General features: G+C 39.6%; 4 protein-coding genes, 2 long non-coding RNA genes and 2 pseudogenes across 17 annotated transcripts; 5 read left to right on the top strand and 3 right to left on the bottom strand.

Moving 5' to 3' along the window:
• Window positions 1–748: 748 nt before the first annotated feature.
• On the bottom strand, window positions 749–19,473 carry LOC123950637. 2 transcript variants are annotated; one of them, XR_006820263.1, is made up of 4 exons: window positions 19,243–19,473; window positions 7,782–7,887; window positions 5,919–6,143; window positions 749–786 (listed from the first exon to the last, which is right to left on the bottom strand). It is a non-coding gene; the product is annotated as an uncharacterized LOC123950637 (long non-coding RNA). The 2 variants fall into 2 exon arrangements; XR_006820262.1 differs by lacking the exon at window positions 749–786 and having other exon boundaries at window positions 5,847–6,143.
• Window positions 19,474–19,501: 28 nt separating this feature from the next.
• Window positions 19,502–167,822, top strand: DNAJC6 (DnaJ heat shock protein family (Hsp40) member C6). 3 transcript variants are annotated; one of them, XM_046018737.1, is made up of 20 exons: window positions 19,560–19,681; window positions 66,266–66,534; window positions 116,714–116,864; window positions 118,708–118,757; window positions 118,867–119,015; window positions 134,499–134,621; window positions 138,863–138,996; window positions 139,534–139,728; window positions 140,847–140,964; window positions 142,474–142,553; window positions 143,383–143,576; window positions 143,685–143,765; window positions 146,254–146,688; window positions 148,835–148,969; window positions 151,436–151,504; window positions 152,737–152,856; window positions 159,817–160,080; window positions 162,279–162,421; window positions 164,219–164,395; window positions 165,447–167,822. In XM_046018737.1, exons 2-20 carry the CDS (start codon window positions 66,336–66,338, stop codon window positions 165,546–165,548), a joined length of 2,919 nt encoding a protein of 972 aa, XP_045874693.1. In that variant the 5' UTR covers window positions 19,560–19,681; window positions 66,266–66,335; the 3' UTR covers window positions 165,549–167,822. The 3 variants fall into 3 exon arrangements, with proteins under 3 accessions (XP_045874703.1, XP_045874693.1, XP_045874714.1); XM_046018747.1 differs by lacking the exon at window positions 66,266–66,534 and having other exon boundaries at window positions 19,502–19,681; XM_046018758.1 differs by lacking the exons at window positions 19,560–19,681; window positions 66,266–66,534 and adding an exon at window positions 29,089–29,286.
• Window positions 33,691–33,792, bottom strand: LOC123927689 (annotated as a pseudogene).
• Window positions 90,038–90,436, bottom strand: LOC123950633 (annotated as a pseudogene).
• A 5,374-nt stretch (window positions 167,823–173,196) lies between the features above and the next one.
• On the top strand, window positions 173,197–187,254 carry LEPROT. Of its 2 annotated transcripts, none has more exons than XM_046016204.1 (4): window positions 173,197–173,299; window positions 178,011–178,086; window positions 183,609–183,795; window positions 185,489–187,254. In XM_046016204.1, exons 2-4 carry the CDS (start codon window positions 178,058–178,060, stop codon window positions 185,603–185,605), a joined length of 333 nt encoding a protein of 110 aa, XP_045872160.1. In that variant the 5' UTR covers window positions 173,197–173,299; window positions 178,011–178,057; the 3' UTR covers window positions 185,606–187,254. The 2 variants fall into 2 exon arrangements, with proteins under 2 accessions (XP_045872160.1, XP_045872153.1); XM_046016197.1 differs by lacking the exon at window positions 173,197–173,299 and adding an exon at window positions 173,606–173,707.
• Window positions 187,255–246,855: 59,601 nt separating this feature from the next.
• On the top strand, window positions 246,856–258,052 carry LOC123948975. Its single transcript, XR_006820009.1, has 3 exons — window positions 246,856–246,974; window positions 253,742–253,798; window positions 257,574–258,052. It is a non-coding gene; the product is annotated as an uncharacterized LOC123948975 (long non-coding RNA).
• Window positions 258,053–271,746: 13,694 nt separating this feature from the next.
• Window positions 271,747–360,807, top strand: LEPR (leptin receptor). Of its 4 annotated transcripts, XM_045979971.1 has the most exons (20): window positions 271,747–271,898; window positions 272,234–272,278; window positions 290,169–290,244; window positions 300,123–300,452; window positions 302,772–302,895; window positions 318,392–318,600; window positions 322,848–322,993; window positions 324,830–324,974; window positions 330,898–331,188; window positions 331,344–331,461; window positions 333,714–333,913; window positions 336,100–336,248; window positions 337,278–337,437; window positions 337,554–337,636; window positions 338,981–339,197; window positions 341,796–341,978; window positions 343,455–343,550; window positions 345,838–345,943; window positions 347,056–347,131; window positions 359,980–360,807. In XM_045979971.1, exons 3-20 carry the CDS (start codon window positions 290,205–290,207, stop codon window positions 360,805–360,807), a joined length of 3,501 nt encoding a protein of 1,166 aa, XP_045835927.1. In that variant the 5' UTR covers window positions 271,747–271,898; window positions 272,234–272,278; window positions 290,169–290,204. The 4 variants fall into 4 exon arrangements, with proteins under 4 accessions (XP_045835927.1, XP_045835909.1, XP_045835935.1 ...); XM_045979953.1 differs by lacking the exon at window positions 272,234–272,278 and having other exon boundaries at window positions 271,749–271,898; window positions 290,185–290,244; XM_045979979.1 differs by lacking the exons at window positions 272,234–272,278; window positions 359,980–360,807 and adding an exon at window positions 356,930–359,183 and having other exon boundaries at window positions 271,752–271,898; window positions 290,185–290,244.
• A 94,949-nt stretch (window positions 360,808–455,756) lies between these two features.
• On the top strand, window positions 455,757–1,023,343 carry PDE4B (phosphodiesterase 4B). 5 transcript variants are annotated; one of them, XM_046017685.1, is made up of 17 exons: window positions 455,757–455,812; window positions 561,014–561,126; window positions 567,969–568,207; window positions 900,385–900,579; window positions 909,607–909,643; window positions 909,772–909,842; window positions 919,328–919,380; window positions 982,274–982,386; window positions 1,004,558–1,004,651; window positions 1,010,717–1,010,895; window positions 1,012,159–1,012,257; window positions 1,012,403–1,012,567; window positions 1,014,596–1,014,695; window positions 1,016,599–1,016,753; window positions 1,016,860–1,016,982; window positions 1,017,696–1,017,878; window positions 1,021,022–1,023,343. In XM_046017685.1, exons 2-17 carry the CDS (start codon window positions 561,085–561,087, stop codon window positions 1,021,385–1,021,387), a joined length of 2,214 nt encoding a protein of 737 aa, XP_045873641.1. In that variant the 5' UTR covers window positions 455,757–455,812; window positions 561,014–561,084; the 3' UTR covers window positions 1,021,388–1,023,343. The 5 variants fall into 5 exon arrangements, with proteins under 5 accessions (XP_045873641.1, XP_045873635.1, XP_045873648.1 ...); XM_046017679.1 differs by lacking the exon at window positions 455,757–455,812 and adding an exon at window positions 456,382–456,402; XM_046017692.1 differs by lacking the exons at window positions 455,757–455,812; window positions 561,014–561,126; window positions 567,969–568,207 and adding an exon at window positions 640,134–640,560.
• The last annotated feature ends 130,090 nt before the right edge of the window (window positions 1,023,344–1,153,433 follow it).

The following is a 1,153,433-nucleotide window of genomic DNA, read 5'->3' as shown; positions in this document are numbered from 1 at the left end:
AGGCAGAGAGAGAGAGAGGGGAAAGCAGGCTCCCCGCCAAGCAGTGAGCCTGACGTGGGGCTCAATCCTAGGACCCTGAGATCATGACCTGAGCTGAAGGCAGAGGCTTAACCCACTGAGCCACCCAGCGCCCCTATGTTTTGGAACTTTTGAACTTTTTGTCAAGTTTTGTGACTTTTCTATGAATACTTGAAAAGAAGGCATGTTTTCTGTTATTGCACATCTGCATTTAAGTTTGTCTGTTAGAAGTCTGTACTTCTCAAACTCCCCTAAGATGGGATATGCCAGTTAGCCAAAACTGGAAAAAAGGAAGAAAATTTCATATTTTACAATTATCCTAAAGGGTTCTTCTGTTTTATGCTTTGTTGCTTATCCCTTGGTTATATTTTTTTCTGGCACCAAAAAGAAGTTCAAAGAAAGATGTGAAGTTTTGTTTTAGTTTTTACATTTTAAAAAATTATAGAAATGATATGTGCTTAGTAAAGAAAAATGGGGTGTGGTATAAATTAATAACCATCCCATTGCCCAAGTATAGCCATTGTTGATAGTTTGGTAATGTCATTCCAATTTCTTTTCACCTGTGTATACATTTTCCTTACATATAAATTATAATAATAATTTTTTTTTAAGATTGTATTTATTTAGGGGTGCCTGGGTGGCTCAGTGGGTTAAAGCCTCTGCCTTCAGCTCAGGTCATGATCCCAGGGTCCTGGGATCAAGCCCTGCATTGGGCTCTCTGCTCCCTCTTTCTCTCTGCCTGCCTCTCTGCCTACTTGTGATCTCTGTCTGTCAAATAAATAAATAAATAAATTATTTTTTTAAAAAAAGATTTTATTTATTTGACAGAGAGAGAGAGGCAGAGAGGCAGGCAGAGACAGAGAGGGAAGCAGGCTCCCTGCCAAGCAGAGAGCCCGATGTGGGGCTCGATCCCAGGACCCTGAGATCATGACTTGAGCTGAAGACAGAGGCTTTAACCCACTGAGCCACTCAGGTGCCTTATAATAATTATTATTATGGATTTATATCCCTTTTTCTTGTTGGCATTATAGGAAAATAATTTCCATATATTAATATAATCTCTTCCTAAATACTGTTTTGAGTAGTTCACATGTGGACATTATCTATTCTTCTATAGTTGGATTTTTAACTTTTTTGCTAAGTAAAAATCTGTTCTTTTAATTTATGAACATTATAAATTGATATATAACATTCACATAGTACAGAAAAATAAAAAATAGCGCCCTTAATTCTTTCACCTAGAGGGTAGACTCGACTAGTATCTTGGTTCCCAGTTTTCTGGGTATCGCCCTACTCATCATAAATGCAACCATAGTTTACTGATCTATAACTTTTTTTTTTAACTTAGCAATGCTGTTAACAATGACAATGACAACAAAAACCCTCCAATCTTATTTTAAACCAAAAAATGACCTTGTGTAAAATGACAATTTTTTTTGTTTCAAATTTCTCTTATGAAAATCTCCAAACATATGTATTGGTAGAGAGAGAGAATGGGTCAGTGCATGCCATGTGTAGCCACCATGCATCTTCAACACTCATCAACTCTTGGGCCATCTTGTTTCATTTATATCCCCACCCATTTCCCTGCTCTCAGATTATCTGTGGTAATTCACTGAACTGGGCTCAATGATGACTCAGAACTTCGTGAAGTAGTGCACATTTTCCAAGGCCCTTTGCAATCTGGTCCTGACTGACTTTCCAGTTGCATCTCTTGCCACATCCCCAATGAGCGCAACACTCAAGCTATTTCAAAGTAAGTTAAGGCCACATCATTCTTCAAACATGCCTTGCTCTTTTGGGCCTCTGTGTCTTTGTATATGCTATTCCATTTTCCTGAAATGTTTCTTCTTCTCTTCTCTGGGTGTCAAACCTTTCTTTACCTCTCATGGTCCAGCTCACATCACCTTGTCCATGTGGGCTTCTTTAAACTCCTCCTCTGGGGTGCCTGGGTGGCTCAGTTGGTTAAGCGACTGCCTTCAGCTCAGGTCATGATCCTGGAGTCCCAGGATCAAGTCCTGCACAGGGCTCCCTGCTCAGTGGGGGGTCTGCTTCTCCCTCTGACCCTCTCCCCTCTCATGCTCTCTCTTCCTCTGAAGTAAATAAATAAAATTAAAAAAAAAAAAACACAACAAAACTCCTCCTCTGAATATTCCCGAACCACTTTGTACTACTTCTACTTTTGCCCTTATCACACTGCACATTCTGAGCAAATACTCAAGCAGGGTGGGGGCCAGCCTGCCACAGGGCCTGATAGGAGGGAAAAACTTGGTAAACAGAGTCCATTGAAAATTTTGAAAAGTATGCTTTTTAAACATTTTTAAATTTTTATTTATCTTTTAAAAAAGATTTTATTAACCCATCCGCCAGAGAGAGAGAGAGAGAGAGAGAGATAGCGCACAAGCAGGCAGAGTGGCAGGCAGAGGCAGAGAGAGAAGCAGGCTCCCTGCTGAGCGAAGAATCCAACGCAGGACTCGATTCCAGGATCCCAGGATCACGACCCATGCCAAAGGCAGGGCCCAACCAACTGAGCCATCAGGCACCCGAAAAGTATGCTTTAAATAGACATAACCATTTATTATTTTTTAAAAAGATTTTATTTATTTATTTGACAGAGATCACAAGTAGGCAGGGAGGCAGTCAGAGAAAGAGGGGAAAGCAGGCTCCCCGCCGAGCAGAGAGCCCAACTCAGGGCTCGATCCCAGGACCCTGGGATCATGACCTGAGCCGAAAGCAGAGGCTTTAACCCACTGAGCCACCCAAATATCTATCACCAAATATTAGGTGCCCCAAATATCTAGAAATATTAATCAAATTCCTTCCTTGCCATAACTCTCCAATTCAAACAGCCTGGCTCTTTTGTGCTCACTGCCATGGTGAGAGAGGTTTAAACAACTTTCATATGTTTATTTACCATTTGCATTTCTTTGGTGTATTATTTGTTCATATCTTTCAACCATTTTTCTATTGAGTTTCTCTCTTACTGATTTGTAGGAGCTCTTTATACATTAGGATATTAATATTCTATTATACATAGTGATCTCTGTCTGGTGATCTCTGTCATATAAATAAATAAAATCTTAAAAAAATTTTTTTCTAGATATTTTCTTGTGATATTTTTTACTTGTACTTAATTCATATGTGGAAATGTAGAAGAAAGGCCTGGAAAGGTATATGTTAAGTAATTAACAGTGGCCGCTTCTGGGGAAGGCCGTGGAATGTGTGGAGCTTCAACCCTGCCGTGTGCCCGGAAGGAGACAGAGCTTGACATTTGTGAACCCAATTAATGACTCTACACAACTCCAAACTAGAGGTTTGGAAAAACTGACATGTACAAAACAGATTCCTCCTGGGGTGCCTAGGTGGCTCAGTGGGTTAAGAATCCAACTCTTGATTTCAGCTCAGGTCACAACTGCACAGTCATGAGTTTAAGCCAAGAGCTAGGCTCCACTCTGGGTGTAGAGCCTACTTAAAAAAGAACAAAAAAAAACAAACCAACAAAGACTCTTCCTTTTCTTCCTTGCTTGCTGATTCTTTTTTTTTTTTTTTTAAGATTTTATTTATTTATTTGACAGAGAGAGATCACAAGTAGGCAGATTGGCAGGCAGAGAGAGACGAGGAAGCAGGCTCCCCGCTGAGCAGAGAGCCCCATACGGGGCTCGATCCCAGGACCCTGGGATCATGACCTGAGCCAAAGGCAGAGGCTTCAACCCACTGAGCCACCCAGGCGCCCCTTGCTGATTGTTTATAAAGAGAGTTTATTGTCACCTCTCTTTCATCTCCTCTAGACCAGGGCTATGACTAATAAGTGATAGATTCATCAAATGAGCTTCTGATCTTTATATATTTAAGTTTCAGTTGGATTCTTCAGTGGACCCCAAACCCTAATTTATCTCTATTGTTTCAAACTCCTCCTGTATTGAATTTTGTTTTGTCATCAAAGCTGTCAGAGAGTAGTAATGTACACTGATACATTCTCTCTGTCACCATGCCTGTCTTTTGGTTCCAGTCTGAACAGTCTAAATAGAGGGTCAGGATCCAATAGAACATGTAATTCCAGAATGAGGCTCTTGGCAAAAATCAGTGGAAGGGAAAGCAGATTCATGTATGTGGAGCAAGGTCACACTTTTTTTCATCATACACAGGCCTCTCTTCTTGGCCTTGAATGCTTCAGTGATTTAGGTAGAAGTAAAATCATATTCACATTTACAGCTGAGAGAGATCACTGTCTGGTTAAAAGAATCAAGATTTCAAAAGACTTTGAGTCTAGGTCAAAACAATAAAATGCAGTTTAATGGAAAGAATGCCAAGTCCCACACTTAAGTAAAAAAAAAAAAAATCATTTGCAGAAGTACAGAATGAGAGGAACTTGGCTTGGTCACAATTGTTATGGAAAAAAAAAGTGAGATTTTAGATGATTCTACACTAGACTATACCCTAGCCTAATGTTAAAAAATCTCCCACTCCCAAACGTTAAAAAATCTCCCAAAACAACTGAAATAATCTTAGCTCCTATAATAGAAATGTAGTATGGTGTTCAGATTAGTGGAAGTCATCATATCATTGTATCAGCATTGAAAATATTTCCAGATATAACATTAGTGAAAAATATGAATGATCTATAGATCATAATGCTATTTATGTTAAAAATGTGTGTGTATACTAGATATGAACTTAGTCCTACATTTACATCTCAAAATTTAGTTGCTGAAGTAAAACCTTCATAAGTGTTTTTTTAATGCACTCTTAAAATATTTTTAAAAATGTATTGAATCCCTTCTCATGGCCATGCATCTTTGTAGACATTGAATATGCAGTATTTGGGCAGTATCTGAAATAGTTGGGAGAATTCTGGGCTCTGCTTTTTATAAAGATGTTGTGAAAGAAGAAAATATTCAGAGAGTGAAAAGAGCACAGAAGGAGAAGGAGGGTGTGAAGGTGAAGGGCTGGGTGTGGGGAGGGGACAAGAATGGAGATTCTTCAGACGCCGAAGAGCTGTGACGAGCGGGTTCAAGGCAGAACTAAGGCATGTGATGAAATGCTATAAATGAAGAGAAATCTAAACAAGGAAGGCCTATAACAGTTACAAGTATCCCATTATGGATAGGGCCGAGTTCCCACTGTGTTCCCTGCCAACTGGGATGATGATGAGGATAATGTGAACAACAATGGTTACTATTTGTTATTTACTAAGTGTTTTTCACACATGATCTCATTTAATCTTCACAACAGTGTGATGAAGCTCAGAGAGGTTAAGGAAATTGCCTGAGGTTTTAGTGCCCGCCCTATAAAAGAAGGGATAGTCCAGTATGTCTGCTCTCATTAGTAAAATTTCTTAGCAAAATAATAGTTCAGCTTATTTGAATATCCAGTATAGAGTTTAACAACAGTAAATGTTCAGTGTACATTAGTTGAATGAGAAAGAATCAGCATAAATGGGCAAGAAAAAGAATGTAATAGGAATAGGTACTGGGAAAAAAAAAATGAGCTTCAGAATAAAATACACACAGCCTCTGCCATGGTTAGAAATCTTGAGATAAGCCTGATGGACATGAAGCATGTTTCTGGAGTAATGCTATCTAATAGAACTTTCTGCAATGATAGAAACCTTCTGTAACTCTGCTCTCCAGTATAGTAGCCAGTAGCCACATACGGCTATTGAGCACTTGAAATCTGGCTAGTTCAACAGAGGAACTGATTTTTAAGCCATTTAATTTTATTAACCGAATTTAAATAGTCACATATAGCTAGTGGATACTGTATTGGACAATGTAGAAGCTTCGATTTCCCTTACATCTCTGCCCATGCCTGCAAGAAGGGCTCAAGCCTTGTACACTGTTCGGAGGGCACACGAGGGTAACAGTTGTGCTGACAGGGCAGTCTGCTCACCCTGGGCTCACCTGGATGGAGTCCAGGCTGGTTGAGGGATCAGAGGAAGCATCAGCAAAACTAACTTCTCAGGGCAGCAGGAACTTTGATCTCATTGGTAGGATGCCCAGGTGCCCCCAAGCAGATCAGCCAGAAGGCAACTCCTCTGGGAAGAAGTCATGGCTGGAAGACTGTGTGAGCCTTTCACAGGACAGAACCGCCTCCAGTCACTCAATTGTCATGACTCCCAGAGTTCACTGTCACCAAGTTCATGTGGACAAAACAAAGACCAGGAAGGCTTATGGAATTTCAGGATACTTCATTGACCCCTTAGTGCATACCATAGTTTCCCCCAACCTGGTCCATAAAAGGAGTCCCAAATCCGTATCTTTCCCACTTCACCTTGTACCACCCTCTGCATCTTTCTCCAAGCTTTAACCATACAGGTCTTCTCTGTTCCTGCCTAGAATGCACCATGTCCCAGTAGACTACCATGATTAAGAGTACAAACTCTGTAGCCACATTGCTAAAATTCGGAGCCTTCCTTTGCCACTCACTAGCGCTCAGTTACTGCTGTTCCCCACCCACCCACGGAGTCTGGCCAAACTGCTGGTGGGGTCGTGCTCACAGGAGCAGCAGAATTTAGAAAGGTGTCCAGCTCCCTTGGGACTGCATGGAAGACAAGGGGAAATTGAGATGTGAAACGGGACGTGAACCAGGAGGACAACCTTCCAGGCTCGGACTTTACCTCCCATGCCGGCTGACCCTAACTGATGCCCCACTCTCTGCACGTGCGGGAAGCTGAGGGCAGGATAAGGTCTGTCCTTGCCTGCCCAGTCCCTCTGGCCCCTGGGGACGGTGGTGACGGGGAAACTGAGAGAGAGTACCATGGTACTCCCTTCCTCCTGTTCCTCCTGAAGCTCTCTAAGTCCAGGAAGCCAGCACCTCTGAGCCTGGTGTCCTTACAGCCCACCTCAGTGGGGCTCCAGCAGGATGCTGCTGCGTCCGGCGTCCGGGGCCATTGTACAGATGGCAGGCATGGGTTTGAGTTGTTGCGGTGGTTGGAAGGGACACTCCTGGCGTTTGGTGGACGGAGAGCAGGAAAGCTGGCTGGCTAGCGCTCTGTGCAGCGAAGCCTGTTTCAACGTCTTCCACAACTCGCAGATCTGCCCCTGACAATCACGGGGAGCTTGTTACCCAGAACCTCATCGCCGCCTGCTGACCGCACTCATCTCACTTACTGCTCAGCTCTGGTCTTTGATTTTCCTGTATGGTTAGGAATTGCTCCAGTCCTCTCTCTTCCCTGAAGTCCAAAGTAGTAATTCCCTGCCGACTTCATTACAGCCCCTCACGCAGTCCCGCCTCAGCCGTCACAACTTGAAATCGGTGCATTACAATGTTACTTTCTTCTCATTTCCCCGTTCTCTTTCAGCTGGGGCATTAAATTGCTTTTGTGTTTGTTTGTTTGTTTGGTGTTTTTAAAAACATGGTATGTACATGGGTCATTTTGGGTCATTTTGGGATAAAAATAAAGGAGCCTCAAGTGTGTTAAAAAAAAAAAGCGAAAATAATAACAGTACTTACCTCATAAGGCTGCTAGAAGGATTAAATGCACAAATATGCAAAGTGTTTCGTTCACTACCTGACACATAATAAATATTATGAAGTGTTGGTTATTCCTAGCAGTAACTGTCTTCCTATGTTAATGTTTGTCTGTGCCTTGAATATTTCCCAAGTCAACTGGTCATTCTGCAGTTTTCAAAGTTAATGTCATCTTTTTAGGAAGACTTTTCCTCTTTGTGAGTTTTAATTATCACTCCCTCCCCACCCCCAGTTAAACGTTTTAGTAGTGCTAGTATGCTGGGCTTTTCTTTCCCAGCCCACGTTCTACTCACATGAGTATCTGTTCGGATGATGTTTAATGTCTTTCTCCTCTTTTGGAGTAAAAGAACGATACTTGTCCAGTCGTTCAGAGTTGTGTCCAGGGGGCGAGTGCAGTATCTGTTCAAGGTAGTTGTTTAAAGAAAGGAAGAATTCATGGAGGCATGTCAGTATCTTAGGAGAAGGCAATCCCACATTTCAAGTTAAGCTCATAGAACAAGCTCTCTCGAATATTCATATCGTCAAGATCCTCCTCCACTCTGCAACACCTTTCGCTCTATTCGCATAGTTCAGTTCTCTCTATCATCACTAACAACCCACGGTGATAAGAAGCAGAGGTAGTTATTCATAAGAGAGGGAAACATAAACCACCGAATGTAAATCAGGGAAATTTGTTCTCAAAGGTGACATCAAATAATCTTATTTGTTTTTCTGTGGCCCCTTGGGAGGTGGTGATCTACAGCGCCAGCTAACCTTCCCTAGGAAGTGTCCATCTGGCATCATGTTGCCAGGGATACCCCTCGGAGTCCTTGGAGGCTGCGTACAGCCTCTGTCGGTGCATTACTAAGAGGATTCTAACTGCTCTAACATCTGCAGGTCTCCATGGCTGGACATGGCAAAGGTGCTTCTTGCTCACATCGCAGGTCAACGTGACTGATGGAGAAGGGAAGGGATTTGTTTCATTCACTCATTCAGGAACCCGGGCTGCCTCCATATGGCAGCTCTACCATCATTCAGGACTTCAAAGTCAGCTACTGAGCCTCTGACTCCAGCCAGCTTACGTCTGAAGGAAGAGAGCTTGAAAAGGTTTCAGAGGCCAGACCTCAAAGTGGTGGATATCATTTCTCCCCCATTCCCTTAGCCAGACTTATCACATGGCCATGATCAACTGCCAGTTAAGCTGGGAAAGTAGTTTACCTGCTTGCCCAGGGAGGAGAGAGGCATGGGCATTGGTGAACACCAGCCATCTCTGTCACAAAAGTAAATTACTATCATAAGAACAACAGAACACAGCCAATACAGTGGTGTTAAGAACTCCAATTTTAACTTTAATTTACTTCAACCAAAAAAAGGGAGCTCATACACATTTTAAGCTTTAAAAGCATGCAGGCTTTTCCTGAAGGAATCACACCAAGATCCTAACTTGCAAAGGTACTCTCCAGCAGAAGAGGTGAGGAGTGTGAGCCCAGCAGATGAGGCTGCCATCACATGAGTGGCTGCTGAGTCCCTAGTGAAGCCCACCTTATTCCCATTCACCTTTCACTACCCATTTTTAAAAATTTATTTATTTTAGGGGCACTTGGCTGGCTCTGTGGGTTAAAGCCTCTGCCTTCAGCTCAGGTCATGATCCCAGGGTCCTGGGATGGAGCCCTGCGTCGGGCTCTCTGCTCAGTGGGGAGCCTGCTACCTCCTCTCTCTCTGCCTGCCTCTCTGCCTACTTGTGATCTCTCTCTGTCAAATAAATAAATAAAATCTTTTAAAAAATTATTTATTTTAGCAAAAAAGAGCAAGTTTGTCAAGCCAGGTGAGGGGCAGAGGGGTAGGGAGAGGGACAAGCAGACCCAGCACTGTGGGTAGGATTTGGCGTGAGTCTCTGCATAGTGCTTGGTCCCACAACCCTGAGATGATGACCTGAGCAGAAGTCAAGATTTGGATGCTCAAGCCCCTGAGCCATCCAGGCACCCATATCACCACCCATTTTAAAGCTGCCCTAACAAAATCTTCTTTTGGCAATGGGCTTAACACTTGATACTATTTTTTCCTTTCTTATTATACAAGTCAGATTAATTCAAAGAAATCTTGAAAAAAATAAAAGAAATAGCAAAAGAAAAAAGTCATTAATAATCACACAACTGGGTTGTCATTTTCAAAAAGGCTCCTGACAAGGAGACTGAAGAAAGAAGAGAGGAACCCCCAAACCACCCTCCCTAAGGCCCTGTAAACCATTCCCATGGCCCTGTCCTTCTCCACCTTGAAAACTTCCCAACTACAATCTGTAGGTAACCACTCACCCCATACTTCATTTTCCATCCACTAAGGCATACATTTAAACTCTGAGCTATGGAGCAAAAATTTTCAGAAAGGTCCTTTGCCTTTGGGTAGATTTTCCAGTCTCCACACAAAGGCTCTTCTCTAACAGAGAAGAGTTGAGTACAAAAACCTTTTGTTATAGCATGTTTGTGTCACTCACAAGAGGAAGGTGAGGATTAGCATAGTCTGAAACATGCTTTATGTCAGACAAGTCCAGATGCTTTATAAAGGTAAGTTTACATTTTATCTTCAAAGTAAACCCCCGAGACAGATATTATTTTCCCAATTTTATAGAAGAGAAAACTAAGGCACAGAGAGGCTAGCAAGTCACCCAGGGTTACCTAGAAGTGAGTCATATGCTCCTTTAATCACTCTTCTTCACTGCCCCTGAGCTCCAGACATGATGGAGAAAATAGGGAAGGAGGCTTTCTGGAAAAGCTCCTTGGAAATGGGGGGTTTTCTGGACTAAGTTGGGCTACAGATTAAGTTACAGGTTAGAAAACCTTCTTAATCATCTCTGGCAGAGGATGTTTCTTGCCAAGGCATCACCTTAATTCTGGCTTCTGCCTGGTAAGCCCAGCCCCTGGATACATCTTTCTTGCCCTTCTTAGCCTCAAGAGGTAGTGACTTTGCATAGCTGCTACTCTCAGGACTACATCATCCTCATCAATCCCTTGCAGTAACATCCCTTCATTCTGATGTAAAATGAAACCAGAAGTAATATATCTTATTGAGAACGGCTTCCTTTCCAAGTCTGGTGCTCAGGGCAGAGAATCCCCTGAATAATAAGCAGGTGTCAGATGCAAAAACAGGGAGCTTAGTCTATGGAGGAAAGACAGATCTTCAAGCACATTTTTTCCAATACAAAATGGAAAAAGCCACAGAGCTATGTGCAATGTCTTGTGGGTACACAAGATCAGGGTCAATTAGCCAAGCAAGAATGATGGTTGTCATACCTACATCTTCTGTGACTTTTAGTCCATCTGTTCGCTGGAGGCCAGTGAACAATAAACCATTGTCTAGACCTTCAAGATCATTGATTGAATCCCCCCCCCTTTTTTTTTAAGAATTTACTTATTTATTTGAGAGACAGAGAGTGAGAGAGAGAGAGCCTAGAGGTGGGAGGGTCAGAGGGAGAAGCAGACTCCCCACTGAGCAGGGAGCCCAACTCGGGACCTGATCCTGGGACTCCAGGATCATGACCCGAGCTGAAGGCAGTTGCCCAAATGACTGAGCCACCCAGGCGCCCTCAATCCCTTCATTTTACAGAGAAGGATATGCAAGCCGTGATTTCCTCAATGTTTATTTTCCCTGCCCCATTTGCATCATCCATCTATGCCCCATAGAATGGATAAGAAACTGTAGGATAAGAATCCCAACTATTCATTTCCTAGTTGTAGAACTATGCGTAGTTACTTAAGCTTTCTCTACCCCAGTTTCTTCATTAGTGAACACAATAATAATCATTCCAGTCATTGGCCATTGGCTCCATTTTACTCAAGAGGGAAAGTGATAGCCTCGTAGCAACCAGACTCTACCCGATTCCCCACTCCTGCCAGCTCCCAACCTCCTCTTCTCCAACACCAGCCTTCCTTGCTCTCTCCACTCTACTTGCGCTTGTCTCTTGCTGTTGCTCAAACCCACCAGTCTCCGTCCCAATGCCAGGCCTTCACTCCTCTGTTCCTTCCGCCTGGGATGATCTTCCTTCAGGCACCTGCTTCACTGACTTCCTTCTTTTCCCTCAGGTCTTTGCTCAAACTTTCTCTCTCAACCAGGTCTACCATGTTCACCCTATTTAAAACTGCAACCTGGGGTGCCTGGGTGGCTCAGTCAGTTAAGTGTCCAACTCTGGATTTCCGCTCAGGTCTTGATCTCAGGACTGTAAGTTCAGACCCCACTTGGGGCTCCATGCTGGGTGTGGACCCTATTTAAAAAATAAATAAAACTTCCCCAAACTGTAACCTATTTATGCTCCTCCTTTCCCAAGCAATATCCCTAGTCCCCTGGCCCTGCTCTATTTTTTTCTTTTATCCATACCTTAGGTCAAACTTACTTACTTATTTTGCCTATTGCTTATTATCTGTCTCTCCCATCCCCAATAGAATGGAAGCTCCATAAAACAGAAATCATTATCTGATTCATCCTTCATGAATCCTGAAAGCCTAAAATAGTATTTGGCATCCAGTAGGTGGTTAGCTGGTGCTTATAGAGAGCTATAAGTAAATAAGTCACGTTTGTAAAGTTCTTAGTATTGTGCCCAGCATGGAGTATTATCAAAACAATAGCTCACACTTACTTATTGCCAGGTGCTGTTCTGAGTGTATATATATAATAACTCACTCAGTTCTCACAACAAACCTGGGCCCTATTATCTCCATTTACAGATGAGGAAATGAAGCACAGAGATGTTAGTGGAACTTGCTAACATCACTCTGCCAGTAAACTGTAGAGGCAGGAAAGTGTGGCACCACTCATTGCTTTTATTTTTTTTTTTTTTGAGATTTTATTTATTTATTTGACAGGGAGAGATCACAAGTAGGCAGAGAGGCAGGAAGAGAGAGAGAGGGTAGCAGGCTCCCTGCTGAGCAGAGAGCCCCGTGCGGGGCTTGATTGCAGGACCCTGAGATCATGACCTGAGCCGAAGGCAGAGGCTCAACCCACTGAGCCACCCAGGCACCCCGACTCATTGCTTTTAATAGCCAGGCCATACATACACCTTTCTCAATAGACATCATTTATATTTTTAGGTCAATTTAAAATGAATCAGCATTTTTGAGGGGCTGAATTAGTACTCTGACAAGGTGCATTATAGTAACATTCTATTGCATGAGGTAGACACACAAACTCCATTCTGGACTTTCCACTTTTTAACTTACCACCTCACCGCATCTCCGTACCCGCCATCTGCCATGACAAGTCTGCCTCTCAGGCGATGGATTCAACCCACCCTCACCCAGGCACAGATTTGGCAGAAAGTGAAGTCCAGAGGGTTTTGTTCCCTTTAAAGTTCTGAGATATTGAAAGTCAGTGCACCATTTGTTAATAGAACACTTGCAAAGTAACTTATTAGATTATTAGAGACAGAGAACTTTCACACATGATTTCATGGAATCTCTGCATTCCAGGGTAATTGGAATCACCCTGTTGTGAACAGGATGAAGCAAATATTATCCTCAATTTACAGATGATGAAAGTGAGGCTCAGGAGAATTATGTGACTTTCCCAAGAGCACTAAAATGGCAGGTAAACTAGATTCAGTCCAGGTCTTGGAGGCCAAGCCTGGTGCTCCTTTCCTATTACTCAGTGGGAGAGAAAAGCAGAAGATTTAGTTTGAGCACTGAAGGTGCTCACAAAAGGTTTCTTATGGTTTTAGTCCATGATATTATCATTTTGCCCCTCAATGATTACCCCTATCTGTGCCCATTTCCCCATTTTATGGGCCTCTTGAAGAACCCCAATTTCCTGAGGGTAAGCTGAGTGCTAATTAGGAGACCCTGGGCATTCACCTGCTGGTTGGGGCTATTCTTTGGCAGCTGGGGGCCCCAGGCTAGCTTGTCCCTAAAGATGACCTCAAATAATTCTGCGCTCCTTGTATAGGAGTGCCAGGTCCTCCCATTAAGGGGTAGAGCTTGACTTCTCTCTAGAACAGCTGAGCCTGTGACTGATTTGACTAATAGACTGTGTAGGAAGTACTTTGGGGAATATTTGTGCCAAGGCATCTGGAGACTTTTCAGCCAAGTCTTTGAGAGAAGCCCAGCAGTTTCAGTTTTCTCCTTTTTGGAACTCAGCCACTGTCTTATGAGGAAGTCCAAGCAACCATGTGGAGAAGAATGGAGGCTCTTGGCTGGGCACCCAGCTGACAGCCAGCACCATCTTGTTAGCTATGTGGGTGAGCCACCTGAGAGGCTGACCTTCAAGCCCTAAACAACCCAGATGACATCCTGTGGAGCAGAAATGAGTTGTCTGCTTTGAGCTCTGCCCAAATTGCAAAACAAATGATTATTGTTGTTCTAAGCCATTACATTTTGGGGTAGTTTGTTATGCAGCAAAAGATACTGGAAACAAATGTCTTAGAAGTCCTGAAAACATTTTACACGAGCAGTTTCTCCTCTTCTCACACAAGGCCCCACTGCTGAAAATGCCATGGTTGGGAAGATTTATGTAGGTATTGCTCTTTAAATCTTGACTCTATCATAATGCTGTACACTTGGAGAACTTCAGATTGAAAAATAAGTTTAAGTGGAGACTGCCCTTAATTGTTTCCTACGCTAATAATAGTCCTATTACCACTGCCACTAGGGTAATGAGAAAGAACACCATTAATTCTAATGGTTCCAAAGACACCTGAGATGCCTTTACGGTAGATAATTTCATTTATATTCTGGAGCTTTTGGTAACGGAGGATGGGCAACAAGACCTTTCCATTTCTCTCTCCATAGATACATACACACGTGTACACATTTATTCACTGCAAAATGTGAATTTTGCACAATGCCAAAATTGCAAAAAATGCCATTCTTTTAAAATCCATCCTTGACTCTCTAAATGGACATGGTATTATAATAAACTACCATTTATTTTGCCTGTTGGGCCCATTATGTGTAATAATAAAGCACTGCAAGCCTCTGAGGTAGGTGCTATTTACTGTCTCCATCTTACAGATGGGGAAAGTAAGCCTTAGAGGAGAGCCTAGGTTCTTTCTGCCAGCCCCTTCTCCCCTTCTCCCTCTCTCTCTGTCTCTCACTCACACACACACACACACACACACACACACACACACACACACGCAAGAGAATCTTACATCGCATTGACTTTGAGGACTGTCATTTTCATATTTCTGGACTTAGCTTTGTAAACACAATGATAGGAGTGGAATTCAAGGTTTCTTTTCTTTCTTTCTTTCTTTTTTTTGTTTTTTTTTTCCTATGCCCAGTGATCCAGATGTACAAACAAGTGGGCTTGTTTTGCACTTTTGACATTTGAAAAGAAATTCCATGTTGCTAATGCTCATGAATGTGCCTTAGGGCCCTTGGGGGTTTCTACTCAGAAGATCTTTCAGGCTGCATTCTTTCCCCATGGACCCCAGGGACTGTGGAGAAGGTTCCCTACTGGATCTGCCTAGAGCAAGCTGTGACTGTGGGAGTCAGAAGCTTTTGGACTTGTTTCAGCTCTGAGCTGGAGCAGTGCCATGAAATCACATGATGTTTGGACTAAAAGGGCAAGCAAAAGAATGTCTCTCTCATCCTGCCCTGGCCAGCGAAATCCAAGCAGTGAGCAAGTGGGCCCCTCCAAGTTGCTGCTTCAGTCCACTGGACATGCAAGGGCAATGCAAGAAAAAGACAAGTATCTAAGCCAGGCCCACTGGGCGTCTACGACTTAGCAAAATCCTAAAACCAGTTAGTGAGAGTCAGGACATACAGGGAAAGATGGTGGTGGATCCCAGAAGGAAATTTTCGATCCTCTGGTTAATTCCCCTACACTAATGGGAATGAGAGTGGTGGTGGTGATGAAAATAGTAAGCTAGGAGGAGAAGGGATATAGCCAGTATTTTAAAGGCCATTTGGGTAACCAGGACTAGATTCCAGGTGTCCTAACCCCAAGGCCAGGTGAGAAGCCCTAGGAGCAGAGGGCAACCCCAGTCTAGGGTATTAGCTGGTGGCACATGGCCACTATTTCTGAGCAGCGTTGTTAATTAGATCACTTGTTCTAGGGCCCATTTCTTCCGACTTTAGTCTGGATGCCAAGGAGAATAAGGGTTAGAGAACAAAAGTCAGCTTATTGCTGGTAGAGGATACTCTCAATTTCTACTCTCCCAGTCTTTTCCACTTTCCTTTCTATTTCATATCTTCCTATTCTTTTGGATTAGAGAAAGAATAAAATCGGGCTGTCCAATAATTACTTTTAGAGTGTCATTTATCTAGACCACTAAGGGCCTCATACCAAATAGGAGCATTAATTTAGCTTTCACTGAGTGAATTGGGTCTCTGTGCTCCCGTCACCTTTCAAAATCCTCCCCGACATCTACCAGATGATCTCTGGCATCCTATGGTGAGCCAGGGGTCATGACACAGTTGAGTGTAGCCATAAAGGCATGGATCTATGTTGAATCCTGACCCAACTTTGTCTTAGATATTGGAACGAATTATACTAAATTGTAGATATGTAAGTTTTTAAAAAAATTAAACTTCTTATTTTAAAAATGATTATAGGTTCACATGCAGTTGTAAAAAAATAAAATAAAACACTATCCCACAACCACTTTTACCCATTTTTACATAATGGGAACATTGTGTGAAACTATAATCTAATGTCAAAACCAGTATGTTGACATCAGTACAGTCAAGGTACAGAACAGTTCCATTACCACAGGATTCCTTGTGTTGCTCTTTTATAGGCACGACTTTCTCCTCATTCCTGGAGACCTGTTCTCTATTTCTATAATTTTGCCATTTCAAGAAAGTTCTATAAATGGAATCATACAGTGTGAAACCTTTTGGGATTGGCTTTTTTAAGTCAGCATAATTCCCTGGAGATTTATATAGTTTGTTGCCTAAGTCAAAAGTTTATTGTTTGTTACTTTTTATTGCTCATTAATATTTTGTGGTGTGGAGGTACCACAGTTTGTTTAATCATTTGCCCATTAAAGGACATTGGGGTTGTTTCCACTTTTGACTATTAGGAATAGAACTGTTACGAACATTTGTGTATAGGCTTTTGTGTGGATGTAAGTTTTCCTTATTTCCAGGATATGTATCCAAGAGTGCAACTGTTGGTCTTATAGTATTTGTTTGTTTAGTTTTACAAGAAACTGCTAACCTGTTTTCCAGTATATCTGTACCATTTTATATTCCTACTAGCAATGTATGACTGATCCAGTTACTCCCTCTACATCCTTTCCCACATTTGGTGTTGCCACTATATTTCATTTTAGCCTTCTGATAAGATGGATACTGATATTTCATTGTGGTTTTAATTTGTATTTTCTTAATAGTTAATGATGCCGCATGTCTTTTCAAGTGCTATTTGCCATCTGTAAATCCTCTTCAGTGAAATATTTGTGCATGTCTTTTGTACATTTTCCAATTGGATTTTTTTAATTTGAGCTTTGAGAATTTTTTATTTATTATAAATACTAGTCCTTTGTCGGATACGTGGTTTGCAAATAGTTTTGCCCAGTCTGTAGCCTGTCTTTTCATGCTCTTAACAGGCTCTTTCACAGACGAAAAAGTACTTAATTTTGATAAGGTTCAGTTTATCAATTTTTCTTCTTATGGATCATGCTTTTAGCAACATGTCCAAGAACTCTTTGCATAGCTGTCGATCCTAGAATATTGTATCCTGTTTTTTTTCTAAAACTTTTATAGTTTTACAATTAAGTTTGCAATCTGTTTGACATGAATTTTGTATAAAGTGTGAGGTTTAGGTTGAGGTTCTTTTTTTTTTTTTAAGATTTTATTTATTTATTTGAAAGACAGAAATCACAAGTAGGCAGAGAGGCAGGCAGAGATAGAGGAGGAAGCAGGCTCCCTGCTGAGCAGAGAGCCCGATGCGGGGCTCGATCCCAGGACACTGGGATCATGACCTGAGCCGAAGGCAGAGGCTTTAACCCACTGAGCCACCCAGGCACCCCGAGGTTCATTTTTTGGCCAATGGATGTCCTACTGTTCTAGCATCACTTGTTGAAAAAGTTATCGTTCTTCCATTGAATTGCTTTCACATCATTGTCAAATATCACTTGGGCACATTTGTGTGGGTCTATTTCTGGGTTCTTTATTCTGTTTCTTTTCTTTTTTTTAAAGATTTTATTTATTTATTTGACAGACAGAGATCACAAGTAGGCAGAGGCAGGCTGAGAGAGAGAGGAAGAGAAGCAGACTCCCCATCAAGTAGAGAGCCCGATGCGGGGCTCGATCCCAGGAATCTGGGATCATGACCTGAGCCGAAGGCAGAGGCTTTAACCCACTGAGCCACCCAGGCACCCCTCTTTATTCTGTTTCATTGACTTATGTATCTTATCCCTCTGTCAACACCACACTATTTTGATAACTACAGAGTGATATCAAGTAGAGTGATTCTTGCCACTTTTCTTTTCCTATGGAACTTACGTTTTTTACCATTTTACTTGGGAAGAAATCTCAAACTTAGAGAAAGTTGCAAAAATAACAATAGTACAAAATATACCCATGTACTCATTATCCATATTCACCAATTATTTAGGCTCCTTCAGATTTATTTATTTATTTAGACAGAGAGAGCATCAGTGCACAAGCAGGGGGAGTGGCAGTCAGAGGGAGAGGGAGAAACAGGCTCCCCACTGAGCAGGGAGCCACTGGAGGGCTTCCTTTGGGGGCCTGGGATGAGGGCTAGATCCCAGGATCCTGAAATCATGACCTGAGCTGAATGCAGACACTTAACTGACTGAGCCACCCAGGTGCCCCTCTTCAGCCTTCTTTAATCTAGAATATCTCCAAGCCTTTTTCATCTTTAATGGCATTGACACTTTTGAAGAATACTGAACCACCCCACCCCCACTTTTAAAGTGCAGTCCTCATTTGAGGTTTATCTTAGATTTCCTTATGATTAGATTCAGGTTGCTGTGCATATGTGGCCAAAATATGACAAAGGTGATGTGTCCTTCTTTAATGTAACACACCTGGAGGCACTCACATTTCATCTGCCTCAATTTTAATTTTAATCACTTTGTGAAGTTATTGTATGATATTTGTTTGGGCCTTAAAAATGGTAATTTCATGATCCCATCCAACATATAACCTTTATTAATTAAGGTTTTACATGTGAAACCTACCCTCCCTGATGCTGGCTTTTTTTTTTTTTTTTTCACCTGTTAAGTGTGGATTCATAATTTCTCTCCCATGAGTATCATTTGGACGGTTAAATAAGGTCATGCATGTAAAATCTGACACACAAAAAGCACCCCATGGATACACTTCTTGCAGCCAGGAAGTGTTAAGGGATCTTGGCTTGGATCTTTCTCTCAGACACTCCAGATGACAAGCAAAATCATGACAGAGACAAAGTGGTGGGGGCAGCCTCAGCTCTGCCATTTCGGGTTCCCCAAAGGGAAGACGGGAAATTGTCTCCCACCCCACCGGGTGCGGTGAGGTTTAATAGCATGTATGTAAAAGTGCCTGGACATAGACTGGGTCCTCAAAAAATCATTAGTGATGCCTAAGCTGTTGTACGAGGAGAGTAGGACTATCTGCCAGACTATATATATATATAAAATGTGGGATCATTCTGAGGCAACAGCAAGGTACGAAAAAACATGGTTAGCGCCCTGAACTTGGGAACTATCACCATTTAGCAGCTATGGGCGGATAACTCCCGCTCTCGGAGCTTCAGTTCTACCCTGTGTAATTTGGAGATAGAAATCAGCGCGCTTCCCCGGGGATTCCGGTGTTAATTAAGGATGTCCAGCAGTACCTGGCACTCCGTCGCCGTCTTCTGAATGAAGGCCGGGGACTGAAGCGTTCACCTGCACAGCTGCGGGGCGCTCCGAGGGCTTCCGGAGGGGGAGCCTCGCACCAGCGCCCACGCCTCGGGCGGCCGCACCCGGCGGGCAGGGCCCGAGCAGCCACCTCCCCCCCCCGCCCCGCCCCGCCCTTCCCGGCTGTCGCAAGCTCCTCCCCCGGCGGCCGCGTCCACCCCCGCGACCGCCCCGCACCTGCAGACGCCGGGCGGCCGGGGAAGCGCGAGGCCACCCTCAGGCGGCGGCGGCGGCAGCGGGGGAGGGGCGCGGGCGCACAGATGGGAGCAACTGAGAAGGGCGGCAAGAAGAGCCGGAGGCTGTTTTCTTCTCTGCGGCCGTGGAAGGCGACCCGGCGGCTGTGGAGAACGCGCTCGGCTCCCAAGGCGGCGCAGGGTGAGTGTGGTCGCGGCGGGGGGACCTGTTACAGCGCGCGGCTGGCTCGGACTGGACTGCAGGAGGGCCGCGGTGGCTCCCGCAGCCGGAGGCGGCATCTCGGGCCCACCTCTCGGTTCCTGGGTCCTCAGGGTGGGGGGCGGCGCGACCTGGATGTCTGGCCTGGCCCGGGCGACCCTCCACCCTGACCTTCGGCCCCTGTGACAAGCCCGATCCCCCAAGCTCTCACGGCGCTGCTCACCGAAGTGCGGGGGCCGGTCTCGGAAGGGCCCCCTTCTCCTTCTACCCCTAAGCATCTCTCGTTGGGCCAGGTGGTTGCAGTTTGTTTCCTGCAAAAGCCCCTGTCTGTAGGTTTGACTGGGGACGGGAGGATTCAGGCTGCCTCTGGGACATAGAATACTCAGGTTTGCGTCCCACCCAACACCTGGCCGGTTGCCTGCAATGCAGTAGCCATAGTGGGGGGAATGAATCTGGACCCAAGGTTACCTTCAGGGTCTTCCCCATCCAGACCCACCCCCTTTCCAACCTGTCGGTGGTGATTCCCTGTTCGCTCCTAAGCTCTAGTCCCCATAAACTACTTCCTAAACACAGTACACCCTGTCTCCACCATGGCCTTAAATCACATTTATTCAGTCACTGATTCACTCCATTCATTCCTTCCACAATTTGTATTGAGCTCTTCCTGTGTTCTGGGGCCAGGAGTGAGCAAGATAGGAAAGGCCCAGCTCATGGCACTTCTTCTAGAGGGGGAAACAGACATTACACCCGTAAGATAGGTAAACATCCCCATTACAGATAGCTGTGTGCTGGGAAGGAATCACAAAAGTGTGCTGGGAGAGAAAAAAAGGCAGAGTTGCCCCGGCTTACAGGGCAGATGGACAGGGAAGACCTCTCCGAGGCAATGTGATTTAAACCGAGACCGGAACACGGAGTAGGAGTTACTCCAGCATGGAGCCTGGGGAGAGCATTCCTGCTGGCGACAATAACAAGTGGAAAATGTTCCCAGGGTACCGGGAAAATGAGAGAGGCAGGGCCTAGATCAAGGTCTGGGTAGGGCATGATGAGAAGAGTTTGGATTTTATTTCTAAAGCGAGCTGGAAGGCTACTGATGTGTTCTCAGCAAGACTGTGACATGATCTGCTAGCTCACTGCCTTGTGTGTATTTACAGTGGCCATGCCCTCATCTCAGTCTGCCCACCCATCAGGGATGCACAAATGCCTTTTCCTCTGTGAAGCCTTTCCTGGGGTTTCTGCCACCTGTAACCTCTTTGAGTAGGGCCTCTGGCACTGTTCACTGGGCATTACAGATTCCACGTGGGTGGGTTCTCATCTATTTCATCATTGCCTCCCCTACCAGGCTATGTCCAGGCTTGGTACTTTCTAGATACCTGTTTGCTAGACTGTGTGTGTGTGTGTGTGCGCATGCGTGCACGTGTGTGTGTGTCCTGTCTTGTCCTTTCCATCTGTTTCTGTCATCTGAGGATTCTTTTTCTGAGAGACTGACATGCCTTGATTTCTAAAATGGCCGACCTGATCCAGGGCAGAAGCTATACTGCACCCTTGCCCAGTCATTGCTACAGCTCTCCGCCCCCCTCCACAGGTTTGTTTCGAAGATTAAATGAATTGATGAGTTAAATGAGTTAATAAGTGTGAAGTGCTGACACAGAGTAAACATTCTAATATGAAATTTGACCCAAAGCAAGAATTATCTTTTAAATATTTATTTATTGAGTTAGAAACAAGCTTTTCTACTGTTGGTAGTTAGACTAAGGCTTGGTATTGTTATCTTGCTGGCTTTCAAAGAATGTGTTACTACTTTTAGTCAATGCACAATTAAATTCCTTGCCCACTGCCTCTAGACCTTAGTAGGTCTGAAGGCTAACCTCCCTTTTACTTTAGCTTGCCTGAGGAGTTGAAAAGAAGGGTCACTGCAACAAGTATTCCTTGAGTGATAATTACATGCAGAATGTAATTCCAGGTATTGTGTGAATGTTTACAAAAGAGGACTACCTTGATATTTCTACTGTAGTAAAATGGGTTAGAATAAGTCTCCTAGTTCTATAGTGTTTAAAGCCAGTTCTATACTGTGTATACAGTTGTCCCCTCCTCTTTTCTCTGTTTCTGTCCTAGAGGTCACCCATGGCTTCTTGGAACCCACTGCCACACCACACCTCTTTTCTCTCTTCTTCTTCTTCCTTTTTTTTTTTTTTCTTTTTTAAGATACTATTTATTTGTCAGAGAGAGAGTGTACACACAAGCAAGGGGGAGCAGCAGAGGGAAAGGGAGAAGCAGGCTCCCCAGTGAGCAAGGAACACTATGAAAAACTTGATCCCAGGACCCTGGGATCTTGACCTGTGCCTAAGGCACTAACCAACTGAACCACCCAGGCCTCCTCACACCTCTTTTTTCTTCAGTAGAATAATGGTTGATCACTATTTCTCTACTTCTTCTCCCACACAACTTGGAGATAAGACCATCATAATGTCGTATGTTATATGGTACATTACAGTTTATAGAATAGATCAACTACAAGAACTTGTTTCAATCTTTTTTTTTTCTTCAAGACTTTATTTATTTATTTGACAGACAGAGATCACAAGGAGGCAGAGAGGCAGGCAGAGAGAGAGGAGGAAGCAGGCTCCCTGCTGAGCAGAGAGCCCTATGAGGGGCTTTTGATCCCAGGACCCTGAGATCACGACTTGAGCTGAAGGCAGAGGCCTTAACCCACTGAGCCACCCAGGTGCCCGATTTTGTCTCAATCTTGACAGCACACTGGAAGAAGGGAGGGCAGATGGTGTTTATTTCTCCCATTTTATAGATGAGGAAGGTGAAGTAAGAGACTGACTTGCAGGAGGTCATATGACTGGTGAGTGGCAAACTCAGGCCTGATTGTCCATACAGCATTCTTTCTGCCACATCTCCCTGCACAAAATAAACATGTTCCAAAATCTATACTCATGGAGAGAAGTAAAATTGATAAATATCATGCAATAAAAGAAATCCATTTCTCCATTTAATTTTTTTTTTTTAAAGGTGGCCTGAATTTCTCATAATGATGGGACCTCATCTCATAAGTGATGGACACCAATTTGGTCATCTCAAATCATGTGCTTTGGTGCCAGACTCTGATTAGAATCTGCCGTTAGTAAGTGGCACAGTAATAAGCTATGTGATCTTGGGCAAGGTGCTCAATCTTTTAAAAACTCAGTTGTATGTCATATATAAAATAGAGATGATAATTCCTATGTCACAATGTTACTGTGATGATTACATGAGTTAATGTATATAAAGTGCCTGGTACACAGTAGTGTACAGGGTGGTAGTTATTATTTTTATTAATATTAGTCCAGCTGGTGTACCATATGATCATATTCCCAACAATGGTTAATCACAGGAAAACTGGAAAGCTTAGTAACCTATGGGAATAAAATGTGGTTGGGAAACTCCTTAGGGGCAGGTGTTCCTTCTGTACTAACCAAAAGGTCTTTCACAGCATCTTTTTTGTTCCCACCTTTTTTTTCCACCAGGATGCTGCAAGTGAGAAGCTTTAGGTTTAGGGGAATCTTGGTATCTTTTCAGCCTAACACTGTGTCCTGAATATAGAAGACATTCAATAAATATGTTTGTAATGAAAAGATCCTTTAGGAGATCCTATCTATCTATCTAGACACACACACACACACACACACACACACACACACACACAGCCAAAGAGAATGCATCTGCAATTTACTACTAGTAATTGTATGTAAACTAGTAATTTACTACTAGTAATTGTATGTAAACTAGTAATTGCAGATGCATTCTTGTGACTGTAAGTAAGATAAATACTTAAAAGAATAATTACTGGGTTAAAAGTCATATGCTTTTTTAATTTGGAAAAATAGCTGACCTTCATACATTTGTGCTAATCTCGCTCCACCAGAAGTGTGTGAGATTCTTGCCAATACTGAGTACTGTCAGACTTTTTAATGTTTGCCAGTTCCATGGGTGTTAAATGGTACTGCATGGTTGTTTTGTATTGAATTTCCTTAACAAATAATGAAGTAAAGATCTTTTCATATGAATTTTGGCCATGTGTGAAAAAGGCCTATTCATGTCTTTCCCCATTTTTTGTTTTAACTTGATGGTTTGTCTTTTTCTTATCTAATAATTTGTTGGCTTACATGTCCAAACAATTTTAAAAAATATAGCTAAGCATGCAAGCTATTCCAAATGGGAATATGAACAGACTGTGCCCAAAGGAAATTAACACCCCAAATGCTTCCAAACTTTCTAGAGAATGATATTTTAGACAAATATCAAAGCTTTTAGGTTATAGAGAAGGGAGTGAACCGTCGGTGGATTGGTGAAAGTGTTTTGTAAGAAGTCGGTCTTGAAACAATGGTGGAAAACTGGCCCCAAGTTTCACCCACCTGAAATTGCTTCCCTGAAATCCTGGTGAGGCAAAGAACTCTTTCCCGAGCTGCAATATTCCATGGAAAGACAGAGACTGGAACTTGAGTCGGTCTCCATTAGCAGATGGTGCCCTCCAGGACAAGTTACTTGGAGAGGAGGATAGGTGATCTGTGGTTTAATCCTTCACTGCCATTTCTAACCATATACCCCTAAACACAAATCACATTGAGTGGAAATAATGATTACTCCTGAGGGATATTAGAAAGATCAAATGAGATCATAAATATGAAAGGCCTCTGTAAATATGGGGATATTTGCTAGGCTCTGTGAATTCAGTAACACTGTTCCAGAGTGGGAAGAACTCATTGACCTACAATCTTTAGGCCCTATTCTCTGTGATCTGTTCTGCATACAGGTGCATGATGTCGAACATTAGTTCTCCAAGTGTGCTCTCCAGACTAGCAGCACCAGCCTCTCCTGGAACTTTTTAGAAACGCAAAGTGCTGGCTCCCTCCTCGGAGCTACCAAATCAGAAACTCCAGAGGTAGGGCCCAGCAATCTGTCTTAAAAAGCCTTGTAGTAATTCTAATGTATGCCAATATCAGAATGGTTTGAGAACCACTGGCCTCGTGCAATGTGCAAAGGCTTTAAAGTCAGCAAATGTGTGTTCTAAAATGTTAACTCTCTCACTTGCCAGCTTATGGCATGAGCAAGTTACCAGGCCCCTCTTGGGCTTACAAACTCTCATCTATAAAAGGAGGATGGTATCACGTCCCTCACAATGTTGTTTTGAGAACAAAGTATCCTAGCTATGCTGCTTTTTAGCTCTGTATCCTTTGGCAAATCACTTCTCCTCCTTTCTGCCTCATTTTTCTCATCTAAAAAAGATGGAATGGCAAGAGTTATCACATACGTAGTGTTTTACTCTGTTCCAGCCACTGTCCAAAACCTGTGCATATTTTTATTTTATTTAATTCCGACAGTAAACTTTTTTTTTTTAAAAGATTTTATTTATTTATTTGACAGAGAGAGATCACAAGTAGACAGAGAGGCAGGCAGAGAGAGAGAGAGAGGGAAGCAGGCTCCCTGCTAAGCAGAGAGCCCGATGCGGGACTCGATCCCAGGATCCCGAGATTATGACCTGAGCTGAAGGCAGCGGCCTAACCCACTGAGCCACCCAGGCGCCCCCGGACAGTAAACTTCTTTTGCCATCTCTGTTTTACCATGAGAAAACTGAAGCACAGAGAGGTTAAGTAACAAAGTTACTCACCTCATAAGCTGGGATTCAGACCCAGGCAGGGTGCTGTGAATGTCTTTGCTTTCAATAATGCTTGAAAACTAAGTTATCAATAAACATCTGAAGATGATGGTGAAAAGAGTGCCTGGCACAGAGTAGGTGCTCCATGTATCAGTTCCCTTCCTTTGCCTTGTAGCCTGGCTTCATGGGAGCCTCTGCAGCTTTTCTTATAGTCCTGCTGCCCTCCTGTGTGGTGACCCTCTTTGCAAACCTTCCTCCACCCCCAGGCGGCAATTTTTCCCTATTCACCTCCTTTATGGCCACTGAACAAACCTTACAGAGGCCTGGTGGGATGGAGGAAGACAAAGTGAAGCCACCCTGCTGTCACCACCTCAGCATATTTTTAGAAGAGGGTCTAGGCCAGTCCCTGAAAGGTCATTAGGTCTACCTAATGTGGGACATAGCCTTCAAGCCTCTTTTGCTCTCAAATTTCCAAGAGAATATAAAAACTCTTTTTTCGTTCGGTTTTTTCTTCAGTGTAAAATTTACAGCTGGGAAGTTGAACCCACAAGATTAACAGCAGCATTTTTTTCTTTCATTTTTGTTTTACAAAGACAATAAAGAGCCTGATTGTTTTTCAGTTCAGGGTTTCACTCATTGTTCTTGAAAATTCTGTTTGGTTTTGCTCTCAAGATGGCCTCCCTTACCGGGCATGACTCACTGGTCTAGTGACTCAGAAGTGGCATCAAACAAGACAAGGACTGTGCAGAGCCTTTAAAGGACTTGGTGGCCAGTGGAACCTGTTTGAGCTTTCGCTAAACCCAGCTATTGACAGAGAGCATCATTTTACTTAATGGGTGTTTACAGAGATCCTTGATACCAGTTTCTTTGAAGTGAGGGGTCTGTCAGAGACACTGCTTTGTTTTGGAAAGCTCCAAGGCTTGAGCCCATTCTGGTCCCTCGACTGGTTTGAGGTTTACTGTAGGATGAGACGAGGCTTCGGAGAATTCACCTGACCCTGCTTGGAATGGCCCAGAAGCAGAGGTCAAAGGCTTTTGTAAATATTGTAGCAGGAGGGAAAGTAAAGGTGCTTTTTATTTGAAGAGGACTGCAAACCTCTTTCCACTTAATTAAAAACAACAACAACAACAACAATTAAGGATGGATAGAGATGAACAGATATGTGATAATGCAAATAGAGCAAAACTTGTCAAAGATGTTCACCATGCAATGCCTCCAACTATCCATATGTGTGAAACTTTTCAAAGTTCAATGTTGGGTAAACCGTAGGTACCTCTGGAAATGACCACGTTCTTGGAAACAATTGGCTTCCTTTTTAATTTCCTCGCTCCTCCTAGCCTTAGTCTTTTTTTCCTGGGAAGCCTACTTGATTAAAACTCACCTCCTGGAGTGAGGCTGGCAGGGGTAGCTACTCCTTTATGCCAAGGCCTATACATTCTTTCTGATGTGTAACTCTCACAGCAGCCCTACAAGCTAGTTATTATTTTCTGTAGAAGGTGCGGGGGGGGGGGGGTAAACTTGACCCAGGTCACAAGGTAGTAATATTAGTCTCACAGCATTTATGGAGCCCTCACTTTATGTGTCAGGCTTTGTGCCACGCACTTCACATGTATTAACTTGGTTGAGCCTCACCCAGCCGTAGGAGGTAGGTTCCATTATTGTCTTCGTCTTACAGATCAGGAAGTGTAGACATAGAGAAGTATAGGAGAGGGTCCCAGCTTACCTTAGGGGCCAGGACATAGCAGAGCCCATGTTTGAACCATCTCTCCTGCTTTATGGCCCCTCCCCTACTATTCAAACCCAAGCCTTGGCATTCCTCTACCTAATCAGTAAATCAGCATACCTCTTAGGAACCTCTTGCCCTGAAGCCAGAGGCTTCTTGAGGACAGAATGCTTTCTTCAGCGCTGTGTCATTCCTAGTGCTCAGAGCAGTGCCTGGCACAATGAATATTTATTGAACAAAAGTGCACAAATGGTGGCTTCTTACCACCTACTTCTTTTCTCCTCTCTACCCCCAAAGGTGCTCCTAACTGGGCACATATTGGCCATCCTGGACTTGGTCCTTGGAGATGGAGATGCCTGTTTCTTTGTGGTCTGTGCACCAACATGGCTCCTTTGGTGGCCAGCAAGGAGTTCCAGTGAAGGCAGCTTTTCCTCACTGATCTTGAGTTGGCAAAGAGAAGCATAAAGGTATTATCCACTGCCAAGGAAAGATGGGAACAAAAACCAAATACTTAAGATTTTCCAAAACTTTCAGGGAGTCTTTCAATTGTGGCAGCTAGAAATCAACTCCAGGACCCCTAGTGGCCATGGCAAGCTTTCACTCTACAGCTATATTTGACTCTTGGGCTACAGTAATGACCAGGTGCATGCTAGCAATTAGTTCTCTTAAATGTGCCCAAGTATGTTGATAATTATACCTTACATTTATATAGGGCTTAGTTTGCCAAGTACCACGTCTGTTCTCCCTTTTGATCTTCTGAAAGGCACACACAGGGCAGGTATGATTAGCCCCACTTTATAGATGAGGAAACTGGTGCCAGAGAGGTTGTCACTACTTCCACCACTCAGTTAATAGTGGTAGAGACATGTCTTCGACCCTCTTATCTCAACTCCCACTCCTGCAGATTGTCCATGTCAGTATTGCATTTAACCAAGCAGTTTCTGGGGAATGAGAGCAACAGGTAGGTTTTCTCATTGTTGCTCTTCTTACAGCTTAGTGAGGTCCTGGATTGGGTTGTTGTCTTTTTGGATATCAGTTTACCCATCTATAAAGGGAAATAACCCTCCCTCCCCATCACCTAGAGTACACCAGGAGCAGAGGAGGTGGTGAGGAGTCAGCACTTAAAAAAACATCAGAGTGAAGGTATTTGGAAGGGACTATGATGACCCTGATCCATTGTTTCATAAAATAAATTAAATGTCACTTCCTCTCACCACCTGTTTGAAATGGCATGTCTGTTACTTCATTACCGTGCTTCATTTTTCCTCATGGCATTTATTGCCATTGACTGTATGTTTACATTTGTTTGTTTATGGTCTGTCTGAATACTCTCACCAAAATGTAACAGCCACAAGAACAGGATTTGGTCTGTTTTCTGCACTCCTGAGTCCCTAACAGATGGAATTCTACCTGGCACAAACAACCATTTGTTCAGTGAAGGAATGAAGGAATGAATCTGAGCTATGTAATGATTGAAAGTAAGCTGGAATTGGATGATTGAAAGATTTGCTTGAATTTTCCTTGCCCTCTAAGAGAGGGCTCCCATGGTCTGGCTTCCTCATGCCTGTTTCTGGTTCAGTCTTGACAATCAACTTACGCCCGGATGAAATGAGTTCAGTAATCCGTGTCCATGCAGCAGACATGGGTCACTGTATGCCTCTGTATTGTAACAGCCTGTGAGCAGCTGAGGAGTAGGATTGGACCCCACTACTTAGCATGGAACCTGGGCCACAGAGAAGTAAAAGAAATAATTGTTGAACGAATGAATATGAAAAAGAAAACAAAGCACAGGTCTCTTAATTCTCTCCAAAATTAAGGTCTTCATTTGAGAATAAGCTTGACATATGGCACAGACCTTCCCCTTTGAACCAGAATCAAATCTCTACAGAGCCTAGGAGGCACTAAACATTTGGTTCCCTAATCTAAGAGAAGGCAAGGCAAGCCTAGACTCCAGATCCAGTTCCATGCCATGTTTTGGAATTTGTGTTTACGTCGGCCTTCATCCCCATCCTTTCTGCTCTAGCATAAGCAAAATTATCACCCCGCACACTGACTTGCATGCAATTATCAGAGCTCGGGTGCTCCTGCGTTGAGGGACTTCACCCCTGAGACCGCTGACTTTCTGTGAATGACAAATCAAAAGTCAGGTTTGCAGAATCAGCTGGACTTTCCTGCTCATTTGCAGCAGAGGGAGGAAAGAGAGAATGAAAGATTCTGAAAATAAAGGTAAGGGGCCAACTGCCGAGGGGAGGCCAAAAGATCTAGGGATGAAATGTCACTCAACAGATATGGTTAGTTTGTATTAATGGCCAACTTTAGATTACTGTGTATATCTATTTTTAAAATTCTGGTTATGTAATAAACATGACTCTTTTTTTTTAAAATGACTGGCTTCTGGTTTCCAAATATTGTGTCATTCAATTTTCCATATCCTTGCTACCAAATAGAACAATATTTTTGCAGTCTTCATTTAATCTTGGCTGAATAACACACATTTCCATTTTACAGATATTCTTGTAAGAGCTCCCAGGATTTTGATAATTTTATTTTTGGAGAGTTCACAATAGTTAATTAATATGTAGGTTTTCAATGCATTATTGCAATTGGAATATCTGAAATACTTCGGACTTTTACAGCTTGGGTTTATAAGAAAAATGTGACAGAGAATTCCTTAATGAATGTTAATGCTTTCAGGAGGACCCAATGGAGAGCCATCACTGACCTTCAAAACTGTTTATCTTGCAGATGTGCTCACAGTCAAACTACCCCCACCCCTCTGGCCTCCAGACTCTAGATCCCTGGTTCATTATCACCACCCCCACCCCATTACTCGAATTCGATTTGAGGCAAGGGGAAAGAGAAAAATGGATTTAAATGAAAACTCAGGAAAGGACAGGGCTAGTATTACTAAAATGAGCCAACCAGATTTTTAGTTCAATAGCAGGGATTCTGGGGTTTTAAATTCCGACGCTCCTTAAATTTTCTGCCGCAGTTGAGGGAGGAGCGATAGACCCCAAGGTCTCCGGAGGCTACACGTGTTCCCCGACCCTGTTACCGGAAGGAGCCCTTCCTGCTGCGTCGTTTCTGCTCCAGGTCGGAGTGGCTGTGGAAGGCGCAGAGGGGCCCGGCTCCGGGAAAGCCACCCCCTCCCCGCCCCCCGGAAAGCTCCAGGGCAGCCTCCGCAGCAGAAGACGCCATCTCCGCGCTGCCGTGACCAGCCTCTGCTTCCCGAGCGCTAATTTTAGGGTTTGCCCGCCCCCCTTTTCCCCTCTGGCTTTCGCGGTTCTCACACCGGAGCCGCTGCGCAGCGGTTTGCACCTCACCCTCGCCTCCCTGTGAGCTCCCGGTTAAGGAGGCCCCAGCATTTGCCCTTGGACACTGGGGCTGGGGTGCGCAGGTGGAGGCTGGCACGCAGCAGGTTACTTGCGCCCACCGAGCCTTTCCGAGACACCCTGAGTTAAGTTGTTTGGGTGACCAGGAAGACGAGACAGGCTCCAAGCCTTCTCCTCCCTTTACGCCAGGCCCCCCAGGCTTGGTCTTCCCCTGACCCGTACCCAGCTACTCTCTGGTTTGTTGTAAGATTCCCACCTTGTGATGGTCAGTGATGTTTATTCCACATTAAAAAAGGAACCCCCCCTCCCCCGACAACCAAATCAAACCAAAAAACCAAACCAAAACCAAAAACCACCAGAAAGCCAAGACACTGAAAGCAAAACCCCAAAGCCACAAACAGCCTGATGCCCATATTTTAATCTACTGAACTGTTTGTAATGAAGTCTCCCAAGCAATGCAACTTTCTGTAATTGAGGCTTTAAAAGGGGCAGGGGTAGTTGGTGTTGGTAGTATTAATATCTAATAGGCTCAGGATCATTCACATCCCTGTATTGATCTGTGGTTTTGATGTTTAAATTTTAATTAAGCAGCCTTAGGTGGGGGAAAAGAGCTATGTATACAGGGGCCTGGCAAGTGGAAAGAGGGCCTCTCCACTGCTAAGCCAGCCTCTGGTGAACAAACAAAACCAGCGCCTGTGTAATCCAAAGTATTTAAATGAACTCAGGAGTGTTATTTTTCCCTGTGTTGTTTTCAGTGGCCAGAGAAAGGGTTTGGGGGAAGAAAAAAGAAATTGCTTATATGCCATGTCATGCTAGGCCATGCTCATGTTTTAGAAAAAGTTAAGACTGTCTCAATTGGAGGCTCTGGATGGGGCTAATATTCCCTATTGTTTGCAATTTTACCGCCCAGTTTCTCAGTGTGTCAGCGTGTTTTAAGCTTCAAATCCCTAGCTGCTTTTTGAGGGGAGTTGGTATTTAGAAATTTGTTTCTCTTTGTTTTAGACAGAGCCTTTGGTTGGGAGTCAGGATAGTCACTAATTTATTAGTAACTAAGGACAAGACCCTTTATTCCTTTGGATCTTAGATTCCTTAAAATGGAGAAATGTTAGATGGGATCACTGCCCTTCAGATTGTGGATGGTAAGAAAGTACTGTAGTGGGTCTTGAACAACATTTTAGAGAGAGGACATAGAATAGAAAATGTCGCACACCAGAGCACCTGGTAAGGGTAACCATTGTTTACTTAAACTTCTGTTAGGGGTACTTAGGCTTGTTTATGCATGGCTTGATGTCAGATGTGTTTCTTACTGTGAATCCCAGTCACGGGTTTGAGAAACACTGAAATACAGCATAGCTTAAGTGATATGCATGTCCATTTTGTTTATGTATGAGAACATCAATAGTTTTTCTCAGATTTTCAAAAAGGTCTAAGATTCCCCAAAAGGTTCTGAATGATTGTTTTTCTAAGGTCTTCTAAGACCCTTTCAAGCTGATTTATTAGTGATCGAAGAATCTTTTCAGGGCCAGGAGATGCGTATGTGTTGACAGAGAGCAGTTGAGTATACAATGTGAGGGATATGTGTGTGTGTGTGTGTGTGTGTGTGTGTGTGTGTGTGTGTGTGATGCCTGTGCCCAGCAGTGAGGAGAAGGTGTGACCATGGTAAGCAGATGCGTATGTGTTGACAGAGAGCAGTTGAGTATACAATGTGAGGGATATGTGTGTGTGTGTGTGTGTGTGTGTGTGTGTGTGTGTGTGTGTGTGATGCCTGTGCCCAGCAGTGAGGAGAAGGTGTGACCATGGTAAGCAGATGCGTATGTGTTGACAGAGAGCAGTTGAGTATACAATGTGAGGGATATGTGTGTGTGTGTGTGTGTGTGTGTGTGTGTGTGTGTGTGTGTGTGATGCCTGTGCCCAGCAGTGAGGAGAAGGTGTGACCATGGTAACCAGATGCGTATGTGTTGACAGAGAGCAGTTGAGTATACAATGTGAGGGATATGTGTGTGTGTGTGTGTGTGTGTGTCTGTGTGTGTGTGTGTGTGGTGCCTGTGCCCAGCAGTGAGGAGAAGGTGTGACCATGGTAACCAGACCATGAGAGTTATTTGTAGGTTCCAAAGTACCAGTTGGTGACCTGAATATGAAACATAACTATCTAAAAATTTGATTCTTTATGCTGAAAACCACCACAGAAAAACTGTTAAAATGTTGCAGATTGTTTGGAAGTCAATTCTCCTTGCAAAGACTGAAAATGAGAATCAGATAAAATCTGAGGAAGTTGATGGGGCAAATAAATCATCAGGATATTGGTAGGCAGAAATTGAATATAAGCTACCATCACATGACTAATGTTCAGTAAATGATGAGTTGTGATTTAACAAATGCCTGTCTTTTTCCTCCTTTTGGTGCCTCCTGTCTTAAGACAGTTCAGTGAAGATTTTATTTTATTTTTTAAAGGTTTCACTTATTTGAGAGAGACAGAAAACATGAGTGGGGGGAGGGACAGAGAGAGCCCTCCCCGCCCCCCCCGCCCCCCCCCCCCACCCCGGGGCTTGACTCTGGGGCTGGGAGCTTGACTTGGGCTCCAGGGGCTCAACTTGGGGCTTGACTTGGGGCTTGATTCCAGGACCCTGAGACCATGACCTGAGCCCAAGGCCATTGCTTGACTGACTGAGCCACCCAGGTGCCCCTCAGTGATGCTTTTAAATACAAAAGCTATTGTATAACACTTACCCTGCATATCAAAATGCTTTGCAAACCAGAAAAAAAAATTATGTATAAGGCAACTAAGGAGAAAATCATTGAATGAGTTAATAAGTAGATATTGGCAAACATGACAGCTGATTATAATAACACTGACCATAACTCCTATTTCATGAACAACTAGTATGTGAAAATCCCTTTACATATTGTCACAACACTGTAGGGCAGGGCATATTGTGCATGTAAAGAAATGAATTAAAAATTTTGTATAAGTACACATGGCTAGTGAGTAGCAGAGTCAGGATTCAAACCCAGTTCATTTTACCTCCAAACCATTCACATGGTAGGCCAGGGCTTGAGAATAAGTAGCGTGGTGAAATTGAATAGTTATTAATAAAAATTTCAACATCATCTATTATTAGAAATAATTTACGTATTGTCAAAAGGGAAATGGGAAGCATAGAAATGATGGCTTTTGACTAATTTTCTGGATTGTGTTTATTTGGAAAATAGGCGTTCCAACTCAGCTTGAAAATTTCCTTTTTAGAAAGTTTCTGAGTATTTTGTGTAACAAGGTTTTAAAAGCAGCAATATGAAAGAATAGGAGTGGAGGATGTAAAAATTTGGTTGGAAAATTTTTTTCTACAGAAGTATAGGGCAAAAAGTTCTACACTTGATCTTAGCCAAAAGGCCGAGAAGCGATAGGGGGCAAAAAGTTCTTTTAAACTTTGTTATTTTCCTGTATTTTATCTCAGGAAAACAGGCATGGCATTTTTTTGAACAAATGGAAGTTATATATAGTGACTTAATGTGGTAAAACTAGGTGTGGAGCATTGTCTATGGCAGCAGATCTCAAAAGAATTTGGATTTTCACTGAAAGTTATTACAAAATTTGATTGGGAGTTTGAATATGGACAGATCCAGGCTTTTAGGTACTAAATATTTTTTTTTTTTTTAAAGATTTTATTTATTTATTTGATAGAGATAAATCACAAGAGAGGCAGGCAGAGAGAGAGGAAGGGAAGCAGGCTCTCCGCTGAGCAGAGAGCCCGATGTGGGACTCGATCCCAGGACCCTGAGATCATGACCTGAGCCGAAGGCAGCGGCTTAACCCACTGAGCCACCCAGGCGCCCTTAGGTACTAAATATTAAAAAGACTATGGTGTACATCCCCTAATCTATAATCCAAATATAGTAAGTGGAAGGAAATTAAAAGACATTGTGATTTTTTTTAACCACTATGATTATGTTGAGACTTTTAGAGAAAATTCAAATTCTTTCAAGGATTTTTGTCATTTGCTGCTTGTGACTGGGTAGGTTGGAGAAACGATATGTTGGCTGGGGTGATATGTTAATGGCTGACTGATTTCTTAGTCTTCAGGGCTAGCATGTGATAAAACTGGGTTTTCTGCCTACCTTATTCCAGTGGTTCTCAAAGGTACCGCTTGGGTGAGGGGCAAGGACACACTGGAAATATGTAAGGGGCTCTAGAAGCTTTCTCTGGGCAGAGACCAGAAATGTTGTAGACGTTCTGCAATGTTCCGGACTGTTCCATTCAGTGACAAATTATCTCGTGTCTGGGGCAACTTTCAAATGTTTTGCTGAAGAGGTAAGTGAAAGCTCTATACTTTTCTGAGCCTAGAACACACATTGGTTTTACACTGAAATATATATATACAGTGAAATTTTCAGGATGAGAAATGCTGTGTAAAATGAGGAGAGATCATACTTAATTTTGTTCAGAAATACCACTTACCGAAAGCAACACTGCTTCTATTTGAGAAACCAGTAAAACACACCTGTCTCATTCAGTCATAGAGGTACATGTACCTGACTCCTTTACCATGTTCTCTAATATAGTATTGCTTGAGCATTTGCATATTGAAATCCATATTTTTATTATGACTTTTTTTGCTTCTCTTACATTATAGTTGGTATATTGTATATATTTTTGTTTAGTTTTGTGTGAAGTAGGGTATTTTACCTTTCCATTTCATTTTGAGATACTAAACAGGGAAATACAAAACATTTTCATATTTATAGATATTTGTGTTACTCAGAGTATGCAAAATGACCTCCTTAATGATTTTAAAGAATTTGAGCCAACATTACAACTTTTGGAGATTATATACTCAATTCTGTATTCCAGGTTCATTTAAAAAATTCGAAAAATCTATAGCAATGAAATTGAGGTGAGCATAAACTGCTTTCTTTAAGGCAGAAATACTGGGATGTAGGTATTACAAATCTTCTGAAAAACGATGTCACTGGTAATTGATTTTTATTTATGCTACTGTAACTGGCATTTTAAAATTCCACTCTCTAATTGCTTGTTAGGATATAGAAATAAAGCTGGTTTTTATTTGTTGACCTTATTTCAGGGACCTTGCAAGATTCACTTATTAATTTCAATACTTTTAGATTTTTTTAGGTGGTTAGATTTCTGTGAATAATGACAGGTTTATATCTTCCTTTCCAATCCTTAGACTTTTTATCCCTTGCATTACTGTACTAGCTAGGAACTCTCTCGCAGTGTTAACTAGAAGTGATGGTGAGTGTCCTTATCTTGGTCCTCATCAGAGGAAAAGCTATCAATCTTTGGTCATTAAGTACAATATTTGATGTAGGATTTACATAGGTGCTTTAAAAATCAGATTAAGAAAGTTATGTTCTATTCTTAGTGTGCTAAGCTTTTATCATGAATTTTTTAAAGTTTATTTTTATTTATTTTTTTAAAAGATTTTATTTATTTATTCGACAGAGATCACAAGTAGGCAGAGAGACAGGCAGAGAGATGGGAAGGGAAGCAGGCTCCCGGCCAAGTAGAGAGCCTGATGCGGGGTTTGATCCCAGGAGCCTGGGACCATGACCTGAGCCGAAGGCAGAGGCTTTAACCCACTGAGCCACCCAGGCGCCCTTAAGTTTATTTTTTTAAATTTATTTATTTGAAAGCAAGGGGGGGGGGAGAGAGAGAGAGAGAGAGAACAAGCAGGGAGAAGGGGCAGAGGCAAAGGGGGAAGCAGACTCCCTAGGGAGCAAAGACCCTGATGTGGGGCTGGATCCCAGGACCCTGGAATCATGACCTGAGCCCCAACGCAGATGCTTAACCCACTCAGGTACCCAGGTAGGTGCCCCTTTAGCAAAAGATTTTTGGTATCATGACATCATGATTGTACTATTTTATTTTGTTGATATGAATTACATTGATTTTTTTTTTTTTTTGAGTGTTAACTTTGCTCAACTTAGCTGTGATACGTTATCCTTCGTATAGGTTGTTAGATTTGACTTGCTCATATTTTGTTGAGGAATGTTTTTGTTCACGAGAGAGATTTACCTTTTATTTTCTGTTGTGGGAGTCCCCTTGCCAGATTTGGACATCAAGGTTTTACTGACTTTATAAAACAAGTTTGGAGATATTTCCTCTCTATTCTGTTCTTTGGAATGAAATTGTAAGATTGGAATTATCCTTTTTAAATGTCAGGGATGAATTTACTGCTGAAATTATTTGGGCCTAGAAATTTTGTGTAGGAAGGTTTCAAGAGGTGGATTCATTTATTTTAATAGGTATAGATTTATTCAGATTTTCTATTTCTTTTTATGTTAGTAAGTTGTGTTTTTCTAGGAATTTATCCATTTTATCTGAATTTTCAAACTTATTAGTAAAAGGTTTTCTTTTTATCCTCTTAAGATCTTAATATTGGTAGGTTGTATGGTCTTGTCTCTCTCTCTCTCTTTTTTTTTTTTTTGGTACTATTGGTATCTCTTTTTTTGATGCATATTGCCAAAGCCTTATGAATTTTATTAATCTTTGCAAAGAGCTAGTATTTATGATTTGGCTGTCTTTTCTATTATAAATTTGTTTGAGATCTCATGAGTTCTTTTATCATTATTATTTACTTTTTTTTTTACACTCTTTGATTCCAGTTTTCTTTCTTTCTTTCTTTTTTTAGATTTTATTTATTTATTTGACAGAGAGAGATCACAAGTAGGCAGAGAGACAGGCAGAGGGAGAGGGGGAAGCAGGCTCCCTGCTGAGCGGAGAACCTGATGTGGAGCTGGATCCCAGGACCCTGAGATCATGACCTAAGCTGAAGGCAGAGGCTTAACCCACTGAGCCACCCAGGCGCTCCTGATTCCAGTTTTCTGAAATTTTTTCTAGTTTCTTAAAATAGAAGCTTATATCTCTGATTATTTTTTTTCCAAAAAATATTTTCATTTAAGGATATGAGTTTTCCTCTAAGCAGAGCTTTAGCTGCATCCTGTTAGTTTTGTTCTGTCATATTTTTATTGTCATTTAGTTCAAAATATTTTATAATTTCCATTGTGATTTTTTTATTTTTTGGACACACAGGGTCAGGTAGAAATGAACTACTTTTTAAAAAAAAAGTATTTATTTTAATTCCAGTTAGTTAACATACAGTGTTATATTAGTTTCAGGGGTATAAAATAGTGTTCCAGCAATTCCTTACATCACCTGGTGCTCATCACAAGTGCACTCCTTAATCTCCATCACCTATTTCAGCCATTCCCCCACCCATCTAGAAATGTACTTCTTCATTACTAAGTAGCTGGGGAGTTTCTAGTTTTTCGGGGTTTTTTCCCCCTTGCTATTTGTTTTTAGCTTACTTTTCCTGTGGTCAGAGAACATACTTTGGATGATTTTAGTTCTTTAAAATTTGTTGCAATTGCTTTGGGGCCCTGCATATTGTTAATTGTTTTATATATATATGTGTGTGTGTGTGTAACATGTATGTTACATGTGACATGTGTGACATGTAACATAAATATATATATTTATGTATGTTACATACATAAATGTGTTACCGCTCTCTCTCTATATATATACATATATATATATATATTTTTTTTTTCTTTTTTGAGGCTGATTGGACCTTTATTTTTAAAGTAGGCTCCATACCTAGTGTGGGGCTTAAACTCACAACCCTGAGATCAAGAGTTGCATGCTTTACTGACTGAGCTAGCCAGGTGCCTGCCCCTTACACGGCTGCTGGAAAAGAATGTGCATACTGAGATTATTTGGTTCCATCTTCTATATATGTCAAGTATATCACTTTTTAAGATCTTGTAGCTCAGATCTTATATATCCTTACTGTCCCATTATGACTTTGTATTTGCCTGTTTCTCTTTTTATATTGGCTAACTTTTGCTTTATTTAACTTTGAGGCTATGATTTTTCGATGCATACCACATATATTTAGAATTGCTATATCTTTTTTTTTTTTTTCTTTTTTTTTTTAAAAGATTGTATTTATTTGACAGACAGAGATCACAAGTAGGCAGAGAAACAGGCAGAGAGAGGAGGAAGCAGGCTTCCTGCTGAGCGGAGAGCCAGATGTGGGGCTCGATCCCAGGATCCTGGAATCATGACCTGAGCCGAAGGCAGAGGCCTTAACCCACTGAGCCACCCAGGCGCCCCTAGAATTGCTATATCTTTATTGTGAAATGTCTCTCATATCTAGTAATGCTTCCTATCTTAAAGTCTACCTTTCTTTTTTTTAATATTTTATTAATTTGACAGAGAGAAATCACAACTAGGCAGAGAGGCAGGCAGAGAGAGAGGAGGAAGCAGGCTCCCCGCGGAGTAGAAAGCCCCATGCAGGGTTTGATCCCAGGACTCTGGGATCATGACCTGAGCCGAAGGCAGAGGCTTTAACCCACTGAGCCACCCAGGCACCCCAAAGTCTACCTTTCTAATATTAACGGACCCATACCAGCTTTCTTGGGGCTCATACATACATGGTATATCTTTTTCCATCTTTATACTTCAGTTTAATTTTGCTTTTATGTTTAATCCATATCTTCTGTAAGTAGCATATAAAAGAACTTACAAAAAATCCAGTCTGACAGTTTAGTCTTTAGTTCAAGTGTTTAAAGTTCAAGTGTTTAACTTATTTGTGGAGCATAACAAATGACATGGAGGACATTGGGAGATGGAGAGGAGAAGGAAGTTGAGGGAAATTGGAAGGGGAGGCGAACCATGAGAGACTATGGACTCTGAAAAACAATCTGAGAGTTTTGAAGGGGTGGGGGGGTGGGAGGTTGGGGAACCAAGTGGTGGGTAATAGGGAGGGCACGTATTGCATGGAGCACTGGGTGTTGTGCAAAAACAATGAATACTGTTACGCTGAAAAAATAAATAAATTAATTTAAAAAAAAGTTCAAGTGTTTAAAGCATTTTTAGTTAATTAATTTTAAAATTAATTTTTAATTAATTAATTAATTTAAAAAAGATTTTATATATTTATTTGTGAGTGAGAGAGAGAATGAGAGGCGAGAAGGTCAGAGGGAGAAGCAGAGGGAGAAGCAGAGCTGGGAGCCTGAAGACGGACTCAATCCCAGACTCGCAGATGATGACCTGAGCTGAAGGCAGTTGCTTAACCAACTGAGCCACCCAGGCGCCAGTGCTTTTTTAATATAAAAAGCATTTTCTGTTAAGGTCTACAGGTACCATGTTACTGTTTCCTATCTGTGTCCACCTACTTTACCATTTTTTTTCTTCTTTGCTTTTTTTTTAATTAATCAAGCATTATTTTTAAGTTTCCCTTTTTCCTCTCTACTAGGATGTTACACATTTGTTTTCATTTTACTTTTTGTGTGTATGTGATTGGTCCAGTGCTGCATTTACATAATCACTTTCCAGACAAGTTAGGCTCTGAGAATACTTTAATTCTATTTACCCCGCCTTTCCTTCGCAATGCCCCCTCCCCTTCTGCCTCTTGTTGTGTTATTAGAATTCATTTAAGTTATATATTTAATTCCTCATGAGACCCTGATATTATTGTTTTTCACAATCAGTCTCCATCCACTTAGATTTACTCACATATTTACTCTAGTCATTGCTTTTCATTATTTCCATTCATTCCCCCTGGGATCTTCTGCATAAAAAAACAAAGCAAAACAAAACAACAACAAAAGAACTTCTTTTAGTATTTCTTGTAATGCCTATCTGACATGAAAGAATATTCTTAGTTTTTTGGTCTGGAAATGATTAGTTTCGCCTTTGTTTTTGAAGATAATTTCATTGGATTCATAGAATTCTGGGGAGGAAGATCCCCCCCCCCCATTACTTTAATGATGCCATTCCATTGTCACTAGCTTTCTTCCTTTCTTGGAAAGTTAGCTGTTAGTTTTATTGTTCCTGTTTGATGTTGCATCTTTTTTCTCTGGCGGTTTTTAAAGACATTTCTTGGGGTGACTGGATGGCTCAGTCAACCAACTGCTATCCATTGTTATCATGATCTCAGGGTGCTGGGATAAAGCTCCATGTCAGGTTCCCTGCTCAGTGGGGAGTCTTTTGCTTCTCCCCGCCCCCCCCAATGCTTATTTGCTTGCTCTCTTTCAAGCAAATGAATAAAATCTTTAAAAAAAAAACTTTTCTTTATATATTTGGTTTTTAGCAGTTTTTCTAGGTGTGATTTTCCTTGTGTTTATCCTGCTTGAGGCTTTCAGACCTTCTTAAATCTGTGTGGCTTAATATTTTTTTTAATTCTCATAATTCTCTGCCATTATCTTTTCAAATATTGTTTTTGCTTTGTTCTTTTCTCTCTTTTTTGGGATTCTAATTACTTATATGTTGAAACTTTTTACTCTGTTCCATACATGTCCAGTTTTATTATCTGTATTCTTAGTCTTCATTTCTCTTTTCCATTTTGATTATATTTTGCTATTGTAGGGCTCTCTAGCTCTTTGCTGTGTATTATTACACAATCTGTTAACTTAATATCATTTTGTAATTTTCAGCTTTCAAATTTTTATTAGATTATTTTAAATAATAGACTCTCAAGAAAACAAAAAAACCCCAAAAAAGACAAAAAGCCAAACCCAGGGGCCCTGGGTGGCTCAGTCAGTTGAGTGACCAGCTCTTGGTTTTGGCTCAGGTTATGATCTTAGGGTCATGTGATAGAGTCCCGTGTTCGGCTCCATGCTTTAGCACTGAGTCTGCTCTGCACTTTCTCTTTTTCTGCCTCTGTGCCTCCCCCTGTTCTCTCTCTCTCTCAAATAAATAAATCTTTTAAAGAAATAGATTTTCCATCTTACCTATTTCTTCAAATACATTAATCGCAATCATTTTAAAGACCATACTTATTAATTCCTATGTATGGGTCATTTGTGAATCTGTTTATATTTTCTGTTTTTCTTCTTGGTTCTCTTTCTTCATTTGCCTGACAGTTTTTTATTAAATGTCCAGTATTGTGTATGAAGGTGCTCTGGATGATATCTTCTCCTTTATGAGTACATTTACCCTATTCTTTGCCTACGGGAGAAAGGAGATCACCTCAGTCTAATCAGGCTTTCAGCCTAATTAAGTGTGTTTTGCAGACTTTTAAGATTTGGTCTGTTTCTGGGTTCTCCCAATCCTAGGCCCACAGGAGTACTGATTGAGAGAACCTTAGATGTTTTCCTCAGCAGGTCCTAAACTCCAATTTTTATCTTCCTAATACTGTGAGTCCACAGAATACTCTGAAAAAAATGCTTATTCTGCCTTTCATCTCCTCGCCTTCTGAGCCTCTTACCCCGTGTGGCTCAGTTAGCCATACTTCAAGGAGACGCTCATGTCAGGTTCTCTTCTTTGAGCTTCTCCAGGATGTGACTTTTCAGTCCTGAATTCCTTTTTGTCACTGCAGCCCCAGAAGGATGTCTGAAGTTCTCCAGGCTTCTCTGCCTCTTAGCTGCCCTCTGCCTGGCTGCTCAACTTCTTGCCCCATGCCAAGAACTGGCAAATACCCTACTGAGCAAAATGGGCTTTCAGAATGCTGGGCTTACCTCAGTGAGCCTCCTATCCCCCCAAGATCTGGATCCTCAAATCTCGACTGATTAGTAGCTTTCCTGTTGCTTCAAACAGGTGTTTTGGATTTTACCTGGCTTTCTGACTGCCTTCAGCAGAACTGTGGGTCTGCTGCATACCACTCTGTTATAGCTGAAAGTTGAAGCAGACCATGTTTGTTTTGTTTCATTTTAATGGAGGCTCTGTTAAAAAAAAATGAAAGCAACAGAGCAAAGAAACTTCCAAGATATCAATGACATTACAAACATCTTATACAAATAATAAAGGGTGTGTGCAGTTGACTTCTAGCTGCTGTTTCTTGCTTTTTAAAAACATGTCAGTATCTTCTTTCCCCATATGTTCTCTGAAATATGTATACATTTTTGTGTTGCCTTGTTCCAGAGAATAGGTATCTTAAAAGACTTTTTCATTTTCCTGAGTCTGTTTTTTTCCAAATGTTTAGTAGTTTTGTGACTTTATGATTTGAAATTTTCCAACTCTTACCTCCCAAGTTCCCTATGATTCTAAAATTCACAAAATAATTGGAGTGATTGTATTATCATTAAGTTTTAGAAAGCTTGATTCGAACCTTTTACTGTAGCTGAGTAGGTGTTTTTTTCAGTGTCCTTGTCAGGGTTACATGTGCTGGTCTCACCCATGAGCTTCACCTCACTGCCTGTGCCTTCGGTCTCTCAAATTCAAGATCAGTTCGCTTGTTCATCTCGTATTTTTTGAGCACTTGTGCAATAGACTCTCCTTCCTTCTCAAATACACATTTTTGCAGTTCTAGGAATTAGGTCAGAGCAATAAATAGCTCTCCTCAAATGTGGCATAAAACTGAAGGTTGACTGAGTGACTGAGTGATTGGTGCATTACCCATTTGTGTTTTTTATGTTTCTCCAAATTTCCTATTAAAATCAAACTAGCTAGGGGTGCCTAGGTAGCTCAGTTGGTTAAGTGTCTGACTCCTGATTTTGACTCAGGTCATGATCTCAGGGTTGTGAGGTTGAGCCCTGTGTTGGGCTCTGTGCTGGGTGTGGAGCCTACTTAAGAGTCTCTCTCTCCTTCTGACCTGTACCCTTCCCTCCTCAAAAAAAAAAAAAAAAAATCAAACAAGCTAGCATTCATTTTTCAGTCTTCAGATGGGTTTCCCTACTCCAGTGCTGGTAATGTTCTATTACTTGATTTGGCTCCTGTTTTTGTTTGTTTTTTTTAGGTCAATTCAGTTTGTGAAAATTCATAAAGCTGAACACATGACTGGATCACTTTTCAGTATGTCTGCTACACTACATAAAAATTTTTCATAGAACTAATGTTTTCATGTTAAATTTTTAAAAAAGTGTCAGGGGTACCTTGGTAGCTTTGTCTGTTAAGCGCCTACCTTGGGTCACGATCCCAGGGTCCTGGGATAGAACCCCACATCAGGCTCCCTGCTCAGAGGGGAGCCTCCTTCTCCCTCTGCCTGCCGCTCCCCCTGCTTGTACTCTCTTTCGCTCTCAGTCTGTCAAGTAAATACATAAAATCTTAAAAAAACAAAACGAGTGTTTAAAGTTCAAGTGTTTAACTTATTTGTGGAGCATAACAAATGACATGGAGGACATTGGGAGATGGAGAGGAGAAGGAAGTTGAGGGAAACTGGAAGGGGAGGCGAACCATGAGAGACTATGGACTCTGAAAAACAATCTGAGAGTTTTGAAGGGGTGGGGGGTGGGAGGTTGGGGAACCAGGTGGTGGGTAATAGGGAGGGCACGTACTGCATGGAGCACTGGGTGTGATGCCAAAACAATGAACACTGTTATGCTGTAAATAAACAAATAAAAATAAATAAAAACGAACAAACAAAAAAAAACAAAAAAACTTTTAATTAAAAAAAAAGTGTCAAGGACAAAAGAGCTCAAGAATCACTGATCAAGGTCAGTCTCCAATCCCTGAAATGATTAAGAATGAGGAGGCTGAAGCTTGGGAAGGAGAAATTGCTTAGGGGTGGGCAGGGACTGGGAGCTAGGCTTCTCACTCCGTCTTGCTTTTCTAACTGGTTGAGTCATTCATTCATATATATATATATATATATACACACACACACACACACACATACACACACACACATACATTTATGTGTGTATGTATATGTATATGTGTGTGTGTGTATATATATATATTTTTTTTTTAAGTAACCTCTGAGCTCAGCGTGGGGCTTGAACTCACAATCTGGATATCTAGAGTCACATGCTCTACTGACTGTGTCAGTCAGGTGCCCTTCTAACCAGTTGATTCAGGGGACGAAGAAAGATGGAGCTCACTAACCCTGGAGCTGGATGACATTTCAGAACCCCACATATATCTTACACGAGTCACCACTTAACTCCCCCACTCTGTTTCTGCCCTCTTCAACCTCTTCCCTGGTCATTAAAAAACAGACACTTTTATCTCTTGTGAACTTGGAGATGGTTATTTTATTACCTAAGAATCATTTGACTACATCTGCTTAGAAAAAAGGGTAATTTGTGCCTGTGAAATCTAACAAGAGCCCAGCACAAGGTACTTTGTTCCCCTTTTAAGCCATTTTTAGTTTGGTGCTGTGTGTTTAAATTTAGAATACTTATTCCAAACTGGGGATAGGGGCGGGGGGTGCAGAGCTCGAACCCAGATGTGACTCCTGCTGCTGTGAAATAAATGGGGAAGTCTGGGAACCAGTGTTAAAAGGAGAGGATCTCAAGAGAGGGGCCTGCAGGGGAGGGGACTTGCCTTCACTGGAGTAGGGGAGCAGGAGAAAGAAACAGAGGTTGGTATCTTCTCTTTTCCTCCTGCTCTTGCAGGATTTGGCCTACTGAGAATGTGGTGAGGGCATTTTATTCGTGCACACATAAGTAGTTGCACAGGAACACACAGAGACACATACACCCTGGAGTTGGTGCTGAGTATTATGTCTTCCTGGATTCATTTTACTTCCTCAAAGTCTAGATGTTGAGTTCCCAGCATGCTGTTCCCTCTGCATGGAATGTATTTACCCTCCTCTTTCCTGGCTGAGTTCAACTTCTCTTTCAGATAGTAGCTTCCTCTGGGAGGCTTTCTCTGACTCCAGGTCCTCTCCCCACACCCTGCCTTATAACATATTCCCAGAGCATCCTGTGTTTTCCCTTTCATGTCACTTCTCATGTGTTTCATCCTGTGTTTTCCCTTTCATGTCACTTTCAGTTACTAGATTAAGTTCTGACACACCATAGGCCCTCAATACATACTGTAAAATGGTGGGGGGTGGGTAGGAAGGAAGAGAAGGAGGGAGGGAGAGAGGAAAAAAAGAAAAGAGGAAAGAAAGTCAAGATTTGATCCCTGCTCTTAGACTAACAATGTGGACAAGTTCCTTAACTTCTAAGACTCAGTTTCTTCATTTTCAAAAGTTAAATAGTAAAACCCAACTTACAGGGTTGTTGTAAGACTAGAGATAATATGTAAAAAGCACCGAGGACTGTGCCTGGCATGTAGTCTGACAGAGGCCTGACTCAGTTAGATGTCATTAGGAAGTACCTATGTTCTAAAAAGAAAGTATATGAAAATTCAGAAAAGCACAGAGAAAAGCTGTAAAACTATCTATTAATCCATACCTTTGAGATCACTGTTAAAATTTGAATGTCTACCCTTTCTGTGTATATATTTATATTTTCATATAAAATAGAAAAATTATGAAAAATTTTCCTATATTTTCATTTATGGAACACCTTTGTGGCTCAGTTGGTTAAATGTCCGACTCTTGGTTTTGGCTCAGGTCATGATCTTAGGGTTGTGAGATTGAGCCCCACGTTGGGTTCCATGCTGAGTATGAAGCTTGCTTGGGGTTCTCTCTCCCTCTGCCCCTCCCCCATGCACACACACTCTCTCTCAAATAAATCTTAAAAAAAAAACATGCTTTACCTTGTTGAGATCATGTTTTCTTTTCTTTCCGCATGATGGCCCAAATACCTCCCACTTTTTAGTATTGCAAAATACTGCTATACTCAAAATATTGCATAATAATACTTAGTCCTTCAGTAGTTAAAAGAAGATTTAGAAACTGGTACTTTAATTGTTCAGACTCACCTTTCAACAGAACCATGTTTTGTGACTTAGGAGGATAATCCACATTGCAGGGTAAATCAATAATACAGGGGATAGGGTACAAATTGATGTTTTATTTTTGGTTTTTGTTTAGATAACCTTTCTTATTTTGGTAAGTTGGAGGATTATTTGAGATGCTTAAAGAAATTGGGAGGCCGGGGGGAATGAAAACTCCATTGGCCTGGAGGTTCAGGGGCCTGACATTTTCCTGCTTACAGTCCAGTCCCCAGCGCAGCTTGACTCTGTGACTTCACATTTGGGTCTCATTTTCCCCACCCATGTAAGTGAGATAGTGGGTTTCATTATAGAGATTTTCAAACTGGGCTTTCCCAGGTGCTAGAGTTCCATGGAGATGTTTTCTTTTTCATATTGGGTAAGATTTCCTTTGAGGAAAGAATTACATGGCTTAAAACAAACCAACAAACACCAAAAAATTTAAGTGGAACATTTCTAATAAAATTGCAGTGTGCTTCGCCCCCCGAGATAGAATTCATATACCATACAACTAGCCCTTTTAGAGTAGTATACAATAAAGAGGTTTTTAGTGTATTCACAAGATTGTGCAACCAATTGCGGCTGTCTAATTCCATAACATTCTCCCTGCCCAGAGAGAAACCTGGTACCCATTAATGCTCTCTCCTCTTCCCCTCTTTCCCTCAGACCCTAGCCACTACTAGTCCACTTTATGCCTCAATGGATTTGCCTTTTTTTGACATATCATATAAAAGGAATAATACAGGGGCGCCTGGGTGGCTCAGTGGTTTAAGCCTCTGCCTTCAGCTCAGGTCATGATCTCAGGGTCCTGGGATCGAGCCCCGCATCAGGCTCTCTGCTCAGTGAGGAGCCTGTTTCTCCCTCTCTCTCTGCCTGCCTCTCTGCCTACTTGTGACCTCTCTCTCTGATAAATAAATAAAATATTTTAAAAAAAAAAAGGAATAATACAATATGTGGTCTTTTGCATCTGGCTTATTTCACTTAACATAGTATTTTCAAGGTTTCTCCATGTGGTAGCATGGGAAAGTGCTTCATTCCTTTTGGTTCAAGCTTTTCAGGAAAAAATGTTTTTTTCCCAGGCTTGGAAAAGAAGTTGATCAGACTATTAGAGGAAGTCTTATAGTAGTAGAATGCTTCATCAGTACTTTTCATTAAGAGGTAAAACAATTTCAGTATTTCAGGCTTTTAAATAAAATACTCTATTTAGTGCATGTGAAAAACCATTTAAGCTTCCTCCCTAACCCTGCAACCCTCCTTAAAGCCAGGAGATGGATATACTGATTGGCCAGTTTTTTCTCCTTTGTGTCTGGGGGAGACTTTTCATTGCAGGGAGTATATGAAGTGTCACTTTCCAATTCAGTTGGTCAGTTAAGAGTACTCTTTTTAAAGACCCTTTTCAAAGTATGGACTCTGAAAAATAACCTGAGGGTTTTGAAGGGGCGGGGGTGGGAGGTTGGGGGAACCAGGTGGTGGGTAATAGGGAGGGCACGTATTGCATGGAGCACTGGGTGTTGTGCAAAAACAATGAATACTGTTACGCTGAAAAAAATAAATTAATTAAAAAAAAAAAGACCCTTTTCAAAGAATATATTCCCTGCAGACTTTCTTGTGTTATTACCTGAATGAAAGGTTCCATCCTTTTTTTTTTTTTTTAAAGATTTTATTTATTTATTTGACAGAGAGAAATCACAAGTAGAGAGGCAGGCAGAGAGAGAGAGAGGGAAGCAGGCTCGCTGCTGAGCAGAGAGCCCGATGCGGGACTTGATCCCAGGACCCTGAGATCATGACCCGAGCCGAAGGCAGCGGCTCAACCCACTGAGCCACCCAGGCGCCCCGAAAGGTTCCATCCTAATCACATGAAGTGCACACTATGCCAGGCACTGTTCTGAGTCACAGGGACAAGAGGTGATCAGGAGATAACCCTTGCCTCCTCCTGGTGTTCCCAACCATTTCCCTTCTTTAGATCCCCATAGTTTCCCACCTCTTCCTTTAATGCTGCCTACCTTATTCTGTGCTGTATTTTAGGTCTGGGTAGGTACTTAATCCAGGGCCCAGCACTATGCCTATCACAAAGTTGATGCTTATGATACATTCATGAAGTAATTTAATAAGTCCCCTACTCGCAGCAACTTGGGAGATCAATGGACATGTGCTGAATGAAACTGACTCTGACTGTGCGTACATTCTTCTCATACAGTCAGAGCCCAATTTTTGTTTTGTTAATTAGCACTCTGCATTAGCCATTTGAATAGCAGAATTCCAAGTGGTCATCTGTTTTTTGTTTTCTGATTACCTAGAGATCACTTTTTAGGATTGAAAAGCCATGGACAGTCTCTTTCATCTTATTTGATAAATGTAGAAAATCATAACAGCAATGATGAGAGCAATGTGTTGGTCTTGATATAACTCAGATGAGGTAATGCTTATAATTTAAAATCTGAGATATAGAGAGTAGGTTGTTAATATTCAACAAACAATAAAATTGCTGCTTACTTACCTTTTACTATGTGCTAGTATTATGCTATGTGCTGAGCATATATTATCTCTTCTAAAACTAGCAATATTAATGGTATTAATATGACCATTTTATTGATTAAGGCATGGAGGATCAGAATCATGAAATAATCTAAGAGTCGAACAACTAGTAATCAGTAGATCTAGAATTTCAACATAGATTTCTTTGACCCCCAGTTTATGTTCTCTATGCTGTTTTGTCTCTTTAGGTAACCACAGAAACTGTCCCATAGTTAGAGTTAACGCCCACCTGAAAATTATGTTCTGAAAGCTAAATTATTATTATTTATAATAATATTTATTATATTGTTATTAACAACATTGTTTCTGGCCCATATAAAAATGACTGAGTGAAAGAAAGGGTGAATGAAATATTGGGGGTGGTAGGTTGGAGATACCATATGTATTCCTTTGCTAGATAACTAGTGCACTTAAAATATTTATAAAAATATATTAAAATACTTATGATGGTAGATTTGCTGGAGAATAATCTTTTTTTTTTTTAAAGATTTTATTTATTTATTTGACAGACAGAGATCACAAGTAGGCAGAGAGGCAGGCAAAGAGAGAGAAGGAAGCAGGCTCCCCGCCGAGCAGAGAGCCCGATGTGGGGCTCGATCCCAGGACTCTGGGATCATGACCTGAGCCGAAGGCAGAGGCTTTAACCCACTGAGCCACCCAGGCACCCCGCTGGAGAATAATCTTAAAAAAAATTAAAAGTCCATTAAAAATGGCAGGCAAATGAGAGAATGCAATGTAAAAACATGGAGAGGGTGAGGAGTTTATAAGTGAATATTAAAAAGTTTATATTAGAGGTCCATGAATCAGTGGAATAATGAGATTCTGTTGTAGTTCATTTTGGCCTCCCTCTCCTGTCTCCTTTAAAGGTACTTCCTCAATGACTTTCGAGTAGTATTTATTTATTCCCGATTGCCGTGTATTTCTTTTCATTCATCTTATCTTTTTCGTCTTCAGGACAGACTCCTTCTAAAGCTTCTAAAGCTTCATAGATTGAATGAAGAATAAGCACTTCCCCATTTACGTGCCTCCTTTGGCAGTGCCGTTTAAGAGTTTGCCCCTATGCAAAAAAAAATTTAAATGCATTTGTTCATAAGTCTGCCTGATCTGTTGAAACCAGTTAAACATTAAATAAAGTTGGGACACCTGGGTGGCTTAGTTGATTAGGTGTCTGTTTTCAGCTCAGGTCATGATCTCAGTGTCCTGGGATCGGGTCGCACATTGGACTCCTTGCTCCACTGGGAGCCTGCTTTTCCCTCTGCCTGCTGCTCTCCCTGCTTGTGCTCTCTCTCTTTGAAAATCTCTAAAAACATCTTTTAAAAAATAAACATTAAATAAATAATGACTTTGCCACAAACTCCCCACCTGCATGATCTTTGGCAAGGTGAGTTAGCATTCTGAACTTATCCTCAACTATAAATGGGAATAATAATATCTACTTGAAAGTATTGTTGTGAGCATCACATCCATCTACATGTAAAGAATAATAAAAAGTCAGCTATTATAAAAGATATTTTGGAGACAACTGAGGATATTTGAATATAGACTGGATATTAGATACATTAGGGGATTATTATTAATTTTGTGGTTCTGTAGGAGAATATCCTTATTAGGAAATGCATGATGAAGAATTGAGAGGTCAAGTAATACGATGTCTCAATTCATTTGTGGTAAGTTCGGCAAAAAGAAAAAAACCCTTAAATATCTAGATAAAACAGACTGGTAAAATGTTTTCTGTTGTTAAATCTAGGTATTGGATATGTGTGTATTGTGAAATTCTTTCAACTTTGTGGCGTATATGAAATTTTTATAATAAAATGATCAGGGAAAAGTTAGCTATTAATAAAGTTATAGCAGTCTATTATTTCACGCTTTTCCAAAGCTAAAAGTATAAAAGGGTATAGTTAAGTGGATTTTGAGTAAATGAGCTTCTTACGTCTGGGAAAGAAGAAGAAAATGCTTTAAGAATAAAAAGTGAACTCAAGCTTGAGTGGGATAAAGCAGAGCGAGTTCCATAAAGTGAAGGCATTGCTGGGAATATAAGGAAGGGGGACATAAGGAAGGGATCTAGGATGTCCTGACTACCCATTAAACTATTCTGCTAGATGCTATAAATATTGTCACCTTTAATTTTAAAAGCAACTCTTTGCTGTAGGTAATATTAAAAAAGTTTAGCATGTTTTGAATAAGTTGGCTAATATAGCTGCTGGGTACTGAAGTCAGGATTTGAACCCAGATCTGTTTTGTCTGTTTTCCTTTCCTCTCTCCCTCCCTTTCTTCTGTATGATGAAGGCTGGGATTTTTTTTTTTTTGCTTTGTTTTTTAATTTTAATTTTAATTTATTTATTTTAAAACATTTTTATTTATTTATTTGACACAGAGAGAGAGTACAAACAGGAGGAGCGGCAGGCAGAGGGAGAAGGAGAAGCAGGCTCCCCACTGAGCCTGATGCAGGGCTCCATCCCAGGACCCTGGCAGATGCTTAACTGGCTGAGCCACCCAGGCGCCCCTTGTTTTGTTTTTTAAACGAGTGGTATTTTTTTTCTTTGTGGAAACTCTGGAAAACACATATTTACCAATTATGCTTGCTGCATAACAAACCACTCAAAACTCAGTGGCTTAAGAAAATATATATTTATTCAGCTCACAGTTCTTTTGGCCAGGAGTTGGGCTCAGCTGGGCAGTTCTGATCTGGGCCAAGCTTGTCAGTGAGGCTTGCTCTCATGTGCGGATGACTGGGCCAGTACCTCCTTGAGGTCTCCAACCTATGACAGATTAGCTTGGGATCATTCTCCCAGGGAAGGAGAGGAGAATCCAAGAGAGCAAGCAGGAGTCCATCAGGTCTGTTGGGGCTAGGCTTGGAGCTGGTATAATGCTATTTCCCCTCTTAGTCCGTTCCAACAGACTGAGTGGCCTAAAGAACAGATATTTATATCTTATAGTTCTAGAGGCTGTGAGGAGATAGGATTGGTGGTGAGAGCCCTCTTCCTGGCTTGAAGAAGGCCACCTTCTTGCTAGGTCCTCACATGATGGAGAGAGAACACTCTGGTCATGACTGGGGTCCCACACTCATGACTCACCTATCCCTAATTACCCCTTAAAGCCCCCACTTCCACATACCCTCACATCAGGGTTTGGGGCTACAATCCATGAATTTGTGGAGACACAAACACAACACCCTTTGTTTTTCAGATTCAAGGAGTGAGGAGGTAACCTACCTTTTGGTGAAAGGAAATGTGAAGTAATGTTGTAAAGTGGGGTGGATTGCAGCCATTTTTGCAAACTACCGTCCAGAAAATACAAAAATAAACATCCTTTAAATCATTCTTGATACTATTATCAAAAGATAATTATTGTTACTATATTGGTATATTTCCTTCCATTGTTTTGTCTATGCATATGTAGAGACAGACTTTCTTTTTTAAAAAAGAACAAGATTCATATCTAGAATCTGATTTGTGTTGTGATAATTTCCCTTAATGTTATATTATAGGTATTTCCCAGGCATTAAGTATTTCTTGACAGTGTGGTTTAATCTATGATGCATAGGAAACCAACAGTAAATTGCTGTGTTTCAGGCACTATGCTAAATACTTTCACAGTTATCTTGATTAGAAAGCAAGTTTCTTTTAATTTGCGGGATTTATAGTCTGCTGCTGCGAAGAAAAAACAATGCATTTTATGTGATGAAAAGATCTGGAGAAAATTATAATGGTTAAGATGTATCAGCAATGCCCATTTTTCTCTTGAAATCTTACCCTGTCAACTCTTAACTGTCTAGGAAAGGGCAGTCTCTCCCTTGTAAATGGTGGGACACTGACAACAGATGAGACTATTTGCTCTCCATTTCTGCCCATTGCTTCAAGAGACCATTCTGCTGGACCAGTTTAGGTGTTAAAGTTACATTGTTGGCAGTTGCAGACTGTTTCAGGGAACAATTTTATTTGTAAAGATTTTGATTTTGATTCTGTGACCAGAGTAATAGTTAGTTAGAAAAGAAGGTGTAGTGGAGGGAACTCTTCCATTTGTGATAGTAAGAGATTCAATATGTTTGTGAATCAATAGATAGAAGTTGGAATTGTTCCCATTTGAGCTCCTCTGTCCCATTGGCAGGCTCTGTGTCCTGAGGGATCAATAAATATAGCACCTGTGCCTAAAGTCCACCTGTCCAACCTTTCATTTTATAGGTGAAGCCACATCATTATTAATTTATTTGATCTGGCTGTATTTCAGGATCATGTTGAACATCCGTTCTTACTGTACAGTTAGCATAATGTGATAGCATAAATTTGGAGGCTGAAGTCCAGGGTTTAAGCCTGGGCTTTGTGTTGTCTAGCTTTTGAGTATGAACAAATTACTTAATTTTTTTTTTGAGTTCCAGTTTTCTGATCTATAATTACAAAAGCTTCATTCAGTCTTCTTAGGGTTATTGTGGAGATTTACTGAGATAATTTATATCTGCACTAATACGGCAGCTACGAGCGCTCAGTAGCCTTTGAGTGCTTGAAATGTGACTCATCTAAATTGAGATGTGTGGTAAGTGTAAAATGCACACTGGATTTTGAAGACTGATTATGAAAAAAAAAAAGTGACTTACTGATTACTTTTTTCCGTAGACTGTTGAAATGGCAATATTTTGTGCTCATTGAAGTAAATAAAATACATTAAAATTAATTGACTTGTTTCTTGTTTTTTAAAAAATGTGGCTACTAGAGATTTCAAAGTTACCTGTATGACTCATATTTGTGGTTTGTATTATGTTTCTACTGGGCAATGCTACACCACGTGGAAGTTCTCTGTAGAAGGCAGTGTAAAGAATAAATGTTAGCTGTAGCTACAGAAAGTGTAGGAGGTTTGAATGGGTAGGGATTCCAGGTGACAGTATGAAGCTTATTATTTTACTAAATTTCTAATGCAAGCTTTATTTAGGCATATTAATTTTTCCTCTTTAAGTGGAGCAGGGAAATAGAGGAGTGATAATCTAATCATGTGAGCAAACAGTAACTGCTAACTGAGTTAAAATGATGCAGGCACTGTGCTAAGCATTATCTTAGGTGGGATTCCTTTTGTGCATCTGGGCCTCCTGAATTCTTAGGCTTTAATCACTATGTTCTGTCTCTGCTTTTCTCTCCCTCTCTCAAATTTACTTCACTCTCCTTGACAACATTGTTCTTGCAGATCACTTATCTCCCTCTACATTGCAGAAAGTGTGGCTCCCACTACTGCTTGTCATCCTTGCTCTAAAGGAGGACTCTGACCTATTCCCTCTAGTTTTAAATTGAAAAGTCCTGTGGAAAGGCCATGTTGACTTAGCTTGGCTTCATATAGCCACCCCGGAGCCATGGCTCTAATTCCAACACCAGAGGAGGAAGATTTCCTAGAAAAAGGGAGTGTTACTCTGGGTTCATAAGAGAATAAGTGTTCACTGGACCTATGTTATTAATTTAATAAGTACAGCCATTCTGTGGGGGTAATAGCTCAATTTAGAAATGAGGAAACTAAGGCTCCAAGAAGTTACATATTTTGTCTAAGTTTAAAAATCCAGGCTGAGGGCGCCTGGGTGGCTCAGTGGGTTAAGCCGCTGCCTTCGGCTCGGGTCATGATCTCGGGGTCCTGGGATCGAGTCCCGCGTCGGGTTCTCTGCTCAGCGGGGAGCCTGCTTCCCTCTCTCTCTCTCTGCCTGCCTCTCTGTCTACTTGTGATCTCTCTCTGTCAAATAAATAAATAAAATCTTTAAAAAAAAAAAATCCAGGCTGAAAGCCCAGATCTGTCTGTCACCAAAGCCCATGTTCATAACCACTACACTGACAGAATTTGAGAAAATTGGGTTGTGTTGACTGAAGTTTTACTGAATTCAATGTTTGCTATTTTCTCCCCTTCCAAATTGCTTTCCACTGAAATCTGTGATAGGAATAAGGGTGAGGAAAGTAGAATAAGGATAAGGAAAAAGGAATAAGGGTAATGAAACCCACAGTAACATGTAAATCTTTCTTGAATTGAAAACCAATACTACTGTGCTCTCCAATCTTGTGTCCAAAGCTTTAAAGGTCATAAAAAGCTCTGCAATAATTATCTTTGTAGTAGTGAGTTTAAAAGATATTTACCACCACTTGGGCATTTTGCTTTTGTAATTTTTTAAAAAAAGATTTTATTTATTTATTTACTTGAGAGAGAAAGAGAGTGAGAGAGCAAGCATGAGAGAGCAGTAGAGGGAGAGGGAGAAACAGGCTCTTACTGACAGGGAGCCCAATGTGGGGCTTAATCCCAGGACCCTAGGATCATGACCTGCATGCTACCCCGGCATCCCATGCTTTCGTAATTGCTGATTATATACTTTTTTTTTGGGTAGCTATCACATAATTGGTACTCAATAAATATTAGTTACTATATTTACCATACTAACAAGTGTTAGCTATTATATTTATATTAATAAATGTTAACTGTTATGTCAATTATATTAATATATATTAGGTATTATTATTAAAATTAATCATATCCTATTAATATAATTATGATTTTTTTGGGGGAACTTTATTGAGACCTAATTTACATACTGTACAGTTCTATCCATTTAAAGTGTATCATTCTGTGGTCTTTGGTAGGTTCAGAGTTGTGCAAGCGACCATATACTTTCTTTTGAGAACTTTCCCATCTCCTTTTCACCAACACATGATTTCCTATAGTCTGTACAATGTGGGCATAGTGATTTCCGAGGCAAAGATCAAGAGCCATCTTCTGTTATTCATAAACAATATCTGGCCCAAAGGAAATATTATTTAAAAATGATGACTTGTAAATCTTTCAGTAAGATGATCTGGAGTTTGTGAATCTCTTCATCAGGTCAAAAAGTAAATTTCAAACAAAAATGATTTTTGAAATGCTGTAAATCTGCATTTTTGACGATCCGTTAGGAATCATTTAATTTACATAGGAAATTATTAGTAAGGGATAGCTTTTTTGGCTGAATTCATACTAAGCAGGGTGATGGACTGCTAAGAGCTCTGACTGGCCAGAATGCCAGCCAGTCCTTTATGTGTAGTTCTGAGGCCTGATGAATAAGAAATGCAATGACTAACCTTCATTGGGTGCTAGGCAGTATACAGAGCAACTTTCTCTTATGTCTTTCATGGACTCTTCCCCATGGCATTGGTCATTCATCTATTTAACAAGTGTCTGTCTGGTGTCTGCATTGTTTCAGGCGTGGAGTTAGACCACACATGGCCATGCCTTCACGAAGCTTATAATGTGATGTGGGAACTCACATCTTAGAGGAAATTTCAATGTAGTGTGTTAAAAGTGCTATGTTAGAAGATGTACAATGTGCTGTGGGACAACATGGAATCATATCTAACTTGGTTTTGAGAACTTTGATGGTTTCCTTGGGAAAGTGCTGTCTGTGCAGGGATCTGAAGGGTAAGCAGGAGTTGACCAGACTAGGGTTGTAAAGAACGTTTATGTCTAGACTTAGAGGATGGGGAAAGGCGAAGTGGTGAGGGCTGAGTCTCCAGAAGGAAGTAGCTCATCCTAGAATGTGAAGGGTTTGTTATGTTAAATACCTTAGACTGAGGGCAGTGGGAAGCCCTCAAATGGTTTTAAGTAGCTGAGTCACATAATTGGATTTGCATTTTAGAAAGCTCAGAAGTGAATCAATTTGCTCACTTCCCTGTCTCAATATTCTTATCTTTAAATTGAAAAGGATAGCCTACCCTGTATAGTTCCTTCCAACTTTAATAGTCCATAAATTTCTGCTATCCTGGAAAACCTTAATTCCATACCGATTTCCAGCTCTCTCAGGTAGCAAGACCTACCTAAGATTATGACCAGTACTTGAAGAGGTGGGTTTTGTGGGGATGGAGGTGAGTGAGAGTGGGGATAGGAAGCTGAATGGATATATTATTTCCACTGTGAAATAAAGGAAATAGAAAAGTTATGCAGGTTCCTGTGACAGTCTCCTGAAAGGGAACTGGTGGATGACTTTAATTTCTCAGCATACATGGAATGGTACCTTGACCCCTTCCAATATAGTGAAATCTGATGTTATGTTCCAAAAATTAAAATGCTGCATTCTGAGATGTTTGTTGATGAAATGATACAAAGTCTGGGATTTTCTAAAAAGGTATTTAGGGATTTATACCAAACATGGTTGGCCATGACTTGGTGATTGTTGATGCTGAATGATGCGTTCAAAAGGATCCATTATATAATTTTCATGTAATTTTCATAATTCGTGTATGTTTGAAATTTTCCATAATAGAAAGTAAAAAGAATAATAAAATAAAGATGTTCTGACTTATTACCCAAGTTCCTTATTACTTTAACACAAATGGAGAAAGAATCAGACTCTCACTTGGTCATGCTGAAATAAATATACTCAAAGCTACTGTGTCATAAGCACTGACATTTTGCTTCAAGTTCTTTAAAAAAATTTTTTTATTTGTTTTTATTTATTTTTTTAGAGAAAGAGAGTGATTAGAGAGAGAGTGTGTGAGCTGGGGAGGTGGGGGGTGCCAGAGCGAGAATCTTAAGGAGGCTCTACACTCAGTCCAGAGCCCGATGCAGGGTTTGGTCCCATTACCCTGAGGTCATGACCTAAGCCGAAATTAAGAGTCAGATGCTCAGCCAACTGAGCCACCCAGGGGTCCCTGCTTTGAGTTCTGTATCAATTTTAAGGGCTTAAAATGTTCCAGACTGCACTGAGATTATGTTGGCAGATCAAAGAAAGAGAATAACACTCCAAGGAAGAGGCAGTTCTTCTAGGGGTTTCACTGATGACGTAGGCAGAGCTCTGCAGTTCTGGCCTGAGTCAGCCCAAGAAGGCAGTCTCTGGATACCAGGATAAGCTGGAGAAATCACTGGCTTTGGAGTCATAATAGGTATAACAGACTAAGCTATGTGTCAGGTGAAAGATAGTGACAAGAAAAAACAAAATAGGTCACATTCATTGAATTCTCACTGTATGCCAGGTACCTGTGTAAGCTTGTTATGCATTTTATATCATTTGATTCTAATGGCTGCCCTATTAGTTAGATGCTACTGTTTTATAGATGAGGAAACTGGGGCATAAAGAACATATATAATTTGTGATCACACAGACTTTATATAATTGCCAGTAAATGTTGTGATTAATAAGTTAACAAATCCAATGGTTAGGTTTAGGTTTGGATGCACATAACAGACAAAAGTAGAATAACAGTGACTTAAAACAAAATAGTTTCTCTCTCATCTTTTTGAAGTCTGGAGATAATCTGTCCAGGGTTGCCATGATTCTCTGGAATCAGGTTCCTTCTGTTGCTTCATTTTGAAAGTCTTCCATCCTCAAGTTTACTTCATGGTCCAAGATACCTGCTAAAGCTACGTATTCCAAACAGAAGAAAGGCAAAAAGAATGGAAGACGAGAATACCACCCATCCTCCCTTCCAAGGATGCATACTAAAAATTGCACTTATCATTTATGCTTATTTTACAAAATCATTATTATCATGTCTTCTCAACTTACTGTCATGTACATACCTAGCAGATTATAGAAAACTTGCTTGTGGCAGGTCCAAGACATGAAAGATGACTAAGAAGTAGATTTGTCATGCTATATGGCCATGTGCCCAGCTAAAGAACAAGGGTTCTGTTAGCGTAGCTGATGGATAGGAATATTGAGGATCACTGACAATCACTGCTTGGTCCACACTCTGCTGCATTTAGAGCTCTGGTCTCTGTGGATATGCAATGGGTATGGTAATCCTTTTCAAAAGACATTTCAGGTTTAAATGGGTAAATAGGTTAATAGCTCCCCACCCCAAACGAACAAACAAACAAATACCCCCCTCCCAGGCTCTTAATTTAGTGTTTAGGAAATGCAAGTTCTTTCCTTTCAGCGAGATGTGGGCAAGTGGGTGAAAGTGGTCTGGCGCCATGGAGACTCAGCACCGCAAGAATTGACTCCACCTGCCCCTGAGGTCATCCTTGTCTTATTCATCACCATCTTATAGGACTGTCACATCTTCTAGGGCTTAACCTTTAGGGACAAAGGGGTTACAGAGAATAAGCACCTACATTTTAAGGATCTTGAACATAAAATCATATAATGAGCTCAGGGTGAAACATGGAAATTGAAGGAAACTTTCACTTCTGTGTCAATTTATATCCGACTTTGGGGAACTAATTACCACATGAATTTTGTCAGTTTGTTATTCCCAAGATTGAGGTCAATTGAGCACAGGTCCAGTTTATGGTAGTTTGTCAGAGTCTGTCCATTTGAGAAACTGGTTTCCTTCCTTGTACAATGACAAATGAAAGGACAGGTGCTTCCATGGGTTACTCTTGAAATGGTAATGTAGGTGTAACATTGTTGAACGATGAGCGTGTCCTTGAAGAGCCAAGATTAAGTTGAATGTTAGCAAATGACACAGCATTTTAAGTGAGCTTACTGAAGAAACCCATGGTGATTTTTTTCTGTAAGCTAAAGATGACCTCCGAAACTTTTTTTTTTCCTTCCTCATTTTCATTCAATTAGCAGATACAGAACACCTTTTACCTGGCAGGCACTGTGCTAGGCCTGGTAAATATATGATGAATGTTGTCTTTACCTACCAGAGTTGCTCAAAATACCTGAATTAAAAATAGACAAATAATATGCTCAGGTTAACAGATAGTCAGATAATAATATTTGTTTCATCAATTCCAAAACAATTTTTTAAAATATTAACATTTAGGCAGTCTTTACGTGTCTTAAAATTGAGAATAAGTCACATTACTGTGACTCAAAATGGATGATTTCTTAGATTTGATGAAATACAGCTTTTGAGGAGGGCTTTAGTGTTTATTATATGCTTTCATGGACCTTATTTCATTTGATTCTTTCTATGCAGGAGAATGAGTACCTCTTCAACTTTATGGAAAGAGAATGTGACTCTGAGTGGGAAACAAATTATAGAATACTTGCATCTGGCAGGTCCAAAACTCAAACATAGTCGCCTTTTTTCTCCAAAGCTAGTGGTTTTTCCACCACACCTTGATGTCTTTTTAATCTGCATACACACATATTTATACATGTACATGTGCACAAACACAACAAGGGCCAAGTTTATTTCAAAGCTAGGGGCTTGCTTTTAATGAATATAAAGATTATTTGTCCTAGTGATTAAAACAAGGCCGAAGAGTAGCCAAGTACTAGTTTTCAGGGGACACAACATAAGAAGTCCACTAAACCAGATAGTTACAGAACAAGATTGCCTGTTGGGAACCCACATCAATTGAAAGCTTTCAGGTCTCACTGAGCAGAACCTGCCATGTGGGGAGTAAAGCAAGGGTGACCCTGGAAGATGCCCAGACTATTTTTTGCCAGCCATGCTTAGGTCAGATCTAAGAAATAACCCAAATGTCATCCAGTGTTCACTTTGGTCTCTGGAATTGGCCTCTCAGGCTGGTGCAGTGGCCAAAGCATAGTCAGAAAGATGGGATTCTTTTAAAAAGAATTTTTTATTCATTAGAGAGAGATGTGCATGCGTGAGAGTGAGAGAGTGAGAGAGAGCATGTGTGCCCACAAACGTGAGCACGAGCAGTGAGGAGGGGCAGAGGGAGAGGGAGCAGCAGACTCCTTGCAGAGCAGGGAGCCCACCACTGCTCTCCATCCCAGGACCCTGAGATCCTGACCTGAGCGTAAAGCAGATGCTTAACCAACTGACCCACCTAGGCACCCTATAAAGATGGGATTTTGGATACTAAATGAGAGCCAGCTCTATGAGCTTGGACAAGACTTAACCTCTCCATCTGTGCCTCAAAAAAACGGTCATACGTTTGCAGGGTTGTTGGGAAAATGACTGTTAAGGCAGGAAAGGTACCTGGCAAATGGAAAATAACTAATGACGGTTGTTTTTATTACTGTTAGAAATTCAAGGAGGCACAGGTTTTAGGGTACTGAGTTACCTTAAAAAATATACCCTGCCTGGAAAGTTTGTCCTGTCTTGTAGGAGACCCAATACTCTATCAGGCGTCAGGAACAGACAAGCTCATTTCTAAGGAAATATTGTAGAAATAGTTGAGGGTTCGTCTGCTAAATATTATCAGCTCACTCAGTTTTTCCAGCATATTCTGTCTTGTCTCTTGTGTATTGCTCTATGTGCAACTCTTGACAGCTGCCACTATTTAAGCATGTGTTCTGTAGTAGAACCTTGATTAAATGGGACTTAGAACTGGAATACTTAAATAGTCATGATTTTCCCCTGTGGGCTTCCTTTGGAGAAGGAAGGAAGCAACAACCAAAGTTTTGAGAAAGATAGGAAAATTTGAGAATAGAGAGAATGCTGTGATTCAACACCTTCAATTTAACTGCTAAGAGAGAATGATTATCAAGGACACTTTGCTGATTGATAATAGAGCCAGGAGAGGATTCTAGCCCATTGCTCTTTCTTCTGGACTGTGACTTAAAGATTCAGCTTTTGGCATGTGTTTAGGTGTTGTTACTCCTCCAGTTTGGGCCACTACACTAGAGGTCTCAAATTCAAACGCATGCAAGGGCTGACTGACAAAGACTAAGTGGGGCAGGCTGCGTATTTCATATGGGGAAGTGGTGGTGAGCTTGGCACTCAAGCTGGAGTCTGTGTACCTTCCGTGGAGGCATTTAAGCTTACAGTTAAAAAAAAAAGTACAGGACTGACAAAACATTTGGGGGCCAGATATGGCTTCTTAGTCCCCCAGTTTGAGTACTTTACATTCATTGTATTTGCAGACTTTTATTCAATAAGGACATAATCTGAATTATGTACCTGAGGCATGTTGCCAAGGAAAGTTTCAGTGCTATTCATTGATTTTTATTAAAGCATAAAATCGAAGAAGTGCATTTTAGAAACCTGATCATACCTAATAATTTTTGCATTTTGCAACAGAAAGAACAGAGCAATTCTGTTCTCATTTACTGTCTGGTTAGTCAGACATTTGTTGTCCAGTTATGTATCCAAGTGAGTTCAGATGTCAGAGTGTGTAGGGCATTTGGAATTGGGAACCTCTTAGTACTTGACGTTCTGTTATATACAGACATTCAAACATTTATAACTGTCACCCATAGTGAGAAATACATTTATGTCATTATTGAGGAGAAACACATATATACTTTCACCACACAAACTCAAAATACTAGTTCAGGAAAAAATATCTTACCATATGCCAAAAACTGATGTTTTCCTAACCTATTTCGTTTTTATTAAAATAATGGTCATGAATTGCTAAGTTTATTTTTTAATCTAATAGTAGACCACAACATAATCATTTTTTTAAAATTTATTTTTTCAGCATAACAGTATTCATTGTTTTTGCACAACACCCAGTGCTCCATGCAAAACGTGCCCTCCCTATTACCCACCACCTGTTCCCCCAACCTCCCACCCCTGACCCTTCAAAACCCTCAGGTTGTTTTTCAGAGTCCATAGTCTCTTATGGTTCGCCTCCCCTTCCAATTTTTTTTTTATAAACATATAATGTATTTTTATCCCCAGGGGTACAGGTCTGTGAATCGCCAGGTTTACACACTTCACAGCACTCACGATAGCACATACCCTCCCCAATGTCCATAACCCCCTCCCCCTCTCCCAACCCCACCTCCCCCAGCAACCCCCAGTTTGTTTTGTGAGATTAAGAGTCATTTATGGTTTGTCTCCCTCCCAATCCCATCTTGTTTCATTTATTCTTCTCCTATCTCCCTAACCCCTAGACTAGGTGATACTAATACATTTATTTATTTATTTATTCAGTAGACATTTATTCAATCTTTAATGAGCGTGAGGTGTTCTTTTGGGTATCATGAAGGATACAGACATGAGCAAAACATGGATTTCTGTTCTCAAGGAGTCTAAAATCTAATAGGAAAGAGATGCATGAAAATATCTAAAATGTCATGGGAGAATAGTCACTCTACATTATGCATAATGCTTTTATATTATTATACATCATCATAATAAATTTCTTAAGTAGGTAGGGCAGATTTTAGCCTAATTTATAGATAAGCAATTACATTTTTAGAAAAATTAACATCCTTATAAAAATAGTAGAACAACAGTGTTAATAGTGATAACATATAGCACTTACTTTCTTTTTTTTAAGACTTTATTTATTTATTTGACGGAGAGAGATCACAAGTAGGCAGAGAGGTAGACAGAGGGGGAGGGGAAACAGGCTCCTTGTGGAGCAGAGAACCCAACGCGGGGCTCGATCTCAGGACCCTGAGATCATGACCTGAGCTGAAGGCAGAGGCTTTAACCCACTGAGCCACCCAGGCACCCCAGCACTTACTATATGTTATGTACTGATTTAATTCTCACTACAGGTTTATTCCAGTGGTACTATTTCTATGCTCATTTTACAAAGGACAAAAGTGAGGCAGAGAGGTTAAGTAACTTGCCTAAGGTCATAGAGCTAAAAGAGTCTGTGGAAATAGGGTTCAATCCTAGGAAATATGGTTCCAGAACCTCAGTTTTAACCAATGTGTTATAGCTCCTAGAAATTAAAAAAGCACACATCATAATCCCAGATGGGTCATGGCATATATTCATCTTCTCTGACCTGCCACCACAAAAATATTGTGACATCTGTTGTGGTGGGAGAGTATTTTGGGGGTGGAGGTGATGAGTAGGAATAGAGCCTGAACATTCCTTAGTGTGAATAACCTTCAACAAGATAATAAAAGTGACTGAAGTTAAAAAAAAAAAAAAGTGACTAAAGTCCGCAATAGAAAAGGCAAAGGGAAAGAATACTCTCCCTCAAAGAGGGCATCTAATCTTTTGGCTCTGCTCTGTTGGTGATGTAGTATTTTTGAGATAAATTATGGAGCAGTCTTGCTCTTGGAATAGCAGGAGAATTTAGTTCTAAATGTTCGTCTTGGATTTTACCAGTGCCCTTCCTTAATTAAGCACAGGTGTTCATTCAGAATCACACAGACAAATTTCCATTAGTATAGTACTGGAATAAATAATATTTATCCTTTACTGAGCATCTCCCTTGGGAAGAACTAGGACTGTTGGGCACTGAGGATAGAGTGGTGCCCAAGTCAGCCCAATAATGGTAATAATAGTGAATATTTAAGTACTTACTCTATATGTGTTAGGTACTAATGTAATTCTTTACCCGTAAAATGATGGTGTTTTTATTATGCTCTTTTATAGAATAGAAAAGTAAGATCTTCATGGATAAGTGAACTTTTTATGAATTTGATCTTTAGGATAATAAAAGCAATTTGCATGTCAATTTGCATTGGTATATGTTCCAATTTAAGCCCCAGAGCAGTTTTTAGACTGTTGTATTTTAATCTAGCTATTGCATTTTCCTGCCTTTATGTGTTCTTTATATCCTTAACTTTGTAGGGTCATTAATGGTTATTCTGATTAATTTTATTTATATTAAATTAAGTGTAAAGAAAAAAAATTAAATGGTCTCTGTAGCCCATTCATGTTTTTCTTTACATTTGCCAACTGAGGAGATAGATATCCAAAAATACAAAGGCGTATGTTTCATCTTAATTTCCTTAAGCAGTATGCCTACAACTCTGAGAACATTTGAACAAAAATAACTGAAAGTTGTCTTTTTGAAAATAATAATTTCTACTTTTGAAAAATGGTCATCTCTAAATTCTCTTAACCCAGTGATTATAAATCCAGAATTTGCCAAGGTATGTTATGGACACTAGGTATTTACTCCCTGTGCCTCAGTAATGAATTAAAAGAGAAGGATTATTTAAAATGTTATTGGAAAATATTTACTAGACTTTACAGAGTATTACTTCAGCCAAGTACATAAAATTGCTCAGTCTGACAGATTTGGAAAATTGAAAATATAAAATTTGTGTTTAAAATTTAATTGCAATTTTAATTGCTGTCACTCAAATTGTTTGATCTTGTTGTAAATGAGCATTCATTGCGATTTGTGATTTGGGTCAGACCACACCTTCTTCAGTTAATGCAGTTGGGAAAGCAACTGGTCAGGGAATTGAGGTCTTCCCAGAGGGACTGGACGGATCTACAGCATTCCTGGCCTCTACTGATTCAACCTCTTCCTATGACAATTTGTGTTTAGGTGATCCTTGAACAGGCATATGTCTCTCAATACAATTAATTTATTTTACGCAGATCTCTGCAGAACTAGGGCTTCCAGAAAACTCTTTGGGTCTCAAATGATTGGGACCCAACCTTCCTAGATGCTGTTGTTTGATTTTATGTCCTTAAGTGATCAAAATAATATCAAGAGAAAGCCACAAAAGGTGAGAAGAAGGCAAAGCTGGCTTTGTGTATGAGCTTAAGCAAATTTTACATATGTGCACTTGTTTCTTGCTGATGGGTGATAATACTCCGCCAAATGACTTGAAAATCTCCTCACTTAATCATTCCAAATCCTAATAGGGAAAAGGATCATTTCAAAACCAGAATTTCACTTGAAATGATAAAAAGAGGGATACTTCTGTAGTCTTATTATTTCAAGTGAAAACAAACATTTGGTAATTGCATTTTGAAACTTAGAGTTATGTCCAGGTTTTGCAAATGTTGAAATATATAATGTTGGGTTTCTCTTTAAGAATAAGAATGCAAAATCATGAATATGAAATTAGGTACATAGCCTTGAAAGGGGCTTCTGTAAGAAAGGGGCTCTGACCCTTCAGCTTGATTAACTTCGTGATTAATTCTCCTCTGATAATGAGCGACTGTTTTCTTTGTTTCCTCAAAATTATGAAAAAAAAAAAAGGGGGGGAGGACCTAGAGAATGGAAGGAAAATCCTTGTCTTCCTAACCATCCCCTCAAGCCAACTGAGTGGTATAGTCCTTTCTCCAGGTCCCAAGGTAAATGATGTCAGAACTGAAATTGCACCTGATTCGACCTCTTCCTCGCTCCCCCCCGCCCCCCCCCCCCCGCCCCAGTTATTCGTTCAACAAATAGTTACTGAAACAGTCACATCTACTCACTAGGTGGAATGGACCCTGTCTCCTACTAAATAGCCAGCTCTTTGATATCTCACTTAGGGATCATTCCCATTCTGGTTTGAAAGAAACTGCTGTTCCTTTCTGTCCTAGCATACATATAGCCTGACATTTAACATGTGTCCTTTTTCTGTTCAATTAAGTTAAAGTCAGTCCTCCAGGACAGTAACCTTCGGGGTGGCTTTGACTTGCCGAATCTTCCAGCAAATATAGGCTAAGTTATACAAAATGGGCGTGTCTGGATTTTACCAAGAGACCCCCTCGTCCCCAAAGCTTACCAACCAGAGACGCCCAGCCTCTTTCTTCTTTACCTCACGCGCGAAAACACCCTCTACCCGGGTCGTAGTAGTCCCCGCCCCCCCACCACGCCCCATTTACCGCCCTCAGCCCCCTTCCTTGAGAATCTCCCCATCCCTCACTCCTTCTCTTTTCTACCCTCCCCTTGGGCCAGCCGCGCTTGGAGCTGCCCTGCTGCGCGGTGGGGACGACGCGGCGACACCTATAGGATTGCTTCCGGGCACTCCCCAGCCAGAGGGTGGCTGGCCCGGGGCCCGGAGCTCCGCAGGGCCGGCGGCTCCACGGCGGCGGCACCGAGGACGCGCGCACCCGTTCGCCCTCCCGCCCGCGCCCTCTTTTTCTCCCTCCGTCGTGCGGGGCGCCCAGAGCCGCTCTCTGCCCAGGGCGGTGGCTTTGCCGCCCGTCGCGCAAAGCTCCTCTCTGGTGGCCGTTCCCTCTTTCCCTCCTCTTTGCGTCATGTCGGACACTTGATGTTTTTTTTTTTTTCTTTTCCTTTTTTCCCCTTATTTTTTTTATTCCTCCTTTAGCCCTTTCCACCTTCCACCTCCCCCTTCGTTTCCCAGGTTGATATTTTACCCCTCTTCTCTGGGCTTGCCCATGAGTCTTCTCGGGAGCTACCGGAAAAAGACCAGCAACGATGGTTATGAATCCTTGCAGCTGGTGGACAGTAACCGGGACTTAAGTGCGGGGAGCGGCGCGGGTGGCGGCAAGCAGAGAGTGAACGCCGGAGCGGCGGCAGCCGCGCGGAGTCCCGCCCAGCAGTCTCAGGACCGCGCCAGCACCATGGACAGCTCAGGTAGCGCTGGCGGCGGGGTGAGCCCAGCTGAACTCTGCAGGGTCCTCCAGACGCTGCCCACTCCACGAGCCCGAGGCTCCCACCCGACCTTGGTCTGGGAGGGGCCGGAATGGAGCGAAGGCATCTAATACCACCAGGGTGTCTCGTCTCTAATTTCTCTAGTTCAAGGAGCTAGGAAACGTTAGATCAGTCCTGAGGCCCAGCGACTGTAGGAGCGCCTCTTAATCTGGCTAGGCTGCTGAATACACCAGCCCGGGGCGGGGAGAGGAGGCGAAAGGGGAGGGAAGGGGTGGACGCGAGAAAGGAGCGGGTGGCGCGAGGAGCCACTGGGAAGGAAGGCAGGGAGAGGCAGCTGCTTTCATTACCCAGCTGGATGAGGGGGAGAGGTGAAGGAGCAAGTGCGTTGATTGCCTGCGGAGGGACGGTATTTATTCCAATTATTATTCTCTTAATGCTGATGTTATTTGCAATCCTGTAAAGCTGTGCCTCTTGTCAATCCGGCTGTCTGCTAGGGTTAATGCTGCTACCTTTCTGAAGCAATTTTTGCCTTGAGCCAATTCTTATCTAGGGCTCTTTTACACAGCTTTTATCATTTGTATGAAGAAATTTATTTCATCTGTTATTGGCTTTGATCTTGTTTATCTTTATCTTTTTGCATTGAGTGTACTAATAACTTCATAAATGTTATATGTAAGGAAAATGAAAATGCCTCTAAACTTTGTATCTGGGCTTGCAACCTTTTTTTTTTTTCTTTTTATAAAGCTCTTTTAGCGATTTCCATAGCAAAACAGTCACTTAATATTTTAATATATGTATGTTGGACCAGGGGTATTACTATAGCTGTTGCTCACCTTTTCAAGGAACTAGGATCAGAGGATTGTTTACATAAAGATAATTTACAATTGAAGTGGTCAGTGGTTTGTTCTACATTGGTAACTTTAATATACTGATCAACTGAGGACTTCAGAGGAAAGATTCATGTTGGGTTGTTTAAGAAGTAATGAAAACAACTGAATTTAATTCTTGCAATTTGCAAATAAATGCTTCTTTCTTTTAATTGTGTAATGGCTCTCCCTGGACTACCATTTTTCTATTTTCTTATCCCATAAGTGGGGTAAAATATTATTTACAGATGTTTTCAAATGTCCTCACCTGAAAACATATTTTACCCATACTAGATCTTATTGAAGTTAAGGTGTTTTTTTTTAAAGATTTTATTTATTTATTTGAGAGAGAGAGCATGAGAGGGGAGAAAGTCAGAGGGAGAAGCAGACTCTCCAAGGAGCAGGGAGCCCGATGTGGGACTCGATCCCAGGACTCTGGGATCATGACCTGAGCTGAAGGCAGTCGCTTAACCAACTGAGCCACCCAGGCGCCCTGAAGTTAAGGTTTTGGTAGAATGTTTTCTTAGGACCTTTTTAAATTAAAGCTAAAATTACCTGAAGGACTGATGATTCTAACAGCTTTGGTATTGTTGTTGTACATGGGTATTTGATTTACGATTTTCTTAAATCTGTGGTAAAGTCCAAAGCATCCTTTGACTGAACGTGATCTCCTTTAAGTCTTAAAGAAAAAGATTCATGCATTCTAAATGATGCCATTATAATCCTTTCTGGAACTTAGTGGACATGTATACAGGGAACTGAAAAGGAATGAACAATTTCCAAATGAGTGGGGAGGAGCCCCACTTTCAGGAAATGAAATTTTGTACAATTTCACTTCTCATAGGGATTCTTATTTTAAGAATTTGAATTTGTTTTTTTTTTCCATTTTATTTATTTTTTCAGCGTAACAGTATTCATTCTTTTTGCACAACACCCAGTGCTCCATGCAAAACGTGCCCTCCCCATTACCCACCACCTGTTCCCCCAACCTCCCACCCCTGACCCTTCAAAACCCTCAGGTTGTTTTTCAGAGTCCATAGTCTCTTATGGTTCGCCTCCCCTTCCAATTTTTTTTTTTTAATAAACATATAATGTATTTTTATCCCCAGGGGTACAGGTCTGTGAATCGCCAGGTTTACACACTTCACAGCACTCACGATAGCACTTACCCTCCCCAATGTCCATAGCCCCCTTTGAATTTGTTTTTAATGTTACATCCTAGGATATTTTCAACACCTATTTCCTGAGCCCCTTATATGCCAGGCACTGTGTTAAGCACCATGGGGGAATATAATAGTGAATGAGAGACACTTCTAGTCTTTAGGGGGCTGTCATTTAATAGGAGCAATAACTCGAACACACAGCAGCCTATAGTGATTCTTGGATTTTTGAGGATTGTCTTTTTTTTTTTTTTACACCAAATCAGACTTTTTCAATAGGTTTAGAGAAGAAGAATGAAGTGAATTGATAAATTGTTGTAATGGGAAAACATTTCATTAAGAATATGGTCATATCTAAAACATTATTGCTAGGAGTTGATTCTTCAACTTGATCAAACTAGCCCTGTATGAAGAGGTTGCAGGGATTCCTCCCATCCCCATTCTTCCTTCTGGTTAGGGCAATATTGTGGCTTTTTTATGGCAGCTGTGTATCTTATGACTATTTTGATGTAAATTTGCAATTGAGAACACAGTCTGGGAGGATGCTGTTTGTTTGGTCTGGATGAACAATTGCACCCTGAGAGTGGGGTTTCTTTTAGTGGGTAGCAAGTTTCATTGACTAGTGCAACTATATCTATCTTGTCTAATTATAGTTCTCTCTTCCTAGATCATCAAAGAGTGGCCTTCTGCAGTGTAAATGTATCCATTTGTTTAAGATACTTAATTAAGCTCGTGGATAATTTCTTTTTTTTTTTTTAAGATTTTATTTATTTATTTGACAGACAAAGATCACAAGTAGGCAGAGAGGCAGGCAGAGAGATAGAGGAAGTGAAGCAGGCTCTCCACTGAGCAGAGAGCCTGATGTGGGGCTCGATCCCAGGACGCTGGGATCATGACCTGAGCCGAAGGCAGAGGCTTTAACCCACTGAGCCACCCAGGTGCCCCTGGATGGATCATTTCTAAATGATTTCTAAATGGATCATTTCTAAAGCAGCACTGATCTGCCCATTTATTCAGCTCATTGTACTGTGACATGCTGGCTAGGAGAGGTGGTTCATGGGGCTTTTGGTCTAACAGAAATGTTTATGAATGGAAGAAATATGTCTAGAGGATTTAAAAATAAATCTAGAGGATTTAAAGCTTAGTTCTAACAATACCTTACACTGGTATAGCTATTTATAATAGGTGGTACAATTGGACAGTTATTTCATTTCCCCAGAAGTCTATTAGGCAGAATAAGGGGCATATCTGTGCCTAGAGACCTGATATCAAACATCTGTACTGTTACTAGCTGTAAGACCTAGAAAAAAAAAATTTTTTTTAAGATTTTTTATTTATTTATTTGACAGAGAGAGATCACAAGTAGGCAGAGAGGCAGGCAGAGAGAGAGGAGGAAGCAGGCTCCCCGCTGAGCAGAGAGCCCGATGCGGGCTGATCCCAGACCCAGGGATCATGACCTGAGCCGAAGGCAGAGGCCTAACCCACTGAACCACCCAGGCACCCCAAGACCTAGAAAAATTTTAAGGCTGTTCTCCATTTATAAAAGGAGAATCATAATAGTTGTTTTTACAATAGAGCTTTTAGGTTGAGGTTTAAGACAACTTGAGAATACATTTGTAGTTTTCCTTTATTTTGCTGTCTGCATCATTACAATTAGATGAGGAAACTTATTCTTAGAGACGGTAGGAGACTTGTTTAAGGTAAAAATAGCTACTTAGTGACAGCTAGATTCAGTTTTCTGACTCTAAGGTTTAAGTTTTTCTCTACTAAACTGAACTGTCTTTCTGTGTAGGTATAATATCAACTGATTATTGAGATAGAAACAATTCCATTTCCTTGGATTTCCCTTCTGTTTTTAGATGAAAGAGTGACAAATGTTCAGAAAAGTTTAATGACTTTCTAAGTCAACAGACTCTCAAGTGGTGGATTGCAGAGCAGCCCCAAGACAGACGTGTCTTCCAGAGCTCTCTGCCTGCCCTGGCTCATGTTCTCTTTATTTGAATTATTCTCTAGAAAAGATTGTCATTCCAAGGTCATCCTCTCATCTCCCAGATGGCACTGTAGCTATCCCAATTAGCTCAGGAACTTGTATTTGTGTTCATTTCACTTACCATGAAAAGTAGAATCCATAAACAAACTCCTAGTCTTAAGTCACTGAAGTGTTCCAACTTTAGGCTTTACTTACCAAATTCATAATGACAAGCCATAAAACAGTAGCCCAGTTAAAATCTGTTCCAGATTTTAATGGGATTTAAAAGTGTAAGGTTAATGTGAATAATGCTAATACACTTTCCTGTTTAGTATAAATTTGATTGAAAGCAAAAATTACCTTTAACAAACGCTATTCTAGGTGGTGTTTAAACACAGCATCTACATTTCGAATCAGGCTTTCTCATTATTTAATACTTATTTGGATAACTTCATACTTCATTGAATATTATAAGCATATATATGTTAATATTCCTTTCTTAGGAATACCTGCCCATTTAAGGGTTTTATAGATTGAAGACAATGTTGATTTACTAACTTAATGTGTGGCTAAAGTTTGAATGTTTCTAGATAGTCACTTAAGGATGCATCTCTGTCAAAGTTCAAATGCTTGGAGACTGCCAGGTTTCATAGACTTAGAAAGGGGGTCTTTTTTTTTTTAAAAGATTTATTTATTTTAGACAGAGAAGAGAGAGTGTGAGATTATGGGGTGGGGAGGGGCAGAGGTAGAGGGAGACAGAGTCTCAAGAAAATGCCATGCTGAGCACAGCAGGGAGCTTGTTGTGAGGCTCCATCTCCTGACCCTTGGATCAGGACCCCGAGATCACAACCCTGAGATGGCAACGGGAACCGAAACCGAGAATCCCCAGAGGCTTAACTGACTGTGCCACCCAGGGGCCCTGGAAGGGGGAACTTTTGGACCAAGTCTCAGAAAGATGACTGTGTAGCGTATGATATACCGCTTCTGCGATGGAACTGTCACTGCCTTCTGAGGCTGTACCTTTGGACTGTTCTCATCAGCACCAAGTTCCTTCTTTTTATTTAGGTCTTTCGGCTTTCTAGGTACAAGATAAATCTAATCCTTTGTTCACCCTTTGAAAATTAGAGAACGGATCCTGTTTTTCCTCTTAGCTCAGTTGTCTTCTTTTCTAGGCATATATATCATGTATGTACATGTACATATATGATATATATAAGTATATATCATATATATAATCTCATACACATAAATCATATATAAGTATATAAGTATATTTAGATATATATAACTATATTAGAGATATATATGAATAGTATATATAATGATATATAATATTTATATATATTTATTTAACAAGATTTTTAAATTAATTTTTATTATAAAATTTTTATCCTAATAGTTTTCCATGCTCTCGTTAAAAAAGAATTAAAGATTACAGAAAAGAATACAATGGAAAATATACCCTCCCCCTTCCCTGATTCTTTGTCTCAGAGATAACCCTATTGAAAGTATATATAAACTTAATATATATATAAAATAACATATGTGTGTATGCACAAGATTAAAATTATAATAAAACAGAAAGTTGTGGCCATGTATGTTTATATACATTGTTCAGGAATGCTTAAGCATAAAAATTGTTATTTTTTTTTTGTTGTAGCAATGATTACAATCCAGACCATTTTGCTAAACACTGTATGTATGGTATCCTATTTAACCCTCATAAGAATTCTTGAAGTTTGGTGGTAGTTAATTTTTTCTTATAGTTGATTAAACCAGGCACAGGGAGGTTAAGCAAGTTGTCCGAGGTTACACAGTCTCCACTTATTCTACATTGAGTAAAGTGTCATAGAGAAATGTCCATAAATTTACAAGTGAAGAATTTCCTGCTGAATGTTTCTATTTGCTGCTTTTGCTGTGGTAAGGAGAAATAAGTGTTTGGGGTAACTGAAATGAATGGTAGTTGTTTTTCATTTTGAATCTTGTAAATAAGATCTCTCTCTCTCTCTTTTAAGATTTTATTTTTTTGACAGAGAAAGAGCACAAAGTAGGCAGAGTGGCAGGTAGAGGGAAAGACAGAAGCAGACGCTCTGCAGAGCAGAGAGCCTGACATGGGGCTCGATCCTAGGACCGCAGGATCATGACCAGAGCTGAAAGCAGATACTTAACCAACTGACCCATTCACGCTCCCCAAGATGTCTCTCTTGACTTAAATATAACCTAAAGAATTTTAAAATGCTAGAAAATGGAGAAGGCAGAGAAAAAGCAGTAGTGAATAAAACTGATTAAACCCTTATATGACACTGAGAGAACAATATAATTGGTACCACTTTATAACTTTATGGAGCGATATCTTACCAATGAAAATGAGTCTCCACTGTTCTCAGGATAAAGTCTCTTTATCTTAACTGGACATCAGAAGCCCACCGTGGCTTCTGCAAGACAGCCAGTATAACTGGCAGTATAAGGCAGTATAACTCCTTACCCTGTCTCCACTGGTAGGTCCCCTTCCTCCGCCTCCATCTCTACACTTTTGCACACATTATTTTCTCAGTTTAGGCCAACCTCTCCCGTCGCCATCTAGATGTCCACTTTTTCCAGGTTATCTACTACTCCTACTCATTCTTCAGCTCCTAAACTCCTATAGACTGCATGAGATGGCCATTCTCCATGCTCCTCCCCCCGCCTGTATATCCCTGCCTTTGCTCTTACCACATTAGGTTGTGATACATTGCCTGACCTACCTCTCCCTCCAGACTCTAAGTAAAGTTCAGAGCAGGGCTGTGTGTTCCTCGCCTTTGTATTCTTATCATTGCTTGGCATTTATTAGGAGCCTGATAAATACCCACTGAATGAATAAAAGCATGTACTGATTTTGAATTTTTAAAAAGGGCATTTATAATGAAATGTACCCATCCAAACCATAAAATAAGCATTCAACTAGATTTTTAATAGAAATGAGACCAGACTTGATAGAAATGAAACTGTCGGCAGAAAGATAGACCAACTCAAAAATGAGCATTTTTCATATGCAAGGACACTAGAGGGAAGAGAAAGATAATTAATAAATAATCTCAGACTTCCAATAGTTTTCTAATGTGGAAATGTAAAGAAATAACAAGCTTACCAAAAGACTGCTTTCTTAACTGCCCCCCCCCAAGTGCAACCTATTATATGATTTACAATCAAGATAATTTTTTGAGCAGAAAAAAAACCCCACTAAATATATACAACTCTTTTTTTAACAAACTAACAATACTTTTATCTAAAGATCTGTGTTTTTCATCATTAGTATTGCAAGGCTGGAATCTTAGCTATTTTCAGGTTTAATATTAAAAACTCTTTGTATCACCTTTGGGCATCTGCAATTTATGTAAGCATTATGGTGTCTTTTTATAACCTGCACTCACCATTTTGAACTCCCTTTAGAAAGAGCCTTTAATTTCGAGGTGGATTAAAGAATCCTGGAGTTTAAATTGTACATTTCCTTATTGACAAAACTTGTAACTCAGGAGAAAGGTAAATTATAGTTATTGTCTACTTAAACAACATCTCTTAAATTTACATAGAAGCTTTTGAAAGAGCAGCTTAATGTCTGAGTACTAAGCCCTTCATGGTCTAAGGAATTAGGAAATTTTCATGACATGTGCCAAGAGATCTGGCAATTTCTAGTTCTTAAAATTGCTTTACCTGGCATGTCACAGGCCATAGCCTGGATCCAAAATATTTTTTTTCTTTCAATAATGCATCAAAGCATAATTTGAAAAGGCACTAGGGATGAAAATTAAAATTCAGCTGTGTGTGATGTTAACAGTGCAAATGACCACACCAAGGAAGAATCAAGGTCCAGTACTTGTGATGCATGTTGGGTTTGCCCCTGCAGAAGATGATTGTTGGCATGTTGAAGTGTCGTACTCTACCTGGTGACTGGTGAATTTGTTTGACATGTGTTATAAGCCTCTTCCCGATTTTAGAAATGTTGTGGTGTGAAAGAAGTGCATCTCCGAATTGGGTATATTTGGCACAGGGCAGGGGGAATGAAGGGTATAATAATAGCCACATACAGTGCCGTGGGGTGTGGAAGCAGGAGGCATAATTTCAACCAGGGGGCTGAGGGAAAGCCACAGTGGAAAGTACTGTTTGAGCAGGAAGTCAGTAGGTGGAGAAGGAAAGGAGAATTGTTTTGGACTGAGAGCTAAGGTGCAGTGGCATCCTCATACTGATATGAGGTGGGTTGAGAGATTTGCATTTAGGCCAGGAAGCCAGAGCCCATATGGGTTGGAAGTGCTGTAGTGGACGGCACTGGGAAGACAGATTGAACAGGATGAGTCTGTTGAGAAGGTTGGACTTTATTCTGTACGCAGTGGGATTGTCCTGAAGATTTGGCCGAGGCAGGGCTGACGTACCCATAGGCACAGTGCCTAGGGATCACAGCAATTTTAAGGCCGACAAAAATGTTTTAATTTTAATTTCTTTTAAAAACCAGAATAAAATAAATGAGTACAGCAGTAAGGAATTGAATTCCTCTTCATACCAATGCAGTAAAAAATGATTTTTCTAAAATGGGGGGATGAGCACACGAAGGCAAAACTACCTAGGGCCCCTAAACGTCCAACTGCAGTTCCAGAGAGAAGAATATAATGTGTGAAACCTGGAGATACTTGGCAGCTGCCTAAAAGGTGGGTCCTGGGGTGCATGGGTGGCTCAGTGGGTTAAAGCCTCTGCCTTCGGCTCAGGTCATGATCCCAGGGTCCTGGGATCGAGCCCCACATCAGGCTCTCTGCTCGGCGGGGAGCCTGCTCCCTTCTCTCTCTCTGCCTGCCTCTCTGCCTACTTGTGATCTCTCTCTGTCAAATAAATAAATAAAATCTTTAAAAAAAAAAAAAAAGGTGGGTCCCGTCTGTGGTTCCCACCTGTGTCCTGGCTGTATCAGGTTGACCTGAGACGCTGGTTGAAAACAGAGATTCATGGTTTATCGAGGGAGGGGGCGTCCTGACATGGAGAGAGCATGTGCCTGGTGGACAAGGAGAGCAAATAAACATCCATTAAATTGTCCATTACTTGAGAAGTAATGACAGCCCAAACCAGGTTAATGCTGTAAACTATGGAAGAAAGAGGAAAGCATTGCGTAAAAGAATGGACAGACTGACAGCCGACTGAATGTGGGGTGGGAGATATAAGGGATTCTAGAGGTGTCTAGGCTGGTGGCAGGAGAGGAGGTAGTATTTTCATTCTTGGCCAGAATGGAAAATGTGACCATTTGGTTTTCGATACTACAGATGCACCATGAGCATACTAGCGAAAGCGCTAAGTATGCTGTCCCATTGGCCCAAGGTGTCACCAGGCTTTCAGCTTTTTGGTCGACTGTCCGTTGGGCTGTGCAGATCTCCAGGGGAGTGCTGTGGGGGAGGTGGGAGGCAGGAACAGGGTCTGTGTTCGCCTAGGGGAGGAGTAAGGTAATCAGTGGAAATGCTAGAACTGAAATTCTGGGGCACTGGGCTGAGTCCAGGGCTGTGGCTGGAGGCCAGGATGGTGTAAAGTAGCTAGCCTGCCCTTAGGCCCATTCTCACAGGGCAAGCCCTAGGCTCTGGGTCTTTCCTTGCCTGCTGATGGGGAAACAGGAAGAAAGCTCAAACACCAGAGAAACCTGGGAGATGACAACTGAAGCAGGAATTCCTGGTCTATATGGAAACAGACAAGTGCCTGAAAAAACACCCTGACCCCAGAAATTCTCAAGAGCTGCCTCAGGCCAGCATTTGGCCACTTGAGCATCACAGCAGAAATCAGTAGGGTGACATTTCTCTTCACTGCTTGTTCTTCCTTTCCTTTCTCCAGCTCTTCCGCAGTCCTCCTTCCCAATATTCTCTTTCTTCTGCTTCCTCTTCTTCCCTCCCCTTCCTCTTCAACTTCCTTGACCCCCTCTCCTGAGATGCTCTTCTTTTCTCTTCTTCCCCTGTCCTACCTGTATCTTCCCCCTTTTTCCCTAGTTAATGAGCTTGCATGTCTGGGAGACTTGGAATCCCATGCCATAGGAAGGTGCGTGGATGACTCTAGTTTGGGGGTATGCTTGTGGGGATGTATGTGTGTGACTTAGATCCCAGGCTGCTGCGTGTGGCCCACTGGGTGTGAACACTGGTGTCACTTTCCAATTTGGGTAATTGCATCTGACCTACCTAAAATTTCACTTGCTATTTCAATTAGCCAAGTGTTCCGCACTGTGACTTGGTGATGAGAGGTTTCATAAGCCTCCATCCCAGCGGTAGCTACATTTCATTCAGATGAAATTCACTTACTAATTTGTAGCTAGGGAGGGCAAGATAATAGCATACCATTCCCCCCTCCCTGTCTGTCCTACCTCTTCCCTGCAGAAAAGCAGATCTTTCTTTTCCCTTCCCCTATTGCTAAAGCTTAGAAAAATGGCTCTATTTTCAACCCGTCCACGTCCAAATTTGTGGATGCTGTTGAGCAGTGGGGGTATTATGGAATCATGAGTCAGAAACCCCAGATGTAAGCATTGGCTTTGTCATTTACAAGCTTTGACCTTGGGCAGGTAATTCAAATGAGAAAAATCTTAGTCACCCTGCCTGTTTCATAGGCAAGGGGGAAATATGGGAATGTAGATGAAAGCACTTTGCAGTGGGTAAATTCTGCATTTATGCATTTTATGAATGTCTCCTGACTGCCTATTATGTGCTGGTATGGTTCTAGCCACGGTGATACAGTGGAGGACGAGACAGATAAGACTTGTGTGCTTATGAGTTTACATGGTAGCACACAAGATATACCATAAGCAAAGATAAAGGATTATATGGTATGCTAAATGCCATCAAGGGACTAGAGTGAGGGAGAGAATAGCTTAAGTTGGGGGTAGGGAGGAGGAAAGCCTACCTTACAGAGCACAATCAGGAAAGGCCTTTCTGAGGAGGTAACATTTTGAGCTAACACCTGAAGAAACAGAAGCAAACAGGAAAAAAAAAAAAAAAGAAAGAAAGAGAGAGAGTGCTGTGTGTAGCGCATTTCAAGGAATAGCTTCAGCAAATGCAAAGACCTGGAAGAGGGGCCAAGATCTGTGAAGGATATGTCATTGTTGCAGCCAGAGCTTAGTGAGCCAGGAGGGAAGGGGGACAAATGAAGTTTGTGCTGTATTTTTAAGAGAACTATTTTGGCTGCTTGCCTCAAGTAAGAATTTGAGGTGACTTCGTAGGTTCATAGGGATTCGAGACTATAGATAGGATTTCTGTACCAGAGATGACATTAGTAATTATACTGTTGAACATTATTAAGGGTCAGCCTTTTTTCTTTTTTTCTTTTTTTAAGTTCAAATGGTAATAGTCTCATAGCATCTTGGTTTGGGCAACGTGCTTTTCTATACCCTCTCATACTTAGTTTTTAGAATGTCCCAGTGAAATCGGTGACTCCAGATCTTCTAACATCCTGAAAAATGACACATTTGCAGAGGAGGAGAGTTGAGGTCTTGGGCACCCTGTGGCCAAGATGTATAAAGCTACTCTAGAAGGAGACAAGCTGGAGGGTTAGAACAGTAAAAACTGGGTTTTAACTGCTAAGGAAATTGGCTTATGTTGCCTTGAAATGTATAGCAGCATTTTGCTTTAATTATTGGCCTTAAAATCCAGCCACTAAATTGCCTAACATGGTAGGGAGCCTGGCTTTGTCTCTCAGTGTGCCAGGAGAGAACTGTCTCCATTATGCCTCATTGGCACATGGAGCCTTGGAGGCTTTCACACACTGTCTTGTTTTGTGAGCATTTGCCGTTGTAACAGAAGACAGTTCTATTTCATATGTTGCTTTGTTTTCAAGCCATTGTCTGAGAGCTCGGCTTCTTGTCTCTTAAAAAGCAAAACCAAACCAAAACAAGAACCCTGTTTTTGTTTGTAGCAGGATGCATATTTATGAAGAGAAAGTATAAAACAATTTTGTAAGTGACATAAAAATGAAAATAAAAGTTCATTTCCTTCCTCCCCAGATATAAATAATATTGTTTTTTTATATGTACTTCTAGAATTTTCTATGCATTTACAAGCTTCTCCACAACCACATAGACGCATGCAGATTCCTGCATATCAACACATGTATACATACACATTCATATTTAATAAATACCTGTATATCCTGGGATCATTCTATACATGCTATTACAGAACTTGATTTTTACTTAACACTATGTCTGGGATAACTTTATACATTTTTACCTAGTGATGTACCTCATTTTCTCTAGTGACTGCCTTGAATTCCACTGTCCCAATTTTTCTATTGATAAGCAGCAAATATCTTTGAGTATATATTTATGTATTGTATGTGTGATACACCCATCGGATAAATTCTTAGAAGTGAAATTGCTAGGAGAAAGAGCACACTCACATCACATTATGATAGATCTTGCCAGATCGCTGTCTAAAGAGCCTCGTTCCAACTTATATTTCTGCTAACAGTATATGTGTCTACTTGTTTTCCCAGACCCTTGTTAAAGCTGAGTGTTGTTATCAAAGTTCTTAATTTTTGGCAGCCTTATAAGTGAGAAATAGTGATAATGGTTCACTTGAAACTAGCATTACATTTTGGTACTTCCATGAGTTAATTTTGTATGTGGAAATTTTTTTTTTTTTTAAAGATTTTATTTATTTATTTGAGATAAAGAGAGAGGGAGAGAGCATGAACAGGGAGAAGGGCTAGAGGGAGAGGGAGAAGCAAACTCCTTATTGAGGAGGAGTCTGCCTTGGTGCTTGATCCCAGGATCCTGGGATCGTGACACGAGCCCAGGGCAGATGCTTAGCTGGCTGAGCCACCCAGGCACCCTGGAAATGATTTTTTTTTTTAAATTTTGTTTATTCGGGGCGCCTGGGTGGCTCAGTGGGTTAAAGCCCCTGCCTTTGGCTCAGGTCATGATCCAAGGATCCTGGGATCGAGTCCCGCATCGGGTTCTCTGCTCAGCAGGGAGCCTGCTTCCTCCTCTCTCTCTCTCTCTGCCTGCCTCTCTGCCTACTTGAAATCTCTGTCTGTCAAATAAATAAATAAAATCTTTAAAAAAATTTTTTTTTGTTTATTCACTTGACAGAGAGAGCACAAGCAGTGGGGAGCAGGAGAGGGAGAAGCAGGCTCCCTGATGAGCAGGGAGCTGGATGCAGGGCTCAATCCCAGGACCCCACGATCATGACCCTAGCCAAAGGCAGACACTTAACTCGACTGAGCCACTATGCACCCCGGAAATGAGTTTTAATTACTTTTTATTACATAAGTAATACATATTTAGGGCAAAAACAATTTAGAAAGTGCAGAAAAGTACAAAAAAAACCTGAGAAACTTTCTTTTGTATATGACTGTTGTTAACATATTGAAATATACCCCTTTGTCTCTTATCTCTGCATAAAGTATGAATGAAACAGTTGCGTTACCTTGTTTGTTCTTTGTCGATTGGGGCCACTGGTTTTCTTGTGAAATACCACAGTACAGAAGTGGGAAGTACACTAGAGTTGGAGCCAGTGGCTGTTCAGATTCGTTTTGACATCACTGTCTAACTTTGTGAACTTGGGCAAGGCATTCTACTCCTCTGAGCCCCTCTGCAAAACAGATATATCTTTCTTATCAGATTGTTAGGAAAATCAAATAGGGTAAGGTACAGAAAAGAACCTAGTGCATTCTCTGCCCTATAGTAGATACTTGATAACTGTTGGCTGTATTAAGAGGTTGACATGAAGTAAGGCCATGTTGGCAATATTTTATTATCCGGAGGTTTCTTTAAGGTGGATCATGTTTCTCTCTTCATTTTATAAGGTTCTGATCATTTTTCCATTATATTCATGCTGGGATTATTCATAAGCTTTTAAAAAATTTTTTATTAACATATAATGTATTATTTGCCCCAGGGGTACAGGCCTGTGAATCATTAGGCTTACATGTTTCACAGCACTCACCATAGCACATACCCTCCCCAATGTCCATCACCCAGCCACCCCCACCCCAGCAACCTTCACTTTGTTTCGTGAGATTAAAAGTCTCTTATGGTTTGTCTCCCTCCCAGTCCCATCTTGTTTCATTTTCTTCCTTCCCTATCCCCAACAACCCCCCGCCCTGACTCTCAAATTCCTTATATCAGAGAGATTATATGAGAATTGTCTTTCTTTGGTTGACTTATTTCACTCAGCGTAATACCCTCTAGTTCCACCTAAGCTTTAAGGCAATTTGTGGTCACCGTATAGTCCTCATATAGCCCTCATAAATAAATGTGTGGGATATCTATTATTACCACTCTTAGTTGAGGCAGTCACATAATCAGGTGCTCAGAACAGCCCAATTTAAGGAGAATTTTGAAGGTGGAGGATGAAATGAGGAACTTCCTAAGGATGAAAGGAAAATACCATTTATATTCTAAGTATAACTAGGCATTGCTTATTTTTTCCTTCCTTCCATCCTTCTTTTCTTTCTTTTTCCTTCTCCCTTCCCTTCCCTTCCCTTCCCTTTTTCATTTCTCCCTTTCCCTTTTCTTTTTTTTTTCTTTTCTCCCCAGTGTTTCCACAAAAGCTAATTCACGTGAAGCAGTGGTTCCTTACTTTCTACCCCCTACCCATGGGACATTTGACAATGTCTGGAGACAATTTTAGTTGTTGCACTCTCAAGGGTGGGTGATGGGTTGTTGTTGACATCTAGTGGGTAGAGGCCAGGGTGCTACTAAATATCCTATAATGCACAGGACAGCCCCCACAACAAAGAATTGTCTGGCTCAAAATGTCAGAAGTGCAAAGGCTGAGAAACCCTTATACAAAAGGAATGAATATATTGATTATGAGTTGAACATGGCAAACTTGTTAAAGTATGTGTCCATGGACCATGAGGTCCTGGTCAGTATTACCAATTAAACTATATCTAAAAGGGATTCTTCCTGACTGCAGGAGGGTCTTTGCTTTTCAGAGAGATTGTGTAAGCTATGAAAAAGTTTGCCTAGGGCTGAAGTCCTAGAGAATTCAAGTTCCTGTTTCCGTTTTCTCAGAATCCAAATAGACTTCCTTTTCAGTAATTTTTCATTCAGCAGACACCATTAAAAGTGACTCTTAGCCTAAGTACTGTGCTCCTAGATAAAAAGAAAAACAAGAGCTTCAGTAAGTGCCCTCAAGGAGCTTAGAAGACAGTATTATGGTTAAAGACTCAGATCTGATCTGTGTTTCCTCAGTTCCTGTCTCTGCCATTTGTGATGTATGTGATGTAGGTCCTCATTTTAGGATGTGGTTAAAAATAGTCTAGCTCATATGGTTGTTATGATTAAAATGTTGACAAGCTGAGTATTTAGAATAGTATCTAGTTCAACAAATTTTGGTTGGTTTTATTATTTTTATTTCACTACTACTACAGGAATCCTGGAGCTTATGGATTATGTAGTTTAGGATTTTCAAACTTGATTAGTACTGGATTCCTTTTCTCAATAAAGCCTTACCTAGACTCCAGTATATGAATCACATGAAAACTGAGCAGTTCTTGTTAAAGTAAGGTTGGGAGGCTGGGATATGCTTTCTCGGGACACTCACCTCTCTCTCATAACTGCCAAACATGGGACAGTGGAGAATCTTCTTTGACAATCACCAGTCTCAAACAGTTCACTCATTTTTAAGAGCAAGGAAACTGAAGCCTGGAGAGAGGAAGTGATTTAAATGGGGTATGGGGCAAGTACATGAATAATTCTAATGTACATGCATCCAGCACAGAAACAATGTTCTAAGAGGGGATTCAGAGAGGGCAGAGACCGTCTCTTTGGTTAGGTTGTATTTAGGATCAGTCTGAAGAATGGATAGGATTTTAAAATTTTAGATTAAGGGGTAAGAATATTTCAGAGGAAGAAATAGAATGAGAAAAGGATGGAAGAAAAAGCATTGGCATTCTTATCCATGTCTTAGTAAATTATCTTTGGTTGTGAGTAATGAAAGCTTATTTCAAAACATTTTAATTGAAAACCAAAGGAAGGGAGTTGCAAAATCACAGGGCAGCTTCTGGGTCCCAGGGCTAGGGAGTGGAGCTCAGCTTCATTTGGGCCTGGAAAACCAGAGCTGAGAGCCTTCTGAGCGCTTCCCTCTTTCTTGTGTTGCATGGTTCTTGTTTTATCCTCTCCTGTCCATTTGCTGTATCCTTCATTCTCTCTCTGTAGACCAGCTTTCCTGTCTTCTTTGTGTGCATGGCTTCCCCAAATGTGACAAATTTACATGTCACTCGTTCAAGCGACCAGTCTCCATGGATCATCTGTCTCTAAATCCCAAACTCTAAATTCTAAGAGGAGAACTTCCAGTTGGCTTAAGAGTGTGTACCTCTCATCCAATAGTTTTAGTCAGAGTGGAGGGAGAAACCTGTTTAGTCATGTCAACACAGTTGACACAGTTGGCGAAGCCCTCCTCAGGGATGAAATGGGAACAGAACTGACCCTCAAGTTGTTCCTTTAATGTAAGTACAGACAGACATCCATGTAGCTATCCTTAGAGTGAGGAGCAAGAAGTGAGTGAACAGATTGACAATGACTTCTCTGAAGAGGGATGCTGGTGCCAGCTCTGATGTGTAGGGAGGATGTCCTCAGGTGGAGGAGGATAAGGGAGGACATTCTAAGGAGGAGTTAAGAACAAGGAGGAGCATTGGACGTTTGAGTAGCCGTGAGCATCTGAGTACCAAATGTGCCAGCAACCGGTCACTCATTCAGACAGCAAATATTTATTGGGGCTTGCTAGGAGGAAGGTATGCTTGTGGATGAAGAGATAAAACTTAAACTGGTTAAACTGCTTCCCCGGTGTCATAGAGAATGGGAATATGAACCATGTCTGGCATATACCAAAGTCTAAAAAACCTTTTTCCTCCATAATTTTTTCATTCATGCTTTTCCTACTTGATTCTACAAGGTTAAAAATGACTTAGAGCAAGGTTAGTGGCTCATGCTTTTTTTTATTTTTAACAGCTTTTGAAATTGTACCTTGTCCGTACTTCCTAAAGTAAGAATAGGCAAATAGTTTTCATAACTATAAAATGATTTATGTGTGAGTATTTGTTTTAGGGGGATTTTTTTTGGGCAGATGATTTCTTTTTTCTTTTTTTTTTTCCTTTAAGATTTTATTTATTTATTTGACAGACAGAGATCACAAGTAGGCAGAGAGGCAGGCAGAGAGAGAGGAGGAAACAGACTCCCTGCTGAGCAGAGAGCCCCATGCGGGGCTCGATCCCCGGACCTTGGGATCATGACCTGAACTGAAGGCAGGGGCTTTAACCCACTGAGCCACCCAGGCGCCCCTGGGCAGAAGATTTCTAAAATGCTTGATAATTCTAACATTTTAGTACCTAGGAACTTTTTCTTTTTCATTTCAGTAAAGTTGGCAACCAGTTAGATTTAATTTATTGTAGAATTACTTATGATAGGAGAAATTTTATTTTATTTATTTATTTTTAAAGATCTTATTTATTTATTTGACACAGAGAGAGAGAGAGAGAACACAAGCACGGGAGCAGCAGACAGAGGGAGAGGGAGAAGCAGACCCCCAGCTGATCAGGGAGCCTGATGCAGAATTCAATCCCAGGACCCCGAGATCATGATCTGAGCCGAAGACAGCCACTTAACCCACTGAGCCACCCAGGTGCTCTAATAGGAGAAATTTTAAAGCAGCCAAAAATGTTCCAAATAAGGGAATTGGTTTCAGATAATTATGATATGCATATATGGTATTACTAAGTAGCCATCCAAAAATAAATGTTGAGGAATTTTTTACTGTAATGGCATTTGCTATAATCTTTGAAATAGAAAATTTGTGGAATAAATAAGGAATAAACTATGCTAAATTAAACTATATAAACATGGACATATTTATATATATAGAGAGAAAAATCATTGTAATAGCATATACTAGTCTAAAAATGAAAGAACTAGATCAAAATATTACAAAAGTTTTTTGGGTTAGAGGGTGCCAGTAATTCCAACATTTTATTTTTTAGATGTTTTGCTAAAGCTTCAATAATAAATTTCCTAACTACAATTTTTTATAACTATATTCTTTTTTGTTGTTACTTTTATAACTGTAATTTGTAATGGGAATAATTATAGATTCACATGCAGTTGTAAGAAGCAGTACAATGAGATCCTCGTAAATGTTGCCCCTTTCTCGCAGTGACAATATTCTCTAAAACTGTAGTGTGATATCATAGCTGAGATACTGACATGGATACATCCCACCTCATATTTCCCTGGGTCATGTATGTGTGTGTGTATGTCCTGTGCTATTTATCAGCTGTGCGGATTCATGAGTTTAATACCACAGTTCCTACAGTAGCACGGGGAGCCCTCCTGCTGCCCTTTTACAACCACTTCATGCCCACCCACCACTATTCTTTTAGAAATGTAATGAAGTCACATGGGCAGGACATTTATCTCATTTTGTTTTTTCATCTGAAGCCATAATTGTAGAACCTTAGAGTAGAACAATTAGCAGAATATGGGAATTTTAGAGGAGGAGTGGGAAAGGTTTTATGATTCTCTACCCTCCTTTGAACATATATCATCTGCTCTTTCTATTTTTTTGTCCCCAACACCTTTTCTCAGTAACGTCTGTCTTGAGTTAGCTATCATTTTCTGTGGAAACCCTTATCTGGCCCTCTAAATCTGGGTCAGATGGTTCTCCTCTGTGCCTTGATCATATTTTGTGTTTAAGTCCTTGTGACACTTTTACCATGTTATAATTGCTTGCATAACCAATAAATATTGGATGGGTGGGTGAGGTCTGGGTAAGAGTCCTTTCTCAGGTTCTGGTGAGCCTCCAACTACCAGCTTCCCTTCCTCTTCTACTCTCTGCATTGCTGTTGATCATGCTTGCGTATCACAGCATAGAGGTAGCAAGCGCTGGTGAATTTTCACCATGGAACTATGTGCCCAGGCCATAAATTCTAGCCTCTACCTACTGGTGCTTCCATCAGGATGACTAACTCCCATCTTCCCAGCTGCTCACATCTTTTTCTTTTCCTCCTCCATTTCTTTCTTTCTTTCTTTTTATTTTATTTTATTTTTTAAAAAATATTTTATTTATTTAACAGAGAGAAATCACAACTAGGCAGACAGGCAGGCAGAGAGAGAGGAGGAAGCAGGCTCCCCACGGAGCAGAGAGCCCGATGTGGGGCTCCATCCCAGGACTCTGGGATCATGACCTGAGCGGAAGGCAGAGGCTTTAACCCACTGAGCCACCCAGGCGCCCCTCTTTTTTTTTTTTTTTAAAGAGAGAAATCACAAGTAGGCAGAGAAGCAGGCAGAGAGAGGAGGAAGCAGGCTCCCTGCTGTGCAGAGAGCCCAATGCGGAGCTCAATCCCAGGACCCTGAGATCACGACCTGAACCAAAGGCAGAGGCTCAACCCACTGAGCCATCCAGGTGCCCCATTCTTCCTCCATTTCTAAAACTCATGCGATGTTAATGATGACTGCGATCAATAGCTATGGCCTAACACTGTGCCATATGCTTGCCATGCATTATCTCTTTTAATACAATATACTTTATGTCTTGCTAGACCTATTTCTAAAATGAGGAAACAGACTCAAAAAAAAGGTGAATAACTTGTCCAGGATCATGTATCCAAGTAAGTGTCAGAAATGGCTTGAAATCCAGGACTGTCTACAATAAAGCCCAGTTTGCCGACCAGTCTGTAAGAAGGGGCTGAGTCTGTTTGAACTTCATGGTCCTCCTCCAACTCAGCACTTCCTCTAGAAACCTGTCTAGTCTCAGATCGAACCCTTCTAGTCACATAATTTTGGACTTTGGATGGCAGCCATTCTAGTGCTGAACAGGAAACATTGCTAGGACGTTGTCTCTGATGTTCAGTGGAAATCTGTCCTTCACTGTCACAGTGCTATATCCAGGTGGGTTGTAGTTCTGTCCTGTGGTGCAACATAAATTCCTCTGAATCTGTAGACCCCTTGTGATATACCTAGAAGGGATTTTAATGATTTTCTGGTGTTATCTGTTACAGATGAGGAAACTATAGAGTGCAAAGAGAGGAGCCCTGTTCAACTTACTACACTTGAGTTACTTGAAATCTAATTCTGTTGCTCTGGCTTACCTTTCTCCTTCTCAATCTTACAGTCTTTCCTCCTGAGATGGGTTTTTCTGACCTTTCATTGCCCTACTCATTGTCCTGTGGACACTCTCCAGCTGACCACTGTCCTCTTGTTTCTGGAGCTGACCTCGATATTCCAAATTTCGGTTGATTGTCTAGAACTCTCAGGATTAATTCTGCAAGTTATTATGAGAACCTACTATGTGGGTTACTTTTGCGGTAAACATCTTTGCCACTGAGAAATGTTTGCAGCAAAAATGTTCAGGGCAAAGAAGTCTCTGGCAAAAATGCTTATTGTGAAAATATCATGCATGTATGTTGTTCCAGGGACATGTCGTAACCCTCCACTACATTCTGCCTTTCTTCTAACTCTACAATATTTGTGAAGCTATAGTTTGGCTGCTTGTAATAAAGGCCATCATAACTATGGCTTGAACTGATGGAAACTTATTTCTTGCTCTTGTAAAAGCCTGATCTGGAATGGGAACTCTGAAATAAGGACAGTCCCAGGCTCTTCTCTCTTGTTGCTTCATGTTCCCTAGGATTACTTTCTTACTCCTTATCCAAGATGGCAACCAACACATTTGTTTTCCAGCATACTTCTTCCCTCTAAGAAATACCCTGGAAGTTATATTCTCACTTCCACTCACCTCCTGTTGGTTGAAACTTAATCACATGGTTGCATCTTGCTGAAGTGAAGCATGGGAAATGTAGTCTTATTTGGGGAGGCCCCATGATCTGCTAAAACATATTACTAAGGAAGGAGGAGGGGGAAGTGAATATTGTTTAACAAATAGCCATGTCTGTCACAGCCTTCGTCATGTTCCAGCTCCAGGAAAACAAGCCCCAGGTTGATGCTCTATAGTTACTAGCCTCCCAGGCTTATAATGTTCCATTTCTAGGAAAGATGGCAAAGCAGGACCCCCTCCCACTCCCAGGGGAGTTAAGAGAAATTCTCAGGATTTCATGAAAGACTGAAACTCAGTCTTTGGCGAGCAAGTCACAATGGTAGAAATAGCTGTGATTATTTGAACTTAACATGCTTAACATACATTATCTTACTTGGTTCTCAAAGGTATTTTGGGAGGCATGTACTTTTATTAATCCCCAATTTATAGATCACATTTTCAGAGAGATGAAGTAACTTCCCCAAGGTCACATGGCAAATATGCAGTAAAACTGCTACCTATCATGGTGTGCTGGTGGCCCAAGGTCATTGCCCTCTCCACTTTGATGCCAGGCAAAGCAGAGTTGCTCATTAACACTTCATAAAGCCCTCTTATGTTCTTCATAATCATTAGATACTTCTAATTATAATCTGAGCAGGAAGTGTTGTTTTAAGTAGGTTATGAGCCCCAAGTTGAAGTGATGGGTCTTACATCGTGTTTGCTGAGTCTGAACTCAGAAAAGGAAAAAAAAAAAATTGGTGACCAAATTGGCAAAGGCTCTTGTTCCAGTGATCCATCTTGCTGTCAGCAGTGCTTGTTGGGATATTTTCTTCTGTGTGAGGTAACTGAGGTGCAGAGATTATAGGATTTATTACCTATGGTAGAGCTGGGATTTGACCCACGTTGGTCTGGGAGGACCAAGGAGAAGGAATCAATCATGCAGAGAGCCAGGAAGGGGCTCCTGACAAAGGAAAAGCAAAAATGAATGCCCTGGATGGGGAAAATTGGAAAAGAGGCTAGAAATAAACCAAGATCATGTTCGAGCCTTATATATTTTAGAGCTTGTTTGTTACGGAAGGGGAGATAGAAGCTCATTGTCAGGGTACCCCCGCCCCTAGTGGAGAATCAATGGCTGTTTTGGGGCAGACCTCAGTGATGTTGGGATAAATGCCATCATGCTGGTCAAATTCTACTTAGGTATCTTTGGAAGAGTGATCAACAACTTCCTTGATGAAGTGTTGTTCTCTTTTGTGTCATTAAACTCACTTTGGAAGTGGGTATGTGAGCAATGTGCCTTTCTGAATTCTTTAGAAATCTTCCAGGGCCTTTGAAGATAGAAAACAGTGATGCTTTGAAATTAGCAGTAGTGTCTAAAGATGTTTATATCTTCTTTCCTCTTAAAATCCATTTAAGCACGTAAAGGGTTGAAAACCTGATTACACCAGTGTCTCAAACCTGGAATTTATAGAGAAGTGGAGGGTACTCAAAGGGTGTTCTGTTGGTAGAGGTGCTGAGCTGCTCTGAAAACAATGGCAGATTCTTTTTATTTACAGCGACTGGAGCCTCACAGATGTGCATCTACTGGCAATAGTCCACCAATTGGTAGCAGATTTGCACATAGTCCTAGTTTGGGCACTTCATCTCTTAATCTAATGTTAATTCAGCTTTTCATAGTAAGGTTGTAAAATACCAAAAGGATCTTAAAAAAAAAAAAAAGGAAGCACAAAGATTACAAGGCCTATAATTAATTGTGGGAATTTGATAGTACATTCTGGACTTATTATTTGCCCAGGCTCAGCAGAAATCCCTTTGATGTACTTCCAATGACAATCAAAATAACAGCTTTATGAAATAAATGGACTCTTAGGTGGAGAACTGAAGTTCTGGGAAGAGCTCTATCTTCTAATCACATTGCTCTTTGGCGTTGGCCACAAGTACAAACCATCAGTGCCTTATTTTTAGTTTATGAAGGGCTTCCTTGGAAATCATTTTACTTTATTTTTACAACTGCTTTGTGAGCTGAGTATGATTATCTTCATTTTGTGGCTGAGGAGAGTGAGGCTCAAAGGGGTAAGTGTCTTGCCCAAAGTTGTAACATAGCTAACAAGTGATAGAATCAGGATTACAACCCAGATGTTGTACTCAGAGGTACAACTTCTAGTAGCTTTAAAATCTTTAAAGAAAAAAAATAAAAGAAGCAGTGCCACCTTTAGGACAATGGCTTAAGGGTTTTTTTTCTTCCTTGAATATTGTTTCAAATGTTTTAAGGAAATAGCTGCAAATTTTTCTGTACTAACCTTAATAACACTTTCTGTAATGTCCCTGAGTCCTTAATTCCTTCAGACTATCTGATTTTTCCCAAGCTTTGATCTTTTTTTTTTTTTTAATTTATTTATTTGACAGAGATCACAAGTAGATAGAGAGGCAGGCAGAGAGAGAGAGAGAGAGAGAGGGAAGCAGGCTCCCTGCTGAGCAGAGAGCCCGATGCGGGACTCGATCCCAGGACCCCGAGATCATGACCTGAGCCAAAGGCAGTGGCTTAACCCACTGAGCCACCCAGGCGTCCCCAAACTTTGATCTTTAATATTGCCTTGTATTTTATAATATCATATTAAAGGCAAGAGCCTGGAAAATCACTTATTAAGGGTTTGTCAATTGTCTGCATGACCTTTTTCATTTTGTTATTTTATTTATTTTTTTTGGTAGTTTCATGGTTTTATTAACACAAATACAATGTGCACATAAGCTGTCTGTCTATTCATTTTCTTCACTGCACAGCCTGGCATTAGGATTGGTGACTCTGATGGCCAGCTGGCTGCTCTTTCCACAATGGCTCTGTGGTTCTTGGAGGAGACATTGTGAGCGATCTCTGCACAGTGAGATTTGTTGCACATCAGCAGTACTTGAAGATCTTCGACATCGTGGACTGGGAACTTACAGATGCCACTGGGCAGCGGGTGATTTGTTATCTTGCTGCTCTGATAACCAGTGTTGGGCATCAAGATCTGGCCCTTGAATCTTCTGTGCACCCTAGTGTCGATGTGCCTGGGTTTCCCCCAGTTGTGGTTAATATCAGCCAGAATGGTGCCAGGTGAACTTCTTGCTCCTTTTTTGAATGATCTTGGGCTCCACCAGAGGTCTGAGGGAGGCCATGATGCTGAGTAGGAGATGGCTGTGAGGAAGAAAAGAAAACTGCGTGACTTTTTTAGAAGAAGCATAAATATGAATAGAACTAAACTATTTCACAAAGTAACCAAGGCTATAGCCATGTCCATATCTGATTCACTTATTGTAAGAAATCCCTTCAAAGATATATTTTGAATTTCTTGAACTAGACCATTGAGAAAAGGATGGCAATTTTGTCGTTAGGTTAATTTATCCCTGCTTTGAGAGAGAGGGCCATTCAGTGCGGAGTGGGGGTTGGGGGATGGGCGGGCCCAGTGATGGGTACTAAGGTGGGCATGTATTGCATGGCACACTGGGTGTTATACACAAACAAGGAATCATGGAACCCTACATCAAAAGTTAATGAAGTACTGTATGGTGACTAACATAACGTAATAAAAAATTAGAAAAAAATTAAAGAATTTCATTAAAAAAAACTGTATCAAAAGAAAAAGAAGACTCCCAGATGAGATTATACTTGCAGAATTTTCTAGGCAGACGTGAAGATTCTGAGCGTAAGATGTAACTGTGTTTGACAAAGAACTAGAAGAACATAGACTACAAACCCCCTAAAGCCTGACAGCCTCTGGCAAGGTGGTAAATCATGTGATGTCTCTTAGCATCCCTTTTCTTGGGATAAAACACAAAATGTAACATATGCAGAATTGTTGCTGGAGAGAAGACGGCAAAGATACTCTTCAGCAGCACAGGAAGCCTAGAAAAGCATGTACACAGTTCAGGAGGAAACCAGAGGGTGGGCTATGGCTGTTTTTTGGGGCTGGAGCAGGGAGTTGGCAAACTAGGGAGGAACACAGGAGGTAAGCTGCGCCCAGATTGTGTGAGCCTTTTAGAAGTCTCTTTACTTTTACCACGTTAGAAGTAGCCTAACAGTAGACCCTGTTAACTGGAGTCCCTGCAAGTTTCTACCAAGGGCTTGATAAGGTTAAGTGTGTATTTTAATGACATCTTTCTGGAGAGGACTGTAGGGGCTCCAGGCTGGCTGTAGGGAGACTGCTTAGTAGGACACTTAGGCTGCAGAGGGAAGCGGCCTGAACTAAGGCATTAGCTAGCTGTGGGTTTGTAGAAGTTGTGATGGATTTAGTATTTATCTAGACGAACAGGGGGAGGAGACAGGGTGCCTCTCAGATCTCTTTGTATTCACCCATTTTTGCAATAAATGTTTTGGGTTTTTGTGGTCAGTCAACAAAAGAGATATGTTGATTCTTGAACAGATCCTTTCCAAATAACCATTCCTACCCCAAGCTTCTAATGCCCCTGGTCGGGGCTTTTTTATTCAAAGAACCTTATGCATGAATGATTGCCTTATTTGTGTGTGTCCATATCTCCTTATGCAGGGACATTGTATTCTAATCCAGGAGGAAACATATGTCTTAAGTGGCTAGCCAGAAGTACAATGGTTCAGCTCTTTTAGAAGGTGATAGACCTTTAATATATATACCATATAAACACCAAAACGCATATGTTTCCTTTAAGATAATAGCAAAGGTGATAAGAATGACTATCACTAAAATTTGAAGGCCTGTTATATATAATTTGAGGCTTCCTATCACCTGCAAGACAGAATTCAAGTGTCTTAAAGGGGCATACAAACATTCCATAGTGTGTATCATATCTACCCCGCCATCCTTAGCTCAACACTCTGAAGTATTGCTGACTAGTTTATAGTTCAAAATTTAAAAACAAAATTCACAATGTTTTTGGAGCCAGACACTTTCGGAAATAACAGTGCCCAAAACAAAACTGTGTCTATCCTTTTATGCAGCTCCTTTTCTGGTAAGTGCAGACAAGAAAAAAAAAAAAAAAAGATAAAAATATACCATGAAGAAAAATAAACTAGAATAGAGAGCCTGGGGGTGCTGCTTTTTATATAGGGTGATTTGGAAAGCCTCTCCGAAAAAGGAACAATTAAGTAGAGACCTGTAGGAAGTGAGGAAGCAAGCCATGCGCATATCTGGGGGAAGAGTGGGAAGGCAAGTGCCAGGGCCCCGAGAGAGCTAGCAACATGCTGACTAGAGGCACAGTGCAGCTGCAGAAAAGACAAGGAGGGAGAGGTTGGAGAGAAAAAGCCAGAGACATATAAAGAACTTGACTCCTACAGAGCCTTGTAGACCATCTCAAGAGTTTTGGTTTTTACTCTAAGTGGGGTGGGAAACCAATGGAAGATTTTAAGCAACATGATAATTTGCCTTATTTCTTAGAACACTTTCATTGCTCTTAATGTAACAGACTGCAGGGAGGCAGGGTAAAGGCAGAGACACCAGTTAAGAGGCGGCTGCTGATAATTTAGGTGAGAAATGATGGTGACTTATATCTCTGGTTGGTGGCCAGAGGTTAGTGAGGAGAGGTGGATTTTATCTATATGTATGTGTGTATATAGAATATTGCATTATAATTATGGCATATAGTGTGTATAATACGTAAATACATAAACCTTTCTAATTTTAAATATATATGAGAGTAGGAAGGGGAAACAACACGAGTAGAAAGCAGAAACATGTGTCCCTATCGCTTAGCTTCAACAGTTTTCAACTGGGGATCAATCTCATTTCTTTTGTACCTCTACCTGCCCCTCTGGATTATTGTGATACAAATCCCAGCCGTAATATCATTTCATCTTTTAATATGTCAATAGGTCTCCAAAATACAAGGTCTTCCTTTAAAAACATTATCACCATATCCTCCTTCCATCTAGAATATTAATAGTAATTCCATAATATCATCAACTACCCATTGCGTACAAAATCTCCCAATTCTTTTAAATTAGTTTTATTTTTTCCCTTTTGCAGTCTGTTAGAACAAGGATCCGAATAATGTTCATGTGCTGAAGTTGGTTTGCATCTTAATTTTCTTTATCTTCTGAAACTTCCTGTCCATCTCTTTTTTTGTACCCTTGTAATATCTTTGTTGAAAAAATCGGGTTGTCTGCACTGTAGATTTTTCCCCACAGCTGGGTTTTGCTGGCTGGCTGCATCCCTGTGGTACACACCTTATTCCTCTGTCCTCTGTGTTCCCTGGTAGTTAGATCTAAAGTCTTGATCAGATTGAGATTCAGATTAGATCCTTGCTAGACTGTCTCATACATTCTGTATTTCCACTGGGGGTACATCATACATGGTTGTTTCTGTTTTTCTGATCACTGTCTAGTTCCATTATTTTATTAGGAGTCATGAAAGGTAAATTTTATCATTTCTCTGTTAGCTGGAATACTTCTATGAAATAAATACTCCCCCTCATCAGATATTTGGTTACCCTGAAATACAGTTCATATAGCAAAGATGGGAAAGGCTCATTTCTTTCCTTTTATTTATTTTTCAAAAATGAAGAGCTGGTTCCTTAGCCTTCTCCAAGGGTGATTAATGTGAAGTTTCTCTCCCTATTTCCCTCTTTATCTTATTGTTATGAACTCATGTTTGTAAACATATATTTGTTTCAATCTAGTGCAGTTGTTATTCTTACTCAAATGGACCCATCCTTGGCCAGAGCCCCCTCTTCCTTTGGTGTCTGAGTCTTTTTGACATATTGCAATGGTCATTGACTCTTTCTTTTCTTTCTGATATCACATATCAGGCTCATTGTGTACGTTTTCTGTTCCAGTCTCTAATCAGACATTTTTCAAAGGTCCCTAGTTCTTTTTAGAGGGAAACAATGTTTCGGGACTACGCTCACTGCTGCTGAGTTGGTCTTTGTGTCTAGCCCTGTTCAGTGGACAGAGTTAGAAACACATTAAAAGATAAATTACATTGTGGATTCATTATGATACTTCCAACTCAACTTCAGGAATGTGGGATTTTTACTTAATTCCATCAGTCTTTCACTTTGGTATCTCTTACATCTGTATCTCTTTTCTCCCATTCCAAAATTCCCAGTCCTCAATTATACCAATATAATGACTTATTTGCCTTTTGCTGTAGTACACTGTCGCAGAATAACAATACCAACACTACCACCAAACTAGTTTAAGGTTATGACATTTTTTGGTTGTTTGGTTTTTTTGTTTTGTGTTTTGGTCTGGATATATTTCACTTTAGGAGAGTTACTTTGTGTCCTAAAGTCACTTGAGGTAGTTTCTCTCTGTGTGGTTATATCATCAGTTTGAAACCTAGTGCTCTCACTTTTTAGGGGTTGCTTTTAAATGGATGTTTGAAATTATAGATTTACACAGTTCCAAATTCAAATCTATCAGACAGGTTGTATTCAAAGAACTTCAGCTCTGTCCCTGCTCCCTAGAGTGCATAAGTAGTTTTGAGTTTATCTTTTCACTTGGCAAATATGAGTGTGTGTGTGTGTGTGTGTGTGTGTGTGTGTGTGTGTGTGTGTGTGGTCATTATCTATAGATGTTTCCCCCCATGACCCTCCACTCTGTTTTAGATAAGTAAGAGTTCTACACACATTTTGGATTCTGGATAAAATTTGAAGTAGCACAGATAGTATTTTCTGAAGATGGAATGTGAAATATGAGAATAGGGCCAAGGTTAATAACCTAGAGGTATTGCTTCATTGATGAATAAAATGTAATAACCCAGCACTGAGAGACCTCCTGCCATCTCTCCAGGTGGGTCTTGTTAGCCTCACCATCCTTACAGACTCTACTCAGCTTTCCTTGCCCTCAGGTGCACTTCTCTATGTTCCACTGATATCTTATGTGTAACACTGTCCTTCCCATGTGATATATACTCCTTTTGTTTATGTTTACCTGGTCAGTAGACTGGGAGCAGCTTGAGGCGGGATCATGCTTTCTTCTGTTTTCCTACCACCTAGCACAAAGCCTTTTACCAAGTAGCAACTCAGTAAATATATGAGTAGATGAGTAGGCCAGGCACAGCACTATGTTCTTTTACAGGTATTTATCTCTGATTTTCAGAATAACTCCACAAGGTGGAGATTATCCCATTCTACAGATGAAGAAACTGAGGCACAGAAAGGTTCAAGTGCTTCTCTAAAGGAATAGCTAGTGAATTGCTGAGCTGGAGTTTGGACCTGGGTCTGTCTGATGCCAAAGGCACACAGTCACACCCGTTGTTTTGAACTGGATCAAGATGTATTCATTGAAGAAATGGTTGTGAGAGATGGCCGGCACTTTGCCTTTATTAACTGTGTGACCTCAGCGAGTAACAGAGCCCCTCTTATCTGTGTCCACATCTACAAAACGCAAGATGATAATATTAGATACCTCCTGGGGTTGTAAAGCTTTTACAATAACCCCTGACACACAGTAGGCACTCAAATATTGGCTGATGTTGTTCTTGTTTATTTTTACTAGCAGAATGCTGGAACTCGAAATACCACTGTGTCCGCGGCTCCCTGCTCTGTGCTGTGTATGCAGTCTGTCTGACCCACTGGGCGGGACCTCTAGGACCTCACACCAGTTAAGAAGGCAAGATGCAGATGTTTAAAGGTTACAAAAAAGGGCACCAAGGGAGTGGTCAGTCAGTTCGAGATTAGGGCCAAGTGCAGGGAAGAGGACAGAACGAGTTCTCAGCTGGCCAATCTGTTACATAACAGCCCCCACCAGGGCCTCCTAGGCAGAAATAGAAGACAGGAGCCACGATGGAGACCTGAATGTCTTTGTTTGACCAATGCCGCCTATGGTGGCAGTTAAACTTCAGCTCCACATCCAATTTCATAGGGTCCCACCCATCTCTCGTCCTGCGGTAAACTGCATACATGACAAGTGCACACTCCCATTAGAGCGTCTGTGAATTACAGAGTCACCAGTATTACAGGACCTGAAGGAGCAGCTAATTCCACTTCCTCATTTTACAGAGGAAGAAACTTTGCCCAGAGAGCATACGCTGTCTGCATCAGGGCACACTGGTATTTGGAACTTGAACTCCCTGGTTCTCCTCCAGAGCCAGATAATACAGATTCCCAAATGCCTGGGTTCAGGCCGGTGAGGGAGTGGCCCCCAGTGTGGACAGGCGAACGTGAGGAGGAGAGTGATGGCTCCACCCCTGTGCTGCTCTCATCATCCTTGGCCAGTTCAGGCTTCCACCCCTGGGGAGGGCCCAGTGACAGGGGCTGCTGAGGGAATAGTTGGGAAGGCCCAGGACATGACCATCTCTGCTGCCTGATCTATGCTGGGCAAGGTCGTCTGGACTCCCTTTCCGATGGACCTCACCCAAGCACTGTTGGTGATTGCGCAGAGACCTGTACTCTATGAAACAGGGGAAATAAAGAATGTGGTTGGAAAAGGACATGGGATTGAGAGCTGGGTAGACCTGAGGCATGTTCTTAGGCTGTTGTTTGTTAGATGTGTGACGTTTACCAGTTACTTAACTTTATTTTTTAAAGATTTTTAAAAATAAATTTTTAAAGATTTTATTTATTTCAGATAAAATGAATGAGAAGGAGGGAGAATGAGGGAGCGTGCATGCTTGAGTTGGGGGAAGGGCAGAGGGAGAGGCAGACTCCCTGCTGAGCAGCGAGCCTGATGCGGGGCTTGATCCCAGGACCCTGAGATCATGACCTGAGCCAAAAGCGGATGCTTAACCGACTGAGCCATCCAGGCACATCCCGCCACATTATTTAACTTGAATGGGCCTCATTTGCCTCCTCTGTGAAGTGGGTGTACTAATATCATCCCCTTCAGCAAGTTGGTGTAAGGTTTCAGGTCTGGTAGCATATGTGAAGCGCCTGGCAGATAAAAAATACTCAGTAAATGATAGCTCCCCTCCCCTCTATTTCTCCCTCCCTTCCCTCCCCGTCTCTCTCCCACCTTCCCTCCTCATCTTCTCACCCCCTCTCTTCTTGCCTCCCTACCTACCTCCCTCTCCCCCGACCTCACCTTCATTTAAAACTTCTTATCTTCAGTGAGGAAGTTTGGCACAGGGCTGTGGCTGTGTTCGTAGACTTGCTTGTGTATCAGAATATCCTGGGGGTGTTGAGAGATGCAGACTCTGGGCCCCACCCTCAGAGACTCTGATCCAGAAAAAATACGGAGATCTGTATTTCTAGCAGGCACCCCAGGCTGTTTTAGTGCAGTAGGCCTGCACCTGTGGTTTCTCAGAGTCAGACCTGACAGTTAATCCTGGGAGCACCTGTACTACAGCTTACTAGGCTTCTCAGGTTGTGTAATTTCTCAGAGCCTAATCTCAGTACCTGTAAAATAGGGCTATTTCAGCCTTTTTTGTGGGGTCCTTGTAAGGGTGAAATGAATCGGTGTGCGTGAAGCATGTGGCTTCAACCTGGCCCAGTGGGAAGCCCAGTGAAGATCAGTTCCCCCAAGGCTGCCCCATTTGCATGTACACTTATGCTATACCCAGACAGGCTTTCTCGAGGAGTTCGGTGGGGACTAACATCAGATAACAAAAAGCTGTATCAGTCACCCTTTTCCATCATGTATAATGGTTCTGTGTAAGCTGGCTGTAATCTCCTTGCCTCCTTTTCGAGAAGGGCACCAAACCTTGATAATGCATCCACTGACCCACACTTAGACAGTTCTTTGGGTTTTGTAGAGGACACATTGTTCATGATGGAAGGCCACCCGCTTTCAGCCTCTCATGCTGTCCGTCCTTCACCAAGATTCTTTTTTTGTGGTTGTCAGTGCTCCTCTTTGAAATCTCAGAGCTTGTGAACTCTGATCATATTATCTGGGATCTAAAAGGCACAGAGGGATACCAGGCATTACTAATGATTCATCATCTCTCTCAGCCATTGCCTTCTCACAGGGCTGTGACCCTGGGTTTGTTAGCACTAACGTGCTTTTCTCAAAGGGCCTTGACAAAGGGCTGGTCTGCAAGGTCTGTAGAATGGTTCTTTGGGGGAAGATGGAGAGTATGATTGCAGCGTGCTTCTTTGAGCTCTTGCTCTTTCCTGTCTTGGGTGCTCTGGGCACCATTCCTGGAATACGTGTGCGTGTGGCTGACAAACATGAGAATCAGAGTCCGAGCAGCTGCTGACCCTGAAGATTGTGTGTGAGTGCCATCAGGCAGCAAGAAGAGGCTAATTTAGGAAAGTGCATGGTTTTTTTAATTGAAATGTATTTGACATATAACATTATGTAAATTTAACATTATATAATGCATTGAATCGATACATTTATATATTGTAGCATAATTGGCATTATAGCGATTGCACCTCTGTTCTGTCACATAATTATCATTTTTTTGTGTGGTTGAAATAATCATGATCTAGTCTCTTAGCCTGTTGGATGATTATAAGACATATTGTTGTCTGTGTTTACCATACTGAGCATTAGATCTCTAGGACTTATTTACTACTTATCGCAAGTTTGTACCCTGTAAACGGCATCTCTTCAATCCCCCTCCTTCTAGGCCCTGCTAATCCCATTTTGTTTCCTGTTTTTATGAGTATGGCTTTTTTTCTTATTGATTTATTTATTTTTAAAGGTTTATTTATTTGAGAGAGAGGGAGAGCAGGGGGGAGGGTCAGAGGGAGAGAGAGTCTTAAGCAGACTCTGTGTTGAGCATGGAACCTGACTCGGGGCTTGATCTCATGATCCTGAGATCACGACTTGAGCCAAAACCAAAAGTCAGATGTTTAACCAACTGCGACACCCAGGTGCCCCTGGCTTTTTAAGATTCTACATATGAGAAAAGAACATCTTAAGCCACTGCCAACATCACAAAGCCTTATGGGGGACCATAAGCACACCTAGGCTTTGGCCTTCCTTCCCTGTCAAAGTCTCAGAAGGCAGTTTTCCTTTACTTGTGTCTCCCCAGTTCCTCATTTTTCTGAGTTTTCCCCTTCCGAATGCCTGGTCTTAAAAGATATCCTCAGATCATACCAGAGCAGGTATCAGGCCAGGATGTGGCTTCTCTGTTCTCCAGCAGTGCTTTCTGGTTTGACCATTTTCCTTTGTGTCTTAAGCTTTGAACAAATGCATAGGAGGCAGCCTTTCTTCTGTGTGCCAAGAAGAGCATGGGCTTTCGAGGAAGACAGACCTGGGGAGGAGCCTCGGCTGTGTGACCATACTTGTGTGTTGGGTCCTCAGTTTGCTCCTGTGAAAGGGGGATAGTAGAGCTTATCTGGAAATGTAACTGTGAAGATTAAATGAGATAATGGTATAAGGCTTAGAGTACCAGTTCCCAGCAGTCAGAAGGTGATTAATAAGTGAGAGCTAAAGCCATTACCTTCAGAGCAACTGTAGTAAGTTTTAGAGTGAACTGGGGCACTCTAGATTTCTTGACAGATTCAATTTGGCTTGAGTCAGTGTCCTGTTTTGCACTGTTCAGATGTTGTGCTGGGTGCATGGTACAGATAAAAATTAAGCACCATCTCTGTTCTCACTGAGCTCTTCTTGCTCATTCTCAATTTGTCTTGCTGCAACTGCGACAAAAGCATTCCCCCCACCCCTCCCAGTAATTCTAAACGACGGTCCGCGCCTTTGCAGGAGTGGTTGCTTTGACCTTCAAACCTCTGGGGACTTGCAGGTCACTCCCTTCCTAGTCTCACCTCCCACCCTCTTAACACACCCTCTCCGTCCTCCCAATGCCCTGAGAAACAGTATGTGCTGTTTCTCCACACCACAGCACACACATCCAGCACATTAGTCACCATCTCAGAGTCCACTCTTTCTCTTCTACAGAGGAGACTAATTCCCATCTCTCTGTATTGGGTGAGGATTCATGCCTGTCAGTCTTTGTCCCAAGAGCAGATGGACTCACGCAGACCAGACTGCAGGAAATAGAAGAGACATGCAAGAATCTGCGTCTGCCAAATGCCAAGCAGAGACAGACGCCACCCTGAATGCAGGAAGGCCCTGGGTGTACAGTGACTTGTCTGTGCTGTTTGTGGTGCCATTTCTGCCACCTGCAGAAGAGAAGCAACATGGCTCTTTCCTGTCCTCTTTCCCCCTCCAGGCTCCTTATTGTAGTGAATGATGGCAGAGATAGCATGATGATAACGGCACTTCTTACTGAGCATTTCTTATGTACTTATGTTTGTGTGTGTGTGTGTGTGTATTGCAGTTAAAATTCTTATCTCAAAATTGAGGTCCAGGGACGTTACATGGGACCCCTGAGCATATAGAAGACAGGGAAGGTGGTAGAAAGTACGACGGCGGCTCCACCAAAGCTGACTTCAGACTTCTGATGGTTGGGTAACTAGCATGCCAGGGACATAATCAATTATCTCTCTGTCTCCTAAGCAACAACCAATGTTTGGCTTAGTTGTCACTGGTGTATTTCAGTTATCTTCCTGTGGGTGAAGAAACAGTTCTCAGAAAATGTAATCCAGCTGCCAGTGTTATGCTCAGAATTCAATTAAGTCCATAATTTCCAATTAATGGACCTTCATGCCAAGATTGAGGTCATATCATTAATCTTGCTTTTATTTTAGGATTTCCACTGCCACGATTTACAGCAAAGCTCAGCCAGTCTTGTTGGGATTACTGGAGCATAATTAAGCCAGACAGACAGCCGGGACAGCTTTTTAATGGTTACTGTGGGAGCCAAGGAGGGACCCCCTTCCTTTGCTTGGTAAGCCTGCCTTAGGCAGCATGGGGCCACATGTAAGGATTTCCAACTGAGGACCATTTCCTGGATGTCTGATCTCTATTTAGTTCAAATTCCCATATGATAAAATCTCCAGACAAGGAAAAGATTTCCCTGTCCCGGTTGGTGATCGGTTGTGAGCAGTGTTACAGTTAATTCAGTGCTACCTCATACACCTCTGCCTAAAGTTACGATTCGCTAAGTCCTAAGTGTCCTGGACAGTAGGCTTTTGCAGATGGTGGATTTAATCTCCATGATGATTCTATGAGGAAGGTATCCGAGACTTTTCCTTTGCCTAAAGTTTATACAAGTAACAAGTAGCCTTTCCACTGAGTTGGTGGAAGAACTTGGCAATTCTAGGTGCAGACCATTCCTAAGTGCCTATTTCTCTCTCAAGGTCATTTGCCCAATAGGATCTTCTCCACTTTCCCCTAGGAGAGTGGAAGATAGGCATGCCTGGGCAGATGCTACCTATGATGGCCTTCCAGGTGGCAGATGCCTTTCTATCATTATCTCATTTAAAATAACCTCGTAAGATGTATTGAAGGAATACATTTACAGCTGAGGAAACTGAGCCTAAGAGAGATTCATTAACCTGCCCATTGTTGCCCAGGAAATAAGGAAGGTCAGTGTCATGAATCCAGATCTGCTTATTTGCAAAGCTTAGGTTCTTTCCATCACATCATTTGTACCAAATGCTTCTTCCCTTTTCCTGGTTCTCCAGGAGTGCTTATTGTTGAGTTGACATCCTCTGGGATAAGTAGCACATAGAGGGCCATTTATTTATTTATTTATTTAAAGCAGGGGATCCACAGAGAGGTTAGAAACCTACCTATTATCCACCAGTTAAGGGTGTGCCTGGGGAGTTGGCCCATGTCTGCCGTGTGCGAAGCCCAGACCCATGTTGTCTCTTAAGCCTGACCAAGTCCTGAAGCCAACCCCTGTCACAGGCTTTGGCTGAATTGGCACAGTGTTGGGTTTTCCCACATGCGAGGGTAGTGGTCAGACCTTTGTGAGAATGTCTTTCCAAGCCAACTCGATGCCAGGAGCTTTGTCCTTGAGACCAAACAGAGGAGTTGCAGATTTTCTTTGCACTTAGGTGGCAGATGTTCTTCCCAGTGCTTGCTGTGGTTTGGTCTTTTTTTTTTTTTTTTTGCTTTGTTTTGATTTGGTTTTTTGTTTGTCCCAGGTTCACCTTCAGAATATATCTGTATTCTGTGCTGAGTTAGCATTTAGCTGTGTCCTCACTCAGAGGTCACTTAGCATCGTTGAGCATCTTTATGCTTGGCACGACCTAACTCCGGAGGGTCCCCCTAACACATTTATTTGAGAATTAGGTGCCGAAGGTACCACTTTGAAATTTTCCTCTGGTGCCCCTCAGTTGAAATGCTGGCTTTTGAAATACGTCCTAAAGGACGTATGGTCCCTGGGGAATTCCAGGCAATATTAATCTGCTGTGGGAACAGCTTCTTGGCAATCTGCTGATAACCATTTTTTTATCATTTGTTATGTAAGTGTGAGGACCAGTTTCCACAAGCAGTTGTACAGAGAGCAAGTAAAAGTTCTTGCTCTTTAGCTTGACCTTCTGGTCAAGCTGGGATCTGAGGACCCCCCACATTCCCAATCTCATCTCCCTCCCCCTTTATACACCTGCCACATGCTGCCAGTTTCTCTGCAGGATCTCCTTATTCCCGAACTTGCCTCAGACACATTACTCACCATCTCACAGTGCCCCTTGTTTCCTCATCTGTTTAGTGGACCCTGGAATGCCTATGCCTTGGTGCTCTTAGCAAGGTCCCCAGGACTATCAGAACTGGTGCCCAGTTATGATTCTTTTCCTTTTTTAAAAAAAATTATTTATTTATTTGAGAGAGAGAGAGAGCATGAATGGGGAGGGGGGCGTGAGGGAGAGGAAGAGAGAACCCTCAAGCAGACCTTCCCACTGAGTGCAGAGCCTGATGCAAGCCTGGATTCCAGGATCCTGAGATCATGACCTGAGCCAAAATTCACAGTCAGCCGCTTAGCTGACTGAGCCACCCAGGTGCCTGGTCCTTTTCCTATTTATCTATGTCCCTTCAACCCATTTGCACCCAAACTGCAAATCAAATACCACCTCTTCCTTAAAGCCTTCCTCTTCCTTCCAGTAACCTATAGCCCTTTCTTCGTATTGGACACAAGCACTTCTGAACTCCTGTCCACTTTATACGTACATACGTAAATAGTATTTGTAAGTCTGAACAAGAAAAAAGTGGCTAACAATTATGGTGCAGCTCTATGAGAGATACTAGAGAAGAACACATTAATGACTTGGAAGACTATTTTTCAGTGTTAAGTGGGAAAAATGGCATGTCCCAAACTGCATATAGCGTGATCATACTTCTGTGTACATGTACACGGAACACGCAGTATGTACGGTTGCATGTACATAAAAATGCAGAACTAAAAAGGCAAGGATACACGGTTCTCCAGAATGTTAACAGCGGCTACTCTTGTTTATTTGCTTATTTTTAAAGATTATATATATATATATATATATATATATAATCTTTAAAAATAAATATACATAAACATACATACATATATATATATTTATTTATTTGACAGATAGAGAGGGAGAGAGAATGTGACTGTGAGCAGCGGGGAGTGGAGGGAGAGGGACAAGCAGACTCCAAGCTGAGCATGGAGCCAAATGTGGGGCTCCATCCCAGGACCCTGAGATCATGACCTGAAACCAAGAGTCAAATGCTTAACCGACTGAGCCACGTAGGCATTCTATTTCTTGTTTGTTTTCTTATTTTCTTCTTTATTTTAATTCTATTTTCTTTGGTTTTAGTGGACTTCAGGTGCAGAGAAGTGAGTTAATCATACCACTTTGTGGTCTTTAAACAGCATAGACCCCCTCTCTGGTTTGAGTCTGGATTTCTTTTTTTTCTCTCCTTTTTTTCCTAGTCCCATCCTCATTTCTCAGTCATTGATCTCTTTCTAATGCTCTGGATCTTTATGTACCCAAATTTTCCATATTGAATATGACTGATCTCTGTATTACATACATCTTATATTATTATGTTATTATATATATATTTTATATGTTATATGAGATACAATATAACAAAAAGTCATATATATAACATGTATGATACATATATGTTATGTTTCATATATATGAATTTTGTCTTATTTTTTCCCAAACAGTCTGGACTCTGTTCAAGTGTATGGCAATAACGATGTAAGCTTTGGAGTTAAAGGTGCGTGTGTGTGTACGCGTACACATCTGCACACGTATATGTCAATACTTATCCAGTGTTTACATTTTAAATATGTGAAGTTTATTGTGTTTAAATTTTATAAATAATAAAGCTGTGGCTCTTTTTTTTAAGTTAATCATAGCAGTGTTTGGAGGAAATCATTTTATCTTTCTGGTGCATCTATTTGAGGCATGGGAATACGTCACTAATAATCCCATTGAGTATTGAAGTGTTATGAGTTTGAGTTCTTTCCTCTCGTGGCCCCAAGCAGGACTTCCACCTCTGTGACTGTGTGTATCTGACTGTGCCTGCTGAAATGCAAAAGCATGGGTCTTGTCATCAGGTCGACATTTGTGTGTCCTAGCTAAGTTATCGGGTGTGAACGAATCTGCCTCTTGGAGGCAGTTTCCTTATCTGACAAATAAGAGCTAAAATATCTCCCCTTACTGTGTGGGATAGTATGTGTTTGGAGTGTAGGGCTCACCATGTAGGAAGGCTCCCTTGGCTCTGTGTGGCATCTGTGTGTGTTTGTGTAGTATGTAGCGTACACACATCGGCCCTGATTTTGTAAACAGCACACAATATCCCTCCACGGTGGTTGCTGCTCCTCTTGGGAGCAGTGATTGGATTTTTCTCAAGAAGTCTGCTTGCAGTAGCGGCTCCAGAGTCTCTGCCTAGGAAGAGCTAAGAGGAGACAGTCTCATGGGAAGGAAAGAAGGGGTTGAGAAGCTCCTCTTAGGGCTGCGTTTGAACAACAAACACTGTGCTTTTATGAGATTCTGTGTATATCTGGCATTTATTTGGGAGGACTGTTAGAATTCTCTTGGCCGCCCTTTGAGGCTTCTTTGGTCTTCCCTCTCCAATATAAAGAACTGAAATGTTGTAAAGAAGACTTTTGCTTGATTTTTTTTCTTTGTGGTATTTTTAAGCAGGTCCTTTGCTATCTCTGTCCTCCATCACAGACAGGGTCATATAACAGTAAGGATATTTTCTCTGTTTCAGGCAAGAAAGCTAGTCATTAAGAGAAATGTCATAGTCCATTTAATGCAATTTAAGCCCTGACCTTTTGGTTAGAGAAGGGAGAAAAAAATTGATAACCCCTTACTTCCTGGAGTTGAGAGGCCATGTGGTGGACAGAACCCTTCCTGTTTGTTCGGAGTTCTCTTGGGTGTTGATCTGATCTTCTTGCTCAGTAGATTTGATTATCGCTATTTCATAATGGTGAAGCTCTTTATTTGGCTCAAGTATTGGAGAATAAAGATCTTTTACACTAAAAAAAAAGATCTTTCACGTAGATCTGTTTTTCTGGCACACCATAATTACTCGAAATACTTGTTGAATCAAATTAAGCCATATCCATGTTTCCATTGTTTGATATGAGAGTTTACAGAATAGAATTTGGACTGAAAACTGTAGCCTAATTCCAGTGACCCATGAGGGAACAAAATATGTTACATCCATTCGGCTGGAATTTCCCTAACACCAACCCCGTGCCTTGCTTTTATTCTACACAGAGTCAGCTTTGATCTCACTGTAGTCTTCACTTGGATTGCATTTCTCATTCTTTCTCCTCTCATCATTCTTTTCTTTATATCTTGGATTTTTTCCAGGAAAGAGTAGCCAGTGCTGGTTACGCCTTTAGCTCCTCTTATCTATCTGAAGATAAAAATTTTCCTTAGCCTTTTTGTAAAGTATTAGTCTTCCATATAATAAAGCTTTTGTTGAATTTCATGAAATCTCCATCTCTCAAGCAAGCATGCTTAGTGGGCGCTAGAAGATAACAGTGCTGCAATGAGAAATTCAGAGAGGTATGGGGAGACAGTAGAAGCATCTGGTTCATTTGCTGCCTACATTTAGGCAAAGACCAAGTCTCTGCCAAGTTGATCTGCTTGCTCTCCCTCGCCATCCCTTCCTTCTTCCCCCCGTTTCCTGTATTCTACAACAGCCCAGTTTCACATACATTTATTAAGTGCTTACAGTGTAAAGATATTTTGGTAAGATTTTAGGGGGTTATGAAGAAGTTAAAAGTTGTCCCTGTTAAAAGTGCCCCAGACTCACTAGGATTGAGTGTGGTGAGTCAGACCACTTAGAATATTTTTTATATAAGTCAGACTGCTCCAAATCCTAGGATGGGAGTGCAAAGTGAGGTGGGAGAATGGGGCCGTGAGAGACAAAGTTCTTATAAAAGAAGGTAGGGTGAGAGGTGGATAAGGGCAGAGGCTTTGGATCCAGTCATCCTGGGGTCCCATCTCATTCTGCTATGACTGTTACTAAACTTCTTCAAAGCTTCCATTTCCTTAGTGGGACTCCCACCTGCTACTGTGCTTGACATGAGAGTCTCACTCGGTAGTTTATGGAAACTGCTCAGTAGAGTGCCTAGTTTATGTGTTTCATAAATAGCCTTAGAAAATTCCAGTATAGTTAACATCCAGTGTTATATTCATTTCAGGTGTCCGTTATTAGTGATTTAGTAATTCTGTACATTACTCGGTGCCCATCATGGTAAATGTACTCTGAATTTCCTTCATCTATTTTGCTCATCCCCCCGCTTACCTCCCCTCTGGTAACCATCAGCTTGCTCTCTATAGTTAAGAGTCTGTTTTTCCGTTTGTCTCTTCTGTTCTTTTTCATTTGTTTTATTTTTTAAGGTCCACACATGAGTGACGTCATATGGTATTTGTCTTTATCTGACATGTTTGCTTTAGCATTATACTCTCTAGATCCATGCATGTCATTGCAAGTGACAAGATCTAATTCTTTTTTATGGCTGAGTAAGATTCCATTGTGTGTATACACCACATCGTCTTTATCCATTTATCTACCGATGGACACTTGGGCTGCTTCCATATTTTGACTGTTCTAAATAACGCTTCAATAAACATAGGGGTACATATGTATTTTTGAATTAGTGTTTCCATATTCTTTGGGCAAATGTTAGTGGAATTACTGAATCATATAGTATTTCTGTTTTTAATTTTTTGAGGAACCTCCATACTATTTTCCATAGTTGGCTGCACCAGTTCGAATTCCCACTAACAATGCATGAGGGTTCCTTTTTCTAATAGATGGCCTTTCAAAAATAACGATAGTGGGGTGCCTGGGTGGCTCAGTCTGTTAAGCATCTGCCTTCAGTTTGGGTTATGATCCTGGGGTCCTGGAATAGAGCCCCGCTTTGGGCTCCCTGCTCAGTGGAGAGCCTGCTTCTACCTCCGTCTGCCCTTGCCCCCAGGTTTGTACATTCTCTCTTGTTCTCCCCCGCAAATAAATAAATCTTAAAACAAAATAATAATAAGAATGATAAATGAATGTCAAAGAGTTTTAGAACTGGGAGCGGGGCGGCTTAGGGAATCATCTAGTTCATTCCCTAGGATTTATATTCTCAGAGACCATAAGTCTGTGATTCACCCATAGCCACATGGCTCAAGAAGTTGCTGGGGCTGCTTGTCACATTAAAATCCTGAAGAATGGGTACAGAAATACTGAACATAGTGACTTTATGGTATGTGGAGGTATAACAAAATACTTAATATCTGGTATGATAATATAAATTAATATATAAGCATATATATCAAATGTAACGTATAGCCCCCTTTTATTCTCTAAACAAATATACCACGCACATGTAACTGCTTAGCAGATGATAATATTTATAGCATAAATTATTCTAATTTTTACTTTTCTGTTGATTTTAGACAATCTCTAGAGTGTTCTTGTCACTAGCTAAATTGTCACCATTTCTGAGCCATCGTTTGATGTGGGGAATGGCACCAAACCTTCCAGCAACTTCCCAATCAAACTGATTGTAACGCACTCTAGTACCTTGTTCCATCCAATGGAGGACTGAACGTGCTGCTGATACGTCGGGGCTGATAGCAGTGCCTCCTGCATGGTTTGGGTCCTCAAAGCCTGAACCATTGGCACCACCTGCTCTGTGGCCAGTGTTGAGCTCCTCTGGAACTGGGGGCTGCACACACCCCGGCCTCCATCCCTGTGGTCTGTTTAGCGGTGAACAGATCTGTCCATGTCTAGGAAGGCTCTGATGCAAGGGTCTGTACTTTCCCAAGTGACTGGTAGTGTTAATAGCTCACACTATGTGCCAAAGAGCACAGAAGTATTACAGTTTTTCAAAAACCAGCACCACTGAATCCATGTAAACCTGGTTATTAGCCATGCAAGTAACACATAATGGTTTCCCATACAAGGCACCAGATCACTTCAGGATGAGAAGAGGAAACCCCAGAATTAGGAAGAAGTTCACCTCTGTTCAACATTCAGGATTCTGAACTACTGAAAGGGAGGAGTTTATAGGTGCTAGAGCTGAAGCCCCCAAAAGAGGTTCTGTCCTTGTCCCATCTGGCTTCATCAGCCCTGAATCGGAGCAGCAGGACCTGTTTTTTCTGAGGCTGCATAACTTTGCTGGAGACAGCCTTTCTCCTAGCTTCATTCTTTCCATTCCCCAGAGCCCCCTGGTAGCTGTCACTTATTAAGTGCATGCAGCGTACCAGGTGTTATGCTAAGGGCTTATAGAGCATTCTTCATGATCCTCACCATAATCCCATGTGATATACTATTAAGGCTTCCATTTTACAGGTAAGGAAGTCACGACTTTGATTAGTTACTTAACTTCTGCCTGCTTGTCCAGCTGTAGCAGAAGCTGAATCCAAACCAGTTCTAGTTGCTTAAAGCCTGTATGTGACTGCAGTGGCTATGTCCTGTTCCTAGCCTCTTGTTGACGTAGGAATGTTTATATTTGTTTGTTTTGTTTTTAATGTTATTTATTTCTTCTGTGAAATTGTTATTTCTGCTTGGATTCTTGGGTATATTGTGGCAGGTAATCTGGTGACTCATTTATATGAGAGCTGAATTTCTAAGAAAAGAAACATTTCTGATTGTTTTAGAAAATCACAGTACTTAAAAATCACATTGAAGATGGGATGCCTCGGTGGCTTTGCTGGTTAAGCAACTGCCTTTGGCTCAGGTCATGATCCCAAGGCCCTGGGATCGAGTCCTGCTTTGGGCTCCTTATTCAGTGGAAAGCCTGCTTCTTCCTCTGCTTGTGTGTGCGCACGCTCTCTCTCTTTCTCTCTCTCTCTCTCTGACAAATAAATAAATTAAATATTTTTAAAAGTCACATTGGGGGTGCCTGGCTGACTCAGTTGATAGAGCACATGGCTCTTGATCTCAGAGTAATGAGTTTGAGCCCCATGGTGGGTGTAGAGATTACTTAAATAAATAAACTTAAAAAAAAAAAAATCACATTGGGAGCCTGGGTGGTTCAGTTAGTTACGCATCTGCCTTCAGCTCAGGTAATGATCTCAGGGTCTTGGGATCAAGCCCTGTATCAGGCTCCCTGCTCAGCTAGGAGTCGGCTTCCCCTTCTCTTTTTGCCCTTCCCCACCCCGATGTGTGCATGCTTGCTCTCTCTCTTTCAAATAAATAAAATAAAAAAAAAAAAAATCATGGTGACTTGCTTGGTCTCACTTGATCCTTTTGACACCATGTAGGAAAGTTTTTATTCTCAATTTGTTCCCATTTACAGAGGGAGAAGAGGTCTGGGAAGAGTACAATATCATACTGAAGGCCATAGACATTTTAGGTAGAAAAATGGCGTCTCCAGTCAAGACCTCTCTCCCCAGTGTCCTTCTTTTTTCTAAGCTGCCCTGAACTAGGGTGTATGAGGAATAAGGTATAAGCAGCCTTTGATTCTAGAAGCCAAGGCAGTGGGCTTTTTCCTGGTGGATATAGTTATTATCCCCATGTGATCCATTTCTCTAATTGCGGGAAGCCAAGAGCTGAAAAGTCTGCTATAAACAAGGAGGATGAAACTTCCTGTGGTGATGACACTGGTTCTCTGCTTCGTGCTGAGTGTTGTGGAGAAGGGATAGCATTTTCCTCCATTTTTGAAAATACAGCAGCTAAGAGCCTAGATTGTGGAGCAGCCTGTCTGGGTACAAATTCTGGCTCACTAACTTTGGGACCTGGGGTAGGTCACTGATGTGTCTTTGCTTCAATTTCCTCCTATGGAAAATGGGTATCTCCTTCACAGGGTGGTGGTGAAGATTAAATACTACATATAAAGAATTTAGATTCGTGCCTGGTACCTAGTTGGCATTCCATAAGTCTGACTTGTTATTTTTATTTTATATTTATTAAATTGTCTGAATTCTTTCTCTAAACTCAAATAATTTTCTTTTGCAAAAATGGGATTGTAATGTGTGTGTGTGTGTTTTGTATCCTGCTTATTTTCCACTTAGTTCTTTGTGCTGAGCATCTGTACTCTCCTACAAATTTGTTTCAATAGCTTATTATGTAGATTGTTAGAGGTACTAAACCAGTTCTTGTACTGTGGAAAAATACATTTATTGTCTCTTGCCATTATATACAGTACCTCGGTGAACATGTGCTTTGCTAAATCTTTGCAAACCATCCTTTTCTTCTGATGACAGTACTTTATGGGGGAGAATCCTTTTTTAGGAGTCACCAAGCAAATTTATCTGCAGCCTAGGGTGTCACGGACACATAGATTATGTGAGCAGTAGGAGCATACATGGAGAATGACTACAGTGCCTCATGGTCAGGCCTTTGTCAACATTTTCCTTCCTCTTTCATAGTGCATCTCACAGCATTTTGCTTAGGGCTGACAAATCAATAAGATGTTAATGAGAAGTAGCCACACCTACTTTTCCTATCACATTAAGGCAGGTAAGACCAGCCTTAACATTAGTGCTAGTCTTCTTAAAAACAGACGCTAGTCCAGGCTTGATGACCGAGCCACACAGGCAAAACAGATTCTATTCCAAATAACCATCAAATCACCTCCAGTCTCTTTTGGAATGAAGCATGATACAAATACAGAGCAAATAGCTAACTCACAGTCCAGTGGGAAGCGGAGAATCTCTCCCAGGAGATACAAACGTTGTATCGCTCTGCCAGCTGAGAACTAGTCAGGCTCTACCTGTGGTGAGTTCCCATGACTTGAGAAGGATACGAGGCTGTGTCTTTTCTCCTAAGTTAGGATTCCCAGCAAAACCTTGTATATTACATGCTGAGAAATGACACCGGCACAGGGTTTTCTAGTGCTTGCCTTTGGTGCATTTAGATTTTAAAATGACAAGACAGGGGCTCCTGGGCGGCTCAGTTGGTTAAGCATCTGCCTTCAGCTCAGGTCATGATCCCAGGGTCCTGGGATCGAGTCCTACAATGGCTTCCCTGCTCAGCAGGGAGTCTGCTCCTCTCTCCCTCAAGTAAATAAATAAAATCTTTAAAAAAGAAAATAAAATTACAAGACATCATAGAACAAGAATCTACCCGGAGCCTTCGAGGCAGACGTGGCTCTTTCTTTCTCTTTGGATGGCGCTCTCGTGTTCCATCAACTCTGACTTCCCCACTCCCACCTTCTAAGACCTACAAATCCCCGAAGACCCTTTGCTAAACTTGGTGTGTGTTCTTATTACTAGAGCATTTAGAAATATGTCTGAGGTGGCAAAGTTTGGATTCCTAAGAATGCTTGTCTTTTCAACCAGCTAGTGCAGGAGTTAGAAAACTTCTATAAAGGGCCAAATACAAATCCTTTAGACTCTGTGGGTCATCAGGTCTGTCACAAGTACTCAACTCTGCTGCCTTAGCATGAAAACAGCCATAGACAACGTGTAGAGGAATGAGTGTGGTTGTATTCCAGTAAAATTTTACTTACAGGCCTTGAAATTTGACCTTCAAATCATATTCACCTTATTAAACATTTTCTTCTTTTGACTTTTTTCAATCATTTAAAAATGTAGAGGCCACCCTTGTTTCATAGACTGTACAAAAATAGGCAGCAGACTGGATTTGGCCCGTGGGCTTTTGGCCCGTGACATTTGTCAGCTCCAGACCTGCAACAGCCATTATTTTTCTCCTACGTATTACTTTCTGACGGGCCCGTTTCCCTCTGTGCTGTGTCATGGTTTTGAAGCCTCCCTGCCCTTTCTCTCAGCTGAGATTGACATAGCCTTTGGAAAATCTATGCTTCTGCCCGTGGTGTAGCTCATCAGGGAAACCAGAATACATTCTACCTAAAAGAACCATTAGGGCAAATTCAGATAACATCTCTCTTCTCCTTTTTGTGTCCTGGCTAGTTTGACATGTAATATGGGTGTATGAAGAGGACAGACAGACTCTGAGAAATGGTTCTGGTTTCTTCAAGGCTCCAAGGTTCTAATGAACAGTGCATGCTGCCTTAGAGATGGCGAGAGTCTGATTTTTAGATAATCATGGATATTTATAGCCTTTTAATAGGCTGGTACCATGGAGTTCTGTTCCAGCACAAAATCGAGAGTCACAGAGAGGCCTGAATAATCAATTTGATGTCATCTCTTAGAAGAGTGGTACATAACAAGGGTATTCAGGCTAGAGTGGAAACTTGGGATAGAAATGGGGGAAGTATAAACATTTGTACCACCCTGTCCCCAATATATTTAAAATGAAAACACAGTACAGATTTTTTAAAAAGATTTTATTTATTCATTTGACAGACAGAGATCACAAGAAGGCAGAGAGGCAGGCAGAGAGAGAGAGGAAGGGAAGCAGGCTCCCTGCTGAGCAGAGAGCCCAACACAGGGCTTGATCCCAGGACCCTGAGATCATGACCTGAGCTGAAGGCAGAGGCTTTAACCCACTGAGCCACCCAGGTGCCCCCACAGTACAGATTTTTATGTGAGGCTGTGTTTAAAGGGAAGCAATATGCCCTATGTCATAGGGAAACAGAACCTGAGAGGACATTCTCAGATCCATGGTTCTAGCCCTAATTTGTGGGGCTGCCCTTCAAACTGATTCCTGGCATTTTGTGAAACAGTGGGGCGACCGGGGTTTTCTTTCTACATCATGAGGTTGATTTGGTTGGTCTGACAGATGCGTTGATTTATGGGAGTGTTTATTGTGGGAACATCTGTTGCTGAGAGCAGCCAGATGAAAGGCATACAGGTGGGAGGTGGAGGAGAGCAAGGACTAGGAGAGGGATGGTTGTGCTTAAGGCAGGTAGAGACCATCCCAAGGACAATTGTTAGAACGGAGCTGATGTGGAGCTGTAGAATAGTGGGAAATGGTAAAAGTATCCTAGGCTTTGCATTGTATAGATCTGGACTTGAATCTCCAGCTCTGCCCCTGGTTAGCCCAGGTTTTAGGTGAGCTTTTCCCTTCTTTGAGCTCCATTTCTCATCTATAGCGTGGAAATTATAATAAATACCCTCCTTCTTTCCACCTGTGTGAAACTGCTAACATAGACATCCCAGTGGAGTTCCTGGTACATAGGGGAACCCAGTCAGTGGTAGACCTTATTCATGTTTGCCCACATGTCTGTTCATTTGTTTACTCACCAGCGTGATTGTGCTTTGCAGTTTGTAATAGAGCCGTCTTTTCAAGCAGATGCCCAATGGTGACTTAGGCCTAAAGCATCTTGGGATCAGGATGAAAGTACATGGTAGTCAACACGTATTTATAGGCATGTGTGTGAGCTTCCAGATGCCACATAGGAAGTTAGTGGGAACCTGAGGTGCGAACTAAAGAACAGCTGCCTGGCCAATAAACACAATACAAGACACACAACTCACTAATCGGGGAAAGCACAAAACAAGACCAAAGTGAGATACCGCTTCACACTCACCGGATTGGTAAAAGTTTTTAAGTCTGACAATACCAGATGTTGTATTGCACTGCCAGTAGGAGTGTAGACTGATAAGACTGCTTTGGGAAACAATTTGTCAATATCTGGAAACCTGAAAAGGTGCATATCTTTCTTACTGACAGTCTACTCTTAAGTGTAACCTAGAGAGAACTTCCCCTGTATAATCAAGGCAATGTGTTCGTAGCCACATTGTTCTAGTAAATGATCTTAGTGTCCATCAGTGGGGTAATGGACCATACTTTGAGTTAAAGTTACAGGTGGCGCCATAATAGATGAATTTTCAAACCGTGGTGAGTGAAAAAAATAAAATTGCAGACAGAAAAACATTTATATACAGCTTTAAAAAATGGAAAACAATATTAATGTATAGCTTATGGATATCTGGATATAATGTATTGCTTATGTAATAAATGTTAAATTACTTCAAATGATACATATGAAAATCAGAACAGTATTACGGAAAGAAAGAGGGACATTATTGGAAGGGTTGCCTAAGGCTCAAATCCCATTTACTCACTGGCTGTGTACCCTTAGACAAGTTCCTTGAGCTCTGTGCCTCAGTTTTTTGGATCTATGAAAGAAAATAATAATTGTATCTGCTTCATAGGTATGTTTTGAGGATTAAATGAGTAAATATAGGCAAAATGCTTAGAATAATACCCAGCAGATAGTAAGTGCTATAAAAGTGGTAGTAATTATAGTTTTTATTACACACATCTTTTATATTTTGTTGATTTTTAAAAATCTTGAATATTGCAATTTTTCATTTATAAGTATTTCAGTATTTACTCCAGTAGGTGAGGACTGTTGTTGAACGTAACTACAACATCATTATTACTTCTAAAAAAGTAACAGTAAATCCTTAATATCAAATACTCAGTAAGTGCTCAAATTCTGGTTTTCCCATAAATGTGATTAATTTTTTATAGTTTGCTTGGATTAAGTTCCAAACAAGATCTACACATTCTGCTTGGTTGACTTGTCTTTTAAGACATTTTAATCTAGATTCCTCCTCCAACTTTCCTTTTTCTTGCAATATTTTTAGCTTTATTGAGGTATAATTGATATGCAAAATTACACCCATTTAATGTATACATTCTGATGACTTCAAACATATGCAGATACTTATGATGCTGTTACCACAACCTCTAAAAATCCCCTTGTTCTCTATCTCCTTAACGTAGTTTAAAGTGCGTTTAAAATATTGCAGTTTTTTAAAAAAGAAGAGATGTCATCATATCATTGAAAAGCGAACAAAGATTGAGAATATCGACATAGGAATTTCAGGATGTGGCATTATAGTAGTTAGCTACCATCTATTGACCCCTAGATATATTAGGTACTATACTAATAGTTTTGTATGTACTCATTTAACCTTTCCCTGTGAAGAAGGCAATATTTTTATCCCGATTCTACAGTCAGGAAGAAAGAGGCTTATGAAGACTGTTACTTTCCAAGGTCACACTGTTAGAAGTAGCAAGGCTGGGCCAGAACCCAGGTGAAAATGGCTCATGCTCTTGACTGCTGGGCTGGATAGACTTACCTAGCCATTGTTCACGCTAGCCTCCTCCACACAGGTTCCTACTTTCTTCCTGTATCAACCTTTATAAGCGGAGTTGTGCTGTAGGAAGGAACATTCGCACAGTGGGAATTGGGGCACTTGTAATAATAAAGGGTTATTGGTCTCTCATGTTACATATTCATCAAAGGTCAGCTGGGAGTTCTGCTACATAGCTTCTTACTCCAGGACCCAGGAGTACAGCTCTGATCTCAAACCCTGCCAGTTGCTGGGGCAAAAAAAGAGAGGGACAGAGATATACAGAGGGAATGGGAACTACGGAGAGTTTCATACTCAGAGTTAAATGCTCTATCCTGAAAGTGACACACAATACCTCCACACACATATCATCACATACCATAGACTAGAGCAGTGGTTTTCAGCCAAAGGTAATTTCGCCCCTCCCCCCAGGGAATATGTGCCAACGTCTGGAGACAGTTTTTTGCCACAGCTGGCAGCAGGGGGGTGCTCCTGGTGCTATCTAGTGGCTAGGGGCCAGGACTGCCGCTAAATACCCTACAGTGCACAGAGCAGCGTCCCACCCCCCTGCTCCCCCAGCAAAAAAGAATTTGGCCTTAAATGTCAGTACGGCCAAGATTGAGCAACTTGGCTAGAGCTAACCGCAAGGGACCAGAAAGTCCAATTTTGTGAATCTGTAAGGAAGAAAAAACTGGAATACTTGACAAATAACACTAATAATCACTGTGCATCCTAAAAACTGTTACAAAGGCCCCGAGGATGGCAGTGAAGATGAGTTGGAGGGATAGGCATGGGATGAGCCTTCTAACACAGTCAGCTCCAACCAAGGACAGAGGAGGCCCCTGGACCCACTTCTAAGATGCCCTTCCTCTGATGAGGCACTGTCTGAAAGAAATATAATGCGGGCCGTGGGTACAATTAAATTTTTTCTAGTATTCACATTAAAAAGCAAAAAGGAGCAGGTGAAATTAATTTGATAGTATCATCTATTTAACTCGGTATATCTGAAATACTGCCATTTCAACATGTTATCAATGTAAAAAGTATTAACAAGATCTTTTACGTTCTTTTTTTGGTGCCATCTTTGAAATTTATTGTGTATTTCATACAACACATCTCAACTCGGCTAGCCATATTGCAAGGGCTCAGCAGGTGCCAGAGGCTAATGGCAACAATCCTGCGAGCTTTCTGTGCCTGGGATAGCGAGGAGCTTGGCTGGAGCCCTGAGTCAGCAAGTTCTGACAGTGGGCATCACTTGCAGGAGCGTCTGCCCCGCTGGGCATATGCTTGAGGGACAAAGAGAGACTGCGTAATCTGTAGCTCACCTCTACTTCCGTCCTGCCTTCTCAGGTGCCTCATCTCCAGACATGGAGCCCAGCTACGGGGGAGGTCTCTTTGACATGGTGAAAGGAGGTGCAGGGCGACTCTTCAGTAACCTGAAGGACAACCTGAAAGACACCCTCAAGGACACATCTTCCCGAGTCATACAGTCTGTTACCAGGTACACACATTCTTTTTTTTCAAGATTTTTTTAAAAATTTATTTGACAGAGAGAGGGAGATCACAATAGGCAGAGAGGCAGGCGGGGGTGGGGGGTGGGGGGAGCAGGCTCCCCGCTGAGCAGAGAGCCCAATGCAGGGCTGTATCCCAGGACTCTGGGATCATGACCTGAGCTGAAGGCAGAGGCTTTAACCCACGGAGCCACCCAGGTGCCCCTAGGTACGTGCATTCTTGCTAGCTGAGTTAATGGATCCCCATGCCCCTCAAGGACCTGGTTACTTGCCAGCTGCTTTTCTGGCTCAAGGACTGAATGTTGTGTGATGTAATTGCATGGAACCTGATCGTCCAAGCAATGTTATTGAAGCCATCACAAGCAACGAGCACAGGTGCAGACGGCTCAGCGCATTATGTTAAAATATCGTGGTTGCCATCCCTATCTTGGGAGTCCAGCATCCTGGGTCCTCATGCATTATCTGCCTTTGTTAATTAACCATGTGACCTAGGCAACTTAATTAGCCTCTCTGAGCTTGACTTTTTTTTTTTTTAAAGATTATTTATTTATTTATTTATTTGACAGACAGAGATCACAAGTAGGCAGAGAGGCAGGCAGAGAGAGAGGAGGAAGCAGGCTCCCTGCTGAGCAGAGAACCTGATGTGGGGCTCGATCCCAGAATCCTGGGATCATGACCTGAGCCGAAGGCAGGGGCTTTAACCCACTGAGCCACCCAGGCGCCCCTGAGCTTGACTTTTATACTTTAATAGGATTCGTGTCCCTGGTTGGTTTGAGAATTAAACGAGGTAATAATGCACATGTAACCCGAAAACAATACTTATGGATTATAATTGAAACAATTGTTTTTTGTATCTTAATAGCCCTTTGAACCTTGTTTAGTGGAGGAAATTTCCTACCCTTCTACTGTATGAAAATTCTTACAAGCAGGTCATATGAATTGTTTTTTATTTGTAGGTATTAGAAAATTCTAGGGTTGCTTTAAATTACAGTATGCATTTTTTTATTATTAACATATAATGTATTATTTGCCCCAGGGGTACAGGTCTGTGAATTATCAGTCTTACACAATTCACAGCACTCACTATAGCACATACCCTCCCAAATGTCCATCACCCAGACACCCTATCCTTCCCCTGCACCCCCCCCAGCACCCCTCAGTTTGTTTCCTGAAATTAAGAGTCTCTTATGGTTTGTCTCCCTCCCATTCCCATCCTGTTTCATATTTTCCCTTCCTACCCCTCATGACCACCCCCCTCACCCTACCTCTCAAATTCTTCATATCAGAGAGGTCATATGATAATTGTGTTTCTCTGATTGACTTATTTCAGTATGCAGTTTTTAATTATAAATTCACATGTCAAGTCCAAAGTATTAATCAACATTTTAACCTTTGTTCAGAGGTAAAAATTTAATCTCTTACCTGCAATCCCCAGCTAGGGCCTGGCGGGCAGAGAAAGGATGTTCCCTGTTTCTCCATCACTTCCTTCCTTACCCTGCAGCTGCCCACACTTACAGGAGGTAGTCATACATAGGCAAAGAGGCTGGAATAATCCATGTTAATGAATAAGCAGTGTTTTCTATTCTTAGATTGATTTTGCTCATGAAGTGTCATCTACAAAGGGTACTGGGTTCATCAGTTAGAGTGTAGATTTACGCTCCTGCCGGTGTGCGTTGCTGCTCTCACGATTGTTCTTTGTTAGACAGAAGGCCTTGAGGGAGGTCTAAATGCCTACTGGATGCAAGTGTCCAAGTCAGAATGCGCAAGTGAATGAGAAAGGGGAGTCCTGGCATATTTGGATGATTTTAATGAGCACCCTTTCCTTGCTTTTAGCTACACGAAGGGAGATTTAGACTTCACTTATGTTACCTCCAGAATTATTGGTAAGTTCCTCATGTTTAATAACCGCTTGGTAGCTCAGCTTACAAGTGGCTCCCCATGGCGGTAGCAAACCTGTTTAACCTCTCTCTCTCCCTCTCTGATCCCTGCCAGTGATGTCCTTTCCTCTGGACAATGTTGACATAGGATTCAGGAATCAGGTTGACGACATCCGAAGCTTTTTGGATTCCAGACATCTTGACCACTACACGGTGTACAATCTGTCACCCAAGTCTTATCGAACTGCCAAGTTTCATAGCAGGGTAAGGAATTTAAATGCTGGGATCACATGGTTTGAAGACATAGCAAGGTATTTTTCCCTTTAAGAGCTATCCTCAAAGCTTTGGTCCTCAGACCCCCAAAGTCGATTGACTATATACTCTGGGCACTTCTAGCCACAAAGTGTTTATTAGGCTGTTATGAAATATTTTGAAGGTTTTCCTTGGGTAAGGACATTTGCAGGAAGGTTTATCTGTCAATGAGATACCATATAATTTGGGGTCTCAAATCACTTATGGCTGGTTGTTCAGTTGTTAGGGCACAATGCTATGAGGCTCAGTTGGAGATGGAATTGCTATGTAGGGCGGTTGACAACCCTCATACTGTAGCACTAATGATGCCTTTAACCACTCCTTCTTCCTACTTGGGCACCATGATGAAGCAGCAGTGCTAGACAGGTAGACACCAGCGTTCATGGAAATAGCTCTCTGACATTCAGTAAAGGTGCTTCTTTCATGGTAGAGGAAAACACACAGGCAGTCCACCCTGTAGGTGTGGTAGTACTATTACTCATATTTGGAGATTTTACACTGTCTTCTGAGGTAGACGGGGACCTGGGACACAGAGAAGTGGTGACTTGCCCAAGACCATACCAGTAGGAGGTGGTCTTAGGCTTGTGTTCTTAACTATTACTCTGGGCTGATGATATTACTGGGGAAAGCTGGCTTATCCTTCAAAGGAGCTTTTTGAATGAGGCAGAGAAATATTCCTAATTTCTGGCTGGTGAAGCCACGAGTGCTGGCTCGGGTTTGAATCTGATGCAGAGTTTGATATTTCTGGCCATGGAATTCTTTTATTTTTTTTTTTTTTTAAGATTTATTTATTTATTTATTTGACAGAGATCACAAGTAGAGAGGCAGGCAGGGAGAGAGAGACGGAAGCAGATTCCCTGCTGAGCAGAGATCCCGATGCGGGGCTCCATCCCAGGACCCTGAGATCATGACCTGAGCCGAAGGCAGAGGCTTAACCCGCTGAGCCACCCAAGCATTCTGGCCATGGAATTCTTGAGTGACTCACTAAATGAAGTCTTTTTCTCTCTCAAGAACATCTTCAAATATTTTGATTTAGCCTTAGATATGATTGGTTTTGTAAGTATGTCTGAGTCTGTTAATAAATAGAAAGGATTTTCTATACAGTGGACACTTTAAGAGGGCAAATTGATTTCAGATAAACAAAACGTTAGTTGCTTGTCCATGTGGTGTATCCAGGACCTCAGCTTTGATGCTGGAACACATTTTGCCCCAAATTTCAGTTGCCATTGATAATCTCTAGATTTCAGTTTCCAGATCTGTAAAAAACACAAGTTTTGTCTCTATGTTCTCTAAGACCTCTACCTGCATTAATGTTCAATAAGATAGGGGAGGGTTTTGCTAAGGACTTTCTTTTCTCTGAGTGTTCCTGTAATAGGCAAGAGGAAACCCAGTGGATCTCAAATTTTGTGAGCAACAAAACCACCTGGAGTGCTAGTCAAACCCAGGCCCCGTATTTCTGATTTCATCAGGGCAGGAGAGTGGTGGGAGTCTGCACTGCTAACAGCTTTCTGGGTGCTGTTCCTGCTTGCCCTGGGGACCGCTCTTCAGAAGCACTGATAAAACCATTTTGAAGCAGTTAGGTCTAAATTGCCATTCTCTAATGGAGATTTTAAATGCAGCTTTTTAAAATTCCCTATAATTAACTGCCTTTCCAACTCTTCTTCCATCTATTACCTAATTCAGAGTAAGTGAATTAACATCAAACAAAAATGTGGGTAGATATTCTGTTTCTAACTCGGATGCAAATCTTTTGATTTTTTTCTTGTTTGGAGACCTCAGTGTCATCATTTTCATAACTGAAGGACTATCATAGAAATTTTATTTGATCTTGAAAGATCTGTAATAGTCTGGGAAAATTTCGCTCTGAAAGTAAATAAAGATATACCATTATAGAAGCATTCATACGGATGAGGTTGTCTCTTTTTGTTGGATTTGTAAAAGCAATCTCTATAAAGGTATTTTTCAAAAGGCATCTATTAGTGTAATTACATATTTTGTGACCAGTCTTAATATTCTTACCACAAGACCAGGACTTACATATTGAACATCGGTCCTGGGCTGTTCTCGTTTGCCCTAGAAGAACAGGAGGTATGTTCAGCTTATTGCCACCTAGAACAGAGGCTGGTTTGGCTAACACATGGTTCTCAGAAGAATGAATGTGCCAAGAATTATTAAACACATAGATACAAAATAAATATTTGATTCTTTTTCTCAAGACACTTAAGCCTAGCTGGAAAGAGAAGCCAGGGGATGTCTGGGTGGCTCAGTCAGTTAAGTGTCTACCTTCAGCTCAGGTCATGAACCCAGGGTCCTAGGATGGAGCCCCACATTGGGCTCCCTGCTCAGGAGAGAGTCTGCTTCTCCCACTGCCTTCTGCTCCCTCTGTTTGTTCTCTTTCTCTCTGACAAATAAATAAATAAAATCTTTAAAAAATAAAAAAAAGAAAAGAAAGAGTAGCCAAAACATGCTAAAGACAAATGCAAATAGTATTTTAATCTTAGCTCTATTTAAGATTTGACTACATCTCTTTTCAAGCCCTCGGTCCTTTTTCTCCCCAGCACTAATACCACAAATTGATTTCCATCTTATTGTTGTATTAGTTAGGAAAGTTTCTTTTTGGTCCTCATCTCTCAGGGCATGAGGGCTAGAACTATTTCTTCCTCCTTCCAGGACAGTGAAGTGTTAAGTGTGAAATTAAATCTTATTTTAACAAATATAGATGGCACAGGGTGCCTGACTGGCTCAGTCAGTAGAGCATGTGACTCTTGATCTCAGGGTTGTAAATTCAAGCCCCATGCTGGGTGTAGAGATTTCTTAAAAATAAAATCTTTAAAAAGTGAAAAAAAAAAAAGTAGTGTAGATGGCAGAGTCTTCCATAAATTCCATTGTTGGAAAAGACTAAAAATGAGCCTGGTTTTATTTACAGACTCACAGAAGTCCAGTTCTGTGTATATATGAACTCAGTCACTTTACATTTAAATTATGTAATGTGTGTTTGGGGAGATGCATGGTGGTGGTAGAGCGGCTGTTTCCAGGAAGATTTCACTTTGCTGAGGGGAGTCATTTTGTATTGTGATTAGCTTTTATGCTTAGAAGTCACGTGGTTTGATAGGAATCATAGGAGATAATCAACTGGCAGGTTTCTTAGTATTTGCATGTAGAACAGAACATTAGAAAAGGACTTATGTTTGGTCTCCATGTTGACAGAGGCCCCAACTCAAAACAGTACTGGTCAGAGTGCTCCACTTTCAAAGGGGAGTGCTAGAATGCCTATTCAGAACTGCACAGGAGGTACTGAACAGCAGTTCTCTTACTCTTCATAGCCAGTTTCCACCTTGAGGAAATAAAAATGACCAGTGTTGACCCTAAAGTCCTGGAGACCAAGGAGATGCATTATCTAAACCAGGTGTTCCTAATCTGAGTTAAAGAAATGCAAGTCCCCTGTGTATCTAGACTCATGGATGGGCTTCAGAGAGTTTAACCATCTCTTCCATTCCTTTTTCCATCCCTCTCTCCCACCTTTCCTTTCCTTTCCCTCCCTCCCTCCCTCCCTCCCTTCCTTCCTTCCTCCCTTCCTCTTTTGACAGTAAACTATACATGACATAAATATATACCATTTCAACCACTGCTAGGAATACAGTTTGGTGACATTGAACACATTCACAGTGCTGTGTAACCATCACCACTGTCTAGCCCACACCTTCTCCAGCATCTCCCAAATAAATACCCATCATACTCTGTGGGTGTGTGTACACTGATTCACTTTCTGCACACATTTACAGCTCTGCTCAGAATATCAGGGACCACCGCTTTATACACTGCTGTTGGCAAGAGATGGAAAACTGGATGGATGGACACTAATTTGAGGCTGGCCCTAAAGTTCTTACATGCTCATAGCACTCCACTGCCGCTCTGAGTGTCCTCCCTCCCATGTTCAGCCAGGTGAAGGAGCCCCGTGAGGAGCATAAATCATCATCTTCCTTCTCCTCCTCCTCATCATCCCAGGTTCCTTTAGAATCTTTCTTCATTTTGACTATTTCTAGACTACATGATCTTACAGGACTCCTTTTGAGAACAAGTTGATTTTGGGGAAATATGCTACCAACTTGAACTTCCTAAAGGTCAATCTTTTGTTTGTTTCTTTTTTTTTTTTTTTTTTTTTTTTTTTTTTTTTTTTTTTTTTATTTATTTTTTTTCAGCGTAACAGTATTCATTCTTTTTGCACAACACCCAGTGCTCCATGCAAAACGTGCCCTCCCCATCACCCACCACCTGTTCCCCCAACCTCCCACCCCTGACCCTTCAAAACCCTCAGGTTGTTTTTCAGAGTCCATAGTCTCTTATGGTTCGCCTCCCCTCCCCAATGTCCATAGCCCCCTCCCCCTCTCCCAATCCCACCTCCCCCCAGCAACCCCCAGTTTGTTTTGTGAGATTAAGAGTCATTTATGGTTTGTCTCCCTCCCAATCCCATCTTGTTTCATGTATTCTTCTCCTATCCCCCTACCCCCCCATGTTGCTTCTCCATGTCCTCATATCAGGGAGATCATATGATAGTTGTCTTTCTCCGATTGACTTATTTCACTAAGCATGATACGCTCTAGTTCCATCCACGTCGTCGCAAATGGCAAGATTTCATTTCTTTTGATGGCTGCATAGTATTCCATTGTGTATATATACCACATCTTCTTGATCCATTCATCTGTTGATGGACATCTAGGTTCTTTCCATAGTCTGGCTATTGTAGACATTGCTGCTATAAACATTCGGGTACACGTGCCCCTTCGGATCACTATGTTTGTATCTTTAGGGTAAATACCCAGTAGTGCAATTGCTGGGTCATAGGGTAGTTCTATTTTCAACATTTTGAGGAACCTCCATGCTGTTTTCCAGAGTGGTTGCACCAGCTTGCATTCCCACCAACAGTGGAGGAGGGTTCCCCTTTCTCCACATCCTCGCCAGCATCTGTCATTTCCTGACTTGTTAATTTTAGCCATTCTGACTGGTGTGAGGTGATATCTCATTGTGGTTTTGATTTGTATTTCCCTGATGCCGAGTGACGTGGAGCACTTTTTCATGTGTCTGTTGGCCATCTGGATGTCTTCTTTGCAGAAATGTCTGTTCATGTCCTCTGCCCATTTCTTGATTGGATTGTTTGTTCTTTGGGTGTTGAGTTTGCTAAGTTCCTTATAGATTTTGGATACTAGCCCTTTATCTGATATGTCGTTTGCAAATATCTTCTCCCATTCTGTCAGCTGTCTTTTGGTTTTGTTAACTGTTTCCTTTGCTGTGCAAAAGCTTTTGATCTTGATGAAATCCCAATAGTTCATTTTCGCCCTTGCTTCCCTTGCCTTTGCCGTTGTTCCTAGGAAGATGTTGCTGCGGCTGAGGTCGAAGAGGTTGCTGCCTGCATTCTCCTCAAGGATTTTGATGGATTCCTTTCTCACATTGAGGTCCTTCATCCATTTGGAGTCTATTTTCGTGTGTGGTGTAAGGAAGTGGTCCAATTTCATTTTTCTGCATGTGGCTGTCCAATTTTCCCAGCACCATTTATTGAAGAGGCTGTCTTTTTTCCATTGGACATTCTTTCCTGCTTTGTCAAAGATGAGTTGACCATAGAGTTGAGGGTCGATTTCTGGGCTCTCTATTCTGTTCCACTGGTCTATGTGTCTGTTTTTGTGCCAGTACCATGCTGTCTTGATGATGACAGCTTTGTAATAGAGCTTGAAGTCCGGAATTGTGATGCCACCAACTTTGACTTTGTTCTTCAATATTCCTTTGGCTATTCGAGGTCTTTTCTGGTTCCATATAAATTTTAGGATTATTTGTTCCATTTCTTTGAAAAAAATGGATGGTATTTTGATAGGGATTGCATTAAATGTGTAGATTGCTTTAGGTAGCATAGACATTTTCACAATATTTATTCTTCCAATCCAGGAGCATGGAACATTTTTCCATTTTTTTGTGTCTTCCTCAATTTCTTTCATGAGTACTTTATAATTTTCTGTGTATAGATTCTTAGTCTCTTTGGTTAGGTTTATTCCTAGGTATCTTATAGTTTTGGGTACAATTGTAAATGGGATTGACTCCTTAATTTCTCTTTCTTCAGTCTTGTTGTTGGTGTACAGAAATGCAACTGATTTCTGTGCATTGATTTTATATCCTGACACTTTACTGAATTCCTGTACAAGTTCTAGCAGTTTTGGAGTGGAGTCTTTTGGGTTTTCCACATATAGTATCATATCATCTGCGAAGAGTGATAGTTTGACTTCTTCTTTACCAATTTGGATGCCTTTAATTTCTTTTTGTTGTCTGATTGCTGAGGCTAGGACTTCTAGTACTATGTTGAATAGCAGTGGTGATAATGGACATCCCTGCCGTGTTCCTGACCTTAACGGAAAAGCTTTCAGTTTTTCTCCATTGAGAATGATATTTGCGGTGGGTTTTTCATAGATGGCTTTGATAATATTGAGGTATGTGCCCTCTATCCCCACACTTTGAAGAGTTTTGATCAGGAAGGGATGCTGTACTTTGTCAAATGCTTTTTCAGCATCTATTGAGAGTATCATATGGTTCTTGTTCTTTCTTTTATTAATGTGTTCTATCACATTGATTGATTTGCGGATGTTGAACCAACCCTGCAGCCCTGGAATAAATCCCACTTGATCGTGGTGAATAATCCTTTTAATGTACTGTTGAATCCTATTGGCTAGTATTTTGGTGAGAATTTTTGCGTCTGTGTTCATCAAGGATATTGGTCTGTAGTTCTCTTTTTTGGTGGGATCCTTGTCTGGTTTTGGGATCAAGGTGATGCTGGCCTCATAAAATGAGTTTGGAAGTTTTCCTTCCGTTTCTATTTTTTGGAACAGTTTCAGGAGAATAGGAATGAGTTCTTCTTTAAATGTTTGGTAGAATTCCCCTGGGAAGCCGTCTGGCCCTGGGCTTTTGTTTGTTTGGAGATTTTTGATGACTGTTTCAATCTCCTTACTGGTTATGGGCCTGTTCAGGTTTTCGATTTCTTCCTGGTTCAGTTGTGGTAGTTTATATGTCTCTAGGAATGCATCCATTTCTTCCAGATTGTCCAATTTGTTGGCGTAGAGTTGCTCATAGTATGTTCTTATAATTGTCTGTATTTCTTTGGTGTTAGTTGTGATCTCTCCTCTTTCATTCATGATTTTATTGATTTGGGTCCTTTCTCTTTTCTTTTTGATGAGTCTGGCCAGGGGTTTATCAATCTTATTGATTCTTTCAAAGAACCAGCTCCTAGTTTCATTGATTTTTTCTATTGTTTTTTTGGTTTCTATTTCATTGATTTCTGCTCTGATCTTTGTGATTTCTCTTCTCCTGCTGGGTTTAGGGTTTCTTTCTTGTTCTTTCTCCAGCTCCTTTACGTGTAGGGTTAGGTTGTGTACTTGAGACCTTTCTTGTTTCTTGAGAAAGGCTTGTACCGCTATATATTTTCCTCTCAGGACTGCCTTTGCTGTGTCCCACAGATTTTGAACTGTTGTGTTTTCATTATCATTTGTTTCCATGAATTTTTTCAATTCTTCTTTAATTTCCTGGTTAACCCATTCATTCTTTAGAAGGATGCTGTTTAGTCTCCATGTATTTGGGTTCTTTCCAGCTTTCGTCTTGTGATTGAGTTCTAGCTTCAGAGCATTGTGGTCTGAAAATATGCAGGGAATAATTCTAATCTTTTGATACCGGTTGAGACCTGATTTGTGACCCAGGATGTGATCTATTCTGGAGAAGGTTCCATGTGCACTAGAGAAGAATGTGTATTCTGTTGCTTTGGGATGAAATGTTCTGAATATATCTGTGATGTCCATCTGGTCCAGTGTGTCATTTAAGGCCTTTATTTCCTTGTTGATCTTTTGCTTGGATGATCTGTCCATTTCAGTGAGGGGAGTGTTAAAGTCCCCTACTATTATTGTATTATTATTGATGTGTTTCTTTGATTTTGTTATTAATTGGTTGATATAGTTGGCTGCTCCCACGTTAGGGGCATAGATATTTAAAATTGTTAGATCTTCTTGTTGGACAGACCCTTTGAGTAGGATATAGTGTCCTTCCTCATCTCTTATTATAGTCTTTGGCTTAAAATCTAATTGATCTGATATAAGGATTGCCACCCCAGCTTTCTTCTGATGCCCATTAGCATGGTAAATTGTTTTCCACCCCCTCACTTTCAATCTGGAGGTGTCTTCGCGTCTAAAATGAGTTTCTTGTAGGCAACATACTGATGGGTTTTGTTTTTTTATCCATTCTGATACCCTGTGTCTTTTGATTGGAGCATTTAGCCCATTAACATTCAGGGTAACTATTGAGAGATATGAATTTAGTGCCATTAGTAGCCTGTAAGGTGACTGTTACTGTATATTGTCTCTGCACCTTTCTGATCTACTACTTTTAGGCTCTCTCTTCCCTTAGAGGACCCCTTTCAATATTTCCTGGAGAGCTGGTTTGGTGTTTGCAAATTCTTTCAGTTTTTGTTTGTCCTGGAAGCTTTTGATCTCTCCTTCTATTTTCAATGATAGCCTAGCTGGATAGAGTATTCTTGGCTGCATGTTTTTCTCGTTGAGTGCTCTGAATATATCATGCCAGCTCTTTCTGGCCTGCCAGGTCTCTGTGGATAAGTCTGCCGCCAATCTAATATTTTTACCATTGTATGTTACTGATTTCTTTTCTCGGGCTGCTTTCAGGATTTTCTCTTTGTCACTAAGACTTGTAAATTTTACTATTAGGTGACGGGGTGTGGACCTATTCTTGTTGACTTTGAGGGGGGTTCTCTGCATCTCCTGGATTTTAATGCTTGTTCCCTTTGCCATATTAGGGAAATTCTCTCCAATGATTCTCTCCAATAGACCCTCTGCTCCCCTCTCTGTTTCTTCTTCTTCTGGAATCCCAATTATTCTAATGTTGTTTTGTCTTATGGTGTCACTTATCTCTCGAATTCTCTCCTCATGGTCCAGTAGCTGTTTGTCCCTCTTTTGCTCGGCTTCCTTATTCTCTGTCATTTGGTCTTCTATATCACTAATTCTTTCTTCTGCCTCATTGATCCTAGCAGTGAGAGCCTCCATTTTTGATTGCACCTCATTAATAGCTTTTTTGATTTCAACTTGGTTAGATTTTAGTTCTTTAATTTCTCCAGAAAGGGCTTTAATATCTCCAGAGAGGGTTTCTCTAATATCTTCCATGCCTTTTTCGAGCCCGGCTAGAATGTTCAGAATCGTCATTCTGAACTCTTGATCTGACATAGTACCAATGTCTGTGTTGATTAGGTCCCTAGCCTTCGGTACTGTCTCTTGTTCTTTTGTTTGTGGTGATTTTTTCCGCCTTGTCATTTTGTCCAGATAAGAGGATATGAAGGATCAAATAAACTACTAAAAGGGTGGCAAAGACCCCGGAAAAATGCGCTGTAACCAAATCAGAAGAGACCCCAAATTGTGGGGGGGGGGGGGGAAGGGGATAAAAAACAGGTTCTGAAAAAAAAGAAAAAAAAAAAAAAAGAAAAGAAAAAAAATTAAAAAATAAAACAAATAAAAAAATATAAAAAAGAAAGAAAAAATATATATATTTAGATGAACTAGTCAAAAAACGTTAAAAAAGAAAAGGGTAAAAGTTTTTAAAAAAATTTAGCAGAAGAAGAAAAAAAAAAAAAGAAAAAAAAATTGAAAAAAGAAAAAAAAATAAAAAATTGAAAAAAGAAAAAAAATTGAAGTAGCCGCAAGACTAAAGAATCATGGGGAGAAAGCCATGAGTTCCGTGCTTTGCTTTCTCCTCCTCTGGAATTGCTCTGCTGTCTTAGGAATTGAATCTGCTTTCTCCTTGATAGATGAACTTCGTCCTGGCTGGATATTTTGTTGATCTTCTGGGGGAGGGGCCTGTTGTAGTGACTCTCAAGTGTCTTTGCCCGAGGCGGGATTGCACCGCCCTTACCGGCGGCCGGACTAAGTAATCGGCTCGGGTTCGCTTTTGGGAGCTTCTGTTCCCTGAACGCTTTCCGTAGAGTTCCGGAGGACGGGAATGAAAATGGCGGCCTCCCAGTCTCCGGCCCGGAGGAGCCGAGAGCCTGGGGCCCCACTCCTCAGTGCGCCCCCAGAGGACAGCACCCAATCACTCCCGTATCCCCAGCCTCTAGCCACGCTCCGAGCTCACCCAGCCCGCGACCAGTTCAAGGTAACCCCGAGCTGAGAGTTCAGCCCTTGGCTCTGTCTTTGCAGCCGGTTTCTCCGTTCTAATACCTGCGAGCTCTCCGACACTCCGACACCCCCGATCCTTCTGTGACCTTGCGGGGCCTGGGGCCACGCTGGCCCCGCGTGGGCTTCACCCCGGTTTAGCCCCTGGAGCAATGTCCCTCAGTGGAACAGACTTTTAAAAGTCCTGATTTTGTGCTCCGTTGCTCCGCCGCTTGCCGGGAGCCGGCCCCTCCCCCCGCGGTCTATCTTCCCGTCGTTTTAGATTCACTTCTCCGCCAGTCCTACCTTTCAGAAAGTGGTTGATTTTCTGTTTCTAGAGTTGCTGTTCTTCTCTTCGCTCTCCCGTTGGATTTGTAGGTGTTTGCTATGTTTAGATAAGCTATCGAGCTGATCTCCTGTTACCTGATGTAGTCTCAGGCTGCTACTTCTCCGCCATCTTGACTCCTCCTTCCTGTTTGTTTCTTTATTCGTTTCCTTCCAGAGCTCACCAAAGAGGTCACTGTAGCTCTCAGGTGTTTTGGTTTTGGTTCATGGTTGGTGAGAAGGGTTGGCCATAGAGGAGTGACTTTACAGCTTCTACTTCATCTCTCCCTCTGCCACCAGTCTTCAGTGTAAGGATAGGAAATAATGGGGTGGGATGGAAAAAAACAAAACAAAACAAAAAAAACCCAAAAAACCGGGGCCTAGAAGCTAGAGGGCCAGGGATTCCCCACGCTCTAGTTCTGTAGGCTTCAGTGAATTGAATATCTTACCTTAGAAAATACAGCCATCACTTGAAGCCATAACCACCCCACAAATGTAAGAGGGAATTGCAGTTAATAATCATTCAGCCACTGTGATAGAATAGGAAGTACATGACTCTTCTTATTTTATTAATGAGACGAAAATTATAGCATAAACACAAATTTCAAACTTTAAAAATTACCCGAGGTTCACATCGCAGCTGCTCCTTTTCCTGGTTAAATCACCATTTTCTTCTGTATAAATTAAGGATGACAAGACCAATATCTATCTTGCAAATACTTAGAAACTTTTTCTGTAGGTTTGCTTTAAGGAATAAACTTTATAGCAGTATCTGCCCTATAGTGAACATTTGGTAAGTGGCAGTTATGATTAATGTTAGTAATAATAAAATGCCACAAGAAATGATTGACTGACAGACGCCTGTTTCACCAAAATAGTGTACAGATTCTTAAAACACTGGATATGGCTCTTGAGTTCAATTCTCTATAGTACCTTTTGCTCTTGTGCCCATCAAGTGGGGTGCTTCGGCCATCTTATCTCACCCTTGGAGTGATGGAGAGATGAAAATGGAGCATCTAGCCCTGGTGCTGTTTGGCTTCTTTCCCCACTGGGTGGTATCATGGCAGCCTGTAATCCATATGGCGTTTCCTGACGCTTATGGCTCTGGGAGATGTTTAGAAAGACTGAAGATCGCATTGCAAAGTGTCACATGCCCAAGGATTGTGGTTATTGCATGAACCTGTGAACCCCAGGGAGCTACAAAAACAGCTTGTGATTGAATTCCTTAAAACATTTTTGTTTTGTTTTGCTTATGCCTTAATGTTTTTTTTTCCCCTTTTAGACAGAGTACATGCTTTAAAAAAAATCCTAATTGTATGTTTGCTTAATGGTGTATAATTATATATCAAGTAAATATATAATTATGGAGTACTTTAAATTAATATTATTTACTTGATTGATTTAATGATTGTGGAGCTTTTAGCCTATTGTGCTAAGAACAATTTAGCCAACTTTTAGCTGAGACTCATTACAGATACTGACATTTAAAGTGTTTGTATGATTGACAGACAGCTTCTAAGAGGTTTAAAAATACTTCCAGGAAAAACCGTTTTTTTTAATACTTTTACATGATTGCAACCTAAAACAACAACAAAATTGACTCACTTGTTCCTTCCCTGAGTGATTATACATGTGGACAAATCTCAACACAAGATATGATTGCCAAATGGGGTACATTCCTTTGTTTTTTCACTCATTCATTCACTCAGCAAACACCTACTGAGCACCTGCCATTCAACTGACACATGGACACGACTCTGGGGTGACAAAATGAGTAAGTTTGGTGTCTCTTCTCATGGGGCTTAGTGTCTAGAGGGGTAGACGGATGCAAACAGTTAATTTGAGTACAATTGGAAAATAAGCTGGCATTCACCATGCTTATATTGTGCTACTTAATTCTCCTAACAGTCTTGTAAACCTCATTTTCACTTTACACACGAGAGATTTTAAGCTCTGAGAGATCAGTAACTTGACTAACGTTAATCAGGTTGTAAGCGTTAAAAAGCAAAGGTGAAAACCCAGCCCATGGGTTCAACCGTGTTGTTCAACTGATAAAAGCTTTAGTAGATGAGAGTGGACAAGAACATGTGTACAAAGACCTACGTTAATGAAAATTTCTGCCTCTGGGTCTTAAAGAAACTCTCAGAGACAAAAGAGCACTTGAATTTGGGTTTTAAACAATGAATGTACACTTACAAAGGGAAGAAAAACATGGGAGACAAGAACTAGCTTATACAAATGTACACTTTGCAATTTCTCCGATGGCAAAATTTGTCTTCCCAACTATTCTTTTTCTTTTCTTTTTTTTTTAAATCCATATATCATTTCTGTTCCTTGAGAACACGTCAGTGGGGAATCCATTTGAGTTAAAAAATGGACCAAGCACAGCCCTGATTCGTATTGGGTAGAAGGGGGCAAGCTGATATAGAGTCTAAATTGACAGACGGCCAGTAGAGGGTCACCCCGGATTGTTTGGTAGCTGTGTGAAGTGTTTCATGTACAATCACTCAGCTGTGTGAAGTGTTTCAACGACTTTGTTTACTAAAATCACACCCATCATTGCCAAAAGATACGGGTAAGTGAGTCATTACCCTACAATCATCTTATAGAAAAATGTTACAAATTAAGCTAAAGAAATGCACTTTCTTGACAACGCCAGAACAGGGAACTCTAGGTGTTTGTCTTTGGATGTCACTCTAGAGAGACCACACCTCATTTCCCATTTATATTTTGACTAGTGATTATCTGGTTACCAGAAAAGGGCAACCAAATAGATGACCCCAGCCTCCCTCTCCCCACTATTAAACATTAAGAATTTGAGACATTTGGGGTTTCTTAGGCCAGCGGTGGTAGTGTTTCAGAGTATTTTCTGGTGACACCATCCTCATAAAAACCTAGTCTTTCTCCAGAATTCCTTACCTCAGTAAATGGCACCTGCCATCCTTTTATCCAGCCATTCAGGCTGGAAACCTAGGGGTCACCCTTGACTCTTTCCCCCTCATCTCTTAAGTATACCCCTCCACACTCACTGCCCCCATATGATCAGTCTCCAGGTCATACACATACAGGTATTCCACCTCGTCTACTAATTCTTGAATCCCTCAAGTCCCACTGGCACTCATCTGGCCTAAGTCGCCATCATCCCTGACTTGGACTCCTCAGCAGCCTCCTGGCTGCTCTTCCTGGCTACTCTCACGGCATCCACATCCATTCTCCACACTGGATCTTGAGACATCTTTGGGAAATGCAGATGAGAGTCACTCTCCTTAAATATTCTCCCAGCTCCTAACAGACCTTGAGTGATCTGGCCCTTTAGATAAGTAGACTTATCTACCCTGTAGATATCTACAGGGTAGGTAAGATAAGTGCACATTCTTATCACACAGGGTTTCATTCATTTTATTCAAACATATCTGACTTTATCTGAACCCAGGGCTTTGCACTGGTGGTTACCTGATACAATACTGATCCTAATAACTAACATGCCTTAATCACTTTGTGTGTGTCAGATACTGAGCTGAGCCCTTGAAATACATCCTCATGTACTAACCACATCCTGTGAGGTAGGTAAGTAGGTACCACTCACCACATTTTATGAAGGAAGAAAAGCTAAAAGAGGTCATAGAGTTTGCCCAAGTCTAAACTTCTCCTTATCTTTGTTACCTAAATTAGTAAATATCTTATCAGTTGGGGTTCATGCCTACTATTTTGAATCAGTGAAAATCTCGACCTTGTTGTCTACTCTTGTTGCCCAGTGATTGATATTCAGAAGATCTGGGTTGCAGTGCTGGTACTGACCAACAGTATGACTTTAGACAAGGCAACCTCTGAGAGTCAGTTTTCTCATCTGTAGAATGGGGATCACATTAATACCTGACTTGTATGACTATGGTACAGCTCATAACCAAACAGAATTCCAGGAACATAGTCAATGCTCTGTAATGGGTTAAAGGAACACATGTATTAGATGAATGAAAATACCGAGAATTGCCCCCATGGAGTTCTGAGTTCTCTCTTTAAGACTGAAAGAAATAAGAGCTCTGAACAAGGGTATCTTTGGCTTACTCTGCAGCTCTTTTCATGTTCTCATGAGAGCTAGGGTAAAATTAGGGATAATGTAGGATTTATAAGGTAATACTGTAATTAAGTATATAATAGGCAGGTCAAACATTTTATTTTGTTTATTTTTTTTTTTTGAAGATTTTATTTATTTGACAGAGAGAGAGAGAGCGATCACAAGTAGGCAGAGAGAGGCAGGCAGAGAGAGACGGGGAAGGAGGCTCCCTGCCAAGCAGAGAGCCCGATGTGGGGCCGTATCCCCGGACTCTGGGATCATGACCCGAGCTGAAGGCAGAGGCTTAACCCACTGAGCCACCCAGGTGCCCCCAAACATTTTATACTTAATAGAAATTAAATGCAACCTCACAGAATTTAAAAAAAAATCCAAACATATAGTTTAAATGGTCTATTTTATTTTTTTAAAGAGAGAACATACGTGCATGTGTGTGTGCATGCCCAGGTGTAGGGGAGTGGGGGGGAGAGGAGCAGAGGGCAAGAGAGGGAGAGACAGAATCTCAAGCAGATTCTGTGCAGAGTGCAGAGCCCAATGCAGGGCTTGATCTCACGACCCTGAGGTCATGACCTGAGTTGAAATCAAGAGTTTGTCTCTTCACTGACTGAGCCACCCAGGTACCCTTAAATGATATATTTTTACTTAAAATGTACTTCAAAATGTGTTTTTAATGCCTTTAGTGGATGGAATTTTTTAATTAAGGAATTGTTATATTAAACAAGTCTTCCGTGTTTGGACCCTGTTCCCATCTCTTCCTTCTATATTAAAAGAGCATGTGGTATCATATACCAGAAGTTGTTGTGATAACATCTTATGGAGAGGAGTCGCTTGGGGAATTCATTTCCTTTTGCTCTGTGCCCCTAGGTCTCAGAGTGCAGTTGGCCCATCAGGCAGGCCCCCAGTCTACACAACCTTTTTGCTGTGTGTCGGAATATGTATAATTGGCTACTACAGAATCCCAAAAACGTCTGTGTTGTCCACTGCTTGGTGAGTAATCTTCATTACTGTTGTTAATGTCATTTGTGGTAGGTAGGTTTGGTTTGGCCAAGTACAGCTGGCTCTGTACAGACTGGTGGACAGATAACATTTAAGCTGAATAAGCATTTATCGAATCCCTACTTAGGAATTAGGTAATGTGAGGGATATAAAAATGAGGGAGGAATTTATTATTCTTGCTTTAAAACTTGAGTACTCTTGAGAGAGGCAGATACATACATATAGTACAGGGCCTCTAGAATGTGCTAAGTATTATAAAAGAGGTAGACACAAGGACTGAAGAAAAGGAAGAAGTAGAAGAAGTCGACACAGGCAGAAATACCATTAAGTTCTGTGTGAATAAAATTGACAAACACATTGGAATATTTATCATTTCTTTTCGTTCTTGAGTAAAAATGAAATAAGAAGACCCCTCTGCTCTTGCACATGGTCATGTAGATTGACTGTATGTTATAGCAATTCCTAGTGGAAGTGATGACTTTCCTGACCCCTGACTTCTTAGGGTCCCTTTCCCCAACTCTCTTCTGGTGGCTTCTTATCTATTGTTTAAAACTCAACTCTGGTGAAATATTTTTGACTCGTGAGTATTTTCCCAGTATGGACATTTCCACTGTGTATCTTAATGTCTTCTATGGCATCCGCGCAATCTGGCGATCTGCTTGTTTTCACACTAGACTATAAGCATCTCACAGGCAAGAACTGTGTCTTCTTTACCTTTGCACCCGGTCTGAAAGGTTTGAATAAGTGATTGCATACATGAACAAATGGACAAACAGGTGGAACCTGAGCATAAATACTAGAACTATTCATTGCTTCTAGAAATGTCAGGGCGTATTTTTTTTTTTTTTTTTTTTTTTTGCTCTAGGATTACCTGATTTTCTCCCTCCTTAAGAGCCAGTTGGCTAAAAGAGGGAAAAAATCTAAAGAACACACTTTCTTCTTTCCATCTCATGTTCTCAGACTCTTGACAACAAAGAAAAAGCACTTGGTGTTCATAGAAGTTTAATGTGAAAGGCCAAAGGGTTTTCTTGTGGAAGCACAGCAGATTGTGCAACAGAACAGATTACTTTCAGGGACTAAGCAGCCTGTAGGCACCCTGGTGATTTTCTCTTTACTCAAGAACTTTCTAAAAAATTTGGAGAGCCAGAGTCTGACAGCTTTGTAAGAGACAATGGCTTAAGAGATACCAGAGGCTTCTGGTTCTTGTGATACAATCATGAAGAATCAAAAGGCAACAAAGAAGAAAAAGAAGCAGACAAAAGATTATGACACCATCGGCTGCTCTCTAGCTCACTGGAAAATGATGTGCATGAGTCGTACGTCTGTATCAAGTCTCGGGAAATGCAATTGAAGCTGAAAGTGGGAGCTTTTATTTTTATCATGTATATTTCTCTCTTATTAAAAATAATAAGCATATACTCATCTTTCCATAAAAAACTAGTTAAACTTTGAAAAAGACTTGTGTGGTAGGTAAAAGGAGGGGACACATATCCCAAGAGCCATGAAACAGGTAAGAGTATCAAGAAGGCTAAATCTAAAAGGAATGAAGATTAAGAAAAATGTCTTTAAAAAAAAAAACTGTCCTTGGAATAAGGACAATAACAAATGCTTAAGGCATGTGGTATAATCTTAACTCCTTTATTCTGTTTTCTCTATCAGGGAAACAGATGTCGGGCTAGGAAGGGAGTAACAATGATCATTAAGACAAGCTGATGGGTAGTGAGATATGAAAAGAGCTTCACAGTACTTAAAAATAATCCACTCTCTAGACTTAAATTCTGTGACAGAATGCCGAGAGCGCTTGGAAAAGCAATCATGGACACCTTATGTAATATGAGGAAACAGGAAATAGAGGTGCCAAGCAAACAAAGACAGGGGAGTTTTTTCAAAAGATGGAGGAGATTGATCCTGGAAAGTTACAGGCTGGTGAACCTGATGGCAATTCAAGGCAAAATTCTAATCTAAGTCTTTGCACAGATGATTTTAAACTCTTAGGAAAAAGAAGTCCTCATTGCTTCATTATGAATACAAGTATCAAAACAACTGAACTTTTTATTTTTTTTATTTTTATTTTTTTAAAGATTTTATTTATTTATTTGACACACAGAGAGAGATCACAAGTAGGCAGAGAGGCAGGCAGAGAGAGAGAGAGCGAGGAGGAAGCAGGCTTCCTGCTGAGCAGAGAGCCCGATGCGGGGTCCGATCCCAGGACCCTGAGATCATGACCTGAGCCGAAGGCAGCGGCTTAACCCACTGAGCCACCCAGGCACCCCAAAACAACTGAACTTTTGCAACAAGGCCAATAGATTAGTAGGGACAGTTTATTGGATTCCTGAAAGATATTTTCCAATTTCTTATAATTAAGATAGAGGAATCTGGGCTAGGCTGTTATACATTGAGTTGGATTTTGGCTCAGTATCTGCTTCCAAAAGTAGGTGATTAATGAATCAGTATCCTTCCAGGGTTTGGTTGCTCTTTTAATTAAAAACATTGATGATGATACGAAGATCAAGCTTACCAATTTTCTCGGAACTGGGAAGGTCATATAATGAATCTGGATTTTAAAAGCCATTGCAGGTTGGTTGTTTAACAGAAGCTAACAATGAGAAATTAAACACAGAATAAATGTAAAGTCCCTAATCTTATTGTAAAAGATGAAATATTTTTGTGTCTTAGCTTAACACATAATTTGAAAAAGAACTAGGGGTTTTAGTGGATAGGAAGATCAATAAGAGCTTGTGGTGTGACTTAGCCTGCATATAAACTGCTTTAGCCTGGGGTTATGTTAGTAAAAGCATAGTGTCCAGATTAAGGAAGATGATATTTCTTTTTTCCTCTCTAGTGTGGCTGGAGTATATCTCATATCTTGTATTTCACATCTGGATAACACATTTAAGGTTGTTGTTTTAAAATGAGTCTGTGCAGAAAAAGTTTGCCAAATGACATCTGTGAAAATGGAATATCAAATGGGGAAGAATCAAAGGAACTGTGTATTGGTTGGGATTCTTTAGAGAAACAGAGCCAACATATAATGTATTTATTATAGGAATTGGCTCATGCAGTTACAGAGGCTGAAAGGTCCCACAATTTATTTGCTCTCTGCAAGCTAAAGAACCAGAAAAGCTGGCAGTGTAATTCAGTCTGAGTCCAAGGCCTGAGAACCAGAGGCTCTGATGTCTCAGGGGAGAAGAAGGTAGACATTTCTAGTTCAAGAACATAGAAAATTTGCCCTTCTTTACTTTTTGGTTCTATTTGGGTCCTCAAGAGATTAGATGATGCCCACTCATGTTGATGAAGGTGTTTCTTTTTTTGCTCACTCTACTGAATCAAATGCTGATCTCCTTTAGAAGCACCCTCATAGACACATCCAGAAGTAATATTTTACCAGCTATCTGAGCATCCCTTAACCCGGTCAAGTTGACACACAATATTAGCCGTCATAGATTGGGTGTGTTTTTAACCTCGAAAACAGAAGAGTTGGTGGAAAGGGAGGATATTTCAGACATGTGAAAGGCTTTCCCCGGGAGAAAGAAGTAGGCTTAATTTTTTCTGACAGAAGGAAGAATCAGGATCACTGAGTGGAATAGACTTCAAGCTGAACGTATTCAGGACAAAAACTTTGTAACCTGGACTGAGCTTCTTCGAGCAGCAGCAAACTCCGTGTGATTTAAAGTATTCTAGAAGAACCTGGGTCACCATCTATCGGAAATGTTACTGCATATAGTTCTCCATTGAATGTTGTTGAATCATGTAAATCTTCTTTATTTTCTCTGATTCTAAGAACATACCTTGAGTGAAATATATACATAGCATATTCCAAAAAGCAGTATTTCCCAAATCTGTGAACTCTACCTCCGGCCTGCAACCAAGAGATCTCAACTACCAGTTCTGATCTTACAAGATCAAAGTTATTTAAGATTTGATTATTTTTCAGTAAATATATACAAATTAAACTTACATTGCTTGGTTTCTTAGGTTAGTAGAGTTAATTTTGCCCTAAGAATAATTTTGCCCTCACTGCGTTGTGATTTGAAGATGTGGGACAGAGTTTGGTTTTCAAATGCACAATTTTTAACTGAAAATCATTCTGTTAAGAGGAATTCTCCCTTTTCTCCCCTCTTTTCACTGCAAGCACAGCCCTTCTCCGTGGTGAGTGGCTGATTGGACCATGTCTGTTTATGGGCCAATGAATCACATGTATACATAAAGTGTTTATGTATCTTTCTTGGCAGGATGGAAGGGCAGCATCGTCAATTCTGGTCGGTGCTATGTTCATTTTCTGTAACCTCTACTCTACTCCTGGCCCTGCCGTACGGTTGTTATACGCAAAGCGACCCGGAATCGGGCTATCGCCGTCCCACAGGAGGTAAAGTAAGCTAGATGCAGAGTAGGCCCAGATGTTTCTAAACTGCTGTCATGCACTTAAAAAAAGGAAAACCCTTTTTAGGTAATTGACTTATTATATTCCCATTAGTCACAATTTCTTCCTTTCTCTTATTTTAATTGCTTCTCTTTACTTTTTTTGCATTGAAAGTGTTTCTGATGATAAATCCTAAAATTTTCCAGAGCCAGAGCAAGCAAGCCTTTAGCTGATAAATTGAATGTGTTCGATCAAATAAGAACAGATTTGCAAATATCGAGCTAGTATAAGGCTCCCATTAAGCTTTTTCATTAAATAAATATGCCTTTTCAGTTCTGTGGGGGAAATATAGGAATGTCACTAGATAAAAGCTTTCCTAAATTTTTGGCTACATCTTCTTTTGGCAGTTAATGTTTAAGAAATTAACACAGTAAATGGTTATTATAAGTTAGTCATTTACAAAAACAGACTTGATAGCAAAGAGTGGTTGTTTCTTTCTTCTGGTGTGCTTGGCACTGACAGAATGTCAATCTTCTGTTTCAGATACCTGGGCTACATGTGTGACCTCCTAGCAGACAAACCCTACCGCCCTCACTTCAAGCCTCTCACCATTAAGTCCATCACTGTCAGTCCAGTTCCCTTTTTTAACAAACAGAGAAATGGATGTCGTCCTTACTGTGACGTATTGATTGGAGAAACCAAAATATATACGACCTGTGCAGATTTTGAACGAATGAAGTAAGTTATGATACTTTTTTTTTTTAGAAGATTTTATTTGTTTGAGAGAGAGAGAGCAAGGGAGAGTGAGCACACGTAGGGAAGATAGGTAGAGGGAAGGGGAGACGCAGACTCCCCACTGAACAGGGAGAGCGATGTGGGGCTTGATCCCAGAACCCTGAGATCACAACCTGAGCTGAAGAGCAGACACTTAACCGACTGAGGCACTTGGGCACCCCAGTCATGATACATCTCTTTACTTCTTCCTGTGAATTGCCTTATTCTTCTGTAAGTTGGATCATATTCTTCCTGGGAGAACTACATTACTGTGACATGGCTGATGTTTAAAAAAAAATAAAAATTCTATGTAGGTTGTAATTATAGAAAAGCAAAGCTAAATCAAGGGATATTATAGCTCCCTCTCAAATGGAGATACAAACCAAGGGACTAGCATGAGCTATAATGAGGGTTAAGACAGTGATGGGAACAGAGGACCTGCACATTGAAGAAAGAGATGACCTTGATGAGATTTAGTGAGGATGAGGGAAAAATCAGGGATGAAAGAAGTTTCTGGGTAAGCAACAGGGTAGACAGTGATGTAATCAAAGCAGTTATAGAATCCACAATAAAGAGCAGGTGCCAGAGGGAGGTGGTAGGGGGTATGGAGAGAAGGTAGTGGATGGTAACATAAAATGAAGTTAGTTTGGAATAGGTTAAATTTGGGGATTGGTATCCAAGATACTCATAGAGCATAACAGTGCAGTTTCTATACTGGTCTTGGTTGGACATTTTTGTTCCCTCTGTCTCTACTTTAACTGTTAATTTAAAGTTAAGTGATAAATACAACATGGCTAGATGTATTTGAGGATCATGACATCTACAGGGTAGGGATGGGTAGTCAATTTATCTGGAAGTCCAGTTGGGATGAAGAGAGAGAGGACCTATCATTAGACCAACAGCATCCCATGGGAGAACCAGTTTGCACCCATGGCTGTTCTTCTGACTCTGCTCAAGATAGGAAACAGTTCTTGGGTGCAGACTTGGGCAACAGATCCCTTGGCCAAAACCACAAAGGACTCTACCTATGTGATAATACAAGATTAGACTCTTTCAATGTAAATTTTTGTCTCTGTTCAAAGAGAATACCGTGTCCAAGATGGAAAAATCTTCATTCCCTTGAGCATCACTGTGCAAGGAGATGTTGTTGTTTCCATGTACCACTTGAGGTCAACCATTGGGAGCCGGTTACAGGCTAAGGTATGGTTTTGGGAAGAATCATGGCATAAACTCTTCTGAGCCTTTAATAGGAATATTTTATTTTATGTTTTATTTAAAGGAATCTCTGTGCCCAGTGTGGAGCTTGAATTCATGACCCTGCGATCAAGAGTCTCATGCTCTCCCAGCTGAGCCAGCAAGGCATCCCTTAATATAAAGAGTATTTTAGAATCTTTTCTTGGCATTACTTTGGGTTTGAGTGGCTTGTAGTTTTAGAATTAGAAAGAGGTCTTAAAAATTACTTATGCCTATTTCCCTCGTTTTATAGGGAATGAGACTCAGAGAGGTTGTGATTTCCCGGTCCTTGGCTTGATGACTTTGCCAGAAGCTGACAGCCCTAGAACTTCTAGCAAACTTTGCTCTTTAGAAGCGTGTGCCCTTTTTTATAGTGTCCCATTTGGATCAGTGGGAGAGGAGATATTTCTATGAAGGGTGTGGGATTTAAGTAATTATATTTTTAAATTTTTTTATTACCATAACATTCACGTAACATAAAATTCATTCTTTTAATGTATATAGTACAATTATGTTTAGTATTTTCAAAAGGTTATGCAACACCACTATATAATTCCAGACCATATTTGTCATGCCCAAAAGAAGCTCTATACTTATTAGCGGCCACTGCCCATTCCCCTCTTCCATCTCCTAGGCAACCACCAATCTACTGTCTGTTTCTATAGACTTGCCTGTTTCAAACATTTCATATAAATGGAATCATACAATATGTGGTCCTTTGAGACTGGCTTCTTTCACTTAGCATGTTTCTGAAATTCACCCATGTTGTATCAGTACTTCATTCCCTTATATGGCCAAATGATATTCCATTATGGCTCTGTCACTTTCCATTAATCTCTTCATCAGTTGATGGACATTTGGGTCTTGCCTCTTCTTGGATATTATGAATAATGTAATAGGTACTTGTATTTTAATCAGGATTGTATTTAATCAGATATTTGCTAAGTGCGTACTCTATGCCAGTCATCACCTTAGGGGTGTAGGACAGACAAGAATAAGACTGTGTCCCTGCCCTTTGGGAGCTCAGCCTAGCAGGAGAAATTTATCACATATCTGAATATCCACTATCAGAGTAGAGGTAGGGTGGAATGCCACAATGGGAGTGGTTTGTTTTAGCCCATGGTGGCTGCAGAAAGGCTACAGGGAGGATATGACCTTGTAAGGTGGCCCTTGAAGGATTGGAGGTTGGAGCAGGGGCATCCTGGGTAGAAGGAATGGAATGAGCCAAAGTATGGCAGTGTGCAAGAACGTGAGACATTAATGGAGGGAATGATTTGCCCAAGCAGAGTTCATGGGGAGGAGAGGCTGGAAACGATGCTGGGCTGTTTCCAAATCGGAAAATCATTTAGTATTCCTAGTAAGCAAAGGCTCAGATTTTGAAACAGTTGAAGGTGCATGGCTCCCTAAAATATAGTCTTTTGATCGAATTCCCATTTCACTGGCTCACTGTAATGTGCTTCTCTCATGTATTTTTAGGTGACCAACACCCAGATATTCCAGCTTCAGTTTCATACTGGATTCATACCACTGGAAACCACAGTGTTAAAGTTCACCAAGTGAGTGCTGCTTGAACCGAACGCCCCTTTCAATATAAGCTGCTGTGAAATGCTGGAAGCCAAGAGCCCAAGGCTCACTGGCTCTATGCTGCAACACCCCTGGAACCCTGTGCTGCAGGACTGTTAGAGTGTAACTTAGCAACTCAGAGAGCCCAGTTGCATTTTACAACTTGCAATTGGATATAATTTGTCTTGACACAATAGGATCAAAGACTTGAAACAGAAGGATCTAAAACTCCTTGTGAGGGAACAAGACTGAACAAAATATAAACAAAATATCAATACTATGAACCCTTTGCATCTATGTATCCCTTTGTGTCTTTCAATAGGGCTGGCAGTTTAATCTGTGGTATGCTATGAGCGAGGACCCTTCAGACACGATGCCAAGCCATAGCACTGAAGGAGGGTATCCCTCTGTATGAACTTTAGTTGCTTTATTATTATGTGGTCTTGAGAACTCAGAGAGGTGGCTAAAGCCTGGAGGATAGGGTCAGGGTAGGAGGTAGACATTCAAGAGCTCAGGGTGGCCTCTTGGGGCTGTTTCATTATCTTAACAACTGACTTGGCCTTGCCAGGATCTATCAGCCATCCTTCTAGAAGGCCTTCACATGCCGTAGTATCCAAATTTTTTGAGTAGGCATTACTCTCCTCTTTTCTCTAGATGAGGAAAGCAAGCTCAGGACAGTAAAGTCACTTAACTGGTTAATGATTGCTTTTTCCATAGGAAGGACTCTCAGGGTCAACCTGAGTCAACCTACAATGGTTTCTGTGCTGAACATCATTCTGATGCCATTGTTTTTCACCGATCTTCTTTTAAATTCCTATGTAGACCTGAGTTGGATGCATGTGATGTACCAGAAAAATACCCTCAGCTGTTTCAGGTGACCCTGGATGTAGAACTACAGCCCCATGACAAAGTGATAGACTTAACCCCACCATGGGAACATTACTGCACAAAAGATGTCAATCCCAGCATCCTCTTCTCTTCTCACCAGGAGCATCAAGATACTCTGGTCTTGGGAGGTATGAATCCCCTGGCGGTTTTGTTTTCAGGGCAAAGCCTCTGTGTTAGTTATCCCTTTGACTTCTTTCCTGTGTTTCACTGATGCTGCATGGCCTTTTGTCTTGCAGGACAGGCTCCAATAGATATCCCTCCGGACAACCCCAGGCATTTTGGGCAAGGTGGCTTCTTTTCCTCTCTCTGTTGGCAAGGTACTTCCAAGCATTTTTCTGAGTTACTGGTTAGACACTTAAGTTACATGGTTCTTCTGTGAACATTTTTCATCCTCAAAGCAGCCTCAAAGACAGCAGCCCTTAGAAGTCATCTTTATTCCTCCTATTTCACACCCTCCCTGCTCATTCCTTTTTCTTAACCAGGCAATTTGAAATTATTTCCCTACTTTCAACTCCATGGGTACTCTTAGACTGATGTAGAAAACCATTTTTGGCCGAATTCCATCTTTTCTGTCTATGCTGTGTTTTGGATCACATCTTACATGGACTTAGGAATAAGCATGACATTCTCTAGGATTTCCCTTTACGCTGCTGACACACAAGTTAATAAAGGACTCTATCTCCTGCTCTTGAGTACATATTCTGAAAATATAAAGTCTGACATTTCTCCCAGAGGGCTCTCACCACCAACAGTGCAGATCTAAGCTTCCCCCGGTGCAGAAAAGGCAAACACCTTGCCTATATGTCTCTGCTACATGCTTTAACAACCATGGCAGAAATTGGGCTCAATCACAGTATCCTTTTCTGCCAAACCTGGAGATGTTTTCAGAATCTTTCCAACATGACACTTCACACTGCTGCCATCGGTAGACTGGCATTGGCGTCCTGTCCATATACATTTGTCTCCTTGCTGTAGAGTTTGCTGAGGTTAACTGCAAGATTCAATGCAGAATTGAATTGCAAGGACTTTCTCTAAGAAAGGGGTAAGAAAATAGCTTTGGCAATGCTCTGGATAAAATTCTCTTGATTCACCTTTCTTTGCTGTGTGAACATAATGTGGTATTCCCATTGCCTTTGGAGTTTTCCACGTTTGGTGACAAAAAGTTTACAGAATTCCTTTGAATTAAAAGCCTTACTTTCAGGGAGCCTGGGTAGCTCAGTTAGTTGAGCAACGGCCTTCAGCTCAGGTCATGCTCCTGGAGTCCTGGGATTGAGTCCCATATCCGGCTCCCTGCTTGGTGGGGAGTCTGCGTCTCCCTTTGACCCTCCTCCTTCTCATGCTCTCTCTCATTCTCTCTCAAATAAATAAATAAAATCTTAAAAAAAAAAAAAAGCCTTACTTTCAGAATTTCCTACTGAGAAATGGAACCAGTAACATTGAAAAAAAAAAGGGAAACCCAGTGAAATTTAGACAGCAGGTAGACTTCCCAGTTCCTACAGTAACAAGTCCATTGCCGTCTTAACTTCCTCACATAAGGGCTTTTCATAAAACTTCACTTTTCCCTTTCCACTGACATTGTAGTAAGTAATTTAGAAATCATTCCTGTTAGGTTCTGAAATAGGTGTTAGCACAAATGCACAATTTCTTATCTAAACCTCACAGAACCAGAAGCATTTAGGAATTGCAAAAGTTTTCGAATTTTAGAAAGGTGATATGGTACATAAATTGTATATTATTTGGTGTCCCCAGCAGTATCTCAGACAACTTGTAATGAAACATATTCATGTTTCTGCAGTGAAACATGAAAAAAAAAAAAAATTCACGCTGGGTGAGATAAATGGTTTCTAAATACTTTCACATCCGTTCTGGTCAGAACTGGTTTTCCACCAGCTGAATTTGTTCCAAACTTAGGGAAACCTTTCCCTTTTCATAGCTTTTTCCATTTCAGGATCGGAGATTAAGGATATAGATCTGTACTTGATTTGGAGTGTGGGTCTAGCTGACATTAAATAAGGAAGTTCCCCTGAAGGATCAGTTTCAAGGAGGGCCTGGAAAGTCCCTCACCAGCCTCTCCATCCCTTCCTCAGAACTGGTTCTTCCCTGTTGCCCATCTGATGCTGACAGGGTCTAAGGACCATCCTGAGCGGAGCCTCTCTGTCTTTTCACTCGTTAGGTATGTGGCTTGCTTCCATTCTAGACTGTGGGAGGAAGGACTTGCTTTTGGCCAAAGGCCTGCAAAAGAAAAGACAGAGGAATCAGCAAAAGATTAGGAAATAACAGGGTTTTGGTTTTGTTTTGTTTTTTTCCCAAAGCACCTAGCAGTAGCACCTAGAAGGTAATAATCATAATCATAATTGTAAACACTGAAGTACTACTTCATATTGGTCTGAACATCTTCTGTCTATCTTCTCATGTAATTCCTACAGCAGCCAGCTGAGTTAGGTACTCTTTGTCACCCCCCTTTTGCTGAGGAGGAAACCAAGGCACAGAGTAGAGGAGAAGGAAAGTAACTTTCTCAATGTCACAGAACCAGTAAGTAGTAGAGGTGGCATTCAGACCCAGCCTGTCCAGCTGTGAAGTTCCTGCTCTTACCCGTTGTGCCGTCCTGCCTCTCAGATGCCCAACAGAGGGTGATCGAATGTCATGGGAAATACATCCCGATGGCCATCGGTAAGGGTCTGAAAGCATTGTTTGCTCAGGCCTGCTCCTTCCTCTTTCTGGAGTTCTGGACGGACTCTCTCTCCTCAAAATCAATAATCTTGTGGCCAGTGACTAACTAACTAAGGGCATCTCGGTCTTCCGTAGATCAGAAATCAGAAAAATCGTTCTGTGAAGAGGACCACGCTGCCCTAGTGAACCCAGAAAGTGAGCAGTCGGACGATGAACTTCTGACTCTGTCCAGTCCACATGGCAAGGCCAGTAGTGACAAACCCCGTGGAGCTAAAAAGCCCAGCAGAAAGCAGCAGGAGCCGGCTGCTCCTCCACCCCCCGAGGACGTGGACCTTCTGGGCCTAGAAGGGTCTGCAGTGAGTAAGAACTTCTCTCCGCCAGTGGCGCCTCCCACCAATTCTGAACTGCTGAGTGACCTGTTTGGGGGTGGAGGGGCGGCCGGGCCTGCCCAGGCTGGCCAGTCAGGGGTAGAAGACGCGTTTCATCCAAGTGGACCTGCATCCACCCAGTCGACACCACGCCGCTCTGCCGCCTCCACGTCTGCGTCTCCAACCCTAAGAGTGGGAGAAGGTAATGTTTTCCATGTTGCGCTGTACCTCTCAGTTTTGAATGGTAACCTTGGGGCCAAGCAGGCAGGATTGAACTTTCCTAGTCAGCGAGACGTTTCTGGTCTCCCTGGTCTCCCTCTTAGAGGTCTCTATCTCCAGTTAAATGGAGAACAGAAGAGGAAATAGGAATGTTGTCCATTTTGGTAGGACGGTGTAAGAGTGAATGTTTGAGCTCTTCATCCTTTCTTTGTTGTTATTGTTTTTTTTTTTTTTTTTCCCCAAAGCTTCAATCCCTGAGCTGCTTAGTGACTTCTGCTTGGAGATGTAAAATGATGCATTGTTACTAATAATAACAGCTAATATTCATGGAGTACTTACTGTTGGCCTAACATGAAATTTAACACGAAACATAGATTCAGTTATTATAACACCTGGTAACTAGGTGCTATTATTGTCCCTCTTTTTAGAGTTAAGGAAATGGAGGCTTAGGATCAAATTAGTAGTATACATTTATATAGCTCGTTACTGGTGGGACCAGGGTCCAAAACTGGGCCATTTGACTTGAGAGCTCTCTCTTAGTTTTCCTGTAGTGTTTTCCTGGAATTGTGATTTTCTGAATGCACTTTGGGTGCCAGAGAAGTACTTGGTTACTTCAAGCTACATTCAGAGGACTTAGGCAGCAGCACTGCCGACTGTAGCCGAGCAGTTGTTTCCCAGGTGGTTCGGCTTTGCTCTGCTCATTGCTGCAGACTGAACCTACGACTGGTCCTCGGCAGTGTTTTGAAATTGGCAAGACACTGTATGTAGCTGGGTCAGCGTTTTAGCTGCCCCTTCTTACCATCGCCAGGAACCAAGATGACATCATGTTAGGAAGAGTAAAGAGAAACACCTCAGCTCTGCGCTGCCTGTGGGAACTAGCTTCCTCAAGCGAATCCTGCAGTTCCTGGGGGCTCTCAGGGTGCTGTTCATTTACAGTCGTTCAGCTGGAGGCGTTCGATATAAGAGTGAGTCTTAAAATCATAGAATGTGGGTGTTGAGGCTCCAGCTCCTACATCAGTGACTGATGGGGCCATGGTGGTATCCAGGCGCCCTGAATCTCAGGCCATTTCCTCTCTGTCTGGCTTCCCTTTATCTAGTTCTTACTCAACAAAGTGAATAAAAGATCTGTTGGGGAAAAAAAAAGTCTGCAAGATCCAAACACCATAGTACTCAGTCAGGTTCCAAGGCCACACACTTTGTGTGACTTTCAGTGATTCAGTTCATCACAGTCCCATGTAGATAGTTACATTCTAGGGTCAGAGCTATAGGGGATCTTTGCGATATGAGTTAAATCCGTGCCTCAGGTTGTAGATAATGAAACTGAGGCTAAATATATTGATTGATTTGGCCTTCTGAAACCGTTTCATATCCTGTGGGCTGAAGATGATAGTACTATCTGGCAGGGAGAGACTGAGAATCCGCTGAAGTACTTTTCTTTGAAGGGCAGTATAAGCCCTGAGAAATGATACAGTGTTGGTTTTGCTTTATTGTTGCCGGAGGCCTCAGCTGCTTGCTTTGTTCTGGTCGTCTTAGTACATTCACAGACTTTTCCTCACTTCACTAAATCTGCCCCTGGTTTCTAGCAAGTTATTGAGAGGTGGTGTTCTGAGAAAGCATTTGAGTGACATAGCAACACTCATTTTCTCCTCTTTCTAACTTTCAAGTGAGCTAGAGACCACGAAAACCACAAAACAGAAGTTAAGCAAAACCTGGTCAATGGGGTTTTCTCCTGTTCACCTTGATAGCAGAGCTCCTCTGCCTGGTCTTTGTCCACTAATACATTCAATATGAACACAGGCTGTTCACAGAGCATCTCCTTTGGTCCCAGCGTGGTTTTGTGGGTCATTTCTGGAGGGTCCACGAGGCCCTCATTGATCCATATTTATGGATCATCCAGCAGATAAATCTACGGTCCTCCTTTGTCCATGAAGACATTGGTATGCCAGTCCTATTCCTGTGCAGTCCGGAATCCTCAGGTTCCACTGTTGGCCCTGGGGGAAATTGTCAGGGTAGGATGGGCCTGTGGAGTGGCCCAGGAGGCAGGCTTCATCCCCGTGACAACTCTTCAGTATTAATTTAATGAATGAACTCACAGGACGAAGAAACACGGCTTTCCTTCCATCGTCTAGGTGCCGCCTTTGACCCATTTGGAGGACCTTCTAAACCATCAGGTCAGGATCTGCTGGGTTCTTTCCTGACCACGTCCAGTGCTTCTAGTGACCCCTTTCTTCAGCCTACAAGAAGTCCTTCACCTACAGTGCATGGTAAGAATGTATTTTAATTAATTAATTAGTTAATCTCTGAAATTATTTATTTATTTATTTATTTAGAGCGAGTGTGTATGTGAGTGGGGAGAGGGGCCAGGGGGCAGAGAGAGGTAGTGAGTCATCAAAATGGCCTGTGTGGCCCTATGTGCTCTCACACCCCAGTGCTGTGACCTCATGTCCTCTCCCTCCTGCTCGCTCCATTCTAACCTAATTTAGTCTACTGGTTAGAAGATATTTAACACCCACTCTTGGCCAGTTAGCCTCCCTTTGTTTTGTCACTATACTTCTTTTGACCTGTGTCATGACAGTGACTGGAAAGAGTTTTCCACTAACTTGCTGGAGAAACAATTATTCCACTGTTTGTGGGTCAGTTGCATCATCTTCATACAGCATAGCATATAAGTCAGACTGAGAGGTTAGATTTCCCACCTCTGACTTCTACAAGGTATCACCAATCTCTTCTGAAAATCAAGAAATGTTGCCGTTGAGTTCTGCAGATATTTATTGAACATCTATTCTGAAGACAGCAATCACTTGAGATATATTATTGGAAGAAAAAGTAGATAACCATTATGAAAGGCAGAAATAGAAATTTAAAATACTAGGTGATTACCTTTTCACCTGTATGTTCCTATATCTTCAACAGATTTTACATTTCTTGAGGCTAGACAATGTCTTTTAGTTCTCTGTTCCCTAGTGCAGTGTCTTACATATGGTGGGTGGTCATAAGGACTTGTGGGCTTGATCAGTAACAAAGCTGAAGTTCACCTTTCATGAAGATGGTGCCAAAAGCTAAGAAGGAAACCCCTGCCCCTCCCAAAGCTGAAGCCAAAGCAAAGGTTTTGAAAGACAAAAAGGCCATGCTGAAAGGTGTCCACAGTCACACACAAAAAAGAAAATCCTCACTTTGCCTACATTGTAATGACCCAAGACACCGTGTCTCTGAAGGTAGCCCAAATATTCTCAAATGAGCACCCCCAGGAGAAACAAGCTTGATCACTATGCCATCATGAAGTTCCCCCTGACTACTGAGTCAGCCATGAAGAAAACAGAAGACAACAACACACGTTCATTGTGAATGTCAAGGCCAACAATCACCAGATCAAACAGGCTGTGATGAAGCTCTATGACATTGGCATAGCCCAAGGTCAACACCTTGATCAGACCTGATGGAGAGAAGAAGGCATATGTTCGACTGGCCCCTGACTATGATGCTTTGGATATTGCCAACAAAATTGGGATTGTCTAAACTGAGTCCAGCTGGTTAAATCTAAATATAAATTTTTCCACTATTAAAAAAAAAACAAGGTTGAAGTTCTAATACCTATTTCTACATCCTAGTTGTATAGAAGACCAAGATCAGAGTTTAAAGGAAATCAGACAGCAAATGTTAGCAAAATTTCTAATTTCATGGGTTGCTATGGTACAAGAGAAATAGAAAGGAAGGAACTATTATGACTGATAAGGACATGTTCTTTTTAACCCAATGACGGGAAAGTATAAGATGTCTTAGTTGTTACTAAGTTGAAAGCAAACCTTGGTAATGGTAATTTCGGTGCTTTGATGTTTCTTTTGGTGGTGGTGGGGTATGTGTGTGTTTAATACTATTTGCCATGTAAGTTTAATGTTTGCATTTTACTCACTGATTTTATGGACAGAGCCTACCGGGGCCTTAAAAAGAAATTCTTTCTTATGGTCTCTTGTTTCTTACTTGGATTTTATAGATTCAGAAAAAGCTTACTCTACCAATGTGTATTCCTCTAATATACCTGATTCTCTGTAGCTGAACATTTCTTTTAAATTCTACATTTGGAATTTTGAGAGGAGTCAGAATGATCTCTCCCAAAACTGCAGTAAGTTAGTTTTGAGTGATAATGAACTACGACACTGCCATAGTAGGTGACGTATATAGTTAGTGCTCAATACATGCTCTGATTGACTTCTCATTCTCCGTTCAGTCACATCAGAGGGGAAACAAAATTTTAGTTCTAAGCCAATCATAGCTCTCAGACACTTATTAATACCAACTTAAGGCAAAGGAAGTGTAAGTTTCTTTTTACCTTTTCTTGTTGGCCACTGACTTTGTGTTAAATGTAGAGGTAGAACACACAAAAATGAATAAGACAGTTCTTACCTTCAAGGAACTAGCAATTTAATGGAGACCAGATATATGAGTAGTTATAACTCAAAGTGTGGATAGAAGTGAAATATAGGTAAGCCAAAGAAGGAAGAGAAACAAACAGTATATGGGTTCTACTAAACTGTCATATAAGTCACCATAGATGAAAACACAAAAATAACAGTATTGCAGAATCTGGGAGAGCTCAGAAGCGGAGCCGAGTCACTTAGGACATTGGCAGGTCACGCAGGCTTCATGCAACGGACAGTGTTTTTCTGTGTGAATTCAGGAAAGCAGGTTCTCAGCTATTTTGTTATGATTCTTTTTCTTCTCCCCATTTGCAGCTTCTAGTACACCTGCTGTGAACATTCAGCCAGATGTTTCAGGAGGTTGGGACTGGCATACCAAACCAGGTAAAAGTCAGCAGGTTATTTTTGTGCACATTTAGCCAATTGCTAAAGCAAAATTCTTTACCCGAGCTGTCATGAGTACTTGCAGAGTATTATAGCCCACCTATGTGATTTCCTAAGGCTCACCTTCTGGGGGAGCTTTTCACACGGCCTTTGGTGACATATAGTAGTATGTTTTATACATTAAACTATTCCCAGTTTCATTTGCTGAATGTGTCTTGAAAATAGAGTTAGGCAAATCTGGGTAAATAGCTAACTCAGCCACTTAGAAGCACTTGGATTTTTTATAAGCCTGAACCTCCATTTTTTAGTCTGTAAAATAGGGTTCATAATTCTTGTCCCACACAGTTTGTACAAATTCAAATGAAATACCTTATATGAAATTTTCTGGCATAGAGTAGGTACTGAATAATTTGAGTTGTTTTCTTTCTTAACAAATGACTTGTTTTAGTGTTGAATTTGTCTATGATAAATAAATTCTCTTGGGGTGCCTATGGGTTAAAGCCTCTGCCTTTGGCTGAGGTCATGATCCCAGAGTCCTGGGATCGAGCCCCACATCGGGCTCTCTGCTTAGCAGGGAGCCTGCTTCCCTTCCTCTCTCTCTCTGCCTGCTTCTCTGCCTACTTGTGATCTCTGTCTGTCAAATAAATAAATAAAAATCTTTAAAAATTAATTAATTAATTAATTAATTAATTAATTCTCTTTCTTATGGCTAGTATGGTATTTCTTGAGAGCCATTTATATGATTGTATTTCCAGTGCTGTGCAAGTTAACACACACACTCATACACATACACACACACTATATGCTTATCACAGCAACTTTTTAAAGCAGTTGCTATTTCCTTATTTAACCAAAAAGAAAATTTTGAATCTCAGAGAAGTTATACAACATGCCAAGTTACTCAGCTAGGAAGCAGCAGAGCCAGAATTCAGATCCAGGCCTGACTCCAAACCTCATACAAAAGAATGAAATCAGGTGACCTGAGAGGTAAACACTGGATAAATACTTCCCAGGGATGGCCAATAAATGACATTAGCCTCCTCTGTTCCCTGTCCCTGTTCCAAGCCGCTCTTCACTTAAGTTGGAGAAATAAGGTCCAGCAACTTCTAATATATTTGCAAACCCTGTCCTGATTTGCCCTCAGAGCAAGATGAGCCGTAGCTCTGGATTTCTGAATTGCAGAATTCAGCCTCAACAACTAACTTACTTTCAATCATTTATTTCCTTTTCAGGAAGTTTTGGAGTGGGAAGCAAGTCAGCTGCCACCAGCCCAACGGGATCCTCGCATGGCACACCCACCCATCAAAACAAACCACAGACTCTGGATCCTTTTGCTGACCTTGGGACACTAGGTATGAACTCAGCAGGTTAAGATATAAGTAGCATTTACTTTGGCTACAAAGCCTTACATCTACATCTCTGGTGTTCCAACAAGCTGGTATCGTTACCTGGGACCTGAAATAGTATGTATTCTTAATCAATACTCTAAAATCTGAGATGGGCTTTAAAAGAAAAAAACAAAAACAAAACAGGCTTCAAATACTGGTTGGAATCAACTGCTAGTAAACCATTTCTCCAGTGCCCAATTTTGGATTAGTAACATGAGTACAGTCAGAACCTTCAGGAGCTCCTGATAACAGAGTTTGGCTCAGCCCAGGTAACGAACGTGTAGGGAAATGCTGAACAATGAGGCTGATCACGTAGATTTGTGCCATATGGGGCCCACCATGCACAGGCCTTCCTGTGATGGTACCCCTGAGACCTTCACGTCGGCATCCGTCTTCTCTCCACTGCCTATGGTGCTCTCTGATCAGTTTGCAAATTTCCATACAGAAAATAGACTCTCTATAGTATTTTCAAAGTGTTTTTCATCATATGTTAAACATCGTTGCAAGATAAGTGTTCCATGAGCAAGTAATTTTGGAAGCACCAAGTTTATTGGACTTTAATTATTGCAAAAGCTTCTGAGCATAACTGTTCATGGTGATGTTCCCCAAAAGGATACAGTTTGCAGGGTTCTCAAACCATCTCACCAAGGAACTTTTTTTTAAAGGAGCAGTTCTTTGGACTAGTATGCCATAAAACCTTTTCTTTCTCTTTTTTCCTTCTTCCTCTGGGTAGTGCAGAGTTAAATAAGGATAGAGTATCCCAGACACAAAGCTTTGAATTGGCCATGCTGATAGTTTAGGTTCTCAAGAGAGCCCTTCTTGGGGCGCCTGGGTGGCTCAGTGGGTTAAGCCTCTGCCTTTGGCTCAGGTGATTATCTCAGGGTCCTGGGATCGAGCCCTGCATTAGGCTCTCTGCTCAGCAGGGAGTCTGCTTCCTCCTCTCTCTCTGCCGGCCTCTCTGCCTACTTGTGATCTCTCTCTGTGTCCAATAAATAAATAAAATCTTTAAAAACCAAAAAAAGAGAGAGAGTACTCCTGAAGCCAGAGAGCTTAATCATCTGCAGGGTTTGAGAGCATGACTCCATTTTTGCCAGTAATTGTGTCAGAACCTTGACCTTCCATCATAAACTCCTTAGATTTTTTTTTTCTTTTAAGAACTCTCAAAGTCATTTTCCTTTTCCTCTTTAATATACACTTGGAATTTTAAAATAATAACATCAGGTGAAATTCTGTGTCAAATAAAATCTTATTCACTGCTCATTTTTTATCCATTCTACAGCTATTTACTAAGTGCCCTCTGTGTGCTAACATTGTCTTAATAAAAACCAATCACACAAAGAAAACCGAAACAAAATTTCCACCTTCCTAAAACCTATATTCTAGAAAGGGAAAGAAACAGTAAATGAGTAAATATATAATATGGTATCAAATAATAAAAAATAACAATGTTATTTTAAGAGTTTTACATGTATCATTCCGTTTAATCTCCTCAGTAATCTTCTGAAGTATCGGGACTGGTATCCTCATTTTGCAGATGAGGAAACTGGGGCACAAACGATTAAGTAATACACCCAAGTCCCATGGTTTCAACCCCCTGAAGCTCTGGAGCTCACACTCATAAACCCCTTCTTAAGGCATATGGGAAAAAAAAAAAAAAAAAAAAGCAAAGAGCGTGTGAATGATGGATGGCCTGGGGTGTTATTTTCGTATCAAGTGGTTAGGAAAGGCCTCTCTGAAGAGGTGATCTTTATAGAAGATTCTTTTTAAAACTCCAGCCTCACATTCTGCATTTAGTTGTTATGTCCTTTTAGACATGAATCTGGAATGGTTGCTTTGCCCCTTTTTTTCTTTCTTTTTTTCTTTTTCTTTTCTTCTTTGCATGACATTGATCCTTGAGGGATATAGGCCAAGTGAGAAAGTCTCAATTTGGGTTTGATGTTAACTTTGATCACTTGCTTTAAGGGGTGTCTGCCAGGTTTCTTCATTACAAAGTTACCATTTTTTCCCTTTGTAATTGATGAGTAATCGAGATAATTTGAGGCTATCCTATCTGAGAATATCTTATTCTCCAACTGATTTAGCTACTGGTTTTAGCAGTCATTAGTGATTTTTGCCTGAAGCAGTTATTACTATGGTGGTTGTGAAATTGTGATTATCTGATTCTGCCCTTGTTTTTGTGTATATTAATTGGCATTCAACTGTAAAAAACAGTCTCTTTTTCTTCTCTCTCATCAGATTGGACTAATGGATTTTTTTTAAAGATTTATTTAGATTTATTTATTTATTTGACAGAGAGAGAGATCACAAGTAGGCAGAGAGGCAGGCAGAGAGAGGGGGAAGTAGGCTTCCTGCTGAACAGAGAGCCGGATGCAGGGCTGGATCCCAGGACCTTGAGATCATGACCCGAGCCAAAGACAGAGGCTTAACCCACTGAGCCACCCAGGCGCCCCAGTGGATTCTTTTTTGATTCATTACTGTCATTACTTTCTGTAATATTCACGTCTCAGATTTAGTTTGGTTTGTGAAAACTTTTTTTTTTCCTGGCTCCTATGTCCTTTTCACTTGTGTCTGTCAGTTTTTGAGAATCTTCTTTCTTTATGGCACAATAAGATGCTTGTCTTAAAATATTTGTTCCCCAGTCCTAAAATCAGTCATTCTCCAAGGAATCCTTATTCCATCTTGTGGAGAATGCATTTGGAAACCAAGGTCTGTGTTCCAAGTGTGTTCATTGGTACTGGGGTGAGTGTCATTGCTCTGCCTTTCAGAACCTAGAGAGAGGAGATGAGCAGGCGTAATTGAAATATAAAATCCCATCCAGTACCTTGCCCTATTCTGCATATGTGGCTTCCATTGCTCTGGATCTCAACAATACTAACTGTCCTACAACAAAAATAATTTCAGAATAGCTACACCCATATCACTACAACACTACAACACTACAACAACAAACCTGCTAGGAGGAGTTCTTTGTCAGTTTTTAAAGACAGTAATTCTTACAACTGCTGGGAAAACTAGTTTCCTAAATTTCTTTATTTTTCAAGTCACATAATTTAGGAAAGTTAAGTGACTTTCCTAAAGCCACAGAGTGAACAGGTCATAAACAAGGGCTACAAGCCAGAATTTTTGACACCTTGGCAATTGCTTTGAGGATTAAAATGAAACTTCCAAATTACATAGATGCAGTTCAGAAAAGGCAAAAGACAGTGTCCTTCTCCTAAAGATATTTTCACATTCAGCAATTCTGATGCGAACACCAGTGCCTTAGTTTTTCCTGTAGACATTCTGATCTGATTGGTCTGGCTATGGCCTGAGTGTAGGGAGTTTTAAAAGCTCCCTAGGTGATTATAATGCACAACCAAGGCTGATAACCACTGCTTTGGCTTTTAATGAGGATAGCAGTGGCCTCTGGGTTTAGCTGCTGCTTTACATTTTTGTCAGTTCCCTGCTTCAGTAGCATTAAAAATTAAATTTCTGAACATGGGTGGAGAATATTCTGGAAGATTAGGCATCAGAAAGTCCTACAATGTTGATGAGCCCCTTGAGAGCAGGATCAGCATTTGCCTTTTCACTACTGTGTCTGCAGCCTAGCATAGATGCTCGATAGTGTTTTGTAAATGAATGAATAAATGGTAGTGTAATGGGAATATGGAAGCTTTTTTTTTTAAGTTTTTAGGCTTTTCCATATTTATTGAATTTTAAATTATATATATGGATATATATATATTCTGAATTTATCTTTTATATATATATAACTTATATATATATATAACTTATATATATATATATATATATATATATATATTCAGAAAGATAGTAAGCATCCTTAAACTATAAAATGAAATCCCAGTGCAGAACGAATACCCAGTCTAAGATGTATGTTGATGTGCTGTTGACAGGGGCTCATGAAAGAGGCTTCAGGCTCTGAGTTACCCACTGACAGGGGGTAATGTCAAGCTTCAGAGCTTCTGTCATTACCTTTTCCTATTACCAAGTATTTATTGAGCCCTTATGATGTACTGGTGTACACTGGGCATATGAACTTGCATCATAATATAATATGTAATGCCTCCTAATTCACTTAATTCAGGGTTTGTGAAATATTTTCATATAGCCTTTGTGTCTTTATGGTATACCTGTGATATAGATGTAGTTCTGGTTTTACAAATGAGGAAACTGAGGCTCCATGAGTTGAAGTTTTTCACTGAGCTTCAGAAGAACAAGGATTCTCTGTAGATCGTATTCCCAGTGCTGCGTCCCCAGCGCTCAGCACAGGAGATGGCACATAGATGCTCTATAAATACTGATGAATGAATGGATGGATGGTGAATGACTAGATGGATGGATGAATAAATGCGTTCATGAATGGGTGATAGCGCTGAGACTCAAACTCAGATGGACTCCAAGTCATAGTGTCCATAAGGCAGCATTCCCAGTGAGGAAGGAAGAAGGAGTCCTAGATGAATAAAGGGAAAAGCCTATAGAGAGAAGAGACAGTAAGGGGTAACTTGCAGTGACAGGCTCAGAGATTTGGGGAGGAATTAGGGATCATGGGTGCAGCAAATGAGCATGACATTTGGAGGTAGGATGCCTATTGTCAAGCCCCAGCACTGTTAACTAGCTGTGTGATCATGAGAATGTCAGGAAACATCTCTGAGTTTTGGATTTTCTCGTTGTTAAAGTGGGGTCAACATGAAAAAATGCTCAACATCACTTGGCATCAGGGAGATACAAATCAAAACCACAATGAGATACGGGTCAGAATGGCTAAAGTTAACAGTTCAGGAAACAACAGATATTGTCAAGGATGTGGAGAAAGGGGAACCTTTTTACACTCTTGGTGGGAATGCAAACTGGTGCAACCACTTTGGAAGACAGTATGGAGGTTTTTCAAAAAGTGAAAGATAGAGCCACCCTATGATCTAGCAATTGTACTATTAGGTATTGATCCAAAGGATACAAACAGTGATTTGAAGGGGCACATGTACCCCAATGTTTATAGCAGCAAAATGTCCACAATAGCCAAAATATGGGAAAAGTCCAGATGTCCACTGACAGATGAAAGGATAGAGAAGATGTGGTATAGATATATGATGAAATATGACTTAGCCATCAAAAAGAATGAAATCTTGCCACTTGTAATAAAAGAGGGTATTATGCTAAGAGAAATCAGTCAGAGAAAGACAAATATTATATGAGTTCATTCATATGTGGAATTTAAGAAACAAATCAGTTGAATATAGGGGAAGGGAAGGAAAAATAAGAGACTATCAGAGAGGAAGACAAACCGTAAGAGACTCTTAACTGTAGAAAACTAACTCAAGGTTGCTGGAGGGGAGCTGGGTGGGGAATGGGGTATCTGGGTGATGGGCATTAGGAAGACACTTGATGGAATGAGCACTGGGTATTATATGCAACTGACGGATCACTGAATTCTACCTATGAAATTAATAATATACAATATGTTAATTAAATTTAATATAAAAATAAGTACTTATGGATTAAAATATAAAAACTATAAAGGGGGATCAGTAGTACTGCCTACCTCCTTAAGAGTGTTGCATAGATTGAAAGCAGTAATATACACAAGCGTATTTTGTACATAAATGTTAGTTATTTTATTATCACTGTTACTTTGGGTTTGGTGCATGAAAGATCACTACTTTCCAGTTTCTCATTTTACCTCTTTAAACACAAGCCACAGCTGGTCTTTGTATTTTGGAAACAGCCCAGCATGTACGCAGTGAGTACTTAAAAGTTAGGAGGTTGGGCGCCTGGGTGGCTCAGTGGGTTAAGCCGCTGCCTTCAGCTCAGGTCATGATCTCGGGGTCCTGGGATAGAGTCCCACATCGGGCTCTCTGCTCAGCAGGGAGCCTGCTTCCCTCTCTCTCTCTCTCTCTGCCTGCCTCTCTACTTGTGATTTCTCTCTGTCAAATAAATAAATAAAATCTTAAAAAAAAAAAAAGTTAGGAGGTTGTGGAATCAGAATTCTATTTAGATTCCTGGCACAAGCTAATAATCATTTTTTTAAGCTTGAGTAAGACCCTTTGCCTGGTTCAAAGTTGTCATAGCGTTGGCTGTGTTTACTCTCCTGCAATGAAATGCAAGAAGTGTGAAATTGAAACCTACTTGTGCAATTTCTTTTTTTTTTTTTGTTTTTTTTGTTTTTTATTTATTTGACAGAGAGAAATCACAACTAGGCAGAGAGGCAGGCAGAGAGAGAGGAGGAAGCAGGCTCCCCGCAGAGCAGAGAGCCCGATGTGGGGCTCGATCCCAGGACTCTGGGATCATGACCTGAGCTGAAGGCAGAGGCTTTAACCCACTGAGCCACCCAGGCGCCCCTACTTGTGCAATTTCAAAGCATCTTTGTTTACTCTTGGCCACTAACCACGTTTGTTCTTAACAACAAACAATGATTAATCTTGATCATTAACATGTAAGTAGTACCTTAGTGAGTGAACATATTTCGCTTTATTCTCTGTTCTTGCCATTTCGTAGTTTTTCTTCCGGTGAAGAAAACAGAATGTACTTAGAAGGTGGGAGGGAGAGAAGAGGTGGCACAGTGGGAAAAGCTGCGGCTCTTCAGGCTTGGAGTCAAGACCCGATTCCAGTATCAGTTCTGCCACTTCCTGCCTGTGTGACTTGGAAAAAATCACCTAACTGCTCTGGACTGCAGTTTGTTGATCTGAAGAAAATGATGCGGCTATTAATACATACCTAAAAATGTCACTTGTGGAGATTAAAGGAAACACATACCTGCAGTTTCTTTAACTATTAGGAAGGTTAATTGTGTTATCAGTCAAAGTAATTTCCGCTGAAGTCACTGAAAACAGTGACTGAAAACAGTAAACTGGAAACAGGAACTTGGGACGAGGCTCTTCAACATAGCATTCCTGTCTCTCTCTCTCTCTCTCTCTGTTTCCGTAGGTAGTTCTTCATTTGCCAGCAAACCCACCACACCAACTGGACTGGGTGGAGGATTTCCACCTCTCAGCTCACCGCAGAAAGCATCTCCCCAGCCCATGGGGGGAGGGTGGCAGCAGGGAGGTGGCTACGGCTGGCAGCAGACACAGGCTAAGCCACAGACCAGCATCCCCCACTCGTCTCCCCAGCACCGACCCAACTACAACGTGAGCTTCTCAGCCATGCCTGGGGGGCAGAGTGAACGTGGGAAAGGATCAGCTAATTTGGGTAAGGATGATGGTGTGTAGCCTGACCGGAGGGTAGCCTGTATTGTCATACTACCTGTGTTTATGTATGTCCGAAGGAGACAGAACACAATTCCAGTGCTTTCTGAGTGAATCTTATAGTCGTAGAGACACACCATGATCCCTACCTCCCACTGTGTGCCTGAAGCACCTGGGTTTACCATGCTCTTAACACCTACGTCATTTTGTGACTGCTAGTTCACTTGTCTGTCTCTTTCCACCTGGAGACCGGATGGAGAGCAGGGCCTGTGTTACCTATCATTAGCACCTAGCTTAGTAGGCACTAAATAATACTGAGTGGATGTGAATGGAGGGGTAGCTGGTTCTTGAAGCTGTCATTCCTTTGGAAGACGGAGTAGAAGAGAAAGTTTGGGAACCTTGCAAGCACTGTTCATATTTGCCCTTGGATCCTGATTAGAGGAGGGTGTCTGTCCTGGACATTTAGTCTTGGTTGTGCTCTGATTGGTGGATGTTTCTGAGATCATTCGGTTTTCTATGATGGTTTTTTCCCTCTCTTCTGAGAAGAAAGTTAAAAGAACACAAAGTGGACCAAGAGCTAAGGCTAGAGGATACTCTGGATAGGCCTCCTTCTTTTCTTTTTCCTTTCTTTTCTTTTTTTGAATGGGATTCTTGACAACAAAGAAAAAATGATATATTTTGCCTAGCAGGGATGGTTAAATTTGAATTTGTTAAACAGCCTGTTGTAATGTATTTTACATTTCAGTTGATCTGATCATATTCAAGAACTAATTGTGTAGGGACGTGGTGAGGAAATAGGCCTTTCTCTGGGAAAGGCTTACTGTATGTCAGGTGCTATTCCAACCAGTTTCATATATTGTTTCATATGATCTTCAAAACCAACCCCATGTCGTAGATTAAAAAAAAAAAATCTATGATGGAGATAAATAATTTAAGTCCATGTGGCTTTTAAGTGACAAGGGCAAGATTGGAACCCAGGCAATGTGCCTCCAGAACCCCTTCTCTTAACTGTCACACTCTACTGGATATGACACAAGTGCCTTCTCAAAATAATAACATGACAGGGATTTTTGTTGTTGTTGTTGGGAATATGTAACATCATGTTTGTTCTTTGGTTAGCAGTGGATATTGCTTGCACAATTCCGTAGAGCCGTGTGGCTTTCCCTCCGTTTTATATTTTGAGTAGATGTAGGACGATTGGCTTCAGTCAGCAGATAATTATGGAGCATCTTCAGTGTAGAGAACATTGGCATCATGGCAGCGAACAAGACAGACAAATACCGTCATCTCAGAGCACTTAACATTTTAGCATGTGCATGTGCAGGTGTGTGTGTCTTACAGTATAGACATGGCAAATGGGTTTCAATTCACATGCCAGCATTGATTGATGGGCATTGACAGCATGGATTTCTGTGTTTGGGTTCTGTTCTGTTTTAATTTAATAAACATTTAAATAGTCAGGCACTATTCTAAACCCTTTAAAATGTTAACTTATCAATTCTCACAACAACCCTATGAGGTAAATGGTATTGTTAACACCATCCCTGTTTTACAGATGAGGAAACTGAGGCATGCACATGATAACTGACTTGCTTTAAGATTACATTGCCAGTAAGTGGCAGAGCTATGATTAAAGTCTGGGGAGCCCAGCCCCAGAGACTTTCCTTTTTGCCACCATGCTAGGCTGCCTCCAAACATTAAGAAGGATTGTGAAGCCACAAGCAGACTTGGTGAAAAAGAGCACTGGGCAGGACTCAGACTGTCAGCTGGGTGTGGGCAGGAAAGCAGTGGCATCCGTGGACTGCAAGTACCTAAACTCAGGTGTTAGTCCCATCGCTGATACTAATTAGTTGTATGACTGGGGCAGGTGGGGGGTGTGCATCACAAGTATCCTCAGCTATGAGAAGATGATACAGTGGGAAAGGTGTTATGGAGTTGGATTTAGTCTAACAATCCAGCCTGGAGTCCTAACTTTGCCATGGATATGGTCTTTGATTCTGGGCAAATCTCTTAGGTTCTCCAGACCTGATTTTCCTCATCTGTCACATGGGCATGAGAGTCTCATACCCTCATTGGGTAAGTATAAGGAGTAAGAGGATTAAGACATGTGAAAGCACATTGGAGACCCTAAGTGTCATGAGGTGATAGGATTTTGTGTTTAAGAGTAAAATTATAATGATTTTTTAAAAAATTCTGTTGCAGAAGGGAAACAAAAAGCAGCTGACTTTGAAGACCTACTTTCTGGTCAAGGTTTCAATGCACACAAAGACAAAAAGGGGCCTCGAACAATAGCTGAGATGAGAAAGGAGGAAATGGCTAAGGAAATGGATCCTGAGAAATTGAAGGTGAGTGAGCCCCTGGCCCAGTGTGATTATTTGGTGTGACAGTCATGTGACAAGGTCAGGAGTGTGGAGCCTTTAGTGTTCCTGGTTCCTGGCTTCCTCACTGCTTCCCTCCACTTTCCACCAGAGCAGTTCTACTTTTATCTGTTTTGATTCTAGAAGTCTAGGTAGGATTAGATTTGGGGAAAAAGAATATTTCCCCATTAAAAAAAACAATTATAAACCAGGTACTCCTGGTTTAGCCTGGAAACCAAAGGGTGGTTATGTGGATAAATTGTCTGAGGTCGTAGAGAACCGGTCTGTAAAAGATCAAGAGAACTGGAATGTTCTCACAGATGGAGAGGCTGAATTCCTACCTGACAAAAAAATATGCTGACACTAGAACTAACTGGGAGATGACGCTCTAATCTGTTACCACATTAAAGGATCTCCAGAACCAGGATTAGCACAGCCAGTCCATCTTACACATTTTGAAAAAATGTAACATATTTCCAGACAGTTTGAACATTTAAGATCTATAGATCCTTGGATACTCTTTCTTTTTAAATCTTATTTATTTATTTGACAGAGAGAGAGATCACAAGTAGGCAGATAGGCAGGCAGAGAGAAAGGGCGAAGCAGGGTCCCCACTGAGCAGAGAGCCTGATGTGATGGGGGCCGATCCCAGGACCCCGAGATCACGACCCTAGCCGAGGCAGAGGCTCAACCCAATGAGCCACCCAGGCACCCCTTGGATACTCTTTTGAGGGCAATATGGGATCCTTTGTTTGCATGCTTGCCTTTTATTTCATGTAACACCACAGAACTTTCATTTTTCTTACAAAACTCTGTGCTTCATCTCAATAACTCTGTGCTTAATCTCAGTTTGTTCATTAGGCAAAGTCTGACAGTTTTCTATGAAAGAAAGTGGTTTTAAGTCTTTTAAACTATAGTTGTTTATTTAGCTGGTACAAGGTATTTAGTTGGTTGGGAGAGTAGCCATCCTTCACCTTGGCTAAGCCATTACTCATCAACAAATACCCTCTGAGCACCTATTATGTGCTAAATGCTGGTGCATTCTTACAAACCCTTCAACATAATCACCTCATTTGCTCAAACTGAGAATATTCAGATTATGAGCATTCATATAATTACTTGGATTCATTAATTTGATAATTTCTAAGCTGTATTTTGAACCAGGCCTGTTATTTGGCTCTTGAGTTCCACTGATGTATAAGAAACAGTACCTTTTCTCAAACAACTCTGTGTAATGGCAAAGAAAGACAAACAGACGGGTGATTTCGATGAAGTATCACATATATTATGATAGAAACATGCTCAAGGGATTAGCTCAGAGAAATGTGTTCTTTTTTCAAGGGGTATTTATTTGGTGTCTGTCTGCCAGACACTACACTAGACAGAGGCAGAGAGCAGAGACCAAAGTAGACATGGGTGTGCCCCCATGGGGTCCATGCTTTAGAAGTGGGATTAACTCTGGGGGTGGGGCCAAGAGGAAGGAATTCAAGTTGGCAAAGGCAAACAGTAGGAAAAGTCCTGAGCAGGCTTTAAAAGGATGATGACGAGTGCTCGCTTCGGCAGCACATATACTAAAAGGATGATGATGGGTCAGCCAGAAGGACAAGTTAGGAGATGGATGTGGAAAAGGATCCCAGGTTGAGGAAACAGCTTGGCATATGCAGAGTCCCAAGTAGTTGAGCCCCAAGTAGTTGATGTCGCTGAGGCAGGAGGGGTTTCCAGAGTCTCGATGGAGACCCTGGGGATTGAAACATTTGCATTTCCTAATTTCCTCTGCATTGACAGATTCTGGAATGGATTGAAGGCAAAGAGAGAAATATCAGAGCACTCTTGTCCACGATGCACACGGTGCTGTGGGCTGGGGAGACCAAGTGGAAACCAGTGGGCATGGCGGACCTGGTAACACCTGAGCAGGTGAAAAAGGTGTACCGGAGGGCTGTGCTGGTGGTGCACCCGGATAAAGTGAGTATACCCTGCCCTTGATGAAGCAGGAGGAATGAAACTATACAATACAACACAGCAATGGAATGAGGGGCCTTTACTAGGTGTATGATTTACCGCCGAGTAATTTTTAGGGATCGGATGTAATTGTGTCCTGGCTTATAATAGTAAGGGTGGCTAAGAGCTGGACAGAGGAAAATTTTTCTCTTGTAGAGATATGGCAGTATGTTTAGCTGCAACTCTAGGGAAAAAGCTTTAGCATGTAGTTGGCAAAATTGTAGGAATCAACAAAGTATTCAAAATGGACCTAAAATCGTCATTCTGTTGATGATGCCAGTTTATGTTTTCATGGAAGTATATACACATATAGGTGCTCTCCAATGTCAGAAACTACCGCATGGCCCCAGTTGAAATCCTCATAAGATGAAGAAACCTCTTAGACAGAAGTGAATCACCTTGCTGTCATATAGACAAACTTGGTTTTATTTATACCAGCCCTGTTACGTGAGGCTATGGTTGAAATGCCACTTGGGAACACATGCTTGAATTTCATATATTTGATTTTCATTTCTCCATACTTTTGGTGACTAGTCTGAAGAAAAGAATTAATCAGAAACAATGCATTTCAGTGAATCAAAAGAGAAAGAGGAACAGGAACCTAGGAAAATATACAAACCCTACACCTATGTTATGGGTCTCCAAGAACTTAATTTTTTTTTTTTGAAATTGGAAAATGGAGGAGTTTGGTAATACAGTCAATTATAGATAGGCTGTCCTGAGCCTTTGTCATTGGTAAGTACTTCTGGAGAATGGGTCCATCTTTCACTACTCAGTAAGTGCTCTGTATCTACTCATTCATGGACTACTGTTACCGTATGTCAGTGCCTAAGGGGAGGGAGGTCTGGGGAGGCCAATAATAATTAGGGTCACATAGATTGAGCTATAAAAAGAGAAATGGCCTAATAGAAAAACATTTCAATTACTTGGAGCCCCCCTATTAGCAGTGAAAATTGTAATACAAATAAAATTTTGGTCTGTAGTATGTAATGCGTTGTTTTGTTTTTTTCTACAGGCTACCGGGCAACCCTATGAACAATATGCAAAGATGATTTTCATGGAGCTCAATGATGCCTGGTCTGAATTTGAAAATCAAGGTCAAAAGCCCTTGTATTAATTTATGAGCTTTTCCATCTCTGCGGCAGACCTGTGCTAATGCTTAGTGTGCGTCACAGTTCTGCAGTTTTCACAGGTGAACCCAAAACTCCAGTAACATGTTTCCAGTACTAAACTGTTAAATTACTCGTGAATTAATTCCTCACTGATAAGGATTGTGGATGTTTGTTTCCCCAAGTTCCCACTATAAAAAGTCCAAAGCAGGGGAGGAACTTTTAGTCAGATGACCTTGTGGAGTTACAAGATTCCAGCCTGCGCTCTGGGGAGCTGACTCAGCATTTTGTGGGGAAATGGAAAACAGAGGCCACCAAAGGCCTAACACCCATCTCATTGTCTGAGAACAGGAATAATGAGCAAAAGCTATGCTAATTGGATTACATGATGGATTTTAACCAATGGTTTTTAGATTTTCTTGGAAAGATGTAATTTGAGCCATGGCTTTACATAGATTTTAGGAACACAACCACCGAGTATTTTATTTTTATGGAAATTTACAATGGTCTTTAGCATAATACTGTATACTTCTTTTGGTCAAGAGGACTAACTCATGTAAAAGAACTTGAACTGTGGGAAGTGATTGTATTACAATCCAGTGATTGCCAACTCTTCCTGGATAAGCTGAAACTTAATGGAAATGCTGAGTAAAGAAAACAGGGACACTGTGGAGATAGAAATCTTTGTTCCTGGTCAGAAAGTTGGGCTGCTACCTTCCTTTCCCTTTAGAAAACTGTGGTTGCTTAAAGAAAATGTCTTAATGATGTAACTTCAACTCTAAACCTGATTTGAAAGAAATTTACAATTTTTGCCATAAGGCTTCATGCTCTTCCTTTTGCTTAAGTCAGGAAAATGTTCTTAGCTGGAAATAGGTTGTGAGGCAGTTTGGCACAGTCACAGTGTATCAGGCCTGATACCCCGTAAGGAGTCCCTGTCCTCTAGGTTTGTGAGTGGTTGTGCTGAGGGCATAGAAAACCCACACTGAACATGAGTAATGAGGTAGGCGCAGTGGCGGGGGCTGATGGGGTAGGGGGAGCTGTGCTCACCTTCACACTGAGTCAGGTGGGGGCTTGTCAGGATTTGCTGGGAGGAACCATATCCTCTTCCCACCTATTGAAACTGGATCCTTGGATTCTTACAGTGGGTTTATTGTTTTCAAAGTAGCTGGGGGTCCACAGAACAGCATACACACAGGGACATCTGTGAAAGCAAAGCCAGAAGGAGATCTTTGCAGACTTCATGCTGGTTGGATTTCAGTCCAGTGTTTTGGCTGCTTCTCATTTTGAGAGCTCAGCAGTTGCTATCCCATGACTTCAGGAAGTCTCTCTGGGTGTGCACATACACAAAGTGCATAGTATATCTATGCAAAGCAGATGGGCAAAAAGATTTCCATGCTAATCTTAAAAGGTTTGTGCTCAATATTGTGAAAAGCTTTCAGAAGTTGTTTTTAAAAGACAATCATTTTTTGTTTCCATTTTAATTTTCTTGTGGCAAACTGTACCAGAAAAGCAGCATGTCAGAAATACTTCATGTTCTATATAGAACTCGTTCTTTCTTGCTTGCTCACTTACTTTCTCTTCCTTTTTTTTATGTTTGTTATTTATTTTACTCTTTATTGACAATGTGAAACTTGCAGAAAATGTTCTCTTTTTAAATATACAGCTGTAAACTGTTCAAGGTAACCATAACAAACTAGGTGTTATTTATTAACGTATAATGAAATAATGTTTGATCCAGTATGTGCTTGTCTTATTTAAAACTGGAATGTGAGACATGTTGCTGTGACCTGGTTTTTTTTTTTTCCTTTTTTTCCTTTCTCATTCACATTTGTAGATATTGTGTGAACTACAGTATATAATGATAATAATTAAAAGGATATTATGTGAATGTCACGTACATTTTGAAATGATAGAACTATATTAGCTTTGTATCATGTTTGGGTAATTCATCAATGTTCACAGTATAAAGCATCATTAAACATTATGTAATTAGCAATGAGAAAGAATCTTACCTAACTTATTAAATTTGGGACTTCCTTCATCTCTCTTCCAGATACATTATAATTCTGGACCCCTATTTATCTCCAAACTCTTAACATATGCAGACCAACAGGTTTTTGCATTCCTTTTAAATATCTGGTTGTGACAAAGCTTGTTGTTGATCAGATTCACTGTTCATTCATGTTTATTGTAATATATTTTTTGTTTTGTAAATATGTTACACACAACAAAATGTGATTGGTCTAAAATATTTGTAATGTATATTAAAAGGCTCAAAAATATTGTAGAAACCTAAGTTATTTTTGCACTTATAGGAATTTAATGACAAGTTTGAGTTATATCTTCTGATACGATTCACTTTTAAGAAAAGTTACAGGAAAAGAATATGAAAAGCATCTAATACATTTGCACCAAAATGTGATCTGAGAGGATTTCTGGATTTATACTTTAACCACCCTCATCCTGCCCTTTCCCCTTATGCATGCACACACATACACACACAGACACACTTACTTTGGATCATGCTCTGTAAATACTATGTTTCAGAAAGAATCAGCAGAGAAATCCTGGTCTCCTAGATAGAATATTAGTGGATATTCAAAGCTGTGTTTGTATGCTGAAGCAAAGGAATTAATTCTGGGAGTCTGGGACTTTATCAAAAACAGTTACAGCTGGGGCGCCTGGGCGGCTCAGTGGGTTAAAGCCTCTGCCTTCAGCTCAGGTCATGATCCCGGGGTCCTGGGATTGAGCCCCGCATTGGGCTCTCTGCTCAGTGGGGAGCCTGCTTCCTCCTCTCTCTCTGCCTGCCTCTCCGCCTACTTGTGAGCTCTCTCTGTCAAATAAATAAATAAAATCTTAAAAAAAAAAAACACAAAACAGTTACGGCTGACCCCTGAAAAGTACGGGGATTAGGGCTTCTTACCCCCCCATGCAGTAAAAAATCAATGTATAACTTTTGACTCCCCCCAAAACTTAACTACTAATAGGCTACTATCGTTGACGAGGAGCCTTACTGATAACATAAAGTTGATTGACAGATATTTTGTGTGTGTGTGTGTGTATAAAATACAGTATAATGTATAATGTTCTGTATTATAGAATACTGTATTTGTACAATAAAATAAGGTAGAGAAAAGAAAATGTTACAAAAATCACAAGGAAGAGAAAACACATTTACAGTACCAAGCTGTCTTTATTGAAAAAAAAAATCCATGTATAAGTGGGCCTAGACAGGTCAAACCTATATCATTCGAGGGTCAACTCTATTTTAGTTCTTTAAGTATAGAAGTAGCATGTTCATTTGGAAGCACATGCTGCAAATGAAAAGCATTTGAATCATCCCTGTACTGTCTCTGTCTGGAAGAATGTTCAAGTTGGATTGATGGAGTGGTATTACACTGATGAAACACCATGGTGTATGGAGTGAACACAAATGTTGAATTCCAGAAACAGTTAATCACAGCAACAAGACACTTTCCCTGCTGGAAACATCTATGAGGGAATTTAGGTCAAGTAAATAGGTTTTGGTTGTTCTAAAGATAAATCATGGTGTTTGTCATAATGGTGCAGTATTGGTTTGAGATCAGAAGACTGCATTTAAATCCTGGTTTTTCTACCTAAGGACTGTCATATTTGACAAGTTTCTTAAACTAAAGCTTGATTTTATCACCTGTACAATAGCGGTAATGGAGGAATTAGGGACCGTATATAAATTGCTATCAAGTGAGTACTCATGAAATAAGAGCTGTTGTCATTGTTACTGAGAGTCTGTAGGACAAAGTAGATCACTGCAGGTCACTATTGATGCTGGAATTACAGTGAAGCCTTGGGTTGTGGGGAGTGAATAACACAAATAGAAAAACACTTCGAAAGAAACTTGTGCCTTTGGCCCTTATTTCTATATCTTTGGAATGACAGAGATCTGCCCGTGTAAATGGCAGAAATTTGAATTGTAGGTTCTGTAAAGGGAATGGCTGTGTGGAAAGAAGTAGTGGTTGAGAATTAGGGAGGGAAACTAACGTTGCTGATTTCAGTGGTTGCATCACCCGTGGATTTAACTTAAGCACTGATTCAAGAGCCTACCCCAGAGCAGGTGGAGTCTATCTTGCATGCATGGCCCTAGGAGCTATGACACACGTTTCTCATTTCATTCTCAAAAAGTTCTGAGGGGCAGTTTTGTAAATTTCACATCATGGAGACATTTACCCAGATCTGGGGTCTGAAGCTACATCTTTTCTGTAGGATAGGGAGAGATGGTAAACTTACTAATTTTTGTTAATTCAACCAATATTTTGTGTAAACTGAATGCCAGTTGCTGATAGATACATAAGGGAAAATGAAAATGAATAAATGGGTTTGACTGCCCTGTAAAACATAGGAGGTTGCTGTTCTTCTAATTACTACAACAGATTTAGAGGGAGTAGTATGAGTGCTGACTATCTGCCTGTAGAGTTGGACGGTTTTGGGTTTTATCACAGCTTCTCTATGCACTAGTTACTATTTGAGCCTTAGTTTCCCCATCTGCAAGATGGAGATAATATAATCTAGTTCATAGTGTGAGGGGATTGAATGCCAGGAGAGAACATGACAGTTTATCTAAAGGAGTTCACTGAAGCCCTAGGCAGCATGACAGAGGACATGGATCTTCCACATCCAAGTCGTGGGGTAGGATTCAGCTTCTAAGGTTTTACTTTCTTTTTTGGTGACTCTTTTATTCTTGAGGAAACATGGAATGGTTAAGTGGAAGAACAATTTTTCAGTGTACCAGCTGGCAAAAGAAAATCAGATAGTCTCAGGGGATAGTTAAAGCCTTTAGAAAGAGGCTTTCTCTTTTAGACTGTTTAGTAAACTGGAAAGGACAGATGGTGTTGCCAGGAACCATGTTGGGAATTGCAATATTATGACTTATAAGAAGTATATATCTGATCATTTAGATGAGCAAAATATATTTCTTACATATATTTGGACTTCATCCACAGTTCCTGGCCCACAGCTCCCAAAACCCTTGGAATTTCCTGAAGTGTAGAGAGGGATAAAGATGTCTTTTGTTAATAAGGTGACTTTTGGAAAGAAAGATCTGGGCTGGTTGCCAATGTAGCCAACCACGTTTTTAAGAGGGTTGGCCCTTTTAGTCCTACCCCATGACCTCCAGGGAGATGAGAGGGGCTAGAGGATGAATCAGTTGCCTGTGGCCAACTGATTTAATTGATTATGCCTATGTAATGAAGCCTCCATAATAACCCAGAAGGTCAGGGTTCAGAGAGCTTCCGGTTGGTGAACACTTGGAGATGTGGACAGAGGGGTACACCTGAAGAGGGCATGGATGCTCAGCATCCTTTCCCCACACCTTGCCCTATCCATCTCTTCCATCTGGCTGTTCCTGAATGATTGCTTTTTATAATAACCCAGTAATCTAGGAATCAAAATGTTTGAGTTCTGTGAGCTACTGTAGCAAATTAATCAAACAGGAGGAGGTTCTGGGAACCGCTGAGTTATAGCCAGTCATCAGAAATACAGGTAACAACCTGGACTTAACAACCGGTGTCTTAAGTCCAAGGTAGGTCAGAAGCATAGGTAAGAACCTGGCTGTGACTGGCGTCAGAAGGTGAGAGGTGCAGAGTCTTGTAGGACTAAACCCTTAGCCTGTGGAATTTGATGCTATTTCCAGGTACATAGTGTCAAAATTGATCTTAATTGTAGGACACCCTTTTGGTGTCCAAGAATTGCTTGGTGTGCTCTATGGGAAGAGTTTCTATCCCACCTTCTCTACCACCCCCTTTGCCCCCCCCCCCCCCCCCCACACCTGGAAATTAGGTCCAGGAACCTAATTTAGGGACAAATACTGTCTCTGCATTTTTCTGATTCCAGACATTACCCCTGAGCAAACACCTCATCTTTTTTCTTCCCACCACTTTCAGTTTCTTACTGCTAAGCCTCAGGCACTCAAACCAAGCTGCACCTCTTAGATAATGTCACTTTTCCCCCAAAATCAGCTCCCTTCTGTGGGACTGGCCTCAGGCTGACTTGGAAGGCTCCAGCAAACCTTTATATATGGCTTTTCAGACACTTAATGGATGCCTGGGAATAGAAAGGGAAATGGGGGAGATTTGACCCCACAAAATATCCTTATCAGCTGGGGGTTGGGGTCGGTGGAATGCCTGAACTTTCTTATGAGAGCAGCTTCACACTATGGTAAAGGAGCTAAAAAAGACAGGCTTCCAGCATATGGCTGACTGATAGGCAGTTTCCCTGAATGCTTTAACAGGTATTAGAAAGAATATGATACTCAAAAGAGGGAAAAGACATTCTCAACAATCTTAAGTAGATTGCTGGCTGTAAAGCAGAGCACCGTGTAATTCTGGACCTGCAAGTGTCTGCAGAGAGCTGGGTATTAGCAACACCATGTTTTTAATAAGTGTACCTTCCATCTATGAGGAGAAATGGGAGGAGCTAGAAAAAAACAGATAAACGTGTGTTGAGACAATAACACATTCATTGTACAGTTTTGAAAAGGTAAACTGAATAGGGATCCTGAAAGGTGGTGGTAGTGAAAATTTGTACTTCTCAGGCAGCCAGGGGAACCCCTTTATCTTTCAGTCTTTGGAAATTAGGAAAGAGCAATAGAAAAGGGGCAGCTACAATGAGATGTAAATGGCCTGTAATCCAACCTCCCAAAAACTGGCAAGCCCTACCTTTTCTGAGCCTCTTTCCACAAAGGTAAAATAATGCACTGGATCAAATGGCGTTTGAGGCTTTTTCCAGATTGGCCCCACCAAGACAAAACTCTCCACTCCCGGGAGGAAAAGTAAGTACAAAATGGCCCCATGAGGTTTAAACTGGACTTGGTTACCTGCAGATTTTGAGTCCTAAGGTGTAAGAATAGTATTTATTTAAATATTCATGAAAGTTTCAGACGCAAAAGAGATTATCGGTCTTTGTCTCTCTAAACAAACCAGGGTGTAAGGGGAAAAAACTGTGCTTTAAAAGTGTTAAAGTTAGTATTAAGCAAGGCACGTTCATGCAAATGCCAAGATCTTCAGGAGGAATGTCTCCTCTGGGCCTTTTCTCTGATGCTCCCATCTCCAGCTCCGCCGCAGTCCTCGTCTGGTAAACGCAAATCCGCGCGCGCGCGCGCACACACACACACACACACACACACACACACACACACACACAGAAGCAAGTGGGGGCTCAGAGAATAATGCTGCTCTGTATATGGGTGTCCCTTTCTTCCCTACCGATTGTAATTCCCCCCTTTCCTCTCCCCACCTTCTCGTCCTCCACCCTCACGCAGAGATTACTTGTAGCCAGGAACGGCAAACGCGCGGTACCTGCACTGGGTAGGCTGCTCTGGAGTGTCTTGGCCCGCGGACCCAGAGATGCCAGAGGAGCCGAGGCCCCAGCCGACGACTGAAGGAGCGAACGTGGGGCAGGTTCGGGGATTACACCTAGGGCTCAGGATCTAGGAGGAAGACTCCGGGGGCAAGACCGGGATTACACGGTGACAGCAGATTTCCAGTGCAAGCTCAGTACCTGGATCACGGGATGGGGCGGGACTCTGCGAGCTGGAGGCGGGGTTATGGGCGAGATGGGCGGGACTCTGCTAGCTGGAGGCGGGGTTATGGGCGAGATGGGCGGGGCTCTGCGTGGCAGGCGAGAGCCGGGGACCCACAAGGATCGGGTCTGAGTGAAGGGGCAGACGCGGTCGGGACCGGCGGGGGCGGGGCTCTGAGTGGCGAAAGATCCCAGAGACTGGGCTGTAAGTGTATAGAGTGAACTTGGAAACCACAGGGGACTGGCATGGGCGGGACGGATCCTGGACGGACAGGGGCGGGGCTGTGCATGTCCGGGAGGGGAAAATCGGGAATGTTAGGGGCTCGGCGTGGCGGAGCTTGGAGAAGCAGGGGCGGGTCTCCGGGTGGCTGAGCGTGGAGGATCGGGATCGGTAAGGACGGGGCTCTTGGAGAAGCAGGGGCGGGGCTTCGGGTGGCGGGGCGGGGCGGGGCTCTGGAGTGGGTCTTTGACCGGCAGGGGCGGGGCTCCGCGTGAAGGGGCGGGCCCGGGACCCGCGGTGCCGTGCGGGGCCGGGTCTGGGCGGCAGCCGGGCGGTGGCAGGAAGCCGGAAGCAGCCGCGGCCCCAGCTCGGGAGACATGGCGGGCGTTAAAGGTACAACCGTGGCCCCCCAGCTCGCTCCCTGGTCCTGCGGTGGGGTGTCGCTTCCGTCCCGGGCTAAGCCTGGAGCTGCGTCTTCAGCGCGTGGGCGGGGAACGGCATCCCCTAGGCCCACCGCCCTCCCCGCCTCTCCGGGGGTTGGGTGAAGTTCGCCCCCTCCCTTCGCCCCGGGGGGTGCGGGTGGCATCTCGCTGGTCTTCACGCTCCCGCCCGGCTCTCCGGGGCCCTCCAGGTGAAGTCTGGAGCAGTGCCTTCCTGGGACACCCGGGTTAACCCAGAGCATCACCTCCCGGCTCCTCACCTCCTCAGCTCCTCGGAGCGGCCCCCCCACCCCCACCTCTGCCGAGTTTTAAACAGCCTGGATTTCCACTTCCTGACAAGTCCACCCTAACGCCTCTCCTCCCTCTTCCTGCAGCTCCGCAGTTTCGCGTTTCCTTCAGAGCAGCCATTGTCTCTAGTCTTCTCGGCACCGGGGCTCCTAACCCTCTCGGTACTGATGATTTTTCCAGCTGAGCAGAGTTGACTGCAGGCAACGGAAGGCCCCCAGAGATTCTGTATTTTTCGTAGTTGTGGAGAATAGATTAGTGGAATGTTATCGTTACTTTCTTTAGTGTCTCTATGGACGGACAAGAAAGTAATGTTCGCACAGTTTTTTGTTTTTTTTTTAAATGGGGCAGTTCAAAGGGGTGGCAGCGGTGGGAGAGGCTACTGGAAGGCTTCCTTTTGGTGGGAAACCATTCGGATTTTTAATGTTTGAATAGAGTAGTGTAACTTGTTTCTATATTGGAATTACTGTCCTCTTTAGAATTTGTACCCAAGGATCTTCCCAGTTAATCAGCATCTGCTATAAACATGTGTAGAGTATATTTGCTTGCATGTGTGTGCACTCTGAAATTTAAGTGGGTATGTGACCTCTTAGAGGCAGACACATGTTATCATTATTTCTGGCTGACTTTTTATCAGTTTAGTAAATATGGTTTACTTGGACGGTGTCCAGTGTGTGACATGTCGGTTTGTAGCCAATGCAGAAAACAGGTGACAAGTAGTATCTCAGTACTGCACTGTGCTATTTAGTCATACCCCCAGACTATCAAATAATAAAAATGGTTATGTGTGAATTTGTTAGAAATTGTGTTGTAGTGAAAAAGAAGATAGACCATAAAATGGAAAAGGACAAAGGGAAAGAAGGATTTTACAGACACTCACCTTTTATTGAGAGATTGCTCTATGCCTATGACTTGGGATAAAAGTAATTTTGGGGTGACAGAACTGGAAATAATTATATTACTGTTGAAGTGTCCAAGGTGTGCTTAGATAACACGAGCTAGAGATGGTGTTACGAATTGAATTGTATCCCTCAAAAGAAATGGTCAAGTTCTAACTCCCCAGTACCTGTGAATGTGACCTTATTTGGAAATAGGGTCTTGGCAGATATTATCAATTTAGGATGAAATTGGATTAGAGTGTGCCCTAATGCGATGACTGGTGTCGTTATAAAAAAGGAAATTTGCATATAGAGACATAGGGAGGTCACCACAGGGAAACAGAGGCAAAAACTGGAATGATGCAGGTAGACGCCAAGAAGCACCAAAGAGGAGTTAGGAAAAAGCAAGGAAAGATTCTTGCCTTAGAACCTTTGGAGGAAGCATGGCCCTGCCATCACCTTGATTCGAGATGTCAAGCTTCCAGAACTGTGAGAAAATAAACTTCTGTGGTTCTTTTTTTTTTTTTTTTAAGATTTTATTTATTTATTTGACAGACAGAGATCACAAGTAGACAGAGAGGCAGGCAGAGAGAGAGGAGTAAGCAAGCTCCCTCTAATGTGGGGCTCGATCCCAGAACCCTGAGATCATGACCCGAGCCTAAGGCAGAGGCTTTAACCCACTGAGCCCCCAGGTGCCCCTAAACTTCTGTGGTTCTAAAGGGTCTCCTTTGTAGTACATTGTTAATAGCAGCCCCAGGAAACTAACACAAATGGGATTACTTAACCCTGCTCCTGGGAGAAGGAGGACAGCTCTCACAAAAGAGCCAATTTTTCATTGACTCTAAAAAAGTCCGTAAGGGAAAGGCTTACTAAGGATGGAGCAAGGACAGAGTTTTTTCCAAGTGGAGAGAACATATCCCAAACAACTCGCAGGCTGTGAGAGCAGCTGTGAATGGGCAACACCATCTCTGTTTGTGAGACCGCTGTCTGCTACATGGAGGCTGGATTGGAAGAGTCACAGTCGTAGGCAGGTGTGAGATGGTGAGGGTCTGCACTGGGGCAATAGCAGAGGGTTTGGGAGAAGAGGGTGGACATCTCAGTCCTTTAGGGCTGCTCTAACAAAAATGCCAGAAAACTGGATGGCTTCAACAGCAAACATATATTTCTCAGTCCTGGATCCTGAGAAGTCCAAGATCAGGGTGCCAGCAGATTCAGGGTCTGATGAATGCCTGCTTTCTCATTTACAGGCAGCCATCTTCTCTCTGTGTCCTCACATAGCAGAGAGGGCAAGGGACCTCTGGAGTCCCATTTATGAGGGCACTAATCCCATCCATGAGGGCCCCTCCTGAATGACCTAATCACCTTCTAGAAGCTTTAAATACCATCACATTGACATTAGGGTTTAACATGAATTTGGGGAGAGGACACACTCAATTGGTTTGTAGCAGTAGGTTTGAGTGACATCTGGGAGAGTGAGTCACCTTGAATTGCTGATTGTCTCTAAGAGTGTGATGATAGTGTTGGTTGGTCTTTCAAGATAGAATTTAAAGGGGCACCTGGGTGGCTCAGTCAGTTAAGTGTCTGCCTTTGACTCAGGTCATGATCCCAGGGTCCTGGGATGCAGCCCCACATTGGGCTCCCTGCTCAGTGGGGAGCCTGCTTCTCCCTTTACCTCTGCCTGTTGCTCCCCCTGCTTGCGCTCTTTCTCTGTCAAATAAATAAAATCTTTAAAAAGGTAGAATTTAAAGGGAAGAAGTGTGTTTGAAAGGAGAGGGTGGGATGTTTCAGTTTTACACATGTGTCCTGTGCTTTGGGTTTATACCTTTAGCAAAGAGTGTTGCTAAGATGAGCAGATATCTTCGTCAGGCAACATTTATTCATGGAGCACCTCCTTTTGCCAAACACTTCATATAGATTATCTCCTTTACTTCCCATCAGCTCTGTGATAAGGTGGCACCATTATTCCCATTTCACAGGTGAGAAATCAGATTGAAAGCTTCAGTTTCTCTCCAAGGTCACACAACCAGTTGGTGGCAGTGTTAAGATTTGAACCCTTGTTGGTGACTCAGAGCTCAAGATTTTTTAACAGCCCTGATACTCTGTCTCCCGCTCAGCAGCGTGACAAAGACACATTCGTTCCTACCCCCTCAGAGATTAGTGTTGAACAGACGCAGGGAATAAATATTTTATTCAGTGGATACTAGTTGGGAATCATTTTCTATGAAGACATGAAAGCAGTCTTCAAATACTTGGAAGTACTGTGGTTGGGGGAGGCAAAATGATCAAAGGATATGTATATTACAGTGAGGCACTTTGGGATATAATTTAAAGAAAGGATTTTCAGCATTTGGATATTGTCAGAAGGAGATGATCTGCCTCTGGCGGCAGTGAGTTCCAACTGGAGTTGTGCAGACAGGCTGGCTAGCTAGCCTCTTGTGATGAATAGAAGGGATTTATATATTAGATAGGGGTTGGGAAGTGCTTGAGACCTTTTCTCACCTAATGATTTTAACATGGTGGGCATAGGCAGTTATTTGCCAGTCAAATGTGATAACAACTAATGAAATAGGTAAATCACTATCTTTGCTTAAATTGGGAACCTTGTAATTCTTTCTTTAATTGAATGTTTTTACTGAGATCTAAATCACATACCATAAAATTGGCCCTTTTAAAGTGTGAAATTGGGGGCATCTGGGTGGCTCAGTTGGTTAAGCATCTGCCTTTGGGCTTAGGCCACACCGGGCTCTCTGCTCAACTGGCAGCCTGCTTCTCCCTCTCCTTCTGCCTGTCACTCCCCCTACTTGTACTTTCTCTCTCTCTGTCAAATAAAAATTTTTTTAAAATGTGTAAAATTCTGTGGTTTTTAGTATATTCACAAGGTTGTGCAGTCATCACTACTAGTTAATTCCAGAACATTTCATCACCCGCAGAAGAAACTCCATACCCATTGTACTAGTTAATTCCAGAATATTTTATCACCCACAGAAGAAACTCCATCCCCATTAGTAGGCACTCTCTATTCCTTCTCTCCTCCCCTAAAGTCCTGGCAACCCCTGATCTGGGATCTTTAACTCTTGGTTTTATTCTTCACAGCTCTCGTGGCATTGTCCTTCAGTGGGGCCATTGGGCTGACTTTTCTCATGCTGGGTTGTGCCTTAGAGGATTATGGGTAAGTTCTCATCTCAAAAAGAACCATTCTTGTTTTTGTGCCATTGTCACCCTTAGTATGAGTGTTAGCAAGTTTGGTCAGTGTAGCACCAAGCTCTAACCAATGAGTCAGTGAAGTCCAGGTCCCTTCATGGGTCAGTTGTGTTTGTACAGAGACAGAAGCTCTTTTCAGACTTGACGTATTCATTTAGTAAGCATGGACCGAGCACCTGTTCTGGACCAGCTGGGGAAGCAAGAATGAAGAGACACAGTCCTTTCCTCACGGAGCGCACAGTTCTAGTTGTGCCTGAGAGGCAGGCAGGTGATGGTCCAGTTGATTGGTAGTGGAGCCGAGCGCAAAGGACCCTGAGCACTTTGAGAAGGCATATTTGAGTCTTCTTGGGAGAGCTGCAGAGAAGCAGTGCTCTTTAAGCCGAGATGTGGTGCCTGAATAGGAGTTTGTGGGGCTGATGAGTTAGGTGAGGGCATTCTAGGCAGAGGGAACATTCAACAAAATTTCTTCATTCAGCAGCTGTTGGTCGAGTGCTTACCATGTACCAGCCACCGTTACAGGACCGGAGGGTTAAGGAATAAGAGAACCAAGGCCCTGCTCTCTTAGAGTGTGTATTTCAGTGGGGAAGACAGACAATAAACAGACTGAAAAATGTCCATTCTATCAGTGGCAGAAATGTTATGAAAAATAAAGGCTAAAGGGCACAAATGCCCTGGGGAGAGTGGTCAGGGCAGGCCTCTCAGAGAGGGTGCCGTGTGAGCAGAAACAAAGGAAATAAGGAAGTAGGCCATGCAGATAACTGGGGAAAGAGGACTTTGGGCAGCAGGAAAGTCCTATGGCAAGGCTCACAGACATGAGAGCATATAGACTGTTGAGGAAACCACATGTGGTTCGTTATGGTAGAGCATGGAATACAGCTGGGATGGGTAGAAGAAGGGTTGGTCAAGGATGTAGAATCAGTCAGTCTGTAAGACACTGTATGAGATTTTGTACTTCAGGCAGTAGGAGCCGGAAAAATATCTTGAGAATAGGTTTAGAGGGTGAGGGGGTTTATGTTTTAAGAAGGTCAGTCTGGCCCAAATGTGACATTGGGTAGCAAGGTGCCGCAAGTGCAGTCAGGGCGAGTAGCAGGGCACTGCTCTCATCAATCAAGCCAGATATAGGGCCATGGCAGTAGCAATGGAAAGAAAGGAAAGATAGATCCAGGTTGGCAGAACTAACAGGTTTTGTTAACTGATGTCAAAGTTCAGCAAAGGGAAAGGGTTTGAGGATGCCCCCCAGGTGATTGGCCTGAGCAACTAACTGCATAGGAGGTGATGGAACTAACTTAAATCATCTGGAGCAAGTCTGCAGGACATTGATGAGTTCAAATCTCCCCCCTGCCCCCAACCCCCGGGGCGCCTAACTGGCTCAGTTGTTTGGGTGTCTGCCTTCGACTCAGGTCAGGATCCCAGGATCTTGGGATGGAGCCCCACATCGGGTTTCCTGCTCAGTGGGGGATCTGCTTCTCCCTCTCTCTGCTTCTCCCCTGACTCATGCTCTCTTGCTCACTTGCTCTCTAATAAAAAAAAAAAAACAAAACTATTCCTCCCAGTCCCGGCCAGCTATCACAGAAATTGTGTGTACATGAGAGGGAGCCAGTTGTAAGCAATAATTAACATTTGTCAAGAGTGTTTGTAACTATTACCTGAGTCTAACTTTAAGGATATAAGTTATCCTGGGGTGCCTGGGTGGCTCAGTAGGTTAAAGTCTCTGCCTTCAGCTCGGGTCATGATCCCAGGGTCCTGGGATTGAGCCCCACATCGGGCTCTCTGCTCAGCGGGGGGCCTGCTTCCCCCCGCCCCCCGCCTGCCTCTCTGCCTACTTGTGATCTCTGTCTGACTTGTGATCTCTGTCTGTGAAATAAATAAAATCTTTAAAAGAAAAAAAGGATATAAGTTATCCTCATTTCTAGCTGGGGAACCAAAGCCCAGAGTGGTTAAAGACTTAACCAAATCGCACAGCATTAAGTGACTCATGTCCTGAATCTTTTGACCATTTTTCTGTAACCAACTCTAAATCCAGGTGTTCTGATTCTCTGTGATCTCTATAAGGTAAAATAAAAAAATGAGCCGTTACTGCTACAATGAAGAAATTAGTCTTATATCTTAACGATGGTAACCCAGTATTATTGTCTATATTACAAGTCAGCAAACTGGCGCACAGGCCAAACAATGCCTGATGGCTATTTTTGTAATTAACATTTTATCGGAACTCAGTGACACTTGTTTGTGTACTATATTTGGTTACTTTTATACTACAGGGACAGAGTATTTGAGAGAGAGAGAATACAACTTGCAGAGTCTAAAATGTTTACTCTTTGGTCTTTCTGGAAAAAGTTTGCCAGTCTCTGGCCTACATGTTTTCTGAATAGTTAACATTTAATATTTATATTTTGTGTATAAACAAGATTGCTTCTATATTAACAGTTCTTGTAGTTGAATATTGATGGTTTACTGTGAACAGGAATGTGGTCTACTACGTTGTTTTACAGGAAACTCTCACTGTGTTCTAGGAAGAATTAAGAGCTCGTGGCTGTGGGCATGTCAGGTCACAGCAGGGTCCAATCCAGACCTTTTCTCCTCTCTGTATCTCCATTTCCTCACTGGTAAAACAAGGACTTTGAACTAGAGAATCTCCAAACACCCCTTCACCAATATTGTTTGATGATTCTTGAAACATACAAAAATCCCTGTAGTATGAAATTAGGACTTAGAACTCAGTGTTTACATCCTGAGTTCTATCGATAAAGGGCCCTTTCCCTTGCTTTCTGGTTACCATCCTGCACTCCTAAATCTGTGGCTGAAATAAGCTTTCATCACAGTGTAGCTTTGCCAGAACTTCTGCTTACAGGTGCTGGCTATCAGGGAGGATCTGTATTGTGCTGTTATTTCTGTGATGTGGATATATAAATGTGAGTAGAGACTGCTTTTTTTCTGTTAAGGAATGAAGTATAATAAACATCTACCTGATGGAGAAACATATTTTTGAAGTAGTTATAGAAAAAATGTAATGGAAAAGCAGATGGCAATTTTTAAATAATGTAAAACATTACATTATTATTGTTACCTCTTATAGTGAAGGCTGTCTAAAATTTTTGTGAGTAAGCATATTTATTTTTATAACTTTCATTCTTAAAATTCTTTTTGTTTATTTAGTAAGTATTAACGGAGTGCCTCATTCTAGATCATGGAGATAAATAGTGATTGATTAAGACAAATTAGAGTCTTGTTCTCATAACAAGGAAATATCAGATAGGGATAAGTGCTGTGCAAAAAGTTAAGAAGGCAGTGTGCTTAAGGATAACTTGAAATATTTAAAATGGATGGTCCATTTTATTTCATGTAGCATAATGTCCTCTGTGTCCATCCATATCATCACAAATGCAAGATCTCATTCTTTTTTATGGCTGTGTAGTATTCCAGCATGTGTGTGTGTTTGTGTGTGTGTGTGTCCGTCTGTCCCATATCTTCTTTATCCTTTCATCTACTGATGGACTTTGGGTTACCTCTGTATCCTGGCTATTGTAAATAATGCTGCAGTGAACATAGATATGCATGTATCTTCTTTAATCAGTGTTTTTTTGTTTTCTTGGAGTAAATATCCAGTAGTGGAATTACTGGATCATATGGTAACTCGTTTTTTTTTTTTTTTTTTTTTTTGAGGAACCTCCATGCTGTTTTCCACAGTGGTTTGCACCCATTTGCATTCCTATAGCAGTGAACAAGGGTTCCCTTTTCTCCACATTCTTGGCAGTTCCTGTTACATCTTGTCTTTTTGATACTAGCCATTCTGACAGGTATAAGATAATATCTCATTGTGGTTTTGATTTGCATTTTTCTGATGTTGAGTGATGTTAAGCATCTTTTCATGTGTCTGTTGGCCATCTATATTTCTTCTTTGGGAAAAATATCTGTGCAGGTCCTCTGCCCTTTTTAAATTAGATTGCTTGGGGGTTTTTTGGTGTGGAGTTGGGTAAGTTCTTTATGTGTTTAGGATATTAACATCTTACCAGATGTATCATTTGCAGATATCTTCTCCCATTCAGTAGGTTACCTTTTCATTTTATTAATGGTTTCCTTCACTGTGCAAAAAGCTTTTTATTTTAGTGTAGTCCCAGTAGCTTTTGTTTCCCTTGCCTGTGGAGACTTCCCTAAGAAAGTGTTGCTAAGGCTGATGTCAGAGATTATTGCCTATGTTTTCTTCTAGGAGTTTTATGGTTTTAGGTCTCACTTTTAGGTCTTTAATCCATTTTGAGTTTATTTTTATATATGATATAAGGAAGTGGCCCAGTTTCATTCATTTGCATTAGCTGTTCCACCATTTATTGAAGAGAACAAATTGACGGTTGGGTTGGGAGGTGGAGGGATGGGCAGAATGGGTGAAGGGCAATGGGAGATGCAGGCTTCCAGTTATGGAATGAATAAATCATGGGGTTAAAAGGCACAGCATAGGGAATATAGTCAGTGGTATCATAATAGCAATGTATGGAGACAGGTAGTAGCTACACTTGTGAACATAGCATGGTGTATAGACTTGTTGAATCACTATGTTGTACACCCGAAAACTAATGTAACATTGTGTGTCAACTATACCTCAATAAAAAAAAGTAAGAAGTTGAAATGGTCAGGGAGACCATTTGTAAATAAGTTGAAATGGTCAGGGAGAGCCACCTTTAGAAGAAGGCCTCTCCGTTTAGATTACATAAGAAGGAACCAGCCAATGAGAAGAGGGGGAGGGGAGCATTCTAAGCAGAGGACATGGCTAGTGCAGAAACCTTAATACAGGGATGAGCTCAGAGTGTTTAAGGAACAGAAAAAAGGCTAGTGTGGCTACTGAGTGAATGAAGAGAAGATGGCACAAAATGAAGGGATCATATAAAACTTTGTAGGCCAGGGCAAGGAATCAGGGTTTTATTAAGCCATTGAAGGGTTTCCAACATGCATATACTCAAAAGATCTCTATTGAATTAGCACATTGAAGGCATTGTGCTATATTCTGTAGGGAAAGCAAAGATGACTGGGTGAAGTCATCTGCACTAAGTGAAGACTCTCTTTAAGAAATTACAGCGCAGGGGGCGCCTGGGTAGCTCAGTCCTGGGATCGAGTGCTTGGGGCACAGGAGCCTGCTTCTCCCTCTGCCTGCCTCTCCCCATGCTTGTGCTCTCTGTCAAATAAATAAATAAAATCTTTTTTAAAAATTACAGTTCAGGAAGCTCAGTAATAACAGAAAACTACTAATAAAGATTCTAGGTTCCATGTTGTTTGGTTTTTTTTAACACCATGTAAACTATATGTTAAAGGACTAATAATTTTTAATCATTATATCTTATCTGTTCCTGGTATAAATCATCTCATGTACGAGTACTGACAATTAAATGAATGATTGTTTGACCCAGACATTGAAGCTAATTCTGACTTTGAAATGGCAGAGTGTCTTTAAAATGTAACCGTAACTTTTCTTTTTGCGTTTCTTCTGGGTCCACCTGACAGCGTTTACTGGCCCTTGTTTGTCCTGATATTTCACGTCATCTCTCCCATCCCCCATTTCATTGCCAAAAGAGCAACTTATGACTCCGACGCCACAAGTAGTGCCTGCCGGGAGCTGGCATATTTTTTTACTACTGGAATTGTTGTCTCTGCCTTTGGATTTCCTGTTATTCTTGCCCGTGTGTCCGTGGTAAGTTTTGTCTCCTATTGTTTTGCCTGGTTGTTGCTGAGTTTACATCAAAGGCGTGTGTCCAGAACATCAATTTCATTTCCAGGGCTGAGGCGTAAGACTCAAATTCAGCCGTGTGTTTAGTTGTGCTCTTCCATTTTAGATCTCCCTATCTATGTCTTGGCCTTGTTTTCAGAATGCTTTCTTTGTTTCTCTCACAACTTGTAGCCAGACCATGTGATTTTCTTGCCTTTTCGACTTTAAGCTATTTTCTGGAATTGTGCTTAAGTCCTTGCCACTTAGGGTGATCCACTGAGACTAGGACAGCAATGCTCTTTGGTTCCAAAGTGAACGTCATCTCAGGTTCTTCTCCAGTAAATAACGATCATGGACACAATTTTCAACCCAATACAGTTGGCATATTTTAAGGTCCACTGTGGCCTCTAGAAGATAAAGTGATAAGATGACATCTTCACATAGAATATGAAATTTTTCTTTTTGTCTCTAAAACACACACTGTGGGTATAATTTATTCACTTCTTGGACGTTCATTGCCTTTCATCCTACTTGCTTTTATTCCCGCTCGCTACATACTGTTTCAATTTCATGAAACTCTTATTTGGGGCATTGGATATCTTACTTGGGGCATTGAATCTTTGGAACATCTGCTATTTGTAAGATACCAGGAATAAGAGCCAGATACTGTCTCTGTTCCAGAAAGCACAGAAACTAGCCTGATGGGTAAGTACACAATAAATGTATTATGTATGATAATTGAAACATGATCACAAACCATAGGAGCACCAGGAAGAAATTCCAACTGGCATTTGATGTAGGCCTCTGAGAATAAATAAGGTTTTGATTAGAGTAGGGAAGGCTGTTATATGGAATGGCCCCCATGTGTGAAAAGGCAATATATGGTATAAAGAACAGTTCAGTATGATGGAGCCAAAAGGATGTGGTTGAGGTCAAGGCCACAAAGGCTGGTGAAGCCCAGTTGGGTAGGCTCTTGAATGCCATGCCAGTTTGCACTCTATCTAGATAATGGAGAAGCTTTGAAGGTTTTTGAGTGCAAAATCATCACGACTTTATTCTTTGTGTACCTTAGACCAGTGCTTCTTCTGTTTGGCTGTAAGGATTTCTGTTTTATGCATCATGTTTTATGAAGAACCCCTTTCTTTGACGTTTTCTTTCTACCGGTTAAATTAAAACAAAGAATGCCCACTAGAGGGTACTCTCATCCCCTCCTGTGCCTCCGTAGAACCATCTGCCACGCTGGAAAGCTGTTTCATTTGTATGCAGATTATTATTTAAAGCTTAAAAAAAGAAACAGACTAATCCACAACTCTCCAGTTCCTATTTTCCTGAAAGAAGGCAATGGGTATAGAACTTTTAGTACCCTGTATTATAATTGGACCGTTTGTGTTCCGGCTGCTTGTATTTTACTTAAGGTAGTCATCGTCTACTGAAGACAAGTTGAGAAATATGTCTAATGGGGAAAATGATAAGGATGATACAGACTTAATTATCAAGGCTTGCGAAGTAATTAGGCTAATTACTGAATAATTCACTGTCTCCTGCCTGTTACATTATTAAGCCTTTTAGCAGTTTTATGTGATATTTCATTGGATAATTCTAATGCAGAAAATAAGAGACTTTCAAGGAGTGCAATATGAAGAAAGTAAAGATTTAATCCTCTTTTCTTGTGTTTCAGATCAAATGGGGAGCCTGTGGCCTTGTGCTGGCAGGCAATGCAGTCATTTTCCTTACAATTCAAGGTTTTTTCCTTGTATTTGGAAGAGGAGATGATTTTAGCTGGGAACAGTGGTAGCACTTTATTCTGATAAAATGCATTTTATTTCTTAGAAGTCATATTATATGTATTTGTTGCACATCTGGCCTTTTACTATGAAATTTCATATGCTGATTTTTTTTATGCCTTTATATCATGTTCACTGTAAGAACTACAGGAGAAAAAGATTCGTTTTATTTCCAGCCAGCAGAGCTCTCCATTTACTCAAGTTGAATTAGGTTATTTGTTTGGCTGTTCATATAGTCATGGTGCTCTCAGAAAATACATGAACACAGTCTTGTAGATGGCTGCTCACTCGTGCAAGGCACCTTTTCCCCGGGGATGTACGTGGTGGGCAGAGAACACTGGAGTGTGAGTCTCCTTCTGCCCAGGACTCCCAAGATGGACTTGTGGCCCAGAGAGCCAGAGACAGAGGGGGCTCCCTCTTTGTGTTGTAGATTCTTGCTTCTCAAAGTGCCCTCGGTTGGGTCCACACAGCACCGGCCTCTCCTAGGAGCCAGTATATACAGAATCAGACGCCCCACGAGGGACCCAGTGCATTTTGGATGAGATCCCGAGTGAATTACGTGCACATGCAAGTGTGATCAGTGCCGTCACAGAGGGATAATTATCACATCTAGTGCCCTTGTCTTCCCTTTGGCTGAACCACTTAACCTCTCTGGGCGTTAGCAGCTCATTTGTAAAAACTGTCACCTGCCTTCATGTTGAGGCCTAGCCCAGAGTCTCTTGGTATTTGCGAAATGTCCAAACTGATACTGTTGTTCCTCACGTTTGCGGAATTATTCACAGCCGGGAGCAGCGGCGTCTTCACACCATCTGAAGTGCAGTGGCTGTTTGCATGGTGCTGGGGGAATAGAATTACCCCAGAGCCTCACTGGGACGCTCCGAGGGAGGTCAGGTTGGAACCAGTCCCTGCTTCAGCAGGGTGGGCAAAAGCAGATAGGTAATACTGTTGCATTTCCCTTAATAACCACACGCCTCTCCCCCGCTGCTCTGTGATGCTCTCCGCCTCCCCCTCACCAAACACACACACTCCCAGTGGTTCTGACTTGCCATGACCTCCTTCCGGCTCTGCCTCTTCCTCTCCACGGAGCCAAGTAAGCAGGCAGAGGGTGAGCTGCTTATTTTCTTCACTGTCTTTCACACCTTGTAGGTCTTTTTATTTATATAATACATACATACATAAAACACCTTATGCCACTTTTAAATGAATCATTAGGAATATGTGTCATGCTGGCTCCTCTAATCAGTTTTTCTCACTCAACTTTTTGTTCAAGGTCTATTGAGAAAGGGAAATACAGGAACTAGAAGCACTTGGTGAGAATATAATGACTTCAAAGCATTGTTAATGTGTGATAACTGACATACATTTAAAACACTGAAATTTTGAAGTTTGGAATCGGAGGAATTAATATATATTTTCAGATTGTGGAGTGATCTGGGACCAGGAAAAGAGTGTGGTGATACCTAAAAGGACAGCGTGCAGTTATAGTCTGGGCTTGTGCATGATTTTATGTTTTCCAAGTTCTGTGTACATTTAGAATTATGATGTTACTTCCAACATTTGTACTAGAAGAATGATACAGACACTTTATAATGTTAACCGGCATTTTTAATAACACTTACTTGCACTTACTTTATTATAATAAATCTCTTTTAACACAAAAGGAAGTTTAATTTCAAGTCTTTATTCTGATGTAGCCTTGCTTAAAAGATAGAAAAGTGAGAATCTCTTGGTGTTTGGAAATGGGCAGTTTGAGCAATAATCTATCTGCCATATAGTAATAGCAATAAATTTTAAGATAACATTTTGAATGTCTTGTTGGTTTGTAATAGTATTTCTTTTCCAATAGTGGAAACAGTGTTTAATTCATACTCTCCTTTTGCAAAAGCATCTTTATTACTTATACATATTTCAAATAACCAAGGTAGCCTTAATATGTAGCCTTAAAGCATTGCCTCTTGATTGTATTTCCAGATTGATGTAAAGTACCTGCGTAGAGAATGTTTGTAAGTATTCCCTAATAGTAGAATGGGCTCATTGAAGTGATAGACTGTTGAATTTGCTCTGTGTCTGAAAACGAACATTTATTCTTAGTGTTTAAGTATCAAGTAATAAATGCCGATAGGAAGTATTGCCGCGTATAAATGTACAAGTTTCCTTTTGATGACGCAAATGTGGGCATTTTTTTCCTTAGAAAAGGTTCATTTTTTTTTTCTGTACACCTTAGAAAATATTTTGGAGATTCAGAGCACATTGATGACATTCTAAAACTGAGAATACACATAAAGAATTGCTCACAAGTAAGTAATCTTGTGAAGGGATTCTCTATCATGTTCCCGAAAACTGGCTTACAGGTAGACTTTGGAACACTTGGCCACAGAAAGTGGGAGATGGGAGATTGAGTCCCTAGGCCAGGCCTTCTGAGGCAGGCTAACTCCTTGTGTTGTTGACTTCTAATGCTCAGGGTACCTGCCTGAATTTCGGGGCTCGGAAACAGGGTAGCTTGAACAGGGTGGAGAAAGGAAAGTTTCAATTTCCACCTCTTTTCCTAAGAACAAAGGTCTTTATTCCATTTTTGCAGCACTTCCCATCCCCTAATACCCTGGGGATCCAGGTACTTTCCTCTGAGTTTTCTGGCTTCCTCTCCTGATGTGGGGCCTTCCTCGCAGCCTTACCTACATGCTGGCCTCCTCCAGTGTCCAGATCACCCACCTCTCTGCTCCTACCCTGTCAGTTGTTTTCGTATGGCTGATAGTGTGCGGTGCTGGTCAGACTCCTTCCCAGAAGAAAAGGATGACTTGTGATCATCTCCCCCCTCCCCTGGAACTCTTTCCAGTCCCCGCAGTACCCCCAGCAGCCTGTGCTTTCCAAGCTGTGCTGCAGCTGCGTTTTTACAAGGGAGTGCCTTGGAACCCAGTGGCTCATTCACAGAAAATGGCAGAGTTTCAAAGTAAAGTGGAAAATGCATTCCAGCAGTTTATAGAAGGAGCATAACATTTGGGTTAGGGGCAACCCTCTCATCTCTCATCCCTTCTTCTGGGTGAGTTCTCAGCTGGTTGTCCTTTTCATGGTTGTTTCTTTTCCTCCACTTAGGGACCCACAAATTTTTCTTAGAGTCCTCAAGAAGTCTTTGCCTCTGAGGTATTCCCTTGATGAAGACCGTTCTAGAGGCTGAAACATTTCATTAAGTTAATAACATTCCTAATGCTCTCAGGGAAATGCTTAGGAGATGTCACCAAAATGTGCCCTTCTCCAAGCTGGCAAAAAATTCAGATTTTGCACCATAACTTAACCAGATTTTTATGAAAATGCTAGCATTTTCCAAGTATAGTAATTAGTTCACAACTGGGAACTGTTATTTCTGTAAATGGATATAAGTTGTGTGTTTTAAGCGTTTTTTCCCCATGCTGCCGTACGAAGTACCTTATTTGCAAAATCCCAGTGTGTAATAGCTCAAGAATTACAACCTGCTTTGTGGTGGCCGTGCTTCTGGAATAGAGCCAGTGAAACCCGAACATGATGTGAAAGATCTCCAAGACGCTTTAGAAGGAATTATATATGTATGATGAGGATGATTACTTTTTAAATAAAATGTGTCATTTATACTTTAACAAAGACTTTTATGTATGTTATTAAACTAAAACGTTCAGTTTAAGCAGATTTATTTCCCCAGTGTTTTTGTTTGGATAATCTTAATGTGACTGTGACCAGTTTTGATCCTGGACTTACTGTGGTTGAAGAGAAGCAGTCCAGGGATATGGGCAGACTGGAAGGAATCCAGTTCCTAATTAACACTCCTGTGTGTTGAGAGGGGTATCAGGCCATGGTTCATCAATGATGGCTGTATTGGAAAAGGGAGAAAACTCAACAGTTTAAAAAACTGCTGTACATACTCTAAAAAGTCTTTTTTTTTTTAATTAACATATAATGTATTTGTTTCAGAGGTCCAGGTCTGTGATTCATCAGTCTTACATAATTCACAGTGCTCAACATAGCATATACCCTCTCCAGTGTCCATCACCCAGCCACCTCCCCTCTAGCAACCCTCAATTTGTTTCCTGAGATTAAGAGTCTCTTAGGGTTTTTCTCCCTCTCTGGTTTCATTTTGTTTCATTTTTCTCCTGTCTTCCCCAATGATCCTCTGCCTTGTTTCTCAAATTTTCCATATCAGTGAGATCATATGAGAATTGTCTTTCTCCAATTGACTTATTTCACTTAGCATAATACCCTCTAGTTCCATCCACGTTGTTGCAGATGGCAAGATTTTGGGTTTTTTGATGGTTGCATAATATTCCATTGTATGTATATACCACATCTTGTTTACCCATTCATCTGTTGATGGACATCTAGGCTCTTTCCATAGTTTGGCTATTGTGGACATTGCTGCTATAAACATTGCTATATTTGTATCTTTAGGATAAATACCCAGCAGTGCGATTGCTGGGTTGTAGGGTAGCTCTGTTTGCAATAAAGAGTCTTTCTGTGCACTACAGAAGAGAACAAACTGATGTAAAATACTACTTAACGATTAATGTGCCCTCCTCATGCATGAAACATTTGGGGGCGATCTGCTGTCTTACGGGTGGATTTAGGCAGCTAGATTACAAAGAAACTGAGCTAGCTATTTCATTCTGTTTTCCAACTAAGTGTAAAGTTAAAGTTTTAGTAGAAATTTAGTAATATCAACATAACCATAAAATGCCCAAAAGAAAAAAGAGCTCCCAAGGAAACTTCTCTGGTCCAAGGGGTTATACATATGCATTTTCCTGTAGAAAGCACACTGGGTGCATTGAGATCCGCCCCCCCCCCCCGGGGCTGAGAATGGGTGTACCTGGAGAGATCATACACCTGATATTTAAACAGCATCTCCTGTTTTGAGATTTAGAACATCGATAACAACAAACTTTCCTATTTGTTTTTTGTTAGCTAAATGTGAATTAAAAAGTCTTGTCCACTCATCATAATTGGGAAGTTATTTCCTCCTTTATGCTTCCTCAAGCAGTTCTTACAAATTTCGGCTAAAGTTACCCATTTCTTGTTTTTGCAGAAAGTAGTAGTAAACAAATGTCTGAGTTTGTTGTTGTTATTGTTTGTTTTTTTAAGAACTAAACTTCGAAGAATTTAAATTTCAGGACTTTCCCTACATTTTTTTAAAAAGTCTAACTTTGTAGAAAATGACTTCCAATTCTGTTTAACTTCCCCCTAGTCACCAGGCATAGGGCAGAATTACTAGATGACCATTGTGAAACAATTATTCATGTTCAATATGGGGCATATAGACAAAGTGGTCCTAATCTTGAGATCACACATTTGGAGAAGAACAGACTTGAAGTCTGCACAGTATCTCTTTATTGTTGATGATCTTGTAATCACAACTGGATAACCATAGCTGTTTTACACACTTTCAAATTAATTAGTAGAGATTATTAAATCAAAAGTTATGCCTTTATTTTTTTTTTTATCCTCAGTATAACTCTAAACCGCCAATTCAACCTTAGCTGGATAGTTATTTTACTTAATAATTAAAAGCATAAACGCACCTATGTCTCTGCAGTTGAGAAACAACAGTTTATCACCATATTCTGTACCAGCATTTATCTCCTCATTTCCTATAGCTTAGTGGTAAGGGGAAGGTGAAGGTTGTGGGGCAGATACAGGCTGTCTGAAGATGGGACCCTAAGACACATCAGTGAGAGATGAATGCAAGGTGTCAGTCCCATAAAGCATTTTGAGGACTAATTAGTGGCATGAGAAGTTGCAGGACTAATACACTTCCCACAAATTTAATTTGAAGTTTAGTTAATAGAAAAAATATCTATGTATCATACGTTAAGGAGTAGACTTCATTTATTCAACAAAAACCTATCCTCTGTGTCTGTACTCACTGACTTGGTGATCTCATGCTGTGTTGTGGCTTTAAATACCTTTTGTAGGCAGCTGACACATGTTTTTATTAACAGCCCAGACGTCTCTAAACCCCGGAGTTGTATATCCAACTGCCAACATAATCTCTCCACTCGAATGCCTAATAGGCATCTCAAACTCAGCACGTCCCCGATCAAGCTACTGACGCTCCAGTTCCCATTTCTCAGAACAAAGGACTTGGAAGTGTTTCAGAACTTATTACTGCACACCTCCCATGCAGTCCATCAGGAAATCTTGTCACGTTTGGCCTCAAAATGTGTCCAGCATCAAAGCCTTTCTCATGCTGCTGCTGCAGGCACTGTGGTTCCAGGACACTAGCCTGTCTTGCCGGGGTTCTTGGACTCACCTCCTCACTGCTTGTTTTCCTGCCTGTTTTCTCCCACTGAGAAAATGAGATGACTCTCAGCACAGCAGTCAGGGTGAGCCTGGGAAATGTAAATCAGATCCCGTCTCTCCTCTGCCCCAGTGGCTTCCCATGTCACTTTAATAATACAAAGACACAATCCAGTTTTAAAAAGTGACCAAAGGATTTGAATAGGCATTTCTCCAAAGATAGGCCAGTGGCTAATGGATGCACGAAAAAATTGCTCCACACTATGAGACTTCAGAAATGCAAATCAAAACCACTATGAGAGAACATACCATGTCACGTTTCCCTACGATGGCTGAAATAAGAAGACACATAATAACAAGTATTGGCAAAGAGAGGGAAAAATTGGAGCCAGAATAAATTGTTGATGGGAATGTAAAACAGTAAGCACTGTAGAAGAGGTAGCAGTTCTTCAAAATGTTAAATATTGAGTTACCATATGACAGCAATTCCATTTTCCTAGGTATATAGCCAAGAGATGAAAGCATACATCACAGAAAAAGTTGTACACAAATGTTCATAGCAGCACTATTCATAATAGCCAAAAAAGTGGAAACAATTCAATGTCCATCAACTGAGGAGTGGATAAAGTGGTGTATCCATACAATGGAATATTTTTCGACCATAAAAAGAGGTGAAATACTGATACACGGATGGATGAACCTTGAAAACATTGTGTTAAGTGGAAAAAAAGGCCAATCACAAAAACGCACATACTGGATAATTCCATTTATCTGAAATGTCCAGAATTAACAAATCCATAGAAATAAAGTGTAGGTATGTGGTCACCAGTGGCCAAGGGAAGGGGAAATGAGGAATGACTGTAACGGGCACAGAGACTTTGAAGATACTTTGAAGATACTGAAAGCCGTTGGACTATAGATTTTAAAAGGATGAATTGTATAGTTTGTGAATTCCATCTCAAAAAATCATCAAAAAAACAAAGTCAAACAAACAAAAAAAATATGTAGGAACAGGGTGCCTGTGGCTGAATGGGTTAAAGCCTCTGCCTTCGGCTCAGGTCATGATCCCAGGGTCCTGGGATGGAGGATCGAGTCCCGCATCAGGCTCTCTGCTCAGCAGGGAGTCGGCTTCCTCCTCTCTCTCTGCCTGCCTCTCTGCCTACTTGTGATCTCTGTGTGTCAAATAAATAAATAAAATCTTTTAAAAAATGTAGGAATAACCTAAATGTCTCATCAGCTGATAAGTGTGGTACAAACGTGGCATGGGTGATGAAGTGGTTCTAAGTTGATTCTGGTGATGTTTGCAAAACTCTGGAACTAAAGTCCATTGAATTGTGTACCTTACATGGGTGGATTTTATGGTATGTGAATTATATCACAGTACATTTGCAAAATATAATGAATGAATGAACTCTCTGAACTACAAAAAACATATATCAGTTATTCTCTGGCTTTGTGGGGGAAATGTCTTCAGGAATCCAGCCAATACCAAAATAATTCAACTTATGAAGGGGGGGGTTAATTTAAACTTGTATTGTCATTTTTCTAGATTTTGTAGATTAAAAAAAAAGATTTTATTTTATTTATATAAGAGAGAGTAGAGAGCATGAGTGGGGGGAGGGGCAGAGGGAAAGGGAGAGAATCCCAAACAGACTCCTTACTGAGCTTGGAGCCCAATGCAGGGCTCTATCCCAGGACCCTGAGATTATGACCTGAGCAGAAATCAAGAGTCAGATGCTTAACCAACTGAGCCATCCAGGTACCCCTAGATTTTGTAGATTTGTCTTTTCAGGCTTTTTAACTTTGAAATTGAAAAATTTATTTTAAAAACACGTTTTTGAGGAGGACCCAAAATTGTATAAATCTCAGACCCCACAGATCTTTGGACTGTGCCTGGTCATAACAGTGATCAAAACAGACAAAAATTACTAGTCATCCAGAGCTTGTATTTTAGTGGAAGAAGAAAAAATAAAAAACTATATAAATAAATATATGATAAGTGCTTTTGGGGAACTTGATCAAAAAAGACATGACTGCAGTTGACCCATGAGCTGGATCCGGGTTCTCAGAGGCTCCTTACTTCCTCCCCTGTCATTGGGATGTGGGTTCCACTTGCCTTTCCTGCTCTCAGAAGCTGCTCCAAGGACAGAGCCTTGAAATGGTGATGTGATGTAGAAAACACCTGCATGGTATATGTGACTGAGCCCAATTAGGGCCTCTTTATAAGCTTTTAAGATTTGGAGGGTGGGTGCAGGGATCCATTTTTCTGCTGCCCAAGACAAGCCTGCATGTAAGTTCCCTTGGCTATTATTAAAATTGCCACCTACCAACGTGGAGTGGCCTGACCCTCTTTGGTCTCCTCCGGTCCTCTGTATAGCGGGGCTGGTTTCAGATTACACCAGGAAATCTGAGAGGGTCATGAACCTACAGGTGCCATGGTGGGGAAAATAAAGTAGGGCAGGGGGTTAAGTATGTGGGGCTTTGTGATTTTAGATAGGGTAGTATGTCTTATAGGCTTCCTCTTACAGAAGCTATTTGAGTGCAGGCTCAAACAGGTGAGAAGGAGAGCAATGTAGATTTCAGAGGACAAGTCAATCCCGTACACATCCTTATAAATAGTTCTCTCTGGTGTTTTTCCAGAAGAGCAAAGGTGGGTTGAAGATTATATGCATTTTTTTGTGAAACCAAATATCCTTAATTAACAGTTCTTGAGAATACCACCCCCCTCAACCAAAGTATGTGTTTTTATGTTTTTAAAAGTATTACTAATTCACTCAGGAAAAAAAGAAAAAAAAACAACCTCAGTGTTCTTTTAAATGGAACATGTATTTAAAAACCGGTGATATTGCACCCTTTTTTCATACTTTTTTTCCTCTCTCTTTTGTGAATTACTTACATTTCTTTTAGGGCATTTCTCTTTTTTATTGGTACATAAGAATTTTGTGCATATTAAGAATTGAAGTATTTTATATATTATGCAAATTTTTTTTTTTTAGATTTTATTTATTTATTTGACAGACAGAGATCACAAGTAGTCAGAGAGGCAGGCAGAGAGAGAGGAGGAAGCAAGCCCTCCGCTGAGCAGAGAGCCCGACGTGGGGCTGGATCCCAGGACCCTGGGATCATGACCTGAGCCAAAGGCAGAGGCCTTAACCCACTGAGCCACCCAGGCACCCCTCCAATGTATTTTAAAAATCATTTTTAAATATTAAAATCATATTTAAATATTTTAAAAATTATCTAGGAAGAGGCAGTCCTATGATTTTTAAGCTTTATGTAATTTTCCTACCTACAGAACTTTTTGAGTTTTGGGTAGCCAAATAGATTAATTTTTTTCCCTAAAAATCTGAATTTGTATGTATTCTTAGAAAGTTCTTCTTGGTTTCAAGAGAAGAGAAACATATTCACCTAAAGCGTTCATGGGTTCATTAAAAATGCATTTATCTTTAATTCACCTGGAATTTACTTTGGTGAATGATAGGATGCAATAATCTCTCTCTGGATATCTTTACCAGGCATCTTAGCTGCTTAGTAAGTTGGCTAAATAATTCATTTAATTTCAAATGTCACCTTTAACATATAGTAGAAATTTATATTCACCTATTTTATTTCTAGACTCTTCTCTCCTGTCCTCTTTTGACGTATGTGTGTTCCCAAACTGAACTGGTACCACATTTTTAAAAATGTATGGTTTTATAATATGCTTTGAAATTTGGTAGAATAACTCTGCAGTGATTTTCCTTCTTTTCCTTAAAACATAATTCCAAGTACTTCCATCATTTATAGCTTGAGAAATAAAAAATATATAAAATAGCTCTTGATCTAGGAAGTGACACTGTGTGTTATTTGACACTCTGACAAGGTCGTGGTTGTTGATAAGGAAGAGAATAAGTCAAGTGTCCCTTGTAGATGGCTGAGGAAGTAGCCTGGTACCTGGTACCTGGTACCTGAATTGCAGTGACCATTATTTTTGAAGTCTAATGAAGGCAACGTCAGGAAGACTTTTTTGTGTTCTCTCTGTTTTTCTGCTCTTAATACATTTTTTTCATTATCGGAAATTATCCTGATACAGGTTGGAAACTGCTGAAAACAGTGAATTCTTGTGGGCTTTTTTTTTTTTTTAGATTTTATTTATTTATTTGACAGAGAGAGATCACAAGTAGGCAAAGAGGCAGGCAGAGAGAGAGAGGGAAGCAGGCTCCCCGCTGAGCAGAGAGCCCCATGTGGGACTCGATCCCAGGACCCTGAGATCATGACCTGAGCCGAAGGCAGCGGCTTAATCCACTGAGCCACCCAGGCGCTCTTGTGGGCTTTTTTATTCTAAACCAAATCAGTCCGAACGAAGACAGACCCCATTGTAACCGAGATAACCCAGGTGCATCTCCAGGCGCTCAACAACTTTTAGGGACCTGCCAAGTCTCCTGTATTTCTGGGCAGCAGTAGCAATTAGAGGAGCTTAAGTTCACCTGTTTTATCAGCTGAAATTGATTTTGGTTTGGGTTTATCTGGAGTCTGAATATTTTAATCAAGATAAATACAGCTAGCACATAGTAGGAACTCTAAACATGAAGTGGCAATGTAATTGATAAAGAGTTTCTTAGAGAAGGGATAGTGTAGTAAGATTAAATAACTTTAGCTAAAAGTAGGTTTAATTTAAGAGATTAGATTATGACCTCTGTTTTAGCCTATGCTTTTTCAGTCCTTTGCAATTTAGGACTACATGATGTCTTTTTTTTTTTTTTTAAGATTTTATTTATTTATTTGACAGACAGATCACAAGTAGGCAGAGAGACCCACAGAGAGAGAGGAAGGGAAGCAGGCTCCCTGCTGAGCAAAGAGCCGGATGCAGGGCTCGATCCCAGGACCCTGGGATCATGACCTGAGCCAAAGGCAGAGGCCTTAACCCACTGAGCCACCCAGGCACCCCTCCAATGTATTTTAAAAATCATTTTTAGGGGCGCCTGGGTGGCTCAGTGGGTTGAGCCGCTGCCTTCGGCTCGGGTCATGATCTCGGGGTCCTGGGATCGAGTCCCGCATCGGGCTCTCTGCTCAGCAGGGAGCCTGCTTCCCTCTCTCTCTCTGCCTGCCTCTCTGCCTACTTGTGATCTGTGTCTGTCAAATAAATAAATAAAATCTTTAAAAAAAATCATTTTTAAATATTAAAGGTGTCTTTTGGGGGCACCTGGGTGGCTCAGTGGGTTAAAGCCTCTGCCTTAGGCTCAGGTCATGATCCAAGGGTCCTGGGATCGAGACCCACGTCAGGCTTTCTGCTGAGCAGGGACCCTGCTTCCTCTTCTCTCTCTGCCTGCCTCTCTGCCTACTTGTGATCTCTGTCTGTCAAATAAATAAATGAAATCTTAAAAAAAAAAATAAAGGTGTCTTTTGCTGATTTTCAAGTCTGTCTCTTTCAAACCAGGGGGAAATTTTCAAGTTCTTCCTTTTCAGTTTGTTTTGGTTTGACATGACCCTTAAAAACATGGGAATAGTGTCCAAGCTGATAACCAAGTTAAATTAGCTCACAGGTAGACCTAATTCACATACCACACAATTCATCCATTTGAAGTGTGCAGCGCAATAGTTTTTAGTATATATGCAGAGTTGTGCGTTGGACAATGCAATCAATTTTAGAACATTTTCATCACTCCAGATGAAATCTGTGTTCAACAGCAGTCACTCATTTCCCCCCTCCTGTCTCAGTCTCTTTTTTTTATAAAGATTTTATTTATTTAATTGACAGAGAGAGATCACAAGTAGGCAGAGAGGCAGAGAGAGAGGAAGGGAAGCAGGCTTCCTGCTGAGCAGAGAGCCCGATGCGGGACTCGATCCCAGGACCCTGAGATCATGACCTGAGCTGAAGGCAGCGGCCTAACCCACTGAGCCACCCAGGCGCCCCCCTCCTGTCTCAGCCTTAAAAAACCCACTAATCTGCCACTTTCTGTCTCTATAGATTTGCTTACTGGGGACTTCTCATATAAATGGAATCATAGGGATGCCTGCGTGGCTCAGCTGGTTAAGTAGCTGCTTTTAGCTCAGTCTTGATCCCAGTCCCACATTGGGCTTTTTGCTACTCGGGGAGCCTGCTTCTCTCTCTGCCTGCTGCTCCCCCTACTTGTGATTGCTATCTGTTTGTCTCTCTCTCTGATAAATAAATAAGTAAAATCTTAAAAAAATATAAATGGAATCATATAGGGTCTTCTGTGACTGGCTGCTTACACTTAGCATATTTTCTTTTTATTCTGTTTTATTATTAAAATATAGTTGGCATTTTTCTTTTTAAAACTATTTTTTAGGGGTGCCTGGGTGGCTCGGTGGGTTAAAGTTTCTGCCTTCCGCTCAGGTCATGATCCCAGGGTCCTGGGATTGAGCCCCGCATTGGGCTCTCTGCTCAGCAGGGAGCCTGCTTCCCCCCCCCCCCCCGCCTGCTTGTGATCTCTGTCAAATAAATAAATAAATAAATAAATAAATAAATAAATATTTTTTATTCATTTATTTTTGACAAATAATTGCCAAATATTTAAGGGGAACACACAATGTTTTGATAGACATACGCGTTGTGAAATGATTACCACATTCAAAGTAGTTAACAATCCACTACCTCCCATAGTTATAATATTTTTGTGTGTATGTGGTGAGCACACTTGGGATTTATCCCATCTGTGAATTTCAAGTATACAATACATTATTATGAACTATAGTCACCAATACATTAGGTCTCCTAACCATATTCATCTTGTAACAGAAGCCATGTACCCTTTGAGCAGCCTCTTTCCGTTTCTTTCCCCCACCCTGCCACTCCTAGCCCCTGAGAATCACCATTCTACTCTGTTACGATGAGTCTGACTTCAAAAACAATTTTTTTTTTTTTAGATTCCATATGTAAGAGATAACCATATGGTATTTGTCTTTCTCTGTCTAGCTTATTTTACTTATGTAACATCCTCCAGGTGCAGGTTCAGCCGTGTTGTTGCAAATGGCAAGATTTCTTCCTTTCTCATGGCTGTATAATATTCCATTGCGCATCTATATACTGTATCTTCTTGATCCACTCATCTACAGATGGACATTTAGGTTGTTTCCATATGTTGGGTTCTCTGAATACTGCTGCAATGAACATGGGAGTGCAGATGTCTCTTTGAGATACTGATTTTGTTTCCTTTGGGTATATACCCAAAAGTGGGATGGCCAGATCATGCGGTAGTTCTATTTTTGGTTTCTTCAAAAATTGAGACATCGTTGACATAGAACGTCATGTTAGTTTCAGGTGTACAATGTATTAGTTTGATTAACTTATGGATTGCAATATGATTACCACTGTAGTATCAGCTAGCAACTCTCTCACCTCAGATAATTATTTCTTTCTTGTGGTGAGAACAATTAAGATCTAGTCTTTTAGCAATGTTGGAGTCTAATCTACAGTATTGTTGACTATTATCATTATGTTGTGCATTAGATATCTAGAAATATTTATCCACTAGTTGCAAGGTTGTGACCTTAAACGTTTCTCCAATTCCCCCACCCCCAGTCCCAAGTAACCACTATCAACTCTCAGTTTTTATGAGCTTAGCTTTTTTAGATTCTACATATAAGTAATATCAAAACAGTATTTGTATTTCTGTATCTGACTTATCTCAGCATGATGCTTTCAAAGTCCATCCATATTATGGCAAATGGCAGAATTTCCTTCATAGCTGAATAATGGTCCATTGTATTTAAGTAGATACCGCATTTTCTTTATCCATTCATCCATTGATGAACGCTTAGGTTGCTTCCATATCTTGGCTATTCTGAACAATGCTGTGATGAATGCGGTGTGCAAATATCCCTTTGGGATACTGATTTCAATTCCTTTGGATAAATACCCAGGAGTGGGGTTGCTGGATTTTATGGCAGTTCAATTTTTAATTTTTTTGAGGAAATTCCATACTGTTTTCTGTAACGGCTGTACCATTTTACATAATCCCCAACAGTGTTATAAACGTTCTCTTTTCTACATATTCTTGCCAACATTTGTTATCTCTTGTCTTTTTGATAAATAGCCATCCTAATAGGTGTGAGGTAATAACCCCTTGTGGTTTTGATTTGTTTTATCCTGATGATGAATGATGCTGAGCATCTTTTCATGTATCTATTGGCCAATTGTGTGTCTTCTTTGGCAAAATATCTATTCAGGTCCTTTGCCCATTTTTAAATTGGATTATTTACTTTTTGCTAGTATATTATATAATTCTTGATATATTTTGGATATTAACCCCTTATCAGACATATGGTTTGCAAATATTTTCTCCCATTTTGTAGGTCGCTTTTTCAATTTATTGCTTCTTTTGCTGTGCAGAAGCTCTTTAGTTTCATGTATCCACTTTTTTATTTTAGTGTTTGTTGCCTGGGCTTTTGGTGTCTGATCGAAGAAACCATTGCCAAGGCCCATGTTAAAGATCTTTTTCTGTATGTTTTCTTCTAGGAGTTTTATAATTTTAGATCTTACATGTAAGGTTTTGATCCATTTCAAGTTATTTTTTTATGAGTGGTGTAAGGTAGGGATCTGATTTCTTATGCTGTCTTGGTGATATTTAAAAATACATGCTCCCTTACCTTCAACACTGTTTTAAAAACAGACTGCTGGGGTTCATTCCTAATGAACTGTGAAAACTTCTCCTACAATTTCTATTTTTCCCTCTCTTCTCTTCACATTAGTCTGTGGATCTGTGTCTTCCTGAACAATGAGTCAGAAAGTGATTTTAGTGTCAAAAGTATGAATCTTAGAAATTTGGGTGCAACAATTATCTCCTGTGATGGTTAAGTTTATGTATCACCTTGACTGGCTATGGGGTTCTCTGGTATTTGATTTATCTGAGTGGGTCTGTGGGGGTGTTTCTGGATGAGATTAGCATGAGAATCAGTATTCCCTCCCCAGTGTGGGTGGGCCGTATCCAATCAGGCAGAGCATGACTAGTACAAAAAAGGCTGAGTAAAAGAGCATTCATTGTCATTGATTTTCTCCTGTCTTGAAACTTGGACTTGGGCTAGAACTTATACCATTAACTCTCTTGGTTCTTGGAATTTCAATTCTCCTGCATCTCCAGTTTGTTGACCACAAATTTTGGGACTTCTCAGCCTCCATGTTCATGTGAGCCAATTCCTTGTAATAAATCACCCCTCCCTCACCCCATTCTCAGTATATGGATGGATGAATAGATGGATGGGTCAATGGATAGATAGATACATAGATCTGTTGGTTCTCTTCTCTGGAAAACCCAGATTAATCTAATTTTCATTTGTTTAAGATTTTATTGATTTGTCAGAGAGAGTGAGAAAGCACACAAGCCAGGGAAGTGGCAGGCAGAGGGAGAAGCATGCTCCCTGCTGATCAAGGAGCCCCCTGAGAAACTCATCCCAGGACTCTGGGATCATGACCTGTGCTGAAGGCAGAAGCTTAACCCACTGAGCCACTTAGGCACCCCCTGCAGGCAGATTCTTAACCAACTCAGCCATTTAGGCATCCCAATCTAATTTTCTTGCTATTTTTATATCAACTTTAATTCTTTGCCTCCCATCTCATTGGACTGATGGCAAACTCAAATCCAGTTTTTTTGAAATTGAAACTTAGGGCAACATAGAGAACCCAGATCTTAAGGCGCAGGGCAAGTTTCTACCTCTCCAGCCATTGACCCTTATCCACCATGAGTCACTGTGGAGATACTTATTGCCTCCAGTTACATGATCTTCTTTAGGACCAGGGCTTTCTGCACCTTTAGGGCCACCATTGGTGCAAGGGCATCTATAATGAGGCTTTAAACCAGAAAACTCTCCCTTTCTGGTCTTTGTTCCATCACAGAGTACTGCTAGGGATTAGGGCGTGAGTCCTGGTTGCTTAAGGGATTGACTTCACTATTGTTAAGATGTCAGTTCTCCCCAAACTGATCTATAGATTCAGTACAGTCCTAATCAAAATCCCAGCAAGATTTTTAGGAGAAATTAATATACACCCTGATTGCTAGACTTATTGTAAAGTTAGTTAGGACAATGTGATATTGGAGAAAGGGCATTCATATGGATCAATGGAATAACATCAAGGATTCAGAAATAGACCCACACATAGATGGTCAAAATGATTTTGGATTAAAAAAATTCTAAGCTGAGGAGACACAGCAGTGAATAGGACAAATTCTTTGCCCTTGTTGAGCTTACCTTCAAATGGATAAGACAAATAACTAAATGTTTAAAGTTAACAAATATTTGAATAATAACACTTAATTGTGAATACTATGAAGAAATAAGTTGGGATAAAGGCATAGAGAATGACTTGCAGGATGGGTTACTTAAATAGGCTAGATGGAGAGGATCATTGAGTGAAGGTGTAAATAAGAAGGAATAAACGTGATATGACCTATTTTTAGGGTACACAAGGGTATAATTCTGGTTTTGTTGTTCACTCATCCTTTTAATAATTTTTTGCTAAGCACCTACTATGTGCCAGATGGTCTCTGTGGTGGGGATATAGTAGTGGACAAAACAGGCAAAACCTCCGCCTCCATGCAGCTTAGTGTTTTTTGTAGGGAAGCAAAAAATAAACTGTACAAATAAGTAAAATGTATGTTAAATGCTAGAGCAAAAATATAAAGGAAGGGATCAAGGTGGTATATGTTAGTGTGCTTGTGGGTGTGGCCACAGTGATGCTCATTTAAGATACAGTGGCCAGGAAAGGCTTACTTAGAAAATAACATTTGAAGAAGACATGGCTATCGGGGTGGCAGTGGAGGAAGATGACCCAAGAAGAGGAACAAGCAGATGCAAAGGTCCTGGGGTGGAACACACTTGCCTACCAAGGAACATTCAGGGGAAGAATGGAGGATGCAGAGGGGTTAGATCCTGCAGGTCATGGTAAGGACTTTGACTTGCTTAGAGATGAAAAGCCAATTGAAGGATTTGAACAGGAGTTGCATGATATAACTTAGCTCTTGATGGGATTCCTGTGTTTCAATGAAAATTATTTTATAAAGAAGCAGAGAAGAAAAACAACAACAACCCAACTTGCTTTTATAAATTAACTGTTTGTCTTTGAAAGAAGAGGGACAGAGACCAACAAACCACAGAAAACAAATAAATTCATTTTGTTCAGGGACAGACGGCTAAAGCAATGACGGTGAATCACAGACTCATAGAATCAGTTATGTCCAAAGTACTCAGGAAATGGTTCCGTCCCTAATTAATCATTCCACATTGTTAAACTCTGGAGATAAATTTAGCTGGCAGTAGGTGGAACGAAATGAGTTCTGTTGAAAACATGTTTCCAGTGAGGTTGGCAAAGAATGCTGTGTTAAACCAAAATAATCCAAACTATGTCCTAATAGTGTTGCGCTTGGTGAGCCACACCCCCAGCAGTGACCACTTGGTTGTCTGTCCCTGAGTCATGAAGACTGAGGATGTTAACATTTCCTGTGGCCGGAGGGGCTGGTGAGGAGGGACAAGGTTGAAAAACCCTGAAACATTCCGAGGCTTCGGTGCTACCGCCCTCTTGTGGCAGTTCCAGGCTTTGACTTTGGTGTAGTTTCATCATTTGCTGTCAGGACTCAACATTTAAGTTTCAACTATTAAAAAAAGGAAAGTGACTGCCCTTGGACTGCATTCACTTAATTAAATAAATGAACAAGGGAGAAAGTTGCTATTTTATTGGCTAGCAGCACTATTCTTCTGAGGAGAAGACTGGTTTTTGTTTATTTAAACTCTCAGGAGCCAGTTGAGGTCCAGAGCTAGGACCCCAGACAGGTAAAGGGGTTGAAATGCTTTGCTCAATAAAGGAAGAGGGGTTTGGGCTTTGCGTCAGAATGAGGAAGTGTTTGTGACTTTGGGGAAGGAGGAAATACTCTGGAGGAGGAGTCCAAGGAGGAAGGACCAAGAAATCCTGGCTGCAAGGGCTAGGACCTGAAGCCCAAACAGTGCCCAGGAGATGTTCCTTTGAGAATGACATCCCAAGGACTTTCGAGAACACACTCTCAATAAAAAGCTTTCGGTTTATGGCTGGGCGGGGTTGATGCCCTCCCGGCTTCCCCTCTGCCATTCCCTGCCTGGCCCAGACTCTCTAGCCTGTCATGTACACTGTTATTGGCCCTGGGGTTCTGGTCTATAGAGGAAAGGGAAGATTTGAGAACAGGGGAAAGATTGCTTGTTGAGGCTAATGTGAGCTAAAAGAGGAGGACAGGAGGCAACTGAGTAAGTCACAGGGTAAAGATGAAGAATTCAGAAAAAAATGACAAAGAGATGAGTGGGAGAAATATAAGCCCCCCCAAATGCCTCAGAAATGTTTGTTGGGGGAAAACCTCCCGCATGTGGGTTGAGAATCAAGCCAGTTTTGTCTTGTTTTGTTTTTAGAATTATAACATGGAAAGAGAATTTCCCAAATGTTGGTTGACTTTGGGACACTGAAGTGGTGATACAGTTATATGGGTGTATTATTAGCTAGCGCTTTGCTACCTGCAAGGATTTGGGACTGTGACTTGAAAGAAATTGTTATATGAAAAACATATTAAAATGTGGTGAAATTCTCAGCACCATGATTTATAAGAGTTCAAGCCTGGAAACAATCCAAATGGCCATCAACTGTAGATAAATAAATTGTGGAATGTTTATGTGACAGAATGCTACACAGCAGTAAGAGTGAATGTTCCATAGCCACATGGGAAGCTCTGAATGAATCTCACAAACACAATGTGGAGGGAAAGAAACCAGATCCAAATGGGTACATATTGAATCATTTCATTTATAGACTGCAGAAAAATAGGCAAACTAACCCAAGCTCTTTACCCTGCGGCCTATGGTAACAGCAGGAGACTGGGGCAGGGGGAGCTCTGGGAATACTGGAATGTTCTGTTTCCTGATAAGTGTTGGATTCGGAACAGTTTTAAGTTTGTGGAAGTTTACTAAGTTGTACACTTACAACATGTACACTTTTCTACATGCATGTGTAAAGGAAACTTTGTTTCTCCTTAACTCTCACAGGACTACCACACTTTCAACACTTCCCACCCCAACCAGTTCTGTGACACCAGTTGGGTGTCCTCCGGTTTTAGTCATTTCAGACACTGTCTACCTGCGATAACATCAGATCCCATAGGTTCAGGGCTCAGTCCCGTAAGGCTGCCCCGCCCCCCTTCAGTTGTCAGTCTCAAGTCCCGGTTGTTACCTCTGCTTCTGACAGATTGCCTAAAAATCAGATGTTGCCATGACCCCTTCTTTGGGTTTAGTTGATGCGCTAGAGCAGGTTACAGAACTCAGGAAAACAGTTTACTGTCAGCTTATTGTAAGAGGATATGATAAAGGTTATAGATGAGTGTCCAGATGTAAGAGATGTGTAGGGCAAGATGTGTGGAAAGAGGCATGGAGCACCTGTGGCCTCTCTGAAGGCCACTCTCCCGGCCCCTCCATCTGCTCTCCAACCTGGAAACTCTCCAAACCCCATACTTTTGAAATTTTTATGAAGGCTTCATCACACAGCCATGGGGGATCGTTAACTCCACTCCTAGCTTCTTCCCTCTCTAGAGAATGCGGAGGTGAGACTGAAATGCCAAGGTTCTACTCATACTTATTCTTTCTGGTGACCCACCCCCACCTAGGAGCCAACCAGGAGCCCACCCAGAGTCACCTCATTAGAACAAAAGACACTGCTCTCACCCAGGAAATTCCAAGGGATTTAGGAGCTCCTGGCGGGAAGCAGTGTTAAAGACCAAATATCAGAACAAAAGATGCTCCTAGTGCTCTTACCACTTAGGAAATTGCAAGGGTTTTAGGAACTCTGTGACAGGAACCAGACCAATATAGGTATTTTTTTTCCTTTTATCTCACGGAGTGTTTACCTCAATAAAAACAAAACAAAACAAAAAGACAAATAGCAAACAAACAAACAAATGCCTTAGGAATGCAAAGATCAAGTCAGGGTGCCAGGGGAGTGCTAACATGATAGCAATAGTCCAATTCTGGTAACATGGCTCATTATGCTAACTTCTCTTCCTTGTTCAAAATTTTACTACAGATAAAAGTGCTGGAAAGACTGAAAAAGGGAAAAAAAACCACGTCATTATTTACAGACTTTTATGATGTACTTAGAAAATCTAGGAAAATCTATAGATTATTAGAAAAAATGTTTATCAAGCTTAATAGGTACAGATCAATATAAAAAGCAATTACTTTCCTATATGCCAGTAACAATTAATTAGAAATACATTTTTCTTTTTTTGTAAAGATTTATTCATTTTATTTTTATTTATTTATTTTTAAGATTTTATTTATTTATTTGACAGAGAGAGAAATCACAAGTTGGCAGAGAGGCAGGCAGAGGGAGAGGGGGAAGCAGGCTCCCTGCTCAGCAGAGAGCCCGACGCGGGCCTCGATCCCAGGACCCTGAGATCATGACCTGAGCCGAAGGCAGAAGCTTAACCCCCTGAGCCACCCACTCAGATTTATTCATTTTAGAGAGAGAGTACACGCACATGCGCAAGCACGTGAGTGGGGGAGGGGCAGAGGGAGAGAGAGAGAATCTCCAGGAGACTCCCTGGTGAGCCACAGAGCCCTATGTGGCCCCATCTCACAGCCCTCAAAGTGGGATGCCTAACTGACTGATCCAACCAGGCATCCCAGAAATACACTTTTCTAATGGATAGTGCCTAGGATAATAACTCTTACTAAGAAGTGTGCAATGCCTTCTTAGGGAAAAACTTTGAAATTTTTTTTGTTGTTGTTAAAGAGTTTTATTTATTTATTTGACACAAAGAGATCACAAGTAGGCAGAGAGGCAGGCTGAGAGGGAGAGGAAGGCAGGCTCCCTGCTGAGCAGAGAGCCTGATGCAGGACTCGATCCCAGGACCCTGAGATCATGACCCGAGCCGAAGGCAGCAGCTTAACCCACTGAGCCACCCAGGTGCCCCAAAACTTTGAAATTTTATTGCATGAATAAAAAAGATATACTGTGTTTAACTATTAAGGGATTAAATAGTAAGCAGTTAATAAATATTGATATGTGATTATGTGAAATAATGCTGGAAAGGGCCATATCTTAGTACTTTGTTTGGTATCTTTTCTTCACGTAGCACCAGAATAGTACCTGGCACTCTGTAGGGACTCAAATACTGAAAGGATGAAAACAAAGGAAGGAGGGGAGAGGAAGAAAGGATGAATAACTTTACGTGAGAGGACTGGCATTGGGTCAAAAAATTATTAAACATTCTGAATTCTTTGTATCCTATTACAATTTGTTGTTTGCTAACATCCACTTGCTTCATTGTGATAATGTGTGTTTGTACAGTCATCTCTAGCTTACAAAGCTGGTTCATTTCATGCTTTCATGTAGTCCACGTAGCACTGTGAAAAATACAGCATTTTTACTGGGAAATCTGAATGTTCTCCAAGCCTTACATCAAAAATAACCTGGCTGTTACTACGACCCAAGTTTTCTGACTTCAAGGGGAGTGACTTAGCACTCTACAAGTGCCAGCGTCAGTGGGCAATGAGTGGGTTATGGATTGCCATCATAAAGGGACGTTTTTGAGGGTGGAAGTTGGTACCACTCATTATGCTGGCGCAACAGGTGTAAATTGGGCTGGACCAGGTGCATGTGAGATACAGTGACCCTGACTGTGGATGAAAACGGAATAGAAGTTAATCCTTTTCATGGGCAGCACATATCCGAAGACCTTTACCAAGCTATGGAGACTGTACACGCTCCCCCTGGCTGTGTTTAATGAGTTTTTGATCAAAGTCAATAATCAATAACTTAGTGAAGAACGCCTAAAAATTGAAGTTTGCTTTTTGTAAGAGGAAGGTCATCTGCTTAGAGAGGTTGATTGGCTGCCTGCATGTGGGGCAAAGTGAGTGTCCTTCTTGCTTTTGTCCTCCTATCCCCAAATGGCATTTCTTGTTCATGGGTCCAACACAGTGTGAGTAAGGTAGCGTTGGGAGCTGGCTGTAATTTCATCTTCCTGCTTGAAGTCTTTTATAATGTGAAGATAATGAGTGGATCTGTGAGTAAACTCATTACTAGGAACAGTCAATACTTGTTTTCCTGAGAAGCTTTTAATGATTACATTAGCTGAATAGAGGGTTTTCTTTAATTGCAAATCTTTCAATGTATGGTATTTTTAGTATGTATAGTATGTCTTAGCAGTTTTAAGTCACTGACTTGTAAAGACATTGATCTTAGTGTTTTTTTTAAAAAACATGTTCCATTTCTGCAAATAAACAAGAAAATTTCAACTTAAAATAGAAGGTTAAGTGAGTTTCTCAATGACATGTTTTAAATTAACCTGCTAGATGTCAAACAGGTGAAAACTCTCAATACTCAAAGTGTATCAAATATGCAGATTTAATACAGAAATATTAATATTTTGTGGTTGACTCTCTTCAACATTTCTATACTTAATTTTAAATCTTTCTGAGGATAAAGTTATTTTCCAACTAAGAAAAAAAATTATGTCTTCTCAAGTCACTGGGAGAGATAGTATTTAGCCAAATGAGACGATATAATGACCAGGGACATTAGCAGAGGGGCTGACTGTATTTTTGTTGGGGGCCCCAATGAATCTTTTTACTTGGTTAAGTACTTAGAAGCAGATTTTCTGGGTTGAGTGATAAATGTACATTTAACTTTCTAATAAACTGCCATTTTGTTTTCCAAAGTGGCTATACCATTCTGTTATTCCTACCAACAATATAATGACAGTTACACTTCAGCATACTCAATAGTATAAGGAATTGTTAGTTTTTAAATTTAGTCTTTCTAATAGGTATGTAGTGATATCTCATTGTGGCTTTAATATGCATTTACCCTAATAAACAATGATGTTGAGGATATTTTTGTGCACTTACGTATCTGTGTCTTTAGGTAAGTGTCCATACAAATCTTTGGTTCATTTCTTTGTTGGGTTGTTTGACTTATGAGTATTAAATTTTGAAAATTATTTTGTCCTGGGCTTGTCTTTTCATTTCCTGAAGAGCATCTTTGGAAGAACAGAAATTTTGGGTTGCCTGGGTGGCCCAGTCCGTCACGTATCTGCCTTTGGGCTCAGGTCATGATCCCAGGGTCTGGGATCAAGAGTCCCACATCTGGCTCCTTGCTCAGTGGGGAGCCAGCTTTTCCCCACTCCCCCTCCTTGTGCACTCTCTCTCTCTCTCCCTCTCTCTCTCTGACAAATAAATAAATAAATAAAATCTTTTTTTTTAAAGGAAGAACAGAAATTTTAAATTTTGATGAAGTTTAATTAATTTTTTTGGTAGATCATGTTTTTGGTATCATCTTAGAAGTCTTTGCCTAACCTAAAGCTGTGAGATTTTTCTCCTATGTTTTCTTGAACATAGAAGTTTTATACTTTTAAGTTTTAGATTTGGGTCTGTGGTCCATGTGAATTAATTTTTTGTGTAGGAAATGAGTTATGAATTGAGATTCTTTTTTTTTTGCTCATGGATATCTAATTGTTCTAGCACCATCTGTGAAAAGGCTATCTTTCTCCTTGAATTGCCTTGTGTATATTTATAAAAAAATAAATCGACATATGTGTGAATCTTTTTCTGGACTCCACAATCTGTTCCATTGATTTTTTTTTATGACTACCATTTCTCCAATACCACACTGTCTTAACTAATGTAACTCTATGTATAATAAGCCTGAAAATAGATAGTATGTTAGGTGTCACTTAAAAAAAAGGTCATGCTGGCATTTTGATTGGAATTGCACTGAACCTGTAGATTAGTTTGGGTAGAATTGACATCTTAACAATATTGAGCCTTCTGATCTATGAACATGGTTTGTCTCTCCATTTACTTAGGTCCTCTTTGATCTCTTTCACCAGTATTTTGTTTTCAGCATATAAAACTAGTATGTACTATAGTTATCCCCAAGTATTTTGTGGGTTTTGTTTTTGTGTGCTTTTAATTTTTTAAAATTTCAGTTTCTAATTATTCATTGCTAATATATGGGAATAGGATTTTTTAAAAATCTGACTTTTATAAGTTTTGGAATGTCTCCAAGACCACACTGAGATTTAATAATTCACTAGAAGGACTCACAGAATTTAGCACTATTGTCACAGTTATGGTTTATTACAGCAAAAGGACATAGATTAATTTTAGCCGTGGAACAAAGTTCTTAGGGTAGGGATCAGGAGAGATGACATGCACAGAGCTTCAAGTTGTCCCCTCCCAGTGGAGTTGTGTGGACAGCATTAATTTTTTTCCAGCCACAGTATATTACAATCTGCAGGTTATTGCTAGTCAGGGAAGCTCACCCAAGCCTGGCATCTGGAGTTTTTACCGAGGATTGGCCAGGAAGACACCTGTGGGATTACCACTTGTAGGACTAACGTCAGTCTCCAGCCTTTCCAAAGGTGGGGCTGATTCCATGTGGCTCAAGGCCCCCATCATAAATCACATTGTTAGCCCAGACCACATGGTGTGGCAGAAGCCCCTCACCCTTGGAAGACCCCCATCTTGAATAAACATATTGTCAGCTGTATGAGATAGCTACCAGCAAAACAACGGGGCAAGGAAGTAGGTCCCCCACACCCCCCATACCCATGAAGTTCCCTCTTCCAGCCCACCCTGGCTAACCTAGATAACGAACTGTGTGAGGCTCCTGTTCAGCATCCTAATTCCTGCTCTTATGCTTTGAATTAGCCAATGAACCCATGACACACTAGACATCCTACCCTTAGACTCTAAAGGCAGAACCACGTCATGGCCAATGTGTCTGAGGGTCAACTCTACTGCTCTGGTGACCCCAGGAAGTGAGAGAGCTAAAGCAGCCTCCAGGAGCTCCCACCGAAAGACTTTCCCTCCAGTATCACCCCAGTTTATCCCTCAGTGTGAACTAAGCTCTTAAATTTTTTCATCTAAATTTGAGATTTGAGGTTTATGTGTAGTTGTCAAAACCGTTCTCAGCAGTGTGCTTGCTTAGATGAAAGAATGTTATTCATGCCACAGTTCTGATCTCATGGATCAGAGAGATCACTGTGGGGACCCATGTTTGCAGTAATTCCTGGCCCTCTGCAGGTAAGCAGCCTCACACTGTTGTCACATTTCAATTTGTTTGTCATACAAGTTTTATAGGCCCAAACTCCACAGGCATTCATATATTATAGGCTAACCCAAGGCTGCATCAATTCTAACATGTTGATGGTGATGCTCTAGGCTAGGAAGGCCTGAGGCACTCGCCTGGGCTTGTGTTACTCCCAGTGAGCCCCACAGACATTTCCTCCAATGGGCCAATGCCGTGGCTGGATCAACCCTTGTGGGTCTTATGATCACAAGACACACATCAGCAAAAACCTTCAGGGAGCTTTGAGGAACAAGATTTAATACCCGCAAGTCTTGGAGGGTACGCAGCATACCTGAAGGCCAAACAGGAAGATAAGGGTAAAGAAAGAGAGCACGGATCTGCTTTTAACTGTAGACTCCTCAAACACTTAACAATTAATTTAGTAGTTAAGTAGCCTGCTGTTGACCAGAAGCTTGCTGATAACAAAGAGAGTCAATGAACACATATTTTTAATGTTAAATGTAACATATACTGTATTCTTATAATAAGGTAATACTAGGTAACAAAAATTCAACTGTCTAAATTTTAAAGATGTAGTTAGCTTTATTAATCAATTCATGAATTGGGCGTTATCCCATCTAGCAAGTAGAGGGGGACTCCAAAGGGCTATAGAAGGAGGTTTTTAAAAGCAGAAGAGTGGAAACAAGGAATTTATTAATAACAATCCACTGTTTTGTTTTGTTTTGTTTTGTTTTGTTTTGGCAAGTTTGTCCTCCTAAGAGGAATGGAATATCAGTAAATTTCCTAGTACTAATCAGGAAATTCCCATCTTGACTGGTTAAAGGTTGAAACTGAAGTGAGGATAGGGACCAAGTTAGTCTTGGTTTACTGATTTAAAGTCTTAATTTAAGTGGCATCAACTTGGGCCTGTGGTTTGCTTTTTAGCAGTAAGCTAGAGAAAGGAAAACATTTTTAAGAAAATCATAAAGAAGAGAAAATACATTTGTAGTACTGTACTGTTTCTATCAAAAATAATCTGTGTATAAGTAGACCTGTGTAGTTCAAAACTATGTTGTTGTTCAAGGGTCAGCTGTACATTCATTATTCCTTCTTGAATGTTCTTCCTTTCTGTATGTAGATCCAAATTTCTGGCCTATACTATTGTTTTACTTCTCTCTGAAGAATGTGACATTTCTTTCAAAGCAGATCTTTTGCTGACAAAATCCCTCAGTTTTGTTGATCAGATAAAGTCTTTATGTCTCCTTCACTTTTGAAGGCTAAAAGTGTATCTGTTTTGCTTGACACAGAATTCTGTAATTTTTTTTCTTTCAACACTTTAAATATGCCACTCCACTCTTCATCTTTGTTTAATGTGGTTTTTGAAGAGAAGTCAATGTAATTCTTATCCTTGTTCTTCTAAAGGTAAAATGTTTTCCCCCTTCTATCTTCCAAGATTTTTTCCTTGTCTTTGATTTTCTGCAGTTTGGCTATGATGTGCCTATGTTTAGATTTTTGGGTATTTATCATGCTTGGTTATTCTTTGAGCTCCCTGGATCTTTGACCTCATAGCCAAGAAGAGGTTAGGAAGACATGATGACTAAATTTAACATGATATTCTGGATACTGTCTTGAGAACAGAAAAAGGGACTTAAGTAAGAAATAAGGAAATATGAATAACATGGACTTCGGTTAATTATTATGTATTAGTATTGGTTTACAGTTGTCACGAATGAGCCGTAGTAATGTAAGATGTTAATAACAGAACAATCTGTATTATCTTACCAACCTTTCTGTGAATCTTTATTCGGTTAGCCACTGTATAATACACCATTAGTTTTATTTATTTGTTTATTTATTTATTTATTTATTTATTTATTTATTTGACAGAGAGAGATCACAAGTAGACAGAGAGGCAGGCAGAGAGAGAGGGAGGGAAGCAGGCTCACTGCCGAGCAGAGAGCCCGATGCGGGACTCGATCCCAGGACCCTGAGATCATGACCTGAGCCGAAGGCAGCGGCTTAACCCACTGAGCCACCCAGGCGCCCCACACCATTAGTTTTTGATGTAGTGTTCAATGATCCTTTCTGTGAATCTAAAACTATTCTAAAATAAAAAAAACCTTACCAAAATAGTGGATGGCACAGGAGGAGTAATCATGTTGTCTTGTAACCTAGGAAAAAGGGGAGTTGGAGCAAATTCACAGAAGACTAGGTCCTACATTTCTCTCTGTTGTGGGAGGAAGGAGATGACATTTGGTTGGGCGAAGGGCTGAGCCAAACTGGGGTGTTCAGCTTGTTTCTGTTTTGCGGACTCATGGCCCCTCCTGGGAAGAGCAATAGCTCCACAGAGCCATGTGTACTAGAGGGTGAGACTTGACGATTCCTTGGTGTAGGGGGTGGTGGTATGCAGACTCAGATGCCCATGGCATTCAGTTAGCCAGAAGACCTGTGGGAGGGCTAGAACTGTAAGGAATAGGAGAGACAAGTCTTAACACGAGAGAGCATTTGCTACTACTCCCTGCTGACTGATTTTTGCTCTGCAGGAAGGTGAGCTCAGATGCCTTCTTTTCTGATATTTCAAAAGAAGCTGGAAATCCAGATTTAAAAAAAATTGTATGGAATACTCTACTTTTTGGGAGTAGTCCACTCTTTTAAACACTGGTGACTATTTTAGAAAGTTTTTATTCATACTTTCCCAAACTGTGCTGAAGGACATGAAATACTCCTGTGGATGTGGTGCTCCCATGGCCAGGTTGCAAATACTCTCTAAACCTGAGCTCTGATGAGCCAGGTTGAGCAATCCAGGGGAGCCGGAGCTTTGTCTGTGTAAAGTCTGTGACTCCCAAGGTCATTCTAGGGGAGTAAATGTCTGGTCTCCTCCTTGAAAGTTTCAGACAATGTAGAGAACAGATGTATGGCATTTCTGGCAAGTGGCATGAGCAAAAGCCAGAGTTAGAACATCACAGGGTGTGTTTAGAGGACTGGATAATTAGAGTGGAGAGGAAGAAGAGGGGAAGTTACTGGGCTTGAAAGTTGGATTGGAGCTAGATTTTGGTGGTCCCGACCATTTGGACTTTATGCTGTTGGCAACACATGACTGATCTCCAGCTTCTCTGGAAAAAGCATAAGGCAGAAATCAGGAGCTATAATGAGAAATTGCACATTAACACCTGGATTTCCCAGCCAGGAAGGGCAAGGCAGAGTAAATAAATGTACTGTGTGTAGTTAGAAAAATTGGATTCTGGTGAAGGAGACCATTAATAACAACCAGCCAAAGAGTGTTTATGCCTATGCCCTTGTGTGATACATGTATAACCTTTGTAACGGGGCTAGACTGGCCTGTCTGGGTCCATCGGAACAGCTCGCATAGGCATCCCAGCTTTATACCAACAAGGGAGATTAGATTCATCCTCATTCTCTTTCTTCTCTTAGTGTCTCTTGACCTTCCCCCACCCCCAACCCCCAGGGATGATTACACTGATCCAGAGCTGTGGAAATGGAGAAAGAAACCTATGCCTGACCTGTGCACACAGCACACAGCTGTAATATTTGATGTGAGATTAGGTTAGAGTCAGCTAGGAAGCCTTCTTAGGGTACAGCACACAGCCAACAAAATGAAAAAGGCTTATCTGGGAGGAAGTTTTTCCCTCTCTGCCTGGCTGCCCTTTCTCACCCTCCTTTTTCACTCTCCTTTGGGCATCCTTTCCCCCCTAGAAATCAAGTCCATAATTTCTGTTTGAAACTCTTCGAATTCCACTAGGCCACCAGAGGAGCACATTCCACCCTCGACAATGGCATTGTATTTCAAAGTCTTACTGCTCTAATCCTGGCATTTTAATAGCCCACAAGAGGCTGAAACAACTACCCCACCTCACCACCATCACCAAGGAGATCAAATATCATTTCTAGGATTTATTATAAGCTCCTTGTGGCGAAAGTAGGACCCAGAGGCCAAGAAGCTGGCAGTTACATATTTGAAGTCGGATATTGCTAACGTTTGACTGGTCCTTTCTAACAATGAATTAAAGTCGGTGTTTTTGTTACTTCCACTTCCATCCATTGGTTCTAGTTCTGTCCAGTGAGGTAAATCAGAAGAGCTCTAATCTCATTTCCGTTATGTGAGCATTCATTAATAACAGAAACTATGAGCAGTCTTGAAAAAGTTGTTAAATAGTGTAAGTCGCTAGTGGGGGCCTGTCCAGTCTCTGCTCTCTTGCCAAGAAAGCAAACAGAGGGAAATTTCTCTTCCTTCAAACAGAGGGAAAATTGCTATGACTTTGCCATTAAGATTTATAATGAAAACTTGTTTTAATGTTTATATGAAAAGAATGAAATTTTATGTGAAAACTTAAATAATGAATATTCTTGATATCCAAATGGGTGGGTATCCAAGCAATAGTATGGGGAAAGTCTTATCTTCTTTCAAATTTGTCCAAAATTTTTTTGTAATCATTAAGTAATTCTCAACATTTATCAAGGACTATTTGAAGTCAAGCACAGTGGATAAAGTGAATGTTTGAGCCATCTGATAATCTTTTGGGTAGTGGTAAACAAGGCACAAATAATAGTAGGGACAGCCTTCATTAATGAAGTTCAGAAATGACTTGGGAAGTTAGTTCACCCAGGAGAACTCCAAAGGTGTTCTTTTAAGTGGCAATAAAGACAACACTTATGATGACTGGTAATCAAGTAATCCTGGATTAAAGAGTTACTTATTTTATAATCAAACTTTCCTTGCTCATATAAAAGTTTCTGTTTATTGTTTTGCCTCTGTGCAAAGACTTTCATATGGAACGTAGGATCCATTCATTTGCTCAATGAAGAGCACCTTTTTTATTCCAGGCACTAAGGGTAAGATGAACAACATGGTGGGTTTGGTACCTGCTCTTATGGATCAATGGTAAGAATGGGGTTTAAGATCAGGGAATGGAAAAACAAAAAGGAAATCTTTGAGGTAAACCAATTGGAAACCACTGCTATTGGTTAAATACGCCCACATTTTGAGTTAAATTTTTACTTTTCCTCCAAAACATTATCCTGACAACATTATAGTCCTAGGAAGTATTAGGGCATGCAGTCATGAAACTGTGGTAGGTCTTGTGCCTTTATAATGTTTGCATTGCTTGTGACCTTTGTGCATGAATGCTTTTGTCCACGTGGCCAGTAAAAAATGATCTGGTCGACCTATTTTTCCAGAAGACCTTTGACCAAATGTTTGATGAACAAACAGAAAATCAGGTTTTTAGAAAGGATCTACCTATGAACAAAATTCTATAGTGGCATAATTTTAAAGTAAGAAATGTGGATCAAAGTTGAGGAAAAAAATAAAGCAGTAGTGAGGGATTGAGTTAAACTTTTAACCTTCAGAGACTTATCATAGTAACAATTTGACACCAAGGTCTTTTTCTTTGATTTGATGTCATAAAAAATTAGAATATACTCATTCATTCAATAAATACTTATTGAGCACCTACTGCATGCCAAACACTGTCCTAAATGTTGAGACACAATAGAAAACAAGAATAAAATTGGTGTCTTACGGTTTAATAGGCAACTACAAATTTTGAGGAGATTCAGAAGAGAAATGGAAGAGAACACAGAGACCTAATGCAGGGTAGCCAAGGAAGGCTATCTGAGGAAGAGATATCTTTAAGCAGAGATGTTAGATGAGTAGAAAATGATCTGGTCAAGAGTGAGGGGAAGATATTTCCAAGCAGGAGGAGCATGTGGAATTGAGTACATTGTAACTTTAATAAATTTCATATTGTGAAAATTTTCCAAGGTTCAAAATAGAAATTCAGTATCCTGTGATATTAGAAAATCTCATCACTCTGCTCTAGACTGGCCAGAAATATGTCAGGAAGAAAACTTCAAAGAGGAGGATTTCATTTTTCTGGCTTGTAAGCAGAATACCCCCAAACACTTTCCCCATGCTTGAGGTCAGCTTATAATTACTCTTTTTCATCATCCCAGATAAATTTCCAGACTTTAGTAACATAGTAAAGCTTTTTGACCTGCCTTGGTAAATAAATACACTACAGTGAAATTGGTTCAAAAGGTGACACAAAGAGCAGCTCAGGTCTTCAAAATATCATGTAAATTTGAGGGACTATGAAACCTTCACTAAAAAAAAAAAGAATAAAATCAATTCACCAATGGCATGGTAGTGTGAGGTAGTAAAAGGAAGCAACTCAGACCAGATGCTGTAATTCATTAACAGGACTGTCATTTGGGAGAAGGAGTGAAGGGTGCAGTGGCCAAAGAGGTTAACATGCAGTCGTACTTTCTTTCCTTTTCTGTTGTCTTTTGTTCAACTAACTCTGTTCTTCAGGATTGTTTAACTATGGATATAAATAAAATGTGTGTGTGTGTGTGTGTGTGTGTGTGTGTTTAACAATATGAAGAGTGTTTGCCAATCTGGGATTCCCAGTAGTCCTTCACTTTGATAGACTTTTGGAAAGAGTATGTCCTTGAGCCCCCCAGGGAATGCGGAAGGTGCTAAGGTGTCTCCATGTCCCCTCACACACTGCCGAAGGTCAAAGGTCCCATGGTGGGTTGGTCAGCACATTTTGTAGAAGGAAGAAAGCACAGAATCAGAATCTCAACCTTTAAAGGGACCTCAGAGAATATTTAATCTAAAAACTTACCTAACGTAATGCAGTATTTCCTTAAAGTACATATATAAATTAATGACGTGCCCGCAGTTCACTCTTTCCCAAGGTAGTTAGTTCTCTAACAGCGGCCATTTTAAAGTCTCTTCCTCATGTCAAGTTAAAGTCCATTTTCCTTAACTTCCATGAGGAGCAGTAGTAATACTATCTCTTGGTCACGTCTCCATAGCAGCACCGTGCCAAGGGGCTTCCCATGCCTTGTTTCTCAGACTCCCAGTACCGGTAGTGGGAAGGATCACCCTGGGCATTTTACAGATGGGGAAACTGGTCACACAGGGGAGAAGTGGATCCAGTCTGGCTAACTCCAACCTCTAGGCCCCTTCCTCAACACGATACATAATTTCTTGTTTCAACTATGTGTATTTAAAGACCTCTCCTACATTCTTCTCAGTTCCCTCATTCATTTCTCATATGCTGCTTTCCACTGCTCTCAGGACACACTGTGACTGTATCTTTATAAAAGGTGTATATAGATGAATAGGAAAGTTATACATCCCCAGAAAACTGCAGAGTTCGCCAGTTGAGACCTAAGAATTGCAGGGAGTTCCTTAAGTCTTTTATTAATGGCACTTATTTTTATTTTTTTATGATTATTTATTTATTTGACAGACAGAGATCACAAGTAGGCAGAGAGGCAGAGAGAGAGAGAGAGGAGAAAGCAGACTCCCTGCTGAGCAGAAAGCCCCATACGGGGCTCGATCCCAGGACCCTGGGATCGTGACCTGAGTCGAAGGCAGAGGCCTAACCCACTGAGCCACCCAGGCGCCCCAATGGCACTTATTTTTAAACAGTAACAGTAGCATATTAGCTAAGGCATGGATTTAGGTAGGCTTAGCCCCTGGTTTTAGCACTGACAAGTTGTTAAACTCTGGGCCTTTTACTTCTCAGGGTTTTAGTTATCTCACCTATAACAAGGGGATGATGGTAATGATGACAATGCCTACTTTTTAGAATTGTTATGAGAATTGACATAATACATGTAAAAATCTTAGCATGAAGCTCAGCACTAGAGTCAATAAACAGTAAATATTACTTCTTAATTTGCAGTAAACCAACATCCCTATGACTGTTGTCAAGCTAGGCTTCTCCTATACCACGTTTATAAATGTGAATCTCAGATAAAAATATGAAAAATTTAAAAAATCTATATTGAGGGGCACCTGGGTGGCTCAGTGGGTTAAAGCCTCTGCCTTTGGCTCAGGTCATGATCTCAGGGTCCTGGGATCGACCCTCACATTGAACTCTCTGCTCAGCGGGGAGTCTGCTTTCCCCCCGCCCCGCCTGCTTCTCTGCCTACTTGTGATCTCTCTCTTTCAAATAAATAAAATCTTTAAAAAAAATCTATATTGAATTTCATCATGGTTAAATTCTGGCCATTAGTTCCAGCTTGAATCTTGTTTCTGTCATTTGATAAATTAGCGATGCTTTCCAGTTTTGTGTTGCCTGAAAATTGGTAAACATATTTTCAGCCTCTCATCCCGGTTGTTGCTAGAAGTGATTGCGTGGTGAAGTTTATGTTCGCATTTGGTTAACTTATGCTGTTCTGTTTGCTCCCATTTACTTGCTTCCACTGTTCTCAGGATTTAGTACATGTTCAATACTGACATGGAGGATTTCCCCCGTGCTTTTATATCATACGTTTGTTATATCCCCGAGTGATCCCTTGAGTTTTAAGCTGCCTCTGACTTATGGTTCTGTAGATCTCCTGATATTGACCTAGCTGAATCTATTAACTAACTTCGAGAGTGGAAACCAGACACCTGGGGTTTGCACTAGCCTTTCCATCCATGCACTTTAAGCTTTCTGTGGCTCTGTTTTTATACTTGTAAACCTGAGCAAATATTTGCTCTTTCCTTCCTTTCAGTGCTATGGTGAAGACGAAATAAATAATTATAAAAGAACATTGCGTTCTTCAAAAAACAGCAGCATACCATTTACAGATAAATTCCCCATCCAGTCACTATCAAAATAGCTAAACAACTAAGCGTTAGCAAGAGAAGTCCCTGAGCAGCAAGGTGGTGTGGATGACACCGAGCCTATCTGTTTGTCGTCTGCATTTTACTCAGAGACCCAGAATCACTTAAGGCTTCGTGACACACCTACATCTGACAGGCTCGGCTCCTTCCTTTCCTAGTCTCTGGAGTCCTTAGACAAGTAGAAGTAGGCAAATTGAAAATTGCTAGGTGGGTAAATTGAAAGTACTAAAGCAGGTAATTGAAGGTAGCAAGAAACAGATAATCGTTTTAAAAGAAAAAAAGAGGGGCTCCTGGGTGGCTCAGTGGGTTAAAGTCTCTGCCTTCAGTTCAGGCCTTGATCCCAGGGCCCTGGGATGGAGCCTGGCATCGGGCTCCCTGCTCTGCAGGGAGTCTGCTTCTCCCTCTCCCTCTGCCCCTCCTCCCCTTGGCTTTCTCTCTCTTTCTCCCTCTGGGTCTCCCCCTCTCTCAAATAAATAAATAAAATCCTTTTTTTCCCCCCAGTAACTTTTGTATAATTTGTAATTAAATGCATATATGTGATAGCCATTTAACTTTAAAATGGATGCTATTGGTAATTTGGAAACATTGTCATAGAAAATACATGTTTTTCTTTTTTTGTTTTTACTATTCACTGATTTTTTAATTAATTTTTTAATTTTTTTATAAACATATAATGTATTTTTATCCCCAAGGGTACAGGTCTGTGAATCGCCAGGTTTACACACTTCACAGCACTCACCATAGCACATACCCTCCCCAATGTCCATAACCCCACCACCCTCTCCCGACCCACCTACCCCTAGCAACCCTCAGTTTACAGTCTCTTATGGTTTGTCTCCCTCCCGATCCCATCTTCTTTCATTTGTTCTTTTCCTACCCCCTAAACCCCCCACGTTGCATCTCCACTTCCTCATATTAGGGAGATCATATAACAGTTGTCTTTCTCCGATTGACTTATTTCGCTAAGCATAATACCCTCTAGTTCCATACACGCCATCGCAAATGGCAAGATTTCATTTCTTTTGATGGCTGTGTAGTATTCCATTGTATATATATAGCACATCTTCTTTATCCATTCATCTGTTGATGGACATCTAGGTTCTTTCCATAGTTTGGCTATTGTAGACATTGCTACTATAAACATTTGGGTGCACGCGCCCCTTCGGATCACTACGTTTGTATCTTTGGGGTAAATACCCAGTAGTGCAATTGCTAGGTCATAGGGTAGCTCTATTTTCAGCTTTTTGAGAAATCTTCATGCTGTTTTCCAGAGTGGTTGCACCAGCTTGCATTCCCACCAACAGTGTAGGAAATAAATAAAATCTTTTAAAAGATAAAAGAAAAAGAGAGATAAAAGAACTGTACAAATTAGAAAGTTGAAAAGCACAGAGATCCGAGACCATATGTGCAGGGGAAAAGCATCCTTGAATAGCTGAATAGGTTCTGAGAACCTCACTGGATTATAATCTAGTACGGTCACTGATATTCTAAATGATCACTAATTTCTGTGTGGGACCTCTTTGTTTTCATGTGTCCAGCCTCCCTTTCTTTTGGAAGCAGCACTGTGATTGTCCTTTGGATAACGACTTTTCCCAGGTTGTACTCTGTTTCAGAGGAGCCATGGCTCACGGGGCCCTCTCCTCTCCTCTCTGGACAAGGCTGAGCATCTGTCTGAGCAGATCAGTTGCTTTGGGGCAAAAATTTGGATGTCGAGCAGAGTGACTCACAGCTGTTGGGGCTGCTTCATCCTGGGATCCCGAATACATACTTAATTCTTCCCTTCCATACAGACCCTTGGAACTGCATGGTCCCTGACCTTTCAAGATTGGTTAGCAAATTTTCCTTTAATTTGGGGACTACTCTGAAACATTCCAATAAAATACTTAGCTTAGGGCATCTGGGTGACTCAGTCACTTAAGCATCTGACTCTTGATTTTGGCTCAGGTCATGATCTCAGGGTCATGAGATCGATCACTACCACTACCATTCCCTTCCTCGCCAGCCACCCTGCCCCCAAACCAGCGTATCAGGCTGCACCCTGAGTGTGGGGCCTGCTTAAGATTCTCTCTCTCCCTCTCTCCAACCCCGCTTAAGTGAGGGCACTCTCTCTCTCTTTCTCAAAAAAAACCCCAAAGCAAACCAAAACAACAAAAAAACCCACTTAGCTTAAGTTAGTCAAAGAAGCTTTTAAGCCGCTCACAGTGTGTGATCTGGAATGAGCATAGATTCATTAAAGGAAAGGCCCAATTTTGTTCATATGCAGTGTTTAAAAGGCACCAATATTTGTAATAAATATTCAAAATATTTCCATCCACCTTTGTTAAAATACATGTAGAAAACTTCAATAGTAAATGGCCATTTTCATTCTAAAGAACTTTCTAGTTTCCTAACTACACCAGATAAATGAGTTGTGATTTGTGTACAAACCTAAGAAGATTGCATTGTGGTTTTACGCTTGAGTGTGTCTTACTTAACTCTGTCTCAGCATGGCTCTGGTTAGCGCCTCATTAAAATGATGACTGATGTTCATAAAAATGGTCTGAGGTTCCATTTAAAATGGAAAACTTTCAGTTGTGGTCCAAATACTTTGAACAGTCAGCAAATATCTACAGCTATGTTCTGGGATAAAGCAGTGAGCAAGAAGGACTCAGACCCAGGGGTCTTGGTGATGATGGTCCAATAGCTCAGTGAATGTGTACAGAATGAAAGGAACAGTGGCTTTTGCTTGAGATAAGCTCATTGCTCATGACTCTGGCCGTGTATTTCTCCCACCTAGAAAATCTAACACCTGACCTTTATCCATATCCTTTACCTATCTTTTCCTATATATCCCATTCCTTTTTCAAGTTCCAGATCAAATACCTTGTTCCCCGTTAAGCCTCTAACAATAATAACAGTGATGGTAGCTAAACATTTATTGTGCTAACCTCTTCACTTGGACTACATTATGTATTTTGCACAGTGCACTGTGAAGTATTTATGTATGACTCCCTAGTAATCTAACTGATGGGATATCAGGAAGATTTATATATATATATATATATAAATATAATATATATTTATTTTTTATATATATTTATATATATTATATATATTTATATTATATATTTATATATATTATATATATTTTATTTTATATTATATATTATATATAAATATATTATATATATTATATAAATATATATTATATATATTTATAATATATTATATATTAATATATATTTATTTTAAATATATATATTATATATATTTATTATATATATTTTATATATATTTATTATATATATTTATATATTACTTATATATATAAATCTTCCTGATATCTATCTATCTATATATAACTTGAAATATTAAATTTAATATGCTCAGATTATCAGTCTCTTTTTACCATAGAATCTAGAATATAAGGTGGGAAAGAAACAATTTTATATCTGTTGTACATCAGAATTGCCTGAGATAGTTTTTTTAAAAAATAGAGATGCCTAAGTACTTCATTCTCAAAAATTCCAGTTAATTAAAAATGCACAGGTACACACGTATAGAACACAGCACAAAGAATGACTCCCAATCCTACCTTCTTTTTTTTTTTTTTAGATTTTATTTATTTATTTGACAGAGAGAGATCACAAGTAGGCAGAGAGGCAGGCAGAGAGAGTGAGAGGGAAGCAGGCTCCCTTCAGAGCAGAGAGCCTGACGTGGGACTCGATCCCAGGACCCTGAGATCATGACCTGAGCCGAAGGCAGCGGCCTAAACCACTAAGCCACTCAGGCGCCCCTCAATCCTACCTTCTTAAGATAATCATAAATACTCACTTCAATGGAATAATCACAAGTACACATTTTGTGTGTTTCCATTTGGTCTTTCTGTTTTGTAGCTCTAAAATTTTAAACATTATATGGAGTTAAACATGGCCTTATCATTGAGATTTTCCTGGACCACCTTATTTAAGACTATTACCTGCATCCATTCCCTTCCCTATTATGCTCAAGTTTTCTCTGTAGAATTTCTGACCTTCTAATTATTAATGACATTTTAATTCATTTATTTTTCTCTCCCAGAGTAACCCCTATCTTCCCTGCCTCCCACCCCCAGGAATGTCAGCTCCAAAAGGGCAGAAAGTTTTATCTGCTTTGTTCACTACAATATTTACAGCCATAGAAGAGTGCTTGGCACAGAGAGTATGTGGAAAATGGGTGAATGAAATTGGCAAAGTGCCCTTCAGAAATGCTGTACTGTTTCCAGTCCTACATAAGGAAGGCATTGTATGTGTCAGAGAAATATTTTTGATCAGTAGGACTTTGAGGCACTAGTTAAATGGTTCCTAGGACCTCTGTGGAGGACCCTGGGAGTCCAGAGCGTTGCAGGGACCTGGGTGGCTCAGTTGGTTAGGCCTCTGCCTTCAGTTCAGGTCATGATCTCAGGGTCCTGGGATTAAGTCCCACATTGAGCTCCTTGCCCAGTGGGGAGTCTGCTTCTCCCTCCCTCTGGCCCTTTCCCCTGCTCATGTTCTCTCTCTCTCAGATAAATAAAATTAAAAAAAAAAAAAGAAAAAAAAAAGCCTTGCGACACTAAAACAAAGCATGGTGCCTGGGACCACTAGGCCCACAGCAGATGTCATACACAAGGGAGATGCCATGCTGAAGATACCACCTGCCCTCAAACAGGTTCAACAGGAATATTTTTAAAAGCATGTGCAGCTGTTGATTTAGGACTTGAGCACATACCTGGTCCACATTATAAATTTTGGGGCTTGTTCAGGACCTTTGGTTCACATCTTTCTACCATCCAGATTGCCTAATTTTTGAACTTTTTATGAGCAGAGTACTGCTTTCAGTGCGATTTAGTCATTTCCCACGGCTCTCTATCCTTTAGAGTAGCTTTTAAAGTTCCTTGGGCCATTTTGAATAGAGGACATTGGATGATGATTTTTGTGCAACTAAATAAATGGAAGGCTTCTTGGTATTATTGATGTTCAAAATATGCAACCCACACTCATATTATTCAACTGGAGATTGTTTTGAAGTTATTTTTTAATTATAGAATTTCCAAATCAGAAAGTATATCTGAAAATAGAAATTTGGAACTAAATACACATAAAAGCATGAATGGCTTTTTTTTTTTTTTTAAAGATTTTATTTCTTTATTTGAGAGAGAGAGAGACAGAGAGACAGCATGGGGGGCAGGAAGGAGCAGAAGGAGAAGAAGAGGGAGAAGGAGAAGACTCCCCACTGACTCTTGGTTCTGAAACTATTTTAAGTGTCTGGTAGAGTCTGGCTGAGAGTTCTCATGATAGTTTCTGTCCAAACCTGGTAAAAAAAAAAGTACTCTGCCATCATGGTCCTGACTAAAGTAATGTAGACGATAAAGCTCATCCTGGTAGAAGGAAATTATAAGTGTGTGATTTGTAAGATTATTTTAACCTCTCTTCATTCCCAGATATCTTTCACACCTATTTAATGAGGCCTTGATTTCTGATACCAGGGGAACAAAGACTTTACATGATATAGTGAGTGAGAAAATTATGATTTAATAATGAAGCATCATATTATGCAGTGAAGAATAATGAGTCAATGAATCAAATGATGGAGGGTCCAGCTTGATTTGCAGAAGGGGAATAGCATGTTAGTAAGAGAAAAGACCTAGTGATTTGAAAGGAAGGTGTTAGGGACTGGATGTTTATGTGCCCCTCTCTAAATTTATATGTTGAAAATTTGTGCCCCCCATGTGATGGTATTGGGAGGTGGGACCTTCCAGAAGTAATGAGGATTGGATGTGGTCACCATGGTGGGAGGCTCATGAATGGGATTGTTTCCTTACAAGAGTCACAAGAGAGCCTGCTTTCTCTCTCTGCTCTCGGTTACGTGAGGACACAAGTGGGCAGTTTGTAGTCCGGAAGATGGGCCTCACCAGAACCCGAGCTGGCACCCAATCTCAAACCTCCAGCCTCTAGAACTGTAAGAAATAAATACCTGTTGTTCATGAGCCACCCAGGCTGTGGTATTTTGTTTTAGCACCTTGAGTTAAGACAGAGGGAAAGAACCCCAGAGAGAGGAAGCAAAAAAGAGGAAAAAAGAAGAATGCATTGCAAACACATATTTGGTCAGAGCCACTGAGGACATACAGAATTTTGTATTAAGGTCCTTGTCCCAAGCCCAGTTCTACTTTGTGGGATTTAAAGACCTATGTTTGTTTAATATAGACTTCTGATAAAGGACCTTTGTTCCCAGAGGATGTAGGAAGCAGCTTTGCTCTAGTTTCCACAGAATCTCAGTCTGTCAGACCAGGCAGGATTTGGAAGATTATGTATACCAATGGTACAATTTGACAAATGAGAAAATTAAGGCACAGAGAGGAAAGGAAAGCTCAAAATTCTTCAGTTAGGAGAGATGGAAATGGACCTACATCTCGTAGCTGGCAGAACAGGACACACACACTTCACAACAATTGCATTATTAAATAATAATAGCGATAACGATAATGCCTACCATTGGTGAAACATTTACTAGCCGGGCATAGTTCTTAGTACTTTATGTCAAATATACTTTTATGTCAAAATAACCCAGTGAGGTGGATTTCCTCTTTATATGGGAGGAGGCTGAAACACAGTGGACCTAATAAACTTGCCTCCAGGATTATCTCCAAGGAAGTGACAGAGACAGGACACATCATAAGTAAATTTCAAAGCAAGATCTGGCATACGCCAACTCTTGTTACAGAAACATTCAGCTGACAAAAGTGGGGCAATGCTGCCTAGCTCTCCATTCACTCAGACAAACAGAAAATGGGCTTAAAGGACACATTTCTCCATCTTTCCTGTGGGCCACCACCCAATACAACCATCATCTTCTTCGTGCCAGATAGACACTAAACTACACATCCCCCGAAATAACCGGGGAGGAAGTGGAAGACAATTAGCAGCATTTACTGCATTCCAAACCAGTGATTCCCAGGTATACAGTCCTGAAGGTTTGAGTTGAAAGGCAGAAACTTGGTCTTAGTGGGTACTCAATCAGTTCAGATGGGTAAAAAGCAACAAACAGCTCAGGTGAGTGGAATCGTGTGAGTGGACTACGTTAACCAGGTAGAGTGGAGGCAGGCCAGACAGAGGGAAGCTGATTAGGAGCTAGATTTTAGAATGAGAGCAGTGTCAGTGAATCTGCCCTCAGTTGCAAATGGGAGAGAAGTAGTCAACATCCATACCAACGGGCAACAGGCAGGCGGAGGGGAAATCCATGCACCCTACCTACTGGAACCTGGAGCTTGAATGGGTCTTGCCTCCTTCAAGAAGAAGTAAAGAAGAAAAAGTGAATTGAAGTAGTCCCTTGGGTGGAAAAAATACTGTGCAGCAAGAGAAGAAACAGTATCGAGAAGACCTGGGGAAGGGTACACATCTCTAAACGAGCAACTCTGGGATCTGGAAGAGTATTTAAGAAATAGTTTGTCATCTTCAGAAAAGCACAGGAAGATAGGGTACAAGAAGAAGGCCCTCAGTCCAGGGAGCCGGGTGGAGACAGAGGTGTTATGAAGGAACTGCAGTACAGTGAAAATATAATGGAAGTTGGACAAAAGACTACGTTTCTGGAAACAAACTAAAAAATAATATTGGGTAACAAGTTAGCCTTGTAATAAACGGTAGTTTAGAAGGAAATGACAAAATACCTCTAGGTGAATGACAAAAGCATTTTGTATCAAGATTTGCTGGAAGTAGCCAAAGCAGAGGAAATTTATCAGTTTGAGTAGATTTTCTGAACAGAAAATAGCAATACTGAAAAACAAATTAGCAAAGATTTTAACTTAACCTGGAAAAAGAAGAGTGAACTAAAAGAAGAAAAAAAGCCACCAACCAACAAAAAACAAGAAAGAATATAATGTAGAGAGAATACAGAAAACAGAAAAACAATAGAGAAAATTAATAATACCCAAATAGGATACTTTGATTAATAGCCATAACAATATTAACAAAGAGAGTTAATATTTAGCACTGACTGGCACTGCTTTAAGTGATTTATTTACGTTAGCTCATCTAATCCCCATAACAGCCCTACAGTGAGGGTATTATAATTATCTCCATTTTACAAAAGTGGAAAATGAAACTACAAGAAGTGAAGTCGCTTATCAAAGGTTCCACAACTAGTTAATGGAAAAGCCATAACCGGGGGGCCTGGTTTCCCCTTCACGAGACAGAAGAACCTCTAGGGAGGCTGATAAGAAGTGAAGAGGTGAGCAGGCAAAATACACAATAAAGAAGGAGAGAGAGAAAAAAAATTTAAACAACTAGCTTATACTACAATAAATGTGTAAATCTTTGTATTCGTTTTCTAGGGCTGCTATAACAAAATACCACAGATTGTGAGACTTAAAGGACAGAAATTAATTTCCAAATAAGCAAAGTCTAAAATCAAGGTCTTTGCCAGTTTGGTTTCTCCTGGCCTCTGTCATTGGCTTGCAGATGGCCACCTTCTCGCTGTGCCCTCACATCACGTTTTCTCTGTGTGAGAGCATGCGTTTTCTCTGTGTGCTGTCAAATTTCTCTGTGGGGCCAAACTTCTTTATAAAAGGACATCAGTCAGATCAGATTAGGGCCCCCCCAAGGCCTCGTTTTAACTTAATCACTTCTTTGAAGGCCCTTTCTCCCAAAAGAGTCCCATTCTGAGGTACTGGGTGTTAGAAAATCAACATCAGCTCATAATAGCCTGGAAAAGTGGATTTTGGTGGCACAGGGCAGAGTGGTGGTGGTGAGAACTACCAGCCTAAGGTAAAACAGAAAATTAAATACATCAATAACAGCATGGTTATCAACCTTCCTCTTTTACTCCCCAACTCGTCAATGAATTGAAGCCCTGTTGATTTTATAGGTGAACTCAAACACATTTCCAAGAAACAGAAAATCCGCAGATTCTATAGTTTTTCCAGAGAGAAAAAGATAAGAAACAGTTGACCAACTTTTTTCATTCAGAAAGTAAGTAGAATAAGTATAAAAAATGATAGGCTTCATGTTTAAAACATAGGTTCAAAAAACCCAAAAGGTATACTTAAAAAAATAAAATCCAGTAATGTAAATAGGACATTAATACATCTTGATCAAGTTCAATCTATTTCAGAATATAAACATGCTTTAACTTTGGAAAAGTCTGTTAGCAAAATTCACAGCAAAAGATTAGCAAAGAAAAAAGATTTTACCATCTCAGTGTGTGTAGGAAAAGCATTTGATAAAATTCAGTATCTATTCATAAGCTATTTTATTTTTATTTTTTAAAGTAGTATCTGTGCCCAATGTGGGGCTCCAACTCATGATCCTGAGATCAAGAGTCACATGCTCTCTAGACCAAGCCAGCCAGGGCCCCCCTCAGTGTCTGTCCATTGAGGAGAAAAACCTTATATAAAACTAGGAATGAAGGGAATTTCCATAACCTGAGCCAAGGTATCTCCCCAAACCTTACAGCAAACCATGCTTAATGGTACAACTTTAACACATGATCGTTCAGGTATTTGTTAATGCTGCAAACAAAACAAAACTAACAAGAAGAAGAATGCTGTAAAAATTACAGAGAGGAACTTAGAGTTATGAGGAATTTATATGATTATTTATGTAGGATACCTACATACATTACTAAAATTGACGAAAGAAGTTTAGATATATTGTTTATAAAATTTAATATAAAAAACCTATTGTATTTCTATGCAATAGCAACAAAAACTTAGAAAATAGTTGAAATAGGGGCCCCTGGGTGGCTCAGTCAGTTCAGTGTCTGATTCTTGGTTTTAGCAGGGGTCATGATCTTAGGGTCCTGAGTGGAGTCAGCTTGTCCCTCTCCCTCCCCCTACTCCTGCTTTCTCTTGCTCTCAAATAAATAAATAAATAAAATCTTAAAAAAAAAGGCAGTTGAAATAGAAAGGCACAATTCTATTTATAGTAGAAATTTTATGCACATACATGCACACTTACATAAACACCTGGAATAATCTAAAAAAACTTTATGAAGAAAGTTACAAAATTTGTTAGCAGGTATTACAAATACCATAATTAGTAGTAGATAATAAGTAGCCTATCTTGAATGTCAACTCAAATGGAACAACATATTCGATGGTATTAAAATAAAAATCTTAAAATGATTTATGCTGTCTTTGAAAAGCTTGACAGAAAAAAGCTTCAAAGCTGGTTTTAAAATTTATATGGATCACTGAAGGCCTGAGAATGGCCGGAATAGTCCTGAAAAAGAAGAAACAAATCTTATTATAATGGTATATTAAATAAGAAGTGGGTGATTGGTGCAAGAACTAAGGGATCGGGGCGCCTGGGTGGCTCAGGGGGTTAAGTCTCTGCCTTCGGCTCAGGTCATGGTTTCAGGGTCCTGGGATCGAGCCCCGCATCAGACTCTCTGCTCAGCAGGGAGTCTGCTTACCCCTCTCTGTCTCTGCCTGCCTCGGTGCCTACTTGTGATCTCTCTCTCTCTCTCTCTGTCAAATAAATAAATAAAATCTTCAAAAAAAAAAAAAAAAAAAGGAACTAAGGGACCAAGGGACCAATGGAAGATAACAAATATGATATATCCCAAAACTTGTGGAAAATGGAATGGTCAACAAATGGGTTGAAATTATTGGAAAAAATGTAATTGGATCTGTACTTCACAGTGAACATAATATCGATTCCATATCTAGTAAAAATGTAAATGTGGAAGGCAAAGGTGGGCAAAACCTTTAGAAGAAAGTATAAGAAAAAAATCTGTGACTTGGAGTAGGAAAACATTATTTGAACAAGATCTAAAGAGCACAAACCACAAAGACTGATGAATGTAATTGCATTAATTAAGAACTTTCGTTCATGAGGAGACACCATAGAGAGAGCAGGAAGGAAAAGACTTGGAGAAGGTTATATATATATAAATTATGTGTGTGTGTGTATCTGGCAAATAATTACATAATTAGTATTCAGAAAATACAGCATTTGTACAAATCTGTAAGAAAAAAGACAAAACCATGAAAATACACTCAGACTCAATAACAGTCTTAGAAATGCAAATTAAAAACACAATGAGACACCATTTCAGACAGAAGCCTGGTATTAAAGTTGCTGGCAGAGAGAACATACTGGAAGTAGAGCTATAGTCAATAGTTAGAAACTACTTGAGTTTATACTCTTGATTTAAAACTACTTGAGCTGAATTTCCAGCCCTGTCATGCCCTGTTTAACTTTGAACAATTTGCTTAACTCCTCTAAGTCTTCATTTTCTTATCTATTCAACACGGAGAGTAGTAAGAAAACACATGTAAAGCCAGCAGCTCATTGCCTGGCACATGAAAGGATACTCGCCGCATGTTCATTGTTCTGTAAATATTTTAGCCAGTGTATGTTGAGTGCTCACTGTGGGCCAGGCACTGCACTGGGCTAAGTCCATCATTTGGACATTGATCTCTTTTCATCATATGCATTGTGATTATACGTGTCTTACAGATAAGGAAACAAGCATAAGTACAGATGAGAGAGTTGGGGCTCAAACCCATATCTTGCGGGCCCTGAAGTCTGCATGTAAAATTCAGCTTCATTGTCTCCCACTGTAACCACAGAAAGCCTATCTTTGGCAGATACAGATAATCTTCAAGGTCACTCATGTAAATCCTTTATTGCCATCACATGTAGACACACACAGAGGCTAGTCTATTTATTTCCCTTTCTGGTTAGAAGTTGTGTCATTTTTCAGTATCATTCTAAAAACAGATTCATAACAATAGCTCCTATAGTGCTCCTATTACCAATTTGTACAATCAGCCTGTAGCATTACTTATAAAAATGTTCTTTTGGAGCCGCTGTGGGTCTCTGAACATTTCTGCAATGCCGTTTGTACAGAGAGTGCATCTGAGAAGAATGAGGGTAGAGAATAACGTAAAGAAGCCTTTTGGGAAGCCCTCTCTCCGAGCTAAGCTGGAGGTCCAGATGTGGTATTATGTTTCTGAACTCTGTTCTCTGCAGCTCCATTTTGGAGTCTTAGACGTAGAAGGGACTTTAGCCAATACCTCAGTTCCACATTTTCTCCTCTGCCAGAATCACTGGCAATATTCCTGATAGTTCTTCCACTTGCCATATTTCCGGCAGGGAGACGTAATTCCCTGGGAGTTTTTATTTCTAGACCCCACCATTGGTTAGATAGCATGTTCTATCTCCGGTTCTGTAACTTTCATTCTCTGATGAGTTCTGCATTTGGAGCAGCATAGAATAAGTGTATATTTTATACATGACAAGTTGTTAAATTTCAATGATAGCAATCAGGTTTCTTTTGTGTGGCAGGTTTCCTATGTGAGAAAATTGGGTCTCATTTTGTGCTCATTGACAACCACAGCATCTAGAACAGTGTGGGAAATAAAGTAGGTAGTCATGAAATGTCCTGATGATGCCTGAGTGACTTTTCTACACTAGCAACTTCAGAGTCTTGAACAATTCTTTGTGAGACACTGCTAACACATTTCTCGTAGACTTAGTGATCCATCCATGAACATGGTCTAGTTCCTTACTATCTTTCATAAAATGACTGCTACAAAATATTCTATTTCTTTCAATGTGAAACATGAAATGTGACCATTAACTTCTCAAATGTGAGCTCCATGTGGTCTGGGACTATATATTGTGTGTAAACAGGTAAATGAGTGGTTGAATGAATAAATATTTAAAGGGGCTCTAGGTGGTTATGATGTTACATTTGACCATGCCATGCTTGGCCACAACTGGTTGGAATAAAAGTAAATATTGGATTATAATTGGGCCAATTAGATACCTCTCCTGGGAATGTGGAAGCCTTGTCCCTAGGAAGAGGAGCTGGAAGGCACAGCATTGAGGCTGAAGGTAGAGATGTGACTAGTCACAGCTTTGTGGAGTAGAAGCAAGCGAAATAGTGCAAGTCCACAGAGGAGAGACAGTCCATGACTGCCAGTGAACCACATGGCTTCCCAGCACCCGGCTTCAGTTTCCACTAGGGTCAGCTGCCTTCATTTTGTGAGGTCTCAGAATCCTTTTGATCATCCCTGTCCCACTCTGAGAGATGGACAGACACAGACAACATGCAAACACATTGCATGGAACAGTTTATTCAGCCTAGTAGAACACTAATTCTTGACTCACGTTCTGTACTCAGATTGCTAGAATGCCCAGGTCTTTTCCCGTGAACTGCTGTGAAACTGATTGCGTAATTTAGGTTCTTGGGCAGGTTCATTCATTCACCCATTCATTCTACAGGAACACATTATGCAATGACTGCATGTGGATATACTATCGTTCCGTTATTTGCCTGTCAGTTGTCACTTTCTGCTGCCACCGAGGACTGCTGCCTCTAATAATCCTCCCTCTCTATTTACCTCTGATCAGGGGTGGAATGAAAAGCGAGCACGTTACCAAATACCAAGCTGTGAGCAGTAACAGCAGAATGGAAGTTCTTACGCTCTTAGCATGGGCATGTGCAGGGACTAAATAAAGCACGTGATGTTTACTCTGTCTGTGCTGCCTGCAAAGAGAACATTTTGCTTACTTTCTGTTTTCCTCTTAGATTCTGCATTTTGGAAGGTGTAGTAAACAAATACTGGGTAACCGGGGTGTTATGTGTGTTCATACGTAGTTCACCTAAGTTGCTGTCCAAATAGGTATACATAGCTAGGGAAAAACTGAATAAAGTTTCTACCAGAATCCAACAGTGAAGAAGATTCAATGACATTTAAATAAATGAAATTGGTTACATTTATAGACCAGCAGATGCACTAGGGACTGTTTCTCTGTAATTATGCATCCTGAATAAAACCAGAGATTAAACTTGGCCATTCAGTGTGCTCTTAATTCATCTCTTCCATTCCACTCTTACTTCAATCAAATTAACCAACCTTTAAACACCCATTTCTAAGCTGATTTTCTTCAGTTCCAATTTGTATGCCTTACACCAGCCCCCCCCCACTTGTGGGTTCAGCTTTAGGGGTGAGAAGAAACATGAGGGGGGTGCCTGGGTGGCCCGGTGGGTTAAAGCTTCTGCCTTCGGCTCAGGTCATGATCTCCCAGGGTCCTGGAATGGAGCCCCTCATCGCAGGCCGGCTTCCTCCTCTCTCTGCCTGCCTCTCTGCCTACTTGTGATCTCTGTCAAATAAATAAATAAATAAATGAATAAAATCTTTTTTTAAAAAAAAAAGGAAGGGACATGAGGAAAAAGACATTTTTTTTTTCCTGTAGTCCAAATGCCCATGCAGTAGCTAAGTTTATACTTGGTTCATCCTCCCTTTTTTCTTTTTTTTTTTTTTTAATTTTTAAAGATTTTTATTTATCTGAGAGGGAGAGTACGCACAAGGGGTCAGGAAGAGACAGAGGGAGAGGGAAAAGCAGACTCCCCCACGAACAAGGAGCTCAGTGTGGGGCTCGATCCCAGGACCCCAAGATCATGACCTGAGCTGAAGTCATACGCTTAATGGGCTGAGCCACCCAGGCACCCCTCTTCTCCATTTTTAGCAATAAAATAATTAGCAATAAAAACAGTATGGCACGAAACTAAGGGATTTGAATTCTGCCTTTGCTGACTCTCAGCCATATAAATTTTTTGCAGTTCTCTTAATTTCTTCGTACCTCAGTTTGTTTATATCTAAAACGAGGTTAATACTACCAACTCGTAGGAATCGCTGTGAGGGTTAAAGTTCTCAAATGTCTATCAAATAATTAGCAAAGTGCCTGGCACATGGTTAAGTGTTTGATAACTGGTGGCTTTTACTGTTGTCTGTGTGACTGTGAGATTCTGCTGTCCGTGGCCGCAGAGAGAGAGAGAAAACAAAGTGCAAGGCAGAGGACTGAGACAAACATTTCCTAAGAGCATAATATATTTTCTGGGAATTCAGATGTTAGCTTGAAAAATCTTAAAAATCTGTCAGTGGTAACACAACTTACTTCTGTAAATATCCCCTGTCCTGGAGATAATATGAATGTTCCTATAAGTACTATCCCAGATTTCTTTTTCTGTGAGAACAAACTCCCTTGTGCTTCTTAAATTTCTGTTTTCTTGGTGGAGAGTTTCTGTTTTCCCTAATGCACCACGGGTTTTCTCAACTTTGAATCTTAGGAATTTCAATCTGGGCTGTGGCAAGAATGGTTTCGAGGAAGGAGACATGAGAAATGGCAGTTCTTCCCAGTGAACACTGTGTTTCAAGACCCCAGAATAATTTTTCGGTGCTTCTTAGACATTTTGTGGAAAATGACCTGTCCTGTGTATGTTTAATGCTTAAATCTAAGAACAAATTCTTACTAGTCAACTGCCGTGCCTTTACCGGCCCAAGTGCTTGTATTTCGATCTCAGCCCTCTTGGATGACTTGTAGAAGAATCTTCTAACCTCCTTCCTGAGTGAGTTTCCTCAGACTTAAACTAAAGAAATAGAAAGGACTGCCAGTGGAGAGTTGATTCCAAAAGTGTAAATAATCGATCAAGTTTGCGGAATGCTGGGCCAATCTCCCAGGGGGTGCCGAGGCATCCGGTGCCTGTTGATTTTTAATAATAGGTAGAACACTATTTAGTAATAGGTAGAACACTATGCCTGTTTGTTTTTATTTTATTTTTATATTTCTATATATATATAAATATTATATATTTATTATTTAATAATAGGTAGAACACTATTAAGCAGGGGATTGGGTTAGATAGGCTAGGCGATCGCAAAGTTATGAGTCTAAGATGGAAACTATTGGCTGAGCAACTTACAGTTGTACACATGGTTGTATAACGTGCTTCCACATCCTTAGCTGAAATAAGTACTTGTTGCTGGCAGATTAGCCTGGCCTTGGAAATTTGCTGCTGCTAATCAGATGTGAAGTGGTTGATGTTTGTGATATACTTAAAACCTCTTTATGGTAAACAGTATAGGCAATTATTTTCCTAGGTATTCAGACTATGTCAGGTGAGTCAAAGAAGTCTTAAGAAGAGGCTCCGTTTCCAGCTAACAGGTTTGTGTCTAATTGTCCATTGATTGTAAAACTAAAGAAAAATCTCCAAAGCTCATGTTACTCTGAAGCAAGAAATGAAATTTCTTAGTGACTATCCCACTAAGTAACTGACTATTAAGTAACCAAACATTATCTTTACTTATGCTCTAGTTTAAAATTGCAAAAAGAAATGTGGTCAGGTTTATCAATGTGATTCACTCTCTGACATCATCTCTGAGGAGAGAACCACTTTCTCCTGGGATTGACTGCCCAGGGGAACCTCAGGATATCTCTAGTGTAAAAAGTGAACATCCTTTTTAGTGAATAGATGGATATTATGGTAGGAAGTATGTAGATCATCTTGCTTATTTTACCATCCATCTGGGCAGAGATGAAACATTGTGAGCTGGGAACATTGAGTTTCGTTTAACCTGTATCCTTGCCTTTTAGAAGATACCTGTTAGGAGTAGTTAAGGTAAATGGACTGTTTCTAAAATTGTGAGATGAGCTATAGGGCAGCATTTCTATTTATTTAGATTTTTTTCTTTTTGTGTTTTCTCTTGAGAAATACGGAGTAGGACCTAAGCTATTCATTCACTGAAGCATATAGTTTGCTTATAATCCTTTTTAGCTTAGCTAAGAATGCTGTTTATGGCTGTTTCAAAAAATATAGCTAGATAATTTGTAAACTCAGTTTCATGTCAATTGTAATCTCCTTATTGTGCTCCTTTCTGTGCTGTGTTTACCAAGGTCAACCATGGTTCATACTTCCTTTTTTTTTTTTTAAGATTTATTTATTTATTTGACAGATAGATCACAGAGAGTCAGGCAGGGAGCCCAATGCGAGGCTCTATCCCAGGATCCTGAGATCATGACCTGAGCTGAAGGCAGAGGCTTTAACCCACTGAGCCACCCAGGGGCCCCATGGTTCATAATTCTAATGAGAAAGATTTGCATTATAGTATCTTTTCTATGCACAGGTGGGAGTAGAAGACTCCTTGTCTTCTCCCTCCACTCCCAAAGCACCTAAGCTCCAAACTTCAAGATCATATATCCTTTTCCTACTTCTAATCTAATATTAAATTGTATTGATTTTATCATAATTTTTCCCCATTTTCCATTACCATTGTCATTATCTTAGCTTAGGCCCTCCGATTTCATTCCTTAAATGTTCCTTTCCTCCTTTCTTCCTTTCTTTCCTTCTTTCTTTCTCAGATTTTGTTTATATATTTTAAAGGGAGAGGGAGAGAGTACAGGCATGAGTGCAGGAGCTGCGGGAAGCGCAGAGGAAGACAGTGAGTGAGAAGGAAAGAACCCCAAGCAGACTCCGTGCTGAGTGTGGAGCCCATCTTGGGGCTGGATCCCAGGACCCTGAGATCATGACCTGAGCCCAAAGCAGGAGACAGACACTTAACCAACTTAGCCACCCAGGTGCCCCATTTAAATGTTGCTTTATTATGCATAATGTATTTATTCAGCATATGTTTACTATTCACCTACTGTGTACTAAGGATTCACTGCTGGGAATACCAGCCATAATTAAGATGAACCCTCACGCTGGGTACAATCTTCTTACCTGAGTCACTGCCAAAGCCTTAAATAGGTCTTCTATATATTCTCTCTCCCTGCATTATATTAAAAACACTATTGCTAGTTTAATTTCATTTATTGCTTCATTCTGGTTTGCAAGACCCTAATAGTGTGGGCCTGTCTTTTTTCCAAGGTTTTCTCACATTATTCTCTTAATTTCCTTCCTTCCTTCCTTCCTTCCTGTAAACTCTACCTCCAATGTGGGGCTCAAACTCACAACCCCAAGATTCAGAATCATATGCTTTACTGACAGGCAGCCAAATGCCCGCCCCTCTCTCTTAATTCTCTTAGTTCTCTACATTTTAGATACATTTATCTACTAGATATGTGACCACAATCCCTGGCTCTTCCCAGTTTCAGTGGTTTTGTTGTTCTTTTCTTATGGAAGTGCTTTTCCCCCATCATCCCATATGACAAAATCAAATCCATCTTGTAAAGCTCACTCTAATGGTCAGTTTCTCCAGGAAGCTTTTCCTGATCTCCCTCCTCCTTCCTGTTTGGCAGATCCTTGGAACTTGTTTTGTTCTCTGGCATTCATTAGCCCTTACTATCTAGCTATCTGGGCTCTGCCCTACACATTCCGAATTGCTTACCTAACAACTTAGAGAGGGAGCCAGCGATGCCCATAGCAGCCACCAGCAATTATGCCAGCCTTTTCTTTTTTTCTGGCACACTCTGGTACCTGTTCTTGGACCCTGTGAGTTCTTTTTTCTTTTGTTAAGATTTTTCTGTATTTATTTGTCAGAGAGAAAGAGAGCGCACAAGCAGGGGGAGTAGCAGGCAGAGGGAGAAGCAGGCTCCCACTGAGCAAGGAGTGTGATGCAGGAGTCCATTCCGGAACCCTGGGATCATGAACTGACTCCAAGGCAGGTTCTTTTTTTTTTTTTTTTTTAATTTATTTATTTTTTCAGCGTAACAGTATTCATTGTTTTTGCACAACACCCAGTGCTCCATGCAAAACGTGCCCTCCCTATTACCCACCACCGGTTCCCCCAACCTCCCACCCCTGACCCTTCAAAACCCTCAGGTTGTTTTTCAGAGTCCATAGTCTCTTATGGTTTGCCTCCCTCTCCAATTTTTTTTTTTTTTATAAACATATAATGTATTTTTATCCCCAGGGGTACAGGTCTGTGAATCGCCAGGTTTACACACTTCACAGCACTCACGATAGCACATACCCTCCCCAATGTCCATAACCCCCTCCCCCTCTCCCAACCCACCTCCCCCCAGCAACCCCCAGTTTGTTTGGTGAGATTAAGAGTCATTTATGGTTTGTCTCCCTCCCAATCCCATCTTGTTTCATTTATTCTTCTCCTACCCCCCTAACCCCCCATGTTGCTTCTCCATGTCCTCATATGAGGGAGATCATATGATAGTCGTCTTTCTCCGATTGACTTATTTCACTAAGCATGATACCCTCTAGTTCCATCCACGTCATCGCAAATGGCAAGATTTCATTTCTTTTGATGGCTGCATAGTATTCCATTGTGTATATATACCACCTCTTCTTTATCCATTCATCTGTTGATGGACATCTAGGTTCTTTCCATAGTTTGGCTATTGTAGACATTGCTGCTATAAACATTCGGGTACACGTGCCCCTTCGGATCACTATGTTTGTATCTTTACGGTATATACCCAGTAGTGCAATTGCTGGGTCATAGGGTAGTTCTATTTTCAACATTTTGAGGAACCTCCATGCTGTTTTCCAGAGTGGTTGCACCAGCTTGCATTCCCACCAACAGTGGAGGAGGGTTCCCCTTTCTCCGCATCCTTGCCAGCATCTGTCATTTCCTGACTTGTTAATTTGAGCCATTCTGACTGGTGTGAGGTGATATCTCATTGTGGTTTTGATTTGTATTTCCCTGATGCCGAGTGACGTGGAGCACTTTTTCATGTGTCTGTTGGCCATCTGGATGTCTTCTTTGCAGAAATGTCTGTTCATGTCCTCTGCCCATTTCTTGATTGGATTGTTTGTTCTTTGGGTGTTGAGTTTGCTAATGGAACAAATAATCCTAAAATTTATATGGAACCAGAAAAGACCTCGAATAGCCAAAGGAATATCGAAAAAGAAAGCCAAAGTTGGTGGCATCACAATTCCGGACTTCAAGCTCTATTACAAAGCTGTCATCATCAAGACAGCATGGTACTGGCACAAAAACAGACACATAGATCAATGGAACAGAATAGAGAGCCCAGAAATCGACCCTCAACTCTATGGTCAACTAATCTTCGACAAAGCAGGAAAGAATGTCCAATGGAAAAAAGACAGCCTCTTCAATAAATGGTGCTGGGAAAATTGGATGCAAAAACGAAAAATGAAATTGGACCACTTCCTTACACCACACACGAAAATAGACTCCAAATGGATGAAGGACCTCAATGTGAGAAAGAAATCCATCAAAATCCTTGAGGAGAACGCAGGCAGCAACCTCTTTGACCTCAGCCGCAGCAACATCTTCCTAGGAACAACGGCAAAGGCAAGGGAAGCAAGGGCAAAAATGAACTATTGGGATTTCATCAAGATCAAAAGCTTCTGCACAACAAAGGAAACAGTTAACAAAACCAAAAGACAACTGACAGAATGGGAGAAGATATTTGCAAACGACATATCAGATAAAGGGCTAGTATCCAAAATCTATAAGGAACTTAGCAGATTCTTTTTTTTTAAAATTTATTTATTTGACAGACAGAGATCACAAGTAGGCAGAAGAGAGGCGGGCAGAGAGAGGAGGAAGCAGGCTCCCTGCTGAGCAAAGAGTCAGAAGGGCAGATTCTTAACTGGCTGAGCCACCCAGGTGTCCCAAGGACCCTGTGGGTTCTTTGCCTATCTCTGTCCTCTCTTCTGTGCATCTCTACATCAATTCTGGCTCCTTAGTATTTCTGCTTCTTCTCTTAGTTTTTGATGATTGATTCTCTATCATGGATTTTGAACTGAATTGTGTGCCTTCCCCCGCCCCCCCAAAGTGGATTTTCTTGGGCAGAATCTGATCTTGCCTGGTGCCAAACCAGGGGGAGGTGGTCAATCAACTATCTTATTTATACTTTTTTTCTTTTTCAAATGAGAACAATTTTCAGTTGCAGAAAGACATATACATAACATAAAATTTACCATCTTAACCATTTTTTTTAAAAGATTTAATTTATTTATTTGACAGAGAGAGATCACAAGTAGACAGAGAGGCAGGCAGAGAGAGAGAGAGAGAAGCAGGCTCGCTGCTGAGCAGAGAGCCCGATGCGGGACTCGATCCCAGGACCCTGAGATCATGACCTGAGCCGAAGGCAGCAGCTTAACCCACTGAGCCACCCAGGCGCCCCACCATCTTAAACATTTTTTAAAAAAGATTTTATTCATTTATTTGACAGAGAGCAAGAGATCACAAGTAGGCAGAGAGGCAGGCGGGGGGGTGGGGTGGGAAGAAGGCTCCCCACTGAGCAGAGAGCCCAACTCAGGGCTCGATCCCAGGACCCTGGGATCATGACCTGAGCCAAAGGCAGAGGCTTTAACCTACTGAGCCACCCAGGCACCCCCCATCTTAATTAACCATTTTTAAGTATATAATTAAGTAGTGATGAATATATTCACATTGTTATGCAAGCAATCTTCAGGACTCTTTTCATCTTGAAATCTTTCTTTATATTTTTTATTTTTATTTATTTATTTGTTTTAAAGATTTTATTTATTTGACACAGAGAGAGATCACAAGTAGGTAGAGAGGCAGGCAGAGAGAGAGAGAGGAAGGTAAGCAGGCTCCCTGCTGAGTGGAGAGCCTGATGCGGGACTCGATCCCAGGACCCTGAGATCATGACCTGATCATGCCAAAGGCAGAGGCTTTAACCCACTGAGCCACCCAGGTGCCCTCTTTCTTTATATTTTTAGATAGCTATTTATTTGCTTGCTTTCTTTACCTTGCCTATTAGACTGGAAGTTTCTTGAGGACAAGGCCATGTTCCTGATTTTTGTATCCCTTATAAGACTGCCTGGTATAATCAATTTGTAATTACTTCATGAAGTTGAATTGACTGGTTTCCCCTCTCTGCTCATCTAACCTGCTTTCCGCAGGAACCCTCCTCTGCTCACAGACCTGGATCCTCCTAGCAATGTAACAGACCATTTGCAAACATTTCCACTTACATGAGCAAGGGAGGTAAGCGTCCACAGAGTCAGAAGTTGGCCTAAAAAGCTGATCTGCTTTGGAGGTTTTGCTTTAACTCCCACTCGGTACTGTTGTTTTTGTTCTGAGAGGTGGGACTATCGCGGTTTTATTTATTTTAAAAAGGCAGAAAGCCAGGAACACATAATTGAAAGGAAGTTTCTATGCTGGCATATAGTTATTCTAAGATGGTAACAAATAAATTGCGTCTTCCTTTTGTTTGAAGTGGTGGATGTGAACTGAGGTGAACATTTTACTCATGAAATTGCCAAGTGGCAAATACTTTCATGGTTCCTATTATTTAAAAAGTCCTATAAATTTACACTCTTCTAGGAATGTGTTTTGTTACATAATTGCCTCACAGAATTGTCCCATGTGCTCCTCGTGTCTTCAGAACGAGGGGAGACCCAGTGTCTCCCTATTCCTTTCATACCTCCAAAGACTCTCAGAAGGCTTATGTCTCTTAGAGTCACCTCTCCTTCTGGTTTTCTGCTTCTGGAATTCTTCTTCATTGCCTGCATTCTGTTTCTTGTGGCTGTTCTCTCTCCTCTAGCCAACATATACCCTGAAGCATCCTGTTTGCCTGGATTTTGCAAAAATACCACGTGTGTTGTCCAGAAGAAATATTTAAGTGGAAACAGGAGGTAGCACGAAGATGGGGTTACTTCCATCAGAATGGCGCAGAAAGATGTAAACGAGATAGGAGGAACACTGTTCTTAAACTTCATTGGCCATTCCTACCCCTGGAAATATTTGGGAACTGACTTCATTCTTCAGTACCTGTGGTCTCCTGCTAGGTCACTGATTTCATCCCATTTCCTTTACTGCTTGGCTCTGGGCCCCCAATCTCCTTCTGCTAGTCAATTCTTGGAATATCACAATTTGTCCAAATTTAGTTCACTGTTTATCTTGCCCAAATTTCTTTCATGCCCTGGACATGACAAACATTTTTTGTTTGTTTTTACTAAAAAGATAATTTTACTAGAAAGATAATTATCTCCACAAAAGTGATTTAGTTTTTTCTTTTACAAAAAAACCCTCAAATTTTAGAACAGTTTTAGATCTAAAGAAAAATTGCAAAAATAGTACAGAAGGTTTCCCTGTACCTTGCACCCAGTTTTCCTTATCATTAACATCTTACATCAGTGGTTCATTTGCCGCAATCTATAACCAATACTGATACATGATTATTAACTCAAGTCTGTATTTTATTTAGATTTCCTTAATATTTTCCTAATGTCTTTTTTTTTTTAAATGCCAGGATGCCATTCAGGACACCACATTATATTTGTCATGTCTCTTTAGACTCTTCATAGCTGTGACTGATTCTAAGACTGTCTTTGTTTTTGATGACCTTGACTGGTTAAGTATTTTGTAAAAATGTCCCTCAGTTGAGATTTATCTGATGTTTTTCTCATCATTAGAGTAGATTTATGTGTTTTTTATAGGTGTGATTTTTATCAAAATGACTTATCAATGTTAATGTTGACTTTGATCACTACTTATCACTAGTAAATATAGTCACAGTCTGAGGAGAACAGCATGGTAATCAGGAGCTTCTACCTTTCAAGAATGTGAATCTGGTTCACCCACCAGCTAAGCTACCCAGACTAGCAGAGATACTAGCTGAGTAAAGGGGATTAAGAATAGGAAGTAGCATTTTTCACAGAACTAGAACAAATAATCCTAAAATTTATATGGAGCCACAAAAGACCCCCAAAGCCAAAGCAATCTTGAAAAAGAAAAAAAAAAAAGAAAGAAAAAAAAGAAAGAAAGAAAAAGATAAAGAAAAAGGGAGGTATCACAAAGTTATACTACAAGTAATCAAAATAGTATGGCATTGGCACAAAAGTAGAGACATAGGTCAATGGACCAGAATAGAGAGCTCAGAAATAAATGCATGATTATATGGTCAACCAGTCTTTGACAAAGGAGGTGAGAATATGCAGTGGGAAAAAGACTGTCTCTTCACCAAATGGTGTTGGGAAAACTTGACAGCTACATGCAAAAGAATGAAACTGGGCCACCTTCTAGCACTATACAAGAAAATAAACTCAAAATGGATTAAGGACCTAATGTGAGACTTAAAACCGTAAAAATCCTAGAAGAGAGCACAGGCAGTAATTTCTCTGACATTGACCACAGGAACTTTTTTTCTAGAAAAGCTCCTGTTTCCCTAAGGCAAGGGAAACAGAAACAAAAATAGACTATTAGAACTAAATCAAAATAAAAAGCTTCTGCACAGCAAAGGAAACAACAAAACAGAAGACAACCTATTGAATGGGGGAAGATATTTGCAAATGGCATATTTGATAAAGGTTCGTATCCAAAATATATACAGAACTTACACAACTCAACACCCCCAAAATAAATAACCCAATTAAAAAATGGGCAGTAACCATGAACAGACATTTCTCAGAAGAAAACATACAGATGGCCAACAGGTGCATGAAAAGATGTAAAGATGTTCATCATCACTCAACATCAGTGAAATGCAAATCACAACCACAATGAAATATCACCTCACACCTGTCAGAATGGCTAAAATAAAAAAAAAAAACAACCCCACAAGAAACAAGTGTTGACAAGAATGTGTACTATTGGTGGGAATGCAAACTGGTGCAACCACTATGGAAAACATATGGAAGTTCCTCAAAAAGTAAAAAATACAATTACCATAGGACCTATTAATTCCACTACTGAATATTTACCCAAAGAATACAAGAACACTAATTCAAAAAGATGTATACATCCCTATGTTTATAGCAGCATTATTTACAGTAGTCAAGATATGGAAGCAACCTAAGTGTCCATCAATAGATGAATGGATAACAAAGATGTGGTGTGTATATAGATGTATAGTGGAATATTACTCAGCCATAAAAAGAATGAAATACTGCCATTTGCAACAGCATGGACCTAGAAAGTATAATGGTAAGCAAAATAAGTCAGAAAAAGACAAATACCATACCATCTCACTCATATATGGAATTTTTTTTTCATTTTTTTTATTTGTTTATTTACAGCATAACAGTGTTCATTGTTTTGGCATCACACCCAGTGCTCCATGCAGTATGTGCCCTCCCTATTACCCACCACCTGGTTCCTCAACCTCCCACCCCCCCCGCCCCTTCAAAACCCTCTGGTTGTTTTTCAGAGTCCATAGTCTCTCATGGTTCATCTCTCCTTCCAGTTTCCCTCAACTCCCTCTCCTCTCCATCTCCCCATGTCCTCCATGTTATTTGTTATGCTCCACAAATAAGTGAGACCATATGATACTTGACTCTCTCTGCTTGACTTATTTCGCTCAGCATAATCTCTTCCAGTCCTGTCCATGTTGCTACAAAAGTTGGGTATTCATCCTTTCTGATGGAGGCATAATACTCCATTGTGTATATGGACCACATCTTCCTTATCCATTCATCCGTTGAAGGGCATCTTGGTTCTTTCCACAGTTTGGCGACCGTGGCCATTGCTGCAATAAACATTGGGGTACAGATGGCCCTTCTTTTCACTACATCTGTATCTTTGGGGTAAACACCCAGCAGTGCAATTGCAGGGTCATAGGGAAGCTCTATTCTTAATTTCTTCAGGAATCTCCACACTGTTCTCCAAAGTGGCTGCACTAACTTGCATTCCCACCAACAGTGTAAGAGGGTTCCCCTTTCTCCACATCCTCTCCAACACACGTTGTTTCCTGTCTTGCTAATTTTGGCCATTCTAACTGGTGTCAGGTGGTATCTCAATGTGGTTTTAATTTGAATCTCCCTGATGGCTAGTGATGATGAACATTTTTTCATGTGTCTGATAGCCATTTGTATGTCTTCGTTGGAGAAGTGTCTGTTCATATCTTCTGCCCATTTTTTGATATGATTATCTGTTTTGTGTGTGTTGAGTTTGAGAAGTTCTTTATAGATCCTGGATATCAACCTTTTGTCTGTACTGTCATTTGCAAGTATCTTCTCCCATTCCGTGGGTTGCCTTTTTGTTTTGTTGACTGTTTCCTTTGCTGTGCAGAAGATTTTGATCTTGATGAAGTCCCAAAAGTTCATTTTCGCTTTTGTTTCCTTGACCTTTGGAGACATACCTTGAAAGAAGTTACTGTGGCTGATATCGAAGAGGTTACTGCCTATGTTCTCCTCTAGGATTCTGATAGATTCCTGTCTCACGTTGAGGTCTTTTATCCATTTCGAGTTTATCTTTGTGTATGGTGTAAGAGAATGGTCGAGTTTCATTCTTCTACATATAGCTGTCCAGTTTTCCCAGCACCATTTATTGAAGAGACTGTCTTTTTTCCATTGTATATTTTTTCCTGTTTTGTCGAAGATTATTTGACCATAGAGTTGAGGGTCCATATCTGGGCTCTCCACTCTGTTCCACTGGTCTATGTGTCTGTTTTTATGCCAGTACCACGCTGTCTTGGTGATCACAGCTTTGTAGTAAAGCTTGAAATCGGGTAACGTGATGCCGCCAGTTTTGTTTTTGTTTTTCAACATTTCCTTAGCAATTCGGGGTCTCTTCTGATTCCATACAAATTTTAGGATTATTTGCTCCAGCTCTTTGAAAAATACCGGTGGAATTTTGATCGGAATGGCATTAAAAGTGTAGATTGCTCTAGGCAGTATAGACATTTTAACAATGTTTATTCTTCCAATCCAAGAACATGGAACAGTCTTCCATCTTTTTGTGTCTTCTTCAGTTTCTTTCATGAGTGTTCTGTAGTTCCTCGAGTACAGGTCCTTTACCTCTTTGGTTAGTTTATTCCCAGGTATCTTATGGTTCTTGGTGCTATAGTAAATGGAATCGATTCTCTAATTTCCCTTTCTGTATTTTCATTGTTAGTGTATAAGAAAGCCACTGATTTCTGTACATTGACTTTGTATCCTGCCACGTTACTGAATTGCTGTATGAGTTCTAGTAGTTTGGGAGTGGAGTCTTTGGGGTTTTCCATATAAAGAATCATGTCATCTGCGAAGAGTCACTCATATATGGAATTTAAGAAACAAAACAAATGAACAAAGGAAAAAAGAGACTCACCAAAGAACAGACTTTTAACTATAGAGAATAAGCAGATGGTTACAAAAGGGGATGTGGGTGGCGGGATGAATGACATTTTTATTTGCCAGAGAGAAAGAGAGTGCAAGGGAGCACAAGCAGGGGAAGTGGCAGGCAGAGGGAGAGGCAGGCTCTCTGCTGAACAGGGAGCCTGATGTGGAATTCGATCTTAGGACCTTGGGATCATGACCTGAGCCAGAGGCAGATGCTTAACTGACTGAGCCACCCAGGTGCCCCAAGACAACACTTACCTTGATGAGCACCAAGTAATGTATAGAAATGCTGAATCACTACATTGTATACCTGAAACTAGTATAATACTATGTTAACTGCCCTGGAATTAAAATATAAATAAATACATAAATAAATAGGAAGTAGAGGAAGGTGATAAGAATCAACTATGTTTCAGGGATCAGCGGCAGTGCCAGAAGCTATAGTTTGTCCCACCACCCTTCTTCAGCTTGTAAGTTTTTCCCAGGGAAAAGACCGACTAGAATTCTGCAAGAATTCTTCCCACGTGAGGTAAATTTATTATATGAAGCGAATGTATTCCAGCAGCACGAGAGATGGATTGTAGTGGCTGCTGTGTTTTGCTCTTCAGACTGTACTTTGAGAACCAGGAGCACCGACTTCTTCCATCTGAGTCCAACATAGGACCAGCTATTGGAGAAAGAAACCAACTCACCTGACTACGCTTCCACCATGGGAGAGACCCACATCCCAGGACCAATCAATGTAGGTGACACAAAGCCCTCTCCTCTTGTCTCAGTGAGGGATGTTTCAAAAGAGTCAACCCAGCCTCAGAGTTCCTTGTGAAATTGTCTTAGGCACCTGTGGCACCTGTATTGCCTTTCTTCTCTCCAGTTGTCCTGTCCTGCTTTTTTCACTCCCTTGGAGTTGGTGTTCTGTGGAGCCCTTCCCAATAAGCCACTGGGATGCAGATCTCCATCTGGAAATCTGTTTCCTGGGGAGCCCAACCTTTGACACACAATGAAGAGACCTGAGGCTACATAAAAATACTTTAGCTTATCTCAGTCTTCTCTCTGACGGATGAGTTTAAATCAAGTGGCAGGAATGGTACATTGAAGAAAAGAAACTAGAGATAGCATAGGGAAAAGATGAGAGGATTGGAACCTGGTAGTAAGAGCAAAATACAAGTCAGAGGACATAATCCATAATGGGCCAAGTAGTACTCTGAGTCTTAGAAAGAGAGAAAGATGGAGGTCATCCAGGAAATTATTGAGGGGATTGGAAGAGAGTAACAATGAGCTGCTCTATGGACTAGTTGTGGAAGAAAGAAATTCCTAGGTTAACTTCACACTAAAACTGAATGCACAGTTGCTAATCAGCCTGCAGAGTCTCGGTGGGTTTTTATTTCCCTGTGTTTATTTGTAGTGTGAAGGATTCTGGGTTATCTTGGTGGGAGGATTTTGGGTCCATCCTACAAAGGTAGGTGTAGGGAGGAAAGGCAGCTGGTGGAGAAGTGAGTAGATGGGATTTTAGTTTCAGTTTTGTTTGTACACGTTAGGATAACTTAACCCTTGCTAATATCACACTTTCTTGGGCTCATTGTATTCAGGGTGAATTTTGAACAAATCACTTAATGTCTAAGATTTTTTGTTTCTACGTCTGTTGAAGTAGTAAGAAAAATCTCTCAGTTTACTTTCTTCATTATCTATGTTCAAGTGTTTTAATACTTAAAGGAAGCCATCACATGTAAAATTAACTCCTTTATAAATAAAGCCCTGAATCAAACGATTTAGGTTTGGAAGGGAACATCTAGGCCGCTCTCTTATGCAGTGGAGATATCCTTTTGTGGCCTGCCTGACAAATAGTTATTTGGCTTCCCCTTAAATAGTCTGAGCGCCGACAACCCAGTACGTCCTAGGCAGCCTTGTTGTCAGATGACTCTAGAGCAATGATACGTGAGCGTTAATCCTAGGACCACTGGCACCAGGCCGAACTGGGCTCTTGTTAGAAAAGAAAGGCCATCTGTACCCCAGTGTTCATAGCAGCAATGGCCACAGTTGTCAAACTGTGGAAAGAACCAAGATGCCCTTCAACGGATGAATGGATAAGGAAGATGTGGTCCATATATACAATGGAGTATTATGCCTCCATCAGAAAGGTTAAATACCCAACTTTTATATCAACATGAACAGGAATGGAGGAGATTATGCTGAGTGAAATGAATCAAGCAGAGAGAGTCAGTTATCATATGGTTTCACTTACTTGTGGAGCATAAGGAATAACACGGAGGACATGGGGAGATTGAGAAGAGAAGTGAGCTGGGGGAAATTGGAGGGGGAGACGAACCATGAGAGACTGTGGACTCTGAGAAACAAACTGAGGGTTTTGGAGGGAAGAGGGGTGGGAGGTTGGGTGAGCCTGGTGGTGGGTATCATGGAGGGCACGTATTGCATGGAGCACTGGGTGTGGTGCATAAACAATGAATTCTGGAACACTGAAAAGAAATGAAAAAAAAATTTTAAAAATTGGAAAAAAAAAAAAAAAAGAAAACTAACCCCCACCCCCCCCGCCCAAAAAAAAGAAATGAAAAATCCCAGGCCCTATACCAAGCCTGAATCAGAATCTACCCTTAACAGGCTCTCCCAGTAATTCACATGCATATTACAATTTGAGAAGTATGGCTCTATACCTTTTTTTTTAAATTATTATTAAAGTATTGATCTGAAAGCTTACTTTTATAGTAGCCACTCATTAGTCTCCATTTAGTTCTTGCAATTTTATAGAAGTCTAGGATCTTACTGCACAGGAGAACTGTTCAAATCTTTGAAGGCAGAATCCAGGTTTGTTGGCTGGACTCTTTCTGAATTGTTCAAGACTGGAAACTTTCCTGTCCTGAGCTTTCCCAGGGTCCCTTTGTTCTGTTGGATTGTTTTTTGTTTTTTATTTTTAAAGATTTATTTATTTATTTATTTGAGAGAGAGAGAGAGAGAGAGCGCATGAGTGGGAGAGGCAGAGTGAGAGGGAGAAAGAACCTGCAGCTAAGTGAAGAGAGACCTGGGCTCCATCTCACAACCCCGAGATCAAGATCCTGAACCCAACCCAAGAATTGGGCCCTTAACCTCCTGTGCCATCCAGGTGTCTCTCCATAAGATTGTTTTAATAAGAATATCAGGGTCTGCCAACTGAAGGATTTATGAAAGGGAAGGCAAGCTGCCTCGTCCTTTTGCCTGTGGAATGGAAATGAACAAGATAGAACATTTGAGCTGATTGTTTATACACTCAAGCCTTAGGGCATATAAACAGGATGCAACCACTTATCTCCCCTTTATTGATTGTTTCCTACAGATTGTGGCATTTTCCTAAATTTGCTATCTTCTCAGGGATAGTTCTTTAAACTCAGTCTTCTCTTCTCTAAACTAAAAATACCCTCTTCGTTCAACTGCCTCTTGCATGGTTGGATTGGAATGTAAACATTTTGAGAGAAGGGGATGAAGTCTTACTAGAGTATTTTGTTTTTAATGTCAGGTTAGGTCAGTGCTTAGTGCATAATATGCTTTTAATAAGTAATTTTTGAATACACAAATGATTTAATGGGGGATATGGTTGCAAGACCTTGGTTGTCATCTTTTGAAAATATATTAGTATGTCACTGTCTCTGACAAAATGTGACATCATGGATTCCACGTATCGTATGAGTATTGTAGAGCGGTGGTGGGATTAATTTCCCTAATTTAGACTTTATGCTTAGATGAACTCAGTCTGATCACGACAAAAGAGACCAACGACACCCAGCACGATGGTTGTTTGGGAGTTTTGAAAGCCAAAGTCAATTCAGTTTATCAGCAAGGTGGAATTTGCTTTAAATGACATTTTTAGAGTTTTTCCCCTTTTGGATCTGAGGGGCTTTCCAAGGTTAGGGAGGCCCTCATGGCTAAAGAATTGTGGTCTTTCCTCTTCCCTCCCATCATTCTTTGCTTCCTGATGCCTCTAGCTGCGTCTGAAGCCACTTTCCTCGCCTGAAATCACTTTTTGTCTAAGCTTCACTATGAAAAAGACTGTGGCTGGAGTATTTAATGCAGAGTAGATGGATAAACATAATGATCCAAGAAAGCTGATAGTGAAATATGACATTTTCTGGTGTTGGATATAATAATAATGGGTAGAAACAGAGGAATGAGAAAACAGGCTGGCTCCTTTGCCATGGCAACATTGAGTGCATTTATTATATAAACAGAAGGAGGAAAGGCAATTATTCGGTCCCTGTGCTTTTCTTTCCTAATTCTCCAGTTCTCCTGTTTCTGGTTCAGATTTTCAAAAGATGGCAGCCAGTTATCTTGCCATGATGTTGAGCATTTCCTTAAATGCCTGAGGTGTGCGGGAATACACTTGACTTCCCAATATTTTGTTATTAAAAGTAGATCAAAGATTTCTTTATAAGCTCATCAAAGGGTAGCTTGTGTTCTATTTCATCAAGCCTAGAAGAATGCCCTCTTTAAAAGTTTGTATGTATTTTGGTACAATAAACTTACAAATGGGACTCAAGGTACCATTTTTTTTCCAATTCAGTATCATTAGAAAATTGTCTGATTCATTCATGTGTGTCTCAAGGATAAGTGGTCGTCAGTGAGTGTCTGACAGAGAAACACTAAGTGATTCTAGTTTAAAAGGAAAATCAATGTGCACTGAGTAGCAGTGTTCAAAGGTAGCTCAAAAAGCTACTTTTCTTCCCTATGTCAAAATGCACCTGATGTCCTCAGGTACCAGGGGGAAAAGAAAAGCTATTAAATGCTTATGATAGTGAAACAGTGTGTTTTAGGGACTAGAAAAGATGGGAAAATAGATGGCAAATGAACTGCAGTCCACACAGTGGATTTCCCAGGGAGCATTGCTGTGTTTTCACAATATTCTTCCCTTTATGGAGGAGGTTGTGCAAAATTGCAAAGAGCGCGGTCTCATTTCATACATTTTCCAAATAATGTCTGGAATTTACAACATGAGCTGTAGGATAGATAAGTTGATGAGACAAGAGAGACAAGAGCCTAAAATATACCAAATTTCTGGATACAAATATCAGCCCCACCATTTATTAGCTTTGCGTGACTTTGGGTAAGATACCTAATGTCTCTGAGTCAGAGTTTCCACAGGTATACAATTAGAACCATAAGTTCTACCAGAGAGAGAAATTGTCAGAATTCATGCAATTGACCCATATAATGCAGCCACCAGAGGACCTGGTACATGACAGGGCTTCAAAAGTAGGAGCCGTATTTCCATTCTCATTGTCACTTTAGTTCAGATCCTCAGAATGTCTCCTCTGGGCATTCTAGTAGCTTCCAGTTTTCCTTGTCTATTGTCTTCCCATTTACGCACTTTGCTTACTCACTAGTATTTATATAACATTTTCCACACAACCTTCTTAACTTATACTTAATGTGCCATACCCCACTTCCTAGAGAAAAGTTCAAACTTCTTATCATAGCATTCAAGGACATCTGTGATGGGACGTCAGATAGCATCTCCTCTATAAAGACCTTGTGTTCTCTTGGCCATGTCCTCTACGTGTCCTGAATCTTTTTCTCTCCATAATTTCATTCACGTCTCCCCCTCTAACTGTGATACCTTCCATTTCTGCATATTAAAAACCCTATTTAGGCTTTAAATTCCAGCATCAATGCCATGCCCTTCATGAAATGTTCCTTAATCCTTTAGACAGAATTGATCTCTCTACTGAAACTGCTTAACAATTCCTTATAACATTAACAATAAATGCCAATGCACCTGTGTAATGCTAAACTCAGTGGATACTTACAATCTAGATATTATCTAACCTGTCTAGAGTAGTTGACAATACTAATGACTCTCCATCCATTGCCTTCCTTTCATGTCGAAAGGGTGAATTTCTTACTTCCTCTCTGACTTTGCCTTCTTAGTCTCCTCAGTGGATGTATTAGTTTCCTGGAATTGCCTGGAAAAAGTCTCCCAAACTGGATGGCTTAAAACAATTTAAATTTATTATTAAAATTAGTATTCCAGTTCTGGAAGCTAGAAGTCAAAATCAAGATGTTGGCAGGTCTGTGCTCCATCTGCGGCTTCTAGGGGAGGATCCTTTCCTGCTTCTTGCAGCTTCTGGTAGCCCCAGGCATTCCTTGGCCTGTGGCCACGTAACTCCAATGTTGGCCTCAGTCTTCACATGACCATCTTTTCTGTCTGTGATACTCTCTTCCTGGTGTCTCTGCTTTTTCTTCTTCTTTTTTTTTTTTCAAAGATTTTATTTATTTATTTGACAGAGATCACAAGTAGGCAGAGAGGCAGGCAGAGAGAGAGGGAGAAGCAGGTTCCCTGCTGAGCAGAGAGCTCGATGCGGGACTCGATCCCAGGACCCTGGGATCATGACCTGAGCCGAATGCAGAGACTTTAACCCACTGAGCCACCCAGGCGCCCTCTGCTTTCTCTTCTTAAAAGGACCCCAATCATGTTGGATTAAGCCCCATCCTAATTGAGAATGACCACATATTTATTTGATTTTATCTGCAAAGACCCTATTTTCAAATAAGGTTACAGGTATCAGGTTTTAGGAAACAGCTTTCTGGGGAAAACTATTTAATCCATAACACTGGAGCTCCCACCTTTTGCCTCTTTTTAAAATATTAGGGTTCTTTAGAGTGATTTCCCAGGCTTTCTTCTCTCAGAAGTCACTTAAATAATGTCCAAAATGAAAGAAGTTGGAAGTACCAAATATGGTGATTCACAAAACACGGATACAAGTAGAATGCTCGAGCTATAGTCTTCGGACAAATTTTCCTAGACTATAGCTACTTTCCCTTAGATTTTCCTTCTGAATCAGAGTTGAGATGTAGTCTTTAAAAAAATTCAATGGATGTTATTTTTTAAAAAGAAGAGATTTTAATAACGCAACATTAAAAATGAGGAAACTCTATGAGATAGATATGCAGTGGTCCTCATCTTTTGCTCCTTCATATATAAAACAAGAAATGATTGCCCACTGGAAGCACAATTGTTGTGGACTGAATTTGTCCCCTCCAACATTGGTATGTTGAAGACCTAACTCCCAGTACCGCAGAACGTGATTATGTTTGGATATTGCCTTCAAAGAGGTGATAAGTTAAAATGAGACCATCCAGGTGGGCCCTAATCTAATCTAACTGGTGTCCTTATAAGAAGAAATCTGTACACATACAGAGGCACCACCCAGCATGAAGTTAATACAGAGAAGATTGGAGAGATGGAGATGGGGTTGGATAAAGAGGAGAGGGAGGGGGAGAGAGAGGAGGAGACGAAGATTGGAGGAGCAGAGGGAAGAAAGACAATTTGTTGGTATCATTTGTGCCAGCTGAGACTCAACTACCCTTGCACACTTCAACTACATAAACCAGTAAATACCACCCCTCCTTTCCTGCTCCCACCCCTTTTTCCTTAAGCTGATTTGGAATTCTGTTAACTTGCAGCAAAGCATCGGACTAACCCATTCTTCTTACCCACTTTGGGTTTTTTTGTTTATATCTCCTATTTAGGTGCCATTTCAGAGAACATCTTTAACAGTATGAACATGTAGCTGACCTCTCACAAAGGTAAGTAGGGGAAATAGTGAAGTTCCAAGATTTGTCACCAGATTTATCTGTGATTTATGTATCCACAAAAATTCCCGACTGCTGTTTATATGATCAGTGTCTTGAATTATGAGTAGTCTTGAGATGGAGAACACACTGAAGTCTCTTTTTGCAGCCCTCATGATAGACATTTATCTTATCCCTAAGTGACTCTCCTCAAACCATTCAGAGTAGAGCATCAGTCCCTAAACTTTATTGTACATTGGAATCATCTGGGAAGCTCTTAAAAAAAATCCCTAAGTCATACACCTACTTTGCAAGACAGTTTGGCAGTTTCTTATAAAGCTAAATATAATCTTGTATGATCCAGAAATTCCTAGTTGATTTGAAAACTTATGTCTACCCAAAAACCTCCATGTGAAAATTTATAGCAGCTTTACTCATAATCAACAAAATCTGAAAACAACCATATGTCCTCCAATAGGTGAACGGATAAACAAATCGTGATTACGTACATAGAGTGAAATACTATTTAGCAGTAAAAAAGAATGAGGTATCAAACAAGATACAGATGAATGATAATTGATATTTCTAGGTGGAAGTAGCTAGTCTGAAAGGCTATCTCCCATATGCCTTTATAGGACATTCTTGAAAGACAAAACTATAAAGACAATAAATAAATTAGTCATTATTGAAGGTTGAGGGGCAGAAAGTTGAATAGATGAAGTACTCACGAGCATAATGGTGGTGAAAATGTCGGTATGATTCTGTAATATTGTAACAATGCATTTGTCAAAACCCGTAGAACTCTACAACACGAAGAGTGGGCCATAATTTATTCAAATTAAAAGAAATCATTTAGGAGGTCAAGGGTTCCTAGGATGGAATACAGAATATGACAAAACAATCTAACTATGTTACAAATGTATGAAAAAACCTCACTGCCAGAACTAGGGGAAAAGTTGGCTGACCTAATGAGTGGTGACTAGAAGACCAAAGGAAAAAGAGATTGTACATAAGCACTCTATTCTGTAAAGTTTCCTATGGGGGCATGGGTTAATCGTTCTGAAATAAGTATACATGTAAACCAGAATTAAATAATTGAGTAAATGGCTATTAGGAACCTACAGGAAAGCAAGTGCAGAGGCAGGAATGATCCCTGTGGTGATGGGTAAGAGAGATATTATTATGAACCCTATTATATAGATCTTTACCTGTAGAAATATTTATAGGTACAGATCTATTCAGGGATTAGCTATATGCACACTTTTTTTTTTTTTTTTTTGCTCTGGCAGCCCTAAGGGCCTAGAAAGAAGGATACACACAAACACCCATTTATTTGTTTCTAATACTGTTGTCCAATAAAAGGAATCAGGAATCCTTCAAGAAATAACTGACTATATAGGAAATATACAAGATGAGCCTGGAGCATTTTATAGTGCCAAAGAGTATGGAAGTGCCAAAAACAAACAAGTAACACTTTATAATGATGGAGCACTGTGAACAACAAAATGAAGTAGCATTGGATGATAGCCCAGAATATAAATCTCTATGAATCTCCACTGATACAAATAAATGATTGAATTAATAAATAATTGTGGGAGAAACAGACAAATTTCCCATGCAGAACTCCAAATAACTTATGTAGATCCTTTGTCTTCAAGGGGGAGGAGCACACCTCCCTTAAGTGAGGCCTGAATATGTGACTTTCTCCCAGAGTACAGAGTGGAAAGCGAAAAAAAAAAAAAAAAAAGCAACTTTACAGTGAAGAAACTTGGATAAACACTGTGTCTTCCTGGTGATCAAGGTCAACATTAACAGTGATAAATGTATTGATAGTATATACTCTTGACATGGTGTGATGAGAGTAGCACTTTCCCTCTGTGGTCCTCCTCCCCACGGAACGTAGAGCCAGAGTTTCATCATTAGAAAAATATTTGACAGATCCAAATTGAGAGATGCTGTATGAGATACCTGACCACTATTCCTCATTACCACCAAGGCCATCCAAAACAAGAAAATTCTGAGAAATTATTGCAGCCAAGAGAAGCCATGCTGACTGAAATGTAATATGGTATCCTGGGTGGGATTCGGGAATGGAAAAGGGACAGAAGGTAAAGACTAATGAAATCTGAATAAAGCATAAACTTTAGTTTAAAATTATGTATCCGTATTTCAAGATTGGTTCATTGGTGGTGACCAATGCACCATACTAAAGTAAGATGTTAATAATAAGGGAGATCCAGAAGATATATGGGAACTCTATTATCTTTATGGCTTGTCTTTAAATCTAAAACTCCTAAAATAAAAAGTTATTAAAAAATTTCTTTGCCAAGTTGCACCTCTACCAATGAAGTCAGTATTTCTGGGGAATAAGCCAGGCACATCATGGTTTTTTTCCTAGAGATCCCAGATGATATCAATATACAACAGAAGTCTGAGGACCTCTGGGGTTGGAGACGTCTCTGAGGCTGGAGGCTGTTATATTTTGGCATTAGTTCACTCAAAATGTTCTGAACTAAATAAAAATGTTGAGTGTTGCTTCCATTTTATACCTATGTGAAGTTGAATTTTTAATAATGAGTGTGATAAAAATAAAGTACTGGAACAAGTTGCCCATTGGAACACCACTTGATGTTACACTATTAGATACTGAGGCACTAAATGACCAATGTATCAAGCATATAATTACAAGCAATATCATACCTTAAAATAAATTTTCCCTTGTAATTTTCCCGCAATTGAAGTGAAAAATGACACTCACATGTACATCCTTTCCCCTCTCTCGGCCCTGGCCCCCTCACCAGAGTATGTCACTATGCTCTGCCCGACCCACAGCCCAATCCATCTTTTACCCTTTTTGACCTGTTCTGTGCCCCAAAGGTTGTCTGTGGACTGCAACGCCTGGGCCCTCTTGCCCTCTGCTTTCCTGTTGAGTTCAGGCAGAATGGAGGAGATAGATGTCCTTTTAGCTCCACTCTCTCCGTTCTTCATTATGGCGGGCGGTGGCTGCCTTTGTCCCAGATCCAGCTCCTGTTGTCTCCTGTTCTTGCTTGGCTCTGGAAACTGTTCCCTTTCCTCACCCCTTCAACCCCCAGAAAAGTAATTGCTTCCTGCTGTGGCTATTTCTGGGTAACTCATATCCCCTGTTGGAGTTTTAAAAATTTTGCCCACACCTCTGTAAATAGTCACTTCACTGAAATACTTTTGATTTAACCCTTTTGAGGGTGCCGTCTGCTTCTTGTCAGAGTTCTGACTGATAGAATCAGTGTATAGTGGTCTACCCTCTCTCTTCTTGAGAGTGATGACCTGCCACCACCCCTCCAACCGCCCCCTTTTTTTTTTTTAAACTTGACATAATGTACCGCTTACTTCCTTGGCCTTAAAAAACCTCCTTTGTTTTGTAAAATGATGCTGATGGTGGAGAGCACTATTTTCCCCAAATCCTTTCTTGGCAAAAGAAAAAGTTGGCAGACCTGTGCTGGTTCACCACACATTTTTGAAATTTCATTTTTGAAATCCAGAGTCTGGGAACCATTGATCTCAATGAGTATTTGACTTTGAAACATTAAGGGAATTCAGCTGTAATTCTTCTTACCACAAGAATCTTACAAATCTGGGGAAAGCGGCCAATGTGGATGCTGTCACGGCAGACACTCAACTTACTGGGCTTCGTTGTTTACATAACAGGGTCTCACTCCTGGTAAAGAGGGAAATAATATCAGGGGAGAATCGAAGGAACTATAAAAATGAAATGGTTATTTTCTGCATCGTTCACTATTGCATTTCCCTGCAGATCTGCTGGGGGAAGAGAGAGAGAGAGAGAGAGAGAGAGAGGAAGAGGTCAAGAACGCATCTGGAAGTTTAAGCGAAAAGTTTACAGGATTCCTCCATGAAGTTTGAGTGAGAGTGACTGAGAACTCTCATGTTCTCAGATCCGGGAACGTTTGTATTTGCACGTTTGTAATCCATGTCCCTTTTGTTATAAATAATTGCAGAAGTTCATTTATAGATGAGCTCCATCACTAAGCAACATGCGTTGGATATTTGTGTTTGTTGGTGTTTTAAATTCACCGTGTTTTATAATGTCAAGTACAGTCAATTTATAATTGAAACAAAATTTTTGAAGTACCTTGTGCTTGGGCAGGGTAGAAGAACACGGGGTACTATTTATCATAGTTTAGTCTCCTTGACTTTAAAATTCTTCTTTGTTAGGAATGTAATATCCTCCTTTGTTGTATCATATCGCATTTAATTTTGACTGCAAAGACACGAAGGCATGATTTTTTTTTAATCTGTCATCTATTAAAAATATATGCTTGTTAATGTTCTCATTATTTTCTTTTTCTGTGGTTAGCTTGAGAAAAGACACATAGCCATCTTTTAAAATTCATTCTTTCCTTTATACACTTTAAAAAGGAATTTAGAAGGGTCAAATAGCTTAGTCATAGGGAGGAACATTTTTTTACACAGTTATAATCCAAACAAAAGCTATTGTCCATATTGCATGGAAGAAGAACCTGTGAACTCAGTAATTTTCTTTCTCTTTACATTTCCACTACTGAAACAAATTAATGGAGACGTTAAACCCTGACTTATGTCTTCCTTTATCTGATGGTGGAACCCCGGAATGAAAAACCTGGGAATGGTCAGTCGCCACGTTTCCCACCATGTGGAAAGGTGTCGTAAGAAGGAATGAGACCCACTCATACCGAGAAGCAGAGATAAGAGATGGAGAAGGTTAATGGTGGTTTTAAGGTTTCTGAAGACCAGTTATATGTCTACTCCTTTCGTTATTTAGTTGCTCAAATCTTCCTGATTTCATGAAATAAAAATTCCCATTTTTTGCTTAACTATTATATCAGGTCAGCCATACATAGCTTGAATTAGCTTAAGTCAAGGGAGGGAATTAAGGAAAGATCCTGAAGCAGCTGACAGTACAAAAGGGAGAGCTGATCCACTAAGCTTCATGAAGGTATGAGCAGGCTCTTGAGGAGGGACTCGGAGTTGTGGGCCAGGAGGTGGGTACCATCAGGACTCAGTTTTCCCTCATGTGACCCCTGACCCTTCTCTGCCTGGGCATCATGCCCTTTGTGGAGGAATATTTTGATATATTACTTGCTGTGTTTCCCCCCAGTACTTTTCATTTATTTATACTCTAACAACTCTTCTCTTCGTGGGCATTTTTGTGTCCCTTGTCACAGGAGATGTGATAACAGACTGTGTTCTGAGTCTCAGATGCAGGCTCAATTCAGGCTCTGAAAACTAACAGAGGTGTCTCAAATTAGGGGAAAAGAAGAAAGCCCGGAGGGAAACAAAGAGAGCTAAGTTGAGGCACCATTGAGAAAGAGGCTCCGTCCCCTGTAGATGATTCCATCACTAAGCAACACACTGTGGCCGTCGACGTTTGCCGGTGTTTTAAACTGAATGTGTTTCATAATATCAGTTACCAACCTGTAGTTGAAAAATGTTTAGAAGTGCCTTATGAAGTTTATATCTGAGGACTGAACCGAATAGGGGAACAGCAACAGACACTCCCAATGAGACTGGAAGAAATCTAAGAGTGTAGAGGATCAGAGCAGAAAGAGCAGTTGCCCCTATCCTGGACAGAAGGTAGGGATGGAGGGATTGGAGCTCAGCAACTTGGGGTAGCCTGAGGCAGCAGGTACGAATGTCTGTGTGATGAAGGCAGTCACATCTGAAGTAGATTTGAAGAGTTCCAGCTTGACTCAGTGAGGGGTGGGAGCAGCAGCATAATTCCCAAAGGTAAAATAGATGTGGTTTTGGGTTGGAAAGCCTCATCAACATGGCCACAGCCCAGGGCAGTATTTGGAGAATACTCAGTTCACTTCCAAAAGGCACCAGGGGCAAGCCGGGAGAGTCACTGATCCTGAAATGACCCCTGGCATGGATCCCTGTTAGATCAACATCTGAAAAACCAACTGGATGAGGAGTCAGATGTGAAATTCAACAGATGACCAACGATCAGAACCAAGGATCAGCCTATCTTTCTCTGCCACTGTCTACTGCTTAGAAGTTAGAAGAGAAGTTAGGGAAAGGAAAGGGGAACCTGAATTCATTGACGTTTAGTTTCTATCTGTTGGTATAACAGGATAGCACGGAAGAAATCAAGTAGAGTTGCATACAAGAAAAATGGCCACACTTTCTGAACACCTGCTTGCGTGGCCTGGAATTCAAATTCTGGCTTCTCCTACAGGCTGTGTTCTTCCCTGTGGCAGAGAACCTGGCTGCTAGTAGCTGTAGTTCACAATCACATGGATTCATCCTCGAGGGGAAAAGGCTCTTGGCCTCTTTGACACTCACCCTTTGGTCCTCTCCTCCCAGCTTCCATTGGACAAGTCTCAGAGATCCATCCTCACTCTCCTTCTCGTCATGCTCCTACCCCACTGACCAATTACAGAGCCAGAACTGTGAGATGCTATGATGAATCCAGCTTGGGCCACGTGCAAGGTGGCCCCTGAAGCCAAGATGTTGGAATACATCCATGAGCTTGGAGTCCGCGAAGCAGTAGTTCCTCCACCAGAGGAAATACTCCGACCAGAAGAAGAGGAAAGGGGGAGCTGGCTGGTAAAATACTAAGTCTCCTCCACAGTCTGTCTGTCTCGGGTAGCTGTCCAGTGGGACCGCACTAATAAAGGTTTCCTAGTGTCACATTGATATGATGAAGCAAGGAAAATAATTAACAAGATACTGACTGTGTCTTTTATGACCCATCAGTTCAGAACTAGAAACTGGGCTCTGATAACAAAACAAAGCCCCAATGACAATAAAAACACCACCTTTTCATTGTATATGTGTAAATTCTGTTGCAGCTCAACTAGGAGATTTGGTTGATAGGTCATGAATAGGCCTGGTGCTTTTTGCTCTCAAATCTCATTATATGCCTGCAAAGAAAAAAGTGCTTTGTGCTCTGTGAAAATTAGTTTATAGTATGTGTGTACCAATCCTCAGGATTATTGGAAATACTGGCCACTCTCCTTTAAGGTTCATAGAGACTTAAATCTGAAATGCATTTCTATGAAAACTTCATTTGGCCGCATAATTCCGAAATGATTCTAGCCCACTGTTTATTCATAGCAGCCTTTTCAGGCCAGAGGTACGGAGTAATTGCTCTACATTTATTTTCTTAACTTTACTTCTTCTTATATTCTTTCAAATGCGAGGAAATAATAATTACTTTGGCTTAAGTGGAAAACCTGGAGAATTTTGTGATCTCTTTTATACTGTGATACCCATTTCTGATAAAGAGGTAAATAGATAATAGATGTAAGAATAGAGCAAGAAGAACTGACAAAATGTAGAAAAGAAATCCCTTAAAGAAAAATTCTATTTTAGTCCACGGTCTGGTACTAATTTTAACCTTGGAGTTAAAGCATACTTATCCTTGGTCCTAAATTGTAAGCAAACAATCCAATTAACTTGCCTTTCAACTCAACAGTTTTTTCATCACAGCTGATTTAGCTACTGTGAAATTCATTGTGTTATGTAGCTTTTGAGGCAGGCAGGATAATACATTTCATCCACATGCACACCCGTAGCATCCTAAGGGCAGGGAAAAGTGTTCCGGGAGATTAGGGGCCTAAATGAGTTACAAATCAGGGCAGCTGGCCAGTGAGCAACAGCCAACAGTAACTGGGCTGCCCCGGGCCTTAAGGTGTATTTCAATGGGTCTAGCTCCCAGGAGTTATTTCCAAAGAACATGTGATCTTACACAGATATTTTCAAATAGCTTTATTACATATATAATTCCTATAAACAATTCTACAGAAATTTAGAATTAAAATCTCTTTTTTTGTACGCAAATTTCAAGTAGTACTGTAGGTAAATAATCATTGTAAAGTAATTACTCATAAAATAAAATGTTTTGCTTTTGTTTTTTTTAATAATAAAGATGGAAAACTAGATGATTTGCTTTTTCTATTTTAGTCCAATGCATATTAATTGAGTAATCCAAGATATGGTGATATACTTTTAGGGACTAGAAAACCAAACATTAATAACATAACATTTGCCCTCAGGGCATTTATGTAGATATAAGCACAACTAACTATGTCATGATAAAATGGACACAACATAAATTTCTAAATGATCGTAGTCCACAGATAGCATAGCTCCAACCGGGGAGCTTACAAAGAGGAGTCCATTTAGTTGGATCTTGGCATTATTGGCTAAGATTGCAACCAGCAGATAGAGCATGGTGATGGGTGATGGTTGAGGGAGAGGTGTTGTAGAATGGAGGAAAAACATTCAGGATGGAACAGCATGTACGAAGGCAAGAAGTGGGAAAAAAAAAAAAGCAAAGATATGTTTAGGTAGCTAGGAGTTGTCCTTCATGGTGCGAAGAAACATTGGTCAATTAAATCTCAGACAGTACACTGGGAATGAATTTGAATGCCAGAGTGAGTTTAAACTTTAATCTGTAGGTAGTGGAGAACCACAGATATTTCTGAGCAGCCCATAAAATGATGAAGTCTGTACTTTAAGAATATTATGTGAGACCTAAAACCCCAACAAGGAGTGATATATGGCCATTTGTGTGTGTGGGTAGGTGTTCATGTAATTGTTTTCGAAGCATCCTTTTTAAAAAAATGTAAATTGTAGATATGCTTTTGTTTTTCTCTCCGCATCCCAAGAATACCTTTTTAGGACTTTTTTAGAAGAGCATAAGGATTTCCTACAATATTTTAATTTCTAAACTTCCTTATTAATAGTATTTTTTTATCATTTGTAAATTGACAACACAATGTTCATTTGTTTTGTATATATTTGTTCCCTTTGTCTTTCATAAGATTGCTTTATTCACTCAAAAAATATGCAGCAACTTTATTGAGAATATTATATAATGGGTATTATAGAAACTGTGTCTTTTGGGGGCACCTGGGTGGCTCAGTCAGTTAAGCATCCGCCTTCAGCTCAGGTCATGATCCCAGGGTCCTGGGATTGAGCCCCATATTGGGCTCCAGCCCTGCATGGGGCTCCTTAAAACCTGCTTCTCTCTCTCCTACTCCCCCTACTTGTATTCTTCTCTCGCTGTCTCTCTCTCTCCGTGTCAAATAAATAAATAAAATCTTAAAAAAAAAAGTGCATTGTCTCTTCCAGGGGTCAGCAAACTATGGCACATGGATGAAATCTAGCCCTCCCTTGCTTATTTTTGTAAATAAAGTTTTACTGGAACACACACACACAAAGAAAAAAGAAAGAAAAAAAAAGAAACTATGTCTTCTGGAAATTTTGGATTAAACTCTGGGCCTGGAGATAGCATTTGAATAAGAGGAATTATGACTATCACACACTTAAGGATAAACTTGCTAGCATTTATGATGGTCAGACTTCATTAGTTGATACTAGTTACCCAATTTATTAAATATTTGGAAACTCAGGTTTTATTTATTTGTTCTTCAGTTTTCTTCCTACATTTTTTTTTATTTAAAGAGGGAGACAGCGAGAGTGCATGAGTGATGGGGGGGAGGGGCAGAGGGAGAGGATCTCAAGCAGACTCCCCCCCCCCAAGGGTGGAGCCAACACAGGGATCGATCTCGCCGCCCTGAGATCACTACCTGAGCCAAAATTAAGAGTCACATATTTGACCAACTGAATCACCCAGGTGCCCCTCCTTTCTACATTTTTAAAGTGTGTTTTTTTTTCATTGCTTTTTCCTATTTCACTTAACTTTGAATTGCTAAAATCTTTTGAAAATCATATTTTAAGGGTACCATTTGTATTTAATGTAGAAAATTCAATTTAGGCTTTCATTAAATCAGCTTTTACATTATCTGCTCTAAACTTTGCATTGTTTAATATATTTCTGGTGTAGGCAGAGGTACTGGCTACCATTTACCCAAATAAGTTGGCCTACTTATTATCTGTAAATGACATGTCAAGTGACCCCCAACACGCTCATGTAAAAGGTCTTCTCTTCTAAAGTTTAATTCGGTCTCAGAAACCATTATTTAATTAAACAGTTATATTGTTTTATGACTAATGCAATTTATTATAACCAAATATTGATCGTATTGATGAATTATTTTTTCCTATAGCACCTTTTAGGTCTTCAAATACAGCTCTCTTATTGTTAGATCCAAATGCCTCTGTACCCATTTCACAAAGCCTCATCACATATTCTGAGATTCCATTTTTGTGACTTCATTAGTTTGCCTTCCAAAGCCATGAAAATCAGAGCAATTGTACCAACAGGGAAATCACAAAATAAAAAACCAAGCAAAATGGTGCTTTTTAGGACTATGCTAACCAAATCATCTCAAATTACTCTCATGAAATTTTATCATTTGAGTAATCTCCCGTAGTTCTTAGATGATCATAATAATGTCCTTTCACCTCTCAGTGTGTTCCCTACCTCTTTGGCATTACTAATGGGGTGTGGAATATAATGTCAAGAAAACTTTGCTAAATACCCCTATACCCAGAGGCACTAATGGTTCCTGCAGAGAACTGGGACCCTAGACTTAAAGGATTCATATGCAATTAATCTGAAAGTCACAGCAGAGCCTATATGGTCCAAGCTATCAAATTACCTAGTAGTTCTTTGGCTGCTTAACTGAACTAATTAAAATCAAAGCTGCATATGTATGTTCATTTATATTTATTTATTTATTTATTTATTTATTTATTTATTTTTAAAAGATTTTATTCATTTATTTGACAGAGAGAGATCACAAGTAGGCAGAGAGGCAGGCAGAGAGAGAGAGGGAAGCAGGCTCCCTGTTGAGCAGAGAGCCGGATGCGGGGCTCAATCCCAGGACCTGAGCCGAACAAAGGCAGAGGCTTTAACTCACTGAGCCACCCAGGTGCCCCTGCATATGTACGTTTAAATAAAAATCCACATCAATTAATTTTCCTGTTTCAGATTTACTGTTTCATCCCAATTGTCTTGAAAGTAAGACCCACAGACACACACGTTCTATGTACTTATTTATTACAATAGAAACTGTTGCAGGCGAAGTAACTAAAGGCAATCCTCACTTCTGGAGGGAAAAGATTGCTCATGCTCTGTGAATGGTCAGTCAGCTCTCTGTGGATGGTAGGTAACATTTCTATTACAGAACTTGTCATTTACAGCCCAAACCCTCTTCATGGAAATACTCTGAAGTTGCATCTCCAAACCGTAGATGGTTTGATACGGTGCAGCCCTAATTAGCATCGTTCTGATCTAATCTCTTTCCAACCCAGTGTCGTCCTGCAGTATTGCTGTTGGCCAGTCCTTTCGTTTCAATTTAAAAAATATCACCTGATGAAGAGCTCATTGTCTCACCTGGTAGCCCATTCCACTTCTAATGACTATGGCAGCTAGCAAGAGATTCCTTTGATTGGGTTTAAATCTGGCTGCCTGTGCTTTCCATTCACTGATGTTAGTTGGGTTTACAGGGGCTGTATAGAAAAATCTACCACATCTTCTTCTTGATTGTCTTCCCAGTGTTTGAAGTAAACTATCATTCTTGCCTTTCTCCAAAAACTAATGGTTTCTCATTTCCCTAGGCATGCCTATTAAAACACAGAGTTGCTTCCCCACTCCAGAGGCTTTTATTCATTAGGTCTACGATGGGCCCCAAGACTTTGTCTGTTTTAGAGTACAAGCTGTGTGGTTTTGTCAGCCTATTTTCTGTATGTAGAATTTGGGGGTCCAAAAGCTTTCTTTGTTCTATACTCTATCCCTTTAAATCCCAAGATGGCAGTATTTCTACTAGTATCGAGTTTTTGAGAACCCTATAAATGTTAAAACAATTTGTGTATGTTAAAAACAATTCAGTCCAGAAGAAAAGGGACTTACCCATTGATCTTCCCTAAATAATCCCATTTCTATTTGGGAGGTCTGAGGGAATTTATGAGTCAAATACTTAATTTCTTCAAAGAACCTTTGTGTGACTGAATACTCCGATTTTTAAAATCTTTCTTAAGTATTAGCAAAAGGTTGACCAGCCATATTCTTGGCTTTTTCTCAACAGTGTGCTTTCTTGGCAGTAAAGCCATTCATGTTTGTACCCTTCAGAGACTGGATGAGTCAAGAATTTCCCAATCATCAAGCCCTGATTGCTTTTTGTTTGAGAATTCTTTCTTTAATTTATTTCTTCTTCTTACATTTTACTGTCGGCAGCAGGAAGTAACCAGAATACCTCTTCAACACTTGGAAATCTCCTCAGCTCTGTGTCCAGTTTACTTGTATACAGCTTATGCTTTCTACGTGACTGCCCGGCACAATTCTGGTAAGCTTTCCTCCACTTCGTAACAAGGATCTCCGTTCCTCGAATTCCCGAAAACGTGCTCCTCACTTCCTTCCACGTCCTCGCTAGCAGAGTTGTTAACCAACATATTTCTACTAATCGTCTACTTAAGACAGGATAGGCGTTTTCCCATTGTGTTTCTCAAAATTCTTCCAGTTTCTGCCAATTGCCCATGTCTAACACCATTACCACATTTTTGGGTCTTTGTTATAGTAGCACCCTGGCTTTTGTTGCCAAAATCTTTTGGGGTCCAACTGGAGAAGGAGAACCAGTAGGAGATACGTAGTAAGATATTTATTGCAAGGCCTATGTGACTTAGGGACTGCCTAGGCATGTCTGAAATCCATAAAGCAGGGGTCCCCGGGTGGCTCAGTTGGTTGGGCATCTGCCTTTGACTCAGGCCATGGTCTCAGGGTCCTGGGATCGAGCCCCGTGTTGGGCTCCCTATCAGTAGGGAGCCTGCTTGTCCCTATTCCTCTCTGCCCATCCTCTTTCTGCTTGCTCTCTCTCTCTCTCAAATGAATAAATAAAATCTTTTAAAAAAATAAGTATTAAAATCCATAAAGCAAACTGTCAGGAGAGGCAGACTGGAGCACTTGGCCATGGGCTGAGGCTTCAGGTGGGGTTTCTCCTTCTTCAGGGAAGACTCAGCTCTGCTTTTATAGCCTTTCAACAGACTGAACCAGGCCCTCCCTGGCTATTTGGGATAATCTCTCTTACTCAAAGTCAATTGATTATGGATTTTAATCACATCTACAGAATATCTTCATAGCAACGCTTCAATTAGTGTTTTTTCGTGTAACTGGGGACGATAGCTGAGTCAAGTTGTCAACATCAGAAAGGCCATCATGGTACCCTGTATTACACTTCCTCACCACAACTCATAACTTCCTCACAGATAACCTAGTAAATTTCCTTTGGATGTTCACGCTTTAAAGGGGCTCGTTCTCAGAGATACCTGAAGAATCAAGATAAAATATTTCTATCATATTGGCTTGTTATACACAAGAGTTCTTCAATTAGTCATAACAGCTGTATGAGCTGCAAATTATTTCTCCATGGGGATTCAAAAGTTGGGTGGACACGAGATTTAAATGTCTTTTTGTTGGGAGACAGCACTGACAGTAGTTAGGTAGTCTGTTGCCTTGCTGGGGACCAGCCGCACTGCCATCACCTGGGAGCTTATTAGACATGCAGAGTCCAGGGCCCACCCCAGCACTCCGGAATCAGAACTGATGTTCTAAATAACCCGCATTCAATTTGGTTGCACATTATGGTTTGCCTACTTTCTTAACTGTTACCCCTGGCTCTGCACTCATCTCTTCACACACCCAGGATGTGCTTTCCTTCCTACAAATTTGAAAACAATTCTTTTTTTTTTTTTGAAGATTTTATTTCTTTATTTGAGAGAGAGAGAGAGCACAAGCAGGGGGAGCGGCAGAGGGAGAAGCAGACTCCTCGCTGAGCAGGGAGCCTGATGTGGGGCATGATCCTAGGACCCTGGGACCATGACCTGAGCCAAAGGCATACACCCAACCGACTGAGGCACCCAGGTGCCCCGAAGACAATTCTTGAGTCTAAAAGTTTTCAACGTTTCTTCATGCATAGAGGTGAAAGTCCAAATGGCCTTCAAAATCCACATGACCTTCAAAGTTCTTTTATTAGACTGCTATGTACTTTTCCAGGTACTCTTATCTCAATGTAACACAGGGCTCTGATACTGGCAGTCCCCAAAGCTACTATGGCTTCTCTCCTCTGTGCTTTTCCTTCCATCCTTGGTTTCCCCATATAGAGTGCCTTACACCAACGTGGTTGAACTATGGGAATCCTCACTTGACTCCTCCAGGGCATAAAGGACCCATGCTGTTTATCTTGGCAATTGTACCTGATACATAATAGACACTGACTATTTATTAAGAGAAGAATAAATGATCAGAATATAACTCCCCAAAATAGTTTCTAGAGATGCTGTGAAAGCTAACTGAGATGAATAATAAATAAATGTAATAGAGTTCTAGGTAACAAGTCCTATTACGAAGGCATAGTTATTATCTCATTACATTGCATGGCATTTCAGAGGGGTAATTATTAAAGATTCCATTTTGCAGTAAAGGATGCTGAGACAGAGGGTAGAGAAACTATTCTCATAATTAATGTGCTAAAAAGGAACAAACAAACAGACAACTAAGGCAGTCAGATTCCAGAATCCACATGCTTGCTATATAACTTTGGATGCACATAAAAACATTTTTCAGTCTTTTATAAAAATAAATTTTAAAGATTTGTGTGGTAATTAGACATGTAATCAATAGTTATAATTATCAATTCATTTCTAAAAACTTTATGGAAAACACTTAGAACACCATAGAAAGGACGAAGTGATGTTTTAATTAAAACTACATTCAGGGGGCTCCTGGGTGGCTTGGTGGGTTAAAGCCTTTGCCTTTGGCTCAGGTCGTGATCCTGGGGTTGTGGGATCGAGCCCCGCATTGGGCTTTCTGCTCTGAGGGAAGCCACTTCCCCCCCTCTCTCTCTGCCTGCCTCTCTGCCTACTTGTGATCTCTGTCTGTCAAATAAATAAATAAAATCTTAAAAAAAATACATTCAGTTAACAACAAACCTTTTTGAGCGTCTATTGCAGTGGATATCTATGCTTTTTTGCCCACTTTTTCTTAAGTAAGAGCACCCTAGTGCTATTTTGGGATCCCACTTTCCCCACTCTAAGTTATTTGGTTAGGGTGAGATCAACTCTCCTCTCAAGCATGTTTTCCAGGAGCAACCGGTGACTCATACCTGGATGGTTATCATATTCCAACTCCCTGGACACCATGACTGGTTCAGGGATGGGCCTATGACTCAAGTAAGCCCAAGAATGAAAATCACTTTGGTAGTTTTTAATATATTGGTTGATTGTCTAAACTTGTAAGAGTGGAAAAGTAAGAAGGAACGTCAAAGAGGGAAGAGGTGAACCAGGAGAAAGTAGTCATTGAAATCATTGCAAGAGTTTCAAGAAATGATGCTTCAGTATCATGAAATTACCAATTGAATAATGTTTATGCTTTTGAATGTATCAACCAAATCCTTGAACAAAATATTTTATTCACTTCAAGTAACTATAATTTCAGTCATGATTGATTATTCCCAGCGGGATCTGTATCTGTGTAAATAGGCAATTATTGATTCAAAAAAAAAAAAAAAAAGGAAGAAGAAGAAAAAGGTAGGTATCTCATTATTTTCTTTTTCAAATCAAAGTTTTCCTTTAAGGGACTTTTCCTTCACTCAAGAAAATACTGAATGAGTCAGCGTGTTAATCTGTTTTGCTCTGGTAAATCCTATCTTCTTATTACAGAGATGTTTTTCAATGGGGTAATAATTGCCTAGCTGATTGGTGGTGATTTATTTATACCCGTCTATTCATTTAACAGCTCTTTATCAGGCCTCAGATAAGCAGCAGGCATTGTGCAGAGAGAGTGAGATTCAAAGTTGTTCCCTAACCTAGAATGAAAGCTCCCTAGGAGCCCCAGACTCAGAGTCTGGTGCCTAGCAGACATTCAGTGTTGGATCACATTGTCAGAAACCCATACCTATGCATGTAGGGTATGTTTCTGTATTCGTTTATCGATGGTAGCTGCTGAAGATCCATGGTTGGCCTTCAAGTATCACCTGGGACTCAAATGTGAACCTCCAGCTTGGGGCACTGCACTTTTTTTCCTTATGGCAGTTATTCCTTATAATGCTCAGGTTTAACGATACCGGTTTTTAGTAGCTCACAATGAAATGATAACTTATACTTAGTGTCAATATGGTTTTGTATAACGGTGCTGAAGTGGTACCCTGATACCATAATAGACGATGATTTTGGTCCCTATTGGTGTACTAGCTTTAGTGGGTTGGATGGTGGCTTCCCAATAAAAATAGGTCCACATTCTAAATCCCAGAGCCTGTGAATGTGACCTTATTTGGAGAAAGGGTCTTTGCAGATACAACTAAGTAAGGATCTCGGGCTGAGGTCATCCTGGATTATTTGGGTGGTGCCTAAATCTGATGACAAGTGTCCTCGTAGGAGACAGAAGAGGAGATGACACATGGAGGAAAAGGCCATAGGAAGACACAGGCAGAGAGTGGAGCGATGCAGCCATAACCCAACAGATTCCTGGAGCCTCCAGAAGCTGCCCCAGGCAGGGGAGGATTCCCTCATAGGTCTTGAGGAAGGAGTGCGGGCCTGATGACACTTAATTTAGACTTCTGGCTTTCAGAACAGGGACAGAAAAAAAAATTTTTAAGCATTTGTTAAGGCAGCCGTAGGAAACTAATAAGCTAGTTCATACAGATTGCCTAATTAAGGATTCTGTTGTGCTGTTTTATAACAATTTTGGGAAAGTCCATGCCTCTACTCCAATTCTATCCAATGGAGACATTTGTTTTCTGAGGTTTGATGAAACTCAAAGGTTAGTGCTTCTAGCCACAGATGCCCCAGAAAGTCCATTCAGGGCACAAATATGAAATTTCTGAATGAATTGGTCTCAACAAGTGGTCTGGAGATCTAAATGCTCTTTGTGAAAGTACCATTGGTTCTGAGAGGATATGCCTATGGGTGAAAAGTTCCATTGACAAAGTTCCACAAATTGACAAAGTGGCTGGGCCAGGGAGCCAAGACATTGCTTCTGGCCCTATGCACGTCTCTGGGCTACTTTCTCTCTTTGCCTCTTCCTACGATGCACCTTCCTATGAGGGCATTAGGCAAGTTCATTTCTAGAGACCTTTGAAAATTAACCATCACCCAATCTGGAGTATGTCCACTCCCCTTTATTTTTCTTTTCCCCCTTGGTTTCCTCCATGTCACCCATCATAATTGGTAATTTTATGAGCACTTGGCTTGTCTGTCCTTACTCCAAGTTCAAGGAACATAATAATTGTACCTCACATATTGTCTGACACACAGTAGGTCCTCAATTAAAAAGTATATTAATATACAGATTAGTGAGTGAACATTTTGGGTGTCTATCAGGGGTTGGAATCTGCTCAAGGACAGATTTTGTTTGCGTGGTCCTGAAATCCAGTGGTGTTAGGACTGAAAGAGAAGTAAATGGTCTTTTAGTCTAACCCCACACAGATACATGAGTGCATCTTCAGCCTTCCTGACAAACATGACCCCACAGGCTTGGCTGAAACATCCTTGGTGACTTGGTGACAGGAAGCTCACTACCTCACTACCTCTAGTCTTTGCCAATTCGCTTTCCTTTTCCACTCCTGTCAATTCTTGCAATCTTTACAGTAGCATTTTGCGCCCGTGATGCAGCAGAGGCCTGGAGTCTGGGAGTGGGCGGAACTGAGGGAACCCCAGTGCCTAGCCCAGAGTCTAAGAACCACCCGCGGCGAGGTGGGCGCGCTGTAGCTGACAGCGGCCTGAAGCAGCGGCGCCGGGCTGGGCTCTCGGCCTTCCCTCAGGCAAGGGGTCCGTCCTCCTTCGCCAGCATTTCTCTTCTCCCGCCAGGCCCGCGGCCACACGCAGCAGCGTTCCCCGCGGACGCCCCGGTCACCTGCGCGGCCACCCTGGGCGCTGGGGTCCTCTACTGCCGCCCGGGAGCGGCCGCCGAGGGCGGGGGGCGCGCGCGTGCGGCCACGGGCTCTTCCCTCCCTTCTCCCCACCCTACGCGCTCCCCCCGGCCCCTCCTCCCCACACTGCGCCGCGCTCGGCTCTCCGGGGAGTTGCCAGCACCTCGGGCGAGGAGTTCGGAGTCGCCCCACCGCAGAGCCCACGGCCCGTAGAGCCCACGGCCGGCCACGCGCGAGCGACGCAGGTGTCGGAGCCCCCGCGCCGCCGCCATCTCTGTCTTCCTTGTGGGTTGAACCCCGGCAACGAGGTGGGACCCGCTTCTCTCTCCTCCACCCCTTACTGCCCCCTTTCCCGCTCTCGGCAGCTGGAGGAGCGGGGTGCTGGGGCGCGCGCGGCGGGAGCCGAGCCCGCGGGCCACGGGGGGACGGGGAGTCCCGGGACGACCCCGCGGCTCCACCCGAGGGGTCGGCGCTCGGGGGTGGCGGGAGGGGCGGCGGGGCCTCTCGGTCCCCCGGCCCGGGGATCGGGAGGCTCCCGGGGCGAGGAGGATAGGGGGCGCGTCTGACCGCAGCCGGCCGCACCCGGGCACGCACCTGCCTGGTGCCCCGAAGCGACGCGCCCCCCAGCCAACTTCTTTTTCAGGTCTCCTTCCTACTTTGGAAACTGAAGGGACTGCGACGTAAACCAGTAAGCCCCGGGGCTCGGGGAAACACTTGTTGGTTTGGCTGAGGAGAGAACAAACTTGCGCTGCAGGGGTGGTTTAAATCCCAGCTTCTCTTTTTCACCCTCTCCCGTTCTCCCCAAAGAAATGTGAAAAACAAAAGAACTAAACCAATCCCAACCAAAGCACTTGTTTAAAGGGATTCGTAGAGGTGAGAAAACTAGACCTAACCGAGGAGTCAGTGGAAACCCCAGGTATGGTGAAGCCGCCTAAGAAACTAGTTGTTGCCAGTGCTATTTCTAGGACTTGTGTTTGCAAACAGATGAGCTGTAGGAGTTCCTTCTATTGAGGGCCTGCCTGGAGTGCCCTCTGCTAACATGTATTTCCATGAGTATTAAAGTATATTGAAAGAAATGCTCTTTCAGAGCTTTGGATTTGCAGTCAGAATATCTGGATTTTGGCATGATGGGCTATTTATTATCCACGACAGCTGGGGTTAGCTTAACCTCTCTGCGCCTCATTTTCCTCATTTGCCGGATTAGAGGGTTGGATCCTGGGGACCTCTTAATAATATTTAAGATGCTTCCCAACTTAAAAATGTATAATTCTGTAACTCTTGAACATGTTGCAAACATTGCTATGTTCATGATTTCATGACACTTTAAAAATCTATTTTGATCTCAGCATTTTGTTTTGTATGCCTTTATGACTTGTGTCTTTAGGGTTTTCCAACCAGAAATTAAAGAGAAAAATGCTTATAAAAGAGTTCAGAAATGTATAGTTTATATGATCATCTCTTACTTTGCCTTAAGGAATTATGTTCAACTTTCAGCCAATATTTGCAACACTACAACAAAAACATATGGCTTTAGCACAGCATTTAATTCTCTCTCAGTACTGTGTATTTGGAGGAAATAAAAATTGTTTTGGAGGAAAACAGAAATTGTACGTTTCCTATCAATTACTAATCTTGACCAATATGTGTTACTTTTTAGCATAGTTGTGTGCAAAATATTAAAAAAATGGTTTCAGACCATTTCAAAGCCTCTGATATTAAGCTCAAAACCAGAGATGCCCATTTTAGTAATGCATTTTAGTTGTCTTGGAATGAAGCCCAGAAAATAGCAGAGGTGAAGCAGATAAACCAGAATAAGGAATGACCCCCACAAAAATTTGTACAAGAAGTGTGTGCCCCAAAGGGTCAGTGAACCTTTTGTTTATTTTTTTACCTTTTGTTTATTTTTGATAAAAAGCACACAACTGTTGGTTTGTTGGCAGACAGAGGATGTTAGAATGGTTTTTGTTACTTATAATTTAAAATTATTTGAGACATAGTCGTCAGTAGTTAGGATAGGTTTTAGAAGTATTTCTGGCTCTTCTTGGTGGCTTTGATATAAAATAAAATAATGGGTTCCCACCTAGCCTGTGCTGTGTGTGTAGTTTGGGAGAGTGGAGTGGATTTCAAGTACAGTGCTCTTTTGTGAACACATTCCCTCATGTCCATGGCCTTTTCTGCTTTGGGCTGCAAGTGTCCTTACTCATTGAGGCATTACCTTGCCTCATATTCTCTGGTGAAGCAGGTGATCAGCTCCTTTGAAACTGATGCTCAAGGAGTTAAGTAAATTAGTCGGTGAATCACAGAGAGTAGAAAAACTCAAATCCCCTGCCTTCGAGGGGTTTTTGGAAAACAGTAGATGAATCTGACTGCTCAGGGTCTACCCCTGATTCACTCATGGCTTGGGAGCATCACCATGACTGGCCAAAGCTCTGCTTCTCTTTTGTAATGAATTTACCAAAAGAAAAAAAAAAACCCCAAATCAAAAAACAGTCATGTCTTCATACTTAGATCACTATTATATAATCAAATGGTTTTTATTTGTGAAGTGCAATATCTGTGTGGACCTGGGAAATAAAACTTAAAATATCCAGAAAAAAAATTGTCTTGGCAGATACTGTACTGCGTTTTTCATACTGAGAACCAAGCACACGTACTAAAAAAACATATCCTGTGGAGTTAAAAATGAAAAAAAGGGCTTACAGTCTCCTCTAATTCTTGAGATTGTATGTGATTTACGAATTCCGCTTTTAATTAAAACAGAAAGGCACAAATGTTCACCTACTAGCCAGACCTAGTACATGTAGTCTTTTGGAATTTCAATTCAAATTTGGTCTGTTTATAATCTGGAATATTCCTTCTCACATACTTTTGTTAAAACTTTTTGTGATGCAATAGTGACATTATCTGCTGTCTTTTCATGAACATGATCTTCTTAATCTTTAATTTTTGTAACCCTTTGAACATATATATGTATATATATATGACATATAGAGAGAGGAGAGGTACATAAAATAAATATACTGGTTGACAAATAATAATAGCAAATGATTATAACAGACAAATATAAGGTAAATACCCTATTATTCACCACACCAGTAAGAGAACATGCCAATAACTAGAGACTGCTTGCTTATTCCTTCTTGATCACAAGTTTGGTTTTACCTTAAAAAAATGTTACTTGAACTAAGAGGCGTTCTTTCAGATTCTCTTGCATTACGTGTTTGTGAGCTGAAGCCATTTCTTCGCTCTGCTTTAAAGAAAAATCTTTTGAAGGGTTGTCTGTGTTCGCTTCTACAGTGTATCTCTTCACATTATTTTCTTGTTTGTTTTTAAGATTTTATTTATTTGAGAGAAAGCAAGAGCTTGAATGAGGTGAGGGAGAGGGGCAGATGGAGAAGCAGGCTCCACGCCGAGCAGGGAGCCCGACATGGGGCTTGATCGAGGACCCAGGGATCATGACTTGAGCCAAAGGCAGGCTCTTAACCAGCTGAGCCACCCAGGCGCCCCTACATTATCTCTTAAACCTATTTCAGTACTCTGCCAAAACTACCCTTGTCCTGGTCACCGGTGACATCACCTTTCCAATATCCAATAGTTAGTTGTCAGTGTTGATCTTACTTCACCTGTTGGTAGCATTGTCGCCGATATCTGTTTGCTCAAGGTACTCCTTCCTTACTGACCTGCAGGACACCAAGGATGCTTGGTTTCCCTCCTTCTTAGTTGGCCGCTCCTGTCGCCTTTGCCAATCAGGATCTTCTCTGAGAAGTTTTACTCTTCCAGTGCCTTAAGATGTAGTCCTCGGGAGCTCTTTTCTCTGTATACTCTGATGATTTCATACAGTCTCTTTATTTTTTCTCCTTGATCTTTACCATTGTATACTGATGACTCAGAAATGATAGAGCTCATGCCTGAACTTCTCTCCCTGACCTCAGACCTCTGTATCAGCTGCCTACTCACCATTTCCATTTGGATGTCCAGTAGACATCTCCGCTTCTACATCCCCCAACAGAATCTTCATCTTGCCCAAGTCTACTCTATCTGCTGTCTTCTTCACTTCCAGCCATCTTTCAGTTGCTCTGGCCCCAAACCTTGGCGTCATCTTAGTTTCTCCCATCCCCTCATACCTGAGGTGTGACATGTCAGGAAATCCTCTTTGTTTTCTCTTATCAATCCAGAATATAATTACTTCTCATCACCTCCATGGCTGCCACCCTGGTCTGAGCTGCCAGTTATATCCCACATGAATTATTGCAAGGACCCTGTAACTGGTCTCCCTTCCTATATCCTTTGTCTTCTATAATCTGTTCTCACAACTGCAATCTGAGCTCTCTTTTTACTGCATATGTCAAATCATGTCACCTTTCTGCTTCAAAAGCTCCAAAGGCTTTCTAGCTCATATGGACTAAAAACCAAAGTTCTTAGGATCACCTACAAGACCCTACCTGATCTTTTCTCCTATCCACTTTACCTATCTGATCTCATTGCCTACTGTTCTTCTCACTGGTCTTGCTATTCCTTGACTATATCAGAGACTACTTTTGTGTTTCATTGTCCTCTGCCTGGAATACACTTGAAATGTTCAAATACTTCTTTTTCAATGAAGCCTACTCTGATTATCACATTTAAAATTACACATGCTCTAACCTTGCAATACACTTCTTTCCCTTTCCTTTGCTTTTCTGCATAGTGCTTATCACCCATTAACACACTATATGACTTCTCATTTATTGTTTTTTTCCTCTCTTATTTCGATTAGAATATAATATGAGAATGGATTTTTTTTTTCTATTTTGCTCACTACTGTATCCCCAGTACCTGAAATAGGGCCTAGCACAAAAGAGCTGCTCAGTAATTTTTTCGCTGATTGGAGGTTGTTGCTGACCGTGGCTGTTGTTTATTTTCATTGCTGGATATATTTCACTATATTCCTATATAATATCTTATTGTTTACAGATTCTGATTATGATAATCGGGCCATTTCCATTCCTCCCTACCTTCCTCCTTCTTGTCTCTTCTTTCCTTCCTACCTACTTCTCTCCCCCTCCCTCCCTTTCTCTCTCTCTTCCTTCCTTCATTCCTTCCTCCCACCCATCCCTTCCCTTCTTTTCCCTTCCCTCCCTTTCTTAATTTCTATACCATAAATAAATCAACTATGATTCTTCTACAAGTGGCATGATGCGTACATGCAAGAGTTTCTTAAGAATATAAAACTGTTTGTCAGATTACTAGATCACAGGGATTGCAGATAGTAGCTTTGTTAGATAATGCCACATTTTTCACTACGTGCTACCAATTTACATTCCTGCTTTCACTGCTGTATATTTTTGCCAAAATTTAGTATTCTCAAAACATTTAATATTTGTCCATCTGGTGGGTACGTGTTGTTATCTCATTATTTTTTATTTCTAAAGAACTAAATTACTAGTGAGATTGAGCTTGGTATCTGTAAGTTATGCTGTAGTAACAAATGATTTGGTATCTGTAAGTTATGCTGTAGTAACAAATGATCTCCAAATCTCATTGACTTAAAATTTCTCATTCATGCAAAGTTTCCTGTGGATTAAAGTAACTTTCCAGGGCAACTGTCCTTAGTAACTCAGAGGTCTAAATTCAGGGACTGTCCATCATTCTGTAGCTGTACAATCTGCAACATAGGCCTTTCCCAGTTGGTATGGTATGGAAAGAAAAGCATGGATAATCATGAGCTAATTTTAAATACCTTTGTCTGGAAGTGACATGAATTGTTACCACTCATATTTTAGGAGCAAAAGAAGTCATTTGGTATGTTTAACTTCAAGGAGATGGGGAGGGTTAATCTTCTTTGATGCTAAAAGGAAAATAAATCTGGGAATACTGGTGGGCAGCACTTTTTTTTTTTAACCTATTGCTGTATAACAAATTACCCCACAGTTTAATGGCTTAAAACAACAAATATTTATTATTTCAAATATCAAGAGTTAATATATCATAGGTGTGTTTCTGGGCCCAGTATTTGTGCTTTTGGTCTCTTTTTTTGCCCATATCACATTGTTGTAATTACTGAAGATTTAAATTAAATTTTGCTATCTGGTAAGTGTGGTAGCAAATCCTCTCACTCTGTGCAGTTTTTTCAAGAGTGTAATAGTATATTCCTTGGCCCTTTGCCTTTCCTTATACATGTTTTTGAATCAGCGTGTCAAGTTCTATAAAATTTGTTAGGAATTTAATGGAGGTTGTGTGAGATTGTTTTGGGTCTATAAACAACTAAAAGGAAATTGATACCTTTAAATATTTGGTCCTAGAATCCATGACTATCTCCCATTATATTAGGTCTTCTCTGATATAAGAAACATAAGTGTTGTTTAATATTTTCCTTAGGAGTTCTTGGACAACTTCTTGTAAGATTTAGCACAGGAATTGCATGTTTTAACATTTATTTTAAATAGTATCTTTAGAAAAATTCATTGTCTATTGATACCATATAGAAATACACCTGACATTTGAACATATTTTTAAAATAATAGCTTTATGGATTGTAATTCACAGAACACTAATATTTTTATGGTATAAAACTCACTGGTTTTTAGCACATTAACAGATTAATGAAATTTATGCAGCCATTACCACTATGTAATTTGAGAACAGTTTTATTACTCCTCAAAGAAACTCTGTACCCATTAGCCTTCATTCCCCAGTCCTCCTCCTCCTGTGTTCAAAACCACTGATTTACTTTCTGTGTTTATGGATTTGCCTGTTCTGGATATTTCATATAAATAAAACCATGGGGCCTTTAGCAACCAAATTCTTCCACTTAGTAAGTTTTCAAGGTTAATCTGTGCTATAGCATGGATCTGTACTTCATCTTTTTGTATAGCTAAACAATATTCCATTATATGGGTATACTACTTTTTGGTTATTCATTCATCAGTTGATGGACATTTGGATAAGTTTCCACTTCTTGGCTATTATGAATAATGCTGCCACTAACATTTGTGTAGAAGTTTTTATGTGAATGTATGTTTTTTTTTTTTAAAGATTTTATTTATTTATTTAACAGAGAGAGATCACAAGTAGGCAGAGAGGCAGGCAGAGAGAGAGGAGGAAGCAGGATCCCCGCGGAGCAGAGAGCCCGATGTGGGGCTCGATCCCAGGACCCTGGGATCATGACCTGAGCCGAAGGCAGAGGCTTTAACCCACTGAGCCACCCAGGCGCCCCTGAATGTATGTTTTTATCTTTTTTTGGTATATACCTACGAGTGGAATTGCTGAGTCACATGGCAACTCTGTGTTTCACATTTAAAAATCTGTCAAACTACATTCCAGAACAGCTTTCATCATTTTACATTCCCCCCCCCAGCAATGTGACCCTTAAATCTACATTACCAACCTGCCAAGCTTAAAAAGATGTGATTAATGTGAGTATATCATTTTCAAGTAAATTTTAATAAGTATATATAGGAAATATTAGACACAGCAACGCTGGGTATGTAGTAAAAATTACTGTCCAGTTCAAGTTCTACATACTTGGGAGTTTAAAGTCTTTTTCAGAATTGTGAACACTCAATATGTTTAAGGTGGATCATGAGAAACTTTTGTGAATATTGATTCTCACTGAAGGAAAGTCAGCAAGTCACGTATTCAATAAAATTAGTAGGTTAGGCTCTTTCCACTTACACAATTTTTTGGTACCCCATAAAGTCTCCCCCAAAGTGAATATAGTTCAGTGAAGAGAGTGTTTGCCTGGCCAGTGCAGTCTTTCAAGGATCTGCTTAGCTGGGCGAGAGCTATGGCCCTGGCAAGTACAGCATGGAGACCTCCTGAGGAGAGCACAGAGCTGTAGGGAGCCACTGCCTGGGGGACGGGTGGATGATCTCCAAGAAGAGAGTCATGTATTCGAATCATGTGAAGTACTATGAACTAGCAAAAGAAAATGACTTAACTAAAGACTCTCTTAAGAGGCATTGTGATATTAATTTTAAAAGTGTTTGCCAATTAGTGGGGGGAAGTCCGGAAACAATATAACCTTACAAATGTGTATACAATATGGGTAAGATAGTGAATGAGAAAGAGAGGAAGAGAAGTTGGGGGCAGAGAGAAGGGCTTTACTCCTGGGCCAGTAGTTTCTGTAAGGTTTGTGGGAACATGTACATGTTTTATCTGTTTGTGCTAGAGTATAGCTAAAGATTTGAAACAAACAGAGATTCTCAGGAGCTTTTATAATGGTATTATAATAGGCTTTAAGAGTGTGACCTCATGTTTAAGAACAGCTGCTATCAAATATTTGTTTTGTGAAGGCATAGGACAACTTAGTTTTCCTGAGAAACAGATTTTCTCATTTTATTTTATCCAGCAGCTGTTCTCTGGGTGTCTAAACCTATGAAAACTGAGAAACAATGAACATGAGCTAATCAAACAATTAGATTTCTGTATGCACCAACAAAATTTCTGAACCAAACTGGTTGGTGTTTAGGAGCTAAAAGAGAAAATAAATTATAAACAGACATAGATGAACATACACTCTATCAACAGAGAGAGAAAACATAATGACACATGAATAAAAAACACCCAATAATTATAGCTGCTGTCATGTTATCAAGATGTTATCTCTTAGAATTATGACATACTTACCATATTAATTATGACATACTTACCCAGGAGGTAGCTGGCTATTTCTCTAGTGATCTGAGTTCTTTTGGCAACACTGCTAGTCATAGTTTTGATTTGAGGGGGAGAAGGTTTTTACACAGAATGAACAGGATGTAAAAAACGTTCTTTCTATAAAAAGCAGCCATCTGAGCAAATGGCTTCTTGGTCATTTGATTCAAAATATGCTAATCAGTTTGCACACTGGAGTTCTTACTGTCTTTTATTGATATTCTTTGGCCAATCTTTGTTTTTACTGACCATAGGTTCTGTGTGAATCTCTTTTGTAATACTGAAATATGCTTCCTATGCCTTCCCATTCTTCAGGGGGACAGTTAACTCTTTACTCTTCCATGGTATCTGTTAGGATTTCCCAAAACTAGAAGTAATCTCTCTGATTTCTCCTAATTACCGTCTTTCTAGGTAGTTGTAATTCTGTAAAACTAGATATCATGAATTTTTAAGATATACTATCATTTTTGTACCTCCAAGAAAGAAAAGGCTCTGCCTGTATTTTACAATGCTTTCTCAACCTTTAGAATTTTTGTCTTCTATCTACTGGAAGAGCTCTTTTAGAATTAGTAAATAAAGATTTTTGTTTAAATCATATCACTCTCATAAGGAAGGTATAAACCAAAGAAATTGGTTAAGGAATTCTTTTTCACATTCAGAATCTGTTTTTTTTTTTCTTTTAATTACTTTTCATCTCAGCGCTGTTGATGTCAGTATTTTCCCAGACACTAGCATATTCTGGGTTATCAAGAATACTTGTGAATCAGCACTTCATAAAAGAATGCTTCACTATTGTTTCTTAGATTTTCTGCCAGCGTGGTCCATTTTGCAAACTTTATGCTGGCTCTTTATATGTTCTTCCCATAAGATGTCAACATAAGGTTTTCAGACATTGCTCAGGGCTCCTTTTCCTTCTTCAAATGGTCTTTAAATAGTTTGCTGCCTGAAATATTGATAGGTTAAAATTGCCCAGTCTGTCATGAGGAAAGCGCCCCAGTTTGTCTGTATGCAATCAATGACAACTCGATCACAACTGCTACTGGGCTATCGGTAATTGTGAGATAACATCGATTTTAACAAAGATCTTGATGTCAGAGATGTTAACATTTTGTGAACCTTAAAATGGAAGAAATACAGCAGTACTCTTTTTTTTTATTTCTTGGAGTTCAACTAAACTATCACTTCTGTGAACCTTTCCTTGGCCCCTAGGACTTTGTTAGTAACTATTTTCTCTGAAGTCTCATAGCCCTCTATTTAGTTAAAAGGACTCAGTAATAATTTTACATGAAAATAATCCACGCACATGGTTACAAAAACCTACTGCAATCAAAAAAAATCTCACCCCCTGCCCCATACCTTCTCCATGCTGACCTTGGGAACAACTAACTTGAACCATTTCTGGTTTTGTTCCTAGACCTGTGGCTTCCTCTGAAGGGCTGGGTAATGTGCTTATACTGACTTCTTTTCATTTATCAACCATAAACAGTGTCATAGAAGAGAATTTAGCTTACTAGTTTTGCCTTCTTTCTTTCTCTATTCCTGCATATAATTATACCAATTTCCTGAGTTTTTTAATTGGTTACATTTGTAATTCCCTCCACTATTTCTGTCCCCTTCACTACAGGTAGTTCCTCTCGACTCCCTACATCATCAGGTTGGGATATTTCACCCTTTGCCTCCCCAATCTCTCTCCTTATACAATCATACCACCCAAGTTTTGAGAAGTGTATAGTGAGACTATTGTTAATATTTCACATTTAGTACTGTAATTAATTGAATCTTTAATTTTTGTCTATTGGGTGAACCAAAAAGTTGAAAAATCTGTAAGTAGCATTAATGTTATTATGACTATAAATATCATTCACTGCAGAGTCAAAAAGTGTCCCCAGATCACATTTCATTTACTATGCTCCTTAGCCACCCAAGAGGAGAATATTCCTGGAATCAAGGTTAAGGGATTTTTCCATCTTTCAAATGGAATTCCGTACTTGGTCAAAATTGTGCTATATATGTGGCGCCTGGCTGGCTCAGTCCATAGAGCATGTGACCTTTGAGTTTGGTGCCTTGACTTCAACCCCATGTTGGGTATAGAGCCTACTTAAAAAAAAGTATGCCATATTTTATTTTGGTTCATATTTAGATCAGGACTTTCGGTAAAGCTTTTTCTAATTAACTTTATTTTTTCTTGTTGGGAGAAGGTAGGTGGGCCTTCTTCATTGTATCTTTAATTTTTTAGGTTTTTATCCAATCTTCTTTATTTTGGGGGGATCCATTTCATTCTTCTTTTTGTTGACATGAACTCATATTCTTATTTGGTCTAGTGGCTTCAATTTTGAAATATGACTTCCTTTTTTCCCTTGTGCTATTCTGTGGGTTCTGTTTTTGTTTTTGTCTTTTGTTTTTGTCACATTTTCGCAGCTTTAGAATCATATTACCCATTGAGTTACCTCCATTCCTGCCTCCCTTCTGGTCATTTCCTTTGGGGGGTCATCTGCTATCTGGACTGGTCATTCTCAAGCCTGTGGAGCCATCAGCTGGGTTATAGTTCTGCTTTCCTGAATCCTGAATCCCTGAATCCCTCTTTCTTGGTTTACTTCTCATTTGGCTGGAATACCTTGTAAAATTCCTTCTGAGAAAGAGATTTATAGAATATAAATTTTCTAAGTCATTGTGTTATTGAAAACATATTTGCTTTGCTCTGATACTTGCTTGACTGGCTAATAGAATTTTCCACTGTAAATAATTTTCCATCAGTCATCACTGGATTGTCTTCTAGTATTCATTGTTTTGATATAAAACCTTTGCTTTCATTCTCTTTCTCAGTCCTTTAGAGATTTTTTTCCTTCCGGAAATGTTTCCTGTCTTCCCTTCTTTGCTCTTCTGTAATTTCTTAGTGATATGTTTAGCAGTGGATATTTTTTCTGTTCTTACTCCTTGGACTTGGTACACTTTTCTTTTTTTTTTTTCCTTCAGTTTGAAAACTTGTGTCTCTTATCACCTCTGGAAAAGTTTTTCATTTTATTTCATTGATCATTTTCTCTTTATTCTCTTTTTCTGGAACTACTGCTGTTTGGATATGGATCATTTGACCTTTTTCTTTAAGCATTTCTTTTTCTTTTTTCCTTTTGGGGAGAAATTAATTATGCAAAAGTGTTTTCTAACATTTCTATTGAAAAATGTTTTTGCAACTGTGCATATAATTTTCTAAAGCTCTTTCTTTTGATGATGATTCCTTTGTCAGAGCAATCTTTGAATTTATGGGTGCAGCATCTTCTGAAAATTGTCCTTGAAGATACTCATGAACATTTATTAAAGCTATTTTTTCTACTCTGAGTTGTCTATGTCCCCTGTGGTAGGTTTTCTTTTTTTTTTCCCTCTTTTTACAAAATTTTTTCATTATGCTGAAGTCTTCATGTCTTAGTTCATGTCTACATTCAATATGGCTGTTAAGGGGAAAAATATGAAGAATGTGAATTTGTGTGCGTATGCGTGGTGTTTGTCAACTGGTAGGCTTTATTCTAGGCACTTGAGTGGGGAGCTGCCTTTTATCAGAACATGTAAGTTCTTTACCATGTTCATGTCAAGTCTATACTGAAAGCCCAAGTTCTCCTCAAGTAACTTGTACTTTTTAATTCCTTTAATATATAGGAGTGTATGCAACAATTTTTTAAAAATTCTTTTTGGCTATTTGACATCTTTGGATATTTTACCTATGTTTGGGGATTTCCCTACCTTATAAATCCCTATTTTCCCAAGTTTCCTGGCTGCCTATATGTAGACTGTGAACTAGGCTGTATCAGTGAGAGACATTCATGCCAAATCTTAGATCAGAAGTGTAGGGTATGGAAGAACAGATGAGCTCAGAGGAACTCAGAGGTAGTAGTCTTTGAGGTTTCAGTCATAACGTGCAATGTCTTAGCATGGTAGCAGGGTTATCTTTTCTAGAGAAATTTACATGGGATTTTGGGTGAGATTCTTGACTGTGTGCTCTATTAGTCAAGTTCTCTGGCTCTCACTGAGGTTCTGTGAGGTACCCAATAATTTTACTATTTATTTTCCTATTTAAATTAGCGAGAATTGTTTCTCTTGTTGTAAATCACTCCTCTGACAGTTACAGGGAGTTAGATTTGGCTGCTGTAAATTGTTCATGAGGGGATAAAGAAAGTCAGATATTACATATACAGACCAAAACTGTCTCTCCTTTTGGCCCTACATCACTCTGCCCTTTACCATTTGTAACATCTCCAGGGTTTTGCTAAGTAAATTTGTTTCTTCATTGATGACAGCTCCTTCCCCAAATATCCTGTGTGGTCACTTCCTTCATTCTACTTCATTGATCTTTGCTGCATCTTCCAGAAATTTGTTTAAATCTCTCTTTTGCTGCTGCTCCCCACTCATTCTGTGTTCTATTGGTTGATAATGATTTACTTTACTATAATACTAAAGACATCTCAGGAGTAAGAGAAGATCAGTTTATTTGTTTAGTTTATTATCTTGAATGATAAGTCCCATAGTACTTTACTCATGTTGGTATTATGGAACTTTGATATATAAAAAAATCATAAAACAATGTTACTTATTAAAAATAACAAGTTAAAATAATGATTTATTATTAATTTTTATATTTCTAGTCCTTCATATGATAACTTATATTTCACCAAATATTTAGCTAATAATTAAATGAGTTAATTTACATACAGAGTTTTAAATCACTTTGTAGGTAAGATGCCTATTCTGACTCAACTTTGTTGAGTTTATGGTACCTAAGTCTCTGAATCACAGTGTATCCCTTTGTATTTTCAAGGAATTAATTTGCAACAAGATCACATAATTAGAGTCACATCAGGAATTAAAACACTTGAAATTAAGTTTTCAAAGTGACAAATGCTTATACCAAAATGATGAAAGAGTTTTTTAAAAATTTTAAAATAATCGAAATCTTTAACAGCTACTTGATGGGAAGGAATCGCATCACCAATTTCTGCCCTAAATGAAGAAATAAAAGTAAACCTACTTAAAATGACAAGGTTAGTAGAGATAGAACGGGTTATATTTATTTTGGCATTTGAAGAAATAGGGTTTTTCATTTATATTTAAATAAAATACTTAAATGGTGTTGCTTAAGTGAAAAATGGGCTCCTGTCTAGCAGAAAGTAAAAGCAAGAATTAGTGGCAGATGGCGCTCATTGAGTTTACTCATCAAGGCAACAGAATTGTCAGAATTGCTTTTCCTACTCAGAAACTTTTCTACAAACCTAGAGACTTTGTGAGATCATTGGAGCAAGTTATAAATAATTTCCTTTCTTCCACTCAAACACTAATTGAGACCATTCTCCTTTATATTTAAGTAGAATTTGATACATAAAGATACACAAAAAATTTTCTATGATCGAAGTTAAAGTCTGATTTTCTTCTGGAAACCCATAATATTATAATTAAGAATATAGGTTTTTATTTCTCCTTTTGTTTGAAGTTTATAATAATAACTCCAGAGTCAGTGACGTGTAATATGCTTACTCTGGTGTTTTATGAAAATTGAATTACTGACCACAGATCTAGATGTTATGGATGGATCGTTTAGATCAATCTCTGAATGAATCTTTGTATATTTTATGAAGATATCAAATAAAACACATTATTTATCTTAACTGTCAACACAGAATGACTATATTCCAGAGGGAACGTTAGGCAGTATTATCTCAAACTCCTCATGTCTATCAGTGGCTCAATTTATAGGAGCTGTACTTACAGAGGATTGCAATTTATTTATCTAAATCAGGAACTCTTAATCAGGGAGCTTTAGATGAATTTAGATGAATTTCAGAGATTGTTAACCCCCTGAAATTATAGCCCTAATTTTGGGTGTATGTGTCTCCTTCTGGCAGTTGGTACCTTGCTCTTACCAAATTCTCAACAATATCCATACTTCTTTACTTTTTAAAAAGATTTTATTTATTTGTTTGAGAGAGAGAGTGAGGGGGGAGGGGCAAAAGGAGAGGGAGAGAGAATCTCAAGCAGACTCTGCTCTGAGGCTTTATGTGGGGCTTGATCTCACAACCCTGAGATCATGATCTGAGCTGAAATCGAGTCTGATGCTTAACCGACTGAGCCACCCAGATGCCCCAACAAGATCCATATTTATTATTTATTTATTTATTTTTAAAATGAGAGTCTCTGAGGATGAGACCGGACTTTTTTTTTTTAAGATTTTATTTATTTATTTGACAGAGAGAGATATCACAAGTAGGTGGAGAGGCAGGCAGAGAGAGGAGGAAGCAGGCTCCTCGCTGAGCAGAGAGCCCAATGTGGGACTCGATCCCAGGACCCCGGGATCATGGCCTGAGCCGAAGGCAGAGGCTTTAACCCACTGAGCCACCCAGGTGCCCCCAAGATCCATATTTAAAAATGGTTAGTGTGGTGCCTTGCAACAATCAGTTTGTTCTCTGTATTTGAAAGTCTGATTCTACTTTCTGTTTGTTTATTCATTTGTTTTGTTTTGTTTTAGGTTCCACATATAAGTGAAATAACATGGTATTTATCTTTCCCAGTCTGACTTATTACACCTAGTATCTATGTTGTCCATCCATGTTGTCACAAATGGCAAGATCTCATTCTTTTTTATGGCCGTATAATATTCTTCTCTCTCTCTCTCTCTCTCTGTGTGTGTGTGTGTGTGTGTGTGTGTGTGTGTGTGTGACATCTTTGTTACCCATATAATGCATCTTTGGAAGGTTATTGTTATTTTCTTGGTATGATTCCACCAACCTATTTTGAATAATATTTCAAGAAAGAGTCATTATCATGCCATTCATTCACTCATTCATCCAGTTAATATATTGAAAGCACCTAGTAGGTGAGAGGCAATCTTCTATGGGTGAAGGATATAATGATGGAAAGGAAACAGTAAAAAACAAAAACATCCTGGGCACCTGGTTGGCTCAATTGGTCAAGCACCTGCCTTCAGCTGAGGTCATGATTCTGGAGTCGTGGGATCGAGTCCCACATCGGGCTCCCCACTTGGCAGGGAGTCTGCTTCTCCCTCTGACCTCTCCCCTCTCATGCTCTCTCTCTCTCCCAAATAAATAAATTAATTAATTAATAAAATCTTAAAAACAAAAAGAAAGATACTTAAAAAAAAAAGTCTTGGTCTAGTGGAGTCTACATTCTTGTGAGGAGAGTTAGACAATAAGCAAGAAAAACAAGAAGTCATATTCACATTAGATAGTGTGAAGAAATCAGGAGAAAATTCAGCAGAACAGCAGGTATGTCATGTTTGGGTGGGGAAGGTGTTGAACATTAGACGGGCTAGTAGGGAAGGCTCTGAGAAGGTGACTTGAACAAAGGAAGAGTAGTAGTTGACAAGATCAGAGGGGCAGTCAAGATCCAGGACCTTGTAGTTCTGTATAGGACTGAGACTTCTACTCAGAATGAAAAGGCAAGTACTATAATGTTTGGGGCAAGACAGACATGATCTAGACCACTCTGGCTGCTGCCTTGAGAATAGACTGAACTGTGGCGTAAGGGCAGCAGCAGGGAAACAAGGTAGGAGGTGCTTCTGACTGTCCGGGGAAGAGAGGATGGTGGCTTAGAATAGGGTCTCGGCAGTGGAGGGGCTGAGAAACTGTTGAATTGGGAAGTTCGCATGAAACTCTGGTACGGTTAGAATGCTCTTGAGGATGTTACCTGTTTTGAAGTTACTCAGGCAAAAATTTCTTTCTGTTCTTAGTGTTAGGATTATTTGAACATTTCCCCTCAGCTGTTGGTTTCATTTTAGTGTAAAAGTACTCTGAATATATGATTGAACAATTTGATCAGAAGAAAGCATAAAGGAAATTAATAGTTCATCTTTAAAAAGTGAATTCAACTTAATGGCATTTTGTATATTACACTTACTTTGGTCATCCTACCATTAGTTTTCGCTTTGCTTGTTTTTTTTTTTCCTCACGGCTTAAAAACTTCTGCCTTTTTTTTTTTTTCCAGTATTATTTGTGTTTCTGTAAACCTCTTTATATATTCCTTTCTGGTACAATGTAGGGTCGTATAAATATTTGTCTCATTGAGTCTATAAAGGGACCATATTTCACTCTCTTTTCAAGGTTGCATCTATGCCCTTTTCATTGTTGTGCTTGTTTCTCTGTTATGTAAGAGTGAAACCTGCCTGCAAGAATTCAGACCATAAGAATAATTTGTGTTTTGCATGGAACATTAAATAAAAGAACGTTTGTCTTATATAAGCAAGAACAACTGATCTGTTTGTTCATTTGACTCAGAAGATCAGCTGAGTTAAAAGTGAGTCAAATCAATTGTTGGCCTGAATTATTTGCCTCCAGTTGGTTCATTCAAAACTCTTAGTCTAATGATATGTTGTATCTATGACGCATCCTGATTATGAAACTTGCTCTTAGGTTTATTTTAAGAGATATTTTTTAAAAGTTTGAATTTAAATTCCAGTTAGTTAACAAACAGTGTAATAATTAGTTTCGGGTATAGAACATAGTGATATAATACTTTCATACCATACCCCGTGCTCATCACAGCAAGTGCCCTCCTTAATCCCCATCAGTTATTTCACCCATCCCCCCAGCAACCTCCCCTTAGGAGAAAATTTTGTATCACAAACAGGTATCAAAAAATTCGTATGATTAGATAATGAGGAGTCCAAAGACCGAATGGATGTTTAGAAGTCCTAAAGACACATTGTGATATCCATGTATAAGGAATCAAACTTCGGATGAAAACTGAGAGGCTGAAAAACAAATTTATCAGACAGCAAAATGTTTATGCTCATCCCTTTTCTTCCCGAGCGTCATTAAGTCATGAACTAAACAAACGTGTTTTCCTGTTTACTCATCACATGGTACCAATTTGCAGATGTGACTTATGAGACATGTTTCTCACTTCATATTTTATAATATTCTTTGTGGTAAAGCTGTGAGTTCTGTTTTAAAATAAAATCTCTCAGAATCATGGGAAACTCTGAAAGGGATTGTAGAGCTCATCCATCAGGGGGGTTTGTATACAAGGAACCTGAGGTCTAAAGTGTTGAAGTCCCAAGTCCTACAGCTGATTCGTCGGAGAGTCTAGATCAACATTCAAGACTCCTGACACCTAATTCAGAGCTTTTTACCTCAGATTAAATTTCTGTAGTGAGCTGAATCCCCAGTTTGAGGTAACAGAAAACACTGGAACAACAAAAGCGTTTAGGCTTTCATTACGAATCAAAGCCCAATATATTAAAATTATGCTGCCAATCTAATTCATGATGTCCTAGTACAAATAATCTTATTCATGATGTATTTCAAATTGAGTAGACTTCATGGGAAAGCTTATCTCTTGAATTCAGCCTATGATTTGGATATATTAAGCCATCAACCTTTCCTTAGATTACTCTGATAACTCTCCAATGTGAGTATTACTGCATCTGCAAAAAAACACTAGGGGTTTCCAAAAGTATACAGGGTAATTTCCTCCTCTTCATTGGAAATAAATATACAGTCATTACCTATGCTATAACTGTTTGGCTTTGTAGTATCACAGTGAATGTAATGGCTTTAGAAAATAAGAGAAATTTAAGAGTTGAGTATGAAAAAAATTAATGTTCGATGGTGTACGTATTGAATCAACATTATGAACACTTTTGTTTAGTTAAAAATTTGGTCTTATCCTATGATGCCTGGTTTGTCATGGCATAAAGGAACATTAAAATTTTTTTGAATATACTGTATGTGAATATGTGGCTAATAATTATATTTTAAGCATGTGCACGGGAATGAATCTATAATGTCTAGCTCTAATGTGAGACACTTCTCTGATATTGATGCACAGTATTATAGAGGATTAAAATTTAAAGACTTATTCATAATCCTTTTCCTTTTATATTTCCCCAGACAGTTTGTAGAGATCGATGTCGGGTGTTTTTGTGTGTTGTGTGTTATTTGTTTTAGGTGTACTGTTTTTCAGGTCTACTTCTCTGAAGTAAGATGACTTGTCAAAAATTCTGTGTGGCTTTGTTACATTGGGGTAAGTAATTTGCTTTTTAAATCTCCACATATAAGAGATTTTGCCGTTAGAGATGCTGTTTCTTTTTTTTGGCTAGCAGAATGTCCCCTGTCTGCGTTAGAAATTCTCATGCTTGTGATTAAAAATACAAACCAAACCAAAGTGTAAGGGTGAAAATGAAAAAATCCTTCCCAATCTCCTGGGCACCACCTGACGTGTAACTTTCCAGAACTGTAACACACAAACACACACAATTTGTATCTATGGTTGCGAAAATAGAATTAGTCTCTATCTATTGTTCTATTATTCTTTTTCTGCTTAATAGTTTTTCAATTTATCATGACAACTTTTTTTTTTTAATGAGTACTTACTGATATGCTTATTCATTTAATGGTTGCATAGCAATGAACTTATGACTATACCTTAAATTATTAACTTACTAGACCAATTCCCCATTGATAGAGATTTCTTTATCTGTTAACAAATAATGATGCATTGAAATCCATGCATATATCTTTGTATATTTGAGAGGATATTCCTGTTGATTAATTATTAAAGAGGAATTTCTATGTTAAATAGTATGCACATTTAAAAACTTGGTAGGTACTGTGAAATCTTCTCCGCAAAACCTTGTACCATTTGCAGTACCAACACAAATACATGAATCCTATTCCATGGTATTTCTGTCAAAGATGTATATTATCGTTCTTCTACCTTTTTGCCCCATCAGATAAGGAAAACATGACATCTCATTTCAGTTTTGTTTACTCTATTATTTGTGAGGTTGAGCACTGTTTATAGGCCATTTATATTTCTTATGCACGTTTCTAAATCATGTACTTCGACCATTTTGTTGCTGGATTTTATCTTCATACATTTTCAGAATTTCTAAAATATCACTGATATTCAGCACTGTATTAGTCAGTGTTCTCTAGAGAAAGAGAACCGGGAGGACTTATAGAGCGAGATAAAGAGATTTATTATAAAAACCTGGCTCACAAGATGGAGGAGCTTGGGAAGTCCCATGACCTTTGGTTGGTCGGCTGGAGAGCCAGGATAGCTGATGGGATATGTTCCAGTCTGGATTCTGGCAGGCTTGAGACCCAAGAAGAGCTGATGATCAGTTTGAGTTCAAAGGAAGGAAAAGACTGAAGTCAGCCAGGCAGCTAGATTTCCATCTACTTCAGCCTTTTTGTTTTATTCAAGTTTCCAACTGATCTATAATGCCCATCCATGTTTCCATGGTAGGGAGGGCAATCTGCTTTTCTCATTTTACTGATTCACATGTTCAGTTCATCCACCACATCCTCACAGACACACCCAAACTGTTTGACCAAATGACTGAGCACCCTGTGGCCCTAGACAAGTTGACACATTACCTTAATCATCACAAGCCCTTAACCATTTATTATGTTTTGCAGATTTTTTCTTCCTGCCCATTGTTTTGTTTGTTTTCTTTTATAATACAGAAAATTTATTTATGCACACTAACATCCTTGTACATGTATAGAAACATCAGCAGAGAGCCTGATGCGAGGCCCAATCCCAGGACCCTGGGATCACGACCTGAACTGAAGGCAGAGACTTAACCCACTGAATCACCCAGGCGCCCCAGGAGATGCCATTTTAAATGCTATTTTACATTATAACTCCAGTAGACAATGACAAGTGTAATTTTATAAGATTTTATAAGAGGATATAGTCAAGTGATGGTGTTTATGTTGAACATTTTCATCTTGAATATCACCAGGAGAAGACGTAAATGTATACTAGTCTTTCTTCTATCCACTGCAGGAGTATCCTCAAGTGAAAGCTCACAGATAATTTTTTTAAGGGTTTTTATTTATTTTTAATTTTTTTTATAAACATATAATGTATTTATATCCCCAGGGGTACAGGTCTGTGAATTGCCAGGTTTACACACTTCACAGCACTCACCATAGCACATACCCTCCCCAATGCCCATAACCCCACCCCCCTCTCCCGACTCCCCTCCCCCCAGCAACCCTCAGTTTGTTTTGTGAGATTAAGAGTCACTTATGGGGGGCACCTGGGTGGCTCAGTGGGTTAAAGCTTCTGCCTTCGGCTCAGGTCATGATCCCAGGGTCCTGGGATCCAGCCCCACATCGGGGTCTCTGCTCAGCAGGGAGCCTGCTTCCTCCTCTCTCTCTGCCTGCCTCTCTGCCTACTTGTGATCGGTCTGTCAAATAAATAAATAAATAAAATATTAAAAAAAAAAAGAGTCACTTATGGTTTGTCTCCCTCCCAATCCCATCTTGTTTCATTTATTCTTCTCCTATCCCCCCAACCCCCCATGTTGCATCTTCACGTCCTCATATCAGGAGATCATATGATAGTTGTCTTTCTCTGATTGACTTATTTCACTAAACATGATATCCTCTAGTTCCATCCACATCGTCACAAATGGCAAGATTTCATTTCTTTTGATGGCTGCATACCACCTCTTCTTTATCCATTCATCTGTTGATGGACATCTAGGTTCTTTCCATAGTTTGGCTATTGTAGACATTGCTGCTATAAACATTAGGGCGCACGTGCCCCTTCGGATCACTACGTTTGTATCTTTGGGGTAAATACCCAGTAGTGCTATTGCTGGGTCATAGGGTAGTTCTATTTTCAACTTTTTGAGGAACCTCCATGCTGTTTTCCAGAGTGGTTGCACCAGCTTGCATTCCCACCAACAGTGTAGGAGGGTTCCCCTTTTTCCACATCCTCGCCAGCATCTCTCATTTCCTGACTTGTTAATTTTAGCCATTCTGACTGGTGTGAGGTGATATCCCATTGTGGTTTTGATTTGTATTTCCCTGTTGCTGAGTGATGTGGAGCACTTTTTCATGTGTCTGTTGCCCATCTGGATGTCTTCTTTACAGAAATGTCTGTTCATGTCTTCTGCCCATTTCTTGATTGGATTATTTGTTGTTTGGGTGTTGAGTTTGCTAAGTTCTTTATAGATTTTGGACACTAGCCCTTTATCTGATATGTCATTTGCAAATATCTTCTCCCATTCTGTCAGTTGTCTTTTGGTTTTGTTAACTGTTTCCTTTGCTGTGCAGAAGCTTTTGATCTTGATGAAATCCCAATAGTTCATTTTTGCCCTTGCTTCCCTTGCCTTTGGCGATGTTCCTAGGAAGACGTTGCTGCAGCTGAGGTTGAAGAGGTTGCTGCCTGTGTTCTCCTCAAGGATTTTGATGGATTCCTTTCTCACATTGAGGTCCTTCATCCATTTTGAGTCTATTTTCGTGTGTGGTGTAAGGAAATGGTCCAATTTCATTTTTCTGCATGTGGCTGTCCAATTTTCCCAACACCATTTATTGAAGAGGCTGTCTTTTTCCCATTGGGCATTCTTTCTTGCTTTGTCAAAGATTAGTTGAGCATAGAGTTGAGGGTCTATTTCTGGGCTCTCTATTCTGTTCCATTATCTATGTGTTTGTTTTTGTGCCAGTACCATACTGTCTTGATGATGACAGCTTTGTAATAGAGCTTGAAGTCTGGAATTGTGATGCCACCACCTTTGGCTTTCTTTTTCAATATTCCTTTGGCTATTTGAGGTCTTTTCTGGTTCCATATAAATTTTAGGACTATTTGTTCCATTTCTTTGAAAAAAATGGGTGGGATTTTGATAGGGATTGCATTAAATGTGTAGATTGCTTTAGGTAGCACAGACATTTTTACAATATTTGTTCTTCCAATCCAGGAGCATGGAACATTTTTCCATTTCTTTGTGTCTCAATATATCTGTGATGTCCATCTGATCCAGTGTGTCATTTAAGGCCTTTATTTCCTTGTTGATCTTTTGCTTGGATGATCTGTCCATTTCAGTGAGGGGAGTGTTAAAGTCTCCTACTATTATTGTATTATCATTGATGTGTTTCTTTGATTTTGTTATTAATTGGTTTATATATGTGGCTGCTCCCACGTTAGGGGCATAGATATTTAAAATTGTTAGATCTTCTTGTTGGACAGACCCTTTGAGTAGGATATAGTGTCCTGCCTCATCTCTTATTATAGTCTTTGCTTAAAATCTAATTGATCTGATATAAGGATTGCCACCCAGCTTTCTTCTGATGCCCATTAGCATGGTAAATTGTTTTCCACCTCCTCACTTTAAATCCGGAGGTGTCTTCAGGTCTAAAATGAGTTTCTTGTAGGCAACATATAGATGGGTTTTGTTTTTTTATCCATTCTGATACCCTGTGTCTTTGATTGGGGCATTTAGCCCATTCACATTCAGGGTAACTATTGAGAGATATGAATTTAGTGCCATTGTATTGCCTGTAAGGTGACGGTTACTATATATTGTCTCTGTTCCTTTCTGATCTACTACTTTTAGGCTCTCTCTTTGCTTAGAGAGCCCCTTTCAATATTTCCTGTAGATCTGGTTTGGTGTTTGCAAATTCTTTCAGTTTTTGTTTGTCCTGGAAGCTTTTTATCTCTCCTTCTATTTTCAATGATAGCCTAGCTGGATAGAGTATTCTTGGCTGTATGTTTTTCTCATTTAGTGCTCTGAATATATCATGCCAGCTCTTCCTGGCCTGCCAGGTCTCTGTGGATAAGTCTGCTGCCAATCTAATATTTTTACCATTGTATGTTACAGACTTCATTTCCCGGGCTGCTTTCAGGATTTTCTCTTTGTCACTAAGACTTGTAAATTTTACTATTAGGTGATTGGGTGTGGGCCTATTCTTGTTGATTTTGAGGGGGGTTCTCTGCACCTCCTGGATTTTGATGCTTGTTCCCTTTGCCATATTAGGGAAATTCTCTCCAATAATTCTCTCCAATATACCTTCTGCTCCCCTCTCTCTTCTTCTGGAATCCCAATTATTCTAATGTTGTTTTATCTTATGGTGTCACTTATCTCTAGAATTCTCCCCTCATGGTCCAGTAGCTGTTTGTCCCTCTTTTGCTCAGCTTCTTTATTCTCTGTCATTTGGTCTTCTATATCACTAATTCTTTCTTCTACCTCATTTATCCTAGCAGTGACAGCCTCCATTTTTTATTGCACCTCATTAATAGCTTTTTTGATTTCAACTTGGTTAGATTTTAGTTCTTTTATTTCTCCAGAAAGGGCTTTTATATCTCCAGAGAGGGTTTCTCTAATATCTTCCATGCCTTTTTTGAGCCTGGCTAGAACCTTGAGAATCATCATTCTGAACTCTAGATCAGACATGTTACCAATGTCTGTATTGATTAGGTCCCTAGCCTTCAGTACTGCCTCTTGTTCTTTTTTTTGTGGTGAATTTTTCCGCCTTGTCATTTTGTCCAGATAAGAGTATATGAAGGAGCAAGTAAAATACTAAAAGGGTGGCAAAGACCCCAGGAAAATGCACTTTAACCAAATCAGAAGAGACCCCAAATCGTGGGGGGGGGAGAAAGGAGATACAAAGAGGTTCAGGAAAAAAAAAAAAGAAAAAATTAAAAAAGAAAACAAAGAAAAAATATAGCAAAGAAGAATATATATATATATATATATGTATATATATATATATTAGATAAACTAGTTAAAAAACGTTAAAAAAGAAAAGGGTAAAAGTTAAAAAATATTTTAGCAGAAGAAGAAAAAAAGAAAAAAATTGAAAAAAAAATTAAATTAACTGCCAGACTAAAAAATCATGGGAAGAAAGCCATGAGTTCCATGCTTTGCTTTCTCCTTCTCTGGAATTCCGCTGCTCTCCTTGGCATTGAACCTGCTCTCCTTGGTAGGTGAACCTGGTCCTGGCTGGATATCTTGTTGATCTTCTGGGGGAGGGGCCTGTTGTAGTCATTCTCAAGTGTGTTTGCCCGAGGCGGAATTACACCACCCTTACCAGGGGCCGGGCTAAGTAAGCCACTCGGGTTTGCTTTTGGGAGCTTTTGTTCCCTGAACGCTTTCCGTAGAGTTCCAGAGGAAGGAAATGAAAATGGCGGCCTCCTAGTCTCCGGCCCAGAGGAGCCGAGAGCTCGGGTCCCCACTCCTCAGTGTGCCCTCAGAGAATAGTGCCCAATCACTCCCGTCTCCCTGGCCTCCGGCCGCGCTCTGAGCTCACCCAGCCTGCGACCAGTTCAATGTAACCCTGAGCTGAGAGCTCACTCCTCGGCTCTGTCTCTGTAGCCAGCTTCCCCGTTCTAATACCTGCAAGCTCTGCGACACTCAGACACCCCCAATCCTTCTGTGACCCTGTGGGACCTGGGGCCACGCTGACCCCACGTGGGCTTCACCCCACTTTAGCCTCTGGAGCAATGTCCCTCAGTGGAACAGACTTTTAAAAGTCCTGATTTAGTGCTCCGTTGCTCCGCCGCTTGCCGGGAGCCGGCCCCTCCCCCCGCAGTCTATCTTCCCGTCGCTTTGGATTCACTTCTCCGCCAGTCCTTCCTTTCAGAAAGTGGTTGATTATCTGTTTCTAGAATTGCTGTTCTTCTTCTCTTCGATCTCCCGTTGGATTTGTAAGTGTTTGCAATGTTTAGATAAACTATCTAGCTGATCTGCTACCTGATGTAGTCTCAGCCTGCTACTTCTCCACCATCTTGACTCCTCCCAACCACAGATAATTTTTTAATGTCATGATTTTAACTATTATAAATCATAGTATGCTTCTGTTTGAAATTAGTCACCCATTGCCAAGGACTTTTTAAAAAAAGTTTATTTATTTATTTGAGAGAGAGAGAGAGAAAGAGCAAGAAACAATTTTATTTATTTATTTTAGAGAGAGAAAGAGGGAGAAGCAGACTCCCCGCTGAGCACCGAGCCCAAGGCCTGGGTCCATCCCAGGAGCTGGATCATGACTTGAGCAGAAAGCAGGCACTAAGCAAATGGCCCACCCAGGCACCCGCCCCACCAATGACTATTGAACATACTATTCTCTGACTTGTTTCTTACTGCATTCTAGAGATATTTTGATTAAAAAAAAAAAATCCAAAAAATTCAAATCATCTAATTTAGGCTGTTTTCCAAGTTTTTTAAAACTAAAGTCAGGATGGGGCGCCTGGGTGCCTCAGTCAGTTAAACATCTGCCTTCAGCTCAGGTCATGATCCCAGAGTCATGGGATCAAGCCCTGCATCAGACTCCTGTTGCTAAGCAAGGAAACTGCTTCTCACTTTCCATCTACTGCTCCTCCTGCTTGTACTCTTTCTTTGTCAAGTAAATAAATAAAATCTTTAAAAAAATTAAAGTCAAGCTTCTTTTTAACAAAACCCATTTTATCTGGCAACCACATTGGGAGCTTGTCCAGCTGTCCACCTGTGTGTTCTAAGCATTTCCTTTGCTAATCCAATCTGAAGGTACTCTTCTAAGCTCCTCTCCAGGTTTTCTTTTTGCATACTGTTCTTTCTTCTTGTAGCCATTTATAGATTTATAGAAAATACCCATAATAACTCCACTGTTAACAGATTTCAGAAAACCTATACTATAAGGGACTATCAAAAAGTAATAACATACTCATTCTCTCCCTAATGAGAGAATTTACTAATTTTTATTAGGCTCCATTCAATGTGTTTCACATTGGTTTTCCAAAAGTTTTGTTGTTTGATGAAGTTTTGTGAATCAGGAGAGTTCTTGGGATGTTGTTACCATGATAACATATGCCTTCAGATGCAAATTCTGGATTCCTGGCTGTTTAGGGCTCATCTGGAGGGAAAGAAATATTATTTGCAAAAGAAGCGTGTGAAATAGAACCATCTTTGAATTAAACTGATTCAATAGTTGCTATGTCTATGACATTTATTATTGCATTTTAAATTTCAAATACTTCCTTGAGGATTTTAGACTCATTTCAGTTCAGCCAACTAAATATTCCATGTGCAGCTAGAAAATGTGCTTTTAGTTAAGACCAACAAATATTCATAGTTTTGTAAAACCAAAGAAATAACCTGTTTTTATTGACATGTGCTAATTTAAGAAACATATTAGAAAGATGAAGTCCAAAGGAACACAGTTGTAATGAGGAGTCACTTTTGGTGATGTTATGATACCCAATTGTTATCAGTGTGGGCAAAATGTTAGTCATGTTGGTCATGTTCACTTTAATTTTTGCATCTGATACCTTTTATGTTAGTTCACTTTTATGGAAAAGTTTAGAAATCAAACTTAAAGAGTCATTACCTATATACTATTTAGATATTTTTACATATATTACTTTAATAATTTAAAGCTTTTTTGGTGAACTGGTTTTTAAAAAAATTGTAATTTTCTTACATTTTGACATTTACCCTAATTCTTCAAAATTCTCCTTCCATGCAAATCCATGCAAAATTCTCAGAATTCTCATTCTGCATTGGTTTGTATGTGAAGCAACACAGCCTGTTGAATTATATGAGTAACTTGTAAAAGAAAGAATTATTGAGAATTAATTATTATTTTATTTTCAAAAAATTACTGATTAAAAAAACAAGTACCACTCTTCAGAATTTTTTGGGTGTGAGATTATATAATTATTCTTAATTTTTATATGTCTAAAAAGTGAGAATTGTCTTTAATCGGCAATGGAATTTTCCTGTCTTTGTGCATTGATTCTTGGAGAGTGCATTAAAGACATGTCTTAGACAATGTCATATATCTGAGGATCATGGGTAGATTCAAGAGATCATCCAGCTGTTCTGATGCTGAAGACAAACTCTTCTAAAAACACTCATAGTGCTAACATTTTGGTAATATTTTCTTTAAGAAATATTAAAACAACACTTTAATATTTGTTTGTATAATTGCACATCCAGATATTTCCCACATACTGGAAGCTCATTAGGATATATTTTTTTAAGTGCTCAACATCACTTGGCATCAGGAAAACACAAATCAAAACCACAGGGAGATACCACCTCACACCAGCCAGGATGGCTAAAGTCAGGAAGAAACAGGTGTTGGCCAGGATGCAGAGAAAGGGGAACCCTCTTATAGTGTTAGTGGGAATGCAACCTGGTACAGCCACTCTGGAAAACAGTATGGAGGTTCCTTAAAAAGTTGAAAATAGAGCTACCCTATGACCCAGCAATTGCACTACTGAGTATTTGCCCCAAAGATACAAATGTAGTGATCCGAAGGGGTGCATGCACCCGAATGTTTATAGCAGCAATGTCCGCAGTAGCCAAACGATGGAAAGAGCCTAGATGTCCATCAGCAGATGAATGGATAAAGAAGATGTGGTATATTCATACAATGGAATATCAGCCATCAAAAACCACAAAATCTTGCCATTTTCAATGACATGGATGGAATTAGTATTATGCTAAATGAATTAAGTCAAACAGAGAAAGACAATTATCCTATGATCTCACTGATATGAGGAATTTGAGAAACAAGACAGATGATCATACGGGAAAGGAGGGAAAAATGAAACAAGATGAAACCAGAGAGGGAGACAAACCATAAGAGACTCTTCATCTCCAGAAACAAACTGAGGGTTGGTGGAGTGGAGGAGAGTGGGAGGGATGGGGTGGCTGGGGACGGTCACTGGGGAAGGTATGTGCTATGGTAAGCACTATGAATTGTGTAAGACTGATGAATCACAGTCCTGTACCCCTGAACCAAATAATACATTATATGTTAATATAAAAAAATAATTTTTTAGAAAAAGTGATTGAAATATTTAGCTATAATTTTTTTTCATTAAAATGTAAATATAGAAGGCTAGATTAATCAGGAAAATGAAGCATTTTCAGATGCCTCATTTGAAGCGTTTGAATTCAGTTTTCAAAGCAATTTTCAGATTTCCAAGAAGAGGTGCTAAAGGGTAAAGTTATCTCAGTAAATTAATGTACCTTTCCAAGTATCACACATTGTATAATGGAAGCCCAAAGCTCTGCATTAGGCACAGACTGAGCACTACATGGTTTAATCTCAGGTATTTCCTATTTATGTCTTAATCAAAATGATGAATTGTTTTTCTGTGTATCTTTAATATCCTAACAGAATTTATTTATTTGACAACTGCACTTAACTTGGCATATCCAATTACTCCCTGGAGATTTAAGCTGTCTTGCATGGCACCAAATACAACCTACGACTTCCTCTTGCCAACTGGAATCTCCAAGAACACTTCCAATCTGAATGAACATTATGAGGCAGTTGTCAAAGCTAAATTGAATTTGAGTACTACCTACTTTTCTAACTTATCTTCCAAAACAACTTTCTACTGTTGCTTTTGGAGCAAGGAAGATAAAAACTGTTCTGTACATGCAGACAACATTGACGGGAAGTCCTTTGTTTCAACAGTGAATTCTTTAGTTTTTCAACAAATAGGTAAGTATATTAATGTTCCAAGCATTACCTATTAACTGTGTCTTTTGTTTTTTGGGTTTTTTTTTAAGATTTTATTTATTTATTTGACAGAGAGAGAGCATAAGCAGGCAGAGTGGCTGGCAAAGGGAGAGGAAGAAACAGGCTCCTGGAAGAGCAGGGAGCCTGATGTGGGGCTTGATCCCAGGACCCTGGAATCATGACTGGAGCCGAAGGCAGTTGCTTAACCAAGCCACCCAGATGTTCCCCTAGTAACTGTTTTAAACAAAATGTTTTCCTTCTCTGAAACCTGTATGAAAAAATGTAATATAGATGGGATTCTTATTCATATCATCATTTTGTATTAGTAATAAAATTATGATTCATCATGTGACCAAGCTAATGAGCCCCAAATTATTTTATATTTTATAAAAATACAATGAGGGGACTCTTTTTTCCTATAAATCTATTACTTGCAATCTTCTAAATTTGCTTTAAAATAGAAAAAGCACACCTTATTTTGTTGAATAGATAAAATATTCAAAATATTAAACTGTTGGGGGCATCTGGTGGCTCAGTTGGTTAAGCGTGTACTTTCAGCTCAGGTCATGATCTCAGGATCCTGGAATTGAGCTCCGCATTGCGCTCCTTGCTTAGTGGGGAGTCTGCTTCTCCACTCCCTCTGCCTTTCCCCAACCCCTGGTTTGTGTTCTCTCTCTGTCTATCTCTAATAAATAAATAAAATCTTCTAAAAATATTCAACTGTTGAATTAGTTAAATTTAAAAACCCTTATGAATAATATTTGTTGAAGCAAGGAATCTCTCAGTAGCCAATTACATATTTTAAATCAAGGGGGTTTTGTTGTTTAAGTATAATGCATACTGAATGTAGCTAGTGTAATAATTCTGCATCTGAAAATCAAAACCACAAAGTTATTTCCAAGCTTTCTGGAAAAGCTAACAGAGCAGCATCAATTAAATCAGTATACAGAGACCTATAGTATGAAAATAGAGGCACACATAAGTATAACACTCCATAAAGGGTTAATCAGAATTTCTCTATGTCAACATTATTAACATTTTGGGCCAGACAGTTCTTGGTTATGGGGGGCTGTTCTGTGCATTGTAGGATGTTTAGTAACATCCCTGGCTTCTACCTATTAGATGCAAGTAGCTCCTTCCCCCAAACATATCTCCAAATACTGCCAGATGCCCCTGAGGGCCAAATTGTCCCTGGTTGAGTATCACTGATTAGTTGGTAGAAACACTCCAGTTCATTGAAATCAGTGCAGGAGTAAGAACAAGCATAAATATACAATAAAATCAGAGTTTTAAAACAAGTTAGTAGTAATAGCTCCTAGTGTCTCCAAATGAGTTGATGGCCATTAATTAATAGAGTTCATTTAATTTTAAATGAGGCTTTTTTTTTTAATTTGTAGGGGAACTTAGCTATTTGGCAATTATTAAATATACCAAGAGTGAACTTAATAAGGCAGGGTCTTTGTGACGAGCTTTGATCAAAAAGTGTTAGTACTTTCTTTGGTTTTCAAGAGGAATGATTATGATGCTGTGAATTTAAATTTTACACATAAAGCTTCAGTAACCAGTCGCTTCTTAGTGAGTTTAACTAAAATTGGTAGGTTAAGTGGTGGTTTCTGAGGATTTCAACAGGTGTTTCTATCAGGCATGCTGTTTGCTTCATAAGGGCTCAGCAGTGTTGTAAAATCCCGACCAGCTACAAATCCTTCAGGTTTGGGGAAATATGTTAGCATTGTCTTGGGTTAGCCATTATTTGTAGTTGTTGCTATTCTTGATTTTTAAATTACAAATCACCAATAATTTATTACCAGGTGAGTTTTCCAGTGCACAGTGAAGTATATTTGCATCAGTTGTATTTGGGGCCTATGATATTACAATAACAAGAATTCAAGACATGAATCATGGTTCATATGTGAATCACTGTGCTTTTAGTGCTAAAGCAGACTCCGAAATACTGTTCCAATTTGCTCGTCCCTTGATATTGAATATTTTTTTTCCTTTTCGAAAGTGAGCATGAACTGAGCTAGGTGAGGTCTTTTGTCCTACTTAAGCAGTTGAAGATTTGGGGGGCGGAAAACAGAGTTTGAGAATTTAACTCTCTTACTTTACCTAAAAGGAAACTGGGGACATGGGGGGCTAAGGGACTTAGGTAGATACATACCACTGGTTAGAGCCCGTTTCTTTTTCTCTCAGAATAGGTAATGGAAGTTGTATCAGAACACTGGTAAATTTAATTTAGTTCTTCTCTTTCACTGAGTTGTTCTGAATGTTTTTCAGATTTAATGTAGTTTATTTTTAATTCAGGTGCAAACTGGAACATACAGTGCTGGATGAAAGAGGACTTGAAATTATTCATCTGTTATATGGAGTCATTATTTAAGAATCCTTTCAAGACTTATGACCTTAAGGTCCATCTTTTATATGTTCTGTAAGTGCCAAATAAATTAACTTGGAAATTTCTATGATACAATTTTTTTTTTAATGCAAGAGCTTCCATATACAGAAATGAATTATGAAAACTCTCCTCTCTCTACGTTTCCTTTTGTATGTATGTCCATTTCTAGAGGGCAGTTTTATGTATTTTTCATGCAATATTAATCTCTATTAGGTTTCCTCTTTGCTCCTCCTGTTGATTAAGGTAGCAAGATACAGCAATTATGGATGGGTGTATATTCTGCAAGAAGGATGACCTCAGTTCAGGGTTCTTAGATTTTTTTTTTTTAAGATTTTTTTTTAAATTTATTTATTTGACAGAGAGAGACCACAAGTAGACAGAGAGGCAGGCAGAGGGAGAGGGAAGCAGGCTCGCCGCCGAGCAGAGAGCCCAATGTGGGACTCTATCCCAGGACCCTGAGATCATGACCTGAGCCAAAGGCAGCGGTTTAACCCACTGAGCCACCCAGGCGCCCCCAGGGTTCTTAGATTTTTGAGTGCAGGGGGAAAGCTTGTTATACATTTCTTTTTCAAGGAGATTCTTTTCTCCTCTTTGATCATTTTATTAGCTTAGAAATGTAAGTGTTCAATATTTATTTGTGCAGGGTAGGGAGTCAAGATGGTGGTTTTAAATAGCCATACAGTTATTAGCCATACACATCATTCAAGTTTCCTAAAAACTCCAGTGACAATACGTATCATTTCTAGATGAATTTTAGCTCTTAAAAAATTTTTCCTAATTTGTTCTTTTCTGTGACGCTTAAGGAGGAGACTAATTCCCTTCAGTTCAACAGTTTTGAAGGCATACCGTTGAGAGGCAATGTGCTAGAAACTGTCCATATAAACATGAGTCAGGATAGGAAGTGGAATAGTGGTTATCAGGGACTAGGGGTGGGGGTGATGGCGAGTTCCTGTTCAATGTACAGAATTTCAGTGTGGGAAGGTGAGAAGAGTTCTGAAACTGGATGGTGGTGATGATTATCAGACAATGTGAATGTACTACTGTCACTGAACTGTACACTCAGAATGGAAAATTTTATGTTATGTATATTTTAAATAAAATAATTATATTAATTATATTTAAAAATCATTTTAAATTAAAATAATTAATTTTTTAAATTTAAATTCAGTTCACCAACATGTAGTATACCCTTATAAATTAAAATAATTAAAAGAGAAATTTAAAGATGTTAACAAAACAAGAAGGGTTATGCTATCTATCTTGGAGGCATCACAGACTAGTGTTGGGGCAGATTCGCACATGGCTTCAGTTGGAGTTGTTACTCTTGTATGTTGTTTAGGAATGTACGTGAAACCATGGGAGCACAAGATTGTTGCGGAAGCCTTAGGTGGGGATGGCTAGTGCAGCTGAATTCTAGATGACTCTGGAAGCCTGCTAGTCCCTGCTTCTTTGGGTAGTTCTCATTAGGGCCCACGTTCTGAATGGGACTGCCCGATTGGTGAGAAGGTACCCCCCAGCTGCCAGTGTTTGAGCTGTACAGAATGTTAGATTTTCCAGACAAATGCTGGGCAGCCAGGAAACATAGATTCATGTTCACAACAGAAATGACTGCGCTATGGATCTTTAGAGGCCAACAAAGTAACAGGTTGTAAAGTGGGAAAGGTTGGAGTAGTAATTGCTGATGGACAGCCAAGGGTGGACATTAAAAGGACAGGAAAGAATGAGCTTGTTTCTAGTCTGTAGATTATGACCCAGCAGGGAGAGAAAGGTTGAAGATATGGTGGAAGAGAATCCATTGAAGATCTATGACAGAGAGAGAATATTTAAATAAGTAAGTTCCAGGAAGAGAGCACAGATGGAAAGTTGGTCTTAAAATGAAGGAGGCTCACTTCAACTTTGAGTAATGAGGAAAGAAAGGAAACCCTCTTTTGGTTGGAGATATATTTGAAGTTTAGAACAGAAAATTTCCTACTTTTTTGAGCAAATAGATTTTGGTTCAGAGAAAAGAATTCCTTTGCAATGTAGCACATTCCTACGATGACCTAAATATTTTGGATGGCAATCAGAAACTCTCTGGGTGCTTATTCAAGAGAATTTCAAACATTATCAGCAGGGTAGGGCAGTGTACTTGGTATTAAAGCTCTGTGACTATCTGTAAGGATTTAAATTTTATTATGTATAGATTATATTTACATCTAGAGGTCTGCATTTTCAGAAAAAGATACATCTGAATATATCAGAATATTACAAAGTTGCATTGTAACTTGGCTACAGCTAAGAATTTTCATTTCACTTCACTCAGCCAAGCAGTCACTGGTCTATTCATATAAATTGTCAGACCCAGGAAAAGAGAAAATGATGATAAATTAACTAGATTTTTAACTTGCTCATATGATGAATTTAGCAGATTGTTTTGACCTGCTATTATTATTATTATTATTATTATTATTATTATTATTATTACTATTTTTAGAGATGGAGAGAGAGAAGTTGGAGGAGGGGCAGAAGGAGAGGAAGAGAGAGGATCTTAAACAGGCTCCACACCCAGCACCAAGACTGGCTCAGGGCTCCCTCTCACAGCCCTGAGATCATGACCTGAACTGAAATCAAGAGTCAGGTGCTTAACTGCCTGAGACACGCAGGCATCCTGAACTGCTTCTATTTTGAACTCAGGCTTCTAAAAATATCAGTACAGGAAAAGTTATCATAATTGCATGCAGTTTGAGAAATATTGTGGGATTGTGGCTTTCCCCCTCCTACATTAATTGTTCTCTCCTTTATACAATTTGGTTAATATGTCCATTTTACTTATTGTTACATGCTGTTTCTGTCTCGAATTCTGTTGTGTGCATCTTTGGGCACTGTATCTCCAAATAATTTAAATAAGACTTTTTAGATTAGGAGGAAGAGATAGTCAGTATAATGAACAAGACCTCCATGGGAGGGAAATTCCGTAAGGGTGGTTTCTGTAAGAAGAGATTTTAAATAAAAATCCCCTTCTCCAGACATTAGAGAATCCTTGGAAGAAATCTTTCAAATGCTTCTATGTGTAAATAAGTATGTTTCTTAAAGGAACTAAAACCTAATATTTATAAGGGGTTTAAAGCCCTATAAATATGTCCCTTAAGGGAAAGCATTGTTTGAGCTCAGATATTAATGTTTGTAGAGAATCCAAAGGAGATATACCATAGAAATGTGCTATTTTGGAACTGCTTTAGGACATTTTATCTTTGACATGGAAGAGAAATCCTTTTCTTCCTTCATGAGATGTCTACTGTGTGCACCAGCCACTGAACTGAGTGTGGGCAACCACGCTGAACAGCTCAGACACAGCCCTTGCCCTCCTGGAGCTAACAGTGAAGATGAGGAACATACCAAAGTTTGAAAACACTGGTGAAATAAACACAGGGACTTGTGAAAACACATAGAGACAGGCACTAGAAGTATCTGCCTGGATTACGAGAGGGGCACAGGATGAACCAGGTAGAGCGAGGAGCATGGTGAGAAATGGAGGTGGATGAAAAAGGGTCATCCAAAGAGTTTGGGCTTCTGTAACTGCTAACACCTAGTTTACTCTGTCTCTTTACTATTCCCTATCAGCATTCCTGGTGATTTCCATGTCCATATGGATGACCTTCAACTTCTTGAAGGCTTTACTTTCCCTATTCCTGCTTCTTCACCCCATCTGGTTCACCCATTCTTGTGGACTTGCTCCAGACCTTGCCATTACTGGTAACCGTGCTCTGTTTGTATTTCAGTCTCAGGCACCTCACTCTCTGACCATCTCCTCCTCCTCCTTCTCACCTTAGGCTTCTTCCCTCTATTGCCTCAATGTCTGGAATTATTCTCCATGTTTCTTGGCTCTGCCTTCTGAATTTCTTTTTCTCCCGTTTCTTCTGTACATCTCTGCAGTGGAGGAATTTGTTCAGAACAATTTTGGGAATCCAGTGGCTTTGTTTAATTTTGTACCCTTTCAGTTTGAGCTAGTAGTGTTTCTGCTACCTGTTCTCTCACAGGAGCCACACAGCCTCCTGTGACTTTCACTGTGATTCACCCCATTAGGTAAAAGCCCACAGGTCTCTTAAAGATTAGCCTTCCTCTGCCTTCTCTTTGGTCTTTGCTTGGAAGGCATGTCCTAGCAGCGACATCTATGCATTCTAGAGAGACTAGGTATCTCGCAGCTCTCATCTTGGTTTCTTTTGTTTAACAGCCGTTTGTTTAATATATATCTCTCTTCTTGTAGCAAGAAGAAGCCAAGAGGCACCTTCAAACACCTCCTTGACAGTTTCCTGCAGCAGATCACCCAGTTCAGGAGGGACACGCTGTCTACAGCTTGCTTTCTGTCCCTACATAAGATTCTCTTTCCTCCAGTTTCCAGTCCATGTTCTTCACTTCCTCTTGTACCCTCACTGGCAGTGTCCTCAAACTCCACATTTCCACTCACAGTCTATTCAGGCAATTTAGGATTTCTTTAGCCTGTGTCTCCAAATTGTTCCAGCCTCTGTCTGTCACCTGGTTCTAAAGCCACTCCCACATTTTTGGGTGTTATTGTATTGCATCATCTCATTTCCATGTACCAATACCTGTCTTGGTTATCTGTGCTGTATAATAAGCTACCCCAAGTTTAGTGGCTTAACACAACAATCGTTTATCATTTCACAGGCCCTGTGGTTCAGGAATCCAGGCGCTGCTTAGCTGGGGACGCATGCCTCAAGGTCTTTCACAAGGTTGCAGTGAAGATGTCAGCTAGAAATGCAGTTACTTCAAGGCTTAAGTTCAGGAGGATCTGTTTCCTGGGCTTCCTAGTTCCTCATGGGCTATTGGACAGAGGACCGTAGTTCCCTCCAGGATGGGGCTGGAGGTCTCCTTCCGTTCCTTGTCATGTGGATTTCTCCATAGGTTATGCTACAACATGGCAGCTGGCTTCCCTGAGAGAGAGCCAGAGACACTCCCTGATGACCTTGCTTTTGATTTTCAGCAGGAAAACCAGAGTTGGGGGAGGTTCTCTTACAATTGCTTTTCTCATCAACACCTACCAGCCTGCTCAGATCAGTGCTCACACAGCATCCTTCTCTTCTCTAATCATGGATGAGTTCTCTGTGTTCCAATCTCAAGTGAACCCTTTCTCATGAGTTTTGAGTCCCATCCCCTGTAGCTTACTCAAGGACTTTGCTCTTATAGTTATCCTCTCTCTTCCTTGCATTACCAAGCTTTCTTCTCAGCTGCTAACACACTGTAATAACTCCCATTTAAGAAATAGATGACACATTCCATCAAGTCACCACCCCATTTCACTGCTTCCTTTAAAGAAAATCAAGTTTTAAAGTATTTGAATATATTATATTTTCATAAGTTCCTTCTGGCCATGAGGGAGTAATACAGTCTGGGATTACTCTTTTATCATAAACAATTAGAGAACTGGATAAAAATGTAGGAAACATCTACTTCCAGATACGGGACAAAAGCAGAACAGATTTTGTGATTTCTTTTTCTTTTTTTTCTTTTTTTTTTTTTAAAGATTTTATTTATTTATTTGAGAGAGAGAGAGAGAGAGAGGGAGAGTGAGAGAGAGCACTGAGGAAAGGGAGAATCAGGCTCTCCAATGAGCAGAGAGCCCAGTGTGGGACTCAATCCCAGGACCCTGAGATCATGACCTGAGCCAAAGGCAAACACTTAACCAACTGAGCCACCCAGGTGCCCCTGTGGTTCCTGAGAAAAGGAAACAAAGTGAATCCTGAATTATTCGGGCTCTCTGGACTAAAGGCAATTTTCAGAACTAGGCACAGGGCTGGGAAACTCAAGTGGGGCCCAGTGATTTTGCTGGATCAAGGAGACAGAAGTAGGAGTTCAGAGAGCATAAGGAAGCTTGAATTTGTGAGGTAGAGTATTTGATGCAGGGGGGTACACAGAATTAGTACTGGGGTCCCCTTGACTTTTGACCAGTCTGCCTATGATGTTTGGTAAGAAACACTGAGTTGGGTAAGAAATGCTAGGAAGAGAACAATCACCAGGAACTATAAACTAAACAATTCTCAAAAGTTATATAGGGCCAAGAATAATTGAAGTTTTCCACCAAGCAGGTTGGTGAATATCAATGACATTAGAAACCCCATAATAGCCACATTCTAAAAGTGGGGCCAAATTAGCCCTAGAGTCAAGGTTACTCTCTCCCCAAAAGAACTTGAAAGAAAAAAGGTTCAAACTGGTGTCTAAATAACTTAACTGACTGCCAGAACAAATTCCAACATTGTTTAAAGCAAAACAATACACTCCAACACTTAATGTAATATTCATAATATCTGGCATCTAGTAAAAAAATACTACACATATGAGGAACAGGAAAATGTAACCCCTAGCCAAGAGGAAAAGAAAAATCAGTCAATAGAAACAGATCTAGAAATGAAATAATAAAAGTAGCAGACAAGGATGACTATTACAATGTTCCACATGCTCAAGAATATAAAGGAAAACATGAATATAATGAGAGGAATTGGCAATATAGAAAAGAACCAACTGCAACTTTTAGAGAAGACAAATGCATTATTTATAAAATAAATAAAAGTGCTCCCTACTAACTGGGACATTTTAGGGCTAGTGTTATTCAGTCAAGAAACATTTGGTGGGCGCCTGGGTGGCTCAGTGGGTTAAAGCCTCTGCCTTCGGCTCAGGTCATGATCCCAGGGTCCTGGGATCGAGCCCCACATCGGGCTTTCTGCTCTGCAGGGAGCCTGCTTCCTCCTCTCTCTCTGCCTGCCTCTCTGCCTAGTTGTGATCGGTCTGTCAAATAAATAAAATATTAAAAAAAAAGAAAGAAAGAAACATTTGGTGTGGGGTGCCTGGGTGGCTCAGTGGGTTAAAGCCTCTGCCTTTGGCTCAGGTCATGATCCCAGGGTCTTGGGATCAAGCCCCACATTGGGCTCTCTGCTCAGCAGGGAGTCTGCTTCCCCCTCTCTCTCTGTCTGCTTCTCTGCCTACTTGTGATCTCTGTCTGTCAAATAAATAAATAAAATCTTAAAAAAAAAACAAAAGAAACATTTGGTGTGTATAAGCCACAGTGCTAGGCTCTGGGAGAAGTACACTTCCCATTCCCTTCCTTCCTTTGTTTCCTTCCCTTCTTCCTGTCAAGATGAACTCATGGATTCTTCTTCTATTTTATGGGCTATAATCAGTTACTATCATTTTTTATTTTATTGCTCAAATTGCTCCATATTTGGCCATTGGGAACTTATTCAGGTTGGTCCTTTTGATGTGTCTCATATTTTTTTTTCTTTTTTGAGGACTTCCTTCCTCTCCAGTATTACAAGACATTTCAAGTTGGTTTTATACTTTTCTTGCTTTAAAACTGAAATCAGCCATTTCTCCAAGGAGCCCAGATTCCTTTTTATTGGAGAATGGTATTTACAAAGCAGTATCTGGGAGCTAGATTCTCATGTTACTTGGGGGGCATTGTTTCTGGGCCCTCTCAGTTACAGAGCTAGTCACATGTATGTGTATCCACAATACACACACAACGTGTATATATAATAGGCACAAATTTGTTTTACTCTATCTCTGTATACACATATATTAAAAGCATGTATTCATACTAACATCGCCCATTTTTTAAAAGATTTATATATTTAGAGCGAGAGTGAACAAGTCAGGGGGTGGGCAGAAGGAGAGGGAGAGAGAGAATCTCAAGCAGACTCCTTGCTGAATATGGAGGCTAACTCAGGACCTGATCTCAGGACTTTGACATCATGATCTGAGTCAAAACCAAAAGTCTGATGCTTAACCAACTGAGCCACGCAGGCACCCATAGTATCTCCCATTTTAGTCCAAAACCGTAGGATCCATTCTAGCCTTCCTTTCCTTTCTTCCTTCCTTCCCCCACCCTCCTCTCCTTTTTCTCTCCCTCCTCTTCCCTTCCCTCCCTCTTTTCCATCTTCCCACACTTCCCTCTTTCTTCTTTCGCCAGCAATAAAAAACTGCCTTCCCTTTCCCACAATATCAAACCCATTTCCTTGTCCTAGAAAATATGTAAAGTAATTTTGGAATTGCTAACCTATACCACTGTGAAAAACAAGCATATAACTAGAGTACAATATTTGTTTCCACTCATTTTACCTTTGCTAAGGCTAAAGGTTTCATGGTCCAAATACTATGTTCCAAAGGTAATTAGGATTTCTCCCCCAATGTGGTTATACTGTTAACTTGATATGCATTAAGAGTACTTTGTGTTTTACAAAATGCTTCTTAAACTTGTCTCCTTGATGACATTTATCTAGGCCATTACTTCTTATTTGGGCCTGATTCATGAGATCTGGGGTGGAGCCAATAATTTGCATATTTTTAAAAGATTTTATTTATTTGTCAGAGAGAGAGAACAAGCAGGAGGGGAGCAGCAGGCAGAGGGGGAAGCAGGCTCCCTGCTGAGCAAGGAGCCTGATGCTGGGCTTGATCCCAGGACCCTGGAATCATGACCTGAGCCGAAGGCAGCTGCTTAACCAACTAAGCCACCCCGGCACCCCAGTAATTTGCATTTTTATCAAGTTCCTGAGGATGCTGATGCTACTGGTGTGGGAATAACTCTTTGAGAACCAATCTATGGCTCTTATTGAAAACAGATTCCTTAGCCCCAGACCTACTGAATTCTTCATGGAAGGTCTAGGCATCTATTTTTAACAAGGTTCCAGGTGATTCTGATGAGACTAGTTTGGGATACTAATTTGGGCTTTGAAATTTGGGAGGATTCGCAAAGTAGATTTTTTGGGTAACATCCATATAGATTACCAGTCTGAGATTAAAATAAGTGACTTGATTAAATGATGTACAAAACTAATACTATTTTCAACAATTCCCACTTATTCATTTGTCCACCATGGTTTGCTCTCAGTTTATGTCACAGTTAGGAATTGAGTGGTGCCCATTTGATGTTATTCCTGTAATAGCTTGGCATAGATCTTTGCTTAGAGAAGTTTGAATATATTCATAGAAAAGTAATCCTGGGAACAAACAATATGACCAAAGATCAGAGGATAGACTGTGCTCTCTCTATAAATCACTGTGTCTATCAAAAATGAAATTTCAGTACTAAATATTAATATGTCTAACTTCTGAGTAGAAAAATTGCCCAAATAGTAAAAATTTTAAGGAAGCCAAATTTAAAATTTGAGAAATGTTCTGTTTTGTGTAACTATTTTCACTTTTAAGTAAAGTTTGCACACTTACAGAGCGATTAAATAGTGGTACTGAATGTGTGTGTGTGTGTGTTGGCAAGGCATAAGATACTTGGCTGCATAAAAATTTGTGAAGGATTTCAGAAAAACTTACCTTTTCATTATTTTTATTTATTTATTTTTTAATATTTAATTTATTTGACAGAGAGAAATCACAACTAGGCAGAGAAGCAGGCAGAGAGAGGAGGAAGCAGGCTCCCTACAGAGCAGAGAGCCTGATGCAGGGCTCGATCCCAGGACTCTGGGATCATGACCTGAGTGGAAAGCAGAGGCGTTAACCCACTGAGCCACCCAGGCGCCCCCCTTTTTGTTATTTTAAACCAATGTATCTCCTTTCTTATTTTAAAAATTTGATTATCATTTTAATCTTTATACTTTAAAATGATCAAAATTTAGAGTGCTGTTTGATGTTCACAAATACTTCAGACTTCTTTTAGAAGATAAAGGAAGGACTGATCCTGACTTTGACAAGTTACAAGGTCCCTGTATTCCAGTTTCACACAAACTTTGCAAAGTTTATGCTCTCACAAATATGAGAAATATCTCTTGTTTTCCTCAAGGAATAATCCTTGAAATAATAATAATTATGTAATTATTACATAATTATATAATCCTCTAATTCTTTAAAGTTCTGATGTATGGAAATGTTAAGATGGTTCAGATTATATTTATTTTTTAGTTGTGAGCACTGGTGTATTAATCCCCTAAATAAAATAATAAAGTGGCTACAGTAACAGGGAAATTTATCTTGTGATAATAAGACATCTTGGGTGGCATGCCTGGGTGGCTCAGTCTGTTAAGCATCTGCCTTTTGCTCAGGTTATGATCCCAGGGTCCTGGGATCAAGTCCCATATCAGGCTCCTTCCTCCATGGGGAGCCTGCTTCTCCCCTCTACCTGCCACTCCCCCTTCCTGGGTTCTCTCTGTCAAACAAATGCATGAAATCTTAAAAAAAAAAAAGAAAAAAAGAAAAAGAGAGACATCTTGGATGTAATGAAATGAGCAAGGAACACTGAAGCACAAGACTTCAGACAAATTTTGGGTCCACATTGTCTCTGAGCCTGTCTTACTTATAAAGTAGGTGATATTAGTTCCCTCATAAGGTAGTTTGAAAATTAAATTAGTGATTCGCAAGGTGTTTGTGTAAATTGTAAATATGCTATACAAAGTTATGTGATGTTATATTTAATGTGGATTTTCTATTTTTGTGTCCTTTGTCCATCAAATTCCCACCAGTAGGGAGTACAAAATGTTTCTGGCCAATAGCCAGAATAGCAAATATTTCAGACTTTGCAGGCCATATAGTCTTTCTTCCAAACTTGTAGTCATAGTTAATATGTATAAATGAATAAGCATGACTATGTTTATGGACACGGAAATTTGAATTTTATGCAATTTTCATGTATCATGGGATATTCTTCCTCTTTTTCTTTCTTTTTTTTTTTAACCATTTGAAAATGTAGGAAACCATTCTTAGCTAACAGGCTGTACAAAAACAGGTGTATTTGGCCTGTGGGCTGTAGTTTCCTCACTCCTGTGTAGAACATTTGGAAATTAGTTTTAGATTGATTTTTAGAGTTTCATAATGGGATTGTGTGTTGGAGTGGTATGGGAAATTTCTGAATGGAGTTGCCTTAAAAAAATCACAACTAATGAATTACTAAAAAATATATATATATATTATATATGGTCATTATTATAAATATATAGTAATATTTTTATGTATATTGATATTATAAAGAAATTAGCAATGAAATTGATTAAATAGAACACACACACACACACACACACACAAAAATAGAACACACAACAGTGAAGTGATAGAGAAACCAGATAGTTAATCTAATTGGTAATCAGCCCAATTCTACAAATAGCAACCCTATTTAGAAAATATGGCATTGGCAAGACTATCTACAGTAAGACAGCGTAATTCTAACTTTTCTTTTTGTTTTAAAAAAGAAAAATATCACTAGAATTTTCTGTCCTTTAAAAAGCATTAGTGAAGAATATATGCCTTATTTTCTGTTTACTTCTATTTTTGCTGTAAAATTTGGGAGTTCTTCGAAGCACAATACCATGCAAACATATTTCTGACATAAAATACCACAATTTATTCAATTTGTTCCATACCCTTTTTAAAAGCTTTTATTTTAATATTTGAAAAATACCTAAAAGGCGTAGTGTGATTTTTTTTTTTTAAAAATGACATTTCACTGGCTTTGTTTAAAGGTTTAGATAAAATTGAAAGTGCTAAGTCATTCCAGTTCTTATTCAAAATGGTATTTTATGGGTGTGTAGCACTTTAAAGTTTTCAAAAATACTTTTATGTAATCATCTTTGATTATAACAACCTTGTAAAGGTAGGTGGTACAGGCATTTTCTCTGTTTTACTGATTATGGAAACTGAGCCTCATAAAGAAGAATGTACCTGTCTATAGTCTTATGGCTCAGAAGCCAATGGAAGGACTTGATTTTAGGTCTTGGTGTTAATTTAGGGTGCTTCCTACAATAATATTATCCCTGACACAGCATTCAGTAGACTGCTTTGCATGCTAAAAGGCCTGTAACTGTTGTTTCTTGATTGATTTCTTTTGGGACTAAAGTAATGCTGAAGTCTATCTCAGGAGACTCGAAAATCTATTAGAATTCACACTTACTACTGGTGGTATATGTATGAAAGATTCGGGTCCATTTTGTTCACGTTGTATTTATATGTGAATTCTCGGGGATTTGCTAGTTAGCAGAGTTTCTAGAACAGTGTATTCTCCTTAGTATATTTAGCACTTACAGTTTTTTCCCTGCAAAAGGACTGTGAGAATTCTGAAGGCAGTGATCCTATCTACATATTAATACTCTCTTCCTCTCCCTAAGTTCTTTAAAAAAACAAACAGAATGGTTTAGGTAGAAGGCAGCAGGTGTTTATGGACTAATGGGGTGGCTTAAGCAAGACAGGGAAATGTTAGTTACCGCTGTCCCACCCATAACTGCCCCCAACGCAATAAGTCTTCTTATTTGCAGCTAGGCTTAGACTCTCCAGGCAACCAGACAGATGAAAAAACACAACACTAATAAATCGGAAATAACAACTCTGTGTCTTGGTTGCATACTATTATTCTCTGTGCCTTGAGTTATGTAACTCAACCCAGCTAGTTACAGGCTGTCACCCACTTACAATGGTTTGATTTATGATTTAATGGTGTGAAAGCAATACTCATTCAGTACAGTTTTGAATTTTGATAGTTTCCCAGACTAGTGATATATGGTAGGATGGATACTCCCTCGTGATGCTGGGCAGTGACAATTCCCTGTCAGCCATGTGACCATGGGGGTGAACAGCTGATACACTTTGACCATCCTCTCTCTCTCTCTCTTTTTTAAACTCTGGGTATGATATTCAGTAAATTCCATGAGATATTCAATATTTTATTATAAAATAGGCTTTGTGTTAGATGATTTTGCCCACCTGTAGGCCAGTGTAAGTGTTCTGAGCATGTTTAAAGTAGGCTAAGCTAAGCTATGGCATTTGATAGGTTAGGCGTACTAAATACATTTCAACTTAGGCTATATCTAATTTATGATGAGTTTATCAGGAGTAACCCAATATAACTCAAGGAAAAACTACAATTACTTTTTTTTTAAAAGATTTTATTTATTTATTTGAGAGAGAGCGCGAGAGAGCCCAAGCAGGGTGGGGACATGTTGGGGGTGAGCAGAGAGGAAGAAGGAGGCCCCCCGCTGAGCTGGGAGCTGATGCAGGGCTTGATCCCAGGACCCTAAGATCATCACCTGAGTCAAAGGCAGACACTTGACAGATTGAGCCAACCAGGCGCCCCTGCAATTACTTTTTAAGGTTAGCTCATTCATTTGTAGGTTTATAGTGATAGCCAAAGTATTGCTTAAAAAGTTTTTCCTAAATTTTCTTTTTTTGGGTAAACAGCTTTATTGATATAAGGTAGACAATAAACTATACATATTTACACAGTTTATTATATATTCAAAGCATAAATTTGATAAGTTTTACCATATGAAATCGCTCATAAAATCATCACCCTAATAAAGAAAACAAATATATTGCCAATCATGAAATTGCTTCCGGACCCTTTGTAACTCCACCCGCTGCCCCTGTCTGGTTCCTACCGTCCTCATCACCCTCTACTGTCCCCATGCAATGAATGACCTGCTTTCTGTTACTGCAGGTTACTTTGTATTTTTCTAGAATTTTTAAAAATACAGTCATATAGTACTTTTATCATGCTTTCATACAGCATGATCATTTTGAGACTCATTAATGTTGTGTGCATCTACTAGAAGTTCATTCCTTTCCATTGTGAAGTAGCATTCCATTATACAGATATACCTCATTTTGTTTATCCATTCACCTGTGAAGGGACACTAGAGTTATTTACAGCTTTTAGCTATTACAAATAAAGCTGCTACAAGCCTCTCTGTTTATGTATGAGTCTCTGAGAGGATTTATACTTTCCTTTCTCTTGGATGACTACCTGGGATAGAACGTGTAAATCATATGATAGGTGTAATTTTAACAACTTAAAAATTACTAAACTGTTTCCCAAAGTTGTATCATTTTACATTCCCACCAGCAGTGGATTAAAGCTCCAGTTTCTTCACATCCTTATAATTAATTCTAAAAATTTTCACCATTCTAATATGTGGATAGTGTTATCATTGTGGTTTTAGTTTGCATTTCCTGAATAACGAATGACCTTGGGCTTCTTTTCATATGTTTATTTTCATTGATTTATCTTCTCTGGCTAAGTGCCTGGTGAAATCTTTGCCTGTTTTTAATCGTATTGTTTGTTTTATTATTATTATTTTTTTAATTTTTTTTGTTTGTTTTATTATTGTTGAGTAACATTCTTTATATCTTCTGGAGACAAGTCCTTTATCAGATAGATAATTGGGAAATAGATCCACTCCATCTGTGGCTTGTCCTCTGGTTGTTCTGTAGTGTCTTCTTTCAAAAAACAATTTTCAATCTTGATAGGAATCCAGCTTATCAATTTGTTCTTTTATGGATCAGACTTCTGGTGTTGTATCTAAGGAAATGTTACCTTACTCAAGGTAACAAATTTTTGTCCTTGTATTCTCTTCTAGAAGTTTTATAGCTTTAGGTTTTACATTCGAATTGATGATCCATTTTGAATTAATTTTTTAATCTGGTGTGAGTACGGATTGATATTTGTTTTGTTTTATTTTGCGTGTAGATATTCCATTGTTCCATGCGACTTAATGAAAAGATTGCCCTTTCTCCACAGAACTGCTTTTGTATCTCTGTCAAAAGCTGGTTGTCCATATATGTGTTGGTCTCTATTCTGTTCCATTAATCTATTTTTCTGTCTTTATGCTAGTACTCTGTTGGCTTGATTATTATGGCTCATTAGCTATAACTCTTTTATTATTTTAGTGGTTGCTTTAGGACTTATAATATAGGTTTTTAACTTACTACAATCTAACAGATGTACCTCTAACTAATATTGTACCACTTTGTGAATGGTATGAGAACATTAAAACTGCACACTTATGTCCCAGCTCTCTCCCCCAAGCTGGGAGCCAGTGCCACATTATACTTCCCCCTGTGTTATAAACCCTACACTACATGGTATTATTTTTGTTTTAAGCAGTCAGTAAATATTACCCTTTTAATGTTCTTTTCTTTTTTAAAGATTTTATTTATTTATCTGAGAGAGACACAGAGACAGAGATAGCAAGAGAGGGCACTAGTGGGGAAGAGAGGGAGAAGCATGCTCCCCGCTGAGCAGAGAGCCCAATATGGGGCTCGATCCTGGGACCCTGAGATCATGACCTGAGCCAAAGGCAGACGCTTACCCAACTGAGCCACCTAGGTGCCCCATTATTTTCATTTCTTTGTGTGGAATCGGATTTCCATCTGCTGTCATTTTCTTTTTGTCTGATGGACTTCCTTTGGCACCTTTTGTAACGCAGATCTGATGGTGACAAATTCTTTCAATTTTGGTATGCCTGAGATAAAGCTTTATTTCATGTTTATTTTGAAAGGTATTTTCTCTGGGTGTAGAGTTTTAGGATCACAATGTTTCTTTCCTTTCAGTACTTGGCTGCTTCACTCTCTTCGTGTGGCTATTATTTCTAAGGCTAACCTGCTTGAACCCTTATCTTTGTATCTCTGATATAATGTATCCTGCTTTTTCTAGATGCCATTTAAGCTGGATGTTTGGAACATTTCACCTCGGTTTGGATTTTTGTCATATATTTTAGGTAAATCCAATCCTGTCGCATCTATGCTAATATTTAGCTCTTCCTTTGGCACATAGGCCTGAAATGTTAGAAGAGTCGCCTCCGGTCCCCCAGAAAAGCAGTTTTCAGATTGTCCAGTGCAACTGCAGTGTTCGTGAGAGCTGTGAATGCCACGTGCCTGTACCAACAGCCAAACTCAACCACACTCTCCTTCTGTATCTGAAAATCACGTCTGGTGGAACAAATTTCCAGTCACCTCTAATGTCAGTTCAGCCCATAAATGTTGGTAAGTCACGCATAAAAAAAGGTTTTATATCTAAACATCAGCCACACGAATAGGTTAAACATTGCTTACAGAGGTTTTCAGTAGCTTATCTTGCTTTGACCCATGCAGGCAGGACAGCAAATGCAGAACCCAGGAGTATTAAAAGCAGCCTCTAGAATGTTTTAAGAGTAGTATACATTATCTCTGCAGTTGTGACTTGAATTCTTTCTTTTTAAAAGACTTACCCATTTATTTTAAAGAGAGAGAGAGAGAGAGAGAGAGTGAGCGAGCCGGTGCAAGCTTGAGTGGAGGGAGGGGCAGAGAGACTCTTCAAGCAGACTCCCTGCTGAGCACAGAGCCTCATGACGGTCTTGATCCCATGACCCTTGAGATCACGACCTGAGCCAAAATCAACAGTCAGATGCTTAACTGATGGAGTCACCCAGGCGCCCCTTAAATTCATTCTTAAAAACAGTTTTTCTTTCAATCCTAGATCTGTCCAATGGATATATATCGTTGGGGTGTTACTTTTTCACTTCTCATATAACAGTTTCCAAAAATAATTAGGAGCCTGTTTTTACCCTTGTTTATTTATTTATTTTATACTTTTACTTATTCCTTCAATAAATATTTCTTAGAAGTTCATGTGTGTCAGCAACTGATCTCAAAACTGGGGAAACAATGGTGAATGAGAAAAAGTTCCTCATAAACTGGAGACAAACAATAGTGAGCAGAGAGAAGCAAAATCATTTTCTATACAAATCTGATTATAAGAAAAACTCAAAAATAGGTAATACCCCATATTTTTAGTGCAAAGATTCCCAGTTTCTTTTGATCAACTTGAACATATGATTACAAATATGCATAATATAGCCATTGTTCACTTAAAATTTATTAACTCAGTTTTGTTTATGTATTTTATATATAATACATAATTTAACAGTGTTACTATTTTCCACTTATATTTCTTGAAACCATTATATACCAACTATTTACATGCATCTTGACATCATTGTTTTTGACATCACTCGAACCACTTTTCCTGGTATTTCACATACAATTTTCCAAACAACTTCACCTTCATTTCTCTCTAAGTTACCGGGGATATACCACTTTTTGAATCTGTATATGACAACATATTTCAACATTAGGACTTTCAAATAATTTGTCCTTTAGGGATATATTTATGGTCTCTACGACATAATTACAGTGACATCCAAGCAATCCTGTGATGAAGTTATAGCACAGGAAAAAACATATAAAATTTATAAAATATCATTTTGTTCTCTTTTTAAAACTAATTCTGTCAGGTGATTTTTAGAAACATTTAGAATCAGACTTAAATGAAATATTTACAAAAATAAGGTAGTTAGAAGGTGTTTATGAGAGACTTCATAAGAAACCTAAAAAGAATTTTGTCTTTTTTTCAGGGGTAATTTTTTGAGGGGAAAAAAAAAAAAACTTTCCTTATACTTGGGTATATATGATAGTCCTAAAAATGTTAAGTTCCACAAAATAAATGAGGAGAGGGTTAGGTAGGTGTAAGGACTATTATTTCAGCTGTGGAGATCAAAGAAGACCTGTTTTTGGAGATAGCATTTGAGCTGAATGAAAAAGAGATAGCCATGCAAAAATCCAGAGCAAAAGGTGCTCCAGCCAGGAAAATAGCACCCATAAAACCTCTGAGATGGAATAAACTTGGAAGTGGGAGGGCCCAAGACAAGGCTTTTGTGCTTGGAGTGAATGAGGTGGGGGAATATTTGGAGATGTGGTTGGAGGTATTGGATTCAGGTCATATGGTAGGCCAGGGTTATAGAGTTTGGGTTTTATTCTAATTACAGTGGAAGCTTTGAACCAGGAGAGTGATATGGTCATATGTGTATGTATGTATGCACATTTAAAATTTGCTCTGCATGTGGAGAAGGAAATTGATGGGGAAATGAGGAAGGATAGTTACAAGAATAGAATCAGAAGGCTCAGATAGGAGGCTATTGGAATGATCTAGTTGGTTTAGAGATGTGGCAGTGGAGAAGTAAAGAGATGATCATAGCTGGGATTCATTTTGGAGATGTGCTAACTGAAATTTCTAGTGGATTGGTTATGGAGTATGGACAGAGAAGAACCAAAGATAATAGACTTGGCCCTGAGCATGCCAGTGAATAGTGGTACCAGGTATTTGGGGAGGATCAGATGTGTGACATATTATTTTGAGATGCTTATAGATACCCAAGAGATGCTGAGCAGGCAGTTGGACATATGATCCTAGAGTTCATGTGAGATATACATGGGACTATCTGGCATATAGATGTTTATGGGATTGTCCTGATATCACCCGTTTGGAGTTCAGTGGGAGAAAGACTGAGGCAATCAGAGAAAAGAGGAGTGAAAGAGCATGGTGGCCTGGAAGTCAAGTGGAATCCAAATGAGCAGCTATGTGGAATGCCGCTGAACAGTGGAGGAAAGTGCATCAGACAACTGACATTGGATTTGGCAAAGGATGATGACCTTGATACAGTGGTTTCAGTGAGTTGGAAGAGCAGAGGAGATCAGAGTAGGTTGGTTAGGAAAATGGAATACTAAGTGGGGAGAGTGAGTAGTTCCAATTCTGCCAAGGAATAGTGCTCTGAAAGAAGAAGGTAGATGGGGTATATCTAAGACGGGGGACATGGGTGGTCCAGAGAAAGATTTATTTTTGGATTTCTAATATTAAGGCATATATGTATGCTGGCAGAAACTGTACAATAGTTTATAATTTCAGGATTTCTGTTTGGTGTTTTTGTTTTGTTTTCTTTTTGGTCATGAGAACTCAGTGAATTTCACCTACTGTTTCTAGACTTTAGTGTTTATCTGTCTCTGCTTTAAAGTAACTAAAATTTGTAATATGTCACATAAAGTAAAAGCTTTATTAACTTTGACTCAAGAAAAGGAGAAAAACTACGTCTAAATTCTTAAAACATATAGTATGTTAATTATAGTAATATGCCATTTTCGTTCCTGAAAATAAGATTCAAACCAGCAAACATTTCAATGTAATGATTATTTCATTGTGCATAATTCCTGCTAGTTAAAATCGTGAAAACATAGAGATGCACCGAGAAGAAAATTGCATCATCTGTTTTCTATCATTCTGGCTTTTTTTTCTGTTTTAATACATATTTATAAATATTCTTTTGTTAATTTCAACAAATTAAGAACTCAAGTATAGATGATTAATAAGCTTTTAAAACTAACAGTATTAGCATTTTCAATATTCTTCTCTAATATGATTTTTAATGGCTGTATAGATTTCCCTATGGGGATGAACCATTATTTATTTAATCAATCCTTTATCATAAGATGTTTGTATTGTTTCTATGAATAATTTAAAGGTTACTTGTGTTCAAAACCGCACACACACACACACAAAACCTATACACAAATGCATATTCATACATGAACACATGCATATACACATGAACTCAAATGATTTACTAAGTTAAACGCATTGTTAAGCCAAGAAACTCTATCCCCATTTCTGGTGGCAAGCTAGGGCCTGCGTGTTTTATTGCATGTGAAACATGCACACTGTGGGTTTTGAGTAGGTGTGTCTAGATTATTATATTTCAAAGTTAATAGATTTGCTGAATTTTATATGCATATTTACATGCATCTTTGCATGCAAACTCCATATGCGTTTTCAGAGTAGTGTTCAGCAAAATGCTGTTTTTCCTTGTCACCTGCTAAACCAGCAGGTGAGTGTGGTGTGGGAGGCTTCAAAGAAGTTTGGGGAGTGCTAGGTTAAATAAAGTTAGCAGACTTTTTTTACGGCAGGAATTCACATTTATCAAAACAACTTCATTACCGATTTACAGTTTTTGCCATGTGTGGAGAGAAAATGAATATATGTGGATTGCTATGGAAGGGTACAAGGAGTAGACCTAATATTTTGGTCTGTAATTAATTTTTTTTTAAAGATTTTATTCATTTATTTGACAGACAGAGATCACAAGTAGGCAGAGAGGCAGTCAGAGAGAGGAGGGAAGCAGGCTCCTTGCTGAGCAGAGAGCCCGATGCAGGGCTCGATCCCAGGACCCTGGGATCATGGCCCGAGCCGAAGGCGGAGGCTTTAACCCACTGAGACACCCAGGCGCCCCTGTAATTAACTTTTGAAGATCACCTTTGAGTAGTTGAAAGAACTACGCTAGGATACACTAAAAATTCATCTTGACTTTGTTTTGTGATTATCTTGAAAACTGTTTGACTTAAAAATGTTCTCTTTTTTCCTTAAGTGAAGCCTGATCCCCCATTAGATTTACATATGGAAATCACAGATGCTGGCCACTTGAAGATTTCTTGGTCCAGCCCAACACTGGTGCCATTTCAACTTCAATATCACGTGAAATATTCAGAGAATTCTTCAACAAACATTAGAAAAGTAAGTATATTTCAATAAATAAAATGAAAGTTGAGAAGCAACTAAAGTAAAGAGGAGACCCCTTCCATGTCCTGTAGAAAATACCCTTTGCATGCCAAACATGCATGGTCCTTCTAGACCAGAATCAGCTCTAATTTAATATTATATCACTGGCTTTCATTTAAGATCAGCACAGGAAATGATCACATGAACAACACGTCCTCATCTGCGGTAAACACTTTTAGAGAAATTGTTTGATGTTGCACAATATCTCTTATGCATGGATCCGTGTTATGTATGGAGTGTGACAAATTCCTCCCAGACTTTAGTATCAGAGAAAGTTCCAAGGTCTTCTTCCAAAAAAGAGTTTATGTTAGATTAGTAGGTTTCCCTCTCTCCCTCCCTCTCCCTCTTCCTTACACACACACACACACACACACACACACACAGCTGAATGGCAACAGGAAGACCAGTTACAGAAACTCAAATTCATAATTATAATTTTCTCACCTACAGACGTCTGATTTCTGATTTTACAGTTCCAACTGTTGTTTTATTGGTCAACATCTTTGTTTACTTGCGCCATGTGCCTTTGCTGTATAAAGTCTGTCAAATTCTTGTTGCATTCTTTCCATATTTATTGAGCACCTACTAGGGACTAGGAGCTGTTCTGTGTTCACCAGGATATCCTGAGTGGCAGAGCTAACGGGTGCTGGCGGAGCTAGTAGGTTGTAATAGTCAGTGGAGGTGGGGAGGCCTCATGGAGAAAGTGACACTTGAGCAAGGATCTGAGGAGATTGGTGAAGTAGATATCTAGGGGGATTAGTTTCCAAAGAGAGAAAACAGTAATTCAGAGGCCCTAAGCCAGGGGAGAAGCTGGAGGTTGGGGGAGGCAGTGGAGGAATCAAAGAGAAGAATGAGAGGAGAAGGAGGAAATCATAAAGAGTATGGGCCATGCATGGACTTTGGAATTTTCCCTTGTGAAACAAACTGTTATATAATTTAGAAGTAAAACCCTGTCTTTGTAGCTCTGGGCCAGTTTTTTAAAAAGACTTTATTTTCATAAAGAGCAGAAAAGGAATCCTTGATATCCTGTGTGGAAAAGCAGAGTTAAGAGTTAAGACTTCTCTGGGCTTCAGTTTTCTCATCTGTAAAATGGAGACAAGAAGATTTGAAATCTAGGTGGCCTGCTATTGTGTAATACATTCGTGGTGCTTCTCACCCTTTTGGTCTCTGGTACCCCATGGTTTAAGAGGCCAGAGGGTTCAATCGTTTTGGAGTACATCATTGGAAAACAGTGTATTTGCTAAGCAATTCTTAATAGTGGTTGTTTTACGCAGAATTAGGTCTCTTAGATATTTGCCCTATAGTTTGTAAACTGTATTTTGATTCAATACAGCTTCTCAGGATCAGGGCTCAGGTTCTTAAAATTCTTCATGCCCTCCTCTGTGACACTTTCCTCTAGGAATGTTAATAATTTTGTGTCCGCTCCTACTCATGATTTTCTACCATGTGTGTATTACAGATGTCAGCGGTGGCTTGAAACTCCCTGCTGACTCGCTGTACCTCTCAAATTTCACAAGGTCAATATTTGTTATCTTTCAGTTAAAAATATCTGCTGATCATCACTGTGTTGTTCTTCTTGGAGTCGTGGGTTATTTAAAATTTTATCGACTAAGGTGCAAACATTTGAGAAAAAATATTTTCTCACTGTTTCCTGTTTAATGCTACCATGGTCTGGCCAACTATCTGTTAAGATTTTCATTCCTTGAAATTTGCTGGGACTGCTTGTTCTCAATTTTGATGAAGGTTCCATGTCAACTTGATGCTCTGGTGTTTTCAAACAATATTTAACAGGGTGATGAGATTGTCTCAACTACATCTCTGCTGATAGACAGTGTGCTCCCTGGGTCTTCATACAAGGTTCAAGTGAGGGGCAAGAGACTGAATGGCCCAGGAATCTGGGGTGACTGGAGCACCCCTCTCATCTTTACCACACAAGGTACGTTTTGTAGTAGTAGCTCCTATTGAGAGAATATGCTTCCTGATTTTTCTTTTGGCTATTGTAAGCATCTTAAATTTTGTGGTAATAAGCCAAAAGGAGGGACACAATATTAACGTTTTATTTGAGTGTTGGCAGGTAAATTTGTGAATGAAAACTTGTAAAAAAAAAAAAAACAAAGCAAAACTTGTGTAAGAGCTCCCAAGTTTATGTGTGTCCATAGTAAGTGTCTTGCTGAATTACTCTTACCTATTCAAAAGATAGACTTAATAGAAAGGTTCCAGACTCACAAATTCAGAACATTACTGGTATCAGTGTTTCCTTAATTTACATTTAAAGTCAGATATATTTATTTGACATAAATTCCAAATATTCAAATTTCATGTATTGTATTTTACATAATATAACAATTAATAACATAATGGAATAATTCTTTTCACTTCAGATGCTGGCTTTTCAGAGTTTTCACTGTCAGTTTTCATGTTTTTAATCTTTAACATCAGAAAAACTGTGGTTTATTCAAAACTTCCTCATGAAGTTGAGGTGGTGTTTTACAAAGGGCGCAGACATCTTGGAATGGTCCAGCCCTGTCATATGCTACCTTGTGACCCGGAAGACACTCCAGGGTCTTTTGCCTAGTTGTCTGATCTGTCAAAAGAGCAAAATTATTCCTACTGAAACTCATGCAGGGTGAATATGGATATATAGAGACAGCAAGTGCCCTGTAAGTCATTAAGCAGATAGTCAACACATTTAATGAATTAAGTCCATTTATTGATTACTTCCAATTTAAAAAGCATCAGTTAGCCAAAAAGCCAGTAACATTAGTGGTTTAAGAGCACTGACTTTGGAGTCTGACAGTGTTTTATAGAAGTTCTGGCCTCACCTCTTATTTGGAAAGTTTCTTCACCCTTCTATGCCTCAATTGGCCCATCTACAAAATAGGGACATTCTTATTTGGATAGAATGAAACAGTGCACCTACACTCTCTCTCTCTATATATATATACTATATAACACTATAGTGTTTGAGCCTTAGTAAGCACCCAGTAAAGAGTAGATGCAATCAGTTTCCAAATCCACAGTCTCAATATTCAAAATCTCAACATCTAATGAAGGTTACAGGTTGACATGGTACATAGCTAATTGCATGAACAAGGTTGTCAGAAGAGCTAACAAAGTTCTAGGCAGCAGGAAGGATTGGTTCTACCCAAGAAAGCCAGGGACCTTCTGTGAACAGATTTAGAAGACATGGATTTCTCAGATAATTATTGAGCATCACAATGTGTGTGCTGAGGTCTGAACTTCTGGAATTTTTCGGAGGAAGGCCACCTTTTCTACCTTCAATTATGAGTTGTTGATAAATAGGTCTTAATCACCGGCAGTGAATTATGTAGAGGGGAATAAATTACAACACCAACTTTTAAAGAATGTCCCATGGAGGTTTTTAAGAGAGTGGGATGGGGTGCAGAGGAGGCAAGTAACCCTGACCCCCACTCTCAGAGGCCTCTGACTTGCTGCCTTCACTTACCATCTGGTGAAATAGTTCTCTTTCACAAGAAGGTGGCTTTCTTCTTTGTGATTTTACTTCTTAATTAGATCTGAAAACCCACCCCCTCCCCAAGGAAGAGGGAAATTCTAAAGGAATCATTGTTATTTTTAAAGTTTGTTAATATTCGAATTGTAGATTATACCTTTCTAGAATAATGATTTTTAGCAATTCTGTATTTAATAGGGTTAAGATGAACATTTTGATCCAGCATAATATAATAGTTATTTGTGTTACATTTCATGTAAGATTTTATTTTGGATTTTTCAGCTTAGGTTTTTAGACCTTTGGATGGACATAGTTTTAGTTCTGTTTTACTTTGTACGAAACCCTTTTAGATTACTAGAAAATAACCTTTCTTAGGGCACATCAATATCTGTAGGATTAAATTTGCTCAGGTTCCTCAATATGTTGGACCATGTTTATATGCTTTTATACATAATATAAATCAGATTTATAAATGTATATTATAAGCACATACATACGTATATATATATATGTTCTTCCCTATGCAAATATTTAGTGTTTTATGTATGTGACAGTAATAAAGATATGCTTCATTGAAAAGAAACTTTGCCAATTTACTTGCTTGTACAGTGTCTAAATATTGCAATTAACACCTGGCCTTTTACTTATTTGCCTCATATGTGTCCCTCTAGTGACGTTAGACATTCCAAACAGAAATATCTGATAGTAAGTGAGAAATAAATCCAGACAGTGAGTAAGTAAATAGTCCCCAAAGGGCAGAATTTGTTGATTTAGCAATGAGTATAAAGGTACGCTTACTATTTTAACAGGCTTGGATGGCTTAGATGCCACTGAGTGGTACCAGGTGATTATTAAGCGAAAGACAGAAACTTGCCAAATAGGAAGTAGACCAGAGAAACCAAAAGCGGAGAGAAAAAAGCCTTCACACTCCAGTAGTTCCCAAGCACATTTCTCTGTTCTAGGATCGTCTGCAGTAACGGTGTAATGATAGGTACTGAATCATAAATCAAAGGTGTACCTAGCTTCATACTTCCTACTGAATAATAATAATAAAACAACAACAATAATAAGACAGTTATGGAGTGCTTCCTGTGTTTCAAGCACTGGTCTAAGTGCTTTACATGTACTATCATTTTATCTTTTCGATCCCCTGTGAGATAGGTATTGATAGTCCCCTTTTATAGACAGAGAAATCGAGATTTAGAGAGGTTAAGGAAATCGTAAACGTTGGCCCAATCTAGACTGGCAGTGTAATTCCAGCATTCATGTTCATACACACTAATACTGTGATTAAGCGCCTAATGGATGTTTATACAAGATTTCTGGTGTCACTAAAAATTGATCCTGGGAACTAATAAGTGATAAGCTTAATTACATAGAGCACTTTCATAGAACACCTCATTTCCTTAGTGGTTCCTGATAAATGAAGCTTCAGCGTTGCTTGGGTTTTTCAGGTCTCAGGTTTTCTGAGTTTCCTTCACCGCAGTTCCCGCATGCCCCAGTACTTACGCGCTGGAGGCTTGTTCTTGAACCCTGTGCACCAGTGAAGTCTGTTTCTCCAACCTTGGGAGATTCCTGTTCTTGTGTAAAGGATTTGGATCCTTCTCCCTTAAACCTGGGTAGTTGCTATTATTAGATTATCAGTACTGTTCACTGCTAGGCGCTACAATGGCATCCACCAAACAAACATTCTGTAAGAGAGGCATTAACTTATTTACAGTGAATTAGCACACCTACTTTATCACTTCCAAACACTTTGGATTTTATTGATTTTTTTTTTTTTTTTTGAACAGAGGCTATCTGATGTATTGGTGCCAGAACAAATAGATGCTAATTATCAGTCCCTTTATAGCTACTACTTTTTGTTTGTTGATTTGTTAAAACTACCTACCAAGTGTACAGTTATTGAAGCATTGACATTTTAATCAAGGAATTCTTATAGATTTTTAAAAAATGAATTGGCTAGGTTCTTTCTTTAGCTGTTGGGAGATCTTGGACTCTTTTAGAAGAAAACCCAGGACCTTGCCAGAACTTAAGAAGTCCAAGAATATTGCAATTAAGTTATGCTACATACTAAAAATAAGTTTAGAAGTGCTGACTTCTAGTAATACCTTTCTTAACTGCACTCTTGTCCTGCTAGAGGAAAAACAGATAATTTCTACATTTCATACTCGACAGTGCTTGTAATGTATTAGAGAAAATATTTTCCCATTAGATAAAAATAGAAAATCTGCTTCGAAAATTTAAAAATTTCTTTTCTGGTCATATAATAAACATATTTTAAAATAACTTTAACTAAGGTTTTTTTTTTTAAACTAAGGTGTTTTATAATTTATGTTCATTGAAGTAATTCACTAATATTTATTTATTTTAGAAGAATTTCTTCTTTTAATGAAATTCGTTAGTATAGATTCTGCAAAAGTACTGGTACTTAGTCACGAGAAGAAAATTATTTTCTTATTTTACATATTAAATGTTGTGTATCTCACATGAGAATGAAATATATGTTATTTTGAAAACTAAGTATTTAACATTTACTTCATATCAATTTCTGTATATTCAGTGTGCATTTTATAAAATCAGGTATTTAATAACTTGTTTTTATTCTTTTTAAGCTAATATTTTAATATTTAATCATGCCAAAATACTCTGACTTTAACTGTATTTCTCAGTTTAGCCTTACTTAGTCAATTTTAAAATGAAGTGCTTTGAGGTTTTTATTATCTTTAAAAGATTCAGTTTAACTTTTGAAATCTTATTGTACTCTTTATAAAAATAAATTACTCTTAGACTTCTGAAGCAGTTCAGTAATGAGATGTGGAGCATATTGAAAGTAGGTTAAGGATCTTTCAGGTCTGTGCTGCCTACTTGTGTGTAGTAAGTAATGTTCCAATGAAGCTTGAGCGCCACCCTAGGCTAGGATTATGAATCTGACCAACTGACTTCTGTCAGTGATTTCATGCTACTAAAACTTTTCCTGTTTATGCTTGACTGTAGAAATACCAAGTAAAATGTTTTGTAAGGATTGTAAATATAAGGACAGGGGAGTTTAGCTAGCTATTACAAAAAAAGAAAAACTTAAATAATAAAAATCAATGAAGTTTTGGGGCACCTGGTGGCTCAGTCGGTTAAGCTTCTGCCTTTGGCTCAGGTCATGATCCCAGGATCCTGGGATTGAGCCCCCATCAGGCTCCTTGCACAGCAGGGAGTCTGCTTTTCCCTCTGCCTGCTGCTCCCCCTGCTTGTGCTCTTACTCTCTGTCAAGTAAATTAAAAATCTTAAAAAAAAAATCAATGAAGTTTTTTGTTTTTGTTTTGGGGGTAATCAGGATGATATGTATGAGAACAGATATTCACATTCCTTCAGCAGAAAATGGCCTACCTTATATTGCACAACTGAAATATACTGTTTTTGTAATGCATTGTGGCAGAACTAATTTCTTCCTATGTAAAGAGTCATTTATTTTTATTTTCTTTCTAATTAAAAATATAAGTAAACTATGTTTCCAACAATAAGAGACCGAAAAAATAGTATAGAATAGTGTAGAGGCCTTAAAAATAATATTTTAGAAAAATATTGGTTCCCTTTGTAACCACACCATACTGGCATTAAATAACTTGAAATATTACAGATCAGTATTTACAGTTTTTTCTGTTTTGGTGCCTTGACACATCATTGATTTTACATATCCTAACTAGTTTTCTTATTTAAAATTTACTTTTCTACTTTACCTACTTATTTGAAATTTTCATATATCCAAATGAAATAGTAGCAACCACCATTTAGTCTTCGGGATTTTGCCTTAGAGTGATTTGATTCAAGAACTCGCCCTACATTTCACTGATTCTCAAAGCGGAGTCTGATGGAAAACATGTCATTGTGGAATTAGATTATATTTCACTTGAATTAATTTTCTGCCTATCAATTAGCAAATGACAATTATGCACAAAAAAATTTTGTAGTAAGTCTCTATGTTTAGGCCACTGCCTTCGGCTCAGGTCATGATCTCAGGGTCCTGGGATCGAGTCCCGCATCGGGCTCTCTGCTCGGCGGGGAGCCTGCTTCCCTCTCACTCTCTCTGCTTGCCTCTCTGCCTACTTGTGATCTCTCTCTGTCAAATAAATAAATAAAATCTTAAAAAAAAAAAGTCTCTATGTTTAGAAAATACTGGACATTTTTGAAAGTTCAAGTCATTTGGGAATGAGAGTGCCTGAGATACTATGTAACTGTCCATAAACAGGCAGGTACAATTGCACAGTCTCTTAGTACACTCATTTATTTTTGGCAGTGTGAAACTGAATGCATTGTGAAGCCTTTCTACATAGCCTCAATTCCTCACAGGATGTTTTTGGTTTTCATCCCATATCCTCCCCTTCTATTATTGCAGATGTCGTATACTTTCCACCTAAAATTCTGACAAGTGTCGGGTCTAACGTTTCTTTTCACTGCATTTATAAAAGTGAAAACGAGATTGTTTCCTCAAAAAAGATTGTTTGGTGGCTGAATTTGGCGGAGAAAATTCCTCCAAGGCAGTATGCCGTCGTGGGTGACCGCATTAGCAAAGTCACATTTCCACATTTGAATGCAACCAAGCCTCGTGGGAAGTTCACCTACGATGCCGTGTACTGCTGCAACCAGCAGGAATGCCACCATCGCTATGCGGAACTATATGTGATCGGTAAGAATGCTGTCCTCTCCGTTTCCTTCCACCAGCAGATGTTTATTACGGACCCTGTGTTAGAGTTCCATTGATAATGTAAGGACATGTTGTTTTCAGTAAAAATTGCTTTGGTGTTGTTGCTTTGTATTAATATTTTAATGTGTTTTAAATAGATGTCAATATCAATATATCATGTGAAACTGATGGGTACTTAACTAAAATGACTTGCAGATGGTCAGCCAATGCAATCCAATCACTCATGGGAAGTACTTTGCAGTTGAGGTATCACAGGTACGTGTTGTTCTTACTGTTTTATTGTTCTGTGGATACAGTGAGATAAGACTTCTGGTAGAGATATCGTAACAGTTCTCTGGGAGACGTTCTTCCTGAAAGAGGAAAGTAGAATCTACTTGATTAGGAAATTTTTGAGGGATCAAATAAATTGGGGATCAAATAAATTTTTGAGGGATCAAATAAAAAACTCACATTGAGGTAAAAATGTATTTTGTTTTCACCTCAAATTATTTTTCTGATAATCAATTAATTTTCCATAATTGCATTTTAACTACTGAATGAAATCCAAGAAAAACTGGTTTCTGTACATTTTAATTTGACTTAGGGAATTGACCCGAGGAGAATATCAGCAATTTTAGAAGTCCTGTATTATCTGCTGAAGAGTAATATTTTGGAAAAAAATCAGAGGTAGTAGCACAAAGATTGTAAGATACAATATGAATACTTTTAGAAGTAGGAAAGATTAAGAAAGAAACACTTAATATGGAGTGAAGTGTTTTATTACTAAAGAGTAATTTGTGCTTGTTTATTTTTACCCTTCTCTGTTTTGAAAAGAATTCAAGGCTTCATCTTCCTTTAGTATCATCTGAAATAATAGCACTCTTGTTTAGGAGAAGGTAGATACATTTTTATTTTTATAATCTCTCATATTAGTTTTCAGTTCTGTGTACTGCTCTCAAGCACCCTGTGTCAATTTGTGTTTTGTATTGGGGTCTTCCAGTTTGTTTCACTTGTCCTCATTTATTCTTAAAATCTAAATTTTCTACTGAAAAACAAACCCCCCTCATGAAATACTGCAATCTGAACTCTATACCTAAGGTGACCAGTCTATTCTTATGTAGTATTAGAAAAAGAAAGAGGACAATTTCTTACATAGGAATAATAGTTGGCTTCATTTTACCTGGTAAGAGTATTTTGAAATCAATAGAGTATTCATGGCTGCCATTTTACTTTTATAATCTGTCTTCATTTTCTTTCCATGGCATTTTTTGCATTAAAAAAAGGTGTTGGTGGCTGATCATCACAAAAGCTCTGTGTCTTATTTGTCTTGCTAACATTTATGAAGAACAGCCAAAGTCCCTGAATGTAGTTGGGCTGGTTTTTTTTTTATTTTTTAACCTCTCTAAACCTCGATTTCCTTGTCTGTACACTGGAGGGAATGATAGGACTTATAAGGTTTCCATGAGATTTGATGATATATTCCATTTAATTGTAATTAAGTGATAGAATTTCTCCTAGTAAATATTCAGTAAATGGCTCTTGCTCTCATGATGACAAAGACACTAACGTCTGCATTCCAAGTGGCGTATAACTGTGCTTTGGTACATGGTCACAGTTCTTACCCACAGAGGACGCCTCATGCCTGGTTCTCATCTCTGCCCCCGCACTCTGCCAGCACTCCTTCATATACACACCCCAATGATTGTAATTTTGGAGGGGGTAAGCAGGAAAAGTCACAAAAAATAGAAAATGAGAAACAGAAAAATATAGATTTTTCATTTTTTTGTAACCTCCTAGCTCCATTTTTATGGAAATGGTAACTGCTACTTTAACCACTTAAATGCTGTATTCAGAGCAAATAGGGGCATCCGGGCTATTTCAAGGGAAAGGACCAGTGCTCTGTAAGTTCTGAGGCAGAGTGTGTGGATCAGGACACAGTTATAAAAATTACTTTCTTAAATTTCTTCTCTGAGGAAATGTGTTAAATGTGTTACCTATTTAATCATATGACTCAGGTATGAATCAAGAATTGGTATTATTATCATTCTATTGCTTTGAACTAGATAATATTAGGACATTGTCAATTACAACTATCAATTGTATCTTCAATTTATGGTGGAATTTAATCTGTTTCTAAAGCGTAAGAGATTTATCTTCCTTCCCATTTCAGGAGTGTCCCAATACCACTTGTAATCTATACTTCTAAAATGGTATCACTTATATATAACATTAGCTTGACTTTCAAGGTGTTGTAGGTTTTATCTCTAATTGGATCCTTATCTCCTTCTTAGAGCAATGCCATTTGTTTTACTTGCATTTCCACTTATTACCTAATAAAATATTTAGTATGGTTTATTGTTTACTTTTATGGAAATACATAAAATTGTGATATAGCTGGGAATTCAAAAATGTCTTTCCAATAAAAACATTTGTTTTAGATGGAACAGAAATCAAATATCTTATTGCTCAAATATCTTATTGCTTTCATCACTGTTGGATATTAACTGACTGTTCTCGTATCTTTTAAGGAGCAGCCTTTACTGTTCTGATGTTCCATCTATTCATCCCATATCTGAACCCAAAGATTGCCATTTGCAGAGAGATGGTTTTTATGAATGCATATTTCAGCCAATCTTTCTCTTATCTGGCTATACAATGTGGATTAAAATCAATCACTCTTTGGGTTCACTTGACTCTCCACCAACGTGTGTCGTTCCTGATTCCGTGGGTATGTCAAACTCTGTGGTGTGTCTTCATTTTTATTAGCAGATTTGGATTCAGATTGATTCATGGAAACTGTTGTGTTTTACCATTTCCTGATCACACTATATTTAAACAAATTTTTTTTTCACGTTTACAGTGCAATTGGGAAGACAATCAACTTTAGAAAGTTTTGCCATTTTTATCTTCTTTTAAATTACTTATAACACAATTTTTGCAATAAGAATATTTTCAGCATACAATCTGACAAGTTATATTGGTCATTGGGAATAAAATTTAGCAGTAAGAGTATTCTAAATAATGCATTGCTTTGTTTTTCTCCCAATATACTTATGAAAAATTTGGTGTTTTTAATTTAAAAATTTAACTTGGGTATTGTGATGGATTTTGGAATCTAGTAGTCATAACCCAAGGATTTAATTTGTGAGGCTGCATTGGATGCAGAAGAATTCAAAATAACTAAGTCAAAGAAGAGAAAAATAGATCAAGCATGATGATATCCATCATGAATTTTAAATACTCTTTTAAAAAGATATATTGATTTCAAAGTTAAGGGAGTTCTTGACGTATATAATATATCCCTCCAATATTAATGTGAAATCTTTGGGAAAAGACCCATTTATAATTATACAACAGAGGTAAAGGAATATCTTTTGGTGCTATATTTTGTTTTGGGAAACAAATTATGCCAAAAAACAATATTTGAATCATTACATTTCAAATAATTAGTACACATATGAATTAAAACCTATATTTTGTTAAATATAGCATAAAGTCATAATTTTTAGTTTTTTAAATCACCATAGAGTCCCAATTAATTGGCTCCCCTTGGGCCCTCCTACCCCATGCTATTTAGTTTGGTTCCATTTAAAGTGATTTTACTTTAAGCGTTACTTCTCTGGTACTAAATATCTTGGGATGGCAAAGAACTCTCCTATCACTCTCTACCCCACAGACATGCACAGATATAACCTCACACGTCCTAAAGGACAAATGCAACATGGATTTAGTTCTATATGCTGTCCAAACAACCCTCAATATTACTCTTTTCAGTGCTAAAATAGGAGTTTAAGTTGGGCTTCTATTAACTACTTAGTGCTAGGAAACAATGTGGAGATTCAATTTGAGGATCCAAATGCTAGCTCCACCTGTTATTAGCTTTGTAAACATGGGCTAGACATGTAAGTGCTCTGTGACTATTTTATCACCTATAAAATGTGGAAAGCTCCTCTTAATGCCCCAGGGTGTGTGTTGTGGATCATGCAAAACTCTTATCCATTAAGCATCCTTTCTGTAAACTAGATATTCATGGAATATATCCATATGACAGCCATATGATTCAGTCAAGGACAATCTTACGTCTCTCAAACATACGTACTTCCTTTTCTGAGGAGGAATTATCTTTTCAGGAGATGAAATGCATGTCCTCTTACTGGTTGGTAAAGAATGTCTTCTTCATATATGAAGAATTGAATAAGTATGAGAAACCGTGTAGTAGTGAAAAAGTTCAGGGGTTTGGTCATCAACAGTCTAAGGTATTGTTGAAGTCTGGACCTGCAGAGTTCGCACTAGTGTCCTGGGGGTTTGGGACATTTAGTTCCAAAATACACTGAGTTTGTGTATTATCTTTTACTTTTCATTTTTTTTTTCAAGAGTCCTTGCCATTCTGATCATCTTTGCCTCTATTTCTGCCCTTCAAAAGCCTGTTTTCCTCAGATGATAGAGAACCAGGTCTTTACTCTGTAAGACTATCTCTGACCTTGACCTAGAAATACTTCATAACAGTAGGACAGTGTGAAACTCACACATGTGGAAAAGAATGCAGTGTGTGTTTTATTTTTCCTTTTATTAAAGCTCTGCATAGAACAGATACGCTATGGATGCTTACATGCTCAGTGTGAGATCTTTTGCATGTGGAATTAATGGCTCAATTTCTAATTAGATCTTATTTCTTGCAGGTGACATGGTCAATGTATTGATTTTTTTCAATCAGACTATTTGCAAACTAGAGATAATCCCTTCCTTACACATCACATAAAATTGTAGGGGATCAAGTGAGATAATGAATGAGAAAGCTTTGAAAAGGAGATACTGTTTTATAAATATTGAGTATAAAACTTATCATAATCATGTTTTAAAACTGTTATCACTGTTTGAATTGCTGTTATAGTATACTCTTTTTAAAATTTCTAGTGAAACCACTGCCTCCATCCAGTGTGAAAGCAGAAATTACTGTAAAAATTGGGTTATTGAAAATATCTTGGGAAAAGCCAGTCTTTCCAGAGAATAATCTTAAGTTCCAGATTCGCTATGCCTTAAATGGAAAAGAAGTACAGTGGAAGGTACATTTTACCTAGAAATGTCTCCAGCTTGCCTCACTAAATGTTGTTTCTTACAGCTGTTTTAATAACTGTATTGATTAGGCTTTATTTTATTGGCATAAAAGTACCTCTTGGGTATTCTATAGCTATTTTTGTTCAATAGATTGCTATGGGTCTAACCCTTTTAAGGAATGACATTTCCTGCAAGCCATCATTTCCCAAAATGAGCGTGACAGAACATTGATCCGATAAAATATTCCTTGAAAAAAGATTGCATGGCTGAATCAACTTAAGAAGGGCTGCATCACTGTGTGTTCCTGGTGTAGAATTGCTCTCTGGTACATACTAATGGTTCAGAGAGGTCCTGCATTAAAGAAACATTTGTGGCTTTATTTGTGACCTTTATTTCATTCTATGTTTCTCAAACTTATTTTACCGAGGAACCCTTTTTTCTTTAACATCTAATAATAATCTTTAGTACCTGTATGTTCATTGGGACGTATTTTGGAAGAAGCTGCTTTTATCAAACAACCAAAATCACACCCATAGTGGTGAGTGTACCTATGATGACTGGCTATGTCAGTTTCAGATGGCGGTCTGCAAAGACCCAGAAACATGAGGAATCCTAAATAGGACATTAGATCCTAATCATTTTACCTGAAAGGAATGTGACTGTTTACCAGCTTATTGAGGAGACTGAGTAACAGAGACATGACTATGTAACCACCAGGTTAAAATTACTGAGAGTTTTTGTGGATAGGGAACTAGTGGACAGAGTTTAGGACCAGAGTGAAGAGTGACCGGGGAGCGAGATTCGAGTAGGCCAGTCCAAATCTTGTCCTGAGGAGGAAGCAACAAGATGATTAAGACAATCCTGAACTAGAGGGAGCTCAGGATCCAAGCCTCATGCAAGTATTTCTCAAGCCAGAAAACACAAAGTCAGGTCTCTCTTAATTTTGGAATCGTATTAAGGTTTTAAATGCAGTTCGGGGCCCGCCAGCTATGGAGGGGTTCGTAATGATTTTTCTACCGCTTGGCCGTATTTTACAGATGTACGAGGTGTACGAGGCAAAATCAAAGTCGGCCAGTGTCCTAGTGCCAGACCTGTGTGCGGTCTACACAGTTCAGGTGCGCTGCCGGAGGCTGGACGGGCTGGGCTACTGGAGTAACTGGAGCAGTCCCGCCTACACAGTTGTTGTGGATATAAAAGGTCTGTGGAGATTTTGTAAATGTGTCTTAAGAATGCATGCAGGCGCTTTCAAATACGACTCCAGCATGTTCCTCCTGAGAACACGTGTACAACTTGGGCTTCTTGTCATTCTGCAGTTCCTACCAGAGGACCTGAATTTTGGAGAATAATAAATGAAGACACCACTAAAAAGGAGAGGAATGTTACTTTACTCTGGAAGGTATTCCTGCTTTTTACATTAATCTTAAATTTTATTTTCACGCTCATGAAATGTTGACTTGGTTTCTGTTCTGAGATGGGATTGCAGAGAGCTATGCAGACCGGGCCTGGCATGGGGTGAGGGAGTTCACTCTGTTCTCAGCTGAACATTAATTTGGCGAAGTCACTTACACTCTTCAGCCTCAGTTTCCTGATCCGTATAAATGTAAGGCTGGACTGGTGGATGCCTGCTCAGATATTGCTCCCCACCTGCCCAGATGGTTCCACACTTTGCAGGGACATATGGATTGCATTTGTATTTTTTTTTCCATTATTTCTGACTTAGAGGAATCTCAATGACAAAAAAATACATTGAGAAGCGCTGTTCCAGTCTATTGTAGAGAGTTGTTATCAGTTAGGTTTATAAGGGATTGGTTTATGTTATTTGAAGATTATTTATTCACTTCAGAGAGAGAGAGAGAGAGCGTGAGCAGGGGGAGGGGGAGAGGCCAGTGCGTGGGGGCAGAGGGAGGGGCAGAGGGAGAAGCGGTCTCCCCACTGAGCAGGGAGCCCCACACGGGGCTGGATCCCAGGATCCCCAATTCATGACCTGAGCCAAAGGCAGATGCTTAATCAGCTGAGCCACCCAGGTGCCCCTGGCTTATCTTATTTGAAGCAGGTAGCAGTAATGGGGCAGGTGGAGTATATTGTTAACACTCTGTAAAGTGAAAGAGTAGAAGTGGACTAGACTTTATATTGGAATCATCAGCGATCTGATACGATATTTTTTTTTAAACTATGGAGCAGAAATTCTGGGGTGCCATATGCATGGTTCTGATAGCCTCTGTTACTTGAGTTAGCAACAGGTCAGAAGAAACAAATGATTAATTTTACTGGGATTAACATAAATGATAATTAACATCTTTCCAGCTTTTTTGTTGTTGTTTTACAGAACTAGAGGGTTATTATTCCTTGTCTGCTGTTTCAATAAGGAAACTCTGATTCACTGCTGGTCCCTCTTTTCTCTAAAATTACTGTGAAATTTATTGGAAGGAAGGTGTCCTAATTGTATCCATATTTAATTATATTTGAATGATTTGTTCTCCGAGTCTTAAGGAAAAAAAAATCGAAAGGAAGAAAAGAAATTTCCTACGTTCCATACCCACCCAGACACCTTCACTGTATCTGTGGTCAGAGATGGGCCCTATCTCCCCTACCTCCCTATACCTCAGCCTTGAACTAGACGGGGCTTTGCCCTGGTCTGACCCTGCCTCCAAATGGGGAATGTATAAGAAGAATTCATGGGCTTGGTTGGTATAAAAAGCACTGGAGCCCTTGAACTAATCAATTTTTGTGTTTACTACAGCCTCTGATGAAAAATGACTCATTGTGCAGTGTGAGAAAATATGTGGTAAAACATCATACTTCCCGCAATGGAACATGGTCAGAAGATGTGGGAAATCACACTAAATTCACTTTCCTGTGGACAGAACAAGCACATTCTGTTACAGTTCTGGCTGTCAACTCAATTGGTGCTTCTTTTGTGAATTTTAATTTAACCTTCTCATGGCTTATGAGCAAAGGTAAGAAAGGGTACAGAGTAGTAAACCTGTACCCCTTTTTAGCATTTAATCTTTACATACTCCTCCCATTCCAAAGGATCTTCCAAGAAGCCTGCAATACTCTGAACCTGGAGAGCTCTCTTCCTTTATATCATCTTTTCCGAAAAATAGCAAAACAGATTGCATCCTGATTATGTAATATGGCCCTTGGGTTTTCATATAATAGAACCATGTTGAAATAGTATTATGATCAATGACAATATTCTAGTAAACCTAATATTTAAATCCCTTGGATCAATGGAAGTTGTACATAAATCAGTCTCTCTCCTTGTCTGTGTATGTGTGTGTATGTAAAAATAAATACATGTATATGTGTGTTATATTTATTACACATGTAAGTACTACATACTATATGGATGCAAGTAATTGATCAGACTTGCAAATTAACTTGTACTTCATTTCATATGAGTGATGAACCTTCTTTCCTTAATTTTGATATATTTGATTAATTAGAGAATCGAGAACTACCTTTAATAGGAGTTCCTAATCTGGATTACATATTCAGAGTATAACTTTTTAATGGAAAATTTCAAATCTACCCTACCTCTACTAATCTCTTCCATGAAGTCTTTGCTTACTGCTTTAATTAGATATATCCTAAATCAGGGTGCTTTCTACCTTTCTTAAGGTTTTTTATGTCTTCCTTGTATTATGATTATTTTTGTACATATGGGGTAAGCTTCTTGTAAGTTCCATAGCATCTGCACAAGGTTTTACACTAAAAATATTTTCTTTCTTTTTTTCAAAAATTTTATTTAAAAATATTTTCAACCAGTATGTTCTAGAGATATTTACTGAATGCTGCGCATTGTTAGGTGGTGGGAATTCCAACGAGAGAGAAACTATAATGGTCTCAGCATTCAGAAACCATTCAGAAACCATGCAGACCATGAGAATGGTCTCAGCAATCACAAGAGTCCAGTAGATGACACAGACATTGATCAAATAATCCTCCAAGTTCATCAGCCTATTTGTAAGCTGAAATCAGTGTTCCCAGGAAAGGAATGTAATATTATAAAAGAAAAGAAAATAGAACCTGACTTGGCGTTGAGAGAGAAGCTTTCTTAAGAAGCAGTATAGGAATTAAACTTCCCCCAAAAGTGGGGAAAGAGCACGGGCTCCTGAGACAGGAATAGTCTGATTGAAAGTCCTCATGGCATAGGAGAGGACCTGAGGAAAGAAAACCAGGGTGACTCTGGTGCAGAAAATCCTGAAAGGCTGGGAGGCTGAATGAGGCTTGGCCCTGGGCCTCACAGACATGCTAGGCGGTTCCTCCTCACATGTGGAAATCCAGTGGAGGCTTTTAAGTGGGGCTCTGTGAGGAGGGTGTTAAGTAATCAGACTTGTCCTTTGAAAGCACAACTCTGTCAGCAGGAGAGGAATTTGTGGGGAAGCAGAGAGGATGATGAATAGGCTTGTGTCGTATCCCAGTGGAGAGCAACTTTTTTGACTCTATCCCAAAACCCCATTTTGGTTTCTCCTCAATGGCATATGTTCCCACATCTTTCTGCATATATGACTCTGTGGTACAAAAATAATTGTATTAAATCAAAACCACAATGAGATACGACCTCACACCAGTCAGAATGGCTAAAATTAACAAGTCAGGAAATGATAGATGTTGGCGAGGATGCGGAGAAAGGGGAACCCTCCTCCACTGTTGGTGGGAATGCAAGCTGGTGCAGTCACTCTGGAAAACAGCATGGAGGTTCCTCAAAAAGTTGAAAATAGAGCTACCCTACAACCTAGCAATTGCACTACTGGGTATTTACCCTAAAGATACAAATTTAGTGATCTGAAGGGGCATGTGAACCTGAATGTTTATAGCAGCAATGCCTACAATAGCCAAACTATGGAAGGAACCTAGATGTCCATCAACATATAAATGGATAAAGAAGATGTGGCGCACACACACACACACGCACGCACACGCACACAATGGAATACTATGCAGCCATCAAAAAATGAAATCTTGCCATTTGCAATGACATGAATGGAACTAGAGGGTATTATGCTGAGCGAAATAAGTCAGTCAGAGAAAGACAATTATCATATGATCTGATATGAGGAATTTGAGAGTCAGGGCGGGGGTTGTGGGGGTTAGGGAGGGAAAAAATGAAACAGGTTGGGATTGGGAGGGAGACAAACCATAAGAGACTCTTAATTTTTTATTTTTATTAACATATAATGTATTATTAGCCCCAGGGGTACAGGTCATAAGAGACTCTTAATCTCAGGAAAAAAATTGAGGGGTGCTGGGGGTTGGGGATAGGGATAGGGTAGCTGGGTTATGGACATTGGGGAGGCTATGTGCTATAGTGAGTGCTGTGAAATGTGTAAGCCTGATGATTCACAGACCTGTACCCCTGGGGCAAATAATACATTATATGTTAAAAAAATGAATAAAATAAAAAAATAATTGTATTATATTTATCTATATAAATGTGAGCCTTCTCTAACATCTCCCTTTCTCCAGTAGGTCATATGCGCCTCACACTGTTAGGGGAATTTTTTTATTAGTTTTGAATTTAAAAACAAATTTCCTTCTTTTCCCCTCAGTAAATTCCGTTCAGTCGCTCAGTGCTTATCCTTTAAACAGCAGTTGTGTGCTTCTCTCCTGGATGCTATTACCTAGTGACTACTCTCTGATGTATTTTGTTACTGAGTGGAAAATTCTTAATGAAGACAGTGAAGTTAAATGGCTTAGGATCCCTCCATCAGTTAAGAAGTATTATATCCACGGTAAGTTTGGTGTGCTTTAATAAGTTTTTCTTACAGATTAGCATAAGAGTGATTATTAATTTAAGTAAGATAGCCAGTTAATGAAAACTTCAAAAATGTAAATGATACTACCATCTTACCACATATAATCCTATCACTTTATCATAAACATTCAGTTCTGTTTCATTTGATCCTTTCTAAATACTTTACAGTCATAATCATGTCACCTATTGCTTTTCTTCTGGTTCGTTCCTTTGATATATCACAAGCACATTTCTGTTTTCTCCCCAGTCCTTTTAACTGCGATTTTTAGTGATCATATAGCATTTTATTCCCAAGTCTACTTAAATCATTTATTTATTTGAGAACATTTTTTGTTGCTTCCAGCTTTACTTTTTTCTTTTTTCCTGGAACTGTTTTTTAATGGCCTTTGATATCTGCCACCAAATTGTTTTCCCAAATCTGTGTACCAACATATAATGCTACTAGCAGTGAGTGGGAATGCCAGGCTGAAGGTCTACAAATGTAGGGCTAAGTGATGTAGGCAGTATAAACTCCCAAAGTAGACCAGTTGCCCCAGGAGGGGATTAAAGTACAAAGTAATCGTGTACAATACAGTATCTACAAGTCTGAGTAAGGTTTTAGTAGGGAAGCTAACAATTGCCATGACCCTATTATTATACAGTATCACTCCAGAGACTTGTACTTCTGTTTCATTCCAAAGACCCTAGAATTTAGCATCAGGGCAAATAGAAATGATTGATAGAGAACTAAATTCAGTTCATTACCATTATTGTCCAGATGATTATTCTCTGTGCTTTTCTTTAAACCATGTAAATATATAATCTAGGCCTCAACAAGATTTATCCCTTGTGGAATACTTGTATGTTATTAACATTTATAAAAATGATACATCACTGATAGATTCATTTTGAACTTTGCTATACAGATGGTTGTCCCCGGGACAGGGGGATCCCTGGTCCCCACCCCCACTTCTTTGCATTTCATAAGACTTTAGTCTCACACCTTCCTTGAATAGGGAAAATAAGGAAGTTAAGTGTCCATGAAAGGGAATATTGCTGGCTTTGGGGATTTGGGAGAGGAGGTAAGACATATTGTCCTGGAAAGGGAAAGTATAAGTTCATACGCCATGAGCTTGAACAAACTGGCTATCATTAGAACACGCCCTTGAAAACTGCAGCCTTGTGTCTCTGGATAATATTTTCAAAAAGTATTTGAAAATTGTCATTAGTCTACGGCCATACCACCCTGAACGCGCCCGATCTCCTCTGAAAATTGTCATTACTAGGAGAATTTGGAATGCTTAGGTGGTTTTTGAAACTCCCTTAATCATCAGTTTCAATCCATAAATAACAATTTATTTCTATGTTTGGAAAAATAAGAGAGTCACCTAAATTTTTTTTATATAGGTTTCCCTTGTTAGTGTTACTTCAGTAAGAATGACCTGAATGACCTTTAATATATTTTTCTCCTCAGATCATTTTATCCCCATTGAGAAATATCAATTTAGTCTTTACCCAGTATTTATGGAAGGAGTAGGGAAACCGAAGATAATTAATAGTTTCCCCCAAGGTAAGAATTTTCCTTCTGGTTTCTTTTTATACAACGTGTGTTTTCCTACTCAGTTAGCAGTTATGTTGCCATCTGATTATTTTCTTTCTAATGGAGTCATGGAAGAGTCTAGAATCTTACATAGATGTGTCAGGGAGTGATTGCAGGAGGGGTACATGGACCCTTGGTGGTTTAAGAAAAGTAATCAAGCATGGTATTCTTGTATTAGAAATTAACATTTTTCAGTCTCAAACTGGATAAAAAGTTAATGGAAACAAAATAAAGGAAAATATGCATTAGTGCAATAAAATATATAATCAGAAAGAATAATTAGAAAAATATTAATTTTCTATACAATCTATATAAATGCATCTACCTCAAACAATATGTTTGGGGGGTATATACTTATAAGCCTTTAAATTTTTATTTATTTAAAATTTAAAATTTAAATAAATTTATTAAAATTCATAAATAATAACAAACATTATATATTATATAATTATATATTATATTATGTATTACATAATAACATTATATAATATATAATATAATGTATTATATAATAATATTATATAACAAATACTATAAATAATAAAATTTATAAACAATAAATTTTAATAAATAAAATTTAATAAATTTTAAATTTTAAATTTATTTATTTTAAATTTTAGAGATTTTTATTTTATTTATTTGACAGAGAGAGAGAGAGAGAGAGAGCACGCGCACAGGTAGACAGAGCAGCAGACAGAGGGAGAGGGAGAAGCAGTCTCTCTACTGAGCAGAGAGTGTGATGTGGGACTCGATCCCCGGACCGTAGGATCACAACTTGAGCTGAAGGCAGACCCTTAACTAAATGAACCACCCAGGTGCCCAGGCCTTTAAAATTCAATTAATCTTTTTAAAGGAAACACTTTTCCTCTAAAAATAAAACTAGAGAAGTAGTTATAGAAATAAATTGATTGTGCCTCTTAAATTTCTAATTCATTTTACCATACTTGGAGTATCAACATTTTGATTTTGCTATTATGGCTCAAATTGTCTTCAACTCCAAGCAACCTAATAATGAAGTTTCAAGAGAGAAATATTTTTCCTGGTTTTAGCATTAAGATGATTATAAAAACCCATTCATTTATTACTTGATACATACGTGCTGGGAACAAGAACTGGGGATACAAAAATAAACATCTGTCTCCGTCCTTAAGGAGCTTAACCCTCATGCTCTAATGGAAGTGAAAGTAAACAAATCATGTATAATATAATGGCAGATAGAAATACGTGCCATGCTTGTTGTGATGAGCACTGGGTGTTGTATTTAAGTGATGAATCACTAAATTCTACTTCTGAAACTAATATTACACTATATGTTAATGAACTAGAATTTAAATAAAAACTTAAAAAAATTACTTGCACTCAAAAAAAAATCCCAAATCAATAAAACATAATGTAAGAGTGACAATTGGTAATAATTAATAAAAGGACTAATTTAATAATAATAAAAAATAGTGCCATGAAGCAAAATAAATGTAAGATGAAATGATAGAGTTAAAATGTGGTGCTTTCGTTCAGATGGTCAGAATTGGTCTTTTTAAAAATTTTTTTTTAATTTTTTTAAAGATTTTATTTATTTATTTGTCAGAGAGAGAGGAGCGAGAGCCAGCACAGGCAGACAGAGTGGCAGGCAGAGGTGAGGGAGAAGCAGGCTCCCTGCCAAGCAAGGAGCCCGATGTGGGACTTGATCCCAGGACGCTGGGATCATGACCTGAGCCGAAGGCAGCTGCTTAACCAACTGAGCCACCCAGGCATCCCCAGAATTGGTCTTTTTAGTTCAAGCCATGCAAGTACAAAAGAGAAGAGCATTTTAGACAAAGGAATAGCAAGTGCAAAGGTTCTGAAGACTGAGCATGCTTGGGGCTCAAGAAAAGCAAGGTCAATGTGTGTGGAATGAACAAAGTAGAGATTGGAAGAAATGAATGTTGAATTCTCTAGAAGCAGATACTGAGGCAGAGAGTCATCAGAACAACTTTAATTGGCACTTTGACTCATATAACCTAAACTGATCACATGGAATTGGCAGAAAATAATTTTGAAAAGGTGTTTTCTTAACTCACTGCAAGCATAATTATGCACAAAAAATATTTTTTATTAATGTGAGCATAACTATACTTTTAGCTTCTTTTTTATTTTTATATCTTTAAAGGTAGTACAGATTTATGATGAAATCAGAAAAAAGTCTGCTGTAATTTTTGGTACAGAAAGATGTTTTTACTTCCTCAACCTTCTGAATCATGTGAATTCTATTTCTTTTCAGATGATATTGAAAAACACCAGCATGATGCAGGTCTATATGTAATTGTGCCAATAATTATTTCCTCTTCAATTTTACTGCTTGGAACACTGTTAATATCACACCAAAGGTATTGTACATGGAATTACGAATCTTTATGGCCAAAGCTCTTGAGCATATTTAAGCCTTGATTTAAAACCCAAATTAGAAACACTATAGTATCCTAAATATGTTTATGTGGTATTCAGTATACAGTTAAGATGGTCTAAAAAGAAAAGGCCTGTTTTCAGGAAACCACATTTTGTTTTGCTAGTACAACACAAACATCATGGATGAGATTCATGTTTTAAATGTAAATACGTTCAGGAAATAACAAGCTTATAACAGGAAATCTGAGGCAGTACGTCCTCAGAGAGGGCAACAGTGGCTTTTAGAGCTGTATAATTTGGGTTGAGGACTTTTAGTGGTGAAGATTTACCTGGAGTGGCCAGTTCATTTATGATTAGGAAGCACTCCAGTTTTTAAAAATCAGCACTGTGTGGCTTCCCAGTCTGTCTAGTTTGCAAATGGCCTTGAATTTCTTGTGGTTCTAGGGTGCCAGATCACTGTGTGCTGAGAGGCCCAGACTATGAAATTATTTCCCACATGTCAAATCTCTACAGAAACTTTTATCTTATAGCAAAAAAGAGGGATAGGAGATTTTAGAATCTGAATGTCTCTTTCAGTCAGGTGAGCTAATGGGGCCATATCAAGTGGAATTGTTTCTGAAACTCAACTGATGGCCCTTGTTTTTCCTTTTTGAGAGGGGCAGGGAAGGGCAGGGGGAGAAGGAAAGAATCTTAAGTAGGCTCCATACCCAGCGTGGAGCTCGAAGTTTGGCTCAATTTCATGGTCCTGAGACTGTGACTTGTTCCAAAATCAGGAGTTGTATGCCTAGCTAACTGAGCCATCCAGGCACCCCGATGGCCACTTTTCATATATTGTTTCTCCAAGAAAAATCTATTCAAAGTGTTTAGCACAGTGCCTGGCAAAGAGCTTTCAGTAAGTGTTGGTTATTTTATTAACATAGTGATTATTAACTCTAATCTAGATAGAACATTGGTGGAAATCTTCATGGGATAGTGTGTGAAAATGAATCAGATTCTACTGAGAAGTAGCTGATCTGGCAGATTAATTTCTAATTTGTGCATTCATTAACTGTGAACATTTTTGATATGAATGTTTTTTGTTTCTCCTTTATAGAATGAAAAAGCTGTTTTGGGAAGATGTTCCAAACCCCAAGAACTGTTCCTGGGCACAAGGACTCAATTTTCAGAAGGTCCCTTTTTCAATTTTTTTAACCCAAAATATGTAAGATTGTGCTTTAGATGTTGTATGCCTTATATAGCATCCAACATTTTTAAGGTTTAAAATAGTTTAAGGATAAGGTTTAAATCTTATTTTATTCAATTCATTTAAATATGAGTTCTGTTTAATCCATTATGTATTTTCAAGAATAGCAGGATACAGGGATATGAAATCAGGATGAAAACAAAATTTTGTAGGTAGTTCATCATCTGAAAATTAAATACATAGGTATATATATATATGAAAAATAGATAGGTATATATTTACATATATATATCTTCTGGTTTTTAGTATATAATAAAATAAATGTTAGAATATTAAGGGTTAAATCTGATGGAGAACAGATATTTAGATACACTTTTTTGGTGTAAGTTGATTATCCTTAGGTAAAGGATGGAGTCAATACAATATTTTTAATCCCTGTAATTATATTCATAATTATTTAAATCAATTGAAAACTATATAAATAATCCTGTCCTTAAATACTGCAATCTGAAAAAAGAGCAGTTGTCCTAATAAAGCTTACATTTAAGCACATGGTTTTTTTTAAGCTAAAGTACTTTATAAATTAATCAGCTATAATAAAATAATTTGTACATATATCTTATAATAGAATTCCCCAGAAAACTGTAGAGTTTAACTAATGTTTTATTAATTCTTATAATTTTCCCTGAAGCAAGGTTGGGTTTCTACCCATAAAATTGAGAAAAGAGAGTTCAGTTTTCATGTCAAAATATCTCCACGATGTTTTAACCATAATCATATGGAGGTTTTAAGCAGTCTCAACAATTTCATCTTTATCATTAGTCACTGTTAAAAGTCTTCAGTGGTTTCCTTTTAGCTGCGAGATAAAGTACAGTCCCTTTAAACTAGTACTCAATGACCTCTCTCTGTAATCTGTTACCAACCTATGTATCCTATTTCTTCTGTCCCTGGGCCTCGATCATGCCTTTGCTCTTCCCTTTACTTCTACAGACCCCACCACATTGGTGAAGACTTCACTCTAGTCCCTTTTCTACAAATTTTCCTTTAACAAAAGTAGTTCAGAAGATTTCTTTCCCTCTAAGTTCCCTGAACATTTTACTGTTCAATGTATTGTGAAGAGCTTTCTGAGTTCCCAGGGTGTGTCTTACTCCTCACAAATATTTGTTGAACTTCTACTGCATGGGAAGTATTAAAGTCAGAATTAATTAAAGCCATGCTGGTAATTCATGATCATGTCCATTCATATATGTGCAAATCACTGAGATACATTAAGATTTTTGCTTCAGTCCTCAGTATCTCAGCTTCCTTTCCTGTAAAATGAGGTTTAATGGAACTTGCATCATAAAGTTTGTTTTAGGGATTAAAGAAGATGGTACTTGTAGTGTAGTAAAGCCTCAATAACTATTAATCATCCTTATTTTACATTTTTAGATGTTTCAATTATTATTCTTTCAATGACACTGTGAGATAATTATCATTATTTTCATTTTATAGAAGAAAAAACCTGAGGCTTATAGTGGTTAGGTATCTTGTTTTAGAACCAGGCGTGGCTTGCCAATTTGTCTGACTCTGGAGCCTGTTCGTTCCATTACTCATTCTTCTCCATAGTAGTGGCTTTCAATTTTTTTTTTATTTGACCATGATCCACAATACATTTTACCTTGTAGCCTAGTACATGCATAGATATAGATATGCAAAATGAAAGGATTTCAGTATTTGTAGTGCTCTCTATTTTCAAAATTCTATTTTCTTTTAAAAAATACTGGTTGCAACCCACTACATTGATTTCACTTACTACTGGCCTATGACTTGCAGCAAGATAAACACTGCTCTCCAGTTTATCAATGAACAAATGAGTGAATATATGATATTGTAGATATAAGAGTGCAAACGATTAAATTGTAATCTTTCAGCAGAAACGACATGGTCTTATCTTCAGATGAGACAGCACAAGGTGATCATTCTCTTTATAGAAACTTTGCTTTGTTTTGAGTCCAACCAGCCCCACACCACACACCTCTCAGCTATGGCATTAGGCGCTGTATGCCACGGAGTCTCCTTCCATTAGACAGAGCTCATGATTTTTTTCAATTAGTAAAATATTTATTCCTCTTTTCTCTCTTTCATTATGAATCCACACAGTAACATATAGCATAGCTATAATAATATTTCAGCCATATATATTTGTCTGTCATTCATTCATTCATTCAATAAGCACATGTAAGTATTTACATGTAAGTCTAGGATGTGACCAGGATCTTGGGAAACAAATTTTTCAGAGATTTTCCTTAGTATCTGGGAAATAAGACAGTAAGGTTATAGAGGAGTGGCTTGAGTGGAATAGAAAGAATTTGTCTTCTTTATCATCTCTAAAATAGGTTATTCATTTTAAAATTCATTAATTTGTTTCACTCATTCATTCACAACCTATTTATTGAATACCTGTCCTGTGCTAGTCACTGTGCTGTACCTTCAGGTTGTACTGATCAGAAAAACAAACTCCTGGAGTGGACGGTCAAGCAGGAAAATAAGCATTAATCAACGATAATGGAAATAACAATATGCATATGGCATATGTAAACAACTAATAATTATAAGCTACAAGTTGTGAAAAAAAAAATCCAGTGTGCTGAGCTTAGTGTATGGGATGGGTGGGGATGAGCGGTGAAGATAGGAAAGCAACAACTGAGCTAAGCTCTAGAAGATGATTAGTCATTAGCTAGGTTTTGTGGTGGAGTGGGGAGAACCCAGGCAAATCTGCCTTCAAACACAAAGCCCTGAGGTAGGAAGGACCACACCACATTCATAAACTGAAAATAGGAAGATTAAAAGACAGTGTAAGGAGATTTTTCTTATATATGAGGAGCTCTTTATTTTAAGATGAGTTTTTGTTTGTTTGTTTTTTTTTTTGGTCACAAAAACTAGATATCTATAACAAAAATTTTAAAGCTTCACCATCCAAGTATACATAAATGCCGGAAATAACCATCTTCTTGTCTCTTTAAGAGAAGCTAAAATACTCTCTTCAACACGTGATGCTCTTCAAATCTCCCCTCTGCACCACCATGAAAATGGTCTCTAAATGTTTACCAGGATAGGGAAATGATCAGGCCCACCTCCGCAAAGGAAGTCTGAGCCAGCACTAAATGATCTTCCTTTCTCCGGAAGATGGCGGGCTCAAAGGAACCACGTGGTGGATAGAGGTTGGATCAGTGAGCATTTGTTATAGACCGTGCTCGCCTGCTGTCTCACACGCATGCGCTGAAGATGAGCATAGTGTCATGTGCAGCAGATCATGTGACAGACGTTAAATACGAGGAGACTGAAATCTCACTCAGTTTTTCCATGTTCTAGTAAAGTGAAGAAGTGTGAAGAATTTTTAAGATCCTTGCAGTGGGTGTGGATAACCTTATCTTTATTTCTTCCCCACCCCTGCCAATATTTGACTTTGTAATCTTACAAGATAATTTTTTGAGCATAACCAGTCCTCAAGATGGCCAGTTTATTTCTAGAGCTTAACAGGTACACACGTAACATAGTCTAGATATGGGGAAGATATTCCCCAAAATCAATTTGGGGAATATAATAGGAATATTTGAAAAGTGAAGAAGAATATAAGAAGAGAAATAAGAATATAAGAATATAATTTCAAAGCTTTTTACTAATAAAAATCAAACCGTCTAAAATGCAATAACTTGAAAAGATCTCTTCTACTTTAATCTCCTAAATAGCTAAAAATATACTTTTTAAGGGAAAAATGGTGTTGTGTAATTCATGCTGTATTTCTAAACCAGGTAAGGCAAATTTACTATTGACTCTTTGCTTTTATATTCATTTATTTTCTTTAATTTTATCATAGTCTTCTATTTTCTGATGACCAAACTGAGTCTCAGAGTGGTTCAATGGCTTGTCTTGATCATCTATCCTGTCCTTGTAAAAACTTTGGTTAAACCCAGGTCCATCGGACTCAAACTGCCACCCTTGCTATCAGTCCCATCTTAGCGATATATTGCTTTATGTAACTTATGCTACTAAATCATATACTTAAAAACAGTTAAAAGACTAAATTTTGTTATGTATACTTTAACAAATTTTCACAAATGAGTAAGAAATCTGGATAGACGTTTCTGCAAGGAAGCTATATAAATGGCCAGTTAGCACTAATGAATATATGCTTAACATCATCAGCTATTAGGGAAATGCAACCCCAAAACACAAGATACCACTTTACACTGGTGAGGATGGCTATAATCAAAAAGACAGATAGATAATAAGTGTTGGTGAGAATATGGAGAAATTAGAACTCTTATGCTGCCAGTGGGAATGTAAAATGAGGCAGCCCTTTGGGAATACGGTCTTTACGGTTCTTCAGTAGTTCAATATAGAATTACCATATGACCCAGCAATTCCACTGCTTGGTATATATCCAATAGAAATGAAATCACGTATTATGTGGAGATTTATACATGAGTGTTCATAGCAGCTTTGTTCATAGTAGCCAAGATGTGGAAACAAGCCAGATTTCCATCAAATGATGAATGGGTGAGCAAAAGGTGATATAGCCAATTCTAAAACAAAAGGAAATGACGAACAAACAAAATAACCCACAGAGCATTCAAAGCAAATGGACCATGACAGCCCATCATTCCCATCATTGTTAAAAATATTTACACTGGAGGTGTTGGGTGGCTTAGTGGGTTAAGCCTCTGCCTTCAGCTCAGGTCATGATCTCAGGGTCCTGGGATCAAGCCCTGCACCGGGCTCTCTGCTCAGCAGGGAGCCTGCTTGTCTCTCTCCCTTTGCCTGCCACTCTGCTTGCTTGTACTTTCTATCGCTCTGTCAAATAAATAAATAAAATCTTTAAAATATATATTTACAGTATTTTTAAAGGAGATAATAATTTTTTACATAAAGCATTTCCCTTAATTATCCTCCAAATTCAGATTATTTCGAACTTTGGTTTTTGTGAGTAATCCTATACTTGTAATTCCTTCGGCATCCAACCTGATTTCTTAAATGGTCCCTAAAATTAATCTCTTCCACTTTTTGAGCTGTCATTCTCATTCCCTTTGGTTTATAATGAATCTAAATGCATATTTACCTCATATTTTTTAAATCAAATTACAGTTCAAGTTCGTCCTGCTTGTTCCCCGTAGTAGTTTCAGTACCTCCTTCCCTTCTGAGGGGCACCCGCTTCAAGAATATAGCGTGTATTTTTCCAGTGTGTGCTTTTATACTTCCCTACACCTGCGTATGTGCAGCTATGACCAGTGAACAAAAACACTTTGGGTTATAATGAATGTGAACCTGACTTCCATAATTATTCAAAAGTTATCTTTGTTCTCAACATTGTTTTCTGAGATCGCTCCATGTGGATACAGTTAACACAGTTTACCCATGTGGACTGGCCTGTGGTGGTCCATCCTATAAATATATCACAATTAATATGTCTATCCCCCTACTGATGGATATCTAAGCTATTTAAAAGCTTTTTTCTATTTATCGCAATGCTGCAGAAATCAGGATCGTATATATCTCTGTGTTCTCGGGAGCTATATCGGTCCCATTATTTTAAAAAGTAAGTTTTTGCATTACCAGATGACCAGTGTGCATGGTTTACTGGTGAAATAGTATGGAAGAAGATTTATTCAAAATACATTGTCCTCCTCTACCCCTAGCTACCCTTAGTCTTGCTCTCTGAATGCCATTACTTCAAACTGGTTTGCTTTTAATTTCTCTGGGAGGTCATCTTTATATTTCTAAAAATAATATGTTTATACCACTGTGAAATGTAGTCATCATATATTGATTTCTGGCAATAATGAAGATTTACACATACACTTAACTTTTCCTGCCCTTCTCCTTTCCCCACAGTCCTACCACATACTATTTTGTCACTTTCATCAATTTTTTCAGTAATTACTCTGCAACCTCAGAAAAATCTTCTTAGAGTACATTTATTTCCATCAAATAGAGACTACTTCTTGGAGCTCCCGTCCTTCCCCCTTTGTAAAAATAAAATAAAGACATTGGCGCTCTTGCCTTCCCCTCCATTTCCCCCTCCACTTCCCAATCTGTAAATATAACTCTGTGTGTTAAGTCAGGATTGGTAGCATGTTTTGTGCTATAATTGTTTAAAAAACAGAAAGTCAACAAACTGCATTTACACTGCTATGAATATGTAAATACTGTTATTTGCAGAATAAGTAATAGAGTGGTGAAACTCTTGGGAGTTCTAATGTCACAGGAGAATCTATTTTTTTTAAAGATATTAGAAATATTTCACCTGTTGGTCAAAATTGTGCCAAATTTTAGTTGGCTTCATTTTTAGTTCTTATGGGTTGTCGTTGTTGCTTTTTCTAGAGTTTCTAATTGCTTCCTTGAAAGTTTTTTGTGTTGCTATCACATAAGCTTCTTCACTGGATACCTTTTCCCAGTGTCAGAGCACTGACCCTGGAAACCTGGATGGGGCCTTTTCTAAAATTTCTATATGCCATCACTCGATTTTCCTTAACCGGTTTCTATTGACTGCTGCTTCCTAAATTCCTTTTCTTCTTCTTTCTTGATGAACTACATCCTTACATAACCTCCTCAGAAAGGTTTTTTGTGAGGTCAGAGTCTCTGCATGCCTGAAATTCTTCTTATGGTGCCTTCATTGATTGCTGGTTTGGTGGAATATCAGTTTCTGGGTTGGACAAGTCTTTCCAGTTGAACTTTGAAACGATTCCTTTCTCATCACCTAGCACACAGTTTTGCTTCCAAGAAGCCAGATGCCATTCTGATTTTTATTCCTCACTGATTGCTTACAATTTTCTTGCATTTAAAATATTCTCTCCATTTTAAAGAAGTATTTGTTTATTTGAGTGAGAGAGAGAGAGAGAGCATGAGCAGTGGGGAGGGACAGTGGGAGAAGGGAAAAGCAAACTTCCGCTGAGCAAGGAACCCAGTGTCAGACTGATCCCAGGACCCCAGGTCATGACCTGAGCTGAAGGCAGACACTTAACCAACTGAGCCACCCAGGCATCCACAAAATATTCTCTCCATTTTCAATGTTCTAAAATTTCAGTGGTGGGTCTAGGGACGTTCTTTTTCATTTAACTCAGTCACCATTTGAAGACAATTTCAATTCCATGACTGATCATATCCAAGAAATTATGTTATTTCTTTGCTGATTTCCTCTCCTCCTGTTTCTTTTGTTCTCTCTTTCTAGAATTTGTATCAGTTAGATGTTAAACCGTCAGCATGGTCTTCTGTATGTCTTATCTCTATGTTCTTTTTTGTTTTTTGTTTTATATTTGAGACTTTGCAATATGCATTTTTATTTACAAATATATTTATAAATTTGCAAGGTTTTTTTTTTTTTCAAAATAATTTGTTCTGGTGTTATGCATACAACATTTTCTTAAATCTTACTAGAAATACGAATTAAAGGATCATAGTTTTAAAAATTCTCTTTTTTCCTAGTCTCTGAATTTTCTTTGTATTAGGATTATGTTTTCTTTTTATCTTGGCTTTTCTTTTTTTTTTCTTTTATCTCCAACTTTCCCCAAATATCTAGTAATTCTTTGTTTTCCTTTAATATTTTAGAATAAACAGTAGATGAGCTGACTGGGAGCCCGGTGCATATAGGCAGGAGTTATTGCTTGGTTGTATAGACAGGGCTCTGGCTAGATGAGGAAAAATGTACTCACAGGCACTAATACTTCCTAGCTGCTTGGTAACTCCCAGGATAGGTCCTTAGTTGATTTTGAAAAACAAAACCTCAATTTGGGTGTGGAAGGTAGTTCTAATATGAAGGATTTTCTGTGTATAGCAGAGTAATGGAAGAGCCCCATTCCACGTGCATAGTTTCTGTTTTCAGTCTCGGGTCTCTTCCTGTGTTCTCACCTGCCTTTTCTTCCTTCCCTCACCATGCCTACTGTATTCAGCTGGGCAGACAGGCTTTCTCTTCAGCCACAGCCCACTCTACAAGTACTTTGGTCTGTAGCTTCCTTTGCTAATCCTCTTTGGTTTACATTCTTCCAGTCATTTTCCATCTCCTAGACATGCATTCAGAATCTTTTTTTTTTTTTTAAGATTTTATTTATTTATTTGACAGAGAGAGAGAGAGAGAGAGAGAGAGAGACAGCGAGAGCGGGAACACAAGCAGGGGGAGTGGGAGAGGGAGAAGCAGGCTTCCCGCAGAGCAGGGAGTCTGATGGGGGACTTGATCCCAGGACCCTGGGATCATGACCTGAGCCGAAGGCAGAGGCTTTAACCCACTGAGCCACCCAGGCACCCCTGTGTACTTTCCTTCTAACAGAGTCTCTTTAGAGATAAGAAAGCAACACGTTCAGCTTGCCATCTTGAACCATCTTGAACCCCTCTACACCCTTCCTCTTGATACTTTAAAACTCAGAATCGTAAAAAAATAAAAAAGAAAAGAAAAATAAATATAGAAATCAGAATCCAAAAAAAAGGGGGGGGGCTGAATTCTTGTAGGAAAATGCAGTGATGTAATAGACTTCCTTTTCTTCTAATTCAAATTTCATGGTGTTTAAAACCCTGCCACTAATTTGGTTTTTTTCTTTTTTCTTTAGCATTTTTGCCTAATCTGTTATTTTCTTCCTCTAAGTCTAAATCATCTATAATTTTTTTTGGATGATGGGGGCGTCTAACCCTGCTTCTTTGTTGTCTACGTCGATGTCCATTTTCACAAGCGCACACTCCAGTTAATAACCTACCTCAGGAGTGTGAAAGCTAAAACCAAATGGATTTTTGCCATGTGATCCAAAGACTGTCCATGATTCCACAGTCTGCTCTATGCCTCCAAAGCAGCTGAGCAACCTGCAGGTTCCCAGAACACCAATCTCACAGATCTGGGGCAGAACACCCCTGAAAAATGCTTGAATGGTCTTGCAGAAGTGGATAGAATTGGTGCAGTTTTGAGTGGGAAGTTCTCTTTAGAAGTGCATTATTTGGCTTAGAAGTGTGTATCTCACTCCCCTAAATTAGGACTTCCGTTTTGTTTATTTTTATATTCTTAATATTTATGATAAGCCCGTGGGTTCTTAAGAACCAGAAGAGAGTATTAGTCAGCTGAAATCTATCACAGCAGTACTAAAAGCAAAACCAAGAACATGTTTTCCTGCCAATTTGCATTTAGGATGTCTTTCCATCCTTCCGTGGTTTTATAGAAAGATGGTTGGGCTGGAAAAAATTAAAGAACAAGCCCGGGTGCTCACTCTGCTCTAATTAGCTCTGCAACGTTAAGCCCCACTTGCTTTGTTTTTTAAAAAAAGGAAGCACATGGACCAGATGGTTTCTTAGATTTTTTTTTCTAGATTAGAAAAATCATGATAATGATCTGTCATTGTCTTCTTCACTGTTTTAGCTCTTTTCTCTCTTAATTTTGAAATTTTTGCTTTTACTGTTCTTTTTTACTCTTTCTTGTTTCAATACTTCTCTCCAGTACTTCTGTTGCTCCCCATTTCCTCCTTTTTATTTTTCCAGCTCTTTGGGGTTTTTTCTCCTTATTCTGTTATTCTTCTACAGTTTTTCCTTGTCTGGGGTCACCAAGACTATTTCTAGAGCGTGATGTTAAGGCGTGGTTTATGAAAATAGAAGAGACAACCTCAATTCAAAAGTTTACTCTTCTCTAAAAAGATGTATTAGTCTAGTATAACAGAAGAATTCATAGTCCAGAAGCCATGCCTGACAGAAAATGTTTTTGAAATTTTCATCTTTTGCTTTGTGAGTGATTTTTTATTTTGCTTTCTTATTTTGTTTTATTTTATCTAAACAGAGAACGGACATTCTTTGAAGTCTAATCATGATCACTACAGATGAATCCAATGTACCACCTTCCCAACATTCTGTAGAGTATTAGAAGATTTTTACATTTTGAAGAAGGGGAGACAAATCTAAAAAATATTTGGTTGAACTATTGAGAACTAAAGTATGGTGGATGATGTTGATACAGAACTTTAAATAGAAGGGTAAATTTGGGGTCAAGAGATAGGTCTGAGTCCAATTCAGTTTGAATGTATGATTACTTTTTGGGTCACCTAAAGTTTAAAAAGTAATATTCCTGGTATCCAGCTTTTGATTTATCATTTGTGTGGTCATAAAACATTAAAAGCTATGACTGTTCTAACCACATATCTATTCAATATCATCAGTCAGGTAGTAGACAATGTTGTAATTAGGTGAAAACTGTAGCTTCTGACACATAACTTTGCAAACACAATGAATCTAATTACAAGATAAAGTGAAACTATCTAGTTTATATTTTTATGTCCCAAATTTTCCATTTTGTATTCTTTTATAGACACGTGAGCTTATAAATGGACCCATGTGTGTGTTCTTTCAACTGTCTTGTAGTTTTTATGTCTGTCTAATTTGGGTCAATCTGGAAATTCCCACCTTCAGTAATCTTGGAAATGACTTGGGCACTAACTTTGATTTCAGTTCAGGGAAAGCCAGAAGTTAGGGTGTGTGCTGGTCAGAGGCCAGTGGAAGTTATAGTTCATATCAGGATGACTTGACATATCCAGGTGAGACTGACCAGATGAGAAAAACACATCAGTCTCCAATTCAGCCTCTTTGTGAAATTCTTGCCTACATTCAATTTATTTGCACCGAACCACCCAAAGCTTTTGGCAGAGAGGTACACAGTGATGCAAAAGGGAGCTTTTACAAATAGTTCATGGCAAAGACAGGACTCTTCTTCCTGAAAAAATACCTTGCTGTTTCTATGATATCAGCATATTAAGTGTGTTATGTTGCTCACATTCAAAATAAACCAAACCTTCTGTTTGAAAAACCTAAATAATATTCAAATTTAGGAAATATATTGATCCCTTACATTTAGATTTCATTCATAGTTTTATCTGGCTATGAAACAACACTAAAAATATGGAAGAATATGTCCTTTCCCCCCCTTCATTGACTTTTAATTGATATCACTGGAACATAAAATCTAAGTGTGAGATTATGAAAGGATATTCTTTCATTCCTACCAGCTGAATACATATTTTTTATGTTCCCAGACCATTCTAAACTCTTGAAAAATTAGATGCATATAATGATTGAAGTGATTTTTTAATAAACATACTATTAATATAGGTTTATGACCCATTGATAAAATATGCATCAATAATATATGAGTATGTGACTTCTTATTAATTATTAGTGAAATCTTCCATCTGAATGCATTTGAAGACACGGACATTATTCAGTTACCGATTATAAAGTTTAGAGAGCATGTAGTATGCCAAAGACACCATCTGAGGAGCATATGTGAGTTTGTGTGCTATTAGCTATTGGTGTGTATATTTTCTTTTCATATTGACAGCATGTAGAGCCTTTATTTGGTGATCTTAATTTCTAGGTTCATTTGAATTTTAAGTAATTCAAGACATATATAGTAGTAAGTTTAAGAAAAAGCAAAATGAGCAAGTAAATATTTGAAGGAAATCATAAATCTAATGAGAGATTTATATCAGAAAGAGGAAAGGCATAGGAAGTTTTCATACATTATGTTCATAGAATAACAGAAGAGGTTGTATTAACATGGTGTCTGTCATTATGCAGTATTTTAATATCTATATAAGTCTATTCCATTTTTATTATATTTAGTGTTTGGTATATTTATTCTTTTATAGTTATAATCACCAATATGTTTCCTTTAAGAGTTTAAAACTATGCTAATGAATTATGCTTTTATATGGAATATATTTGCCATTATGAAGAACAGTTGGGGAAATTGTTATTTCAGGCAATAAATTTGAATTCATTCTAGTGGTTTAAAAATTGTAAAATTCAGAAGTTCAACCATATGTATATGTCCTAGGAATTGAACCATATTTTCAGTAGCTCTTCATTTAGTTGCATTAATTTTTCAGTCTGATGTGTCCATGGTATTCCTTATTTTGCATTTATTTTTTCAGTATGTTTACATTGTATGAGTTGAGCTTTTTATACACAGATTCTTTATTTGTGGCTGCGTAGCAGGACTTTTTGTTGTGATGTAACCAGCATTCTTATAAAAGATACGATGTGCATTTGTTTTGCGTCTTTGTCTTCATTCCACATGTTCCACAGTATGTGCTTTCATTTGAAACCATTTAAAAAGAATAGTGATTTAAGAGTCTGTGATCATATCTTTCACCATCACCGTTTTCAACAAATTGGTATTAGTTCTTCTTTCCTGAAAGTCTTAAACAGATTTTCAGTATGAAGTAAGGTAGAACTCTTAACAGTCACAAATAGTTTACCCTCGTACCACATCTTATGTCATGGAGTAGTTATTTTAACTGTCTTTGGACTAGTTGGTTTGCTCATTTGACTTTATTTGAATTCCTTTTTTTTTTTTTATTGGAGGTTTAAATTTTCAGTTTGTGGAAATCTAATTTGCTGTAAAATATTGGAATTCTTCAGAATACAGCCCTTTTTAATTAAAATAACCAATCTTTATTGAGAGCTAAGCACTTTCAGACACTCTGTAATTTATTCCTCACCACAATGCCAGGAAGTAAATACTGAACGTATTTTTACAGATGAAGAGACTAAAGGGTAAAGAGGTTAATGTACTTGTCCATGGTCATAGAAGGGCTCAAACCAAAGTCTGTCTCATCCCACTTTTAAACCATCTTCTGCTGACTCTCCCTTGTGATTTTTGACATATTCATTTTCAGTCCAAAAAAAAAAAAACAAAACAAAACCTAGTTAATTTGTGGTTGACTTACGTCCTTTAGTAGTAACCTTTCACACTTTCATTTCTGCAATGATGTCATAATGAAGCAAAAAAAAAATTTAATACAATTGAGCATTAAAATGTGTCTTTTCTTTTAGCCAGAAACATTTGAGCATCTTTTTATCAAGCATACAGAATCAGTGATATTTGGTCCTCTTCTTTTGGAGCCTGAAACCATTTCAGAAGATATCAGTGTTGACACATCATGGAAGAATAAAGATGAGATGGTACCAACCACTATGGTCTCTGTACTTTTGACAACTCCGGATCTTGAAAAGGGTTCTGTTTGTATCCGTGACCAGCACAGCAGTGCTAACTCCTCTGAGCTGGAGAGCACCGTGATAGCCCGTGAGGATGAAAGCAGGAGGCAGCCCTCTGTTAGATATGCCACCCTCCTCGGCAGCTCTAAATCAAGTGAAATTGATGAAGAGCAAGGGCTTATAAACAGCTCAGTCAGCAAATGCTTCTCTAGCAAAAATTCCCCACCAAAGGGTTCTTTTTCCAACAGCTCATGGGAGATAGAAACCCAAGCATTTTTTATATTATCAGATCAGCATCCCAATATAATTTCACCACACCTCCCATTCTCAGAAGGATTGGACGAACTTTTGAAACTCGAGGGAAATTTCCCTGAAGAAAATAATGGTGAAAGGTCTGTCTATTATTTAGGGGTCACCTCAATCAAAAAAAGGGAGACTGGTGTGTTTTTGACTGACGAGTCCCAGGTGTCGTGTCCATTCCCAGCCCACTGTTTATTCACGGACATCAGAATCCTCCAGGACAGTTGTTCACACCTTGTAGAAAATAACTTCAATTTAGGAACTTCTGGTCAGAAGACTTTTGTATCTTACATGCCTCAGTTTCAGATTTGTTCCACTCAGACTCAGAAAATAATGGAAAACAAAATGTGTGACCTAACTGTCTAATTTCATTCAAGAAGCATCTCAAATTTATGTTAGAATGAATCATGAGAAGTGTAATATATTTCGCTGTGGTTGTGGCTATGGGAGAGGAAAGAAAACCGTCAAAATTGGAAATGATTGTCCCCAAGTCAGTGGTATCTGTCCTCACTCAGTAAGGTTGACAAAAACTATGAGACACCCTTCAAGAGCCTGGCAATGTAGACTGACTCTTCTAATTCCATTAACCAGCTACACTGAGAAGGTTTCCAATGGCTTGTTTCTAGTTTTTTAAAAGCTTTTTAAAAGGCTAGAAACAAGCCCAACAGATATCACATTTGGGAACAGAGACCTGTGTAGAAAGAGCTAATCTTCTCAGTTACACCTAAGTTTTAAAGAAGACGTCAAATTGATAGTTGTGAGATATAACTTGCTTCAAGGGTGTCGTTGTTTTACCTTTTTACCTTGAGTTGTCTTTGCTTTCTACCGATTCGCGCACACACCCGTTTGTACCTAAGAGGCATCCTCATACATTTTTAAAGAATGTGATGTATTTGTATTTTGTGCTACTTGACTGTGTGATTTTAAGGTTTTGCAATTTAACAAACTTGTCTTGAGAACTTACTCTGTGGTAGGCATTCCATTAAATGTTGCAGATAAATAGCCGATTTAGCTCTGGCCTAGGGAATATACTTCTGAAGACTGACAAGTAAGCCAATCTTTATGTGTCAAATCTAAGATATGTACCATTGAATGAAACTATCTATTAGAATGGCAATACCCACAACCAATATTTTGATGACAACAAAAGCACTTTTGAAGACATAATGTCTGTCTCAACTCTTCTCTATAAAAGATGTCACAAATGGTCACTTTCGGATTCAGTTCGATTGCTACGTGTTATTGTATCTCACTCCAGAATCACTGCCTTCTCTGATTCCCATTTGCTTGTGTGCTATTTTTTTTCTCACTTACAGAGCACTCTCTCTCATATAATCAACCACTGTATTAAATCTTCCCATACTTTAGCTCAACTAATTATTAAAGTAATCATATGAGACACGTTCCCCTATAACACCCATTTTAAAGATTAGAAGATTAACTAATTATCCCAAAGTCACAGAGTTAGTGGGTGATGGAACCAAGATTCAGATTTAAATTCAGATCTTTTAATGCTAGTGACTGTGTTTGAAACCTAAACCTTACATTGCCATTCATTAAAAAAATGGGTTGTAATCAAGTAAAATTTATTAAGTGGAAATAGAACGTGGGATGAAAATTAAGTGAGAATTTCACAGATGTTGTTTTTGCCCTTAAAGACTTTAATATTTATTGTTGGTTTCAGTTTCTAGTATGACAACAAAACTCAAAGCATATTGAGCAACAAACTAAATTAAGAAACCTGCAGAGATCGATGTTGAATGGCAATAATTAAGAAAGTCAAGATGATCGGTATGATCAAAACAAATACTTCAGTCTTTGCAAATATGCCTATTGGTTGTTAAACATCCCCAGTTTCATACTTAGCCTGAGAGAGGATCCTGCTGATTTTACTGTTACCCAAAAGAAAATCCTGCTCTCTATCGCTATGCTAACTGAGGCCCTATGAAATGAACAGTTCTAGACAATGACAAAGATCTCAGACCCCAACCAACAGGTGTTTTTTCACACTTCATGATCATTTGCCAGTTAGAAACCAATAAAGCTGTTTCTTATCATAGGCATCATTGAGGTAGCTTGGGATCTCATACTCCGCTAATGACTCTCACCAGAGAAAGGTAGAGGGCTCCTATCAACTCACTGAATAATTAGTATGGAATGAAAGCCTTAGTTCCGTACAAAGATAAATTGAAAGAATATTTTTCTTCACTGATGTTTTAAGTGGTCCACAGACTCAGAAACAGAGGAAATTATTGCATGTATGGAAGCTCTGGTCAAATTGGCCATCATTTTGAATGCTGCTCATAGAGTATAGACATTTAATTGAGGGTACCATATAGGAGAGACAGAAAAATTACATTTTGCTCCAGTCTGCACATGGTTAGATATTAAACACTGGGCATGTTCACTGAGACACAACATTTTCTTGAGGTCTGGGACCTATAACTGTGGGGAAGAGAAACTGATAGAGGTTCCAATCAGCCCAAGATTTCACCCTGCTATATGTACGCGGTAGTGAATTCAGAAGTCCCAGGACCACTGTTGCACTGTAGGTCTGTGTGAAAAGAATTTAGTAACAGCACATTAAGTTGAGAGCATGCCAGCATCCTGGCACAGCTTGATTTCCTAAAGACAAGTGAAAACATCTCAAATATCAATATGCCAAGGGAGTTTCTTTCACGGAGAAGGCTAAAGCGGTACAGTTTGGCCTATTGGTATGTATAGATTTAGTTCTTTTCTATAGTCAATGTGTTAGTGCTCTGATTTTCACTTTTGAAAGTTTGTTTCACTCTATGTATTACTATATATTATTGGGTCTTTGTGAAAGTTATCTGTTATTAAATAGTGGGTTTTCATTAAAATTTAGAATTTTTATACTACAGAAGGTTCAGGTATTCTCCATTTCTTCCCAAAGATTCCTTTAAAAAATGTTAAAGGAGAGAAGAGCTGAAATATGGGTTTGGACTTCAACACTTGGGAAAAATCTGGAATTTTGAGTATTTCATTGAAGGCCTTGAACTGAAAGGCAAGTTACTAGTCAGTCTCTAAACCTGAACTTAATGAAAAGAAACTGAGAAGTTACTAATTTGAGCTAGGGCCGCAAGTTTCAACAGATTGCCTGAAGGTAAATCATTTGTCAGGGTTAATGAGACGATATGTCTCCTAGGTTAAACCCCCAAGAACAAACACGAAGAAATCAAATCAAGGTGAACTTATCAGTAACAGCCGAGGCCTCCTGTTGGAGACCTGGGTTCCCATCTGGAGATAAACTACATCTGGATAAGAGAAATGGGAGCAGATAGTCTTCTATTTTTTAACCTAGTCTCAAGTAGTAAGAAGACTTGGATTATATTCGCAAACCATGGGTGATCCTGGACCTACGATAAGGCTTGATGATGCAGAGCCATGAGCTGCTACCTTCTCTCATCCCTTTCTAATAAAGCCAACTCCCTCTTTCCAAACACCAAACACATGGTCACAACTTCCTCCACAGATTGATACCAGATTCCAAAGCCACTTTGGTTGGCACAGGATCCAAGCTAGGCCATGAGAGCTGTGCCCACAGGGCTCATATGGGGTTGGACAATATGCTGAATGGATCAGGCCATGCTGCAGCCATATGTCACCTAGACGTGATGAAAGAGACCCCCTTCCAAATTCTTTCCTGTAGTTTCTAAAAGACATTTGCTCCACTTTTAAGGGTCATCTCGATAGTTACGGATTTTGACAACCTATTTTTTACTGAAAAAACACGTTCTCAAATTTAAAACACAAGATGAAAATGGTCCACTCTACTATAATGAAAAGAAGCTGCATTTGAGGGTTACCCCAAAAATGTGAAGAAACATTTACGAAAGGAAACTAGAGAAGTCACTAGTTTTATTTTTTCTTGAACAACTAACTTAAACTGGTGAAGCGCTCCCACACTGTATCACAGGGGACCCGCCGAGAATACAAAGATCTGGATGAGAACTGAAATATTTTCCCATGTATTTGTATGAGCATGAAGAAATGGTTTTCATGGTCTTAAACTGAACAAATTATTTTTATACAGTCTATCAGTCAGTGTTTATTTTGGAAAGCTGCTGAAGATGTCTATTTTTCAAAATTTTACCTAAGATGTTTGGCATTGAATTCAATTTTGTGAGGATCTTTGACAGGATATTTTAAATAGTGTTCATTCAAAACCCCTAGAACTAAGAAAGAATTTGGGAAATTATCTAATTTTGTAGTGAAATACCTAGATTGCAGATACTGTACTTTTAAAACTTGTCATTAAGTGTTTGGCATTCAGTGAACATTTTCTCTTTGGTCACAATTGGTACATTAATAAATGCTACAAACACAAGTGTTGAGTGAGATATGATCACCAATTATTTTATAAAATGTAATTATTCTAATTCTCCTTTATGTCCCTAAAGTCATGAAGAAGGAAAGTAAATTATGACTGAATATTTTCATTTTTTATCATCACAGATCATGAGCAATGTCAGAATTTTGAGAAATCAAATGTCCAAATAGAGTTATATGAGTTTAAGTTATTTTAGAATTATTTTATTATTATATGATTACTTTCAGCAAAGTTTTGAAAATACAAAGAAGTAATTGTTGTAGTTCATTTAGTTAATATAAAATTTTTATACATTTATAGCCTTTATATTTTCAAAATACTTATATAATGCCTTTCCTTTGAAAGGAGTTTGAAAACATTTTAGATGCAAGTATCTCCCTTTACTGTTACTGTCTTGGGTATCTACTCAATGCATCACTTCATACCAAATTTTTCTGGCATTATAGCCACCTGTAATGAAAAATTACTCATTTTAAACATCAGGAGCTCTTTAGTTTGATTCTTTACTTCCTTAAGAAATCTTGATTTAGTGATCTGTGAACATTGGTTTTGTCATTTAGGTTTCCAGCAATTTGAGTTTTTAACCCCTTCTTGGGCTAGTATTCAGACACTTTCACTCTCTTGCTTTCTAATATTAAAATGTAAATAGAACAAATACACACAGGAAAAATTTCAAACAGTACAGAGAAATATAAGATAAAAGATCTAAATGTCTTTCCCCACCCAGCCCCCAGTTCCTATTCCCCAGAATAACCTGTTAGTATGATATCACATATCTTTTAAAAAATTTGTTATTGTTGGGATTGTATTCCACCTGCTGTCATAAAATTATCCTTTTCCCTTAATAAATCATATTTCCATATAAACCCATATATACCTATTTTTTGGTAATGGTTTCACAGTGTTCCATTGTATCAAAGTACAATGATTTATGTTAACAGTTTACAATTGGTGAACATTTAAGTTGTTTCAATCTTGTACTATAACGGGCAATACTGAAGTGAACATTCTTGTACATAATTGTCTTGGCATTCTTTTGCAAATCTACTTGTCAGGAATCTTGGTTACAAGTGTAAGAAATCAACTCAAATTGAAGTATCTTTTTGATATTCTAATTTCATCTTGATGAATGAGGTTGAACCTATTTTCATGTTTATAAGCCATTTGTTTTTCTGTGCTTTCATATTCTTTGCTGAATTCTCTTGGGTTATAATTTTAATAATTTCTGATAATTCTTTTTTTACATATGTGATCTTGGTTTTTCTTAATTGAGATGTAATTTATATGCTGTAAAAATACACAAGCCTTCAGTGTATAGCTTAATGAATTTTTACACATTTCCCCCTGAGTGTTTATCCAGGAGTAAAATTGCTGAATGCAGGCTAGATTCTAATTTAGCTTTAATAGATACTGCCAAATAATGGTTGAACTGATTTACACTGCAATCAGTAATGCAGAAGAGTTCTGCCACTTCAACACTGATATTGTCAGCCTTCTGAATTTTAGCCATTCTTAAGGTCGTGGAATAGTTTTTTGTGGTTTTGGTTTGCACCTCTGTAACATGTAATGATTTTGAGTAACATTTAATTAATTCTTCTCCTGCCATTTTTGCTGTTTTGTCATAGATCTTATTTCTAGGTATTTAATAAACATCTAAAGTGTTGTTATATTGTTGCTCTAAGCAGTAAATAGTCTTTAAAATTTGCCCTTTGTAGTGTAGTCTGTTCCTTCCTGCATCTGTGTGTGCTTCCATCTGGGATAATTTCCCTTCATCCTAAAGAAATCTCTTGTCCTGCAGATCAACTGTGACTTCCTTAATAACTATTTTTTTCTGATATTTTGTGCTGTCATTTTGGGGTTCATATTTTTAATTTATTTGGGAATTAATTTTGCTATAAACAGTGATATAATGATCTAGCTTTTATTTTTCCCAAAGGTCTAATCTGTTGTCCCAATGCAATTTGATTCTGGGAGAACAATCCTTTTTCTCAGTCACATAAAATGTCATGTTTATCATTAATTAATTCCCAAGTATATTTGTGCTTATTTCTGGGCTCTCTATTCTTTTGCATTAGTTGCTCAGTCCGTTTTCATCTAGTACTAAGTTTATTAATTACCACCATCTACCCAATATGTTTTAGTATCTGGAGGGCTGGATTCCTCAGCCCTGCTCATTATGCTTCATTGCTATTCTTTCCAGAACAATTTTAGTATCATTAAGTTTTATAAACAATAATTCTGTTGGTATTTCAATTGTAGTTAATATGAAAGTATGTAGCAAAGAGAAAAGTACTGAAAAATGTTGTCAAAACAGTATTTTGTTGCCCAATGTTGCCTATAAATTTAAAAATTGGGGGAAGGAACTGTTACTTGTGTCTTCCAAAAGGAGACAAATAATTCATGTCATATCTGCAATATTAAATTCTTCCCAGAATCCACCTTTGACACTGTGGAGTAGAAATGTGGTAGGTGCTCTAAACTTCATGCTTTCAATGTGGGGTTATGAGTATCATGATTATCCATCCCGCTGTGCCTGTCCAAATCTTTCTTTAGGTATATATAATGATCCTTTTCATTCTTATAAGTGCCCTAGTTTTGACAAACAAAATACGTGGTTATCATATAAAGGACTAGCCCTCTGACAATAATTGTTGCTTTTATCTCTTTAACGTACTAGTGGGTATCAAATTTGTTCAAGTATGGGGTGTTTGGAAATCATGGTGAACTTTAAAGACCATTTAAAGTACTGCTTTAATTCTCCCATTGTAACACCTGAAAACAGCTATCTAGTAGCAATATTTGTATATACGTGTCTCTTTCTCAAAAGTAACATAAAAGCTTTCTTTATCCAGCAATAAGGTATACTAGATGTTCTGAGAAATCTCTCTCAGTATAGCATATCTAAAAATTGGTACGTTAAAAAATCATCTTAATCTATGGCTACGGTGAAGGAAAAAGAAGGAAATTCCAAATAGCTTTGGAATCACCTGATCTCCATGACCTATAGCCTAGTTTTGAAAGGGTAATATGATGGAAGAAAAGGAGTGGGGAGACCTCACAATAGAGGACCTCAGAAGTGAACAAGAAAACCATGCCCAGCAGAGGAAGATTGCTGGGCTTATGTTCCTATCTCAGCCACTACTCTGGACTGAATTGAAAAAATAAAAGATGGGGGGCAGAAAAAGCCACTCAGATTTTTATCCTCAGATTTTCATTCACATGGATTTGGGGCCCAAATTTATACCACTTGTGTGGTCTAGAAAAACACCAACAGAATATTCACTTTCAGGAGCCCCAGATTGGCTGAGTCTTTAAGGTCCACCCCAGCAGATACAAATGGTCTCTGGGGGAATCCACTTTCTGCCTAGACCCAGGAGATCTCAGAGTTCCAAGGAACATATGGTTATTGACAAAGTCACTTACACAAGGACACAGATGCCATTAGTGAGAGTCAGCAGGAACAACAGATGACAGTATCAGAATGACAGAGACTGGAAAACCAAGCCAATATTCTGAGGAAGGTGGAGAAAGAAAATGGAAAAGTTTGGTCCTTAAAGACAATATTGAGCAGCATATCAAAATTTGTGAAACGCAGTTAAGGTACTTAGTCTGTAATATACACAATAATGTGGGTGAATCCAGCCAGACCAAAAAAAAAAAAAAAAAAAAAAGAAAAAAGAAAAAGAAAGAAAGAAAAAGAAAAAGAGTACATGCCAAATGATTTTATTTATTTAAAATTCTAGGAAATTCAAAGTAACTTGCGGTTCAAAAAAGTAGGTTGCAGCTTGCCTGGGGTCTGGAGAGGTAAAAGGAGGGATTGCTGAGGAGCACACTTAAGTCTAAGTTCTTACCCATATAACGCGGAGAAGATGTATACCACCCCTGTAGGGAGAGGATACCAATTCCTGGAGGGAGATGATACCTCCCAGGAAGGAGCCTAGCCACACCTCCTCTGTTTTCTCTTCTCCCATCTGACTAGGGGAATCCAGGATAACCAACTCCCTAAAATTTAGGAAGAAGTAAGGGCCTCGAGGATAATGGAGCACACATTAAATCCTGAACGGTCAAATGAAGTGAGTTGAGTGTGTCCCTTGAACTTTCCCCAGACTTATATGAGAAGATACACTTGTCTCCTTTAAGACATCCAATTATCATTGGCTGTTTTTGTTAGAGCTGTTCATTTTCATTATATCTGTTCAATGTTTATTTTTTTGAAATTTCAACATGTTTTCTTTTTAAAGTTATTTAAGAGAGAGTAAGAAGGAGCATGAGCACTAGCAGAGGGAGGGGGAGGGGCAGAGGGAGAAGCAGACTCCCCACTGAGCAGGGAGCCCAACAAGGGTCTTGATCCCAGGACCCTGAGATCCCACCCTTCATCATAGCCCCCTCAACATCTTTTTCTTTCTTTTTTTTTTTAAAGATTTTATTTATTTATTTGACACAGAGAGATCACAAGTAGATAGAGAGGCAGGCAGAGAGAAAGAGAAAGGGAAGCAGGCTCCCTGCTGAGCAGAGAGCCCGATGCGGGACTCAATCCCAGGACCCTGAGATCATGACCCGAGCCAAAGGCAGCGGCTTAACCCACTGAGCCACCCAGGCGCCCCTCAACATCTATTTCTAATGTAACTTTTTAGTAATCATATTATATTCTGTACCAGATAATACCAATATTTGAAGTCTCAGTTCTCCTAATTGATTATTTCTGCTAGTTCTAACTCATAATGACTTCTTTACTCTTATGTATATTTTTTAAATTATGGGTTTTTAAATTATAGAATCAGTTGGCTGGACTTCATTTTTGGAAACTTTAAAAGATCTGAGTTATGGATGCTTTCTTTAGAGTGGATTTGCATATTCTTCTCTCTAGCACCAGGGGTCCAACCAATCTTCTAGAACTTTAATTTCTCAGCTTGTAGTTTCACCCACCATATTGTAAATACAAATTTGAATCCCAGTTCCATGTTCTCATGGGGAGAGTTATTAAAGCTTCATATTTTTTTTTCCTTTACCCAGAGATGTAGGTGATATAGGACAAATTTTTACGTTAGTTTCCCTGGACAGAAAGAGGGTTGGAGCTTTGCCTGAAGCTCTCAGGTTTAGCTCCTACCATTTGTAGTGACAAAGCCCCATTTCCCACTTATGTGTAAGCATCAACTATTTGGCTCAGGGATAGGGTTGTCAGATGAAATACACACCACCTAGTTATATTCGACTTTCAGATAAACAATGAATAACTTTTTTTATTACAAATATGTCCTGGGAAATATACATTTTTCACTTGAAACTCAAGTGAATATTAGCTGGGTGTTCTATAGTTTTATTTTCTGAATTTATTATCTGAATTTTGGTTTTCATATCTTTCTGGTTTCCGTTCCTGTTCAAGATTTTTGACCTTGAATATTTCATTAACTTTTCATTGAGTGGTAGATGTTTTGCCGTTGGATGTCTGTCTTTTTGAGAATATCTAGTCTACCCACGTTATGCTTAAGGTATATAGATAGATTTGGGTTGTACTTTATTCGGTCTTCAACCCCATCTTCTACTTTAAGATGTTGCATTTTTCTGAGTGAGGTAAACTCTTCTGATTTCAGAGGATATTTATGTCAATTTAAAGAAAGAAGTGTTTATTTCCAGCAAATAACCTTATCCAGCTAGATCTTCTATGGTATGTTGCCCTATAATCTGGGAATAATGAAGTTGCAACAGTCACTTTATCAGCCTGTTTCAAATCTAATACACACCTCCCAAACTTAAGAAAGTTTTACATGCTAAAATCTCCCCTACTTACTACTTTTAGTTGGTTCCAACTGAGTGTGAAATCTTCCACCTTTGCAGAACCCACATTATTTCACAGAATGAATGACACTACTTCAGATTTATTTTCAAAAATTACCTTCTTAATTGCCTTAGGACAGCAGGGCTGGGCTCCACGTCTGGCCCTTTTCATTCGCCCGCGATGATCCATGAGCACCCACCCACCTGGCCAACTATTTCTCATCTAGGCTGGAGCCGTAACCGGAATTGGCTATCTGTCAGACCTGTGGCAGGTCCAGGGGATGACAAGTTCATGGTTTCTGTCCCAACCTCCGCCTCACCCCCCAAGCCTGCCTCTTGTGGCATCTTGAGTTCTGAATACATGTAGATTCAAGGTCTGCTCTGTATCCCCCAGTCTAGGTAACAGGAGAAGAGGGTTTATTGGTTTCCATAATTCCCAGCACAACTAATACACAGTCCTTTAAGCTTGGATGCCTGTCGCCTTCTTCACTGTTAGTCGCTATGGAAAGAATTACCTGTTGCCTCTTCCCTGGCCTATGGGGGGGTGGCGGGAACTTGAGGTGGGAGGTCATCGTGAGTGCCGTGTGCTGAAAGCTCCCTGTACCACCAGCATATCAACAACATACTGCACTGGTACATCTTGTCAATTTCACAGTGTTGTCCAAACATCGGAAGAAGAGATGATTTAGATCAAATAAGTGAGGCCATCTAAGTAAAAAAGGGCTGTAGGAAATAAAATCTTGGGGAAGTAGAGGAGAGCTACACAGGAGGTGGTTATTCCTTCTGAGCTGGGGTGTGTTTGATCTGCAGTCGAGGGCACTTGAAGGGAGAAATGTTAATTATTTTCTCCAAGGCAACTGACCCATTAGAGTCCTTGTAGCAAATTGACGGCTTCCGATTCCCTAGATTTTCCTTGCAGCAACTTCAGCAGTGTGTGCCCAGCATTGCCTGGTACAAGACTGTGTCCTGCAGACTCTCGTCATAAGAACTGGGCATAGAAACTACTCTGAGTTGAGATTTCCAGCAGTTTCAATAGCTCAGCCAGATGTGTAGGCCAAGAATGCTAGAGAATAAGGAGATTGATAGATGTGCAATGGTTGTGGGGAGTATAATATTGTAGAAGAGAGAAAAAAATTTTTTGGAGTGTGAGCCTTTTATTTATTTATTTATTAACATATAATGTATTATTTGCTTCAGGGGTACGGGTCTGTGAATCCTGTCTTACACAATTCACAGCACTCACCATAGCACATACCCACCCCAGTGTCCATAACCAAGCCACCCTATCCCTCCTCACCCTCTTCCCCCAAGCAACCCTCAGTTTGTTTCCTGAGATTAGGAGGCTCTTATGGTTTGTCTCCCTCTCTGGTTTCATTTGTCTCATTTTTTCCCTCCCTACACCCATGACCTCCCCCTCACCCACTGCCTCTCAAATTCCTCATATCAGAGAGATCATATGATAATTATCTTTCTCTGATTGACTTATTTCACTTAGCGTAATACCCTCTAGTTCCATCAACTGCAAATGGCAAGATTTTGTTTTTTTCAATGGTTGCATAGTATTCCATTGTATATATATATATACCACACCTTCTTTATCCATTTATCTGTTGATGGACATCTAGGTTCTTTCCTTAGTTTAGCTATTGTGGACATTGCTGCTATAAACATTGGGGTGCTCGTGCCCCTTCGGATCACTACATTTGTATCTTTAGGGTAAATACCCAGTAGTGCAACTGCTGGGTCACAGGGTAGTTCTAGTTTCAACTTTTTGAGGAACCTCCATGCTGTTTTCCAGAGTGGTTGCACCAGTTCGCATTCCCACCAACAGTGTAGGAGGGTTCCCCTTTCTCCACATCCTTGCCAACATTGTCATTTCCTGACTTGTTAATTTTAGCCATTCTGACTGCTGTTCGGTGGTATCTCACTGTGGATTTGATTTGTATTTCCCTGATGCCAAGTGATGTTGAGCACTTTTTCTTGTGTCTTTTGGACCTTTGGATGTCTTCTTTGCAGAAATGTTTGTTCGTGTCTTCTGCCCATTTCTTGATTAGACTATTTGATCTTTGGGTGTTGAGTTTGATAAGTTCTTTATAGATTTTGGATACTAGCCCTTTCTCTGATGTATCATTTGCAAATATCTTCTCCCATTTTGTCAGTTGTCTTTTGGTTTTGTTGACTGTTTCCTTTGCCATGCAAAAGCTTCTGATCTTGATGAAGTCCCAATAGCTCATTTTTGCCCTTGCTTCCTTTGCCTTTGGTGATGTTTCTAGGAAGAAGTTGGTGTAGCTGAGGATGAAGAGGTTTCTGCCTGTGTTCTTCTCAAGGATTTTGATGATTCCTGTCTCACATTGAGGTTTTCATCCATGTTGGATCCATCTTTGTGTGTGATGTAAGGAAATGGTCCAGTTTCATTCTTCTGCATGTGGCTATCCAATTTTCTCCACATCATTTGTTGAATAGATTGTCTTTTTTCCATTGGACATTTTTTCTTGCGTTGTTGAAGACTCGCTGACCATAGAGTTGAGGGTCCATTTCTGGGTTCTCTATTCTGTTCCACTGATCTAAGTGTCTGTTTTTGTGCCAGTAGCATATTGTCTTGATGATCAGAGCTCTGTAATGAGCTTGAAATCTGGAATTGTGATGCTGCCAACTTTGGTTTTTTTTTTCAACATTCCTCTGGCTATTCAGGGTCTTTTCTGTTTCCATATAAATTTTAGGATTATGTGTTCCACTTCTTTGAAAAAAAAGTTGATGGCATTTTAATAGGGATTGCTTTAAATGTGTAGATTGTTTTAGATAGCATAGACATTTTCACAATATTTGTTCTTCCAATCCATGAGCATGGAATGTTTTTCCATTTCTTTGTGTTTTCCTCAATTTCTTTCATGAGTACTTTATAGTTTTCTGAGTATAGATTCTTTGCCTCTTTGGATAGGTTTATTCCTAGGTATCTTACAGTTTGGGACACAATTGTAAATGGGATCAACTCCTTAATTTCTCTTTCTTCTGTCTTGCTATTGGTGTATAGAAATGCAACTCATTTCTATGCATTGATTGTATATCCTGACACTTTACTGAATTCCTATATGAGTTCTAGCAGATTTGGAGTGGAGTCTTTTGGGTTTTCCACATAAAGTATCATGTCATCTGCAGAGAGTGAGAGTTTCACTTCTTCTTTGCCAATTTGGATGCCTTTTATTTCTTTTTGTTGTTTGATTGCTGAGGCTAGGACTTCTAGTACTATGTTGAATAGTAGTGGAGATAGTGGACAGTCCTGCTGTGTTCCTGACCAACATAGAATGATATTCACTGGGGTTTTCATAGATGGCTTTTATGATATTGAGGTATGTACCCTCTATCCCTATACCATGGAGAGTTTTTATTGAGAAAGGATGCTGTACTTTGTCAAATGCCTTTTTTTTTTTTAAAGATTTATTTATTTATTTATTTGACAGACACAGATCTCAAGTTGCAGGAGAGGCGAGCAGAGAGAGAGAGAGAGAGGAGGAAGCAGGCTCCCCACTGAGCAGAGAGCCCAAAGTGGGGCTCAATCCTAGGACCCTGGGATCATGACCTGAGCCGAAGGCAGAGGCTTTAATCCACTGAGCCACCCAGGTGCCCCTGTCAAATGCTTTTTTAACATCTATTGAGAATATCATATGGTTTTTGTTCTTTCTTTTATTAATGTATTGTATCACATTGATTGATTTGTGGATGTTAAACCAAACTTGCAGCCCAGGAATAAATCTCACTTGGTTGTGGTGAATAATTCTTTTAATGTAATGTTGGATCTTATTGGCTAGTATTTTGGTGAGGATTTTTGCATCCATGTTCATCAAGGATATTGGTCTGCAATTTCCTTTTTGATGGGGTCTTTGTCTGGTTTTGGGATCAAGGTAATGCTGGCCTCGTAAAATGAGTTTGGAAGTTTTCTTTCCATTTCTACCTTTTGAAACAGTTTCAAGAGAATAGGTATTAATTCTTCTTTAAATGTTTGGTAGAATTGCCCTGGAAAGCCATCTGGCCCTTGGCTCTTGTTTGTTGGGAGATTTTTGATGACTGCTTCAGTTTCCTTACTGACATGGGTCTGTTCAGGTTTTCTATTTCTTCCTGGTTCCATTTTGGTAGTTTATATGTCTCTAGGAATGCATCCATTTCTTCCAGATTGTCAAATTTGCTGGCATATAGTTGCTCATAATATGTTCTTATAATGGTTTGTACTTCTTTGGTGTTCGTTGTGATATCTCTGTTTTCATTCATGATTTTATTTATTTGGGTCCTTTCTCTTTTCTTTTTGGTAAGTCTGGCCAGGAGTTTATCAATCTTATTAATTCTTTCAAAGAACCATCTCCTAGTTTTCTTGATGTGTTCTGCTATTCTTTTGGTTTCTATTTCATTGATTTCTGCTCTGATATTTATTATTTCTCTTCTCCTGCAGGGTTTAGACTTTCTTTGCTGTTCTTTCTCTAGCTCCTTTAGGTGTAGGGTTAGGTTGTGTACTTGAGACCTTTCTTGTTTCTTGAGAAAGGCTTGTATTGCTATATATTTTCTTCTCAGCACTGCCTTTTCTGTGTCCCACAAATTTGGAACAGTTGTGTTTTCATTATCATTTATATCCATGATTTTTTTCAATTCTTCTTTAATTTCCTGGTTGACCCATTCATTCTTTAGTAGGATACTGTTTAGCCTTTTATATTTGAGTTCTTTCCAACTTTCCTCTTGTGGTTGAGTTCTAATTTCAGACCACTGTGGTCTGAAAATATGCAGGGAAATGATCCCAGTCTTTTGGTACTGATTGAGACCTGATTTGTTACCCAGGATATAATCTATTCTGGAGAATGTTCCATGCACACTAGAGAAGAATGTGTATTCTGTTGCTTTGGGATGGAAGTTCTGAATATATCTGTGATGTCCTTCTGGTCCAGTGTGTCATTTAAAGCCTTTATTTCCTTGTTGATCTTTTGCTTTGATGATTTGTCCATTTAAGTGAGGAGGGGTGTTAAAGTCCCCTACTATTATTGTAATATTGTCAATGTGTTTCTTTGATTTTGTTATTAATTGGTTTATATAATTGGCTGCTCCCACGTTAGGGGCATAGATATTTAACATTGTTAGATCTTCTTATTGGACAGACCATTTGAGTATGATATAGTGTCCTTCCTCATCTCTTATTATAGTCTTTGGCTTAAATCTAATTTATCTGATATAAGGATTGCCACCTCAGCTTTCTTTTGATGTCCATTAGCATGGTAAATTTTTTTCCACCTCATCACTTTAAATCTGGAGGTGTCTTTGGGTTTAGCATTAGTTTCTTGCAGATAGCATATCAATGGGCCTTGTTTTTTCCATTCTGATAGCCTGTGTCTTTTGATTGGGGCATTTAGCCCATTTACATTCAGGGTAACTATTGAAAGATACAAATTTAGTGCCATTGTATTGCCTGTAAGTTGACTGTTCTTTTCTCTGTTCCTTTCTGCTCTGTTACTTTTAGGCCCTCTCTTTGCTTAGAGGACCCTTTTCAATATTTCCTGTGGGGCTGGTTTGGTGTTTGCAAATTCTTTTAGTTTTTGTTTGTCCTGGAAGCTTTCTATCTCTCCTTTTATTTTCAGTGACAGCCTAGCTGGATATAGTGTTCTTGGCTGCATATATTTCTCATTTAGTGCTCTGAATATATCATGCCAGTCCTTTCTGGCCTGCAAGGTCTCTGTGGATAGGTCTGCTGCCAATCTAATATTTCTACCATTGTGTGTTATAGACCTCTTGCCCTGAGCTGCTTTCAGGATTTTTTTCTTTGTCACTGAGACTTGTAAGTTTTACTATTAGATGATGGAGTGTTGACCTACTTTTATTGATTTTGAGGGGGGTTCTCTGTGCCTCCTGGGTTTTGGTGCTTGTTCCCTTTGCCAAATTAGGGAAATACTGTGCTATAATTCCCTCCAATATATCTTCGGTTCCCCTCTCTCTTTCTCTTCTGGGATCCCAATTATTCTAATATTGTTTCATCTTATGGTATCACTTGTCTCTCAAATTCTCCCCTCTTGGTCCAGTATTTGTCTCTCTTTTTTAAGCTTATTTATTCTCCATCATTTGGTCTTCTATATCACTAACTCACTCTAATGCCTCATTTATCCTAGCAGTAAGAGGCTCCATTTTTTACCTCATTAATAGCTTTCTTAATTTCAACTTGGTTATATTTTAGTTCTTTTATTTCTCCAGAAAGGGATTTTATTTCTCCAGAAAGGGATTCTCTAGTATCTGCCATGCTTTTTTTGAGCCCAGCCAACCCCTTGATAATTGTCATTCTGAACTCTAATTCTGACATATTACTAATGTCCATATTGATTAAGTCCCTAGCTGTCAGTACTGCTTCTTTTTTTTTTTTTTTTTTTTTTTTTTGTGGTGAGTTTTGTGGTGAGTTTTACTGAAAGGTAGCAATGACCCCAGAAAAATATACACTAACTAAATCAGAAGATACTTGAAACTGGGGGGAGAAGAAAGGTGAATAGAACAGGACCACACACTTGATTTTGGGTATATTTTGGTCTGTTAGAAGAAAGTGCCTCCCAAAATTTTAAAGAATGAAAAACTTTTATATATACAAAAATAAGAGTAAACACGATGAAGGGATGGAATGTGACTGTAAAGATGAAAATTTAAAAAGATTCTAAAAAAGGAATTGATAAGATAAGAAGTTGGTTGAAAAAAGGAAAAAAAAAAGGAAAGAATGTGATCAGGCTGGAGACTAGAACAAAGCCATGTGCTAGATTAAGGGTATATTTTGATCTATTAGAAGAAACTGTATCCCAAAATTTTAAACAAAGAAAAAAATATATATATATATGAAAAATAAGGTTAAAGACAATGAAGGGATAGAATATGACAATAACAATGAATATTTTTAAAGATTTTTTAAAAGGTGTTGATAAAATAAAATAGTTAAAAATGTTAAAATAGGAAAAAGGAAAATTTTAAAAAACAGAATAAGAAAAAAATAAAATTAAAAATATTCAACTTTGAAAGACTAAAGGATCATGGGGGAAAGCCATGAATTCTACGTGGTGGCACTTTCCCCTAGCTCTGGAGTTCCGCAATTTTCATTGATTAGTAAACTTGGTCTTGGCTGGATGCTCTTGGTGGTCTTCTGCTGGAGGTGTCTGTTGCAGTGATTCTCAAATGTTTTTGCCCGAGGAGGAATTGCACCACCCTTGCCAGGGGCCAGGCTAAGTAATCTGCTCGGGTTTGCTCTTGGGAACTTTTGTTCCCTGAACTCTATCCGTACAGCTTCAGAGGAGGAATGAAGATGGCGGCCTCCCAATCTCCAGGCCTGTAGGAGCCAAGAGCTCAGGCCCCACTCCTCAGGGCACCCTCAGAGAAAAGCAGTCAATCCCTCCCATTTCCCTGGTCTCAGGCAGCACTCTGATCTCATCCGGCCTGTGAATGAGCATTTCTATTTCTAACACACGACCCCATTTGGAGTCTCCAAACCCAGCAGATTTGTGCAGTATGCTCCTGCACTGCCCTTCCCAGAGGAGGAAGGGGGGGGTCTCTCCTGATCTGCCACTTATGTGGTCTCTGCTCGAGGAGCAGTGACCCGACTGTGGCTCGGGACACAGTTTAAGGTAACCCCGAGGTGAAAGCTCACCCTTCGGCTCTGTCTCTGAAGCCAGCTTCTCTGCTCCAATACCTGGGATCTCTGCCACACTCAGGCACCCCTGGTCTTTCTGTGACCCCAATGGTCCTGAGAGCACACTGTCTTGCGAGGGCTTCACCTTCTGCCTAGCCTCTGGAATGATGTCCCTCAGTGGAACAGACTTCTAAAAGTTCTGACTTTGTGCTCTGCTGCTCTACCGATTTCCAGGTGCCTGCCCCTCCCACCCTGGTCTCTCTTCCTGTATATTGCCTCGGATTCACTTCTCTGCACATCGTACTTTCCAGAAAGTGGTCAATTTACTCTTTCTAGAATTGCTGCTCTTCTTCTTTTCGATCTGCTGTTGAGTTTGTAGGTGTTTAGAATGGTTTGAGAACCATCTAGCTGAACTTCTGGGTCCTGATGATATTTAGGTCTCCTACTTCTCTGCCATCTTGCTCCTCTCCCTGCGCCCCAGAGAAAATTTTTAGAGAAAAATCAGGCCCAGAAGGAAGGGACTCATGCCAGAGTGTACGTGGGGGTGTAAAAGAGGCAGGTCATCTATATCACCCTTAACTTCATCAGAAGTCTATCCACCCAAAACCAGAAGAACATTATTCTAAAACAACAGTACCCATGGGACAATTCATTTTCTAAAATAAAAATCCCTTGCCAATATGTATCCCTTGCAAATATGTTCATCCTACTTAAAACAGCTAACAAATTATGATCATTACTTTTTGAAATGTTAGGCACTTAAGGGGTAGCAGCTTTTGGGAAGCATATGCCAAGGAACATACAAATTGAAAAATGTTGCCATCAGCTTTGTAGTAATGGCAAGATGTTAGCAGAGGCTGAAATTTAGCTTTGGGTGACTTGGTTTGAGTTAGGCCACGATGGGGTTTCTGTAGGTTTGTGTTGTCTGCTTTATGACAGCTGGGTTATGCATCAGCTCTCTAGACAAGCTCACCTGAACCACAGTGTGGCTTCTCCAGGAGTTGGCTAAGGCAGGGGCTCATGCATCATGCTGGGGAATGAAAAGCATGAAGTTTAAGATCCAAGAATTAATGCCATGAGAGAAATAACAGTGTACCTGGAATTTGCCATGCATGGACGTACCCTGGAGGAACCATGTGTGATATCCAGAAGAAATGGAACCCAGGGTAGAGTGAGATATAATTTGTATTCTTCAGCAGATAAATTGGTAAGCATGTGTATAAACTGACTGTATCAAACAATAACAAAAATGTCGACTTAACTCACAAGGAGAATTTTTTTTTAAGATTTTATTTATTTATTTATTTGATAGACACAGTGAGAGAGGGAACACAAGTAGGGGAGAGGGACAGGGAGAAGAAGGCTCCCCATTGAGTAGGGAGCCTGATGTGGGACTCGATCCTAGGACCCTGGGATCATGACCTGAGCTGAAAGCAGATGCTTTAATGACTGAGCCACCAAGGCACCCCAAGGAGAAATTTCTCTATTCAAGGATAACCTTGAGCATTTTTTATTGATATAGACACTACCAGTAAAGCTTAATCCTTACCGTAAATTCACCACCTCTCCCTCAAAATCAACAAATCCAAATAGTAGGACCTCTAATAATCCTCAGGGATTTCTCATGTTCCAGATTAACCCTAAGCTCATCCTCAGATCTTTAACCAAAAATATTCTTTCCTCCTCTGTGCTATCCTACCTGTTAACTTGATAGGGAATATAGAACTGCCAGGTTGTTCTAACCATGGGATTCTGTAGTGGTGGCTAATTCGTCACAGGGTCTCTACAAATAGCTGGAGAGCCTCATAAGGTGTGGCTTGACATATATAGAAGGAAAAAATGGGGGTTTGCTGAGAAGACATGAGGACGTATTGTAGAGATTCATAGCTTCTTACTGAGTTCCTAGAACTAAGTCAGTTTGCAGAACCGAAGATCCTCAACGGAGAGCAACTACAGCCATTTACCAAACTAATGGTGCACTGGGGACAGGGAAATACTGTCCTTCCATGGCTCTGAATTTGTACTGATTCCCAGAGATCACAAACACTCCCATCTTCCGACAGGTGAGAGTTTGTGGAGCTCAGTGAGAGAGGGAATCTTGGCCCGAGCCTCAGTGTTTCTTTTCCCAGTCCCAGATTTTATAGTGGGAATAGATTTTCTTTGTAACTGTCAGAATATGCCACATTTGTTTTCTGGGGGGAGGGGAGCCATTATTGTGGGAAAGGCCAAGTGGAAGCCCTTGGAACTGCTCCACCCCTAGGGACAAAAGCAGAGATAAACATCACCATCGAAGACCTGGGAGCTGCCATGGGTGCTCCTACCAGATCTCAAGCTGAGGGTTCTTATCCTCTAGAAACTGATGGTCTCCCAGAAGGGGACAGCTCCCACCCACGACCTTCCAACCAAGTAGATGACTGCATGAAATATAGACAGCTTCCCCCCAAATTCAATGAAAAAAAGACACAGATTGTCATGCTTTCATCTTCATTCTTTTGTTCTTTGTTTATAATCCAGGGTATCTGCTTTCTATTTCTAGTTCAAGGCCACTTTTAAGCACTCTGATCAACATCCTGTCTTTCCTTCCTTCCTTTGGTATTTGTGCCACTTTATCCCTGATTGTTATGTGCCAGCACCTGGCCCCTACCATGCCGGTATCCTCTTCTCCCCATCAGAGCCGGGAACCCAGTTCCATTGCATCATGCTGCACGGTCATCTCCAGCCTCGGCCTCGGAGGACAGTCACCACAGAGGTCTTCAGCGATGCAGGTGCCCCTTCATGAGGCCATTTTTTCACTGGAGAAGGGACCATCCTCTGGTCCTTTGAGGATGCTATGACAAAGATGGTTGAACAGGTTGCGTGTAATAATAGATCTGTTCCGACTTACCTGTTTCTCTAAGACTTTGGACTCTCTCTTTCTTTTTCTTTTCTTTTTTTTTTTTTTCATAAGGATGTCAGGAGAGTAACAGCCAGACTGTTACCAGTCCTAAGCCCAGAGAGATGAGTAGACTGAGCTCCCTCCAGAGAACACAGTAAAAGAAAGAACCACTTTGAGAGGAACAGTGGGCTTCAGTTGAGGGGCACTGACCGTTGTCTCCAGACAGAGAGAGAGTCAAAGGAGTAACGACCTCAACATCGCTCTCCTCACCTCCCTCCAGTTTCCTTCCAGAGGTTCAGCTTCTCAAACCCAGGCAGAGAAAGAAGGCATATGGAGGCCTATTGATAGAGTCCGTACGGGTTAGCTTTCTGAGGCCAAGTGAAGTGTGAGAAAGAGGGAAAGAGCAGACAGGGAAAGGCAGAGAGTGTATTATTTCCCCTCAGCCGGAAAGAAGTGGAGATTCCTCAGTAGGTTTAGTGTTTTTGTAGAAATAAAAATTTCTGCCATGTTGGCAGAAATGTATAGTGTAAAAATGAGTGGCACTAGGATTTTCTCGCTTATCCTAAAAACGTAAGGAATCTAAAGAAGCCCCCACACAAAAAAGGACACACCCAAATCCTTGTCCTAAGGGCAATACACTGAGCTGGATATAGACATCATAGAGTCCGACTATCAGAACAAGAGAGCCTGGTTCTCACTTCATACCAGTTAACTGCAAAGGCTATCCCCTGCCCCTCCCTCACTCCCCCAAGTTTGCCTGCCTCACTGACTCACCCCAGGCACGTCTCCCTTCAAATTGATTTCCTCACCCAGAGAGACCATCCAAAACCAAACTACTAAAAGTTGTGACTTTTTCTTCCTTAAAAAACAAACAAAACAAAAAACTATTCTCTAAATAGAATCATAAGAATATTTATTTTGCTTACTTTTTTGTTTGTATATTTCACTTTCATATTAGCTTATATGCTTTAGGAGGGCACGGCGTTGTTTTTTCAATTCTATATCCTTAATGCCCAGGACAGTGCTTGAAACAAAGCAAACCCATCATTTTTTTTCCCCAAATAAATACATACTGAATTCTCAAAAGCCTAATCTCAGAATCATAGGGCTCCTGGCCACCTCTTAAGCCGATGCATTTCAAAGCACCTTTTTCTAGGTGTCATTTCCTGTCCTCTCTGCTCTGTGTTCAAGAGCTCAGAGTGGCACAACACAATCAAAATTTGGAGACTTACATCCATTTTGCCAATTTCTTGAAAGACATAAACAACTACTAAAGCTTAGTCAGAAAGAAAGAGTTAACCTGACTAGTTCTATATCTATTAAAGAAATTCAATATGTTCTTAAAAATCTCCCCCGGCCCCACAAAACTCTAGGCCCAGATGGTTTCATTCATGAGTTCTAGAAAACTTTAGAGGAAGAGATAATACCAGTTCTGCATCATCTCTTCCAGAATTAAAAAAGAAAAAAAAAAAGGAGAAAATACTTCCTAACTCATCGTAAGAGGCTGAAAATGCCCCAATACCAAAACCAGACAAAGATATTACATGAAAGAACACTACAGACATAAATATAGACAAAGAATCTTCAAGAAAATGTTAACAAATCAAATGTTTTACTTATATTTGTACCCTACTTGTACCCCTACTATCTGTGATAGCACCTGGGTCCTCATAGGTCTTTGGTAAATTTTTACGTGACATTGAACAAAATCAATTTTTGAGGGAAATGTTTAGGACAAAGAAGCGTTGACATTGCTTGCATTGCACAGGAAAGTTAAAAATAAATTAACAAAGAAAATTCTGATTTGAGAATCATTGTCTCTTTGTCTTTCAAACTTGAAACGAGAATCATTGTCTCTTTGTCTTTCAAACTTGAAACGACACCCCTCCCTATAATGGATGATCTCTTTATTCACCTCACTTTATATTGTCTTGGATGGGGCAAGCTCACTGGCATTTACTGAGAACTTTCCATGTGGCCGATGTGCTGGCGGTTTAACTTCATCTTCTCATTTTAATCCTCAGAATGGTTCATAACCCCACCAAGAAAACGGGGGCTTAGTACATTTTCCAACAAGTCAGAACTAGTAATTGGCTGAGTAAGGAATGGCGTCGGGACTTAAGGCGTATAATCATGGAAAGCAGCTTATCAAAGAGTGTGCTTCTCATAGGAAAGCTCTGCTAACTGATGGCATGGTTGAGCACAGAAGATCCCTGGATTGCAAAACCCCCAGAGTTAGGAAACAGTCCCCGGCTGGTCGCGATTTTTACGTTGTGCTCTGCTGCCACCTGCTGGTCCTCTATGGGAAGGCTGACAGAGCTTCACACGCAGTCCTGCTAGGCCCCCTGCCGGCTCAGGCCTGCAGTGACTACAGCGCCACCTGCAGTTCTTCTGAAGGAGTTTGTTTTAGACCGTAGGCTTGGCTCTGATCTCACTGGCTAAACTCGCCATGGACTTACTCAAGAGAAAGCGCCCTCGTTTGGGGCGTTCCTGCAAGCAGCTGACCTGGTTACACCAGTGCCTCTGCTCCGTGGGCTGTCAAAGTCAGCAGGCTTCTCGGACTCAGACTTCAAATTGTTCATGCAACAGTTATGGAAATGGTGAATGGAAACCATTAACGACTTCAGAAGACGGCCCATTATTTTTCCACCCCAAATCTGGAGAATACATATATATTCACACATGTACAAAGAATATCACATTTCTGATAAAAGACCAAATACCAAACAGCATTTCTCTGGGGGTGATAAGAATATTTCTCTATAGCGAACATTTATGACTGGTGTAATTTTTTTTTTTTTTAACCTAAAAATGTTTCTTAAGCAGAGACCTGTGTTCCTGGGGCTTTTTTGCTGCCCGTAGGATGGATGTGGGTCTCCCAGGCAGAAGAGGGGAAGGTAGAAAGGAGCAGCTCTACTTCATTGTTAGTTCTCTCTCTCTCTCTTCCTTTTTTTCTGCGTCATCATTGCGGCTCATTCACATGGCAATCTGAACACAGTGGCGGAGCTCTCTGCCTCTCTGATGCCACCCTCGCTCCCCGGGCTGGGATGGCAGGCTGCTGGCTCTGGAGTCCAGAGACCTGGCCCTGTCCTCGTGTCCCTCCCTACCTGTTGTCATTCCTGCCTCACCCATCATCTCCCGCCAAGACTTCTGTCGCCAGCCCTTCTCGCTCAGCGCAGCGGTCCCACCGTCACCCCAACCTCTTTTTCCTTCGCCATGAGAAAGGATCACAAGCACCTGGCTAGAAACAGACATCACAGGTACTCCCCGCTTTTCGGAAGTCTGCGTTAGGCTGCCTCACTTTTATGAAAGACCAGTGTTAGTATCTGTTTTTAGAACCGAAGGAAATCCGAAGAGGATTTTCGTTTTTGCAATAAAATTTTTAAAATTTAAAAAATTAAATAAAAAATAAAATAGAATAAAATAAAGTGAAATAAAATAAAACAAAATGACAAAAAACGGAAGCCAGCCTAAACAGAAGCAGTGAGCCCCCTGAGCACGGAGAGTGGCGCCACCAAGTGCTTCCCCTTGGAACTACACTCAGAAATCTCAACAGCCAGCCACCAGTTTTAAACTGTGTCTGTGAGCATCGGTGCTTTATCTCCATTTATTCTAGGCATCTGTTAGCACCTTATGGGCACATCTTATTAGAACAACCTAACAGAAGTTTTTTAGGGTCTGGGAAAGCGCAAAAATGCTTTCATAGAAGTTCATGGTAATTGCTTCTTTGCTTTATGCTGTTTTCCATTTTAAAAGGTTTTCATAGGAACTCTCTACTTTCAGATAGTGGGGGAAACCTGTGTCCATTCAGTATAAAATCAAGGGAGAGGGGGAGGGGGCCACAAGGACTTTTATTATTTATTTATTTATTTATTTTATTGTTTGTTACTGGAAAGGCTCGTGGATTTCAAAATTTAAGAATTATTAACCTAGAATCTAGGCTCTCCCCATTAGCAAATGAAACACCACCTGAGTGAAATCAAACCCAACTTCTCCCACTCCCAGTGAACTCTTCTCTACCCACCCCCCCTTGCCGAAAACAGGCCATTATCCTTCTAGGAACCTAAGCATATAATCTGGGAGTTGCTTTTGATTCTTCTCCCATCTAAACAAGCGTCCCATCCCAAAGATTCTGTCTCTGGGACACTCAATCTTCGCTCCTTCCCCCTGTGACTTCCCAGCTCCATCCCGCTGCCCTTGCTCAGTCTGCAGCCTCCTCAGCTGTTTGGCACTCCCAGTCTCCTGTCTCCCTGCCCATCTGACTCAGAGATGCCGCTTTCATCCATCTGAGGGCCAGTTTTGACTGTTCCTGCCAAAAACATTAACACGTCATCTGGCATTAAATAATAAAATAAATCTGAATAATAAACAAAATAAAAATAAAATCTGAATTCCAGAAGGTGGGCAAGTAAGGCCCTCCACAGTCTCATCCCAGGCTTCTTGTCTACTCCTCCCCTCCTGGTAACCAAATTTGCATCCTGTGTCCCTGGGCCTATAGAGACGTGTTAGACACAGTGCTAGCTCTCCAGCACTCCAAATCTGGTTGGAGAGGCATCCAGGAGTGTAGGAAGTGCTCAAGAGAGAAATGCCCAGAGGTCTTTAGGAGTCTAGGCTGGAGAGCTTCAGGGGAATGGGAGTTAGCCAACCTGCCCGGGGTGGGGATGGGGGGGGGTGGGGAGTTGGCGGACAGGCAACAGCCAGGCAGATGTGTGGAACAGCGTGAGTCCAGAGTAGGTGCTGCTACAAGTAGTCTAGGTCGGCTAGAGCTTAGGCTGCCTGAGAGACAGCAGTTGAGGAAGATGCTGGGCGCCTAAGAACAAGGGCACTAATGCCAACAGCATCTTCAGGGCCCTGTATTCTGCCTGGCATTTCTCATAGGCTTTCCTATTTACTTTTCACAAAATCCTGATTATGGGAAGAGTCTGTGTTGCTATAATATGTGTTACGATAACACCAAACTCACACCTGATTGGAAAAATAAGGGAATGATTTCAGGACAATGAAGCTGGGTTGGTTGAAAGGCAATTTTCTTTTCCCCCTGGGGAAGGGGGATTGGAAGAGCTGGAGTAAAATTAGAACTTTCAACAGGAAATGAGAATGCCTTTGGCTCAACTGTGGCTTTGGCTGGGGACCCTACTGCTCTACTTTAAGAAAATTAAACACGGGGCGCCTGGGTGGCTCAGTGGATTAAGCCGCTGCCTTCGGCTCAGGTCATGATCTCAGGGTCCTGGGATCGAGCCCCGCATCAGGCTCTCTGCTCCATGGGGAGCCTGCTTCCTCCTCTCTCTCTGCCTGCCTCTCTGCCTACTTGTGATCTCTCTCTGTCAAATAAATAAATAAAATCTTTAAAAAAAAAAAAAAAGAAAATTAAACACGAGAGCCTACCCCGGGGCTCCCTCTCCTGGGAGGCTGGCTCACACAGGCTCCTCACTCCTGTCTGCCCTCACTGCTCTCCCCCAGCTCAGAGTTGTTTCTGTCTGCATTTGCTTCATTGCTACAGGATAGCATCTCCGCTCTATAATTTTATGTTTTAAAAATATCCCCCGAAGCAGCCTTCACGTGCACTGAATGACCTGCCTCCTGCGTCTGACTTACCCACTGTTTTCATTCATGCTCTGGTTACCATGTTTCACAGCTTGGGAGAGATCTGCCCAATTTGTGTCTCCCTTCAGTCCTTTTGTCCTTAGTGTGTGATTTTGGCAGAACAGGAGATTTTTCAGGATCATCTATGGAGTGCAATCAGAGATACGAACGATCGAATTCTCATTTTGTGGAAGAGAAAAGAGGAGCTTCGATGCATGCAACTCGCTCTTGGTCGGCAGAGCTGGTCAACGGTAAAGCTGCCTTTTCCAGCTCAAGCGACATCATTTCGCGGATGCAGATTACACAGGCTCTTACACGCCAGGAGGGCTGGGTTTTAAAAAACCTGTTATCTCTCAGCATCAGCAACTAGTCTAGTCTTTTATCCATGATCTGTGGTGCTGGGCCAGGGACTTTGCAAATTGTAACCCCCCACCCCGCTTTGCCAGCTGCTTTTCTATGAGGTTTGGCCACTGGGAGGCGCTAGAAAGAGTCTGGAGAGTTGAGAGCTGGAGCCGGCGATTTCCTCCCCCTTCGCTTTGGGCGTTCATGTCTCTGAGTTGGCCCTGCCGTTTGCTTGCCGCCGGATGCCAGTAGCCGCCGGGAAGCAAGTCCACTGGCAATCACGGACCCAGCCTCCTCTGGTCCTTTACCAGACGGGCCTGAAAAGCCCTTGATAATCCAGAGCGCTGCTGGATTCTTCTCCCACGGTGGCCTGACTGCCAGCTTCCCAGCGCTTCCTCCAAGAAGTCTGAATCCCCAGCCCTTTAGTTCTGGAAACACTTTTTCCTCTGGGTTCCTGTTCCTAGGAAGGAGGTTTGCGCTCTGCAGTGTTTGTTCCCTAGAGGTTGCCGTATTCCCTCCTTGCCCCGGCAGCCTTCCAGCACTGCCATAACCAATAATAACCAGTAATAACCATAACCAATCCCTAGCAGGAAATGCCCTCTCTTTAAAACACATAAACGTGTCCTCTGTTTCCCTGAGCAGTTACCGGCTGTTCCATCATGCTTATCACTATTTCTCTGTTGGGAAGGCGGTTAGGCAGGAAATGGACTCCTGGCTGCAGATCGGACTTCATTTCATTGTGTGGTGACATTCGACTGTTGACAACTTCTCCTTTTAGACATTGTGCCATCTTGTCTTCTGCGACGTTATGCTCTTGTGGATACTTCCTACCTTTCCAGTCATTCTTTCTCAGTTTTTAATGAAGACTCTTTTTTTTTTTTTTTTAAAGATTTTATTTATTTATTTGACAGATAGAGATCACAAGTAGAGAGGCAGGCAGAGAGAGAGAGAGGAGGAAGCAGGCTCCCCGCCAAGGAGCCCGATGCCGGGCTCGATCCCGGACCCCGGGATCATGACCTGAGCGAAAGGCAGAGGCTTTAACCCACTGAGCCACCCAGGCGCCCCTTAATGAAGACTCTTTCTCGTGTTTCTTAGGGCCCTGAGAGTGGCTATTTTATTTCTTCAATCTACCTATTTTCCCTGGAATAGCTCCTTCATTTCCCGTAACCTCAGTCAGTATCTGTTTTCTGATAATGTATAGATTCATGTTTTCAGCACAGGCATTATTGTTTTGTTCTGATGAGGGAGCAGGAGGCTGGCCGAGGACAAAGCAAAAGCTGGCACCTTGCACCCCCTCTCACCCGCTCCCCTCAGTAGTATGTGTGACATGCCTCAGGCACCCCTGACTGCACTAAAAGAGAAACAAATAGTTAACTTGCAGAGATCACAATCCTACAAGACAGGAGTCTCCCTTGGTTTACCAATGTCCTAGAGATATACAACAAAGAAGCAATTTTAACAATAGCACAATTTCCAGAGGCAAATAACTCAGTTCCTCAAGCCCTAAATAAAGTTAAATTTCTTCTAAGCCCAAATCTCACTCACAAGGACACTTGATAGGAGAAATGTGAAACTTCAGATCTCCAAGATAGTGTTGAGAATCATTCCCAAGCATATGGCCCAGTAAAATACAACTAAAGGGTCTCACAAGAAGATTTTTACTACTGGTAATAAATAACCTTTCTCCCAACAATAGTTAGCCTCTCAAGGTTCTGGAGACCTTGCTTCCAAAATTCCTTAGAGACTAACATCACCCCCTTTGTTCTCACCTACCCAACTCCTGTGTATATAATCGGTCACTTCTCAGGATAACGGGGCAACAGCTCTTTCTGCCCACGGGTCCTGTCCCTGTGCTTTAATAAACCACCATTTTGCACCAAAGATGTCTCAAGAATTCTTTCTTGGTCATCAGCTCCGGACCTCAGCCCACCGAACCTCACCTAGGTTCTAGAACTTCATCAGTTCCAGACCTGTTTATTCAACTGGAATGCCTGCATGGATGTTCCTTCCATTAGCGATAGACAACCTGTATTCCGATGGTGGGGTCCTGGTTTCAACCCAAAGTGTGGCTAGGAAGCCCTCCTGCTTCACCCAAACCCAAGCATCTCAACTGAACGGATCATTACCTGTTTCTTCTACCAACACCGTTCCCCCACCCCATTCCTAGTGTGAGTGGCTAACTCGAGTTTGTCCAGTTATCCAAGTCAAAAACCTGGGTGTCTATTTCTATTCTGTCCCTGCTTTTCCTTCATGTCCCCGAGACGAATAAGTCCTGTAGATTCAATCTCTTCACTCAGTTCACTTATTTCTGTTATCTTGGTCTCTCCACACTCATGGGTCCGACCTACCATAATTCCCAACAACCTTCTTACAGATATCTCGGCTCCCAATTATGCTACTTTAAAGTCCAAATTTCCACACAGCAGTTAGAGTCATTTTCCCCCAAGTGAAAATGTAAGCATGGTCTTCCTTCTAACTCATATTCTTAAGTTCCAATTCTACCTTTGGGATGAAGTACAGATTGCCTAACATGACTTATCATACTCTTTATGTTCTTGTAAAGATGGTAAAGTGGAATGCCTCCAGGTAAGGGCTCCTTCTTGTTTTTGTTTCCTTTTGTTTGTTTCATTTGTTTAAAGAAAGAAGAGTTGCCATTGAAAGGCTTCCCGTTCTAATATGTCTGGGGTGGAAATGGAAGGCATCTTGAGGAGTAGATACTGCTTTGGGGAGAGTCACTTGGGGGGTTTGGGTAGTCTCTCTTACTAATGTAAATATAGGTAAGCTTGTGCCCATTGTCTTGAGGGAAGGCATAATGGGAGTTCTGAAACTTGACAATGGCTACCTCTCAGAAGGCACCGTGGCTGGTCTCCAGGGAGGAAGTCAATAGGGGTCACGGAGTTTCCTGGAAACAAAGGGAAAGTACTTGACCTCTTCCCTGTTGAATTTCAAATTTATTAGAAACTCTTTGACGACTGGATACTGTCTCAGCTGATATCACCTGGGAGCAAAGCTCACTGAGGGAGAAAAGTGAGTTTGAGTGTTAGAGAGGGCCTCCTATGGAAGCATATTGCTACTCAGGGAGGACTGGGATTAGCAGGAGGATGGAAGGACTCATCTCGTGGATGTCAGGCCAGCTTTTATCTTCAACCACATCTGTGCTTATGCAATGGGGCCATGAACACTTGGGCCATTTTTGCAGGGATAGATGATATTCCTGAAGCCAAGGACATGGACTTCTCTCCAGGACTAGCCATAGAAATAGCTACATAATTTGTGAGGCCCAGTGCAAATGGAAATGTAGGACTCAGTGTTCAATTCTAAGTATTGAGAATTTCAAGACACTGGAATATCAAATCAAGTGTGGGTTCTTCTGAGCACGGGGCTCTGTGTGGCTGCACTGGCTTTTAGCAGGCATCTACTCAGTCAAGTGTTTACATTGGACACCTTCTAACATGGAGTGTAGAGCAATTGGTTCTTAAGAGAATTGATGCCTGCTCCAAGTATGGATTTGTCCATGTCCCCTGTACTATCTCTTTCAGCACCACGATCTTAGGGCTTAGGACCTATTGATATGATATCTGGATATAATATTTGATGCAGTATTGCTTCTGACTAAGGAACCCAATTACTGAAAAGAAAATGCAATGGGGGGCACAGGACCGCATGATTCATACAGTATGAATCGTGTTGCTGTAGCACTAAGAAGCAGGTGTCCCGGTAGCACAAGTCTTCTTTTGAAGACTTAGCAACACCACCAGCCCTGGGATGGCACCATTCACCAGTGGTGCACAGTCACTCAGGCTGTGCTAAACAAATCAATGGCTCATATGGTGCTGTGTCCTCAGTTGCTAGCCTAGGTGGATCCAGAAAGCAATAGACAGAAGTAGTTTGACCTCATCACTTCCATGACTTAGGTGGGGTGTTTATACTCTCTGTTCTTATAACCTGAAGTTCTGCTATGCTAGGGGTCCTAATTCCCATTGAAGTGAGAATGTCTCTTCCAGGACAAGCCTGTGCTTCGTTTTCTGGATTGGAAGCTGCCACCTGGCCACCCGGGGCTCCTCGTGCGTTAACCTACGCAGCAAATAAAGGAGTTACTCTATTGTTTGATATATTGGATCTTGATTCCTCTGAGGGGCTTCACGGCTACACAATGGGTAGCAGGAAGGAGTATGTTTGGAAACTCAGAGAAGTCACTGAATTTGTTCAAGCCTCCATATCAGGAGTTCATAAAAATTTTTTTGAAGGGCCAGTTAGTAAATATTTTCAGCTTTACAGGCAATACGGTTTTTGTCATAACTACTCAACTCTGCCATTGTAGCAGTCATAGATAATACATAAATGAATAAGCATGGCTGTATTCCCAAAAAAAGGTTATTTACAAAAACAGGCAGCTGGCCCAAAGGCTACATTTTGCTGACTTCTGCTCTAGATTTAACCTCAAGCAACCAAGAATTACAGAGCATAGAGCAAGATGTTAAATCATAACACGAAGGTGCCATCAGCTGAATCCAGAATGTGGGCAATTCTATAAAACAAATGATTTGTTTTCTTCACCAGATAAATGATATGAAAACAAAGAAGAAGAATGGCTGCTTACATGTTAAGAAACATATTAATAAAATCCATGAGGCACCTGGGTGGCTCAGCTCATTAGGCATCTAGCTCTTGGTTTTGGCTCAGGTCATGGTCTTGGGGTTGTGGGATCCCGCCCTGCATGGAGCTCCATACTCAGTGAAGAGTCTGCTTGCAATTTCCCCTCTCCCTCTACCCTTCTCCCTGCTTACGGTCTCTCTCTCTCTAAAATAAGTAAATAAATAAATCTTCTAAAAAATTTATTTTAGATCATCTGGGACAAATCATAGGTTGGGAGTTATATGATGTTAAGGATTTGAAAAAAAATGTGTTGGGTGTGATTATGGCATTGTGGTTGGAGTAAAGAAAATGCCTCATCTGTCAGCCATATATAGTGAAGTATTTAACATGAAAGGCTGTGATATCTAGGATTTGCTTTCATGAGCAAAAGAAAAAATATTGTGTGTGTTTTGCAGGGGTGGGTATTGATAAAATACTAACAATAGTACGTTGGCATTAGTTGAAGCTGTAAGATACATAAGGTTTCATTATACTGTTCTCCCTGCTTTTGTGAATGTTTGAAAAATTCCATAGTGAAGACTTTAAACTGTAGCAAAAAAATAATTTTTTTAAGATTTTTATTTATTTATTTGACAGACAGAGATCACAAGTAGGCAGAGAGAGGCAGGCAGAGAGAAAGAGGAGGAAGCAGACTCCCTGCTGAGCAGAGAGCCCAATGTGGGGCTCAATCCCAGGACCCTGAGATCCTGACCTGAGCCGAAGGCAGAGGCTTTAAACCACTGAGCCACCTAGGCGCCCCACAAAAAATAATTTTAATTGAATGAAAATAGTGATGGCATTGCCATGCCAACTCATTTATTATTTGGGTACCCACTAGATGAAAAAACATGTTGGATGCCCAATTCTATAAGTACAGAACTTTCTCAGGTTCCCCTACAGTAGTTCTGTTTCTGATCCAAACTTTTGGGTAAATAATTTTTCCTACAAGTTGGATTTTCCACCAGGCATTCTTTAATTATTTTACTAAGCTAAAATAGGTCTGCTGAATATGTACAAGAGTACATAAGAAACAATACCCTTTGTTTTTCCTGGTTCTCTCCTTGAAAAATTTAGGGGAAAAATGTTAATTCATTTTCTTTTTTTCCATTTAAATATTGAACACATAGACTCCATTTGCCACACACACCACACATCCAATGGCCACTCCCAGCATTAATGTTATGGGCCTGATCCCTTATACCATCTAAGCTTAGAACTGCCTAGAACACTACCTTTGATACCCAGGAACCATCTGTTGACTACCTAGCTTGCATGCACTCTCAAGTTCTGTCTTTTTCTAAAACATGTCATTTTTGTGAGCATTGTGAACTGTGTAAGACTGATGGATCACAGACCTGTGCCCCTGAAACAAATGATACATTATATGCTAATAAAAAACATGTCATTTTTAGGTGAGGGAGAATATTCATCCTTGGCTCCCCTCTTCCATATTTTTAGTGAATTTTATTGGCTCCAAAGCTCTGATACATGTGATGAAAAGAATAAATGACTTGCCTTTGAACCAAGGTCCACAGGTTTTTCAAGTACATAGACTGTGGTAAGTTATAGCCTTAGAAATTCTAACCTCAACATTTTTTAAAAGCCAGAAAAGACAATGAATAAAGATTATTAATTAGGAAGTGGGGTTGGCCTGAGGAGTTTAGCTCCCTGAATATCCTTCTGAGGGACTGCCTGCTGGATGGGAGGGGCGGGCCCTGCTAAGGAGGTCCCCAGATCTCCTCACCTTGACCGTCAACTTCAGCCTGCTCAGGACCTCAGCCACAACCACAGCTTTTCTTGGGCTTAGGAAGGCAGCTCCTAAGCTCTGAAGTGTCTCCACCTGCCTCCTACCATCTGCTAAATCCTGGCTTAATCCTGGCTGGAAGTACAAAGGTCCTGAATTTAACACAGGAAGGGTGAACATCTTGAAAAAGAGGGTGGGTTGCCTTCATCCAATTTATAAAAAGACACCAAATGTTTTAGAACAGCTCTAAATCAAAAGCTCTAGGACCAGCTTGCCCAGCGCTTAGGAAAATGCCCAAGACCTGAAGAACCATAGAGAGCAAGATGGAGTCACTCGTGTCAAGCAGGGATGGAAGCAGCCAAGGGCATCGTCGCTAAGACTGGATTTTGCTGAAACCAGCACAGGTTGACGACACCCAAATTGATAACCAGCAGAGCCAGGGGAGGCCCAGATTGGTTAAACCCCTTTGAAAAGGGAGGATTTTTGCAGCAACCTGTCAGATGCCCAGACATAGACCCTTTCACATCTGTCATCAAAAAAGGCAACAGCTACCAAAGGTTCTGCCCAATGGAGCCCTGAACAAAACAGAGATCCTCCACTGCTTGAACACAGGAACTGACTTTGCATTGGGTTTGTTAACGTCTCATGGTATCTTGTAGGTTGTGTGACTTTGTCTCGTGCTTTCTTTGTGTGACGTGTATGAAGCCAAGTGAAGTGCATAGTGAAATTGAATTTGGAATCCTGAAGAAGCCGCTTTACAATGGTGTGAAACTTGCTTCCTGACTGAATAAAGCTGACAGTGTGAAAAGACACAACTCGTGTGTGGGCCTTCACAGTGTGCACTTGTCAAGACTGGTGAGTTCCACACAGCTCCACGGCCAATGGAGGCGAGTGGGAGGCTCTCCCCCGCAACCCAGAAGTAGAGTTATGAACCAAATCTCCTCCCACCTCCTCTTGTTCACACCCACCCCACTCCCCTCCTCCCCCTCACAGAAGTCCATTCAGCCCTGGGTCTAACGCGAGTCAGTTGTGTTGGCTAAGACAGATTAGAAGTTCTGCATAGGACTCTAGCCAGGAGCCTGGAAACAAGAACCTGAATTCTGTCCCAGAGTGATATCATTTGTCATCCCAGTGAGTGCCTACCTGGTGGTAGCCTGGAGAAAGAAAAGAGTAAAGTAGCATCTGAAACAGCCTGTACCTATTTTTTTATTTTTAAGATTTATTTATTTGAGAGAGAGCGAGCGAGCACACACGTGCACAAGTGGGGGGAGGGGCAAGGGAAGAAGAAGAGGGCATCTCAAGCAGGCACCCTGCTGAGCAGGGAGCCAGACCCAAGGCTCCATCTCACCACACTGAGATCATGACCTGAGCAGAGATCAAGAGGGGGATTTCTTTATAGCCTGAGCCACCCAGGTGCCCCCGGCCTTACCTTTCACCGTCTCGTTGAACAAACAGTCACCAGACACCCAGGCTCCTCGTTGCTCTCGTCCCCTGGATTTTTCAAGGCATCAGATCTCCCCTTCCTCAGAGCTTTGTTTTTTTTTTTTTTTTGTTTTTTTTTAAAGATTTTATTTATTTATTTGACACAGAGAGAGATCACAAGGAGACAGACAAGCAGGCAGAGAGAGAGGGGAGGAAGCAGGCTCCCTGCGGAGCAGAGAGCCCGATGTGGGGCTCAATCCCAGGACCCTGAGATCATGACCTGAGCCGAAGGCAGCGGCTTAATCCACTGAGCCACCCAGGCGCCCCGAGAGCTTTGTTTTTTTAATCCAAGTATTTACCACATCAATTCAGGCGGCCTAGTTATCCTGAGGAACAATGGGAAAAGACTGAATTTCCCTGAAGAATGTGCTAGAAGAAGTAGAAGAAGCTTATGTGGAATTCACATAGGGTGTCTCCATGTCTTGGAGGCGAGTGGGTGGGGAGATGATGGACAGGATGGGCCTTGGAATCTAGTCCAGTACGGGTGCAGTTCTGCTTTGTCATTTGCAATGAGATCACGTAAGTCACTTGATCTTTTTTTTTTTTAATGGTGATGATTATAATAATAATAACCTCGATAGTAACTGGGGGAGTTAGCTGATGTATGTAGACAAATTGCAGGTCCATAGTAGGTTCCTAACAAAATAAGATCTTCCCCGCTCCCTCTAACCTTCATATGGTCTTCACTGAACATTCACCTTGTGCTGCCAAAGTTCTTCATTGAAAAGCTAAACTGATGTAGTTCCAACACCCTCCTGACAGCGAGGGAGGAAATGCATTCTCATATGCACGGTCCCAATGGAGCGAGAAATGGAGAGAAATAAGGTAGACGGTATTGCACTTATGAATGGGAATGGGCTGGGGGGATTAATTTATTAAATAAAAGGAATATCTTTTTATTAAAAAAATCTATGAGCAGGAATGCCATATGTGTGTCATTTTCTTTGCTTCCTGGCTTTTGTCTTATCTTTTCCTCTAGACATGGGATTCATTGCTGTGTCCCCAGTGAGGTATGCATTCAAACCTCATCCATAAATTTTTCCTTACGTTGGGATAGATGCATCACCTCCAGCAAACGCCTGCTTATCATAACCAAAAAAGGACACTGGACAAGTCCCCTATTTATAACTTAATCTTTCCAAGCGGTATCTTCACCATACATACATATCAAATGCCTTAAGATGGGCATACTCCTTAACTTGGCAATTCTGATTCTGGAGAATTATTCAAAGGAAATAATTAAAATGTGCTAAAAATGGATGAACAAGCCAGCTATTTATAATTTGAAATGGAATGTTATGTAGCTCTTAAAAATGAGTTACAGAAGAATAATGACATCGAGAAATGTTCATAATGAATTTCTAATCAGGAAAGCCAGTAAGGCATTTTGCCTTTTTTTTTTTTTTTTTTTAAGATTTTATTTATTTACTTAGAGAGAGAGAGAGTGAGCAAGAGGGGGAGAGAGAAAGGCAGGAGCCAGGGGAGGGGCAGAGAAGCAGATTTCCCGCTGAGTGGAGAGCTGGATGGGGGAATCAATCCCAGGATTCTGGGATCACGACCTGAGCCAAAGGCAGATGCTTAATGACCTGAGCCACCCAGGCGCCTGGCATTTTGCTTTTTATGAACTGGTCTTTATAGAGTCTAAAAGGAAACAGGCAACTTGGGTAGTGATTATTTCCGGATGAAGGAATTACAAGAAAAATTTTCGTTTTATGTCTTTGTACTTGTCTGTGTTTTATAAGTCTTAGGATGAGCTGTTACTACCAACACAAAGTGAATAATACTGTCATTCCATTTAGGGACCCAGAATGCTGTTCCAACTTCTCAGAATATCACTTTCCTCCTCTTTGCTTACTGAAGACATTTTGTGGACATTATGCTGACCAAGAAGGAATCCTAAAAATTCAAGCAAACAGACATTTATTTGGGCAATTAGCATGGCAGTTTGCAAGACACGGATTCAGGTAGAAACCTGGATTGTCTTTCAAGGAAGACAAAGAGGGAGCAGTGTTATGAAGGTGAAAGGTCTTGAGAGCGGTTCTCTCTTAGGGACTAAGACCAAGATAACTGGGACTTGCTGGGTTAAGAAGCAAATGAGGGATTGAAACTTGTCAAATAGAGTTGGTTCCATTTAAAAAAAAAATTAAACTATAGTTGACACAATGTTTCATTAGTTTCAGGCGTACAACACAGAGATTATTAGGAAGCCTATACATTATATGCTGTACTCACCACAAGTGTGCCTACCGTCTGCCTTTTGGCTCCCTTTAAAGTGAAGAATGGGAGTGTTTCAGGTGTCACGGTGACAAGTCAGTTAAGTCTGGGCTGCGGGTTTACCGCGGGCTCAAAGTCCATAAATTGCTCCCATCTTAATGGCTTCCCAGCTCTATTTTAAAAGAGACCCTCTTAGCTCAGCTTGCTTGCTCCATTTTGAAATGTTTTCCAATTATTTAAAACTCAGGCTAATATCACTGATTCCCAAATTCTTTACTCTGCCCAGGCCCCTCTGCTTTTAAAATATCTTGGACTTAAAACACACTCATTTAGCATTTACCACGGGCTAATACGCACTATTTTAAGCTTTTTGTGTGTATTGACTCATTTAGTTTTTCACTGCAGACAAGTGAAGTAGAGGATAATATCTAAGTTTGGGATAATGTAACTGTGAAAAAATAAAATTCAGCTGTGTACATTTTGAAGATCTTACTGGCTTTATTCAATGATCCCTTGTAGCAAGTATAAAGGTGCTGTGAGGAGCTATACAAAATGGAAGACCTTTATAGGCAGAAGAGGGTGGGACAAAGAAGTTGCCAGCAGGGTTTCAGGCAGGGCACCTTCCGTTGGAGCACAGCAGGGGTCTATCAGGCAGATGACCTCACTCGTGCAGACCAGGTAATTCAAGACTGGCTGATGTAAGATCCCACTCCTGGGAGAGGTTGAAAGTGTAATTAAGGTAGGTATAAAGTCTTAGTTTGGTGATTTGGGCTTGGTATAAGTGACTCCATTTGAGACCTGTTCTCTCCTTTCTTTCTTCCTGTCCCTCCCTCCCTCCTTCTTTCCTTCCTCCCTTCTTCTCCTCCTTCCTTCCTTTCTCTTTTTCTTAAACCTAACTGAAGCTCAGAGATCAAGCAACTTGCCAAGATCACATAGCTAGCAAACAGGTGAGTAAGAATGTGATGAACCCAAGCAGTCTGACCCTAGAACCCATGCTGTAAACCTCTCTGCTGACCTGCCCCCCTCGGCTTGCAGCTGTTGCTTACCACAACGGATGGCATTCCTGGTTTGCTTGCAGCTCTCCATGCTCTCCTGCACCCTGAGCTTCTCAAGGACCCCAGCAACGACATCCCCGGCACCGAACATCTTCAGAGGTAAATAAATATTTATTGAATATATAAAGTCACCAATGAGGCGTACCAGTGCTATTAAGTACCGAACCAAATGTTTTATTGTGATAGAGAAAAAGTGGAAGGAAGGGGAGGGAAAGTAGGAGAAAGGAAAAAGAACGGGGCAGAAATAAAGAGGAATAATAATAGGAGGAATAAGGAATGGTTATAGAGAGGGGGAAAAACAAAACAAAACAAAACACGTCAAGGCTCTGGGGCCATACAACTGACAGCCCACTCTCCTCTGTTTGGCAGAAATCCTAGTTCAGGGATTTTTAAACTTCTTTAAAACTCAGTAGGCTTTAAAAAAAATGTTTTTTTTAACTAGTGAAATTTTGTACTGAAGGTTAACATATAAAAAAGACGCAGCTGGGCATGGCAGTGGGGCTTGCTGTACTCCTCCAGGGAATTCCTGGCCTCCCCCAGCCCTGCTACAGTCCTGAGACACCTCTGAAGAAATGTTAGGATCTGAGAACTGTTTGAAAGCCACTGACTTAATTCGTTCCTGGATGGTGGTCGCAGGTACGCCTTTGTGAGTCAGAGCCCTTATCTCCAATAGGACCAAGGCTAACATTTGCAATCTGTGTCTGAGAAACCATTTCATGCCACACTAATTCCAAAATCAGTCATTACAATCAGGGAAAAGAAAATGAAACTGTTACATAATATGGAATTTATGTAATAAATGTTCACTTTGGAAGCCTTTTTTTCCTACATGGGTCTTATTGGCTGAAGAGGTTTTCATTTTGTTTTGTTTCAAAGAATGATACTGTGATTCTGTACATCACTCAGGGCTGTCGTAAGTGTACTCTTAATCCTCTTTATCAATTTCACCTGTTCCGTGACCCGCCTCCCCTCTGGCAACCACCTATTTGTTCTCTCTGTATTTAAGAGTCTGTTTTTCGGTTTGTCTCTTTTTTTCTTCATCTGTTTCTTAAATTCCACGTGTGGGTGAAATCATATGGTATTTGTCTTTCTCTGATTTATTTAACTTAGCACTATACCCTCTCAATCCAACCATGTTGTTGCAAATGGCAAGATCTCATTCATTTTTATGGGTGAGTAATATTCCTTTGCATATATCCCGCATCTTCTTTACCCACTCACCTATGGGTGGACAGTTGGGTTGCTTCCATATCTTGGCTATTGTAAATAATGCTGCAGTAAACATTTAGGTGAATGTATCTTTTCAAATTAGTGTTTTTGTTTTCTTTGGGTTGATACCCAGTAGTGGAATTACTGGATAATATGGTAATTCTATTTTTAACTTTTTGAGCAACTCCATACTCTTTTCTATGGTGGCTGCACCAATTTGCATTCCCATCAGTAGTGCACATGGGTTCATTTTTTTCCCCATATTTTCACCAGCACTTGTTCTTTCTTATGTGGTTTGATTTTAGCCATTCTGACACGTGTAAGGTGATATTTCATTGTGGTTTTGATTTGCATTTCCATGATGAGGAGTGATGTTGAACATCTTTTCATGTGTCTATTGGCCATCTGTATGTCTTCTTTGGAAAAATGTTTTTCAGGGCCTCTGCCCATTTTTAAATCAGATTATCATTATCATTATTATTATTTTTGATGTTGGTTGTAGAAATTCTTTATATACTTTGGATATTAATCACTTATCAGATATATCATTTGCAAATATTTTTTCCCATCAGTAGGTTGCCTTTCTGGTTTTGTTGGTGGTTCTCTTCACTGTGCAAAAGCTTTTTTTATTTTGGTATAGTCCCAATAATTAATTTTCCTTTTGTTTCTGGCTAAAGAGCTTTTTTAACTTTAGACTTCAAAGGCCTTATTTGCCTGATAAATATTCCTACAGCAAATGTAGGCAGTTGCACTGCTCCCAGGATTTTCAAACTGCTTTTAAAATTAATATTATTTGTCCTGAAACTTAGTAATTTAATATTTATGAGTGCCTCTGAAAACCTATGAGTGGCAGAAAGTTGGTGGGGGTAATTTTCCAAGGTAGCTTTATCTTCTTCAATGATTCCTTCTTCAATACACAAAGCAAATCTGACTTCAGCCAGCTGGTCATTAATGTTAATCTACTTATTGCTGCATCAGGCTCCATGATAGAGTTGCTCAAAGTCATTAGTAATCATGCATAAAAATGCTGATCGTGACTATGAGGTTAAGGAAGGTTATAATAGCGAGGTTTTTTTAGGTCAAATTAATATACCGACTTAAGCCTGTGTATTCACCTAGAGTTATGTTTGAGTGAACAAGTCTAATATTATTTTTAGTCAAAGCAGATATGGTTGGGTCGTATAGAGGACTAGAAGGAGATATTTCTGTAAGGTAGGTTATGTTGTAAATGTCTCCTATACCAGTTTCCACAACCAGGACAGAATGTGTGAAGTAGACTATAACTTCTACCACCGACCATGACCTTGTGGTAAAGTCATGTCAGTAAGTAGAAAGGACTCTCCACGTACCCACCGGATAACCGTGTTTCCTTTAAATAAGTGTTGCATTTGCAAATAAACCAACTTTGATGTATCTTTGATATTTCAGTTGTTCTGTGAACCAGGAAAATAGCTTCCATTTACTAAAAACTTTCTAAATGCAATCATCTCAGTAGTTTGACATGCATCATCTCCTTTTAGTCTCAAGATGACCCTATGAGGTAGGTGCTCGTTTTATAAACGTGGCTCAGAAAAAAAAAAAAAAAAGTGACTCAGAATCTTTGACTTGCCCCAGGTGACACAGCTGCCTCGAAGCATGGTGAGAATTCAGACTGGTCCGTCTGACCCCAAGCCCACCCTCTTGACTGCTCTGCTAAATCAACCCTTGCCATGTTTTCCAGTTAGAACTGTGTCTTTATTCATTAAACTTCTACAGTCTAGCACATAGCCCGCATTTACAACATGTTTGTTTAATGAATTAGTGAGTAAAAAAAGGACGATCTGATTTAAGTTGTGAATAGCCAAAATGATACACTAATTATTTCTTAAATAGGTGTAAGCCCTATTTAGGTTTTTTTTTTTTTAAGATTTTATTTATTTGAGAGAGAATAGAGAGAGGGATCACGAGTAAGGTGAGGGGCAGAGCGAGAAGCGGACTCGACTCCCTGCTGAGCAGGAAGTCGGTTGTTGGCCTGGATCCCCGGACTGCGGGATCATGACTTGAGCCAAAGGCAGACACTTAACCGACTGAGCCACCCAGGCACCCCAAGCACTATCTAGTTTTCTCCATCTCTACTGCCAGCAGTTGCTCAAGCCACCATCCATTTTGCCTGGTCTCCTTCAAAAACTTTGCCCTTTCTAATCTCTTTTCACAGCAGCAACCAGAGAGAGCACTCCGAAATGCAAAATGTGTCCCCCTTTATCCTCATAACACAATCTTCCATCTTTTTCGAGTGCTTTTAGGATGGAGGCCCAAACCCTTAACATAGGATACAAACGCCCTTCCAAGCTTATCTCCCACCATCTCCCCCACGGCCCCCAGCAGTCCAGCCACTCTGTGCTGGTTCCTGCCACAGGAATCTGCTCATGCTGTCTCCTCTGTTGGAAATGCAATTTCTTCTTCCCTCCATCCTCCACCCCCAGTAATGCCTCTTTATCCCTTAGATCTCAGGTCAGTTGTCCTTACTTGGAAACGATCCTACAATCCCTCAGTCTAGATAAGATTCTTCCAAAGTTCCCTCTTGATGGCACCTTGAACTTCTGCTTATTAGCACTGATCACGGCTGCAAGATTTCATTTCTTTGATTTATTTTCTGTCTCACCCATTCATACGTAAGCTCCATGGGGCAGAGGCTTTGACCATTTTCACTCACTTTAAAAAAAAAAAAGATTGTATTTATTTATTTGACAGAGAGAGACACATCAAGAGAGGGAACACAGCAGGAGAAGTGGGAGAGGGAGAAGCAGGCTTCCCGCCAAGTAGGAAGCCCAATGTGGGGCTCGATCCCAGGACCCCAGGATCATGACCTGAGCCGAAGGCAGACGCTTAATGACTGAGCCATCCAGGTGCCCCATTTCCACTCACTTTTGTGAAGATCTTCAGTTCTGTCCTATGGTAGTCACTCAATAGATATTTAAATAATATCTAAATATATAAATATTTAAATAGAGCTGGGATATTGTGAGCTTGGGTTTTCTCGTGTTCTCATTCTTTATCCTTATAATCATCATCTAATATTTCTGGAGCAACTATTTTGCTCAGGGCACTTGGCTGTTTAGAATGGATTTTTAAACTTTCAGCATGTCTGTTGCTAGGGCTCAACTCTAGGGAAGCTCACAGAGTGTGCTGGGCAGGTAATAAAGGGAAAAGTGGGTCCCAGAACGGCTGGGTCACTGACCACCTGAAGGCTGTCCTCCTTCTCTTCTCATTACCACCCTCCATTTTCCTTCAAGTGGGAGAGAAGGCCAGTTCAGAACGCAGCCTGCCTGCTGACCTGGGTGCTGCAGAGAGCCACTGATTAAAGCTGGAGATGAAACTCTTTTTCTCAGTTTCATCTTCTTGAATGTAATACCAGCTGTGTTTTAAGCTGTGCTACCTCATACCTGCTGGGAAGCTGGTTTCTACCAAATACTATGAAAATGATGATAGTCACTCATTCGAGTGAGAAAGATGATCAACTCATAGGAGTCCAATGTTTTCAATTAGGTGTGAGTCTTTTAGCCACTGACCAGTCAAGGGGTTAAGAGCGAAAGTGTGTGTGTGTGTGTGTGTGTGCATGTGTGCGTGCACGTGTTGAGCAGTGTGGATCTAGGGTTCTCTATTTCCAAAGCATCTATCACTGTGGGCAAATTCAATTTCATGAAATTGAAATGGTGGGTGTCATGCTGGCTCTTGAAATTACTACAGGCCCAGAGCTCTGGGGTCCGTCATCCGCTTGGTCTCTGAGCCCTCTGGTTCCATTTGTAAAACTAGAATCTAGACAAGCAGACTGAATGCTTCCTCCTCGACCACATTATTAAAAAGCATGATTTCTCACCAAAAAGGACAGAAAAGCCAAAGAAAAGGACAAAGCTTTTCTCTCCAAGGGCATAGCATGTTGATTTCCTAAAAGCATTCACCCCAGAGAAAAGAAAAGATTCAGTATGCAGTTATCTTTCGAAGAGAAAAAAATGAAATGTGCTAAGATGGGTATTTCTATTCAACCTTTGCACATCACGTCTGTCCTACATTACTAGCATTCTCAAGGAGCCAGAGTTTTGTTTTGTTTTCATTTTCTTCCCCCCCTTTTTTTAAAGCTTCTCTTACTATTTGAATTTAGAAGTGTTGGAATATTAGGTACTGCCTTGGGTTGAGAGCTTTGGGGTCGGACCGTGGAGTTTATAATTGAAATGTGTCTCACCCTGATATCTAGGTTGGCAGCCACACAAATATGGGGAGGTAGAAGCTCCCTATCAAAGTAAAGAATATTTACCTTTCTAGGTGGTCAGTACAAGTTGTTAAGGTTGATAAATTTGGAATATAGCATAGAATTCATCTGGGAATTCATCCGTCAGACCATGTCTGACTTCTTTGCTATTGAATCCCCATTGTAAAGCACAGTACCTCAGTTTTAGTCCTCAAAAAATGTTCCAACAGAATGAGTAGATAACTGATTTTTTCAACATCATTATTATCATGAACACTACCCTCTCGAGCACCCCAGTTCTGGAGGGAATTTCAGGAGGGTTCTTGTTTCTTCAGCTCTGCTTAACTCTTGACACCAGTGACTGTCCGCCTGTCCATCGGCACCCTACCCAGTCCCGGAGCTCGTGTCAGAAGGCTTTGCCACATGTCGCATCCTCACCAGTGGGTGGACTCTGCAATAAATCTTGTTGCTGTAACCCCGGCATCTGTTGTATTTGGATGAAACCTCAGAATGAGAAATTTTTATGCTGAAACCTCCCAGCCTCATTCTTGTGCCTGGGAGCATACCCCTTTTACTGGCCAGTAGGGGTTTTGCTTCAATATTGCCTGTTCTAGCGCATATAATCTTCATAACAACCCTATGATGAAGGTACTTTTATAGTCTTCTTTAAAGATAGGGAGATGGAGCACAAATAGACAAAGAAATTTTTCCTAAAATTAAACAGCAGCATGATTCAACTCAGTTCATCTCATTTTGGAGCTCATATCTCTAAATACTATGTCATAACTAGTATCCCTGTAGGCAAGGAGATTATTCAGTCATCATATGCTGACAAGCCTTAGCAGCTGGTTACCATTCTGCTTGTTGGAAGTCTCTTCTGACTAGTAAATATTGTGAATATCAGCTCTTCCCTTTGGACATTATGAGGGAGAGTCCTGGCCATGTCTTGGCACCTGCTACGGAGCTGAGTTCTTTGATGCCACTCCACCCACTGCTAGATTCCGTTCCTTCTGGACTAGTCCACCACGAGGGGCACATGGCTACAGGATGTAGAAAGAGGATACTATTAAGGCAAGCCTCCAGTATAAAACAATAGGTCTGATTCAAGGTAGCTTATACACAAGACACCAGCTAAGAGGTATAGACAAAGCCATACAGAAGTTCAGAAAAGGCGAAATTGCTGAGACTGCTCTCAAAGGAGGCAGAACTTGAACTGCTCCTTGAAGAAAAGTTGGGCCACTAGTACAGTGAACAGAGATTAGAAACCCTGTGTGTCAAACAACCAAGTCAATCTAAAATGGCAATCAGCAGAAACAACTGCTAATCAGCAGAAGGGGTCAAATTCAAGCTCTAACTATCTGCTAGGGAGAAGCTGATTAAAACTAGAAGTGAAATTTTGCTTCTGCATATCCTTTGCCAGAACACTAACAAGCTCTTATATTTAAAACTAAGGTCAGTAAAGATTTTTTTTTTATTATTAAGTTCTACTAGTATCTGTGACTCATACGTGTACGGGGAAAAGATAACCAGATGAATTCTTGTGACACCCAAGATATTGAAATAAAAGTCCCAATGTTCTTTTGGGGGAGGGGAGAGTGGGGTGACTCCCTTAGTTCAGGAAGAGAGAGTGGGCAGGAAAGCATGAAAGTCCAAGAGCCTGGGTTTTGAATCTAGTCTTTGTCCTTTATCGGGATGTTTAGATATGTTTATTTAACACCCAGTGTCTTTGTCTGTTAGGGCACTATAGCAAAACACCATAAATTGGGTAGCTTATAAAGAACAGAAATTTATTTCTCACAGTTCTGGAGGCTAGGAAGTCCGAGATCAAGGTGCCAGCAGGTCTGGTGTCTGGTGGGACCCCAGCCTTCCTAGAAGGCTGTGTTTTCGCTGTGTCCTTACATGACCGATGGGGCTGAGGAGCTCTGCGGGGTCTCTTGTAATAGCACTAATCCCATTCATTAGGGCTCTGCTCTCATAACCTGGGCACCTCCCAGAAGCCCCTCCACCTACCACCATCACTTTGGACATTAGGTTTCAACAAATGAATGGGGGGGTATAAATATTCAGTCCACTGCACCCAGACTCCCAGTTCACTTCCCTTTGAGGAGTATAGTGAAAAGGTTTTGCTACAGACTGCCTGGGTTCAAATATTCACTCTGCCATGTCATAGTGGTAAAATTTGGGTGCAAGTTTTTTTTTTCCTAATTTCTTATAGTTCCAGTTTCCCCATTGGTAAAATGAGATAAATAATAATTCATAAAGTTATTGCAGGAATCACTGAATTAATTTAAAAGTTAAAACAGTGCCTAGCATGGGGAGATGCTCAACAAATGCTAGTTATTCTTAAAAGCTGCCAAATGGAGAGAATGACACTCTTAATTGTCTTTCTCATGAGAATTCCATAAGATAAGCTATTATGAAGCCATCTGGTATATAATAGATACTCCATAATTGTTGACTCCCTCTCATTACCCCAGCCATAACTCCCAAGTACCAACGGAAAATATGGAAAAAGCAAGGCATGTTGCAGTAGCATTAGCTCTCGTCTATGTTCATACTTCATTGGAAACTTATCTTGAAACAAGCTTGAATCAACAGCAGAAAAAGGACAGCCTTTTTTATTTTTGTTTTTCTTAATTTTTAATTTTTATTATTTTTAATTATTTTAAAAGCTTCCCTGAGCTCTAATTTGTATACAAAAAAACCCTGCACATTTTTAATGTATATAATTGGATAGTTTCAACATATGCCTATACCTGTGAAATCATCACCACAGTCAAGGTAATAAACAATCCATCTCTTTCAAAACATTCCTCTTGCAACGTTCTTCCCCCTTCTTTTTCTGTGGTAAGTACACTTAACATGTAGGATCGACCCTCTTAATAAAATTTTTAAATGAACTATACAGTACATAGGCACTAGTACTCCAGGCACGATGTTGTATAGCAGATCTCTAGAACTTACTCATCTAATGTAACTGAAACTTTATACCCATTAAACAACAACTCCCCATTTCTCCATGCTCCTGGCCCCCTGACAACCACCGTTCTACTCTTTGTTTCTATGAGTTTAACTCTTAGAGATACCCCATATAAGTGGAATCATGCAGGTTTTGTCCTTCTGTGGCTGGCTTATTTTATTTAGCATAATGTCCTTCATGTTCATATGTAATATCCTGTTCATAATATGTTCATAATATGAACAGGATATGGCATATGGCAGAATTTCCTTTTTTTCTTCTAAGGCTGAACAAACTATATCTATATCTCTATATATTTATCCATATCTTTGGATGTATGCATAAGATATCCATATATCTATATGTACACATTTTCTTTATCCATTCATCCATTAATGGACTTTAAGCTTTTTCCATATCTTGACTAATGTGAATAATGCAGTGAATATGGGAGTGCAGATATCAAAGAAGACTTGCAGATGGCCAATAAGCATATGAAAAGGTACTCACCATCACTAATCAACAGCCACAAAGAGGTCTCATCTCACACCTGTTAGGATGGCTTCTTCTTTTTTTTTAAGGTAAGTGTTGGCAAGGATGTGAAGAATTAAAACCTTTGTACACCATTGGTGGGAATGTAAAATAGTGCTCTTGCTGTGCAAAACCGTATGGGGGTTCCTCAATAAATTAAAAACAGAACTACTATGTGATCTAGCAAATCAACTCCTGGTATATATCCAGAACAATTTAAATAGGATTGTCTTTTTCCCTTAACTTCCCTTAAATTCATGTGCCGTTATTCACAGATGCTTATTATGGTCCAACATATGTAACATTTATGGGGGGAAAAAAAGATCATTACATTTTCTCTATCCTTGAAAAACTTCAATTTTGTTTCAGAAAGTTGATCTTTGCCACCCAAATTATCACCAGAAGGTAAGAGCCCCCAGGCAACTGGCAATATTTGTTATGCTATGTGCTAGAGAGGAGGATCGATGGGTCATTATTCCTCAAGCACCCCAGAGGTTTTTTTCCCTACCACATCCATCCATGAAGAGTTTCAGATATTTGTGCTCTAAATTTTTGATGGATACGTCCAACTTTGAAGCTCGATGGACTCTGAAACCAGATTGTTAAATACCTCCTCCTGGCTGTGCTCCTTACTAACTGTGTAACTTTGTCAAATTAAGCTCTGGGTGCTCCAGACTCCTCAAATGTAAAATAAGGAAGAAGATAATGGCTGATTCCTGGGGTCATGGTGGGGATCACAAGAGTGAACAGTGGTCAAGTGTTTAGAAGAGTGTCTGGCATTGTAGGAAGCCCTATGTATCTGTTAGCTAGCTACCATTGTCTGCTGTTGTTCCCTTAAATATTTTTGCAGGTAGGAAATATTGTTCTTATGCTGGATAAAACTGTCTTTGTTAGGCCACAATAGACAATTCAGACTCTTTGTTTCAAATCAATCTGGATGCGTAAGTTGAATGTCTCATCCAAAAATACTAATTACCCTTTGTATATTGATTGAAACCTTGGACTTCCCCTTGTTGGTGAGGCACCAGCACCAGGGGAAGCTTCTCTCTGTTCATTTCCTCCCCAGGGAGCTAGCTGCTATTTCTGACCTTGACCAGATGGTCTCAAGGACTTGGTATTTCAAAAGGACTCACTTTCGTGGGGGGTTTCTGTGGTCTCTCAGTGTAGCAACCCTGATGAAGGCCATGCTTTCCCTATCATGCCACCCCAGCTCCTAGCTTTCCAGCCATCTCTCCAGCAGATTCTCCTTATTGGAGTTCTTCACCTTCCCAGATGCTCTTCTAGACAGGACTTAACATGGCTCAGGGCTGGCCTGCTTTCTTGACTCGCTCATATTGAGACCACAAGGAACAGGTACTCGTCCCTTGTTCTGACAATATAGAAATGCTGGTACATTGCAACACAGCAACTTTTAACCTTTATCTGCAGCCCACTTTATCTTTCTCTCACAAGGGTCAAGGTAATATTCCTTTATGTTGTCCAGCTTTAGAGAACAATTTAAAGCTCTCAGAGAAGCCAGTGAATGCCTCCTCCATAAGCTAAAGATTACTGAGTAAATCCTCTTGCTTTGGGAAGGTAGATTGGTTATCACAACAAAGCCATTTCCAAAGAAATTTCTTTACAAATCATTCCATCTTTATAGGCCCTCTCTCAACCTGTTATAGGCTGTACTTACAATGTGATATATGCTATGTACTGCTTTAGTCAAAATAGATAAAAAGGATCTCATTTTCCTGTTATTATTATTTTTAGTCACAACCAGGAACTTTCAAAAGCCCAGAGAATTTTATTCCTCTCTTTCTTTTATCATATCAAGGAGCTAGGGATTCAGCTGATGAAAAATGTTTGGCAATCTTTTCATTTTGAAGAATCACTTTGATATGTAGAAACAATTAGAAGTAAAAAAAAAGAGAGAGAGAGAGAGAAAGAGAGCTGGGTCAAATCTCAGTCAGAAGATGGCAGAAGTCCCAAGTCTTAAATTGGCAGCAATTTAAGCCTATTTTCTCTGTTGCGTATTTTATTAAGCCACTGGGAAAAGATGCCAATATTCAGCCTTAGGGACTTGTTTAAAAGCTTTTTCGATTGATAGCTGCATGATTTGAACGAATTACATTCTGTGGTTTAATAGTGGCTTTGCTGAAAACAAGCAATTTGTAATACATTTAACTACAAGAATAATTAGGAACATAGATTTATATTAATAAGAGGTATAGATTTGAGGTGGGACTGCATGATGGTTTAGAAAATGGGGAACAACCAATAATCCTTTCAGCATTCTCAGAAGTGATATTGATCTTTCCTTAGCCTTTTTTCTAACCCGTATCAACCATTCAAAAATAAAAAGATGCCCTTTAAAAGGAAATGAGCAAAAGTATGTAAATACTTGGTATTGATGGGGTATAGTAAAGTAGGCACTTTAACATAATTCAGGTGGAAATGTAATTGTTACAAGCTTTTTGCAGAAAAATTTGACAAAATGCATTAACAGCCTTAAAAATTACATACACTTAAATCCAGTAACTTTTTTCTAGACTCTCACCTAGTGAAAGAAAAAACATGCAAGAATATTTTTTCAAAGACATTTTTATAAGTGAAGCAATCTTAATGTTTAGCAATAAAGCTTATACTAAATTATCATATATATATGAATGAATTTTATGGAATCCTTTAAAATTAGGATGCAAGTTTGTATTTATCAATACAGAAAATGTTCAAAGAAAAGTAGAAAGCATATGTAGAATCAAATCCCATGTTTGCTTTACATTTTATATATTTATGTATAAGATATATAGGTCAGAAAGATCCACTATTGTAAGAGTGGTTATCCCTGAGCAGGGGAATTTTGAATGATTTGTCCCTTTTTCATATCTGTATTTTCTATTTTTTCCATAACAAATATGAACATTTAAAAAGAAGACAGTCATTAGAAGAGTTTTTATATGATTCAGAAGCAAGAAATATATCAAAAGAAGAAAATGCATCTACCCAGTATTCAATACAGATGGGCATAAGAGAAAAATATAGCTTAGTGCTAATGGAAAAAGAAAACTGGAATCTCCTTTTCAATGAATATTGATCACCTATTAATTGTACAGTTCTGTGTGTACAGCAGAGAATCCCTAAAATACCTAAGGCAAGAGGGTTAGGTCAAAGGACATAGAGTATATATTTTGGTGAGACAGTTCAATTAAATTTCCTGGACTGTGAATAAATGTCTGTCCCCAGTAATTCATCTACTAATATCAATAGATTTTTGAATTCTGTATTACTTTCTTTTAACTGTACTATGGAAGTTTGGTGTTTTATTGTTGCATGTTGCCCTCCCACAGTAGAAAGTATCGGTTATGTGTAATTAACATGGGGTGCATAGTAGTCTCATTTTATTTGAGTTCAGCCAAACCCTCCAAAATGACCCTTCTACCAAACTCTTTCATCTGCAATGAAAATGTCTTCTTTCTGTAAGGCACATTTTCCAAGGAAACTTTATGGAAATGGAAAAGCACCAAACATACCATCTTATATCTAAAGGAGAAAATGATATTACGTTAATGACTAATGTGATTCTCTCAGGTTCCATGAAATGTGTTGGTCAATGCTCTTCAGGATGGAGACCAGTAATAAGGGATGCCCTATCTCTGTTCTGCATGCCAAAGAGAGAAATGTGCTCTCATTATCTCTTAGCTATAAACCATGAAAGGGAGAGAGTGTTTGTGGGCATAAGTGGAAAATCATTAGCAGGTCTGTTAAGAGAGCAAGGAGAGAGCTAATGCATTAAGGCCAAACTGGCTTCTCAGAATGTTTATCAAATCTGTCACCCACCTCCTTCAACACTCTCACTCTCTTCACTTTTTTTATCCAGTTGATCTGAATCCTTAGCCTGTAGAGAGAGCAGTTATTAGTAATTAAATTCTGTGTGTAGAATGTTTGAATGGCTGATGTAATATTGTAGCAGAAGAGCAAAGTTGGAAGATTGGCAGTACCCTACTTCAAGACTTATTATAAAGCTATAATATTCAAAACCATGCAGTATTGGCAAAAGGAGAGACAGCTAGATCAATAAAACAGAGTAGAGAGTCCAGAAATAGATCCTCATAAAAAATAGTCAAGTGATCTTTGACAAAGGAGTCAAGGTAATACAATGGAGCAAAGATAGTCTCTTCAACAGCCAGTGTTGGAAAAACTGGACATCTATGTGCAAAAAAATGAATCTAGACACACATTTTACATCTTTCACACAAATTAACTTAAAATGGATCACAGACCTAAATGTAAAACACAAAACTCAAAAACTCCTAAAAGACAATAGGAGAAAACCTATATGACCTTGGGTATGGTGAGGCCTTTTTTGGGGGGGAGGGGAAATAATTTTTTAATTTAAATTCAGTTAATTAACATATAACATATTATTGGTTTTAGAGGTAGAGGTTTGTGATTCATCAGTCTTATATAACACCCAGAGCTCATTACATCACATGCCCTCCTTAATGACCATCACCCAGTTACATCACACCCACCACCTCCCCTCCTGCAACCCTTAGTTTGTATCCTGTAAGAGTCTCTTATGGTTTGTCTCCCTCTCAAGTTTCAACTTGTTTTATTTTTCTCTGTTTCCCTATGATCCTCTGTTTTGTTTCTTAAATTCCACATATGAGATCATATGATAAGTGTCTTTCTCTGATTGAGTTATTTCATATAGCATAATAACTTCAGTTCCATTCATGACATTACAAATGGAAAAATTTCATTTCTGATGGCTGTGTGATATTCCACTTTGTGTGTGTGTGTGTGTGTGTGTGTGTGTGCGTGTGCATGCACACGTCTTCTTTTTTTTTTTTTTAATTTCTTTTCAGCATAACAGAATTCATTGTTTATGGACCACATCCAGTGCTCCATGCAATACGTGCCCTCCTTAATACCCACCACCTGGCTCCCCCAACCTCCCACCCCCGCCCCTTCAAAACCCTCAGATTGTTTTTCAGAGTCCATATACACTATGGAGTATTATGCCTCCATCAGAAAGGATGAATACCCAACTTTTGTATCAACATGGATGGGACTAGAAGAGATTATGCTGAGTGAGATAAGTCAAGCAGAGAGAGTCAATTATCATATGGTTTCACATATTTGTGGAACATAACAAATAATATGGAGGACATAGGGAGTTGGAGAGGAGAAGGGAGTTGAGGGAAATTGGAAGGGGAGAGGAACCATGAGAGACTATGGACTCTGGTGAGGCCTTTTTAATACCAAAGACAAAATCCACGAAGGAAATCACTGATGAGATGGACTTCGTTAAAATAAAAAAGTTCTGTCCTAAAAAAAATGATGTCAAGAGAATGAGAATGTCCCAAAGCACAGACTGGGAAAAAATATGAGCAAGCAACATATCTGATAAAGGACTGTTATCCAAAGTATACAAAAATGCCTAAAAGTCAACAATGAGAAAACAACTCCATCAGAAATGGGCCAAAGACTTTAAATAGACAACTCACTAAGGAAGGTACACAGTTGACAAATAACTGAAAAGATTCTCCATATCATATGTCATCAGGAAAATGCAAATTAAAACAATGTGATACCACTACATATCTATTAGAACTGGTCAAAATCTGGAACACTGATAACACCAAATGCTGGGGAAGATGTTGAGCAACAGGAAGTCTCATTCATTGCTAGTGGGAATGCAAAATGGTACAGCCACTTTGACAGAGAGTTTAGCATTTTGTTACAAAACTAAACATACTCATACCATAAAATCCAGCAGTCATGCTCCTTGGTATTGACCCAGAGGGTTAAAAGCTACTCTTATAAATATGTCCTAAGGAATAATTGAATTTGGAAGAATAGTAATGCACATGTTGCAGGCTACAAAATGGCAAATGTGATCCAACTTTAATGAAATGAGATGCGTGTGCTTTTTCTATATACACATTTCTATCCAGCCATCTATCTATCCATCCACCTATCCAACCTGGAAGGATACAGAACAAACTCTTGCCAGTTGTTTTCTCCAAGTTGGGAAGTTACTAGAGATTTCTTATTTTTTCTTCTACTTTTAGTTATTTTCTAATCGAAAAAATAGTTTCGTATATATATGAATAAAACCCTCTTTAATAAAAAATAAGAGGCAGATGGCAAATTGAATTTTTTTGGTAATGGATAAAGCAAATCATTATCCTTCCATATCATGTATTAGAAATCAACATCAGAAGACTCTCCAATAGAGACATAGTCAAAAGTCGTGAAGAGGAAATCACAAAAGAATAAACAAATCCAACCTTCTAGTCATCAAAGTTATGCATTAAAATGAGACTCTTATTTTTCCCTATCAAAGTAGAAAATTATTTTTTAAGGCTGAACAATTCATTGCAGAGTACTGGCAAATGTTTGGGCAGAACCTCCATTTGTTTTGACTCATGTTTATACATAGAGGGATTATAACTAGATGAATACCTCTGGCTTCTCTCTTCTCAGCCCCCTCTCTCACCCTCTGTTGCTTCTTATAGGAGACTGAGTGATCTAGTGAGCTTTGCAGAAGAAACTAAGCATGCTTATCTGAATTCTTTCTCAATTCTAATTCTGAAAACGCCTGCCTACCATAATCTCCTTCCTATAATTTTCCATGTGGTCAGTTTACCAGGCAAGCCCCCAATGGGCAGCCTGTGGAGGCTTCCTGGGCCAGGGATGGAGTCCATAAATCTGACGAGTTTAGAGGTCAGATATTAACAAGCCAGTTTGACTGCAAATCTAAAGCATTGTCTTTAAATTCATTTTTTATCAGTAATAAAACTGATGTTTTCATCTTCACTTGTCTGAATCTTGTATCTCCCCAAAATCCCAGGAGCAAGGGTAAAGGGAGAAGAGAACTCACACACACTACTAGGGACACTATAAAGATAGTCATCTTTCTGGAGAGCACTTTCACAGTGTGCTACCAAGGCTTTGCGCTTTGCTGGTGCACTTCTCTAAGCACTCGTGCTAAGAAAACAATCAGAGGAATAGACAAAATATGTGTATATAATGTCTAGCATAGTCCTATTTATGATAGCAAAAACTGGAAAAAACAAGTATCTGACTATGTAACATAATTAATAAAAATGCATTTGTATAGGATACAAAGATACTAAAAATCGTGTGGATGAGTATTAGTGGCATGATAAATTGTTCACTATACATTGATAAAATTTTAAACGTGCTACAAAATAGTGTATGCAATATGATACCACCTCTGTAATGCATTTATGAATCTTATAAACTTGAGTAAAAACATACTGGTAGAATAGTATCAGAATATTGACAGTAGTTACTTTTGGGTTACCAGAGCTATTGTTCCTTTTTTGCTCCTGATTTCCCAAGTTTTCTATATTATGTATTATTAAGATAATTAGGAAAATATTACTAAAATAGGCAGTAGATGTAATAAACTAATAACTCAAATTTATATTTATAAAAAACTTTACTTTTCATAGAATAATTGTTAGTTAATAACTATGTTCATGTCTGGGGTGCCTGAGTGGCTCAGTCAGTTAAGTGTCTGCCTTCTGCTCAGGTCATGATCTCAGGGTCCTGGGATCAAGCCCCACACCGGGCTCCCTGCTCTGTGGGGAGACTACTTCTCCCTCTCTCTCTCTCTCTCATTAATAAACAAATAAAATCTTAAAAAATAATTATGTTCATGTTTAAAAGAGTTTTTAAATGTAAGAAGGAAAAGGGGTGTCTGGGTAGCTCAGTCGTTTAAGTGTCTACCTTCAGCTCAGGTCATGATCTAACTCAGCAGAGAACCTGCTTCTCCCTCTCCTGCCCCTCTCTGCTTGTGCTCTCTCTCTCTGTCAAATAAATAAAATCTTTAAAAAAGAATTAAGAAAGAAAAAACTCTAATTAAAGGGGTGCCTGGGGGTTTCAGTCTGTTAATTGACTGACTCTTGATTTCAGCTCCAGTTATGATCTCAGGGTCATAAGATCAGCTCCATACTGGGTGTGGAGCCTGCTTGGGATTCTTTCTCTCCCTCTCCCTCTGCCCCTCTCCTGACTCTCTTCCCCTCTCTTGGGAAAAAAAAAAAAAAATATATATATATATATATATATATTTTATTTTATATATATATAATTATATATATTTTTATATACATAAAATTTTATATATAAAAATAATTTTATTTATATTATTATATATATTTTATATATAATTATATATATAAATAAATATATATATAAAATTAAGATTAAGGAATATACCATGGGCCAGAAAGAACTGGGTTAATATTCTGCTTTTGTTATTTGTATGAACTCATATCTTCCAAAATTCAAGCGATTATAATACATACCTTGCAGAACTGTGGGGAATGAAAGATCATTTATAAAAATTAGTGAGCCTGAGGCAAAATATGCTCTCAAAAAATAGTAATTTTTTTATAAGTGATATATAAAGTATTTATTTTCGAATGGTTAAGTATGGTCACTCACCAAATCACCACTTTTTTAAGGCATTTATTCAATGTTTCCATTAAGTTAAGAGGGTTTTAAAACATGAATTTTAAAAAAAATTAGCATTGAATGAGCCAAATTCTAGAAAAATGTCTTGCCAAAGCTAGACAGTTTACATAGGTCATCTCATCTTGATTAAGCATTAAAGAAATCTTCCCCTAAAGTGATACTTTAGAATATTCCTTTATTTAATTCCCTCAAGTTTTTTTTTTTTAAAGATTTTATTTATTTATTTGACAGAGATCACAAATAGGCAGAGAGGCAGGCAGAGAGAGAGGAAGGGAAGCAAGCTCCCTGTTGAGCAGAGAGCCCCACATGGGGCTCGATCCCAGGACCCTGAGATCATGACCTGAGCCAAAGGCAGAGGCTTTAACCCACTGAGCCACCCGAGCGCCCCTTCCCTCAAGTTTTTACCTTCTGATGCAGTCTATCATGGGAAGACTCTGGACAGACAAAAATACATTGATGTATTTTTTTTTTTTTGAAGTAAGAGAAAGGCTACCATGAAAAGGTAAATAGAGGAAATAAGAACCTATATATTGCTAGGATAAGGTACATATAGAAATAGAGGACCTGGAAGTTGATTCCTTTGGGACTATCAATAACCATGTACCTTTGGAATGTTCTTGTGCTCTCAGAGAAATGCCCATACCAGTTTGAAGACCCATTGAAGAGAATGGGATGGCTTTGCTCAACATTAAATCTCATGTAGAGGAACAAAAAGGAAAAAAGAAAGTCTGTATTATAGATGTATAAAAGAGATAAGAATAATTTATTCATAAATAATTAAAACAGCTAATATTTATTTATTTAAAATTCCATTTTGTTTTTTTCAGTGTTCCAAGATAAAACAAATAATATTTAGTTAAGTTTGCCAAAGGCATTTCATTGGGTCCTTACAACAACATCAAGAAGAAGTTTGGATAGTATCATTTCTTTAAAAAGAGGCTTTGAGAATTTAAGTAACTTGTCCAAGTTCACACAAAATGAAGTGGTAGAACCAGGACATAAATCCAGTTTTCTGGGTATGCAAGATGCGTACTAGGTAATAATTATTACCTGTACTATATTACGTCTGAAACCATTTCAAATGACTACATTCTTTTTTCAAAGATTAATTTTGTTAAGACTTTCTTAAAATAGTATTCTCAAGTATTTTAGTAAAGGAGTATGTGGAATATATAGATTTATTTTCTTAGTACCCATGTTTTCTTTGAATCATCAAGCTAGAAATTCTATTGCTATTTAGTCTTTAAATCAATGTTTATAGAGCATGACAAGTACACAATGACTTGCAATCAAGAATGACACCACAGCAATTTCAATAGCCATGAGTTTTTCTTTTCACATTAAATATTCAGTATTTTAGTTTGGAATCTGAAGCTTTAATAAAGAAATATGAAGTTTATGACACTTAACTGAGTACTAGTACTTTCAATTAGGAAATAAAGCTGGTATGTTATTTTTCAAAATATTCTTTCTTTTTTATTTTTTAAAGATTTTATTCATCTATTTGAGAGAGAGATATTGAGAGAGCACAAGCAGGGGTGGGGGGTGGGCAGAGATAGGGAGAAGCAGACTGACTCCCTGCTGAGCAGGGAGCCTGAAGTGGGGCTCCATCCCAGGACACTGGGATCAGGATCATGACCTAAATGATTGAGTCACCCAGGTGCCTCCAAAATATTCTTTTTTTAGATTTTATTTATTTATTTAACAGACAGAAATCACAAGTAGGCAGAGAGGCAGGCAGAGGGGGGTTGGGGAAGCAAGCTCCGGGATGAGCAGAGAGCCCGACACAGGGCTCGATCCCATGACCCTGGGATCATGACTGGAGCTGAAGGCAGAGACTTTAACCCACTGAGCCACCCAGGTGCCCCAACCTCTAAAATATTCTTTAAGATATTTTTATTTTATGAATTTTTTCTCATTAAAAATAATGAAATTATTTGTCAATTGCTAATTAGGGATTTAAATTATTGTTTTTGGAGGAGATAATCAGAAAATTTTGAGACTAAAAACGTATGTTAAAAGTCTAAGCACTTTGCCCAACACACATGCATTTTATAAAATAAAAGTTTTAAGAAATGTTTTCTGGTTAATGACTTACAGATAGATATATGTATCCTCCCATCCTCTGAAGGCCTAAATAGAAGAAAAAGGCAGAAGAAGGTTAAATTCCCTCTCTGCTTGTTGAACTGTCACTTTAATCCTTTTCTGCCCTTGAAACTCCTGATTCTCAGGTCTCACACAGAACCTTCTCCACTGGCTCTTTGGCTCTCAGACCTTTAAACCATACCACCAGTTTTCCTGTTTCAAGCTTACAGATGGCAGATAGTGGAACCCCTCTGCCTCCACATAATCATGCAAACACCTTAAAATAAGTCTTAATATTGTATTGGTTTTGTTCCTTGGGATAATACTGACTAAAAAAACATTATGAGAAGATGTAATGTTTAAGAAGCCACAATCCCTTCCCAAAGACACGGTGTCTAAATTAGAAGCATTCATCCAGGGCACCTGGGTGGCTCAGTCATTAAGCGTCTGCCTTTGGCTCAAGTCATGATCCCTGCGTCCTGATCAAGCCCCGCATTGGGCTCCCTGCTCAAAAGGAAGCCTCCTTCTCCCCCTCCCTCTGCTCCTGTTTGTGGTGCCTCTCTCACTGTGTCTCTCTGTCAAATAAATAAATAAAATCTAAAAAAAAAAAGAAAAAAGAAAAAGAAACATTCACCCAATAATCCAGGAGGTATGCCGTTCTTTCATTTTAAGATCATTTCCTTAAGCTTGGAATTTAAGTGGGAGACAATTCTTTGATGAGTACATTGAAAAAATGGATTTAAAAGAAAAAAATGAAGATAGTTCAGAGTTCAAAATGGAAAATAATTATAGGGGAAAATGAAATAGAAACATCAACAGAAGTATTTCTAAAACTCTGGCCCAAAGACTTGTTATTTACTGGTCTAAAAAATAAGATAAAGGAAAATCCAGTGAGTTTTTAAACCATATGCATTTTAAAAATCTGATAAGAAATTCTGACATGATGTTTTCCCTACTTTTTACTTCATTAGTATTAAAATGCTCTGTCTGAGAGCAGAGGGAGGTGGAGAGGGAGAGGGAGATAATCTCCAGGAGATTACTCCTGGTGGACCCTGAGATTGTGACCTGAGCCAAACCTAAGAATCAGATGCCTAACCGACTGAGTCACCCATGTGTTCCTAAAATGCTCTTTTTTAAAAAAAATAAGATGATAATGGCAGTGAATGGTGGTAGTTCTTTTTTCTTAAAATGCTTATTTGACTTAAAAAAAAATGGTGGCATTCTTATGGGGGCCTTCTGCTATCACACCCTGACTCTACATTTGATTTAATACCATGGTATTCCAAAGTCTGGAAACCACATAGGATCCGAAATTGGAAAAGAATATGAAAGCAAGGTCCTTTTGGTTTCTTATCTTGCCCTAAGTGTTCCCAGCACGTCTTCTGATATGATCTCATCTCCCACTCTCCGATTTGATCACTGAGCTCCAGCCACACTGACCTCCTTTCTTTTTCTTCAAGAACCCAATATTCCTGCCTTTGTGGTCTTTGCACTTGCTATTCTTTGCTTATAATGTTTTGCTCATAGCTCTTCAAATGACTAACTTTGATGAAGGAAATTGAAGAAGACTCAGATAAATAAAAAGGTACCCTGTGTTCATGGGTTGGAAGAATTAATATTGTTAAAATTTCAGTACTATCAAAGGCCATGGATTCAGTGCAATCCCTATAAAGATTCCAATGACATGTTTTACAGAAATAGAAAAAGCACTCCTAAAATTTAAATGGAGCCACCAAAGACCCTGAATAGCCAAAGGAATCTTGAGAAAGAGAAAGGAAACAGGAGCAGGCATTACACTTCCTGATTTCAAGCTACATTATAAACGTATAGTTATCTAAACAGTATAGTACTGGCATAAAAACAGACAACTAGAGCAATGGAACAGAATCAAGAGCCCAAAAATAAACCCAAGCATATTTGGTCAACTAATATTTGACAAGGAAGCCAAGAATACTCAATGGAAGAAAGGCAGGGTCTTCAAAAAAATGGTGCTGAAGTAAGTGGGTGTTCAAATGTAAAAGAATGAAACTGGACACATATCTTACACCATTCACAAAAATTATATTGAAGTGGATTAAAGACTTAAATGTAAGACCTAAACAATGAAAATCCTAGAAGAAATCGTAGGAATAAGGCTCCTTATATGGATCTTGGTAATGATTTTTTGGATATGACAATTAAAGCAAATAAAATTAAAAAATAAACAAGTAGGATCACATTAAACTAAAAAGCTTGTGCGTAGCAAAAGAAAGCATCAACAAAGTAAAAAGACATCCAATGGAGCAGAAAAAATATTTGCAAACCATATATCTGATCATGGGTTAATATCCAAAATATATTTTAAAAAGCCTCATAAACTTAATAGCCTAAAAAAAAACCCAATTAAAAATTGGGCAAAGGAACTGAATAAAGAATAAAGGATCTTTTCTCCAAAGAAAATACACAAAACAGCAATAGGTACATGAAATGATGCTCAACATCACTAGTCATTAGGGAAATACAAATTAAAAGCAAAATGAGATATCCCCTCATGCTTATTAGAACGGCTATCATCAAAAACACAAGAGTCAGAAAATGCTGGTGTGATTGTTGAGAAAAGGAAACACTTGTGCACTGTTGGTTGGATTGTAAATTGGTACAGCGAGTACCAAGAGAGAGTAGCATGGAGGATCCTCAAAAAATTAAAAATAGAACTACCATATGATCCAGTAATTCCACCTCTGGGAATATCCAAAGGAAATGAAAAAACTAACTTGATAAATACCTTCACCCCCATGTTCATAGCAGCATTACTTGCAATAGCCAAGACATGGAAACAATCTAAGTGTCTGTTGATGGATGAATGGATAAAAACATTGTGGTATGGGGTGCCTGAGTGGCTCAGTGGGTTGGGCCTCTGCCTTTGGCTCGGGTCATGATCTCAGGGTCCTGGGATGGAGCCCCTCATCTGGCTCTCTGCTCAGCGGGGAGCCTGCTTCCCCCTCTCTCTCTGCCTGCCTCTGCCTGCTTCTGATCTTTGTCTGTCAAATAGATAAATAAAATCTTTAAAAAAACCCCAAAAAACATTGTGGTATGTATATACCATGTAATGTTATTAAGCTGTAAGACAACATGGGTAGAACTTGAAGGCATTTTGCTAAGTGAAATAAGTCAGACAGAAAGACAAATACTGTATGATCTCACTTATATATAGATTCTTAAAAAAAAAAAATCCCAGCCCCATACTAAACTCATAGAAAGAGATCAGATTTAGGGTACTTGAGGTAGAGGGTGGGTGGAAGAGAAATTAGAGGAAGGTGATCAAAAGACACAAATTCCAGTTAAAAGATAATTAAGCACTAGGGGCATAACATACAACATGATGACTATAGTTAGTATTGTTGTATGATATATAGGAACATGGTTAAGAGAGTTAATCCTAAGACTTCTCATCATAAGGAGAATTTTTTACTTTTTAAAATTTTTTTAATCTCTCTTTTTATTTTATCTATAAGAGAAGATGAATGTTAGCTGAACTTATTGTGGTAATCATTTCACTATATTTATATGTGTGTATATACACATATACACATATAATATATAAACATATATATGTATATATATTTTTTATTTATTTTGGATATTAACCCGTGATCAGATATATGGTTTGGAAAAATCATGTGTGTGTGTATATATATATATGTATATATAGTGAAATGATTTATATATATATATATATACTTATATATAAACCAGACAACTGTGCTGTCCTTTAAAAATTTATACACTGATATATGTTAATTATTTCAATAGCTTCAATTAAACTGAAAAAAGAGATAAAAGAATAAGAGAAAAGTTGGATTATTCCAAAAGATCGAACAAGAACGGAGCTCACTGTACAACAATTGGCATAACAGAAGTACAAGAAGGTGTGAACCGTGATATAAAAGGATGTGAGAAGGCCCTCTGAAGAAGAATCAAGACCCAGAAAATTCAAGATTTAGAGAGATAATGAGGGCCCAGTTGGAGGAGTATCTAAAGAGAGAGAAGGAATAAAGTGACAGATGAGAAGGAAGGAAATAAAGGGTTGAGAAGCCCTACTGGCCTGTAATTAGGCAGTGGGAGGGGCTGTTGCTGGGATACCTGTTCAGGTGCTGGTGGCAATTATAGTCCCTTGCAGCTGTGTTCTGAAGAGAAGGAGTGGCTCTTAAGTAGCTGACATCCTTTGTGCCTCTGGTCATTAAAAATATAATTTAATAAAAAAGCAATTCAGCAAAGCTGTGATTCTGAGGATATTGCCTTGGTTTTGGTGAGAGAAGTTGCCCATTCTGTTTTGGTCCTGGCTGAGTTTGAAGCTGTGGTATTTGAGAGTGCGCTGCACAAACAGGGCCTCAACATTACAAGTAACAGCATTTTAGTTTCTCCCAAACTTTTCCCAGAACGTCTATGTAATTAAACCATAAACCACTACAGTGTTCCTTCTAGAAGAAGGATCAGATAGCTGGTATAAATGTCCCAGTTGGGAATATCTCTTTGCCTCTCAAGACCCAAGGACTGAATGTGTCCAGCTGATGTGTTATGCAGATTGTATTTAGGATGTATTTAATTTAGGAATCAGCTCATGTTTGACCCATGAGCTTGAGCAGAAAAAGGGAGAGATTTTTTTCCCCCCTTTGGAAAATCAAGGTATATTACCATGAGAAGAAAGCATAGGAGCTGGGCAACTATAGATAACTACCATAATCATATACATAGAAGTTTAAGTAATTTAATGTGTCCAAAGTGTTTATATTTCCAGCCTGAAGTGTTTGTATTTCCAACCTGTAATTAAGTTGTTGAATCTTGAAAAAATTTCAGAGTATAGAGTCTGAGAAACCCTAGATCCTTAAAATAATATATCTTGGAAAACTCACCTTTCCTCTTGGCTATTTTAATTACATATTTAAGAAAGATATTATAGTTGACTGACTTACACTTAAAAAATAAAAAAGCTGGGTCACATTATTTGAGATAAACTAATGTTAACTTATTCCTAGGTTACAGCATCTAGGAGAGTCTCTGCTACAGCTTATTATAAGATATGTAACTACACCAATTTCCACGCTTGCTTAGTCGGAATAATCCCATAAAATGTAAGATACAATCAAAAGTGTCAAAGCAAGAAGTTTACCATATATTTAAACTGTGACACACATATATAAAGCAATCTAAAGCTTAACCTATAAAGCAATCTTCTGAAGTGGGATGTGGGGGCTCTTATCCACATGTAAGTTAGGCATCAGACTATAACAGGCTAACCTTACTGTAAGGGAATATTTTACTAATAGTGGTGTATTATTGTGCAGAAATGTGTATTTCTGGTAACACCCCCAGGTCTGCTCAGTAAGAATTGAACAAATTGCTGGTCACACTCAGTCTTGACAATCCCCTTTGCAGAAGCAGGAAACAAAATTAATGATCTTATTATCCCATCCCACTAAATACTCAGGGTAGATTAGGCTTTAGGGGATAGCAAGGTCCATGATCTCAGCCACTCCTGGTTTCTATCCTGGAATATTTGCAGAAGCTGATGGGACTGCTCTGAAATCTGAAGATCCTAGGGACAAATACAATTCAGATATCTGTGTTAAGGAGGAAAAATTTTCCTCTACTCTTAAGATTCTTTTGGCTGGTCTAAGAATTAAGTTGACATGAGACATAATAACAAAAGAAAACAAAATCTATGTATGTACAGGCACTGTACAAGAATATGAGGGTCACAGATAGGCAACTGAAGCCTATATGCCATCCGGAACTAATAAGGAGGTAAGGGTCTGGGACTTTAAAGGGAAGGAAGACAATTCACAGGAAGATGAAAAAAAGTACATGTTTGATAAACAAACGTTTGCTGTGCCACAGGGAAACAATGGGGCATAGGAATTAAAAAAAAAAAAAAACAAGTCTAAGTTCCTCACTGTCTACCATACCTCATGCATATCATACTACAGTTATCTTTGGTGATAGCTCCCTTTCCAGAGTAGGTCCTCTATCTAATTTCTTTAGGCAGTTAGGGAGAAGGTCAAAAGTTCTTCCTGAGGCTTCTGTTTCTTAAAAATAGTCAATCTAAAATAATCCACATGCCAAAAAGACACATTTTGGAATGGCAAATTAGCAGGCTACACCTGCTAAGTTAGTAAAGTGGAATTTTTTTTTGTTTCTCTTGTTTTCTTAGAACTCACACATGGATATCGGTCTGTATCTCTGAAGCCTATACCAATGTATGGTTATTTATGGTCTCAGTCATATAATTCTTTGAGTAGCAACAGCCTTGCTTTCTGGTACAGAGACCTTTCTGCTTTTGTCAGAGCTTTTGGAGGACAGGAGAGAGAGGGAGACAGAGTAGCGTTCATGGCTGGTGGCGTAGGCAGGATTGGGGGTAGGTATAATTAACTAGGGAGCTTGAAAAGTTCATGAGTTGCCAAATAGCTTGGAGAGCTTGGAGTAACAGATCAAGCAACTTTTGCATCACGGAAACCTTTTTCTCCTCTGGGTTGTGGGAGGATAGCTGCAATGCTCAGCACAAAGTAGCTTTTGCATAAATAGATACTGCATATTGAATGAATGACATATAAAAATATGAGTATAGGATGGTTTCATTTTTCACTAATAACATCTTGGTAAAAATGATGGAGTGAGGATGAATCACATAATTTCCCTCTCTAGTACCCAACTGAATGAGGAAAAAAAGTAGTAAAAGAAAAACGAGCAAAAAATAATCATAAGAAATCTAACAGGGGAAAGGGGCAATATTTTTTGACAAAATCTTGAACTATCTGTAGTCATGGAAGAAAGAAGATATGAGACTTGTTTTGTTGGCTCCTAATCTGGGTCCAACTCCACAACATCAGCTTTAGGGGGAAAAATGGGTCAATCCAATTCTGTTTTTTTTTTTTTTTTTCCTGTGGAATAGAAGCAGCTTTGAGGAGAGAAGTAAATGGACAAAGTTTAGTCCATGCTATGTCTGATAGGTGCTCCATGTTAAATGGTGGTAACAGTGAAAGGCCTGAAGATATGCCCACTGTACAAAAATATACCCCTTCCAGGTCAAGTTAATGATAAGAGAGAGTTAACAAACATAGCAAAGAAAGAGAGAGGAAACATAGAAAGCTGCACTAAACCCAAGTTAGTTATCTTTCCAAACCCATTCCCCATTCTCAAACCACAGCCTGGATAAGGTGGGAAGGGAATTTTAGGGAATTTGTCAACAAAATATCAGAGGAAATAAAAATAGATATTCAGAGCGGACAACATTAACATTGGATATATGTGAAAAAACTGCATGACAACTGTGCAAACAATCTATAAAAGCATGAAAGTGAAACACTGTGTGGAAAAGAAAAATAGACAATGAACAATGCAAAAAATATCACTCAAGGGTCAGAAGGCAAATGCCTGTGATCATTTCTTGCTAAAGAAGGATTAGTACAAGCACAAATTTGGTAAAATGAGAGTTCTGATAAGTCAATAGAATAAGACGACACAGGAAAATGTGGGGATGAGATAAAAATTTGCCACCAAAATAACATCATCATGTAATGAATAAATGGGAACTACCAAGAACAGAATATCCATGACTCATATTCAAATCACTGACGTGGAGGAAAGGGTTGAAATGATCACACTAAATGAAGAGAAAAATGATGATGAGTATAAAGCAATTTTAGAGATAATTATAGGTTAAAAAACAAGATGATAAATCATAAGTCTACTTAGTGATTTTGAAGTAGAAATTGTAAGAGGCAGGAAAGAATTCTGAAGTAGAAGAACTACATCTGAAGATTGATCAATGAGGGAAATCACTCTAGAATGAATGACCCTGACTGTTTTAAAAGATTCCTCAAGGATTTTTGACGCTACAGACTCTTAGCAGGAGTATCTGGCAGCATTTCCCTGACTCTACAGAATATAGGAGCTCTCACTATTGTTTTCAGCTTTGGGCCTTTGGTGGAAATGCTGACAGACAGAAACAAACATTCTGCTCTTTAATCTGTTCCTGCGCATATATACCAGAGATGGTGGCAGTTATGTTCATCTCAATGGGAAGGTCAATGTGGCCTGGATAGTTTATGATGCACCTTAAAAAATTGCCTATATTGGGGTGGTTCAGTTGGTTAACTGACCGACTCTTGGTTTGGGCTCAGGTCATGATCTCAGGGTTGGGAGATTGAGCCCCCTGTCTAGCTCCATGGTGAGCACAGAATCTGCTTGAGTTTCCCTCCTCCCCCACTATCCCTCTCCCCACTGCATTCTTTCTCTTTCTCTCTCTCTCTAATAAATAAATTAATTTAAAAATATTTTTTAAAAATTGCCTGTATTATTTATAATCAGTTCATACTATGCATGACAAAATTAATTCTTTTTTCTTAAAAATATTCTACAGAATATGTAATTTCCCAAAATTGCTTTTATACATTTATATAGCAGTAGCAATTTCTTCTAATAAGATTTTATCTATTTATTTGAGAGAGTATGAGTGGGTGAGAGGGATAGAGAAAGAGGGAGAAGCAGACTCCCCACTGAACAGGGAGCCCCATCACGGGCTCAGTCCCAGGACCCTGAGATTATGACCTGAGCCAAAGGCAGCCACTCAACCGACTGAGCCACCCAGGTGCCCTGGACAGTAGCAGTGTTTTCCAATATCCTTCAAGGAATCCTAAAGAAGACCAAAAAACCTGAGTTCCAGCTTCTGCTTCTGCCAGCTGTTTGGTATTCCTTTGGGCAAGTCAGCTAATCCCATTGTCCTTCATTTTCTTAACATGGCCAGTGGGTGGGCATCACTCCCCTCATTTTACAGGAGAAACATCCTTGAAGTTGAGTGACTTGTCCAAATGCACAGTTCACTTTCTGATTCAAGGTGTTATGACTTTCCCATCATTCTACTTGTTGAGAGGAAGAAAGTAAATAGGTCAGGAAAGTGTTTTTCACAGGAAACTGGTTAGGCACTGTTAGTTCTATGGTGGCAATGTAGACAGTAGCACTTAGAAGTTACTGCACGTTTTTCCCCCTCTGGTTTATTATTACTATCTTTAATATTAAAGTAAGGCCATGTACAAGTTCCTACTGTAATGTAAAAAAGTATATGTTCCTATATGTTCTTATAGTGTTTTATGTCCTAATAGAATTTGGGGGGTTGAACACTAATAAGAAATACAGATGAAAGATGTCTCCTTGCTTATTTAAAACTGATAAAGAAAATTTTATTTCTGCTTGCTCATTTATGGCTTCATTTACTCCTTATACACTTTTTTTTTAAACCATGCAGTAGAGGACACACTGTTATTTGTCTTCCTCCTCTTTTATGTGGATATGGCTATTCTTCATTTCTAATGATCACTGATCCCAGAGAACAGCCAAAATACCCTCCCAGGACTGGGGGAAATGTTGGCTCTTTTTGTTCCTCTTTTTCACCCGTCATGGAGCCCTTAGTAGCTGGCTCATCCAACAGGAAGAAGGGAAATGGAATTTACTAATATATCCATACATGGAATGGAAAAAAAAAGAAAGAAAGAAAAAGAAACCACCAGGAAGAAGGCTTCCAGAAGAAATATTATGATAGGACATTTATTAAATAAATGTAAGTTCAAACATATCTCATCTCTGAAAATCAAATTAAATCCCAGCTTTGAAGCACTTGCTAGTTCTGAGCTAGTCCTTGTGGAGCTCTCCTGATGCTCTCCAGACACCAGTTCAGGATTTGTCAGTGTTGCAAAACCCAAACCAAACGGAAACACAGCATCAGCCATGAGACTCTGTGTGTTCAGTGTACTATTTGAACCGTTTTGTTCCTTGAATCATTCATTCAACAAATAGTTATTACATTCCTACCATGTGTCAGGTACTAAATAAGAAAATGTTGTTAATATAGTCAACAAGGCACTCTGCCTGGGGCTAATGGGCGTTCAAATCTGCCTAGGATTGAGTTGTCAGGATCCCTGGGCTCCCCTAAACAACAGAAGGGCAGGCTGGCTGTACTTTTGGCCTGGTCTCAGGCCAGGGTGACTGTACAGAGGGACTGGACTCCCTTGTCTCTCCCTCGCTCTTACTCTCACACCCCTCTCTCCAGTTCCATGTTAATATCTCCTCTATTTCATCCTGCACATTAACTTTGTGCTCCCAAGCCACCTCTTCCCACAAGCTTACAACTACATAAGTTTCACAGATTTACTTCTGGAGTAGAAAGCAAACTTTTCCCAAACAGTTTCAGTTACTTGCAAGGATCCTACTTGGCTAGAGGATGTGCCTACCTTTGGACCAGGTGGTTGGGTACAATATTAGCTCACTCATGGTCATATGCCCACCCCTGGGGCCAGGGAGGGAGGGTCTGTGAGCAGAATATGAGGTGAGGAGTAGAGGAAAAGGGTACAATGCTATGTGAAAATTACAATTGCAAAGAGAGCACTTTACTAGTTTCAAAGACATGCCATGAGAAAAAAAAGTCTAAAATTAATACATATCTGTTTATGGGTGCCTTGGTGGCACAGTCGGTCTACCTTTGCTTAGGTCATGATCCCAGAGTCCTGGGATTGAGGCCTGAGTCCTTGGGCTCCTTACTCAGTGGGGAGCCCGTTTCTTCTCCCTCTGCCCCTCCCCACACTGTGCTCTCTCTCGCTCTCTCAAATAAATAAATAAAATCTTTAAAAAATTAAAACTAATATACACCTGTTTAAAAGCAGATAAATTTCTATTGAAAGTGTGCAAAGAAAGTGGGCAATCTAGAAATGAAGAAATAAAGTAGCCCAAATATTTTAAAAATGTTTAATCAACTTCCACTGATCGTCAAGACTCCACTATTATTTAAAGTATTTATTTGACCCCCAAGACTGTTTCAGATCTCCCCATTATGCATATGTGCAGTACTCGCACTTCTCTTCTCACAGTTCACATAAGAGCAAGTCATTAATTATTTGTTTAAGCAAGACTGTAACCTCCCTGAGAGCTGGGACAAACCCAGAGTCCCACATAATGCCTGACACGTAGTAAGCATTCAGGCGATGTTAATTTAATGAATGAGATGAGATGAATACAACCATTCGATATGGGACAATGGTCTTCTTTTACCTTTATTTCTTTATATACGTCAGATTTTTAGAAATAATGAGTTCTATTTCATTTTTTTCTTTTAAATCCCAGTATTTTGGAGTCTGCAGAATCATACATCCTTATATCCTTCAGGACAAAGCTTTATAAAGCTGTGTATTTGTTGAATGATTAGGGGAGTCTGTTCAATAGAACTTTAGAAAACAGAAACCAAGAATAAAAAAACATCAGTTTCCAGTTTGAAATCGCTAATCTGTAGCTATAAACTCTCTTGCTATCAGATACCACAAGTAGTTGATGTAAAAGCCATTCCTAGATAATGATGTAAAACCATTTTCTCTGTAATAAAGTGATCTGAATCTTACTGTTCTTTACAGTAAGAAACCATGCAATTGTTCTATACAAATAGAATCAAGTTCACTTCAGAAAAGTTTAAAAGGCATAGAATTCCATATTAGAATGTTTTCACTGCCAACTTTTAAACCTCTTTTGTTGAAAATGGGGACTAAAGTAAAGGCTTCACCAGTCTCATGTTCTGAAGCTAATCCTGGTTTGTGATTATGGCTTCATGAGTAACATAGGAATAAAAATACTTCACATCCATTAATTCATTTATATTGTCAGAAAAACCCTTCGAAATGGAAATTGTTATTTTATTGTCACATCACTTTTATGGATGGTATTGGGGGGTTTGAAGAAGGAAGTCTCTAGGGGGAGGATTCAACACCAAGGACAGTACTCAGAAAACACTGTCAGCAGTTGTATTGACAGAATGAGTCATTTCTCAATATCATACTGACAGTAAATCGAGGGTAGAGATGGGAAATATATAATGATCAATGATTATGTGTTATTAACATACTAAGCTTCTCCATGTGATAAACTGTTTAATTTTATCCTCACTATAATCTGATGAGGTGGACAGCATTTATGCTGATTTGACGAATGGGGAAATAGAGTCTCCGCAAGGTTAATTGTTTCTTATGTTCTCACAGCACTGAATGAGCAGCAGCGGCAAGGCCAGGAGCCCCACACATCCCAGATCATTGCTCCCTGCATCTTCTCAACCTCATGTGCACAAATACCGAGGGCCCCATCTAGCTGGCCATCCCTGACTGTGGTTCTGTGCAACAGCCTAGAGCTGCTGTAGCCCCAGCCAGACACAGAAGGGCACTAGGCCCCTGAAGCGATATAGGCCTTTCCAGCTCCCCATTCCAGAAGCACCCACAGTGGCACCTTACTTCTCTACATGCCTGTCTATCAGTCTTGGATTGACTGTGCTGCTACAGGTTTGTTCTCTACGGCTTTCGCTGCAGACATCACGTGCTTCAGGTCTCGCATGCGCAGTATGCACTTGTTTCCCTCTGTGATCTCATTCCCCCTGTGTACCAGCCTCCAACCTCAGCTTGCGTATCTCCCATCCTAGGCTGTTTTCCTCGAGAGCAAACCGTGCAACCCAGTGAACTTCTCCATCATCCATCATTTTCTTTAGCCACACTTCCAAGATTATCCTTCCTTGAGTATTCTCCCTCCGATTTAATATCTTTAGAGTTCCGGTTCTAACTTCATAGTTACACTCATGGGATAGCATAATAATTCTTCATGTTAAGGTTTCTCTCTTTAAATTACTGTGTAGCTTTTGTCTTTTGACCAAACTCTACTTAAACAAAGGCTGGCCTAAAAGGACAGTAAAAGCCTGAGGAAGGAAATTGGAATTCTTCCTACCCTGCTCATTATTCTGGAATTCAAGCATTTACACCTGACTTGTTAATTCTTGGTCTTTAATAGGGTCTCTATCTTCCAAATCAACTAAGGTAGAAACATGTTGATTATTGCAATTTACTTACTCCTTGTAAGATAATATACATGAAAATGTTTGGGAAATACATAAGCAAGCCCTGTTTATCCCACTACATACGGTCACTTTTCTTTTATAAACTTTAGACCTATTTTGTGTTTATATTGAAGACTCGGACATCAACAGATATGATTCTCAATCGTGGTAAATTCCTTTCTGTGTAAATAGACAAGTGCTTGCACTGACCTTCCAGTTAAAATTTCATTTTATTTCTGTTTTAAAAGAATCAGTGACGTTTTTCTTTAGCCCTGGTTGTTGAACCACAACTGTACCATGTTTAAGGGATTTCTAACAGGTTTTCCTGGCTTTATTTATTTATGTAGTCCCAACAATAAACTCGTATGTTTATATGAGTTTTATATAAAATAAACGTTTATGACAAACAGCAGCTCTGATGAGCTGTGTTGAAATCCTTTAGATTAGGTACAGTTATGCTGAAAGTCATATCTGTTTGAAATCCTCAAAAAATTGTTCCTATTAATTTTCAGATGGCAAGTCTTATAGTTAGCATTGTTACATGTCTGCATTGAATTACTTGTTATCCAAGCATATATGTACTACCTTTTTTATACTACTTTTTATACTTTTCCAGCCCTTCTTTCTTTGTTTATCTAAGACCACCTCATCATGCAAAAGGCTTGGGGTGGTCAAAAGTACAAAGTACGGAGACTTGAAGTTGAGATCAAGAGATAGAAAAAGGCATGTGTTGCAAGCTCTTATACCAGTGGACCAGGCAGGTGACCAAATAAAGTGAGCCAGGAGAGGTTCTCCCTAAGGGACAGCTGTCACTGTCACCAGGTCACTGCCTTGAGCAAACACCCAGGGTTGCCAAATCTGATTTCTCAAAGAATGGGGAAATACAGATTTCCTGATTTATACACATCAGCAACTCAATTAAAACAACAACAACAAACAAATAGAGTGAATTTCTGAGGCTAGAAGTTAGGTGGTAGTTTTCCTTGAAGGGGTGGGATAACCAGGAGGGGTAAGGTAGAGCCTTGAGAACGAAGGTAAGGGATTGGAGTTAATTCTGAACGAGGGAGGAAGCCACTGAAGTGTTTGAGCCACCTGGAACAACCATTAAAGATTACAAAGTCTTCAATGACTGGATTCTTAAACAAATAATTGGTAACAAGTCATTACCTGTTACAGTATTATCCGACATCTTTTACTGTTCATCCAGATATGTGTATGAAGAAAAGAATACCGAGAAGAAGGCTAAGAGCAGAAAGATCATGTAGGAGGCTATTATAAGAGTTCAGGTGGAAAATGACGGTGGCTTAGTGCTGGAGGCAGTGACAGAAGTCTTGGTAAGAAGTGATGTGTGTTACTCCTGAGCTCTGCCTATGAAACACATGGATCCTACCTGCTGTCTTTCTTCAGTCAGGTCTTTTAAAGGTGACCTGACTCTTACCCCATTTTGTAGACTAAGGTAAACATGGTGACACAGTTGAAGAGGTTGGGACTTGAACATAGGGCAGATTGTAAAGCCTATGCGTAATAAGACATGAGTGAATCACTGTGTCTATTTTATTTTATTTCCACTGTGGCCATTTTAAAAGGAACAGTTAAATCTGGGCAAGAAAATGATGATCTTGTTTCACTGTCAATTGGGAACACTGCAAGAAGTGTAATATACCCAGAGCATGACCTTGCTCTTCTTGAGCGGCTGGATCGGTCCATGGAGGCTGGCCATAGTAACACTTGACTCTTATGTGCTCCAGCCCCTTAAAGCAGAGAGGAGACAACACAAATCTTTAGTTGAGCATGGTTTCCAAATAGGCAACCAACAGATGCACTTAACAAGGCACTGGAAAAAGTACTGATAATCCAAGAAGCTAATAGGTTATGTTCCAAAGTTTCGGAGCAATTCAGGAAAGAAAATAGTCCTGAGGAGTTATAACTGAGCTCTTTGAGAGATGTGTTTTGATCAGGAAATCTTCTGATCTCTTCATACTTGCAATTCCTTATAACCCTTGTATTTATGGCAAATTAAAACATGGTGCTATACAGTTTGCTTGTGTTATCACGTGGGGTTTCTCTCGTGAGCCTTGAAAAATGATTTGAAGTAGACAAGAAAGTATTTTGTTCCTCAGATAGAAAAGGAAATGAAGCTGCAGAGAAATTACACATTTGGGCCAAAGAGACTCAGTGGAAACAGTACCTAGGTCTTGACCCCAAACTCTCTCCACTATACCACACTGCCTTTCAAATATCACTGCCCAGGCCGCAGCTGGGATTTCGTTTTTTTTTCCCCTATGTGGGAAACCAACTCTGAATGCCAGAATCAAGCCATCCTACAGAAAAGGATTTATTATTATAGAGGACAATAGATGCTATACAACCTCAAAAAATGCGAAGAAACCTTGATGAATTGGAGAAGAGTTTCCCCTTTTGATTTGCTCGTTATTTATACTCAGAGGCTGTGATCTGCTGGTGTGCTATGTGTGGTATAAGCCACATTCTGTGTAGCTTTCTGTCTCATTCATTTTGTACTCAGCCACTTTTTTCTTTTTCATTTCAGACAATAACATTCAGTACTGCATGCTCAGAATTATCTTGCCTTCCTGATGTGAGAGCTCACCCCTTTTAAAAAAATTGAGACATTAATATATTACTATTTAGAAACTCTGAAAAAGGTTGGATAGCATACACACAAATCATCTAGGCATTCATCAGGAATTAATTGCTTTCAAATAAACAAGAATGTTCAATAAACAGCAGATGAAAAATTAAAAGATGTCTTAGCAGTGGTGCATTATCTGAAGACTGGGATCTTACTGTGTGAATTCCTCTGTTATAAAAGCATTAGTAAGCAGTGTACTTCTTTGTAAGACCTGAGTACAAGGAATCAGAAACTTTGACTTCTTTTTAAAATGGAAATTCTTACAAATAAATTCTGAAAGGCACCATATAATTATCTTGCTTTACCCACTGAAAAGCCGGATACATAATAAAAGGTGGGGGGGGGGGACAACCTTACCAATATCTTCTCTTGAGAGCAGAGGCAAGACCACGAGCTTTGCATTCTGAATCCACCAATCATCGTTTTAACTCTCTTTTATTGGCCTGGTGGCTATCTGTGCTTCCAGAGTTGCTTCTTTTAAATTGGTTTTTGTAGATCTGCTTCTTAAATTCTACACCCAGGTTATCTGTTCCAAAGCCATCATTTCAAACACTTACCAGAGGCCATTCTCAACAGGAAACTATACAAGAACATCGGAATCGCCTCGGAAATATTTCAAAACACACCCCCTCTTTTTTTTTTTCTCTTCCCTATCATATTCTGACCCTTCCCTTAAAGACCATTTCTGAATCGCTCCTTATGAAGGTCTTGGAAACAAATTCATGGAAACACGGGCAAGTTAAGCTTTTTTGACTGTGTAATCGCCAAGAGAGCAAAGGATTTTACTGACTGAAGACAAATGTCACAAATCACCCAAGCTTAGCAAAACACAGAACATAAACTGGGGCAATAAAATAGGAGAAACAAATTGTATTTTTAATATTGTGTCCATGTTAATAATCTCTAAACTGTTTCTGACAATAGTTACAAGGAATTTGAAAATGTATTACTTCTGTATATTCATGCTCCCAATGGCTTATTAGAATAAGATTTTCATCTTACAAAAGCTTTTGATCTTGATGAAATCCCAATAGTTCATTTTCGCCCTTGCTTCCCTTGCCTTTGCCGTTGTTCCTAGGAAGATGTTGCTGCGGCTGAGGTCGAAGAGGTTGCTGCCTGCATTCTCCTCAAGGATTTTGATGGATTCCTTTCTCACATTGAGGTCCTTCATCCATTTGGAGTCTATTTTCGTGTGTGGTGTAAGGAAGTGGTCCAATTTCATTTTTCTGCATGTGGCTGTCCAATTTTCCCAGCACCATTTATTGAAGAGGCTGTCTTTTTTCCATTGGACATTCTTTCCTGCTTTGTCAAAGATGAGTTGACCATAGAGTTGAGGGTCGATTTCTGGGCTCTCTATTCTGTTCCACTGGTCTATGTGTCTGTTTTTGTGCCAGTACCATGCTGTCTTGATGATGACAGCTTTGTAATAGAGCTTGAAGTCCGGAATTGTGATGCCACCAACTTTGACTTTGTTCTTCAATATTCCTTTGGCTATTCGAGGTCTTTTCTGGTTCCATATAAATTTTAGGATTATTTGTTCCATTTCTTTGAAAAAAATGGATGGTATTTTGATAGGGATTGCATTAAATGTGTAGATTGCTTTAGGTAGCATAGACATTTTCACAATATTTATTCTTCCAATCCAGGAGCATGGAACATTTTTCCATTTTTTTGTGTCTTCCTCAATTTCTTTCATGAGTACTTTATAATTTTCTGTGTATAGATTCTTCGTCTCTTTGGTTAGGTTTATTCCTAGGTATCTTATAGTTTTGGGTACAATTGTAAATGGGATTGACTCCTTAATTTCTCTTTCTTCAGTCTTGTTGTTGGTGTACAGAAATGCAACTGATTTCTGTGCATTGATTTTATATCCTGACACTTTACTGAATTCCTGTACAAGCAAAGGAAACAGTTAACAAAACCAAAAGACAGCTGACAGAATGGGAGAAGATATTTGCAAACGACATATCAGATAAAGGGCTAGTATCCAAAATCTATAAGGAACTTAGCAAACTCAACACCCAAAGAACAAACAATCCAATCAAGAAATGGGCAGAGGACATGAACAGACATTTCTGCAAAGAAGACATCCAGATGGCCAACAGACACATGAAAAAGTGCTCCACGTCACTCGGCATCAGGGAAATACAAATCAAAACCACAATGAGATATCACCTCACACCAGTCAGAATGGCTAAAATTAACAAGTCAGGAAATGACAGATGCTGGCGAGGATGTGGAGAAAGGGGAACCCTCCTCCACTGTTGGTGGGAATGCAAGCTGGTGCAACCACTCTGGAAAACAGCATGGAGGTTCCTCAAAATGTTGAAAATAGAACTACCCTATGACCCAGCAATTGCACTACTGGGTATTTACCCTAAAGATACAAACATAGTGATCCGAAGGGGCACGTGTACCCGAATGTTTATAGCAGCAATGTCTACAATAGCCAGACTATGGAAAGAACCTAGATGTCCATCAACAGATGAATGGATCAAGAAGATGTGGTATATATACACAATGGAATACTATGCAGCCATCAAAAGAAATGAAATCTTGCCATTTGCGACGACGTGGATGGAACTAGAGCGTATCATGCTTAGTGAAATAAGTCAATCGGAGAAAGACAACTATCATATGATCTCCCTGATATGAGGACATGGAGAAGCAACATGGGGGGGTAGGGGGATAGGAGAAGAATACATGAAACAAGATGGGATTGGGAGGGAGACAAACCATAAATGACTCTTAATCTCACAAAACAAACTGGGGGTTGCTGGGGGGAGGTGGGATTGGGAGAGGGGGAGGGGGCTATGGACATTGGGGAGGGGAGGCGAACCATAAGAGACTATGGACTCTTAAAAACAACCTGAGGGTTTTGAAGGGTCAGGGGTGGGAGGTTGGGGGAACAGGTGGTGGGTGATGGGGAGGGCACGTTTTGCATGGAGCACTGGGTGTTGTGCAAAAAGAATGAATACTGTTACGCTGAAAAAAAATAAACAGTTATGTTTCCTGTTAAAAAAAAAAAAAAAAAAAAAAAAAAAAAAAAAAAAAAAAAAAAAAAAGATTTTCATCTTACAGAATTGTTCCAGTTCATTCCTCTAAGACATCATCACTTTGCAGAATAACTAAAAGGTGGGCAAATGCCTACCTGACATACTCTAGCTTGTTCATCATTAAGCTTTGAATACCTACGCCTGGAGAATTGAGCTTAATCAATTATCTTACGTAAAAATTAACTGGGTTAAAAAAAGAAGCAGCAGAAGAAGCATAAGTATATTAGAACCAGCTTAGATGTTTCCCAGAAGAAAGGCTGTGTGTTGGTGTGTGGGCCAGAGGAAAAGTTAAGGAGACAGGTTCCAGATACGAGAGAATAATGAGGAAGAGACAGGAAGACCTTGTGCTTCTGTTAGATAACCTTGACTCTTCTCATGGGTTTTCCTAAGTCCTGAAATTGTAAATAGTTGGAAAGTCATGCCCTCTCTGACGTCTTCCTCCTACATATAATAGAGTCTCTTCTTGATGTAATACTAATGTACATATTAGACACTAGACTTGCCCCACTTCTAACTCCTTACTTAAGTTTCCACTCATTGCTCTTGCTGTCCCTGGCTAGAGCTAAAACCAAGAGGGGAAAAAAGGGAACTAAAAGATCTCATCCACAGCCTGCCCAAACCTCTGACCTTTAATGAAGGGATGGGCCAGGGATTTGGGGATGGAAACTCAGTTCCTGGAGAGAGAGCCAAGGTAGAAAATCATGAAACTAGATCTAGATTAAGAGAAGGTCTAGATCAAGATCTAGATCAAGAGAAGACTTGGACACTTGCTAATTTTATGCAAAGGAAAAGGAGTAGCTATCATAATGGAAAATGGTTTATAAATGACCTTAAATTTGGAAATAGGCAAAAGAAATGACTGTGTATCCCATCAGGGTTAGTAACTGGTCGAGTTTTTGTAATGATTAGGATACTGGACACCTCAGCAGGAACGGAAGCGAAGTTCTAGATTTTTCTCTGGTAAAACAGCGCAAAGCTTATAACTTACTGCTCTGCAAGACATTAAATGCTTTTGTATGTATGCCAGCTCTCTTCTCCTGACTTTCTTTGATTAAATTCCCATATATCTCTTGCTCCTAAAATGTTATTGGGCCTATATAATATCTTCAATATCCTTCTCATTATTTAACAAATTAAATAAAATCTTTGACACCTGTTTGTTCTGTGTATGGTTGATGTCATGACTTTTAATCTTTTGAGAATTAGACTTTAACAACTTGGCAGTTCATTGAACAAGGTGTCCAGTAAAATTCACCTGACAGAAAGAAGTAAACTGTGTGGCCAGAGATGTATACCTCACGGGCTACTAAGCCCAGATACATTTTCCCCTTGGCTTCCTGAGCAAATTCCAAGTGATAAGAGAACTTTAAATTTTCTTATTCTCTAGGGGTTTTCTTCGTTGTTGTTGTTTTGTTTTTTTCTCTAGTTTCATTTTCCATTCTCCTCCCACACCCACCCCAGTTCTGCCCTGGCTGGTAAATTATTTCCTCTGGGTACCACTCAAGACTTTGTTTTTGGCTTATGGTCTTAAAATGGTGTTTCTGGCTTTATGATAAGGTTTTTATGTGTTTGGCTTTAGTGATTGCTAGAAGAAGCTGAAACAGATCTGTTCTCTGCTGGGTAAGAGAAACCAGAATCCAGTTTGTTCATCTTTTTTTCTTGTGTCTTTTTGTGAGCTCAAATCGAGTAAGAATTTCATGGCCACTAGGGAAAAAAAAATAGTTGCGTGAGAGCTAGATGAGTGAATTTTTGTATTTTTTGTGTTTTCATCTGACCTATGACAAAGTTGTAAAATAAGCTAAAAACTCCATGTTTCTGTATGCCTGTGAACTGGAAAGTGCTTTCCCAACTGTGGAAAAGTGTTCTCTTCAATTACAGGAACTTTGTTCTGACTCATATGATGAGATAAATAAGTGCTTATAAAACAGAAGTTACCAAATTCACAAATATGAAGAATCCAGACTTATTGCAAATGTGCTAGACTCTTAAGGGAAAAAAATCCTTACATAAGCTCTAGCCTAGAATAATTTTTGGATAAGAACCTTAGTTTACATAGTTATGATGAATATTTGGACAAATTAGACTGGTTTAGTGATTTTTGTTGAAAAAAGCAAAAATAACTTTTTATCTTTTCCTTGAATGAATCGTTGTGGAGTATGAAGTAAGCATGATTTTATTAATTTTTTTAAAAGTTTTTTAAAAATTTATTCATCTGACAGACAGAGATCACAAGTAGGTAAAGAGGCAGGCAGCAAGAAAGGAAGGGAAGCAGGCTCTCCGCCGAGCAGAGAGCCCGATGCGGGGCTCGATCCCAGGACCCTGAGATCATGACCTGAGCCAAAGGCAGAGGCTCCAACCCACTGAGCCAAAAGAAAGTATAGTTTAAAAAAAGAAAAGGCTTGGGTCGGTTTTCTCATGAAAAGACTAATTAAGATGAAATTTCAAAACTTCATATATTGATATTCTGATCAAATAAGTTAACATTATTGTTTGATATTGTGAATAATGCAAATTTGTGTTCAGCTGAATTGAATCATAATTGCAACAAACATTTTTATAACATTAATCATGTTTTATAGTGTATAAGCTTACTCAGCTCTAAGTAACTTAAATACTCATTAATGTCAAATTGAATTATTTTTGAATAATCTTTGACTAGCTGGATAATTTATAATTAAGATAGAATTCTGAAATAATGATTACTAAACAAGATTTTAAGTTTATTAGCTTTTGCTTCTTATTTTTACATACACCACAGAGTGGATATATCTTGGGATTATATTAATGAACTTGATCATTTTAGCTTCTTTAAGAAGACACAAAAGGGATCCAAAAGGAGATGTGTGTGTCTGTAATTTATTGAACTATGTGTATTCATGAGATTGGCTTGTCAGCCTAGAGACTTGTGAATGATAGACTGTTATCAATTCCTACCTTTTAGTTTTCTCTGTAAAACCGAAGTTGCCTCTTTAATTAAAAGTTACACTTAGTATAGGTGGTTGAGGCTATCTGAAGAGAAATACAGCTAGGTACATGATTTGTTTTTTCAGGAATAACAAGAGTACTTTTGTCCTAAAGTAAAAGCTCACCCTGTTTTAGAACATGAAAAAGCATAGTAAAATGTAATAATAATATCTGCGGAACTTATTTATTTTATAACTGGAAATTTGTACCTTTTGGCCACCTTCACTCATTTTGGCCACCCATGAGTCAATCTTAATTAACTACAGGTTTTTTGTTTTGTTTTGCTTTGTTTTTTTCTTTTTCTTTTTCAAGACTGAGTTCTAAGTTAAGGGGGAAAAAAAAAAACCCAGAAGAAAATTTTGGATATTTTTTTAATACCTAAAATTGGTTTTGGGTTTTCTCATAAAGCCCCTGGAAATTTTCAAAAGTTTCTTATTGTGCCTTATAAAAATAAGAGTGCTAAAAATAATTAGGCTTGTTTGATATGCTCCCTATTTCTTAATTGGTTAAAAACTATTGTAAGAGGGGCACCTGAGTGGCTCAGTGGTTTGGACCCTCTGCCTTCGGCTCGGGTCATGATCCCGGAGTCCTGGGATCGAGCCCCATGTTGGGCTCCCTGCTCCCTGCTCGGAAGCGAGCCTGCTTCCCTTCCTCTCTCTCTGCCTGCCTCTCTGCCTGCTTGTGATCTCTGTCTGTTAAATAAATAAAAATCTTAAAAAAAAAAAAAAAACTATTGTAAGAGTTGCCTGGGAAGAATTGTCAAACCGGAAAATATGCTCATTCTTTCTTGGGTTAAGGTTGTATAGGAAACTCGATATCCATAGAGATATTTCACACATTGTGTACTTTTATGGGAAGCCCTAGAGATTTTTCATTGCTTTTGTGATCCATAATATGTTCTTAACCTTAAAGGAAACATTGACCAGCCTCTTAGAAGGTAGTAATGTACTGCACATAATAGATAATTTTACACTCCTCCATTCTGATATTATTGGTCATTGGATTAAAATAACCACAATCACTCAGTCTCATTCTCGAATAGGTTTTTGCTTTCCTTTGCTACTTGCTTGAAGATACCACTACACAAGCTTCAGGCTATTACATGTGTCTTCCACATATAGGGACAGACTCAGAGCCTCGCAGAAAGGACTCTACCAGTCACTCTGAATCCTTGGTGTGTAAAAACATAAACTGTTGTGTACAGGTCTCCAAGCTTATTTCAGTTAGATAATTTTCAACTGAGTCAACATCTTTAAGACTTTTTTCCAGTCTGGAAGTCGATGTACGTCCAAAAGCTGACTGCTGACACAATATCCAGATCAACACTGTAGGGCTGAGGAGGGAAATGGAATTGGTTTTAGTTTGGATTATTGTTCATAGTAACTTTAATATTCTCTTTTTAAATGTATATGTGAGGAAGTCCTTTTTCTCTCCCTGTAAGCTATTTCTAACCAATTTGGGAGACTATGCTTTTATAAACTTCAATGAAACTCTTTAAAATAGTATTTGATATTAATCCTTAAGAATTCAGAAACGTCTTTTACTGAGTCTTCTTTTCTGTTTTCTCCTCCTTCTAAAAAATATACATGTATGTATTTATACAGGTGGAGGGTATGGAGCCTAACAAAGGGCTTGATCTCAAGACCCTGAGCTCATGACCTGAGCTGAAATCAAGCATTGGATACTTAATGGGCTGAGCTACGCAGATACCCCATCTTCTAACTTTTCAATGATAATATGTATTATTTATATATTCAACAATAACCTTTGTTCTTTTCTATTAGCACGTGATTGAGCAAATCAATTATGCAACCAAGGCCATGTCTGTAGTAACAAATCTCATTTTATCAGGTACCATAAGCTCACTAATAAGAAACAAGGATCAATCTTATGTGAGAATCCCATGTGTTCATAGGCCTCCTAAGAAAACTGGGCTTGTATGTGGACCAGAGGATTTCAGTCTGATAGGCGATTTAAAAATAAACAAACACAATACTCTGTGGCAGGCCACTCCTTAGCAAATTTTGAAGATCTCCAAAAAAGATGTATTCTCCCAAAATTATAGGTACTGTAGATAAAATCGAGAGAGAGAGCTAGAGAGAGAGATTATCTTGATCTTGACTTCTAGTCTCAGGGTAGAAGGGCAAATAACAGAGACTTTTTTTTTTTTATAACGGATGTATTTATTATATACGTAATGAACATATATACACTATATGTATATATTCACTATGTGTATATATATTACTTATATACCTTAAATACATACAGTTTTCGTTTGTCCATCATATTTCACAAAGCCGCAAAAATAGATTAACTTGGGAAAAATAAAACAAAAATAAAATGCTTTTTCAAAAAGAATTTTTTTCCATTTTATTTATTTTTTCAGCGTAACAGTATTCATTCTTTTTGCACAACACCCAGTGCTCCATGCAAAACGTGCCCTCCCCATTACCCACCACCTGTTCCCTCAACCTCCCACCCCTGACCCTTCAAAACCCTCAGGTTGTTTTTCAGAGTCCATAGTCTCTTATGGTTCGCCTCCCCTTCCAAATTTTTTTTTTATAACAGAGACTTTTAAGAATTCAGTCCAAGATTCCTCATGAAAATCCCCAGACAGAAGTCAATTATCTTGTATTAACAATTGTTCAATACTGTGCAGCTTTACATTGGCAGAGTAAACTCAAGCAGAACACATGGTTATTGACATTCTGTTTGCATTTATATAAACAATCAGACCACAGTGAATGAGCCCAGCTATTTTGTGATCATGGATGTTATTTGGAGATTATTTATAATCCCAAAGGGGAGACTATTAGAAAAATTACCCCAAATTTGCAACTAGGCGAGAGAGATTACTTGGTGTACTTTCAGTATAGTGTTGGGCTTGACCTTCTCCTGACCAGACTTTTTCACAATTTGTGTGGGAACAGAGATTAATTTATAGGTTTTTGATTAGTTCCCTCATGAATTGAATTAAAATGTCTGACACATACTTTATATTTGTATAAGAATATAAATTTTTCTAACCTTTGGAAAACTACACTTTAATATTGATAATGTTAATCAAAGTTATGGATAGGTAATTTGCTATAGCAATCTGTCATTATGGATAGATATTTGGTATTCCAATAGGTCATACCGCTAAGAAAAATGGGCCCTTACTATGGTTCTTTAAGGCACTTGGCTAATTGTTTTAAGGATACAACTATTAAGAATAGCAGTAATAGTAACAATTGTTCAAAGAATAATGGTTGTGTGCTATTTAATAGTCTGAAGACTTTGCTTACACTACCTATTATTCTCACTGCGGTCTATGTGGGAAGTATTTTCCTTCTTTTACAGATAAGGAAATTGAATCTCCGAATTCATACAGCTAGTAAGTGGCAAAACAGTTTTAGTCCCAAATCTGTCTGACTTTAAAGCTAGTATTTTCCTCTTCGGTGGTCTTCTACTATGCTAATCAGCCTCCAATAAACATAGTTCCTATCTTTAAGGCACTGACCAAACTAAAAGGAAAAGTTTTTTAAATGTGCAAAAATGTCGACAATACTTTTTGAAAAAAAAAAAAAAAAATCCACATATAAGTGGACCTATACAGTTCAAACCCATGTTGTTCTGAGGTCAGCTGTATATCATGCCCGCTTTTTATTTCAGGTTGATTTTTGGCAAGTTATGTCTCCTTGCTAGGATTCAGTTTCTCCTTTTTTTGAAACATTTCATCTCCAATACAGTTTTTAAAAAAATTTTACACCTATTTTGCTATCCTTTTTGTTCTTTATATCATTCATTCCCTCTTTGCCAGCTTGGATACCATTGTTAATTGTTAGACTTACTCCCTGATTTACACTATTGACTTTTTCTATTGATTTGGTAAGACTGAATTTTTATTTCATCCAACATCATCTCCTCTGTGCCTGCATCTGGGCCGCTGAATGTGCCTGAAGAAAAATGTACAATGATGCTGACTGTTCTCACAGTATGTTTATGACCATTAATGTCAAGGCAGCTCTTGTGGAGACAAATCCGTCATATTTTTATTCCTAGTTAATTCACTCTCCAGTCTTTCAGATTACTATTTCTTTCCCTCTCTTGCCCCAGACGTCCTGTGCCGATGAACCTGCATCCTCTGTTTTTATTAAGAAAACAGGCATATTTATAATCCTTCCACATAATGCTGCCACTACATCTTAGCTACTTGTAACCCTATCCAGAGGCCACAACTTCACTCCTCATTGAATGGGTGAATTGTCCTTGTTCCCAGCTAAGGCTCCCTCCATTTGTATAAAGTATCTCATTCCTTCTTTTCTTCCCTATGATATCACTCCTGCATGTGTCCCCCTCTTGCTTCATCACTCTTTGCAGGCTACTGGGTTATAACCAGAAAACACACTAAAATGTTCTAATAAAATTGCCTGTCCAGCTACTGCCTCATTCTTGCATACAGAAATGTCCTCAGAAGACCTGCCTAAAATCGTTGTATTCACTTCTTATCTGCTCCCTTCCATCCTTTTTGGAATCCACTCTATTGAACTTTCTCTCTCCAACTCTGACTATTGTCAAAGCCATCAGTGATCTCCACATGGACAAAACCTGTTCAGTTTCCAGTCCTTATATTATTCAAACAAAACCAGCATTTGACCTGACTGATGGTTCTCCCCCTTCTTTAAATGCTTTACTCAAGTGCTCTAGGACTACCACTTCCTCTTTGTTCTCTTTCTAGCTCTCTGGACACTGATTTTAAGACTCTTTTGCTGGTTATCTCTATGAATTTTAAGTATTGGTGTCCTCTAAGGCATAGTTCTTAAACCTCTTCTTTTTGCTATCTGAATTCATTGCACAGGTGAACTTATCTAGAATTATGGTTTTATAAACCAGCTATAAACTGGTGAGTTACATGTTTATAAAGCAGTGTTCAGCGTGTTGAGCGTATGGGTTAATATTTTTCGGAGTGTCATGGGCCTAATCTTTCTGCTGGGTGAAAGCTAGCTACTCCACTGCTTCTGGTCTTGGGTCACTGCTCAAGGCTGAATGTGACATCCTCCACCCCAAAGTCCTGTGTTGAAGCCATAGCCCTCCAGTGTGATGGTATTTGAGATGAGGGCTTTGACAACTAGTTAGGTTTAGATGGAATCACAAGGGTGGCGCCCTCATGATGGGATTAATGCCCTGATAAGAAGAGGCTAGAGAGCTTGCTTCTCTCTCTCTTTTTTTTCCTCTCTCTCTCTCCAGTCCTGTCATGCACTGAGGAAAGGTCATGCGAGGACACACAGAGAAGATAACCACCTGCAGTGGAAGGAGAGAGCTCTCACTAGATACCAACCCTGCTGGCACCTTGATCTTGGACTTCCACATCTCCAGAACTCTGAGAAATTAATACCTGTTATTTATGTCATTCAATCTATACTATTTTGTTATGGCAGCTCAAGCAAACCAAGACAATTCTCATGTAGCTCCAGAAAAACCAGGGTCCAATAACTATAATGATGGACTAGTTTTGCCGTGTCTTAATTCACAGTTGAACTTGAACATCTGTACCTTAACCCTAAGCCACTATAGCCACATTATAGCTGTGCTTTCTCTAGAAGAATCAGAAAAAGCCAGAGGCTCAGCTGAAAGTCCCTTGGCAAATTCTGTGTTGGACTAGTCAGAAGCTGAGTGTGATACTGGATAGTCGTTGGCAGTCTTGGTTCTCCTCCTGTTCAACACTGTATTCTAGGTACTCAGCATTGCTCATGGAACACGGGACTCTTTGATATGTTTTATGTTTGATGAATGTTGACTAAATGAAGGAACATGGAGCAAAGGTCTTCTTTTGTAATTTGGATCATTAAATAAGCTTTTCTTTGTTCTGTTTTTCAAAAGCTTACTTTATAGTGCTGCCATTAGAAATGAGGATGTTCCCTACCCTTCCCTGCCTACAGAGTTTTCATGATGATGTGTAAATGAGCTCATTGGAACTACATATGCTACATTAAATTGGTATTTGTCACAATACTGTTGTTGTTTGTAGGATTAATAGTGCTTGTATCCAAACTAGAAGTTAGTACCCAAAATCATTTTGTAAACATTCATCACTATAAATTCTCCTGGAAATGGTAAGAACATACAATTTTCAGTCAATGTAAAACTGTGGTTTGAAATCATGTTAAGAATTCTCCAAATTCCTAAATAATGGCTTAATTGCTATATGGAAGATGGGATGATTGGGGTGGTTTCATTATGGCCAAGAAATTGATTTTGTTCACTAGTCTGGAAATAAGTCAATGACTCAAATTTATGCCAAGTGCTTTACACGTATTTTCTCACTCAATCTTCCAACAGTTCTCTGAAATACGTATTATTGTACTATTATGAATAACCACATATTTAAGACTATATAAAATCTTGGCAACTTCTACTGCCGGGAGACTACTGTATATCCCAATATAGCCAAGACTGTCAACTTTAGTAACACTGCTACTCTTCTGGGTCTTGCCGATGAAATTAGTGGACTTTCCAACTTTGTATGTTGCAATCTGTGTGAGTGCTTAGATTACCAGGAATAACTGAAGTTTATTTATGAGGTAGGTTGTAGAGGAAAACATGAAGATCTAAATTGCCTTCAAGCTGTGTTTTCACTTCAAAATAGGTCACTGTCTGTTTAGACTCACTCCCTCAAAGAATGGGTCACGGAGACGAAACCAGAACAAGTCTGCAATTTCGCAGACCACACATGACCCTGTTCTTCCAGTATTCACTATGACCCTGACTTTAAATTTTTGCCAGGTGGCTGTCTGTGAGATGAGCTGGATGTCTTTCTGAGCCTGGCATGACCAGGGGATTACTCTCAGTTTCCACTTAAGGACTGACGTTTGCGAACAGCAGCATTGAACTTGAAGATGCTGCCAGTTCATTAAGCAGCTAGGCTTAACTTCAGGCTTTCAAAGTCAGCCCATCTTGGCCTAGTCTAATATAAAAGAGCATTTAAATAGGGCTATGGGTAAATACATCATTTCCTTAGAAGTTGTCATTCCTTTTTTTTTTTTTAAGATTTTATTTATTTATTTGACAGACAGAGATCACAAGTAGGCAGAGAGGCAGGCAGAGAGAGAGGGGGAAGCAGGCTCCCTGCTGAGCAGAGACCCCGATGCAGGCCTCAAACCTAGGACTTCGGGATTGTGACCCGAGCCCAAGGCAAAGGCTTTAACCCACTGAGCCACCCAGGCGCCCAAGAAGTTGTCATTCCTTTTGACACTTGAATATATGATTAGTTAATAAAAAAGGAAGACTACGTACCTGAAATAACCACATGAATCACGCCTGCTAACATGATTATACCCTGCATGTGGGAATTAGTTTGACCTTTTCATAAGAAGAAAGTACGTGTAGTACTATTATTGTACTGTGGCAACGCACATTTTTTCCCCCAATGTTAAAGAGAGGATGACAGATAAAAACACATAATTCACATTACACCTAATGACTTTTAAATTTATTTTATTTAATCCGTAGATAGCTAATAATTATCATGATTTTCAAATCAAATTTTATAAAAGTTCACTGAAAAGCCACGGTTACCCATGTCCCGGATCCCCATCCCATTCCCAGAGGTGACCACTTTTATTTGTTGGGTATCTTTTCAGAGATTTTTAAAGTGTAAAGTCAATTAAGACAAATATATATTCTTACTTTTATCCTGTTGTTACTTAAAAGTAACCTACTTCTTTTTTTTTTTAACTTAGTAACAGGTCATGGAAAATTTTCATAGTAGTATACTTTCTTTTATTTTTTGTATCTGCATAGTAGTATCCTATTTTAAGACTGTATCTCTGTTAAAAAACATTGGAGTTGTTTCCAATCTTTCATCATTCCAGACAACGTTGCAAAAAATAAATTTGTATAGTATTCCCAGATATACTTTCAGAATTTCTACAAATAGTGACAGTTTTACAGCTTTAATTCCAATGTTTTTTATCTTTATTTTTTTTCTGTATCCCAAGGTTTTTTATTTAGTCTTTTAAAATCTTTTCTTAAAGTTTTTTTTTTTAAGATTATTTATTTATTTGACAGAGAGAGATACAGTGAGAGAGGGAACGCAAGGAGGGAAAGTGAGAGGGAGAAGCAGATTTCCCACTGATCAGGAAGCCAGGCAAGTGGGGCTCCATCCCAGGACCCTGGCATCATAACCTAAGCCAAAACAGATGATTGATGACTGAGCCACCCAGGCACCCCTAAATCTTTTCTTAAAGTTTTTATTTAAATTTTGATGTTTATATCTTTAATTTCTTCCTCGTCGCACTGGCTTGTAACCCCAGAATAATGTTTAAAAATAGTTGTAATGCATCATGGTCCTTTCCCTTACTTTAGTAGAATTTCCTTTAATGTCTTATCTTTTTTTTTTTAAGATTTTATTTATTTATTTGACAGAGAGAGATCACAAGTAGGCAGAGAGGCAGGCAGAGAGAGTGAGAGGGAAGCAGGCTCCCTGCCGAGCAGAGAGCCCAATGCGGGACTCGATCCCAGGACCCTGAGATCATGACCTGAGCCGAAGGCAGCGGCTTAAACCACTGAGCCACCCAGGCGCCCCCTTTAATGTCTTATCTTTAAACATGGCTTGTAGGCTGAGACAAGTATATTGTCTTGTTAAGAAAGTATTCATATATTCCTAGATAACTGAGAGTTTAAAAAAAATCAAAAAAGGAGTGTTGAATTTTTCAAATACCTTTTCAATGTCTCTAGAAATAGCTCTATTTTTTTTGCTCTTTAGATCTTTCCATATGATTATTTATCTGAATGCATTTACTAATGTAATGAATTATTCTTACATTCTTGGATTCTGAATTTATGGTAAGAGTGATCTATAAGTTTGCTTTACGGTCAAACTTTGTTAGATTTTAATTTCAATGTCACTTACTTTATAACATTTAATTGAAAATATTTATTTTTTATGCTTCTTAAGAACTTAGGCATCATAACAATTATCTACTTTTTAAATCGACTCTATCCCTTATGCTGTACTTTTTATTACTGTGACTTATTTATTTTATAAGTGGAGGTTCATGGCTCTCAGTCTCCTCTGTTTTGTCCGTTCCCAACCTACCTTCCCTCTGGCAATCACCAGTTTGTTCTCTGTATTTATGAGGTCCATTTCTGGTTTTTAGTGTTGTTGTTGTTATTGTTTGTTTTGCTTTTTAGATTCTACATATAAATGAAATCATATGGTGTTTGTCTTTTTCTGTCTGATTTATTTCACTTGGTATAATATCCTCTAGGTCTATCCATGTTGTTGTAAATGGCAAGATTTTATTCTTCTTTTAGTCGAGTAATATTTTATGTGTACATATGTATATCACATCTTATTTGTCCATCCATCTATCAATAGACACTTAGGTTGTTTCCATATCTTGGCTATTGTAAATAGTGTGGCCATAAATAGAGGGGTCCATATATCTTTTCAAATTAGTGTTTTTATTTCTTTTGGGAAATAACCAGAAGGGTAGGTACTTTGTAGTATGGTATTTCCATTTTTAATTTTCTGATGAACTTGTATACTGTTTTCCATAGTGTCTACACATTCACGTTCCTACCAACAGTGCACCAGGGTTCACTTTTTGCCACATCCTTGCCAATGCTTGTTATTTCTTGTCTTTTTGGATCCTAGCCATTCTGACTGGTACATGGTTATGCCTCATTGTGGTTATCAGCTGTTTAAATAATTTGGTAAAATTCCACTTTGAAGATCATATTGGCTTGGTAATTCATTGGAGGAGGATGGAAGATTGACAATTTTTATGATTTCTTCTCTTTGGATTTTCTATGTTCTCTAGGGACAGTTTGGGTTAATTATATTTTCCACTAAAAGTATTCATTTTACCTAGGTTTTCAAATGTATTTTTCTATCTACAGTATGCATTTATAATGGAGCACTATATCTTTCATATTACAATAGTTTGTAGCCACTAAATCTCCACACTCTCAACAAATTTTTTAAAGTTTAATTTTTCTCATGGGGAGAAACTTAATTTTTCTCTTAGGAGGAGCAAAAATGAAAAAATTTTGGAGACACACGTAGTATGTTCAAATATTTTAAGATTATTTTACCATTTTCTGTTGCTGTTTTTTAACCCTTTAACCTTTCTAATTTTTTTATATTTGTATATTTTTTCTTGATTAATGATCATTTCAAATATTTTTGTAATTACAAAAAACAGCTTTTGGAGTTATGTATTAATTCTAATCACTTTCTTCTTTTATATGCTCATTATTTGTTCTTCTAACCTACTTTTTCCCTCCTGTTTTCCTTCTGTTTTTTAAATAGTATTTTTCTATCTTTTTCAGTTGATGCTTATTTAATTAATTTAGCTAACACTGTGTCACAGAATTCTGATGAGTAGTGTTTTCATTTATCTTTTCTAGAAAATCTATAATTTTGTTCATAAGAGTACTTGAGTTTTTTGTTTATTTCCAGGTATGGAGATTTTTGTTTTTCTGATTTTCCTCTTAATTTCTAATTGTATTACATTGTGATTATGGAATATTGTCCATGACTCCTTATTTTCAAATTTTATTAACATTTTCTCCATGGCTTGATATACACTTACATTTTATGAATATGATATTAATCTTTAAAAAAGCATACAATCATCACTTTTGAGACACAGCCCCTGATATATCTCAGATCGGGGGGATGAGTAAAATTACTTTATTTTTGATCTCCTTTCTATATCTCTTTCTGTCTCCTGTAATGCAAAATTGTCATATAAGTTGTTGCTGTGATGCATTTATATCATAGATACTTATAACTTTCACATCTTCATTGTGAATTTGCTTTTTGTGTTATAAAGTATCATTCATTTCTCATACAATACTTATTTGTCCTAAATCCAACTTGTCTGAAATTAAGGTCAAACTTTTGCTTTTTAATTATTATTTCTTTATGTTTGTGTGTGGGTGGAGCATTGTTCAGGTAAAACTTCGATTTCCTTCTGTTATCAACCATTCTGAATCTTTATTTCTAATTTATCTGTCTACAGTATAAAGTTTGCTTTTAATGCAATTTGAAGAGGCTTTTTTTTTTTTAAGATTTTTTATTTATTTATTTGACACAGAGAGATAGATCGCAAGTAGGCAGATTGGCAGGCAGAGGGTTGGGGGGGAAGCAGCCTCCCCGCTGAGCAGAGAGCCCGACACGGGGCTTGATCCCAGGACCCTGAGACCATGACCTGAGCCGAAGGCAGAGGCTTAACCCACTGAGCCACCCAGGTGCCCCGAAGAGCCTTTTAAAGAATAACTTGAAATATGTATTGATTTAGAAGTATTTGTGTCAATTATTGGATACATTTGTGTGTATGTGTGTGTGTGTGTGTGTACATATATGTGTATTGTTCCTCTATCTATGAAGGTGTGCATTAAGGTGCATATTTTCTTTCTAGTGGATATGTTTATATTAATTTTTCATACTATGTTCATAGTCCTCTATTATTTTAGACATTATTAGTTACGAACAATGATAAATTGGTATACACCTTCCTTTTTTCCTGACTCTACCCTATCATATTTTCTTTAAAACATTAAATTTCCTAGGGTGCCTGGGTGGCTCAGTTGGTTAAGCGACTGCGTTCAGCTCAGTTCATGATCCTGGAGTCCCAGGATCCAGTTCCACATCAAGCTCCCTGCTCGGCAGGGAGTCTGCTTCTCTAGCTGACCTATCTCCTCTCATGCTCTCTCTCTCTCAAATAAATAAATAAATAAAATCTTAGAAAAAAAACCATTAAATTTCCTAGTGTTTATCTTTGCACTGTTATGCACATTTAGTGTACTATTTGTATGTCAACTTTAAATGACCTTTTCAACCTCAGCAGTTATAGATAAGTCGACCATTGAATGTGCTCCAATTACCACCATCTTTTTCCTTTTCCTTCTGAATATTTGACTTGTGTCATCCCTATACTTTCAAAGTCTATAACATTCATACATTTTTAATAGTCTAAATTTTAGAATACAAGTATATTCATTGTTTACCATGAGTCTTTTTAAGAAAGCTTCCTCACATTTAAGATTCCTCAGAAAAGTCTTTCATTTTTAATGTTTTAAACATATGGTCTTTATACTTGATGAACAACTTGGCTAGATATAAAATACTTAGATCATGCTTTCTTGCCTTGAGAAGCTCATGTTTTTTTCCACTGACTTTCCTTCCGAGAAGACTGAAGTGAAGTTGACTTATTTTTCCTTATACAAGACTTGATCTTTTTGCTTTTCTGCTTCAAAGATTCTTTCATTGGAGAGGAAAAATAAAACAACAGAAAATCAGAGAGGGAGACAAACCATAAGAGACTTTTAGCCATAAGCAACAAACTGAGGGTTGATGGAGGGGAAGGGTTGGGGGGATGGGGTGAGGGATGTTAAGGAGGAGAGATGATGTAATGAGTACGGGGTATTATATAAGACTGATGAATTACCAACCTCTATCTCTGAAACTAATAATACATTATGTGTCAATTAATTGAATTTAAATTAAAATAAAATAAAATTTCAATAATTTGTTAGCATATGTCTTTGCTTAACCATTGTGAATCAACTTTCTTTAGTACATGGTGTTTGCTTTCAATACGGAGATTTGAGACTTCTGTTCTAATTTCAGGAAATTTCTTTTATAATTTTGTTTGAAAGTATTTGCTCTGCCTCTGAAGGTCTTTGAAAGAAAACTGATAAGGTTTTCTTCTGCAGAGATTCCAATTATAGGTATGTTGGCTCTGTATCGTATTTTGTCTATTGTTACCATTTTCACACAATGCTTAAAAATATATTTCTCTTTATTTTCACTTAATTTTGACCATTCTTCTTATATATGCCTTTGCTGTCTCTTACTCATCCTCAGTGCTTATTTCCATCTGTGTTTCTTCCAATATTGTCTCCATTTCTGGGATGGTTTGGTCCTTTTTTCCTCCTCATGTCTGATTTATATCATCGGCTCACTTCATCCTCATCACTTTCTCGAGTTTCTGCATTTGTGGCTTAACCCACTGAGCCACCCAGGTGCCCCGAAGAGCCTTTTAAAGAATAACTTGAAATATGTATTGATTTAGAAGTATTTGTGTCGATTATTGGATACATTTGTGTGTGTGTGTGTGTGTGTGTGTACATATATGTGTATAATTCCTCTGTCTATGAAGGTGCATTAAGGTACATATTTTCTTTCTAGTGGATATGTTTATATTAATTTATATTAAATTATATAATTTAATTTTAATTAAATTAATTAAATTTATTAATTAATTAAATACATTTATAAATTAATTAAATAAATTGATTAAATTTAATTAATTTATATTAATTTTTCATACTATGTTTCATACTCCTTCATACAGGAGTTCACCACATTGGACAATATATTATATTGCTTCATTAACATAATGGGAAATATATTTTGCTTAGGGAGTCAGTATAGCTTAATGAAAAAGAGCACAGATGCTGGAGAAATACTAAATATAGTCACAATTTTCACTGACTCTGTGGCAACATTTCCCCCCCCCACATCTTTTGGTAACTTTGATGCTCCTTTTCCTAATCTTTCTTATAGTATCTTTGTATCCTTTCTCTGCCAGTTTCTTTTTTATCACTACTCACTCCTGAATGAATTATATTTCTTTGTAGAAAGCTCCTGAAATGGAGGATTTGAAGTAACTTTCCTGTCTCTCAACCCAAAAGCTTACTTTCTGTGGCAAATTGTTATATTAATGACCCCCAACATTTGACATTTCCCCATACCCCTGCCCTTATGTAGCCCCCCCCCTCCTTACATTGACTTTAGCTTAGCTATATGACTTACTTTAGCTAATGGGACATTAGCAAACATGGCATGGGCAGAAGTTTCAAAGGAGCATGAATATTGGAGCCTACGCTCTCTCTTGCTGCTATGAACGCTTCCAACTCCACATGAAAAAGCCTGAGCTAGCTGCCTGGAAAGATGACCCAGGCCTCCCTTCCGAGGCTCAAATACATGAGTGAGACCTGCTGAGTGGGACACCACATGAAGCAGAAATAAGCCAACCCATTTGAGCCCATCCTAATTTGTCACTTCATTCAACTGTAGGCAAATAATTGGTAGCTCTTAAGCTGTTGTTTTGGGGGGTTTGTCACACGGCAACAGATTATAGATTCACTTTTATTGCTGTCTCCCAAATAGCCTGCTTCCTGTAATTATGGCTTTTCTGTGGTTTACTCCCTCTAAGTCTCTGAGGTAAATTTGGATCAGGAGATCATCTGCCAACCGTGCTGTGCTCCCCAGTTCTTAAAGACCAGGAATAGGTCTTCTACATCTCACAGTGATCACCTTGTCCTCAAGGATCATAGTTTTGCTGTCCCTCTGATCTGATACTAATGGGTTCCCCGGAAACTCTCTGTGCCTCTTCTCCCCATCTCTGTGCCTCTTCTGCCTTACTTGTTCTGCTCTTGCTCCACTTCTGTGAGAGACATAACTTTTTTCGCAGTTTAAGGTAAGCCCTTTACTTTCAGGAAACATAATTTTGCTGATACTTTCTGAAGTCCTTACGACTGGTTCTCTTTGACTCTTCCTGGGCCTTTTCCATATGACTTCTGCCCAAATGCAGCTGCTTTTAGCAACCTTTACAAGGAGGTTGGAGTTTGTCAGTTAAATCTGTATTATAAGTTTGCTGAAAATGGTGTTTAACATTTTTTCCATTTTCTTTGTTAGTTTATATATTTTCTAGGGAGAAGTGGGAAGGATGTTTTAATAGATGACATCATCTTCATACAGGAGTTCATTTAATCCTTATTTGCAAGCAGAACCCTTTAGACATGTTTTTCCAAAGGTGATGTAGTAACCTTCGGTGCTTTAGAAATCACTAAGACCTTTCAAAATTCTCATATTCACAGGGGGAGCATGCCACTCAATCTGATTCTTTTTTTCCTAGGTTGAATCACAATTTAGGTTGCCATCCCACACTCTGTTCGGGCAATGGTCTCTTTCTATTTAATAAGTCTGACTAATTAATCCTCACTGTAGCTCAGGAAAAAGAGATTATATTGTCATCATTTTTGAGACAAAGACTATGACAGAACCATGACTGCATTGCAGGATTTATGGGCTTCCTTCCAGATGCTTATTGCCTTACTATTATTAATTTTGGCTTTGGGCTCAATGTCAAACTAATGGATAAATAGACAGTATAGAACGTAAAGCAACAGGTCCAAAAAGGCAACATTTCAGCTTCGGAGAGCTAGGTGTTCCACACTCCAAGTGCTGGTATTTGGAAATGTTTCCTCCCAAACCACCAAGGGGAAACAGTGCAGGGCAGGAGTTCATAAAGTCCCTCCACTGATAAGCTTTCAGGTGTGACTTTCATTGTGTGGGTATGTGAGGCCAGTTGGGTTAATGGGTGAATAACAGAAGGTTACTGTCACTTCTTTGGCAAGCTTCTATTTGCCTTTTAATACACAGTTCAAAAGGGATCAAATTCCCTGATCCATTTCCATTCCATCTAGAGAAAATTGTCTCCCTTAGTGGAGTTGGTATGTTGCTTCTGTGTGTAATATTGTATTGTCCATTTTGGGGCTTTCATAGTAGCTTCTCCTGCTAGGCAATGAGCTTCCTGGGTGCAGGGACTGTGGCCCTAATCATGTCTGTATGCCAGCACCTGGCACAGTATATTGTGCTCAGTGCAAAATGGGTGTGCCATAATGTTTATTGGAATAAATTGAGAAATAGGCCAATTTTATCCATTAAAGCATTAAAGTCTTTCTGGTTCTTAGATAGTTGTATAGTTCCATATGCAAAGTTACTGTATCTCTGTCTCTTTTCCTCCCCAGCTTGCTTCTCTTTTTCTCTGACTGAAAGAGCTGGACCACTGGGGAAATGGAAACCTGTGTATTCCCACATCTCCTGCCTCCTCCCCCCCGCCCCCCCAGTCCCTCCCCCCAATCACTCCCCTCCAAGTGGCAGGCCCCCACCCAGGTGTGCTCTGTCAAACTGGGGCAGTCAGGCTCCCAGGAGCCTGTTGCTAGATCATTGCAAATGCCCAGGTTGTGAAACCCACTCCTAGGGTGCCTTGGCGAGTGCCTCCTCGGAGGTGAGCTGACCCACTGTTACCTTAGCACTGTGTTTATCCACTCTGGAGCTCCTTTGTGCAACAGGAGAGCTTCGGGTTCTCACCCTCACACCGGCTCCTTCCACGTAATTTGCCCTGCTTGCTCCCTTGCCTTCCTCCCACCCCGCCCCCCCCCCCCCCCCCAGCCCGCCAGCTCGGAGTGCTCCCCTCCCCATCCCCTTTTGTGCAACCCGTGGCTGCGGAGCGTCTAGTACTGTATTCATGGCAGATGAAGAGAGAGTGACTGACACGTTCCAGGGACAGCGAATCGCAGCGAGCGCGGGCGGCAGGGGGAGGGTGTGTAGTGGCAGACGGCCGCTGGGATTATGAATGGGGGCGGGGGGGGGGGGGAGCCGGCGAGTGTGGGGTTCAAACCGGGATCTTCGGCATCCGGCTTTGGATAGGCACGCAGGGCTGTGCGTAATCCTTCAGCTCTGGTGGGAAGGGAGATGCGGTGAGCTCCTGGCTGGGAGTGAGGGTTATTTTGCAAAACTCCCTTAGTATCGTGCAGCAGAGTACTGCGGGAGGTCGGAGAGGTAGGTGGGGGAGGAAAAGAAGCGGGTAGGGAATCGGGGAAAGGCCAGCCCGCTGGGGACAGTGCGCCTTGCTCCTAGAATTGACAGGTGGTGGCCTCAGCAGTTACAACCTACTACTAGCATCTAGTCCGTGCAATACGATCACATTGTTATTCCCCGCACCGGGCGGAAGAGCGCAGCGTGGCAGAACAAGTGCCACCGGCGAGCGGTCTCCCGGGGGTAGGGTGGGCTAGTGGGGGTACAGAGAGGGGGTTTGGGGGGGCCAGCGGAGGAGGCGCGAGCTTGGGCGCTTCGCGGCCGTCTGCACCGCCCCGGCCGGGGTGTTCCACGGCCCGCGGCCGGTCGGTCCGCGCGCGCACTCAGCGGCCGCCCCCGGCTCGTGCGCCCCTTTCCGGGGCTCCCGGCCCCGCCTCCGCGGCTGCGGGCTGTTTGTCGCCGGCGGGGCTGCACGCGAGAGGCGCGGAAGTCCCCCGCCGGCTCTCGTGCCCCAGGGAGCGCAGGGCACGAACAAGCCGAGGCGGGCGGAGCCGCGGCGGTGCACCAGAGGCGCTCGGACAGGAGGAGGGCGGCTTCCGCGAGGGCAGCGGGAGGTAAGGGCTGCCCCGGAGGCTGCGGGCTTGTTTTCTTCCTTCCCTTACTTCATCAAACAGCGAAGCTGAAATGGAGAGTGTGGGGTGCTGTGGGCCGATGGGGGGCGAAGAGGGTTTGGGGCCGCGCAAGGGTGGTCGCCTTGAGGGCGTCGTTGGTGTCTCTTGGAGGAAATCCGCTGACCGGCCCTTCTTCTTCGCTCCCTCCTTCTCTGCCTCTGCCTCCGCCCTTGAACCTCCTGGCTAACCCCTGAGCCGTAGAGAGAGAGCTAAAGGAGGATGGAGAAGGGCAGAAGGATTCGCCCAGGAGTGGGTGGACTGGCGCGCGTTGCCCAGTGATTGACTGCGGGCGGCGGGCGAGCCGGGGGTGGGGGGAGCCTGAAGTACCAAGAGTTTGCTGGGGCTGCGTCCCCAGGATCGTCCTGTGCGTCCCGATGTCTGGGGCACCAAGTGCGGCGCACCTAAACCATAGCCTAAGGAAGGCTCTGCCAGGAACTTTTGGGAAGCCCTGTCTCATGTTTGGGAAGGGGTGCTGGGCTGTATTCAAGGCCTGGCCATTTCTGAGCTACAAGTGTGTGTGTGGGGGTGGGGTGGGGGTGGGGGGGGTTATCCTCCTTATCCTTCCTGCTCTCCCTCCTCTTCCCTCTTCCATGTCCTTCTTTTGCTTCCTTCCTGCCCTTTTCCCATAGATCAGCCCACCATGTGCAGTACTTAAAATGCAGACCCCCGGTAGTCAATAAATTTAAAGTATAAAGAAGAGAGCACAGAGGAATAACTCTTAATTACATTGTGGTTCATTTTACCAAGATGAAAATATTTGTATGTAAACAACATATAATGTATTATGTATAGTATAATATACATATATAATATACACACAGGCCTGGGGTAATTTTTAAGAAATACTTTGAGATTCTCACCTAAAATTATATTGCATTTACATTATGTTTACATCACATGGGCATGGTGCTGTTAAACAGAAATGGTAAATCTATGCATTCTGTGTCTTAGATCTGTATGAGCTATAACTGTTCTTTGAATCGCATCCATCTTTTAAATTCAGAGATTACCAGCTATTTGAAAACCTCCGGCTGCACTGTAGGAATAAAAGTCACATTAAATTAAAAGAAAAAGTACTGCTTTTTTCCATGTACTGCTCTTTCCTTTTACTAAAAGCTTGTTGTTATGCCTATAATTTTCATAAAAACAAAAACAATTAGGGAGCTTCAAAGTGTTTTTACCTAGGCCTGAGGTATAGGCAGGGGTCTGGAATATATCTGTACCTGAATTGACAAGAAGGTAGATAAGGCAAATGATTTCAGTTCAGGTAAAAGAAAATTCAGCAGCACTTGCTTCTGAGGACACCTCTTTTGCCTTCTGGTATCCCAACAGAGAAACCCCCTTACTACCAACATGTGTCTTAAGCATCACAGTGGTTTGACCAACTCTTCCAATCAATGCTTGCAAGACTTGGCGAGTAACATATTTGCTGGCTGTTTCTGTTCTTTTTCTTTTTAAACCAACATGCCAACTACAAAAAAATAAGTAAAATTGTTAAATAGACTAGAATTGTTGAGATGGCATGATTGACACATTGAGGCTATGTGCATATGTATCATCTCTATATTCCTCATTATGATTGTGAGCTAAACAGTCTTGCATTTTGTCTACTTACATAGTTTTTTTTTCTCAGCCAATCCGCTCTAATTTCTGATTTGACATATTTTGCAAAGATGAATTATCTTAAATTTCTCTAGAGGATACTTGAGCCTGCTAATTTCTTATGAATAGTATTGGTTTCGGTTTGAGGAATAAGAAATCAATCATACATGGTTTTCTGATCTTGGTGTCCTTTCCCTGTCTGGAGATAGGTATTTAATAATGATGGTATACATAAGTAAGGATTCATGTTTCATAAAAATATTAGACACAGAAACGACATTTTCATTTTGGTTCATAAACTGAAGATCTAAAATTATGAAGGAATAAAGAGTCTCATGTTGCTCTTAGTATCTTATTTGGCTGACTTTGGTTAGGGAGTAAGAGGTACATGATGTAGTCTTGAGTTAGAAAGATTTAGGAGTTAGTAATTTGGATTTACCTTTCATTATTAGTAGTAATTTAGTTAGTAATTTGGATTTACCTTTCATTTACCTTTCATTATTATGGCATAAAAATCCATTGCGCTTTCCAGAAAAATCTGAGAAACAGAGTTTGTAGAAGGTGTGAGTATGTAGTTGGTTACATGACATTTGGGTTTCTTTGGGCACTGGTTGTTTGGCTTCACCTCATGGTAATATGGCAGACATTGATGTGCTGAGTCCCTCTTAAAGGAAGAGCTTGTTGCTCCAGCTTCAGAGTGCTGTCAACAGATAGCCTGCAAAGGTCCTTGAAGGGGATTGCTTGAGTTGTAGAAAGCATCTTTGTCCAAGATCATGTCTTTTTCCCAGGCAGCTCACACCCAGTGGCTGATCCATGTGGGAGTATAAAGACCTGGTCATCTCAGCCCAACTCCAGACAACTCTGTAGGACCATTCTAGCTCTGGAACTCCCTACGGGACTTGCACTGCAGCTTGACATTTCCCCTTTCTCCTTCCTTCTTCATTCTCAGATGTTGATAGCAAGGCGGTCCTTGATAAAATTGCTTACCCAACTTCATCTCAGAGTGGGCTTCCTTGGAGAGGCCAGCCTATAACATCATCTCCATGCACATTCATTTTGCCAGTTTTAATCTTTTATCTTTTATTTTTTTATTTATTTTTTTTAAAGATTTTATTTATTTATTTGACAGAGAGAGAGACCACAAGTAGGCAGAGAGGCAGGCAGAGAGAGAGGAGGAAGCAGGCTCCCTGTGGAGCAGAGAGCCCGACAATCTTTTATCTTTTAAAATGTAGTGCCACTTCTCATTGGAAGGCATTTCCGTAACTGCTGCCCTTCTGTTCCTCCTTGTTTTCTCATTCTTCCCTTTTATTGGATCTGCAGATTCTTTAGTCTCTTTTCTGTCTGATGATTTCAAAATTATATATCCCGTTTCTGTTCCTTCAGTAGGCATGTTTTGTTTTAACATTCAGATTTTTGTCTTAACAGATGAAATAAATCAAAATATCTACTTTCTTCATTGGGTAGGGTATGTGATATGGTGATTGCTGTGAAGTGTGTAAGCCTGACGATTCACAGACCTGCACCCCTGGGGCAAATAATACATTATATGTTAATAAAAATAAAAATATAAAGAATCTACTTTCTTCTTGCATAATATAAGGGCCTTATTAAGTTATAATTCTGATTATAATCTGTATTTCATAATATTTTGTGGTGTAATAGTCCCACCACATTTTTCACATGCACTGTCATTTTATGTAAATGAATTTTGTTGTTGTTGTTGGATTGTTTTCATAGTCAATGTTTATTTAAACTTACCCACGTTTTCTGTGCTCACTGGATCTTCTTGCGTCTCTTTCCTTCTATCTGGATGCGAATTCCTTCTTAGGGAGGTAGTTTTTTTGGTAAGCATATGCAAATGATAAAGATCTCTTCATCTATTTTGTTTGTTTGAAACTGTATTTTAGCCTAATACTTGAATAATAGATTACCTGGGAGCAGAATTCTATTGACAATTATTTTTCTTACCACTTTGAGTATATTGTCTTCCAGCCTCTGTTGTTAATAATCAAATAAGATTGTTTCTTGGTTGCTTTTAATATTCCTCTTTGTCTTTGGTGTTCTGCAGTTTTATTATTGTATGCCCAGATGTTGGCTTGTTTCTACCTTTTCTTCTTGGGTCTTCTCATGATCTAATCAGGTAACCCTTGTATTTCTTGAATTATTACAAATTTGTGACATGTCTCCTCATATATTATCTTGCCTCTATTCTCTCTATTCTTTCCTCTGTAATTCTTACTAGATATATGTTAAGACCTTCTTGTTTTATTCCTCATGTATATTACCTATGTGTGTGTGTATATATATATTTATATATTTTTTTCCAGTTAGAAAATATTTTTAAGGGTCATTGGGATAATTCTTCAGGACTGTTTTCCAGCTAACCAATTCTTCTTCACTCATGCCTTATCTTTTATTTAAGTTATAGTTCCATTAAGCTATGATTTATTGTTTCTTTTCTAGAGTGCTAATTGATACCTTTTCATATCTACTTGTTTTTTTCCCTTAGGGTTTCTATCATTTTGTTATGAATTTTGTCCTTATTTTATCTTTTTTAAAAGACTTTATTTATTTAGATGACAGAGAGGTCACAAGTAGGCAGAGAGGCAGGCAGAAGGAGAGAGTGAAGCAGGCTACCTGCTGAGCAGAGAGCCCAGTGGGGGCTTGATCCCAGGACCCTGAGACCATGACTTGAGCGGAAGGCAGAGGCTTTGCCTACTGAGCCACCCAGGCGCCCCATCTTTTTAATAGTCATACCTGTACTATGTTACAGTCTCAGATCGTTCTCTTTCTTGAAATTCTTCTGCTAATTCTTCCAAAGCTACATATCCACTATAAATGGATCTTTTCCTCATGTGGTTTGTTACTGGGATTATGAGCTTGTCTTCAGCCAGGTTTTTACTTTTTTTTTTTCCTGTAGTAGTTTTATTTTTTCCTGTTTTTGAATGTTTCCCTTAGAGTGATATTGTGTTTGTCTTTGCGGAATAGCTCAGGAGTTTTACTGGTCAGGGGTCAGCTTTTTAAAAAAAATTTTTGTTGAAGTGTAATTGACATGTAACATTGTATATTCAGGTGTACAACGTTAATGATTCAATACTTACATATATTGCAAAATGATCACCACGTTGTCTAGTGAGCATGGAGAGGATCAGCTTTTACATTCATTTCCTGGCGTGAGATTCCTGCACTGTGCAATTGATCTAGATTCAAGCTGTGTGTGTGTGTGTGGGGGGGGGGGTTTGGTTAGGGATTTAATCCAAAGAATTATTTTTTCCCTTCTATCTAGAGCCCCAGGAGGAGACAAATTTTCTTTCTACTTCCTCAGCCAGGCTTCTAGTCCTTTAACTAAGGGGTCAATGTCTTCAGAGTTCTCCTTTATGCAAAGGTCTTGGCTCTAGTTACCTTCCGTTCACAGGCCCCAAACCAAGTGGCTTGTCCCTACACACATGTGAAATCTCCACCCTCACAGCATTAATGTCCGTGTCTAAGCTCTGTGTCTTTTAGGATAGCTGTGGGGCCAATGTACGTGCCTGCTATTCTGATATTTTTTTCCTTTCTGTTTTGATAGCTGCAGTTTATCTTTTTTTTTTTCCCTCTTCAAGTTTATTTAATGTATTCAATTATCCTGGTCTTAAAAAAATCTTAGTATCCGTGTGTTTGTAGTAGGAGGGAGTTGGGTCCACATTCACTCGCCGGCCATGCTAGTGGAATACAACCTCCATCTGTGACTGTATCCACTTTGAGAACCGACTCTTTTTAATCATTTTCTCAGTCACCCCCCCCAACAATCTTTTCACCCCATTTTTATTTTTATTCATTTTTTCACATTATTTAAAGAAAAATTTAGTTATACTAGCCTTTTTCTCTCCTTACCCCCACCCCCTTTCTTTTCTCTCTTCCTCTCTCTCTTCCTCTCTTTCTTTCCTGTAACATTAACATTTGTGTTGAGTCCAAGAAAGATGTCTTACAGAGTGTCTCGCAGTCTGGATTTGTCTAGTGGTTTACTCACTTGGTGCGGTTCAGGTTAACCATTTTTGGCATGAACACTCCTACTTGGGTGACGTGTACTTCCTGTTACATCACAGTAGGAATGTCTGTTTGTTCCATTACTGAGTGAGACCACCTGAAAGGGGGATACCTACTGACTTTCCCATTTTGTCTTTCTAACTTTGAGACTATGTGAAAAACGTGCTTCCTCAAAACTTTCACCCCAATTTTAAAAATTGATTCTAAAATTTTGAGCTGGTTATGGATTGACATGCAGTTGTAGGAAATATGCAGAGAGATCCTCTGTACCCATCACTCCATTTTTCCCAAGAGTAATATTTTGAAAAACTGTGATATAATTGCAAAACTAGGTCATTGACATCAACAGAATCTGTAACTTTTTTAAAAAATATTTTATTTATTTATTTGACAGAATGAGAGAGAACCCAAGCAGGCTGAGAGATAGGCAGAGAGAGAGGGGAAGCAGGCTCCCTGCTGAGCAGAGAGCCCAACAAGGGGGTTGATCCCAGGACCCTGAGATCATGACCTGAGCTGAAGGCAGAGACTCAATGCATGGAGCCACCCAGGCGCCCCAGAATCTATATATCTTACTCAGATTTCCCCTGTGTTACACTCCTTTGAATGTGTGTGTTTAGTTTCGTGCAGTTTAATTTTTTCTATGCAAATACAGTTTATTAACAGTTAAAAAAATTTTTTTTAAAGATTTTATTTATTTATTTGACAGAGAGAGAGATCACAAGTAGGCAGAGAGGCAGGCAGAGAGAGAGGAGGAAGCAGGCTCCCTGCGGAGCAGAGAGACGAATGCGGGGCTCAATTCCAGGACCCTGGGATCAGGACCTGAGCTGAAGGCAGATGCTTGATGACTGAGCCACCCAGGTGCCCAAAGTTTATCAATATTATTTATTGATTTACCCAACAAATAATTATAACTTCAGTTTCAAGGCAAATGTGCTTTTGCACATTTGGGAGTCTCAAAGAACATGATCCTTGCCCTTAGGAACTTGGAATTCAGTATCTTCTTATTTTTTTAAAGATTTTTAAATTATTATTATTTTTATTAACATATAATGTATTATTTGCCTCAGGGGTACAAGTCTGTGAACCATCAGTCTTACACAATTCACAGCACTCACAATAGCACATACCCTCCCCAGTGTCCATAACCCAGCCATCCTCTCCCTAAACCCCCTACCCCCCCAGCAGCCCTCAGTTTGTTTCCTGAGATTAAGAGTCTCTTATGATTTGTCTCCCTCCTGATCCCATCTTGTTTCATTTAGTTCCCTGCAGATTTATCTCATGGGTAGGTTCCTATATGACCACAGTCAGGGTGCAGAACTTTCCTGTCACCACAAGGATCTCTTATGCTGTCCCCTTAAGAACTACCGCTGCCGCCCTCTCACTCCCTGGCCCCATTTCTAACCCCTAACCACCACTCATCTGTTCTCCGTCTCTATAATTTCGTCATTTCAAAAATGATAATAAAAAATACATGGAATCATAGATAATATCGCCTTAAAGATTGTTTCTCTTCTCACGCAGTGTAATTCCCCAGAGATTCATCCAAGTTGTGTGTTATCAGTCATTGTTCCTTTTTATTGCTGCACAGTATTCCCTTCATTCGTGGAAGGACATTTGCACTCTTTCCAGTTTGGGGCTGTTGTGACTAAGGTTGCTCTGCACATTTGTGTATGGGTTTCGTGTGAATGTGAGTTTTCATTTCTCTGGGATAAATGCCCAAGGGTATGATGGTTGAGTCCTATGATAATGTCATGTGTAGTTGGATAAGAAATTGCCAAAGTATTTTCCAGAGCGGGTGTACCGTTTTACATTCCTACCAGCAATGTAAGAGTGATTCGGTTTTCTGTGTTTACGTTAGAGTTTGTCTGCATTTTACTGTTTCTGTTTGTTCTTCTTCCTTTATTTCTCTTTTCTTGCCTACCTCTGAGTTACTTGAATGTTTTATAGGATTCTATTTTGATTCATTTATAGTGTTTTAGAGTGTATCTCTTTGTAGAGTTTTCTCAGTGGTCGTGTTGGTTCTTATTATATATATTTATGTCTCTTTATATTCATTTTATATGCTGTTTTGAATATAAGACACTATTTTTGTTTGTTTGTTTCAATCATTGAATATGAAGTGATTTAGGCAACCGATACTGGGAAGGAATTTGTGGTTGACAGTTCTTTTCTTTTAGCACTTGGAAAATGTGCCCTTCCTTCAGGTTTCTATGGTATCTGATGAGAAAATCATTGTCATTTGAATTGATGTCCCACTAAAGGCAATGAGCTCTTTCCCTCTCTCGGGTTGGTTTTATGATTTTTTTCTTTAATCTTTAGTTTTTAGAAGTTTAGTAATGATGTGTCTTGGCATGGATTTCTTTGGGTTTGTTTTCTTTGGGGTTTGATTAGCTTCTTAAATCAATATGCTTTTGTCTTTTCACCAAATTTGGGAAGTTTTCTGGCATTTTTTTTTCAAATGCCCTTTCAGCTCTACTGTCTTTTTCATTTCCTTCTGATTTTCCTTTTTTCCCCCAGAATTTTATTTATTTATTTGTCAGAGAGAGAGAGAGAGATTGATTGAGAGACAAGCAGAGGAGAAGCAGGCTCCCCGCTGAGCAAGGAACCTGATGTGGGACTTTATCCCAGGACCCTGGGATCATGACCTGAGTCCAGGGCAGAGCCTTGGCATCTGAGTGGCGACTGAGTCACTCAGGAGTCTCTCCTTCTGGTTCTCTAATGATGTGAAGGCTGACTTTTTTCTTATTGTCCCATAGGACTCAGAGGTTCTATATATGTTTTTTTGTTTGTTTACTTTCTTTCTGTTCTTCAGATTTGATAAATTCTATTGTGCTATTCTCAAGTTCACTGATTCTATCCTCTGTCACCTCTACTATAACAGCCATTGAGTGTTTTATTTTTTATTCTGTAATTGCCATTGCTATTTTTTTTAAAGAACTTATACATCATTGTTGAGATTTTCTTTCTTTTTTTTTTAAGATTTTATTTATTTATTTGACAGATAGAGATCACAAGTAGGCAGAGAGGCAGGCAGAGAGAGAGAGGGAGCAGGCTCTCTGCTGAGCAAGGAGCCTGATGCAGGGCTCGATCCCAGAACCCTGAGATCATGACCTGAGCTGAAGGCAGAGGCTTTAACCCACTGAGCCACCCAGGTGCCCCTGAGATTTTCTATATATTTTTTTCATTTATTTCCAGAGAATCTGAATTTGCTTGTTGAATCCTTTTTATAATGGATGGTTTAAAATTCTTACCAGATATCTATAATATCTGATTCATTTTAGCATTGGTGTCAGTTGATTGACTTTTCTCATTCACATTGTGATATAGCCTGACATATTCTGTGATATATCCCGATATATCCTGGACATGCCGGCTGGCATGTTAGGCTTGTCTTGTTTGCATCTTGCGTTTTAGCAGTCACCCTGTTTAGGTTTAGCACAGAGGTCCTGGATTATATTTGTGGGCTGTGGTTTCAGTGACAATTTGATTTCCAGGGACTTTGCTGGCTCTTTTAGTCTGTTTGGTTTGTCAGGGGCTTCTGGGCTCCCACTGAACCCTGCTGATCCCACTGGAGCGGCGTGGAAGGAGCCTCCCCAGGCCGCGCCTGCTGGTGTGTCTGAGTACGGGAAGGGATTTTTTTTGGCCTGCAGGGATAAAAAGCTCTCCATAGCCCAGAGCTTGTTGTGGTGGGATTCCCCCTGCCAGTGCTGTGAGGCCATCTGCTGTTGTTGGCTGGACCCCCAGTTAGATGCAGGGGAGGAATAAATCCACCTACATTAACCGCTGCCAAGTTGCAGTTGGGAGACTCTGGGCCTGGGTAACCACCGGTGGGATCAGGAGTCCTAAGGCATCCCACTGCTCTGTTGTCCCTCTGATCTGGGGTGACTAACCGGCCCACCTCCTCTTTTCAGTGTTTGGAGTCCTCCTTTGATTGCCTCCTGTATTATTTCCAATGTTTCTAGTTGTGCTAAGTGGAGAGAGGCTGGGAGAGGTGAGTATCTGCCATCTTGTGTGGACCACAAGTATATGTCTTTTAACAATACCAGGTTGACTCATTAGCCACGTTATCCACTGATATAGTTGAAAATACTCATTTGACTGTGTTTTCCTATAATGCGTCTGTGAGGGAGACATAGACTAAGCCTCCCCTTAAATTTACTTAAGTTAAATTCAAATTAGGTTAATTAATATTAACTGTAATTGGATAATTAAATGTTAAGTCAGTGTTGTCAGTGGGACCTAAGACGAAAATCTATGTACGTGATATAGTCTCTATTGAACATTTTTTCTCCAAGTTGTTTTATCGTATTTGAAAAATATGAGTACCTTTTTTCATTTGCTGTCTCTGGGAAATACTAAAAAAAAAAAAAAAATCCTTTATCAGATGGATACTTTAAACCATGGAGAAAACAAATCACATTATTTGCACAAGCAACTTGGTGATATTTAGAGTGGATTAAGGAAAAGATACCAGGAATCTGTCTTTGGCTGTCCTGGTTTACACCACAGTGCTGACTCATAGAATACTGGCATTTTCAGAACTGAAAGTGAATTTAGAGATAACCTATTTCAGCTGTATTGTTTTGTATTTAAGGAAACCCGATACCTTGCAAATAAGGGAACTGAAGTTCCTTCAGTTCTATAATGGCAGGGCTTATTTATTATGAATTCATAATATTTCCCAATTTTGTTTTCTTTTCTTTTTAAAAAAATTTATGCTTTATTTGAGAGAGAAAGAGATAGCGAGAGAGGGAACCCAAGCAGGGGGAGTGGGAGGGGGAGAAGCAGGCTTTCTGCTGAGCAAGGGTCTGACACAGGGCTTGATCCCAGGACCCTGGGATCAGGACCTGAGCCAAAGGCAGACGCTTAAGACTGAGCCACCCAGGCACCTCACCCCTCATGTAGATACTTAATTGTGAAAAGGAGAAAAGTAAAATTATATACTGAAGCACAATTTCTCATTCATTTTTCTAATGAGGAGAAAAAATATGAAATAAGTTGGGATGGCGTCATGGTACTCTTTAAAAAAATAGGCATGTTTGAAAATCTGATAATCATATGGACCGACTATCCAGAAAATTGAACACAAACTCAAAAATTTGCATGCGGTATTGAGGGTTTGTGAACTCCTAAGTAAGACCACTAGATACTGTTTTTTTTTTTTTTTTTTGTCTTGTACCATCTGATATCTGTGGATGGTCTTTGCTGGGGAAAAGACAAAAGGATAATGCTCGTGGATCCTGGCAGTTGTCCTGGGTACAGCGCACTGGTGTGCTGGGGGAATTTGTTTTTCTGCGAGTTCTAGAGAGCCGGTAGGTGAGAAGGACATAACAGGACCAGCAGGTGTTAAAGCAGACTGTGGGAAATACAAACAGGCAACTGAACCCACAGCACTTGCTTTCTCCTCCTACGCACACATACACACACCTCAAGGTTCCTTGGAAAGATCCTTCATCTGCTCCCGTCTGCTGTCACCCTCTTACTGTGTGGAGAAACGTTGCCCTTTGGAGATAATTCTCCTTTGCTCTAGGAAGGCTGTTCTGGTAGTCATTTAAACCAAATTTCACCCACATGAGATGTTAGGGGTTCAAAGAAGAAAGCACTTAGTGCCATTTGATGTATTTACTGGGTACTGCTTGAGGGGGAGAAGAAAACCACATTCATGTTTTTCTTACAGAATGGATCAAAAAAATTTGAGAGCGTAGAATGATAAACATCTCTGCATTCAGCGAGTGAGTGAGGCTAGCATTTGCGAAACTGTTGACCTTAAATTACTTTTAAGGAGCCTGTTTTTGTGTCTACTTAAAGGAAGCTCCTATATACTTCTCTGTGACTTGTACGGGGCCCGGGAAGGGAAATAAGACTCAGAAATGATTTGAAGTGCCCTGCTGTATACTAGAGTGAAAAGCCTCAGTGCAGAAAGCCAGGAAGGTTGTACACAAAGAAATAATACAATAACAGTTTTTATTTTTTAGTGCTTTTATTTATTTTAAAATATTGAAAGGACTTTTGTTTTCAGGGTTACTCTTTCGTAATTGAATAATTGGGTGCTGGGAATCACAAGACTTAAAGGTCGTTTTTGTTGTGCCATTAAGTGGGTAAGTGACATCCCCTGTGTCAGCCTTAAGGTATAAATGAAGATGCTGAAGTATGGTAATCTTTCCAGCATTATGATTTAGTGAAATTTTAGTAGTTGTTATTTGACACATTAGGGGAATTTTTTGATAGATCCCTGTAATTAAGGATTAGTCATAAGAAAGTTCTCCAGGGAACTAATTTTTAAGTTTGAAATTATTATAAAACCTTGACATGGTCAGAAATCTGCATTAGTCAGGGAGGTCATGTTTGGGTTAGGACTTCCTAACTATGTGGGAGCACAATTTGGGGAATACAGCACAATTTGGGGAATAAGCACTTTAGTGCTGATGGTGCCCGTGGCCGTGGTGATGACACCAATGTTTTTGGCGTCTGGAGGTGCAATGATACTGTAGGTTGTTCATTCATCATCCTTTTCCCCTTTTCTCTTTATTCTTCCTGTGCTATACAAGTTGGAAGGCAAATCATTCAGCTTTTCAGTCTCCCTTGAAACTAAGAGTGGCCCAAAGATTAGATAGAGATTCCTGGGGAATGCTTTCCTTCTCTAACAAAAGGGAAAGCTTCTTAAAGAGAAGGTATTTACCCTCGATCCTTATCCCTTCTTTCTCGTTAGAGCATGGATGCCCTGTTTTAAGGTGAGCACCATCTTTCAAGCATGAGAAATAAAACCAGACACTTAGGATGATGAAGCAGAAAAATAGATGTAGCTTGGATCCTTGATGATCTTAGAGTAAATCTATCAGCCCTGTACTGCTTACCTCCAGCCTTATTATTCCATGAGAAAAAAATAAAACCCTGTTTCTTCCAGTATTTATTAGGTTTTCTGTTACTCCGAGCCAAACACATTCCCAACGGAATATATAAGGTAATTATTATGACTTCACATTTGCATTTTTGAAGGATAAAATTAGTGCTTATAGACTTTTGTAATTATTGATGTTGGGTACAAAATTTGGGCTATTTTGTACAAATATTCTCATTCTGAGGAAGCTTGGGTGTGAAAATTTTGGATAATTTGTAACATTTTTATTTTATTGTTCATAGCATGAAGAATAGCAGAAAACTGTCTCTGTTTTATATTGCTTAAAGGATATTTCAAATTTCACTCAATGGGTGAAATTTATATGAGGAAAACTATTTCTGGGAGTCACACCTCCCACTTTACTGTAATCTTTGGTAAGATGGGGATAGAGCTGAAGAATACCAATGAGCCTTGAAAAAATGTTTTCTTCATTTGATTTATAGACAAAAATGTATAGTGGAGTGGGTTGCCCACTTTACTGTTTAGTCTAAGTTTGTTTCCAGCAGATTCCTTCTGACCTCACACTTTCATATGACTGAAATACTTCAAAAGAAGGACTTTATAGATTAAAGAAGGATGGCCATTTAACAGTACGTGGATATAGAAGATGGGAGATAATTTTTGTGTGTGTGACATAGTATTTGCACACTCTCCATTTGGTTTAAAGGCAGGGAATTAATTTTTTGCATATAAGTCATATAACGAGAGAAAAAGAATTCAATTAGGATGTATTTGTGTTGATTTTTTCAGTTGGACGTGCATCCATTCGAGAGTAACTGAAAATTTGCCATGCAATACTGTAAGTAAGGAGGGGTTTGTGTGTGTGGTTGTTTGTTTTACATGCGATATCTGGAAGGAGACAGCCTAAGGCTGGGGCCACTGCACAAGGGCTTTATCAAGGATTTAGGCTCCTTCTTGCTTTTGACTCTATTGTCATTGGTGCGTGGTTCTCATTTTCTTGGTGGAAAGACAGTTAGTGAACATCGAGGAATGGCAGCTGGACTGCAGGCAGAAGAAGGGGCTGGACAAAAGGCCATGCACAAACCAGCCATCAGCTCTTTTTTATAAGGAAAGTGAAAGCTCTCAGGAAGATGCATCTGGTGACTTCTACCAATATCTTATTGACCAGAACTATGTCAATGGGTCTCCCTAACTATAGGGAAGTCTAAGAAATAGAGGGTTTTTTTTTCTTTTTTCATAAAAAAAGAAAAAAATACAAACAATAAAAATAAAGACCAAAAAAGGAGGGTGATGTACACATTTCTGTATGTATAAAACCATGCTCTATTTTGGGAGGTCACAGTTTGCTTCATGTATCAAGGTATGGAAATAGTTGTATATGGATTGATTTAGAAAATAGTTACCAGTATAGATAAAAAAGAAAGAAAACACAATGAAAAAGAACAAGATTCAAAGATTTTTCAGTGTCAAAAATCCACAATTGTATTTCAAAACAATATAATTAAAAAAGAAGAAAAAAATCTTCATGTAAATTCCTCCTTTTCCTCTTGCTAAACGAATATCATGTATTCAGTATAAAATCTTTTTATGTTCCATGTGTTAAGAATAAAAGTACACTTAATCTTATTAAAAAAAATAAGGGAAAATGTTACTTCTCCAAACATCAGGATTCTGTCCTATTAAGAAAGAAGGGGAGAATAGATATTAGGTAGCCAACCATCACTGTCATTGTATGAAGAATATTTCCCAGCTTTAAAAATCCTATTTGTAGGGCACCTGGGTGGCTCAATGGATTAAGCCTCTGCCTTCAGCTTGGGTCAAGTCTCAGGGTCATGGTCTCAGGGTCCTGGGATCGAGCCTGAATGGGGTTCTCTGCTCAGCAGGGAGCCTGCTTCCCCCTCTCTCTCTGCCTGCCTCTCTGCCTACCTGTGATCTCTCTGTGTCAAATAAATAAATAAATAATCTAAAAAAAATCCTATTTGTAGTGTCATATCATAAATGCATACTCTGGAGATCTCTTAAATTTTAACAGTTTAAAGACAGTTATTAATTATTATTGCCTTAAATACCTGTTAAGTTATAGTCATTTCAAATTTTTGTATCAGTTGCCACTTTGTGTCAAGATAGCTGACTGGTATATAAAACTCAAAGTATATCTTGATGGTCATTGGTATTAAACTAATCATGGGCAAAAAGTCATTTTTTAAATAATGATGTGTGTGAAATTCTAAGAAATCATGACAGTGACAATATTACATACTGTTCAGCCATTCATGAAAAACTATGGTTTATTTTTTGTTTTAATTTACATTTACATATTTTGGCTATTTTTTTGTCCTAAAAATTTTAATGGCATATATGAAAAATACCCAAGAGCAGATATTTATTTTAAAAAGAATAAAATTGGCTGAATTCCAGCATTTCTGCTTTGCTGTTCTCATTCAGGATATTGACAGAAATATCCTGTAATTGAAGGTTTATTCTCCAATTGATGTAGGCACTCTACTTAGAAGCTGTTTATCCACATCAAGAAGGATAATGGATCTTCTCTGTTAATTTTTTTCCATTAAAATAGGGTGAGGCAACTGTTCTCACCACACTTCAGAAGGATGGTACAAAGGTAAATGAAATAATGGATGTGAAGTGCATTTTTTTTTGTTCTGAAAGGTGTTATATAAATTCTATAAATAGTATTATTAATGTGTAAATAAGATGATGGGTGAGCATTTCCAAAAGAGAATATCCGCACTAGGCATTTTTAGCATGATCCTCAATGTCAGTTTTTCCCAAAGGAGAGCAAGATAGCAAAACATTCTTCCATTCTTGCATCAAAATATCAAAGGTAGACCTCAATGTGAGGGGGAAGAGAATATATAGAAAGAATTTCAAAGAGAGGTGATTTGTTGAGTACTGCAATGTAGTAATAGATTTTACACAAATCTAAAAAGTCCTTTGGGTCTCTTAAGTGGTTAGGGAAATGGGAAAGCTCTGATTAAAATGTGAACTCTGATTAAAACTTAGAATTGAACTTCCAGTGGCTACATCTTGAAAATAATGAGGTTCTGCTCGACTCATAGAAATCTTCAAAATCTTTCAAAGGAAAGATTCAAAGGAAAAAAAAAATCTTCCAAAGAGATTTTTGTAGTAGCTTCAGTAAAAGTTTTTGTTATCCTCTTGGTCCCAGGAGGATATTCCTTGAAAGATAATTTGGGACAGGCAGCTGTTTCTTATTTCTAACATCACTGCCGTGCCTTCTATTTGCTAGTCACCAATAAAGTGAATCACATTATATGGTGTTAAGAGCCTTTGACTTTGAGCCAGGGGGCAAGGTTCCTGTCTCAGGTTTGCCACTAATTTATCCATGTGACTGGGAAAGTTATTCAGTTTCTTTATGCAGAGCAACCTCCTTGAAGCCATCTATCTCTTTCTCCTCTTTGTGCATTCTAGACTTAAGGGGCTTAGCTGACCAGTTGAGACAATAGGGCACGTCACATCTCTGTGGGCAGAGTCCTGCTCGTCCTTCGAGTCAGTCTTACGGTGATGGGTCATCAGCCAGGAAACTGGCCCATGAAAGCTGGAAGTGAGCGCAAGGAGGGAAGCTTTGCTTCTCTCTGTACCTTCTTCTCTTGGGTGACTTGTTGAAGATAATGCTTAGGTGTGAGCTCATTGGTGGTTTATGCTAAGGAGATAGTAGCTAAGATGGAACTACGTTGGCCAGGTAAGGACAGCGTGTAAATCTGATTACCCAGATTTCTCTCTCTCTTTCCTCAAGTCTTTGGGAAGTCTTGTTTAATAGTTTTAGCTGTCTTTTGAAAACAAAGAAGAGGGTCAAATTTCAGCAAGAGTTGTAGGGGGAAGACTTCCCTCCCTCTAGCCCAAACCAGTGTGGTGGTAGCAATAGGACTAATCACTGGTGAGTAGGAAATTCCCGAGAGACATTTTGGAGATTATGGTGGGGACTGGGGAGCTGTGGCTGCCAAATACTGCTAGATGTCCAGCCGCCATTTTCAAAATGGAGACTCTTCCTCCACTGCACACCTTGAAAGCTTGGTGTTTACTTTGGTTGAAGAAGATGGCAGTTTCCCAGAAGGCTTGCAGTTTCCTCATCTGGAAAATGAGAGGATTGGACCAAGTCATAGTTTCACAGCCATTTATATTTTCTTCCTTCTGGATCCTTTATTTTGAAATATTTTGTCCACCAAACTATATAATTATATCTTTTTAAAGTAACCAGAAGCATATAAGGCAGCCAATTAGAGCTTCCAACTAAATGTGAGATAACTAGTGTTATCATTCTGAGAAGTTACAATTCAGCCAAAAGTGAACAAATCTGATATTCATGTTCATTCAAGAAAGCAACAAATGTTTGCAAATTTATCAGACTGCAGATTTACAGTTTGATTTGTCATCTAAGAGCAGCAGTCCTCTGTTGCCTCCTTCTTCATCTCAGATTCCTACTTTCTAGAGGCATTTCTTTATTTATTTATTTATTTATTTTTTTTCCATTTTATTTATTTTTTCAGCGTAACAGTATTCATTCTTTTTGCACAACACCCAGTGCTCCATGCAAAACGTGCCCTCCCCATTACCCACCACCTGTTCCCCCAACCTCCCACCCCTGACCCTTCAAAACCCTCAGGTTGTTTTTCAGAGTCCATAGTCTCTTATGGTTCGTCTAGAGGCATTTCTTTCAAAGAGTTTACGGTTCCTTCATGTTCACCTCCATATTGTGCAAACAAGATGCGTAGGCTGCTAACTCTTCCTTTTTAGTTTTCTTCTTTACCTGTTTCCTGCTATGGATTCTAACACATATATGCGCGCGTGCACACACACACACGCGCGCACACACACATGCTCACCTACTTTGCTTCCTCAATTTAATTTTCAAAGTGCTAAGACTGGAACTATCCCTCACAGTTGAATCCTTTGGTATACTATGATTCCATTTCCTTGTAAGTATTTTTATTTCCTTCTTATGTCCTAGCTGTTTTAATTATTTTATTTTTCAGAGCTTTTAAAGCCCCTCTTCCTATTTCATCCACAAACGCTGCATCTCAACTGTAAATACATTCTCAGTATATTTAGTTTAATCAGACAGTCTATACATTTCATCTTTTTACTAGCCACATGCATTCTCAAGCTGTGCATACATTTGCTCACTGTTGTCATGTTGGAATCATCCTTTCCCATGCAAACCAGGGTCACTGTGGGCTGAGATAACAAGTAGCCCTTACATCTATAATCTTTCAAACACCGCAGAAATCTATTTCTCTTTCAGGTCACTCTACTGAACTGTTTCAGGTGAGCTGGGAGGGTGACTCAATTATTCCAGGGGGGTGGGGTGGGGTACTGCTCTGCTTCCTGAAGTCACTCACGGACCCTGGTTAGAGGCAGTACTGTTTTCAGTAGATGAGCTCCAAAGTTGTCCACTGCTTTCAGTAAGAGCATGGAGGTGGTGCTGGGCATGGCTGACACCCCTCCCACCTACGTATCTTTGTTGAGAACACAGTCTTGTGGCCATACCAAGCTGCAGGAGAGACGGAGATAATGTCTTTGCTGAGTGTCCAGAGAAGAGAAATGAGCTTTGGCGGGCAGCTAATTGTGTCTGCAGTACAACCATTCTGCAGATTTTTTAAATTTTTAAATTTTTAACCGCTTCCTATGTTGGATCCCTTGTTTCCTGATCTCTATAGCTTTTGCCCTTTCTTGATTTAGTCTCTTGTTTTGATGGGTGGAGCATGTCCTCCAGTATCTTCCTAAGAAAGAGTGTGTTGAAATTAAAAATTTTGAGATGTTTTATACCTGAGAATATTTATTTTGTTTTACACCTGGTGGATAATTTTCCTGGATGTACAATTCTTGTTGGACGTCATTAGCTCTCAGCATTTTAATGGCATGTTTCATTGTCTTGCTGTAGTGTTAGCTATTGAGAAGTCTGCTGCTATCCTGATCTTGATCCTTCAGATGTGCTTTTCCCCCTGCCTAATCTGAAGCTTTTAGCAACATCTTATTACACTTGGAATTTTGAAATTCTAAGATGATGTGTTGTGGTGTAGGTTATCTCTAATTAATTGTGTGTAGGAACTCAATGGGTCTTTTCTTTCTGGACACTCGTCCTTCAGTTCTAGGAATTATTCTTCTATGATGAATTTTTTCAGTTTTAAAGTCAATTTCCAATCAAACTGTTGGAACTGTGCCAAAATAAAAAGCTTTTGCACAGCAAAGAAAATTATCAGCAAAACAAAAAGGCACCCTACTGAATGGGAGAAGATATTCACAAATGAAATATCTGATAAGGGGTTACTGTTCAAAATATATAAAGAACTTATGCAACTCAACATCAGACAACCCCCAAATAATCCAATTAAAAGTGGGGAGAGGACCTGAATAGACATTTTTCCAAAGAAGACACACAGATGGCCAACAGACACATGAAAAGATGCTCAACACCACTAATCATCAGGGAAATACAAATTAAAATCACAATGAGATATCACTTCATACTTCTCAGAATGGCTAAAATCAAAACCACAAGAAATAACAAGTGTTGGTGAGGATGTGGGGAAAAATGAACCCTGGAACACTATTGGTGGGAATGTAGATTGGCACAACCACTATGGAAAACAGTATGGAGTTTCCTCAAAAAATTGAAAATAGAATTACCATATGACCTAGTAATTCTACTACTGGGTATTTACCCAAAGAATATGAAAAAACACTAAATAAGAATTATATATGCACCCCTATGTTTACTGCAGCATTATTAACAATAGCCAAGATGTGGAAGCATCCCAAGTGTCCATCCATAGATGAATGGATAAAGAAGATGTGGAATACATCTTCTACAATAGAATATTATTCATCCATAAAAATGAACGAGGTCTTGCCATGTGCAAAAACATGGATGGTTCTAGAGGGTATAATGCTAAGTGAAATAAGTCAGCCAGAGAAAGATGAATGCCATATGATTTCACTTATATGGGGAATTTAAGAAACAAAACAAATGAACAAAGAAAAAAAAAGACAAATCAAAAAACAGACCCTTAAGTACAGAGAACAAAGTGGTGGTTACCAGAGAAGAGGTAGGTGGGGAGATGGGTGAAATAGGTGAATGGGAATAAGAGTGCACTTATTTTGTGCACTGAGTAATGTATAGAATTGTTGAACCATTACATTGTATACCTGAAACTAATATAACACTCTGTGTTGATTGCATTTGAATAAAAATTTTTTATAAAAAGTCAATCTCCCACAATAATTTAACATTTCAAACCAGGATGCATATTAAATTGATATTATCTTATAATAGCTGTTGCCTTGGGGACAGCCATGACATGGTTATGTAAAAAACATTCTGTTGACACTTGCTTATATGAATAAAATTATAGAGCCAGGATCAAAGAGTTTTGGATGAAATATTGTGAATCCTTTCACTTGGTTTTCTCTTTCTGGAACTTCAGTTATCATATTTCATCTAATCTACTTTGCTTTCCATTGTAAGATATACCATTATTTTATGAATCACTGAGAAAAATATACTTATAATAAAATTATGAAAAATGTTTTATTATCTCTTAGAATATTGATTTTATTCTGATGGAAAGAGTATGTTTAGATTTAATTAAACTATATCATGTATTTCTGTGAATGCACAAAAAAGAAAATAATAAATTGAATAAGTTATTTTGAAAACTTACTCATATTTAGAATTTCTCTCTTCTGAATCCCTTTTTTAAAAGATTTATTTTTTTATTTTGGAGGGAGAGAGGAAGAGGGAGAGAGAGTGAGCATGAGTGGGGGAACGAGCAGAGGGAGGGAATCTTCAAGTAGATTCCCCACTGATTGTGGAGCTGGACAGGGACCTTGAACTCGTGATCCATGAGGTCATTACCCATGACATCATGACCTGAGCCAAAACAAAGAGCCAATGGACGCTTAACCAGCTGAACCACCCATGTGCCCCGTCTTCTGAATCCAATAGTGCTGGCCCTGAAAAGATGCTGAGCGATCATATCAAGTGAGCCTGCTTTGTGATTCCTGCTCCAGGAATGTTAAAAATCCTTGATTCTCCACTGCTCCTATCCCTTCCTCACACACATAGGATTTCTAGATGTTAGGAGTGTTCATTATTATTTCTTGAGTTTTCTTCCAACGAAACTAATACTCATTCTGCAAGTTTTCATGAATGTGCTGGTCATGATAACCACTGCCTCACTGAGAACAATGGTAGGATACTATCAATTGTAACATGCATCGGATTTCATCTATAATGCTGTGGAAAATGTGCATGATAGTTATATGTTGAGCCATCTGAGTGAACTCTGTAAAAGTTTCTCATCTTTTTAAATCCAGTTTTCACATCTTAACATATTGTTTTACAATTTCTATTAGTATAGATAAAGAGATACAGTCTCTGACTCTTCTACTGTGTCCCTATTTGTAAAGTAAGGAAGAACTTAAATTTTCTCAAGACAGAATGGTAAGAATCCCTGGGATCTTTTACCTTTAATAGTAGCACATGTGCCAGAAGACTCACCGGAACCTGGAGGTGGTCAAAACACAGAAGTACCACGTTTATATTCAGGCAATCTTTTGCAGGTGCATCAGCAACCCATGCCTAAAAGTAGGGGAAAATATTTTCCCATTTGTCCCTCTGTATAGATTCACATTCACAGTGTAAGTGCTATTCTATGAGTGAAAAGTATAGATTTCTAATTTTTTTTAAAGATTTTATCTATGTATTTGACAGAGATCACAAGTTGGCAGAGAGGCAGAGAGAGAGAGTGGCGGGGCGGGGTGGGGGGGGGGAAGGAGGCTCCCCGCTGAGCAGAGAGCCGGAAGCAGGGCTCAATCCCAAGACCCTGGGACCATGCCCTGAGCCGAAGGCAGAGGCTTTAACCCACTGAGCCACCCAGGCGCCCCAGATTTCTAGTATTTTTATGAATGACTGCATAGTATTCTATTAATAAACCCTTTCTCCAACCATGAATGTTAAATTGCTTCCATTTTAGTTTTTGCGTTTAAACAATGCTTTAATAAACATCTTTACATAAATGTCTGTAATTTGTTGAGTTAGGGAAAATAGACATTATAAAGACTTTCTGCCACCAAATTGCCTTTCAGAAAGGTTATACCCAATTTTAACTTCTACCAACCATTCGTCAGAATGATCATTTCCTCATATCCCTCTGATTCTGGATTTTGTAGGTCTTTCGTGGATGTGAGGAGGAAAATGATTTCTTTGTTGGTTTTGATTTGTTCTCTTTGATTATTGGGACCCTGAAGAACTTTATTATTTTTTAAAAATTTAATTAATTAATTAATTTTTTTTTTCCCTGAAGAATTTTATAATGTGCTGTGGTTTCCTGCAAGAGAGAAATAGGCTGCCCAAGTAGGATGGCTGTGAGCAGGGAGGCTGGAGAAGCTTTTTGATGGATGTTAGGAGAAGGTATTTGGCAGGGAGTGAGTAGTTACTGCCCTGGAGTCTTGGAAGGTCTAGTGAACTCTGTCTTAAACCCTTTCTCACCTTCCCAGAGATCGTAGTCATTGCCTTCCCTAAGTGGCTGGATGCTTTGCAGGTAGGACAGTTTGGGTACTTTGATCATGGGGCTGTGGGAACGCAGCCCTCCAAACTGTATGATCCTTATGTAGTCCTATAGACTGGGTTGCCTTGGGGCAATAAATAGGGGAAGTATAAGTGGGGGCTTTGGGCTCTTAGTGGAGAGCAAAGGGAGGGTTCACCAAGCAGGTCGAAGAACACAAACGTTTGACGGCAAACAGCATACGGTAGAGTGAGGCAATGCTTGAGAACATTGTCCACATAGTAGAGAGAGAGGGGAGGACATGTTTGCAAGGTGAGTGGAGGACACGCTGTGAATTTTGAGTGTGTCTTAAATGGGAGTTTAAGGAGCATGTTCTATTTATTTATTTATATTTTTTATTTTTAATTAACATATAATGTATTATTTGCCCCAGGGGTACAGGTCTGTGAATCATCAGGCTTACACACTTCACAGCACTCACCATAACACATACCATCCCCAGTGTCCATAACCCCACCACCCTCTCCCAACCCCCCTTCCCCAGCAACCCTCAGTTTGTTTTGTGAGATTAAGAGTCTCTTATGGTTTGTCTCCCACCCGATCCCACCTTGTTTCATTTTTTCCTTCCCTACCCCCCAGACTCCCCACTTTGCCTCTCAAATTCCTCATATCAGAGAGATCATATGATAATTGTCTTTCTCTGATTGACTTCAGTCAGAGTCAATTGACTGATTTCGCTCAGCATAATTCTCTCTAGTTCCATCCATGTCCTTGCAAATGGCAAGATTTCATTTCTTTTGATGGCTGCATAGTACCATTGTATGTAAATACCACATCTTCTTTATCCATTCATCTTTTGATGGACATCTAGGTTCTTTCCATAGTTTGGCTATTGTGGACATTGCTGCTAGTTTCCCCTTCGGATCACTACATTTGTATCTTTAGGGTAAATACCCAGTAGTGCGATTGTTGGGAAGGAGCATGTTCTTTATCTTAAGAGCAGTGGAAGACCTCTGACATTTTTGAGGTCCTGGTGTGGTGAGACTTGCAAATGTCATATTTTAGGAAAGTGAATAAATAACATTGAAAGACATTGGAAATGTATGTAGGCAAAATACAAAAGGTTGAGTTTCTGGTTTCTATATGTGTCTTGTAAGCTAGAACCTCTTTAGTTGTGGCTGATTTATGTTTGGAGGGATACATAGCCAGGTGAAGGCTTCCAGTATTCTGTTGTTATTCTCTTTTTCCCATAAAGGGAAGGAGGAAGTAGCTCATTTTTTGATAGGTCAGGCCTTTAGAATATGTACGGGTTGTAACAGAAAGTAAAATTGTTTTTGAACATGTTGTGTGGTATGTGGGTAGATATTTGGCGTATAAAAATGGAAAATGAATTCAGAAACTGCATCAAAGACACCCTATAGACTTGCCATAAGATAATCAACTTTGCCAAATGGCAGCAAATGTGTCATTTCAAATGGAAAAATGCAGTCATTAAAGCCGTTTAGATGAGCAAAGTTGTTATGTGTTATATTTGTGTTTCATTTATATATGGACATATCATTCATACTTTAAATATTAGAGTAAATGATACCTAAACACTGCCTTCATTTGGTTGCAAAATTATCTTAAGCATATAGTACAAGATTTTTTAAAAAGCCTAAACATTAATACCTTGGAGTTGGATGGTTTATGATAATTTCTTATTTTCATTGAAATTTAAACTGTATTTTCTGAAATAGCATTTATTATACTTTTAGATAATCTGCCTCAGCTTGGTGGTCAATAACTGAATAAGTAATTTCATCTTAGGTGTTACTTCCTGACAGTGATTTTCAGAGAGCGTCATAAACCTCATCAATGATCATTTTTTAGAGACAGAATAGCAACTGTCTTCTATCATGCCTTGCCCTTAGCTCATTTATGAATAGTTACTGCTGTGGATCATTTTGGTGCTCATAAAATGCAGTTAAATTTGTAGTTGAAGAATTCAATTTTTATTCTTCCAGTAACTGCAGCCAAGAACTGTACTCTCTTTTGGCCTCGATAAATCATAGTGACATTCCTAGGCCCAAAGAAGGATGCTTGTCGAAAGCAGGTGGGTGGTTAGAGAGATGAATATGCAACTTTCCTTTTGGATACAGTTAGAGGGCTCCTCCAAGGTGGAGTGTTTATAAATGATGGGGTAGTCCCATCCTCTTGTGTCTAGATTTTCTGCTCTAGCAAAGGCAATTTTATTATTTATTTCAACCCTGGTACCTTTATAAAAACCTTATTTTCTTCTTTTTTTTTTTTTTTAACTTTACTTGTTTATTTCAGAGAGAGAGAGAGAGAGAGACAACACAAGTAGAGGAGGGGAGAGGGTCAGAGGGAGAGGAACAAGTGGGCTTCCCACTGAGCAGGGAGCCCACCACACGCGACTGGATCCCAGGATCCTGGGATTATGACCTGAACCAGAGGCAGATGCTTAATGACTGAGCCACCCAGGTGGCTCCAAACCTTGTTTTTTGTCTTTGTGAGGAAAGGCAACTAGTGTTTATTGAGTACTCCCCATGTGTCAAACACCTTACTCAGTGCTTTAAAATGCTTTCATTTCATTTTTACTGTACCCTTGTGATAGAGGCATTATTATAAAACAGTAAGTCTTGACCAAATTAAGTAATTTACTTAATTTTGTACAACAAGAGGTGATTTTTGTTTTCTTTTCACCAGTCCGAAGTCTGTATTTTTCTAGGCCCTGCATAAGACTCACTATGCTAAAATTTTAAAAATAATTATTGAGAGTTTTATTATATTCCAGGTGCATAAATGACCTCATTCAATCTTCATGAAAAAGAAAAAAGAGAAGTAGGTACATTTTATTTTAAAGATGAGGTAACTGAGAGATTCATACTTTGAGTAATTTGCTCAACCTCACACAGGGCTGGGATTCAAACTAGATCCACCTGACTCCAACAGCCTCTTCTCTTACCTATTACATGGCCTTGTAAGTCTTTGTGTTTAAGGGTTATATTTCCAAATTCTTCCTTTTTTTTTTTTAACAATTATTTTGTAATCAATTTTTTTTTTGTTTTTGCGACTGAAGTACATACAGTACCATCTTTTCATGTAAATAGAATAAGAGTTAATATTGAGGGCCTATTACATGTTGTTACTACATTAGGGTTTCTTGACCTCAATCCTGTTGACATTTCGAACCAGACAATTGTTGGGAAGGGGGATTGTCCTGTACATTACAGGATGTTTAACAGCATCCTGGCCTCTTCCAATGGCACTCTTCCCACCTCTCCCCGGTTGGAACAACCAAAACTGCTTCTAGACATTGCCAAATATCCTTTGGGGTGAGGAAGGGGGAGGAAATCATCTAAGGCTGAGAAACGCTGGTCTGTGTTATCTCATCTTCAGAGCCCTGTGTAAAGCTCACACCCTCATCACCTCCATTTCACACAGGAGACCTGACTGGCTCAGAGTCCCATTGCTGAGCAGTGGTATCTCCAGGACACAAATTCAAGGCCTACATATATCTTTGGACATTTTCAGTTTTAGTTCATGGACTGTGTCCTCAGCCCTAACTTCAGATTTCTGGAAGGCCTGGGCTCTGTCATACTGTTCTTTTTCTTTTGCCCCAGGGGCACCTAGAAGAATACTTACTATCACAGTGCTTTGACAGATGTTCATTAAACAAATGACCCATTTTATGTGAGGCCTATTTAAATAAGGATCTTTTAAATAAAATTTAGCTTAGTGTAGTAATTAAGAGCACAGAGTTTGGAATCAGACACATGGCAGGTTTAAATCTCAACGTTGCCATTTATTAGTTCTAGGATCCTGGGGAAAAATTTTAACCTCTTTTAGCTTCCATTTCCTCATTGTTTGGAACTAATAATTCTTCTTGTGGATATTGTGAGGAATAACTGTCACCCACCAGAAGACATGACATAATGTTAAAAAAAATTTTGGTAAAGGGTAGCTACTAGTAATACAAAGAATCATAGTATTTATGATAATAAAATGGTTTTGATTTTCCATTTGTAATATGTGATTATTACGTGTATTTACATCTCAATTAAGTTAGAAAAAATGTTTTGTCTACCTGGGACACCTTGAAAGCTGCTGTTGTGTTACATTAAATTTAAAAAATGACATAAAATAAAAACAGATTCAGAAGAGAAATGAGGAGAGTAAGGGGGAAATGTAAGGCTAAGCAAGCAAAAAAACAGGACTATTGCACAGACTAAAATAATATACCTAATTATTTAGGTTTTAGTGAAGAATTAAGTGTAGCCCATTTCATTTCAGTAAAGAATTATTAACCTTCTTGGTTGCTCAAAGGAGAACCTTCTTTTGGCCTCAACAACAGCTGAATTGACTCATCCCTGATCTCAGCCTTCAGCCGTCTGCTGGTTTGGCATCTTCTGCTTCCTTCCCTAAGGTCTGACCTTTTGCCGCATTTCCTCTGACTCATTTTTGGGTTCTGCTCCTGGCTTTCAGCGTCTGCTCGGAGGTTTCCTTTCTTAGGTGCCTGGGATCTTCTTTCAGCTTCATTACTGACTTGATTTTTTTTCCCCATTGGACTCCTTCCTGAGGTGACTACCCTCCACGCCCTTCGACCGCTCAGAGGTAGCATTTCTCACCCTCTGCTGCTCCCTCTGGCCCTAAGCCCACTTTCTCTTCCAAAAGTAATTGACCATAATCATTCAGGTTTTTTTTTTAATTGTAATTTTGATATATATATATATTTTCAGCGTAACAGTATTTATTGTTTTTGCACAACACCCAGTGCTCCATGCAATACGTGCCCTCCCTATTACCCACCACCTGGTTCTCCAACTTCCCACCCCCCCGCCCCTTCAAAACCCTCAGGTTCTTTTTCAGAGTCCATACTCTCTCATGGTTCACCGCCCCTTCCAATTTCCCTCAACTTCCTTCTCCTCTCCATCTCCCAATATCCTCCATGTCATTTGTTATGCTCCACAAATAAGTGAAACCATATGATACTTGACTCTCTCTGCTTGACTTATTTCACTCAGCATAATCACTCAGGTTTTAACTATAGGTTGGTAGTTGGTGTTGAATTCCCCAGACAGTAAAATGTCATGATGTAAATTCATTCTTTTAGACTCTTGAGGGCCTTTTTGTGTTTTCAGTGGCTTTTAAATGTTTTCTTCCTCTTTTGGCATACTTTGGGAATGTTAACATTTGTAGGGTACGCTGAGATACATAGATAACACTGTGCTTCGTTCAGGGACCTGCATGGCCATGGTGCGGGGAGGGAGGGGTGAGTTGCTCAACCTTCTTAAAAAATTATGTATAGTGGCATACAGGTTGAGAAGTGAATTATAACAGGACAGGGGGTGGGAGAGTATAAAATCTTAAACAGTATTCTTCAGCCTTTTCATTTTCTGTTTGGCTATCACATGCTTTCTAAAGGCCCAGCTGACCCTGGAAGAGCTGCCCTAGGAGTAGAAAGACTTAAGAATGAGGATAAGACCAGTGGAGTTTCTGTAGGGGGCTGGTGAGGGAAGAGTCGAATCCATTTCAAGACAAGGTGGTGGGAGATATTAGAACTGGAAAGGGACTGAGAATGAGGTGAGAGCTTTGAGGTTACTGAGGGAAACCAATAATGAGGTATTGATAATTTGGAGCATTGGCTACCAAACTGAAAAGGAATGAGTCCCTTGTGTTATATTCATACAGAAATAACTTGAGTGTATATGGTGGGCCAGCTTTTAGAAATACATTTACCAGCTTGGCAAATAAAACTATGTTTAAATCTCTTAACCAATTATGTCAGGCCACCATAATTACCATGCAGATGTGTGGGGTTTGAGACGAAAGAAATCAATAATATTGACATTACTGTTTTAATTAATTGGGGGATGGTGTTACCAATCATTAACAAAAGGAGCAAGAAAAAAGTTGCCATTTGGGGTGGGGAGATGGCACAATGGGTTTTTGAATATCCAGAGTTTGAGATATTTGTGTAACATCAAATAACAGCTATGTGGACAGTACTTGGAAAGTGGTTCTGAAACTCTCAAGAAAGAGTCTCATCAGAGAAATCAGATTTTAGAAATGAACAGTGTAGAGATCCATACATTTTTGATTGGCAGGGTTGGGGTTGGTTCCTGGAAATCATATGCAAAACTGTCTGAAGAAATTTGTGTACCAACGTGGTCTTTCTGAAGAGAGGGACCTCCATAGTTATAAGGAATCACTGCCACAGATAGTAAATTAAGACTTGAAAAGCAAATTGGCAGGAATGGTTATTTTAAAATAAAAGAGGAAAATGAATTAAAGATAACTTTACAGTATTTTTTTTTAACTTGGCAGTACGAGACTATGAATGGGAATCAATTTAGGAAAATATGTGATTAGAAATATAGGATTTGAGTTGGGATAAAACTTTGGAAAATAGCACGTTCGACAAGTGGCAGGGGTTGTGGCAAAGGGAAACAGATGAGAGATTGGAGAACAGACTAGAAGCCTGGGTGTATTGGAGCTCCAAACGAAGGTTTAGAATAAAGACTGAATGATGCAGAAGGCCAAGTTTTGAGCTCTGGGCAATACCCAGAGTAGAGAGCCAGGTGAACAGAAGGACTAGGGCACTCTGGGCACTTAACAGAAAATTCAGTTGTGAATTGGCTAAAGTACATTGCTTGCCAAAACCTTGCTTGAGACAGCTGCTGGTTGACAGAAACAGCTCAAGAGACAAATCACTTTTTTCCCCTAGTTTGCTAGATTGGTATTCTTTAAATCTCCCTTATCTGTACAACTAAATTTATTCAAAGCACATTATTATAGCTTATGTATGTATGGTTGTATGTGTGTAAACATATATGTATGTGTGTATATAATCCAGAGAATGCATGAAAACAGAAATTTATAGAGATATAATAAATTGATAAAAGATGAGTTGTAATATATGTCCCTATAACTGGTGGATTATTTTATGCACCTTTTGCATTTTTCAAACAACTTAATTGAGAGGTTACTCATGTACAGTAAGTTACATTCATTTAAAGTCTGCAACTTGGTGATTTTGACAAATATATTCACCTGTGAAACTACCACAACAATCAAGATATTTTTATTATCTTCAAAAGTTTCCTCATGGGGCTTTGCAAGTCATTCCTTCCTCCACCCCAGCCCATGGCAACCACCCATCTCCTTTCTTTCACTCTAGCTTAGTTTGTAGGTGTAGAACCTTATATAAATGGAATCATACAATATTTACTCTTTTGTTTCTTTTTTTTTTTTTTTTTACACCCACTCAACTTAATGCCTTTTCTTTTTACTGCTGTATGGACATACCACAATTTATTTATCCATTTAGGTTGTTCCTAGCAATGGGCTATTACAAATATACCAGCAACACACATTTTTAAAGAAGTCTTTGTGTGAACATGTTTTCCTTTGTCATGGGTAAATACCTAATTATGGAATAGGTTGGCTGTTCTACATTATCAGAAAGACTATGGCTATGCTAAAATTGTCACGTTTCCCAGAATATATCTATTCATTCATTCTTCACTCAACACACATTCTTGAGCAAACACATTTCATGCTTGGAAAGCCGAAATTAAATATTGCATCTCTGCTTTTATAGGAATTTAATTTAACAAGTATCAATTTGGAAGTCATTTATAAGATCAAGCTGGTGTTTGAAGTCACTGGAGAACACAATGATTATTTATCAAATGTTTGGTCAATTCGGAGCAGAAGTTGAACAGTCTTGGCTCCATAAATTAAATTAAAAAAAAAAAAAGCACAACCGAATCACAAGTCAAACTGAGATTAAATGCAATATGGCATCCTGGATTGGATCCTGAAACAGTAAAAGGGCATTAGTGGAAAAATGAGTGGAGCGTTTATGGGAACCCCACATAATCTTTGGAGATTTTCTATGAATCTAAACCTATGTGAAAATAAAAAGTTTTATGTTTTTAAAAAGTTCACTGAGATATCAAATGTATAATTAAGAGTTTCTGTTTAATAACATTATAAGCTAAAAGTAACTTTAAAGTGAGAAAAACATTTGATATGTATATGACAAAGACATGTCCTTATTAAATAAGATGTATTTATAAGTCAATAATAAAAATACACATCCCCCAAAAGAGAAATGAGTCAAGAACATAAAGACAATCAATAAAATAGTTTATACATCTGACTTATGTAAGGAACAGACTCTATTCTCCTGCCTCATGTTTCTACCTAGGGGGACTTCAGCTACAGAATGAACTTGGCTAATTTCTCCATTTCTCACTCTATCCTAAATGAGGGAGGATTGACTTACCTGATTTTAATAATTTGGGAGAAAAAATATCACACAGTCATGGCTAGGCTTTTTCTGCGTCTTCTTTTTTCTACTTCTCTTTCTACTTTTTTTAAGCAAGTCTGTTGCTTAGGTTTCAATTTTAGAAGCATTTTGGGACACCCAATTGTTAGCAGAAATTAAGTATTCTTATCAGTCTAAACATTAATAAAGTTATTTTTTTGGTTAGTGTGATTCTTGTTTTAATTTTTAGTGAATATATAATTATATTAATTATAACTAACATATTATATTAATATATTATTAATATACTCTGTGTATGTATGGAAGAGAGACACGAAGAGGGTGTGTGTGGTGTGTGAGTATGTGTGTATGGGTGGGGGTGGAGGGTGTGATTAATTATCCAAAACCGTGACAGTTAATAAACACTTGGAAATATATTAATTCTCCATAGTAATCAAACCAATGCAAGTTAAAACAAGAGGGTACCATTTTTTTCATTACTAAGTTGATAATTCAGAAAAAGCTTCAGAAGCAAAGAAAGCTAGTACTGAAAAATTTGTAGTGTAAGAATCTTTTAATCTGTGGACAGTAATATAAATTGGTACAGTTTTCCAAAATCATCAAGTTATGTCAATAGCCATAAAGATCCATACTCAATTTCATAGTTAGGATAAAATCTAAAGTACTAGTAAAGATTTTCACAATGATTTATAAACAAGAATGTTAATCACAGCATTATTCATAAGGGGCAAAAATGAGACATTTATAAGGGGCAAAAATGAGGCAACATAATTGTCTAATATGAGACCATTGTACTACTTATGAGTAAAGCTATTAAGAAGCATGTTTTGAAGAGCGGCGAATTGAAAGATGCGTATGATGTAGTGTAAATTAGATTAAAGCAAGGTATAATATTAAGTGCATGATCCTGGTGATGTAAGCAGCCTCCCTATGAAAAAAGTTTTGTGTAAGATCTTTATAAATTATAATTTGAGAAATAATTTTGTTACAAAACAAAGAAGCATATTTACAAACATATCTATTAAAAAGTGTATCAGCTGAGACCATTCTTGTTTTCTGGACTTGCAGCTGAGGTCCAAGGCTGAGAACAAAAGTTACTACATACCCCACAGAGACGGTTGTCTTTTGGGGGAGTGCAGCGTTGGAGAAGAGAGGTCCAGTGAAAAGGGTATAGTCGTGATTCCTGCCACATAGACGGCATCTATAGCCCGGCGTCACTATTTATAAGAGAAACAATAACTGGAAGAACGGGGCTGGGGGGCGTGGGGAAAGGAGGGGGAGGATGCCAATCTCTCCCAGTTAAATTAGGAGCGATTTACTGCTGTTCTCTTCCCCCCCTACAGAAGAGTTAACCTTGAGAGGAAGGGCGTGGTAGTCAGGATGCCTCACCTTATTACCACAGTTTTCAAGAGTCTAGCTTTCACTGGTGACAGGGGAATAGAAGAGCTTTGAATTCAGTTTCAGGTAGAAGTTTTAAAATGAGAGGACTGAGCCTTTGATATCAAAGTGAGACTGTTCTAATAATTGAAAACTTATGTGTGTGTATCAGTAGGTTTTTGGTTTATTAAGGTTTATTAACTCACTGGAGTGTACACATGAATTGGTTTTATTGTTTTCCAGTTGTGTTGTGTTGAACTCAAGCCCCCCCCACCTCATTACTGCGACTCTTACTGACATGATAGCCAGATTCTATATAAACTTTTGCTTAAAAGAATGTGGTTTTATCTTGTACATATATGAATGTGCAGAAAGGGCTAGAAGAATATACACAAAAAATTGATGATAGTTACTTTTTAGTAGTGGGATTGTTGATGCAAGGTAGTGACATATTTAGTCTTCCCTGTATTTTCCACAGGTATAATTTATTATCTTGCATAATATAGATTATAAAACTATGGCTTTTGCAAAATCATAATTGGAAATGGTGTTCATTGTGTCACTTGATTTACATTTTATAAGGATCCACATACCACTGCCATTCATAAAGATGAACACCTTAGGAAAATGTTTCTCCAGATAAACTTGTAAGATTTCTTTTGTCGAAAAAAATGTGGGGCCTCTTCTGCTTTATTTACCAGTAGTCAAAGCTAAATTCATTGCTTAACTGTCACTGCCATTGATTTTGCTCTCATCATATCTCATTTAGAACCCTCGGCAGCCTTCTAACTATTCTCTGTCTAGCCTCTTCCACCCCCCGCACTGCTTCTGAGGGATGGTTCTGGAATGCAGAGCTGGCTGTAATTATTTCCCTGTTTAAAATTCTTCCTGTGTCATAAAGCTGAGCTCCAGGCCTGGCACACGAGGCTCTTCCCCCTCAGGACTCTGCCTAAATGCTTTCCCCGCCTGGGGTCTTGCTTCTTTCCTTATTTGCCGCCTATCCTTTAGCTTTATTAAATTACTTGTAATTTTCCTGTGATCATTTTTTTCATGCTTTTGCTTTGTTTCTCGTGCTTTTTCCCTCTCCCTTCCTTCATTCTTGCAACGGTCCCTTTCTTTGGAGAGGACATCTATCTTTCCTTTAATGAGCTCAGTTTTACCTGGCAGAGGAATCTATTTTTTTCTGTGTTCCCAGCACCACATGTACAGAACTGTAATTTTTTGGCTATTTGAGTGCCTTCCCTGTCAATATTGGGAAATACACAAAGGCCAGAACAATGTTCTCCTCGGCTAGCTAAGGGCTTGTTATATAACACACATTTAATATTTACATGTATAAAGCTAGGAACTTTACCTACACTGTCTTTAAAATCCTCATAGCACATGTATGAGGCAGATGTTATTGTATAGGCAAAGAAATTGAAGCTTAGAGAGGAATATTTATTGTATTGTTATTTTCTGACAGAACAGCCTTTATCTAGAACATTGCCAGTTGTCACAACTGGAGGAACAGGGATGGGAACCACGTGATGTCTTTTGAACTTTTGCCCATGTTTCATTGGCCAAAGCCAGTCATATGACTGCTCCTAAGTGCAGCAGGATGGGTATACATAATCCTCCAATGAGGATGGCTCCTCAGACAGGAAAAAGAGACATTTGGCAAATGTTAACATAATCTACCACAGGGAACTTAGATGTTTTGTTTACCACTGTCTACTCAGCCCCCATTACTGTGCCTGGTCCATTACAGAGCTCAGTATGTGGTGATTGAAGGATTGAATGTCACAAAGCTAGTAGGTACGCCAGAGCTGTAACTTCAGAGCCCACTCTGATTAACTTCTCTATTTGCATTATGTAGTCTTAGGTGCTTACTAATATCCTTTTCTCTAATACCTCTCTGCTCGCTCTGTCTTGTATTGGCTTTGTTTTTCATGATTTTATAAATAGCATATTTTCCATGACAGAAGTTAGAGAGAAAATGACGCCAGACATAGAATGAGACCAGGAACATATAGTTTCTGAGAAGTCAGGTCAAGGGAAAAAAAAAAACAAACTCAGAAGGAAAAGAGTAAGAGCAGCATCGAACACAGCAAGAAACTGATTAAGGAAAAAGACTAAGATTTGGTTAGAAAAAGTTTTGCCATCAAATACTTCAGTGGAGCCAAAGGAGCAAACAAATGAATATTTTCAGATTTGGTTAGACTTTCAAAGGCAGATTGGACAGTGACAATATTTCTCTTTCAGGGCATTCTGTGACAGAGATCAGGGATGGAGTACTGTCAAGATCCCATATTTGAGGTACAGAGATTTTTTCTCTCTGTAGTATGTTCAAGTTGTCTGGTTCTCCATTTATCGGATACATATATCTTTAAGAATGAAGAATAGATTCTAGTCCTGAATAACCATGTTGATCTCCTTGAATGATCAAAAACAATCTCAATAATCCGATACAAAAAAAGTGGAACTCCAAATATAAGTTAGATAAGTAGTTTTTGAAATTTTAGTAATATTCTTTTATGGTTGCAGTAGAATAAGAAATCATAAAAGTTTATCAAATCATTGCTTTCTCACTTATGAGATTAGATTGTGTTTGTCCCAGAAACATGTATTAGAACAAGACATTCAGCATGGGCAATGAGAGTTCCCTCAAGAAGAGATCTTGATGCAGAGGAAGAGCATAGGTTTTAAGTAAGATAAATCGAGGTTGTTTTAAAAACTTATATATATACACAATGGAATACTATGCAGCCATCAAAAGAAATGAAATCTTGCCATTTGCGACGACGTGGATGGAACTAGAGCGTATCATGCTTAGTGAAATAAGTCAATCGGAGAAAGACAACTATCATATGATCTCCCTGATATGAGGACATGGAGAAGCAACATGGGGGGGTAGGAGATAGGAGAAGAATAAATGAAACAAGATGGGATTGGGAGGGAGACAAACCATAAATGACTCTTAATCTCACAAAACAAACTGGGGGTTGCTGCGGGGAGGTGGGATTGGGGGAGGGGGAGCGGGCTATGGACATTGGGGAGGGGAAGCGAACCATAAGAGACTATGGACTCTGAAAAACAACCTGAGGGTTTTGAAGGGTCAGGGGTGGGAGGTTGGGGCAACCTGAGGGTTTTGAAGGGTCAGGGGTGGGAGGTTGGGGGAACAGGTGGTGGGTAATGGAGAGGGCACGTTTTGCATGGAGCACTGGGTGTTGTGCAAAAAGAATGAATACTGTTACGCTGAAAAAATAAATAAAATGGGAAAAAAAAAACTTGTTTAACTCCTTGGATTTAGATTTTAATTCAGTCTCTGCTTGATAGCAGTAAGACCATGGGAAAACTCATTTCTTTGATTTCTGCTTCCTTCATCTATAAAGCGGGGATAAAAATATTTACCTTGACATTTTATCATAATAAGTAATAATATGTGTGCAATATTGGCAATCAATGGCAACTCCAATGATGTGCTAATTGAAATAATTACAGTGATAATTACTCAGTTACCCACTTTTAGCTCTTAGGAAAGAGCAAGGTAAGTGAGGTTAGAAAGGCAATTTGATCAGCACTGATTTTGTTAATGAGGCAAAGCATCTTTTCTTATGTGTATTTACCATTCTTGCTTTCTCTTCTGCAGAATTCATTACTCTCTTTTGCTGGAACTTTTAAAATTCCACAGGTAATTCTGGAAAGAGCCAGGGGTGAGAGAGTAACTGCCTTTATGTCTCACCCTTTTGACTCTTCCTCATTGTTCCTACTGTGTCTGAACTTGGTCAGGCTCCCATCACTTTGGCACATCTTGCCTATTTATAGTACTCTTTTTACTGGCCTCTGAGTGTCTAGCCTCCCCACAGCCCATTCATTTGTCCAGGTTCTGTTCCTGGAACCCATTCTGACTGATAATCTAACTGCCTTGGAAAAAAATGGGGCTGACTTCCCATTGTCTGCAGACAAAGTCTGAACTTATTGTACCATTTTGATTAATACCTTCCTATATCTCTGAAGTTGAGTCCCTCTGGTTTTATCACACACTTCTACTTCTGTCTACCCTGATATCTTGTTAATCTTAATACAAGCATCACAGTGTCTTCCTTCCAAGCCCGATGACCCATGCACTCTACTGTTGTAACCTCTGGTAACTATATTTCCCTTATTCTTCTTGTCCCTTTCTCCCTGGTTTTATACTTCTCTTTGCCAAGCAGTGAAACCATGAAGGTACAATCCTTCATTTCTCTACCTCCATCTTGGTGTCTTTTATATATGAGGTGACAATAATATTTTGTGAATGAATGAAACCATGGAAGAGAAATAGAACCCACATCTCATAATTTAGACTTCTTTTCTCTTTTTGTTAAACCAATCAACTCCTCATGTCTGTGAATAGTCTTCTGACTCATGTGTGCAACTCTTCCTAAGAGTGTCTTTCACATGCTTGCCATGAAGATAAAAGACGACCATGGGCTTAATTGTTGATATTGTCTAAGCAGACATACTTAAAGTCAAACAGTAAACTGTACCTATAAGACCAAAAGTGCTTTGAAAAAAACTTAGTGATGAGAAATAGTAAATGTTTTAATGTAAGTTTACTTAAAGAAAGCAGTTAAATTTTATTGGGAATTAAATCTGGTGATTAAACTTTTTAAGTAACTGGGCTGTATTACTTATAAAAAATATTGATAGGACTCTGTTTGCAAAAATTATTAAAGGGTTAATTATATAGAAATATAAAGAAGTAAGACTGATGTACAAGACTGAATTTCTTATGTGAAAGACTGAATTTCTTATGTGAAAGACTGAATTTCTTATGTGACTTATAAATTGTTCCTTAAGTTATTTCCACATGAATGTTCCAAAAATATTTTTAGAGATGACATCATCACTGAAATATATATATCTCCAAGAATACTGCATATATATTCATTTCATACGCCATTAAATTCTCTTGTTTAAAAACATTCTTGTCATTTAAAATTTTTTTTAATTAAAAAATTATCTTTTTTTTTGAGGGTATTTTATTTTTATTTATTTATTTTTTTTCCATTTTATTTATTTTTTTCAGCGTAACAGTATTCATTGTTTTTGCACAACATCCAGTGCTCCATGCAAACCGTGCCCTCCCTATTACCCACCACCTGTTCCCCCAGCCTCCCACCCCTGACCCTTCAAAACCCTCAGGTTGTTTTTCAGAGTCCATAGTCTCTTATGGTTCGCCTCCCCTCCCCAATGTCCATAGCCCCCTCCCCCTCTCCCAATCCCACCTCCCCCCAGCAACGCCCAGTTTGTTTTGTGAGATTAAGAGTCATTTATGGTTTGTCTCCCTCCCAATCCCATCTTGTTTCATTTATTCTTCTCCTATCCCCCTAGCCCCCCATGTTGCTTCTCCATGTCCTCATATCAGGGAGATCATATGATAGTTGTCTTTCTCCGATTGACTTATTTCACTAAGCATGATACGCTCTAGTTCCATCCACGTCGTCGCAAATGGCAAGATTTCATTTCTTTTGATGGCTGCATAGTATTCCATTGTGTATATATACCACATCTTCTTTATCCATTCATCTGTTGATGGACATCTAGGTTCTTTCCATAGTTTGGCTATTGTAGACATTGCTGCTATAAACATTCGGGTACACGTACCCCTTCGGATCACTACGTTTGTATCTTTAGGGTAAATACCCAGTAGTGCAATTGCTGGGTCATAGGGTAGTTCTATATTCAACATTTTGAGGAACCTCCATGCTGTTTTCCGGAGTGGTTGCACCAGCTTGCATTCCCACCAACAGTGGAGGAGGGTTCCCCTTTCTCTGCATCCTCGCAGCATCTGTCATTTCCTGACTTGTTAATTTTAGCCATTCTGACTGGTGTGAGGTGATATCTCATTGTGGGTTTGATTTGTATTTCCCTGATGCCGAGTGACGTGGAGCACTTTTTCATGTGTCTGTTGGCCATCTGGATGTCTTCTTTGCAGAAATGTCTGTTCAGATCGCATAAAAATTATCTTTTTAAAGATTTTATTTATTTGAAAGAGAGAGCTCATGAGCTGGGGAGAGGGATAGAGGCTGAGCAGGGAGTCTGATGAGGGACTCAATGTGAGGATCCTAGGATCATGACCTGAGTTGAGTTAACTGAATGAGCCACCCAGACGCCCTTTAATTTTTTTTTAAAGTAATCTCTACACCTACCATGGGGCTTGAACTTCCAACCCCAGAATTAAGAGTCACATGCTCTAACAACTGAGGCATCCAGATGCCCCCAATTTTTTTCATTTTATAGTCTAATCTTTTTTTTAAGATTTTATTTATTTATTTGACAGACAGAGATCACAAGTAGTCAGGGAGACCCGCAGAGAGAGAGGAAGGGAAGCAGGCTCCCCACTGAGCAGAGAGCCCAATGAGGGGCTCGATCCCAGGACCCTGAGATCATGACCTGAGCCGAAGGCAGAGGCTTCAACCCTCTGAGCCCCCAAGGCACCCTTATACTCTAATCTTACAGTAAAACATTCCTAGTGGATTTTCATGCTGTTGATCCTGAATGCTGTTGACTTTGTTGCTGCTTCCTCAGGTCTCTGGGTTGGGCTGGTATGCAGGCCACTAGGAGGATAGGCTTTTTGAAACCCAGTTGAGTCAGACTCCCTAGTTATACCACATATTATTAGAATAGTTACTTTGAAACCTAGGTCTGTTAAACCAGCCTGTCTCTCATAGTGACAGTAGAAGAATGTGGCTATATTCTTTAAAGAAATACCCTCAAATTATTTAAATCAGTAGCAGACCTGAAAAACTGGTTATTGCAAAGGATTTCTTACCCCTTTCTCCTTTTATCACTTGTCTACTTAGATTAGAAGTTGAAAAGCCAAATACTTGGATGTGACCCTGTTCTGGCCAAAGAGACTTAAGAGACTGTTGAGGACCTTCTGAGAAAAAATAATTTGCTTCCCAATGAAAAGGATGTGCATATGAAGAGAGGTCACTGGCATTATCCCTTCCCTTTCCTTCTATCTTGGGACATTGTTGAGATGAGACCATATATATGAAACTGTAGTAATCATCAGTGACTCCAAGGACAAAAAGCCAACACAGTGAGGTCAGGGAGCTTAAAGATGGAAAGAGGCTGCTGATTCATGATCCTGTTGAACAATGGCATGAACTCTGGAAATGCCACCACCACACATAGGTATAAGTAAACTATTGGGTTTATTTATTTGCTTTTCTATAATTTGAAGCTGAATATATCCTGATAGAGTCACATGTTGAAGAGTCATCCATGTGTAATTCTCTCCATAATCTTTTTTTTTTTTTAAGATTTATTTATTCATTTGAGAGAGAAAGAGATCATAAGCAGGGGGAGGGGTAGAGGGAGAAGCAGACAGCCTACTGAACAGGGAGCCAGATGCTGGACTCGATCCCAGGACCCTGAGATCATGACCTGAGCTGAAGGTAGACACCTAACTGACTGAGCCACCCAGGTGCCCCATCTCCATAATCTTGAAAGCACCCGCTCCCTCACCTTTCTCTCTCATCTTTCTGTCTATAATTTAAGAACCTATTGGTGAGTTTTCTGGTATCTGTCCTGAAATGAGCTTCGAGAGACTCTCCTTTAGTTTCCCTTTCCTGAGATAACTACTTCTTACTCATTCTCTATATATTACATCTTTCTGGCACTGATTGTGAATACTTTTATGGTGATGATATTATTATCTTCATGGAAATCTGACTCACACTAAAATTTCATCATATTTTACATCTGGACTACCATAAAATACTCTGTTCTCATCTGTGTGGAGGAATGCCTGGTTTACAGAGGAATTTTGCCCCTTTAGGGGGTTTTAACAAATTCTTCACTCTCAGGACAACTTTTCTTCCCCCTCCACATATCCTAGAAATTCATGAGAATTCTTACTTTGCCTTATTGGAGCTAAGTGTACCCATAAATTGTTGTGATGCTTCCTTGCAAAATAACCTTAGTAGTAGAAGTTGTTTTTTTGTTCTTGCTTTCGAACTTTGTGATGGAATTTAATGGAATCATTGCACTTGAAACATAGATATCCAGTGAGTATGAGGCTTTTAATTTTAGAGCAGGGGAGGGTAGGCTTTTTCTGTAAAGGTCCAGAGAGTAAATAATTTAGGTTTCACAGGCAGGCCACACGTGGTCCCTGTTGCATATTTTTCTTTGTTTTTGTTTTCATAACACCTTAAAAGAGTAAAAGCCATTCTTAGCTCATGGGTCATATAAAAACAAATTGTAGGTCGGATTCTGTCCTTGGGTGCAGTTTGTCAACCTTTGTTCTAAAGGGTTATTCTGGAACATTAAGGTTAAGAAGCTTCTACCACCCCCAAAATAGAGGTAAACAGCTGAGAGTACTTAACATAAATGTCAAGGGGAAGAGAGAAAGAAAGAGAAGGAAATATTCTAGCATCCTAGCATTTGTCTGTATGTAGTGTGAAGGTAAATTTTGCTTTCAGCTTGAAAATGTAGAGACCTGGAAAGAGTATCACTTCTGCCCTTACAACAAGAATAAAGCTGAAAAGCCACACATTAATGCTTTTATCTTTCTCTTGTATTCAGATATATTTTCTTGGCTTTGCACACTATTTTGCTTGGACTTGGAAGTCCCAAATAGACTCAAGTTTATATATTTTGGAATGAATTATTTCCACTGAGGTCTAATTTGGCCATTTGTGGTTTTCTTTCTGTAAGTTTCATTCTCAGATGGCAACATTAACTTCTACTCACTGTAGTTGTTGATAACCTCTTTGGAAGTGTTAAAAGTCAGAATTAGAAGTGGTGGAAAGGTGTATCTTCTTCTTCAATTAGTGGTTTTCAGTAGGGAATAAAAAGTGAAGGTAGTGATAAGTATCAGAATTTCATACAGCACTTTTAAAGATCCAGTTGTTGGTTGAAGTTATTAGGTGGTTATAAATAGTCGGTAGCCAAATGAGTAGAAAATTGTAGTAGATATCAGTGCTGCTCAGTATGATTTTTCAGTTCTGCTCCTTCTGAGTGCAGGCGGTATACTCTTTTCTGATTTTTCCTTGAAGTTACATGTAACCTCGTGACTTTCCATGATGAATAAAAGTGAGCAAAAATGAGCAACATCATCTAGACTTGGAGTACATTTGCATAAGTGAGAAATAAACTTTTGTCATAAACCACTTAGACTTTGGGGATTAGTTGTTACTGTTGCATGATCTAGCCTTGTGTCTTGATCTAGCTCTTGTCTCTGTCCTTACTGATACCAAGATTTACATTATTGTGAACATTCATAAATTGATGGAAGTATATAACATATAAGTATATAATAAGTAATATGGAAGTAATAAGTATCTATACATATAGAAGTGGGTTTCAACCAGATTTTAACGATAAAACATATTTTCTCAAATATGAACATACAGAGATTCCCAGAATAGAAAGAGATGAATTGCACAACAACCTTATTAGAAGCAGAAGCTGGAATGGCCCCCACTTGCCCATTTCCCCTCTTACCTTTCATCAGACTGTGAGGATTTTGGGATCCTTGGGGCCGATTTGTAGAACTCCTAAATCTTCATAAAACTCAATTTAAAAACCACAACTACAGGAAGATAGATTTTAGTTCCATAAAAGGAAGTACTTTCTCTCAGACATATCTAAAGGTAGAATGGGATGATAAGTAGAGAGTTCCCTTCTTGGGAAGCATTAAAGCGTTGATTGATTATACTAGGCAGATACGTGGTAGAAGCCATTCTGTCACTGGCTAACCATTTCTAGCCTCTGGGCTTTAGATTCTTAGATTTCTTCCATTGGATAACCTCCTCTGTTATTCTTTATCGCTTTCTTTCCCTTGTTTTTCTTTAGTTTATCACTTGTTTACATTATATCAAAATTCTCTCTCTGTCCATCTACCTATATCCAGTAGTGTGCTGGCATCAGCTTGTACTCGGTGAAGAGAACCAAATTTTAAAATTTCAGGAATTTTTGGAAACAGTTGGTAAACAGATGTTATTAAATATTAAATTATGTAAACTTACAATGAAATACATTCTGTTAAAAGATGAGGACCAACTATTAAAAATTCACCTTTCCCCAATTACTTTGCTACACTTTTCTATTGCTTATGCTCTTCAAGTTATTTCTGTCTATCTATCATATAGATATCGTGGAAACATACAATGACGTGCTAACGACTGTCTCCGTCAGCTTTATATTCAGTGATGTCATGTTGGAAGTTTGAAATTATCCATGGTGAGAGTATTTATACCACAGAAATCATTAAACTCTATAAATCAGACTCTTTTCTCTGGAGAGCTGCTTGTTAAACTTTTACCAGCACACCATTGGGGGCATCTATCTCTCTCTGCCTCTAGAATTTAAGCTCCATGAGGATACACACATTGTTATGCTCACTTTTGTCAGTCAGTGCTCAATCAATATTTACTTATCGAATTAATTAATGACTGACTAGCATCAGGCCCCGCAGGAATTGTAACAGAAGCAACATCAGAGAAACCGGGGGCCAGGAGTGAGAAGATTTAAATGAGGTTAAAATTGCTTTCTGTGTGTGGCTGTGTTTCCTGTACCTGCTGCCTTGGCTGCTTTACACAGGAGATAGCTTTTAAGAGCATTTGGTTTGCAAACAGGACTTACTTCTCCATGTTCTCCGAAGAGAGCTTCCTGAAGCAATCCCTGTGCCATTCACAAATTCCTGAAGAAAATCTGACACCTCTTCTTCCCTTGATGTGTTTAGTGCAAGTGCCTTTGCAAGCAGGAGTGTTGAGTGACCAGCAAAGAGATAAGATCATAACTCAGAAAAACCTTCATCCCCAAAATTCAATCTCAGCAAATCCAAAGGAGGTAAGACTGTGATGTGGTGTGTCTGTCAGTCCAGAGAAGCCTGCCCAGTCAGGTAGCCCTCAGGGAAGCCCTCCTGAGCAAGAGGAAGTGAAGGCCAATCACACTAGCCATCTTAAAGAGGTGTCCGAGAAAAGTTCTGTAGGCCGGAATCTAGTGGTGATCTAATTGAAGTCACTAAAGCACCACTTTTGGACCAGTTTGACCACATAAAAAAATTTTTTTTTTAATTTTTTTTATTTATTTCTTATTTTTTTATAAACATATAATGTATTTTTATCCCCAGGGGTACAGGTCTGTGAATCGCCAGGTTTACACACTTCACAGCACTCACCATAGCACATACCCTCCCCAATGTCTATAACCCCCCTCCCCCTCTCCCAACCCCACCTCCCCCCAGCAACCCCCAGTTTGTTTTGTGAGATTAAGAGTCACTTATGGTTTGTCTCCCTCCCAATCCCATCTTGTTTCATTTATTCTTCTCCTATTCCCCCAACCCCCCATGTTGCATCTCCATGTCCTCATATCAGGGAGATCATATGATAGTTGTCTTTCTCTGATTGACTTATTTCACTAAGCATAATACCCTCTACGTTCCATCCACGTTGTCGCAAATGGCAAGATTTCATTTCTTTTGATGGCTGCATAGTATTCCATTGTGTATATATACCACATCTTCTTTATCCATTCATCTGTTGATGGACATCTAGGTTCTTTCCATAGTTTGGCTATTGTAGACATTGCTGCTATAAACATTCGGGTACACGTGCCCCTTCGGATCACTACGTTTGTATCTTTAGGGTAAATACCCAGTAATGCAATTGCTGGGTCATAGGGTAGTTCTATTTTCAACATTTTGAGGAACCTCCGTGCTGTTTTCCAGAGTGGTTGCACCAGCTTGCATTCCCACCAACAGTGTAGGAGGGTACCCCCCTTCTCCGCATCCTCGCCAGCATCTGTCATTTCCTGACTTGTTAATTTTAGCCATTCTGACTGGTGTGAGGTGATATCTCATTGTGGTTTTGATTTGTATTTCCCTGATGCCGAGTGATGTGGAGCACTTTTTCATGTGTCTGTTGCCCATCTGGATGTCTTCTTTGCAGAAATGTCTGTTCATGTCCTCTGTCCATTTCTTGATTGGATTGTTTGTTCTTTGGGTGTTGAGTTTGCTAAGTTCCTTATAGATTTTGGACACTAGCCCTTTATCTGATATGTTGTTTGCAAATATCTCCTCCCATTCTGTCAGTTGTCTTTTGGTTTTGTTAACTGTTTCCTTTGCTGTGCAAAAGCTTTTGATCTTGATGAAATCCCAATAGTTCATTTTTGCCCTTGCTTCCTTTGCCTTTGCCGATGTTCCTAGGAAGATGTTGCTGCGGCTGAGGTTGAAGAGGTTGCTACCTGTGTTCTCCTCAAGGATTTTGATGGATTCCTTTCTCACATTGAGGTCCTTCATCCATTTGGAGTCTATTTTCATGTGTGGTGTAAGGAAGTGGTCCAATTTCATTTTTCTGCATGTGGCTGTCCAATTTTCCCAGCACCATTTATTGAAGAGGCTGTCTTTTTTCCATTGGACATTCTTTCCTGCTTTGTCGAAGATTAGTTGACCATAGAGTTGAGGGTCTATTTCTGGGCTCTCTATTCTGTTCCACTGATCGATGTGGCTGTTTTTGTGCCAGTACCATGCTGTCTTGATGATGACAACTTTGTAATAGAGCTTGAAGTCTGGAATTGTGATGCCACCAACTTTGGCTTTCTTTTTCAATATTCTTTTGGCTATTCGAGGTCTTTTCTGGTTCCATATAAATTTTAGGGTTATTTGTTCCATTTCTTTGAAAAAAATGGATGGTATTTTGATAGGGATTGCATTAAATGTGTAGATTGCTTTAGGTACCATAGACATTTTCACAATATTTATTCTTCCAATCCAGGAGCATGGAACATTTTTCCATTTCTTTGTGTCTTCCTCAATTTCTTTCATGAGTACTTTATAGTTTTCTGCATATAGATTCTTAGCCTCTTTGGTTAGGTTTATTCCTAGGTATCTTATAGTTTTGGGTGCAATTGTAAATGGGATTGACTCCTTAATTTCTCTTTCTTCTGTCTTGTTGTTGGTGTACAGAAATGCAACTGATTTCTGTGCATTGATTTTATATCCTGACACTTTACTGAATTCCTGTACAAGTTCTAGCAGTTTTGGAGTGGAGTCTTTTGGCTTTTCCACATATAATATCATATCATCTGTGAAGAGTGATAGTTTGACTTCTTCTTTGCTGATTTGGATGCCTTTAATTTCTTTTTGTTGTCTGATTGCTGAGACTAGGACTTCTAGTACCATGTTGAATGGCAGTGGTGATAATGGACATCCCTGCCGTGTTCCTGACCTTAACGGAAAAACTTTCAGTTTTTCTCCATTGAGAATGATATTTGCGGTGGGTTTTTCATAGATGGCTTTGATAATATTGAGGTATGTGCCCTCTATCCCTACACTTTGAAGAGTTTTGATCAGGAAGGGATACCGTACTTTGTCAAATGCTTTTTCAGCATCTATCGAGAGTATCATATGGTTCTTGTTCTTTCTTTTATTAATGCGTTGTATCACACTGATTGATTTGCGGATGTTGAACCAACCTTGCAGCCCTGGAATAAATCCCACTTGGTCGTGGTGAATAATCCTTTTAATGTACTGTTGAATCCTATTGGCTAGTATTTTGGTGAGAATTTTTGCGTCTGTGTTCATCAAGGATATTGGTCTGTAGTTCTCTTTTTTGGTGGGATCCTTGTCTGGTTTGGGGATCAAGGTGATGCTGGCCTCATAAAATGAGTTTGGAAGTTTTCCTTCCATTTCTCTTTTTTGGAGGAGTTTCAGGAGAATCGGAATTAGTTCTTCTTTAAATGTTTGGTAGAATTCCCCTGGGAAGCCGTCTGGCCCTGGGCTTTTGTTTATTTGGAGATTTTTGATGACTGTTTCAATCTCCTTACTGGTTATGGGCCTGCTCAGGTTTTCTATTTCTACCTGGCTCAGTTGTGGTAGTTTATATGTCTCTAGGAATGCATCCATTTCTTCCAGATTGTCAAATTTGTTGGTGTAGAGTTGCTCATAGTATGTTCTTATAATTATCTGTATTTCTTTGGTGTTAGTTGTGATCTCTCCTCTTTCATTCATTATTTTATTTATTTGGGTCCTTTCTCTTTTTTTTTTTTTTTTCCCCTTCTTATTTATTTATTTTTTTTTTCAGTGTAACAGTATTCATTCTTTTTGCACAACACCCAGTGCTCCATGCAAAACGTGCCCTCCCCATCACCCACCACCTGTTCCCCCAACCTCCCACCCCTGACCCTTCAAAACCCTCAGGTTGTTTTTCAGAGTCCATAGTCTCTTATGGTTCGCCTCCCCTCCCCAATGTCCATAGCCCGCTCCCCCTCTCCCAATCCCACCTCCCCCCAGCAACCCCCAGCCGCAGCAACATCTTCCTAGGAACAACGGCAAAGGCAAGGGAAGCAAGGGCGAAAATGAACTATTGGGATTTCATCAAGATCAAAAGCTTTTGCACAGCAAAGGAAACAGTTAACAAAACCAAAAGACAGCTGACAGAATGGGAGAAGATATTTGCAAACGACATATCAGATAAAGGGCTAGTATCCAAAATCTATAAGGAACTTAGCAAACTCTTTTCTTTTTGATAAGTCTGGCCAAGGGTTTATCAATCTTATTGATTCTTTCAAAGAACCAGCTCCTAGTTTCATTGATTTGTTCTGTTGGTTTTTTTGGTTTCTATTTCATTGATTTCTGCTCTGATCTTTATGATTTCTCTTCTCCTGCTGGGTTTAGGGTTTCTTTCTTGTTCTTTCTCCAGCTCCTTTAGTTGTAGGGTTAGGTTGTGTTCTTGAGACCTTTCTTGTTTCTTGAGAAAGGCTTGTACCGCTATATATTTTCCTCTCAGGACTGCCTTTGCTGTGTCCCACAGATTTTGAACCGTTGTGTTTTCATTATCATTTGTTTCCATGAATTTTTTCAATTCTTCTTTAATTTCCTGGTTGACCCATTCATTCTTTAGAAGGATGCTGTTTAGTCTCCATGTATTTGGGTTCTTTCCAGCTTTCCTCTTGTGATTGAGTTCTAGCTTCAGAGCATTGTGGTCTGAAAATATGCAGGGAATGATCCTAATCTTTTGATACCAGTTGAGACCTGATTTAGGACCCAGGATGTGATCTATTCTGGAGAATGTTCCATGTGCACTAGAGAAGAATGTGTCTTCTGTTGCTTTGGGATGAAATGTTCTGAATATATCTGTGATGTCCATCTGGTCCAGTGTGTCATTTAAGGCCTTTATTTCCTTGTTGATCTTTTGCTTGGATGATCTGTCCATTTCAGTGAGGGGAGTGTTAAAGTCCCCTACTATTATTGTATTATTATTGATGTGTTTCTTTGATTTTGTTATTAATTGGTTTATATAGTTGGCTGCTCCCACGTTAGGGGCATAGATATTTAAAATTGTTAGATCTTCTTGTCGGACAGACCCTTTGAGTGTGATATAGTGTTCTTCCTCATCTCTTATTATAGTCTTTGGCTTAAAATCTAATTGATCTGATATAAGGATTGCCACCCCAGCTTTCTTCTGATGCCCATTAGCATGGTAAATTGTTTTCCATCCCCTAACTTTAAATCTGGAGGTGTCTTTGCGTCTAAAATGAGTTTCTTGTAGGCAACATATAGATGGGTTTTGTTAAAAAAAATGTTTTTTGAGGACATTTGAACTGCTGTAGATCAGGGTTTATAGGCTAACAGTTGTAGGCAGTGTCTGGGCTGCAGATATATCAGGTCCATGTAGGAGTTAAGAAACTTGAAATAGGTTCCAACAATATCAGGGGATTTCCGCTAAAAATCAGGATTTCTGACTTCTTTTGAAAATTCAGTATTTCCAGTAACACCCGACCTGTAATACCATAAGGCAGAGATTCCCCTTGAGTTAAAAAATCCTAACCTCGTTAGGGGAGTCATACACTCTCGTTCACTATCATCCCCACCTGATCCTGGTGTCTTGTACTCAGCTCTACTCTGTTGGGTTATTTGCCTCATTCTTATTTTCCTTTGATACTGCTGAATGGTCATTTCCCCCATATAATATTGGTAACATTTGGCAGCTGGGTAGCTAACAGGGTCTATATTCTGTTGTTTGGTAGCCAGTCATCTTTCCACTAGACAGCTAACCTTCTGGGGTCTCATTTTCCTTAGGTGTAAGAGAAATGGTTCTTACTGCTCTAACATTCTGTGCTTCCATTGAGTGATGGAAATACTCTTCTACTCTTCTCTTCTGGTTTTTGTTTCCATCTCATTATATTTTATCTCTATTGCTTTATGTCTCTTTCTCCATCTCCGGCATTATTCCCAAGATTATTGTTCTCTTCCTGTGTCTTTTAGACCATGGTGCCTAAAGGGTTATCTGTGGTAGGAAGATTGCGGGCCTTGGTGGAAGTGAAAGTGGGTGTTTGTTGCTTCTCTGTTCTTTCTTCTTGTAAGAGAGAGCATTAACTTGGTTTAGAATCTTTGTGGGGCTCAAAGCAATTAAAAAAATGCCAGTTTTTTAAAAAAAGATTTTATTTGTTTATTTGACAGAAAGAGAGAGCACAAGCAGGCAGAGCGGCAGGCAGAGAGAGGGAGAAGCAGGCTCCTCGCTGAGCGGAGAGCCTGAGGCAGGATTCCATCCCAGGGCCCTGGGATTATGACCTGATCCAAAGGCAGATGCTTAACTGACTGAACCACCCAGGTGCCCCCAAAATGCTGATTCTAAAAGAGGATTCTGGGTGGAGCGTGGGTGGCTTAGTCGGTTAAGCATCTGCCTTTGGCTCAGGTCATGATTCCAAGATCCTGGGATCAAGTCCCATGTCAGGCTCCTTACTCAGAGGGCAACCTGCTTCTCCCTCTGCCTGAAGCTCCCCCTGTTTGTGCTCTCTTTCTGACAAATAAATAAAATCTTAAAAAACAAGCAAACAAACAACAACAAATAAAAGAGAATTCTGGAACGCAGGGAAAATACTTCTTTTCTTTTTCCACCATATTTTCCTGGTAAAATTTGATCGTAATATTCAAGAAGCCAATTGCTGAAAGTGTCCCTGTATAATTTTCCAAGATGAATAGATGAGCCAGTACCAGATCTTTGCTATTAAGCTGCCGTGGTGAGAGGTATCCTAGACATGCATATATAAAGAACAAAACAATTAGCATCTTTCTTTGTAGACTACATGAAATACTTATTTACATAAAGGACAAAGTGCTTATCACATCCAAATGGGCAGCTTCTGAAATAGTGGTTCTCCAACGTGGTTCACAAGGATAAAGATGCTGTCTGTCTCTGATGGGCCAGCTGCTGCCAAAGCCTGAGGACAGAGTGTAAGGTTCAAGCTGATGGGCAGTCTTGTTGGGCTATGATTTTGTTTAAAGCACATCTAATGTAGTGTATTTTTGTGCTGTCTTCCCCCCCCTCCCCGGACATAAAGTATTATCATAAAAATAAAATACCTTTTTTTCATAGCTCCATGAGATATGTCTAGTGAGTTGAGTTTTTCTCCTCTTGATTTTTCTGCTCAAAATAGAAATGTATCTAGCCAGGGAAGCCTCTGTATGTGATTTGTATTTCAAGTACCTAAGAACTGACATTGTTTTTTGAAACAGGTAAGGCATTTCACTGATATTTTTGCATTTTGTGGGGAACATGTGCATAAGGACAAGAAGTTGTATTGTCTCCAGGTTGTAGAGGATCACATTAGAGATGATGTAGAAATACGAGCTATGGCAGAAACACACACTTCCGAGATTTAATAAGGTGTCTAATTTAGAAATAATTTTGCTTGTACAATTTACATTTTGGTCCAACCGATTCTTTCTTCTTTCTCTAGATGAGTGCAAATTTTTTTTCTTTCTGTTTCTTTGTTGCAGGGGCAGAGTGTGCTAGTGATTGATCTAGCCCTGGGAGATGACTTGAAAATACTTGACAATACAAAGAGGTTACTCTAATTGTTTTTCTTTTCCTTCTTTTTCCTTTAATAAGGAAGGCAGAAAAAAAATCTTATTTTTTTGTATGTTTAGAAAAGCTCCTCTTAAAAAAAGAAAAGAAAAGAAAAGCTCCTCTAATGTTAATCACTCTTACTGATTTACAAGCTCTTGGTTTTCTGTTGCTTAAAAATGGCAAGTGCAAGCAAAGGTTTTTGTGGAACCCAAAAAGACCTTGAAGCTAATATATGCTTTGTATAATTTCACTGTGTTGGATGAAGAACTTAAAAAGGTTGTACTGGGGACAATGATTTATTTCTGAAAATTAGTTGTAACTAGTGGCTTGTGCAGTAGGCATATGTAAGATATAGAATTTATTCTATCCTCTAGGATTTGGAAATAAGTGTAAGAGCTGTAGTTAAAATCCCTACACTAAAATCCCTCTCCTTTTTACCTTCACTGTTCCAAGATTAGCTCTGAGTTCCCTTGTCAGATGCACTTTCTCTGTGATTTTACATATAAAAAGTAGATAAGCAAAATGAAGGTACGTACTTTGCAATCCTGAGAGATGATTACTGATGTTAATAGAAAGCTAAACTGTGCAGTCTATCCATGTCCTTAAAATCCAGTTAATAAGTAGTTTAAGAATCAGGAAAAGAAAAGAAATCAAAGGCATGAGAATCTAAAAGATAGCAGTAAAATTGTCTCTATTTGCAATTGACATGATTTCATGTGTAGAAAGTCCTAAAGACTTTATTAAAAAACTGATTAGATCTAATCAATGCCTTTAGTGAAGCTTCAGGATATGAAATTAACAGTAAAGTTTCTATATACTAACAATGAATTATCTGGAAAAGAAAACAACCGCTTTTTACAGTAAAAAAGAATTCTGTTGGTTATATTATTCCTCAGCAAATATGGTAAGGATTCTGGTTTAAAAAAATATCTATCTATCTATCTATCTATCTATATAACTATGGGAAGGGTGGAAAGGTTGTAGTACAAGTAAATAAATGTAAATTCCTTGAAATAAATGTAGATTAGACCAAGAAGCTATATTCATTCTACCATATACTTTAACATACTTGATTTAGAAGAATGAAAATTTAAAAAGGAAAAACATGTAGTTAGACTTTTTAAACATGATGCAAAGAATCACAATTAATTGGATTTAAAAAATTATTTTCTTCGGACATTTAAACATTATCTTGATTTTTAATGAATAGTTATATAACGTCTTAAAAGTTTGCTTATTTTGTTTTTAGCATATTTAAGTGTTATGGTAAGCATTAACAATGTTAAAAAAACTAAACAAAGCAGCAGATTAATGATTCAGTCTGGGAAAATAGAAATAGTAAAAAATCATTTCCAGGATATATGAGCGATTTAAGGGTATGCACTACTTCTTATATCGTTTTATACAAATACCTTAGGACTAGTCATTCGTTACCAATTCCAGTGCTGGGCACTGGATGAATTAGATAAACTTCTGTCTCTAGGGACAGTTGAAGTGCTGGCTTTGTTCCTTGTATGTGTGTTATTCATCTGTGTACTTTTAGCACCTAGCACAGAGTTCCACACATAAAAACCAGTCTATATCTGCTTGCTGCATTGAATTGAATATTTGTGGCAAGAGGGAAAAAACTAAATATCTTGGAGTCATTAAAGTGACATATACTTGCATTTCTCAAAATTTTGTTAATGGAAGAAAATACAGATGTAGGATCTCTTGAAATTTCTAGGATGGTGTAAATTATTTAACAGTATTCAAATAATAACATTGCACTTTGGGTTTATGGTGTTAAACATTTGTATTTATTTTAACGCTCAATAGAGTACAAAGAACAGAAGTCTGCAAGTAGCTTACCATGTCTGAACCTTAGATTTTTCATCTGTAACATGAAGACCACAGAAAAGTATTTCTATTTTGTTTTGTTTTAGGTTTTATTTATTTACTTATGGGGGGAGTGCACCCACAAGCAGGGAGAATAGCAGGTAGAGGGAGAAGCAGACTCTCAGCTGAGCAGGGAGCCCTATGAGGGGCTCGATCCCAGGACCCTGGGATCATGACCTGAGCCGAAGGCAGAAACTTAACTGACTGAGCCACCCAGGTGCCGGCAAAGAAAGATTTTTAACCTGAAGCCACAAATGACCTTAAGGGAAGCCTTGAATAACAATGAATAGTATGCAAAATGATATGCAGATTTGAGAATATATATATTTACTTCGTGAAGATCCAAACCTCAACAGATTCTCAGGAATCTATATTCCCTTTACGCCCTGAGTTTAATTTCTGGCCTGAATTATCTCTAGAGATTGCTTTACTTTTAAAAAGAGTGCCTATTGTAACATGTAAAAATTTTATTCAGTAGATTGAATTTAGGAAATAAACCTTTCAGCTTGTTATTATACAAAAGAAATCCCACTTAGGGTTTTGGTTCCTACCCTCACCAAATCATTACCCCATCAAGCAGCTAATGAACATTTATAAATAACCATTATATATTGTGAACTGTTGTAACAAAAGGGAATAGTGAAGGGTATACCAATATCTTTCTTCAAAGAACCCATTATCTAATTAGGAAGACTAAATCAACGTACTCTTTCATTTCAGAGTAGTCATGGAGATGAATCTTACACCATAGAAAATTACAAGGAAGATATATTTAAGATTATCCTGGCTATAAGGAAAATAGATTATTAATTCTAACTGATATATTAAGGAGATTTTTCAAGGTGTTGTGTTAATCCATTTATGCAAGGCATATTTACTGAGCACTGACGATATGCCCACACAAAAAATACACTAATAAATAATATATGGTCTTTCAACATTAAGGACTGTTGTAGTGTAGGAAGTAGACACAGAAAGAGATAGTTATGGTGTTGTGATCCAGTATTTTAATTCAGATATGAAAAAGGTGCATGGGAAAACAGAAGAATCATACTAACCCATAAGATTACTGTCAGTGGTCTCATGTCTAATTGAGTGGTATGATAAATAAACAAATAGCTAAAACATAGAATGAAATATAGTGCATCATAATTTGCTATGAAGGAAGCTTCTGAGGAAGGAGAGTTCTCTGTTGTCTATAAGGAGGGTTGAATGGGGAACAATAGAAAAAAGGCTTTGTGGAAACCTGATTGTGGTCAAGTTAATATAGAGAGATGAGCCGAGAGGGAGTGGCAGGAGCACAGACATTGGTTAGGGCATATTTGTAATACAGCACATCTTTGAGTTTACCTGGAACACAGGGTCTCTATAAAGCAGCAGCAAGAACTAAAGTTGGAATGTAAACCAGGGTCAAGGGAGGAGTAAACTTATCCTTGAGGGAGAGAAGTATTATGGATTGGTGAACAAGGGGAAAATATATAGAACTATACTCTCTGCAGGTTACCCAAGAATGAACTGAAATGTGGATCAAAGAAAGACACCTGCTGTAGCAATATACTGGTGAGAAGTAACGGGAGGCTAGACAGGGGTAGGTGCATTGGGAATAAAAAGGAGGGAACAGATTTCAGGGGCACTGCAGAGGCAAAAGAGGCTGGATTTGACAGCTGATGAGGTGTGGGAATGAGTGAAGGCAGAAATGAGTCAGCGTTTTTGCATTGGGTCATTGGGAGTGTCATTGGGAGGAGGCTATTGCTGTTGGCAGTGATAAGAAAGTCAGAAGGATGAATTGTTGAGGAAGGGAAGATGGTAGAGTGAGTTTAATTCTTACTGAGGTCAGTGTAGGTGGGACTAGTCATGTAAAGTTCAGGAGCATGGAATATGGGCTGAGTTTTGAAGGACAGACTCAATTTGGGTAAATGTGGAGGAGGGGCTTGGACATCCAGGCACAAGGACCACCATGTGTGGAGGCTTTTAAGTGGGACTCTTTAAACAAACCGTAATGAAAAATATTATTTATTTCCACAAATATGGAGTTTTACTGGATTATAAATTCCTTAAAGTCAGGGGTCAAGTTTATCTGACTTGTCATTCTAGCATGGTCCCTAGCACTTGGCATGTGCTCAATGAGTATTTGCTGAAAAAATAAATGAATACCTACTCCATGCCAACTATTGTGAAAAATACTGAGAATAGAAGCAGAGAAGAATAAATATGTGCCCCCAAAGAGTTCATGGTCAAAAGGTATGTATATTCATGGTAGTTGTGGTGGACAGATAAAGAAATGGGGTTCCAGACAGAGGGCATTATATGTGCATAGGCATGGATATTGGAAAATGCACGATTGTTGGGGAAAATATTAGATCCCTAGGGTGCACGTGAATAAGGATGAAGGGAAGATGAGACTGGACTTTTAGGTGGAGGCCATTTCTTAAAGGACCTTATCCATCATGCTTTCGAGCTGTGTTTTTTTTTTTTTTTAAAGATTTTATTTATTTATTTATTTGATAGATCACAAGTAGGCAGAGAGGCAGGCAGAGAGAGAAGGGGGGGGAAGCAGGCTCCCCGCTGAGCAAAGAGCCCCATGCGGGGCTCGATCCCAGGACCCTGAGATCATGACCTGAGCTGAAGGCAGAGGCTTAACCCGCTGAGCCACCCAGGTGCCCCCAAGCTGTGTTTTTATTCTGGAGTCCCTGGGATATGCTGAGAGATTATGAAGAAAAGATGTGACATCAGAGTTAGATTTTAGGCACAGTTACCAGCTAGTTACTCTAATTCCTATATGGGAAAATTCGTCCTTTCCTTCTCCAAGGCACAGCTATTAAGAACCCATGAAGGGTCACCTGGCTGGCTCAGTGGGTTAAAGCCTCTGCCTTTGTCTCAGGTCATGATCTCAGGGTCCTGAGATCGGGCCCCACACTGGGCTCTCTGCTCAGTCTGCCTGCCTCTCTGCCTACTTGTGATCTCTCTCTGTCAAATAAATAAATAAAATCTTTAAAAAAAAAAAAAGAACCCATGAAAATTTCCCCCTACTAAAGCCACTTGTGGCCATGAGAGGTACCCTGTGTTACCCACCGCCCCCCTTTATTTTTAAAGATTTTATTTACTTATTTGACAGACAGAGATCACAAGTAGGCAGAGAGGCAGGCAGCGTGGGGGTGGGGTGAAGCAGGTTCCCTACTGAGCAGAGATCCTGATGCGGGGCTCGATCCCAGGACCCTGAGATCATGACCTGAGCCGAAGATGTGTGCTTAACCCACTGAGCCACCCAGGCACCCCACCCATATTAAACCTTAAGAAACATGAGATATGTTTTGGAGTTTCAGCTTTTCCGCTTCCTAACTATCTGACTTGGGGCATGTTCATTAGTGTGTCTAACTTGATTTCTTCTTCTGAAAGTAAAAGTAAAAAGTAAAAAAGTAAAAGAAAATCCATGCATTTAATCACTTTGTTGGATTTATTTTTAAGTCCATAGATGTTGAAAGACAGGATATATTTTTTCAAAGTCTGCTTTTTCTCTTACATTTGCAAATAAGAACTTTTGTACCCAAACATATCATTCTGGCAATTTTTTTTAAGGATAAAGATATATATTTTTGAAGATGTAACTTAAAATTTTCTTTCAGTTAAATATAATTATCCTAAAAATGGCATATCTCTACATATGCTTGCTTGGTGAAATTGAATATGACTTGCCTGTTTCTAGGATGTGACATAAGTGGGAATAGGACAATTATAGATAATTCTGGTAACAAAGTTGCCATATAAGACTTATATGAGTGGCTGGCTTAGATTCTCTTTTTAAGTTTCAGGTAGCTGATTTTATTTTTTCCTGCTTTATATTTTCTGCTTTATCTTGAGGGAAACAAAGTACTATCTAACTGCATTTATCTCAAAGTACCATCTAACTGTATTTATTCTTATCCACAGGTCTTCAATGTGTTATCATAATACTTGGTTCATCCGCAGGGCCTGACATCTGGCATACATAAATTGCTTTGGATGTGTGGACTTGGGCCTGTGGGCAAAACAGCAAAAGCAGTCAATAGTATGAGAGCATTTATTGCATACTAATGAGGGTGCTGGTGCTGTAGAGGAGAACTAAATGGAGGAAGAAAATATTTTCTCTGTTTTCAGGTAGCCTACAACTTAGCCAAATGGGCCAAATACAAATACCTTTTTGAAGAAGAATGAAGGCGGTACACATGGGAGTGTTTGGCATTGCCTTGATGATCAGTCTAATGTTACAGAAGAAATATGTCCTCAGAGCTGGAATCTTAGAGACCGTTGTGTCCTCTTAGACAAATGGAAGGCTTCCAGTTAAACTAGTTTTCTGATTACTATTACTATTTAGGCCCAAGTTAATAGTTTTTAGTTTTAGGCCCGCAAGTTAATAGAAAACTAGTAATGGTTTATGAGCTTATTTTGTGTCGGATTTGAAATTCAAAATAAAAATTGAGGGGTGCCTGGGTGGCTCAGTCATTAAGCATCTGCCTTTGGCTCAGGTCATGATCCCAGGGTCCTGGGATGGAGCCCTGCATTGGACACCCTGCTCAGCGGGAAGCCTGCTTCTCCCTCTCCCACTGCCCCCTGCTTGTGTTCGCTCTCTTGCTGTGTCTCTCTTTGTCAAATAAATAAATAAAATCTTAAAAAAAAACAAAACAAAACAAAAATTGAAACAAAACAAAAAAAAAATGAATTTGGGTCTCTTGCAATCTCTTGTGAGAAGGGTCTTGTCCCAAGACTGTTTAGTAACCAAAATCAAAAGGCTGCTTCCTTTACTATGTAGTTTATTTCCCCCTCCAACCAAATTAGTTGAAAGGACTGCAGCTAGTAGAGGGAGGTGTAAAGAAACAGGGGAAGACAGGAATTCTATCCTGCTTTTTGGCTCAAGGGTAAGATATGACCAGTTGGGCAGTTTTCCAGAAATCATAAGCAGATGAATGGACTGGTTGTTTTTATTATAGAATGATTAAGGAATTCTGAGATGACAGTGATTTGTAAAGTAGCTCTGTTAAGCAGTAACTTTTTTTGAGGGTTGTATTGCTTCGGTGGGCTCTGGTTTCACACATGAAGTGATGACGATAAGCCTAGACTGTCCCCAGCTGTTGCGTTAGGAGCTGCCTGGACAGTCCGCCCACCCCCATCTGTCTAAGGCGCCTCTTTAGCTAGCGTTTCTGTGCTCTGGATTTCTGTGACACGACAGATCGTTTTTAATTGGTATTTCAGACAATTTCTCCTTCTCTGGGTAATATCCCAGCATCCAGTGTAAACATCCAACAAAACATCTTTGGCAGTTTTCAGAAGTGAGCTAATATGCCGTACTTATTTCCACATTGTAAAGACGGCTTGCTAGAATGATTTATTGAGGTATAAACATTCATTGCAGCATAAATATGTACTTTTATTTTTCAAGTCCAGATTTTTAACCCTGCCATGTGAATCCTCTGTTAGTATCCCTTAGCAACACCTTAGATAGATTCTGTAGCTTTCTAGTCATTTTCAGTTATTAAAACTAGGTTTAGTCTAGTTTAAAGCTTCATTCTTATCTGTGATTCAAAGCTTCCTCCCCCCATAGTACGGGCTAGAGCTGTAGGTCTGACTTTATTATAGGGGTAAGGCATGGGCTACCTCAGAGACACCATGTCCACTTTACTTGAGGCTAAGCTCTTTGGGTTTGGAGAAGGGTGGGCAGAATGAAGGAATAAGGAAACAGAGATTTTATAGTGTAACTGATTTTATATTGGTGAAGCTGGAAAGTGCCCCTGCTGTGTTTGTAGTCCATCCTGGCTCTGGCTGATCTTGGTGGCCTCTATTAGTCACTGTGAAGGGCTATCCACATAGGTGCTGTGTGCGTTTTTTGTTGGGGGGGGGATTGTGTTCAGTTTTACTTCTGCTCCCTTTATGCCCAAGGACCATGTCGGATTTGGGAAGTTAGATCATTCTTGAGTTCTGTATTTCCCTTTTTTGGTTGGGTGCCCCCATCACAGGACCCACAAAGACTCGTCCTGTTCAGTCCCTTTCCAGGGGCTTAGAGAATAAGAAAGAGGCTTCCCATCTCATTATTCAAAGTGTGCTGTACCATAGTCTCTTTAAACCTTGCTGGTCTGGCCACTTCAGTAGTCTTTCCATCTTCAGGATTCTCTTTTCTAGAAAAGGATCTCAGGCTCTCTGGTCCCCTATGCCTGTAACTTCAGGGGTTTTATTCTCCCTCATCTTGCTCAACTCCATGAGAGAACTAGGGCAGACCTGCCAGTTCTTTCTCCCTAGGAGGCATCCAGCCAGGGTGGATGTCAGGACTTCCTAATCCATAAATAAGTCTCTAGGAGCCTCGCTCATATAGTTCTAGCAAGAGAAAAGCACAGGGAGAGGAAGGACTGGATTCTTTCCACAAACTCTGCACTCCCCAAAGCTTGTAGGAACAGGTAGCAGGCTTTAGTAGAATTTGTTGAACATTTAAATATTTGACAGGTTACATTTCAACAGACAGAGGGAAAGATTGTGGAATTTTAGAGGGCTGAAATGAACACAGAAGTGACAAGGACATGATTGACACAAAGAAATAGTCCAATTTGGTTGTGGAATGGGGCGGCAATGACCATGCTACAGAAAGGAGAAAAATTAGGGACATTTGTGGAGGGCCTTGAATACAAGGTTGAAGAGATCCAAGGTAATTATTTTAGGAAACGTTATGATTCTGTTGAGTATTTTTTTTAACCAGGAGAGGACTAAACTTATGATTTTGTTTAAAAACTTGTATTTGGTCAATCATGAGTTCTTCTCTTAGCCTCCCTCCTTCCTGAATGTCTCTCAATCACTATCACTATAGCAGAATGGGCATCTCGAAAGTGTGGGGATGTGGTGAGTTGCTGTGTTCTCTGCAATTCTGAGTAGCCTGTGTGTGAGTGACACAACTTCATTCACTGTCCCTTCTTTATTGTCATTCTTGTCTTCATGTAATTGTAGCATGCTGAGAAAGAGGTAGTATCAAGGGAAAGTCTGAAGGGTGGAACCTCTTCCGTATAATATCACCATTCAGTACCAAGTGCTTGGCTTTGAATACCCAGAAACTCAGTTTTGTCAGTATAATGAGAGTTGAGGAAGTTCAGGGGTCAGCTTCACCAGAATTTAATGAACAGGGACTAATGCATTAATCAATTTTTTGAACTCATTAATTTTTAAGTCAGCTATGAGATCTAGCTCTTAAACAGTAAAATGGACTCATTTGAAGTGTACAGTGTGATGAATTTTGAAAAATGTATACAGTTGTCAAACATCAACCACAATTAACATGCAGAGCTTTTCATTCTCCCTAAAAGTCCCTTGTGCCAAGTTGTAGGCACTTCTCATGCCTTACTTTAAGCCTCAGGCAACCACTGATATGCTTTCTCTTACTATAGATTACATTTTCTTTCAAAGCTTCATACAAATGGAACCTTTTGTAGGTGGCTTCTCTTGTTCAACAAAATGTTTCTGAGATTCATTATGTTATTTCATGTATCAGTAGTTCATTCACTTTTATTGTTGACAAGATTTTATTTCGTTTTATTTTATCATTCAAGAACTTACCTGTTGATGAATATTTGAGTTGTTTCCAGCTTTTCGCCATTGTGAATAGAATTACACTGAGTATTTATGTACAAGTCTTTTTGTGGATGTAAATTTTCATTTCTCTTGGTATTTCTCTTGGTATATTACTCAGGGCCCAGTCAAGAGAAAGAAACCATGCACAGTAATTTGAACAGAGCAAGTTTAATTGAATAATTTAATAAAATAATTAAAAAGCAGGTAATTGTTAATAGGAGACTATTATTAGAGGATTAATGGAGTAATGGGGAGTGGACTATTAAGAGGTAGAGAGAATTCTAAAGAATACAGGATTGGCAGAGTATGGTGCAGCCAGTGGCCCTGGCACTGAGACAGAATACCCAAGGAGGAGGCCACTCCCTTTGCTGAGCTGAGGGTCAGGGCTCAGTTGAAAGGGTGTGGCCATGGCTCAATGGGTGGTGAATTTCAGTGAGGTGCCTAACCAACAGTACCTACTTGCTTATCTGCCTTCAGGAGTGCTGGAGAGGGAGAGAAGTGTCCAGGCGCTATGCTCTGGAACTCACTGCGAAGATACCAGGAATGGGGCCAGGAAATTGTCCAAGGGCTGGTGCCTCGCTGGCCCATGCACTGGGAAGTCACTGTCTGGTGTACCAAGGGAAGAAATTGTTTACCCAGAGGGAGCACGCAGTAACAGCCAATACGGAAGCATTCTATGGGAGGGGTGAGGGAAGCCAGTCCAGTTGAGTTGCTTTGCCAGTGATACCTCTCTGCAGGTGTGGGGGAAAGCTGTTCAAGAGAAGGTGCTTAGTGGGGGATCCTGGTAGGGAAGTTGCTCTACGGGTCCTGGGGAAAGCTATTCACAGTGAGGTGCCCTGACAGTGGCTTTCTATTACAAAGCCTCCAGATGGAACGCCAAGTGAAGCCCTCCATGGGAAGTGCCATACATATGCTTTGGCAACTGGGCAATGCAAAACAAACAAATCAACAAACAAACAAAAAACAAAACAAAACAAAACAAATCCAACAAACAAAAAACTAACCGTGTGCACCAGAAGAGCCCGATATAAGAAGTATACCTGAGCTGGAAAGAAAAAACCCTTTGTTTCTTCATTGTTTCCAGAACCCTCTACTATGAAGTCTACCATTACACCATCTGGCAAAGGAGAAATATTTCTAGTATTCATCTCCATTATCACACAGCAGGCAAGGAAAGGTAGATATGGAACTAGAGTTAATAACCTGATAACTGGCACACTCGGTAAATACATGTGTGGAATTAGTGAATGATGTGTTACTATTGTATGTTTAACTATGTAAGAAACAGCTGTTTTCCAGGGTGGTTGTACCGTTTAGAGAGTTAGTTTTTACATTTAACTCTATGATCCATTTCACTAATTTTTCTGTGTGTGATAAGGATTGAGGTTAATGAATGTGAATTTATATGAACACTCAGTTCTTCTAGCACCATTAGTTGAAAAGACTTTCTTCTATTGAATTACCTTGGGCACTTCCTCAGAAATCAATAGATCACATATGTCTGGTCTGTTTTTTCTTTGACTGTCTGATCTGTCCCATTAATATGTGTTTTTTTCCTTTGGGTCTTGATTACAGTAGCTTTATGTTAAAATTTGTAATCCAACAGTATAAGCCCTCTGCACGTATTTTTAAAAAAATTGTTCTTGCTATTCTAGATTTTTTCCCTTTATTTTTGCATTCCTGTACATGTTTTAGAATTATATTGTCAGAGTCTACAAAGGGATTTGCTGAGATTTCAGTTGGGATTAGGTTGACTTAGTAGACCAATTTGGGAAGAACTTATATCTGAACAATTTTGGTCTTATGACCCATTAAAATAGTATTTTTCTCCATATATTTAGGTCCTTAATTTATACCCAGAATTCTTTGTATTTTGAATGTACAAGTCTACACACAATTTGGTTAATTTATTCATACATAATTAATGGTCTTAGATGTTATTTTAAGTGGTATTTAAAAATTCATTTCCCAGAAACTATTTCTTGGTAGTATATAGAAATAAACTTGATTTTTTTGTAGTGACATTAAATCCTGAAGCCTTGCTAAAGTAATTTATTTGTTCTAGAAGCTGTTTTTCTAAATTACTTAGGAATTTCTTTCTTTCTTTCTTGTCCGTTTGCCTTTAATTTCCTTTTCTTGCCTTGTTGTACTGGCCACTATTGCATTGAATATAACTGGTGAGATTGGAATCCTCAACTTTTTTCCCAATATTAGGAGGAAAACATTCATTCTTTCATCATTATGATGTTAGAAGGAATTTTTGAAAGTCTTCTATTTCTAGTTCTCTGAGAGTTTTAGAACCTTTTATATTAGGGAATTTTTTGGGCATCTATTGAGAAGATAATATGTATTTTATTATGTCAATGTGGTGAATTACATTGATGGATTTTTTAATGTGAAATCAACCTTACATTCCTGAGATAAATCTTCATAGTTTTGGTATGGTACCCCTTTTTGTATAATGCTGGATTATACTCCCAAAAATCTGTTGAGTTGCTGAGTTTGTTTTTTTTTTTTGGTACCTATAGTCATGAAGGATAGTGATCTATAGTTTTCTTGTCTTTACATTGTCTGGCTAAATTATGAGGGTTATGCTGATGTCATAAAATGTATTGGGAAGAGTTCCTTCATTTTCAGATGTCTAAAGGAGTTTATGTAGCATTGGAGTAGTATTTTACTTAAATATTTGATAGAATTCCTCGTTGAAGCCATGTGGGTTTGGAATTTTTGTTGTTAAGATTTTAATAATGAGTTCAGTTTAGTCAAAGGATATACACAAGGATAAACACAGGAATTATCACCCATATCATAATTAAATTGCCAAAGGCTAGTGATGAAGATAAATACTTAAGAGCAGACAGGAAAACAAGACTTTTTTTTTTCCCCAAAGATTTTATTTATTTATTTGACAGAGAGAGAGAGAGAGGTAGATCACAAGTAGGCAAAGAGACAGGCATAGGGGAGGGGAAGGCAGGCCCCCTGCTGAGCAGAGAACCGATGCCTGGCTGGATCCCAGGACCCTGAGATCATGATTGAGCTGAAGGCAGAGGCTTAACCCACTGAGCCACCCATGCACCCCGAAAATAAGACTTTAAAATAACAGAAGATAAACCTTCTTATGACTAAAATACTCCTATCTGTTATCCTGGGTACTCTTTCCCTAACACCGTTAGGTAGATTGCATTAACGATAGAGAGCTGTCCTGGTGAGCCTGATTTCTTAAGGGTTTGTTTGCCTCAGCCACAGAAAAGTCTTGGAAACACCATTAGTATCACAGGTATACCCCTCCTTCATTGCCCTGCCTCAGTTAAAATCTACCCTGCTAATCATGAGTCACGCCAAACATCTTGGGGTCCTTCTGGACATCTCATCTTTTCTTACACACCACTCAGCCCTTCAGGAAATCCTTTCATCCTTACCGTCAGAATAGTCCAACATGTTGGCAACCATTTTCACTGCTGCCATATTTGTCACCAAAGGATGCTTGTTACTGTTATTCCTTGCCTGGAATATTGTAGCTGCCTATTGTTTGTTGTGCCCTGTCCATTACAACCCGCACACACCCCTCCCCCCAGTTTGATGCAGACATAGTACCTAAGGGAATGATTTCCCGTCTACCCAGAGTAAAAGCCAATTTCCTTAGAGTAGTCTGCAAGGCCCTACATAGACTAGCTTCACTTGCATCTCTTTTCCCAACCTGCAATGTATTCCAGAAGTCGTGGTGCCCTTGCTGTTTCTCAAACACACTCTGGGTGTGTTTCCTCCTCAGGGTCTTAACCTTTGTGTTCTCTTTGATTTTTGATTCTTTGCATCAAATGTTTACGTTGCTTCTCTCACCACCAGAAGCCACCTTCTCTGTGAGGTCTTATCTGATCAATCTATGTCACATTATGTGTGGCACCTGGGTGGCTCAGTCGGTTAGGCGTCTGCCTTTGGCTTGGGTCCTGATCTCAGGGTCTTGGGATCGAGCCCTGCATTGGACTCCCTGCTCAGTGGGGAGCCTGCTTCCCCCTCTCCCTCTGTCCCTTCTGCTCATGCTCTCTCTCCCTCTCTGTCTCAAATAAATAAATAAAATCTAAAAAAAATTATACCCCATTCCCTCCTCATGATTCTCTTTTTTTTTTTCAGCATGATTGGTTATCATACAGCATGAATATGTTACCGATTTATTTTATTTTCTTTCTGTCTAGAGTGTAGTTTCTGTTTTGATCATTAGAATATTTCTGTTGCCTAAATATCATGGAGAACATTGTACATCCTCAAGAGATATCTGTGAAATAAATGAATATTTGAGGTCAGTTATCTTGGTGACCTGACACTTGTGTCTTCCAGACCAGGTATTTCTTTGCCCTTGACAGTGCTGTACAAAAACTTGCAGGCTCTCAGTCTATGACCCTCACCCCTTTTTTATAGGCTTCACACAGACCACCCTATTGCCGCATTCTTTTTTTGCAGGCAGGTTACATAATAACCCAAGACTAGCATAGAGTTTTCTTTTGTGTTCAGACTTATTTTCCTGGTTTAGCACACCAGTTATTTTGCTTGGACTTAGAGGTCCCCAGATAGACCCCGCTGTATATCTTTTGCACTGGGTTGCTTTTATTGGGAACTAATTTTGTTGTTTGTGATTTCTTTCCAAAGGTTTCATTCTCAGCTGGCAACACCAGTTTAAATTCCAGGGCAACTCACTGTAGTCACGGATAACCTCTTTGAAAGTGTTAAGAATGAGTTCAGTTCAGCTGTGAGCATTTAAATTCGTATAATCAGTGTTTATTCCTTGCCACCTCCTTGTAATAAATGTTGGTTAGGTGTACAGGCCAACCCACAAAAGCCTATTTAATTCACATGAAGCTGAACAGTAATTCTAGTAGTATTATTATACCTACAAGATTTATAGTCTTTTTTTTCTATGAGAAAGTATATTCAGGTTCAAAGCAGCTATGAGGCTATCTGGCTACAAGTTCCAAATAGCTGATTTGCAAACATTTTTAAAAATAGCTTGATGAGGGGTGCCTGGGTGGCTCAGTGGGTTAAAAGCCTCTGCCTTCGGCTCAGGTCATGATCCCAGGGTTCTGGGATCCAGCCCCGCATCGGGCTCTCTGCTCTGCGGACAGCCTGCTTCCTCCTCTTTCTCTCTGCCTGCCTCTCTGCCTACTTGTGATCTCTGTCTGTCAAATAAATAAATAGAATCTTAAAAAAAAAATAGCTTGATGACATGCTGGGGATTACGTTTACTTAGAAACATTTCATTGTATTGGATAAAATGTGATAATCAATGTTGAATGAATGTTATATACAGAAATTAGAAATTTAAAAACATTAAGTTATGATGTTTAGGCTTCATTTCATAGTTTTTTCATTCTTCCTTTTTTCCCCCCAGCATTCTCTTCTTTTGTGCCCACATCCCCTGGTTAGCAAATTAGATACTAGGGTTGGCCATTTTAACACTTTTTTTTTTAAAGATTTTATTTTGACAGAGAGAGATCACAAGTAGGCAGAGAGGCAGGCAGAGAGAGAGGGGGAAGCATGCTCCCTGCTAAGCAGAGAGCCCCATGCGGGGCTTGATTCCAGGACCCCGGGATCATGACCTGAGCCGAAGGCAGAGGCTTTAACCCACTGAGCCACCCAGGCGCCCCGCCATTTTAACATTTAAGAGCTTGGGAATTTTGTTGACAGGACAGAAAATGTATTACACAATGGCAAAGGGCTGTTCTTATGGCCCTGATTTTGTTTGCCAAGCAACTTCCTAGCAGAGTAAATGAAAGACAGGTGATGCAGTTAAGCTCTGAATTCTGGTCTGGAACATTTGCAAAGATAATCTATGTTCTTCTTACCGTGATGTTGTAACTGTGGTGCTTTAGAGTCACTAAGTGACCTCTAGGAAAAAGAGACCAGTTCATTCTCTAGAAAAAGTGAACAGACTTCTAGATCTCACGCTGAACAATATGCGTTTAGACTATGTGATGTCCCTGGGCGTGGGGGGGAGTCAATAACTTTACAAAGGATTTTGTAGTTGTCTCTGTCTTTGTTCTCTTCAGGCTCCCTCCCATAACTTAACAATCCACCACCATTACTGAGAGAGATAGGGAGAGGGAGGCTTTTACTCCCATTTTAGAGGTATTTGCCCGTGATAGTGTGTGAATTCTTAGTTTCCTCTGATGCCGTTTGAATTTTGTTATTTACTATACTGCCACATTTTGGCATCCATGTATTCCACCTCAGATATCTGTGTATTGCCCTTCTGTGTCTAATGTTTCTCAAACTGGCATCTATAGATACCTAAATCTTTGAGGACTTATTTTTGGCTATTCATGAGTACAAGGAAAATGTGTAGATTTTCCATTGGATGAGATAAGGGAATTGACAGAAAAAATTCTAGATTATCTGGGTGCCCATTTTCTTCCTTTCCTTTCCCTTCATTCTTTCCTTCCTTCCTTAAAAATTTTATTAATTTGAGAGAGAGAGAAAGGGAGAGTGTGAGCACACACACAGGAGCAGGGGGAGGAGCTGAGGGATGGGAGAGGTACAAGCAGCCTTGGCACTGAGTGAAAGGCCCAAAATGCAAGGCTTGATCCCAGAACCCTGAGATCATGACCTGAGCCTAAACCAAGGGTCTGATGCTTAACCAACTGAGCCACCCAGGTACGCTGATGCCCGTTTTCTGTTGAGTTTATATTTACATTGGAACAAAGTAAGTTAATTGACTCACGATAATCAATGCAAAAGTTTTGTCTTAATTTGAATTGAGAAAAGAGTTGGGAGGATTTAATCATCAGAGATTGCAGGTCTAGGGATCTCAAATCCCAAGAGTATATACTGTACTATGTTTATCTTGTATATGAAGGTACTGGGCTATTGGCTAGATTCTGTCTTTGTAAAAATTGCAGTATTTATATTTTTTGTTTTGCATTTAAATGAAGTTATGTTCATAACAAATATTTTAACAACATTGGCACTGCATTTTGGTGTACTAATATGTTTGTCACATAAAATGACCAATTGATTGTCAAAGATGAGTTTGCTATTAAAAAGGGAAAATAATAAAAATTAATCAGTGGTCAAAATATGCTCAAAACAATAACAATCAAACCAGCAGTAACTGACATAAAACATATAAATACTCCAGGTAAATACAGCTTTTCATTAGTTTATTCAATGTTGACAACTCAGTTTTGGAAAAACATTATACATCACTTTAAATTAATGTAGCTAAATTGATTGGTAATTGTTTTGTAATTTTGGTCAGAGGAAATTTCTCCCTTCTTCTTATTTCTGTGTAGATAGATAACCCATTAGAGAAGCACTCCTGACATCTTGCTGCAACCCTCAATCTTGTCCATTGGGGAGGATGATAACCATTGGTTTGTAGATCGTGGTTGCTTGGTAGAGCCAGACTTTCTGTGAATCAGTTGGAAAGGCTGGACAAGCATTGGACTTGAAGGGTTGGGTTAGGGAAAGCTTATCCTAATACTAAGCCAAGTTGTTTAATGGCCTCATCAGTATGAAAGATGATATTTTGATCTCTGTCCTTCTTTTTTCTTGATTAGTTCCCATCTTGGGAAGGAGAGGAATTAATCATTATTGAGCCTGTCAAACCTGAACAGTTTTTTTTTAATTCACTTATTTTGTAAATCTGCTTTATTTTTATGGTTACATGGGAATAATTTATGAAAGATTTCATTCCTTTTTAATGTTACTCAAATAGAAGGAAAATTACAATGAAAATGAGTTAAGCCAACACCAAGAATCCCTGAGCATGCTCTTCCTATAATATGCATTCATGTATCACATAAGTTACAGAAAATCTGAGATAAAAGAATCATCTTAGGGGCGCCTGGGTGGCTCAGTGGGTTAGGCCGCTGCCTTCAGCTCAGGTCATGATCTCAGGGTCCTGGGATCGAGTCCCGCATTGGGCTCTCTGCTCAGCAGCGAGCCTGCTTCCCTCTCTCTCTCTCTGCCTGCCTCTCTGTCTGCTTGTGATCTCTCTCTGTCAAGTAAATAAATAAAATCTTTAAAAAAAAAAAAGAATCATCTTAGCATTCTCAAACTCAAAAATAAAGACTAACACAATTCTGAAATTTTAACTAAAAAATAGTCAATTTGAAGAAGTATTTTTAGTACATGATAGTGATGATAGATAGTTTTAAAATTTTCCTGAATTCACCATTAAAAAAAGCAAGCGGGATAACGGGTCTCAAACCTATAGACATTAACTGTAACAAAAAGTAGCTGATAAGATCTGAATTCCTAAATACGGTCAATAGTAGTAAGACCCGCATCATTACAACCTCTAGGTGTGACTACCCATTTCCTGTCAATATGGTATAGGAACATTTAAACCCCACTACAGGGACACCTGGATGGCTCAGTGGGTTAAGCCACTGCCTTCGGCTCAGGTCATGATCTCAGGGTCCTGGGATGGAGCCCCACATTGGTCTCTCTGCTCAGCGGGGAGCCTGCTTCCCACCCCCACCCCCCTGCCTGCCTCTCTGCCTACTTGTGATTTCTCTCTTTGTCAAATAAATAAATAAAATCTTTAAAAAAATTAAAATAAACCCCACTACGGGAATACAATCAGCATATTCCGGACTGTGGGAAGAAATTCTATTGAAGAAATGATACCTTTAACAAGTAACAGAATCAAAAGGAATACAGAGGTTTCAGAGACAAAAGAACATTTTAGCTGATTATGATATATGGATTATATTAGGATCTTCATTCAAGCAAATGATAAAAAATAAAAATTTGAAAATATGAACATAACTGGATATATTAGGGAATTATTATTTTCCAGTTTTTAGATGTGATAAGTGTATTGTGGTCATTTAAAAAAGAATCCCTAACTTTTGGAGTTGCATAATGGAGTATTTACAGATAAAATAATATGATGTCTGGGGTGAGGAAATTAAATGAGGGATAGATAGAATAAGATTGGTCATGAGTTAATAATTTTTGAAGCTGGATGATGGAGGTTCCTTATAATATTCTCTGTACTGTGGAACACTAAAATTTCTGTAATCATCATTTTTTAAAAATCCACCGAGAGAACAAAAAGATGTTTAAATGAGACTAGAAGGACCAGAGGATGGGCTATAAACTCTAGAGGAAGTGAGGAAGGCCAAAACAGATTTTAAAATCTTGGATATCTAGTAAAAATCCTTCTAGGTGTGTTCAATTCTTGTGGCTCCCTAGCAATCTACAATAGCAGTTAATTTCAAAATCCTTTCTTTTTAACTTTGTAATATATTTGTGTCTTGCACTTTAAAAAGTCTATCTGACAGATTGGCAACTCTCTTGACATTTTACGAAACTGGAGCTTCCCAGCATGGGAGATGAGAATGGATTACAGGTTTGCTTTAACTTTTGGAGTGCCTGGGCCATCTAATCTCCTTGACCAAGACGTTCAGCTTTATTTTTTATTTTTTTATTTTTTTAAAGATTTTATTTATTTATTTGACAGACAGATCACAAGCAGGCAGAGATGCAGGAAGAGAGAGAGGAAGGGAAGCAGGCTCCCCGCTGAGCAGAGAGCCCAGTGTGGGGCTTGATCCGAGGACCCTGAGATCATGACCTGAGCCGAAGGCAGAGGCTTTAACCCACTGAGCCACCCAGGTGCTCCCAGCTTTATTTTTTATTTATTTATTTGACAGGGAGAGCACAAGCAGGTGGAGCAGCAGAAAAAGGGAGAGGGAGGTAAAAAAAGAGGGAGAGGGAGAAAGTAGACTCTCCACTGAGCAGGGCACCCGATATGGTACTCGATCCTAGGACTCTGGGTCATGACCTGAGTGGAAGGCAGCTGATTAACTGACTGAGCCACCCCAGCGCCCCTAGGACTTTCAGCTTTTGTTGTAAGCAGCCTTGTCTTTTTACCTTAGTATATTATACAGATGTTACAATTTCTTACGTGTGTCATACCCTAAAGATTCTTGAAAAGCACTAAACTAAACCGTAAAATCTGACTCTATTTAGGTACTGTTCAGAGTGGTCAGTGTCTTTTTTTTCCAAACAGGGGTACACACTTCAGAAAAGAGCAGATGCCAGTCTGTCAACCAACACATACTTATTGATTTCCTAGGCATAGGGGGGTAGGAGAATATGTACTTTGCCTCACCATCTGTTCTTTATAAAAAATCCCTTTATTATGAGACTGACCCTTATGTTGCAAATTCCACTGATACTGATATTACAAAAGTCACCAGTGAACTCGCTCAGTGGTCATTTAATAAACATTTAATGAGTGACTAACGAATGTCTGACTCAGGGCTGGGTCCTGGAGGTACAGAGGCGAATCTGTGAAATATGGTTCCTATTCCCCTGTTCTTTTTTTAGTATTCAATCTTTTTGTCCTCAGTGCTAAATTTGACCTCTATGACCTCTGCTTCATGGAAACTTCATAATAAGTAAGGTTCCAGATGGTTCCTTAGACTCCCTCAGGCCCCAGCTTATTCCAGCTCTTCATATAATTCACCAATTGCTCTTGCTTGTGAGGAAATACAGGCAATTTAAACATTTTCATCTCCTGTTAATTTACCAGTAGTTGACCGTCCTACTGTGTTCCAGGTTCGGGAATCCAGGTTCTGACCCTCCCTTCTGCAGGTAGCTGGAGTTAACAATACAACACTCATTTATTTATTCATTCATTGAACAAATATTTATTAAGCACATACGATGTGACAGGGATTTAGCAGGTGAACAGGTACCTCACCAGTCCAAGTGAGACTATAGGGTGAATATGGATGCTCTGGGTCAGGGATGGGGAGTGGAACAGGATCTGACATTCACAGATCAAGTCCAAATGGGGGAATGGGAAACCCAGTCTGATTCTGGGTTATAATTAGATAGCTTGGAAGTATAGGTAGATAATGCAGTTAAATCATTTTACATTTTAGGTACATTATGTGCCATTTACATGGGTTTGCATCCCAAATGTATTATTTGTGCAAAGCTATCCTTTCTGTACCTTTGTTTTCATATTTGTAAAATAAAGATAAAGGTAACTACCTTACCAGATTCCTGGGACTATTTTTTTTTTTTAAGATTTTATTTATTTATTTGACAGATAGAGATCACAAGTAGGTAGAGAGTCAGGCAGGGGGAAGCAGGCTCCCTGCCGAGCAGAGAGCCCAATGCGGGCTCGATCCCAGGACCCCAGGACCATGACCTGAGCTGAAGGCAGAGACTTTAACCCCACTGAGCCACTCAGGTGCTCCCAGATTCCTGGGACTATTAAATATAACTTATGTAACTCAAGAACTTTTGCCACAGGGAGGGCGCTCAATAAATGTAACTGGTTAAAGTTCGGGATTTTGAACTAATGTTAGTTGTGGCATTTCTGGAAGGATGAAACAGCAAGGTGTGTGTGTGTGTGTCCATGCGTGTGTGTATGTGCACACGTGTGTGTGCACATTGTGAGTACAGATAGTTCGGGAGCTTACAGCATGTCATAGAATTAATTTGTGAAACACTGATAGTAGCAGATTGTTATCATGAAGAATGATTTGTCAGTTTCCAACAATAGGAAGTACATCTGGGAATGTTGGAATTCCACTCCTTTTTTTTTCTGAGAGGGAGTGTGTATGGTTTCTGCACACTTGTCAGTAGCTGGCTGAAATTTACTCCTGACAGTTTCTGAGATGATAATCATATTAATTTATTCGTCTTGAGTTTTAGTCACTAGAATGCTGGAATAGAGCCCTACCAATTACCTGCCTTTATTGCATTTTTTTAAAATGTGAATTTCTGGGTCTCTTAGTATGAAAGGCAAGAATTCCAGTTTACTTTAACTTCCTTAGAACAAGTGACTTTTTTCAGCATCTCAGAGAAATTGTCCCTTAAAGGCAATTAAGGCCTTTAGGCCTTATCTCTGTAACTTTGACTGGTTTCATTAGAGATGGCAAAAATATGAGTATGGCTGTGGGAAGGATCTGAGAACTAAGACAGCTCACATATGTCATAAGATTAATTTTAGACTAGACTTTTTTTTTCATTCAGTGCTCACTTTTTCCATTTATACAGTATTATGCTAAGATTTAAAATATCCAAGAAACTTTTGACCATAGAGATAGAATTGTTTCCCAGGAGGATTGATTCATTATGCATTAATATTCTTCTCCCAACTGAATAAATTTCAGAGGTAGGCCCAGAGATATTGTTTACATATCCTAGCCACGTCTCCAGAATGGAAATATTCATGCTCTTGGATGTTCTTTTATTCTCAGATCATGTCCTGGAATGCTCATAATAGCACATTCTGTTCTTTATTGAGCACACAGTTATTATATCAAAGGGTATCATTTCTTTTTTTTTTAAGATTTTTATTTATTTATTTATTTATTTATTTATAGAGAGATAGAGAGATTACAAGTAGGCAGAGAGGCAGGCAGAGAGAGAGGGGGAAGCAGGCTCCCTACTGAGCAGAGAGCCCGATGTGGGGCTCGATCCCAGGACCCTGGGATCATGACCTGAGCCGAAGGCAGAGGCCTTAACCCACTGAGCCACCCAGGCGCCCCGAAGGGTATCATTTCTTAATAGTCCTTTACTAAGCCCTTTACCTCCTTTACCATTAGTCAGAAATAAAAGGCTAAAAATTTAAAGAAGAGACAAGTGAAAAAATTACTTTCTAGCTAGAACACAGCAAACTGATGCAGAGGATATTTGTGTTTAGTTTGAAAAAAAATCAATAAATTTCCATCTGGGTGTGTTGATGGCATCCCTCTGTAAGAATCTTTGAGACTAAAAAAGAAAATCAGAAAAAAAAAATAAAATAAAAAAGAAAATCAGTAAAAAAGTTACGATATCCTGATTCATCTCTCAAATCATCAGTAACTAATTTATTGATTAGTCTTCAGTGAGGAAAGGGTATTCATTTTCATTTTCCCATGTAGATGAGACAATTTAAGCCAATTATCAGCAGTAAGATGAATGTCTTATTGTCACTGTACAAGTGTGGCTAAGCCTATCCTTGCTTAATTTAGAGCCATGGAAGATTATCAGAGAGCATAGTGATAGGTAGCGATATGTTGTGACCTGGGTGGGTCCAGGGGTAGGCAAATTGAATGGTCTAAAATCCAGGTTGGTAAGAAACAGAATAAGTGGGTCCGGAGATCCCGGATTAGAGGAAGGACCATGCTAGGAGCATGATGGGCAAAGGCAACCCTGCCGGCCTGGGATGTGCCCAACATTGAGATCTAGGAACAGAATATTTAGACCTAGGAACAGGGGCAATAGCAGGGAACCTAGCTACCAGAACTGGGGTTCTAGGTCAAGATTTACTGTGAAGGAGAAGATAGAAGCTTGGCAATTCGGGTAGACCTAGAGTCAGTATCCTTCATGTGACAGGCTATATGCTTTGAATCTCCCCATAACAAGGTCAGGACTTGGTCTCAGTCTAGGGAGGCAAGATCACAGCCGGCAGGTGAGAATTAAGATATAAAGCTTTTTCTCTCTCTTTTTAAAAAGGATTTTATTTATTTATTTGAGAGAGAGAGAGAGAGCTAACTAATGTACAACATAGTGGTTAAACATAGCAGTTCTAGTATTTAAGATTTTATTCATTGGCGGGGGGGGCAGAGAGAGAGCTTGAGAGGGAAGAGGGTCAGAGGGAGAAGCAGATTCCCCATGCAGCAGGGAGACTGAGGCAGAACTCGATCCCAGGACTTGGGGATCATGACCTGAGCTGAAGGCAGTCATTTAGCCAACTGAGCCACCCAGGTGCCCTAGTAGTTCTAGGGTTAGATCCTTTTATTAGCTTTTGGGATCCAGGTCAGGTTATTTAACCTATATAATGGAAATAAGAAAATTATTTCACAACCTCATTAGGATTGATATAAAGTAGTAGGCATAATTCTTGGCACATAAGTCGTTAGAATTTGTACTTTATTTTTAATTCTAAGTAATTACCAGCTATAAAAAGAGGACTTTAAGTTTGCCTGAAGTGTTGATTCTAAGGCTCCAGCTGACAAACAATCTTCTGTCATCTGACCAGACACTCTGTAGGCGACCTTTTGCCTTTCTCATTGTGCCTGTCAGCCTGGCAAAACTGCGAGACAGTTTCATAAGAAGTATCAGTAAAAACCCTGTGATATACTTAGCAAGAAATAGAACATCTGAAATCCTGTCTCTAGAGATCTGTTTAATATAGTAATCAGTTTTGCCTAAACTCTGAATATGACATTCCATTCTTGAATACAATTTAATATGGAGAGGTGTGTGCGTGTGTGTGTAATTCTTTTTCTTTTTAGAGAGAGCGAGAGAGCATGAGCTGGTGCACAAGCACAAGTTGGGGGGGAGCAGAAAAAGGGGGAGTGGATCTTAAGCAGGCTCTATGCTTATCGCTGAGCAAGTCCCCAGGCTCCATCTCAACCCTGAAATCATGACGGGAGCTGAAATCAAGAGCCGATCACCTAATGGACTGAGCCATCCAGGCACCCCTGTGGATAATTCTCTTGTGCATACCTGAGAATTATAGTAAGCGTAAGGCGCAAATATGCTTTTTTAAAAATAGGTAAAATATTTTATTTACTATTTATTTTCAAGACTATCAATAGTGTTCTATTTAGTTACTTGAATATTATTATTTTTTTATTTTTTCCATCTTCAATATTATTTTTTTCACTTTTTTTAAAAATTTCTTTTCAGCATAACAGTATTCATTGTTTTTGCACCACACCCAGTGCTCCATGCAATACGTGCCCTCCCTATTACCCACCACCGGGTTCTCCAACCTCCCACCCCCCGCCCCTTCAAAACCCTCAGGTTGTTTTTCAGAGTCCATAGTCTCTCATGGTTTATCTCTCCTTCCAATTTCCCTCAACTCCCTTCTCCTCTCCATCTCCCCATGTCCTCCATGTTCTTTGTTATGCTCCACAAATAAGTAAAACCATATGATAATTGACTCTCTCACTCAGCATAATCTCTTCCAGTCCCGTCCATGTTGCTACAAAAGTTGGGTATTCATCCTTTCTGATGGAGGCATAATACTCCATAGTGTATATGGACCACATCTTCCTTATCCATTCGTCCGTGGAAGGGCATCTTGGTTCTTTCCACAGTTTGGCGAACGTGGCCATTGCTGCTATAAACATTGGGGTACAGATGGCCCTTCTTTTCACTACATCTGTATCTTTGGGGTAAATACCCAGTAGTGCAATTGCAGGGTCAGAGGGAAGCGCTATTTTTTAATCTTGAGGAATCTCCACACTGTTCTCCAAAGTGACTGCACCAACTTGCATTCCCACCAACAGTGTAAGAGGGTTCCCCTTTCTCCACATCCTCTCCAACACACGTTGTTTCCTGTCTTGCTAATTTTGGCCATTCTAACTGGTGTAAGGTGATATCTCAATGTGGTTTTAATTTGAATCTCCCTGATGTGCAAATATGCTTTTAAGAACAGAATAGATGAAGTTAGAAACTGTACTGTTTTGGTTTCATTATTAATTTTATGGGGAAAACCTGTAATTTGTAAGTTTTTATCCAGTTCCTCTGTTACTGCTTATCAAACTCATTTTTTTTTTCAAATTTATTAAATGCCAAATTTGGCCACATTTCAGCAAGTGTAAATTAAAAAAAAAATTGCTGCCTACACGCCAAATTATTTAGGACTTTGTCTGAAATTACTTTCAGAAAAATGGTCATGTTTCTGAATAATGAAATAATGAAGGGTTACATTTATGAGTAATGAAGTTGCATATGCAATTTATTGAATAATTGTTAATAATTAATGAGAAATAATGAAACACAGTAAAGAGATTCTGGCCTCAAATAATGTACAGTCCTTAAAATGCAGTCGTGAGCCACTACCTCCCTGTTAAGTTCTGCATTTTGGCTGATGCTGGGTTCACCGCAAGATTGGGAAGGAAAGAACGAACAGCGGTGGTTTAAGCATACCCTTAGTACTTAGATCAAAGGGTTATTAACAATTCCAAACTGTAGCAGCTTTGTAATCCTCTGCACTCAATGAATAGATTGCCGAAGTAAATCTCAGTTCGCTTAGTGTCTAGAGAAGAGAAAAAAGAGCTATTTAGCCATCATAGTTTTCAAAGGAGGACAGAATAGCAGTGTTAATAGATGTGGAATTTTTCTCCATCTTCAATCAATCAACATGCTGCATTGAATACTTACTGTATGCAAAGCACTGCGGGCAAAGTACTGTGTATCAAGGATTGTGGAGGGATGTAAGAAAGTACCATATAAGCATTTGTGTCACTTTTCAAGCAAAGAAAATCTTTCACACGTAGCATCTCATGTGATCATCATCCCTGTGAGGAAGGAATACAGATGTTACTATTTTTTCCACTGAAGACATCTTGAGGGTTTTTGAAATTAAATGATTTGCTCAATCATCTGCAGGCTTGGCATGCGGATTTTCATCTTCGTATAAAAATGTGCATCCATTCAAAAATGTTTATTGAGGACCTACTTTGTGCCCAAGTACTAGTGCTGTGATAAAAACCCCTGCTTTCCTGGAGCTCACACTTCAGAAGGGGAGATGGGAAAATAATAATTCCAAGCAGAAAATACTGGGTCCCAGGAGCCTAGGTGGTGGCTCAGTTGAATAAGCATCTGCCTTCAGCTCAGGTCATGATCTCAGGTCCTGGGATGGAGTCTTACTTAGGGTTCCCTGCTCAGTGGAGAGCCTGTTGCTTCCTTTCCATCTGTCATTCCCAACAACACCGGCAATCCCCTACCTTGTGCTCTCAGGCTTTCTCTCAATCACTCTGTCAAATATATAAATAAAATCTTTGAAAAAGAAAAGAAAAGAAAAAAAAATACTGGGCTCTGGAGAGATGATGCAGATGCAAGGGAAAACACACTGAAAATTCAGAGGGAAACCCTTTTCACCCTGACAGCTTTGGAAGACAGGGGTTTCTGTTGGGTTTTGAAGTTGTGTGTTGTGGGGGAGGGGCGGCACAGAGGCGGGGGAGGGGGGTGACAGGGTGCTCTCCTTCAAAGAGAAGGGGAGAAGACAGGGGCATCAAGATAGAACCCAGGACTGTAAGATAGGCAGATCAGCTGGCTAGAGGCAGCAAAGACGCCTGGAGAGAAGGGTTGGGAATTAAGTCCCAGAAAGCCAGGCACAAAGTTTGAACTTTATGAGGTGAGGGATTTTGAGGGTATTTAAGCATTAGGATGATCTTAAGAAAAAAAAAAAGAAGATTAATATGATAGAGTGTGATGTGTGTATTATAAGGTGTGAGTTGAGAGATAAGAAACCAGTTTCTTAATGATCAGTTTAAAACATTTATCTTCCAAAATGAAGTATGTTATATGAAGCCTTTATAGAAATTAGTAGAAGAGTGATCACAAAACTTTCCTAAATCGTTCTTTGGAAAAATATAAAAGATATTAAACATATTTTGGGAATTAATTAGGAATTTAATATAAAAGAACTCCTAATTGAATATGTGAAAATGAATAATTCTCTTTTGGTATCAGGATTTTTTTTCAGATTAATGTTCAAGACTTGTATTTTTTAGAAGTATTGAGTTCTATAAATCTGTGTTGGGCTTGAAATGATACTGCATAAATAGAGCTAGAGATTTTGTCAAATTTTGATTCTTTTCTTCTTTATATTTTATTCAAGGATATCTATGTAAATTGATTTTTCTTTATATTTTATTTTTTATCTTCATCCTATTGCAGTGTATTTATTTCCACATACAGTCAAAGTAGTTCAAAAATTGATCTATAGTGGACAGGCAGGATGGATGTCTTAGGATTTAAAGAACAATGTAGATGAAAAATTTTGTTATATATTCTAAACCTCCACCTTTAAATCACTTAATATTTACTTCATTATTTTTTTCTAGATTTCCCCACTATTAACAAGTATATATACAGTACACGATTTTTAGCCATAAACATTTCTTCATATAATTAATGCCATCAATCCTTACAAAAACTTAGTTAACTAAAATACAGTCTTTTTTTTTTTTAATATTTTATTTATTTGACAGAGAGAAATCACAACTAGGCAGAGAGGCAGGCAGAGAGAGAGGAGGAAGCAGGCTCCCTGCAGAGCAGAGAGCCCGATGCGGGGCTCGATCCCAGGACTCTGGGATCATGACCTGAGTTTGAAGGCAGAGGCTTTAACCCACTGAGCCACTCAGGCGCCCCTAAAATACAGTCTTTAAGAAATTGTTGGGATCCATTGCTTTGGGTTTTAAAGTTTCTTATGAATATCATGGCACACAATGGAAAAATACTTAGTATTTTGTCAAATGACTGAAATAAATATTAACGGTACATATATATTATATAAACATACACACACATATATATATAGACAAAATTTTATTGTTAGGTTGAGACTTATTAAATTAGAAAAATAAAATGGCTTTCTTTTTGTATTAGTGTCAATGCACAGGCCAAATTCTTCAGGGTTCTCCACAGTCAATAATTTCGATTATTGGTTATCAGAATTCCCAAAATATATGATCTTAAAGCTGTTCAGTAATAAATTTTTATGACACAGTGTTCATAAATAGTTATTAATCACTGTTACCTGTATTTATATAATTTGAAATATTTTCATGGCTGGGAATGATAGTCTGTAAGTATGTTTCTATGTGATGTTTTCAAATGAATGTGATTAGCAGAGTTTAAAAAAATATAAAGTCAATATGAAAAAATTTAGAAAATACTTAATGAGATAAACTAATTATTGAGGGGTTATCAGGTGCCAGGTATTATCTGAACTCTTCATTCACCTATGTTTGTGTATACTCTATCAGATAAATATTCTAATCCTCATTTTAAAAATGAAGAAACTGATCACACTGGCTAAAATGATGCTAAGGTCTCCTCCTTCACTTTGCTCACCAGTCTCCCATCAGTGTTTCCATCAGCTGACCCAAGCCAGAAGTCATTGATCAGAAGTTCCTGGGAAATGCAGTATTCAAAGTCAGTATTCAATACCCCTAAAACAGACCAAACCAGGAGAAGGGCAAGGAACGGAATCCAGGACAGACAGGCTCAGAACTAACATGTGCCTATGGGTAGCAGGCACAGTTGGATGCTGCTTTTTCCCCCTTGGTGTTTCCAAAGTATCATATGAAATTTACTTGGTCATTCACTTATTTAACACTTGTTAAGTACCTGCTAGATGAATGGGATTCAGTGATATATAAAATCAACAGCTTAATAGAGGAAGAGACAAATTCATAAATAAATAACATATGTAAAATATAAATAATATAAATTAAGTATGTATAAAGAGTATTACAGAACAGATGAGAAAAGCTTTAATTGGGACCAGAGAAAGCAGAAGTGTGAAAAGCTACAAAGAATGTGATTTGAGCTGGGTTTCGAAAGAGGGAGATTGTCTGGAACCCAGTTAGTTAGGCTTCAGGCACAGGGAAAGCAGGAATGCACTGAAAGATTTAAAGGGAGTTGTTTACCAGGTACAGTGACTCAGCCCTTACAGCTGGAGTATAAGGGATTTGAAAGAAAAGGCAAAGAGAGTGGTCAGTTGCCCTTTAGCCCAAGGCCATTTATATATTTGAAGAGTATCGATTCCTAAACAGAATTGAGGACTGTTTACTCCCTAGGTTATTGAAGATGAGGTTGTATCTGTCTTCTTCCCCTTCTCATTGCTTGCACACACCAGCCTAAGGTTAATGCTGTCTGTGCTCTGAGTGTCTCCCTTGCCTGATACAAGGATTTTGAAATGAAGTTACAGAAGGAAAAAAAAAGTCAGCTGGCTTGCTTTCCCAAAGCATTAATATTTGCTGTTTCCCCAGATATTCCTATGTATCATGATCCCCACAAGACAGGAGAAGGAGATGCAGACTCTTCACCCTTTGTCTGGCTCTCTACTCTTCCCTTCGTCACTAGCTGGGTTTTAGGTCTGGCCAGGGAAGGAATGATTTGGACAATCGCTCAAGCTACGCTGCTCCAGCTCAGCCAGTTCCTGGACAGGAGATTCCAGTGATGTCAGCGTCTGTGAATACCTCTGCTGACTTTTGACTAGTGAGGACTCAGAATTTAGACCAAAGTGAATCAGGCCAGGCCTGACTGGATGGTCATCAATACGACATAAATCTTTCAAGTAGCAAAATCTTTCTTGGCCTGTTCTGGTTCTTCTCTGTTCCTCCAGATCTAATCTCAGCTCATCTCTGCGCTCTTGGAGGCTGACCTCTAAGACTCCATTATTGGTGCTCCCTTGCTCTTTGGGTTCCCGTTGATTTTGGTCTGTGGGAGGTAGTAGTAGAAGAGGAGAAGGAAGGTGAAGGAAGTGGCAGGGGTTGAGGTATTTGTCACCCCTCTTCCTTCCTCCCAGACTGTAGTTTTGGCTGAGGTTGGGTTCCTTTGACTCAATCTTTCCTCCAGTTCTTTTTAGGTTTCGGTGAGCACCCGTGCCTCACTGGGCCTAGAGGTGTGACAAGGGCCACTGTTGCTCATCCTTGCATGCTTCACCATCCCTTACCTGTTTTCTTAAGCCTGTCTGTAGCTCTGTAACACGTTCCTTCATCAAATGCTCTTAAATGAACCCTGGGAGTGCGTACTCCATTTGTGTTCTGGATGCTGGGCTACATGCTGCAGTTCCTCCTTGAGGACTAAGGGAATGCTTTTCGCTTTCTTGCTTTCTTTAAGATTTTATTTATTTATTTGACAGACAGAGATCACAAGTAGACAGAGGCAGGCAGAGAGAGAGAGAGGAGGAAGCAGGCTCCCTGCTGAGCAGAGAGCCCTATGCGGGGCTCGATGCCAGGACCCTGAGATCATGACCTGAGCTGAAGGCAGAGGCTTTAACCCACTGAGCCACCCAGGCACCCCCTACAGCACTCATTCTCAAAAAGCATGTGAGCTACCAACTCTTGTTAAAGATTAATTGACTTCTCTTGCCTGTAGTTACCAACAGAACCCACAATGGACATAGATTTGTTTTTGTACCTTCCCAGTTCATTTTCTTGGGGTCCCTTTTGGTCTTCTCATACCTTTAGGTCAGTGTGTACTCTTGGAGAAAAATGAGCTAAAAATACTTATTAAAGGTACCCAAACTACCAATTTTTGCCTACCTAGGTCAAGTCAGCAAACATTTAAAAATATAATATCATCCAGCATTGTTGAAGTTATTGTGGCACAGATATATTTATACTCTGCTGACGGTATTGTTAATAAAAATAACTCTTGAGAAAAATAGCTTGGCATTATACAGTGTTATGCTACTTGGCCTAACAGTCATTTTCCCGAGAATGTATTCTTACGCAATTAAAAGGAAGAACAAAGCTATATGCACAAATTATCATCTTTGTTGACAGAAGAGACTATCACTTGCCATCTGAAACAAAATACTGAATTTCTGACTTCTTTAAGGAAGGGAGAGTCTTGCGTTTTAGGCACAGGCCTTTCTGAGCAAAGCATGAATCTGATTTTGTAAGATTTGGGGGAGGGTGGAGTTTAAGCATTTGGGTGCCTAAAATAACGTGGAACTGTTTAATGATGGGTTGGCCCTTGGTTGTAGTAGCCTGGTTACCAGTCAGTCACTGATGGGCTGACTTTCAAAAGTGTGATCACTGAAGCGAAGCTGCTTTCATTCGGCTGACTTTCAGAATCCCGGCATGTCTTTAATTGGCTGACTTTCAGAAACTTGGTTATTGAGGTGAGCTGTCATTGACCAATTAAATAAGTATAAACTTGGCTGGATAACTACTTATTACCATGGCTACTGAATAATCAGTCTTTCCCTAGAAGTGTAGGAATTTTTTATTCTCAATAGCACAGTCTGTAACAGAAATCTGGATATGATCTCAATGTCTAATAAGGAAGATATAATGAAATGTTATACTGTCAATAACTGCTATTAATATTGAAGAGCCACATAGTGAAGGGTTTATAACGTAAGGGGGGACTAAACAAGGGATTTTAAATTGTATTTTCTTGTTGGTTGGTAACTACTTGGGGAAAGAATGATGTATGTGTGAAAGGATCAGCTCATGGATGAACAACGAATTTTTAATGTTTATATAGGCTTGTATGATATACACATACATGCAACGTTTTTCAAAAAGGTTGTACAAGAGGTGTAATCTAATAATGCAACAGTTTATAGGAGTGTTTGAATTTTAAAAGAGAACACTGAAGATCAAAACACCTCTAAGATACAAATGAACTAATTTAGACCATAAGAGTGGAAAGAACATTGAACTTGGAATTAAGGCCTTAATTGGAGTCCTTATTTTCTATCACATTGTTTAGTTTTCTGACCTTGGACAAACCAATTGCTCTTTCTCAGCCTCATTTGCTCATCTGTAAAATGGGACTAGAAATTATCTATTTTACGGGGTTAAGAGAATTAGCTGAGACTCCTAGGGGAAAATGCTTTGTAAACTGTAAAATGTTGTGTAAACTTTATTATTAACTCCCTGATTTTCACAATTAAGTATCTACACTGGGTGTGGGATGCCTGGATGGCTCTGTCAGTTAAGCATCTGCTTTCAGCTCAGGTCATGATCCTAGGGTCCTGAGATCAAGCCCCATGTTGGGCTCACTGCTCAGCGGGAAGCCTGCGTCTCCCTCTCTCTCTCTGCCTGCCTCTCTGCCTATTTGTGATCTCCATCTGTCAAATAAATAAATAAATAAATAAATAAATAAAATCTTTTTAAAAAAAGTATCTACACAGTGGGTAACTTAAAGCCAGGTGCTAAAAATATGAAATAAATTTTTTTGAAAAATAAAATGCTCCATAATATCAAGTCTGTTTAGAATTGAAGCCAAGGAAGGCACATGCTGCTGCTGGAAAATATTTGTCCTTTTAATGATGTGCCAGATAACTCAGCATCTGACTGAGAATTGGCCGGGGGAAAGACAGGGACAGTCTTCCTAGAACACTCCAGCAGCCTCCTACTGGGTGGCTGCTGATTTGGTGGGGACAATTGCGAACAGACACATTGCATTAGCATATGGGCTACAATGTGCCTTTACTCAGAAGTTCCATTTCGTTTGGAGACTTTGTGTTTAGCAGACATCTTCATGAAAAAGTTACAATTCTGTGCTGCCGAGTGCATAGCTACAGCTCTGAAGAGTAAAGGTAGTGCATATTCCTTCCTGCTACAGAGCTGCCGCAGGATTTGTAATCCTACCAAAATTCAGACTACCCCCCAAACTGAATCATGCCAAGGCTGAATAGTTATTAATTTGGCAAACTCAAGAGTTTTGAAGTTCAGCTTTCTCCACCTTTAAACAGCTCATCCATTAATTAAAAAAAAAAAATCCCATTTGTACCATGAACAATATTGGAATTTAGAATTTAGAATTGCTGGAATTGTAAATCTTATAATGACTTGGGGGAATTCAGTAATTTAAATCTTCGTGAATTTGTCTACCCCCTGACTGGCAAAATCCAGTATCGCTTTTACTTATTTTTCAAATTTTGGTTCAATTACCCTACTTACACTAAAAAAATTTAAAGAGAATTCATTTGTCTTATGTTGCTTTGCATGTGCTCTGAAAGACCATTTCTAGGTCTGCTCATATATGATTGCATGGGTGAATAAATGTGTTTGAGTGCATTTTTTTTAAGATTTTATTTGTTTATTTGACATGAGAGAGTGAGGGAGAGAGAGAGAGACAGAGAGCAAGCACAAGCAGGGGGAATGGCAGGCTGGGGAGAAACAGGCTCCCTGTTCCCTGCTGAGCAGGGAGCCCCGTGTGGGGCTCAATCCTAGGACCCTGGGATCATGACCTGAGCTGAAGGCAGCTGCTGAGCCACCCAGGCGCCCTGAAGTTGTATTTTTATTTTACTATAGTTAAGACCTAAACTTCTATTACCCAGGAAACCCAAGAATTCTGAAATTAAATCAGCTGACTAATTAGACACCATAGCAGATGCAAATATACTTATTCTACTTCTTCCTGTGGTCACTTGAGCATCCAAGCCGACTTATTCATTGAACAAACTAGACATTGTGACAGGCTGAAATAAAATATTTTCAGTCTCAATGTACTTTCACTCTAGATGTGGGGACAAAGTAATATTGACCAATTAAAGGATAATTGAAATCTGCTATAATCAGAGTTGAAAGAGGCATAGAGTCCCATGAGAGTTGAAGCTGATTTTAAAGAATTTGGACATATGGAGGAGAGTGGACAACCAAAAGAAGAGTGTACGCAAACATCTTGAGGGGACATACCATGGAATATTTGCATCTGTTTTGCAAGAAAATCGAAGGAGATCAGGTACTTAGAATAGTATCTAGCATGTAATAAGACCTTACTAAATGCTTTTTGTGGAAGATGTTCGTAAGTGTGCTACTGTTTATTATTGCTAAAGGTTCCCTGAGACAAGAACCTATTTTTATGTATGTATGTATGTATGTATGTATGTATGTAAATAATTATCAATTTATGGAAATATATATTCTAGTAGGGATTAGTCACTTCTCATTTCTTGGTAGTTACACTTATTACAGCTCTTACAAGGGTATAGTATAGTGTAATTATACTTCTTTGATATACCATCTTCTGAGAGTCTCAGTAAAGGAACTGACCAATCCTATCTGTTTTTTTTTTCTTTTTTTAAAGATTTTATTTATTTATTTGACAGAGATCACAAGTAGGCAGAGAGACGGGCAGAGAGAGAGGGGAAAGCAGGCTCTCTGCTGAGCAGAGAGCCCAATGTGGGGCTCAATCCTAGGACCCTGAGACCATGACCTGAGCTGAAGGCAGAGGCTTAAGCCCCTGAACCACCCAGGCTCCCAAAACATGCCTTTCTTGTTTCAGTAACAAAAGACATAAGAAATGTCAAATATATTACATCCCTGCAATTAATCTTTGTTATTTCATTTGTTTACTATTTCAGTGTTTTATGGATTTAAGATTGAAGTGCTTTTTCATTTAGTGAAGGTCATGGCAGAATTCCCAGGGTCTAATGTACTAATAGTTGGCATCTGTGCAAATTGCTTTGAGGGGTTGCATGATAAATATTAAGAAGAAAATATTATTTTTATTTCTCACTGTAGATAATAGCTGTATTTTGGAGGTCAAACAGTTGTTCTAGGAGTCATTAACAGATTGGATACAACCTCAGATGGCCCATGATGTCATCTGAGATCTGATTATCGTCTTTATACGCTGTCCTTTACGGAAGTAAAGGCACATTGTTAAATCTTGTCTGCAGGTGTCTTATGTCTAATATCCATTCATCTAGCCGTGCTTTGATGTAAAGGAAACTCTTATAACAATATTTCCCTTTTAAAACCTAGCAAAACCATAGAATCATAGAATTCTAGAGATGGAAGTGTAGCAATTGTCTTCCAGTATCCTTTTATTTTGTTTTGAGGAAACCAAGGCCTGTGAAAATATCTTACTTGCTTAAGTTTATAGTAATTTAAACAGAGTGGAACTCAGGTCTTCTGTATCAACCTTCTGCAAATCAGAAATGCTCTTAATATTGATAGTATGCATGTAATTTAAGAGCACATGACTTAAACATCTTTACAGGAGCCACCACAAATGGGTGATTATTTAAGATTGAGTGATCTTATTTAAATAGGTCAGGATCTTATTTTACCATTAAAGGGAATAACAAACAAAACATCCTTCAAAGTCTCTTTATGCCTTTAACTCAAATATTAAGTCTGGCAAGTTATGATGCCTCCAGCTTCCTAATATGACATAGTAATTTTTATTTTATTTTAATTTTTTATTTATTTATTTTTTAAAGATTTTATTTATTCATTTGACAGAGAGAGAGAGAGAGAGAGAGAGAGATCACAAATAGACAGAGAGGCAGGCAGAGAGAGGGGGAAGCAGCCTCCCTGCTGAGCAGAGAGCCAGATGTGGGATTCAATTCCAGGACCCTGAGATCATGACCTGAGCCGAAGGCAGAGGCTTTAACCCATTGAGCCAGCCAGGCACCCTTAGGCAGTCATTTTTTTGTTTGTTTTGTTTTGTTTTTAAAGATTTTATTTATTTATTTGACAGAGATCACCAGTAGGCAGAGAGACAGGCAGAGAGAGAGGAAGGGAAGCAGGCTCCCCACTGAGCAGAGAGCCCGACGCGGGGCTTGATCCCAGGACCCTAGGATCATGACCTGAGCCGAAGGCAGAGGCTTTAACCCACTGAGCCACCCAGGTGCTCCTAGGCAGTAATTTTTAAAAGAAAAATTTTCAATATTAGATATAAACCCTCTCCACTTAACCTAGGTCATCAGTTAGGAAAGCGTCTGCATTTGCACCCATCCTAATCCTAGCCCATGCTTCTGTCGGTGGGTAATTGTCTGCAAGCTGTAGATCTCAATCTCCTTCTACTTCATCATTATCCTTTTGCCTTCAGCCTCTCTCGTTGTATCAGCTCTTCCCTCTTCACAAACAGACTTATTCAAGTCCACTCCTACCCGAAACAACAATAGAAATCTTTTATTCATCTTCTGTTGCTTTTTCTTCTCTAGATATTATTCTCTTGGCTCTTTTTCTATATAACTAAATTCCGTGAAGAAATTGCCTACAGATGCTACCTCCATTTCAGTAGTTCAGATGCATCCCTCAGTCCGTAGTGAGGAGTGAAATTGTAGTTAGTGGAATAAATAATATAGTGTTGAAAAGTTAACTATTTATTGTAAAAATAACAATGAATAAAAATAACTCCCCCTAATAAACATATAAAATTAGTAACATAGATTAGGAATTAACTATCACACATAATTAAATATTGTATTTAAAACAGACTTTTATAGGGAAGCCCTCTTGTATATAAGCTACTTAATATTATTATGACAACGTACAGAGATACCAGTACCTTGCTTAATTAATTTGTTCTTTAAAATTCTGCTGATTAGTGAAAAGACCTTAATGAATAAATATTTTTATGGAGGGGCGCCTGGGTGGCTCAGTGGGTTAAAGCCTCTGCCTTCGGCTCAGGTCATGATCTCAGGGTCCTGGGATCAAGCCCCGCATTGGGCTCTCTGCTCAGCAGGGAGCCTGCTTCCCTTCCTCTCTCTGCCTGCCTATCTGCCTGCTTGTCATCTCTGTCAAGTAAATAAATAAAATCTTTAAAAAATACATATTTTCATGGAGAAAATATGATTGGTTTTATCCTATCCCAGGATACTCAATAATTTTCATAAATTAACAAAGTATCCATAGAAAACAAGCTTATAAGTAATAAATAATAGCATGATAAAGAGAGTTTGTACTCAGAATGCAACATAATGAAAATTTATTGTACTTGCTCAAGGACAAAGTGATGAATTAATGATAGACAATGGTTGTGGAAGGAGGGTGTGTGGGAATCATTCTTTGGAAGAAGTATTCTTTCTGTACCATTTTTTTTTGTCATCAATCTTTGGGCATTTTTGGAATTCATGGCTATCTTTCATTCAAACTGCATTTAAAAATAAAACTGTAATACCTTTTAGATATTTCCTGATTTATATTGAAATTTATAATGACAAAGGTTTTTGAATAGCTAAAGAAGTTTGATTGAGAAAAATAGAGAACTTATACTAACTGATTTCAAGACAGCGTGGTATAGGGATAAACACTAAAGACCAATGGAACGTAGTAATCCAGAAATAGCCCATGCAATATATGATCAAGTAACTTTTAAACTACAGTACTGTATAACTCAATGAGGGAAAATACAGTATTTTTAACAATTAGTGCTGGATATTTTAATATACATGTGAGGAAAAATAATCTGGACCATAACTTATATCACATATTAAGAAAAACCTCAAATTGGAACTTAGACATAGTATATACAATTTTTTTTTGTTTTTGAATTCAATTTTTTATTTAAATTCTAGTTAGTTAACATACATGGTAAAATATATACAATTTTTAGGGAGAAAACATAAAGGAATAATCTATGTGACCATGGGCTAAGCAAAGATTTCTTAGAACACAAAAAAATCCCCACAACATAAAATAAATAAGTAAATTGGAAATCATCAAACTTTTCAGCTTCGCTCTTTAAAAGACACTACTCAGAAAATATAACTACATGCCTCAGCTTCAGAGGAAATATTTGCAAAGCATGTATCTTGTATAGAATTTGTGTTTAGAATATATAAATAACTCCTACAAATCAGTAAGGAGAAAAGCAACCAGATAAAGTTACAGACAAAAGATTTGAGCAAATCACAAAAGAAGTTATATGAATGGAAAATAAACACATGAAAAAATGCTCAACATTATTAGTTATTAGGGAAATGTAAATCAAAACTATAATAAGATACCACTACATTCCCACTAGAATGACAAAAATAAGAAAACAAAAAACCCAAATCCTGACAATAGCAAGTTTTGGCAAAGATGCAGAGCATCTGGAACCATACACTACTATGGAGAATGTAAAATAGTTCAGCCATTTTGGTAAACAACTTGGTCATTTCTTATGAAGTTACACACTTATCAAATGACTCAGCTATCCTAGTGATAGGGATTGGAAACAGGTATTCTTATAAATACTGTATTATAGTTGGATGTTCCCTTCAGTTTTGATCACAGTCACTAAACCCCTAACAACCCAAATGTTTATCAGCTGGTTAATGGATAAATTGTGGTATATTCATTCCATGGAACACACTCGGGAATAACAATAAAACTGTTCACACGTATGGTCACATAGGTTAATCACAAAAGCATTATGCTGAATGAAAGACTCCATATGGGAAGGTCTGCCTGCTATATTCTTCTATTCATATTAAATTTTAGAAAAGGCAAAATTAGAGTGACAGGAAACAGATCACTGGTGGCCAGGAACTAGTTGTGGAAGAAAAGATTCATTGCAAATGGGCAAGAGAGAACTCTCTGGAGTGATGGGAATACTCTGTATCTCGATTGTGGTGATGTTGTAGAACTGTACTCTAGTCAACTTAAAGTTTGTGACTGAAATACTATTTTTACTTCAGGTATGCTGATTTTTACAGTGGCACTTGAACACAAGCATTAATTTCATATAGACATAGTATTTAACTTAAAGGATAAGATAATAAAACTTCTAGAAGAACAGGAAAATAGGACAATAGAATAGGAGAAGCTCTTTGTGCTTTTTAGGCAGGCAGAGGTCTCAGAATATAAAATAAATGTAAATGAAAAAAACTGATAATTCGATTTCACCAATATTAAAAGCTTCTCATAAAAAACACTTTTAATAAACTGAATAGGCAAGTCACAGACTGGAGGAACGATATCTAGTGGAGAACTTATATCAGTATTCGGGAATGCCAACAAAAGTTAATAATGAAAATACAAACAACTTGATTAAAAGTGTCCAATTTACTAGATCAGATACTTCATAAAAGATGATATGCCAAAGGCAAAAAAAGGCATGACAAAATTCTCAATGGTGCTATTATCAGGGAAATGTAAATTGAAACCACAATTTGATACCATTTTATACTCTGTAAAATGTCAAAATTTAAAAAACAAACTTGACAATACCAAATGCTGGTGAGAATTTGCAACTGCTAGAATTCTTATATATTGCTGGTTGGCATATAATACAGTAAAATCACTGGAAAATGCTTGGGAGTTTCTTTTAAATTTAAATATACTCTGTGGGGGCGCCTCGTTGGCTCAGTGGGTTAAGCCTCTGCCTTCCGCTCAGGTTGTAATCCCAGGGTCCTGGGATAGAGCCCCACATCAGGCTCTCTGCTCAGTGGGGAGCCTGCTTCCCCTTCTCCCTCTGCCTGCCTCTCTGCCTACTTATGTCTGTCAAATAAATAAAAAAAATTTTTTTTAAAATATACTCTGTGATTATATTCAGAAATTTCACTCTGAAATAATTTCTAAGAGAAATAAACATATATGAACACATAAAAGCTTGTATAAAATACTCCTAGCAATGATATTTATAATGCTCCCAAATGTTTACAGCTCAATTATCTATCAGTAGGAGAAAGGATAAACAAATTTTAATATATATATATAAATATATATATGTATATATTTTTAGGATTTTATTTATTTATTTGACAGAGAGAGACACAGTGAGAGAGGGAGCACAAGCAGGAGGAGTGGGAGAGGGAGAAGCAGACTCCAGCTGAGCAGGGAGCCTGATGAGGGGCTCGATCCTCTGGGATCATGACCTGCATGAGCTGAAGACAGATGACTGAGCCACCCAGGCGCCCCTCTTTTCTTTTTTAAAATAAATGATTGATTTCTCATAAGATTAAGGCTTGAGACCATCACCTCATTTCCTGTCTGGCACTAAAAAACGTGACTAGATGTTAATGAACAGGAGAACTCACAGAAATTATGGATCAAGAGAGAGTTTCTCTCTAGTCAGTCTTACTTAGTATAGTTTTAGACTTAATACATGCATGACAAATGATAATGGTTGTTGTTTTACTGTCCTCCAGGCAAAGATAAAACATAACAACACAACTTCATATCATCAGTAATATTTCCCTAAGAAGTAAATAGGAAGTCCTGTGTAAACTTTGCCCTCTGTGATTGGAGTCTGTTCAGATTTTTACAAAAAATTTGATCTACATCCTCATTATGTGTGTGTGTATTTTGTATATGTATAATTTCTACAACACAGCCAGTAGAACAACTATTAAACTTTTTTTTTCACTTTTTTAAAATTTCTTTTCAGCGTAACAGTATTCATTGTTTTTGCACCACACCCAATGCTCCATGCAATACGTGCCCTCCCTATTACCCACCACCTGGTTCCCCAACCTCCCACCCTCCACCCCTTCAAAACCCTCAGGTTGTTTTTCAGAGTCCATAGTCTCTCATGGTTCATCTCCCCTTCCAATTTCCCTCAACTCCCTTCTCTCCATCTCCCCATGTCCTCCATGTTCTTTGTTATGCTCCACAAATAAGTGAAACCATATGATACTTGACTCTCTTCTGCTTGTCTTATTTCACTCAGCATAATCTCTTCCAGTCCCATCCATGTTGCTACAAAAGTTGGGTATTCATCCTTTCTGATGGAGGCATAATACTCTATCGTACAACTATTAAACTTTTTAATCTGGATTGGCTGTTGTTAGGACAAGGACCCATTTATAGTGACAATCTGTAAGGTATAGCTAAGGCCAAAAGACTTTTTGTGACCCAGATGTTGTTACTTAGCCTTATGATGGAAGAGAGAAATAGATATTGCTTGTTTTTCATTAACTACTGAGGGGAAGTGTTCTATATTATATTCATGGTTAGATAATAGCTTACCAGTATTTGTTACTTCTTATAATCATACGTAAATGTACTATAGAGGAATTGGGATTAATGTCATTTCAGACTTATATTATTTTCTCATCTGACGATTGTCCTTTTGGGAGGGTTGTAATGTTCATCTTCTCAGATTCATCTTGACCCCATGCTCAGATCCCTGGAGACTTTCCCCAGTGACGCAGTTGTTATGTTCTCTTGGTAAAAAGAAAATTCAGACATAAATAGCTCTAAAGCAGAGTTATATAAGGTCTTGTTATTTCAGTTATGTTTTCCAAAAGGAAGGAGGTTAAAAGTGGGCATCTTCGTGATAAGGTGAAAAGATAAGACTTCACGGGAATATTTTGATGAGACTGTGATTCAGCAAATCATTTAATGAGGACCCACTATGTACAAGACCCTTCCAGGCACCACTCACTCTTACATATAGTCCTCACAATAGCCCTGTGAAGTGGGAGGCATTGTGGCTGCTTTTATAAATAAGAACACAGTCTCAGAGAGGTCAAGTAAATTGCTAAATGGGCCACAGAGTTGGAATCTCAACCTAGAGTTTTTGAATTCCCTTTGGGAGGGTTTTCCATTCTACAGCACCTGGGTTGCCCTCGACGCCGTTTCTACTGGAGAAGCGCAGATGCCTATCCCATCTGCTTCCATCATTCAAAGGCATGCAACATTTTAACATTTGAAAATATTGATCTTATATGATAGCAGCCATATCAGGAATAGATATAGCAAATAATCATTTTTCATCCATAGAAGCACAAGATTAGAAGGATCAAATGACTTATTAAAGATCTCATAGTTACCAATTGGGCTCTTACTGGTGGCTAAAGATCAGCAAGAGGACCTCTTGTTTTGTTTGGAATCATACTTTCCTTCACCTTTATGGTAAAATCGTACTTGTCTTACTAGAGCATGGCTTTGACCTGCCTCCCCTGTGAAGTCCTTTCTGATCTTCTAGAGGCAGACTTCTCTAACCTTCCTGTATGCGGCTGCTGCACCTTGTAGGTATCTCTGTAATTTAATTAGTTACATGAACTGTCCATTTCCACTCTACTCCACTCAGGCTCTGCAATCCTTGAGGACAGAAGTCATTTCTTTTCATCTGTGTGTTCTCAGTGCCTAGAAAGCACAGGGCTCTCAGTAGTGCTCAGTGAATGACTGCTGTATAAATGCACACATGAATGCCTGAGTACATGAATGAATGAATTCATAAATAAATTGCTTGGCATGGAAGCCCTGTGTGTGTGTGTGTGTGTGTGGTGTTAGCATGCTCTCTGATGCATAAATAAGACTTTGCCAAAAGCAATACAAACACAAAACAAAAGCCTTTAATTTAGGGGCACATGAAGCCACTGCAGTGGGACAAACTGTGGACTGAATCCAGATCACTGGGAGTTTAGTCCAAGTTACGGCGCTCATTAGGTGAATACCAACTCAGCTTTGAAGGGCTCTCTATTGCATCTGAAAGATGAGGGAATTGTGGATGGCAAAAGTTACAAAGATGGTACTTGAATAAAGTTTGGAAAACACTGTTCTAAGGCATTTTATGGGGGTATAATAGGGAGGACTATAGTGGTTTTCCAACTTTTATTTTTAAGGGTTAGAACCTCTTGTCAAATGAAATCTTACAAAGAGACTCAGAATGCGAAATAGGTAAAAATGGAGATTTTGTGGCAGCCAAGCCTCGTTGTTCTCTAATACCTGCTCCTTCTGTTCTCTCCCCTCTTACATATAAGTTGAATTAAGCCTTCGCTAAATTCATGAGTGAGTCCATTCTCACAGTGAGGCCTAATTTTGCATCTTTAAAAACAAGCAAGGGAATTACAGTTTCTGACTACTTAAAGATACTTAAAGACCAATAGCAAATGTTTCCTTATGTTCTTTTATGCCATATCAAAACAATATTACCCTGAATTCTGCTTCTAAGGTTTTTTCCTTTCCTATGTCTCCCTAGATGTGGGTCCCTGATCTTTTAGGAGGCCTGGGACACATTGGCCCTAAATTGGATGTCTGCTTCTAATGGGCAATAATCATCGGCAGAGTTAATATCCAATTAATTCATTTAAATCAGCAAGTTCCATACCATTAATTCATTTGAGGTCCTGGGAAGATTCCTCACATGTCTTGGATTTTCCTCATAGGAAGTCTGTAATGATGTAGTATGTATATTTTTGGGAAAGGAGCACACAGGAGTTTTGTATGCTTACTTGTTTAAAACAATGATGAATTGCTATACTTTGTGATTTCAGTCTTCTTCTTCTTCTTCTTTTTTTTAAAAGATTTTATTTATTTATTTGACAGAGAGAGAGAGATCACGACTAAGCAGAGAGGCAGGCAGAGAGAGAGAGAGAGTGGGGGGTGGGGAAGTAGGCTCCCCACAGAGCAGAGTGCCTGATGTGGGGCTCGATCCCAGGATCCTGAGATCATGACCTGAGCCAAAGGCAGACTTAACCCACTGAGCCACCCACGTACCTCTGATTTTAGTCTTCTTAAGAAAAAAAATTTATGGTGAGTGCCTGGGGTCTTTGAGCCTAAAAAGACTTTGATCAAAATCTTATCTATCTCCCACAGGTCCCATGAAACATATTTGAAAAGCATTATTCTGGTGGACAGTTTTTAAAAGCTACATTCACATGTAGCCCTTGTGAATGAATATCAAGAATCTTCTGTATTAACTTAAAATAATTTTAGATATTGAAACAAAGACAGAAAAAGAAAATACTTGTGAATTCTTGCTCAAGTCTAAGAGAAACAGAGGCAAATTAGTATGCCTTTTTAGTTATGTTTTATACACATAGTCTAAGTTTTCCAACTTAATGTAAATCTGTATGAGATTATATAAAAGAGCCGCTTTTCATAGGCTCCATATGTTCTGAAAACAATAGACTCTTATTTTGTTTCGTTATTTTAAGAATTATGTGTGTCCTATCTTGTCCCGAAATTCCACTTTTGTTCCCAGTTATCTTCTGTATCATGGCTGTAACCCATCTTCATTTGTCATTGCTCTCTGATAATAATGCTTGTTTGCCTCTTCCAAGAAGCAGTGGAGGATAGTAGTTAATCGCATGAATTCTGGAGGCACAGTGACTGGGTGTGACTCCTGTCTCTGTTCTTTGCTAGATGAGTTAGCTTGGACAAGTCATTTACTTCATATACCTCCCCCCTCCTTTTTAAAAGATTTTATTTATTTATTTGACAGAGAGAGACACAGTGAGAGAAGGAACACAAGCGGGGGGAGTGGGAGACAGAGAATCAGGCTTCCCGCCAAGCAGGGAGCCCGTTGAGGGGCTCAATTCCCAGACCCCAGGATCATGACCCGAGCCAAAGGCAGACGCCCAATGACTGAGCTACCCAGGCACCCCCCTCATTTACCCTTTTAATGCTTCAGAATTCTTACCTGTGCAATAGAGACACCAGTAACTGTGAATATTATATGAGATAATATGTTTAGGAACTATGAAATCGTGCTTACCACGAGACTATTAGTATTCCTATCACAGGAGTAAGAACATACATTCTGTCTATATTGGTTATTTGTGAGGTCTTATTTGTAGTTCATGAGGCCTTCTGGTTCAGTCTGCCGCACCCTCCTGTATCTGCTGCTTTTGGATTTTCACACTTCTAGTATTTCAGGGAGAAGCACAGATCATATATATTTTATTCATTTAAACAATTTTTAGTAAATATTTATTGCTTGGCACGGGGATAGAGTGACTAGCAAGATTCACTATGAGCTTCTGAGAGGTATACAGCTATGCATTCCTACAAATAAATATATAATTATGATAAATACTGTGACTAAGAAAAAAGTAATGATGTGGTAAGACCTTGTGACAGGCAGGTAATTCAATAAAGATTTTTCTGAAAGAAAGATATTTAAGCTGAAGACTGAGGAATGAGTAAGCCAGGCAAAACTGGGAAGTATTACAGTGCAGGGAGAGTCCTGAGGCAAGGAAGACATGTTGGGTAAATCCCAAATGCAATTTGGCTAAAGATAGATGAGATAAGGGAACACTGATGTGGGATTAGGTGGGGAAGCAGGTAGAAACCAACATTAGAAGATGAGGCCCCAAAGGCAAGGAGAGACCAGACGGGTAGGGACTTGTATGGCATAATAGGGTTTTGGATTATCCTGAATGTAACAGGAAGCCATGAAGAAGGTAATGCAGGGAAGTGATAGAGGGAATTCTGCATTTTAAAAAAAAACACTTTGGAGAATAGATAGAAGGAGGATAGAAGGGCTCCTTTCTTTGTTCCTTAGCTACAATACCTGTAAAAGAACTGTAACCTCCTCTACGAAGCTTTCCTTATAATTTTTGCCTGTAGAGATGACCTTCACTCATTTGTTCACCTAATGAACCTGTTGTCTATTGCTGTCATAGCACTTATGACACTGCGCTGTGATCCTGACACATTCCAAGGACACATTAGGTATTGTTGAATGGATAATCATTTTTTCATTCCTCTGAAGACAAGACTGTAGGCACTTTAAAGTCAAGGAGACAAAACGTAAGAGACTCTTAACTCTAGGAAACAAGCTGAGGGTTGCTGGAGAGGAGGGGGGTGGGGGAAGGGAATAACTGGGTAACGGGCATCAAGGAGGGCACAGGATATGATGACACTGGGTGTTATATACAACTGATGAATCACCGACCTCTACCTCTGAAACTAATAATACACTGTATGTTACTTAGTTGAATTTAAATAAAATAAATAAAAAAAATAAAGTCAAGGAAGTCATTTAGTGCCTAGTTTCAGGCTGATTGGAAGCCAGAACTTTAGGCAGTGGGGATAGTCTTTTTATCCTTTATTGTGGAGTGACAGTTCATCTAGTTTTTAGATATTTTTCAGAAGTGAATAATCCATATGTAGCTGTTGATTTGATGTGTCTGTGGGAGGAGGAGTTAAAGATCTTCCTATGCCACCATTTTGTGGAAGACCATTAAGGCATCATTTATATAAGTTTATAGATTTATTATTTATATATTTATATACTTCTATAGATATATTATATATCTATATAAATATGATATATTTATATATTTAAATATATTATATATTATTATAAATTTATTTATTTATATTTATATATTTATATATTTATTATTTTAAAATACTATATAAATATATATAATATGTAATAATATATTTATATAAGTTTATATATATAAGTATATATATTTATATAATGGGAATAGTTTGTCGTTTTCCGTTCTATTATTATTAGAGATTAACATTCATCCAAACCAATTGTATACTAACAGTTTTCTCTTTTCTATCAACATGTGTACTGATTTCAAGTTTGTATCCTTTTAGTAATTTACAGAGAACACATTGCATAGTAGAAATTGATTTTGAATGGTTGTTCAGGAGACACATTTTACTCAGAGCAGCATTTAGCCTAGCTGCTTTGCAGTCTGATGACTATTAAAAGAATTCCATTATCTCTTTGTTACTTATTATTCTCTCAGGCTAAGTTAATGGTTTAGGTTCATATTAATTCTTAATACTTTTCAATTTTTATCTCAAAAGTCCTTGATTCTTATTGCCTAGTTAAACGAACTGATTTTCTCTCTCAGAACTGCTTATGTCTAAGTGTCGGGTGCTTATAGTCTTAAGGAGTTTTACATAGAAAATGTCTTATTACATATACATTTTTCCTCAGTTTGTTTGCTCTCCATTATTTGCATTCCACTAGAGCAGTTTTTAGGAGGAAGCACATTTGTCTCCTCTGTGTATCTTCCCTATAGTCAAACCCCAAATGAGTTATAATTGAGTACAGTAGTCCTAAGTTTCTGAAAGTGTGGTAAGACCAGTAGATGCAAACTCAAGAGAGGAGTTTTATATTTTATGTACTGAATTCTGGACATTTTTATCTATTTTCTGATTCTGGAGAGTTGATTTTTATAGTTTTTGTTTTCTTCCACTAGTTTACTAGAATTTCATTAGATTCATAAAGCTTGTAGATAATTATAATGCAACCCCTGAACAAACCCCTTGACAACTGAGAATGTCAAAGTTCCAGAGCTTGGCAGTGTTAACCTTAAAATTAGAAGTTACTTTATCAGCAAAAATTTGGGAGTAGCAAAGAATTGCAATTAAGGACATGCAAGCTGTAGCAAAACCACAGGCAAGTCAAACAGAGGAAAGGAACGTTATTTTATGGAGAAGGAGGAAGTTGGAAGGGGTTGTTTTGAATGGAAGTCCATTGGAGAAAATTAAGGGTTCAGGCTGATGATAGTTTCTCATTGACTGACTTACAGGGGTGATCAATTTCTTACAGGAGGCACAATGCACATCTTTCCCTATTGATACCTGTAATTAATGATTCTTTCCTGGTGATAATTCTGCTGGAGTCTGTAATTAACAATCTTCTTATTTGACATTTGAGTCATATGGTTTCCCTTTCTGTGTTCCCCTTCCTGACCCCTCAAATCCATTTTAGTGAGGTTTCCTTTATCGGTTTTCATAGGGGATAACTATAGTGTGGTGGTTATGGATCTCTGAAAAGACATACCAGTTCAGACTCCTCTTTGTCCAGCATTTCTTCCCCAAATGCATGCTACATTAGAAAACCTTCCCTTTCTTGAACTAGATTTTATGCTAGTTATTTTAAAAAGGTAAGACATTAACTGGTGTGCTGCAAAGGATCTTAGAAATTTGTACTTTGTGAGTCAGTAAAATTTTCAAAGAATCAGAGGACTGACAAGTGTTGCCAATGTTTCATTTTCTCTGTTGAGGCCATTGAGAAACAAAAGAAATGCTCATGCCCCATTACATTATCATCATTTCATGGAAGGAAATGTTAACATCTGAAAGAATGATGACTAGAACTTTTCCTGTTATGCTACTAATGGCAACTATAATCCAAAACAGAGGACTAAAGCCATCAAAATATCCAGCATTCTCTATGGCGAGCTATATACAAAAGTGGTCAGGCAACTCCTTGTGGAAGTAGCAGGTGGGTTCTGATACCTATCATTACTCCAGCAACTTCCCAGTGCCCATATAATCACTCTGGATGGGGAGAGGATGGATGTGGAGAGGTTTGGGAGAAGTGAGTTAGTTATTGGCCTACTGGAGATGAAAAACTACTTGTAGAGATCAGGAGTATCTTTCACAAAAGGAGGGTTAACTTCTATATCTCGTAGATTCTAGTTAGGAAAGCAAAAGGAATTTAATACAAGAAGTTGCTTATGCAAGTATTGAATGATGAAAGTGAAAAGAAGTCAGCCAGGTAATCCAAAGAATGGTAAAGTAGCTTCCATTCTTAGGGAAGTAGGGGAGATGGTGTTACGAGATCTAGGTATACACAAGAGGGTTTCCCACCATAGGAGCTGGGACCACCAAGGGGTTGCTCTGAAGCTAGGAGCAGACGTTTGATGGGGTATTGTGTGGGTGGTTCTGAATCTGCTAGAAGGGAGTGCCCAAGTTGTCTGTACTCTTGGATGGAGGAAGAGAGTCCCTTTTCTCTAACTCTCTTCCAGCTTCCTACTGATTCCCATTGTCAGCATCCGAAAGAAGCTAGTTAGGAAGAGAACCTGTAAATGTAGTTTGCAATGTCTCTGCCCCAGCATCATAGAAGAGTAGAATGATTGGCTTGGGGCTGAAAGATATTAATAAGTTATTGATGTAGTATCTCATTTCTCCATTGATCACTTATGCAGAATACTTTCTGATCTGCTCTTTGTGACTTCTTGAGCAAGGGAGAAAGAGTAATGGAGAGAGAGATAGCAGGGCGGAATAATGGTGAGATACTCTCACCACTCGGTGTGACAAGGATGCTGGAGCTTATTCCAGATCAAGTGCATTGTGGCCTGAGCCATTTTATCAGTACTTCAATCAAGAGAGTGAACTATTGCCCAGGAGGGTCACACCAGCAAGAGTTTCAACAGAAATTAATGGGGATGGGAGCTGAGAAGACTAGAACATTTATTTTCCCAATGGGGAATCTCCTACTTACTCCTAAGAATAGAATGAACATTTGGACACCCCTTAGAAAGGGCTATATATATATATAGTGCCTTTTGCTGGAAAAGCAATGGCACTCAATAGAGCCACAATTAAATGTCCAGTTGAGTAAAAAGACTTTTCTCCTTTTCATTAATTCTTCCTCTCTGCTGTAATGTGGAAAGAACTAGAACCTGAAGAGGAAGGAAGGAAGAGGACTAAAAGAGTAGACCAGTCCCTCTTTCCACTCGAAATCCTAGACACTGGCCACTGAGTGGTCCCACAGAGCCTGGCCATTTAGCTAGGAAAAGAGAAGGAGATGATATTTAAAGCAATTATAAGTTGCAGTAATGGACTCAGCCTTGAACTGCTGTTAAGGAAGAGAAAATGGACTTGACGTTGCAGATGGAAACCAGTAACTGGAAAAAAATTAAAACTATTACGTATCTGTGCCCTACTGAGTTCCGATTCTTCAGTAAATCAATTACACAGAAATCAAAATCAAACTTTTTGGAAATCATCTCAGAATAAAAGGCAATCTTTAAGCTGGAAAAAAAAAGCTTTCTTAAAAACTCAAAAATATTACTCATTTTTCTCAGTTCTTCATGGTTTGATGTAGGAGGTATCCATGATGCAGGACTTTAGAATGTTTGTTATTAGTCATTGAAATTTTTATCAGCCCAGGATTACTAGTATTGATAGCTATAACCTGTCAAAAGAAACTCCTCCTGGTGCTATAGCAGCCAGAGTCCTTTCCCTCATTTTAGTTTTTAAATCTCTGTGGAGGAAAGAGAAAGAAGGGAAGGTGAAATTAATGAAGAATACTGTAGTCTTTGAACACCAGAGAATGTTATGAAAGAGTAATGTAAGCTTAAAAGCATCTTTTAGGTGGTGAAATATAGAACCATAGGAAAATTATTAAAATATGCCAGAAATGGAATTTATAGTCCTCATACTCACTCATCACCTTAGAAATTCTTAGGAATATTTTGCTTTAATGAAACATATCATGTTCTATCTCTGGAGAGGCAGATTTTGCTAATGGAAGGTTAATCTCGAATTAAGAGAACTTGATCTCTTCTCTTGTCTCCATTTTCTTTAAATTTGAGGCACTTAAAGACTTCAGTGTCTTTTTAAAAAGTGTTTCTTTTTGCCCTTACCTGATTAGGGAGGAAGTTTCCAGAAAACTAATCAACTTAACTTGTATTTCCAGCATCAGAAAATGAAGTAAAAATCACTTCATTCACTACTGCCTTGAAAAGATGTGAATAAGACTCAATCAGCTACACAGTGATGGGTTAAGAGGCTTGGCTTTAGAACCAGAATGTTCTGGTCTGAACCAGCAAAGAGTGTGACGTTGGGCATATTTCATTACTGTTCTAAGACTTGATTTCCTCACCTGTCATTATTATCGTCCCCCCCCCCCACCTTCCTTTGGTTGGCTGTTTGGTATTGGAAATCATGTATGTATAGTGCTTAAACTGGCATAACTTCTCAATCTATGTTAGCTTAAATGAAAGGCAGCTGACACTAACAATCAGCAATAAAATGGTTTGTACAACCCCTGTTCTCCAGTAGAGCAGGAAGTAGGTTGTACTCTCAAAGAGGTGAAAGAGAGGTACTATTTAGTGAAGGTACTATTTACGAAAGATGTGGTCAGGATTGAGGATAAGCAGACAGGCATGAAGAGGTACCCCAAGGCTAGCCACGGTCCTACGTCTGCAGGGTCAGTGGAGACACTAGTTAATGGAACCTAGGGATGTTCAAAGACAGGTGCTTGCAGAGCTGTGACCTAGAATAGAAAACTTTAGCCATTGCTACACCATGGCCCAAAGAGAAGGACCTCTCTTTCCTCTTGTCCTCTGGTCTACTGCCTCTGTTTTCCATTGGCTGGACACACCTAGGAGCCAGAGGGCTAGAAAACCCGTGGACTATGTCCAGGATGGAAAAGGTGGAGGGGAGGATCTTGTTGGAAAATGAGGGATATCCAGAAAATATCTCGCCTCTATTTTTTTTCTTGTGTTATGTAACAGATGTTGTGTTTTATTTCTGAATATAAAGTAAAAATATTTTTAATATATAACACTTGGAAAACTGCCTTGTAAGTTGAGATCCCGCTTTTTCCTAGCCAGGACATGATCTCAGTTAAAGGCACATAAATTTATCCCATAAGCTCTCACACTCAAAGTGTCATAAGATAGAAGTTTATTTCCATGGCTCAGACCTCTTAAAAGTATTCTTGCTTGCCAGAAGATCTACTGATGTTAGCCTGGAACATTTTGTCTCTCTGCCTGTCATAAATTTCCTTAGCATAGCATCTTTCTGCCTGTATCACACCCTTAGTGTATTAAGTTCCATTCCATATTTTTGCATACCACGTTGTTCGTCATTATTTCCACTAAAAAAACCCCACTTATTTAAGGCTAAAAAGAAACCTCATTTCCTTCTTAAAGCTTCCCTGACACCCATCACCAACTAGTTCTTTATTTCAAAGAAAAGTTTTATCTACACATAGGATTTTAGCATTTAGCATTTAGCATATTCTTTGATTTACTAATTTTACAAATATTTTTGAGCAGTTACTATCTACCAAGTACATAGTTAGTATGTGTAAGTTTTTCCTTCCAAAATTCTCAAGGGCCAGATTTGCCTTGAGCTTCATTTTTTTTTTTTTAAGATTTTTATTTATTTATTTGACAGCGAGAGAGAGAGATCACAGGTAGGCAGAGAGGCAGGCAGAGAGAGAGGGAAGCAGGCTCCCTGCCGAGCAGAGAACCCGATGTGGGACTCGATCCCAGGACCCTGAGATCATGACCTGAGCCGAAGGCAGCGGCTTAACCCACTGAGCCACCCAGGCGCCCCGAGCTTCATTTTTTAAAATATATTTTTATTTATATTTGAGTATAGTTGACACAATGTGATATTATTTTCAGGTGTACAGCATAGTGATTCAAATTCTGTTTATGTTATGCTCTCTCATTGTAAGTATGGCTACCATCTGTTACCATTAATGCTATTATAATATCATTGACTATATTCTCAATGCTGTGCCTTTTAGTCCCATAACTTATTCATTCCATAACGAAATCCGATATCTCCCACTTCCCTTCACCCATTTTGCCCACTCCTGCACCCTCCTTCCCTCTGACAACATTGTTTTTTTTTCCTCTGTGTCTATCGATCTGATTCTGCTTTTTGTTTATTTATTCATTTGTCTTGTTTTTTTGGATTCCACATATGAGTGAAATCATATAGCATTTGACTTTCTCAGTCTGACTTATTTTACTTAGCATCATACCTTCCCATGTCCACCCATGTTGTTACAAATGGAAAGAGCTCACTCCTTTTTTAATGGCAGCATAATATTCCATCGTCTATGTGTACCACATCTTCCTTACCCATTTGTCTATGAGTGGACTCCATGTTTATTGCAGCATTAGTTACAGTAGCCAAGATACGAAGCAACCTAAGTGTGCATTGAGCTTCATTTGGCTCCCATCATACTTGGTGTAAGTCTAAGAAGGTATATTTAAGGTCTTTATTTCTACTGGGGAAACTTGATCATTGTCCCTCCCTGCTGAAGATAGCTTAGAGATTTCTATTTCAGTTGCTGTGTTTTATTCTATTTTTTGTGTGTGTGCAATTCCTACCAAGCAAAATTGATGTAAGATAAAAAGTAAATTTTGCTTCATAGATTTTTCTTACTAATTTACTGTGTGAAACCATTTATTAGAGATCACTTTGGTGTTCTTATTTTTTTTTTCCTGACCCATATTCTATTAATTATGGTTTTTTGAAATCGACTGTAAATAACATTTGCATTGTGATAGCCCTTCCTTCCTCCCTCCCTCCCTTCCTTCTTCCTTTCCTTCCTTCCTTCCTTCTTGAGAGAGATAGAAAGAGAGAGAGAGAGTGAGTGGCGGCAGAGGGAGAGTGAGAGAATTTTTTTTTTCTTTTTTAAAGATTTTATTTATTTATTTGACAGACACAGATCACAAGTAGGCAGAGAGGCAGGCAGAGAGAGAGAGAGGGAAGCAGGCTCCCCGCTGAGCAGAGAGCCTGATGCGGGACTCGATCCCAGGACCCCGAGATCATGACCCGAGCCGAAGGCAGCGGCCCAAACCACTGAGCCACCCAGGCGCCCCAGAGTGAGAGAATCTTAAGCAGGCTCCACGCTCAGCATAGAACCTGACGTAGGGCTTTATTTCATGACCCTGAGATTGTGACCTGATTCAAAATCAACAGTTGGGCACTTAACTGACGAGCCATCCAGGTGCCCCACATCTTGATAGTACTGATGCTAAATTTACCAGTTACATGATGTGATATAATGCTGAATGTATTTAATTAACTGTGCAAATTCATTTGATGCTTTCCTAATAGATATTTAAGAGACCACATAGTTTATTATCTAGCTACGGCCTAAGACTTAAGTGCTAGACTGTCATTGTTCATTAGTTTCTTCACCCAAGATAAACAGATATCATTTACCTCACAAAAAGATGGCCCACCAAATATATGACGCATTAAGTTTTATAGCAATAAAATAACTAAAAACATAAGTTAAATTCTTATGTATTTTGTGGGTCCTTATTTTATATTTTATATAAATTAATATATATTATTAATAACATGTATTAATACTATATATTAACAACACATGTTAATATGTTATAAGTAATATATAATGATATAATACATAATGAAATATATAAAATATATATGAAATCAGTTTTTGGGTTATAAAATAATATATCACAAAAAATCTGGAAAATATGGAAGAGAGAGAAAACCCTGTTATAGAACCCTTACATGATGTCCACTGTCATCATTTACACAGCTTCTTTAGTATTTTTCCATGCTTTTATTTTTACAGAATTAAAATCACTGGGTATATATAATTCTGTATCCTGAATGTAAAACTTAAATTTTGAATCTTGCTTTTTAAAAAAAAAAAACAACTTAGGAGCATGCACTTTTTTTTTTCCAGATTCTACCTTACAGAAGCTCTCAATATTGAAGATCCCTATGTGATAAAATGTTATTTGTCTACTTTTGTTAGGTGTCAAAGGGACCTTTGAGTAAAAGCTCTGGAAGTTTGTCTGCTCCTGTTTGGTCAGCATTAGAAAAGTTCAGTCATTCCTTGGTGTATGCTGAGAAAATGCTTTTCCTTGGCATATTGAATCAAACTCCTGAAAAACCTATGGGATTCTTTCCCTAGAACACACAGAGGCGAAGTTTCTCCCTCCCCCACTCTCTTACCCACTCTGTCAGTTCTGCTGCCAACTCCTGCATAATATAGTCAAATTATGTGTTAGAAATTCAACCCTGGTTTCCTGGGTGATGGTACAATGCCACTACTTAGTATTCCTAGTCACATAGCTACAATTCCATCATGCTCTTAATCTATATATATCTTCATGTTCGAGAAGCAGACTTTTCGAATCAGGCATGTATTCAGAGTTTAAATGTACAGAGTGAGAAAACATAGGACCTTCTTGAGCTCAGCTATGATGCAGGACATTTTTTTTACCAAGATTTTGAGAACCCACCATATGGACTAACACGTTTTAGATTCAGGGATTTCTATAGTATATCTTTTCCAGTTCACTTCTGCAAGCAGAATATTTTATGTTCTCTCGTAGACTATTGGATGCCTAAACTTTGAATTTGTACCTTTTTAAAAAGCCTGGGTTTTCAAAACGAAAGATGAGTTTTTCTCTGTGGAGTTGCACAACCGAGATGTACCCTTAAATTTTGAAAATAGTATTGAGGTTCTTTATTTCTGAAGTGGCTTCCAATGATCTACACAAAAATGTCATGAATTGCAGCATTTCTTCTTCAAAATGGTGAGGGAATTCTAGCTCTTTTTAATTAAAATTATCTTTAATAAGTATTTAACTATGTGCTTATACAGATAAGAGATTTAAAGTGATGGTAAATTTGAAATTAAGGGTTTTTTGGTGATGTATATTTCCTGTATTGGTTTTTTTTTCTTTTTTTTTCTTTTTTTTTGGACCATAATATCAAAGCCCTGTGTTCCTTAAATTTTAAATTTGCTGCATTTTAAATGTGTCACCTTGGTCCAATTATTTTTCTGATTGTTACATTAGGAAAAAAAATGGAAATAATCTCACAGACAGTTATGGGGATGAAATTCTGTATGAAAAAGTATAAAACCCTTCAGAAATATGTATTACTTCTATATTCTTAATGATTATGGATTACTTGGGAGCCAAAGTGTTACCCTCTTATTCTTTTCTATCCTCCTGAGTATCCTCCAGTGATTTCTTGGATTTTTTGTATCATGCAAACCTCTTTTCTCACATATCAGATTGAATTGTTTTGGGAAATTGTTTACTTATATGTGTACACTGCGTACATTCAAATGTTAGTCTGGAGAATACAAAGAAACCATGTATTTATATTCAGCTAAGGATACTGAGCTCTTTTTTGTGTATGTGTCTCTTTCTTCCCCCCCGTAGATCTTTAAAATCATTAGCAGAACTGTGCTGAGCAACGGACATCCTAAGAGGGGATATCTTTCACCTCTATAATGAAGAAAAGCAGGAGTGTCATGGCGGTGACGGCTGATGATGTAAGTTCCAAAAATCAGAGTTGCTCGATTCTATCCACTTTCTGTCTGCTCCTTGAAGAAGTTGCTTCATAATTTTATCCAAAGGATGGGCAGGGTTGTTGAACACCACCACTTTGTCACTAGTTGTTTTGGCGACCCAGGCATTGCCAGCACCTGGACCCATATTTCTGCATGGTAGACTGCAGGAACACTGTCCTCTCTGCCCTTGGAGATGGGCTCAGGTTGAAGTTTATGGTCTCATTCACAAAACCCCCAATCTCTCTCCAGTGGATGCTCACATTCTAGCTCTTAGAAACTTCTCTTTCTACACTGTCTGCCTTATCAGTTCCCCGAAGGCTTTCTTCCCTGTCTTCAGCTAATCCTCGAGTCACCTCGTATGGTGGGATCTTTGACAACTGCTCGTAAGAAGCTTGTGATGTACACATCCTGTAGGTCTTGGCTACTCAAGGGTGATCCTCAAGGCACCAGCATTAGCATTGCCTCGGTGCTTATTAGAAATGCAGAATCTTAGGCTACACCTTAGTCCGACAAATCAGACTGCATTATAACAAGATCCCAGGGTGGCTTGATACATACATTCTTTTAGAAACTCCGTAGCAGGTCATTTGAAGAAGTCTGTAAACTCACCATCTCAGAACTTTGCATCTTGCACAGCTGAGATTAATTATCTCCTTTGCTTTCAGTTGACCAGTCCCCCATTAGTGTGTCTTTAATTGTCCAGTTTTTACTCAGTTTCTGTTTGTAATTGAACTAAAAATCATAGGCCACCAATCTGATGTGCAGAAGGAAGGGAGGGAGGGAGGAAAAAGGAGTAATTTTCCTTGCTTTCTGTGATAACTCATCTTGTTGTTAAGCTCCTGACTCTGCAGATGGGAAGAAGCTGGGAGGAACTTGAACTTGCCAATTAATGTAAAATTCTGCCTTTTGGGTAAATGCTGTCTTTCAGGATTTCTCCCACTTCTTACTCCTTCCCTTTCGTCACATGGCATTGGTCGAAAGGACTTAACATTAATTAACATTATAGTAATAGATGTGTAGTATTGTCCTTATCTTGTACAGTCCCCTTTCCACTAGCATTGACTGTTGTTCAGTGGAGGAAGAGCTCATTTCCCCCAGGTCTTTGGTTGTCTAGTCTCTGTCCTTGTTCTAGTGCTGCTTCGGCATGTCACAGTACCAGGTGGTGACTGCTGTCACTGTGAGCCGTGCCCCTTCTTACTGTGCTGTGAGTTTGACCTTCTCTCCCACTGCCTGGACTCTTCACCTGACCTCTCCGTGGAGGATTCTGGTTGCTTAAAAGCTTTGCTTTCTGTCTAGTCCTTACCTTTGGTCTGCTCACTGCAAGGATTTCTGGTCCCTTTGCCTCATGCTGAAACAGATCTCTTAGCAGGAAAGCTGAGGCTAAATCTCAGGCTCTTTCTGTGTCCCTGTAGGTGCTTGTGGGAACTTCTTGGAGCCACAAGTCCAGAGAGAGACTTAGCTATGCTATGAGGCTCTTGACCTCCCAAACACATCCCTTTGCCATTGCCAATTCTACTCTTGATTAGTTTTCTAGTCTCATCACCTGTGACATTTCCTTTCTTTATTTTCCCCTTCTCTACTCCCTGACCACAAGGAAACTTCCCTTAACTCACGCTCTGTGTTCTCAGTACCCATGGTAAAAAGTGATGTTCGTATTTTCATGCTCTTCTCTGGACATCTAAAGAGAAACTTCTGTAATTTAGAAATCATTTTTCTTTAAAAAAAGAAAAAAAAAGCCTGGGATTGTCTCTTAATACTATCTATATAGTGTGTGCCACAAGATTCTTTTTTTTTTTTTTTTTTTTTGAAGAATAAGCAATGCATTCTGTCTATAAAAGATGGACACTGGGGGCACCTGGGTGGCTCAGTGGGTTAAAGCCTCTGCCTTCGGCTCAGGTCATGATCTCAGGGTCCTGGGATCGAGCCTCACGTCGGGCTCTCTGCTCAGTGGGGAGCCTGCTTCCCCCTCTCTCTCTGCTGCTCTGCCTACTTGTGGTCTCTCTCTCTGTCAAATACATAAATAAAATCTTTTTTTAAAAAAAAGATGGACACTGATTCTTTCTTTTTCATTGGATCCTTACTATAATAATCCCGATCTTCCCATAAGGCAATTTGTTGTCACAATCAAAGAACAAGAGATAGGGATCATTGCATATAAGAAAGAATGTGAAAAAAAGAAAACCATATTCGAAGACTATTAAAACTACCAGAGTGGATAATTTTTACCTAGATTTGCCCCGTCCAACATGGTAGCCACTAGGCTCATGTGACTCTTAAGCACCCGTCTGAATGGAGATGTGCTCTAAGTATAAAAATAGACCTTGGATTGTCAATATATAATAGTACAAAGAGAAAAAAATGTAAAGTATATTATTAAAAATTTTTGATATAGATTACATTTTGAAATGACAATATTTTGGATATGCTAGTGTAAGAAAAATATACTATTGAAAGTAATTTTACCTGTCTGTACCTTTATATAATGTAACATGTCAACTATACTCATATTTTTTAAAAAAGTGATTTCACCTGATCCTTCTTTACTTTTTTAATGTGGCTATGAGAAAATTTGAAATTTCATTTAGTACTTCTGGCTCCCATTTGTGGCTTGCACTTTATTTCTGGTGGATAGTGATGACCTGGAACTTTTCCCAGAGCACCTTGACTCATCGAGTACAGTGTGGAAGCTCATACTTACTGTTAACACACACTATCTCCTCCCTCACAACAAGAACAACTTAGCAGATTTATATACCATGTCTTTTTTTTTTTTTTAATATACCACACTCTTGAAGTAAGTTTTCAACCTTAAGTCAGGAGGATTTTAATCATATTTCTATTTATTTTAATTCAGCATACATTTATTTAGTGATTTAAATATTCACTTAATATTAATTTAGCACCTGTTCTCTTCCAAACACTGGTTAGGTTCTAGAGATTCAATAAATAGTGTTCATGTCCCTTTGAAGCTTATAAAAAACCATATAGCTAGATTATAAAATGATCCCAAGTATGATAAGGTCTGTACAGAAAAATGAAGTTGGTCAGCAGGTAAAGAATGGTTGGTTAGTGAGAATAGAGTGTTTAGGGAGGGATAACGTGAGGAGATGGCATACAGACAGAGAGGACATATGCGTAGTGAGGGAGTGAGCCTTCTGAAGAGGGAAGAGCCTGCTTTCCTTCCTTCTTCCTTCCTTCCTTCTTTTTTCCTTCCTTCCTTCCTTCCTTCTTTCCTTCCTTCTTTCTTTTAGAGAAGAACATTTCTGGCAACAAGAATGACATATGCAAAGGCTTCTACCACGTATAAGACACTATGTTTAGCTTTGTCAGAATAAGCAAATGAATAACTGTGACCACTGTGTTTGCATACAGTTATTTGCAGTACACAAATACCTTCAATAGGAGACTTAATATGATGAATGACATAGGAACAGTATGCATTAAATACTGTGCCTTTGGGAACTAAGTCCCAGAAGTGAGGGGCAAATTCAGCACAATTCAGGTACTGAACACAAGCAATTAATTATGACTGTGTAGGGATTACAGAGTAATTTAAAGAGGTGGGACTTGCTGGTTTGGGGAGGAATTGAAAAGGAGAAAATGGCTAAAGAGAGTAGGAAAGAAGGACCAAGAAATATGTGTGTAGATGACATACACACACAGAAAGAGAGAGGGGCTGATTTTATATATAAAATTTTATATATAAAATACATTATTTACATCTGCACAACTACTCATAACTGATGGTGGTTGCCTGTGATAAAACTGAGTTTTTCAAAGACAACGTTACTTTTGTTATTGTCTCATTGAACGTTGTGACATTTAGTCTTTACAGAGTCCCTGAGTGTCACTTGATGCTTTCCATAATTTCCATCTCCAGTTTTATAAGGTTTGAAAAGCCTGTGGTCCAGATTGAATTGTACCCAACAGACACACTAGAAGTCACTAGCAGTCCTTGGAAATACCCAATCCCATTTCCTCACCAGGAGTTTAATCAGAATTCAAGAGTTGGAGCAAACTCCAAAAATGACTGGGATAGATCTGAAACTACTTAGATAAATCTGAAACTACTTAGGCACTGATATACCTCAACTGTGCATTTCAGTGGTCCTAACTGAGTCAGTTTTGATATGGGGCTAGGACTGAGTCCCTCTGGTATCCCCTGACCTTCCTCCCTTCAGACTCTTCCCACTTAGATGCAGGGTTTCACACTAGCTTCTCCTTTGTGATAACCTTCTGGAATTATATTGGCAACGTATCAATTTTTAAACAAACAGCTTTCCAGGAGCATGAGGATAATCCCATATTGGGTTGTATCCCTTGGGATTATAGAGATATAGGGTGAATTTGGGGTGGTAGGATACATTTTAAAATTTGTGATTTCTAGATGTAGCATTCAAATTAATATTCCTTTTCTCCAGATCTTTGATCTGGTGAGTGGTATAGTCAGCCAGGATCATGCTAGTTAAAATAGGAATATAAGTCTAAGCTCTCAAATTCAGTAATTGAGAACTGAGTGAATTAGGTTGGTCCCTTGAGGATGTTAGCAATTTTGGGGGAGAGCTATATAGATTATGAGTATGACTAAGAGAGCCTGAGGTGATTATGAATAACTCTACATGGGTTAATGAGTGTTTGTAAAACAATATTAATGTTCCCAGTGCTTATCTTAATTTCTAAAAAGCTACTCCATTATGTTCTTTTGTGGCAATGCACTTTCATGGGGTCTTTTAAAATGGATTCTTTCAATTCAAAGAATGACTTCAAATTTGTAAATTCAAGCCTCTTGACAAGTCAGTGTGGGAAATATTTTGTGATAGGTGTGACTTTGTTACTTTTCAAATAGCAAATACCAAATAAGCACCTATTTAGTTCATCTACTGTAGTTAAACCTTGTTGATAATACTTCTTTTTTCTAAAAGAGAAAAATATCCAAAAACTTTATTAAGGAGACTATAGTGGTCAGTGTTTTTACTAAGTGATATCCTTATTTCCGTTCTCTGGTATCAAGTCTCTTGCATAGCAGGTGAACTTTATACTTATGATTTGCTTTCCAGATAATCAGTACTTTCTTTACATGAATCTTTGGAAGTAGTCTGACTTATAATCATGAGTTCTGGCTTTTAGTTTGTTTTTGAATCTCTTCCGGAAGACTTTGTATATTCTGTTTCATTAACTTGTCTTTACGTCTTTTTTCTCAAAAGACTTACATATACCAAACTTTTCCCTCAGCTTCTTATTTGTAAAACACACACACACACACACACACACGCTAACTTCTGGACCTACAGGGGATTTAAAATAATAACCAGTTAGTAAATAGTGAAACCCTGGACACATCCAGAATGTTTTAACCTAACTCTGGAAAATTAGAGATTGTTTTGTCTTCTTGTTATTGAATTGTCATCCTACTAAATTTCAGATGAATGGTATTCTCGTCAAGCCCAAGATAATGTGATGATATCCCATTTCAGTTAGGAAGAGTGGGGCCCCTGAAAATTGTCAGTCCTATTCATGCCCATATTTTCTTCATCAAATGTGGTCTTGTGTGAATCAGATAAGCATAAATCACTAGAATATGCGTTTCTGTGCGCATAGATACTGGGCTTCCTTTTGCTGTTGTATCCTTATGTAGCACGGTACAAAACTATCATAGATTTGTTGCACAGAGCGAGCTAGAGCCTGAAACTTAAGTTGATTATTCTTGTATGAACTAGGGTAGGGATGGGTCGAGTGGGAGACAGAGAACTTTTGTTTGTTTAAACCTTCGGAGGTCTAGTCCCAGGTTCTCCTAAGTCTTTTCTGAGACTAGCAGGAAGGACCAGTCTTTTTAGAGCCACAGAATGAATTTCAGGTAAGACACAGTGGCCTGGGGATAGGATTTCCATTATTCTGGGTTAGATAAGAGTAGAGAGTGACAGTTACATCTTTTGAACTCCACATTTCTCTCCATGGGTATTTGCTGTGCTATGACATTTTCTATCTTTGAACTTACAGGACTCATACCCAGGCCATGGCTCATTTGGGCCTCTCACTGCCAGCAGTACCAAGAACCACAGTCACTAAGAGATTTAGGAGAAAGGAATAACTCTTACCAGTGGTTATACTACAATGTCTTTATCTTCTCACAAGTATTTCATTCTTGTCAGCATTAGGGATGTACTGAACACCTGTAGCTTGGTTCAGGGCTGGATAAAGTGTGCTCTTCTTTTTCTGAGCTCTTACATAATTTTACCAAAAAAAGAAAAAAAAAAGAAAGGAAGGAAGAAAAAGAAACTTCAACTCTGAGAAGATCTTTTATGGAAACAGGGATGTCAATTATCCATTATTATCAACATCTTTCTGTCCTAAGATAAAAAATAGCTATACTTTAAAACACTAAGCAAGAAAGTATATGCCTTAGCTAATATAGTTTTTCCCCATGTTTCAGAATGATAACATTGATTTCCCAAATATATGTTCAATTATAAGCTTTCATTTTAGCAAGTTAAAAAAAAAACACAAGGGGAAAAAAGAAAGAAAGACAAGTTGAAAAAAGAGAAAGAAGCTGGAAAGCCCTCTAACGTACATACTGTAACTGGCAAACTGTAATGGGGACCCTGAAAATCACCAAGAATTCTGAAAGCTCAGAATTAGACACCCCGCCCACTTCTTGTCTTTTCTCAAGGTTTTGACGTCAGTGGTAGATTCTGATTGTAAGATTACGAATCTGGACTTTAGGATGGATGACTTGATTATTTGGATTCTTATTTCACATCATCTGAAGCATTTGAATCTCATTCTCTTTTTCTTCTTCTTTTTTTTCCCCCCTGTGTTTCCTCCAGAATGTTAAAGATTATTTGGAATGTAACTTGAGTAAATCCTACAGTTCTTCGAGTAACACACTTGGGATTGACCTCTGGAGAGGGAGAAGGTGTTGCTCAGGAAACTTACAGTTACCACCACTGTCCCAAAGACAGAGTGAGAGAGCAAGGACTCCCGAGGGAGATGGCATTTCCAGACCGACCACGCTGCCTTTGACGACACTTCCAAGCATTGCTATTACAACTGTAAGCCAGGAGTGGTGAGTAGTTTTATAATTAAGTGTCAATTCTAAGTTTTACTTTCTGATTATTCCAACATAATTTCCTGTTACTAAAATGTTTGTTATTTGTGGACTAACTAAGGCTATTAATATTTTGAGAATTTGTTTTCCTTTGGGTACAGTGGAGATATAGTCAGCCTGGTTAAGATTGGGAAGAAGCCTATTGTGGGGGGAATGAGATACATTTTTATTAAGGTCAAGGGAAAACAAAACGACTGCCTATGATCTTTTTTTTTTTTTTTAAAGTAACTATTGAGTGTGCATCAATATATTTGCATTTAGAAAAGCACAATCTTAGGAGAATACCTAAAGGAATTATATGTGTGTATATGACAGGAGATATTCTTACTGCTCAGCTCTGCATATAATTATTCCTAGCTTCTTCTTATTAAAATACCACTTTACTAATCTCAGTTTGTGATTATATATGAAATAAAACACTTTATTATAAATCAAAAGAGGAATGGAAATTATACTGTGAGAGACGCTTGGACTGTTTTTGCCGAGTCTATACTTGTAAAAAGGGACTATTTTAATCTAGGATTGAGAAGTTAATCAAGTACATACAATCTCATATCTGTAGTTAAAATTGCACTGTGATGCTACTTCAAATGTGTGTTTTATCATATGTATAATAATCAATGTTTTCTTTTTCTCTACGTAATTTTCAAATATTTTCCACAAATGGCCTGCTTACATAACACGGAGTTTTATCATTAAAATGAAAAATATTTTTTCTGTATTTTATGTAATTTTAAATTGTAAAAATATGGTGCTTTTTTTGTTTAAATCATTTATTAAGGAGAAGGACTAAACGTATTCACTCATTAAAATCTGATTTTTATGGTGTGCCATGTATCCTTGCTACCTGCTGAGCTCTGCAGTGCTGATGAGTAGCCCAATATATACCCACTGAATAATGCAGGGCAATTTTTAGTCGGTGGTTATCAAATACACTCAGCATTAGATCACTGAGACTCTAGCTATTCTAGTTATTGGCATGAAATGGTTCATCAGACAGTCTGGATGTGATAGAGAAGCGTGGTAACACATTGTAGGGAGAATGGGTTAAAAACTCGAGAAGCCCTGACTTCTCTTGAGCTGAATTAACATTAGAATAGTCATAGCCAATCACTGGGAACTAAAATGGGCATATCACTCCCAGATCGCTGACTCAATTGCATAGCTTCTGTAATTAGTCTTGGTTATGCTTCTGCAGAATTGCAGATTTGGAGTTGTAAAGAATTCCACAGATTTATTTTTCAGCACGTTGGCACTGGTACAGTTGTACCAGTTGTTACAATATTGAAATGCTTTCATACCAGTTGGTGAATGTATGCTTTCCTGAGTTCTCTGATTGCCCCTTGTACCATCCCAGACTCTTTCCCAGAAGTAAACTGCTCACAATCCAGCAACTAAAGAAGTGATGACTGGTGTGGGGTTGTGGGGGGGAGGTTCTGGTTTTGGCAGGTGTTGATTATATACTCTTTAGAATAACAATCTGGATAAAATGTATCTCTCACAAGGCTGGAATCAAGTTACTGGCCGATGTTGCAATCATTCCAAGGCTTGACTGGGTGGGTGGGATCTGCTTCCATGCTCCGTTATTGATAGGTTCAGGTCCTTATTGCCTGTTGACTGGAAATACCAGTTTTTTTCCATGTGCACCTCTCCATAAGCTTACTTATAACGTGGTAATTTGCTTCTTCCAGAGCAAGGATTTTGAGAGAGAGTGACAGACCAATAGGAGGTGAGCAAGATAGAAGTCAAAATCTTTTTACAACTTAATCTTGTAAGTGATATTCTATCACTTTTACATATTATATTCATTAGGTCAAGACCACACACAAGGGGAGGGATTGTACAAGGGCATGAACACAAGGAGGAGAACAAATTGGGATCAATTTAAAGGCTGCCTATTCCATTGCAGAAATTTTCAAACTTTTAAAAATTTCTTTAAATATAGTAAGAATAATTATTTTTGCTCTTTTGCTCACTTAGATATCTTAAGTTTCCATAGGTCTGTTTTCTATTATCTGTGTTTTCTGATAGTTCTTTTTCATATTTACAAAAAAAAAAAACACAAAAAACCAAAACACTCTCTTTATCAAGCTATACCCTTATCTATCTATCTATCTATCTATCTATATCTATATTTGTATATCTCTATCTATCTATCTATCTATCTATCTATATAATACTCAACACAACCACATAACTAGCACCCAAATCAAGAAGCTGAATTTTACTAGCATTGCAGAAGCCGGCTTCTTTCTAGTCACTAACTTCTCCTTACTTCTAACAACATTGGTTAGTAATGTTTTGTTCCTTGTATAAATGACACAGCACAATATATACTCATTTGGGTCTGGTTTCTTTCCCTCAATGTTAGGTTTACAAAATGTGCTTGATTTTTTTTCTTTATTGTGTGCTGCTCATTGTCATTGAGACATTATTTGTAGGCAGGTAAAGCAGAAAAGGAAGCTGTGCTCCACTATAGAGAATTTATTTGATTCTATCAGGTCTACAGAGTCACTGGGGCATTTCTAGAGTGACTTGAGTTTGTTGGTTGGTTTCTTTCAATCATCCATGCTGATGGTCATAACCTATTAAGGACATTCCTCCTCGGCTTTAGTGTTTTTTTTTTTTTCCCCCCATTTTATTTATTTATTTTTTAGCGTAACAGTATTCATTCTTTTTGCACAACACCCAGTGCTCCATGCAAAACGTGCCCTCCCTATTACCCACCACCTGTTCCCCCAACTTCCCACCCCTGACCCTTCAAAACCCTCAGGTTGTTTTTCAGAGTCCATAGTCTCTTATGGTTCGCCTCCCCTCCCCAATGTCCATAGTGTTTTTTGTTTTTGTTTTTGTTTTTTCTATTTTACATCGACTCTGAGCAAATACCTCTGTGAAGTTCCAGTTTAACTGGGGAAGACTCTCCTTTTGGACTCCCCACCATAGGCCTGTCTGAGCTTTGACTAAAGTTCCTCATGATCCTCAAGGCCATCAAACGAATGTTCACATTTGCCCTCTGTGACAAATGTCCTTCAGGCAAAAGCAACATTGGTGTTTATCATGTAGCTCTGGTGGGACACTTCCCTTTAGATTTTGGCTTGCTATTTCCTTACTAACTGGTCACTTTGATGATATTAAGGAGGTGAATAGGTACTTATCTTTCATTTTAAAGCAAAGGGTTAGTTGGAATGATTTAGTTCACTATTAGCAGAAACCCTTCATAGCTTCATGTTATGGATTTTTTAGCTTCCTTCATCCCACATTTGTTTCATCTCTGAGATTTCCTTCAGTGTAATCTTGAATGGAAGCTTTTTTTCCTATTTCTTAAGGCTGTGCTCCAGGGGCTAATGAGGCCCCATTTCTTTGACTTAGGCTCCTGAAGACAGTCTTTCCTCAGGTTATTAGTATTCTTTTTTTTTTTTTAAGATTTTATTTATTTATTTGACAGAGAGAGAGAGAGAGATCACAAGTAGGCAAAGAGAGAGGAGGAATCAACCTCCCTGCTGAGCAGCGAGCTCGATGTGGGGCTTGATCCCTGAGATCATGACTCTGAGATCATGACTTGAGCTGAAGGCAGAGGCTTAACCCACTGAGCCACCCAGGCACCCCAGGTATTACTATTCTTTACGGAAACAGAAGCAATAAGATATCCAAAGAGATATATTATAGGAATTGGCTCATGCAATCATGGAGACCAAAAAGTTCCATAATCTGTCATCTGCAAGTTGGAGAACTAGGAAAGCCAGTAGTATAATTCAGTCCAAGTACAAAGGTCTGAGGAAAGGAGAGCTGTTGTTTTAAGTTCTAGTACAAGTCTAAAGTCTCAAGAATGGGGGTGAACTAGTCCTAGTTCCAGCTAAAGACTTAAGAACGAAGAGCACTGATGTCCAAGGGCAGGAGAAAATGGATGTTCCAAGCAAAGAACAAATTTCCCCTTCCTTCAAATTTTTGTTCTATCAGTCCCTCAAATGATTGGATAGTGCCCACCTGCATTGGTGAGAGTGACCTTCTTTATTCAGTCTGCGAATTCAAATGGCAATCATTTCCAGAAACACTTTCACAAACACATCCAGAAATATGTTTTACCAGCTTTCTGAGCATCCCTTAGTCCCGTCAAGTGGACACATAAAATTAGCCATCACACCTTAGTATCTGAATGTTCTTGATTTTGAGTAATAATGTTTTTTATTTTCTGTAAGAGACATTAATGCTTCTACTGTTTTATGTCCCTTTCATAAAAGACCATCTGAATTTGTAATTGTCTAATCTGATTCTTATTTTAGTATCTTCTTTCCTTTAGTGCATATATACTGGGATTACTTTTTAAATTTTCTCTTTGTTAGTTGATCTCTTTGTTACTTATTATTATTATTATTTTTTAACGATTTATTTATTTGAGAGAGAGAGATCAAGAGTAAGTAGAGAGGCAGGCAGAGAGAGAGGAGGAAGCAGGCCCCCCGCCGAGCAGAGAGCCCGATGCGGGGCTTGATCCCAGGACCCTGAGATCATGACGTGAGCTGAAGGCAGAGGCTTAACCCACTGAGCCACCCAGGTGCCCCTGTTACTTATTATTTAACATAGCCCTGAATCATTGAGTTCTGGATTTGATAAAGGCATCCTTTGTAGAAATAAATCTTTATCTATCTGTGTCTTTCAGACTGCTTGATTCTACCCAGGAGATTTTTTTTCCCCATCCAGGTCTGGACTATATCACTGTGCAATTTGGCTATTTTATAATATGCATCATCTTTGCTCTGCTTTTCTTCCAAGTCTAAGTTCCATAGTGTGTTTGTTTGTTTTTTTTGTTTTTTTTTGGGGGGGGGGATGGGGGTTATTATCTTTCAGGGCACAGGAAGAATCTAAAGGTCTGTCTGCAATTAATTGTATCACCTGAAAGCCCACCTAGTAATTATTTTAGTATTTTTCAAATTTATGGTCTTTGGTGAATCTACATGAATTCAAGATTTCTCTCTACACAGTTTTCTTTTTAGTCCTTAATGTAGAATGAATTCAGGAAGTTCAGTCTAATGCTGCATACATAGGCTTGGTATCAGCAGTAGAACCTTACAAGAGCTATGTAAACATGAAGAGCTCACCTGCATTGTGAATATTGCAAAAATATTGAATGCTAACAAATGGCAGGCAAACACTTTTTTCCCCTTTGGCCAAACCTTTGCCTTAGTTTATACCTGTTTACAAAAACACTGTTAGAGTCAGGATGAAGTAGGACCAGCCTCTACCAAAGGTTTACATCTTTGCTGAGGGCAGATTGCTAAGCTCTCATGACCAGCATCTGACCAAGGCTTTCACAGTCTTCAAGCCTTTGCTTGGACTTCATTTTCTTTCTTTCTTTTTTTTTTTTAAGATTTTATTTATTTATTTGACAGATAGAGATCACAAGTAGACAGAGAGGCAGGCAGAGGGAGAGAGAGGAGGAAGCAGGCTCCCTGCTGAGCAGAGAGCCCGATGTGGGTCTCGACCCCAGGATCCTGGGATCATGACCTGAGCCGAAGGCAGAGGCTTTAACCCACTGAGCTACCCATGTGCCCCTGGATTTGATTTTCTTAAGAATTAACAATTGCAGGGGCACCTAGTTGGCTCAGTGGGTTAAACCTCTGCCTTTGGCTCAGGTCATGATTTCTGGGTCCTGGGATCGAGCCATACATCGGGCTCTCTGCTCAGCAGGGAGCCTGCTTCCCTCTCTCTCTGCCTGCCTGCTTGTGATCTTTCACTTTCTCTCTGTCAAAAAAATAAATAAAATCTTAAAAAAAAGATAAAAAAAAAACTTAACAATTACACCCTAACTCTTGTGACAAAAGAAAACAATGCAACACAACTTTCCTCAGCGCTGTCTAGTTGCTTTGTCCTGAATTCTGTTTGACATTAGAATATAAAAAGGAATAAGGTAGCTTCTAGTTTTAGCACGGCTGTATAAAAAGCTTGGAAGTCATCATTCACATCTTTACAATAAGAAAAACTCTGAACAAACTGACAATCAACAATTTTTGTTAGACCCAACAGAGAACTGAGGTCACAAAACCAACCACCATTTCAAAATCTAGAGAGATACAGGTAAATCCAGAGAGTCACAGCTGAGATCTGTTCCTGTAGAGCGGAAGCCACTGGAGTCATACGCTGGTGGGGAAACTTAAATGGTAATTATAAGGGAATACTGAAGGCTAAGTGTGGACTGGCAAGAGAATGAGAAACTCATGGAGGTTACACTGTTAGTGGGCTTTATTTACCTCCTATAACCCCAACAATTTCTTATGGTAAAGAGCTAAGATAGGACCCCCTTTGGCTCTGGCACAGCGAGAGGAAAATAACCATTGTGAAATACGCCTAAAGTGTTTTCCAGAACACCTACTCTTCGAGGGAAATTACTTTACTGGAGCCACATGCCACCTAGAAGGAGGACATTTCTCCCATCTCTTGTCCTTTAGTCTGACTATATGTATGGGGAAAACCTAAGAAATACTTATGACATAGGTCCACTGCAAGAGTGATGTTTAATAAGACAATTATGGAGGGGTTCCTCTCTGCAACCCCTTACCACCACACCAACATTCCTTTAAGATAATAAGAGTGGATTACAGCTTAAAAAGCTACAAGTAACAGGCCTTACCTAAAGAGAAGTTCTTACAGGAGCTCATAGAAAGTAAGGAAGACCAAAAGAAAGACAGAGAAATTGGAAGTCTCTAACATTTATGGCTGCAACACACATTGAACATAGTCTAAACTCTACTCAGATTAATATAAGACCTTTACATTAAAGGCCTGCATGCTTCAGTTTCTGTTCACTGATAAATCATGTTTGGCTTTTAATGATAACAACAAAATTTACAAGATATGCTAAAAGCATGAAAAAATAGTTTGAAGGGACAATGTAAGAATTAGAATGAGGCCCAGATATGACACAGATATTAGAATTATCAGAAAGGGGATTTAAAGTGACTGTTGGAGGGGCACTGTGTAGCTCCATTGGCTAAGAATACAACTCTTGATTTTGGCTCAGGTCATGATTTCAGGATCATGAGATCGAGCTCTGTGTCAGGCTCTGACCTGGGCAGGGAACCTGCTTAAGAGTCGCCCTCTCCCTCTCCCTGTGCTCCCCCTGCCAAATAAATAAATAAAGTGACTGTTGGATATAATAAGGTCTCTAACGGAAAAAGTAAACAACAATCAAGAGGTAAATAGTATAAAGCAGAGAAATGGATACTCTAAGACAAAATCAAAAGGAAATGTTAGAAATAATTGTCTCAACAACAGAAATGAAGAATTTTATTTATTTATTTTTTTTAAAGATTTTATTTGACAGAGAGAGAGATCACAAGTAGGCAGAGAGGCAGGCAGAGAGAGAGGAGGAAGCAGGCTCCCTGCGGAGCAGAGAGCCCGATGCGGGGCTTGATCCCAGGACCCTGAGATCAGGACCTGAGCCAAAGGCAGCGGCTTAATCCACTGAGCCACCCAGGCGCCCCGAAATGAAGAATTTCTTAAATGAGCTCATTAGTAGACTGGATAAGGCTGAAGAAAGGACCACTGGGCTTGAAAATAAAAACTTTGCAAGCTGAAGTATAAAGAGAAAAACAAAAATAATAAAATACCCCTGCCAAAACCATACAAGCAATAAAACATCCAAAAATCAGAGAGAATTTTCAAAGGTGTCACATAAGCTTATTTGGAATATGAGAAGTGAAGAGCTAACAGAGGAGAAGTAAATATGTAAGTAATGGCTGAGAATTTTCCAAAATTGATGACAGATACTCAATCATAGATATGAGAAGTTAGAGAATGTCAATAAAGATAAATACTCAAAAATCTATACCTGGGCATATCATATTCAAACTACAGAAAACCCAAAACAAAGATAAAATCTTGAAAGAATAAAAAATGTATATAGAGAAGGATAAGCAAGAAGCAAACTTTGTTAGAAATTATGAGGACAAGAAGGGTGTAAGGTTTTGAAAGAAAGCCTCCACTAACCTAGAATTCTATAACCAGCAAAATTATCCTTTAAGAGTGAAGAAGAAATAAATACTTCTTTGTACAAACAAAGCCTAAGGGAATTTATTGTCAATACTCCTGCCCCAAAAGAAATGATAATAGAAGTTCTTTGGTGAGAAGGAAATTATATATGGCATAAACTTGGGACTCCATAAAGGAAGGAAGAATGCAAGAGAAGAAGTAGAAGAAGTAAATAAGGGTAAAATAACATTTTTAAAAAGATTTTATATATTTATTAGAGATTGTGTGAGCACAAGGTGGGGTAGGGGTAGAGGGACAGAGAGAAGCAGACGCCCTGCTGAGTGCAGAGCCAGATGCAGGGCTCAATCCCACGACCTGAGCCGAAGTCAGATTCTTAACTGACTGAGCCATTCAAGCACCCCAACATTAATTTTTTATGCTAATCTTAACTATATAAAACCTAACTGTTTGTTTAAAGTAACAGTAGTACGAATGTGTTGGGGGATGATAGTATATGGATAAGTGAAACAAATGATACCAATGTCATCATGGGCAGGAGGGAGTAATTGGGGCTATTTTGTTTCAAAGTACCCGCCCTGCAGAGCAAGGCTGGTTTAAATTACTTAAAAATGTATATTGACAACTTTAGAGAAATCACTGCATTAAAAAAGTAAGTGTAATTGATATGCTGAGAGAGGAGAAACATGGAATCATATAAAATGGTCCATTAGAACCAGAGAGGGAAGAAGAAAGAGAGGATAAATAAAAGCAATGAATAAAAAAAAGCTATAAATATCAACATCACCCTTTCAATAAATGATGCAAAGAGGCAGAAAAATCATTACAGATGTATTTGATGTGAACAGCACTATCAATCAGCTTGATTTAATTGAAATTTTGTAGAATACTGCATCCAACAACAGAATGCACGTTCTTCTCAAGCTCATGTTGAATAGTCATCAAGATATATCTATTCTGAACTATGACACATACCTTAACAAATGTAAAAGAATGAAAGTCATACAAAAAATGTTCTCGGGCCATAATAGAATGAAACAAGAAATCAGTAACAGATAGTTGAAAAAACTCCCAAAATTTAGAGATTAGACAACACAATTCAAAATCTCAGATCAAAGAGAAATCTCAAGAGAAAATTAATAACATTTTGAACTAAGTGAAAAAAAATGTAATTTGTCCTATTTTGTGGGATGTAGTAAAAGCAGTGCTTCGAGGGAAATTATAGCGTTATGTATATATTTGACAAAAACAAAGAGGTAAAATCAGTGAGGCTTCTGTCTCAAGAAACGAGACAGAAAAGGAACAATTTAAGACTAAAGCAAGCAGAAGAAAATTAATAATAAAAATTAGAGCAGAAAGCAATGCAACTGAAAACCGGAAAACAATAGAGGACATTAGAAGGACCAAAAAATGGTTCCTTGAAAATATCAGTAAATTGATAAACCTTTCTTCAGGCTAGCCAAGAAAAATAAGAAAACACACAGATGACCACTTTTAGAAATGAAAGAGAAATCATTACTGTTGATCCCATAGAGATTGAAAGAATAATAAACAAACACTGTGAACAACTCTATTCCCACATATTGAAAATTTAGATAAAATGGACTAATTTCTTGAAAGACACAAAGTACCAAAACTCACTGGGGGGGAAATAGGTACCATGAATAGGCCTATATTCATTAAATACATTGATTAGAAAATTCATCAGCTACTAAAAAAGAGAGCTCTGAGCCTCGATGGTTTCATTGATGAATTTAACAGACACTGAAGGAAGAAATGATACCAAATCTTTACAATCTATGCCAGAAAACTGAAGTAGATAGAACACCTCTTAACTCATTCCATGAGGCCAGTTTTACCCTAATAACTAAACCAAAAACATTACAAGAAAGAAAAATTACAGATCAGTATCTCCCATGAACATAGATACAGAAATCCTCCAAAAAAATTAGCAAATAAAATTCAGCAACATATGAAAAGAATTATATACCAAAACCAACTGGGATTTATTCCAGGTATGCAACTTTGGGGTAGGATGGTGAGAATTGGTGATGAGTTGAGTATGGATTGGGGGCAAGGTAGAGAGGCTGTGAACACACAGCAGTCTCTAGCTTGTTCAGCTGGGTGAATGCTAATGCCATGAATAAGGACAAAAAAGTGGGGATGGGGAGGATAAGCTATGAAGTGAAGGATGTGGGTTTAGTTTTGAATGGGGTGAATTTAAAGTACTCTAGACATGTACTAAGTGGACATTGTCCGGGAACAGTTCAAAATGTGTCTGTACTATAGTTTGGAGATCATAAATGTACCAGTGGTAATGAAGTGATGGAATGAATGAGATTGCCCAGACCAAGTATGAAGAGATTAATTAACATCAATTCCACCTTCAACTGGGAATATTCAGCCTCAAGACATCATTTTCATCATCATCATCATCATCATCATCATGATATAGCCCCAAGGAAATAAGGAAGGAAGTGAAAGAAGGAAGATCCGGGAGCAGGCAGAAAATGAATAACTAGAGAAATAGGAAGAGAACTAGAATAGAGAATTATTATCAAAGACACAGAACTTACCCATTGGGAAGGTTTGATTATCAAAGAAGTTGCACAAAGTATGAGTCAGATGAGTACTGAGCAAAGTCCATCTGATACTTCAACTCAATGGACAAAGACAACACTAATGAGAGCAGTGCTAGTGGAGTTCAAGTCGAATTCAATGGATTTAAGGATGAACTGGGAGGCAAGGGGCAGAGAGGCATAGACAGCAATGCGGTGGTAATGTGGTTCTATTGGGTAGGTACATAGGTTCCTTTGTATATTGGATGTTACGTTGAAAGTGATACTAGGGGACAAATTACAACTTTAAAACACAAGTTAGGACTGAGGAAGAAAGGATAGCAATAAGATATTACTCTCAAGTTTTTCATTAGTGAAAGGAAAGAGTAAGAATGAAAGCTGATTGGAGTAGACTTGATGAAGGAGAAGGCTATACTGTGGAGACTTACCTATGCCGAATGGAAGGAACCAGTAGAAGAGAAGATATCAAAGATAAGAGAGATGGGCAACGGTTGATATAAAATATGCTAGGGGGAGTACGGCACCCCCCCCCAAAGGGAGATAAACTTTAGATAAGATTAGAAATCTCTTCTTTTGAGATGTGTAAATCCAAGGTAGAAAAGAAAGAATATATTGGAAGGGACAAGGAGAGAAGTAGGAGAAACTCATTTCCAAAGTTGTCACCATCACTGGTTGTCAGATATTAGAGTGCATCAGAATTCCTGGAAAAGCTTACTGAAAACCAGATTGCTGGGCCCCGCCCTAGAACTGAGAGGTCTGGGTCAGGGCTGAGAATATGTAGTTCTAACATGCTCCCAGATGAAATTTATGGAACCAACTTGTGGACCACATTTTGAGAATTCTGGCCAATTTTCTCAGTGTAGTAGGAGGTTAGTGCATCTGCTGAGAATAAGAAGAAGTGGACCTTCCACTTTCCTTTCAGCCAAAGGCATACATTGCTGCGGATCACCAAGCATGAGTTTTTATCTGGGGGCATTTCTTTTTTCTGTGCCAAGCCAACTGACCTGTGGTGGAATTCAACTCCCAGTTATTAGCTAACAGTCCTGCTCGAAGAATGCTTACGTCTTAATGATGCAATAGAAATATTGTCAGGTATCAGGTGCATTTTCAGTTGGATAGGAAGAAGCTCAGAGATTTAAAAAAAAAAAAAGCAGGGAACCTTGTTTTAGGGTTTTCCTCATGGTAAACTTTTTCTTAAGAAACAGTCTGGCTTCTCCTGTGTTATTCGTTCAAAGAAGTTTGTAAGTATCAGTTTGCATGTCTCCCTTCTCCGCTTGCCTGAAGGCTGTGCTTTGCTTCTCAAAATGTTTCAGCTGTGAACAGGATGATTCTGTTGGGGTGTCTTTAAATGAGATGTGATGTCCTCCATGTTCACTGTCCCAACTTTTACCTCCTTTGGGGAGAGCGGTGACTGTTTCCCTGTTGTTAGGTGGAGGGCGAGAAACAATTTCAACTGTTCTCACTATTACAGAGAGGGCAAACGGTCAGTCGGCGGGGAGTAGTGACTCAGAAACAGGGGATGTGCTTTATTACTCCTACAATGTGTCATAAGTTTACAGTCTGATGAGGTTTTCAATAAAAATATTTTACACTTTTGAGCTGCCTCTCAGTTGCAGATCCTAAAGCCCTGTTTTAGAGATCGAAATACCCACAGATGCTGTGAGCAAATGCCATAGATTCAACAAAAGCTGGCGAGAGGATGGGAAATTCATGACACACACATCTGTGTAGCTCCCACCAGGCTTTACCTCCCACTAACATTTTTTGGCTACGGACACACTGTTTGTGACTTGTGCCTTGAGCACTGCTATCTACGAGTCAGCAATTCATAAACACCCGCTATCCCAGGTCCCCATCTCAGGTATGTGAGATAATGGACGATGATATTTAAAATCAAATGTCATCCCTGACAGTCATCATTGCTTATATATCCTGTTATCAGATCAAAATTCTACTGGACTATAGTAAGTGTGGGTTTTATGTAGAAAGTACTTGGGATGATAGGATCTAGCCTGTATGAGTATGATAATTGCTGTAATACTTTAGAGTATAGATAATATTCTCACTATCATACATTAGAGTATAAAATATCCTTTCCATCTTTTTTGTTTAGATTTAATTGAACAACAACCCTGTGAGGTGGGGTTTATTTCTGAAGGTAAAACAAAAACAAATAAAGTATAATCATTAGAAGAAAGAGTTTCACACTACAGAAATACTTTATTTTTGATGTTTGATGGCTGATAGCTTTCAGTTCCCCACCTCTCCCTTTTGCCTCACACCTAGGGAAGAGAAAAAAAAATGCACCCACTCCCTTAATCATAATAATTCTCTCAGCCACTTTCCACCTCCCCTCAACTTTGTTTCACTTTAGATAGAATCTGAGCTCTCTCCTTGGGGAATCCTTTTGCTCTCTGCTCTGTGAATAGTAAACTTTATTTCATAGTTGTTATTCCTTACGTGTCATTCATCCTGACATCCATAAATTCCTGGGCAGGAGCAGCCCAGCGTCCAGCAGGGGATGCTCGGTGCCAAGAGAGTTCTAGATAAGGTAATGGTGCTTTCTTCCTTCAAACATGTGGTCATTGCAGACAGCAACAAGAAAGTTTTGTGCTTAACTCTTGGCTAAGAACTGAAAGATGAACAAGACATGATCTCTGTTCTTCCCTTCAGTTGTCACAGCCCATAGAAGAGGAAGACGTTAAATTTTAAAAAATCACAAAATAATGTCATTGGTAGTATATACAAGATACTGTGGGGATGCCAAAGAGTTAATGGCTATTCCTCGCAGTTTGCATAGTACGCATGCAGAGATGTAAAAGCATGAAAAAGAATGGCATGTTCAAAGAGCCATTTTCAGCTTTATTTGGCTGGAGAACGGGGTGAGTGAGGTGAGATGTGGTTGGCGAGGCCCTTGAAGGCTCTGCTGGTAAATTATCCTGAGGATATTGGTGAGCTATTGAAGCGCTTTAAGAAAAGAAATAAAAGAAGACTGTTCCTATTTTAGACAGTTAGCTTTGATGGCAGTGTGGGAGATAGACTGGCACGGAGACAGAAAAGTAATTTAGAAGGACACAGCTTATGTCCAAGTGGTGATTGATGAGGGAGCAGAAGGCAACTGAGGACAAAGCACAAATGGACCCCCCCCACACACACACACACACAAGGTGGGATCTCTGTGACATTCCTCAGGCACTCAGGGCGGCCCTAAAGCTAAGGGAAGGAAAAACAAATGGTTAACTTATAGAGATCACAGTCCTGCAAGACCTGTGTCTCTGTCAGTTTACAAATGTCTTAGTCATTTACAAGAAAAAAACATTCTTATCATAATCTAATTTCCAGAAGGACATACAGATAAAATTAGACGTTGTAATAACCTGCAGCCCACGGACAAATACTTGAAGCCGGAAGAGCTGTAACATTCTTCCAGGAAGGTCCCAACTGCGTTAATGCTTTGCTAAACATTAAGAAAAACAGCTTTAGCTTGAGCATAGGAAGTCCTCTGGTATCCCTTAAGTCTTCTTTAGCATATGAAAATCCTTTTAGAACCTCCCTTATCTTTACCTCCCACCGATCCCAAAGTATAAAATCAGTCACTCCTGAACACCCCCAGTGCTCCAGCTCTTGTCGCCTGTGGGTCCTTACTCTATGCTTTAAGAAAACCACCATCTTGCACCAAAGACGTCTCAAGAAATCTTTCTTGGTGGTTGACTCCCGATCTCATCCCACCAAACCTCATCTACATCCCAAAACCATGTCAGTGTTGGTGGCTGAGTCAGGACAAAGGCAAGGAAAATGGTCAGAGGAAGACGAACGTGTGAGGTACTGTTCTAGGAGGTGGGATATGTAATGGTGGAAGAGGACAGGGAAATTCTTGGCTTTTATGAAGATGGCATTCTGATTGGTGTTTGAGAGAGAACTCTCTAATATCCATTCTTTGCTTCTCTCCAACAGTAAGAAAACTGTGGAATTGTAACTGAGCACATGGCTACCCAGGAGACAGACCACCTTTCAGCCTTTCTTGCAGGTCCCTCTTAGTCTTAGAGCCTAGGAATCTCGGCTCTGGCCAGAACATGCCTTGAAATGAAGAGGCGTCCTTTTCCTTCTACTCTCCCCTTTTCTTTTTTTTTTTTTTTTTTTTAAAGATTTTATTTATTTATTTGACAGACAGAGATCACAGTAGGCAGAGAGACAGGCAGAGAGAGAGGGGGTGGGGAAGCAGGCCCCCTGCCGAGCAGAGAGCCCAATGCGGGACTCGATCCCAGGACCCTGAGATCATGACCTGAGCCGAAGGCAGCGGCCTAACCCACTGAGCCACCCAGGTGCCCCTACTCTCCCCTTTTCTAGTAGCTGCTATGGCCATGCTGTGGTCGGATTTCTTGCACCTTGTGACCCAGGTGAACCCACTGGGCTGATCAAGCTGCAAAACCAAGGGCGCTGAGCATGTGACAGACAACTTCATGGAGGCGGCCACACCAGACTGGATTTGAATGTGAAGTAAATACAGTTCTATTGTTGCTGTGGGTTTCTGTCTGCTACAGCAGCCAAGCCTGTATCATAAATAATACTGGGAGATATAGACGATTATAATGGAGGTTTACATGAAGGGGATGCCCAGATCAAGAATCCCACAAAGCAATCATCTAAAAGTATGAATAAATTATGTATGTGTGTTGTATACAGCTGAATCGGTTACTCTTAACATATTATCCAAAATAAGTACTAGTTGTACTTGGCATGCAAGGAGGAGGTTTCCTAAAGGCCCAAGCTAGCCAGTCACTTGCTCCTCAGACAAGAGGGACCTACTTGTGCAAAGAATTTACACTTGGGGGTGCCAGCCAGTGTGATGAAAGGGGAGACTGTTTGCTCAGTATCTCTTCATTATGTCTTCTCATCTTATGTACTTCATTATATCATCTTATTACTTGTTGTATTTATGAATCCTATCTCAAGTAAATTGGTTTTAATTCATAGATAAAGGCATGAGTCTGTTTACTGAAGTACAAGAGAATTACAACAATTAACAGAAGACTAGGCTGAAACAATGTGAGGAAAGAAGCAAACACGATGGGATAGAGTGTGAGCTGAGGAAAGAAAGGATACTTTAGGTAAGATAGCTATGGAAGTCTTTCAAGAAGAGAAGATATTTGATGGGTAACCCAAATGATAGAAACCAGTTAATCAGCAAGAAGTTTGTGTGTGGGGGTGCTTTATAGGCAGAGGGAATAGAAATATAAATGTCCTGAGGTGGGAAAGAGCCAGGATGTTTGAATAGGAGAAAGGAAGCCAGTGTGGCTAGAGCGCAGAAGGGCAAGGGGGAGAGGAAGACTATGGCTGGGATTAGAGAGGCAGGGAGCAGCTAGATCACCTGGACACTTACGGGCTAGAGTAGGGAGTTTTGTTGTATCTTAAGAGCAATGAGAAGCCATTACAAGGTTTGTAGACAAAAATGGGATATGATCTGAGTTTCAAAAAGTAGTGTTTTGAATATGGGTACAATGTCTAGGGACAGAGAGGAAGCAGAGACTATGGTAGGAAGGTGATCTGAAACAAGGTGACACCAGAGTAGATGGAAGAAGTGAAAGAATTTGTGCAGTTTAGAAGGAGCCCGGTAGACAGGGCTTGCTGCAGAATGCAAGTAGAGGTCTGGGAAAGGGAGAAATCAAGATCCAATGCTATGGTTTTTGCCCAAGCAGCTGGATTAGTAGTCGTGCCTTTTGTTGAAATTGGAAACACCTGGGGAAAGATTTGGCTGGGTGTAGGGGGTAAACCAAAAAACCGATTTTATTTCTGGAGAACTTTGGCAAAAGTTTCCAATGGATCTCTTAGGCTCCATTGGTTCCATAGCCAAGTCAGGCTTTTATATTGGTTACAGCAGTTGTAAGCCATCAAAGAGACTGGCCCTGGGTGCCATCAGGGGAGTGTTAAACTCCAATAGCACTCGTTGTTATCTTGACCAAGAATCAGTACTTGACTTCCAGTTGTCCCTGAGAATGAGAAAGGAACGCTTGCAGTTCAGCTCTAATATAACTCTATGTTACACATTCCACCCACCTGACTCTTGGTCAAGACTTCTCATTATCATTCTTTTCCCTGAATCTTTTGCACCATTTATGGGACAACAGTAACAGAAAAGCAAAAATACAAATACTAAAATACAAATTATTTGTTTCATCCAATAGAGTGTTGGTATTGCTTTAAAGAAATATTTCATTTTTCCAAATATCCAGCACGGATATGTTTGTAATCATGTACATATTCATCAATCCTTTTATTTCCTTTCATCACCAAAATGTGAATTTCATCTAAGGTGTCAAGAGATTCATTTAATATAGAGACTGATTGTCAGGTAGATCTAGTTCCTCCTCTGGCCAATCAGCTTCCATTGGAAGAACAGCATGTGGGGGCTTTAATTTCCCAATACACCTGATCATTGATATCAGTGTTATGATAGTTTTTTTTTAAGAAAATCAAATTATTATTTTTTTTTAAATTAATTTATTTTTATTTGCTTATTTACAGCATAACAGTGTTCATTGTTTTGGCATCACACCCAGTGCTCCATGCAGTACGTGCCTTCCCTATTACCCACCACCTGGTTCCTTAACCTCCCACCCTACCCCACCCCCTCCCGCCGCCCCTTCATAACCCTCTGGTTGTTTTTCAGAGTCCATAGTCTCTCATGGTTCATTTCCCCTTCCAGTTTCCCTCAACTCCCTCTCCTCTCCATCTCCCCATGTCCTCCATGTTATTTGTTATGCTCCACAAATAAGTGAGACCATATGATACTTGACTCTCTCTGCTTGACTTATTTCGCTCAGCATAATTTCTTCCAGTCCTGTCCATGTTGCTACAAAAGTTGGGTATTCGTCCTTTCTGATGGAGGCATAATACTCCATTGTGTATATGGACCACATCTTCCTTATCCATTCATCCGTTGAAGGGCATCTTGGTTCTTTCCACAGTTTGGTAACCGTAGCCATTGCTGCAATAAACATTGGGGTACAAATGGCCCTTCTTTTCACTACATATGTATCTTTGGGGTAAATACCCAGCAGTGCAATTGCAGGGTCATAGGGAAGCTCTATTTTTAATTTCTTGAGGAATCTCCACACTGTTCTCCAAAGTGGCTGCACTAACTTGCATTCCCACCAACAGTGTAAGAGGGTTCCCCTTTCTCCACATCCTCTCCAGCACACGTTGTTTCCTGTCTTGCTAATTTTGGCCATTCTAACTGGTGTTAGGTGGTATCTCAATGTTGTTTTAATTTGAATCTCCCTGATGGCTAGTGATGATGAACATTTTTTCATGTGTCTGATAGCCATTTGTATGTCTTCGTTGGAGAAGTGTCTGTTCATATCTTCTGCCCATTTTTTGATATGATTATCTGTTTTGTGTGTGTTGAGTTTGAGAAGTTCTTTGTAGATCCTGGATATCAACCTTTTGTCTGTACTGTCATTTACAAATATCTTCTCCCATTCCGTGGGTTGCCTCTTTGTTTTGTTGACTGTTTCCTTTGCTGTGCAGAAGCTTTTGATCTTGATGAAGTCCCAAAAGTTCATTTTTGCTTTTGTTTCCTTGGCCTTTGGAGACTTATCTTGAAAGAAGTTGCTGTGGCTGATATCGAAGAGGTTACTGCCTATGTTCTCCTCTAGGATTCTGATAGATTCCTGTCTCATGTTGAGGTCTTTTATCCATTTCGAGTTTATCTTTGTGAACGGTGTAAGAGAATGGTCGAGTTTCATTCTTCTACATATCGCTGTCCAGTTTTCCCAGCACCAAAATCAAATTATTTTTACTAATTACTTCATTATTACACGAAATAGTAGTTACATTATGAATTAGGCTAAGATCACTACAGAATGTCAGATAGAACTAACTTCCCAGCAAGAATAGCCCTTGCCTATATAACAAATTGGAGTATAAATTTAAGGGCCAGATCTCAGTAAGTTCTGATTTCAGGTTGCTTATCGGCATAATCATATGCCCTCCGCCATTCCATACTATAAGATTGTGCTGATAAAGTTTCCCAAAGGACCTTGTGTTTTAAATGATACCTATCTTCCCCCTATCTGTAAAATTCTAGTTAACTGTTCTGCGTTTCCAATTTTGAGTAACTGCACTATTTGGATATGTTTGATTTTTGTTATGTGTAGGGACTTGGCAGTTAGTGAGCACCTAAACAAACTATGTTCTCCATTTAAGAATTTTATTCCTCGTACTTTTGCTACCAATGCCCTGGACGATAGTCCTTTAGATACTCTGCTTCCATCTGAAGGAACATACTTAACAGTCCCTCTTTGGTTTGCATGCATCTGCTTCCCATACTTGTACTCTAGTAGGTTAACTATCTGTTACATTTTTTTTTTTGAAGATTTTATTTATTTATTTGACAGAGGTCACAAGTAGGCAGAGAGGCAGGCAGTTTGGGGGGGGGTGACGGGGAGCAGGCTCCCTGCTGAGCAGAGAGACAGTTGGGGGGCTCGATCCCAGGACCCTGAGATCATGACCTGAGCCGAAGGCAGAGGCTTAATGCACTGAGCCACTCAGGGTCCCCATGTGTTAAATTTTTATCCATTTTTATAAAGCTGTGTTATTGCCAGGCTACTTGCTGTTCTTTCCCTTATTCCTGAAACAGCATTCCTTTTAAGCAACAAGTAGAGGCCAATGCATCTTTTATTTTAGTATGACCCCTTTGTATTAGGGTCAAATATGGCTTGTCCTATAACTTTGAGATCTGTGCCAACTTTTCCATTATTCATTTAGAGCATTTTGGCCAGTGCTAGTTCCTTGAACAGACATGTTATTACCATAGAATGTGTATTACTTAACTACAGATTGAATAGATATTTTAGAACCAAGAATGTTGAGTTCCCCATATAGGTACTAGTAATCTCCAAATATATTCTGTTTGAGTATGTGCATTTTTAGGTGGAAGTCCAGTACATTGCCACATTTTTGAAATGTAAAGAATTAACTGTTCTCGGATAATTCCTTTACTACTCGTATTGATGTTATGACAGTTACTCAGTGGATCACTCAGTCCTCAAGTGTTTATCGCCGTATTATTTTCCAATTGAGAGTATAGGGGGAATATCTGTGAAAAAGAATATGGTAGCCTGGGGCATTGTCAGGCGATGAGAAATACTAGTCTTAACTCAGGAGCAAGATTAGATGTAGAGATGCTGATTTGTTAAGTCTTGAGAGATAAAATGAATTTTTTATAGCTAGGGAGATAGAAAATCCTCAAAGGAATTTCTAGAATGAGAAAAGGACAACATTTGAAAGGAGGGGGAAGACAAAGGAGAGTGAAGACAGTGGAGCATGAGCAGCTCTGATGGTACAGGAATAAGGAGACCAGTGTTAGGAAAGATGGAGCGGTTAAGGTTTTCATGCTACAGATAAGTCAACTGAATTAAGGGCGGGGAATGTGAATTGAGTCTGGCAATTAGGAGACCAAATTTTAATGCCTTTCCATTACTCCACTTTTTAGCTCTGTGAATCTAGTGGTCAAGTTTCCCAGATGGGGGGCACTCCTACATTATGTAGTACCGCTAAACTTAAAGCCATAGGGGCTATCTGGTCACTTTGGTTTCCTTTTGTCAGTAAACCAGTAAGCAAAAAAGAAGTTGCCATATTGACAGGGTTAGTGGACTCTAATCATCAAGAGACTATAAGACTACTGCTAACTAATGGAGATAGGAAGCACAAATATCCCACACAGGTCACAGAGTAATGAATGTGAGCAAGGCCACTTCTGCTTCTATACCTTCCTTCCCTGACACATACATTCTCCTACCCAAGGCTTTATAACCATATAATGGTGACTAGTTTAAAGTGTGGACCTCATTCTAGAGGGTAATGCCCCCTCCTACAATGGTGTCAACCCCACACTGGCACCTCAGTCACAACTTTGAGTCCATTACTTTCCTTTCTAATGGAACTTCTAGATGGTGTGGTGATAGTAGGATCAGGGTACAGGGCCCTCAGTTATTTCCTTTCTACCATTTCACCTCTGCTGTAAAATGATCCCTTGGTCCAAGTCAGTATTATGTGGGATTCCAATCTTGTCATATGTACTTTAATCCTGGGATAGTGGGCTGGCTGAGATACTGTGGGTGAGAAAGGCAAACCCAGACCTAGGATGTATGTTTGTCCTGACTAGATTAAACACAGCTATTCTTTTTTTTTTTTTTTTTTTTTTTTTTTTAATTTATTTATTTTTATTTGCTTATTTACAGCATAACAGTGTTCATTGTTTTGGCATCACACCCAGTGCTCCATGCAGTACGTGCCCTCCCTATTACCCACCACCTGGTTCCTCAACCTCCCATCCCACCCCACCCCCTCCCACCGCCCCTTCATAACCCTATGGTTGTTTTTCAGAGTCCATAGTCTCTCATGGTTCATCTCCCCTTCCAGTTTCCATCAACTCCCTCTCCTCTCCATCTCCCCATGTCCTCCATGTTATTTGTTATGCTCCACAAATAAGTGAGACCATATGATACTTGACTGTCTCTGCTTGACTTATTTCGCTCAGCATAATTTCTTCCAGTCCTGTCCATGTTGCTACAAAAGTTGGGTATTCGTCCTTTCTGATGGAGGCATAATACTCCATTGTGTATATGGACCACATCTTCCTTATCCATTCATCCGTTGAAGGGCATCTTGGTTCTTTCCACAGTTTGGCGACCGTAGCCATTGCTGCAATAAACATTGGGGTACAAATGGCCCTTCTTTTCACTACATCTGTATCTTTGGGGTAAATACCCAGCAGTGCAATTGCAGGGTCATAGGGAAGCTCTATTTTTAATTTCTTCAGGAATCTCCACACTGTTCTCCAAAGTGGCTGCACTAACTTGCATTCCCACCAACAAAACACAGCTATTCTTGAGTGAAAGGTGTCCAATGTAATCAATTTGCTACCAAGTGGCCTGTTAGTCTCCTTGAAGGATGATTTCTGCATTGTTCTCTGTTGCTGGCAGGCCCAATAGTGAGCAGCAGTAGTTACTAGATAAGCTTTCAAGACGGGGAGTCCATTATGCTGTTAGATCCATTCATATTCTCCATCTCTACTACTCTGGCCACTCTGTTCATAAGACCATTGATGAGTCTACAAGGTGCCCAAGTGCAGAGACTAGCTGACATTTACTGGCCAAGTCATCCTTGTTTTTTTTTTTTTTTTTTTTTTTTAAGATTTTATTTATTTATTTGACAGAGAGAGATCACAAGTAGACAGAGAGGCAGGCAGAGAGCCTGATGCGGAACTCGATCCCAGGACCCTGAGATCATGACCTGAGCCGAAGGCAGCGGCTTAACCCACTGAGCCACCCAGGTGCCCGTCATCCTTGTTTTTAAGGTTTCCTCTGCAGTGGATTCTCTCTGGTTGGCATGAACATGCCATAGGACAATCTCCACACTTGGCACCCACTCCCACAGGCCCATCCACATGCCTCCTACCCAGACCTCCTTATACTCAGTCTTCAAATCTTTCTTGTTTCAGGACCCTGAAACTCAGCCTAGTCATTAGAATATGAATATATATATATATGCATCTCCGAATAACAAGCCACTTCTCTTTTTCTTTCCCTAGTTGATATTTTTCAGGGCTATTCTGTAGCGTAAGAGCAATTTATTTTCAGCTTGTACCCCAATACTGGCCCCTGTTCATGTACCAATCTTGAACTTTTCCCTCCTTCATCAGCTGGTCACAGAGAAGCCTCCATGTGTACAGAGAAGCATTGCAGTAGGAGTGACAGATGACATGGGAATTAGGGACATATTTGTGCCATTCTCTTTTACTCTCTGGACCGCTCAGATTTGATCCCAGCTGTGTCTCATCCCTACTATGATGCATGGCTGCTGGGGTCACCTGACCTTATGATTTGTTGGGTCTGTTAGTATCACAGGTATGCTGGTAAATATTTAATAATTATCTCTGAAAAATACCACCCTAATTTGTAGCATTTGCTGAATTTTGTGGTATAAATACTCCTACCATGGCTGATTTCAAGCTGCCAAAAGTAAGGTCTCAGGGAGATGTCCTGGTAGAAACTCTTCTCTAGCACATCACGATATCCAGCTGGTAATAGAAGTTTTGGGGTCACTTGGGGTATTACAGTTTGATGGTCAGTTTTTCCTGGGGCCCAGTGTCATGCTAGGAGTGGTTTGTCGATAGTTTTTCCTTTCCTGCCACAGATGTCATCACTTTCTCTAGAACCCTAGCAAGGAGGACGGTATATAATACATTTTGCTACCACCGACAATTCTAGTACTATGAGTGATGTGGATCAAGCAACAATCCTAGACCTTATGCAGAACCTTTCCTTGCCTTGGGCTCCACTCAAGACTAACAGCTTTCGACATCATCTGACAGATGGGTCATGGCAGTATTTCCAAGCATTCATTTTCAAGCGCTTCTCAGAACTAAAAAAGACTGTTAAGCATTCTGGTTCTTTTTTAGTGCTAGGAGTTGTGAAGTAATAGCTTATCCTTCACTTTTGAATATCCCATGATGCCCAGAGCACTGGACCCCTAGAAGCTTTGCCTGTGAATCAGGCTCCTAAATCTTTCTGGGTTGTGTCTTCTGGAATATGCATGTCTTTCTGAGGTGTCCAGAGCACTTGCTACTTCTTGCTCACCAGGTGCAAGTAACATGACCGCATCAATATAGTGGGCCAGTGTGGTTATCTCTAGAATGTTCATCGGAAGGCTCTTCTTACAATATAATGACAGAGCACAAGAGAACTGATATAGCCCAGGGGCAAGACTGTGAGTGTGCACTGTTGTCTGTCCACCAGACTGTGAGCTGCTTCTGATTCTTCTTCCTTGATAAGAGTGAAAAAGAAAACATTTGTCGGTTCACTGGTGACCTGCCAAGTAGTCAAGACTATTAATCTGCTCCTGTAAATATACCTGGTATAGGGGCACCTGGGTGGCTCAGTGGTTTAAGCCTCTGCCTTCGGCTCAGGTCATGATCTCAGGGCCCTGGGATCGAGCCCCGAATCAGGCTCTCTGCTCAGTGAGGATCCTGTTTCTCCCTCTCTCTCTGCCTGCCTCTCTGCCTACTGGTGACCCCTCTCTCTGTCAAATAAATAAATAAAATATTAAAAAAATTATACCTGGTATATTTGGGAAAGCAGCTGTAATTGAGGTGAATGCTTGGTTAGCTTGTGATAGTCAATTATATAGTCTCCTGTAGATTTTTTAGTTACCACAGGGACAAGACTGATATATTAATAGGGTCCTACTTAGAACCACCATTCTTACATCCTTTAAGATTTTGAGAGTGGCACTGATTTTTGCTCTCTCTTTGAGATGCTATTGTGGGTTGAACTGCATCCCCCAGAAGATGTTTCGAAGTCCTGACCCCTTGTACCTGTGCATGTGACTTTATTTTGAAAGAGCATCATTGCGGATGTAATTCGGTAAAATGAGGTCATACTGGAGGAGGGTGGGCCCTGAATTTAATGTGACAGTTGTCCTTAGAAGAAGACGGAAATTTAGACACAGATACAGATATTCAGGGAAGATAGATAGAGGGAAAACAGACTGCAGCAGAGACTGAAGGAGTTATGCTGCCCTGAGCGGAGGAAAGTCTGGGGGCTGCCAGAGCTGCAAGAGGCAAGGAGGGAGCCTCCCTTAGAGACTTTGAACAGAGTATGGTCCTGCTGACATCTTAGTTTCAGACTTTTAGCCTTTGGAACTGTGAGAGAATAATTTTTATGGTTTTATTTATTTTTTTGACACAGAGAAAGAGTGAGAGAGAGAGCACAAGTTGTCAGAGAGGTAGAGAGAGAAGCAGGCTCCCTACTGAGTAGGGAGCCCCATGCGGGCTCAGTCCCAGGACCCTGGGATCATGACCTGAGCCGAAGGCAGACGCTTAACAACTGAGCCACCCAGGCACCCCTAAATTTCTCTTTTTTAAAGCCACCCAGTTTGTGGTACTTCGCTATAGCAGACCTAGGAAACTATGGCAGACTTAGTGGCAAAGTGTTCACATCTGCCAGTTGCCAAGTATATTCATTCCAGTTATACGTTTGGAAACCAGGAAAATGACCATGATCATCAGGACTCACTACAAGACAAACACAGGTGAAACTCAGTTTCTTAGCTGACTTCCCTATACCTCTCCCCTTAATTGAAACTCATGATGGTGTTTGGGATCTTTGGCTAGCAGTTCAATCTGTGAGCAATAGTTTTGAAAAATCTGAATAATCCACAGAGCTAGTGGTATTGCAAGATCTTTCCTTTTCTTTAGTTGATGTGTTCTGGGTCAGATATCTGGGCATGTGAACATAGCTCTTCACTGGGAGTGGGGGACTTCAAACTTCTGCTCATGTGTCCTTGATCCCCATTGCCTGTAGGTGTGGATACGTGTATATACACATGTGTGTATGTACTTTTTTTTTTTTGAAAAACAAAAACAAAACTGGTGGCATCACGTTACCTGATTTCAAGCTTTACTACAAAGCTGTGATTACCAAGACAGCGTGGTACTGGCATAAAAATAGATACATAGACCAGTGGAACAGAGTAGAGAGTCCAGATATGGACCCTTAACTCTATGGTCAAATAATCTTCGACAAAACAGGAAAAAATATATAGTGGAAAAAAGACAGTCTCTTCAATAAATGGTGCTGGGAAAACTGGACAGCTATATGTAGAAGAATGAAACTCGACCATTCTCTTACACCATACACAAAGATACACTCGAAATGGATAAAAGACCTCAATGTGAGACAGGAATCCATCAGAATCCTAGAGGAGAACATAGGCAGTAACCTCTTCGATATCAGCCACAGCAACTTCTTTCAAAATATGTCTCCAAAGTCAAAGGAAACAAAAGCGAAAATGAACTTTTGGGACTTCATCAAGATCAAAAGCCTCTGCACAGCAAAGGAAACAGTCAACAAAACAAAGAGGCAACCCACGGAATGGGAGAAGATATTTGTAAATGACAGTACAGGCAAAAGGTTGATATCCAGGATCTATAAAGAACTCCTCAAACTCAACACACACAAAACAGATAATCATATCAAAAAATGGGCAGAAGATATGAACAGACACTTCTCCAATGAAGACATACAAATGGCTATCAGACACATGAAAAAATGTTCATCATCACTAGCCATCAGGGAGATTCAAATTAAAACCACATTGAGATACCACCTGACACCAGTTAGAATGGCCAAAATTAGCAAGATAGGAAACAACATGTGTTGGAGAGGATGTGGAGAAAGGGGAACCCTCTTACACTATTGGTGGGAATGCAAGTTAGTGCAGCCACTTTGGAGAACAGTGTGGAGATTCCTCAAGAAATTAAAAATAGAGCTTCCCTATGACCCTGCAATTGCACTACTGGGTATTTACCCCAAAGATACAGATGTAGTGAAAAGAAGGGCCATCTGTACCCCAATGTTTATAGCAGCAATGGCCACGGTTGCCAAACTGTGGAAAGAACCAAGATGCCCTTCCACGGATGAATGGATAAGGAAGATGTGGTCCATATACACTATGGAGTATTATGTCTCCATCAGAAAGGATGAATACCCAACTTTTGTAGCAACATGGACGGGACTGGAAGAGATTATGCTGAGTGCAATAAGTGAAGCAGAGAGAGTTAATTATCATATGGTTTTACTTATTTGTGGAGCATAACAAATAACATGGAGGACAAGGGGGGATGGAGAGGAGAAGGGAGTTGAGGGAAATTGGAAGGGGAGATGAACCATGAGAGACTATGGACTCTGAAAAACAACCTGAGGGTCTTGAAGGGGCGGGGGGTGGGAGTTTGGGGAAACAAGGGAGGGCACGTGTTGCATGGAGCATTGGGTGTGGTGCAAAAACAATGTATACTGTTACGTTGAAAAGAAATTTAAAAAAGATTTTATTTATTGATTTGACAGAGACACAGTGAGAGAGGGAACACAAGCAGGGGGACTAGGAGAGGGAAAGCAGACTTCTGGCGGAGCAGGGAGCCTGATGCGGGGCTTGATCCCAGGATGGTGGGATCATGACCTGACCCGAAGGCAGACGCCCAATGACAGAGCCACCCAGGTGCCCCCATATATACTTTTTTTGGCTGTGTATCTATCTTGCTCCTAAGAATGAAATGTTTTATAAGCCTTTTCCATAAATTTCTGTGGGTCAGGCCTTTCTGACTCTTTCTGGACTTGTCGCAGTTTATAGTAATTCTGTCTACCTTCTAAGGGGTGTATGCTGCCACTGACGTCTGCTATTCTTGGGTTCTGTCATCCCCATTGCTATTAGGCAATGCAGTACTACATAATATCTCCTGTCATTATTCCTACCTTATTGAGTGATGTGATGTCTTTCTAACCTCTGTGCCTTGATAGAGGGAGTGTCTTCTGTGGCTTCTAAGGAACATGGTCTGCCACAGGGATTTTGCCTGATAGAGTGGACCTTATGCATGCTTCTCTGAGCTTTTAAACCCTTCCTCCATACGTTGATATAGCAGTTGTGGCATCTCTATGTTGTTTAATAAAGGCCTTTGCCTTTTTCAGGTGTCCAGGGGCCATTCATTCCAACAGCCTATTACAATTGGCATGAGGGCCTTTTCTGGAGTACTAAATCCTGTATCACTGGAAAGTACCACCATACCGACAACTCACCCTAATTCAGCTTTATTTCCTATTTCCTCTTGACCTAGTGCCACCATAAACCATTCCTATTTCCTCAGCGTAGCATCTTTTTAGGCATATACTTTTTAGGCATATACTTTCTCTTTTGCTTTAGCTGGCTCAGCACTTCCTAAATCAGTTTATACTGCAATTTGACTTTAATTACGAGCCAAGAGAGGAGGTGAGGCAAATCATGAAAAGGGCAAGAACTATCTTCTAAGAGTCTTGCCCTCATTTGAGGCCTTTGTAGCATTTTAGGCATGTGTGTATGACTAGCTCTATCTTCTCATAAGGGGGAACCGACCGTTTCTTGAGGCTCATAGGATTCAGAATATGAGGACTAAGGATTTAAGATTTCCTTCCTCCCTCCCTCCTTCTTTCTTTCTTTCTTTTAAGAGAGAGAGAAAGCAGAGTGAGGCAGAGGAAGAAGGAGCGAGAATCTCAAGCAGGCTCCACACCTCCGCATGGAGCCCGATGCTGGGCTCGATCTCATGACTGTGAAATCATGACCTGAGCCAAAATCAAGAGTCAGACGCTTAACCAACAAGCCACCCAGGTGCCTCAGGATTTGAGATTTGTGACTGTGTCTACACAGATAATCCCCTCAAGTGTTAGCTTCCCAGTTCTTCCCTCTAGGGTCTCGAATGTGTGTTAGAGAATTGCCTGGACTGGGATTCAGCCTTTCCTGAGGCTCTGCTAACAATTCAGCCCTGTCCCTGTTCTGTGACTGCTGTCACACTGAAGGAGCAGAAATGTACTTTAAATGCTGCCATGGACTCTCTGTTACTGTCCCACTTTGATTTAAATTGTTCATTAATAGGCCTGAGCTTACCGTTCTCTCTCTTCAATCATGGTACCTAGCAACAATAGCCAATTACACAGTTCCCAGTTATTATGTTTTCATACCTCTAAAACACCCAGGGTGTTGTTGCAGTCATTACTGCCCCCTCCACGTGTATCCTATCACAGATTGTCATAGGTGGGAACCAGAAGAATGCTCTAGCATTCCAAGGACAACCCATGTTTTGCTTATTTCCAGTGATGGGATTCTCACTGACATCCAGCCAGAAAATGATCCAATACTAGAATTCCCATATTTAGAGTCTGCTTCCTGGGAACACCTATGGTATCAACTGTCTTAGATTGGGTTTGTTAGAACCAACCTGAGATAAGGATTCTCGCTTAAGGGCTTATTGGGAATATGCTCTCATTAAAAGGGAGGTGAAGGAAACAGAACAGGGCAGGAAAAATGGAAAACATGGATGTGTTATCAGTAGAGATTAGCTTCAGTCTGATCCCACAAGATACTCCAGAGCACAAATGACATGACAAAGCGATCTCATGGTGGCAAGTGGGCTGACCTTTTGTATTCCATGCCAGCAAATCATTGGCCGAGTCAAGCCTGATGGGGATGGGGAGAGGTATAGTTTCTTAAGCAAGGCGCCCCCATTCCGTCCAGGGCAATCCTCTGTATTTTTATCTCCAACAATCACAGTGAATGGGACAGCTGTGCACCAGCCAGAGGAGGGGATGTGGGCAGGCACCAATAGCATTCAGCAAGGTATTTTTTGAGCGTTTAAGGTAAAAACAATGTATTTCTTTAAACTGTTTAGAAATCTACTGTAGGCTTCACTAGGAAGGTTAAATTTATCTTTCCTTCCTTTTAGTGGGATTACACTCAATCCCACTGATTATAAAACCCAAATATTCTTTTAGCCATCTTTGACTAAGATACCCTCACACCCATGAGATCTCCCCTCCCAGTCTGCTGTCAACAATTAGGGTCCCCACGTTGGGAATGTTATATTTCTCACTGTGACCTTGATTTATTTCATCAATTTTTTTCTTTCCCCTTTTTATCTTTACTTTTACTATATCATCATTAGAGTGAGAGATTATGAGAACAAGTTCTTTCAGATACATTGTCCCATTTGGAATGGATTTTTTTGCTTTCCATGTGCAAGTGAAAATGTCTCTATACTAGAGACTATACATTATTTCTGAAAGGGGGACAAAGAATGAAAGAGGAGAGATGAAAAGGAGGATCCAAAAGTAAGGTGCCAATGGTTGAGAATGAGACTTTTTATTTCCTCTTTTTGTAGTGTGAGTTTGGGAATTTGTGTTTTTTGTTTTTTGTTTTTTTTTTTTTTTGTTTCGTTTTTTTGTTTTTGCTAGGTAAAGAAAGTGGGCAGCTTCAGCTCAGGACTCCAGTGTTCCTGAAGTGTTTGTAAATAAGTCATTGTCTCTCCATTTGACAGAAAGTAGTATGTGATTAGAACCATCCTGTTCTTTATTCCCCAAAGCTCTGAGAACACTGTGGAATAAGGAGCCTGTGCTCCATGAATACCAGAAAAATGGCGGTGCATGCTAACGTGCTTTGAAACCTGAAAATTCACATAAAAGAAAGACATTATGGCTGCTTTACATTAACCTCTCCAAAGTCTGCCCTAAAGTTCTATTCACATTATATCCCTTTTCACCCCATACCTAAATCCCTTGTTCCAGCCTGAGATTCTTCCTCCCACTTGCAACAATCCCTTTTCTTTTCTCCTCCTGAGATATCAACATTTCACCCCTAATTCTGATCTGAATCCTGTTGTACGAAACAAATTCTGATACTCCAAGGTTTGACAGCAGAGGCTGTGTCTCGCTGTGGGGAAAACTGTGCCAGAAACCTGTGGGCCTCCCTCTGGTCTACTGAGACTCTCCTGCCTGAGGGGAACTCCTTTTCTTGGGATGGTGTCCTCAAAGTGTGGTTGCCAAGCCAGAGTATTAGCGTCACTAACGAACTTAGTAAAACGAAGGGAATGGACGCCAACCCAGTCCAATTAAACTGGAGACTCTGTGTATGGGGCTCACCATCTGTGTGCTAATAAACATTCCGGGTAATTCTGAGATGTTGCTAATGTTGGAGAATCACTCTCTGGGGACTCTCTTATTGATCACCTTTGATACCATTTTTCTGGTCTCGGGGAGTGAGCTCCATCATTTAGCACTCGAGCTAAAAAACCCCTTCATTACCATGGCACAGTTGAAACAGTTAAACTAACTTTCCTAATGGTTTGTCCATAATAAAAGGAAAATGAATTTCTAGAGTAAAATATAATTAGACACAATGACTCATAAAATATGGAAATGTGCTGGAGTGGTTAAAAGCACCAGTTTTATAGTCAGACAAACTATAAACTTTGAATCCAGCTTGTTACTTAATCATGTTGGTATTAAGGCTCTGCATCTGTTACATGATGATAATAGTAATACCTGCCTTTTAGAGCTGTTGCAAAAATTAAGGGAGATGAAGGAGGTAAAGCAATTAGCATTTGAACATACAAGGTGTTCAGTAAATGGTAACAAATTGGGTTTTGCTTAGTCATCCTCAGGACGTAGCCCCGCTTTGCAGTGGATCTCAGTGATGAGTTCTCAGGCCACCTTCACAGGGCATGATGGAACGTTTTCATTGTTGAAATTCAGAAACTCCCCAAGCATGTCTAGGGTCCTTGGAGTCGAGGCCAAAAGAAATTCAGGGATTCTTTCTCCCCTGTCTGACTCTCGTAGTCCAAATTCCAGTTCATGGTCTCAACACCTTCCTATTATCCAGGCTATTGTTTTGGGGAAACATCAGGCCCATCCCCACCATTTACAGGGCTGGGAGCAAGAGTACAAATTAAAGGCCCACACAACATGTATTTATAGTCGTAATTTACAGAGCAAGCTAAAAAATGTTTTATCCTCTGTATAGGCAGGAGGACAGCCCCCACAGTCCCTGGAACCTGTGGCTATGTGACTTTCCGTGGTAAAGGGAGTTGTAGATGTGATTAAGTTAAAGACCTGAGATAGGGAGATTATCCTGGATAATCCAGTCACCTGCAATCACCAGGGTTCTACGGTCCTCTTAAGAGGAAGGAAGTAGAGTCTGAGAAAATGTGGCAACAAGCAGAAGTTGGAGTGGTGTACCCTGCCCCGAACGAGGAATGCAGGCAGCCAGTAGACGAGAGAAAAAGCAAGGAAATTGATTCTCTTCTGGAACCTTCAGGTAGAATGCAGCCCTGGTGACCCATTTTGGACTTCTGACCTTCAGCATTATTCGGGTAATATGTCTGTGTTGTTTTAAGCCACTAAGTTTGTGATAATTTTTATAGCAGCATGAGGGAATCCATAACCCTCCTGTTTTCATAACCATGAAATATAAAAAATGTGGACGAATGCTTTTATAAGACCGTGTAGTGGTAGGATATCAGTGATGATTGAATTTCATGATTATTTTGTGTAGTGAATGGTCTGTGAATGACCCACTGATGTTTAAATGAATAATAAAATGAATTCCTTAATTATTTTTATTTCATTTCATTTGTTTTTCTTGCCTTTATTTCATCATAATTATGCATTTTGTTGTTCAGAGAACTTGTTTTTAATAGACAGTCTTGCTAAATTAGACCACCTTTCTTGAGTTATTGTAAGTTGCCTTATAATTTGGAGAAATTTGGCTCTACCAGGGCAGTGGCAACTCAATTGTCATTTAAACTCTAAATTTTAATTCTCTAAAGAATACTTAGATTTAGAAATAAACTGTCAATTTATATATCTTGTTTACATATTTTAAAGGGGATTACATATGATAAACTATTATGGTCTCAGGAAAAAAAACACAGCCCAAATATTTAGTTTAAGGAAATAGATTACTGTCCAATATAGATGTGTTTTCCGACATTCATAAAATAATTTCTAGATTCATGGAGTTCTATTTAAATTCTTTTTTTTTTCTAATTTTTTTCCCAATCCTGGGATGTTAAAAGAAAATGTAGAAAATAGAAGTATGATGCTTAATTTGTTCAAAACTTTCACTTCACTTGAAGTTATAGGATGACCCGGAGCAGCCAGAATATAGTCTCAGGTTTATTTGTACTCAAAGCTTCTCCTTCATTGTTACACAAATATTTTTATCTTTTATACTTTTTTTAGTATTTTATTGGCAGGTCACTTTGGTGCATATTTCGTATGCAGCTTATTTTAATTCGGAAATTTTTTTCAAGAAATTTAAAAATGCTTTTTATTCTTTTAAAAATGAAGTAGCCAAACCCATTTCTTGTAAAGCTTTTGCTACATCATTGATAGCAAGCAACAATTCACATTAAATAATGATGAATCGTCCCAAATTTAAAATTAATTACATTTTCACCAAGCGTCTTAATTTGTTCCTCATTGAGGATAGTCTGTCATTTTGCTTATTTCTTTTTAGGCATCCTTTATCATGTTTAAATAAAATTATAAATAGCATTTTGTTGGCATTCCCATCATGTGCCAAGAGTGGTTTTGACGGTAAAGTGGATATGTATCTTAATTAGATGTTTTAGTTTGGGGAGACCTGTACAATATTGTATGTACTATTTAAATTGTTCATACACAGTCATCATTAACAGCCCAGTTGTGACTGTATCTTCTAGTAATAAATTCAAACCGTGCACTGGCTCTGCCTGGCACAAAGAATGCTTCTGGAATTTTGACCAAACTCTATCTTGAAAAAAACTTTTCTCTTGCCAGCTGTTTAGCACCAGTTGTGTAGGCCTATCCTCCATAATATTTCAAATTATTAAAATAAAATGGAAATATCTTTGATATTTTTGAGAATTTTATTAATTTTATTAAATAGTCCAGGAAACGATGCCTACTAAAAAATCCTAGGGTGCCGTGTCTATCTGGTTGCCAATGTAAAAAAAAAAAAAAAATCTGTAATCATGCTTTGTGCATTTTACATCCAGGTTTCCATATATACAAATTTATTGTTAATGCAGACTGTTTAAATTTGCAGAATGTTCCATAGTTTCCACGTGCAGCTGTTGAAAATACCGGTCCAGTTTGTGAGTACCTTGAGCACCATGAGCAGGAACAGAGAGAAGTGAGAAAATGGATGGTTTGCATGGCTGGAAAATGATAGAGTATGAGACTCTAGGCACTCATTCTGTATGAGAGGATATATTTAAGTCCTTTATCTTTTCTTTCACTGAAATCCTTCCCCATACTCTGAAGCTATGTCTGTCTCAGTGTCAGTCACAGACTGTAAACCTTCAAGTATTAAGACATAATGAGCTTTTATTTTGAGCACTAGGACAAGAACTATAGAGAAGTGCTTCTCTGGGGCAAGGAGTTTGTGAACTGCCCTCTAGGTTTAAGCATGGTACTAAGTGGGGCAGCACCCATCCTTTTAGGGGATATTCTGTTCTCGACCCACAAAACTGTGTCTTCCCCATGTTGCCTGCAGAAATTGATGGTGGCAACAAAGGCATAATCCATTACTGCAGAATAACATAATAGCTATGTGGCCCTTCTCTGTAGGCTAATGCACACACACACGTGGGTACACGCATGTACCCATGCACCATGAAGAAGTTGCTCAAGCTTGTGTTAATAACAGAAAAACTTGGAAGGCAACTATGCTCACCACTATACCACCAATGCAATAACAGGAAAACTTGGGATTCAAGCCCAGGTTGGCTTCACACAAAGCTGGTTCTGGTCTTCCAGCCCTTAAGGGTATTATTTCTACTACTACTTCTTCTTCTTCTTTTTTTTTTTTCCACATTCTTTTTCTTTCTTTAATTTTATTTTAATTATTTTTATTAACATATAATGTATTATTTGCCCCAGAGTTACAGGTCTGTGAATCATCAATCTTACACATTTCACAGCACTCAGCATAGCACATACCCTCCCCAATGTCCATAACCCAGCCGCCCTATCCCTCCCCCCCCACCCCCAGCTACCCTCAGTTTGTTTCCTGAGATTAAGAGTCTCTTATGGTTTGTCTCCCTCCTGATCTACTTCTCTCTCTCATTTAATTGTCTAGCACCTTAGCCATACCTTTGTCACTCAAAACCAGTTTGCATTTTGCTACTTTGAGGAAGGCCTGTTGATCCCCTTTGAACTTTGTAAACACAATTCTGATGTCACAGATGGCACACCATTTAGTTGTCCTCAGGATTACGTGCTAGTCTTCTCCTGATCTTTGAGGACAAGGAGGACCGTTTTCATCTCTGCATTCTGAGACCTAATAGAGGGTCTGGAGTCTATTAGGAGCTGAACAACTAATTTTTAACTAAGTTAAATGGGCCAATAAGAAAGTCCATGATCTTAAAAAAGAAATCTACCACCACAGGAATTCAGGAAATACAGAATAATCGTAAGTTATGGGGATGACATTCAGAAGTCGCTCAAATGTCTTTAGGTTCCAGACTGAGTAGCTGCTGGGATATTTTAGGAGGAATCCTGAGACAATTCCCCTCTTTTCCTCAGTAGTTCATTCAGATATGGGCTGTTCCATACTGTCAGCAGTTTCTTCCTGATATGTCACCTGAAGGAGTTCTTTTTTTTTTTTTTTTTTTTTTTTAAAGATTTTATTTATTTATTTGACAGATAGAGATCACAAGTAGGGAGAGAGGCAGGCAGAGAGAGAGAGAGAGAGAGGAGGAAGCAGGCTCCCCGCCAAGCAGAGAGCCCGACGCGGGACTCGATCCCAGGACCCCGAGATCATGACCTGAGCTGAAGGCAGCAGCTTAAACCACTGAGCCACCCAGGCGCCCCAGGAGTTCTTTTAAATGATGTGCAGCGCGGCTCTGAGAGCACGGCCATCATTGCCAAAGTTTCGTTTTGACTCCTGGGGTATATTTTAAGGTTTGAGAATATTAAACTCAGCACATTTTAAAGAGCAGTATTTTTAGTTTCTTGGGCAAATGGTCCCGTTTTAGTTCAGGAAATAAAAGGTGTTGGTTTAACTGGCAGTGATAGCCCCTTACTGTTTCCTCTCAAAAGATTTTCCACCAACCGTTCTCCTTTTCAAGCAGAGTTGTTCACTCCTTCCTTCCTCCATGTTCTCCATGAAAACACACACATGTACGTCTGCAGGCGCTCACAGATACACACAGAGTGTCACATCACATAGAAATGTTATTTTATTTAAACATTTTTTTATTAAAAATTTTAATTTAATATATGTTTTTTAAGATTCTATTTATTTGACACAGAGAAAGAGAGAGAGTGCACAAGCAGGTAGAATGGCAGGCAGAGGGAGAGGGAGGAGCAGGATCCCTGCTGAGCAGAGAGCCTGACATGGGGCTCCTTCCCAGGACCCTAAGATCATAACCTGAGCCAAAGGCAGATGCTTAACTGACTGAGCCACCCAGGTGCCCAAGAAATGCTGTTTTATATGCAGGTGTAGAAAGAGATACAGATTGTAGTTCCTTGGATCTCTGATAAATTTCCTCCTGTGTAATTCTCTGGTGACTGTCCAGTGACATAGAGACTTCCAGTAAATGTTTGTGAAGTATGTGAATAATTAACGAGATAAAATGAGGCAGAGCTTGACATATTTTGTATCTGTTGTGAATGTTATGGTACATGTCTCCCTGGTACACTTGTGTAAGATTTTCTCTGAGAGGTGTGCATTGGTGATGGTTTTGAGGGTATGCACACCTCAGACTTTAACTAGGAAGCACCAAATAATTTTTCAAAATGCAGAAAAGGTCTTACAGCAGTGTATAAAAGCTCCTATTAATTGATATACTGACCCTTGATAATGTCAAGACTTCTTCATCTTTCCCAGTCTAGTTGGTATGTAATGGTATCACATTGTAGATTTAATTTGTGTGTATATAATTACTAATGAAGTTGAGCAGTTTTTCAGAATTTTTGAAATTTGCCATGTAAGTCTATTTTTTGAGCAATATCACATTTACAGCAGAATTGAGATAGAGGTATAGAGATTTCTCATGTTTCCTCTGCCCCCCACATGCAGAGCCTGCCTCATCAACATCACTCATCAGAATGGTACCTTTTTTTTTTTTTTAACCAAGGGTGAACCTACACTGACACATCATAATTATTCAAAGTCCATAGTTTCCCTTAGGGTTTACTTTTGATGTTGTACATTTATGGGTTTGGACAAATGTACAATGACATATCCATCATCATGATATCACACAGAGTATTTGCCCTAAAAATTCTCTGTGCTCTGCTTATGTATCTCCCAACCCTGCAGCCAAAGCCATTGATCTTTTTATTGTTGCCATAGTTTTGCATTTTCCAAAAGGTCATGTAGTTGGAATCATATAGTATATAGCCTTTTCAGATTATCTTTTTCACTTAATTATATGCATTTAAAGTTCCTTCATTTTTTTTTTTCAAGGCTTGATAGCTTATTTCTTTTTTCACATTGATTAATACTCCATTGTCTGGATATCCTCAGTTTATTTATTCTTTTATCTGCTTAAGGGCATTTTGGTTGCTTCCAAGTTTTGACAATTATGAATAAAGCTGCTGTAAATATTGTGTGCAGGTTTTTGAGTGAACAGAAGTTTGCATATCCTTTGGGTAGATACCAAGGAACACGATTGCTAGATCGTATGAGAAGAACATGTTTAGTTTTGTAAGAAACTGCCAGAATGTCTTCCACAGTGACGGTGCCATTCTGCATTCCCAGCAGCAATGGATGAGCGTTCCCATTACTCCACATCCTTACTAGCATTTGATGTTTTCAGTGCTCTGGATTTTGGCCATGATACTGTTTTTGCATTTTCCTAATGGTTTTTTCATATGCTTATTTTCCATCTGCATCTCTTCTTTGGTGAGGTGGCTATTAAGGTCTTTGGCCCATTTTTATCTTTTTATCTTTTTTAAAGATGTTATTTGAGACAGAGAGAGCGGGTGCTTGCGTGTGCACAACCATCAGTGAGGAGGGACAGAGGGGAAAGGAGGAAGACCCTGAGGGAGACTGCACCGAGAGTGGAGCCTGACATAGGGTTTGGTCCAGGAACCTGAGATCATGACCTGAGCAGAAATCAAGTGAGATCCTAACTGTCTGAGCCACCCAGGCACTCCTTTGGCCCACTTTTAAATTGCATTATTTTCTTACTGAGTATTAAGGGTTCCTTATATATTTTGGATAATAGTCCTTTATTGGGTATCTGTTGCATATATTTTCTACCAGTTTGTGGCTTTTCATCTGTCTTTTGCAGAGCAGGGAGTTTTAATTTTAGTTTTAAAGTCCAGCTCATCGGGCGCCTGGGTGGCTCATTGGGTTAAAGCCTCTGCCTTCAGCTTGGGTCATGATCTCGGGGTCCTGGGATCCAGTACTGTGATCAAGTCCCGCATTGGGCTCTCCACTCAGCAGGAAGCCTACTTCCCTTCCTTTCTCTCTCTGACTGCCTCTCTGCCTACTTGTGATCTCTGTCTGTCAAATAAATAAATAAATAAAATCTTTAAAAAAAAAATAAGTTCAGCTCATCAATTATTGTTTTTCATGGATTTTGTCTTTGGTTGTTCTATCTAGCAAGCCATCATCAAACTCAAAGGCATCTACATTCTCTCCTGTTTTAACTTCTAGGAGTTTTATAGTTTTGCATTTTACGTCTAGGTCTTTGCTCCATTTTGAGTTAATTTTTGCGGAGGGTGTGAAGTCTAATGTTCATTTTTTTTTTTTTTTAATAGACATTTAGTTGTATCAGCATCATTTGTTACATGCTTTCTTGGGGGGGAACTTGATCCGAAACAGCCTTATTTACAAAAATTTTTAGAATTAGCATGGCTCCGTTCCCCTCTAAAGAGCCCATATTTAAAATATCTACACATGTCAGTAATTCATCCTGGGAGCCATGTAGAAATAATATAACTTGATGTCATTCTATGATGAAAAATCAAGATCCTAGACTTGGAATAACTCACCAGAGGTCACCAACTCCCTTTGTAGTCTCTTCTCACCACCATCAGAAGGGCACTGAGCTCTGACCTCTGATGCTTCTGTAAGTTCTGTTACTGCAGCGATATGTTGTTCCTGTACCCTGGAGACCAAGGCACCAGCCTGTAGTGCTTTGTTCCCTCTTTGCCTTTTTGCTGTATTTGTTGTTCTTTCTTTGAATACTTCCAGAAGTTTCTTTAGATAGTTCAGAGCTGTGACCATCAACTGAAAAGTATAGAGAAAATAGCCAAAGGCATTATAACAAAGAAATTTCCTATTTACTGTTCTGCTTGTTTGTTTTCAGTGACACAATCCCAGCTAGTGGACGTGGAGGTAGATGCAGGCCAGCTTCATGAGCAGGTGATTGGCACGGAGTCCCACATTTGGAAGGGCCCAGGTCTTGCTTTAATGCTTTGTGCCTTGAAATTCATAATCGTTTTTGAACTAGAAGCCCCATATTTTCATTTTCAATTGAACTCACAAATAGTGTAACTGGTCTTGGGTACATAGTTTGGTATAGAAAGAGGAACATGGCCCTCATAAATGTGTAAGATGAGGAATGGAATCCAGCCTTGGTTCCCCATGTTGTATGGCCTTAGGCAGGATTCTTAAACCCTCTGGACTTCTTCCTTTTTTGAGAATATATTGATGACAGAGCTTATATATATTGGAAATTTGCTTTAAAAAATGATTAACAAATATCACTGCTATTACAACTTGTGAAAAAATAGAATTAGTGACGGTAAGCTAGTGGGTTCTGGAATCAGATTTGCTAGGTTCTTATCTGAGCTCTATAATTTATAATTTATAATCTATAATTTGGTGATGCCTTGGAAAAGTTCCTTAAACATTGTTTGTGACCATTCTTTGTGACCAATCGTTGGAGTGCTGTTAATGTCAAAAGAGTGAATTGTAACTTCTCAGCATGATATTTGGTATATAGTATTCATTCAAATGTTAACTGTTACCCAAACTCTTTTAAAACGTGTGTGCTGTAGAAAATAATCAAAAGGATCTTTTGTAGAGAAAAAGTTGGGAAGACATAAGAACAACATCACAGTGAAGTACACGAAAGCTATAAGCTACAGACCCAAACATGTGGCCTTGTCAATGTAAATTCTGCTTAGTGCTCCCCTCTGGGTCGGTAAGTGTGCCCTTGAGGAGAAGGGATATCTGTTGTCAGTACGTTCTGCATAGTTAATTCTGGGGTGCTGTTTTACATAGTTGTACTTTCATAGTAGAAAATCCATGGGGTGCCTGGGTGGCTCAGTGGGTTAAAGTCTCTGCCTTCGGCTCAGGTCATGATCTCAGGGTCCTGGGTTGGAGCCCCGAATCAGGGCTCTCTACTCAGCAGGGAGCCTACTTCCCCCTCTCTCTCTGTCTGCGTCTTTGCCTACTTGTGACCTCTGTCAAATAAATTTTAAAAGATGCGTTTGGCTCCTTCCGTTATGATTTACCTCATTTGTCACCCTAAAGTGAGGAAGGGGCCAGGGTAAGCTCCAAGAGGGAAGTCCAAATTCTTCCAGAATTTTTCTGGAGCCAATTTTTCAGGTCCCAAGTTATAGTGCTGTGAATAACCAAACTGAAGGAAAAATGAGACCCTTTTGTTTTGTTTTATTCAAAAGTAGATGTGTCCTTCCTCTAGATTACTGTATCCCAGCTGTGGACTGAGCTGTAGTCCCTTAAAATCCACATGTTGAAGCCTTACTTCTCCACCCTGGTGGTATTTGTAGAGGGCCTTTGGGAGATATTTAGGGTTAGATTAGATGGGGCTGTCATGATGATGTTAGTGGCCTTGTAAGAAGAGGAAGAGATAGATTCCTCTCTGCATAGGCCACACTGGGGTAAGGCCATGGGAGGACACAGCAAGAAGGTGACCTTATGTAAGCTAAGAGCCCTTGCCAGAACCCAGCCATGCTGGCACTCCCATCTCGGGCTTCCAGCCTCTAGTACTGTGAGAAAAAATTGTGTTTAAACTGCATAGTCTGTGTTTCTCTTTTAAAGATTTTATTTATTTATTTGACACGGAGAGAGACAGAAAGCGTATACAAGTGGGGCGGTGGGGTGGGAGAGGGGGAAGCAGGCTTCCTGCTGAGCAGAGAACCTGATGCAGGTCTCGATCCCACGATCCCGGGATCCTGACCTGAGCCGAATGACTGAGCCACCCCAGCGCCCCTAGTCTGTGATATTTTGTTAATAGCAGCCTGAGCTAAATAAGATGAGCCCTTCTGACAATTTTCTTCCCTCATGTGTTTTTATTTCCCTTTCCTTATTTGGATTGATGCTCTCTGAGCACTACTTGATTAGTTAATTACTAGAAAGGTTCAGGAAAGGGGCACCTGGGTGGCTCAGTTGGTTAGAAAGTTCAGGAAAAAACTGAGTGGATCCTCCCCCATAAGAGTATTAGGAGAGTATTTTCCTTGCTGCTGTGGGTTGAACTGTGTGTCCTGAAAGATTATGTTGAAATCCTAACTCCTTGTATCCATCAATGTGACCCTATTTGGAAATAGGGGCTTTGCAGATGTAATCAAGATGCTGTCATCCTGGAGAAGGGTGAGGCACCTAATTCAGTGTGACTTATGTTCTTCTAAAAGAAGGAAAATGCCATGTGAAGGCACAGACAAGTGGGGGAATGCCTTGTGACAGGACAGGGAGATATTGGAATGACCCAGGTGCAAGCCAAGGAATGCCAAGGACCTGTGGCCACCATCAGAACCTAGAAAGAGGCAAAGAAGTAATTCATCCAGCATCTCAGAGGGAGCAGGGCCCAGATGACATCTTAATTTCAAACTGCTAGCTTCCAGAACTGTGGAGAGTACATTCCTGTTTTAAGTTACTTGGTATGGGGCACTTCGCAGTAGTAGCCCTAGGAAACCAGACACTTGGCTTCTCTCATTCAAACTGCTTTTTATTCGTGATTTCAGCCTCTTCTCTGTGATTGTCAGCAGCAGAATTACCTTCAAAGCAAATGAAAAACATATACAGGCATGAGGACCCATGAAGTCCTAGACATTGGATTTTGTGGAACAAAAGGTCACCTGGAGAAAAGAGCTGTGGTGGGGATGGGATCCATGCCATGGTGCCACGTGGTCCCCAGGTCCCACACATTCTTTCCCTTGTTAAGAGCCCAACTAACCACAATGAACAAAACATACATGTATATCTGATGGTGTATGGGAGGTGATTTCAGCCTCTTTCTTGCCCTGCGTGTGATTGATCAAAGGCCAGAGTATTTGTCTCAGGTGCAGCAGGAGATGATGTATAAACTAGAAGGGACACTGTTTATAGCAATTTATATTCCAGATGCCTTTGATGTATTGACTCCCACCCTCAGTTGCAGGCGTGCTCTCCTAAAATTTTTTATTGAAATACTTTATTTTATAATTATGTATGAGAAAAGGATTATGGATTATATTTAAATAATCATTTCATGAGTTTGTTCTGTCCTCAGATAAGCAGAAATAAATATTCATCTGTTTTATTTTCCAACACAAGGGGGCAGCATTGCCGCACCATTCATTTCCCATAGGCCTTGCTAGGCTTTACTTTAAACACACAGGGCACCTCTTTGAAATAGAGTATCAGTTGAGCATTGCACAAAGGTAGACCCAGGCTATTTATCAGCCACATGAAATTCTTTTTTTTTTTTTTTTAAAGATTCTATTTATTTAATTGACAGAGAGAGAGATCACAAGTAGGCAGAGAGGCAGGCAGAGAGAGAGGAGGAAGCAGGTTCCCAGTACTCTTTGATGAGCCTTCACACAAATTTTATACATTTATATTTGCTTCATCGTTTCTGATTCTGTAACACTTCTGAAAAGAAGACTGGGTAGTATTGTCTTTTGTAGCGTTGACATGTGGTAATTTTCTAGAAATCTGAATCCACTTAAGTGGAATTTTCAGTCCTATTTCTGGAAAGTAGATCAAGTACCAGGTAATAGGCCTGTTGGACACACAGAGCAGGTCAACTTCCTGTCAGATATGACATAACATGTCTGCAAGAGAGGAGGATCACTGCCAGGTTTTCTGGCAAGTTCACACATGTGAGTGCTCTTGGGGATGGGGAGTAGGAGGACAAGGATAATAGTAGTCGCCGTAGTACTAGTAATACTAGTAAGAAAAAGTACTATGTTTTTGGTTGCTTGCTGTATTTTAGATCCTTTATTTGCTTAGCATATTATTCTTAATACTCGTGTAGAGTGCATATTTTTACTCTCATTTTTTAAAAGATTTTATTTATTTGGTATATATAGAGAGATCACAAGTAGGCAGAGAGGCAGGCAGAGAGAGAGGAGGAAGCAGGCTCCCTGCTGAGCAGAGAGCCCGATGTGGGGCTCGATCCCAGGACCCTGAGATCATGACCTGAGCCGAAGGCAGCGGCTTAACCCACTGAGCCACCCAGGTGCCCTTTACTCTCATTTTTATAACAAGGCTTCACTGGGGCAAGTGCTTTATCGCTCCGTGTACAAAGCTAACTGGCAGCACTGACTGCTTTTCCCACTACTTCACATTGCCTCCCCATCAACAGTGAGAGATGGAATTCAGTGATTTGACCAAAAAAAAAAAATCTGATTTGGTATTAAAACTTACTCATTCCCTACCCCATCCAGTTCATATGCAGGTTTTAGTCTAGTCTACTGTTGTGGTTAATTTTATGTGTCAGTTTGATTGGGCCGAGGGATGCTCAGATAGTGGTAAAACATTATCATTTGGCGAGTCTGTAAATTTTTCTGGGAGAGATTAGCATTTGAGTCAGTAGACTCAGTCAAGAAGATCACTCACACCAGTGGAGGTGGGCATTATTCAATCTTTTGAAGGCCTGAAGAGAACAAAAGACTGAAGAAGGGTGGATGGCTTCTCTGAGCTGTGACATCTCCCACTGCCCTCAGATATCCCCACTCCTGGTTTTGGGGTCTTTCAACTTGGACTTCGAATTTCTTTAGCAAACCCCCTGGTAAATCAGGCCTTTGGGCTCAGACTGAGATTATGCAATTAGAAATCTATATTTCATTCTTCTTCCTATTCTTCCCCGTCTCCTCCTTCTTTTGTGCGCGCGCGTGCACACACACACACACACACACACACACACACCCATTCAGAAAATAACAGCCATATTTAAAAAATTTACACTGCTTGGTGGCAAGGGGACCAGCCTCTTGACACAACAGTCCTCTGCAATTCTAAGCAGTGCCCATTGAGGCCACTAGGTGTCTCTAGAAGGCTTGAAGTTTAACGAAGAACATGGCTGCGTCTAAACCCTGAAGCCTTGTAAAAATACACGATCTTAATGGCTCCCTTCTCTAAGCCCAGCGTCCACTTGATCCATGCCCTTGCCTTTGTACTTAGCTGATTAGTTCAAGTCAATAAGCCTTTCTTGAGCACCAAATGCATACCAGGGAAACATTCATTCATTTTGAAATGTGCACTGTGCTAGTAACTGGATATTCAGCAGTGAACAAAGTGAACTAATCCTTTGCCCTTGGAGTTTTTATTGGTAAAATTGATGGTAAAGACACACACATGTGGAATGTTTGCTCATAACAGTAAAGAAAAGAAGAAGAAGAAGGAGAAGGAGAAGGAGAAGAAAGAAGAAGGAGAAGAAGAAGAAGAAGAAGGAAGAAGAAGAAGAAGAAAGCTTGGTGAAAAGTTACAGAATAATGGTGGCTGCTATTTTAGATGGAATTAGCTTGTAGGCTTCTTTGACAGGGTGAAAACTGAGCAAAAACCTGAATTAAATAAAGGACTGAGCCACATTCCATCTGGAAAGTCAGTTCTCAGCAGAGGGAACAGAAAGTGAAATACCTTGAAAGGTAAAAGTGTGCTTATTATGTTTGAGAAAAAAGCTGGAAGACCGGGAGAACCATGCAAAACCCATGGGTTTCCTACATAATTTCTTATCTCTCTAAGAGGTAATATCTATTATTATAACATTATGACTTTAGAGCTCCTCTCTTAAAGGTGTCCACAATAATGGCAATGATTATTTCTTACTATTTGCTGTGTGCTAGGATAGTCCCTACAACCCTAAGAAAGAAATATAATTATCTCCTGTTATTCAGAGAATCTACATAACCTTCCTAAGGTAACCCATCTAGGAAGTTGGGGAGACAGCGCTTGGTCTTGTTTGGAAGTGCAAGCTGTGGGGTGACTCACTGGGAAGACAAATGAGTGAAACATACATAATGATGTGACGGGCTTATGGAAAGCTACTAAGAGGAGATGGCATGTGACTCGTGTAATGGGGGGTGAGGATGGGTTCCTTAGGGGGTTAGGAGAAGGGGGTGGGAGTGGAGAATCTCCTGGCAGAAAGAAAGGCAGGGAGGCTCGGAAGAGCATGGTTTGTGCAAGAAGTAGCGAGCAGTTACATGTGGCTGTAGAATCTGTAACACTAAGGTTAATAGGTATGTTCTTGTGCTCTCAAGTGCCAAGGAGGATCAGCTCCTGTGAGAGGGGATACCTCCCAGCCATGGCTGGTTGGGGAGAGTTGGAGCCTTAACTCAGCTGAAGCAGAACGTGTCTTACTAGGGACACATGGGTTGTGTGGCTTGGCCCAAACAGATGAGTTGGTTGAATCTGATTCTCTCTTTCAAGACTTTGAAGCAAGAATGCCAAGACTATTCCTCCTCCATAGATGGCCCTGGAAGAGAGAGGTTCTCCAAACTGGGGCACCCAGGAAGTTATTTGAGGCCACGTCAGAACTGCTTAGGAAGCTGTCTTTAGGAGGAGGACGATAAAGCAAGTGCAGGGATGAGGGAAGGTGGAGCATCCCAAGGTCTCTGAAGACCTGGGAACCGTGGCCCTTCTGTTTCTGCCACACCTCCCATTCCCAGCACTTCAGGCCTTCTTAGGCAGGTCTGCTTCCTGTCCTGGGTGCCAGAGATCTCTATATTCTAAAACTAGGGGATCCTATGATTTATGATCCCAAATGGCAGTTTGGAGAGTCAGAGAGGGCGCTGTAAATAATTGCAGGCATAAGATGGAAGATCACAGGCATCAACGAGGATGTACGCAGTTGAGGTGGGCCGTGTTCAACAACGTGCTCGCCAGGAAATAACAATGATGGCCACAACAACAACAGACCAAAATTGAATTTATAAGGCTTTCCAGTCTCTGTGGCATAAATACTCCTACCATGGTTGATTCTAAGCTCCCAACGCGGCCTCAGCTGGTTTGAAAAAATCCTGAAAATTCAACCGTCAACTTTCTCAGCCTACGACCAGCCAGCTGTACCCACTACACCCTGGATGCCGGCCGCCCTCCCTAAAACACCCTCTCCCCCAGGTCCCCTCCTTTGTATTTGTACATAGGCTTTTGAGTGGACCGGATCCTTGCAACTCCAAAAGCGCAGACTAGAAAAGTAGTGCATTTGTGACTTGTGACTGGAGGCAGTGGGAAGTTTGCCTACAACCCTCCCTTCCAGGTCCTTGTCTGAAGCGGCCTTTTCCCTTTCCCGTGTGCCCAGCGAGGTAAGGAGCACACAGTAGTCAGTAAACAGCCACTGTGTTCCTTGCCAGCAGTGGGAAGGCACCTTTGTGACAGCAAACACAGCTTCTCAGGCCATCTGGAGCCTGGGGCTCTGACGTTCTCACAGAGATCCGATTGTTGTGAACACACTAACCCCTGTCAAACCATAGCCTACCACAAGCAGAGAATGAAGTTTATTACTTCAGTTACGGGACAGTCTCACCCTATGGCCACATGGGTACTGTCTGATTAGTTTGTTCACAGTGCCCGGAGGCAAGTGTTGCCAGATTGGTTCTTCATTTTTCAAATCACCTTTCCCTTCCTCAAACTGGAATCTTCCAACCTGTTGTAGAAATAAGGTGATCACTTGAACTTCTTAGTTAAGCCCACATGGTGCAGAATGTGTTCTTGCCGGCAATCTAGATTTTTCTTTTCTTTTCTCTACCTTGTTAGTCCTATTTTTGCTTGTATGTAAAGATCTGTATACATTCTTGGAGATGGGTGAAATAGCAGAATTCGGTTTCTAACAGTTTTCTAAAAGCAGATTTCCTTGTTTTTGAGAAGAGATACGACTAGAAGACATTTCTTCTGAAAAATGCTAGATTTATTATTGTTAAGTGATGATACTGCACCTTTAATGCGACAGGAATTTATTTCAAGTCAGACACATGTGTGCTCATGAACACACACACACACAGTCTTTCCCAGCTGAAATGCCTTGTATTATCTTGCACAACCACTTTCCTTTTTAAATGAATTGCTCAACTAGTTGTTTGTTTACAGAAGTCTTCCCAGTTTATGTGCTGACCAATAAAATGGTTAAATAGCAAAAATTTTTCCAGGGAAATTATTCCGAAGTACTATAAAAATCAAGGTACAAAACCATACTTGTAACTAAAGACACTAAGTGCCAGCTTTCAGTGGACATACATTAGAGTCAAGATCAAGATTTACCCCTCTTGGGACTTTGGGTTGTGATAAGAGAAATGAATTTTTATGAAACCCTCATGGGGCAGTCAATTCACCACAAAATTCTGTGTGCTTACAATGTGTTCATTAATGTTCTTGCTAATGTTCAATGACATGGGTCTAAATAGATATTCACAGAATAGTTTATATAAAGATGTTTGTGAAAGCATTGCCTAAAATTCCAAAAAAAGAGTAAAAATTCTACATATCTAATAGGTGAGCTTGGTTTAATTTCAGACAGATAATGGATTGCTATCAGACCCCTTAAACCATGCTGTAGAAAATATTTGCCCGTGTGGGAAGGGATTCAGAATATATTGCTAAGTAGTGAAAACTAACTACAAAACTTTGTAACATTTTTTACATATATGTGTGTCTTGTGTGTGTGTGTGTGTGTGTGTGTGTGTGTGACTAGAAAAGTATATATACTAATGTGATCTGTTGGCAGTGGTTGTACCTGGGTTGAATGGTTTAAGTCATATTGCTTCATTTCCTGTTTACATGGTTCATTGTGTTCTCTTTTACTGCCTTGAGCATAACTTGACTATTTTCATTAAAGGAGAAGTTATTCTCAGTGAGTTTTCTGGATTTTGATGAGGATACTCAGAGGTAATGAGCTATAAAATGCAGGCATACATATATACTAAATTTATAGAGCAGGGACATCTGAATAATTCATTAAGTTCCTGCCCTTTTATTTAAGGATAGGTTTTAGAAAGGTGAGCAGAAGTAACCTAGAAGAATGAGAACACCTTAGATAACAGGAATTGATGCCTGCTTAAAGAGTTAAGGCATCTCATTCCCCCATGGCACAAGGAGAACAAAGCTTTTACTGTACTATTAATTAGAATTCAGCTTTGCATAGTCTGTGGTTACAAACTTCAGTGAAATTGGTGCAGGATCCTATTCTCAAAGGGTTACAAAGCACATATTGTTGTCAAAGTAAATCCAGCATGGAAAGATGGCATCCTTGAAACAAAAATTAAATATACTTTAAATGGAGCAAACCACGTTAGACACTTTAATAGGTTTAACTGTTAAACAGTGATGATCATTTCCAGAAATTTTGTTGGCTTTTTTTTTCTTTTTTACTTAAAAATGAATGTATTTCCCATAAATCTAAGACAACATTTTTTTTAACAGTTTATCTGGGGGGGGGGGGGTTGAACTGCAATATAAATACTATCAACCATGATGGTTCCCAATTAATAGATCAGAGTAACCGTGCATAAATTTCATTAAAGCGAACATCACATCTTACTTGAGTTCTTGGCATACTGCCTGACACAGAATAAGCGCTCCCCGAAAGTATGCATACTTGATAAAGCTTGAAAATGTGCTTACCTGAAGTTTCAGATCTGTGCTTGCCCTTGCCTAGAAAGGCGTGAATGAAAGCACAAAGGTCAGAGACTTGGTGACTTCTGTTCTAATCCCAACCCTTTTATTATCTCAATGTGACTTCTCTTTGTGTTCCATTTACCTGTTTGTTAAAGGGAATTGGACTAGATTAACTTGTAGGGGAGTTTCTTTCATATTTAAGTATCTGCTCTTCAACGGGATCTCTCAGGGTTTTTTCTTCCCCCCTTCCTTTCCCCATTGCCAAAGCTCACGTATTTATTAATGTTTTCCACAGATGCTCATTGAATGTCTTCACTGTGTGTCAGGCATTGTGCTGTGTCATACAGAATAGGCCTGCAAACAAGGCACACATAGTCCCTGGTCTTGGGGTCCATTGTTCCAATGTGTGCCCTCCTGCTTGACTACTTTTAAATAATTTTTGCTCATTGTTTAAAATCTGATCTTGTAGTCGTGGGGAGCTCTTCTTATTGGGAAATTGTCATCAGAGGGCTCTCTTTGATGAGACATAAACTCACAATTTGTATTTCCTTGTTAACTCTGCAAATAGACCAGAACAATGACAAATTTAGCGTTTCTAGCTTTTCAGTGGCATGGTGGGTATACTTCACATTACAATGGAGTTATATGTTCAAAATGCAGGCTATAAACTATATTTCGTAAAAAATCATATTTTCAACATACCAGAGTAAACGAATGATGAGAAGGAATGTTTCAGTGACATACAGTGAAGGTATATCATGTAATTATGACCCAACCTACATTTTTCTTTTACTATAAAATTTTTCTTAATGCAGATCATCTCTGTACTTGAATAAAATGGGAGCAATTAGACTACAATAATCATAGTCACATTTTGGCACAGCAGAGATCTTTTTATTACTTTGACCTAATTGTGGATATACTAAAATACTCCATCTAGTTTTACCTAGGAAACATCTCGCTTTCTCAGGGTAAGTCAGGATAGGCTGGTTATGCTGTCGTAACAAAAAACTCGCAGAGGCTAAAACACAGATTTATTTATTTTTTTTTTCTCATACTTTCTCATACAAGATGCATGCATCTTGGATATTGACCTAGATGTAATTAGATTATAATCCTTCTCAGACTCAGGCTGATAGCAGCCACCGTCTCCAGCAACTTCATGAGAAGCGCAAGAGGACAAAGAGAGCTGAGGAAGGTCTCACTGTGGCAGTGAATTGAGTTATATCCTTACCAGTCCATTGGTCAGAATTAGGCACATGCTACATACTCTCACAAGGAGGCAGGGAACTGCTGTCCTACCATCTGCCTAAGAGGAAGACACCTGGGATACTTGATGAGTAACAGTAATTGCTGCCATACACAGCATGAAAGGCTTGTTTTCAGGCATTAGCTCTCTTAATTTGCTAGGGAATCAATTAACTCTTGGTTATCTCAGCCACTTGTTTAGTCGAGAAACCATTTTTTAAAAAATATCAAAACACCATCTTTCTTGGAAAGATATACAGCGTTGTGTTATTTATTGCTGAAATCTGATCACTATCTTCAAAATTTAGATTTATGACGACCTTTGCAGAGATGCATATTTCTACACTCTTGCCCAGGGGTTTTAATCAACTTTATTACTGTGAGTCTCAAAAGCCTTTGAAAAAAAAAAGAAGTAAGTTTAGGTTATAGTAGAGGTGTTTTTTTTTTTCTGCCTTTAATTCTTCTTTTCCCCTGTGTTTTCACTAGACTCTTTCACAGTTTTGCTTTGCACTGGTATTTCAGCATTGTTCTATGACAGTACTCTACTCGTGTGCATACTAATTTTTCATTCTAAGGCACTTCTGAGCTGGAGCAGATAGGACTTTGTCAGAAAACTGCTTTAGACTCACAAGATTTTTAATTATCCGTTTCCAAGTTTCATTTCATTATTCAACTTTCTTACATAAAGTAGCAAACAAGGTATGAATGCCTTTTATTTTACATTTTCATACTGAAGCATCATTTTTGTTATTTATTTTTAATTTATCTTTAAAGATTTATTCATTTATTTTAGAAAGAGAGTGCACACACACAGAAGTGGGGAGAGGGGTGGAGGGCAAGGGAAAGAAGCTGATTCCCCACTGAATGGGGAGTCTGGACCCCAGGTTGAGTTCAGACACCTAAGATCATGACCTGAGCCAAAACCAAGAGTCAGACGTTTTACCAACTGAGCTACCCAGATGCCCCTAAAGCACCATTTTTATATGCATTAATAATTTTATTCATTTATACATTTGCTTATTCAGCAAATCTTCATTGTACTCCTAACTGTAACAGACACTCAAACTGATCTAACTATATGGATATTACTAAAAATGTATGAGGAGTTACAAATGACTTTCTAAGGAAGTTAACAATGCTTTAAGGGTCATAAACGACCCTTCTTTCATATGAAGCTGGGAACACAAACCTGATAATAGAAGATGCACTTTGGAGTATGTCCAGTGGCAGGGGTAAGTCTAGTTTTTTCCTGTGAGGCTTTGCAGAAGAGTGACATATACATTTGGAGGATTATTAACTAGCAGTACTGGTATGCTTTGTTGCTGTTAAATATTCCAGGATGCATTCTTTATTCCCTTAACCACCCAAGAAAGTGGCTATCTGTTGAATGTGGGCCTTACACTTTGGTAGAAATTTAGAATATAAAGATCATTAAGACACAAACCATGTTCTCATAGAATTCACAGCCAACTGGGAAAAACAGATATGTCAATGTATAATTAACAAGTCTATAACGTAATCAATGTTATGGTGAAGTTACCTACCGAGGACAATGGGAATGCCAAGAGGTTGTGGAAAATCAACCGGGAGGTGTCTGTGAAATCATCCAAGAGCTGGGTAATCAGATGACATTTACTGGGGTTCGGAGTGGAATTTTCTTGCCGGAGAGGAAGGAGAAGAATACTACAAGCATAACAAGCAGCACGAGTGATTAAATGCATGGAAGTGTGAAAACGTGCAGCTGGAGGGCTGAGTACATGGGTACGAGGAGTGTTTGGGGAGCGTTGGCAGGAGATGAGGCTGAAAGAAAGCACGGGGCCAGGCAGAACAGGGTCTTGGCTTGGGTTTGCCACAGAAGAATATATTACTTTTTTAGGATCAGAAAAGGAGAAGCATTAGCTAAAGGGATTGGAATTTATCTCCCGTGTGCCTGGGATCTTGAAACTGATAAAAGCAAGAGCGTGACATGGCCGGGTTGATCTGTCCAGGGATATAAGGGATTGTGGATGGAGACAGAGGGGGAGAAATTAGTCAGTGAGACCTGGTACACAGAGGAGTTAAATCTTGGCTTCATCTGCTTTATTCTCCAGTGACTAGAGTCTTGGCAGTTGAGATAGGTGACTAATTCTTGTACTTTAATTTATAATAGTATGACTGTGTGCATAGGAAATGGCAGCTGGTCCTTTAATAATTTGATTGCTTTTTCTACATAAAACATCTCCATTAAATTTTCTTTCAAGTACCAGTGCATTTGTTAGAAAGCAGCAGATATGTTAATAGCACCACTGCCTTCCTCAGCTATGAAAATCTATGTGGTACTGGGTACTTATTTAGGCATTTCTATTCATAGATAGCAGTAGGTATCCTGGGGAGATTTCTAAGGGAATCATTTCGTGCAGACTTACATGCAAGAAGCCATCAGTGAATAAAGGCAAGAGTTGGTGGCACACATGTGGCCCCCGGCAGAGTTGGGAAAGTGGTATGTAGGGGAAGGGATATGAAAGGGCTGACAATGACATTTATTCCAATTATTTTAGGAGAGTGTGATAGGCCCTGACAGTGTTCAGAGAGGATGCTGTTCGCTGCTTTTGACAAACCAAGAGAAAAATGAGGGGGAGTGATTAGTGTCAAACTTTGCTAACTCTAAATAATCATCTCCTGAAATGTCTGAGCAGGTGTTTTGCTGAATTCCTATAGCCATAACAATACATAATTTGAGAGATTTTGGAAATGAGCATCTCGATCCGTAACGAAACAAAGGAGGGGATCGTCCCTCTTCCTTTGGACTTTTAAAATTAAATGCCTTGTTTTGTAACTGGTGAATATAAAAGCCATTATCTGTGTTACCAAGAAATAGCCACCACTCTTGCTTCTCTCTCTTAGGAAATCACACTATTCTTTCTAGCCAGGCTAGGTGGAGACTGTGGTACAAAAAACAAAATGAGACAAAACAAAAAACAAAAAGAAACTTTGTTAAAATGTTATTAGTATTCATTTGTTGGATTTTCCGTGGATTTTCTATAGAAAATTCACAGGGTTTTTTAAAAGGTCTTTGTGATTATGCATTTATTATATATTGAGTTCTCAAGAAATCCATGTATCTTTAAACTTTGAACCTTAGGGCTATATATATATATATATATATATATATATATATATATATATTTTATTCTGCAATGTTTTATCAATTTAAAAGTATTTGAGAAGAGGTGTGATAAACCTAAATATTTCCCTCAAGAAGGGACAGTTTGTCATTTTCTGTATCAGTCTCTCTGGGATTAAAACTAGCATTGGCCCGAGAATGATGATATTCTTTGACTAGTGTCTGTGGAATTGGATGAGGAAGAGTCACCTGAAGGTCTTCTATTTACCAAGAGTAGTGCAGGTGAAGGAAAAGGTAGAGGGATCATACCCTGTCTAGTATACTCTGATTAACTGACTGTTTCTGCATGGTTCTTTCTGGACAGTATTTTCCATTTTTTCCCTTATTTGTATGAATTGTACTCTAACTTACTAGTCTTCTTACCTTTTCCATAAAGAGAGGAGAAAATAGTACAATCTGTTGTTTTTAACTTCTTTAGGACCAAGCTTACATTGAATGCCCACATTGCATCATGCATAAAGTTGAATGTGACAAATTATTGCCTTAGAGAATTTCTAGTCTAGCGAATATTTTGTCTTGTACATTCTTTTGATTGCCTTTAGGTAAAGTTCTAGGAGCAAAGCGTTCCTGTGGCTGAAAAATTTACCCCTCCTGTTTCTGTCGGGAAAACCCAGAGCTAGCTAGCTAGCTTTGAGCATTAGCTAATGACAATATTGGGGGGAAAAGGTCAGCTCCAGCACGAAGCCCCTTTTCCCCTTGATTAGAAAGCCACACGGAATTATTCTCTAATATAGCCCATTTCTATAGAACTAAAGTGTAAGTGGATGGGTACCAGAGAAATTCATTAATTCACAGATAATTATGAATGAATGCATGTTTCCTAAAGTAGGTATTCAAATGCAGTGACTATATTTATATTTATATATGTATTTTTATGTATAAAATAATAAACACATGCTCTATTTTATAAAGTAATTGAATTTTAGTGAAGACATTCTAGTGGGAGAAAGAACTTTGAAGAGAGACAGCTGCATCTGAATAAAGCCTTCAGGAATGACTAGTTTTCACCTTTGAGTACCTTACCTCTCAGAACATGAGTTTCTTTTGCTGTACAACAGGAGATAAAAATACATATTGTAAAAGTACTGTAATATCTGCAAAGCTACTAGAACACAGTAGACACTTAGGAATTAGCAGCTATTTTCTTTCTCTTTTTAGTTGCTTATTTTGTAATGAATATTGAAGTTCTATTATGAGCAAAAGATTGCAGGAAGATACTGTGGGAGGGACACAAAGAAACAAAATAAGATCTCTGTCTGAAGTAGCTTGCTGTAGTTTAGTTGGGGAGACAGACACGTTCACACATCAGACAAATCTGAGACAATCCATAAAACACACAGAACAATGCAAAACCCGGCTGGTGCAGAAATGTAGAGCTGGAATGATTTTTATGTCCTGAAGGTTGAAATTCTATATCATCATTGCCCTCCCTCCCCATCTCTACTTAGATCTAGATGTAAGAGAATACTTTCTTGTTGTTTAAAGGCTTAATTTTTAAAGAGTACTTTTAGGTTTACAACAAAATTGAGAAGGAAGCAGAGAGATTTCCCATATACCCACTGCCCCCCCACATGCATAGCCTTCCCCATCATTAACATCACTTGCCAGAGGAGCACATTATTACCAAGGATAAACCTGCATTGATGTATCATAATTACCCTCCAGAAGTCTACAGTTTATCTCAAGTTTTACTTTTGGTACGTTTTATGGGTTTGCACAAATGTATTATGATATCTAGCCATCATTATACTATTGGGGTATTTTCACTGCCCTAAATACCTTCTGTCTTCTGCCTGTTCATCTCTCACCCCACAGATTTTTAAAATTTTCTCCATAGTTTTGCCTTTTCTAGAATATTATATAGTTAGAATCATACAGTATGTAGCTTTCTCAGGTTGGCTTCTTTCATTCAGTAATAATCATTTCAGGTTCCCATAGAATACTTTTAATCCGCTCAAAGCTGTTCTTGAGAACCCTTATGGGTGACTAATGTGTCCAACTACATTATGTGCTTGTAATTATCCTGAGTTGTTTCGATTCAATTCTATATTAAACTCTCACTATTATTTCCAGGAGGCCCTCAGTCTCTCAAATTGTATCTTTAAGTTGGCTCTCTCTACAGGAAGTCCTCTATTCAGTCATTAGCATAATTAGAGGTCCTCCCAGTAGATCAGTCTATACTTCCTGAATGCTGCCACTCCCTTTTTCCTGACCTGAGGCAGACACTGATCACGCTGTTCTTCCCACTGAATGCAGCCTCACAAACCTCTTTATCTCATCTTGGTGCTCCAAGCAGTCACAACCAAACTGATTTGACTTGACACCTGCGATAACACCTGTTTGTCATTCTGACCTAAGCGTTTCTGAATTTGAGAATTCCATGCTCGCTCTCCGAACTGAAGGCAGATTTATTTAAGCCAAGAAACCTATATTTAGGAAACTTGACCAACTAACTGTATAATTCTGCTCTTTTTTTTTTTCATTTGGGTTCATTATATGCTAGAATTCCATGGTCTCAACTCTGAAAATGTGGTGGAATGCCATAGTTTACAAAAAGTTTGGTGTGCATCACAATCACGATCATTTTGACACACTTGCTGGGTTCGGGGTTTCTGATTCAGGTGTAGGCAGCTTTAAAAACAGATCCAGGGGCACTTGGTTGATCAGTGGTTTAAGCCACTGTCTTCGGCTCAGGTCATGATCTCAGGGTACTGGGATGGAGCCCCACCTTGGGTTCTCCACTCAGCAGGGAGCCTGCTTCCCCCTCTCTCTCTGCCTGCCTCTCTGTCTACTTGTGATCTCTCTCTCTCTCTGTGTGTCAAATAAATAAATAAAACCTTTAAAAAGAGAGAGAGAAAAAAATTTTAAAAGAAAAACAAACAAACAAAAAAAAACCCCAAACCAAACAAAACAAAAAAACAGGTCCAGTGTGTGCTTTGGGAAATAAAACTTAATGTGATGCTGGTGGTGCCAGTGAAGGAAATGGACACTCGCAAAAGCGCTGGTATAATGAAAGGAGCAAAGAATAATAGACAAAAAGCGTCTGGTGCATCATTATTAGTGCTTTGACTTTGAGTAAATTTCTTAAACTATTTTCTCCATGAAATTTTCTCTATAAGAAAACCTGCATCATGGAATTATTTTAAGCGTTACATGAGATAATACTTCAAGCATTTAGTACAAACGAACCCTCAACAAATGTTTATTCCCTTTTGAATTTTTTTGCACATTGTAACAGAAAAAAACAACCAGCCAACCAAATCTAGCATTATTCTGGTCACTATAGGGAAATGGAGACAGTGATGTATTGTTCCTGCTCTTTCTTCTAAGAAATGTTACATGTACTAATCGTCAGAAACTAACTCCATGGTATTCTTGCTATATATGCTCTCTGCTTTGAAAGTCTTGCCTTACGTCTAGAGGAGAAAGTTTTACTTAGTTACATTGGAAAGGAGGACAAAGGTAGCCTCGCAGGGAACTGTGCACAAAAGCTGAGGAGCCACAGTGAGGCCGGAATTTCCCTCTTTACAGGGAATACTTAAAAATGAATGTGATAATGTCTGTAATAACACTTTTTAGATCCTACGAGGGAGTATACTATCCGAATGTATGTACCTACCAGATTGCATTGCCAATGCAATGCTGTTTAAATTTTAAATTGGAGTTTATTAATTTACATGAATTACCCTGCAAAATGCTAGGTATGAACATTTGCATCTTACAGGCAAGGAACTGAGAAACAGAGAGCTTGAACGAATTATCCTATGATGATGAAGACGCTGGCTTATGTTAGATCTCAAGGCACAGACTTCTGATAAATAATTCATTCTCTTAGGTCATTCTCCTACTTGATTGCGCTTCCATTTACCAGCAGTTTAATTTGTTTCCACATAAGTATTCTCACATACAGATTTTTATAGATTGCTGTTTTTTTGTGCTTAGTAATCTTAATAAAAAACACTAAGAGTACTGTTTAGGAAATGTAATGTTATCTATGGCAAAATAGTTCTTAATTATAATGCAGCGTTTCTGGACAATATAAATGATAGCTTAGAATTGAAAGGAGAATTACTATGCTTGCCACAAATCTCCTTGAAAAAAAAGCTCAATGTTTTGAATACTGAATCATTTTGAATTTTAGGCAGATTTAAGGGTCTCTCATCTTGGCATCTCATTCTTTTATATATATCTGGATTCTGAAGAGGTATTCTTCAGTATCCCATTAACCATCATCACTTTAATAAGTATTTTTGGCCATCTAACTCCGTTGTATTTGAAACATTTTGCTACTTTTTATCATCATCATCATCATCTTCATCGCCTCCCTCGAATATTTATTGAGCTATGAAAAACAGGATATCAAGTTCCAGAAACATTTTGATTAGTTCATCAGAGTGAAACTCCTTATTGGAACCATGCTCCAGAAAAGGAGAGATGATTCCCACATCCTGGGTCTTCCCAACTCAGGGACATATAAGACTGCATGGACAGTTACCATCCCCCAAAGTGCGTGCTTCTCATTTTGAAATGAAAAGAAAGCCCTCTCAGCATACAGTTTTCTGTACAGATTGCCTTCCTGCCTTTGGCGGAGCTCCTGTGTCTCCTGTGAATCATTCCTCTATACACAGTGTTACCATTGTGTTTTGTCTGAAAGAGGGAATCCCACTGGGTGGTGGTGTGGCAACTCCATCGGGGAAGGTCACAAGTTCATGTCGGCTTGCCTTCTGTCTAGCGAGAAGTGTTCTGCTAAGCCATAGATAGTTGGGATATTTGTAGCATATGGAAGGTTACACTTCCAATGGTAGCCCATCAGTGGTGGCTGAAAGGCCATTAGCGGAGAAATCAAGACAAGTCTTAGCCTTGCCCTCGAACATGTCTTTCAGCATCTCTTTTCAGGACTGTAAGAATGAATTTGCTTAAGGACTTGGTTGAGGTGACTGACAAGGGGACAGATGGCACTTAAGGAGGACTGATAAGTGCTCTTACAGTTTAACTAGGTGACCTTTATGTGGCAAGCAGACATTTATTAAAGACCTCCTAAATACTGGACATGGTTTTAGGTGTTGGAGTCAGCATGGTAAAGAAAACTGAAGGTCTCTGTCCTCATGGGACTTTTGTTCCAGTGGGAGGGCCAAGCAACAACTGATGTCTGAGAGGGATAGAGCTAAGTAAGGTGAGAGGGGCCTGGGGGCACTCCGTTACATAGAATAAGTAGGTAGACCCTCTCTGAGGAGAAGATACATGAACAGAATCTGAGGAAATAGGGAGGGAACCATAGGAAGATCTAGAGAAGGAGCTTTTCAGGCAGAGGTAAAAAGCAAATAGCCCCTGAGGTGAGTGTACTTGGCTGTGTGATAGGCCACGTGTAAATTCAACATTTATTTTCAAACAGGAACATTTTGTTCATAAAGCTTATACATACCTATATAAAATACATTGGGAAATACTCTATTAAGAAAAGGAGCCATCACCATTTTAAAGATGTGTATACGATGAAAGCAGGAAATAATACTTTCTGCCGTAAGTCTTTCCCCTGTGGAGCCACCACAGGATTAAAACAATATACTTCATACATTATGTACTGTAACTGCTTTTTTAACAACTGAAAATGTACAGAAAATGCTATTTTGACTGTCTATCTTTAGTCTTCAGCTGTTGCTGTCACGATTCAGAAATTTGGATCTCTGCCTTAAGAGGCACATTTCCTTAGCAGTAAAAAATAATCTGATGGAATCTACAGGCATAATCATAGGCTGTGATTTTAGAGTGTAAGTCACCTGCTATGTAGGGGGAAGGGTGTTCCTTTTCTTTTTTATTTGAGTCTCATTTATGTTCTCAATATGCTTTACTTTGCATGTATATTTTTCTGACGATGAAATTTTCTTTGGCTTCTGGGTATGGCAAGTGGTGGGCATGGATTTTAGTGGGTACTGTAACCCAGATTGAATCCCAAAACGTGTCTGGAAATCCAGAAAAATTGAACCAAGAACTCGTGCTAACACAGATTGAGAAGTGGAATTAAAGAGCCCCTACATTTTCCTTTGGGGGTTGGTATGAGGTGGCACCTTAGTGTATTTGCTAAATGTGGACCCGCATTCCAAGGAAGATAAAAATGTAGAGATAACACAAAAGTGGTGTCATTAAAAAGTTGGTCTCTCACTTCTACAATTTGTAAATTGCCAAAAATAAAATAAAAATATTGGTTATGGCTAAGGTAGTACAAATAAAACAGTTTAACATCCGAGCCCAGAACTTGAGAATCAGTATGGATTTCTTTTTTTTTTTTTTTTAAGATTTTATTAAATTTTTTAACAGAGAGAGACACAGTGAGAGAAGGAACCCAAGCAGGGGGAGTGGGAGAGGGAAAAGCAGGCTTCCCACTGAGCAGGGAGCCTGATGTGGGGCTGGATCCCAGGACCCTGGAATCCAGACCTGAGCCGGAGGCAGACGCTTAATGACTGAGCCACCCAGGTGCCCAGTCAGTATGGATTTCATAGGAAAATACTGTTCCTAGTAATGATAACCAAGAGAATGAAAATTTTAACCTGGGAGTCACAAAATGTTTCATGAGTCTCTGTTTAGAAGCTGAAACAGGCTAGAAATAGAATCATAGGAGGATATTTCTATCTTTAATATTTAAGATCAGAAACAAAAGGAGATTTATAGGAAAAATTCCTGTTTTTTTTTTTTTAAAGATTTTATTTATTTATTTGACAGAGAGAGATCACAAGTAGACAGAGAGGCAGGCAGAGAGAGAGAGAGGGAAGCAGGCTCCCTGCTGAGCAGAGAGCCGGATGCGGGACTCAATCCCAGGACCCTGAGATCATGACCTGAGCCGAAGGCAGTGGCTCAACCCACTGAGCCACCCAGGCGCCCCTAAATTCCTGATTTTTAACAACATGGGAAGGTTAAATAAATTCTAATTTTAAGTTGCAAGTGAATGAGTGTGTTAACGCCCATTGACCACTGTTCTCCCTTGCAAAATTGACTTAAAACTAATAAGAGCACATTCAGACAAAATTACTGTTGTTGTTGTTGTAAAGATTTTATTTATTTATTTAAGAGAGAGTGTGTGTGAGAGAGAGAGAGAGAGAGAGCACGAGTGGGGTGAAGAGCAGAGGGAGAAGCAGACTCCCCACTGAGCAAGGAGCCTGATGCTGGGCTCCAGGGACTCTGGGATCATGACTGGAGCAGAAGGCAGACACTTAACTAACTGAGCCACCCAGGCTCTCCCAGACAAAATAATTTAGAAAATAACTCATTAGTGAAGTGAGTTGCTGCTGAGGTAAAACCAATAATTTTTATTGCATCGTCAGATTATTTTCTGTTGTCATGAAATATGGCATTTATAAAGAAGCAATTCTAGTTTCAGAATATAACATAATTAAAGTTAAAAAGGTTTTATACAGTGAAATTTCCTTTATATTTAGGGCATATCCCTATGTTTTCTTTTTGTTTCTCCTTTGCAATGCAGTATAGCAGATGAGAGCATAAGTTTTGAAGTTCAGTGGTTTTGGATTCACGTCCTTACTAACTGGATGATATTGGGTAATTCATCTTACTTTCCTCTAATTCGGTTTGTTCATCTGTAAAGGGTATGTTATACCCCAAAGGGCTATTGCAAGGTATATGATGATAATGTATGCAGAAGCACCTAGTACATAGTAAGCTCTCAATAAATACTAGTTATTATATCTTATCCCCCAACTTGCTCTCTTTTTCCTTCTGTCTTTCACTCCCTGAAAAGAAGCCTAGAAAATAATCCTCCCCTCACAACCTGCAGAAGGAACAAAATCTGCCAATACCTTTGATTTACAAAAATAAATTTATGTTGTTTAAACACCTAGGACTAAGCAGCCCTGTCCCATTAATACTGATTTGCAGATTTTGGTACCAGGAAGTTGGGTCCTACTGTAACAAATGCTTAAAAATGTGGACGTGGCTTTGGAATTGAGTTATGAGTAGGGACTGTAAGAGTTGTGGGTAGCGGCTAGATTACCTTGACGAGACTTGGAAGAAATATGAATGTTAAGGTGCTTCTGCTGAGGTCTCAGGTGGAAGTGAAGAACATGGAATTGAACACTGGAGGAAAGGTCATCCTTGTTTAAAGTGGCAAAGAACTTGGCTGAATTATGTTCTAGTTTTTTTGTGGATGGAAAGTAGAGATTTTAAGTGACAAACTTGGATTGTCAGCCAAGATTTCTAGGCAGAGTGTTGATGGCATGACTTGGTTTCTCCTTTCTGCTTAAGTAAAATAGAAGAGGAGTGAGATAAATTGAAGAAGAAATTGTTAGGTAAAAGAAACTAGAGCTTGAAGACTTGGGGAAATTCTTGACTTTTTCCTATTGTAAAAAAAAAAAAGAAAGAAAGAAAGAAGAGAGAGAAAATGTGTTCTAGAGAGAACATCAAGGGTATAGCTAGACAGTCATGCAACTCATGGATCCAGTCATCTCGGCAGAAGTCAGAAATAAAGTTGTGTTACCCAGGAAAGATCTGTGATGGACTTTCTTGTCTGATGGCTTGGACCCCTGTGAATTGCATGGGAGACACCCAGGTTTTTGAAAAAATGTATATCAACAAAAACACTGCCAGTTTGGATGGAAGGGAGACAGAGCCAGAATGAAAGGAAGGAAGGCTGTTAGACTTCTGAGATTCCACAGGTAGGAAACAGGCTGGTAGATCTATCCAGTTTCAAGCATGTGTTATCCTACAAGGAAAGTGAAGGACAATCTTGAAGGTGATTCAGAGGCCAGTGGCTGCTACTGACACTACAAGCCCAGAAGGCATAAGCCCAGGAAGGTGGGGCCATTTCCTCCTTGATTCCAGAAAGGAGCCTCTTCCTCAGTTTTAGAGGGTGAACCATTTCCTTGGTTCTGGAGGGCAGGGCCCCCGCTGCTCAGGGCTGAGGGCCCAGAGGACCAACCACTGAGCCAAAAAAGATTATTTTCAAGTTTAAAATTCTAACAGAAATTATTCTAATAGGTTTCAGATTTGCTTGGGACCCATGACCCTTTCCTCTTTTAAGTGTATCCCTTTTGGAATGGAAATACCTATCCTGTGCCTGTCCTACCTCTTGTTTCTGTCTGGTATCATAGATTCACAGATGAAGAGGAAATTTTGTCCTACAATGAATTTTGCCCAAGATTTGACACATAATTGATTTGGATGATTTAAATGAGCTTTTGGACTCAGAGTTGATGCTAGAATGATAAGAATTTTGGCAGTATTTAATGGGATCATATTTTGCACGTGAAAAGGACATGAATTTTGAGGAGTCAGAAGGTAGAAAGTTATGAGTTGACTTATGTCCCTCCCATATTAATATGTTGAAGTCCTAATCCCCATTACCTTACAATGTGACTTTATTTGGAGACAGGATCTTTATAGATGTAATCAAGGTAAAATGAGGACCATGAAGTGGACCCTAATCCAGTAGGACTGGTGTTCTTACAAAAGGGGAAACATGAACACAGAGTCATGCATGAGGGAAGACAGCCCTCAGAAGGAGCCAGTCCTGCTGACAGCTTGCTCTTGGACTTCTGACATCCAGTACTGGGAGATAATGAATATCTGTTGTTTAATCCACTTGATCTGTGGTATTTGTAATGGCAGACCCAGCAAACCAAAACACCCTCTCCCATTACTATTACATATGTCAAAGGTTCAGCCTAGGTGTTAAAAAAGTATCTGATCTGTGTTTGATAAGGAATAGTTGGAAGTGCTGTAGTTATTTAGCGTTCAAAGTCAAGTATTAGAGGATAGATCTTTGAAAGTCGTTCATGTGACTTAGGCTTTGTAATTCCAAGTCACAGAACTTAAAACCACTGGAGTCATACTTTAGTTTAAGAGGAAGAGAAACTACTTGCTATTTACTTTAAAAACGACAGAAATTACCTATGTCTGTCCCAGTTAGAATTCAGAGAGAGATGAAACAAGAGGTTCTATTTGTTTGTTTGTTTGCATCGGTTGGGTGTATGTACTGGGTGGGCATAAACATTCCTTCAGTATTAAAAAAAAAAAAGTCATATGCTGAGCTAGGAGTAAGGAATAAGGACTGGTAGGGTATGCTAAGGGGGGAAAAACCCTCTGGATCAAGAATGCTTCCTTATTTATCTTGTAGGACATTCTGCATGAAGATAATCTACTGTGAAATAGAGAGGAACCCAAGAACTGAGGGAAATAGAAGAGAACCTGGTTTTGACCTCCTTTAAAAGGAGAGCAAGTGAATAATGAGGCAGATTAGTTTAGAATTATGTTTAGAATTGAGCTGTGATATTGTGCCATTAGACTGTAAGTACCGTGAGGATGGACATGGTCTAGTTTACTCACTGTAGTTTTCCTTGAACTAGCTCAGTGCCTGACTCATATTAACATTTAACTATGAATTAACTTAATACCTGTGATTATGTACATACTATTAATTCATATTCCTGGGTTTTTAAACATTCATTTATTATGCACAAAGCATTTTTTATATGCATGCAAGAATTTTGCAGGTTGACACAAAAATTTTGAATATTGATGAGTATTAAGGTTGTGACTTCACACAAAATTTAGTGTCAAATGAATATGCTTTAATTAAAAAATCCATAGAGTTCATTTAATTACATGTCTTACTTATTTTTCAGAAAGTGTTATATACAATATCCTGATTTTTGAAATAAAAATGTTAGCCACTCAAAAAAAAAAAGGAACATATTATGGTTTTTACTCTCTAAGAGCATAGAGTTTTTTTTGTAAATCACATACATATAAGGAAGCAGTTATAAGACTGATGCTGAAGCTTTCTCAGATAGTACACCATCATTGCCATTGGAGACTTATTGTATATGTAGAAAAGATTCACTAAAATAAAAACAAAGCTTTTTAGAATTATGATTTTATGTGGAGTAACAAATATGAAAACTTCAAGCAATAATGTAGACTTACCAAAGATAATAGGAAGTCCTATTCTTGGCACATAGTACCCACCCAGTAAGAATATCTTTGAAGCATGTGTGAATTAGGAGAAACATAGAAATAAGTAAGGAGGAGTGAAAAGGTTGGGTTTCTTTCAGAAGTGTTCATGAAGCTACAGTGGAAAAAAGGAAACTATTGCTTTGAAAAGTGGTCAGGGTAAGAGAAATTGGGAGTCACCTAGAATCTATTTCTAGAAGGGCCTCTTTCTAACTAGGCACAAAATGTATCAGACATTCTGGTATTCTTTGGTGATAGAGCCCCAGCCCTTAGTAGCCACACTGAGGACTAATTGCAGCAAGGATGAGTGTTAGAGGTCACTCTGATAGTCCAAATGCAAGCCCTCCAGGAGTAAAGGAATGGCCAACTCAAGAATGTAAACATTAAAGTCTTCAGGAAGAATGTTGCTAATGTAAAAGTGTTACAAACTATAAAGTCAATTTGAAACTTCCAAATTTTGTAGCTGATATTATCATATTAATGTTCTGTTTCTAGGTAAGATGGGAGTAATCATGCTCCATTCTCTTTCTACGCCTAAATACAGCCTGAGGTGCTGGACAGAATGCATGGATTAGCTATTTGAGAATTCTGGAAAGTAAATGTTAGTGGGAAGATTGGGGAAGAAGTCTCCATTGTTAGAAAAGAAACAATCTAAATTGAATATGGGCAAGAATCTTAAACAGACACTTTACAAAGAGGCTGTCCTAATGGCAAATCAGCATATGGAAACATGGTCAACATTAGCCACTACGGAACTGTAAACTACAATCAGTATGAGGTATATACTACCCATTTATTAGAATGGCTAAAATACTGAAAAGACAAAGTGCTAGCAAGTCCATGGGGCTGCTGGGAACCTTCGAGTTGCTGATGGAAATGCAAAATGATGCATCTGTTCTGGAAAACAACTTGATTTTTTGTTATAAAGAGGAATATACACTTAGCCTGTGACCCAGAAATCCCACTACTTGGTATTTGCCATAGAAGAATGACAACATATATTTACACAAAAATGTGCACATGGTGTTTATCACAGCTCTATTCAAAATTGCCCCATACTAGAAATGGCCCAAATGTCCCTTCAGTGAAGAATGGATTAAAAAAAAAACAAACTGTGGTACATCCATACAACAGAAAACTATGTGGTGGTAAAAGAATGAGCTATTAATAAATGTAACATTGTCTAAATGTCAGACATTGCACTGAGTGAAAGAAATTGATCTCAAAAGGTTAAGTACCATGTGATCCCCCATTTATGACATTACTGAAAACATAAAATTACAGTGATGGAGAATAGAGTAGGGATTCCCAGAAATCAGGAGTGGAAAGAAGGTATAGCTCAAGAGAATTTTAGGGTTAACGGAACTGTTCGATATCCTGATTATAATAAAGATTATATGAATCCAGACGTGTTAAATTTCATGGAACAGTGAACCAAAAAAGGTCAATCTTATTGTATGATAAATTTAGAAATAAAACAAGAAAGATGAAAAGTAACCAAGGGAGCTTTATAAAAATATACATTCTATTTAAAAGTCTTTGCTACAAAGTTTAGCACGCTTACATATAAAATGTCCCCACTCTTGGATTTTTACATATGCTAATATTGCAGTGTTTAATTGGTATAAAATACTTATATGAAATTAAATTTGAGTTACTTCTTTTTTAAGGAGATTTTATTTATTTATAATAGAGATAGCGAGAGAGGGACTATAAGCACGGGGGAGCTGGAAAGGGAGCAGCAGGCTCCCCACTGAGCAGGGAGCCCGAGATGGGGCTTTCTCCCAGGACACTGGGATCCTGGGATCATGACCTGAGCCAAAGGCAGATGCAAGGCTGAACCACTCAGACACCCCAAATTTGAGTTACTTCTTAATAGTAGAATTTCATACATAGTCTTAGTAGGTAAAATTTTGCTTTCTTCATTATAAATCAAAAAGCCATCATCATTAATGTTACTGAATTTTAAACATTTTTTAATGCAAATAGATTTTAACAGAATATGTTGTAAATAAACAAATGTTGAAATTAAGTGAGCCAATCATGATCAAATCCACCATTTTTGGAAACATTTTCCATCTTCATGTGTGTTCTGTACCATTTGTAGACTCATACTGTTACACCACTAATTTAGGAAAATATTGTTTCTGTAAAATACTTGCAAATACATACACAAACACTAATGAATCCCTGAGTATTAGTCTCTTTTTTAAGAGCAGCGAGTGAATTTGACTTAGTTTTCATGTGTGCTATATTCTTTTCATGATCTCTGTAGTATCATAGTTAATTGGTCTTATACAGATAATTATTTACATTTAAAAATTTGAACTGTAGTTTAATACCATACCATTTTTTTTTGCATATTTCACAGAAGACCACTGACAGAGTAGAAATAATAGAGAGATACAAGCTCATTTAGAGAAAGAGGTTTTCCCAATGTGCCTTTGTTTTTAACATATATGTTCCTAATATCCTATTCATTTGAAATCACCCTTTTAAGAAATTTGCTGACAGGTTAGTATTATCTTTGGGAACTGGAATATCTTCTTGTAATGCAGATTTAAAAACACCTACCCTGGGAACAGTTTCTCTCCTTGCATTTAGGTATCTGACTCATCTTTGCTAATATATCTTGATGTTAACAATGACCTAGGAAACAAAGAGAGGAGCTTCCTTAGTATTTTTGCTTATGCAGTCTGCTTTCAGAGGATGTGCTTTGAGAGAGAAGCACCTAATTACTCTGCCAAAACCAGAAAGCACCATGAGGAGAGGGCCTAGCAAGTCTGTCCTACCTATACACCACCTAATGAAGGGAGATTGTGATACGTGGGCATTCTGCTTTAGCCCTGCAGTAGGAATGTGAATGATAATAATAGTAATAATAGTAATTTTATTTATTTATTTATTTATTTATTATTATTATTTTTTAAAGATTTAAAGATTTTTTAAAGATTTTTTAAAGATTTTAAAGATTTTTAAAGATTTTATTTATTTGACAGATAGAGCTGACAAGTAGGTAGAGAGGCAGGCAGAGAGAGAGAGAGGAGGAAGCAGGCTCCCCGCCAAGCAGAGATCCCAGGACCCTGGGATCATGACCTGAGCGAAAGGCAGAGGCTTTAACCCACTGAGCCACCCAGGTGCCCCTATTTATTATTTTTTTAAAGAATGAGGAAATGCTAGTTAAAATGGGAAACATAGCCAAACCGCTAGGATTTAAGAAGCTTATTTTGGAAACATTTGTAAGCTCAAGTACAAGAACTTAGGATTGGCTGGACTGGCTGTCAAGACAGTAAGAACAATCTGTGGCTAATGGGATGGCATGATTTGGGGCACTGTATTCATTTTCTATTCCTATTTTCAGTCCACAAATATTAATCAATCAGAGTGATGTCAGGCTGTGGAGATAAAGAGATGAGTGAAATAGTTTATGTCTTTGGAGAGCTCGTAGATTACTCTGGGAGACAAACAAAAATACGTCGTATGATATCCTCAGAAACATTCTGCAGATGAATCCGGTTCCTTGAGTTTAGCCTTAATGGATGAGATGGTATTCTTGGCAAAGAAAGTAGAGAAGTAACATGTTTAGGCAGTGAAACTACATAAAATAATGTGCAGAATTGTGGAAGGGTTATGGGTTAATGCCACTATAGATCTTGCTCTCCTTTGAGAGAGGTCATTTATCCCATTTTGGCCAACCTCCCTCCCACCCCTTATCATATTCTGTACTGAGGAGATCATTCATTTATTCATCCAAAAAATATTTATTTGAATATCTACTGTGTGGTCAATACTGTCCTGGGTATTGGGATTATACTGGTGAACAAAACAAAGTTCTTGCTCTCAAGCAATATAGCTTCCCTCCCTGGGATTCAGGGGACATTGGAGATGGTACAAGTTAAAACTGATCCTTCTGGAGCACTAATTTTGTAATAGTGAGTAATTAAGTAGTGTCATATGGATGAAAGTAAAGCATTCATATTATTTTATAAAGATAACATGCTAAATGACTTCAGAGTCAAGGACATGTAGTACTTGAGAAAATACACTTTTGGTGACATGACCAGACCACCCTGGGAGCATGCATTCCCTCTTTTGTCCCATTAGGTTCCTTTGTTATAAAAACTGTGGTGTACATGGAGGACATCGGGAGATGGAGAGGAGAAGGGGAGTTGTGGGAAATTGGAAGGGGAGATGAACCATGAGAGACTATGGACTCTGAAAAACAACCTGAGGGTTTTGAAGGGGCGGGGGGTGGGAGGTTGGGGAACCAGGTGGAGGGTAATAGAGAGGGCACGTATTGCATGGAGCACTGGGTGTGGTGCAAAAACAATGAGTACTGTTATGCTGAAAATAAATAAATAAATTTAAAAAAAAACTGTGATGTAGGGTCAACTCCTTAAAAAGTATACAATTTTGTATCTTGATGATCTCATCTGAAAATGACCAAATAATGGGCATTCGGTCTACAAATATTTATTGAGTATCGACTCTGTGCCAGACTCAGTTCCATATTCTAGAAATGAACAAGACTCAGCCCAGTCCTCAAGGACCCTCAGAGGTTGATACTATCGGGAAGTCCAACAAAGATTTCAATACCATTTGTCAGATAGTTTATAATAAGTATAAACGGAAATAACTTGTTGAAATGCTTACAACAAAGTCGAGCACCCAGTGGATATGGAATCAATATAAGCTACTCTTTTGTAATCCTTAATTCTAAAAAGAGTGGTCAGTTAAGGTTCTGCTCCAACATGGCTAGACAACTATTTCCATTCAGCTGAATGTTATCTTTTCCAAAGTCATGTTAGAATAACTCCAGCTCTATTTCTTCAAATAAAGAAATTTCTGAAATAGAGAAATTGGGAGAAGTTGCCATCTGTGGTGAGTGGGGCATTCTGTTAAAAGAAGCTACCAGTGTTTCTCGGTGTTCTGTATTCACTTCTTACCTTGTCTGACTGAAAGAAGAGCTTGTCTGTATTTAATTGAGTAGAGCTTAATGGCTGTGCTCAGATGGTATGTTGTTTTAGAAACAGAGCACGGGTTAGTGACATAAAGATATAATCCACAATGGTTTAACTCGGTTAATATTGATAGTCTTAAATCTATTCCTCTTCAGAAAGAAGCTTCTGAGTAAATTCTATCTTCTCAAATATCCAGTTTTGTATTTTTAGTAAATGTGAGCCATGCTATTTCATGTTCAACGCTGTTATGCATAATATTGCATAGAATCTGTGGTTTTATGCCTTTAAAATACTTCAGTTTTATAATGGTAGTTAGATAAAAGTTGGTCACGCAGTTCAGAGAAAATTTACTCCAGGTAAATTTATAAAGTCTAAAAGATAATGAATATGGAAAGAGTGTAATTGTTTCATTTAAAATAATTTGATTACAAAACCATAAGCCTTAAAATACATTTAAACAAGGTTCTAATACTTGCACTCTAAGTTTATCATTTTGTTTGGTTGTAATTAATTTACTTTCCATTTCAGTTTAATGAAAAGTCAGAATGTTTTTCAGTTGTCTCTCATATTAATAAATAATACATTATTGATTGTTTTTGACCATATAACTCTATTCACATCCTTTAATGATATTTTGTTATGATAAATTCTTGATCCTTATTGCTTTCACAGGATGTGGATACCAGGAATTTCATTATTTAACATTGAGACCCAGCTATAATTGGAATTCTCAAGTAATTCCCAAGGGCAACTATCTGCACACTAATAAGTTGACTCAGAATTACTCATCTCTCCTTTTGAGGTGCCAAGGACTAAGCATGGCACGTAGATAGGAAGGTTTTTACTTTGGCTCCTTTCTAGGCTCTCAGAAGGGCATGTAAACTCTGTTTGCTTTCTTCTGGGCTTTTTCTCCAGTTCTCCCGGCTTTCTCTCTCAGAACAGTGTATTCTTTGCTGAAATATAACAGGGTATTATCTGCCTTTACTTTGCTTTTGTGTACTTTTTCTTATATACCATCTCCTGTTTCCTATTTTCTAGATTCCTTTTTGACTTCAGTGTTTAACACCATATTGAGTTTCTCTTTGGCATTTTGGCTCTAGAAACAAACTTTAATGCATTTACCTGTGGACTTGCATTTCCTTTCTTCAGAAGTAACTAATTCAGGCTTTAAAATAGTCTGATTATATTTTAAGTTTTGCATCTCAATTAACCATCTTTGGTATTCCTTAATGTTATCAAAACTAGGTAGAGTTAACAAGATTTTATTTTTGAGAATTTTATTTCTTAGGATGTCACTCAAAATTTCTTTAACTGGGACATTGGCTTGTCATAGTGGGCAAATAAAAGAGTAATGTGAAATGTCACATAATGTCACATAAATTGCCCATAAAAATTGGGAATTGATTACAATTACATCATTATGCTGCTTCAGGTAAGTGAATGCTCTGGCAGTATTTCCTTATCTGAACCCTGGTTTATATACGGCTAAATCTAGGTTATGAAATTTGCCATCATTTGGGAGAAAAACAATCCCTGAAATGCTTCCTATATTTTGGCAGCCTTAAAAAGCGAATCTGAGAAAGACCTTGGTAAGTTCAAATTGCCTTTTTTTTTTTTTTTTTTTAGTAAATGAGTCACTCTGAATATTGGTAGGATCATATATTCTCATGTCTTAGCTTTAAATCACATTATTGTCAGAAGAAAGTCCTAGTTTTGTTTTCATCATGCAGTAAATAATAGGTACCAGCAATATGTCCTCCCATGATATTACTAACAATCCATTCTCAAGTAGGGCAGTTAAAATATATTCAAATATATACAGAAGATGTGCCAGGGCCTAGCTGGACAAACTGACTTTTTTGGCTTCTCAGTTTCATATAATGAAAGAGTGCTCTCTTGGGAATCAGAAAGCCTGGACTTTATCTTCTTTATCTTTAACTCTAGCTCTAACATCAACTACAAATATGACACGGGACACGTTACTAAAGTTCTCTAGGACTGTCTGTCTTTGAAATGAGGAGCCAAACAAGGTGATTACTGGGATTTTTTTTTTTTTAATTTTATTTATTTGACAGACAGAGATCACAAGCAGGCAGAGAGAGAGGAGAAAGCAGGCTTCCCGCGAAGCAGAGAGCCCGATGTGGGGTCCATCCCAAGACCCTGGGATCATGACCTGGGCCGAAGGCAGAGGATTTAACCCACTGAGCCACCCAGGCGCCCTGGATTACTGGGATTTATTACAACTGTGAAATTCCCTGACTTTACTTCTGTTCATGAAATATTCTGAGTGTATGATTGCAGTAGTGGTATCTTTCCAAGATAGTACCTGTATGCTAGGAGTTTATATCCTTTCTGTTAGTGTTGACCAACTTCCCCCAAAGGCTGGTGTGGGGTTTCTCTTTTTCCAGGTCATCGTCTGCTCTTATTTGGTCCTTCAGATATTCAGCCACAGTATATGACATAAGGGAATGACTTTTATAAAGGTGGAAGTCCTCACACCTTAGAGGAAAATTAATGTCTCCCTATTCCCTGAAGTCTTCCCGTGAATCATTCCTTAACTGCCTCTCTCGCGGACTAGCCCGAGTTCTGCTTTGTCAAATTTTTGTGAGATCAGGCTGGCCCTGGTGGCAATCATTGCTGGTGCAGACTTTCAACAACATCCGTACACTTTGAGCAGCACCATATTCCTTTCCCTTCCACGAACCTTTTGTAGTATAGGAGCTGCATTCCAGTCTTTTTTTATGAAATTTCCGGTCATAATGATTTGCTGTTGAACTTGAGACATTTTTTGGATTCCCCTGTCTATACATCTCATTTGCAAGCCCTTGTGAACAAAGTACACACACACACACACACACACACACTCACAGACATAAAGTGTCTTGTACGCCTACCCGAGTACGTGCGCACGCATGTGCCTTTGTATGCGCGCGCATGCGCACACATACACACACATGTGCGCACAGCGCTTGTCTTTGGACTCTGCACTTTCCCGGGCAGTATTTTTCCTGGGCAGCGTTTTTTCCGGTTGTTACCTCCATTTCTGTTCTGCGGAGCTTTGGGTTTCAGAAGTGACTTTGCATCTAACTAACAGAGTGGCTGCTGTGGGCAACCCTTGAACAATGAGCTTAAACAGAAGAATGAGGGTAATGTTTATTGGAATAAAGATTAGCCTTTAAATTCCTCAGGGGAATGAACCAAATCCAATGTTTTCCTGTTAGCTGACTTTTTTTTTTTTTTTTTTTTTAATATTAATGCTGTTTTGGATCTTCTGGAGAGGGGAGAAAAAAAACTTCAGCAAATCAGCTTTTTCATTCAGAAAATGGAATATGGGGGGTTGTTTTAGCTAGGCTTTTTGATAGTCCCTGATTTAATGTTTTCACTGTGAAGAGCACAGTAGCTTTACAAATCTTGTGAAAATCTGAGCAATGAAGAGTGTTGTTGAGGGGGAACCAGAGTGCAATTACTTAAATAATCCTAGGCCAATAAGCATTTGGTAGGTGGAGTCACTGTTGTGTGCATTACAGGGCAAGATAATTCTGAATGAAGACTTTAAACATCACACATGCTGGAAGGGCTCTAGTTCTGCTTTTTGTGTGAACAAAACAGGTGACTAGGTGCCTAGGTTTTGCTGACTATCCATTAGTGAATGCAGCTAGCTTGATAATATTTTAAAAAATACATGCAAAGGATTTATCAGAAGCCCTTATGAATATTTCATGAGTTGGTATATTCAGCTGAATGAATTCAGCGAGTGTCAGTGTGTAGCTTGCAGACGAACCTCATCCACAAGGAGGCTACTGACATAGGAAGCACTTTGGCGCATTTTCAGAGGCAAAGCCAGGCTGATAAAGCTCCTTGTGACAGCCTGACTTGCCATTCTTCGAGTATGCTGCTCTTGCTCTAAGCAGCTCACGCACGGGAGCCACGGCTTCTGAAATTAAATTGGAAAACAGTTTGCAGACTCATCAGCCTCCTAACCTGCAGCTGTGTCTCTGCTATGTTTGAGGTTTTTGTTTTGGGTGGTGAAAGCCAGCGCTCCATATAAGACATGACAGCCAAAGAGTCTTCAAAAGAACTTACTGCTTCTGAATCTGAGGTTTACATAAAGACTTTCAAGGAGCAAATGCACTTAGAACTCGAGCTTCCGAGACTACCGGGAAACAGACCTACATCTCCTAAAATTTCTCCACGCAGTTCACCGAGGAACTCACCATGCTTTTTCAGAAAGTTGCTGGTGAATAAAAGCATCCGGCAACGTCGGCGCTTCACTGTGGCTCATACATGGTAAGACGGGACTTGGAGGTGTCTGCAGTGCTTTTCATTAGTGGCTGTGGTTCAGAAATGTAGAAAACAGAACATTTGAATTTCGTTCCTAATGCATACCGTGAGTGTGAAATGAATGGAGAATGAGTCCGCTGGAGAAGACATAGTGTACTGTGTATTCAGTTATCATTGTGCTGCCAAGCTGTTTCCAGATAAAATAAGCCTTTAACTGTGGGAAGTCTTTAAGATTACTGCTTATAAAAAATACCGAGCTGATTCCAGGTAAATTAAACCGAAGGAGTTGTAAAGATTCAGGTTTTTTGTTTAATCTCTGTTGAGGTGAGAGCTGACTTTTGGGGGGGGGGGGTTTGTTTGGCGGCTGTTGTTGATATTTTTCAGTAGTGTATTTTTGTTATGAAAGTTAATGTTTTAAGCTTAGTTCTAATTTATTTATTAAGATAATGTGTAAAGTCAAACTTTATTGTTGCATTGCCATCTTCGTAGTGTAGAGACTAGTGGGTTTTTTGATCTATTGACTTTACTTAGGGAAAAGGGGAACAAAGTTCCCACTTCTGAAATGGCATGGTTATTTAGTCCAATTTGGTTTCAAATTGCTATTTTCTTTAAGAGCCTCTTGTTAAAAACAAAAAAACAAAAAAACTTCAAATTTATTGGCAATAATAAATAAATTCCCCATTTACTTAGGAATAGCAAGTAAATACATTCAAGAACTTTCTATAAAAATTGCACTGAATCTGCCACCTTTAACATGTATGTTACATACAAGGGGGGAGCTTCCTTAAATCAGTATGATAATGAAGTGTAAGAAAAAGCCCACTAGAAAGTAAATAAACTTTCATCATCAGTGCTAGGGCATTTCAGATTTCTGTGAAGGATATATTTTCTTTCAGATAAAGGTACCCTTCAAAACTGGGTATCTGTATAGTTTTTATTTAATAAGGACCATTGCAATAAAGGGAGCAGGTAGCTACTTCTGACAGACAATTCTTTTTTTTTTTTTTTTTCTGACAGACAATTCTAACAGTGATTTTTATCACTGCATGTTAGGTTGCCAGCCAGCATTATAAACCGAGGATGTCTGGGTTTGCAGATTAATATTTACTTGCATTCTGCTTTCCACTCCTCTGAAATGTTTGTCTCATACACTGCACAGTGCTTTGGCAAATTCAACTTACTCCTAATAATATATAGCTTGCCTTTGATGGGTACCACGTGTTTAACTTAAAGCATACTTTACCTTGCTAAAAATGATACAGTTATTTTTGTTTTCTGAAAATGGACTGCTGCTCATACAATTGCTTCATTGGAGAATTTTTTTTGTCATCTTTTTAATGAATTAAATCTTAATTATAGTCTCATACATAGAATGCACATGATTAGTTGTTAAAAGCCTACCAATGGCAGCATAGGTATATAGAGATTTATATATAAGTATGTACTGAAGAACTCCTTTCTCTTATGGTTTACTCCACCCCTAATGTGAGTATTTTCATATAGTTTGCTAAGTAGTATAACTGAATGGGAGAATGAATTTGGGTATAATTCATTCTCATAAAAAAACAAAGATGGAAAATGTACAATTAACTAACAGACTTACATGTTTTACTGCTTGTATTAATCTCAACCATTATTTTGACCAGAAGGACATTTAATTTTAGTAAGCTAATTTTCAGATAATGGTAAATCTTCCTAAAATTTTGGTAATATTTTCCTTATTATAGAGTTTCTGAATATAATAATGTAACCTTTCTTTTACTGAGAATAGATTTTTGATGTGCTAGGAACATGAGCTATAAATACTGGATTTTTTTCTTTTCAAAAGAACCCAAATTTTAAAGTGATGAAAGAGCCAGTTTCACTCATGCGTTATATAAATTTTCTTGCAGCAAGTTACAAAAAGAACAATTAAATGATATCTAAGTTAATTTATGCTATTGGAGTGATCCTCTAGCCAAGTTAAAACAAAAATTTCTACAAATTGTCAGAACTGCCCCCCTCAAAACATATAACTTGGTTATAATGTACCATAATATAGGTTTAAAGAATCCATTAGTCATCAAACTAATAAAATTAGTTATGGCCATGATTCATTTTCACTTTTTTCCCCCTCTCAACTCACATACTCCTCTTCTCATCATTCTTAGTAAAGCTATATCAGTTTGTTTCCAAGTCCTGATTAAGTTCATAGTCACATTTATTTCTGTTGTTTTATTTCAGTATATGTTTAGTATTTTTCAAATTTATTTTTGTGAAACATTTCATGAAAATTTCTTTTTAGAAAATATCCACGTATCTTGTGTTTTTGAATGACTCCTTTGCTTATCTAAAGCATTTTTTTTTTAGCATCATATGTAATAGTTACATGAGTAAATAAGAGTGTAAGTACGTTATTTTTGCTTCTTTGTCATGATGAAATGTAACCATCCTTTCACGATCAATGATTGGTATTTTCCAAACCATGCATTTAAGTTAGAAATTCCAAGATATGCACTTAGAAGTCTCTAAAAACATGTTATTACTTTACAGTAGACAGTAGGCTTCTTTTAAGAAGATTGGATTGTTTTGATTCCAGCATTGAAATTAAAGTAATTTTCATGATGAAACTAAGCAAGCAGAAGATACAGTTTATGTCCAAACCCACTGAACAATTTTTTTTTCTTTAGTTATTTGTAGATTTCATCGTTTGGTTAGATGAACGTGTAGTTCTGGTTTTGAAAACCCAAGTTACGAAGTGTGGGCTAATGGCAGAAGATTGAAGAAGCCCTTGTGAAATATTGACTCTGGGATTATTTTTAAAATATCTGAAAACAGAAGTAGATATCCAGTGTGTTGTCACTAATCAGACTATTTAAACAATCCTGAATCTGGAAGGAATTTGGGTGATTATCTCATTGCTTTCTTTTACCCTTGGGCAGACCATAATTACTCCATCTTTGACATATGAAAATCTGCCCTATTTATTATGACTCTGGAGAAAATAGTTCTAAAATCTCTTTTGGTACACAATCTCACTGCATCATAGTCCAGGTATTAGAAGATTCTTCTGGATGATCATCAGTCTGTATATAACAATATTTATAATCTGATTTTTGCTCCTCAGTAAAATACTAAGAAAAAGCTTATAAGAACCTGCATGGGGGCGCCTGGGTGGCTCAATTGGTTAAGTGCCTGCCTTTGGCTCAAGTCATGATCCCAGTGTCCTGGGATCCAGCCCCGTTTGCTCAGCGGGGAGCCTGCTTCTCCCTCTCCCTCTGCCTTCTGCTCCCCCTGCTTGTGCTCTCTCTCTCTCTCCATGTCAAATAAATAAATAAATTCTTTAAGAAAAAAAGGACCTGCATGAATCCAAAGATCAGGGTTAACTGCTCCCATAAGAACTATTTTTTTTATACCCTCAACATACAGAATTGAGCATTGCTATGAGCAAGAAGAAATTCTGTACCTATATGTTTCCCAACACTTACTGTATTTTAAATTCGTTACTAGAATGCTCTTGTATATTATCTCATTTAATACTCATTTGGAATATAAGAGTACTCTAAATTCATGTTCTTTGCAAGATTACATGTTGTCGATATTTTAAAAATATTCTCCATTGCTTTAGCTTCTTCCATGCTACTTCCACATCTACTTTGTTACCCATTAATTTGACTCTGAATCACCATCCCAAATTTCCAAATTCTCCTTGAAGTTTTGAACTCCAGTAGTAGATGCCACACTCATTGTTAGATGATATTAAAAAAAATATCGAGGGGTGCTTGGGTGGCTCAGTGGGTTAAAGCCTCTGCCTTCAGCTCAAGTCATGATCCCAGGGTCCTGGGATCAAGCCCAGCATCAGGCTCTCTGCTCAGCAGGGAGCCTTCTTCCCTTCCTCTCTCTCTGTCTGCCTCTCTGCCTACTTGTGATCTCTGTCTATCAAATAAATAAATAAAATCTTTAAAAATATATATCGATATAAAACACATCTTACATTGCAAAGTGTCAATGAAATGTTAGGGAGTTGGAAAATTAAGTCCTTAGGTCAACATACTATTTTTCCCTAACCCCAAAGGGTGACAGCCTCTGAGGCATAATCTTATTCTGCCTGACTCCTGTGGCCTGCTTTCTCCTGACTGGCACTTGCCACAGTGTCCAGCTTCTTCAACCTTCTTTCCTTTGCTGATGTTCTCACTATAGTCAGTGGTTCTCCTCCACCATCAACAGAGTGATGCTGTGAAGAAAGGTACTAGTGATGGTCTTCACTACTTTCTGGGCTACCACACACCTCCTCCAGCACTCCCCTCTTGAAGAGTAAATGTACTGGTGAGTGCCACATTCTGTCCATCTATCCATGCTTGCCCATGGGAATGTCCCAGTCCAAGGAGCAATATTCCTTCGCTTGGAGTTAGTATTAGAAAGAGTTGTGTTTTTCTCCCTTTCCTCCCATTGAGTTCTACCTATATCTTGGGAATCTTCCCTCATTTTAACAAAGGTTCATGAAATGTGTACTCTTGTGCCTAATAATTGAATGCAAATGTATTTTTTTTTAAAGATTTTATTTATTTACCTGACAGAGAGAGATCACAAGCAGACAGAGAGGCAGGCAGAGAGAAAGAGAGAGAGGGAAGCAGGCTCGCTGCTGAGCAGAGAGCCCGATGCGGGACTCGATCCCAGGACTCTGAGATCATGACCTGAGCCGAAGGCAGTGGCTCAACCCATTGAGCCACCCAGGCGCCCCTGAATGCAAATGTATTAAAAGACGTCATTCATACTGTAAGGAGCTCCTACCTGACAAGTCAATATTAGAATGACTAGGGGAAGAGTAAAAACAAACCAGTGAATAATGCCTAACTTTTGCCAAGTTTTAGGCACAATTTAGGAAATAAACATATGCAATTTAGGCCGAGTTTCTTAGCTAAACCTGCTAAATCTGTGCCTTGTATTCTTCTTCAGTTTCTTCACAATATTTCCAAGCAACATTGGAAAATTTTTGAGAAATATGTATGTTCTTACATATTTACTGATTGAATAATTGATTGAACAAAACATTTATTGGAAGACTACTGTGCTCCAGGCCCTACTCTGGGTTTAGGACATACAAAATGAGAAAGACATATACTTGCCTTCAAAGAACTTCAAAGGACTCATATACTGCCTGGCAAACAAACATATGTATTGATAATTAATCAATGTTGTGCAAATCATGCTTTTGAAGAGTGATGCCCCAGTGTATCATGAGAGCACAGAAGAATTAAAGACCACTAGAAAGTGAGTCAATGTGTTAGGAAAGATTTAGAGAAGAGGTGATGTTTTTGTGGGGTCTTAAAAAATGAGTAGGAGTTTTCTGGGAGAAGAATGGGCAGAAAGGCCATTTTTTTTGGTCAGAGAAATAATAACAAGGAAATTCCATTAATTCATAACAATAATAAGAGCTCATGTTTATTTAGCACTTACCGTGTATGTGACATTATTCTAAGTATATTTATTTAGGCCCATGAAAAGCCCATGAGTTATGAGTATACAGTGTGAGTACTTCCATTTTATAGGAAAAGAAATGATGCACAGGGAGGACCCAGGGTTACACAGCAAATAAGCGGCTGAGCTGGGATTTGACTCAGAGCATGGGGGAGAGTAAGCAAAGTTCGCTGGTCACCAGCATGAGGTAGAAGGTGGCAAAGATAGGAAGTGCCTGTAGACTGGAGCCATACTTTAGAGATTTCACTGTTAGGAACAGGACGTAGGACTTTATTCCATCATCAGTGGGAAACCACCGCAAGGTCGTGAGAAGGGGATTGCCATAAGTAGCTTTTACTTTGGTAAGAGACTTGGCAGGCTTTGTGGAGAATGGATTGGTGGATGAGGAGATTAGAAGGCAAGGGAAAAAAGAATGTGCATCTGAGAGTAATGGCTTCTAATTATTGTGCATATCCCATAACATTGAAAACTGTGCCGATGACATTCTTTGTGACTTAACAAATTACTGTTTATGGAAAACGGGAGGCAAGTATGTAAATTTGGTATCCCCTTACATTTATCATCTACATCATGATGCCATGCATGGTGCTAGCTGATGCACAGGGTCCCTAAGTGCATCAGACAATCAGCAGAGGTGCTCGGGAGGATGGTGCGTCTGGGAAAACCCCATTGCTCGGTCCTAATTTGCTGTAGGTGCTCGTGTTGTGTTTCGTGTCTGTCCTGGAGAGTTGTATACATGTTTACAGAAATTATCTTCATTTATGGACTAAACTGAATGCCAGTAGAAATCTATGCCTCCTAGCCCGGTCTATTGCTTTAATCAGAGCAAGCATTTTCTCAGTAATGCAAGTCTATAAATGGTGTTTTCCTTGTCTTTTAGTGTCTACAAGTCTTCAATATATTGAATTTTTAAAATACTTACTGTAAAAGGGGCTTCGTAGAGTAATGATGACAACTCCCAAGACACGTGCTGGAAGGTGGTCTGGGAAGCATGCCCGCCGACCAGCTGCTCGAGTTTATCCCCCCTTGTGAAATCCCATTTGCTTTCCTTTCTCATTCTTCCCTCTTCTGTGGTCTCCCAGTTTTTCTCCTTGAATGTTTATAGATGCTCTCTTCTCTAAATCACTGTAAAGACACCAGCAATATTATACTTGAGGCATTTAAATGACTCTCAGGAAAGAATCCCAAATGCTTACCAGGGTTTACCAGGCCCAGCATTATCCAGCTTCAGGCCACCTGTGACCACATCTGCTACTTTCCTGCTAGAGTAGCCTCCTTTCTGTTCTTCACAAACCTCACATATTTCCACTCCTGGGCCTTTGCACGTGGTGTTCCTTCTGCCTGGAAGGCTAGTCTCTTAGATGGTGACCTGGCCCACTCTCTTACTTTTACTCAGGCTTCTCTTAAAATGTCACTTGCTAAAGAAAGCTTCTCTGACCCTCCATCTGAAAAAAAAAAAAAGGAAAGAAAAAAGAAAAAAGACACCCCTTTTACCTCCCAGTCCCTTCCTCTGCTTTATTTTTCTTATTGGCACTTAGGATCACCTGAAAATACTCATCTGAAAAGACATGCTCATTTGTTATATATATATTTTTCTTCCTCTGTTATTTGTCAACCTTTTTAAATTAGACGAGGGCAGGGATTTTGTCTTCTTTTTTTTTTCCATTTTATCCATTTTATTTATTTTTTCAGCGTAACAGTATTCATTCTTTTTGCACAACACCCAGTACTCCATGCAAAACGTGCCCTCCCCATTACCCACCACCTGTTCCCCCAACTTCCCACCCCTGACCCTTCAAAACCCTCAGGTTGTTTTTCAGAGTCCACAGTCTCTTATGGTTCGCCTCCCCCTCCAAATTTTTTTTTTTTTAATAAACATATAATGTATTTTTATCCCCAGGGGTACAGGTCTGTGAATCGCCAGGTTTACACACTTCACAGCACTCACGATAGCACTTACCCTCCCCAATGTCCATAGCCCCCTCCCCCTCTCCCAATCCCACCTCCCCCCAGCAACCCCCAGTTTGTTTTGTGAGATTAAGAGTCATTTATGGTTTGTCTCCCTCATGCTTAGTGAAATAAGTCAATCGGAGAAAGACAACTATCATATGATCTCCCTGATATGAGGACATGGAGAAGCAACATGGGGGGGTAAGGGGATAGGAGAAGAATAAATGAAACGGGATTTTGTCTTCTGTACCACATCCTACCCACCTACAAGCAAGGCTGGAGCTTCATAAATATTTGTTAAAAAGATAAAAGAAGGAATGGCTCTGATTCCTGTTCCTTGCTCTTTATTCTTCAAAGGTCTTTCCTTTGGCCTGATATGAGGGAAGAGAAAAGGAAGCTTAGTTAATACTCATTCTACAAACACTCCATCCATCTCTTACCGGCTGTGTTCCCTTTCTGCCAGTAGGGCCACTCCAGCTTGCTAAGTATTTTGTGGTCTAGGGTATTACAGATACGGGGTTAATTACAATACCTCGCTGGAGGCTGAGTGTTTTACACGGTAGTCTGTTTAATTAAGTCACTTTGTACAAATCCTACCACCTAGCCTATACTGCCATAAAGTAAATATTTGTCCGGAGCACTGTACAGTAATTTATTTGGTTATTCTTCATGCATCAAATAGCACTGTTGGTGCTTCAGCTCAGGAAAACTCTACATATCTCTTATTAACTGGGTGGAAGTGTTATACAGAGGAATCTATTTGCTATTTGGCCTTTAAAACGTTTGCAAATTACATATCAAAATGTTTAGTTATCTATGTTTTCCCACTGATGCAACACCTAAAATATTAACAGTAGCCAGAGCTGTGGCTGTTTGAGTTTTTCGTAGGATTTCCCCATGGGGAATTTGGAAGTAAGAGCCCATGACTTGCAGAGTGAGGAAATTGTGAATTAATAACCCTTGTCCTTTAGAAAAGACATCAGCAGGAGTGAAAATTTTCACTTGGCACTGCCTCATTTTTTCTGTACTTGGAGGGTGAGACCTCCGTCACTCCCAGTAATTTGTCTGACACAGATACGTTTCAATTTTATTGTGTACTTTAAGTTAAAAGGGGAAAAAAAAAGTAATTTGTTGACCGTCTCAGATTACTTCTTACTAGAACTGAGGCATTTTCTCTTTGAGGGAGAATAAGAATGACTGCTTCTCTAGACCCTTTGTGGACGAGAACAACTGTCACGTGGCATGCTCCTCCCACAGACCCACTTGTCCTCCCTTACCTATACCCCTCACAACTCAGGCTTACTGTGAATTACACAGATAGAAAATAAAGGGGGAAGGGTAGTATGGCTTTAAGACAACGACTTTTTTTTTTTTTTTTGAAAACGACTTTCAAACGGCATTTTCTAGAATATCAGTGTGCTGGGAACCATTTTGGGTATTCCTTGAAAAATAGGGTGCTCATGATGTTTATTCTGGTCCCAGGCAAAACAAGCGACACGGATGACTGTAGACTTGGAGAACTTTGGAAGAGTGTCACAGAGATTCCATAATATCCAAGTACTTGAAAACCACCAGTTTAAGATTAATGAATGGAGACAAGAAAATTTGTGTGTCTGCGCTTGGTAAAGTCATAGAGATTTGCAGACAATTTCTAACATTAAAATTATATGCATCTAAAATGTCCAGGAGGGCGCCTGGGTGGCTCTGTCGTTAAGTGTCTGCCTTCGGCTTAGGTCATAATCCCAGGGTCCTGGGATGGAGGCCCGCATCAGGCTCTCTGCTTGCCGGGAAGCCTGCTTCTCCCCCTTCCACTCCCCCTGCTTGTGTCCCTCACTCTCTGTGTGTCTGTCAAATAAATAAAATCTTAAAAAAAAAAAAAAAAGTCCAGGAATGGCAGCAAGCCAAATGAATAAGGTGGAAGTGTCTGGGTTGAGGAGAGGTCACTAGGAGTAAAGATTTTAAAAAAAAGATATTTTATTTATTTCTTTATTCGAGAGAGAGAGAGAGCAGGGGAAGGACAAAGGGAAGAGAGAGGGAGTGGGAAAGAATCCCAAGAAGACTCCCCACTGAGCACGGAGCCTGGCATGGGGCTTGATCCTAGGACCCTGAGATCATGACCTGAGCTGAAGTCAAGAGCCAGATGCTTATCTGACTGAGCCACCCAGGCACCCCGGGAGTGAAGAGTTAAAATTTCAGAAAGTTGAAAAGGTAGCATGATGAATACCCTTTCCCTAGATTTACTAATTAGTAATATTTTTCTACATTTATTCTCTGTTTCTCTCTCCATATCTAAAACAATGTGTCTATTTTCTTTATTTTGAAGAGAGCACATTTAGATGGAGAACAGTAGTTTGGGGATCAAAAAGAGACTCATGGAGCACTGGATGTGGTGCACAAACAATGAATTTTGGAACACTGAAAAAAATAAAATTAAATTAAAAAAATAAAATTTATAAAAACAAAAAAAGAGACTCATATTTATTTTTAAAGTATGGAATTATATTTCCATTCCATCAGCATGTTCTCATATCATGATTTGCGTTTAATTCTTAATGATATACTAGCACACTGACAAGTTATAAGTAAGCTGGGTCCCCATTTTTAAAGTCAACTATTGGAACAGTCACAGTGGAGGGTTAGAGGCATTTCTAATAGTTTCTGACTTTTCCTAGTGAAAAATTGTTCGTTTTAGGTGCTTGAAACAGTTTCTAAGAGGATGGATGTCTGTAGCATTTAAATTTTCTTTCCCCAAGAGGAGATGTTATTTGTTTTTTTAAAACTATAAAACTTGTATCATTAGAATGGAAACTTATATAATGTCTTCATATACTACGCATGAGGTTCTATGATTGTATAATTTTGATGTTATCTGGAATTTTGTTACTATTAATCTTCATTTTATGTTATATTCTCTGGAGCCAAGAAAGCTAGTTGGTTTCATTATTTTCTCTTGATTGCTGTTAAGAGTTTAGATTAGTTAATTGTACAGTACCTCAGTTCCTTCATTTGCAAAATGTAGAAAATAGCCTTATGTTTAAATATTTTCAAGTGTTAATTTTAAAAATATAGCTATCTATCTGGTCTATTAGCTATTTATCTTCTAAGATAGTGTATTCAAGTACTTAACACAGTGCTCCATGCATTATAAATCACATAATAGATGCTACTGTTTAATTAAATAACTTTCTAAATCTCTAAACATACACAGACATTCACGTTATTGTCAGTCTTGGTTGCTAAAGCAGAAATTATTTTTTGTTGTTTGAAAAGCATCACTGGTTATGGACTGTGCCAATTTGAGAGTGAAAATGCACTGAATTTGAAAAGAAATAATTTTATAATATCCACAGTGTGACCATTCCATATACTGAAGAAACAAAATATCACTTATTTGTTATCATGTGATAATCACATTCTAATGAACCGTGTGTAATTATACTGATATGCATATTAGAAGACCCAGTGTGAATAGCTTATGTCCTCTTAAGAAACTTTATGGCCTTTTTTGGCTGGTATCACCGATATTTTGAAAAGTCATTTGTTATTGTCCACTGTGTGAAAGAGATAGAAAGAGAACCACACTGAAGTAATCCATCTATTTGCACCAATCAGCTTGAAAGCAAATGCAAAAAAAAAAAAAAAAAAAAAAGACATAAGATGATGCCTTGTTTATTTCAAGATCCCACATAAAAAAAGCCAATATAGGATTAAGTGAACAAATGCTTTGGAAAAATTCCAATGTCATAAAAAACTTATTTATCTCAAAATGTCTCCTTACTACACTTTCTTTTCCTCCTCAAATTAATAAGCTCAGACTGTTTATTACAGTGCAGAAGGTCTGAGAGTGCTTCTGTGGCTTACTTGGGCCACCATTACCTCAGCAATTTATACAGGAAACCTCTCTCTCACCATCAGGACTATTTGTCTCTGATGAAAGGTCACCAAACTTAGGGATCAAACTCTCTCTTGCTGGTGTCTTAGCTGCCCACTCCTTCTTTCCGAGATTCTACCACTGAAATCCAAATGCATATTTTACCTTCCTGGAGGTTAACTATGCCCTTTCTCTTCACCTATCAACTTTCTCTGCCAGGTCTGTGTTCAGTCAGGAACCAGAGTTGTGTCTCTAACATGCTCTTGTTTACCAAAACAACACAGGGACTGTGGGAAGCTGGGTGGTCTGGTGCAGAGCATAGCATTTGAATCCTAACTCCACCTTTTACCAGACACTATGTTTTAGGCAAACCATTTAACTTGGCTTAGTTCCTCTTTCTGCACCTGAAAAATTAGAAAAATACTACTTGTATCTCAGATGGTCAACAGACACGTGAAAAATGCTCAGTATCATTGGGCATCATGGAAATACAGATCAAAACCGTAATGAGATACCACCTCACCCCAGTCAGAATGGCTAAAATTAACACATCAGGAAACAAGAAATGTTGGTGAGGATGTGGAGAATGGGGGAACCCTCTTACACGGTTGGTGGGAGTGCAAGCAGGAACAGCCATTCTGAAGAACAGTATGGAGGTTTCTCAAAAGTTAAAAATAGAACTACCCTACAACTCAGTAATTGCCCTACTAGGTATTTATCCAAAGGATACAAACATAGTGATCCAAAAGGAGCACCTCCACCCCTATATTCATAGCAGCCATGTCCACAATAACCAAGCTATGGAAAGAGCCCAGATGTCCATTGACAGATGCGTTAATAAGATGTTATACACACACACACACACACACACACACATACAGATAATATGTTATATATCACATCTTTATTATATATATATATATCACATCTTTATTAACACACATATATAATATATATATTAACACATATATATGTGTATATGTGTGTGTGTATATATATATGTATAAAACCATGTGTATGGTGTTTAAGGACTTTCGTTCTTTACAAAGACAACTGCAAACAATTTTGACCATAAAATGATCTGTATTCTTTAAGATTTCAGTAACCTTCTTGAATTTGATACTTGTATCCCGTTGTCTATACACACACACACATACAAACACACACAATGAAATATTACTCAGCCATCAAAAATGAATTCTTACCATTTGAAATGATGTTGATGGAACTAGAGGGTATTATGCTGAGCAAAATAAGTCAATCAGAGAAAGACAAATATGTGATTTCACTCATGTGAAATTTAAGAAATTACGACAGGATTGTAGGGGAAGGGAGGGAAAAATAAGATGAAATCAGAGAGGGAGACAAACCATGAAAGACTATTTTTTTTTATTTTTTAAGATTTTACTTATTTGACAGAGAGAGACAGAGAGCATGAAAGGAAAGAGGTCAGCAGGAGAAGCAGACTCCCTGCTGAGAAGTGAGTCTGATGTGGGACTTGATCCCAGGACTCCAGGATCATGACCTGAGCCGGAGGCAGTTGCTTAACCAACTGAGCCACCCAGGCACCCACTGTGAGAGACTCTTAACTATAGGAAAGAAACTGAGGGTTGTTGAAGGGGAGGTGGGTAGAGGGATGGGATAACTGGGTGATGGGCATTAAGGAGGGCACAATGTAATGAGCACTGGGTGGTGTATGCAACTGGTGAATTACTGAACTTTACCTCTGAAACGAATAATACACTATATATTAATTAATTGAATTTATATAAAATTAAATTTACAAAATGCTACTTGTGTCTCATTAGGTCCCTATGGAGATTAAATGAATGTGTGTCTAGTGCTTAACATCCCTAGCCAGTGACAGGTAATAGGCAATTATTAAGTCACTAAAGTATCCATAGTTTAGGATTCCATATAAAAATTTATAACATATATATCATAATATAAGTTAAATATTTCATATGTCATGGCTTAATTAAATAAGTTTTTGTTAAGCGACTGTTGCACATGTTCATTCTTTTTAGATCATTTTGTTTCATAGGATACTTAGTTTCCTAGGATCGTACTTTATCTTAAAGCCCATATGAGCTATTCTTGCCACAGTAAGATAAAATTTAAAATGAAAGAGAAGTCAACATGTGATGGGGTTTAAGGACTTTCATTCTTCACAAAGACAACTGCAAACAACTTTGTCCATAAAATGATCTGTATTCTTTAAGATTTCAGTACCTTCTTGAATTTGATACTTGTATCCCATTGTGAAACTGGATGCCAGTGACACACTATTTCTTTAAATTAGTTTAAATATCTTTTTACTGAATTAAAAAAAAATTCTTTTCCAAGGACCAGAATGTCAGTGAATTTGTTTTCCCTAGTCAGTAGAATCTAACCTCCTAGTTATTTGTTTATATGAGAGAGTTTATTCATGAGAAGCAATGGGAAAAGAGCTTAGGATCTAGAGTCAAAAGAAATCTAGACATGCATCCTGGCGCCACTACTTACAAACTGTTGTTCTGTTTTGTTTTGTTTCTGAATGGGGCAGAAGTAGTCCTTTAAGCTTTTGGAACCTCAAGTTCCTCATTAGTAAAGTAGACATAAAACAGTCGTTTCCCTATTCATGAATAACATTTATAAAATTAGTTAGAATTGTTGAAAAACATAAAGAATTGGAATCGCTTTGCTGGAAGAAGAACAAAGATAAGATAATAGGACAGAAAATAATGATAAACCATTGCTAAGGATTACAAAATAAAGTGACTGGCTTCAAAGGTGCAGGTGTATTTGGGTTGTATGTAAAGAGCATCCTGTTAGTAAACATTATTAAATACCACACACATTGTTCCACAGATGTTTTATTTCATACCAAAGAGACGAGTTTCTGCTCAGTGGGACCACTTTTGTGAGAGACTGTAATGGAGACAAGGGCTGGACTGAATGGTGACTTTCATGCTTCCTGCAGAAAGATATTAGAAAGCTCATATAACTGGTATTCAGGGTAGTGAAAGTTGTGTTTAATATTTATCCAGAAGACTTTCCAGCATTTAAATCAAATTGCTCTGGATTTCTTGGTCATTTCCAAGAATATTAGGCATCAAAACAGAAATTGCTTTTCTTTTGACACAGACTTCCTTCTCACATTATCATTGATTAGGTTGATTCTGTCTCCTAGCAATTGAAAGGCAGTAAAAGGTATCTTTAAGACAGGTGTTTCTATTCAAGCGAATTTGTACATCCTTGGAAAGTCTGCCATCCAGATAAATTCAAAGCTTTGCAACAATGCAAAATAAAGTAAAATAATTTGGGGCTTCACAGGGATCATGCCACGCTTCTGGTTCTGTCTAAACTAATAAAATAAGATTTTAGGTAGTTGTAGATTAAATTAAGCAACTACTTCATCTGAATAAAGATTTGCAGAGTCTAATATGAGGGAGCTATCTTTATTAACACAGTACTTGCCTGGGATTCAAAGGATTTCAGTTTTAATGCCAGCTGCATCCCAAAAGACCTGTGAACACATACATTGTATATTTGCTGCTGGTAGCTTTTTTGTTAAGTGGAATTAATGATTACCTGCTCTGCCACCCATACCTCATGCATTGTGGTATGCATATTGAATTCAAGTGGCTGTAGAGTGCTTTGGTTTTTTGCAAAGTAACTTGGCAGAGACATTCAGAAAGGAAAAAAAAAAAGGCTTTTAAGAAGTTCTAGGCATAAAAGATTTTTTAAAATGTGACTTCCCTTTAAGATGCATTAATGAACTTTATATTTTATGTGAATGCTAAGAATGCATTTGCCAAGTACTAGGTACTCTGATAGTTTAGATGTTTATGTTTAGAGCTTCTTAAAACACTGTTTTATGTGTCAGTACTTTTCAATGGCTAAAAACCAGATAGGCATCACTGACTGAATTATTTCTGATGTGTGCCTTGCATTTTCATTTTTGTATGGATTCCAATCAACAAATGTTTATTGTTGGATAAGGCAAACATCATAACATTTTGCCATCAAGGAGCTTTAATCTAGCCAAGGAGAGGATATAATCATTTGGCATGTGCAATAACTTTTTTTGATAGATACGTGTTAAAAGGATACAAGGATAAAATACAGAGTTCTCTCACTACAACTAAGTGGTGCCAACCTGATTATGAAACTAAAAGGTTTACAGAGCAGCGGTGCTGTTCCTCTTTCCAAATGTCTATGATCCTTGAATCTGCCATGTTAGGATGACTTACTTTTTTGAGCAATTAATCACTAGTGAGGAACTGGGAACTGGTGTACCAGCAAGTAGTCTGCTGGTGTGAACAAGCAGGGAGGATGCTCCAAGAGAGAAAGATACAAGATAACGGTGTTTAAAATTTTTTACACTAAAAACTATACTGCATACATATCATATCATCTAATCCTTATCTCCATTTACTGATGAGGAAACTGAGATTCAGAAGGATCCACTGCCTGATGCTAGCCAACCCAGCTAGAAAGCAGTAAGCCAAGAAGTGCCCCCGTATGTCCTGATTTAGGGTTATACAATATTTATATGGACGCGTTCCATAGAGTCAGTGGCACTCTTCCACTCCACCTCCTTCTCAGCCTCCAACTCCAAACATGTATGGGAAAACCCCCAGGGTTCTCAGACTCTCATGTCTCCTTATTGAAAGCTTTCTCACAGGGACGACCTGACAAATTCATTCGCACTTAAGCATAAGTGACTCTGGGGGTTTTCTGTGTTATTCCATTTTATGAAAATAAACATTAAGACAGAATTGATTTCTGCTTATAGAATTTTGTGCATGGGAAGCAGAGGCAAAGGGGAGTATTTGGGGGGATGGACCTGCATTTCAGTCCCCTCAAGGCACGAGACCCAGATGATGAGCTGAATGTCCCTGGCCTGCAGTTGTATTGGCAAACCTTTCATTTATTTACCACATTTACTTCCCACCTGTTCATGCCCATGTTTCCTGCCTGCCTTCCTATTTCTGTGGATCCATTCTCTGTGTACCTCGTTGAAGCTAACCCTTCCACCATGCCCTACATTTTTTTTCTCCCTTACCCTCAAAGGGTTTGCTCTTGCACGACCTCTGCTCTGTCCTGCATCATCGATCTGCTGTCCTATTAGATTATATCTGTCAGTCTGCAAATGAGCCGTAGCTCTATTCATGATATCTGTATGCTGATGATTTCCAAATTTATATCTCTAACCAGACTTCTCTGAAGTCCAGAACTAGATCCCCATCCAAAGGCCAACTTTACAGCTAAATCCTCGAAACCTAAAACTGACTTCGCAATTTTCACCCCATCTTGGCTCTTGTTGCCATCTGTTTCCTATCTCGCTAAAATGCAGTTCCATTTTTCTAATTGTTCAGGCCAGGAACCTTGAAGTCTTCCATGACTCCTGCTTTTCTCAGTCATGTCACATTCCACTGCTTCAGCAAATCCCATCAGCTCTGCTTTCATGATGTATCCAGAATCTGACTCCTTCTCTTTACCACATCTGCCACACTTCTGATTATCTCATACTGGGTTTGTTAAATTAATCTCCTAACTGATCTTCATGATTTCATCCTTGCAATGTAGTCCCCACATAGTTGCCATGGTGATTCTTTATACATGGGAGCAGTTGTACCAGTTGTCTATTCAGAATCTTTCAAAGATGGGCTACTTTGTTACCCAGACTATGGGTTAACTTGTTTGTACTATACCTGGGAGGCCCTATTGTTTTCGACCTGTTGCTTCTCAAACGCTGTTCCTTCCCCTCACACCATTCCAGCCATACTCGTCTCTTTGCTGGGCCTCAAACAGTAATATGCAGTATCCCATCAAGATCTGTGCCCTTTTTTGTTGTTAAAAAGAATTTCTCCCGGACATGTGCATGGCCCACTTTCTTCTTTCAGGTCATTGCTTCAATTCATATAATTGGAGAGGACTTCACTGACCATTTATATAAAATAATACTCTCTATTTTTGTCTTCCTACTATTCTTAACCCTGCTGGAATTTCTGTATAGTTCTTATCCATACCTGATGTATACATCTACATCTGTATTCACATCTATATTCATGCCCATATCATAGCTGTCTGTGTATCTATGTATCTATCTTGTTGAATCTCCTAAACCTATAAAACAAATGAGCCCATGGTAAGCAGTTAATGTATATTTGTTGAATGAATGAATGAATTGAGCAGACTGTTTAAGTATCCCAATTTTTTTTAAAAAGATTTTATTTTTTTGACCGAGACAGAGATCACAAGTAGGCAGAGAGGCAGGCAGGCCTCTCTGAGAGAGAGAGAGAGAGAGAGAGGAGGAAGCAGGCTCCACGCTGAGCAGAGAGCCCGATGCGGGGCTCGATCCCAGGACCCTGAGATCATGACCTGAGCGGAAGGCAGAGGCTTAACCCACTGAGCCACCCAGGTGCCCAAGTATCCCAATTTTTAAAAAAGATTTTATTTATTTATTTGACAGACAGATCACAAGTAGACAGAGAGGCAGGCAGAGAGTGGGGGAAACAGGCTCCCTGCTGAGGAGAGAACCCTATGCGGGGCTCGATCCCAGGATCCTGAGATCATGACCTGAGCCCAAGGCAGAGGCCTAACCCACTGAGCCACCCAGGTGCCCCTAAGTATCCCAGTTTTAAGCCCTGAAGACTCTAGTTAAATGGGAAAGAGAAATGTGAACAGATAATTTAAAATACAACGTGATAGATAAAAATAGTAAAAGTAAATATTGCAATTTCTATGTAAAAATAAATTTACTATGTAAAAATTTCTATGTAAAAATTTAAAAAATATTAAAATTTAACAATAGATTAATGTAAAAACCTCAGTTCACACTCCAATTGAATTATTAACTAGTTGTATGATCTTAGGAAAAGAACTAATAATCCATTTTGTTCCTCCCATTGTACCCACTATGCCATCAAATTTATTTTATTTTTGTGAAGGTTAAGTCAGATAATATGATACATAGTAAACATTAAGTAGAAATTATTTTTCTTTCCTTTCATATCCAGTACTTCACTTTACATTCCCAGGTTAGTCCTCTATAATGTGTCTTAACACTCCATCATTTCTCAATGACTTCCTAAATTTCCACCTCATTGACTTTCTTCCGTTTTCTTCCTCTAAGACTTTTTGGCATCATTGAATGCTATAATAAGTCTCATCATCCCTCAAAGATTTTATATATATATATATATATATATATATATATATATATACATACACATATATAAATATGTATGTTCATATGATGTGTTGTGTATATATATATTTATATTTATATTATATATATATAAACTGGTTACTGCTTTAGCTATATTTCTAAAGGCAGAAATGTGGATCCATCTTCAGCATTAGTAATAAGTGAATATTTTTCAATTGGAAGTATGTTTCTTTGACTCACACTAGAACAGTTGTTCTTATTATGTCACTAATGTCAGAAATGGACATGGATATGGTGTTCATAGAGTAAGGGCACTGGGAATTGCACATGGGTATAAACCATGACTGTATTCCCCCCCACCCTTACCCCAGCTATAACCAGGCTATTTAAACAGCAACAGTAATGTGAGTATTTTCAGGAGAGAGTATCACAATTGTAAATGCATTGTGTGGAAGAAAAAGTATTTGGAGTCATCATATTAGAATAATTTCTTTGATACCAGGTGCTATTTCTTTCTTTTTTGGCAAATTCTTTTATTTTATTTCCAGTTTTGTTATATAAGTGACATGTAGCATTGTATAAGTTTAAGTTATGCACCATAATGATTTGTTCTATGTGTTTACGGTGAAATGATCACTGCAATAAATGTAATCTTATATTTTTGGGTAACTGGTAAGTGCTGTTGAACCGAATTTCTTAATTTTTTCCCCCTAAGATGTCTGTATTTTTACAGCACATGAAACACACTTATTTTTGTGCCTATTTACCATCGGGTCATCGACTGAGGATTATTATAGTGTATACAATATTGTATACAACTGTTGGATACAATAGTGTAATTACATTGCATTACTGTGAATGAGCAAACCTGCTCACATACCATTTGTCAGAACAATTAGGATATTTCTAAAATGTGAACAGATGTGCAATACAAGTTAGCAAAATGAGAGACAATCTACATTTTTGGTTTTTGCTATAAACACAGAACTTACATCTGGTTTTCTAGGTTATAATAATTGCAGCCTCTTCCTTCTAGGGATTCAGTTAAGAAACTCATTGTTAGTTGAGATCTAGGTTTTATAATTGTTTTCTTTTTCATAGTATAATAATGACAAATATCAGCAGTTACATCATCACTTTTTGCTCTGGTTCAAGTGCTGGTTTTTTGAACTTCAGTGCAAGATATTTTATCCAACTTTTCACCAGTTGGGATCTCTTAAGCATTGTTTAGTTTTCAGTGAAAGACAATCTTCTAAGGAGTTTATGTCCTAAATATTTTCTGGTTTTGCAGTAGCACACATCAGACACAGTTATTGTGTTTGGATTGGGATTTTCATTTTTAACATGTTCTCAAATTCTTTAGACATTTAATGTCTCCATCTGGTCCTCATAAAAGATCTCACATTTGTCATGCAGCTCAGGCTCCTGCTCAGAAAGCATCATTATAATTCCATCCAGGACCCTGGCTTGATAGAGCAGATACTTTTTTAACTTGGATTTTGGTGTTCGCTTTTGTTTTCTTCTTTTAAATCTAAGAATAACACTTGATTTTAATGGTGTATTTCTCTCTGAAAACAATCACAGCATGCATCCCCCTGACAACCAGCTTGCTCTTCTCCCTCTTCTGCATGGTTTGAAGCTCTAGGGTAGGAGAAGTGACCACCCTGTGAGTATGGTACAAGGAGACTTAGCAGTCATCATTCTTCTCTTCATTAAACAATCTGTTCTCAGTCATCACAGATGGAGGGGATATTTTCAAGGACTTGAATATTTTCTTGAAATAGCCCAACAAACCATGTTAAATGGGAGGTTCTAGGGCACAGTTCAAACAAATGTTCATCCCTTCCAGCAGGGACTTTTCCATTTAGTTAGGTGCTCAGTGTATGTCTGTGAATTTCTTTAGTGGACCCTTACTATATGCCAAGTAATGCTCTAACAGCTTCATAAATATTAAATCATTTAATCCTCTTGGCCACTTTATGCATAAAGTAGTTTTAGTATCTTCATTTTAAGGATGAGGAATACCAGGCAAAAAGGCAAAAAGGTCATACCTGGCAAGTAGCAGAACCAGAATTCAAATTTTGGTGGTCAGGCTCCAGTCTGTGTTCTTAACTACTGAACTATGCTATGATTGAGTGTGTTCAGCAGCCAATTTCCAAAAATCTATTACTACTTTCCCCAAATTGAACTGCACACTCTGTGTAACTTCCCCAGCACTATGCTTGACTTACAGTTGACACTCAGTGAATGTTTGCTTACCTAAGTGTTCTTGTAATAATGACTGAGTTTGATGTACTTGAAATAGGTAAAACCAAAGGCCAATCGCAATGGTAGTCTGTGGAGAGGCTGCTCTTCATTCAGAAATGCCAGTGGGTCCTAGTACTTAAGGATAACCCATATGTAAGGCCTTAGATTCCTAAGATGATGTTTGGATTTTGAATTTTCAAATCTGATGAAAGAATTGTCTTCATTTCACTCATTGCTCTTTACCAATACAGTTTTTTTTTAATTTAATTGTGATAAAATACTCGTGACATAAAATTTACCATCTTACGTATTTCTAAGTATACAGTTCAATAGTGTTATATATATTCACATTAATGTCTCTCCAGTGTAACTGCCTCTAGGGGAAGGAAGAGTACAGGTATTAGATATAAATTGCACAGATGATTTTTTAGTCACAATTGTGAATGACAGTATCAAGTGCAATCCAGTCAGTGAGAGGAAAAAGGCAAAGAGCATCTAAAAAGAAACAGGATGAATTTTCTTAGCCAAGAGATACCATACAAGAGAAAGAAGAAATATGGGATGTCTTAAGAAGTAATGGAATAATCAATAACTTTGTGGATTCCCTGAGCTTCCTATATTTCCAGTTCTTCCACAAGGACTTCACTGGTTGACTTTGGATCAGAAATAAATGGATAAGGAGCACAACAATGCAGCTTGCTTTCAACCCCAAGTCAGATGTGAGTGGAAGGAGGTGTTGAAATATTCCAAGAGGCAGAATATACAGGACAGCTATTGAAAGAGAGGAGTGTAGGCTCTGTTGAGTGTTCTTGCAGGGAAAAGATGCAAATGGAGTGGGGGTGGGATGGGGAGTAGGACTAGCTAGCGTAGGGAGCACTGGCTTCAAGCAAGAAGGCTGGAGGGTGGTTCTCAGGAATTTAGATTGTGCCCATACAAACACTTCTTTGCTCTTTGGGGGTTTACAGACTCGACATCTTCTGTCAGACTGTTGACTATGAGAACAAAGATTTGAGAGCAGGAAATTTATTATACTTGGATAAGCAACATCTTTCATTGTGTTGAGCATATAAAAGCCCATATATATGTTTTATATATATATATACACACATACATATGTGTATATGTATACACACATATATATATATGCTGAATTAATTTATCCATTCTATATCAATTAATGGAGTATTAAAATAAATCTGGAAAAAGGGATAATATCCACTAGACTTAGCCTACAATTTGTTCAATACTGATGTGTCTAAAAATAAAAGCTACCTAATAAAAATATGTGGTTACCATAGGATAGATAATTTAGCATTTCTATAAACTAATAGTGTTTGCATTTATTCTACATATATTCAATGTCGGTAGTAAACAATTGATTCTCTGTGGCCAGAAATTGCATATGGGATCATATTGTCTCGCTAACTTGATTTACTCTGTTCAAGTATAGTTAGAAATAGCAAAATGTCTCCGGTGCTTCTATAGATTTTCTTGTTTTTAAAACTTCATTTATGATGGAACCAGAGACCTCTCTAGGACATTATAAAATGAAACAAATCATCCTTTCCTAATAAAAATCTCTAAAGAACCCATTTTGGGGGGTTTAGAAGCTCAGGTGAGAGCAACTATTGATTATTCCCTCTTCCTGCTTGTGAAGTGCAGAAATGCTTAATGGAGATAACCCACTCTCAGTAAGATTTAAGAAAATTTCTATCCAAGAGTGCTTTCTAAGAGCCATTTACATTTCACCAAGCATATAAAAACTTGCATGTGGAAATCAGAGTTAACTGATTTATTCCAGTTGTATTTTAAAACCACTTACACACTGGTACCTGGGGAGTTGGCTATTTTTTACATAGCTTTCCACAGATCATAGACTCTTTGAGGTGAAAGTTGCTTCTTAGTTTACCGTTACTCTTGCAATGTGACCTGTTTAGCTGTTTTAGTGAAAGTAAGACGAAGACTTTTGCCTAAGGAGTATGTGGTTTTGAGTTTTATAATACAGTAGGTTCTGACAAGATAGGTTTTACGATTCAGTGTTTTGGTTTTGTGCTTTACTTGGCTTGTGCAGACACAAACGGAAGTCTCACAAGACATTTCCAATATGAGGTTCTTATTCTAATAATATCCTTATCAAAAATATTTGGGCACCTAGAAACTGTTTTACAGTGACAATCAGCATCCTAGATGGTCTTCCAAATAATTCAACTTAAGGATATGTTTTGGAAAGAAGTAGCATTATCAGATTCAAATGATACTGCATTATAAATGTGTCAGTGGAACATCATTTTAAATCAGTGGAGAATGCCATCTCTCTCTCTCTCTTTAGCCAGTGTCAGTTGAGGGCCCACTGTGTGCTAAGGAAGATACAAATGTGTACAATAATAATGAAAAGATTTTGTGATATAGACTGTGATCTATAAATAAAAAATAAATCGTAAAAAATAAAATGCTATAGGATGTTACAATCAGATAATGTTATATTTTATAATGAAAATATAAGATTGAAAATGCCATTTTTAAGGTTTTTTTGCTGCTTTTTAGTGTAATTACATTCTTAAATTAATGGTAAGAGTACTTACTATTTTCACATTCAAATGCTTCCTGATACGATGACATACAGTTTTGATGACCTGGTTAATACTGATGAAAACTTTCAGTAGCAATGCCTAGGGCTAGTAGTCTGCTGCCAATTTTATTTTGATATTATTGCAGTGACAGCTAAGTGTATTAGTGCTTTTTCTAGCCTAGAAATCATTAATTAAGGAACTGATACCTAATTTATTTAAAATAAATTTTTAGAGTAAGTTCACAGTTTGCGTAGAGTTATTTAAATGTCCCTTGCAAATTTATGGGATAGTTCAGCAAATACTTTTTAGAAAATTATTTTCAGTATATCACATCCTACGTGCAGTCCTTTGCAAACCAGTTTTCTATGGGAGTTCTTTTGCATACGGGAACACAGACAATTATATATTTACACACATAACCATACTCTTTATTTTATTCTACTGGATAGCACTAACCAAAATCTAAGCTGGAAAACTGTCCAGATCTGGTTTGGAGGGGTAGTTAAGTAGACAATATACTCAGAGAGATACAGGCACTAAATGTGCTTTTTGGTTCATTTGCAGACATCATTCATGCCCCAGGTTTGTATTCTTCACTTTAAGTCAGTCAGCCAACAAAATTTCTCTGAAGGGTCGCTCATGACACGACCTGCACTAGACTGTGTACATAGACGTCAAAGAAAAACTAGTCATTATCAATAAGCATTTATTGATACTCAGTGGCACAGTTTCTCTTTCAAGAGTTTTCATGAATGTCGGGGAGATTCAGCCTTTTTTTTTTTTTTTAATACCTGTTTGAAATTTGGCCTGGAAATTTTGTTGCTGGTCCACAGTGTAGCTAGCTCGGCTAGTTGCAAGAACCCATCATTATTAGGTCAGGAAAATAGGTGCACTGTAACAGTTTGCTACGTGTAGTAGTATTCAGATTAAAGCAGATGTCTGACCTTATAATTGTGGAAGTCATACATAAATAAAGCAAATAAATTGTGTCTCTTGAAGAACATTGAGAAACAGGACACTTGCCATTGGGTGGGTAGACCAAATGGTTATAATCCTTTGGTACCTTGGAGAGCTCTCAGTAACCTCTGCCTTTGATTTTGTGTAAGGTTTTACTGAGGTTTTTGGTTTTCCTAGCCTAATGCCTACCTGATTAATTCTGTCACTGTGGTAGAGCTAAAAAGATAGCTAATGCAGCTTTACTCTAATTTGATATGATTAGACTGAGCGGTAGTGTCAAGATGTCATCTTCATCCTACTGAAACCTTTTGTTCCTCACACTAGATCATGGACAATACTTTTTGGCCCCTCAAAGTTACTTACCTACTGAGGAAGACAAATAAGCTTGTCAGGGGTTCACAGTGTTTTCCTGCTTTCTCTTCAGTAGAAGGATCATCTTTTTGGCTCAGACAGGAGAGGTGTTTCCAAGAACAAGGTGGTGTGTGTTTAGCTCCAAGTAGTGGTAGAGACAACAAACACTGTAAGAGTTCAGAGAAGAAGTTGTTAATGAGGGCTATAGAATGAGAGACTCCGCACAATAGCTGGCCCCGTATAATGAAAGGGTTCAGACAATCTGGGAGAAGGGAGAGGGAATTTCAGGTGGAGAAAATATTAACCATTTTCAACATTCCATTGATTTGGGGGGAAGTTAATTACAAGACAAAGTCTTGCTCCTTAAATAGCCTATAATCCTCCTGAGGGAGAAAAGAAACATTGCAAGCATGAACCAACATTAGAATAATAACCAGTTATGTAGTAAAAGAACAAAGAGGGAGAGTATAAACTTAATAATGATGCTTTGGAGATAAAGTCTCAGGAATGAAGGATCAGTGCTGGTAGGGCTAATTAGGGCAATATTGTAGAGATTTGTCTCCTGATATAAGTTAGTATTTTCTGTTTCTTCTGTTTGTGCTTCCTAAGTGTATTGACTGGCGAATGGACCTCAGGAGGAAATATCTATAGAGTAAAGGAAAAAAACTGTATGCTGGAAGATCACAGTCAGACACAGTATTTTGATCAGTACTTCTGTAGGTTATTTCAGCCCAAGTTTATTTTGTATTTTTTTGCTTTTGTGCTGCCTACTCACTACTGCTCATACTTCTGCCAGCCTCTTGACTTTTGGATTCTCTACTCTGAGAGATTCTCCATACAAGTATTCTCCATTAATGTGGAGTAGAGTTGCTTGTACTTGCAGAGTTTTAGATGGTCGAAAAATAATCAATAATGGCCACATAAGTAGTGTCATTGTTAATAGTATTCAATCAGGTCTTTCACTAGGGCATTTCAGAATGTCTCTAAAAATACAAATCTAGTATCACAATATCTTGGAGTTGGAAATACTTCAGATACTGCCTTATTACTCCTTACCCAACCCGGTAGCCATTCCCCTTTATCACATCTCTGACAATTGGCCTTCAGGTTCTATGTGAACAGTTTCAAAGATGGAAGCTCCCTTCCCAAAGCAGCTGTTCATTCCACTGTTGACTAACTTTAACACTTAAAAAGTCTTGCATTGAGCCAGCATCTGAGTATCTGGCTTTAAATCTATTGTTCCAACTATTTTCTAAGGATGCTATACCAATAAGATCAATTTGTATATTTATTCCACAAAATTTATACATAATATGTGCAAGTTATTTTTTTGACCTACAAATGATAAAGTTATGAATAAAGATATTGTGTTTTCCCTTAGTAAGAAGATAGATTTTTTTTTAGACTTTATTTATTTATTTAGAGAGGGAGAGTGTACAAAAGGGGGGCAGAGGAAGGAGAAAGAATCTCAAGCATGACCCCGCTGACCGTGGAGCCTGATGCAGGACTTGATCTCATGAACCTGAGATCATGACCTGAGCTGAAATCAAGAGTGGGACGCTTAACCAACTGAGCAACTATATCAGTAGATGGATATATGGATGAATAAATTCTAATATTTTCTCTTTTTCACTATTAAATAATGGATGAACTCTTGATATATAGTTGATCATGGAACAATATGGAGTTTAGGAGTGCCAACACTTAATGCAGTTGAAAATCCACATATACCTTTTGACTCCCCCAAAACTCAATTACTAATAACCTACTGTTAAATGGAATCCTTACTGAAACCATAAACAGTGCATTAACACATATTTTGCATGTTATTTGCATATTATGCATTGTGTACTGTATGCTTATAATAGAGTAATATAGAAAAAAAGAAAATATTAAGAAAGTAAAGGATTTATAGGTTTTTGCCTATTCGAATGGTCTTCCTGAGAAAACCAGCATTTTGATTGTCTATTGCATCCTTATTCTTTCTTTCTTTCTAATTGGACTCAAGTGATTGCAATATGGTAACATTTAGGATTTGGCTCAAGAACATATTAGAACTCACTAAGTTAAAAAATAGGCTTTGAGATAATATTAAGACAGTTGGTACTTTAAGGAAGATTATGATAGAAGTAATGTCTGAAAAACAAATAACTTATTAGAAAGCTGTACTTTTCATATAAAAGTACCATGGGGGGAAAACACTCTAGTAGTGCATAAAAAGGAATAGATAGTTGACACTGCCAAATAAGCTAAAATCTGATCTCTTTAGAGGGCTACTGATGCATTTGGGGTATCACAAATAGTGGAAATTGGGATTTTATCAAAGGTAGGTATTTTCGAAGAACGGAGTGGTACAGAGACAGATTTAAGAAGTAAAATGGAGAAGAAAGAAAAGAATACTTCCTATTCTTTTTTCCTACAGTCTGCTATACCAATTTAGATTACCACAGTACAAATTTAAGAGGCTTGAAACTACTTGTTTCTTCCCAGACCAACACTTCCACGAGGTTCCTTATTCTGTTTATTGTATCTGTATTCTCTAAGTCTCCCGGGATGCAAACTTTAACCTTAACCCCTCTTCCCCATTTCATAAGTAATTGACTGTCATAGTCTTTTGATTCTCTATTTGCAGTATCTACCAAGCAAAATGTCCTACCTACTTAGGTACAGTAAACGCTTAGGTCTTCCATTAACCATAGAGGTTTAATGCTTTTAATTTCACCGTGTACCCTGGAAATTTTTATAGTGTTACGTGTCAAGCTTAGGATGGATTTTAGTAATTTCATTTTTAGCTTCAATTTTGAAGAAATTTGTTGAATATATATGTTTCACGATATAAACATTTAATGATATATACTTTTTCTGGTCAATGAAATATTTTCACCATCCTTAGGGTTACAACTCTAAAAATGAATTTTAAATATCAATAACATTCGGTCCATATTGCTTTAGAGATGAAAGTATAAATACAAGTTTGGTCTTTTAGTAAACCTAGGAAATGTGCTTGAAATATCAATGATAATTTTTTCTCAAGAGTTTAACATACACAGTAGAAGGGGCCATGGTTATGATTAAGACTCATGGCTACACCTTCTGCCTTGACCCAATCTGGTTTTAGGCCTTGGTTAAGTATCAGTCTCACACAGAATAGAGCTTGGGCTTGATACTGTTGATGGTTCCTTCTAACTTCAGCTAACACTGTGTCTCACGTCCTCTGTTATCCCAGTGTAGCCTTACTTAGGAGGGGTCTATAGGATGGCAGCATAGCCTTTGAGATTAAGTTCTTAGGCTTTGGAGTCAGGCAGTTAAAGTACACATCTGGTTCCAGTAGCTATGATACCAGGAAAAAGGCTTTGTTTTTTGATCTCTAAAATTTAATTCAAAAGGTTGTTGTGAGAATTTCATGAGTTAACATGTAAAAAGTGCTTTGGACACTGACCAGCACTTGATAACAATTATTTGTTTGCTATTACTGATATCCATATATAAAGCACTCAGCATAGTGCCTGACATATATTATGTACTCAGTAAAGTATTAGCTGTTACTCTTATTGCCAGAAACTCCATTCTAATTTCCATAAGCGCTATTTCAGACTTTGGCCACTAAGAAAAACACATGAAAGTATATCCTCTTAACGCAAATCCATGTTCTTCACTTCAACAAAGAAAACCACAAAGTGGGCTGGGCAAATGACCTCCTAAAGATGGGGGCACACTTCATATTGCAATATCATATCATATGCCTGTGAAGGACTATTATTCAATATATGGCTGAGTAAACTTGCTTTTTCCTTTTCACAGATGCAAACCAGGATTTACTTTGAGTTATACTATCAGTTTTGTGCCCCTGTGATGCTGTGAAAATTTATATTAAAATTTGTGGCGTTTATTTTACCTCTTAGCTTCATGCACTTTCCTGTTTAGTGTTGCTGTCCAGTAAAATTCAAAAATATATGATTAGATAGGAAGATTGCTCTGGGCTTATAGAATGTAATTTAATACAATAAAGTTGAATAGAAACATTTTGAGATAAATATGATTTATATTACAAATATTTTAGAGCAGACATTTTTCCAATTTACCACTGCTAAAAATGTTTTAGAGTAGAAGATAAAAGATGAGTCTGTTGACCTTTTGTTCTTAAGCTGAGACAACCCCAGTATTGATTCATATACAATATTATGAATGATACTTTTGCTTTTTATAATATTAATTATAAGTCATATGTTACTATAATCATCAGCAGAGACAAAATTTCTTGCTTGTAGTCATCATAACATAATGAGATCTGTTCCCCAACACCTGGACATAAAATCATGAAATATCTTAAGTGTTAAATTTAGGATATTTTGATTATATTTATAACTCTAACTATGAAATAACTAGTTTCTTTCCCTTTTTTTAAAAGATTTTGTTTATTTATTTGAGAGAGAGAGTGAAAGAGCACAAGCAGGGGGAGCGGTAGAGGGAGAAGCAGGCTCCCCGTGGAGCAGGGAGCCTGATGTGGGACTCTATCCCAGGACTGTGGGATCATGACCTGAACCAAAGGCAGACGCTTAACCATCTGAGCCACCCAGGCACCCGAAATAATTAGTTTCTAATTTCTCATCTGTGATCACAAGGATGAATGATATTTGCTTGATATACAAAAGCAATTTCATCCCTTTTGTTGCTCACTAAATATGTATTAATCCTAATTTCAGACACTCAGAGGGATTAAATGACGTAGACAAGTGTAGTGACAAAATTGGTGTTTCATTCATGGCTCCTGGTGTCAAATACTGGATTTGTAGTTATTTAGAGTGACTAGACTAACATAGTTGATTAGGGAATTGTAGGTGAGGGTATAACACTTTTTTGCCAGAGATTCAAGAAATAGGAATCCATATCTCTTCTTCTTTATTCTTCTCTGACATTCCTTTATGGAAGAGGGGAATGAAAGCAGGAGGGGCAAAGAGACATGGTCAAGGATGGAAATCAATTCATAGTCAATAAACATGGTTTAGCCAGTAGGAAAGCTGTTTTCCATTGGTGAAAATTTGGTGGACTTCACCCAAAATATACAATCAAATTCATATTTTCTAAATTGACAATTTTTTGGAATTGATGATATTTCAGTGACCCATGTATTTATTTGGGGTGTGTGTGTGTTATTTCAGAATCGGGCTGTGGCCTACAAGTAAGTTAGAGAGCACTTGTTTTCATTTTTAATTATTGATCAGCTGCCTGTAAGGTTCATTTTCTATTAATGTGGAGGTGGAATGGTGTTTTTCCTTCCTCTTTAGTTCTTGATGAACCTCATATGGTTCTGGTGCTCACAGCTCTTCAATAATTCAAACATATCGTGGAAAAAAGGTTTTGAAAATCTAGACCAGTGGTTCTCAAAGTTGTTTTTTTCCCTTTCCTATTAGCAGTAGAACTATTTCTTCAAGTTACATTATAGTCTGGACTTAAACTTATTTAAAATACATTTAAGGAGAGTTTCTTGGTTTGCATCGAGGAAGGGCTATTATGCCATGGTCCCCTTCAACTTTTTATCCCTGTGTGTTTGCCCTGGAGGTAGCTCCTTAAAAGCCTGGGGCTTTCACTGAACAGAATTTGAAAATTGGCAGAGATGATAAAATGCTTGGTTAAAATGTAGCTCCAGCCCAGAGCTGAGACAAATCAGATCTGGGTTTAAACCATGACCATATCACTATGGTCACAGCAACTAGTAGCCTTGTTACCTTGAGCAAGTAGTACAGTTTCTCTAAGTGACTTTTCTTCAGTAACAATGGAGATAAAACGGGGCCTACCTTGTCGAAATGTTCTGAGCATTGAAGCAATACCTAAAAAGTGTTCGGCGCATATTACTGATGTCAATATTTAATAATCTCTTCTAAGGCAATAATACTATGTTGGCAGTATAATGAAGTGGTAGAGAAAAATGCTACTCACAGTAATTATGGCTTCCTTGATGAGAGACCTGAATGCTTCACATTATAATCCCGAGACACTATAGTTTTATGGTTTTTTTCCAACTCTAAGATTTGTGTAAAGCCATATATGCCACCTGGAATAATAAATTCTGAAGTATCCTTTAAGATCCTGAATTGGTAAAAATTCTTAGGATACTGCCTAATTTTCTTTGATGGTATATACAAAGTTAATGTAATTTCACGAGGGCAAGATGGCATACTTAATCTTTCCGTGTGCAAACAGACTATCCTATTTGGATAGAGGTTTATATGCCATGATATCATTTATTCAATTCTGAATAAGCAGTCCATTTTCCTGCTTTCCCTCCCTCCCTTACTTCTCTCCTTCCCTTGCTTCTGCTCTGTGCCAAACGCTATTTTTGCTAGGAAATAAAAAATACAGTGGTGTCACAACCTAAGAGATGCTGGCTATCCTGAAGGTACCATGCCGCTCCTTTTTTTTTTTTTTAAATATTTTGTTTATTCACTTATTGCACATGGAGAGAGAGAGATCACAAGTAGGCAGAGAGGCAGAAGCAGGCTCCCCTGCTGAGCAGAGAGCCCGATGTGGGGCTCGATCCCAGGACCCTGGGATCATGACCCAAGCCAAAAGTGGAGGCCTTAACCCACTGAGTCACTGAGGCGCCCCGGTACCATGCCTTCTGACCCCAGATGTCACTTTAGTCTCAATCCTATGCAACTAAACTTCTCAGCAGAAGCATCATGTGACAACTGTCCGGAGAAGGCAGCCTGTAAAGCACTATGGTCCATGTGCATCAGCAAACACCTTACTCCCACTCTTGCTGTGTTCACCAAAACATCTTGCTTCTCAGGGGCCCTCACACCTGGTACCTGACCCAGGCTCTCCTTGTTCATCCTGCCATGCTACTTGCTGTCTTCTTGAGAACTGCCATTGGCTTCAAAAGGGTAGTGCCTGTTCACGACTAACTCCCAGGCCCACTGCATCCTGTTCTTCAGTTTACTGGGTACGTTAAGGGTCTCTTCTTAAAAATACCCAGACCTCTGCAAAGTAGTGTATTTGAGAGTATACTTTGATGTTTAGTTAGAACCTTAGCCGGAATATGTTAGTTGCCAGTCAAAAGCAAGACTATCTTCAGGAAAGATGCCAGAGAGCAGGGAGGTATGCCAAATGAGAGAAGACAAAAGTTCCAAAGCTGAAAAAAAAGAGGAACAAGAAAGGAGGCTGAGCGTAATTTTTTTTTTTTTTTTTTTTTTTTTTTGTAATTTTGCCTTAAGCTATCCATTCAGAGCGTCTTGTGCTTTTTGGACTAGCTGTTTGTATTAGACTTTTGGCTCATTAACATTTCAAAGAAAGAGACAGTGGGTGATGATTCTGTGAATCACCCACACTATGAACGTCAGCTTGACTAACCCAGTGACACAGGTCCCACAGCCACCCCCACCCTGCCCTCCGCTCCTCAGAATTCTCTCCCCTAATCTTCATCTTTCTGTGCTTCTCTGTCATCCCATATTATGAGATTCTTTTGCCTGTTCCACCGAATCCTCTGTTTTCCTAGTCTTTCCCTCTATTTCTTTTTGTGTTTCTATATTTCTTTCTCTCCTTTCATGAGTTAACTTTTTCTCTCTCCTCCTTTTCTCAAATTATTTTGCATACCTTTCATTCTGTTCTGTATGTGCCATGGATTTGAATTGTATGTTTAAAATATTAACTGTCATTACTTCATAAAGATTTACAACCTCTAGTTTTCCCTTAAATAGCAAGTTGAAAACTTGAAATCTCATATGTCAAATGAGAGAAAAGAGGGTTTTTTGTTTGTTTTTCCTCCTTTGGATTCTAGGTCAAAGTTTTTCAGTAGATCAAGAATCATCACATCTAACTTATACTGTTCTTTCAATGTTACTAGGCAATAATTTAGTTTATACATAATGTCATGGGATTATTGCTGGGTTGCCTATTCCTCTAGCTTTATGCCACAGAATTTTATGAACTGGCTTAACTATGGAAACGATTCTCTGAAACATATAGCAAACATGAAAAGGGCAGCAAACACACAATTCTGTGTCTGGACAACAGGACAACTGAACAATTCTGTACAAACCTCAGCCTGTAAATGCATTGAAAGCACAACCTTTCTTCTTTATCCTTCAGTGCTTTGGATGACCTTTGCTTTTCTGTCTAGACCCTTAGCCTTTCTAGGAATTCATGCTCCAAGTTCTGAATCTTGGAAGTGACCATATTTCCTTTTTATTTCTGCCTCTGTTCAGCATCATCTACTCTAGCTTTTCCTCTCTAGTCCTAAAGTTTAGATGTTACCATTTATTGTCTCTCAGGAAGCCCTTCAACTGGACCAGCATTATCATTTCTGTCCAATAAGGCATCCTTTCTCCCTCTACTTTATAGAATCAAGGAGGGGATATTACTTAAACCTTTCTACTTTCAAGTCACTGTTCTATCTCCCTCTTCCTCTTTGATATTTTGTCTTTGCTAGAGAGGAGGTTATCAGCCTATCAGTGACCTTTAAGGCTCTCTTCTAGTACTTCCTTGCATTGTACTCTCATTGTGTGTAGTTTGGATCATTTCCTGTGCCAATTACAAAAATGTGCTAACTCAGAATTGAAATTTTAGTTTAATTAAAGATCGTTTGGGCCATAGGGGTGGCTCAGTTGGTTAAACATCTGCCTTTGGCGCAGGTCGTGATCTTGGGAGTCCTGGCATTGAGCCCTGCATCAGGCTTCCCACTCAGCTGAGAATCTGTTTCTCCCTCTTCCTCTACCCTTCCCCTGACTTGTGCTCACTCTCTCTCTCTATCAAATAAATAAATAAAATCAAAGAGGAGAAATCTGTGCACTAAGATGGCTGACCAAGCCAGCAGGGGTGTGTCAGCCCCTGTCCCAGGACTCTTCTGGGTTCTTCTTCCTGCCCTGCTTCCCGCCGCCCCAAAAGTGCCAAGTATGTGTAAGTAGAAGTGTATTAGTTACCCCCCTCGCTTGTGCTCAGGGCTCAGACCTTTGGAGATCATTCTTCTCTGAGTCCGTTGATGTTAGATTAACTTCCTATCCTCCAAGCTCTCCAGGGGCTGCTTGGTTCTTCTGTAGGGCGATCCAGTACAGGTTCTGTAACAAAATCTATTAAAAAAAAAAAAAAAGATAGTTTAACAATAAAAATATTTTTAAATTTTGGGTGCAGTAAACATTCTTTATGGAGGCTGTTGACCCTAAAATCGAAAGTAGAGGTGAAAAGAACATTCTTTTTGTTTTGCTTTAATACTGGCAACTCAGTACATGGGGAGTGGTTGAAAATACAGAAGAAAGGCAGATGTCCGCACGATATCCGAGGTGGTCATAGGAACTGAATATAGGAAGGGAAGTCAAAGAATTTCAGGAGGGGTCTCATATTTTGTAAGATATTTGGTCTCCTATTTTGTAAGACAGAAAATAGTTGAGTTGTTTAGCAGCTTCTGAGCAGGAGGTAGATTGGTGAAGGCATTTCTCTAACAATCTGGTAGTGACGGATTATTGAATGATTAGAGTAGGAAAAGACTGCAGATAAGGTCAGATGGACGATAACTGCATATAAGCAGGCATGGAGTAATAACTTCATGAGTCAAGCTAGCTTAATGTCCATGTGACAAGAATCTTGTGTGTGTTCTCAGTTTTGTGACATCTTTTCACCCCTATTTTTAAAATATTTTATTTATTTATTTATTTTTGCTCCTATCTTTATTTTTTTTAAAAAAAAAGGAAGTTGAGCATGTGTATCTCAGATCGTATGCTCAGTGAAATCTCTCCCTCTTCCTTCAGAAAGAGTTAGGGCTACTCCCCCAGAATCCCACAGAATTCTATTTCTACCTCTGTTAGCATACACTCTATGAAACAATTAATTATTTATGTTCTTGTTCCCTGAATAAAACTGTTAACTTCGCATGACTGGGGGGTTGTTCCTTATTTTACGTGGACAACTGTGGCAGAGTTTGGAACACAGTGGACGTACAGTGGATATTGTTATTGACTGACTGAGGGACTAAATGAATAAAGTCCACAGGTGCATTTTCTCTGTTTTCCACATGTAGCCTGTCTTATTGCCTAGCTTCTTAGTGTATCTTTAAATAAAGGATTGCAATTTTGAAAGGACCAGTACTTTCCTTTTTGAAATCAGTTTCATGTCCAAAGCAGAAAGATTTGTTCCTTTTCAACTCACAAAGGGTGAATAGTAATTGATTTATCTAACAGGATATTTATTCAGTTTTTAGTGTAACATATATCAAAACGTGTTTTGTTTTTCCATTTTTAGTGGCCGGTCTCAGAGGTCCCAAGAACATTATTTACACTTTCCTATCTGTCTCCATCTTTCTCTTTTTCTCTGTCTCTCCTCCTCCAACTCCTTCCCCTTCCCCCTCTCCCTCTATCTATCTGTCTGTCTATCTATCATCACAGAATGTACTCTGGAACCCAGATAAGCAAGTTTTTAAAAAAAATTCTGTATTTAAAACTAGTTAACATATAGTGTCTTATTAGTTTCAGCAGTAGAATTTAGTGATTCATCATTCGCATATAAACATTGATTTTATTTTTTTTTTAAGATTTTATTTATTTATTTGACAGAGAGAGAGGGGGAAGCAGGTTCCGCGCTGAGCAGAGAACCTGATGCAGGGTTCGATCCCAGGCCCCTGATCATGACCTGAGCTGAAGGCAGATGCTTAATCCACTGAGCCAACCAGGTGCCCCATAAACATGGATTTTAATCTTACTGGCTTTATTTAGCTATAACTTCAAAAAGCCAGTTAATTACTGAGCCTCAGCCTCTGAATCTGAAAATTGTGAATAATATCTCGTGTCTTGTAGAGTTCATGACAGGATTAGAACTAATATCTATGAAGCATTTCATAATTGGCATGTATTACATGGGGATTATTTTTTGATACATTTTAATGGTATTGTTCTGTGGTTTTGAATAGGCATAAATAGCTATTGCTTTCTCATGACTTAATTCATGTTTTCTAGTCAATTCTGGTAAACATTTGGAGAGGAAAGGCTGATTTTAGATGCTGCCCCTTTAAGAATGGGGGTTGGGAGGATGAAGCTGGGATTCTGTATGTCCGTCTTTCTGTCAGTATCCAAAGGAGTTTTCAGCATGTAGGATGGGATGGGTCCTCCTGTTAGGGAAGATAGTTGCAGCATCTGAACACTGACTGTTCCTAGGACTCTATGTCCATCTTTAAGCCTTTTCAATGACGATGACTTTTGTATTGCCAAGAAGAGTGCTTCCTGGCATTGGTTTTGTCTATGCCCAACTCCTAGGACATAAACCTTTTAGCAGAGATCACTCAAAATACCCAGGCCCTCACTGTCATTAAATGGAGAAACAAGAAGCCTGTTCTTTGTGGAGAAACTTCTGAGTCTCTTAGAGTGATCCCTAAATCTCTCTGCTTCTTTAGCCACCAGGATGAAGGGGGCTGGAGACACAAAGACATGTTTCTTCCCACTCCCAAAGACAACTATGTAGAGAGAGTAGGCTGATGTTACAGTTCTTTGCTGCATTAGGACATTGGGAGATTAAAATGACAGGTGACACTTTTCTTGATAAGCTAGGCACCTAGAGGGAAAAAGTTTTTTTGTTTTGGGTTCTCTTTTTAATAAGAAGAATGTGCTCAGGTACAGGGTGTTGGAAGATAAAGGATGTACAAGAGATTTGATGAACAGCTGTGAGTAAGAGCAGGTGCGTTTTCTAATAGGACACAAAAATGTAATCCTGTAATTTCTGAGACTTATTCGGATACAGTTCTTTTTTTTTTTTAAAGATTTTATTTATTTATTTGACAGAGAGAGATCACAAGTAGATAGAGAGGCAGGCAGAGAGAGAGAGGGAAGCAGGCTCCCCGCTGAGCAGAGAGCCCGATGTGGGACTCGATCCCAGGACCCCGAGATCATGACCTGAGCTGAAGGCAGCGGCTTAACCCACTGAGCCACCCAGGTGCCCCTCGGATACAGTTCTAAAGAGGTACTTTTATTCAAGAAATACAAGTTTTGATGAGACAGAATAAAAATATAAAGAAGGCATTAGCAGTTTGGGCTCATTTTTAGGGAGAATCTCAGGTCTTACATGTAGGAGCCATTTGGGAGTCAGCCGTCTGCTGAGAGTCTTGGGAAAGAGGCATTAATGCGGGAGAAGACTGGAAGGAAGTAGGAAAGACAAAACCACCCTCATTTACTGGATAATTTTGTTTAAAATCTGATGTGCCTGATCTTCTTGTTGTAATAGCTCCATCTTCTTTGAAACCTTTCAGCCCATCTTTTCTGGAATTGGTAATATTGGAATGGGTGAGAACTAAGTATCCTCAAATGATTTCTTGTTGAATAGAATAATTCCTTCCCTTCCCTGAAACAGACCCATATTAACATTGTGTTGTAAACATAAGGACTGGGGGTGGCAGCAGCTACTTATTTCTTGGGCAAACCTGCTAAGCAAAGTAACTTAGCATGGTGTTCCAAAGATAACCTCTGATTTAGTGAATATGGTTTAAAATGACTCAATTTTAGTAGTTGGCTTCTCAAATTTGTACCACCAAGTACTTACAGATGTCCAAAAATATTCCAGCATGTCCTTAGTAAGCAAATGGGTACCATCTTTGCACTGACAGTACCCCCTCGATACTGGTTTGTTCCACATTATCATGCAAAACCAATCATTGTTAGTGTAGCCCCTGAAACTTTTTGTCTTCCTTTCTTTTCTTTTTTCCTTTTTATTTATGTGTAGTTGGCATGCAAAATTATATTAACTTCAGGTGTACAACTTGGTGATTTGAGAAGTTTGTACATTATGCTATGTTCATCATAGCTACCACCTGTCCCATTACATCCCTTTTACAGTATCATTGACTGTGTTCCTAATGCTCTGGTTTTTATTCCCATGACTTAACTCGTTCCATAACCGAAGGCCTGCATCCCTCTATCTTGTTTACTCATTTTGCCCAACTTCTATTCCCCTCCCTCTGGCAACCATCAGTTTGTTCTCTATATTTATAGTACTGATTCTGCTTTTTGTTTATGTATTCGTTTTTTTAGTTTCTATTTATGAGTGTAGTCATATGGTATTAATCTTTCTCAATCTGACTTATTTCACTCAGCATAATACCCTTTAGGTCCATCCATGTTGCTTCAAATGGCATGGTCTCATCCTGTTTTGTGGTTGTATAATATTCCATTGTGTGTATATACATTTTCCTTATCCATTCGTTTATTGATGGACACTTAAGATTGCTTCTGTGTCTTGGCTATTGTAAATAATGTTGCAATAAACATAGGGGTGTATTTTTGTCTTTAGACCTTACCGACCTCTCTTTCTTTCCTTTCTTTTTCTCCCAAATTAAAACCCAGCTATATATAATTATTTGCAGCTACTACAATATGTTGTCATTACCTGTGCTGCACCCAGTATTTTGAACATTTTCATTTACTTCTTCACTTGCCTCATACTACTAAATCCTCAAGACAGGGCTCGATTTCTTATAGGAAGAATGGCTGGTATGTCAATTAGCCATCTTTCTTATGTCCTTCACCTGGATTTCTGTACTTTATAATAACATTTATCACAACATAGAACATGTCTTTTTCCTGCCCCCTCTTCCTGGGTCATGAGTAACTTGAGGAACGAGATCATGTTTTTGCATATATATAGCACCTAACATATGATTCAACATAGTGTCTGACTCAGTAGGTAATCAGTAGGTTGAAAGAATAAATGAATATATGAATTTCAAGTGCTTTATATAATGGATATATGATATGTAAATGTTAAGTAAATGTTTTTAAAGGAGTTACTTTCCTTGAAGAAAATAAACTCATTCCTTTAATTCTTAGTACAGAAGTTTAGAAAGATGTACAGTGTTTGATTAGCCACTGCCATCAAAGGAGGCCACTAATCATGTGCTAACTCCTTTTCAACCAACTTCTGGTGATTTTTTCCCTGAACACCTTCAACTCAAGTAAATATTAAAATTATTTGCATAATTGATTTATATAACTATAAATTTGAAATAGCTGGAAAGGAAGGTGCTTTAATGTTAACATTTTCCATAAGGTGAGTTTTCTTCATGTTTTTCAAAGAAAGAAAGACTGCTGCCACTTAATTTATAATATATTTTAACATTAATAGATAAAAAAATAATGTTTGTTTATCTGAAGAAAACATGTATTGAGTATATGTCAGTGTGCTGGCTCATAACTGCATGCGTAATGGCAACAATTCTTCTCACGTGTCAGATACATTTTTGAATGAGAGATTTATTTACTGAATTTGAGAATGAGAATAATTTAGAATGACGTACAAGGCATAGCCAGAGCTGAAAAAAAAAATTTATACAATACAACAAACTTGAGTTACAATTCTAAGTCCTTCATTTAATAGCTCTAAAAGCTTCATAAGTTACTTAATCTTCCTGAGCCCTCTTTTCCTCATTTGGAACAGGTTGGTAATATTATGTAGTGCAAATTGTTAATAGATTTGAAAGAGGTAATGTAAGGAAAGCAATCAGCCCTGTCTCAGCACACAGCAGGTACTCCGTAAGGTACCATTTCTCTTTTCTTTACCTCCCCAATATTGTTCAACCAGTGTGTTGCAGTGGTTTCTGGGTCAGTGTGTATTTAATAAGACACTTTACTGGCGTTGAAAGGTTTTTGATCTGTTAAAGGAAAAAATATTTATTGAAAGGGTGATTATTTTGTATTATCAAAAATGTATATAATTGTTAATATAAAAATGGTGATTATAGTCAATAGTAGTGTCTTACAAATAAATAATCCAATTAAAAATGGGCAAAAGATATGGATAGACATTTCTCCAAAGAAGACATCCAGATGGCCAACAAACAGACACATGAAAAGATGCTCAACATCACTCATCATCAGGAAAATGCAGATCAAAGCAATGAGATATCACCTCACACCTGTCAGAATGGCTGAAACCCAAAACTCGAGAAAAAAGTGTTGGCAGAGATGTGGAGGAAAAAGAACTCTGATGTACTGTTGGTGGGAATGCAAACTGGTGCAGTCACTGTGGAAGGCAGTATGGAGGCTCTGTGAAAGATTAAAGATAGAACTACCCTATGATTCAGTACTACTGGATATTTACCCAAAGAAGACAAAAACACTAATTTGAAGGGATATATGTACTCCTATGTTTATTGCAGCATTATTTATAATAGACAAATTATGGATGCACTCTAAGTGTCCATCGATAGGTTTTTAATGGATAAAGATGCATATATATATGTATATATATACATATATACATATGTCTATATATATATATATATATACATATATATATGCAATAGACTATTATTCAGCCATAAAGAAGAATAAAATCTTGCCATTTGCAACAACACAGATAGATCTAGAGAGTATAATGCTAAGTGAAATAAACCGGCCAGAGAAAGACAACTACCTTATGATTTCACTCGTATGTGGAATTTAAAAGACTAAACGAATGAACAAAGAAAAAAAAGAGACAAACCAAAAAACAGGTTCTTAACTGTAGAGAACAAATAGTTAAGCAGAGGGGACGTGGGTAGGGGGATGAGTGAAATAGGTGATGGGGATTAAGAGTACACTTATCTTGATGAGAACTGAGTAATATATGGAATTGTTGAATCACTGTATTGTACACCGAATCTAATACAATGCTATAGGTTAACTACACTGGAATTAAGGAGGGGGCTATGGACATTGGGGAGGGTAAGTGCTATCGTGAGTGCTGTGAAGTGTGTAAACCTGGCGATTCACAGACCTGTACCCCTGGGGATAAAAATACATTATATGTTTATTATAAAAAAAAAAATTTGGAAGGGGAGGCGAACCATAAGAGACTATGGACTCTGAAAAACAACCTGAGGGTTTTGAGGGGTCAGGGGTGGGAGGTTGGGGGAACAGGTGGTGGGTAATGGGGAGGGCACGTTTTGCATGGAGCACTGGGTGTTGTGCAAAAACAATGAATACTGTTACGCTGAAAAAATAAATAAAAAGAAAAAAAATAAAAAATAATAGTGTCTTATACACTTGGAAGTTCCTAAGAGAGTAGATCTTAAAGGTTCTCACCGAACAAAAAATGGTAATTATGGGAGGTGATGGAGGTGTTAACTAGAAGTATGGTGACAATCATTCTGTGATATGTGAGTGTATCAGATCAACACAGTGCACACCTTAAGCTTAAAAATAATTGGATATATTACTTAAAAATATTTGACTATCCAGTGCCTATGAAATTTCCAAACAGCATCAGTAGTAGGAGCCCAGTATATAGTGGATCAAATTGAAACTACTCTACCAATGGTGTGGTTCTTTACAGTGTAATCCCTTATTTCAACTTTTTTCTTACTGTGTGAAATTCATGTGTTCTTTTCATGAACACAGGAGTATAAAAATCTGATGTACTTTTGAGTTTAGGGCCATGCATTGAGCTTTGAGAGGCCTCATAAGGGAAGAAGGGGGCAGATGGATCAGTGCACCTACTGTGTGTTTCAGTGCCTACTGAGTATCTGTATGTGTTAGTGCTTTTAGAATAAAAATCATTCTGAGCCCATGGCCTTTAACAATAGCTCTTTAGAACTTTCAGAATAAGGAAGGAAACTAAAGAAAATTCCTTTGAATTCTGACCATACATAGCAGTTATAAAATAAAGTGAAATGGAGAAGTCAACTAATTGGATCTATTCCACTATTTCAGTCAGTGTTGATCTTTGAGCAAAACTGGTCGAACGGCTTACATGACAGCCCTCCAAGTAAATGGAAAATTTCCCAAGCTCATGCTGGTTAGGAAACAGAAGGCCTCTTTTAAAGCAGTGCAAAACTCAGCAGTTTGGGTTTCATTGAACTGGTTTAGTGGTTTCAACTTATATAACTTCCATATGGAAACTTAAGGGAAACATAGATACTGAACTGTCTTCTTGTACCACCTGAGAGCAGCTCCTGCGTCAGGGGTCTCTGCTCAAGTGGCCTAGAACCCTGAAGATTATTCTCCCACTCCCCACCCTGAGGAACTGGATTTCTTTCCTAAAGACCAATAGGACCAATCAAACTTATGAAAACTGGTTTCTAATGGCAGTTAAAGGAGGAAATCCAGTTTAATCTCCTTTTAAAGTTCAGCAGCGTTTGGAACTAGTTCACCAACAAATCAGCAAAGGGGCCAAACAGAACCAAAACTAAACAGGCAACAAAATCATGTTCTCTAGTGAAATATGGATCATGCAGTAATTTTGGTTTTCTTTTGTAATAGTCTAGAGGCAAATGAGAGAATTTGGTTCAGTACTGTAAATTACTGGCAGTTAGGAATTATGACAGGCAAGAACTGAGGATGTAGTCTTGAAATTGAAAAAAAACAACTATCTTTTACTTGTTTCTGGGAAGGCATTGAGAATCACTGAGGGTCAGCTAAGCATTATGATAAGCTTCTTACATGTGTTTTCTCATCTAATTTTGTCACCAACTCTGTGGGGGTAGGAATTGTTTTAACCTCACTTTAGCTTCTGAAGAAACTGACTTGAGAGATGTAGTATCTTCTGAAAGGTCTCACAGCTGAGAAGGGAGGGATCCGGGGTTGATTCTCAGGTGTGTTTCAGCTCTTTCCAACACATGATCCTACTTTTTGAGAAATTTATAATTTATGTCTTATTTATATGGATCTAAAAATGGTTAAAGTAGGTTGTTCCTTCTTGAGAATATTGACAATAAATTTTTAAAAAATTATTTTAAAAGCCTTTACATGACTAAAATTTGTGGTTACTCCTTTGAGCAAGTTTTTACATAGATGACTATCTGTTGTGAAATGGAAAGATTTGTTTTAAAAGAAAAACAGTAATGACCTATGTGATGACTCAGCAGTATTTCTGTCTTCTGGCTTAGGAATCGTGCAGCTTGTTTGGATTGCCTAAGCAGAGAAATGATATGTTCAATGTTTTCTAAGTAAATGTTTGGAAGATTGGCTATACGTTTAATTAGATTAAAATATCTGGACTCACAGTGAGTGAAGGAATCGGAAAAAAGTTGGTATATTATATCAATTATATCTCACTATATTTTATAATTTATAGTATTACATGAAACCAAAGCTCATGTTTAGCAAAACATTACATTTCTTTTATGCTTTGTGAGATGTAAATCAGATATCCCATATAACAGCAATTGAATTTTAATTCTGTGAGGGAAAGACATTATTTTTAGATTTTTTAAAAGATTGAACTTATTTGAGAGAGAACATGAATGAGAGAGAGAGAGAGAGAAAGCGAGTGGTGGGGAAGGGGAGAGGGAGAGGTAGAAGCAGACTCCTAACTGAGCAGGGAGCCCAGCATGGAGCTTGATCCCAGGATCTTGGGATCATGACCTGAGCTGAAGGCAGATGCTTAACCAACTGAGCCAATCAGGTGCCCTACTTTTAGCATTTTGAATAAAGATCTCTATAAGAAAATTCCAGATTACTCTGCCTTACTATGTTCTGAGTAAAATTTCACCTTTCCTTGAGACTTAGCCATCATTATATGCATCAACTATTGAATTATTCTGTAACTGCTGCTGATACAACTTTTATGAAACATAAATTTAGTTAACTCCTAGTCTTCACTTTAGAAAACAAAAACAGTAAGTTATCCATTTCCAGATAATAATGATATGTTTTTAAGTCCCTACCACAGGACTAACCAACTGATGTGTGCCTTTGACACACCCACATTCTAATTTCCAGCCACATGGTATGGGTAAAGCTCCTGCTCAGTGTACGACATATGTCTGGAGATAGACTTTTCCCTTAGGACTTAAGACTCTTTGCAGACCAATCTCTCATCTCCTCTAACTGAGTTCGTTCAGTTTAGAATTTCAAAATAGCACTTGTTTGCCAAATTTTTGCTTCTTCTGTGTTGAAGCCTAATCTAACTCTTCTAGTTTCCCAGAGATCATGCTGATTCCCAAAAAGAAGGCATTCTTAACTCAAAGTTAGAGATGTGATCAAATCCCTAAGATCCCTCAAATAACTCCTCCTAGCATGTCTTACTGAAATGATCCCTTTTATAAATTTCTCCTGTGAAAATATTTTCTTAATGTGTGCCTCCTAATCGTACTCAAGTATGTAGCCAGAAGTTCGTTAAGCATTGATGAAGGTTCTGTGATGTGGAAAGTACCTTGTTAGGTGCTGCACACACAAAGGAGGCTAAGACACATGTTCAACGCCCAAGATGCTCATGTTAAGAGAAGGACAGAGGCAAAAAGATATAACATGTATGGACTTTTCTGAGGAGATACAAGATTCAATCAAAGAAAAGATGTTCTTGCACAATGAGTCTTGAAAAGTGAATGGATGGGAGTCTGATTAAGAACACGGGAATGACAAGAGACATGAAGATTGAGGCTGTGCTGAAGGAACTTCATGCGGTGAAGTAATGCTGGGCATAGATGAGGTTGATGGTGAGTGAAAGGAGGGCAGGTGTAGAATGAAAACAGGTCATGACTGGGGCTGGTAGCCATGTTGGGGAATCAGACTTGGTTTTGCGTACAGTGGGGGTGCTTTGGTGTGTTTTAATTTTAGCTAACTTATTCTCTAGCAGTAGTGTGAAAAGAGATTTGAAATCGGCAAAACCGGAGGTAGGGAAACCGAGGGGGAAGTGACAACAAATAATCAAAGCTAGGTATGATGAAGACTTGGAGTAAGTCTCTGGTGATAGCAGTGGGGAAGGAGACAACCTAGAGAAATATTTGATCAAGTCTGAAGGGTTCTCAATGTTTACATGGAGCAGCAAGAACAAGTCTGGGTTTTGTGGGACCTGAAACTTAACACCATTTTTGAAAATTCATGTGCAAAATTATGAAAGCAAAATGAGGTATGGAAGCAAATATTTACTTAAAATTAGAAAAGAAAGCATGTAATTACACACTTTGATAAAATGACAAAACCTACAAACCTCACCAAATTCACAGAGAAATATATCTCATTAAGTACAAACTAAATGTATCACAATCTCAAATTTCCTTTAGCCATATCCCAGAACTATCTGTGCCTATTTTAAATATCTCCCCACACAAAGGAATATGACAGATGAAACCAAGTGTTAAGAGAATTAATAGAGGTAGAATACATCCCAGAACCGTTATTTCTTGGTGGCAAACTGACCCGTCATGACTGGTGAATAACAACATAGATATAAACCATTCTTTTTTTTTTTTCATCTGCACAAAATATTTTCAATTTCTAAATCAGAATTCTGAATTATATGTTTTGGAATTATATGTTTGGGGCCTTAAGAATGTACTGATGATTGAGGTGGCTCAGTTGGTTAAGTGTGCAGCTCTTGATTTCTGTCAGGTCATGATCTCAGGGTCATGAGACTGAGCCCCATGTCAGGCTTCCCACTCAGCCTGGAGTCTGCTTGAGCTTCTCTTCCTCTCTCTCTGCCTCTCATCCTGCTCATATACTGCCTCTCTTAATAAGTAAACAAATAAAATCTTTTTAAAAACCCCAATTTAATAATGATTATAATTGCTAATAGTGAGGAGTGAAGGAAGGATATATGTTAAGAAAACATTTTGTAATGTTGCTTTACAAAGAAATACAATCCTTCTCCAGTATTTATTCTTTTTGTACCTTGCTGAATAAAATGGCCTACAATATTCATATATAGTGGACTCCGGTGTGGTCTTTATCATATATCACATATCGAAACCTATAATGAGTTGGACACCCAGCTTCACTGATTACGAAGAGGTAATCAACCTCTTTGTGTCTTGGTTTCATCATCTGTTAAAAGGGGATAACAAGGGGCACCTGAGTGGCTCGGTGGGTTGAGCCTCTGCCTTCGGCTCAGGTCATGGTCTTGGGGTCCTGGGATCGAGTCCTGCATCAGGCTCTCTGCTTGGCAGGGAGCCTGCTTCTTCCTCTCTCTCTCTCTGCCTGCCTCTCTGCCTACTTGTGATCTCTCTCTGTCAAACAAATAAATAAAATCTTTAAAAAAAAAGTTGGGGGGATAACAATACCTACTTTACTGTTGAGTGGATTATAGATTCAATAGATGGAAAGATCTTAGAAGCAATGCCTAGTACACAATAAAGAGGTATATATAGGTATTTGTTATTTTTGTTTTCCAAAGAGAGGGAACCGTGATTTTCCATAGAATGGCCTAGAAGTCCCTGTACAACTGAGTAGCTTGATTTCCAAACTCTGTTTCTAACCACTGTGCCAGGTAAGCTGAAATCCAGCCCAGCATTTTCCCAAACTGTTCCATGTGGGTATTTTGAGATAATTTGTGGTGCCCAATAAATGTTGAGCTGAATGAAATGAAATATTACAGAGGTGGCAGAAATTTCCAAGTAGCTTTTTATGTCCTAAACCCATGATTCCAAATGGTCCAGGGATGGATTCTGAAGATGATTGAACAAAAAATTTTCTTTCTTAAAAAATTGTTTTATGGGAAAGAGAGAGAGAGAACAAATGGGAGCATGAGTGGGGGGAGAGGTAGAAGCAGACTCCCCACTGAGCAGGGACCCTGGGGTCATGACCTGAGCCAAAGACAGCTGCTTAACTGACTGAGCCACCCAGGCACCCTGAACAGTAACTTTTCTGTTTGAGAACAGGGAAGTGCTGTTGTTACTGGGGACTTTCACTGAATAGGACTAAGGCTAAGACTTTGGCCTCACCTACTTTGGGTAGTACAAATTCAGGTCCTTTGAAGAGATAGATTGTAAATGCCAATTAAATAAATTCCACTCCTTGGGGCACCTGGATGGCTCAGTGGGTTAAGCCTCTGCCTTTGGCTCAGGTCATGGTCCCAGGGTCCTGGGATCAAGCCCCGCATCGGGCTCTCTGCTCAGCGGGAAGCCTGTTTCCTCCTCTCTCTCTCTCTGCCTGCCTCTCCAACTACTTGAGATCTCTGTCTGTCAAATAAATAAAATTTAAAAAAACTAAAAAAAATAAATTCCACTCCCAACATCAGTTTCCTGCCCTGCCAGGGGAAGTGTTGCTTGTTTATTTAGCATTAAAGATCTTGTTGATACTGGTGATGGCCACCTGTGGGTGTGAACAGGACTAAGGGACTAAGCGACAGATGAGTCATTTCTATAAGATCTGCACATCAGTTCTGTTCTTTAGATCATGACTGGCAATATCCTTGGCAGACCATTGCCATTTTCAGACGTGCTTCCAGCTTCCTCTTTTACGTTGTGTCCCAACAACTTGTCCCTTAATCCAGGTAGGAAGCTCGTGGTTTCCTTATTGTGGTTTCTCTTGCACCATTTTCTGGACGTGAAGTTTAGATGACTGTCATTATGACTTTCCTTGGCTTTTGATCACTAAAATTCCTTACCCAGGCATCACTTGTATTTATGAGTAAACGTTTCCTTTTGAGCCACCCCCATACTTCAAGTCTTCTAAGATGAGCTGTTTCCTGACAGCTTAGGAGCGATCAGCTTTGCCATCCTCCCACATACCAGTGAACAATCTTTTCTGCAGTCAGTAATAAGGAGACTCCCATGAGTGTACCCTCTTAATGACTTGGGGATGGTGAGGAACAGTCTTGACCAGATATTACCCAATTTGGGAGAGTAAAACAATATGAATATGGTATCCAATGTTTTCCAGTCGTTATCTGGAAAGTGTAACTATCATGTTCAATATGACTAATGCTACGAAGAATATAGTCAAGGAGAAATAACTCCTGAAATCCACGGATGTTTAGTGATAGAAGGGACAACATGATTCTTTGGTGACTCCTCTATCCTGTAGTTGTGGAAGGTGAAACCAAGTAGAGTTAACTTGTTCAAGGCCACAAACAGTCAAGGAGCTGCAGTGACACTGAGATAGTTTTCTGATTCACAGCCCAGTGCTCTTCTTTCCCTAACATTTCATAACTTGATAACATATTTGAAAATGTCTGAATGTTTTTGGCTGGGAGGCTCTTCGAGGTACTTCCTTTTCAATTGGTATGTGAAGAGACACACAGGAAGTCCAGTTTTCACATATTAGTAAGTCAGTGATAGAATGAATGTACACTCATTCTTTTTAAGTTACCGTGTTTGGGGGGAGTCCCAACTAATTAGCTCTAGATCTTTCTTGAATCTGTCTACCACAGTTGCCACAGTCATTGATTTGCCTCCTGAACTGTGGAAGTTTTACTGGATTCTTTATCTCCTGTTCAAATTAATTTTTTAAAAATCAGTTGCTTGTTATTTTGAGGGGAAAGGTCATAAACTTAGGATAAGATTAGGCTCTTGTCCAAGTTTTGTTTTTTTTTTTAAGATTTTATTTATTTATTTGACAGAGAGAGAGATCACAAGTAGGCAGAGAGGCAGGCAGAGAGAGAGGAGGAAACAGGCTCCCTGCGGAGCAGAGAGCCCAGTGCGGGGCTCGATCTCAGGACCCTGAGATCATGACCTGAGCTGAAGGCAGCGGCTTAATCCACTGAGCCACCCAGGCGCCCCGGTTCTTGTCCAAGTTTTGCTGTGAACCTGAAGTCTGATCATGAGCAAGTCACTTAACCACTCTTTGGCTCAGTTTCCTTACATGTAAAATGGAGGCATTGCTCTAAAGGACATCTGAAATCCCTTTCAGTTAGTATGAATGGGAAAAGCTTCAAGTCCCTGAATTCACAACTGTCATGTTAGTTACCCTTATGCGTTTCATACATTCCCAGTGCCTGGTTGTTGGAAGAGGGACAAGGGTGGGAGTTTGGCATCTGTGTTTGTATTGTCAGCTGACAGGCTTTAAAATAGGAGTAGTGTGTTTGAGTAGCAAAAAGACCATCTCGGGGTTTCTCACTAAGTAATGAGAAGATGCTGAACAGAATTTCTGAGTAAGAACACGGAGATAATTTTGGTGGTTTTTCCAGGGAAGCCTCCATTTCATATTAAAAAATACATGTAATTAAAATATAGCTGATTTGTGTTAACATTAGTGTGTTAGCATGTTTTTAAAAACTGAATCACATAAGCATGGATTTTCTAAATAATCCTCCAAGAGAAGAAAGCAGGAAATCAGGGCTCTAGGACTTAATTCATGCTTATTTGCAATGTGGTATGGGTCTTCCTGCAAGTATAAACAAGGAAGGCATTGGGGCTGGGGGTGGAAACCAGTGATGCCAGAGAACTTGGTTTTAGCATTTCTTGGCCCTTTGTATTTCACAGGTGGTGAAATTCCTTTCTTTCTTCTTTTGCAGAAATACAAATTGAACCCTGAGTTACTTTCTGCCTCAGGGATGGAAAAACATATTTAAGGTTCCCATTCTGATGCTGAGAATTATAGAAAAGCAATTGAAAAGACATATAAATAAGTAACAGTATACTTTAAAATACTCCTAGAAGAACTTAAAAAAGAAGTAGTTTTGAAGACCAGACAACAAAAGGTGTTATTTTTTCCTCTTTATTCCTTCATCATACAGCCTTGTGTATAGATGTGTCCTTAACAAATTAAAGAACCCAGGATATTCACGGTCACTTAATAGAACACTGTGCAACTTTAAAATTTGTTTCCATAACTCATATGCTTAATTGGAAATATACATTTAATTTAAGATCAGTGGAAAATTTATCATTTGTTACTAATGACTCAGCTGCTCAAATAATCTACTGTATCAGTGGCCAGTGGCAGGAGCGAGGCTCTGTGCAGTATTGTAACCATGACATTAGTGACATCATTTGGTGAAAATAGAATTTGGAGAGTTTAGGAAACAAAGCAATGGCTTTTCTTGACTCTGTGAAATCTACTGGAATATAATGAGCAGTATTGATTTCTCTACATATATGTAGCAATTTTATGTAGATGCATGCATATATACATAATAAAATATTTTGTTTAGATTTTCCTATTAATGCATGAGATTCACAACATTCTAAAGGCCCTGAGAATAGTATTTTTCATGTACGGCAAAAACCTTACTACTTGAAAAGCTACACCCTTAAATGATGCAGCATATGGACTTGACGGGCCCGAGAAAACATACAACATTGGTTCTATTCTGAGGTCTACCTTTGTTAGAAATGATCCCTTCAGATTTCCCTTTCTGGACCTCTGTAACTAAAGATAATGAAAGGGAGGGTATCCTGCACAGCTATGTTAGTCTTTGGTATCGGGAGGTCTGTGAGGGGAGCATCATTGTTACCGTAGAAACAAATGCTCCTCCCCATCATGAGCACACAAAGGACAAACTGAACATTGAAAAGTAGGAAAGCAATGGGTAGAAGAGGTGCCATCCAATGGGAATGGAAGAAAATGCATGGAGTACTTTATAGGGAAGTATAGGAATTGATCTTACCTTCGAACAGGGTATAAAATAATACCAACTTCACAATCACTGGGACAGTACCTGAAAGAACCAGATTCAAACCCCAGTCTGTGGATAAAACATCTCTAATTAGGGAAGAGATTAGGAAATTCAACTTGGGATATAAATCATTCATTTGAGCATTTAAGAACAAAGAGAAAAGACCTTTTGTTTCCCTCATGCATCTCTTTACTAAAGACAATGACTTGTTCATGTTTGAAGTCTGTGGGTGGAGGGAGGAAATATTTATTATACACATGTAAAATATATAGCTGAATGATAATTTGCAAAGAAAATGAATAAACTGCTATTAAAATGTTACCTTTGACCTTCAAAAAGATCTTATTAGGTTTGATAGTTTCATTCATTTGCCAGCTTGGATAGATTGTAAAGGTACAATTTTATTTTAATCATCTCTTCATGCCATGAATAGAATACGAAGTTGATATTTTTATAAAATTGGATATGTTTTCTAGAAATGTTTCCCTATAGGTCAATATAATTATGTGCTCTGGTAGACATAGGGATATGCCATCCAGATATCCTTCCAAAGAAATACTTGTCTCAGCTTCTGCCTTCTCATTCAAGATCATGCCATTCCCAGAGCAGCCCACTTTCATGGCCAATGGAAGCTGGAGGTATAAAGGTCCAGCTATTTGGGCCCAATATGGAGTAACTCTAATGTCCTGTGCGATGGACCAAAACAGTAGGGATGCTCTGCACTGTAGCTCAGATTCTCCTTCTGTCAGCCCTCCTTTGTCCTCTTCCTCCACAGGCGTTGAGTCCCAGAGCAGTCCTTGATGAAACACGTACATGCTGAACTCCATTTCAGAGTTTGATTTCTGGAGAACCAAACCAGCACCATGTACTTCTTTCTATTGCATGCAAATTCTCACATGGGTATGTTTATGTGCATAAAATTAAAAATGTATACATGACATCAAATTATCTATTTTATAGTCTTTAAGAATTTACAAAGAAGAAATGCTTGCAAAATTCCAGGTTGCTCTCATTTTATATGCAGAATCTAAGAATTTTAAGGAAATGCCTGATTCTATCTATGGGGTTTAAGGAGACTTACGGATCCCTTTAAATCCACTCAAACACTTGAGAAGCTGGAGCACAGGGTTACGTAAAAGGAATTACTTAGGGTCATGTTGTCATACTAGAGGTAAGAACCCAAGATAGGTTTACTAATTCCTTAGCTTCTCGTGTTCAGAGACAATTTTTAAATCTTTCTTTTCTGTTCCTTCAACCCAGTTTCTTTCTTCATATCCCTAAGCTGCAGCTGTTTCCCAGAACAGTAAAATCCTTTTAGAGAAATGATGAGGCGTGTGGTGTGTGTAGGGAGGTATACAAAGGGCACATATAGCTCTCGTAATTCTGTCAACTTGTGAAAGTGCTTAAAATTGATCAAATTAGTGGGCACTTTCTGAACTGCATGGCACTAAGCAGTTCTCCAAGATGAAATGAATGTTACCCAGTTCTTTTTCCTGAGAAGGCAGGAGGCAGGCTGAGGGACAGCTTCTCCATTTCCCATTCAGGACTACACATTTGTGCCTTCTTCCCATGAACATGAGAATTGCATTCAGTATTTCTTAGGAATTAGATTCAACAAATTCCATTAGGAGTATTGCAATCGAGAAAAAAATGTGTTATTTCAGAGGCCATTTTAGCCTTTGCAATGTGGAAAGACAAGGTACTTACTGCTAAATATGTTCTAGAAGGTATGACCTGGATTTATTCTGTATTTATATCTATTTATCTCTAACTAGTTGAGGTCGGTTTATCTTTCCTCTAATGCTTTAATAATATTTTCATAACTATTTAACATTGTATAGAATGTTCACTTACATAGTTAAATATTTGTCAAGTAAATAATACAATGCATGTTATTATATTCAGACACTAGAGAAGGGCATTATATAATAATCTCACTTAATTTAAACCTCACAGTAACATCATGAAGTAGATATTTTCGTCTTTAATTTTGGAAAAGAAACCCAAGGTTCATCAAGTTTAAGTTAGATAACTACTTGCACTTGCTCTTTATCATGTCCCAGACATGCTCTAAGAGCTTTACATATGTAAATATACATTAATTACTTATTTATCAGAATGACTCCATTAAAGCCTGTGCCGTTGTTGTCACTGACATTTTATATGTGAGAAAGGTAAGACACAGAGACGAGGCAACCTGATCAGTGTCTCCTGGTGGGTAAATGGTAGGAGTGGGCTTCAGCTTAGCTAGGGTGAGTAACCACCCTGGTTTGCCAAGGGTTGAGGGGTTTCCCAGGACTTGAGGCTCCAATGTTGAAATGACCGCAGTTCCAGGCAACCCAGAACAATTGGTCCCCCTAGATCCAAGTTATCTGCTCAATTACCCACACTCTTTTTTTTTTTTTTTTTTAGAAGGGATCATTTCCTTTTTTTTTTTTTTTTTTTTATTTGACAGAGAGAAATCACAACTAGACAGAGAGGCAGGCAGAGAGAGAGGAGGAAGCAGGCTCCCCGCAGAGCAGAGAGCCCAATGTGGGGCTCGATCCCAGGACCCTGAGATCATGACCTGAGCTGAAGGTAGAGGCTTTAACCCACTGAGCCACGCAGGCACCCCAATTACCCACACTCGTAAGCACGGAGCTCTTCTGTCCTTTAGTTAGAACGTGGTGGATTGAACTTTTGAACACTCCTCTGTGTAACTCTAAAGCCTGCCTTCTATGTTTCCATCATATGGCCATGGTTTGTGTTTTGGTACAAAAGTCTATCACAAAAGTGATCATGTTTTACTAAGTTGTAATGTGTTTGGATAAGTAATCATTATTATTATTCTTTTATTTGAACAGCTTTATTGAGATATAATTGATAGACAAAAGCAGCACATATTTAACGTATATATTTTGATGAGTTTGTACATAAGCATATGTTTGTGATATCATCAATATAATTAAGTAGTAAACATTCATCACCTCCAAAAGTTTCCTTGTCTTCATTCTTTAATAAGTACTAGAGATCTGCTGTACAACATAGTATCTATAGTTAACAATACTGTATTATACAATTTAGAAAGTTAAGAAGGTAGATCTTATGTTCTGATTCTTAATTGGCTACATGTCATTTGCCAGTGGGGAATTCACTTTACTTTTTTTTTTTTAAAGATTTCATTTATTTATTTGATACACAGAGAGAGACAGACAGAGATAGAGCACAGGCAAGGGAAGCGGGAGAGGGAGAAGCAGGATCCCTGCTGAGAAAGGAGCCCAACGTGGGACTCCATCCCAGGACTCTAGGATCATGACCTGAGCTGAAGGCAGACACTTAACTAACTGAGCCACCCAGGTACCCCACCACTTATTTTTCTTATACTTCGGTTTCTCCCAAGCCTTTTCCTTATTTCCCATAAGTCACTAGGACTCACAAAGTTATATGTTATTTGCCTCTCATGGATGACTCCTGAATGACATCTTTCTCATAGGTACCCAACTTTTACTCCACTTTCCCACATGGTTCTGGAATGTAGAATGTATACGTTCAACATCCACAAGTACCTCTAATCTTTCTCTAATGTCATGCTTTCCCCTTAGGTTCCCCCTTCCCTAAGTGTTATTATTTCCCCATTCCCTCTCTTCCATGCTTCTACCTCCTTAGTCAGTTTCATGGCATCTCTCTGTAACATAGTGCCAATAAAACTGCTGTAGGATTTGAAAGAAGAGAGAAATTGATTTAAACTCGTGTTGTCATGGACACCTTTGTAGAAAAGATATTACTTGAGCTGAGTTTTGAGTACAGGCAATTTAGATGGACATGATTTTTGACTTTGATTAGAATGACTTTGATTTTGAAGGGGGTTACTGTCTAGAAACTAAGGAATATTAAATTAGTTTTTTTCAATTGTGTGATCTTAACCATAAGTAACTAACCACTGAATGTTTGAATTAACCAATTTTTATAGTCTCTTTATTTGAAGGTAGTGTTTTATAAATGCCAGGAGGCTCACAGCGATTAATTATATTGGAGGTTGATGTAGCATTGTAAAGAGCACACGTGTAAATACTTACCAAGGAGTGACATTGGGCTGGTGCTTACCTTCTCTGGGCCTCAGTTGTCTTTGCGCTGGCAATACCTATTATCATAGAGCTGTTGTGAGGATAAAAATAGATGAAGTATGTGTTAATAACATAGCCAGTTTGATACCTGGCACATAAAAGCTGTTACTAGTTTCAGTTAAAGAATTATCATTCCGTTTATGGATAAAAGCACATTAAAAACAACGTATTTTATGTTTCTTCTAATACTCTGATGAGAAAACAAGTAGATGGAATGGATGGCTATGGTTAGGTCAGTAATAAGAAACTGTTTTTAAACACATCATATTCTTTCCCTCTATAGATATGCTTTTTTTGGGGGGGTCAGGTTGGGGGTCTATGTAATACTTTCCCCCATGCCTCAGTAGTAAATGTGTAAGAAAACCAGATATTTTTATTTTTTAAAGCATTTTTTTTTACATAAAATGATGAGTTAAAAGTCCAGACATGGACAGTCAGTGAAATCTTGAGTCATAATGAAATTGCTACAGTAAACCCTAAAAAAACTTTCCATTTAAAAATGTTAGATTATTGACATTGAGGTCCACAGGGAGCTTGTGGTTGAATATTTTGTTCATAAGAAGGTAAATATCAGAAATGTTTAGTGTTCAAAATAATTTCATTTATACTGCAACAGAGTTAGTTATTGCTCTTTGTAAACAAATATATATATATCTTTTTCTGGCTGTACATCCTCTAGAATACAGTAATAAGGGCAAAAGTGGTTTTAACTATATTTTCCCCAGGATGGATGTAAGTTTATTATGTGGATATATCTTATAACCAGATATGTAGATGATACTTTATCTCTGAGCTGCTATTGAGGGTTTTTTTTGTTTGTTTTTTTCCCCTGGATCTTCTGTCATATAATGTGTTTCAGCACAGGAAGGAAGTAAGAAACAGATAGCTGGGGGAATTAAGTAGAATTTTCCACTTTAATTTAAGTTGCTATTTGAGTGTAATTACTTTTTTATTTTTTAAAGACCTTTGGTCTATTAGAGATAGAATGAATGAAAGAGATGGTGTTAACATATTCTCTACAGGCTGTGGTCAGAAAGGCATGTGATGATAGATCAAAGGTCGGAGGGATGCCATGCTGATGGCTTTGAAGCTGGAGGAAGGTGGCCACAAGCCCAAGAAGGCACGAAGTGTTTGGACATAGGAAAAGCTAGGGAACAGGCTATATATATAGTTTTACAGTTCATCTTTCTCATTGTGGTAGGCAGAGTAATGATGTTCACAGATGTCTATGCCCTAATCAGAATATGTTACTTCACATGGTAAGAGGGACTTTGTAGATGTGAATCAGGATATGGATCTTGAGATGGAGAGCTTATCCTGGATCATCCAAATAGACCCCATCTAATCACATGGACCTTAAAAATCAGAGACCCTTTCCTGCCTTTATTGGTTGTGGTCAGAGATGTGACTACGAATGAAAAGTCAGAATGAAGCGATGTTGTTAGCTTTGACGATGGAGGAAGGTCATCATAAGTCAAGGAATGCAGGCAGCATCTAGAAGATGGAAAAGATTAGGAGCTGGCTTCTACCTTGGGGCCTCCAGAAAGGAACACAGCCCTGCCAACACCTTTGATTTAAACATTTTAACCCAGTGAGACCTGTGTGAGACTTCTGACCTCTAGAAATCTAAGATAATAAATTTGAGTTTTTTTAAGGTAGTAAATTTGTGGGGTCTTTTTTTTTTTAAGATTTTTAAAGTTTATTTGAGAGAGACAGAGTGAGCGAGTGAGAGAGGGAGCACAAGCAGGGAGGGGGAGAGGAAGAGGGAGAGGAAGAAGCAGACCAGACTCCCCACTGAGCAGGAACACAACATGGGGCTCAATCCCAGGACTCTGGGATCATGACTTGAGCCAAAGGTAAATGCTTAACCAACTGAGTCACCCAGGCACCCCATAAATTTGTGTTAGTTTGCTATGGCAGCAATAAAAAATGAACACAAACATGTTCACATTTCGTATTACTTTAAAGGCAATAGATATATTTTTATGGCTTTGAATTTATGTACATTCACCTCTACTATGATCTTTGAGTATACCCGCTTAAATTACCACCCCCCACCCAAGGCAAATTTGTTTATAGTTGCCTTCACTTTGCTGCACCATGAACATACATGAAGGGATATTTCTGCCATTCAACAAATATTTACAGAGTACTTGGTATATGCCAGAAACTTTGCTAAGTGCTGGAGATGCTGTAAAGAATAATAGCCTTGTTCCTTATTCACAGCATTGTCACATTTGTCATGACAGGTCCTGCCAAATAGTCCCCCTTTTAGACTGCACATTTCTTGAGGTTAAGGACTCTCTTCTCTGTTTCCACTTATTATTGTTCTGCCACTATGATGACAAACAGTTTTTAAAGGACAGAAGCCTTTTGGAAGCTAATACATATACACTATTATTTTTAAGATTTATTTATTTATTTATTTGACAGAAAGAGAGATCCCAAGTAGGCAGAGAGGCAGGTGGTAGGGGGTGAGGAGAAGCAGGCTCCCCGCCAAGCAGAGAGCCCAATGTGGGGCTCGATCCCAGGACCCTGAGAACATGACCTGAGCCGAAGGCAGAGGCTTAACCCACTGAGCCACCCAGGCACCCCTATACTTATTTATTTTAAGGTTTCTCCATACAATGTGAAATTAGGAGAGAGGTCATATTCTTTGGTTTTATCACCTTGTTTCCAAGATGCATTTTAACAGAACCCCTGAGAATCTGAAACAAATTTTTGCGAGACCAGCAATGAGCAAGGAAAAAGCCCAAATAGAATTCCAAGTCTAGACACACATTTGGAATCCAACCCTGACTTCAGAAAGAGGTTTCAAGTAAGTTATTCTGTGAAAACTTAATTATGAGTGACATCTGCCAAAATTAATTCTTTAACTACTATGGCATAACGTGCTTCATGAATGCCAACAGTTCTCCTTTGATTCCAGAGAGAATACAGCCAGTAAATTATATCTTGTGGCTCTCAATATGGCTTCATTTATCACTGTGTTCTGAACCTTCAGGACTACATTTTGTAGGGCTACTGGGCCTAAGACCTTCTTCAGTGTTCTTGATGACTACTTCCACGTTTTTAGGTGTTATGCAAAAAAGTTAGAAGAAAAATCCTTAGGACTTAAAAAAATTCTAAAAATTTTTGCTTGCTATGCAAATTCTCCTTATATTTAAAATATATAATATAGTAACTTATTTTTCCCTTAAAAAACATTTAAAGATGTTTATAGCAGCAATGTCTACAATAGCCAAACTATGGAAAGAACCTAGATGTCCATCAACAGATGAATGGATAAAGAAGATATGGTATATATACACAATGGAATACTATGCAGCCATCAAAAGAAATGAAATCTTGCCATTTGCGACGACGTGGATGGAACTAGAGCGTATCATGCTTAGTGAAATAAGTCAATCGGAGAAAGACAACTATCATATGATCTCCCTGATATGAGGACATGGAGAAGCAACATGGGGGGTTAGGGGGATAGGAGAACAATAAATGAAACAAGATGGGATTGGGAGGGAGACAAACCATAAATGACTCTTAATCTCACAAAACAAACTGGGGGTTGCTGGGGGGAGGTGGGATTGGGAGAGGGGGAGGGGGCTATGGACATTGGGGAGGGTATGTGCTATCGTGAGTGCTGTGAAGTGTGTAAACCTGGCGATTCACAGACCTGTACCCCTGGGGATAAAAATACATTATATGTTTATTTAAAAAAAAAATTTGGAAGGGGAGGCGAACCATAAGAGACTATGGACTCTGAAAAACAACCTGAGGGTTTTGAAGGGTTAGGGGTGGGAGGTTGGGGGAACAGGTGGTGGGTAATAGGGAGGGCACGTTTTGCATGGAGCACTGGGTGTTGTGCAAAAACAATGAATACTGTTATGCTGAAAAAATAAATAAAATGGAAAAAAACAATAAAAAAAAACATATAAAGAGATGAGGCTCTGTCTCTGTGCTTTCCAGTACAGTTGTCACTAGCTATATATGTGACTACTGAGTAATTAGAACAGGGTTCATCTAAACTGAGGTATGGTACAAGTATAAAATACACATTGGAATTTGAAGACTTAGTACAAAAGAAAAAAGAATGTAAAAAAATCATAATAAATTTTACATGTTATGTTGAAATGATAATATTTGGAATGTATTTGACCAAGTAAAATATATTATTAAACTTAATTTTACCTTTTTCTTAACTTGTTTAAATGTGGCTGCTAGAAAATTTATAAGTGCATCTGTATTTCAGTTTTGTGCCTTTATGTCATGTTGGACAATGCTGCTTTAGATGATTAAATCCATTATTCCAGTGGTAAGAAAATACAGGAAGCCACATTTGGATTCTTAAATATGAAGTGTGAGGTCAGTGTCTTCTGCTTGGTGAGACTGCTCCTTCTCAATCCTTCCTCTCTTTCTGAGGTTATTAAAGGGATAGATCAATAGGTATAAAAAACATCAGAGAAAGATTAGAACATCATTGATATGCCATCAAAATGGTGAACAAAATGAGAGAGAGAGAGAGAGAGGGAAGTGGGAATCACCAGATAAAGATTAGATAGGGTTGTGAACACCTATCCAGAAATGTGAACACAGGAGAATATAAGTGTGACAGATTTTCAAGTAATTTGAGTGGGAGAACTGGGTGGGCTGGAGTAAATACTCTGATTTCATACTCTTTTGACGTGATAGTGACTGAAATTGATTTGCAATATAGCATTCATCGTTTTATTGCAGTTCAGTTATGAGAGCTTTAGAAAGTGGTTATCCAAGGGCTCTGGCTTTCCAAAGAAACCAAATACCTAATGTCTCCTGGACCTGAGTTCAGACTATTCTCCCACTAAGTGGAAAGACTTCTTAATTTCATATAGAAGAGGATGGAGATAGCAGAATCATCTATAAAATGGGTGCAGAGAGAGGAGGTTGAATCATTAAGTCTCCAAGCCTTTATCCAACTCTTTTTTTTTCCCCAAGGCTTTGTTGCTATGAACTATACTCATTGTGTGGAATTGATAAAAGGTAACATTATTCCCATGTAATCTGCTGAATCTTATTATTTTATTTAAGCTATTACACTGGAGGAAACCATGAGTTCTGTGTTAGCAAAATGGGGAGAGATTTTCAATATCCTCTTACTGCTTATGAACATCTGTTTTAGAAGTTCTTAATTATCTCCAGGGAAAGGGACGTAATAGTGATGTTTATGCAGAAGCAATTTAAAAGTGATCACGCTTGGTTCTCCAAATGGGTCTTTGCTTTTTTTTAGGAGAAGATGTGGTAGGGGTGGGAGAGGGTTTGCTTATTCATGTAGTTGGCAGAATGTTGAATACTTTAGCCATTTTAGCATTTACAAATTGTTAATGTTCTATTTTTGGAGCCATGCAAAGGTGATAATTTTGTCCAAGCAAGCAAACCCAAGCACTGTAATATCTTGGTAAAGATAAAAAGTGGGAGATGCTCTGGGTTTCTTTACAAAACGCAATTTTCTACTCTACAGATAAGCTGCTGGGAGCTAATCATGGGAACTGTTGTAACTATAGCACCTAAATAACGATGGCATTCCATGTATTAGTATCCTGGGGAGTTTACAGAAGGTGGCTTTGAGAGACACACTGGGGGAGGCAACTTAGACATTCTGTATAGCTCTCTTCCAAGAATTTAAAATGGTTTCAGACACTATAGGAAATTAGACTTGTTCTGTGTGACTTCAGGTGAATTAGGAAGAACAGATGACGTTAAAGATGAGGGAGATTTCTTTTAAGTGCTAAGAAGCCTCCTGATGAATAGAGATAACAGTCAGAGTGGTGGCACTTGGAGGTCAGGTTCACCCATGAGGACACATTTAAGCAGAGGACAGAAAACTGTCTTTGAGGTATGCTAGAATGGGATTTCAACCTTAGCTAGGAATTAGGTAGGATATTAGACAAGCTAACCTTCAGAGACCTTTCAATGTTAAGATTCCATGAAAAGCAATTATTGGCTTGTGTTAACAGATTTCTAAAAAGAAAGCATTCAGTATCTGGACTGCATTAATCATTGAAAGCCAAATGAAATTCACTTATGTACTTAAAGCTGTTGACAGTCTGTATTACCCACTTCAGTGCAATGAAGAATATGTTTATTAGTATGGATTTTCATATTGCAGGCAAGAGCCCTTTTGCTAAAAGGTGATGGAAGAGAGTAGGTGTTTCTGCAGCCGTCCCACATGTAGTGTAGCCTGGTGGATGGTAGTTCTGTACGCACAGCCAGTCTGTACTCTGACCTTATTAAAACATTGATCAGCTAAGACCTCCTGAAGCGTATTTGCACACAGCCGTCTCGTTGTAGATAGCATTCATTTTGCACCCTGGGAATTTTGCACAGTGAGGATCTGAAAACAAACTTAAAACCCTCACAAAATGGTGAAGATAAGAATATGTGTTTTGTTTTGTTTTGTGTTAAGTTGGAAAGACTAAATGTGAGAGCAGTTGGAGAAGGTGAAAATTATGTATTTCAGCTGTTCTTAACCCTGGTTAAGAATCTGAATTGTTGTTGTTTAATACTCAGGGATTTTTTAAATTAGACTAAAGTGGTTCCTGGGCTCTGGTTCTTTTTTGACAATTTCCTAGGTAATACCAATGTGTAGCCAAGATTGGGAAGCACTAGTCTTCCTTTTCTAACTTCTTCCTTTTTTCTTAGGAGGGACATTAGGACTTAGAGAAATAGTTCTCAAGTCTTTTTTTTTTTTTTTTTTTTTTTTTTTTTTAGTTCTCAAGTCTTTTTAAAAAAGTGTATAGCATGCTCTCAAAAGCTCTAAGTTTGGGCAGCACCACTGGGATACCAGAAGACTGAAAACCACTCTCAGGCACTGAGTATCACTGTAGGATGATGGCTCTCAGTGTCTACAGAACCTTCCCCAGTTATGGTGTCCTGAACAACTTTGTAAACAACCCTCTACTATCCTGACAATGCTCTCTTACATACACACAGTCAGAATTCTGGCAGGTTCTCCACATTTGTGATTTGTCTTTGTTGCCAGCTTCTTACTAACTCCTAGTTGCAAAAACCTGCATCCTCCTCGAGACCCAAGTCCCTGACCTGTCCGGCTCAGCATTTTCATCTAGCAGACCTTTGACTTACTCATCTTATCACTGGAGATGTGGGTGAGCAAAAACATTCTTTGTCTTCCCGGAGCTTCCAGACATGAATCGAACAATAATGTCAACTAATGTAACATGGTGTCAATGACAGTTATCAAGAAGATTTACTGCTGCTCGGTGAGAACAGGTAGTAACAGGGAACTGACCAAATCAGAGAAGTCTGGGCAGGGCTTCTCTGGTCATGAGGAGGATGAGCAAAATTTAACCAAGCAAGGAGTGAAAGGGAAGATCATTCCTGATGGCAGTTATTAAACATTTTGCTAAAATATTTGCTATGCAGTTGTGGGTTGCCTGGATGGCTCAGTTGGTTAAGTCTGCCTTGGGCTCAGGTCAGGATCCCAAGCCCTGAGTTGGGCTCCCTGCTCAGTGGGAGGAGCCTGCTTCTCCTCTTCCCTCTGTCTGATGCTCCTCCTACTTGCGTTCTCTCTCTTTCTGTCAAATAAGTAAATAAAATCTTTTTAAAAATTGCTGCGTAGTTATAACAAAATACAGTTTTATACATGGATCAAAATTAAGCAGAATATCTCTAAAAAGTTTGTGTGCAAAAGATTTTAATTTGTAATCTGACAAATATAATGAGTTGAAGGAGCCCCTTGTAAAACTTGGAAATGATTAGGTTAGTGAGATTTGGTTATTGATATAGTTAAACCCTTGAAGCTACATGAATGGTTAAGGATGATGGTTTTTTTTTTAATAAAACAATTTGAATTTTATTTTTTTAAAAGATTTTATTTATTTATTTGACAGACAAAGATCACAAGTAGGCAGAGAGGCAGGCAGAGAGAGAGGAGGAAGCAGGCTCCCTGGCAAACAGAGAGCCCAATGCGTGGCTTGATCCCAGGACCCTGAGATCATGACCCGAGCCGAAGGCAGAGGCTTTAACCCACTGAGCCACCCAGGTGCCCCAAGGATGATGTTTTTATAAGTGGTCTTGGAATCAGAGGTGATATAAAATTCATTGAGAGCTGCATTTATATAAGTGGCTTCTAGCATTTTTGATAGGGACAGTTAAAAAAAAAAAAGCCAGGCTGAACTTCTACTGAGTTATAAATTATGATGCTTACCATGATTTTAAAAATTTTCCCTAGACCACGTCCCTTGCATGTTCTGTTCTTCCTTTCTAAGTTTTCAAATAGAAGAAATCCATTTCTCCCAGTGTGCTTAGAATTATTTATAAGAATATAGACCTGCTAAAATGTCCTTAGACAGTATGCCAAAGTTCTCCAACAACTGTAGGGAAGGGCAGAGAATAATAGGTGAATCAGCAGTTTTAAGCTTTTCTACAGAGACCGCATAATGGATGGCATAGTTCTCTGGGTACGTGTTCTCAATCCAGTAGTTTTCTGTCCGCTTTTGTTTCTTCCAGTCATGAAAGAATTTAAGAATGCATATAAGTGAGAAGAGTCTTATAGAGGTATCCTCAAAGCTTAAATTAAAGCAGGTACCTATGTCTCAACCTTCTGTACCTTCCTTTATTGGATTCATCTCAGCGCTGATCCTAGCTCACCACTTACCCATTTCAGTCCTGTTTTAGAAGTTAACGAACAATTTTATTTTATTTTATAAAATTAAATTCAATCCAACTTGGAAACAATGAAGAGAGATTCTTTAATCTAACCATCGGGACACCGAGCTGGTATTCGTTTGTATAGAGAATCTTCAGTTGTGTCTTTTTAGTAGAGAAAGGGAAACCGTCTTCTCTAGAGAATGCTGCACCCATTGCTCTGAACAAACACGATTCTCAGAGGTGATGAGTATTGTCTTGAAATAAGGAGTAAGAGACTGAAGACACAAGAAAAAGATGTTCTTTTCTGCCTTCAGGCCTTTGTATCTGCTACGCCAACAGATTGACATGCTTTTCTCTGCTTTAGGCCAGAGAAGGCCTATTCCTGTTTTAAATCTAACCGAACTTCCTGAAGTCTTCCTTAACATCTTCTAGGCAGTACTAGCTACTACCATCATCTGCATATCCAGTTCATATCTCTCCTATAGGACATATTCTCAGTTGTACAATTTATGTACCTTGACACAAAGTCCCGAATTCCTTAAAGGTAGGCACCCGACCTGGGCCTAATCTACTGGTGTACCTTCTAGTATCGTTTCGGCGTGTTTTGCGCACTTGAGAATTTTTTTTTTTTAAGATTTTATTTATTTATTTGACACAGAGAGAGATCACAGCAGTCAGAGAGGCAGGCAGAGACAGAGGGAAGCAGGCTCCCTGCTGAGCAGAGAGCCCGATGCGGGGCTCGATCCCAGGACCCTGAGATTATGACCTGAGCTGAAGACAGAGGCTTAACCCACTGAGCCACCCAGGCGCCCCTTGAGAAATTTTTATTAAAGTAAAAGAAACAATTGGATAGTTGCCTGAATGAGTAAGTGTGAATGAAGATGGAAAGACTCTTATTCTCACATAGAAGTTGCAACAAATTAAACACATGTTAAGACCATGGGTCTTAACTTACACTCGAAGTGTAAGTGTTAAGTGTGGGAAGAATGTCACAAGAATCTTGCTTTGATGTGGAAGACAAAAATCTAATATGCTGGGCCCTCGTAATGATGACCACACAGAAGCAAAGTGGTGGATCTTCAGGAATCGATAATGCCAGCCTGTTTTCTGGCAATTTTGCCTAAGATGGCGTTTTGATGACTGGGAGGAAAAGGCCTTATTTTGTTAGTTGTCCCGGGGATGTATGTTGAGTTATAAAAATCTGAGACCCAGGAGCATCTGACTTACAACCATCCGGCTGATTTCCTAGTGGATGAGTCTGGGAGTCTCTGGAGCCTGTTTGCTATCCATTGGCTATGATCTCGTGCTCCCTGAGGATCCAGGCTGTCTTCATGCTCCTTATTCTTGTGGTTGCTTTCCCAGCTCTGTAAACCTTGAGTCCTGAGAAAAACCCACTACCTCGGTAATAGATCCAATCAAATCCTAAGCCTACAACCTAAGAAGGTTGAGTGATCATCACCCAGGTGCTCCTTAGTGTGTCTGGTCACTTCTGAGGTAGACCTCATGTGACATTTGTCATTCCTTTGCTTTTCTGTTCCAGCCTCCTTTCCCCTCAGATATCACCAGTCTGTCAGATATGCTGCCGCAGAGGTCTCAGAAACTCTCTAATATACTATAATGGATAAATGAGTTAATTGGTATTTAATTGATATTCTTCCAAATCCCATAAAAGCTGGCTGACATCCAAAATAGGGCAATTATTGGGGTGCCTGGGTGGCTCAGTGTGTTAAAGCCTCTGCCTTCGGCTCAGGTCATGATCCCAGGGTCCTGGGATCGAGCCCCACATCGGGCTCTCTGCTCAGCAGGAAGCCTGCTTCCTCCCTCTCTCTCTGCCTGCCTCTCTGCCTGCTTGTGACCTCTATCTGTCAAATAAATAAATAAAAATAATATATTAAAAAAAAACAAAATAGGGCAATTATTAAAGGAAATAATAATCCTGAGGAAAGGAATGCTTTTTCCGCCTTGTGATATATTTATTTCTTAAATTCCAAAGTAGAAAGTCTCTGAGTATTTTAGAATAACTGAAGTATCAAAACCAAAATCAGAAGCAGACAGTTGTATAGATGTTCTTGCAGAAAATAATCCACAAAGACTATTCTGTCAGTTTAGTACTTGGGATCCTATGAAATGTACAAGTGCTTCCCTATCTAGTTAGGACTCTGAATACCAACCATTATAATGAGATTTGGGAAAGGTCAGGATTAACACCAGTAACCATAGAGTTACCCAAAGTTGTTGGTGCTTTTCTCCTGAGAGTGGTGAGGAAACTTATGAAAAACATTGAGGTATCATCGAACAGGATTAGATTTTCATACTCCTCAAGGTTATTCATATTTTGGGTTTTGACTGAGTTTCTTTTGGGCTTTGTCGGTCAGAGACCCAGCCAAAATGGACTTTGTCATACTTGTTGTAACGAGATGTTCGTAAAGAAGCTGCTTACAGAGTTGTGATAAAGGTAGGGGACAATGCAAGGGGTGAGGAGACACCAAGAGATTAACAGTATTGGGCAGCCTAGGTCTGAAGGGGCAAGGAATTAAAAATAGTGTTAACGGGGTCATGAGCTAAAGGAAATGGCTGCTCAGTGGAGGTGTGGGTGTGGAAGGTCATGAGAAAGAGAGGGAGAGAGGATAAAAGACAAGAGTAAAAAAGAAGAGGAAGAGAAAGATCAGCCTAGAGCAAAAAGCCTATCCAGAAGAAATATTATGGCCTGTCTCTCTTTTGACCTCCAGTTTCCTGTAGGTGTTTACCATTGGTTAAATCCAAAAGGAAGTCAAGTAGAGCCTCCTCTCTATACCACTGACCAATAATGATCTCATTGATTCTTGTTCTCATGATCTGTTGTGTTTTTGTTTTTGTTTTGTTTTGTTTTTGACTATGAAGTCTATTTATTTCCTGCTACCTGTACGGAAATCTATAGTTGCCTTATGTCTTAATGATTTCTTAAAATTAAAGACCAAAATCAACATGTTCCCAGTTTATATGAACCTTTTATTATTTCATTCATTCACTCATTCATGGAGCAAAATATTTATTGTGTGTATTATATGTCATTGAATATAAACTGTCATCAATTTTAAAAAACCTGATTTCAAGCAGAGAGAGTCAAGTATCATATGGTTTCACTTATTTGTGGAGCATAACAAATGTCATGGAGAACATTGGGAGATGGAGAGGAGAAGGAAGTTGAGGGAAATTGGAAGGGGAGGCGAACCATAAGAGACTATGGACTCTGAAAAACAACCTGGGGGTTTTGAAGGGGCGGGGGTGGGAGGTTGGGGGAACCAGGTGTTGGGTAATAGGGAGGGCACGTATTGCATGGAGCACTGGGTGTTGTGCAAAAACAATGAATACTGTTATGCTGAAAAAATAAATAGATTAAAAAAAACCCACCCGATTTCAGAAGTATTAAAGTGTGAAAAAATGTGTGCTTTAGAATTGCTGAATCTATGCAATGGGTATATTTTAATTTAGAATAACTTGGGCTGGGAAATAGCTTATGATCTAGGATTTATAATCAAAGGAAAGCAAAATAAAACTGAACAAAAAACATTATCTGGGTACTGGGTGTCATTTTTATATGTGGCTCTTCTTTTTTCAGTAAGTCTATTTTATGCTTTGAGTGTAGGAGCTGTGTTATGTCTTTGACCTTTTCTGTAGTGTGATTACACAATATATCACAGAATGTTTGTGATAGAGACTTTAGAGGTTATTGAGTGATGTAGTCCAGCCTCCCCCTGTACAGAAGAGGAAATCAGAAGTGTGAACTTGCCCCAATCACTCAGCTAGTCAGTAGCAGAGTGGAAACTAAAATCCAATTCCTAAATTCCCGGTCCAGGGTTTTGCCTGTTATACAGTGTAGTTTTTAAGGGGTACATACTCAGTGAATGTTAACAAATGTGTCTAGGATGTGTTTGTCAGGTTCACAATTGATTAGTTGTGGGGGTTAATGAGAACTAACCCTAATATTAATACTTTATTTGGGTGTTAGGGTTTTACTGTCATTTAGCTTTAGTAGAAAAATGTTCAGTGATACCTTTGTGTCACTATCAGTTGTGTGTGTATCTATGTTAATAATAGCTTTTACTTTAGGAAAATTTCATCTTGTTATTGTTATGTTGAATGGGTCATCCTATCTTCTTTTGGGTGCTCTTGTTGTTCTAGCGACAAAAATGAAAAGGAAAGAAATAAACATGTGTAACTTGTATAAAACATGTATATGTAACTTGTATAAAAATAAAATATGCATAAGTTTAATTTGGTCATTTATCCATTTAATCTCTATCAAACACTTAATTTTCAATTTCTGTGATGGTAGTTCCCATATTCTTAATTTTTTTGTACTTAGCAATGAGATTGCTCCTCCCTAATATCCCAAGTTAACTATCCATTTTGGAATCATGTAGATGTAGGGGAAAATAGAAAAACTTGATATTGAACACACTGAATTAAACTTTATTTTGTTGTAGACATTATTCTGGTTTAACATGCTTTTAATCTTTTGTTTTCAAGTATATATCATCTACATTTACTTTTGTATCATTGATTACATGAAAAGAAAAGTTTACCTTGAAGCCTTGCAGATTGGTGAGTAGTATTTTTTATGCAAAGTTCCCAGGTGTTCAAAGATAAATTATTTCCAGATTAAGTAGGAAATGATTGGTAGGTTATATTTCTGTTGAGTAAATACAACTGATTTTGCCTTTGACTCTAACTACCACACTTTGGCACTAACTTTGGTGAAATGTTAATGTAGATGTGATGTGTCAACATTCAGAAAAATATATATAAAATTTGAAAGCTCCAGGTGGATACATACATATTCCTTAAATACCATTTGGGTTTCTTCATTCTGTCTACAAAGTTATAGCTTTGTGTCCATTTTTGCTTTTCAGTGCCTTATATCTTACGTCTCTTTTTCACCCCCCTCCCCCAGCCAACTGATCTTCTGAAGGTACAACATTTGAAGCCCGGTATTTAAGAGTGTTGGTTTTGGAGTTCCAAATGCTTGAATATAAATTTTAGTTTAGACTCTTAACTAGATGTATGGTTTTAGGCATGTTACTTGATCTAAGACTCGGTTCTCTTACAGAATATAGTAGAACTTTGCAAGATTATTATAAAAATCTAGCAAGAAATGAATATATATGTATATTTGGGTTCCATGTATAATGTTATCTATCTATCTATATAATTCTGCTGTTTTTATTTTGTAATATTTATACAAAAACTTAAATTGCTAAAGCTAAAGAACATACAAGATTCAACAACCAAACGTTAGTTCCCTGAGAGAGCTATAATTGTTCTTGTGCCTCTAAAAAGCCAGGAGTACAACATAGCTTAGAGAACTCTCACTAAAAGGATAACATAGAGCAGAAATTCAACTCAAAACCAGGGAATCTATTCCCAGGGAAACAGGGTAAGAGTCAGCAAGCATTTTGCAGCGTAAGGATTTAAAGAGAAGGAGACCTCTTTGAAGATTTGTGTAGCACATATTAGAATTAACAGCCAGAACCATAAAAGCAGAATTGGTGAAGATAAGTTTTAAAAGTAATGATTTATTCTATTTTTAAAATTCAAAGCACACTCAATTCACCCTTTCCAAAATTTATATTTTAACATTTTGGAATTTGGAGGTGACCTTACAGTTGAGTTTAATGTCCCATTCCCCACCCCCACCCCCAGGACCCCAGGCATGAGAGGCTATTAAATTAATTCTGTCTTATAATATAGCTCACATCTCAGGATTGAAGTAATAAGATAATACGTGCTTTGCTGTTTAATTACTACACTGAAAAAATTGCCGAGGGAAATATGGAAAAATTCTTATTTAAACATAATCCCCAATACAACCCGTACTTTCATATAAAATGATTATATACAGACTGAAATGGGATGTAGAATATAAGGAGACAGACTCTCAAGAAGACCAGTATAGAATCAGAGAAAAGGAAAACCTGGAATGGCATCAGGCCATAGATATTTCCCATTGTTTGATCCTTTTTTTTTTTTTCTTTTTTTAGAGAAAGAAAGAATGGAGGGAAGGGTGGAGGGGAAGGGAGAGAGAGAGAATCCTTAGCAGGCTTCATGCTCACTCAGCACAGAACCTGATGTAGGGCTTGTGATCTCATGACCCTGAGATCATGACCTGAGCCAAAATCAGAAGTTGGATGCTTCATCAACTGAGCCACCCAGGTACCCCTGACCAGTTTTTAAATACCAGGATACAAATAAATTATTTATGATTTCTGGCAGTTGGTACCTGTCCAATGTACTGTTCGGTTCACTATAGATATATTTCATCTCACAGTGTGACTAAATCCCTCTGAAGTAAATTTTATGTTATCCTCATAAAGTCTCGAATGAAAAGAATTCCACTCTTTTATGAGACATAGGTAGTGAATAAAACTTGTAGTTGTATGGATTGGTGCCAGGACCACATGGATACCTAACTGACAAATGAAATAATCGTTTGACAAAGAGTGGGTGGGGTATATAGGAGGCCCTCTAAGAATGACTTCTGAATAAGGGCTCTTTCTTTCTATTTGGTGGCCAGGTTAACTCTCTGTTCTGTCCTTACATGGTTGTCTTTTGTCTATTTCAATTTGGGCATCGAAGTTCATCCACAGTCAAGCTCTGACCCATAGTTCCAATTGACTTTTCCAACCCTATTCCTGTTATTGGGTCTTTGATATCTAGTCAAAGCAGATCCTTTTCTGAGCATGCACTGTTTCTTTCCTGCTAACATGCTGCCATTCATTATGTTCCCTCCATCCTGAAATACCCTCCTTGCTTATCTCTGTATGATGAAATCCTAACCATACTTCAAATTGTCATCATCCACTGGGATGATTTTCTTGATTTTCATAGGATTAATTCCTACTCTCAGCTCTCCCATAGCACATTATTGAATCTGTTTTTAGCGTTTGCTACAATTAGCTCTGCATTATACTGATAACCTAGATATTATATCCCTAATAATTTATGATTCTGTCTCTTCAATAGAGGACGCACATTTATGGAACACATACTACCTTCGGATACTAGCAGTATGGAGAAGAAATGGCCATATTCCCTGCTCTCCCAGATCACAATTCTAGAAAGCCCTCTAACATTGAATATGATAAATACTACCATAGATATATAACAGAGTGTCATGGATTACAAAGAATGACTCCTAAGTTAATTCATTTTAGGGGATAGTGCAGGTCTAGACCAGAAACAACTTCTAGTAGGAAGTTAAATATTACTTTGTAAACCACCTCTTCATTATATTCTCTCATTTAAACCATTTTGGGTAGAATTCTGTTTGTATATTTATAATTATTAAAAATTAGATTGACTTTCTTTTTAATTCTTGGTTCAAATCTGTGTTATAATATTTATTCCATCCCTCTTTATGCTTGTGTGTGTGTGTGTGTGTGTGTTATGTGTTCGTGTGTCTAGACTATGAAATCTTGATTAGGTTATACAGTGTTTTTTGTGTTCTTGCTACTCTGAACATTATCTATTTCATGTCCATATACTTTACAAGATTGTGAATTCTTGGGACAAGTGCACTGAACTCTTCAATGCCTATAACATAACAGGGCAATAAATGTGTTAAACTAGATTGATTAATGTGTTTCTATACACTTTTTTTTTAGGAGAAAGAGGTTTGTTGCAGTTTGTAGTTGGAATATATGAGTGTTCTTGTTACTATAAATAGTCTGTAGCTTGAGGGTGGAAAGGACAGATTTGCAAGCTGGAAGAAAGGAATGTGTCAGTATATGGGGTGGCAGAGAGAAGTAGATGGAGTGGGAAGCTGGGGGCAGTGAAAGGTGGTAAAGAGAAACACAAAATGACAATAAACCATTTAAAAATAATTTGTCCCCAAAGTGTTGGCTATTCTAAATTGATTTTTACTGAAAAATCACATATTTTTGGCTCATCTTTGGGGAAGGTGGCGATTTAGGCTAGGGAGAAATAGACAAGTTCAAATTTCCATGGAAACAATTATCGGAAAATATTGATTGATGAGGATATTAGGAAGCGGGGAAGGAAAGAGATAGTTGCCATGGAAACATAACCATTCAGAGAAATGCAGTTGAAGTGATTCCTTATTTCTTTTAGCTAAATATCTAGTCAAAAAATTGCTACATCTTGGTTTGTAATTTATTTTTAATATTCCTTAAGATTGAAGAACATTTTTTCCATCTTAGGAAGTTATATTTACAGAAGTTTAGAGAATAGTCTTTCATTTCAATTCTATAAGACAATTTCTTAAACAATTATGAAATCTTTTTAAAAATGACATATTTGCTATTTAAGCTATAGAAGCATTTCATGAACATGAATCTTTTGAATTTACTCTTTTCTTTGTATAAAGTGATGTTAATAATGGCAGTTTACTTACTTAAATTATTGCTTTGATTTGCATTGAATGGTAGCATGAAATACTCTGCAGATATTAAGAGAAGACTACTTCAAGTATTGCGATACAATTAAAACAGGCTTACTTTTCTCTAAACAAGTTTTTACAGCTTGAATTTTGATATCCTTTCTCGGTGTAGAAGTTTATATTGGTTATTTTAACTTTCAACTTACTATAGAAACATGTGAAAGTTACTATTTTGGTCAATATATTTATGGTGGAAGAATATACAGAAGTAAGATGTTAAAAAAATGTGCATGTTTATAGAAGTGCAACAGGTAGAGATTTGGATTGATAAAGCAGGATATTAAACTTTACTGTTACCTGTATGGTTATAGGATTCAATTTCAAGGTTCCCTTTGCTGATACTTAAGATAATATATTCTGAAGCAATTCCTTGCTTTTTCAACCCTGTAAAACTGAAATGTAAAGAACTTACAAAGAATACATGATTTCCTAACAGATACTGATATACCTAAAATGTCACACTTGGACTGAATTGGCTTTTTGAGAATTTCCGTTTTCTGACTGCCACCTCTGATCATCTTTTTTGACATTCAGAGTTTGGTATTCCAAAAGGAGAACAGGTAGTCCTCTTATGGATGGCCCCTTATTGTTACTGATCTTTTGTATCTCAAAAAAATAGAAGGAAAGCATTTCTAGATTCTATAAGAATATGTGTTATCTAGGGGCGCCTGGGTGGCTCAGTGGGTTAAAGCCTCTGCCTTCGGCTCAGGTCATGATCCCAGGTTTCTGGGATCGAGCCCCACCTGGGGTTCTCTGCTCAGCCGGGAGTCTGCTTTCCCCCCTCTCTCTCTCTCTGCCTGCCTCTGCCTACTTGTGATCTCTGTCTGTCAAATAAATAAATAAAATCTTAAAAAAAAAAGACTATGTGTTATCTGTAACTTTAGGAGAAGATAGTATATTGATTTTTCAGTCATTGCGGGTAACTAAAAGCCCTCTCCTATTCTTAAGATTGTACAACTTTGAAGGTAGGAGAGACCTAGAGGTGAACTTAGCCATCTCTTCTGTTTTAAAGGGGAAAACACAGGGGGACGAAGAAATAAGGTGATGTATTTAAGGCTGTTTTTCCTATTTGTTAGCCAGTGTCCCCTCCACAGCAGCTGTGTATCTCCACGTCATGGCTTAGGTATACCTTAGCCATGCCCTCACCTCTGTAAGCCCACCCCAGAGCCACCACAAATAAATGTACACAATCAGGCTGCTCATGTAAATGAATAGGGAAGACAGATCCTTCACTGGGCGCTTCCCCTCTAATAAAAATTCTGGAGGTTGATGAATATTGTGGGGAATTCTTCAGAAATAATGAGAAAGCAGTGAAGAGTGGTGTAGGTATATCTAAATAAGATTTACCTTCCTCCACAAAGTTGTATATCCAAACCACTACCAAGCGAAGGAGACAGACCTGGCTTCTTCTATAATTGCTTTATTAAGACTTTTCTTACCTCTTCTCGGTGCTAACACTTTTTAACTTCATCGCATGGACATTTTGGGGGGATTTCTTTAAGAAAAAAATTTACCTAAAATGGTTTTACTGATTTTAGTTTGTATATTTAAGATTTCTTTGGAGAGAACAGCCAGGTTGCTCTCCAGTCTATAGTGACGCTTTCCCTCTTAGAGAGTGAATGTGTCATTTTGAGGATGTTATGGCTATGTAATGTCGCCTTGCAAAATGGCTCCCAAATGGCCACCTCACTAGAATATTTTGTTCTTCCACTCTGAAAGAAAAACTATGCAGAACACTTATTTCCTGAATACCTGTTCTATTTTAGGTACCCTGATAAGTTCTAGGAAAACCAAGACAAATCATATATGGTCCCTGTTCTGCAATTTAGTGGAGGAGAAAGACAAGCGAATGGAATATAATAAACTGATATGATAGTAGTGGGAGCACAGAGTCAGGACGTCTCGTGCATATTGTAGAGTCGGGGTAGGACTGACGGAGGTGAAGGGGAAATGAAATGAATCGCCAAACAAACAAACAAAATCCTGCTTCCCTTGACACAGATTATTCCTACTGCTTAGTCTTTTTCCGACAACAGAGCCATTTCCTTACAAGATAATATTTGCTATTATATATCGATTCAAGGGTAGCCCTGCTTTGGTTTGATGGGTGGATCCTCCAGATCTTGTGAGTCCCTGGGACACCATTGTACCCTGCTTGTCGGGTATGGCAGGACCAGTTCTGGCAGGAAGATTTTGTGCCCAGTGCATTGAGCTCATCTATGACATCTCTGTGTATCTTCCTTTACAACATCACCTAATGGAACAAAGCCTATGAGGTCAGGAAGACCTGTGTGTGAACCAAGACGTTGCCGCAAACTGTCTGCACCATCTTGGGCAGTGACTTTATTTCTCCAAACCTATTTCATGGCTTTATGGTGAGAGTTCGGTGAGGCAGTGCTGGCTAAGGTTTTAGAATTGCGTCTGGAGTGTAAAGCCTCAATACTATATCCAGTGCTTCAAGATGAAATGTGCGACTATTGAAGAGACAGAAAGTCCGGTGGTAGGAGTCTTAGCAACCCGGGTTCAGATAACCAGCTCATAACACTTTCCTTTTCCAGACCCAGTCTCCCCATTCTTACCTTCTGTGCTTTCTTTGGTATATAAAGTTGTGACTTGGTGTCCCTCTTATATTGCTTGGAAAAAAATTATAGCCACCCTCAAGTTTTAGTTGGCAACAAACCCAATAGGAGACCAAATAACATGGGTCATATCTTCCCACATTAAATATTAATTAATTTTAAAGATTTTATTTATTTATTTGAGAGAGAGAGAGAGAGAGCACAAACGGGGGGAGGAGCAGAGGGAGAAGGAGAAGCAGACTCTGTGCTGAGCAGGGAGCCAGTTGCAGGGCTGAATCCCAGGACCCCAAGATCATGACCTGAGTCGGAGGCAGATGCCAACCAACTGAGCCTCCCAGGTGCCCCTAACTATTAAGTTAAACTGCATCAATAGACATACGGATTTTAGAACTCTGGAAATCCTTCTCTGGCACTTGTGGATCACATTTGGAACATTGAGCCTTGTTTTTGATGCTGTCCTTAAGGGCATTAAAAAAACTAGAGAGCATCCCAGGAAGAGAGTGTAGGTTGCTTAATAGTATGGAAATTATAGGATAGAAGGGAAGAATTGATGACTTGGAGATATTCAGTAAGGGAAATAGTAGAAATAGGGTATAGAAGAGCTATCTTTAAATATAGGGAGGGCTTTATGAGTGGTGTGGACTTTGGAAACATCAAGGCTGGGAACAGAATTCCTCAGATACTATATTTATTTGGTGGGCCCTGTAAGTAGAGCAAAGACCAATAGTACCTGCTTTTTAGGCCTAACTGCCCATATTGGATTCACTGTCTGTGTCAGAAGAGATTCTGGAGGTGTGATTGTTCATTTTTATGTTCTTAGAAGAGGAGTTGGAAGTCCTTTGGTTTAATGAATTAACTTGTACATTTATAACGGCAAACATATCCAGATGTTTTCTTGATCAGAAAATATTGTTAGTATCAATGACCCCTGCCTTTAGTGAGGAGCAGTTAGGACATGCTTTCTTTCACTTGCTAATTATTTGATATTCATATAGTGGTAATTAAGCCAACCACTTATTTAAGAGAAGCTTACTGAACAAAGATACATTGGCAAAAGAGAACCTATCCCCTGCACTTTGAGAACCTAAATCCTGTGAACAGTGCATTTTTTAAAAAATTGTGGTAAAATACATGTAATATTTACCATTTTAACCACTTTAAAGTGTAAAATGCAGTGGCATTTAGTACATTTACAGTTTTTCCTGTCAGGTTATTCAGTTCCAGAACCTTTTCATCACCTAAAAGGAAACTCTGTATCTATTAAAATAGTCACTCCTCATGTCGCCCTCCCCCAGCTACCACTCACCTCCTTTCTGTTCCCGTCTCTATGAATTTGCCTATTTCAGGATTTTTCATATAAATGGAATCACAGTAAGTAGCCTTTTATGTCTGGCTTCTTTCACTCAGCATAATTTTTTGAAGGTTCATCTATGTTGTAGCAGGTATCAATATTTTCTTTATGGCTGAATATTGCGTTATATGGATATACCACATTTTTGTCTGTCCATCAGTTGATGGACATTGGGGTTGTGTCTACACTTCGGTTATTGTGAATGGTTATGCTTATAAATTTATAAAACTTTTAAACTTATAAAACTTTTATAAACTTATAAAAGTTTTTGTTTAGAAAGCTGTTTTCAATTGTTCGTATCTATCTAGGAGTGGAATTTTGGGGTCATATGGTAATTCTTTAACTTACTTGGGAATCCTTGTTTTCTTTTTAAGTGAGACCAGGTTTTATATTCTCTGGTTTGCTTAGAGTTTATGAAATTAGGAACGTTGTCAGTGCCCTTATTCTCATCTCTTTAGAAATTTAGCAATATCCACTTAGGTATAAAAATGAGGGAAAAAATCCCCATTCATAGTGGTGACGAAAATACCGTAAAAAATATATTAGAAAAGATATAGATCTAGAGGGGAATTTCTGCATGTTTTCTGGCCAACAGCCCTGTATCATTCCTTTTCCACAAGATGTTGTGCAACTGGAACCCTGGGCCTCCAGCTTCCAAGTTGTTCTCTACACCATACAATGAGATGGGGACACCCAGGCCTTTTGAGCTGTTGAAGCTTGGCTTTTGCTAATGTTTGCCAGGCAGAAATGTGTTTCCAGATTTTGATTTTTTTAAGAGACACTGGAAATCTGGATTTTTATATGTATTTCTAATTTGGAAATGTTGCCAATTCATTCCCGTTAAAGAAAAGGCAACAAAAAACAACAAATAAAAATACACACTGTGTGGGCCAAGAAAGACAAGACTGGAAGTTGGATTTGGCTCACAGGCTATCAATTTACTACTTCTGCTCTTTTTTTCTTTATGTGTATACCCTCACTCAGAACACTGTAATAACAATAATGCCAACAGCTAGTGTATTTATACTAAGTACTATGTTCCAGATACTAGCTGAAGCATTTGACATATGTCAGTTGATTGTGCTGACAATTCAATAAGGTAAGGGGCTGTTTCCTTACCCTCATTCCCACATGACACTTCTCAGAGTACTTCAGTTACTTATTTATGAATTTGACTTCCTCTCTATATTATAAGCAAGTTGTGGGCCGGCACCATGTTTTGTTTACATGTATGACCCCTGGACTGAGTCCAATGCCGGGGGTATGTAGATCTCCTCTAAACTTTGGTTAAGTGAATGAATGAATTGTATCTGTCTCAGATTATAATTCTTGTCTACTCTGTAGTAAGAGTAGTCACTTAACCCAAGGGCTTTCCATGTGCTTGGGACAATATCAGGCACATGCTGTAGCTATTATTTTGTTAATAAAGGCCACACTTCTTCACACTATGGAGAAGTTATTTGCTTGTTCTCTCAGAATAGACATTCTGATTCAAATCCTGCCTTTGCCAGTTATGATTTGCATGATGGTGGTCAAATAACATAGCTCCATGTGCCTAATTTTAACTTATCTTCAAAATGGTGGCAGTGATGGAATGCTAGTCATGACTGACTGGTCTCATGTTCATCACGTGCTCAGTACTGTTCTAAGCAACTTACGCGAATTACTTCTCGTAGCGATATCTAGCTCCTGGATTTTGTGAGAATTAAATGAGTTAATTCAGGTAAAGTGTTGATATTCTGAATGGCACACAGTGGGAATCCAGCACAGTTGGCTCTTACTCTTACGCCCATTTTTACAAAGATGAAGTTGAGTAGTAGATTAGGGAACTGTCCAAGCTTATATGTTTAGCAAACAACAGAATTGAGATTCAGACTACTGCCTGTTTGGCCCAAAAGTTCTTTCCTTACCCACTCCCCTGTATGTTCCTTCCTCTTCCCCATCTTTCTACGAAGACATCATCTATGTAGTCCCTAGAATACAGTCAAAATCGGTTCTTTCTTCCTTCTCGAAGCCACTTTGTTGTTTATTGGACAATTCATTTTGTACAAAATGGTGACATTTCCCCCCATCATTATGTTAAAATGTACTTTAGATTTTGTCATAGATTTTAGCTCTTATTTTCTGCACCACAGCCTGGCACAGGAGCTCTTGAAAAAAACACAAAATGCATGGGGGGGGGGGTGTTCTCTCTGGTATTAAACCATTTTGTAACTTTAATCAAAAACCATTTCTGTTCTCTCCAAGTATGGGTCCATTATAGCTTTGGGGAGAGGAGTGGGCATGGAAGGAAAAAGAACCTAACCACCCACCCATGAATTCCCCTGTTTTGTTCCAGAAATGTTTTTGTGTTAGAGCCTCTACTAGGTACTTAACCATTCCTGTCTCTTAGGGGCTTGACCTCGGATACATACAGATCAGGTGGATCTGGTGATTAAAAAAATATGATGAATTTTACAATTAGATAGCCTACACGTCTTTCTCATATAGTGCATATTGATTTGCTTGAAAGAGAGTTAAACAATTAAAGTGTGTTCCTGGAGCATTCTCCCGTATTATCTCAGAGTTGTCTGTATCTCCCTGCCTGTCTCTTTCCTTTTCCTTTGGTCTCTCTCAATCCCCTTTAAAGCTTTCTTAGTGGACTCTGGGGCATGGTTAAAATGTAACTGTTTTTGGTTAAAGGCTCCTGCTGATTGAGTCACAGTTGCACAGGGGTCCTTGCCGGTGACTTGAGGGAGCTTGGGGATTCTGGCCTTTTATCTCTGTTGCTTTATATACCTGGGAGCCTGCACGTTACATGTGACATATGTCTTGTAGACCTGCGGTGTCCTCACTTCCCTGTGGATATTCTGCAGGGTAGGCAATCAACTGTATTGCACATAGTTTTTGCGGTATTATCTGTAAAGCCAAAGGTAACGCAGCTCATCAAACGCAGCAAATTCAAGAAACTTCTGAGAATGCAACACAGACTGTTTAAGAGAGTGGAGAGATTTATTTAGAGAAAAGATTAAAGGAGCTAATTACACACAGCTTGACTGAGCAGAAACTAAAGGGAGAGTTAATGCTTCTTTGATATTATTTGAAGATGCTAAATGGTAAGGAAGAAACAATATTTTGTATAATCTAATGAAGAGCTGTTAAGGGCAGTTAGACAGAATTGAGAATGAGGATATCATGTGAAGTATGTGTGAAATGCTCTTAGAAATAAAATTGGTGCTATTATGAAGTCGTCTTTTCAGTTTTAAAGTAGAAGTCCCCCCCTTTTTTTTTTGAAGAAAGAAGACTAAGCATAAAAATGGTCTAACAAGTTTTAAAAGAAAACAATTTTATTACTGTTGATCAGTTTATTTTTATATTTTTTTATTTTTTAAAGATTTTATTTATTTATTAGACAGAGAGATCACAAGTAGGTAGAGAGGAAGACAGAGAGAGAGGGGGAAACAGACTCCCTGCTGTGCAGAGAGCCCGATGCGGGGCTCAATCCCAGAACCCCAGAATCATGACCTGAGCCGAAGGCAGAGGTTTCAACCCACTGAGCCACCCAGGCACCCCAACTGTTGAACAGTTTAAATGATCTGCTATTTTTTTGCTTTTATTAATTTCTAATCTGAGCGGTCCTTTTACTTTATTCCAGCAAAGGTCCATTCTGTCCCCAGATGTTCCTACAATGTGTAGTCTTGCAGAATCCTAGGCCCGGGCTAGCCAGTCAATATTAAACAAATTGTTCTTTAGAATTTTTCTCATTGGCACCTCTCGGAGAGGAATGGGAGGTCTTGCCCAGCCTGGGACATTTGCATGTTCCCGTGCTGCTGTGTTTCCTTTCCCAAGTGAGAAAGTTATTCCGGCTCATGCAAGAAAATCATGTCAAAGTGCTACTAACCAAGTCCCCCAAACCACAGCATTCTCTCTCTCTCTCTCTCTCTCTCTGTGTGTGTGTGTGTTTTGTTTTTTACATTTAGTTTTTTAAAATTTATTTATTTTTTATTATTTCAGTTTTTAAAATTTAAATTCCAGTTAACATCTATGGTAAATTTGGTTTCCGGAGTAGAATTTAGTGATTCATCACTTATGTACAACACCTGGTGTTCATCACAACAATGTCCTCCTTGATGCCCATTGAGTCCATCCTCCCCCCCTCAACCCGCAGTTTGTTCTCTATGGTTCAGTGTCTCTTATGGTTTGTTTCCTCCCTCCCTGCCTCCTTTTTCCCCTTCCCCTGTGTTCTGTTTTGTTTCTTAAATGCAGTGGATGTTTTGCAGCAAACTGTTGCAGAGGCTATGCACACCTGGAGAAGCCGGAGGGGCCCCGCCAAGCTCCTTCTCCAGGAACTACCCTCCTCATCTCAGCCTCAAGACATCACAGCTTTGCATCTGTGCTTTATCTCTATTTTTCTGCATCCGCTAGCAAGACGTGTCCTAAGGCATTGGAAAAGCCTAGGAGAGCTTATTTTATGGGTGGGAATGGTAAAAACAGCTTTCCGTATAGATCAGTGGTAATTGCTTCTTCACTTCATGCCATCTCTGCTTACAAAAGGTTTCCTAGGAATGCTTCAGCTTCAGATAGTTGGGGAACCTGTATCATCATTGAAAACATGGACAGAGGTTTTGGTGTATGGATGTCATTGCAGAGATAGCCGAATTCATAATAGAAATGATAGGAAATCTAACCTATGATGGGAGATTTGTAAAACAGTGTGTGTGGAGGGGGGGGAGGGTTTCTTCACCATAGTGCCCCGGGTGTTCACAGAGAAGCCCTGTCTTACAGGCAGCATCAAGGCAGTCACTGTGTGTGTCACAGGCACATTCTCTTTGGCTTTCTTATTCCTTATCAGAATGTTGTAGATGTTTAGCAAGTGGTCTCCCATATTCCCTTTGGTTCTTAGTGCAGACCTTCTGAATCTTCCTTCCCTTTTCCAGCATGGTCTTCCTGACTCACTGCTTTTGAATATCCTGCAGGGCTTTCTCCATGGTCTTTCCCTTTCATAAGAGGAAATTCAGTTTTAATCTTTTTTTTTTTCAAATATTTTATTTATTTATTTGACAGACAGAGATCACAAGTAGGCAGAGAGGCAGGCAGAGAGAGAGGAAGGGAAGCAAGCTCTCTGCTGAGCAGAGAGCCCGACGCGGGGCTCAATCCCAGGACCCTGGGATCATGACCTGAGCCAGAGGCAGAGGCTTTAACCCACTGAGCCACCCAGGTGCCCCCAGTTTTAATCTTTTATTCTTTGTTTTTCTTCATGATGATTACTGTTAATTCATTAAGAGGTAAAACTTCTAATAGTGACATAGATTGAGATTTGTTTGCATTCAGTATATGTCTTTTTTATTATCAACAGTCTCATGATCCCAAGGCCCTGAGTTGGGCTCCTTATTTAGTGGAGAGCTTTCTACTCCCTCTGCCTCTGCCCCTCCCCTCACCCACCACACCTGCTCTCTTTCTTTCTCTCTCTCTCTCAACCTCTCTCTTGAATAAATAAAATATTTTAAAAAAATAAAAATAAAACAGTTGTGAATGATTAAAACATTGTAAATAATGCTATATAATTGTATAACATATAATTATATAATATAATAATATAACAGTTGTAGATAATTATAAATGAAATAATTATATTAAATGAGATATTATATTAAAATACTGACTAAGCATTCGGTAAGCACCAGCTACAGTTGTTAACCCCATTTTTTAGGTGATAAAAGTTACCCTAATCCTTATGTAATGCTGCAATAACAAACACATCCATAACATTTAGTTTGTGCCAGACATTACTGAAGCACTTTACATGTCTTAGCTCCTTTGATCCTCACAACTCCACGAGGTGGGCGTATTGTTATTGCCAGTTTATGGACTAGGACACTAAGACAGCGCGATGTTAAGTAATTTACTGGAGTATGTATAGATAGTAAATGGCAGGACTCAACTTCTGATACTCTACAGAAACACACGTTTCATTAGCCCCCATCTATCAACTGATGCTCTAAGAGGTAACCATTTTAAGATCAAGTGGCCAGTGAGCAGAAATGCAACAGATCTTTGCAAGGCTATCATCCCAGCCTGACACATTCCACTAGTTCATGTTGCTACCAAGTCCTCATTCAAAAAGTGATGTTTCCTTTAGAGTCATTGATGATACAGAACTGCTAGTTCCATAAATAGAATTTCCTTTATTCCTAAATGATTTATTATATATCCTTTATTCTGCTTTAAAAATCAGTACATATAGATGATCATTAGAATATATAGTTCACTGATGCTGAGTGACGTGGAGCACTTTTTCATGTGTCTGTTGGCCATCTGGATGTCTTCTTTGCAGAAATGTCTGTTCATGTCCTCTGCCCATTTCTTGATTGGATTGTTTGTTCTTTGGGTGTTGAGTTTGCTAAGTTCCTTATAGATTTTGGATACTAGCCCTTTATCTGATATGTCGTTTGCAAATATCTTCTCCCATTCTGTCAGTTGTCTTTTGGTTTTGTGAACTGTTTCCTTTGCTGTGCAGAAGCTTTTGATCTTGATGAAATCCCAATAGTTCATTTTTGCCCTTGCTTCCCTTGCCTTTGCCGTTGTTCCTAGGAAGATGTTGGCTACGGCTGAGGTCGAAGAGGTTGCTGCCTGTGTTCTCCTCAAGGATTTTGATGGATTCCTTTCTCACATTGAGGTCCTTCATTCATTTGGAGTCTATTTTCGTGTGTGGTGTAAGGAAGTGGTCCAATTTCATTTTTCTGCATGTGGCTGTCCAATTTTCCCAGCACCATTTATTGAAGAGGCTGTCTTTTTTCCATTGGACATTCTTTCCTGCTTTGTCGAAGATTAGTTGACCATAGAGTTGAGGGTCGATTTCTGGGCTCTCTATTCTGTTCCACTGATCTATGTGTCTGTTTTTGTGCCAGTACCATGCTGTCTTGATGATGACGGCTTTGTAATAGAGCTTGAAGTCCGGAATTGTGATGCCACCAACTTTGGCTTTCTTTTTCAATATTCCTTTGGCTATTCGAGGTCTTTTCTGGTTCCATATAAATTTTAGGATTATTTGTTCCATTTCTTTGAAAAAAATGGATGGTATTTTGATAGGGATTGCATTAAATGTGTAGATTGCTTTAGGTAGCATGGACATTTTCACAATATTTAATCTCACAAAACAAACTGGGGGTTGCTGGGGGGAGGTGGGATTGGGAGAGGGGGAGGGGGCTATGGACATTGGGGAGGGTATGTGCTATTGTGAGTGCTGTGAAGTGTGTAAACCTGGCGATTCACAGACCTGTACCCCTGGGGATAAAAATACATTATATGTTAATTAAAAAAAAATTTGGAAGGGGAGGCGAACCATAAGAGACTGTGGACTCTGAAAAACAACCTGAGGGTTTTGAGGGGTCAGGGGTGGGAGGTTGGGGGAACAGGTGGTGGGTGGTAGGGAGGGCACATATTGCATGGAGCACTGGGTGTTGTGCAAAAACAATGAATACTGTTACGCTGAAAAAATAAATAAAATTAAAAAAAAAGAATATATAGTTCAATGAAATTTTCTTTTAAAACATGACTTTAGGAGCAGATGCTTAACTGACTATGCCACCTGGTGCCCCCCTACAACTGTTTAGCTAAGTATTATTGATAAACCCATTTTATATGTGAGAGAACTGAAGCGTTAAAAGAAGTTAAATAACTACCCATGGCAGATTCAGCTAATAACTAGTAATAATGGAATTCGAATCCAGGTGCTTGAAAGTCCAGAGCTCATGACCCATGATATTGGTTACTGTTATATTGCCACCAACGATGATAATAATAGTGTAGTACGCACCACATAGTACTGCTGTGAGAATTAAATAAAGTAATCTCTGTAAAGGGTTTAGTCCAAAGCTGGAGACACATGGAAGATTTTCAATGAATGTTAACTCTCATGAAGGAATGTGATTATTTCATGTTTTAAAAATCATTAAGGCTGTACCACATGGAAGTTGCCCAGAAGTCAGAAGTATAGATGTGGTAACAGATTGGAATTTGCTCTCCTTTACTTGTTGTCTGTGTAACCTTGGGCAAGTTACTTAGTTGTTTTTTTTTTTTTCCCCCATGCGTCTATAAATTAGGGAAAATGGTACTACGTTCCACTGCCAATTATTTACCTACTGTTTCTCATCTCGAAATCCTTCCCTTTTTATACCGTTCTGCAGCTGAGATGGTGAGAGGGAACTCTGTGGACCACATTTCTCAAACTCATTTTTTAGCTGGCTCCCAGTTAGCTTTGCCAGTGCGAGACACTGGTGGGAGATGGAGAGGTGGGAGTTTGGAAGACAAGACTACCTTCCTATTTTTGGATCCTGTCAGCATCTTTTCAATAGCACATCCCAGGGCAGTCTCCAGATTTCTGTTTCTTTTATACTCCTCATACCAGTCATGCCCTTTCAGCTCTCTGAGCACTAACCGTTTGAGGACTCTTCCTCTGAATTTCTAAGTTCTGTCAACCCTCACACCTCCCCTTTTCTTCCATCCTGAAGACTGCTAGGTATTTCTTGCAGTAACTAAGACCTGGATTACCTCAGCATCCTTATTTCTCTTTTAATCATCTAATATCTGTGTAACAAATTCCCTGTAATTAAACCTCCTTGGTTTGAAATTTCTAGCCTGGTTTTTGGTTTTAATGACAGGACCCTGAACAAAATACTCACTCCCAGGGTTCCTGTGAGTATCAAATGATATAATGTTGTGAAAAGCACTTAATCTAGTGCCTGGCAGTTAGCAAATATTTCAGAAATGATCATCTCTGGCATTATCCAGAGACCAGCTTCTGGAGCTTTTCTATTTCCAGCCTGGATCAGGCCCTGTAAACAGTGTGAGCCATAACCTTCCCTACTTTAAAGATGAGGAGCCAGCTCCTGAGTAACCAGAATGAACACAAGATGGTGAACCGAAGACATGAGAGTTGGATATACTACCACTGGTTGGTTGGTGTTGTGAAAGTTTGCCCTGGGTGCTTGGGGATAGGTAAGAAGACGATTCTTTTGGCAGAAACCAAGTGTGGAGAAGTATACACTGAGGAAATGTACCTGCACAGAGTCAGGACTCACTAATACGGGGAGGAAGACCTCTGCCCTCTCAGAGAACAATAGTTGGGGCAAGCTAAATCATCAGCCTAGAATGCCAACAATTCTCCATCCCTTCCTACAGCTATGGGCAGTGAATACAGAAATAACTGATATTCATAAAGATGTCTCTGAGTCATAATCTAAAGTAGTGGTTCTCAATCCCGGTTTTACATTATAATCATCTGACTCATTTAACAAAGAGTCTGATGTTCTGGCCCAACCCTCGGTGATTCTAATTTAATTCATGTGGGTTGGGGCTCCAGGAATTGGTATTTTTAAAAGCTCTCCAGTTGATTCTAAGGTGCGATTAATCTGTAATCTGAAGATAAATTACATATTTTGCATCCTCTTATTAAGGTGACAAAAGATATAATACCTATATTTAAGTATTCCCATTGTATGTAAATGTCTTTATTTGGGGCATTTTTAGCTTTCTGAGAAACTGGATAATGTTCATTGCCTTAGATTCATCTCTATAAATGTTTCCTCTGTGTACATTTGGTCTGTGATGGCTCTTGTAGTGTAGAGATACCTAAAATACTTCATAGAACTAGTTCTAATGTAGAAGCTGAGAAATTCTTAATTCAGTTGAAAGTGTTTACTACAGAATCACTGTACATGGGAGCGAAGCAGGCAGTGTGCGTGTAGCTGCAAGTACTCTGTATTTACTGACTAACACGCCACGTGCTCACTTCCTAAGTCACTTATTCAAAAGTGTCATCAAATGCCTGGAAAGGGGGATTTTTGTAAAAACAACAAACAAACAAAAAACCTCTTGAAATGGGTTAATGTATTTTGTTCAGTCTTATAAGAGGAGTGGGAGTGTATATGGGGAAAGAAGTGAGAAAATAGAGAAGCATGGGAGCAAAGGAACATGATAGCATTCACCCCTGTTCCCCAAGTCCTAACATTTCTTCATTTGCATCCTCCTTGCTAAATATTTAAGGACAGGTTTGCCGTGTGTCTTTTACTGTTATCTTTTGGCTTATTTTACTTGTCACAACTACTCTCCCTGGCATGAGATTCCTGTCCTTGAGAACCAAGAGCCTCTTTTTTTCTTTTTAGAGAACTTGCTTATTCACAGTAGGTGGTCGATGTAAACCTAAGGAAATATCTACCCATGGAATTGATAGGAAGAGTAGATGTTTATGAAGTGCAAGGTATAAAAAGTTAACTGGTTCTCATGATTTCTGTTTTTCTTTTGACAGGACTTTCTCTTTTACCAAGGCCCATTCCCACTTTCTCGAGAAAGTCCACAGGCTTTGGCATCAGAAGGCCTAAGTTTGAATCCTGGCTCTGTCATTTTCTCGTTGAGTGACCTTGGGTACATTGCCTAAGCTTGCTGTGCCTCATTTTAAATGAAGACAACAGCAGTATCTACTATATAGGAATTTTGTTAGGATTGAAATAAAATAAGTTACCTAAAACCTTACAAAATGTTTGGTAAAAGTACTCAGTGAATCTTCACTCTGTTTTTATTGGTGGCAGTCATTAGTGTTATTTATTTATTTATTCATTTCATTTATTTTCCATAAATAAAATTCACTCATGATTCATTATTCATTAATGGAAAACATTTTAAAATATTATGAATATCTTCTATGCTTAAAATGCTATGCTAGGCATTGGTGAGTGAGATAGCGATGTCCTTTTCCCTTCTAGAGTTCAGAATCTAGTGGGAGATAAAGATAAACAACAGGCAATTAGTAGGAGAATTACTGTGATTAGACTTGACCTTTGACTCATTCATCTCCCCTACATCGTCAATCACAAAATCTTCCCCAAAGAAAGGAACAAACATTTTCCTTAAAGTGTCTCTAAGGCTCCCTTTTGCAGTCCTCCACATCCTGGATTTTGTCACTTTGTGCCCATCACTACAACAGTCTACTAGTTAGCATCCACGCCTGTAGGATTTTCTCATTCTTTCTCTTCCTCCATGACCACATTAATCTTCCTTAAACACTGCTTTCATCGTGTCACTGCCCTGTTCGGTAACTCTAAATAGCTCATTCTTTCCTCCTCTATCAAGTCCAGAGTTATCTGCTAACTTACAAGGCCACCCACCCTCCGTCCCCAACTCTGTAATCATGTCTCTACTTCTCAGGGTTAGCAGCTGCCGTAGGACGATGGAATCCGCATGCTGGAGACAGTAAGCCTCGCCTCCAGACTTGTCACCATTGTCATAGGGATGGCTAACTTTTGAGTGCTGAAGGTGTGCTTGGAGTTGCATAAGCTCTTCTACACAGTTTGTCTCTAATATTTATACAAGTGAGACTTAATAGACATCATTATCCCAATTTACAAAGGAGGGAATGGATTCTGAGAGGTTAAAGAATCCCCTTACGGAATTTACCCATGTCAGGTCAGGATTTGAACTCATTCCTGTCTCACGTCAACTTTCTTTTTTCACTGCGCCTCTGCGCCATGCTGTGCTGTGTACTACATTACACTGTACACGCTGTAGACCATACTCTGTAAATGATTTGGTCCAGGCTATCTTTCTTCTCATCTGTAAACCTAAAACTTTAAATTCTCTCCATGATCTATGTGCAAGTTCCAGTCCTCTCTCGTTTAGGAAACATCTAATTTTTCTTGCCTTCCTTGACTTCCTTCATCTTTGAACTCCTGCAGCATTAGTCATCTCCACCGCCTTGGTTTTAACCTTCACCCTTGTAGTGTGTTTTATTTTTTTATACGTGCCAGTCTTCTTTCCTCAGCTACATTGTAGATACCTCAAGAGCAGGCACTCTGTATTACATCATATTCCCTCACTACTTCCTCAGAGGATCTGCAGGTTTTCTGAGCAACAGTGGATATGTAAGACATGCTTGTGGACAGGTTGCCATCCTTAGCCTTTGAGTTACTGTGATATCTTGGGTTCAGAGGAGCAAGATGGGATGCAGTCAGGAATATGCCTTAGTTCTTTAAAAAATTAGAATAGTCTGTGAGAGATAGGAGAACTATCATGAGAGTTTTGGGGATGAAAGAAGATAGAAAAATAAACACTGGGGACATTGTTGCTGGGAATATGACCTAAAACATGTAACGGTAGTCAAAAGCAAGAACAGAAGTTATCTTCTTATAAGATTCAATTTCCATGAGTTAACAAACAAATCAATTGCTCATGAGCAATAAGTCTATTTTTGGTATCAAGACCAGACAGGAATTTCTCCCCAAAGGCCCTTACTAAGAGGAAATTGGGTAGGGATGCCTGGGTGGCTCAGTCAGTGAAGCAGTTGCCTTCAGCTAAGGTCATGATCGCAGGGTCAAGGGATCGAGTCCCGAATCAGGCTCCTTGCTCAGCAGGGAGCCTGCTTCTCTCTCTCCCTCTGCCTGCTGCTCTGCCTGCTTGTGCTCTCTCTTTCTCTCTCTCTCTGTCAAACAAATAATAAAAATCTTTTTTTTTTAAAAAAGAGGACATCAGTTAAATTAGTGAACCATATCCTTGCCGACATCATTATAATAGTTACAATAGAGTTTCATAGGAATCTTTCTTGTAATAACCCTGAGTCTAACTGATGACATCATAGCAACAAAGTGAGATACAGTAAGAACAAGTTCTCACATGGGGAGCAGAGCAAGTGTTGTGGTTTTGACCTCACAAACTCATCTAGTAGAAGGGCTAAGGGCCTTGATCCCTCAGATGAAGTACTGGTCCAGATGAGTACTTCAGATTTCTGGAGGATCAGGTATAGAAGTGGGGAATAACATGCATCCAGGGGATCAGAGGTGGTAAATTTCATCTGTTTTTAGTCTTCTTTTAATTTTTTTTATTTTTAAAAAAATTTTAAAAGATTTTATTTATTGACTTTTTATTTATTTATTTATTTATTTATTTATTGACTTGAGAGAGAAAGATAGCAAGAGAGAGCTGGAGTTGGGAAGAGAAGGGGGAGTAGAACCAGGCCCCCCATCGAGGCTGATGTGGGACTTGATCCCAAGATCCTGGGGTTGTGACCTGAGCTGAAGGCAGAAGCTTAACCCACAGAATCATCCAGGTGTCTCTTCATTCTTCTTTTTTAGATAGATCTATTTGTGCTTCTGGTGGGTTCTATCTGGGTTTTGGTAGAAATTCAGGCTGTCATTGGGACTAAGTGGAGGGGATTCTCCGTGTTGGGAACTAGCTGGCGTGTCAAGGAACCAGCAAATTAGGCTGCTATTCTAGGGAATTTTTTTTCCAGTTTTTGGCTGGAAACAGATATACAGATCAAGAAACCAATCCTAATGCCAGCGCATGCATGGAGTTAGGGCAGAAATAGTGGAGGATGTGGGATTATCTTGATGGATTAAAGGGCGGTGATTTGTTTAGGTAGCATACACCAAATGTGAGGATGATGACGAGGGACCTATGCCCGGACCAGTTCTGATGGTCTGTTCACTGGTTCTCTGTGTGCGGAGCAGGATCACCTGCAGGTGCTTGTCCATGTTCACACTCCTGTGAACCATCCACATCCATCCAGGACCTACTGACTCATTTTTTTGGCACAGGTCTTGGGCAGATTGTTTAGAAACTCCCACGTGATTGTCCTGGAGACTAAGATTTGGGGACCACTGAATTAGGGGCAAAGTGGGGCAGAACCTGTGAGTTTCAAGTATGAGTTTTCGCTCGTAGGCTGATTTGCAGCTGACATTAGACAGAACAGTTTTAGTAGGACTTAGAGGATTAGATACCATTAAATTTTTTATGAAACATAGAATGATTAAGTGGCTTGGAACAAGTCACTGAATTTAAAAAGGGACTTTTATGAGAGAAGTACAGACAGGGAAATATAGAAGCCCTCTTAATAATGGGAGAAGGTACAAATTTAATGAATGGGGAAATTTTAACATGAGCTAGCAGCACATTCTGCCATTTACCTTCCTATGAAGCAGCTCTAAGAGCATCTAAGAAGTTTTATTTTGGAAGAAGGGAAATCTAGAGTGGCTCTACGTGCAGCTAGGGAAATAATAACTCAGCAGCAGATGAAAATAGAACGATAGGTTGCCCTAATTAGCAGAATGGCTGGGCACCCTGATTCCGGAAACTTCTGCTGGATTCTGGATGGCATGCACCTGAAGATCCAGGGCAGGTGGTGCACTTTCCCCTGGGTCTTGACAGGTTATGGGGAATCATGACAAGCTTTGTGTGAGCTTTAAAAAATAGGTGTTTTGGCTACAAGTTTGTGCAGCTGTCACTGGTAATGAGGAGCTCAACCCACATTGCCGCTTGTTGAGTTATTGTTTCATTTGTTTGTTGTAGTGATTTTAAATAAAGAAAGAAAAGAATTGGGGAAAAGCCTTGAACCAAAGCAATCAGGCAACTTCAGTAATGAAATGCTACCCAGGCTTTGGCGATAAGAAATCTGTGCAATCCCGCAGCTAGTGCTGTTCTCACTATAGGGATTCATTGAGCCTATTTTATCAGCTCAGTGGGGTTCAGTGCCTCTCTTCTCAGATGGGGACGGGGGTTGGGGGAGAAGCAGAATTATCACCAGGGTAATGAAACACACCCCTCCCTCATTTATGGAGTGTTTTATTAAAAGCATGTTGGGGCAATGAGTAGGTTAAAAAAAAAAAAGGACCAGAATAGCTCTCAGGGGAAACATTAGCCTTTGTGCTCATTTAAAATTCTTCAAAGAGCATGTAGTCAGGTGTGATGTTAATATTTTGTCTCTCTCCTACCTGAGTTTTCATAAAGGAGTTGGTAGGTGCAACATAGTATAAAGCAAGCCCCAGAATTTTAGAATCACCTAACCAAGGCCATCAGTTCACTATGATCTGCTTTCAGAATGATTCTTGTCCTTTCTGGCATCCCACGCTCTCAAGTTTATTTTCTTATGTCATTAATTGTGAGGGAATTCTAATGAGTGAGCAGGCCAGTAATATTTTACCTATTAATGCTGCTAATAATCACACTTTGTTTTTTGTGTCTTAAGTTATTTTGTCGGCGAGTTTTCCCAATTTACTTGGTTTCTGAACATTGTAACCCAAGTTCGCTTTTTGCAAACTTCACCATTAGTTCCATCCAATTAGCATCTTATTCTCCAGCTTATCTCCATCCCAGTTATTCCAAAACTTTGGGGCCCATGCTCAGTTCTAGAACAATTAATTCCTACGGCAATATGTAGTCTGTAGAGGAGATAGACTTGTAAAAAAATAAATTCAACACAGTGTGATCAGGATAATAATAGAGGTGTTTGAAGAGAGAGGTGTAATTGAGAAAAGTGATGTTTGAGTTGGATCATAAAAATTGAATGGAAATTCACCAGACTGTGAGAGAAAGGTGCTCATGCCAGGGAGAGAGACACACAAGTCCAAGAGTACACACACCATTGTGGAAAAGCAGAATGTTTGGTATGTTTAGAGAGTAGCTGGTCATTCTGTGCCCAGAATGGGAGTTGGAGGGCAAAAGATAAAGCCAGGCATGTAGAATCCCAAGTACAGAGGGTCTTAAGTTCCATACAACTTGGCTTGAATTTTACCCTATAAGTACTGGAAGGGCTGTCAATGGTTTTTCAGTAGGGAGAGTGTATTTAAGGCAGCATCTTAGAAAGATTACTCTGACCGAAGGAGGCAGAAGTGTTTAGAGTAGGCTAGACTAGAAGCAGGGAGATCAGTTAAGAGGCTGTGGAAATGGTTCTGAATATATCTGAAGGGAACCCCAACTTGGGCTGGGGCCCTTAGGAGGGAGAGACTTTGCTGGGCAAAGATCAAATGAATTTGGTAGACAGCTGTTTGAAGCAGAGAAGACAAGAGGGAGAGAACGCAAGTCTGCGGCTTCTAATTTGAGGTGTTGGCTGGTGCTGTGTCAGTTAATGGAGGTGTGTGAAGAGAAGGTTCTTGAGCTATTTTTTGAGGACAAGGTCAGTTTTGGAATGAGGGGCTCTGAGTACCTCTGGATATCCGAGTGGAGATGTCTAGTATTGAGTTAGAGGAAGAGGCCTGGAGCCCAGGAAGGAAGTTTTGACATGAGGCATGGATCTGAAAGCGTGGGGACTTGTTATGGGTGCACCCGCATCATGACTTTCAGTGATATTAACAAACCTATTCAGGTAGCTTCATTACGTAGATGTCTCCTTTAGAGATGACTTGGAGTATTTTTACATTGTGTGTTGCTGTGTGAGATCTGTACTTCTGGTATCCTTTCACCCCAAGTGGAGTAAAGGCCCATCCATTTCTCTTTCTTCAATGTCATCCTATTGAATCTTCAGTAAGGTGAAGTGGGGAGACACTGGACTGGGGGAACCTGGTAATCGCTTGAGGCTTTTCACAGACTCTCCAGGTCCCCTCTTCTCCCTGGGGCAGTATGATTGTGTCCCTTGGGCCCCTGGAGATTTAGCGAGGTCACTAATTTTTAACTCTGAAAATGTGAGCAGACAGACCATATCATCCCTCTGCAGAAGCTTTAGGAGTGAGTTTGCAAATCACCACACCCCCCCCCTTTTCTGCCTCTGCAGACAGGAGACAGGAGTGCTCATCAGATTTCCTGAGTGACTGTAATAAGCAGAGTTCCCCATATGACCCACTTAGGGAGTGTGAGTGAGTAATAAAATTTCCTGCAGTAAACCACTGAGCTTGTTATTCTCAGAGCATAAACCAGCCCGTCTGACTGGCAAAGAGCTAACCAGACGTGGGCTCAAGCTCGGGCTCTGTCACGAATTAACTAATTCTGAGCAAATTGCACAACTTCTCTGAGCACCAATTTCTTCATTTTTGGAACTGGAATAACGATACTGAGTTTGCCAGTGCTATGTGAGGATTAGAGACAAAGGGTACAGAGTACCTTATAATAGTAATAGCCATTCACGAATTTGTAGCTATTATTGTATTTATGAACAGTTACTCATTTTTAGTATATTGATTTTGTCATATCCTTTCAGATTTCTGTTGTACTCCAGTTTATTGAACTTATTATCTATGTGTTTATCTGAGCAGTTGCTGCTAAAGGGAAATAGGATAAGGCCAAGGACATAGCTGGGTGGTCATGCCAATATAGATTTTCTCACAGGTATGTCATTTATTCATGGAGTGTCTTTAGATAGTGTTGTACCAACAATTCTCCTTGGGATAGCCCCAGATTTTTCATCTGGTCCATGAAGATACAGAACTCTTCTCAGAAGTGCCATATGAAAGGGGTTGCACTAAGCCAGTCACCTTGCTAAGACTGTATCTGAGATAATCCCTTGGGTTTCTTGAATATCTGTAAACTATTTGTTTAGTAATATTCTGGATTCCCCCCGCCAACCAGGACAAGCCTATTGTGTGTGTTCTGAAATACACAAATAGTTTCTTTTTTTTTTTTTACACAAATAGTTTCTTAAGTATTTTATTTACTTTCAGTGTAATCCTATACCAAAACTTACATCATTCTGCCATCATAGAGCCATCTATTATAATCCGATTATCGGCTTATGCCATACCCTTTATTTAAAACTCTCCATTGGTCCCACAAGACTTGCTCACATGACAAAGTGTATAGAGGGTTGAGTATCAATTGAAAAACCTAAATCTATGTGTGGAGAAGCATATAATACACCCTTGATTTCTGTGGCCGATAAATTTAACTGTTAGAAAATGGAAGAAAGAATAATAAGAATTACTCTCATAACTTCATCTTGAAAAACAAAAAAATAGATATTGTGGAAGAGATGAGAACTTTGGGACAAAGTGACCTTGACAAACTGGCATAGCAGAACAAGAGAAAGACAAGAAGTAAATTAGGTAAATGTAGTTCCAGAATAAAAGAAGAATTGCTTTGAGAATTAGGCTTGAGACCTATAAAAGGAAATATCACTTCCTGTGATGGTGTGATTAGACTATGAATCCTCTTTCTACCAAGAATGGTGTAGGCTGGAAATATGCTTAGAGTCTAAAAAGGTTCAGATAGATGTATAAATACGTCATGTCCCATAGAGTGCAGGACAGGTCATGAGAAAATATGGTATTTGAAGGGAACTTTGAATCACCCTATTTTATAAGAGAGAGCTTACTGTGGATGATTTAGAAGCTGGACCAAGTTTAACCATTTCTTTGTTCTTACATTAGGTATTCTCACAGTCCAGTTACCCAAAGAAACACATTGCCACAAGTTCACTAATGCCTTTGATGACAAAATCATTTCCATATATATTTGTGTGTGTGTGTGTTGACATTATAAAATTAATATTTTTTAAAAATTTTTAAATTCAGGAAGGAGGGATAGATTTCTATTCTGCAAAAAGTACACTAGAGAATGTTAGAAATCACAGGCTCGAAAATACTTAATTACAAGTGTGTGTTTTTAAAAATAATCTATCCCTCAGTAGCTGTCATCATACCCCTTCCCTAGGTAGCCAAGTTAATTGGGAAAAAGAAGAATGTGTGCATTGGAGCTCAGGCTTACACACACTGCGGTGCCCCTCTCCTGCCGCCCCAGGCAGCACCCTGTCGTGGCCCTCCCCCGTCCTACCTGTGTAATGGCTTTTCAGAAATGACAAATAGTTTCTCTTAGGTGGAAAGATTTAAATGGCAATTAAAGAGGCATCCCAGGCTTTAAAAAAAAGTAACTGTAACTTCCTAATTTTATTTTCCTAGCATCTGTTCTATTCAAGCCAAGCCTACTGTGGTGATCTTCATGGAGACAATTCAGTGGTTTCCTAGCAACCAAGTTTCCTGTGGTTTCCTTGGTTATAAGCAACGACATAACTCTTGTGGGCAACTTCAAAAGCACAGAAGAAAACCCTCCTTTTAAAGAATGAGGTTCCAAAAAATTCAGGTTACTGCTTGCTGAGTGTCTCTGGTTATAATGAAGAACTCTTCTCCACGGGCATTAATAACTCTGATAATTAAGTGGAGATGGCAAAGTAAGTCACATGTTAGGTTATGCATTCTTTTTCATTGTTTTTGTAATATGCCTGATCCTAATTTTTTCCCTGAAATTGGGATACTTTTCCTGTATTTTGATTTACTGGTGTCCATAGCCATACCCACCGGATGAAATTTAGTCACCTTTTTATAATTGCATGAGGGATCATTTATGAAGACAGCAGTGTTGTGGTTGCTCAACAGTAGGACCCAATAATACCATCTTGTTTTTTACTGATTAAGTGTGTATTAGAGGCTTAGATGGCTGGCTGGTGGGAATCCATTAAATAACTATAAACTTTCACTGATGAGTAAATTTCTATTACGTATGACTAACATTAACAACTTCTACCTACTGAACTGTTTTTTCCTTTTGTATTCATTTCCACAAAACAACTACTTTGAGTAGCTGTATTCTCTGGTGATATATCTAAAATCCACAATACATCAATAGAAGAACCAACTAGAAGCTTACATGGTTAGAAATAGAATTTGTGCCATATAGACTATTTATCTTTGCATCTTCAATGCCTATCCTAGAGCACAGCTTGTCGTGAAAATGAAAGCCTGAATTAATGAATGACCAGGGTCAGCAGCTCCTTCAGTTTTTCTGGTAGAAATCAAGATTTTGTGTGTGGATCAACAGGCTAGAATAAGGAACTTTGGAGGAGAAAAATATAATGAATTCTGTGCATAAGAATTTTAAATTGTGAGTCAGAGTATATTTCTTTTCATGCTATTCATTTATACCTTCAAATATTTATTATGGACCCACTATATCCCAGGCTTTGTGCTAAATGTTCAGAGTAAAATGGTGGATAAAATGAAATGATTCCTGGGGCGTCTGGGTGGCTCAGTGGTTAAGCATTTGCCTTTGGCTCAGGTCATGATCTCAGGTCCTGGGATCGAGCCCTACCCAGCAGGGAATCTGCTTCTCCCTCTCCCTCTGCCTGTTCACCCTCCCCACCCCTTGCCCACTCTCTTGCTCCCTTTCCTCTCAAATAAATAGATAAAATTTAAAAAAAAAATCAAATGATTCCTGCCTCTAAGAACTAGGAAAATAAAATTATTAGGAATTATAAATAAAATAATAGCCCAAACAAAAGTAAAATTACTTAATAAATACTGTACAAACAGGGCTGCATAATACCATGAGTTTAACAAGGAAACCTGTTCTGATTTGGGGGTGGATGGCCAGGGACAGTTTCTCAGAGGACGTAACATTTAAGCTGAGAGACGAAGGATGGAGTAGGTATGACAAAAGAAAAGTGTAGGTAAGTAATAACATAGAGAGACGAGCATGTGCAAAGGACCTGTGACACTTAAGAGGAGCCAAAGGGAATCCAGTAAAACTGAATTTCAGAAAGTGGAATGAGCACAGAATGAGAGGAAGTTTCAGAGGGTTCAAGAAGGGTCCCTCGACTGGCATTATAGGCCATGTTCAGCATTTAGGAACATCAATCTAGAAGTTTGAAAACATTGCACGTAGTTGCACTTTACCATTTACAGTAATAAGTGTATCTTAAAAGTCACTTAAGACGTTGATTTGAAAGTAAAAACTGAATTTTGAGGTTATAAAAGACTTGAGTTAGTTACAGGATATGGCTGGTGGTGTGAAGGTGGCATTGGCACAGACTTCGCTAATGGACAAGGGGTCTAATTTAGAAAAAATTGAAAGCCAGACAGCAGCTTTAATAATCCAGGCAGGAAGGCTAGAGACCAGAGGCTCTGAATCAGTCAAAGAACATAGCAATGTAGGAGAGGGTAGACAATAGACTTTATTGAAAATGATTTTTATGGCAGATGGTTTATATACATCATTTCATTTAGTTCTAACAAATGCATAACAAAATGGGTATTTTTTCCCTTTTTTAAAATATTTTTAAGAAATCAAGGAATAGGGACTGCGAATAATATATCCTGGATAACATGATAGCAGTGAGACTGATATTGGAATCTAGAATTTTCTTGGGTTCTAAAAGCTGTGCTTGGGGCACCTGGGTGGCTCAGTGGGTTGGGCCGCTGCCTTCGGCTTGGGTCAGGGCCTCAGGGTCCTGGATCAAGCCCCGAATCGGGCAGTCTGCTCGACAGGGAGCCTGCTTCCTCCTCTCTCTCTGCCTGCCTCTCTGCCTACTTGTGATCTCTCTCTGTCAAATAAATAAATAAATAAATAAAATCTTTTAAAAACATTTAAATAAAAGCTGTGCTTTTTTCCAGTATAAAAATTCATTTTTCTATTCTTCTGTACTATAGTTTGGGTCATAGTGTCTTGATATCAAGATACCCTTTATGTATGGTATCTTACAGCAATGAGAGAGGCAGACATATCCTAATCTTGCTTAACTGAGACTTCTGGAAAATAGGTAAACCTAATCCCGATTTAGCGGCACTAATTTTCTTCTTTACTATTTTTCAGTGTAACCATTTATTTTTATATTTATTTTTCAAAAAACTTTATTAAATTACCCTTAAAACTTCATGCTTAGCAATCATTTTGAAATTGATGTATTTGTAATTTGTTGTATTTAATTTGGTATCAAGAGGAAGAGTAACAAAACAGTTTACCTTTACTGTCCTCGTATCATAGAGTCAAACATTTAGAACTAGGAAAGACAAAGAGGTTTTTTGAACCCCTGAAGTTCATTGATACATTCAGTGAATTTTTTTTTAAATTGAATTTCTACTATATGCTAGGTACAGTTTTCTAGGTATTATGAATACTCCATTGAAAAAGTTCTTGACACCATAGGACACAATTAATCCAATGAATTATAATTCAAAATCAGGGAGTAGGAAATGATATGAAGTAAAGCAAAATGGATGGAAGCAATAAAAGTTGGTCAAGGAAGGACTGTCTGAAGGAAGTGACTGCTGATAAGACATTTCTCCAAAGAAGACATACAGATGGCCAACACACACATGAAAAAAAAATGCTCAACACCATTGGGCGTCAGCAAAATACACATCAAAAGCTCAATGAGGACCACCTCACACCTGTCAGAACAGTTAAAATTAACAAGTCAGGAAACAAATGCTGGCGAGGATGTGGAGAAAGGTGAACCCTCTTACATTGATGGCGAGAATACAACTTGTATAACCACTCTGGGAAACAGTATGAAGGTTCCTCAAGAAGTTAAAAATATCCTCATATCAGGGAGATCATATGATAGTTGTCTTTCTCCGATTGACTTATTTCACTAAGCATGATACGCTCTAGTTCCATCCATGTCGTCGCAAATGGCATGATTTCATTTCTTTTGATGGCTGCATAGTATTCCATTGTGTATATATACCACATCTTCTTTATCCATTCATCTGTTGATGGACATGGGGGGGTAGGGGGATAGGAGAAGAATAAATGAAACAAGATGGGATTGGGAGGGAGACAAACCATAAATGACTCTTAATCTCACAAAACAAACTGGGGGTTGCTGGGGGGAGGTGGGATTGGGAGAGGGGGAGGGGGCTATGGACATTGGGGAGGGTAAGTGCTATGGTGAGTGCTGTGAAGTGTGTAAACCTGGCGATTCACAGACCTGTACCCCTGGGGATAAAAATACATTATATGTTTATTAAAAAAAAAAAAAGTTAAAAATAGAGCTACCTTACAAACCAACAATTGCACTATTAGGTATTTACCCCCAAAATACAAGTGTAGTGGATCCTAAGGGGCAACTGCAGTCCAATATTCATAGCAGTAATGTCCACAATAGCCAAACTGTGGAAAGAGCTGAGATGTCCATGGACAGATGAATGGATAAAGAAGAACATACACACATACACAGATGTATGTATACATACACACAATGGGATATTCATGGCTCTCATTCAGCCATGAGAAAGGATGAATACTTATGTTTACATCTATGTGGTTGGAACTGGAGGGTATTATGCTGAGCAAAATAAGTCAGTCAGAGAAAGATAATTACCGTATGGTTTTGCTCATATGTGGAATATAAGAAACAACACAGACGATCATGAGGGACGGGAGGAACAACTGAATGGGAAGTCATCAGAGAGGGAGACATACCATGAGAGACTCTGAACTCTAGGAAACAAACTGAGGGTTGCTGGAGGGGAGGTGGATGGAGGGATGGGGTACTGGGTGACGGGCATTAAGAAGGGCAAGTGATGTGATGAGCAGTGGGTTAACACCCAGTAACTGATGAATTATTGAACACTACATCTGAAACTAATGTTGGCTAATTGAATTTAAAAAAAAAAAAAAAACCACACACAAGAAACCCAAGGGGATCTAAGGAGTGCCATATGGAAGAAGTAAAATCAAGGCAAAGGGAACAGAAAGCTTTGACAAAGACACTGAAAGAAGTAGTGCTCTTGGCATGTTGGAAGAAGGACTGCACTTAAGATTTTATAAAAACTTAATGGTTAATGATGGTTAATAACTATTTAAGCTAAGAAACTAGGTTTATACTTCTTGGTTAACAGAAGATATTTTCAAAGATCTATCTCTTATTTAATAATGACTGAGTCTCTGCCCAGAAATCATCTAAATTCAAATCTGGCTTCTTTTAGTTTTGAGAATTGTATTGAAAGTAGTCTCTTTTCATTACTAGGATTTAATCTCCTAAAAACTAAAAATCACTTTCAGCTTACAGACTTAGAAAATCATTTTAGAATTATTAAGACAATGACACAAATGGACTCAGAGGGAAAATAGCTCTCTTGTTGGTGCACATTATTTTCTATATTGTGAAAACTCTAGAACTTTAGGACTGAAAGTGATCTCCAAAGTCACACCGCTGTATGCTTAAATCAAAAAAGTTCACATATTTTGTCCTCACAACCTTTGCCAAAATTATTATCATCATCTCTGTTTTAAGATGAGGGAAATGGAAGAACATAGGGATTCAGGGATTTCACCGAGATTATACAGCTAATAGGCATTCAACCTGGGCAGTCTGGTTCCAGAAACTGCATTTAACCATTACCTACAGACAGTATGAAGAAACAGGGACTGATGGTTCAGTGAGTTTTCCAGTATCACACCCACACAGCTAGAATTCAGCCTTATCGTATATGGCCCTAGAATGTGAGTCTTAATCATTATTCTGCTATGGAGCATCATTCATTCTTGAAGAATATCTCATGGTTATCTCCATTGAAACTCCACACTGGGCAAGAACTCTAGGAGAATGCGTAGGGGCATTTTTAGCTAGAAGAACCTTTATTTGAATCCAGTTTTGTACTTGCTACCTTGCAGTCTTGAGCAAGGTAATTAACCCAAGTCTTAGTTCGCTTATCTATAAAATGTGGATAATCATACTTGCTAAATTATGTTGTACAGAGAAAGGAATGATGTAAAGTGCCTGATACAGTACTGAGTATATATGAAGTAATTAAAAATGGAGCAATTACTATTATTCCGAAGAGGCAACTAAGGTCAGAGAAATTACATCACAAAGCTAGTAATGGAATATCCAGGGTACAAATTAGGTTGCTTGATGACTATATTTCTAGCACTGCACTACACAAAGGGCAAACTAGTGACAAGACTCATAAAAAAGTATCCTGCCAATTTATCTGTATGTCTCCTGTTATTCCAGTTCAGAATCTATGGTTTTACTTCCTCAAGCTAGTTTACTGAAGTTGAAGTTTGAACCGTACTACTACATTACATATAATGTCAAAGAATTCTGTGTAATATAATATATATTACTCTTCCTCTCCCAGTTAGATTATAAAATTCTCACCGAGGGATCTGTTTCTTGGTCATGTGTTTTTTTATTTCTCTATTTTGGAACTTTACCTTCCAGTGTGGAAGAAAGGTCTTTGATGTGAGCAAACCCACAAATTAGCTACTTTTAAAAAAAATCAACTTTGTTGAGGTCTATTCTACATGCAGTAAATTGTACCAATTTTAAGCGTATGATTCAATGAGTTTTGACCAGTGTATAGAGTTGCGTAGCCACCACTACAATCTAATGTGGAACCGCTCCATCCAAAATGGTAGCCACTAGCCACCTGTGGTGATTGATCACTTGAAATGTGACTAGTCCTAACTAAGTTAGGACTTAAGTGTGAACTACACACTATATTTCAAAGGTTTAGTATGAAAAATTTGAGTATTTCTTTATTTGAGTATTCTTTAATTTGAGTATTTCTTTACATCATAGTAAGTATATATTGAGAAATATTTAGATATATCATATTAAGTAGAATGTATTATTAAAATTAATTTTCTCTATTTCCTTTTGCTTTTTGAATTTAGCTAGTAAAATATTTAAATCACACCGGTACCTGGCACTATACTTCTTTTGGATAATGCTTATACAGAACATTGCCATCAGCCCTAAAATCTTCCCTCTTGCCACTTTGCAGTTAATCTTCTTCCCCCATCTCAGCCCTTAGCAATCACTAATATTTTTTCTGTCACTGTAGTTTTGCCTTTTCTAGAACATCAAATAAGTGAAACCATGCAGTGGTTTCTGGTTTCTTTGATTTAACATAATGCTTTTAGAGATTTATCCATGTGTTATGAATCAGTGGTTTGTTCCTTAATTGTTGGGTGGTATTTATGAATGATTATTTCAGTTTTTTATCTACTTCTCATCTGAACCATATTTGGGTTGTTTCCATGTTCTTACTATTGTAGTAAGGTAGCAGTACATATATGGGTACAAGTCTTTACATATACACGTTGTTTCTATTGGGTAAAAATACTAGGATGGGATTACTGCATAGTGTAGGATAAGTATACATTGGACTTAACTCTTCTTAGCAGAAGAAACTACTAAGCTGTTTTCCAAAGTGGCTGTAACACTTTACGTTCTTGCTAGCAGCATGATAGCTCCAGATGTTCATATTTTCATCAACTTGATATTGTCAGTTCAAATTTTAGCCATTCAAGGGAATGTCTATGATATCTCATTGTGGTTTTAGTTTATATTTTCCTCAAGACTAATGATGTTGTGGATCTTTTCTCAAGTGCTTATTTACCATTCATATTTCTTCTTTGATGAAATGTATCATTGGAGTGTTTTGCCCAGTTTTTTAAAAGTTTTTTGTCCTTCAGTTGGGTTGAGAGGATAAAGAGTCCTTTAAATACATTGGATATGGTAGTGCCTATTTTTATGTCTTAAAGCTCATTTATATTTTTCTTTTGTAGTGTTTAACCTGCTGACAATATAATGCATTATATTTCTTTCATTTCAAATACTACAGTTTTCATCTTTATATTTCTAATCAGCTCTTTGTTATTTTTGTTAAAACTTACATATTTTCTCCCTCATATTCCTATTTTCCTTACATTCTTGAACAAATGGAGCATTTTTGTGGTATTTTTTTAAAGAGGATTCTTCTCTGTGAATTCCATTATCCCTATTATTTTTGGGTCTGTTTTTATTGATTGATCTTTTTTCCCATTTATTGATGTTATTTTCTTGTGTTTTTTTTATTTTCATTGATGCTGGACATTTTGGATTTTATGTTGCTTATTGCTGGGTTTTTATGTACAGTTTAATAATGATACACTTTGTTCTGGTACAGGCTACGTGGAATCAACTTGATTCTTTTGAAGCTTGCTTTTAAATTTTGTTAAAGTGGGTTCAGAGTAGCCTTTAGTCTCAGTTTAATTCACTTTCACTGCTGTGGTAATGACTGTGTGATACTTCTTACTGATATTCCATGTGATCACCCAGGATGGTGGAAATATGCACTGTGTGTGGTTAGCTCTTCGTGAGTTCTGAGAATTGTTAAGATTAAGGTGGGTTGTTTTGTTTTCTTTTGTTTTGCTTTTTGTTTTTGTTTATTTTTATTTATTTTGCTTTTTGTTTTTGTTTATTTTTGTTTGTTTTGTTTTGCTTTTTGTTTTTGTTTATTTTGTTTATTATTTGTTTATTTTCCCCCAGGCTTGGGTAGTTTCTTCTAATACAATTGTATATTGGTATTTTCAGAGTCAAGGGGACCCCTTAACAGACTTGGGAGCACTATCTCTGCAGAGCTTGCTCGTCTCTGGTACTCGGGTACTCTTGCAATTTCTACCCCCCTTGCCCTCCCTAAACTCTGCTCTCTTTCTTCTCAACTCATTGGGAATCCAGGTTTCCATCTGGATTCCCCTCTGCACTGCTGCCTGACAGCTACCCCCAGGCTGTACCTTGCACATTCACTGGATTTATTTTACCTTCTCTAAGGAATCACAGTTCATCGTTTCATATTTTGTCCAGTTTTCTAGTTGTTTGAGGCGGAAGTGTTCATTCATTATTCTGTCACGGCTAGAAGCAGAAGTCCAAATACTTTTAGGTTTGAGATCAAATATCTTTTAAACCTGCACGCACTGCATGTGCAGCCTGAGTTCTTCCGCCCGTCACCAGTTCAAAATGTCAGCCCTCCTGGGGAGTCTTCAAGAGGTTAGTTCAATTTTTGCCCTCTAGGTTCCAAGAAAACACAGCTAAGAATATTAACATACTAACATTCAAGAAAAGGCAGTCTACAGATTATAATAAACATGCTTGTTTCTAAATTTTAAGGTTCCATTTTTACATCAAGTTAGAGCATTAAAATCCATTTTAACTGGAGTACTTTTCCTTGAACTCTCCCATAAATGGCTTCACTCAGCTTATATTTTGATGTTGTGCTTACAGCTTTCATTAAGGTGATATAAAAGCATATTGTACCTTCAGTTGAAACATTTACACACAACCACAGAGGGAAACTTAAATTACTGTACTGCACCTTGCATTACTTTTTTACCCCCTTGGTTGCCAAAAAGCTCTGAATTAAATCTAATTTTCAGTCTTTTGTTTTTGGCTTGGTGAAAATCTTGGACAATACGAAAGAATAAATTAATAGATGTCATTTAACATACTTCTGTAGTTTTAACTCATTTCAACTTTGTTGTTCCTTTATGTTATTATGATCTTAATAGCAGAATATACATTTTTAAATAATGAAAAAAATAAAATATTTTTCTATATTTACAGTGCTAGACACAGCATTCAGCAAACCCTGATAAAACGGAAGTCCATTTGCTGGTAGACTAAAGATAGTTAACACATTTTTTCTTCCTTTCTTGAATAGGTAAGTGAGCAGGTAGGGATTTATTAAAGTCAATTTATCTCAGTGCCAAGCACATATTGGCACCTACAATGCACAAAATATGGTGGTTGCTGGGAAATAAATTGAGGGATGTAGTCTCTCTTTTTATGGCACAATCACTCCAAAATGCTCTTCTTTATTGATGTTATTAGAACAGAACAGTCTCTCTGCTTGGAATGTTCCTTCTCCTTGCAACACACGTCACCTAGATAATCTCCTGTCTTGCTCTTTGCTTCATTTAAGTCCTTCCTTAAATGTCACTTCATTAAAGACGTCTTTGCAGGTCATAGTTCCTAAAATGGAACTCCCTCTTTACACTTTATTTTCTTACTCTGCCTTGTGATACTTCATTGTTCTTGTTACCACTGGACGGTCTGTATTATGTGTTTATTTCTGTCTCTTCCTCACTTCAAAGTAAGTTGTATGAGAGGAAGAACTTTGGTGTGTGTATCACAGTATTCATAGGTCCTGAAAGGTACCTAATACAAGTAAATGTTCAAGAAATATTTCCTTGGTCAACCAATAAATGAATAAAAAATGAATTCTTTGTTAGTCTGATTATAGCTATTTTAAATTTAGCCTGAAATATTTGTAGCTAGAATCTCCCACTGCTGGCGAGCTGTATTAGAACTGATTGAGAATACAGTTTCTAAACTTCCTGTTGTTTGTATAAAGGGTATTATAGATGTAGAGTTTAACTGTACATCCCCAAAAGGCAATAAGGCTGAAATAAGATGCCAAAAACCTTTGTTATCATCTATCTGTGGCTAAAATCTAAGCTTTTGAGATTTATTATTTATTTATTTATTTTTAAAGTTTTTTTATTTGTTTATTTACAGCATAACAGTGTTCATTGTTTTGGCATCACACACAGTGCTCCATGCAGTACGTGCCCTCCCTATTACCCACCACCTGGTTCCTCAACCTCCCCCCCCACCGCCCCTTCAAAACCCTCTGGTTGTTTTTCAGAGTCCATAGTCTCTCATGGTTCATCTCCCCTTCCAGTTTCCCTCAACTCCCTCTCCTCTCCATCTCCCCATGTCCTCCATGTTATTTGTTATGCTCCACAAATAAGTGAGACCATATGATACTTGACTCTCTCTGCTTGACTTATTTCACTCAGCATAATCTCTTCCAGTCCCGTCCATGTTGCTACAAAAGTTGGGTATTCATCCTTTCTGATGGAGGCATAATACTCCATTGTGTATATATACCACATCTTCCTTATCCATTCATCCGTTGAAGGGCATCTTGGTTCTTTCCACAGTTTGGCGACCGTAGCCATTTCTGCAATAAACATTGGGGTACAGATGGCCCTTCTTTTCACTACATCTGTATCTTTGGGGTAAATACCCAGTAGTGCAATTGCAGGGTCATAGAGAAGCTCTATTCTTAATTTCTTGAGGAATCTCCACACTGTTCTCCAAAGTGGCTGCACTAACTTGCATTCCCACCAACAGTGTAAGAGGGTTCCCCTTTCTCCACATCCTCTCCAACACACGTTGTTTCCTGTCTTGCTCATTTTGGCCATTCTAACTGGTGTCAGGTGGTATCTCAATGTGGTTTTAATTTGAATCTCCCTGATGGCTAGTGATGATGAACATTTTTTCATGTGTCTGATAGCCATTTGTATGTCTTCGTTGGAGAAGCGTCTGTTCATATCTTCTGCCCGTTTTTTGATATGATTATCTGTTTTGTGTGTGTTGAGTTTGAGAAGTTCTTTATAGATCCTGGATATCAACCTTTTGTTTGTACTGTCATTTGCAAATATCTTCTCCCATTCCATGGGTTGCCTTTTTGTTTTGTTGACTGTTTCCTTTGCTGTGCAGAAGCTTTTGATCTTGATGAAGTCCCAAAAGTTCATTTTCACTTTTGTTTCCTTGGCCTTTGGAGACATATCTTGAAAGAAGTTGCTGTGGCTGATAGCGAAGAGGTTATTGCCTATGTTCTCCTCTAGGATTCTGATAGATTCCTGTCTCACGTTGAGGTCTTTTATCCATTTCAAGTTTATCTTTGTGTATGGTGTAAGAGAATGGTCGAGTTTCATTCTTCTACATATCGCTGTCCAGTTTTCCCAGCACCATTTATTGAAGAGAGAGAGCAAGTGCTCAAGAGAGCATGAGCAGGATGTGTGGTGGGGGGAGCAGAAGAGGGAGAAGGGCAGAGGGAGAGGGAAAAGCAGACTCTCTGCTGAACAGGGAGTCCAACACCAGGCTTGATCCCAGGACTTGGAGATTATGACCTGAGCTGAAGCTGCCTTCACTTAACCAACTGAGCCACCCAGGTGCCCTGCTTTTGAGATACTTCAGTTCCAAAAGTTAATTCAAATAGACCCCAGTGGTGTTACATACTAAGATCTTTAAAGATTTTTGGTTGGTTTTTTGAGGAAGTTTTCTGCATTGTGCTATTACTCTGTTTTGAATATGGAATTGCATCATACTTTCAGGAAGAATAAATGGTTTGTTACTTATTTTCAATTTTTATGAAAATGTTACTATTCCCAGAGAGACTAAACTCTGTATATTAGAAATTATCATTCTAGCCACACATGGGAAATTATGGGATTAATTTTGTTGTGAGTATTGCTGGTGAAGTGAGCAGTATTGTTGTACTCAGAGTCTTTGATGTTTTAGGAGCTTACCATCACAGACTTTTAACCATACGTTTTCAACTTATAAGAAAAATATCTGGGTTTATTGTCATATCCTTATAGAGGACTTCTGCTAAAATTCTGCAAAGTAGATCTCTTTTCTATGTTTTGATTTCTCTTACATATTTGTTTAATATGGCTCAATAAAATAAAGCAAATAAATGTTCTATAATCAGAACCAAAAAAAAAAAAAACCCAGAAGGGATCTGTAATTATATTTATCTTTTTTTTTTTTTTTTTAGATTTTATTATTTGACAGAGAGAAAGTGAAAGATCACAAGCAGGCAGGCAGAGAGAGGGGGAAGCAGGCTCCCTGCTGAGCAGAGGACCCTGAGATCATGACCTGAGCCAAAGGCAGAGGCTTAACCCACTGAGCCACCCAGGTTCCCCTGTAATTATATTTAGATACACTTCTTCAGTTTACTCTCCTGAGTCAGAACATGACTTTCTGCAAGACACAGAGTTAGTGGTGGTCAGGACTGCACATCAGAATCCTCCTGTCCAGTTTACTAACACATCAAACTCCTGTGGCTCCAAATTCTTTAGACATCATGCCTTAGGGGCGCCTGGGTGGCTCAGTGGGTTAAGCCGCTGCCTTCGGCTCAGGTCATGATCTCAGGGTCCTGGGATCGAGTCCCGCATCGAGCTCTCTGCTCAGCGGCGAGCCTGCTTCCCTGTCTCTCTCTCTGCCTGCCTCTCTGTCTACTTGTGATCTCTCTGTCAAATAAATAAAATCTTTTAAAAAAAAAAGACATCATGCCTTAAATATTGCTTCAATAGTAAAATTTTGCTCATCGAGGTATATTTGCCAGAAAATAAACCACAATCTACCTTTACAAGAAATTAATCTAGGAAGGATCTTACTGGCTTTTTGTGAAAATAGTATTTTCTGAAATTGGTGCATGAAGGTTTGGTATTAGCGATGGAGTAAAATCACTTTGCCTTCCTCAGATTATTTAGTTCAGTTGTAGGATGCATTGTAAACATTCATAACTGTTGATTTTGCTAAAAATTGGCATCTGCTGCTGAAGAATCACTGTGACTCTTCATGGAAAGGTAGCAGTGAGTTGTTGATACCACTCAGCATCGCAGAGTAGGAAAAATCCTGCCTTGTGGAAGCTCCTTGGTGTCCCTTCCTCCTTCTTGAGATCTTCAGGAAGCTGAAGGACCTGAGACAGGGCTGATGTTGAGCGTGTTTCTCCAAAAGGCTGGAACTTTAAAATATATTTTTTCTTTCGTCAGATTTTCTGGTCTTGCCCTGCTTCCTATTTTGTGTCTTAAAGTTCTGAAATGGGGCCAGCATGTCTCTGTTGGAAAAAGTCCTTAGAGTTCCTCTTTTGGTGAAGTATTTTTTCCATACATATTAACAGTGATAGAGGACAGACATCAATTTACACCAAATAAGCTCTAGAAGGAGCCTTGACTTTTCCAGTGAAGATCATGGTAATCTATACTTGTAGTTTTTAGTATGGTATGAAAACCACAGAGAAAAACAAGCCTATAAACACATGTAAATGGACAATGTAGTATAATTCCATAACATTAACTTGGTATGATAGCCATTAAACACAGTGAATCAACTATATAGATATTTTTCTCCTGTGCAATCTGTGAGAACATTTTAGGCTTCCATGTGGCCTCTGAGTGAAATTCACTTTTCATTACCAATCTACTTATGCTAAAGCATATGCTCTATTACTTTCCAGGAAATGGGAAGTCCTATTCCACTGTGAATGCATAAATATACACCAACACATTACATACAAATTAAATTAAGATCTCTAGCCATCATTCGTTTTTCAATGTACAGTTGAAATGAGAACATCACAGTAATGAACTTGGGTTATTAACACCCATCTCCCTTTATTTTTTTTTTTTTTGAGGTGATGATTTATAGTGATCTTAAGAAACTGTTTTTGTATTTGCACTTAAAAAAAGTTTTCAGCTCTCTGGCTTAATTACAGATTGGCAGCAAAAAAATACCTGCCTTCCCATGAGGCCTTTTCATGGTAAGTCCAGCATGCACCAGAAAGAATTATTTGGTAGAGTTTTGTCTCAAAAGATGGCATACTGTCATGCAGATGTATTCATTTCTAGGCAGAACACCAAGTTATTTGCTAGTGTTTTTCCCTTTAGGAGCTTTCGTGATTCTAAACATTTAATGAGATAGGTAAAGCAAGTCTTTCTGAAGACAAATTGGATAGTGTAAAACACAAAAACCATTCCAGGCTTCCAGGTGAATATAATCAATCTCAGTTGTAAACGCATCAACCTAAGACAGTAAAAGCTATTTGCAGCTCTTGTTGCTATGAAATAAATGTCAGTAAAACAATAGCAGCCACAAATCTCTCGACACTTAAGGTGAAACTAGAGTTTAGACATTTCATCTGAAATTTTTTTTTAAAGATTTTATTTATTTGTCAGAGAGAGAGAGAGAGGAGTGAGAGTGAGCACAAGCAGACAGAGTGGCAGGCAGAGGCAGAGGGAGAAGCAGGCTCTCCGCCGAGCAAGGAGCCCGATGTGGGACTCGATCCCAGGACGCTGGGATCATGACCTGAGCCGAAGGCAGCTGCTTAACCAACTGAGCCACCCAGGTGTCCCTGAAAATTTTTTTTTTAAAGCTACACATTCATTTTAATGTCATTTATCGATGATACTATGATATTAATATGTATTTGTATTTATTGAGCCTAGTATCCAAAATATTCAGTTCTACTCACAGGGTCATTTTATTTTATTTTTTTTTTTTTTTTTTTTTTTCTTCTACAGGTTTTTATATTCACACAATTTTTTATTTCCCTGGAATAAATACCTAATAGTGAAATTGGTAGGTCATTGGTAATTTTATGTTTGGTTTTGTAAGAAACTCTCAAACTGCTTTCAAGAGTGGCTGTACCATTTTACGTTTTCACCAGTACTATATGAACGCTCCAGTTTCTTCACATCCTTCCCCCTATTTTTTTCACTGTTTTTTTTTAATTCTTGTAGGTTTTTGTAGTGACATCTAATTGTAGTTCTAATTGGCATTGCCCTATGGCTAATGATATTGAACATATTTTAATGTACTTAGTTGACATCTGTATTTCTTCTCTGGTGAAATGTTTCTTCATGTCTTTTGCCCATTTTCCAATTGGATTGCCTGCTGTTTAATGTTGAGTTTTTTTTTTTGTTTTGTTTTGTTTTTCTCATTTTATTTATTTTTTCAGCACCCAGTGCTCCATGCAAAACATGCCCTCTCCATTACCCACCACCTGTTCCCCCAACCTCCCACCCCTGACCCTTCAAAACCCTCAGGTTGCCCCAACCTCCCACCCCTGACCCTTCAAAACCCTCAGGTTGTTTTTCAGAGTCCATAGTCTCTTATGGTTCGCTTCCCCTCCCCAATGTCCATAGCCCGCTCCCCCTCCCCCAATCCCACCTCCCCGCAGCAACCCCCAGTTTGTTTTGTGAGATTAAGGTCATTTTAAATTATTTGATTCAACTTACAGATCAAGTTGAATGAATGATTTCGTATCCTCTTCCAATGAACATAGCTTGTCTGAATTTGACTGAATTTGAATCAAACCATTGGTCATATAGAAAGTCTCTATTCCTACACTATTGATTCCATCCATTAATCTTCTCCTCAACTATTTTTTTTGGCTCATTGTTTTGTCTGTGGTGCAGATGGTGGCTGGAGAAATGAAATCTGTATTGACTAAAATAATCAAATTATTTTAGTATCTCTTGCTAGTCATTGTACCTGATCATTAAGGGGTAAGGCTATTAGTGCTTTGTAATTAGGACATAGAGCTAGTGAAACTCTGTTTTAGGTGATCCTGGTTGATCCTGGTAGAGATAGATCTAAAATAGACTAAGAGATGTCTTGAGAAACTTCTTGAAGTTCTTTTTGTTTCATAGTTTCTTTGCCAATTATATGTGAGAATACACAGGTAATTGGTGATGATGATATAATTCTTCAGGCATAACAACAGTTCTGTAGGTGAGGTTAGATGGCCATATTAATATTGCTAGGATTTTTGTGATAGGTATTTTTGTTAGTATATCAAGGATCAAATCTGTGGGACTCTTTCCAAAAGGATACACAGGTGACTCATGTGGAGTTAATTATTATGGATTGTGGGTTCCTAGACAAGAGATCTTCTGATTTGTCTGGTGGTAGAAAGATCAAGTCATTCATTGTCAGCACTTTTCAGTTGAAAAGTTAGCCTTACTATAAATTTCCAGCACTTCTGCTGGGTCTAGGTCACATAAAAACCTGACTGTTCTAGGTAGAAGTTTGAAAGTGTTCATAAACGCAGATCAATGTTGTTAAAGAGGATCCTGGTTTTCAAATTGAAAACCTAGATTTTTAATAAAGAGCAGTAAGTGATGTGAGTTTGAGATAATGATAACCAGTGGACACACTTCTGTAACATTTCTGAGTATGGAAGTGTGAATGAAGGTGGTCGGAGGACCTTGGGGTGTCTCACTGTCTTTAACTTAAGAAGCTTTAACTAGTCTAGGAGAGTTCCATTGTGTAAACCTGAGAGAAAGTGATCGAGGTCAGTGCATGAACACCATTCTGCAAATTGTGTCTCCAACTCTTGAGCATGATTTTCAGAGATAAAGTGTGATTAAGCACACAGCGTTCTTCCTGGCACATAATGAGTGCCAAATACATGGTATATGGTACTAAGGGGTGGGGGGAGCGGGTAGTAATGCTTAACAGCTAAAAGCATAGACTCTGAAGTCAAACCATCTGTATTTTCATCTTGCTTCCATGATAACCAGCAGGGTAAACTTGAGAATGTTATTTAACCTCTTGGAGGCCTACAAAGTATTAATAGGATCTACCTTATATAGTTGTCTGAATAATAAATGCCAATACATACAAAGCAATCAAAACCATGTTCTAGTTTAAACAGGCTCAGTTTGTGTCAGTGCTTTTACTAAAACCACAATTGTGATGATAATTACCACTAGCATCACCAGGACCACCGCAGCTGCTATTCTCCTGACTATCTTGTTAGGAATTAGTTGGGAAATATAGAGGTTTGGGATAAGCAGAGTTAGGCAAGTCATGAGCTAGTTAGTATGACCTCCTGGAGCAGGGCTGAAGCTTCATTTGTAACACCTGTGGAGCAAGAGAAAAACAGGTTATCAAGAGGATTAATCTATCTGATATAGTACTTTTATCAACTTTAGTAAACTATAAATGAGGAAATCATACTCTCTTGCTTAAAATTTAAGGCATACCAGGGCGCCTGGTTGGCTCAGTTGTTAAGCATCTGCCTTCAGCTCAGGTCATGATCCCAGGGTCCTGGGATTGAGCCCCACATCGGACTCCCTGCTCAGTGGGGAGTCTGCTTCTCCCCCTGCTTGTTTTCCTTCTCTCGCTGTCTCTCTCACTGTCAAATAAATAAAATCTTTAAAAGAAATTAAAGGCATGCCAAATTCTTACCAACATGAAAAGACCTGAACACCAAAATTCACTAAGAAAAGACTTATATTGTATAAATTTTGAAACAGTTTTCCTGCAGTTATATTGTTTTCAAAGACTTGACAACTGTTCCTTTTTTCAAAAATTGTGGCAAAATATACATAACTTTAGATTTTTTTTATATATTTTATTTATTTATTTGACAGAGAGAGATCACAAGTAGATAGAGAGGCAGGCAGAGAGAGAGAGAGAGAGAGAGGGAAGCAGGCTCCCTGATGAGCAGCAAAATATACATAACTTTAAAGCTACTATTTAAATCATTTTGAAGTGAACAGTTCAGTGGCATTTAGGACATTTATATTGTTGTTCAAGCATCACCATCATTCTCTAGAACATTTTCATCTTCACAAACTGAAACTCTGTACCCATTCCGCCACCCCTCCTTCTCCCAGCAGCCCCCATTCTACTTTCTGTCTCTATGAATTTGACTCTTCTAGGTTTATCTTACAAATGGAACCATGTAATATTTATCCAGTTGTAGTCTGGTTGAATTCACTTAGCATCATGTCTTCAAGTTTCATCTACATTGTGGTATGTGTCAGAATGTTATTCTTTTTTAAAGATTCATACTATTTTGTTGTATGGATATATCAAATATGGTTTGTCCATCCACCTGTTGATGGACTTTTGAGTCATTTCTACCTTTTGGATATTGTAAATAATGCTGTTGTTATGTACACTAGTGTATCTGTTTCTTTTTAAAGACTCTTGTCTAACGCTTAGGCTTTGCATTAAAATGAACGTCCTCCCATAGTAGTTTGAATTAGTGTGCTTTCGTGCTCGCTTCGGCAGCACATATACTAAAATTGGAATGAATTAGTGTGCTTTCTCTTATCTCCTATGTTGGATATTAGAATGGTACCTTAAAACAGTGATTATCAAACTTTAATATGGATCTGCATCACCTACCTAGAGAGATTATTAAATACAAATTGCTGGGTCCTACCCCCGAATTTCTGATTCAGTAGGTCTAGAGTAGCGCCCCGGAGTTTGCCCTTCTCATGCTTTGCCTGCTGTAGCAGCTGGCGTAGGGAGCAGACTCTGAGAACCACTGCCTTGTAGCACTGTTGTAGTCGATAAAATCCCTCAGGTACTGGTTTTGACATTTGGTTTTTCACTCTGGGCAAGCCACTTCCCCTCTTCACCTTAAAAACTAAAGTGGTGTATTAATATGTGTGAATTATTCTCTAATCAAAAATTCCATGGATAGATATCTATTCATAGGAATACAGGAATCTAGGAGAGAAGTGGCACTCTCTATTTGAGAGCTTTATAAAAAGATTTACTTACAAAGGTATATAAAGGTCAGTTCAAGGTCAGTTCAGTTACCCAGGTTGGAAACAGTGGTGCTTTCACTGTCCCTAAAGCCTCAAGAGAGGAGGGAGGGAGCCTGTTATATGTGAGGGATCTAAGGGGATGAGCCTGCCAGTTAATCTGTGATGACCTCTCAGGGTAGAGTTCTGGAGAATCCTTTGCCCTGGCAGTCTGCTTCTACTCTCTATTGGCTGGACACAAAGAGAAGTTGGGGCAAGAGAGCCAAGTGACTTCCTTCATAAGAGCAGCCTTTTGTAGCACGAAGGAGAGCAGGGAAAAGTGGGGAGTGCATGTAGAGGGAATAAGTAGAAGCTATCCAGCTCATTGGAACTGGCAAACATAAGAAGCATCTGCTGGAACATCTATCATAGTGAGGTGCTTTTTTTTTTTTTTTAATTATAGCTAATTTTTTTTTTCATTGCCACTAAGGTTCAAAACATGATCTTAAATCATGTTTCTTTGCCTTTTCAGTCCCAAGTGAGTATAATTGTTGCTGTCTAACAGATGTTGATTAGTCACACTCATTATAGTCTGGGGCCTTGTTTATGTCACGGAAATGTTTGCAGGTATCATTGCATGTAGAGTGAGGCTTAGGGACGAAGGGCACTGTCCCCTACTTGATTTCAGCTTTCTGACCAGCTGTGGATCAGCAAGTCATGTGTTCATTAGGAGCCATACTAAGCATGTGTGTACTCCCTCAATATATACATACGCATACTTAGGAGCTTACGTTTAATTTGAGAGAAAAGGGAGACCTACTTGAAAAATCAAAGGAGTAATGATAAAGAGGTAGAAATCATCCCAAACTCTTCCAAGTTGGATGTTCTTGTGTTGCTTCCTTTTAGTTTTTTATTCAGAGCATTTATTACAATTAATGATGATCTATTTAGAGAAATTATTTATTGAGTCTCTGTGTGTCTCACTCCAGACCTTAATGAGGGCAGAATTACACCTTTTTTCCCCAAAATGGGGCATTGGTGAATGTATATTGAAATAATTAAATAACCATATACACAGAGATTGCAAAAATAAGCAATAGGTTAATACTTTCAAGTGGATAAGCCAAGACTTGCCAGATGTCTACCCTGAGCCAGATGGTTTACATACAATCTCATGCATATCTCATTATCACCATAGCCAAGATGACAATCATGAATGAGGTGGAGAAGAGAACACCTCTGCCATGTGTGCTGCCTGATTATTATACAGCTCCAGTCTCCTCTAGTCTCTACTGTTGTGTGTATTTTCTTCCCATGTGTCAACCATCAGTGCATCCACAGTTTATCATATTTAATCATTTCGAAGTGTTTTATTAATTTACCCGGGGCTTCCTGTCCCTGAATCAGCAAATCTCCATAGTACCTCTGCAAGGGAGGTGGTGTCCTCCCCACTTTGCAAAGGAGTCCGAAACAGAGACTCAGAGAAATGTGGTGACCTTCCCAACATAACACAACAAGTACACAGCAGAACAGAACTGAAAACTGGGTCTTCCGAATCTATTGCTGCCTTAAGCAATGAGATTGTTTAGTGGTTTGTCTCAAGTGATTGGTGACAGTGTCTGAAATGGCCAAGTTTCTTTTTTGTTCCTCTTCTCCCTTGGTGTTAAGTTTTTGAAACAAAATTAGGATTCTCATTTAGAATTCTCAAGCACTGAAAGGTGCTTTCCCCCATGGATTTGAGTCAGATGTGCGAATAGCATGCAAAAAGGTTAATCTGTTTACCCAACTAGAACATTTTGCACTGGAGAAAAAACCTTGCAGTTGCATTGCTGTGTTGCTCCAGATGTCCTATGCTTTGAGCTGCTTTATTTGCATTTGATATTTCAAAGCTTGTGATCAATTTACAATTATAATAACCATCAAAATTTTACTTTAACTAGCATTTTGTGGGGGAAAACATCAATTTACATTATTTTGCAGAGTTGGACAATATCTAATGGTTTATAAAACAAAAATGGGTTTCGTCAGGACAAGTGAGTACAAAATTGCTATTGCTGCTCTGTGTTGTAATCATTTCCTAATACAAGATCTTGTTATTTTCATATATGTGTTTTACATCCACTGTGCTACTCCATAATAAGATAATTCTAATGACTGGATTATAGAGCTGCTGTAAGAGAATAAAGTGCCCAAATGTGAAGAAGAAAATGAAACAGTTGATTGTAAAATTTACATTGGATGTCTGTCTAGGCAGCACTTGTAACTAAATTAACAGTGAGTCTAATACCATTTGTTGAGTGTTTCTTCCTCTTCATATCTCTTTAAAAAATTACAAAAAAATGTATTCGGTACATGCACAGTCAATAGAATTCTTGTCAGGGCAATTCTTAAAAATACCTCAGTTTCTTTAAACTCTGCTAATAGTAGGAAAAAAGAATAAATTATGCATTGAATATATTGTTTTGAGATTTGATAGATAATAATAACATTTATTGGGGCACCTGGGTGGCTCAGTGGGTTAAAGCCTCTGCCTTCTGCTCAAGTCATGATCCCAGGGTCCTGGGATCAAGCCCCGCATCAGGCTCTCTGCTCAGCAGGGAGTCTGCTTCCCTTCCTCTCTCTCTGCCTGCCTCTCTGCCTGCTTGTGATCTCTGTCAAATAAATAAATAAAATATTTTAAAAATAATAATAATAATAATAACATTTATTAAACACTTTGTATTAGGCACTGTGCTAAGTACATTATATGCCAAGTTAATTTAATGCTTGCAAGAATCTTTTGAGGGTAATCACTTCCACTCTTAGGAACTCTTTCTAGAGATGAAGAAACTGAGGTTTATAGTATTTAAGTTGCCTAAGGTAAAATGTAGGTATAGCATAAAATAATAAGATAGGGATTTTCATTTTATTTGTTTTTTTAAAAGATTTTATTTATTTATTTGACAGAGATCACAAGTAGGCAGAGGGGCAGGCGGGGCGAGAGGGCGGTGGAAGCAGGTTCACTGCTGAACAGAGCGCCCGAGGGGGGGCTCAATCCCAGGACCCTGAGATCATGACCCGAGCTGAAGACAGAGACTTAACCCACTGAGCCATCCAGGTGCCCTGATAGGTTTTTTTTTTTTTTAAAGACTTTATTTATTTATTTGACAGAGAGAGATCACAAGTAGGCAAAGAGGCAGGCAGAGAGAGCGAGAGGGAAGCAGGCTCCCCGCAGAGCAGAGAGCTGGACGTGGGACTCGATTCAGGACCCTGAGATCATGACCTGAGCCGAAGGCAGCAGCTTAAACCACTGAGCCACCCAGGCGCCCCCCTGATAGGTTTTTAAATAAAAGTGAAAACCAGGAAAGGGCAGAACTACTAATATCTGGTTCTGAGTTTTATTATTAGTCTGATACAAATAAAGTATTAGATATGTAAAATTATTCAAGCTTAGAATGAGAAAGAACCTTAGATTAAAAATGCCCTGCAAGGGGCACCTGGGTGGCTCAGTTGTTAAGCATCTGCCTTCAGCTCAGGTCATGATCCTGGAGTCCTGGGATCGAGTCCCACATCAGGCTCCCTGCTCAGCAGGGAGTCTGCTTCTCCCTCTGACTTCTTTCTCATGCTCTCTCTCTCAAATAAATAAGTAAAATCTTTAAAAAAAATGTCCTGCAAATAGAGACTATGTCTAACTCATTTTTTAATGTCCTTGCATACAGTAGCCCACAGAAAATATTAAATCTTCTTTAATATGAAAACCTTTCAGTGTTAGGGAGTATGTGGTTTAATTTATTCTTGAGAAATTTCAGGCATAAAGAAAATATTTTCTCTGTTAAGTAACAGTCTTTCTCCCATAATTTCCCCCTGTTGAAATTGTCTGAATCATGGAGCAAAAATGGGTATACTAAACAATAAGATAGGATTGATACTCAAAATGGATGATGCAATTCATATTGAGTTGTTGGAGCCCAGTATTATTTTGAACTCCTGACCTAAGGTGATTTATCTCAGAGCAATGGTTCCCTTCTCTTGTCTACTTTGGAGCACCTGGGTAATGGTTAAAACATCTGAATCCCCAGATCCCACTACAGATAAAATGAATCTGAACATTTGGCGTTGGGCCAGACATTACAATTTTTTTAACAGCTCCCCAGATAATCTTGATGTGGAGTCAAAATTGAAAAGCACTGGTTTACATAAGGTACCCAAGAATAAACCTAACCAAAGAGGTAAAGGATCTGTCTCTAAAAGCTACAGAACACTATGAAAGAAATTGAAGACACAATGAAGTGGAAAAGTTTGCATGCTCATGGATTGGAAGAAAATTGTTAAAAGATGTATGCTACCCAGAGCAATCTATACATTCAGTGCAATCCTTATCAAAATATCATCAACATTTTTCACAGAGCTAGAACAAATAATCCTAAAGTTTGTAATGGAACCAGAAAAGACTCTGAATAGCCAGAGGAATGTTGAAAAAGAAAACCAAAGGTGGTTTTCTTATAATATAGCTCAAAGCCAGACTTTGAGCTATATTATAAAGCTGTTATCATCAAGACAGTATGATACTGGCATAAAAACAGACACATAGATCAATGGAATGGAAGAGAGAACCCAGATATGGACCCTCAACTCTGTTGTCAACTAATCTTTGACAAAGCAGGAAAGAATATTCAATGGAAAAAGGAGTGTCTCATGAATAAATGGTGGTGGGAAAATTGGACAGCCAAATGTAGGAGAATGAAACTGGACCATTTTCTTACACTCAAAGATAAACTCAAAATGGATGAAAGACCTACATGTGAGACAGAATATATCACAATACCAGAGGAGAATATAGGCAGCAAGCTCTTTAACTCTGGCCACAGCAACCTCTTGCTAAACCTGTCTCTAAAGGCAAGGGAAACAAGCAAAAATGAACTATTGGGACTTCATCAAGATAAAAGGCTTCTGTACAGCAAAGGAAACAGTCAACAAAACTAAAAGGCAACCTCTGATATGGGATGGGAGAAGATACTTAAAAATGACATGTCAGGTAAAAGGCTAGTATCCAAGATCTATAAGGAACTTATCAAACTTAACACCCCAAAATCAAATAATCCAGTCAAGAAATGGGCAGTAGATATGAGCAGACATTTCTCCAAAGAAGACATCCACATGGCCAATAGACACATGAAAAAAATGTTCCACATCACTTGGCATCAGGGAAATACAAATCAAACTACACACCAGTCAAAATGGCTAAAATTAACAAGACAGAAAACAACAAATGTTGGGAAGGATGTGGAGAAAGGGGAACCCTATTACACTGTTGGTAAGAATGCAAGGTGTACAGCTACTCTGGAAAACAGTATAGAACTGCCTTAAGAAGTTAAAATAGAGCTACCCTACAAATCAATAGTTTCACTATTAGGAATCAAATGTAGTGATCTGAAGGAGTACCTGCACCCCAATGTTCATAGCAGTCATGCCTACGGTAGCCAGACTGTGGAAAGAGCAGATGAACGGATGAAGAAGATGTGGTATATGTATATATACACATAGTGAGTATTACTCAGCCATCAGAAAGGATAAATACTTAACCATTTACATTGATGGGGATGGAACCAGAGGGTATTATGCTGAGCAAAATAAGTTGATCAGAGAAAGACAATTATCATATGGTTTCTCTCATATGTGGAATATAAAGAACAGTGCGGAGGCTCACAGGGGAAGGGAGGAAAAACTGAATGGGAAATCATCAGACAGAGAGAAAAACCATGAAAGACTTAATTATAGGAAACAAACAGGGTTGTTGGAGGGGAGGTGGGTGGAGGAATGGGGTAACTGGGTGATGGACATTGAGGAGGACATGTGATGTGACGAGCACTGGGTGTTACACACAACTGATTAATTATTGGACACTACATCTGAAACTACTGTTGTACTATATGTTGGCTAATTGAATTTAAGTTAAAAAAAAAAAGCACTGGTTTAGAGAAAATGCAATGCATATGAAATACAGAGAGTTATCACCAGACAAGGAACAACCTATCTACCCAGCTAGAATAGTCCAGAATGGCATTGTTTTTATGAATTTAACAAGAATTGGTGACATTGTTTTTATTAGTCCATCAAAAGTTGATGGATTCATTAAGGTCCAAAATTTGATTTTAATCCTGCTCTAAGAGTTAATTAGACACTAGGAAATTGATAACATGTTAGTCAAACAAAATTTTCTGATATAAAGTTGTAGAATCCTGGAAGTTTGGGGATTCTCCACTGGGGACATCCACCATCTGAAAATCTCTTCCTCCTTTTTGATTAGCTGGGCAGACATAATCATCAAATCATTACTCTGGAAGGCTGATCTGAGCAGAGTTGAGTGTTGGCATTATTTTGCGTAAGGTGTAGGGAATCCTGATAAAATGTCCCAGCTTTGTCAATTACCGACAACACTCTTTTGTTACCAATTCAGGGTTGTATTTTAGCAGTTCTTGAAAATTAAAAGTGGGTATCTTTAATTACGTTTGCCAAATCTGTTTCTTTAACTCCTGTGCTTCTATGATTTTATTCTCAACTCCCCTTTCTTCAGATACAATACTTTATCTTACAATTTTTTAGCATTGGCAACATTCTGTTTCTGTTAAATTTCCTTGATTGCTTTAGTCAAGGGTTCTAGGGCCCTTGAAGCATAGCCTGTAGAATGCTCATCAATGTGTAGAAGATAGGAAATTTGGAGAGATGGAACAAACCTAGTTTTCCACTGAGACATTCATGAAGGTTGATGCTCACTTGCATGGGCATACCCAGATTTTGAAAACTGTCAAATCATCTCTGTTTTCTTCTTCTTTATTTGGGTCTTTTTTTCATATTGTAGCTTTCCTCAAATGTCTGATGATACTTGATTGTCCATTCTGATTCAGGGATGAATCAATGAAAAGGATGGTTTGGAGTTCTGTTTGTAAGGATAGGTCCAGCTTTAGGGTACTCGGGCATAGTAAGTGGACAGGACATTTTGTGCTGGACTCCTTCTGAGTCACCTCCCTGGCCCCCCAGACCACCCATATATCTTGGAAGTTTCATCATATTGTTTGGTAAATTCTTTAAGAGCTCTTCCAATTTTTTGCCCGAGGACTGGGATGGGGGCATAAATCTCTTGAAGTCTATATAAAGACTTCAGGTTGTTTTTCCAGTTTTCTAGCTCAGGGCTTATTCTGACTTCCCTTTTAGCTGAAGCCTCCAGGATATTACTAGCCTGAGTCTGTCTATCTCTCTGCCCTGTGTCATCATTTACCCCTTTTCAATCCAGCTTTGGTCTTCTGAAGTACCAATGACAAACCCCTTCCCCCTTCTCTTCATCTTTGTGTACTTAATCATAATTTTAAAAATTCCATTATTATTTTAAATATATATGAGGAGGAAAAGAAGACAAACAGTTATGGATAAAGTAAAGCAGACATTCAGAAAAATTGTTGAATATGGGCTGCTGCATAGATAAGTAAATGTGGATTATATACATAGATGCATTCCATCTCTTTGTCTGCTCAAGAAAGCTCTCACTAATTAAAAACAAAAAAAAACTGATGATAGTATAAAGATTTCCTTAACTTCTTAAATTCATGGGTTCTGATACCTGAGTGTTAATGAGAAATTCCTTTTGAGCCTCTTGACAACTGTTTATGAGTAACTACTCTGTTAGAACACTGACTTAAAAGAATTTCAGTAGAAAACCCAGAAGCGTAGAATACCTTCACAATCTATTATTATGAAATTTCTGGCAAGGTAACATTTAATACTGGTAGATACATGATTGTACTTCAGTGCAGAAAAATTAGCAGATTAAGTATACATACTGGAAGAAAGGTGGTATTAACACTTGTGGAATTTATTAAGTTTTCTTTTAAAAGGTTTCCAAGGCAGCAGCTACTTCTAAATTATTTCTGTATTTCTCCATAGCACTCACTATAAGTGAGTTTTATCCATTGGGAGTATGTGCTCAGTTTTCAGCTGAGGAACTGACTTAGTTTCTGGGACCCTGGCAGCCCACCAGCTTATAAAATAGGAGAGCTGGAAAGAATTTTCAGATCATCTGGTTTTTCCTTGATTCTGGGACATTTTTCTTCTTCACATATAATCATTGTTGAAAAGAGGACGTGTATGAAAGTTGATATGTACATATAATGTGTTAGTACTCTCTCTAACAAAAATACAACAAGAGTATTGTTAAATCTATTACGTTGGTAATTCTATTAGAGTTGGTGGCATCGAAGATTTGAGTAGATACATTCCTCAGTTGTTTCTAGTGTGCTGTACTTTTCTTTCCTCTTTCCTTTTGCACATGCTTTTTTCTTTGCCTGGGATGTCCATTCCCTGTTTTTTGGTGAATTCCTCACCAATTTTTTCAGAACCTGTTCAAATGTCACCTTTTTGTAAAGCCTTCCTAAAGTCTCACGGTAACAGCATTATTTTATTTCCTCTATGTGATACATATCACCGTCTTCATCTTCATATATGCCGCCTTCTTTAACCTCCTTTTTTAAGTAGCACAGTTCATCCAGAGAGATGAATTGGGGTTTTCAAGGTTTCACATCAGTAAGGGCCTCAGAGAAACAGAGGAGTCTTATTCAAGACACATGTCGTCTCTCTGTGTTCGGCCGGGTAGCCTAGCTGAGTTCAGAATGAGTATGATTGTGGTTGAATTCCAAAGGTGTTTGAGAAGAAAATAGGGAGGCAGGGAGATCAGGAGTTTATTGTAGAAGATGCTTTTAGAAGACCTCCTTACCATGTAGTTCATGTACTTGCAGAAGCTCAGTAGTATGTTTTCTACTGTGACTTTGGCTAGTGTGTCACTCTATGCAAAGTGAATTGGTACATTTATTCTTATAAAATCAAGTAGGACCTGACACTTTAAGGCCATTAGTCTAGAGTGGGACACGCAGAACACCTGCTTGTGCATTTAACAACATGTGAGGTTAGCTAACTGTATCTTCAGATTATAGAGGAGCAGGAATTATATTTACTTATTTCTCAGGTAAATAATGCTGCTTCTGCCATTCTCCATCAACCAGAGTAGAAAAGCAGTTCTGTGTTGCAAGTCGCTGCTCTTAAACTGATGTTACTGCCACAATTCTTACTTCTCTCTTCCTGACGTAATTTTCTGCTGGCATTTCCAAGGATCGGAGAGAGCTCCACAAGAAGCACTGGGTTGGGGGCGCCTGGGTAGCTCAGTGGGTTAAAGCCTCTGCCTTCGGCTTGGGTCATGATCCCAGGGTCCTGGGATCGAGCCCCACATCGGGCTCTCTGCTCCGTGGGGGTCTGCTTCCTCCTGTCTCTCTGCCTGCCTCTCTGCCTAGTTGTGATTTCTCCCTGTCAAATAAATAAAATATTAAAAAGAAAAGAAGCACTGGGTTGTGGACAACCCAGTTATGGGTTGAACTGTGTTCTGCTAGAAGATGTTAAAGTTTTGATCCCCAGTCTCTTTTGAATTTGGAAATAGGGGCTTTGCAGATGATTCAGTTAAGATGAGGTCATTAGAGTGGCTTCTAATTGCGGATGACTGTATCGCTACAAAAAGGGGAAATTTGGGCACAGAGACAGATGCACAGAAGCAGTTCAACAGGAACACCTAGCAAGGATGCTGTCTATAAGCCAGGAAACATCTGAGGCTATCAGACGCTGGGAGAGATACATAGAACAGATTCTACTACACAGTCCTCAGAAGCTAACACCTTGATTTTGAATTTTTAATCTCCATAATTGAGACATAAATTTCTGTATTTAAACCACCCAGAATGCCATGGCTGTGGGAATCTCACCCTTCTTCACTGTTCTGGTGTAATTAACTTTAAATACTTCTTCCCCTTACCTTAAGAGTGATGGCGAGAATTAGAGAAAAGTATGTCTCATATAAAAGTCATAGATCTCTGGTCTTCATTCTTTCTATCACACCTGTCTGAAAAATTCAGGTCTGATATCCTAACCCTGGATTCAGCACATAAATGAGTTTTATTGCCTATACAATGTTTTATTAAAATTAAAAACACAAAGGGTCCCTTGGGTGGCTCAGTCAGTTAAGCATCCGACTCTTGATTTCTGCTCAGGTTGTGATCTCATGTTTGTGAGATCAAGTCCAGGTCAGACTCTGAGCTCAGTTCATAGTCTGCTTGAAATTCTCTCTGTCCTTCTCCCTCAGCCCTTCCCCACCCTCATACACACACTCTCTCTAAAGTAAATAAATAAAATCTTTTTAAAAAACCACAACATAATCATAAGGGTTTGTTACAAGGATATAAACATTTTAAGATTTCACACCCAAATCTGAATTTCTGGCACAGTAGGCATTCCCACACAGTAATGAGTTATTTCCATCTCACTTCCAATGAAAGGGAAGGGGTATGCATTTTCCACGTACCACTTTCTCTATCTTTTCTGTTATTCCTACACTAGGTTCTCTTCTGACTTCTCTCATGAATGCTACCTCCATGATCCCTACCGGCATTTGAGTTTGGGGCATCCATGGATATTATTATGAGAACTCTTTTTTTTTTCCTTGTTATTTTTTCTGGAAGTATAGAATTTAGGTTAAGTCATTATAGATGCCCCATACGCTACAGGTTATATATCTACATATGTGTGCATCCTGTAATGATTTTATGTATGCTCCAATAGTGCTATGCATATTGCAGAAATTAAACAAATATTCACTTAAAAATCTCTTTGCCCAGGCACACCCGGGTGGCTCAGTCAGTTGAGTGTCAGACTCTTGGTCATGGTCTTGGGGTTGTGAGATTGAACCCTGCCTTGGTCCCCCTGCTCAGTGAAGTCTGCTTGAGATTCTTTCCCTGCCCCCTCCTTCTGCTACCCCCCACCAACCCATGCTCTCTCTCACTCTCTTTCTAAAATAAATAAATTCATAAATAAATAAAATCTTTTTTAAAAATCTTTTTCTCCATTGTCTATAAATCAATCTTTTAAGTACCATGAGGTCATAGAGATAGACCCGATAATGGTTCTGGGTCAAGAGAGTTATAGTCCACCTTGAGGAAGTAAGATACTGAATCATACGTGTAAGAGATTCAAGAATAAAATGGAAAGTGTCGGGCGCCTGGGTGGCTCAGTGGGTTAAGCCGCTGCCTTCGGCTCAGGTCATGATCCTAGGGTCCTGGGATCAAGTCCCGCATTGGGCTCTCTGCTCAGCAGGGAGCCTGCTTCCCCCCCCCCCTCTGCCTGCCTCTCTATCTACTTGTGATCTCTCTCTGTCAAATAAATAAATAAAATCTTTAAAAAAAAATGGAAAGTGTCAAGACAAATGCAGAGTTAGGTAAGAATTCTGAGGAAGGAAAGAGCACTTCTGATGGGACCACCAGGGGGAAATTTTGTACTGAGGGGAAGCATTTTAGTGGGGACTTAGAAAAACATAGGATTTGGTCAAACATGAAGAATACTGGGCATTTGGGTGGCAAACATCTGGTCCTTTGAGAAATAGCAAGTAATTCAGTTTGATGGAATGAAGGGAGGTTATGTGGAATAAGCTAGAGAGGGTCATTTGGAACCATCTAATGTAACATGAACATGAAAGTCAGGCTTAAAGAGATTAGGCAGCGGCGAGTTATGAGTCTTAAAAGGAGCTACCTTTATTCTTTGGCTCTAACTAAGAATTAGTCAAGGAAGCTGTGCCTTAGCCTCTATTGCTCAAAAGGGAAAAATGGCCACTTAATGTTTGCATCTAGTTAAGTTTCATGGTGGAAAATTCCCATTTATGTTCCCTAATTAGTAGCAGTTTTCAGGGAAAGTGGGTCAAGCCAGTTCTTGGTATGCAGTTATAAAGAAGCAATACAGCATTTCTTATCTCTGCTACTGCTTCCCTTCCCCTAACTGTCTAATGTGAGTGAGTCTGCATTCTTTACTTTCACAAAAGTAGTCTCAAGTCATATGAGCTGAGCGTCACAGCAGGCCATAGAGAAAAGTAATCTGCCATTTTGAAATATAAGTTAAGTAATTCTTTCCTTTCACATTCCTTTTCTGTCTCGCTTTTCTGATCCCAACCCCTTTTTTCTCCACCCTTTGTCTTTCCATCCTCTCTTCCTCCTTTCTCCCTCCCTGCTCCCTTCCTTACCTGTGTAAGTTAATATAGAGGTAAAGAGCAATGGCTTTGGAATCACATGTCCTGCCTTGTCATCTTGGTGCTACTACTGATTGGTTGTGAAACCCTGAGATAATTACCTATTTTCTTTGATCCTGAGTGTTCTCATTTACAAAATGGGATAATAATACTCACTTGATAGGGCTCTTTAGAATATTCGTGCATTGATACACGCAGAACACCTAGAACAGTGGCTGGCCCATGTTAAGTACTCAGTAAATATTAGCTGTTATTTTAACTATTACTATCCTCATTGAGGATGGACTTTTTTAAAAATATGGAGAGAAATAAATCATACTGTTTCATTTTAGAGCTTAGAGATTTACTTTGATATTGAAAACAAATGTTATTATGAAATAACATGTAGAACTTACAACCTAGCTCCATATAATAAAGACACTGAATTATTGTAGTTAGATAAGAATTCAGAGGAAGGAAAGAACACTTCTGACTGGGACCACAAGGAGGAAATTTTGTACTGGGGGGAGGCATTTTAGTGGAAAACATAGAAAACCGTAGGACTTGGTCAAACATGAAGAAAACTGGGCATTTGGGTGGCAAAAGGTAAGTTGTTATATTTTACAAATATAACCCTTTAGTTTTAGAAAATCTCTTTTCCTTTTCAGAAAATCTCTCCGTATTAAAGACACCTTGTTATATTCTCTTCTTGAAATAGAGAAGCTTATCTGGGATATGACATACTTTATATGTAAGAGCTGAGGGGGTCTTGGTTTTTAAAGGATTTTTCAAAATCAAGGAATTTTTTTCATGTTTTGACCATTTATCTAATTTTCTTTTATTTTTTGCTCTATTGGGAACATCCAGTGTACCATACCTTTGAAAAGGTCAATATGTTTCCACACACAAGTAAGCATATTCTCCTTGAAATAGGTCAAAGAATTCCTGTACCTTTTTGTTAGGATGGTGACTTTAACAAGAGAAAATAGCAGAATTTAAATCTGTTCCAATAACCATGATTCCAACAAGTATGGTAACGGAGATCCTAACAGGTTTGACAAGAAAGTGTACAGATATATCTTTCTCAATACCATTTTGAAGGCTTTTCCTCCATAGTACCTTTGTATATCTACATAACTTTCTTCCTAAAACATTTATGTTCATCAACATTTTCGGATATTTGAATTATGATTTCCACTTGAGTTTTCAAGTGAAGAGGTGGAGGATTGAATGGGAGGGGACCCTCTCTTCTTCCCTCCCACTCCTTCCTTCCCTCCATTATCCCTTCTTTTTCTTTTTTTCAAAGACTTTAATGTTATCCTGATTCCTTTAAATTGATGAATGTTGCAATTAAATAATCATCAGACACCTGTGTCCTCCTCTCACTGTTAATTTATCAAACAAAAACAAATCAGTTGTCTTTCTATACAGTCTTTTAGATCATGAATACCTTTAGGCCAAGAGTAAAATATCCTTTTAAAGTACCCAGAAGTCACAGTGCTTGTGATCATGGGAGATCCTTTGTCCTGTCTGTGACTTTGTTAATTTAACTTGTACACTTGGATAATGATTCTTGCCCTTCCTGTCTACCTCATCTGATGGGGTTCTTGAGTGTTATTCATGCATTAATGTATGCAAATAGTGGTATCACAGTAATGATAGTAACCTATAACTTCTATTCAGTGCATGAAAGTTTAAAAAAAATATTTCCTTATACAAGGTGAGGTGTGTGAAAGCACTTCAGAATGCAAAATGCAAAGCAAATACAAGGTACTGTTTTCAGTAGCAAGTTTAAAGAAAACTGAAGTCTGTGTGGTGCCATTAAGAGTTTAATTTTATTTTTCAAATTATGGATTCATCCCATGAGAGGTGATGTTCTTAACAGCATCAGGCTGTGTGAAGCACGACCAGCATAATGCATAAATGTAGTTCTAGGGGATCTGGGAAGGCACCAGAAAATGTGCTTGCTTTGCCATAGCTTGAAATGGAAAATGATCATTCTCTTTGGTTAGTTCTAAAGATCTAGCATATTGACAGTAATGTGAAAAAGGATCTAATTTTACACTGATGCAATTTAGATAAAACACAGGAGTTCTGGTGTTAGAATACGTGTACTTGCTTATAAATTTTATTCAATTGGACACGTAGAAAGGGGTGCTCATATTTCAGCAATATCCAAGTAGGTGTTAGAATGATGGACTATAGTATTGTTGAAAGCGACTTCAGGAATCATCTAATCTGTTATTTTGATGGGGAAACCGAAACCCAGAAAGGCAAAATGATTTTGCTATGGCCACATGACTTTTTAATAGCTGAGCCAGACTCTTTCTATATATTGCTCCTCATATTTTGACTATAATAATTCAAATCTTCACTAAAGTGGTGCCTGGGTGACTCAGTTGGTTAAGTGACTGCCTTCAGCTCAGGTCATGATCCTGGTGTCCCACGTAGAGTCCCATATTCACGCTTGCTGCTCAGCCGAGAGTCTGCTGCTTCCTTTGACCCTCCCACCTCTCCTCTCTATCTCTCTCACTCTCTCTCTCTCTCTCAAATAAATAAAATCTTTAAAACAACAAAAAAAACAAATCCTCACTAGACTGTGCTCCCTAAAGGCGGATACTTTGACTTATCCATCCATCCATCCATGAATGTGTCAAGAATTTATTAAACATTGACTTAAGGATTCATGTGTATTAACACTGTGTTAAGTGATGGAGATACAAGAGTGAATGGGATGTGGTGGCTGATCTCATGGAGTGTTAGAGGGGAGGGGAAAGAGAAAGAGAAGACGTCTGTAATTTAAAAAGGTAGCAGATATCAGAGGTACCCACTAACAGACAATAAAAGGGGCAAATAATTACTTTGCAGAGTAAGTCAGAAAAGTGTTTTGACAAGAAATCTTTGAGTTGAATCATGAATAAAGGTCACTTCCTCACCTAGCAAAATGTCAGGAATTCATTGAATACGTAACTGAATAATCAAGACTTGGTAACTTTCTAATAGAACTCTGTTGTTACTAATATCAAATACAAATAAATTGTTTCAGTGATAGAATTTTTCCCTGTGGTATTTGCTTTATGGAACTAACTTCCTTCCTTCCTTCCTTTCCTCCTTTCTTCTTATCCTCTGCTCCTCCTTCCTCCTTCCTTCCTCCCTTTCTTTCTCTTCCTTTCATTCTTTCACTTTAACTTCCTTGGCACATGAGGACATTTCTTTATCTCTGCGCTACCTAATTAATATAACAGGTTTGCTCTTTTAAAACTTAGAAATGTTTTAAAAGACATAGGACAAAGCAGTAAAATGATCATTATTTTCAAATTGAAGAAACAAAACAAAACAAACTGTCCTTACAACTCCTCCTTACAGAAGAATTCCAGTTAATAAATGTGGAAAGAGGGACCTGGGTGGCTCAGTTAGTTAAGCATCTGACTCTTGGTTTCAGCTCAGGTCATGTGGGAGCTCCATGTCAGGCTCTGTGCTTGCTGGGGAGTCTACTTGACATTCTGTCTCTCTCTCCCTCTGCCCCTTCACTGTTCATGCTCTCTCTCTCAAATAATAAGTCTTTAAAAAAATAAGTGTAGAGGAATGAGAGAAATAGAAAGTCACCGTTAGAATATAGCAGTAAGACTTGCAGGCAAGATCCACCCATGGGCACTAAAACTACTGGGTTTGAGAAAGAACATGTATTTCTATAGTCTCAAAGTGTCTACCCCCTGTAAGATCCTTATTACAGAGACAAAGATAGTAATTTTATAGTGGAGAAACCCAGCAAATTCAGTAACAACCAATGATCAAGTTCAAAGATTTTTAGGCAGAGAGAGAGAGGAGGAAGCAGGCTCCCCACCAAGCAGAAAGCCCGATGTGGGGCTCGATCCCAGGACCCACTGAGCCACCCAGGCACCCCAACCAATGATCAAGTTTAATATGAATCGTAATAAGATATATCAAAACCATGTATCGTCTTATAGGATACCCTCAAAGAGCTCATCATTTCTGAGGGATATTTTACAACATAACTGATGGGTACTCTTTCAATGTATCAAGGTCATAGAAGATAAAGAGGGAGGAACCATTTAAGGTTGAAGATGCATAGGGAAATTTTAAAGCTAAATGTAATGTGAAATACTGGATTAGATCATGGAATACAAAACTGGGCAGAAGTGGAAAAACTAGTAAAATATGAATAAAGACTACAGTTTAGTTAATAGTTAATAATACCATGTTAATGTCTTAGTTTTGTGTATTATAGTTACACAATATGTTAACTTTAGGGAAACTGAGTGAAGAGCAAAAAGTATACAGCAATACTCTACTATTTCTGCCACTTTCCTGTAAGTTTAAAATTACTTCAAGGTAAAAAAAAAAAAAAAGATAATTTTCTTGATATATTAGGGACACTTAGAAGTGATTTGAACTTCAAAGACAGGGTAAAATGTTCAAAGCTTATCCAAATTATTCATTAAAGAAAATTTTGATACAGGAAAAATTGGATACATTTCTGTAACATCTTTCTTCTAGTGTTTAAATGAAGTATAGAAGTTAAAGTATGGAATTTAATTGAAGTATATGATTGCTTTTACCAAAGTAACTTTGATCCTGTAAAATGTCAGAAGTAGTCAACCTGCCTTAACCTGCCCCACCAATGTTTTGATCTTTATGTTGCAGAGTAGATTAGCCCCATCTTACCTCTAAGAGATAGTGCCAAACTCCCCTGTGGATGCCTGAAACCACAGATAATACCAAAATCTATATATACTATTTTTTCCTCTATATACACATCTGTGATAAAGTTGAATTTATAAATTAGGCACTGTAAGAGATGAACAAGAATACATAATAATAAAATAGGACAATTATAACAATTATACTGCAATAAAAACTGTCTCTCCTCTCAAAATATCTTGTACTGTCCTGACCCTTTTTCTTATAATGATAGGAGATGGTAAGATGCCTACATGATGAGATGAGGTGAGGTGAGGTGATAATGTAGGCATGGTTACCTAGCTATTCAAGGCTACTGTTGACCTTCTGATGTCACTTCTGAAGAACAGTTGACCTTGGGTAAATACTTGTGGAAAGAGAAACCAGGGATAAGGGGGCTACCATGTGTAATACCAAAGAAGAAAGCATGTGACTTCTCAAGTCTATCCAAGAGGTTGATTCTGGGATGTCAAAAAGCAGAGGGCTGTAAGACACCTCTGTAGCAAAAAAACCAGAATCTGTTTCCCTGTAGAAAATATTTTCTATCCTAGAAGCTATTATTGGCTCGAAACTACTGGCCAATAGGCACAGGATTGACTTTCACATTATGCAGCTTCTAATAACTAATATTTTTATTACTCAATTTAGGATTTTCTTTGTTTTTTTTTGTGACTGGGATTATTTTAGTCAGCTGATGATTTTATTTGAGGGATTTTCTAAGCTATTGAAGTGTCAGAGTTCATAGGTAATTCTGTTTCTGTGTTTAGAATGCCAGATGTCTACACTTGTAAGTCCTATAAAGGTTTATTTGTTTGACCATAACTGAGCTAAGTAGGTTTTATTGCACGTTATTTCTAATAATATCATGTGTTTGAAAATTCCACCAGTTTAAAATAGGTAGATTCTAGGTCTAATTACTGAATTTTCTTTTCTCAAAATTCTGTGCAATAAAGGTGAAAGGGTTTGTTTCCAAGGAAACAAATGCACTCCATTTTCATCACATAAAATGTTTTCTGCAAGAAAATTCCATAACCAGTCTCCAGGGAGATACCGTGTCATAAGATAGCTCTCATTGGAGATTTTTCCAAAGGAACACTTTATTTTATTTTTGTTCCCTCTAAAATCATCCTGCATTAGTATAATTGTGATTGTATTGGATTTCAAAAAAATTAACAACAGAACCATTGTCATCACCTTATTAGGGTTATAAAATGTACAATTCTAGGAGAAAGTGATTTTCTCTGACCATTAAGTCATGTTCATATTGGAGTCTAAATAACATGTATTCAGGATGTTCACTTGAGAAGAAACAGCTTGTTCCAAGGACGATATTTGTCACCCTGGGGGCTGAAAAAGAACTTCACTCTTTATTGGCATTTATTTGAAGTTGGAAGTGACTGCTTCTTTTTAAGAAATTTGAAAACCATATAAATAGCCTGGCTTTACACTCTAGTGATTGAAACTGAATAAAAAGGAAGCTGCAGGAAGTAGATTCAGCTCACAAAAGTCGGAGGCTTTGTTCCTTCTGATATATCTCTTGTTGGAATATATCTCTTGTAATAGTTGATCTTAGCCGTCTACAAGCTTGCATTTAGAGATACCGTTTTATTCATCTTGCAGCCTGGACCTGGGATATAATAAGTACAAAATCTTTGATGATGAAATGGAATAATTATATAGTAAGAAGACAAATTTTTGAAGTGGAAAACAAAATCATTGTGGTATTATGGGGGTGGGAGGGAGGAGAGATGGTATAATAGTCAAAATTAGAAGCTATGGCTCTGTCCCTTAACAAATTCTGCAACTTGGCAGCTCACTTAAACCTCTCTATAAATGGGGAAAGAAATATTTATCTCCTAAGGTTGTTAATTAATATGTGTAAAAGTATATTTATTGAAAGAATTTCTTTAAAATATGGAAGTATTCCATAAACAGGATTATGAATTCTTCCTTTGTAAAAGCAGTAACTACATGATGTGTCTTTCTCTTGATTTAAGAGTCATATTACATTTGCCTTGATCTACTGCAAATCTCCTATATAAGCCAGCTAATATGAAATAATTAGAAAATATCACCTTGCTGGGCTAGTCTTAGAATCTAAAAGATAGAAGTGATGTTTTTTAAAATTCTCTGATAGATCTGACTCCGGTCAGCCTAACCCTGATACTGCAAATCCCCCAAATGTTGTCTTCAGAGGTCCAATATGTGCTTTCTAAGGCAACCCGCTTAGTCTGGTCTTTTCCATAACTCAAAAGTATAGTCAGCCAACCAAAGTAGATGGGAAAATTGATCTGTTTGTAAAATAGAGACACAGTGGACCCAGTAGAGTCACTCTAAAATTTTAGTCAATATAGTCACATACTTTGTGAAAGAGACTCACATGACAGACAGTGGTACACAGGAAATAGCAAGATACTGACAAGAAGATGTGACATCAATGAAACATTTACTCATTTTTTTTCATTCATTCATGTGAGGAAAATTTTTATGGTGGGCCATCTAAATGCCAGGGCCTAGGCTAGATGCTTTCAACACACATGCTCTCATTTGATAACATGTGGCATTTGGGAAAGAAATATGATTAACTCCATGTAATAGATGCTAAGGGGTGCCACCCAGACCCCTCTTAATGAGTAAGCACTCACTCTCAGCTGCCCCCAAATGTTGGCAGTGGAAGGCTCTTGCATGACTCCCTATCAAAAATTGCTCTCAACCAAAGATAGCGCCTTGCTCAGTGTCCTACACCTTCTTGCATCCAGGGACTGATAGACGTGGGTTATAAAGGCTCAACAGCTCATCTCCAGTGGGGACATCACTGAAGGGCCACCACAGCTCCAGAGCATAAGTAGGTTTGGCTGAGGCCCCTGTTGGAGCAGTATCACAGTTCACCTGCTCTGTCCAATCCTGTTTCCTTCACCCCTCAGAGAGGTGATGTTTGCAAAAGCACTGGCTGACTAAACCTCCTGCACACAAATCTTGAAGACTCAGAGTCTATTTCCTGAAGATCTATTCTATGAATGAGGAATCTAAGGTTAAAGGAAGTTTTTTGGAGGGGGGTTGTTTTTTTAAATGTCACATAAGCCAACATAGACCATATGTGGTGGAGTCAGGATCCCATGTCCAAATGTCATGATACTGTAAAAGCCAGCAATTAGAAATGGGTTTAAGGTCAGAAATAAGCCTTTGCCAGATCGTTTTAATTTCTCAGCCCCAGACTGGTGGCCCGATGCTCTCAGAATTGGTCAAAAGGGTTGTGCAGAGCTAATTCGAAGGGCAGAATAGATATGTCAAACTATTAACAAGTGAGTAGGAGCTAGTGAATGGATGAAACTTAAAGTGTTACCAAGAGGAAACATACATTTACATCATTTGTTTTATTGGGATCTTGTAAGAAGTTAATTCCACTTAGCAGATATTTTTTATCCTCATTCTTTTTTTTTTTTTTAAGATTTTATTTATTTGACACAGAGAGAGAGCACTAGGCAGAGAGGGAGGGGGAAGCAGGCTCCCCGATGAGCACAGAGCCCCATGTGGGGCTCGATCCCAGGACCCTGAGATCATGACCTGAGCCAAAGGCAGAGGCTTAACCCACTGAGCCACCCAGGCGCCCCTAATCTCATTCTTTTCAATAAGTAACCCAAAAATTTGACGATCAAAATAAAGAACTATAAAGAACCTAAAATATTTATGGGAAATCATGCTAAAAAAAAAAAAAGAAACAACACCTATTAGTAACAGAAAACAGATTCTGAGTCTACAAGAGCTGGGGATGTGAGAGAAGGTTTGTGTTTGTATTAAACGCCTTTTATGTTGCCTATGAAAATGACAAAATCAGATTTCATGCCAATGTTATCCATCCATATTTTGTGAATGCCAAGTATATATTAACCAGTGAAAGGATGGTGACATAACATTGCTATTTTTTCTAGGAATGACAGATTTAAAATCTTTTAATAAAGATACACAGCTACTACTGTGTATACCAGACATTGTTCTAAGTAATGGGGCTAGAATAGTGAATGATAGCTTTGTGGTCCCTCTCACATTACCTTACCCTATAGTGGGGCTATGCAGTCAACAAGTAAATAAACAAATATGTCAGCAATACCACTCTTTGAGCTGACAGCTGAACAGTGAAGCATCAGCCAATTAAGAATCTGTGGAAAGAACCTCCAGGCAACAGACCAACACCGAACCCTATAGAAAAAGGAGGGGACCTTTGAAAAACAAGAAAAAGGACAGGATGGTTGGAGTGGATGGAGAGAGTATAGAAGTGGCTTTAAAGTTAGTCAAGGGCCAGGTCATTATAGGTCATGATAGAGAATTTCCATATTGTTCTGAGTATGATGAGAATTCATTAGCATCTCTTAAGCAATGGAATGACATGACCTTATTTGTATTTTTTATAAGATTTTTCTGACTCCGAGTGGCCCTGAAAAATGTGAGTATATTCAGTAGCCACTCCAGCATCAGTTAATGTCAGGTGCTAAGGGACCATGTTTCAGACAGATCTCAGTTCAAATTCCAGCTGTTCTTTTCTATCCTCTGAGTCCCAGGCACCTTATTTGTAAAAAGACTTAGTTTGCAGGACTGTCTCTAGGATTGGATGGCTCACATGCAGTGCCTGACATGGGGCAGGGCTCCATATTTGTGATAGAGACAAATGTAGAGGATTGGACTGAATGGAGAGCGATGCGAATATGCTGGCTTTTCTCTGTTCTTTCTTTGGTTGGTGCTAGAAGGCCTAGAAATAAACTCTGACCTTTCTTAAAGAGAAAAAGAGTTGTTTTATTGGCCCTTTAGCTTTAAAGGGAGTTGGAAGTGAAAAGCTGCTACATCTGTAAGACTGGAATGTTTCTTTTTTATTTCTCCCCCTATTTTCTTGATTGCCTTAAAATCCCATACCCCAGGCCGACTGTTTATGTTGTCTCCAGATTACATAGGGCAACCTTAGATAGCAGTCTGGGATGATACAGTACATTTATGGAGTGTGTGCATTTGTATTTTATACTCTCTTCTTTAGCAGTGATTCAAGAATAAAGCATGGGAGAAGAATAAGGTCATCCAACTCCTTTAACAGGCTTTTTAGGACAAGGAAGTTTCAGATACAGCTCAGAGGCAACAGTAGCATATCGTGGAAAATATGCTTGGAAAATCTATTCCTCTGGGACCGCAGCTGGATACAGGAATTGGCACAACTAGCCTCTAGGTTACTTGCTTAGAACATTGGCCTTAATGGCAGGGGGTCCTAGCAAGCTCTTCTGATGTTGCAGTCTTGTGATTTTGTTTCAAGTGAATAGGAAGAACTTGGTAGAAGCAGGAGGAAACTTGGCAGTAAGGATTCTGACATAGAGGTGGGGAGGGTCCCTCTGTTCTGTGGGGCTGTTCACATTTCCTTTGCAGTGTTATGCCCCACAACATTCTAAGGCCCAGGTGATCCTACCAACCTCCAGTATGGTAGAGGCAACTTAGATATCACTCTTAGTATCTGGACATCCACTGTGTATTATTATTACTGCTTATTTATGAATCTCAGTTCATAGGCTTGGAAACACAAGAAACACTACTTCTTTCACTTTTATGAACACATCCTAACTTCTGTCTCTGAGATCGACTCTACTTACTGGTGGAAAACTCAAGCTCAAGTCTTCCAGGGGCTCAACGGTGACTCACAGCTCCTGGTCTTACTGCCAAGCATGACTGTAGGACAGCCTTGTCTCTGATCATTAGAAGGACCTGCAGGCTAACCTGACCATGAGAAGGATCCTGCTGTCCCTATTCTTATACTTTACTTAAGTCTGGCAGCCTTCTGTTGCTTCCCCGCCATGCTTGGGGCTCAGTAATCTTAAGGAAGGCTTCCTCTGATCCTATCTGCCTAGAAGCCCTGAGAAGCCTTCTCCCTTCTGGGGGGCCTTGCCACCTTCCTAATGGTATTATTGGTGAGCAGAGCCCAGGACACCTCTATTTTCAGGAACCTAACTCAGGGGAGGAAGTGTTGAGGAGAGTTGGTCTCTTTGTGTTCCCATTATCTGCCATACTAAAAGCTTTCTGCTTTTCCCCACTTCCTCCACTGGGGCAATGACCTCAAAGCCTACCTCTTTAATAGGAGATAAGGGAACAGGGAAAAGGCAGGGAGAGAAAAGCATAGGTTTTCTCAAATATATAGACAAAATTTGGTGGGGGAAGTCTCCTAAATCTGCCGCTAAAGAGTGGAAATCTTTTCAAAATTGAGGTATAGATATAAATGAGTATGTTGAAACCAAAAGAACAGTTTTCTTGTCATGTCAGAACTCTGCTGGCTTCCTGAGAAAATATAATCTGATTCACCCTGAGAAACATTGTGTCTTATGCAGAGACTTACAGAGTTGGCCCTTTGGAGGTAGTCTGGAGAAGCAATGCAGTTATGCGGATTTTAGAAAACTTCTCTATTTAGTAATAGGATGCACTAAGATGCAAGTGGTATATAAAACAGCATAGTTCTCAAAGGTACACAGTCCTTTACCTCTTCTCTCCACATTCAAACAGCTCTGGCCCTTTTTTTTTTTTTTAATTTTTCCTGTAGTTTGATTCTTTTTTTCTTGGGGTTTCAGGGCTGGAGGAAGCTTCTGTTATGTTACTGGATACCTCATGCCTTATTTCACAGGTACATTTAGGTCAGCATTCAAAGTGACTAGTGTGCTTCAGTGAGCTAAACATGGATCCTGGTCCTAGAGGACATAAATGCATATCCTTTGCTGTACTTAATTCACTTGGTGGTGGCTGGTGTGTTGCTTATGCTCTCTAAGTCTCAGTTTCCCTATTTGTAAAATAGAAATAAAAATAGCTACTTCATAATTTTCTTCTGAGGTTCAAATGAAATACTATGATGGAAGGAGGTTTGTAAATTACTAGCTTTTATACAGTCCCATCCTTTTTTCCCCAAAAATGTCTGTTACATGTTTGACATGTGCTAGAAACTTTGCTTTGGAGCTATATAAATAAGTAAAATATAACCACTTCCTTTGAGCAATATAGTCTAGTCAAGAAGGTAGATAAATAGAAAAGCACAGTGCAAAACTCTATCTGCTGAGAGAGAACTATGTCATATCGTGCATAAGAGAGGTAACCACGTAGTCTGTATATAGGAGGGTGGTGCTAGAATTGCTTCCTGAATGAGTTGATACCTACATTGAGTCATAAAGGATGAAGAAGAATTTGGTGTATGAGGAGGATAGGTGAGAAAGACATTCCAAGGTATCAGTAATAGCGTTGTAAAAGACAGTGAAGTAGCAAACACCCAGGTGTTGGTGTGTGTTGGTGGAAGTAGATCTATTCATATTAATCTATTCATATTAATACGATTCATTTATTATTCTATTCATATTAATACTATTCATATTCATATTCATATTAATACTATTCATATTAATACTGCTATTCATATTCATATTCATATTAATCTATTCATATTAATACTGCTGGAGCAGTATTAATACAATTACAATTATTAATGCAATTTATTTATTTACTTTTGAATATTGTATTTACTTATTTATTTGAGAGAGAGGAAGAACACAAGCAGGGGGAGGGACAGAGAAAGAGGGAGAAGCAGGCTTCCCACTGAGTAGGGAGCCAGACACGGGGCTCAATCCCAGGACCCTGGAATCATGACCTGAGTGGAAGGCAGGTGCTTAACCAACTGATCCACCCCGGTGTCCCTTACTAATACAACTTAAAGCAACACGTAGCTAGAGATGAAAATAAGGAGGTAGTTAAAGGCCCAGATTATTCTGAAAAGGAGTTCAGACTTAATTCTTTCGGTGGTGAGACATCACTTAAGGATCTCTTACCATCAGATTTTAATTTTAAATAAACTCAGTGAAGGGTTTTCACTGGGTCAATAGTAGATTTGAGATTTCAAGACCACAGTCAGAGTGACAGGTTAGACCAGTATTCCCCGGGGAGAAATGGCAAAGACAAAGACCTGAATCAGCACAATGGCATGAAGAGTAGAGTGTAAAGAAAAGAGCAGTACTTGGAGACTGGTTTGGCTCTTGGGGATATATAAAGTAAGAGACTTAAGTATCCCCTTAATTATGTATGGGGACTTAAGTATGGGAATCAATGATGGTTGTTGCCAATGATTATGAAAAAATATAGAGGTAGAAAGAAGTTTAGGCAACCTTGAGTTTTGTTTGGATCAGATATAATTTTTTAAAAGATTTTATTTATTTATTTGACAGAGATCACAAGTAGGCAGAGAGGCAGACAAAGAGAGAGAGGGAAGCAGGCCCTCTGCTGAGCAGAGAGCCCGACGCAAGGCTCAATCCCAGGACCCTGGGATCATGACCTGAGCCGAAGGCAGAGGCTTAACCCACTGAACCACCCAGGCGCCCCTGGATCAGATATAATTTAGGGCATCCAGATGAAGATGTATGGTTGGATGTTAGGATCATGAATATGAAACTCAGAGAAGAGTTTGTCCCAGTAATATAGATGTACTCATTATGCTTAATAAATGCAGCTTGAGAGACAGTGATTGTAGAGCCTTTTGGTCACTTTTAGTTACCCAAATAGTCTCATTTTAGTAATTAAAATATTCCATCTCAGGTAGTAGCTGAAATTTCAAATTGCCACTTTAAGTTAAAGCTTCTGCCCTCCCACCCTTTGGGCATACAAGGATCAGGAAAGATCTTTCTTGACTGGTACCAATATAATAGGGTTTTGAGTAGTTCTGGCTGTTTCAGATGTTTCAAGGTAGTTTCTTTTTCCCATGAGCATTTTTGTGGGCTCATTGTAGAATTCTGTACTGAGCTGTACTGACTACAGATCACTCCATGCCAGTAGTGTGTCTCCTTTGGCTGGTAGCTTCTAGCCTCTCCCCACCCTCACCTCTCCAGTAGGTCTTTATAAAAATGCTTTAGTTTGACTCTAATCTAACATATGCTCTGCACTTCTAGTTCTGCTCAGGTGCTATAGCACTTTATTCTGGACCACTTGACATCCTTTATCTTGGAGCCTCAACCAAAACCAAGGTAGAAGGAACCCCATTTTTAAGGTCCTATTTCAAAGATGTATGAATCATTTCATTAGAAGTTTTATTGGAAATGATGAGACCCCCTCCACCCATGCGAAAGTGCTCACAAGAGAAGATAAGTGGAAGAGGAACAGATTTCTGGGGGAAAACATCATGCAGAAAATGAGGCAAGGCAGAGAAGAAGAAGGAGAACTGCAAGAGTGAGGAGTCACTGAAATTACGGAGTAGAGAGTTGTAAGGAGGGCATAAACACCGTGTTGAGTGTATGTAGTTAGAGAAGGGCTAGCAAAAAAAATATCAGATTTAGCAGTTAGGAGATCAGTCATTTCCTCAAGCAGATCCAGTTAAAGAAAGGGAAACAAGGATGGCTTTTGAGAAGCCTGGATGAAAGAGGAGAGTACAGATGTTGGATACAGTGTCCAGGTAGAGATTTGGGGATGGGAAAAACATACACATGTTCATAGGCGGAGAGAAAGCAGGCATTAGTGAGGGATGATTTGAAAATATAGGAGATGGGGTGCCTGGGTGGTTCAGTGGGTTAAGCTGCTGCCTTCAGCTCAGGTCATGATCTCAGGGTCCTGGGATTGAGCCCTGCATCAGGCTCTTTGCTCAGCGGGGAGCCTGCTTTTCTCTCTCTCTCTCTCTCTCTGCCTACTTGTGATCTTTCTCTGTCAAATAAATAAAATCTTAAAAAAAAGAAAGAAAATACAGGAAACAGGGTGACTGATGGCAGATGTTTAAAGCTGATTATTCCTCCTGTAGACATTTTTGTGACCTCATAGGGTATAGGAAATAAAGAGCTCAAGAGCACAGCTAAGAGATTAGGGCCAATTTGAAGGAGGGATGATATGTCATTCTCTGAGAAAGGAGGGGAGCTACATCAGCATGCTTTTGGATGTTGTTTGTTCATAGCGGCAGAAAGTCGAAGGGGGTCATGTACGATGCCTTTCATTTTCTCAGTGATGGTAGAGGGTAAGACTATTTTGCTGAAAGTGATGAATCAGGATCTGAGTCACTCATTCGAATCCACTCATTTAGAAATTAGAAAAATTCAGCTGAGTTGGAGGGTATTATTATGCCCAACATAGAGATGTGGAAATAGTGACTCAGAATACTTCAGTGACTTGTCTTGAGGTCACCCAGGTGGCCAGCGTCAGAGTCTGGATTGTATCAGGAGTCTCCAGATTGCTAGGCTGTTGACACTTGAGAGTCTTTAAGAGATTTGTGTGTTTTATGTTTACCAAAGTAAACATAAAGTATAAGGCATAAAAATAGAAATGAAAAAAATAAATCTCTTACCACCTTTCCTCTCTCCTCTTTGTAGCTGCATGTGAACCATTATTTAATGAGTCTCTTTTATCCTCTAACATATATTGTGATAGGTGATAGGTGCTATGCTGGGAAACCAAATATGCAGCTAATATTTAATAGGACTTACTATGTTCCAGTAACTATTCTAAGTACTTTACACATATAAATGACTTTAATCCTCACAACAACCCAAAGAAAGTGGAGAACTATTACTATTTCCATGTTATCGCCGAGGAAACCAAAGTCCAGTGGAGTTAACTAACTTCCATTGGATCACACAAGTATTAAACGACAAAGCTAGGCTAGTATAGCTCCAGCACCCAGTTTTATCCATTACAGTGTACATAGTTCCTGCTCTTGAGGGGCTTGTGTTTTGGGGGAAAGCAGAAGGAAAACAAGGTTGGCTTTAACAAAGTGATCAATGGCAGGAAGATATAATGGTACAAGAAAAGCAGTTATAATAGGATGTGATGAATTGCAAAATGACGGTCCAGGCAATTAGAGATCTAAGAGCTCAGCATGGACTCCATTGCCTGGCAGGTAGGGTTAGAATGGTTTGACTCACAAATCCAAGAGAGGTACGAATAGACGGAGCTTGAAAATCAGCAGCAATGCTCTGAGGATCCATCAAAATTATATCCGTACTACATTTTATTTAAAAAGAAATGAAAAGGGGTGCCTGGGTGGCTCAGTGGCTTAAGCCTCTGCTTTTGGCTCAGGTCATGATCTCAGGGTCTTGGGATCGGGCCCCGCATCAGACTCTCTGCTAAGTGGGGAGCCTGCTTCCCCCTCTCCTCTGCCTACCTCTCTCCCTACTTGGGATCTCTCTCTATCAAATAAATAAATAAAATCTTAAAAAAAACTTATAAAAAGAAATGTAGAAAGCAAGAGCTAGGTTTTAGACAAAGCAGAGGATTCACATCCATCCATCCACCCACCCACCCACCCATCTAGCAAATACTCATTGCCTTTTCACCCAATATATCCCATCCTGGAGTTTCTAGAATTCTTGGATTACAGACCATGCCTTACTCACCTCTGTGTCTACATTGGCACACATTTTACTAATATTTAGGACAAAGAGGTGTTTGTTTAATTTGATTGATCAAAGAGGAAGTCACTTAGTTCAAGTAGACCTTTTTTTAATGTGCATATATAACCCACATTACCAGGCTAGACTCCCTTCTTTCAGGTGTGTTCCCCCTGGGAACTTTATTGCTAACAAATCTAAGTTAGAACCTTCTCAACAAATTGTGATAAATTATAGTAACATGGAACTGCTAAAAAAGTAAGTGGGTAAGGGTCTTGATTTCTTTTACTACTAAGGAAGCTCTTTGGCACACATTAAAAATGTACTGGCTTACATTGAGATATCACCTTACACCAGTTAGAATGGCCAAAATTAGCAAGACGGGAAATAACGTGTGTTGGAGAGGATGTGGAGAAAGGGGAACCCTCTTACACTGTTGGTGGGAATGCAAGTTGGTGCAGCCACTTTCGAGAACAGTGTGGAGAGTCCTCAAGAAATTAAGAATAGAGCTTCCCTATGACCCTGCAATTGCACTACTGTATCAAAGATACAGATGTAGTGAAAAGAAGAGCCATCTGTACCCCAATGTTTATAGCAGCAATGGCCACGGTCGCCAAACTGTGGAAAGAACCAAGATGCCCTTCAACGGACGAATGGGTAAGGAAGATGTGGTCCATATACACGATGGAGTATTATGCCTCCATCAGAAAGGATGAATACCCAACTTTTGTGGCAACGTGGACGGGACTGGAAGAGATTATGCTGAGTGAAATAAGTCAAGCAGAGAGAGTCAATTATCATATGGTTTCACTTATTTGTGGAGCATAACAAAGAACACGGAGGACATGGGGAGATGGAGAGGAGAAGGGAGTTGAGGGAAATTGGAAGGGGAGATGAACCATGAGAGACTATGGACTCTGAAAAACAACCTGAGGGTTTTGAAGTGGCGGGGGGTGGGAGGTTGGGGAACCAGGTGGTGGGTAATAGGGAGGGCACGTATTGCATGGAGCACTGGGTGTGGTGCAAAAACAAGGAATATTGTTACGCTGAAAAGAAATTAAAAAAAAATGTACTGGCTTTATCCCTCATTTGTCCACATATCAAAGGTGTATTGGGAGGGACAGCTTATAATGGAACCCAAAGGTCTGGGTACGACCTCTGGATTAGCTTTTGATTGCTGGCTTAACAAATTACTGCAAGTTAAATGGTTTAGAACAGACCTATTTATTACCTCAGAGTTTGATAAATCAGAAGTCTGAGGGCAGCACGGCTCAAGTGGGTCTGCTGCTCCAAGTTTCACAAGTCAAACTCAGTGTGTGAGCATGGCTTTCCCTTCCTGAAAGCTCTGGGAATAAAATTCCTTCCAAGCTCATTCAAATTCTTGACAGAATTCAGTTTGTGGCTGGGGGACCATGGTCCTTGTTTTGTTTTGTTTTGCTGAAAGCCAGCCAGGAGCCCTTCTCCTCCCCTTAACACTGCCCGAATGCTTGTCACATTGTCCCCTCCATCCTTAAACGAGCAAAGCCTCCTCTTTCACACACTGCAGATCTTACTTCCCCTTATGCTTCATCTCTCTTCTGCCTCCAATAGAAGAAATGTTCTCTACTTTTAAGGACTCAGGATTAGATTGGACCCGCCAGGATAATCCAAGATCATCTTCCTATCTTAAGATCTAAAATCTTAATTATATCTACAAAATCCCTTTTGCCATTTAATGTAACCCATTTACACATTTTGGAGGATTAGGATGTGGACATCTTGGGAGGTCCTTGTGCTACTACTTTCTCCCTCCTAGGACAATGGGGCTAGGACAACTGAAGTGACTCTAAGTATACACATCTGCTTCAGGGCCAGATACCTTCCTGCTGTCTCTCCAGTTCCAGTTAGAGAAGAGTAGGAGATGATCTGTAGAAAAAAATTTTCTTCAGGGGTTCCACTGTCTATATAGTAGGCATAGGACCAGTCTTGGCCCGTGTGGGGTGCTTCATAAAGTACGGCTGTTGTGAATAGTGATCACAATAGCACTCTTACTACATTTAACATAAGACAGCATACTAATAATTGAAGCAGATTCCAAGCAAATAAAACATAGCTCTGCCTAGGAAAAGTGACAGGTATATTGATAAATATATTAAACAGCTGGAAGGATAAACACCTTGAAGCTGGTCCTTTTGATGGCTGTTCTTCATGCTCATTTTAAAGTCCTCAATCAGATAAAAATGATGTGAAAGGTGAAAAGCAGTTTGTTAACATGCTATTTGCCCCAACTGGCACACCCGCTATGCAGTGCCAATCTTGCAAACACAGAAAGGCCAGCCACTTGATGAAATTGCCTCAGAGAGGGCCAGGGACTGAGAAAAAGGTCAGCAAAGATTTTCAGATTTAAAAATAGAGCACCAAGAAACAAAGGACGCAATGCAACTTTTACAACTACAAATTAAATGCAAAGAATGACACATCATTACATAAGCAGCATGAAATATAATTTAAATGTCAAAAGCGCTGAAGCTTCTTCAATCATGTAAGAAAAAAATTGCAAAATTGTTTTCACATCTCAATTTGTACTATACAAAAAAAAAGGAAAATAGCATTGTTTTATAATGCAGAAATGCAGCAATCAGTCATGTTTTTGGTGTGTTTATAGGAATCCTTATGTTTATTTTGTTCAACTTTAAAAATATCTGTCTTTCTCATGGGACTGTGGATATATTTGAGTACAAGAGGGTTTTTATCTTATGACAGTGCTTAAATGTGATATGTGTGCTTGTTAAAGTTGTGGTTAAGTCTTATGTGTACGAAAGAGGCATTTTCATTGGGAGGAGTAGGTGTCTCGCAGACTGCTCGTGCTCTACTACTTCAAATATAACTGCACATACATTTTGCTCTCTTGAAAATTAGCTTTGTGGCAGTTGGTTTCCCCACTTCTGCCACCCACTTACATTTTAGAGCTCTGTTTTGAAGCTTGTGAGATATATTTAAAAACATCATATTAACGTTTTAGGTCTCTGTCTGGATACAGGGGTTTCACATATGCTATACTTTGGCAAATCCAGAATTGTACTAGTGTTTCATCTAATATATCAGTCTAATCAGAGCTAAATACATATGTATGTATGCATGTATGTAAGTATGTAGGTACTTACGCTTTTAGGTATGTATGTTTATGGACAGCTTAGGAAATGTACCTTCATTTATTTATTATATATTATATGTTTATTGAGATCCACCTGTTTTGCCTGTAGTGATCTGAACACTAAGAATGCTAAGGGTATTAAGACACAGGATCTCATCTCAAGAGCTCTCAGAATTCTGGTTGAGGAAAGCTCAGAACAGTATATTGTAAATGCTGTGTTAGCAGCCAGTAGTGCATGTGAAGAGCTCTGGGAACACCTAGGAAAGAAACTCTAAATTAGGGCGGAAAGAATTGAGCAAGGATTCCTGGAGAGGACTTTATTTTAGTGAGCAAGTCTTTAGAATTAATTTGTTTATTCAGGTTTCTGGTTTTGGGGGTATATTTTCAGATTGGATGAATTCCCCAGTTTAGTGGAGGATGGGATATAAAGAAAAGGCAAGTGAGTTAGAAAACAAAAGAAGAGAGATTGAGGAGGCATCTCAGGCTATGTCTGTGATCTGCCCTGGGATATAAGTTTCATTACTGGTTTCTGTTTTCCAGAAACAGAATTTTTCCAGATTTTTCTGGAAAAACAGATTTTTCCAGCTCTGGGTCTCTTAGGAGCAGGGAGTGGGGATCGTCTCCTTGCATCTAGGGGAAGTCACAATGGGCTTTCTGGTCTCTGAGAAGCAGGGCTTGAAGGACTCCTCTAGCAGCTGTGTTTAGGGCAACATTTTCCAGCCCATCTTGGGTGGTGCTACATGTGGCTAGTGGACTTCCCCCGCCCCCCAGGTCAGTTGTTGCTTAAACTAGGAAAGCATCACACTGTATTAATATACCTGAGCATCATGAAAACAGCAGGGGAGAGGGAAAATCTTCTAAGTAACCTCTAAGAAAGTCAGTAAAGTGTGGTTCCTCTGCCAGTGCGCATGTTGTCTCCCTGGGCTCTCTCCAAAATTAGAAAAGCTGCAATCCTTTGCCAGGAGTTCAGTATGCAAATATTGTCTAATAAAGAAAACCATAGGAGGAACTTGAATTTTGTTGCAGTATGCCAACACACTGACTGTGTGTCTATGTGTGTACAGTTGTTTTTTTTTTAAACAAGAAATAGCATTAGAAAGCAAGAACAATAGAGTTCATTGACAAGAACACCTGCTTTAAAAATAAAGCAGTTATTCCCACTCTTAGAAGGAAACAATTTCTGGACTAATTTTTGTATGTGTGTATGTGAAAAAGTCCATAAACAAAAAAGAAATACACTGAAGTTACTGTTAGATTTATACACAGAGCATTTGCATTGTGGGCCAAACTTTATATTCCATTTGAGGTTCTGGGATCATATTCTGATTTAATGATATTGTAACATCTGTATTTCACTCTTTTGTTGACATCTGTCCACATGTGGTAATTTTTGTGTGCACATAGCCTTCAGTCTGGAGAGGGGCTAGAAGGAAAGAACATTTGAGGGTTGCCTTCAGTACTCACACTGGACACCAGGAAAGATCTCTAAAGAAACTCTACTCCCAGCATGGGTGGATTAGATCGAGAATGAGCTTGAGCAGAGAGAACAGTTCAACTCACGTTGGTGTTTTTAGTTGGTGTTATCATAGGCACTGATGAAAGGCAGTGTAAGCAGTGTGAGAATGTCAATACAAGAACCAGACAGTGGATTAGTATAAGCAGCACAGAGAATGCTTAAAGAATCAAGAAGAGCATGTCGCGGTATAAAAGATACTTACTGAGGACCTATCTTTTTTGCCAGACACTGAGATACAACAAAAGAGACATAGCCTTTATCCTCAAGAGTTTGCCTTCCATATACCCATAATTAACTGTATCCTAATATATCTTAAGCCATTAGTACACCAAAATACTGATTGATTTTGATCAAGAGAATTAGGGAAGTTTCACCAAGTAGATATCTTTTGAGTGGAGCCTCAACAAATAGGGAGGGTACCAACAGGCAGAGAAGGGAGAAATGGGAATAGTAGGTCAACATCAGGTGTTAGACTGGAATCCAGGACAATAGTCTGACTATGATCAAAGCATTGAGGAGTGAGGGAGGGAGGTGAGACTAACAGGAAGTGTAGAGTGGAGTGGGGCAGTGCAATCAGAAGACTGCTAGCCAGGATGCTTCAGGGATGGGTCGTAGAGTACAGACCCTACTAGGTGTCCAACTGGTACCCATGCTTCCTATTCTCCTTATGAGCAGAGCCGTAATTCTAATTTGGAAGGCAAAATACCTACATAAAATCACACAACCTTCTCAGAACGCTTTTGTAGCCAGGAATAGCGAAGTAACTTAGTTTGGGCCATTGAGATACAAGCAGAAGCACTCAGATGGTATTGTAGAAGGCTCTTTAAAAGGGGACAGACACAACCGAAATGTGTCTTTTTCATATTGCTGTGTGCCCTTCTTTCTACTCAACTCACTTTGATGCCAAACCATCTCATCACCGGGATGACAAAAGTCTTAAACTGAAAATGACAGAGCAGGAAGAAGAGATGGATTCTCAAGCAATAGCTCTGGCCTGCCTACACCAGGCTCTTTGTTATAGGAGAAAAAATAAACTTAATTGCTTAACATGCTGTGGCCAGGCTTCTACTAAGGCAGTTAAATTCAATCCTAATTGGTAAAGATGGCTTGTGAGTAAAAGCAAAAATAGTTGACCAAATAAGAAGAGTGATTCTGACTGGGAGTTATAAGTCTTAAGAATTGTGATGATGGAAGAAAGGAAACTTTCCTGATATTTTCAAGTCAGTACTTGGCAAAGGGTTCTGGTTCTCTCTTCCTCTCCCTCTCTCTCTCTCTTTTCTCTCTTTTTTTTTTTATTAACTGATTGAACCATTGTACTTTCTTAGAACATCCATCCATAACTCAATCAAATAAATACTTGTTGTGCACCTGCTATGTGTCAGGCATTGTGTTGTTTCCAGGGATACAAAAATGTGTATGATGTGGCCTCTTAGGAAGCACATGATAGAATGAAAATGAGGGTGTCAGAGTTTGTCATAAATAGGTCAAATTTGAAAAATGTGATTTTAAAAAATTTCTGAAATTCAAATATAGAACAAATTATTGTTTTTCAGCTGCACCAACAATTTAGAATTTGAATTGGACACTAATATATAAGTGACACAGAAGAAAAAAGGCCATGGTACTTTGTCACTGGTGATTTTGAGTTAAAGTAATGGACAGTCATTGCCTTTTTAAAAGAAAAAAAATTAGATAGCTGAAGATAGGCCATCTTGGGAGACTATAAATGTCTTCAGTTATTCCAGGGTAGTTATCATGGATGGCTACTCTGCTTTGGTGAATTTCCAGAGGCTCCCATCTCTACTTTTCAAAACCACAGTACCCCAACAAATATCTAACTTTTAAGGTAGTAGAATGGACTGGAATATATATATATATATATATATATATATATATATATATATATACACAAACCTCTTTATATAACCTCTTTATACTCTGATAGTGTTCTGATGACCACAAAAAGCAATCTACAAACTTGACTGCTAGATCCCAAAGTAAACACTTAATTTGAGTATTGATATGTTCCTTTTCAGATATCCAGCAAACATTTTTGATCACCTACTGTGTGCCCAACACTGATTGGTGATAAGAAAACAAAGTAGAGTAGCATGTTGCTTGCCCTTAAGCTCCTGGGAGCCCGTTCATACAAAAGGGAACAGACAGGTAACAGTTTCCAGAGCAAATACATGCAAGAGCTTCAGAAAGTACATGAAGGGTTAATTAGTAGGAAGTCAAACAGTTTTAATGGTATCAGAGTCCAAGAGAATCTTGTAGATAGTATAACTCAAGCAGTACAATGAGGAAGGCTATTATTTCTCTGCCCTGGTGTTTGGACCTTACTACAAATAGGATAAGAGAGCCCAGGTGTATAACCATACCCTGAAGTGGTGTTAGTTCTCATATATGACAAAACTTGAGCTTTTCATGGGAAGAAAGGCAGCTCATTATCACCTCTATGTGATGAATGCAGTGTCTTTTGAGGTCTTTTATCTCAGGGACCTTTGGAAGTTGTTTCCAAGTCTTTCATTTAAGTAGTAGTCCTGTGGTCTTCAGATGATGGCAGTGGATTGCCACAAAAGCTTTTATGCCTTATTGTTGCTTGCCCTTTAAGAAATGTGGGATGAGGTAAGATGTAGACAGTGCCTTCCCAGCCATTTCATTGCTAATTTGTTTCCCACAGTGGATTGTTGTGCTTTTCTAGACAGATACAGAAAATTGTTTTTCTCCTAATTATTTCCACAGAGTGATAGCGTCAGTTCTGTGACGTTGAGTAATGATCCCTGCTGTTATTAAGATTTTGTGTGTGTGTGTGTGTGTGTGTGTGTGTGTGTTGAAATTGTGTGACTGCTGGATGATTGCAATATTTGTTTTGTTTCACAAAAGTCATCAAGGATAGAAAAGCATTTAAAAATTTTTTTTAAATTAACATATAATGTATTATTTGTTTCAGGGGTGCAGGTCTGTGATTCATCAGTCTTACACAGCTCACAGCACTCATCACAGCACATACCCTCCCCAGTGTCCATCCCCCAGTCATCCCATCCCTCCCACCCCCCTACACTCCAGCAACCCCCAGTTTGTTTCCTGAGATTAAGAGTCTTTTATGGATGGTCTCCCTCTCTGGTTTCATCTTGTTTCATTTTTTCCCTCCTTTCCCCTATGATCCTCTGTCTTCTTTCTTGAATTTCTCATATCAGTGAGATCATATGATAATTATCTTTCTCTGATTGACTTATTTTGCCTAGCATAATACCTGCTAGTCCCATCCACATTGTTGTAAATGGGAAGATTTCATTTTTTTTGGATGGCTGCATAATTTTCCTTTGTATATATATATACCACATCTTCTTTATCCATTCATCTGTTAAGAGACATCTAGGCCTTTTCCATTATTTGGCTATTATGGACATTGCTGCTATAAACATTGGTTTGTATGTGCCCCTCTGTATCACTACATTTGTATCTTTGGGGTAAATACCCAGTAGTGCAATTGCTGGGTCTTAGGGTAGCTCTGTTTTCAATTTTTTGAGGAACCTCCATACTGTTTTCCAGAGTGGCTGCACCAGCTTTCATTCCCACCACCAGTGAAAGAGTAGAAAAACATTTGACAGGTCAACCAGTCTACCTCCCATTTCTAGAAGTAACTTCTAACATTTGCTGTCAGATATTCTTATCCTTCTTTTTTGCTCACAGCAAAATAACATGAATATATTAAAATTTCTGATTCTGAATGAGATGATGTCATTTGCAACAACATAGGTTGACCTAGAGGGTGTTATGATAAGTGAAGTAAGTCAGATGGAGAAAGACAAGTACCATATGCTTTCATTTCCTATATGGAATCTAAAAAACAAAACAAAAAAAAATAGAAACAAAAATTAAACAGAGGGCAGGATCAGACTTATAAATGCAGAGAACAAATTGATGATTGCCAGGGGAAAGAGGGAGATGGGCAAAAGGGGTGAAGGGGAGTGAGAGATATATGCTTACACCTACAAGAATGAATACTTTATGGGAGAAAAAGGTACAGCATAAGGAATGTAGCCAATGAGACTTGAGGGGGGAGGAATTTAGATGGTGAGGGAGTAGGGGACCCTAAACTTGCCTTGTCCCTCAAACACAGCTAGATAATTATTAAATTCTGAATACCCAAGAAATCAGTCTGAGGACTGAGAGAACAAAACAGCAAGTCTATAAGTAGAAAAGTGACCACCTTCTGGTAGGAGGTGTGGAGGGGAGATAAGAACTGTGGGTGCTGCAGAGGGGAGGGAGTCCTGCTTATGGAGACAACTGCAAGGTATTATAAGCACCGGAGCACAAGATCAGAAGTTTTAGGAAGTCCACCACCATGAGGGTTGTGCCTGGCTTAAAGGTGCTCAGGTGCTCAGAGACCCAGGAGTGGATAGTGTGGTCTGAGGATCCCCTGGGGCACAAAACGAATGGGTGGCACCAATGTGCTTGCTTGCACTGTTTGAAGGCATAGGACTGGAGACTCCAGCTGAGGGTAGAAAGCCTGGGTGCCAGTTCTCTGTTTTGCCTTGCCATAAACTCTGAACTACTATGTGGTTGTACCACTGCTTTCCTGGAACTGGCCAGCAAAAGATAAAAGTGCAGGTCTGCACCATGGGAGTCCCTAAAATTTGGAGTTTTGAAACCCAGTTGGGCACCTGACATAAAATAGCTCTGACGCAGTCAGGGTGAAGGCAAGTATCTGTTTGAAGCCAGGGACGCAGAGGAATGATTGTATGCTCTTCCGTGAGGACTTCTGAAGAGTGGCAGGCGCTAACTCTCAGTTCCAAAGCTAGAGAACAGGGTGACGCCATTTTCACCCTATCCATCTATGCTTAAAGTCTTCGGGGAGCAAAAACAAAACAAAACAAAACAAACAAACAAAAAAAAACACGCCACCTAGTGGAGGCCAGAACTGCTTACACCAAGCCCTGACCCCCTGCACCCTGCAGGTTCATCTCCACTAGGGCAAGTCCACCTGAGAACTGGCACAGCGGCCCATTCCCCCAGAAAACCAGTAAAAAACACCTCACATGCACCAAGTCTACTGATTGTAGAGTGCTGCAAAGCTTCAGCTCTAGGGGAAATAGGATCTAGCTTCCTTTTTATTTTTATGTTAAGTCTTTTAATTTTTTAAATTCCTTTTGAACATTTTTGCCATTTAAAAAATTTTTATTTATGTATATGTTTTTAATTTTAATTTTATTTTATTAAAAAAATTTTTGATCCAGCTTCTTATAACAAGCACACCAAAAGACACCTAGGGCCTAGTTTTGTTTTTTGTTATTGTTTTTGTTTTTTTCTGGACAAATGACAAGACAAAGGAATACCAACCCCAAAAGAAAGAACAGAAAGGAGAAGTAATGGCCAGGGCTTTAATCAATACAGATATAAATAAGATATCTAAACTAGAATTTAAAACAACAATTATAAGGATACTAGCTGGGGGTGAAAAAAAGCATAGAAGACACTGGAGAATCCCTTTTTGCAGAGATAAAAGAACTAAAATCTACTCAGGCCAAAATTTAAAATGCTATAACTGAGACACAAACCCAAATGGATACATAACAAGGATGGATGAAGCAGAAGAATGAATCAGTGATATAGAAGATAAAATTATGAAAACTAAGGAAGCTGAAAAGAGGAGAGAAAGGTAATAAATCAGAAAGGTAGACTTAGTACATTCAAGGATATTGTATCATAGGAATTCCAGAAGATGTGGAGAGAGAAAAGAGGAAGAATGTTTATTTGAGCAAATTATAGCTGAAAACTGCCCTAATATCAGGAAGGACACATATCAAAATCCAAGAAGCACAGAGAACTCCCATTAAATTCAGCAGAAACTGGCCGTCATCAAGAATATCATAGTCAAATTTACAAAATACACAGACAAGTAAAGAATTCTGAAAGCAACAAGGGAAAAGAAGTTCTTAACCTACAAAGACAGATCAGGTTCACAGCAAATCTGTCCACAGAAGATTTGGCAGGATATATTCAGTGTGCTGAATGGGAAAAATATGCACTGAAGAACACTTTATCCAGCAAGGCTGTCATTTAGTATACAAGGAGAAATACAGTTTCCCAGACAAAAAGTAAACAAGTTCATGACCACTAAACCAGCCCTGCAAAACTCTTTGAGTGGGCGGGAGCAGGGGGGACCCAAAGCAAAAAAGACCAGAAGGCAACAGAGTATATCACCAAAAATATCAACTCTTCAGGCAGCATAATGGCACTAAATTCAAATCTTTCAGTAATCACTCTAAATGTAAATGGACTAAATACTCCAATCAAAGACATAGGGTATCAGAATGGATTTAAAAAAACAAGACTCATCTATATGCTGCCAATAAGAGACTCATTTTGACCTAAAGACACCTGCAGATTGAAAGTGAGGGAATGGAGAACCATCTTTCATGCTAACGGATGTCAAAAGAAAGCCAGAGTAGCCATACTTACATAAGACAAACTGGATTTTAAAACAAAAACTCTAATAAGAGATGAAGAAGGGCATTATATCGTAATTAAGCATTCTATCCATCAGGAAGATCTCATAAGTATAAATATTTATGCCTGCAACTTGGGAGCACCCGACTATATAAATCCATTAATAATAAACACAAAGAACCTCATAGATAATAATACAACAATAATAGGGACTTTAACACACCATTTACAGCAATGGACAAATCATCTAAGCAGAAAATCAACAAGGAAATAATGACTTTGAATGACATACTGGACCAGATGCACTTAACAGATATATTCAGGATGTTTCATCCTAAAGCAGCAGAATATACATTCTTTTCAAGTGCACATAAAACATTCTCCAGAACAGATTACATACTGGGTCACAAAAATAACCCCCCAAAAGTATAAAGTGATCAATATCATACCATGCATATTTTCAGACCACAATGCTATGAAACCTGAAATCAACCACAAGAAAAAATTTGAAAAGACGACAAATACATGGAGGTTAAAGGACATCCTACAATAAATGAATGGGTTAACCCGGAAATTAAAGAAGTAAAAAAGTGTGTGGAAGCAAATGAAAATGAAAACATGACAGTCCAAAAACTTTGTGATGCAGCAAAAGCCTTCCTAAGGGGAAAGCATATTGGAATACAGGCCTACCCTAAAGGAGCTAGAAAAGAACAGCAAATAAAACCTGTACCCAGGGGCACCTGGGTGGCTCAGTGGGTTAAGCCGCTGCCTTCAGCTCAGGTCATGATCTCGGGGTCCTGGGATCAAGTCCCATGTCAGGCTTTCTGCTCAGCAGGGATCCTGCTTCCCTCTCTCTCTCTCTCTCTCTGCCTGCCTCTCTATCTACTTGTGATCTCTCTCTGTCAAATAAATAAATAAAATCTTTAAAAAAAAAAACCTGTACCCAGAAGAAAGGAAAATAATGATTAGAGTAGAAATAAGCAGTATGAAACAAAAACCCACAGCTAGACTTACCAAAAATAAAAGAGAAAGGTCCCAAATGAATCAAATCACAAATGAAAGAGAAATCACAATGAACACCACAGAATTACAAGTAATCATAACAGTATAAAATATTATGAATAATTATATTCCAACAAACTGGCAATCTGGAAGAAATGGACAAATTCCTAGAAACATGCAAACCACCAAAATTGAATCATGAAGAAATAGAAAATATGAACAGACCCATGACCAGTAAAGAAATTGAATCAGTAATCAAAAATTTCCCAACAAGTGAAAAATCTAGGGTCAAATGTCTTCCCAGGGGAATTCTACCAGGCACAAAAAAGAATTAGTATGTATCCTTCTGAAACTGTTCCAAAAAATAGAAATGAAAGGAAAACTTGAGACTGGCATTACCTTGATTCCAAAACCAGACAAAGACCCCACTAAAAGGAGAATTAGAAAAGACCCCACTAAAAAAGGAGAATTATAGGTAAATATCCCTGATGAATATGGAGGCTAAAATTCTCAACAAGATGCTAGCAAGTTGAATTCAACAGTACATTAAAAGAATTATTCACCGGGGCGCCTGGGTGGCTCAGTGGGTTAAAGCCTCTGCCTTCGGCTCGGGTCATGATCCCGGGGTCCTGGGATCGAGCCTCGCATTGGGCTCTCTGCTCTGCGCGGAGCCTGCTTCCTCCTCTCTCTCTGCCTAGTTGTGATTTCTCTCTGTCAAATAAATAAAAAAAAAATAAGAAAAAAAAAAAAAGAATTATTCACCACAATTAAGTGAGATTTATTCCTGGGCTGCAGGGGTGTATTCACAAATCATCAATGTGCTAAACCATATTTATAAAGGAAAGGATAACCATATAATCTATTGATGCAGAAAAAGCATTTGACAAAATGCAGCATCCTTTCTTTATAAAAACTCTCAACAAATAGGGCTAGATGGAAACACCTCAAGACCATGAAAGCCATATGTCAAAGACCCACAGCTAATATCATCCTCAATGGGAAAAAAATGAAAGCCTTTCCCTTACAGTCAGGAGCAAGATGAGGATGTCCACTGTCACCATTACTATTTAACATAGCAGCAGAAGTCTTAGCCTCAGCAATCAGTCAACAGAAAGAAATAAAAAGGCATCTAAATTGACAAGTAAATCTTTCACTGTTTGCAGACTACATGATACTCTATGTGGAAAGCCCAGAAGACTCCACCAAAACATTGTTCAAACTGGTACATGAATTCAGCAAAGTGTTGACATTTCTGTGCAACAAATATTAGGCAGCAGAAAGAGAAATCGAGGCATGGATCCCATTTACAGTTGAACCCAAAACCATAAGATACCTAGGAATAAACCTAACTGAAGAGGTAAAATACCTGTGTTCTGTCAACTATAAGACACTTGTGAAGGAAATTGAAGAGAACACAAATTGGAAAACATTACATGCTCATGGATTGGAAGAACAAACACTGTTGAAGTGTCTATAAGCAATCTATACATTTAATCCAGTTACTATCAAAATACTACCATCATGTTCCACAGAGCTGGAATAAACAATCCTAAAATTTGTGTTGAACCACTAAAGACCCTAAATAGTCAAAGCAATCCTGAAAAGGAAAAGCAAGGCTGCAGGCATCACAATTCCACACTTCAAGTTTTATTACAAAGCTGTCGTCATCAAGATAGTGTAGTACTGGTACAAAAACAGACACATAGATCAGTGGAACAGAATAGAAAACCCAGAAATGGACCCACAACTATGTGGTGAACTAATCTTTGACAAAGCAAGAAAGAACACCCAGTGGGAAAAAAGACAGTCTCTTCAACAAATGGTGTTGGGAAAACTGGATAGCAATGTGCAGAATGAAACTGGACCACTTTCTTATGCCATACACAGAAATAAATTTGAGATGAATGAAAGACCTAAATGTGAGACAGGAAACCATCAAAATCCAAGAGGAGAACACAGTCAGTAACCTCTTTAACATTGGCCACAGCAACTTTTTACTAGACATGTCATTAGAGGCAAGGGAAACAAAAGCAAAACAGTTGGGATTTCATCAAGATAAAGACTTCTGCATAGTGGGGCGCCTGGGTGGCTCAGTGGGTTAAAGCCTCTGCCTTCGGCTCAGGTCATGATCCCAGGGTCCTGGGATCGAGCCCCACATCGGGCTCTCTGCTCCACGGGGAGCCTGCTTCCTCCTATCTCTCTGCCTGCCTCTCTGCCTACTTGTGATTTCTCTCTGTCAAATAAAATTAAATTAAATTAAATTAAAAAAAAAAAGACTTCTGCATAGTGAAGGAGAAAATCAACAGAAATGGCAGCCTATGGAACGGGAGAAGATATTGACAAATGACATATCTGATAAAGGGTTAGTATCCAAAGTCTATAAGAACTTATCAAACTCAGTTTATCCAGTTTATAATCCAGTTAAGGAATGCACAGAAGACATGAATAGATACTCTACAAAGGAGACATCCAGATTGCTACAGACACATGAAAAAAATGCTCAAAATCACTGATCATTAGGGAAATACAAATAAAAACCACAATGAGATACCACTCACACCTGTTAGAATGGTTAAAATTAACAAAAGAAACAACAGGGGTTGACAATGATGTGGAAAAGAGGGAACCCTCTTGCACTATTGGTGGGAATGCGAACTGGTGCAGGTATTCTGGAGAAAAGTACGGATGTTCCTCAGGATATTAAAGATACCCTATAATCCAGCAATTGTACTACTAGGTATTTACCCAAAGGATATAAAAATACTGATTTTTATTTTATTGATGCCCAATGTTCATGGTAGTATTATGAACAATAACCAAACATAGAAAGAACCCAAATGTCCATCAACTAATGAATGGGTAAAAAAGAGATGATATGTATACACAATGGAATATTACTCAGCCATCAAAAGAATGGAATCTTGCCATTCATAATGATGTGGATAGAGGTAGATTGTATTATGCTAAGCAAAATAAGCCAGAGAAAGAGAAATACCCTATTTCACTCATGTGGAATTTAAGAAACAAAAATATGAACAAATGGTAGGTGGAAAGAGAGAGAGAGGGAAACAAATCATAAGAGACTCAGAGATAGAGAACAAACTGTGGGTTGATGCAGGGAGGGTTGATGCTGGTGTGCTAGACAAGTGATGGGTATTAAGGAGGGCAGTTGTTGTGATGAATACTAGATGTTGTATATAAATGATGAATTACTGAATTATACTCCTGAAACCAATATTGCACTATATGTTTAACTAAAATTTAAATAAAAACTTAAAGAAGAGGAATATATTCAGTGATATTGTAATAGCATTGTATGGTGACAGATGGTAGCTTTGCTGGTAGTGAGCACAGCATAATGTATAAACTGTTGAATTCCTATGTTGTACACCTGAAACTGATAAAACAGTGTATGTCAGGTAAACCCAAACAAAAAATATTAAAAAATTTTAAATGTAAATGAAGCAACTGCTCAAATCCAAAGACATGGGGTCACTAAAAAGCTAAAAAAGTAAATAAGACCCGTCTATCTGCTGCCTCTAGAGACTCACTTCAAACCTAAGGACACATGCAGATAGAAAGTGAAGGAATGGAAAAAGATGTTTCATGTGAATGAAAGCAAAAAAACCACAAAAATGAAAATGAACCAACCCCCCCCAAAACCAAAAAACAAACCTAGACTAGCAATACTTATATTAGATAAAATAGATGTCAAGACAGAGACCATGATAAAAGGCTGAGTCCAACAAGAGATTATAACAGTTGTAAATATCTATGAACCTAACACAGACACACTTGAATACACAAAGCAAATATTAGCAGACGCAAAGAGAGCACCCTCCAATTCTTGTGACAGCCATTTTTTAAAAAGATTTTATTTATTTATTTGACAGACAGAGATCACAAGTAGGCTGAGAGGTAGGCGAGAGAGGGGAAAGCAGGCTCCCTGCGGAGCAGAGAGCCTGATGCGGGGCTTGATGCCAGGATCCTGAGACCGTGACCTGAGCCGAAGGCAGAGGCTCAATCCACTGAGCCACCCAGGTACCCCTCATATTTTAGAAAGTGCACTCAAATTTGACTGTGAGCCTCTTTGAATCAAAGGCATCTTTAAATTCTTCATGTTCTCATTGCCATAGTTCAAAGTAGATCCTCAGTAAATATTTCTTGTTAATCAACCATACTTATCATATTTGGCCCTCCCAACTCTAAGTTGGGGAATACTGCCATTTTGCAGAGGGTGGAACTGAGTTTGAGTATTGACTTGCCTGAGATAACATTGTTGGCTCATAACAGAATTTGGAGATGGAACTTTAGTACCATCCATGACAAAGATAGCTTCCACATGCCCACACTGACACTTTCCTCTCAATAACCAAACTGTTTCAAGGAAGAGGCAAAACAGTCCACACATAACACATTGCCTTTTCTGGTTCAAATGCCTTGGTCAGAATAAAAGCTATTTTCTAAATGTGGTAAATCTTCCTGTCAGCTTGGATTTACTCATACTTTAGGATGAATGAGCAAATTTTAGATGGCAGTAATAGAGGGCTTCCGGGAGGACATTTCTTACCTACTTTATTCTGTTTCTTGGAGTTCTATGCGGAAATGCTTTACATCATTCAGGAAGAGAAACCAGAATGAAGAAAGCATGACTTGAAGTAGGAGTTCTGCCTGAACAAGTGTCTGATGATTTGGTATTACTCTGTCATGTGAGGCTATAATTATTTGCAATATACCAAAATAACCTTACCAAGTCTTGCAGAAAGACAATGGAAATGAGAATAACCATGTTTTCTCATCTTTTGGTGATGGCTATCATACCCAATATCATTAAATGAATACATTCACACATATACGAATTTGCACCACCCTCCCCATGGAATCCCTTGGACTCCTGTATGAATTGTAGGATCAGCTCTTCTTTTCTGTTCAAAGCGGGGAGAAGAAGGTAATTGGTGTTTTGATAGGGATGGCATTGAATCTGTAGAGCATTTAGGGAGAATCATCACCTTAACAATATTAACTCTTGGGGCACCTGGGTGGCTCAGCGGGTTAAAGCCTCTGCCTTTGGCTCGGTTCATGATCCCAGGGTCCCGGAATCGAGCCCCGCATCGAGCCCAGCATTGAGCCCTGCATCAGACTCTCTGCTGAGCAGGGAGCCTGCTTCCTCCTCTCTTTCTCTGCCTGCCTCTCAGCCTACTTGTGATCTCTGTCTGTCAAATAAATAAATAAAATCTTTAAAAAAAACAATATTAACTTTTCCAATCAATAAACATGGGGGATATCTCTCCATTTATTTAATTCTTTATTTTTCATTTCAGGAATGTTTTATAGTTTTAGTGTAGAAGTCTTATGCTTCCTTGGTGACTTTGTCCATTTGGGTTGCTATAACAAAATCCCACCAACTGTTTATTAACAAGAGGAATTTGTTGCTCGCAGTCTGGCAGCTTGGAAGTCCAAATTCAAGGCACCAGCATCATCACCTTCTGGTAGGCCCACTTTCTGGTTCATAGCATGTACCTTCTCAACATGTTCTCACATGGTGGAAAACCTAGAGATTTCTCTGCAGCCTCTTGAATAAGACACTAATTTCATTCATGAGGGCTCTACTCTCATGACTTAAGCATCTCCCAAAACACTTATTTACTGAAAGATAGTACCTTTAAGGGTTAGAATTTCAACATAGGAATTTTCAGAGTACACAGACATTCAGGCCACAGGACATGGCCAAATTTATTCCTAAATATTTTATTCTTTTTGATGACATTATAAGTGAAATTGTTTTCTTAATTTAATTTTCAGATTGTTTATTGCTAAGGCATAGAAATACAATTGTTTTTGTGTATTGGTCCTGTATCATGCAACCTTGCTGAACTCATTTTTTAGCTCTTATAGTTTCCTAGTGGACTCCTTAAGATCTTCTATTTACAAGATTATGTAATCACTAGGTAGAAATAGTTCTTCTTTCCAATCAAAATGCCTTTTATTTCTTTTTCTTTCATAAGTGTACTGGCTAGAGCTTTCAGTATAATCTTAAAGAGAATTGGTAAGAGCCCACATTCTCGTCTTTTTCTGATTATAAAGGGAAAAGCATTTGGCCTTTCACTGTTAAATATGACCGTAGCTATGTGTTTTTCAAAGATTGAGGAACTTTCTCCCATATTCCTTCTTCCTTTTATTCCTAGTTTGTTATCATGTAGGGATGTTGGAATTTGTCATACGCTTTTACTGTCTCTGGTGAGGTGATCACTTGGGTTTTAGCCTTCATTTTATGAGTATCATATATTATACTAGTTGATTTTTTAAATGTTAAACCTACCTTGGAATCCTGGATTAAATTCCACTTGGTCATGATGTCTAGTGTTTTTTGTATATTGCCAGATTCAATGTTCTAGTATTTTGTTGAGGATTTTTGCATGTCTATCCATAAGGGATGTTAGCTTTTATTTTTCTTTTCTTGTGATGTGTTTCATTGGTTTTAGAATTAGGGTAGTACTGACTTCCCAGAATGAGTTGGAAACTGTTTTTCCTTCATTTTCTTCCTCCTCTACTTCCTCCTCCTTCTGCTTCTTCCTCTGGAAGGGTTTGGTCATGATTTGTGTTAATTTTTTAAATGTCTGGTAGAATTTATTAATGAAGCCAACAGGTCTTGGACTTTTCTTTATTGGATGTTTTGTGGGTCAAGGGATTTATAGGCAGAGAAAACTGTAAAATGTAATGGGATTTGATTGGTTTTTCAAAAACAGTTAGAAAGCCAATCTAGCTGGAGCTGAAGTGACTCTCCATTGTCTGTGTGTTAAAATTTATCTCAAAAAAAAAAAAATAGTGCTAGAAAAGCTGGATGGCTACACGTATAAGAACAAAACTGGACCACTTTTTAACACCACTTATAAAAATAAACCCCAAATGGAATGAAGACTTAAGTGTGAGACCTGAAACCATTAAAGTCCTAGAAGAGAACACAGGCAGTAATTTCTCTGACATTGGCCCTATTAACATTTTTCTACATACATCTTCTAAGACAAGGGAAACAAAAGCAAAAGTAAACTTTTGGCACTACATCAAAATTAAAAGCGTTTGCAAAGCAAATGAAAACATTGACCAAAAAAGGGCAACTTACTGAATGGAAGAAGATATTCACAAATTATATACCTGATATAGGGCTAATACCCAAAATATATAAAGAACTTAACACCAAAAAACCCACCACAAATTATCCAATTTAAAAATGGGCAAAGGACCTAAATAGACTTTTTCCCAAAGAAGACATGCAGATGACCAACAGACACATGAAAAGATGCCCAACATCACTCATCAGGGAAATGCAAATCAAAACTACAGTGAGATAATCTCCTTACACCTGTTAGAATGGCTAAATTCAAAATGATAAGAAATAACAAGTGTTGGTGGGGATATGGAGAAAAAGGAACCCTGATACACTATTGGTGGGAATGTAATTGGTACAGCCACTATGGAAAACAGTATAAAGTTTCCTCAAAAAAATTAAAAGTAGAAATATCATATGATCCAATAATTCCATGACTAGTTATTTACCCAAAGGAAAAAAATAACACTAATTCAAAAAGATATATGCGCCCCTATGTTTATTGCACATTATTTACAATAGCCAGGATATGGAAGCAGCCTAAGTATTCATCAATAGATGAATGGATAAGGAAGATATGGTACACACATGCATGTGCATGCATAATGGAATATTGCATAGCCATATAAAGGATGAGATTGTGCCATTTGAGCTAACATGGATGGACCAAGAGGGAACTCTGCTAAGTGAAATAAATCAGATTGAGAAAGACAAATGCCATATATTTTCACTCATATGTGGAATCTAAAAAAAAAACAAACAAGTAAACAAAACAAAACAAAAAACAAACAAAGAGCAGAATCAGACCTATAAATACACAATACAAAATGATGATTGCTAGGGGGGAGGTTGGCAAGGGAATGGGCAAAAATGGGTGAGTGGGAGTGGAAGATTTAGGCTTCCAGTTATGTAATGAATAGAATAAGTCAATGGAATAAAGGGTAGCATAGGAAATATAGTCATTGACGCTCTAAGAGTGATGTATGGGGACAGATCATAGCTAAACCTATGGTGAACATAGATATAATGTATAAACTTGTCTAATCACCATGTTGTACACCTGAAACTAATGTGTCAGTAGTCATTATGTCAGCTATACTCAAATATCAATCAATCAATCAATCTTAGTTTGTGATTCCTCCTAGTGTAGAACTTGATTAACCTCTCCAGCTTCATTCATCTCTTGCCATAACTTCTGTGACACTGTAAGCATTATCTATGATGAAGTAATGATAATAATAGTTATTCTCTTCCAGGCCTCATGTTAAGTGTATACCATAATCTCAATTAACCACTATGTTCAGTTTCCCAGAAATAAAATTCCTCTCACTTTATAACTTTGTTCATGAAGCTTTCCACTCCCCAGAATAAACTACGCCTTTATTTATCCCTTCTCCCTCACTGCCTCAATTTTGTGCAGTTGACAAACATCTACTCATTGTTAAAAATTTACTTTAAGTGTCTCCTTCACAATAAAGACTTTTTTATGTCCTGAAATACAATATCAATGAAGAACATCTAACAAATATGGGTATTTTTTCTTAATTCGCTTCTTTTGGGGACTATAAATCCCTTGATGGCAGAAACCATTTTTGATTTCTTTATGCCAAATCTAGCAAAGTACCTGTCACACAGTAGATACTCAATAATATTTGTTGAATTAATAGAGAAGGCCAGGGGCACCTGGGTGGCTCAGCGGGTTAAAGCCTCTGCCTTCAGCTCAGGTCATGATCCCACGGTCCTGGGATCGAGTCTCACATTGGGCTCTCTGCTCAGCAGGGAGCCTGCTTCCCTCTCACTCTCTCTGCCTGCCTCTCTGCCTACTTATGATCTCTCTCTGTCAAATAAATAAATAAAATCTTTAAAAAAAAATAGAGAAGCCCAGATATCCTGAATGAGTTTCCCCCAGCATTCTGTATTGCTGAGATGTTGTTATACTTCTCTGTGCTTCTCACAGCACCTGGTGTGACATTGATAAATGTTCATTGAAGTTAACTCAGCTGAATGACAAATTAATATTATAATATCAGCAGCACATTTTGAACCCTTCAGTAAAAAGACACCGTAAAAGCCTCAAAGTAGATGTAAAAAAAATAGAAATGATAAAAATCTATTTGGATGACATTTCTTTTTGAAGATACAAAACAATTCTGTTGTGTTTTGAAACATAATTACACTTGAAGATTTCTGGTGTAACAGAGCTGTTTTGGGATTCTGGTGATCATAACAACACCGTTTGATACAAGGGAGGGGAAATCCATTTTAGAAGCTTTTCAATGACAAGCTTTGTTTTTTGTATCTGGAAGCAATCCCCTGAGCCATTTACTTAAATGCCTTGGAATATGGGAAATTCAGTAGCACTGTGGGGCCCTCAAAGGGAGGAGCACATTTCATGTTTTTATATTGTCCTGTCACATGACAAAGGTGAGCAGGTGGAGTGACAGCATTGTCTGTAACAGTAGTCTACCCAAGGAAGGCCTGTGCTTTTTAATGTAGACATTCAAGGTCTCCATCAGTCAGAATTCTCCATAGAAACAACGCCACACACACACACACACACACACACACACACACACACACGATTTATTTTAAGGAATTGCTCACATGATTGTGGGGGCCAGCAAATCTAAAATTTGTAGGGAAAATTTGACAGGCTAGAAACTCAGGCTGGAGCTGATATTACAGCCTTGAGTCTAAAATAGCAGGCTGAAAACTCAAGCAGGTGTTAGTCTTGAGGCAGAATTTCATCTTCTCTGGGAAACCTATTTCTTAAGGCCTTCAACTGAATGGATGAGGCCCCACCCACATTATTGAGGTAATCTTTATTTATAAAGTCAACTGATTGTTGACTTCAGTTAGGAGAACACCTTCCCAGAGACACATAGATTAGCACTTGATTAAATTTCAATTACTGTAGCCTAATTAACTTGATACATAAAACTAATCATCACAAGGTCCTTTGTCACATAGTACCTGCCCCTCTCTATAAGTTCTTTTTTTTTTAAAGATCTTTATTTATTTGACAGAGAGAGAAATCACAAGTAGGGAAGAGAGGCAGGTGGAGAGACAGGGGGAAGCAGGCTCCCTGCTGAGCAGAGAGCCCAATGCGGGGCTCGATCCCAGGACCCTGAAATCATGACCTGAGCTGAAGGCAGAGGCTTAACCCACTGAGCCACCCAGGTGCCCCTCTCTATAAGTTCTTAACTTGCCTGCCTACTCCTGCTCCACACCAGACTGCTGATCATGTTCTGAAGAGCTCTGTATGTCCCTGCCATTTGGTGCCTTTGCTCGTTCCCCTATTCCCACTCTATAGAGTCTCTCTCCTTCCTTTCCCAGCCGTCAAATTCCTTCTCTTCTCCCTTAGGTCCTAAGCAAATGCCATTTGCCTTCCCAAATCTTGACTGCTTTCCCAGTTAGATATCATCCCTCCCTCTCTTGACCCCCAGCAGATTTCCTGGCAGTACAGTCCCCTTGTGTTTCACCATTATTCTAAAATGTATTCATGGTGACCATCTCTCCTCCTCTGTGGCTTGAGGAAGTTAAGAACTTCACGCTTTTTGGGATTTGGTTTTGTTTTGTTTTTAATTTCTATGTTCCCTACAGAGTATAGAGATTTCATTCATGCGCCAGTCTCTATATTTACTCCGTGCCAGGTCTTAGGCTAGCTCCTGAGGAATATAAAGATTAATCAGACAAGTTTCAGTGCTCTGAGAGTTCATGGTCTAGTGAGGGAGGAAAGTCAGTAAAATTTTGATGCCCATAAGGATTTGTTAAACTAAATTAATTTCTGCCTTAGAAGTAGAACTTTCCTGGGGCGCCTAGGTAGCTCAGTGGGTTAAAGCCTCTGCATTAGGCTTGGGTCATGATCTCGGGGTCCTGGGATAGAGCCTCGCGTCAGGCTCTCTGCTCGTCGGGGAGCCTGTTTCCTCCTCTCTCTCTCTGCCTGCCTCTCTGCCTACTTGTGATCTCTGTCTGTCAAATAAATAAATAAAATCTTAAAAAAAAAAGAAGTAGAACTTTTCTTTCTGTACCTCCTTACCTTAATACCACTACATATAAACATTGGGTAGTCAGCTTGTAGTGGGCTGGAAAGCTCTGTCTTCATAAAACCTGTAAAGGAGTAGTGTATGTGGTGTGTTCTGAAGGGCATCAGAGAGTTCAGCTGATCCCAAAATATCTCTGTTACTAAGATGCTGTAATGTTTGATATGCCACTATTGGGAATGCACTCAAGAATTATCTTATCTGCAAATGTACCTGGGAGGAATTACTAAAAACCTATGCTAATATCTTTTTCAAATTCCTTTCCCTTCCTTCTTTACTTCTGTACCATCTCCTCCTCAAGACAGCTAAATTGCCCTCCTTGTAAGACTCCCACCACACAGAGAAATTAGGGTTGTTTCCTGTGGGTCTCCACTGCACTGTCTTCCTGTTACAACATAATTTTTTTGTTCTCTGTTGTTTACTTGTCTATTTTATTTACCTAAGTTCTTAGTAGACTGGGCTTTTAATGGAATGAAGTGTTTTGTTTTTTTTTTTAAATCTCTGTGACCCCAACATCTAGCACAATACCAGAGTCCTAGTGGAATACCCCCTAACGACTCCTGGAATGACTAAGTGTTCCTTTGATAGAATACACATCTAGGGGGCAGGCTTAATGAAAGGGAGTTGAAGGGTAGAGGGTGGAGAAATGGCAGAAAAGGGGCCTTAGGAAAACCAGTTTGTCCCTGGAGCCATCCTTCATCCTCCTTTTTGCTCTTTTCCACTTTCTGGTTTCATTCATGGATAAAATACCTTGTGAATTAAACACTCTTTTCTTTTGTTCTACAGTACATAACCTAAAGCACTGTCAGCTGCCAGGAGTTTTTCTGGAAGCATTTGTGCTATAAAGGTGAGTACACATGATTCATTTAGAAAAGCACAAATGCTTTCACACTATCTTTTATTTCTGCAAGAACTGAGAACACAGACCTCTTATATCTCTCTCATCCACTATCCCTTGCCTTCACTCAAAGAATAAGCTAGTAGAGACCACCAACAAAGTGTTTTTCCCAAGTCCTTGTGGCTGCAGGAATACAGACCTAGACAAATTTTCTCAAGTAATAGGGCTAGAGTTTTCCAGATGCATCTAGATGGGGCTGAAATCAACTCTGAAACCAAGATGCCCTCTCAGTCAACGATTACCTGTTTCTTTCTCATTAGCACTCCCTTTCTGGTGATGTCTCCTCTTTCTGTAGAGTTGCTACATTTTCCTCTTGGTTTTCCTGCCCTATAACTCTTTTCTTTTCTCATGTCTTCTGCTTACCCATAGTTTCTACTCTCACAATTTCACATGACCTGTCATGACTGCCCTAGACCCCTAATATCTCATAACTGTTCAGATTCAAAAATATATGCCTTCAAATATAAACCCTCTGTTTCATACTGATTTTAGTTGTTCCACAAATATATTTTTCAACTTAATTTTCAGCAGGATCCACAGGTTGATCCACAGATTGGCTAATTTTTCCTAATATAACCAAGAGTTGATCATATATTGTAGGTACCTATCAGTTATTAACAGTAGGTTATTTATTTATATTATAATATACATTTATGTCATAACATATTTATATTTATACACTTATAATGTATATGTAATGTAGTTATTACCACTAGGGCAGAGTTATTTATGTCTTCCCTGGATGGTATCCCCAGAATCCAGCACCATTCCTGGCATCCTATAGATGCTCAAAATAGTGAATGAATGGTTAAATAAAGCTCCTGATATCTTCTTCTTACTCACCCTCTTCTAATTCATCTTCAAAAAAAAATCTTTCTGAAACACAAATCAAGCCACGATATTTCCTGCTTAAAATTATTAATAGCATTTATTCTCCAAATTAGAATAAGGATATTTGTAGCCTACTTTAGCTTTATTTCCTATCCCTGCTCAGTTTCTTGTACTTCTTCTATAAAGCCAATGTAATTCATGAAATACATTATGCTGTATTCAATTTCCTTGCCTTTCCACATAGCAGCATCAGTAGAAATGCAGAGAACAAGATGAAGTGAAGATGAATTTAAGAGACAGGTTGAGAAGATTTAATATCTAAACTATATAAATCTACTAATGTGTAAATCTTAGAAAACCTATGATTACCTCTATGTAGTAAGCATTCGATATGTTCTTGTTAGAATGGATTAAAACATGACTTTTGTGTTTTTATCTGGTTTCAGATCCAGTAGGAATGAGTGAGTGAAAGGAAACTAAAAGAGTGAGTTCATTGGTAAAGGAACAATTTCATCCTTTTTCAAACTCAATAGCTATTATTGTGACTGACAAAGCATCTCTTATGAGTTGAACACAAACAAGAAATAGGAGAGTGCTTATGATGTCATCATAAATATTTATAAAAGGGACATGGTACAATGTTCTGTGAGATGTTGGTTATGAAAGGTTAGATTGTGAATGTTCATTTAGATCAAATTATTAAACACTTGAAATTTGAATAGCATTTTCTAATTTATAAAACAAATTCACACTCATTATCCTATTTAAGCTTTAATTCTCAGTTTCCATTGGACCATTATCTTCAATGTGCAAACACTATAATTCTCCATCCTTAAGATTTCCTCTGAGGACATCAGTTCCCCACCAGGAACAAACCCTATGTGTCTTCTCTTTTACAGCAAAGCCCCAAACCTATGTTCACTATTTCTACCTTTTCATGAGATGTACTTTCTCCAGTTAACTCAGATCTGGTTTTCATCCTCACGACTCCACTGAAATTGATTTTATCAAAGTACTTAGGAACTCCCTCCTCCAGCCATTTTTCTTCATTTGGCTTCAGATATGATATATTCCACTAATTTTCCAATTACCTTATTTCAATCTGGCTCCTCCTCCTCCAGACTTCTAAGTGTCCCACTGCTCAGTTCTGGTCTCTCATCTTGTCTTTGTCTACTCACTGCCAAGGTGCCAGACCCTGCTTTTCAATATTTTCTGCAAATTGACAATTCCAACATTTGTATCTTCAACCCAGTTCTCTTCCTAAAGCTCCAAACTTGTATATCCAGGAGTCTTCTTCTTCTTCTTTTTTTTTTTTAAGAATAATTTTATCAGGAAGATTTTTTTAAATCTTTTTTTCTTTTAAAGATTTTATTTATTTATTTGACACACAGAGATCGCAAATAGGCAGAGAGGCAGACAGAGACAGAGGCTCCCTGCTGAGCAGAGAGCCTGATGTGGGGCTCAATCCCAGGACCCTGGGATCATGACCCAAGCCGAAGGCAGAGGCTTTAACCCACTGAGCTACCCAGGCGCCCCTCCAGGTGTCTTCTTAATTTTCTCTAGGTAGGCATCTCAGGCTTAATTCCTAAACCAGAACTCTGGAAAATCCTGCTCTAATTCTTTCTGGAAAGCTGTGCTAAACTCAACCAGGTGCCCTCACCAAAAACCTAGATGCCATCCTTAATGACTCTTTCTTCAAGCTCAGCATTTCATCAATCAGTAAGTCCTGTTGACTCTACCTTCCAAATATACCTGGAATCTGACTACTTACTACTATTTTTACCTCTACTAATCTAGGCAAAGTCAACATTCTCACCAGCCTCAACCTCTGGAATACCTTTCTGTCTGGGCTCTGCTTCCTTTCTTTCCCCTTTATAGTTGTTCTTTTAAATGTAAAAAGTACATTTTTTAATTTTTTAAAAGTAGTTCTTTTAAATGTAAAACTATCCAGTGGGATTCTTTTCTTATTCTAATTAAAACGTAGTCTCTTTGGAACCTGTAAGGTCTTTGAAATCTAGATCTCACCTTTCTGTTCAAATTTATTTCTACCACAGGGTGTTTGCATTTACTGGCCCTGTCTCCAGTGTTCTTCTACAACATTTCCCATGATTCACTCCCTCAGTTCCCTCTGATTCTATTCAAAGGGAACCTCTTCCACCATCCTATATCTTTTTGTACCTTAACCCACTTTATTTTTCTTTATTTACTTGCCTGTCAATATATCATATACTTGCTTCATTCTTTATGGTCCCTCTTTTCCTCACTGGAATATAAGCTCAAGAGTGTTGTATTATTATTGTCCAACAAATATTTGTTGAATGAGAGGATGTGTTGTGAATATAAGTTTTTTGACTAGAGGTTGAATGGTCTTTTCCATGATCCAAAGGCAAAGTAAAAAGTGATCTTTCCATATTTTTGATATCTCCAGAATGTTCTGAAGAAACATTTTGAGAATCTCAATTTCAGATTCTTCTAGATAAATGGATATGTATCATATTAGGGCAACTAGGTAATTGCAGTCTGAGTTGGGTAATTGCAGTGCGGGTTTATGATGGGGACATGGACACCATTCCATTGGCTCAGAGTTCTCTCACACTAATGCTCCATTGTGTAGATTTAGGAACCAAAAGTAGCAAAGGAACACTGCCCTAAAAAATAGGAACTAATAGATTTTTAAATTTTGACCCAGTGAAACCAAAGAGCAGAAGAAAAACAAGTTTTTTAAAACCACTTCAGATAATCTCTATATAAAGTGTCGTGAGTACTAGGATTTTAGACACAGACTTAAGTAATCCTGAAAGTTCTGCCTGATTGTCCCAGGGCCTGGCACACTAAGGTTGTGTTCTCTTTTCTTCTATAGAATTACTTTAAAAAGGTTTACTTTTCCAAATGTCGTTGTTACCCAAGAGTTCATTGTTTCTCCCATCCTTGCCTAGAAGACATGGAAAATTAGTTCCAGAAGATTTATAGCAGGATGGGGCAGATGCCATTTGTTGTACACTCATTATGTGTCCAACATTTTAAGTCTGTTATCTTATGTGATCTTTGCATTCCTAAGCAGGCATTTTTAGCAGACATTTATAATTCTGTCTGTCCTGAGTAGACTCCTTCTTCTGGAAAATACCTCTTCGCATCAAACACTAGATGTTTTAATAACATCTTTGCATATAGTTTCCACCTGCTAGCCAGAGATGTTATCGTGTGGCCAAGGAAGACCCAATTATTCTTACGCAGGAGTTTTACAGTGAGTGCTAAAGAGGAAAGTTGTTTTTCCTTCTAATCATAAGGCTGTATGTGTCATGGCTTATGACCACATCTCACTAGGAGGAGCTGGATTTAGAGAATTTACTTGACATATAAAGAATAGAGTCACAACAGAGACAGGCATTTGAGTCTTTCTATTTAGTCTTCCTTGAAGTTGGCACTATTCCTAATCTTTCAGTTGTTCCAGTGTCTTCATTATATGAGCCAATACTTTACTCTTTTTTTTTTTTTTTACTTATGTCTCTTTTAATTGGATATTTGGGACTTGCAATTACAGGAGCCTTAAATAGTATAGTATATTATCTCCATTTTATAGATACAAACTTCAAGGTAGAGAGAAGTTAAATTACTTGTTACCTGTTAAATGGCAGTGAAACTTGAATTTTCAGGTCTGTGGGCTTCTAACTACCACCACTGTTCTATCTCATTCTTTTCTACCCCTCTAAAAAAGTTAACACTCAGCAAGCAGTTAAACATGACACAGTCTGCTTAGGCTTTTGTTGTTGTTCTTGTTGTATTTGTGTTTTAATGGAGACAAGTATTTAATGTACTTACAGAAAAAAAATTCTAGCTAGTCAAGCAACCCCACAGAAGCATCTGCTTAAGTTTTTTATTTGTAAAATGACTGAGTTGGACTCAGTGACCTCCAGGATCCTTTTGTTTTCATGGAAAATTTTCTAAAGTCGAATTGATTCTTAGTGTCTCTAAAGATCTAATTATATGACGGTGCCTCTAAGATTTATTCAAATACAAAAACAAAGAGCCATCAAGAGGAGGCACCTCTGGCAGATTTCATGATCAGGCTCCAAGTTGGCTTCCAACCCTGTAACAGTAACTCCAGAGCGGCACTGTCAGAACATCAATATGTTATTATTTACAGATCAGAATTCTATCCTGTAGGACATGTGTGCACTGTCAGGAAGGAATTAAAAAATACCCAGAAACAACCATCTTCTGAAAGATGAAATGACAGTTCTTAATTTTTTTTCCTTGAAAATTATAGTATACACTCCCAAATCTCAGAAACACATTATTTTGGAAATATGCTATAAGCACCTTTCTTTTGGCATTCAAATTAGGTGCTCAACAACTCCTACAGAACATCTGGAGCTCTATAGATGATCACTCTAAGAGATAAAATCAGTACAGTGAAGCTCTTTTCAGTATCAACATGCACAAACAGGCACAGGCATGCAAAACCGAACAGAAACACACACACATACACACAGACTGGCCTTTGTTTTTTTTGGAACTTGTTCTTAGATGGGGTGCAGGGAAATTGCTCCCTGTGGAAGCCTTTTGACACTTGCCGAAGTCTAAAGGACCAGGATAATCTTACTCTAAATGCATTTCTGTTTTAACACTCAAGTCTTTGAATAAGATGAATCAATTCATCTTTTTTATTTTTTAGTTCATCTTTTTGGAATCTCCTTTCTACAGAAGTTTCAATTATTTTTAAATTCATATTTAATAGTATTTTATTGTTTACCAGGTGTTTTTATGCAAATAACCTATTTGAGTTATGTACCACACCAACCTATAAGGTCAATAATATTACTATTTATATTTTACCTATTTGTCTTTTATCATTATTGCAGCTCTATTATAGTTTGCCTTTAAAGATGAAGATACCATGAAGATGAGGCTTCATGGTATAAATGATTTATCCCGGGACACATGACTAATTAGTGGTGGGACTGATAGTCTATTCAGGTTTTGGATAGTGCAAAGAACAAGGGCTTCAGAGCCAAGCATATCTGGGCTGGAATCCAAGTTCACCCACTAGTTTTGTGACCTTGAGCAGGTAACTTAATCTCTTGGATCTTTAGTTCCATTATCTTTACAATGGAGTTAAGGGTTTCAAAATTACAAGCTTCTTAGGAGTATTAAATAAAAAGCCATATAAAACCCTTGACAATCATCACTTCCAGTGTGGGTACTTATCAGTGTCAAGTAGGTATTCATCAAATGGCTCTAGTTTTAATTTTCTCTTTTTTTTGTGTGTTGTATCCTTGTCTGGTTTTGGTATCATGGTAATGCTGGCCTTGTAAAATGAGTTTGAAAGCATCCCCTCCTCTTCAATTTTTTGGAAGAGTTTGAAAAGGATAGGTATTAAATCTTTGAAAGTTTGGTAGAATTCACCAGTGAATCTGTCTCGTCCTGGAATTTTGTTTGTTGGGTGGTATTTGATTACTGACTTAATCTTCTTAGTCGTAATGGATCTATTGAGGTTTTCTATTTTTTCATAATTCTGTCTTGGAGGATTGTATGTTTCTTGGAATTTCTCCATTTACTTTAGGTCATCTAATTTTTCATGTATATTGTTCATAGCATTCTCTTATGATCCTTTGTATTTCTATGGTGTCAGTTGTGGCTTCTCTTTTGTTTCTGATTTTTACTTGAGTTCTCTCTTTTTCTTGATAAGTCTAACAGTTTATAATTATTGTTTATCTTTTTAAAGACCCAGCTTTTAGGTTCATTGATCTTTTTTATTGACCTTTTAGTCTCTGTTTCATTTATTTCTGCTCTAATCTTTTTTTATTGTCTTTCTTCTCCTAACTTCAGCTTTTTCTTTTTCTTTTTTCTAGCTCTGCTAGGTATAATGTTAGGTTGTTTATTTGAGATTTTTCTTGTTTCTTGGGGTAGGCCTATATTGCTCTATACTATACTCTTAAAACTGCTTTTACTGCATCCCATAGAATTTGATATGTCGTGTTTCTGTTTTCATTTGTCTCTGGGTATGTTTTGATTTCTGAACACAAGATGGGATTGGGAGGGAGACAAACCATAAATGACTCTTAATCTCACAAAACAAACTGGGGGTTGCTGGGGGGAGGTGGGATTCGGAGAGGGGGAGCGGGCTATGGACATTGGGGAGGGGAGGCGAACCATAAGAGACTATGGACTCTGAAAAACAACCTGAGGGTTTTGAAGGGTCAGGGGTGGGATGTTGGGGGAACAGGTGGTGGGTGATGGGGAGGCACGTTTTGCATGGAGCACTGGGTGTTGTGCAAAAAGAATGAATACTGTTACGCTGAAAAAATTAATAAAAAGGAAAAAAAAAAAAAACCAAAAACCTCTTAAAACTCCAAGACTTATGAAAGAAACTGAAGAAAACACAAACAAATGAAGAGATATTCCATGTCAATGGATCAGAAGAATATTCTTAAAATGTCCATACTATCCTGGGGCACATGGGTGGCTCAGTGGGTTAAAGCCACTGCCTTCGGCTCAGGTCATGATCCCAAGGTCCTGGGATGGAGCCCCGCATCAGGCTCTCTGCTCAGTAGGAAGCCTGCTTCCTCCTCTCTCTCTGGCTGCCTCTCTGCCTACTTGTGGTCTCTGTCTATCAAATAAATAAAATCTTTAAAAAAAAATGTCCATACTATCCCAAACCATCTACAGATTCAAGGCAATGATTTCTCATTTATTATTTGATGGCTATTCACTATTCAGTAGCATGTTGTTTAATCTCCATATTTTTATAGTTTTTTTTCAGTTTTCTTAAAATTGATTTCTAGTTTTATACCATTGTGGTTGGAAAAGATATTTAATATTATTTCACTTTTCTTGAATTAAGCCCTAATGTGTAATTTATCTTGGAGAATGTTCTAGGTGCACTTGAGAGGAATGTATATTATGCTACTTTTGGATGGAAGGTTCTGTATATATCTATGAAATCCCTCTGGTGTATTGTGTCATTTAAGGCCAAGTTTCCCTTATTGATTTTCTGACTGGATGATCTATCCATTGAGGTAAGTAGGGTATTAAAATCTCCTACTATTGTATTGCTGTCGATGTCTCCCTTTAGGTCTCTGAATGTTTCCTTTATGTACTCTAGTACTTGTTTGTTAGGTACATGTATGTTTATAATGTTAAATCTTTTTCTTGACTTGACCATTTTATCATTGTATAATGCCCTTCTTCATCTTTTATTACAGTCAACATTTTAAAGTCTATTTTGTCTAATATGAGTATCGCTACACCAGGTCTCTTTTTGTTTCCATTTACATGGAATATTTTTTCTGTCCCTTCACTTTCAGTCATTGTGTCCTTACTTCTGAAGTGAGTCTCTTGTAGGCAGCATATAGATGAGTCTTGTTGTTGTTTTTCAATCCTTACCGCCATTCTGTGTCTTTTAATTAGTATTTAGTCCATTTACATTTAAAGTAATTATTGATAGGTGGGTATGTATTGCCATTTTTCTTATTGTTTTCTGGCTGTTTTATGGTTATTCTGTTTCTTCTTTTTTCCTCTTTCCTTCTGGTTTAATAACTTTCTGTAGTGTTATGTTTAGATTTCTTTCTCATTTTCTTAGGTGTATTTGCTATAGCTTCTGCTTTGCAATTACTGTGCTGTTCATATATTAGTCCTATGTATATAATAGTCTATTTTAAGTTGGTACCAACTTTAGTTTGAACCCATTCCCCAAATCTTAATTTTTATCTTCCTCCTTTGTTTTAAGTTTTGGTGCCACATTTTACATTTTTTAATTTTATTTATCCCTTAAATAATTATTATATTTTATTTATTTATATATTTTTTAAGATTTTACTTATTTATTTGACAGACAGAGATCACAAGTAGGCAGAGAGGCAGGCAGAGAGAGAGGAGGAAACAGGCTCCCTGCTGAGCAGGAGAGCCCCATGCAGGGCTCTATCCCAGGACCCTGGGATCATGACCTGAGCTGAAGGCAGAGGCTTTAACCCACTGAGCCACCCAGGTGCCCCAATAATTATTATATTTTAATTGAGTTTCCTACCTTGGTCTTTTAGTCTTTGTTATCTTCATAAAGCAATTAATTAAAAGCTTTTACTTTGTATCATCTTTTCCAGTGAGATTTTAATTTTCATATGTTTTGTTTGTTTTTAATTACTGCCATTTCTCTTCAACTTAAAGAATTTCCTTTAATATTTGTTATAAGACTGGTTTAGTAACGATGAACTCCTTAATTTTTGCTTGTCTGGAAAAGCTCTTTTTCTCTCCTTCCAATCTGGATGCTAACATGGCTAGGTACAGCATTCTTCACTAGAAATTTTTGCCTTCAGTGTGACTTTGACTATGTCATGCCACTTTCTTCCGGCCTGCCAACATTTCTCCTTTAAAATTTGATGGCCTTACAGCATTTCCCCTATAGGCAGCACATTGTTTTTCTTTTGCTGCTTTCAGATTCTCTCTTTCTCTTTAACTTTTGACATTTTTGTTTTAGTATTTCTTGCTGTATATTTCTTTGCATTCATCTGTTTTAGAACTTTCTGGATTTCCTGGACTCTGTCTTCTGCTGGGGCTTCTATAATGCAGGTGTTATTCCACTTGATGTGTCCCTTAAGGTATATTTATTTTTTAAAATACTTTTTTTCTTTTTGTTGCCTTATCTAAGTGAGTTCCGTTGCTTTCTCTTCCAGTTTACTGATCCATTCTTCTGCCTTTTCCATCTCACTGTTGAAGCCCTTCAGTGTATTTTTTGGTTTACTTATTATATTCTTAAGTTCTGTGACTTCTGTTTGGTGCTTTCTTGTAATTTCTATCTCTTTGTTGAAGTTTTCACTGTGTTTATCCATTCTTCTCCCAAGTTTGATAAGATGAATAAGTTTAGTAACATACTACTATTGAGCATTACTCTATGCCCCATTACTTTGAACTCTTGGTCAGACAGACTGTTTCATTAAGGTTTTTTTCTGAGGTTTTATCTTGTTCCTTTGTTTAGAACATATTCCTCTTCTCCTCACTTTTCCTGATTCTCTATGTTTGTTTTTATGTAATAAGTGAAACTACTACTTTTTTCAGTCTTAAAGGAGTGGCTTTGTGTAGGAGATGACCCATGCGGCCCAAAAGTGGAATTCCCCCTGACCATCAGATGACCAGGCATTTAAGTAGGTCCCGTGTGTGGGCTGCTTGGGCCTGTCAGCTGTGGCAGGGCTGCTGTTACAGCACAGGATAGGGGCAGGTAGAGTGCTCACCTAGCTGGCTATAGCATGGCTGACATGCAGAAATAGCTCTAGTTTTAACCCAAAAGCCTTTGACTATTAAAAAAAAAGAAGAAGAAGAAGAAGTGGTCTGTCCAGTCCAGTGTTTATGTATAGGGGTCTTTAGAAGTTCCAAACTTTTGTAGTACAAAGTGGTCAGTGCTGAGGTGTCTTGAGCCTCCAGGGATTTTCTGCCTTCTCACTGTAACTGAAAACTAATACACAGGATAAGCAAGGATAATACAAGGTTCTTTTTTTTTTAAGATTTTATTTATTTATTTGACAGAGAGAAATCACAACTAGACAGAGAGGCAGGCAGAGAGAGAGGAGGAAGCAGGCTCCCTGCTGAGCAGAGAGCCCAATGCGGGACTTGATCCTAGGACCCTGAGATCACGACCTGAGCCGAAGGCAGAGGGTTAACCCACTGAGCCACCCAGACACCCCAATACAAGGTCTTCACAAGGTTCATAGGCTTGCCAACTTTGCTCTGCCAATCTCATGACCCACAAACACATAGAATCTAGTAGTCTATGGCTTCCAGGGAAGGGAGAGAGGCTGTTTCATAGTCTACTGACATGTTATCTGGGACTAGTATCTTTTGTTTGTTTGTTTATTTATTATATTTATTTTTATTGTATTTTTTCAGTGTTCCAAGATTCATTGTTTATGTGCCACCCCCAGTGCTCCATGTAATACATGCCTTCCTTAATACCCACCACCAGGCTCACCCAATCCCCCACTCCCCTCACCTCCAAAACCTTCAGTTTGTTTCTCAGTGTTCACAGTCTCTCATGGTTTGTCTCCCCCTCTGATTTCTCCCAACTCACTTCTCTCTTCCCAGCATCCTCTGTGTTATTCCTTATGCTCCACAAGTAAGTGAAACCATATGATAATTGACTCTCTCTGCTTGACTTATTTCATTCAGCATAATCTCCTCCAGTCCTGTCCATGTTGATACAAAAGTTGGGTATTCATCCTTTCTGATGGAGGCATAATACTCCATTGTATATATGGACCATATCTTCTTTATCGATTCATCTGTTGAAGGGCATCTTGGCTCTTTCCACATTTAAAAGAGCTGGTAAATTTGGTTTAAGTATGCATGAGATCTTGGGTAAACCAGCTAGCTTCTCTCTGTTCCATGACTATAGACTCAGCTTGTTGCCTAATCTCTGCTGGTTTCTGGTTACTGTGTATGGATGAGGTGGTGTCAGACCTTAGATAAACTGAAAAATGAGTTAAGGATTAGGAGTCATTAGGATAATGGATTGATGGGTTATCTATTGTGTTTCTGTAAAGAAGAGAACACCCGATTCAATGTGATTTGAACTCAATCAGCCATAGTATGGTTATGGATAGTTTTCTGAACTTTTCTTAGTTTTAGTTTTCAACATTCTAAGTTGAGATAATAATATAGGGTTGTGCAATAGGATTAAATGATAATAAGTTCAAAGTGCTTACTTAACTCAATGTTTGAGATATAGTAAGTATTCAGTGAATGTGAACTAGTTCTTTCATCATTGTTGTTTTCTTTATTGAAGCTCAGAAGCAAAATACAACTTCCCATCCATATAACTACCATGAAAACTTTTTGTCAAACAGTTTCATTTATTAACATTATCTCAGGAACTATGGTTTCTTACTAGAAGAGCACTATCTTGGACTGCAAAGAACTATGCTCAAATTCATTTACTGCCTCCTACTAGCTATAGGATTGGGCAATTTGTAATTCTCCCAGAGACTGATCTGCAGCATGGAATTAACAGTATTTTCCTTGACAAGTGTTGTGAGTGGCAGCTACTACTGTGTGGGAAGCAATATCTGGCATAGGATCTGATATACTGATGATTGTTGAGACTGAATCTGGACTTTAATTCCTTTATCTATAAAATGGAGATAAGGATACTCTTCCCAGAAGATTGTGATGGGGATTAAATGCAATGATACATGTGAAAGCACTTTGGAAATTCCAAAGTACTATATAAAAGAAATTATTAGTGCTATTATTAATCTCCTATCACTGTTATTTTGATGTATTGCTACTTCCATAACTATTATTAATAATGGTAATAAGAGTAATGTCTTTTTACTAATCATTTTTACTGTTTTTATTATTTCTAAGTCAAAAGTATAGATTCTGATTTTTTATATCTGAGAAATACTTATGTAAGGAAATGGCTTGGAAATAACTTTTCAGATTCTTCATCCCAGAAGATTTTATTCAGAGACACATTTATTATACTTTAACTGCTAAGTTCACATTTTAGCATGCAAAATTGTTCCTGAGCAAAATAGTTTCTACTTTCTTTTGTTTGTATTGTTTTTCAATTCCAGTATAGTTAACATACAGTGTTACATTAGTTTTAAATGTACCATGTAGTGTTTCCGCAATTCTGTACATTCCCAGTGTTCGTCATAAGTGCACTGTTGAGTCCCCATTACCTATTTCACCCATCTCCCCACCCCCCCTTTTCTCTGGTAATCAGTTTGTTCTCTATAGTTAAGAATCTGCTTCTTGGTTTGTCTCTCTCTCTCTTTTTTTTCCCCTTTGTTTCATTTCTTAAATTCCACATATGCGTGAAATCATAAAGTATTTGTCTTTGACTGACTGACTTACTTTGCTTAGCATTATACCCTCTAGCTCCATCTGTATTGTTGCAAATGGCAAGATTTCATTCTTTTTTAGGGCTGAATAATAGTCTATTAGACAGAATGAATATGTATCTTAGATGCCCTTTTATCTATAGATATAGATATCTATATACCTATATATCTATAGTTATCTATATCTATCTGTCTAATCTTCTTTATCCATTTATCTGTCCATGGACACTTGGGCTGCTTCCATAAGTTGGCGATTATAAATATGCTGCAGTTAGCAGAGGGGTCCATTTATCTTTTGGAATTAGTGTTTTGAGGAAAATAACTTTTTCAATGTCATTTAAAACTAGTGAGCTTAAAAATTAGTGAAATAAAATAAGGGCTGCCCTGTTTAAGTACTTCAAGGCTCTCTAGCTGCCCATCACGCTTCAGATAATCAGCGCCAGCCTGTGGAAGGTCTCTACTCAGCACTGGTGTGTGACTTATCACTCAGTGAAACAGACTGCTCCAGTGAAGTTGTTTGGTGTCTTTCATGCTGTTAGCTGTTGATAGACAGCCTATGTGTCTTTGTGCTCTGATTATATTATTATAATATATATATTTATATATATTATATATATAAATATATATAAATATTATAATAATTATAAATAATTATTACCTGTTGCTTTTCCACTTCATGAGCTTCAGTCACAAATCCTGAGATGTGTTTGCCTATAAGTATGTAAGTCTCTGCCATCGTTTTCCTTCCATTTATTTCCTGATGTTGCCCAGCCTTCTCAGTTGAAAGCTGGGATTCACTCCATCAGCCGCACAGGCTTTAATAAAAGTCCAAAAGAGGTCCATTTTTAAGACATTATCCTAGAGTAATGTATGCCATATGTATAACCTTTTTTCCCCATCTGGAGGAATTTCTACTATAAGTAGTTCAGCTCTTATTTATGAAAAGACCGTCAATATTTGTTATAGACAGTAGGACACACTACACATGAAATAAAAGAGTCAGAGGACTTAGGTTTGGGCTCTGATTCTAGAATCTTTAGATGAGTGACCTTAAGCAAGCTGTATCTCTCAGGCTTAGTTTCTTTAACTTTTAATTTGAATCCGTGCTCTACCACTATATCTTATTGACTATGTTTTTGGGTTTAATTAAGATCAAAACCGTTTGTGCTTCCATGGACACCAGTAAAATTGAAAAGATAGCCATTAGAATGAAAAAATATTTGTAAGGGACTTTATTCTAAGAATATATAGAGAACTCTTACAACTTAACAATAAAAAGCCAAATAATCCAATCAAAAAATGGGCAAAGAACTTGAATAGACATTTCTCCAAAGAAAACATACAAATGGCCAATAACCACATGAAAATATGCTCAACACCTTTAGCCATTTGGGAAATGAACATCAAAACCACAATGAGACACCACTTCATACCTACTAAGGTGACTATAATGTAAAAGGGAGACAATAACAAATGTTTGATAGGATGTAGAGAAATTGGAACTCTCGCACATTGTTGATGACGCAACACGGTGCAGCCACTTTGGAAACAGTCTGGCGGGTCCTCAAAATGTAAAATATGGGGCTGCCACGTCACCCAGCAATTTCACTCCTATGTATATATTCAGGAAAAACGAAAACACATCCACACAAGCATTTGTATAGGGACATTGTTCGTATAATAGCCAAAAAGTGGAAACCACTCACATGACAATCAACTAAAACAAAATGTGATAGATCCATGAAATGGAATGTTACTTGGTGATAGAAAGGAATGAAATACCGATCCATACTGTAACATGGATGAAACTTGAAAACTCGATGTCAGGTGAAAGACACCCTGTATCATATTTCGTGTCTATGAAATGATCAAAATGGGCAAATCCATAGAAACAGAAGGTAGATTAGTGGTTTCCATGGGCTAGAGGAGGGGTAATTGAAGGTGCAGTTTCTTTTGGGGGTTATGGAAATGTTTAAAAATTGGGTAGCAGTGATAGTTGCACAAGTGCAAGTATAGTAAAAATTATTGACCTTATAAAGTTGAATTTTATGGCATCTGAATTATAGCTCAATAAAGCTGTTATTTAAAAAAGAAGAAACTTATACTTTAATCCTATGGAATTGAAAAATAACATAATGTGCCTCCTTTTCTGTTTCTAAAAGTAAACACCTAGTTTCTTGCTGTGGTTGTGGTGGTAAGTTAGCCACATGCCATCTTTAACCATTCTCCTTATCAAGTCTCCCCAGATAGCCTTTGCTAATTTTATATTTACTTCATAATCTAAAAACAATCCTTTATTAGCTTTCCCAAAAGGCATGATGTTGCCTGCTTGGATTAAATGGACCACGTTCACTAATGCCCCCCTCTTTTCTGTTTAGTGCTTCTCAACATTTGTATTGTTCTCTAAACCGCAAGGGAAGATAAAGCCTTTCCTTATGGGAGAGGCACGTACACATTCACCCTGACTCACAATATTCTCATGAAAAGTACTCTTAATTGAATTATAAATTATAGGACACCTATCTTCTTTCTTGTTAGCTGTGAGCATGTGGACTGCTATTTGTTTTTATTAATCAATGAATTAATTTTTCAATAAATATTTATTGAGTACCTACTTTACGCTCAGCATGAAAGCAGGCACTGACTGTAAAACAGTGGAAAAAATGCAGGAATCTTTTTTCTCATGGAGTCGTAGGCTAGTGGGAGGGTATAGTTCATACACACCATACATAAATGGTATATGTTAAAAGGTGATAAATGCTGTGTACAAAAATAACAAAGTCAGCAACAAGGAATAACAAAGCACTCTTTTGAGAATGTTGGGGTAGAGTAGGGGTGATCAGGGAGCCTTCAATTTCAAGGGGACATTTGAGCAGTGACATAAGTGTGGGAAAAAGCCATAGAGCGAACTGGGGAAGAGCATTTTAAGTTGAGAGAATATCCACTGAAAAATTCCAAAGTCAGAAGCATGCCTGGCATGTTCTAGAAACAGCAAAGGGTCACTGCAGCTTAAACAGAGAGAGGAAGGGCACGTAATGAGCTATGGGGTCAGGAAGATGATGAAGATTCTATCTAGGGCCTCATAGACTATTGTAAGGACTTTGGCTTTTGCGGTGAATGCAATGGGGACCAATTAGGTGTTCAGCCAATGAATGATGTGACCCGAGTTAGGTTTTTAAAGAATTACCCTGGTTGCTATTTTGAAAATAGACTATAGAGGGGCAAGGGCACAAGAAGAAGCCCAATTAAAAAATGACTTTCATATCTAAGTTTTGGTTTCTGTGTATGTGTGTTTGTGTGTGTGTGTCTGTGTTTATATACTTTTTAAAAATTTTTTAATACCTGTCGCTACCGTTGCATAAAATGGGTCGGCTTCTCTGAGACACTGTGAGGTTTTGAAGGTTGAAATGTGAAGGCAGATCTGAAATACAGAAACCAGGTATCCCTTTAGGAGCACGGATCCAATTAAAATACATGATGATCAGGATCCAGAAGGGTGATAAATAAGACGAAGTCCTAAAACAAGGGACAAAGGGGAAGCCATTCAGATATGTGTCCTCATTTGATGCAAGCTGGTGTTTGTCAGTGAGAGCCAGAGCAATGATTACATTCTGCTCAGAGATTCAGAATGCTGGGACCCTTGTCCTCTCTGTTGAATGTCTCTGGGGTATAATTTATCATGCTGGGAGATGCCTTTAGTTCTTCAGGGATCTGAGGATCTTTGAACCTGTTACTGCTGTGCTGTGTTAATGATGATCTCAATGGCCTTCAGGGGCTATTGTATCTGCTTAGAGGCCGGTCTTCCTGGGCCAGAGGTGGAAGTTTAAACACATACCGGCATGCTCAGAGCAGTCAGGGGTATTGGTCCCAAAGCTGGGCGAAGTTGAATTCATTATTCCAGTCACACTGTTCTTTCTTTGTGTAACGTAGACATTTTCCGTACTCTGTAATCTCCTGTGATGAAAAGGGCTTATAATCTCTCCAGGGTTTTCTCCTTTGCTGTGGTCTAACATATGTCATTCAGGAAACCTGACCCCATGTGTTAGGTGTTCTTTCATCGTGCTCCGAATGGACTAAACAATGCAGAACGAGTCAGACAAGACTTTTGATAGCTCCAAACACTATGCAGAAGGTAGAAGGAGACAGACTTTTATTTGATTAATCTGATCACTGTTTCAGTTCAAAGAAAATCCGAAAACATGTTGTCATATCACCAGGCATGGAGGAGAAAATGCAAAATGAGAGAGAAAACAGAATACTTTTAAAGGGAGATTTCCCAACCCTTTTGGAGACTCAAATTCTTTCCTTCTCTGAGGTAAATTGGAAGAAATGCTACACACACCAAGGGAGCTATCACTCAGATTTGACTGCAAATCGATTTTCTCATTTGGTATCTAAAGGAAACTACTGATGATGTTCCAGTTGAATGCTTACATGTTGATCGCTAAGTCATTTGTGTTCATCCTGAAAGTGATACCTACTCTGCGGTGGGAAGTGGCATGCCTTCGGAAGGAAAAATAAAAGGACAAAGAGCTAAGCAGCAACTATGTGGCAGCAAGAACACAGGGAAATTAATGAAAATGAATTAAGTTCCCGAGTGTGGTGGGATAGAGATAGAGATAGAGCACCAGCTCTTCGGGATGTTGCATGTTAGTGATTTGCTTCTTCCCCGGCGACATTCATGGATATGGTAGGTGTTGTTAATGCTCTGAAAAAACAAACTTTACCTGACAGTTCAAGGACAGGGCTGGGACATGGTTTCATATTCGAAAGCACTGAATCGTAAGAAATTCAAGATGTGTAAAAAGACTATGTTATGCTTTGTAAAATTATATTATTTTTTTTAATGGAAAGTACTTGAATATATTCATATATTACAAGTTCTTTCAATTGTCTTTTTTTCAAATTCTAGAAGTAGATCATGAATTGAGTGGAGCTTTTCTTTAAGAATCAGTTGATTCCTCAGGCTAGGGTAAAATTTGTGAATAATATTTATTTTTCTTGACTCGAAGTTTTCCTCAGCTTGCATTAAGACTATTTTTAAAAAGCTTTGCTATATCAGACTCTTACAAAAAGAATATAAGCTAATGAGCAGTTGCTATAAATTGTAAAGGTTTTTTAACCATTCTTGAATATCTGTTTTTATGTGCTTAGTGAAGAGTTGAGTATTTTTTTTAATCTTGTTTTCTAGAGCTATGTGAGAGATGGAAATACTTTACATTGTTTCAGTATTTCTCTTGTGAACTGTGTCTTCATTTTGAGAGTTAAGACAGTGAGGAACACAGACTTATGGGTAGGTGGGAGACAACGGGTAACATAAACTAGAACCAAACGACAATTTGTGTGGTTTTGCACTGATTTACCCTGTGTCACCTCATAGTCCCAGGGTTACATATGCATCAGAACAGGAATGTGAGCATACATCTTAAACATAGACATTGCTTGTCTGAGGTTTATTTAACTTTCTAATTGCTCTGAATGCTCATGCTTCAAAAGGGCAGAAATTATGGCTGGCATAATTCTTTTTTTTTTTTTTTTTTTTTGCACAGTGCATAGCACAGTCTTCTGACAGTTCATTCAACAAATACTTTGAGTGTTGATGAGTAAATCAGAAAAGCAAAGTACTCTTCCTCTTAATTTTGAGTATAATTAGTTCTCAAGAATCAGACCACAATTTTTCCTGATTACATTTTTTTCTAGGATCAGTTGATAATATGGAGGACATGGAGGGAAAAGGAACTTAGAATTTTTACTGTCCCATAAAATTAGAATTCAGAGAGTGCCTGGGTGGCTCAGTCGGTTAAGTGTCTGCCTTCCACTCAGATCATGATCCCAGGGTCCTGGGATTGAGCCAAATGTTGGGCTCCCTGGTCATCCGGGAGTCTGCTTCTCCCTCACCCTCTCACTCTGCCTGCTGCTCTCCCTGCTTGTGCTCTCTCTCTCTGCGTGTTAGATAAATTAGTAAATAAAATGGAATTCAAGAGAGAATTGGGTCAAAAAAGAACCCCTTTTATTGCATTTTGATATAACTTTAATTGGAGGCAGTCCTGGAGTAGGACTTCAGTGGTTTGTAAAAGAATACAAGGGAGATGGTTTCTTAAAACTGGAGAAACACTTGGTTAGACAGTTAAACACGTTTCCTGATGGTTTCAGAGCTATGATACACTGCTAATGTCATTGTGCATTTCTAAAAAGAGGATATGTTTTAAAAAGAAAAAAGTATGGGGCGCCTGGGTGACTCAGGGGATTAAGCCGCTGCCTTCGGCTCAGGTCATGATCTCAGGGTCCTGAGATCGAGCCCCGCATCGGGCTCTCTGCTCCGCAAGGAGCCTCCTTCCTCCTCTCTCTGCCTGCCTCTCTGCCTACTTGTGATCTCTCTCTCTGTCAAAAAAAAAAAAAAAAAAAAAATTTAAACTTACCTAACTATAAAACCTCTGGGGGAGCAAAATACCTATTAATATCTTCATGGACCTCTGGAAAACAGTTTGAGTGATGTGCTGTTTCCATGAAGCAAACACTGTCTAGAGAACCAGATCATTGTGAGTGAAATTCCCAGCTTCATTGTTTACCAGCTGTCTGACCTTGTCAGGTCTGAGTGTTAATTTTCTTGTTTGTAAATGAAATCGTAATGCTTCTCTTGAAATGTGAAAATTAAGTGATGTGATGTGAATCACCCAACAAAGTTCCTGGCACATTCGAATAACTCAGTAAATACTTAGTTCATTTTAAACATGAAATATGAAAACTAATATAGACATTATGTGTCTGATGGTGATATTTAAATGAGATGTAAAAATACTTCACACAATGCCTGGTCCAAAGAATTAACTCAACAAAATTAGACTCTTTAACTCCTCATCTCATCACCTTAAGGTTATTTATTTATTTATTTTATTTTTTTTTTTACCTTAAGGTTATTTATAAGTTGGTTAGCATTTCATTAAAAATCCAGGGTTTTTTTGGTAATGATGTGCTGTTTAAATCAACCTTTTGAAAAATTGCACTTACCTCTTAAAATTGAAAATATTATTTATTCAGCACTTACTATAATGCTAGGTACTGTGCTAGGCTTCTGGGATCCAAAGTTGTGTAACCGTCAGAGTAAAACCAGAAATAAATCAAGAATTAGAAATCAGTGTGTTAAAACAATAATATATGTGGGCACAGCCTGCTTTGGATACATTTATATCAGATTGGGTCATAAAGAAGGAGACCCATAACTACAATTTGGATGGATTAGTAGGCCATAACTAGACAGAGAATAAGAAGAAAGACTTTCCAGGCATAACATAGCTTAGCATGACTCATTTTGGGAAAAAATTGTGGGTGTTTCAAATCCTTTAGAAGGGAAATGATTGCTTGAGACAAGCACTGAAGACAAACAAGGCTGGCTGCATAAGCCCTCATAGTAGCTATAAATTTATCCTGAAAGCTGTGAGAAACCAACCATTAAAAGGCTTGAAGCCGGAAAGATAGCAGCCATTGGATGGGGCCAGCCTGGGGAGGCAGAGATTCGGGACTCCCAGAGAGGTAGGGTTATAGTCTATTTTTGGAGGAAAAAATTTCAGACAAGTGCCACTAAGCCCAGAAGAGTCCATTTGCATTTATCTGTAATTTTTGAGATAACCCAATGGTTCAGTCAACTTTTAGATGGGAATTTGCAGTGATTAAAATGGAACTTCACAATTAGACTGTTGAATTTTAAGCGGTAAAATGTTTTCAAGGTTCAACTGCTAAAAGCTTGGAAACCTGCCTAGAGTATCCTTGTAAGCCCTCTATGTGATATTTATCTCTTTTTATATAACTCCTTAAGAGTTAAGTGCAAAATTACCTTTTTTTCCAATTGTCCCCATTTGACTTACATATATATATTTTTAAAGGTTTTTTATTTATTTATTTGACAGACAAAGATCACAAGCAGGCAGAGAGAGAGGAGGAAGCAGGCTCCCCGCCAAGCAGAGAGCCTGATGCGGGGCTCAATCCTAGGACCCCGGGATCATGACCTGAGCCATAGGCTTTAACCCACTGAGCCACCCAGGGGCCCCTGACTTACATATTTTTTAAGTTACTTTATCTACACCTATTTTTCTTACTAAAAAATACTTATTTGCTTATTTTTCTTACAGCTAACAGTAAATTCACGTGAGAAAATAAAATTGCTCTCTACATTTCCAATTACACTGATGTCAATTAATTATATGTAAACAATCACTTAAGTGCAGTAGAGAAACTAAACAGTTAAGGAATCCTGGGGGAAATTTTAGCCATGAGAAGAATTATTCTTATAGTAAAATTACTTCATAATTTATTTGTGTTATATACATGACACTACATGATTCCCTAAAGCGGGGCATACCTACATTTAATATGTTTGGTAGGTAGGATTATGGGCTTAACCTAAAACCATGTTGATTTCCATGGCAGTCATACTAGAATCTAAGTTATAGACTTGTAAACATTTTCAGAAATCACCAAATACTTGTGCTTTTTTAAAAAAATAGTAGTTAAAAAATGTATAGAGGCTGATAGAGTGTATTTGTCACTGTTAAACACTTCATAGATGCTAATGTTCAAACTGTTGAAGAGCTAATTTTGCCAGCCATTAAGTTCTAATCCTATCTGTAATTCTGTTGTAAAGGATACTTTCTTTTAACTTAAAGAAGGCTCTTTGCGTTAATTACCAAAGCCAACAGTGCTTACGTTTTTGCGTTAATTACCAAAGCCAACAGTGCTTACGTCAGCAGCACACACACTAAAATAACCAAAGCCAACAGGAGAAAAAAATGTGCCTGAGATCAGGTCCCTGTGATGAAGATAAAAACGAGCGAAATTGGAATATCACAAAAATTCAAATACATTATCTTTTGCTGATTGTTACTGATAGGTACAGACAGCAAAACAAACAACAAAAAACTCATTTCAATCGACTATTTTATTTAGCTGGAATAAAAACTCTCAAACTTTCAAAAGAGCATTTGTGTTTTTTCTGTGCTGTAGAAGGTATCCTTCCCTTGAGACTTTAGCCATAGAAAAAAAACAGAATGAATGACTCCTGTGAGTATGCTTTGGTGAAAAAAATTGCATATAATATTTGAAGAATTACATTACATCTTCCTTCCTATGTTATTGGAAGGAAGTGCATACAGCTTGCTCTCGCACAGTCCCACACTTCTAAGTCAGAGGAATCTATCAGTCATCACATATTTGCTGTGCTCAGAATGAAGCTAGGTGTCAGAGGTGTGCAAAAGAAGGGTAAATGCGCTTGCCCCAAATTTAGAGAATACTTTTCTCATGAAATTGTTTTCTTGAAAAGTCAGGCAAATTTTGTTTGTTTGTTGGTTTGTTTGTTTCCGGGAAAGAAAAGACCAAGAAGGAACACATATTCTTATTCAGTATTAGAAGCTACATAGTATGTAGTCATATAGGCTTGTTAAGCACAGATAGTCCAGGCTATCAGGTCAGTAGAAGACCTGAAATTAATTACCCTGCAAGTTGATTGCAAAAGGGATGTTAGCATGCTCCTAAGACTTTCCTCTCTGTAAAAAGGCAGCTGCTTCTTTCGTTGCATAGTTGAATGAAACAAAAGCAAAGTTTTCCAATCTGAAGACAGACAGAAGAAAAATTTGAAGATTGGAGGTCACTGACAGAGAAGCAGACAGCTAATCTGATGGGTAATGACCTGACAGGGCCCCACACCCAGAACCACAGATGTCATCCTGCAGTGGGGTGTAAACACTGTCTAAAAGCTGCTGGAACTTCCATTCTTGGAATATTACCTCCCTTAAATTGCAGCTTCCCATATTAAGCTCTGTTGTGCCAATCACAGTAAGTTAGTCTGATGGCTAAGACTTCCTTCTAATAGCAACATGGTAATTTAATTTTCTTCTGTTAATTGGAAGATTGAAGAAAATAAATAACTATCCTCCTCAAATTATCCAAATGACTCTAGCACAGATGAAATTAAGCATTTTAAAAGATAAGTCATAAAATTAATATTTCTATCAAGACTATTTACATCAGCTAATTAAAAGCTAGCATTTGAGTTACCAGGCCTACTGAATTAAATTTTAATAAAACAATGCTATTGTATTTCACACAAAATAGTTCTATGTCTAGCAAAACTTTTCTTGAATTTATATATTATCCAAACTTGGGTGTGGGTGTATACAAAGAAACATCCTAATCATAGCTAACCTCACAATTAATCTTTTTTTTTCTTTACAATAAAATAAAACTGCATTCTTTTTTATTTTTTTAGTGTAGTTGACACCCCAATAGACATTTTTCCAAAGAAGACATACAGATTGACAACAGATACATGAAAAGATGCTCAACATCCCTCATCATCAAGGAAACGCAAATCAAAACCAGAACAAGAGGGGCACCTAGATGGCTCAGTCAGTTAAGGGTCCAGCTCTTGGTTTTGGCTCAGATTGTGATCTCAGAGTCATAAGACTGAGCCCTGTGTCAGACTCCGCACTTAGCAGGGAGTCTGCTGGAGATTCTGTCTCCCTCTGCCCCTCCCCAACTACTCCCTCAAAAATAAATAATATAAATCTTAAAAAAAAACAAAACAAAAACAAAACCACAATGAGGTATCACCTTATACCTGTTAGAATGCCTAAAATCAAAAGGACAAGAAATTATAAGTGTTGGTGGGAATATGGAGAAAAAGGAACCCTGATACACTGTTGGTGGGAATATAAATTGGTGTGGCCACTGTGGAAAACAGTATTGAGTTTCCTCAAAAACATTAAAAGTAGAAATGCCATATGATCCAATAATTCCACTATTGGGTATTTACCCAAAGAAAACAAAAACACTAGTATGAAAAGATACATACACTCCCATGTTTATTGCAGCATTATTTAAGATAGCCAAGATATTAAAAGCAACTTAAGTGTCTTTCAGTGGATGAATGGGTAAAGAAGATGTGACAAATCTATACAATATAATATTAATACAGACATAAAAACGGTAAGATTATGCCATTTGAGACTACATGGGTGGATGTAGAGGCTAAATGAAATAAGTCAGACTGAGAATTAACTGAATGTTCATTGTGGGTACTACTCTAGTCTACTCTGTATTGGATGGCCCTGGTGATACAATAATCACTAAGTATTAGTCCTTGCTATGGTCCTGCCTGGGAGGTACTTGTTCTCTGGGGAAAGAGACAGATCATGTCAACTGGAAGACAATTTGAGAAATGGAGAAGCTCCTTCACACCCCAAGAGCTAGTATAGGCTGCACAGAAGATTTGCCTTAGTCTATGAAGATAATAAGGAGGACTTACAGATAGAGACAAAAGTAAATGCAAAGGAATGGAAACAGAACTGGTCATGGCTGGTCCAGGGAAAGAGAAATTCTATACTATGGCTTATGTGTATTGTTTATTTTCTGAACCCATTCCTTTCAAATCATTTCCTGCCCCAAGGCTGGAATGTGAACTCCATGAGGGCAGGAAATTTAGTCTGTTCCATCAATGGCTATATTCTAAATGCTTTTAAGAGTGTCTGGCGCATAGTAAGCCCAATAAATACTTGTTAAAAGAATACATTTTATGTGTGTGTGCGCATGCGTGCGTCCCTGCATGTTTGTGTTATGTGACTTGGCACGTGGTTTCTCCACAAATGCAAGTGATTTGGGAGAACTGATACTGGACAAGCTTTGGTCTTTGGTTTTCTTACCCTGTGACCTAAAGGAGAATTTTATTTTCAAACTAAGGATCACTATGTAACTTTTATTCTGACAGCAGCAAAGATTTAAAAACCTTGAAAGACATTTTGCTATCAAGAATTTGCCTAAGTGTCGTAAGCTGCAGGCAGGAATAAATCAAAGTTAGGCTGGTGTCCATTGCATGTTGAAACCAGATAATAAATATTTTGGCTGTGACATTTTAGGAAACCCCATTCAAAAATATTTTGTATAGACCCTCCGTGTTGATTTCAAGTAAGCAAGAAGAATACCCTGTGGGCATTCTTAAAAGTAGAGTGCCATCATGGCTCAGTAAACAGATTTGGAAGACCTATCACAGGCTTGGGTAGATACTATGTTGCTGTAAAGCATAAGCATTTCAATCACGTAGTCAAAAATCACTTTCTAAGATACAAAGGACAAGTCCTGGAATCAGAATTATAGTTCACATTTTAAAATGCTGTAAAGTCTTGTGAGATTAAGAGTTATTTATGGTTTGTCTCCCTCCCAATCCCATCTTGGTTGCTGGGGGGAGGTGGGATTGGGAGAGGGGGAGCGGGCTATGGACATTGGGGAGGGGAGGCGAACCATAAGAGACTATGGACTCTGAAAAACAACCTGAGGGTTTTGAAGGGTCAGGGGTGGGAGGTTGGGGGAACAGGTGGTGGGTAATGGGGAGGGCACGTTTTGCATGGAGCACTGGGTGTTGTGCAAAAAGAATGAATACTGTTACGCTGAAAAAATAAATAAAATGGAAAAAAAAATAAATAAATAAAATGCTGTAAAGTCTCATCACAGTGCCCCCCATTGCTTAAAAAAAAGACAGTAGAAGGAAGAGGTTCTGTATGTACCTTTTATTCCTTTACATATTACTTTTAAAAGCTCATGATTGGGGGCACCTGGGTGGCTCAGTGGGTTAAAGCCTCTGCCTTCGGCTCAGGTCATGATCCCAGGGTCCTGCAATTGAGCCCTGCATTGGGCTCTCTGCTTGACAGTGAGCCTGCTTCCCTTCCTCTCTCTCTGCCTGCCTCTCTGCCTACTTGTGATCTCTGCCTGTCAAACAAATAATAACTAACATCTTAAAAAAAAAAAGCTCATGATTGGTGACATAGTCTGAAAATACCATGTAAAGTTTTCTTCTTCCCTCAAAATACCTCAAAATAGATGAAAATATATCATTTAAACATATTAAATATTTACTCTATGCTCATTTAAGGTACTTTATACACAATCATTTATTCTTCATAACAACCTATTAAGTATTATAATCCCTATATAAAGGATTATAAACTGGGTTTAAGTGTTATCATTTTACTGATTTTTATGGAATGAATATTGAGCAGATTCTGAATACAAACTTGGGTCAGCATGATTCTAAAAGTCTTGTTCTTCATAACTCATGATAAAGCCTATTGTGCAAGTACTGATTTCTTGACTGCTAATGACAGGGTTCTAAATGTTTGTTATTATTTATAAAGTTTTAAAATATTTAAATCGTATTTAATGACTACATTTAATTTTTGGTGGCCTTATAAACAGAAAAATCATATTTATTTTCTGGCTCAGTTAGAAATATTTGGTGCTCTTGACAAAAAATATTTTGATTGCTTACGAAAGCAACAATCCACAAATTTTTATGGCACCCATATTGTGGGCAAGAAGGCACTGTATAAGTTATAGTGTGTGCTGAAACTGATGTAAAGAAGGGAAAGACCCCCAAGGACTTTAAAATTACATTTGGATAATGAAGCATATATGCTTAATATCTAGTCTCTGCATGTCAATCATCTGTCAGAAGAAAATCCAACTTCACGTTTCACTGCTTTGATTAATTCAGAGCCACCAATTCATTAGTGTTTGCCAACCTTACCAGGGCAACTCACTCATATATTTCTTTGCTAATATCAAAGCACCATGAAATTGTGAGTAGCCAATGATAGACTATCTAGATGCCTGTGTGTGCTTAGAGAGAAGTGATTTTCCCCCGTCTGTCTTGCAGTAAGTAGTGGGACCATATGAGGAGGTTTGGAACACAGAATACAACTGATGATAGATAGAGACTGCATACAGAAACAGGAATTATATGGAGAAGACCACGTAGTATGGCATGGAGAATGAGATTCTACCTTTTGACAAAAGGGGCCCTTCTCCATGGGCTGCTCGTGTACCAAAAATGTATTAGAGAAGGGGGGAAAAAAACACTAAGTACAAGCTAACCTGTTTGCTCACCATTAAATTTGCAATGTCTAGGATGACACAGTTGTCAGTCAATATTTGTTGAATGAGTGAGTAAACAATCCAGGATGCTCAGGACATTTGGACAAGTGTAGTTGTCAATAAATGATTAATTGACTTCCTGCATGAGTTGATACAGGCTCTTATCTCTGGCTTCACTACAGTTTTTGGATTGAAATGGAAAGCTGTGCACTCCTTAGAAGAAATGGGAACCCTCATAATATGTGGATATTAAATGCCTCTTTCTCATACTGATTCTGGAACTTCTAGTATCCTCTCTAATGACTTGAGGATACAGGCCTGACTCCCAGTTGAAATAAATCTAGGGGAGGAGGAGAAGGAAATGGGACCTACCTGCCCAAGAGGTCCTCTGAAGATCCATCCCTGTTCCACAAAAAAGATTCTAAAATCTCTTTGCTGAGTTAGATCAACTGAAATCATAGGTAGTAATGTTCATTGATTCCTTTGTCATTTTTCAAAAAACAATGCGATTCTGGGCTTGGCCAAGGGAAACAGAAGTGAACCCTACGTAGTCATTACTCTTCGGGTGCTCACACTCAAGTAGAGAGGAAGCAGATCTGTGTGTGAAGCATAGGCTACAGTTCTGTGTCCATCACAATGAAAGCCTGTGTTAGTGGGTATTGGGGGGTAAAGGTGGAGCTGAAGGGCAGAAAATATATGAAAATGTGGAATAGTACAGTGAGTTTGGGAAACTGAGCAATGTGAGTGGGTACTGAGAGGCCCATCAAGAAGATGGGAAGTCAAACCATGTGTCATACAGGATCTGTTGTGACATGCTGAGGAAGAGATTTGTTTCATAAAAGCATGAAGGCTTTTAAGTAGGGAATGGCATGGCCAGATTTATCCTTTAAAATTGTAATCCTGTTGTGCCTGGGTGGCTCAGTGGGTTAAGCATCCAGCTGTTGGTTTTGGCTCAGGTCATGATCTCAGGGTCCTGAGACTGAGCCCCTTGTAGGGCTCCCTGTTCAGTGGGGAGTCTGCTTCCTCTTCCCCGCTCTCCCTACTCATGAACTAACTCTCTCTCTCTCAAATAAATATGTCGGGGGGGAAAAAAACCGTGTAATCTTAACAGATTAAACTCAAGTTAGGAGGTTAGGTTAGGAGGCTATTGGAGTAATCTAGGAAAGAGACAAAGATGACATAAACTAGGTCATCTCTGGCCAGATGATGAGGAAACCAATTCAAGAAAGCTAAAAGAGGTAGAATCCTCTGGGCTGGGTAACTACCAGAGCTGTTACTTTATGATCAGTATGGGAAGGTTAGGCAGACCACTGACCATTGGCTGATAAGACAGATTTCCCCCAGCTGTAAAAGTGCCTTACTTTGCTTTTATGGGTCCTGGCAGTGATGATTAGACATGGGGAGGAAGAATGATTCTCAAGTTGCTGGCTTGGTTTACTCTGTAGATTTCATATGGTTTACTCTGTGTGTATGTGTGTGTGTGTAGTGTGCGTGTACCCACTGTGCAGCATAGTACTTTGCACCAAAGCACAATGATACACATTTTTAAGCAAACATCTAAAATATAATCTATCATATTTAGAGCATCTACAAGGTGTTTGTTCATATGTTATTTCATTTCATTACCATTTTGCAGATTCAGAGTCATGCAAAGACATGTACCTGTTTTTTTTCTGGGAGCTGGGATACAACTATTACCATTGGGATACTATTGGATAGTATTGGATACATGGGATACTATTACCATTATACGGAACAAAAGAAATGGATAAAAGGAGGATGAATCCAGTGGTTGGAGAAACTTTAGGATTGGATCAGTTAGGAAGTTCAGCTTTGTAAAGAATGTACAAGATAGGATTCCTGAGTGGTTCAGATGGTTAAGCAACTGTCTTCAGCTCAGGTCATGATCCTGGAGTCCCAGGATCGAGTCCCATATTAGGCTCCCAGCTCCGCGTAGGGTCTGATTCTCCCTCTGACCTTCTCCCCTCTGGTGCTCTCCCTCGCTCTCACCCTCTCTCTTTCTCAAATAAATAACATCTTTTAAAAAAAGAATGTACAAGATATTTGGTAGCTTTAGCTATGATTTATTGTCTGTTTCACAGCTAAAAGAATCAAAGAAGGTAGAAAAAAGAAACTCAGTGTTTAAATCCAAATAATAAAGAGCATGTTTGATACCCTACCTTGGGCAAACATGGCTGCTTGGCAAACGTCTGTTACTCTAGCTAACCTAAACCTTTAATTCTCTCGTTTCTTGCTCATGGAAAAAGTAAGTCTCCTGCATCATTGTTTTTCCTATTTTAGGAATCTGTTGTTAAATTACAACAATATACATCATATATAATATTACCTGATGTAATATCATAGAGTGGATGATGATGCTTTGTGGATAATAGATGAATGCTAAAGAGTATTGTTTTCTCTGTTCCCTGTTCTTGGCCAGTTTGATTTTCTAGACTAAATGGCTTTGGTTTGGCCACATAGCCTAGAAATTGACGTTGGTATTTTCTCCTTTGTTTTTACCCCCAGATTTCTCTCTCTTCCAGTTTATGTTTATTTTATCACCAGCAATGTTTGCCAACAAACTCTCTAGAAGGCAGGGGGAGGTAAGAAAGTATTCTACCTATTCTTTACTCTGGTGAGAGTGTTCTATGCCTAGGTCTCCTGGGTAACTTTGAAAACAAAAACGCATTTTAAGGGTGTTTACTCATTAGATTTGTTATGACTAGTCATGGGGATTTTTAGAAGTTTAAAGTCTCCCCCTTTAAAAAAAGAAAAGAAAGAGGAAAAGAGAAAGAAGAGAAGGGAGGAGAAGAGACAGAGCAGAGACCTTTCTTTAAAGCTGTATGTATAATTTGGTTAAGGGCTGTTTTGGTTCTTGTTTTGTTTTGTTTTGTTTTTGGATTTCAATGTGCTATTATATACTCAGGCAGGTAATACTATTCCTAAGAAGAGATGCTTGAAAATTCAGTAAATAATACATTGTGCTTAACAAATAAAAAAGCAGTAGGCTCTGCTTTCTTCTTTTTGGCTTTGAGTGTTGTTAAGAAGAACTGTTGTTGGGTGCCTGGGTGGCTCAGTGGGTTAAAGCCTCTGCCTTCGGCTCAGGTCATGATCCCAGGGGGACTCAGGGGGTTAAAGCCTCTGCCTTCGGCTCAGGTCATAATCCCAGAGTCCTGGGATCGAGTCCCACATCGGGATCTCTGCTCAGCAGGGAGCCTGCTTCTCCATCTCTCTCTGCCTGCCTCTCTGCCTACTTGTGATCTCTGCCTGTCAAATGAATAAATAAAATCTTTAAAAAAAAAAAAGAAGAAGAAGAACTGTTGCTAAGAAGAAACTGGACTGGGTTTTTGTTGTTGTTTGTTGTTTTCTAAATGACAGTAAAGCTTTGCTGTAGATTTAGATACATATATTTTCCTGGGTATTTGGACATTTCTTGAAAACTGATTGAAGTTATCATTTGCTTTTTATTAGTGTTTCAAAAGAGGCAGCAATATTGTTCTGGATTTTTTATACAAACTGTATGTAGAGAGTGATATTTAATAATCTGACAATTAAACAGTAAAGGAAATAATGTCCATATTTAAATTAAATATTTTAGTAAGCATTCTTTTATTTAAGTTTTAATTGCATTATTAATTGTCATGAACAAGATATTCCTGGGGAAAAAGCTGAGCAGATCATCTAATTGCAGCTTTTACTGCTTTGAATGATAAAGTGCTTTTGATTTGGTGCTGAGCCAAGAGGGCTTGATTGATAATATCTGTCTCAGATGTCACCCTGGGAGAAAAGAATAAAACCTCAATAGACTTGGTGCATTGCAGCTGTCTCCGCTGCTCCAGTTTCTCTGCCCCATTGACGTCATTGGGAGGTTTCAAACCAGTCCGGAGTCTAGTAAACCTGCACATAAATGAAATGAAGAAACAGAAAAACACTGATTCATAACCCAGCCCTCACTCCAAAGAGGTAGCTGTTATATTTTCTCAGATAATGGGCTGTTTTCTCCTTCCCTGCACTTAAAAAAAAATTATTAAAAAGGAATCAGCTATCCAGATATGTGAGAAAGCCTCTGACAAGGAATGTGAATTGCGTAAGCCTTTCTAAAATCAGATTACATCACAATGAACCACATTTGTCCAGGGTTCTCAGATAGCATAACCTGCATCCAGCTTGTCTCTAAGATCCTGGCACTCTGAAGCAGAAAATGGCCTGGGGAACAACTCTCCCTGGGGCGGGGTGCGGGGGTGGGGGTGGGGGGCAGTGCAGGACTATTCTAATCACCCAGGCCAGCTCCTGGCACCGTTTCCTCCTCTTCTTTCTTCACACACAGCCTTTGTGTTGCGTTTCAGATGAGGGGCATTCATAGACAAGGATATGATCACAGAGTAGAATTAGAGTATTTTCCAAGGAAGTATTTCCTCATTTTTAAAAAAATGAATTTATTAAAGAGAAAATACACAGGAGGAAGCAGAGGAGGAAAGTAAAACCTTTGTGATGTTTTTAAAGCTGCTTTGTCAGCTTACTACATTACATGTATGATAAACTGTAAACCTCAAAATAATTTATCATAGGGAATTTTTTTTTCTAAGTGCTATCACATAGCAATTTAGTGACTTGGCTGAGTATTAATGTTAAATGATGTTCAAAAGCTGTTTTTCCTCATGCTGGGTGATCAGACTGCTGGCAGAAGGAGAAGAATGCTCTCCTTCTCCCTTCTTTTTAGTCCTACCCCTTCCTCACTCTCCACCAGGTATGGCAGGAAAAGACTCACAGTAGCTTTCGTTTCTTATTCAGCCAACAAGCTCCATGGTGTACGATTTGAAAAAACAAACAAACAAACAACGGAACAGAACAAAACAAAACCGAATGTAACACTTTAAAGTTTACAAAGCATCATCACTTCAGTTTTTTTCCATTTCAGTCTGACCAACAACCCTGTACAGTAGATAATACAAGTATCATCATTTTATAGATGAGGAAACTGAGCTTCATTTTATATCATCATTTAAAAGTGATCATTATTTAAAAGTACCATCACTTTATAGATGAGGAAACTGAGCTTCAGGCAGGCTAAGGGGAAAAATAAAATCGTGTAAAAGGCAGAGCTCAGAGCTCTCCTATCCATCCTCTGCTTTCTTCACCATAGGTTCAAGGAGGTAGATATTTTTTGATCCTATAACTTACCTTTTAGAATCACTTCAACTTAGCAAATTTATATTTGCCATTTACTACATGTGGTAGGTACTTAATCAAAGCTGTGTAAGACATAGTTGTTGACCTTTGGGAACTTAGAATACTGAAGAAAAGACATGGATCTACCTATAGCTATTATAAAAAAGAGTAAGAGAGTTGCATGAGACAAAGTGATGGCATCTGATTAGTACATCTTGAATGAAGTAGCATTTCACATAAACACTGAAGGACTCTTGGTGTTTCAATAGGTCATTATGGTGGCTATAGCCATTGTGGGCCAAGGAACCTGCATGAACAGAGCCAAATAAGCAAGACGGTCCAAGGGGCGACAGGAATAATACAAAGGATCTTATTTTGAAACTAAAGGCTGGGATCACTTCTTGGCCTTTTGACTAAGATCAGGTGAAACTGAAGGCTGGGATCTGGTGAAAGGTCAGGGCCATCGTGGAAGACTTTAAATGCCAGGACGAGGAGTTTGTAATAATAAAAAGAAACATAAATGCTTTAATCTAAGGAGTGTCACTATTAAATCTGTGCCTTAGTGTAATCAGTTAAGCAGCCATGTATAAGGTACTTGGGAGAATAGAAAATCTTGTTCATAGTACCAGTTAGGAGGTTCCACAGAAGTCGAGGGTGGAGAGTTGTGAGGAAATAGGATAATGTAGGGCTATGGGAATTTTTTTTTTTTTTAAAGATTTTATTTATTTATTTGACAGACAGAGATCACAAGTAGGCAGAGAGAGAGGAGGAAGCAGACTCCCTGCTGAGCAGAGAGCCGGATGCGGGGCTCGATCCCAGGACCCTGGGATCATGACCTGAGCTGAAGGCAGAGGCTTTAACCCACTGAGCCACCGGGGCTATGGGAATTCTTTTGTTTAAAAGTGTTTGTTGAGCATTTCTACCTGTCGGCACTGTTCTGGGTATGAGAATGTACCAGTAGCAGACTGATAAACTCCCCACTTCATTGTTCTTTCGTTGTCTAAAGGAGGAAATGGAAAGGGGAGGACAGATTCACCAAGTACTGTGGGGCTCGAACTAATAGCCTTTAGTAACAGGTCATGCTGAATGGAAGAAGAGCTGGTACTGACTTGGAAATTTCTGTGCTTGACAGAACATGCTCCAAAGACAGTTAGCTAAAAGTGCAATGCTCTGCAAAGCTAGCCTTCTTCTGGCACCGTGATAACACTTCAACATGGTTGCCATCTAGCTCAGATCTGATGAGGTACGGAAACATGAATGGCATTTTTCGTGTATTTTTATTCTAACAAAGTATGACTATTTCAGAGGGCTTAATCTGGTGCATTGTTTCCCATTTTACTTCTCGTTTTAAAGCAGAGTTAAATATGCTTATATTTATTATGTGTTTTCAAATAATCTCAGGAAAGTTATTTCGAAGCCATGTTGTTTGGAATTTACCTTGCCACATCATTGTTTTATCTTGCTGTTTCTGTGATTTCTGCTTATATTCTAATGTGGAAACATTATGAAAAATGATATTAGGTATTATGTTGGGATCTACTGAAATTAATGTCTAGGGTGCTGTTTCCTCACAGGGAAGGGTTCACTCTGGGCTTGTGTATTGATAATGTTTGGGGAGCTGTGTCATCTTGAGCTTTTCACAGTTTAAGCATCTAATCATCATCCCTGAGGTTATTTTTATGTGATTTGTTACTCAGAGTATAGGTGGGTTTTCCTATGTATCTGCAAGTCTCAGAATTTCCTATGTGTCCCCTAATCAGTTACCATGTGTATTTAAAAATTAGCAGACATTAAGAATCTTATGACACATCCAAACAAATGTTAGCCACATAATTAGATTATTACCAAGTCAATAGAAACCCTGAGGATATTGGTAATGACCCCTTTAATGGGTCTGCCTTTTTTTAAGTTAAGAATGAGAATCATGGGAAAGCTGAAATGGAGAACTGAGAACATCACCTGGATAATTATCTTTGAGGAGTGTGTTAATAAAAATAAGGTGATAATGAAGTTACGTTCTTACATGTGTAATTACCCCCAGTAAAATGCAGATTTACTGAAAAGGCTTATTCAGCAAATAGCTCCTGATCTGTATGTGCCCACGCCTTCCGTGGTGCCTAAAACGGTTCTCTCTTTCTCTCTATTGAAAACTCTTATTTTTGATCCTTCCTGCCCAAATGAATGAGAATGAGATAGATAAGTGACTATTTTGATCAGTGACCTCTTTTTAACAATAAAATTTCAGTTTAAAAAAATTGGTTTATCAAATAAAAAAGGTTTATCATCTAATTGTTTAGAATTTAGACTCAGCTGAAATAATCAAATTTTCTTTTTTCCCTTAGTTTATGAAGTATTTTATCTTTTAAAATTTTTATTATTTTTATTGACTTATAATTGACTTATTATATTTATTTCAGGTATATAACAGTGATTAATATTTTTATACATTATAAAAAATGATCACCATAGTAGGTCTAGTTACTATCTGTCATCAAAGTAACTACAATATTATTGACTATATTCCCTATGCTATACATTATATTCCTGTAACTTATTTATTTTATAACCGGGAGTTTGTACCCCTTAATCCCCTTCACCTATTTTCCCTATTCCACTAACTTCCTCCCTTCTCAAAACAACTGGTTTATTCTCTGAAACCATGAATCTGTTTCTGTTTTGTTTTGTTTGATCATTTTTTTGATTTTTTTAGGTTCTACATATAAATGAAATCATACACTATATGTCTTTCTCTTTCTGATTTATTTCACTTAATCTAACGGCTTCTAGGTCCATCGATGTTGTCACAAATGGCAAAATTTCATTCTTTTTATGGCTGAGTAATATTCCATTTTATACCCACACATGTCCCCCCCACATCTTCTTTATCCATTCATCTATTGATGGACACTAAGGTTGTTTCTATATCCTAGCTATTATAAATAATACTGCAATGAATGCAGTAGTACATACATCTTCTTAAATTAGTGTTTTTGTGGAATTGGAAATGGAATTACTGAATCATATGGTAGTTCTATTTTGAATTTTTTGAGGAACCTCCATATTGTTTTCCATGGTGGATACGATTTACATTCTCACCAACAGTGCATGAGGGTTCCCTTTCCTCCACGTCCTCACCAAACTTGTTATTTCTCATCTTTTTGAATAAGTCATTCTGACAAATTAAAGCGGTATCTCATTGTGATTTTGATTTGCATTTCCCTGATGATGAATAGCATTGAGCATCTTTTTATCTGTGTGTTGCCCATCTGGTTGTCTTCTTTGGAAAAATGTCTATTCAGATTTTCTGCCTGTTTTTTATGCAGGCTAAACAACCTTTTAAAACAAACTTTTTAAACAAACTTTTAAAAGTTTTTTTGTTTTATTCGTTATTGAGTTGTATGGGTTTTTTAATATATTTTGGACATCGACCCCTTATCGGCTATATCATGTGCAAGTCTCTTTTCCATTCAGTGGGTTGCCTTTTTGTGTTGTCAATAGTTTCCTTCATGGTACAAAAGCTTTTAGTTCTATGTCGTTTCCTTTGTATATTTTGCTTTTGTTGCCCTTGCCTGAGAAGACAGATCAGAAGAATATGCTATGATATTAAAGAGCTTACTGCCTGTTTTTTTCTAGGAATTTTATGGTTTCAGGTCTGAAATTTAATTCCTTTTTTGAGTTTATTTTTGTGTATGGTGAAAGAAAGTAGTCCAGTTTCATTCTTCTGCATGTAGCCATTGAGTTTTCCCAGCACCATTTTATTGAAGAGACTGTCTTTTCTCCATTTTATGTTCTTGCTTTCCTTGTCATAGATTGATTGACCATATACATATGAATTTATTTTGGGGCTCTCATTGTGTCCCATTGATCTCCATGTCCATTTTTATGCCAGCTCCATGCTGTTTTAATTACTAGCTTTGCAGTATAGTTTAAAATCAGGGATCTTAAGCTCTGTTCTTTCTTAAAATTTCTTTGGCTGTTCAGGGTCTTTTGCCTTCCATGCAAATTTTAGGATTATTTTATTTATGTGAAAAATGCCATTGGTATTTTAATAGAGGCTGCATTCAGTCTGTAGATTGCTTTGGGTAGTATGGGCATTTTAATAATATTAATTCTTCCAATCCATGAGCACTTTGTATCTTCTCATTTATTTGTGTATTCTTTAATTTCTTTCATAAATGTCTTACAGTTGTCTGAGTACAGGTCTTTCATCTTCTTGGTTAAATTTATTCCTAGGTATATTAAACTTTTTCATGTGATTGTCAGTGAGATTGCTTTCTTAATCTATTTTTCTAATATTTCATTATTGGTATACAGAAATGCAAGAGATTTCGGTATATTCATTTTGTATCCTGCAACTTTACTGAATTTATTAGTCTAATAGTCTTTTGGTGAAGTCTTTAGGGTTTTCTATATATAGTATTATGTCATCTGCAAATGGTGACAGTTTTACTTCTTCCTTTCTAATTTGGGCGCCTTTTATTTCTTTCTTGCCTAATTGCTGTGGCTAGTACTTCCAGTACTGTGTTGAATTAAAGGTAGTGAGAGTGGGCATTCTTGTTTTGTTCCTGATCCTAGAGGAAAAGCTTTCATCTTTTTACCATTGAGTATGATGTTAGTTATGGTTTTATCATATATGGCTTTTATTATATTGAAGTATGTTTCCTTCATACTGTTTTTGTTGAGAAGTTTTATCAGTGGATGTTGAATTTTGTCAAATGCTTTTTCTGCATCTATTGAGATCATCAGGTGATTTTTATCCTTCATTTTGTTAATGTGGCATATCACATTGATTTGTAGATGTTAAAACATCCCTGCATCCCCGGAATGAATTAGAATTGGTTATGGTGCATAATACTGTTAATATATTGTTGAATTTATTTTTTGAGGATTTTTGCATCAATGTTCATCAGGGATATTGGCTTGTGATTTTCTTTCCTTTTTTTTTTTTTTTTTTTTGTAGCGTCTTTATCTAGTTTTGGGATCAGGGTAATGCTGGCCTTGCAAAATGAGTTTGGAAATAATTCCTTCCTCCTCCAATTTTTTTGGAATAATTTGAGAAGGATAAATATTAACTATTTTTAAATGTTTGGTAGAATTCACCTGTGAAGCCACCTGGACCTGGACTTCTGTTTGTTGTGATATTTGTATGCTTGTTTGTTTTTGTTTTTTATTAATTCAATTTCACTATTAGTAATCAGTCTATTCCAATTTTCTGTGTATTCCTTAGTCAATCCTGAAAGATCATGTTTTAGGAATTTATCCTTTTTTTTAGTTCTATGTTATCTAATTTTGTAGCATATAATTGTTCATACTATTCTCCTACAATCCCTTTGTATTTCTGTAGTATCAGTTGTAATTTCTCCTCTTTCATTGCTAATTTTGTTTATTTGGTCTCACTTTTTCTTAGTCTAGTTAAAGAATTTGTCAATTTTGTTTATATTTTTGAAGAGCCAGGTTTTAGTTTCATTGATCTTTTTCCTTTTTTCATTTTTATTTCATTTATATCCTCTCTAGTCTCTATTTTTTCCTTCCTTTTACTAACTTTGGACTTTGTTCTTCTTTTCTAGATCCTTTAACTGTAAAGTTAGATTGTGTATTTAAATTTTTCTTGTTTCTTGAGGTAGACCGTTACAGCTATGAGCTTCCCTCTTAGAATTGCTTTTGCTGCATTGCAAAGATTTTAGTTTATTGTCTTTGCATTTTCATTTGTCTCAAGGTATTTTTTTATTTCCTCTTTGATTTCTTTATTGACTCATTAGTTGTTTAGTTACATGCTGTTTAGTCTTCATGTGTTTGTGTTTTTTATATTTTTTTTTTAATTGATTTCTAGTTTCATGCCATGTGGTCAGAAAGATGCTTGAAATAATTTTCAATTTTCTTAAATTTATTGAGACTTGTTTTGTGACCTAATACATGATCTATCCTGGAGAATGTTCTATGAGTATTTGGAAAGACTGTTTATTCTGATGCCTTGGAATTCAGTGTTTTGTATATCTATTAAATCCTTCTGATTTGATGTGTGAGTTAAGGCCAATATTTCCTTATTGATTTCCTATCTGGATGATTGACCCATTCATGTAAGTGGGGTATTAAAGTCCCCTACTATTGTTATGTAACTGCCTATTTTTCCCTTTGTTTCTGTTAATATTTGTTTTATATATTAGGTGCTCCTATGTTGGATGTGTAGATGTTTACAAATGTTATTTGTGACATTTGTTGGATTAGCCCCTTTATTATTATGTAATGTCTTTCTTTGTCTTTTGTTACAATTGTTTTAAGGTCTATTTTGTCTGATTTAAGTATTGCCACCCCAGTTTCTATTCATTTCCACTTTTATGGTATATCTTTTTTCAATCCTTTCACTTTCAGTCTGTGAGTATATTTAGATTTAAGGTGAGGCTCTTATAGGCAGCATATAGAAAGGTCTTGGGTTTTTTTTGTTTGTTTGTTTATTTGTTTTTTGTTTGTTTGTTTTAAAGATTTTATTTTTATTATTTATTTGACAGACAGATCACAAGTGGGCAGAGAGGCAGGCAGAGAGAGAGGAGGAAGCAGGTTCCCCGCTGAGCAGGGAGCCCGATGTGGGGCTCGATCCCAGGACCCTGGGATCATGACCTGAGCCAAAGGCAGAGGCTTAACCCACTGAGCCACCCAGGTGCCCCTGTTTGTTTGTTTTTTAATCCATTCAGCCTCCCTATTTCCTTTGATTGGAGCATTTATCTGTTTACATTTAAAAGTAATTTTTGATAGGAATGTACTTATTACTATTTTTTTCATTCTTTTCTGGCTGTTTTCATAGTTCCTCTCTGCTCCTTTCTTCTTTTGTTTTGCTCTTCCCCTGTGATGTGATTGTTTTCTTCATTGTATTTAGATTCCTTTCTCTTCTTCTTTTGTGTATTTAAGTTTTTACTTTGTTATTATCAGGTTCCTATATAATCTTCTCTCTCTATATATATATAATAGCTTCCTTAACTTGATAGCAGCTTAATTTTGAACACATTCCAAAGCTTTATTTTTAATCCCTCACGCATATTTTGTATTTCCAATTACACATTTTACATCTTTTTATTTTATGTATCCCTTAACTAATTATAGTATTTTAAATTAATTTTACTCCTTTTGTTTTTTACTCTTTATGCTTACTTTGTAAGTGGTTAATCCCCTACCTTTATTTTTTTTTTTAACCTTTTCTGGTGAGATTTTCACATATGTATGTTTTCTTGTTATTAATTTGTACCTCTTCTTTTTAGCTTAGAGACATCCCCTTAATATTTCTTTTAATGATGGTTTAGTGATGATAAATTCATTTAGCTTTTATTTATTTGGAAAATTCTTAATCTGTCTTTCAAAGCTGTATGATAACCTTGTTAGGTAGAGAATTCTTGGTTGGCAGTTTTTCCCCTTCAGCGTATTGTATATGTCATGCCACTTCCTTCTGGTCTGTCTGCCAAAAAATCGGATAACCTCATAGGGTTTCCCTTATACATAATATGCTGTTCTTCTCATTCTGCTTTTAGGGTTTTTTCTGTATCCATAACATTTACCATTTTAATTATAATTACAATTATTATAATGTGTCTAGGTGTGTTTCTCTTTGAATTCATCTTATTGGAACACTCTGCTTTCTGGGCCCGGATACCTGTTTCCTTTTCCTGATTAGTGAAGTTGTCAACCATTATTTTTTTCAAATAATTTTTTCTGGCCTTTTTCTCTCTCTCCTCTTTCTGGGACTCCTATAATAAAAAGCTTATTCCACTGACATTGTCTCAGACAGAGGTCACTTAAGATGTCCTCACTGCTTTCTAATTCTTTTTTCATTTTGCTGTTAATATCTGAGTGTTTCCCATTGCTTTGTCTTCCAGCTCACTTATTTATACTTCCATTTTATCCATTCTGTTGTTGAACTCCTCTAATGTATTTTTCACTTCAGTTATAACTTCTGTTTTGTACTTTCTTTCTTATATTTTCTGTCTCTGTTGAAATTCTTGTTGTGTTCATCCATTCTTTTCCCAAGATTGGTGAGTATCCTTATGACCAGTACTTATAACCCTTATCAGATAAGTTGCTTAGCTCCATTTCATTACAGTTTTTTCCTGGGGATTTGCCTTGGTTTAGAACATTCCTGTGTCTTCTCATTTTACCTGTCTCTCTGTGTTTGTCTATTTTAATAGGCAGAACAGCTACCTCCCTCAGTCTTGAAAGAATGGTCTTGTGTAAGAACTATTTTGTGTGACCCAGAAGCACAATCTCACCTGGCCACTAGAGCCACACTCTATGGGCCTCCCTTATGTGGGTTGCATGTGGCTACAGGGTGTGAGCCTGCTGCTAGAGAGGTGGAGCTTGGGACACTACGCTGGCTGGTTGCAGTTTGGCCACTGCAAAGTCAGAGCAGTGTTCAAACTGCTTGTCTCTCCAGGTTGCAGCTTTGTCCCTGAGTGCTGTGCGTCGGGTTCAAGGAACTTGTGTGACCCATTGCGGTTCAATCTTTGCATAAGTTGGGCAAGGCTCGGGGCACTCATCTGGCCCAGTTGTAGCTTGTAGCTTGGGTATTGTGTGGGGTGGCTGAGGTATGGGGCACGTGCCTAGCCCAGTCTGGGTGAGGGTGGTCAGTAGGGAGTGTAGGCAGAGCAACCATTTGTGTTAGCAGGATAGAGGGAGGGTATGAAATATCATCCATCAATTTTATCACCAGTAAGTTAGAATAAGATTGCAAAGATGGTGTCTACCAGCACTTCTATTGTCAGCTGAAGTCCCTGCAGGTTCCTGTCTGTCTGGTAGCTGCTTTAAAATTAGTGTGTCCCTCACTTAAGGTCTAAATGCTTTCAAGCTCTTCCTTCTGTATTGGAGCTCAGGTGAGTGGGTTTGCCCATGAGATTTTTAAAAGTAATGGTCTTCTTTCCTTGTAGTTCAATGATTGTTCTTCTCTTAATTACCATTGATTTTCAAAATGAGACATTTGGTTGGCACATCTTTCCAGTGCCAACCCCCAGGGTTGCCTGATGTGGAGCACAATGCCTTCACTCCTGGAGGGAGAGTTCCATATTTGGGAGATTTCTCCCAATTGTGGAGTCATTGCATTTGAGGTGGGATTCAAAGCCTCTCCTGTCCCTTCTCAACTCATTTCTTTTGTCTTTTGTTGTATTATTTGCATAGTTCTTGGCTCCCTTTTAGAGGAAAATCATTCCATATATAACTGTAAATTATGTATTCATGGAAGAAGGTGAGCTGATAGTCTTCCTACAATGCTTTTTTAAACCCCCTTCCATTTACCTGATCAAAGTCTTCCTGCAATGCTGTCTTAAACCCCCTTCCATTTACCCGATCAAATTTTCTTCTTTTTTTTTAAAGATTTTATTTATTTATTTGACACAGAGAGAGAAAGATTACAAGTAGGCAGAGAGGTAGGCAGAGAGAGAGGGGAAGCAGGCTCCCCACTGAGCAGAGAGCCCAATGCGGGGCTCCCTGCGGGGCTCCCTGCGGGGCTCCATGTGGGGCTTGATCCCAGAGCCCTGAGATCAGGACCTGAGCTGAAGGCAGAGGCTTAACTCACTGAGCCACTCAGGAGCCCCCTGAGCAGATTTTCTGATAAGCATTTCCAAATTCCACTCACGAGCCCTGCCCATTCTCCTCCATCCTCTCACTATACTGTTTTTACTGCTTTCTGTATCATGTCATATTATATTTATTTGTTCATATGTTTCTTTCAGCCCTGGACCATGAAATCCTTGAAGCCATGATTCTTTCTTTCATCTTTGTACCCCAACACTTAGTAGAGCCTCTGGTATGTATTAGTTCCTCAGGAAATGCAGAAAGTATCACTTCAACTGAATTTTCTTTTGACAATGTAACTATGGCTTTGGAGGGAAAGTAGTATTTTCCTAAGAAAGAGCTTTTTTATTCTTTATGCCTAATAGAAATGCTTTATCCCCATCAGTGGTCAGGATAACTTTATGGGAGTAATAATAATAATAATAATAATAAGAAGAAGAAGAAGAAGAAGAAGAAGAATATAGAAGCAGCTCCTATAGTTTACTGAGCACTTATGTATGCCAGTCCTGTGTTAAGTATTAACCATAAAGTCATATCTCAGTCAATCTAAGTAAATAATAATACCTTCATTTTGCAGATGGGGAATTAAAAAGGTTAAGTAACTTTCCCAAAGTCACATAGATATTAAGAGTTGGTAAAATCAAGTTAACTCATTTGTCTGCCTCCAACGCCTATTTTTTACAGTTTGGGGAAATTGGTGATTAGTATATAACATCAGTATATAACCCATTAGAGAAGATATGCATTTGTGTATGTTAGTAGAATATGGTAGCCACATAGTAGTGGAATGACTCTTATACATGCCTGTCAGTGGAGGAAGATGTTTGATTTCATTATAGTGTAGAGAGAAGAGTCAGATGTTTCCACAAAAAAAGAACTTCAGTTTCTTTTTCCATTCTTTTAAGCATTTGGATATATTTTGAAAATGATTTTTTAATTGTTTTTTAGTTTGTTTTTTTGACATGAAAAATGTGTTTTATAGAACTGTCACTACTGTATAGGGAGCCAAAACACTTGAATTTTGTTCTCAATTTTGTATTTTACTAATTTGTATGATCCAGCATAATTCCTTAAATATCACAAACCTATTTCTTGATTGTCAAGTAAATAAGCTAGATGGAATGATATCTTAGGTTCAGCATTATTCTTATCCTTCTGCTATGTTTGATTTGTTTCTGAGCAACCTCTGAAATCTCAAATCAACTTAATCTGGTGAGAGAAAGTTTTTGGGGGTACTTGTAGAGGGATATTATCATCTCAGAGCTTTATAATGATAATCTTTACTGGGTTCTACATGGTTTGGGATTAAAATGAAAGTTAATAAGTGAGAAGGGCAACAGTTCTTGCAATGTTAACAGTGTTCTACATTTGGCCTTTTAACCTTTAGAAACATTGATCAAGTCACCTTTAAATTGATTCTAGCTGATAATTGGAGAGAAACCATAAATTAACTTTATTATTTCTAAATGATTATACAGAACTGTCAGCAAAGTAAAAAGGAAACTTTAGGTACTATGAATTTTAGCATCAAGCTGGCTTTCACCATGGCAAGATAATTTTGGTGGCTGAGATCTTCAGAGTAATAGAATCTTTGAACTGAAAGGAACCCTGGGAAGTTACCTAGTCCACCTTTCTGCCTGGAGCCATATCACATTTGAACTATAGAGATTAGAAATTTGTTGTTGTTGTTTTTTAAGGGAGATTCCACAGTTTCTGTGGTATCTTATTCTACTAACTGATGATCTTACCTGTCAGCAAATCATTTTTCATAGCTACCGTCAAACCCCTAGGGCTGCAGTTTGAATTCATTTTCTTCCATCCTTAGAGGTAAAAAACAGCTGGTATAATAACACCTCTTGTACATGAAGATTGTTATCAAGATGTTATTCAGCTCACATCCTAAAGCCAAATTCTTTAAATCTTTCTTTGTAATTTCTTTTTGCCCAACCCTTTAATCATCTTCCTTTTGCACACCTGAACTTTCCTCAAGTTTTCATCTTCTTAGCTTGTGATTCCCAGGATAATAAATATAGCATACATAGTTAGTTAGCTATTGTACCCAGTGAATGGCATGAACATGACAACTTAGACTCTGTTTCTTTTTAAGCAAACATATGGTGAAAACTTTTCTTTTTAACAATATGAATGGGAAGCATTTTATTAGCCACATGAATGACTATAAGAGGGCACATTGTTTTAAAAATCCTGAATTTCTAAAAGTCATTAAACTAGAAACTAATAAATTAAGGGAGATGATTTAAAGAAAAAAAAACTGGTCACTTTCCTCTAAATTTCTACTCTAATGCTGAGCAGAAGCTTGATGTAGTAAGACTAGAATAAGTTTTTGTATCAAAACAGTTTCTGCGTCAGTCCTGGCTATAACTGGACTCAGTGGGCAACTATCTTCTTTATGAGCTTTACTTACCTACTATGTTACATACGATGATAATAATAAAAATTACAAATTCCTTGAAGATAAGAAAGAACCATTCTTATTTATTTTGGGACCTCCAGAGCCTAGCCCAACTCATAATATAGATTAACATTCACTTAATGTTTGAATTTTACGGTTGCTTGTAAGAATTGAATGAGAGTATATATCTGAAAATGTTTAGTCAACTATTGAATTCTTTATAACTGTGAGTCATTACTATTAATTTTTAAAGAGTCAGTATTAATACTGGATTAAAAAAATTAAACGAAATTTTGATCTGCACTCATCTTCCCAGGAACATTTCTGTTACCCATTTGTTGCATATCTTGTAAGAAAAAAATTTTTTTCTGAAAGTTTTAAGTTCCTAAAATGAATAATCAGTGGCATAAAACTTAACTGCTTGGAGCTTAATGACTTGTTTTTTCTGATGAGCAAGCTGAGAATGACAAATTAATTTAAATGTGACTAAGGTGACCTTTTAGAGCCCATCAAAAGTCACCCTGGCACCAGGAGAGCAGAGCTACTCTGGAAAATTTATATTTTTCCAAGACTTCCATGACCTTGTGTACATTTCCCTATGTGGGAGAGAAAATTAGTGATATCTTTGACTGACAAAAGCACCCAGAGGTTCAAATAACATTGCTTTATTTATTAACAACATGACTAAAAGGAGTTTTTTTAAGTACTTGACCTTGTTCCTTGGGGAACATTGTCAAAGGGCCAGAGGACTAATATGGGGAATATTTTTATGTCAAGGATATAAAAAGGAGTGTCTGTAAGTAATATGTTGATCTTTCTAAAGAACAACCTTCCCTGGCTTTGTACTTGATTTACAAATATTTGACTCAAGGAACATGAGCTTTGGAATCAAAGTGATTCAGAGATCTTAGGTCCGTCATACAAGTAGATCCTTAAGAGAGTTACTCAGCCCCTCTAAACTTAGTTTTCTTTTCTGTAAAACGGGAATATGTTACAGAGCTCCTAAGACTCCTGGAACTATTGGGGCCCTTGGTAATTTTATTACCTCCTCCATTTTCAGTTCTTCTCCTTTGCCCATCTCATTAGTAAGAAATGGCTAGTAATATGATTTACAAAATTAGTATATGCAATGGTCTTAAGAGACCCCTGCAAGAAGTGGCTAAAACTCTGATAAAATTTTGTTTAATTTCTTTCCAAGAGTGATATTGATCACTTGATAGTGACACGAAGCTATAAACTTCTGAGGATGTGTTTCTTTTGGGGGAACTATGTTTTAAAAAATTGTATCTTTAGGGGCGCCTGGGTGGCTCAGTGGGTTAAAGCCTCTGCCTTCGGCTCAGGTCATGATCCCAGGGTCCTGGGATGGAGCCCCGCATCGGGCTCTCTGCTCATCGGGGAGCCTGCTTCCCTTCCCCTCTCTCTGTCTGCCTCTCTGACTACTTGTGATCTCTATCTGTCAAATAAATAAATAAAATCTTTTTTATTTATTTTATTTATTTTTTCAGCGTAACAGTATTCATTCTTTTTGCACAACACCCAGTGCTCCATGCAAATTGTGCCCTCCCCATTACCCACTACCTGTTCCCCCAACCTCCCACCCCTGACCCTGACCCTTCAAAACCCTCACGTTATTCCCAACCTCCCACCCCTGACCCTTCAAAACCCTCAGGTTGTTTTTCAGAGTCCATAGTCTCTTATGGTTCGCCTCCCCTCCCCAATGTCCATAGCCCGCTCCCCCTCTCCCAATCCCACCTCCCCCCAGCAACCCCCAGTTTGTTTTGTGAGATTAAGAGTCATTTATGGTTTGTCTCCCTCCCAATCCCATCTTGTTTCATTTATTGTTCTCCTATCCCCCTACCCCCCCATGTTGCTTCTCCATGTCCTCATATCAGGGAGATCATATGATAGTTGTCTTTCTCCGATTGACTTATTTCACTAAGGATGATACGCTCTAGTTCCATCCACGTCGTCGCAAATGGCAAGATTTCATTTCTTTTGATGGCTGCATAGTATTCCATTGTGTATATATACCACATCTTCTTTATCCATTCATCTGTTGATGGACATCTAGGTTCTTTCCATAGTCTGGCTATTGTAGACATTGCTGCTATAAACATTCGGGTACACGTGCCCCTTCGGATCACTATGTTTGTATCTTTAGGGTAAATACCCACTAGTGCAATTGCTGGGTCATAGGGTAGTTCTATTTTCAACATTTTGAGGAACCTCCATGCTGTTTTCCAGAGTGGTTGCACCAGCTTGCATTCCCACCAACAGTGGAGGAGGGTTCCCCTTTCTCCACATCCTCGCCAGCATCTGTCATTTCCTGACTTGTTAATTTTAGCCATTCCGACTGGTGTGAGGTGATATCTCATTGTGGTTTTGATTTGTATTTCCCTGATGCCGAGTGACGTGGAGCACTTTTTCATGTGTCTGTTGGCCATCTGGATGTCTTCTTTGCAGAAATGTCTGTTCATGTCCTCTGCCCATTTCTTGATTGGATTGTTTGTTCTTTGGGTGTTGAGTTTGCTAAGTTCCTTATAGATTTTGGATACTAGCCCTTTATCTGATATGTCGTTTGCAAATATCTTCTCCCATTCTGTCAGTTGTCTTTTGGTTTTGTGAACTGTTTCCTTTGCTGTGCAGAAGCTTTTGATCTTGATGAAATCCCAACAGTTCATTTTTGCCCTTGCTTCCCTTGCCTTTGCGGTTGTTCCTAGGAAGATGTTGCTATGGCTGAGTCAAAGAGGTTGCTGCCTGTGTTCTCCTCAAGGATTTTGATGGATTCCTTTCTCACATTGAGGTCCTTCATCCATTTGGAGTCTATTTTCGTGTGTGGTGTAAGGAAGTGGTCCAATTTCATTTTTCTGCATGTGGCTGTCCAATTTTCCCAGCACCATTTATTGAAGAGGCTGTCTTTTTTCCATTGGACATTCTTTCCTGCTTTGTCGAAGATTAGTTGACCATAGAGTTGAGGGTCGATTTCTGGGCTCTCTATTCTGTTCCACTGATCTATGTGTCTGTTTTTGTGCCAGTACCATGCTGTCTTGATGATGACAGCTTTGTAATAGAGCTTGAAGTCCGGAATTGTGATGCCACCAACTTTGGCTTTGTTCTTCAATATTCCTTTGGCTATTCGAGGTCTTTTCTGGTTCCATATAAATTTGAGGATTATTTGTTCCATTTCTTTGAGAAAAATGGATGGTATTTTGATAGGGATTGCATTAAATGTGTAGATTGCTTTAGGTAGCATAGACATTTTCACAATATTTATTCTTCCAATCCAGGAGCATGGAACATTTTTCCATTTTTTTGTGTCTTCCTCAATTTCTTTCATGAGTACTTTATAATTTTCTGTGTATAGATTCTTAGTCTCTTTGGTTAGGTTTATTCCTAGGTATCTTATAGTTTTGGGTACAATTGTAAATGGGATTGACTCCTTAATTTCTCTTTCTTCAGTCTTGTTGTTGGTGTACAGAAATGCAACTGATTTCTGTGCATTGATTTTATATCCTGACACTTTACTGAATTCCTGTACAAGTTCTAGCAGTTTTGGAGTGGAGTCTTTTGGGTTTTCCACATATAGTATCATATCATCTGCGAAGAGTGATAGTTTGACTTCTTCTTTACCAATTTGGATGCCTTTAATTTCTTTTTGTTGTCTGATTGCTGAGGCTAGGACTTCTAGTACTATGTTGAATAGCAGTGGTGATAATGGACATCCCTGCCGTGTTCCTGACCTTAACGGAAAAGCTTTTAGTTTTTCTACATTGAGAATGATATTTGCGGTGGGTTTTTCATAGATGGCTTTGATAATATTGAGGTATGTGCCCTCTATCCCTACACTTTGAAGAGTTTTGATCAGGAAGGGATGCTGTACTTTGTCAAATGCTTTTTCAGCATCTATTGAGAGTATCATATGTTTCTTGTTCTTTCTTTTATTAATGTGTTGTATCACATTGATTGATTTGCGGATGTTGAACCAACCCTGCAGCCCTGGAATAAATCCCACTTGATCGTGGTGAATAATCCTTTTAATGTACTGTTGAATCCTATTGGCTAGTATTTTGGCGAGAATTTTTGCGTCTGTGTTCATCAAGGATATTGGTCTGTAGTTCTCTTTTTTGGTGGGATCCTTGTCTGGTTTGGGGATCAAGGTGATGCTGGCCTCATAGAATGAGTTTGGAAGTTTTCCTTCCATTTCTATTTTTTGGAACAGTTTCAGGAGAATAGGAATGAGTTCTTCTTTAAATGTTTGGTAGAATTCCCCTGGGAAGCCGTCTGGCCCTGGGCTTTTGTTTGTTTGGAGGTTTTTGATGACTGTTTCAATCTCCTTACTGGTTATGGGCCTGTTCAGGTTTTCTATTTCTTCCTGGTTCAGTTGTGGTAGTTTATATGTCTCTAGGAATGCATCCATTTCTTCCAGATTGTCCAATTTGTTGGCGTAGAGTTGCTCATAGTATGTTCTTATAATTGTCTGTATTTCTTTGGTGTTAGTTGTGATCTCTCCTCTTTCATTCATGATTTTATTGATTTGGGTCCTTTCTCTTTTCTTTTTGATGAGTCTGGCCAGGGGTTTATCAATCTTATTGATTCTTTCAAAGAACCAGCTCCTAGTTTCATTGATTTTTTCTATTGTTTTTTTGGTTTCTGTTTCATTGATTTCTGCTCTGATCTTTATGATTTCTCTTCTCCTGCTGGGTTTAGGGTTTCTTTCTTGTTCTTTCTCCAGCTCCTTTACGCGTAGGGTTAGGTTGTGTACTTGAGACCTTTCTTGTTTCTTGAGAAAGGCTTGTACAGCTATATATTTTCCTCTCAGGACTGCCTTTGCTGTGTCCCACAGATTTTGAACTGTTGTGTTTTCATTATCATTTGTTTCCATGAATTTTTTCAATTCTTTAATTTCCTGGTTAACCCATTCATTCTTTAGAAGGATGCTGTTTAGTCTCCATGTATTTGGGTTCTTTCCAGCTTTCCTCTTGTGATTGAGTTCTAGCTTCAGAGCATTGTGGTCTGAAAATATGCAGGGAATAATCCTGATCTTTTGATACCAGTTGAGACCTGATTTGTGACCCAGGATGTGATCTATTCTGGAGAAGGTTCCATGTGCACTAGAGAAGAATGTGTATTCTGTTGCTTTGGGATGAAATGTTCTGAATATATCTGTGATGTCCATCTGGTCCAGTGTGTCATTTAAGGCCTTTATTTCCTTGTTGATCTTTTGCTTGGATGATCTGTCCATTTCAGTGAGGGGAGTGTTAAAGTCCCCTACTATGATTGTATTATTATTGATGTGTTTCTTTGATTTTGTTATTAATTGGTTGATATAGTTGGCTGCTCCCACGTTAGGGGCATAGATATTTAAAATTGTTAGATCTTCTTGTTGGACAGACCCTTTGAGTAGGATATAGTGTCCTTCCTCATCTCTTATTATAGTCTTTGGCTTAAAATCTAATTGATCTGATAGAAGGATTGCCACCCCAGCTTTCTTCTGATGCCCATTAGCATGGTAAATTGTTTTCCACCCCCTCACTTTAAATCTGGAGGTGTCTTCGCGTCTAAAATGAGTTTCTTGTAGGCAACATACTGATGGGTTTTGTTTTTTTATCCATTCTGATACCCTGTGTCTTTTGATTGGGGCATTTAGCCCATTAACATTCAGGGTAACTATTGAGAGATATGAATTTAGTGCCATTATTAGTCTGTAAGGTGACTGTTACTGTATATTGTCTCTGTACCTTTCTGATCTACTACTTTTAGGCTCTCTCTTTGCTTAGAGGACCCCTTTCAATATTTCCTGTAGAGCTGGTTTGGTGTTTGCAAATTCTTTCAGTTTTTGTTTGTCCTGGAAGCTTTTGATCTCTCCTTCTATTTTCAATGATAGCCTAGCTGGATAGAGTATTCTTGGCTGCATGTTTTTCTCGTTGAGTGCTCTGAATATATCATGCCAGCTCTTTCTGGCCTGCCAGGTCTCTGTGGATAAGTCTGCCGCCAATCTAATATTTTTACCATTGTATGTTACAGACTTCTTTTCTCGGGCTGCTTTCAGGATTTTCTCTTTGTCACTAAGACTTGTAAATTTTACTATTAGGTGATGGGGTGTGGACCTATTCTTGTTGACTTTGAGGGGGGTTCTCTGCATCTCTTGGATTTTAATGCTTGTTCCCTTTGCCATATTAGGGAAATTCTCTCCAATGATTCTCTCCAATAGACCTTCTGCTCCCCTCTCTGTTTCTTCTTCTTCTGGAATCCCAATTATTCTAATGTTGTTTCATCTTATGGTGTCACTTATCTCTCGAATTCTCCCCTCATGGTCCAGTAGCTGTTTGTCCCTCTTTTGCTCAGCTTCCTTATTCTCTGTCATTTGGTCTTCTATATCACTAATTCTTTCTTCTGCCTCATTTATCCTAGCAGTGAGAGCCTCCATTTTTTATTGCACCTCATTAATAGCTTTTTTGATTTCAACTTGGTTAGATTTTAGTTCTTTAATTTCTCCAGAAAGGGCTTTTATATCTCCAGAGAGGGTTTCTCTAATATCTTCCATGCCTTTTTCGAGCCCGGCTAGAATGTTCAGAATCGTCATTCTGAACTCTTGATCTGACATAGTACCAATGTCTGTGTTGTTTAGGTCCCTAGCCTTCGGTACTGTCTCTTGTTCTTTTGTTTGTGGTGATTTTTTCCGCCTTGTCATTTTGTCCAGATAAGAGGATATGAAGGAGCAAATAAACTACTATAAGGGTGGCAAAGACCCCAGAAAAATGCGCTGTAACGAAATCAGAAGAGACCCCAAATTGTGGGGGGGAGAAAGGGGATAAAAACAGGTTCTGAAAAAAAAAAGAAAAAAAATTTAAAAAATAAAACAAATAAAAAAATATAAAAAAGAAAGAAAAAATATATATATTTAGATGAACTAGTCAAAAAACGTTAAAAAAGAAAGGGTAAAAGTTTTAAAAAATTTAGCAGAAGAAGAAAAAAGAAAAAAGAAAAAAAATTGAAAAAAGAAAAAAAAATTGAAAAAAGAAAAAAAAATTGAAGTAGCCGCAAGACTAAAGAATCATGGGGAGAAAGCCATGAGTTCCGTGCTTTGCTTTCTCCTCCTCTGGAATTGCGCTGCTGTCTTAGGAATTGAACCTGCTTTCTCCTTGATAGATGAACTTCGTCCTGGCTGGATATTTTGTTGATCTTCTGGGGGAGGGGCCTGTTGTAGTGACTCTCAAGTGTCTTTGCCCGAGGCGGGATTGCACCGCCCTTACCGGCGGCCGGACTAAGTAATCGGCTCGGGTTCGCTTTTGGGAGCTTCTGTTCCCTGAACGCTTTCCGTAGAGTTCCGGAGGACGGGAATGAAAATGGCGGCCTCCTAGTCTCCGGCCCAGAGGAGCCGAGAGCCTGGGGCCCCACTCCTCAGTGCGCCCCCAGAGGACAGCACCCAATCACTCCCGTATCCCCAGCCTCTAGCCGCGCTCTGAGCTCACCCAGCCCGCGACCAGTTCAAGGTAACCCCGAGCTGAGAGTTCAGTCCTCGGCTCTGTCTCTGCAGCCGGCTTCTCCGTTCTAATACCTGCGAGCTCTCCGACACTCTGACACCCCCGATCCTTCTGTGACCCTGCGGGGCCTGGGGCCACGCTGGCCCCGCGTGGGTTTCACCCTGGTTTAGCCTCTGGAGCAATGTCCCTCAGTGGAACAGACTTTTAAAAGTCCTGATTTTGTGCTCCGTTGCTCCGCCACTTGCCGGGAGCCGGCCCCTCCCCCCGCGGTCTATCTTCCCGTCGTTTTAGATTCACTTCTCCACCAGTCCTACCTTTCAGAAAGTGGTTGATTTTCTGTTTCTAGAGTTGCTGTTCTTCTTCTCTTGGCTCTCCCGTTGGATTTGTAGGTGTTTGCAATGTTTAGATAAGCTATCAAGCTGATCTCCTGCTACCTGATGTAGTCTCAGGCTGCTACTTCTCCGCCATCTTGACTCCTCCCCCCTAAATAAATAAAATCTTTAAAACAACAACAACAACAACAACAAAAAACAAACAAAAAACTTTCAGCCTTGAAGGACTTCAGCACGGTGATATAGACCTTAGGCCAGCATATCTCTGTAGGGAAAATATCAACTGCCTCATTTGCACACAAGAAGATTCTAGAGGCACTTTGCCCCCTCACATTCCTAAAAAGATGAAGATCATGCTGTCCTGATTGGTGAGAATGTTTGTCACCTAAATGGAAAAGTGAAAAGAACAGCAATAACAAAAGAACACTACACAGATGTTCAAGATAAAGAAAACAACAAAAAGGGAATAAAAACTGTAGAAATCTGAAATCATACAAGTGATTTATTTTGCTGTGTCAGATTTCAGAGATTGGCGTCTGGATCTGTTTGTGGAACTGCTATGTCTGTTGAATTTACCAAATAGGAATATCGCTCTTAGTAATCTAATTATCATGGAGCTGGCAAGTTTAGATATTTGTGATTCTTCCACTTATGGCCCAAATTAGATTTCTTTATTTGGAATAAAAAATATATTTGAAGAACTTATTTTATTTTTTTCTCCATATTTTCTGCACTTAGAAAGGGACTGTGTCTACTTGTAGGCTTGGCCTAGAGCCATAATCTTGGCCATACAGATGATAAATCAACTCACTTCTCCCAACTAAAAAAACAAAATAACTTATAGATGTTAATGTCTCATAGCTAGCAACAGTCTTTCCAATTACTAGAGAGAGTAAAAAAATCACCCAGAAACACACATCATATGTATTGTTTTATTAAATAGAATATTCAGGATTGGCATTTCACACAGAACTGAATTGCGATAGTCTAGGGATATGCCATCGAAACAACAAGAAAGAACCTCCTTTACTATTTTCCTATGTGCTGTTGGGGAGAATATGAAACCCAAAGAGCATTGGTTTCTTCAGAATCCCCTGTCTGGGACTTGGAATCCATATTTTATATAAATTCATTTTTTCTCTCAACAGATCAAAATAAAAAATAATCTAATTTAAAATATAAGGCAAAAGCAAACAAGAAATATATGATAAAACTTAGAGACCCTAACAACTTGGGATTTATTCTCAGGGCATTTGAAGTGCGTTAGTGTATAATTTAAGACAGAAAAGGAAAACCCTACTGCGTATATTTCTGTTCAAAATTTACTGCTGTTTCAGTGCAATAGGAAGAAACAGATTTCTGTTGAGTTGGCAAGTTAGTGTGCTTGAGTGGAATAAAGAGAGCAAGCCAAAGAAATCATACTGCTTTTAGTACTTTCTTCACAGAGAGCTTTTTTGGACCAAGTTCACGACCGCTACAAGTAAGTACTCAGTTGCAAGAAGAATGTAAGTGGAGATCACGTAGGCTGAAGCTCTGTATTAATACACTAGTAATGTTACTAATGTTAATTTAGATCTGGAGACTTAGGAGCAAACCAAGTGACTAACACTCTCCTGTGAGCCCCAGGTCCCCTTCCTATCAAGTCCTGAATGTGGAGGTCATTTATTAAGCCTGATTTAAAAATGCACTCTCCTGAACGATTGCAAAATAGTTGGCGTTAAAGTTCTGCATCTTTGTCTTTACATGCATTCATCATATACACAGCTATTTTTAAAATATGGCTTTTCTGGTTATAAAGGGAGTTTATGCCCAATATGGGAAATGTATAAAAATAACAAAGTATTTTTTAAAAATACTTAACAAAAAGTATTTTAAAAAAATCTCTTTGTATTCGGGAAAACATTCAGAAACCATAGTCAAGCTAGGTAAAGCCGAAAGGAACATGTATTAGAAATAATGAGATAGCTTCAAGAAACTGACAGGAATGCAGGTGTTTTCAAAGTTTCAAAGACCATTAGGACTTAATGTGGCCTCTCTGCTTCTCTCTGTACTCCTGCTGTGTTTTTAGCAGTCTTTGGTAATCCAGTCTTTTTTCAGCCCTCTTGACAGAAAGCATGGGCACAAAGCTCCCAAATTTTAGAATTTATGCCTTAGTTATACAGAGAGCTTACTTATCAACTCTCAACTCTCTCTCCATTCCATACCTAGAAGTGGAATCTCTTTAGAAAGAGACTCATGGGCCCAACTTTCGTAGCCCGTCCTTGGCCCAATCGTGTACGGCTCAGATGGGATGAGGGAGTATGAGGACAGAACATGGTTGCTTCTACTGCACCTAAATCTGCAGGGGGGCAGATTTCCTTAGGGGAAAAAAAAAAGATTCTGAGCAAACATTGCACTAAATCTCCCTTTTAAACTACAATTCCTCCACCTAGAGATAATTACTGATAACATTTTGGTAGATTTTCTTCTGGCTTCCCCTTAAGCTTATGTACTGTTTTAATGTTATTAAGGTCTTTCTGTTAGATTTTTAATCTTAGTTTTTCCAATTAATGTTTCATTATTAGTACTCATTCATGGTTTGTTTTTATCAATAGTAACCACAAAATAACAGCCATAGTAGATAACGTGTATCTACTGCTGTATTATTGTTAAGATCTCTATATAATCTTACTCTCACTGTGAAATAATATTTATTAACATGTTTACAGTGTGCCACTGGTTATAATATACTTTCATAGATACTCCATTTGATCATCACAGCTGTTGTGAAACATGGTATCATTATTAATTTCCCTATTTTACATATAAAAAAAGGGAACAGAAAATCATACAGCTGGTAAGTGGTCCTTTCTCTCAGATCTCAAATCATATTCCCTTGTGTCCGTGCCCTACTACCTTTGCTCGTAGTTCTCTGCACAGATAGACTGATTCTGTTGAGTGGTTCTTCAAGGTGGTCCTTTACACAATAGTATCTGTCCTCCTGTTGGGGGTCTCTAGACACTTAAGTGATTATAGGGGTAAAGGGAAAAGATGAGGAAGAGAGTGGAAGCAACATGCCAGGAGTCAGGAGTTTGTAAACTCATCCAGGACACTGGTGAGGTTGAGAGCAGTTGTATGGCTTCCAAATAGTTAGGCATCATTGTTTTTCCCCCCAGAACCTCTGCTACTCCTCACTATGGCTCACACTGTCAGGCATCCTCACACATGGGTATTTTCTGTCAGGAGCCTCGTTTTGTTTCTCCTTCCAACCCAGTTTCCTTCAGGGAAAATTGTAATATGCACTGTAGGAATGAAATCCAGGTATGGGGTGGGTTCCACTGATCTCTCAAAGGACTTCTATTTCTGTGGCCCTGAATGGCCAACATGAGGAGATATCTTGGTGTGGAGCACAAACAGAACCTCTAGGGGATGACTCAGCCCAGCCCCACCCTCCAACATCTCCTCCCAGGTATAGCCCGGTAATGAAAGAAATGGAAGCGTTCTAGTAACCCTGGAAAGGAAGATGGAGGAAGCAGCAAGAAGTAGAAGATAAGCATTCTAGGTATATCAAGGATTCTATAATCCCTTCCTCTTAACAAAAATCCTTTAGTTTGGGATAATAATAAATGATACCATGAGATGTAGATCACCTATTATAATGACCTTCACTCATGTTGCTAGGATCTGGCTTGTTAGGAATATGCTTGTTAGGAATCTGTCACAGGCAGAGTCAGGTGAAGTGACAGAACTGGGATCTGACCAGGTAGTCCAAGTGTACCTAGCATCTTCATGGGCCGCCATTTTCCCATACGGCAGATTCCCAACCTCATATAATCATGTGTGGAATGTCAGAGACTGTGTGGTCCTCCAACCCAGGGCCTGGCTCCATTTGTCTTGGAATTCCTAGCATGTGAATTTAGAGCATGTAAGTGAAACTGAAGGTGAGTTGTTGGGTAAACATGAGCAAGATTCTGCATTGCGGCATGGCTTAACAAGACAGCCTGATTATATCGCCACTCACCCCTCTACTGCTGCCCTTTTCTGTTCTCTTATTTGTCTTCCTCAGGCAAAACATTGAAGGCTGAGCCTGCTCTTTGGTGAAAGATTACCAAGGCTTGTACTAAAAGGAAACCCTACCTTTTCTTTTTTCCTCCAGCCTCAAGCTTCGCTAGAAATATTAATGGCACTGAGTAAATAAACATAACTTGTCATGCAGAAATTTACAGATTCTCAACTCATATGGAGATAGATTGTGGGTTAAAAGATTAAGGGTTCTTGTTTTTGTTTTTAGAGTAACTTGTTTATAATCATGTTGCTTCTTATCTGTTAAATTTGTAGTCTCTCAGTGCCATCATTTATTAATATGCAGATTATAATGAGGTCATTATAATATTCATTGATTAAAACTCAGCAGGATTAGAGCAAGTGAAATGTTTCTTAATGCGATTTATAGCTTTGGTCTCAAGAATTTACAAACTAAACCCCAATTATTTACACAGATGGCATTTTGCTACTATAAATATTTATGAAACTACACGTCACTGAAGATATAAATTAATTGCCCACCAGTGAGGACCAACAATTTAAGGCAGACAAAAAACATTTCAAAACAAAAAATTCTTGAATTTTTAATAATAGCTTCACTCTATCGCTGATGTTGTTACTGGCAAAAATCCCCAAAACTGAATTAGGTTTTGGGGTTTCTAAAAATTTTTTAAGTAACTGGGAAATACAGTCTGCTTAATTTCTTATACAATACACAGAGGGACAAGAAACTATTCTAGGATGTGGTCCCACTTGTAATGATGAGTCATTGCCTACAGCAGTCATAATGATAGAGGAATCTATTTATTCCTGTTCTCTAGGCCTCGCACAATGAAGCCGTGCAGAAATTATATAATTATTCCTCCTGGATGGATTTTCTTATTGGTTTGTAATTACAAAATACTCTTTTAGTACTTTTGTATCCTGAAATTAAGTCTTCAGAATTACAAAAAGAACAATATGTCTGGTCTCAGCTTATTTATCCTCTTCATATTCGATTTTACCAATTAATAGTGTAGCTTCTTAAGTGTTAAAATGTGATCTCTTTCCCTTTCGCATGGCTCAGTTACCTAGACCAATTTTACAGAAATCCTAGGGGAAGACTTTTATTTTCACAATCACCCAGTATATTTTTCCACTAATTACAACTGTTTCCTGTATAAATTAAGTAGCCTATGGTGCTGATGTTCATGCTCTCTAGGTGTACTCCTTTCAGTATTTCCTGTCATTTTGGTTCCTAACCATTTCGTAAATGGTTACTAATCATTCCCATAATTTTCTCTGAAAGGGGCCTTGAGGACAAGCACAAGTTCTCTTATATAAGCTCTTGTTAGTGCCATTTGCTTTTCCTCTCCCTGCTCCATCCTACCCAACTAACAACTGTTGAGTATATACTATGTGTCAGGTCTAGGAAGAGAAAGATGAATTAAACCTGAAAGAATTTATGGTCTAGGTTGCATCCACTTCTGGCAAGCTGTTCTAGCGAGCACCTGCCAGTTCAAGAGATGGAGGTAGAAATACAAGTTGTTGGTAAGTGCTTAGCGGCTTGAAGATTCTTCTGGGCTGATTCCCAAGATAATTGTCAGTAGAAGCTCTGATCATCTTCCTCTTCAGTAGATTCCCATTTCTTTGTAGTTGTAGCCTAAAATATGCTTTAACATAATAAGCTTATTTTTATGACTGGAGCCATACAATAAAACTATTAATTTCCTACAACATACTTTGTTGCTCCTCCAAAGTCATTAAAATATTAGAAAGCAAGACTTCCTCTATATGTTGTTTAGAGGAAACCTGTTAGAAATAATAGTTGTACCGTAATGGAAAGTCAGTTAAATAAGTGTAGACAAGATACTGACCTAGTAATTACAAAATAATACCATAAATGCCTTGTATTATCTCATTTAATTCTCATAGCAACCCTTTGAGGTATTTTATACACTCCCATTTACAGATGAAAATCTGAAGACTAGGAAAGGAACTTGCATGCCCAAAGTTCTTAACTAATAAATAGCAGCAGACCAGGACTGTCTTGATTCCAAAGGAAATGCTCCAACCATGCACAGTTTTGGAATCTTCCACTGGGTTTATGTTGTGCTTAATAGTTATGTCAGATATGAATCCTTAGTCTCATGTCAGACCACCTCATAAGCTTTAGACTTCTTTCCATGTGTGTTTTATAGGTAGTGGAAATTCCATTTCATGATGATTTCTTGTCCCATAGGCAAGAAAGAACTTTTCTTGGGGCACCTGGATGCCTCAGTGAGTTAAGCCTCTGCTTTCAGCTCGGGGTATGGTCTCAGGGTCCTGGGATCGAGCCCCACATCGGGCTCTCTGCTCACAGGGGAGCCTGTTTCCCTCTCTCTCTCTGCCTGCTTCTCTGCCTACTTGTAATCTCTTTCTTTCTGTCAAATAAATATATAAAAATCTTTTAAAAAAAAAGAAAGAAAGAAAGAAAGAACTTTTCTTTTCTCCACGAAAGGAATTGCTAACATCTGTTCTGCTCAGAAGTTTGTGTGTAGGGTTACTCAAAGCACCATGAATTCAATTCAGTTGTGTATTGAGACCATTATTTCTTGAGTTTCTACTATGTGTTAGGCAATTTCTCCTATAATCCTCACTGTAAAAATACATAAGGATACCAGTTTTCTAAAATGTGTAGTAAATTATTCAAGATTACATAGGTAATAGATGAATTGGATGTCTTGGATTCAGACTCACTGTTTGATTTCAAAGTGTATACCAGATTATGCCGATTGTTAAGTCAGAGCTCATGTTACCATATGTCTGTACCTAGTCACAGGTAATTTTTTTAAACCAACTTTGTGGAGATATAATTTAGATACAATGAAATGCACATTCTTAAGTGTGATGATTTTTCTTTTTTTAGAGAGAGAGTGCGCATGGGGTGCGGGGGCCAGGCAGCAGGACAGGGACAGGGAGACTAATAATCTCAAGCAGACGCCATCCCCAAAATAGGACTCAGTCTCACAACCCTGAGATCATGACCTGAGCTGAAATCCAGAGACAGACACCTAACCCACTGACCCAGGCACCCCACTAAGTGTAATTTTTTTAATGATACTTGAAGTGACCACCGTTAGTCTCAACCTATACAACATAGCCATCTAGTAAATTGCTTTGTGCTCTTCTGCAGTCTTCCCCCACTACTTTTGCCTCAAGTTACCATGGATATGATTGCTATCAGTACCAATTAGTTTTACCAGTTCTAGAACTTCATATAAAAGGAATTATACAGTATACTCTCTTTTGAGTCTTTTTTCAGTTGATATGTTTTCTGAGATTCACACATGAGGTTGCCAATATCAGTAGTTTATTCTTTTGTGTTACTGAATAGTATTCTATTATATTGTTATACTGTATTTGTTTTTCCATTTGTCTGCTGATGGATATGTGGTTGTTTCTAGTTTGAGGCTATTATGAATCAAGCTGCTAAGAACACTCACATCCCAGTTTTATTAGCTCATGGCCATCATTTCTTGAACTCTGCATTTATCTTGAAGGATGCTCTAATTGTTCTTCATACAAGCCTGATCTCATGGAACATAATGTGTACTCCAACCAATTTCTGAAACCCATGCTCATTGTGTTTTTCTCTGAGGTATTTAATGATGCATTTACACTAACTTCCATTTGCATTGCAGTATGTCTTTCTGATTGATTATGTTGCTTTTAAGGTCAGTGATCTTTTCACTTCATGCAAGTAAGCTCCCATAAAAAGTAGACGAATTTATGGAAAGGATATGCGCTAGTTCATGTAATCACCAGGAATCTACAAAACAAAGTTTGGCAAACAGGCAGACCAAGGAAAGCTAGGCAGCTGCCTGGACCACAACTAAGATCACAGTCTGTCGGTGACACTGCTGTCACTGCTGCTGATACTAGACTCTCCATTTCCACTCCTGATATAAAGCCATAATTAGTTATTCCATTTCCTGGTTGCTTTCAGAAGGCTGCTCCTAAGAAACTTTCAATGAGGCCATTGATATGGGTTGTGGAGGATTGGAGGGCAGCAGCAGGCACCCTAGAGGTGTGGACCCAAAGCCCCTGCCTTCCAGTTGAGACATCAAGACTTGCTTGAGCACTTTCTACTCATAACAGAGCACAGCAGGGCAGGGCATGCCTGATGTTAAACTAGGAAGATTAGATACACCATTCTCAATAGACATCCTGGGCCACTTCATCACCCGAATCCCATGTGGTGTAAATAAGACATTACATGCTCTAGAGATTTAGTTTCTTCTCAGATTCAGACACTAGTCAAATGCAACTTTTTACTTGTATAAAAGGCATGACTTTTCTCCAGGCAGTCACACTGTACATTCCAGTCCATTCCCTCTCCTAAACTGCAGATGAGTATTTCACACATTCACCTCTCCTCAAACCCTTCCCACTCTCAGCTGATGATCCTTTCAATTCACTGAGTAAATTGAAGCAATGAGAAAAGCCTCACAGATTCCCTGTTACTAGCATCTGCACTCAAATACTCTATCTTCCTGCCTATAGATGAATTAATCATGCTTCTATCAGAGACCAATGAAAAAGGAATGCTGTCTCTTGGAGTAAATGATATTGGTTTATTAATAATAAAATCAGACTCCACTAAGTCTTATGCCATGCATCATCTCATTTAATATTCTCATCAGCCTTTTCAAGTAGGTACTTTAATTAGCCTTGATTTATTTAAAAAAAAACAGAAATCCGCAGCTTCGGGGAGGTATGTAACTTGTCCAAGATTCCACCATTGGTACATAGCAGCAGACCAGGTTTGCTTAACTTTAAGACAGCTTCAGAAGATATCGTCATAATTTTGTGAGGTTCCTTAGTGCATGGCAGAAGATAGTACTCTTTTTCAACAGGTTGTACCAAATTACCTGATAATCCTTAAGCCTGTATCTCAGATCATTGATATTTTTATCCCAAGGGGGAACTCAAACCTTCATTCTTTTTTTTTAAGACTTTATTTTTTTTTATTTTATATTTATATTTATTTTTATTTTATTTTTTAAGACTTTATTTATTTATTTGACAGACAGAGATCACAAGCAGGCAGAGAGGCAGGCAGAGACAGAGGGGGAAGCAGGCTCCCCGCTGAGCAGAGAGCCTTATGTGGGGCTCGATCCCAGGAGCCTGAGACCATGACCTGAGCTGAAGGCAGAGGCTTAACCCATGTGCCACCCAGGAGCCCCTCAAACCTTCATTCTTAATGGATCTAATCCTTGAGGTCCCAAATAGGACAGAAACTTTTCTTGCCACTGGACATGGGCATCAGAAAGTACTGTAGAAAATTTCCTGGATTCCCTCCATATTCATGTCACAGGATCTGCTTGAAGATGGTCCTAGGGAGCCACCACAGAATCCTTTCTCTCATTTCTCTCATAATCCAAGTAAAATCCCTATTTGATCTGGCTCTCTATTTATCTAGCTCTCTATTTATCTGGCTCTCTATCTATCTAGAACTCTACTTCTCTAATTTCTACTTTTCTTCTCCCTCTCTCTTTTTTTTTTTTTTTTTAGCCAAATGGGTTTTTGTCTCACTCTTCAAACATACCATATATGTATACTCCTGCTTCAAAACCTCTTCTAGCTGCTACCTTTGTCTGAAATCTCCCCATCTCTGTATCCACATGGCTAACTGCCTCACCTCCCTCAAGTCTTTGCTTCAATCTCACATTCTCGGCTACCTACCACCCCACCTCCTATCCTCATCATCTTGATCTACTTTATTTACTCTTTTCTATAGCACTTACCACTTTCTAATGTACTGTAAAATTTGCTTATTTCTTGTTTTTACTTTTTATTATCTTCTCTCTCCACTGGAATGTAAACTCTTTGATGTTATCTCTTTGATGTTCCCTGACATACTGCAAGCACCTAGAACAGTTCCTGGCCCATATTAGGTTCCCAATATTTGTTGAGTTGATCCAAATCCTGGAGACCTCCATCATGATATGCTTTCCAAGTCATGCTGTAGATTCCGTATAGCTTCCTAACCTACACCAACACTTAGAGAATCACTGGATAAGTTCAATAAGGAGCAACTGGAAGAGCTGTATATACTGTGGCACAGCACCACAGAAAGGCCTTCTCTTCCTCTGGACCCTGGTTAAAGCTAGAAGCTTTCAAGTCACTGGTCAATGAGTCTAGACCAAACACAATAATACGGTGTATATTGCTTCCAAAGCCAATGGAGGACCCTGAAGATATAGCAATCAAGCTTTAGTTTCCAGACATGGATTTTTTAAAAATCAAATCAGAAAGATTCTTAATTTGTTCTGATGATTTATTTTAGCCCTAGAGACTCTATAACTAATTAGTCTGTATTTCATGGACACTCTCTCAGTGTACATCACAAACTCTCTAAAGGAAATCTTTCCAAGGTAGCTGTAGAAAGCTCCTTGATATTGAACTAGATGACATTCAATGGCACAATCTGCAAATGTAAATAAGTGACCCAAGAGAGGGCCAAAATACCCTGACTTTCTTATTTGGAGTGATTTAGATAATTCCCTTCCAGGAAGTACCTTCCCAGGTCTGTTCTTCCAGATAGAAATCATTAGTCCTAAAATTGCTTTTGGTATTTCCTCTAAAATGCCTTGTAAGTCTGCAAATAAGACTCTTGGTACCTGGGCTTGATATCCAGGTGTTCCTTGGGCCATCTTAACCCTTCGATCCTTGATATAAGTACCTGTGGAGTTTCTGTTTTTATAGCAACTTTAAACTCTGTAAACGTTATTATTGTGAAATCATATGTTTCATTGAGTATCTCAATCTGACCTAATGTAGTTAATGTTTTTTGTCCTTTTGGGTCTTTTCTTTGAAACCCAGATTTTTAAGCAATAAAGAACTATATATAACAAAGTCAATTTTTTTTTTCATCTTCCTGCTTGGTGGGGAATACACGTGCCCTGGGCTTCCCTGTGTTCCTTTGCTTTTGCTCTGTTGCTCCTCTGCTGTGCACTTCCCGTGACTTGGAAATCCAAGACCCTTTGTGGTTTGGGCTCCAGTGTAGATTTAGAGTACCTCTGTTTTCATTCATTCAGTTTGTCATCACATTGGCCTGAACGATTTCTTTGGAAATGAAAATATGATGATCTCATTATTCATTTCTACATAAAATCGTCCCATGCCCTCCCATCACTTTCATGGGAAAAGTTGATCAAAAGTTTCCCTGTTATCTAGTCCTGATTATCTTTACAGTCCTTTCAGCCAGATATACAGGTGCGTACTATGCAAAAATATTATTTCTGCATTAAAAAATGAAATGTCACCCTAAACATAGGTGTGGCAAGAGATATACTATGATCTTGGGCATCATATGATGAAAGTTAAGCAGCATCCCTTTTTTCTTAAGAGAAAAACTTTCTTTTATTCTTGGCCCATGAAATGTTCCCTAGCTCTAAAAGCAGAACAACCATTTTCTCCAGAAAATTGTATTTCTGGGATCACTACTATGTTTAGACTTTACGTGACAAAAAGCCTCTGTTTAGGCAAAAAGAAATCTTTTTATCCATCCTCTACTTTCCTTTCTGGTTTTGTTTTTTAACTTTGATTTTTGAAGAGGACAGAGACAGTAGATTGAGGGGAAGTCACAAAGACAAGAGAGGTGAAGTGAACACCCATCTTCTGGGCACTTACTCTTGTGCAGCTATTGGGCTGAGGCATTGAACATATGTTACTGCATCAATTCTAGTTTGTGCATTTCTTTAAATTTTAATAGTCCGAAAATATGCCTTTAAATTTTTAACAATATCTTAGATCCTATGAAATATGCTTGCTGAATCTGAGTATCACCTTCATTAGGTTTTGAAGATCCAAAATCTATAATTAGAGAGGTTATTCACTCCAAGTCACAAGTAGAACCAGAATTCTAGCTCATGTCTGGAATAGTTCCAAAACCTATTAACAAATTAGAAGATATTACTTTAAATTATGATAAATACCTATGATTCATTGTGACAAATTCAGGATCCTAGTCAACTGGCTAGGCAGTTCAGTGCAAACTAAAGGAAACCGAAAGTGATCCTCTCTCAGATCAAAGAGTGAATGGGAAGATCAGGAGGAGGAAATAGGCACACCTCCCAGAATAGAATAGGTACAGTCAAAGGGTAGAGGTTAAAAAGTGAGAACAGCAGTAGATAAGGATGAAAGCAGAAAGTCTAGACTCTGGTGATAGGCAACAGAAACCTGCTGTGGCAGGTGAGGGAAGTTTAGTAAGCGATGATGGGATGTTTTGACAGGTAGAAAGAGCTCAGGAGGTAGAAAGCTCAGCACAGGCAGTATATAAAGATGCAGACAAAAGGCCTCAGAGATTTCTCTCAACATATTTCAAGTCATGGGAACCATGTCCATGGGAAGGGTATAGTTTGAGCAAGTACCAGCAAGTATGTTCACTCTAGAGGCAATAGTTCTGACAATCACTGAAGAACATGGTTTTTCTAGGATGGTACATGGGACAAAATCCTGGGGCTGGGAGATGCTAAGGGAATGAGCAATGACACACTGTAAAGAACTTTGGGCTGAGTGTTAGTCCTAGTTTCTAGTCCAGCTCTACTAGAAAGAGGAAGAAGAGCACCCCAGGAGCTCTATGATGCCACATGAAGAAGGAGCATAAAAAGTGGCAGGAGCAGTAAGCTAGCCGGGTTGCTGTTGGTCAAGTGACAGATTATTTTACCTAAAGCTGCATAGGTTCCTTTTGGGGCCAGAGAGCAATATAATGGCTTTTACTTATATTTATTTATATATAGTATATATTACTTACTATATACTTTATGTATAGTGTATGTATATTATATACTTATATATTATATACTTACTATATATTTACATATTTATATTTATTTATAATGGCTTTAATCCAGACAGGAGATTAGATTGAAGCTGAATGTATCCCAGGAAAAACATAGAGCCCAACCACATGTGGACCAACTCAGCAGCGTGAGCCAGAAAGAGACCAGCAAGAGCGCCTCTGAAGCAATAAATGACCAGTTACCTAAGAATATTTCTGCCTCTCCTATTCTTTCTATCATTGCCCCTGACCCCAGAGGAAGTCTCTCAAAAGAGAGGTGAAGAGTTGACACAGAACCAGATTCTATACCCCAGCTTGTAAGGTGTGGGCTGGGAGGAGGGGTGAAAGAGCAGAGGCTAAATGCCTAAGCCAGTGATGAGCGAGTAGAAAGCATGACATAGGATATGAGAGTGGAGTTTTAAACCAGCATGGATGGTACTCCTAAAACTGCAAAGCCATTGGGTTTATTCAGAATGTTATTAAAGTATCACAGCAAAGGGAAATTCAAAAAAGTGTACTTGAAGAAACTAATTAGAAAAAAAGTTCTTAGTTTATCCACAGTAGAGCTGACATTGGTTACACGAGTGCTATAGGTGCCATGGTATTCATCTGCGAATATTCAGCTAAGTGGCTGAATCTCGAACATGATTTCATGGATATAGTTATAGTACATCTAGCAAATTAGTCGTTGAAGGCAATATATTATTTTTAACAAGAGCATGTACTAGATTGTTAAAGAAGGCAATGCAGTTTGACTATGAGCTTGCTTTCTTAAGACATCCATGAAAAATGTCTCAAAGCATCGTCAACAGTTAACCAGGGACAGAATGTGACATGCTCATTTCCCAACTAGTTAGTTTATGATGTTCACAAGAAGAAAGGAAAAGGGATACTGAAACAACTCATTTCAGCCATAGGAAAGAGGAGGCTGTGTGGAGCAGAAGCTGGTCTTGGAGATAGCATAGTCGTTAATTTGCTCAGTTCTTTTTGGATTTGACTGTGACTCTGCATAACATGTCCTTAACCTCAGCCTATTACCTCTGCACAGCAAGATGAATTGAGGACAAGTCGTGGCCCCAGATCCAGCTGCAGCTTACAAATTCCTTTACACTTGAGATTGAGTAAAGCTTTGAACTCAAATTACTTTTTTTTTCAATACAATCCCACCTGCTTCATTTGCTTCAAGTTTATTCTTTCACCATGAAAAATAAGGCTGGTCATTAAGTAGAAGAGGAGGAATACAGTGGTTTGCTTGCAAAGGTCTCCATTTACCCCCTCCAGACTCTTGCCCATGTGTGCCATTGGTACCTACATTTAATCCACTGGATCAGTTCAACTTTACTCATTTTTGAAGGCCTTGTGAGGCTATTTAATTTCCTAATTAGATGTTTACCCCAACAGTGTAGCAGTCATGGTCTTGGCAGGGACTATAAGACCTATCCAGCTGGGACTCTGAAAGAAAATTTTTCTAAATGAAATTTGATAAAGTTTTATTTACAGAAATATAGACAAGGTTAAGGGAACCAAACATAAAGAATGTTGAGTTCCGCAACACTCGCAACAGTGGGAAATGGTTGCTTGTGCTGGTAACCTAAGACCCCTAAAGGAGCAAGAGGAGGAAGCCGGGTTGGTAAAATGTAAAATGCAGTCACCACCGGAACTGAGGTACCAAGCAGGAAGGAGCAAGAAAAGAAATGCACAGACATCTTTGTCCTCCTGCCTTTCTGTCCCCTTCCAGTTGTCTCCTATTGGCTGAATTCAATCAAAGTCAGAGGGCAAGAATCCTAGGGGTCAGCCCCATAGATCACAGAGTAGGATGAGAATGGACTAGAGGAAAGAAATGGAGAATAATCTATTTGCTATTTGGGGTGTTAATCGGGTTTGATTTAAATTTTTTTTTTTTTTAGTTTTGCATTTCTTATTAAAATCCTATTTAGTTAAAAATTTTGCTTCTCAAAAAAAAATTTTTTTTTGCTTCTCTGTCAAGGCTCTGGGTTTTTTCATGCAGTTATTTTATGATCTACTAACATTTCTGGTACTGAAACTGCACCTTGGATCTTCTGAACAATATGTCATTGACTCCTTACTATAACCATAATGGAAATATATTTTAACCCCATTTTGTGACTTTTCCCAAGTTCTCATAACTAATAAATGGCAGAGCTGAGATTTGCAGCCAAGACCTCTGATGACCAATCTGTTTCCTTACCATGCACTGTACATGTGTTCAGTATGGAGGCATCTGGATCGAATGGTCATAACATGCATCCATTTATACATTCACTCAATCATTCATCCATCTTTCCCTATATCCATGCATCCAGCCACCTATCTGTCCATTAATTTTCTCTTTGGGGAGTATTTTAAAATGAGAGAATAGACATTAAGTTGTTTGGGGAGTATTTGAAATGAGGGAATAGACATTAAGTTGTTGAGTACTTTTCTGACTCATCTTTTGTGTGACCTTGAGCAAGACCCATTAACTATCTGAGCTTCGATTCCTTCATTGGACAGTAAAAGAAATGGGCTAGTTTAGTGGTTTCAAGCTTACTGGTTTAACCATAGTAACCTTAAAAAAATAAGATTCTACTTAGGAACTTAAACAGGATTAGTGAAATTGCCATTCTCTGGATGAAGCCTGAAGAGAAGACTCCCAGAGTCCTGTTAAGTATATTTCTAGATCCCAATCCTACCTAGGTTCACCCTCGGAGGTCCCCAAGTTGTGCAGGTAGACTGGGTCACTCCTGACTTCTAAGATCCAGTCCAACTCTCTAAAATCATTTAGGTCTGTGATTGCTCTCCCTACACGATGTAAACACAAGAGGAGGGTGAGAGGTTCTGGCCACGTTTTCAGTAGCAACTAATGGCAACACACTAAGTATAATTTCTAGAAGATAAGGGAAAAGATGATCTTGGTAACTTCTCAGGTTTATAGGTTATCAGCTAATTTGTGAAATCACTGGACTTTCTTAAACCTAAATTTATGAGAGTCTATTCTGTATGATTCTATTTTATTTCTCTTCTATTTCCAAATTACACCCTTATCCTCATACTTTAGTGGTACATTTTTTTTCCCCAAGATGTAACCAATGATGAGGCTATAAAATTGAAGTTGTTTTTCCAACTTCAGACAGAAAATGGATTATATTGCGTCTACTGTGACCTAGATAAGAAAAAAAAGTTAAGGGGGAAATTGTATTTGAACTTCTGGAAAATACAGCTTATGTATATGTAGGGGCAGGGAGAACACTGAAGGAAGCACAATTGCTCAGTAACAACCTGCCAAACACTCTGTAAGGCTATTGGGTTGATAGTGATATACTATCTGGTGCATGGGAAATGTATGTGTGCTTCCAAAATAGTAGCTCCGAACCACCAGACGGAGGACAAGGAGGAAACTAGGATACTCCCAGTCAGGTCAGCTGAGATCTCAAATGCAATGAGAGAGAAAATATGGACAAAAGCCAATGACAGTCATCAAGAGAGGAATTTACTGGCTCCCATGAGTGGGATTTGGGAGTGGTCCTGGGGCTTCCATTGTGGAACAAGCCCAAAGTCTCTTTATCTTTCTCAACTGTCTGGAAAGGGCAAAAGAGGAAGGCAAAGAGATACACTCATTAGCCAACTTTTGCTGAGTGATTACTGCTGTTTCTTCTCTCTCTTTTTTTTTTTAATTTATTTGACAGACAGAAATCACAAGTAGGCAGAGAGGCAGGCAGAGAGAGAGGGGGAAGGCAGGCTCCCTGCTGAGAAGAGAGCCTGATGCAGGGCTTGATCCCAGGACTCTGGGATCATGACCTGAGCTGAAGGCAGAGGCTTCAACCCACTGTGCCACCCAGGTGCCCCCTGTTTCTTCTCTTTAATGGTCATATTTCCCTTTGCCAAAAGTTGTGATACTTCTAGGCAATCGGTCTTTTTTAATGTCAGTACTTACCACCCTACCTCCAGTGCACCAAATTTTAGTATTTCCATGACTGCTGTGGGACCTCTTCCCTATTCTCCAGAAATGTTGGGATCTTGGAGGAAATCTTCTGTCAGATCCTTGTGTATATGTTATTCCACCACTAGACTACAATGTTCTTACAAACAGGGGTGCTATTTATTCATGTTAGCACTCTTAACACCCAGCATAAGTCCTGGCATTTGATAGAATTGGAGAAATATTTTGGTTGATTAGTTACCTGTAATTACAAGACTATTAGTAGGCATCTTTAAAAAAATCTGTTTTGGGAGGGGGGTTAACTATGGGGTTCCATTGTGTTTTTCTTATAGAAAAGTCATGCTCTCATTACTTTTACTAATGCTCATAATTTCTGGGAACAGCATTTAATAGCATCAGCATTTCTGTCTCCTCAGATTGAGTAAATAAAGTCAAATTACCTCTCAGTCAGGGGATGCCAATAGGTAGGACCCCCATTCTCACAAGCACAGAATGTAGTCATGTCTAACCTCTCTTAAATATAAGTGTATGAAAGATAAGTCACTAGAAGATTCTTCCTCTAATGTTGTTTCTCTTGGAATTTGGCCCAGGGGCAATGGCAGCATGATGGCAGCCACTGGTAGTTGGTACCAGCAGACACATAATATATCATATTATAAGTGACATGTTTCTCACCCAGCTCTCTTGGATGCTACTGAGAATCCATTGCTTTGCCCTGGTGCCAAAGAAGTTTCACAGAGGTCAAAACTGATTAGCAAGCCATCATTGAGATTTTATAGTTGACATAAACCATTTCACATGTAACATTGTTTTCCCAAATTGTGGTTTCAGTTGTGGGCACAAAATGTCCTATTTCTATTCCTCCTGTGATGGTGACGACCTAGTCTTTGGGGAAAATTGAAATCCAGAGAAACACAAAGCACAGTATTAAACCTTCCTTTGTCCCTGGTTTACCTTTGGTTTCTGTACCCCATTTTTATGCAGAAGGTGTTTTAATGATTTCTGGGCTGGGCAATGATATTTGAAGTGGTGTTACTTCATCTGGCATTGCAATATAGAGATCAAATTATACAAATCAAACTCTTCAATGATCTCATTTCCATTAGCTAAAAATTATACTCTCAAAAATTACAGTTGGCATCTGTAGGTCAAGCACTGACAAGAAGATTACTGTTGCAGAAGGACTCTACATAACTTTGCAGAGAGACAGGATTAGGGAAAGGATGGGGATGGAGATGAGCCTCATCCTTAATGACAAAATCAGAGAGCAGGAACACAGAGGGACTTCCTGTTACTATGTCAGCAGGGGAAGTAGACAATGAAAGACCAGAGACTACAGACTTCATACAATTTTAGAAACCTTTATCATTTCTCTCATTTATTATTTTTGGATTCTTTGACAGTTTATCTCTAGCATCAAAACTTTTAACACTAGAGGGGCGCCTGGGTGGCTCAGTGGGTTAAAGCCTCTGCCTTCAGCTCAGGTCATGATCCCAGGGTCCTGGGATTGAGCTGGGCATCGGGCTCTCTGCTCAGTGGGGAGCCTGTTTTTCTCTCTCCCTCTGCCTGCCTCTCTGCCTGCTTGTGATCTCTCTCTCTGTCAAATAAATAAATAAAATCTTAAAAAAAACTCTTAAAACTAGAAAGGCCTGCCTACTTATCTTCCCAAGTAACACAGGGCTGAGGAAGCTATATACTCCAAGCCAGACTTGAGAGGAAAAGTTCCAAGGCATGGCAAAATTTACTTAATGACCACTGGACAAACTAAGTAAAAGGAAGGAAGTGGGTGATCAGGAAATGTCTGGAATCGTGGAGGTAGTCTGGGGCTAAGCAGCTTAAAAACTCACACGATTGGATGTTTTACTTACCGTGGGAATAAAAGCACAGAGTAGCTGATAACAAGAATGTTCTTTGATCCCCTTCTAACTTCAAAGCATTAGAGCTCTAGATTAATATTCAGTACTTCTTTGTTCAGGTACTTTTCTCTTAGCCTCATCTCCCTTCCATTAGGGAGAAAAAGCATTTAAAGTTTCCAAATTGTCTCTTGGTGAATTCCAGAGGATAAAGTGGGAGACATTCAGGAGCCTGACACATTAGCATCCTCTTAACGCAGTATGAAGTTGAGGGGCTTTTAATGTGGATATTAGTTATCGAAACTGATTCCTGAAATTGCAAAGTAGCCTTGTGGGCTGTGTGCAGGCTGAGATGGATGATGACTGTGGAGCCTTTTGCATTATAAACTCGAATGCATGTTCCTTTCTTGAGTCATCGGTCTTTCGAGTAGCTAATTTATCTTTTTATCGGTGATTTATCCTTCCCCACTCACAGTCTTAAACTGCCTTTCCCAGTGTTACAATTATTTAATGGGATAGATTTGGATTTACTGTGCTTGGTTTGGCAAATGTAGAGCTTTAGAAAGGTGCCTTAAAATTGTTGCCGTGAGCTTTCTGGAGATGGTAATAACATCCATTGGAATTGATAGTCCCTTGAAGGAGAATAGGTTGGATATGTTTTCAGGGCTCCAGGTAATGGCATAAAGTTGGTATCTTCATTTATTTTTCCAGTTAAGCCTTGGCTATTTCTGTCTGAAGTGGTAGACAGGTACATTGTTTTCATTGCTCTAAGTATTACCAGTAGCAATGACAATATTCATATAATATGCATTAATATATCAGAGGTCTTTGGTTTCTTAGAAAAGATATTGATTTTGACTAAAACAAATGGGAATTTATTGAAAAGATATCAGGAGCTCCTCAACTTGTGGAAGCCTGGGGATTCAGCCCCAGAAATAGGCAAAAATGAAGGCAGCTCTGGAAAAAAGAAGCAGGATCCTCCAGAAAGGCCCCCCAACCAGAACTATCTGATAAAGACCACCCCACTAGGAAGGAAAGGAACTCTGGCCATTTTTAATTTCTTTCTCCCTGTAGGGGGAATTTGAAGTCTAAGGATGGGGCATCTTGTGTTGCACAGCCAGGATTATACTCTGGATCCTTGTTTGGTTTAGGTAGGGTCTCTGATTGCTTGTTATGTCACCTGACTTTTTCTAATGGGGAAGACAAAATTGCTTAATGGCACACTAAGATATTGTTAAAAATGGGACCTGCCTACTTAGCCAACAAATAAATCCATTGCATTTTATTTTTCTTATAAAAAATGTAAAACATATTATGCAGTCCATCTTTGCCTCAACACCCTGATAAGCAGTATGATAACTATTTTATAGATTAAGTAATTTAGAATTAAATGTATTATATAAATTCTCTCAAGTCATGTAGCAGTTAAGTGAAAGAATCATAGGTAGTACTGTCTGCTGATTATGTATGTTATGTTCTTTCCTCCTTACCTCTCCTATTCTGTGATTTGATAGTCAAAACAGATAAGATCCTTGAGGAATTTATGGTTCAAAATCTTGTCTACTTTCCTCCCTATGACCCTCCCATTTGGCTCCTTTCTTACATTCCTGTTTCCTTCAGTTACCATTAGTAGCCCAAACCTCCCATAAGCACTCTGACATTTAGCTCCAAATGGCCCAACACATCCCCTACTATAAACTAATCTCCTCTAACCTTTCCATGATGCTGGTGGAACTCCTGGTTTGGGAATCAAGATTTCCTGTACTCTCTGTCTCTCAGCTGATTGTTCAGCTCTCTTTGCTATAACTGACACTTGGTTCTCCCTTGACCACGGAGCTACCCTTGCGTTGTTCCCAAGAGATAGCTACCCTTTCTTTCTCCCATATTCTATGTACTGTAGGACCTAAGGTAGTGGAAGTGTTGTCCTTACTTTTCGTTGTTGCTTAGGGACCATTTTTTTTTAACCCTTCTTTTACAAAAGCCCATCTCCTTTGACGTTGGACTATACCTCCCACTTTCCCTCCTGGGTGTAGTCATTCATCCATCCACCTCTGGGTCACTTTTTCTAAATCACTGAGTTCTGTAACATCTGACTCCCTCTTTCTCTCTACCAGGAAACTATGTCATCATTTGGGATCATTTCCACATCCATATAGACGATCTATTCAGTACTCTTAGGGTTATTTGCTATCGCTTTGAATAATCTTTTGTTCTATGCCAACTAACCATCTTCTCTCCCATGTTTATCCTGGATCTTTTAGTTAGCAATGACTGAACTATCTCTGAAATCTTGATGTTAAGCATATTACTATGATACTCTTACTATCCATCCTTCCAGCTTTTCTTTCTGTTTCTCACTGCTTAGATTTGTACCCCGTGATGTCTTTCAATTCACTGACCCTACCATCATCTTCTCACTGTCCCTTACTCCCCTCAACTCTTCTCACAAATATTCCCCTATCTCTTTCCTTATCTAGCTTAGATTTCAGGGCTTACATGAAAACCACTCCATGATAAATACCCTTAGGTGCCTGCCCTACTCACCTGCCACATTTCAGAACCAGTAAGACCGACTCTTAACCGACTCAGCCTCAGCACAAGAGCAGCTGGACGTGATTGGAGAAAAATACTCAACCATGCTCCTTGAGCTCATTCTGCATTTAATGACTGTAAATCTCAGATGAGTTGTCGGTATTACTCAGCAAATTTACTGTGTGATTCAGGTCAGTTCACTCTCCTGTTCTCTTAAAACAACTATTTCATGCCAGGTCACCTATCCTAAAACCTAACAAACCAAGGTCATCTGTCTCACTCTCATTGAGACAATAGAAGAAATCACAGGAGAGCTAAGTCATGGAACTTCCCAAACTCTAGCCTCTCCCCTGCACCCTGGAGCCCAACCTCCAGGACTTTGCCCCTGTCTTTCTCCTCCCTCACCTTGATCATCATTTCTTCCATCTCTCAGACACTTGAACATGACAGTAAAGAGGCCAAATGGACTCCACAGGCCCCTGCTGATGACTGTTTCACATCTGCCCTCCCCTTTACAACAGAACACTTTAAAACTTTGTCTTATTTTCTTGCCTCCGATTCTCACCTCAGACCACTTCAAGCAGGCTTTAGCAAACTACCCTCAAATAGAAAGCACATCATCTGTATTCTCCCTTTTTCCAAACCTATAGTGCATTATCAGCTCTCATCTTACTCTACTCAGTACATAAGATTTCTAAGAACTGCTACATTCTTAATGTTAGCTTAGATATCTTTCTACCCTCACATTTTTTAATGGGAAACCCTGAGTGAAATGAGTTCCTTTACAGTCATCAAGTGGATTTGAAGTGAATTAACTGAAGAAGGCCTGTCCCTCCTTGAACATGGCATGACTTCTGATGGGCTTTGAAGCAAGACATGTACAGCTCAGCCAGGATACATCTAGACTTGGGTTTTAAAAAACTATAAGCTGAGTATTTGGGCCTAGTGACCAGAAAAAAGGTCTATTTGATGCTTGACTTAGCTATGAAATCTCTTAAAAATCACCCTCTGTTTAACTTATATAAATTCAAACTGTTTTTGATTCTCCAGTTTCACTCCATTTTCCTGGTGATTGGAGGTTTTAGTCTCTTATTCTCATTTGAAAAAAAATTATTTTTCATAGATTTGTAACATTTCCCATCAATAAATTTTCCACAAAGGAGAAGTAATTCATTCACTGTATATGTCATGTTTAAAGAAAAACTAGGTGGCTGAATGATTTCTTCTCTTGGGGAAACCACTGTAGATCTAGGGGAAAAAATATTTTTCTGGGAAGAAGTTGCTCATTTGCATACTGAAATTCAGTGTCATTCTGTTTGTGAATTTTCAGGTCTTCAACCTTATGGAATTAGTGAGGGTAGGTCAGGGAGTAGAGTGGTGGAGTGCAGGGATTATAAATTCTAACAGACCTTTTGATTTGGGCAACAAAGTATTTTAAAGAAATTTAGATTGAAATTTCTTTAAGCAGATGATGCCTCCAGTTCACGAAGACCTCAACAGTTACTCCCCACTATCTTATATTCAACCAATTTTATTTAACAAATCCTTGTTGGTGGTCTTCTGTGTATCAGGCACCATACTGGGCCCTGGAGATGCAGCAGAGAAAAAGAGATGGCAAGATCTCAGATCTCATGTGGCCTACATTCTAGGGGAGAAAGACTGATAGGCACTGGGTGTTATACAATGAAACTGATGAATCATTAAACACTACATCTGAAACTAATGATCTGTTAAATGTTGGCTAATTGAATTTAAGGGAAAAAATGTCTTTCTTTAAAAAATGAGCAAACAAATTAATAAAGAAATTTCAAATAATGACAAGTAAATAAGCAAACAGAATAAGATGATGTGGTGTGTAGTGTTTGCAGGAGGGGTACTATTATAGCTTGAGTGGACCAGGAAGGCCTTCCTGAGATGATATTTGCTCTGAAGCCTCAGTGATATGATGAATCAGGGACAGAGGATGGTAAGCAGAGCCAACGGCAAGTGCAAGCCCCGTGACAGGAAGCGTTTGCTTTGTTCAAGGAAAAGGAAGGTCAGTGCAACCAAAATAAAGGATGGATGCCTGGGTGGCTCCGTCAATTAAGCGTCCAACTCTTGATTTCAACTCAGGTCATGATCTCAGGGTTGTGAGACCAAGCCCTGCGTCGGGCTCTGCACTCAGTGTGGAGTCTGGTTAAGATTCTCTCCCTCAGTCCCTCCCCCTGCTCACTCTCTCTCTCTCTCTCTCTCTCTCTCTCACATAAATAAATAAATAAAGGCTTTAAAAAATATACTGAGTAAGAGGAGACTAGTTTAAAATGAGGTAGCAGAGAGCAGATTAGGGAGACTCTTAGGGCTCTAGTAAGGATATTGGATTTTATGTAAATGTGATGAACAGCTATAGATTTTGAAGCATAGTCTTGTTTTGTTTTGTTTTGTTTTTTTAAGTTTATTCTGGTTTCTGTGGGTAATATATGGTTCTAGGAGCCAAGATTGGAAATAAGAAAACCAGTGACTATTGAAAAAGTCCAGATAACAGATAATGGTAGTTTGAAATGACAGTTGGAACTATGAATATGAAAAAACTATACAAATATGGGATAAATATTGCAAATAGAGCCATCAGGCCTTGCTGATGAGTTGGATGCATCAGATGAGAGAGAGAGAGATCAAGGCCACTTCCTAGGTTTTTGGCTTAAGCAACCAGCAGATGAACAATGTCATTAATTGATAATGGGAAACTGAAGGACTGAAGGAGGAACATATTTAGTTGGAAAAATAAGGATTCTGTTTGGGTATGTAGAGGCTAAGATGCTTATTAGACACTCATGTATAAATTATGAGTAGGCATTGGATAAAGGATTCACTGCATAACTATACATCACCCCTAAGGTATTCAGAGTTTGTAACTCTACTATAGTGCATGTAGGTTAAGAACAGTGGTTTAGGAGTAAAAAGATCTTTGTATGAATCCAGGTTTTTCTGCTTACCAACTCTGTGACCTTGAACAAAGTTCTTAAAGTTGTCTGAACCATGGTATCAACATTTATAGAATGAGTTTAAAATATTACATACTTTATCAGTTGTCTGTGAAGATTAAATAAGTTGATTTATGCATAGTACTCTGGAAAATCTCTGGAAAAATATAAGTACACAATATAAAGTATTATTTATGAATATCTATACTGAGATATGCCCTTTGTATACATTATTTTACCTGATCTTCCCCAAACACCTCACATCAAACATACTGGCTGAATATAAGTACACAGGACGGAGACTGAGAACAGACGAATGAAAACACAGATTTACTTTTCAAGTTTTGAAAAATGTGCACATCTGCACAGACCACCCCTGACTTATCCATCAAGGAAACATGCATATGAACCTGAAATGTGTCTCTTGCCAGATTCTTACATCTAGATTTTTATATGCAGCTGCTCTGTGACATCTCTTTGATCTCTGTCATCTCAAACCCAACATGATTTAATCTTTACCACCAGGCCCAGAATCTGATCTTTCTGTTGACTTCCTCATCACAGATGATGGCATCTCACGCATCCTAATTGCTAAAGTATACAGTCTCGCTGTCCTCATTTGTCCCTGTCTTTCTTACACAGGCTTTATCGAAGCCTTCTAAGAAATGGTCTCCTGACCTCATCTCCTTTCCTCCTCTCTCCCTCATTCACATTGCTCCAGCCACACTAACCTATTTGCTAATATTCAAATACACAAGCATGTTCTTGCCTTTAGGACCTTTTCATTTCCCGTTTCCTTGACACTCAAATATCCCAGGAATTCCCTCAGATATCTACCCTGCTAACCTGACTAACCTAACCTGCTAAAATTGAAGCTTCCCTAGTACTATGTTCCTTCTCCCCTTTAACTTTCTCTCCCTTCCCTGTCTTCCCCTTCCTTGCTTTTTCCCTTCTTGACTTTTCCAGGAAAGGCTTCCTACTACGCTGCCTTTAAGGCAACATAAGGTTTCTTCTATTCCAGATGCACTGGTCATCCCCAGAGAAGCTCTACTGCCTGAACCCAGTTTCTCTGTAGTCTGTTCTTCCACTCTGGAAAGGTCTAGCCATCCTCTGCTTGCTACCTGAGCACCCTGGCATCAATTAACATTGTTTCCAGCCGCAAATGAGGCACCCTACCACAGGGGCCAAGCAGTCAGGGCAGTGTTTGTCTTGTACAGCAAGAATTGCAGGGGTCGGGGGTCCAGGGCCTCATGTCACTCACTGCTGTCCTGAGATTCAGGATCCTTCTATCTTCTTTTTCTGCCGCCATGGTACTTATCCTCAAAGGCATTAAATTGATACCCATTGTGTATTGAGTCTCCTGCTCCAGGCAGAAAAATAAAGAGGAATGGTGAAGGAGCAAAGGATAGAGTTCTCTTAGGGAATGAATCTTGTCTTCTCTGCATTGAAATATCTAACTTCCAACTATTTTTAACCTACAAAAATGTAAATTTCATGTGTCTGACCTAAGATTTGGGAAGGAACACCTTCCCCAGAGACTTCTGCTTACATGTCATTGGCTAAAACTGTGTCAGTTGGACACTCTTATCTTCAGAACAGAGTCAGATGCAAAGATTGTGGGAGCCTCTGGGACAGCCATCTCAGTGCCTTCCCTACATAATTCAGCTCTTCCTGAGTTGTTTATCTTCCAAGACTGAATTCAACCTCCTGGCTTTCGAGCGTCCTCCCCAGAGCCTCTGTTACAGGGGACCAGCTCTCCTGCACACACCTAGGGGAATTCCTACTCCACACTTCAGCAACTTCCCAGGCCACACAAGAACTTTGGGCTCTGCTCTATGATATCTACAGATCTTGGGAAATTCCATTTCCAGAATGGGGGCAGGTAAAAATCTCTGGCCCTCTGTCTAAATAAACCATACTGCCATTTCTGTTCTATTGCGTTTGTCCTGCACAGGCAGGACTAGTGAATTGGAGAGCCGAACATCTAAATCTTCACACATAGTGTTTAATTTCCTCCTCATAGCAAGCCTTTAGCTTTCTTTTCTATCAGTGTTTTACACACGCAGAAACTAAGGCTCAGGGAAGTTAAATCCAAGGCCCTTTAGTTGGCAAGTGGTGGAGCTTCTATTCAGATCCTGATGTGCCTCATTCCAGAGCCTCTGCCTGACCTGATGATTAAACTCCTTCAAAACAGATCTTTCCCAGGGCAATCATTTCGTTCTCTGTGTAGGAGCCTTTGAGTCACTCTCAGTATTTCTTAATGAGACTGACCCCACACGGCAGCTTAACAGTGTCTAGGCAGTTGCTCCCCCATTAGAGCTCCTGAGTTCTCCCTAATTCTAGGGTTTTCCATCCCCCACCTTGTCCCTTGCTCACACGTGGATTTAGATTTGTGGAAATGTCAGAAAGGATATTCTAGAGGAAATAGGACAAGCATAAACAAAAGTGAAGTAAGTATAACTCTGGGAAAGAGTGTATTTTAGCTTGGTTAGAGTATATATCAGAGATCCTAGCACACATGCTTAGAAGGTCAAGTTCACATCACACCGTTAGGACCTTGACTATCAGAGAAGGTCAGTCTGTCATTTTTTTTTCTTTCTGCAGTAGTGATGCATTAGAGGTTTTGCCACAGGAGAGTCAGACTATAGTTTGTGTTTTGTGTTGCAAATTTTTTTAAAAAAGAGAGAGAGAGAGAAGTTTGAAAAGTGCCTTGAGTACTAAGCAGACATGATACCACTACTGCAGGAATTGTTAAGGGTGATTTGAGAGTTTTGCATCCGTTTATGTCATATTTTTTTTTCAAAATAGCAATGAGATTGGTAAGTTGATACATGAGAAATGTTCACCTGGAAATAGGCAAAAGAAAAAAAATCAACTATTCCCAAACTCAACTTTCCCAATAGAATAAAAGTTGCTGCTATTTATATTCAGTAAGGAATGACTTTCAGCATCTCTTAATTCTATGTTAAATTAGTTAAACCTGCATGGAAATTGCAAATTTGAAAAATTACAAAATTATAAAACCTGTGTGGAAAATGGAATGAGTTTTATGGCTTCCTTGTTTAGGGTAGAATGGTCACACATCTGAGAAGAATTTTTAAAAAAATCATTTGAAGACTATTGAAGAAGTGACTCATTTATAAAATTGTGAAGAAAACATTTAAGAAACAGCTAGCTGCATAAGGTGGTGTTTTTTATTTGTCCAAGTAATGCCACATTATTGAGGTGCCACAGAACATAGTACATCCATCCATGAGTCAGAAATATGTGAGTCAGAAACACCTTGTGAAGAGCCCTCTCTGTCCTTTAGGTTATTGAAACTGATGTTTTGGTTAGACCGGGTAATTTACCAGTAAGTTAACATAATTGAGTATTAAAGAGGAAATCCATGTTGAGAGAATTGGTTGTGAAAAGATAAAATGAGGAAATGGCATTATGGACAGAGCTCAGACGAACTCTTCAGGGGACATCTCTAGCAGATAAATCAGCCCTTCCAGTGACTGGTTTAACTGTGAGTGAGTCAGTTTGAAGACAAGATTGTAGGAAAAGCAGCGGAAAGGAAAAAAATACTTTGCGAGGGGGTTTCCTCAACTAGTTAGATTTCGAGGCAATCATTGTTTCTGTTATTGAAAAGATGGATTTGTAAAGGAACAATGCTCTTTCCAAAATAACAAATCATGAATGGGAATTGATATATGAAGAAGAAAATGAATTCAGATTGGTTACAAAGGACTTCCCTGTTCAATTCAAAACACTGACGCTATATACCTCTTCTGAAAGGGTTGCTGTGGATAGAGAAATTGAAGTCTGCCATGGTGATTTGTGGTTTCCATACTCCATGAAGGCCAAGTGTGAGGTCAAGGATCCTCATAGTTCCCCAAAGGTACTGTAATGGTGAGGTCATCCCCCAAAATTGACCGGTCCTACCTTTAGGGAATGAAAAGGAGGGCTGCCTACCCTGATGAAGGGCCAGCTGTGATCTGCTCAGAGGCATTCAACTTAGATTACAGGAAGATTTAATTTCTAAAAATAATGGCAAAGAACAGTGAAGCCTGGAGACTTTGCTTGAGCTCTAATAGAATCATGATACCATTTATTTTTGGAATGTTGACGTTTCTGAAACTCTTCAGATGCAAAATCAATGCTAAGTAGTTTTATAGAAATATGATGCATTTTACATAAAATTACCACCAGAGCTGAGGACAGTGATGCACAAAGGCTGTGCAGACAGTGTTTTGAATGCACTGGAAAGCACAGACTAGGAGCCTCTGTGACAGTACCTGGCATCCATCCCACATTTTCAGGCCTTTACCCTTTAAATTGCCTTGGCTATTCTTGAGATTTCCAGCTCTGTCTAGTCACATTATGAGCCTGTGGACCATTCATCATATTCTTCCTGTAGTTGTCATCGTTTTAAATGCATTAGAGAGTCATTGGTGAACAGAGAGTATTTTATACCATGATAAATGCAATGATACAGTCACCTAGGAAATGAGTATAGATAAAGAAAACAGGGCTGAGTCCCGAGATGTTCCAACATGTAGAATCTGGGGGAGTTGAAAGCCCTAGGAAGTCCAATGTAATAGGGAGATAAACAGCAGAAGGTAATATCTTGAAAATCAAAATAAGAGAAGGGTAAATGTGTCAGATACTCCTGACACTTTAAGAAGATGGTGACTGAGAATCGACTGTTAGTTTGGGCAAGACATAGGACCCTGATGTTATAGACAAGATGGATTTCCTATGAAGTGCTGTGGACCAAACCCTGAGTATAGAGTGCTGAGAACAACAGAGATGTTGGGGAAGAGCACAAGTAAAGACAACTTGTTGAAGAATTTTGCTTTTAAAAGAGTACAAAGAAATTAAAAAAAAAAAGAAAGAAATGAGACAATAGTTGAGGATATCATGGAGTAATCACAAGTCTTTAAAAAAATATTTAGGAACAAATGAGATGTTGAAGTTTACTTTTTAAAATGTGCAGTTTGGATATGTATACACTCACAAGACCATTGCTACATTCAAGGTAATTCATGTCCATCAAACCCCAAATTTTCCCTTTGCAATTCCTCCCAACCCTCCTTGTTACCACCCCTCTACCCCCCAAAAGTCACTAATGTGCTGTCACTGTAGTTTTATTTTCTAGTATTTTAGATAAATGGAAACATACAATATGTACTCTTTTGATCTACCTTTTTTTACCCAAGAAAAATTAGTTTGAGTTTAGTCCATATTATTGCAGGAATTGATAGTTTGATCCTTTTTATTGCTAAGTGGTATTCCATTGTATGAATACACTGCAATTTGTTTATGTATTCACCTGTTACCATTTGGGTTATTTTCAGTTTTTTACTATAACAAAGCTGCAATGAATATTCTGTATACACAAGCATATCATCTATGAATAGAGAAAGTTTTTTTTAATTTGTTTATTTACAGCATAACAGTGTTCATTGTTTTGGCATCACACCCAGTGCTCCATGCAGTACGTGCCCTCCCTATTACCCACCACCTGGTTCCTCAACCTCCCACACCCCCCCCTCCGCCCCTTCAAAACCCTCTGGTTGTTTTTCAGAGTCCATAGTCTCTCATGGTTCATCTCCCCTTCCAGTTTCCCTCAACTCCCTCTCCTCTCCATCTCCCCATGTCCTCATGTTATTTGTTATGCTCCACAAATAAGTGAGACCATATGATACTTGACTCTCTCTGCTTGACTTATTTCGCTCAGCATAATCTCTTCCAGTCCCGTCATGTTGCTACAAAAGTTGGGTATTCATCCTTTGAATAGAGAAAGTTTTACTTTTTCCTTTCCAGGGTAGATTCTTTTTTATCTATTTTTTTCCCTTGCTACACTGATTACAGTTTCTAGTAAAATCTTCAGTAGAAGTGGTGAGAACAGATATTCTTACTCTTCCTTATTTCAAGGGGCAATAACTCAGTGTTTCACCCTCAAGTATGATATTAGATGTAGCTTTTTCACAGATGCTCTTTACCTGGCTGAGAAATTTCCCTTCTATTTCTAGTTTTCTGGAAGTTTGTACCAGAAATGGATATTGAATTTTGTCGGATGATTTTCTCTGCATCTACTAAGATGATCATAGTTTTTAAAATATTGATATGGTGAATTACACTGATGGTTTTTTGAGTGTTATACAACCTTATATTCCTTGGATAAACCCACTTGATCATAATGTGTCAACCTTTTTATATATTATTGGGTTAGATTTACTATAATTCTAAAAAAATTTTCAGGTTGTTTATGGGGAAAATGATCTGTACATTTTCTTTTCAGAGAAGTGCTGACTTTAAATAATTAGTTGGGAAGTATTCCCTCCTTTTCAACTTTCTGAAGGTGTGTGTAGAATTCGTATTATTTCTTCTTTAAATTTTTGGCAGTATTCACCAGAAAAGTCATCTGGGCTTGTAGTTTTCTTTGTGAGAACGATTTGAAGTTTTTAAAAATGCAATTTCTATAATAGATATATAGGCCCATGCATGTTATCTCTTTCTTCTTCAGTGAGCTTTGGTAGTTTGTGTTTTTCAAGGAATTTAGCCATTTCATGTAAGCTGTGGCATAAAGTTTCTCATAATGGTTCCTTATTGTCTTTCTTCTATCTTTAGAATCTGTACTGATGTCTACTCTTTCATTCCTGATATCCTTAATTTGCATCTTCTCTTTTTTTCCTGGTAAATCTGACTAGAAGTTTGTCAGTTTTGGTGTTTACGCGAAGAAACTGTTTTGTCTTCATTGATTCTCTTTCTCAGTCTCTCTCTCTCTCTCCCTCTATTTTATTTCCATTGTTACCTTTCTTCCCCCCTCGTGCTTACTTTGGTAAGCATATTTGCTATTATTTCTCAAATTTGAGCTAGAAACTGAGGTTATTTATTTTTTTCTTTTCTGATAAAGGCATTTAGTGCCATAGATTTACCTATAAGTCCAGCTTTAGCTGCATCCCACAGATTTTGACATGGAATGTTTTCATTTTCAGTCAGTCAAAATGCTTTCAAATTTCTCTTTTGATTTTGTCTTTGACCCACGAGTTATTTAGAATGTTTAATTTCAAACACTTGGAGCTTTACTGGAGATATTTCTGTTATTGACTCCTAATTTAATCCCACTCTGATCAGAGAACATATTCTGTATGGCTTGGATTTTTTTAAAACTTATTGAGACTTATTTTATGGCCTAGAATATTGTCTGTTTCAGTGAGTGTACATGGAACCATGTACACTTGAAAAGAATGTATCATCAGCTGCTGTTAGGTATAGTGTCCTAGCAATGCCAGGTGAAATTGATAACATTGTTCAAGTTTTCTATATCCTTACTGGGTTTCTATTAGTTCTATCAATTACTGAGACTACACTTCTTGATTTTTTTATTTGTCCTTTTTTGCTTTTCTTGTTTTCATGTACTTCGAAACTGTTTCATAAGTTGGTGCATGAATTGTCAGAATTGTTGTATCCTCTTTACAGATGGTCTTCTTTATCATTATGAAATGACCTTCTGTTCCTGATAATACTCTCTGTTTTAAAATTTTTTGTTCTTATTTTAATATAGTCATTCTGGATTTCTTTTGATGAGTGTTATTATAGTATATATTTCCACTCCTTTTCCTTTAACTGTGTTTTTATATTTAAAGTGGCTTGTTACAGGCAGCATAATGTTGATTCATACTCTTTTATCCATCTTGAAAAATGTCTGCCTTTTAATTGTGATGTTTGGGCTGTTTACATTTAAAGGGATTATTAACATGGTCAGGTTTATATTTACCATGTTGCTATTTGTTTTCTATTTACCCTATCTATCCATTATATGCTTTTTCCTCTTTTTCTGCTGTTTTGGATAATTAAGTGTTTTATGCTTCCTTTTTTATATCCTTAGGTAAAGCTCCTCATTATTTTAATTTTAATGGTTACTTCAGTGTTTTTTTTTCATGTAACTCTTTAGCTTATCCCAGTCTACCTTCAAGCAATATTATACCACTTCAAATATAGTGTAATGACCTTCCCATGATATACGTCCATTTCGCCCTTCTTTGCCGTTGTGCTCTTATTGTCTGTCATCTGACTTACTTCTGTATACATTATAAATCTTACAATACATAGTTATTATTTCTGTTTCTTCTTGTCAGTCAGTTGTATTTTGAAGAATTTTTAAAAGGAGTCAAAAACTTCATTCCTTTGTGTAGATACTGATTTCTATCTGGCATCGTTTTCCTTCTGCCTGAAGGATTTCCTTTAACATTTCTGAAACTTCAGGTCTGCTGGTGATTAATTCTTTCAACTTTCATATGTCTGGTGGAAGTCTCTTGGGTGGTTATTTTTTGTTTGTGTGTTGGTTTGTTTTAGATATAAATTTTTACAGTTAGATTGTTTGCTGATGTGCAAAATGGAAAAGGATGGTGCAATAGGAGAGAAAGGGGGGGCAGGGGAGAAAGGGCAGGATTCAGAACAGAAGACCTGGCTTCAGACACAATCATGAAAATTTATCAAAAGTCACAAGAGGAAAGACTGAGCAGATGTTTACTGATGTGGGTGAGTTGATTGATCTGTTAATAGATACAGTCAAACTGGGTTTCCAGGCTTGAATCGAAGATCCACCATTTAAAAGCTGAGTGATCTCCAGCAAAGTATTTAAACCCTTTGAACTTGGGTTTTTACATCCATAGAATCAAATGAACAACTGCCCCACAGAGTGACTATAGCAATGAAACAAAACACTGAATATATACCAAACACTGAATACGTGGCCTGGCACATTCTAAGTGCTCCATACTTGTGAGGAAAAAAATGTGTAACTTTTCTTAGCTTTGCTGCCTGAGTCAAGGAGAAAAGATTCTGGGATCTCATTTTTCCACCTGTTCTTTCTCATATACCCCTACTCTCCCCCATCCTTCCTTCCCAAAAGAACACATTTAAAGCTCAAATGCCAGACTGTCTGCAGGTGCTGTCTTTAAGACTGATAACATTTGGAGGCCAGATGTTAACTGATGTAAACACTATTAAGTGCTCAGTAGACCGGAGGCTGAGGCAATGATTTCCAATTTTATGATTATTATTTGAGTTTATAGCAAACCAGTCTGCCACTCCTCCCAGCCCCCTACCTCCACCAAAAAGATATGTAGCCTATTCATTCTCAAGAGAATATAAATTGTTTTTAAAAATACGAAGTTCTTGGGGTGCCTGGATGGCTCAGTGGGTTGGGCCTCTGCCTTTGGCTCGAGTCATGATTTTGGGGTCCTGGGATCAAGCCCCATATTGGGCTCTCTGCTCAGCAGAGAGCCTGCTTCGCCCTCTGCCCTCTGCCTGCCTCTCTGCCTGCATGTGACCTCTCTCTGTCAAATAAATAAATAAAATCTTTTTTAAAAATTTGTAAAAATATGAAGTTCCTGAAATATTAGGTAATGGCATTGCACACACCTAGAACTGGGGATGCAACCTCCACAAAGACCTCAACACCTCTTTGCAGCTCTCTCTGAAAGGTCAATGGCTTGTGAAATTTGATCTGAAAACTAGTCTCATCTTCTGAAATGAGCCCAAGTAATCGTCACCAAAAAATGCTATAGCAAGTCTTTAAATCAAACTGATATTTTAAATCTCAGTTTTCTTAGGATTAGTTTGGGAGCTGTCCCCATGACAGGAAGTCAATAAATGAGCTCTTCTACTAATAAAGAAATATATGTTTTCAAATAGCAATATAATGGATCTGCTGGGAATCACTGAGGTGATTGTTAGTGTTTAATACACTTATACACTCAGTTTAATCTACTGAACAGACATTAGTTCAGAACTCAGAGTATGTTCCAGCCCCAGTACTAGGCACTAGTCAATGACCTGGTAAGTACAACAGAGGAGCCTCATGGCACTTAGAGTTTTAGGAGAGATGAAGACAATTAAAAAATAATGAACTTACAAATAGATATAGCAAAACGTTGAAATAGGTGCTATGAAGATAAGGGGTCCTCCGCAAATAATGGGTTGGGAAAAGAATTTTTTTTTAAGTAGCTAACTTAATCCAAGGCTTAAAGAATGAGAAGAAGGCAGCCATGCTAAGAGTAGAGGAGAGAACGAGCAGAGAAACCAGCATTTATTTATTTATTTAACAAATATTTATTTAGTACTTTCTGTGAGCCAGGGAGTGTTCAGAGCAAATAAAATATACTAGTGAACAAAACACACACACATGCAAACTGCTGAGGTTGGAAAGGATTTGATAAGTTCCTGGAAGAGAGGAAGCCCCTGAGGCTGAGCAGAGGGGGGTGTGATATAAATGAGATTAGAGGGGTGGTGACAGGGACTGGATTATATAGAGATTTGTAATCCATGGTGAGGAGGTTGGATTTTATTCGAAATGCTATGAAATGATTTGATTTTTATGTTGAGATACTGTTCTTGCTGCTAAGTGGAGAAGAGTATGGAGGATGGGGGAAAGTGGCTCTTCTAGTTCAAGTTAGATTTTAATGCACTGAAATCATGGTGGCTGCAAAAATGAAATGTATAGTTTTGATGCGGGACAATTAGAACTTCTTGGCCAACTGAAGAAGAGGAAGGGAATTTGAGGAAGGGGGTCAATCATGGATGATTCAACTGAGCCAATGGCAGCACCATTTACCACAGTGAGGGAGACTGGTTGAGTAAGTGGATGAAGATGGGGGAGGTTTGGACTAAAGACTAAAATTAATTCAAGTTTGCTGGCCTAAGTCATAAACAATGAAATCAATCCGAAAGTGAAATTCCTATCGCATGGGATTGAAGTGTTCCCCATCCCTGGAGCATATACCAACAAGCTAAGTGACCACCTATCATTAATATTTTAACTATGTATCAAGCAGAATTTCTAGAACTGATTTCCAGATGGTATCTGAAAACTTACAAAAGAAAGCAACAATTCCTGGAAGCCATCACCGGTTGAGTAAGAACTGGTTTTCCCAGATCAGAATCATTTCTCTTGAAGGGAATTTCACTTGCCTTCAAGCTACTGGAAGCTGACACAATATTCTTAAATAAATATTTTATTTAATTAATAAGTTTTCTTTTTGGCAGGGCTACAAACATATAAATGGGAATACTTACATCCTGTTAAGAGACCGTTTGAATAACTTCTATGACAATCTTTTAGAAAAGATGGAAAATGTAGGCTGGAAACTATCGAGCTAGTAGGAAATTTGTATACTCACGGTACAGCTTAGAGCAGCAGCCCCAGAGAGTAGTAAGTTCTCAATCTTGGTTCTCCTCCCTACCCCATGCTTTACAAAGTGCACACACAAAACACATTCCACCCAAAATTATTACCATCTGGGGGTCCCCTATCTTTCCTGAGAATCAATGACCTACAGAAAGTGATCATTACTGTTAAGAGTCATCCTAACCCTTAGGAGGTTTAAGTGGATCAAAGTCTGAGAGTAGATTTGAGAATTAGAAAACATAAAGAAACATATACTTACCTTATAACGTTCATATTTCTGAAAATCATTTTTTACCTGGGAACAGATTGACAGAGCACTTTGTAAACTTGTTAGAAATAATGTTCTTATAATTACGAGGTAGGATTGTTGGCATTTGGTCCTGTTTTCCTTGTGTATCAAATCATACAACATAGTGTGAGTTATTAAAGGATCACATTAAAATAACCTCCTTAGGGCGCCTGGGTGGCTCAGTGGGTTGGGCCGCTGCCTTCGGCTCGGGTCGTGATCTCGGGGTCCTGGGATCGAGTCCCGCGTCGGGCTCTTTGCTCAGCGGGAGCCTGCTTCCTTCTCTCTCTCTCTGCCTGCCTCTCTGTCTATTTGTGATCTCGCTCTGTCAAATAAATAAATAAAATCTTAAAAAAAAAAAAAAAAATAACCTCCTTAGCATTCGAAGAGAAATGCTTTTTAAAAATGACAGTCATATAATCTCATTAGAAAAACGAAGTATTGGTATTACATTTTTGTTGATGCATTTCTTTTGTGAAATGTTTACAACCCAAGAAAGGATCTCAAACAACAAGTAAAAGAAAGAAGTTGCAACATGAATTCTTCAGCAATATTGAAGCTTTCTACCAAAGGAATATTAAGAGGAATATTCTTGGTACTTCTATCTCTGATATCTCTGATATCAAGGGATGAGAATGACTGCTACCAAAGAGGACCATTTGCCTTCTCCTTGGGCTCTGTACCCTATGGATGGTATTCCAGTCCTCCCCACGGTGATATTTGATAACAAACCCCAGGTTCTTCGTTATGGAGCTAGCTTTTAGAGATCAGTTAAAGAAGAAGGCAGAAGATAGATTGGTGTCTCCACACCACTCACATCCGTTCTTGTTGGAGAAGTGTATCTGTGCTATGATGGTTATCAAGGGGAGCTGGTAAACGTTCCTTGGTCCCAAATCATTCATTCCTTTCATTGGTATATCCATCAGACATTTATTAAGTACCCGTACTCTGACAGACATGGCTATTAGCAGTGAGGTTAAAATAATATGAAAAAAGATGGTCTGTGTCCTTGAGGAACACAGCAATTTGGGGGGCAGACTGGGACACTACAAATCATGCTGGACAAGTGCTGTGGTACAGATACATAGATATCAGTACATGTATAGCTGTATGAGACAGTGGAGCAACTGACTCAGCCCAGAAAGGGAGCAGGGATGAGGAAAATTAAGTTGCTAGCTTAATAGATGGCACCAAGTTCACACACAAGTATCATCTCACCAAATTCTTTGGTTACGAAGGGAGCAGAAATGGAAACCAGAAGGAATCCAGGGACAGACTTTCCACTACCTCTATCAGATCTCAATCCAAGTATACCATCTGGGAAAGATTATGGGGGGGGGATGCCCTGGTGTAGAGCAGGAGACCACCTTTGTGGTTTATAGAGTGGGTCTGCTGACGACCCAAACTAAAGAAACTTTCTTCTCCATACCTGTCTCTCCCACACTGTTAGGTTTTATTTTCCTCAAAGTAGTTATCACTATCTGATATTACTTTATTTGATCGATCGATTGTCCATCCCTCCCCACAAGGACCTTGTCTGTCTTTCACATTGCCGTGTTCTAAGGCCTGAAACAGTGCCTTATTTTACAGTGGGCACTTAATGAATGAGTCGAATGAATGGTCATTCACAATATCAAATTACAGCAGGCCGTGCCTGAGAACCAGTCCTTCTTCCATCTCCAAAATGTCTGTCAGATGTCTAATCCCAGAGTTGCCTCAGAGATATTCCACTCATTCTTTTCTTCATTTACTTCATGGGGGGAAAGACTAAGGTGTGGGAGTCAGGGAACGGGGAGCCTTCTGTTCCATTCCAGCTATTTCCTCACAGAGCGGGAACTAGAAGCCAGATCTTCAGAATCCCAGAGCTCTTTAGCATTACTCGGCTACCTCTGGTTAAACCTCTCTGTGAGGAAAACAATTTTGGATTATTGCCAGGAATGTAATTTTCAAAGCCCCTAGGAAGAAAAGAAAACAGTGGGAAGCCGCTTCTAGAATTCAGATGAGCCCAACATCATCATTCTCCTTCCTCGTCTCTGGGAGGGAAGTCGCAGACTTTGGAACTGAATTCTTAGGGCAGACCTGCAATATTCGGCGGTAACTATGGCCAGAGGACAGCTGCCTACCCGCCGCGAGGACATGGGCTCCACATCAAGCTGGCTGTGATTTTTGCACAGCTGAGTCCTTCATTAAAAATTAGGATTGGCAGCAGCCTGCCGCCATTAATTATATAAAGGTGGGTCACCCCTCTGCAGCTTCCCCATCTGCAGGGACCAGATAGCACACTGAGCTGATGACCAACCTAAGTATTTTTATCAAAACTATAAGCAAGGCTTTGAAGATGTTAGTCTTTGAATCCAATTGAGGGAAATACTTCCCCACAGAACTTTAAAGAAACATGGCATTTTCTCACAAATGTACCACCACCATCCACGCACACCCATTCTAGACAGAGACACAGAAGTTCTCAGAAGCTGGAACTCCAGGATGCCGTCCCCAGGATACTGGAGGGAGGTGGGAAAGATCGGGGAAAGAGGATCCTATCACCTCCACCGAGGGACTTCTCAGAAGCCTTCACCTGCCAGAGGTTTGAATCTAAATAGAAGCTTTTTGCCAGATGAGAAATGTAAACTGTGAGAGCCTTTCATTGATTTAACAAATACTGGGTCTAAGCCTTCTGGTGTGAGACTCAGATCTAGGCCCCAGGAATACAAAATAGATTAGGCTCAGTCCCTGCTTCAAGGTCCAAGTTTAGTGGAGTGAAAGATGAGTAAACAGAGGAATACAGTCCAGCGTGGCAGAGTGAGATCAAGGAGGGTCGGGGGACGTGGAGGAGAGCTCCCTGGGCCCAGACTGCACGGTGTCATTAAAGGAGATCACACTTCAGAATTTTTCAAATGAAGTGTCATATTTTGGAGACCCTGTTTTTTCCGCTTTGAAATGGGAGCTTCGAAGAGAATTAGCCTTCCTGAGTTGTAAAAATGGAGGGATGTAGGCGATACTCAAGTGAATAAATTTTTAGGAAAGAGAAGCAAAATTGAGACAGCAGGGCCCTCTCCCCAAATGGTGGTGAGCCACAAGGCTGGCCTGTGAGTTTAAACCTCTTTTGGAGAGTTCACAGGTTTTATGGTGCTTCTATCCATCAGAATAAACCAGAGACTCAGTTAAAGAAGGGCTGAGTTGAAACAGAAAAGTCTCCTCTGATTCAGAAACGAATTATCCCTAGGAGGTTGCCTCGTGTGTTTTTGTTGCAGAAATTGGGGTGTGTGCGGGTAATTGGGGGTCAGGAAACAGCCACCCTGGGAACAATTGCAGGCAATTCTGCAGTCACCTGGCTTAGCTTGAATTCTTGGAAGTAGAGCTTCTCTTAGTTTAATAAAAGGTTTCATGTATACCTTGTGGTTCTGTTCTTTATCCCTGATTTTTCCTCCTAGGCTTATGAATAAGGCCTCAGTCACATTTCTCCCTCTGAGACTGGCACGCAGCCCCACCTGCTCTGAAGGGAGGCTGGGAGGTGCCTCAGGAGGAAGCGGTAGCTGTCTTCTGCCATCTGCTGGCTCCCTCTTCGCGGCTGCCTTTGCATGGATTCTTAGAGAATGGAAACCGCAAGCAGAGAAAGTGCGGGGCAGAGAAGGTTCTTGCTTTTATTTTAAAAAGAAGGAGATTTAAAGAGGGCTAGCAAGGTGGCATATGAGGGCTTTTCTCAGGATGGGGTTTGTGTAAAGATGTCACCGTCTCAAATGGATATCTAAGGAGTGATTTTTTGATGCAAGATCAATTTCATTCAGGGAGAACACAGCTATCTGTTTTAGTTTACTTTCTTTGGTTTTGTTCTGTTTCATTTTCCTTGTGTTCTTAGACTGTCACCTTATAAGGCTCCTCAAATAAGTCACTGCCATATCTCTATAGACTCATTTGAAAGAAACAGCAGCAACCCATGGTGGTGGGAACTGAGATGAGAGTAAGCAGACAGGAAGAAGGAAGGGAAAGGAGAAAAATTTCACGGTAAATCACAGTATTCTTTAATCGGCGACATTTTTGTTGTTGTTGTTATTTACAAGGCTCTGATCCAGATGCCTGGGATGCAAAAGTGAGTCAATATCGGGTCCCTTTCTGGGACGTAAGAGTCCAGTGGGAATCAGCCAAATAGAGAATTAAGCAGAGAGGGGCACGTGCTGTGATTGGTATTGCAGTCAAGGAGCTGAGGGGAGCCTGGAGGAGGAGCATTTGTCTACATCAAATTCGGGCTGCACTGTCAGAGAAAACTTCCTGGAGGAGGTTCCCCGAGCAGAAGTTTGAAGATAGTGACTTAGCGGAGACTGATGAGAAGGGCATTCACATTTCCAGGAGTGCAGCTTCTTACCCCTCGTGTCACCTGCTACCACCACTGCCTTGAGAAGCGAGACTCTAGATACAAAGGAGAAGAAAGTTGTTGAAATACTCAATCTTAGACAAGGAGCGACTGATTCAGCCCAGGGTGTTCGGCCAAGGCAGGGAGAGGCAGGTGGAATTATGGGGGGTAGGGGGGCGGGGGGTGTCGGGGATGTAGAATCCTGGACGGGAGACAGCCATTCTGGGACTTTCTCTGAACTTGGAAAAAAGGCAGTACTGTTTCTGTCCACCTGCTGGATTTGGACAAACCCTTCTAGGAAAGTACAGTGAGATATTCAGAAACTCACAAGTGACATCCTCTCTTGGTCTATCTGAAATTTCTGAGTGACCTCTTCTAATTATAATAGTAACTATAGGCTCAAAGATATCAACTACAGTGTTCTTTAAGATGCTAAGTGTGATGCTAACAGTAAGGAAAATGCTTAAGAAAGTATGGCACACTGGAAAGAAATTTTAAAAAATAAATGAAAGTTTAAAAAAAAGAAAGAAAGTACAGTACAGCATCCAGGTGAACAATTAAATGCCAGGGCATGGAAAATGATAATTTTGGAAACTGCGGTACGTGAAAATACTTGTACAAAAAATATCATAATCCAAGCTTAGAGGGAAAATATCCAGAAGGAAACAACATACCAAACTAATAAAAGTGGTATTTTCCCCCTGTTGTCTGTGTTTTATATAATATAGAAAACCGTTAAAATGAATTTTTAATACAAAAACGCCTAAAGGTGAAATGTGTGTCCTGACTAAGGCAGGCACAAAAAACTCACCCTACAGAATTCATCCTAAATGAATTATCCCCATTTATGTGTTTGTTTCTGATATTTCAGATTCCATTTTCTCCCTAATTGTGTTTCAGTTTGTGTGGTCTATTCATTTTGCTTGTTAAGTCTGTCCTCAGTCTTCCCCTGGCCCACGCCCCTCCTCCCACCCTGGATCTGCGGGATGTATTGTGATGTCTGCCCGCTAATTTTGCTGTGACTGGGGCTGGTGTCTGGTTGGTGATTCATGTTTGTTCCTAAGTTGTACATCTGTGTTGGTTGCTTTGAAACAGTGCCCCAGGGAATATGAAAGGCCGTTTGTCTCACTGAGACGGCTTCTTTGCACCCGAATTCTTCACTGGCTTCTTCTGAATTCCAGCAAGCTCTTTAGGGGTTTAGAGTTTAGGCGCGGCAAAGAATAAAGAAAAACAAAACAAAAACAAAAACAAAGGAGAACAGCAGGGAGAGAGTTTTGGTGTCTGGGTCTAGTCCCTGCTTACCCGGTAGGACAAGCTTCTTATATACAAACCCGGGGGACAGAATGCTTTAGGACATCCACTTTAAGGGGAATGCCTTGTGGATTTAAACTTTCTGCCCACTAGGAATGACTCTAGAAGAACACGGGGCAGAGTGAGGCCTGGTGGAAACTCTCAGTGGAAAAAGTTCTGAGACTTTGGTCGGCATACCCACTTGGTGCCTGCTAATGTTTTAGCACAGGAACACACATTCATAATGTTTAATGACCGCTACTGCATGGGCACAGACCAATTAAATGAACTCAGGCCATACGACTAAAGCTAGAGGCCCCTGCTGTTCCAGACACAAACCCTTTAGGCCTCACAGGGGAGACCAGCAAATTCTGGAGGGCCTGGGGCAACGGACGGCTGCCAAGGGTTACAAAAGTATTTCCGTGTCGTAATATCCATCAAGGCTGAACAGATCCATCCCAAATGAATAACTTGAGTGCACATGAAACTTCAAAGCTCATGCCCACTCTTAAGCTTTATGTAGGGCCATGTTCACCTTTTAAGAACTTTCCTCTTTGTCCTTAAGAAGAGTTCAGAGCCAGCGTCAGGACCTACCGGTTCTACAAGATCTGGGTGGCACAAAGGAGCCCTTATCCACAAAGGAGCTCTTTATTTCACTCAACAACTAGTAGAGCTCTCCCCCAAGGAAAGTTTGCAAGTCATCTTTCATGATATTTTCACTCGCCGCAATGTAGCTGGCTTACAGCATAGCTCTACCTCCAGGCAAACGGAGAAACAAGCTGGTACGTGCGAGTGATTGCCCACCTGCCTTCTTGCCTGCCGTCTTTGAAAGGCAGCGCCATCCCAGACCATCAGCCTGCTGTGAAAATCCATGCACGGGGGGCCTTGAAAGTCCAAATACGTATTGGATTGTTGTGGCTCTTTCCTGTCCTGTTAACCAGAGAGTCTCACCCGCTGCTTCTTTTCAGACACCTGGTGTTTGTAGGTTGGCTAAAAAGCGGCTTCTCAGAATGGTCTCCGGGGAAGCATTATAACCCTACATTCTGTTATTTCTTATTTCCCGTTTCAAAGAACCCTACAGCTTCAGGGTAATCTGCTGCTTCTCCTGTCTTCATTCAAGATATAATGGTCAAGGTTGCTCATAATCTTACTGATTCTCTATGTTACCAAACACAAATTGCTTTTGAACTCAGAGGAAAAATTGCGCTCAGCTAGCCAGCAAGCCATTCTGATATGCTGTGATTAGAGAAGTCTGGGGTTGTAGAGCAATGAGTTGAAAGACTTGGGTCTTCCAGTACTCACCCTACAAGGGACGAGCATGTAACATTGAACAAGTGATCTAAAATCTCTCTAATCTTCCTCAAATGTAGAGTGTGGTCATACTGTACAATTCACAGCGTTGTTATGAGGGGTAAGGGGAATCATAGATCAGAAAGCAATTTGTAAACTAGGAAAATATAAGCAAAATTTACCCCCAAAGAGCAGGTTGTAAAAACTAGTGAAAGAAAAGACCGTGAGTGTAGAAATGAATGATGACAACTGGAGGAGTATGAGGGAAGCCCACTCTTGCGGTCTAGCTTGGAGGAGAGAACATTCCCAAGTTCATACCTTCTTCAGGACCTCTCTGCAGAGCTGTAGCTGGAAACCACTGAATGGTTTTAGAGAAACGGTAGGCAAGAGTGTTCCTGGCAGTTTAAAGCAAAGGTGCACATGAGGAAAATGCATAGGGGATGATGGAGAGCATGGGAGGGACACAGCACCTAAATGTGAAACCAGGATAGGGAGAGAAGACAAGAGATGCGGTCTCCACTGCTCCCATCATTGTGTTCATTGATTGGCGTGTGTTCAACTAATCTGGGCTTGAAGGTGCCTTCCTAGGGTATGCAGACCGACTAGAAATCCTAATGGCTCCCCTGTGCTAGAGTCAGTAGCTATGCCCTCCTCCAGATATAAAGCTCTCTATACCTGGAGGGTAATTTGACATTATCAGATTAAATAAGTCATTTTCTGTGGTTAAACTTGCATATGAATATTAAGTCTCGGACCGGGCCTCACATCTAATCAGCCAGTGAATGTTTTCAGGATAGCACTTTGTTCCTGAAACATTGAGAAATATGCATATTGTATCTTTAATGAGATCGTGATGTTTATTTGTGGCAGGAAGAACCCTCCCAGCTACCAAGACTCATTTAAGTGATAGCTCAGCGTCTGACACCTAGAGCTGTGTTGGATGCTGTCTCCGAAGTTGCTTATTAGCACCAAATGATTTTAAGTTTGGCTCTTATTCTGAGTAAGTCCAAGTTGCTCCTGCCCCTGAAAGGCCATGGGGCTTTGCTCCAGGGTTCAAATTCTGCCTCCACTGTTTACTAATGACTGGACTTCTGTGGGACTGTTTCCTTGGTACAAAATGTGAATAATAATAACTACAATTCACAGCTGTCTGGAAGGTTACAATGTTGTGTTGAGTATGAAAGTTTTATGTAAGATGCCCCCCACACGTTGGTTCTCCACGTATGTGTCAGACATCCTCCTCCATGGTTATGTGACCAGCGTTTTTTTGCTTTCCCTTAAGCTTTGATGTGGAAAATGGACCTTCCCCAGGTCGGAGCCCACTGGACCCCCAGGCCAGCTCTTCCTCTGGGTTGGTGCTCCATGCCACCTTTCCTGGGCACAGCCAGCGCAGAGAGTCGTTTCTCTACAGATCAGACAGCGACTATGACTTGTCACCAAAGGCGATGTCAAGAAACTCTTCACTTCCAAGCGAGCAGTAAGTATGAGCCCTGGGTGGCCTCCCGTCTCGCACTTACCTCATCTTTAATCCGTCCCAGCGGCAGCAACAGCTGTTCCCCTCTTCACCCGTGGGAGGGCAGGAGGAGACAAATTAACATGAGCAGAGAGGACAGTGATGATCCTTCAAGAAATTAGTGCTCAACAGCATATGAAATATGTAGCTGGGGTCCCCAAGGGCATATAAGTCTCAGGCACAGTATGCACTTTTTCATCTGTTACCAATATATATATATATATTTTAATTGTTATTCAGCTTCATTTCCTGACCTGTTGAATCATTTATGGGTTGAGAACCTTAACACCTTTTGCAAATCCTACTTGAATTTTCCACAGCATGTGCAGTTTGCATGAGGCTATGGTGAGAAAGAAAAACAGCAGTTGGGGACAGGCCCCTTTCTCAGGGGTCTTTGCTTGGTGAGACGCATTATACATTTAATAAGCTGTCATCCAACCACGTGTCTGCATCCCTTCTCTGGAACCTTAACTCAATGCCCACTTGTTGCCAGCTCCTTGGTGGGACACAACACACTCCATGCCCTGTGAAACACAGCTGATGGTTTTGTTTTGCTGCTATTAATTATAGATCTCTCATTTTTAAAAGAACAACGATAGGGTTGTATTACTCGTTTATTAAATTTCTGAAACCAAATAAAGTTGGATCCTGGAATGCATGCCTTAAAAGGTTTCTGGGCAGACGTACAATTGTTTTTAACATTGTATGTTATAAAAATATTGGTAGCTCCCTAAAGTCTCCGGCCTGGAAATTTCCACTGGGCTCCCTTGTGCTGTTGGAAAAGAAGCTAAACAGGGTCACCCTCTTATGAAAGGGGTAGGGGACATTTTAAAGCTACCAGTGAGGGGCGCCTGGGTGGCTCAGTGGTTTAAGCTGCTGCTTTCAGCTCAGGTCATGATCTCAGAGTCCTGGGATCGAGTCCCACATCGGGCTCTCTGCTCAGCAGGGAGCCTGCTTCCCTCTCACTCTCTCTGTCTGCCTCTCTGCCTACTTATGATCTCTCTGTGTCAAATAAATAAATAAAATCTTTAAAAAAAAAAATAAATAAAGCTACCAGTGAGAAAGGTTCCCCAGGGCATTTCTGCCAACAAATTCTAACAGATGCACCCCTGGCCTAAAATACCTCAATCATCGGGCAGGCCAAAATTCATGTGTTCGTCCTTCATTTGGCAAATACTTCCTGAATCTCTCCTATGTGCCTGCCACACAGCGTGCTCGACTCTGGAGATGAAAGACTAACAAAACAGTGGAAAGATCGCAGAGGAGTTAAAAACAGATATTCTCAGAAAGTTTGCATGCTCTCAGGGACGTTACAGTTAATAAGAAATAGAAGAGGAACACCCACGTAACTCTACTACAGAGTGGAAGGAAACACTGAATGAGCTCCTACCCCAGGGCCGGCAGCCCTGAAATGTGTGTTATTTCCTTTCATCTTCACAACAGTCCTGTCAGGTGGGTCCCACCATTATCTCCACTGTGCAGGTCATGAAAGAGAGCCTCTGAGAGACTGACAAAACTGCCCCCATCCCATGACTCTGTGTCATATGCTGTATCCCTTGATGTAGCTGAGTTGGACCATAGGTGAACCTTTTCTATTCGATTTGCCTGTGTTCTTCAAACCGCGAAGTAGAATCTCTACCAGCCAGTAGAAAACAGCTGAGTTCAGAGTCAAAGTGCCTGAGGTGGGAGGAGAGGTAAACACTTTGCTGCACATCCTGGAGAACCAAGGATGTTTCTGACCAAGGTTGGCATGGGGTCTTGGCTGAGTCTACCTGGATTTCCTCTTTTGCCCAGAAGCACCTCTTTAGACGTCATAGGTGGAGAGCATGACGGTGGGATGAGCTGACGGTAATTAGAGCTCCGTTCACATTAGCGTCTGACAGGTCAAAGACTGGCTTTGGAAGGCAGCTCACAGTTCCCCCAGACTCTTGCCAAACAGCATAGGAGTCTCGGGGGGCATTCTGAGGCTCTCCAGAATGTTCCAACTGAATTTCAGATTAAACTCTGATGATTTTTTTTAAGAACCAAAGATTATGAAAAATTTTGAACCTGCAGAGACCTTAAAGATGACAGTCCAACTTATTCTATAGCTCTAAAAAGAGAGATCTAATTCTGAATGACTCTGCAGGTAGGGTCCCTAACAGTCACCGTTTATCCTCTTTTCAGTTTAACCAAGCAGCAAAAATTTCCCTCTAACTTAGAACCTACGTAGTGTTGCCAACTTTAAATTTAGGCAAGTAAGGATTGTATGTGTAAGTTATCTAGTATCATTCTCAATGTCTTTTTTTTTTTTTTTAAGAAAAAGGCTTCTTAGAATTAAAAGAAAAAATGTATTTGTGGAGCATAACAAAGAACATGGAGGACATGGGGAGATGGAGAGGTGAAGGGAGTTGAGGAAAATTGGAAGGGGAGATGAACCATGAGAGACTATGGACTCTGAAAAACAACCTGAGGGTTTTGAAGGGGCGGAGGGTGGGAAGTTGGGGAACCATGTGGAGGGTAATAGAGAGGGCACATATTGCATGGAGCACTGGGTGTGGTGCAAAAACAATGAGTACTGTTATGCTGAAAATAAATAAATTTTAAAAAATGAGCATAAGCTCACAGGGGCTTCAGAGAGTTGATACTATAATGTATCTGAAACACTCTAAGTATTATGTAAGATTTTTATTAAATAAAATTGTTGAAAATAAAAAAATTTAAAAAATGTAGAAAGGACACACTTTCATATAAAGGACAGCCCTTCCCAAAAAACCACAGTGGGCAACGTAAAATCACCCTATTAAAGATACTGATCATAGAATCTATTAAAATCCTTGAGGGAATAAAAACGGCGTGATTTTTTTTTTTATTTTGCAAATGTTTCAGCATTACGTAAAACTTTTACATATTTGTCAGTTTAGGAATTTATATTTCTCAATACAACAAGAAGAGGAGTTTGAATAATATCCAGATTTTTCCGGTATTTCATTTTATTGGGACCGCGTTGGAAAGTCCAGTTTCATACAAGTAGCTTGAACTAAACTGAAGTAATGCTGTCTAAAATATTTCACCTGATTCTTACTCTTCAGAGTGACTTGAAATGAATAGAAGAACAGCAACCCCTAAGCCTCTCCCTGCTTTTCCTGCCTTCTATCTATGGAGCCAAAGAAAAGAAGGACAATGATAGGTCTAGAGTGTTGACGTGAAGGCCATTGGGTGGGGGCTGCAGGATGCTCCCTGCCCAGGAGCTCCTCATGTTCAGCATGGCGCCATCATGGATTTATGCAGGAAAGCTTGCCAATTTCCTCTGTAGTAAACCCCAGTAGTAGGGACAACACTGGCTTTTCCACATTTCTCATCTGAACACTTTCAGGAGAATAAGAGGAAATATAGGCAGGGAGAATGAGTGAGAAGATATTAGGAGTAAAAATGTGAATGGAAAATTGGCTTTAATTTTTAGTGACAAAAGAGAGATTGAAATAAGGCTTTCTAGTAATGAAAACAAGATCATCATTGGGTCCCCTGAGGAAATTTCGGACGCTTTCCTAGATGTGGCAATACTCTGCTGATTTCTTTTTTGTTCCTGTGTTGTAGTCATCTTTAACGTAATGCCTTTGTACACTGAGGTACAGATTTCCCAATGGGAACATAAAGTACTGGAAACTGGTGAGACCAGTTACGTTATTCAAAACTGTGGCAGGAACCACCCTGAACAGGATGGAGTTTTGACAATCCATCTGCAAATCCACGGGGAAGGAAGAGCCGTATTTCCTTCATTTGGTCACCCCATTTGCAGAGACTTGTATAGACAGAGAGCTTTTTAAAGCCACCATTTGTGTGAGAACTAAGTGGTCTCCAGAGAGAGCACTCAAGAGAGATAAGACCTAAGGATGAAGAAGAAAAGCATTAACAACTGCTCATTTAAATTTAAGATCAGTTTATTAATGGGGTACCCAAAAAGTACAATGTGGTGTTTAAGACTTGAGTTAGACCTACAGCCATCATACTTACTAATGTCATGACATTGGCATTGAATCTCTTTTACAGTGTCTAAATTATCTGTAAATAAAAGTGCACATAAAATAAAAGTGCATTTCCTCTGTGCTAGGTACTATTAAAAGTACTTTACATCTGTTAACTCATTTAATTCCCATAATGTTACTCCAGTTGGTACTATAATTTTCATGTCTTAAAAACAAAGACATTGATGCTTACAGAAGTTAAGTAGCGTGCCTAATAAATGGGTAACCAAGGTTTCAATCCAGGGAGTGTGGATGATTAAATCATATGGATATTTAGTATAAATACAGACTCAAAATGAAGATGAAAAATAAAAATAATGATACTAATCTCTGTTCTACCTACTTTTGCAGCTTTTATGAGGATCATATTCATTCTTTCTTTTAACAAAGACTTTCAAATTTAAATTTAAGGACTTGCTAACAAATAAGACATTTCCTGTGTCTTCAAGGGAGCTAAAAGATTAGTCTCTATAGGAGTTTTTTTTCTATAGGCAATTTTGATATCTTTGAAGAAGGGCAATCACAGAAGGGTTTGCAGAGGACTTTGGAAGGTCTGGCCAGGCAAGCAAGTAGGCCACTTTGAGCAGTTAGAGCTAAGCTAGAAGAGTTAGCCAGGCAGAGAGTTATGCAGGCAGAAGGGCCGTGTGCTCACTACTTTCTAGTGGTCAGGAGCATTATGGAGAAGCTCAGCTCAGTGCAGCTGAGGCAGGGATGAGGAAGTGGTGGGAGGCAAGGCTGGAGGAGTGAGCAGGAACCTCGTCGGGAAGCGCCTCTCCAAAGGAGTTGGTCTTTCTGCTGAAGGAAATCAGTGGGAAGCTACTAAAGGTTTTTAAGCAGGAAAATACATAATCCGGTGAATGTTTCTGGAAGATAGTTCTAATTACAGTGAAGAGTGGCTTGTACAGTGGACAAGCCTTAAGACTGGTGCCCAAGAGCCAAGTGGAAGGCTGCTTTGGTAATCCAAATAATAGAGGGTAGGGAACTATATTAGAGCAGATCTGGTGAGATTATTAAAAATTAATCAAATATTTGCAAGTTAGCATAAGCAGGGTCTGGTGACTGACTGTGGGGGGAGGTTTCAGGCTTGACAAAATAGCTGGTTGCACCACATTTTAGGGTCAAGAACATTCTCTTATCTCATGAAATAATGAATGTAAAAATGCTTTATAAACTATAAGGTACACTATTCATTCTCTTGACTGCAATAAGGGGCAGATATGACTTTCCCCAAAACGTTCTCACCAGTGGGGAAGATAGACATGCAATTCTTTAATTATCATAATAACGATACCTACTACTAATAAGAATGTAACAAATGAGTAAATGCCTTTATGTGCCAAGCATTGTTGTAAGAGTTGTACATGTATAATAACTCATTTAATTCTTACAACACCCCAGTTTACAGATAAAGAAATTGAGGCCTAGAGAGGTTGCCTAATGTCCCATAGCTAGTAATGGTGCAATAGGAACAAACCAATGTTCTCTGGACTCCAAAATCTCTGCTCCTGTTTACAAGAGTGTATGTCTCTCTATAAGACAGACTAAAACCAGTGTCTAAGGAAAATTCCATGTGTAGGTATGACACAAGGAAAGACCAAATTAATGGAACCCAGAGCGTAGAGCTGAAGGAAGTAGCCTTTTTGCTTTCCAGAAAACCATTTCACTGTTCAGTGCAGACCTACCCTCATTTGAAGACCTAAGAGTTCTTGTAATGTGCTGATTTTGTCACTAGATGTCGCTCGTGTCCTGGTTCTGAACATCTGGCGTTGCCCTCTCTCGTGGTCTGGGAAATGAAGGACATCAGTTTTCACAGTTAATCATAATTAATTTTGTTATTTCTATGCCATCTTACTCTAATCATTAATATATCAAATTATGATTAAAAATTTTAGAATAGTTCCATAAATAATCTGGCTGCACTCAGATAGGAATTTTGTTTTGTTTCTTTCCTCTACTTGCTATAAATTACCTGTAAATTGTCGGATCCTTTCCTTTAGCAGCTACTACCTGATGTACAGCATGAGCTTTTGCCATTCAGATCCTTTAAGGGAACCAACGTCGGGGACCCACAAGTCCATCTCTTGCTTCTGAATATTCTGCTTTCCTACACTTTAGGATTTCCATGATGATTAAGTCATGCTGAGATGGTACCCTCTTAGTGTTTACTTCCCTTTAATCATCACTTTGTACCATTTTAGTAACTCCCCATTCATGCAACAGTTCATCAGCTTCAGCTGCTACAAATGCATAAGATTTGTTTATGTTTTGAGCTTTTGTTGGCTATTTAGACTTCCGAAATCCAGGAGCTTTAGATGACCTCTTAATTCTTAATTCCATTACCTTATATCCCCCAACTCACCGCGATGCCTTATGAAAAATGTGAACTTCATAGGCAAAATCTGAACAAATAGCAGGCTGTTCGACCATATAAAGTCCATCTCAAGAAAATGGCTTGGGAAGGAGCAGCTCACCGTACAGTTCACACCCTGCATTTACCACAACTGCTCCTCTCAGCACCTTCTTCTGTCTCTCCTTTGGCTTTTCTCCAGGAACCTTGAGGCTCTTTCTTGGGCTCCCTTTCTCTATATTCCCCCACCTCCAGAAGCCACTCTCTGCCATTGCTTTAACTTTCCCCCACTGTTGTAGGTAACTCTGAAATATATAGCTCCAGTTCCCATATTTCAGTCTTCCTGCTTGATGTCTCCACTGGGATATGAGAGAGGATCTTAAGATTCAGCTTGTGGGAAAGAGACACATCTCCTCCCCCATGTTCTCCTTACTTTCTTATTTTTGCTCATGACTTCACTATTTTCCCACACACCCATTTTTTAAACCGAAGTAGTATTTCTCTATGATCTCTGAGCCAATTAAATGCTGAGTCCTTGGCAAGACCCTTTAAGGTCTCTTCAAATTGTCTTTTCCTGTTTCTTCCTGTGCCTCACCGATTTCTTCTCAGCTGAATGACTGCTTTATCCCCCTAACCATTCTTCCTGGCTCTGTCCTCTCTCCAGTCTCTTGGTGTCCATAACATTTTACTTTCTAAAGCACTTTTCTGCTTGCCTGTCTCACTCAAAACCTTCACTAGTTCCTTTCTTCCTTGTGAGTTAAGGAAGTGTGTGAGTTAAGGAGTGTGGAAGCACCACTTCCGCAACCGTGGTCCATACCACCCTTAAGATGAGTGGGGGGGACCTTCCAATCTTATCCTCTAGAAACATCTCCAGTTAATGTGTTCAGCTCTGCCCAAAGAGCCACCAAGCATCTCAGGGAGCATGCTCCATACTTTCCCATTTCAGTGCCTTCGTTCTTGCCATTTCTCTCATTGGTGGCATCTCCCATCCATGCTTTTTAGAACCTGCCCTTCAAGGTTCATCTCAAAACCAGTCATTCAATCAAGCTTGCCCTACTTCCTCTAATTTGTAATTATTACCTCTCCTTTACACCCCATTAAATTTCCCCATTAAGTGTTTGTATTTCTCATTCTGTATCTGTTGCAGTGTTTTGAATATTTTTTCTGTCTCCCCTAGAATGTTGCAGCTGGGGGGCGGGGGTGAAGAGGTGGGTCATGGGTTCTGTATAATTCAATCTGCCAACTACACAGGGTCATCATAAAAGAGGTAATATAGTGGTTAAAAACACGGATTTTTGGACTCAAACTATCTTAGCTCTTCTAATTATCATGTGCTAGTTAAGTAGTGGCTTAACTTCTCCAAGCCTTGATGTCATCTTTAAAATGGGAATAGTAAGGGTACCTGCCTTAAGCCTTGTTACAAGAATTAAATGAGATAATATGCATAAAGTGCTAGTGTGGGACCTGACATAGGGTAATCATCCAAAGAATGTTCATCAGTGTTCTTTTTGTAGTCACTGTACAATGTAGATGCACAAGAACGTGACTAGAGTGCATTAGAGGGGGACTTCTAGCTAAAGACCAAGGTAGAAGGCAAAGTATTATATTAAATAAGACCCCAAAGTAAAAGCCTGTGTCAGGGAAGAGGCCCACATGGACGGAAGTGTTGTTCAGCTCTGCGTCTCTGCGTCCCATATAATGATACAGGGCAGGTGCCTAATAATCATTGGTTGTGCTCACATTATTAACCAATAAGGCACCATTTATGTATGGCGATCGTGAGGACGGAGAAGATCAGACAGTGAAGGAAGCTCATTGTCAACCAACTTCTGTGCAGCGGTCTTGACTCACAGATAGTAAGTTGGCCTGATTTTGTGGCTGCAGCTAAGGACACTGTGTCTTCTAAGGACTTTATGGACAGCTTGCTGAATGTGGGCTTAGGTGGATTTATTGAAGTATGTGCCAGAGAGAGAGTGCATTTCTGAAAGCATACTTTTGACTATTCCTAAGTATAGATTTGCATAACACTATGTACGGCTTAATCAGATCTTTGGGACAAAATGAGCAAGAGAGAGATGGTAATAGTAGGCTCAGTCTGTACACTCCCATTGAAAGCTTTTCCTTGGGTACTTTAAGGGGAAAAAAGTTATATTAAAAACAAAAAGTAATGGGATTCCCAGACAGAGATCTGTGTTTAAATGGCATTAAGGCTGTGGTTCAAATCAACAAAAGCCAGGAAATCCAAAGTTAACCTTTATCCAGACTGTTAGGCCATTTTTTCCAACTCTGTGTGCTTGTGAGTAGCTTTCCCTTTGAATTTCCTGGCTCTGGCAACCAAGTCGCTTTGAATTACAGTACACCGGGTCTGCTATTTAATGGGATTGTACCCTGAGGTTATACGCTTACTTGCAAGTGCTTTTCTGTGTCACTGTAAGCTCAGGAGCCATGAACCTGTTATTTTATTCTTCCAAATTCCTAAGGTTCCCATTTATGCCCAGATCAGTCCTGCCCTATATCCAGGTAGAGGGATTTGTGGAACATTTGTGTTGCTGACACTGATATGGTTTAGTATTACAACTTATATCTCCTGGTTATAATTCAAATTCATTTTTATGTGTTTCTTTTCTCTCTTTTCACCAGACATGGCGATGACTTGATTGTAACACCTTTTGCCCAGGTATGTATTCTGCTGACCCTGGCTTGCTCTCTCTGCCTCTGCCCCTGGGTGCAGTTTCTAAGTGTGGCCTCTGAACCTGCCCCTTCATCTCCCTTTGTTCCTAATCATCCGGATCCTTGTCCTTCCAGGTCCTCGCCAGCTTGCGAAGTGTGAGAAACAACTTTACCATACTGACAAACCTTCATGGAGCATCCAGCAAGTAAGTATGGACTTTTTGTGGAGTTACGAATCCCTTCCATAAAGGCAAAAACATTGAGCCACATTAAAAAGAACAACAATAACAACAACAAAAACTATCGCATGAAATTTTGGCCTGCAAACTGAGTTAGGACACACGATGAAATTTGAAAATAGGTTGGAGCTCCGTCGTATTTTAGAACTGGTAAGACGTTAGAAATAAGCCCGAATCTCGTGAATCTTTGCATCCTTAACTCTTAGTAGATGGTAAAGAGTTCAACAAATGGAAGAGTGAGATGAGGATTTTTGTTGACATTTACATTTACTACTTTGAAAAGTATGAATACTTAGCAGTAACAGCCATAAATTCTACTAAAATCCTTTTGGAATAGCTATTAATGAACTCAGAGATTCAAATGCAAGATTAAAGGTAGCAAAAAGTTCAAGTCCAAGTTGCCTTTTTTTGATACTGTATAAACAGGTTCATATAATTTGGTGAATAAGAGTGAAGTTATCTTCTTCTCTGCCCCCAAATAACCATATAACCTTGGTCATTTCAATGAACATTGCTGAATGTGACTTGCTTGATCTCCTCATCTTTATAATGAAAGGTTTGAACTCAATATTCCCGCACAACTTTCTCCTCCAAAGTCATTTCCATCTGTGAGTCTAAGTGCTGTGCAGTTCATTATCCAGCATTTTAAAATGTCATCACAGGACTCAGAAGGTCCTCGAATCAATGACCTCGGAATGGCACCCAAGGCACCTCATGATCCAACTCAAGTTAGTGCGATGGATAGTTGATTGGGTTTATATCTGATACTGTAGACACAGGCTAGAGACTTGCCCAGCCTCTTTGATAGTGATACACCCTGTTTGTTCATTTATTAAATGATTCACTGGAAAAGTATTTACTTAGTATATACTATTCATTCATGTATTCATGTATGTTTTTGACAAATATTTGTTGAGCACTGTCTTTTACCGGAAACTGGTAATGTAATAGTGATCAAAACAGACACGTTTTCTGCCCTTTCAAAGCTTGCATTCAAGTAGGAGGTTCCAGAGCATATGGTGGTGAATAATCAGCCCAGGTCTCTGGCCACATGGGATCACATTCTAACAACTGTGGTCTGATTGTCTTCTGCATGTTCTATTTCCCATCCTGATTGTGGACACTGTTCTCTTTCCTAAACTGTCTCTCTCCACCTACCTGTGATGGTCTGGATAAATCCTACTGGTCTCTTACAGCTCATCTCTGGTATCACCTTCACTGGCATGCTTCCCCGGACCCCACCGAGCCTGGCTGAGTGGCCCTCCGTGGCCCCAGAGCACTCTTCAACCTCATCACACCGTTTATGGCTTTCTGCCCACCAGTAGACCTCATGTCCTTTGAAAGGCCCCTTTAGAATTACATAGACCCTCCTCGAATTTCCAAGATGTAGCAAAAGGCCTGAAGTGTAACGTATGCTGCATGAATATTCATCACACATATAAATTTTTGAACAAATAATTGTTGGAGAAAGACCCCCCAATGACTGGGAAAATTATTTTTTCAGAAGAGATTCCTTTTTTTTCTTTACAGACTAGGGCCTCTGGGGCCATACCTATTGATGTCATAACCCAACCCCTTGACAGTTAGTGACTTGGGTACAACTTCTCTACGTCTCAGTTTCCCAGTCTGTAAAATGGGTTGCTCTAAGGTTGAAATGAGTTGATATTTGTAGAGCACTTATAGCAGCATCTAGCCCATTGGAGGTGCTCCATAAGTGTGAGCTATTGTAACTGATAGTTAATCTGTCTTCCTGAATCCACACAGTGAGACACTTTGGAGTTTTCACATCCATTATCTCAGTTACAATCACCATAAATGCTCCATATGGCAGGTGCCGTTGCCCCCACTCTGTGGATGAAAAGACAAAGCCTAGGGAGATTAAATGACTCCCACAGGAACACACCACTGCTGGTGAAGGGCAGAATTAGACCTGAAGCCTGATATCCTGACTCTCACTGCAGTGTACTTTGTAAGGAAAAAACGGTCGTTTTCTTCCTGTGTGGGGGAAAACCCAGTTCTTCCTGTGTTTTTCTTCCCTGGGAGTCTCCCTGAGTAACAGAAAACACTTCACTTCTGACACTCTGGTCACCAAATGTGTGGCGGTCCCCTGTTCTTGCAACAACAAGCAAGTCTCGGACACCAGCTAGATGTCCTACAATTTAACTTGGTTCTGACACTATCTACCTGGAGATGCCATCAGATCCTAGATTAAAGGCTCCATCCCACAGGACTGCCTCCCACTCAGATGTCAGTCACCCCTCAGGTTATCACCTGTGCTGCTCACCTACGGCCTACAGATCGCAGCTTCTAACAGGCCCCTTCTCAGGTTCAGTTAATTTGCCAGAGTGGCTCATGGAACTCAGAGAAACACTTACCTTTACCAGTGGACTACAGGACATGATAAAGACACACATGCACAGCCAGACGAAGAGCTACCTAGAGGGGGTCTGGAAGGGTCCTGAACATGGCAGCTTCTGTCTGCATGGAACGGGGTGGGGGCATCACCCTCCTAGAATAGGTATGTTTGTTCACCAGCCTCGAAGCTCTCAGAACCCCATGCTATTGGGATTTTCTGGAGGCTTCATCACATAGATGTGATCAATTATTAACTCTCATTTTTAGCCCCTCTCCCCTCTCTGGAGGATGAGAGGTAGGGCTGAAAACTCCAAGCCCTTATTTGGGCTTGGTCCTTCTGATGACCAGCCCCTCCCTGAAGCCTACCCAGAGTTGCCTCATTAGAACAAAAGATGCTCCTAGTGCTCTTATCACTTAGGAAGTTACAAGAGTTTTAGGAGCTCTGTGCCAGGAATTGGGGGCAGAGACCAATACATTCTATTTCTGTTACCTAACGTCTTTGCATTTCCTATACCCTTACATCTTTTTGATTATGGGAAGAAACCTCTAAAGGTTTTTTTAACAGAGTCATTTAGGAAGATCTTATGGAATAGATGAAGGTCAGAGAACCCAAAGACAGAGACATAAGCTAGAAGAGTGTTTTCAGGAATTTAAGTATTAGGAGTGAATGGGGCACTTGTGTGACTCAGTTGGTTAAGCATCTCATGCTTCATTTTGGCTCAGGTCATGATCTCAGGGTCCTGGAATAGAGCCCTGCTTCAGGCTGCTCACCAAACGTGGAGCCTGCTTGAGACTCTCTCTTTCTCTCTCTCTGCCTCTGTCTCTCCCCTCACTCTCTCTCTCTCAAAATAAATAAATAAATAATTTTTTAAAAATATTAAAATATTTGGAGCAAAGCCCTGGACTAAGAGATGATGGAGGTGGGAACTAGGGAGGAAAGATTAATAAAGATACATTTCAAAGGCTCCTTTGGTCTAGCAAGACTCAAGGTCATCGTACTGCACAGCCCCAAGGCAAGGATAGGGGATGTTTTCAGTTACTTTGTGTTAGCAAGCAACTTGAATATTCTTTTCCTGTAACTTTGGGGGCATTCAGCCTAACCATGTTGAATAATAGGCTATGTCAGCTCAAGCTACTTTCTTGAGAATCAGGTCTTCCCACAGCCTTGAGGGTTTTGACACACATAAAACTTCAGGAACTAGAGTACCCTAAAACCACAATTGTCACATACAGAGCTGACTCTGAGTCCATTTTCACACTGTGGCTGAGGACCACTCTCCGAATCATGACCCTTTACATTGCCTTTAGTCCACACCAAACCATACTCACCAAACAGACTAGATCTCCAGCAGTAGGGTAATTGCATCTGGTGATCTTTCTTCAGTCCATCCCCATATTTATACAGAGTTGATCCTCTTATTGATTCCAAGTATTTTCTTGAAACCAACACCACCTAATCCAAGTTCAAGTCAGGGCACGTGTACCACTAGAGTGCACCAGGAGTTGAGATTGCCTGTCTAGCTCAGGCTGAGAACTGAATGATGGGCTTTAGTTATAAGTGAAGCAGCCTAGCAGGGGCAGATTGGAAAACTGAGTGTTCATTTAATGCATTCCATCCTATTCCTAGTCAGTATCCTCAAAGAGAGAAAGAAAACCGAGGATAAGAAAAATGGGTCCGCCAAACTGAGAGCATTTCCCCCACATATTCATTTGTCTTAACAACTGAAACTGTAAGATTCGTGGAGCTCACAAGTTGCTTTCTGGGGTATTTGATTTGGGTTCCAGGGGTGCCACTCCTTGCCCTAAATGTAACATTTAAGCCATAATTCTGTCCTTGGAATGATTTTCTTGAGACATCTGGAGAGTGTGGTTTATTATATGAAAAGGACTCCCACATAGAACTATACTTCTCATAAGTCAAGATTTCCTTTATCTTTTGGCTCTTTGCTCTGCACAAAAATATCTCATTGTCTGCCTGAGCTTTACCACCCAAAGGGTGAAAATCTCAGTTTCTGTTGAGGTGATTTCCTTGCACTTCCATGAAATGTTCCATTGAGAGATGCTTGATTGGGCCTGTATTTCTTGGCTTCAAATTAAAACCTATTATTTCTTTAGTCCCAGGAGTTAATTTTGAAAATACGGCTTTCATTTAGAGCTGTTAATTCAGATTAACATCCCTAAAGCATTTACTGGCTTCAGCTGATGGAGAAATCACTTACGAGTGAGAACACCCACCATTCTTCAGTCTGATCAGCAGGGAATAGAGCAGCTGGGAGCAAAGAGGTGTCCCTCATCATTCAACTGTGCCTCTAACATCACAGAAATTACCAGTGGCTATCAGAAAATCATGTAACGTCTCTGTATCAATATTCTTCCGAGGCATAATTTAATCAACATGCATGTAATCTTTGAGAAAGAATTAATAACCACTTAATTTTGTTTTCAATGTATATCTTTCATTGCTTTATGTCCTTTGGCATGGGATTTAAATTAGCTGAGAATAATAAAATCTTGAGCACTCAGAGGGGAAAGAACCCAGCCAAATTTCCTCAGAGTAAGTGAGGAAATATATGTACAAGTGCTCACACAGGAGCTGGCACATTGTAAATTAGCAGTAAATGTTAGTTGCCGCCTGCTTTCCCCAAGTGAGGAAGAAACCGAGAGGTTCAGTGAGTTGCCGCGGGCTATGCAGTTGGAACGTGCCAGAGCCAGGATTAGGATTCCTGTCTTCTTATTCATAGTCCAGTTTTTTCTCCACTGTGCTTTTCAAGGCTGTAAAAAATTAGCTGCTATGTCCAAATTATCCTCCATTTTAATATCACCATCTTTAATCCAGACATATAACTTCTTATGATTCTTGTATAAGTTAGGGACCACTGGGCAACCAATACCATTTTCTTCTAGAACTCATGACACTTTCTTATTGGCACTCTTCATGCCCTTAAGCGATATGCAGCTTCCAGAAGTCATTCGTTCATTTAAGGTGTGTTGAGCCTCTTCTTTGCACCAGGTCTTGGGAATTAGTGGTAAACCAAATAAATGTGGTTCTTGCCTTTGCAAAGCTTACCCACACAGTTGCTTATCTGAATTAACAACTTGAAATAAGAGCTAGGTTTTCCAAATTAACTCCTGGGACAAAGGAATTTATGTAATTTTTGTCATTTTCAAGAAGTCGTTGCGAGAAACGGGTGCCTGTGAGTAACCAAACTATGAAGAAAGCCGAGATTCCCAAACATTTTAGGGTCCCCTCGTTCCATGTCTCCTTGCACAAAAGCCTCTTTGGAACTCAGGAAGACAGGGAAAATAAAATTATTAATGACATGTTATTAATCCAATGAATAATTATTGAATACCTCTATCATAGCAAATATAAAAAGGTCAGTTCCAAGGTTACTAAGGTGAAAGAGGTCCAGTCTTTGCTTAAATTTCCCACAGGTGAATTGAGGAGACAGACAAGAAAATAGGAACTGTAGGAACTGCAAGACAGTCTGAGCAGTGCTAGGACTGGGCAAAGGCAGCCAGCCACAAGTAGCACCGAAGGTGATTACTCACAGTGGGAAAGGCACAGTTGAAGAAGTGATGGCTGAGGGGATTGTACCGGGAAGGAGTCTGCCACTTACAAAGGAGGAAAGGAGTGAGCAAAGCAAAACATATGCAAAGGCCCAGTAATGTGAGCACATGCTGAGTTTGTGGGAATAGTGAGTGGTATGTAGAACTGAGACTGTAGAGGAAAAGGAAACCAGATAAAACATTCATGTGGTATTTGGCTCCTCAAATGATTGTCACATCAAGGGTTCATTCAACCAACAGTTCACCAACATCTATGGAGTGCCCACTATTTGTGGGGCAGGTTAGTGGGGCCTACAGAGGATATACAGAAAGGAGTTAGCACTGGATTCCCCCACCCCGCATCAGTGGGGTCACAGACTAGTGGTGGGGGTAATGTGCACACATATGAGTTATAACAGGAGGAAATAACCCACAAAGATACAAAGCACCATGGGATATTAGAAGAGAGGTCCATTTTAGCTAACATGATGACATCCTTTGCAAAAAAAAAAATTTGAAGCATTTTATTTTGAAGGTACGATTCTGACACCAATTACAATGTGTGGATTTTTTCCCTACACATCCAAGCAATTTTCCCTTACTGCCAGCTGAGTGCCCTACCATTCAACTTAGTTCTGACACTGTCCACCCAGAGATAGCATCAGATCCCACAGATTAAGGGCTCAGTCCTTCAAGACTCTCCCCACTTCAGCCACGAGGTGCAAGTCCAGTTTGTTACCAGAGCTTGTGACCCACTGACTGTAGATCAGAGGCTCCCATGACCCACACCCCCCACCCCCGTCCTGGGTTTTATTAATTTGCTAGAGTGGCTCACAGAACTCAGAAATATTTTACTAACTAGAATATTGGTTTATTATAAAAGGATATAATTAATTCAGTAACAGCCAAATGGAAGAGATGCAATCTCCTGGCATTCACTGTCCTGGAGACACTCCAAACCCAGTCCTTTTAGGGACTTTTATGGGGGCTTTGTTCCATAGTCATGATTGATCAAATCATTGGCCACTGATGACCGAACTCAATCTCCAGCTCCTGTCGTCTCTCCAGAGGCCTGAGGTGGAACTGAAAATGCCAGCCCTCTAGTCAGGCGGCTCCCCTGGCAGTCAGCCCCCATCTTTAGATTACCTAGAGGCTTTCCATAAATCTCATTAACATAGCAAAGGACGCTTTTTATAACTCTTCAACTTTCCAAGAGTTTTAGGACCTCTGTGGTAAGAATGAAGACAAAGATCAAATATACATTCCTTATTCTAAATCACAAAATCACAGAAAGGTATATGATACTTACATGTGTGGATTTGCAGAGGGAGAGCTGCCCTTCCAGAGGAATAGCCTGAGTGGCGAGGAAAGGAGAGGGATAGCACATATTCACAGAAACATAAGTGATCAAGTTTGGCCTAGGCAAATATGAGTTAGTCCGTCCTTCCTTCCGTTCATCCATCCTTCCTTCCTTCCTTCTTTCCTTCTTCCATTCATGCCATTCATTAAGCATTCACTGAGTTCTTGGCATATGAAGGACCATCCTGGGTCCCAGGGATCCAGTAGTAATGAAGTTGTTCCCCTGTCTGCATAAATTTTATATTTAAACTACGGAGTTCTATATTGAATGCTACTTAAGGCCTATTTTAATTACAGTTTTAAAGTGCTATTAAGGAAAAGCACAAGATACTTGAGATCAAACAGCCAGTCAATGGTTTGAGATGAAATGTCAGGAATTCCGACCGATAAGCTGGAAAAAGTATGCTGGGGCCAAAGAGCAGAGGACTTTGAATGCTAAGCTAAGGAGTTTGGAATTTAATCTCTTACTTTTCCTGAAAAACAGCCCTCAGTATGACTGCAGGTGTTATCAGCAGATGGAATAGTGGAAAGAGAATGCACTTTGGGTTCAGAAAGACTTAGCTTTGAATCTCAACCATGCCAATTACAAACCACGTGTGCTTCAGCATGGTTCTTAACCTCTTCACCTGTCCTTTGGTTTCCTTTTCCTTAAAATGAGATGATTATATTCCAGTGGAAGCTAAGAAGGACCTAGCATGATGTTTAGCAGAAAAGAAAAGTAATCATTCATTGGAGGGCAATTTTCTTCCCCTGTTACACAAGAAAATGTCAGGCCACAAGGTTTAAAGGCCCCTTGCCTAGGATGACCTAGCTAGGAAATGTTCTGTAAGTGTGATTCCCTGTCCATCAGAGCCTGCAGCTATCAGATGTGCTACCTAGAAGCTAAATGGCCCCTGATGGATCTGGGAAGAGAACTTGTGGCCATCCCAGTAGCGAGACCCTTTCTCCACAATATCCTTGCAGGCCATTCTCTGTCATTTAGAACATGGCTTCCTTCCTAAAACGTGGTTGTGCATCAGAATTCACAGATTTATGTGAAAAATACAGATTCCCAGATACTGCAATAGCCTCTCCGGGGATGGGGAAGGGAATCATAGTTTTAATGGCTCGCCAAGTGAGTAAGACACTCATCCATGCTTGAGAACTACTGACTGGCCTCGCATCTCCCTCTCTCGCTTGTTGCTAATATCCTATTGCTTTGTACTGGGGCAGACTTCCCTCTCTTCCAGTGGCTCTGAAAATGGGCTCCCAGACCAGCAGTATTAGTACCGCCGGGCACTTTTAGAAATGCATCCTGTCAGGCTCCCCCCGGGCCTGGTCTATCAAATGCCCCAGGGACTGCGTCTAGCAGTGGGTGTTAGCAAAGCCTTTTAGGTGATTCTGATGATCCCACAGTTTGAGGCCACTGCTCTAGACTATTTCGGGGAGGCTCCCCTGTAATGCACTGGGCAGAAGTTCTACAAAGCATGAAAAGGTTGGTGAGACCAGCAAAAGGGGAGGGTGTGAGGCGAGAGGGGCGGGATTGGGAAATGAAGAAGAAAAAAAGAAAAACAGAAACCAAAAGGTGGAGCCCAGTGTATGTGGAGCCTGCGTTTGTTTGCTTGCTTCATTAGACTCTTGACATCAGCAGGCTCATTACAATGTAGAATAATGCCCAGTTCCTCTGTGAAAAGACCACTCCAGAGGTTAAGGAAGCTGGATTCCTGTTCCTGTGTGACTTTTGGCAGCTGACTTCATCTCTCTGGGTCTCAGTTTCCTGAGGTGCAAAAGGGAGGCCCAGACTGATTGGTCTCTAAGGACTCCTCTGGCATGACTTTCTGCAGCGCTGCCAAAGGAACCGGGATCCACTCTGACATTCGGTGTTATTCCTGAGCGAGTGTATTGTCTGAGGGCCCCCCTGGAACAGTGAAACCTGAAACAGGGGGGCTGGTTAGGGACCTGGAGTAAATGACTTCCTTCCTGAAGAGTTGGAGCCTAGGGAAATTCCAGGCCATCTGGCTGTGAGGGGATTGCAGTCATCTACCAGTGTTATGGGAGACGGCCTTCCGGAGATAGCATTATGTCATCTGATAACTCATTATGACCTGGAAAACTCCTCAGTGATCTCGGGGGTGGGGGACAGAGGTAGGGAGACGTGAAGGTGATATTCATACAAAGACTCAGGCCTTCTTTCCTCTCGGTCTCCACAGGAGGTCCCCAGCTGCTGCTAGTCAGCCACCTGTCTCCAGAGTCAACCCGCAAGGTAAGCCGAATCACATTGTGTGTCAAAATAATCAAGGTGTCATTTGTGTGGAAACTTTTTTAGGATCATTGCACTTGTTTGCATATCATGGCCCTCTAAAGTCTCCTGGTGACTTTTCTCAAAGGCATAGTGGAGCTTTCCCTCATTCCACATAAAACCCAATGAAAAACAGTATTGAATAGTTTTCCGGTCATACGTGCACCTGGGCTTTCAAGCTGTGATGGATGTATGGTAATGGGGCTTCCCAGAAGGGAGGCAGGAGGTGGAGATACACTGATAATACAAGTTCACCTCAGCTTGCTGGGCCCCCATAAACTCCAGGACAGCTGACTTCAAAGGCCCCTGAAGGGCCACCCGTTTGGTCTGATCATCCCACAGGGTGTGCTAGTGGTTTTCCTCCTAGCGTCAGCTCTAGGTCCCACTTGAATCCACATCCTTTCCAGGTGTGAAACCAAAGGCTCTTCCAGGTCACAGAACATTTCCTTTGGAGGTCATCCAACTTTGTTCCTCAAATGTGTGTGTGTGTGTGTGTGTGTGTGTGTGTGTTTTAAGAAACCCAACGTCTCATCTTTCAGTGCTGTGCATATGCTTTCCGTGCAGAGTGGAGAGTTGGGCTATGCAGAAGGAACCCCTCGGAGACAGATCGAACAGTAACTCTACTTGACATAAGATGCAACCAGTTACAAGTCCTAAATGGCATTTCCCACCTTGACTCTGGCCCCCCTAGTGTGATGGTGGGCCTGAGTAAAACCACAGGAGAAACAAGTCAGATGAGCTCTGTTGAGATGCACTAACACCAAACAGCACTGCCTCGAACACTTCTCTCTTTCCAGCTATGCTATTTCCCCTTGCTTTATCCTTAACTATCTTCCTTTCTTGCATGTTGTGTTCTCCCCCTGGCATCACAGCTACGAGGATAAAGGAAATAATATAAAAGCCCAACTCCTAAAAACAAAGGAACAAAAACCTAGGTTTCCATTGGCTCATTGGCTTCAGAAGTATTTATGGTACACATTTTTAAAAATATTTTTGTTAGAAAAAAGATTGAGAACGAGAATCAAGGTGAAAGGAAGATACTAAGTAAGGGTAAGTTTGCCTCTAGAGCCCCATGATATGAAACAGAGAGAAGAAAATAGTACTCCGTCCCCAGGCTTCAAAAACCTGGTGTGCTGATGTCCTATTTCCTTTAGAAGTTTGATAAAAGGAAACAAAATAGACTGTTTGAACATATAACTGGTGTTACATAGTTGGAGATCAAAGGAGGTGGTTTTGAAACTCCTATCATTTCATCATCTTAGCTCACCAGTGAGACATCATCGCTCACATTTCTGTTAGGCAAATGTGCTAAGAAGCTTTTGACATCAATTTGAATATTTAAACTGTTTTCTTTTTCTTGTAATAAATACTGACAAACATTAGGAGAATATGTGATATTTATGGCTCTATAAATTAGCTCATTAGCCAGAGATGTTGTTGGAAAGATCATTTTGTGATTATTGGCACTGTAACTACCACTTGGCAACTAGGGATTCTTTTGCTAAATTCTTTTAAAACAATGGAGCAAAGAAATGACAATACCACTTAGGCAATTTGTTTTTGTCTGTCTTTGTGGCAAACTACAAAAATTCTGGCTTTTCATCGGGAAGAGAATGTAGCGATACCAATTATTACGTAATTATAGGTTTCAAAATCTCCTTAACGCTTAACCACAGCCAGAAAAGGAAGGAGGACACACACATCCTGTGTTTTGTTCTTATTATCAGCTTAAATAAGTCAGGCAGATTTTTCCTGGTATTTTAATATTTATCAGCATGTGACAAAGAGGTGTGTTTAAATAGAAACTTTAAAAGGGAATGAAAAGTAGCTCAGAGCAAACAGAATTCAATGCTGGAGTGCTGCTTTTAAAAGATGATTTTTCATGATAATAAGATCAGGTTTTCATCTATTATCACTAAGTTGAACTCATGCATTTCAGTTGAAATCCAAGATAGAAGATACAAGAATTCCATGATCATTTAAACACATTTAGCAACAATCCAGTTTGATAGGAAAGCCTGACTGACTTAGGTAGTAACTCTTCTTGGATAAAAAGCAAGTGTAAGAGAGAGACAGAGAGAGAAATGGAAAAGCCAAATATTTTTTAAATGCTTTTTTTCTCATTCACCTAAATGAAGAGAATACAATTCATTTTAAGAGCTACTTGTCAGAACCCCTGGTTAAATTGGTACATTTGCTCTTACAAATGGATCACTAACTGAAGTAATTCATGGGGGAAATAAAAGCAAATCGCTTTGTCTTCAGTACTTTATTCTCACCGTTTTAGCCAAGGTTACTGCTCTTTTCAGCTCTAGAGGTACAGCACGAGTTTCCCTCCTCTGCAAAGACATCCCAATATATACATATTTTTTTAATCAGTGTAATTGCCCATTCTAGGTTATATTGTAATTCATGGCTAATGTGTCTCCTGCTTTGCAACACCTTGACAACAGGAGCTGTACCTTATTCATCTCTTTATCATTCAAAACTCATTGGCATAGCTATTTTCACGTAGTAGGAAGACAGTAAATCTTGATTTGACCAGAACTGCATAATGTTTGCAGAGTTTATCTGAAGAAAAATGTTCATAAATTAAATTTTAATAATGAGTCAATATTTTTATCTCTGTAGGTATGAAAAAAATTCAACTGTGGCTTTTTTGTTATGAAAAAAAATCAGTTACTGCATTGAAATGAAAAGAGGTTTGAAACACACTCTTAACAGCATACATAGATATATAATTGTGTGGTCCTGTGGGTTTTGAACAAAAAGAGTTAAATGCAAAAAGTTGGCATTTTTGCACTTTGAATAGCAAAGCCAGAGTAAGGTAATTGAGAATTTAAAATGCAGAAAGTATAACAGCATGGAAATGATATGCTTCTGCTTTAAGGAGAAAGATGCACTAAATCCTCCTGGGAGTATGAAATGCTAATGCTGTGGAGTGTGGGGAACATCTCGATTTTTATCACATTTTGCCTTTTCACAAGCAGGAATTCCAGGCCTTTTCTACATGCTGTGTCAGGATTGGAACAAAAAGGGAAAAAAATAGAAGAAAGAACACTCCAAAAACAAGGCAGGCTTCTATCATCTGTACACATTCAACATGGAAACTAAAAGTCATTTTTAGGATTTCAGGCCTCAAACTATTTTCAGCAGAAAAAAAAGAAAACAGATTATTGAGGAAAATCAGTGTGTGTGTGTGTGTGTATGTGTGTGTGTGTATACGAGTGGGTGGGTGACTGTGTGTGTGTATATGTGTGTGTGTAGGATAATTGTCTCACTTTCCCACCCATTCTATCCCTTGCCTTTGTATGCATTTCAATAGAGAGTACAGATATGTCATGGGAAGCAAGAATTTCCTAAAAAGATAAATCATCAAGGGTTCACAGCCTTTATAAAATGACTCTGCTTTACAAAAGGGTGAGAGAAGTATTCCTTTTAATGGCCAACACCTCTGATTCACATAAATGTGACTTGATTGATAATATATATTGTATATACAATGTTTCAGCAGTCGAATTGTTTGTTGTGTAAGGTGGGAGAGTCTATATTAATCTTCCCATTCTAAAATTTAACAATAAACATATTGAGCAAGAACATCACCAATATAACACGTCGGATGACATAAAGAACAACTCCCAAGTCCATGGGTCATTGGAAATGACAGCAAAACCATGCCACGAAGATGATTAGAAAATTGCCTGAGGACTTCAGGCTGGACTGCCTCAGACCCAGAGTCTCTCCCAGCCTGGGTCTCCAAAGCCTTGGTTTATGGGGGTTTTCAACACCAGTCCATTAGACGTTTTTCAAGAAAAGCCTGTATATGGAGAAATAAAATGTGATAACAGAGGACTTTCCAGTATGTCTGAAATACATTGGCCTAAGTGAGAAACAGACTCAAATAGTCAGTGCTCATGGGAATCCCTTTCTTCTATTATGTGTCCAGGCCATTCTGTGGGGAGGAAATGATGCTTTTACTAGTTGATAAAACAGAAGAAGGGGCTTTCTGCTAAGAAGCCTATTTCTCAGTATGAGTTCCTCCCCTATCTTTACTTGATTATGAATATCTCCTTGAAAGCTCATGGGGGTGTGCCAGATATAGGGACTGTTCGAGGAGCAGACAAGGGTCTCAGAGAGTTGTCTCGGATTCTAAGAATTTCAGAAAGTCATGACACCGGCCGAGTTCTCATTCCTTGCCAGAGCTGCCAGGGCCTGGGATGAGAGATGGACTGTATGTGCTCACTAGTAAAGGGCTCTCTGAGAACCACATCAGTGGCCTGTGTCAGATGACTGGAAATGAAGCCTGGCATAAGCACGACGTTTGCTTGGTTTCTACATTAAGCAAGAGCTCTGAGGTGGGATTACAACACTTATGGACAAATACGAATAAAATCAATCCTGTTGCCAAAGGCCATGGCCATGCATGACAAAGGAGAGACTGGGGGTAGGGGGGAATAAACCAAAAAAAGAAGGGTGGGGTGGTGGCAGGAGAAGAAGAAAGAACTGAAAGGAGCAAGAGAAAACACTAGAAATCTCAGAGAAGTTTTTCATTAGTGTTCTGATGGTTCTGTGGCCTGAATTATTGGGCTAATTGTCCTAATGATTCACCTTAAGTGTTTAAGCAGGCTACATACAAAACAATAGGGCAAATGCATGAAAAAAGTCCCAGTGATTCTGGGAATAAGTCCCCAGATGTTGTGTTTTTTTTTTTAAAGATTTTATTTTTATTTATTTGACAGACAGATCACAAGTATGCAGAGAGGCACACAGAAAGAGAGAGAGAGAGAGAAGCAGGCTCCCTGCCAAGCAGAGAGCCCGATGCGGGGCTCGATTCCAGGACCCTGGGATCATGACCTGAGCTGAAGGCAGAGGCTTCAGCCTCAGGCACCCCAAGTCCCCAGATGGTTGTTTTATAAAAACTGCTTTTGTCTAAAATAGCCTTCTTCTGAAAGTTTGCCGCAGAGCATCAACATCAAGCTATTTATATTGATCTGCAATTATTTCATATATGTCTAAAATTAAGTGTGGGTAGTTGCAAAAACATTGACAAGTCAACTAAAGGGTGAACAGTTAAAACGTTACCCTTGAGCAAACACTGCCAGAAATAAAGCCCTGCTCATTAATGGCTATTCTACCAGTTCAAAATTAATTTCTAAATTTAGTGTGAATGCTGCTTCCTATTCAGTGGACCCCAGTGAAATCTGCAGCATCTAATCTCTCACTTGCTGCTGAAAGACTTGAGTCCGTTCCGGGTTGGCTCCACTCCATGTTTTTGCGCTGCTGAGAAACACCATCCACCCACCCCCCACCCCAAAGTTGGAATCATGCATGTTAGTAAGTATTTCAGTTATGCTATTGACGTCAATGGAGTCATTAAATAGATTGCTGGCCCTCCCAGAGGCAAATCACTGCCAGGGACCTAGATACAGACACGTTTTTTACAAAGACAACCATCAGGTTTTGCTATAGCAGTAAGCCAGAGAAAGAGAAAAGTTTATATTGTAGCAGACCTATCTCCAAACACAGTTTATTTTTTTCTTTTGCATTCTAGTTCCGGCCTTTCTTTCTCTTTGGTTACAGTAGGCTCAGGCGATGCCCAGATATTGTTGCCTGAGTGTTTTGTGTGCAAAAGCATCTCCTGTCATTGAGACCATGAGGGGTGGCTCCCCACTTCTGAAAACATGTCTCACCTCTAGCTCTACACAGCCAGCTTGATGTTTATTTGGTGGCATAAATTATCTGGGCAAACCACTCCTGTCGGCCAGTAAGGCTGTGTCTGACATATAGTTCCCCAGATAAACAGTTTCTTCTGAACACACACACGCAGCTGGGTCCTTTCTGCCATTTATGTCCTCTCGTGGCCGCAGCCCTTCATCTGTGAAACAGGCTTGCAGGGTGATGTGGCACCGGGGCTCTGAGGCAAGGGTGGAGGAGGAGGCTGGAAAGAAAGATTCACTTCTCTCAGCCACCTCATCTGCAGAGCTGCGGCAGGAGGCAGGAGGCTGCCCACGTGCCTGTGTCCTCCCAAACCCCAGCTGCTGCCTACCTCAAGCCTGGTCATGCAGCTCCCAGGCATGTGGGAGAGAGCCCTTCAGGAAACAGCTGGCTCCTTCTGGGTATTTCTGACAGCTCTATTTACCTGGGCAGCCCCAGGAGTCAGAGCCAAAGATTCATCTCACACCTGGACTCCTCCCCCCACCCCCCTCTTCCAGGCTCAGAGGTAGGGAGCCATCTTAAGCAGACAGCTTTCTTCAGATCTGGTCATCTGAACCTGCCATATTGGTTTCTGCTCTCATCTCCCTTTCTAAACTGTGCTGCCCTACTCCCCACTGCCCCATTTGCTTAACAGTGTGTGTGTGTGTGTGTGTGTGTGTGTGTGTGTGTGTGTGTGTGTTTGTGTGTACACATTTTCTGTATATGTGTTTTTCTTTTTTTAGTTAGTATGCACGTAAATACCAGACATCTGACCACTGTTGGTGACCCCTTTTGGTTCATCCACCATTGCTCCTTCCCCTATATTCCTGGCTTTGAGTAGTGGCTTCAGAGTATCCTTTATCTCTCTCTTCATCTCCAACAGCCAATCCTTGTAGCCTTTTCTCTAATCAATCCCCCTCCTTTTCTTCCTCACCCCTTCCTCCTTAGTTCAGTGATTCATCCTCCCATGCCTAAACCATTATGTTGGTCCTCCCACTGGGTCTGTTGTCCTCAGTCCTTCCCCATTGGAACCCCCCCACCTCCATTGTGGTACTAGAATTATTCTTCTAAAACCCAGTCATAGTTATTTCCTTAGTTGGCTATCATCTACCTCCAACACAGGATCCCCACTTTTTACAAATTCCTTCAGAATTCTGCTTCTAATTCCTTCTTTGTTCTCATCTTTCACTCTAAGCCCCATGCACAGCTGATGGCCAAGGTGCCCTGAACATACTGTCCCTTAAATATGCCAGGCTCTTCTTGCCTTTCTGCCTTTGTACATGTGGTTCCCTCTGTCTGGGCTGCCTTTTCTCAAAAATATCACTCCCATATTCAGCTCAGGGATATTCTAACATTGTCAAGTGAACCAGCTCTTTCCTCTCACTGATACTTAGATTCTGAGTCAGGATTCAGCTAAATACACAGCCTCAATCCAGAGCCTGATACACAGCACCTGCTTTGTAAATGCTAATTCCTTTACTCATCCTCATTTAAAAAGTACATTCCTTATCCTTTAAGACCTAGCATAGGTGCCATTTTCTGTATGTGCTCCCTGCAACTCATCCAAAATTACTCTCAATTGTTAATTATCTCCAAGTCTCAATTACTGCACTTGCCATATTGTGCTGTACTTATTTATTTAATTTTATTCCCTTTTAAACTAAGACTGTCTCAAATTCAAATACTAATCTTTTTTTTTTATATCCCCAATTTATAAACCATGACCTGGAATATAGTAGATGCTCAGTAAATGTTTATGGACTGAGCAAATACAAATGAGTGTATATTCATGCCTGAATCAGAAAGGATTAGAGCGTTCATAGTTGGCTGGTCTAAATATCTTCTAGCTCTCAGGCATGTATACAGTGCTGACATTCCTGGCTAATCTTGACTACACGTAACTTTTTTCACTTGAAGTAAGCTCTTTATCATCCATTACTTCAGGCAGTGTTAATAAATACCATAAAAATGACAGTGTTAAAATAAATAAATAGTAAAAAATTTACTAAATGTGACCAACTTATTACTCCGTATTATCGCTTGATGCCTAGTACAGTGCCTGGCACAAAGTAGATCCTCAGTTAGTATATTGAACTGAATTGGGATGAGAATCCCTGGGCCAATATCTTAAACAAGTTACTTCTCAGAAACTAAGTTTTGTTTTGTTTTGTCTAGAAAGTAGGTGTTTTAATATTCTATCATGTAAGATTGCTGGGAGGGTTGAATAAGAAAAGATATCTATGCATGTAGTGGTTAAAAGTAAAGACTCTGGAGCCAGACTGCCCCTTTCAAATCCCAGCTCCATTAGTTTGTGACCTTGGGACAAATTGCTTAACCTTTCATGTCCCAATCTCCTCATCTCCAAAATTGGGGTGGACGTTTTACATACCTCATATATTGGTTGTAAGGATTAACTGTGTAGACGTACAAAAAGCACTTAGAATAGTTCCTGACACTTAGAAAAGTGTCAGTATTAGTATCGTGTTATTAATCATCCTATGCAAAATGTTTCCCATAGCTCCCAGCACATAGCATGTGATCAGTGTGTGAAAGCTAAGAGCCCAGGCCTGCTGGCATAAGTCGGGAACCAAAACAGAAAGTCCTGTTCGGATCTGTCTACAATGTTCTGATCTACTTCCCTTCTGTAGGAATACAATCTAGAAGGCAAGATGTCTTTGAAGTTTAAGATTCATTTCCCCTGAAACTGTACAAATCTGATTATATGGAAAGACATTTAGAGACGAAGGTACGACACCATACTAGGATGGCCCTTTCTCTTAAAAACAGATTGCAGACAATGCTCGGTGCGGGCTCTGATAAACTGGATCGTAGTTAACTGAGAGCTTTCTCCTGCCTAAGCGTGAGAGGAATTCACTTAATAGGATAGAGTAATTGCAGCTCTGCAACTCATTACAGTTGTGTTTAAATACAGTGTTTGGGGCTTGGTACATACCTGCACGGACAGGGGCTTTTCAACTCGGGAAGCTCAGCAGAGATGAGCAGTGGGAGCTGATACAGAGCTTCCCTTTGGAGAGAAGACAAAACCCACCAGCAGAGTCCAGCTTAGGGGAGGGCTTTGACTTCTTTTGGAACGATTCTTCTGCCCTCTCTCCATTACTTCTGAGAACGGGAAGGCCCCCTTTTACCCATCTGCCTCTTTCTCTTCCCTTTATTCATTGAGAGGGAGGGAGAAAAGAAGGTCAGGGTCGGCCTAGAGAAGAACGAACATGGATGTTGGGAAATGAAGGAGGAAGGAAGAGAACCTTCTAAGTTCCCTGTTTTCTCCTGCCTGCATCCCCAAAACCACATGATCCTGGGGGGCAGGGTGAATTTTGCTTGCTTGCTTCTGATCAGCTCCTGGCCAGCACTCTCTGGAGTTGCCTTTCGAGCTGTTCTCGGAAGCCAGGAGCATTTCAGGGAACAGTTTTTCACCCGAGAGAAGAGAAACAAAGCAGGGACTGTCGCCTTGAAATAGAGAACAGGCAACAGGACTCACTGGATCTTTTTCTTCATTTATTGTCTTGACTTACTCCCAGCCAGAGCTGTTGACAAGTACCCAACGTCACGCCTCAGAGTTTTGTATACTTTCCTACCTCCTCTGTGGCTGTGTCCATGGCGTGAGGTGGGGCCATGGCAATTATCCAGCCAGTTTGACCCGTGGAGGCAGTAACGCAGTCTGTGCCCCTCCTCCTCACTTGTGCTTTGACTTCACATTTTGGGGATCTCGTCTGGCTAGTGCTGCTTGCCTAGCAAAGCAGAGGATTTTGAAAGCCCACCTGCCTGCCTCTGGGTGCAGGCAAGGAGAGGACCTAGCAGTTACTCAACTCCTGATATGTGCCAGGTACTGGGCTAGGCCCTCTGCATGCGTTATCTCGCCTAGTTCTCAACGCTGATCGGTCCTGCAGGTTGTTGTCCTGATTTCACGGATTTCTAAAAAGAGGGTCTACTCAAGACCACATAGTCAGTGACAAAGTCAGAACTGAAACCTAGGTCTGTATTTCTTGAAAACACATGCTCTTTCCTCTAGTCTAGACCACAGGACATGTCCCTGCTCCACCCCCATCGTAAACCTCGGAAGTTTTAACTGACGAAAAGGGGGATGGTGAGCATTTCACAACAGGAGAGCAAACAAACATACTGAATTACCTAAAGCCTTAGTAATTACTGTATAATTTCCTGTTAATTCCTTTGTTATCTAGCCATTTGATTGCAAGTAATAAAAATGTGTAAATCTTAAAAGAAATGACTATTACATACCCGTCGTTCATTTATTAATTTATTCCATCAATGTTTATTAGATGCTTACTGTATATGAGACACTGTTAGACAGTGGAGGTATACTAGTGAAGAGAAAGAATTTAGAGCCTGACCTCGTGGACCTTATAGCTCAGGAAATAATAAGAAAATAAATACACTATTACACATTTGATCATTATAATGAAGAAAAGTACAGAATACGATAACATTGCCTCACCTATAAAAATGGGAATACTAGTACTTACCATTAGGATTGTTGTAATATTTAAGTAAGCTGTTAGACATAAAGCATTTAGAATACTGCCTGCCATCTAGTATTATTTAACATTTGCTCTAATTATTATTATCTTTAGTTATTATTGAGATTAATGTAGATTAGGGGACAGGAAAGGCCTTTGTAAATGACCTTGAGTTTGCGACCTAAATACTGAGTAGGAGCTGGGTGGGTAGAGATGTTAAGTAACACCTTCCAGGTGCTCCAGCCTGAGATCAGGATCCATAGGGTGGCAGGGAAGAACAAGGCCAAGGAGGCTGAGAAAGGCCAGGTTGAGCAGGGCATTTGTAGGCCATGGGTGAAACGTGTAAATTTTATTCTTTGGGAGTTAAAGAACATGGGAAGCCACTGAGGTATTTTGAGAAGATTGACGTGATCTGATTTGAATTTCTATTTCTCCCTGAGCCTTCAGTCAAGCTGCTGGCCCCGACTTTGGGCTCCTGGGGTCAGGGATGGGGACTTGTGCTTTCTCTCATGCAACCTTGGCACCTGCCCTTTCCATCCACCTTTGTGGCTAAGCAGACAAGCTCTGGATCCACACTGGCTGAGTTTAGTCCTGGTTCTGTATCTTTCTTTCTGTAGGACTAAAGACAAGTAATTCCATGACTCTGGACTTTCATTTCCTCCTTTGTAGAATGAGGATAACAATAGGACCTTCAGCAGAGAATCCTTGTGAGAACTAGCTTAATGTGTGCAAAGGGTTTAGCACAATGACACACACAGAAAGCACTAAATCAATGTTAATATTTCTAATGTATTATAACTGCCTGTTTTCTCAATTACTTTTATACCTGTAGACTGTGTGCTCAGTGCCTAGCACAGGGCAGATGCTCAAAAAATATTTATTGAAAAACCTCACTGAGAGGTGCCTGGGTGCCTCAGTCAGTTAAGCGTCTGCCTTCTGTTCAGGTCATCATCCCAGGGTCCCCAGAGAGATCTCCACGTCATCGTTGTGCTCCCTGCTCAGTGGGGAGTCTGCTTTTCTCTTTCCCTCTCCCCCTCCCCCACTTGTATTCTCTCTGTCTCTCTATCTCAAATAAATAAATAAATAAAATCTTTTTAAAAAAATCGTTGAAAAGAATGAACAGTGAAAGACAAGTAGTGAAATGGATTGTAAATAAAAGGATAAAAAGATTGCTGACCTACTCATGGAAAAATGGACATCCTTAAGTCAGGGATAGATTCTGATGAGGGGAAATTGGCTTTTGGGGACAGAGAAACTGAATGACTTTGCAACTGCCTGGTTGCTCCAGCTTTGGGGAACTTGAAACAATGTCCATGAGACAAAAATATGTCTCAAGATCTGTGTTGCCAATCTGGATTGCCATCTGCACAAAAAGAAAATTGGGCTCCTTCAAGAATTGCTGCATGCCCTGGGGCTACCTGACTGTCTGGAAGGTGAAGGTGAAACCTCCCGAGTTCTCCCTTCTCTGACTTTGGAGGACAGTCCCACCTCCGAAGAGCAGAGCACTGTGACTTCCTGTTCAACCCCACATTGCCCGCAGAGGCTCAGTTCTGTGAAGTAAACCCACTCTTCAGTGTGATGCTTTGCGTAGCTGAGGAGTCTTGGGCAGTCAGTGGCAACAGCTGTTCTTCCTCTCCATGCAGAGGACCCGTCCTGACAATGAGTCCCTCAGCTCTTGCCTGTGCCAGCTGCGGGCCATGTTAGGCATGCATGCTGGCTGGTTCCCCGTTTTTTTGTTTTTTGTTTTTAATCCCAGGGGAAAATAAGGGCTCTTCAAAAGCTTTTTTAGTCAATACAATGGACCTCTGTCCTCACTGACCTGTGTTCCTATTATTTCTTCCTCTTTCATTGCAAATTTAACCAGTCTGTCTCTCTTTACCTGCAGATCATTTCTAGGCTGCCCTCTGATTTGCTGTTTTCTCATTGCCCCTCACATTGCCAACCCACGTTTCCTCCAGGCCTCTTAATCTGACTCAAAGACTTACCTATGGAAAGCCGCCTACGATTAGTCTTGCTTATGGCCCACTCTTTATATATGGTCTTAGAGTATACATGTCCTGCATTGATTTTTTTTTAAAACATAATTGTTCTTTATGCCATTGGCATATGTTCATCCATTTGGGTTTTTGTGTGTTCCGTAAACAAGAGATTTTTATTATGGCCTGCTACCATGTAGGGGGGAAGGGGAGTGCTAACTTGAATAAGACTCAGAATTTGATCTTGAGTTTGCACCATCTGGAAATAAAAGTGTAGAGTAAAAGCTACCTGAAGATATAGACCATATCAGTCAGGATTCTCCAAAGAAACAACCATTGTGAGAATACATATATACATATATTTATGATTTACTTTAAGGCTTTGGCTCATGGGATTGTGGAGACTGGCAAGTTTGAATTTCTGGAAAGCCAGGCAGGAGTTAATGCTGCAGTCTTGAGGCAGAATCTGTTCTCGTCCAAGAAACTTATTTTTGCTCGTACACCTTCAACTGATGGGTGAGGCCCACCAATAATATCTAAGGTAATCTCTTTTACTTAAGATCCGTTGATTATAGATGTTAACCATATCTACAAAATATCATCACAACACCTAGATCGATAGTGATTAAATAGCCAGGTACTATTACCTAGCCAAGTTGACACATAAATCATTGAAAAGACCAGCCAACAAATAAATAAGCCTGTCCTGGGTATCAGACAAGAATTATGCCCAGCTCTACACAAATAAAAAAAATAAATAAGACCCAGGAAAATAAAAATCTTTATATTCCTTCTGACTAATGGAAACTTTACTCCAAAACACGGTAAAATAGCCATTCCTCCCAGCTCACAGAATTGTTTTGAAAAGCATGGAATGGTTTGAAAGACCACAAGGGCAACATGTTTGTATTTTGAACACCCCAACAGTCCCCAGCAGTGGCGACACACCTACTAAATGCTGGTGACCACAGAGGCCCCAAATTCTCACCATTGTCTCTACTCAGCAGCTGTGAGAGAAAAGAGAATCTTGGACTTCAGCTCTACAAGAATGCCAGTCATTCTGGGCCCTTTGTCTGAAGACCACAACTTATTACTGCAAACTCAAAGGGGGAAAATACCTCAAAAAGAGATTAATTTGGCCAGAAATATCTTGGAGTGAGGCAAGCGTCCTCTTTACATACAGTACTTGTTTCCCCAGCAGGGGGTCTGGAACATTCATATCCTCTTGAGAAAATTTGATGTCAGCCCCATTCTCTAGGTCATCCATGAGATCCTCTCTTTCTCAAGCATGGACTCTAAAACCTCCTCACGCCAGTGCTCTCTCTGCATCTTGCGTTCCTGCCACTAAGAATGCACATATCCTAGATGACGCCTCTGGCCCCTTTCCAGAGCACATAGCCTCATGTTGGCCACAGGGCCCAGCTTCTGCTCTCACCTCAGCCGTCTGCATCTCGGGGGACCCTCTGAGTACTTTAACTGTGAACCAGGTGGCTCCCATAACCACCTCTATCTGGAGCACCTCAGACCTAGGATCCTGCCTTCAGGGTGCAGTTTCCTCCTCACCTCATTTACCTTTTGAAAAAAGAACGGCTCTCGACAAATTACTCAACTGAACCCACTATAGCTGCTTTCTGGCATTCAAGCAATTGACATCTCTGCTGGTTCCTTTTCCCCAAGTCCTGACTTATCTCCTGGTCTTGAGCCAGTGGTTTTACTCAAGTTGTAGAAACACTTATCTTCACCTCCTCTTTTTCGGCATCAATGGAATGTGCTCCTTCTACTTCATTTTCTGATTTTGTTGGTGGCATCACTTACTACCTCCTACTCCTCTGGTTTTTGTGCAGGGGAATCACCCTGATTTTTAGCAGGGGACAGTGTTGGGGAAACATTCCCTTTTCACCATTCTGTGTCACCAGGGTGAGGCACAAAGGCAGGGTATGCTGGGTAGAATTTGTAGCAGAGACAATTTTTGGCTCAGTGAACCACTAGAGATTTGGCAGAAAACAGAATGCGTTTCCCTGGGAGGTGGTTCATTCCGTGTGCCCCGCTGGAAGAGCACATCTAGATAGATGTAGAAAGTTTAACATGAGATTCTCTTGTTCAGAAGAAGGGCAGACTCAGCCAATTCCGAGATTTTCCCTGCATTATGAGCTGATGTGATGGAACGGTAGTTGGACAAAATTTTTCAGTGCTGTACTAGCCACAGTGTTTTCTTTGTTTCCAAAGAATCCACTCTCTCAAACATTTGGTTCAACTACAAAACACGGTGAAAACTGTTACCACAATATTAAACCCCTGCTAAGTGTAAGATTTGCTATTAGGAACTACAATGAGATCTTTTCCTCATCATCCACCCTTTATGAAGTCATTGTTATCTCGCTTTCTTTAACCACTGAAACTGTGCCCCTGTGAGGGCAGCTTCTAATACGAAGACACTCAGCTGGTAAGTAAAAGAGCTAAGACTTGAGCCCTGGCTCTTTGGCTCCAAAGGTACTTGGCACTAGTCCTCTGTGCTGTTAGGTACGTAAAGTGCTATGGGTGATGCCCACACAGGTATCTGTCTTCAAGGTATATCCACCCTTGAAGGGGATGTTTACTCCTGTTGCTCCACTCATACTCAGTGTTTTCTGGACAGTAGCCTCTTTTCCTGTGCTACATTTAACCTGCTCTTTTCTCCAGATTCTAGAACTACAGAGAATTTAAAAGAAAATGTGCGTCAAGCCCTTCAGGGAAAGAACTGAGACAGCAGGGGGGTGATAGTGTCTTTCTCTCTTCCGGGAGTAAGTCCCCTTCACTGAAAGGCATTTTTGGTATTGAGTAGGACATCCCAACAGGGGAAGGCAAGGGAGTATTTTTAGGATATAGCAGAGCAGTGGGAGACTTAACTCCAGAGCATTACTCACTGCTTAGAAGATGTCCCCAGCCTCTGACATCACAAGGAGAGAGAGATTTCAGATCTGTAGTGAAACTGGGGTGTGCCTCTCTTGAACACAAGGAGGCAGCTGTCCAATTCCAGACTGGCTCTGGAAAGTCCCATTTTGAATAATTTGCTTCTGGTGGTGTTTTGTTCAACTTCTTTACCTCAAGTGAAACCCTGTGACTTAAATGAAAGAGCAGTGAGCTGGAACTCAGGAAACTAAATTTTAGTACCAATACCAACCAGGTGTGTGACCTGAGGTAAATCTTTTAACCTCAGACTTAGTCATCTTTATTTTGAATTAGTTTTGAGTCTTTGAGGGTAGAGTCCAATCTTACAGAGCCTTCAAATTTCCAAAATGGCTTTTGGCCCAGAAATGATAGTGTGTGGGTGTTGGGGTGGATAACTTTTTTTTTTTTTTTTTTTTTTTTTTTTTTTTAGAGAAGAAATAGCCCCGAAGCTAGTTACTGGTGAATCTGGAGTTCAATCCCAGGTCTCTGGTCTGGCTCCCAAACCTGGGCTTCTTCCACCCCTTCCAACCCTGACATTAGACCATATTATTGTTGTGTAACTCAGTGTATCTGTATTCTTTTCCTAATCCCTGTCAGCCTTGTGGTTGGCACAGTTTAATAGCGAATGGTCATTGAGTGGTTATGAGTGCTGGGGAAACAGAAATGGAGAGAACGTGGCCTCTCACCTAAGCTTAGAAGCATTCTCATGGGGAGTTTCTGGAGCCAGACTGCCTGGGTCCCAGTTCTACTACTTATTACACTAATTACTTCTGAAAACTTCTGTAAACCTCAGATTCTTCATCCTCATCTTCTCCTCTTTAATACTTTCCTCTTAGAGTTATGGAAATTAAATGAGTTATTTCATATAAAACACTTGAAATGGTGCCAGTCGTAGAACAATGACTGAATGAATGAATACATAGTTGTGGATACTGTTATAACTATATATGTTGGTTAGCTCCCTTGTGTTAGGAGTCTTAGAATGTTGCAACAGGGTCTTGTTCATTGCATTTAATAAATGTTCATTGGATCCAGTTGCTTAACAGCTATTTACAATGCAGGTACTATGTGCAAAGCCTCTGCTGGATCCTTGTTAGAATCTGACAACCTACTTAGGAAAAAGGAAAAGTCACTGTGTTTTAGAGCTTACATAATTTGCAGAATTTTTCTCTTTAACTAGTCCTCTTTTTTTTTGTGTGTGTGTGTCCCTTGTTTAGAAAGAGTTAAAGGAAGGAACTGGGAAGAAAATATTCTACATATATACTTACTGATGTACTCAGATTTGGAGGAAGTGGAATTAACAATAGGCCAATGGGAAGATTAGAATCTTTTTTAAAGAAAAAACCTCTAGTAGAACTCTGATGTCAGGCAAGAGAGTTCTACCTACTTTTAGTGACTTATCTGTGTCAGACAGAGAGATCAGCTCTGTCATTCACTAACCCTCTCATTCATTTATTCAGCATTGAGTGAGTACTCACCATTACCTATTACATGAATAGGGTGTTGTGCTGGGCAGTGGTTATACAGAAATGAATAAGACACAGTTTCTTCTCTGGAGGAGTTCAAAGTCTTGAGGGACAGACAAATTTAAATGGATATACAATACAGTGTGCTAAGAAGTTGTCTAAAGCACAAATAAAGTGTTCTAGATACACAGAGGAAGATGGGTAATGAGGAACAGGATTCGACCCTAGGTACTCTGTAACAAGTAACACTGTGTTACTATACCTGGGAATTTTACAAATGATGTTTTGTTGCATTCTTAAAAATTACTACTTCTCATAGCTAGGTCATTCGTTACACAGCTGAGTATTTTTTTTTCTCCCCCAGTCATTTCAGCTCAAGTCAGGGTGTTCATGAGTACCTGTTATATAACTAAGTGCATTAGGAAAATACAAGTTAATTTTAATCTGAGTCACCAGGATGAGGAAGTAAGAAGGTATAGGAGGTATGACTTGAACTCTGCCTTGAAAGTTGGGTAAGACTTCATAAGGTAAAAGTGAGAAATACTATTCAAGAGCTTAGATCACGCTCCAACAAAGGTATTGTGGCCCAAGGAGTATTGGCTGAGTTTTTGGAATGAAAGTCATCCTGGGGGATTCATGAAGGGAGTATAGGGTAGAGGTGTGCAGTGGGAAAGTAGGCAGGAAACATCAGTGGGAAAATAGGAGAAGTCTTTGTATACCTAGCACACAAATCGAGATTTTATTTCTTGTGTAGTGAGGCACCCACGGTATTTGTTCTGCAGGGGACTAAATTAGCAGAGCTGTGTTCCCCAGGATGCTTAGTGTGGTATTGGCTGTGAAGGCAGGAGACGATGCCAGGCTTGGAGTCGGAAAACATGAGAAAGACTTCCAGTTTGTCCATCGATTAGCTGTGTGGTCTTGAGTAAGTTGGTAACCCTTTCTGAGCTTTATTTTAACCTCCTTATCTACACAGTAAACAAGTGGAAACATCCCACAAAAAAGTAGCAGCGACAACCACAAGAGCAACTTTCATTGATCAGTATTCCCAGTGGCTTTGGGTGAGGCCATTTCTAAGTAATGTCTAAGCGTTGGACAATTCCGTGAGTTAAGATGTCAAATATAAGTGTACTGTATCGCCCACCACTTCCATTCTGTGGTGTCTACACAAGAAAACCAAAGACATATATCCAACACAAAGTCTTGAATACAAGTCTTCTTAGCAACATTACTTATAATAACCAAAGAGTGGAAACAACCTGATTGGGTCTATTGCCCAGTAAATAGATAGACAAAAGAAACTATATTCAGAGAATGAAATACTATTCAGCAGTGAAAAGGAACAGACTGAGGAGACCTGCTACATATGATATGGCTGATATTCTTCTCAGGGAGTGAAACCAGATATGAGATACCATATGTGGTATGATGCCATCAGTTGTGTTTTATTTACATGAAATAATATCCAGAAAAAGCAAAGAGATAAAGACAAAAAGTGGGGAAGGAACAGGAGACAGGATTGATCATAAAGGTGCACGAGAAGTGATAAAAACGTTCTAAAGCTGATTTGTGATGATGGTTGTACAACTTAGTAAATCTATTAAAAAATATTGAATTCTTCACTTGAAAAAATAAGGTGTATTTATGTAAAATAAGCCTTAATAAAGTTATTTTTAAAACAAAAATAACTCTGTGGCATGGGTTCTGTTCTTATTCATACTTTACAGACGAAGATATTGACTTTTCCAAAGCCTCCATTAAAAAGTAGTGGAGGGGCACCTGGGTGGCTCAGTTGGTTGGTTAAGCATCTCACTCTTATTTCAGCTCAGATCATGATCTCAGGGTTTTGAGATCCTGTTGGGCTCTGTGCTAGGCGTGGAGCAGATTCTCCCTCTCTCCCTCTACTTGTGCCCCTCTCTCCACCACACATGCTCTCCCTCCCATTCTCCCTCTCTCAAAAAGAAAGTGGAGCGATGGGTATGTTAACTAAGCTTACTGTGGTAATCATTTCACAATATATCTATGTATCAATATATCTATGTATATATCTATGTATACCTTTAACTTAAACAAGGTTATAGGTCAATTATAGCTCAATAAAGCTCGGTGTGGGGGAATAGTAGAGCTAGGATTGAAAATTCTTCCTGCCTGATTTTGAGGCCATGGCCTTGGCTACTGTCCACACTGTCCCCTTCCTTATGTTACAAAGTGGTTGTGACAGGGGCGTCTGGGTGGCTCAGTCATTAAGCGTCTGCCTTCAGTTTAGGTTATGATCTCACGGTCTGGGATCGAGCCCCGCATCGGGATCCTTGCTCAGCGGGAAACTTGCTTCTCCCTCTCCCACTCCCCCTGCTTGTGTTCCTGTTCTTGCTTTCTCTCTCTGTCAAATAAATAACATCTAAAAAAAAGTCAAAATAAAAAACAACAACAAAAAACCAAAGTGGTTGTGACAAATACATTAAGCAAAGGATACATATTTGATCGCAGTATGCACAGAACGGGCATGGGATTGACTCTCAGTGAATCTTAGCTGATGCTGATTTTGGCAGCTGTTGGCCAGATGGTTTGAGTCGGAGTAAAAGCTACACAGCAGTCCAGGCAGGAGGCACCAGGATCATGTGCAGGCAGCGTACTGTCAGGAGGAGAGAACAGAAGAGGTAGAGAAGGAAGCCCAGCTAGGGTTATGCTCTTACTCTTCACATATTTGAACTTCTCCAAACAACCTTGTGGGGCACTTGGCTCTATTATGAGAGAAGACAAAGAACAGAAGTCTTCCTTTCCCTCAGCAAAGAGCTGACACACGTTCCCATCATAAATTTTGTAATTCAGGATGTAAAACCAAATCCAACAACCCAACCCAGCCAGGAGGTTAAATAAATAAGTGTTAAATAAATAAATGTAGGGTTTTGTGTGCATGTGTTTTTTTTCTCCCCTGCCCAAGAGTCTCCACAGAAGACGCCACGTGCTTCTGTGACTTGACGTCTACTCCTCAGTTTTCTCTGTCAGTTTGGGGCAGCAGCCTACGCAGGGGTATGAATTGAAACTTTGAGGAGTTGAGATTTTTTATGTGTGTTTTCTTTTCTGTTTGCCCATCGTGAGCTCCCTCGTTAATGGTAACTTGGAATCACAGGTGAGCCATCGCTCTTAACGTCTCATCGTTTATTCTGAAATGCCGGTAAAGCTCATAAGGCAGAAACATAGCCTACAGCCTTGGCACATGCAGGACTAGGTGACTTAATGGGGTTTTTCCTGAGTTACTTTCTATGACTGATACTTTGTAACCCAGAAGTGCCTGCCCCATGGTGAAACTTTATTATTAATAAATCTACTTTCCTCCAAAACAAACAAGGCAGTATGGCAAACAACAGTGTTTGCTCTGTATACATCTGGGTTGGGTTTTCATCATTTCCTAGGACCAAGGCCCTGGTGCTTCCCATTGCACTAGTGAAAAAAATGTAGGAGTTCAGTTTGCCTATTTTGGCAACGTAAACACAAGAGCATTTGTGGTCACAGAGACAGGACTCCCCATTCCAGAGGGCTTGGTGGCAGCAGATGGGGCTGTGAGGTTCCCTAGGGAGGACAGTATTGGATCTGGAAGTACAGAGGACCTAGGCCATGTGGTGAAGAGAAAATTCAGAACACCTCTGGGTTTTACTGCATTCAGTCTTTGAGTGACAGCCCCCAGAGAGCCAGGAAAACCTAGTGTATGTCTGCCATGGTAATTAAGTGTCTAAGTTTGAAGAAGCTTGGAGAAATCCTACACATAGCAAAACCAAAGACTGCCAGCTTTGTTCCCTGTTGTAAGGACTCAGCCAGTCACAACTCATTCAAGATGCCTTTATTGGACACTCTATGTGCAGCACAGTCCCAGACACTGTGAGCAATATTTTAGAGTCCTAGTCCTCAAGGAGCTGGCAGTGAGCAAGGATGGAGATGATACTTAAATGTGAAAGATTTAAGCATTTAAATAACACTAAGTGATGAATGTTGCCCTCCTTCTCAGGGAAGCTTTTCAGGCTGTCCCAGCTCCACGACCTGTTCTTTGAGGGGTCCTCTTCGGACCCAACAATTTCTAAAAAAATATTTTATTTATTTGACAAAGAGAGAGATTACAAGTAGGCAGAGAGGCAGGCAGAGAGAAAGAGGGGGAAGCAGGCTCCCTGCTGAGCAGAGAGCCTGATGTGGGGCTTGATCCCAGGACCCTGAGATCATGACCTGAGCCGAAGGCAGAGGCTTAACCCACCGAGCCACCCCGGTGCCCCAGACCGAAAAATTTCACTGAATTCTATAAAGATAGAGTCATGGAAAGGTCACAAGTCTTGGATTTAAGGATTAAGAAGGGTTTCTTAGAAGTGTTCTAAGGATTCTAAGCAACCTTCTTAACCCTTAAATCTAAATCCCACACTGTCCACCTATCAGCTGTATTATAAACTCCTGAGGACAAGTCTCTTCAGATATCATATATCATTTTTTTTTTAAGATTTTATTTATTCATTTGACAGATAGAGATCCCAAGTAGGCAGAGAGGCAGGAAGAGAGAGAGAGGAGGAAGCAGGCTACCTGCTAAGCAAAGAGCCCGATTCCGGGCTCAATCCCAGGACCTTGGGATCATGACCTGAGCCGAAGGCAGAGGCTTTAACCGACTGAGCCACCCAGGCACCCCAGATATCATGTATCCTTGATACATATATGTGAACTTTGCATAGTGCCTAACATTTAGAGGGCACTCTGAGTATTTGGTGTTGAATACATGAATTAGCTATGTAACCCTAGCAAGGCTAACCTGAGGGTCCCAAGTACTTCCTGGAAAGAAGAGTAATCATACTTACCTGATAGGAGTTGCAAGGTGGCATAGAGTGATAGTTGAAAATGGAGATTCTGGAGCTCTATGCCTGGGCCCAAATTCCGGCCTGACATTTAGTTGTTCTATGGTTCTGGGCAAATAACTTGTCTTTGCCTCAGTTTCCCAAAGTATCCTAATACTACCTATCCTTTAGGTTTGCTATGAAGATTAAGTGAATGAATATTTGTATAGTTCTTAAACTAGGGCCTGGTACATAGTATGTGTTATGAAAATATTTGCTCAATAAAAATAAATAGAAAATGGGTTTGTAGTGAGAACAATGAGTACTAATGATATTATAATTAGGTAATTATAATGAGTGCTAACTCATATAAAATACTTAACGTGACAAAAGATGCTGAATAAATGTTAGTTCATAGAACTGCACTGTACGTTTGATCCTCATTTCCTGAGCCAGTGCGTTGGCTTATACAAAATGCACGAAATGGAATATAAATATTAAGTGAGTAGTGTAGGTTTTTCTGAGGATCACAAAGACCTGTGGGCTAGAGATACGGGGAGGGGGTTCATCAAGGACAGAGAGTTCAATTTGGATCTTGGTTAGTAATTAAGTAGGGGTCAGGAATTCACAGAGGAGGCATATAATTTGCATAAGCTGGAGGAAGGAAAGATCCAGTCACAGTCATCAGATGCTCCATTATCAACAGGACTTGGCACCGCTCTCTGGGGGAGTAATTTGACATGGTCCAGCTCTTTAAGTGAGTTGGCCGGAAGCTCTGTTTCAGTTTTATGGTCACAACTGCTTAGATGAATATTTGAATGACTGCTTGCTTATTCACTCATTTATTGAGCAAGTATTATGTAGATCCCACTTTGTATCAGGCATTTTCTTGGGTTGTGGTGAGTAAAATAGAAATGGACCTTTTCTCTTTTGGATCAGGAGGGAGATACCAACTGTAAACAAGAAGATAAACAAATTTGGGTAAGTTCTTTGAAGGATATTTAGAAGGCACAGTGATAGAAAATAATGGGAGGGAAAGGAAGTTGTTGACTTGGGAAAATGAGAAAATGTCTCCTCAGGGAGGTGACATTTCACCTGAAGACAGAAAGCTGAGAAGGGAAAAGGGGGCTATTCCAGGCAGAGAAGCAGAATGTTTAAAACAGAGTGTATTGAACTTGGTGTGTGTGAGGAAGGCCAGTGTAGCTAAAGTGAGGTGAACGGCAGGACAGAAGTGGGGGAGAACAGTACCAAATGGAGTGAGAAAAGGTCAGGGGCTGGATCCTGTAGGGCCCTGTAGGCTTTAGGAAAGAGTTAAGATGATATTAAAGCAAATTAGAAAGCACTCCCCCCCAAAATGAATAAAATGTTATATAACTTCTTAAAGCTCACTCGGACATCAATGTGGATAATAAATTGGATTGGAAAAGTGGAAGTGAGGGGAACATTGAAGCAGACTAGGTAAGAGATGATGTTTGTTTAATTTACAATGGTAGAGAAGCAGGGATAGAGAGAAGTGGACATCAGGTACATATGTTGGCTATGGAATAGATGAAACTTGCTAATGGATTAAATTGTAAGGGGTAAGGGTAGAAACATTCAGAGAAGAAAGAATCAAGAATGAAATCCAGGCTTCTGGCTTAAATCCAGGCTTCTGCACGGATCCAGGTGCCCCTGACTAAGATGGGTAAGATTAGAAGAAGAAATTTTGGCTGGTCGAGTGGGAAAGAAACCAAAAGTTTGGTCTGAGCTATTAATTTTGAGTGTTGTTTTAAATCCTAGAGGAGATATGATGTAGACATAAAACAGCTTAGGCTAGAGATATGAACTTAGAGTTTCGAGCACATACATTTTGGATAAACCTATGGGCATGAGTGGGGATGTAGAGGGAGAGTACAAGTCTAGGCCCATGTCTATGGAAAGGGACAGCATTTAGATACTCAGTAGAGAAGGACAGGATTGGGGAAAAGATTGAGATGGGATGATTAGAGAGTTAAGAGGAAACCCTGAAGTGTGGAACCTGAGACAGGGCACTGGGTTGAGAAGAATAGCCATCAGCTGTGTTGGAGTAAGTTGAAGATAGAAAGTGACTACCAATTTTGACAAAAGAATTCACTGATGATCTTGAGAAGAGCAGATTTGTAGGACTTAAAAGGATAGAAGTCAGATTCAGAATGGGTTGAACAGTTGAGGATAGTAAAGCATGTTTTTATGTTGATGGAAAAAATCTAGAGAGAAGGAGAAATTACTGATGAAGAAAGAGGGGAAATAATCAAAGGAAAATCCTAGAGTATGTAAAGGACAGTGGGCCCCAGAAAGCAAGTTGAGGGCTTGGCATTTGTCAGGAGCAGGAACACTTTTCAGGTGGAAGAAGGAGGAAATGGATTTAGGCACAGTTAATAATAATCATTGTTATAGGTAATATTTCCTGGGAGAGCCTACTCTGTGACAAGTAATGCTCTATATAATTTTCATTTATTAACTCATTTAATCCTTATAACAGTCTTATGAGATGAGTTTGTACACATGATCAAAACTGAGATAGTTCTTTCTCATCTGATGATTTAAGTTGTGGTAGGAGAGGGATATTTGAAAAGGGAGCAGGTAAAATGTAGTGTCACACAAAGTTCTCAGTGGGACTTCCAGGCAGTGTCGAGACTTTATTTGAGATTTGAAATCATGAATAAAAAGCGACTCTAACACAAAATCCAAATGGGTTTTCTACGGCATTCAACCAATCATACTTTAGTAGCCTGCCTTGATACTTAACTTGGAAGCAGGAGTAATTTCCAATGCCAGGAGTGATAAAACATACCAGTACCCCCTACTAGCAACCCAGCCCTTGATGAATGTTTCTGAAGCTTCTTTGGAGGTGTGGTGACAAGGAGTGCTCCTCTTACCTGCTATCCCCCAAACCCTAGCACAGAGGGAGAAAACATAGACTCCACAAAAAATGATATATAGAGTGAACTACAGTAGCCCATCAGGATGATGATAAAAATTGGCCAAGTTTGAGCTTTGTAAGTATCAGATGTCCAAGCTCAATTCTCTGTCCTGCTGTATCTCACAGCTTGCCAGGTTTCTGTCAAAGAAATCACCATTAGCTTTTCCCACTGCCAAGATCTCATGAATGGACAAGGGGTTCAAAACCTTTACTTGACCCAGAAAGGTTTAGATTGACAACAAATAGCAATAGCTAACATTTTATTAAGCTCTTACTCTTTGATCAGGCTCTGGGCTAAGTGCCTTTTTTATGCAATATCTCCCCTAATTCTTTAAACAACACAGTGAGGTAGTTATTGTTATAAGGCTTGTGTTTCACATAATGAACTTTAGGGAGATTAAATCGTTTTTCTAAGACTGGGAAGTTAACAAGTGGAGAAGCCAAGAGTTGATTCCAGAAGTCTAACTCCAGAATCCAGACTCTTTTAACAAGTACATTACAGTAACGAATCAGTGAGCAACCAGGCCAGATAAAACTATTGTGTGTATCAATATGTTATCGATGTTGCTATCGTTCTATAAATATTCCTCAGAAAACACACAAGCTTTGTTTTCAACTAGATTGAGACTGGTTTCTACTCCCCCATGTTCTCAAAATAAAGGACTAATTCACTGGGAGTGACTAGAGAACTTAGGGATTTTATTCAGATTTCTTCTTTTCAGAGCGACCAGCCTGTTGAAGAGAAGAGTTTATGGCTGTGGGTTCTTGCAAGCCTATTGACCTGTGTTAAGACAGTTTTCCCTGAAGTCAAACGTGTTGACACATGTGACACAGCATAAGCTGAGCTCCTTGGACCCTAAGCCCTGATGACCTGATCTTTTCCCACCATGTAATTATGAGCTGAGATTTGATCTTTACCACAAATTCCCAGATAATTGAGGTCAGTAAGAAAAGTTTAGTCTTGGTATCTTGGCATCTCAACGGTCCAGGTTATTTGTGGATCTGCTGATAATAAGCTATCATTAAAATGATGAAAAAAGCCAGAAGCTGGTTAAATGCTTAATCTATGCCAACTAAGTGCTTCATGTGCCTTTTTCACATACAACGAATTCTTAGGCAGACACTATCATTAACACTATTTTGAAGATAAAGAAAATGAGATGGAACGAGATGAAGTAACTAGCCCAATATCACATAGCTACTAAAAGGCAAAATGAGGATTTAGAAGGATACTAGAGTCTTTGAAAGCCACGTCATCATCTGGAGGCAGATAACCATGGATATGAATTATAGCTTTACTACTTACCAGTTTGAAAGATGAAGTGAATGGTCTTGCATGGTTATTGCAGGAATGAGAGAAAAATGCCCATAAAGCACCAAGTGTATGGTGTGTGCCTGCCAGGATTCGGATATTCATTAAATAGTAGCTATGGTTAGTAAATGGAATGAGCTGGAAACTTAACAAGTATCCCATATTTTGATCCCTGTAATCAGTGAACATTTATAATTCAAATATCTGCCCCATATATAATACACTCTTCTCTCCTTATTAAGTACCTAAATTACTCAGCTAATCAACTCTGCATCCCCCTTCCTTCTAATTTCTTAGAGTGGATGTTTGCCTGAGACTCTCCCAGATACTTTAATTTTATGGAACTTAAAAAGTGAAATAAGTATTTCTTTTGTCCTTTTGTCCTTTCTGATGAATTCAAGATATTTTTCCAATGGCTTTAGCTGTAGATGTTAGCAATGGTCCAGAGCTCCCTGGGGGTAAGATGAAAAACAAGACCAGCCAGAGTATCCTGGTGACCCAGCAGCCCTGCCATAATAACCTATTTGGGGATGACATGGTAATCTGGTTCATGGCATTTGGCTTTGTGGTTCCGATTATGACATATGATGATTCAAGTTTACTCATATACACACCAGAACTTCATAAAATGACCTTTTCCAAGGTCCTTGAGGTCCAGCAGGGAGGGAGGGAAGACACTGAGTTGCTCTAAACAAAGTAACATTTGTTTTCACACCACTTGCTTAGACAAGTGTCCCCTCACGTGCAGCAGCTATTTGCTGTGGGGCTCTTGGCAGAGTGACTAAAATGTGACCGAAATTAAGGACCAATTCTGCAGTCCGCTGGAAAATCACACTCCCCAGGAAATGTTCGCCACGAGATTGTAAAGCAGTGAATTATTTCTTGTCATTCACTTCCTTGCTCACTCTTTTCCTGTATGGCCATTTTAAAAATGGTTGAATAGAATATTTATCAGGCCTTGCCATGTGCTTTGTACATACTGTTCCAGGTCTGTGGAGAATGGAGCACGGGGTAAAGTTATTTACCGTCTTTGGGATGCTTTCTCCAGGTCTGTAAAATGAAGAACTGGACTGCATCAGCAAGCCCTGACTTTTATATATAGTTTAATAAAGCAAATTCAACATTACGTTTTCATTTAAAAAACATAAGACAAATACTTTCAGGAACCACAGGAAATAGAGATTGACAAACACTTTTTAGCCGGTAGAGGTATAAAAAGCATAGACTCCCAACCAAAGGGCCATTTGAATCTGCATGAGGACCAGGCATGTGATATTTTTTATGTACTCAACCTCATAAAATTGATTGAGATACTCTGGACCAGATAATCTCTAAGGTTGTTTTCAAGTTCAAGAAGTCTGTGATCCTACAAAAGCTCCTCCCAATAAAATTTGGTGCTTTATAGCTCAGAGAAGAGAGATAGAGTCTTAGAGAAGTGTAAATAATTAGGGCATGAAAGGTGATCTATCGTTTCCTACGCTGACTTCTGATTGTGTGATTAATTCTGATATTGACCAATAGTCTAATTAATTTGGGCCCAAAGTCAATTTTTGACTTGTTTTTATCAATTCCACTATCTTAATGGCCTACATTAGCCAGATAATTTAGTTAAGAGGTATTTATTAAACCACTTCTGTTAAACTTTCTCTTTGACTCTTGTGCTTTGCCACCAGTTTAAGTATTAAATTTAAAGGAAACAGCAATATCTTAAAGCCTTTTAAAGCCATGATTTATATGGATTTTCTTGTATATGAACTTTTTTTATGAATTCAGGATGGTCAGACAAAAGAGAAGAGAAACAATTTAAACACCATAAAGGAAAACATCAAAGAGCAAAGGAACTGGCAAGAAATTGACCGGACTTAGAAAAAAAAAGTGAGGAATAAAACCCAAAAAGAATTTTTAGGGAAAATCCCGGTGTAAAGGAAAAGAAGAGAGAGATATGACATAGGGTGTGTTTCATGATTCATATGCATTGGCTCCGTACCTGGGTGATTCATTTGGTGGAAAACATAGCTGGAACAGAGAACTTTCTACTGGCCCCATACTTTCTTAGAGTCATTGGAAGCTTCATTTTGTGTGCCTGTTTTGTCTCTCTTCTGCAAAATGGAAATATTAATTGCTTTTCAGAAATAGCCCTGGCCATTGGAGTTTATCTGTATAGCCACTTGAGATTTAGAATTAGATCATGGACTTTGGAATATGGAAAGTCTTTAAGAAACTGGGACAGGTTTGTTCCAAGCGGCCTCTCTTTTCTCCTGACAGGAATAGATAGATAGTAGGTCCCCCCAAGGGAGCCCTGTTGAGTAAGTCCAAAGGGGACAGTCTGCCCGTTGGAAGGTACAGACTAGATCAGTGCTTTTCAAGCTTTCTGGATCATGACTCATAGTAAGACATACATTAAATATCAAGACTCAGTCCCAACATAATGTGTATTTTATGAAATAATACCTTAATACATATGTTACACTTGATATTTTCTACTCTATTCTATTCCTCTGTTGTTTTAAGTGAATACTGGCCAAGATCCATGAAATAGATTCCATAACTCACTGTTAGATTTCTAGGTGTGCCCCCCAATTTCTATCCTGTCTGCAACCTTTGCTAAACACACACATTGCTAAAATATACTATATCCAGTTTTCAGGAACATCTCTCTCACACGTCACCCTTATGCTGAAATGCTTGCATTTTCTTGAACACTTTGCTGTCTTTCACATCACTGCACATGTCATTCTCCCTCTCTACTCAAAGCACTTTACCATTTTCTCACTCTACCTCCCCTTTCTTCATCAAGCTCACTCCTGCTGGCTGAGACTCCATGCAGAGGTCAACACTCGTACTCTGCTGCGGATTCCGGGCTTTTCTTTATCTCAACCACATCATGCTGTGTTATGATGATCAATTTATTTGTTCTGCCCCACGAGACTTGTCTTATTTTTATCCCTAAGAAGTAGCCTAAGATTTGACACCATACCCGATTAATACATTTTGTTTGAATGAGGGCCTGCCTATCGGTAGGCACTTGGTACTGAGTAACTGCCTCCTTGTAAGTTGTAGTCTGTTTACTGCAAATAGGAATTAAGTTTGGGGGGGTGCCTGGGTGGCTCAGTTGGTTAAGCGACTGCCTTCGGCTCAGGTCATGATCTCAGGGTCCTGGGATTGAGCCCCACATCAGGCTTCCTGCTCAGCAGGGAGTCTGCTTTCTCCCTCTGCCTCTGCTCCTCTCCCTGCTCATGCTCCCTCTCACTATCTCCCTCTCTCAAATAAGAAAAATCTCTTAAAAATAAGAATTAATTTTTTATCCAGAATACTCATTTGAGTTGCAATAGGTATGCAGATGCTCTTTAGAACCCATTGTCTGTTGCTTATAGAAGATAGTGTAATAAAGTAGGTAAAAATGTAGGCTTTGAAGCTGCACAGAGCTGGATGTGAATTCTGGCATGAGTTACTAGCTCTGTGACTGTAGGTACGTTACTCAATTCTTTAAACTCTCTGTTTTCCCATCTGTAGAATAGGAATAATAACATCTGTGGCTGTTCTTGGGATTGTGTAGATGTTAAATAACGGGATGCAAGCCCCATTTGTCACAATATTTGTCACTTTGGTTCACTGTCATGGATTTAGAAGAGTGCCTAGCACATACTTGTTGTATCAGTGAAAATTTTGCTCCAAATAGGCTCTCAGTACTTTATAGCAGCTCTGATTCATGTGAATTTCTCATCAAGTTCTGTACAGGATTTCTTAGAAGATACATGATGTGCATAATAATTTCTTATAAATTCTTTTATCAGAAGTTAGGCTCCTACGCATGAAGTGATACTTCCAAGACCCTGATGTTCAGTGACTCAAGGAGCATGTAGAAACATTGGTCTTCCTGAAGAATGTCCTATTTCATGCTGTTAGACTAGAATAAGCTAGCCATTTCGAAGTTGATTTTGTGGAGGTTCCTCGGTTCTGTTTTTGAGTTGCCACATATATGGGTGTTTGATTCATGCTTCATTCCTTGTCTCTTTTTCTAGTTATACATCTGTGAGCCATGCCATCATTCACTATATGTTAGATAGATTCACACAGATTCTGATTCAGGGTCTTGGGGGGAAATGACTGCATGTCTCAGTGTTCCTAGACTTGCTTCCCTCCCTTCCTCTACACAGATTTTGTGTGAGATCCATAAGGATGGAAAATCCATTATTACCTTATGTCCTTCACTGTTTCCCATTTCGTGAATGGATGTTTGTATTCCAAGGACTCATCTTAGGTCTTTCCCATTTTCAGTACCTTTATAAGTCACTTCTTGTGCCACATAATAAAGGTATTGTTTTGAGGATTTCCGAATGTCATCAGGTTACAGACATCTCTCATTTCTACCAGGAAGCAAAACAAAGAAACAAATTTTAAAAAGCAATTCTCAAACTCTTCCACAAACCAGGACAAATAAAATGATGGCATTGCTTCATTTTTATAATCCATCCAGATGGAAAGAATGAGAAGAATTCTCATAAGCGTATACTCACCTAGCCTTCACTTCTTCGTGCTTTTATTCAAAATCCACTTGATGATATTATTTGCTGCAGAATCTTGTAAGTAGCAGTGTTAAATGATCCAGATTGTGAGCCACTATGGTTGCTTGCCTTATATGGATCTGAAAACATTTAGTGAAGCAGAAAGCACTGTGTTCATGGTAGCCATTCCCGTAGTACTTTTTTAATAATAATAAATTTGATTGCAGAATGAAAATGTTACAAGGAAAATAACATACTATGATATAAACTCGCAAAGGCGTGAATATTGAAATCCTACTAAATACATCTTGGGGCCATTTGCTCCATTGCACAAACACGGGCATGCAGAGGGATGTTTCTCTATAGGGTTCTTGGTTCTATCTCCATGTGAGAAGACTTTCAAGGGTCCTGTTTCATTCTCAGAGTTGACAGGCTTATCCTACAGTTAGCAGAGTGGCTGGTCGAAGCCAGTATTTTTCTTGAATAAGTTTATTTTCTGGTGATTTTAGTTCCCCTCATCGTGAGACTCCTGAGATACTGACTGTAGAAGGGAATATTATCGGTTTAGTTATGGGAGCCTGGTCAGCACTCAGACTGCCCTGCTGGCCACAGCCTGGAACCTCACTTCTCCTTGCCCACCAGGCAGCCTGAAAACGACACTGTGGTGGAGAGGAGACTGTAACGCCATCCCCCAGCTAAGAGATCAGCTAATTCACTGCACTTTATTGATTGTGAGCTGTTATTTATTCCACCCTCTCAATTCACAGGTGAGGGGCAGACTTGGAATGACTTCCTTATGCTCACAGTGCTGATGATAGAGTGTGGGTTAGAATCCACATCCCCTGATTTGAGTCCAGAGCTCCTTCCATTGCCCAGTCACTCACTTATGAATACATGCATCAAACATTTATTGGATACTGACAGCATGTGAGTAGCTGTGACTTCAAAGGTGAATTATGACCCGGACCCTGCACTCAAGGCCTTTACCCTGCTTTGTGTCTTTGACTTCCCTGAGGGTCTGAGTTCTATTCAGAAAAAGACTCAATGCCAGGGCAATCTCTCTGCCTTGGATGGATTGGACTATCACAATCGGTCACGTACAGCTCCATTTTTAGTATCCAAATATATTTTTCATAGGTGGTATATTCTTTGATCTTCTAACTTTCTGACAGGGGTGCCTCAACCAAACATGACAGTATTGATAAATACTGATAAATAGCACTAATAAATACTCATAAATAGTTTTTAAATGGGTGAACTCTTAAGGTCAAGCTAGTAATACTACCAATAGACTCCATTTCCTCCCTAATAAAAGAAAGTCAGTCCAGATACGTATATGCTCGAGTGTGTATGTGTGCATACGTGTGCATGGGCTGTGGGTCTTTGAAACAGAAGAAAAGCGTTTGTTTGCTCACGAATGAACCACAGTAGAAACTACGAATATATTCTTGACCTCACACAGCTGCAACACTCATCAGTCTACCAATATTGACTGAATAAGCAGAATTTTTGTCAATTGGTAATTTTAAGAACTTAAGAACACTCTCTTCCCTTTATTTTAAGAACCCATCATAGAACTTCTCCATTTGACTGGTGAGTGTTTCCTGAGGGCTTGCTGTGTTCCCAGTCCCGTAAGACCTTTGGGCTATGGGAGACTGAGTCAGAGATCATGATCCTCAAGCCACTTTTACATTCTTCTTGGGGCTGTCATTCTTTGCTCCAGTTGATCCCAAGGTAAGACAACTCATAATGTTACCTCTTTGTCCCAGAGAAGGAAACTGAGTCCCAGAGAGGTTTAGTGACATGCCAAGACCCTCAACACTAGTGACTAATCAAACCGGGACTGTATCCCCATTCTTATTGCCACTAAGACAGTGATCTTTTTGCTTTGTGTCTTATTTTGTTTTATTTTGTTTTGTTTTTATCTATACCAGATTGCCTGCCCCTATTTTTTTAAAAACAGAGCAGAGATTAGAGAAATGTTTGCAAACTCGTGTGACCTCATGATACAAGTATGAAATAAAAATGTTAAAGTTCATTTTAAATACTACCTGCAACTAGGTCACGAATCTCTTCTGTAATTCCTCCTTCCTCCAGGCATCATTGGGAGCTCCTTTCTCAAATGACAGGTTTGGTTTTTCCATCCATGTGAGTTATAAGGACCTTTTCCTTGCAAGGATTGCTGCTGAACTTCTAAGGAATGACCTTGTGAGGGGGGGAATTCAAGTAACGTGTTCACTAGACTTTTACAACTGTAGAGAAAACTCCTGCTGAAGCTTGGAGACTGCTGTTCTTCCAGCTGATCAACTTTGCTGGAAGGTGGCCATTAGCTTCCTAAACCACAGAGGTTTGCACTAGTCAGTTACAGTGAGCTAGAAGCAGAGAGGGATTAGAACACAGCTTCACCGAGTGAAAATGGGGAAACTACCCTGCTTGCACATTGTACTGCCCTGTTTCTATACTGGTTTCTAGAGGTTTTGAGAGAGACCAGAAAAGAAGGGACCGAGGGGCTTTGGAGAAAAAGGAGGTGATAGAAACGAACCAGACCCTGTTTAGCACCACTCCCTAGCTGGGTGACATCCATGAGACCTTCCCCTGCACCAGTTTCCACATTTGTCAAATGAGCAAGAAAAACAAAAAGAATTCCAGATTACTCAGTTGGCTAAGTTTCCCTGATGGTCCATCCTCCTGTTATCTGTGACCGCAACATGCGCTCTTGTGTTATGTAGTGTGGGAGAATCTAAAAACTGTTTTTTGGCTCTTGATCATCTTATTTGATTTATTGTCAGCAGATGACATTGAAATGGGCTTGCACTTGCTGAGCAAATCTGGATGGGCAGTGGAAGGTGGAAATAGGGAGTGGCCTGGGTGGCGGCAGGAGTTAGAATAATAATCCCTTGCATTTTAGAGAATGCAAAGCACTTTCCCACACATTGTGCCATTGGATCCCTGCAAAGCCCTGAGAGGGCAGGTGGTGTTTTTTTGCCTCATTGGACAAATCAGAAAATTGATATGCTAAAAGATGAAGTAATGGCCAGAATTCACCAAAAATACTAATGGTAATATAAAAAGTAGAATAAAAGCCAAGCCCTTGCTTCCTTTTGCAACACACCAGAGAGTGATTAGAATCTACCATAAAGCATTTTAGCTATACTCAGATAATCAGCAACTGATTATAGCATATTGTTAACACAGGACTCTGATGTTATTCTCCTTCTGGGCCTTTAGAACTTTGCCTTCGCCTCGCCTCCCCTCCCCCAACCTCTTCTCTCTCTCTCTTTTTTACAACTTTTTTTTTTTAAGATTTTATTTATTTATTTGACAGAGATCACAAGTAGGCAGAGAGCCAGGCAGGGAGAGAGGAAGGGAAGCAGACTCCCTGCTGAGCAGAAAGCACAATGCTGTGCAGGACTCAATCCCGGGACGCTGGGATCACGACCTGAGCCAAAGGCAGAGGCTTTAACCCACTGAGCCACCCAGACGCCCCCCAACCTCCTCTTCATCTAGAAATTCCTTCATTTTATCACTCAGACACCGCATCCTTCAAGAAGTCCCCAAGACTTTGTTAGGTGACCATCCTGTAGGTCCTCTTGACTCCCAGTGATTATCACTGCTCTGTCCTTTCCACTGTAATTAAATTGCCAAATTGAAATAGAATGCTTCCTTGACACCAAGGTTAGTTATTGACTTGTGGATAACTGCTTCACCATTGTGACCCAACATCTAGCCCAATAAACTGTCTGGATAAATATTTCCCAAATGAATGCTGCATGATCTACTGTAGCCAATGGGGAATTTTGCTTCCGTTATTACCATCCGCACTAGTCAGAGGAGATTGAAAGCTCTTTTAAAACCACCTACAGGGGCGCCTGGATAGCTCAGTTGCTAAGCGTCTGCCTCTGGCTCAGGTCATGATCCCAGGGTCCTGGGATGGAGCCCCACATCAGCTCTCTGCTTGGCGGGAGGCCTGCTTCTCCCTCTCCCACTACCCCTGCTTGTGCTCTCTCTATGTCTCTCTCTCTGTCAAATTAAAAAAAAAAAAAAATCTTAAAATTGAAAAAAAAAATTTAAAACCATCTACAACAATAGGGACACCTGGGTGGCTCAGTGGGTTAAAGCCTCTCCCTTTGGCTCAGGTCATGATCCCAGGGTCCTGGGATCGAGCCCTACATTGGGCTCTCTGCTTCATGGGAAGCGTGCTTCCTTCTCTCTCTCTCTCTGCCTGCCTCTCTGCCTACTTGTGATCTCTCTCTGTCAAATAAATAAATAAAATCTTAAAAACAACAACAACAAAAAACCGTCTATAACAGTACTGTTTCCAGAAGGAGGCTCTTAGGAAATGAAACTCCAGCCATTTGCCTAAAATGTTAGGTCATTCCCAGAAGACTTAGAGTTGAAAGAGGACAAGAAGTGTGATAAGTATGAAAGTTAGTGTTTGTGTAACTATATGGGGAAAGAGGTAAGAGCAGATATTTTTGGAGTTACTGGAAAACTTAGCCATGACACCCAGACTGCTCATGTGTTTGGTGCTATTGCTGGGAACCAAGCTTCATGCCAATCCTCTTGTCAGATACCAGTTTCCAGAAAAGGACTTGAACTTGCTATGTGGTTATTTATAACTATATCTTCTAGTTTGTGCCATGTTCGAAGACCCTATAGTACCATTGATGTGTGTTATCAGAACCACATGTAGATAGAATATGATAAATAATGGTAGAAGAAGAGGGAGGCTTAGGACTCACAAGTCTTCTAACTATGAAACCCAGCACTTAAACTAGTACCTACATACACAAAATCCTTTAAAGTATTTAGGAATTCATGAATGTATGAATGTAATCATCGTAAGAAATGAATTAGTCAAACCTTGGCAATGAAGCCATTCCTGCAGTGGCAGAATCTTAAAGAACATGCAGAGCTTGGCAAGGGACACTACAGGCATTGTACTGAACTTCTAGCAAAAGTAGTCATAGGCAATAGCAAACAGATGGGCATAGCTGCATTCCAGTAAAGCATTATTTACAAAAATAGGCAGCAGGCTGTGTTCGGTACACCATAGTTTCCTGACCCAGGTGTAAATTGTAACTACTCAGTCTCATTTTTACGATTTCATTTCCTTCTGAAAAATTCCTCCTTTGTTCTCTGTTGCCTGCAGACTGAAGCATCATGTCCTCAATTCTGCTCTGATCTGGCCAGTGCTTTCATGCCCCCTGATACTTTTTCTTCTCTGTGCTCAACTCACATTTTTCAGTACCAATGATAACATTCTTCATGCTTTCTGCTTAACCAAATTCCACCCATTCTTTGCAGTAGATATTCCCAAATGGGTATAGAGGGGTCATATCAGAGTCATCTGGGAAGACTTTGACATTAACAGTGCTCATCTCCCACCCTAAATTCTGATAATGGGAGGTTGGAGGTGGGGCTAGGGACAGGTATGTCTTGAAAACGTTGCTAAGCTTACTCGGGCAACTCCCATTTCCCCCTCAAACCACGCTTTATAACACTACTAAAATCCCACTTCCTCTGAGAAGCCTTCCCATACTCCATTCTCTTTCTTTGGACTCCCTTAACCCCTCATTGGTTAAAAAAATTCATTTTTAACACCTGTGATATTTTTTGGTTATTTAAGTGTTTCATGTGCCCTGGCATTGCTCTAGGTGCTGGGGAGACAGCAATGAACAGGACAGCAAAGGGCCTTCCCTCTGCAGATTACATTCTAGTGACAAGAGAGATAGACAATAAACACATGCCCTTGAGAGTGAAGAAGATTATTTCAAATAATGAAAACAAAACAAGCTAATGGGATAAGGAGTGACTGGAGAGGGAAGATGGAAGGATAAAAAGGTGCTTCTTTATTTAGGAGAATCAGGAAGGGCTTAGGGACTCTATCATTGAGCTAAAACCTGAGTGCAGAGGTCCAGGTGAAAATAATTATGAGGAAGGGAATAGCACATTTATCATTCTTTTCTCTGAAAATGCCATTGAACGTGCAATGTTGCATTAGAAAGCTTAGGAGATGATTAAGAGCAATTCCCTCATCTAGGATTGCCAGATAAAATATGGGATGTTCATTCAAATATGAATTTCAGATACATAACAACTTTTTCTAGTGCAAGAACTAATTATATAGATATATATTATCCATATATCATAAGAACTAAATATATACATATTATTTATCTGAAATTTAAATTTAATTGGAGTCTTTGTTTCTTGCCAAATCTGACAACTCTACATTTTACCCATAGGAAAAAGTGACCCAGGGCAGTTTGTTTCTAATATCATCCAGCTACTTGGTGCTGAGCTAGAATAAAATCTGAATCTAAAGCAGAAGCAGTTCAGTTTGGTGTTGATATTTTAGAAAATCCTATATTGCTTTCTAATTGGCTCAGTGGGTAGTAATCCTCAAAGGCATGTTCTCTGTGAGCCTTATTTATTTATTTTGTCATACACTAAATATATTAATATTTAACTCATTCTTGTATCCCCCTTCTATTGCAAGCCTGCAATAGAAGTACTATTCTGAGGACATGGCCTCTGCCATCCAGATAATAGGGAAAATGAGCATCCCTAAATCATTTGAAGTCAACTTAGAACATGACAATGGGTCACTGCAGCAGAATGCAGTGGCATTGGTATTTCTCACAGGGAGAGGTGGCCTCCAGGGTGGGAACTGAGGAAGCCATCGAGTGGAAGTTAACATCTGACATGGGTTTTGACTGATGGGAAGGATTCCAACGAAGAGGATAGGGATCATTGTCCAGGCAGAGAAAACAGCACATGCTAGGAGCAGGTGGTGAAAATAACAAGACTTGTCTGGGGAGCAAATCCATCTCTGTGGTCACAGCAGAGAAGTCGAGGAGAAGAATGTGTGACATTGAACCTGGGTTATGTAGAACCGTGAACACCAAATCACAGTATTCAGACGTTCTGGGAGTCAGTTAAGAAGTTTTTGAGTTGGTACTCAGTGCAAGAAGAGCCACATGTGAAGCAAATCAGTCTGTTGGTGGGGCAGAACATGAAGACCCAGGAGAAAGCAACTGTGAATGTCCTGGCTAGTTCAGTGAGGGCTGTACTCTAATGGACAATGAGAAAAAGATGCAATGGATCTTTCTGGATCCAATGGATGCAGTGGAGATTTCTGACGTAGGACCCACTGAGCCTGCTAACTGGTGGGTTGTAGAAATTGAGAAAAGATAGAGGCATGAAGAGAAAGCTGAGATTTGAAGTTTAGATGGCTAGGGGAATGGTGGTACCATTTATAAAAATATGGAGGTCTGGGAAAAGGGCAGATTATAGGTAAGAAGAAGATAATGTCTTTATCTTTTTAAACGCAGCATTATGGAATTTCATAATTATAAAAGCTGTGATTACACCCAGTCCCTTTGCTTCGTGTAGAAGAAAATCTGGTGAGAGCAAGTGACTTGCCTACGGTCACTCAGCACGTTAGTAGAAGAGCCTGTTTCCAAAATCCAAAATCAAACTAGAGGAAATGGAGGAGCATAAAATGAGGAGCGAAGTAAAATGGACGGGTGAAGGGGGACAGAAAGAGGCCTCAGGAGCATGAAGGGGTGCGGGTGATGGAGTTCAACTTGGCCTTTATCTTGTCCGTGAGGCAGGAAATTGCATCTAGGGTAAAAGTGAGGAGACAGAAGAGAGGATGTTTTAGTATAACACCTGTTGGGAATCTGTATCGAGATGATAAAACTGCACTTAGGGCCTGGCTGGGGTTAGAGTTGGGCATGTGGGGTGGATGTAAGGAACTTAGCCTTGATGCTTTCAATTGTGGCAGCAGAAGAGGAAATAGGGCCCATGGGGGTTTCCCAGGAGTTCTCAGGCAGTGGTGAGTGTCGCTGTTTTATGTATCACTGTTGATGGGATTCATGGTGGATAAAGGGCCAAGCAGACCAGGCAATGTGGGGAGGAATTAAGGGCAAAAGTCACGTTTACATTTCTGGGATTCATCCCTGTTGTCCATGGCAATTGTTTTGATTGATTTAACCACCACACAACCTTGCAAATGCATAGCTACCCCCTTTCTCTAGTGGGAAGAGAGTCTGCTTATGTGAGGTAGATAAACAAAAGCTTATATACATTTCTATATGCTTTCCTTGGGTAGAAAGTTGGGGAGACTTGACCAATACATTTCTGGTATACATGAAACTCTGTTAAAGTTGCATTTAGGTACAGTTTGTAGAAGGTTTGCTAAGGAAGTTCTTCATGACCTTATAGCACAACATACACCCTTATGTGTAGAAAAGAGGTTTCGAATATTCTGTGTAGCTTACGGATACACTGTCAACTCAGTAAAGAGAGTGAGGTTTGATGAATGTACCGGTATTTTGGAAGAAGAAAATTTATCATTATGAGGGTTTGAAACTTTTGGAGTCACCGAACTATTCTTAGTTATTTGGCAATGATATACACTTAGTCCTGGAAGAACCAACTGCCATTTGGTAATATCTCTCCGGAAAGGAGGCACTTTAAGACCCGAGACATAATGTTCTGAAATGGTGTAGCAGAGTGGTCAGCAATGTAGACAAGTATGCGATTGGCATGGCAAGTGGATTTAAGAAACCTCTAAATTACTCAACCTCCCTTGAGACTTAGTTCTTCTTCTATACAGTAAAGATAATGCTCCTTCTAGCTCTCCAGCATCTATGAGAATCTGATGATGGGACATATGAGAAGGCACTTTGCAAGTTGTAAGGTAAATATGATACAGTGCTTAGTGGGCGTATGTCCTTTTCAGTTGCTCATTGTAGGTGAAAGTGAAGGAAGATGACCTAGATTGGAAGCCTCACAGGTGTACAAAGTGTAGCAGGAGGATGAACAACTGTGCCTTTGAAGTCAGACGGTGAGGGTAGAACATACTAGGGCTGTATGGCTTCGGGCAAGGTATTTAACCTTCTTGAGCCACAGATTCATCTATAGAGTAGAGATAAGAACAGTCAGTACATTTGCCAAGAGAAAGAGATGATTGTAAGAAAGCACTCCTCGTGGCACCTTGTCCATGGAAGGCTCCCTGTGAATGGTGTTTGTTACTGGAATTCTCTAATGACAACAGTTGTAATAGTATCAAAGCCTCCAGCAGCCACTTAGTGCTGCTAATGTGCAAGGCATCTGACAAACATGGACCTCTCGAGTACCTGTTTTATGGTTTCATTGTTTAGGGGAACCCTTGCCAGGTTGAGAACAGAGAGCAGGCCTGGGAGCCTGGCAGCTCGAGTCAGTGGCCGCTGGGCACATGTGAGACTCAGGGGCCAAAGGCATCTCAGTTAGGAGGGCTTCTGAGGAGGTGAACTATTCTCTCCCTTCCCATGCCACTGTCCTAGGTAAGACCTTTCCCTGTACTTTGTTGATGAGTCTTAGAATAATAGAACATCAGAGCTAAAAGAGACCCCAAGACATCATCTCTTTCAACACATGCTTTTCACAGCTGAAGAAATGGAGCTCAGAGAGACTGAGGGGCTTGTCTAGGGTGAACGGATGATAAACGTGGAACGAGAACCCAAATCTTCCACTCTCAGTTCAGAACCCTTGCCCTTGGGAGGTGGTTTCACCCTGACTGTCTCAGTGCAAATGCAGGATTATCTCCTTAAGAGCTGGCCTTGAATCTGCACAGAATTCCCTGGACAATGCTTTGGTTGTCCAGTGCTGGACAACCCTGAAAAATATATTTTTTAAAGATTTTATTTATTTATTTGACAGACAGAGATCACAAGTAGGCAGAGAGGCAGAGAGAGAGGAGGAAGCAGGCTCCCTGCTGAGCAGAGCCCGATGCGGGTCTCAATCCTAGGACCCTGGGATCATGACCTGAGCTGAAAGCAGAGGCTTTAACCCACTGAGCCACCCAGGCGCCCCTGAAAAATATTTTTAAGTGGAATACAAATTCTAGGATGCTTAATTCTCTTATTCAGTTTTTGGAACCGGGGATCAGCTTAGAGATCATCTTTAAATGACCTGGTTCATTTCTCTATGCTTGTAGACGCGAATGCACACTTCTGATGGAAAGCTTCCTTCTCTAATTCTGCCGGGCAGCCCATCCGTGTTTCTCTGGCTCTCTCACTGCCCCAGTGCAGAGCCCTGTGCCAGGGCTTCTGTTGACATAGCACAGAAGAGAGGCTGAGAGTGAGATCTAGAATCAGCAGAGAATACAGATCCTGTCTGCAACTTACAAGATGCTCGGTGACTCTAAACCTATGTTTCCTTATCCATAAAACAGGGAAGATGATGCATGCCTCCTAAGGTGTTCCATGTTAGCAGGGCGTGAAGCCCTTAGAACAGGGCCTGGCTCATAGAGCTCTGTCAGTTCCTTCGTTGTATCTCCATTCACACAGTCATGTGTCTGCTTCCCTTGCTTAACTATGACCTTCTTCAGGTCCAGAACCTTGTCTTGGTTGGTTTTGTTTCTGTGGGGCCCTGGACAGTGTTGTTTGTACATGATGGATACTCAGTGTTTCCAGCAGGAAGGAGGACAGAGAAGGGAAGGGAGGAGGGAGGGAGGAACCTTGTGGGATGCGGCTGAGCTCCAACATAAAAACCAAAGACCTGGCTTCAGGCCCCACTTCCCAGTTGCTAGCAGTGGAGTGTTAAACTAGCTACTCAAGGTGTGTGAAACTCATTCCCTTTATCAGCGAAACGGGTTTCCTGATACTCACTTCACAGCATCCTTAGGAGAGTAATTTGAGACTGTATGTGGGGATGTTTTATAAATTAAAATGGACTTCCTGAATTTGTTACGAATATCATCATTGTTATGACAGATCTGCCTTCTCTGTCCTGTTGATTTTACCTAGCAATTAGTTAGCCACTGTGCAGTGATGCCTGTCTGTGGAGTAGAAGGCACTGTGTCAGCTGCGAGGTGGTCTCCGCCTTCAAGATGTTTACAGCATGGAAGGGAGGTCAGGACCCGTGACTTCCGCCTCCCCGCCATGAAAGGTAGTCCAAGAGATCTTTGGGGCAGGGGCCCTTGACCTCAATCGACCTACCTCAGTGAGTGCCCGGTGGCTGTGGTTTCTGAGGTGACCCCTAACAGCACATGCATGCCCGGCTTGCCCGAGCTCGTCTTTGGAATGCTGCCTCCTTTGTGAAATGTCACCAGCGTCATGTTCTCGTTTCCCTCATAACACACATTTTAAAGCAGCACGCTGTATTCCCCGTGACGTAAATGGTACAGTGGCACAGCACCCGGGCAGGGGGTGGCCTGATGCCAGCGGAATAGAAAGTCAGGGGGGCTGATTTCTGGCAGCTCACTTCCCCACTCTGAGCACCGCAGATGGGGACCTGCTCTGGGACTTTCATCTCCCCCCTCCCATGCCCAGACCATCTCTTTCCTTAGGTATAAATCCCCAAGTGTGTAGGTCTGAGAGCCCCTGGAGAAACACAAATAAAGAGAAATTTTGTTTCAGTGCCTCTTATACTCCATCAGGGAGCCATAAAGCTTTTTCCATGTGAAAGCAGCTCCTTATTATAGACACTCCCTGAAAGCATTGCCTAATTTCCCCACATCCAAGTGCAGACTTTTTAAATTTACCTTTTTCATCTAAATGAAGCGCTTAAATGGATGTTAAGCCTGCATTCTTAACTCTGGAGGCTCCGCTTTCTCCACAGTGTTTAGAAGGTTTAGCTCACGTGGGTATTGTATTAGACTTCAATTGTTGTTTTAACAAATTGCACAGACTTCGTGGCTTAAAACAATACAAATCAAGGTTTTGGCAAGGCCATTCCTTTCTGGGGGTTCTAGAGGAAAATCCATTTTCTTGCCTTTTTCCAGCTTCCAGAGGCTGCCTACATTCCTTGGCTCTTGGCCCTATTCCATATTCAAAGCCAGCAATGGCTTGTTGAATCTTTCTCACATTCCATCACTCTGACACTGACACACCTGCTTCCCTCTTCCACAAAGACCTTTATACACTGGGTCTTTGGTGATAATCCAGAGCAATCTCCTTATTTTAACATTAGCTCATAAGCAATCTTAATTCTCTGCTACCTTAATTCTCCTTTGCCACGGGAGATAACACATTCACAGGTTGCAGGGGTTAGCAGGAACCCATCTTTGAGAGGCCATTGTTCTGTCTGCCACAAGTATTGAGAGTGACGTCAAGATCTCAGGATGTCTCTGGAGCAGTGTTTGGCAAATATGGCCCATGGCCAGCCACTGGTTTTTATAAATAAAGTTTTATTGGAACCCAGCCACATGCATTTGTTTATGCATTGTCTATGGCTGCCTTCATGCTTGAATGGCAGCTTGAATATTCGTCATGGAGACCATGGGGCCTATGGACCTAAAAGGATTGCTCTCTGGCCTTTTTAAAAGTTTACTGACTTTTCTCTGTAGCACCGCATCTGTCTCTGATTTGACTATACCTCTACAGAACATCACTCAGGGAACTTCTGGATATCTTCTTCATGTTTTCCACTCCTGTACCTGCCTCCCCTTGCCTGCCTCTCCTGCTCTTCCCCTCAATGCCACAAAACCACTTACTGAACCCTTAGGGTAATTCCAAGCACTATTCTGTGTTGTCTCTTGACTTTGATACATATTGATGATCCCTTTGCTTAGAATGCATTAACTTCTTTTTCTATCTCCTGCCAGGCAAGCTCCTATTCATCCTTTAAAACCCTCTCAAGGCATAATTACCTCCAAGAAAACTTCCTCAACACCCCTACCCAAGGAGAAGTAATTACACCTATTCTCAAAATAGTGTTTGGAGACTATTAGTGCCTCGGTGGCAATGATTGCTCTATTTACCCTTCTTGGTAGCCCCTGTGCCTAGCATAGAGGCTGATGTATTATGTATCCAATAAATATTGGTCTAATTGACTAGTACTTTAAATATTGCTAGTCAGAGGTGAGGCACAGTATAGTGGCAATAACAACACATTCTATAAAAATTCAGAATTGGTCTCCAATGTTACATGGAGACTGGATGATCTTGGAGATGTCTGTTCTCTTCTCCTAGCCTTTGTCTCTTTGCCTATGAACCACGGACCCGGGTCTCTAAGATCCTTCCAGCTGTAAGGGTTCTCTCCAGTATGGAAAATTTGGCCTAGTTCCTTGCTGATGCTAAGGATAGAGAAATCCCCTGCCTTACGTTTGTGTCCTACAGAGCTGGAAATCACCCAAGACGTGTATCACTCGTGGCATTGTTTTGACTGTGTGACAACTGGGGACTGAGGAAATGGGTAGGAGGGAGTGGAGGAAAATAAGGAGTTGGTGAGATAATCTGGGGGAATTATGAATTTGTTATTGACCTTTATCCAGGAACCAATTAGAAGATAGACACATGCCCTCAAGAGCCATGTCCAGGTAGTATGTTCTTACAGTCCCTAGCCAGTAATCCTTGTGGTAATCCATGCCTGAAGCTCTGACCATTCACTAGAGACCTATCCCAAATCCTTGCAACCATATGGGATTCACACCAAACTCAGTGTGGCCTTAATGTTTCTCCCTACCCCTCCTCCAAAGGCCTCACATTTGTTCATGGTTCTGTTTTTTTGTTGTTGTTGTTGTTGTTTTTTTTTTTTTTTTATTTGACAGAGAGAAAGCACAACTAGGCAGAGAGGCAGGCAGAGAGAGAGGAGGAAGCAGGCTCCCCATGGAGCAGAGAGCCCGATGCGGGACTCGATCCCAGGACCCTGGAATCATGACCTGAGCCAAAGGCAGAGGCTTTAACCCACTGAGCCACATAGGCGCCCCCATGGTTCTGTTCGTAATGTCCCATTATAAGATGAGAAACCTTGGTGACCATTCTGGACACCTTCTTCTCCTTAGTCTCCTATATACCATCTCTTATGAAGATACATCTGTTTTCTTCCAGGCATTACTTAGAATTTAACTCTTTTCTTCCCTCCTGTTGTCACCTTCTATTCTAGCTTGCATTGTTTTCAATTTAAATCCCTGTCCTAGGGTCTTTCTGGGCTCCCGAACTTGAGCTCCATCCCACTGAGAACCATCTGATTGGTTGGCCTAATTGTTGGCCTAATTGTCCTAAATCCCCACTTTCCTCATGCATCTCCTCTGTTCAAGAATCTTCAGTAGTCCAGACTCCTCTGCTTTGCTTCATAATTAGCCCCACTCTGACTCTCGAACCATTTTTCTTCAACACCCCCCTTCTCGGTAAGACATGTCTCCCCATTGCTTTGCATTTCAGCATGGACCCCATGTCTTTCCTTCTATGATGACCTTTACCTGGCTCTTAATGAAGTTCAGTGCACTGCCACCAATATTTATTAACCACTGTTCTGTTCATAGTATAGCCCACCTTTGCCACTCCCAGTTCTTCTCCACTGGTCCAATCCACAGCCCATGGTGTGCCCTTGATGTTTTCATTCTGTGTCTGTGTCTCCCTGCTCCCCTCCCACACATACCCTGAGGATGGCAATGACTATATCTTGTACTTCTGTGTATTCCCCACTGGGGCCCGCCCTATGCCCAGGCCACCTTTCCAGCCTCATTGCCCATCTCCGTTCTGGCCTGTTCTGTCTTCTATACATTAATGATAATGCAATCTACTTCATAATGTTCTTTGGAAGATTAGAATATTCTCTTCAGGCCGATTCTCAATTGATTACTGCTGTCATTAACAATATTTGTCTTATCCGTCCTTCCCATGGTCCCTCAGTTTTTGGCGTGCAAGCTCTGGAGCATCTGGAGTTAGAGAAAGTAACCAAAGGAATTTTAATCACTACTAGACATAGGATTGCTCTTGCCCCTATATCGTGACTGGAACATTCCACACTCAACTCCCCCCATTTGATGGTGGTTATTGCATTTGATTTTGCCTGTATATAAGGCAAGTATTTATTAAGTGCCTGTTGTGTGCCAGGTACTGTTCAGGGCTTGCCATTAGCAAATTTCAGTGGCCTTTTTTGTACATGAGTCATTCTGCCTTCCTCTTCTCAGACCCGGCCCTCCCTCCCTAAGAGGAAGTGTGGTATGGGAACTGCAATTCAAAGTTTTCACTGAGGGCTTGGTCCTGAGCCTTGGCCATGTAAAACTCCCTCGCTCTCCACCCTCCCCAGTTCTCCTGAGGCCACCAGGTGCCAGCTGGGGCCTTCTGTCTGCTGGCTGCCTAGGTTATTCAGTTTCAGAAAAATAACTTCTAATCCAAGCTACAACTATTTGAAATTCATTCAAAGTGTAGCAGTAATTCATTCATTCAGTAAATTCAATCAGTCAATAAGTTCAATTCAGTAAATGTTCACTAAATTAAAGTAATCCCTCACCTGGACTGACTTAATCTCAAAATGCCTATTGTATGGTTCCACAGTAAACTTGGGTAGCGTAAGCTACGTTTGAAAAGATCATCATTCCCTTGTTTGCTCTTATTTCGAATAATACGAAGTCTCATAATTCCATGAAACTTTTAAAACAAGATGACACGGTGATGGGTGGTAAGTGCCAGAAGAACCACCATACCAAAAACAGAACAAAGCAAATTAAACAACAACAAACCTTGGCTAGAAAAGCAACTTAAAAAAAATCACTGTCGGAACCTATTATCTAGGTTATGCTGCTCTGAATCTGCGTTAAATGGATACATGCGTGAAGCTGGAGAAAAGAGACCAGAATGTCAGAAGTGACACATAAAACATTTACAGTCCTTGTCTGTATGTGTGTGTTCAGGGGGGAGATTGATTTAAGCCAATATTTTTTACCTCGCCTGCACATTTATGTTGGCGGGATTTCACTGGTAAATATTGGTTTAAACCAAACACTGAAATCTTTAATCACGGTTTAACAGACACTGCATTATACTGTATTAGACACTGCGTTAGAAAGGGAGAAGCAGAGAGAGTAAGCCCAGCTTATAGCTACCATCCTTCAAAGATAGAAAGGGAACGTTAGAATTAAGTGAGACTCTTCGGTAGAGATGCCAAGAAAACCATTGCTGAAATACAAAATTTTGTTTTTCTGCAGTCTGGAGTTGAGTTCAGTGAAGTGACGTAGTTTACAAACCAGGGGAAATGAGGGCAAGAGCGGAAGTTCTGCTAAATCAGGAGAAACTGGCCAAAGGAAGCCAAGCTGCCTGTGCCATACAGGGTTGACTTCTTCTATATTCTCCATTTTTGTTTGCTGCTGTGTCAAGTTGGGTTGCCATGAAACCTGCGACCTGATTTTGTATTTTGAGGCACGCTAGTTGGAAGTTCTGAATCTGTCACAGAAAACAACAGCTTGTCTACCTGCAAACAAGGCTGTGAAAGTCATGCTATTCACCTTTTTTACCACACACACCATGCACAGAGCCCATCCTCAATGGAGTTGCTTGAGTTTATTCATTCTGTGTCTTCCTTCACATCCAGAACTCCATAAATCACCTGGAGAGCCTGCAAGTCTCAGTCTATGTTTCTTCCTCCCACCCCCACCACACCTGCGCTCTCCACATTCCCACCTGTCTCATTTCGGACACAGCCCTGGGCTGCTTAGATGTTTCTGAGAGTGTCATCAAGAGGACCAGCTGTTTTATCTCTGAAATCTGGGATTATCTCTGTTTAATTAAATCACTGGGCCTGCATCTGGTGGTAGATGATGATCAGATTTGGAAGAAGCAGGGACCCTGCTGAAATGAACAGTCACCTCTACTGGAGACTGCCTGAGGGGAACACTGTTTTAATGTGTTTCGTTTAGTTTCCTTTGGTTTCCTTTGGTTTTGTTTGGTCTCTTTCTCTTTCTTTGCTTTTCTTTGCTTTCTTTCCCCCTCCCTCCCTCCCTTCCTTCCTCCCTTTATAAAAAATTTTTTTTAAGATTTTATTTATTTATTTGACAGACAGAGATCACAAGCAGGCAGAGAGGCAAGCGGGGGGGGGGGGGGGCGGGGGGAGGCAGGCTTCCTGCAAGCAGGGAGCCCGATGCTGAGCTGGATCCCAGGACCCTGGGATCATGACCTGAGCCAAAGGGAGAGGCTTTAACCCACTGAGCCACCCAGGTGCCCCCCTTCCTCCCTTTTTAAAAAAAGTGTTTCTCATCAGATCCCAGGAGAGTTTGAGGTGGAGGAACTTGTAGGAAAAAAAAATTATTGCAAATGAGACTCAGATAGGGTGGTTATCAACAAACTTGGCTGAGAATGGGGGTCATCTGGACCAATTCTAAATGGCATAAACTGCCAAAGGCCACCCTGGAGAGAGACTGTCAGTACTTCAAAGTTTAGCCTGGGGATCACCCCCAGGAGACCCGCATCATGGTCAAGTAGCAACTTTAGATTCCGGCTGGATTAGAAACTGAGTTCCAGCATGGATCTAGTATAAATTTGGGCAGACTGTGTAAACTCTTACACCTCAGTTTGCTCACCTATAAAATGGGAATAATAACTACTTAATGGGGTTATTGCAAAAATTAAATGAGATAATATACAAAGTCTCTCAGATTAAAATAAAATGAAGCCCATCCCGATGTCTCCCAGGAATTTAGCAAACCGAGGCAGCCACGGAGGCATTCCTGAGGGCACTGGAGGTAGACTGCCTAAGTTTGAATTTGGACTCTACTAAATCTATGACCCTGGGAAAGTTACTGAATTGCTGTAGTGTAGTGTGTAGTGTGCTTCTCATCTGTAAAATAAAATGATCTATTACATATAAAATAAGACTCAGGTCATGAAATTTTGATGAAGATAAAATTAGCTCATGAATGTAAAGTGCTTAGAAAGTGCAGCTGGTACTCAATGAATGTTAACTATAATCATTATGACTACCTCTCTTAAGACAAGCTTCTGTGGGGTTATGAATGTTGGGGTATTCAAGTCCTGGCTATAGGCTGTGATCTGTAACAGTGCTGTCCAACAGAAATATAACGCAAGTCGCATAGATAGGTTTAAATTTTCTACTGAACACATAAAAAGAAAGAGATGCAATTAGCTTTAAAAATGTTCTTTACTGGGGCGCCTGGGTGGCTCAGTGGGTTGGGCCTCTGCCTTCGGCTCGGGTCATGGTCCCAGGGTTCTGGGATCGGGCCCCGCATCGGGCTCTCTGCTCTGCGGACAGCCTGCTTCCTCCTCTCTCTCTCTGCCTGCCTCTCTGCCTACTTGCGATCTCTGTCTGTCAAATAAATAAATAAATAAATAATCTTAAAAAAAAAATGTTCTTTACTTAATAAGATCTACAATATTGTAATTTTAACATATAACCAAATATGAAATTTACTGAGCTATTTTGCGTCATTTTTTTTCACCCAAAGTCCGTGCAATCCAGTGTGTATATTACCTATGCACACTGACTAGTCACATCTTATCACATTGGACCAGCCAAGTTTTAGTGCTCAGCAGCCCCACATGGCTAGTAACTTCCATGTTGGACAAGGTAAGAAATTCCAGATTCTAAAGCAAGTCCCTTTGCCTTGATGAGCCTCGATGATTTCATCTGTAAATTTAGAGATGACTTTCATGGCTTTGTTTGTGGAAGAAAATGAGCAAAATTGAAAGTGCTTTGTCAACTAGAAAGGCTATATGGAGTCTTTCTGCTCTCTGCAACACTTGACTGTCAAATGCAATGCCATCCTCACATGGCGAAGTTCCCCAAGTCCTATGCAATCTGAGAAATCACCCAGGAGAGCACCAGGTAAATGGAGCGTTCCTAAAGGTAGCTGGAAGAGATTTGGCTCATAATGTCTTGAGAGCCAGGAAAATTTCTAGCCCTCTTTCGTTCTCCACCTACCATATTTACTCCTACTGGCAAAAAACCTTTGCTTCTACCCTTCTACTCCCTATTCTTGAAATTCCTTTGACAACCTTCGTTCTCCAGCCAAAAACAGGGTTAAGGTGTAAATAACCCTTCCACTCCCTCTGATAACACCCTAGTTTGGGACCCCATTTCTTCTTAAGTCCTAACTTTTCCTGCAAGTAATAATCCCCGATATTAATAATCAAATGCTTATTCTTTATTCTATCCTATAGCCCTGACAATTTACTGCTATCAGATCAATAATTCATTTTCATATAGGCATCCTTGTAATAGCAAGAACACTGAACTTGGAGTCAGAAAGCCTAGATTCAAATCTCTAGGTTCTGCATTTACCACTTACGGGATTTGGAGGGAGACACTAAAACTCCCTGGACATCAGTCGCTTCCTCTATAAAATAGAGGCAATAATACATCTCTCATAAGCTCTGGTGAAGATTGAGAGTATACATATGAAAGGAATCTATAACTGCCAAGCATTGCACAACTGTAAAACAGTATTAAGATATTTATAAACTACTTTGTGTGTGCCATTCTTCTGTTGAACAATTTTCAATACTCTTCATTCCCTGACAAGTAAAGTCAGATACCTTAGTCTAGCATAAAAAGTTCTTCAAGATTGCCCTGACCACTCTACTTTTACAAATTTATTCCACCTGCTCCCTTACTAAAACCCAGTGTTCTAACCGAATAGGATTGTTGTATTTGATCTCCCCATACAGAACAAAATGGTGTAGTGTGCTTCTAATTTTATACCTTTATGCATGCTGTTCATTGTTTTACCTCATTTTTTTCCTCTCTCAAAATTCCATCCATTCTTTTTCTACCTGGCCAAATCTTTCTTGATCTCCCTTTCTCCTATGTCTTTAAGATCTTTTTGTGCTGCCTCTAAACTTACTTGTATCTTTCTTATGACAGTTGTCAAAATATTTGGAATTCTAGTATCGCTTGATGCAGAGACCTTCAGTAAGGTGCCTGAATACAGCTCTGCAGTGAGAGTCAAATCACAAGTTCTTCATGTGATTTTGTAGAAGTCTCCTTAAATGTCCCCCATATTAAAACTAGCCAGCATAGGGACACTTAGCTGGTTCAGTTGGTAGAACATGTGACTCTTAATCTCAGAGTCATGAGTTCAAGCACCATGTTGGGCTTGGAGCCTACTTTAAAAAACAAAAACTTAACCAACCTAGACATCTAATCAAGATATGAATGCAAAAGAAATGTAGAGCCCATTAATTGTGGTAACTTGGAATAAATCAGTAAAAAAGGTGGTTTGTTTGATGAGTAATAAAAAAGAAAGTATACCAAGAACAAGAATTCCTGACATTGTTTCTCTGATAATGTTCAGTAGCAGAGGCCCCATTCCTTTGGGTTAATCGATATCCCATCTATTGGTATGTTGGGCAAGTCAGCAGTGCAAACAATATTTTTTGAGCTTCTACTAGATGATAGATGCTGTCCTGCATAAAAGATCAGACAAAAAGACATGTTCCCTTCTCTCAAGAAGGTTATCGAATGGGTGTGATAAACCAAGAGAAATAATTTAAATGAAATATGGTTAGTTGGAAATAAAGGGAAGGGAGCTTAATCCAACCTCAAAATATTTAGAAAAACCTGTAAAGTGATAACTCTGGACTGAATCCTAAAAGAGAAGTAAAAATTAGCCAGGTGAATAAAGCTGGGAAGGGCACTTCAGAGAGAGTAGAAAAAACTGCAGTCTACCTCAGTAGTAGAGTTGAATACTTCAGACTTGAGGAAAGTGACATAATCATCCAATTTACACCCCCACCCACCCCACCAACCCCCCACTGATTTTGTGCTTACCAAGCAATCTTATGAATAGAAATTGGTCTCCTATGTCAAGGAATGTGGAATGATTAGATGACATGAAAATCTCCCCCAAATTATTACTCTCTATAAGTTGTTTGGTCTCTTCTCAACTTCTTGTGAATTGGACTAATATAAACAGAACGAAGTTAAATCACACTGACAAAAATCACATTCTGGACCTGTAAAGCCGAAGTGACTGGGAGTTTTGGTCGCCAGCCAAATACCACCCTCCTAGAGGCTGTCTGATTTCTACTTGTGAGCATCTCAAGCCTATTTACCTGACTCCTTGTCCATGGCTCTGTAACTCTAGGCACAGCAGCTCCTGCATAGGTTACTGCAATAAAATAAATAATAATGCTACTAGCAACTGGCATGAATACTTTACTAGGTGCTGGGTACTATGCTACGTGTTTTGATGTGGATATTTCATTTACTCCACATACAACTTGGTGGGAAAGATATACAAAGCTGTGGGAAGGATGAGGAAATTAAGGCTTAAAGAAATGAAGTAACTTGTCCAGGTTCACACTGCTAATAAAACAAACGGCAGGGCCAGAAATCAGACTCCTATTTGTCTTCCTCCAGACCCTGGGCTTTTAAGTATAATTTAGCTGGCCTCCTTTCCTGCCTTCAAGTTTATTCTTCAAATTGCAAGTAGAGTGATCTTTTTAAAATGCAAATTTGGCTAGGCCACTCCTTTGATAAAGCTCCAAAAAGGTTTCCCATTGATTTCAGAATGAAGTCCAAAGTCCTCTCCATGGCCTTCCTTGGCTTTATACAACCTGATCTAAACTTCCCATACTACTCTTTCTCTCTCTGTGTACCTGCCAGGTACTGCTCTCAGTTCGGTGAGCTTACCTGCTGTTATCCCTGCCTAGAATGTTCTTTCCTATTTGTACCCAAGGGGGTTTTGGGTTTTTGTTGTTTTTTTTCTTAAGATATTTATTTATTTATGACTGAATGAGAGAGAGAGACCGAGCTGAGGGAGGGACAGAGGGAGAGAATCTCAAGCAGACTCCTCACCTACGGAGGACTCAGTCCGGAGACCCCAAGATCACAACCTGAGCCGAAACCCAAGAGTCGGACATGCAACCGACTGAGCCACCCAGATGCCCCTGTTTGAATCTCATAACCTTCCAAGGTACAACTTCCCTGAACTCCCTCCGTCACATCCCCGCTCCTCAGATTTTTGGGTCCTCTGTTATCCCTGTGCCAAATTCTTAGGACAATCTACACTTCTTACTAGCTCCTTTCCCAATTTTAATTAAGTAAGTTCTTGTGTAATTGTCTATTTCTGCTAGAATATAGGTTTAAAATAAGCAAAAACAATGTCTGTAAAATTTACCGCTATATCCTCAGAGTTTCCTGCTGTGCCTAGGACATAATAGGCACTCAAAAAATCTATTCATTAATATGGTGTGTATGTATATTGGTATGTGCGTGTGTGTATATATATATGTATGTATATAGGTACACATTTATAATAGCGTATATAGCATATATTGTGTATGTGTGTATATGTGTGTGTATATATATATACACATATACATATATATATAAAACATAATATATAGACATATACATTACACAGCCATAAAAAAGATGAGTTGCCATTAGCAATGACATCGATGTTCCTAGAGTATACTATGCTAAGTGAAAAGGTCAGATTTAGAAAGACAAATACCATATGATTTCACTCATATGTGGGATCTAAAAGAACAAATGAATAAACAAACAAACCCCAGCATCAAACCTGTAAATAATAGGGAATAAAATGGTTTCAGGAGATGGCGGCCAGGAGGAGGGGCAAAATGGGCTAAGGGGAACAGGCTTCCAGTTATGGAATGAATAAATCACAGGAACAAAAGGCACAGCATAAGGAATGTGACTGATGATATTGTAATCGTGTTTATGCTGACAGATGATAGTTGCACTTGTGGTGAGCATAGCATAACCTTTAGAGAAGTTGAACCACTGTGTTCTGCACCTGAAACTAATTGTGTGTCAAATCTACTCAAAACATTTTTTTTAATTGTGTCATGTCCAACAAACAACAAATAGTCAATATTTATCTGGTACATGCTGTCCTAAGCATTTTACATTTATTTACTAATTAAATACTACAATCTGTTATAGAGTTACTGTTTTTATTCTCATTACATGGGGGAGGAAACTGAGGCATAGAGAAGTTAAGTAACTTCTTTAATGTGAGGTAACATTAAGTGGTGATATTGGAATATGAGCCCTGACAGTCTGGTTCCAGAGATCGAGCTTTTAACCACTATTATATATTCTTCATAAATATCTCTTGCCTATATTTAATGTATTAGAAAAATATTTGGATAGCAACTTACCTCCAACTTTGATCACTTTCTTGTGTCACTGGTCTTTAACACTAACATAGGTGGACAGTGAAGTTCCTTGAGCACTTTTTCCCATTGATGATGCATATTATTGCCTAGATGAGTACAGATTCCTATTAGTAAGTAAATGCCAAAGTCAGAGTCCTTCTGAAGAGCAGGTGTCCTAAAGGGGAAGGACATTGGAAGAGGGGGAGGTGAGGCAGAAGGCAACAGAGGTTGAGGCTGGTGCATCCAAACCACAGTTTTGCCCTAACCCCACCTGTGTGAAAGAAAAAGTTGGACCATTTGTTTATAACAGACCCCATGGCTTAGTAAAAATTACCATGGAATTTAATTAAAATCAGAGAAGTTAGTTTCTCTCCCTCCCTCCCTCCCTCCCTCCCTCCCTCTGTCCTTCCTCTCAATCTCTCATCTCATCTCTCTCTCTCATTGGATGATTGAGCAAATCATTAAACACCAATGAGCCTCAACTTCCTCACATGCACAATGGAAGATTTTAATAATAAAGATTTTAATAATAATATAATAATAATAATAATGCATAATAATACTTTCTATCTCTTCTTTTTAGTCCCTTAAAAGTATCTTCTGATGAATGATATTGATATTTTTGATTGGGAAAGGAATGGAAACATATCACTTGTGCATATATTAAACTTCTAATTATGACAAAAAATAATTTCTATCTCATGGGATTTATTTTTCAAGGAAAAACTAAGATTTGCCAGTGAAAGTACTTGGTAAACTGTCAAGTTATATGTGCAAAAGCTAGTTGTGACTGGAGGTGTTTTTTTGAACTTGTAGTCTTAGAGGAGTTTGCTAAAGAGACCGGCATCAAAATGACCTACTTTTCACTGTTATTTCTCTTGAGGGCTGTGAACCTTCTCTTCCACGAATCCACTCACAGTGAAATCCCTGTCATATGCAATTGCAAAGTTCCGTATTTATAAAGACACATTGACAAAGTCCTGCCTAGAGAAAGGCCACATAGGGCTTACAAGCTGCCTTTGGAAGAACTGTGTTACAGAATGTATAAATGTCTTCCAGTTTCTGTGATTTGTTCTAAGAATGGTTTACTCAAGGTTAAAGCAACATGCCTTCTCGAAATGTTGCACTCTAACCCAGGTACATTTCATTTACCAGATATTCATCAGAAGAAAAGAAATATCTTGGACATAAGAACTTACAATCAAAAGAAAAGTATTGCTAGTAAAAGGGGAAAAGGTCATAACCAAGACCACTAAATACATAGGCCAATAGCCACAACTTAACACCTTGAAATAAAGAGAGGCTGATTTCCATATGTATGAAACTGTTTTGCATTTTAACAAATATTGCATTGTGAGGAGGAACAGAGGAATGAAATAAGCCTGCTAACTTCAAGGCACAAAGAACCTAGAGAAGACATTTACAGGGTTAGAAGCTTGTGGCTAAAGCTAGAGTCATAAGCTGAATACAGAGAATCCAATTAATACACGCTTCTCACTTCCAAGGATCAGAAGAGTGGTTTCTTAGTTTCCTTGATGAAGGACTTCTTTAATATTTTTTTCCCTGCTGTGGAATCCTTGCTTTAGAAGTTTTGTCTACAAAAACAAAAACTGTATTTAAGGGTAATAATTAGTCTATCAAATTCAAATTTTAAGCTATTTTATAGAGCCTATTTAATGCTATTTCAGTTATTATGGTATTCACAAATTAAGAGCTAGGGAGGGTCTTGAGATACTTTTCCTTTCAATGTCAAGGGTTTCCTTTATTTGGGGCTTTAAAAGTGTGGATTTTCTGTAACTCTGTGTTCCGTGTTCAGCCTTCACAGAGAACTCCCGGTCATGTTGGGAAAAGCTCCATGCTGCTTTGCCCCCATACCCATGTGTCATTGGGCCATTGCGTAAAGTCATGGTGTAGTTTGGATACTGATCAAAGGTACTCAGCCAGGTGATGGGGAGAGCTGAAATTCAGCCCATGCGTCACTTCTCAAGCTTTCTGCCCAAAGGCTGTGTCTGCCAAGAGAGGGCACATTTTTCTAATTTTCACCAAGGCAGGGACAGGGGGCAGGGGGCAAGGGTGGGGAGGAAGCTGCTAAGGCACCCAGTTTCATAGATGGACCATGCTAGAGAATGGGAAAGCCATATCTTATATAATCACTCAATGCAATGGACCATGTTTTAGGACAGGGGGCAGGGGACAGGGGGCAGGGGTGGGGAGGAAGCTGCTAAGGCACCCAGTTTCACAGATGGACCATGCTAGAGAATGGGAAAGCCATTTCTTATATAATCACTCAATGCAATGGACCATGTTTTGTTCGTTGCTGTGACACCCAGCCCCTAGCATCAGGCTTGGCATATACTAAATACTCAGTGTATTTTGTGGAATGAATAAATAATCAGCTCTCTTGTATAGTTCTCTACAGCTGAAGGTCCACTGACTGGTCTGATGTTATTAGTCAGGATTCAGTGAAAGCAGAATGATATATCAGGCCAGATCTATATTTTAGAAGTGAACACCAAAAAACTCTAACCCAACCAAGAGGCAGGTCTGTCTGAGGTCAGACAGTGGGAGGGACACTTCAGGATTTCATGGCCACTTACACATGCTCCTCTCCCTAGGACCAGGCCAAAACTCCACCCAACTCAGCTATGAGGTATGTGGCAATCTATCTGCAGGAAAGTGACCAGAAACAGGGAGAAGGCTGGGGATGGGGGGGCCAGGGCAACAAAAATTTCCTGACACATGCCAGCACTGTATCAAACATTGGCATGGTTTGCTTCCCTTTATTCTCATAGCTCTTTTTGCCATCTTCCTGTTTTACAGGTAAAGAAAGGGGCGTAGCCAGGATACTCATCTTGTTTGAGGTTACACAGCTAGTAAAGGAATGGCACCGTCAGGATTTATGAACGTCTGGGTCAGACTGCCATGTGAATTTTGAGTTCGTAGGAGCATGCTGGTCTATGCAATATAAACTAACATTTGGGGGAGGTGTTTCTCAGCTGTGCTGGATTTATTCGAATTCTGTTGATACTCATTGCTATAGTTCGACAAAAGGAAAGGAAATGGGTGTTTTTTTAAGAAATCCTGTTTTGTTTTTTCAAGTGGGCTTCCCTAGATGGGGCTATCTGTTGAAAGCATGCTTGGAAAATCAGAAAGATGGAGAACAGTGCACAAATCACAAGTGTTAGGAGGCATTGAGTTTTCATAAAATGAACACACTCATGTAACTAGTCGTCAGAGGAAGAAATGGACCATTACCCGTCCCTGTAGAAGCCCTCCCACCCCTGCTAAGTCCCTTCCAGTCACTAGCCCTCCACAGTCACTAGTATCTTGACTTCTGATATTGTAGATTCATTTTTGCCTCTTTTGAACTTTATATGTTGAATCCCATTTTTATGCACTTTGCAATATCTGGTTTCTTTTGCTTGACATTTATATTTATTAGATTCATCCCTTTTGTTGCATGCGGAGTTGTTCTGACCGATTTAACTACTACACAACCTTGCAAATAACTACCAGCTTTGCTACTGGGAAGTTAGTGGGATTATGTGAGGCAGCTAAATAAGAGGTTATTTACATTTCTTTTCTGTGTGCTATCTTTGGGTAGAAGGTGGAATGACTAGATTGATAGGTTTTTGATACATACAGAGCTACCTTAAAATTGCATTTAGAATGATCCCCTGTATCAGGAATCTAAAATAATAAAACAGATAAAAACTGAGAGTAGAATGGTATTTGCCAAGGCTTGGGGGAAAGGTGATTGGGAAGGTGTTGATCAAAAGGTCCATAGTTTCAGATATGAAAATGAGTAAGTCCTAAAGATTACTGTATAGCATGGTGCATATAGTTAACAATAATGCATCATATACTTAAAAATTGGTTAAGAGGGTAGGTCCTATGTTAACTATTCTCGTAACACATGCACACACACAGAGGGTGGGAGAGAGCTTTTAGAGGTGTTGGTTAAGTTTATGGCATTGTTTATGATGATGGCTTCACAGGTGTATGCTTATCTTCAAACTCATCAAGATATACACATTAAACACGCACAGCCCTTTTGTATGTCAATCATATGTAATAAAAATGCATTGAGTTATTGCTTGTAAAAAATTTATATTTGGGCTATGATGTGATGCTCGCACTTGCTGAATTCTCATCTGCATTAGAGTTATGATACTTAGGGTTTCAAAGTTTAAATGATATAGGTGTGGAAGGGGCCTCTGTCTCCACTTTTCCCAGAGATCAGTAGGAAAATTGCACTTGCCTACACTGAGTGACAGCACTCTTAGGGCACTTGAGGTCTGTTACTACCTGGGCCACTAACTTCATTACTGCTAAAATCTATTTCCATGTTTTCCAGCTATGAGGAGTTAGCTCTTTGTGGCCAGGCTGAGGTTTCTCATTACCCTTTCCCATCCCATCTCTGGGTCTGTCCTTTCCCACACCTCTCTCTCTCTCTCTCTCTACACACACACACACACACACACACACACTCTCTCTCTCTCTCTCTCTCTTCTACTGGCTTTGTGTGGGGAAAAAACTGGGGAAAATGGAATGTGGGGTGACCATTAGCTGAACTGGAAAAGTATTAAAACAGAAAAGGGGATCTCATTGACCGAGGAAAAGAATATAACTCAACAGTTTGTATCGTATGATCTCCACGCACATACATGAACAGATATGTTCATTAATAATGGAGATTTAGTAAAAATGTGACATTTTACATTTTTATCATTTCCAATTTTTGCTTCTCTCTAAGGTACCTGTATCCCAACTGTAATAATAAATGTGATATTGACATAACATGCACAGTACTTAAATGTCAACAGTCTGGTTTTGTGTGCATTCTCCTATTGTACCTTCTGTGTGAGAATAGGGTAAGTCTTCTTCTTAACCCTCATTTTCAAGATAACGAAATTTAGTCTCAGCACACTTACGTAACTTGCCTTAGGTCAGCCACTGAAGCAAGATGAAGGACCAGAACCATACTGGATCTTCTGAGTAAATACTGCACAGCCTTCCCGTGCTACTGACTACGTTAGGTACAGCAGAAAAGGGAAGAGGAGACTCAAGAAGGTGACAACATTTAAGAAAGCAGTTACACAATTTTAAGTAGAAAATACCCAAGGGTAAGACACCACTTTAAATCAGCATTTTCAGGGATTCGTGCATTTTTAGTGCAGAGCTGGATCCTTTAGTTCATAGACCAAGATACGGTCTTGCCAGGAATCTTGCTCTAAATAATTCAACCTCTGACTTCTTGGCTTGTGCCTTAAGGTAAATTTGAGATAATCATACCTCTTTGGTGGCTATCACAGAGATGTTGCAAGGATAAATGAGTAGTGTGCTTGGCGCTCCTTTGAGAAGAGGGCTTTATGAATGCCACATATTATTACCAGATTAATATTAACTATAATTATTTGTCCATCCTCTCTTCCTGTTTCTCAGGGTCAAATGCAATACCTACCAGACTTATAAGAGGAAGTAAATGTTCCTTTTCCACTCTTCTTAGAGGGAAGGACACATAGGAGTTTGGTTCTCCTTGTCCCTTTGGAAATTTGTGGCAAATAGGGTCAACCCCATGACTCTACATGGTCCCATCACCTGCTCTTAGCCCCTTGAGACTTGCTTCTGTGGCATTAAGCATTGTTCCTTCTCAGAGCCATCTTTGCAAGCAGGAAATGATCAGCTTCATGGGCAGGCAGCCTATGCAAGGTGCAGAGAGCCCCACATCCAGCCGGGCCCATCGCTGCTGTCTTGAATTTTGTAATAATTTGGTCTTTGTTCTTGTGTTCGGAGGTGAAGTCTGAAGGGGAAAATAGAGTATACCCCAGTGGCTTGGAGCCTTGGCTTGTATGCTCTCATACCTTTCTTTGGCCACTTGCCTGCCTCCCCTGGACATGTTTTCAGCTACCCATTTCCCGGATTCCCTGGCACCCCAAAACTCATCCAGCATCCCCTATCCTTGCCATCCATCCACAGAGGGGCCCTGGGTGCAGGTGCAGAGAGGGTCTGAGTTGGGCATGTGTGACTTGCCAAGTCTCAGATGGGGCGTGGTAGCAGCCATCCTGGGCTGAGCTGGCATCTGTACCAGGGGAGATGGGCTGTGTCTTGGTGGGAGGGAGCCTCTTGTCCTACCCTGACCTAGGTATCTAGTATGCCTCAATGCAGAGCTTGTGGCATCCTTAGAAACTGACTAGCTGCTGTGGAGTGAGGTGTCAGTATTGTTGGGAAGAGACATCCCCAGAGCATTAGTCTGGCAACTGGTGGTTAGGGGTACCCCTATAACTTGTGAACTGTCTATTGCCCTAGTCACCAGATACAGGGCCAGGGGTCCTGTGAAGTTCTGCACTCTTCTCATGGTATCCTTATGCCCGAGGGAACACAATATCAGAGAGAAAAGTATTAGCTTTGCAACTTTTCTGTAAATCTAGAGTTATTCTAAAATAAAAAGTTTACTGAAGCAAAAACACACAAACAAAACACCATCATGACAAGCTGAGAGAGAGAGACTCCAGAAGAAAGAAAAAGAGCTTCATATTTTCCTATATTCAACAGCACTTTTCCTGCTGTTTGAACAAGGAGCTCTCCCCATTTTCATTTTACACTAGGCCCTACAAATTATATAGCTGATTGGGCCTGTAAAACCTTCTTGGGGTGCACAAGTCCTCTCTCTCCCTTCCTGTTCCTCCCCACTCCCAAACGCCAGGCCTCTGGATTACTGGATTACCACTAATAGTTACACTCCTATGTATTGCTCATCTACTGAGAGCTGGCTACCGTTACCAGAAGCTTTATATAGTCTGTCTCTAATCCTTTTATAACTTCATGACATAAGTATTCTTATCTTTATTTTAAGATGTAGGAAACTGAGCTCCAGGATCGCACTGTCAACGGTAGAAGAGAAGCTCAAAATACATGAGTCTCACTCCAAAGCTAGTGCTCTCTCCACAGTCTACAGACGCCCCATTCAGTCTCTGGGTAGCCAAGTATTTGCAGGCTCCTCAGGCAGGCACTTTGGTCTCTGTTCCTCTGAATATTTACCTAGTATCTTGTAGGCAGTAGGGTCTAAAATGGGACACAGAGTCTTGACTATATATTAAGAATCTAAAAAGGAGGGGCGGCTGGGGGGCTTAGTCACTAAACATCTGCCTTCAGCTCAGGTCATGATCCCAGGGTCCTAGGATCAACCCCCATTTTGGGCTCCCGCTCAGCGGGGAGTCTACTTCTCCCTCTCCAGCTCCCCCTGCTTGTGTTCCCTCTCTTGCTGTCTCTCTCTTGTCATTCATAAATAAAATCTTTAAGAAAAAAAATAAAAGAATCTAAAAAGGAACAAATCCTCAATAACTTCCACACTAACTTCAAAAAACTTTCCCTTAAAAAAATACTGTAGCTGGGGTGCCTGGGTGGCTCAGTGGGTTAAAGCTCTGCCTTTGGCTCAGATCATGGTCTCAGGGTCCTGGGATCAAGCCCTGCGTCGGGCTCTCTGCTCAGCGGGGAGCCTGCTTCCTCCTCTCTCTCTGCCTGCCTCTCTGCCTACTTGTGATCTCTCTCTGTCTGTCAAATAAATAAATTAAAAAAAAAAATACTGTAGCTGACCACAATAAGAAAGGGCAGTAGGGTAAGGGCCTGTCACATCCACTGGCTGGTCACGGGCATTGTCACTACTGGACCAATTCTGGGAGCTCACCTGTGCTTGCGCTGGGTCATAGACCGTGGATGAGCTGTGCGTTGGTGGATCTTTGAAATGTCCTCCTCCTTCCTAGTGCTTCTGCTGCTATAATTATTATGTTTCCATTGTCAACCGTGAGTGGAAATTGGATCCCTTTTTTCCTTCTCCATGAAGGGAAATGGGGTGGATCATCTTACAGTCCTTTTGTGTTCAAAAGGTCATTGTCCTTTCAAAAGTCCATTCAAAAGGCTTAGAGCATCCTAGGTACTGAAAATCAGGGGTTGTGATGCAGAAGACACCAAGGTAGTAAAGCCCAAGTAATTGGGAAGTAGTTGGACTTTTCCTTTGATGAGAGGCTGGGGATGGGATGAAAGAGTTCTGGCAGTTGAGGAAAGCTTCCTGGGAAGAAGTGCTCTCTGGAAGGAACTGGGGGCGGGGAGGTGGAACACACTACAGAGTGAGTGATGAGAGTCTGCATTTTGAAGCAGCCCAGCAAGACTGAGGAGGGAAGGAGAAGAAGGTATGTGTAAGTCTGGCTTGAGATGAGTTTTACTGAAAACACCTCAATTCTCGTCTGCACGTTTTTGAGGAGTGTGAAAAAAATGGAGGAAGTCACCTCCAGTGGTTTTGTGGCTTTTTAAGTATGACATACAGGATATTGAGTATTAACCCCACATTATCCTGAGGTGTATGCCTATTTGAGGGATAAATAAAACATCTATTCTCTGAAGTGTGCGTCTGTGGACAAGCAATCCCAGTCCCCTGGGGTCTCTCTTGTGCTAATTCTCTTTTCTGCTTGAAATGTGAGCGTCACACACAGAAAATGTCAAATAATAATAAAAGGGTATGGGGTCTCCCTCAGATTTCTGTGTGAACATAGGAAATATGTATTCTAAATTTGACAGGAATGTATGCCATCTTCTCTGTAATAGAATTCCATACAAGATTTTTAGTTTTATTAGTGCCTATTGTGTGTTTGCTTTGCAGAAAGCTTGATGGAATGAATGAATGTTATTCCCCTCAAAAATCAGGCACGGATGCAGGAGAGTCTGACTGACTTTTATCACTGTCTGTAGCCTCGTTCATTCATCCAGCATTCATAAAGTTAATTCAGTGTTTATTAACATAGAGTTCTTAAGTCAATAGTCTTGAGTATTTAGTTTAGACTCACAAACGTTTGGGTACGAAGTGATATGTCGTGACCATTCAGAAAGAGCTTTATTATCCAGCAAAAAAAATTTGATCTTAAAAACAATATTCTTTGAATGGACTACCAAGAAGTATTTCCAGAAAGTCCTGAGTCCCACAACCACAAATCAGAGCCCCCGGGGCTTTCATGGAAGTGAAAATCTGCGGTGTTCACATCAGGCTCCACCTGAAAGTCCGGTTCAGAATTTCCCTGTGACCCTGGCAGTTGCAGAAGAGAAGTTTTAAGCTTTGTTTAGTATAACAAGAGCTGCCTACTGGGGACAGTAAGCGTGTTCCTGTAAAACTCCAGTTTCTCTCAGACCCACTCCTATCTGGGAAACCTCATCTTGCCTTTAGTTAAAGGAGGGATTCAGAAGCGGGGAGGAAGAGCCTACACCTCTTGCTTGAGTGGGTCAGTGTTTGCCAAGTTAAAAGTTCCTCCAACATGTACACATGCCCGGGAATGAATGACTGTGTAGCCTTCCAACGCAGCTCTGGGTCCCCGCCCCTCCCAAGTGGTCGACGGTGTGTGTCTCGTTTAGAAGAAAAGCAGAATGAGAAAAGGCTTTCCTCATTTCTCCTCCAGACTGCAAACACTCAGAAATGACATCACGCACCCTAAAGAGCCCCAGGATGACTAAGGCAGCGAGAGCCTGAGAAAACTCACTGCTTCTGCCTTTAGTTTTAGGACGCATGTATGCAGATGAGCTTCTAAGAGATGGTTCCCCGCCTCCTGCCTCAGAGGAAGTTTCTTGGTAGATCGCGGACACCTCATCCCCGCGGGGGGGCGTGGGGGGGGGCGGGGGGCGGTGGTGAAAACTTGGCACCAGCCGTCCCGGGCAGAGCACCGCGGTGATTTGTTCTCCCGGTGGAGAGAGCTGGAAGGAAGGAGTCGGCGCGCAAATAATGAAGGAGCACGCGGCCACCTTCAGTAGCTCCGGGATCGGCGGCGGCAGCGGGGACTCGGCTATGGACAGCCTGCAGCCGCTGCAGCCTGACTACATGCCTGTGTGTTTGTTTGCAGAAGAATCTTATCAAAAACTAGCGATGGAGACGCTGGAGGAATTGGACTGGTGCTTAGACCAGCTGGAGACCATCCAGACCTACCGCTCTGTCAGTGAGATGGCTTCGAACAAGGTAAGAGATGACCGCTTATTCCTGAAAGCTCCCCCCGTCGCTCCCCTGGGCTCCCCTGTCCTCTGCCTGCGGCAGCGGTGCATCCGAGGACACCGGCGGTCAGAATGAGTTTGCTGAGCTGCCTCGGAAGATTCTGTCCCCAAGTGCCACCCTTGGCGAGTGTCTGGATGCTACAGCAAAAGTTAAAAAGCCCTCCGTGTGCTTGAATTCCCAGAAACCAAACTTCTTTGTTATTGATGTAGTTGGGTATATGTTTAAGGTGAGAGGGTGCTTATAAAGCTTACTCCTGAACAAATGAAACCCCCTTTTTAAAAAAACAATGGTCAGGAAGATAACATCGGAGTGAATTCATAGGGTAAATTGGATAACACTTTACACTGCTGTCAGGTGTTAGACATATTTTTTGGACAAGAAATATATGTGACCTCTGTATATCTGTAGTGAAATGCTTCACCCTGCAGTTTTACAAATTCTGAAATTATTATCAGAAGAACATTCTGGGATTTTCTGACATTTCTTTTGTGATGCTGGCATAACCTAAGATCAAAAGAAAAGAAAAGAAACAATATACTTTATGTACAAAAAAGAAAGCTATTTCCTAAAAGTTTGCTGCTTTTCAAAGTAGAATTATTTGAAATTAAGTTCCACCCATACTGCAAAGAAATAGTTTTGTTTACAATCCCCAGACAAAACTTAAGTGTGGAAGAGTTTTAATTATCTATCATTATATCATTTGTTTAATTAACGCCTGGATTTGGAGTGCTAATTTATGTAGTGAGAGTTGCTGCTTTTGTTTGTGCCCCCCCTGCCGAGAATGTTAATTTTATAAATATATATGATGTGTGTGCATTTATGTATATACTGACTGCTTCGTTTTTAATGGAAAACCTTAACTCTGTACCCTTATAAGTATGCATTTTAAGAATCCCCAATCATCCTAGCCTGAGGTATTGTCTTACTGTCCTATGGTTCTGGGGCCCGGAAAAGCTTTTGCCCCACACCTGCCAATATGCCCTTTCCAGCCCCAAGGTTCACTAGGGAATATGTGTCCCTCTTTTTTTCCTGGGGTTAAAAGTATCACCTTCTTATCAAGGCTTATTGGTTCTTGCTCACAGGATCTGAGCAGAGGGAGCTTTGCTCATCTCCTTAGGAGATGTTGAAGGGGGCTACGGGTGGAGGAACAGACTCTTGTTTCTTGGTTAACAAAAGGACAGAAAATGAAATAAGTCTCTCAAATTGTAGTTTAGGTTCAAGTTGGAAAAAAGAAGAAAAGTTTTGAGATTTAACTATTTGCTGACTTTTTTCTGAAGTTTTCAAGTGAAAGCCAAAATTCTGGGATTTTCCAGACTGTTGTAAATCTCAACCAACTGCTTCCCCATGAGGAGGGCTTAACTGCGTAACTTCTCCAAACCACACTAGATTCCAAGTGAAAAGATTTTCACACGTTGCTTTAGCCTACTTTGGAACATGAACAGATTCTCTATTTACTGCATGTTGTGAGCATTGATACCCATTTGAGATGTAGATTCAATATTTAAGGGTAGTTTTTCAGCAGGTTTTGCCATAAAAGACATGCTGAACTTTCTTCCTGAGTTGCTAAGATAAAGTAGCCAACTAACTCCAGGGGAGAAAAAGAATTCTCATTGAGAAGCTGCAAATTGTCATTATTTTTCCATTTTGAGTGTTGATGCCTTGTAGATTCTGATCAGGTTTCTGTCTGGAGTGCTGAAATTAAACATCATCTGTTTTGCAAATTTGTTTTAAAAACTTTCCATATTCAGTATAATGGTCAATAAGGCTCCGAGACCAAGGACTGTGTAAGTCCTGGTGAGAATTCCAATCACTTAAGGCTTCCGCTCCTCCTTTATGGTGTCCTATGCAGGAAGCAATGAAAGTTGAATAGAGCTAACCCTAAAGAGAGAGCTAACCCTTAATGCAGACACAGTTAGCTTAAGGAGAAGGCGTGCACCTACTTTCTGCAGCTACAGTAGAAAGGTTGCAGGGCAAAGCAATTATCCAGCGGATGAATAGTGCTCAACTGACAGCTGAAGTCATTTTCATTTGTAAAAGATCTCTTTCTCTTGTTACTTAGGAACCATCCCCCCACCCCACCAATCCTGATTATCCATATAATTGTTTCAGGTAAAGTTTAATCTACGGCACTATAACATAATATAATAAGAATATTTTTGTGGCCACCAAAAAAATTGATCTATATCAGTTTTGGGCAGTGGGGGGGGGCACTTAATTACTTGTGGTAAAAATAAAGTGCGACATTTAATTTTGAATGTGGTTGAAATTATTTGAACATTCCATCCAAGTCACTGTTTAAAAATATCATCATCATCATCATCATCATTACTATGTAGTTGTATCTAATCATCTTTTGCTTCCCCTCACTGAATGAAGGAGCCATGGCAAATCTCTGAGTTACAGCTGTGGAAGGGAATCTGAAGATATTCTATACAGGAAGTATGTGAAAAACATGGCCTTTGGAGTCAAAAGATATGGTTCAAATCCCATGTCTATCATTTATTAGCTACTTGACCTTGGCTAACTTACCTAACTGTTCTGAGTCTTAATTTTTTCATCTGGAAGACAGGGATGAAAGTGGTACCTACCTTACTGAGTCACTGTGAAGATTAAATGAGATAATGCATCTGAAACACTCAGCAAGGCACCTGCTGGGTAGTAAAGTTTCAGTAAATGAAGACTTCTTGATAGCAGCCACTACATCTTTGCAAAAATTATATGCCCTTAGTTTTAATCAGCTAAGTAAGTTACTGAGTTTTCACCTACTCAGCAGTGGTGATGGAAAGGCCAGTGCTTTGCATGGGGGATGTTTGGGAATGTGCAAATTGTAGAGAGTTGACTGTGCCCAGTGCAGGAAAAACAAGCAGTCTTTCTTATTTACGCTGTCTGGGTAGGGTTGTGTGTTTATTGTTTTTCTCAACCCTATTATATTTTGAAGAAAATTGTGACTCAAAGATGATAACTGGTTTTCCCAAGTACATTTCAGAGTCTGAGAGGTAAGGAACTGTTTCTGTGACCTATAGAAACATGGTCTCCTCTTAGACCCCCGTTTCCCTCATTTTCCTTAATGCTGGCCACAGGCCAAATGGAATTACAAGATTATAGAAAAAGATGCAGTCAGCTGGGTTAATATTATAGGCTATTTTTCCCCAAAGATGAAATAAATTCAGCAGTTTTACGAGGCAGTGACATTGTTTTGCAAGATGAAAAGGATGTCAAGTGAACCTTCTGCTAGCAGCCCAAGTTCAGTTAGACGGGTTAGAACTGTTTTCTGTAACGACAGTTTGGCTTCTTAGACTTGTTCATTAATTTTTGTTTCAACTTTTATCGCCTCCTGAATTAAAAGAATTGTCTTACACTTCAGCCGAAACGCATCAGAGCATGAGTTCCTCGGTGACAAAACAGTCAGATGTTTTCAAAACAGGATGCTTTGGCCCTGCATTATAAAAAGAGGAACGGAAAGAGAAACAGTATAGCTAGGAAGAAAGCAAATAGCCCCAGCAGGATCCCCAGCCCAACAACGGCATAAACACTGACCTATCTTCCTGACCTTCGCTGTGGCTCAGTTCCTGACCTCGTGTCACCAAAGCCAACCGACGTCATTGGAGGAGGATAGGAGGAATGGCGCAGCTGCTGTGCGGGTGACTAGAATTTCCTGTCTCCTTCCTGACAAACTCCGTCAGAAAAGTACAGAGTTGCAACAACAGTGGCCGAGGAAGGCCCAGCACAAAACAATCCCAGTGAGGCGTAGTTGGGACTGGCAAGGACAGGGAGTTTTACTGAGGAGCAGAGTCTGTCGCCTAAACTTTTCAGGTGAAAGTGTCCAAGGGGTCATTTATACCCAGCATGTTGAATGAAGATTTTTCAAAAGATGAACATGCTGTGGTATTCAGCCAGGAGCTCTGTTCAAGCAGTTTGTCACTAGCCTGACTTCCCCATAAACACTCCATTCTCCTGTTCTTTCTTGACCAGCTTTGTCCTGGGGCTGTTTTTATGTGTAGGACAAAGGTTTGAGGCCCTCTCCGTGAAAATGCAAGTTTCATGGTTGAGAAGAGCAGTCCAGCATATTATCAGTAGTGTCTTTAGAATGAAGCCTTAGGACCTAGCCCTTCAGTCCAGGTTTGCTAAGGAAGTCTATAAGATAAGAAGGGGAGATAGAATGTCATTTTTCTTTGAAGGTATGGTGAAGTCAGCTGCAGATACAATCAAAGGGGAAGTGAGTCCTTCTGGCCACACAGGTTTATTTTTCCGGTTCTTCAGGTGTGTCTGTACCAGAGTATTGAAAGTAAAGGCAGATAATTGCCTGTGCTCTTGGGTGGGAAGGATTAAACTCATATAGTTCTAACAGCCTGGAGCTCCTCGGGACTCAAGCTGCCTGATACTGGAATGTGACTCTGATAGGCTGTTTGCCCTGCACTTGGGCGAGTCATTTTCTTTCTAACTGAATAATCAATAAGAATGGGAAAAGTCGGATCCAGCAGAACCAAGAAGGAAATAGATCTTCTTGGTCAACGGAGTCCTCTCCGAGCTATGTCAGGAAGATAATAGGCAGGTGACCAATCATTGGAGGGGATGACTTCTACTTTTGCCCAAAATTAAATGATACAAATAGAGCATTCCCACCCTTAGGGCATGAGGGGTCCTTTTCCTGGATCCTTTGCTCTAAGAGAGCCTGGGCTCTTCCACCGGCTGTGCTCTGCTGCAGGAGGTAAGAAGCCGGCGGGGCCCCCGGACAGCAGTGGTGTTTGCCCAGGACCACATTGCATCCACTGGGCCCCTGCATTCCCTGCCCAATGGTTCTGAACCCCGTTCCAGGGCCTGTGCATGTCTCTTTCCTGGAGGTGCTGCAGGAACTCACGTCCTTAGGCCCAAAGAGTAGCCAAGAAGCAGCAGTTGTTGGGCTTGAGAGAAGTATGTGGGAGGAGCTTGTACAGGCTGGTGGTGCCAGAAGGGTGTGCAAAGCGTGTTCTTTGGGGGAAGAAATGGGACAGGGCGCGGTCCTGGAGCTAGGTCCCCCTGCACTGCCATAACCAAGAAATTCAAGAATGTGTACTTCACGTTGACCTTCCCAGCTGCTAGGAAGGGATGTCTGTCGAGGTAGGAGGAGCATTGGAGGTAGCTCGATTTCTGTCTTTATTCAGACTTATTTATGTGGCCCTGCACATGTTAGAGGTGACCTGGATTCAAGGGAAGAATAGAAGGAAAATCAGTTCTGACAGCCAGCTGGGACACTTGAACATTTTCGATCCAAGTTTTCTCTTTTCTCTCAGATTTATATAGAACTGGAGACATCAAAGGGAAAGGAGCCTAGATTGAAGCCATGAGTTTGAAGTCTAGCTTTGCCTCCATTTAGGAATACTATCGTAAACAGTTAATTCATTTGGAATCTTTGCCTTTCTTTATCTACAAAACGAAAGAGTTGGAGAAGATTGTTTCCATGGGGTCTTGCACCTCTTGCATTTATGGTTGGGACAGTACGTGTCGACAGCTAAACTAATTTTACAGCTTTCTGCTATCTGTGCGGATGTGGTGCTAAGCCCCTTTACCTACATTGTCAATAATACTCTCAGCAACCCTCAGAAATGCATACTATTTATTCTTGTCTCCATTTTATAGTAAAGTGAGGTTTAAAGGGTTGAATTACATTGCCTAAGGTAAAGAAGAGAGCAGGATTCATACCCAGGGCCACCTAACTCACCATCAGTGATCCTGGTGGGACAGATAAATATCGAAACAGAAAGGTATTTAGTAACGCTTACAAGGAAATTTTGTCATTCCTGGGAGGTCTTAACTCTGGCCATCATTGCTTGTTTAGGTTTGGTTCAGAATCCTGGTCTGCAGTGACTGTATTCTGGGCCTCCACACCAGCCATTAATAACCTTAAACTCAGTCTCCCTGGCTGGGAAGCAGTGTCTGTTAACATATAAGGGGGGGGGGCGGGGGAGAATAGCCATAATTACAGAAGATGGCTGTAAAGCACTCATCAAAAGGTAAATAACAGTGTTAAACGAATCTGCTGCCTCTTGTGGACTGGTTTGCTAAATTCAGGATCTATTTGTTCTCCCCAATTCTCTAACATGGCCTAAGAGAAAACAATGAAGTTTTGCTTAAAAGACAACCAACCCCCAAATCCCCTTTTTAACCCCCTCCCCAACATTTAAAAAAAAAAAATGGAGAGAGGCTATTCTTTTTTTGAAAATTATCATCCAAAAAGTTGGGGCAATTTCATCATATATTACATCCTTTCTAACACATGTCCCAAGACCGTGAAACAGAGGAGCAGTGCTTCAGTAGCCATAGTTAATACAGGGAGGTTTCCTAGAGGTAAGATATGGACTGTCTGCATTACATTTTGTCTTCCAACAAAGAAGAAAGAGAAGATTAAGCTGTTTGTTTATCTGGCATTATTTCAGTTACTTTCTATAACAAAATAAGTTATATTAGGGAGAGTGTAAAGATTTTATTTATTTATTTGACAGAGAGAGACACACACAGAGAGAGAGAGAGAGGGAACACAAGCAGGGGGAGCAGGAGAGGGAGAAGCAGGCTTCCAGCCAAGCACGGAGCCCAGGGCAGGGCTCTTGTGTAATCAATCGTGTGTTCTAAGTTCTGCTCTTTGAAAATTTAACAAATGAAAGATTTTGAAAGTTTAGTGCTTTTTAGTAACTTTGATTTTTAATCTCCTTTGGTTAATTTAAATACTTCTTCATTGATATTTACAGAACCATTTCCTTCATTGAGGTCTAACCCATTCACCCCCCCCATCTTTTTGCTAGTTCACTTGAAAACTAGCCAAAAAAACTGATCAAATCTCTACAAATGAAATAGAAGTGAAGTCAGGGCACATTACCTTTGATTGTTGCACCCCTGGTGCAAGATTATATTATCAAAACCTGATAAATAAGTCATTTTAAGGGGAGCCTTTCTGTCCCTATGGGAGAAAAAAAAAATCAGACTACTATGTTTGGAGTAGCAGATATAAATCCAGAACGCTAGTTGTAAAAAATGGAATTATAAGGGTTTAATGGAATAAATGTCTGTTTCACATTTTTTCCTACTTCTTTCTTGTCTTTAATTTTTCTCTTCGAATGTGTCCTCATCTAAAAGGCTTCCCAAATTGGGGCCATTGTTATCTATGAAAGAAGAGCCAAGGATGGAGCCTAGTCTTGGGCTGATCTTCCCACAGGTTGCCTTCTGCGTAAAAGTGTGCTCAGCAAGTGGAGAGACATCAGCTCTCTGGAAGCCAGACTCACCAAACCGAAGCCGCGAGGGCAGACTTGTGCCACAGTCAATAGATTTCACACTCTGGAAGGCTCTGTGCCAACGGTGGATGTGCGTCCCAGCATATCCTCCACTTTAGCATTTTTCAGGGACCTGCCAGCCCTCTCTGTCTTGCCCAATTGTACGTGATGTTTCCCTCCACTGGTGCCAAACTGTTTAGTCTCCTGGATATTTTACTGTAACTTCCTTTGTTTGATTTACTTTAAAGTAGCCAAGTGTTTCCACAAAGAAAGGGCTGTTAAGTTATTTAGAAATGAAGAAGACAGTAAAACTTCTGTTTCTTTTGTTTCTGTTTTGGGAAGTGCCTGATAATCTTCTTCTCTTTAAGAAGTTCCTGATGGTCTTTTTCTTTTTATGGAGCAGCGTTTTAGAGGCTATAAATCATGGATTTCTGCTCATCAGTCCCGTGTTTCTTTCTGATAATTACTTGCAGTTTAGAAATGTACCACCTTTGAAACCTAAAGCCTTCAGAAATTGAAGTTCAGTGAATGTATTGAAAATAAGTTTCATCTTCGCAGCTCAGTTTCACTTATATTTTTTAGCTGTTCAAAGTATGGCAGTCTTAAAAATGTTCTTAAAAACTTTAAATGGCCAAGTTCCTTTTACTGTTAGCAGCATAGTGTACAATGTTATAACCTTCAGCAGTTGTACAACTGAAATTTGAGTACAGATATTGGTCATAAAAATGATTAAACCAATTTAAGAAAGTGTAGATATAGAACAAGAGTTTTTGTCATTTGCTATCTGAAAAGGTAAATTTTAATTATGTACTTTGGAAAAGAAAACAGTAAAAAGAGAGGTTGTTTTTAAATAAAAATATCTTTCCAACTCAACCATATAGGCTGTGAGCTAAAGCTGATGAGACAGGGCAAAGTGAAATGGTAATTTTGTGACTGTGTAATGTCTTTGGTCAGTATGGATGGTGAAAGGTGATAAATCAAGTCAGAAAAAGATCAAAATATATTTTTTCCAGTTATAGTTTCACATGGCTGCCTTAAACAAAATCCCAGAACTTTAAACCCAATAGGGAACCTTAGATATCATTGATTTGAAGCCCTTGTGTTTTTATAGATGAGGATGATAAACACTGAGGATTAAATATCTAATGTACTCTGAAGATCTTTGTAAAATATAAAACACAATCTAAATGAAATATAATTTCATTATGATATGACTTCTGCAAAGTCACAAGGTTAATTAGTGGAAGATTAAGGTAGTGAAATACTGATCTGATTACAAATCCACTTTGTTGTTCATCTTCCGCAAAGGGCTGATTACACTTAAAGTCATGGGATGGTCCCACTATCAGTTGCATTGATTTTAACCTTCTCATTGTCTTCATTACCTTTCTTGAGTAAAAGCTATCCATGTCATAATGACTTCAAGTAAAGAGAACTAATTTAGTATTCCTGAAAACTGTGTGCTCAAAATCTGGAAGGAAATAGTTGGAATGAGTTACTTTAAATGCCTTTGGCATTGCTGTTTTGGTTTTTTTTTTTCCACATTTTGCTGTTTTAATTTCTGAATTAATATATCATCAAAATATACTATGTATGCATACTATCAGAAAAGAAAATCTCATTTTGCAAAGGCAGCCAGGATTAACATTTTTATCTTCACATAATCGAAATGATACTAAGTTTTAGTAGCTCCTACTGGCCAAACCGTGGACTTCCAACTTCTTTTCCCTTGATGTCAGAAAATCTATTGAAAACCTGGCTTTAAAAAAAGAAAGAAAGAAAGAAAGAAAACCTGGCTTAAGAATATAAGTAAGAGTTTTATGATAACTTGAGAATGAAGAACTATAGACCTTTACCCCTCTCTTGGCATTCCATTGCCTTAAAGACTTCCCTTTGACTCAAATGCACCATCAAGTCCATGAACCTACTCCTAGTGCCAGGTTTCTTGGCTTTCTATTTTTGAAACCTTGACTTAGATACTCTGACTTTGATCAAATTTCCATAAACTATCCTCTTACCTAGCTTACTGGTTAGTATCGTAACTAGTATTTTAGTTCTCTGAGGTTTTATATAAGTCTATTCCAGATTATAAGCTCTTGAGGCCTGCAATGCTGTCTTGACTTTTTTGAGACTCTGTGTAAGCTCACAGTGGTAGGACTAAAAAGTCTCAAAGAGTCATAGCTCTATTTCTGTGTAATGGTCAGGAGAAAAGAAAAAGAGAAAAGAAAAACAGATGAAGGCTTTTGTCAGTTGGTGGTAGTTGATTTGGGCTTTATCTTACTCAAAAAATTTCTCTGAAATTCTTCTTGATTGGGTGATTTAAGAAATGTGTTGACCTGAGGGCTTTGGATGGATACGAGGACAGGTAATGACCTTGCTGCTGGGCACAGCATGATATTAAAGATGGAAATATTTTTTAGTATTTTCAAAAATTTCATGGAACATGCTTAGACTATCCAGTGGTAATATGATTTTTTTAAAAGATTTTATTTATTTATTTGACAGAGAGAGATATCACAAATAGGCGGAGAGGCAGGCAGAGAGAGAGAGGAGGAAGCAGGCTCCCTGCTGAGCAAAGAGCCCGTTGCAGGCTCGATCTCAGGACCCTGGGACCATGACCCAAGCCGAAGGCAGAGGCTTTAACCACTGAGCCACTCAGGCGCCCCGGTAATATGAATTTTTGGTATACTCTTGCACACCCATTTGACTGTGAGAAGCTAGGAACTCTGACAGATCACTAATGAAAGGTCTCCCAACACCTGCTCTAGATGTCCTGCTCATAGCTCAGACAAATCTGTAGCCAGCCAGATGCTACCCATCTACGCAGCTGAGAGGGCACAGTGTTCTCTCTGCCTCAGCCCCTTATCTATTTGATTGCTATTGCCGGTTCCATTCTGTAACCGAGTCAGAATGATTTAAATATATCTGCATTTACTTGACCAAGTCCAGTACCTCATTTATGTTGGTGACAGGGTGGGCGGTCACTGAATTTTTCCCTGCTGTATTTTAACACACTCAGGATCTAGTTGCACAAAATTTATTTGCATCTTTCTTACCCATTGCACAGAAGGTTCCCTGATAATATTTCATCAGGATTTACCAGTATGATTTTTAAAATATTTTTAAAACAGCATAATTTAATCTCAAAAAATTTATCTAATGTTTATTACACGAATTAAAAATACTCTTTTGTTAATACTCTCCTTCTTTATGTTCACAGGATAAGGTCATTGTCTAATGCCGCATTATAGATGGGGCATAGAACAGTTTTCAAACTAAGAAAGGCCATCCGTTGCTTTTCAAGAAACAACCTTAAGAGCCCTTAGTAAATCCTAAAATAAGAGAGTTTTGACAAAAATAAATAAAAACATGAACCTCTGGGCAGGAGTGGGCTTTCTTTAAAGCAAGAGAATATATTGGGTTAAAACAAGTAAAATATGAGCCCTTTTTCATAAAGGTAAGAAAAGAGGAGTAAATATTAGTGAGGAAGAACTCAGGAAAGATTTTTCTGTCTTGAGCTCTGCTTTTCAAATCTAGCCCTGTGATCCAGGACTGCATTTCCCAGAGAACTCTGATTCTGCCCAAGGGAACATTAGTTGTGGAGCGATGTGGGGATTTTTAAGGCCCCTTTCTTCACTTTAAAGCTTATTTGCTCTCAAAGTTCCCTATGGTCCTGGGATAGAGCATTAAATAAAGGGCCACTTTCTCTAAATGTGTTGCTATTTGTTATTTTTGTGTTGCCAGATCCAAGGTAGCAAGGTAAGGAAACACACCTGAAGAGGGCTTTCCTGCTTACACAGAGCTCTCCCTGTGTGATCTCATTCTGATGCTCACGAGGAGGAAAGTATTACTATATCCCCCTTTTCCGTGTGAAACAGGATGCAAGAGACATCACTGATTTGTCCAAGCCTTTCAGCTACTCACTGCTGATGCCCTAGAATGAAATCTTGTTCTTTTTTGCTCCAAAGTCAAATGGTTTAAAAATAAAAATTAAAGGGAAATCCATAAGGTAATTTGTTATATTCTTATACAACTTGGTAACAAAACACGTAATCATAGACTTTGAAAACTAGAGCTCAGTGCGGGTCCTTTCTTATTTTTCAGGTCTCAGTTCCGATGTTATCTCTTTGGAGAGAACTTGTCTATTTATCCTAACCCAGTACTGTGTGGGTTTTACAGTTGGCTGTCACAAATTTATGATCTTGATTTTTCTGTCATGGAACTTGGTTTTTACTCATCTCCTCCCTTTAGACTGTGAGGTTATTGGGAACATGAACTTGTTCGCTAGAGTAGTCCCAGATTTCAATATAGCTCTAGACACATGGTAGACATTCAGATAAATATCCCTTGCATGAGGCCCAGAAATGGAATCTAATTTGCCCAGAACCAACGACGCTGTTAACAACAAATCCTTTAGAACCCAGGAATCCTGTTTCCTGTTGTACTACACCGGCCCCATGCAGGTGCTTGCCACGCCCAATTCATTTTTCTCATTGTTCGGTTGAATGAGAAACTCCCATCTGGTGTACAATGACTCTTCAAACTACCCTCAGAAAGCACAAAAGCTTGCTCCTGAGCCTTCTCCCGAGCCTTCTCCCAAATTCAGGATCAGGTAATAGAGAACGAAGTCATCAGGATCAAATGCTCTTTTCTTGTGAATAGAAATGTGAAGCACATTGGGGCTGTTGTTTGGTTCAGCATTGGAGCATTTGGTTAACCTTTCTCTTGGAAAGTCTGCATCCTGTGACCAAGGATCTGGGCCCTTTGGAGCCTGGCGATGCACACTCAGCTGGGAACATGTTTATGAACACGTGTTGTGTCTGAAACCCAGCCACTGTACATATCTGTTATGTCTGGAGTGTAGCCGTTTAGTCATTCTGTCATTGTCTGGCTGTATTTTTTGTTCCTGACATGTTGCTGATACTCCTCTCACTGCTCTCCCAGGCACATATTCAATTAATTCGTATGTGTTACTGGACTGACCTCAACCGTGGCAGTCTAAGCAAGATGAATATTGGGTGCACTTATCCTTATTTCAGGCAACAGGTCGCCATTCGTGGCTTTTGTTCATACACAAAGAGTTCTAAAGTCTCTTAATTTGAGGAATTTGGCTAAGTCACGGAATCATGAATGGACAGAGTTAGCAACAGCGAGACATCTCAGAATAGGCTTTTTTTTTTTTTTTAATTTTTTTTATGATACAGTTCTAACACCAGGCCGTTTTGAGTTATGGTTTCATTGGACGGGCTTCATTTACATTTCTGGCCATTCTGGTTTACACTCCTTAGACTGGTGAATAATCTAAATGTCAACCAGAGAGCCAGAACTTCTATGAGTAACTCGTGTGTCATGTAATCAAAATGACATAGTGTTGCGTCACACCTACGGTAGCATATTGTGGGAATTCTGTAGTTAGAATTCTACCAGCTAGTGTCAACAACAAGACGAGTTTGGATGTCAAAGAGCCAGCTGAAAACTCCACCCAAAAGCAAACCCAAGTGAAGACCCTACGATAAGCTCAAATTCTTTCAAAATTCAGAGACAAAACTGGGGCTCCTGGGTGGCTCAGTTGGTTGAGCATCTGACCCTTGATTTTGGCTCAGGTCATAATCTCAGGGTCATAATCTCAAGGTCATAATCTCAGGGTCATGAGATCAAGCCCTGTGACGACTCCACACTGGGCGTGGAAACTGCTCGAGATTCTCTCTCTCCCTCTCCTCCTCCCCGCCTCTTAAATTAAATCAAATTAAATTCAGAGACAAAACTGAGAAATAAAGCATTAGCTTCAAGTATAAATCCTGTGAGATAAAGGACAAGTGCTACACTTTGCCAGTCATACATATATTATTTCTAACCCATTTTAAAGTTTTAAAGTTGGAAAAACTTAGTCTCTGAGAGACTCAATGACTTGCCAAGTTTCTCAGACTCGAATTTTATTGGCAGACTCAGCTGGATGCTCACCTGATCCGATGGCATGCTAGCATGATGTTGAGTTTGCTGTTAGAGTCTCCTTTATGCTGTTGAATCTGTCTGGGAAGGCCAACTATAACCAGAATCCCCTCTACTTCATGTATGACCTATACTTCCAACTCTGAAACTACCTTTATAAGCCTTCCATGAACCAACAAACTATACATCTTGGGGTTCAGTGTTGTGCAGAGCATTCATCCATCTATTTTAAATTATGGTAGCTAATAAGAAAGTGAAATGCGGGGCACCCGGGTGGCTCAGTCAGTTAAGCGTCTGCCTTCAGTTCAGGTCATGATCCCAGGGTGCTGGGATCGAGTCTTGCATTGGGTCCTCTGCTCAGTGGGGAGTCTGCTTCTCCCTCTGTCTTCCTCCCTCTGCTCATGCTCATGCTCTCTCTCTCAAATAAATAAATAAAATCTTTAAAAAAAGAAAATGAAATGCAGAACACAACACAAATTAGACGAGACCATTGTTTTCATCCTTTGTAGTTTAAAAATATGTTCTAGCCTCCACCACGTGGCAGATTCTTCTCAATTTGCAAGTGCATAGTCTAGTGTAGGGATTACCAAAATGCCAGAATAGATCAGTTACATGTTTTCAGGGAATAAAATGCTAAGTCTACGTAGCCCATATGTTTTCTTTATTCATTAGATGGTCCCTAGAGTTGATCTTATAAATTTCCAATGCTGGGAAACTGTGAATCCAGAAGTAATGATTCCCTTAGCAGGCTTTGAAGCATCACATTGTCTTTTATCTCAAAGGGGATGTGAACATAACATAGTTAATAGAACTCAATATAATTAATATTAAACACAATACATGTCACATGATGTATTTAAAGGGATAGAATAGTGATCTCAAAAACGAGCTATGGTAGGTTTTTGTGGCTGCAAAAATATTGAGAATTCTAATAAGGTAATACTTAGTGCAGAATTTTAAACAACCCAGGAGATATTATAGAATAAAATTGGAAATCAGTTTGTAAAGAAAGTCATGACCAATATTTACGGGGTTATGAAAAGAAAGCACATGTTTGGGGGATGATTTTTCTGTTCTGCGTCAATGACTTTCAAGTCAGATGTGAAGGTCTTGAGACATAGATCTTGTTTACTGCTAGTCAGGAGAGGACACTAGACTGGATGGGTATATGGGTCTAGTCCCTGGTAAGATTTCTAATTTTAAAAATATAGTAAGTTGGCGATTCACAGACCTGTACCCCTGGGGCTAATAATACATTATATGTTAATAAAAAAATAAAAAATTCTAAAAAAAATATAGTAAGTTGTAGGACTTCTGGCCATGAAATGGTTGGACAGAAACCTTAGTCATCTGCTTTGGAATCACATTAACACCCATGGCCTTAGAACTGGCTTTAGAAGCTTGAAGTTAAATATTAGCCGTTGTGCACAGAAAAAAAGGATAGATGGGTTAAATGCAGAAACAAAAGGGTAACTAAATAGTGTACCTGATTCCTTGCTTTTTCTCACTGGCTGCAATGATTTGTGACATCTGCTGTAGAAAGGCCTTTACTATCTTTGTCAGGCCAGCACCCCAGATTTGTCAACTTATCTCTCTTTTGGGGGACGCTATTTCTGTTAACAGCCAGATGAAAGAAATGGCTCAACTACACAAAATGAAATTGTGACGCTCTACTAACAGAGACAGTGGTGTTGTGTTTCTCACCAGAAGGGAAGACCTCTGTCAAAAAGAACAAGTTTGAACATTTTCAATTATTTTAAAATACACAATACCTCTAAACCTGACAAGATATGAGTATATGATTTTTAAATCCAGTCTCTTTATGGGATATTTGGGACATGAACTATCTAGAACATACTTAATACTAACAAAAAATTATTGTTTACCTAAAATTTCAACACGTCTTTGGTATAAATATAGTGTCTTTTGTCTATTTAATTATGTCACTGCAACAACTTTTGGAATTAAGGGAATGTTAAGTCATGAGAAGTTTCTCTAAACATTCTTAAGGGAATTAGTTTGGGTGTAGGAGAGGTCCGTTTCTGAGTGTCCCAATACTCTGTGCCATATCTCCTCTTGAAAAGTTTCAGAAATTCCAAGAAAAATGGACAGCAGCAAAGAGGATAGATAAATAGGTAGGAAGAAACACCTACTAATTTTGAGGGCTGTTTAAGACCTACTGTCAAGTTGTAGAGTGTTGTATTTAAATTATTTTGAGGGTTTTTTGTTTTGTCTTGTTTTGCTTTGCTTTGCTTTTTGTTTTTCAGTTCTGTGTATGAAAACACTAATGGGTCTGTCCCTCTTTTGACTTTTAAAATGTCACCCGAGCAGATCTTGTCCTTTAAGCAGCAAATGGAATTTATTCAATTTTAGCTTCATCATAAATGCCAATGTTTTGTCGCAGAATACCAGAGATGTTTGTGCTTCTTTTTCAATCTTTATTTGTTGTGGATTACTACATCACTGGACAGTTAAGAAGAGAATCACTCAATTCTGGTGTGCTTAGATGAATTTCGTTCTGATGTGGCACATGGACAGTTAGAATGACCTAACTTTATTCCCTCGTGTACCAGTGGTGTGCTCCAGATACTCACACACCAGGGCTTGTTTTCTGGGATGGCCCATCATGGGATGATGGTTTCTAGTGTAGAGATGTTAGTGGACAACGAGTGGCATGTTCTTCCATCCTGAATCCTGTTACCAACTCACTCAATTCAACTTAATTTCCTCTCAAATATGCTAAACAGTGACATCAAGTTTCAAACAGGTAATCAATAGGGAAAGAGCAAAAGGAGACAAGAGATGGGATGCTCACTGCCAGATGATCTGAAATGTTAAGCATTGTGGAAATCGTGAGTTTGATTAAAGGGTTCTAGAGAAAGTACAGTAAACCCCTGTTTTCTTGTTTACATCAGATTTTGCAAAAAAAAAAAAAAAAGGGTAGGTACTTAGCAATTAGAGTTCTTCACTTCTTTGGGTCTTCTTCCCATGGGAAAATAAGGGTATGAAGAAGCAATGCTTCGGAATCAGAAAGAACCTTTGAAATTAGCCATTTTATAAGGAAAGAAACGGTGCCCGTCGCTAAAAACAACTCGAGCCTTCAGAAGTCAGTTTGTCTTAACCCAAGATCACACAGAGAGTTTGTGTCAGAACTGAGACAGAGACCAGCCCTCCTGACGTGTGGGTTGCTCAAGCTGTTGTGACTCCCGCTACCACTGCTAGCATTCTGAGGAGGAATTTTCAGCCCCTTTGCTTTCCTGATGCCCAGGAATTCTGATTAAGTTGTGACTAACAAAGTGTAAAATATGAGTCAAAATGCAGTCCCTAATAAAGTCATTGTGACTTTAATGACTTGGGCAGTGGTTTCATACTGCAAAAACAGGAAGGTCCCACACAATAAGGCGCCTGTCTCACAGATGGGCTCCTGCGTAGACGGCCACCCACAGGGGTAACTGCTGGAGCGGTCTTCCTCTCGTTGGCTCTTTTTTTTTTCTTTCTTTCTTTTTTTTTCTCCACACAGCTTTCACCTACTGACTTCAGCGTGAGGTTATCAAGGAGAGGAAGGTGCCTGTTTGTCTAGTCGTTGATCGGCTGAAGGTAGAGTGGGTCACTAAAGATTCTCTCCTTGGTGACAGCCAGGTCACCTCCTCACAAGCCGAAATGAGTCTTAAAAGTAGCTCTTCTATGTGCTTGATACTAGCCCCTCGTATGGTTACTCTTCTGAATTGTTTTATTCTTAGAATCATAAAACCCCCAAGATTTAGAACTGGGAGAATCTCTGAGATCCTTCTGCTTCTCGCTTCCTGTGCAGTTAGTGTAGCTAAGACCTCCTTACCAAGAGAGCTCCTAAGTTGCTTGTGGATCTTTGCACAAAGCTCAAACCAGTCCTCTCATGAGAAATCTAGAAAAATGATGAAGTGTTTCATCGTTTCACACACGCACACACACAAACTGGCTCGGAAGAAAATAATCTCTCTATGTAGCATTGAAGGTAAAGAAAAATTGAAACCATAAAACAAAACGTTCATATCAAGTATAATTGAATTTCAGATTTGCTACTATATATTTTAAATAACTTCCCACTATTAAAGGTAGCCTATCCAAAAACGTTCCCGTGTGATTTGATAGAGCAGATATATTCGAGGCAAGCAAGATTAAAGCATTTATAGAGAATGATATCTTTTTCCATTTTCAAAAAAGAACGACAATTTCTAACAGTGTTCGGGAATCCAGTGGCGGGAGTAAACTTAAGGAAGCATTGGAGGAATTTGTGTTATTAAGGGTCCATTCACAAACTTTGCTCGTCTGTGCTCAAAAGGGGCTTTGGCCATTTCCTCTGGGGACATTATTTCTAGGTAGGCTCTAACAGGGTTTTCTTGTGAAGGCAGATTCTTAACAGAAAAATCGGATCTGTGTACATTAGGTAGTAAAGACGCATTTATCTTTGAAATCGTGTGCTCCTGTTTGTGGATTTCTCTGCCGCATTTGATAAAATAAATAATGTCCATTCCCTTTCAACCCTGTAAGTGCTTGGGACACAGTTTCACTCAGGAACTGTTTTACCTTCCTATCCAGACTGGACACCCAACCTGATAAGTAGACAGGGAGACTGCAAGTGTCTTAGAATATCAAACTCTGGAGGCATTAGAAATGCTTTTTTTTTCCTCCCATCATTGGGGACTTATTCTTGCCCACTGAAGCGTTTCCAACTTGGGTTATTTTTCTCAGTAGTTTTGAGAGAGCATTGCTTTCTGGGAAATATCGTCGCTTGTTAGTGTTGTGTCCAGTCTATAGGAGATGCAACGGAACTTGTCCTAGAATCATGACAGGTTCAGGTTGGAAGGCCTAGAACCGAAAACTGTGCATCATTTTCATTTCAGTATGAGAGGTGAAGTGACTTCACAGGACTGTTGGTCAGAGCTGACAGTGACAGTCAGGATTTGTCTACTGCGTTGTGGCTATCTCTGGCTCAACAGAAACACTCTCATATGGGGGTCTGACCCTGAAAACCCAACAAAGCCAAGCCAGATTGTCCAACTGTCTGCTCAGCCTTAACCTCAAACACAGTTCCTGTCTGTTCCACCCCTTAGTCTGTTACATCGCAGTCAGCGCTAACCAGCCTGATTGTCCTCTACATTTGCTAGAATGGAAAACACGCTCCCGTCTGCTACCTTCCGTGGTTTATGCAGAGCCCAACACAAGTGGGCCCTTCATGAATCGTTTTTGATGAGAGCCTTGATGGCCTTAGCCAGTATGGTTGGGCCCTCCTTCACGGAGGAGGGAAACCAACGGTTGTTGCTAAGCAGCATTTTAGGACTGGGTCAGTTTCTGACCCTAAGTGACCTCCATAGGTGTATTTCATCACGTTATGTGCTTTATGGTTACCTTAGGATGACTTGACTTTTTGGTGACATTGCCATGCCCGTAGCGAAAGATTCATGGGAGAGCAATTTAGCTGTGAGAAGGAAGGAGGAAGTAGTATTCATCTGTCATTACTTACATAGCTTATTCCTTATATAATCAATGCAGGAAAAGTGAGGAATTTTGCTCCTTCTCAGCCCTGTAGCTGAGAGCCCTTTCCCTGGCTCCCATGTTGGGACTGAATAACAGTGTATCCCAAGGGCTTTTGTGGCCATGGGAGGTCATAGGAAGGAGAAAAGTCTTTCCCTTCCTTGCCTTTTGTTATTGAATTTCTCCCTGCTTCTATACTCAGAACTAGTGAAGAACTGGCCCCACTCTCTCCAGATGTTTAACTGTTGGGGTCGAGGAATATGCCCTAATGTATCTGACTATTCCTACTAGGGTGAAAGCTGATTAAAAGGGTGTTTTTTAGTTTAGTGTTGTTTTTTGTTTTTTATTTGTTTTCTTGTTTTGTTTTGTTTGTTTGTTTGTTTTTCACTTCCCTATCTTTAATGCTTTTCCTGGCATATTTTAGATGTTCAAAAAGTATTTATCAAATACATTATAAAATGGCTTTATTAGAACTAGTACTAACCTGATGGACTCCAAAATCTTCCTAAACATTTTAGCAACCAAAGGAACCAAAATGAGGATGGAGTGTTTGAATGTTACCTGCGGTTAAGTCTTATGCAGAGACATAATTTAAGAAATTATCTGTCTCTGCTTTTTTCCAAGACATTTTAGCAGCACTCCAAGTATAGTTTCCCTCTTTTCCAAAATTTAGCTGATCAGTCAGAGCATACAAACTTGTCTTTTCCGGCTTCTAAGTCTTTAGCATAGGGGCCTGACTTTTGAGAAGTAAAAATGAGAGGCCACTATGACCAAGCAGGTTTGTCTTGAGAAATAAATAATTTGGAACTTACACGATTCACCTGGAGTTCAAAGCTGCATAGAGGTTCCATCAGTAAAACACACTAGCCCAGACAATTGATCCGGACATCCCTGGCGACTGTTAACTACATATTGTATCACGGGAAAACACACATACGCAAGCAGGGTTCCCCCAGAACCTCTCGGAGAACAATGCATAGTGCAGTGAGCCAGCAGGCAACAATACTAAGTTGCGTTGCCTGCAGCTAGAAAGGCCCTGGTCTCCTGGGCACAGGCAGTGGCATGACGGGGGGCTTGGATGCTTGAAGTGAAGTCATTGTTGGTGCAGGATGCTCATTTGAAAGGAGAAAGCCTCACAGGAAAGAGAGCCAATTGCGTGTGGGGGTTGTTGCCATGGTGCTTTGCTCTTGCTTTAACATGATGTACTTGAACTTCTGAGAGTCTAAGGGTGGGGTAACAGAGAGGAGGGAAAAGGAGGGGAGTGGGATGGGCTTGGGAAGCTCGCTGCAGTGGGACTCTCCTCTTTGCCTTTCCTCCGGCCTGTGCTGTCTAAGGCTGACAAAGAAGGGGGTCGGGGGGGGGGGGGGGGGGGGGAAGGCAGGAGGGAGGGAGAGAGAGCTCGAGTCTACAGGAAGGGAATGACTTTCTCAACATGCCCTAGATTGCTAAAATGAAATAAAATTTAGTGTAACTCCTAAATATTTCTAACATGAATTAAAAGATGTTTAATACTCAAATACCAAAAGTGTAGTCCTTCATAACTCAAGTAATTCACCCTTCATGCAGCAAATGATAGCTTACATTTCCTAACACGTTCTGGATCCTAGATGTAAAGGTCTAAGGTGTTTGATTCATTTGTCGAATGCAATCTAATATGCATATTAATGAGCTGATGGAATGGAGAAGACTCCATTCTGCAAATGAAGTGTTTTGTTTTGTTTTTTTTTTCAAGATTTTATTTATTTATTTGACAGAGAGATAGCGAGAGCAGGGGAAGTGGGAGAGGGGGAAGCAGGCTTCCCCCAGATCAGGGAGTCTTATGTAGGGCTTGATCCCAGGACCCCGGGATCATGACCCAAGCCCAAGGCAGATGCTTGACGACTGAGCCACCCAGGCACCCCACAAATGAAGTACTTTTTTTAAATGAAATAAGTTCATTCTATTCCCACTTGTTTCATTGTAAAGGGTGGCTGAATGCACTGTCACACACCATCTGTGTGCAAAAACTCCTCCCAAAAGCTAGCTTTAAAAAAAAAAAAAAAAATCTTTGTATTCTGAAAGCCTAGTATGAAGACAGGCACAGTTCTTACCTGTTCTCGGTTGTTTTTTTTTTAATGTTGAGAAAGTAAATGACTCAAATGCACTATCACACTGAAACCATTAGCGTAACTGTGTGGAGGACGGTCTGTGCAGTGGAGAGAGGGTTAAGAACACCTAGTCGAAATGGGGGAGGGTACTGACTTCAGATTTACTTAAATATTCATGGGGCTTCCTCCATTTTAATCTTCTCCTTTTTAAAAGATGGCTGTGTTTCCCAGTCTGGCAACCCCTCAGGAAAGAAGAATCGCTCCTTCCTTGCAGAGTTCAGCTGAGCAGGACTAATCTAGAGTGGAAACCCCTTCGGCCACCAGGACTATTCATAATTCATAAGTGCTGCAAACCAGCCATCTGAATACATTTAGACAGACTCGCATTCCTTCGTGCAATTCCTGATTGTATGACTCTCTCTGCCCGGAAAGAAGCAGGGAGCATAGGCTTCTTGTAAGAATGGAGTGCGAAGATGGGCTTTGTTTGGATTAGGAAATGCCCTAAATTTTGGAGACTTTGTCTTTTATAAGTTTTGATGATTTTACCACTGAATCTGCTCGGCTTTTCTGGCTTTCCCGGTCCTTTCGGGGTTGTTCTCTCAGAACAGTGAATTCTTTCAAAGGGATTTGTGGATTGTGGCAAGGAGAGCATTCCAAAATGCCTGAGGCAAACTATTTGTTATCTGTGTCTTGGGGTTACATTAAGGTGGGTTCATTTGATTCTGTTATGTGTCTTTGATAGAATGTGAAACATTTACATCTGTATGCTTTCTGTGAAGTAGAAAAACATCTGTAACGATTTAATTTGTGTTGTCCCTTAGCCCGGGGAGGCTGCTTATTGTATAATAAGGGGATGTTATATTACATCGTATTTGAGTAATTTGAATAATTTGAGTAATCGTATTTGAGACTATGTTGTATTTTAACCCGATTCTTTTTCTGCAGCTGGATTTTTAAAGGATGCTTCTTTTTCCCTTTAGTGTTCTCTTCAACTTTTCACATATAATCTCTCAAGTAATATTTTCGAGTTGATTTCTAAGAAATGGGTTTTAAAAGTTGTTACATTTTTCAAGTGAAATTGTCTTGACCTCTATTGAAATTCCTTTTCCTATGTTCGCATCTTCAGAAGAAATCAAATGTTAATTCTAAGAAATCTTAAGAAAACCTCTTTTTCTCCCTAGGGTGACACTGAAATGATTTCGCATTAAGGGGGTGTTTTGTAGACGCAGTATCATTTATTTAATGGTATCTGTTCCTCCAATCTCTTGGTTCTCAGTAAAGCTGAAAACATCTTAAGTGGTCATTTGCTAATTTTTAGGTGAATAATATATTTTTCTTCTTCATACACAGTTCAAAAGAATGCTGAACCGGGAGCTGACACACCTCTCAGAGATGAGCCGATCAGGGAACCAAGTTTCTGAATATATTTCAAATACCTTCTTAGGTAAGATATTAACTGGGAAACCTGTTCCATAATTGAGATTTTTCCATATGAATCTCTGCAACCCTTCAGCAACAACCCTTTGTGAGTTTGGAATGGGGTTAAGTCACAGAAAAAGCCATTTCGAATAAGAACTAAGGACAACATTTAAGGTTAAAAAAAAAAAAAGCAGAAAGATGTTTTCAAGAAAAAAGAATGCCATCAGAGACAAAGGATTATTATAGTCTGATTGTATTTCTATGTACTTCAGGTCACCCCTTATCCCCTTATCCACCCCTACCCACTTACATCTTGGCCAAGACCTCTGAAGGGGGTGGGGCTCGGGATCCAGTCATCCAAACCTGAGGGACCAGACTATTGGCTCTTCTGACACGGTATTCTTTACGTTCTTCCAATAACTGGACCTGGAGCAGATTTCCTCTTAGGTGGTTTGTAAGAGATATGGTTGGAGAATAACAGTGTGATGATTTGGCCCATGGGAACAAGCTTTGCCTTGCTAAGGTATTTCTTAAAGATCAGTGGGAAGAGAAGAATCTTCCCGTCTCTGAAAGATTGGGCTCTCTACAAGCTGCATCGTTATCTTCCCAATCTGATGCTTTTTATCTGTTGGCCATGTTGTCACATTGCTGGTATTTAACACATGATGCTGTCAGAACAGGTTTGCCTCAGAGATCCTCAACCCCTGTCAGGCATCTTGTCTGATTACTTGGGGTTTCTGAGCTCATGTTTAAAGCCATTCTACTGTATCTTGAAGCTATTCGGATGGTATTTTTCTTTAGTAAGGCCTGCAGAATATGCAAACCTGTACTTTAAAATAAATAGGTAACATTTAGATGCTGATTCTGTTGACTTTCAAATATCGCTGAATTATGCCCGTTCACAGAACTCCACTACGCAGGTAACCAACCTGTTCTTACAGCTGAACATCACACCTCCCTTTGTTTTTGGCATCACGACACATCGTTAAATCCATGACTGTGTGCCTTGGGGCCTTAGGGCAACACACACCTCTTCTGGTTTTATTTTTAAAAATCAATCCTGTTTCTCTAATTCCAAAGCCGTTTCTGCTGTCAGCCGATCAATCTTTGATCAGCCTAGTGCAGAGCCCCCGACATTATCTGGCAGTAGGTGGGCTGGGTGAGATTAACAAATACCTTTCCAGCTGTTTCCTCTGTGGGTGCCTTCCGCACCTGGTTTGCTCCAGTGGCAGTTACAACACCTTTGTCAGGGAACAAAGGAGAAGAATTTTCATATAGCTTAGCTCTGAGAGGCAGGTAGAATCTAATTGAACAGCAGGTGTCACAGACCAATCCTTTTCTTCTCCCATCAGTCCACCTCCCCGCCCCGACTTCATTCCTTTAAACACAGGCATCTTCCACTGTCCCTTTTTTTTTTTTAATTTTTTAAGGATTTTATTTATTTATTTGACAAAGAGAGACACAGAGAGAGAGGGAACACAAGCAGGGGGAGTGGGAGAGAGAGAAGCAGGCTTCCCGCTGTGCAGGGAGCCTGATGCAGGGCTCGATCCTACGATCCTACGATCCTGAGATCATGACCTGAGCTGAAGGCAGACGTGTAATGACGGAGCTACCCGGGCGCCCTTTCCACTGTCCACTTTAGATGTACTCTGCTCTGTGCAGCACCCAGGTTTTTTTCATGAACTGGAAGTCTAACATTTTCCAGGTTAATGACTGGGGGCGGAGAACAAGAGGTCAGGTAGTGCAAGAACTCATTTTTGTTCTCACAAACATTGCATTTTAAAATGCCAGGGCTTGTCTGTGGTCTCTGAAGAGACTCTCAGGACTGGGAGAAGGCTGCAGGAGCCCTCTGTCATCTAAGACTTCACGGACACAGCTCTGTGCACTTGGAGCAGCTTTCACCAGCCGCTCACCAAGGACGGCAAGAGTAGTTTAGCAGACTGATCTCTCTCTTATCATCATAAGCTATTAAGTGAGAAAACTGATAAGAGAGTAAGGATGAGCTCTCAGGATCCAGACTGTGTGTCTCAAGAACAGGCAAAGGTCAACGCTCTCTTGAATGTTTTATTTGCCACTTGGCACATCTCTTGAGGAAAACCAATCTTTTGGCTTTTTGTTTTTCCCAAAATTACATGATCAAGAACAGGTTGTTGGGGAAGGTGTTAGAATCTTAGTCCTTAGAGACTCAGCCTTAGGAGCGTGTGTGTGTGTGTGTGTGTGTGTGTGCGCGCGCGCGCGCGCGTGCGCGCACACGTGCAATGTAGTTCTGACCAAACAGACTAGACAGAATAAAATTTTAAATATTCTTGGGAAATGTAGGGAGGAAAAATAATCCTTCATATTCAACAAAAAATACATCAGTTGCCTCATCTGTACAATGAGGCAGTTGGGATCTGTGGCGTCTCGGATCCCTTCCAGCTCCAATATTCTCTGACTCTGATATGACTGAGTTGATCAGTTTTGCTAAAATACACCTGGTGGTCCGAATTCCCTGTAACAGACTGTAGGGTTGCAGTTGGATAATCCTGAAAAGCAAACCAACCAACCAACCAACCTTGCTTCCAAACTACAAATATAGGACATGGAACTCTTAATCCTATCTTGTGGGATGAATATTCCTGGAGGAATAGTCCTGGAGAAGCATGAATGAAGCCTTCTTTATAAACTATCCAATCTGCAAGGGACCTTAATGGCCTTGTAGTCCAATTTCCTCATCATATGGGAGAGAAAACAGGCCCAGAAGGGCAAAGTAACCTAATCAAGATTACTTAACTACCATGTCCCTGAGCCAGAAGTAAGGCTTTGCTCTCTGGATTCCCAGACCTAAACACCCTGTCACTTCCTTAATTAGGAAAGAAGGTTGTTAGGAACTCAGACCAGATAGAAGAAAATCACATTAAAGGGCATTTAAGTAATAGTTATATTCTTCTGGAGCGATATCTTTAGGAACCATGATTGTTGAACCTAAACATAAAATATGTGTTTAACCTTTCCCAGTAATATAAAAAAATTTTGTCAGAGCATGGCAGCCATCTCAGTGAGCAAAAAATGGGAAAATTTCAGTGCTTTAAGTTAAAATTAAAGAGCATTTTTGCACTAAGAGTCATTGAATGTTAAAATGTGTCATCTGGGAAGGAGGGAATCCCTTACTCCAAAGATCTGGGAAACTTGTGCTGTTTCCATCTAAGAGGATGGTGTCTAGATGGACAAGTTGAAAGGCAGGCAGGAGTCCATTTACCAAAGTAGGTACTTACTGATGCTCTTACATGATAATAAGCTCCAGGTTGCTGGCCCAGGAGGAAGTAAAGCAGGATCTGCAGGCAGGGAGCACAGGCCAAGCAAGATTTTTAGATACGGTATTATAATTTAGTAAGTATTTTCACAAACAGAGAAGACTCATTCTTGCAAATCCCCGACTACATCTCAAAAGCTAAAACACAGAATTTCAAAGATTCGAGGAAAAGAATTTAGAAATTTTTCAGGATTAAGCACTGAGCTCTAGTAAGAAAAACACTTCAAATCAGGCCATTAACAGAGTTTTGACATGACCATATTTTGCATTTGTTTTTTGTTTGTTTGTTTGTTTGCTTGCTTTATGCCAGCTCACTGTTTCCCCACTGTATTCTAACCATTCTGGGAATGTCAATTCGCTAAGTGTTCATGGTGATTCTCTGAGTCTGTGTTTCAGGTTATTTCCGCAATGCACTGGCTATGCTTTTAACAGAGGAAATTCAGAATAGGGAAGCCCATCAGTGGTTCCAGCGCCTGCCTGTATAGGGAAACACCCATTAACGTCAAATTGGTGCTGCCTGTGAATAATGGCTTTCTTCTTTACTGTAATGTTACGGTAGTGGTTCAGCTCAGTTACTGGTGTTGCAAAGGACCGTTAGTTAACACAGAGGAAAGCTGGTAGGCCCACTAGAGGTTTCTCTATCTACAGTGGCCTAGGGGAATCTGACAGCCTCTTAGATAACCAGATGTGAAGAATGGTAAAGAACAGGGTCGGGAAAGACAAGGGCTACTGTGACCTTTTGTTTTAGCAGAAAATTACAATTATTATGAGTGAAGCGACAGAGGGAAAAGTAATGTCAGAAACAATATAATATATAGTGTTTTTTGCCAGAGATTGTGAGACCAGAAAGAAATTTTTAACAGGAACCTCAAGGCTTGGTTTCTCTGCTATTAAGTCACTGTGTCTAGAGCTGAGTAATTGCAAAATAAATATCTGTTGAATAAATTGCCCTTTGAGCTTGGACAAATGGCTGACTTCATCCGAAAAGTGAGAGTGTGGGATTATTACTGGTTCCCAAACCTGGCTCTGATCATCAGAGTCATTTAGGAAGCTTTCCGAAACGTACTGATTCAGTAGGACTTGGGGTGGGGGTGGGGGGGCGCACTCATCAATCTGTGTTTTTCTAAAGTTTCCTGGGTGCTTCTGATGCTGAAGCAGGATGGAAGCCCCTAAACCAATTAAAATGACCACTAAGATTCCTCCCTAGGCAAAAGTCATAGACGGATGAGGCTCGAAGCTTGTGGGTGCCTACAGAGAACACAGGGATGCTAGGGATAGAGACTAGCCTTGCTCCAGGTGCTGAGGTGTCCAGGGCCCTGCTCCAGTCTCCCTTTGTTTGCTTGGCTTTGATGCATTGTCCACAGGGTCCTAGGAGCAGACGCATGTCTCTGGGGGAGAACATGAGACCTGCGCCATCATCTTGCAAGAGTGGAAAGCAAAGAGTCTAGGTCCCAGCATGCCATCTGGAAACATGTCATTTTCTAATGGAGAAGTCGTCTTTGTCCTAATTTTTACTCTAACCAGCAGAGATATACTTAGGAACTTCTGAGAACTGCATTAACTCTTTCAGCCACAGGGTGTGATTTAGTTCAGTGACGTAGCTGTTAAAGCAGTTTAGTAAGTGATTGCCTCCGAGAACTCACAGGCATCCCTGTGGCTGGAAAGAGTTAATGCACTTTTCAGAGGGACTCAGGATAAAGGCCCCTGTGAAATGAAATGGGATATTTGGCTGCTGATACTTTTAATAGCCTGATACAGAAGGAAGAGCTTGTATGAGAAGATAGATGCTTTCATTGCTAATCGTAGCTCTGCCGTTACCTTGTTGTAGCAGAGGGGTTTTTTTTTTTCTTTAAAAATTTTGTTTATTTGTCAGAGAGAGAGAGCACAAGTAGGCAGAGCGGCAGGCAGACGAGAGGCGCCGAGCAGGGAGCCCGATGTGGGGCTCGATCCCAGAACCCTGGGATCATGACCTGAGCCAAAGGCAGCCGCTTAATCGACTGAAGCACCCAGGCATCCCTGTAGCAGAATTTTTTAAATGATGAAATGACATAAGCATACACATTTAATAAGCATAAATAGTTTAATAAATTTAATGTCTGTGACAAGGGAGAGGCACTGTTTATTATTAATTAGTAGAATGAATAAAAACAAAGCATGAAGTAAAACTGATACACTTTTCCTCTGAACCTCAAATGGTGGTAATCAGCCAAGGCTTAAAGTCATTATTTGAAGATTATAAACCACTTTTCTCTAATTTACAGACTGCTCATCTAAACTGAATGACAACTTATAACCAGTTAAAGTTAAAGTTGTTGGGATTTTTTTTAATTAAAAAAATACAAATATAAAAAAGAAGATTTTAAAAAAAAACAGAACATAAAGCCTGTTTTTATTAACCTGGGCCTGGCTGCATGAACCTTTTCCATTACACAGATATATAAGTTATTCAAGTAAAAAAAATCAACATATACAAATTATTGCCCTACCTGGAAAATACAGAAGCATAATTCTAAATTACACAACAGATAGAAGGTGGAGGTTTGAGTCCTACCTGTCCTGCTTGGACAACTTATTTCACTCCTTTGGGCCTCAGCTTGTTTAGCAGTAAAGTGAAGCAAATAAAATTGTCCTATTTCTCCCCTCAACCTCACGGGATCGTCCTGGAGGTCAAGTGAGACAATGTAAGACAGTCCTTTATAAGATGTAAAATCCATTACAGGACATTAGATGTTGTTTTGGACACTGCAGTGGGTTCTCATTGGCACGCGGGGGCTGAAAAATGTTTCTCCTTGTTTCAGACAAGCAGAATGATGTGGAGATTCCATCTCCCACCCAGAAAGACCGAGAGAAGAAGAAAAAGCAACAGCTCATGACACAGATAAGCGGCGTGAAAAAACTGATGCATAGTTCAAGCTTGAACAATACAAGCATCTCACGCTTTGGCGTCAACACGGAAAATGAAGATCATCTGGCCAAGGTATGTCTGAGCCGGAGGCGTATGCACGCAGCTCTCTGCTCTATGGCAGGCGGCTGCCCGAAACTATCTGCTAGAAAATAGCAGCGATCACTGTAGCTTTATGGTTAAATATATAGTGAGAGGGGCTGGTGTAGCCCCTTTGTCCATTGCTGGGCACCAAATTCGAGACCCTTTTCCTACAACAAAAGACCTGTATTTTCTTATTCGGAGTTGGATTTGTAAATGGGAGTTCCTTATGAATGAGAATCCTACCGAAGGCCCACTGGGAGAAGCTGCAGGGCAGCCAGGAGACAGGAATGAATTGTCATAGAAAACAGATCTGAGACTAGATGCCAAGGACTAGTTGGAAAATCTGCACTGACTGGCAGAGCTAGAGAAGAAAGAAGAGAGGTTGATGCACTGACTCACGGCCCAAACCCCACCAGTGGAGGGAGGCACAGAAAAATTCACACGTCCCCTATGGGGCTGCCTAAGGTGACCACTGATGTCCTCACAGCCTTGTGTCAATAGGAAATGAGCTCGCTGTGAGCAAACTCTGGACATTCAGTGAGGATTTCTGAGAGATGCCATTAGAGCAAGAGGCAGGCCTCTGGAGAGAGCCTAGATCCCTTGTTCCAGGCAAGAATTCAGAATGGAATAAATTATTCCTTTAATCAGATAATCTTGGAATAATCCTAGAACACAGGACTGGATAATGTTTCTCCCAGGTCTATCTGTGACCCAAGAGCTCTAAGATAGAATAATCCACGGCTGGCATTCTTCATGACCTTTTACATTAAATTAGGGTTGACTTCCACACATTCTAGCAACTGAGTTTTCCCAATCTGGCCCTTTGTGATCATAACCATAGGGCAAAGGAGTTCCCCCAGGATGGTTTTCTAGCTGTTACTAGTGGGCCAGTGATCAGGGAAGGGGAGAGTCAGGGAAATGAAGCTGGAGAGACCCCCAGCCACTTGAGCTATCTTGGAAAACAACTTGGTTGAGGACTGATGTGTAGCATAAAAAGGTCAGCAACTAAATCTATGTATTAGACACACACTCTCCCTCTTCTGACAAAATATACAGAAACTTACAACTAAAATGAAGAGGACCTCCAACCTCCTAGGCCACTCCATTTTCAAATTTTCATGCAACTAGAACACTCCAATGACTATATAGACACTCCAATGACTTAGCTAACCATTGTCCAAAAACTCAATAAAAATAATGAGGCATGCTAACAAAACTGGCCTTGTTCCTAAGTTCCTCTGATTTTGATTACAGGAGCTGGAAGACCTGAACAAATGGGGCCTTAACATCTTCAATGTGGCTGGCTATTCCCACAACAGGCCCCTCACCTGCATCATGTATGCCATATTCCAGGTGAGTAAAGAGGAAAGAGACTGCCTATTGAATTTGATGGCTCTTTATGATTGTTTTTTTTCCCATCCCAGTTTTTTCCTGATTTGACTTTTTCCTCATTTTTGGACATCCACTTATTTATTTTTTAATCCATTTTATTGCATAGGAAAGAGACCTCCTCAAGACATTCAAAATCTCATCTGATACATTTGTAACCTACATGATGACTTTAGAAGACCATTACCATTCTGATGTGGCATATCATAACAGCCTACACGCTGCTGATGTAGCCCAGTCAACCCATGTTCTCCTTTCTACACCAGCATTAGATGTGAGTAGTTATGATCTGTTTTGCATACCTGCCCATCCTCTTCTAAAAAGTGCTATGTACCACATGTACCGTATTTACAGAAGTAATGGCACGTGTTTGAACTGGTTCTTTATGATGCGTGGCATCCATCCATTGGGTTGCTAATAAAAATGAATGACATTCTACTTAGGCTGCTTTTGAATATCAGAGCAACTCTCTCTGTATGTCTCTTACATTCGAAATTGTTTCATTATCAAGCAGTTAACAGGGTGCTTTTTTTTTTAAGATTTATTTATTTGAGAGAGAGAGAGAGTGTGTGTGTGCACAAGAGGGGAAGGGACAGTGGGGGAGGGAGAGAGAGAATCTCAAGCAGACTGCCCGCTGAGTGCGGAGCCTGACCCAGGGCTCAGTCTCAGGATCCTGAGATCATGATCTGAGTGGAAATCAACAGTCAGACACTTAACCAAATAAAGCCACCCAGGTGCCCCCAGGGTGCTTTATTTTTCATTGTGTCTCCAGTTCAGCATCTAGTATGTAGTTTATTTTCAGTGTGCACATACTGATCTGAATTGCCTACACCACCCCAAACACTGTGTTGCATAGCACAGAAATATAAGATATCCTGTATGGTTCCTATTGAGAATAAACATCCATAGACTTATTCTCCTAAGAATTCATAAAACTGATTCTGTGGGTTGAAAAAGTAACTGAATATCTAGAATTAATAATGCTGAAGCAGAGGGAAACCATGTTCCATTTTGCTAGACATCTTGCTGGAGGGTGGCTGTGACTCCTTCCTGAGTAGATTAATGCATTTCCATGCACCAATATTAGTAGCCATATCTTTGACATACAGCAGCAGGAGTCAGGTCCTTCCAGAATGTATACGCTCACTTCAGAAGGGGACTTGCCAACCCCTATCCAGCCCCAACAGATTGGGAAGGTGAAGAAAGATTAAACTGGCCACAGCACTGTTGTCTGGGTTCCATATTTCCTGAGAAAAGAAATCCAAGAAGATGGGAAAGCGAGATGGAGCTGAGGCTGTTTTATCCCCTGAAGGAGAGAAACAGTGTTATTTGTATGTTCTGTATAAGGATTATAGAGTGGGCCAACACTGTTCATCAACTACCTGCTGTTACTGATAGGATACCTATCGTGGAGCCAGAAATTGACCACCGGGGGCCACACGTGTTTAGAGAAGGGAGAGCTTAATGTGTCCTTGAGCAGTTACCCTTCACGGGAGAGGTGGACACTAACCTGGCATTTGAAGGATCAGAAGATTTAAGTAATCACAGAGGATGAAGAAAGACATTAAAGTCAGAGAAAGACCTTTTAGCCAGAAGGAATATATACCTACACAAATACTAGGTTTAAGTGTTGGTGGACAAGTGGGGGCAGAAGAACTTCACAACATGGCGTGAGAGAGTTGGAGCAATGGGACACAAGTTCCACTTCTTAGGGATGTTCTAAGATCTTGCCCATGGTAAATATTTAGTGGGTTGGAATTAGAGGAGTGGATGAATGAGTGAATGAATGAATACATGAAAGCTTCTTTCCACCCTACATAATAAATTATTTCTGAAGCTAAAAGATTTGGAAAATAATTTATTGCCAGTCTTACGAGTTTGGAATTTAGCCTTTCTTCTCTAAGTTATACAGCCTAGAAACATGAAAGTTGTTATATCTCAGAGAAGAGCCAGTCTGACTTGCTTTTTTGACTTGTATGTGCTTGTGTTACATAAGCACCATTCTGCCACACCACTTACCCAAGAAACAAACATCAGGCTCCACCTGGTCACTCATCATGAGCACGGTGCTAATGCCTTCCCATAAGTTTGATGTGGGCATGAGCTTCCGCCATCATCCCTTTCATGTTAGACCTTATGATGATGGATAGAATCTCCATTCAGTTAGTGCATTGAAACATAATGTACATCAGCAAATAGTCCTTCTCCCAATAAGAATGAAATGGGATACTTTACTGTGAAGCTGAATACATGGGGTAGGCCAATGGGACATGGAGTTAATTGTGCTGGTTTTGCTCGACAGGCTGTCTTCACCGATTTGGAAATTCTGGCCGCCATTTTTGCAGCTGCTATCCATGACGTTGATCACCCTGGAGTCTCCAACCAGTTTCTCATCAACACGAGTGAGTTCACTACTAGATAATTGTATGATTCATTGCTTCACTTTTTCCCCCCCTGGTGTTTTCATTATGGATGATAATAAGGGTAATAATGAGGTAATCCTTCCATTCCACTCAGGCTGGTCAGGCCTTTCCTGGATAATGTGTCCAGTCTGGCAACATTATTTTTGAGCTAGCAGCATAGAGAACTGGAAAGGGTCAGAGGGGAACCATAAAAAATACTCAACAGTTGGAAAATACAATACATGAGGAAAGAGTAACAGATGTGGAATTATCCAGTAAGGACAAGGAAAGGCTTGGGGGTAACACGATAATGAGTTTCAGTGTTATGCAGGACTCTCACACAGAACATGCTGACCCGCTGGTGTCCCTCTCTACTAAGGAAACAGGCCCAAATGAGCATGGAACCTCTAGAGAGAAGAAAGATTCCAAAGAAAGCGCTGGAATGCTTGGTCTATACTAGGGAAGATGACCCCAGTGACATTGGGTGCTGGTCCAGCCTTAGGATCCCAAGCTTATACTCAGCGATTTTGTCATGCTGAAAATGTTTAGTATCCATGCTAATGAAAATCCGCGAATTTCCCAGTTAGTGCACTATTTCTAAATGCTAAAAATCTCAGTACTTTTTTCTTCTGAGAATATTGGCTATCCAGTTGTGGTCATCATTAATATCAAGTGCTTATGGTTTTATAGAAATGGTTGAGCTCCTTACTATAAAAGAGTCCCTATCCTTCTTAATCGTCAGAATATCTGCATGATCTAGATATGGGGTAGATTCATTTTTAATCTTGTTCTTCTACCGAAAGAGTATAAACTTTGGGCAACTACGTGGCTATTGGATTGTATCAGTGGGCATAGTGTATGTCACAAATCGATCCACATAGCGGCCAGTTAGCTTCACACAGAAAAAATGGTCTTTCTGCCGCAGCCACCGACAACACTAGAACACAGAAAGCCAGTTTGCAGATCTGGATTGATCACAGGGTGAGGGCAGGAGTGCTGAAATGTCTTCATATATCCTACCATGTATTTTGAGGATGTAACACGAAGAACACAGTTAAAGCAATGGTATATGAGTGACAACATCTGCAATGAGTAACCTGTCACCATCACTTGGCTATTATTCTTTTTTAAGAGAAAAATGTTCCCTCCGGAATTTGTTGACCATATTGTCCAGTGCAGACCACGGCTCTGCCTAACAAAAGATGTCTGTGTTTCTTCTGTGTGAATGGCAGGCTGGAAGTTGTCGTTTAGGTTTCCAGACGTTGCTATTTCTGACATATAGGGCCAGAGGACAGAAACTCTGATGTCAAGATTATTCTAAAAAATTATTGTTTTGTCACCATATTTGTAGAAAACTCCAAAGAGCTAAATTATTTAGCCAAAACAAAAATTTCATACTGACACTATTATCATCTTTGAAAAATCAAAAAGTCACAAGGGACAGGACTGGGGAATCTATAAAAAAGTGAAGTGGTTTGAAAATCCCAATACATATAATAAAGGTTAGTGGCATTTTTAGTTTATTCCTTTCTAAAGCACAAAATGTGTAAAGACATAAAGGAAATTACAAACTGAGATAAAAATAGGGTTTAGTTGCTCTGAAGTGCACTTACCTAATGTTAAATTCTTTATCTGAAATGAAGAAGGAGAAAAAGGATTTTAAAATACCATGAATTTTAGTCAAAGACAAAGCTTATGCACCAATATCTACGACAAGCATGTTTGGCTTGGGAAAGGACTACTTCCCCTTGAAAAGGGAAACTTTCTCTGATGAGAAATGACATGTGGGTCTTGGTTCCTGACATCATTTGGAGAGAACTGGATCTGATTTCACACTGAAGTCATGCCAGCGTTAGAATTGTATCCCTTTCTTATGAAGTCATCATTTTCCCTTGTTTATTAGATTCAGAACTCGCTTTGATGTATAACGATGAATCTGTGCTGGAAAACCATCACCTTGCTGTGGGTTTCAAACTGCTGCAGGAAGAGCACTGTGACATCTTCCAGAATCTCACCAAGAAGCAGCGCCAGACGCTTAGGAAAATGGTTATCGACATGGTAAGACTTCCTTTCTACATCCTTCACTTACCTTTCCCTTCCCAGGAGGAGAAACACCGTTCTCTCCGATAAGTCTCCTGAGAGTTTCATTTTCCTTTTACCCTAGGTGTTAGCAACTGATATGTCCAAACATATGAGCCTGCTGGCAGACCTGAAGACAATGGTAGAAACAAAGAAAGTTACAAGTTCAGGTGTTCTTCTCCTGGACAACTACACGGATCGTATACAGGTATTTGATGAAAGCCTTTGGTTTACCACAAAGCCAAACCAAACTAAACCAAACAACAGTGGGAAAATGAAAACAAACATTGGTTCAGTTAGCCACGTATCTGGTTATTACTACAACTTGGGCTTATTTTCAGAACAAGCTAAGGAAAATGGACATTCAAGTTTATCCTCAAATTTATGAAGAAAAACATAACCCTATTTATTGAATTGGGCTGAGTTCTAAAAATAAATGGCAAAATTCATTTGTAATAGTGGTTACGTGACTGTGGGTCCCAAAAGCTCGCTTTTGGATATAAATCCCATCAACTTGAAGATTGTTAGGTCTGTTTTGATTATACAAACTGCCATCAGCTGGTCTCTTTCCACAAGTGGAAAATATGAAGACATCTACTTTGAGTAATTCTTTGCATTTTTTCCAAACTGGGGAAGGGAAGTGATGGCAGCATTTGACCTCTAATGTCCCTTCCAATTTTTACATTCAATGATTGTCAATCTGAGAAGACACACATTTTCCCTCTCAGGACTCCTATAATGGTAAATAACCAAGTCTGGCCAGCGTCACTGTAATAGGATTTTTTGGTGCACACACCACAATTATAATGCAACTAAAACGTTCTCAGGTTTGGTACCAAATGTACTAGTACAAGAGGCATGAGATGTTCTGGTAGTATTTACACTGTATTTTATGGGATTTTCAAAATTTGATGATTCCAGGTCCTTCGCAACATGGTACACTGTGCAGACCTGAGCAACCCCACCAAGTCCTTGGAATTGTATCGGCAATGGACAGACCGCATCATGGAGGAATTTTTCCAGCAGGGAGACAAAGAGCGGGAAAGGGGAATGGAGATTAGCCCCATGTGTGACAAGCATACAGCTTCTGTGGAAAAATCCCAGGTATCTAATACGAAATTTTCAAAGTTTCTGTGAGCTCTGCTGATTGTAGAGCCGGAGGGTTCGATCTAACTCCTGAGGTTAGAAGGAAGCAACAACCCATTTAGTTCCATTCTATTTGTGACTTATTTGCCTTCTCCATTACACTCAGTTTCACAGGGTGGTGGGAAAGCCATCCTTGGAAGCTCATCAAAGTTTGGTCTGTGTATTCTCTAGCAGTTTAGAGAGCTATCTGTGACCTTAGTAAATCCAGCTGCCTGAACTCAGAGCTGCTTCCTCCTCCCCATCTCTCCAGATCTCTCTTCTCCCTGTCCTTATCCAGGTGCTCAGCTCTTTATCCTTGCGTCCTCTGCCCTGTGTCTGTTGTCTCTCCATAATCAAGTGCACTGCCAAGAGTGAATCTCATTCCTGTACCTCTTCTACTCTGAGAACACGCTGACATCTTTGGATTGTGTCCAAAGCTACAAATTCCCTATGCGCCAAGGACTTGGGGACAATATGCTGGAGGCAGGGGGATGCAGAAATGCAGAAATGCCTCAGATACCTCTAGATACTAGAAAGTATCAGTATCCTTACAAATGTTTCAGGGCATGCTGAAATGTTATTTTTTTTCAGGGCAACAAATGGCCTGAGCTGGATAGTCCTGATTAAGAATGGGTCTACAGACTATGCCAAGTCTTTAGCACAAAAGCATGAGGAGTGTTTTTGTTAGTTTTATCCTCTTTTCCCACTACCTGCTACCCCCAAACTTACATATACTTGTGACATCGATGCAAAGTTCCCTTGCAGTTATTATTTTGTTGCCTTTTTTTTTTTTTTTAAGAATCCCAGTCAAAGGAGTTTACAATCTGTGACAGTCCTCTAAAATTCTAATATGCTATACAAATGCATCTTAACATTCAGTTGTCAGGGCCCATTCAAATCCCCCAAGGCCTTAATTCAAACAATTAGTTAGTTAATTCATTAACTAGGACAATTCTCATTTATTATCAACCGTGATGGTTTATATTTATATGGTGTTCTGTGTGGTTTTCCACACACTTTCGCAGACCTCGTCCTATTTGAACCCCCACACAGCTTTGTGAGATGGATACAGCAGCTACATTCCCGGCGCATCAGGTGGAGAAGCTGTCCCCTTGGTTCGTTTTACCAGCTCCTGAGTGACCCAGCTGCCCTCTGCCCAGAGCTCTTCACTCTCCCTTCACTGTCGGCAGGTCTCCCTGTTGCCATGACATCATGGTACACTCTGGTGTTTCCCGCAGATGGGCTTCGGCAAGCATTGTCTGAGTTGTCTGGCAATAAAGCCCTTGACTAGGTGCTCTTAGGATGTGTAGAGCTCTCTCCTCCTGGGCCCAGCAACTAAGCAGCTAAAGGCTACCTTTCAAAAAAGTGCTGAGCATTTAGCAGAAGCAAAATAAATGAAGAAAGGAAGTGACTGCACAGCGTTCAGCCAATTCCATTTTCTCCAATGCCTTGAGCTTGTTTTTTCAGGTCCCTGGAAAACACCTTGAAAATAGTCTCTAAAATCCATTAAATACACATGAAGAAGGAAAAGGGAGTGGGTGGAAGCAAGAGAAATATTAGAATATCTGCAGTCAGATTCACTGCAGATCTCTGATCTACAGATCAGAGATGTCCCTGACTTTGGTGTGAGTTACGTTAAGACTAGGGAAGCATCAGGAGGGAGAAGAGAGTTGATAGAAAGGTCGGTAGACAGGTGAAAGGTAATGAGAGATAGGTAGATAGATAGATAGATAGATGATACATAGATAATAGATACAAATATATAGATATGGGTAGATATAGATATAAAAGAGTCACATATGAATTTTGAAATATTAAATGACTTGGCAAAAACCAGAATGTTGTTAAAGGAAAGGTTTCCCGGGGCACCTGGGTGGCTCAGTGGGTTAAGCCTCTGCCTTCAGCTCAGGTCATGATATCAGGGTCCTGGGATTAAGCCCCGCATTGGGCTTTCTGCTCGGTGGGGAGCCTGCTTCCCCCTCTCTCTCTGCCTGCCTCTCTGCCTATTTGTGATCTCTTTCTCTCTCAGTCAAATAAATAAAATCTTAAAAAAAAAAAAAATGGAAAGTTTCCCCATAGTGTGGAAAGAGAGCAGGATCACGTCCCATGGAGCATATACGTTGCTTTTGCTCATTTACCTCCGAATCCGTACCCAGCATCTCTCCAGCCCCCAGACCAGGACAGGGGAATTCCAGTCCCTCATTCAACTAGTGCCTGTTCTTTTTCACAACCTGCCCCCACCCCCCGTGTTTCCTGTTTGTCCGACAATGGGGAGGTCAGCATAAGGCCACAGAGGAGCTCACGCAGGATGCACGGCCCCTGTGTAAACCGTCACAGAGCCATAAGCCTCATATTTATTCCCAGGAACACTAGCAAAGGAACTGCTTGATTGTTTTCATTTTCCCTCCTTTCTCCTGATGGAAGTGACCATACCCTGTGGATCTAAGACAATTGCAGACGTGTCCACAGAGGGGATGTTTGTTTGTGTAGGCACTGGAAGTATCTTCAGATGTTTTACCAAAGTTGTCTGCAAGCCAAAGCATTCCACGGAACTCGAGAAATTTGAGTCGTCAGGGGCTGTCTCCTCTTCATTTTGGAGTGGCGGCATATTTTAAATTTATCAGGGAAAGAATCTTGAGTCAGAACTCATTAGACCTGGAGCTTCCTTCTTCGGAGAATGACTCACAGAATCCAAGTGGTGACAAAGTCATTCCCGGCCAGGGTTACATCCAGACTTCTTCTCTGGCACACAGAAGAGGAAAAGTAGTCACTTAGAGTGAGAAAAACACAGGCTTCGGAACCAGACGGAGCTGGGTCGAAGTCCCAGCTCTACCACTTACTGGCTCTGTGATCTCTGACAAGATACTTCATCTCAGTGGGTCCTAGTTTCCTCCTTTGTAAAAAGTGTGGGTAACAATACTTTGTGGATGTAAAAGCAATAATGTATATATTACACCCAATATATAGGGTGTACCGTACAGTATATGCTCAAATAGAAGAATCTATCATTCTTGATCTCTCTTGACTTTTTGTGCCTCTTTCTTTGCCTAGAAACCAGGAGAGCTTGTTTGGTTTTCAGGAGTCCGTCGTAATAATCGATGTGTAACCTTCCTTCTTTCTAGGTCGGTTTCATCGACTACATTGTACACCCACTGTGGGAGACCTGGGCAGACCTGGTGCAGCCTGACGCCCAGGACATTCTGGATACTTTAGAAGATAACAGGAACTGGTATCAGAGCATGATACCCCAGAGTCCCTCCCCACCACTGGACGAGCAGAACAGAGACTGCCAGGGTCTGATGGAGAAGTTTCAGTTTGAACTGACCCTTGAAGAGGAGGATTCCGAAGGCCCTGACAAAGAGGGAGAGGGTCATAATTATTTCAGCAGCACAACGACACTTTGTGTGATCGACCCTGACCATAGGGATTTGCTAGGAGAGACTGATGGAGACACTGGGGCAGAAGACAAGTCCCCGATCGACACATAATCACCTTCTCCATGTGGAGATGAACATTCCACCTTTGACAAGCATGCCAGCTGGATGGTAGGGCCAGCCCATCATGGGGGCGTAGGCCTGCACGGGACAAGGGCCACGTGGCCTTTCCAGTTACTTGAGTTTGGAGCCAGAATGCGAGACCATGAAGCAAACAGCAGTTCAGAAAATGCCACGGTTGACTTGCCTTGTATGCAAGCTTAGTGGAGAACTGAAGCTTTATCTGGTACTGAAGGCCAAGATCAGATCCTGAGTAAATGGCTTGAAAATGGAAGACACAAAACTGAGAGATTTTTCTGCACTAAGTTTTGGGAGTCTGTCCCCTCTAGTGACTGAACTGACTGATCAATAACTTCATTTATAAATCTGCTCACCTGTCCCCTTGTCTGCCAACCTGTGTGCCTTTTTTGTAAAACATTTTCACGTCTTTAAAATGCCTGTTGAATACCTAGAGTTTAGTATCAACTTCTACACAGATAAGCGTTCAAAGTTGACATAAACTTTTTTGACTCTTTCTGGGGGGGAAAAAAAAGGAAAGAAAATGGTCTTCCTTCTTTCTTGGGCAATATCTTTCACTTTACTACAGTTACTTTTGCAAATAGAAAGGATACGCTTCTAACCACATTCTACTTCCTTCCTCTCTTGTCCCATCCAGCTTCACGGTTGTCTGTATAACTTAACTCTGTCTGCCCGCTTACAGCAGTATATTTTTCTCCTCTTAGAACTTCACTTTTTGTGCTGCAAACAGAATAAAAGTGAACAAACTAAGAGGTAGGAAGGGGTAGTCGTGTCATTCCCAATAACGGTCTGTGTAAAATTCCCCTCAGTGAGGCCGTGCGCCATGTTGTGTCCTGAAGCCCTGAGCCACTGGGCTCTGCACGGCGCCCCCCATCCTGTCCCCTCCCCTCCATTGCTCTCTACCCAGTGACACACTGTTTCCAATTTGACGCCGCCGTCTTTCTCTTGCACTGCCTTCTGCGCTAACACCTCCATTTCTGTTTATAACAGTATATTTATTACTTCATGTATATAATGTAATGTTTTGTAAGTTATTAATTTATATATCTAACATTGCCTGCCAATGGTGGTGTTACATTTGTGTAGAAAACTCTGCCTAAGAGTTGCGACTTTTCTTGTAACGTTTTGTATTGTGTATTATATAACCTGAACATCGCTTAAGAGAGACATACGACCCCCTCCCTGGTGAGGACATCTGTGGGCTTTTATTCAGATGGTCGCCCTCTTCCCTGAGTTGCTCATACTGCACAACCCCTTTGTGAACAGGTTTTGGAAACAGGATTCTCACATTCGATACTAAAATGGTTTATACTAAGCTTTTACTTTTGTATAGTTTGATAGGGGTAGGGAGCAAGGGGATGTAGTTTTCACCCACGTTCTATCCAAATCTGTGTCCACATGAGTTGGGTCCTAACTGGGTTCTCCTATCGTCGTGGCTTTGGCTTAAACAGCAACACTACATTCGCTCACAGATGGTTCCTCTGAGTGTTCCCAAACTACTGACTCTAAAGCTAAAGCCTCCTGCCTGCCCTTAAAGCAGGAATGTCATGTTCCAATTAATTACAAAAAAACGAAAAACCCAATAATAAAACAATGTGAATTTTATAATAAAATGTGAACTGATGTAGTAAATTATGCAAATGTGAAGCTTCTGATAACACTTGTTAGGCCTCTTATTGGCTTCCATCTCCATCTGTAAAATATATCCCACGCTTTCAGTTCAGCATTGTAACTCACTAAAGAAATGGCACAAATGTGCATGACCAATGGGTTGTATGTCTATGAACACTGCATTATTTCAGGTGGACATCTTATTGTTTTCAAAAGTTTCTCACAATGTATGTTATAGTATTATTATTGTATATTGTGCTCAGATGCATTCGTAAGAGACTTTTATATGAAGTGAATAAACAAAAGCATGATTAGATTAGACTGTAGGCCCAATTATTTGTTGGTTAGTTCTGACCTATCAAAAGCAGATCTTTCTCTTCTCTCCTACCATGCCCCACAAAGAAAACCAACCACTTTGCCCAACCAGCCTCTCAACTGAAGTTTCAGAATCTGTGTCCAAAAAGTCCCCGAGCTTAGAATGTTTCACATGTTCTCAGCAAAGAGCCGCACAGCTCAGTGATGCGGGAGGTGGTTACAGAGAAGCAAACAACCGCTTTAAGGAATCTGAAAAGCTTAATTCACTAGATAAACCCAGGGAATCTCCCACTTGGCTGGGTTCTCCAGAAAAAGGAATCACAGAATTGCAGAACATTAGCTTCATGTAGTTAGACGGTCCCACTGATTCATTAGACACATGAAGACGCTGAGGTCGGAAGAGACCTCTTCAAGCACCATTCACAGACCACTGGTTGACTCTTGTGGTCTTTTCCATGATTCATGTAGTCTCCTATTGATCATATGGTTATGCTTTACTTTCTGGAAAGAGCTTTATAAATTTCATAGGCAGAATACTTCAATGCTTTGTTGAAATTTTAAAATCAGCTTTTAAAAATGTTAGGCTAAGAAGCGTGTGTGCATGCATGTGTGTGTGTGCACACGCACGCACGTGTGCACGTGTGTGTGTGTGGTGAGGAAGGCTGCAAACGAGTCAATGGATAACATGTACTACTTTAGCCACAGGGAACTGTGAACCAGTTAGTGGGTCTGCTCTAGAAGAATTCCACTCAATAAAATTAACTGAATTTCTTTACAAAGTGAGATGAGCCAATACCGCACACCCAGTCAGCTTGTGTGTGGGTTCCAGAGCTAATGTTTACAGCACTCAGCTACCATCCTTGACTTCTGATAATATGCCCACCATCCCTGAGCTCTTACAGACTAACTGACAAAATTGATTAGCATTGTCACAGGTGTGACTTTTATAATGTCTCCAGATATAAATATTTATAAATATGTGCAGGTATGTTTTCTACAGAGAAATGGTTTTTAATCCTTGCTGCAAATGAGAGTCACCTGAAGAATAATTTTTTTTTAAGATTTTATTTATTTATCTGACAGAGAGAGACACAGCAAGAGAGGGAACACAAGCAGGAGAAGTGGGAGAAGGGGAAGCAGGCTTTCCGGAGAGCAGGGAGCCCGATACAGGGCTGATCCAAAGACCCTGGGATCATGACCCCAGCCGAAGGCAGACGCTTAACCACTAAGCCACCCAGGCGCCCCTAAATATATATATGTATATTTTAATATTAAGGTTTGGGTTCCACCCACACTCCTAGATTCTTTCTGAATTCCCAAGAGCCCTGGTGACCAGATTTTTAAAATCTTCCCCAGGTAATTCTACGTGCTATCTGAGTGGAGAACTCCTGCTCCTGAAGAGAGAGTCGTGCTTGGAGCGAAGGCTTTTGTCAGTCCATTCAGGCTATTATAATAAAGTACCACAGACCGGGCAACTTAAAAACAACAGTTTATTTCTCAGAGTTCCAGAGGCTGTGAAGTCCAAAATTAAGTTACCAGTCTACTTGAGTTCTGGTGAGAGCCCACTTCCCAGATCATAGCTGCCAGAAATAGACTCCTCGCTCGGTGTAAAGGGCTAGAGATCTCTCTGGACCCTTTATGGAAAGACACTAATCCCATTCATGAAGCACCCACCCTCATGACTTAAGCAGCTCCCAAAGGCCTCACTTCCTAATACCATCATCTTTGGGAGTTGGAATTTCAACAGATGAATTTAGGGGGCGGGGGTTGCACAAACATTCAGGCCATAGCAGCTTCTTTGCACGACGACCATCTTCAGATATTGTGTGCGCACCATGGACAGGGGCTGGTTCTGGTACAGAGAAGGGACCGGGCATCAAACACGAGTGAGACGGAGCTCTAGAGGCCAGGAGCTTGCAGTCTGCCATGTTGCTCACCATCTACCCTGCAGACCACAAAATCATAATTGTGTTCTCAGGAAAACCACAAGGAAGATAAATCTAAAAGAAAGTTAATCATCTGGTTCTAGAGCAGAGGCCATAAGTGTACCCATTCTCTTATCTCTGATGGCATTTCAGCGTTCCTAATGGCAGGGAGCTACCGCGGAAGCAGAAATGACTATGGCGACTTTGCCAAGGCCAAGGGTGATAGCTTAGTACTTAACACAATGTGTGGGAGACTAAGGCTGACTTACAGAGTCAGGAACTGTCAGAGTTCCACAGGATGGCCTTCCCTTGACCTTTTCCCACAGGCTTATTTTGACATGAGTTGGAAGTCATGGAAGTTCTTGTCCACTGAACAAAGCCTAATGGAGTTCAAGTGAAGGAGGGGGATTTATTGCATGGATTCCAGAGCCAAGTGGCCTGGGTTTCGATCCTGTCTCCTCCATTTACTAACCATATGACTTTAGACAAGTCACCTACTCTCTCGGCTGCAGCAACATGGGGATTATTAATTTGTCAGGTAGAAGTAATAATCCCAGGCCTTTTCCACCATTCTGTTGCCACTTCTTGGAGCCTGTGTCTTAGAGCTTGATTAAATCAGTGATCATGAGCTTTAAAACCTGTGAAATCCAGGTGAGGCAGGAAAGCTGGCAAATTCCCTTTATAAACCCACACATTATGGGTCCTGTACTCCTTGTGAAGAATTCTCCAAGCTGGTTCTCTTCCACATTCCTCAAGATTCAGATCAGGTGTCCTTCTATAGGAAGTTTCCCTGATTCCCAAGGTTGGGATAAGGACTCTTCCTTAAGCTCCTAGAATATGCTGAGCTTTACCTATGTAATTAGCTGTGTAACCTTGGGCAAGTTGCTTAACTCTCCTGTGCCTCAGCTCTATCATCTGTAGAATAAAGATAATTATAATAATACCTAGATTATAGCAGGTTATGCAAGAATTACATGAGTTGATATACATAAGGTTCTACAAAATATTATAATTACTAGCATGTGCTGTATGTTGAAGTTGTGTTTCTGTCTTTTCCAAAAGACTATAATTCGTTGAAGCCAGAAGCTGGATCTTATTGCCTGCTGAATTTCCAATGCCCAATCCAATATCTGGAACAAATGTACATTTGTCAAACTGAACTGAATCCAGTGGTTTTATACCAGGGTAAAATGCAACCCCATGCCTGAAGTTTTTCAAACCAAAAAAAAAAAAAAAAAAAAAAAAAATGTTGGCAGGGCTACCCTGGGTGGCTCAGTTAGTTGAGAGTCTGACTCTTGATTTTGGCTCAGGTCACAATCTCAGGATCATGAAATTGAGCCCTGAATCAGGCTATGTGCCCATTCAGTCTGAAATTTCCTCTCTTTCAAGTAAATAAATAAATAAATAAATAATTTTTTAAAAAATAATTTTTTAAAATTTTAAAAAATTTAAAAATAATTTTTTAAAAAAGTATTGATCTCTGGAATCTCTGAGTCCTGGAATGAGGAAGCCATGTAATTTTAGAACTAAACATGCCTCAGAGATCGTCTGGTCTACCCCTTTATTTTTATAAATAAAGGAACTAAGGCTCAGAGATGGCCAGTGACCTGTTTGAGATCATACAGTGGATTAGCACTGTAGAACCGCCATAAAAAAGTACTGCAAACTGGAGGGGGGAGAGGGGAGAGGGTTGTTGGGTTACACAGTGGAAATTTACTATCTCACAGTTCTAGGGGCTAGAAGTCCAAAGGTCATGGTGGTGTCAGGGACAGTTCCTTCTGAGGTCTATGAGAATCTGTTCAAGACTCTCCCCTAACTTCTGATAATTTGAGTCAATCTTTGACATTCTTGGCATGTAGATGCAACACCCTAATCTCTGCCTTCATATTTATGTGGCATTCTCTGTGTTTGTATGCCTGCCTCCAAATTTCCCCATTTTATAAAGACACCAGTCATATTGGGTTAAGGGCCCATCCTACTCCAGTATGACCTCATTTTAACTAATAACATCCAGTTTCCAAATAAAGTCACATTCTGAGGTACTGGGAGTTAGGACTTCAATATATAAATCTGGCAGGATATAATTCAACTCATAATGCACAGTTACCAGAAGAAATTTCCAGTTCCCAGGACACTCTGCTGTCCTCTCTCAACATCATGGAGTTTCAGGGCCTTCGACACCCGTTCAACCTCTCTGTACCTCAAAGTTCTCTCTAAAATAGAGGAAGAGACTACATGTCTGAACAAGTACTACCCAGTTATATGAAGTTTAATGCTTTCCACTAAGACGTTTTTGTTTTCTTAATTTCTTTCTGAGCTCTTCAAACATATTAATTATTTAATTATTAATTATTTCCTTGGTGTAGGTAGGTGCCCCATGGAGAAGAGAAAAAAGAACCTTAGGGTAGTAGGAAAAACATAGCCCAGGGGTTAAGAGCTTAGGTTCCGAAGGTGAACGGATCCCAGTTCAAATCCCCGCTCTTCCACTGCCTAGCTGTGTAACGTGGGGCACAGAGTTAACCTCCTCAAGCCACAGTTCCCTCCTCATTAAAATGAGGAACATAATAGTAACCCTTTGATGAGGTTGCTGTAAGGACTAGTGAACAATGCATAAAACATACCTCAGTGTCAGCCATTATATATGGAAATCAACTGAGGCTTCACTTCCTCCACAAATATTCACAAAATGCCAGCCTGGTGCCAGGCACTGTGTGATAAGCAAAACACACAAAGTCCTTGCACTTACGAAATTCGTATTTTATAGTGGGGGAGACAGACCCCAAGGAAACAAGAAGTAAATACTACATTATCGGGTAGTGTGATAGGTGCTACAGGGTTGGCAAGCGACGGCGGCTTAAGAGCAATGGCTCTGGAGTCCCCCAGCCCAGGTTGGAACCCCAGACTCACGCCCTGCTAATGGTGCAGACCGGCTGCAGCAACACAAAGTGTGCCCGTCAACTCCAAAGAGTTGCAGGAAGGCCTGGTAAGGGAGAGGAGGAGGAAATGAAGCTGGCGGCCAGATCACAGCGAGCTGTTAGGCTTTTGTAAGGACTTCGCAAAGTCATTAGATGGGTTCAAGCCCAGGATTGACGTGATCAGACCTGCATTTCTAGAAGATTACTCTGTGAAGAGAATCAACTACACTGAGGCAAACAGACTGGGTGAAACCAGTTAGGAGACTGCCGCTGTCATCCTCTGAAGTGACGGGAACTTGGTAAGATTAGCAGTGGGAGAGGAGGTTGAGAGTTGGAAGATTTGAGATCTCTTTTCAAGGTGGGGCCGAGAGGACTTGCTGATAGGTTTGAAAATGGAAGCACAGGAAAAAGAGTGAGAGAGATCCCAAGAGTGTGGCCTGGGCAGCCCACTGGACGGTAGGAATGTTTCCTCTGATGGGGAGCATTTGGAGGGGAACAGATTTTGGTGGGGTTGGGGGTGCTTTTTGGTCATCCAAGTGGAGGTATTGTGGAGGCAGTTAGGTATATGAGTCTGAAGGTCAGGTAGAGGTCACAACAATCCTAAACTTATCAGCGAGTAGGCTCTCTATCTACTTGTCCATGTGGACTCTCTTTTACCCCAAATCATCCCTGACCCAAAATGTGGCCTCTTCGGGAAGTTCCTCAAGAGATCTGCCCACACCTAGCATTTTGTGATTTTATAGAATTTTATGGAAGCAGCCGTTGGGTCTGGGGAGGTCGCTTTCAACACGATGCAGCTCTCTAGACGGCACGGCTGCCTCCTTCCTTTTCCCTCCCCTCTGTTCTCGGACCCACTGAACCACCCTCTCAGGAGCGAAACCAGTTATTTTTCCTGGCTTTTGCACCACATTTAACATTCATCTTTTGTTGATGGGGTATGATTTGGGGAAATCTCCCGTCAAAACCACAGAACTCCTTAATATGTTCTTTGTGCAATTATAAACATTGCTCTCCCAAGAGAGGGATATAAGAATCCAAGAGAGATATAAGAATCTTTCTCCATCTTATTCTCTCTTTCCCCCAATAAAAATGGGAGTTCTAACTCACAGATTTTCTGAGAGGTAAGTGAGGACAAGCTAAGTTCAAGGGTTTCCTTATGGCTAGAAAGCCTTTCCTACCTCATGGTTCAACCCTGCCCATGCCCTTTGCCAGACTTGCCCTGGTGTTTGAGCATTGCCCCCTGGCTCTGCTCAGTGGTTAGGACTTGGGCTCAGGTAATGATCTTATCTCCTGCTCTTTTGGTCTTCCCCGCAAACTTCACTTTATCACTTCAAGGGCATGAACTGCTCTCCGTGTCTTTGACAGAACGATTCTACCAGGACCTTTTGTTGCTTGAGAATGCTCTTTGTATCTCCAGCTTCACCTTACGCAGCTCTCACATCTCTCTGTAGCTCAGTGTCCTGAGTGCAGGCTCTGGAGTGAGCGTGAGTGGAAACACACAAATAAAAATAAATAAAAAGTGGTTTGTTACAACACAGGTGGAAAGAACAAAAGGGGCCATTGGGGATGTTTGGAGATATAGTATGCTATGTCCAGTATAGCTATTTTCAATAGCAATTTTGTTTGTATTCCATTTTCATCTTTTTTTTTTTTTTTTATTTCTACTCTAACTTTCAAGTAACATGGGTCTTCATGTTCTCTAACTTCTTACACGGGACTCTCAAGAGCCTGGCCAGAGTGCCCGAAACCAAGCAGCTGTAGCCTCTGTGAAGTCTGGTGCTTTTTTCTCTGTTTCCAGGATGCCTAGTACCATGGCTGGAACAGAGTTAGGCTTACACATTTGTTGAATAAACCTGGATATTGATTACAGGAAGGCCCCAGTTAATAGGAAGATGAGATGAATGTACGTTCCAGGCAAGCCAGCTCTTAGTTTCTCTCACTGGATTGCCGAGATCTGTTTCCAGATCTGTCTCCCTACTCAACACTGAGCCCCTCCAAGCTAGGACGATGTTTTTCATTTTGTTTCATTTTTAATCTTTGTGTTCCTCGCTACCAACGACACTATGTTGGCCCTAAGTGAAAGGAGTGGCCAGTGATGTTTGTTGAGGGAATGACTAAAGAAACAAGGAAGAAAAAACCTTGTTATTGAAGTTATTTGTGAACTATATCCACCTACTCGATTTTCCTGGGGAAGGAATAGAGTATGCTGGGGGAAGCGAGGTTTAATAAATCCGTGTTACAGGCCTTGTTCTGCCCCTTCCTAGTTGTGGGAATTTGGGCATTGCTTAAATTTTCTGAGCCTCAATTTTCTCATAATTAAATGGAATGAGAAGTAAACAACTAAAGATGGGATCAGATACAGTGTCACATATGGGAGGGACTCTACAGGCTGGATGTATGTTCATACAGATGAAAGGATAAATGAATATGAAAATACTTAAAAAAAAAATCACCTCTGTCAGGGCACCGGGTGGCTCAGTGGGTTAAGCATCTGCCTTCGACTCAGGTCATGATCTCAGGAGCCTGAGATCCACTCACTCCCACATCAGGCTCCCTGCTCAGCAAGGAGTCTGTTTCCCCCTCTGCCTCTGCCTGCCACTCCCCCTGCTTGTGTTGTCTCTCTCTGTCAAATAAATAAATAAAACATTTTTTAAAAATCACCTCTGTCTTTGAAAAGCATAATGCAGAGTATATTTTGATTAATTTAGGGTTCTGTAAATTTAGCTTCAGTTAATCTAGATTTTTCTACACGTACCATAAGATTCCGGGGGGATAAATGCTCCCATTCCACTCCACCAGTATGGGGTCATGCTAACACTGATGAGCTCAAGGAAACAGAAGGAAACACGTAGGTCATATCAGCCTATACTGCTCCAATGCAGCAAATCCCTCAAAAATATGCCTGACTGAAATCTTGTACTAACAGAGAACTCAGCAACATTCTCTTGAGATATTATAAAGCAATATTCTTTTTGAGACGGATGCTAATTGTGGTCCTCGAGAGCATTCTTTCTGGTTTACCTTTTTTCTTCTGTAGCCAAATACTGTAATTCAAATACAAATAATTCTTCTAGTTTCTTGTTCCAGTTGAAGATAGGAGCCACGCTTTCAGAGTTTGCGGCTCTGTGACCCTGGAAGCTCGAGGTAACCACTCTATGCCTCAGTTTCTTTATCTGTAAAACAGAAGTGATAACAACAAAAGCTATGCCAGAAATTATTGTGAGGATTAAATGAATTATGGCTGAAAACTTCTAGATTGGTGTCTGCCCACAGTACACATTAGCAAATGTTAACTCTACGGAGCTAGAGGTGGCATGCTTGCTGCACTGTAGTTCCTTCAACCATATTTCATGTGCCTTAAATGTATCATTCTGGTCACATCATCCTGGACTTGCTCACACTAACAGTGCTTTCTTAGGATGAGTGTCCCAGAAGCAGGCACCGTATTTCAGTCATGGTAGAGCACAGTATGGCTCTTGCCCTTCTTCGTTCTGAGCACTGGTCCATAACCCACGATTTTATTCATTTGGGGAGAAGTCAGTGACTCACTCTGATGATTCATAAGGTGCTTACAGGCAAACAAACCCTTCACACCTTTTCGCACGAACCACTGTGAAACCACATCTCCTCCGTTCTGCACTCACAGCATTGGGTTTCTTCAACTAAGTGTAGCGTTTACACTTTACTGATACATTTCATCTGAAACCCAGTGGAGTATAGGGAAGAGCATTTCCAGCTGGGGTGTCAGACTGACCTGTGTGTACATACCAGCTGTAAGCCCACTTTTGAGACCTTTGGAGAAAGCACTTAACTGGTTTGATTTTCAGTTTTCTTTTCCGTAAAGTGGAGGAATGATACCTCTCTTAAATGATTATTTAGAAAGACTAAATGACACAATTTATGCAAAGGGTCCAGCACATTCAGGCAGGCATGCAAAAAAAAGGCTAGTAAAGGCTGTCCTCCTATATATAATGATTAAGTGACATAATACACGTATGGGAAAAATCTTTATATTTTTCATTTTAATTCTAAAACATACATTGTGTGTAGCCTAAAAATAATTTTAAATTATGATTCCAAAAATTCGTTAGCTTTGACCCCCACCACCTCCAGGATCTGTTACCTAAATCTTCGATTATTTGAATTCTATATTTTCATTTACATTGGTAGTAACATGTTAACTGGGACAAGACAAGGAATGGAAATGTATTAAGTCACCAGCAGCCTTCTAGATCAGCATCAGTCCATTAGTCAGTGTTCCATGGGCAATGATGGTGAGTCCACTATAAATTCACTAGTGTGCACCAATATATCAGGAAAAATGTGATCAAAAGCTTTCATGAAATTGAGACATATCATGTCTAAAGCACTTGCTTCCTTGGTACAATCTATTAACTCTGACTGAGAAAAGAAACCATTATAACATGACTCGATCTTAGAGAACTCCTCTGCCAAATGACCTACAAACCATATCTCAATAATCTGTCTTAGAATTTCTCAGACAATTGATGTCATGCTTGACAATCTGTAGTAGATTCTATCTTTCTTTCTAATGATTGGGGTCATATTTGCCTATCACACACACCCAGATTTATGACATATTTTGTGTTCTCTCTGATTTCTCAAAGATCAGCAATTATGAGTCAGGAACACATGGGTAAGTCCTTCCAATACACTGGCAAATAATGCTCCTAGAAACATGAAACCACTTAAAGAACAGAGATGCTCCTAACACCTCTTTGCTTTATTTGGCAAGTCTAGAAGAACAGCATGGTACTTGTGTACTCTTGGCTAAGGGCTTATCTCCTTCTAGCTAAAGAAAACTGCCCTTTTTCACACAAATACACGATTTCAAAATGGATGTCAATAGAGCAGTGAAGGAGGACAGGGGGCCAATCTACTATTTCAAATAGTGGAATAGTGGTTCTTTAGCACCACCGTTGTTTAATTCAATAAACATGTAATGAGTCCTTAATATTTTGCAGACATCGTTCTTTTTTTTTTTTTAAGATTTTAGTTATTTATTTGACAGAGAGAGAGAGAGATCACAAGTAGGCAAAGAAGCAGGCAGGAAGGAGAGGGGAAAGCAGGCTCCCTGCTGAGCAGAGAGCCAGATGCGATGGGATGCGATTCGGGGCTTTTGATCCCAGGACCCTGAGATCACAACCCGAGCTAAAGGCAGAGGCTTAATCCCCTGAGCCACCCAGGCACCCTGCAGACACCGTCCTAAGACATAGTTCTTGCTCCTTATGTACCGGAGGATATAGGAAAACAGATAAGCACATAAAATACTCAAGCACTGTAAGAAGGGCTAAAGTGGAGATACACAAAAAGAACACAACGCCTGGAGCACCTTGCTCTTTTTTTGGAGGGCGGGGGGTGAAACAGACTCACTTCTCTTAGAAAGACAAGGTTGAGTATTCAAGGGTGAGTCTTCAAGGATATAAGAGCGGTCCACAGACCAAATGGATGAGGAGAAGGGTAGGAAGGGCTGTATTCCAGGAGGAAAGAAAAGAACACATACAGCTGTGAAAGGGTAATGTTGAGGCTCACCCGTATACTTGTATTCCACAAGTATTTATTGGGTACATACTGCGGCCAGGTATCCTACTAGACTTGAGGATACGAGGTCGAAAACAGAAAAGCTCTACTGTCACTGAATAAAGTTGCAGTTAGAGACAGATGTTAATTAAACTTTAAAAAAGTGAATGTGCTATTCAATACTGATAGAACTTCTCTAAAGGATGGAAATATAGTGACATGAGAATAATTAGAAGAACTCACCTCAGACAATTTATGAGGAAAGAGAGAAGGAAGCACTTTGTGACTATAAAAACAACATTTGCCAAAGTCCTATAGTGGGAAGGAGCAAAGCGCCTAGGAGGGACAGAGAGAGGGCCAGTTTGACTGGAGATTATGGAATAATAAGAAACAAGTCTGGTGAGGCAGGCAAAGGCTATATCTCCCAGGAAATTTAAAGAATTCTGCTCTTACCTACACAATGAGAATCCCCAAACATTTTAACAGGTGATAAGATCAGACTTGAATTTTAGAGAGATCTTTCTAATTATGGTGTGGAGGACAGATCCTGAGAGAATGATAAAAACTGTGGAAGACAAGTTAGCACATGATTGAAATAGTCCAGCCAAAATGATACAAACTAAGGTGGGACCGTGAAGATGGAGAGAAATGCGTGGATGTGGAATTATTTAAGTGTTACATTTATAGATTCTGGTGATGGATGATTTAGAGAGGAAAAAAGGAAGAAAAGACTAAAGAATAAATTCCAAGTTTTTGGCTCACACAAGTGGGAAGTGGTGAAGTAAGTTCCTGTGGGGGGAGGGGAAGGAATACCAGGGAGCTATTAGTTGGGGAACGGGGAGGGAGAATGATTCCAGTTTGGGGTATGTTGATTTTTAGGTGTTTTGTGACATTCAAGCAGATGTGAAAGAGACAACTGACTATGATAGTCTGGAAAGCAAGGAAGCCTGGTCTGGAAGGTATCCATAGATCATACACATGGTACTTAATGCAGGGCATGTCTAACTATCTAGTGAGAAAGGAGGGTTAGGTGTAGGACTAACCCTTGAGGATCTCTGTTATTTAATGAGGAAATATAAAAAGATTGGGCTTAAAAAGGAGATTAAGAAAGACAAAGTGGGGGAACCTGGGTGGCTCAGTGGGTTAAGCCTCTGCCTTCGGCTCAGGTCATGATATCAGGGTCCTGGGATCAAGGCCCACATCAGGCTCTCTGCTCAGCAGTGAGCCTGCTTCCTCCTCCCCCTCTGCCTGCATCTCTGCCTACTTGTGATCTGTCTCTCTCTCTCTCTCTGTCAAATAAATAAATAAATAATCTTAAAAAGAAAGAAAGAAAGACAGACAGACAGACAAAGCGAAGGAACTAGGAGTGTACTAAGAGAATTTGGTGTCTAAGAAGGCTAAAGAAAGAACATATTTTAAGAAAGAAGTGTTCTATAATATTGAATCCTGCTGAGAGATGAAGTAAAATTCAAAAGAAAAAAAAACTTACTTTAGTTAGAAATATGGATATTACTGGTGAACTTAGATCATTTCCAGTAAAATGATGGCCCAATAGCCAGTTTTCAGAGAATAAAGAGTAAGGGGAGGTGAAGAAATGGAGGCAGTAAGAACAGAGGAGAAGCTCAGCTATGAACGGGAAAGTTGAGAGAGATTGAGGGAAGAGAGACTGAGGGATCTCTGATAATGTCTGCCTAGGAAGGCGGAAGTGGTGTGGTGCAAAGCCTTGGTAGAGGAATTCTTCTTAGGAGATCACTTTCTCAAGATACTAGAAAAGGTGGGGAACAGGTTCAAGTGGATTCAGTAGAAGGAAGTTCAAAGAATTCCTTCTGACACTTTTGGTTTTCCTTTAACAAAAGAACTCTTGCCCTTTCTCACTCACTATTTCTTTTAACTAGGAAGAACATTTGGTTAAAATCAAGTGAAAACATTTTCAGAGGATGCTAAAGAAATTCAACTATCCAGCTGTTACAGGAAAAGAAGAATGCTAAGCCTGAAGAAGTGAGAACTCTACTTGGAGAAGGAAATGGTAGCAATCTTTGAATATGGAAGTAATTTTTACATAAAAAGAAAGTAGTTTGTTCCCAATTACACTAAGGTGGGACCCAGGCTGATGGAAGGTATGGGAAGATTTGTTTGGACTCAGCATTTACAAAGACTAGATTTTCTAATTGTTCTGGCTATGCAAAGATGAAACGATCTGATTAAAGATGTGGTGAATCCTCAGATACTAGAATTTGTTTAAAACTTTTGCTTGTTGGGCAGATATAAAGGGGGAAATTCAAGCATAACATGGGAGACTGGATGTTGGGAGTTCTAGTTGATTATTTTTCTCTCCTTTACACCTTGAAGGATTTGTTTTCCCTCTCCTCATCTTGAACTCTATTCTCCCTGAAAATATAGGACGATGGAAAGATAGGAAAGAAAGTGATGCTAGGAAGTGAGAATTATGGGTAGAGTTTACCTGTGAATTGTTACTTCTATTGTTACACTATTGGCTCTAAACTATTGGCTGTAAGACTTTCCTGTCCCTCCTTCATGTTTTCTTTCTTTTCTTCTTTTTTTTTTTGCGTGTGTGTGTTTTGACTTGATTTCCATGCCCTCTATTGTCCTCAGCAGTTTTTTACCTACCTTATTTTTATTGTTTTCTTACTAAGCATATTCTCACATTCATCGAGTGGCCTTCCTGCCTCTTTTTTTAAAGGCCTCAAAATTTTGTATTCACTCTGGGAAGTCATTCCTCTGCCTACCATTTTTATACCTATTATTTTACTACCTGAGCTTTTCAGAGAACATCCCTGTGCAGTCCCATGAGTTTTCCTCATTTCCTTCCTAAGACCCAGGAGTAATGGTCACTTGTGTAACACTGTTTGGATGCTATGGCATCCATTTGTAGTCATGACGGAATTTGATTTTCACAAATACTCCTTGAGATGCTAGTTCTGTGTCCCTAGCTCCAACAGCAATGTCACCGCCCATAATCACCATCGTAATCATCTCCAACCCTGTTTTAAAGATAGAGGGGAGGTGGACCATGAGAGACTACGGACTCTGAAAAACAATTGAGGGTTTTGAAGGGCGGGGGCGTGGGAGGTTGGGGGAGCCAGGTGGTGGGTAATAGAGAGGGCACGTATTGCATGGAGCACTGGGTGTGGTACAAAAACAATGAATACTGTTAGGGTGAAAAGAAATTTAAAAAAAAAAAAGTTAAAAAAAATAAATAAAGATAGAGGTCCAGAGAAGACTAGGAAAGTGCCTCAAGTCATTCCACTGCACAGTCTAAAAGCAGAGGCTTCAATTGACATTTGCACAATCCTAACATTCAGGCCCTTTTTATATGTAGAGCTGCTTCCCCAGGACTGGATCCTCAGCTATTGTAAATTTGGAATTGGCATAATCACTTTCTCCAAAATCACCTGTTATTTCCTCAACATGCTCTTCCTCTTTGGTTATAATTATGTGGAATTGCAGTTCCTTTAGCTGCTTCCCTAATTATAAAGAATGTTAATGAATTACGGATTGAACTTTCTGAGACCCTCCTTTTCCAAATTCTCATGAATTCTAATGTTTCTTAGGTAGTCTGAGCCATTTCATCTGAGTCAAATTACTCTTCCCCTTTTGAGCTCTCTGTCTAAATTGTCCTCAGAGGCATATAAATACCCACTCTGACAGTGCATCAAACCTTTCAGTCTGTTAGTCAGTCAGTCAGTCAAAAACTATGGAATATTTGACATATGCCAAGCACTGTCTAGGCTCTTAGTATAGGTTAATAAAAAAGAAATATATAAACCATTTAGAGAGAAATTAATCAAATAATTGTAAAAATAAATGTAAGTTCAGCATTTGTCCTTTTTTGCCCTTTGTTAAGACCTTCGTTTCTTCCTTTATTAGATATCTTGTAGTTAATATGACAAACCTACCCTATAAACTTACATCTTTAACATACTACAACTTTTCCACAATGTCCTTGCTCCCTTAGAAACCACCTAACACATTTCAAAGGCACATAGGACTTTAGAGTGAGAAGGGAACTTTGAAATTAGCCAGTCTGACACTTCTCAAACTTTAACATACATATAAATCAACTGGGGATCTTATTAAACATCTTAATAAAATGTAGCTTCTGAATTATTAGGTCTTGAATGAGATCTGAAATTCTACGATTTTAGCAAGCTCCCAGATGGTGTTCATGCTGCTAATACACGGGCTACACTGTGAATAGCAAAGATGTAGTCTTCTGGTTTATAAGTAGGAGTGTACATCAGAACTTCATGCTTTTCCAAAATACAGATTCTGAATCAGATTTTAGCAGGGGCTGAGATTTGTGAAAATTGAACATGCAGTCTCAGACTTCCACTTAATATGAAAAAATAGGAACTGGGTTTACCATCCTGCCTAAAAGAACCAAAAGAAAAAAAAAGTAAAATCTGACAAATTAGGATACAATGGTTTTCAAGACACTAGACATTAGTCAACAAAGGAAAGTGATCTCTGAGAAACAGGAAACAAGTGAGGCGAACCCAACAAACTCCCCCGAGAGAATTTCTAAGCTAAGGCATAGAGAACAGTAACCCAAGCAGAGCCCAGCTGACTCCCTGTGTTGAAGAGAAAGAGCTGAGAATAGAGGAGAACAAGATAACTAGAGTCCTCAGGGTAGAGCACCAGAAAGGAGGAAGCAGCACAAAGAGAAAAGTCCAGAGGTCCACAGAAAGCCTCCATCAAGTAGGTGGCAGAGTGTTGATCAGCACATACCTATGAGAAAACGATCCAAGGCAAGGGTAATAAGTACTGTAATGGATGAGACGACAGTGTCTTGTGCGCACAGAGAGCTAGAAAGTGTGCCTAGACCTGCCATCCAGACTAGAAAACCTTATGATTCATGGCGTATTAGAATATTCAGGAAGCAGTGCCTCAGGTAAGGAATAATTAGCCCAGACTGAGTACTGCTACAGTCTTATCTAATAAATCTTGAAAGCAAGACCAAAAGGGTCAAACTATTTCCAACTAACTTAACTGCATCACAGAATAAAGCTTGAATATATTTCTAGGAATACAAATTATCCAGTACCAAACAAGGTAAAATTCAAAATGTATGGCATCTAATTTACCAGACATGGAAATAATTAAGAGAATATGACCCATAATTAGAAGAAAAATCAGTCAAGTAAAATTGACTCCGACTTGACAGAAATGTTAGAATTAGGAGACAGGAATACTGTTGAAGCTATACTCCAATGTTAGAACTGGAAAGAAAAATAAGAAAGATATAAAAATATAGGAAGTAGGTTTAATAACAGATTACACATTATAAAATAAAAGATTAGTGAACTTAAAGACATACTGATGGGAAGTATTCAAAATGAAACAAAAAGAGAGAAGAATAAAAAAGAAGAAGAAGAAGAAATGAACCAGTCATCATTGTCCTTTGAGACAAACTCAAGGGAACAAATTATGTGTAGTGAGAGTCCCTGAAGGAGGGGGAGGGGTATTTATTAAAACCTTTTTAAAAATAAATGCTGGAAAATTTCCAAGTTTGATGAAAACTATAAACCCACAAAAAAACCCTTCTTAAATTTTTTTTTTTAAATTTGTTTATTTTCAGCGTAACAGTGTTCATTGTTTTTGCACCACACCCAGTGCTCCATGCAGTACGTGCCCTCCCTATTACCCACCACCTGGTTCCTCAACCTCCCACCCGACCCCCCCAAAAACCCTTCTTAAATTTAAGCAATTCAGTGAAGCCCAAGAAAAAGAAACTTGAAGAAAACTGCATCAAATGACATCACAATCAAGTTGCTTAAAGCCAGCAATTAAAAAAAAATCTTAAAAGCAGCCAAGGGAGTGATGGACAGGGCAGGGAATCTTGTTATGTACAGAAGAACAAAGATTAAACATGGCAACAGATTTATTGTCAGAACTAATGAAAGAAGGGTCGCCTGGGTGGCTCAGTGAGTTAAAGCCTCTGCCTTCAGCTCAGGTCACGATCCCAGGGTCCTGGGACTGAGCCCCGCATCCGGCTAGGGGCTCTCTGCTCAGCGGGGAGCCTGTTTCCCTTCCTCTCTCTCTGCCTGCCTCTCTGCCTACTTGTGATCTCTGTCTGTCAAATAAATAAATAAAATCTAAAAAAAAAAAAAAAGAACTAATGGAAGAAGGCAGTGGAACAACATTGTTAAAGTACTGAAAGGAAAATAAAACTGCTAACCAATATTTCTGTACTGAGTAAAAATACATTCCAAAATGGAGGGGAAACCAAAGCTTTTCAGACATACACAAGGTGACAGAATGTATGGCCAATGGACTCTCACTATATGAAATGTTAAAGGAAACCCTTCAGCAAAAGAGAAAGGAAACCAGATAGAAACTTGGATCTATAGCAAGAAATGAGGAACACTGGAAATGGTAAGAATACCATTAAACATATGCTTTTTTTCTTATTAAAAATTTTTTTTAAAAGATAACAGACTCTATTTAAGCAAAACTGAAAATAATGTAGCATGGAGCTTATAAAATATGTAAAAGCAAAATGAATGATAACTATAGTATAAATGTTGAAGGTAAGGAAATGGAAAAGTATTTTTATATGGCTTTTTGTTATATGTGTGTATAAAAAAATCTTCAGATCAATTCATATAAAACCAATGTCATCATTTTGGGTGGCAAACCTTTAACATTTATCTAGCTTAAAGCTAAAAACTTTTATCATTTATATCATTTCAACACTTTTCCCAGAAGCACATTTTGTTACCAATACATTTTGGGGAAGGCATGAGGATACTACATTGCTTAAAGCTTTATAGTCAATAAATAATAATAATAACTAAAATGTATTGAAGCTTTATATATAATAACCCATCTAATAACCCATCTAAGCCATACCAGTCCATTGAAGCAGGTCTTCTATGAGCCTGATTTTATAGAAGAAAGAGCTAGGGGACAAGCTAATACAAAATAGAGACAGGACACAAACCCAGGAGTTCAGTCCTTCTAACAAAAGAACATTGAGAGTCTGCAAGCTTAGCCACTATACACACTGACTTCTCTTTTTGTTTACTTCGTTTTATTGCTGTTTTCTGAGAATTTCTACTTCTTAAAATCTTCTAAGTTAAAATTTTTGTGGCCTCACTGGGCATATCCAAGAATGGGTGCCTTGATTGTTTTCCTCAAAAAATCATTTGGAGGGGGGGCGCCTGGGTGGCTCAGTGGGTTAAGCCACTGCCTTCAGCTCAGGTCATGATCTCAGGGTCCTGGGATTGAGTCCCGCATCGGGAGCTGAGCAGAGAGCCTGTTTCCCTTCCTCTCTCTCTGCCTGCCTCTCTTGTGATTTCTCTCTGTCAAATAAATAAAATCTTTAAAAAAAAAATCATTTGGGGTCTGTTCTAACAAACAGCTATATATAGATATATAGAGACACAGAGAGGGAGAAGGAGGGAGAGAGAGAGAGAGACTAAGAGAGAGTTGGAAGAGAAAGTCCTGGAGAAATAGAGATTTGTAAATACAATCTTTGACTTTACAGAGTCCACAGTTAATGGGGGGAAGAGGCAGGTAAGAATGTAATGAGCAGGGCACTGGGTGGCTCAGTCATTTAAGCATTCGATTCTTGGTTTCGGCTCAGGTCTTGATTTCAGGACCATGAGATTGAGCCCTGTGTCAGGCTCTGCACTCAGCCCGGAGTCTGCTTCAGACTTTCTGTCCCATTCCCTCTGCCATTACCCCACCCCCATGCTCTCCCTCTCTAATATAAATAAATAAATCTTTAAAAAAAAAAGAATGTGTCGTTACCACCCAGTGGGGAAAGTACCATGCTGGCAGAAAACAGAAGGTATTATGAAATCACAGAGAGCTTCTGCTGGGTTTCTTTGATGGGAGAAATATGGTGAGAATTCTGGGAAAAGTTGATTAGAATTCTGCGGTTGCTTCACAATGTAGTTCCATCTTCTAATACTTGATTTAAATCATCACATCTGTGCTTGGCCCATGCTTGCCCATGCTAGCCCCACACTGCCTAACACAAGGGGTTGGCCAATAGAGAGTACTCCAATATTCGATAAATCAACAAAAATTTACACACACACACACACACACGCACACACACACAGTTAACCCACCAGAGACTGCCTTTAACTTTTTATTTTGTGCCTGTATTTCTCTTTCCACACTTTGGAACACCTGCAGCTTCTCCAGGTGGGACCTGAGGGTCGAGGTGTCTCCTCAGTCTGGCTTCCAACCTTTCCACCAACACATGCACCTTTGGGGCTCTAACAGTTTCCAAGGGCTACCAGAACAAGGGATCACAAGGTTAAGGTCCCTATAACAACAGAAACATATTCCTTCACAGCATGGATGCCAGGCTTCTAAAGTCAAGCAGTTGGCAGGTCTGTGTTCCTTCCAAAGGCTCTAAGGAAGGATCCTTCTTGCTTCTTCTAGCTTCTGGTCATTACTTGGCTTATCGCTGCCTAACTTCATCTCTCCTTCGGTCTTCACGAGGCTGTCTCTTCTGTGTGTCTGTGCCATCTACTCTCTGTCTAAGGATATCCGTCAGTAGATTTAGGGCCCTCCCCAATAGACCCTCCTCTTGAGATCCTTAATGATATCTGTAAAAATTCCTTACTTTTTCTAAGTAAAGGCACATCCACTGATTCTGAGTAAAAGAAGGTGGGCCTATCTTTTGGGGGCCACAATTCAATTCACGACAGAGACATCTCCAGCAGGATCAGAACTAAGGTGAGGAGAGTGAGGCACTCGACTCAGAGGCAAAGTTGAAGGGAGTGCAGAAAAATCCCCAGTACTATAAATAAATAGCGAATTCATAATACCAAATAAATAATAAAAATAAATATTTAATCAAATATTTCAAAAAGTGAAAATTAATGCAGAAAGTAAACGCTTTAAAAATAGGAAATTTTAAATAAAACAGGATCAGGGGTATCGATTTTTTTCCTTTTAGGTTTCCAATATGGCTTAGCATGTTACTCCTTTCCACCATAGCCCACGCCTCTGAGCCATAGTAGGGATGAGCTGAGCCAAATCCACCATTTCCCCAGTCACAATTTCAATCACTCTTCCCAGAAACATTGCTCTAGGGAGCTTCACTCAGGAGAGGGAGGCTCTCTATGCGCTGGGTTTCGTGCTTCCAAAGCAGGCTTATTTGTCTTAGGAATTATGCAAACACCTCCTGAGAAGCTAATTAAAATGGAAGCCCATGCTGCCAGTTCTGGGAAGCCTCCAAGTAAGCATCATGAGGTTGCCAGAAAGTGTTATTAATACACACACCCAACCTCTCACTGTGGCGGAAGGGGGTCAGAGGACTCTGAAGGACAAACTCTGAAAGGTGAGTGTGAGTTGAAAGTTCCTGAGCCCTACGGCCAAGCACAGCATGGAGCAAACAGGAGGTACTCAGTAAGTGTAGAAATGAGTGGTGTTGCATGCTGAGTGGATGTGGTCTAGGAACAAAAATAAAAGTGTATTTCTTGCTTCCTAGCACCACTAAGAAAGAAATGCTATTTACACTTGATTTGTCTACTATCCCCAAGTGCTGAATCAATACTATTGACTGATTGTTTAATGCTAAATAATTAGTATGAAATAACCAGTGAGAAAGTGTAATAAAAAAAATACAATCACATTGCAAAATATTTTAAAATACATAGCAAAAAAAATTTTTAAAGCATGGACACAGACAAGAGAAAACAGGCGGCAACTATAAGAAAAACAGAGGCTTAACGGCATAAAGATAGAATTTCCCAAGTGGCAGTACACTGTGGGCAGAAAGACTCAATAGCCTAATGATATAAATGAACCTCAAATTTGCATAGGAACTTAATGTAATTTCAAAAAAGAATCAATGGTTGTTTTGGTGGGGAGCTTAACAAACTGATTTTTAAATTCATGTAAAAGATCAAAGCAGGGGCACCTGGGTGGCTCAGTCAGTTGAGTGACCGACTCTTGGTTTCAGTTCAGGTCATGATCTCAGGGTCCTGGATTTGAAGCCCACTCCAGACTTGACGCTCAGTGCAGAATACGCTTGTCCCTCTGCCTCTGCTCCTCACTCTGGCTCGCTCTCTCTCTCTCTCTCAAATGAATAAATAGCATCTTTAAAAGAATAAATAAAATCTTTTTAAAAAAAGATAAAGAAAGAAAGAAGTGAGAACAGCTGAAGATCTTTTGAAAGAACAAATTATGGATAACGTGAACTTTCAGGTAATTAAAATTAGTTGTAAAATATAATAAGTAAGGCACAGGACAGTGTTATAGGATAACAAGATGGACAGATTTAACAGACAGAAAGCCTAGAAACTGAAGTTCCTATATATGGGCCTTTAATATGTGGTGTCATATATACCATATCCAATCATTTTTATTTATTTATTTAAAAGATTTATTTATTTATTTATTGGACAGACAGAGATCACAAGTAGGCAGAGAGGCAGGCAGAGAGAAAGAGATGAGGAAGCAGGCTTCTCGCCGAGCAGAGAGCCCGATGCGGGGCTCGATCCCAGGACCCTGGGACTATGACCCAAGCTAAAGGCAGAGGCTTTAACCCACTGAGCCACCCAGGCACCCCCAAATCATTTTTAAAAAAGAAGGCTTGATAAATATTTTTCAAACCTAGAGGTATTTATTATTAGAGAAAACTAGATTGTCATTTTATATTATATACAAATTAAATTTAAATTGGTTATATGAAATTATGGGAGACTACCATATTTCTGGGTGGAGATAGGTTTTCTAAGCATAAAAACAAAGAAACTTCAAAGAAAAGATAGATCGGTTTTTCTCCATATATATTAAAATATGTGTGTTAAAGCTCACCATAAACCAAGGTAAAAGAAACAGTAAATGTAGAAAATATGAGCCACATATATGAAAAGTCAGGAATAAAAGATCTTCTATGATAGGCTTCTCAAAATCAACAAAAGTTCTCAAAAATCAATAAGAAAGAGAAAAGATGGGTATTCAAAAAAATGAGTGAAGCTCATAAGTGAGAGTTCATTTAAAAAGAAATTAAGTGACCAATTATTATGTGAAAAATATTAGCCTAACAAAAGAAATGCAAGTTAAAGGAACAGTGAGAAACCATTTCTCAAGTGGACAAAATTATTTTGAAAGATCAAACGTAATACTCCAGTGAAATTCACATTCACATTCTCACATACTCATTTCTGGGAGAAGTATCAACTAATACAACTCTTCTGAAAGCAAAAGCCTAAAAATAATTCTAATTCTTTAATTTAGTAATTCTATTTTAATTGAAATTGAAGAAGGAAATGATTTAAGTGTACATGTAGTAGGTTTATAGAGAAGATAGTCACTATAGTATTACTTATATTGGCAAAAAAGCTTAAAACAGTCTCAATGTCCAACAACATAAAGACAAATGGTAGGATTTTATGACGTCATTAAAATAATTTTTTGAATAATATTTAGTTATATATGCTGGTATAGTTTGGTTTATATTTATTGGAAACTCTAATAAATATGTAAAACAAGCAAGCACATAAACACACAAATGCATACCACAAGAAAAAGAATAATTAACACCAACACAGTATTACTAGGTTTTTCTGAGGCTTAAGTTTTGACTGGCTTGTGTTTCGCACTTCCCTACATACTCCACCTATTAGAATACATTATTTTACAATCAGAAAAGAAAAAAGAATAAAAAAATACGCTTAAGAGACTTCATCCCCGGCTCATAGGATGTCAGCACTTGGAAGAGCACTAGTGGGAACCTGACCCAATTCCTTTGTTTTTCAGATTAAAAAAAAGAACAAAACCCCAGAAGCCTCGCCTATTGGAAAGGTCACATTTATTTGCAAGCCCCGTAGATGTGTCTCCAAACCCCAGACTACCTCAGAGGATCCCTTTGCAATCACGCAAAAGGAGACGCCACCAGCCTGTGGTGCTGTTGGGGACTTGGAAGGCCAGTGGCAGTTCTCGGACTCATTTTAAGTTCTGGCCATTTCTGCTTAAGACTAGAGGGCTGAGGCTCTGCGGCTCAGACGGGAACCCTCCCTGGCCCAGACCCTTAAGCAGATTCTGAATTCCTCTGCCCAGGACCTGGAAGGCTCCCTATATATTTGAGAATTGAAGGAACTGAGGGAACCTAGAAATTCTACCCATCTCACATCCAAACATACCACGGCTCTCCACTCCTGCCCTGATACCCAGGTCCCTTTTATCCAAAAGTATGTGTTGTGGGTGGAGGTGGTGGTGTCATTTCCGTAGACTACCATGGGGACGGCGGAGTTGTGCCATGTGGTGGCTGTGGTCTTGGTCCACGTGGAGTGTGCCATTTAAAGAGGGCAGAAATGGGAAGGCTTGACAAACGGGGAAGTGCGTGGGAAGGCCTGGAGTTCTGACATGCACGATGGGAAGTCCAGCAGCATGGGACGCCTGGGGGTGGGGGGGGGGGATGGCATCCAGCGGGGCTGGACTGTGCAGAGGAGGGCCGTGGGATGTTGAGAGTGGGATGAGCAATGGGAGGGAAGGAGTAGGAACCGAGTGGAGCAGGGCCTAGCCCCTGACAGAGGATGAGTAATAACCAAGAGTGGGACAAACTGGCCCCTCAGAGAATTAGAAGCACAGCTTGGAGGGAACCACAGCCAGATTCCTCCACTGCCCCCAGGCCCAGGCCCAGGACGACCTGGATGTCCTCAGTGGGAGCGTCTGGATTGCCGGGACCATATTCCTGCCCTGACTGTACATTTCCTGTCACGTGACTGAGAGTGGACAGCTAAGGGGAGATCTGTGGTTTCAAATGAAAAGTGCGAGGCTGAGGCTGAGCTGAAGCTAACTCTAGAGAGGAAGTAGCAGAACCTTATTGAGATGAGACTTCGGCTGTGAGAAGTTTTCCAGAAATGCTGAAGGAGGCCTGGTGCACAGCTGCTGGGCTGAGGGCTCCCAGCTCAGTTCATGGATGACAGATCTGCCTTGGTGGTGGAGAGCTTAGGAGACACAGGCCTGTGTTCACGTCCCACTCCACCACCTCCTGGTGGTCACAGGAAAGCTCCTTATCCTTGCCAAGACTCTGTTTTCTCACACGTAAAATGGGGATGAGCCTTGCCTACCTCACAGGGTTATGGAGAAGATAAAAGGATATAGTGCATAGAGCATAAATATCTCTGAATTATTATGAATTCTTCCTTCTCTTTTCATCTACCCGGGACCCACATCCATTATTTGCATTTATATGAAAAGAGTGAGGAAAAGGGTAAGTAAACGGCTGCTTAGTGGGTCTCTGCTTCACGCTTTGCACTAATTACCCTCCTACTCTTCCCCAGGTCCCCCAGGAGGGCAATAAGATCTCTCCCTGGCAGAGAAGTTGTAACTCAGAGACGTTAAGTCAGTTGTGTGAGATGTTAAACTAACTTGAGACAGAAAAAGAATTCTGCTCGCCTCCAAAATTCCTGTCTGTCCCTCCAGCCTGTGTTCCCTTCCCTGGCCCCAGTCTCTAGAAGCTCAGTACTTCCTGCCCCTACACACAGGCCACCATGGAAACAGGGCTCCCCACCCACCCCCTCTCAGTGCAGACCCAGAACATGGTCCTTGTTTTACTGGCCATGGTGACCCAGGCCAGGCCACAGCCAGATGTACTGTCCCTGTGCTCAGGACTGCTGTGGCTCATGGACACCCTTTAGGCAGATGCCAATGCCCGGAGTCCACCGCCCAGCAAGACATGACCACTCAGGGGAAAACGCTGATCCAAAAAGTCCATGTGTGAGTCTGTCACGTCAGGATTTTCTGGAGCTTGAGGAAGCCTGTCAGGGCACAAAGACCCCAGAAGGATGAGGGGCTGGGGACGATTTTAATGAGGTCAGATCACATGGGATGGAGTGAGTGCTGGGGTGGAATCCGGGGAGGCTACTTCGCCCAACACCTCCTACCACACTCTGATATGGCGCCACCATCCCAGGAGATGGCAGCTGGTCGTCCTTTTTTCTCATGGATGAGACAGACCAACTCTGCAGACCCAAACCCCTTCTGTTAGGGCTCGGAGGACTTAGCCTCTGTTCTGAGGCCACCCTGGGCAGATCCTTCTCCTTCCGGAGCGAGGAGACTCTGACAATCAAAGGGCCAATGTCAGAATTTATTTTTCTTTTGGAAGCCATGAGTTGGGATGGTGCTGTATGAGGAGGCTCCCAAAGAGACATTAATGATAGTTCTGAAGGCAGGTGCAGCGTGGCTGGGGCTCTAGTCGTTCAACTCTATCACTAAGACTCCCTCTCATTCAAAGGAACAGAGCTCTCCTCCCCTGCGCAGGGCTCTGCCTTTCCGGGATGTTGAGCTTTGCTCTCTAAGAGCCTCCGCTGTGTTGAAACTCTGTAGAATTCAGGGGAAATCTGTGCCAGGTCAGAGCCTATGCAGTTATCCCTCTGGGAGTTTCCAGCTTTGTGTGGGTTCAATGTCAACAAGTTTTGTTTGAGAAACTCGAGAGCTCAAGCGCCAAAGTCCTTTTTACGGTGCCCAGGTTGCTGACGAGAAAACTCAAAGGTTTCACTTTTATAAAAGAAAGAGAAATTGCCCAGCCTGATTGTCATGAGAGGAAAGAGCCAACATTGATCTTATGCTCAGTGTGTGCAGGTTTTATTTTTACATTCCTTATCTGTCTTGGCTCTCACCCTGGAGGCGGGGGTGGGGGGTTATCCCCATTTCAGACAAGGAAGAACTGAGTTGGTCAACGTCACCCAGCGAATAGTGAAACTGAGAGACTCTTTTCCTCTTCAAAGCCCAAGATCTTTTCACTGCCTATGATTTCTTGCTAATTCTCTGCCCAAGAGATTGTATCATGTATGGTCCAACTGCTTAAAGCATCTGTTTGGGTTTAAGCCCTGACCCAGGAAGGATGAGCTGTGTTCCTTGTGGGAAGTGACTTGATCTCTCTGAAACTCTGTTTCCTCATAAGTAAAATGAGGCTGACAGTCCTAGAACTTGCTTTATAGGGCTCTTGCAAGTTTAAATGGGTTCATATGGGAGGAATGTTTAGAACCATGTGTCATGACATGTCAGCTATTTTAATCAAATCACTTGATTGAAGAAATGCACTGTTGTTTTACCAAGTATGTACTGTACTCTGGGGGAAGGAAAAATTCCTATACAACGAGTCAGTATCTGTGCTAGGCAGGCACCTCAGATTCATTTATCCTCCTGTATCCCCACAGCAATGCTATGAGTGAGGGATTTTACAGAAGAGAACACTGAGGAACAGAGAAGTTAAGCCACATTACAAACGTTGCACAGCAACAGACTACTGGGGCTGGGATTCAAGGCCCAGCCTGGCTCTAGCACTTCACCTTCTCCTTTATCACTCTACCCACCACCTTTGAGTGGAAATGGAGCAGCCCAGCAAGAGAGCATGTGTGTGCACGCATGTGACATGGGGCAAGTCAGGGAGGGGGAGATGCCCTCTGACGAGTGTTGCCTCATTTCACAAAGGCATTATTTCCTGACAGGGCCTCTGCACATTTCTTATGGTTACTATTTTAAATTTTGTATTTTAAACACACAAAGCACAAAGGGAAGTTTTCAGGCCATTCCTGTACTGAGTTGAAACTTCAACACATCGGTCTATACTTATTTGGTTGTTTATTTGTCTGCCCACATTGTGCCACACCCGGGGGCTATGGAAGTAAGTGGAGATGTGATAGAATCGATTCAATATTGACACAATGAATGCATATTCCCAAACCATGATAAGCTCCATGAAAGAAAGTTCTATAATGCCAAAAGGGATAGATGAGAGTCTGACCTGACCTAACTGGAGCTTAAGAGACAGCAGGCAGAGGTCTATAGGAAGAAGGGAAGTTAACCAGGTAAGGAAGGAGGGGATAAATATTGCAGAGAGAAGGAACAGCATGTGCAAAGTCCCTGAGGGAGAAGGGAGAATTGACAATTTAAGGAACAAAAAGGTTCCCAGTGTGTTTAGAGGACAGAAAAAGAGGGAGAAAATGATTCACACTGAAGTTGTAAAAAAAGGAAGAAACCAGTGTGTATTAAACACCGTGAGTGCATCGCATCTCTCTTTGTTCTAAGAGAATGGAAAGGGATTTAGTTTTCAGAATTAAGAGTTTTGATAGATGCTGTAAGAATTCTGTTTAGGATGTGGTTACTACAACAGTATCCATCATATCACGAAGGGATGACACATAGTCAACTTGCCTGCCAACTCTGAAGGGTAATTAGTGGCCATGGGAATAAGGTGCTGAGGACTTTGGGGGTGTATCTAGATCCAGGGGGAATAAGTATCATTATCCATTAGTGACGTAAGCCTAGGATGGGCCAGAGTGAGCTGTTCCAGCGGAGGCCACAGAGAGCACAGCGGCTCAGGGACCAGACTCACCCGGCTTTGGATCCCAACTCACTTTCTGTCAGAACTTAGGCAGTTTATTTAATAACTCAGAATCTCAGTTTCTGAAGCTGTTAAATAGACATAACAGTATCTTCCTAAAGGGGTTTGTGAGGATTCTAGGAATTACGATGGTAAACAACCCAGCATATTCCAGACTCCATAATAATAAACTTCCTTAGCCGATAAAGGAAATTTAGAAGCATACCTGTGGAATGACAAAAATTGAAATTTACCTTAAAGTAAATAAAAAGGAAACAACAGAAAGGCCAATTTCACCTTTTCACGACAGACTTGTGACCTGTTTTCTGTGTCCTGTTTAAATGCAGTGTGGGGAGCTGACAGCTCGCACGTAGGCTCTGTTGAATCACACTTCCAGGGCACAGAACAATGTTTTGGAGAAGACAAGTTGGCTTCGGGAATGAATGCCATGCAGTAGCCTTTTATGGAAGTGACCAAGTGGGCTGGCGTGTGTTCTGCATTCATTTACCATGTTTGATAGACGGGCTAGCCTCCCGTTCACCTCAGTAGGGCAAGATGTAAATGAGGCAAGACTGAACCAACAGACATTAGACCCTGCAGTGTCCACCTAGGAGGCCTGCAAAAGGGCAGGAATCAGGAACCGATGGGATGACTCAAACACACGGAGAGGGTTAGAGGATTGCCATGTTGAAGAGGAAGGGAGGATTTCTTCAGAGAGAGCTGAGTGGGCTTTCCGAGCCAGCAACCCCTGAGGTTAGTGTAGACTGTGACACTACTGGCCGTGCCAGGCCCAGAACTTATATTCAATAAGAATTTATAGAACGGGGTGCCTGGGTGGCTCAGTGGTTAAGCTTCTGCCTTTGGCTTAGGTCATGATTCCAGGGTCCTGGGATCAAGTCCTGCATCGGGCTCCCTACTCAGCAGGAAGCCTGCTTCTCCCTCTCCCACTCCCCCTGTTTGTGCTCCCTCTATCACTATCTCTCTCTCTGTCAAATAAATAAAATCTTTAAAAAGAGAAAAAGAATGTATAGGACGGATAACTTAGGACACACGAATATAACCGAATAGATGTGGAATAGGAAAGGAGCATAAAGATTCTTTAATGAATCTTGAGCCCCCAAATACATCTTAATTATAACCCACAGGGTTGGGAAAGATCACAGATATGATGAGGGAGTATTTTTTTTAAGATTTTATTTATTTATTTGACAGAAAGAGAGATCACAAGTAGGCAGAGAGGCAGGCAGAGAGAGAGGGGTAAGCAGGCTCCCCGCCGAGCAGAGAGCCAGATGTGGGGCTCGATCCCAGGACCCTGGGATCATGACCTGAGCCGAAGGCAGAGGCTTTAACCCACTGAGCCACCCAAGTGCCCTGAGTATTTTATTTTTAAAAATAATCTCTAACAAGTAAGGAGTAGGGGTCTAAAAAACTGAAAAAGAGGCGACATTTCTCATTTTCAAAAAGCTGAATTTCAAAAATGATAAACCAGTGCCATTAATATGGGCAAAGCCCTAGAGCCTATTTCTAAACATTCTGGCATGAAAACTGTCCTCACTGGCAACCAGAACTTGTCTGATAGGGTTATTGAAGTAGCTTGATCAGAAACATGCTAAAAATAATGTTTACTGAACTTAGAGGGAGATTTGACATCTGGGTTAATTGCAGGAGGGTGGGTACAATGATAAGACAGGGTCATAGCTGATAACCACCTTACTCACTGTCATTCGGGGCTTAATAGTCTAGACAAGTATCCCTAGACCCATGACGTAGGGCCGTGGTTCTCAGTCCTGGGCAACTGTTAGAATAAACAGGAGAATGTTTAAAACACATCAGGATCTGGCCCTGCCCTCAGAGATTCCGATTTCATTTCTCTGGAGTGGACATCAGTCATTTGTATATTTCAAAGTCTCCCTCCTGTTCTAATGAACGAAGATTCAGCACTATCAGTGTTCTATTTTTGGCCATAGCCTTTACAATATACTTTTAAGGAATATATTGAATGAAGTCAGAGAAGCCACCTGTGTAGCAGCTGTCGGTAAGTCAGAAATAGGAAATAACAGAATTTAGTTTAAAATAGGCAAATGAAAACCTTTAGTAAGTTAGAAAAATGAGCGAAGACACCAAGGAAATAAAATGTCTTGTTATAGAGATAGTGTGTGAATTCACTGAGTTAACACATGTAAAGTGCTTACAGCAGAATCGGACACATGGTTGGTACGCTCAGGACAGCTATCACATCCAATCCTCCTACCCTATAAGGTCAATACTATCTCCATGCTGGAAAGACTGAGGCCCAAAGAAAGCGCACTTTTTCAGCCCAAACTCATGAAGTCAGAGGCAAATGAGATTCAAACCCAGTGCTACTAACTCCAATGCTCAAGCTCTTATTAGTGTTAAATTTGATTTTAGGCCTTAAAGGGGTACTAGAAATCATTCCACATATTTTAGAAAGGGAAACTGTGGTTCAGAGAGGTTAATCGGTCCAAGGGTACATAGAGAGTGATAAAGCCAGGACTTGGAGGTAAGCATGTTAGAAGAAGAAGAAGAAGAGGAAGAAGAAGAAGAAGAAGAAGAAGAAGAAGAAGAAGAAGAAGAAGAAGAAGAAGAAGAAGAAGAAGAAGGAGAAGAAGAAGGGGAAGGGGAAGAAGAAGAAGAAGGGGAAGGGGAAGAGGAATGGGAAGGGGAAGAGGAAGAGGAAGAGGAAGATGGAGAAAGGGAAGTAGGAGAAAAAGATGGAGAAGGAGGAGAAAAAGATGAAGAAGAAGAAGAAGAAGGAGAAAAAGAAGAAGAAGAGGAAGAAGAAGAAAAAGGAGGAGGAGGAGGGGAAAGAGGAGGAGAAGGGGGAGGAGGAAATGGAGAAGAGGAAGAGGGGGAGGGGGAGAAGGAGGAGATAAGTGGAAGAAGAAGGAGAAGGGGAAGAAGAGGAAGGGGAAAGGAAAAGGGAAGGGGAAGGGATAGGGATAGGAGAAGAGGCAGAGGAAGAAGAGGAAGGAGGAGGAGGACAAGAGGGAGGGGGAAAAGGGGCAGAAGGGAAAAAGGAAATGAAGAAAGGCAGACAGACAGACAGATAATTCCTATATTTAGGGCCCTCTTCAGAGCAAGAGAAATCCGAGAAGGTCCTGACATCGGAGATGAAATGCATTAGTAGGGAGTTCTGGCTCTGGAAAGCCCCAAGGAATTGTCTGAGAAATGCTCACAAAGAAGTCATTCTGGATTCATAAGCAATGCTGGGTTTTTCGCTGTCATCCTGAGACCGCCCTAAGGGGCAGATTCTGTTTCTTCACAGCCCTGTACTGAGACTAGAAGGTTCAGTTAAAGAGGTGAGCTCCCACATCAAGGAGAGTGTAAGTGGCAGGAATTGAAGTTTGTTTTCACTGTCAGGGGAAAATCCTGGTCCAGAGAAATGGAGAAGGAATAGAAGGTATTTTATAATAAAACACAGATCTTTGAAAAAGATATCGTTCAGAAGGACTTTCTAATATATATCATGGTTTGTATTTTGTATTTGTATTTTGTGTTTAAAAAAGTGAGACGGGGACGCCTGGTTGGCTATGTTGGTAGAGTGTACGACTCTAGATCTCAGGGTCCTGATTCAAGTCCTACGTTGAACACAGAACTGACTTTAAAAAGACACAAAACAATGAGATGACACACAGCAAGCTCGCAACGAATAAAAGTGTTGTAATATTAGCATCAACATTGGAGAAAAGCAACTCTGCTGATTTCTTCTGCCAACGTAACCCAGATGCCCATAGCAATCAAGAGGGACCATAGAGGCTAGTTTGGAATATTGAAAGGGAAAGATAGTTCTTTTCCATCGATGATGCTAATTCCGACTATAAATGCAGGAGGATGACCCAGTCGGGATGCCAGAGTCATCCCAGGGGCAAGTTGCTTCATGTCACAGGGGTCCTCAGCTGACTCCTGGAGGACGCTTGACCTGAAAGCCCTGAGAGCCCAGACTCCTCCACCTGCCCCTCTCAGCTCCAGCCAGCTGAGAGAATGGCGCTAAAGATTGCAGTTGCTTAGGGGGTGCAGGCTTTGGGTCAGGGCCTCAGCTAAATCCTCTAGAGACGTGACCACTTTTAGGCCGCCCAGCAACCTGTGAGGCCAAAACTCTTACTATTGTCCCAATCTCACAGAAAGGAAAAGAAACCTTTCAAGGAGTTAAAGAGCATGCCCAAGGAAGAGCCAGTTTTCTGATTCCAAGACCCATCCTTAACTCCTTTGGTCACCTCGGGAATCTCTGGCAGACACTCTGTACCCAGTCCTGCAGGAAGGGCCTCCTTCTCCGCTCATTTGCTCTGACTCAAAAACCATCCCCATCCCCTGGCCGCCCAGAACTTGAGTCAGGGTATTTTCCCTCTCCTGGTAGTCTTTGTGAAGGACGATTTCAGCTTCCTTGTTCTGCACCTGGGTTTCGGCAGTGCACAGAGGACTCGTGACTCTGAGCGCGGGGGGTCCCTAGGGACAGTATGCGTAAATACCAGACACAGCTGTGGCTCCTTTTGCACACACTGTTCTCGGAGGGGCTGAGCACATGCTCCCCTTTTGAGTACTAAATGACATCTGGGGGTCATCCTGCACGGGTCAAGATGCTTATTCCTCTGCAGAAAGAAACGGGCTTCCCCCACCACTGCCGGTGTAAAGTGCCTGATGTCAGGGAGAAAGCTGACAGCGAGTAGTAGTGAAGTGGGACGGGGCTGGCTCTTCCATCCCAGATGATTCTCACCATCTCCTCTCTCTGGAATGGAGGAAGCACCCGCCAAAGCCTGAACCTCCTGCCAGCCAGATGGTACAGTCTTAGCAGAACCAACACAGAGCATTTTGGGGGAAGAACGCTTAATTGATCCTCTAGGCTTGAGGCAGGAATTTTCTTCCTTGTCTCTATGTAGGCCTTCGAGAGGCATATCCGGTAGGGACATACCTACCATGGGTGCCCGAAGTTCCCAAATCCCACATCAGCTGCAAGAGAGGAGGTTGGCCACTTGCTTGAATCCTCATGTCCTTCTAGAAAGTATTTGTCTTACTCCACATTATCTTTAAGACCCTCACAGAGAATTCCCTAGAGTCTATATTGAAGATTTCATGATAACCTTGATCTCCTTCTATAATATATCCCAGTTTCTTATCATCGAACCCAAATATGGTGAGCCAAGAAAGTGTTGAGCTCAGAGAAATGGACTGAGATCAGCCAAACCGCCATTATTCAGGTCACCTGGAAACAGCCTCCGTGATGTAGATTTGTACCCAGATGTTTCTTGGAGAGCGCTCTTAGAACAATGTCTGTGAGGGAATGAGGGAAATGGAAACGAGCAGGGGGAGGGGTGGAATTACAGAGAATCAGAGGGTCTGGCAGAGCCCACATGAGAGCACTGAACCTGGACTGGCCTTCCAGAGAGGTCCCAAATTAGCCTCTCTATGCTTCACACCTCTGCACCGCCCTGCCCCCCGGATGGGTGAGGTGTGAGTTCGGATATGGTGGTTACCTCTGGTTGAGAGTAGTTCTCCAAGATGGAGTCAGTCATGAGCTGCCCGCGTGTGGCCATCACTCCAAGCCACTGGAGGGGTGTACTGAGAGCCTTTCTTCTGAGGGGGGCTTTGGGTGGTACTCCACGGCATCTGCTACACAGACTAGCTTCTCACACTGCAGGAAACAGAGTCCTAGGGAAGGAAGGTAGGTGGCCCTGGATCACACAGTAAGGTGACCGAATAAATACAGCACTCGACACTACCAGCCTCAAAGTGTTTTCTCTTTCATACCAATAAATATATCATTTGCTGACCATCTTCCGTGCCAGCCAACGTGTTACGCATGTTATATGGAGTCTTACACTAATGATTGAGATCAAACCCCGTACTGGGGGTATTATTACCTTCATTTTCTAATGGAGGAAACCGAGGTCTTAAACATACGTAGTAGCCTAGCCAAGTGCCTGGCATGTATGGCATGCCTGTCGGTCTTCAAAGCCTATACTCTCAACCCCCACCTCCATCCCTATAATTCAGCCAGTAGCTTCCTCCGTAGGGCTGCAAATCACGTTGCTGCTGTGACCACCAACAAAGAAATTGAGGAACAAGTTATCCTTCCTGCACAGCGACCCCTCACCCCACGGGAACTGCTATTTTGGTCATCATTTGAGATTCTTGCCCATCGCAATTTCCACGCATGCTTAATGAAATGAATTTCTGTGTTACCCAGCAAAGGAGGCCTGTGGTTCAAACCCTGTGACTAAACATTGTTTCAGCCATTTAGCAAATATTTGGTGGGTGCTCACCATGTGCTGGCATCACGTTAAGCCTTTCACATTTTCTCTCGGACTGCCCAATGAGGTCAGTGTTTTTATCCGTAATTTATAAATGAGAAAAACAGAGGCTCAGAAAGTTCAATCACTCACCCAAGACGACACAGCCTGGATTTAAACGTAGATCTGCTTAGTTTCCACGGGGCTTTACTCTTCACTGTTAGTAAATAAATAGGTATCAAATTCCTGTGCATTGCCCAGCGCTGTGCAGAGCTCTAAAAGGGACGAATGTTCCCATTCCTTGTCTTCACTGGTGTTAACACTCTAGAGCAGGAGTCAAAAATACAAATGTCTAGCAGGGGCTTGGAGTAAGTGAATGCTTGGAGACTATGTGGGAGTGGAGGGGGACTCCCGGGTTTCTGTGGACAGTGGCTGTACAACTCCAGCCAAATACTGCTATGTGAAAACATGGACCCAGGGCTGCCAGATTTCCCATTCTCTCCAAGAGCAGCCAGCAATCTGCATCTTATATGAAATACCTTGCTATTTGAGACTTGGGAACTAATCCAAGCATTCTGTAATCATTACTGCGGGGCAAACAAAAGGCCTATGTCGGCCAGATTGAAACCTGGCTTACCACGAATGCCATCTTACACTGAGGTTCCCAGACAGTTCGCCCACCTGAGTCCAGATCAGTCTCACACAGCAAGGTCCAGAGTAGCTTACACTCTCCCCGGGTCTGGAGGCCTGGCCCATGCTCCAGGAAGCTTTGAGGAGTGTCTCTAAGTTTTCTTGCTAGAGGAATCCTACAGCTTCTGCAGAGCCACTCTCTTATTCCTTGAAGCTCCATTCTTTCCTGAGCCAAGGTTATTAGCTGACCAACTTCTGTCAGGAAATAGCCTGATTGTGGGCGTCTGTAAGTACTAAGACATGGCTACGTGACGACTGCTCAGAGCCCTCTTCCCCCTTCTCATTCCTGCTGCCACCAGATGGTTCTGAGATAATGCCACATCTTTCCTGCAAGAAATAACATTCCCAAGCCATTCGTCTAATCCTCTCTGATCATCCTGGGAATACAATTTCTCAGCCTCTCCCCTCTTGTCATCACTTCCCCTGTCTTATCTTCAGAGAGCTAGGGGACTTGAGCTGGTCACTTTCCAAGGAGAGTCTGGGAGGTCAGGGGCTCACGTAGATGGTATCAACGGGCAGACTCAAAGTTCCGGCTCACCCTTGGATGCTTACAATGTGATTGTGACCACCTTGTCATTCCCCCAAATTATTTGTGATCCCAATCTCACTCATTCTCTCTACTGTTAAGATTCTTGTTCTCTGATCAAATAAGAGAAGTTCTTACCTCTGACAAATCCCCCCAGAGGAAAAACAAGATGATTGTTGTTCACAAACCTGGCATCAAGCCAAGATATGATCTCCTATCCCAAGCTCTCCCTATGGTCCTCAACATGATTGCAGCTACAGTTAGCCATCCCTTTTAATTTTATTTTTTATTTAATTTTTAAAAAGATTTTATTTATTTGTTTGACAGAAAGAGGCACAGCGAGAGAGGGAATACAAACAGGGGGAGTGGGAAAGGGAGAAGCAGGCTTCCCACTGAGCAGGGAGCCAGACACAGGGCTTGAACCCAGGACCCTGGGATCATTACCTGAGCCAAAGGCAGACACCTAACAACTGAGCCACCCAGGAACCCCTAGACATCCCTTTTTAGCTCTGCAGATGACAACAAACTCAAGGAGTGGGGACGTACTCATGGTTACCACCTGCTCCTGAATAGTAATTAGTAGGAGGGGGAATTTGGCTCCAGAGATGAGATCATTATTAGCTGGAAGAAAAAGCTGGCAGGAAAAAAAAAATGGCACCATTATCCTGGATCATTCATCTTTTTATTTATTTATATATTTTTTAAAGATTTTATTCATTTATTTGACAGACAGAAATCACAAGTAGGCATAGAGGCAGGCAGAGAGAGAGAGGAGGAAGCAGGCTCCCTGCTGAGCAGAGAGCCCTATGCGGGGCTCGATCCCAGGACCCTGGGATCATGACCTGAGCCGAAGGCAGAGGCTTTAACCCACTGAGCCACCCAGGCGCCCCTCATTCATCTTTTTAAATGCGGAACGATGGCTGACATGCCAAGACCTGAGGGTTTAAAACCCAGGGACTATGGAAGATACTTGGAATAAGTTGCTTGACACAGGTGAATCCTGGCCCTAGAAATGTTCATATGTGATAGTTCAGTTATTTTCAAGCTACCCTCCAAAGACCATGTTATGCCACCATTTTAAAATTTCATTGAGGCACAAAGTTGGATAACACTATGAAAAGCAAGTTATCAGGTTCTCTGTGGAGTTTTAATATATGATTTCATATAATCCTCACAAGAGCCCTGTTGAGGAGATAGCATTATGCTCACCTTACAGATCATTATATAAAGAGATTGTGAGCTATGGTAATAGTGATGAGGATGAGGACTTGAGAAAGTCTCAAAAAGTATCTCCTTTGCATGTCAGGAGACCAACTTGCCTCTTCTCTACTTGGAACAATCCTGCTGAAAGAAAAGTCATGAGTGCAATGATCTGGAGAAGTCTTCTAACTGTGACACAAGCATTAGTCGAGGCCTCCCTGGATTTTGAGATCTAGGTAGAGATCGCACAGCCTCTCACTTGACCATCTAGGAGAGCCTTACTCCCAGTCATTTGCCAGTTTATGGGCATTACACTCACATGGGCAGCTCCCCTGAGTGTAAAAGCTGTCTCTATTCCTGTAGGAGTCAGTACCCCCGGCCAATATTTCAAAGGTTTCCATAAAAATCCAAACACATGTTTTAGGGTTTTATAGACTTTGCAGAACGTTGGAGAGGGGGAAGGTGGGAAGGTGTGGATAAGGAGAGAATATATGAGGAAGCACACAGCATGCCACCATTTTACTTATCCTCCCTCCCTCCTTTCCCCCCTTTTGAAACTCTCATTTCCTCTTACACAATCTCCTGGTCCTCTTCACCAAAGTGGCCCCAGCCAACTCCCAGAACTTGAGAGGCTTAGATTGGCCTCAAGTGAGGCTATCAACATGCTTTCCTGTGCAAATGTTCTTGTATCTGTCGCTGAAAGAATAAAAATCTCTCCCTTTGGTGATATAATCATGAGAACTGCCCTAAAATGGAACAGGCTGCCCTTGGAAATGGGGTGATTGATTTCTTTTTGTAAACCAAACACATAGAGAGCCATTTAAGGGCACGTGGGAGAAGGATTAAATGGATGGGTATGCCAAACTACTTTTAAGATGCTTCCAACCCAGAGAATCTTCAATGCAAGAGTTCTGAGCACGCCCAGACTGATAGCAGACAAATCGGGACTGGCGTCCATGCTCCATGTGTGCGGGAGTACGGACAGATAATTTACCCCCTCCGCCCCCCACCCACATCTGTAGACTACAAGTGATAATAAGGGACAAAATATTTCCGTTATTTAGCACAAAGCCACAGTGTTATTCAGTAACAATGCTCTTACTGCATGGTGAGGGCACCGTACAAGAAGACTGCCGGCATGATCTTTATTTTATTGTCATTGTGTTGTTTGGCAGGTTGTCCAAGTCTAAGAGGCAGCAGAATCTAATAAATAGAGTACCCAATCAGATCAAAGGAAGTAAACTCCAGCACCACTCTTGGTACGTAAGATCTGAGCAATGTTCAAGATACCAGTTGACTGCTCTGGGCCTTGTTTTCTTCACCTGAAACTGCAACATGATGACCACGATCCTCTTTGATGACCTCAGCTGTCATGAGAGTTACATGAGAAGATTAAGGTAACCATGCTTTGAAATTTTTAATTACCTTAAAGATCAGTTAACATGGCAATATTTGCCATATGTGCCTTAGATGCCCATCACATTCATTGGTTCTTTTTTTTTTAATTGACATACATATGACATTTGTATTGACATACAATATGATATTTATTTCAGGTTTACAACATATTGGTTCAACAATTCTGTGTGTTATGCAGCTCACTGTGGTAAGTGTGGTCAACATATGTTACCATAATGTTATTACAATATTATTGACTATATTTCCCATGCTCTGCTTTTCTTGTCCATGACTTACTCATTTTATAACTGGAAATGTGGATCTCTTAGTCTCTTTTATCTATTTTTCTCATGCCCCATCGCAAATTTTCTGAGTCTTCCTCTCCCCAGTGCTTTTGTGTTGTCCCCAGTTTGTCTGGGATTCACCAACTTATTCATGCTCCTAGACAAATAACGCCAAATCTCCACCCTCAATCCCTCTACCTCCCACCCCTGAGAGCCTACTGTTCCATAGTCCCTACTGCCTGTCCGTTTAAGAATTTATCAATGACTTTGTAAGCTACCTTTCTTTGAAAGTATATTTATATTTTCAGTAGAAGTCTTCTAGAGACATTGTCCCACAAACCAACAATAAAATAAGAATAGCGGAATTACTTCAGAGGGAATGGACATGATAGTGTTTGTGCAGTTTAAAACAGCCTGCTTTGTCTACGGGTGGGCCAAGTCTGCTCTGTTTTGTGTCCTGTTAGAGAATCTACCCCCAGCCCTGTAGAGCAGACACCCGTATCCTCGGAACAGCTTTCATTCTATACCAAACTGCTTCTTCTGTATGGCCTGAGGCAGAGGCATAGACAAGATGACCTCAAGCCTTCCCTTCCAATTCTTGGAATTAAAATCAAAGAGATTGCAGGCAAAGCAATTGCAACCTTTTCTCATTTCTTCAACAACAAACATTTGCTAAATCTCTCCAGTACACCAGGCACTATGTCAGAATCAGAACACATGAAACTCTGAACATGCAACATAGCCCTGAACTGGATACTAATCTCTTTCCATGAAACTAAATAAAGGTACCATTAATTCCTAATATTTGAAAGGAAAAAAAAAAACTTTTCACATACAGTTTCTCATTTGTTCTTCAAATAACTGTCTGATCAAATAACTGATATTCCCATTTAACACAGGAGGCCATCTGAGTCTCTGCAGGCTTGAGGGATTTGCTTAATGTCATAGAATCACCTAGTGGTGGCGCTGAAATTTGAGAAGACAGGAACTTTAGGGAACACCAGCCTATTTTCCTTAGTCTGTGCCATCGGTCTTTGAGATTCTGCACCTGGTTAAATGACTAGTGCAAACCAAAAAAGAGGTATTACATGATCAACTCACCTTAGTCCATCCGATGTATCAGATGTCTCTACCCTTATACCCTTGCTCTCTCTGTTGTAGATGCTGGGCTAAGGCAAATGCAAAGACAAGAGTGGATTTGCATGCTCCAAAAAGGCCTCACAGACCCTGAAGGCTGTGTCACCTGTTTGAGTCATGACCTTTCTCTTTATCAGAAGGGCCTGACTTCACAGCACATTTCAGAACTAGAGTGGGAGAGTTATGCACAAAACCAGAAGTCTAGTATTAGAATAGTCTTGAAGTCTCTAGGCTTTTTGGATAGGGACAATAATTTGGTCAGAGGACTTTAACTCTTCATTCGGATCCAAAGAGGACTGTAGCTATCTGCAGTTTCCATGACAACCGCCTTTTTCTCAGTAAGCAGATCTGCCCCAAGCACAGTGGAAGTTGTAATCAGTTCTTAATAAATGTTCACAAATGACTGATCAATGACTGGAAATAACATCTCCCTTCTCCTGTATACACTTAATCATTCCCAACAGTGAGTTCATAAGGGATTCTTTTGCATTAGAAGGAAATTTACTCTAGTATTCACGGAAGTTAACAGAAGTAGATTTAGATAAACATTCTCTAAGCCATTAATAGTTCCACCCTTTCTAAAAATAACCTTTAACTCGAATTTCTCCAGGCTAAATCAGCTTGGGTCTCAACAACTCTGTATCAGAAAAGCATTTCGGGGCGCCTGGGTGGCTCAGTCGTTAAATGTCTGCCTTTGGCTCAGATCATGATCCCAGGATCCTGGGATTGAGCCCCACATCGGGCTCCCTGCTCTGAGGGAAGTCTGCTTCTCCCTCTCTCACTCCCTGTGCTTGTGTTCCCTCTCTCATGGTCTCTCTCTCTCTGTGCCAAATAAATAAATAAAATCTTCAAAAAACAAAACAAAACAAAACCAAAACAAAACAACCCCAGCATTTCTTGGGCTCTTCTCCCCCTGCCATGGCAATAATTCTGGCCACCTCCAACGCCTCCTTGCTCATTCTGGGAGTCCCTAGGAAGTGGCCACCTTCAGCAGCACTCTTGGCTACCATTGTCCTCTTTTCTTATTAAGCCTTGCCGCAGTGATGTCTTCTGTCATGGCCAATGCCAAAAAGACTCCGTGACATGACTTTCCTGCTGGAGCCTGGTGACCCCTCCATTCCAGATGTAAGCTGACTTTGGCTCAGGTGGTATTCATTCATGTGGATATGCCATTTTGAGGCCAAACCACCTGCTTTCTATACGTGTTTGGAACTGTATCCTAGGACAAGTACAACTTAAACTATCAAGATGGGATCTCCGCTACAAAGCTAAAGCAAGCAACTGCATTGGCCTTTTTTCCATATAAAGTGGAATTTGCCTAGATTTGATGATCTGGTGATGATAAGTATGCTGGCAACATTTGGTTTGCTTTTATTTCTGGTATAAATAGTTAAGCTAATCCTATTCCTCATTTATCAGACGTCTGGAAGGAGGAGAACTGAGCTCATTTTCTCCCTCCTCTGGGAAAAGGAAGAAAAAGCAGAAACACGGGGCACAGTCCCTTAATGGATCTGAGTGACATAATTTCTCTACCAGAAGTTGAGACACATGTCTGACAAGTGAGTTTATAAGGGTAATAGAACAGATGATTTGAAATGAACTTTTATTGAGATGCTGAATTTGTTTGTTATTTCCTGCCTTACTCCATATAGCAGTTAATATAGCTGTCAGGGATATTTAAAGGCAGCACAGAAACTTAAACAAAAAGCACATATAAATAAAAAAGACAAACGTGACTGAGGCATAAAATAGACTTGGAATGAGGGTCATACAAAAATACGACTCACGAGGCTGTACGCTTCCCAGTAAAGACACATAAAAAGAAGCCTGATCAGTTATGGGATTCCTAGATTTCTCAGGATTCATTTTAAATTTCTCAAGAAAAGATAGCTATTTTTGATACCAAATAAAAATAAATTGCTCCCAAGTGGATGGATAAAGTGAGTTCCATGAATAATTTTAGAAAATGCAGTCCACAAAACCCAAGAAAGCATCCAACAGGCAGAGGGTGATTCTAAGTACAGAAATGGAGGATGAAAGGAGTCCCAGCCAGAACTGGAGGCTTTTGCCCTCTTTTCCTCACTCCCCTGCTGGCCTTTCCCTTTCCTGTGTTTTGCTCTATCTGACACTCCTCTTTCTACTTCTTTTTGTCAGTGACTCTATCCCTCTGTCAGTCTCTCTCTCTTTCCTTCAGTAAAGTTGTTTCCTCTTCCTGTCCTAAAGCTCAGAAAAAACATTGTCCAAGGGCTTTGAACCAGACCTATGTTTCAGCCTAATCTCTATCCCCAAACATCTATTCAGTATTTAGCAAGTATTTCTTGAACTCTAACTTAGGTGATCCAATCTTGTCTCAAGACTTTAGGGGCACCTGGGTGGCTCAGTCATTAAGCGTCTGCCTTCTGCTCAGGTCATGATCGCAGAGTCCTGGGATCGAGCCCCGCAATGGGATCCCTGTTCAGTGGGAAGCCTGCTTCTCCCTGTCTCACTCCCCGTCCTTGTGTTCCCTATCTTGCTATCTCTCTGACAATTAAATATCTCTATGTCAATTAAATAAATAAATAAAATCTTAAAAGAAAAAAAAGACTTGAAACATCACCTGTATACCCACATCTCCCAAGCTCACATGTCTGGTCCTGGCATCCCAACTTGTATATCCAATGCCTCCGAACATCCATCCCCACTCAAATGTCTGTTAAGCCTCTCAAAGTGTCTATGTCCAAAGTACCATGAAGTCTAGGTTTTTCTTCCAAAGCTGCCTCTGCCCCAATCTACTGCATCGCAGGAAATGGATCTCCATTTACCCAGCTACTCAAGTCAGTTTTCTTTTCCTGCTCCAACTGAAGACATTATGAAATTTTTCTGCTCTAGCTTGGAAGCAGACCCCCAAACCTAGCCCCTTTTTTTCCATCGCCATACCATCAACCCAGTGCAAGCTCTCTCTCCTCTGTTCTACTGCTAAAAAAAAACCTACACTATTTCCCTGTTTTGAATCTAGCCCTGCTCGCAGGCTGATTGCCACACAGCCTCGGCAATAATTTAGTTACAACTAAATCAGATCATGGCACTTTCTTGCTCAAAACCCTCCAATGCTGCCCTTGTCTTGAATAAAACCTAAATTTCCTATCAGGGAGTGGCTTCATGATGGAACTGGCCTGACTTTCTCTGAACTCATCATTAAGCACTTTCCCCTTTGGACATTGTGCTCTAGCCTTACCGGCCTTATTGCTCCCAGAACAGGCCAAGCAGATTCCCACCTAGGGACTTTGCACTGGCTATTCCCACCACCTGTGAGTGGTCCCCCAGATCTTCTTCAGGGTCATCCTCTCCTTCATTCTGGGGTGTCAAATGCCCTCCCTTCAAAGAGGTCTTCCCCATCACCCTACCCCATTACTCTCTATCCCCTCCTTTGCTTTCTTTTTCTGCACAGCTCTTACTGTGTTGAGTTACTTTATAAGCTTGTTTATTTGTTGAATGTCTGTCTCCCTTAGGCAGACTGTGAATTACCAGAGGCAGTCTTGCCTGACTTGTTCCCACGGTACCCTGGGCCCCTAGGGATGGTGCTTGGCACCTTAGACAAAATCAAAGCATTGTTGTTGACTGAAAGCTCGAATGTGCCAGACACATAGTGGACCTGGAGTGTCTATTAACAGAATGAATTAACATAACAGGTGCTGGGGACACAAAAGGGCATAAGACAGGCAGGTCTGTATGCTCATGGCTCTTAGCCAAAAAGGCAGTCATTAAATATTTAAGAACAATAAAATAAGAAGAGTGTTATGATAGGGAAAGTTCAGGGAAGTAACAGAGACCTCTAATACAATCTGCTATAGAATTTAACACCTTCAATGTATGGCCTTAAAAGCTAACCTCTCCAGGGCCTAGAGTCTGTCCATGTGCAAAGGTATTTTCAGATTTAGTTATTATCGGTTGTGTGGTTTTTGCAAGGAAGAAAGGGGATGCATGTAAAATGCCTGGCACATAGTAAATGCTCAGTAAGTTTCAGCTACTATTGCTGTTATAGTAACATCTGTTCCACTTCATGGAACCCCTCAACATCTTTTGAACTACCTTCCTACATTTGGGAGGATGGTTTACACTTTGAATTCTGCTGTGCCGAGTTAGAAGGCCAAAGTCTCTTTCCTAGCCTTTTGTGAAGCCCGGAGGTCAGTACTTAAAGTTGTGCTTCCCCCCAGCAATCTCAAGCTCTCTGATTAGAGACAGAGCACGGTGTTGGTGCAGGCAACCCATTAACATCATCTTTTAATGAAAAGGGTGGCTGGAGAGTCCCGCTTTGAGGGACAATATTGGCTGAGAGTCAGACATTCTCAGGCTGGCATCATCGATGTGAGCCAAGGTATTTGTTTCCAGTAGTGGCAGCGGTGGGAATACCTCATCCACAAAGGGTCTGGGGTGTTGTTTCTAGTTGAATAGCCTCTAACCCAGATTCCCTGGCTCTCCTTGCAGATTCTGCGAGTTCCTTAAGATCCTTAATAAATTCCTTTTCTGCTTCAGTTAGTTAGGGTGAGCTCTGTGTTTGCCACTAAGAACCCAAGTGACCTATAGATCACTTGAATTAAGTGCTGTGCCTACCATATTGATTATTGATCAAGAGCTTGTTCAGGTCAAAAGTATCAAGGAAGGGACCCTAGAGTAAGGGATCATTACTACCTCAAAGGCATAGCCTTTCCTGATGGCAGCTGGAGGGTCTCCCTCCCTCCCCTGCCTCCGACATGGTTGATGCTGCTTATTAACCCTTGTCATGATCACCTGGCCTGGGACATATTACAGGCTGTGTCTCATTCTTATCTTCCATTCCAGTCTGCATTCATTCAGCTTTCACTGAGTGCCTATTATGTGTCCAACATTAAGGACACAGCTCACTTCCAAAGAATTTACAGTCTCCCCAGGTGACGAGCCTGCAAGCAACAACTGAGAGGCTCTGTGATGTTAGGTCAGCAGGATGTTAGGTTAACAGGAGAATGCAATGACTGCGTGCCTCAGCTTTGGGATCAGACTGACCTAGGTGCAAATTCCAGTTCTGACACTCGCTGGTGATTTTTGCAAAAGCATTTCATCTCTGATGTTTCGATGTCCTCACCCATAAAATAAAGTTCATCATTACTAATAGAGTGGGTGTGGAAATCACATAAAACTCATATATGAAGTCCCAAAGATTGTCTGATTCTTTGAAAGGTTCAATACATGCCATTATTACAAACAATAACAAGCATGTCTGAGGATGTCAGGAAATCCTTCACAGAGGGAAACAGGCTTATTACTTAAAGGAAGCATTCTTAATCGGAGCAGGCAGGTGCACCTATTCAGGCTGTTTCTTAGTCAACAATTCTTCATTTTTAAAAATGGTTTCTTATAACATCCTGGGATGAGGAGTATCCTGTTTTGGTTCTTCTATTTTGCAAACAGAGAAAAATGTCAGAAGTTAATTAACTCCTTCAAGTGTGTATTCATTTCTTTGCTTAACTAGCGAAGGCTTTCTGCAAGGGAAGACTGGGCAGTAAATCTGATTGGGTAGCCACTCTGGATGAAGGTTTTCAGAAAACCAGAAACGCGCAACCACTAAGACACCACAGTGCTCGAGGTGAAGCTCCTGAAATAAAGAAACACACAGTGTAGGCAGAAAAGTTGTGGTATTGGGCTAGAGTTACAGGAATAAAGAAGAGCTCGCAGTCCAGAGGGCTGGTCCAAGAAGACATCATAAAGGAGGTAAACTTTAAAGCTGGGCTTCAAAAATGTATAGAATTTAGACAGTGGGGTTGGAAGGGTCAAGAGAAGAGGATCAGAAAGCAGACAAGCTAGCAACAAAGGGCGTGGCGGTAAAGATACATGCTCATGCAGGAGACCTCAAACGGCCAAACTCTGCTGTTTTCTCTGCTTTCTCTGCTGCAGAAAGTTCTTAGGAGGGATTCAGAGAAGAGAAGGATTAGGAGACAATTGCTAGATCAAGGAGTTTGGAGTTCACCCTACAGAAGACTAACAGCCATTGCATGGTTTTGATGAGAAGATTTTAGGAATGTAAGCAGACTATCACAGGAGAGCGTGAAGGGTGGAATAGCAGAGGCAGAAATTCAAATCAGAAGTCACTGCCAGCATCCTGACCTAAAGTTGGCATTGCTGTGGGATTGAAAGGAAGAGGTGAATGAAGCAGGCATTTGGCCTGAATAATCGCCAGCACTTAGTGATTAGCTAGCTATAATGGGGGATGAATGATTGACACAGCACGAGCTAGAGGGATCCTCAGCCCTGCAGTATTTTTGAAAGTGTTGTCAACTGACAACCTCTAGCAGAATCACTTAGGGTGCTTGTTAAAAATTCAGATTCCTGTGTCTTATTTCAACCTACTAAATAAGAATCATGGGGACCAGGATTCCTACAAGCATGCACTTTAATAAGCTCCCCCAAGCGATTCTTAATGCCTGTTACAAGTTTGAGACTACCTGCCTTAGAGATTATTTGACCAACTGTATTTGTTTTCAAGATGGGAAACAAGGGTTCAAAGAGGTCACATAACTTTCCCAAGGTCACACAGCTATCTGGAACTAGGATGAGGGCCTCTAAGTCACAGGCCTGACTTGTTCTGCCATGCCCTGCGAGATTGCTATCTGACGGTTGGGTGTTGCAAGGAAGGCACTGTTTGCTCACCTTCAAAGTAGTGAGGCAGAAAAACTGGAACTAAAATCTAGTGGATGCAGATGTGGTTGGTCTGAAATTCCAGCAATCTCATGTTGACCTGCTATGGCCCAGAGGACCATCCCCCAGCTCTCACCGTGGCTTGACTCTCAAACTCAGAGCATGTGGGTTCAAGGGAACGATCCAGGGCCTGAGGACCTCCTCAGAGTGGCCCTAACACATGATCATCTGGGGGAGATGGGTCCACTCAGCCAATCCTGACTCTCAGAGGGATAGTAGTGTAGGAATATTTCTTGACTTATTTCCCCAGATGTAGCAAGATTTATAGGACTTCGGTTACCTGCTCTGAGTGTCATCCTCTTTGATAAGCCATGTTATTCAGCAGACTTGTATTGAATTTGGAGAAAGAAGATCTGGGTTAAAGTCCTTTCCCAGCTGTGTAATTTGGGCCAATTATGATATATCGTTACCATGAGACTGACCAGGCCAATCCTGGTTTATAAGTTTATAAACCCTATTTTATAGGTTAAAAAAAAAAAAAACTCAGAAGCTCAGAAGAGAAAAATAATTTGTCCAAAATTACACAACAAATTCATTCTCTAAATCTGCATTTTCTTGAAATATCTATCAATAGATGTATGGATGTGGAAGATGTAGTATACATGTGTGCGCACGCGCGCGCGCGCACACACACACACACACACACACACACACACACACACACACACAGGAATATTATGCAGTCGTAAAAAAGGTGAACTCTTGCTATTTGAAATAGCATGGATGGACCTAAAGGATATTATGCTAAGTGAAATAAGTTAGATTGAGAAACACAAACACATTCCTAAGTGGAATCTTTTAAAAATGAATAAATAATAATAATAAAAAAAGCAGAATTAGATCTATAAATACAGAGAACAAACTAATGGTTTCCAGAAGGGAGGTTGGGGTGGATGAGCAAAATGGCTGACAGGCAGTGGGAGATACAGGCTTCCAGTTATGGAATGAATAAGTCATGGGAATAAAAGGTACAGCATAGAGAAAGTAGTCAATGATTTTATTGTATTTTATTTTTTTAAAGATTTTATTTATTTATTTGACAGAGAGAGATCACAAGTAGGCAGAGAGGCAAGCAGAGAGAGACAGAGGAGGAAGCAGGCTCCCCGCCAAGCAGAGAGCCCGATGCGGGACTCGATCCCAGGACCTTGGGATCATGACCTGAGCCGAAGGCAGAGGCTTAAACCACTGAGCCACCCAGGCGCCCCTAGTCAATGATTTTAATAGTGCTATTAAGATAGCAGGTAGCTACACTTGGGATGAAAATAGCATAATGTATGAACTTGTTAAATCACAAAGTTGTACACCTAAAACTAATGTAATGTTGTGTCTCAACTATACTTAAATAAAAATAAATAGACAAATATTTTAAAAAAATCAACACTACATTCCTCATTAAGTTCTTAGGAGGATCAAATTAAAAAATATAAAAATACATCACAGTATTCGATGTGAATGCCAGGCACTCTTACTTTTTCTTTCCACATTGTAAATTGGTAGCAATCATTCACACACACACTCACTATAACACATGTATAACAATATAATATGACACACACACACAGACACACATAAGACTCATGTAAAAGAGCTTTGAGAAGAGAAGGATAAATTATCTCAGGGTGAAAATGTGTTTATGACCCTATAACAATCTTATGGGGCGACCTTATGGATGCTATCACGTGGTTTCCTAGGCCAACACTTCTACTGTAACTGGTGAGAGATGCTCAAAGTCCTCTACGCCCTACGTTCAGAAAGGCAGCCATGAGCACAGTATGTCCACCCGCCTGACCTCTTCTGAGGACAGGGAACAGAAGTCTAACACAAGTGGGTCGAATCAGGTTGTCCAAAACAAGGGAAGCCTTAGCAGATATTTGGACTTTCTGCTAAACTAATCTGTTATTTCTAACTCTTACCTATTTGTAGTAGCCTTTGGATCACTACGAGGTCACCATGATCTAGTGTTAAGCACAAGACTCAACCAAAGAACTTAGATGGAATATAATGGAAATAGTGCCTCATGCTTCCTACTGAGAATCTTCACCTTTCTCTCTCCTTGCTTCGACTTTCTTCACAAAGATACAGCAGTAAAACACACCCATTCTTAAAGTTTTATTCTTCTGCACACCAAAGCCTAAGAAACACTGCCTTCCCTGTGGTACAAACCCATGTTTATGACTAGCAGGCTAGGCACATGAGGAATTTGTGGTGAATGAGTCAGCGGGAGGAAGGAAGAGAAGGGGAGAAAAAATAAGGACAAGAAATGAAGGATCTGCCTAGTTGTGGTGCCAGGAGCCCGTCGAGTAAAGTTCCGTCCGGTCCCTGCTCTGTCATTAACTTAGTGGGGGACCTGGGATGAGTCACACCTCTTCTCTGGGCTACAGAGTACTCAACCAGGACCAGGCAGGATTCTCCAAGGCAGAGCCAACCCATGTGCTGTATCACAACCGTATGCCACAAATGGAATCCAAGTATGCTTTGACTTAGTGAGTCTCTTAACACTCAGAACGCCCTGTGGGATGTGGAGTGGCTGAGGCCTGGGGCTGGCTATCTCTAACCAAGAGAAGTGTCATTACAGTTTCTTGGGGGAGTGATCTGAGCAGGGCAGGAGTCCAAGGGCCACCCTCATAGTTCCCAGCGAAGACACAATGAGCCGTATTTACCATACAGATATCTATTTGATGCCCTGAGTGCATCCACGAGGTGCTTCATGGCCTGGGGGTCTCAGCTGCCAGCTTCGGGTCACACCACGATCCATCCTAGATAAAGTCTGAGGACCAGTACAGAGTGTGTTTCCAGGTGCCCATGGACTGGAGCTCAGCCTGAGATGCAGACACTTGGGGATGGATCAGTGGGGAGATATGGGGGGACTTTCTGGTCTACCCAGCAATAAACAGTAGCCCAGATTCTCTCTTCTGTATTTCCATCAGATTCTCCTGTCCTCATGCAGCTGATGGACAAGAAACCCACATGGGGATTTCCATGCTAGCTGCAGGACAACTGTTTGTATAATGCCTTTGCAATGTATTTAATTAGCCTTTCATTATTATTTTGAAATATAAGATATGTAGAAGTTTGAATTTGAAATACTTTTGCTTTATCATAAGACATCTATACACTGGTATGTCAGTATAAGAAAAGGATAAACTAGTAGGATTTTCAAATTTCAAAAGTTGCAAAGCTTCAAGTGACTATAGACAATGGTTTTAAAATTTTTATCATCTATTCATACAAATGAAGTCTCTTATTAATAGAGATCGCTAAGGACTTGCAGTGATCATCATTAAAAAGTTTGATCAGAGTTGCATGTAGCCTTTTGAACATAATCTGTTGGTAAAAAGATGTCAGTGGAAGGAAGTTCAGATGTTTCATTTAAGTTTTTAAACTAATTTTATTTAGAATTCTTATATAAATTTAATAGTTATTATTTTCCTAAAGATTTTGTATTTTATTTTCCCTATAAATATATAAGGCATCATACATTTTTTAACCAAGCTTTGGATAGCTATTTCCAGATTCCATCTCATTTACTCCTTGTTCAATTCAAATATATTCCCTTTCTATGGGTGTAAGAGGTGAGAAAGGTTGGGTACAGTTGTCCAGGGTAGTAGCTTTCAGCTGGGGGTAATTTTTCCACCCGGAGGACATCTGACAATGTGGAGACATTTTTGCTTGTCACCGCAGTGGAGCTACTTACTGGCATCTAGTGAAATGTCAGCGATGATGCTTAACGTCCTATAGTACACAACATGGTCCCCCATAGACAGAGTTACTGGACCCAAAATGTCAATAACCCCAAGGAAAGAAACCCTTCTAGGGTCCCTCTCACTCTAAAGTTCTGTGATTCTGAATTATGATTGTTCTTATTCAGCTGATAGTCTGACTGGTTATAATGGGTGTGGCTAGGAAGGGCCAGTTCTAACCTCCTAAGTGCATTTATAACAGGAGGTCCAGCTGGCAGGTAAAACACGGGGCTGGGCTTCCTGTACGCCTGCTGGAAATGAAGCTGCAGGTATTTGTTTGAGATGGTAGGTATTTCCAAGCAGCAGGTGTGTGACTTCTACGGACATAACCTCAGCACCCCTAGCTGAGCATCTTCCCTTCCTCCCCCATCACTCGTTTTCAAGATCCATATTCTAGAATTAGCTTTTTTATTCCATTGGACTATGACCTATCTAATTTGTCAGCAGCTCTCCCCTCCGTACTCTAGGCCTCACCGGGACTAGCGTGGCTGAGATGCATCTCTGAAAGACAGAGATGTGCACTGAACAGTTTTTCAGGCCACCCCCAATCCCTTCTGCTCCCACCTGCAATTTCTTTGGGAGGCGAAGGCATCCTGTGTTTTGGCATGAATGCCCTACCTCCAGGACTACACAAACCTTCACATCTTCCCTCTTTATTGCCCCCCTCCCTGTGTAGTCTTCGTTGCGTTAGCAATGATTCAAGTGAGGAAGGATTACACCTATCGGGACAGACCCACCCCTTGATCAGTAGGGCTCCCACCACGCCGTCAGTCAGTTTTTACAACCCGTTCATATCTGCCACCTAGTACCAAGAACAGGTTCAATGGAGCATTAGATTCCTTCATTTATCCTGGAATTTAACTGAAAGTGGGTAATTCTACCAATACTTGCTCTTGGATGGAGGAAAGATCAATAGGCCCAGGGTCTGTGCCAGGTAAATGCAAGCAAGCCGGTCAGCGATCGGGGGCTCTACTTGGCTCCTCCGCAAAAGGGCGGTAGCAGCTGGAAGGCTGCTCAGATTCCTTCCAATGTCAAACAAAAGAAAAAGCACTGAAATTTTGACAAATATATCAGTATTAGGACATGTACGCTTTATGGTATTGACTCACTGCTCATGGTGTCGTTTCTACTGAAATGAGGAAGTTGGTTTTTACAGTTGGAGTCAGGAAATCGTTTACATCCTCTGTTAGGGTTCCAGTCCCTGCAAGGTTATGGTCGCTGATGTTACCCGTCATAGCGCTGGAGAAACCAATCCTTTCATTCTCTTAAGGGATCCATAGTAGGTCTCCGTTATGCTCTTTCTCTGAGTACCATAATATTTATTTCTATTTTGCAGATGAGAAAATTAAGGACCCGGTGGCTAAAGGGAATGTTCGAGACAGCCCCCGCAGTTTTGAGCAAGGAGGAAGGGGAAGGGCAGCAGGACACGAAGGGCTACGTCCAAAATGCTTAAAAAGTCCCCATTTCGAAGGGTCAGGGGTGGGAGGTTGGGGGAACAGGTGGTGGGTAGTGGGGAGGGCACGTTTTGCATGGAGCACTGGGTGTTGTGCAAAAACAATGAATACTGTTACGCTGAAAAAATAAATAAAATGGGGAAAAAAAGTAAAAAAAAAAAAAAAAGTCCCCATTCTCAGTTCCATAATTTGATTCCTGAAGGTTTCCTTCTATGACCTACAATGCGACCACTGAAGTTGAATAGTCATTGTTAATCGCCTTCATGCGTGGTGTCAAATTGTTGACCAGAAGCAAGAGCACGAATTAATGTTATTTGTTGGTGACACTTCACTTACTGTTCTGCTTGTTTAGAAACACTTCTAGAGTTTTTCCCTCACACTGCTAGGTCACGCTCACCAGATGGACGACCTATGTCGCCACAATGCGATAACCACCAACCCTGCTTTAATTTCCTTCTGATTCCTAGCGGGTGGCTGAGTTGCAACATCAAACCTCAGGTCGTGGTGGTTATTAGAACTGAGGAGACTGACAGTCCAACAAAGAAAATGTGTCCTGCGGATGCACCTTCCAGATTAGCAGCCTCCCTTTCTACCTTCTTTCATGAGGAGGCCTCAGGGTGGTTGAATTAGTGAACCCCTAATTCCTGGTCCATGTTTGGAGTCCATTGGACCTCAGGGTGCATGACAACCCCCAAGGCTCTCAAATCTTCTAGGGCCCCAGGTGTTCAGTGTTCCCAACTCGGAAGATATTCCCAGGCCTCATTTTACTGCATTTACCCCAGACTTTGTTTCCCTAATTAGGTATGTAGATGTGTAGCCAAAATGCTCAGATAGTGTTGGCAAAGCAAGGCAATTGGAAAAGTGTTTAGAGAACTGCCTCCAGGTTCCATACTGGTTAAAGCTCTATATCCTTGCCAAAATTTGGTTTGTCCAGCAGTATAATAGATTGGAAATAGTATCACACTCGGTTTTAATTTACATTTCCCTAATTGTTCTTATTTTCCATATATATATATATGTACACACACATAAAATCAAGAGCTTGAATATATATGTATATTCATATAAAATCAATCAATCGTATATAAAAAAAATCACGTCCTTTATCAGACATATGATCTGCAAACATCTTCTATTAGGCTGTAGCTTGTCTTTTCACTCTCTTGACAGAATTTTTTAAAAAGAGCTCATGTTTCAAAATTTGTTCAAGTCCAAATTGTCAATTTTTAATTTTGTGGATTTTGCTTTTCATGTCATAGCTAGAAAATTTTGCCCAATTCAAGGTCATTAAAAGCTCCCTATTATTTTAGAGGTTTAGACATAGTGAAGTTTTAGATTTTTAGATCTGTGATCCATATTTGAGTTATTTTTTATATATTGTGCAAGGTGTGTATCAAACTTCATTTTTTTATAGATATTTAATTGTTCCTGTGCTATTTGTTGAAAAGATTGTCTTCTACTAATTCCAGTTGTACCTTTATCAAAAATCAGTCATCATGTATACATATACACACACACACACTCACACATATGTGTGTGTGTATAATCTCTTTCTGGACCTCTATTCTGATCCAATGATCTATTTGCCTATCTTGATGCCAGTGATACTGTTTACATTACTGTAACTTTGTCATAGTTATTAAAATCACATGGTACCACTCCTTCATCCTAGTTCTTCTTTTTCAAAGTTGTTTTGGCTGTTCTAAATCATTTGCATTTCCACTTGAACTTCACAACTAAATAGTCACTTCTACATAAAGCCTACTCAGGCTGTCCATCTGGCTTTTGTGTGTTCCTCCTCCCCGTGCTACGCTGAACCCTCCCAAGGGAGTAAGTTAGGGGAGGGGGCAACTTGACAGATTTTCGCATCTCAGGAGTCACTGTCCTTCATGCCTGATGTCCAGTGTCTTGAAAAACATCATTTCACACATTTTTTTTCTTCCTCCCTCCCTTCCTCCTGCCTTCCCTCCTTTCCTTCTTTCCTTCCTTTCTCCCTTTCTTCCTTCTTCTTTCCTTTATCTCTTCCCTCCTTCCTCCCTCCTTCCTCTCTCTTTCCTTCCTTTCCTTTCCCTTCCCTTCTCCCATTTCTTCCTTCCTCCCTTCCTCCCCGGCTCTATCCTGCCCTCTCTCCCTCTTTTTTATTTCTTTCTTCCTTTCTTTCTCTCTTTCTTTCATTTCTGTTAAGTCAGGCAAGAAGGTAAATCTAGTCTCTCTTCATCTTAGCTAGAACAAGCTTGCGGTTACAGTTTTTTGAAGTATCCTTATCTTTTAGATGAACATACTGAGCTACGTTCAGAAATGACGTGATATCTGAAATTTGCTTCAGTGCACTCCTGACGTCAGGAAATGTGTGGGGGTATAGATGAAACACCGTTGGCCACAAGTTGATAACTGTTCATGCTGGATGATGGGTACAGTGCAGCTAATTGTACTTAAAACCAAAACAAAACTTTTCTATGGGCTTGAAATTTTCCACAAAATGTGTTTAACATAAGGGTCCTAATGCCTGCCTATCTCACAGGATGCTTGTGAGGATTAGATGTGGAATTATATGTAAAGCGCTTAGCACTATGCTTTGAACTTAACAAAGAGTAGCTATTAATACTATATGATTGTAGGACAGCAACCATCAAAGATACATGGAAGTGATTTAGAAACAACAAAAACACCAACAACAAACTGAATAAAAACCCTTTAATCAAGAATAATTTTAAAGATGGTGCCCTGGGCAATGGAGAGTCAGTTTGGGCATCACTTCCTCTGGTTTAGTGCCTTTCTCTGAACTGGCCTAGCACCCGGTTCCATTCACTCTCGAAACACTTAAATATGGCCCAATAGTTCTACATTTATGTATCAGCTTCCAACCTCCCAGTACCTCCTTCCATTCATTTCTGTATCCTTAGAACCTGGCTCAGTGTAGAAGCTCAAAACACACCTGCTGAACTGGTTTACACTGTCTTATCACCGGCCCATCCCTGCGCTGTTCCTACCTCTTGTACAGTCTGCCTTGGGTTGATGCATACTTGTTTGAGAGCCTGGCATTCAATTTCTACCTAGGTACTCTCTCAAGTTCACTATAAGAAGTTGTTAAGAGCACTGTGTCTCTCCTAGCCTTTTCCAAACACCTCCTCCCGAGTGGTGACTTGTTTGAACCAGGCAGCCAGAGCTCAGGGTGACAGTAAGGAGAGAGCAGTGACAGGAGACCTCTGAGGGTGAGTTCAGACCTTCGGTTTCAGGCCAGTCCGGAGCCCCACATCCTCCTGGTCTTCATGCGGGTAGATCAAGATGAAATAGTCAACCAAGAAAACTGAAGAACTTGGAACGTAGCATGTTAGGACTAGAAGGGCCATTGAGATAATGGAGCCTTGTAGTTTGTTCAGATTTTCTTTCAATAGAGGGTAATGTTCTTAAAAATACAAAACAACAAAAAATAAAATGAAAGCATATATTTCCTCTCCCCCAACATGGGGCTGTTGTGGTTGATGAGGTTGGAAGAGACAGTCCAGCTCTCACTCCTCTTTTGCACACACCGCAGCAACCAGATGTGTACACAAACAGACACACACACAGACCCTTTGCAGCTGGAGGCATCTCCGAAGAATCTTCAAGTCACCGAGGAGCAAGAGCATCATGGGTTTCCTTTCTCTCTACTAACTAATCGACACTGCCATTCCTGACAAAACCCAACAAAATGTTCCACAGATATGTCTGTCTTCTGCATGTCTGAGCCATAGGATCCACTTTTAGTAGAAGCGTTACTGGAATAATCACTGTTTTCAAGAATGAATCAGAGGCAGAGATGAATAGAACACAGAGGATTTTTCAGGCAGTGAAAATACTCTGTACGATACTCTAAAAATGAATACATATCACTGTACATTTAACCAAATCTGTAGCATGTACAACACTAAGAATGAATCCTACTGTGAACTATGGACTTCGGGCAATAAGGACATGCAGATCCACCCATTATAACAAATGGACCACTCTGGTGGGTGGCACTGATAATGGGGTGTAGGGGAATGCTTGTGTGGGTATATGGGAAATCTGTATCTTCCTCCTAATTTTGCTCTAAAGCTAAAACTGCTCTAAAAAATAGTCTCTCAAAAAAAAAAAAAAAAAAAAAAGAATGAATCAGAAATGTTTCCAGTTTTTTTTTTCAGGGAAAAAAAGAAAAGGCTGCATGAGGTCCAGATTGAGATGGCTTGGAAAGCTGAGAAGTGAGAGAGGTACCTTCTGCTTGGAGGGCTAGAAAGCGTCAAAATTTGTTCTGCGTGTGTGCATGTGAGAGTGGTTTAATAGCACCATCCAGTGGCATAAGGCAGTACTGCCACTAATGCTCAAAAACAGGGTTCACAGGGGCGCCTGGGTGGCTCAGTGGGTTAAAGCCTCTGCCTTCAGCTCAGGTCATGATCCCAGGATCCTGGGATCGAGCCCCGCATCGGGCTCTCTGCTTGGCAGGGAGCCTGCTTCCTCCTCTCTCTCTGTCTGCCTCTCTGCCTGCTTGTGGTCTCTGTCTGTCAAATAAATAAATAAAATCTTTAAAAAAAAAAAAAAACAGGCTTCACAGTCATTTTTTTTTTTTTTAATTCAATTCCCAAGTTTTAATTTGAAAGCCTGTGATATGCCAAGTTGGGAACATAGCAAGTGTTGTTTATAAAAAATCTATAAAATGATTTCAGAAAGATCTGTACATATTGCTCTTACAGGCATCGCTAATTTGTTATTTTCACTACTAAAAAGGTGAGTCAGGCCTCTAAGACAGGTGTCTACGACAGATTTTCCTCACTCTTTCATTTATGGTCCAAAGTGCCATCAGTCTGCTCAGAGCCTAGAAAATACAGACCTTGTAAACCCCAAGCTCCTGATGTAGCCATTTCTGAGGAAGCAAGATTTTTGCAAAATCTCCCCTGTGTGGCTCATTAAGTGTCTGCGTTCGGCTCGGGTCGTGATCCCGGGGTCCTGGAATCGAGCCCTGTATCAAGCTCCCTGCTTGGCAGAAAGCCTGCTTCTCCCTCTCCCACACCCCCTGCTTCTGTTCCCTCTCTCACTGTGTCTCTCTCGGTCAAATAAATAAATGAAATCTCCCCTAGAATACTACTACCCGGTTGTTAGTCTGGAATACAGATGTATATACTTCCTTGAATTTTAGAGTGTAAAACGTTTCTTTCTTTCTTTCTTTCTTTTTTTTTTTTTTTTGGCGATAGAGAACGCGAGCATGAGAGGGAAAAAGTCAGAAGGAGAAACAGACTCCCTGCCAAGCAGGGAGCCTGATGCGGGACTCTTTACCGAGACTCCAGGATCATCACCTGAGCTGAAGGCAGCCGCTTAACCAACTGAACCACCCAGGTGCCCCAGAATTTAAGACATTTAGATTCGGGTCATTCCCATGGAATCTTGAAAAGAGGTAATCTATGTGTCCAGGACTCAAAAAGTATCTGATCAATTGGCAAGTTTTTCTTCCTTCTAGCTTCTCATGACTCCACCTTGTGAGTGCTGATCAGACTTGAGTTGGAAAGAGCTATGGTTTGAACGCCCCATGAGGGGAGGTGTCTTTGCTGGGCACCCAGGGCAACTTGTATAGGTCAAACAGTCTGCTGCTAATTGAGCTCTTCATCATTTTTTTTTTTTCCATTTTTTTCTGAGTCTAATCCACAGACTATTGGATAAACCTGAAATGTTTTTTGGTTCCCAGGGATCGGTATTGATTCTTTTGTTTGTTTGTTTGTTTTTATTTTCAGTTGCAGAAGTAACTTAGACAAGTCATTGTCCCCTCTGACCTTCATTTCTTTTGTTAGAAAAATAAAGTCTGGAATGATTGGACATGGATAATTGGAAGGTGTGTTATCTTCCTGGAGAATGTGTGAAAATTGCTTTAGAGCTTCAGACAATCCAAACTCTTAACCTGACCTGAAAATTTAACTTACCAAAGAAAGACTTGAATTTTAATTTCTACCAGCTTGGTCAACTTGCTACTCTAAAGGGCCTTTCATAAGATTTGCCTGTGGATCAGGCAAACACAGTAAACACAATTTCAATGCATTGTTGTGCTTACCAGAATGAAGGAAATTTTCTGAGGGTCTAAGAATTAAACAAACAGAAACAGTACCAGTGAACTAAAGCCTGAGCAGGGAGTAGGAAGTAAGTGAGCAGAGCAGAAGCTATAGGTTGTGTTGCCTGGAAGTCAATGTTCACATCGTCGCAGTCAACATGTTCATTTTAGACTCTTGGGATTCTCCCAGATTTCACTCAATGAAATATAGTCCACAATTTTAAAAAGCCCACAAAAAGCACAAGGAATAAGTTAGAGACAACAGCAACAATAAATGAAAGACTTAGACCTCCTCCCCAAAGACCTCAGGTATTGGCATGAGCTGATGAAAATGTGTGATAATCCCTGTAAAACGTTAAAGGAAATAAAAGGAGAAATAAAAACAGTAAAGGAAAACTAGGATTTTAAAAAAATGATAGATCAGGTTTTAGAAAGAGCTAAATACAGCTTGTAAATTTCAAGTATGCACACATATCCCAGGGTCTGAGTTGAACAGACCTGACGAGACAATGATTTAGGAAATGTGATTTGACGGAATTACTTATAATGAGGTCCAGAAAGAGAAAGAGATGATAACATGAATAGAAGATCCAGAGACATATAGATCAGGGAAAGCAAAGTCTAACACAACTCCCTGGAGTATGGAAGTAAAAATTGGTGCCTGAATGGGAGGCGGCCTTGAAGGGTACCGATTAAGAGGGTGGGCCCTGGCCCTCACTTCCTGAGCCCAAAATCCAACTCTCCCCTTTCCCAGCTTCATGATGTGGGGTGAGTAAGATAAGCTCATCATGACTGTTAAGTAGGGATAAGAAAAGTCCCTTAATGCAGGATTGTAAATCCTGCCCAATGATTTAATTTTTTTTTTCAGCTAAAGACAATGAAGATGTGGTAACTCTATTTGTTCTTCAGATCCTCATTTTAAGTTTTCCTTTGGAAGAGTGGGTTACCGCTACAGAAAGTCTTCCTTTGAACTCATGACCAAGATCACGCTAATCATTTCCTACTGAATCTATAACAAGTGAAAGACTATATAAAAATTTAAAAATAACAAACTGATGTGTAGCAATGGACATTATAGCATTATAGCCATGCATAAAAAAATGGCAGCATCTGGTATAAAGAACGGAATAGCCCAAGAGACAAGATACATTTCCATGAGTAGGAGCTCACAGTGTCTTTTACTTCTATCAAAATAAAAAGAAAAAAATAGAGCATACAATGTGTTATGTTTTTATTTGGAAAACAAATTATATGGGTAAAAGCTAGCTTTTTCTTTGGGGAGAAATGTTTCGTCAAAGAACAGTTTTTATCCAAGAGGTTGTTTTGCTTCAGTCTGTTAACAAATAAAGGCTTCTCTCAAAGATTGTGTAGTAAGTTTTTAGGACTGTTGTAACAAATGTCAGAGTGGCTTAAACACCAGAAATTTATTTTCTTATGATTCTGGAAGCTAAAAGAACAGGATCAGGTTGTCAGTGGGGTTGGTTTTTTCTGAGACCTCTCTCCATGGCCTCAGACACCTGTAAACGGCTATCTTCTCTGTCTGTACTGGGCCATCCCTCTGTTTACCAAGTGTCTCAACCTCCTCAAAGGAACACCAGACATACTGGATTAGGACTTACCCTGATGATCTCATTTAACTTAATTAGCTCTTTAAACACCTTATCTCCAAATTCGGTCACATTCAGATAAAGAACAGAATAGCCGAGGAGCCTAACGTAGTCGTCAGGACTTCTATATATGAATTTTGGTTCACATATTGAATCGAAGGACAGAATTCAGCCTGCAGTAGACTGTGCTGTGCATCTAAAATGAATAACCTGAGCTGGACAGAACTGATTGGGTCTGGTCACAAGATGGAGCTTATTCAAACATCTACTTTATGCTCCTCGGGAGACTGGGCACAAGGGCCCCTCAAAAACGAATGACAGGTCCTTAGATTTAAGGAGAGGATCAGCCATTAGGGAGACATAGATATTAGTGCATTTGCGTGTGTCTTGGGGGGGGGTGTATACATGTATGGTCTTTTTTTTTTTTTTTAATATTTTATTTATTTGACAGAGAGAAATTACAACTAGGCAGAGAGGCAGGCAGAGAGAGAGGAGGAAGCAGGCTCCCTGAAGAGCAGAGAGCCCGATGCGGGGCTCGATCCCAGGACCCTGGGATCATGACCTGAGCTGAAGGCAGAGGCTTTAACCCACTGAGCCACTCAGGCACCCCTGGTCTTTTTTTTTTTAATTGGGCTAAAAGACATATAACATAAAATTTACCATTTTGGTTATTTTTTTTAAAATTTTTATTTATTTATTTTTTCAGCGTAACCGTATTCATTGTTTTTGCACAACACCCAGTGATCCATGCAATACGTGCCCTCTCTATTACCCACCACCTGGTTCCCTCAACCTCCCACCCCCGCCCCTTCAAAATCCTCAGGTTGTTTTTCAGAGTCCATTTTGGTTATTTTTAAAGGTACAGTTCAGTGGCATTAAGTACGTTAACATTGTTGTACACCATTACCACCATCTACCTCCAGAAATTTTTCATCATTCCAAACTGGAACTTTGTATTCATTAAACAATACTTCCCCATTCTTCCCTCCCAATTTCCAGTCCCTGATAACCGCTATTGTGCTCTTGGTCTCTATAAAGTTAGTCAAATTCTGGATACCTCAAGTAAGTGGAATCATATCATAGGCCCTTTTGTGCCTGGCTTACCTAACATAAATGTTTAAGGTTCACCCATTTTGTAGTATATATCAGAATTTCCTTTCTTTGTAAGGCTGAGTAAATTCTATTGCATGTGTGTATCAAATTTTGCTTATCCATTCATCTATCAATGGACATTTGGGTTTGTGGTATTCCTGGGCACAGGGCTCCTAAGCCCTTTGGGATTTCTTGAGTGAGTGGGCTATCTTTGTTATTCATAAAGAGCCCCTTTTGAGCACACCTAGGTTTATGCTAATAAGATGATTTCAGCTGGGGACTCTAGATCGCATCAGGATGGGCCTGGTGACTAGAAAAACAGATGATCAGAAGTTTGAAACTTGCAGCCCCACCCATTCATCACTGGTAAAGTGGCATGGAGATTATAGCTCTGCAAAAACTCTTGGAGAATGAGATTTGAAGCACTGCTTCATCACTGGTAAAGTGGCATGGAGATTATAGCTCTGCAAAAACTCTTGGAGAATGAGATTTGAAGCACTGCTAGGTTAGTGAACACATCAAAGTGCTGGGTGGCAGGGGCGTGAGTTCAGAGAGAGCACAGAAGTTCTGCACCCCTCCTTCTGAACTTGTCCTATGCATCTCTTCCATCTGGCTGTTCCTGAGTTGTATGCCCTTATGAAAGTCTGTAAACATAAATAAATGTTTCTGTAAGTTCTGTGAGTCGTTCTACCAAATTATTGAACCCAAAGGGGAGGTTGTGGGAACCCCAGTTTAGAGCTGGTAAGTCAGACATACAGGTGAGAACCTCAGTTTTTGATTAATGTCTGAAGTAAGGGGAGTCTTATGAGACTGAGCCCTTGAACTGTGGGATCAGGTGCTGTCTTCAGGTAGATGGTGTCAGAACTAAGTTACATTTGTAGGACACCTAGTCAGTGTCTTCTGAGTATTGGAGAAGTCCTTGATGTGGGAAAATCTGCACCATCCCCCGCCCAACACCACTACCACCATCTGGTGTCAGAGGTTTTGGAAAGTAAAGAAAAATAGACTCATCTTCTAAAGGTTACTTCTACCTTTAGGCTATTGTGAATAATGGTGCTCTGAACATTGGTGTGCAAGTATTTATTCGAGTCCCTGCTTTTTGTCCTTTTTTTTTTTTTAAGATTTTATTTATTTATTTGACAGAGATCACAAGTAGGCAGAGAGGCAGGCAGAGAGAGAGGAGGAAGCAGGCTCCCTGCCGAGCAGAGAGCCTGATGTGGGACTCGATCCCAGGACCCTGAGATCATGACCTGAGCCGAAGGCAGCGGCTTAACCCACTGAGCCACCCAGGCACCCTGTCCTTTTGAAGTTATACCTAGAAGTGGTCATACCATGATTTTAGGTTGAACTTTTTGAGGAAACATCATACGGTCTTCTTTAGCAGCGGTGCCATTTTACATTCCCACCAGCAATGCATGAGGGTTCCAATTCAATTTCTCCATGTTTTTTCAAACCTTGGTTATTCATAGTGGGTATGAAGTAAAATTATGATTTGCCTTTCCCCAGTGATTAATGATGTTGAGCATTTTTTTTATGTGTCTATTGACTTTTTGCATATCTTCTTTGGAGAAATATCTATTCAAGTCTTTTGCCCACTTTTAAATTAGGCTGTTTTTTTGTTGTTGAGCTGTAGGAGTTCCTTACATACTCTGGGTGTTAACCCTTTATCAAATATTTGACTTACAAGTGTTTTCCCACATTCTCTATGTTGCTTTCACTATTAATAGCATCTTTTGACACACAATAATTGTTCATTTTGATGAAGTACAATTTATCTATTTTTTTTTCTTTTTTTACCTGAGCTTTCGGGGTCACATCCAAGAAATCCTTCCCAAATTCATTATGTGATTAGTGCATTTTGAATGGTCTGATTCCCTAGAATGGCTTTGTTATTGTTTTTCTTTTTGTTTTGCAAACTGAGTAATTAACATAATGATCACAACAAACAAAGGTAAATCCCTGTTCAGGTCACTTGAGTCCTTATATGCCCTGGGTGCTGTTACCAGTCCTGTCCTTCCTCCAAGATCTGTAGAAATAGACAAAGTAGTACTCTGGCTCTTAGGGGTCATATCACTCACAAAATAAATATGTTAATAAATAATTACCAATATTAAAATATTTTAAAAGAACATCAAAAACTTAGTCCAGTTTTCTCTGATAAGAGCACAGTGGGCCCAAGAAAGTGGTGATAGTAATAATAAATGACATCTATGTCACATTTAAATGTGCTAGATATCAAAAGCATTTTATTTTTTAATTAAAAAAATTTTTTTTCTTAAAAGCATTTTAAATCTGTTAACTCACTTAATCCTTATACAACCCTATGAGGTAAATACTCTTATTATTGACAATTTAAAGGTTATGAAATTGAAGTATAGAGACATTCAGTAACTTACCCAGGATCACATAGCTAGTAAGCACTAGAGCCAGGATTCAAGTCTGGGCAGACTTTTTTTTTTTTTTTTTTTTTTTTTTTAACAGACAGAGATCACAAGTAGGCAGAAAGACAGGCAGAGAGAGGAGGAAGCAGGCTCCCCGCAGAGCAGAGAGCCTGATGCGGAGCTTGATCCCAAGACCCTGGGATCATGACCTGAGCCGAAGGCAGAGACTTTAACCCACTGAGCAACCCAGGCGCCCCTGGGCAGACTGTTTTAATCCGTGGTCTTCACCACTACATTATACTACTTCTACATGATCCATAATCAGAGGGAAGGCCACTGAACAATGAACTTATTCCTGTTTACCATGACACATAGTCCAACATTTAAAAAACCCACTGTATCTTATAGAAAAGAAAGATGTGTGGTTGAGACCGCTTAAATTTAAAAATAATTTTTTTCTCTTTACTCAACACATAATTACTGAATATCTACTATGTGCCAGGCACTGCTATAGACAGCTGGGGTACAACAGTGAGGTTTCCTGCTTGGATAGAATTTACAATCTAGAAAGGAAGAATTTACAATCTCGACAGTAAGCAAACTGTTGACCACTTACTATAATATCAGATCATGGTATGGGCTATGGACAACGTGGAGTGAGAGGACACAAAGTGATGTGGAGGGCTACTTTAGTTCAGGTGGTTAGGAAAGAACTCTCTGGGGAGGACACCCTTGAGCACAGACATGAGGAAGTAAGGGAGTGAACCCTTTGGTGAGGAGTTCCAGAGCCACACTGCTTGATTCTGTGTGACCTTGGGAAAGTTTCTGGAATTTTCCATATCTTGGGTTTTCTTATGGACTGAATGTTTGTGTTCACTCCAGATTCGCATGTTGGAATCCTTAGTCCCAAAGTGCTGGTATTAGAAGGTAAGACTTTTAAGAGGTAACTAGGTTATAAGTGTGAAGGCCTTGTACATGGGATTAGTGTTCATATAAAGGAGACCACGGGCATCTTTCTAGCTCTTTCCACCATGTGATGACAGAAGGACACGTTGGCAGCCTGCAACGTGGAGGAAGGCTCTCGCCAGCACCTGACCATGCTGGCCTCCAATATCAGATTTCCAGCTTCCAGAACTGTGAGAAATCAATTTCTTCTTCAGAAACTACCCAGTCTTTGCTAATTTGTCATAGCATTCTGAAATGACCGAGACAAGTTCCTTTCTCTGTGAAACAGAGATACTAACAATAGTTGCCTCAGAGTGTTGTGAGGACTAAATAGTTTACCCATATGTCACTGATTCTAAGACATTGTTTGTCTTTCCTGTTTTAAGATCTCAGAATCAAGATGTTCTTACAATGAATGGGGTTTACCTCTGCTGATATCCATGCAGCACTCCTGATAAGGTCGTTTCTTGGTCATCGGTTAAGACTGTTGCTCTTCCAGGTGCTGTGACAAGATACTTGCAATTGCTCCATTTTTCAGGCCACAAGATATTAAGGACTACTCTGAGAGGCAATTTGAACCTGATTACTGGAAAACATTCTATGACAGTAGATTATAGATTATAATCTCACTTTACAGTAAGATTCCAAGAAACTCTAGCATCAAAACTGGAGAATGGGCATCAGTGGCTTGGAACTGGAAACTCAAGCGAAGCACTCTCAAAACTTACTGAGAATAGACAATCTCCAAATGTAAATACATTTTAGAAATGCATTAAATAAGTTATTTCACTTATAGTTTCTTTTTTTTTTAATTAAAAAATTAAAATTACTTATTCATGAGAGACAGAGAGAGAGGCAGAGACATAGGGAGAAACAGGCTCCCTGCTCCACAGGGAATGTTTCCCAGGACTGGATCCCAGGACCCCAGGATCACAACCTGAACCAAAAGCAGACACTTAACCGACTGAACCACCCAAGCACCCTTATATCATCATCATCTTCTTCTTCTTCTTCTTCTTTTAAGATTTTGTTTATTCATTTGTCAGAGAGGTCAGGGGGAAAGAGAGAGAAGCAGGCAGAGGGAGAAGCAGGATCCCTGCTGAGACTCGATTCCAAGACTTGGGATCATGACCTGAGCTGAAGGCAGACACTTAACCAACTGAGCCACCCAGACATCCCTATATTTTCCTTTTTATGTGTAAGCATTTGTGATCTCTGTTTTTTAAAAAAATGCATTAAAATAAGTCCCATCTTTGATAAGCAGAAAATAAAAATTCAAAGTGCAAAAAAGCATTCTTCATGTTTACTTAGCATGTTTTTTCAGATTGACTCATAAAATAATAACATATTTTATAAACAAAGCCTGTTGGCATCAGTGAAATGTAGTGAAACTTATAAAATAGTGTCTATTACGAAGTAAAAGGAGCCAGTTATAAAAAGCTATATATTGTATAGCTTTTTATAACTGGCTTCTTTTACTTCCAACTGCTTGGCATTCTGGAAGAGGCGAGACAATGGAGACAGTAAAAACATCAGTGGTTGTCAGGGGTTGGGGAAAAGGGATGGATAGGTGTAGCACAGGGGACTTCTGGGGCAGTGAAACTACTCTGTATGGTACTACACTGTTGGATACAAACCCACAGAAAGTACACTAAGAGTGAAACTGAATGTTAGGTATGGGCTTTGGTTCAATTTATTTGAATAGTTATAGTCAATGTAGGTTCATCCATCATAATAAATGTACCCTCTGGTTGGGGATGTTGTTAATGAGGGAGACATATTCATGTGGTATATGAGTAATCTGTGTACTTTTGCAAATTTTTGCTGTGAACCTAAAACTGTTCTAAAAAAAAATAAAATTTATTTTAAAAATCTGGAATAAACTACAGATTTCTAAGAATAGTTGTCATTTTTCTCTGCCCGATTGTGTTATCCATCTCCCATCACACACACAAAATAAATAAACAAGCACAGGCCCTGAGGAGATAGGAAAATACCTTCAAATTTGGAAGAGAGTATTCTAAGAAATTCAAGAGAGAAACTGGTGAGGAGATTTGAAAAGTGGCACTGATACCTTCAACTTCGAGGTCGCCGATATAGGGGATGATAGTGCACTCATAGAAACAGGGAGGTTTTGGACTAGTGTAGACCTGTGCTCTGCTTCTCATCTGCCCTGGGAGGTAGGGATTGTCCATGGCATTCTTATGCCATCACTCCCATGGGAGAGAATGGAGATGCTGTATGAGGTACACGGGCTGATGGACCAGAGGTGAACTCATCTCCTTCACTCATCAATGGAGCGCTGAAATCAGCAGAATGTTTCTGGGATAGCCAAGAGGATTGTAGATGTGACATTGAAAAATAGAGGAGCTGGGGATGTGTGGGAATGAGGACAGTTCCTCCATATAGATGGTCAGCAGGCTCTGAGGAACCCCAGAAACCCAGATGCCATGTCAGAGGTAAAAAGATTGAGGATAAAGTGTAAAGGGATAACATTTTCCCTAAAACAACCTAAGATGTCGAAGTTTACCCTGAACTGGCAACAATGTGTCTCGGTCTTGATGGAGTAGGGGCTTAAGGAAGAATCCATGTTCAGTTCTAAGAGGAAGAAGCATAGTTCTAAGGATATGGCTTGGGAATACTTGCCTGCATATTCATATGTCTTTAGGAAAGCCATTAATTTGGAGGAATTATAAGGGGGAAATAGTGTCCTCTAAATCCATAATGTGAAGAAAAATCTGCTCAACTACCAAGGAATTTTCTTTATTTTGTAGTAACTTTCTTAGAGGAATATAGACAAAGGGTTTATCAAAATCATTAAAAAACAGTATTAGGTTCTTTTGAATGCTTACCTTACTTCCAAAGGAAAGATTCTAGAATAAATTTTTGCAATTCAGTGAGGCACATACTTTTTATTGTGTTCATGGGAGCCTGGGGGATGCCAGCCACTCTCTTCTACCATGGATTCATTGATATACTAAAGAAATACTCAGGGAAACTTGTTTTCCTTAAAAAAAAAAAAAAAAAAAAAAGTATGAACTGAATCCAACTATATAGAAATTCCAGCAGAAGATTGAGGGTCTCCAAGGACATAGAGATAAATAGATTAGAGAAAATTTTGTGGGATAATCTTCAGAAAGAAAAGGCTCAAATATTGTATGTAAAGAAAGGACATGATGCCAAATTGTGTGAGGAACACAAGAGGATTGCAAATGGAGCATGGGAGTTAATCCTTGAAATTCATGAGCAAGTCTGGACCTGCCCAGGAAGTCACGGATGGTTATGTCATGAAAAACGTTTCATTCACAATAAGGAGTTGTCATAAGCAAAACTTCAAAGAAAAGTTTTATAAATGGTGGATTTCTTAATTTTGGATTTTTTGTGATTGGCACACACGCTTCATTAAGATGTCTGTGACAAGGCTTAGATGAGGCGTGGACTTTCCATCTCTCATTGCCTAGAGTAGTTCCCTTCTTATTGAAAGGCAAATTTCACATACCCCAGAATCAAGAGCTGGGAGAAACAAGGGCAGCTGCAAGCATTCAGGAGCAGCACATCATTCCTGTCTTAGGTCCTTTGCCTCAGTAAACAACTCCATTTGGGAGATGGCCAATGGTGAGTGTTGCTGGGACTTTCTTCAGCTGCACCAACACAAAGAAGTCGTCTTCTTTTTTCTTTTTAATTTTTAATCTTGTTCCCATTTGGATTACATACATTTGTTGGTTTAAGAAATATATTTAAATTGAAAATCCTATGTTTGAGACTTTTTTTCTATTTTGTAGTTTTCACCAGTTTCCCCAATAATGCCCTTTTCTTTTCCAGATCCAATTCAAGATCATACATTACATATAGTCATATCCACGTAGTCCTCTCCAATCTCCATGACAAGAATTTTAAATAACTGAAAAATATTCCAAAGATTTTATTTACTTATTTGAGAGAGAAAGAACAAGAGAGAAAGAGAGAGAGAGCACAAGCAGGGGGGAGAGGCAAAGAGAGAGGTAGAAGCAGACTGCCCACTGAGCAGGAAGCCTGACGTGGAGCTCAATCCCAGGACCGCAGGATCATGACCTGAGCTGAAGACAGATGCTAAACCAACTAAGCCACCCATGTGCCCCTGAAATTTTTGATGTAAGTTTTCTAATCTACATAAATTAAAAACAAGAGGATCAAAAGCCCAGAAGTTAGATACGGTTATTATATATGTCGAAAATGAGAAAAAAATGATGAAGTATCTCAAATTAAAGACACTAATGCCTTTACGCTGAATAAAATTCAACTCTTAACAGGCAGTCCTGGGGAAAACACATCGAATTGTGCAACCATAGCAACCAAGGTATAGAACAGCTCCAGCAGCCCCAAGAATTTCTTTATTCTGTCACTTCAGAGTCAGGTCCTTAGAACACCAGCCACACTCTCCCCTAAACATTCAGCTCATGGCACCTACTTTACAGATATGAAATTATTCATATATTCCCTTTATATCTCTTAATATCTGTAGAATGTGTAGGGATGTCACTGTTCCCATTCCCAATACCGGTAATTTGTGATCTCCCTTTCTGATCAGATGTACTGGAGATGCACCAATTAACAATCAGCTTGTGATTTTATTGATTTTCTCCCCTGTTATTCTATTTTATATTTCATTGATTTTTGTACAGATCTTGATTCCTTCCTTCTTTCCTTGTTGGTTTAATAAGTTCTTTTTCTAATTTCTTAAGACGGAAGCTTAGTTTCTTGATTGAGATTCTTCTTGTCTACTAAACATTTATTTCTAGCAATATCAAGTGCTGTTCTAGCTATGTTACACACATTTTATGCGTTGTGTTTTATTTTCATTCATTTAAAAATATTTTCTATTTTTCCACTGAGTCTTGCCCTTTGAGGCATGGGTTACTTAGAACTGTGTTTAATTTCCAAAATTTTCAGGCTCTTCTAGGTATTTTTCTGTTCATTACTAGTTCAATTTCCAGTTGTTTTGTGTGATTTCAATTATTTTTAATAATTTAAGAAAAAACCACTTTCAATGTTTTGCGTGATTTCACTTATTTTTAAATTCATTAAAATTCAAGTTTGTGGGCACCTGGGTGACTCAGTCGGTTAAGAGTCTACCATCAGCTCAGGTCATGATCCTGGACTCCCAGGATGGAGCCCCTAGCCCCCTGCCAGGCTTCCTGCTCAGTGCTCAGTGGGGTGTCTGCCTCTCCCTCTCCTTCTGCCCCTCCTGCTTGTGTGCTCTCTCTCTCAGTAAATTTCAACAATCTTTAAAAAAATAAAGTAAAATTCAAGTTTGTTTTATGGACACACAATTTTATAGAAAATGGTCTATTATGATCCTCTTCCTCCTGCACTTGAAAATAATGTGTATCCTACTCTTGTTAGAAGGAGTGTTCTGTTAATGTCAATCAGGTCAGGTTTGTTGATAGTGTTGTGCTATTTGTATCTTCTCTATTCTTACTGATGTTTAAAATCTGTTTGTTTTTATCAATTACTGAAACAGAAGTAATGAAGTTACCAACTGTAATTGTGGACTCATCAATGTCTTCTTTTTTGATCAATTTTTGCTTCAGGTACTTCAAAAGTCCCATTGTTAGGTTCATATACATTTAGGATTGTTATGTCTTCTGGGTAAATTGACCTCTTTATCATTGTGTAATAACGTCTGTCACTATCCCTGGTAATATTTCTTGTTCTCAAGTCTCTTTGCCTGATTCTACTTTGTCTGATATTCTCCAGCTTTCTCTGGATTAGTATTTTTATAATAAATCTATTTTTCTTTTTTTTTACTTTTAACCTGTGTTTAAAATTAGTTTTTTATAGATAACATAAAGTTGAATTTCTCACTTATCCAATCTGATAAACTCTTTTAGTGGATATCTTTAGACTACTTATGTCTAACATAATGATTGTTATATGTTTAAGTAAAACCTACCATTTTGTTTGTAGTTTTCTACTTGTTCCAGGCATTCCTTGCTCCTCTTTTATCCCACTTGTTTTGGATTGAGTATATTTTCACTTTCAATATTATCTTCACTTTGGATCTATTATTCACAAATCTTTTTTTTTTTTTTAAGATTTTATTTATTTATTTGTCAGAGAGAGAGAGGACGAGCACAGGCAGACAGAATGGCAGGCAGAGGCAGAGGGAGAAGCAGGCTCCCTGCCAAGCATGGAACCCGATGTGGGACTCAATCCCAGGACTCTGGGATCATGACCTGAGCCAAAGGAAACTGCCCAACAAACTGAGCCACTCAGGTATCCCCCATTCACAAATCTTTTTAAACAATTTTATTTTTAGTGCTTGTCCCAAGGTTTACAGTATTTATCATTAAGAAAGCATGTTTCCCTAAAATAATATTCTACTACTTTGAGTATTATCTAAGAACCTCATAGCACATGCTCCCAATTCCTCTCTCCCATATTTGATCCTGTTGCTGTCATTCATTTTTCTTTTATGTGTTCCATGATGCATCACTATTATTTTTTCCATTTTATTTATTTTTTTCAGCGTAACAGTATTCATTGTTTTTGCACAACACCCAGTGTTCCATGCAAAACGTGCCCTCCCTATTACTCACCACCTGTTCCCCCAACCTCCCACCCCTGACCCTTCAAAACCCTCAGGTTGTTTTTCAGAGTCCATAGTCTCTTATGGTTCGCCTCCCCTCCCCAATGTCCATAGCCCCCTCCCCCTCTCCCAATCCCACCTCCCCCCAGCAACCCCCAGTTTGTTCTGTGAGATTAAGAGTCATTCATGGTTTGTCTCCCTCCCAATCCCATCTTGTTTCATTTATTCTTCTCCTATCCCCCTAACCCCCCATGTTGCTTCTCCATGTCCTCATATCAGGGAGCTCATATGATAGTTGTCTTTCTCCGATTGACTTATTTCACTAAGCATGATACGCTCTAGTTCCATCCACGTCGTTGCAAATGGCAAGATTTCATTTCTTTTGATGGCTGCATAGTATTCCATTGTGTATATATACCACATCTTCTTTATCCATTCATCTGTTGATGGACATCTAGGTTCTTTCCATAGTTTGGCTATTGTAGACATTGCTGCTATAAACATTCGGCATCACTATTAATTTCACTTTGGACAGCCAATTGTTTTTAGTGATTGATTTAAAAAAAACTTTTATATTTATTTTTATTTTAACCATTCCCAAAGATCTTCATTCTTGTGTACATCAAAGTTTCTCTCTGATAGCAACTGCCTTTTAGCTGAAGAGTTGTTTTTAGCATTTCTTATAGTACAAGTCTGCTAAAAAGAATTATCTTGGCTTTTGTTTACTAATTCTTTCCTCAGCTGTATTGATTCTCTCAATGCTTCCATTAAATTTGTTTTTCATCTCTTTTACCTTTTTTTTTTTTTTTAGCATTTCTATTTGGCATCTTCTTTCAGTTTCAATTCTCGGGGTTGATGACAATCCCCATCTGTTCATGTATGTTGTCCATCTTTTCTCCCAGAGTCTTTAATGTATTAATCATTGCTTATTTAAATTGATGCCGGATGATTTCAATACCTGGGGAATCTCTGGGTCTGGCTCTTTTAATTGCCTTCTCCCTTGGCAGTGGTTGTTTCTTTTTGCATGCAGGATGTGGTATGTAGAATACTAGAGAGTGAGGCCAGTATTACTTAGACCTGCAAATAGCAATACCTCATCTTCTGCTGGTGTTTGAGTCAATACGTTCAGATATTCAGCTGGTTTCAATTTTGTTCTTGCTTCTGGACCTCACCAGTTTAATTCTGGTATTACCTAGTGCTTAAGGTGGAGGCTGGTTTGGCACATGATTTTTATCAATGTTACTGCTCTACCCTCAGCTTTAGGCCTTCCTTGTGTACCTACAAACCAGGGAAGTTGTCTCTCCAATACTCTTGCCTTTCACTCAGGAGTAAACAGCGACTGCTTGCTATTTGATGGTTTCTGGGATGGTAGTGGTGGGGGGGGGGTAGGGGATACTCTTTGTTGCCCTGTTTCTGCCTCAGTATTAGGCAGGTCCTACATTAAATGGTCTCAGAGTTGGAGTTTTCTTGGCGATCTTGCCTTTCCCCCAAAGTAGGTAACCTCAAATTGTCTGGGCCTAATACAGTTTTCTAACCATCCTCTAGTCACAGAGTTTTTCTTTTTCCCTTCCCCCAGCTGAAATGGATCTTCACCCACACACTAGGGGCGAGAGGGTTTGCTGCCCTTCCACTGACAGCTTAAATATTTGTTACTTGGAAGACAGGGTCTGGACAGGATTTTTTGCTTTTTCCATAGCAGTGTCTTCTCCCATATCCAGGCTCTCCAAAAAAGTTAGGATTTTGTTGGATTTTTTGGAATCTTCTGTTGTAAGATAAGAGCAACATAATTTTCAGCTTCTCTACATCCCAGATGGAAACCCGATATATCATGTATTATTGTTCTTTTGTTTCTTTGTTTACAAATTTGACACATGATCAATACTAAAAGTTTCAGCCACTTTAAAAAAATAGGTTCATTAGAAATAATTACACACAAATACAACTCCCTCAAGATTCACTTTTCTTGGCTCAATTATAAGCTTTGGAGAAAATGGCGATAAAATGGAATTAAAGTATAATAACCCTGGACCTCAGGGTAAGGTGCTAATGCAACCTTGGGTAAGAATCTGGACATGAAAACGTACCACCTCATGATGGACAGGTTTCAATCTAATGGTATGGAATGAATGTTCAGTAGTGAAGCATATGGAAATGATCAAAGTACCAGTGCTCGAAGGTGTACATTTCCTACTTCTATCTAAATGTGTCTGAAAGTAAAACTCTTCCTCTGTTGTATTTCTAGCACCTGGAACAGTGCCTGGCACATAATGGTCACTCCATAATTTTTTCTATGAATAAATTAATGACTGAGAAAGTCCCGTGTTTCTTGTGCAATTAATTTTGAAGCTTCAAGGAGACACTGGACTTTCTACTGTTTATAAGAGTATATGAGAGTTTCAGTCATTAATTAAAGAGATAAAATAAAAGAGATAAAGAGAAAAATAATTAAAGAGATAAAACATTATATCTCAGGTTGGTAAACAGATAGTATAGTTGTTTTTCTTTAACTGAGATTCATGGTGCTTTGTAAATCTCATTTTCTTTCTTTTTTTAAAAAGATTTTTATTTAGGGGGCACCTGGGTGACTCAGTGGTTTAAGCCTCTGCCTTCAGCTCAGGTCATGATCTCAGGGTCCTGGGATTGAGCTCCACATTGGGCTCTCTGTTCAGCGGGGAGCCTGCTTCCCCCTCTCTCTGCCTGCCTCTCTGCCTACTTGTGATCTCTCTGTCTCTCTCTGTTAAATAAATAAAATATTTTTTAAAAAGATTTTATTTATTTAGGAAAAGATTTTTATTTATTTATTTGACAGATAGAGATCACAAGTAGGCAGAGAGGCAGTCAGAGAGAGAGGGAGAAGCAGGCTCCCCGCTGAGCACAGAGCCGGATTCAGGGCTGGATCCCAGGACCCTGAGATCATGACCTGAGCCAAAGGCAGAAGCTTAAACCACTGAGGCACCCAGGCCCCCCTTGTAAACGTCATTTTCAACCCATTATTTGTTTTGGGAAAACTCCAACCAAAAAGAAGCAAATAAGGGAAATTAACTTAGAAAATAAGTGGTGGAATAAAAATTTTAAAGGATGCATGAAGAGTAATTCAACAAAAAGTATAATTAGAAAACTTCTATTTGTTTAACTTTACACTAGGCTGTGGAGTGCAGGTGCAAAAAAGTATTGGAAAGAGTTTCAATCAAATAGCTACAGCAGAATTGGATAGAAGTTGATAGAGAAAAAAAAAACAAAAAACCCAGATCTGCACACACATGTGCCTTATTGATAAAAATTTTAAGAATTTGAAAAAAATTAGACAAAGAAGAAGTTAAACAAAGCAACTGAGACCCAACATCTGTGAACCTTCTAAGACTCCAACCACAGGGATTTATTGACCATTTTAAGTCATCAAAGAATTTCCAAAAAAAAATTGATCTACAGTAATTAATTCCCTTTTCCCTGGCTAACCCACCTCTGAGAATCTCAAATGTTCACTAACAATAAGTTGTGTTTTCATCTGAATTGTTTTTCACAATAAAAAATAAATGTGTGTTAAAAATGTCATTTTCTGGGCTGCCACCTTAACCTACTGTCATGGTCAGACTATGTTGCCTTGGCAACTTCACAAGACAAAATGCTGTTGTATCTACCTGTGATGTCATACCAGATGGCCTTGTCTTGGCAGCAGAATGAGATGGTTGCTCTCTCCTTAGCAATTTTAGCTATTTTTTCTGGACTGTGTCAGCATCATTATTCATAGGAAGGATCACGCAATGTCTATTTTGAATGTGGTATTCTTTTAAGTAGTAGATTGTTCTAGAGTCCATCGTCTTTCTTCCTTTATGTCAGTCAATCAAAGCAGGACTGGAATATAGGGTGTCCCTGGAATATAGGGTTTCTGCAGTTGATCCTGTTTGTTAATTACATAGTATCCATTCCTTCCTTCCTCCTTCCTAATTCTGTTTAGGTAATCACTCCTCTCCACTCCCTGAAAGTCATATTTGTGACTTTAGAATAGCTTAATTTATCTGCACTCCAGAAATGGTTCCCAATAACTAAACCAAGTGTGGTAATTCTACCCCATAGCGATTGATTTATTCAGGGACCCAGGTTTAAGTGAATCAGTGCACAGGCATTTCCCTGTGACTGTACTAGTACAGGATTAAGCATATGATCAATTTGGCTCTGTCAGATTACAAAGAAGAATTTCCATTCCAGGTTTGGAGGAAAGAAACTCTTTCACTGGTTAGACAAGAACCAGACAAGAACAAGAATTCTTTTTAAGAATTCTTTTAGAATTTTTTAGATTTTTAAAGAATTTTTTAGAATTAGACAAGAACAAGAATTCTTTTTGCCACAATTATGGTGAACAAACAGCTTGGATGCAAGCGCAACCCAAAACTGACACCTAGGAGAAGAGCAGAACAGAGAGAAGAACACAGTAATAGAGTCAGAGCCCTTGACTATGTCTAGCTTGCAGACTGTCCCACTGCTGGACTTTTTATTATTTAATATAATGTACCCTACGATTTTTTTTCCTGCATCTTATGATTGTTTAACACATCTTAGAATTTAGAGTCAAGGTTTTTTATAACCAGGAGGATTTATTTTTTATTTTTTTGAGAGAGAGGAGAGGAAGTGAGAGGGCAGAGGGAGAGAGAATCTTAAGCAGGCTCCAGGCCTAGCATGTAAGCCTAATGCAGGGCTCAATCTCACAACCCTAAAATCATGACCTGAGTCTAAATCAAGAGTTGGACAGGCGGTTAACCAACAGCACCACCCAGGCACCCCTCAACAGGAGCATCTTAATTCATACTATTTTAGTATTTAGTAACAATTATATGATCTTGATTCAACCCCTTCCTGTCTTTGGGACTTAGCTCTTCCATTGAACAATTCAGGGTTTGGAGATGTATCCTCTAAATTGTCCTAATTTTCTAAACTTCAATGTCTAAAAGATAAGCCACAGGTCCAGGCATCATGTCATTTTTAAAAACAATATAAGAAGTCAAGTGGGCAGTTAAGGCCCAAAGTTTAGGACAAAAGACATGACAAAGTATGATACATTTTAAGAACAATGAGACCTCGGAAGTTTACCTGAAGGACTCGGGGGAGACACCGAAACTGCCCAAACTCTAGTTGTTATAAGAAGAGCCAAGAAGAGGAAAAGGTAGTGCGTGAACCTTTTGGAAAGTACACAGTTTGAAAAGAGTGGCTGTTTCTTTCCTCACTATCACCTGTCGTGGAGGGGTAGCCAGTTGCTTCAGAGCTCAGGGGCCTCTGGTAGACTAGTTCATAAAGACTGGGGGTGCCTGCCATGAAGGGAGACCTGAATTTATTCCCCAATTATAAATCTGCATGGCTGGCGGTTTATTAACCTGTCCCTTTATCACCATGAACAGAGGAGTAGAGAACTACAACACCGCGGGGCTGAGAAGGGGGCCAGAGTCAAGCAGTCTGCCCTGCGGATACCTGAGATCCCTGTGCATGGCACCAAGAAAGGTTTGTGGGCTTGATCTGGGTTGTCTGCTGAATCAGGGAGCCCAAGCAGGATGGAGTACCTTTTGGGAGGCCTGGGGGAATGGGTAAGTGGAACAAAGGCCGGGTTTCCCAAATCATGGAGTTGTGTAGATAAGATATGTCCTGCTGTCTAGAGTGAAGACATGAACTTCTGCATGTCACACAAGGGCTGCCCTAATGCAGATGAAATAGTGAATGTTTTCAGAAGGAGGGCGGGAAAGGAAGATGTGAGTTGGTGAGTTCTCTTGGAGCAATACCATGCCTCCTGCACAATTACACACACACACACACACACACACACACACACACACACACACACATTTTTTGAGGAAAAGGAGGATGATCAAGATGATATACCCAAGCTCCTATTACTCTTCTTTATGACACTATAGCTTAGAAACACTCATTTTCAGGCTCTGTCCCCTTTCCTATGTCTTTCACTTCAAGTCCTGATACTCCTTTATACACACGTAGAACTCTTGGTGTCCTGGACATACTTACTGCTCCTGACGTACTCTGTGTCCTCTCACACTCACCTGGGCCTGAGCCCTAAGGCCTTCTCTCCTGGTCCGTCTGGAAAACTCCTTCTCTGCTATTAAGAAGAGATTTTTCAAGGCTTTCTTGACTGTCTCTTACAAGATTTGGGTCTTCCAGGATACCCTGTGCATCTCTTTTCATTAATCTTTATTTACTTCCTGACTCATGTATACTTGGGACCTCTTGTGTAATCTAAATTTGGTATTTTTCTCACCTTGAATGACTACCATTTACTTTCCTCTGTATTTGTTTGCAGTGAGCATGTTCCCACTGCTTACTTCCTACTGCTGTGTTGTAATAAAGTTATTTGGAATTCAAATTGCATTCTCCAAGGTGTTATCCACACCTTCTACTCTAGAAAAATGTTGACAGAGCTGCCTATATAATGAAATCCTGTTACTTTTATAGATAGGAAGTTCGTTTAAAGATTATCTAATCAACATGCTTGTTTCAATGATTAGGAATCTGAGGTCATCAGAGGTGAAATTACTTCTTCAAATTTACAGAGCTGCTTTATAGTAAAGCCAAAACACAAACCTGGTATCCCAGTAGACAGTAATGTGTGATAGGTACTCCCTCCCCCTTACCCAGTACTATTGGCAAAACCAAACACACCATCTTAAATTGAACTCCCTCATGATTCTATGACAAAATTACTAAGCAACAGCTGAGTAATCTCACATTGACTTCAGAACCTCTGGTCACAGCTTTGAGCACAGGATACTCCAAGCCAATACACGACATGTTTAGGCAAGATCACACATGTCAGAAAAGATAAGCTTAACACAGGACACGGTAACTAGCAAAAAATGTTATATATTCCCTGCACCATCCTTAGAATTTGGGATTCTTAAAACTGGAAGGGACCCTACAAGTTTACTCAGAGAAGTGCCTTCTATGTGTCAAGCATTTCCACAGGCCATTGACATACAAAGTCTTATTTATTCATTACAAAACAAATAATGTTGAAAAAAGTGTTAACCTCTGTTTTTGAGATGGCAGAACTTGGGTTGAGATCAGGTAAATTCGTTACTCAGATTTAAAGTCAAGAAGCTAGAGATCTACAAACACAGGTGTGCCCAGCTGCAAGACCTTAACCTTTTGTGTCTAAATCAGATTTACTTCCTCCAGTTACAGGATTCTCTTGTACAGATTACAGGGAGTTACGTCCCCATCTTCATCCAGAACAACAGAGTCTGGAGTGGATTTTGTTTCGAGAGGCAGCGCTTCTCTATTTGACTAGCTCTGAGTTTTCTTTGTAATTTTTGACCTCCAGATTTGCCTACCGGAAACTTCCACTGAGTCTTTCTGCAGCTTTTTGGAGCAAACCTAAACAAGCTAATTCTTTGTAACTCTACTTTCCCCCAACTCCTGTTATTTTCCCCAACCCTGAGCGTTCACTTCTTTAGAGAAAACATCCAGTATTCTCTTAACTATGCTCTGTAAAACTTTCCTCATGAGCTACTTCCCAGGTGGTGCTTCTTGCACCTTGTATTTTATAACTGTCAGTGTCATTGTTGAAGCACAACACCCAGAACAGGACACAAGAACCCACTTGTAGTCCGTTTTCAACTTGTTAAGGGGTATTACGTTTCAATGAATGCAAAGTTTATTAGCTTTTCATCAGGATCCCAGCACACTAAGGACAGATTTTCTGAGCACCCTTTACAAGGCTTGAGGACACTCAAGACGCTCTCCAAAACTAAGCCAACAACACTTAAAATTCATCCTATTAAAAGGAAACACTCTTAACATGCAGTCAAATGCAGCTGAATTGGATCTCAAGTCCCAACATTAAAGACTTTTATAGGAAATTACAAGCTACTCAGCCCTGCATTACTTTTGTTCAATTAATCATGGAGCTGAGTTATACTTGGTAGAACTTTTGCCAGCATCTGTGTTGAGATGTGCATTGGCCTTCATCTGATGTCATTTCTATGAACACCCCAGTTACTGAAACCAGGCCATATGAATAATAGAACCACAAATTCCAGACTGGGTCACCATATGTTAAGAAATGTAGTTTCTTTTTCTGACTGCACATTTTAAGACTGCTTTTTACCTTAATGGGCTCCCAGGTCACCTGTTGGACCCTTCTCTCCAACACAAGAGAGAGTCAGCAGCAACCTAGAAAAATCATTTTTCTCTGTCCTTGATAATCAAGAAAGAAATGGGATAGTCAAAGAAATTTTCAATCAACACTAGTGTTCACACATCTTTTATACAGTTAGTGCAGAAGCGATGTGTTATAAGAAGAAAAATACATCTTTTGGATGTCACAGCTTAATCAACACTGTTAACAGTATGCTTGCAAAATAGATAAAAGGCTCAGCTAGATTGTAAACAGCGTAAGAGCATTTCTGTCTTTAGCATCATGTTGCATACGTGGCAGATAATGCTGTATACATTTGCATGAATAACTGAATGAACCAATACAAATGGTTGACATTGGCTTGAATCATTAGGTTTAAGTGTTTCCTTGGTGAGGTCTTTAGGGCCTCCTTCAGCGAGCTGGCCTTTAGATATTTTATGTCATTGCTGATTAGTAATGCCGATAGCCAGCGCGTCGAGACAAAGTCTGATTCCTCTGTTTTATGTTCTTTCATAATTTAGTTGGATGAGTGAATGACCTTAGGTCCTCTATACATATGGTTTTATTCTTCTATCTTGGGAGAGATGATATGATCAAAAAGAGTATTTTCAATCTGGTCTAGACACAGACTTTCCAAGTTAATAAGATAGGCCTTATGTTATGAATAGGTTTAGGAAGAGGTCAGATGTTTTTAATAGTATCCTGACAGGATTATTATTTTGTAAGGAATAAGATAAAAAGTTACAGTAATAGGACAAATGTGTTATCCTTGTAACTCGTAACAGATATCAATTATCTTAGAAGAAAATAATATTTATTTCAGTGAAGAGTGCTTGCTCTTAGGTAATTTGTGATGTAATCAGGTCTTTTTGAAATAGAGAATGATTTGAAAGCAGAGAATGCACGGTTCTCACTCACAGAATGAGACATCATACCTTTCCATTTGTAAGATATCAAAACCTGGGCTAAGAAAGTCCTTTCATGTCCAGGCAAAGATATTGGTTAAGATAAAGAACTGGGGCCTTGTTTTCAAGTGTAGATCTTCATACACACACACACACACACACACACACACACACATGCCCTCTACCACATAGGAGAGTAAGGAGCATTACAGGGAGAAAGTCGGGGGAGAAAGTGTGAGGGAACCTGTTACACCAGAGCTATGATAGCATTTACATTGTGTAATTGTATTTGTTATTTGATTATGGAGCTAATGTTTTTTCTACACACTGAGGTCCTTTGCCCTGCTCCCTCTCGCATCTCTGCTTTCTAGCCTGATGACCAGCATGTAGTAACTTCTCTATTTAAACGAATGAAGTTAAAGACATAAATGAAAAGCTTCCTTTCTCAGTAAAAATAAAACCCACAGTCTTCCAGGTTGGGACCAGGAGGAGAATTTTCAAGGGTGAGGGAAGGCTGGTGAATCAACTTATGTCTGTCCCGGTGACTGAACTTTCCCTTCAGGGTCTATCACTCGTTGTCTCTGACATCTCCATGTGGCCTACACCCTCTTTATACTCTCATCCAAACAGGGACACTGGACCTCTCTCTTAATATCTCTTATTCCAGATGAGGCAGAACTTGAATATCCAAATAAAATTTAATTACGGATTCATGGATAATAAAGGTGGAAATAAACACAGAGTTTTAGGAGCTTCAAAAGTCCAGTTTAAAGAGCTTCTTTTGAAATTTTGAGTGGTATAGAAATAAATTATCTGGTATATTACAATGAGATAAAAGAAACCTAAATAAGTTAACATCTGTTTCTTACTAAAATATTAAATTGAGCTTGCAAATGATATAACCATGAAATATTCCAGAACCTAGAATACATGTGGTCCAATTTTCTGTATTTTCAGGGAATCCAAAAATATGAAAAGAACTGACCACCATAATACAGGACTAGTGAAAGAGATAAAATTGAAATTCAGTCCTCTCGATATCCAGTTCCGTTCTTTGGTCACCCAAGAAAATGTTAATTACCAACTGCCAGACTCTTAAGGTCTCCATGGGCCCTAATCACTAAAATCTAAAACTGATTATAAATCAAATTAATTCTACTTGTGATATTTTTATTAAAATATGCTTTATCTTTATAACTTCCTATTGTTTTGTAACTGGGGACATAACCCAGTGCATTTAAAAAATCTTGATAGTTGCTGTTAACTGATGAATTATTTGTAAGGTAGTAAGACGGGAGGCAAGAGGTTAATTGTTTGTTTAGAAAAAGAGTTCAGAGATCATTGATACTTCTCTTTCAATTTGTCAGATGGAGTTTTGCTCATAATTTAGGAGACAATCACATTCAGGAGATGATCACATAAGAAATGAATGGACTAAATTGTTCTGGGCTAACAGTGTGATGGAAGAGGTGTTCAAGGATGGATTAAGATGATGACACAAAGGAAATGTTGAGTAAATTTGCCTGGGAGGGGCAAGGAAATGAGCAGAAAAGATGGAGACAAAGAAAGTGAGGTAGTTAATTTACCTAGAATGTCTGCCTAGAAGCTTGTCAATCCTTTCAGGTTGCCAGTTCACCTTTATTACATTCTCCACGTGGAACTGGAATTGCACCATCAGTCTGTATCTCCAGGCACTGCAATCAGCAATGACTGTTTTGCTAAGTTCCTGGATGAACAATTACTAATGAGCAAGTTCAATCATAACACTAGAAGAGAGAAATGAAAATAATGATGTGTGCAAGAAAACTTCTGTCAAGGCAGCATTTGGGCTAAACAATGGAAAGATGTTATCATTTCTTAAGGGGATTAGACCACACCATATGATAAAAACTTTATAGAAAAGAAGGCAGGCATGGTCATTAGGATGGGATGAGGGAAAACTAAGTCATCTACAGAGCCTGGAGAAGGCTATAGTGCGCAATGTTAAAGGACTGAGCAAGTTTGGATGTGATTTTGACAAGCATGAGAATCAAAGATTTCTTATCAGTGGAGTGGAGTATGTCCCTGGGAGTTATCATAGGAAAGGGGAAGACCCAAAATCTGAGTTATATATTGGACCTATCCAGTAGGCTGTTACTAGACATAACTAGAGGACTAGGCAGAGAACCAAGGCAAAACATCTTGGAGTTCTACGGACTGGGACAGCCACAGGAGTGTTGAAGGGAAATACTTGGGATATACCAGGGCATTCAGTGTTTATTCAGTGTACCAAGGCTGAGTCTATGGCACCAAGGACCATCTACATTTGGTGCACTAGGTAAGAACAGTGACTTAGAGATGAAAAATATTGATTCTGAATCATGGCTTTACAGCTTACCAGGTATGAGGCCTTGTGGGCATAGACTAATTAAGCTATTTGAACCTCACTTTCCCGTTCGTATAAGATAATGCCTAACTCGTGGGCCTTATCAACAAGATTAAAGGAAATACTGTTTAAGTTCATAGTTCAGTATGTTCATGTCAGTGTTCAGCAAATGATCGATATATTATTTTAATTATTTTTTAATAATGAGAGCAAAAGTTGCTAATATGTCTGTGGCCCTAGCCAGGATGGACAGGAACTAGGTAAGCTTGCCTGACAGTGGTGGCATGAACTCTAGATGAGCAAGCCAAGGAAACTGAGGAATTTAGAGGGGCAAGCTGGTTCTCAGCCATCAAAGGGGCCACCTTTGATAGGAATCTATTTAGTTAATTCCTTCTTAAATTTTGCTGCCAAAAATAGAGTACAGAAATTTCATGTCCCAGTCTCTGCAAAGTTTTATTGTTTTAAGAATCAAACAAAGCCCAAAGTTAATACTTCAATTGAAGGCTTTACTGAATATTATAGACAAGCCTTTTTAAACCATTGGAACATATGAGTATACTCGTACTGCAGACTACTCTAAAAAACACTTGGATAAGAATTCATTTTGTTAAGTAGTTAAGCAGTTCCCCTGTAGTCCTGTTCAGACTATCAATTGACATGACAAAACCTTACTCCAGATAATGGAGAAAATATAGTTCAGTGCAATTTCTGCCCATACCATCACAAATCTGTGGGATCTGAATAAATGAGACTTTACTGTGTCTGAGAATATCAGGGGGTTTCCCAAGAGATTTACAAATATAAGTCAAAGTTAACTTCACAGTTACTAAGGATTCCTATATCCCCATCAGTTGTGAACATGGAAGTACAGTGTAAATGTAATAATCCTGATAAGAAAAGTCATTCTTAGCTTAATTTAATAAAGGAAGAAAAAAACCCCGAGACCAGGGGTCTGTTCCAAATCCTTTCTGAAATGTATAGAGTTGTAGTTTGCCCAAGAGAAATCCAAGATATGAAATTTATTTATCTATATATTCGACAAAAAAATTGAATTGAGTGTCTATAGCACTGGGAGAACGAAGTGAGTACAAAAGATAAAGGGGCTGCCCTCATGGAGCTTACATTCTAGTGCAAGGAGACAGACAACAAATATGCAAATATACTGTAATTCAAGTAGAGATAAAAGGAATTAGGAAAAAATGTAGCAGAATAAGGGCTGGGAGATAAATGGGAGAAGATGCTTTTAGAGACAGTATGTCAGGGGTGGACTCTCTATGGAAGGGACAGATGAACAGAGACCAGAATGAAAAGAGGCAGTGAATCTAGCAGAAGGCAGGCTTGGCAGGGTCCTCTGTGACATACCATCAACCCTTGTCCCCCTAGTTACAGAGGCTTCTTTCTCAATAGTAATACCATTTTGAGACCTGGGGATATGACTCCTGTTTCCTCCAAAGATGCAGCAAGAACACAACATGTACTTTACCACCTTTGTCATGACTAATTTTCATCACTTTCTACTGCCAACATTATTTTAATACTATGGCCTGTCCCTATGGATTTACTAGCTCAGGTTTTTAAGTACTGTTTATGAGTCTGCGTAAAAGGAAATAAAAACATATGCAAGAACTAATTTAGGTAGCTTGAAAAGTCTTTTATATCAGGAATTTTTCAAAGTTGTTTTGATAGCAGAAACCCTTTTCTCAGACACTAGATTGTAAAATAGATTATGTCACATAAAATAGAAAAAAAAACTATTTTGGATGAGGAGGGCTGGAGGTCTCAAAGATGGGACTGCTCACAAGTTCTTAGACCTTCCTCATAGCGCTAGGAACAAGTCTCCATGGAAGAAATAGAAAGAAGATGAAGTTCACGGATGGTGGGAGGGGGATTGTTTGTGTGTGTGTATGTGTGTCTTTAAGATACTCAACATTCTTTCTTTGAGTTTCTGGTCAATGCAATGCACTGCCCAATAAATTGAGGACAAGAGTGAAGAGTAGAAAAGAGATAAAAAGAAATCATGTATTGATTATACTCTTAAGGAAATCAGATAGTGAGATGTAATGGTTAAACATTTGAGGTTTTAGTCAAATAATCTGAAAACTCAGTTCTTAGCAGTGCAGTCTTACGTTAACCAACCTTACTATGCTTCCGTTTCTTCAGAGGTGCAATGAAACCTATTGATTTGGTCCTTCATCACATTATTGGTGCTCTCTCCCAGGAGATTTTCTCCAAACACTATGGATAAATCACACTCCTCCTCTAAGTAAGCTTCACTGGATCTAACAATAAAGAAATAAAAGTGAGTTCACTTTATGAGAATGAGGAATCAAGGCAAAGTGTTCTGGTGCCCAGAAGAATGACCCCCATACTGGACCTATTCTGTTGTCATTCTCGGACTCTAGTTACCTCCTGTCTTTTTTTTTTTTTCTTTTTTAAAGATTTTATTTATTTATTTGACAGAGAGAGATCACAAGTAGACAGAGAGGCAGGCAGAGGGAGAGAGAGAAGCAGGCTCGCTGCCGAGCAGAGAGTCCCATGCGGGACTCGATCCCAGGACCCTGAGATCATGACCTGAGCCGAAGGCAGCGGCTTAACCCACTGAGCCACCCAGGCGCCCCTAGTTACCTCCTGTCTTAAGAAGTTATCCAGATGGAAGAATTGGGCCTTTCACATGTTAGAAGAGATCAAGGCCTCTGTCCCTGACTTGAGTTCATTTGCAAGTCTTTGTTTTAAAAAATACATTGTTGGAAAGCAAAGATCTCAATCAATTCAAAGCCCAATGCCCCTTGTGCTAAGTCTGCCTTGCACAGTCCCAGGCTGGTGGAGGGACCACAGAGAGTACTTGCATGGTTGGTCCTGCATTTTCAGCAACATCACTCAGGTATCAAATGCATTTCATTCTGGTGGCATGTAGAGGCCACTTTCCTTTTGATAGCAAGAATGTACCAGTTCCTTGATAACCAGCATGAAGTCTGTCTCCCTGGTGCTGATAGAGGAAGGGGAAAGACTTTCAGGTCTGTGGGGGCCTGTGGGAACACAGTGTTTGAGCGTGTGTGCCTGTGTGCAGGGAGTAGCTGAGGGAAAGAGATGAGTGCTGAAAGGGACTTCTTTTGTCAACACGTTTATTTTATGATGATGAGCATATTAAATAAAGTATGATCATAAAGTAGCAACACAGGGCCTTGCATATAGTAAGCGTTCAGTACATGGTGGCTGCTCTTCTAATTGATAACCATGAGGCATGCCTACATTGGTCAGGAGTCATCTGAGAGCAAGAAACAGAACTCTATGTCAAACTACCTTAAACAAAAGGGGAGTTTTTTTAATAGATTGGAAAAAACAGAAATCAAAAAAATCAGAGAGGAACATATATACAAAGTGGTTTCATGGGTGTTGGAGGCTGAGAGGACAAAATGGAACCCTGCGCTAACACAGAGATGGTAGCTGCAAAAAGAAGCTCCCTCCCCCAGCTGGGGCACAGAACAGAAGGGGAAGCTTCCAGAACCATGGATGTCAGAGAAGTGGTTCTATAGACCTACTGCTTAGACTTTTGAGAAAGGGAAAAAGGTAAAAAGCCAGCGGGCAGAGGGTTCTGGGAAATGCAGTTTGCAGAAAACAGAAAGGCAACGGGAGCTGAGAGAGAACAGGTAAATAAGTGGCAAATTGACCTATGGGATGCAAGGAAAGTTCAACTCAGAAACCAGAGGAAAGAGGACCTAGATAATGCCTAGACTCCTTCTCTGTTCTCTAACTTGTGCTTGTCACTGCTCATCGACTTAGGCAGTCTTGTTCTTCAGGAACATGGGCTATAGGCCACCAACACTGATGCCTTATAACTTTGGCCACTTATGGAGAGAGCTTAGTTCTCCCTTTTCTCAAGTCTAGTTTTAAAAGACTATAGACTCTGAAAAACAATCTGAGGGTTTTGAAGGGGTGGGGGTTGGGAAGTTGGGTGAGCCTGGTGGTGGGTATTAAGGAAGGCACGTATTGCATGGGAGCACTGGGTGTGGTACATAAACAATGAATTCTGGTATACTGAAAAGAAATTTTAAAAATGAAAAATGAAAAAAAAAGTCTTAAAAAAGACTCTAGCTAAACTTCCAGCTGGAAAAAGGAGCTCCATCTAGACCAGCCAACTATAATGAGGGACATAGGAATTGCCACTGAAAAAAACAGAATTGGTGCTAGAGAAGGAACAAAGAAGTGGATGCAGCCAGGTCTCAGGATAGGGATCCTGGACAGACAAAACAAGAGATAGCACCCACCATGGTAACAAGGGACCTAAAACAGGAAAAGAACAACAACAACAACAACAAAAAAACTGCTACAGGGTGGGAAAAGCTTCTCAAATGGCTGGTCATTGAGATGAGTTGTGAAGCAAAGGGCCTGGAGAAATTGGAGAAGGGCCTGGAAAGGGCTTCAAGGGGGAGGGAACATGGTTTGGAACAATGTGGAGACCTAAAAACGCACATAATATACAAGGCTCAGAAAGTAATTAATTTGACTACATCGGAGTGGAATAAAAGTGAATATTTAGTAATAGTTGGAAAGCTAAATTAGGGGCAAAAGATGGCATGCCTGGCTGAATTGCACATTATTTATTCGTAGACTGAGAGGTTTACAGAGTTTTATGCTACAGGGAATTAGGAAGGATGGGTGGGAGGAGGAAGTAGAACACGGGAAAGCTATGCCCTTAGGTTTTTGCCCAGGTGAACTGAAACGTAACTAAATTATGTCTGCCTTGCTCTAATATGAACTTGACCCAAATTTGCAGCCTTTTAAAGTTTCTGATTTTTTTTTTTCCTCTTCAAAGTGGAATGAATAAAATTGTGCTGTTTGACTGAGAATATGCTTATGAAATACTTGACCTTGGGTAAGTAGAGATGAGTGCATCTCAAACTTGGTAGTCACAAAAGGTATTTCTGTTTTCTTGTTTAACATTTCAGTGACAGATCGGTAATATTTTTGGAGACATCAAAATTCCCAAAAGAATCAGACTTCTAGTCTAAGATTTCTGACGTACTCACTCTTCTCCTCTCAAAATATTGGAATTAATGCTTAAGCATGGATTCCATTGTGACTCCTTCCTTTCCTCTCACTTCCTTTTGGCTTGAATCCCATTAACTACTGTACCATAATGAAAAGAGGAAGAGAAAGACCAAATCTGTGAAATGTAATTCAGATTATGTTTGTTCTTTGGGATTCTCAGGAATTTGGAGCAGGCAGAAATAAGCTAACAGAGCCTAGTTTGCTGTTTATGAGCTGATGACCAGGGGCTTTCTCTGAATCTCGGTTTTTTCATTTCTACTGTGAGAATGATAACAATTATATTTCATAGATAATATTGATGAGGGAGCAGAAGGCAGGGTGAGGACAAGCCGACATCCCCTGCAGCCCCTTCCCCCAAGACCCCACGTGCCATGTGTGATCTGTGTGACATTCCTCAGGCACTCCTAGCTGCCTTAAGCTAAGGGAAGGGAAAAACAAAGGTTATCTAATAGAGATCACAGTCCTACAGGACAGGAGTCTCCATCAGTTTTCAAATGTCTTAGTGATTCACGGGAAAAAGCATTCTTATCAATAGCCTAACCTCTAGAGGCCCATAACTCAATTTCCTGGAGCCCTAATATCACCCTACCCTCCATGAGTGAAGTGGGAAACAGAGGCAGAAGGGAGTGTAAACAAAATTAAATTTCTTTGTGACCTGCAGCCCACTGACAAGGATTTGTACTGAGGAGAGTATAACATTCCTCCAGCAAACTCCCAACTGTCTTAATGTTAAGGCTTTACTAGAGGGAAAAACAACCTTAGCTTGACAATAGCAACAGCCTTCAGTATCCTGAGAGTCTTCTTTGGCATATCAGAGTCCTTTTGGACACCTCCCTTTTCCCTTACCTCCCCCAACTCCCAATCTGCCATTCCTCACAACCCTAGTGTGGCAGTACGTTCTGCCCATGGGGTCCTGTCCCTGTGCTTTAATAAAATCACCTTTTTGCACCAAAGATGTCTCAAGAATTCTTTCTTGGCTGTTGGCTCTGGACCTAAACAATATTCCAAAAAACTATATCAATATGAAGACTAAATGAAGTAACATTTGCAATTAAAAAAACTCACTTCTCATGTCCTTTCTGATTTTCAAACATGGACACCCAGATGACCACATGAATAGAGCTGAGGCCAGGATTCACTCACTGGCCCATTTTTGTTCAGGTGACATTTGTGAGCTTGTTGCTTGGCCTCTCTTTCCAATCCCCCTGCCATGTTTAGAAGCTAGCAGACTCAGAAGGTCTCAAGGTCAGAGATCAGGATGCCCAAATTTCTAATTCCTGAGAAGGACCCAGAACTCAGAAAAGTTAGCTACTCTGGGGGAAACTACAGTTATAAGATGGATGCCTCAACGTGAAAGCCCCTGCGAGGATTGATAACTGTATGAACAAGTTGACTAACCAGAAGAGAATAAACAAACAAACAAACAAAAAAAGCGTGAGTAGAGATACAACAATTATATCTGTTTCTTAACAAAGTTTGTTAATTCCAGTCCTGCTGTGTCTTTCCTAGATACACAGTAACTCAGCTAGTCACTCAAAGGCAGCAATTTTAGAACATCCAAGGACTTCTAATTGTCCCCAGGGTAAAACCCAAAGTCCCTGACCCTTCTATCTAGGATTCTTCATAAACTGACTGATTCATGGCCTTCACAAGCCCAGTTTCTCTCCCTGGATGCTTCTTCCTCTATTGGCTCCAGCCTTCTCAGGACTCTGGGCTCTGGAGCTGGTGACTTCGTCTCCCTAACTGCTCTATTACCACTTCTACTCATTTCTCATGACAGAGATCAGATATCACTTCCTCTGAGAAGATGGGCATTCTTACTTTTTCCCTACTCATAAAATACAGCTATTAAAATAGATGGTCTTTCAACTAGACTATGGGTAGTCCCTTGATGGCAGAAGCTAGGGCTGATTCATTATTACATTCCACCGCCTTTTCTCTCTCCACTCCAAGTTTGGCATTTATAAAATTTTTAGAAAGAATGAGAAAAGAATATCTTTCTTGCATGAATATCTTTCCCTGAATCCTGTCTTTTCTGGGATCCCCCTTTCAACAAGAACGGTGGTAGAATGGAAAACAGGTTCCGGAGTCCCACAGACATTGTCTTAGCCCTAGTCTGCCACCTGTTAGCTATGTGGCCATGATCAAGTTACTCTACTTCTCTGAGCCTCAGTCTTTTCATTTTTGTGATGAGAATGGTAGTAACTATTACATTTGGTAGAAAATAGATAATAACCAAATAAAAACATTTATAATTTAAAAAAATATAAATAAGAGAAATTAAAAATTACATAACAATTAAATATTTTAAAGTGGAAACACCTGTTATTTGAAAGTTATTTACTCAAGAGGGTATTTACTCAAGAGGGTTTACTCAAGAGTAGGAAGACAGACAGAAAACAATAAATAAATTGAAGGAGACAAAGATAATGAGAGCATTTCATAAGTGGCTTCTGAGAAGAGGTAAATAGAAGTGGCTAATATTAATGTCTGAAATGAAAGTTTGAAGATTTTTCCAAGCATCAATCAATCATTTCCTATGACAGAATCTAAAATTGGTGTTACCGTTTAAATATTGACATTCAAACCCAAATAGTAATAAAATAATTTCTAGTAAAAGACAATTAAATGCAAGTTTATATTTCAAGAGCAGAATATATATATATATATTTTAAGATTTTTATTTATTTATTTGACTGACAGATCACAAGTAGGCAGAGAGGCAGGCAGAGAGAGAGAGAGAGGAGGAAGCAGGGTCCCCGCTGAGCAGAGAGCCCGACGTGGGGCTCCATCCCAGGACCCTGAGATCACGACCTGAGCCGAAGGCAGAGGCTTTAATACACTGAACCACCCAGGCACCCCACGAGAGCGGAATATATTTTTAAACCCCTTTTCTTTCTGCCAGGCTTCTCTGTCGCTTTATTCGTACATCAACCCTTCAAAACCAGCTTCTCAGTTTGACTCCGCGCCCTTCTAGCCTAGCCCTCTTGGTGCCGACTGTACCATTCTGTCTTTCCTGTCACATAAGGTCCATTTTTCAAAACTATTTCTCAAAGCAGCTTGGGAGATCTGATTCATACAATCAAGTTACTTACAACCTCCACTTAGATCAAATAGAGGTTGAAAAGGGAAAATCCTCAGATTTCCTCCTTCCGTATAGGGAAAAACCCCAGTTCTTTCCTTCTATGGGTCTCTATCCCTGTGTCTCTTTCACTTCTCACCCAGGACACTTCCCCTCTGACATAAAATGTGTAGAGGCTTTTCCCCACAACAAGCAATTCTCTGTGACACCACGTGGGTGGCCTACAATTTATCTTCTGTAGAAAATGTCAGATCACACAGGTTAAGCGTTCAGTCCCATAAGGCTAAGATTGCCCCATTCCCACATATGCTTTGGATGCCAGTTCCAAACCCACATTATCACTCACTGGCTATGAATCAGAGGTGCCCTCAACCCCCTCCTCAATACTGATTAATTTGCTAGAGTGGCTCACAGAACTCAGATAAACACTTACTTACCTTTAAACAACTGATGAAAAGACATGACAAAGGACACACGTGAACAGCCACATGAAGACATATGTATCGTGAGGCCTGGGAGTGTCCTGAACACGGGAGCCTCTGTCCACATGGAATTGGAGGGTATCACCCTCCCAGTGTGGATGTGTTCACCAGCCTAGAAGCTCTCCAAACCCCACACTATGGGGATTTTATGGAGGCTTCATTACCAAGGCATGATCAATTATCAATTCCATCCAGAGCCCCTCTCCCCTCTCTGAGAGGTGAGGCTGAAAATTCTAAGCTTCTAATCCTGGCTTGGTCTTTCTGGGGATCAGTGCCCACCCAGGGGCCATCCAGTAGCCCACCCAGAGCTGCCTCATTAGAATGAAAGATGCTCTCAGTGCTCTTATCATTTATGAATTTATAAGGGTTTTAGGAGCCCTGTGCAGGAACTGGGGGCAGAGACCAATAAATATATTTTCTATAATCTCATGGTAGTCAATTCCAGGTATAAGAAAACAAGGTAGTTTGGGAGTCATTCTAAGGACAGAAATAAAGTACATCAGGGAAAGCTGCTTCTCTTACCAACTATGTGAGATGATAGCTCAGATTTTAGGGGGAAAACAAATTCAAAAGTAATTGAAAGGTAAATTGGGACTCAAGGAGTAATAAAATAAAGGACAGTGATAATGAAAGTTATCCAATTATAATTCTTTGAGGAATATGGAATAATACTCATAAAGTTCTCAATCACAAAAGGCATTCATTTAAGGCCTGCAGTTTTGAATAATTATTCCAATTAAAGGTTTCCATGGAGTCACAATGGTGGTATATAAATACATAAACAATCAGTTAATGAAATGAGCCATAAAGAATGAGATAAACACCTTTAATATTAACTTCTCTCTTGTTTTCCTTTGCATACAGCAATGTGGAATGGGGGCTGGGTGATGGATATAAATGAAATTGAAATGTGTGCCCAGTAAAGCAGCATCACTTAGCTGGAGAGCATGTGGTTGGTTACCTGAGCTGTTGATGGTAGAGTCTGATTGTCTGAAAATAATGGATTTGACAAAATCTACAAATCAAAGTCACATCCCTATGTCATACATCAACCTCCCAGGTCTTAGGCTTACAATGTATTTATTTTTAATTTTTAAAGTAAACTTAATAGTTATTTGGGGTTTTAAAAGGATTATTCAAGGGAAAACTGTGTGGTTTTTTTATCCTTCCTTTTCTATTTTTTTCTATTTATTTTGGCTTAAAAAAAGACTACAGAAAAGTTTAAAGACAAAAATTAAACACCCACAGTAATGCCAGTACACAAAAATAATCACTTTTGCTATTTTGTGTATTTCATTCTTTCTTTGCATATGAATATAAATAGGTTGAGCAATGAAAATCATTCCCTACATGTAATTCATACCCTGCCTTTTTCATACTGATCATTATTTTAGGCCCAGCACTAACAAGTTTCGTTGTCTAAAATATTCATAGCATTTTAGAAGCAGCAAATTAGAAGAGAGATTTAGGGACCGTTAAAGGAAAATTTACTCTCAACTCACAAATGAAAGTCTGAGAGTGTAGTAACTTAGAAAAATCTTTGAGTGAATAAAATCATAAAAAGCTCAGGATTAGAGAGGAACCCAGAGAATATGCAATTCAACCCTTATGCAAATGTTTAACTCCTTCTCAGGCATCTTTGTGGAATGAATACCTTAGTGACAAAGAATTTAATACTCCCCAATGGCACCCTTTCCATTTCCAGAATGGTTTTTATGCTAGTTAGGGCAGGGCTCCTATCTGTAACAGATAATCTAGTCAAATAAATCTAGTCAAGTCAAGTCCAAAATGGGTTACCTAATGGGTAGCAGGCTCCCCTCCAGGCACTCATTCAGGGCCTGATCTCCTTTCATCTCTGGCATGTAGCTTCCAATGCTTCCAGTATCATCGACTTGAGGCCAGTGGAAGGAGAAAGTGCATGAAGGATTGTGCAAAGGAGTTATTTCTGGAGCAGGCCTGAAAGCAACAAGTGTCACATTCCATTGGTCAGAACTGGATCACATGGCCATATCTAACTGCAAACAAGGCTGGGAAATGGGCCTAATTTTGTGCCCAGGACAGGGAGAAACAGGTTCTTATAAATGACTAGCCACTCAATGCCAGTTTTATTCATTAGAAAGTTCATTCTCATGTTGAGCTGAAATTCCATGTAGATTGGTTCTAATTCTGCTCCCAAGACAATATAAAATAATTCTAACCCCTCTTCCACAAGATAACCCTTTAAATGCTTACAGAATGATTTTAGCTGTCTCATATATTTTATTTTCTTCAATCAAATTCCCCCAATTTCTTTAGTGTCTTCATGTGACATTACTATTAAAGCCTAGTCATTTTGGAGCCATTTGTTATAGAAATAAGTACATTTTTAACGTATCTGTATTTCCCAAAGGCATTAATTTTTTAGGCATGAAAATAATAACTAATTATGCACAATAAAACTCTTCAATTATCCAGAAATAATTTAAACTTACAGGCAAAATATGTAACAGTTAAAATATATGTCACTGAAAAATTATTAAAATAAAAAGGAACCTTCCCATGTATCAAGATGTTACGATGGGACTTGTTTGCCTTATCTTAGTATCAGCTCTAAGGTACTCCATTTTGTGGCTACACCGTCTGGGAAAAAATTGTGTCCAAAATTACGAAAGAGAGAACTTGCAGAGCTTATGCCCACTCTCAAATGTTGCTGTGCAGGAAGGACCCACATCAATTTTGCTCAGACTCTTGTCCAGAATTGGTCACATGGCTCCCTTTGACTCTAAGGGCCCAGGGCATGTTCCTTTGTGCTCAAGAAGGAAAGGAAAGCTGGGTGAGGTGGGCATGAATTAGCTTGTGTAGAGACCACAAACCCTCTGACTGGCTACTGCGATGTAGATAAGGACATTTAAGTTGCATTCCTGGGAGGGTCAGAGCACTTCTGCTCCTGCCTAACTGGAGATCCAGCATTAATCTCATGCCTCCCTGAGGAAATAACTCTTTGCATCCAAGGAAGAAGAGTGAAATCAGACACCTTTTCACTTTTAGTGAAGATAAGCAATTTGAAGAGAGGTGAGGCATGGAGAGAGGTGAGAACAGTGAGGTCACCAAGAATGCTATAGGTTCAAATAGATGGACATATGCTTATTAGGTTAACAAATAATAGTGACCGGGAAGTTGCAAAGTATGTCTCAAAGAATATTCTCCAAGGAAGTCTCTGATAAAAATTAGTGTCAGGGGCACCTGGGTGGCTCATCAGGTTAAGCCTCTGCCTTCAACTCGGGTCATGGTGTCAGGGTCCTGGGATCAAGCCCCACATTGGGCTCTCTGCTCAGTGGGGAGTCTGCTTCCCCCTTTCTCTCTCTGCCTGCCTCTCTGCCTACTTGTGATCTCTCTCTCTGTCAAATAAATAAATAAAATCTTTAAAAATAAATAAAAATTAATGTCTGAAGCACATATTAAGGATCAGCATGAACCAGAAACATAACATAAATGGTGGTGAGGGTTGTGAAGGGTCAGTGACAGGCATTATTGTAATACTGGTTACTTCACTACACTCAATACACTCAATACACACAATATGCCCAGAAAGAGGCAAGATGTTCTACAAACACTTTATCCTTATATTACAAAACAAAACAAAGAATGGATTATGATACTTATTTTATAGATGATAAACAAGAAGAGATGAAGTCAGGTCATTAGAGCTAGGATTCTTTCAGCTGCAAGCAACAGAAACAATTGCTAAAATGATATGGAAATGCACTGTCTCACTCAACAGCAAATCCAGAGGGCCAGAGGGAAGGCCAACTCCAGGAATTAAGTCTCTACTATATTACCAGGGTGCCAATGTATTTCCATCTTTCCATTCTGCCACCTATAGCATCTTTTTGGTCGTAAGATAGCTGTCATCAGGAGATGCTTCCCAATTAACATCCAGTAGGAGAAAGGAAAAAAAAAAAAAAAGAACTGCTTTCCCTTTCTCGGAAGCCACTTGTTTTCCATCAGACCAGTGGTTCTCAGCTGAGGATAATTATACCTCCCCAGGGAAATTTGGCAATGTCTGGAGACATTTTTGGTTGTCATGGCAGGGAGCAGAGGCATTACTAGCATCTAGTGGGTAAAGATGCTTCTGTAGGTACGTGCAGGATAGACCCCTACAACAAGGCATTAGTCAATACAAAAGATCGATAGTGTTGAGGTTGAGGAAACTTGTCTTAGATTAAAACTCCATAAGGCCAAGAAACACATCTGTGTTCACCAGTTTACCCTCAGCATGTAGCAGAGTGCCTGACTCATAGGGAATATGTAGTAAATATTTGCTTAAAATCGCTGCAGTAAATTTGATCCGCATGACGGTTCTCTGGTCAGGCAGGATGGGGACCATTATTCCTTTTTTTGTGGAAAAGGATGGTTAGATTCAGAGGGCTTAAGTGCCTGACTCACAGTCGATGTCACAAAATCAAGATTCAAATTTGACCTTTCTAAAAATGTTTAGTAGTATTCTTACACTCTCCCCATGTTTCCCATGCTTCTCTACCAGCATAGATCTTGATCTAAGAGTACCCTCAGCTAGATTTCAAGAAGCCAAGACGCAAGTTGACACGGAGAGATGATCAGTGCCCAAAACTAGGTTGTCTCAACCTGTACAACCTTTCTCTAGCTACAGTCCCACACTGACTTTGCAATTAACTACTAGATTCTACCTACATGAGAAGCCATTTTCCCTGGCCCCAGAGACTGGGAAGCTAGTATAGTTTTGTTCTATGAAACAGGCCTGAGATCTCAACTACACAGAAGACAACCGCTGGATGTTTTCAGAGCTCCTGTTCTTGTTTCTTTCTTTCTGCTCCTGGAAAGAATTTAGTAATTTGAGTGATCTGTGGGGAAGTAGGGCAAGTCATCAACTACGTGGATCTGATTCTGGAGGTTTTTATGAAACATTTCCATATGAAAGCTTAGATTAGTGTCCATGGCCTGGGTTTCTTGAAGATATCTGGAATTTGAAAGTTCCTGATGATTAGGAAGAATCCTCAAGGATTGCTGGGAGCACATGCTTAATTCTTAGCATTTTGTCCCTCTGATCTTCCCCCAAGAGATTACTGATGTGATAGGACAGCACACGTAAGTCATCTCTTGTATTGTAGGAGTTCAATACCTGTCCTTTTCCTGTTTGTTTTTTTTTTTCATCCCTGGATATTTAGTTTCCAGATCAGTCTTACAATCAAAGAGTAAAGTTTGGGGTGGTGCAGAGACTCTGTTTTTAGTGGCATGGAAGGGAAGTGCCTAAAAAATGAGCCTTATAGTAAAGAAGAGCTGGCTCTCACCTTCATTTCTCTTCTTGTTTACTTGATCACTAGACTATTTTAATGAAACATGGAAAATAATGATTTGTTTTTAAAACTTGAGGAAAGAGGAGAGCCTCTCGAAATAGTCACAAGGACAAGGATGCTATCTAAGAGGTGTAATTTCATCTGTTGACAAATCTTTATTGAATCTGCTCTGTGTGACACTACGCTGGACACTCTGCAAGCCTCAGAGAAGCTTTACACTCAGGTCCCATCTCCAGAAGCTCATGATACTTCTATACAGTCTCATGGGTTGTACAAGATATACACTTAGTAAAACTGAATACCAAATGTCTATAATTAATAGCAATCTATTACAAGCCCCTAAAAGAAGTCTCAAGATAATATAGCTGGGGGGAACCAGACAAATACAGGATAATGGATATAAATTTTAACTAATTCAGTACAAAAATGGGTGTTGCTAAATCCATCTTTGGCTTTTGCCAATCTTTGGCTCCTGCCAATCTTTGGCTCCATTTGAGAAGTCTTCAGAGATCTGATCAGATATGAGATTATCTTTAAAAGATGCCTAACATTTAAGTAGAATGAGTTCACAGCATAGTGCCCAGGCCAGTTTGCCTAAAATAATTTCTTTATGGGAGTAGAAGTTGATTGAGTTTATTAGTTTCTAAAACATACACAACTCCAGGAAATGATTCATCATTTCTTGGTATTTTGTTTTTGAATTGAGATTACTGAAAATTCTACTCTAAAAGACCAAACTCTCAAGGTAACTTCATATATGTACATGAAGTTTATTCCATTGTTCCCTGGGATTCTTCCTACATCGTTTCCAGGGTGTGAGTAAATATAACACAGCAAGGAAATCATGAGTCAGTAGTACCAGTTAGTAGTTCTGAACCACTACTTGCAGAATTTTAGAGCCCCATCCCAAACTCCCATTTCCTTCTATGGTCTTCATGGTCTGAATGACCTAAGTTTTACTCCTTTGGCCACTGGTGCCGATCTCTGCATGCTACTCTCTGCCTATTATTCTCCCTTCTCCGAAGTCAGGGTGATCTTTCTAAAACTCAAATCTGCACATAACACTTCCTTGATTAGTGTAATCAGTAGTTCCTCATTGCTTGTAGTAATGTTCTGCAGGGTCTAGGTACTCCTATGGATAATCATAAGCCAAGTATAGTTTTTAAAGAGCTTATTTCTAGATACCTAACCTCCATTCATATTCTTTCCTAAAGTTGATGTGCCTGAAAAGGCACCTGTGGCTAGAGAATCCCTTTTTCTACTTTCCAAAAAACAGTCAAAGTTCACACTTACTCTAAATTGCGACAGGAAATTCCTTAGGTCATAAACAACTTCAAGGTACCATAAAAGGGAACAATTTGAAATATTAGTGTAGCTAAAGAGAATATGACTATCTGTCATGAGTGGGTAGAAAAACTCTATTGTAAGTTTGGTGAGCTCCATATTCCATTTTTGCAAAGATAGAAGAAGGAATTGAAAGAGAATTTAAATTGTAAGCTGGCAATTAAACATAGTTTGATAATAAATCATTATATAATTTTTAGGCATATAAAAGTTCCAAGAACTTGGTAACATTTCTATAACAAAACTTCTTCCACATTCATCTACTAGTTTATACGAAAGACTTCTCAGAACCTAAATGTTTAAAAACAACAACAAAACAATAGAGTTGATGCTTCCCTTGACTCATTAGCGCAAAAATTGATATTTATTCATGGATATTTAAACTAACTTTTTAAAACAACACTATCCTTTCCATTAAATTCAGTGCCAATGGAGTCCTAATGTTTTCTTAACATTTATCAAAATGTATAATACTTTTTTTTTTTTTTTTTTTTTAGGGAAGCAGGCTCCCCGCTGAGCAGAGAGCCCGATGCGGGACTCAATCCCAGGACCCTGGGATCATGACCTGAGCCGAAGGCAGAGGCTTAACCCACTGAGCCACCCAGGCACCCCAAGAACAACATCTTCATCCCTTACACCAAATCCTGAAAGTCAAAAATGTATATATATTTATATATATATATATATTATACAAAAATGTATAATACATTTTTGATGTTTGACAGACTATACATGTACTAAATCAATTTTGGACAATTTTACTAGCCAAACATATTTTTTGCTAATTTAGAAAAATTTTTTCATTTTATAAAGTTTCAAATTAATTTTTGACTTTCAGGATTTGGTGTAAGGGATGAAGATGTTGTTCTTGGGGTGCCTGGGTGGCTCAGTAGGTTAAAGCCTCTTCCTTCGGCTCAGGTCATGATCCCAGGGTCCTGGGATCGAGCCCCGCATCGGGCTCTCTGCTCAGCAGGGAGTCTGCTTCTCCAGCTCTCTCTGCCTACCTATGATCTCTGTCTGTCAAATAAATAAATAAAATATTTTAAAAAAGATGTTGTTCTTATGCTTAATAATTATAATGATAGTTCAATCAAGAAAAATATAATAAAGATTTATAATTCCAGAAAAATTTTTAAGTGTTAAAATATTTTTCTTTTAGGGAACTATGAAGGGTTCAGTGAAATGTTTTCATGAGTAAAAGTCATTCAGATAAAACTCTGAACAGAGGGGTACCTGGGTGGCTCAGTCAGTTGGGCATCTGCCTTTGGCTCAGGTCATGATCCCAGGGTGCTGGGATTGAGCCCTGTGCTGGGCTCCCTGCTCAACGGGGACCCTGCTTCTCCCTCTCCTCTCCTCCCTGCTCTTGCTCTCTTTCACTCTCTCTCTCTCAAATAAAAGAAAAAAAATTCTGAACAAGACCACATAAGAATAAATAGAGTTTAAGTTTATTCTGTATACACACAAATGGAATAATTATTCCCCAGGGTTAGCCTTCTTAGAAAGATGTCAGTTCCAGGAGGGTTCAAATGGTGGCCTTTTGAATTGTTTGAAAAACATTTTTCTCTTATTGATGGAGATGATATCCCTGTTTGGCTGGTAACTGTATACTCTGAGCCATGTAAGTGTTGAGGATATTAGAGTATTCCCATCAGCAATGAAATTTTCAGAGGAGAGTGCCTCTTGCCAAAAAGAAGCAGGCCTGGAACTGAGCAAGGATGAACCCTGAAAAGAGAGCCTGAATTCAGGTTTGTGCCTATGAGCTCTACCAGGAGCAAACACACATTGCTCTCCGTGTGGTATGTCATTATTAGCATTCATAAGCCCCTTCCTCTTTCAGAGTTCATAACACGTTAGGATCCTAGATTGGCTTAAAATAAGGGGAAGACTAATCTTGTTGATCACCAAAGAACCAACAAGAGACCGGCAATGCAGCAGCTCAAACATATTTAAGAATATTCCTTTAATCAGGTCTTATAAAAACATCCTACTCACAGCACACCATGACCCAATTTTCAAATTTTAGTTCCTTCTTATAAAACCACACCCATTATATATAGGGTAAAGTGAGAGTAGAGGAAATAGTAGGCATGTCAGAGCAAATTAACTTATTAACACAACCTTCACTCTTTTTCCTGAGACAATTATGTAAAATCTTTGTAGACCTCAGTTTCTTCATCTGCACAATGGGGATAATAGTAATTGTATCTCTTATAGGACTGTTTGTGGGGATTAGAAATAATGTATGCAGGGGTGGCTTTGTGGTGAAGTTGGTTCAGCCTCCAACTGTTGGTTTCGGCTCAGATCGTGATCTCAGAGTAATGAGATCGAGCCCTGTTTCAGCTTTGCATTCAGCGCAGAGTCTGCTTGGGATTATCTCCTCCCCCTCTGCCCCTGCTCTTGCTCTCACTCTCTCTCTAAAATAAATAAATAAATCTTTAAAAAAATAACGTGTTCAAATACATAAAACAATATCTAGAATATATCAAACACTCATCAAATGTCAGCACTTACTATTAACATAATGTCTGAGCACTCACAAATTATTCATGATTTAGGTCATTTGTGAGCTGCCTCAAGGCCTCTTAATGGCGAACTGAGGAAATTATCCTGGAGCATTCCTTCGAATGAAGGCCTAAGGAATAATTTGCTAAGTTTAGAAAGCTGTTGACTGAGAGAGGCTACCTCACCACATATCACATGCCTCATAATCTCCTGTTGTTTTTACTTCAGGTATTTTTGAAGTAAAAACAGGAAATGTTTTATTCATGGATCTGTGGTTAGATAGCTTGTGTGCAGAAAAGGCTGCCTGGCACAGTGAGTCCAGAAAGCCATGCTTTTGGTTCACAAACTGGCCGAGACATTCAAACTACGGGAGATGGAAGATAACCAGTGGAGCTGCTCTTCCAAATGCCAGAAATCACTGTGAGATTTGTATAATTTCACAGGAGAAGGGAGTTTGGATCTAGGTGGGGAAAGAACTTAAAAACACAGACACACAAAATGTTTAGATCAGAAAATACAGGAAATACAGGTTTTTGAAAGGTATATTTAGTAATAGCCACTAAAAATATGAGAACACAAGAAGTGAGTCTAACAAATATGTTGTAAGATTTTCATGGAGAGAATGATAAAATTTTATTGAAAAACTCTAAAGGCTGAAATAAATGCTCATGAATTGGAAAACTTGTAAGAGCCCAATTCTCCCCAAATTATTCTGTAAATTTAAAGAAATAATACATAAAATCTTAAAAGGTTTTCCATGTAATTTGATGATATGGGCTCATGTCTCTCCAAACTTCATATATTGAAGTCCTAAATCTGAGTACCTCAGATTGTAATGGTGTTTGGAGACAGGGCTTTTAAAGGAGTAATTAAGTTAAAATTGAGGTTATTAGGGAAAATTGAAAATAAGCATACCGTATAATCCAGTATTCCAACTCTTTGACATTTGAATGTGTTCGTTTGAACACATGTTTTTAAAAAGGATTTTATTTATTTATTTGAGAGAAAGAAAGCTGGAGCAAGAAGGAGCAGAGGGAGAAGTAGGCTCCCCTTCCTGCAGAGCAGGGAGCCCATTTGGGGGCTGGATGCAAGGCTTGATGCAATGAGAGGGGTTGAGAGAGGTTGCTCAATATGCAGAGGGGCTCCATGTGGGGAATTCCATTGGGGGGGGAGGGCTTGATTCCAGAACGCTGGGATCATGAACTGAGCTGCAGACAGGCAGACACTTAGCTGACTGAGTCACCCAGGTGCCCCAAACAATTCTGGCAGCTGCAGGATCCTTGAACATTTTAACGGGCACACAAGCACACGTACAAGAATGCTCAGAGAAGCACTTTTTGTAATGACAGATAATTGAATAAAGCCAAAATATCCACCTCCAGGAAAATGATGACATAACCACAGTGGATTCTATTTACCAATGAAAATAAATGTTTAAGAGCATCACAAATAAAAATGATACTTTTCACAATCATAATAACTGGATTTAAAAATTAGGTTACAATATATATATATATATATATATATATATATATATAAAGAGATGCTACTAATATCAAATTAAAATGAAAGCTATTGTTAATGGGAATATACATGTGAAGTCAAAAAATATTTTTGAAAAAAAAATCACAATTATCAAGATAAATTTGGAATAGTATTTCTGAGTGAGTATTGGTATGGCCTGGGGGAGAGAGAACACAGAAGTACCAACACTTTGGGTAATAATAATCAAAAGAGAAATAAAATTAAACTCTTTGTACTAGATTTATACCATCTATATATCTTGAATTTATACTTTCTATATATCTTAAATACTTTATAACACATTAAATAAAAGCAGTGATTTCATTGTAAGTTCTGTTACAAATTACTGATAACTTTATTAGCAATAATTACCTCCTCTAGCTATAATTTATCAATTCCTATTTTTTATTCTGGCTCAGAAGGATGACTTCCATAAAAATATAGATGCTTACGTTCTAAATGGGTAAAGGTTGACTGTGTTGTAGAAAAATTTGACCGAAAGGCTGTTCTTATCTCTATATTGAATGACAAGAAAATGCTACAGATAAATCTCTCACATGAGAGACCAAAGAAATTTTCCTTAGTAAGGATGACCAGAATTCATCAACCAAACGGGAACACTTTTGACAGTGACATAAAGAAATATTAAATTAAAATAATGGAGAAATAATAAACCTAAAAGATGAAGTATGAAGAGGGACTGTCCTGGACAATCTATTCCCAGTTGAGCATTTCACTGACCAATGCTCTTTGTTTCCTTCACCAGTTATTCTGAGCTTTCTTTTTAAGATTTCTTAAAAAATTTATTTGAGAGGGAGAGAGAAAGAGAGACAGAGTGGAAGAGCAAAGGGAGGGAGAAGCAGACTCCCAGCTGAGCAGGGAGCCTGAAGTGGGGCTTGATCACAGAACCCTGGGATTGTGACCTGAGCTGAAGGCAGATGCTTAACCTACTGAGCCACCCAGTGGCTTAAATACTTAAATATTTAAATACTTAAAGTATTCAGTTTAAGGTGCCCTTAAACTGAAGTCTCTTTATTAACGCACAAAAGTACCTGAAAAAATGAAGTAGTTGTGTCCATATCATAGCTTCCTCTTTATTATAGCTGATGCCTAGATTTCCATTTCTGACAAATTGTTAAGCAGTCTGGAGAGAAGTTTCTGTTATATAATATGAAAAAGTGCTTGATAAAAGTATTTAAAAGGTACTATTGAGCTAGAGCAAAATAAGGTCTAAAAATGCAAGCCAGAAAAGATAAGGAAGAGGGAAACCAGCAAGGTCAGGTAGCTCTGAAGGAGTAATGACTTGAATGTGTCTGATTTTGGTGGCCAAGAGTTTGGGCATTAATGCTTCAACTGGGACACCAAAGACCATTCCTGGCACCTGAGTAAGTGGGAAGGGGTCTGGAACCACTTTTCCATGTGGGCACCTGGGAGATGTCCTTCAGGGCTGTTTAGGTGAGGAGGGTGGATTAACCTGCAGAGGGAAACTGTGAACATACTTCTCCTTTAGGGGAAATCACATTAAATTCAGTCTTAAGACAAAAAAGTTACAGATTAAGTTTTCAGTCACATGAGCTGCCAGTCAGAAACCAAAAATGTATGAAGCAAAATGCAACAGAAACAAGCAGTAGAATTAGACCCAGTAAGTATTTTCATATATAAAAATTAAAAAATAGATATATTTTTTATGATTTTATTTATTTATTAGACAGAGAGAGAGAGCACGCACAAGTAGGGAGAGTAGGAGTGGGAGAAGCAGGTTCCCTGCTGAGCAGGGAGTATGATGCTGGGTTCGATGCTGGGCTCAATGCAGGCCTCAATCATGACCTGAGCCAAAGGCAGTCACTCAACCAACTGAGCCACCCAGGTGCCCCAACAAATAGATATTTTAAAAGCATGTTTAATACACTTAAAGAACCAATAAGAGTATCAAAGTAGGACCAGGAAGAACTTTTAGAAGAGAAAAATAGAGTAATTGAAGTGAGAACTCAATGGATACACTGAACAGAAGATTAAGACGGAGCTAAAGATTGTTAGAAACTAATGAAATTTCATAGATTGCATAATAGAAGATTATTTCATTTTTAGTCATCATTTGCTATTGATTTTGAACATTCACTTGTAAATAATTATGGATCAAAGGAAAACTTATCATGGAAAATGGGAACTATTTAAAACTGAATGTAAAAAATTAAACATATCAAAACTTGCAACATTCTACAGTTTTTAAAGGAATTTTATACCATATTTAAAGGAATTTTATATTTAAAATATAAATTTAAAGGCATTTAAATATTTAAAGGAACTTTATACCATAAATGGGGCTCCTGGGTAACTTAATCAGTTAAGTGTTGGACTCTTGATTTTGGCTCAGGTCATAATGTCAGGGTCATGAGATCAAACCCTGCATTGAGCTCAGGCACTGAGTGTGGAGACTAGTTAGGATTCTCTCTCTCTCTCTCTCCCTCTTCCTCTGCCCACCCCACACCTGCTCACATGCTCGTGCACGTGCTCTCTCTAAAAAAAAAAAGAAGGAAAAGAAAAAGAAGGAAGTCTTAAAATATGCCAAGTAAGCATTGTACCTAAGAAATTAGAATTAAATGGAAGAGAATAAGCCCAAGGAAAATAGAATGAAAGAGCAGAAATGGATAAATAAATAACAGGAACACTACAGAGAGATTCAACAAATACATCCAGTAATAAATAACAAAACGAATATGTAATATCTATGTTGAATTTATCTCAGCTATTCAGAGTTTGAAGTGTTAGAAAACAATTAATATAATTGGACACATTATGCTCTTTATAAAAGAAGGAAAAAAGGTATGAAAATCTCCATAGACATGGGAAGTATATTCAATAAAATTCAACACCCATTCATAATAATGATTCTTTGTAAACTAGCAAAAGGAAATTTCCTTCATCTCATATACGTTATCTCTTTAAACTTTATGAGAAAATATCATTTTAATGTGGCACCTGTAATTGCTACATTTTATAGTAAGGGCCGGCTTATACTATAAAATCATAAATTCCTACTGGGAAATGTATATGTGTCTTCTGCACAGGTGTTAGGTTTATTGAGATGCATTTTTAAAATTTCAATTAACATATAATGTATTATTAGCCCTAGGGGTACAGGTCTGTGAATCGTCAGGCTTACATACTTCACAGCACTCACCAGAGCACATACCCTCCCCAATGTCCATAACCCAAGCACCCTATCCCTACCTGCCTCCTCCAAGCAACCCTCAGTTTATTTTGTGAGATTAAGAGTCTCTTATGGTTTATCTCCCTCCCAATCCCATCTTGTTTCAATTTTTCCTTCCCTTTTTCCCAACCCCCCCACTTTGCCTCTCAAATTCTTCATTATCAGGGAGATCATATGATAATTGTCTTTCTCTGATTGACTTATACCCTCAGCATAATACCCTCTATAATACCCTCTCAGCATAAAACCCTCTAGTTCCATCCATGTCATTACAAATGGCAAAAATTCATTTCTTTTGATGGCTGCATAGTATTCCATTGTATATGTATATACCACATCTTCTTTATCCATTCATCTGTTGCTGGACATCTAGGTTCTTTCCATAGTTTGGCTATTGTGGACATTGCTACTATTAACATTCAGGTGCACATGCCCTTTTGGATCACTACATTTGTATCTTTAGGGTAAATACCCAGTAGTGCAATTGCTGGCTCATAGGGTAGCTCTATTTTCAACTTTTTGAGGAACCTCCATGCTGTTTTCCAGATTAGTTGCACCAGCTTGCATTCCCACCAACAGTGTAGGAGCATTCCCCTTTCTCCACATCCTTGCCAGCATCTGTCGTTTCCTGACTTGTTAATTTGAGCCATTCCAACTGATGTGAGGTGGTATCTCACTGTGGTTTGATTTGTATTTCCCTGATGCCGAGTGATGTGGAGCACTTTTTCATGTGTCTGTTGGCCATCTGGATGTCTTCTTTGCAGAAATGTCTGTTCATGTCCTCTGCCCATTTTTTGATTTGATTATTTGTTCTTTGGGTGTTGAGTTTGATAAGTTCTTTATAGATTTTGGATACTAGCCCTTTATCTGATATGTCAGTTGTAAATATCTTCTCCCATTCTGTCAGTTGTCTTTTGGTTTTGTTGACCGTTTCCTATGCTGTGCAAAAGCTTTTGATCTTGATGAAGTCCCAATAGTTCATTTTTGCCCTTGCTTCCCTTGCCTTTGGCGATATTTCTAGGAAGAAGTTGCTGCAGCTGAGGTCAAAGAGGTTGTTGCCTGTATTCTCCTCAAGGATTTTGATGGATTCCTTCTCACATTGAAGTCCTTCATCTATTTTGAGTCTATTGTTGTGTGTGGTGTAAGGAAATGGTCCAGTTTCATTCCTCTGCATGTGGCTGTCCAATTTTTCCCAACACATTTGTTGAAGAGACTGTCTTTTTTCCATTGAGCATTCTTTCCTGCTTTGTCAAAGATTAGTTGACCATGGAGTTGAGGGTCTATTTCTGGGCTCTCTATTCTGTTCCATTGATCTATGTGTCTGTTCTTATGCTAGTACCATACTATCTTGATGATGACAGCTTTGTAATAGAGCTTGAAGTCTGGAATTGTGATGCCACCATCTTTGGCTTTCTTTTTCAGCATTCCTCTGGCTATTAGAAGTCTTTCCTGGTTCCATATAATTTTAGGATTATTTGTTCCATTTTTTTTTTGAAAAAAAAAAAAAAGATGGTATTTTGATAAGGTTTGCATTAAATGTGTAGATTGCTTTAGGTAGCATAGACTTTTTCACAATAATTGTTCTTCCAATCCATGAGCATGGAACGTTTTTCCATTTCTTTGTGTCTTCCTCAATTTCTTTCATGACTATTTTATAGTTTTCTGAGTACAGATTCTTTGCCTCTTTGGTTAGGATTATTCCTAGGTATCTTATGGTTTTGGGTGCAATTATAAATGGGACTGACTCACTCCTTAATTTCTCTTTCTTCTGTCTTATTGTTGGTTTATAGAAATGCAACTGATTTCTGTGCATTGATTGCATATCCTGACACTTTACTGAATTCCTGTACAAGTTATAGCAGTTTTGGAGTGGAGTCTTTTGGGTTTTCCACATAAAGTATCATAACATCTGCAAAGAGTGAGAGGTTTGACTCTTCTTTGCCAATTCAGATGTCTTTGATTTCTTTTTGTTGTCTGCTGAGGCTAGGACTTCTAGTACTATGTTGAATAGCAGTGGTGATAATGTGCCATGTTCCTGACCTTACTAGAAAAGTTTTCAGTTTTTGTCCATTGAGAATGATATTTGCTGTTGGTTTTTCATAGATGGCTTTGATGATATTGAGGTATGTACTCTCTATCCCTACACTTCGAAGAGTTTTGATCAAGAATGGATGCTGTACTTTGTCATATGCTTTTTCAGCATCTATTGAGAGTATCATATGGTTTTGTTCTTTCTTTTATTAATGTATTATATCACATTGATTGATTTGTGGATGTTGAGCCAAACTTGCAACTCTCGAATAAATCCCACTTGGTCATGGTGAATAATCCTTTTAATGTACTGTTGGGTCCTATTGGCTAGTATTTTGGTGAGAATTTTCACATCTGTGTTCATCAAGGATATTGATCTGTAATTCTCCTTTTTGATGGGGTCTTTGTCTGGTTTTGGGATCAAGGTAATGCTGGCCTCATAAAATGAGTTTGGAAGTTTTCCTTCCATTTCTAGTTTTTGGAATAGTTTCAGGAGAATAGGTGTTAATTTTTCTTTAAATGTTTGGTAGAATTCCCCTGGGAAGCCATCTGGCCCTGGGCTCTTGTTTGTTGGGAGATTTTTGATGACTGCTTCAATTTCCATACTGGTTATGGGTCTGTTCAGGTTTTCTATTTCTTCCTGGTTCAGTTTTGGTAGTTTATATATATTCTAGGAATGCATCCATTCTGACTCTCAAATTTGCAGGTATATAGTTGCTCATAATATGTTCTTAAAATTGTTGTATTTCTTGGGAGTTGGTTGTGATCTCTCCTCTTTCATTCATGATTTTATTTATTTGGATTCTTTCTCTTTTCTTCTTGATAAGTCTGGCCAGGGGTTTATCAATCTTATTAATTCTTTCAAAGAACCAGCTCCTAGTTTCATTGATTTACTCTACTGGGTTTTTTTGGTTTCTATTTTATTGATTTCTGCTCTTCTCCTGCTGGGTTTAGGCTTTCTTTAAGTGTAGGGTTAGGTTATGTATTTGAGACCTTTCTTGTTTCTTGAGAAAGGCTTGTATCACTGTATACTTTCTTCTCAGGACTGCCTTTGCTGTGTCCCACAGATTTTGAACCGTTGTGTTTTCATTACCATTTGTTTCCATGGAGTTTTTCGATTCTTCTTTAATTTTCTGGTTGACCCATTCATTCTTAGTAGAATGCTCTTTACCCACCATGTATTGGGGTTCTTTCCAACGTGTGATTTCCTCCTGTGATTGAGTTCTAGCTTCAGAGCATTGTGGTCTGAGAATATGCAGGGAGTGATACCAATCTTTTGGTACTGGTTGAGACCTGATATGTGACCCAGAATGTGATCTATTCTGGAGAATGTTTCATGTGCACTAAAGAAGAATGTGTATTCTGTTGCTTGGGGATAGAATGTTCTGAATATCTGTGATGTCCATCTGGTCCAGTGTGTCATTTAAGGCCTTTATTTCCTTGTTGATCTTTCGCTTGGATGATCTGTCCATTTCAGTGAGGGGGGTGTTAAAGTCCCCTACTATTATTGTATTATTGTCAATGTGTTTCTTTGATTTTGTTATTAATTGGTTTATATAATTGGCTGCTCCCATGTTAGGGCATAGATATTTAAAATTGTTAGATCTTCTTTTTGGACAGACACTTTGAGTATGTTATATTGTCCTTCCTCATCTCTTAGTATAGTCTTTGGCTTAAAATCCAATTGATCTGATATAAGGATTGCTGCCCCAGCTTTCTATTGATGTCCATTCGCATGGTAAATAGTTTTCCACCCCCTCAGTTTAAATCTGGAGGTGTCTTTGGGTCTAAAATCAGTTTCTTGTAGACAGCATATTGATGGGTTTTTGTTTTTTTTATCCATTTAGATACCCTGTGTCTTTGATTGGGGCATTTAGCCCACTTACATTCAGGGTAACTATTGAAAGATATGAATTTAGTGCTCTTGTATTGCCTATAAGGTGTCTAATACTGTATATTGTCTCTGTCCCTTTCTGGTCTACTATTTTTAGGCTGTCTTTTTTGCTTAGAGGACCCCTTTCAATATTTCCTGTAGGGCTGGTTTGGTTTTATAAATTCTTTTATATTTTGTTTATCCTGGAAGCTTTTTATTTATCCTTCTATTTTCAATGATAGCCTAGGTGGATATAGTATTCTTGGCTGCATGTTTTTCTCATTTAGTGCTCTGAATATATCATGTCAGTTCTTTCTGGCCTGCCAGGTCTCTGTGGATAAGTCTGCTGCCAATCTAATATTTTTACCATTGTATGTTACAGACTTCTTGTCCCAGGCTGCTTTCAAGATTTTCTGTTTGTCACTAAGACTTGTAAGTTTTACAATTAGATGATGGGGTGTGGACCTATTTTTATTGATTTTGAGGGGGGTTCTCTGTACCTCCTGGAATTTAATGTTTGTTCCCTGCCATATTAGGTAAATTCTCTACAATAATTCACTCCAATATACCTTCTGCCCCCCCCTCTTCTTCTTCTGGAATCCCAATTATTCTAATATTGTTTTGTCTTATGGTATCATTTATCTCTTGAATTCTCCCCTCGTGGTCCAGTAGTTGTTTGGCTCTGTTTTGCTCAGCTTCTTTATTCTCCATCATTTGGTCTTCTACATCACTAATTCTCTCTTCTGCCTCATTTATCCTAGCAGTAAGAGCCTCCATTTTTTTTATTACACCTCATTAATAGCTTTTTTGATTTCAGTTTGGTTAGATTTTAGTTCTTTTATTTCTACAGAAAGGGCTTTTATTTCTCCAGTCAGGGTTTTTCTGATATCTTCCATGGCTTTTTCAAACCCAGATAGCATCTTGAGAATCATCATTCTGAACTCTAGATCTGCCATATTACCAAACTCTGTATTGATTAGGTCCCTAGCCTTTGGTACTGCCTCTTGGTCTTTTTTTTTTTTGTGGTGAGTTTTTCCATCTTGTCATTTTATCCAGATAAGAATATATGAGTGAGAGAATAAAATACTAAAAGGGTGGCAGAGACCCCAGAAAAATGTACATTAACCAAATCAGAAGAGACCCCAAATTGGGGGAAGAAGAAAAGAGGTAAAAAGAAGTTTAAAAAAATTTTTTTAAATTAAAAAAATATATACATATACTTATTAAACTGGTGAAGATAACAGAGTGACCCACTTGATTTTGGGTGTGTTTTGGTCTCTTAGAAGAAACTATCTCCCAAAATTTTAAAAAGAAAGAAAAAATATATATATATACACACACACACGAAAATAAGGGTAAACATGATGAAGGTATGGAATATGACTGTAAAGATGAAGATTAAAAAAATTTTGAAAAAAGGAATTGATAAGATAAGTTGGTTGGAAAAAGAAAGAAAAAGAAAGTGGAGAGAATTTGCTCAGGCTGGAGACTAGAACAAAGCCCTGTGCTAGATTTAGGGTATATTTTGATCTTTTAGAAGAAATCGTATCCCAAAAATTTTTTAGAAGAAAAAACTCTATATATATACAAAAAATAAAGTTAGAAACAATGAAGAATAAAATACGACTATAATAATGAAGGTAAAAAGATTTTTTTTAAAGAAAGGTATTGTTATTCTCTTACACTGTACACAAAGATAAACTCGAAATGGATAAAAGACCCCAACGTGAGAAAGGAATCCATCAGAATCCTAGAGGAGAACATAGGCAGTAACCTCTTCGATATCAGACACAGCAACTTCTTTCAAGATATGTCTCCAAAGGCAAAGGAAACAAAAGTGAAAATGAACTTTTGGGACTTCATCAAGATCAAAAGCTTCTGCGCAGCAAAGGAAACACTCAACAAAACAAAAAGGCAACCCACGGAATGGGAGAAGATATTTGCAAATGACAATACAGACAAAAGGTTGATATCCAGGATCTATAATGAACTCCTCAAACTCAACACACACAAAACAGATAATCATATCAAAAAATGGGCAGAAGATATGAACAGACACTTCTCCAATGAAGGCATACAAATGGCTATCAGACACATGAAAAAATGCTCATCATCACTAGCCATCAGGGAGATTCAAATTAAAACCACATTGAGATATCACCTTACACCAGTTAGAATGGCCAAAAGTAGCAAGACAGGAAACAACGTGTGTTGGAGAGGATGTGGAGAAAGGGGAACCCTCTTACACTGCTGGTGGGAATGCAAGTTGGTGCAGCCACTTTGGAGAACAGTGTGGAGATTCCTCAAGAAATTAAAAATAGAGTTTCCCTATGACCCTGCAATTGCATTACTGGGTATTTACCCCAAAGATACAGATGTAGTGAAAAGAAGAGCCATCTGTACCCCAATGCTTATAGCAGCAATGGCCACGGTCGCCAAACTGTGGAAAGAACCAAGATGCCCTTCAACAGATGAATGGATAAGGAAGATGTGGTCCATATACACGATGGAGTATTATGCCTCCATCAGAAAGGATGAATACCCAACTTTTGTAGCAACATGGACAGGACTGGAAGAGATTATACTGAGTGAAATAAGTCAAGCAGACAGAGTCAAGTATCATATGGTTTCAGTTATTTGTGGAGCATAACAAAGAACATGGAGGACATGGGGAGATGGAGAGGAGAAGGGAGTTGAGGGAAAGTGGAAGGGGAGATGAACCATGAGAGACTATGGACTCTGAAAAACAACCTGAGGGTTTTGAAGGGGCGGGGGGTGGGAGGTTGGGGAACCAGGTGGTGGGTAATAGGGAGGGCATGTATTGCATGGAGCACTGGGTGTGGTGCAAAAACAATGAATACTGTTACGCTGAAAAGAAATTTTAAAAAAGTGAAAAAGAATAAATTTAAAAAAAGATAAAAAAATAAGAAAGGTATTGTTAAGATAAACTAGTTAAAAAAACGTCAAAAGAGGAAAAGTTAAAAAAATTAGAATAAGAAAAAAATAAAATAAAAAAAATTAACTTTGCAAGATTAAAGAATCATGGGGAGGAAGTCATGAATTCCATGCTTTGCCTTCCCCTCCTGTGGAATTCCGCTCTTCTCCTTGATCAATGAGCTTGGTCTTGGTTGGATGTTCTTGCTGATCTTCTGGGGGAGGGGCCTGTTATAGTGATTCTCAAATGTCTTTGCCTGAGGCAGAATTGTGCCACCCTTGCCAGGGGCCGGGCTAAGTAATCTGCTCAGGTTCGCTCTTAGGAGCTTTTGTTCCCTGAACATTTTCCATAAAGTTCTGGAAGATGGGAATGAAAATGGTGGCCTCCCATTCTCCAGCCTGGAGGAGCCAAAAGCTCAGGGCCCCACTCCTCAGTGTGCCCTTGGAGAAAAGCAGTCCCTGGTCTCTGCGCCTCGAGCTCACCTGGCCTGTGACCGAGTGTTTCTCTCTCTGCCACACAGCCCCATTTGGAGTCTTCAAACCCAGCAGATTACTGCTGCTCTGCTCTTCTGGAAGGTCTCCCCAGATCTGCCAATCCTTTTGTGACACCGCAGGACCTGAGACCACACTGTCCCTGCAAGGGCCCCAACCCCGCTTAGCCTTTGTGTGATGTCCCTCAGTGGAGCAGACTTTTAAAAGTTGGAATTTTGGGGGCTCCTGGGTGGCTCAGTGGGTTAAAGCCTCTGCCTTTGGCTCAGGTCATGATCCCAGGGTCTTGGGTCGAGTCCCAAATCAGGCTCTCTGCTCAGCAGGGAGCCTGCTTTCCCTCCTCTCTCTGCCTGCCTCTCTGCCTACTTGTGATCTCTGTCTGTCAAATAAATAAAATCTTAAAAAAAAAAAATTGAAGTTCGAATTTTGTGCTTCATTGCTCCACCGCTTGCCAGGAGCTGCCCCCCCCCCCCCATACCCCTGCGGTCTATCTTCCCCTCACCTCGGATTCACGTCTCTGCACGTCCTACCTTTCAGAAAGTGGTCAATTTTCTGTTTCAGAATTGTCTGCTCTTCTTCTCTTCGATCTCTTGTTGGGTTTGTAGGTGTTCAAAATGGTTTGATAACTAGCTGAACTCCTGCAACCTGATGTCATCTCAGTCTGCTACTCTTTTCTCTTCTTGACTCCTCCCCTGTGGTGAGCTGCATTTTTAAATTACCATGAATAGTTAACTTTCCTACCCTACAGTCAGGTATTTATAAGTAGCTCAGAAGAATATATGGCTTGAAGTACCCCAAAGTTCTCTTTATAAAGTGAGTTGTTAATGATTTTGTTTAGTTAAAAGGTACCAGTTATGTCTCAGTTTCATGATTATGTTTTCAGAGTCCCAAATCAAAACTCATTGCCTGGGAAAAATCCTAAACAATGAATTATGGATCACTGAAAAAAATTAAGTTAAATCAAATTAAATTTAAAAAAAAAGAAAACTTCAAAAGAAAATGGAACAGCATATGTGAAATCCATACTCTTCCACGTCTTAGGCTGTTCAGGCTCTTCTTTTTTTTTTTTTTTTTCCATTTTATTTATTTTTTCAGCGTGACAGTATTCATTGTTTTTGCACAACACCCAGTGCTCCATGCAAAACGTGCCCTCCCTATTACCCACCACCTGTTCCCCCAACCTCCCACCCCTGACCCTTCAAAACCCTCAGGTTGTTTTTCAGAGTCCACAGTCTCTTATGGTTCGCCTCCCCTTCCAAATTTTTTTTTTTTAATAAACATATAACGTATTTTTATCCCCAGGGGTACAGGTCTGTGAATCGCCAGGTTTACACACTTCACAGCACTCACGATAGCACATACCTTCCCCAATGTCCATAGCCCCCTCCCCCTCTCCCAATCCCACCTCCCCCCAGCAACCCCTAGTTTGATTTGTGAGATTAAGAGTCATTTATGGTTTGTCTCCCTCCCAATCCCATCTTGTTTCATTTGTTCTTCTCCTATCCCCCTACCCCCCCATGTTGCTTCTCCATGTCCTCATATCAGGGAGATCATATGATAGTTGTCTTTCTCCGATTGACTTATTTCACTAAGCATGATACGCTCTAGTTCCATCCACGTCGTCGCAAATGGCAAGATTTCATTTCTTTTGATGGCTGCATAGTATTCCATTGTGTATATATACCACCTCTTCTTTATCCATTCATCTGTTGATGGACATCTAGGTTCTTTCCATAGTTTGGCTATTGTAGACATTGCTGCTATAAACATTCGGGTACACGTGCCCCTTCGGATCACTATGTTTGTATCTTTAGGGTAAATACCCAGTAGTGCAATTGCTGGCTCATAGGGTAGCTCTATTTTCAACATTTTGAGGAACCTCCATGCTGTTTTCCAGAGTGGTTGCACCAGCTTGCATTCCCACCAACAGTGGAGGAGCATTCCCCTTTCTCCGCATCCTCGCCAGCATCTCTCATTTCCTGACTTGTTAATTTTAGCCATTCTGACTGGTGTGAGGTGATATCTCATTGTGGTTTTGATTTGTATTTCCCTGATGCCGAGTGACGTGGAGCACTTTTTCATGTGTCTGTTGGCCATCTGGATGTCTTCTTTGCAGAAATGTCTGTTCATGTCCTCTGCCCATTTCTTGATTGGATTGTTTGTTCTTTGGGTGTTGAGTTTGCTAAGTTCCTTATAGATTTTGGATACTAGCCCTTTATCTGATATGTCGTTTGCAAATATCTTCTCCCATTCTGTCAGTTGTCTTTTGGTTTTGTTAACTGTTTCCTTTGCTGCGCAAAAGCTTTTGATCTTGATGAAATCCCAATAGTTCATTTTTGCCCTTGCTTCCCTTGCCTTTGCCGTTGTTCCTAGGAAGATGTTGCTATGGCTGAGGTCGAAGAGGTTGCTGCCTGCATTCTCCTCAAGGATTTTGATGGATTCCTTTCTCACATTGAGGTCCTTCATCCATTTGGAGTCTATTTTTGTGTGTGGTGTAAGGAAGTGGTCCAATTTCATTTTTCTGCATGTGGCTGTCCAATTTTCCCAGAACCATTTATTGAAGAGGCTGTCTTTTTTCCATTGGACATTCTTTCCTGCTTTGTCGAAGATTAGTTGACCATAGAGTTGAGGATCTATTTCTGGGCTTTCTATTCTGTTCCACTGATCTATGTGTCTATTTTTGTGCCAGTACCATGCTGTCTTGATGATGACAGCTTTGTAATAGAGCTTGAAGTCCGGAATTGTGATGCCACCAACTTTGGCTTTCTTTTTCAATATTCCTTTGGCTATTCGAGGTCTTTTCTGGTTCCATATAAATTTTAGGATTATTTGTTCCATTTCTTTGAAAAAAATGGATGGTATTTTGATAGGGATTGCATTAAATGTGTAGATTGCTTTAGGTACCATAGACATTTTCACAATATTTATTCTTCCAATCCAGGAGCATGGAACATTTTTCCATTTCTTTGTGTCTTCCTCAATTTCTTTCATGAGTACTTTATAATTTTCTGCGTATAGATTCTTAGCCTCTTTGGTTAGGTTTATTCCTAGGTATCTTATAGTTTTGGGTACAATTATAAATGGGATTGACTCCTTAATTTCTCTTTCTTCTGTCTTGTTGTTGGTGTACAGAAATGCAACTGATTTCTGTGCATTGATTTTATATCCTGACACTTTACTGAATTCCTGTACAAGTTCTAGCAGTTTTGCAGTGGAGTCTTTTGGGTTTTCCACATATAGTATCATATCATCTGCGAAGAGTGATAGTTTGACTTCTTCTTTACCAATTTGGATGCCTTTAATTTCTTTTTGTTGTCTGATTGCTGAGGCTAGGACTTCTAGTACTATGTTGAATAGCAGTGGTGATAATAGACATCCCTGCCGTGTTCCTGACCTTAGCGGAAAAGCTTTCAGTTTTTCTCCATTGAGAATGATATTTGCGGTGGGTTTTTCATAGATGGCTTTGATAATATTGAGGTATGTGCCCTCTATCCCTACACTTTGAAGAGTTTTGATAAGGAAGGGATGCTGTACTTTGTCAAATGCTTTTTCAGCATCTATTGAGAGTATCATATGTTTCTTGTTCTTTCTTTTATTAATGTGTTGTATCACATTGATTGATTTGCAGATGTTGAACCAACCCTGCAGCCCTGGAATAAATCCCACTTGATCGTGGTGAATAATCCTTTTAATGTACTGTTGAATCCTATTGGCTAGTATTTTGGCGAGAATTTTTGCGTCTGTGTTCATCAAGGATATTGGTCTGTAGTTCTCTTTTTTGGTGGGATCCTTGTCTGGTTTTGGGATCAAGGTGATGCTGGCCTCATAAAATGAGTTTGGAAGTTTTCCTTCCATTTCTGTTTTTTGGAACAGTTTCAGGAGAATAGGAATTAGTTCTTCTTTAAATGTTTGGTAGAATTCCCCTGGGAAGCCGTCTGGCCCTGGGCTTTTGTTTGTTTGGAGATTTTTGATGACTGTTCAATCTCCTTACTGGTTATGGGCCTGTTCAGGTTTTCTATTTCTTCCTGGTTCAGTTGTGGTAGTTTATATGTCTCTAGGAATGCATCCATTTCTTCCAGATTGTCCAATTTGTTGGCGTAGAGTTGCTCATAGTATGTTCTTATAATTGTCTGTATTTCTTTGGTGTTAGTTGTGATCTCTCCTCTTTCATTCATGATTTTATTTATTTGGGTCCTTTCTCTTTTCTTTTTGATGAGTCTGGCCAGGGGTTTATCAATCTTATTGATTCTTTCAAAGAACCAGCTCTTAGTTTCATTGATTTTTTCTATTGTTTTTTTGGTTTCTATTTCATTGATTTCTGCTCTGATCTTTATGATTTCTCTTCTCCTGCTGGGTTTAGGGTTTCTTTCTTGTTCTTTCTCCAGCTCCTTTACGTGTAGGGTTAGGTTGCGTACTTGAGACCTTTCTTGTTTCTTGAGAAAGGCTTGTACCGCTATATATTTTCCTCTCAGGACTGCCTTTGCTGTGTCCCACAGATTTTGAACCGTTGTGTTTTCATTATCATTTGTTTCCATGAATTTTTTCAATTCTTCTTTAATTTCCTGGTTGACCCATTCATTCTTTAGAAGGATGCTGTTTAGTCTCCATGTATTTGGGTTCTTTCCAGCTTTCCTCTTGTGATTGAGTTCTAGCTTCAGAGCATTGTGGTCTGAAAATATGCAGGGAATGATCCTAATCTTTTGATACCGGTTGAGACCTGATTTGTGATCTAGGATGTGATCTATTCTGGAGAAGGTTCCATGTGCACTAGAGAAGAATGTGTATTCTGTTGCTTTGGGATGAAATGTTCTGAATATATCTGTGATGTCCATCTGGTCCAGTATGTCATTTAAGGCCTTTATTTCCTTGTTGATCTTTCGCTTGGATGATCTGTCCATTTCAGTGAGGGGAGTGTTCAAGTCCTCTACTATTATTGTATTATTATTGATGTGTTTCTTTGATTTTGTTATTAATTGGTTGATATAGTTGGCTGCTCCCACGTTAGGGGCATAGATATTTAAAATTGTTAGATCTTCTTGTTGGACAGACTCTTTGAGTAGGATATAGTGTCCTTCCTCATCTCTTATTATAGTCTTTGGCTTAAAATCTAATTGATCTGATATAAGGATTGCCACCCCAGCTTTCTTCTGATGCCCATTAGCATGGTAAATTGTTTTCCACCCCCTCACTTTAAATCTGGAGGTGTCTTCGCATCTAAAATGAGTTTCTTGTAGGCAACATACTGATGGGTTTTGTTTTTTTATCCATTCTGATACCCTGTGTCTTTTGATTGGGGCATTTAGCCCATTAACATTCAGGGTAACTATTGAGAGATATGAATTTAGTGCCATTATTAGTCTGTAAGGTGACTGTCACTGTATATTGTCTCTGTACCTTTCTGATCTACTACTTTTAGGTTCTCTCTTTGCTTAGAGGACCCCTTTCAATATTTCCTGTAGACTGGTTTGGTGTTTACAAATTCTTTCAGTTTTTGTTTGTCCTGGAAGCTTTTTATCTCTTCTTCTATTTTCAATGATAGCCTAGCTGGATAGAGTATTCTTGGCTGCATGTTTTTGTCATTTAGTGCTCTGAATATATCATGCCAGCTCTTCCTGGCCTGCCAGGTCTCTGTGGATAAGTCTGCTGCCAATCTAATATTTTTACCATTGTATGTTACAGACTTCTTTTCTCGGGCTGCTTTCAGGATTTTCTCTTTGTCACTAAGACTTGTAAATTTTACTATTAGGTGACGGGGTGTGGACCTATTCTTGTTGACTTTGAGGGGGGTTCTCTGCATCTCCTGGATTTTGATGCTTGTTCCCTTTGCCATATTAGGGAAATTCTCTCCAATAATTCTCTCCAATAGACCTTCTGCTCCCCTCTCTGTTTCTTCTTCTTCTGGAATCCCAATTATTCTAATGTTGTTTCGTCTTATGGTATCACTTACCTCTCGAATTCTCCCCTCATGGTCCAGTAGCTGTTTGTCCCTCTTTTGTTCGGCTTCTTTATTCTCTGTCATTTGGTCTTCTATATCACCAATTCTTTCTTCTGCCTCATTTATCCTAGCAGTGAGAGCCTCCATTTTTTATTGCACCTCATTAATAGCTTTTTTGATTTCAACTTGGTTAGATTTTAGTTCTTTAATTTCTCCAGAAAGGGCTTTTATATCTCCAGAGAGGGTTTCTCTAATATCTTCCATGCCTTTTTCGAGCCCGGCTAGAATGTTCAGAATCGTCATTCTGAACTCTTGATCTGACATATTACCAATGTCCGTGTTGATTAGGTCCCTAGCCTTTGGTACTGTCTCTTGTTCTTTTGTTTGTGGTGATTTTTTCCGCCTTGTCATTTTGTCCAGATAAGAGGATATGAAGGAGCAAATAAAATACTAAAAGGGTGGCAAAGACCCCAGAAAAATGTGCTGTAACCAAATGAGAAGAGACCCCAAATTGTGGGGGGGAGAAAGGGGATAAAAAGAGGTTCAGAAAAAAAAAAGAAAAAAATTTAAAAAATAAAACAAATAAAGAAAAATATAAAAAAGAAAGAAAAAATATATATATTTAGATAAACTAGTCAAAAAACGTTAAAAAAGAAAAGGGTAAAAGTTTTAAAAAATTTAGCAGAAGAAGAAAAAAGAAAAAAATTAAAAAAAGAAAAAAAAAATTGAAGTAGCTGCAAGACTAAAGAATCATGGGGAGAAAGCCATGAGTTCCGTGCTTTGCTTTCTCCTCCTCTGGAATTGCGCTGCTGTCTTAGGAATTGAACCTACTTTCCTTGATAGATGAACTTCGTCCTGGCTGGATATTTTGTTGATCTTCTGGGGGAGGGGCCTGTTGTAGTGACTCTCAAGTGTCTTTGCCCAAGGCGGGATTGCACCGCCCTTACGGGCGGCCGGACTAAGTAATCGGCTCTGGTTTGCTTTTGGGAGCTTCTGTTCCCTGAACGCTTTCCGTAGAGTTCTGGAGGACGGGAATGAAAATGGCGGCCTCCCAGTCTCCGGCCCGGAAGAGCCGAGAGCCTGGGGCCCCACTCCTCAGTGCACCCCCAGAGGACAGCACCCAATCACTCCCGTATCCCCAGTCTCTAGCCGCGCTCCGAGCTCACCCAGCCCGCGACCAGTTCAAGGTAACCCCGAGCTGAGAGTTCAGTCCTCGGCTCTGTCTCTGCAGCCGGCTTCTCCGTTCTAATACCTGCGAGCTCTCTGACACTCCGACATCCCCGATCCTTCTGTGACCCTGCGGGACCTTGGGGCCACGCTGACCCCGCGTGGGCTTCACCCTGGTTTAGCCTCTGGAGCACTGTCCCTCAGTGGAACAGACTTTTAAAAGTCCTGATTTTGTGCTCCGTTCCTCCGCCGCTTGCCAGGAGCCGGCCCCTCCCCCCGCGGTCTATCTTCCTGTCGTTTTAGATTCACTTCTCCGCCAGTCCTACCTTTCAGAAAGTGGTTGATTTTCTGTTTCTAGAGTTGCTGTTCTTCTTCTCTTCGCTCTCCTGTTGGATTTGTAGGTGTTTGCAATGTTTAGATAAGCTATGGAGCTGATCTCCTGCTACCTGATGTAGTCTCAGCCTGCTACTTCTCCACCATCTTGACTCCTCCTCCTGTTCAGGCTCTTCTAAGAAATACCTGAAACTAGATGCCTTCTTGTCAGCAAACATTTCTCACAGTTCTGGAGGCTGGGATGGCCAAGATCAAAGCACTGGTTGATTCCATGTCTGGTGAGCCTACCTCCTCCTCGAAGCCAACTTCTCACAGTGTCCTCCCATAACAGAAAATGCAAGAGAGCCTTCCAGAACAGCTTTATAAAGGCACTCACTAACCTCATTCAGGAGGGTGGAGTCTCCCATAGATCCCCCCTCCTAATACCATCAATTTGGGGATTATATTTTGACATATGAATGGGAGGACGCACAAACGTTCTGATGACAGCATTCTGTAAAATTTGAGATCGTAATTATTGGAACTGGACAATAATGCAGAGCTTTGCATCTGGTTAGTAGGATGACCTCAGAGAGTACATGAAGCTCTATGGCAAATCCTTCTTGTGTTATTATAATGGCATGATCTAAAAGCATAGACAACCCATTTAAAAATCCTTTAAAAACAGCTGTGTTACTAGGGTTCCCCCCACCCTGCCCCGCCCTGGAATTTTTTACTCCTAGATTAAAATAAACAAGAGCCTCAATTCATGGTCTCTGGAGGCAGAATGGGGTTCAGATTCTAATTCTTTTTCTTACTAGCTATTTATTCGCCCTTGGGAAAGTATTTAAACTCTCTGGTCTTCAATTTTGTTACCTATGAAGTGGAGATAACATTCATATCATAACGGACAGATAAAAGAAATACTACAGATAAAAGAAATATGATATAAATATAACATTTATATCATAACGGACAGATAAAAGAAATATGCTTAGCATAGCGGTTAGCACAAGGTGAGTTCAACAAATGGCTGTAATTCTCATCTTTGTATTTCCATGTCCATATCACTTTTGAAGAAATTCATCATTTAAAATCCCACTTGAACATTCCTGGTTTTATATTTAGCTGTGCATTGGGGAATGAAGGCAAGAAGTCAACATCTAAGACTAGGACTGAGTATTAAAGGTGGAACAGCGCCCCCCTGAGGTCAAAGCGAATTTGCAGTCCTGGTCAGCTCCAGTCCCTTGAAGACAACTACATTCTCAGGCTGAGAGCTGGGGATGGAAGGTTCAGTTCAGCTGCCACTTGCTTTGGGACTAGAGAGAGCTACTTAATTGTCGGGGCTTAGGGCAGAATGGAAAAGTGGGGCCCCTTGTTGAAAATTAACCAGAACTTCAAGAAAGCGATAGTAGAGCATTAAATCAAGACTGGACCCGTTGAGCTATGGGGGCTCTTTGTGATTGCATAGGTTGCCTGTCCAGGGAGCTGGCCCTGCCTAGGAGCATCTCTCTGCTTTTACTCTTGGAGAAACAGGATTTGTTTCTTATTATTTAAACCAATGAATTTCTTATGTATGACCTTGAGTTTCAACTTGGGACTTCCCTTGGAGGCCTACTTGGGTATAAAGGTTTCCCTTTATACTGTGATTTTGATGTATTCATATTCTCCTCTTAGCATTGTATGTTCACACATCTTAATAGTAATAAAAATTCCCCATAAATGTAATTATATTTGGAGGCTGTCCTAATGAAAAATACCAAGTTTGTCATAATGGTTATCTCTGAGGAAGGAAGAAAGTGATGAGATTTTGGAGAATGTGGGGGAAGAGCTTCAATTCTATATTTCATTGCCAAATATAAAGACACTTAAATTTCAGTAAAGCTGGATAGTAAGTACACATATACTAATATATTAAACTCTCTAAACTTCTGGGTTTGCCACATTTTACAATAAAAGTATTTCCAAAGAACCCAAACCAAAGAGATTATAATCTTTAAATTTAATTTTGGGGAGTTAAGACAATAATATAAATTTTAAATATAATTATAAATTAATATAAATTTCAGTTATGCCTTCAGTATGGTTGGATAACCTTGAACATGTTACTTTAACTCCGTGTTTCCATTCTCTTCTTACGAATTAAGAAGGTTGAATGTATAATATTTAAGGTAATTTTGGGGCCATTAGTTTTTGCTTCTATGAAACAAAAAATATACATAGAATATAATTTGAAATGAGTTATAATTTAGGAATGTGGATTCAATTAGTTTAGTTGATTGTGAATTGATGGGGCAATGTGATAAAAAATCTTAACATCCAACTGAAAAGATCTCTCAGATACATAGATATTTTTCTTCTCTGATCTTCACTTTTAAAAACAGTTTTTGGAATTTACTCAGCCACTTGGTCAAAATATTCGCCTGTTAACACAGATTTGAAAATTCAAATGCCTTTGGGTGAGACATAGATAACTGGATAAAAGATGTCAGTAGGACACAAGGGAGTGGTGGGGACTGTGACAAACTGGAAAGAGTGTGTTTTGTCTAATTGAACAGTCACCAGGCCCTTCTAGTTTATTATTCCTGTGTGCCAGTGAGCCCAATATTGACAAAGCTTTTTATTTATCAGGAGAAGATGGAAACCTGGACTTTTATGAGATTAATTCTGGTTTTTATTTTTTGTCAACTAATCCAAATCTTTTTTTTTTTTTTTTTAAGTGTATTGTTTGTCAGGTAAAAATATCAAAGGGCTTGATTTAATTTATGGTTCTAGTGCTTTGCTGGCCTGAGAATTCTGGGCTAAATTGTGTTTATTGGTCTTTATGCTCAGTTTTAAGGTAGTTAGTAATATTACTTTTGTGCCAGGAGAATTGTGGTCATAATCTACTGCCTTCTGGTTATCACCCCCACCTTTACATTTTTTTGGTGATGTCAGCTCCTGGCTCATGTACTCTCCACACACTTATATCTTAACTCTCAGTGATTTCCATATATGTATATACAATGCTTTCCTGGCCTAGCTGCTTGTCTGCTTAATGTCTTTCTCCCACCGATCTTGCACCCTGTCTACCTTAGCCTCCTTACTACCCAAGTCAAACTATAGACCTTGTCAAGAGTGTTATCTGCAACCATGCCGTATTCCACTCTGATCAGCACCTTTCATCTTTCCGCATTATTCTCTCTACCTGACTGCTGGTTCCAATGATATTTTGACTCTTCAAGGCACCACTAATCAGTTGATCATTCTACCTTTTCACAATTCCTCATATGTCAATATCTTCTCTTCCTATCTGGCTTAAAATTCCAAAGTCAGTATTTATACTCACTTGCTTGCACATACCAAATTCCTTGCCCATTGCTCACTTTATCTTACCTGCGGGCAAAACCACAATCCTGGCAATCCAACATTTCTCCAGTATTTCACAGCTGCATCTCAGCTGGAGGTGCTTAGGGAAAAACTATTCACTCGATCTTAGCCAAAAGGCCGAGAAGCAATGGGGAAAACATTCAATTCTGCTGCTAGAAGTCACCTAAAATTGCACACCAAGAACCTCCAGTAGGTCCTTAATGCTGCCAGACCATTATCCTATCTTTCGCTACTTGTTGTGGGCCATGTAGAAAGATACGAAGAAAGGTTATAAGCAAAATGGATAACCTTCTAAGTGCATGGCTAGGGAATTTGCATCCATGCTGGAAGTGCACTAGTCTAATATTCATTCAGGAAAAGGTTCAGGATTTGTTAAAGGTCTAAAGACAAAGCAAGGTGAAAATGTTGTATAACGTTCTAGTGCAGCTCTTGAACATGCTTTTTTCAATGCATGGTTCAATGTTTATTGGACTCTGTGAACATCAAAGCAGTGATGGGGAGGCACAGAAACACTGGGATGTTCTGTGGCAGCCCTGAAGAGCATCTGTGTGTGTGTGTGTGTGTGTGTGTTCCTGTGTGCGTGTGCTGGGGGGTGGGCGGGTGCTTAACTGCCTGTGCTAATTTTTAATGTTAATGAAAGTGATCTTTTTTGGAAAAAGTTCTCTGAGACAACATTCACCAATTCAAACCTGGGAAAATTCGACCTTGGCTTAAACCTGTGAAGGAACAAATCACGCTTCAATTTCGTTAGAACTGCATCAAGAAAATACACATGAAATGTCCTTCCAACACTTTAAAGTGGATTCAGAAATAGCCTTTATATTTTTAAAAGGAAAGCCTAACCTGCTTTATATTTTTAAAAGGAAAGATTTTAAAATTAAGTAACTTCAGTGATGACAAAAACATTCACTTTTGAGTTATGTTTTGTCATTTCTTGCAGGTCTTTTCATAACCTTAGACTAAATCTTGAGGAAAGAAATGATATCCTTTGTCTTTGTATTCCTAGTATCTGTTAAAGTGAGCACCTAGAAAAATGAATCATTGATAATTGATTGCACAGGTATCATTAGATTCTAACACAACAAAAAATTCCCAAGAATGTCCATACTTTATAGATTTTGGCTAGACATTTTTAAAACCTGTCCTTGAAAGGTTTTCAAGTACAAGGATGGAGGAATCGAGTTTTGGCCTTCTTTTGCAGTTAACTAAAATTCTGCTCTTCTCTTAGCATTTTGGTTAATTAAAAAATTGTGTTGTACTTTGAATTAACTTTTGAGAGTCTAATAGTGGAAATATGCTGTTCATCATGCTCAGTGCAGTTCCAAAATTAGCATTAAAGATTAAAGGAATGAAAACCAAGTGCTCAATGTCCTTTCAGATATTGAGAACTGTTCATGCCAAGTATGTGCCTACTCTTTTTCCTCACGTGGCTTCATTTCTGAATTAATCTCTTTCATCCTTTATTATCTTACTTTTCCACAGGACTGTGACATATCGGAGGGTGAGGCAGATTTGAGAAATAAGTGACCCAGTTGCCTGAGCTTAGGCAACATAACACACATACAAAATTTCCCGGCTGTCTCAACTTCTTCATTTGTAACTTCAGTTCAATTTTCGAGTGCCTCCTGTATTCCAGTAACTGGGCTTGGATATTCACAGAGATTGTCTGATTTCATCCTCAGAAGAATTATATGGGATAGGTCTTCTTAAGTTCATTTTATAGAAAACTGGGGCTCATAGAGATGAAGTTATTTCATCAAAATCAGATGACCAGCAAAGGAATGAGGATTAAAAACTAGATTTATGTGATTCCCAGGCCCATGCATTTGCCACTTAAAACATACTGCTACCTTCCAGTAATTGTGGTAGTGTGAGTGCAGTCCAATGAGAATGACCAAAATTAATGAAAATGAGTAAAAATAAGGAAGATATTGTTAATCCTGAATGCAAAGAAAGATTCTTGCCTCATGCTATAGACATTGATTCATACTATTTATGTAAATAATACCAGTCACCCAAGCTAAAAATTTGGGAGTTATGGCAGTATCCCTCATCTTCCACATCCCCATATTCAATGTAGGTGTTTAATAGGACTTCCTAGTTTAAGAAAAGTCCATGTAAGAGGTTCAGTCATCCAAATAAGTTATAGACTCAGAAGTGAAGTGGACGTCCCCTCCAGTTTAACTGCTTCACTCCTCAGATGAATAAACTAAAACTCAGGAAGCTTAAGTCACCTCCCAAGATCACCTGACAAGGTAGCAGGTGAGGAAGAACTAGAACAGGTTCTTTTGATGGTCTATTAACACTCCTTTCTTTACATCATGTTGTCCCCTTTGCAAGGGATGGCATGGTGCTATCAAATGATACATTCATCAAATATTTATTGAGCACCTATTATGTATCAGACACTGTGATATAATGGTAAAGAAAAGGATGTAGTGGTAAACAAGACAGTCATAGTCTCTGTCCTCCTGGAACGTGCAGCGTAGAGAGAGTTGGAATTATTTATTAAATAATTGCACAAATCTATAAGTACACACTGAGATAAGTGCTATAAAAAAAAGCACAAAAGTGCTGCTCTGAGAATGTAGTCAGTCTGATCTGACAGCGTAGGTAAGATAGGGGAAGTCAGGCTAAGTTTCTCTAAGGATGTGATGATGTTTGAAGTAAAATTAGAGTGCTGGGCCGACAGGCCTCAGGAAACTAAGAAGGGCTTCTACCTACAGCTGCTAGGGAGACTGGGTTTCCAAAAGCCCAAAGGATTAATGAAACCAAAATCAAGTTCAAACACGTAAACCCTCTGGTTCAGCCCAGAAACAGGGTTCCGCCAAGCCATTGTAATATCCTGAAAAGCAAAGTTAAAACGGATCTTTGAATCAAATGCTGAGCAGTTCCTTTTGGAAGTTGATTCACTAATGCTAGGGAGGGTATTCAAAAGCAGACTGAAGTCAAACAAACAAGAATGGAAACACCAGGGTTATTATAGGTGGCAAAGCTGGACAATGGAAATTCATGAGTAGTTATAAAATTGGCTAGAATGCTGCATTTGTGGTCAACTTGATAGTATTACCATCAGTCCCTTTTGAGGCGAAGAACTACATTACCCAGAATTTCTCATCTGTAAGTTTCTGGGTTTGAATTTGCAGATGGAAGAACTTGCATGAGATTTGAAAAGCAGAAGTGAAGCAGAAGCTATTATGCTTGCAATATCATGGCAGTCACACGTGGCAGTTTTCCAAACTTCTTCCAAAGTTCCTACTTTTTCTCCCAAAGTGGCAGTTTTTCTTCTCTGTTCTACAGCTTTTCCTGATGTCACAGTGAAACTTTCTTCCATCAGCCAGCCTCAGAATAGCAGATATCCTAGATCCCCCAGATCCTTCTAATTTGTAAGCTCTAATTTCTATATTAAAGTAGTAATTTTCATTATACTTGTCATAACTCTGTTTTTCTGACTAAACCAAAACTAATGCAAATTTTGGGTTAAAAGTAGTCTCAGGGACACAGAAACTTGTGGATGGGAGGGTTGCATTGCCTCTCTGACCTGATTAGATTTAAAAGGATTAATAACTTTCATTTTTAGTGGTAGTGAATCAATGGTAGTTTATGGCTGGTGGTAAGAAAAGAAGTCACTTAAATTATCACTGTAGTTACCTGGCGTCAAGTACCTATAGAAATCAAGGCTGGAAGCTTCTGCAATAGAACATTACAATGGAAACAAGTGCATAGTAACTGTTGGATAGGTTGGTTGCTTCTAAAGTAATGGGGAATTTAAGATACTTAAGGCTCTAAAATTCCTGCTTAAGGCTATGTAAATAGAAAACTTCTAGGACTGCCCTGAAAGACACCCTATCTTCTAAAGTCTCAAAGTTAAAGTTTCTGACAACCAAATCCAAAGTTTTTTGTTTTTTTTCCCCTCATGTTAAATTTAGGACACTGATGGGGAAAGAGCAGGACCTAAAAACTGGGCTGAGAATATCTCGCAGATTTTAATTAAGGGGAAGACCTGGAATTTCCAAATTCTCCTGAGTCTGTCTTGTCAGTAGAAACAGGCTTTCATTCCTGAGTAAAACTGAGTAACAGTTAGGCTATTCTTGCCCACAGAACCTATAATGGCCACTCCAGAGAGAGAGTTTCCTTTTAGATAAATACTGATCCTTAAGACCAACCTCCATCACTTCTGTTGATGCTAGACCTGTAATACAACTCAGTACTGGTATAATCCAGACTAACAGGCATTTCATGTAAGGTTTTACAGATTCTATCAGCAGAGACTTGAGAAATACAGATGAGAAGAGACCTTAAGAAAGGCAAGAAAAGCAAAAAAATAATAAATGGGAACACAACAAACTAAAAAATTTCTATATAGCAAAGGAAGGTATCAACAAAACGAAAATGTAACCTATGAAGTGGGAGAAAATATTCTCAAATCATACATCTCATAAACAGTTAATATCCAGAAATATAAAGAATCATATAACTCAAGGACAAAAAATAAAAACAAAAACAAATCCAACTTAAAAATGAGCAAAAGATGTCAATAGACACTCTTTCAAAAAAGGCATACAAATAATGGCCTACAGGTATGTGAAAAGGTGTTCAGTATCACTAATCATCAGAACTACATGCAAAGTCACATGTAGTAAGTCATAAAAGTAATGCAAAGTCACAATGAGATATTACCTCACACCTGTCAGAATAGCTATTATTAAAAAGATAAGAAATAGAAAATGTTGTTGAGGATGTGGAGAAAAGAAAACCTTTGTGCACTGTTGGTGAGAATGTAAATTGGTGCAGCAACTATGGAAAACAGTATTTGTTTCCCCTCCAAAATTAAAAATAGGACTACCATTTGATCAAGGATTCTCACTTCTGGGTATATATCCAAAGGAAATGAAAATAGGAGATCAATAGGATATCTTCGCACACATATCACTGCAACATTATTCACAATAGCCAAGACATGAGTACATCTTAAGTGTCCACCAACAGGTGAATGGATAAAGAAGGTGTGTATATATATACAATGGAATATTATTAAGCCATGAGAAAATAAAAAATTCTACCATTTGCTACAACGTGGATGGATCTTGAGAACATTATGCTAAGTGAAAAAAGACAGAGGAAGACAAATAACCAAATTGTAATCACTTAAATGTGGAATCTTTCTTTTTTAAAGTCAAACCCCTAGAAACACAGAATAGAAAAGTGGTCTCCAGGGACTCGGATGTGGGGGAAATAGGGAGAAGTTGGTTAAAGGATACAAATAATTATTTTTTAAGAAGGGATTTGAAGGGCATTAGACCAGGATGGGAGAAATATAATACTGAATCAGACTGAGTTTATTAAAATAGATGCATCAACTAAAGATTCTGAATTCAGTGTACTAGCTCAACCAGCTGAGAATTCCTCTAAGAGTTTCTAGATGGATTGGTCCAAATCTAGGCCCAGTAGTGGTCCATAAGAAATGAAATTAAGATATCAAAAATTCCTTGGTAAACTATAGAGCAGGGTTTTTCAATTTTAGCACTATTCACATTTGGAGTTAAATAATTCTTTGTTGGGGTTTGGGGGAAGATTGTAGAATGCTTAGCAGTATCTCTAACTATTACCAATTTGATGCCAGTAGTATCTCCCCCAGTTGAAGTCAATGAAAAATGTCTCTAGATATTGTCAAATGTACCCTGAGGGATTGAAATTGGCTCCAGTTGAGAACCATTGCTATGGAGGAAGGTATCCATAGGCTTACGGAACTATGAATGCTGGAGTGTATTTATTATGAATGGCCTGCTTAACAACCTGCTAGTTATGTCACCTGGGAAGGTAAGGCCCTTCAACAAGGCTTTGAGAAGTAAATTGGTTAAGGCATTACCAGTATCCTTGAAAGATTCTGTGGTGGCAGTTGTCTGCAAATAAAGTAAGAGATGGTACCATGGACATAGGCTCTGAATTCAATGGGTGATGAAATCCCTGAGTTATAGGATCCAAGATAGAAATCTTTGGTAGTGGCTAATTTATCATGGGGACCCTAGGACAACAATGAACTACCTACTTCATTCATATAAGCAAAAGAAACAAAACCAAAACTTGATAGGATGACAGAGACCTGATATGAATCAATACAATAGTTGGACATGTTTCTCCACCAAATTCCAAATCACAGATTAGCTAAGGAGAGTAAGGTCTCCCCAAAAATGGTCACATCATAATATCTAGAATATTTGAATATGTCATATTATGTAGCAAAAGAGAAACCAAGGTTTCAGATAGAATTAAGGTTTCTAATCACCTGACCTTAAAATAAAGAGATTATCCTAGATTAGCTGAGTGAAACCAGTGTAATCACAAGGTCCTTAAAAGATGGCAGATGGAAGAAGAGTAAGAACTAAAGAGGTGACATTGGGAGAAAGTCTACTGATCACTGCTGGTTTTGAAGATACAAGGGGGTCATGAGCCAATGCAAGTAGCCTCTGCAAAAGACAAGTAAAATCAGGAAAAGGCAAGAAAGTAGATTGTCCCCTAGAGCTTCTAGAAAGGAATATAGCCTTCCAAAAAAACTTAATTTTAGGCCACTGAGACCACTTTTGAACTTCTAACCTCCCAATCTGCAAGTAAATAAATTTATATTGTATTGTTTTAACTCATTACATTTATGGTAATTTATTATAGCAGCCATAAGAAATTCATAACACACTAGGTCACTTTAAGTAAAGGGTCTGTATACTTATAAAATTTGTCTGTAAATCTGTCTCCCAACCTTTCCCAAAGGGACTTGGGTCCATTTACCAGGCTGCATACTGAAGAAATGGAAATAGCCACACTTTCCAGGGATTAAAAGAAACTAACTCTGAACTGATGTTCAGACCCAGGTGTCATGTAGACCCTGATGCCATGTATCAGGTGTAGACCCAGGTGCCATGGCGGTCTAGTAAGTCAAAGTAAGGACCTGAGGAGGTCAGGTGGTTGGTTAATGAAGTTTCAGCTCATGCCTATCTATAAGGCCATTAGGTCTCCATGCCTCTCACTGTTTACCTAGTTCTGAATGCATAGCTCAAATAGACATATTCAGATCTCTTATATTAGACCTTAATCTGTGGAGTAACAGATTATGGTAAAAAAGGCCTCTCTCTCCTAAAACAGTAAGTCAAAAATAATGCTGTATCCAAAACTTGAAATACAAAGGGACATTGGTTCCTACCACTTTACCCATTCGACCTACTTACTTGACCAGTGCAGAGAAAAGATAAACCTTGGAAATGACCGTGGATTACCATAAACTTAATCAGATGGTGACTTGAGTTGAAGCTATTGACCTCATGTGCATTTTTACTGGAGCAAATTGACATAGCTCTTGATAATCTGGTATACAGCTATGGATCTAATGGAAGTATTTTTTTTTTCTACACTTGTTAGTAAACACAACCAGAATAAAGTTTTCTTTTACATAAAGGGAGTAACAATACACCTTCACTAGGTTACCTCACCTCACACCTCTATAATACTTCAGTCGTCAAGGACCTTGATTGTCTAGCTACTCCAGAGAACATTATTCTGGAACATCTCTGCCTTGATGATGTCAGGCTCACTGGAACTACTAAGCAGGAAGTAGCTAATATCTTTGAATACTTTAATAAGACCTATACGTGCCAGAAGGTAGGTCCATACAATTCAGAGACTGCAAACTCAGTGAAATTTCTAGGAATTCTGTTGTCTGGGTTATATTGAGATCATACCTACAAACTGAAGAACAAGGGAGTACAACCACTAAGAAAAAGGTGTAACACCTAGGATGCCTTTTTGGATTTTGAGGCAATATTTGAGGGGCTCCTGGGTGGCTCAGTGGGTTAAAGTCTCTGCCTTTGGCTCAGGTCATGATCTCAAGGTCCTGAGATCGAGCCCCACATTGGGCTCTCTGCTCAGCAGGGAGCCTGCTTCTCTTCCTCTCTCTCTCTGCCTGCCTCTCTGCCTACTTGTGATCTCTGTCAAATAAATAAAAAAAAATCTTTAAAAAAAATTAACTTTGAAAGGCTAAAAAATCATGGAAAAAAATCCATGAATTCCATGTGTTGCTTTTCCCTAGCTCTGGAGTTTTGCAGTTCTTCTCATTGATCGCTGAACATGGTCTTGGCTGGATGTTCTTGCTAATCTTGGGGAGGGGCCTGTTGCAGTGATTCTCAAATGTCTTTGCCCGAGGCAGAATTGCACTGCCCTTGCCAGAGGCCAGGTTAAGTAATCTGCTCAGTTTTGCTCTCAATTGCTTTTGTTCCCTTATTGCTTTCCATACAGCTTTGGAGAACTGGAATGAAAATGGCGGCCTCCGATCTCTCAGAGGAGCTGAGAGCTTGGGGCCCCACTCCTCAGTGCACCCTCAGAGAAAAGCAGTCAATCCTTCCCGTCTCCCTGGTCTCCGGCCGCACTCCGTGCTCACCTGGCCTGTTACCCAGCATTTCTATCTCTGGCACATGGTCCAATTTGGAGTATCCAAACCCAGCAGATTCCTGCAGCACCCTCCCACACAGTCCTCCCAGTAAAGGAAAGGGAGACTCTCTTCTGATCTGCCATTTGTGGGGTCCCTGCTTGAAGAGGAGTGGTCTGACTGTGACTTGGATCACGGTTTAAGGTAACTCCAAGCTGAGAGTCCCCTCCTCAGCTCCGTCTCTGCAGCCGTCTTCCTGCTCTGATACCTTTGAGCTCTGCCACACTCAGACACCCCTGGTCTTTTTGTGACCCCACAGGTCCTGAGACCACACTGTCCCTCCCAACCCCCCGCTTAGCCTCTGGAGCAATGTCCCTCAGTGGACACACTTCTAAAAGTTCTGATTTTGTGCTCTGTTGCTCTACCGCTTGCCGGGATCTGGCCCCTTCCCCTGCAGTCTATCTTCCCGTTTGTTGCCTCAGATTCACTTCTCTACATGTCCTACCTTCTGGAAAGTGGTTGCTCTTCTGTTCCTAGAATTGCTGTTCTTCTTCTCTTCGATCTCCTGTTGAGTTTATAACTGTTCAGAATGGTTTGATAACTATCTAGCTGAATTCCCAGGACCACGTAAAATATAGGTCTCCTAGTCCCCTGCCATCTTGTTCCGCCCTCCAAGGCTGAAACAGGTCTTGAAAGCACAAGCCATTTGCATGGAAATTACTAAGACTCCTACAGTCCCTCCTACTGGCAGACATCTTTTCAGTCAGCACCTCTAGCTTAAGGGGGAGTCCCCTATTAATAGTTCATTGACAAAACCAAAGCTTGTTCACAGATGATCTCCATCATATCCTAGTGGATATAATCAGGCAGCTGCAACAACACAGCATCACTCAGGAGTGACCCTAAAGAACGCTGGTGAAGGGAAATCTTC

Source organism: Meles meles, chromosome 1 (genome assembly GCF_922984935.1).
Source record: "Meles meles chromosome 1, mMelMel3.1 paternal haplotype, whole genome shotgun sequence".
NCBI lineage: Eukaryota > Metazoa > Chordata > Mammalia > Carnivora > Mustelidae > Meles > Meles meles.
This window is presented reverse-complemented; position numbering and strand designations above follow the sequence as displayed.

What these genes read in the sequence shown, in the direction of transcription:
- DNAJC6 (XM_046018737.1), top strand. Translation starts at nt 66,336, where the DNA reads ATGAGTCTTCTCGGGAGCTACCGGAAAAAGACCAGCAACGATGGTTAT. An exon ending in GGAGCCGGTTACAGGCTAAG is followed by an intron (nt 140,965 to 142,473) that starts GTATGGTTTTGG and finishes ATGTATTTTTAG; the next exon opens with GTGACCAACACCCAGATATT. An exon ending in ACAGTGTTAAAGTTCACCAA is followed by an intron (nt 142,554 to 143,382) that starts GTGAGTGCTGCT and finishes ATTCCTATGTAG; the next exon opens with ACCTGAGTTGGATGCATGTG.
- LEPROT (XM_046016197.1), top strand. An exon ending in TGTGCCTTAGAGGATTATGG is followed by an intron (nt 178,087 to 183,608) that starts GTAAGTTCTCAT and finishes TCCACCTGACAG; the next exon opens with CGTTTACTGGCCCTTGTTTG. An exon ending in TTCTTGCCCGTGTGTCCGTG is followed by an intron (nt 183,796 to 185,488) that starts GTAAGTTTTGTC and finishes CTTGTGTTTCAG; the next exon opens with ATCAAATGGGGAGCCTGTGG.
- LEPR (XM_045979971.1), top strand. Translation starts at nt 290,205, where the DNA reads ATGACTTGTCAAAAATTCTGTGTGGCTTTGTTACATTGGG. An exon ending in GAAAAGAAGTACAGTGGAAG is followed by an intron (nt 336,249 to 337,277) that starts GTACATTTTACC and finishes CGTATTTTACAG; the next exon opens with ATGTACGAGGTGTACGAGGC. An exon ending in ATGTTACTTTACTCTGGAAG is followed by an intron (nt 337,637 to 338,980) that starts GTATTCCTGCTT and finishes TGTTTACTACAG; the next exon opens with CCTCTGATGAAAAATGACTC.
- PDE4B (XM_046017685.1), top strand. Translation starts at nt 561,085, where the DNA reads ATGAAGAAAAGCAGGAGTGTCATGGCGGTGACGGCTGATGAT. An exon ending in CCAGTTTCTCATCAACACGA is followed by an intron (nt 1,014,696 to 1,016,598) that starts GTGAGTTCACTA and finishes CTTGTTTATTAG; the next exon opens with ATTCAGAACTCGCTTTGATG. An exon ending in GGAAAATGGTTATCGACATG is followed by an intron (nt 1,016,754 to 1,016,859) that starts GTAAGACTTCCT and finishes CTTTTACCCTAG; the next exon opens with GTGTTAGCAACTGATATGTC.